Below are 1,140,383 nucleotides of genomic sequence, written 5' to 3'. Positions count from 1 at the left end.
TATACGCCCCACTATTTCTTTCAGAGCCCTCAATAGCAGAAATGTCGGTAAAGCAGTAGCCCGTCATGTGATGAAAGATGCACACTGTTGGCAAGTCCGCTAAAGGCCTTTCAAATTCGATAACTCTCGATTTCGACGAAGATTTCACCCTATCAGAATCACAAATTAGAATCTATCTTACCAGAAACTACAGTCGATACACCAAGATCTGAAACTGGTTCTTACATTACACACGCCAAAGACATCATACCCAACTAATCCTACCGTTTTTCGCGTGTACATTCCCACAACGGTATCTTTCCCCTCAGTCCCGGAAGTTTATTGTGGTTGCATTCCAAAGCGCGCTGAATATACGGGTTGACTTTGCTGATTGTGTTTAGATACCTTTGATCATCTTGTTTACTTCTTTCAGCCCGTCATCATTCCTCTCCTCCAGCAAAGTTTTCTAATCTTAAATGAAGGCCGATTTGAGGCTATGGTTTTGATCCTGGCATGTAATGAGATTTGATCTACGCTAATTCCTATGAGATTTTATGTTATACACTTTCTGAGTCGTCAACCAAGTGCAGACGTTTTCCATGTTGACGAAAGTTAACTTTCAGTCTCACCAACATTCCATTCCTTGGTGAAAACTATTTTTTGCCACCTTCTCGTTCACGAAGCCACTGAACAGACGAAAACACGCAACTTCTACGGTGAAAACTATCCGGAAAGCTGCAAACGATTTTCAAAAAGGGATGAATTACCTGCTCACTGAACCAGTCTCAAAGTACTAATAGGAACCGCTTAGTGTTGACAATATTGTAGAGGTTCCCATACCTCGATAGAAGTTTACGCTACTGGATGCACTGAGTTATACTGTTCTCTTCCGAAATGATGTCACACTGATAACCAGCCGCATTGAGCTGTGATTTATTCAGTAACAACACTTTGCGAAAAATCATACGAACTGCTCACGAGCAAAGTGTGGATGTGCAATATTTTGATGGTTATTTGTCAATATTATACGTATCTAACTTAAGCAATTGTAATCGTTAAAGAAAATATTGTATCTACTGTATACTTTCAGCAAATAATACTGTTATGTTTTCTTTAACGTGTCTTGGTGTCTTTTTCTTTCCATCCAAGCCAATGCCAGAGCAGAATAGTATACTGACAGGGGCACCTTGTTCGTCAGTAAGCCACAACCTGTCACAAGAGGTAAGGAAAATAACTGTAGGTTTGTTGCATTATAAGGCATTGGCGTCTGCAGAAATTTTTGCAAGAGGGGACAAAATTCGGAGACTGCCATTTTTGTTGTACAGTATCTGACTCGGTGACTTTGAAAACTTGTCGCATCACAGGAACTAAGTTTGACAAGAACTACAAAATACTTCTGTAGCTCAAACGACTGATAGTAGCCCGTTAATATTTTCAGATAGATTACTTTGATATCCAAACGGTACGCATATTCAACTGTATATGCAAAATCACAAGACGCTTCCTTGGAATTATTACATGTAATTATTGGTAACTGATGTAATCAGTATTAAAGTCTTACGAAATATTGGGAAGGTGCATAAGTTTGCAGCGTTTTCCCATAAGCTCAATAAACACAAGAGATACACACGACAGAGACCTTATTCATCGATAATACATTCTCCTTCAGTATTTACAACAGTCTACCAATCACATGATTATGAGGATAAGAACTTGTCGACCACATTCGGGGCTCATATATATCCGGAAAGGAACTTCCTTGAAGGTTGTTCATCAGAGAGCGGGAAAGGTGAAAATCTGAGGGCGCAAGATTAGGTGAATCAGGTAGGAGTGGAATGACTTCCCAACCCAACTCCAGTATGGTGTTTTTGGTCACTCTAGCAGAATGCGGGCAGGGGGTTATCCCGGAGTAGCACCACTTCGCGTAGTCTTCCTGGTCGTTGTTCTTGGATTGCGTCTCCAAGAAGTTTCAGTTGTTGACAATGAAGGTCAACAGTGATGGTTCCACGACGGGGATGCAATTCATAATACACCACAGCGGCGCTGTGCCACCATATGCGTAACATTATAATTATGTTGTGGTTGCGAGCATGTCTTTGTACGGGGAAATGCTGCTTTGCTTGGCCTCAGCTATTCCTTTCTTTTCCTTACTGTATGGTTAAATGATGATGGCGTCCTCTTGGGTAAAATATTCCGGAGGTAAAATAGTCCCCCTTTCGGATCTCCTGGAGGAGACTGCTCAAGAGGACGTCGTTATCAGGAGAAAGAAAACTGTCGTTCTACAGATCGGAGGGTGGAATGTCAGATCCTTTAATCGGGCAGGTAGGTTAGAAAATTTGAAAAGGGAAATTGATAGGTTAAAGTTATATTTAGTTGGAATTAGCGAAGTTCGATGACAGGATGAACAAGACTTTTGGTCAGGTGAATACTGGGTTATAAACACAAAATCAAATTGGGGTAATGCAGGAGTAGGTTTAATAATGAATAAAAAAAATAGGAGTGAGGGTATGCAACTACAAACAGCATAATGAAAGCCTTATTGTGGCCAAGATAGACACGAAGCCCACGCCTACTACAGTGGTACAAGTTTATATGCCAACTACCTCTGCAGATGGCGAAGAACTTGAAGAAATGTATGATGAAATAAAAGAAATTATTCAGCTAGTGAAGGGAGACGAAAATTTAGTAGTCATGGGTGACTTGAATTCGATAGTAGGAAAAGGGAGAGAAGGAAACGTAGTAGGTGAATATGGATTGGGGGTAAGAAATGAAAGAGGAAGCCGCCTGGTAGAATTTTGCACAGAGCACAACTTAATCATAGCTAACACTTGGTTCAAGAATCATGAAAGAAGGTTGTATACATGGAAGAAGCCTGGAGATATTAGAAGGTATCAGATAGTTTATATAATGGTAAGAGAGAGATTTAGGAACCAGGTTTTAAATTGTAAGACATTTCCAGGGGCAGAAGCGGACTATGACCACAACCTATTGGTTATGATCCGTACATCAAAACTGAAGAAACTGCAAAAAGGTGGGAATTTAAGGAGATGGGAGCTGGATAAACTGACTAGCCCAGAGGTTGTACAGAGTTTCAGGGAGAGCATAAGGGAACAATTGACAAGAATGGGGGAAAGAAGTACAGTAGAAGAAGAATGGGTAGCTTTGAGGGATGAAGTAGTGAAGGCAGCAGAGGACCAAGTAGGTAAAAAGACGAGGGCTGGTAGAAATCCTTGGGTAAAAGAAGAAATATTGAATTTAATTGATGAAAGGAGAAAATATAAAAGTGCAATAAATAAAGACGGCAAAAAGGAATACAAACGTTTCAAAAATGAGATCGACAGGAAGTGTATAATGGCTAAGCAGGGATGGCTAGAGAACAAATGTAAGGATGTAAAGGCTTTTCTCACTAGGGTAAGATAGATACTGCCTACAGAAAAATTAAAGAGACCTTTGGAGAAAAGAGAACCACTTGCATGAATATCAAGAGCTCAGATGGAAACCCAGTTCTAAGCAAAGAAGGGAAAGCAGAAAGGTGGAAGGAGTACATAGAGGGTCTATACAAGGGCGATGTACTTGAGGACAATATTATGGAAATGGAAGAGGATGTAGATGAAGATGAAATGGGAAATATGATACTGCGTGAAAAGTTTGACAGAGCACTGAATGACCTGAGTCGAAACAAGGCCCCGGGAGTAGACAACATTCCATTAGAACTACTGACAGCCTTGGGAGAATCAGTCCTGACAAAACTCTACCATTTGGCGAGCAAAATGTATGAGACAGGCGAAATACCCTCAGACTTCAAGAAGAATATAATAATTCCAATACCAAAGAAAGCAGGTGTTGACAGATATGAAAATTACCAAACTATCAGTTTAATAAGTCACGGCTGCAAAATACTAACGCGAATTCTATACAGACAAATGGAAAAACTGGTAGAAGCCGACCTCGGGGAAGACCAGTTTGGATTCCGTAGAAATGTTGGAACATGTGAGGCAATACTGACCCTACGGCTTATCATAGAAGCTAGATTAAGAAAAGGCAAACCTACGTTTCTATCATTGGTAGACTTAGAGAAAGCTTTTGACAGTGTTGACTGGAATACTATCTTTCAAATTCTGAAGGTGGCAGGGGTAAAATACAGGGTGCGAAAGGCTATTTACAATTTGTACAGTAACCAGATGGCAGTTACAAGAGTCGAAGGACATGAAAGGGAAGCAGTGGTTGGGAAGGGAGTGAGACAGGGCTGTAGTCTCTCCCCGATGTTATTCAATCTTTATATTGAGCAAGCAGTAAAGGAAACAAAAGAGAAATTCGGAGTAGGTATTAAAATCCATGGAGAAGAAATAAAAACTTTAAGTTTCTAAATGGTTCAAATGGCTCTGAGCACTATGGGACTTAACAGCTGCGGTCATCGGTCCCTTAGAACTTAGCACTATTTAAACCTAACTAACCTAAGGACGTCACACACATCCATGCCCGAGGCAGGATTCGAACCTGCGACCGCAGCGGTCGCGCGGTTCCGGACTGAGCGCCTAGAACCACGAGACCACCGCGGCCGGCCCTTTAAGGTTGCCGATGACATTGTAATTCTGTCAGAGACAGCAAAGGACCTGGAAGAGCAGCTGAACGGAATGGACTGTGTCTGGAAAGGAGGGCCGGCCGAAGTGGCCGTGCGGTTAAAGGCGCTGCAGTCTGGAACTGCAAGACCGCTACGGTCGCAGGTTCGAATCCTGCCTCGGGCATGGATGTTTGTGATGTCCTTAGGTTAGTTAGGTTTAACTAGTTCTAAGTTCTAGGGGACTAATGACCTCAGCAGTTGAGTCCCATAGTGCTCAGAGCCATTTTTGGAAAGGAGGATATTAGATGAACATCAACAAAAGCAAAACGAGGATAATGGAATGTAGTCGAATTAAATCGGCTGATGCTGAGGCAATTAGATTAGGAAAAGAGAGACTTAAAGTAGTAAATGAGTTTTGCTATTTGGGGAGCAAAATAACTGATGATGGTTGAAGTAGAGAGGATATAAAATGTAGACTGGCAATGGAAAGGGAAGCGTTTCTGAAGAAGAGAAATTTGTTAACATCGAGTATAGATTTAAGTGTCAGGAAGTAGTTTCTGAAAGTATTTGTGTGGCCCCTAAAAAGTACAATATATAGACAGCCCAGGCGAATCTCCCATCACATCGTTTATAACAACATAAGTCATATAAATCTACCAGAAGAGGTCGTCATCTTTTACACAGTATTTTGTTTCAAAAAATGGAAATGTCAAAGAGACGGCGCTTCTAACTTGCAGTGTCTACGCACTACATTTAATATGGACTCTTTGGCTTTTAATATATTATCCTTGTTTTGTGAGAGAATTAGTCCATCTTAAGAATTTACCAAAACAGGTGAAAAATTAACATATTTATTGTGAGTTATGCTTCAATGTTATACCCTATAACAGTAAGAAGGTTCCGCTTCCTGGAGAGGATATTTTTTGGCATTGAAATTTTACGCTTTTTATCCTTTCTTCTTGCACATAAAATGGAATTTTCTATCTGGAGTGACGCATTTGGGCTGACAGATTAAATACAGACGGCTCCGCTCTTCGGAGGCTAGACGTTAAACACTAATCTCTTCTTCTCTGTCTCTTCGGAGGGTACTGCAATAGCTCTGCTATATAAACTGGAATGTAGAATTTGCAAGCCATTATGCGTCCTTTTTTCCCACAGAGAAACGGTTAACTTCTATTAAGATCCCATTATGGAATGGGGGTTTGGGGCCTTCCTGAAGAAGTTCGGGATGGATAATAGGCACTTGTACTGTTGCGATGCTTAAATTGCATTGGGATCCGCGCTCGATGGCATTGGATCGATCCGGTTCTGCAACTCGAAAAAGGTTGTACGAGGAAAAAACAGTGAGAAGATCGATGACACCATCTCAGCCCTGTTCTGTATAGGTTTACATCTATCTTGACTGCAGCATAGCGCCAAAACTGCCGTTGCACCGTGGAATCAACGTCGGCGAAAACCAAAAGAATCCCCTGACAGATAATCATTGCTAAAAGCACATTAGTTCGTGTTGCGCGCAGTACTGCTAAACCTGCAGTTTGGTTGAGTCGCAGTCAATTATTGCTGGAATATCTTGAGAATTCTGTAATGAATAAAAAGTCTGTACCCCCAGATTCCTCTTGCCCCTGCCCCCCTTGCGGATGCCTGTGTTAAAACGGCACATTGAGCAGATAGTTTCGTGCCAGGGTGCTCAAATGTGCGGCCTCACACAAGAGACAAAAACTTTTAAATGCTTTACGGTCTGTCTCAACCAAAGGTTAAACACCTTATCGCATAGTCTCAACATCGCTCTGACGATTTCAGTAAATAGTGTTTGTAATAAGGGAAGTTTCTGTGAATGTATGCAAGAATATATTCGTATCTTAGCGGTAATTAGCCCAATTAGATTTAGTATGCGATTTTGTATTTAAAAGTCAACTTTCAAATAACAATTAAGTAATATTTTGTACTATTAATCAGTATATAATGAAAGTGAAAAATACTTATCACAGTCAGACGGAACATTTCAATTAAGAGAGGTATTCATAACAGGGCAAAGTTGTACATGATGGTCAAAAGTAGACTGAAAAGGTTGCAAGGGTGTTGCTTAAAAATTTTTCGGTTTGTTTCTGACCACGCTATAGATCTACATACAACTAGACAGTTAACTATGACTGATAATCTTACATAATGAGTAGGTGGAAAAACGTCAGATATAAGCAGCAGAAATGAGATAGCTCCGGAAAATTCAAAGAAGACTAGGTTGAACAGGACCTAAAGCGCACACGTTTGGAAAAATCTAAATGCAAAGTCGTTGGGAAAGGCTGGTCTAACAGTTGAAGTGGTTTGGGCATATCCACCAAGTTCTGAAAGATGGGCTGCGAGGATTAATGGAAGAGGCAAGAACAGAAGGCAAAAAAACATGATGACGAGGAAGACATGGAAGAATGTTATGGAAGGAGCACGGTACTTGAGGGTACTGTCGGTGACAGAGGCAGCAGCCGCTAACTATCCTTCGTATACTCTACAGCGTGTGCCCCAACAGGACTGGATAAAGTAAGTAATAAACGTGCTTGGCCAAGATAAATAAACAGACATTTCAACTCTTGTCATAATCAAAGCATGTGACGTTTATTTCAAATACTTTATTGCGAAAGTGAAAGGCACAGAAATTAAATAGATTATTTTGTAAACATATTAGTTACACTAATTGAACGAAGTCCACCTCGGCAGCTGAAGGGTCAGCGTAGCAGGTTGGTAACCGATAAGGCACAGATTCGATTCCCAGCCAGGTCAGAGATTTTTTTTCCGCTCGGGAACTGGTTGTTGTGTTGTCCTTATGTTCATATAGAAGCAACTAACAAGAAAAACGTCTCCAATATGCAGTCGCATCGTCTTTCCATTACTGGGATGGCTGAATGGGCACGAACCGAAAGCTAATATATTGAAATACAAAAATAGTTGAACAAACAAGTGCTGAATATTTCTCATGTCACCCACATTTGCTGGGAAAGTAACAAGTCAATCACCTCACCCAACAAATGGTACAATTACAATTTTGAAAAAGTTCTGTATGGATACTTTCATTTTCGCATGTAACAGGTCTGCTAGTTCAACTCAGAAGTTTATTGCTCTCCGATAAGTGTATACAGAGGTATCTCTCTTAATTTCTTTACTATCTCCTTAAACTCTCTGCGTGTAGATATGCCATAATGGAACTTAACTGTTGCTGTATGTTTTAACAGGCTCTCCCATTTAACTTCATTAACGTAACTAATCTTGCTAAGTAGACGTTCTGTTTATTGTGCCATTCAGGATAATTGAAACTAGAATTTCATATTTTTTAATTTTCACTTCTCGAGTAAGTAACTCAACTGATAATAATTTAAGGAGTCCCTACTCCGTATGTAATAATACTGCCAATGGTTTGTGAACATGTCAAGATGTAATTTGAACCAGTATCTTTTTTAGGATGAATTGTCGCTAGATAAAAGTAAAGGGGCAATATAGTTCGTGGCATAGTCTGCGTTGTTGCCCCCAAGGACAAGGTCACCTACTCGCCATTCCCCACTGCTCTAGGTCAATTGGGTGAGTTTAAAATGGTGGGAAAATAAAAGGAATGTTGTTCTTTTAGTCAGGAAATCTGGCACAGCATGCATTGTTGCCAAATTTATCCACAACTAGTGTATGTCATAACTTCTCTACTATTTATTACACAGTTATTATAACTGATGACCTGTCATGCCACTTCTATGTTATAATTATAATTTATTACCTAATCGTTGTGATTTATGATCCAAACATGGTGGGAAAGCTAGCATAGCATGTATGGTTGACAAATTAATACATGATGGCGGTCAATTGGTCATAAATTAAAAGTAGCATTACCGCAATGGTCAGAAAGCTCTATTGTTATCATATTCATCCCCATTAGTACAAGTTGCTTCCAGACTTGCTGTCTCCATAATTTATTACTTACAAATAGATGTTTCCAACTAAAATAGTTATTCCCAGAGGGAAACTCAAAAAATGATGAGAAGATTCAAATGCTTGCTTTTAAAATAATGAGAAATTTAAAAGACGCACTGGTTTGGAAGAAACAGTGTTTTACAATCACAACCATCAGACATGAAGTACAGACTTCTATATTTTGTGAGTCACATTTCTTATCTGCACTCATGCACACCTGCTCTCCAACCCAGCATTTTATACATATATCAGCAGTAGAAACATCTTTTCATATTTATGTCAGTGGAAATGACAATACGATTATATCTGAGGATTTTGCTGTCTACACTCATGTCCTGTATACACACACCTGAGAATACTATTGAAAATCCTAACCCTAAAAAACATGACCGCTGTAAGGAACTCATAAAGGGCATGTTTAGACCAGTAATACGTTAAAAACATGCTATAGATCACACACAAGACACCACTAAATTATTTATAACCCAAAAACAAAACCTTCATGATACTTTGGCAGGTAACCCATTTACTCCTTCATTATCACTGAACTGGACACAGACCCAGAGTAAAAACAGATGGAATTCCTTTACCGTACTTCACACACACACACACACACACACACACACACACACACACACTCACTCACTCACATAAACCCTACATAACACATCAATTACATTATTTCCACAGGAAGAGTACATTACACACAACGCACCACCAAGCTATGCTGATAGCCCAAGTTCCTTGTTTAACGATTGCTGCAGGTGCGTTTTTATCCAGACATACTGTACTGCTAGGTGTGGCAGGCAGATGTGGGCCAATGGTGATGTCTTTCTTAATAATAATCAGAGCATCCAACAAGTGAAACTCCCACATCACAGCCACCACTGCTGGCCGTGTTCTAACCTACGCCATGCTGATAACTGAGCAGTGAGGGCCCCAAGTGTCTCCGCAGACACACAATGCCACAGCATGCCTCCCTGCCCCCACTGAGCTCTGCCCTCTTTGGACAGCTTCTACCTTCCACATGTGACCAGATGTGTATAGAGACAGCTTCTTTCAACATGTCCCCACTAGATGCCAGCACAATGCTAAGAGGTACATTAGGAGGAATGTATAACTACAAAATTTATTCTGACAGTGTGAATGGTCTGTAAGCAGGGATAAGTTCTACAGTGGACACGCAGTATTAAAGAATCGATATATGCTGTCATGTCATTCTTATATCTTGAAGCATGGTATTCTTTGACATCTTGTGGCTACATCACATATTTGACCCAAGCACTTTTAATTTGATGTATAATAAAACAGCCATTCCTAACCAGTCTGCATTTAACAAGTAAAATAATGGATGGTGACAGAAAAATTTATTTTATAAACAAGTCATATACTTACACTTCTCTCCAAAGATGTGCAAAGTCTCACTATTTAACAAATTTTAGATTATAGCCTCTAGGTGATATGCACACAGAATTTATGACTGCACATCTGCTACAAACAAATCTGCCTTAGAGTTGTTTTAACATAGATATAATATATGCAATTGCCTGATTGGTTTCCCACCTCTGCTTTATAAATGCTATTACATGTATTTTAAGTGTTTCTTAAAATTCTCGGCAATTTCTAACATAATGTAACACCACCATTCTCAACCTGTCACTGGCTGCGTAGACTGATATCACAACGAGTAAAACAAACTGCTGAAAACTACACTGATTCCTTTGGGAAGGACACAACCGATTTATCTCTCTACCCCTACCTAGCTCACATCTGCCCTCCTTGTTTCCTGTAGATAACACTGTATGTATGAGCTTTTCCCACATGATAATGTATTTACAAGAGCTGTACCGAAAATTAGATGCATAATGCCTACGAATAACCTAATAATGTGTGGTGCAGAGCACTGCAGTCAATAGTGTCTGTCTGTGCTCCATTTGTGCCATTCGTGTGGAAAGTAATTTGTAAGTGTTGCTTACACATGTGCAATGGCCCACTCTTCTTTTCACCAGCAGTTTATATTCGTCCTTTGTGAGATTTGTTTTTGGTATAAAATCAAGTGTGCATATACGAACTTGCTTTCCCTGTTAGCTGTTCACAGTGTGCTCTTTGACTGACATTTTGCATACAGCATGTGATGAATACTATCTGGACATCTACTAGTAGACATTAATACTGCATGTGTTTACCAGTCAAAATGTGAACCATATCCTGTTCCAAGATAACTGCACCATCTGTAAACAGCCTACATCTACATCTAAACACACAATCCGCAAGCTGCCCTACAGTCCATTGTGGAGTACTAATCTGCTCATAGGTACCTATCGAGGAAAAGTTGATTGTGTATATGCCTCTGCACAAGCCCTAATCTCTATCTTATTCTTATAATCGTTATGAAACTTCCCCTTTTGATCAATTATGCGTGACTGTGCTTAAACTGACACACAATATTTTGTTAGCGCAACGCAATCTGACTTTCAAAATTCCCTACAAAAGAATGGCCCTGACTAACATTAACCTATACCTTTCACAAATCACTTACCTCACAAAAATCTTCGCTGCTCAAGCTACTGCAATACAGCGAGCGCCACAACTGCCAGCTAAATAAAAGATTCAAACTATGGAAGGCACTAACTACTGATAGGGATAGTTATCAAATGAAAGATATTAATAGAGAACAAACACTGTATTTACCTTAATAGTCATATTATCTATAGCAGTTCATGACAAATTTCAAAACTCCGCCATCTCTCTCCCCACATCCACCACTGCTGGCGGCTCACCTCCAACTGCGCAACGCTACGCGCTGTTCACATCCAGCTGCCGCTGCCCAACACTACAATGGCGAGTATTACAACAATGCAAAGCAGCCGCAGACTGCACACAGCACAGCCAGTGATTTTCATACAGAGGTGGCGTTACCAATAAAAAAACCTAAACACCCTACTTACATAGCCCCCATGCTCCCCACAAAAAATTTTACAACACAATATTTTGTTAGCGCAACGCAATCTGACTTTCAAAAAATCCCTACAAAAGAATGGCCCTGACTAACATTAACCTATACCTTTCACAAATCACTTACCTCACAAAAATCTTCGCTGCTCAAGCTACTGCAATACAGCGAGCGCCACTACTGCCAGCTAAATAAAAGATTCAAACTATGGAAGGCACTAACTACTGATAGGGATAGTTAGCAAATGAAAGATATTAATAGAGAACAAACACTGTATTTACCTTAATAGTCATATTATATATAGCAGTTCATGACAAATTTCAAAACTCCGCCATCTCTCTCCCCACATCCACCACTGCTGGCGGCTCACCTCCAACTGCGCAACGCTACGCGCTGTTCACATCCAGCTGCCGCTGCCCAACACTACAATGGCGAGTATTACAACAATGCAAAGCAGCCGCAGACTGCACACAGCACAGCCAGTGATTTTCATACAGAGGTGGCATTACCAATAAAAAAACCTAAACAGCCTACTTACAGTTATACCAGATATATGATCGTGGTGATATGGCAGTCCCCTTTGAAAAGCATCTAATGTCCTATGTCCCACCTCACGGAGAATAACATTCCCCATCAACTGTTATGCATCTGCATTAACTTTCGTTATCCTGTCAACAAAACATTTTTACTGACTTGTTCTACCTCAGCAATATCCCTACCCAGCTGCTCTTGAATGAATCTCGAGGTATTCTGCTTCTTATAGTGCTGTAAAAGACGTTGCTCGAATATAGGTGCACTTCTTAACCCTCTTGTGATACCCAATAGCGGCCTTTGCTTCCTTCATCAAATGCAACTTCGTTACATGCAACAATTGCTCATCTGTCCAGAAACCCGGGCGTGCAGCTGCCTCTAGGTCATTTATAAATTACAACATATGCTCAGTTGGCTTACCTGTAACGGTTTAGGCAAATTGGTACAGCTGAATCTAATAAAGTAGCAGTCAAACTGGATGAGGCCACCTCCTCTCTCATAACAACTAGCTACCTGTGCATCTCTGTATTATCTGTTATTAGTTGTTACGTAATGGATCTGGATACTTCCTACGGGATACATCTCGTTGCAGCCTCGAACCTGTGGAATAACATTATGTGAAGCAAATGACATTAACAGTTTATAGTTATACTTTGGAGCAAATGTTTTGCCAAATACCTCAGTAGTTTAATTGACCTTAATTCAGTCCATTTCGAGTTTTCCACATTAATTGCACTCGAAGGAATTATTTCTTCAATGGGAACTGCCTTAACTCTATTCAGTATATTGATTCTTATTCTTAAGACCAGGGAAAAACAGTATTTGAGAGAACAGTAGCAGTTTATAATTCTTTTTTCTTAATACCTGCAGAATAACATTATTTGTAGGAAACCGCTTTTACCAAGTGAATGCATGACACAGCCTTCTTGCTATTTAAATTCAGGATCTGTGACTGTGTACCTGTAATAAAGTGTAAGCCGCAGGGTGACAATTACTGAACTGTATGAAAAAAAACGTAACTTAGTTACAAACTACAGCGTGCGCATACTTTTAAAGTGTAAACCGCAGGGTGACAATTACTGAACTATATGAAAAAAACGTAACTTAGTTACAAACTACAGCGTGCGCATACTTTATTCAACATGTAAACGTCACTACAGATATCCGTATCTAGGTTACGACGGTTCAATCCCGCGTCCGGCCATCCTGATTTAGGTTTTCCGTGATTTCCCTAAATCACTCCAGGCAAATGCCGGGATGGTTCCTCTGAAAGGGCACGGCCGATTTCCTTCCCCATCCTTCCCTAATCCGATGAGACCGATGACCACGCTGTCTGGTCTCCTTCCCCAAACCAATCAACCAACCAACCAACCAACCATCTAGGTTACGATATGTTCTGTATGCCTCCCGTCATTGGCGATGACGTGGCGCAAACGAATAACGAAGTTCTGTATGATCTACTGAAGTGTCGGAACATCGATGCTGTCAGTGACCTCCTGAATGGCTGTTTTCAGCTCAGAAATTGTTTTGGGGTTATTACTGTACTCCTTGTATACAACCCCACAAAAAGGAGTCGCATATGTTCATATCCGGAGAATACGGCGGATAATCGAGGTCCATGCCAGTGGCCTCTGGGTACCACAGAGCCAGAATGCGGTCCATAAAGTGATGCTGATCCCTCAAAATCAGGGTCACTTTAGATAATGGGGATGAAATCACCTTCCAAAACATTCACATATCGTTCAGTTATGTTATGTTAAGCGGGGACGTAGAAACGATGGAAAAGCTCCGTCCCCGCTGCAGCCGCAGTGGTCCGCAACCCCACGACGACTACCGCAGTCCACTTCAACCCTCCGCCACCCCACACCGAACCCAGGGCTACTGTGTGGTTCGGGCCCCTGTGGACCCCCCCAGGGAACGTCTCACACCAGATGAGTGTAACCCCTATGTTTGCGTGGTAGAGTAATGGTGGTGTACGCATACGTGGAGAACTTGTTTGCGCAGCAATCGCCGACATAGTGTAACTGAGGCGGAATAAGGGGAACCAGCCTGCATTTGCCGAGGCAGATGGAAAACTGCCTAAAAACCATCCACAGACTGGCCGGCTCACCGGACCTCGACACAAATCCGCCGGGTGGTTTCGTGCTGGGGACCAGGCGCTCCTTCCCGCTCGGAATACCGTTCGGTAGTAACAGCGCCATCAATAAATATCGCACTGATTATTCCGTGACTGGACATTGTACACCACACAGCCGCTCACTGAGGGTGAGGAGACTTCTCGATTGCGAAATGCTGATTCGCAGTCCCCCAAATGCGCCAGGATTGCTTATAGTCGAACCCATCCAAATGAAAGTGGGCTTTGTCACTAAACCAGACCATGCATGCGCATACTAATTCCCATTATGTCCTGTGGCCAACCGTGCAGTTTGAACGCTCTAACGCAAACCGTTCAGAAGTTATGACGATTTTATTCCGTATAGTTCAATAACTGTCATCCTGTACATAGAATTTCCATGATTTTTACTTATCTTATATGCCTCCCTAGTCTGAAGTACCATGTCACAGCAATACTGCGTTTTATTACTAGAACACTAAGAAGGGACTGCACGTACTACACTCACCATTGTATACGTACTCTCACCAACTAACCCAGTACTGAAAATATGTGATCCATGTGTGATTTTTACTGCTATAGAACAAATAATTTACGACAGTAGCGCTAAATGTTTGCTTTATACTCAAAATCTTACGTATTTTGGTAAATAATACAAACTATATCAGAGATCTACTTTCATACTTGCACATTATGACAAGCAACATAAATGTATACAGTGCTCTACTACATACCAAAACACCTACATTCAGAAGAAATGCATTTTTTAAAATCATTTATTCAACAACAGTTTACAGTCATTTCAGAACTTTTGAAATTATTCTCCTCCTGCTCCAATGCACCGATGCTAACGTCACCCAATCACTCAAGGCGCCCTCAAAGTTGTCAACGGGAATCTCCTTCAGTGCAGTCGTCGAAGTTGTTTTTACCGCCTCCAGCAACCCATGCCGAGTCCCTTTCAGGATTCTTTTGATCCTTGGGAACAAAAAGAAGTCCGCTGGTGCCAAACTGTGGCTGTATGACTGTTGAGTCGGCGTTGCCACATCCATTTCGGCCAGCAACTCAGAGACAATGAGCGCGGTGCAGCTTGATGTGTTGTCATGGTGCATGAACCAGTTGTCCGAATTTCTTTTTGGGTGTGTCTAACCTTGTTGTGCAACCGTTTGAGCACTTCACAGTAACGCTCCTTGTTGAATGTTTGTCCTTGTGGCAAAAACTGAATGTGAACGACACCATTTCTGTCAAACAACACAATGAGCATTGCCTTGATTCATGATTTGCTCATCCTTGCTTTTCTTGAGCGATGGGATTCCTTGGTGTGCCACTCGCTGCTCATACGCTTTGTTCCGCGATTGCACTAAAAAATCCACATTTTGTCCCCTATAATCACTCTGTCCAAAAATTCTGGGTCTGTTTCGTAGCGTTCATGCAATTCTCGGCACATAAACAAACGCTACTCCTTCAGTCTCTCGTCAGGACGTTTGGCGCCATTTTCGAGTAGACTTTCCTCATTTGAAGATCCTCAGTTAAAATGAGGTGAACGATTGTTTTGGGTATTCCACACTCCTCTGCAATCATCCGAACACTTAGTAGTCGGTCCTTGTCCACAACTTGACTCTCTTTTTGCACCAAGTCATCCGTTTGCGATGTCGACGGGCATCCCGAGCGGTCGTCGTCGTTGACCGACTCTTGACCTTTCCAGAACCTCTTATGCCACATGAACGTTTGGCTTTGTTTCATCGTTCCATCACTGTAGGCGTTCTGAAGCATTTCGAGCTTCTCTGCCCCATTTTTGCTCAGTTTCACACAGAACGTGGTTTCATAACGCTGCACCAAAAACTGGTCCATTTCTTGCTCGACGAGGTTGCACTAGATACCTCTGTGTGGAGCGTGACTCTGCCTCGACAACTGCCCACAGGCGACTGACACCGGTCTCGTTTCGAAGCTTAGATCCCCCACCAACCTCTCCGTCGAAGTACCGCACCACTGTCCAGCATTTCCAACTACCAAGAATCATACTGGGAACCTCTGGCACAGACACTGTATGTGCATTACAATAAACAACATGCATCTGTTTTGTGTGCATGCTATTGTACTCTACCCCAAAAAGCATGCCATCTATCAACGGAGTAAAGCAGGATTGTATATTTATTAAAGTACATAATAAAAATGATATGTTTTTAAAAATTATTGCTTTTCCATACATTGTGCCTAGACATACACTATGTAGCGACTTTTTAAATGGAGACAGAATACAACAGCCTTCTAAATTTAGGAGCTTCTGTAACCAGAAGTGGCATAATGACCACAAGAACATTAGTGTTCAGCATCACAGGTCTTTAGAATATTTGAGGAGACTTGATAACCACAACCGACCAGTATTTTATGGTAGTGGAAAATGTTAAGATGTCTTGCTCCAAAGCACTAAACATCACTCAGCTATTAGGGAGGAGAAAGGTAAAACCAACTCACGAATGCTCTGGAGTATGGTCATTATTGGAGGTCCTGGATAATCTCCTCATCTATCATCATCATACGTTAGACTCAAAATGGCACAATCCATAGGAGGAAGAATTTAAATATCCTTTCATCTACAACAGAAGTGTTTTGTAACAACATATACAGTGGTTCAAATCTGTGATCAAGTGTACTGTCAAGAACAGTTGGATAATTGGCGTTCTATAATGTTAAATATGGAAGTTTGGAGTGCATTTAACAATCCACATTGCAAGTTCTTCAAGTTCGTTTCTGCAAGACGTGATGTCAAGGTGAAGCTACCTTTTCGGGTAAAGGCAATATGGCAGTAAAGGGAAAACTGGGAAAAAAACTTGCAAGGAAGCAGTGGAAATCATTTTGAGAAAATATAAAAATTATTTGACTGAACCATATTAAGGGGAATGGCTGACATTGAAATGGATATTTTAATGGACCAATTGCCTGGAATATTGCAAGTGCTTCGTGAAGACGACTGTAAACTTACATACATGGATATAAAACAAGATTTTGCTGCAATTTTTGACAAAATGGAGATATGTAATTACTAACACCAAGCTACGTCTTCTGTCTGCAGGAAGACTACCAAGGAAACGACAAAGTTATTGTGAACAGAGACAAGACAGTCAGAAGAGACTGTTTGATGTAGATGAGCTCCAGTTGTAGAACACAAAGATATATTACAAATTTGTATGTCAAATCACAAGCCCATAAATTAACAATGATACTGATAACCACCTTATCGACTTTATAAAGTGCCAAGATATGCATCTACAAAAACTTTTTACGTCTTCCTTGACTAAACAACGTGGTATTACCAGATTGGAAGTTACGATTTATAACTCTGTCACGTACAGCGAGTTCAACCCTCTGCAAGACTGTTTAAGTCTGTTGAACATCAATAAACAGTATTTGCAATGTGCTCCCCTGCACTCTGTGCCAATTGCTTCTGTGTTGTATAAATTATCAGATAACTTACAGAACAGCTACTGTTCTATATTTAACACCATTCAAAAATTTGTCTACTGGGGCAGTGAGAATACCCGGAAGTTAACTAATGTGCAAGTAAACTTTCCAGACAGTCAAGACCAAGTAAATATAACAACTCAAATTCTGTCTGCCTACAGTTTTAATTGTTTCATTGTGAACTATGTAGAGATTATTAATACAGACACCAATAAAGACTGCATAAGAACTGTACCAAAGTCTGTATCAATTCTGTAGGATATTCTTCTCCACAATACCATCAAATATATATTGAACCAAATTAGGATTCACTCCCATGAACAGTGCTAGTTCACATCATATTATAGAAATTACACTTTTCAGTACAGTGTATGAAAAAGAAACCCGGAAATTGAGGTCGAAGTCAAAAACCCAAAACTGGAGTATATGGCGAAAACAATTGGCATAAGAGAAGAACATAAAATGTTATTGTAAAAAGAAGCTAATGCAGATGCGCAAGCAAGGCGTACATATTACTTTAAACACAGTGTATGTAAAAATCTGGACATAAGTGGGAAATAAAAGGTACTGGCATTTACTGCAAATAACAGTGAAAAGTGGTCATACATTCGAGTACTTGCAGAAACCAACGGATCCATAGACATTTACCGTATCAAAGGATACACATTTCTTTCATAAACATCCATTCCCATTTAGATCCCTTAAAAAGTATCACTACATTGTATCTAATATGGTGGACTGGACATTATGCACCAGGCAACAGAACATCCATCTGCACAGTTTAAAACTGCTGGAATAACATCATTTAACCCACAATTTATTTGCAAAAAATTGTAAACATAACGTTACGAAATAAAGTATGCACAATAGCATTTATAATGCAGAAATCAGGAATTGGACAGAATATATATATATATATATATATATATATATATATATATATATATATATATAAGTCGCTCTGTGTGTAAAAGGTGTATGGTCACAAATCCTGTGCAAATGACACCAAGAGGCACTAATCTATAATTTGTTAAATAGTGAGACTCTGCCCATCTTTGAAGCATCCATGATTTTATTTGTTAAATCAAGACTACTTAGCAATGGCAGATTCATTATACATCAGAGTAAAAGCGCTTGGGTCAAGTAAGTGACGTAGCCACAAGATGTCAGAGAAGACTATGCTACAACATACGAGAGTGAGATGACAGCACATATCGATACTTTAATAAATTGTGTCCACTGTAGAGTTTATCACTGTTTACTGAACCTGCACACTGTAGGAATAAGTTTTATAGTTACACAGTCCTCTGAAGGTACCTCTCAGCATTGTGCGTCATCTAGTGGGGACATGTTATCACTGTACACATATGGTCATGCGGGTGGAAGCTGTCTACAGAGGGCAGAGCTCAGTGATAAACCATAGCAGCTGGTACCGCGGTCAGGGAGGCTTGCTGTCGTATTGTGTGTCTGCAGAGACGCTTGGGACCCCTCACTACTCACAGTCGACAGCAGTTGTGGATGTGGAGCGTTCTCTGCCTCGTGATGACTGGGTGTTGTGTGATGTCCTTCGGTTAGTTAGGTTTAAGTAGTTCTAAGTTCTAGGGGACTGATGACCATAGATGCTCAGAGCCATTTGAACCAATTTAGATGTGGAGCGGGATTTTCGCTTGTTGGGCACTCTGATTATTATTAAGCAAGACATCATCATTGGACCACATCTGCCTACCATACCTAGCGGTACAGTGCGACTGGATAAAAACACAGCTGCAGCAATTGTCTTGTCTGTGATGTACTCTTCCTGTGGCAATAATGTACTTGATATGTTATGTAGATTTTGTGTGTGTGTGTGTGTGTGTGTGTGTGTGTGTGTGTGTGTGTGTGAGTGAGTGAGTGAGAGAGAGAGAGGGAGAGGGAGAGAGAGAGAGAGAGTGTATGCGCGCACTCTCGTATATCTGAATTACAGTAATGGAATTCCATTCGTTTTTACTCTGGGTCTGTGTCCAGTAGGATGACAATGAAGCAGTAATTCTTTTAGCAACAAAAGTATCATGCATTTTTAATTTCCCGCGTTTTTTCAAGTTTTTGGGTCATAAATAATTTAGTGATGTCTTGTGTGTAATCTATAGCTTGTTTATAACATAATTCTGGTCTGTACATGCCCTACATAAGTTCCTTACAGCGGTTATATTTCTTAGGTTTCGGATTTTCAATAGTATTCTCAGGTGTGTGTATACAGGACGTTAGTGAAGACAGCAGAATCCTTAGATCTGATCGTACTGCTATTTCCACTGACGTAAATACAAAAAGCTAGTTGTACTGCAGAAAGATGCATAAAATTCCGAGTTGCATATCAGATGTGCATGAAGCAGATAAGAAATGTGATTCACAAAATATATAAAAGTCTGTGATTCATGTCTGACTGTGGTGATTGTAAAACACTTTTTCTTTAGTGTATTTTTTAAATTTGTCACTAGTTTAAAGTATTTGAATCTTCCCGCAATCTTTTTAATTTCCCACTGGAAAAAATATTTCTTGACGGAAAAAAGTCTGTTTTGCACTATAAATTATAGGGGAGGGTGTGGATAGAAGCGTCTTATACTAACTAGGGATTAATCTGACAACTGGAGCCTGTGTCGGCTGTCAAACCAGTGTGATAACGCCCCTTTGAATGTTCCCCAATAATTGTCAGCCATCTTGTATGAATCCTGCAAAAATAGGGGCTGTGCCAACTTCCTCTCCGTTTTTGGATCATGAATCATAATAACTGTATAATAAATTACAGCAGTAATATAGAACGAGTGTAACAGGTCATCAGTTGTAATAATTGTGTAATAAATCATAGAGGGAGTATGACATACACTAATTAGGCGTAAATCTGGTAAGTATTAATGTTGTGCACTACTTTACTGAGCAAATAACAACGTCTTTTTGATTTTCTCGACATTTGTAACTCATCCAGTTGGCCTAGGGCAATGGAGGAAGAGGGAAGGGACGACCTCCAACTTCACCTAGGGAAAGATCTGGTAACAATACAGAAGTTCCAGGAACTACGTACCCCATTATTGACAAGTACCATTTTAGTTTTTATATACTAGCATATCTTCCTGTCCCTGTTAATAGTCTCTAAGAGTCTAAGACAATAAAAACGTACCATGAAGGAATTATCCAAATAAGACCGTATTCGGTAGATGTGATGCACATGAACAGACACACAAATTATTATAATTTCAGAAAAATTCGGTGATTTTTTGAAGAGGAGTAGTTTCGCAAATTCAGTAAGTCAGCAACGCATTAGTCCACCTCTGGCCCTCCTGCAAGCAGTTATTCGGCTTGGCACTGACTGATAGATTTGTTGGATCTCCTACTGATAGATATAGTGCCAAATGTGTCCAACTGGCGCGTTGAATCGTCAAAAATCCCGATACGGTTCGAGTGCTCTACCCATATCGCTCCAAACGTTCTCAACTGGGGAACGATCCGACGACCTTGCTGGCGAAGGTAGAGTTTGGCAAGCACAAAGACAAGCAGTGGAAACCTCGCCATGTGCTGGTCGGTATTGTCTTGCTGAAATGTAAGTCCAGGATGGCTTGCCGTGAGGGGCACAATACACGGCGTAGAATATCGTCGACGTACGACTGCCGCTGATGACAATCACAGATGTCATGGTACGAAATGAAATAGCACCCCAGACCCTCACTCCTGGTTGTCGGGCCATATGGCAGGCGACAGCCAGGTTGGTATTCCATTGCTGTCTGGGGCGCCTCCAAACACGTCCTCGCTGGTCATCGGGGCTCAGTTCGAAGTGGGACTCAACAATGGAGACAAATTCATTCCAGTCAGCGACAGTCTAGGTTGAGTGTGCCCGACACCAACGCTAATGTGCTTGTTGGTGCAGAGAGGTCAACGGTAGTCGGCGCAACAGGGCCTGTGAGGTCAGCCACCTTTCTGTTAGACACCTATTAATGGTCCTTGTTGTCACTGAAGCACCAGTTGCACGTCAGATCGATGGCAATGATGAAATTGATGCACTGGGTGGTTCTCCGACGATTGCCCAGTGACGTATCTCTAGGTCGACTGCTCCCTTCTTGACGCTGTTTACGCCCATAGTTCACAAGTTTCCTGCCAAAATCGTCGAATAGCGGCATCGCTCGTATTCAGACGTTGAGCGACTCGCCGATTACTCCAACCGACTTCTTCGAGCCCAGCTGCATCTCCTCATTCGAAAGCTGACGCCTGTGTATATTGTTCACACGCCTGTCTGCGAGGTATAGTTACCGCCGAATCGGTACACTGAATGAAATTCGCACAGACTTTATGCCTTGCTATCGAATGTCCAGCACTTTCTTTGCCAACTGCGTGGAGAAACTGCACTGCAGTGTCACACATTCATCCATGCGTAGCCAAACTTAACAAATTTGCATTTTCCGTCGATACCTGTATGACTATTAATTTGTGACCGATTTGCATAGCTCTTTCACAGTGTGTCGTTTTTCTTGTCTCAGATCTTATTTGATGAGGGATGAGAGAGGATGGAAAAACCAGTTTAGGACTGTACTTTGTTTCAGCTGTTAATGCAAGGCTGTAGCGTCGGAAAAGCTGTTAACGCAAGGCTGTAGCTTCGGAATTGGTATTATAATTAGTAATACTTGTGCCATTGCATCGTAAGATGTATTACCAGTAACAGTATATACAACGAACTTTGAGAATTGGAAAAAGACCGTACAGCAACGCATCACCAACTGTTCTCATTGAAATCAAAGCGCCATCCTTCTGCATGGTTGACGTCACTGGTTCTTTATCCCTTCCATTTTACATTTACAATTCCTTAATAGCACGGCACGGTAACATTAATCGCACATTGCTCTTTGTGCACTACTTCCACTGCTAGCTCCTCTATCTTAAACTCCTTCCTCGAATGGCACCAAAAGTTCTGTTTCATTGTAAAATAAAACTAATTCACTTGGCTCTCTCCTGTACCTTCCAGGTTTAAACCTTTGCTAAGTAAAAACATAACCACAGATTTGTCATAAATGGAAGAAACACAAACTAGAACACTACAACAATAATTTTAGAAACAAGTAAACACAGTTTTCCTGAATTTAATAAGTTAGGTGCATAGCGACACTATTTTTCTTGTGGATAAATTTAAAGAGATATTGGTATAACACATGGATTAATTAACAAGTCTTAGAAGGGGAGGCTGAGATTTACATAGTCAATGTTTTGGAGATGTCGAAGAAAAACCTGCCGAACAATCGTCTACTTAATCGTTTAAAAGTGGCCTGCTTCGTTATCTTGTATGCCTTAAAGAGTATATGAAAATATAAGAACCTTTTCCTGTATCACTATGTCGCACTTCGTCATATACCAGAATTAGTCGCTTCACTCAGTACTTTCAGCAAGTGTGAACAACACTTGCAATGAAATTCATCATTCTTTAACGCCTCTCATATTCCACAGACTACACTTCTGCAGCCATGTATGAAGGAGAAATAAGAATTTTGCAGTATAGCTGGAAGTAAACTTGGGCAATTCATCACTTTCCGATAAAGATGTTTGATTAGGAAGTGAGAATTAGGAGCGGACGTAAAATATTTCGCAGAAAATTTGATCTGAACTACTGACTTCCAGGTATTTTTCAGACTGCTTAATCGAAAAAACGCATCAACTGACGGGAGCAAACTAAACTGACACTCGGCGCGGTGGCTGCCGGGAGTGACCGTAAATTGGAAATGCCATTACGTCCGCTCCCATCACCCTCCGCATCGAGTGTCAACTTTGTTCGCGCCGACAGCTGGTTTTCATTTCCGTATGCTACATGGTAACAGAACTGCCATGTTAACTGAAAGTAAAAAATTAACTATTTCTTTCGGCGAAACGGAAAAAGCACTGTGTCAATATGCATTGCTTTCTGAAACCAATCATGTTTTGTTTCTTTCATGTAAATAAGTAAACAGGAACAATCTGTCACAATAAAAGTATTTTCCTTAGATTATTTATCGACAAAGGAAGTTCATCACAAGTTGTTAAAGTTTTACAATGAGCCTGTGCAGCATTTTTAAACAGTTAAAAAATAGGTGGCTGATTTTTGATGTGGAGAAACGTCTCTTCGAGATGGCCGTGCGAAAGACGCCCCGAAACTGAAACCACAAATTAAAGCATCTATAATGCGTACAATACGATGGACACTACGCAAATTACATTGTCTAAATTAGCTGACCTCATAAGCACATCAGGAGAAAGAGCGCGGTACATTACCGTTGGAGAATTAAACACACTATATTAGAAAGCTTGGTGTAAGATGGCATTATTTGAATATTGACGTAAATCAAATACGGAAACTATTTCTAAGCATATTTTGTATAGTTTTAAAAGACTACTACTGAATTGGTGCGGCGATGCTTGCTGTGAATCAGAGGAAGGCCAGAACGTCGCTATAGGAATGAAATAATATTCCAAGTAGCGGGGGCAGACTGGTACCGGAAACATCATAGCATGTGTTTTCTGCAAATAAAAATGGATTTTTCTGATTTATTAGCTTCCAGAGAGCAAAAGAATAACTGGCGAACAATAAATAATACAAAAGAAACGTAGTAAAATATGATAACTATATTTGTGGGAGTCTAAGCTGCGATCAGTTTTATAATTGCTTATTCCTCGTAACGCAACAATGCTCTGTAACTATTATACAGTTTAAAACTAACAATGAAGTGAACAGTTGGCATCAAACAACAACATAACAAACATAATCTAAAAGATAGGCACATTCATTGTTACTGTATAGTTAGAATGCACTTACATCTTAAAAGTTGGAAAACAAGACACAACACTTGCTTAGGTAACTTCACACTTTTCTTAACACTGAGCTGTTCATGTCGCCATACTTATGTGATGAATGAATTTCTGTGATGAATGAATTTGAGTTAGCAAATCTTTGCTTTCTTTTAAGTTTGAGAAGTCGCAGAAATCCGTGCAACTGTATTTCAAATTAACTTTCACCATGATCATTGCTTTTAGTCTCTCCTTTCATTTGAGTTCTGTCATATGTCGATACCTTATTCATCAAAGAAAAGACAGCTCAACTACTGCATTTGTATCGGGAATACGTAACACCAATTCCACTACCTTACAAATATTTTCGTAAGATATATGTTTGGATGGGAACTGCATTTGCATTCTCTGCTCCATTTCTCTATTCCTAAGGTGTGACAAACTGCTGCACCTTAGCATACTCTTGGCACAAGTTGTTACCATTAATTTTACTGTTCGATAACACATTTTTAAGAAACTCATAGAAGTTTTGAACCTTATAGTTCAAAAGAACTCATTTGTGGTTTAAAAAGACATTAAATTGGTCGTCCAACGCACAATGTATATTGATATGTAAATAAACTATATATAGTTTTCTAATGCTAGAAATATAAAAAGTTATGTATTGAAACCTTACATGACTGAGAATTTGATTTTTTTCTAAACACTGGAATATTTAGGGGTTCTGGCAGAACCTATGGGCACAAGGAGACTGGCTTCCAAAAACGAGAACTGTCTCGGCCAAATTGAGACGTCTGGTAACTTTAAGTAATATACCGGACAGAAACACGAAAAATCATCCGCGCACGATGATACTTTTTCAGGGGGGAAACGGCAGAATTCTGATGCTCACTTCTTGACTTCTTTGCAGGTCCACTCAAATATCATAATGTTGTCTCCTGAGAATATTTTCGGTACAAAGGAATAGTCACGCAGGACGTAGGCGGATAAATTGCAACCCTTCCCGATTTCCATTCCGGATACAGAAGGTAGTCAGAGGAAAACCTCTGGACGGAGTGCATTGACCTCAGGGGGAGTGATGTCGAAAAATAATGGAAAACGCTATCTTCTACTGCCAGGTTAATAAATTTCCTTGCGGTTTCCGTAATCCTTTCCAGATTTCTTCTACGGCAAGATATTAAACTCTAGAGATCCATGAATAATGGTCACTGTTTCTAGCAGTGTTCAAAGCTTGGCAATAGTGTGGAGCCGCACGACCTGCGTGATATGGCAGCGGCGGTTAAATGATAAGGGACGGGAACCGCCTCACGTAACAGCCGGCTTCCATCGCGACCACGTTTCTCCACTGGCAATAGTTTCTCTGTGGCGCCTTTCCGACTGCGACTGGGGGACACGATTTCCCACATTTCCTAAAACTAGACGTAAAATTCTGCGACTAAGAAAATTGTGTACTTTTTCCATTGATGTCTTCGAGATGTAGTGTTGGCGGAAGAAGTTACGCGTATCACGGACAAAAAAGAGTAAGTGATGCTGCCGAATTCGGAGGGATCTTAAAACAAGGAAAGCGAATCGTAATTGCTTATATTGGTTTGTACAGGCAGAACGGTATGTACCAATGGGAGCGTCTGTAGCGCAATGAATTGCAGCAACAACAACTAGAGGACGCCATATTTTTGTTTTAATTTTTGATTTTTCTAAACGACTCTGGGAGGTTTGCAACATTATATTACTGAATTGTATCGTCGGGATTCACTTGTAGCCTATACCTGCGGGACTATGTCTTACATAGAAAGTGACCAGAAGAAGTGTGTGTGTGTGTGTGTGCAACGACAAAGAGAACTACGTTTTATATCATAAGTTACATGAAACTGTTTGTTCAAATGGTTCAAATGGCTCTGAGCACTATGGGACTTAACTTCTCAGGTCGTCAGTCCCCTAGAACTTAGAACTACTTAAACCTAACTAACCTAAGGAAATCACACACATACATGCCAGAGGCCGGATTCGAACTTGCGACCGTAGTGGTCACGCGGTTCCAGACTGTAGCGCCTAGAACCGCTCGGCCACTCCGGCCGGCGAAACTGTTTGTGTATAAATGAAGAAACATTAGTCATTAGAAGATTACTGAATGAACCAGTACAGCTGTTAGGACACTGACCACATTTTCTGGATGATGGAGCTGCTTTGTCCGATTATCCTGATTTGGGTTTTCCTGGATCGGAAAGGTAAGTGCTGGGATGGTGCCTCAATCGAGGCCACGGCCCACCACCTGTCCTATCCCTGTAAGTCACCGTTCCTATCCTCTTAAAGCATTTTATGTATGTTGTATGTTATATTATTGTTAGATAATCCTAGATTAAATAAATAAATAATGATTAATGTTTCTTTTTAGGAGCAGAAAATTGCGAGTGAATAGCAGAAGGGAAGGCCCCATGAAAAGAGACTCTGTTTATCTATATAATTATAAGAAGGTCTGTTCGCTACACTTCGAAGCAACCTGTTGATGAATGCAGAAAATAATAAACTTTTACGGAATGCAGTCCCCACATTATTTGACATCCCAAACAAGCCACCTCAACTGTCGATGCAGAGAAAACATTCACAAAAGTGTGACAATCCGCCAAAAGCAGTAAAACGGTCCTTTGACACACAAGCAGCCAGTTCCTCAGCTTGCTCACTGACAGACTGTTTGAAAATCGTTCAAATATTTGCTCTTAGGTGAACAGTGATACAATCAGCTTATTTATAATGTTTTCAACTTATTTCTACCATCATAAGGCAGTCGTCTCACACAGAATAATATGAGGATGAATGCCATACAGGTACCAGTGACTAAAACACAGGACGAAGCGACAAACAGGGCGCCGATTCCTCGCATATGTGGACGTACATGTGCTTCTTATGTATGAATCTCTGTGTTTATATTCTTTTGGTATCAATTCTATACGGCGTCACATGTACGTCTTCACGAACACGTTAAACTAGACACTGGATTCATGAGGTTTAGCATTGTTTGTGCTTATTTCACCACCATCCATGTGGCCGGCCGGTGTGGCCGAGCGGTTCTAGGTGCTACAGTCTGGAACCGCGTGACCGCTACGGTCACAGGTTCGAATCCTGCCTCGGGCATGGATGTGTGTGATGTCCTTAGGTTAGTTAGGTTTAAGTAGTTCTAAGTTCTAGGGGACTGATGACCGCAGATATTAAGTCCCATAGTGCTCAGAGCCAGCCACCATCCATGTTTTCTATTAGTACAAACTCTTGGAGGGAAAAAAATTAAATAACATAAAAAATCACCTAGAAAAGGGGTGAAAAACCAACATTATCCTTACAATGGATGTGACTGACTGCTTTCTCACCGCTTGGAGTGCTAGTGTTCCTCCAGCTGTGAAATAAAAACATTCACACCAGAGAGTGTCACGATTGTGTGTATTAGTCTGTGACCTTAATATTATTAACACAATGATAAAATTCAAAGAATAAATGCAAAACATATGAGCACACTGCTTTGTATATGACATGTGGTCATAGCTTATTACAACACTGTAAAATAAAGTGGAATGTTATTCTGTATGTTCATGTACAGACGCAATAAAAAATAAGTGACAATATGACATAATTGTCTCAAGAAATCGTTTAACAGCCCATACTCTCAAAATATTAACAATATTTTTCTTATGACTATTTGTCATAGAAAAGTACAGCATGGTATACTCTAAAATATTCAGAAAAATGGAACACACAGCTTGATACCCAACAAACACATTTAGTAAACAATCTTACCTAGCACTATCGTTATACGTATGTGTACAAAACCTTCAACCTAATACACATTGCTCGTAACTAGCCTATCATAAAATTACAATATCGAAATCTGTGGAAAAAATAAGACTGCTATTAATGTATCAGAAGGAAAAACCACTACATGAATGTACAGGTCTGGTACTAATACTGTTATTTGCAGTTACAAGCAGAACAATAAAACTAAAATAATGAAAAGAAAAAAATGCAGAATGTAAGTACATGGTCAATACTCACTCATGTTAGGCTTAAGTGTCAGCACCACAATATCTCAGACTACAGTAGCACAAGGGCACTGCTACATAGTCAGCCATTGGATTAGTCAACCTCAAGTATTAAAATGGTTTAACTCTGTACTTATGGTAACAACATCAATAAAGTAAAAAAAATTGTAATCATAGACTTTTTATGTAAATGAAGAATGCTACTGTGTATTCAGATCATTTGTTTACAAATCTCACAAATATCAAGGTTCCCTGTACTGTTTTATATGGTATAGCAGTGAGCAGTAGCAGCCTGTACATCTTTCCAATAAAAATCCCATTCTAACACTTTTTTAAATTTTTACATCATGGCAGAATGAGAGAAATATTCACTCAACAGTTTATTGGAAACCTGTAACATTTTCAATATGGTTATAAATAAATCACTATCATTTGGCAATCTAGCATGATCACGCCTATTACTAGATATTACACACTATTGTGTAACAGGTAGTGTATCGCCTCAAGGTCAAAGGCAGTTGATAGAAATCAGCCATTGGTTTATATTCTTCAAAAGTTACTAAAACATGGATATCAAGAAAGAATATACTCTATTATTTTACATATTAAAACAACCAACACCTCCAGTGGGTGGCACATGTGTGCCGAGTGAAGCCCACTCTGCTGGAAGCTGCACATAAAGATGTGGATATCCCAGTACTGGTACTTATTCTATGCAGTGAGGCAAAAGTCTGGATGCACCCATACAAAACTCTAACCATGTGAGGAATGATAATGGCATCTCATATGGTCTGTCTGTAGATGGGGTGTCTGTAGATGGCGACAGTGGTGGCCATCTTGAAATCCGCCATACTGGGTTGGAGCTACATATTTCAAATGGGAAGGAGGTCATGTTGCACATCATTTTGAACTCTTCTTTCTCAGGAATACACACGTGAAATCTGTTTTAAGGTATCTTTATAAGTGTAGAAGTTATCAGCTTTTAAAGTTTAGGACACCTGTCAGAGTTGGCATTACAGTATATGCTCAATGTGATCGTCATTGCGCTGGACACATAATCAAAGTTATTTTGCCAGTCCTGCTGCATATGTTGCGGGATTTGTGGGCCAACCAATTGATTTCAAATGTCCCCACAGATAAATGTCAAGAGGTGTAAGTTCAGGGGATTGTGGTGGTCATTTGACAGGAACCCTCCTACCTATCCAGTGACCCCCAAACAGTTAGTTCTTCCAGAAACTGTCTGGTTCCAGTGGCATAGAGGGGGGAGACACACCGTCTCAAGCGACAGCTCGTTGCGGGGAAGAGTGGAGTTCTGTTGTGTTTTCTGATGAGAGCTGGTTGTGCCTCGGTGCCAGAGAGGGGCGCGTGCTGATTAAAAGGACGTCAGCTGAGGGCCCGCACCAAACCTGTCTGTGTACTAGACACACTGTTGTTATGCCATACATGAACAACATTCCAGAGGGTGTTTCCCAACAGCATAACGCTCGTCCACATACCACTGCTGTAGCCCAACATGCTCTACAGGGTGCTGACATGTTGCCTTGGTCTGTTCGATCACCAGATCTGTCTCCAGTCGAGCACATATGGGACATCATCGGACGACAACTCCAGCGTCATCCACAAACAGCACTAACGGTCCCTGTATTTACTGAGCAAGTGCAACAGGTACGAAACTCCATCCCACGAACTGACCTCCGGCATCTGTACAACACAATGCAAGCACGTTTGCATGCTTACATTCAGCATTCCGGTTGTTACACTGGCTAATAATGTACCAGCATTTCATTTTTACAATGCCTTATCTCGCACTTGCATTAAGGTAAGTGTATTCCCGAAATTTCCGTATTCTATATTAACTACTTTTTGATGTTGCGATTTTTTCCTAGTCAGTGTATTTTGGACTGGTATCGCGTTCAGCTATCGGACACCTCTATTGCGTATCGAGACTAATTCGAAGACGGTGCAGTATCAGAACGATCTCTTCCAACATACTCTCCAGCAACAGTCAACACTCTGGTTACATTACCTTACGCCTGGACCACATGTCGGAAGAAACAATATCTGGTATTTTATTAGAAAACTTGCCTGTTTAATTTACAACAGAATATTTAAATGTCACGAGTCGTTCATTAAAAAGTCGGTTATGGCGATCAAGGGTTATTTCCATCTAATATGTGACTGTATCAATATGGCAATTTTCAGAGGCGCGTAAACTCTTGTTGCTTTCCGCTGAGTCAGTGCTGTGACATGGTATTGGTGTGCCACTTGTGCAGCTCAGATAAGTAAAGTGAATTGCTTGTGTTGGAAATGGAATTGTAATGTTCTGAAGCCAGAATGCAAATAAATTTCGTATTTGCATGGTAAAAGAATTGTCCTCTTATACAATAAAAAACGCGGCTGTGTGTCAAGTGCATTCTTGCCTATTGCTGAAAAGCCTTAGGTCAACCTAAAAATGTGGCGGTTCCCGGTTTATAAAAGAGGCGAAACTACGGAATTATCCTGCAGTTTGTTGTAGAATTTCTGAATTTCACTGCAGAACTCTGTGTATAACTGTACGTAAACATTCAGAGTATTCCCATAGTCATGTTACTGTGATATGGCGGACGTGCAAGTAGAGTCAGGATGTCGATTATCAATTCTGCCAGTGTCGATCTTTGCAACAATAATAGCCAATTTGTCATTCTTTTTCCCACTGGCGCGACTAACATTTGTTGTATTAATCGAAGCTTAAGGCTACTGAGAAATTTTGAGCTATTGAACTATGTTATTTTATTTTAGTATGTCAATTTACTGTATTATGGATGAATATTTTCTTTTCTTGCATGATATCCATTTTCCTACTTTTCTCGATTTTGTAGATTTTCCCCCCTTAAACAGCATTTGTACAGACTGCGGTTTGGGGTCAGTGGAATGCACGCTACGCGCCGTCTAGTTCGAAGCTGACCTTGAAGTAACCGATTTGTAGCATTTCGTTGTGTCACTGTGGTGCCAACCGCTCCACAGATTGCTGCTGCAGTAGTGTAGCCTAGAATTATAAATTACAAAATTTGTGAACTACCAATGCTGTGTAGCATAACAGATCAGTAGCGTGTGCCTTCTAGATTCCAGATGAACAGATGTCTGTGGGCCAGACGGCCAAACGGAAGTGTGGAGACCTTTTTAGTTATTATTATTATTTTTCTTTTTATGTAGATTTTCCCCCCTTAAACAGCATAGTCGATAGTTAACACTAACACATTTGAAATTATGGTAAAATTCAATGCACTATGTTCATGTCAATTCATGTGTAACATTCGGTCTGTTCTTCTATATAGAACACAGACTAACAGGAAATAGCAAATAAATGAATGAACTCTATCGAAGGTCCGATCAAACTCAATGGCGACAATTGCTGCTCTCAGGCATCACGCCGAGGTGAGCGCTATTAAGTCCCTGCAGTCACTGGTGACCCTCTGTACGTTGGCATCTTCCACCTGAAATGTCTGATCCAAGGCGTGTTTCACTAGCAGAGTGACCTTAATGTGGCCTGCCAAAAGCCTCGTGAAGATCTTGTAGTCAGCCTAAGACGCTATAAGTGGCTGACAGTCACTGACTGATCGCCCTGCCACTGGCTTGTGTACCAGTATAAGAAATCCTCCGACAAAGGTAAGCCGTAGAATGCAGTGTAGCGACACGAGTTCGTGGAACATTGTAACCTAGCGGGGCATCATGAAGTCACAGAAGGTCCGATAAAACTCGATTGGCAATCCATCAGGCCCTGGAGAATTACTGACCGCACTTTTATCCAAGGTGTCCCCACATCTTCAGATGAGACATCCTCAATTAATGCCATCAGCGTTGCCATGTCGATAGTGCGAGTCACCTGCTGTATCATCTGCAGTGGCCTCGCCAGCTACGATTCTTTCCTGGTAAAGGTGACGAAAATCTTTCACTATGGTTGCTTGGGTTGTGCAGAAGTGGCCGTCTAACGTCATAAGGCGCGTGACGATGTCTTCGCATGTCCACCACAATGTGATGCCTAGTGGGCACATCTGCAGGCGTTCTATCATGTTGTCACGAGCCAACTATGGCACCTTCTAATCGGTGCTTCGACAATAGTATGTGACCCTTGATTTGGGGTCGTTCTTGTTGTCTGTCCGGCAACGCAAGAAGAGGGTTGAGGTCCCTGAGCACCGGATGGTAAACAGGCAGGATCTGCCTGAGCCCCACAGCTGTGTCCTTGCCAAACTGCATAAGTGTCTTTCAGATTGCCAATTTGGCGCAGAGCAGCCATCACGCCAAAGTCTACCGCAGGGGTGGCCAAGATTAGGCGTCCAACGGCCAGTGTCAGTTTCAGGGCTACACTTTCCCACGCATAGATCAAAATTGCCTTCTGATTGGTGGATCGGTATGATGTGTGCTGAGGCAAAATAGCGTCCTCTCACGATTGGAGATTTTCCTGTGCGGTGGTGGCAAGGTGTTAATCTTTCAACGTGAAGACGAACTGAGGAGTTCAGAGATTCGCTCCTGGACGGCCGGAGAGATCAGCCGTGCTTCCCTTCCGGACCACCAGATCGAATGTTACAGATCTTCACCTCTGGTGAGTCAGAGTGAAGGTGATCTCAAATAGTCAGAAGTATTACTGTCACAGTAGTCCGGGCAGAACATCTCTGTTACCACTTGGTGACAACAGTCAGATTTGTTTATCGTTTCCCGCTGGTACTATTTTGGTCGGGTCTTTGTACATGGGTGCGGACTGTGCTCCGAACTGTCGGCGCTAGGCCAGTCTTTCGGATGGTAATAATATATTCGCAGCGCAAGCACAGTAGTCTAATTAACCCCTCCCAGCTACCGCTGTCGCCTTGTCGCCACAGACAGATACTGGGGCTCTGATTCCCGATAGATGTTGTTCATAATAGTCAGGGGTAACGTGATAAGGCATATTGTCATTCATAACGTTTGAAGGGCTCTAAAACGTAATAGTTGATCCCACTCCTGTACACGAATTCAGCAAACATCTCATTACCCAAGGTACATAGTTCTTATTTATGTTCCACTCAGTGCTTGTGTCTGGTAATACTTAAGGAATTCTCGCAATAAATCACTTTGTGATATCAAAATCTTTGTATTATTTAGTAATTGAATTTCACCTTTATTATCAGGGCCCTATGCCAGATACGGGTGATCAGCTATTAAATTACCATAGATAGAATTATGTCAAAGGCGCAACTCTTAAACTGACCACAAACAGTGCCATATCATAATCTCCTCCATAAACTGACTGTTGTGTCATAGGAACTTTGGTAGTTAAAGAAGGGGGTTGAGTGTATTAGCCTAAATAATATGGATTTCTTTAATGAATTTGGGTGACATGGTCACTTCTCAACCCCAGTACCTTGATTGTTGACCGTAAAATACCGCTACGCAGTGCTAAATGAAATACTGGACTGTTCTGGGTATTTATGAAAGGGACCAAACACAGCTGAGCGGCAGTCCAGGCCTTGGCCAGCACGCAGCCCGTACACACAGCATACATTAAGTCTGGTATGCTATGACTGGCCCTAGTCCAGGGGCATCAAGAGTGACGTTGTCCACAGTTAGCTCACGTTGCGATGAGTTTCTGACGGCAGTCTGAGTGTGAGAGATGTCTTACATTCATCTTCCAAAAGCCAGTACTACGCCAGACTTGCTCGGATGAAGATGCATCATGCAGATATAGACGCTGTGATCACAGTACACTAGACGCCATCTTTCATCGAGCATCACTCCCTGTGCAAGATCTTGTGACACATACGTGCGTTCCAATCGGCTCGCCAAATAACTGGTACGATGTGCGTGTCTAAAGCTGTCACCATGTACCTTTCCCCACAGGTGGCGCTTGTGAAGACCATGTATCACAATATCCAGTTCCAGAAAGGGTGCATAGTGCAGAATTTTTTTCTAGGGATGAAGGACCCAATTAAAATGGCCGCTAAGACCTTGTGTTTGTACTGTGCTAGGAAAAGGGGTCGATGTCCTTGGTGTAGAACTTGGCCTGGTGCCTGGCGGTGCATAAACACTAATGAATTGGGTGTCGAGTGCCATGATCGCTAATCCTCAAGCGATGGGAGATATGTGATATTTGTGTCTTCTATACGATAATGCACTAAAACAGCACTCTGGTGTCTGCGGCATCACCAGTCGTCATGTACATCTGCATAGCAATAAAAGGTTGGGAGTGTGTTTGCACTTCTTGCAGGAATGCAAAGTCCTGTGGCCTAAACTGTTTCCCTCAGCATCTTTGACAGGGAAACTAACCATGTGGATATTCATCTACATCTACTTCTACATCTACATTTATACTCCGCAAGCCACCCAACGGTGTGTCGCGGAGGGCACTTTACGTGCCATTGTCATTACCTCCCTTTTCTGTTCCAGTCGCGTATGGTTCGCGGGAAGAACGACTGTCTGAAAGCCTCCGTGCGCGCTCGAATCTCCCTAATTTTACAAAAAAATGGTTCAAATGGCTCTGAGCACTATGGGACTCAACTGCTGTGGTCATAAGTCCCCTAGAACTTAGAACTACTTAAACCTAACTAACCTAAGGACATCACACACATCCATGCCCGAGGCAGGATTCGAACCAGCGACCGCAGCGGTCGTGCGGTTCCAGACTGTAGCGCCATTAACCGCTCGACCACTCTGGCCGGCTCTAATTTTACATTCGTGATCTCCTTGGGAGGTATAAGTAGAGGGAAGCAATATATTCGATACCTCATCCAGAAACGCACCCTCTCGAAACCTGGCGAGCAAGCTACACCGCGATGCAGAGCGCCTCTCTTGCAGAGTCCGCCACTTGAGTTTGCTTAACATCTCCGTAACGCTATCACGGTTACCAAATAACCCTGTGACGAAACGCGCCGCTCTTCTTTGGATCTTCTCTATCTCCTCCGTCAACCAGATCTGGTACGGATCCCACAATGATGAGCAATACTCAAGTATAGGTCGAACGAGTGTTTTGTAAGCCACCTCCTTTGTTGATGGACTACATTTTCTAAGGACTCTCCCAATGAATCTCAACCTGGTACCCGCCTCACCAACAACTAATTTTATATGACCATTCCACTTCAAATCGTTCCGCACGCATACTCCCAGATATTTTACAGAAGTAACTGCTACCAGTGTTTGTTCCGCTATCATATAATTATACAATAAAGGATCCTTCTTTCTATGTATTCGCAATACATTGCATTTGTCTATGTTAAGGGTCAGTTGCCACTCCCTGCACCAAGTGCCTATCCGCTGCAGATCTTCCTGCATTTCGCTACAATTTTCTAATGCTACAACTTCTCTGTATACTACAGCATCATCCGCGAAAAGCCGCATGGAACTTCCGACACTATCTACTAGGTCATTTATATATATTGTGAAAAGCAATGGTTCCATAAAACTCCCCTGTGGCACACCAGAGGTTACTTTAACGTCTGTAGACGTCTCTCCATTGAGAACAACATGTTGTGTTCTGTTTGCTAAAAACTCTTCAATCCAGCCACACAGCTGGTCTGATATTCCGTAGGCTCTTACTTTTTTTATCAGGCGACAGTGCGGAACTGTATCGAACGCCTTCCGGAAGTCAAGCAAAATAGCGTCTACCTGGGAGCCTGTATCTAATATTTTCTGGGTCTCATGAACAAATAAAGCGAGTTGGGTCTCACACGATCGCTGTTTCCGGAATCCATGTTGATTCCTACAGAGTAGATTCTGCGTTTCCAAAAACGACGTGATATGCGAGCAAATAACATGTTCTAAAATTCTACAACAGATCGACGTCAGAGATATAGGTCTATAGTTCTGCGCATCTGCTCGACGACCCTTCTTGAAGACTGGGGCTACCTGTGCTCTTTTCCAATCATTTGGAACCTTCCGTTCCTCTGGAGACTTGCGGTACACGGCTGTTAGAAGGGGGGCAAGCTCTTTCGCGTACTCTGTGTAGAATCGAATTGGTATCCCGTCAGGTCCAGTGGACTTTCCTCTGTTGAGTGATTCCAGTTGCTTTGCTATTCCTTGGACACTTATTTCGATGTCAGCCATTTTTTCGTTTGTGCGAGGATTTAGAGAAGGAACTGCAGTGCGGTCTTCCTCTGTGAAACAGCTTTGGAGAAAGGTGTTTAGTATTTCAGCTTTACGCGTGTCATCCTCGGTTTCAATGCCATCATTATCTCGGAGTGTCTGGATATGCTGTTTCGAGCCACTTACTGATTTAACGTAAGACCAGAACTTCCTATGATTTTCTGTCAAGTCGGGACATAGAATTTTACTTTCGAATTCACTGAACGCTTCACGCATAGCCCTCCTTACGCTAACTTTGGCATCGTTTAGCTTGTGTTTGTCTGAGAGGTTTTGGCTGCGTTTACACTTGGAGTGAAGCTCTCATTGCTTTCGTAGTAGTTTCCTAACTTTGTTGTTGAACCACGGTGGGTTTTTCCCGTCCCTCACAGTTTTACTCGGCACGTACCTGTCTAAAACGCAATTTACGATTGCCTTGAACTTTTTCCATAAACACTCAACATTGTCAGTGTCGGAACAGAAATTTTCGTTTTGATCTGTTGGGTAGACTGAAATCTTCCTTCTATTATTCTTGCTAAACAGATAAACCTTCCTCCCTTTTTTATATTCCTATTCCATATTCAGGGATGCTGGAACGGCCTTCGTGGACAAGTAGTAAGCCTGGCAGTGTTGTGATTGGGCAGAGATATCCCTGGTCGAGGTGGAGTAAGTGGACATCACTTGGCATGTCACAAGCTATTGACCACAGCCCACCCAGTGTTGTTCAGTCCGGATGGTCTGGCAGCATCTCAGCGGGCCCTCGACTGGGGTCCTGCCCAGTCTCCATGTTCTCATCCCAATGTGAGTGCGAAGTCTGTTCATGTTCCATAAGCTCTTAGTCAGTCACAGGAAAGGACTGGGCAACTTCGTAGCCTGCACTGCCCACTCTGCCATCTCTTGTACAGCGATGTAGTCGGTGGCAATGGCGTCAACCTAGTGGTTGGCGTCATGCAGGATCAGTTCTTTTTTCTCCAGCAAGTGAGAGCTGCCGTGTTACGACACGCTCCTGCGACATTGGTTTTGACGTTTTGGTGAACGCAATTTTCGTGTATGTTCTTCTGTGTCAGACGATGGTACAAAGGCTTTGGTTGCTATGATAAGTGGATCAATTGCCATTCCGCTGCTGGTGGTGCCTGAACTGTTCGATGGTGTCGTATGGAGTTCTGCCACTGGCCAGACTGACTGACAAGTCAGGTATCAATCCGCAGAGTGTTGTTCCGGTACAGCAACGTCAGTCTGTTGTGTCTGGGCAGTCACCGGGAAGATCGTCAGCGTCGGTGAGTACTACGCCATGCAGTGGACGTTGTGTGATCCGACGCTGGAGGCACTTTGAATGTAGGTGACGTTCCTTGCTGGATCTGAAACACGTTTGAGGTTGGTCGTCATAGATAAGTACAGAGCAGCAGCGACCTATCTGGAGGTGTGATGAAATGTGTCGCTGGAGTTCTGTCTGCGCTTGGTGTACTCCATTGAGGACTGGTAGGTCTTAAATTGCGTCCATTTTTCTGCAATGTGTTCTGCCGCCGGGAATTCGAAGGGTACTTCGAATGCGCACATAATCAACAGCCTCAGTCCTGCATGGTCATCCTCGAAGTTGCCAACATGTCTATCTGCATGGCAGAAGCAGAGTTCTAGTTTTATCTCTCGAAGAACCCTGTCACATGTAGCATCGTTAATAAGTTTAACACAGATCTTACTGGTTACAATCGAAAACTGGATGCTCCTTTAAAAAGCGCTCGACATCGAGATTTCTTGGATGACAAAGTCGTTCCGGAAAGCGAATTTCAGTGATGATTACCTGTATTGATTCGCCATGATCTTGTCATGCTACAGTGACACGTTCGTGTTGGTTGGAGGAAGTAAACAAGGCGAGTGTGCTCACACTAAAGCCAGAAACACACAGTACATCTGCTCCACTCGGCTGCTAAAGCTGGACTGTCCTGCTAGGCCACCACAACCAAGTAAAGAATTACTAAATGAAAACGTCATGCCTGATCCTGAAAACCCTTCCATTATTTCGTAAGGACGTCACCGAGGAAAAGTTTCGAATGCTTCGATATTATAAGTAAAGTAGTTTGAAAGTCATTAACTGCTCTCATTCTGAAACATTGTATGAACATGATCTGGGCAATTAGCGCCACGAGTTACGTTTTTTCAAGACATGTACACAGTTCCTATTGTAAATGCTTTACTTCCTGTGTTAAACTAGTAACGTAAAATTATACATTTAATGAGTAGATTATGAAAGTATTTTAAATTTTCAAATTCGGCCAATAATTATATAAAATATTGAAAACCAAATTTTTGTTGCCCCTGGGAGGCGTTAGCTGTGCAACCTGGAACTGGGCCGCGCACCTTGCACCGTTTTAACCGTTCAATAACGTAGCTCATCGCGTTCCAAAGAGTTGCCGTCAAATGACGTCGACACAGATGTTCGAGACCGCGCCTGTCACGTGCTCAAGTGCCTGTTTAAAACGTGACCCACGTCATTTAGAGTTGCCATACAGATAAGCTGCCAGACTCGCTTCATACTCGGCGGGAAACGGCCTGTTAACGCGAGGCACGCTTTCGTCGCCGCCAGAAATATTCGCGCCAGCGCCGCTCAGCGCCAACCCGAGCTTCGCAGTTACCCAAGCTGCGCTCCGTGCAGCTTTCTCCCGCTGGCGTCAGCGCGAAGGAATCGAAGCTGGCGTTCGATTTCCCCGGGCCGACCGCCGAAACTGCCGTGCCCCTTTTCCGGGACACGGCCGGCCCACCATCTGCGTGCGAACGGCGCGCGCACGCCAGCGCCGGCTGCGACCTCCAGTCTTCCGTGTCAAGGGCCGCAGCCGGCTGCACTCTCTCGTATTCCTAAAGCCGTGCCGGCCATCACCATTATGCTAAGAGGGCCCGCTGACGACATGGCCAGGGAATGCCGTCGTGGGTGCCACAGCGCGTGCGAAATATTTACAACTCAGTAAACTGCAGAGTGTGCGTTATGACAAAAAACACACCAACTGGCGTGTGATGGACACTGTTTGCGATACTATCATGCATCAACTTGGAACTTTGTGCTGTAATTTGGATTCGCTTATCCGCTTCGAGAAATATAAGCAAACTCCTTCATCCCAACATTTTCTTCCACTACCAAATTGACTAATCCTCGATGCCTCATGATTTTCCCCGTCAAACGAACTCTCCCTTTAGTCAAGTTGTGCCATAAAATTCTTTTTTCCTCATTTAGAATCAATGCTTCCTCACTGGTTACTCGATCTACCCATCTAATTTTCAGCATTGTTAACTAGCTCTACATTTCAAAAGCTTATACTCTCTTCCTATCTGAGTTTCTCACTGTTCGCGTTTCACTTTAGTACAAGACTACACTCCACACAACTACCTTCAGAAAACAGTTCCTAAAATTTAAATGTATATTAGGTGCTAGCAAATTCCTCTTTTCCAGAAACCCTCTTCTTGCTATAACCAGTCTGCATTTTATATCCTCTCTATTTCGGCCATCATCAGTTATTTTGCTGCCCAAATAGCAGTACTCGTCTACTACTTTTAGTGTCTCATTTCCTAATCCAGTTTCTTCGGTGTCACCTGATTTCCACTATCCCTGTTTTATTTTTGCAGGAGTTCATCTTATAGCCTCAAGCCACTGTCCATTCCATTCAACTGCTCTTGCAAGCGCTTTGCCGTCTCTGACAGAACTACAATGTCTTTGGCGAACTACACACTTTCATGAAATTACAATTAAATCAATACCATTAGCTGCTGTCAGGCGTTAATATACATCAACAGGAACAGTTGAAAATGTGTGCCCCGACCGGGACTCGAACCCGGGGTCTCCTGCTTACATGGCAGACGCTCTATCCATCCGAGCCACCGAGGGCACAGAGGTTAGTGCGACTGCAGGGACTTATCGCCGGCACGCTCCCCGCGAGACCCACATTCTCAACTTATAGTCCACACACTACATTCGTAGTGCCCCTGCCATTATACCCATTACTCTCGGCAGACAATCCATCGAGTCCCGTAAGAGTTCAGGCAATTCGTGTGCATGCGTACTGAAGAAGGTCAACAGCCGGTTAGCCTTAACGATATGAAGATGGCATCTGTTCTTTCGGACATGTCCGAAAGAACAGATGTCATCTTCATACACACTTTTATTTCTCCTCCCTGAACTTTAATTCCCTTTCCAAATTTCTCCTTAATTTCCAGTACTGGTTCCGCAATTTACAGGTTGAATACCATCTGGAATCGGCTACAACCCTGTACCACTACTTTTCAACCGCTGCTTCCCTTTCATGCCCTAAATTATAACCTGAAGATGTCAGCAGCTAAAACAAAAACGATGGCTTATTTAGGAATATTACTCACAAGCACCAAGATGACCATCATTAATATAATAACAGAATAGGTGCCCCATTTCCAGTGTCTAGGATCTGACATAACTTTTGAAGAATAGAAAGACATAAATAAGAAAATTACACCTATCAACATATCTTCGGCACGATAAGAAGAACATTGAAGGGTAAAACCCTAAAAGATCAGAATTAGCTCCACTTCATTTTAATGTTTACTTCATCAGCATTGCACACACTAGGTCACGTAAGTTTTGCTACGCTGACGAAATGCGTGTAGCCACTCAAAACAAGTGGCTAGAAGAAGGAGAAACAACTTTAACAGCTGACCTAGAAGCACTAAACCAGTATTACAAGAAATGGAGATTGTGTCCAAATTCAAATAAGACAAAGACTTGTGCCTTCCATTTAAATGACCAACTGGCAGACAGAGAACTAAACATAACCTTCTGCAGAGAGCGAGTCAGACAGAACAAATATCCGAAGTATCGAGACTTAACTCCTGACACATCACTCATCTTCAAAAAACACCTTAAATAAACTAGCCGGAAATTGAAAACCCGAAATAACATCATCCGGAAATTAGTGGGTACCACATGGGAAGCAGATGCAACGTGAACAAAACTGACGTCCAGCTCAATGAAACTATGACAGTAATAACAGGAATGTTAAAGACGGCCCACTAACATGGCTTCATCTCACGTCAAATATTGCTCGACCAGCAATCCGAAGACAGCAGGCAACAATCCAGGAATGAAACAAAATAAATCACCCAGGCATGGCAAGGCTGCCAACTGTACACCAAGTATCAGGTGAACACTGTGCAAGTCGCCTGAAATCAAGAGCGCCAATATGGAAAGACAGGATACTTGCCGAAGGAACTAACTATGGCAACCGTAAGTCCTGGAAAACTGAGTGGAATAACAGTGACGTTCACCGCCCCAACATAGGAGACCCCAACCAACAACTGCCAGCAATACAAATTCCCGGCAAAATATGGTGCAATTAAAGGGTGTAAAAACTGTACACGGAAAAACTAAATCCCTGATGCACAAGTGGGGTGCCACTGACAACCAAATGTGTGACTGAGGAAGTGGTGAACAAACGTTGCTACAAACAGTACAAGATTGCCCGTTGCGTAGATTCTCTGACTTTATCGAGGCCAGTCTGGCTGCTATTGAGTGGCTGACTCGTTTGGACTTAACTTTGCAGTGGATTATGGCTGCCCTCCTAGCACAAGTATGCTCTCACATCAGCATGAAATTACTGGTGTTTGTTGTGTTTATATTAGTATTTGCACAGTATCTGTACATTCGAAAATATTTATATTTTTTATGTATCTTACCAGTCTCAATGTTCGTACTTTCACTTGTAAAGCCATACGATAATGAAATAAATAAGAATAAAACGAAAAGAGGAACCAAACTGAAATTTTTTAAAGTCCTTGCACCACCCACAGTTCCATATGAAAGAGAAAGTTGGACATTAAGATCAAAAGACGTAAGAAAAGTCGAAACATTAGAAATGAAGTCCCTGCTGCACAATACAAGATAAAATAAGAAATGAAGAAAACAGGATTGGAAAGACCCTGCATTACTTATCTCACCTCAGAGATGCTCTCGGCTAACGATAGAAAATTATCTTATTGGAAGAAGGAGTGCGAGAAGGCCGAGGGAGAGGTGGTGAGGCCGGAGATGGTGATAAGACCTAAACCTGAACTGGCAGGACAAGAATGTATTGCGCATAAATAAGCGGAAAGGCCAGTTATTGTTTGAGAACACCTCTATAAACTGTCAAATCCGTTAAATATCTGTGAGTTTTCATATCGAGCTACTGAAGGGGAACGGTCACATTGAACTAATCGTCGCAAAGGCAAGACACCGGAATTAATTGGAAGAATCCTCTGGAAGTGTAGTCCACCCACAATTGGGACAGCTTGCGAAACCGTCGTACGACCGATACACTCGTATCCCTCATCACGTGGGACTGATGAAACAATCAATATCCAAAGAAGAGAAGAGAGTTTCGTCACAGGTTTGGTTTGAAAAACCAAAGCATCGCAGAGATGATCACCCGACTGAAAAGGCAGCAGAGATAATCACCCGACTGAAAAGGCAGATGCTATAAGAAAGGCGCTGTGGATCTAAGAGAAGTTTATTGTTAAAATTCCGAGAGTACACAGTCTCGTAACATGTAGCTTCCTCCCACATATATCTTATGAAATAACAGACGGAAATAAGAGAAATTTGGAGCTGATTAGGAGACTTACCAACAGCCATTCATCCAGCGCAACATTCGCGATTGGAACAGGAAAACGAAGAAAGTGACAGTGGCATAAGAAGTACTCTCCGCTGTACACTGTAGGTGTGTTGATTGATGGATTGTGACTGATACTATAGTACTCTTTGTGAGCCCGCCCGGCTAGCCGCGCGGTCTAACGCGCTGCATCCCAAGCGTGAAGGCGTGCCGGTCCCCGGCGTGAATCCGCCCGGCGCATTAACCTGTGGATGGTTTTTAGGCGATTTTCGCTTGCCTCGGCGAATGCGGGCTGGTTCTCCTTATTCCGCCTCAGTTACCCTATGTCGGCGATTGCTGCGCAAACACTGTCTCCACTTACGCGTACACCATAATTATTCTACCACGTAAACATTTGGGGTACACTGGTCTGGTAAGAGACATTGAGGGCTACGGCGGGACGAACCTCTCCGTCGTTTCTAGGTCCCCGGTTCAATACACACACGCGATAAGATACACACAAACTTTGTGAAGTGCAAAATTTTCCATTTCTGAACATCTGAAGGTAGCTGATAACCTCTGCGCCACTGTTAAGTCTTATCAGGATCTGACTTCATATTTGTGCATCTCTTTTTAAATAGTACATAGTTCGTTATAAATAACTGCAGTGACTGCAAAAATCTAAGTTATTATTAATATACTCTGTTAGGTCATTTATATACAAGATGAGCAGCAACGGCCCCAATACACTTCCCGGGGCAGACTAGGAATTACTTCTGCTTCTACCGATGTCTCTCCATACAAGATAACATTCTGCATCTTTCTTACCAAAAAATCCTAAGTCTAGTCACAAATTTTGTTTTATACTTCATAAGATCGTACTTTCGTTAGAGAGATGTTGCTTTGTTATTGAGTAAAAGCATTACTTCTTTTTCACATGATGATTTTCGGAAGCCATGCTAGCTGGCGTGTAGGAGGTCATTCTGTTCGACATAGCTCATTACTTTTGAATTCAAAATATAAGATTCCACTACAGACGGATGTCAATGAAAGCAGACAGTAATTTTATGGGTCGCTTCTGCTGCTTTTGTTCCAGAGGGTTGTGACCTTGGCTTTTTTATTCCAACTACTGGGCACAGTTTTCTGTTCGAGGGATTTTCGCTATATTATTATTTTTAATTTGAGGGTTAATTCAGTCGCAAATTCTGCACACAATCCGACTCAATTTCATTGGGCTCTCGGGGCTGTTTAATTTAAGCGAGTTCAGCGGTTTCTCAATACCACTGACGCTAATAACTTCTCGTATATTACTCATCCTTGCCATGGTTCGAGTATTAAACTGGGCAGTACTGCAGTTTATTCATTTGCAAAGAAACATTTGAAATAGGAGTTTAGCGTTTCTGCTTTTGCTTTGGTATTCTCAGTTTCGGCTCCTGTGCCACCCGTGAGTGTCTGGTCACTATCTTTGGGATCATCGACAGCCTTTACATGTTATCATAATGTTTATGTGTTTCTGATAGGTCTTTCGATAGGCTTCTGCTGCAGTAGTCACTTAAAGCCTTGTGCATTGCCCGTTTGACAGCCAAACAAGTTTCATCCAGCATCTCTTTCTAAAGCCCTGCGCTTTATTTTTCACCTATTGTACAAGTGTCACTGTTTTTTTTAGAAGTTTCTGTAAACAGTCATTATAGAACTGTGGATCCCTCCCTTCATGAACTGCCCTACCAGTTTCATATCTAACGCTTGCCAGGTCAACTATTCTTCTAAACTTATGCCGCAGTTTCTCAAGATGCTCCTGCCCAGAGCTAAGTGTTTGAGCTCCTCTTTGATATGTGACACTACTGCATCTTTAACTAGTTAACTGAACATGTAAACCGTTCTGCTTCTTTTAGCCTGTTATCTGTCACCTGCAAGCTCTTTCATCGCTGCATAACTACTGCGGCATATATCTAATCGAGCATGCATACTATAGTTACGCTTTAACTTCCTTCTACAATTTAACCCCTTACGCCTTCACATCCAACATACACTTTTGCTCATTACCAAACTGACGATTCCGTGATGCCTCGCGTGAATTATCAACTATTCCCACATTATAGTTAAGCTGTGGCTTAAATATCTTTTCTCTGCAGTTCCGTTGAACACATCTTTGTTAGACATCCGATGTATCTTTCTAACCCCCAGCACTCTTCTGTGGCATAACATTTGGAAAGCTTCTATTGTCATCTTGGCTGACCTGTTTACCGTCCACTTTAAACTTTGCCCTCTACCAGAAAGTTGGTTTGAATACCACAGCGCTTTCACTGTGTGAGGCTGGTATGCCGTTGCCTTCCTCCGGCCTTCGAACTGACCTACAGTTTAACGTAGGCTCCGAGCCACCGAGCAACTCGCTAGCATTTTTCACATACACAATTCAAGTCTAATCCCAGAGAAGAAATAAGCGATAAACAAAGTAAAAATTCCCAGGACCAACTAAGTAACGAGCCCCACACCGTCGGTTTGATAATCTGACAATTTCCCAGAAAAATTAACGTGCCACACTGGAAAAAGCATAGTTGTTTATGCATCTCGATAAACGAAAATATTTCAAATATTAACATATAGCAATACACTTGTCGATTTGCATAACATTACGTTGGAAAAACGTTGTGGCGATACCGTGAACACACTACAAATTGTTAGAGGTGTTACCTCTAAGGTGGTTACCAATATTGTGAGCACCAGCCAAATAAACAAAGACTATGGTCTATGCAAACACCAACATCGTAAATAAGAAGTAGAAGTATTAACGGGCTACACGGTCTACTGCGTGGTGAAAGATGAAGGAATGAGGCGTTTCAGATCACAGTACAATGACATGTCGTTACTTGTATTTAATTGTCTGTTTTCCTTAACAACCCATGTTCAAAACTACTACCACCAAATGCAATGCATTTGGCAGCTTGCCTACTCACGTGTAGAGTCACTGATTGAGAATTGTGTCTATGCCCTTCTTTAATGCGCACAAAACATGTAAGTCACAGGCTATCAATTCCTGTCTTGTTATGTGAATTTTGCCAGCAGATTTCGATTATCAGCCACTGTTACCAAGAATAACTTAATAGTGAAAGGTGAATGATTTTGTTGACCATGCAGTAATAACACCGGAGCAGCTGATCCAGTGCTGCGGTTGGTTCTGATTCAGGCGCTGCAATATTATTCGTGAGGAATGTGGAATGACAGCATCGTGATGCAAGAACACTCTCTACCATTTAGCCAAAGGTATGTCTTTCATGTACTGTGGCGACAGACGTTTCAGGAACTGCCGATAACTGTACCTTTAAGCCGGTACCTTTAAGACGGTAGCCTGCACAGGTTAGTTGGTCACCAGCGATACCATAAAATAGGTCCAACCTTTCAAACACAAACGAGCCAGAATGAAAAGTACTGTTAGCATCTGGAAAAAAAAGCTCATGACAGGAATGCAGCAGCTAGTCAGGCGTCGATTGTGACGTACTCTGGAGCACAATGGTACGTGATCCTCTGAATAAACAATTTCTCGATGTCAGATACGGACACTGCAATTGCGGCTGCCTTGATGAGATTTGAACGATGGTAATATATTAAATCTTCACCTCTTCTCTGCACAGATATTTCTACAATAACATCCGTAAAATTCAGCGTGTGGAATTTAGTCAACAGCGATGCTACCGCTAGCAGCAACAATAGTTGTAACGGAGCTGGGCACTGAGCCGAACTGACAAGGGGAAGGCCTCAGACACGGCCCACCGATTCGGCTCAAATTTGGCAGGTCGCTTGTGTACAACCTAAAACGAAGGAATCTAAGATATTTTGGGTCAACTCCCCCGCGTTTTTGAGAAAATCACCCCTAAAGGTTATGACGAGCAATCGACTCAAAATTGGAGGGACCGATATATAATTGTAAATAGAGCATTTTTCATCTTCAGGTATGGGGTCCGCAAACGCAAACTTTTCCAGAAATCGAGGAAACTAACTTTTACATCTGCGGCTTCTGTGCCCACATGGTAAACGCATTTTGCCGACCGCGCCGATAGCGCAACGGCCAAGGTAACTGGCTGGTGAATCGGAGAACCCGTGTTCGGAACTCGAAGGAACGTTGCGGATGTTGTTCTTTTCGTTTGTATTTTTCCATATCCCAATTGATAGGGATAGGAGGGATAAAAAGGTAAGTAAATCAATAAGGAATGATAATAATAAGGTAGGCAAACTAATTGCCCAAACACCGTGAATTAGTAAAGTATTAAACTTTTAAGCCTTGTCACATGAAAACAAAATTCAAATGGCTCTGAGCACTATGGGACTCAACTGCTGAGGTCATTAGTCCCCTAGAACTTAGAACTAGTTAAACCTAACTAACCTAAGGACATCACAAACATCCATGCCCGAGGCAGGATTCGAACCTGCGACCGTAGCGGTCTTGCGGTTCCAGACTGCAGCGCCTTTAACCGCACGGCCACTTCGGCCGGCTCACATGAAAACAACTCCGAGTAAGAGTGCTGCGAATTCCTCACGAGGGATCACAGACAGCCAACCGCGCGTCGTTTGTTTACAGCGAGGCACGGGACAGAATTCACGCGGGGAGAGTTATGTTGTCCCGGTTGCCTCTTCATCATATCATAGTTGTGAACCTGGAAGAGTGAAGGTGTACAATACGAGCCTTATAGAAGTCAATCGGAAAGAGTTGTTTTCCGTCATTAGGCTGCCGCGAACCTCGCGGATACATGTAGTGATTTTTCCATCGTTAATATCCCGAATGAAATACATTTTGTGAATAAATACAGTGTTCATCCGTAAGTAACATATGACGAGTACTGTATGCAGTTTGTAATAATCAGCTAGTCTGTTTATGCCGTAGTAACTAGTTATTGTTTGTTGTGTCACATCTTTCAGGTGCATAATCTGAATAATGGAGGATGTATACCCTTCGACAAGCGCTGTAATATATAGTTGGGAGCCTGGCACAGACGACGGCAAGCGGGAAGTTACCGACGCTGTGTTTTGGTTTGTAAAAGGGTTGCAAGTCAGACGCATTATCAATGCACTACCGGAAGCAGACAGTTCTGTTTCTCGGCGTTCCAGATTCATTGGAGCGGCTATCGTCGAGTGATTTTTGGAACTGACGAACGAAATTACTTTTGTTGATACTGAAGTACTATACCATGAAGACGAAGCAGAAGGTGATTCAGTGGAACATATCCAGAGTACTGTATCGCAAAATGGTCATAACACTTTGGAAATCTCCACGTCACTGGAAATATGTGCTTCATCTGTTCCTGATGAGTATTACCAGCTGGTTACTAAACGACTGAAGTAAAAGTAAAGGCGGTAGCGCTAGGGAGGAATCATTCAAATTGGAACTTGCAAACACTGAGAAAGAATGGAGCAACAACAGTCCTGAATAGGAAGAAGAACTTGATATCGTGGGAAAGTGGTCTCGTTAAAGGAGGGACAAGATACGACAAATACCAGGCGATAAATAAGTGGACATACGACCGATTTGTCGAATCTCGTTGTCGTAAGGAGAATGTAACAACGAGAATATTTCAGGAGTGGGCTGCAGGTGCAGCGCTTCAATATACGGCCAACAAGGATTTTACGTTTGCTGCATCATTATCTTGGGCAAGAAATTTCAAATAGGAGTATAAAATTCGTCAACAGCACGTCACGAAATACGTCTCTCATAAGGAGGTACAAAATATAGAAGATATACAGAAAGTGGCGGCTCTTTTCAGCACGCAAACGGCGTCGCTTATGACCGGTTTTAATCGTGATTACGTGATCAACACCGATCAAACAGGATGCGAGTATCGGGTGAACATTCGACGCACGTTATCGCATAAGGGAGACAAACGACCCCTGTCGCAGTTGGTAGTCAAAACAAACACATTCGTACACGGTGCAATATGCCATCATAGCCTCTGGAAAGGTGTTGGCTAAGGTTTTCCTGTGTTTACAAGAAAATAATGTTACATTTGATCCTCGGGTTATAGAGGAGGTCAGTCGTTTAACCGACTCGTTGAAAAATGTTTATATTACCTGCTCCAAATCCTGGAAACTGACGAATGCGATTTACAGAACATTTTTTTTTAGAATGTTTTAAAACCATACGTTTCTGATGACGAGTTTTGTCTAATATTGGATTCCTTGAGTGAACAAATTAATAGTACAATATATGACGCAATGTTTACTGATGGCGAGGGTCAGCCGATGTGCACAGAAAAAGTAACACCGCCAAACTGCACATCTGTGTGCCATCCGTGTGATGTTTATTTCTATTGGTAGATTAGAAACTTTATTTCCAAGCTTCAGAATTGCAGTGTGCTTCTAGAAACCCAGCGGGAATTGCACAACCGCACGGATGCAATAACTATTCACACCATAATTTGTAACCAACTTTCAGCCCCGATTTTTAAGGCAATGATATCGTATGCGTAGTACGCATCAAAATTAATTCCCTAAAAAGACATCTTTTTAAATGTAAACCAAGTTTGTTTTCCACCGACTCTTCGGAAGGAACAGTGTAGCTGTCGAAAGATTGCATTCATTAGATGGACTTGGTGCTTTGAGTACATTTGTTTCGAACGTTTATATGACAAGTATCATCCACACGTAACAATGACTGGAAAAGCCATTGTAAAGTGACCTGGAGTATCATTTTAGTCGTTTACTATCCCAGAGATTTGAGAAATTTATTTGTCTACATTATTATTATCATTCCTTATTGATTTACTTACCATATTAACCCTCCTATCCATGTCACTTGAGATATGGAAAAAACGCAAACGAAAAGAATAACATCCGCAACGTTCCTTCGAGTTTCGAACACGGGTTCTCCGATTCCCAGCCAGTTACCTTGGCCGTTACGCTATCGGTGCTGTTGGCGAAACGCTTTTACCATGTCGCTATAGAACCCACAGTTGTAAAAGTTTCTTACCTTGATTTCTGGAAATGTGTGCGTTTTCGGACCCCATAGCTGATGATGAAAACAGCTCTATTTACAGTTATCTATCGATCCCGCCGATTTTGAGTCGATTGCTCGTCATAACCTTTAGGGCTGATTTTCTCAAAAACGCGGGGGTGTTGACCCAAAATATCTTAGATTCCTTCGTTTTAGGTTGTACACAAGCGACCTGCCAAATTTGAGCCAAATCGGTAGGCCGTGTCTGAGTCCTTCCCCTTGTGAGCTTGGATAACAGATACTGGTACGTCACAGGATTAACACGTTACACATGTAACGCCTACTATCCAAATTACTGACCATTACCAGAGGTGATCGAGTTGTGTAGCCAATGGAATCCTTAGCGTCACGCCATATGAGCGCTTAAAAATTTTAGGTGCCGAAACGCACCTCTTCAACTATACAAGATCCCCGCCTGCCCCAACCGTAAAAATTACGAGTTTTAATTTTTGAAAAGTTGTGATAAAACTTAAAATGAAGAGTCGTAAACAAAAGGTTGGTCGTCATCCGCGCCTCCTCCCAGCACAGCGGTATGCTGACGATACTCTACGCTCCTGTTTGTTGCTTTTCATGGCAAGCCGTCCTGGTCATACATCTCAGCAAGGTAACGCCCGTGCGCACACGGTGAGAATTTCTACTGCTTCTCTCGATGCTTGCAAAAGCTTGCCTTGGCCAGCAAGGTCGCCGGACCTCTCTCCAATTGAGAACGTATGCAGCATTATGGGCAGGGCCGTCCAACCATCTCGGGATTTTGACGACTGAACTCGCCAATTGGACAGAATTTGGCACGATATCCCTCAGGAGATCCAACAACTCTGTTAGCCCAACCGAATAACTACTTGTATAAGGTGCAGAGGTTAACCAATGACTTACTGACTTGCTTAATTTGTGATTATTTGTTTGTCTGTACATGTACAGCACGTCTACCGATTTGAATCCCATTCCTTCGTGGAGCGTCGATTTTTTTTTTAAATCCTTTGAGTGTATACAGAATGTAGATGGCGTTACTTCTAACTTTTTTCTGCGATTTTCTGAAATGCTAATCAATTGTATATCAAATCATGTTGTACACTTCGTGCAGTGTGGACATTCGTTTGCCTGCCGCCGTCAGTGTTGCAATTTTAATGGCCAATAGTGTTGCTTGTTAATACTGGTACTGTGTGTATCTCGTTATATTCAGTTAAAACGCCGTCAATTGCAGTGCTCTCTTGTCAATTTTTGGCTTACAGCGAGGCTGTGACGTCTTCCTGAATGTTAAATCTAGAATTTTCCATTTTTTCGCTGTGTTGTCCGTAATAACACAAATAATCTGACAATGAAGGGTAGTGATGAGGTAATATTTTTCAGACGTCAATAACACAGAGCAGTGACTGTCGCGGGGCAGGAGAAAGTGAGCGGAAGCGTTATTCCGCAGCTCCCAGCTCACCCACCCTTTCCCAGGCACTCTTCTGACTTGCCTACAATAATGGTGGTTTCAGTTCTCTGACACTGCAGACGTGTGTGCAAGTTGCTTTTGCGAGAGTGTGTGTGTGCCCGTGTGTAAGTGTGTCCACTGCTGACAAAGGCCTTTATGGCCGAAAGCTATAATTGTTTGATTCTTTTTATTGTGCCTATCGCAATTCAGCATCTCCGCTATATGGTGAGTAGCAACTTTCCTTCTCTGGTATTGTTACATTCCATCCTGGATTTTCCATTGTTTGATTTTTGCCTACAATACTATCACTCTACTGCCAGGCATACTGAAGTAGCCAATATGGCAAACGACGTGTAGTCCAAATACGAGTATAATTCGAGCAAGTATCTCCTGTGAGAGGAATTCAAGAACTTACAGTAGCAGAAATTGTGCGTTAATGTTTAGGTTAGGTTTGGGGCTGCTTACGTAAAGTGACCTTCCCGTCGCGAGTCTCACGCGATACGCTTTCGTGGGAATGGCTGATATACGCAGTACAGCTATGTTTTCCTAAGTGTGGAAATTCATCGCAGCGTGCTGTGGAATACGCTTCCGACATTCGCTGTCCGAGGCTGCGTGAAACGTTTGCCTATGCGCGGAGCGGTATGCGTCAGAGCGTAAAAAATGAAAATTACGTTTTTTACAATGTAACAACTGCACATGACAGAGTGATACGAGAACTACCTCCAGATACCTTTCTTCTATTCGATGAAAATTTTGGCTATTGAAATAGAAAAATATTGCTTTTTGGTGCTACTCAATATTTATCACGACGTATCGCCTAAACTATGTGTCATACAACAACACAATTTTATAGTTGGCTTCAGCAACACATGAAGATAACGCGTGCAAACTTTCTGGACGATAAAGTCAATGACAGTGAAGTAATAAATTAAAATGTGACATAGGACGCGGAATCTTAGCAAACCAAAATCCGCAATATAGTAAGTGACAAACTTTGTCCCTTTACAGTTTTTGTGTGGTTGTCAAAGTGAGAAAACGCTTCGGAAAGGTTTGAATGTGTTATTAGAGTTTGTTGGAAGTCGGTGCGTGCGGCAGTTTCCCCTAAACGTAGCAGTATTGTGTGGTTCATTGACGAGACACGAGTCCCAGCGCGCTGCGAGGACATTTCGCTGTTATACTCGCAGGCGCTGTGCACTACGGGGCGACAGTCGTAGCAGAGGCAAAACAGGTAACGCAGTGATCGATCTAAAAACCTGTCAACTTCGGCACTCCGAAAGTACATGGAGTTAAGGGTGGGGAGGAAGGCTTTTCCCAATGTCTTAGAAAGCAGACTCATCAAAAATTAATCAACTGCCCAAGGACAACATGGTATCCTTGGCGGATTCACTTGAGAGTTTCACTGTGAGGAGCAGATTCACTACTTACTTCAACAGGCTGAATTGTAATCGGCGTTCACAGTACTGACCACAGTAAAAACAGGCAACTCATTTTATCTATGGTTAAAGGTTCAGTATAAATATATTTGCAAATGACATTTCTTCTTACATGTTTCATTAATTTTTCTGCCGATTTCTGCCAAAATTAGCTCCTTTTGCAATTAGTTTTTCAACCCGACGTAAGCCACGTTCCACAAAATACGCTGTTCGGATACCAGCTCGATAAGCTGCTAATCCTGTGAGGCACAGAAGCGGTCAGCCCACATTTTTGGCGAATGTTTCACTAATGAGATCGGAACAATAAGCGTCTGCCGGCCGGTGTGGCCGAGCGGCTCTAGGTGCTTCAGTCTGGAACTGCGCGACCGCTACGGTCGCAGGTTCGATTCCTGCCTCGGGCACGGATGTGTGTGATGTCCTTAGGTTAGTTAGGTTTAAGTAGTTCTAGGTCTAGGGGACTGATGACCTCAGTCCCATAGTGCACAGAGCCATTTGAGCCAATAAGCGTCTCTGACGCTGCCCGTGCGCGTGAAACCAATAGTGCAGTTCTCTCGCCTAGTAGTTTGCTGCTGCCCAGTTCAACTTCCCCCACTCCTCCAACCAAGTAAATCACGGTGACGTGCGTGACAAGACTCCTCCCGAAGCACGCAAGCGTTTCCCGCTGGTAGAGGCGCAGCGGCACAGCGTTGCCCACACCCTAGGAAAACTATCTTGTTGCATTGCGCGAGTGGGGAACGCAGCCTCGCACGCGTTTTACGCAGCACGTTGTGAGAAATTACCGTAGCTAGGAAAACGTAGCTTAAGCGCGCATTTGCTGGGAAGAGTCATTCAGTGCAGGAATTGTTACGGTAGACGGCACGCCGTGTCCGCCAGGTGACACCATGTCGCAATGCGGAGCCGTTCCCTCTGATTTTTCCCAGTGCGGGCTTCCTTGTTCCGCCGATACATGATATCGAAGATCGGCTGCCGAGCTCAGGGGCGCTCGAGTACACGAAGCACACCAAAACTTCTATTTTTCTCGAAACTGAACACACAGCACACGAACTGCAATAAGGATGGCTCTAAACCATGATACTTCTGTAGAGGTGAAGTACTGCTATGCTCTAAATCTCTGCTGGCCATTACACTTGCAACACCAGCAGAGGCAGATTAAAGGACGGGAGGGGGACTTAAGGAGGATGCAGATCCTGGACACTAGGTGGACGGAGAGGCCTCCTCTCTGATAAAAATCTCAACCTGCTCGCTGATTAGAATTATATAAGTTACAGTCATCGACATGAGATAAAATATGGCCAAAAATATGAAACGTTGTTATACCCACCGTCTTAATACATGAACAAGTATCACTTTTAAAAAAGGAGATCGAATATAGTGCATGAGAACCGTGATTCATATTTATTCTTTGAACAGAAGTGTTCTGAAGCCTCATGTAATTGTAGGATATTCAATCCCAGTCCAGCAGAAAAAATTAAGTCACTGAGTGGATGCACAATAGTTAATGTTCCTTTGACTTCAACTAGTTCCGTCTGTTTATGATCTCTGTATGCAAGGACTTGAGTAGAATTTTTGACCACAATAATACGCGATTTACTTCAAACACTGTCAGGGGCTGTGAAACGCTCATCACTCGCCCCTCCCTTCTTTTGTTCGCTGCTTTTATAACTTGGCTGTTGTTACAGAGAGAAACTGTTAATTCGTGCGACTGTATTGTTTAGATTGTTGTAATGTACACTACATTTGCAGATTGGCCGTGGTTAGTAAGTGGGCTGACATTGCTTATTTTAATTTGTTAGCATATAACTCATATTTGAGTTTCATTTCTGGTATTCGGTATTCGAAATGGAATCTCATCGTGTTAGAAAGTGTGTCAGTGGTGCCATCACAAGAAAAGCACAGAAAGCAGCAGCTGAATTTGTGCTAAACGTGACATCGTATTTTACGAAGAAAGATTACTCCCCTGGTAACGTCAGTGAAGTTTATACTAATTCAGAAACCTTGAGTCTGCACCTACTTCTGCTAAGGAATGTTAGACAAATTCCCGTTAATCTGAAATTGTTGTGGAGCAGTATTGTGTAAGTGAGGCGGTGTTAAATGCAAATGTTAAACTAAGCGATCACAAGGTCAGTGACACTACTGACAGTGAATTGGTGAAGCTGCCAGCATTAGAAAAAAAATCCGGCGAAACGGGAAACGTGAAAAACGAATTTGTGGAACTGCGCTTGGAGAAATGTTTACATTATTTGAAGAAAAATGATCTAAGTAAATCTGAACGCATCTACAAATCACAAAAAAGTACGAATCCAAATACTTGCTCTTTAGAAAACTGCTAAATAGAGAGGAAGAAGAAAGAAAATGGCTGTTGTATGCCGAATATATAGGAAATGTATTTTGTTTTTCCGTAAATTATTCAGTGACATCATGGGCTTGATGATGAATTTTGGTTTGTGGGGCGCTCAGCGGTGCGGTTGTCAGCGCCCGTACAAATTTCCAGTCTTTTCACTGTCCAGTCTCGCCATTTTCCTGAACGACGATGAAATGAAAAGAACAGCACCAAAACACGCCCAGTCCCCAGGCGGAGAAAATCCTCGAGGCGATGCGGCCGGGAATCGAACCAGGGTCCTTGGATCTGAGAGACAGCAACACTAAACGCTATACCACGAGCTGCGGACACGGGGTTAGACAACATGCGCCTCCATTTTTAACCTGTAGATTTTCTGATTTTAAGAATAAGAATGAACATAGCGCTTATCAACGCAAACATTCAATGACATGATTTCTGCGATCGAAGTACGAGAGACATTTCGACAGTGAATTCCGGCATATCATTAAAACAGAGGAAAACTATTGACAAGAAGTGCCTTGGAGAATGGCAGAAGTCGTTAAACATTTCACAGTAAAAGAACTTGCTTTTCATGGTGATAACAAATTTTTTTGGATCCCCAGGTAACGGTATCTGTTTAGGTTCCCTTGAGATAATTTGCTCATTTTGATCCATTTTGAAACAACACATCCAAGACCATGGCTCTATAGGTGATGGCCATCCGTCATATCTGTTCAAGATTATTTGTGAAGGATTAATTGGCCTTATGGGAAACAAGGTATTGCGTAAAACAGTTGGTGAAATTCAAACCGCAAAATACTACGGACTAGTTGCAGATTCAACGGTAGACACGGAACATGAAGGTCAGGTAGCTGTTTTAGTAAGGTACTATTTCGAGGGAAGAGTTCACGAAAGATTTTTGTGTTTTGTTCCACATACAGTAATACGGGAAGCCTTTGGAAAATGCAGTTTTAGGACAGAACATAATTCTATGACAATGTTGTTGTTGTGGTCTTCAGTCCTGAGACTGGTTTGATGCAGCTCTCCATGCTACTCTATCCTGTGCAAGCTTCTTCATCTCCCAGTACCTACTGCAACCTACATCCTTCTGAATCTGCTTAGTGTATTGATCTCTTGGCCTCCCTCTACGATTTTTACCCTCCACGCTGCCCTCCAATGCTAAATTTGTGATCCCTTGATGCCTCAAAACATGTCCTACCAACCGATCCCTTCTTCTAGTCAAGTTGTGCCACAAACTTCTCTTCTCCCCAATCCTATTCAATACCTCCTCATTAGTTACGTGATCTACTCACCTTATCTTCAGCATTCTTCTGTAGCACCACATTTCTAAAGCTTCTATTCTCTTCTTGTCCAAACTGTTTATCGTCCATGTTTCACTTCCATACATGGCTACACTCCATACAAATACTTTCAGAAACGACTTCCTGACACTTAAATCTATACTCGATGTTAACAAATTTCTCTTCTTCAGAAACGATTTCCTTGCCATTGCCAGTCTACATTTTATATCCTCTCTACTTCGACCATCATCAGTTATTTTACTCCCTAAATAGCAAAACTCCTTTACTACTTTAAGTGTCTCATTTCCTAATCTAATTGCCTCAGCATCACCCGATTTAATTTGACTACATTCCATTATCCTCGTTTTGCTTTTGTTGATGTTCATCTTATATCCTCCTTTCAAGACACTGTCCATTCCGTTCAACTGCTCTTCCAAGTCCTTTGCTGTCTCTGACAGAATTACAATGTCATCGGCGAACCTCAAAGTTTTTACTTCTTCTCCATGAATTTTAATACCTACTCCGAATTTTTCTTTTGTTTCCTTTACTGCTTGCTCAATATACAGATTGAATAACATCGGGGAGAGGCTACAATCCTGCCTCACTCCTTTCCCAACCACTGCTTCCCTTTCATGCCCCTCGATTCTTATAACTGCCATCTGGTTTCTGTACAAATTGTAAATAGCCTTTCGCTCCCTGTATTTTACCCCTGCCACCTTCAGAATTTGAAAGAGAGTATTCCAGTTAACGTTGTCAAAAGCTTTCTCTAAGTCTACAAATGCTAGAAACGTAGGTTTGCCTTTTCTTAATCTTTCTTCTAAGATATCTATGACAATACCAGTAATATAAGTGGGAAATGTTGAGGTTTAAATGCAAAGCTAAAGGAAATGAATTCATTACCATTTTATGTGCGCTGTGTTGCGCAGTCATTAAATCTCGTGGACAGAACACTGCAGAGGAATCCTTACAATCAGTTGATTTTTTTCAAGTTCTGCAGAGATTATAAGACTTTTTAGTAGCTTCTGCTCATCGTTGGCACATTCTCGCGTATAATAATGGCCGAATTAAGACAGTGGCCGATACTGAATGATCGTGCCACGAGGAAGCTATATCAGTTGTTCGACAGAATTCTCATGCCGTTTATGTGTCACTGGAAGAAATCGTCAAGAACAAAGATAAAAAGGTACAGGCAACAAATGGAGCAGAATCGATTCGGAAAAAGCTAAAAATACTGGTGACAGCTATATTGGTTTCTTTCTGGGATGAAGTGGTCTCTCGAATGGACGAAACTCCCAGATATTTGCAAAAACCTGGTCTGGACTTCATTAGCGGGTACAATCGCTGCAATCATTGATTCTGTTTTTCAGCCGTGCTAGGGAAAATTTTGATGAATATGAAAACAAAATTATGAGCTTAAGTGAACATGACTCAAGAATTTAGCGACGAAAGGAAACACAAAATTAGAAGAAGATTCCCTGATGGAGAAAAATCGGATGAACTGACTGGAAATGATAAATTTAGTGCGGCACTTTTACAGTTGTTGATAAACTACATGCAGAACTAAAAAAACAGCGAGAAGAAAAGTATTACGAAGGAGTCGATCTTTTCCGACCTTTAACACATATTCCAATGAAGCAAGAAGCTAAAGAACTATTAACGGAAACGTCAGAACTTTGTGGAAAATATCGAGGTGATTTCGACGAAGAAAATTTTCGCTTGGAAATTCTTCATTTTAGTGAATATTTGAAGCGTTCCCTCAAGAAAAAGGTTGATAACATTTCACCAATCGAATTATACGAATCAATGTTTGAAAATGATTATGGTGTTGTTTTTCCAACTGTATTAATTGCTTACCGGATTTTCTTCTTAATACAAATCGCGAATTGCGATGCTCAGAGGGATTCTACAAACTAGTCCTTATCAAGAACAAATAACGTACTAAGTTGCATGAAGAGCGCATTTTCGTTCTCGTCTTGTTATCAACTGTACATGATGTGACTAGTTTTCGTAACTTCCAGGACGTGATTGAGGACTTCGCTGAGCCGAAAGCTAGGAAAAGCAATTTTTGAGGTCCCCTTTTTCTATTTATTACATTTGAATAATAGAGTAACTTCGTGTGTTCTTTTATACATTTGGGAAGTTCCATTAGGTGTAATATCATCTAATGCATGACATGGATGACGTCGTAACAGTACGTGCATTCCTTTAACTTCCCTATTGCTCTTTCACTTTCACTGCATTAGGCCTACATGACGTCAGAGTGGCCATACCGCTGTCTTTTTTTTTTTTATTTTTATTTATTTTTTTTTTTTTTTTGAGTCGTAGGCTTCCACTTGGCTTAAACTGGCCCTGGCCCTGGCCCTGGCCCTGTAAGGATAGCAAACAAGGAAAATTTTACATACTGTGCGTACACCGCGGAATAGGAAGAATATGTCATTAAATTTGTAGTTGACTTGGGGTATACAGAGCGACAACTTTAGTGCAGCTGGGCATCGAGTCTAACTGAGCGTGGAGGACAGATACGAGTCATTCCATTCTGCTCCCGCTGTATGCCGGGATTCATCAATAGTAGAGGCTGGCAACTGAGGCGTGCCAGTCTTTCGGCAACCCATGACCAGAATTTTCCAGTGTGTGAGAGGTCTATAGAACATGCTGCCCAGACCAACGATCGAATACCTTCTGCATCGGGGTAGGTCAGGACAGCATGCGCAACACGAGGTCTTGCGATAACTTGTTGACAGACACCGTTGCAGAAACCTCGAAAATAGGACACAGGCAATCTCATTAAAACAACGGGTGTCCAAATTACCAGCTACGCGAAACAGAGGTAGCAGTGTTGTAGAGCCAGTGCCACATCATACCATCACGCCAGGTGTTGGACCTATAAACCCAGCATGAATGCATGACCGCCACGGTCGCAGGTTCGAGTCCTGCCTCGGGCATGGATGTGTGTGATGTCCTTAGGTTAGTTAGGTTTAAGTAGTTCTAAGTCTAGGGGACTGATGACCTCAGAAGTTAAGTCCCATAGTGCTCAGAGCCATTTGAACCATTTTTTGAATCAGGATGAATGCAGTCTGGAAATGTATGTCATCCTCCGAGCCTAAACACACACAGATGATTTCTCAGTGATGCTGTAGGTAATACCCCCGATTCATCCGATTCATTTCAAAAGACTGCTCCAGTGTCCAGTAGTGCCGTTGGACGCATCACTGTGACCGAGCCTCTTTCTGCTGCCATAACAAGGAAAGGTACAACAATGGTCGCCGCCTTGACAGCTAATGGTGGTCCACATGTCGGCGCACTGTCCGTGTGGAAAAAGATGGCTCAAATGGTCCTAAGCACTACGGGACTTAGCATGCCATTCAGACGTTGTTGACTGCTACATCTGCTACTACATTCTCTAGAATTCTCATACGCCCTGTTATGCAACAGAATATCATCTCCTTTCCAACATGTTGTTGATGAAGGAGACTGTCCTGGGAGAGACTAGTTATTCTGGTTAAGTTCAGTGGATTCTTGAAGTACACTCAGAGATTTGGAACAGAAGCCAACTGACAACCAGTCGCTAGTGCCACTAGCAGCTGTCACAGTGTTGGTGTTGAAGACAGCTGATACCAGTTTCCGCAACGGGAGGAATGGAATGTTACTTTCGTCCGCCCTCAGAGCTCCCATGGCATCACGCGACGTCCCACTCGCGGATGCTGTCAGAATAGACGCACTCTTAGCGGTGTGAGGCGCAGATTTACTCGGAAAACTTTATTGGCCAATCCGGATTAATCTTCTGCTCTGCTACACATTGAATATAGCAAAATAAGGGTCTCCAGCCTCTCTATCACACTTGAGACAGTGTTAAAATTGTCACTGCTCCTATATCACCAATAAACGTTCTCCAGCAATCTAGTGTCTTTCACAAAATTCCGCGACCTGACCACTGGTCTAGAAACTATACATCGCTAGCAGTTCTCACAACACCTCAAGGTGGCTACAAGCAACTTTCGCCGATGATCTCCACAGAGATAAAAAGACAATAACTGTTTATAGTCAGTGGAAGAAGAAGACACACAATAAACACCTTACACTAATTTCCAAGGAAACAAACGTACTGCCTTTTCTTTTAAACTGCGTTCAGCATGTTGCGCAGCCGTAGAGTGTGAAGACATACTGAGCAGATGTTGTAGTAATGGCACTTTGAACGACTGGTCTGCAGTGTAGACTAGTAATTACTGGAGCAGGGTTCGATTCCTGCTGACACCAGCATTTCTTTTATATTTTGTTTTATTCCTGCAATCTTAAACTGTTAACTATAAATTTTAAAAATAACTATTCGGGTTATACAGGGTGCATCATAATTAATGACGTAAACGAATACAATTGAAAGTACACGATACTAGAAGCAAACAAATCTCAGTAAACATAGGGTCGAAAATGCATACTTTAATAGCTACGAGCAATTTTTCATCTTCGATACTGCGAAACAAATCTCTTCTACTGCAAGTTCTTTGCTTTCAAAATTTTGGGAACTGGTAGTATGGACCAAAACAAGAAAAAAAGTCCAGTAAACATGTGCTTCAAATGGTTCAAACGGCTCTGAGCACTATGGGACTTAACATCAGAGGCTTCAGTCTCCTAGACTTAGAACTACTTAAACCTAACTAACCTAAGGACGTCACACACATCCATGTCCGAGGCAGGATTCGAACCTGCGACCATAGCAGCAGTGCGGTTGCGGACTGAAGTGCCTAGAACCGCTCTGTCACAGCGGCCGGCTGTCCATGTGGATACTTGTCTCGTTGCAAGCAAGCCATTTCCTGACACAAGGCTGTGCGAACATGCACGACTAGATGGTGGTGGTTAGTGTTCAACGTCCCGTCGACAACGAGGTCATTAGAGACGGAGCTCATGCTCGGGTTAGGGAAGGATTGGGAAGGAAATCGGCCGTGCCCTTTCAAAGGAACCATCCCGGCATTGGCCTGAAGCGATTTAGGGAAATCACGGAAAACCTAAATCAGGATGGCTGGAGACGGGATTGAACCGTCGTCCTCCCAAATGCGAGTCCAGTGTGCTAACCACTGCGCCACCTCGCTCGGTACACGACTAGATGAAAGTGTGTCTGTCCTATCGGACGTTAGACGGATGGGCTCGTTGCCATCTTGCATGTCGCTGAATATAGCCCTCACAATCCCATCATTTCCATATTCACATGACAGTCGTAGAGCCCCGACCAACACGAACAGCAATATCGTGGAACGATAACTCACAATGTCGATAGCCCACCCGTCTCCAATGACCTCGCTGTAGACGGGACGTTAAACCATATCTTTCCTCCTTCCTCCCTTGCTTCCTGCGCTGGGCCACGATGCTGCCACTGTCAAATTCTGACACGTGCTGGTAGACGTTTCTCCTTCTTATATGAGACATTACAAGATTTTTCTCACAAACAAACAACATTCTAATGCGATTTCCAGATGACAAAGTCATTGTGTACCTTGGCTTTTACGGCTTTGTAAAATGCTAATCATTTACATGTGCAAGTGTGTAATCGCTTCATACCAAACTGATATTTTCTTACATGGCTTTCCACGGTATTATAGTTTTAATTACCAGTAGTATATTATCCAAGACCACACGTGCTCTATCTGGTCATCTAGCTTTTTGCGTAAACGTCCGCAAAAAAAAAAGCTTCACATTGACTCGCAGCTGTGTAGAATGTAAATGTGAACAATGTACGGCCAAGACTTGGCGAGTAAGGGACGCAGTCACATATTTTTAAATAACTAAATAAATAATTCGCAATCTTGTGTTAAAAAAATCAGGGTTAACGTACAATCTTTCTCCCATAGCAAGTCCAATACTATAATGGCTCTGTGCAGCATGCTGATATACAAAAATAATAAATATCTAAAATTTCGATTTTTTTACTAGCCTTTACATACTGTAAATTATAATTCTTGAATGTAATTGTGTATTAAGATGAACGCAAGCATGAAACTAGCAGGACAGGACTGTACAGTAGTACAGTAACCTCAAAGCGCCTGAAAGCAAGCAGTCTGCTATAAAATTGAGTCTTCTTACGTTACAGCTACTGTATCGGTAGGGAACCGGCGGAAAGTATTGCGCTATACGTCTCTGGCTGCTACTTCCCTAATACATGTTTTTACTGCGCTGATGGTAGCACGGTTGTAAATACTGTACTTAAGAATTCATTTTAACGTTTCACGAGCGTTACTGCAAACATTTACCGGCGAGCTACGGCGTTTGGCGGCCGGAAAGGACCCCCGCGACCCCGAGCCTACCACAGAGCGAGATAGCTGCTATCTGGAGGGGGCTTATCGTTCACTGACTGCGCAGTCAGGCGTGCTTCCTGCAGCCTGCCAAGTGCTCCTGTGCTAAGGAGTGTGCCTTGGACACACTAATTCTCGCTCTTCTAAAACAAATATCTGCACTGCTTCTCGAAGGATAGTTTTCAAATTTCCAGTACCAATGTAGCCATTTAGACCACTCACTAACGACTTCCCGATATGCTGTACAGAAAGCGCGTCATACATTGTTACATCCATTCTCGGAGACTCGAAACCCGATCTCCGTTTCTGTCCGGTTTTGTAAGTTTAAGGACATCGCGTTGTGTTAGATCTAGGCGAAGTATCAACTTGCGAGACTGACTAATTATTTTATTCTCACCGCCAGACAGGCGCATCGAGGTGATAGGAATGTACTTCACGCATGTTCATCTTTGGACGTGTATTTCGGGTATTTTTTAGACTTAAGAATACATACTCCACAGTTTCAATCCTACGGTTTCCATCCAGCCTTCCTCTATTGTATCTGTGGTGCCTTTTCTAGTCGCACAAAGGAATGTTCACATTGTTGTTTTGCTAACCGTAACCTCTCTTTTCATTTTTACTTAACTAGTCTTACTGTCGTGATCCAGACACATTTTGACGTTTAAATTCTCAATAAAATTATTACAGCTTCGTTTCTTCACTAATTACGATGTAAAATACTGATTTTAATTGCTTGAATCAACCCATCAAGCAACGGATGAGTCTTCTATTACTAGGTTAGAAAGTTCTGTATCCACGGACTCCAAAACTGTTCGACAAGAACACCCTCATTTGAGACCTTGGAGAGAGCCACACAAGTTCATATAAGAATTGTTAGCCGCTACTTCCGGTAGACGTGCTCTGACGCGGTCCCCAATTTTAATTGTTTTTTGAATGCTAAACTGATGTGGCAGTGTTATCTTGTTCACACTTGTCTGTAAGATGTCATGAAACAAGCTACGTGCAAAATTTGTGCTTTCCACCTCCTAATTCCATATTTAGCCGACTTACAGTGTTTACTTTGCGTTCGAGTGAGATAAAGCACATCAGATAAATTAGCATCGAGGATCAAGATTCTAATATTTCGTGTTTAGTACAGTTTGTGTTCGTTTCCCCAGCATCTTTCATTGACTGTACTAAAAGACGTGCATATGTCTTGATATTCACTGTATTTTCGAACGCTGAGTGCTTTGAGAAACGTAATTTACTAGTATTCTAGCGACTCTATCCCAACCTCACACAGAAGTAGTGGTGTAATGTACATGTGACAACGGTCTGTATTGTTGCCAGATTCACTCAAGATGGCGGCTCTCCCTGAGAAGTCCCCCCTCTCCACACAGTGTAGAAGTGGAAATGTCACACTGATGACGTCACAATTTTCTCTCCCCTCCCTTTCCACACACCCCTCTCTCTTCCTCCTCTTCCCTTCCCCACACTCACTTGTGAATTGGCAGGAAAAAGACTCAGTCTGTGCTGAGCTGTTGGAGAGCGACAATGCAAAGTATTTATTCACTTCATTTTATTTTTCAGGGTTTTATCCTGCCACTGGATTGTCCTACAGTTGCCTCCCCTCCCCCACTTGTGAACTGGGGGAAAAAGGCTGGAGTCGAAGATACTGTCTTTGTTTTTGGCAGGAAAGGTGTTCAACTGATGAGAAGTTGGTGTTGGACACAGAGGAGTTTAATAAGTGTATTACCTGTAAGCATACAGCTGAGGACAGCACCTATAGCCTTCTACATGATGAATGGAAGGAGGTGATAGCGGACAAGTATAAGGGGGATAGTTTTCAGCAAATAATGGTGATGTAGCAGGATGGACTGAAGATGCATTTCACAAATCGTAGAGACTATTGCCTGTGGTGGAGCTGTTTGTGTTTCTCGAAATGGCAGGTCAATTCACAGTGCAGGAGACAGCTTCAACCTATTCCACTACCCCAGACTGAATGAACCACAAGTGCTCACCTAGGTGTAAGGGCTTCACTGGGGATGCTTGAAACAGGTTTTGTTCCCCATTGCGATTGTATGTGTGTGTAACTTCACCTTCTTGTGTGCCTTAGTCCACAACACCGCTCAAAAATGGCGGGAAACTGTCCCAGCTGCTGTCAGAAGACTTGCCTCCTACTGATCTACAAGTAGCTGCTGAGGAACTTGTACACAGATACACGATTAGAAGGGATATGACAGTAAACTATCATGGAAGCATAGCAAGAGTTGCCTCCCGCCAATCTAGGACCAAACAACAACACAATAATCAGTACTGAGCGAACATTCCAGGATGGATAGATGTGTTTTCTTTAGAGTGGCACCAGTATGTCTTAGGAGGAGAGAGACATAATCCTCTTATAAGCGAGCAACTATTAAAAAAATACAATAGCAACGACTATATTATGCTATGAGTGCATCCCATAATTGCTTCTACAGGAAGATTAAACACTGCAATAACATAACACAATTATCGAAAAAGAACCTTTCACCAGAATAGTGCATGTGTCTTCACATCGATGTGTAGAACCAGTTTTAACTCCCTTCCTACCTCCCCCTCCTCCCTCCCTCTCCTTTCCCCATAGGTATGGATATCGCTTTTCCAGGCCTGTTCTAACCTGTCGCTCATTGTACACAAAGAGGTCCATCCATTCCATGTGTTCTGCTTTGGTTGGTGTTTGGTTGAGAATGATATACTTTTTCCAGTCTGCAGCTGATCCTCCTGTAAGTAGGGATACTGTACTTCCAGGCCTGTTCTAACCTCTCCCAGATGGTACCCAAAGAGGTCCATCTGATGGCGATGCAGTGCTTTGGTTAACCTCTCCCAGATGGTACCCAAAGAGGTCCATCTGATGGCGATGCAGTGCTTTGGTCACTATTGAGTTCACAATGACATACTGTTTCAGGTCTGCAGAAATCAAACTTATTTCTAGGAAATGCTGACCCTTGGAACAATAGCGAAATACTTGACTATTCATCACTGATGGGACTAAGACAACTCTCTGGAATAAGAACGGCCAATAGCAGGCTATGGCCCTTGACTACATCTGCAGTTCCAGGGGCTGCACTCACCAAAGGGGCAGGCGCCGTGACCAGCGGACACTGAGGTCACAGCAAGTGATCACTATCCAATACCCCAGCGCCGACTGCTCCCCTGCCCCCCCATCCTGCCCCACACCCATTGCCGCTGGCTGCTTCCGGCAGCCTCCTAGCCTCCAAGCACTCAAAATTAGTATCTGTGAAAGTCTTGTAAATAAATTGTCATCCATGTGGGTGTTACATCAAATTCATATGCATGAAATATCAATATAGAACAGTATCTTTCACACTTTGCATGTCGGAAAAATACGACAGCCATTTTTATGTTCAATGGCAACCTAAAATTCGCATCTCACTCTCTCTTCATTGCTTTTATAACATCCAGCGTAGTAAAAATAAGACTTATAAAAACTTCACTAACATCACCTTGTAGAGAACTCGACAAAATTTTTGCTGCATCCTTGTTTTTCAATACATAGAAAACAAATACCGTCCGTGTGTTCACATCACGCATATGTGGCGATCCCTTTAAATATACATATATGGTTCATTGGAGTAAGTGGCTAGTCATTAAAGTTGCTTCCACAGATCTGTATAAAGTTTTGTCACCTGTACTGGAAAAATACCATATCCCACAGGCTATTAGTCACAACAGAGGGTTCCTGCATTGTAGTTTCATAAGCAGTTTGGTACATTCTCATTTTTGCTGTAACACATCCAAGCAGTGCAAGACTACAGCAATGTATACCGCCATATATTCTCTTCTCATACCAGGACTTTCAGGTCATTGTCATATGCTAAACTGACATTAACAAATTTCGATTCTTTGGCTCTCACAGAAAGCTGGACATTACATGACATATGGTGTGCTACTCCCACAACACACACACACAGGACTGTGGAAATAAAAGACAGAGGCTTACTGTCAAAAATGTGGATGACATCGCAGATTATGGAAACTGGAAGATTTTGCAGCAATGTGCAGCATTTCCAAACAGCTGTCCGAAGGTGATGACCTATACATTCAATCTCATGTTCCACAGTGACGGGGTAGCAGATGTCTCAGTGTTCCGTTTTCGAAGAGACCAAGAACATTGATTCCTCATATTTCATCCAAATAAATGATCATTGTTTCGGTGTGTTGGCTATTCTGACCTCCAAATCTTTAGACACTGCATCTTTCATTTTTATGGCTTACAATGAATAACTGCTTGTGAAACAGGGTGTATTCTGCAGGACTTAGACCCATAGAGCACGGACAGTATGCACCACCAGTTGTCAGTCACACCGGTGGAGGAATAAAACGATTTACATACACCAAGGCTGCCATGTAAGTAGCTTCATTTCTGTTGTATTTTCCTCAGTTTTACGCATTTTCCATCAATTTTCGCAATTGTACCAAGTTTTCTATAACTTCAACGCATTTTAATCAATTTCTTGAGTTCCAAACCCCTGCTCTCGACGGCTTGTCGCATCAACAAAACGTCACATCACGCCGATCCCGTAATACTCTCAGCCAATGACATTGCAGAATGGTTCTCAGTTTCTGTATCACTGCTAAACCACCTCTCCATTACTAACATGTGTGTGACATTGATTGAAGTAATTCGACAAGCAAAATGCCTCATTCAAATTGATGAACATCGAAACGTGCCCTGAGTGTGTGTGTGTGTGATCCTAAAGATGCGTGTATACCAGAAAGTCAGACTTCATCCCAGATGTGCTTGTACCTGCATACTTGTAATACAACTTCAGTGGCTTTCTCGGAAGGATCCGTGGCTCAACGAACTGTCACAAATTGGTTACTTCAAGGACAGTTCCAAGCGCTGCAGCGTGCATTCCGCTGACCCCAAACCACCGCCATTTGCGACTTCAGTGGTGTCAAGAGAGCTCATGGGAGGACGTGGTGAAGATCTGTTGTGTTCTCTGATGAAAGCTGGTTCTGCATCGGTGCCAGTGGTGGCCGTGTGTTGGTTGGAAGAAGGCCAGCTGAGGGCCCGTAACGAATCTGTCTGCATGTTACACACACTGGACATACACCTGGCCTTATGGTCTGGGGCGTGATTTTATATGACAGGAGGAGCACTCTCGTGATTATCCCACGCACCTTGACTAAAAATTTGTTTCTCAGTCTGGTGATTCGACCTTTTGTGATGTAACTCATGAACAACATACTAGTGGATGTTTTCCAACAGGAAAACTCTCGCCAACATACCGCTGTTGTCACCCAACATGCCCTACAGAGTGTCGGCGTGTTGCCTTGACCTGCTCAGTCACCAAATCTGTCTCCAATAGAGCACACTTGCGACGTCATCGGACGACAACTGCAGCGTTATCCACAAACAGCATTAATCGTCCCTGTATCGAGCGACCAAGTGCAACAGGCATGGAACACCACCCCACAAACAGATATCGGGCACCTGTACAACACAATACATGCACGTTCGCACGCTTGGATTCAACATTCTGGTGGTTACACCGGCTATTAATGTACCAGCATTTCACATCCGAAATATTTTGCATTTCCATTAAACTGTGATGAAGCAGTATTACTCATTTAAATGTCTTACCTAGACAAATGTATTCTCGAAATTTCATTGCTATACATTAATTATTTTTTGGTGTTGCGATTTTTATCCGTCAGCGTACGTCGTAGGTAAACTGACGGTTATGAGTTGCAGTTGCACATTCCACAAATTTCGGCAGCAGTATATGTATGAAAAATGGTTTCCCCGTAATCTCAGCTTAGGTACTGATGTAATTAATACAATATTTTCGCCTTTTTTCTGTTCTAAGACGAGTTTGTTTTAAGGAAGCGCTTGATGGTTATAACTATGACGTTAACATAGCTCTTATGAAGTCGACTGCTGTGGCGTAATAGTTGTTCTGCGCACATAGTAACTGTCATATCGCGTTACATTTTACTGTCCATGAGTAAAGTTTATGCGTTTATTGTGGTATATTTGAGTTTGTTAGTGAGCATATCCTCAACAAAACAGAAGTCCGAGAGTCAAAGGTAGCCTCTGAAAATAAGTAAAGTTTATGCCAAGTTTTTCTCTTGTAATAAAAGAAAATCACTTTCTTGTCTGTTGGTCGTCTCAGTTCTTAAATGCGGGTTGCTACGCTTGTAGCGTAACAGCTGCAGAAATTAAAAGAGAATCAGCAATATTAGTTTAAAGTTATTTCTTTGCTTCTCTGAAAAACGTTACATCACCAAAAATACATCCCCAATGTGACTGCTTTTTTTTGGGCGCAGAATTAATTAGTAGCTTTACGCAAGCATCTAGAAATTGCGCTGACTCATCAAGCGGTTGGAAGCTGCTGTAATGGGTGTGTGAGGAGTGCTACAGCGAGACACGTATCGGAAATACCAAAGGTATCACAAATATTATCGTTTCTCGTAGCTACTGTCTACTCTCCAAGGAATTTATCGCTTATCACCAAACATCAAATTGTCTGTGAGTGGGGCATCAAAAAAATGGCTCTGAGCGCTATGGGACTTAACATCTGTGGTCATCAGTCCCCTAGAACTTAGAACTACTTAAACCTAACTAACCTAAGGACATCACACACATCCATGCCCGAGGCAGGATTCGAACCTGCGACCGTAGCAGCCGCGCGGTTCCGGACTGCGCGCCGAGAACCGCTAGACCACCGCGGCCGGCAGTGGGGCCATCAGTGGTACATCTAGGGGCTCTGTACAGGAGAAGCGGCTACCGAAGGTTATGTACCCGCCCACTCGACCAACAGCTCTGAATTGCTATTTCCCAATTGAATTAGGACTAAGTAAATGGTGACTGAGCGAACAAGGATTCAGTCAAAAACATGTATACGTAACGTTTTGTATCAATGGTGGCACACAGTTCATCTGTTGTGGAACATGCTGTGTCCTGTGTCAAGGGCGAAAGAAATGAAGTAGGGCGGTCGTCTGTTATTCGTCTGCATTAGCATCATAGTTAGTGTTCCGACTCTCGTGGGTGACACAAGAAATAAAAGAGAGAGCAGCAAAACAAAAGCAGGAATGCTGGCTTCCACTTTCCAATATTCCTTACAAAGGAAAATCCAGCATTACAGGCACTGATAACTTTGCTGTTCAGTTCCTTAAGTCCAGTCAACTAACCAACCATCTATCCAGAAGTACTGTCGATGTTTAATTTTCGTATCACTGCAACGATGAGTGATATAGATATTAGCGTCGTGGCGTTGAGAAATAGCTGACATCGCTAAAGCTCTACAGACCGATAGAATCGCTCTCACATTGTGTAGAGAATTTTCGGCTGAGTTAACCTCTCTATTAACCATAATACGCCGTTGATTCTTCGAACAAGAAACTTCGCTCAGTAGTTGAAAGAGGAACAGGTTACACGACTCAGTGAGAAAGGTAGCAAAATTCGTCTACAAAACTACCGCTGAATCTCATCCATCTGTTGCTGTATCTTACTATATATTCTTAACTCCAATGTAATGAGATAATGTGGCGATATTACAATCGGCACGACGGAACATGTTTGATGCTCGCGTATTTTGACATTTATGGAGACCGAAAAATTATTCTGTAGGAACCAGTATAGGTTCCGAAAACAACGATCTTGTGAAACGCAGTTAGCTCTCTTCGTCCACGAGACGCAAAAAGCAGCTGTTTAACTGTCGCTCAGGTAGAGTTAGCGTTCGCTAAGTTCCAGAAGGCATTCGATAAAGTTCCGCGCTGCCGCCTAATGAACAAAATACGAGCGTATGGAATACCAGACCAATTGTGTGAGTTTCTAGCGAACACAGCACAGCATGTCATCCTGAACAGCTAGAAGTCTTCAGACATAAAAGTAACTTCGGGAGTACCCCAGGGGAATGCTACAGGACCATTTCTTTTCACACTATAAGTATATGACATAGTAGATAAAATCGGGTGTGTGAGACTTTTCGTGGACGATGCTGCTGTATACAGAAGTCGCGGAGCTAGAAAATTGTAGCGAAATGCAGGAACACCTGTAGATAATCGAAGTTTTCTCCTTTATAAGCTTTTTTAGTAAATTGAATTAAGTTTCACTGGCCCATTTACTAAACAATATGACTGCCTTGATTTCCAGAAACGTGGCTTGGCGAAATTTGATCATATCCAATAGGCGGAAAAGGCAGACAAACGCATCGTCAACTTTTTAGTTAATTTCTTGTTGCCGATAGCTCGCAGTGTGCAATGGAGTGTGACGTCGTCAAGGTCACACTCATGAACTATTTATTATAAAAGTGCAGTCAGTTCTTCGATATGAAAAGCTATTGTCATCTTAAACCTGAAACAAATTAATACTGATTGCTGAATACTTCCGCGTCACAGGCACTGAAACGTGGCACAAATGAATTCAGTATGATGCATTCCGGCGTTGTTCGATTATTTCTGTATTATTGAGGCCGACTAACAACCATCAGAGTCTCGACACGATCAAACAATGGAAAGTCCAGGCTGGAATAGCAACAATATTGTGAGAAGGATAGATTGCAACTCACCGTATAGAGGAGGCAGAGAGCTATAGACAGGCACGATCGAACGACTACTAAACATTTAACCTTTCGGCCAAAAGAATCCTTCGGAAACAGAAAGCACAGACATTCACGCAAGCATAATTCATACACTCATAGCCATTATCTATGAGGCATGCGACCAGGGAAGTGTGTTAGGGTCTTTGTTGATTATGTTGTCTATTAATGACCTGGCAGGCAATGTTAATAGTAACTTCAGTCTCTTCACGGATGGTGCAGCTATCTACAATGAAGTACTGTTTGAAAAAAAGTAGAAATATTTTTTTACAGATAGATATCCAGCGATCACAGGCCCTGCAGACCACGCAGTGCTTCCACAAACTGCCTCCATTCCTTCCTGTTTTGTGCCCGGTTGCTCCAGGTGTCTTCATTTCCCAGGGCTGCTTGGTCCTCCGCCAGGCTGTCCATCCAGCGCTGCCTTGGTCGTCCAATGGGGCGTTTGGTGTTTGGTTTCCCCGCTACTGCCGTCTTCGCCTGTCTTCCACCTGGCATACGGGCTACATGGCCCACACATTGTATTCTCTTGCTCTTTATATTCTGTAGGATAGTCAGTTGCCGCATCAGAAGGTAGATTTACTCCTCCTCCTTTCTCCGTTATCTAAAATTGGTCCTCATATCTTCCTCATTCTCTGCTTTCAAATAATAATAGTTTTTTATTTTCTCGCTTAGTCATGTTCCATGTTTCTGAACCGTACATTACTGCTGGGCATATCATTGTGTTGTAGATTTTCATCTTAGTGTTCACTGAGATCGATTTACAGCCGAGCGTCTCTCTGACGGAATGCATGCATTTCATTCCCACTGCTATTCTCTCCTTGATGTCCACTTTTGTGTTGTTGTCCGTGGTAAACCAAGATCCCAAGTATTTGAACTGATGTACTCTCTTGATCCTCTTACCATCTATCTCAAGAAATTCTTCCAGCCCTTGTCTTCTTCCTAACTGCGTGAACTCTGTTTTGCCTTGATTCACTTTGAGCCCTATCTTCTGTGCATAATTGTCCGACAATCGAAGTTACCGTCCATCCGTACTCCAGCCCACTCCTGTTGCCTACACTCTTTTATTACTTTCTCTAAGATGACATTGAACAGAACACATGAGAGAGCATCCCCTTGTCTGAGGCCTGTCTCAGTCTCGAATGTTTCTGATGTGGCTCCTCGGAAACGTACTGCTGCCTTTGACCCTTCCAGACAAGCTTGCACCATTCTCACTAGCTTCTCAGGGATTATGAAGTCACGCATTGCTTTGTGTAGGCTATTCCTGTGGATGCTGTCATATGCACGTTGAAAATCGAGGAATAGGCTGTAGATATCTTCATTATTTTCCCAGTGTTTTTCAAACAATTGTCTTAGTGTGAATATGTGATCTATTGTTGATCGGTTTGGTCGAAAGCCAGCTTGGTATTTCTGTATGTTGTTCTCTATGAATGTTTGCAATTTTCTGTGGATAATGATAGACAGTACCTTATATGTTACATTCAACAAGCTGATTCCTCTGTAGTTACCACACTCAATTTTGCTTCCCTTATTGTATATTGGGCATATTATAGCCAATTTCCATTCTTTTGGCAGTGTCCCCTTCTCCCGTATCAACTGGTTCAGTTTATATATCTCTAAGTGTAAGCTCTCGCCTCCCTCCTTGATCAATTCTGATGTTATTCTGTCCTCCCCTGGGGCTTTGTTGTTTCTGAGTCCTTTGACTGCGATCTTCACGTCTTCTTCTATAACTTCCCATTCTTCTTCATCTTTCCTTTCCTACGTAGTGTCTGCAGGTAACATCTCATCTGGATCTGGGCGATTCAACAGTTCTGAGAAGTATTCTTTCCATCATTCTACAATTCTTTCCTTGTCATTTATCAAGTTGCCTTTCTTATCTCTAATGAAAAAAGTTGGACTCTGAAATCTACGATTCCGAATTTTTATGTATTGGAAGAATTGCCTTGAATTCTTGTTTTGGCTCTCTGCCTCAACTTGTTCTAGCAAACTGGTTAGATATACTCTCTTCTCTGCTCTTAGGATTCGCTTTGTCTCCCTACTGACGTTGATAAAATGTTCCGTTTTCTGCTCATTCTCCCTGTCAGCTAGCCACTTCTCCCTCACCTTCCTCCTTTGTGCTGTAGCCGTCTAGAATGTCTCGTTGAACCATTTCCTCTTCTTCATTCTTTCCGCTATATCCACCGCTACACTTAGTACCATGGACGTTATTTGTTTCCACTTTTCCTCCACGCTCTCTCTTGCTTCCAGCGCCTCTAGGACCTCAAAACGGTTTTTGATTCCTATAGCATACTGTTCTTTAATGGCACTTTCTCGTAGTTTCTCACCATTCAATGCAGGTTCTAGTGTCCCCTTCTTCTTTTGCATGTAGGTGAACACGAGTTCAAGCCTGCACACAATGAGGAAGTGGTCTGACGCACAGTTGGCTCCTCTATACGACCTGACGTCCATGACTCTATGGCTATAGCGCTAGTTCACTAAGATGTGATCTATCTGGCTGGTGGTTCTTCCATCCAGTGAGCACCATGTTCCCTTATGTATTCTCTTATGTTCGAAGTAAGTCGAACTTACTCTCAGTTTCTTTCAGATAGCTAAGTTGATCATCCCCTGATCATTCTCATTGATCTCATCATGCAAACTGTGCCTTCGTATAGTTGGTATGTAGAATTCTTCTTTTCCTGCTTTTCCATTAAAATCTCCCAGCACTATCCTGATATTTCTAGTTGGTGTGGTCTCAATTGTTTGTTCTAGTTGGTCATAGAACTCTTCCTTTTCCTCATCAGTTTTATCCACAGTCGGGGCATGAACATTGATAAATGTGATGTCTGACACTTGGTTTCCAAGTACTATGTAGAATATTCTCTTGTGAACAGCTTTGAATTCTTTAACCGAATTTGCTGCTTTGTTGTGTATTACAAACCCTGTGCCGAATTCGTGTTTATCTACACATCCGCCGTATAATAGTGTGTATTCATCCTCTTTATGAGTTCCCTCTCCAAGCCATCTTGTCTCTTGTACCGCCACCAGGTCCAGTTTATATCGGTTAATTTCTGAGACCATAGTCTGGATGCTTCCTGGTCTATAGAGGCTCTGAACATTCCAAGATCCAAAATAAAAATTTCTAAATCGTGTACCGTTTTTTCTTTGCAGTTTTCGTATTCCATTCTATCCAACCATGTCCGAGGCAAGATTGTGTTTCGTAACAAAGAGCTTTTTACAGAATTGGGTTGTTAGCCCAATGCGCAATCCTCCTCCTTTATCCGGGCTTGGGACTGGCAATGGCTGTTGCAAGGCAACTGACCCAATGCGGAGTTAATATTTATTTACATCTCGATAAAATTTAGAACTCATGTAAAACCTTATGTATAGATGTTTCTGCCTGAATCCTTACTTGCTCAGCCACCATTTATTACTACATACACTCCTGGAAATGGAAAAAAGAACACATTGACACCGGTGTGTCAGACCCACCATACTTGCTCCGGACACTGCGAGAGGGCTGTACAAGCAATGATCACACGCACGGCACAGCAGACACACCAGGAACCGCGGTGTTGGCCGTCGAATGGCGCTAGCTGCGCAGCATTTGTGCACCGCCGCCGTCAGTGTCAGCCAGTTTGCCGTGGCATACGGAGCTCCATCGCAGTCTTTAACACTGGTAGCATACCGCGACAGCGTGGACGTGAACCGTATGTGCAGTTGACGGACTTTGAGCGAGGGCGTATAGTGGGCATGCGGGGGGCCGGGTAGACGTACCGCCGAATTGCTCAACACGTGGGGCGTGAGGTCTCCACAGTACATCGATGTTGTCGCCAGTGGTCGGCGGAAGGTGCACGTGCCCGTCGACCTGGGACCGGACCGCAGCGACGCACGGATGCACGCCAAGACCGTAGGATCCTACGCAGTGCCGTAGGGGACCGCACCGCCACTTCCCAGCAAATTAGGGACACTGTTGCTCCTGGGGTATCGGCGAGGACCATTCGCAACCGTCTCCATGAAGCTGGGCTACGGTCCCGCACACCGTTAGGCCGTCTTCCGCTCACGCCCCAACATCGTGCAGCCCGCCTCCAGTGGTGTCGCGACAGGCGTGAATGGAGGGACGAATGGAGACGTGTCGTCTTCAGCGATGAGAGTCGCTTCTGCCTTGGTGCCAATGATGGTCGTATGCGTGTTTGGCGCCGTGCAGGTGAGCGCCACAATCAGGACTGCATACGACCGAGGCACACAGGGCCAACACCCGGCATCATGGTGTGGGGAGCGATCTCCTACACTGGCCGTACACCACTGGTGATCGTCGAGGGACACTGAATAGTGCACGGTACATCCAAACCGTCATCGAACCCATCGTTCTACCATTCCTAGACCGGCAAGGGAACTTGCTGTTCCAACAGGACAATGCACGTCCGCATGTATCCCGTGCCACCCAACGTGCTCTAGAAGGTGTAAGTCAACTACCCTGGCCAGCAAGATCTCCGGATCTGTCCCCCATTGAGCATGTTTGGGACTGGATGAAGCGTCGTCTCACGCGGTCTGCACGTCCAGCACGAACGCTGGTCCAACTGAGGCGCCAGGTGGAAATGGCATGGCAAGCCGTTCCACAGGACTACATCCAGCATCTCTACGATCGTCTCCATGGGAGAATAGCAGCCTGCATTGCTGCGAAAGGTGGATATACACTGTACTAGTGCCGACATTGTGCATGCTCTGTTGCCTGTGTCTATGTGCCTGTGGTTCTGTCAGTGTGATCATGTGATGTATCTGACCCCAGGAATGTGTCAATAAAGTTTCCCCTTCCTGGGACAATGAATTCACGGTGTTCTTATTTCAATTTCCAGGAGTGTATTTCCACGTTACTTATCGACATCACTTTGTTTGCTAGTAAAACAGCAAAGCTGTGTGTTTTCCAAAACGAAGAAAATCCTAGGACTACAATAGCGATGAGTCAGGAATGAAATCAGTCAAACACATACGAATAACTGGGTGCGGCAATTTGTAGTGATATGAAACAAAATGACCAAATAGACCCAGTCGTAGGAAAAACAGGGGGGACTCCGGTTCATTGGTAGGATACATGGGAAATAGACTCACTCTGCAAAGAAGACTGCTTACAAAACACTTCTCCGATTGATGCTTGTATATTCCTCAAGCCCGTGGAACACATACCAGTTAGCAGTTAGGACTAACTGGGGATATACAAGATATGCGAAAAAGGACACCACGAGTGGGTATAGGTTTTGCCGGCCGTGGTGGCCGAACGGTTCTAGGCGCTACAGTCTGGAACCCCGCGACCGCTACGGTCGCAGGTTCGAATCCTGCCTCTGGCATGGATGTGTGTGATGTCCTTAGGTTAGTTAGGTTTAAGTAGTTCTAAGTCCTAGGGGACTGATGACCTCAGAAGTTGAGTCCCATAGTGCTCAGAGCTATTTGAACCATTTGGTATAGGTTTGTGTGACTCGAAGAAGAGCGTCACAGAAGCATTGAACTGACAGACACCTGAAAATACTTGTCAACTGTCCCGCGACAATCTGCCTATAAACTTACAAGAATCGTATTTATTGAGGAATCGAGGAATATACTAGAACCCCCTACGAATCGCTCCCATCAGGTCTGCGAAGACAAGATCAGACTAACCAGTCAGCGCACAGACGCATTTAAGCCGTCATTCTTCCCGCGCTCCGTACGTAAATGGAATGGAAAGAACCATTAATAAGGGCTACAAGGGGAAATGATCCTCTGGCAAGCAATTCGCAGTGGTTTACAGGGTATTCGTGTAGCTGTAGATATGTTATTACGCAATGATTGTAAAAAATCGCACGACCAAGAATAAGCTGTGCGGCAAAAAACGAAAGATGATAGACGTGTTTCTACATCTGAAAGACTGCTTCGCGCCAGACGAACTGTAGCGTGTATTCCATTGACCCAAACCTTCGCCATTTGCGACTTCAGTGCTGTCAAGTGAAAGCTCACTGGAGGCCAGGGTGGAGGACTGCTGTGTTTTCCGATGAAAGCGAGCTCTGTCTCGAGGCCATTGATGGCCATTCGAAGGCCAATCGAAGGCCTGTAACCAACCTGTCTGTGTGCTAGACACTCTGGACGTACACCTGGAGTTAAGGTCTGGGGTGCAATTTTGGTGATAGCAGGAGTACTCTCGTTGTTATCTCACGGACCCTGACTGAAAACCTGTACATCGAGCTGCTGATTCGCCCTGTTGTGGTGCCATTCATGAAGAGCATTCTAGGGGGTGTTTTCCAACAGGATAACGCTCGCCCACATACCACTGCTGTACCCCAACATGCTCTACAGAGTGTCGACATGTTGCCTTCGCCTGCTCGATCACCGGCTCTGTCTCCTATCGAGCACATATGGGACGCCATTGGACGACAACTCCAATGTCATCCACAAACAGCATGAAGCGTCCCCGTGTTGACCGACTCAGTGCAACGGGCGTGGAACTCCATCCCATAAACTGACACCCGGCAGCTGTACGATACAACACATGCACGTCTGCATGCTGGGATTCAACATTCTGATGGTTACTCCGGCTATTAATGTACCAGCATTTCACATTTGCAGTAGGTTATCTCGCGCTTACATTAACATGCGATCTTGCAATGTTAATCACTTACATGTTATCTACATATTACTTTACATTAATTATTTTTTGGTGTTGCGATTGTGTAGATGTAGATCTTCAAACAGAAAGATTGATTTGAGGTTTTTCGAAAAAAACTTAAAATTCTATATACAGTCGCAGCAATCTGTAAGATCAACAGATAAGTAATGAAACTACATATGTGTACAAGGCCGGAAGATCCTGCGGCTAATACTGAGTCAATTAGAATCTGACAGGGCAAAATTCTCTACTAGAATTTAAAATGGAATGAAATAGGGCCGACGTTTCGATCGAATCAAAAAATGGTTCAAATGGCTCTAAGCATTTTGGGCTTTAAGATCTGAGGTCATCAGTCCCGCCGGCGGGTGTGGCCGAGCGGTTCTAGGCGCTTCAGTCTGGAATCGCGCGACCGCTACGGTCGCAGGTTCGAATCCTGCCTCGGGCTTGGATGTGTGTGGTGTCCTTAGGTTAGTTAGGTTTAAGTAGTTTTAAGTTCCAGGGGACTGATGACCTCAGATGTTAAGTCCCATAGTGCTCAGAGCCATTTGAACCATCATCAGTCCCCTAGACTTAGAACTACTTAAACCTAACTAACGTAAGGACATCACACACGTCCATGCCCGACCGTAGCAGCAGCGCGGTTCCGGGCTGAAGTGCCTAGAACCGCTCGGTCACAACGGCCGGCCATCGATCGAATCAATGCAGTCTGTATGGGGGTGTCGAAACTACGGTACACTCCCGCAACAGTCTATATCAAACAGAGCTGGTCTCAGTATTCCGACCAGTCCCAGAATAAGTCAGTCTTCATTCTCTGGAAGTTATCTGTTCTGACGTTGCATGACCTTTCTCGTTCATTGCTTCCCTACCTTTTGAACTCACAGTGAAGAAAAACTACTTCAACAAACCCAGTCAGTTTTCCATTAGGTGAGAGCAAGGTTTAGCCTACTAGATTTTAAAGAAGATAAGTGGGCCTTTAACGTCCTATTGATATCTAGGTCGTTAGAGTAATTCTGATGGCGTTAATGGAAGATGTCGACAGAAGAAGTGAGGTGATTGGGGGAAATAACCGAAAACCAAAATTTCAGGATGAGAACTTAAACTTGGGTCCTCCAAGTACAAGTATACTTATTTAACTAATTATTCCTTTTTCGCAGTTGCTAGTTAACGTTCAGAACTTAATTAACAGGGTCATTTCGAAAGTCCTGGAGACTGGGCATGCGCGACCGTTCTCGTGGCGTGATCAACTTGAAAGTCATGTCAGTTGTGTACGAGACCTAAGGTGTAACGGTCATAATGTGTTTGCTGTTTCGCGTTGCTGCGTCGTGAGTAATTCAGATTTGAAATGGAGGCTGAAACCGCATCAAGGCGGATACACTGAAACGTCCCCTTAGAAAAAATTATGAATTACTGTGCTGATAAACCTCTTACATTATTTGATTTTCAAACAGCTGAGCAGAACTGAACGTACTCAGACAGTTCGCTCTTTACCTATTCTGATCAACACTAAACTGGCACACTATATTTTTAGCGCAACGCAATCTGACTTTCAATAATCCCTACAAATAATGGCCCTGACTAACATTAACCTATACCTTTCACAAATCACCTACCTCACAAAAATTTTCGTTACTCGAACTACTGCAATACAGCGAGCGCCACTACTGCCAGCTAAATAAAGGATTCAAACTACTGAAGGCACTAACTACTGATAGGCATAGTTAGCAAATGAAAGATTTTGATAGAGAACAAACAATATATTTACCTTAAAAGTGTTCAAAAGTCATAATATATATAGCAATTCATGACATCCAGTCTTACAAATGTACTGTCACTGATGGACACACGTCCAGATCATCCGCTCGCAAAACTCCGCAATTTCTCTCCCCACATCCACCACTGCTGGCGGCTCACCTCCAACTGCGCAACGCTACGCGCTGTTAACAGCCATCTGCCCAACACTACAATGGCGAATATTACTCCAACAATGCAGACCAACCACGCCTTCACACAGCACAGTCAGTGATTTTCATATAGAGCGCTACAGGGAGTTACCAACATAACAACCTAAACAGCCTACTTACAACACCTAGTGAGCAGGTACGTCAAATTCGAATCCCTTCATGGAATGAAGCTAACGTAAATGTACAACGTTTTCAGAGAAGTGTGTGGGAACAATGTAGTGGATCGTAGCGCAGTGTCACGGTGGTTTGTTCGTTTCTGTGAAGGTTGGGTAAGCAGTGAGGACAATCCAAGAAGTGCAAGGCCATCAACGGCAATGGTCTACACCTCTCAGTTCACTGTTACTAGCATTTTGAAAGAGGATCGAATAAAAACATGCGTAGAAATTGCATATGAGGCCAGAATGTAAATCTCTTCAGTTTTCAGAATAATTACTGAGAAGTTAAAATATGAGAAAAGTTGCTGTCAGATAAGTTCGTCATGATCTGAGCAAAGAGCAGAAAGCAGGTCGCAAAGGAATCGCAGAAGTGTTGCTTTAACGTTATTGAACATACGGAAAACAGCTTCTGAAAAGGATTGTTGCATTAATGAAACCTCGATACGAAATTTTGAGCTAGAATTAAAGTTTCAGACGTTATAATGGAAACGTGCCGACCCTCCACGCCCAAAAAAATTTAGCTGCCAACAATAAGAGGTGAAGCTGTCGATGATATTCGCGTATGACACGAATGAAGTCATAGCCACCAATAGACTGCCTCAGGGGACGTCTGTAACAGGCACGTACCATAAGCCGTTTCTGCCCCAATGTTTTGCGCCCGAAAATTCCTCAGAGAAGGTCTGACATGCTTGCAGTTGGTGTCCCCACTTTGCACGGTAATGCAAGACCGCATGTTGCCCTACCAGTGACAGAAAAGCTCGACAGATATAAATGGGAAACGCTTCCCCACTCACCATACAGTCCTGAATGAGCCCACCAGATTTCGATTTATTTCTGAAATTGAAGGAACAGCTCCGTGAAAAACGTTTTGATACAATTTATGAAGCTTCCAGTGAGGTGACCCGAGTAGCCAGACATCTCAATAATGAAGGTGCTCTATCCGGAATACAGAAGTTGCCAAAATGTTGGGAAGCTCTCATATCCAGGAATGGAGATTAGACTGAAAGCCTGTAAAGGTATTTTGTAACATAAAGTATTTTCTTCAATTCTATGTTACGGGAAGAACTTCTGAAATGACCGTATTTTAGAATTTCTAATTTGTCGAAATCAAAGAAAAAGCATTAATGATCTACGTAAGACAACGAACTTTTTTTAAGTTTAGTGTCATCTCGTAAACCAGTGTAACATTCCTTAACTAGAAATCATAGAAAATTTAGCTTCAGAATTTTTGAGAAGAAAAGCTGCGACTGTAAAAAACGTACAATTCTCCACTGTGTAATGGTTCTTTATTTACGTGACCATTGCGGCACTCCAACCCCTAGCTCTCGATACCTCTATACCAGTAATATCGTACTACTGTTCTCCGAAGTAACAGAGATATTTTTGTGACAATATTCACATTTGGTTTTACTAATGTATAGGTACTCCGATGTATCGATATATTATATTGATATGGTCCTTGTGTGTATTCATTCCTGTGAGACTGTCATAATCTTTGACTTACTTGTAACCGTTTTGGCGCGAATGCGCACAGAGCAGTCTTTGTTTCACTTTGCAGAAATTAAGTTGTTATTTCGCTTTGTAAAAGCACAGTCAAGTGTTGTATTTGGTTAAAGTGGAAATTAAATATATGAAGATTGATTTAAAACTGTTTTCTTGATGATGTGACAATTAAGAAGAAGTATATGTGAATTTACAAGAAGTTTAATAAAAATGTGGATCGTGAACACCAAGTCAAAAATTATTTCTACCGTACCATTGTTCTGATCTGGGATTGCTTGATCATTAAGAATTTCCTGAAAAAAGCATTTGTTAGGTCTTCAAATATTGCTAAAATACAGATCTGGACCTTCTAGCAGTCATAGTGGAATCATCTACATCTACATATATACTCCACTAGCCACCAAGCGGTGTGTGGCGAAGGGCACAATTCGCGGATCGCACGAGGGAAAAACGACTGTCTGGACGCCTCAGTACGAGCTCTTATTTCCCTTCTCTTTGAATGATGATCATTACGCGATTTGAAAGTTGGTGGTAACAATATATGCTCTACATCCTCGGTGAAGATGGATTTCAGAACTTAGTGAGCAGCCCCTTCTGTTTAGCGCGTCGTCTATCTCCAAGTGTGTCCCACTTCAAACTTTCTATGAGATTTGTAACGCTCTCGTGATGGCTAAATGTACCAGTCACGAATCTTGCCGCTCTTCTTTGGACCTTCTCAATTTCTTGAATCAGAAGCAACTGGTAAGGGTCCCATACAGGCGAACAATACTCTAAGATTGGACGAACTAACGTATTGTAAGCTATTTCCTTTGTTGAAGGACTGCATCGCTTCAGGATTCAACCAATAAACCGCAAACTACAGTTCGCCTTACCCGTTACTTGTGTAATCTGACCATTCCATTTGAGATCATTTCGAATAGTCACACCCAGATACTTGACTGATGTTACTGCTTCCAAAGACTGATCATTTATGTTGTACTCATACATTAATGAGGATTTTTGCCTTGTTATACCCTAGAATCAACAAGATGAGCCTTAACAACTTCGACCAAATCTACGTGGCAATCCATTCAAGATAAGTGCCAAAATTAATGACGTTTTTTACAGTGACTTCATTATTTCCATACCACGCACAGTCAATAACTTTGTTGTTGCCCGATAAAGCGAACATATGCTGCTTGAGCAACATTATTAATCTGATTTCTAACCTACCTTGCAAGTGTGGTATTGTTAGAACTGGAAACCCGAATTTTCGGTTAATAACAAAGGTTTAATAAGTCACATCTGCAAAATAATAACGCGAATTCTTTATCGACGAATGGAAAAACTGGTAGAAGCTTCGGGGAAGATTAGTTTGGATTCCGTAGAAATGTTGGAACACGTGAGGCAATACTGACCCTACGACTTACCTTAGAAGAAAGATTACCAAAAGGCAAACCTACGTTTCTAGCATTTGTAGGCTTAGAAAAAGCTTTTGACAATGTTGAGTGGAATACTCTCTTTCAAATTATGAAGGTGGCAGGGGTAAAATACAGGGAGCGAAAGGCTATTAACAATTTGTACAGAAACCAGATGGCAGTTATAAGAGTCGAGGGACATGAAAGGGATGCAGTGGTTGGGAAGGGAGTGAGACAGGGTTGTAGCCTCTCCCCGATGCTATTCAATCTGTATATTGATCAAGCAGTAAAGAAAACAAAAGAAAAGTTCGGAGTAGGTATTAAAATCGATGGAGAAGAAATAAAAACTTTGAGGTTCGCCGATGACATTGTAATTCTGTCAGAAACAGCAAAGGACTTGGAAGAGCAGTTGAACGGAATGGACAGTGCCTTGAAAGGAGGGTATAAGATGAACATCAACAAAAGCAAAACAAGGATAATGGAATGTAGTCGCATTAAGTCGGGTGATGCTGAGGGAATTAGATTAGGAAATGAGACGTTTAAAGTGGTAAAGAAGTTTTGCTATTTGGGGAGCAAAATAACTGATGATGGTCGAAGTAGGGAGGATATAAAATGTAGACTGGCAATGGCAAGGAAAGGTTTCTGAAGAAGAGAAATTTGTTAACATCGAGTATTGATTTAAGTGTCAGGAAGTCGTTTCTGAAAGTATTTGTATGGAGTGTAGCCATCTATGGAAGTGAAACGTGGACGATAAATAGTTTAGACAAGAAGAGAATAGAAAGTTCGAAATGTGGTGCTACAGAAGAATGCTGAAGATTAGATGGGTAGATCACATAACTAATGAGGAGGTATTGAATAGAATTGGGGAGAAGAGCAGTTTGTGGCACAACTTGACTAGAAGAAGGGATCGGTTGGTAGGACATGTTCTGAGACATCAAGGGATCACCAATTTAGTAGTGGAGGGCAGCGTGGAGGGTAAAAACCGTAGAGGGAGACCAAGAGATGAATACGCTAAGCAGACTCAGAAGGATGTAGTCTGCAGTAGGTACTGGGAGATGAAGAAGCTTGCACAGGATAGAGTAGCATGGATAGCTGCATCAAATCAGTCTCAGGACTGAAGACCACAACAACAACAACAAAGGTGATACTCATTTGTTACTGAGGCGCGTGCCAGACATGACAAAAAGAGAGTGGCTATGTGCACCTTTGCACAAGACAGGCATCAGCTGCAGAATCCTCCATACGAGACGCGTGGCGCCGTGTGGCGCGCCCGTGACGCTCTCGCAGCCGCTTGGGAGGCCGCCGGCCGGCGCCCGTGCTCTCGACCTCGGCACGCTAGGCAGGGGCGGGCGGCCGGCGGTGGTCCTCCGGCCTTGGCATACTGACTCCAGGCGCGCCGGAATTCCGGACCCTCAGTTCTGTCCTTCCTGCCCAAAGATGTGAGCGGTCGGCCACACGGTCTCCACTACTCGGCCTCTAAATGATGGTTCACACCTGATGTGAGCCATGTTCTCGGATACTAGAGACATGCACTAAAATACTGAGAACGTACGGTCCTCCCTTCTTTCTTCAGTATAATGTCTCAAGTGCGTATCCGTTTGGCGCAGGGCTGTAGACGAATTTGGTGAGTGTTCGTGTCGTTGAATCACTGTGGAGCGGTTCTAGGCGTTTCAGTTCGGAACTACGCGACCGCTACGGTTGCAGGTTCGAATCCTGCCTCGGGCATGGATGTGTCTGATGTCCTTAGTTTAGTTAGGTTTAAGTAGTTCTGAGTTACAGAGCACTGATGACCTCAGATGTTAAGTCCCATAGCGCTCAGAGCCATTTGTACTCACTATGGAAGCATCAAGGATTTAACCCGGGAAACTTCGCTCAATCTAGTCATCTCGGAATGACACCAACATTGCCTCCTCTTATGTCGGCCAAATACTGGCTACTATAATTTCGATCAAAATTTCCAAAGGCCTACCTCTGGATGGGACACCGCCGTGCTGCCGGCATCTGTATGATTGACAATACAAAAGTGAAATCACATGTCAGATCCGCTTATCGCAGGTGTAAAGAATTGAAAACTCCATCCACCGTTGTGTCGACATTGGAGCTGATGGGACAGGAGGCATAGTTCTATTCTGCTTCTTTTAATTTGAAGGGAAGGAAGAATTTTAGACTTCAACACAGCGGGCAAATTAACCGTTATCATTATTTTCAAATTCCAAGGATCGTAATGCCGACCAGTCGCAGTGATGCAGATGAGTAAATTTTACAAGTATAATATAATTTCACACTCAAAAATACTGCAACATGCTGACTGTTTACGCAACTGTCTTAAGCTACGTTTTTCCATACAGCGATTTATGCTATTTTCACGTAGCTCTGATAAGCGCGACAAAGCATTATATCCCTTATTGGACAGCCGCCAGGGGTGGCCGAGCGGTTCTAGGCGCTACAGTCTGGAACCGCGCGACCGCTACGGTCGCAGGTTCGAATCCTGCCTGGGGTATGGATGTGTGTGATGTCCTTAGTTTAGTTAGGTTTAAGTAGTTATAAGTTCTAGGGGACTTATGACCTTAGAAGCTAAGTCCCATAGTGCTCAGAGCCATTTTGAACCTTATTGGACAACAGCACTTGTCAGTATAAAATGAAATTAAGATACCAACAAATCCTCAATAATCTTGTGGAAATTAAAGATTAAATTTGGAAAGTGGAAGAGTAACAATTTCAGTAAATCACTCTCGGAACTCATGTAAATGACAAGTTATCTAATGCAACGGGGAGATGGTGCGCAACACCTTAATGTAACAATCAAGTACTTCAAGAAAGTGTACACATACAAGTGTAAATTTTCTGTTCGACGTTCTAAGACACGTACATAGCTGAATACGTGAGGAATATAAGTATTAAATGAAAGAAAGGAAATATGAGACGACAAACTATTAGCTGCCAAACGGTAACAAAAGTGGTAGCCACAGTGAAAGCGAAAATTATATATACGGATCAGGTTTAACATACATTTAAAATTTGGAGAATAGCCTAACATTAGAAATAAACAATTTAAAAGTATTTACGCTGTATGTGTTTCTGTCAAATGTATAAACTGCAATATTTACATCAAAAAATTTTTTTTATTTATCGCCGATGAAAACTCATGTGACGCATGTGAACATTTAAAGCTAACCTGCTGCGAAGTCGATTTCATCATACTGAAAGGTTATGGGCAATGTGGGTCTTTCTTAACGATTACTTTGCAAATTGTAAACCGATAACGGAATGATTCCACACAAATGTTCGGGATCAACTGGGTGCCAATGTCTCGTTACGAAAAGGCTTGGATTGTAAAGGACAAAAAAAAAAAAAAAAAAAAAAAAAAAAAAAAAAAAAAAAAAAAAAACAGCTAAAGTCTCGTCAGGCAATGATACTGCCTTGCCAGTGGGAGCACTGTGAATTTTGGAGTACTAACTGTGGGGACATTCACTCTTATTCAACGCATTTGTCATTCTCTAATGCCCAGTATCTATAGACATCCCTGGCTGGAAAACATTTTGTGGCCGTTGAAGATGTCATATGTACACGGGATTTTTGCCCCCTTCCAGATTCGCATTTCACTAGAACGCACTGACTTGAAAGAGGACTGTATCTGATAACAAATGTGTATTTTACCTAAGAAACAAAGATTTTCTGTGCCCGGCCGGGAATTTTTGTCCATCCCTCGTAGTACAGTAGAAGTATGAGATTTATTGAGCTGCGGCACAACTCTTACCTGGTTGTAAGCACAGAACTCGCCTCTGTAGCTGAAATCGCTAACGCAAACTTGTACAGTGGCGCTCGAGTCTGAGGTATCTGGGTCGACACCTGCTAGGAGAAAAACTTTACTCATTATCCTTTTAAGTTCTTCCCGCCATTGTATGCAACTGATGTTATAGTCAACAACATGTGAATCAATTATTTAAGCATAGAATAAGAGGCAGCATGTGATTCAGCTTTACTTGGTTTATATAAAAAATAACAATATGCGATTCTATTTGCGCACAGAGTAAAACGCAGCAAGGGATGCACCTTTACTTCGTTTATATACAAAAATTTTTGCAGCAGCGCAGCAGATGACTCTGCTTTCTGCTTTCCTAGAGTCGTGTTTGGACAGCTAGGATAGGAGAACTGGTGGCATACCATTTTTTGAAAGATATATCCGCCATTTGGCTGTCATTGTTCATTTATTTTACACAATCATGATTTCGACCTTGGAGCGATACTCAAGTGCATGTTGAAATGTTAAAATACGTCTGATCTGTCCCAGTGTCTTATATTAAATTCCCTACCTCTTCGGTGTTTCATGGAGTGAGGGCATGTGACTGTTGATGGTGATTTCTCCATCGGATGAGCAAATTAACTCGGCGGCCTCCCTGGTGCTATTCAAGATTAGGCTATGAAAGAGCATTGGATTTCTCCCCATTCCCTTCTCTGACAGGATGACTGAGAAGCCAAACACGACCTTAAACTCTAGACGCGCCCATCAAAGTCACCTATACCAAAAAAATACACTTAAGACAAAACACTTACAATCCGCGAAAGTCGAGGGCCGTCGTATACGAAGGAAGACCTTCTACTTTAGGCCACTAAATAACCCCTCATAAGTCTCAAAGCCAACAATCCCATACGACCTTACATTAATTACAGACATTGTGCTAAGCTTTGTATGACAGTGAAAATAACGAGGACTCAAGCACAGTGGTGAGATTTGCTATGCTTACGAGAGACACAACTCCCGTTAGGGGAATACCGAATTTTGGAAACCGTTTTCCCTTGACGTGTATACATGTTATAAGGCATGAATCGGTTTTGCTAGATCGGTCAGTCATAGGTTTTGCAATCCTCAGCTGTTTTACAGAAATGGCGTATAGAAATCAGCTGTTCCGCTTTTTGATTTAGTCTGCGCAACGACTTTTTAAACGGCTTAGTCTAAAATTTTTTCTTCTCCTTCATTGCATAAAAAGTAACGCCGTCCAGATCAGCCGAAAACTTTTAAAAGCAAGGTGTATCTTGACAACCCAAACATGTTTCAAAAATGGTTGTTCGTTCACAGCAAAAATCGACTGTGGAAGAGGAAATTCGGCAACTAGAACTTTAATTTCAGAATCGATACTGAAGTGTTTACACGACCAATCAGAAGCGGTATTGAGAAATCGGTTTATGAAGTCTGGTTTTGTTAGGCACATGTGAACGTAGAGAGTGGATAAAATCTGGGAAGCATCACTGAGGTCCTGGCAGACTAAAATCAGATGTTGCCAGAGTAGCGTGTCTTTGGCGGTTAGGAGCCGGCGGCACGGTATCGCGGGGCGTGGGCTGGAGAGGAGACCTGCGAACTCTGTGACGAAACCGCTGCTGATGCCGCTGCGCCGGCCTTCGCAGGCGAGTCTCGGCAAACAAGTGGCGGATCTCCCTCGCTGGGGACGTTCTGCGCCGGTGGCCACCGTTCTCTTGCGGACGTCCTGAACAAAACACACAAAACTGCCTACCCAAGGAGGACCGCTCTCTACTGTACACGCTCAGGCTGTTGGTTCACTTTTCGGCAGCTGCAGAAGGCTAACTGGGACCTTCCTGTAGAGGACGATAACAAGAACACGGAAGAAGCCGAAATTTCTGGTATGAAGTATACAACAAGAAACTCAGATTGTACCATGTGATACAGTTTTGAGTAAGCAGTTTATGATACACGTTTACAGCGAAATTAGGTTATACACGTGGTTTAATAAACTAAATACTTTATCTGATCTTGTAAGCAATTAACGTGAGCAGTCCTTTCAGTTATTTTTCCGCAGTACATAAACGTACTATTTTTCAAACAAAGTTCGTTGTCCTATCATTTAATTTGGAACAAACTAACGTGGTAAAAGGGGAGAGTTGTAATTTATCCACAACTATTAATCCATTTTTAAACATGCTCTCATGGTTTTCTCAACATGCCAAACCACTAATTTGCAAAAATTGCATTTAAACTTTTTACGTAGAAATTTATTACATAAGTCTTAGTTTTTACTTGGCTGAATATAATAACGTAGTTTATTTGCTCTAAAACAATTAATTTACGGGAAAATAAGTAAAATTATAACGTGAACACACTGTGCATTTCGTGAATGTTGGATTATAAATAACAACATAATTTAAAAAAACAGAAACAGTAATTTCAAAATATATCCACATTTATTACAATTCACTTCGTAACTGGCAAAACTGATATATTTCTAGAAGTTTCTTTTCTCGTAGTTCCTGGCGTCAAAAGTCAACCTACGAGGATCGTTCAATAATAAGTAATGCCCCACATTTTTTTTTTCTCAGGGCATATTTATTGTTAAGAGTCAGAATTTGGTGACAATTCACATCAACACGTTCTGTCCATGTCCTATTTTTCTACATAGTCTCCAACACGTTCTATGGCCGTACGCCAACGTTGTGGAAGAGCATGTATTCCCTGCTGGTAAAAGCTCTTGTTCTGGTGACAATATACATCAACACATAGTCTCCAACACGTTCTATGGCCGTACGCCAACGTTGTGGAAGAGCATGTATTCCCTGCTGGTAAAAGCTGTTGTCTGTAGGCGTAGCCATGTTTTCACTGCACGACTGACACTCTCGTCATCTTGAAAGTGTGATCCGCGTAGAGAATCTTTAAGCGGCACAAAGAAATGGAAGTCCAAGAGTGCCAGGTCTGGATTGTAGGGTGGATGAGGCAATGATGTCCAACCCAATTTGGCGATGTGTTCCCGGTTTCTCAGACTTGTGTGTAGGCGTGCATTATCGTGTTGGAGCTAGATTTCTGCTGGATTCTTCTCCGATCGAACGCGTCGGAAACGGCTATTGAACTTACTCAGAGTCTTCACGGTATGCCTCTGCATTGATAGTTGACCCTCTTGGCATCACATCCGAGAGAATGATGCCATCACAGTCCCGGAAGACTGTCACCATGACTTTTCCGGCAGAGCGGGTCGTCTTGAATTTCTTGTTTGTGGTGAATGAGGATGATGCCAGTGCATGGGGTGTCTCTTTGTTTCCGGCGCAAAGTGGTGCACGCAGCTTCCGTCCCCCGTAACGATCCGTGACAGAAAGGCCTCTCAGTCGGTCGCAAAACGCTCCAACAATTCAGATGAAATCGCCTTTGTTTGAATTTGATGGTCCGCTGTCAGCATTCGTGGAACCCATCGTGAGCACCTCTTTGAATATCCGAGAGGCTCGATCACTGCAGAAGCACCTCCATTGCTGACCGACAACTGTAGATAATGGCAACCGCACGATTCAGCATGTCTGGAGAAATGGCTGTGACAGGACGTCCCGAGCGTGGCTGAACACGGAGCTCTGTTTCTGCATTTCCTGAGGCTGTAACTTTCTTTAACGGTCGCCCAACTGTACTCCTATCAACTGCTGCATCGCCATACACTTCACACAAAAGTTTATGGATGTTCACCACGGTTTCTTTTTATGCACACAAGAATTCAATAAGAGCACGTGAGTCGTGTCTAGACGCCATTTTGACGTTGTACTACGGCTCTGCCATCTGCCACAACGGTTCGAAACTTCAGCGGCGCACAGAACAAACATCAAATGTGAAGCATCAACAAAGACGTTTGTATATGTATATTAATGGCTTTTTAAAAGAAATGTAGGGCATTACTTATTGAACGACCCTCGTATTAATATAACTGGAAGGTCACCCACTGCAGATTTAGCATCTTGGTTATTATTTTGATTAATAATAATGTCATGTCACTAGGGCCTCCCGTCGGGTAGACCGCTCGCCTGGTGCAAGTCTTTCGATTTGACGCCACTTCGGCGACTTGTGAGTCGATGAGGATGAAATGATGATGATTAGGACAACACAACACCCAGTCCTTGAGCGGAGAAAATCTCCGACCCAGCCGGGAATCGAACCCGGGCCCTTAGGAGTGACAGTCTGTCTCGAGGACTACTTTTTTTTCTTTTTTTTTTTTTTTTAATCTCATTTTGTTCGTTTTCGTTCGTTGTATCTGCTCTGGGCGGACGTCGAAAGACACCCGTTTCAGTTCGTTGTTGATCGATTAACTCAGTTCTTTTATTACAGAGGGCAGCTACCCCCTCTGACCGAACACGCTGAGCTACCGTGCCGGCATCACTCAGCTACAGGGGGTGGACATTATTTTGATTGCCATGCATGGTGACATTAGTTTATTGTGAAGAGCCAGTCCTCTGGCTATTCCTGTGAAACACTGTACTGTTTTGACAGCTAACAACTACCAAACATTACAAACGGTAAGGCCAAAAACGGGCATAGGCCACGGATGTTACCAGAGCATACATTTCAGGGATTGGACAATAAACAAGACAAAAATCAGTGCAGATGATTTTCTAACATCCCTGATGTTTGCAGACGACGTACTAATTTAGACCAGTGGCTGATTTTGGATGGCAGCAACAAGACACATACGATGTAAAAGAAAGGGTAAAGTACATATACAGTTTAAATGACAACAAAATCTGATGTACCATATTCCTTAACCTAAAAATAACCTGTATGTATGTATACCAGGAAAATAATAAAAAACACACTGAGAATAACACAAGTGTGGTGAAACGTGTCCGGGTGATAAAAGAAAACAATGATTTGTGTAGTTGCAAGAAGACGGACCCATCCTAAATTCATTATTATTTTTCTGTAATCACCGGAAGTGAGCCCAAAACTCTAACATGGTAACTTGAGTACGCATTAAGCGTCGGAGCCTAATGATTTATTGTTATTGCCTTGTGCATCATCGCTAAGTGCATTCAGGAATACCCGTAGGGGACCACGGCGCTATTCAGTGGAATATGCTGTGTCCTTGCGTGAAATCATGGACCGATGATGTGGGATGTCAGCATAATTTCTGTGCAATAAACTCCAATGTTTCCCTGCAAACTAGAGTCTCACGTCGTCCAACCGCAAATAGCCAAGTTACTCCATATTGCATGTTTGGAACTGTGATTATTCTGCTCATTCGCACGCCATTTCACGTTGTACGTACTTGCCGACACCAACTACTAATTTTTTCACCGGTAATATACCTCTACATGCAACAGAAGGAACTTAACTAAATATGAAAATTTTGTCTTCAAATTTAAAGCAATTTTTTATTTCAGAGAATGACGGTCCCTATCCACGTGCTGCAACTCTTCGTAGCCCGTTGTTTCTCACGCCGACAGCATTCCTTACAACATTCTGCTAAAGAGATCGCATACGAAGCCGGACAAGCTCGGCGTGACGCAACTACAGACGACCGGCTTGACGTCAGCTCTTTGCGCAGTGCGTGGTGTCGTCCCTGAAGGATAAGAACTGCCGCCCGCCTCCGTGTCCCAACGATCGCCACTTCTGACTGGCACACGCGGAACCACTATTCGATCCACTGCAATACCATGAAATTTTCGTGTCAACTGGAATGGGATTCCGTCAGATAAAAGATGGAGAGCTACGCATAAGAAAAATATGAACTCCAGTTTCGAAAACATACATTAATTTCTGTGAAACAACATACCCCTCTAATCCGTGACAGAGAATGAAGCAGCACTTGTTCAGCAGTTCGGTGTCCTACCTGAATCATAGTGTCACAGATACTGTCTGAGAACACTCTAAGAATTGTTTAGGAAGATTAAAAGATTTGTACATTGGTAACTAACTGATAAAGCGAGATCAGTATGTTAAGAAATCTATGCAATATACCGAGGATACATCAAGATAGGAATAGTGAAGCTGTGGATGTACGCCGGCCGGAGTGGCCGAGCGGTTCTAGGCGCTACAGTCCGGAACCGCGTGACCGCTACGGTAGCAGGTTCGAATCCTGCCTCGGGCATGGATGTGTCTGATGTCCTTAGGTTAGTTAAGTTTAAATAGTTCTAAGTTCTAGGGGATTGATGACCTCAGAAGTTAAGTCCCATAGTGCTCCGAGCCATTGGAACCACTTTTGTGGATGTACATCCAAACATACTGAAGACAATTTTGAAGTGATATACGTGTGTTACAGTAAGAGGCGATGAACAAGATGAGACTATAATGAAACTGAAAGTCTACGAAATGAATGGGAAGTTCAATAACTGATGGAACTCAAGACAATGATAGAGAAACACCTGGGCCTGCGGCAAACAGATGACCAATCACAATGGAAGAAAAACATTAAAAAACAATTACATAAAACGACGAGGAAAGCTTCTCTAACCTTCAAATGAGGAAGAAGGAAATGCTTCACCGAGAGCAAACGATTATTTTTGTAAACAGGATGCACATACACTTATTGTTAGTCCGATTACCGTCTAAATGAAAATAATTTTTGAGTAGGGGAAGTATGTTTTTCATATGTGTGTTAAGTTGTTTTTATCTCAGAAATAGCCGCACGGAGTAGCCGCGCGGTTTGAGGCGCTATTTCACGTACTGCGTGTCCCCTCCTGCCGGAGGTTCGAGTCCTCCCTGGGGCATGGGTGAGTGTGTTATTCTTAGTATAAGTTAGTTTAAGTAACGTGTAACTCTTGGGACCGATGACCTCAGCAGTTTGAGCCCTAAGCAATTCACACAAATGTGAAGATTTTCTTAGAAAATTTGTCATTAGAAGCTGTTTTATACACTCTGAGACCACAGTCGGTTAAAACCCTAGACATTTAACTTCCGTTTCATACGGATTATGTTTCCTATTTTCAGGATCAAGGTCTCCTGCCTCACTTTTTAAGGGTTACGTAATTGTATTAATCTCTGATTCATTGTGAAGATTCTAAAGTTTTTTATCTCTTCTTACGTACTGAGTCAATCGTAGACTCCTTTTTTGCAGTGCTTCCAGTTTTTAGTCTGACTAACATGAATAAACGATACTAATGTAACGTCTTGACTCTACATCGGAAGACCTGTAAAGTTACTCCTGCAGTGATGTTTTTGGCTATTACTTACACTGACAGAAATGGAAAGTGTTGTATCGTGAAGTATCAGTCTGATATTTACCAATGCCGTCTGATATTTACCAATGCCGCCGAATTTTTTATGTGGAAATTCACAAAACTTTTTAAATAAAACAAACATTATTAACATTCTACATTTTGCACTTCATGTCTGCATAATTATTTCTCAAGGTGTGCACCCTGACGACCAACAAGTTTCTCCCAGTCAGAGACCAGTTCGTTGATACGGTCACTGTAGAATGTTTGAGTCTGTTGAAAGAGCCACAACCTCACCTCTGCTTGCATCGCTTCATCACTATCAAAGTGAAATTCAAAAATGGTTCAAATGGCTCTGAGCACTATGGGACTTAACATCTGAGGTCATCAGTTCCCTAGAGCTTAGAACTACTTAAACCTAACTAACCTAAAGACATCACACACATCCATGCCCGAGGCAGGATTCGAACCTGCGACCGTAGCAGTCGCGCGGTTCCAGACTGAAGCGCCTAGAGCCTCTCGGCCACACCGGCCCTCTCAAAGTGCAGTCCTCGAAGGTAAACAGATGAAATCGGTTGGGGCCAGGTCGTGACTGTATGGTGAATGATCTTTGACAGGGAACTCAAGGCATCGGGTTGTTGCATGTGTCGCACCGCTCGTGTGTGGTCTGGCTCTGTCATGCTGAAGCAGAGCGTGCTCCATGTGTGAAAAAACTCTTCTAATTCGAATCTCTAATACAGCACGCTATTCCTCTCGCACCGACATAGTTGTATTACACACTGCTGTGTTATATGCTTCAATTCGGAGTTCTATAGTGGCAGAAGAATGAAAATGTGTAAACATAAAGAATAAAAATGTGGAATGTTAATAATATTTTTTAAGAGTTTTTATACAAAAAATTTGGAGACATTACTTTTCAGCACGTCCTTGTGACACGGAAGCAGACAACCTCTGAATTTCATCTTGAGGAATTTCTTGCCATGCCTGAGTCACATGCTGCGTCAGTTCATAGAGACTGATGCCTGCAGATTGGTATCAAAGTACAATTCCTCCGATATCATCGCAGCCATACTTCATGCTTGGCAGGCCAGGGGATAGCGCAAGGCTAAGCACAATTCTCAAGGCGTCTGTGTTGTGAATTGCAGTGTAGAGTATAGTACAATCCTGCTGGAATATTCTATTCGCTGAATATTATTCAGTACCCAAATCATGAAGGATGTGACAAGAGGGGTTACACCGAGATGACCGAAGTCACTGAGTTAGCGATATGCAAATGTACAGATGACGGTAGTGTCGCATATATAGGGTATAAAAGGGCAGCGCATTGTCGGAGCTGTCATTTATTTTCAGGTGATTCACGTGAAAACGTTTCCGACGTGATTATGGCCACACGATGGGAATTAACAGACTCTGAACGCAGAATGGTAGTTGGTGCTAGGTGCATGGGACATTCCATTTCGGAAATCGTCAGGGAATTCAATATTCGAAGATCCACAGTGTCGAGAGTGTACCGAGAGTACCAAATTTCAGGCATTACCTCTCACCACGGACAACGCTGTGGCCGACGGCCTTCACTAAACAACCGAGAGCAGCGACGTTTACATAGAATTGTCGCTGCTAACAGACAAGCAACTATGTGTAAAATACCCGCAGAAATCAATGTCCACTTACGACGAAAGTATCCGTTAAGATAGTGTGGCGAAATCTGGCGTTAACGGGCTATGGCAGCAGACGACCGACGCGTGTGCCTTTGCTAACAGCACGACATGGCCTGAAGCGCCTCTCCTGGGCTCGTGACCATATCGGTTGGACCCTAGACGACTGGAAAATCGTGCCTGGTCAGATGAGTCCCGATTTCAGTTCGTAAGAGCTGATGGTAGGCTTTGAGTGTGGCGCAGAGCCCACGAAGCTATGGACCCAAGTTGTCAACAATACACTTGGAAGCTGATAGTGGCTCCATAATGGTGTGTGATTTGTTTACATGGAATGAACTGGATACGTTGGCCCAAATGAACCGATCATTGGCTGGAAATGATTACGGAGGGCATTTGCAGTCGTTCATGACTTCATGTTCCCAAACAACGACGGAGTTTTTATGGATGACAATGCGCCGGCTCACCGGGCTACAACTGTTCGCGATTGGTTTCAAGAACATTCTGGACACTCAGATCACCCGACATGAATCCCATCGAACATTTTTGGGACATAATCGAGAGGTCAGTTCGTGCACAAAATCCTGCACCGGCAACACTCTCGCAGTTATGGACGGTTACAGAGACAACATGTCTCAATGTTTCTGCAAGTGACTTTCAACGTCTTGCGGAGTCCCTATCACATCGACATGCTGCACTAGGCCGGGCAGTAGGAGGTCCGACACGATATTATGAGGTGTACCATGAGTTTTGTCACCTCAGTGTATGTTGCTCATATGTGTGTTAAGTTTCTATATCTTAGAAATATTTGTAATTGCAAGGTGTTTTATACACATTGAAACCCAGTCGGGTAAAACCCTAGACATATAACTTACATTTCACACCGATTATGTTTCCTATTTGTAGAATTAAGGTCTCTTGCATCTCTTATTTTAAGGGTTCTGCAGTTGTATTAATCTCCGATTCAACGTGAAAATGCTGGATTTTTTTATCTCTTCTTGCATATTGAATCGATCTTAGACTCACATTTTGACGGAATTGTAGTTTGTAGTCTGAGTAGCATTAACCACCCACAGTAATGTGATGGCTTAAATCTAAGTCGAAACAATTGTACCGAGCGAAGTGGCGCTGTGGCTAGCAAGCTTGACTCGCGTTGGGGAGGATGACGGTTCAATCCCGCGTGCGGCCATCCTGATTTAGGTTTTCCGTGATTTCGCTAAATCGCTACAAGCAAATGCCGGAATGGTTCCTTTGAAAAGGCACGGCCGACTTCCTTCCTTAAACCGATGAGACCGATGACCTCGCTGTTTGGTCTCATCCCCCAAACAACCCAACCCGAAACAATTGTCAAGTCCCACTTGCACTAATGTTTTTGGCTGCTACTCACGCTGTTGAAGATGGTAAGTATTACCTCATGAAGCACTAGTCCGATAATTATCAGACATTTTCGAGATGATTATGACATAAAGGAGATTAACTGAGAAAACATTCATTCCATTCGGAACTGATGACCTTATCAGCGACAGTATGATGTGTGACCCTCTCCGGCACGAATAAAAATTTGGAAATGTGTGGTAAGGTCTTATGGGACCAAACTGCTGAGGTCACCGGTCCCTAAGCTTACACACTACTTAATCTAACTCAAACTAACTTACGCTAAAGACAACACACACACACACCCATGCCCGAGGAAGGACTCGAACCTCCGACGTGGGGAGCCGCGCGGACCGTGTCAAGACGCGCTAAACCGTGCGACTACCTCTCGCGGCCGGTACGAATACACTCTTGTTTTCGTTGCAGTACGGAAGCAAACAGTCTCTGAATCTCATCTCGAGGAATTTCTCGCTATGCCTTAAACATTTATGAAGACGATGTCTGGAGGATGGCATGAAGATTTACGTCTTCCCACCTCATCCCAGGCATGCTCTATGACAAACCAGCGGACCACACAGACCAGTCAAGGATCCATACATTTCTCAAGGCGTTTGTGGTGTGAACCGCAGTGTGGGCTCTCACATAATGCTGCTGGAATATGCTATTAGCCGTATAGTACACGGTAAGCTGTTCATGAAAGGTATGACAAGAGAGTTTACTATTCTTGTCACATTATAGCGAACACTCAGACTCCTTTCAACAATTACCAAATCAGTCCTTTTGTTATATCCAACAGCTCCTCACACCATGATCCTAGAAGTTGGAGAGGAATGAGTCACGGAATCGCTGGTTCCTGTCTCCATGTATTGACGCATTTCATAGTGAGCTTTCACTTGAAAATGGCATAATAGGTCGAAATAGGAATTGCCAATACATACATTTAGTAACATTCGAGGTAGGAAATTGTTTCATTTCTTCTAAAATATGCAATGTTTCGGCCCCTCTGTTTGGATCTTCCTCAGGAGCCTGCAAGTGTCCCCAGACGGCTGAACATTGTCGAAAACCAGTGTCGTGTTCACTTTCACAGAGTGACTCAGGACAAAATCAAGTACACCATTTCCAGGTGAAGACCGGAAAATCATTATGTCTCACGTTGGCAAAACTTCACGGTGAATTTTGATTTAATGAGAGGGGATCCTGAACACAGAGAAGTTGTTTGTACATTAAATACATTACAATCAGTTCTGTAGATTTTATAAAATGGATTGTGTACATCCCTAAAGATGATAATTGACTTAAGTCTTTTAATACATAATATTTGATGGATTCCGATGTTAAATTGATAACTCTTATTGTCTTCTCTGTGTGGTGTCTGTGTCTGTGTCTCTTATATCAAATGCGGTCGGTGTTCGATTAAAACCTGTGTCTACAGGGTGTTACAAAAAGGTACGGCCAAACTTTCAGGAAGCATTTCTCACACACAAAGAAAGAAAATATGTTATGTGGACATATGTCCGGAAACGCTTACTTTCCATGTTAGATTAAATACAAGTATCCATTTTGTGATGAAATGCTCATGTAATTTCGCCACAGTATATCTGGGGTTCAGGGGTCCAACCTTGGATACTACACATTGATCTTGCCAAGAAAATGGTAATTCGTCCACGGATGAACTGGTTTACAAAAGATTTGTTTGATTGATTCTGAAATACTCTTCATCAATCTAAGGCCCCTACCAAATTGAATTAACAGGTTAGATACAGAAGATCCAGCGACAGGCGGTACGTTTCGCCACGGGATCGTTTAGAAGGCGCCTTGCGGAGATGCATAGCAATGAGCAGTGAACAGCGGTACAAGAGAGGCGTTGTGGATCACGGTCAAGATTTATTATTGAAATTCCGAGAAGTGCGTTCCGGGAAGATTTGGCCGACGTATTACCTCCTCCCACGTACGACGAGAATGTAAGAGCTCTTGCGGAGGCTCTATGACGGTCTTCTTCCCACGTAGCATTAACGAGTGGAAGAGAGACAGGGGAAAAATTAGTGGTACCATAAGCAACCACTGCCACATACAGTAATGTGGCTTGTGGAGTATAGATGTAGCTGTTATACTTAACACTATTTATCAGGCACATAACTAAGAAACTAAAGTGGACTCTTTCTCTTTTGAATTCTCTTGATTAAGGACAAGGAACTAGAAGCAAACAAAGGCAGGATGGATCTAGAAGGGGATGAAGGAGGGCGGAGGGTAGCACGGGTCATGCAGGTCAAGGTCATGAAAACATCCTCCGGAAAAATTTGGTTGAAGAGGTCATATTTATACGTACGTCAATTTACAAACGTCACTGCTAACTTTTCGAGAATAGGGCAGCATAAAACTAAGAGTCTTGAAAATGGCAGGGAATCTCCGAACTTTCAATCTACGTTTGACACGGGATATTTTTCCGTTCCTTGCATGAGGTCCTGTCCACATAGATGGAAATGAAGGCTGACCCGTAACAACGCAGTCAAGTGAAGGCGCGGATGCAGCGACTGACCTACCTGCTATCAGCAACAAATCGTGAACCCAGACGCAGTGCCGGAAAACCGTAGAAAGATGAGTAAGGGAGGGCAGAAGTGGAAAGACCTTACACTAAGGGGGAATAAAGTCACAAAGACTAGCTATTCGAAAGTAGACGGAAACGACCGCAAGAAACTGCATTCTCCTAATTTATACATTTATATATGCTTGGTTTGCAGATAAGTGAACAACTGGTAACGATGAGTGCACAATTCATTTATACTGAGGAAATTATCAAAGTTCTGAGAGTTTGTTGTCACTATAGGTCTTAAAATAATTGCCTTAGACATGTACTTCTCAAATTTTCGGGTGTATCTTTTCAAAGACTTTTCCAATAGCAGTATCTGGATTTTTCCGTTGAAGCAGTTCACTGAAGTAAACAAATTATTACTATATTAAAATATTTTCCTGTAATTAAACAATTTATTATTGTTATATTAAAACATTTCATACATTATAATGTATTATTATTAAAATCGTACACACATGTGACACATTAACAATGGGTTGACGACAAGTTACATTTAGGGATCAGAGTGGGCATACAAAGACAGTAAGAAACTGTAGATTCCGCCCCCTCCCCCATCCTCCCCCCCTCCCCCCTACACACACATACAACTGGACCATGGATCTTGTGTCAGTGAAACAGTATAACTTTATATAGTCGCTTATTATACTCACCGAAATAAGCTTTCCAGTCAAGGTAGAATCGCGAACATTCGTAACGCTATACAAGTAAAATTCCTGTTTACGAACCTGTTTGTTTTATTTCACCTCTGGAGTTTGTACTATATTGAGCCATCGAAAAGATATGTTTACTAGGAATACATAACTGTAGAGAAAAAATACGTAAATCCATATTTACAGAATTGAAAGCTCAAACCGTCGATTATTTCACACAACAAATGTTTAACAAATAGAATTGGTGGCAAGTTCCTATGGGACCAAACTGCTGAGGCTTACACACTACTTAATCTAACTTAAACTAGCTTAACGCTAAGGACAACACACACACCCATACCCGAGGGAGGACTCGACCCTCCGACGGGGCGAGCCAACAAATAGAATAATTAGTAAACTAGACAAATTTATGTTATCAATTCACACTACTTCTTAAATTTCATAACAAATCATACAGATAAATGAAAATATGAGTCCTCTTAAAATCTACAGATTTTTCCGTGAATTCTTAAGGAAATTGACAATCACTTTATGAAGCCAAATATCTTTAGAAAACAAAAGACAATGACTGAGGGAGGAGGTAAACCATACTCATCAAAATCTTCAAAAAATCCGATCGTTCGTTGTAAAATTTGGCACACGGTAATGAGAAACGATTTACATCAATCATTGACTCGGATTCCCACTCACATGGAGGTGAATCGTAAAAAGAAGCATGGTTAAAGTGGAGTCGAATAACGGTGGAATCGGAGATGTAATCCAAATGCCTCCTCGTAGACAGCGGACTTATAGTAATTTGAGAGTGTAAATCCGCATAATATCCACATTTCGTTTCTTGGGACACGTACCACATCTCAGGCCATGGCTGTTCCCCGTGGCTCTTCACATAAGTCGTCTGCATACAGTAATTACATATCGAGAACAGTTCCTGCGGCTGCAGCTTGCTTCGCTAAGATATCAACTTCCTCAGTACAGCGGATGCCAGCGGGGGACTGCACCCGGAGCAGAACGATTGCCTGCCCTCTCCGTTTACATCGAATATATTCCAGCATCTCATCCGAAATACAAGGTGACAATTATTCAGCTATATGAGAAAAAACGTAAATTAGTTACAAACTACAGCGTGCACACACTTTATTCAACATCCAAACGTCACTACAGATATTCAGATTAAGGTTATGGCATGTTCGATATGCCTGCCATCATTGGCGATGATGTAGCGCAGACGAATAGCGAAATTCTGAATGACCCGATGAAATATCGAAACATCGATGCTGTCGATGACCTACTGAATGGCATTTTTCAGCTCAGCAGTGGATTTGGGGTTATTGCTGTACACCTTGCCTTTAATACAGCCCCACAAAAAGGAGTCGCATGTGTTCAGATCCGGAGAATGTGACAGGCAATCGGGGCCCATGCAAGTGACCTCTGGGTACGCCAGAGACGGAATGCGGTCCCCAAAGTGCTTCAAGTGCTTCACCAGGACATCAAACACTTTCCTGCTTCGATGGGGTCGAGCTCCGTCTTGCATGAACCACATCTCGTCGAAATCAGCGTAATTTTGGATAATGGGGATGAAATCATCTTCCAAAAACCTTCACGTACCCTTCGGTAATCACCGCGCCATCAAAAAATGGTTCAAAAGGCTCTAAGCACTATGGGACTTAACATCTGAGGTCATCGGTCCCTTAGACTTAGAACTAAGTAAACCTGACTAACCTAAGGACATCGCACACATCCATGCCCGAGGCAGGATTCGAACCTGGGACAGTAGCAGCCGCGTGGTTCCAGACTGAAGCGCCTAGAAGTGCTCGGCCAGAGCGGCCGGTGCCGCGCCATCAAGGAATATCGTACCGATTATTCTGTGACTAGACATTGCACACCACGCAGTCACTCGTTGAGGGTGAAGAGACTTCTCGATCGTGAAATGCAGATTCTTAGTCCCCTAAATGCGCCAGTTTTGCTTATTGACAAAGCCATCCAAATGAAAGTGGGCCTCGTTGCTAAACCAAACCATACAGCGCATATTAATTCCCATCATGCCTCGCCGCCAACCATGCAGTTTGAAATTCCTGACGCTAACCATTCAGAAGTTATGACGATTTTATTTCATATAGTTGAATAATTGTCACCCTGCACATCGATTGGTTGTCTTACTCCATCTTCGATGTTGAATACGTTTCTGGGAGTCGAACACGATTAATATCTTTGAGAAGGAAGTTGAAGATACAATGTTGATTGGTTCCAAAATTGCCACAGTCTCAGCCCGTAGAATGAAAGGACGCATTGTAGCAACAGACGCGCGCCCCACCGGAGTACATCAACTCACACCTGCTGTAAGGTACTACGTACAAAACGTACTGCTGAAACGTCTCAAAATACTTCTCGAGAAAACGTTACAGGAATCCAATTATTAACGAGGATAGGGTCAGTATAATCAATTCCTTTCGTTCCCAGGACGCGCGCCAGAGCAAAGAACAGAGGCTATCTTACAGAGGGCAATATGTTTCGAGAATTTTCCGTTGGCTAAACACGACGGATCGGTCACTAGAAGGAGAACGTGGAGAAACTAGAGGACAGGAATATTCGGAAACAAGTACAGTGAAGAGGGAAGAGGTGGAGGGAAGCCTCTCGAGGAACCTTCCGGAATCTGGGAATTAGACGACGAAGTAAACGGTGGAGAGCAGATAGAGAGAGGGGCGGCTCGCTATTTGCAGAGCGGGTCAGCTATGCGCTGGCGGCGCAACGTAAACAGCGGAATGCGCGGAGCGGCCCGCGTCCGCTCTTGCCTCTCGCACGCCCAGATATAGACGCGCCGCTCACCGCACGGCAGGTCCGCACTTGCTGAGCAGCTGCCTGCCAAACCGAGAGCGGCAGCTGGGGCCCGCGGTGGGCTCGCTGCTGGCTGCTGGCTGGCCGCTGAGACCCACTGCTGCCACAGCCCGTCTCGCTACCTCAACTGAAAAGGGAACGTCATTCATCTTGTGACAGATCGTTTCCTATCCGTGTCTGTAGTCTGCGTCATGGCCATTGTGTCAACCCAGGAACGCCATGTGTAAAATTATACCAGCGTGCTACTGTGTGATGGGCCTTATGACTTACTATGAGAGTAATCGTAACTAAATTTAATATTAATGTTACATATAAACTGAAACGTTTACATACATTATAATTCTATAAATAATAGTTTAACATCTCGTGGAATAACATAAAAAGAAAAAAAATTGAACAAGTGAGAGTAGGACTCGCGCATGAGGTTTCCATACAAACTTAATTATGCATATAGCCAGTTCATCCATTCCGGGAATCAAAAATATCGAAATTTTTTTGCCTGTTATCGACATTGATACTGGCAAGATAGCTGTCTCAGGGATACCAAGACTTTCGAGAATGTTTTCATTTCAAGTCTGAAGGCGGTAACAAACGACAGAAGGAATAAAACTTCCTGGCAGATTAAAACTCTCTGCCGGACCGAGACTCGAACTCGGGGCCTTTGCCCTTGGTGAGCAAGTGCTCTACCAACTGAGTTACCCAAGCACGACTCACGCTCCATCCTCACAGCTTTAATTCCGCCAGTACCTTGTCTCCTACCTTCCGAACTTCGCAGAAGCTCTTCTGCATACCAGGAGTATGCAGGAGAGCTTCTGCGAAGTTTGGAGGGTAGGAGACGAAGTACTGGCGGAATTAAAACTGTGAGGACGGTGCGTGAGTCGTGCTTAGTGCTTGGGTAGTTCAGTTGGTAGAGCACTTGCCCGCGAAAGGCAAAGGTTCGGAGTTCGAGTCTCGGTCCGGCATACAGTTTTAATCTGCCAGGAAGTTTCATACCCAATCACTTCTTTTGCCGGCACAGTAACTCAGCGTGTACGGTCAGAGGCTTAGCTGTCCTCTGTAATAAAAAAACTGAGTTGATGGATCAACGTCAAACGGAAACGGGTGTCTTGCGACGTCCGCCCCGAGCAGACACAACGAACGAAAACGAACAAAATGAGATTTAAAAAAAACAGTTGGTAGAGCACTTGCCCGCGAAAGGCAAAGGTCCCGAGTTCGAGTCTCGGTCCAGCACACAGTTTTATTCTGTCAGGAAGTTTCATAAGAGCGCACACTCCACTGCAGAGTGAAAATTTCATTCTGACAAAAGAAGTATTTTTCCGTGTGATTTTATTACAAATTAATAATTTTCTCAATTGTTTTCCTTCAGTTCTACAGTGAAGCCTTTCTTCTTGTCAAATTTCATGATTCTATGTCAAGGGGAAGTACCCTATAGGTTTTAATAAGTTAGTTTGCGAGTTTCAAAATACGTGACGTAAATGGCCGTACCTTTTGATTGCACTGACTTACAAGCTTCACCTTCCTACGTCTCCAAGGGTCCGTGGTCCTTAAAATATGACATAAATTTCAACTTGATGCGTACACCCTTTTCCGAGTAAATGAGTTTTGGATAGTCAGACAGATAGATGGATAACGAAGTTATCCTATAAGGGTTCTTTTTTCCAGTTGAGGTACTTAATACTAAAAGAAAATGTTAGTATCGGAAGGAATCAAACCCATCTGGGCGAGGTACCAGTCTATGCTTCACATCACTCGCCCACGGTGACGCCATAACAATGGTGCACGAAAAATCCCCCATCTATATGCTTGTACAATATGCTACAGGCAATTTCAAACACAAATACCGACCTCTCGATTTCAGTAATCTGTGGGAAATGATTGATTTCAGCTTAAATATTTGATCAGAACATGATCTGCCCTTCCTAAAACCACCTTGATATTCGCCTAAATTACTTTTCAGTTTTGTTTCTACTCTCTTGGCAACAATCTTGGAGAAATCTGATATGTAACTCGTTGCAAAGAAATTCCTATGTTGTTGTTAACATGTTGTTTATTGCCTTTCTTATGCAGTGGATATACCAAGGCTACCATTCATTCAGCCATTCATTCATACCACCAGCTTCAGATTGTGAAGGGAGACGAAAATTTAATAGTCATGGGTGACTGGAATTCGAGTGTAGGAAAAGGGAGAGAAGGAAACATAGTAGGTGAATATGGATTGGGGGACAGAAATGAAAGAGGAAGCCGCCTGGTAGAATTTTGCACAGAGCACAACATAATCATAACTAACACTTGGTTTAAGAATCGTGAAAGAAGGTTGTATACATGGAAGAACCCTGGAGATACTAAAAGGTATCAGATCGATTATATAATGGTAAGACAGAGATTTAGGAACCAGGTTTTAATTGTAAGACATTTCCAGGGGCAGATGTGGATTCTGACCACAATCTATTGGTTATGACCTGTAGATTAAAACTGAAGAAACTGCAAGAAGGTGGGAATTTAAGGAGATGGGACCTGGATAAACTGAAAGAACCAGAGGTTGTACAGAGATTCAGGGAGAGCATAAGGGAGCAATTGACAGGAATGGGGGAAATAAATACAGTAGAAGAAGAATGGGTAGCTTTGAGGGATGAAGTAGTGAAGGCAGCAGAGGATCAAGTAGGTAAAAAGACGAGGGCTAGTAGAAATCCTTGGGTCACAGAAGAAATATTGAATTTAATTGATGAAAGGAGAAAATATAAAAATGCAGTAAGTGAAACAGGCAAAAAGGAATACAAACGTCTCAAAAATGAGATCGACAGGAAGTGCAAAATGGCTAAGCAGGGATGGCTAGAGGACAAATGTAAGGATGTAGAGGCCTATCTCACTAGGGGTAAGATAGATACCGCCTACAGGAAAATTAAAGAGACCTTTGGAGATAAGAGAACGACTTGTATGAATATCAAGAGCTCAGATGGAAACCCAGTTCTAAGCAAAGAAGGGAAAGCAGAAAGGTGGAAGGAGTATATAAAGGGTCTATACAAGGGCGATGTACTTGAGGACAATATTATGGAAATGGAAGAGGATGTAGATGAAGATGAAATGGGAGATACGATACTGCGTGAAGAGTTTGACAGAGCACTGAAAGACCTGAGTCGAAACAAGGCCCCCGGAGTAGACAATATTCCATTGGAACTACTGACGGCCGTGGGAGAGCCAGTCCTGACAAAACTCTACCATCTGGTGAGCAAGATGTATGAAACAGGCGAAATACCCTCAGACTTCAAGAAGAATATAATAATTCCAATCCCGAAGAAAGCAGGTGTTGACAGATGTGAAAATTACCGAACTATCAGCTTAATAAGTCACAGCTGCAAAATACTAACACGAATTCTTTACAGACGAATGGAAATACTAGTAGAAGCCAACCTCGGGGAAGATCAGTTTGGATTCCGTAGAAACACTGGAACACGTGAGGCAATACTGACCTTACGACTTATCTTAGAAGAAAGATTAAGGAAAGGCAAAACTACGTTTCTAGCATTTGTAGACTTAGAGAAAGCTTTTGACAATGTTGACTGGAATACTCTCTTTCAAATTCTGAAGGTGGCAGGGGTAAAATACAGGGAGCGAAAGGCTATTTACAATTTGTACAGAAACCAGATGGCAGTTATAAGAGTCGAGGGACATGAAAGGGAAGCAGTGGTTGGGAAGGGAGTAAGACAGGGTTGTAGCCTCTCCCCGATGTTATTCAATCTGTATATTGAGCAAGCAGTAAAGGAAACAAAAGAAAAATTCGGGGTAGGTATTAAAATTCATGGAGAAGAAATAAAAACTTTGAGGTTCGCCGATGACATTGTAATTCTGTCAGAGACAGCAAAGGACTTGGAAGAGCAGTTGAATGGAATGGACAGTGTCTTGAAAGGAGGATATAAGATGAACATCAACAAAAGCAAAATAAGGATAATGGAATGTAGTCTAATTAAGTCGGGTGATGCTGAGGGAATTAGATTAGGAAATGAGGCACTTAAAGTAGTAAAGGAGTTTTGCTATTTGGGGAGCAAAATAACTGATGATGGTCGAAGTAGAGAGGATATAAAATGTAGACTGGCAATGGCAAGGAAAGCGTTACTGAAGAAGAGAAATTTGTTAACATCCAGTATTGATTTAAGTGTCAGGAAGTCATTTCTGAAAGTTTTCGTATGGAGTGTAGCCATGTATGGAAGTGAAACATGGACGATAAATAGTTTGGACAAGAAGAGAATAGAAGCTTTCGAAATGTGGTGCTACAGAAGAATGCTGAAGATTAGATGGGTAGATCACATAACTAATGAGGAAGTATTGAATAGGATTGGGGAGAAGAGACGTTTGTGGCACAACTTGACCAGAAGAAGGGATCGGTTGGTAGGACATGTTCTGAGGCATCAAGGGATCACCAATTTAGTATTGGAGGGCAGCGTGGAGGGTAAAAATCGTAGAGGGAGACCAAGAGATGAATACACTAAGCAGATTCAGAAGGATGTAGGTTGCAGTAGGTACTGGGAGATGAAGAAGCTTGCACAGGATAGAGTAGCATGGAGAGCTGCATCAAACCAGTCTCAGGACTGAAGACCACAACAACAACAACCATTCATTCTCTTGGAAGTTTTTCTACTGCCCAGGTTTTCTCAAATATTAATTTAAGATTTTTTCTACTTTTGATAGAGACCAATTCAAAAGCACTGCAGTATTTTTTTCTCCTCTAGCTTTATAAGGTTTTAATAACTTCATCGATTTCTTCGATACTTCAGGGTAAATCAGCTTTCTAGATTTTCATGAGTGATTGAGTCCTCGAGTTTATGGATTGGTTCTGGACAATTAAGAAGCTGATCAAAATATTTTGCAAGTATTTCGAAATTTTCAGTGTTACGCAAGCCACATCAGCGAGCTTCTTCGCACGCCCCTCTGTTGTTACGTTTACATTTGACGATCGTCTACTTAAGTCTTTAAATGTTACTTTCTCCTCTAAACATCTACTGGAAAAGGGCCTCTTTAGCAGATCATCTACATATTTACAGAAAACACTTTCATACTAAATTTTGCCGAGAGGCCTAAGGCGCTGCAGTCATGGACTTTGCTGCTGGTCCCGGCGGAGGTTCGAGTCCTCCCTCGGGCATCTACATCTATACTCCGCGAGCCACCTTACGGTGTGTGGCGGAGGGTACTTATTGTACCACTATCTGATCCCCCCTTCCCTGTCCCATTCACGAATTGTGCGTGGGAAGAACGACTGCTTGTAAGTCTCCGTATTTGCTCTAATTTCTCGGATCTTTTCGTTGTGATCATTACGCGAGATATATGTGGGCGGTAGTAATATGTTGCCCATCTCTTCCCGGAATGTGCTCTCTCGTAATTTCGATAATAAACCTCTCCGTATTGCGTAACGCCTTTCTTGAAGTGTCCGCCACTGGAGCTTGTTCAGCATCTCCGTAACGCTCTCGCGCTGACTAAATGTCCCCATGACGAATCGCGCTGCTTTTCGCTGGATCATGTCTATCTCTTCTATTAATCCAACCTGGTAAGGGTCCCACACTGATGAGCAATACTCAAGAATCGGACGAACAAGCGTTTTGTAAGCTACTTCTTTCGTCGATGAGTCACATTTTCTTAGAATTCTTCCTATGAATCTCAACCTGGCATGGGTGTGTGTGTTTGTCCTTGGGGTAATTTAGGTTAAGTAGTGTGTAAGCTTAGGGACTGATGACCTTAGCAGTTAAGTCCCATAAGATTTCACACACATTTGAACATACTAAATTTCCTCGTATACTCGCTTGTTTCATCACCATCTAGCTTATGGCCTTTTGCCTTACAAGGGTATCAATCGGAACAAAATCGAATATATTAATTTTACCTATGCAATATGAATTGTTATTTTTAAAAATTATAATTAATAGTTCAACATTGCGAGGAATAAAATAAAATGGAAAAGAAATGCAGGTATCAGCAGGAATCGAATCCTTGTTCAGTAATTACCAGTCTGTACTGCAGACCAGTCGCTCACAATGCCATTGCTCCAATAGTTGCTTAGTAAGTGCTCATATTCTATGGTTGCGCAATATGCTACACGCAGTTTAAAAGAAAAGGCATTACGTTTATTTCCTTGGAAATTAATGCAAGGTGTTTTTTGTGTGTCTTCGTCCCCTCCTCCCCCCCGCCCCCCACCCACGCACACAGACACTTTAAACAGTTATTCTGTTTTTATCTTTGTGGATATCATAGACAAAAGTTGCTTGCAGCCAGCTGGAGGTGTTATAAGAACTGGTAGCCATATGCAATGTCTATTCCTGTGGTCGCGGAGCTCTGTGAAAGCCGTTAGACTGCTGCAGTGATATAGAAGTAGTGACAATTTTAACAGTCTCAAGGGCGAAAGCGAAGCTGGCGACCCTCAGCACAAAAGCTTAATCCGGTTTGGCCAATGAAGTTTTCGGGGTAAATCTGCGTCGCTAAAATGCGTCTATTCTGACCGGATTCGCGAGTGGGAAGTCGAGCGATGCGCCGAAAGCTCTGAGATGTCTTCAACACCGACTCTCTGATAGTTGCTGGTGGCACTAGTGTCTGGTTGTCACTTGGCTCCTGTTCCAAATCTCTGAATAGACTTCAAGAATCGAGTGAATTTAATCATCACAAAAACTAGTCCCATTCAGGACAATCTCCTTCACCTAAATGTTGAAAATGAGATGATATTCCCGTTGCATACCACGGCATATGAGAATTCTAAAATTTGTTAGGTTAAAGCCAAAAGTCGAGATTGCAGTAATACTTCTTTATTTACCGGTTTCGGCTTATGCACAGTGTACGATCGTTGCATCGCGAGAAAACCGAGGAGCCTCCAGCACCAGCCATAGGGGGCCAAAATAAATATAATAATAACAATATTAATAACTCTGAAACGGAAAGTAAACAAATCTTATTGCGACCTCGACTGTTAGTTTTAACTTAAATAGAGCACCTGGTCGCTGTATTCCATAGACATTGTTGTCTAAATTTATGAATTCTAGAGAATGAACCAGCAGATGTAGCAGTCAAGGAGTCTGAATGATATCTAAAGTGGCGTAATATTTAAATCTCCTACATGTTGAGACCTCACTGTTGACACTCGGGCCCGTGTGTCTTTGGGAGGAAGACTGACTGAAAACTAATGAAGCCAGTTATCAGATAATGAGAAAGAATAACGTCCCCTTAATTTGCCTTATAACTTGACCAGAGCTCTTTGACATGTTTTCTTACTCCAGCGAAATAATCCTCCACTGTGTTGCGCTTGTGCCACACTACCAACTGCATGCCATATTGTGGAAGAATGAGACCAGTCGGTAATCGTGAATGCAGCCCTTGATCTCAGATGGACTAGCCCTGTAGTTTGAGCGATGATACTCAAAATTAGAAGTCCTTCAGATTTTCAAAACTGTTCTTGTAGCTATTTATGTACTTCAAAATACCTTTTTGTGCCCTTAACGCCTTTTAAGTGATTTGCTGATTTATCAGCATTGTGTTTTTCGATTAGTTACTTTTATTTTGTGTTAACTTTTAAATATCGGTTTGCGGACGCTGTGGGCACACAGTTGTGTGCTCTTATAACAGACAACAACAAGCCGCTATACCATTACCATCCCCCATAGCGCAAAAATTCTTGATAGCAGCAAGAATCGAAACAGGGTGCCCGCTCAGTTTCGGAGTTTAATAGAGTCCAGGGGTACTTGCTTAGTGAGGCAATGCTGAGGCGGGACTAGTAAGCGATTCCGATAAAATACAAGGAACTGCGATGCTGTGCAACCGTGAAAGACCTATCTCCTCCTGATCACGCATCACATCTCGGCTATTCGCAATCCCACACTCCACATATTATGGTATACCCTCGATACCAACGTCAGTGCTAATGCGCAATCCTCCTGAAACTAACAGCTTCTTACACTACTGGCCATTAAAATTGCTACACCACGAAGATGACGTGCTACAGAAGCGAAATTTAACCCACAGGAAGGAGATGCTGTGATAAGCATATGATTAGCTTTTCAGAGCATTCACACAAAGTTGGCGCCGGTGGCGACACCTACAACCGATTTCTCATACACAAACAGCAGTTGACCGGCGTTGCCTGGTGAAACGTTGTTGTGATGCCTCGTGTAAGGAGGAGAAATGCGTACCATCGCGTTTCCGACTTTGATAAAGGTCGGATTGTAGCTTATCGCGATTGCGGTTTGTCGTATCGTGACATTGCTGCTCGCGTTGGTCGATATCCAATGACTGTTAGCAGAATATGGAATCGGTGGGTTGCTGGATCCCATCGGCCTCGTATCACTAGCAGTCGAGATGACAGGCATCTTATCCGCATGGCTGTAACGGATCATGCAGCCACGTTTCAATCCCTGAGTCATCAGATGGGGACGTTTGCAAGACAACAGCCATCTGCACGAACAGTTCGACGACGTTTGCAGCAGCATGGACTATCAACTCGGAGACCATGGCTGCGGTTACCCTTGACGCTGCATCACAGGCAGGAGCGCCTGCGATGGTGTACTCAACGACGAACCTAGGTGCACGAATGGCAAAACGTCATTTTTTCGGATGAATCCAGGTTCTGTTTACAGCATCACGATGGTCGCATCCGTGTTTGACGACATCGCGGTGAACGCACATTGGAAGCGTGTATTCGTCATCGCCATACTGGCGTATCACCCGGCGTGGTGGTATGGGGTGCCATTGGTTACCGGTCTCGGTCACCTCTTGTTCGCATTGACGGCACTTTGAACAGTGGACCCGTGGCTCTACCCTTCATTCGATCCCTGCGAAAGCCTACATTTCAGCAGGATAATGCACGACCGCATGTTGCGGGTCCAGTACGGGCCTTTCTGGATACGGAAAATGTTCGACTGCTGCCCTGGCCAGCACATTCTCCAGATCTCTCACCAATTGAAAACGTCTGCTCAATGGTGACCGAGCAACTGGCTTGTCACAATACGCCAGTCACTACTCTTGATGAACTGTGGTATCGTGTTGAAGCTGCATGGGCAGTTGTACCTGTACACGCCATCCAAGCTCTGTTTGACTCAATGCGCATGCGTATCAAGGCCGTTATTACGGCCAGAAGTGGTTGTTCTTGGTACTGATGTCTCAGGATCTGTGCACTCAAATTGCGTGAAAATGTAATCACATGTCAGTTCTAGTATAATATATTTGTCCAATGAGTACCCGTTTATCATCTGCATTTCTTCTTGGTGTAGCAATTTTAATGGCCAGTAGTGTATAATTTACTTGGTCATATTCTCGTACATTACTCCTCAGCTTGTTGTTGTTGTGTTGTACTTTTCAAGCCGAAGACCAGTGTGATGCAGCTCTCCACGGTAGCCGAATCTTTGCAAGTCTCTTCCGCTTTACATTAATCCTACAACCTAGATACATTTGAACCTGCTTACTGCATTCATGACTTGATCTCTCTCTCTGAAATTTCCTCCCCACTCTTCTCTTTGTTACCAAAATTGTCTGTACCACAACGCCTAAAGAGGTGTCATATTAATCTGTGCCTTTCACATTATGCCATAAAGCTCTTTTCGATTCAGTGCACCCATCAGTTACCCGATCTACCCATCTAATCTAGATCATTATTTTATGGAACCACATTTAAAAACTTTCGTCTGTACTAATTTCCGCCCATGTTTCACTTCCAGATCAGGTTAAACTCCAGACATATGATTTCAGAAACACTTCTTAATACTTAAATTTATTTTCAGTATTAATACATTTCATTTTTTCAGAAAAGCTTGTCTTGTTGTTGCCGGTCTGCCATATGTATCCTCTTTGCTTCTGCCATTGTAAGTTATTTTACTGATCACTTAGCATAATTGTATACTACGTTTAGTATATGATTCCTCAAGCTTCACCTGACATGGTTCAACTACATGTGATGGTTTCCGGTTATTGTTTTTCGACTAATATCTGCTCCTCAACACACCAGACTTTCTGTTCAACTGATCTTCAGGTACTCTGTTGTTTCTCAAAGAAATACAATGCCATCGACAAATCTTAAAAGTTTTTATTTCTTCTCCCTTAATGTTACTTCCTTTACCAATTTTCTCCATAGCTTCCTTTACAGGTAGGTTTACGTACAGACGGAGCATAGATTAGAACTCTATCTCACTGTCTCCCATTATGAAAATCATATCCAAATTCAAAAATGCTACAAATATGTCTTCATTCGGCTTCAATCTATCCAAGATAGTCATAGCGTTAGCACTGGCTCACGTGCTCCCATGTTTTCTCAGGCCTTAAACTGATTCTTTCTCTTTCCCTACCCCAGTCGGCTTTCACCAAACGTTCCATTCTTCTGTCTTGTAATCTGTGTTAGTGCTCATTTTACGTAGATTCTCTACAGCGCAACATCCACTTGAAAATCGCTTAATATAAAGGCCAAAACAGGTCGTGAAATTAATAAAGTTTTTATTAGCAACTGGGGCAACTTTTCATTAATTGATCAGTATCACTTCTGATTAAAATTTTCTCCACTATTCCGCTTTTATACGTAGACTCTCTTATCCGACTCAAGTACAGTTCCCCATCGGCCTGACGTGACTGTTCCGTTTAACAGTACTAACTTCCTCGTCGGACAGAAATCTCTTTCATGTTCACAACAGATGAATTCTAATTTAATATGTAAATCCTCAGCCGGCCGAAGTGGCCGTGCGGTTAAAGGCGCTGCAGTCTGGAACCACAAGACCGCTACGGTCGCAGGTTCGAATCCTGCCTCGGGCATGGATGTTTGTGGTGTCCTTAGGTTAGTTAGGTTTAACTAGTTCTAAGTTCTAGGGGACTAATGACCTCAGCAGTTGAGTTCCATAGTGCTCAGAGCCATTTGAACCATTTTTTGTAAATCCTCGGAAACTGTTAACCGGATTTTGAAGAGTGAAAAGCCGTCTCTATTAAAACAATAATAATAGCAGCTTAAGTTAGTGTAATTATATTTTAAAAAGTGAAGTTGATGCCCATACCCCTTCAATTAAAACACCTACTAAAAGAGACAATGTGTCAATCAGCGACGACTTTTTCACGATTCATTTGAGTGAAAACAGAGTTAAGATATAAGCACCTTAGGAAATATTCGAGATAAACAGGTTAGCTGAATCACTCAGTACATCTCGTAAGCCACTGTACGGCACCTGGCGGAGGGTACATAGCACTAACATTATCGATATTCTTTCTTATTGTGCTCCCTTACTTACAGATGAAAAAATTACAATCTATATGCTTCTGTACGTCATAATCTTACATTCACCCGCATTTAAAGAGAGATATCATGCATTACACCAAGTGGAAACTTTGTCCCAGCCTGTCTGCATTTCCTCACTATAAATTTATAACGATACTTTCCTGTAGAACACAGCGTTGTCAACGAACGAACTTAGAGTGCTACTGGTAATATATGATGAATCATTTATGTATATTGCTGATAAACATATCTGACAAATCACTTATATAATTGCCGGCCGGAGTGGCCGTGCGGTTCTAGGCGCCTCAGTTTGGAACCGCGTGACCGCTACGGTCGCAGGTTCGAATCCTGCCTCGGGCATGGATGTGTGTGATGTCCTTAGGTTAGTTAGGTTTAAGTAGTTGTAAGTTGTAGGCGACTGATGACCTCAGATGTTAAGTCCCATAGTGCTCAGAGCCATTTGAACTATTAGAACTTATATAATTGCTTCCTATTACATTTCCTTGGGGCACATCCGATGTTACTTTCGTTTCTCTAGAACATTCGCCATCAAATACAAAGTATTCGGTTCTGAAGTCAAATATTAATCGATCCTATTGTATTAGTTTGTTCTTTACGTGTCGTGTTTGCTGATGTTCCATTTGAAATCTCTGACTGTTTTAGCCTATCTAGGTTCTATCAATCTAAATTGGACTGACTACGTGCAAGGAGGCATCATCATCTCTCTATGCCCTACAAATATATAAGAAGTTCTTCCCTTTTGACCTAAAAAAGAAACTTTACAAACAATTACAGTTCCAATTATTGATTACAGCGATGTTATCATACAAGGCCTTTCTCAGAAAAGCTCATGGCTAATACCGGTGCACGTTATACGAGGTGCATTCAAGTTCTAAGGCCTCCGATTTTTTTTCTAATTAACTACTCATCCGAAATCGATGAAACTGGCGTTACTTCTCGACGTAATCGCCCTGCAGACGTACACATTTTTCACAGCGCTGACGCCATGATTCCATGGCAGCGGCGAAGGCTTCTTTAGGAGTCTGTTTTGGCCACTGGAAAATCGCTGAGGCAATAGCAGCACGGCTGGTGAATGTGCGGCCACGGAGAGTGTCTTTCATTGTTGGAAAAAGCCAAAAGTCACTAGGAGCCAGGTCAGGTGAGTAGGGAGCATGAGGAATCACTTCAAAGTTGTTATTACGAAGAAACTGTTGCGTAACGTTAGCTCGATGTGCGGGTGCGTTGTCTTGGTGAAACAGCGCTCGCACAGCCCTTCCCGGACGTTTTTGTTGCAGTGCAGGAAGAAATTTGTTCTTCAAAACATTTTCGTAGGATGCACCTGTTACCGCAGTGCCCTTTGGAACGCAGTGAGTAAGGATTACCCCCTCGCTGTCCCAGAACATGGACACCATCATTTTTTCAGCACTGGCGGTTACCCGAAATTTTTTTGGTGGCGGTGAATCTGTGTGCTTCCATTGAGCTGACTGGCGCTTTGTTTCTGGATTGAAACATGGCATCCAGGTCTCATCCATTGTCACAACCGACGAAAAGAAAGTCCCATTCATGCTGTCGTTGCGCATCAACATTGCTTGGCAACATGCCACACGGGCAGCCATGTGGTCGTCCATCAGCATTCGTGGCACCCACGTGGATGACACTTTTAGCATTTTCAGGTCGTCATGCAGGTTTGTGTGCACAGAACCCACAGAAATGCCAACTCTGGAGGCGATCTGTTCAACAGTCATTCGGCGATCCCCCAAAACAATTCTCTCCACTTTCTCGATCATGTCGTCAGACGTGCTTGTGCGAGCCCGAGGTTGTTTCGGTTTGTTGTCACACGATGTTCTGCCTTCATTAAACTGTCGCACCCACGAACGCACTTTCGACACATCCATAACTCCATCACCACATGTCTCCTTCAACTGTCGATGAATTTCAATTGGTTTCACACCACGCAAATTCAGAAAACGAATGATTGCACGCTGTTCAAGTAAGGAAAACGTCGCCATTTTAAGTATTTAAAACAGTTCTCATTCTCGCCGCTGGCGGTAAAATTCCATCTGCCATACGGTGCTGCCATCTCTGGGACGTATTGACAATGAACGCGGCCTCATTTTAAAACAATGCGCATGTTTCTATCTCTTTCCAGTCCGGAGAAAAAAAATCGGAGGCTTTAGAACTTGAATGCACCTCGTATCTGTTTGATCACATTTCACCACCAAATGCACAGCTCTTCTGGCTTCGTGCAGATAAGCATAGAGACTTCCACACCCTGTATCTTTTCCTAACGTCGTCAATTAACATTGTCCCTCAAATCTCTCCTCGAGCTTAACGCTATTGTCTGAACAACACAGCAGAAACACTTGAGTCCTTACCAGTACCAGACACCCGACTCTGGAACGATCTCCAGTACTATACTAGAGAACTAAATAACATCTCCAGCTTCAGAAGCTTTTGCCATCAGTCTTATGATGCGGCCGGCCAAGAATTTCTCTCCTGTGCCAACCTCTTCAGCTCAGGAGAGCACTTGCAACCTACATCCTCAATTATTTGATGGATGTATTCTAATCTCTGTCTTCTCTACAGTTCTTACTCTCTACAGCTTCCTCCAGTGCCATGGTAGTTATTGATGTCTTAACAGATGTCCTACCATTGTGTCTCTTCTTCTTGTCAGTATTTTCCATATATTCCTTTCCTCTGCTATTCTGCGCAGAGTCTACTCATTCCTTATCTTATCAGTCCACCTAATATTCAACATTCATCTGTATCACCACCTCTCAAATGCTTCGATTCTCTTCTGTTGGAGGTTTCCCACAGTCCATGTATCACAGCCAGACATTGCTGTCCTCCAAACGTACATTTCAGAAATTTCTTCCTCAGTTAAGGCCTACGTTTGATACTAGTAGATTTCTCTTGGACAGTAATGCCCTATTTGCCAGTGCTAATCTGCTTTTGATGTCCTCCTTCTTCCGTCCGTCATGGGTTATTTTACTGCGTAGGAGGCAGTTTTCCCTAACTTCATCTACTTCGTGACCACCAATCCTAATGTTAAGTTTTTCGTTGCTCTCATTTCTGCTACTTCTCATTACCTTCGTCTTTCTTCGATTTACTCTCAGTCCATATTCTGTACTCAGTAGCCTATTCATTCCAGTCAGCACATCTTGTAATTCTTTTTCACTTTCACTGAGGATAGCAATGTCATCTTCGAGTCCTATCACTGATACACTTTCACTTTGGATTTTAATTCCACTCTTGAATCTTTCTTTTCTTTCTGTCGTTCCTGCTTCGGTGTACAGATTGGAAAGTTGTGCCGACAGACTACATCCTCATCTTACGTTTTTTTTAACACGAGCACTTACTTCTTGACCTTCCAGTCTTATTATTTCCTCTTCGCTCTTGTACATGTTTCATATTACCCATCTCTCCTTACAGCTTGTCCCTGTTTTCCTCAGAATTTCGAAAATTTGCGCCATTTGACACTGTCGGACGTTTTTTCCATGAACGTGTCTTGATTTTTCATTAGTCTTGCTTCTAATATAAACCGTAACGTCAGAATTGCCTGTCTGGTACCTTTGAAAACCAAACTGATCGTCATCTAACAGATCCTCAATTTTCTTTTCCATTTTCCTGTGTATTATTCTTGTCAGCAACTTGTATGCATGAGCTGTTAAGCTCAGGACAATTCTAGCACTTGTCAGTCTTTGCAGACTTCGGAATTCTGTGGATGATATTTTCCCGAAAGTCAGATGAGACATTCTACATACCCACGAGAATAGTAGTTGTGTTGCCACTTCCCCCAGTGATTTTAGAAATTCTGATGGAATGTTATCTTCTCTTCTCACTTATTTGATCTTAAGTCTTCCAGTGGTCTTTTAAATTATAATACTGGATCCCCTTTCTCTTCCCGATCGACTCCTGTTTCTTCTTCAATCACATCAGACAAGTCTTCCCCTCATATTGGCCTTCAGTGTATTCTTTGCACCTGTCCGCCCTCTCCTTTCATTTAACAGTGGACTCTCCATTCCTCTCTTTACGTTACCACCCTTGCTGTCCGCCCCCGGTAGCTGAGTGGTGCCGGCACTGTAGCTCAGCGTGTTCGGTCAGAGGGTTAGCAGCCCTCTGTAATAAAAAAACTGAGTTAATTAATCAACAACGAACTTAAACGGATGTCTTACGACGTCCGCCCCGAGCAGATGCAACGAACAAATATGAAAAAAAAGTGGTCAGCGCGACAGAATGTCAATCCTAAGAGGCCGGGTTCGATTCCCGGCTGGGTCGGAGATTTTCCTCCCCTCAGGGACTGGGTGTTGTGTTGTCCTAATCATCATTATTTTATCTCCATCGACGCGCAAACAGCCGAAGTGGCGTCAAATCGAAAGACTTGCACCAGGCGAACGGTCTACCCGACGGGAGGCCCTAGTCACACGACATTACCACCCTTTCTTTTAATGTCTTCGAAGGTTGTTTTGACTTTTCTATACAGGGCGTATCATAATTAATGGCGTAAACGCATACAGTTGACAGTATATTTTATTCCGTGAATAACTTACACTTTTATGTCGCAGTATTTATATGATCACCAATCCTGAAAGTAACTATTGTTACATAAATAACAAAAATTTTAACCGATTTCAGAGTGCCTCTCAGGAATCACATCATGTTTATAACTGTATTTATTTTGTCATTATCCTAATAAAAAAATATTGCAAGATAGAGTGAAAATAAATCACATAATTTACTCTGGTCTTACTCTGTTAATTCATTTTTACTCCTGACGCGTTTCGCTATGCAGCATCTTCACATCTGTGGTACAAGAAACAACACAATAGATGGAATCAGATTTTTATTTAAACAGTAATAGGATGTAGCATAAGTCTTGGTGACGCGTTAAGGTGAATTACGTACCTCAGTGGATACACAATACGTAGTCAGCATTGACCTTCCTTTATTAACATCAGAGGCCAAACTGGATCACGCCGCATGGCATGTTACAAACAAACTTATTAAGACATCAGTTGGCGTTGTAGGCAACTTCATACACAGAATAACGATATCTCATGTACACTTTTAATTGTGGCCAATTTATAAACCTTCATAGAGTACATTAGAATTTACAAACCTTCCTGAAATATAACATTAAAAATGACAATCACATATTATTTTTATTTAGGTGAGCGGCAATGAGTGTGAGGATCTTTGGGACTCAACGCTGAACGGTACATCTCGTTACTGTATAGTGAAAATACGAGTATGTTCCCGTCTGTTACGTTATTTCTTGTACGACACGTCTGTAGATTATAAGGAAAAGCGTCAGGAGTAAATATAAAATAATTTTGGGGAGTTAGACAAGAGTAAATTATTTGAGCCAAATATAATCGCAGACCCACTGAAGGATTTTATGTCCAGATTAATGAGGTAGATTGAAACATTGAAGAGTCTCAGAAATTGCTATATTTTCATTTAGATTATCAATCACTGTCCTTGGAATATGGATGACTCGATTGCTACTTGCATCAGATTGGCACGGGACATTAGGTCATGCAGGACTATAAGTTCATATAAGCCAACTGTGTAAGTTAACAAATGGCATTATTTGTACTATTTGGTTTTACGTGAATATTGAGTTACTGGGGAAAACTGAAGTTGAATACGCTGTTCGCAATTTGTATTTAGGTTTGGTATGGTTCCCTTAAATCGCGCCGGCCGCGGTGGCCAAGCGGTTCTAGGCGCTTCAGTCCGAAACCGCGCGACTGCTACGGTCGCAGGTTCGAATCCTGCCTCGGGCATGGGTGTGTGTGATGTCCTTAGGTTAGTTAGGTTTAAGTAGTTCTAAGTTCTAAGGGACTGATGACCTCAGATGTTAAGTCCCATAGTGCTCAGAGCCATTTGAACCATTTTGAACCTCAAATCGCTTAAGGCGATTTCCACAAAAGAAGTGAGCTACAAAATAATTGTTCGAACAGTTCTTGGGTTTTGGTCATCAGTCTCGGACCATACAATTTAGTATTAAAAAGAGAAGGTAGAGAAGCAACACGGAAGAGGGGCACGTGCCGGCATAGATTCTTTTAGCAGGCGTGAGAGCGTTACTAAGGTGCTCATCAAATTCCAATGCCACACGCTATGAGAAAGGTATTTCGCACAACAGAGAGGTTACTTTCAAAATTTCGAGAGCGTACAATCCAAAAACGTCAGGCGACACATTACTGCCCCGCATACACATCTCGCAAGATAACCCCGTAAGGGAATATCAGAGAAAGATGAGATCATACGGAGTCTTACCGACAGGCTTTCCTGCCGTGCACCATTCGTGACTGCAACAGCAGAGAGGGACAATGATACTGTAGCTAGAAAATACTCCGCTTGGGGAGTATACAAGTAAACATAGATGTGGAAAAGGATACTGCCGATTTCCTTCGCCTTCCTTCCCCAGTCCGTGACGGGCTGTATCTAATGACCATGGTATGAGGTTAAGCCCTAATATTCCGTTTTCTCTTTTCGAAAATTATGTTTCACTCGGCAGACAGTCTGATTTTTATAACTTTTACCATGCATCATCAATCATATCAACCGACAGTATTTGAACTAGAAAATATCAGCCTGGAATAATATTGTACTTGGATAACATGCATAAAAAACTGTTTCTAGAATGAATATCAAATATGAGGTGCAGTGTTTTCTAATCATGTTTAGTGTGATCAGCTCATGAAATCTATCCCCGCAGTACATGTCTCACTATGAATTACAAGGAGGCTTAAATTGACAATAATTGTCAACAATGCTAAACATCATTTCTAAAACTGGAAGTAACAGTGCCAAATTTAGACCATGTGTTAATAAATATTTGAGTAAATATATGTGAAATTATTACTACAAAAAGAAACAAGATATTTGCAGTGATCATACGCTGTAACCAAAGTGTACGTCGTGTTATAACAGAAACGACATTTAATGTGTGAAAACTGAGGATAGAAAACCAGAGAGAACTTTCAGACAGAACAAGTCGATCAGATATCAACCAAGTACAAGCTACTGATCTTTAAATTTTGAGAGGAGTAGGTTCACGACACATTGATCTCTACCTGGAGCGGATCTCGGTCAGCACCTATCTCGGCGTGCCGGCCACATATCGTCGTATTTCGATCCACACCTAATTACTACATGGGTGCCACAAAGTGCCACTAAAACGTAAAAGAAAATACTTTCAGGTTCTGCATACACGTAAATTTATTATGACGAAAGTTCCAGATTCCTAGAGAGAAAAAATTAACTGTTTCAAGATTAGTGCGACAACCGTGATAGTTGTGCTGTATCATTTCGATATTGGAGGGTGTACATTGGCAAGCTAATCAAAAAAATTGATTCTGCTTTAATTTCACTCATGATTTACTCATTCTCCATTGATGTGCAAAAAACGCCATGATACGCAGTAGGAATCGATAAATTAGTCTCTGTATTTGCCTTTAAGTATCTGTAATTCGTAAAGCGAAGTTCTCTGAACAATACAGATGCACCTTGAACAAAGTAGATATCGTTTGCCCAGACAGTTACAACTTACTATTAGAGTACACCGGGTTATATTTGTTAGTAATGGTCTCCTAACCATGGGAGTATTTGTAGGAAACGGGGCTCACAAATGGAAGTCGATTTCACAATTACCACACTTTTATTTAACTTAAAAAACCACCATCAAATCTTACTGCAATGTTGTTCTTTATCCGCACAGAAAATTAACATAAAAAAGTGAAGGCGTGACTTCGACAGAAACCGTTAGGAAGACTGAAAGAAGAAAAAATAGGCTTTCCTCCTTAGGCCAGCTCGTATTTTCCAATTAACAAGAGAAATAATACAAAGATGCACGATGTTATTGCGTTCAAGATGAGCTACTCAGAATACGAACTCTGAAACATCAGTAACACCTCATGATTTCTGCAAAAGCGACACTTCATCTTCAAACTCCACAGTCAGTACAGGTCGAAAGCCAAGAAGCGAATTCCTGAAAAATTCCGTGGTCATCACTCTCATCTGAACATCTAGCCCAATGATGGCACGTGAACGTGCCTAGAAGCTTAAAACTGAGGGGAAAGCTGCTAAAATTTCTCAGTCATCACGTACAGATGTGTATATAACTATCATTATGTTGGTACCATGTCTGAAATTAATAAATTAAATCAATAATCTTAATACAAAACCTAAAATAATTATAAAATCAAAATATAAAATAAATAACTAAAACGTAATCTTAAAGATAGCTGGTTCAAAGCCTACTATTATATTTTAAAAAGCAAATTATAGGTTAATAACTTTAATGCTTATCCCTTAAAGAATAGATAAGTCAATATTTATACTTAAAAATTAAATAAAAACAACCAACTTTAAAAAAATAAATTTTTTCTTAAGAAACTAGATATCTTAGGAAACGATTAACATCTCGTTTCTATAAATAATTTAATAATAATTATGATACATTAACTATAAATATTTATAAATCTACACAACTATTGGTGGCCATGGCATACACAGTGTCTAGTAGGAAGGATAATACACTAGACTGGACGGACACTGTGGAGATAATAAGAGTTTTCTCACGTTGCAAGGAAATCAAAAAAGTGGTGCTGTTGTTTTCGTCCATGCTGTATAAGTCCCTAACTCAGCTCAAATGGGAGATTGAGACCTTAGGTGCTCCTACGGCTTCGCATTCTCAAATAAGCCAGCAAACTACCACTTCAGAATTCGGCAAAGAATTATTGCATTATTGTGCTCATTAGGTAATTCTGCAACTTCAGATTTTGATCGTTGCTGACACTGAGAAATAACTAAATACACTCTACGACAAAAAGAAGATAAATGAAGAAATTACCCGAATGGGACGGAAATCGGTAGATACGATGTATGTGAACAGACAAACAAGTGATTACAATTTCAGAAAAATTGGATAATTTATTCAAGAGAAAGAGCTCATAAACTGAGCAAGTCAGTAACTTGTTGGTCCGCCTCGGCCCTCATGCAAAAAGTTATTCAGTTTGGCATTGATTGGTAGAGTTATTGGATGTCCTGAGGGATATCATGCCAAATTCTGACCAGTTGCTCCTTCAGAACGTCAAAATCCCGAGATGGTTGGAGGGCCCTGCCCATAATGCTCCAAATGTTCTTAGTTGGCGAGAGATTCGGCGACCTTGTTGGCCAAGGTGGGCTATGGCAAGCGCGAAGACAAGCAACAGAAACTCCAGCCGTGTGCAGACGGACGTCATCTTGCTGAAATGTAAGCACAGGATGGCTTGCCATGAAGGGGGACAAAACGGGGCAATATCTTCGACGTATCGCTGCACTGTATGGTTGCAGCGAATGACATCCAAAGGGGTTCTGCTATGAAATGGAATGCACGCCAGACATCAGTCCTGTTTGTCGGGCCATATGGCGGACGACAATCAGGTTGATATCCCACCCCTGTCCAATGCGTCTCGAGACATGTCTTCGCCGGTCATCGGTGGTCAGTTCGAAGCGGGATTCGTCACTGAAGACAACACTACTCCAGTCAATGAGATTTCAGATTGAAGACGTGTCTGGAGACGCCCCGGACAACGGTGGGATACCAACCTGACTGGATTTTGACAATCTAACGCTCCAGTTGGAAGTTTTTGGAAATTTGTGGGAAGTTCCTATGGGACCAAACTGCTGAGGTCATCGGTCCCTAGGCTTACACTTACTCTAAGGACAACACACACACCCATGCCCGAGGGAGGACTCGAACGTCCGACGGAGGGAGGTGCCAATTGGACAGAATTTGACACGCTATCCATTAGGAGGACATCCAACAACTCTTATCAATTTATGCCAAGCCGAATAAATACTTATGAGGTGGACCAACGCCTTACTGACTTTCTCCATTTGTGAAGCTCTTTCTCTTGAATAAATCATCAATTTCTTCTGAAATTGTAATCATTTGTTCGTCTGTGTATGTACAGTCCATCTACATCTACCGATTTCAGTCCTATTTCTATTTGGATAACTCCTTCGTGACACGCCGTTTTTTTTTTTTATTAGAGTATAATATCTAATTTCCTGCAGATCATTTTGCATAACTAAAGTATGGCGGGTGAAGCAGGCTACAGAGATCTGTAGGCACACTCAAAGACCAGAGTTATACATCCAGACAATATAGAGATCACGAGTCACGCATTAGACTTCTATTACAGCCAGAGGTATAAATACCGGTAGATATGTTTTGGACATTCGAGGAAGTGGCTCTCATAATAGTAAGTTCACCTTTTCGTTTAAAGAGAGTTAATCGAGAAGATGGTTGTCAAAAGACGCACAAATCACTGAAGTGATATCAAACAGAAAAATTTGCACCATGTAGCCGAAAAAACTCCAGACGGGATTTCCTCACGAATAATGCCATACAATCATTCCATTTAGTCACACGCCAGTGTCCAGCAGGTGTCTGACGGGTGAGTAGCTTACAGTCCTATGTGTATCATCCCTAAGAGACCAGTGTTACGTCCCTCGCAAGATGTCACGTAACGCCAAAAAGGAAGGAACGCGCTGCCCGTGCGTTGACACAGACAGTTTCCACTCATCCGCGAAGAGCATTCAAGGCTAAGTGGCACTTCGGCTGACGCGTGCAGACTATTTGAAAACACCCACTCAGAGTGCAACTACAGTATCTAGATTTGTGACAAATCTACAGTCTAAGCAGACCTTTAACGCTGCCCCGATCAAAATGGAGTTACAGGCCTGGTATCAGCTGAAGGCTTTGGAATGTAGCCTTTTCTCACATATCATTAACAGGGAAAGCATTTTATTCGTTAGAGAAATATCAGCTGACCAGTTCCGCCTCGTGACCCTTGAGAGGAGCCAGACTTTGGCTTTGCGATAAATTCTAGTCATTACCTTAGGGAACTCCAAAGCATATCAGCTCCTGTTGACAGATACGGTAATACTAATCGCAACTGGCGTCCACACAACGACCTGTTTTTTTCACTCTTTCTTATGGCGTTCGCAATATTGACAGTTCCAAAAGCTATTTAGGGGATTTCAAAAGTACATTATTATGTCAGACCAAGTAACTTTTATTGAATTCTGCGCTGCACTTCAGAGTTACATAAATACGTGACACTGTTTCTCAGCAAATTCACTAACTCTGTGTATACAAAAGTCGAAATTTGGTACCAGTCGTTCAGTTCCTCGACGCTAGAAATCCGCTCCTCGGTCATAGAGCCGTGCGAGAACCGCTGTCTGAACTTCCTCATCGTTGGAAAATCATTCGTCCTCATATATTCCTTCAGTTTGCCGAACAGATGGAAATTGGAGGGTGTAAGGTCTGAAGTTCCCGATCAGCATCATCGTCTGTGCAGCTTTGGTCATATTGCTGACACCATTCGGCTGGAAGTGGTATTGCATTTCGTCCATATACAGCCAGTGGTGAATCCACCTTTCTGCCCACTAGTATCGTACCGTCCCGCGTGTTTCAGCTTTGGTGTACGTTTCAAGCTGGAGTGCCATTTCACATGCACACTGTGATTCATCTGTTATCCGTACTACCAGACAAACGCGAGCATATGTTCTCTTATGATAATGCGCCATTCTCGTTGTGCATGGAACAACACGTGTAAATTACTTTCTGAAGTCTCGAAAGACTTAAACGAACAGGCCATATGTTTATCTGATATATTCTATGGTGCATACCATAAGAAACGATCCATTAATTTCCTATCTGATGCACCTGTCCCACTCATGACAGTTTGAAATACACTGGCGTCGGAAACAATTGACAAAAACTCGTATATTTTTGACTGATGTTTAGCATTCAGTAAGGTCATTAGTACCACGTTTTATCGTTTTTGTTCCTCCTGAAACCACCAGCCTATGGCATTTAGCAGAAATTTTGCAGTAAAATCTTGCATAAAGGCAGCTGTTTTTTTTTTCATGATATAGTGGAGACTTTCATTTGTACGAACAGTTTCTCCAAAACATAATATCCTATTGAAAACTATCTATTAAGCTCAAACGTTCCACTGAATCTTATTACTTGCTTTTAGCCATTTTTTACTTCCTGAGAAGACGTTATGGGGTATCACCAGCATACCGGCCATGAAAAAGCGTTTGACTTTTTTGGTGGAAGGAAAGGTGACAAGAAAATAATACTTCGGGTAGTTATTGAATATATATTTAAGTATATTACAAAAAAAGTTTTGTCGGAAAATGTTACAAAATGGAGACAATGCAGCAATTATCCCGGGGCACGTTGAATTTGAGGCGATCTGCGGACACGCACTGTAACTGGTGCGAATTTGAAGCCGAGAAAAAGAAAAACATTCAATGTAGTCATAGTATGAAGGCTTTCACGACCGGATGACATATCTTCTGGTAAACTTTCCGGGATGTTAGGTCGTGGTCCATGAAACTCTTCAGCTCCTAACGTTTCGTCCAGAGCTGCGCTGGACATCTTCAGAGGGGTGTTTCTCCTCCGGTGAGTATTGCCGACTGACGGGTCGGACGTCTGAGAACGACTTATGTATCGTAGAAAGTGGGCGTGACCAGAGTTACACGTGACAAGCAGAGATAACCTTTGTCAGAGATAAAACTTAACTATCGATCGTAATCTCGTCACGGATAAAACTGTCTAGCAATTCTGTAGTGCTACTGTCCAAATATCACTAAGTTTCATGGTCTCTTCTTTCCGATTAAAATTATCCCTATGTTTATATATTTCAATTGCTTCTCTACAAAGCCGTGGGTAATAGTTCGTCGTCGTAGATAAAATTTTTGTTTCGGAAAACTTCACTTGATGATTTCCTGGCTGAAAAGCGTGTTCTGCTACAGCCGATTTATCTGTTTTTCCTAATCGGCAAAGACTTCTGTGTTCTTTTAACCGTGTATTTACGCTTCTTTTTGTTGTTCCAACATAAACTTTACCACATGTACACGGGATTTTATATACGCCACTGGCTGATAGAGGAGCGCGTTTATCTTTTACAGACCGAAGAACATGACAAATTTTCTTCGTTGGTCTAAAAACAGGTCTAATATCATGTTTACTTAAAATCTTTCCAATCTGATCCGTTACTTTCTTTATAAAAGGGAGAGAGACTGTATTCTTCCATCGTCTTTCAGACTTGTCCTTAAGCTTTTTGTTGTTTGGGTGCAGAATTCTGCTTACTTCTTTCTTTGAGTAGCCATTTTTCTCAAAAGCGTGCTTCAGATGTTTTAATTCGTCGTCTAGATACTCCGGCGTGCAAATCCGTCTGGCTCTGTCAACGAGACTTGTAATCACACCTCTTTTTTGTTTTGGATGGTGGTTAGAGTTTTTATGTAAGTATCTGTCTGTGTGCGTTATTTTTCTAAAAATCTGTTGTTTCAAGCTTCCATCCGTCTGTCTCATAACTAAAACATCCAAAAACGGTATTTTGTTATCATTTTCTCTCTCCATGGTAAACTGGATTCTTGGATTTATATTATTAAGGTAATCAAAAAATTCGCCTAAGGCTTCTCTACCATGTGGCCAGACCACAAATGTATCGTCTACATACCGATACCAGCGAGATGGTTTCTTATCTGCTTTTTCCAAGGCTGACTGTTCGAATTTCTCCATGTAGAAATTAGCTACTGCAGGACCCAATGGGTTACCCATTGCTACGCCATTAAGTTGTTCGTAAAACTCATTATTCCACTGGAAATGACTGGAAGTAAGACAGTGTCTGAAAAGAGCAGTCAGATCTTCTGGAAATATATCCGTTATAAAATCCATAACTTCATTAACTGGAATCATAGTAAATAAAGATACTACATCGAAACTTACTAAAATATCTTCAGGAGTCAGAATTAAACCTTCAATTTTCTCTATAAAATGACGTGAGTCCTTTATATATGAGTCCGTTTTTCCGAAATATGGTTGTAAGCGAGTTGTTAGATATCTTGCTATTTCGTACGTAGGAGAATTGATAGTACTAACAATCGGTCTCAGAGGTAGGTCCTTCTTATGTACCTTGGGTAGGCCATAGAGTCTAGGACACATAGCTTCAGTCTTCAATAAAGCTCTTTTTTCTTCTTTTTGAATAGAAGTGGCCGATTTTATCAAATTACTCGTATTTGTTTTCCGTAGTACGCTGGCTGTAGGATCTTTCTTAAGTTTTTTGTATTGCCCTGCCGTTAAAAGATTCAAAATTTTGCTTTGATAATCTTCTGTATTTAAAACGACCGTAGCATTCCCTTTATCAGCAGGAACAATCACTATGTCTTCATTGCTATTGGTTACACGTCTCGATCACCTCTTATTCGCATTGACGGCACTTTGGACAGTGGACGTTACATTTCAGATGTGTTACGACCCGTGGTTCTACCCTTCATTCGATCCCTGCGAAAGCCTACATTTCAACAGGATAATGCACGACCGCATGTTGCAGTTCCTGTACGGGCATTTTTGGATACATAAAATGTTCGACTGCTGCCCTGGCCAGCACATTCTCCAGATCTCTCAACAACTGAAAACGTCTGGTCAATGGTGGCCGAGCAACTGGCTAGTCACAATAAGCCAGTCACTACTCTTGGTGAATTGTGGTATCGTGTTGAAGCTGCATGGGCAGGTGTACCTGTACACGCCATCGAAGCTCTGTTTAACTCAATGCCGAGGCGTATCAAGGCCGTTATTACGGCCAGAGGTCAAGGCCGTTGTTACGGCCAGAGGTGGTTGTTCTTGGTACTGATTTCTCAGGATCTATGCACCCAAACTGCGTGAAAATATAATCACATGTTAGTTCTAGTATAATATATTTGTCCAATGAATACCCGTTTATCATCTGCATTTCTCCTTGGTGTAGCAATTTTAATGGCCAGTAATGTACTTACATTAACTCTCTATTCTGTTGCTATGGTACTTCTCATAATTGTATCAGATTTGTAAATCTTAGTAAACACACACCAGCTAAATTTTGATCTACGCTCTGTTGCTGCTGAATATTCTGTTTATTCATAATCATTTCCAATATCAATGTCATTCTGTGATCTTCATTATTCGTTGGATCTAAGGCTACCATTATTTTCAGACTATGTAGGCTGATTCTCTGATGTTACAGACTTACAGGGATGATGGAGAATAGTAAATGTATCAACTTGAGGTACCGTAAGAGACACTGGTCCGGAAGTGATCGAGGCAAAAAGTATAAGCCAAAATCTGGTCGAGTTCCGTCTTAGCCTAGTGCAGACCCGATCCTGGCGCACAGAATTGCCTATGAATACTCGCCAAATATCCTCAGATAATTTCCTTGTTGATGCACCAGTAACGGCGCAGATAACTTGAGATTAGAGAGCCCAAAAATACAACGTGTACGGTGTAGCAATAATGAATTCCATTTACCTGCACGAGTTTCACAATCTGATACGTTTACAACAGTTTTTCAAAAATACAAGCACAGCATCGACGCAAAAAGTTCTGTCGTATCCATCTTAATAACCCCAGCTTCATTTGAACAGTGCCGCAGATAGCGACAATTTTTTCCAGGAGATCCTATTCACTCTGATACACAAGACTTCCACATGCCCCCCCCCCCCCCAAGAAGAAATCAAGTGGAATATGAGATCAGGTGGAGGTGCTGGCCACGGAACAGGGCCTCTTCTGCCTATCCGCTTTTCAGAGAATGCCTGGTCCAGGTGTTCATGAACCCTCAGTCGATAGTGAAGTGGGGCTCCATTATGTTGGAACCTAAATTCACGTCGGGATTGCCTATCCCACTAGTTTAGCAAAACGGAACCCGTGCCTGAATTCCACTGTCACAGTTATCAGAACGGTTTTCGCTTGTAACTTTTGTCTCGGGCGTTTCTTCTCCCTTACTTCTTGATGACACGTTTACCCTTCTCCATCATCCTGAAAGTTTTTAACATCGTCACAGAATCGTCCTGCATAAGTAAAACGTATGTCTTTATTGTCAAGAAGTAAACGTATCAGTGTCTTTCGCTCTCGTGGACAATTCCACATTAGCACCTTCTACCTTCTCTGGTGCTTTGCAGTTAGTTCCACGGACACATGTTAATGCGGCGTTAACTGAATAGGTGATCATTGTACAGATTGGTTGGTTGGTTTTTGGGGAAGGAGACCAGACAGCGTGGTCATCGGTCTCATCGGATTAGGGAAGGATGGGGAAGGAAGTCGGCCGTGCCCTTTCAGAGGAACCATCCCGGCATTTGCCTGGAGTGATTTAGGGAAATCACGGAAAACCTAAATCAGGATGGCCGGACGCGGGATTGAACCGTCGTCCTCCCGAATGCGAGTCCAGTGCATTGTACAGAGGGATGTGCGCTGTTCATCAGGTTTAGTTTTGAATAGGCTTCCAGCAGAACTGAAAAAATAGAGCAATAAAACCCGAGTATTCAAATCCAAGTTAAAAGGTTTCCTTGTAACACACTTCTGTCCTGTACAGGAATTCATCGCATTAGTTGAGAACTTTCCTCTGCAATGTGTTATTTATTTGTAGACTCTCTTACAAGTTTTTCCCGTTTTATTGTTTTGTTTATAAATTTTATTATCATCATGCTGTAAACTATGAACTGACTCAAGACCAAGTGGCTGTGGCTCGGATGATCTAACCGAACCTAAGATATGAATGTAATAAAATAAAGACCAGTGATACCTTCACATATTTGAAATCCATACTTCTTTCAATCTGATAATGTTAATGTTTCTTTTAATAACTCAAAATTAATGTTGTTCAATGATATATTGAAGTTTCAATGATGTCAGTAGTTCCAGCTTGTACACAAATTGCAAGTCACATTATAGCGGAGGAGGCCTGACCGATGTTCTGCTTGCACAAAACTAATTTTGCGCATACGGCTTTACACTATCTCCAAGAACTTTCTTCCGAAGGTAAGCCGGCCGCGGTGGCCGAGCGGTTCTAGGCGCTCAGTCCGGAGCCGCGCGACTGCAACGGTCGCAGGTTCGAATCCTGCCTCGGGCATGGATGTTTGTGATGTCCTTAGGTTAGTTAGGTTTAAGTAGTTCTAAGTTCTAGGGGACTGATGACCACAGATGTTAAGTCCCATAGTGCTCAGAGCCATTTTTTTTCCGAAGGTAAAGCTGTGCTCTCCCAAGTGTGAAGATAGAAGTAGAGCCTCCCAAATGCTGCCACGTTCTACAGATCAGACGTAATTGCACCAGTATCAGGAAACATATACATGGAAATTGACACGCATCTCTTTGTACATTTCCAGTGACCACTCCGCAGAGTGCCGTGGATTGCATGCTGGATGACATTTGCATCTATTTTTGTCTCACTAATTCATGTTCTCTTCACAAACAGGATAAAGTTAATAAGGTATATAGACAAATGGAGTACAAGAATTGTCTCCCCTTCTCCCTACCCATCCCTTTTAGGATAACTGACATTTGTGGAAACATTGTCACGATGGGTGGGACAGACATTGAAGGGAAAGAAGAAGACTGGAGTCCCTATTTGGAAATCGTCTTTGCGTTTGTTTGTGATGATACTGGTGATACAAAAGGGAAAGGATGGTCACAGTTTAACGTCCCATCGATGACGAGGCCATTAAAGACGGAGCACAAAATGGTTCAAATGGCTCTGAGCACTATCGGACTCAACATCTTAGGTCATAAGTCCCCTAGAACTTAGAACTACTTAAACCTAACTAACCTAAGGACATCACACACACCCATGCCCGAGGCAGGATTCGAACCTGCGACCGTAGCAATCCCGCGGTTCCGGACTGCAGGAAAGACGGAGCACAAACTAGGATTACGAAGTGACGGGAAGAAATCGGCTGAGCCCTTTTCAAAGGAAAGCGAGTACTACGCTATCATTTAACGTGCGGCATGTCCCTATATTACTTAAGGTACAGGGTGTATTGTAAGTTACGAATGAGTTTTAGATTTCGGATGGCGAAGGATGTAAAGCGTAAGTAATGCTATAGTTTAAAGTCGTGTCTTTATCGATGCTACTAGAAACAAGGAATCTGTTCGGTTGACAACTGTGTGTGAGGGAGTGGACGCTGGCCGTGTTCAGTGAACCATACCAGCCTTTCGCTGAAATACGTATGTGGAATGTAAATCGGATGAGCGGAAGGTATGTGAACACCGTCGCTTGCGAATATGAACGTAGTGTCAACCACAACGCCACCTTAGTGAGCAGCGGAATTTGTAAATCTCTGGCTTACTTTGTGACGGAAAATCAGACGACACAAAGGAAGCAAGCGTTTTAATTGTCTTGCGCGTGAAATGACTGATACCTTCGCGTCTGCTAAGACTCACTGTGACTGTGGGACTTCGCGAGTTATCTGACAGCTGCGTGCACGTTCCCCTTGCCGCTATTTTCAAAACGGTTATCAACCGGTTAACAACGAAGATTTACAACTTCTACAAAATGCCAGTCACTGTAGGAAGCTGAACAAGCTATCTGGCAGACCCGGCGGAGAGCCGCAAACAGGAAGGCATTTGTAAACAGCGTGTGCACTGCAGTTCCGGGAAGCTGCAAGACACAGCGAAAACTCGCGAGTCTACCGTGACGCTCGCTGCAACTCTTCTGACGTGCTGTCAGTCACTCGATGTAATCGTGTTGCATAAAAGTTGAGCAAAATACGTTCTTGAGTGTCTAGCGAGGTCTGGCTACCAGGTTTCAGTGTTACATGGAGGTGCAATCAACAACAAGTTTGAAGGATGTGTGTCTCCGCTGCAGGTGCTGCGCAGGTGTTCTCTGACAAATGTGTGCTTCAAGAGACTTCCTCCTCCGGTGAATAATTCACGCATTTGGAGCCGCGGACAGATCGCCATCCCACGCGCAGCTGTGTACTCAGATCGCCAGAGGTGGAGAAACGTGTCGCGCTGGAACAGTGTGGGATGGCTGCAGGTCCTGCTCCCCACATCTGAATCACGTATGCATAGGAGGAGGCGTACTGGCAGTCCTGGTTTCAACCGAATTCGCTTTCTCTTTGCGTTCTTCCTTAGCAAACGGAGGAAAAAAATCTAGCAACTTTTATATCCACACGTATATTCCACCAGCTGCTGCGCAGAGCATGAGGGTACATCTTTCCAGTATTATCGATTTTCTTTGCTATTTGATTCGTGTATGGAGCGAGGAAGAAATGAATATATTCCCCAATCTTGCCAAAATCTCTCCCATCCTCACTATCCCTGCGCGACATAGACGATGGTGACAGAATATTTGTAGCACAGTCGTCTTACAGCATAGGTTTCCTAGATTTACGTATCATTGTTTTGCGAGAACTGCGTCGTCTTTCTTCCAAGGATGCCCATTTAAGTTCCATAGCATTTCTGATACATGTCCTATGGCACACACTGACATATTGCAATCCCATTATTACGCTTCTGAATTCACTCGCTGTCTGTTGTCATGCCTCTTTGACAAGGATTCCAAGCACTGGAACAATAAGCTATAATTGATCCTGTCAACCACGTGTAGAAATTTCCATTACACGTGCGTTACATTATCCCAGAACTCTTGCAAGAAAAGTAAGTCTTCCATTCGCCCTTCCTAACACTGACTTTACGTGATCACCCCATTCATACTGCTCCTTAGTGTTATACTAAATATTTACAAGATGTGACGTTCATCACTAATGTCACATTTAGCCGACGGCTGTGGCCGAGCAGGTCTAGGCGCTTCAGTCCGGAACCGCGCTGCTGCTACGGTCGCAGGTTCGAATCCTGCCTCGAGCATGGATGTGTGTGATGTCCTTACGTTTAAGTAGTTCTAAGTCTGCCGGCCGGTATGGCCGTGCGGTTCTAGGCGTTTCAGTCTGGAACCGCGTGACCGCTACGGTCGCAGGTTCGAATCCTGCCTCGGGCATGGATGTGTGTGATGTCCTTAGGTTAGTTAGGTTTAAGTAGTTCTAAGTTCTAGGGGACTGATGACCACAGATGTTAAGTCCCATAGTGCTTAGAGCCAATGTCACATTCAGTACACCCAGCGGAAATTTCCAAGTCTTTCCGCAATTCCTTACGGTCGTCCAACGCCGATACTGTCTTGTTCACAACAGAGTCGTCAGCAAACAATGTTACAGAGATTCTGATCCAATCTGATAAATGAGCCAGTCACAAAAAAAATGGCTCAGAGCACTATGGGACTTAACTTCTGAGGTCATCAGTTCCCTAGAACTTAGAACTACTTAAACCTAACTAACCTAAGGACATCACACACATCCATGCCCGAGGCAGGATTCGAACCTGTGACCGTAGCGGTCGCGCGGTTCCAGGCTGTAGCGCCTAGAACCGCTCGGCCACTCCGGCCGGCTGAGCCAGTCACATATTTGCTCTGTGTCACGGTATCTTTATTGGTAGTCGACGATATGTTATAGTGTGGAACGCCTTTTGAAATGCTGTTTGCAAGATGTCGTGTGTGAATGAAGCAAGATGTGTCTCACACGAGAGAGTTTTTGCTGTATCCTTTCAGACATTTTGAGAGGAGATTTTTTTCCTTCAGGACTGCCAAAGGGTTTGAGTTTAGAATATGCTCTAAGATCCTGCAACAGACGGACGTCAGCGGTATTGGCTTGTAGTTCCGTGGATCTTTTACTCTTTTTGTAAACAGGGCTGATCTGCACTCTTTTACAGTCACATAAGATTATTCGCTGTGCATGACAAATATGAATTGCGAAGAGAGTTATTTCCCTTCTATATTCAGTGTGAAGCCTAACTGGAATTCCGCCAGGAATAGCGGAGGCACTAATATGGATTTCGTTCGTTTGTGAGTCTGTGCGGAGATCAAATGTTAGTGTGGTAGTATTCGCTTGCGTGAATACTTAAATGTGGAATTTCTTCTTTCTGACTGTTGTCTTCACTTTGAACGCCAGACGAAACCACAAGAGAGTGAATGGATGCTTTGCACCCGATCATTGGCTTTATGTTAAGATTTTCTCATAAACCTTTCGCAATGGTCTGATTGTGAAAATTATTACACGCTTCACGCATGAGCCGTCTTATAACGCGTGAGTTGCGGTTAACTTTTCTCTATCAGTTTCCGTGCAGTTTCTTTTTGAGTACAGGATTAGCAAAGTGTCGCTAGACTCAGACACATGTATTAAATAGGTGGCGTAACGTAGCTTAGCGACGTGAAGTGATACGAACGCAAGAAATTAATCATAAGTATTGACAAAGAGACATTTTTAGTAAAATTCTGAAGAAGTGCATTGAGGCTGCAAAAATAGCTACACGTAACATCTACAATGACCTATTCTTCAGTACTTCTCAAGCGCCAGTAATATATTTACCACGCGAGTTTCAAGACAAAATTCGAAGTAACCCAGTGACATGCCGTAGCTTTGCTGTCATTTGAATACGTCAGTATCATAATATTGAAGAGATGCTGTGGGACATTATAGGAGAATGCTTGAAGAAAAAACTATATTTTCCCAGGCTGTTAAATTATTCAACTCAACATCATGGGAGGGCCATAAAAAGAAGACTAGAAATCAAGGCGAATACAGGGACGTACAAATGGAGAAGGAGGCCAGCGCTTAACTGGGAAACCGTCCAAAAAACACGATCAGGTTAGGTGGTGTACGAGAGCGAGGTTTGTTAAGGGGACATTGTATGTGAAATTCGTTGACATTTTACATTTTCTGTTTTCTACTCCATAATGTACTTTGGACATTCCTGAACATTTTGGTAAATAATACATTGAAATCTGACAATTGTGAGAAATTCAAATAATATTTTGAATGCTGATGTGTGACTATCAAATTTCGCAGCCTCGCATATACTGCCACAGTTGAGCAGTCATATCTTGGGAATTACACAGTCTAGAAGGCGGTTAATTGCATTGTTTTGTGCCTGCTGCTACGTCTCAGAAGTTGGCATTACGAATAAACAAATCAGTCCTTTGTTTCTGATACTAGTTTTCGTTGAAAGTAGTGTGATTATCAGCTATTTTTGTAGTAAGCTAATCCTATTGCTTTTTATACGTAAATAAAATGACTAAGCGTAAAAGTGACTTCAAGAAACGCAAATTTGCGGGTAACAGATATGTGAGACCTGCATTTTCTTCTGAAGTACTTGAAAACACGGGTGTTAGAAGTGAAGGAAACCACGATAATGTTTCTGAAGTGACCACGTCACCTAGTGCATCGAAAAGGAAAGTAACTTTAGAAATGGGTGTCATTGGTAAAAGTAATGATATTGTTGCAATCAAACATATTTACAGAGCTTTAGCAAATCCTGTGCTACTAAAAGAGTGTTTACATGGGAAGACCCAAAATGTGAATGAGTCCTTCAGTAATGTTGTGTGGTGCCATGTGCCTAAAAATGTATTTGTTGGCCTTATGACTCTAAAGTTAGCAGTGTTTGCTGCTATAATAACTTTTAATGGTGGGAACTATGAAAGACTTGAGGTTCTAGAGAAGTTAGGGGTAATATTTGGACAGAACACAGCTAAAGGACTGCAGGAACTGGATGACCTTCGTGTACATGAAGCAGATTTAGCTGCTCAGCAAACGACAAAAGAAGGGAGAAACAAAAGGAGGAGGCAAGCACTGGGCTGTTGTGACACTGAAGAAGATACAGACTATAGGCCACGGCAATTGTAGTGCATAAAAGACGCAGAAATGTAAGTCTGTATAAGAATTTGTAATAAAAAAGTTTTAAACCTCAATATCTCTGAACTACATTTTTTTGCAAAAAATGGCCTGTTTTCTAAAAAAACTACTGATGATAGAGACATGAAATTTTCACAGCATGCCAAGTGTGAGATTCAACACATATGGAACTAGAATAATTAAAATATCCTAAGTTGTTTTGTTTTTATGTTCATTTGTTTACAAAATTCTGTCAAAAAATTGAGTGTTTAAAAAAAAGATAACATGCTCCACAATACATTTTTAGTAGTAGGCCTAATTCTAGTTCAGTGTATCTAGAAAGGTGCATTCAATAATTATGGAAAATTGTAAGCTGGTGTCTTAAAAGGTTTCCAAGATAATGGCGGCATAGGAAATACAATGTCCCCTTAATGTAGTTCGCAGATTCAATGCAACTGTGGCTGACCTCACTAGTGAGATATGCTTTGCGATCTATGGGCTGATAGGAGGCAAAAACCGCTATTTAATACTGTGTAAGGGTACCATTGCATTTTGACTGAGAACACTGCTTTCACTGTGTCTTTTGTAATATTTTTCTTTGCGACTAGCTATCTTTCTAGTTTTGTTTCCTTTTCTCATTCTCTTCCTGTAGCTAACTATCAATTTATTATACACTCAAGTAACAAAAGTCGTGGGATAGCAATATGTACATGTACAGATGGCGATAGTACCGCGTCTACAAGTTATAAAAGGGCAGTGCATTGGTGAAGCTGTCGTTTGTACTCAGATGATTCGTGTGAAAAGGTTTTCTTCGTGATTATGGCGGCACAACGGGAACAGACTCTGGACGCAGAATGATAGATAGAGCTAAACACATAGGACATTTCATTTCAAAAATAGTTATGGAAGTCAATATTCTGAGATACACAGTGTCAAGAGTGTGGTGAGAATACCAAATTTCAGGCATTACCTCTCACTGTGGACAACACAGTGGCCACTGCCTTCACATAACGACCAATAGCAGCGGCGTTTGCGTAGAGGTGTTGTTGCTAACAGACAAGAAACACTGCTTGAAATAGCCGCAGAGATCAATGTGTGACATACGACAAACGTATCCGTTAGGACAGTGCGGTGAATATGACGTTAATTGCTATGGCAGCAGACAACCGACTCGAGTGCCTTCATTAAGAGCAAGACGTAGACTGCAGCACATCTTCTCGGCTCATGACCATATCTGTTGGACACTAGATGACATCAAAACCGTGGCGTGGTCAGATGAGTTCCGATTTCAGTTAGTAAGAGCTGATGGTAGGATTCGAGTGTGGGGCAGAGCCCACGTAGCCATGGAGCCAAGTTGTCAACAAGGCACTGTGCAAGCTGGTGGTCACTCCATAATGCTGTGGCTGTATTTGCATGGACTGAACTGTAACCTCTGGCCCAAATGAACCGATCATTGATTGGAAATAGTTATGTTCAGCTACTTCGAGATCATTTGCAGTCATGCTTGGACTTCATGTTCCTAAACAACGATGGAATTTTTATGGGTGGCAATGCGCCATGTCACTGGGCCACAATTGTTGTTAATTTCAAGAACATTCTGGGCACCCAGGTCGCCTGACATGAGTCCCATCGAACAGTTACGGGACGTAATCAAGAGGTCAGTTCGTGCACCAAATCCTACACCGGCACACTTTCGCTATTAGGGACGGGTGTAGAGATAGCATAGTTCAGTGTTTCTGGAGGAACTTCCGACGACTTATTAAGTTCATGCCATGTCGTGCTGTTGCACTATCTGGGGCAAAAGAAGCCTTACACGATATTAGGAAGTATTCCATAACTTTTGCCACCACAGTGTTCAAGGTGTATTGCATTCTCGCGTAGGAATAATAAGCCCCCCATCGCCTCTGTTTCGGAAATTCACACATCACTAACACGCTGCTTAAGGGGAGCATACAGCTAACATAGAACCAAGTTCCTAGAGTTGCTTATTGGGCTGGCTTGTCAACGTTAAAAAAGTTCTCATTATTCAAATATCATGTGGTATAGCCATGGCACTTAGTACTTTCTGTAACATAGCAACATACATTACCTTGTGGAAAATATCTCTTCTCTGTTTTTATCTACACTCCTGGAAATTGAAATAAGAACACCGTGAATTCATTGTCCCAGGAAGGGGAAACTTTATTGACACATTCCTGGGGTCAGATACATCACATGATCACACTGACAGAACCACAGGCACATAGACACAGGCAACAGAGCATGCACAATGTCGGCACTAGTACAGTGTATATCCACCTTTCGCAGCAATGCAGGCTGCTATTCTCCCATGGAGACGATCGTAGAGATGCTGGATGTAGTCCTGTGGAACGGCTTGCCATGCCATTTCCACCTGGCGCCTCAGTTGGACCAGCGTTCGTGCTGGACGTGCAGACCGCGTGAGACGACGCTTCATCCAGTCCCAAACATGCTCAATGGGGGACAGATCCGGAGATCTTGCTGGCCAGGGTAGTTGACTTACACCTTCTAAAGCACGTTGGGTGGCACAGGATACATGCGGACGTGCATTGTCCTGTTGGAACAGCAAGTTCCCTTGCCGGTCTAGGAATGGTAGAACGATGGGTTCGATGACGGTTTGGATATACCGTGCGCTATTCAGTGTCCCCTCGACGATCACCAGTGGTGCACGGCCAGTGTAGGAGATCGCTCCCCACACCATGATGCCGGGTGTTGGCCCTGTGTGCCTCGGTCGTATGCAGTCCTGATTGTGGCGCTCACCTGCACGGCGCCAAACACGCATACGACCATCATTGGCACCAAGGCAGAAGCGACTCTCATCGCTGAAGACGACACGTCTCCATTCGTCCCTCCATTCACGCCTGTCGCGACACCACTGGAGGCGGGCTGCACGATGTTGGGGCGTGAGCGGAAGACGGCCTAACGGTGTGCGGGACCGTAGCCCAGCTTCATGGAGACGGTTGCGAATGGTCCTCGCCGATACCCCAGGAGCAACAGTGTCCCTAATTTGCTGGGAAGTGGCGGTGCGGTCCCCTACGGCACTGTGTAGGATCCTACGGTCTTGGCGTGCATCCGTGCGTCGCTGCAGTCCGGTCCCAGGTCGACGGGCACGTACACCTTCCGCCGACCACTGGCGACAACATCGATGTACTGTGGAGACCTAACGCCCCACGTGTTGAGCAATTCGGCGGTACGTCCACCCGGCCTCCCGCATGCCCACTATACGCCCTCGCTCAAAGTCCGTCAACTGCACATACGGTTCACGTCCACGCTGTCGCGGCATGCTACCAGTGTTAAAGACTGCGATGGAGCTCCGTATGCCACGGCAAACTGGCTGACACTGACGGCGGCGGTGCACAAATGCTGCGCAGCTAGCGCCATTTGACGGCCAACACCGCGGTTCCTGGTGTGTCCGCTGTGCCGTGCGTGTGATCATCGCTTGTACAGCCCTCTCGCAGTGTCCGGAGCAAGTATGGTGGGTCTGACACACCGGTGTCAATGTGTTCTTTTTTCCATTTCCAGGAGTGTATATTTAACTGCGTAACGTACAATGAAATTCGTGCGGTTTTAATCCACAAAGAAAAAAATAATTAACTGTGATGTCAGTAGTACAAAGCAACTATTTTTTCGCATAGGGCAGACAAAAGGCGAAATGCTCTTCTTTCCTAGACGGAGAACAGTAGACTTTGTTAAATATACTTTGACTTGCAGATGAATATGACAAAGTCTAACAAATACATAATGGTCGATCCGACCACAGCACTCATGCTTTCAGATTAAAGTATAAGAAATAGGAGCGTCTATAGTGCGAACAACTATTCTTTGTAATATCCACACATATTCCGGCACATTTGTGCCACCATCGGTGCATACTCTTATTCCGAAGAAAGGAAGGAAGATTACTGAATTTTCTCATTTTGGGAAGACAGAAGGAGTGATCTATTTTAGTTGCTAAAAACGTTCTAAACACAAGATAGCATAAATATTTCTCTGTTCAGAACAATCGGTTTCGACGGACTTTGCTGTTATCTTCACGTCTGTAACTATTTGGAACACAAACAATACAAGGAATTTGTCTCATGACATGAGTTAAGACGTAATATTTGAGATAAAAGTTTTGGTTTGGCTTTACAAAAAACGGAAATGGAACTGTACATTTACATACCTTATAATGTTTAAGGTCGTAATTGCCAGTTGTGGATGAGTGTGGACAAAGAATTGGTAAAGGTAACGGGATTCACAAAGGGGAAGGACAGCCTGTGGGGGCAGGGCTGGGTGGTGAGGGTGGATGGCTTTGGTAGGGATATGGGTGGCTACAGTGTCAGTCAAGGTCTGGTGGAGGAAGGTAGTGGCTCAGGAGATGTCACCAGGAGATTGGAGGGTAGATTCATGGCGTTCGACCTGGGTATGTATGGAGTCCCGGTAGGCATCCCGGCTGGTGCAGGAGCAATTGTGGACAAGTTTAGGAGGAATGTCAGGGCAAGGAATAGGGCAGGAATGGCGACCATCCAGAGATAGTGAGGAGGACAAGGGCATGGTCACTGCCAATAAGGTCAAGGACTTCCACAGTGATGCACCCAAGGAGGTTGGCAGAGGCTAGGATCATGTCAGGAGTGGTGTTGGATTCAGCTCGCATGTGTTGGGGAAGGGGAACCAGGTCTCCCTCTAGGGTGGTGATAAACTAATGCCACAGCTGGAGATTGGCAGGAGCATAGCTTTGGATATTGAGGTTTGCAGCGTTCACATAAGTGCAGATCGTGCAGTCAATGTGGGCCAGCAAATCATATGGGAGAGGGGGTACAAGGACAGATCTAGATGTTGGCACATCTGATGGTAACTGTGGGGAAGAAGAGGCTGAGGGTGGGATGCTCAGTGGGATTGTTATGGAAAGGTTGGGACTGAGCAGGAAGGTGTTTAAGGTGGCCAATAGCAGCCCCACCATGCACTAGGGTGTATGGGTTATCAGTGCGGTGAAGGATGTAAGGGGCTGTGGAGACAGAGAGATGGAGTTGGAGGAAGGTTTCATTTAGGATGAAGGCATCCACGTGCTGTCGATTGAGGGTGTAGAGGAAGAGGAGTTTGTGGGTGGGCAGCGAGCGGATATTATGTAATATTGTTGCACCATGGTAGGGGAGATTTAGATGAGGGTGGTCAGGAAAGTGAAGGTGAAGTGGGCCTGGTTGTGGGAGTAGGTGGCATAGGTGGTGATGCAGAAGATGGAATGGGCAGTGAGGGCGATTTGGGAAAGGGTGTGGGAACATTGGAAGGGGTGGATGTTTTGGAGGAGAATAGTCACAAAGTGGATGATGTCCTCTGCAGTAGAAGGAGGATGGAGCGAGTTGTTAGGGTGGATGGAATCATTGACAGGCACAGTAAGCTCTGGGGTGATGGGAGGAGGTTCTGCTTTACATTTAGAGGAGTAGGTAGGATGGGGTTTGTTACAGGTATTACAGGAGGAGAGAGAGGCAAGGTTTGGGCAGTTCTTCAGGAAGTAGGAATCTTTGCAATGGGGACAAGTAGAGGGCTCTTAAAGGCAGCAGTGACATTGTCATTACACTTAAGACAACATTGGCAGTGGTAGGATTGGACGGGGGAATGGGAGGGGTCAACTTTGCGACATCTACTGTAGATGAGGGCTCCCTCTGTAAGGAGGCAGTCGATGGAAGAGGAGGATTCCGTGAATAGTCGTATAAGGTAAGTCAGCCTGGCATCATTAAAGATGCGACAGGCCGAGCGGATTTCAATGTCAGGATGGGAATTTAGTTCCGTCAACACCTCAGCCTCTGTGATCACGAGGCTAAGCTTCGTGATCATGATAGTGAAGGTCGGCAGACGTCAGGGAGGTTGAGGCTGTTGGGGAGAGGACAGGGTGTAAGGGTGGCTCGTGGGCCAAATTGGATACATGGGATTCTGGAGAGGAGATCAGTGTGGAAGGAAGCATTGGGGGATTTAATGAGTACTGAGGACTGAGGAATGAGGAATGAGAAGGGAGGTGGGGGCATTGGGGATGTATTTATGAATGGCCAGGATGAGGGTGCGGGCATTGAGGAATTGAGGGTCAGGATTGGAGAGGACAAAGATTTGGGTGGAAGGGGTTGTAGGGGTGGGGGCTAGGGTCGTGTCCATGGGGGTGGGCAGGTTGCAGGGATCAGGGGTTTTCTTTGTGGAGAGGGTGGGGGCAGGTTCAACATTAGGGTGTTTAGTAGGTTTCTTGGACAGGACAGAATGGGTAGGGGGCTGAGAGATGTGTTGGAGGGGGACATATCAGGGGGTAGGACCTCCCTGAGGGGTGGGTGATGCAGGGAGTGGGGTTGGGGATGTAGCAGAGACTGTGGCACGGCAGGCTGAGATCCATGCCAGGTATGAGCCTGTCGTAGGTGGTGTATTGAGTGGTGGGAAGTCTGAAGATAGCGACGGGGTGACAGCTAAGGGTGAGGGAGAGTCGGGCGAAGTGACTGCTGAAAATGGCACAGGAGTGGGGCAGACAGGGAGGGAAGGGAGGAAGGGAGGACAGGGATGGGATCTGCGGATGAGCTCCATGTGATGGTGGTTGGAGCAGCTGAGGGGGAGGTGAAAATGAAGGAGGTGGTAGGGTCGGACATGGTGGTGGTGAGCAAGGGGGGAGTGAAGATGGTGGGCACGGTTATGGTGATGGTGTTAATATTACTTTTCACATTTAATGTTAACTACAATAGCGATTAGCCTTTAAGAACAGTGTTGTTGTTGTGGTCTTCAGTCCTGAGACTGGTTTGATGCAGCTCTCCATGCTACTCTATCATGTGCAAGCTTCTTCATCTCCCAGTACCTACTGCAACCTACATCCTTCTGAATCTGCTTAGTGTATTCATCTCTTGGTCTCCCTCTACGATTTTTACCCTCCACGCTGCCCTCCAATGCTAAATTTGTGATCCCTTGATGCCTCAAAACATGTCCTACCAACCGATCCCTTCTTGTAGTCAAGTTGTGCCACAAACTTCTCTTCTCCCCAATTCTATTCAATACCTCCTCATTAGTTACGTGATCTACCCACCTTATCTTCAGCATTCTTCTGTAGCACCACATTTCGAAAGCTTCTATTCTCTTCTTGCCCAAACTAGTTATCGTCCATGTTTCACTTCCATACATGGCTACACTCCATACAAATACTTTCAGAAACGACTTCCTGACACTTAAATCTATACTCGACGTTAACAAATTTCTCTTCTTCAGAAACGATATCCTTGCCATTGCCAGTCTACGTTTTATATCCTCTCTACTTCGACCATCATCAGTTATTTTACTCCCTAAATAGCAAAACTCCTTTACTACTTTAAGTGTCTCATTTCCTAATCTAATTCCCTCAGCATCACCCGATTTAATTTTACTACATTCCATTATTCTCGTTTCGCTTTTGTTGATGTTCATCTTATATCCTCCTTTCAAGACACTATCCATTCCGTTCAACTGCTCTTCCAAGTCCTTTGCTGTCTCTGACAGAATTACAATGTCATCGTCGAACCTCAAAGTTTTTACTTCTTCTCCATCAATTTTAATACCTACTCCAAATTTTTCTTTTGTTTCCTTCACTGCTTGCTGAATATACAGATTGAATAACATCGGGGAGAGGCTACAACCCTGTCTCACTCCTTTTCCAACCACTGCTTCCCTTTCATGTCCCTCGACTCTTATAACTGCCATCTGGTTTCTGTACAAATTGTAAATAGCCTTTCGCTCCCTGTATTTTACCCCTGCCACCTTCAGAATTTGAAAGAGAGTATTCCAGTCAACATTGTCAAAAGCTTTCTCTAAGTCTACAAATGCTAGAAACGTAGGTTTGCCTTTTCTTAATCTTTCTTCTAAGATAAGTCGTAAGGTTAGTATTGCCTCACGTGTTCCAACATTTCTACGGAATCCAAACTGATCTTCCCCGAGGTCCGCTTCTACCAGTTTTTCCATTCGTCTGTAAAGAATTCGCGTTAGTATTTTGCAGCCATGACTTATTAAACTTATAGTTCGGTAATTTTCACATCTGTCAACACTTGCTTTCTTTGGGATTGGAATTATTATATTCTTCTTGAAGTCTGAGGGTATTTCGCCTGTCTCATACATCTTGCTCACCAGATGGTAGAGTTTTGTCATGACTGGCTCTCCCAAGGCCGTCAGTAGTTCTAATGGAATGTTGTCTACTCCCGGGGCCTTGTTTCGACTCAGGTCTTTCAGTGCTCTGTCAAACTCTTCTCGCAGTATCTTGTCTCCCATTTCGTCTTCATCTACATCCTCTTCCATTTCCATAATATTGTCCTCAAGTACATCGCCCTTGTATAAACCCTCTATATACTCCTTCCACCTTTCTGCCTTCCCTTCTTTGCTTAGAACTGGGTTGCCATCTGAGCTCTTGATATTCATACAAGTGGTTCTCTTCTCTCCAAAGATCTCTTTAATTTTCCTGTAGGCAGTATCTATCTTACCCCTAGTGAGACAAGCCTCTACATCCTTACATTTGTCCTCTAGCCATCCCTGCTTAGCCATTTTGCACTTCCTGTCAATCTCATTTTTGAGACGTTTGTATTCCTTTTTGCCTGCTTCATTTACGGCATTTTTATATTTTCTCCTTTCATCAATCAAATTCAGTATTTCTTCTGTTACCCAAGGATTTCTATTAGCCTTCGTCTTTTTACCTACTTGATCGTCTGCTGCCATCACTACTTCATCCCTGAAAGCTACCCATTCTTCTTCTACTGTACTTCTTTCCCCCGTTCTTGTCAATTGTTCCCTTATGCTCTCCCTGAAACTCTGTACAACTTCTGGGCTAGTCAGTTTATCCAGCTCCCATCTCCTTAAATTCCCACCTTTTTGTAGTTTCTTCAGTTTTAATCTACGGTTCATAACGAATAGATTGTGGTCAGAGTCCACATCTGCCCCTGGAAATGTCTTACAATTTAAAACCTGGTTCCTAAATCTCTGTCTTACCATTATATAATCTATCTGATACCTTTTAGTATCTCCAGGATTCTTCCAAGTATACAACCTTTCTTTAAGAACAGTAACAATTACAAAACTCTACTTTATTTACAACTGGAATATTTTTAATTCTACACTCCTGGAAATTGAAATAAGAACACCGTGAATTCATTGTCCCAGGAAGGGGAAACTTTATTGACACATTCCTGGGGTCAGATACATCACATGATCACACTGACAGAACCACAGGCACATAGACACAGGCAACAGAGCATGCACAATGTCGGCACTAGTACAGTGTATATCCACCTTTCGCAGCAATGCAGGCTGCTATTCTCCCATGGAGACGATCGTAGAGATGCTGGATGTAGTCCTGTGGAACGGCTTGCCATGCCATTTCCACCTGGCGCCTCAGTTGGACCAGCGTTCGTGCTGGACGTGCAGACCGCGTGAGACGACGCTTCATCCAGTCCCAAACATGCTCAATGGGGGACAGATCCGGAGATCTTGCTGGCCAGGGTAGTTGACTTACACCTTCTAGAGCACGTTGGGTGGCACGGGATACATGCGGACGTGCATTGTCCTGTTGGAACAGCAAGTTCCCTTGCCGGTCTATTAATGGTAGAACGATGGGTTCGATGACGGTTTGGATGTACCGTGCACTATTCAGTGTCCCCTCGACGATCACCAGTGGTGTACGGCCAGTGTAGGAGATCGCTTCCCACACCATGATGCCGGGTGTTGGCCCTGTGTGCCTCGGTCGTATGCAGTCCTGATTGTGGCGCTCACCTGCACGGCGCCAAACACGCATACGACCATCATTGGCACCAAGGCAGAAGCGACTCTCATCGCTGAAGACGACACGTCTCCATTCGTCCCTCCATTCACGCCTGTCGCGACACCACTGGAGGCGGGCTGCACGATGTTGGGGCGTGAGCGGAAGACGGCCTAACGGTGTGCGGGACCGTAGCCCAGCTTCATGGAGACGGTTGCGAATGGTCCTCGCCGATACCCCAGGAGCAACAGTGTCCCTAATTTGCTGGGAAGTGGCGGTGCGGTCCCCTACGGCACTGCGTAGGATCCTACGGTCTTGGCGTGCATCCGTGCGTCGCTGCGGTCCGGTCCCAGGTCGACGGGCACGTGCACCTTCCGCCGACCACTGGCGACAACATCGATGTACTGTGGAGACCTCACGCCCCACGTGTTGAGCAATTCGGCGGTACGTCCACCCGGCCTCCCGCATGCCCACTATACGCCCTCGCTCAAAGTCCGTCAACTGCACATACGGTTCACGTCCACGCTGTCGCGGCATGCTACCAGTGTTAAAGACTGCGATGGAGCTCCGTATGCCACGGGAAACTGGCTGGCACTGACGGCGGCGGTGCACAAATGCTGCGCAGCTAGCGCCATTCGACGGCCAACACCGCGGTTTCTGGTGTGTCCGCTGTGCCGTGCGTGTGATCATTGCTTGTACAGCCCTCTCGCAGTGTCCGGAGCAAGTATGGTGGGTCTGACACACCGGTGTCAATGTGTTCTTTTTTCCATTTCCAGGAGTGTATAATGTTCCAGTTGTAAGTAAAGTACAGTTAGTCTGCCTGGTTAGCCGTGCGGTCTAACGCACTGGTTTCTGGGCGGGAAGGCGGATTAGTGTCGAGGTCCGGTGTAGCGGCCAGTCTGCTGATGATTTCTAAGGCGGTTTTCCACATGCCTCGGCGAATGCGGACTGGTTCCCGTTACTCTGCCTCAGTTACACTATGTCGACGATTGCTGCGCAAACACTGTTGTACACCCTAATTACTCTACCACACAAACATGTGGGGTAACGCTCGTCTGGTGTGAGACGTTCCCGAAGAGGGGGGGAGGGGTTCCGCTGGGTGCCGAACAATAACTCTGGGTTCGGTGTGTGGGGCCGGGGCCGGGCGCGGTGGTCTCGCGGTTCTAGGCGCGCAGTCCGGAACCGTGCGACTGCTACGGACGCGGGTTCGAATCCTGCCTCGGGCATGGATGTGTGTGATGTCCTTAGGTTAGTTAGGTTTAAGTAGTTCTAAGTTCTAGGGGACTTATGACCACAGCAGTTGAGTCCCATAGTGCTCAGAGCCATTTTTTGTGGGGCCGGGATGGGGCGAGTGGACTGCTGCGGCCTGTTGCGGGGTTGTGAACCACTGAGGGCTACGGCGGGGCGAAGCCTCTCCGTCGTTTCTAGGTCCCCAGTTCAATACAATACAATACAAAAGTACAGTTTTGTAATCATTACTGTTCTTAAAGGCCACTCACATTTAAATGTGAGAAAGTAATTTATGCTCTGATAGCATAGTACCGATGTAAGAGCCATCTAGTGGCTGTAATACGGTATACAAGAGTTCTCTTTTCAATAATACCTTTCAGTTGTACCTTATATGCCGTTCAAAGTGGAGTTTCAATATTTAGAAAATGTCCAGCTTATCTAAACAGATGTCTCCTGTGTACTGTGTTTTTGTAACAATCGTCTGTGAGCGGTATATATAAATGGACGTTCTGTTTTTTATCCACAAGACACCTTGTCGTGAGGTTCACCTTAAAATGAACACGTATTGTAACAAAAAAATGTTTTAAGATATGTAAATTTGAAACTTTTATCTCAAACATTACGTCTCCTCGTGTTATGAGACATATTCCATGTATATGACACTTCGTTACGGACCTGAAGACGACATCAAAGTCTGTCGAAACCGGTTGTTTTAAGTAAAGAAATATTGATGCGTTCTTGGCTTTAGAACTTTTTAAGAAGGAAGATATAGTTTAACGTCCCGTCGACAGAACGGGCGTTATGGAAGGAGGAAGAGCTCGCATTACGAAAGGATGGAGAAGGAAATCGGTTGTGCCCTTTTCAAAGCAACCATCCCAGCATTTGCCTTAAGTGGCTTCGATGAGTCACGAAAACCTGAATCTGGATGGGCAGACGGAGAGTTGAAGGTCGTTCTCCCGAATGCGAGTCCAGTGAAGTTTTTTCAGGTCTTATTGTAGATTATGTTAGAGTCCGCAGAACCTTCTTTACATGGTTACATAGTTTGTCACAGTTTTTTCGTGCTGCTGTCTTCTGCATGTTCATCTGTTGTACAAATAGACAGAGAGGAGCAGGCTACATGTTTGTCTGAACGACACTCACAGGTTAAAACCCCTAACTTTACGCAACACCACGTTTATGTTGCTCCTGAACCTAACAAGCTACAGGGTAATACATGAATGAAAGTGGGTATCGATGTTGCCACAGCTCCGCCGAAATACGTTTGAGCATTAAAAATAGTAGTTGTTTGATACGATAGTTGGCCTTGAGTTCCCGTAATGTAACAAATACTAATCAGACTTCACTTCCACCTTATGTGAAATCTGGTGTTACTCCCACCTTAGAGTTAGATTGTAAATTTCGAAGCTACATTTCTGTGCGATACGGAAGTAACGAATCGTACTATCAAGTTAATGTTACTACAATTGCTGTTGCTCTCTGCACTTCAATACATTTTCAATTTTCTCAGCTGGAATTCTTCAAAATGGTTGAGTCTTATTCCATAGAGGCCTCTAACAGCAATTTTCATCAGATATGTTTATAGGTTTCTCGGAAGCCAAGTACTGAAGATAATTCGTACATGTAGCCCGTTCTTCTCTATTTGTACAACAGATGAACATGCCGATAAGGAGAAAACACAAAAATAACTGTGGCAAGCTATATAGCCATGTAAAGAAGGTTCTGCGGAGTCTAACATTAAATATAAAAACACCTGAAAAACTGTCGCTGAACTCGCTTCGGGATAACGACCTTCAGGGTTGTCATTTCACTTTTCCCTATTGTTACTTTGTACGAGCACTTTATCTTTAGATGTTCCAGTTTCATTCAATTTTGTCCTCTCTACACATTTCCGGGCAGTTTCGATCTCGCCTGCTGACTGACAGGTAGCGAAGCTAATTTTAAATCTAATTTTAAAACATTTTTCCTGGGCAACGCCTTCTATTCGATTGACCAAATACTAATTAAAAACTGTAGACGGTGAAAAACAGTAAGTGTAGTTGGATAAGTAGGACTAAAAATAATATTGTTTTCATTAATGTTAATATTAAGCCGGACACGGTGGCCGTGCGGTTCTAGGCGCTGCAGTCCGGAACCGCGCGACCGCTACGGTCGAAGGTTCGAATCCTGCCTCGGGCATGGAAGTGTGTGATGTCCTTAAGTTAGTTAGGTTTAAGTAGTTCTAAGTTCTAGGGGAATGATGATCTCAGATGTTAAGTCCCATAGTGCTCAGAGCCATTTGAACCATTTTTTTGTTAATATTAACTATGTGTACGTATCCTGTAAACTGACTCGTTCCACATCATTTCCATAAAATAATCTCTCAAATTATCTATGATATATGTAACTAACTACCTGACTAACAACACATTACGCACAAAGCCACCACATTCCAGAGGCGCTGGTAGCGAACCGCTCAGGCCTCACAGGTAGGCCTACAACCGTACTGTTTCTTATCGCTGCGCCGCTGCCTCTTCTGGGTGTTTGCGTAAAACACCGAGGTAAACACGGTCTCCCACAGGCTCCTCGGGACAAGGTTGGGTTGTTTGGGGAAGGAGGCCAGACAGCGAGGTCATCGGCCTCATCGGATTAGGGAAGAACGGGGAAGGAAGTCGGCCGTGCCCTTTCAGAGGAACCATACCGGCATTTACCTGGAGCGATTTAGGGAAATCACGGAAAACCTAAATCAGGATGGCCGGATCGGGACAAGGAAACTTACGCGGCGTTCAGACTGAACCATGATCTCCGTACGGGAATGTCCACTTCGTTGTACTGCACGGGATCACGTGGTAAGTTTATTTTGTTTATAAGTTCCTGCCTGCAATATAATTGACATGTCTGACGTTCTCGTTAGAACGTCATAACTACAATATTGCAACTGGACCATCTAAAACCTGTCTTGGTGACCGATGTCACTGACGCATATTAGTAAAATCGCGTTCGACCTAATTGTAGATCATTGTGGTGCAAAAAATTTGCATGATCAGGATTCGAAAGGCAAGTGGAGGAGAGGCAGCTGCGTGCAGCTCCTGATCACCAAGACTGGACGCTCGTATCCCAGTTCAGACCAAAACCTCGACGCTGTGTCTTTCGGAGTGAAGGCATGTGACACTGTTTGTGATTATCCTTACAGTGACTATGTTAAGCTCGGAGACGCCTTGTTCCTACCGGGAAAGTACCTTACCTTACATTAAGTAACATAAAGAGTACTGACTGGTGATACAGGACTTAGTGATGTAGAGAAAACGAGCTAATCGATTGTATGGTTCACAGTCTACCTACTGCTTCAGAATTTGCAGTGGTCGCGAAAACGATGACTTTTCATGTTGAAACTTCGAGGCAGATGGCGGACTGTGATGGGAGGGGGGGGGGGGGGGCACGCAGTTATAACCTGCCAGTAAGTTTGAAACCAGCATACATTCCGCTGTAGAGTGATAATTAAAAAATGTAAATGTCGTGTCACTAGGGCTTCCCGTCGGATAGGCCATTCGCCTTGTGCAAGTCTTTCGATTTGACGCCACTTCGGCGACTTGCGCGTCGATGGGAATGAAATGATGATGATTAGGACAACACAACACCCTGTCCCCGAGTGGAGAAAATCTTTGACCCAGCCGGGAATCGAATGCGGGCCCATGGGATTGACTGTCGTGCTTACTACATTTTTTTTTATTGATCTAATTTTGGTCGTTACTGTTCGTTGCATTTGTTAGGGGCGGACGTCTCTTCACATCCGTTCAAGCTCATCGTTGATCCATTCACTCAGGTTTTTTTTATTACAGAGGGCAGCTAGCCCTCCCTACCGAACACGCTGAACCACCGTACCGTCGCCACTCAGCTACCGGGGTCTTTTTATGTTAACTAATTTGGGAGCTATATGGAAAGTTCTTGAGTTGCAGACTTCAGCGTTCCCTTAATAACTTGAACGAAAAGACAATGGCACGGTGACAACTACACCAATCACTCTTGACTCTTAACCTCAGACTTTTACTACTCAACCACACTTGGCCGTTGTCGGAAACCTGCGGTGACATTAGAGTAAACAAGTACTGAGGGAAACGCACTAGCAAAGCTTTCAGGTCACTAGCGCATATAGTATCAAACCCGATAACGTGCTGACGCACGACAAGCCGACCGAAGCGTCCTCACTCCTAGGTGAAATAATATTGCGTCGACTAATGACTGAGTTTACACTGCGGGGGAGCAGATGAAGTGCTAATGAGTAAACAATAACCATGCAAACAAAAGCTAATAAATTCTTCTGCTGTATTATTTGTCAAGCTTATCAGGAAGTGAAGTGCCAGAAGAAAATCTGTCCACGCCTGCAAAATCTAAAACAGCACCGCTGCAGTTCCTGTTTCGTAATGCTTAACCCCAGGCTGTAACCACCGTTTCCTGGATTTCCTGTACACGCGCGTTGCTATGCTCCAATGAAACGCGGTCAGGATAAAATTTATATGCATTGAGAGGTTACGACAGTAGTAACGGCGAACTTCGAGAACTGACTGAGGTGGTACGTTTTGCAACTCCAGCAGCTTTACGTGAAATATTGAAAGTTTCTGCTGTTGTCAGTTCAGTAAAATGCAATATCACTTCGCCAAAACCAAAATTCTCCTACTGAAAGTTAGGTTAAAAATAAGAAGCAGACACTCCAATCATTTTTTATTACACGTACCTAAAGATGGTTGTCGGCTGAAATATCATGGCAAGTTGTCGTTATCCGGCTGCAACAATGAAACCCCATGGAATACTCATTACACCGGGAAAACTTCAAGAATTACAACAGAGATCTCTTCCCATGAGCAAATGTACAGCGGAATATAAGGTCATGAAATACGCAGTAGTATTCGATAGGCTACTGCAACGTTCGCAAGGTTACGGACTAAACGTGAACAATGTAAACTCTATATATTTGCCTTGAAAAATTTACGAGTATTTCCACGTGCAGCTTACTTCGTTTTTGATACATCCGAGAAGGTAACAGGGGCAAACAGGCACTACTCATTTCCTGCTGCTGCTGTACGAAATATATTATGACTAAAAACAAACGCTGATTGCCCTCCGTCTACGTAAAAATCAAATTACATTTTCAGAGGCACTAACTGATAGTAACTCACTGGTCACGAATAAATGATTATATTTCTTCGCTGTTGAGAGTTGCGTAAGCTGAGCAAGAATGTCTATATCAGGCACTATCAAATCCCCCGTAAAACAACTCAGGCTGACTATTGTGGCAAATAGTTCAAATCTCCTCTGGATGCTTTAACACGTGCTCCATCAATCTGCAATGCTGATAATGGTTTACCACAGACTGCTTTTATCACGTGCACTTTCTAGAACGGCCTCTTTGCTCTTTTAATCTATTGCATGGAAGCAAGCCATAAATGTTAGATTCAGTAAATATTAATATGAAAACCATCGACCACAAGACCATTTTGAACACTGATGGTGAATGAAAAGTTAAAAAAGGCAGAAAGATTCTCCTTCGAAAAGTATATACATGACTTGAGATTTCCTTAGTATTTGGAAGCAAATATTCACCGCTCGGGAGAAGAAAGTGGATAAGCAGTAGCACAAGATCAGGAGTATGTATACTGATAAAAAAAGAAATGAAACTATACGCATGACTAAGGAAATGCTTTTCGTGACATATTACTTCGCGACTAGTTTTTGACTTTGAGCTGTGTCCTTTTGGTGTAGTATTTTTTGTCGACTCAGTGACAGTAGAAGAATAGTTTGCATTCCGTCTGGTGCTGTGGTGTACGAGCTGTGTTACAAAGCGCTCGTATTGTGGGTCACGCCCTAGATACTTTGCACCGTAGGAGATAGTAGAAATGGGAACAACCTACCACGTTTGAATAGCGATATTGTAAAATCAGTACGAAAGTAGAGAGAGAGAGAAAGAGAGAGAGAGAGAGAGAGAGAGAGAGAGAGAGAGAGAGAGAGCTCTCTGTATCTCAGAATAAATTCAAACTCAGTAATTCAGTTAGAAAAACTAAATGAAGTTAAAAGAAACCTAATCACGACTACGTGAAAAAAAAGGAAATGACATAAAGAAATAAGCGAGCGTGGAACTGAAAAATAAAATAGCTGATGGCGCCCGATAAAGGAAAGGTTGTTGGACCTGATGAGGTTCCGGTAAAATTTTACAGTCATCAGCAATCGATTTAGAGACATCTGCATAGCGGGGTACTACACTCATCTTCGCAATGATGACGACGCCGTCGAGCCGTGTTTTGAGCTCCACAACTCACATAAATCATTGGAGATAGAGCTTGTCCTTTGACCATTCAACCGTAGCCCACAACTCCAGCGAATGGTCATACGAGTAACTGAACACAAAGCGTGTTCACCTCATTCGATTGTCCCCCGGCTGTGCTAAAAAGAATTGAGGTCAGGTGGCCGTGGGAAACACACAAACACCTTCACGTTCGTGTAGGAGTTCGACACAGTTTTAGAACGATGGGACACAGATGGGATGTGCATTGTCTTGTTGACTGTGCAGGCGATCGGAAGCCCACGATCAGACAATAGGTTCGTCTATCGTTCGCTGGTGACGATAGCAGAAGAATCATCCCCCGTGAAAATATCCCATACCATAGAAAATCCAGAGACAAATTATAATAACTTCCGCTGCATACAAAGAGGTGCAGAGAATCTTTCTTCGCGTGCACTATCACTTAAGAGAACGACAAGGGGATAAGAATTCTGGAACGCCACATGGTGGGTTGAAGAATACATAAATAGCTGAAGGTGTTCTCTTCTTCGCGTTATGGACCGTATTTGTATGATATTGGGAAGAAGTTCTGGCAGAATTTTACTCGCAAAATTTTACTTAAACATTATATTACTTAAATTAAATTTTGAGAAGAGAATTCTAGATGTTTGCATCCACTTCTGAAATGCTATATTCTTAGTATGAAACTGATAATCGTGTTAGAGATTCCTCTCAAACCCACAATATTTTTGCTATGTTTAAATGCTTCGAATCGAGTAGGGTTCCTATAACTCTACTAAAATAATAAAACTTGTACACAACATTACTGTTTCCTGAAATAAAAGGGACTGGAAATCAGATTCAAGGCAGTAAATAGCACTAAAACTGAATGTAATGTGTAAAAAGGAAACCAAAAATACACAGGAAAACATAAATAAAAATCTAATCCATACAGATCAAGGACAAGAGTACTTAATAAATAACACAAAGAAATCAGTACATTTATTAAACCAAGTTTCTTCCAGCGTCGGATCGAAGTTACAACGATATCTTTAAAGAGTAGAAGTGATATCTGTGACATAATGTAAATTGTAAGAAACATTTTTATGACAAGTAACGACTGTGTTTCGAATAGCGATTCGAACTTAAAACCCCATATTTCGTGGACAGTGCGCTATCCGAGCACGCGTCTGAAGCGATTCCAGGCCCCAGCTTGTCATCAGTTCCCCACCGTAACTTACAAACAACGTAGTGGCTCTCTCGTCATGCGGCGGGACTATCAAGGAAACAGCCCAGAGATCAATTTAAACACGGTCTCAAGGATGTTGCCGAGATGACGTATTTTTATTCGTTCGTCATGCTCATCGTTTCGTGTGTTCATCTGTTGTTGTTGTCGTGGTCTTCAGTACTGAGACTGGTTTGATGCAGCTCTGCATGCTACTCTATCCTGTGCAAGCTTCTTCATCTCCCAGCTTCTACTGCAACCTACATCCTTCTGAATCTGTTTAGTGTATTCATCTCTTGGTCTCCCTCTACGATTTTTACCCTCCACGCTGCCCTCCAATTCTAAATTGGTGATCCCTTGATGCCTCAGAACATGTCCTACCAACCGATCCCTTCTTCTAGTCAAGTTGTGCCACAAACTTCTCTTCTCCTCAATCCTATTCAATATCTCCTCATTAGTTATGTGATCTACCCATCTAATCTTCAGCATTCTTCTGTAGCACCATATTTCCAAATCTTCTATTATCTTCTTGTCCAAACTATTTATTGTCCATGTTTCACTTTTATACATGGCTACACTCCATACAAATACTTTCAGAATCGACTTCCTGGCATTTAAATCTATACTCGATGTTAACAAATTTCTCTTCTTCAGAAACACTTTCCTTGCCATTGCCAGTGTACATTTTATATACTCTCTACTTCGACCATCATCAGTTATTTTGCTCCCCAAATAGCAAAACTCCTTTACTACTTTAATTGTCTCATTTCCTAATCTAATTCCCTTAGCATTACCCGTCTTAATTCGACTACATTCCATTATCCTCGTTTTGCTTTTGTTAATGTTCATCTTATATCCTCCTTTCAAGACACTATCCATTCCGTTCAACTGCTCTTCCAAGTCCTTTGCTGTCTCTGACAGAATTTCAATGTCATCGACGAACCTCAAAGTTTTTATTTCTTCTCCATGGATTTTAATACCTACTCCGAATTTTTCTTTTGTTTCCTTCACTGCTTGCTCAATATACAGACTGCTTGCTCAATATGACGATATGCAGATGTTCATCTAAAGAGTATAATTACGGCATCTCAATATCAAGCATGAGGCTGTGTCTGAGATGGAACCCATTGAGTGAGAGGTCGCAAGTTCAATCTTTAGTAAGACTCATCTGAAAGTGCTGTGATAACAATTATGACAGTAAAAATATTAACTGCAAATAAATCACCATGTTCATCAGGAGGCCGGCAGAAAATGAGTGTTCGGGAGCTACAGCATGTGTGTGTTACACTTCACAAAATGGACTTCGTCGACATTCAAGAAATGTTCAAAACAAACCATTAACTTGCACCATGAACATCGAATGAAAAATGGCGACCCAGGGTGTTCGCAAAGATTCGCACCATCAAGTGTCCGCCCCCGGTAGCTGAGTGGTCAGCGCGACAGAATGTCAATCCTAAGGGCCCGGGTTCGGAGATTTTCTCCGCTCAGGGACTGGGTGTTGTGTTGTCCTAATCTTCATCATCGCCGAAGTGGCGTCAAATCGAAAGACTTGCTTGCACCCTGCGAAGGGTCTACCGAACGGGAGGCCCTAGTCACACGACATTTGCGCCATCAAGTCGGAAGGCGAACTCCTTTGGAGTTATAAACCGTGCAGGACGTTCAGATAGTTATCCACTCTTAAAGAATGCATATAGAATCTTATTAGTGTATCGTGGTGATGAGAGCTGATATAATGTGGTGGCATGCAATCAAATGCGAAACAGTGTGCCGTGGAGCTTATCGTGAAACTGGCTATCGTTTAAGGTGTACTGCAGATAGAGCGATAATATGTTTTAAGGGCTTAAAAAACGTATATCCAGAGGCTGAATTTGTCCAGCGGTACCAGGTGGTGTGAATTGCAATGTCACACACATTTCAGGAGGGATAGTTTACACTAAAGGAGTATTGTTTTGACACGCACACCAGGAATCAAGCAAATGCAAGTTATTTTGACCAGCTGCTGACCAAAAGCAGTGCTCATAACATAGCTGTGGTTCTCTTAGGCCCATTTTCCCACTCTTGCTTGCTGTGAAGTAAATATCCCCTTCTGTCCTTGCAAGATCGCGTACACGTGAAAGAATCGTATGGGGCAGAGCACCTCCAACTTATCGCATCACAACAAATAACATTCCCGCGATTTTCACATCCAGATTAACAGTGGGCATAATTGTATACAAATACATTAAGCCATTGACGTTAGTTGATCTTGACAGAACTCTCTTATTAACTCTAATTTCTAGGGTTTCTTTCATAGGCTGGCCGTAGTGGCCACGCGGTTCTAGGTGCTCCAGTCTGGAACCACGCGACCGCTACGGTCGCAGGTTCGAATCCTGCCTCGGGCATGGATGTTAGGTTAGTTAGGTTTAATTACTTCTAAGTTCTAGGGGACTGATGACCTCAGATGTTAAGTCTCATAGTGCTCAGAGCCATTTGAACCATTTCTTTCATAGGCATTTTTCTTGAAACCGATTGGTCAGAGTTGAAAACAAATTCCTTACCGAACGATGGAGTAAGTTTGTTTATCTCATCTACAAATTTTCGGGCCGATTCCGCAGTTTGTTGTGCATCGTCAAGTAGGCGCTTTATTTGAAATTTGGTTATCTCACGTCTTATAATTCTGTCGCACTCTTTGAGGTTGTGCAACCAATCACTGCCTCCCTTGAAATCACTGTAATCTACATCGCGCGCAATTTGATGTGCATAACGTAGTAGGTCACCATCATTCACAACCTATAAATTGTATCGGGCATCCTTGAAACTCGCAAACACCAGCTTTTGTAACAAGTTAGCCTTGTCCTCCCTTGAATATCCGTAGTTTTTCTTATGCACTACACGATCATATTGCTACGGACTTATTCGAAATCTGTCCATAATTCTCTTTTTTACTATTCCGCGGATGGTTTCCCACGTACGTAATTATGTTTAGGACATGTTCCTTGGACAACGATCATCTGCCAATTCTTTATCACTCTGCGGAATTTCTTCGGTTCTTTTCTGATGGAATATCAACTTCGGTAACTGTTGTTGTAGATGTAATGGAATGTATGCTTTGTTTTTCGTTGCCATTGCTCTTATTTCTATCAACACCACTAGCACTGTAACACTGTTGTAAGTTACTCATCAACTAAGTAGATTAACTACGCTCCGAAGCCTCATTACAATTACTTTACTAGTGCAATTAATTATAGATGTTACAACCCATTTCCATTCATATATTATTTTTCATGACCGGCAATATAAAACGCATTCCCCTTGGCTTGTTTGAGAACCTTATACAGTAGCCTATACACAGAGAGTCTTGTCAATCAGCTTAGGTTTCCGTCGTCTATTCAGGTACCATTTGCTTTTAAAGACTACACATTTCCTCATCCAATCGATCCAACAAGCTTTAAACTGTCTTCCTTAGTTCCTACTTGCTTTATAGACCATTTAAAACAATTTTCTTTGTTTGAAGAAAATCATTGCACTTTCAAGGCAGAGAAATATACTGTATCTACACCATTGCCTACATAAACGGTCTGAGCTTTGGCTATTAGCTTCATGGTTTCACGAAGTAGTATTTACAGTGACACCTCTGTGGGTCTCCGTTAGGTATCCTCGGCGTCTTGCCCTTTGCATTCGATAACCTATTCGATCAACAGCTTTTTTCCATTATAGATCCTTTCTATTCTACAGAATGTTGAGGTCACTTGTCGGCTGGGAGACCAATGTGATCATAATTATGTGACCCCACAACACCACCATTCCACGAACCCGAGGCAGAGCAGGTAGCGGTGGCCACTGTCCTATAACACAAAACTAAAATCAGGTTTTCCGTTTAATGATACTGTCCCAATGATTTTAATTTTCGTGCAGTGGCTAAACGAGATCTAACCTAAGTATGCTCCATTATACACTAAGTAAAATTGTGGAGTAGTTACAGCAATTTTATTACATAAATCTTAAGACTGCACTTGTCTATTAATATTGTTCAGAATCGTCATGCAGATTTAAGCATTTATCATCTCGTTTAACGAGCTGATAAATTCCTTCTCCATAAAATTCTGTCGCATGAGATTGCACCAGCTCGTAACAGTATCTGGAAAGTTTTATGTCTGAATGAAAGTACTGAAAACCAAACCCATAATTTTACATGTGCAAGAAGAGGTGGAATTCTCTTACAGCGAAGTCGGGGCTGTGGGGCGGATATCAAATTCTTTTCGCCAGTTTTCTGTACAAGTTTTTTTCTGGTTATAGATGGACGGTCACGTCTAAAACTGCCATAAACATTCATCCTTCCGCTCTTAAACAAACACCATTTTGCACTTTACCTTCACTAATCTCATTCGGACCATATGCAACACAAACTTCGAAATGAATATCAACAGCCTAGAGATTTTTTGACACTAATAACCGTATTACAGAACGAATTTCAGATCTGCCGGAAATTTTCAATTGGAACGCTCACTTTAAACGGTTACTGTAAGTGCACGTGATGCAATGGGACTTACTCTCTACCGTACCTCAAAGCACACTGACGTACTGCTGGATTCAGTGTTAGCGGCTGTTCCATTACACCCATTACTTATCGTACTAGCCTGATAGCCCTCCTGAGTAGTAACGAACGTCCAAATTGGCTTGCGTGTTTTATATATCGGAGTACAAATATAACTACTTTAATTTCATTTCTTCTCAATTTCGACCCAATGTTTATCCCAATACACAATCATCGTGTTGTTTACTGAGCAACAAGCAGCTTGTGATTTCATTATGAAATCAAGAAGATAATTAGCAGTTATTAGTATGATCAAATGAAAATTTTTTTACATTGACATTTTCAGTGCCTATTCAATTGTGAAAATCATCAGACACCATTTCTTCAAGATTACTTGTTTAGAAGCATATTTTTGTATAAGCGGACACTGTTTTGATGTAATCATTGCGGGAGACAGCTTCATTTAACACGTAGCAATATTATGGCCAACTTGAATATCTCACTTTCACTTCCTTAGTTTCCACAGCTGAGCCGAAACAAAAGGCTCGTCTGTGGGTACATACAATGCACCATTCAGGATCATCGCCATCGCCTTACGATGCAAATTTGATATCACGACCTTTAAAACGCTGGTATCTCGGCAAGAATTTCTTCAACTCAGGACTCTCCCTATTCACGGTACTGTTGTACAGAGCCGTGTTTGAACACACACTTAGATACTGTTGTCAAACCAAGTCCATGAATGAGCTAATGCAACACCATCTCGAAATACATAATGCTTCGCGTAGTTTTAAATTATGTCTGAGAATGAAGAATGTTAACGAGAGACTAATTAAGGAGCCTGGAATCGTACTGTAAAGAAAATGTGTTCAAATTCCTGCGCGAGCAATGCAGATTTAAGTTTTCTGTAATGCCTCTCTTGTAAAAGAGCAATTACAATTAAACGTAACGTCGAAATCAAGGTCGTTAGAAACGAAGAGGTTAGAAAAGGTTGAGAAGGGAAATCGACCTAGTTTGTATGAAAGAATCATCCCGGAATTCAGCTTCTGTTATTTGAGGAAGGAAGGAAGATTAGTTTAAGGTACGCTCGAGAGCGAGATCATTAGAGACGAAGCACAAGCTAGGGTCAGGGAAAGATGAGGAAAGAAATCCAATGTGCACTTTGGAGAAAACATCCCGACATTTGCCTTAAGCGATTTAGGGAAATCACGGAAAACGTAAATCTGGAAGGCCAGACTGGGACTCGAATCGTCGTCCTCCCGAACGTGAATCCAACGTGTTGAACACTGCGCCACCTCGCTCGGTTTCAGTTGTTTATGCAGGACGCGGAACGATAGCTTAGAATGACCTGACAGAAATTCGAACACCAATATACCTGAGTACTAGGTAAGTCTCTTAATCACTCCACTCAGAAGGGAAGATCCCGACTAGAATGGTTAAAAGCCAATAAAAAGGGTTTTAAAATATGGAGAAATTTCTATTCTACCACCCACCAGATCATTTATCTGTAAAACTCTGCATTTCTTTGTAATAGATGTTTGAAAGTTAAAGAATGTAAAGGCAACGGAAAGTCGCGGACAAAACAGAGTCGTGTAACAGAGAGCAGATTCACAAGAGTCATAAATGCGGTATTACTTTTTTTTTTAATGTTTGCTTGAAACAATACAAAAATGGTTTAAATGGCTCTGAGCACTATGGGACTTGACATCTGAGGTCATCAGTCCCCTAGCCTTAGAAGTAGTTAAACCTAACTCACCTAAGGACATCACACACATCCATACCCGAGGCAGGATTCGAACCTGCGACCGTAGCAGCAGCGCGGTTCCGGACTGAAGCAACTAGAACCGCTCGGCTACAGCGGCCGGCGAAACAATACATGTTAACACATGTAGTACTTACAGTAATATTTTCCAAAATAGAAGTTGTGTTGTCAAAAGGGTCTTTCATTAAGAGTCATGCTTTACGAAATTGAAATTTCCGTTTTCTAATACACTACTTGGTGTGATTCACGGTGTGAAAACATCCGTGCAATTTGCAGTTGAATCACGCAGTGGCTTACGCTTATTGAGCGTTTAGAAATCATTAAAAGATTTTAACAAATTGGCAACTCAGTTGTAGGCGCTCATTGTTTGTGCACCAGAAAATTGGATCGCCTGTTCAAGTAATAGGCCACACTATGGCCAATTTTGAGTCGGATTTCACTCTAAACGACTAGAAGGCACCGAGAATGCAATGTAAAGCGCGAAGTGAGGACAATATCGCGGAAGTAGCGACCAGTATTGAGGCAGAGCCGAATGTGTCAGTTTCAAGACCATCTCAACGGTTGAGGCTGTCTTAGACATCAGTTTGTCGAATGTTGCGAAAGGATTTGTGCCTGCATCTATACAGTGATATACTGACTCAGGAGTTGGATGGCGAGTTCGCTGACTGGGCTGTACAGCAGGTGGAAGCTAATCCTGACGTCAACGGAAAAATCATGATCTCAGACAAGGCGCATTTTTGTCTTAGCGGTTTCGTCAGTAAGCAAGATTGTCGTTATTGGAGCGAAGAAGAACACACAAGTAGTCCGCGAGGAGCCATTGCATTCATAAAAATGCACTTTGTGGTGCGATTTATGGTGTGGCGGCGTCAGTGGGCCTTATTTCTTTCGAGATTATGAGAGAAGAACCGCTACCGTCAATGGCAACCGCTACAGATCCACGTTACGCGAATTACTATGGCGTTAACTTGGGACCATGGATACTGAAAACATGTCGTTCCAGGAAGATGGCGCTACGTGCCACATAGCCGATGCTACGTTCGATTTGGTAAGGGAGAAGTTTGACGACCGCATCATGTCAGACGTGGATCTGTGAATCGGCCGCTACGGTCGTGTGATTTAACACCCATGGATTTTTTTCTTTGAGGCTTCATCAAAGCCCAAGTCTTTGCTGACAAGCCACAATCTTTGAAACATTTGGAGGCGAACATTCGGCAGGCTATCGCAGACATAACGTCACTGATAAAGGACAGAGTGAACAACGATTGGAGCCATCGTGTGCATCATTGCGTTCAAAGCTGTGGTGAACATTTGAACGACATTTTGTTCAGAACATAACTGCAGTGTCTAAGCTTCAAAATAAAGCACAATTTACTTTCACATGTTGAAGTCTTTTTTTTTCAAATTTCAAGACGTATTACTCTTAATGAAAGACCCTTTACTTTCTTCCCTTATCGGTTATCGAAGCGCAAATATATATTTTCAACGTAGTGAATAAAGCACAGCAGAATGGAACAGCTCGCGGCAAAGATCCGGCTAATGTGATCACTGTGGCTGTTCGTACTGGACTGCTACGGTGCGCACAGACAGGAAGTGACGTAGCACGTCTACATGCTGCTCTTGTCTGGTGCCCATACTGCTCCACTTCGCTTTGAAATTCTTCATTCAAACTCGACTTACACGTTCAGATAGCGAATAAGGGAACAACGTACGACAGCACGATACCTTCTGTTTTGTGAAAAGTGACTCTGAAATGATGGCATGTGTTAAGCAAACGTTTAGCTTTTTTCCAAACAACACAGCATTCATGACACGTTACAATCTGGTGTCTGTTACGCGGTGTTGTTTCTTCAGTGACTTCTAACATTTCGACTTATTAACCATGAAACATACATTGCACACAGGTGCTGAGTTTATGGATAACTGACCTCGATGGGTAGTACTACAGACGCATCTCATTTTCTTAAAATCAGTTTTATTCTTGAAGCCATTCGAACTGGGGTACTGCCCTATCAGTTCTTTACTGATCTCCGATGTGATTCCCATGCCTATCTTTGTCCAGTAAAACTAGTTTCTGCCCTTAACACCCTCGGTAGATAATTTTAATAGTTACCTCAGACTTTGTGCAGATAATACAGTTATCTGCAATGAAGTAGTGTCTGAGAGAAGTTGCACAAGTATTCAGTCAGATCTTGATAAGATTTCAAAGGGGTGCAGTGACTGACAACTTGTCTTTAATGTTCAGAAATGTAAAACTGTGCACGTCTCAAAACGGAAAAGCGTTGTTTCGTATGACTAATACAAGTGAGTCACAGTTGTAATCGGTCAACTCATGCAAATACCTTGGTGTAGCAAATTGTTAGGGATATGAAATGGAACCATCACATAGGCTCTGTCGTAGGTAAAGCAGAGGCAGACTGCGACTCACCAGTAGAAAACTAGAGAAATGCAGTTAGTCTGCAAAGGAGACTGCACGTAAAACATGCGTGTGACCCAACCTAAAATATTGCACAAGCGTGTGGGACCCGTACCAAACAGGACTAATGGGGATATCGACCGTGCACATAAAGGGCAGCACGAATGGTCACAAGGTTTGTTCGACCCATGGCAGAGGGTTACATGGATGCAGAAGAAAGTAAACTGGCAGACACTTGAACGCAGACGCAAACTATCCCGTGGAAACCTTAGAAAGTTTCAGATACCAACTTTAAGTGATGAATCTAGGAATGTATCACAACCCCCTGCGTATCGGTCACACAGGGACCACAAAGACTGGCCAGTTGTTAGACTAATTACAGAGCGCACAGAGGCATTTAAGCAAGCATTTTTCCCGCGCTCTGTACGTTAATGGAACGAGAAAATATCCTAATAACTAGTATAATTGGACGTACCCTCTGCCATAAACTTCATACCAGTTTACAGAGTATAGATGTATAAGAGGCAATCAAATTAAAACGAGACAGATGGAAAAAAGTAAGTGAATTGTTTGTTATTTCAAAGGTAATCACCATATTGTTAATACAGAGGGGTCAACAAAATGCATCCACAGTTTAAAAGTCCATAACTGGCAAACTAATTGACGGAGTTGTCTCATCTTTGGTATTGTAATAATTTGTAGTTCCGGCAATCGCCACACAAGCCTTGCATTGCGTTGTTTTGTTTTGTCAGATGACAGTCGCCAGATAGTCAGTGTTTTGTTCTTAGTTGCACCCAGTTACTGGAGTAAACATGGCTGGCGCAGGGCTTACATTCGATGAGCTTCGGAAGCTTCAGACATCCATTTTACCTGCCATCCGAGACTTGTATGGAGACGGAAGAGTTTACCTTCAACAAGATGGTGCCCCAGCCCACTACCAAAATCGTGTTAGGGTGTATCTCGACGAAAATCTACCGGGAAGATGGATAGGCCGTAGAGGTGCTGTGGAGTATCCACCACGGTCCGCAGACCTAACTCCTCTGGACTTTTACCTGTGGGGAACACCAAAGGACCTCGTTTATCAACAAAAGCCACGCACATTGGATGAACTTCGAGAATCCATCGTACATTCATGTGCAAATATCCAACTGAACACTTTGCAGTCAGTAGTGCGTACTGCAGTTCGCCGGAATCGTTTGTGTGTGGATGTTAATGGTGACCATTTCGAACGCCTACAGTGATATCTTTAAAATGGACTTTAAGCTACACTTTCACCAAAAATGAGACAACTCCGTCAATTTGTTTGCAAGTTATGGACTTTTAAACAGTGGATACTGTTTCGTGGACCCCTCTGTATATTTATCGCCTATTTTATATATTTATTGCCTACGGAAGCAAGATCGTACCCAGGCCTGCGCCTCTTCGTGCGAAGCAATTCGACAGTCACGAATGTCTTTCTTCACGGCTACAAAAATATGTAAATCACATGGCGAGAGATTGGAACTGTGTGGAGGATGCGTAAGGGCTTCTGAGCAAACCTACATGTTGCCAAGGTTGCTTCGGGCAGACTGCGGAAGGGATCGATTTCTCTGAGGTCCAAAATGGCATGATCGATGGCTTTCGGGAGAGTGGTGGAAGCATTTCGGGAACGGCTAAGTTTGCAAACGGTTCGCCTGCCGCCATGGTTAAAGTAGGGTGCATAGCAAAATGGCGCTATTCAAAACGGCCGCCGAGGCAACTGATGAACCACGGGCCATAGATAACAGGGGTCAACGACGGCTGCGGAGCTGTGTATGAGCGAACAGACGTGTAAATGTTCAGCAATTGACCGCCACGTAAAACAAGGGGTTATCAACAGTGCCTCCCCAACGACCGTTAAGCGAACGTTGCTGCCTTTGGGCTTTCGCAGCAGGCATTGGTTCGTGCACCCATGCTGAGTGCTGTTCGTCGGCAACTAAGGCTGCAAGTTGCACGCCAGTTTCGCAACTAGACGTGCACAAAAGACGAAAGATGGCCTTTTCATATGGATCACGTTTTATCCTCAATCGAACAGACGGCCGTTGTCGCGTACGGCGTGAAACAAACACCCTGCAACAACCGTCGGAAGCGTCCAGGCCGGAAGAGGTTGCGTCGTGGTCTGGGGAATGATTCCGCGGCATTTCCTGGGTGATATCGTCATTTTATAAGGCACAATGAATCAACACACGTATGTATCCTTCCTTGGGGACCGTGTCTACCTCTGCATGGAGTTTGTTTTCCCTCGGCAAGATGGTATCTACCAGGAAGACAGACCAACGTGTCACACGGCTTGCAGTGGGGTGCGTGGTTTAAAGAGCACCACGATGAGTTTACCGTGCTTCACTAGTCACCAAATTACCCAGATTAAAATTTGAGCGAGAATCTGTGGGACCGTCTCGATCGGGCTGCTCGTACATGGATCCTCAACAGAGAAACCTCGCGCAGCTGGCCACCGCAGTGGAGTCGGCGTAGCTCCACATCCATGTCGGTGCCTTCCAGAATCTCATTCACTCTCATCCTGCACATCTCGCAGCGGTTTTTGACAGATGGTCTCATTAATGTGACTAGACAGTGTTCATCTATATTCCCCAGTCACGTTACAGAGTGTGACGAAAGGTTCTTCCTATCTTTTCCTCCTTTTCCTCTTTACGAATGGTTAGTGAGAAGTATGATTTTCGGTAAACACTACAGCAGCGGCATCATACCGCCTTTTCAGACTCTTCGCTGTTTGTTGTACAGGATCACAGTGGGTGAAACCGTGTGTGGAGGCTCCGAGGATGTAGAACGTTGCCAGATTTCACTTGTCATCGTCATGCAGACCCAGAGCCTGGTGTGATGGTATCGGGAGCCAATTATTTCTGGCTCGCAGACTCGGTAATTTACTTAGCAGGCGTTGTATTTCTGACGTGTTAAGGACAATGGCTGTGCCTTGTCTTAGAGGCCTGTATGACGTTATCTTTCCGCAAGGTAACACAAGTCCACATGTTGCCAGTGCTGTACTCACCTACATCGATTCAGGGCGTTTTAAACTGCCGTCTCGACCAGCAGTTTTCCGGATGTCTCACTCACTGAAAACATCTGATCATGGTTTGCCGATTAACTGGCACATCAACACAATGTTGAACTCTCTGTATACCTTCGAACCAGATTTGATAATATATTCTTCCTGAAATGCTGTATACGCAAAATAAGTACAATACATGTGTGGAGGCTCCGAGGACATAGAAGGTTGCCTTATTTCACTTGTCGTCGTCATGCAGACCCAGAACATGGTATGATGGTATCGGGAGCCATAGGATATACAACACCATTATTTTTGGCTCGCAGAGTCGGTATTTAGATAGCAGGCGTTGAATTTCTGACGTGTTAAGGAAAATGGCTGTGCCTTGTCTTAGAGGCCTATATGACGTTATCTTTTCGCAAGATAACACAAGACCACATGTTGCCAGTGCTGTACTGACCTATATCGAGGGTTTTAAACTGCTGCCTCGACCAGCAGTTTCTCTGGATGTCTCACTCACTGAAAACATCTGATCATAGTTTGTCTATTAACTGGCACATCGACACTCGCCAGGCACTTCAAATGATGAACTCTCTTACACCTTCGAATCAGTTATAGATTTGATTATGTATCCTTCCTGGAATGCCGTATACGTAAAATTCCAAAAAAATTTCGTTGTATGCTGTCCTTTCTAATGTAGCAGTTTTAGCGGCCAGCGGTGTAGCGGGAGAGCTACGTGCCGGTGAGAGCCAGCTGCTGCCCCTGTTAGTTGCTACGCTGCAACCCGCACACCTCGTGCCGCCCATCACAAGCAGAAATAGCGGCTCTGCGTGTCGGTTCCTGCCGCTGCTTGGCGGCGAATGTGCGCATGCGCGGTGCGCTGCGGCGCCCCCCCGCGTGCCGACAGCGGCGCGTCATCTGCGCGAATAGACGCGGCGCCGTCTCTGTCGTCGTCGTCGCTGTCGCCGTCAGTCGGCGCTGTGTACGACACCGGTTTTCACACTTAAACGTCACGCTTGCGTCATTGGATATCCTGTTTCCTGCTACACACCGTGTTTCATTGTACTTCTCCATACTGCTAACTGCCACAACCGAAATGGGGCACATACATCAATTCCGCACTGAGAAAGAATAACCAGTACTCCAGCAGCGACCGAGCATCGCTGCTGCATAGTGGTGGTAAAGTCAGTGCGGGTCAGGGCGGTGCAGTCGCTGTTGCAGTACTGGTTATTCTTCGTGTTTTACTTCCATGGTAATAGATATCGATAAAACGACTGCAGCAACATCTGGTGATTACAGTAGAACGCAAACGGAGTACGAGGATCATTGTTGCGGCGATGATGGGGTTCTGTATGATTCTGCGTCAGAGGCACAGTCAGTTCACTGTAACATCAAGCGTGTCACAAAGCTCAGGGCATGCTGTTTCATAACCTTTCATTCGAGCATGTATATAATAAAATGTGAAAAAATCTTGTTATTCATTCACAGAAGTATGTCTCGCGAACATAACTCATAAACGATGGGTCAAAAAACGTGATTATCAGCAAAAAAATATTCTTTGTGTGCTAGCCATCATTCCACAAATTCTGTTTGAGACAGACTGGAATACTCTGCACATATCGCTTATTACTACTCATATTCTTATTTTCAGATCACATTCTAAATACCGCAACAAATGGAAGCGTTATATACATGGTGAATCATCTAAAACTTGCACCGCAAATGTTGCGGAAAGGGGAAATGCTATTGATATGCAGTTTTGACAGAATGGATTCGTAGTCAGGGGCTCGTTCTGTCAGTCAGTCAACAGATTGTAATAATGCTTACAAAGTGTAAGTAGAGGCACAGCTAAAGCCCACACCCACGTCCGATGTAGGAACTAAACAGTGACGCAGCACGATCGGTTTTTCCATATACCGGATGTCCCTGCTAAGAATCGTCAGGCGCATTTTTTCTAATGTTTTGGCAATATTTGCAACTGCATTTTAGCAGCGTGTTGCTGGAGTCCGCCCTAACAAATACTGCACATCACGTCTTTCACGCGATGTCCAATGTCGACTGTAAGTGTCGATTTGTTTCCCGTTACAAACATTATCATTTCTAAAGCATAGGTGTGGCCGAGCGGTTCTAGGCGCTTCAGTCTGGAACCGCATGACCGCTACGGTCGCAGGTTCGAATCCTGCCTCGGGCATGGATGTGTGTGATGTCCTTAGGTTAGTTAGACTTAAGTAGTTCTAAGTTCTAGGGGACTGATGACCTCAGATGTTAAGTCACATAGTGCTCAGAGCCATTTGAACCATTTCTAATGCATAATTTTTCGTGTCCATTCGATAGAATGGTCCCAAATTATTCTTGGGTGATATTAGTCTTACCGGCATGTATTTACAGGGACAGTAAAACACAAAAAATAACCAGTACTCCAGCAGCGATTGGGCAACGCTGCTTACGCCGTAGCAGTCAACGCGAGCCAGTCTCACGGCAGCATTTCCTTACAAATTTTTTGAAGGATCGTGTGTACGCCAGCACTGCATCAAACAGTTTCGTTATGAGTTGAACTCTCTTCCTTCCGCTACCTCCCTTCTTCATATCATGCACCTTTCCACCGACTTCATACTTGTCTCGCATTCTTCTAAGCGTTAAACGTGAAGGTAGTGATCTTCCAAATGTCGTCGAACCTCACTCACAGACTGTTTTCCAATAACATTTTAGTACCCACCTCTGTTCGTCAAACGATAACGCCATGTTTATTTCCAATACCGCAACAAATGGAAGCGTTATATACATGGTGAATCATCTAAAACTTGCACCGCAAATGTTGCGGAAAGGGGAAATGCTATTGATATGCAGTTTTGACAGAATGGATTCGTAGTCAGGGGCTCGTTCTGTCAGTCAGTCAACAGATTGTAATAATGCTTACAAAGTGTATTTTTTGTGCAAACATAGACTTTTTAAGTGGCTCAATGCCTATTGATTTCAACAGACTAAAAGTATGGTAAATCAGAATATCAGAGATGTTTGTTGCAGGATTTTAGTGTCAGTCGTTTACGAGACATTGTTTTTTGAAAAGCTCCCACACCGACACTTGTACAATACCCGTGACAGCACACAGTAAAGAAAAACACAAGTGCAATACGCTAGTTATGAGACAACTGAACATCACAGTTTGTGTTCAAAACGACCATCGGCAGCGGTATTCCTCGTTTACAGTCTGGTATGCAACGACTGCTGCACACGTGCTAGCATTTCAGCGGAGATGTGTGAGCAGGCTGCCGTAACACGTCGTTGCATATCTTCGGACGTAGTTTGTATGTCTTTACAGACAGTGTGTTTCAGCGTTTCCCACAGAAAGAAGACCGTAGGTGTCAAATCCAAGGGAACGGGCCGGCCAAGGTACACGTCCAATCCTGTGACTTGGAAATAATTCGTGGAGACACGCTGTAATACAAAATGCACTATGGGCTGGACAGCCATCATTATTGTGCACAGGTTCCTCCTAACCTGCAGAGGAACATCAGCTAACATCCGTGGAAGATGATCTATTAGGAGACTGTGATACTTTAGCGCGTTCAGTGTTCCGTCTATGAAAAACGGGCCTATGAGCTGATGGTTCACTAGCCCACAAGTGGGCACTGATGTTCCACCTGACGAAGCCAACAATGCATGTTTTGGCCGTTTACCTGGCCGTGGTTGGTAAATATGGCTCCATCGATAAACAAGATATATGATACATCTGAGTATTCTGTCTTAATTCCCATGTACAAAAGTTAACACAATCGTTTCCATGCAGCCCTTGAAAGAGAGAGATGTGATAGGGATGGAACCTATGTCGTTGGAAAATGAGTAGGACTCTTTCCTGACACACGCCATTTCCTCGTGCGATTGGGCGGGAGTTAACGTGCGGATCAACTGCAAGAGCATCAGGAACAGTAATTTCTCCCTCTTCTATCGTAACTTGTTTCCTTCTGTTACGTTGTCTAGGTGTTACACTACAGCTTTCGCGTAACAGGCTGAAGAGGTTAATAAATAATTGCCGCGGTCGTTGACTTCTATTGGGATATGTATTACCGTATACACCGTACAAAACTGAACTACATTGTTCCTACTTTATCCATAAACCATGAGCATGTCGACTTCTTCTGCAGTGCTAAATCACGACCTACAGCTTGGACTGTATACATTAACTGACTAGCAAGTCGCACTGCACTCAAGGAATGCACAAGCAAGTACGTAGTTTGAATGGCACAAACAAACGTCTGTGTGGGAACGTTTCAGTATACGATATCTCGTAAACGACTCGCGCTAGAATCCTGCAATACCACTGACATTCTAATTTACCCAACTTCTAGTTTGTTAACTTCAAGAGGCACTGATTATTGAAAAAGTGTATGCTTATACAAAAAATACACTTTCTAAGTATTATTACATTCTGTTTATTGTTACAAATACAGACCCTAACTACCGATTCACTCTGTGAAAATCACTCTTCAGTAGCACCTCCCAATTTCGCAATATCTGCCGTGCAAGTTTTAACTGATTCACACGTCTTGTTACCCACTGTGGTTTGTTACTTACTACCGATAACTACGCTGTGTACACATATGCTGACATCATGACACCTTGTCACCGAGGATATCCCATGAAATATTTCTCGCCAGTTTAAAAAGGACATTTCACGAGGAAATGTACGTACACAAATGAAAAAAAGTCTTGCATCACCTCGGTTCCGAGAGTTCCGGAACTTGTACAGAAAATTGGAACAGAAATCAACATAAACATCATTTCCGCTCTTTTTATTGCTCATAAATACCACACATTGCATGTTGTACCACCATACAGCGAGACCTTCAGAGATGGTGGTCCAGATTGCTGTACACACCGGTGCCTCTAATACCCAGTAGCACGTCGTCTTGCATTGATGCATGCCTGTATTCGTCGTGGCATACTATCCACAAGTTCATCAAGGCACTGCTGGTCCAGATTGTCCCACTCCTCAACGGCGATTCCGCTTACATCCCTCAGAGTTGCTGGGGGGTCACGTCGTCCATAAACAGCTTTTTTCAGTCTATCCCAGGCATGTTCGATAGGGTTCATGTCTGGAGAACATGTTGGCCACTCTAATCGAGCAATTTCGTTATCCTGAAGGAAGTCATTCACAAGATGTGCACGATGGGGGTGCGAATTGTCGCCGATGAAGACGAATGCCTCGCCAATTTTGCTGCCGATATGGTTGCACTATCAGTCGGAGGATGGCATTCACGTATCATTGAGCCGTTACGGCGCCTTCCATGACCACCAGCGGCCTACGTTGCCCCCACATAATGTCACCCCAAACCAGCAGGGAATATCCACCTTGCTGCACTCTCTGGACAGTGTGTCTAAGGCGTTCAGCCTGACCGGGTTACCTCCAAACAGATCTCCGATGATTGTCTGGTTGAAGGAATATGCGACACTCATCGGTAAAAAGAACGTATGCCAATCCTGAGCGGTTCATTCAGCATGCTGTTGGGCCCATCTGTACCGTGCTGCATGGTGTCGTGGTTGGTAAGATGGAACTCGCCATGCACGTTGGGAGTGAACTTGCGAATCATGCAGCCTATTGCGCACAGTTTGAATCATAACACGACGTCCTATGGCTGAACGAAAAGCATTATTCAACATGGTTGCGTTGCTGTCAGGGTTCCTCCGAGCCATAATCCGTAGGTAGCGGTCATCTACTGCCGTAGTAGCCCTTGGGCGGCCTGAGCGAGGCATTGTATCGACAGTTCCTGTCTCTCTGTATCTCCTCCATCATCCCTCCAACATCCCACAAAATCTATTTGGGAGAGAGAGAAATACCCTGCGTATTTCGCTTATTACCACCCATTTTCTTGTTTTCATATCACGTTCTAAATCTACGGAGATCACACACAGTAATGGCACAGTTAAAGCCCACGTCCATGTCCGACGTAGGAACGACCGAGTGCTCCTTCTATACGAGGCAGTGACGCGGCGCGACCGTTCCAAGACTCCCAAGGTCGACAGAGGCAGATATGTGTTACGACAGGAAGCGGCAGCAAACTGTACGGACCCTCGATTTAGATGAAACAGTGCTTTCTCGTGTGTGTGAGGAGCCTTCACTTAGCACCCAATCAGCTTTACGTGAAATGTGTGTGTCGGCTACAGTCCCGTGTGAAAAATTTGACAGGAAGTGTAAGCTTAAGCTCTTGCTCATTTCGAACATCGTGTAGTGCAGAACCACTGGGAGCTGCAACGCTGCATAGTAGCTCTTCATTTGCCTTTGAATGCACAAGTAGTCTCCTTAATGAAGCCTGTTTTGCCAGATATGAGATGTTCATTAGACGCAATGGCCATGACAGCCACTGACAATACCCTCGTTTGAACTGTCAAGAGCCATCAACACAAATCTACAATGAACCTGCGGGTGGATATTTTAATTATATCTTAATCTGCCCGCATCTGATCTCTCTCCGGCTAATTGCACTCGTGTGCACTAAGTTTCTAAGAGACACACTGCCCATACAGTTGAAAGATGTCATAAATTTCGTCATCCATACATGTGTTGCAACTTGATCGAGTTCCAGCTCACTTTGCGTATCTTTCTCTTTAATATCTGAGTGAAACATTCTTGAAATGTAGGTAGGAAAAGAAAGCCTTGTTTTGTGAGCAGCTCGTTCATTAATCTGCTTCTGCTTGATATGCCATGTAGTAATTCTTGTACCGCTTGTAACACAATTAGAATGATACCACTGTTGTCCGATCGGATGCGAACGAACTTTGTGCCGTGACATCATGCTGCATAGAAACTCGGTGACGCCACTTCAAACAACTGGTATAAATGAATCATCATCGTCAGCAAACTGATTTTAAATTTTCGTTTATAACTGCCGTCTTAGTCGTTTCCGTATCAGAGTTTCCTTTTTTAAACTCCTCATTTTCACTTTTCCGTTACTCCTGACAGTGTATCTCACCATCACGGAAGTTTCCTATCGTGCTAGGAAAGATTTCACTGTGGCACTGCACCGTTAATTGGTATCTGTACAGGGGCTCCATCCTGATGCAGCTACGTCCCACTTCTTGTTGCCGAAGAAACATTGCCACTGTGTTTATTCCAGCAACCGATTACATATCAATCTCTGCATGACCATTGTTTACAAAACTGCATCAGTGAGTTTGTTATCGTTGATACTGCACTACACGTTAACTGAGAGACGTCGCACACCTGCCGCAGACTACTCGTGTGTCTGTGTGTGTGTTTTGTTACCTTCAGCTTTATTCCTACAATTATTATTGCAAAAATGTATTGCATCCCAAGCTGTCACTTTGCTGAGAACTTTATTTTTAAGAATATTTTTACTACGTACAGGCTTACCTCAAGAAGCAGCCTTGTTACCGCTTAGTTGACATAAATAATATGTACTCCACGTCTCTGATGCAGGCAAAACACAGAAAAAACGTTGTGTCACACCTGTGTACGCACAGCTCCACACAGCAGAGTATTAGTTGCAGGTACCTACAGACATTGGTATGAGTTCAAACTCTGTCCTAGGGAAGGCAATTTTTATGCTTGCGTTATCTTAGACTGTCACAAAGACCTCCACAAGTGACCTGTGGTTGTAAATACATTGGTTTACATTATTTTACCATGCTAGTTTGTGTTCACTTTAAGCTGTTCTGTTTTCTGTCCTTCTGCGGGACCACATGGTTTATACTTGTGGCTGTTATGCCTTACTCCATGACAACCTACCAGAGTGGTTCTCATTTTAACATGAAGCCAAGGTTTACTACTATTTCAATATAATAAATAATTAACTTGGATTTTCAGTGCAATGTACGGTTATAGCGTTGTTATCATATTATTATACAGTATATACTACACACCGACAGTAATTGGTTTCCTAGTTGTGCACTACAGTGGTTGTGTGGTGATACGTGTTGTGGTTGTGTCCGCCTCCGTAGCGCAGCGGTAGCGTTACCGCCTTCCACGCAGGAGGGGCTGGGTGTTGTGTGTTCTTCATCATCATTTTCATCGTCACTGACACGCAAGTCGCCGAAGTGGCGTCGACTAAAAAGACTTGCAATACGGCAGTCGAACCCCGAAGGGCATATCCCGGCCAATAAATGCCACACGATCATTTGGTTTCATTTGTTTTGGTTGTAAAAATTTGAGTACCTGAAGTGATCGGCAACACATTTGAGTGATCAGCAAGGCATCTTCTGTCTCTTTAGCATGAATGTATTTGGCGAGGAAAGAAATTCGATATCGTTCTATCATGTTCTAGAGTTTTTATGACCACTCTTGAATGTTAACGAATGTTCTTCAACGTTCTACAGTAAAACTTGGAAACAGCACTATACGTTCAATCAGGTGCCGGAAGGTTTCTTGGGGAATGGCAACCCAGTCTTCTCGGAGTGCTGCTCTGAGGAGAGGTATCGATGTCGGTCGGTGAGTCCTGGCACGAAGTCGGCGTTCCAAAACATCCCAAAGTTGTTCTACAGGATTCAGATCAGGACTCTGTGCAGGCCAGTCCATTACAGGGATGTTACTGTCGTGTAACCACTCCGCCACAGGACGTGCATTATGAACACGTGCTCGATCGTGTTGAAAGATGCAATGGAAATATCCGAATTGCTCTTCAACAGTGGAAAGCAAGAAGTTGCTTAAAACATCAATGCACGCCTGTGCTGTGATAGTGCCACGCGAAACGACAAGAGGTGCAAGCCCCCTCCATCAAAAACACGACCACACCATAACACCACCGCCTCCCAATTTTACGGCTGGCACTACGCACACTGGCAGATGACGTTTACCGGGCATTCGCCATACCCACAACCTGCCATCGGATCGCCACATTGTGTACCGTGATTCGTCACTCCAAACAACGTTTTTCCACTGTTCAATCGTCAAAGTTTACACTCCTTACATCAAGCGAGGCGTCGTTTGGCATTTACCGACGTGATGTGTGGCTTATGAACAGCCGCTCGACCATGAAATCCAAGTTTTGTCACCTCTCGCCTAACTGTCATAGTACTTGCAGTGGATCCTGATGCGGTTTGGAATTCCAGTACGATGGTCTGGATAGATGCCTGCCTATTACACATTACGACCCTCTTCAGCTGTCGGCAGTCTCTGTCAGTCAACAGACGAGGTCGGCCTGTACGCTTTTGTGCTGTACGTGTCCCTTCACGTTTCCATTTCACTATCACGTCGGAAATAGTGAACCTAGGGATATTTAGGAGTGTGAAAATCTCGCGTACAGACGTATGACACTAGTGACACCCAATCACCTGACCACGTTCGAAGTCCGTGAGTTCCGCGGAGCGCCCCATTATACTCTCTCACGATGTCTAATGACTACTGAGGTCACTGATATGGTGTACCTGGCAGTAGGTCGCAGCGCAATGCACCTAAATGAAAAACGTATGTTTTAGCGGGTATCCTGATACTTTTTATCACATAGTGTAGTAAATACTGATGAATAACTCATCGAAAAAATGTATCCACTTATGAAGAGAACTACATAAGCAAAGAACAGTTGTGTGAGCAAACAGTTTCAGCTACAAAAAATGTTATAATTCAACAAATCATTGAATAGAGAATACGCTACAAGGGGAAGATGAAATATTTGGATCCACTGATATAATGATGAATAAAGACGAAAGTGTAAACTTCCTAACAGTATTCCTAAATTAGTTCAATATTAGTGGTATGCCCTCATAAAAATCTTCTAAACAGGCTCATAGAGGTGGAAATATTAACCGGAAAATCAGTATTCACATCACGAATTCCATTTATTTCAACTCATTTACCATCAAACTTTAAATGGCTCCAATTTCCAATAAGACGGCCTTCTTCAGCTACTAAAAAGTATCAGCTAGCAGACGGAATTTATACAAGTACAGGAGGGTATGCTCGCACATCAACAACGAACTGTGCTGGGCCTCCATCGTGATGAGACTAGAGGCAGGCAGTCTTAGAATACGTTTCCGAACCATTCCAGCCAAAATGTCCTCCAAAAAAATTTATTGATGAGATCTAGTAGCAGTTAGACATGGGCTACCAAAGTCCCATTGTAACTGCCGTGATGCGAAAGATAAGCCTCATTTCTGAATGACGTGTGTATGAGGAGGGCAAGGTCACAAGCATACCAATGAAGAAACCAGCGCACAAATTCAATATGAGCTGCAAAATTGGGTGTCCCTAATGCAACACCTCTCTGGTAAGTAACATGCGCCCATAACACGTCGCTACGGTCGCAGGTTCGAATCCTGCCTCGGGCATGGATGTGTGTGATGTCCTTAGGTTAGTTAGGTTTAACTAGTTCTAAGTTCTAGGGGACTAATGACCTCAGCAGTTGAGTCCCATAGTGCTCAGAGCCATTTGAACCATTTGAACCCATAACACGTGCTACAGCAGCAGTAGTGATTGAAAGTGCATTACGAAACCTCTCCATCGCCACACCTTCAAAATACTACCTTTTCATTTCACATCTTTTGCCGTGCTCATGCTAAAGATGAAGGACCGCAGTTGCCCGAAGGCATGGATCAAGTGCAGCAGAGGTACTGCGGCACGAGCGTCCCTGTTAGCTAGCACACCCTCCTAAGTGTGAGCGTCTCTTCTACTACACCTCACACAATCGTGTCGTGATATCATTAATGCGTAGTCATTGTGGGCTGCAGAACGAAACATATAAATAACAATAGTGAAGGCTCCCTGAAGTCATAGAAGCAGACCAACAAGTAACTCTTAACTGACATGCTAAAAGTATATATAATCCTTCACAAAAATTATCTTTATGTGACTTATCACCTCTCAAGTTTGCCAATGAGGTCCTGAGATATTCTGTGTGTAACATGTAAAGACAATATTCAAACAAGACGACATTGGAATGTCGATGTAATTTCTGTAAAGCTTTAGGAGCTAACAGTAAAATAAAACAAAAGAGAGAGGGAGAGAGACGTTGATGGCCGTATGAGAAGCTGCTTTAAGAACACTATCAACAATCAATGCAACTGGCGAACCTTAAAATGCGTGTTCTCAGATCTTTCCATTTTGAGAATAAAGTCTGCGACTAGTGAGTGTCCCACTGAGAACGTTCGAGGCGTGATGGAGATGCCTTTCATACTAGAGACCTTTAACCAGCAGCTAAAGTTACGTGCTTTACTACGTCTCTTGAGGTCGTTCACGCACTTCCAGAGTTGACGTCACATAGAGCTGTTCACCTTGCCCAGCAACGGGATACAGAGAGGAGGGGAGCAACAGAGGCACACGTACAACTCTTAATGCTACAGCGTAGCAACCATTTCAGAATTACGATGTGCTCATCTAGAAAAACTCGTAGGGAATTAAGCTACACATTAATATAAGGAAAACGTGCCTCCCGATTTTCTGTGTGTTCCCGAGATGAGAGAGAGATGGAAGTGAGTTGAAATTAATCGCTCTGTGCAGGAGTAATTCTGATTTCAAGGCAACGCCATTAAAATTGTAATTATTGGTGGCTTTACAGAACCTCCTCGGTTGGAAGGATATCTCCAGGAGCGCTAGGTTACATTACTGAGGAATATGGTTCAAATGGTTCTGATCACTATTGGACTCAACTTCTGAGGTCATTAGTCCCCTAGAACTTAGAACTAGTTAAACCTAACTAACCTAAGGACATCAAAAAAATGGTTCAAATGGCTCTGAGCACTATGGGACTCAACTGCTGAGGTCATTAGTCCCCTAGAACTTAGAACTAGTTAAACCTAACTAACCTAAGGACATCACAAACATCCATGCCCGAGGCAGGATTCGAACCTGCGACCGTAGCGGTCTTGCGGTTCCAGACTGCAGCGCCTTTAACCGCACGGCCACTTCGGCCGGCACCTAAGGACATCACACAAATCCATGCCCGAGGCAGGATTCGAACCTGCGACCGTAGCGGTCTCGCGGTACTGAGGAATAGTTGGCGGTTTGGACCACCAAGATAATGGCAGCCTAACAGATCTGGAGAGTTTCCTCAAAACTCAAAGGAAACGCCGTTTAGGGCGGAAACAGAAAATAGTGCCTATCCTGACAGTATGCTGCTTTTTTTCTGAGACCGAGTTTTGAAAAAGGACACAGCATGGTCACTCAGCCTCACTTTTGTGGGTGTCCTGAAGTAGGCAACACGTAGCGTTCGTAGGACCCCTTGAGGACAACCGCCAGCCACCGTCGGCACAGCATGGCGATATGCTCCTCATTGCTAACATTTCTCTCATACGCTCGTCTCAGCCTTATGGGGGCTTTATCGATTACGTTTTTGTAACTTTGATTTCAGTTGAAATTTCATAACATGTGACCTTGATATTGAACACTAGCGCACTGTTCCTCGCCGGTTTCAGTGTTAGCAGCAGCAGCCGTGAGCATTGTGGCAATCTTGCCACCGGCGCACCAGTCTGATGATAGCCATCGTTAAAACACTGTGTCCTGCTGCTAGAAGAAGTCCGTAACTGCTGATTGCCTGCAGCACATTCTCGTCCGATAGGAATCGTCGACCCTCCAACGCCTTTTTTAACTCCGCTACCTTCCTTAAAAAAGATATGCACAGATGCTCTTTCCCGTCATAATGACAAGATATGGTGTTTAAGGGTAGATTTATTTGTTGCAATGTAAACAATTTTTACAGTACTACATGACAACAATCTCGACAATAATGTAAGCTCTGACTCTCAGTGAATTGCAGCGTAGTAGAGTATTACTTATTGTATAAACAGTAAACCACCTGAAACATTAGGATAGAGATTTACTTAGACTTCCACAGTTTGGGCAGTGGTATCCAACGTAAGTTTTACAAACTTGTTTATTACAATTTGAATACTTGATCGGTGCCTTATTGTCACAACTTGATGTACAGAATTTACTTACGGCATGTTTTGCCACCACTGGAGCTTGGTGTTGGTGGACTTCCAGTTTGTATTCTTCTAACAATAGCTGCAGACTTGTTTATTTCGTGGCAGCATTTTTCTATAGACCGATTAAAATTACTTGATAGTTGCCACTTTACACATTGGAGCTCGTTTCCTCGATTAAGCGCTCTACGTCACGCCCGAACCGTTCACCATTGACAAACTGCCACAACAATTCGTCAGTTTACTTCCCGTTCCTTGTACAGCATTCTCTCTTGTGTTTGGATCCTGAATCACGGGTCTGGCAGTTTTATTTCTTATTTCACACACACACACACACACACACACACACACACACAATGATGCTAATGAAATACACACATTTCATACAGAGCGCGAACTAAACACTACTGGTTACTTCTGCATTGGCGCGATTCATCGTCACATATAATGTTACCATAATCACAGATATCGGTTTACATTATAGTGTGTTTAAAATTAGTTGCGACTTTTGACGTTTGGCTCACCAGAGGTGATGTGACGCCGTTGCCCAGGTAACACCAATGGCGAGCCGTTTATAATCGCTAGCGGTTATAAACGGTACCACATGGTGTCGTGCATTAGATGCATCTCTCTTTGTGAAGTGATATTTTTTGTAAAAGTGTTCTACAGTGGTAAGGTGTTGTGAACTAGCGTCTCTGTGTTGACGTTGCGTTAACAATAACAGTGCAGCAAGACTGAACATGATATCCGCAATAAAAGAGATTGTCTAAACACGCGTTCACCGGCTACGAAGATATCGAGCATTGGAAGGGAAATTCTGATCCGTGGCCCACGTCGCGAATCTGTGTGCTGTTTGCGCAGTTGATCTTGAACTCGAGTGCAATAACGGCGGTTTGATTTTAGATGTTACAAGAGTGGCGGACAGAACAGCTGCTGCACTTAAAATTTACCGATCTGAGAATTGGCAAGAAGCAGGAAAGAAAGGAGGCCGCGAGTAATGAAGCAACACCAGGTCATTCTTTACTAGAAACTCCAGGCAAGAAAGAAGTTATGACAGATTGGAAACCAAGATTGGTGCATTCCAGCAGGTGTACGATTATTGTCAGCGCAAGGAATAACCTACTGTAAATGAACTTCATTTCAGCCTCAAAGAAGCAGAGCTGTTCAGTGGAAGTAGGTCGCACTTCGAAATTATCAACAAGACCTTGATTTCCAGCACGAAAAGTTTTCGCCTCGGCCATTTATCATCGAGAGAAGTGACATAGTGGCCTGAAGAGGCTGGTATCTGCGTACACTTAGGAGCGTTTCGTTCGAAGACATTGTGGTGCTGGATGGATGGATCGAACAACACAAGGAACGACGAAATCACCGATAGACAAGGATGGCGGGATAATCGTCCTTCACGCTGACTCTGCTCGCGTCTTCATTCCAAACTGTTTATTGCTGTTTATTGCTATCGTCTATCACGAGGAAATTTTCACGGAGTGGTTTTCTCATGTTCTGTTGCATAATATTCCTCCATATTCGACAGCAGTAATGGACAATGCGCCATACCCCACAGTTGTCATAGATGAAGCTCCGACAATGCAGTGGAGAAAAGCGGATATTTTTCTCTGGGTGCAGAGAAATGTTCCATCGGATAAAGTTGGACCTGGCATGAATAAGGCAGAATAATGGAACTTGTAGCGCTTAACAAGCCAAAAACTCCACGCTACCAGATCGACGAACTGCCTAATGATACAGGGCATAATGTAATGAGACTTCCTCCATATCACACTCATTTAAATCCGATGGGCCCAGGTGAAAAATTATGTGGCAAAAAACAACAAGAAATTATTTGGTTATTAATTGGTGAATGGTTATCTGGAAAGTGATTTGCTAACAGAAACTGGGGAAGTTAGACAATGTGGAACTCTACAGTCTACTGTAAGTTATGTGTGTCACAAAATTTTGCTGGGTGCCACCCAGTTGAATTAAAATCGGGAAAATTTAATACAAGAACTGAATTAATCAGTGAATTCGTAAAGCATTACTAACGTGTTAACGTAAATAAAAAGATGTAAGTGAATAGATGAGCATATGGGAACATTTCAAGCACACTGTTAAATAATTCAGATCAAGTAGAATCTTAAGCTTCAATAAAAAGAATAAGATAATCAGACAAAATCTAGAAATATAAGGCCTGCCTTTTGCCCTTCAGAAACGCCACGTTGGATGTATTAAAAATAATCTTACAAAAAGGAGAGACGTTTGTTTGAGGAACAGCCACCACAGTTAAAACACAGTTCATTAAAATAAAACGCCATATTTTAAACTATGATCTGTCGTTGCCTGTTATCTAACTAATTAACTCACTTATATTATTATTATACAGAGTGCTGAGGTATGTTGCGGTGATAAATGAAAAAGAAACCGCAGGCGTGCATGGGAAAGGTTCACACAAACATACACGATCCACACATACAAGAATAGAGATAAAAAGAATTTTGCCCATCACAATACATCAAAGGCTCAGAAACTCATCCCTATACTATGGAACATTTACCGGCAAAGCAATTTATCTGCGTCGTTTTCCACATGAAACTAAGGTAAGCTAGTGTGGGTACCCACAAACGCCATGAACGTTAAACAATAAAGCAAAAAGCAAAATTGCTAATACTTATGGAAACGTCAAGAACACAAATGTAAACTGTATAGACAATGTTATGACTGGTCTCGAGTTGTCAGTCACACCAAGAAGGCAGTTGAAGAGACCTGGATTCGTGAAGGACTCCTGGAAGAACAGACTGAAGAGACTGCAATTTCAGTCGGCGCCAGTACCAGATCTGAGGAAGAGGACAGTGACGGTTCTTACCTTGGGGTCGCTCCGCTCACTGTGAGCGTATGTAACATATTCATTGATTTAACTGCTCTGTTCATTACATGCCGTTTCTTTACAACCAAAGAATGTTTGCCCGGCGGCCGTAGGCGTGGCTTTACTGCCGCCTGCTGACACGCTCAGCACACGCTGGTATCTGACCTTCCCTCTACTCGTCCTGTGCGGAACTGTCAGAAGTCGCAACTTAATAAACACATTGTAGATAAGATTCACCAAACATTGAAGCCGGATCTTTTAAGTGGTTCGCTATTATTTTTATTCAGTTAATTGATTTGAACATACGTTTTTTATTTCTGATATTTTGTCGTATCATTTTTCATCATAGTATTGACTTTTTTATTTTTATTTCTCTCATTCTCTTTTTCGTTTGGAATCTGCCTGTGTCGCCTGCAAGCTGCAACCAAGTGCCAACGAGGACAGCTCATCAATTGGTAACGCAGCATCTCGTATAACCAGTATGAGGATAGTTCCAGGTGACCAATGATTGCGAGAAACTGCATTTTGCTTTTAGCGCTGACATGAATTCAAAGTCAGGGCTTCAAAACACGTCGTCTGCAGCAGTACAGTCAACAATCGAAAGAGCATCTCGATTTTCGGACATACCTCGAGGCGATCACTTGGAACACTGCCCCGCGTTATACGTCACTACATTTGTGAAGTGACGGCTGTGTTTTGAGTGTCACCTATAACCCAGCCGATGTGGCCACACTGTAGCGACAAGTTACAGACGTCAACTATCAAGTAATTTTAATCGAACTATAGCTTCCCGCGCATGGGGTCCCGGATTCGATTCCCGGCGGAGTCAGAGGTTTACCTGCCTCGAGATGACTGGGTGTTGTTGTGTCGTCTTCATCATCATCGTTCATCCCCATTACGGTCGGAGGAAGGCAATGTTACCGCTAGGACCTTGCCTAGTTGACGGTGTGGGGGTGTGGGTCTCCCGCATCGTTCCCTACGATCCTCGGAGTTGGGACCTCATCATCATCATCATCATAGCTTTTATATAACGAGTAATTAGGAGTCTTCCCAATTCATTGAGAAATATTCTTCTTTTATAAGGAACATTTCTTCCCAAAAAAAAAATGGTTCAAATGGCTCTGAGCACTATGGGACTCAACATCTGAGGTCATAAGTCCCCTAGAACTTAGAACTACTTAAACCTAACTAACCTACGGACATCACACACATCCATGCCCGAGGCAGGATTCGAACCTGCGACCGTAGCGGTCGCGCAGTTCCAGACTGAAGTGCCTAGAACCGCTCGCAGGTTCGAATCCTGCCTCGGGCATGGATGTGTGTGGTCCTTAGGTTAGTTAGGTTTAAGTAGTTCTAAGTTCTAGGGGACTGATAACCACAGTAGTTAAGTCCCATAGTGCTCAGAACCATTTGAACCATTAGAACCGCTCGGCCACACTGGCCGGCTCACATTTCTTCCCACCCTGGATTTATTTCTCTCCACTGCACAAAAGCATTGTAGACAGATGATCGTCGGCCAGCAGTTGGTTTTCCTTTTGCATGTGTTGTTGCCAATAAGCTGATCCAATGTGTCATTTGCTCCCTTACTTGCATTTTAGGCAAATGTCATTTTTGGTTTCTTATCTTCTCTGTTGCTTATTTACTCACTGTCGTGCATTGTGCTCATCGGGGCAACCTGTTGTTCTTCCTTGGACTGTAAGATGCGACCGAGGTATCCCTAGTAATGCCGCATAATACCCACCTTTCGTGTTTTGAGACACATTCCACATCTCTTGCCATTGCTGTTTTCCGTGGCTCTTGACTTCACGAAAGTAGTCTGTATCCGGTAATTTCACATTGGGGACGGTTGCTGTAGATGCAGCTTGCTTCGCTAATACGTCAACTTCCTCATTATAGCGGATACACCCAGAGCAGAATGATTGTCTGCCCTCTCTGTTTACAGCTAATACACTATGTGATCAAAATTATCCGGTCACCTGGCTGATATTGACTTACAAGTTCGTGGCGGCCTCCATCTGTAATGCTGGAATTCAGTATGGTGTTGGCCCACCCTAGCCTTGATGACTGCTTCGAATTTCGCATGCATACGTTCGATCAGGTGCTGGCAGGTTTCTTAGGGAATGACAGCCCAATCTTCACGCAGTGCTGCATTGAGTTGAGGTATCGATGTCGGTCGGTGAGGCCTGGCACGAGGTCGGCGTTCGAAAACATCCCAAAGGTGTTCTGTAGGATTCAGGTCAGGACTCTGTGCAGACCAGTCCATTACAGGGATGTTATTGTCGTGTAACCACTCCGCCACAGGTCGTGCATTATGAACATGTGATTGATCGTGTTGAAAGATGTAATCGCCATCCCCGAATTGCCCTTCAACAGTGGGAAGCAAAAAGGTGCTTAAAACATCAGTGTAGCCCTGTACTGTGATAGTGCCACGCAAAACAACAAGGGGTGCAAGCCCCCACCATGAAAAACACGACCACACCATAACACAATGGCCTCCGAATTATACTGTTTGCACTACACACGCTGGCAGATGACGTTCACCGGGCATTCGCCATACCCACATCCTGCCATCGGATCGCCACATTGTGTACCGTGATTCGTCACTCCACACAATGTTTCTCCACTGTTCAATCGTCTAATGTTTGCGCTCCTTACACCAAGCGAGGCGTCGTTTGACATTTACCTGCGTGATGTGCGGCTTACGAGCAGCCGCTCGACCATGAAATGCAACTGGAGGTGCATAATGTTGTAATGGGACCGTTGGAGGAGCGATCGTATCAATAAATATCTTTATCCAAGAAGTTGTAGTAGGAAGAGTGGATGGCAGACAGCTGTATCCAAAAGCCTTTTGCCGGCCGGAGTGGCCGAGCGGTTCTAGGCGCTACAGTCTGGAAACGCGCCACTGCTGCGGTCGAAGGTTCGAATCCTGCCTCTGGCATGGATGTGTGTGATGTTCTTAGGTTAGTTAGGTTTAAGTAGTTCTAAGTTCTAGGGGACTGATGACCTCAGAAGTTAAGTCCCGTAGTGCTCAGAGCCATTTGAACCAAAAGCCTTTGTTTTATACCAAATCTTGGATATACTGGCTGCTTTATTGAGTGAAGAACAAAATTTGTTCCAGATGACCTTTTTTTTCAGGAATTTGTATACTGGCACATTTACTCTTCTCATTTCCAAGTAATTATTCCAGTTAGGATTCTGGCGATAGGTTTTCGGAGTGAGATGGCGTTTTGCAACTTCTCTAAAGCATTTGGGATTCCACCAAGAAGGGAAATGTCGCTTCATAACAGTAAACGCATTTTTCTTAGGAATGCTGATACCCACTGCAGATTCTATAGCATTTATTAAAATTTTGCATGCTTCTTTTTCCTGTAAGTTGCTCTGTACAGTTTCGAGGATTCTTCGAACGGTGTTCCTATATTCGTCCCAGTTGGCTTCCGCAGTTTTCTACTCATTATTTGTATAAAATATTTGTTTACTATCAACGTTTATGTTAATGAAGACTGTGTCAGTTTTAAGGTGCCAGTTAGAAAGTTCAATACAACAAAGGGTGCAAAGCGTTATATCTATTGTTGAGCTTCTACGGAAGGAAGTAGACACTAGAGATGGGCAAACTGAAACACGTAAATGTTTCGAAACAAATGAAACAGTACAGTGTAATGTTTCGATACGGTGTTTCGAAACAGTGAAACAGTTTGTGTTTTGTAATCTAATAAACCTACACATTTTATCATCTTGAATGTCTACTGTATAAGTATGTCCATATAAACACAAATGAGGTGCGAGAGCGCTAATCATAACGCAGAAAGTATGAAACTATCACTTAGGCGTCTTGGCAGTTTCGTATTTCCTGCAGCAAATGCGCTGCTTTTGTGTCATGTGACTTTCATACTTTTCAATTGGCTGAGGAAAGCCTTAGCTGAAGACAGAAAAACCACCACGAACGGAACTGGAGGTGGAAGCAAACTGCAGAAACAACAGATATGCTACTGGGATTCCCACATTCCATTAGTATGGCTAATATACCCGTCCTGCTAATTTCCATGCACACAAAGGGAATCATTGTGGATAATAGACACAGTGACTATAGACTCACAAATAACACCAAATAATTCGAATAAATAACAAAATATAACAGAAAAAAATTTTGTGTTTCAAGGTGTTTCGAACCGTTACTATAAATTTACGATGCTTCCCGTTCACCATTACACTATCAGTGATATGTCAAACAGATTGCTTGCAATTATACCTACATCAAATTTATGTACATGTCTAATAACTGTCACTCTACGCCTTTTTTTATTTAAAATGTTGTAGTCTTACTTGCGTTTCTTAATATGATTCCTGTACATGAACAGAGAAGCGTATGTTATAAAAAAAGTGTAATTTAACTGAATGATTTTCACATATTTATTATTTTGAATGCGAATAGTATGCGTTGTTTTATTGTTTGGTTAGTGTTTATAAAGCAGATGTTACGCCATTTCGGAATAGGACAGTCAGCTAGAAACGAAGCTTTATTTTCGGATATCTTAAGCTTCATGCTATTGCTTATCAAAAGATTTCGACACTCTTGAAAGTGTTTCATGAAGTGGTATGTTGTGTTTCAGTACCTGTGCCGAGCCCGGATCTCGTCCGACACATAGCGGAATGAAACATCACTGTTTCGGTACAATTAGTCCGTTCCAGGCGCAGGTGGACTGAAACAGTCTTATTTTGAAACAACGATACAGTTTCTGTGTCTGGCTCGAGATCCGAGACAGGGGCGGAATGAAACACCACTGTTTCGAAACAGTGAACCATAGCCGTTCCGAAACACTGAAACAGTTCCAGGTATCGATACACTGTATCGAAACACAGAAACAGTGGCCAAGTCTAGTAGACACCATATTGAGATCTCCATCGTTGACTGTCACTAGGTTACTGTCTTCGACAACATCCATCATAGCCCTGCCATTCCTGTCCGCCATGTCTCCCCGCTATGCAACAAGGGAATTCAGGTCACCATCTATTATAAATGGAGGCCGAAGCTGGTTTATTAGGAGTCTCAGCTCATCTTCCACGATTCTATATTGGGGAGCTACAAACACAGAGACTGCTACAAGATTTTGTGAAAAGCTTGTATTTGCACAGCACCTAATTCGTTTTCATTATTTGCTGCATTGTGCGGGTATCTTTTATGCGGCAGCGCATTTTTTATTAATGCAGCGACGCCAGCTTTCTCATCGAGACGGTCCTCGCTTATCACAAAATAATTTTTAAAGCGAATAGTCTGCTGAGACTTGAACCATGTTTCACATAACAGGACTGTATCAGGTTGACTGATGAATAGTTCTCTTTGTAAGCTTCCTCTGTTGGAATTAGCTGATTTCGTGCTCTTCTATCTGACTTGTCATCGAAACGTAACACACGTGATCTGCGACAGAACCGTTTCGACAACATTACGGCAGTCATGATGGCTTTACCTGTTTCTGGATCCCACAGACAGCCAGTAATAAGAGGCCAATATAGGCTTCCAGTGTAATTTCATCTAATGCTTCCCAGCGACCTCCATGAACTCTTTGACCCTCAATATTAGTCAATACTGTAAATGTTATCGCTCATCATAACTTGAAAAGATGATTTTATATCACTTACTCTGGCGATAACGTGTGTTGTCGGACCAGGCGTCAATTTTATAATGTTTGCACTAGATGCTCTTCCAGTTTGTGGAAAAGGTTCTAAGCAAGCTCCACGTGATTTTTTTTTATTTACACTAAACCAATCGAACAGCTTGCATATTGTCATTTGAAGCATCAACATCTGAAACGTCTTCTGAACCAGATGAAGGATGAATATTGCCATCACTGGTGTGATTTTCTTCTTCATAAATATTCTCCTCGTTATCAGATGCATTTGCTAATACATAGCTCAGCTGAAAGATCTCGTTTTGCAACGACAGCCATACAGAAATGACTACGATATACACGTGAACTGTATCCGCATAGATGATAAAATGCAACTGTTACCGATAATGTACTATAATAACTTGAATACAATTAGCGACTTACATTGTCGCGTAATCTTCGCACATTTCAACAAAATGGAATCAAATATTTACTCCGCCATAAAAAACTGTTATGCATATACCCCACCCATGTAGAAAGAAAACTTGACTATGATACTTGTACACTCTGTGAATTTTTAAGGCCCTGTGGTCATACTAACCCGAGGAACACAAGTTTAATAAATTAAGTTTTAGCAAGTGGGAGAAAAGTACTTTTATTTATTTGAGCTCGAAGGTATTTAGACTGTTTAGAAAACAAAGTCCTCAAGTTTAGAGCAATAATATTTAAATATTAAAAAGATATGGAAGAATAAAGTCCTTTTCGGGTCAAAATGACATTTACCGCACGCGCGTCTGAAAGACACGAATGCCACGCTGTCCCTTGCCTATCTGTCGGTGCATCTATATTCGCATTGCAGTCGCACTACGTTGGATATACGCTGCAGCAACGCCCTCAAACGGAAACTTTTTGATCATTGGAGGTAAGAAAAGGAGGGAGACGGCGCTCAGCTGTACGTTGTTTGAAGCCAGAGTGGCCGGGGCGTGCCCCCATTTCAAGTAGCCTAAAACATTAGCAGACTACGGTTTGCGATTGCTTCTTGCTCGTAATTTATGTGGTGTGCATGCAACAGCTGTTTTAAATACTAAAAATTACAGTGCTTGCTTGAATGTCAGTAAGTCAATTTCGATCGTCTTTTTTGTTCTTGAATTCTTGTTTGCTTCAGTAATACGACGCATTTGGCCTCGTTAATGTAACTTGCTTTTGTTGATGCATTTAAAATAACGAAGAAAAGAAGGATGTTACGTGAAAAGGATGCTTTCGTAATGCAATTTAGTCCACTTTTACTATATTTGAATCGATAACAAATGAAGCTGTAGCTCCGAAACTAATGCTTGTTTGCTTATTGATACTGCTTCCTGTTAGTCACATGATCAGCTTTCATCTCGTATGCACAACATTTTAAATGTTCACTTTTGCAAAAATCTTATCTACGTGTTCTTTGTTAGCCCATAAACGTGTGCAGTGAGGAAAGTAGCAAGGCTTGCTATCGCATCTTAGCGTGTCAACAAAGTGAGCGATTATTGAAATGTCAAAGAAACAGAACGGCACAGAGGTATACCTCTATGCAGATAGAGTTCCTGTTTTATTAGACTGTCAGTGCATTAGTTTCACTGTAGTTTACACATCTTCTCACTTCGAAATCTTACCAATGATGCGTCATTCAGTGCCTCGCCAATGATGGCGATTCACAGGGCAAAACGCTTTAAAATGTATATAAGTAATTTATTTCAGTAATGATTGCCTAACCTTTGTAAGATGTGGGCCTACGTTTCTAACTAGCCTATTTGCTTCTTTTCCCGAAATATTGTCGCCAGTGACTCTCGCAGTTTTTCAGGAATAACCAAACATAGCACAACTGGAATGTACATCTACTTTGTTCATCTGCTTCATTTTACTTCTGAATTTCAGTTTGAAGTTTTCAGAGTATATAACCTTATACCATGCTTTGTGATATTGCAATAGTTAATTAGTTACTTAGTTTCATATTCCACTTATCATTTGCACAACTAATTGTAAGGATGTGGAACGAGTCATTATATATTTACCTCATACTGATTAGTTATTAGTTTTTTCGTTTTTTAATTAAAGAAAAACATGTTAGACAGTAATTCCTCCCCATCAGCATTTACACATTAGAGTAATAGATGATCTACTGTGGAGTAGGAAGAGTTCTCGAAGAGAAACGTTTCCAATTTAGTTTCAAATTTTACTTTGCTGTTTGTCAGGCATTTTATATCAATGGGTAAGTGATCAAAACTTTATGCTACAGACATGCTTAATGTGACCTAATAAATTTCATTTTTTTCTTCTGGTACTGTAATTATGTACAACATTGTTCCTGTTGAAGTACAGTAGATTATTTATAACAAATTTCATGAGGTAATAAGTACACTATGAAACGCATAGACTGCTACTCACATGCCGAGTAGCAGGCATGCACGAGGAAAAGGAAAAGGGTGTGTACAGAAGTTTTCAGCCAAAGTCGTCCTCAGAAAGAAAGCAAAGCACGTTCATACAATCATATACATAAAAATCGCACACACATGATCGATGTCTCTGGCTGTTCTAACCGGAATCCTTTTTAATGGGGGAGAAAATGTGAACAATGAATAATTATCGGAGGGAGGAATCTAAAGTCAAATGTCAGAAAGAAAAACACTACAATAAAACTAAATAATGCAACCATAATTCATATACACAAAAAGAAATATTGCTCGTACGGCCCCATTTACAAATGAAATGTGATATTATTAAACTTTAGACTACGATCGGATTGATTAGTACATCAGTAAACAACGCAAGCTGGCATTTTTGATGAAACAACTACGTGTCCACTCAATCGGAGTACCCAACACGGTTCAAAACTGGGCACGGGCACGTCAGATCGATGTCACGGGTAAGTATCAAGCCGGTGTATCACAGAAGTATGAATGTGGTGAACCTAATGTTTTGGGCTACTTAAGATGGCGGACGTAGTTTGTGACGTAATGATACCTCCCTTCTTTTTTTAGCCCCATGCTTATAATATTGTACATATTATATCGCTGATGCTAGCCCATCGTCTAGCGTTTGTCTTTTCCGATGAACGTTTTTTCGCACCGAGTAAGCCTGTTGATCTTGCCTGATCTGAGCATTCATAGGGGCAGAACGTACATTTCGACTGCTTCCATAATAGCACATATGAACTTAAAGATAAAAAAGTATGCTATGAATTGACTGGGAGGCGAGTCATTCCTGTAATCTGATGTTCCTTCAAGAAGATTATCAAATAAGGTAAAGTGTCGGCTACTTCTTCGTAGTTAACTTTTGTTCATGCAATTATTAGTATACACAACATATTTGAGCTGATGTTTAGCACAGACAAAAAGTTTAAGGTAGCGTTCCCGTGACATTTTCTTGACGAGTAACAAGCGAGGGTGTAGGTAGGCAACGTGCATGAAATTTTCTCCTCGCAGAATAACTTGCATTGTTGTAATAGATATGCCTGCAACAGACACATGGTTAAAGAGATGCCTACCCCTAAATTACATTCATTACCAATAACATGCCTACGCATAAATTACATTTATTACCAACAACACTTAATCTAACATTAATAATTAATTTCTTTCTTAATTAAGTTAATATAATTAATTTTTTTTCACGGGGTGCAAAAGCAGGCGAGGTGTAACACAGCAACTGTGAGATACTATTTTCTTTGCTAGTTATTCTGTCATGCTAGTATGAAAAAAATTGGAAAATTAAATAATTGAATTTCATTTACTGTCCTTTCATAGTGTTCTTACTATGCCAACGTATATTTTGAAGTCACAGTTTCATCATCAGGGATTCAGTTGTTGGTAGAAATTTTCACTTTGATGTTAACAAGCCAGAAAAGCGTATCGGTGTAAGTGGGAATTAATTCATTGTGATGTCATATACGAAAGAAATCAACAAAAATTTCGTGTTGCGATCGCAATGAAGGTCCATACATGCGAATAGAAGGCCTTCTAAATGTACGTTGGCGTAGTAAGAAGCTATGAAGAGACAGTAGACTGATTTTACTAGTGACTTTTCCACTTATTTCACTGTGTCGGTCAGAATAGCCAGTACGGCTACAATGAAACAGCTTTCCATGTCCTGTCCGAATTGCTCTCACGTTACCTCATTTTGGTGATCCATCGCTGCCCGGCGCCAGTTTCTGTATTTTGAACGGGCTAAATGGAGTAACGTGAACAATGCAACAGGATAATCTTGAGAAAACTGGAAGTAACACTGAGATAAACACTCAGAGGCAAAACATGTTCGTAACAGTACTTAGATATTGATCACAATAAGAAAAAAGAGATACGATAGTTCGACAAGGGCTCAGATTTAAATGAATGCAACATTTTAGAGATATGGGGTGATGTGTTCGAGTTTTTAAGAGGAGCAGGAGGCAGAAAAAGCAATAACGGTATCATAGTGAAGTCGCAAGAGTGTCGTAGTGTTCGTTATAGCACACGCGGCTGCTAAGCCATGGTAGGTGCGGGTCGGGCAGCTGTTGCCTGGCGCCAGGCTTTGTTCGCAATATGTGGGTCACCTCAGGCCCAGTTTCCGGTGCTGGCCCTGTTCCCACATCGCCCCTACACCTTCCCCTCCTCCCCATAACATAGACATATACCTCGATCAAATGGCTCTGCCAAACGATCGAAACCCAAAACAGATGTATTTTCACTATCCAAAAAAAAAAAAAAAAAGGAAGATAGCTGACAGCATCCTCCTTTTTGCTTTTATACTCGAAATTTCGACAACGGTTTATCGTACACTGTTTTGCCCGCTCAGCGTCTGCCTTGTTTAAGCGCGGGTTATCGCCAAGAGCACAAAATATATGCTGCGAACGCTTCAGCTGTCGCACCGTTTATAGCCGTGACGTAATTCACTTCTCGTTTGTCCCTGCCGGCTGTGTGACTTACGTCAAGACCTTGCGTGCTGTGTTGATCGGTGAGTTGTAGTAAAATGCCTGGTAGGAACGGGAGGCTATTTGATCATCGTGAGGTAATACATGTGCCAAAGTTTCTGCCCCAAAACACGTTCACTCTTAGTACGAAGGCCACTCCTGAAGTTAAGGCGCCTACATGCGTATCCGTGATAAATCATATGTATACCCCCTCCCCCCCCCCCCCAACAAAATCATGCTTCCGTTGTAGTGACAGCACAACGTGCATGTAACTTCGATACAAAAGTAATATTTTTAATGGAAACAGTAGATTTAGGGCGGAACAGAGATTAACTCTTCTGTCAGTGAGCGATACGAACAAGAACTGTAAAATACGCTACGTGAAAATCTAAAAATTGAAAATAAGCAATAACTTAAACTACTTACAGAAAATTTTGCCTTATCATTGTAAACTAATCACACATGTCATCCAGTGTAGAAACTTCCATTAAGCCTGCATCGGAAACGCTGTACAGAGTTATTTCGTAATTCTCTGCCTCGATTAACAGCAAATAATGCGTGCGTACACAATTGCTCTTGCTACTGTCATGATATCACCAGTAAAATGAAGAGATTCCGCATCCGCAGTGGAATAATAAAGAATTTATAGTTTTAGTAGGTTCAGTGCCGAACCGTTGTACGATACAGCGGTCAGCGCAGTTCGTAAACACATGTTCTGTAAACAATGCACATTATCTGATCTATCTAGTTTAGCATTGTGGAAAATATAAATGCTTAAAATAGGTGGCAGACTGCTCAGATTCATTCGGTAATGTCATAAGGACCCACTTTTAATTAACTCTTCGAGGGGATCTAAAGTTTTCCTAGTACAATAATATATAATCCGAATTGTTTGTGGTATGAATTCAAGAGCGTCCTACACGCGCGTCCAACCAACGCAGTGCCTGCCCTGGCTACGGACCTCGTAGAGGCCTCTGGCTGATCCTCATCCAGAAAGATGTCGTTTCAGGAAGTTGTTCTGTTTGTTCGGTGAGGCGCCTAATGCATACCCATCTCACAAATGCACCCTGTTAACTCAAACGAATATTTTACGTTATTTAAGAGTGACCCCAAGGACAGTGAGATAGAATCCTTGCTCAAGCATGAGTCGTCTGTTGCCTGGAGAATAACTGTGCCGACATTTGGAAAGGTGCCGATATGGCGACGCTGGTGTCGCCGTTGTATGCAGCAGCATAATTTTAAGAGCACGACCACCTGAGGGTACAGTGACAGTAGGGTCTATATAGATCACAAGACGAGTACCTGAAATACGAAGACATAACCTAAGTCCCCGATTCAGCACAATACAGTAAGCAGGGTGATTCGGCTGCCTCTAGGGGTGTGGTTTTACGCAACCCGCATTGTGTTATTTTGCCATCAAAAACCACGCGCGAGGTTTTCATATTCACTCGCTCGCTGTCTGCAAACTATTAATCCTAATGAAAATTGAACAGTACCTTTTTGTAGGAACTTTAATGTAGCTAAATTTTATACTGGGATACGTTTTCGTTAGAGGCTACGGGTTTCGAATTATTCAAGTGACCTTCAAACGCATCTCAACCCCCACACTCATCCCTCACCAGTCAGGATTTGTAGTACGTTGTTCGTGACATTCCCTCCTACCACAGTATAAAAATTACCGTCCACATGAACTATTCCCGATATTCGAGCTTCCTTGGTCTCTATTGATTGGTCTATTCCGCGACCAACATATTCGGCTATTTCGTTCACATTATTAATTTAAAAGTGTCCATGAGAGTAATAAAAGAGAAACGACTTTTGTAAACCTTACGCTAAAACTATTTACGTTGACAGTTCGATCCAAACTTAGCCCTTACAAGTACAATTTACAATAGAGTCAATTTTACAATTTGTGAGTGCTCGACCAAGCCAGTGGCGTAATAAGGCCAACAATGAATACCAAAATAAGTCGAATGTGCGAAATAATTCATGCAGTCACAAATTTTTGCACAGTGGTAGGAGAGAGTGCCAACAACAACGTACTAGTAGTCTTGACTGTCGGGGCCTGAGTGTGGAGTGGGGATGTGTTTGAAGATCACTTTTGTTTTACTTGAATAACTCTAAACCTACAATCCAGTAAAAAATTTACCTAAACTAAGTTTCCTACAAAGAAGTCCTATTCATTTTTTCCTCGCGCGTAGCGAGCTAGAGAATAAGAAAATCTCATGCGTGGTTATTGAAGGCGAGATTCACCTTGCGGGTTGCATTAAAAAGACATCGGCAGGGGCAGCTGATTGATTGATAGATTGAGAGGGGTTATGGGACTAAACGGCGAGGTCATCAGACCCCCGGTGGTAGCTGACTCAATCTTCATGTAGTGATTTTTGGACAACATGGTTGTGGAGATGAAGCAGCGATTAGTATGATTGATCAATCATTAAAAAACAGTCTTAATCGCATTTATTATTTTTATACCGCCAACCGGTTTCAACCCGACGTAGGGATCATCTTCTGGGCGTTTACACCATTGGTCGATTGCTGGTGGTGTCACTCCTGTTTGACGACCCCTACGTTGGGTTGAAACGGTTGGCGGTATAATAATAATAAATGCGATTAAGACTGTTTTTGAATAATTGACTTCATGTAGTGTCCTAGGCAATGCCTAGGCTCTAGGTACAGGCCGGCGATGGGACTATCTTAAGGAGAATGCCTATTCCGGATGAAGTAAGCACCTCTGTATGTCTGCGTTTGTCGCTTACAGGCAGGTAGCGCTTCACGTGGACGCTTGCAATTAACGTGTGGCCGCTTACGTATTTGCACCTAGCATAGCGCCGGAGATCTGTAGTTCAGCTAGACCAGTGGTTCCCATCCTGGGAAACCTGCCCCATAGGGTAAAAAGAAATTTACTAAGGGGTGAAAACAAAAGGATACGATTGTGTTCCGGTCGCTGAAATAAATTACACTGAAGAGCCAAAGTAACTCGTACTTCATAATATTGTGTAGGGTCCCCACGAGCACGCAGAATTGTCGCAACACGATGTGGCACGGACTCGACTAATGTCTGAAGTAGGAGGGAATAGACACCATGAATCCTGCAGGGCTGGCCATAAATCCACAAGAGTACGAGGGGGTGAAGATCTCTTCTGAACAGCATCCCAGGAAGGCCTAGTAGTGTTCATGTATGGGGAGTTTGTTGGCCCACTCAGAAGAGTGTCCCTGGAGCCACTCTGCAGCAATTCTGGACGTGTGGGGTGTCGCATTGTGCAGCTGTAACTGCCCAAGTCCGTCGTAATGCACAAAGGACATGAATGGATGCAGGTGGTCAGACAGGATTCTTACGTACGTGTCACATGTCAGAGTCGTATCTAGACGTAGCAGGGGTCGCATATCACTCCAACTGCGCAAGCCCACAGAGCCTCCACCAGCTTGAACAGTCCCCTGCTGACATGCAGGGTCCATGGATTCATGAGGTTGTCTCCATACCCGTACACGTCCTTCCGCTCGAATCAATTTGAAACGAGACTCGTCCGACCAGGCAACATGTTTCCAGTCATCAGCAGTCCAATGTCGCTGTTGACGGGCCCAGGCGGGGCGTAAAGCTTTGTGTCGTGCAGTCATCATGGGTACACGAGTGGGCCTTCGGCTCCGAAAGCCCACATCGATGATGTTTCGCTGAATGGATCGCTCGCTGACACTTGTTGACGGCCCAGCGTTGAAATCTGCAGCAGTTTGCGGAAGGTTTCCACTTCTGTCACGTTGAACGGATCTCTTCAGTCGTCGTTGTTCCTGTTCTTGCAGGATCTTTTTTCCGGCCGCAGCTATGTCGGTGATTCCTGATATTTACGGTACGTTCGCGAAATGGTAGTACGGAAAAAACCTCGACTTCATCGCTGTCTCGGAGGTGCTGTGTTCCATCGCTCGTGCGCCGATTATAACAGCACGTTCAAACTCACTTAAATCTTGATAACCCGCCATTGTAGCAGCAGTAACCTATCTCACAAATGCGCCAGACACTTGTCTTATATGGGCGTTGCCGATCGCAGCTTCGTATTCTGCCTGTTTACGTATCTCTGTTTTTGAATACCCATGCCTATACCAGTTTCTTTGGCGCTTCAGTGCATTTTTTAAAACGTAATTACTATTATAGCTATTAAGTTGGTACATAATTTCGTGGCATTTTCTTTTTGCATGCTGGTATTCCGGATACTAGGGGTTTACTTACCGAATGTCATTTTTTATTTGTAATTCACTGTTGCTATTTGAGTCTACATATTGTTATTTGGAGATAGTGAGTGGAGCTGTGGTCCTGGAAATTGGAGTGCCAAATGGACATATTCTTCTGTTCAGTAAAGGGATGACAGCAGCGGAGGTAGCCTGAAATATTTGCGCTGCGTGTGGGGAAAATGCCATTGGATATAGCACGACAAGAAAATGGTTTTCTCTTTTTAATGAGGATCGTTTTGACATTGATGACTCCCCACGTTCAGGAAGACCCTTGGTGGTTTGATGAAGATCGTCTAAACGCGTTAATCCACGATGATCCATGTCAGTGTATTCCATAACTGGCAAATGAGATGAACTGTGGTCATTTCACCATCGTACTTCATTGCTTGCGTTGAGGAAAGTTCAAAAATCGAGTACCGCATGCGCTAAGGCAAAATTACACAAATCGGAGGATGACCATGTGTGCATCTCTGCTTGCGTGTCATCAATTGTCCCGTGAACATTACCGACCGTTCCTATCCGGTATCGATATTGGTGACGAGGAATGGTGTCTTTATGCTAATACCAGGGAAAGAACGGAAAGGTTGAGCCCAAACCAAGCAGCACTCCCCCCCCCCGTACAATGAGCTGAGCACATCCGCAAAAGATTATGTTATGCATCTGGTGGAACAGAAAACGTGTGGTGCACTACGAACTGCTTTCCCGAGGTGTAACCATCAATGCCGACATTTATTGCCAACAACTGAGACGTCTTATACACTCAGTCCAAGAACAACGACCAGGAAGACTACGTGAAGTAATGCTACTCCACGATAACGCTCGCCTGTATTCTGCTAGGCAGACAAAAAAACGTTGAACAGGCGTTGGGTTGAGAAGTCATTCCGCTCCACCTTATTCGCCTGATCTTGCGCCCTCTTGATTTTCACCTTTTCCGCTCTATCAACTGGTTCAACTGGCTCTGAGCACTATGGGACTTACCATCTGAGGTCATCAGTCCCCTAGAACTTAGAACTACTTAAACCTAACTAACCAAAGGACATCACACACGTCCATGCCCGAGGCAGGATTCGAACCTGTGACCGTAGCGGTCGCGCGGTTCCATACTGAAGCGCCTAGAACCGCGCGGCCATTACGGCCGGCTCCGCTCTATCGAACAACCTCCAGAGAACTTCCTTTGCAGACGAAAATGGGTTCCGCACATGGCTTGACGAATTCTTTGCCTCAAAACCATATGATTGCTACAGTCGCGGAATCGAAAAGTTACCCCAACATTGGCAGACTGTTGCAAATAGTGAAAGAGGACATATTATTGATGATTAAAATCTCTTTTATGCGTATCTGTTGTGTTTATTGTACTTATGGAAAAACACTACGAACTTATGTACCAACCCAATATTTCGTAAGACTGTAATATTGATTACATCAGTTATCAATAATTACATGGAGCAATTCCATGTAAACGTCTTGATCGCCAAAAACTTCATTTATGACGCGTTTCGAGTCATCATCATCAGATAATTGTAGCAAAATTTATACAAAAGACAAATTCGAAAAAAAGAGAACTTGCCATAATAATTACAAGGCCAACGTAACATCAGAAACGGAAGTACATACTAGATACAAGTATTTACAATATGCTTAGGAAACCTCATACAAGTGAGCGATACCTACCCTGCCCTCACTACCCCCTCCCCCCCTTCCCCCCACCACCCCACCCCACCACCCGTTTTCCTATCTATCCCCAGTCCAGCCTGACACAATTGAAAAAATTACTAGTTCTCGATAGGTTTTGTTTTTGACATCGAATATTTGGACATTGTACCTAGTTGCGTAATGTGCTGCACGACCTTATGTCCCGTGACAGGTTTTGACTCGCAACGTAATGTATTCTATGTTCTATTTGTCCATTGCCGAGATGTCGCTTATTGAAAAAAAAAACCGGATGTAATGTGGTCAGAAATTTGCGTTGTTTCTTATATTATTTGTATCTATGTTTGACGTCTAAGCCATCCCAAGACCAAGCTGATATAATACGGTCCTCGAGTCTGCTGTCTTCAGTCTGGCATGCGAAGTCTCCAATCACCATCTTTCGCAAATACGCCTAATGGCAACTGCACATGAGATTGTACGTTTTTCTTGTACTGCTCACTTGTATGAGCTTTCCTAAGCATATTGTAAGTACTTGTAATTAGCATGTACTTCCGTTCCTGATATCACATGGGTCTTGTAATTATTATGTATTAGCTTTTCTAATTTGTCTGTTGTGTAAAATTTGCCTGTTATCTGTTGATGATGACTCGAAACGCGTCATAAATAATTTCCATGGAATTACTACGTGCCACGTCTGGATGGTCAATTGGAAGACTTCATCAGTCAAATGGAACAAATAATTGTTTTTTTCCTCAAATACGAGTAGCATTAATGTGTGACAAAATATGGTGGTTCCATCTTGTGAAACGGCTTTATGAACATTTCCTCACATAGTCCACACATACTTTTGGCTTCGTATCGTGCACCTGTAACGGTAAAACTGAGACTTATCCACATGTAATTATGCTTAAATATTCCGTGAAAATGCCTCTTAGAGTTGTAGGTAGTTACCGCAACGGATCAGAAATTGCTTCATAATTCACTTCGCAACGAATAAACGAACTAATTGACATCACGATACAATAACAATCATGTAATGGGCACTGCATTGCTGTAGAGGCTACACAGTATTATTATTTTAGTAGTATCACTGGTCAGACACAATAGCATTGGCAACCTGAAGTTTGCCTATTTCTGCCAGTTCTGAATTAAGGAGTCCAGCAATCAAGCGATCTACAAACATAAGTATTGTTCATACATGTTAATTTGGTTGATTTTAAACGGGGTATAGGATTTGGGTGTCGCTAGGGAGAGAAGCGATGCAGAGGAAGCATGCTTTATAGCAAAAGTCTACCATCATTGTGGGTGGTTAGCTTTCTTTTCTGAGGTGTAGTTGTAGGTAGCACTCACAATGCAGCAAAAATTGCTCCGTCGCTCTATAAAAAATAATGTTGTAAATAAGCAGTTCCAATTGTTTCACTGACTCATTAGTTCATGGTTTAATAAAACACCTACAAAAACTAAACTTTTATCTTCTACCGTTCAAAAAATGAAAATGTTCTAATAAAACTCGGTTTCACTCTAATGTTAAGCTAGGCTCTAAAGATGATGATGGAGGGAGGGGCCCATACAGCAGCTAATATCTGATTGGATTCAGGATTAATGTTTTCTGAAAGGGTGGGAACCACTGAGCTACATAGTTCACTACTCACTGTACATGATCATCGAAAGACTCCTTTTGAGTTTCTGTAGGGCGTTGTGGAGATGTCGGTGCGCATCTTGGACTTTCTTCAACCTGTGTCCGTCAACTAAGTGTAGCTTCTAAATGATGGCTCGGGAATGTTCCCCAACACTTCCAGTGTCACACGGAATCGTGCCACGAAAGGCCTGCTTTCAGCAGGGTAACAGAATGATGTTTCACGCCAATTGGTATTGTCGCAGACATTCTCAGTGGACTGTAAAGCCAACGCCCTGACGCCATATAATCCTTTGCGGCATACCAATCGTTGCTGCCGAACTGCCAGGGCAACGTGCCGCTAAAGAACATTCATATTCCGTGAGCTTCTCGTAGCTTCCTGGTTACCCGAGGAATTTATAGTCGGTGACCGGGCTCCTCATTCCTCTTCTTCAACTCTCTCAACGATGTGAGGCGTCGCCAGATACAACACGTGGTTCGGATTCTACGTTAAACTGTAATTCCCTTTCCCCGGTTGTATAACTGGGGTAGGGACATGCAAGTCGCCGAAATGGCGTCCAATTGCAAGACTTGTACCGGGCCAGTGAGCCACACGAAATTATTGTTGCCCCTCCTCTTAAATTGGGCTTCTATTTCTCTTCCCGTTCTGTCGGTCGTTGTTCTCAGTTCGAAAGTTGCATCACATGGCGATTATTCATGAACCGAATTCTAATTCACTTACGACGCGTTTGGCAAATTATTCCCCCTTCGCCCTACATTGTTGACAGTATTATCACGATGTGTTCCTATGAATTGCAAAAGAGACTACGCTTAACGGAAACGAACTGATGCATAACATGTGTATGATGACTGAGTGATAACTGTGAAAACTATCGTTCTTTCTTTTTTCTGATTTGTTTGGTCGTACGCACATTATCCGAAAAGAAAGGCTATAGTACTCTGTATCGAAATTGATTGGAACGGGAAAGTAACAGCAGTGTGATCTTTGAAACATAACTAAATAAACACGGTGTGTCAAAACGTCGGATGAATCTTTCTGAGACATCGTGTATATTCTGTTAGTGAATGTGTCAACTTTCTGTGATGGAATTTGATTTTGACCTGTATGTATTTCGCGACGAAAGCTGGAGTTCTGAGTTCACATTTCGCTCTGAAATGTTTATATTAATAAAATTCATTCGTACAACAAGCTGACAGCCTTTTATTAACAATACATCTCCTGCCACTCTTTGCCAAGTAAAGGCAATGCATATTCGTTAGAAAATGGAATTTGGAAATATTTATTAACTGTAGTAGATTATAAGACTAAATACACCGAGATAAAAACGAAGTCTTCCTCTGAGAATCGTAACTAATGCTCGAAAATGATAACAGTGATATTCATTGGACAAAACTAAGTGTTTAACGAAAGAAGAAGAAAATGGAATAAGAGGAGTTTTTGTTATTGTAGACAGAAAAAGACGCGTGGGACTGAGTTTGCGTGCGAATTCATTTGTCCAAGATTTACTGTCGGGATAGGCTAAAAAGTGCAGTTGGATGTTTTACCGGTGACTAACTCAACGTGCAGACACACGTAGCTGAATATCTAATCAACAAAATTTTTAAGAAATTCTCCGTGAACTAGCACTTTGTACCTCAGAAGTGTCATTATAATTGAAGGAGATTACAACTATTCATCAACAGTCTAGAAAATTTGCAGCTCTTAAGTGTCGGACGAAAACCATCTAGAAAGCTGGTCGGAGTGGCCGTGCGGTTCTAGGCGCTACAGTCTGGAACCGCGTGACCGCTACGGTCGCAGGTTCGAATCCTGCCTCGGGCATGGATGTGCGTGATGTCCTTAGGTTGGTTAGGTTTAAGTAGTTCTAAGTTCTAGGGGACTGATGACCACAGCAGTTAAGTCCCATAGTGCTCAGAGCCATTTGAAGCATTTGAACCATCTAGAAAACGTAATTTAAAAAAAAAATCTGAGGAGGAAAGATGTATGTTTATTCGTGACGAATAGGTAATCGTATTGAGAACATTCACGTTCAGTCTGGATAACGTAACCATGACAAAATTTCACAAAACCACCATACGAGAGGCTACAAAACATGCAGAAAGACACAAACAGGCCATCATGTCACATCTAACACAGAATTCAAGCAGATTTAATTCCGGCAAAACTGAAGTAGAGGAGCTATGGTTTCAAGTCCGCTTACAGCTCTACAAACATATATGCACCTAGAGGAATTGTTAAAAAGGAAGTTACCGCGCGGTATACTCGTATTACCAGTATAACGAAATTTATTAGGAAATCCTCTGTGCGCGCAGCAGTTATTCTAATCTTATTCACACGATTCCTACGTGAGCGATGCGAGCGGATCTACAAGACTACTCTGCTATTCACAGTTAATCGCCTGGCAGAGGTTTCATCGAACCACCTTCAAGCTACCCCTCTATCGTTTCGCTCTCGAACAGTGTGCAGGTAAAAAGAACACTTAATCTTTCCGTCCGCGCTCTGATTTCTCGTATTTTATTATGATCATTTCTCCCTATGTAAGTGAGCGCCAACAACATACTTTCACAATTATTATGGTATTAGGTACAAAGCAAAGCATATTATCCCGGAAAGGCCTGCATTAATTGAAACACCCTGGATTGCCACAGAGCAAAACAAGAGTCTGAACCGACCATAGAGGCAAAAATCCATTTCAGGACCTCTCCCAAAATCCCAGAAAAGTTTTAATAATTTGTTAATGTCGTTTATAACAATAAAAATTAGTACCTAAGCACTTTTCAGCAACCCTAGAGGCAGTTCTAGATCTTTATATTGACAAAGCTAAAGAGGAATACGTGTCAATGGGATATACCCAAGTCCGTCAAGAGCCAGAATGGGCCTTGAGAGCAGATCTCGTCTAACACCCTACTGTCGGGGTTGACGGAGGAGATAGAGAAGATCCAAAGAAGAGCGGCGCGTTTCGTCACAGGGTTATTTGGTAACCGTGATAGCGTTACGGAGATGTTTAACAAACTCAAGTGGTAGACTCTGCAAGAGAGGCGCTCTGCATCGCGGTGTAGCTTGCTCGCCAGGTTTCGAGAGGCTGCGTTTCTGGATGAGGTATCGAATACATTGCTTCCCCCTACTTATACCTCCCGAGGAGATCACGAATGTAAAATTAGAGAGATTAGAGCGCGCACGGAGGCTTTCTGACAGTCGTTCTTCCCGCGAACCATACACGACTGGAACAGGAAAGGGAGGTAATGACAGTGGCACGTAAAGTGCCCTCCGCCACACACCGTTGGGAGGCTTACGGAGTATAAATGTAGATGTAGATGTTATTCGCGAATGTAACAGAACTACATACATAATAGATCGTTAAGCTCATAAAATAGGTTTCCTTGCTTGTTTGCTAGCAACTGTGTCAGGCAGATCACGTAACTTTAACTGACTAGCCAAAGTTGGTTCCACAGAACGTACTCCTACATCGGATAAATCGCACAACGCTCCAGAAAGTTCTACTCTTAGCTGTTGGGGATTACGTAAGAAGATTACGACGATGTTAGCTTGTCAACAGTTCGAGAAGTCAATAAAGGAAGTCGGTACCAGGTACAAGAACTGATTTTCTTCTGGCTGTCTTCGTTCCGCGGTGGAGAAGGGAGCTCATTTACCTGAAGGGAACCAAGGATACCTGCACTCCACAAATGATGCTCGCTGACTACTACAACTATAAATTCAAACCTCTATATATGAAATCTCCTTTCTTACATTCACATTTTTAGAAAAACGTTCAATAAACGTGTTGGATAGTCTCATGGGTGATGTCCGGACCGTTACTAGGTTGAGTCTCCCGGGTAGAAACCTAGTTCTCCGCCACCGTCGCGTCAGGGGCGACGTATCTCAAAAATGGTTCAAGTGGCTCTAAGCACTATGGGACTTAACACCTGAGGTCACCAGTCCCCTAGAACGTAGAACTACTTAAACCTAATTAACCGAAGGACATCACACACATCCATGACCGAAGCAGGATTCGAACCTGCGACCGTAGCAGTCGCGCGGTTCTGGACCGAAGCGCCTAGAACCGCTCGGCCACAACGCGGCCGGTGACGTAGCTCAGCCTCCTTCGTTTTGCTGTCTGCCTCTAGCGCAAATAAACTTTAAACACGAGTGGAATAATTTGATAGAGTAAGTTTTCCAATAAACCTGAAAATCCGTTATAATAAGACTACGATCATGGAGAAGAAAGTAGTACAAATTTGCAATGAAGTCACAGGACCAGTTGTATTTAGGGCAGTTGAAAACAACGACTGAAAATATAGGAAGAGAAATAAACAAAAGAGTAAAATATTCTCGAATTTTTTTTGGTAACTTAAATAGTGTTATCCTCAACACGACGCTTTTTAATGTGCCTGAACAACTAGTGTGTATAACGAATTTTGACTTGGGTCTATCGCGGTAAGACGTGGACTTGAAATGCTAAAACCATTTGAAAACTCCGCGAGCAATAGAATGTTGTATGTTGGGAATTACTTGTAGGGAGACAAAAAAAAAAGAAATGGATCGGGGAAGCAACTTAAGTGGAATGCTTACTTATGATTCCAATGAAAATGAAAAGGATGAGTAAAACGTAACCAGGCGAAATGTTTGTGGGTAGACCACTGAAGCTCTTTGTTGCATCCCAAGAGAGAATAAATAAGTGAAGCGACAACCTAACAGAAGGTGGGTACAGATCAAATAGAAAATATACGGAGAGCAGCATTGATTGTATCGGTTATGACCGTAACACATGGAAAAGTGTTGAAGAGGCCTGAATTCGGGAACAGTTATCGAATGACTAATGATAATTGTAATTATACCCTTGATACTTACTAATAGCTTATAAATTACGTCTAAAGTTTCATACATTTTCACGTTGATGCCAATACTTTTTGTTTGTTAACAATAAAACGAGCAGTTCCCAACAGCGTTAAAACTGATTTCAAAGGTACGAAGACAGCAGTTGCTATTCTGAAGTCGGTTAAGAACCATTTATATCAATGACAGCATTCAGAGTGACCACGCTAATAGCTGAATCGAGTTACCACAGCACTACGACTTCTCCCTCTCCATACACACCTACAGTTCCTGCACTACATCATTCAGCGAAAGAAAATGTTGGCTAACATTAGGTGCTCATGCTTTTCTCTCGGTTGCAAAGAGAACTGAGTCAAGTGTTAAAACAGAAGCGACAGTTTAATGGAGGAATATTTCTTTGTCATTAGAAACACTATATAACAACAAAAAAGCAGTATTTTAAATTCTGTCATGCCCCGGGAGTGACGCGGCTAAGAAGCTTGATGTTGGCAAGACTGCGGCTAGCGCGAAATTCGAACAGAGGGCCAACAAGCGGCTGCGCGCGCCGGTATCCATGACATCAGCAACAGTTGCGTGCCGTGACGAGGAGCGCTTACGTCACTCTCTATTTTGGCGCGCTGACTGCAGCCTGTGCGGTGTTTGTTATTGGCGCCGTCTTGCTCTACCCCACGCGGCTTGCATCGCTCTGTCCCTGTCTACGTCCCCCCCCCCTGAGACCTGACCGGCCTTGGCGCCCCATCCCGCCACCACTGCCGCCGTCCCGAGGCCTGCACTTAACTGCGTGTGCGACGCTTCAGTCGGTCAACCGCAGGCGGACACTTCGGCAAGAAACACTGCGTCTTGTTAGCGTTGTATCCAACCAGGGAACTTTACCAACACAACACCAGGTGAGTCCAGTTGTTTTACACAACGAAGTGCCCCGAGTGTGTAACAATACGTATTGTTTACTTTCTTAACGTTGACATGTGAGCACTGTGTATACGCTGATACTTCATAGTGCAGGCGCTTAACGCCATAGTTAGGGACCAATGAAGAAACTGTTATAAGAAACTTCACGTAAATTTTGAAATTATCTCGCATACAGTGTTCAACATCATGCAATAAATTAACTGCGGGCATAATGTACTTAATACTGTGAAAAAATTTATTTTGTCTATTGGCATGTATTACTTAGTCGCACGGACAACTGTTTCGACTACACCAAACAAAAGCACTTTTCTGTCTTTTGAGTTAGAATGTGAGTACGCCCATTGTTAACTTGTATAAAAATTTAAACGCGAAAGGCGTGGGTGGCAACGAAATGAGACATTGAACTTAAACCCGCGGTGTAGCAAACAAAACTGATTACTGGATGCGGGAGCACACTTGTTTCTGAAGCGTGTTTTTAAATGTTTTGGAAGGGAGAATTTTACATATTTGTGAGGATGTTGTTAGTTGCACTCGGTGTTACTATTAGAGTGGCCCAATCGCTTTTCTTGCGTACATTAGTGTGCAAAACAGTCTCGTTCTCCAAAGAACTAATTTATGTTCTTGGCTCGTTTCCTCTAAGAGGAAAGACTGGTGTGTGATGTACATTGTTGCTCCATCGGTTGCCTGTCAATCGTAACACTAGAGACAAGGCGCAGGACGGCGTAGTCTTCACAAAGTCCCTGTCTAACAGTGTTTCGAATTGTTGACCAAACCAAGTGGAGTGCACAAATGTGAGACATAGTATCTATAGTCGGACTGAAAAACCTGTAAAGCACTTGCCCGCCTTCACACAAGTAGTAAGCCCCGTGTCACGAATGACCACGTCCATGTTCTCAACAGAAACAGGTTGAACGGTATGTTTACACCGCTTATCGGAAAGCAAAAAAGTTTTACTTCTAGATATGATCTACGTAAGCTCCGATATAGCTGTGGCGGAGTTTAGCAGCCATATTCTACTCTTTTTTTCTGTAATCCGTTCGCGAGCGGTGCGTAGAATAACTATGTACGCGTTACTATTAGCTAATTTTTCTCCTATTCTATCGACATGGTCATAACGGAAAATTCATGTTGGAGGGAGCAGTTATTTATTTACTCTTTTTCGAACGTTCTTGGAATTTTAAGATTACCGGTATCTTTTCGTGTAGAATCTCGTATTCGGGTTCGTTATACTTAACACCTCGTGTTCATAAACAATGCTGTGACGACTCGCACTTCATTCATTTCTCTGCATTCAGTTTTGTATTGAAGTAGCACAATACTTAACGCAGTGAATTCACATTCACGAAATTTCAAATCCCGAATTGCCCATCCAAATTTAAATTTCGGTGTCTTCCCTAAATTCCTATTTGAATACCGGTACTGATAATTAAGAGACCATGGCAGATTTTCTTTCGTACTCTTGTCCAGCTCTGTGTAACCTATTGCGTATATGCATAGTATGTATCGAGAGAGTAGCTGAATATTTGTGATGTACGACGGTGACTGTGAATAAATTCAGCTCGATTAGGTGCCCAGACTAACAAAACTGAAGAGTTGCTCGGACGAGATTTTTTTTATAGCACTCTTCTTCCTCTAAACAATATAATCAATTTGGATTCTTCCAACAGATCTGTATGATATTTGCCTTCACCACAAATGTATTTGTGGTTATTGCACCGTAATGCTGATGTACGACCGTGGATATAGAAAAGGTAGTCATATTACAGTTCTCAATAACGAAGATGAATAAATGTTTCGATTTAATAATATCGTGTCATCTGGCTATCTGCACTTGTGAAACCATCGTCACTTTCAGAAATGAATTGCCATATACTATAGAGTTAGCTGGCCATCCTATCCTTAAGCTATCATATCAGTCTTCCAACTTTGATTTAAATCTGCATGATGTGTGAATTTATTTATCTATTTACCCTGAACTGCCGTCTCTGCGGTCTCATTTTGCATCGTAACTTTAATTCAACGCTTGTGGTTGCCCTGTGTTGATATATAAATTGAGGGGCATAGTGTTTTTATTATACGATTCGTGATGACAAACCGTAGCGAGACATTCATGCATTACGTCACGGCCGCTCTGGGGGTGTGTGTGTGTGTGTCCAGTGAAACAGGAATAGGCCATGGCCAAACACCAAATGACTGTCTGTCACGCAAACGAGTACCGCTGGGGCTCCCTCGGGAGTCCGCCGCTGCATTGCGTCACTGCGCACGTCCCTCGACTTTTGGCCGAAAACTCACGCGAAGGCTTTAATTCAGCCTACCCAGGGGCCACTCTGTAAACTACTACTTCACGAACTGAGAGTTCGTAAATTAGCCTATTACAGCGTGTCCTGTCATTAACATGAAGTCCATCGAAGATTCTTTGAAAAGCAAAAAGAGAGATCACGCTGTAGGCTCAATCCACTGACCTATAGTGGATGCTGCTGTACCAAATTGTATCCATGGGCGGCCGCCGATATTTTGCCAAGCGGGAGCAAGAGTCCAAAATTGCCATTAATTGATTCAACAAGATTACCAGTTTGTCATGAGCCCAAGAGCTACATTTCATAAGAAGTGCTCCAAAACTTATTGATCATCAAAAGGCTGATGTGCATTTGTGATAGGAAAACAATAACGGTACGCAATCAATAAATACAAAGTATATTTTTTAATGTTATTAATATGAATAGAGGTGTCGTCTTTATGATTCTTCAATTTGAAATTAGATTCTCATATGCTTTAACCCAGAGAATCCAATCAGGTACAAAATGAAGCTAGAAAATAATTACAAAAATATTTATTCATACCTTCTTAATGTGAGATAGAAAAACAAATCAGACCAACTGCTCAAATGCTTTTGGATATCAGCAAAAATAACTAGCAGCAGATACACATCAAAGTAGAGAAACAGAGAATAAAAGTTAAGTCTTATCCAACTTTAAAGCCCTCTACAGCCCTTTGCTTGCTTACAGAACTTCATATGTGAGCACCTGACTAAGTTTATTGCAATTTCTGCATGTCCAATTTTTTTGTTTAAGGACATTGCAGAAGGATGATGGACACAAATACTGCTACCATGTTTAGGTTGTGTCAGGAATCTACATATCAGGGTGTTGTATCAGTTCCTTTTTGGAACTCAATAAGAGTGTTAACATGAAGTGCCATAAAAGAGACTGAGGGCACTATTTAGGCACTGTTCTGTAAAGATTCGCACACACCTTGACTGTGGAAAAGTGCCATAACTACCTCACCAAGGAATCAACATGATTTCTCATGAACAGCTTTACACACAAAAGAGAAAAAAAAATGCAAGATTGGCTGCTAAAGAAATGGTATTTTATACTGGCCTTGGCAGTGTTCAATATACAGTTTCTACAGTCTCAGACAGTCATTGCTAGATATTAGTGAGACTTCTGTCATGAATACAAATCATGGATAAAGATTTCAGGAGAGGGCAAGGCCTCCTGTTGCCCCACCCCCACCCCATCCACTTGTGGAGATATGTGGTTGTATTCTGGGCACTGCTGTGAAATCCAAAATCATCTAGAAAATCAAAGATTGCAACATTCACTAATGATTATCCCCTAAGCACAAACAAATGTAGTGTAATACATAGTTGTGCAAATGTGAGAAATGCTATCTGCATCCACAAATCTTTGATCCAAATCTGTGGATGTTCTAAGTTCTGAGTTGTAGCAATTTGCCGTGAAATAATGGCTGTAGGTATTTTGGTGCCCAGTCACATCAAATTTTAACAAATTTCTTTCTGCATCTAAGAATGGCATAAAACATTTGTGTTCCCTGTTTATGTTTAAGGCCTTTTGCTAAGAAGAAATTTCATATCCAGTTTTTAATAAGGGACTAATAGAGCTTGTAATTTACATCATAGCCACATTTATAATATAGCCTGCAAATGATGAGAAATCTTAGCACATTAAATCATTCAGTCGCAATGACTAAAACAAGTTTTGTGAAATTTTCTGCACACCATTTCTTCAACATTACGAGGTTGCATGAAGACATTGTACAAGTTATCACATGTTGAATATTGTTAAATGTTAATCACAAGCAGATGTATGTTAATCACAGTGTTAAATCATCTCAATATGCTACACTTCTTATTGTAACAGGCATTGCTTCATTTAATTCCATTCATTGATTTCAGTTAGCACTGTTTGACGAAAATATTATAATGTTGACACTATTCTTTAGCACTTACCCACAAAGTAATCATTAATGAGGATATCCATAAAGTAATTGATTGTGCAGACATCTAGCTAACAAAGTTTTCTCATCGCAATAAATTTATAGTTGCTACAGTCAGAAGATGGTCTACTGAAATGTTTTAAGCCACGGTAGTGCATTAAAAGTCTCATTCTGGAGCAGATGTCATGTTGGTGTTTCTTGATAGGGTTCTAAGTAGACTCTGTATACCAAGTGAAGAAGTCTTTTACTTTATCATTTTTTAGATACTGCTGCTCTCTGTGAAAAAGATACATAATAGGCGCAGCTTACTAAGATATGGTCTGCATAATAAGGAAGCCAGACAAAACCCAGAGGAAGGCTATGATAGTAAAATCTGAATAATTTTCTGGAACATGTAAGCTTTCAAAACTGTTGGTGAACTAAAGAGAAAGCAGGCTGACAGAATTGGTAAACACTATTTTAGTATGTAAATTGTGCTGTAATGTTACTGACTGTAAATGTAGACTTGACTGATGCCCATGTAACAGCTTGACATGCAGTGCACTGGTCTGTAATGCAGGAGAAAGAATCCAGGCAAGGATCAGCTGTGCACGATACAGTAATTGTGCAAAACATTAATTATCATTGACAAGGTACATTAACTATTTTGAGTGTGTTTTGTACAAGTAAGTTAAGAGTTGTATCCCATTTTTATCTCAGACATACAAACACATATGCAAACTATCAAAATATGAATAGCCAAAGCAGATTATCCAATTCACAATAGCACACGTGGCTTACCTTCCTATATAGGCTCCAGCCTTAGGGCAATTGATTACAGAATTAGATTAAATAGGTTGGAGAAAAATTGTCACGAAATTTTAACCCTGGATAGCTGATGCCAGTAAGAACCAAAACTACTAATGTTGTGTAGGTTGACAGTGCGCCATTTTTAAACTATGGAAACTTGGCACCACATGCTCCACTTGGCCTTGGGATTTATCATTTGAAGAACAAAGACATATGGTTTTTGTGTATGGCCTAGCTCATGGTAAAGCGCATGTAGCTTGACGGTTGTACGAGGAATGATACCCAGCAAGAAGCCACCCATCCCCGTAAACGTTTACAGCAATTCACCGGCGACTTGGCGAAACAGGCTTGTTAGTGGAATATCGTGGTACATTGCATTGTGTTCTGTCACCTTCTAGATTCACAGTATTGCATTGATACCCCAAATTAGTAGTGTGTGCTTTGATTGGTAGTTTACATAGTATCAGTCTGTTACATTGCCATACAAAGTCTCAGATCATATTGTTTATTAGTTGTAGCTGCTGTTGTTTCTAGAGGGAAGCTAAATTTTGTTATTTCTTACAGCTATGCCTAAAGTAAAATCTGAGAAAAGAAACAGCCCCTCAAAGAGCCCACTGGAAGGGGAAAAGAAATCAGGATGGGGCAGTGGTGGTCAATTATTTGGCTCAGAGACAAATGAAAACACGTTTCAGGGAGCAGGCTTTAAGGACAAAGACAAGGCACTGGAGACATTAAAGCTACTTGATGGTCGTGACATCTCGTATCAGTTCCAGATAATAAATTCCATGTATCATCGAGCAAAGGTAAATTAAAAATAAAATATACAAAACTTTCTTAACTTTTTATGTTCTTTTAGACTTACAAATTATTGAACTTGTCAAAACAGAAATTGTCAGTGTAACTTGTCTTATATGTTATTCCCCTCAAAAAAGGTCTGCCATTCTAGTACATCACTACCTAAAACTGCTATCTTAGGCCTGTTATCCTCTCTTCTCATGCACGAGTTTGGATGTATTATCTTGCTATGAATTTATTTTACACATTCATTCACTGCTTTAAGCAAAGATACATTTTAAATTTTCATGTCAGTACACTTTAAAGTTATTCTCAAAGCCATTATTTAGACAATAACATAACTCAATGTGTAACTTCAGCTTACTGCATATATTTCTTTTTGCACAGGTTATTCTAAAACGTACAAAAGATGAGGAAAAAGTTCACAATCTTACAGAAGCAATTGAAGTTTTTGAGAATTGGATTAATGATTACAAAGCACACAATAGATCAAGAGAGAACTTCAGCTACCTTCCACTGGAAACTGTTGACGCCTATAAACCACTAGCACAACGTTATGGTGTTTTTGTGGAAGGTGAAAAGTCATTCCTTCACGTGTACAAAGAAGCAGAAGGCGATCACAAAAAACTAAGACAACTGAAGGTATTTTGCTTTTCATTATCATTGAAGTCATATAATACCTAACATCAGATACTAAAAGCATAAGTAGCTGCTGATAGCTTGACTGTAAAGGACTTTAAAAAATATATAATAAAGTAAATTAAGCCACTGTATTTGTTGTAAATACCTGACAGGCAAATAAAACCACATATCATTAGTAAACACTGAGAGCAATTTTTTTGACAGTTGAAAATCAATAGATCCAAATTTACTCAACTTGCACCTTGAATGCATTTATCTGCTTCAAAATATTGTGTTAACAGAATGGGGAATGGACTGTTAAATCACTTACATCAACAGGTATCTGAGTTTAGGTTCTGCATTGAAAACACTGTGATACAATATTTGTTCATTTAGTTTCTGTGTTGATGATTCAGATGTTAGAATTAAGACACCTTCCTTTGAAGCTACATAGCTGTTTTAGTTCATTTCTCCACACAGATATTCAGAACTATCTCATTAGTTGTCACTTTAATCATTTTTAGTGCAGTAAACACCATCAATGAAGGCAACCTTAGTGCTAAAGGCTGAAGGCTTTAATTTTTATATTGATGATAACATGCAATATACTAATGAATTTTTCTCTGGTAGGTTGACAAAGATGATGAAAATAGCATTACCTGGGACATACACCGCAACAAGAATCTGAAGGAAATTTCAACACGCATAAAGACTGAACATCTTCCTTTATTTGAGACTGATATAGAGTACAGAGGACTGCCAAGCAAAGAACATGTTGAAATGATTCAATGGGGTTATAGTCCTGAGGTCACCAAAATCAAAAAGCTGATACCACAAATAGCAGAGAAGCTGAATGGAGCAACAAAAGAAAACATGGTTATTGATAGTAATGGTGATAGTAACAGCAACAGCAGCAATGGCAGCAGTGTCAATGAAGACAGTTGTAAAAGTGCTGAGAAACCAAAAGAGGAAATAAGTACAAATGGTGAAGTTGCTGCAGAAGCATAACAACAAAATACAGATTCTGATTCAGTATGGAAGTCAGAGGAAATGTAAAGTCTACTTTTGCCTTATTTCATATCAATATGTTATATGGTATGAATTTAATTTTTGTATATTTTTAAGTTGTCCACTGACCCATCAACTGATATCAAATACCATGAATGTGAACTGTTGAAGAAAAATTTGTGCCAGTGGAAAGAATGTGTGTGTGTATTAGAATATATTAATATTTATTTAAGTAGCAGTTGTGTGTTTGTATCTTGCACATTTCTTCAAAATTTTGTACATACAACAAATGCAATTGTGTTAGCTATTTTTTGTATATACTGTTAGAAAATAGCATTGCCCATTTAGAATACTGAAGTTAGTGTAATATTTAGAAACATTCTCATGTTGTATTAGTTTCTCAATGTATATAACACAGTAATTAAAAATGTATATGAACATATGAAAAGTCAACACTGTGGATATAATTTTAAAATTTTGTAGATTTTCTTTATATATTTTGAAATGTGCTTATATCTAGCTCGGTTTTGAGAAAACATTATGGCATTGTTAAACCACATACATAGTCAATAAATAATTTAATAACTATATATGAAATATTGAGTCCTGATCACAAATATATACTTCGACGTAATTAGTACATACTCATTGTAAGCCTCGATGTTAACTCATTATCCTGCAGAATACAGCCTTTTGAAAATTATTGCCAAACCTTTTAATGTGTTCATAAAATTCCAGTTTGTTTTGGCCATGGATAACTTTTTTTTTTTACTTGCCTTTTGGTATGAGATCTGGAGATGAATGCACAGAACATAATACAAATATGCCAAACCTGGTGAAAGTGAACTGTGAGCTTTTCATGAGCTTTGTCAACTAGCTGTGTTACATCTTCTGTTAGTCTTTATTCCCCACTTCCTAAAACATATCATTCAAAAACTTAATCTATTTCACTCAGACAAAAATGAATGCTAATTGAAAGCATTGAGGTTGCTCTGAGGTACGTACTGAGAGGTTATTTTAATGTGAGGCTTTATTAGTTTAAAGTACCTTATTACAGAGCAAATCATTGTTTGACATATATACTCTCTAGGCTTAGATAGATAACAGAGAAAAGTAACTACTTATAATTTATCACAGTGATCCAGAAAACTACTGGGCCATTAGTCCCATGAATACACAAATATGAAACAAAAAAGGAAAATTTTTTCACTGGATGTACGCTGTTGTTAAATAGATGAAATGTATTTAAAATGTTTATTCATGGCACAGAAGTTGGTGTAGGGGTGGAGTGTGTGTGAGAAGTTAACAGAAAAAGTAGCTTTTATAAATTTCCTGTGTAGTGAAGAGACACTATGTGTTACCAGTTATATTATATAGCTGGTCTTAATTTGCCACTGCTACCTCAAGTAAACAGAAAGACATTTACAAATGGAAAATTTTTATCTACACATTCCAAGAATGACGCCTACTTTAATATAGTGCTCATATTAATTTTTTGTCCCAGAATTTATAAATTTAAAAAAATGTTTAGGGCTAATGGCTACTAAATTTTTTTTAATTCTGCTCTGGAATTCATGAGGATCTCATATTTGTTTTGATTTTTGTGGGCAGCTTACTAGTTAACATATCTTGGCATCAATATAGGGACTCCTGCTGTACATTTTAGACAAGGACACACAGCCTATATGAAAATTATTTTTGTGTGCTATGTGTATCACAGTTAGTTATAAGCACTATTAAATGTATGTTGATGGAAACGAATTACAGAGCTGTCATTGAGGCCTCTAAACTTTGGTTAATCATTACAAAATATTTGTACCAGCTGCTTTTGCAGAAACATTACTTTTATCTCTTGCAGTTGTTCTATAAACGAACAAAATAGCAATATACATAAATCACTCACATTTTTGTCTCCAGGGCACAACAAAGATAAAGATATACGTTTAGCATTCAAAACTACTTAAAGTAAGTTAGCCTTTACCAATTTTGAAATGATGGGACTTTAAAGTTTCTTTTAATACATTTGTACAATTAATATACATTTTTAGGAGTTGTCAAGACAGTATTACTTATTTTGAATTTCATAGCATTGGTCTTTGGAAAATTTAGAGGGTGTTTTTCATCCTAGCACCTGGTATATTGTATGTTTGATTACACTAGTCATCAGCAAACATAATTATTTGAAATAGTTTTAACATTTGTAATATGATACTATAAAATTCCAAGTGGAATGTAGAGAAATGGAATAAGTAAAGATAACCATCACCACTGGAGTGCTGCATGGCATGTAGATATATAAACCAGATTGTGAACATAAGCAAGAACTTGAACACAGTATCATTTTTCACTCAAGGCCTTTGTTATATTCTGAGTGTTTATCTTCACTCAGTCTGTTGTCGCATGATGTCTTCTGTAGGTAGCTTATAAACACTTTGAACAAAATATGCAAAGTATTAAACTTAAAGGCCTGTCATTCTTAATTTCATCATTTTAACTTCATTTATTAATGTTGATGGGCTTATTAGTATTAATGTAGCTGTTTTCTGATGGTCTGGAATGACATTTTGTTACGATCATAGACAAAGGCATTCATATGACCACATAAAACACAAATGGAGCAACTTCTCTTGTTTAGTTTTTGTTGGTTTATCTGCAGTTAGAATAAATATTTTACCTACCAGCATAATATACAGTGCAATAAAGCTCCCTAAGATGTTAAACTTAAAGTACTGGACCAGGAATCAAAATGGGTACTTGTCCTTCATAGACGTTGAAGACACTACCAATTGAGCTGTTAAAGCATGCCTTGCTAGCTGACCGTAACTCCAATCAGTTAATACTTTTTTTCCTTGCTTATATAAACTCCAGCTTAGTGAATTCTGGAATGATTGTAAGCTGTGCATGGTGCAGGTAGTAAAAAGTTTGTCCAAGTATGGCAAGAGTTACTGCAGGTTGAGTCCCAGCTCAGCAATCAGTTTTAATCCACCAGGAACTTTCTTTTGTGTGTTTTGAATGGTTCCCTATAAAGTTATCGTTACAAAAAAGGAAACTGAGCAGTTGTTAACAAGATACTATTTGAAGAAAGGGTCTGCATTATGCCACATATTCAAAAGTGTTTTTACATATCATTTGCATTACAAATGGAGCAAATATGCCCAGTTAGTTAGCAGAAATAGACATTAATGGTCTCTCACTAAATGAGACATCCTGTGTAAAATTCCTTGAGATGCAGTTGGATAAAAGTTTAAAATAGTCAACACATTGATAAACTGAATAAGGAGCTCAGTTAAATATGTTTTGCCATTAGAAGCATATGTCATTGTGTTGATCTAAAGGCAATAATATTGGCTTATTTTACTTGTTTTTGCTCCTGATGTCTTTTGAAATCATCTTCTGAGGCAGCAAATAAAGTGTCAGCAGAAGTGAGCACTTAAGTAGATTATTTTATGTCATTCAGAAATGTTTTTGTAGGTCTTGGAATTGTAATTCACACTTTCCAGTTGATTATCTCATTAATGGTTTTTGATGTGAACAATAAAAATCAGCTTTAGAGTAATTATAATGTATGTAATGTCTTTATTAAACAAAATAATTTGCATGTTAACTTTGTCTCTGTTCCTAGGGTCCAGAGGGGAATTGTGTGCTATGGTGCAAAGGTGTTCACCAAGCTCTCAAATAACATAAAGCAAGAAATTGGGAATCCCAAATAGTTCAAGAGGAGATTTAAAAACTCTTTTCATTAGTCATTCTTTCAACAAATAATCTGAATATGTGTATGCAAGGGTTGAAAAATTCTCTCTTGTAGATTGCACTGTTCACTGTAAAGCTGCACAAGTAGTAATAGACTGCAAACAGCACTCGGTATTTATGAAAATAACTGTTTCCTTTGAAAACTAACAACGTAACAACTATCAGTGTCAACAGCTGTTTAGTGTAACTGAAACGACAGTTACTTTTCAAAAGAACTACTTTCTCTCTAGCTTACTTAATTAAATTAAGCTGATATAGTCATGAGTTGAACTAAGCTGTACAGTGATTGTTTATTGTTGATATAGTGTACAGATAGTGTTTGATTTCATTATCTTTTGCCAAAGTACACCTTGATTTATTCCTCATTCTTCAAGTTTCTCTTCCAGGATGGTATTTGTGGATCATGGTGAATGAATGAATGGTGTCCAAACTTGTTGACATGGAAAAATAGGGATGTTTGTTAGCCATGTTCTTGTAACGGTATCAGCACTTGTTCTAAACAATTTCTGAAACTACAGGAAATACCCAAGGAGGTAAAATGAGTAAAAGTAAGAGTTATGCTAAATTCCTTGTTATCAGTTAATCAACATTAAAAATTATTTAGTTCACTTTGAGCACAAAAGTTGTAACTGGAGATCTAGGAGAAGACATAACACTGATGAAATACTGTTCAGTTACTGTTTACCTATGACAGACTGATTAACATTTAGATACATACACTGATAAGTATGCTGAATAAATATCTAGAGATTACTTCTGTGTACAATGACATTAGGACTTGCAGGTTATAATTGTGAACATAGACACTGTTAACTATAATGATACTAGTTTCTGCTAATGTGAATTATAGTTATTACTGCCACTAACAGAATAGTTCATGAGCATATATATTTAAAATTCCTCTGCCATGTGGTCTCAGGTGCCTTGCCACAGTTTGCCCGGCTCCCCAGTTTTCGGAGGTTAGAGTCCTCCTTCGGGCATGGGTGTGTGTGGTGTTCTTAGTGTTAAGTTAGATTAAGTAGCGTGTAAGCCTAGGGGCTGATGACCTCAGCATTTTGGTCCCATAAGAACTTAATACAAAAATTTCCAAAAATGTAACACTACTCTTATTCCAAAGCTCACGCTTCATGGAATATATCTCTGTGGATGACTCAGAACTGACTTGGAAAGAGGCTGGGGTGGGGAGGGGGAGGGTTAGTATGGTGGGGGTTTGCAGACAGTGAAGTGAAGTGCTGCAGTTTAGACAGAGGGACGGGAAAGGTGGAGAGGGGGGTGGGTAAGTATCGGAAAAGGAGAGAAGTAAAAAGACTGGGTGTGCTGGTGGAATGATGGCTGTGTAGTGCTGCAATAGGAAAAGGGAAGGGGCTGGATGCTGGATGGGTGAAAACAGTGACTTAACGAAGGCTGAGGCCAGGAGGCTTACAGGAACATACGAAGTATGGCAGGGAAAGTTCCCCCCTGCACAATTCAGAATAGCTGGTGTTGGTGGGGAGGATCTATATGGTACAGATTGTGAAGCAGTCATTGAAATGAAGTATGTCATGTTTGGCAGTGTATTCAGCAACAGGGTAGTCCACTTGTTTCTTGGTCACAATTTGTTGGTGGCCAGTCATGCGGACAGACAGCTTGTTGGTTGTCATGCCGACACAGAATGCACCACAGTGGCTGCAGCTCAGCCTGTAGATTACATGACTGGTTTCACAGGCAGCCCTGCCTTTGATGGGATAGGTGATATTAGTGACCAGACTGGAGTAGGTGGTGATGGGAGGATGTGGGCAAGGCTTGCATGAGGTAAGGGGTTGGGAGTAGGGATTGTGTAAGGATGGACTAGTATATTGTGTAGGTTCAGTGGACGGCAGAATACTACTGTGAGAGGGGTGGGAAGGATAGTCGGCAGGACATTTCTCATTTCAGGGCATGACAAGAGATAGTCGAAACCCTGGTGGAGAATTTTGTGTTAGCAGAAGATCCAACACCATGTTATGAGTGGAGGCTGAAATGCACATGTTTTAGCTCACGCAGGCTGGTGTGAGGTCTGGAACATGACAAGGAATGAGAATTCAGAAAGCGGACATGATTAGTTTGATACTTAACTTTAATCCATTTAATGATGTATGTCGCTCTTGATGGTACATGATTCACAATATTATCTGTTCAGAATACATTCTTGAAGTAATTATAGTAACTGAATATGGCGCCTTGCTAGGTCATAGCAAATGACGCAGCTGAAGGCTATGCTAAACTGTCATCTCTGCAAATGAAAGCATATGTGGACAGTGAACCATCGCTAGCAAAGTCGGGTGTACCACTTGGGGCGAGTGCTAGGGAATCTCTCTAGACTAGATGTGCTGTGTGGCGGCGCTCAATCTGCAATCACTGATAGTGGCGACACGCGGGTCCGATTTATACTAACGGACCACAGCCAATTTAAAGGCTACCACCTAGCAAGTGTGGTGTCTGGCGGTGACACCACAGACAATGTAATTCAGCTGCTCCTATCCTGGGTGGTACTGAGTTATGAGAGGAATGCTCCTCTGTGGCCACAAAGTGGGACTTTGGGAGGTGGTGGGAGACTGGAAAGATATGGCACGGGAGATTTGTTTTTGTACACGATTGGGAGGATAATTACATTTTGTGAAGGCTTCAGTCAGACCCTCGCTGTATTTCAAGAGGGTCTGCTCGTCACTGCAGATGCGACGACCACAGGTGGCTAGGCTGTACGGAAGGGACTTCTTGGTATTGAACAGGTGGCAGCTGTCGAAGTGGGGTTATTACTGGTGGTCAGCAGGATTGATATGGATGGAGGTACTGATGTAGCCATCTTTGAGGTGGAGGTCAACATCTATGAAGGTGGCTTCTTGGGCTAAGTAGGCCCAGGCGAAGCAAATGGGGGAAAGTTGTTGAGGTTCTGGAGGAATGTGGATGGGTGTCCTCGCCCTCAATTCAGATCAGAAAAATGTCATCAGTGAATCTGAACCGGGTGAGGGGTTTAGGATTTAGTGCCATGTGCGTGCCCATAGGCTTACCCCAGATTTGTCTGTAGGTAATGCCTTCAAAGGAGAAGTAATTGTGGGTGAAGATATAGTTGGTCATGGTGACTAGGAAGGAGGTTGTTGGTTTGGAATCTGTCAGGTGTTGGGAAAGGTGGTGTTCAATAGCAGTAAGGCCGTGGGCATTAGGAATGTTAGTGCAAAGGGAGGTGGCATCAATAGTGGTGAACAGCACACTGTGTGGTAAAGGGTCAGGAACTATAGAGAGTTGGCGGAGAAAATGTTTAGTATCTTTTATATACAAGTGTAGGTTCTGGGTAATAGGTTGTAGGTGTTGGTCTACAAGAGCAGAGATTCTCTCAGTGGGGGTACAGCAACCAGCCACAATGGGGCGTCCTGGGTGGTTAGGTTTATGGACTTCAGAAAGCATGTAGAAGGTAGGAGTGCGGGGAGTGGTAGGGGTGAGTAGAGAGATGGACTCTGGGGAGAGGTTCTAGGATGGGCCTAAGGATTTGAGTAGTGAATGGAGATCCTGCTGGATTTCTGGAATGGAGTCACTGTGGCAAGTTTTGTAGATGCAAGTATCGGAGAGCTGATGGAGTCCTTCTACCAGGTAATTCTTGCGGTTCAAAACAACAGTGGTGGAGCCTTTGTCTGCAGGCAGGATTATAAGGTTGGGATCAGTTTTTAGATGGTGGATGGCAGTTCTTTCTGTGAATGTAAGGTTAGTTTGCATGTAAAGGGATTTGGGCAATGATGATGAGGTAAGGTTTGAGGTTAAGAAATTCTAGAAAATTGACAGGGGGGCAGTGGTGGTGGATCACAGTTGGATGGTAGAGTGAACTGAGTTAGGCAGGGTTCGATATTGGTCTTTGATTTAGTCTGGTGGTTGATAGCAAAAAAGTGTTTCCTCTGTAGGGACTGGGAGAAGGAGTGAAGATCTTTAACAAGTCCTGCATGACTGAACTTGGAAGTGGGGCAAAAAGTGAGACCTGATATTTCTGTGAGGCCTATCTGCGTCTCTTCTGTGGTAAGGTATTTATTACACTCGTATAAGTACACCAAAACATGAAACTGAGATCTAAGTTCACAATACACTAAAATAATTGTTCTGAGCCACAAGAAAACTGCAGTGTAGTATAACAGTCAATATTGATAAACAGTGGGGGAAAACACTGATTGTTAGTTCATGAAACTAAATATAACAGTACATAGGTGCTGATGGACAACTCAACACAATCAACCTCACACACACATAGATCTGACTTGCACAACGGTAAGTGTAGACCACTTCTTTGTCCGGCAAAGTTCATAAATATAGCATCATAAACTAGGGAAACATTGGTTACATCAGAAGACCATGTCAACTGACTCACAGAGAATGAAATCAAGCTCATGGTTGCTAATGTTTAAATCAGCTGGCAAACTAGTTTCATGTGATTAATTGGTTGAGATGCTATGCTTTGCTTGTTTACAGTGTACTTACCAGACACTGGTTGATAGTCCACACCTTCCATCAATAAGTCTTTTAGGGTTTATAGCGTCCCCAGTGCCAAATTTTTATCATGTAGCCGTAAAATAATAATTTCTCTGTGTAGGTTTAGATTGCAAAGAAATAATTTATGACAGAATGATCTAAAGAGACGACAAGATACGCTCTTTTCTTAATTTTTTAGTCGTCTGGACTTCCTCTTTTGTCTTGAATGTGTCTAGAGGGACATCTTGCGTGTGCTGACAAATGTAAGCATATTTGTATGAGTTAAACATATAATATAACGATTTAATATTATTGTGCACTTTTAATTTGTAAGAGGTGATCCCGATTTCATGTCCGCCTTCCGTGAATTAACCTGCATTCAAGTAATTTACAGCTCAACAATCACAGCGGCTGATGCAGCCAACGACGCCATTACGTGGCGATATTAACTTATGAAAAATTAGCGGAAGCGGAAAACTCGCCCGCTATTAGCATAATATTAATTTTTCTCCACAGCCCCACGAAGTTGCAGAAATACTTAGCTTTAAGATTCTTATTTTCAGTATCATAGCCGAGACCCAGAGCCAGGACTCTGACTACAATACAATGGTTAACGGAGGTAAGAAAAATACTCTCGCGCGTGTGTGGGCCGCAATTTTAATTAATAACTAAAGATTTCTTGCTTTAAAGTGAACTGACTAGCCGAGGAAGTTAATATGAAAAGTTTATTACATTGTTCAACTTAAATATCATTTTTATTAAGGCCCACCACGTAAGTCGGCAACAATCAAATAATAATAATAACAATAATAATATATATATATATATTAAATTACGACGGCCGACGGACGCGAGAGGTTACAACACCTTTGAAAAGGACATGGCTCATCTCCTTCTCTGTCCTTGTCTTATGTGATCTTGTGGTATCATAGCCTGTCAATACCACATGGGGCGATAGTCCGGGGTACAGAGGATGGCCCTAGAGCTTTTGCTGTTGTCCAATAGTGTCGCACCGCCTGAGCAGAAGCACTATGGATGATTCAAGTGTTTAAGAGGCTGCCCAACTGCAGCTGAGCCCAGTTGAGTAGCTCCAGTGTAGCAGCAGCCAAGTAGCATTGTAATAGCAGTAGCAACTTTTCTATGAGTGTACTACAACAGAACTGGCCTTATGTTTAATTCTGCGCATTGCAAGCCAGACATCAACTGTGAAATTTTCAGGTGTTTATCTTGTCCAGGCATTGCATGAAGACTTGTATAAAGCTTTTGATGACAATTCTTTGTACAAATGGAGTATATTACAATATTTCTAACAGTGATTGTGTTCTCTCATTCCTTTGATTTCTGCCTCAGAAATCCACACACTGTCCCGAGAGGACACATTATAATTTTGATGGTAAGACTTTACTTTGTTACTTCAGATCTTGTGCTCCCGCTCTTATGTACGTTATTGGAATATTAGCCCCTAAAGTTCTTTCCTTTTCTTATAAGTGACTCACGTGTAAAATTTTCACAATGCCCCAATCTACTAATCCAATAATGGGTATTGTGTGTAAAGACAGTCACATCCTACACTGGCCTTGCTGCCATAACATTATGCGAAGGTGTAACAGCCACCCTGTCACACAATTGATATATTTATTTATCTTTTTTTGTCCAAGGATCAACTCAATGATATAGGATTTGTCAAGGTAATACAATGCAAATTACTATGTCAAAATATAAAACATACAGCATACGTAACATGCTATATGAGGATAGGGCAGCCATGGTAGCAGCAATTTGTTTCAGTGGAACTCACCCAAGTGGAATCCAAACATGTTGCTTAGAAAAACAAAGGTAACTTTAATAACTAATAATTCACTAATAACACTAGCTGGATTCTCCACCAAGCACCAGTTCCTTTGGACTGAATAGGTGGATAACATACCTCTACTACATTACCACAAACATTTGTTCCCTGACTCTGTTTGCCTCTTCCTGTTTATTTTTCTCCACTCTTCTCTTTCTATTCTGTTACTAATTTATAATTTTGCTCCTCCTCGTTTATTCTTGTACACCTCCTTAGTTCTATCTGTTCTAACTACTGGCACAGTTATCCTTAGGCAAGTAACGCATTATAAAAGTAACTACTTTATTTTTTTAATGTACTTACTGGATTGTGAAAAAAGCCAATACTACTTGACAAGCAGACACCAAAAGGACACCAGTAAAGCAATAAGACTTTTCAAAGTGGTTCCTTTTATCACTAGAGTACTAATAAACATGAAATGTGAAACCTACTCTCACTAACTCATCACAAAGTTTAAGCACTAAGAAATGAAAATGTACATAGAAAAATGAACATTTTTGCTTTATTGTCAAACTAGTATTCTTATTTAGAGCTTCCATAATCAGCAGAAACATACTCGAACCAGTGCACATACTGTTACCACTGGCCTGATGAATAGCCATCATATTACAATGAAGATAAAGCTGTAAAAATAGCACTCATTTTGAACAAGGTAAAAAAGGGGTAAATTCTGTATAACTGTGAAAGAATGAAGTACCATGTAACTAGGGAATTGGAAGCTCCGTGAAACTATTCATCAATAATGCTGTTATTTTTAGGGTGTTTGTATGCCAAATGAGAATAAAATGCAGGAATACCCACAGAGGATTGACGATGTGTGTAGTTGTTACCAGCTGTCAGTCACACTCAAAAAGAAATCTCCACTCTCATATACCATTTTTCAAGAGACAAACAATTTCATTCTTGGTGAAAAAATCATCTTGTGAAATGAAATGCTGTACATTTCAGTCAACTGAAGCCTTCATCAAGAACAGATTGAAAGAAATGTAATGAGCAATAATAATATGCTGTGGCTGTGCATGTTTTTGTAATCCAAAAATTTGGCTTCTAGGCAAACTTCATGTAAGTCACAAGAGAGAATAAAAATAAATATAAGTTTCATGATGCAAGGAAGCTTCATGTAGACTTAGGACTTTCAGACCACTCTGCTCTAATTATTGAAATAACTAATGCAAATGAACCAAGCACTATAAAAACTTATCACGAAGACATTTTATTGTTGGAAATTTATAATTGTTCTGCTCTACATTAGAAGGTATGGAATGGTGAGTTCAAGGTGATATTCCAGTCTCTGTGCATTTTCACATATTTTTAGAAAAAAGTTTACAAGTCTTTAATGAAATATTTCCACTTAGACTGAGTATGCCATACAAAACTGTCAAATAAACTAAACTGGATCAAAGCTGGAATAGAAACATGCAGTAAGAGAAAAAGACAACTGTACAAGGAACTGAAATACAACAGGGACCCTACTTTCAATAAATAAATCAAATAGAATAAAAGCATATTTAAAAGGTTCGTGAAAATGGCAAAAGAAATGGTTAATAATAATTGCATATTGACCCATAGACACAAATCAGAGGCAGCATGTTCTGTTGCAGAATCAGAACTGGTAATTAGAACAGACAGCAAAGATATTTCCAAAATTAAGGTGGGAAATGAAATTGTAATGCTGACCATTAAAATTGCTACATCAAGAATAAATGCAGATGATAAACGGGTATTCATTGGACAAATATATTATACTAGAACTGACATGTGATTACATTTTCACGCAATTTGGGTGCATAGATCCTGAGAAATCAGTACCCATAACAACCACCTCTTGCCGTAATAACACCTGGGCATTAAGTCAAACAGAGCTTGGATGACGTGTCCAGGTACAGCTGCCCATGCAGCTTCAACACGATACCACAGATCATCAAGAGTAGTGACTGGCGTATTGTGACAAGCCAGGTGCTCGGCCACCATTGACCAGACGTTTTCAATTGGTGAGAGATCTGGAGAATGTGCTGACCAGGGCAGCAGTCAAACATTTTCTGTATCCAGAAAGGCCCATACAGGACCTGCAACAAAGGGTCGTGCATTATCCTGCTGAAATGTAGGGTTTCACAGGGATTGAATGAAGGGTAGAGCCACGGGTCATAACACATCTGAAATGTAACATCCACTGTTCAAAGTGCCGTCAATGCGAACAAGAGGTGACCGAGACGTGTGACCAATGGCACCCCATACCACCACGCCGGGTGATACGCCAGTATGGTGATGACGAATACGCGCTTCTAATGTGCGTTCACCGCGATGTCGCCAAACACAGATGCGACCATTATGATGCTGTAAACAGAACCTGGATGCATCCGAAAAAATGATGTTTTGACATTCGTCCACCCAGGTTCGTCATTGAGTACACCATTGCAGGCACTCCTGTCTGTGATGCAGCGTCAAGGGTAACCGCAGCTATGGTCTCTGAGCTGATAGTCAGAGCTGCTGCAAACATCGTCAAACTGTTCGTGCAGATGGTTGTTGTCTTGCAAACATCCCCATCTGTTGACTCATGGATTGAGACATGGCTGGATGATATGTTACAGCCATGTGGATAAGATGCCTGTCATCTCGACTGCTAGTGATACGAGACCGTTGGGTTCCAGCATGGTGTTCTGTATTACACTCCTGAACCCACCGATTGCATATTCTGCTAATGGCCATTGGATCTCAACCAACGCGAGCGGCAGTGTCCCTATATGATAAACCACAATCGCAATAGGCTACAATCTGACCTTTATCAAAGTCGGAAATGTGATGGTACGCATTTCTCCTCCTTACACGAGGCATCACAGCAATGTTTCACCAGGCAATGCCGGTCAACTGCTGTTTGTGTATGAGAAATCTGTTGGAAACTTTCCTCATGTCAGCACGGTGTAGGTGTAGCCACCGGCGCCAACCTTGTGTCAATGCTCTGAAAAGCTAATCATTTGCATATCACAGCATCTTCTTCCTGTCGATTAAGTTTTGCGTCTGTAGCACATCATCTTCATGGTGTAGCAATTTTAATGACCAGTAGTGTAATAAAATGTCAACAGCAATCCTAAGCACAGCCATACATGGACAGTGTTAGTAATACCATACTTTGAGAGCTGTTATCATGAAATAAACCTGCACATTGTCTTCCTTATGCCTCAAGTAGACACTGTAATTGGTAGGAATGCTATTCCCTTAAAAATCATATATTTTTGCTACTATCCTTATTGATAACACATTTAAAACAGAAGCAATTTGAAAATAATAAAAATTAGAAATAATTCAATCATAATCAGTATTCATGATATATATTGTTTAAAACTAATGTAATTCAAAAAAGCAAAGAACAGAAACCATTAAACTATGTGAATAATTATCAAATAACAAAACATATCCTGCATGACTCATTCATTTTTGAAAAGATTGTTTTATTAAAATAAAATGCAGTTTTATTAGAGCTAGGAAACATGCTAGGAAGAATTTATATTCTGCATTTTATGAAAAATCCACTAAAATGTTACATGTATTGTCAGAATTATGTATATGACTATTTTCTTTCTGAATGAGATTGCTTTATAATGAATTTCATGTATTATATAATGTAATTTTATTTTATGCTTTATTCAGTGTTGTATTGTTATATGTCAGAATTCTTTGTAATTCTTTAAATTTCTGGTTTTAAAATTATGTCATTATAACAAAACCTATATAAAACCCATGTGGTACCACGGTTGTATGTCTAGTTTTGTTTCAAGTATTGGCACAGCACTTGGACTGATCAGTTAACATGTATTTCATTCTAAACAGCACACCATGTGCCAACTTTGTACAGTTATACTCTGAAATAAACAAAAACTGAAGCTCAAAACAAAGTTTGGCATGAATTAATGTGGGCATTACAACACACTTGGTCAGTATTTGTTCCTCCAGAACGTTGATTTATTCTTGTTTTCTATAGCAACTGCAGCAATACTAGCTAGCACTTCAGAGCTGACAACACAGGTAAAGTATTTAATCCCAGCCAAGAACAGCTCACTTTTTATTTGGAAACTTCTCAGCACCCTCATATTGTAGAATGACATAGCAGCTGGTTGACATCCCATTTGTTCAGGGCCTAATCACAGAGTTTAGTGTATCAGGTAGTGGAAACAAGTAACAAAATTGATGAGACAAAAAGTAAACTCAGTAGTCAGATAATGGAAACAACTGACAAAATTTCACAGGTACACCCCAAGCTAGTTGTGAATTCAGAGAAGGAATATCCAGCTTGCAGAAATCTGTGAATTAAAAGTTACTGTCAAATCAGGACAAAAAAAGATTAAATGCTCAGGTGGAACGTGGTTTGGAAAGTGAGAAAAGTGCTGCAGTTAATGGTGAAAGCCTTGATGTACCTGATACAGTTAAGACCAGTGACAATATAATTAAGTCTTGCAATGATTATGTAGAAGTCAATGTTTTGAGTGAAGCAGATGGCACTAATGAAGAGATAAAATGTATCCACGTTCTCAAAGATGAACATTTGTCAGAAGAAAGTGAAAGTGTTGCATATGAGCTGTCAAATATAGAAATATTTTCAGTGTTCAATGCAGAAGACTATTTAGAATCTACTGTATGTAAAGATATTGTTTGGGGAAAACTAACTAAATTTTGTAAACCATTCAAAAGTAACTGGAAACAAATTAATGATAAAGTAGTCAATCATACTAATATGTGTGTGAAATGTTTAATACTGATGAGAAGTTTACAAATTTGACATGTCATTTACATAAAGGGAAGTATTGAAAGTGAGTTAATTTTTGTTTCTCCTCAAAAGTTTGATTTGACAGTTGATGTAAAAGTAGTACTGAGTATACTAATTGCACATTTTAATATTAATGTAGTATACTGTCCCAATAAATCAGTCATTGTGAAAATAGCATTGTTTCATTGCAGTGTTATGCATAGTTGTTATTATAATTATTCAGAAAAATGAACGAAGAGACAGTACTTCACCTTGGTGGCTCGCCATCAATGTTTGTGATGTATTAATCCATTACAAGTTCAATTTATAAGCTGGCTGCTCTCAAATAAGGAGGCAAGGTTTGTCCTAGCATCCAATGTGCTACAAGCCAGTCACAAGATTTAGCTCCTAACAATCTCTACAAGTAGTAGTTACGAAATTGTGATGGAAAAGGTATCACTAGGTATGTTAATTAAGAGAGCCAAAAAATTGCCAGACAGATTAATGTGTGACAGAAACAACACCAATGTACACAGATTTGTCTCTGTTGGAGAATTCACAGACCTTTTTAAATTTTATTTGCTTAATGAAACTTTAGTTTTGCCATGTTGTGGGTTATACTAAATTTTTGTGCTGTACTCTGAATACTGATCACTGATGAAACTTCCTGACAGATTAAAACTGTGTGCCAGACCGAGACTCGAACTCAGGACCTTTGCCTTTCACGGGCAAGTGCTCTACCAACTGAGCTACCCAAGCACAACTCACGCCCCGTCCTCACAGCTTTACTTCTGCCAGTACCTCATCTCCTACCTTCCAAACTTTACAGAAGCTCTCCTGTGTTCGTGACGAGGCACTGGCAGAAGTAAAGCTGTGAGGACGGGGCGTGAGACATGCTAGGGTAGCTCAGTTGGCAGAGCACTTGCCCGCAAAAGGCAAAGGTCCTGAGTAAGAGTCTCAGTCCGGCACACAGTTTTAATCTGCCAGGAAGTTTCATATCAGCGCACACTCCACTGCAGAGTGAAAATCTCATTCTGGAAACATCCCCCAGGCTGTGACTAAGCCATGTCTCCACAATATCCTTTCTTTCAGGAGTGCTAGTTCTGCAAGGTTCACAGGAGAGCTTCTGTAAAGTTTGGAAGATAGGAGACGAGGTACCGGCAGAAGTAAAGCTATGAGGATGGGGCGTGAGTCGTGCTTGGGTAGCTCAGTTGGTAGAGCACTTGCCCGCGAAAGGCAAAGGTCCTGAGTTCGAGTCTTGGTCTGGCACACAGTTTTAATCTGCCAGGAAGTTTCATATCAGCACACACTCCACTGCAGAGTGAAAATCTCATTCTGACTCATCACTGATGATTTTTCTGTAGATTATTTGATGCTACAGAGTGTGTTGTGCTAGAGTTGATTCATACTGTGACTGCACAATGCTTTTGTGTATGGTACGCCATTTTTTACTGATTGGCACACTTATTTTACTGTGTAGTGATTAGTACAAGGTCTTGTGTTGAAATATGGTGACTTGATGATCTAATAACTATGCTACTTTTCATGGTTTGGTACGTTTTGAAGTGAACTATGCTTTATGGGTACATGATATTTTATTACTGCTATAATGTTAAAGGATATTTTTGCACATGACCTTGGTGAGACATACACTATTTGTATGTTACATGCTTGGTGAGCACAGGGTCCAGAGCTATTTTCCATTTTCACTTTTTTGTGCTGCATCTTTCTTCTACTGATCTGTCCGCCTGGCAAAGATTTGTCTTCCTGTCATAGCTATCCAGACTCTGTTAGTTTTTGGTTGTGAGTTAATTATGTTGCATTTGGACATGTGACCACACATGAACAGATCAGCTGAAACATATGCTTCTCTAATCAAGATTTATCTGTAGCTTTTAAAATTAATATCACATCCATGCTTCCTTATTCAATGCATTTCTAGCTGGAATGATAAATATTTTGCACTATGGTGCCATTATGTGTAGTTTGTCAGTTAAGTTTGGTGCTTATTTTGGTTACATTTAAACAGTTGTTACGCTGCTTTTATAAAATTGGAGTGATGATAAAATCATTTATTGGAAAGGCAAAGGGGGTTAGACTTGTTGCTTTTATAGTTACGTTAGTACAGTAGTAAAATCAGTAAATAATGCTCACGCTTTTGGCAGAGCAAATGTATTATTGAGCTTTATATTGGAAACAGAAATAAGTATGGTGTGAATATTACAATACCAGAAGAAAAAAATACATTCATTAGTCATTCAGTAGTCCACCTTCTGCAGAAGAAGGGGTGCAGAATGGAGCCACTAAAATTTTGAATCACTCAGTCAATGGTATAAAAATGTGACAGACAGCAAAGTTAAACTATAAAACAAATTGAAAAAGTTTCTCCTTGACAATTCCTTCCAGTCGATAGAAGAATTTCTACTTTTGTAATGTGTAAAAGGTGGTGGCTAGGAATTACTAAGTCACAACTGTGTTTAAAAAAATGTAAATGGGCAGTGTGTAGTCATATTTACATACACATAATGTGAATTGAAAATGACTCATTCCATGTCACTACAATTAGTCACACATATGTTCCATGAAACATGAAACAAACTAAACAACCAACTAAACTCCAACCTGGAGTTTCCATTGTTTAACAACACAATAGTTTTATGTAGAACAACTTTTAATGATTGTCTCAGGTTAATCATTGGAAGAGGAGAAAATTTCGTTTAATGTTGCACTACATTAAGCAATGAAAACCTCAAGAGAGAAATAATGCTTGCTCTTGTAACAATCAGGAAAACATAAAGTTGAATATGCACTATTAATGTTATTATTAACATGCTACATATAGTGATGTTTCAGGGGGATGGATATTGATACACTGCTTTTATGATGTTGTGGTTAGGCAAGATGTAACTGTGAGTCAAAATATTCAGGTTTATTATAAAGTAATGAGGTTTTATTATAATGTTATACTGTTATGATTATGTGTCAGGGATCTTGATGGATAACTGTTATTATTATTATTATTATTATGGTTATATGTTAGGGAAGATTATGAGGTATTAAGAATGTTATTGGTGTATTATAAGAAACATGATATTTAAGTTAGAGTTGGGATACATTGTCATGAAATATACTGGCTTATGTTCATTGAGTCATGTAGACTGTTTCAAGCTGAGGAAATAATTTATGAGAATAATTGCAAGTTTGGTTACTGAGAAAATGAAATATAATGCGATATTTGTGAATCTGTTAGTGTAGTGATGACGACGATGGTGAGTAATAATCCTTGGTTTAAACTGTTAACTTAGTAATGATTACAAGTGGTGAGGCAAAGAATTACTGATGAGTACATGAGTAATTAATGATGATATCTACATTGATATCTTTAACAAGTACCATCTAAAAGTAAAGTAGAAACAAGTGCTGAAACATTACAATTAATGAAAAAGTTACGAAAGGTTTTGGAGAGTCAGAATCACTGAAATGAGGTGGATAACTGTTACTGTTATGAAATAATTTAGACAATTTAATTACACCTTTGCTAACCAACAGTCTTTTACAACATGTATTGTAGGCTCTTGTTTCTGTTTTTGTTGCAAATTGCCTTTATATTTTATGTATATTTGCCGACTATCACCATTTTTAGGATTAATATTGATTAAGCATATTCTGATGTGTTAATACTACATTTACGTGAAGAAATGTGTAGAGATTTTGAGAGTCTGTTTCAGTATATCATTAAAACCACTATTGTTCACTAGTATGACGACAAACATATATGATGAAAACTGTGGGTATGATTCTGAAAACAAATGTATAGCATAGAAATTTAATCTCTACTCAGTAAAATAATGAGAATTTCTCTTTCTTTGTTATTAATGAACATATTAATCAGTTATTTTGTGTGGTTCACTTCTTCACATCTGCTATCCTACTTGTAGATGGATGTGACCTGTGGTTTCATTCATCTGTTGGGCATAATTTAATGCTGTGGTATTTTATGGTTAACAGAGGGGTTAACTCACTCAGAAAATGGAAGAGCAGGCAGAGGTTTGGGGTACTGTCTTGCTCTAGGAGTCATAAATTGTTCTTAAAAGGTGGAAGAATCAGTAATGGTCAACTCCATGAGGCTGTGGAAGGCAATGGAAACCACTGCATTAAAGACACACAATGTGTATCTATAGGACATGTAACCGTAGTTCAAAGAGGTGTCTTGATTATCTCTTCATTGACAAAAGATTCTGGATTACTCATTTATTTGGCTCTCTGGAAGGGAACTACCCAGGAACAGATGACCAAGAGAATAGCCAATGGAAGGGTTGGAGCATGGAATGTCAGAGGTCAGAATATGGTAGGAATACTAGAAAACAAAAATGAAAAGGGTCAGGCTGGATATTGTGGGGACCAATGAAGTGAGATGGAGAGATACTAAAGTTTGCTGGTCGGAAGATTATAGGGCAATGTCAAAGGCAGCAGAAAGAAGCATAACAGCAGGAGGATTCATTATTAATAGGAAGGTGGAGTACAGAGGAAGTTACTGTGAACACTTTAGTGATAATGTTGCTCTTATCAAAACTGGTAACAAACCAACACCAATAACAACTGTTCAGGTGAACTTGCTGATTTTACAAACAGAAGGTCAAGAGGTAGAGAAAGTATATGGACACATTGAATGAAGAACTCAGCATCTAAAGACAGATGATAATCTAATAATTATGGGGCTTAGAAAGTGGTAGTGTGAAAAGGAACAGAAGACAAAGTTACAAGAGAATATGGGAATGAGTTCTACAATAAATTTCAGCTAGTAATAACAAATGCTCTGTTCAAAATTCGCAAGAGGAGGAGGCTGTAATGTAGAAAAGTGGATTTATTCTATTTGTTACACTACTACTCGTTAAATAACTAATTTTTCTTGTCTTTCAGATGCTCTCTATTATTCAAGTAATGCATACATCATGAATACCCAAAATTATCTCATTATTATAGATGTAGTATTTTAGAGAATTTTGTTATTCACATTATAATTTATTATCTGCTGATTCCAGTGGTGTTATTAGTTTTCTGCAAAACATTTTCCTTAAGTATAAAACAGTGATTGAAGTTGTTCCACTAACAGGTTATTGTCAACATAGTGTGAGCTAATAACAGTTTACTCACAAAAATATCTGGCTCATTAGAAAGCCCTAATTTTGCTCTTTCCATTAACCAGTTTATTTTCATTGAAAAATCATTGATTTAGAAATTATTGATAATTAAGTTTTGGAAACACCCAAAGACAATTTAGTTATTTGAACTTGTGAGCTAATTTTTCTGAATCAGATAGTACCAACGATTATCCACATAAGCAACTAATTAAGGAACTGCATAAATTAGAGAAATTATGAACCTGATGATTCCCAGTAATTCACCATGTAGGTATACAGTGTATCAGTCAAATCATACAGCTGACATTAATATTTTCCTAATCAAGTAACATACAATTAAAAAAACTATTATTGAGCTAAATTGGTTGACTCTACAGCTAAATCTGACCATGGTTATTAACTAAAATGTAATTATCTGTTTCACAAAATATACATACACCCACCTTCATATACCCCCCCCCCCCTCACCCCTCCCAGACAATGAATCCTCAGTCTGTCGATGTAGTTCTTTGAAATAACTTCTCCATGTTCCCTGTCTCATTGACATCATATAGCTCAGTTTCACTGAAAATTTGGGAGTAGCTATGAACATGCAAATGTCTATAATTTGAGACTATTTCACTTTCTTTAGTCACTTTTCGGATAAAATGAATTGGAGATCAGCATTCAATTTGGTAACAACCTGTAGTCACCTATGTTAATATCTTTGTGGACCTCTTTCAAACTAAGCAGTCTGAACCTACCTGTCAACCAGTCATCACCTCAATGTTACACTCTGCCTTAATTATTTTATTAATTTCTCCATGTCAACAACATGAACATCTGTGTATTGATATCAATTATCAGAAAACCTGTTGTGTTAAATGACTGTGTTATCAAATCCAACTTCATGATATTCGTCCACCAAAATTCACTTGTAAAGTGCTCTGTAAAAATTTTGCCACTATCCATGTGATCAAAGTTCTATAGGATGTCTTATAGAATAGCTGGTCACATGATAATAAATACGAAAACCAGTCAAATTAATTCAATACTTCATTGCATACATTTTAATAATGTATCATAAAACAAGATTACAGCAGGATGACAGAATTCAGTGGCTTGCTACCACAGGTAATGAAGAAACCACAGGCAAGACTCATTCCAAAGTATATTTGGAAAATGTCCAGAAACATGGGAAGATTTCAGCTGTATCACACTGTGATCAGACAAAGATTTGCAATCAGATTTTGGATTGTTAGGCATACACAGGAGCAGACATAGACTTCGATAACAATTTAGTAATGAAGATTAAGAGAACTGTCTGAAAGAACCGATGTGGAAAGAATTGGAAATTGAAATAATGAGGAACTATGGGATGCATTTGATGTTCTCAAAGGCTGTAGATACTGTGATACTGAATACCTCAATCAGCAGTTCAGCTGAAGAGGAATGGACATTTTTAGAAAAGGTAATCAAAGATGTTAGGTAGACATACATATGTACAATAAAGGTAACTGTGAAGAAACCTAGGGTAACAGAAGAAATGCTTCAACTGATAGATGAAAGAAGAAAATACAAAAATGTTCACGGAAAGACAGGAACAAACTAATGTAAATCACGTAGAAATGAAATCAATAAGAAGCCCAGGAAAGCTAAGATGAAATGGCTGCAGGAAAACTTGCATCCTACTTCCTCAATTTTTTGCCAGATGTATTCCAATCTGTGTCTTCCTCTGCAGTTTTTGTCCTGTAAACCTCCTTCTAGCAACAGGGAAGTAATTCCCTCATGTCTTAACAGATGTCCTATCATCCTGTCCCTTCTCCTTGTTAGTGTTTTCCATATATTCCTTTCCTCTCCTCCAATTCTGGGCAGAACCTCTTCATTCCTTACCTTATCAGTCTACCTAATTTTCAACACTTGTCTGTAGCACCACATCTCAAATACTTCAATTCTCTACTGTTCCAGTTTTCCCACAGTCCATGTTTCACTACAATACAATGCTGTGGTCTAAACATACATTCTCAGAAATTTCTTCCTGAAATTAAGATCTATGTTTGATGCTAATAGACTTCTCTTGGCCAGGAATGCCCATCTTGCCAGTGCTTGTCTGCTTTTGATTTCCACCTTGCTCCATGTGTCATTGGTTATTTTGCTGCCAAGGTAGCAGAACTCCTTAACTTCTTCTACTTCCCGACCATCAATCCTGATGTTAAGTTTCTTGCTGTTCTCATTTCTGCCACTTCTCATTACTTTCATCTTTTTTTGGTTTACTCTCAATCCATAATCTGAACTCAGTACACTGTTCATTTCATTCAGCAGATCATGCAATTCTTCTTCACTTTCAATCAGGATAGCAATGTCATCAGCAAATCATATCATCCTTTCACCTTGAATTTTAATTCTACTCCTGAACCTTTCTTTTATTTCCATCATATGTCATATTCCACGAGAATATGAAAATACAGCCCACTGCCATGCATAATAGAACCTAGGAAAACTATTGTAATTCAAAACAGCCTCCAATCATCCAAGAATACATAAACACAGGTCCTGTATAGTTTTGAATGGAACTGTTTACCATTCTTCCTGCAATACTGTGGCATTTTCTGGTAAAGATGGTGGGAACGTACAGCAGTTACACCCTTGTCTCCAAACTAGACCACAAACAGTCAATAATATTGAAATCTTGCAACTGTGGTGCCCAGGGGAGAGACAAAAATTCATCATCATCCTCACAATACCAGTCCAAGATGATACAAACCGCGTAAACATGGGCTTTGCCATCTTAGCTTACAGCATCACCATTGGCATACAAATATTGTATCGTGAAATGGACTTGATCAGCCAAAATATTCAGATAATCCTACGCAGGAATGCGTTCTTGCAGAGTACCCATAGAGCCCATGGAATACCATGATATGGCTGCCCAATTCATCATTAAACCCTTGCCATACTTCATTCTTGAACTTAAACTCAGCCAGAAGTTGTAAACAGTGTGAAACGAGACTCGTCTGACAAAATGACCCTTCCATTGCTCCAAAGTCCAGGTTTTATGACTTCAGCACCACATTGTGCTGTAGCAAGCATTTACATGGCTTATGTGTGGTTTGGGAATTCCAGCTCACTCTGCAATTCCCAACTCATGGAGCTCCGATCACGTTAGTTTGGTGCTGATTGGGTTTTCAATTGCAACATTCAGTTTTCACTGTCTTTTGCAGCTGTCATCCTTTTATTTTTCATCAAAATCATCTTCAATGATAATCTGTCATAATCACTCAAAACACACTTTTGTTCACATTGTGACTTGGGAAATTATGTTTTTCCACTTTCCCTGTAAGCGGTATAAATCTTAGATACAATGCCTCATGAAACACCAAACACTTTTGCTGTCTTGGATACAAAAGTACTCACCACACAAGCACCAACAATTTACCCACATTCAGACTCTCTTAGCTCCAACATAATGAACTCACAATTACATAGAACACTGTTCTGCCCATGATTGACACTTGCAGCATATGGGGAGCATTGAACAGGTGCCATCAATGGTGTAATACAACAGTGCAACCTGCAGGCTTAACTAGTATCTGCATTAATGTTCAAGCATACATTTCTCTTGGTATTTTCATATTTTTGTCCAACCCTTGTAGAAATCCAGTATTGGATTCACAGTTTAACCAACCTTTGGAAGACATGAAGTCAAATAAAACAGAAGGGACAGATAACATTCCTTCAGAATTTATAAAATGTTTAGGGGAAGTGGCAACTAAAGATTATCACAGTTTGTATGTAAAATCTACAAGACTAGAGACATACCATTGGACAGTCAGAAAGATATCATCCATAAAATGTCAAAGATAGCAAGGCCAGATAAGTATGAGAACTATCACACAGTCATCTTAACGTCTCATGCATCCAAGTTGCTGACAAGAATAACATACAGAAGAGTGGAAAAGAAAATTGAGGATGTATTAGATGATGATCAGTTTGGGTTTAGGAAAGGTAAGGGCACCAGTGCGCTTGGCAATAGAAGAAAGCCTTAAGAAAAACGAAGACATGAGATTGTAGACCTAGAAAATGTGTCCAACAGTGTAAAATGGTGCCAGATTTTCGAAATATTGAGAAAAATGGGGAGTAAGACATAGTACAAAGTGGATAATGTACATGAACCAAGTGGGAAAAATAGGAATGTATGACCAAGAATGACGTTCTTGGATTAAAGAGGGTGTAGGAATGGATGCAATCTTTTGCACCCAATGTTAATCTTCACATAGAAGAAACAATGACAGAAATAATGGACGAGTTCAAAAGTGGAATTAAAAAACATGGTGAAAGGATACCAGTGAAAAGATTCACTTATGATATTAGTATCCTCAGGGAAAGTTGAGAAGAATTAAAGAATCTATTGAAGGGAATGAATAGTCTAATAAGCTCAGAATAGGGATTGAGTATTAATAAAAGAAAGACAAACATAATGAGGAGTAGCATAAATGAGAGTAGCAATAAACTGTAACATCAAAATAAAGCATTTCATCCTTGTGATTCATGCACTGTGGAAAAAAATGGAAAAGAAGAGAACTGAAGCATTTGTGATGTGTTGTTATACAAGGGTATTGAAAATTAAGTAGGAAAACACTGACAAGAACAGACACAATGACAGGACATGTGTCAAGACATCAAGGAATAACTTCCATGATGCTAAAGGGAGATGTAGAGAGTAAAAACACTGGGGGAAGACAAAGATTGGAATACATCCAACAAATAGTTGAGGATGTAGGGCGCAACTGGAGGTTTGTTCTGTTCTAGTAATTTCAGTGTTTCTCAACACCTCTGTAAAACATAACTACTCTGTTGGGATACAAAAGTTGATAATTAGCTTCAATCTCTTGGTATTTGAAAACTGGGTGTATCTGTTCACTGTAGTAAACTACACCTGCAAATAGTTCCTGGATTTTCTGTTTGTCAGGCAATTTACATTATAGCTAATCAACTTCTACTGAAATAACGTAACCAAAACAAAATAATTTGCTTTATAATACATTTAATAATGCACCACAAATGACTTCACATGAACACAACAATAACTAAATAACACTAAAACCTTCTCTGGCTGTTGCAGCATCTCTTTATTGGATTTTAACAACTAGAATTCATTTGCTTATATGGTTTGAAATGTTATTTCAATGATTTCATTTGAAAGTTAGACAGTCCTTGAGAATAAATTACAGAATTTGGATGTATGAATCACCTCTAACATTCTACAATAACAAACAGGTGGAAGGAGTATCATTTACACTGCCAAAATGCAGAAAACATAGTTTTACAATGGTATGTAATTTATAATATAGAATATCTTTTTAATTACCAAATGGATTTTGTTATTAACATGTATTCTGACTCGTTTCATTAAACTGAATGGAAATAACAATTAGGTTTCACTCCAAGAATTTTGTAAATAGGTGATTCAGTATTTGTTTATGTTTGTTGGATGTACTTTTGGATAAAAACTATATTTCATTTCATTTCAATTACAAATCATCATTATTATGTTCAAAGTACACAAACAAAGTTGTATCAGCCACTTAGCACAGTTACAATATGTGCTCATTGAGTTCACCTACTTTGGGTATACACTGCGACTTAATATTGGGTTCTCCGGATTGGTTAGGTATAACTCTCTGCATTCTGTGTCATCCCATTCTATTACACTTCAACAGACACTAGTATCTGTATCTTTCATCTATGCAGTAAAGTGAGAATTAAACTGGGGTAATGCTCCTGTAACTTCCTTTGTAAAGATTTTGCTTTGCTGCCCTCAGTTTTGGTCCTAGTGTTCATCCATTTGTATGGTATGTGGACACTAACTTTAGTATCACTGATAGACTTAATATATGGTCAGAATTTATTTAAATCCAAATAGAGGTGTTTTGCGGGATATGCTTCCTGCAACCACTCTAGAAGGGAAACAAAGACAGAGGATGAGGTGGTCAGATGAAGTTAACTGACGCCTCATGTTCTGTTATTACCAAGCAACGAACTTAGGAACCAACACAACTGGATACAGATCACAAGTATACACAACATTTATTACCAGATTCCCAGAATTAAAATTTTTAACAGAACAATGACAAGCTGATCAGATCTGTGTAGTAATGAAAAATAACAGGATACCCCAGTCAGAATCAGAAAACATCAAACAACAAGTACAACAAATACTGGAACAAAATAATGTGCAATCAGAAGAAGAAGAAAATACAGTAATGGACTCAAGCATCCCAGAGCAAACAAACAAAGAACAACACGCATCAATTAAACAATCAGAGGGAAACGAAATCTTAAGACAGCCTCCAGAACAAGCACAAATAGAACATGAAGTGACACACATGTTAGATATAGAAGAAAAATTTCAGCTAACATGTATAGAATACAAATACACAAATACAGACATTAGACCATTCTTGCATAGACCACCAAATAACCCACAAGTCGAAACAACAATAACAACTATCAACGAAATCATACACAACAAAATAAATGAAAATACAACTATGGACGAGTTACAACTACTAGTTTACATAGGAGCACTCACTACACTAAATATACACACTAGGCAGAGATCAGAACCAACCAACACACAGAAGAAACCCAAAAAACCAGCATGGCAACACAGGCTACAGATCAGAATAGAAAAACTGAGAAAAGACATCGGACAGCTAACACAATTTATAAGAAATTAAATATCAAACAAAAAACGAAAAAGATTGGGTAAAATCTCACAACAAGAAGTGATAGAGCAATTGGATGAAAAGAAGCAGAAATTACAAGCATTGGCCAAACGATTTAGAAAAAAAAAGTGAAAATAGAAGGAAACAAAACCAAACATTCAACACAAACCCAAAGAAATTTTACCAGACAATAGATAACACACACATTAAAATAGACAATCCACCAAACATAACAGACATGGAGCAACACATCAAACCCAGTACAACATAACAGGCATGCACGGTGGATACAAGCAGAAACAGACACATACAAGATGATACCACAAATGACTGAAGTGATAATTTTGCAACATGAAGTCACCCTAGCAATTAATTCTACCCACAATTGGAAAGCCCCTGGAAAAGATAAAATAGCAAATTTATGGCTAAAGAAGTTCACCTCGACACATTCACATCTAACTAAATTATTTAACAAGAAACAAAGATGATGTGACTTACCAAATGAAAGCGCTGGCACATCAATAGACACACAAACAAACACAAACATACACACAAAATTCAAGCTTTTGCAACAAACTGTTGCCTCATCAGGAAAGAGGGAAGGAGAGGGAAAGACGAAAGGATGTGGGTTTTAAGGGAGAGGGTAAGGAGTCATTCCCATCCCGGGAGCGGAAAGACTTACCTTAGGGGGAAAAAAGGACAGGTATACATTCGCACACACACTCATATCCATCCGCACATACGCAGACACAAGCAGACATTTGTAAAGGCCACAACAGATAAATGCAGACTTTGGAAACAACAAATAGAAACAGTAGATCACATCACAAGCGGATGTACAATACTAGCAAATACAGAATACCCCAGAAGACATGACAATGTAGCAAAAATAATACATCAACAACTTGACATACAACATAAACTAATAAAACAACACGTTCCCACATACAAGTATGCACCACAAAATGTACTGGAGAATGATGAATACAAATTATACTGGAACAACACCATTATAACAGATAAAACAACACCACATAACAAACCTGACATCACTCTCAGCAATAAAAAGAAGAAATTAACACAACTAATCGAAATATCCATACTCAGTACAAGAAATATACAGAAGAAAACAGGAGAAAAAATTGAAAAATACACCCAACTCGCTGAGGAAGTCAAGGACATGTGGCATCAGGATGAAGTTGACATTATACCAATTATACTATCAACTACAGGAGTCGTCCCACACAATATCCACCAGTACATCAATGCAATACAGCTACATCCAAATGTATATATACAACTACAGAAATCTGTAATTATTGATACATTTTCAATTACCCGAAAGTTCCTAAATGCAATGTAACATATACCATACAGTTAAAAGGAAGCCGTGCTTGATCAAGGTCCGCGTCACTTTCCATTTTTAACCAGACATAAAATCTGAGAAAGGAAAGAAATAATAATAATAATAATTTTATTGTCTTTAAGCCATTACAGCAATAGACAAAGTCATACACATAATACAATACAATACATGCTATAAAAGAACAGAATTGTTAATAACATTACAGTTTAATATCACAGGTCATGAAATCCTTTATATTGTAGAATGGGTTTACAACTAACCAGTCATAAAGTGTTTGTTTGTATTGTTGCTCTGATAAATTTTGTATAGCTCGTGGAAGTTTGTTAAATAATTTGTGGCCATAAGTTCATAACTGTTACCTGATTTTGACAGTCTGTGGTAGGGCATATAGATACAGCTGTTTGTCCTAGTGTTGTAACAATGTATATTTGCCCTGTGTTTTACTTTAGGTAAGTTCTTTTTAGTGTAGATTAAAACATAATAAATATATACGTTTAAATGGTTCAAATGGCTCTGAGCACTATGGGACTCAACTGCTGAGGTCATTAGTCCCCTAGAACTTAGAACTACACTCCTGGAAATGGAAAAAAGAACACATTGACACCGGTGTGTCAGACCCACCATACTTGCTCCGGACACTGCGAGAGGGCTGTACAAGCAATGATCACACGCACGGCACAGCGGACACACCAGGAACCGCGGTGTTGGCCGTCGAATGGCGCTAGCTGCGCAGCATTTGTGCACCGCCGCCGTCAGTGTCAGCCAGTTTGCCGTGGCATACGGAGCTCCATCGCAGTCTTTAACACTGGTAGCATGCCGCGACAGCGTGGACGAGAACCGTATGTGCAGTTGACGGACTTTGAGCGAGGGCGTATAGTGGGCATGCGGGAGGCCGGGTGGACGTACCGCCGAATTGCTCAACACGTGGGGCGTGAGGTCTCCACAGTACATCGATGTCGTCGCCAGTGGTCGGCAGAAGGTGCACGTGCCCGTCGACCTGGGACCGGACCGCAGCGACGCACGGATGCACGCCAAGACCGTAGGATCCTACGCAGTGCCGTAGGGGACCGCACCGCCACTTCCCAGCAAATTAGGGACACTGTTGCTCCTGGGGTATCGGCGAGGACCATTCGCAACCGTCTCCATGAAGCTGGGCTACGGTCCCGCACACCGTTAGGCCGTCTTCCGCTCACGCCCCAACATCGTGCAGCCCGCCTTCAGTGGTGTCGCGACAGGCGTGAATGGAGGGACGAATGGAGACGTGTCGTCTTCAGCGATGAGAGTCCCTTCTGCCTTGGTGCCAATGATGGTCGTATGCGTGTTTGGCGCCGTGCAGATGAGCGCCACAATCAGGACTGCATACGACCGAGGCACACAGGGCCAACACCCGGCATCATGGTGTGGGGAGCGATCTCCTACACTGGCCGTACACCACTGGTGATCGTCGAGGGGACACTGAATAGTGCACGGTACATCCAAACCGTCATCGAACCCATCGTTCTACCATTCCTAGACCGGCAAGGGAACTTGCTGTTCCAACAGGACAATGCACGTCCGCATGTATCCCGTGCCACCCAACGTGCTCAAGAAGGTGTAAGTCAACTACCCTGGCCAGCAAGATCTCCGGATCTGTCCCCCATTGAGCATGTTTGGGACTGCATGAAGCGTCGTCTCACGCGGCCTGCACGTCCAGCACGAACGCTGGTCCAACTGAGGCGCCAGGTGGAAATGGCATGGCAAGCCGTTCCACAGGACTACATCCAGCATCTCTACGATCATCTCCATGGGAGAATATCAGCCTGCATTGCTGCGAAAGGTGGATATACACTGTACTAGTGCCGACATTGTGCATGCTCTGTTGCCTGTGTCTATGTGCCTGTGGTTCTGTCAGTGTGATCATGTGATGTATCTGACCCCAGGAATGTGTCAATAAAGTTTCCCCTTCCTGGGACAATGAATTCACGGTGTTCTTATTTCAATTTGCAGGAGTGTAGTTAAACCTAACTAACCTAAAGACATCACAAACATCCATGCCCGAGGCAGGATTCGAACCTGCGACCGTAGCGGTCTTGCGGTTCCAGACTGCAGCGCCTTTAACCGCACGGCCACTTCGGCCGGCCTATATACGTTTATTACTGTCATGATTTTGTGTTGAGTAAACAATGGTTTACAATGAGCCTTGTATGGTGAGCCTGTAATTATCCTAATAGCTTTCTTTTGCAGCAATAGTATATCATGCACACAAGTGGAGTTTCCCCATAAAATAATACCATAGGATATGATGCTTTGGAAAAATGAGTAGTAAGATACTCTAACATAATTATTAGGTACACAGTGCATTAATCGCCTTAACAAATAGATTACCCTAGACAATTTACCACTAATATACTTAATATGTGGATTCCAAGAAAGTTTATCATCCAAATATACCCCCAAAAATTTAACACAACTAGGATCATCTGATGGAAACTTGTCTTTTAAACTAAATACCATCTGCTGGGTTTTGCTTTCATTAAGCAAGAACCCATTTGCTTTAAACCGAGCGAAGCTTGCTCAATTGTCTCTGTAACACATGTTTTAAGGCTATTAAGATCATTACTGCTGTTCAGAAACATTGTATCATCAGCATCTGGATTTAATAAATGATGGCATGTCATTTATCATTATCAGGAAAAGAAAAGGGCCCAGCACGGATCCCTGTGGAACACCTACCTTAACTTGTTCTATACTGGACATTTCTTTCCAAACACAGACGGCATGCTTACGGATTTGTAAATATGATCATAATAGCTTAAGGCTGTTACCTTTAACGCATTTATCTTCAAATACTTGATGGATGTATTTAACAACGTTGTCTATGGCATCAATGGTTGACAGGTTTTTCCTAAAGCCATACTGTGATCCACTTATTAATCCTATATTATCAAAGTAAACAGATAATTGTTGGTAAATTATGCATTCTAGAACTTTTGGAAAAACTGGACTATGGATATTCGCCTGTAACTTGAGACAGAATTTTTATCTCCTTTTTTATGTACTGAAACTACCCTAGACAGTTTAAGTTCATCAGGGAAAAAACCCTCCAGTATACACTTGATTATACAATATGTTATGGGGTAACTATACAGTCTATTACGTTCTTCAGCATGTTACAAAACAGGTCATATATGTCTACACTGTCTGATGATTTTAACTGCTTCACTATTCTTAACACAAACAGGTGAGACCTCAGAAAAATTGAAGGTACTTGTGTTTGTTGATGACCTAGCAATATTTTTTGACAGTAACTGTGATGAGCTGATTTCAGGATTAATTATAGCACTTCCTACTTCCTCAACTGATTTAATAAAAAAATCGTTAAATTTCTGGGGAGAGATACGAATTTTGTCACTTCTTTTATCTTTGGAGACACTATTTATTTGTGTCCATGCTGCTTTGCCCTTATTGGTGGATTTCTCAATACTTCTGAGATTATGTGCTTGTTTGGCTTCCACAATTGCTTTTTTGTACTCATTCCTAGATCTAACATAGGCTAATTTAGCATGGTTGGTTTTCAGATTTTTATAAACATTGTACAACAACATAACTTGATTTGTCATAGTAGACAGCTGTTTTGTATACCATGTATTTTGTCTATTTGGAACTTTTGCTTTTAGGATTCTGTCAGTTACTTTGCATTTCTTTATTGGAATGCAGTCATTAAAGTGTCCCAAAAATGCTTTAAGAAACCTATCAAATAATACCTTTGGTGGCAGATAATTGCTTAGAGTATAATGTGTCTCATCATAACACAGGCCAAACCAATCTCTGTTAGAAAGGGACGTATGAAACCTGTCAATTTTCTCATCTGTGACTGATCTAGTGACCACAACTTCTGGGACAGGCTTATTTACATTACTCTTATCAAAAGGGAACCTACTTGTATAATTTAAAGATACTGAATCATGATCAGAATATGGAAATACTGTCACAAAACATGATTCTTCTGTTGTTTTAAAATTTACAAAAATATTGTCAAGACATGCATGTTCTCTTGTAGGCTTGTTATTGACTGAATGTAAGTTGCACTGTCTTAGTAGGTTTTGGAGTTCAGTGACAGTACGTTTTTGTGTTGTAACATCGAATTCAGCACTCACACCTCCACCTATCACAATATTGTATTGTATTGTATTTTTATTGATCCATGCAATCATAGTATTGTACAGCTGTACATATGATATTGGATAGGTCAAGAGAGCTATTTACAGTAATTTTTACAAATTGATGTTTACCTTATTTTGTAGCAAGGAAATTATCTTTCTTCAACAAAACAGTAAATACAAATCAAAGAGATGTAAGGTTTTACATACGATATTGGATAGGGCAAGGGAACATATTTGCAGGTAATATTTAATAAATTGTTTTTACATTATTTTGCAATGAGGAAGTTAACTATCTTTAACAAAACAGTAAATGCAAATGTTGTACGGTAAAATACAAACAGCCAATACAAATGTAATAGTAAAGTAGTCCAGTGTATTTCATAGACATGCACAGTATATAATTTTCAGACCTAATTGAACATTTATCATATTTTTTACATTTTTAACCCCTTTCAAAAAAATGATCAACTGCATAAAAGCAATGGTCCAAGAGATATTTTTTTAACTTATGTGTGAAGGCTCTTGAGTTCTTTGTTGCTTTGATTTCATTGGGTAAATTATTATACATTTTTATCCCAACATTTAAAACACTTTTTTGGTAGCAGGTAGTTCTGGACTGAATCATATGAAGGTCAGATTGCTGCCTTGTTGCATAGTTATGAATATCTCCATTGAATTTTAGTGTGCAGTCATTGTTTAACAGGTATGACTTGACAAATGAGACGACATTATAAATGTAAGCAGAGGGCAGTGTCATAATGCCATTTGTTTTGAAATGTTGTCTGCATGATTCGTTATGTCTTAGATTACATATTATGCGTATTGCCATTTTTTGCATTTTGAAAATATATCTACCTCCAGGTGAGTTCCCCCAAAATATGATTCCATACTGTAATGTAGAATGGAAGTAAGCATAATAAACATGTATGAGAACAGATTTTGTGACTGATTTTTTGAGTATCCTTAAAATGTAACACACAGTTGAGAGCTTTTTTGAGATATAATTTGTGTGTGTCTCCCACTTAAGATTTTCTGCAAGCCATATGCCAAGAAACTTGACAGAGTCCACACACATAAGCTCTTGGTTATTTAGAATCACATCAGGCATTTCTTGTTTTTGGGATGAGAGTCTGAAGTTGATGTAGGTTGTTTTCTGTATGTTTATAATCAGTTTGTTCTCGTTGAACCATTTGCTGAGTGACGACATAAGCAGTTTAATTTTTTGGTTGTGGTCCTCTGTATCAGTACCTGTTATTAGAATACTTGTGTCATCGGCAAATAGTGTGGTATGTCCTGTAGCAAGCTTTGTGCTTATATCATCAATGTATAGCAGAAACAGTATGGGTCCCAGGATTGAGCCTTGTGGCACACCATGTCTAATAGGCATTGTGTCAGAGGAGTGGACAGTAGATTGATGGGTGGTTGTATTCTTTTTTTCAAAATTAATTTCAACTTTTTGAAATCTGTTTGACAGGTAAGATTCTAACAATTTGTTTGCAATTCCTCTTATACCTTTATTTGCTAACTTCTTAAGGAGTATGGTATGGTCAATTACATCAAACGCTTTGGATAAATCTAAAAAGATACCAGTAGTGATTTCCTTATTATCCAGTGCTTTTAAGGTTTCGTTGAGATATTCATAAATAGCTGTGGTAGTTGTCTTTTGCTTTCTAAAACCATGCTGGTGTTTTGTCAATAAGGATAGTTTATTAGTAAAGTCTTAAAATCTGGTGTAAAATAATTTTTCAAATATTTTTGAGAATGAGCTGAGTTGTGCTATGGGCCGGTAATTGGCTACATCATTTTTAGAGCCCTTTTTGTGAAGTGGGGTAGTTTTAGAAGTCTTTAGTAGGTCAGGGAAAACTCCGTTTGTAAAGGATGCATTTATTATGTGGGTTAGGGGTTCTACAATGGATTCTCCACATTTCTTAACAATTAAATCAGGAATATTGTCACTACCACTGGAGTACTTATTCTTTAGTCCTTTTATAACTGTAAGTACTTCAGGATTGGAGACTTTGTGAAGAAACATTGATGCCTGTACCGGTGCGGTTTCTATTAGTGTTTGGTGTTGAGCATTTGGTCTGTGGCAGTTGTTCTTTATCAGGTTTTCTGCTATTTTGCTAAAATAGTCATTAAAACCATTTACTATTTTTTGGGGATCTGATGTGACTTCATCATTTAGGTTTAGTTTTAATGTTTTGTTTATAACATGCTGCTTACTGTTTGTTTCATTTTTTACAACCGTCCACAAGCCTTTCATTTTATTGTTAGATTCCTTTATAAATTTATCATTGTATAATTTTTTTGCTTGTTGGATAACTTCCCTATAGATTGCAAAATAGGTCTTACAATATGACCTAAACTGATCATCGACGTCATGGTGTTTCATGTGATTTTTTAAGTCACGCTTTTTTTGGCTGGAAATCCTTATCCCTTTTGTTACCCATGAGTTTGTGTGTTTGTTTCTGATTTTCCTGGATTTCAGTGGAAATGCAGTATTGAAGTGTTGGAGAAATGTTTCATGGAAGGAATTAAATATGTAGTTTACATCATTTTCTTTATAGACCTCTGCCCAGTTTTCAGCCCTTAACAGATAGTTAAAAAGCCTTATATTATCATCATTAAATTGCCTTTGCATTTTAGTTATTGTGGGATATTGTCCTATGTAATTTAAATTCGCTGTTAGTATTTGGGTTTCATGGTCACTGTAACCTGTGCTGATGACTTCGATTGAGTGGTGCAGTTTGTCTGTGTTTATGAAAATCTGATCTAGAGCTGTTCTTGAATTTTTTGTGATCCTGGTTGGTGTGTTTACAGTTGGGGATAGGTTGAATGAATTTGTAATATTCAACAATTCGTCTTTGTTTTTTCCAGGTGTGAGGAAGTCAATATTAAAGTCTCCACTTATTAATAGATTTTTGTTTAGTGAGTGAATTTTTGTGAGTAGTGCTTCGAGGGAGTGTTTGAAGGTTTGGATGTTTCCATCAGGGGCTCTATATATATTCAGTATCAATAGGTTATAGTCTGTTAAGATAATTAAGGAGAATTCAAAGTCTGTTTCTATTTGCATATTATTGTACTTTGTGAGGCTTTTGTATCTTAAACATTTTTTGACATAGATTGCTGTACCACCTCCCTTACTTTTGTTCCGACAAGAATAACCAGCTAGAGTAAATTCGCCAAGTGGGGTTTTTTTTAATTTTGTCTTCTGTTAACCAGTGTTCAGTAATACAGAGAACATCTAAGTGTGGCTTTGTTTTTAGGAAGAGATCTATTTCTAGTAACTTATTAAACATTGACTGCACATTATGGTGTAATATTTTAAAGGATAATAGTGACTGTTTTCCAATGGAATGATTTTTGACACCACTCACCGGGTTTTCTTGTAGTTTTGGTTCATGAAAATTTTGCTCTGCACCTGTTTTCCTTTGGTTTGCTGCTAGCAGGGAGCTATTGGTGTTCTTGCCCATAAAAAATCCTGGCTGTGGACTGGAGGTCTGCGTTTTCGTGTTGAAGATCTTGTCACAGTTTCCAGTGGTGCTGATTTGGAGTGTGGCTGCACATTTTTTGCTGTTTCCACTTGGAAATGTATCCATCTAGTATCTGTAAGTACACGTAACAGCAGGTCCAGTTTTTCTAAAAATACATTGGTTAAGTCAGCCTTGTATCATGACTGTTCTACTAAGTACATTTGTATCCAATATTTGGTGTCAACAACAGCCACAGGTCCTCAAATGCTCCTGTTCAAGGCAAAATGTTTCAAGTTGCCCATTGAAATATGATGTTACTTCCTAATTATCTAGTTCATTTCTACTTGCCCTTTGAACTATAGCAAACATTGTCATTACAACATTCAACAGAACACTTAATCTAGAACTTGTCAAACTGCTCAGTGATATAGTCTCCACATTTGTGTGAGGAACATTCTTAACAACATGCCTGATATCATCCTAGTTTGCATAGCTGAGGTCAACTATGGCCCAACCTTTTCTCTGGCAATACATGGTTTTCTTCACCATGATACCTCACCAGGGAGTTTAAATCACAGGTGACATTGCTGCATACCACCCTTGCTTAAAAATACTAGTTATCTTCCCTAGAAGTTCTATACTAGTTCAGACATTCCCCTTCCATGACTATTCACCAGCAGAAGGACTTTCTTGCTTTTTCTAACTGTCTGTCTTCTGCTAACCTGGGCTTGCACTTTTTTCATTGTCTTGTAATTCTGTTGCTGAACTCCTTGGGCTGCCTGCACAATTTTGCTTACAGTCTCCAGAGGAGTGAAGCTGTTAAAAGTGTCTGGTCTAAAGCTAGCAGACTTACAGCAGATCTGGCAAGTTTTGCCACAATCGAGTTATCTATCCTATTCATAATTGCTGCCAACTGTAACTCTCAACTTCTCTAACCCTACCTGTGCTATTGTGAGGTCAACTGCTCTTTCTCCTCAACTTGGAGTGATAGGTACAAGGCTCACAAAAATTTTGTCACACTTTTGCATGGTCCCATCTTGAATATGGATGTACAGTGAGGCTTTGGTCAGAAAAACATATTTAAAAATATTAAAAATTGTCCAGCATTATGGTATGAGCCCCATTCCCAGTTTCTGTATCAAGGCTAGTGGGCTGACACTTGACATCAGGCAACAAATATACCAATCGTATTCCTATTAGGAGTATTGAAGATCATCAATATTTACAAAATATTGATGCTGGGAGGTTAAAAACTGATGTTTCAGTATCCATAATGAAGTCTTTGAAACATCATAAAATCAATGTAAAAGATGAAATATCCACTTTTGGTATTGGCAACCAGCTACCTGTTACCATTGTCAATAATTTTTTCACCATTTACACAAGTATTTTTCTGAATGTGTCACTTAATGACACCAGTGCAACATATTTTGCAACTTGTCAAATGTGGTCGTGGGAGAGGGTGCAAAGCAATATTTTAGAATGTACTAAGGTGGTAACATGGCTATTGTTGTAGCTGAGCAGTCATTTGGTTAATGCTTTCATGGTGTCAAAATGTGTCTACCCACGCTGTTTGGATTTCTTTTTTCTGTTTCCAAAACGTGATACTTCCTACTATGTAAGTAAATTTTCCATTTGTGATACTTAAGATTAGATCTGATCCATGTACATACAATTACTTATATAAAAGAAACAAACATACCCACATTTAAGGTATTTCAGAGGTTTGTGTTCTGTTGGTTCTTGAATAATTTTAGCCTTTTCATTTCTTACTTTGAAAGGTAATTATTATGAAAGTAAAAACTTTCATCTCTGAGCTCTTTGTGTTATCATTAACGATGATTACAAGATGACACAGCAGTGTAAGAACTTCATATTTGTCAACAAGTGATGTCAGCAAGTTCTTGATACTTCATTTTTTGACATTTATTATCTAACAAAAGGCATTACAAAATTTAAGGAGAATCTCATGTTGCGTTAAAAGTGGAGTGAGCACTAAGAGTCAGTTTATATCTGGATCATTACTGGAACTACTAGCAGACGATAAAAAAGCATTATAGTCTATAGACAAAAAGAAGCGGTAAGTGTAATGTTAATTATAGTTGTAATTATTGATTAACAAATAAAATACTAGATATTTTGTATGTTACTCTTTAGATGCATCATTTAAAAGTTATAAATATTGATGTTTTGGGATTCATTATTATCAGCCTTTGATGTTCAGTGACTGATGATGAAATTGAAATCGGCATCGATGACTTGCCAACATCACACATCCCTTATTCCTATCCCCTCTCACATGTGTAACACACCATTACCTTACTTTTCAAATAGGTCTTTAACATCCATTGTCATGCAGTGAGCTGTAAGTGCCAAGTCATGAGAGCTACATAATGAAATACTTGATGCTAAATTCATGCAGAATTAGGTGATACACTTTTCAATTAAGCCAAGCCATACCTATGATTAATTTTTTTATGTGCTGTACTTATATTATGTTAACCTACATTTTTGATTATGTTTCTCATTGTTACACACATTAATAGTTGTTTAAGATTATTTAAAGTAATTTAATGACTAGTAGGCAGCAAAGTCCATTATCTCATTTGATATACTAAATTATGAATATGTAGAAATCAAAACATCATGTACACATCTTTCAATTCAGCCTAATTAGTCAATCTGATAGTTTAATACACTACTTTGATTATCATTCACATCCTTGAACTCTCTAGAAAATAATGTAAAATTAGATGGCTACTTATCGAGAATAGAAACATATCACTTAATTATGAGTTTAAACATGATTTTTTTAAATTGCTCCTCATGTATTAGTTGTACTTTAGTCATGCAATGTTTGTAAATAAAGGCAACTGGATTATTAAATATTTTGTTTGTAATTTGAATATTTTAAAAGATACAAAATGTCACTTTTTTTAAAGGAAGTTAGTGTCCAACATAAATTATTATTTCAAATATTTCCTTTATATATAAAGAATATTTTGTCTCACATAAAACACTGTGAGTATTTCATTCTTCACAGTAAATCTGTAAATGTATTAATGACAATAATGTATACAGTAACTTTGTTGTATATTTTATTTTAGGTGTAGTGCCAGTCCACTAGAAAAGCATTTTGCCTGTGATGGTTTTGACCCACAGTGGATACCAGTTAATATTGAAAACATATGAAAAAGTGACACAACACTCATTTTTTGTTCCATAGTTTGTGTAATTACCTGTACCCTGTTGCCAAAATATGACAATGTGTCAATTATATCAAATACGTATTTAACAAATACTTCTCTAGTTATAACATGATGTGTTAAATAAGTTTTTCTAATTAACAGCACTATTCAGCTATATGTTTTGCTGTAGATGAGAGTGTATGTCAGAACACTCAGGCCTTTCACAATATGGACAAAGGATTTTTCTCAGAAATGGATCTACAGATACAGTTATATTATGTCAGTTTTTGTGTGAGAAATTACCTTCACCTATGAAGATGACTATAAATGTTTATGAGTTGACTGCTTTCAAGAAAGCATGCTTTCCACATGTAATTTTTAAGCCTGCTCTTTTAGTGTTGTAAAAGGGTACTGCAATTTCCTATAGGACATAGGGATGGCTCAAAAAGAAGATATAACTTTTCCAACCAGTTTATAATTTCCAGTGCTGAGCTGTATATGTTCCTAAAGGCACTGGAGGAAATTAGGTGTTATCAAAATAAAACAAATTTTCACCTGCTCTCAATGTATCCAGCACTGAAAATGATCAAAATAACGCAGAACAAATGATACTCCTTGAGCAGCATGGGAAGCAGATATCATTCTGGTGATTACCAGGGGATGTGGGAACTTGAGAAGATGAACAAGCAGAGTGAGCAGCCAAGGATGCTTGCAGGAATTGCTACATAACATAACATATCTTTATGTCTCCAGCTACATCCATACACAGCAAACAGTTTGAAGTACAAGGCAGAGGGTTCTTCTGATTGTAATAGGATCTCTTCCCATTCCATTCGCGTGCGCAATGTTGGAAGAATTTTATTTTATTTTATTTATTTATACAACCCAATCTGATTAGGAGCATCAGATCCTTTTTTGCATCAGACTAGGGTTTCATACATACAGTACTTTTTTTACATCATAGTTACGTAAGAAATAACAATTTTAATATGAGAAATAATGTTAAAAGATTTTGAGTGTCTGAACTGGAAGTGTGAATAAATAATACTGACTATGAACTAATAAAATTGGCACTGGCAACTCTTGTACTACTACAGCTGTTGTTGCTAATGGTGTTTACAGTAGTAGTATAGTAATAATAATAATAATAATAATAATAATAATAATGGCAGTAAATAATGATAGTGGCAGATATGAAAGAGTTTATAGGTGCACAAAATAGATGTTCTCCAATATTGCAAGTTCTGCAAAAAGGAAATGGTCATATAAATTCCTCTGTGTCCACTGTAATTAGTCTAATCTTGTCTGTGTGGTCCTTATGGGAACGATATATAACAACAACTGATTTATTTATTTATACAAAAGAGTTACATGTTTGCACCTGTTACTGTCCTTCAGAGCAGTCACCAGCGTCGTGTAGAACCCATTGCCAGTGATGTGGAAGGTGTAGTATACCATTAGCAGGGCCTGTTCTGTTGATGGTGCAAATGGAGCGGTCTACTGCCTGTCGAATCTGTGGAACAGTTCTGAAGCGAATGCCACGAAGTGGTTCCCTCATCTTTGGAATCAAATCAAAGTCACAAGGACTTAAGTCCGGGGAGTATGGTGGATGGTACAGTATTTCCCAGTCCCATCGACCAAACAGAACAGCCACAGCTTGTGCTGTATGTGCCCACACACTGTCGTGCAAAATGATGGGTTGGTTCCACAGAAAGTGTCACTACTTCTTTCACAAAGCTGGTCGCAATGAACAGTAATACTGTGCATTGACGGTCTGCTGTGGAGGAACGTAATGTGTTAGGATAACATCATCACAGTATCACCATAACTTTCACCATACCAGGGCTCTGATGCACTTTCGACTTTCGTGGCTACCCATAATGATGCCATTTGTTGGATTGGCATTTCAGTCTTGGCTCATATAATATGGCCTACGTCTCATCCAGTGTTATGGTACAGCATAAGAAAGCCCCTTCTTTGTGCTCATAGTGCTCCAAGTGGGTGAGCTCATGAATCATATGGCAGCAATCACTGTCCACTAATGCAGCAACAGCATGTACTTCTTCTTCGGAGACGCTAGGACGACCTGCTCGATGCACATCTGCCGCAGTTTGCCGACTTTTGTTGAAGACTTTTACCCAATGTGCCACTGTTCTGTAGGGCAATGCCAATTCCCCACAGGCCTCTTGAAGACCTTGATGATACTGTCGTGCTGTATGGCCTCTGGCACATTCAATCTTGATCCAATCCATTGTTCCTGTTTGAAAACATAGTGACCCCATTACGTTAGACCGCTCACTCGCAAGTGACTGTGTTTCCCTCAATTGTGCACATGTTGGTGACACGAGACGGGCGAGTCCCTTTGCTTGGAGGTAAGGTAGGTATGTCAACAACGTGTGCTATCAGCAACAATAGTAGATTCCATTGCAAAGTGTCTCCACAGCAGTGTTGCCACTATTTGAGTGCCAACCTATGTATATTCTTAGATTCTTCCCTTAATGCTAGTTCTTGAAACTTTGGATGTAGACTTTCATTGTATAGCTGACATCTGTCTTCAAGCACCTACTGAGTCAAGTTTTACAGTTGTTTCATAACAGTCTCCCATGAATAAAATAAATCTATGACCATTTATCCTATACTTCTTTCTGTACATTCAAGATTGCCTCTTAGTACTATCTGGTATGGTCCCAAAAACTTGAACAATATTCTAAGATGGGCTGCAAAAATGATTTGTAAGCAGTCTGCTTTGTAGACTGACTGCATTTTCCCAATATCCTGGCACTAAACCAAAGTCTTCAAAAAGGAAATACACTAAAGTCGAGTAGGAGCAAGTGAGCTGAAGTTTTTGTGAAGCTGGATATGCATAACAAACATGGGAAAGTTCAGAAATGAAAGAGGAATGCCTAAAAAGAGAAATTTGAGGAAAAGAAATTAAAATGGTATGGGTAGAGGAGATCACGATGCCTAGGGAGATGCACATGACAAAGGTGGACATAGCAGACCATGGGGAAGGATGGAAAGGAAGTGGCTAAATGAAGTGGAAGAAAAGTTATGGATGAGGGGAGAAGGCTGATCCTGGGTAGTGAAGGAGAGGTGTGGAAAAACCAGAGAAGATGGAGAGGCATTTGTTCCAAACAGAACTTGGTAGTGGTGGGAAAGTGTGTAGGATGATTATGATGAATTTAATTTAGAATACAAATTTCTGACTTGAAGACACAGATTTTAAAAAATCTGCATATGGTTAAACAGCGATGCTCATGAAATGGGATTTGGGTGGCTGAATGATATGGTGAGCAAAAGGTGTTTGGCAGAGGAAGAGAGCAAAGGTATTGAAATGTGCTAATCTTTTAGTACAGTGTCATTTGATTATACCAATGTTTTGACTTTCTAAAAAATGACAATCAGAAAAACGTGGATGGCAAACAGAAACAAAAAAAGCTGTATGATTATTTTCCAAAAGTGAACTGAAAGCAAGTGCTACAGAAGACCATGTGTCTGAAGTGTAATTTTGTAAATAAGTTGCCAGTGGGCTTCCAAATATGACATGTAACATGTTTTGTAAATTCAGTATCAGTAAATAGCAGTTTCCAGTAAAAACTTCTGTAATTTTGATTATCCATGGTTTTAGTATAGAGTCCACATTAATCTGAGTAATCAGGAGCTTGTGGTGCTTTAATTCCAGAAGTTATACATTCCCTTGCTCCTACTTCTGATTACTATAAATCTCATTTTTGTAGGTGATAACAAGAATCAGTGTGCTGTAGGAGTATGTTTAAGAAATATTTGCAATGTTTTATCTATATAGTGTACATTGTAAACATCTTTCCAGAGCCTTCATGCAATTTTTCTGTAAATAGGTTGTGTCACTGTTTATGATTCTGTAACACAATATGTTTATTTGGTGATCACTACGTAAATGTTTAGCATTTGACCATCATGATGATACAGACCATTGACCACAGTTTTACCTCTAACTCACTGATGACGGTTGTGTCTTGAAACAAATGTTCATTGGCTGCTGCAGAACATTCTTCTAACCTCACAGGGAACTTTGCTATGGGAAGTAATCCTGAGTTTGATATTGGCAACACTAGATGTTCTCTGCCTACTATCTGATAGAAATTTAATATTAAAGTCAATTATAGCTGCTGAAACATACAGGCCATCTCTGAAGTAAATGAAGAACTGATTTTTAATATTGGTACAATGCATACAAGACTATCTGGTGCAAGTAGCAAAGTCAATTATAACTGCTGAAACATACAGGCCATCTCTGAAGTAAAGGAAGAACTGATTTTTAATGTTGGTACAATGTATACAAGACTATTTGGTGCAAGTAGCTGATGGTTGCTGATTTTATATGATCTGACATTATGGATCAAAAGGTTACCATATTTTACTGGTTCATGCTTGTGGAAATCTGAGAGCAGTACAGTTATTTTAGAAGCAGTAACTACTTTGATTTTCTGTTGTGCGGCAGAAATGACACTGACATGGAGAACAATAGACAGAAAATACTTTTCTGCTTGTGAGAATATTACATTTCTGTTTCAATTTACTTTTAATGACAAGACAAATATTCACTAGTGTAGACCTGGGAATCCACATTTTTTTCTTTTGCAGTAATCTTCACTTTTTTCACAACGAGTTACAGCACAGCAGTACTCCAGAAGAGCATGGACAAGCATAGTCCAGGCAGTCTCTTTGGTAGGCTTGTTGTGTTTTCTAAGTGTTTTGCCAATAAATCACAGTCTTCAGTTCATTTGCCTCACAAAATTATCTGTGTGATCATTCCAATTTGGCGTATGTGTATTTGTAATTGTAATCCCTAAGTTTTTAGTTGAAGTTACAGCCCTTAGATTTGTGTGAATCACTGTGTAATCATAATTTAGCGGATTTCTTTTAATACTCATGTAGATGACTTTACACTTTGCATTATTTAGAGGCAATTTCCACTTTTCGCACCATATAGATACCTTGTCTTTATAATTTTGCAATTGATTTTGATCATCTGATGACTTTACAAAATGGTAAATGACAGCATCATCTGAAAATAATCTAAGAGGGCTGCTTAGATTGTCTCCTAAATCATTTATGTAGGTTAGGAGCAGTAGAAGTCCAACAACACTTTCCTGGGGAGTACGAGGTATTACTCCTGTTTTACTCAATGACTTTCCATCAATTGATGCAAATTGTGACCTTTCTGAAAGGAAATTATGAATGCAGTTGCACAAATGAAACTCAGTAGACACACAGTTTGATTAGAAGACACTTGTGAGAAACGGTATCAAAAACCTTCTAGAAAACTAAAAATATGAAATCAGTTTGTCATCCCCAGTCAATACCAGCATTACTTCTTGAGAATAGAGAGCTAGTTATATTCCATGAGAACAATATTTTCTGAATCTGTATTGGCTATTTGCCAATAAATGATTTTCTTTGAGGTAATTCATAATGTTTGAACACAGTATATGTTCCAAAATCCTACTGCAAATAGACATTAGAGATGTGGTCTCTGTTAATCCATTGTGGACATGTGACAGTGGCTGGTCAAATATTTAACAATGAAATTCACCAACAACCATGCAATTGAGATGTTATTTTACTTGATTTTGACTAATAGTTTCAGCATTCCTTTATGCCGCCTTCAGGCCCCATGTACAGTAAAGATATTGGCATACTGGGGCCATATGTTCTTGGATATTGTGAATTCTAAACCAGATCCGAAGTGCTTCCTTCAAAGACTTGACCGCAACCTTGTTGCAATGAAGTCTTCAAAGGAAGCACTTGGGATCCAGTTCAGAATTCACAACATCCCGGAACATACGGACCCAGAATGCAATATCATTTATTTTTTAAAGATGTGTATGGGGCCTGAAGATGGCATAATGGAATGCCAAAACTGGTAGTCAAAATAAATTGTACAGCTGTTGGTGATTTCATTATCAAATAAAAAATTAGTGTTGTGGGTCTGTAATTCAGAAAATTACTTATATTTCCTTTCTTGGGTATTGGTGTGACCTGTGCAACTTCAAGTCTCTAGGTACAGATCTTTCAAAGAGTGAATGGTTGTATATGATTTCTACTTATGGAGCTATTGTCTTAGTGTACATGTCAATAGAAATATAATCAGACCTATTTATAGATTATAATTCTTTGTAATATTGCATCTTGAAACCAGTCTCTCCCTAATTAAGCATTACCATCTTTGGATTTCAAAATAACTTTGCAAAGCAATTCATCACTGGTCACAAATGCTGAAGAAAGTCTTAATAGTTCATAATGCCTTCTAGTAAACTCAACACTATTATGGAGTATTTTACAGTCATGGGTAATGACAATGTTCAAAACATAATCCTGAGTTAAATTTCATACTCATTTTTCCCCATGTTCTCTCTGAAAAAGGCCTCAGTGTCCAGTGGAGCTGGGGCTGAAATTTATATGAATAGAGACATTCCATTAGTTTGTAATAGACATTTATTTTTCTTCATACCTTGGTTGACTTTTAGGCACATATTTGCTAAAAATTAATCTCAACCAAAAAAAGTCACATTTTTCAACATAACAGGAGATCAGATTCACAAAAAGCTTCATATTTATACGCCAAACAGTAGGCCTACTGTCACTTTGTAGCACAACTAGCTCAAAGAAATTGTATAAACATAGAACTGACTTCTATGCAAAAAGCTAAGGACCTTTCCCTGTCAAATGCAAACTAAATACAATGTTGTTCTGGTGGACATTTTACTAGTATAGATAAGTAATGGATCCTTGCAGAACATTCTGGATACCTTTAGTGACATCTCAGTTATCTAACTTACATCTAGTTTTCAAAGTATAAATTTAAACAAAAATAATTGATTTCTTGTCCAGAGAAATAAAGGAACTGAAATAGTGACAATAGACATTTTAGATAATCATGATATAAAAACCAAATGTTTTAGAATGGGATGCCTATGAAACAATTTTTACATATTGCATTTGCATGACTGTACATAAAATGTTTTTTTGTGCGACCAACTACATTTCCACAATGACAACACCTAACAAACAATAAATTACAGTCAGGAGCAGCTTAATTAAAATTTCATGATTTCACAAATTTTGGTGACATTTCCTGATACTTGAACAAATTAAGTACTGAAACTGAACAGTGTTTTCAATTTACATTTATCTTCAAAATTATGTTCCCACCTATTCTCTTCTTTTTTAAAGTGAAGTTAATATGATGACTAACTTTGTTGACTACTATGTTTATATGTTGGGACTCACAGGAATGTTCTTATCAACACAAACAGCAAATAGAATTACTATTGCTGTAAAAGCTCCACTGTATCATATGCTTCACCAGAAAACATGTATCATGAATTTCAAAACTAAAATGGTATCTGAAACACAAATACAAATGTGGTATTACACCGTTTATTTTGTCAAACTGGTCTAAATTTCAGTTCTCTACAAACTCAAACTAGCATTGTTATTTTTCAAGACAGGAAATGGTCCATGTTTGAGTCCTAGTCTACAATGATGAGTCAGACAGTATCACCATCTGCTTAATAGCATGTGTCCCACCTTCAGAATGCAGTACAGCAGAGATTCTGGGTTCAACAAGTCCTTGGTATGTTTCCAGAGGTGTATGGTACCACATATCTATGCACAAGTATGTTGTTCCTATAAATTACAGGCCAGTTAATTGTGGACACAAAGATGGTGCATGATAGTGTCCCACATACATTCCATCAGATTCAGATGAATGACTGTTTGCCAAGATGTCACTGTGAGTTCACCACCACGCTCCTCAAATCACAGCATGTTTCTGGCCTTGCAAAATCAGCAGTTAACCTGCTGGAAGATGATCTCACTGTTTCAGAAGACACTAAAACTGAAGGGATGGTGGACAGCAATGTTCACATAGTCCACAGCTGTCATGGTGCCTTTGATTTTTATCACAGGTCCCATGGTAGGCCCAGCTGAATGTCCTCTATAGTGTATTACTGCCCGCCCTGACTGGCCTGCGTCCACGGTACTATACATGTTTGGAGCAATTATTCACATGGATCATGGGCTATCCATAGATACCACTGACTTGGTGTAACAATAAACATTATTCATCTGACCAAACAACATGTTTCCATTAATCCATGGTCCAATCTAGATGCTCCAATATGCACTGCATCCATAACTAATGGTGTTGTTGGATCAACACACTTGTGCCTGCACCAGTACTGCACTCTGTTGTCAGATCTGCCATATCTCTATCTATCTTGCTTTATGGAACAGGTAAACCTCCACATTCTGTGACGAGGCTTGGGTGCTCCACGCCTTGTTGCCTACTCGTTGTTTCACTGCTCTCAAACACTTTCCATGGATGGTCATGGCAGTAGCATGCAAATATCTGGACAGCTTCACCATTTCTGAGATGCTTGCTCCCAGATGTCAGGTCATTATAATATATCTTTAGTCAAAGATTCTTATGTCAATGGATTTCTCCATTTGTGGCTTGTATCATAATTACACTGTGCAAAATATTAAGGACAAAAGTAACTTCCACATGATGTGTCATGTAACACAGCTTGATGAAATTATACCATACATGGAAAGAGCTGCTACAGCATAGTGCAGAAGGTAACTGAAAGAAACTCACAACAATGTAAACATAATATATTAATATTATAAATGCAAAAATAACTGTCTGTTACACTTTCTTGGCTAAACAGCACAACCAATTTTGGTTAAATTTGGTATGGAGGTATCTTGGATACCGAGGAAGAAAACAGGCTACTTTAGAAAATGTGTAGTACACAATATTTATTGATACGGAATATAACATGAAATGTAGAACAATAATTACTCCTTGAAAAAGCTGTTTATTCTTTGACTTTTGAACTTTAACACATTTGTGAGAACAGTTTTATTGTTTCAAGTGGTCTACATAATATGATTGAACTCAATGAATACAATGCTTACACAATTCTCAACATGTTTAATCCATACATCCATATCAGTCACGAGTTCATCACGTTTTAGTCTCTAAATGATATATGTCTCCTACAGCTTCTGCAACACTTGAAGACTTACAATGATGGCATCATTTAAGTGCTGTATGACAAAAAGAGAGACATCGTGCCCTTACATTTAGAATATGGGAGGCTTTTAATGACACTGCATTTGATTGATATGTGAACTCTGTCGCAGTTGACAGGCAGTCCTGTGAGGGCAACTGACATTATTGCATGTATAAATATTATAAAATTTGCACTGCACTGATCTACAGATTAGTTATTTTATTTCTTTGTCAGTTTAATGCTCTTTAATAACTTTAGAAAGTCCACATCTTATTTTAGTACTGTCACTATCACTCATCATAACAAAACTACTGGTATGCATCAACAGCTCATGATCTTGTAGTTAGCATTGCTGACCCTTGATTATTCCTAGCTGGGTCAGAATTTCTCCACTTGGGACTTGGTGTGTGTTTGTTGTCCTCATCATCATTTTCTCTTCATCAGTGTGCAAAGTGCTGAAGTGGCACCAAATAAAAAGACTTGTACCAGACAGATGAATGTCCTGAAAGAGATCTCCCAGACAAAAAAATTCATATGCATATTTTAATTTTCTTTTACTGATATGTGGATGTAGATCATCAGTGTGTTTAATCCATAATTCTATACTAATATTATCAAATGTGAAAGCAATTTGGTTGGTTACATTTTCATGACTAAATTACTAAACCAGTTTTGATGAAGTTTGGTATGGAGATAACCTGAACCCTGAGGAATAACTTAGGCTACTTCGGAAAAAAAACAGTTGATCCATAAGAAGGTGAAGTAAGGAGTGGAACAGCTTTCTTTACATCATTAAACATAAACCATGTTAAAAGATTATTAAATTTGTTGCATAATTTATAGATACTGACAACCCTTCCAAATGCACCGCTTGGCAGTGACGCTGCATACACCATATAACCATGGGTTGGGTAGTTGGGGAAGAGCAACATCATGAGCTATGCCTTCTCAAACAGACAGATATGTCAGAGCAGATGACATTATTGCACATTCAATAGCTTACATACTCAACATCATTCATTATAACAAAACTACTATAAAGCAAGCACAGGTGTGGAAAACAACTAATAGACAATAATTACACTAAAATCACCATGACTCATGACTGTACTTTGGATGTTACAAAAGGAGGAACATGGTTCTCAATAGAGTGCCTGATCACCATGCATGCCAATGCATGCTCTGCAATGTGCTCCCATGGTGGTAGCAGTGTTGTTAACAAGGGAACCTCCCCATCGCACCCCCCTCAGATTTAGTTATAAGTTGGCACAGTGGATAAGGCTTGAAAAACTGAACAACGATCAATCGAGAAAACAGGAAGAAGTTGTGTGGAACTATGAAAAAATAAGCAAAATATACAAACTGAATAGCCCATGTGCAACATAAGCAACATCAAGGAGAGCGCAGCCTCAGTAGCGCCATGGTCTGGTGGTTAACGTGAGCAGCTACGGAGTGAGAGGTCCTTGGTTCAAATCTTCCCTGGAGTAAAAAGTTACATTCTTTATTTTCGCAAAGTTATGATCTGTCCATTCGTTCATTGACGTCACTGTTCACTGTAATAAGTTTAGTGTCTGTGTTTTGCGACCGCACTGCAAAACCGTGTGATTAGTAGACGAAAGGACGTGCCTCTCCAATGGGAACTGAAAACATTTGATCGCAAGGTCATAGGTCAACCGATTCCTCCACAGAAAAACACATCTGATATATTCTATACGACACTGGTGACGGCATGTGCGTCACATGACAGGTATTTGTTGTCGACCCACCCAACTTGTACACTTGGCGAATGGGTAAAAAGATTCTTCTACCTTGCCTGATTTAGGTTTTCTTGTGGATGTGATAATAACTCCCAAAAAACTGATGAAAACATAATAGTTTGTCACATAAACTGAAAATAAAAATTAAACTTTTCACTCGGGGGAAGATTTGAACCAAGGACCTCTCGTTCCGTAGCTGCTCACGCTAACCACGAGACCAAGATGCTTCCTTCCTTGTGTTATCCTTGTTATTGCATATCTTCCACATGGACTACTCAGTTTATATATTTTGCTCATTTTTTCATAGTTCCACACAACTTCTTCCCGTTTTCTCGATTGATGAGTGTTCAGTTTTTCAAGGCATATCCACTGTGCCAACTTATAACTAAATCTGAGGGGGGTGCGATGGGGAGGTTCCCTTGTAAGGAGTTCTTGTGGCAGGCTGTACCATCCCTCCCCCCAGTGCAGCTGATAGCAGCTTGACAGTTGTTCATGCCTGTAGGTGTGCTGAAATACATCTCCCTGACACATCCTACATGTGCTTGATGGATGGGCTTTAGGTCAGGGAAATGGGCAGGCCAGTCCATTTACCAAATATCCTCTCATTCCAATAGCTCCTCCACATGCGCAGCTTTATCTCATCATGCAGTGCAATCTATAAAAAGGAAGTCAGGGCCAAATGCTGTCTCAAAAGATGCACATTGGAAAGGGTGCAGTGTCACAGTAACGTTTACAAGTGAGTGTATGATTTTCCATGATTTTTATCTCAATACACCCATGCACCATTATGCCTCCCCACACCATAACACATCAACCATTAACAAGATTATGCTCAGTGTTATTTGTGAATGAATTATGTACTCTCACATGGTGAGAGATGGGAACATATAATTCACCTGGGAACAATGTTGAACATGATTGTTTTGGTGAACCAGATTTTATGGTATGAGGAAGCATAATGTTGCAGGGGTGTACTGAACTGCAAATCTTTGAACACAGACACGTGCTCGCCATTATTAGTGTGACACTATATTCCTTCCCCATGAGCGTCTTTCCATGAGTGCATTTGGTCCTGAATTAATTTTTATGGATGTCAAATGGTGTCTGCATCGATCTGTGCAGCTGAAGAAACTCATGGAATGAGAGGATATTCAGTGAATGAACTGGCGTGCCCTTTCCTCTGTATTACATCACATTGAGCACATGTGTGATGTTTTGACACCAACAACCATCCAGCACCTGTCACTCATGCTAGTGAAGAAATGGAATGATCTGCCTCAAGAATTCCTTAGTAAACTTGATTTGTGGACAGCAGTAGAGCATGTTGCAGAGCATGCATCGGATTCAAAATGGTTCAAATGGCTCTGAGCACTATGGGACTTAACTTCTGAGGTCATCAGTCCCCTAGAACTTAGAACTACTTAAACCTAACTAACCTAAGAACATCACACACATCCATCCCTGAGGCAGGATTCAAACCTGCGACCGTAGCAGTCGCACGGTTCCAGACTTTAGCGCCTAGAACCACTCGGCCACACCAGCCGGCCATGCATCGGATTCATGGTGGTCACACATCTTATTATGAACCATGTCCTACGTTTCATAAGGTCCAGGAGACCATTATAAATCACAGTGACTTCCACGTAATTGTGGTCTATGAATGTAAGTGTCATTTCGGGTTGTCTCATGGCACATTTCTTTCAGTTACCTTCTGTTTGTACTGTAGCAGCTATTTATATGTATGGACCAAGTTTCATTGGGCTATGTTACTAGGCAGTGACACATTATGTTAAAGTCACTTTCATATTTCAAACAATGAAAAATCCAGGATGGAATGTAACAATATTATTGTTACATTCAGTGTGTTTTCAGTTGCCTGAAACTGCAGTCGTGTGTGTGAGTTGTGTTTGTGTGAGTGTGTCTGCTTGTGTGTCTATTGTTAATGAAGGCCTTAATGGGCAAAAACTATAATTGTAAGTCTTTTTGTTGTGCTTATCTGTGACTCAGCATCTCCGCTGTATGGTGAGTAGCAACTTCCCTTCTCATAATATTGTCACTTTCAGCTTTAAGTTTTGTACACCAGTGCAGAATGAATCCCCAGGTGTGGTTCATAGTTAAAGGCTCTGAGGGACAATCACCCCAGAATATACATTACAATACATTTTCCAGTAATATATTACAGAATTTAAATGATCAGGATGCATTTTATATATTTCCCACATAGTGATAGGCCATGTTTTTGGACTGATGTTTTTTTAACAGGTAGTAGTTGGGGCTGCATCCTCAAATGGCACTTAAGCTCTACATAGTAGAGGTTTTGAGGCATCACTTCAACAGCATACAGCTCTTTTGGATGTCCCCAAGGCTCTGACCCTTCAGCCTAGCTGTCGTACATCCTGTTTACGTCATGTCAGCATCACAAACAGAACCTGAGAGACGCCATATTGGATTCTGCGGAATCAGTTGAAGTCCATATTTGGTGGGATATGAATATATGCTGTTTCAAAGCACCAGCACACTCAGGATCTCTCAAAAATGTCTTGTTATTGGTAACATTTTTGCTGTAAGAAAATACAGGAAACATCACATTAGTGGTTAAAGGATATTTGCATTTCATTGTTTTCATATTATAAGTTGCAGACACTGTAAAGGATGTGGAGATGGTGGAGGAAAAGGAGAAGGTGGGGGAAGGGATTGAGTTCATACAGGAGCCATGTGGGGGAAGGAAGGCAGGTACAGAAGGCAAGGTGAAGCGCATGGCGTTCGAGGATTTGGAGGGCCTCGTAAAAGTGCGTGGGTGCGGAGATCCAGGCAACACTGGCATAACAGAGGACAGCCCTCTGAGCACAAAGTGAAAAATCATGTACACAAGCACACCTGCCAGTCTGAGAGGAGAGAGCATGGCTGCTGTACATGGGTAGTTCTCTGCTTTGGCTGAAGACAACTGTAAATGTCATGTGTCTGGCCATAGTGATTTCCCAACAGACATTCCCATCAAAGTAGCAGGTCAGGAGGTGGCTAAGTTCCACTGGAAACACATGGTCAGACTTTTTTGTGCTGCCACCTATTGGACACTTTGAGACCCCAGCCATAGCAACAAATATCTGATTCGCTACAGCTAGAAAGAGATAGGCATATAGAGTAAAGCTATCTTCAAGACAAAATAAATGACACATACTGAACCTTGTAACACATTGATGAGACGTTAAACTGGAAGCAACACATTGATGGTCTGCTGAAACGTCTGAGTTCAGCTACGTATGCTATTAGGGTTATTGCAAATTTTGGTGATAAGAATCTCAGTAAATTAGCTTACTATGCCTACTTTCATTCACTGCTTTCATATGGCATCATATTCTGGGGCAATTCATCGTTGAGTAGAAAATTATTCATTGCTCAAAACCGTGTAATCAGAATAATTGCTGGAGCCCACCCACGGTCATTCTGCAGACATCTATTTAAGGATCTAGGGATCCTCACAGTATCCTCACAGTATATATATTCACTTATGAAATTTGTTGTTAATAATCCAACCCAGTTCAAAAGTAATAGCAGTGTGCATAGCTATAACACCAGGAGAAAGGACGATCTTCACTATGCAGGGTTAAATCTGACTTTGGCACAGAAAGGGGTAAATTATGTTGCCACAAAAGTCTTTGGTCACCTACCAAACAGCATCAAAAGCCTGACAGATAGTCAACCAACATTTAAAAATAAATTAAAAGAATTTCTAGATGACAACTCCTTCTACTCATTGGCTGAATTTTTAGATATAAATTAAGGGAGGGGGGGGGGGGGGGGAAACTAACTTAAACATTAGTGTCATGCAATATTTTGTGTAATGTAATATCTTGTACAGACATCTTTTATTAACCTGACACGTTCCACATCATTACGAAGTGTAGTATCCAAGATCCATGGAACAAGTATTAATCTAATCTAATCTAATCAATTAGGTGAGCAGATAATGAGTGATAAAAATGTATCACTTGTCATAAATTTAGAAAAATTTTAATTTTTATTGTACTAACTCCACAGAGCTATTAAATGTACAATACTACTCTAATATCAAAAACTGATAATTAATGTTTACTTACATGTTTTAGAACTTTTCTATATTTTGTACATAATTTTGGTAGAAGTAGTGTAAATGCAAATTTCAAGTGAGGAATTCAATGCAGCCTGAGAAAGTAAGTCTTAAGATGAGTCAACAGGGGTGCTGCGTGCTGCAGAACCCACCACAATAAAAGGCATGTGATCGATCCTTTCTTATTATATGAGAATGTTATAGCTTTGTACTAATTTTAAGTAAGTTGTCTTTGCATCAATATTTATTCTGCTAAGAATAATTCTAGTAATTTATAGATTGTGGTGTAAGTAATTATTGTAGAAAATTTACAAGCACATAGAGTGTGCTAAGATGTGTCATCTGAAATGTATAACTTATAAGTAAAATGAAAAGCCTTGAAATGGTGATGCAAATTGTGCCTCCATTGGCCTGGAAAATGGTTGGCACAAGTATAAATAATGGAACAAAAGAGTGCTAAAGGTGAGTTTTTTTGCTAGCTTTTGTTGTGGTCAATTTTTTGCTAGAAAATTTCATTGTCAGTCTTCTGCCAGAAAGTGTTGTGATCAGTCTCTTGTGAGTAGCAACAGTATGGTGTATGTTTGGAGATGAGCAGTGTAACTGCCATGCAGTCGTATGTAGAGAAAATCTGCAAGGGTGTGGGACTTAGAAATATTCTGGTTAATGCTGGCCTGTGGAAATTACTGACAGTCATCGGATTTAGAAAATTTCGAACAGTCACTGGACTTAGAAAATTTCTGACAGTCACTGGACAGAATCATTTGAGGTCATGGGCCTTTGATTTTATGCAGACAGTGTTGAACTTTTGGACCTGAGTTACTTTATTTGTAGCAGAAATACAATAGTGGATTCATCATTCAAGCATTGGTTAACAGACACCCAGTCTACATGCAACTCACAATGTGCTGTTGTGTTTTGGGAATACAATAACTTAAATTAATATTAACAAATTGTTTACTACAGAAACAGTCGCTCTCACTTTATCTTACTGAGATGCTTTGCTGCTCTGAGATGTCATGCGTTTGTTATTTTTCCTCTGGGTGTAGACTAAAAGTGAGCACCTCTTCTGTGGGCCCCTTAGAGAAACTGATGAACTTTAGAGCCAAATTTAATGCAACATTAAGTCCAAGTAAGAGAAGATGAGATCACTTTGCAAATCACTGTTAAGTGCTTGGGACAGGGAATGTCTTGTTGTATCAAGTATTATGATTTCTTCTCATTCCACTTTCATATGGAGCACAGGAAGAATGATTGCCTAAGTTCCTCAATTTCCACGCTGATTAGTCTAATTTTTTCTTCATGGTGGATTGTAGAGTATGAATTTAGGTGTAGATGTAAAGTAGGATTAACATTTCCTGAAGCTACACTCAGCATGGCTATAAACACAGTAGCAGCAATTAGTGGAGAGAGAAAAATGGCATCTTGGACAATAAAAATGTTAAGAATAAAACACATCTAAACTTTACCATCAAAATGTAAGAAATCTGTTAAATAATGAAGATGAACTTCTTATGCCTACACAAACAACTGAAAAATCAAAAGTTATTTCTACAGATGAGTTAAGCATATTAGAACATCATTTGAAAGTCACAAATTACACAGATGTATCTTTGCAAATACTGGTATAAGCTTCTATTGGTATAATATAAGGATTAATGGAAGGGCTATAAACACAAAAGTGGAAAGTAGTGTCAAGCCAGTGAACATATTTTTGACTACTGTGTTTCAGTAATAGACTGGGAAACATATGAAACAGGTGTTCCAACACTCTACAGGCACCCAACAGAAAGTATTTTTTGCTCCATCAGGTACTGGAGAAATCCATTGAGAAGACATGGAGATTTCAAAGACTGAGTTCTTCTCATGTGGTATAGATTGCACCATTGAGGGTTACTAGAATCCACCTTTGATTTTCTTCCCATGGTAATGTTTCATGTGTGTCTGGTGGTAAGAAAAAAATTATCCTCTTGCTATATTCTATGACCTTGCCATGGCCTTCAGTTATACTTTTGTTCCAAATAAACTGTTCTGGTGTGAAAACTACATCACATGTAATGAATCTACCATCATTTCAACTTCTCAGATAGTTACCAAAATGAAGTCTGCCTGCAATAGCAGTGGAAACATTGGTGGTTTTACCACATACAACATGGTCACACACCCATTAGAAGTTTCTTATAGTGCACTCCAAATGTGAAAGGTTATATGCCTACTCTTACATATCTCAGTTATGTTGATCATAAAATTCTACTAACAAGACTAAAATGCAAAGGCATGAAAGGCACCACCCTTCCGTGGATGGGGTTGTGTCTTCACAATACAAAACATGGTGTCTTATTAACAAATGATATTATAGGAGTAAAATTAATACTGAGTGGGGAAACATTAAATAAAATGATATTAATTACAGCACCTGTTAACACAATGCAACACATGGTACAAAGTCAGCAGAAGTTAAAATTAGCAATTTCTATGAACGGCTGAGCTTAATAGCTATTCTTGTATTATTTTACACACAGTACAGTGTACTTCACCTATTTTACTTATTCAATGTACAATTGACTGACTGTGATTGATGACTCATCATTCACCTGAGCAAGCAACACTTTTGCAAAGTTGGGTATGCATACAGTTTGTTGATCTCTTCGGTTACTCAGGTACCAGTTGTTCTGTTTCCTTTAACTATTGGCATGGTCTTGGAAATATAGTCAGTTAGTTAGTTCCATGTTCTGTTTAGACTGTTTATCGTCACCAATTCCATATGGTTCAAATGGCTCTGAGCCCTATGGGGCTCAACTTCTGAGGTCATCAGACCCCTAGAACTTAGAACTATATAAACCTAGCTAACCTAGGGACATCACACACATCCATGCCCGAGGCAGGATTCGAACCTGCGACCGTAGCGGTCTCGCAGCTCCAGACTGTAGTGCCTAGAACTGCATGGCCACCAATTCCATATGTTTACAAACAATTGACCTTGTCAAAAAATATAGTTGATAGAACAGCTTTGCATATACTGGTATATGAATGCTTAAATATAATAGAACGTTAATTACATACAATGTATTTGTACACACACTTACAAATACAAACACAGTTACTCTAGTACCTCCTGCTGAACACGCGCCAGAACAAATGGACGTGGCCAACCCATAGAGGGCTCCACGTCTGCGGTGGCTCTTCCGCACAGCAGCTCTCACGCAGCGAAGGTGTCACCGCTACACCACGTGCAGACCGCGACCAATAGCCGCTCCCTCTGATTGCCCGCCTGGTGGCTCCGATCCGCAGCCCAAGGCATTCCCACAGTTGGTTTTGGTTACCACAGTTACAAATACTCAAAGCACAATTCTTGTACATAACTTTCCAAGAGCTTGTCCACTGGGTAGAATTCATGCTCTCTTCGGTAGGTTTCTAAAACATTTTTAAATTTGTGTAAGGGAGTCAAGAGCGCTGTTTTTGGTAATTTGTTGAAGAATTTCAGGCTCATGTCTTTATGGCTATTGTATGTGTGATGAAGTCTTGAGTATGGTAAATTTATCTTGTGGCTATTTCTTGTATTGTGTAAGTGAACATTATTTCTTAGTTTAAGTTTATGCAAATATTCTTTGGCATAAGATAAAGTAAGAAAAATGTAAAGGCTATGGGATATTATTATGTTAAGTGATCTGAACAAACATTTGCAAATCTCCCTGGGAGACAAATCTAGGCTACATTTAATAACTTTCTTATGCCATTGCAGAATGTAAGCCAACTCAGATGCATTTCTCCACAATAGAAGCCATGGAAATTTGGTGTTACAGAAGGACGGTGAAGATCAGCTGGAGTGACAGAATTACCAGTGAAGAGATGCTGAGAAGTGTGGAGGAAACCGGATCTGAGTGGAGGCATGTCCAGAAAAAAAGAGACAAACTTGTAGGACACATTTTAAGACACAACAACATCACTGGAGCAATAGCAAAAGGAGCTATTGCAGGAAAGTGTTGCCAAGGATGACCAAGGGTGTCATACATGCAACAGATTATGTATTATGTGGGTTGCCCACATATAGGGAAATGAAGAGGATGGCAGACAGAAGGAGGGAATGGTGTATGGCAGATTTCTGCAAATCAACCTCAGGATTGAACACTAAAGAGAGAATGAGTGTTCCACACTGAGGTGAATGCATAATAAGGGTATAGTAACATAACCTTACTGAAATTTTACCTTAGTTTATGTAATAAATATAGTACTTTTGGAAGTTTCAATATTATGAAAAGGATAGCTGCTACTCACCATATAGTGGAGATGCTGAGTCGCAGAAAGGCACAACAAAAATACTGTCACAAAATGAGCTTTCAGCAAACGAAGTCTTTGTCAAAAATAGACAACAGATTGCATGTCTATTTTCTATTTTTGACAAAGTACTTGTTGGTCAAAAGCTCATTTTGTGAGTCTTTTTATTGTGACAATCTTTTTCTCGTGCTTATCTGCAACTCAGCATCTCCACTATATGGTGAGTAGCAACTATCCTTTTCATAATATTGTTAGTTTCCATTGTGGATTTTCCATTGTTTGACTTTTGGAAGTTTGCTGCTTAAATAGCTTATTTATCTGTCCCATGACAATTTTTTACCAGTTGTAAGTCCAAGTAAGTTTACATTGTTATTCTCAGACTTAGTTGTTCTGAAATTAAAATAAAGTTATTCAGTTTTTGTTTTGTTAATGGACACCTGGTTGGCCAGACACCAGTGATTCATCACCTCGGTTATTTCTCTGTTGTAATTTTCAACACTTCTTAATTTTTTACCTGTGGTTATCAGTGTTATTCATCAGCATACAGTGGTCAGTCATATTCACAATAAATATTGTAATGTGGAACAGTACAGTTGTACAAAAGACTGCAGAGACAATTACTTGTAATAGACTAATTATTTCTATTCAAGAATTCCTCTATGGTATAAAAGGAGTTGTTAAGGAGGAAAAACTTTAATTTCCTTTGAAAACACTTCTGCTATCTGTCAGATATTTTACTTCCATGGAAATATTATCAAAGAGTTTTATAGTTGAACATTGCATGCCTCCCAGTGACAAAGTTAGATTCACTACAGGAAACTGAAGGTCATTTTTGCTTCTAGCATTGTACTGATACATATCTCAGTTATTGTCGAACTGCTATGGATCATTGACAGTGCATTTAATGAGAGAATAAATGTGTGACTGTGGTTAATATTCCCAATTATTTAATCAAACTCCTGCAGGATGTAAGTTTGTGGACTCCAATATATAATTCTAATTACTTTTTTGTGTAATGAACACTTTTTTCATAAGTGAGGAGTTATACTGGAATATTGTCTCATAAGACATTAGTAACTTAAAATATGCAAAATACATTAACTTAACTGTCCCTAAAGTTGACAGTTATTCTTATGACAGAAATAGCTTAAGTTTTCATTATTATGCACACCCAGGAACTTAGAACTTTCTATGCTGTTTATTATTTTTTGTTTGTAAACTACATTCATTGTGATGAAATAGTTAATTAGTGAACAACCAGATGCCAGTGCCCAAGGGGCACACCGTTCCGGCAAGTGACTACACTGCCATCATAAGGTATGCTGGAGAAATGAATGTCTGGGAGCTGGTGTGAGGTTTACATCTCTTCCCCCCTCCTCCATCTGACGTGGCACTCTGAATGTGGTACACTTCCAAGTAGGATACAAATCCAGCATCCCTTCCCCCTGTCACAAAGCCACTCTGTCTGAGGTTCCCACCCACAGATGACTGCTGGTGGCATCTCTGTTGTTTCTTCGCCGGCCCCTGAAGTCAGTTCACTGTGGGATGTATCCTTCCTCTTCTTACTGAAGATGTAGTCACTATCACAATGACAGATTCTTTAATAAAACAGTCCCAGAAGTTAGACATCAGTGTCAGGCTTTTGGTAGGGTCATAATACATTCCATTTAATTGTGATTGCTGAATTTCCACAACTTTCGACTTGTTGGGCTGCTGCAGTCTGGTGTGCTACTGGTGTTCTCAGCAATGATCTTTGAGAGTACTCACCATTTGACCTAATAAGTCCTGCTACAGTGGCAGGCAATCTGATAGACTCTGGATATCTGTAGTCCAAGATTGTCCTTGACACAACCTAGTGGTGTCTGTGTTTTAACTGGTGGTTGGATAACAGACATCAGTTGATGTTTCTGAAGAATTTATCTTATCCTTCCAGATAATGCAACATAAAATGGAATAATGCAATAGTCACATCCTCCTAAGGTTCCGTTTCCGTTTCTGCCACTTGTACAGCCAATGTAGGATGTAGAGCTCTCAGATTTGCCTCTTTGTGTAGTCATTTTTATGGGACACTGTCTTCAGATGTTCAATTTCTTTGTTGATGTTCTCATTTTCAGAGAGGGTGTGAGCCCTATATACCAAAGTTTTGAGCATGTCACTTCCTGCACCAGGTAGTGGCAGCTGACCATATACAGAAGTTATAAATCAGGTTGTGTCTTCTTATGCAAATGATGTGGCCCAATGTGCTATCACTCTTCTTTTTACCATGACATCCAGAAAGGAGAGCTCTCTATCCACATCAACTTTTGCGGTAAAATTAATGTTTTGGTGTACAGAATTGAAATGTCTGAGGAAATCATTTAGCTTGTATCTTCTGTGTGGCCATATGATTAAGGTGTCATCAAAATACTGGAAGAAACAGGTATGTTTACATTGGACTGATTCCAGGGTTTCTTCCTGAAAATGTTTCATATATGTGTTGGTGACAGCTGGTGAAATTGGACTCCCCATGGCAACTCCTTCCTTCAGCTCGTAATAATGACCTTCATAACCAGCATCCCTTCCCCCTGTCATAAAGCCACTCTGTCTGAGATTCCCACCCACAGATGACTGCTGGTGGCATCTCTGTTGTTTCTCCGCCTGCCCCTGAAGTCAGTTCACTGTGGGATGTATTCTTCCTCTTCTTACTGAAGATGTAGTCACTATCATAATGACAGATTCTTTAATAAATCTGTCCCAGATTGGTCATTTCTAAGTCAAATTTCCAGCCAATAAATTCCAGAGGTTCAAATTCTTGTAAAGGCACTCTGGTGAAAAGAGAGACAATGTCGAAGCGTACAAAGGATATCAGAATCACTAAGCTCAAAGTTGTTAAGTCATCCAGCAAAATCCACAGAGTTGTGAGTGTGATGCAGATATTTTCCAACATAAGTCCAACATATTCTTCAGGTATTTAGCAAGCGAGTATGTTGGGGCAATAATGCTGCTGACAAAGGGGCATAGATGCTCCCATCTTGGAGAATGTCTGGAAGTCCATAAAGTCTTGCTGGAACAGGTGCTCTCTGTGTCACAGGTTCTTGCCAGCATCATCTGGTAAGCTAGATTCTTTGAGGGAAGTCTTCCTTTACACTCACCTGGTGGGATCAGTGTTGATCTTCTGATATGAACTGTCTTTCAGCAAGCCTGAATCTTCTCACTGTAATCATGATGACATAAGATCACAGTTGCATTACCTTTGCTGGGTGGTAAGACTGTGATAACTGGATCTTCCTTTAGTTCACATATGGCCAGAGTCTCCCTGCTAGAGATGTTTTTTTCATAGTTTTAGTTCACTTGGGAGCATGGAAGATTCTGTGACATACTTCTTCAGCTGCATGTACTATTGCAATGACAACGTGGACTTAGGAGTTGGTCCTCTCTTAAGAACTAAAACCATGTCCACATTCAGTTATTCAGCCAAGAGATTGTTGATAGTCTTACAAGGAGCATCAGAAGTTATTCTCTCTGATGTGGTCTCAAATTTCATTGTTTGACGTGCAGTGCCCTTCCTTTATGTAGAATAAGCTGTGGTACAATTGGCACCATCAATCCGTTTCCATGTTTAGGAACTGAACTGGATGGCCAACTGTAGATGTAATTCAAATAGTTCTTTGTTAGTTGAGTACAGGCACAAGCGAGCAAAGCATGTTCCCTCCCATACTATGGCTAGGCTGACTCTTCTTGCTTCCACTGGGTCAATGTGATGCATTATCTTGACAAATTTTGCCACCACTCAGTCCTCATGCCATCTTGTAAAGGAAAACAGAGGAACTTAGTAAACAGCTCCTCCAGTGGCACAGCTTGTTAAGTATTTTCATGCTGTGGTAAACGTCCTTTCTGTAGAGCTACGCAATGTGATTCTTCAGCGTCTCCCAGTGCAGTTCATTATAAATAGTTCATGGGTGAACAGCTGGATGTGAGTATCCAATGGACACAATATTTCAGCAAGTGACTATGTTGCCATTATCAGGCGCATTGACGAATTGATCATCTGCGAGGGCTCATATCTCTTACTCCCCTTCCTCCACCCTTGCATTTCGAACACAGTCTGCGCCCAAGAGTGGGTATGTATCCATCATCTCCTTCCTTTTCCTAATCAGACTCAGTGCGGGTTCTGGAGCAGCGTTCCTTTGCGATAGGATTTACAGTTCACTATAAGTGACTGAATAAAATTCAGACCGACAACGCCATGTAGGCATAGGTCCTACATTCGTGATCTAAACTGAAGTTAGGCTCGGGTTGGGATAGGATCATCACGAATTTACCGTTATTAATCAGCTAAGCAACGGAATCGCTCCGTCTCCAAGACAACTCTGATTTGCCATTAATTCCGAATTAAATGAAGTATCTAGGCCGGATATGTGATTAATGCAGCAGCTTATTTACCTAAAGCACAACTGACAGTTTTGAAGACTTTTGAAAGAGCATTGTTTACTAGGAATGAAACTGCGTTATCAAGTTTCGGCAATACTTTCAAGCACATGCGAAGGAGAGCAAGTGGAAGACGGTCCATCTATCGTGTTTTGCATACAGATTGGAACTATATTTCTATTTAGTTTATAGACTTCCTTTTAACGCAACTGTAAGGTACTTAGCTGCGTTAATTGTTAAATAAATATATAAAAACACAGTATCGGACGGGTTACGGAAAGTATCGATATATATCGAATGACTTAGGTAATCGATAGCGAATTATGTTGACAGCTTCACAATATTTACAGTGATCACGTTGTTTATGTTTGTGAAAATTAGCTGTTCCTCACATTTATAATAGGATTTCATATCTGTCCTGACGTTAAGAGTGGTTCATATAAACACAGTGCGAAACTAGACGGTTGACTTCTTAATTGATAATGTGTAGTTAAGTGTACAGTTTGTTAGCATGTGTGACATACATTTTCCTAAATGAAAACAGTGTGTAAAGACCAGCTGTACAGTATAAAGATACACGATTTCGCAAACATAACAGCGGTGTGCAGAATATTCCAAGTCATTTTCCGAAAAGAAACGTACTTTACGTGTTCTCGTTTCTTTACAATAGATTATATTTTGCTTCCACATTAGTGAAAATGGCAGATAATACGGAACAGAATTCGGAGTTATACGCGGCGAGTGAAGATGCAAGCTCACTGTGTGATGAAGATCGTGTGAGGAAACTGTTTCAGGCTTGCGATGGTGATGGAGACGGCTACATTGACAGGTGAGTGCCATATTGCAAAAAAATAATTTCTAACTTCGCAGCACGCAGTGAAACGTAGCTGGTCCTATAAGGGCATGGTTTTTGCAGTTGTGGTTTCTTCATGTTTACTTCTGTTAGTAGAGAATCTACATTTAGCACCGCTGTAAATGGTTCAATAATACCAATGGTAGGGCTTGCTGGTACATAAGCAGTAGTGCCAGAAAGAAACATTCTGTTATTAATGCGGTCCCTTCTACATTTGCACTACAAAGGATGTTCAGTTTCTTCTTGTCTGAATCAAGTACCTTGCCCAACTGTCAGTTGCTTTATCTTCTCAGAAATATGAAGCTGTAAAATGCATGAGTGAAAAATTGGTTTTGCAGTCACCTCTAGCAACATTTGCAAGAGTTTTGTCTTGTGTTGTAATGTCTGCTGATAATCTGTTTGTTTTAGAAAATATTAATAGTGCTAGATTGGTTGGAGTATTATATATCAGAAGAATGTGTTTTAGCCATACTTAAGCATTCAATGTTCCATTACTGATCAACGCTATTTTACAGAATTCTGTTAAAATGGGACGTATATAATTTATTTGTGCCGAAGTTATGCTAACATGTGCAAAATAAAGGTTGTAGAATATGAGTGTGGTATCTCAATGCCAAAGCTGAACTTTGCATAGCCAGTAGTTATGTACAATTTTATTCCAATTGGAGATACTATTAATGATCTGTACATAGAATCTGACAGTGTTGTTCAGCATGTTTCATTTTCAGTATAATTCCAGCAGAAATGAAAAACAGTTTGATAAACCCCAAGTATTCAAATCCAAGTTCAAAGTTTTTCTTGTAGCATGCACCTGGTTTGTACAGGAGTGCCTTTGTAGCATTTCAGAACTCTTCTCTCTGTGTTACCTATTTGTATAATCTAACACAGTTTTTACATTAATTCTTTTCTTTATAAATCCTGTAATCAGCATTTTGAAACTATGTCCTGATATGTTCCATGACATAGTAGCTTTGGCTTGGGGCTATATGATCTCATGGAACCTGATACATAAATAATAATGCAATGGAAATTGAAATATCTAATAATATTCCTTTACAACAACAAAAAAACAGGTATGCATGAATGCAGAACAACAAACAGTGCTAAAATCCAATTACAAACAAAAAACATATATTTCTGTGTATCTTTTCTACAGCCATCAAAATAATTGGTTTGATTTTTAAATCTTAAGTAAATCTGTCCTCAACCTGAACATTAGTTTGAACACTGCAGTGCTTTCCTAGACAAGGTCATATTCAAGGGTGTACCTGGCAAGGGGCAGGGGACCCAATTCCACACATTTAATACATAAAAATGGTTGATGATAGAGAAAATCATATAACCAACCTTGATTAGACCCCATATGTTTATAAATGTGTTGTGCAATGTTCTGTTGGAAACCACGCCATAACACCATAAAAAAGCAGTGAAGATGAAGATCATCTGCAATACTATCATCTGACTCTGCCATTTATAGTAAAATTTTACATTATTTTGGAGCTTTTTGAGCACAGTAATTTAATGTGGGTACATTTGTTTGTCAGGTTGTACTAGCAGTTTTATGGCTTGAAGCAAGTCTGTTGCCATAATTATTATCTTTGATAGCAGTCTTCAAAAGTGTTAATAGCACATTTATTTAATTTACATTCTGTTTGATATATTTTCTTATTTTTTGGGTAAATCTGTTGACATATATTCATGTCCTTATGATGCCCACATAACATGCACATAAATGGTTATTTGCCATGTACCACTCAATACAATTTCAATAAAGATCTAAAGTTTTACCTCCACTAAATTCCAAATTAATAGTTGTACTGAGAAAATAATTTGCAGATTGTACTATGTAGTGGTAAAAAGGAACTTGACATAAACATTGTCAGTTAATTCTAAGTTTCTCTGTTATATACATTTAGGTGTGTTAATGTGTCCAGCATTAGTGATGGAAGCTAATGCTGTGTTTTGAAACAACTGCAGAAGTGGAAGAACTGCTTGTAATGTTAGAGATAAACAATTTTGAAGGCACTGGAAGATGGTGCAGCCGTATTAATAATATAATGATTGGATAATGTAGTATGCAAGAGGCTCATACACTACTGTCCTTTGTGTGCTGCATCAATAAATGAATGATAATGGTGATACATAAACAATAGCTGTATTCTGCTGGGAGCTCATGAGATTTCTGCTTGCATGTGTGCTACTTAGAGGTTAACAGGTGTGCTAACTCATAAATGGTAAAATGACAGAAAATTTTAATTTTCTTCCAAGTTATCAAAAAAAAGCCCTCATCAACCTGAAGATGTACTGGAACACCAAAATACTATTGGAGGCAGTATTGCATTCCTGTCCTCTTGTCATTGGACCGATTGGCCAAGCCAGACACCCAACTTTGCAGTCTTTTTTTTTTCAGTAACAAATTATTGCCAGAAATGAATTAAACAAAAGTGACAGAAACAAATTTGATGGACCGATGGAATTGTTCACCAGACCTTTGGGTTTGTAGTCCTGCACGTAACCCAGTCAACGACTGAACTGCACCATTGTGATGTGGTTCTGCGAATTGTTACATCTAGCTTCGTTGTGTGGAATTCTGCAGTGGCCCATGTAACAGGTGTAAAAAGTACATAGGAAAACAGACACTATATGATGACGTTATCAATGTGAACACACACGTGTGAAAGAATGTACTATTATCAACTCTTCGGGTTGTTTTTCCCAACGGTAACGGCGACAGACAAATTCAAAATTTCGTGATGTTTTCTGTGTGTACGCACCACTCAGAACATCGTTAAGGGGACTGTTTATTTAGATTTCGTGTTTAATATTTTCTGCATTCGTTTTTTAGTTTGAGGTTGGCGGACATAGTGACTTATTATAGTCGTCTAACACGGACGACAGTCTCGGAATGGCCAAGAATCGCTACGGAAATAGGAAAGTATGTCCATTTCCAAGAAAATATCATGGCGTTTTGTACATGTGATTTGGGGTTGTAACAGAAAGCTTTAATTGCAATGGCCGGACGTAGATTTATGGTGCAGGTGCCCAGAGTTTGGTTTTTGTAGTTGTCCTAAAATTATTTTCGGCGAATCAAAAGTATAGGTTAAAGGAAAAGGCCTTTGTCTAGTCTGACCTTTGACTCCATCATTAATGACGTTGTCGTCGGAGAGACATTGCACCATAATTTAAGAAATGAAAAAGAAATTGTTCAAACCTCCCACCTCGATATCACCATAGGAACTCGTCAGTGATGAAATATATAATTCGTGGAAGTGATAAAGGCCTTCACTAATTAAGTAAATGACTTTTATTGGGTTTACGACAGTGGTTGCTAGAACTGTCGGCAGCAGGAATAGTTTCAAAAGAAATGGGAGCTTTATTATAAATGTTGTGACCCAAGAAAGTTTCGAAACCACAGGTGCTGTCTCAGGTGTACGGCAGTTCAATGTGAAGCACCAGTTCTGCTGTGTGACGATTTATGCATCGTTTCTGTAAGGATTAGGGAGATACGTTTTTCGCAGAGTACCATTTTACAAAATTTATAGTTGTTTTTCACAAGCAATGGTGTACACTGACCTACGAGGCAGATACACACCAAAAGAAATGTTTAACGCAGGACTCCCCAAATTGTTGAAAATCAGTATCTCGTAGTCTGGCCGACGATTGCGTGTCATGAGAGCATGAGAGGCAGGGTGAAGAGAAAGTGGATAGCCACTTCTTTTTTTTTTTGAGGCGTTCACGCGTTCTCTTAGCTTTCGGGAACGAGGCCGCCAGTGATCGTTTCCATGCGACCTTCACGAACGTCCTATTCTTCTCAACGAGCGAGACAGTACAGCATTAGATATCAGGCTTGTGTCCTGCATAATTTTATATCAGGCTCAAATTATAGCTCCTCCTGTCGCATTTACATTTTGCGATTCTTTCTCCAAACGTTGTAGGTGAATCGATGATGGTTCTTTCAGTGAGGCGTTACTAATTACTACTAACGTCTGTGTCAAAACGAAGGAAGTGTTGTGGGCGAATTCACAGCAGTGATCAGTTTATCCCCACAATTGTGTTTCTAGGCAAACAGTGGTCCTGTTAATCATGCTAGACATTTTTCCAATTGCGGGGACAATCTAGATTAATATGAAAACAGAAGTAAAAAACTTCAAACTGCTACAATCGCATTTGTAGATCATTACTGGTTTCGGCAAACTATGTTGCCATGTTCTGATCTGTAAAGCATAGACCGAGCTGTGAGCACAATATGGTTATACAAATCAGGTGGGACACACATCTTCATAACTCTTTTTTCTAAGTATGGATATACAGGGTGATTAAAAACAGAGTTTATAGGCTGATGGTATATCGGCCATACAATAAGTATCAGTAATCACATAGGAACCGGGGGTCGCAAACACCACGAGAGGGCCTGCGGTCACAAGACCGAAGCCTTACAGCGAGTGTCCTATTCACTGATGAGACTGCGTTCTCACCCGAGACTGTGATGAACGTTCACAACCTGCATACGTGGGCCGATGTGAACCCACATGCTACGCGTACGCACGCCTCACAACGCAAATTTACCCTCAGAGTGTGGCCTGCCATCGTCAGAGCCTTTTTAATTGGACCGTATATTCTCCCGGACCGACTTGATGGCCGCACGTGTCTCGTATTCTTGCGAGAGGATTCTGGGAGGACATGTTGAATGATGTTCCCTTGTCTATTCGTCGCCGCATTCGATTTCAGCACGACGAAGCCCCCGCGTGTTTCAGCAGCACACCTGCAGTCGAAGTTCCTCGCCAGCCACAGTGGGCCAGTCGCATGACCACCACAGTGGATTGTTTCATGCGAGGGCCTTGTGTATTAAACACCTGCTGCTTCGCCTAAGGACTTAGTGGGTAGTATTGTTCCTGCAGCAGGATATCTTCTAGGAGTTACATCAGTATCTTTGATGGTCGGTTGTATAAACATCGCTGACTGCAGATCAAATTTGGCATTAGATCAGAAAGTGAACGATGTTCTGGAGTCGGCTCTATTGTATAACGCGAAACTTCGATTCCCCGAAGTAGGTTTAGGTTTGATTTTAGGAAGCACATAACATGCTTGGCAACATGGCTAAAGTCAGCTATCGATTCGATTATTGCGCTTCGACCGCAGATATTTATCGCAATCAAAAAAGGAGCGATCGTCAAGCGTTTCTCAATACGAGAAAGATTTGCTGCTGGAAATTGTGTTGGACCAGAATAAAGATATAACTGAGTGAAATAAAGTTACTGTGATGAATAACGTAAAGGCATGGAGAGAAGTTGCTGTTGACTGTAATTCTTTCGTTAGTCCGATACCTTACGGACAACTCTGCAAGCTGTTGCTATATCTGATTTAAACAGATTACCATCCACTATTTGAAAGATTCCTGTGGCGTAATCTTAAGGTTAACAGCAACATGCACAATGCAGTCAGTGGTTGGTTTCTCAGATTGGTTCATCAGATAGTCTGTGAGCCTTAAATCCAACTACTCTACGGTACTTTCCTCCAAACGAAACCTCAGCTTAAATCACTTGTTATTTAAATCCAGGTGTGGATTCACCCTATCACGGAACGTACGGGCAGCTCGTTGGATCTCGTCATCGTCGTCCTCTGTGGACACATCTGAATGCTCATATATTTGTAAAGGAAGCGATGTAATTCACATCACATAGGGTTACTGCACGCAGAATTTTCTCCAACAGTGGTCCAGAACGCTCGGAAAATGGAGAATATGGTATGGCTTTAGTGGTATGGAATGGCATTGTGAAGCTGTTATAGTTATCTTTACGACCGAAAATGTAGAGAAAGTAATAAGAAATGGAAAGAAAATCAAGAATTGACATGGACTCGAACATGCGGTCTTCTGCACGGCAGTGCACAACGCGACCTCTGAGCTACCAAAATGTGTGAAACATACACTCCTGGAAATTGAAATAAGAACACCGTGAATTCATTGTCCCAGGAAGGGGAAACTTTATTGACACATTCCTGGGGTCAGATACATCACATGATCACACTGACAGAACCACAGGCACATAGACACAGGCAACAGAGCATGCACAATGTCGTCACTAGTACAGTGTATATCCACCTATCGCAGCAATGCAGGCTGCTATTCTCCCATGGAGACGATCGTAGAGATGCTGGATGTAGTCCTGTGGAACGGCTTGCCATGCCATTTCCACCTGGCGCCTCAGCTGGACCAGCGTTCGTGCTGGACGTGCAGACCGCGTGAGACGACGCTTCATCCAGTCCCAAACATGCTCAATGGGGGACAGATCCGGAGATCTTGCTGGCCAGGGTAGTTGACTTACACCTTCTAGAGCACGTTGGGTGGCACGGGATACATGCGGACGTGCATTGTCCTGTTGGAACAGCAAGTTCCCTTGCCGGTCTAGGAATGGTAGAACGATGGGTTTGATGACGCTTTTGATGTACCGTGCACTATTCAGTGTCCCCTCGACGATCACCAGTGGTGTAAGGCCAGTGTAGGAGATCGCTCCCCACACCATGATGCCGGGTGTTGGCCCTGTGTGCCTCGGTCGTATGCAGTCCTGATTGTGGTGCTCACCTGCACGGCGCCAAACACGCATACGACCATCATTGGCACCAAGGCACAAGCGACTCTCATCGCTGAAGACGACACGTCTCCATTCGTCCCTCCATTCACGCCTGTCGCGACACCACTGGAGGTGGGCTGCACGATGTTGGGGCGTGAGCGGAAGACGGCCTAACGGTGTGCGGGACCGTAGCCCAGCTTCATGGAGACGGTTGCGAATGGTCCTCGCCGATACCCCAGGAGCAACAGTGTCCCTAATTTGCTGGGAAGTGGCGGTGCGGTCCCCTACGGCACTGCGTAGGATCCTACGGTCTTGGCGTGCATCCGTGCGTCGCTGCGGTCCGGTCCCAGGTCGACGGGCACGTGCACCTTCCGCCGACCACTGGCGACAACATCGATGTACTGTGGAGACCTCACGCCCCACGTGTTGAGCAATTCGGCGGTACGTCCACCCGGCCTCCCGCATGCCCACTATACGCCCTCGCTCAAAGTCCGTCAACTGCACATACGGTTCACGTCCACGCTGTCGCGGCATGCTACCAGTGTTAAAGACTGCGATGGAGCTCCGTATGCCACGGCAAACTGGCTGACACTGACGGCGGCGGTGCACAAATGCTGCGCAGCTAGCGCCATTCGACGGCCAACACCGCGGTTCCTGGTGTGTCCGCTGTGCCGTGCGTGTGATCATTGCTTGTACAGCCCTCTCGCAGTGTCCGGAGCAAGTATGGTGGGTCTGACACACCGGTGTCAATGTGTTCTTTTTTCCATTTCCAGGAGTGTATTTGGTTAGTGTATTTCAACACACTTGCTGTCCGCCCCCGGTAGCAGAGTGGTCAACGTGACAGACTGTCAACCCAAAGGGCCCGGGTTCGATTCCCGGCTGGGTCGGAGATTTTCTCCGCTCAGGGACTGGGTGTTGTGTTGTCCTAATCATCATCATTTCATCCCCATCGACGCGCAGGTCGCCGAAGTGGCGTCAAATCGAAAGACCTGCACCAGGCGAACGGTCTACCCGACGGGAGGCCCTAGCCACACGACATTTCAACACACTTGCTTATGTACTCTTTATCAACACATGTGGAATTGTCATAGCAGCTTAAGGACGTGTTCGGTAGTCAACAATTTAATACGAATTGCATAGCTACTGCTACTCGAGCCGAAAGAGGACGTATGTAAGTGATGTTGAATCGTTGTTGGCTCTGTCAAAATTCACATACTTGACTGTTCACTGCAAATATTTCGAATTTTCCGTTCGTACCCTACTGCTTTTTGTTTATAAAATACCTTTGAACTATTCACATAACTTACGAGTTGTCTCCCAAGAGCTGTTACGAGACTGATCGTTAATTGCACACTGTAGCCGATACTTTCCTCAAGGGGGGATGTAATCAGTGCTTAATTTCTAAACTTTTAGGTGCCGGAACGCGCCCCCTTCTGCCATCCCCCCCCCCCTCCCCTCCCCGCCACCGAGAGAGACTTGTGTAAGACTTACAATGAGAAATCATTTTTGAGAAAATACTGTTCTGAAATTCAGGTTTTTAAACCATAATATCTTATAATAGAAAACATAACACCACAAGGTTCCAATATAAGCAACAGCTGCCACCGCCTGCCGCGGTACCATTGTCACTTTGCTCCATCGTTCAGCTTAATAAAACTTTGGAATGATACTCAACTTATCTTGGGTATACTGTACCTGCACACACACACACACACACACACACACACACACACACACACACACACAACAGACACCTCCTGCCCGTCACATCACGTTGGCGAACCATTGTCATGTTCACATGTGCTGCAGCGGCAAATTATACTTACGTTGTGATTTAATACACGTGTACTATTTCAAATCTACGGTGCTGGGAGGTGCCGGAACGCGTTCCGGCCGAAATTAAGCCTGGATGTAATGGATATTGGTCCAAAAAAATCGATTTTACAAAAATATTATTTTGTTGTTCTACACTGTTTAAACTACGTTGTGTGCGAATTTTATCTTGATAGCAGCTTTAGAAATGCCTTTAAATTGTTAAACTGATTAACTCTGCACTGGCGACCACTCCCACCTTTTCCGACATTTTGGAAACTGCTTGCTTCAGCGGAATTTTTGTCAGTGTGAAGGCTATTTTCTTTCGATATCTTTAGCTGACATCCATATCTCTGGCTGACATATATATATATATATATATATATATATATATATATATATATATATCTTTGCTTATAAACTTTCTTGCATGTGGTTCATTTGCGTTTGACAACACTAACACACATTAGTAGGTGGAAGGTTGAATTCACAAACCTTTACATGAAGTCAAGATTTATGCATAATGGGTGGTGGAAAAACTGTGTTTAGGAAACGGAGGTTTCATGGAAATCGGTTTACCAACAAAAAAGAGGAAGCAGCTCGAAATGAAGAACACAAGCTCTCAGCTTAAGCATCGAAACTTTGAACAGGAGAACTGTACGGGTGCGTGAACGATGTTGATATGGATGCCACTGCATTCAGACTTTTTGGTTAAGAGGTTCTCTGCCAGGCGATAAAGTTGTCATGTTCATGTGTTAGCTGTAAAAATACGGAATGCATGATTGTTGTTGAAGAAAGAAAAGTGGAAATAGCTTGTAATTTTAAATTAATTTGTAATTCGCGTTGCTATGAATTTTCATTTTCCTTCTCCAAAAAAACTAACACTGGTGCCTATGAAAGCAATTTTAGGTTATCATATGCCCTGAGATCTCTTGGACAGGGCAGGTAAGGAGGCAATTTATTGTGTGGGTTTGTGAACATGCCTCCACCTTGTGCAAGGTTTGAAAAAATGAATAGTGGAATGTCTGATGCTGTATGCGATACTGCCAAAGTTTCTGTGAAGAAAGCAGTGAAGGAATTGTTGGACTTAAACCAAAAAGGAATAGATCTTGGGGTAGGTATTCATGACAGTGAATCTCCTACAAATGTTACTGGCCTGTGTGTGTTTGCAGATGGGACCTGGATGGAAAGGGGTCACACATCTGTATATGGAGTTGCATTTGTTATTGGTATTGACTCAGCTAAAGTTTTAGATTTAGAAATGATGTCTAAATACTGCCACCAACGTGCAACAAGGAATATGCCGAACAATGAAGATATTGAGAAACTGTGTCAAGAAAAGCATGCAGTAGCATGCTGTAAAAATTATAGTGGCTCAAGTGGGGTCATGGAGGCTGCTGTAGTTGTGAGGATGTTATCCAGATCTGAGGGCCAGTATGGTGTTAAATACACTAAATACCTTAGTAATGGGGACTCCTCTTTGTTCAAGGCTGTAACAGGTAAAAATCCGTACAATACAACAATAGAAAGTTGGAATGTGTTGGATACATCTAAAAGATGCTTGGTGGTAGCCTTCGTCACCTGCTGAAAAAGAAGAACGATGAAGTACTTGAGAATGGAAAACCACTAGGAGGAAAAGGCAGGCTTACTCTGAAAGAAAGTGATTCTGTTCAGCTATATTATGGGAGGGCTATAAGGAAAAACACAATTTAGAGGGAATGAGGCGTGCTGTGTGGGCAGTTTTTTTTCCATAAACTATCCAGTGACCAAACACCAGTGCACAATCTGTATCCGAAAGACGATTGGTTTAAGTTCAGCAACAGAAATGAGACGTATTCACATAAACTCTCAATACCAGAACCTGTTATGAATGCAGTTACGCCCGTATTCTGGTTTCTTGCAAACCCTGATTAATTGAGGAAGTGTCTTCAAGCAAAGAGTCAAAATGCAAATGAAAGCCACAGTAATTTAATTTGGATTAGATGCTCAAAAAGGACATTCTGTCCACTTGAGGAACTCAAAATAGGTGTCTATGATGCAGTTTTATGTTATAATAACGGAAATAATGGAAGAATTGAAGTGCTGATGAGAGTTGGTATTGATGGTGCTGTGTTTACAACAAAAGCATTTTACACCGTCGACGAGAGCAGGGTCAAGAAATCTAACAAACCAGTGTTTTACCTGCAAATACAGGCCAGGGAGAAGAGATAAAAGAAACCTGGAGGATGGGGGGTATCAGTATGGAGGATTTTAAAATTGAGGTAAGTTTATTACGTGTAGAAGTATGAGAAGAAAATCTTTGAATCCCATTTTATCTGTTTTACATTTTTTACGTTATTATAAGCATTTTCTCAAAAAGCATATGCGCTAATACTATGAAATTTTCAGGAAATGCGTGTTGCTGTCTGATTTTTAGATGATCATATGTGGAAAAACTTAATTTTGGATGTCCAAAATTAAAAACTCTGTTAATGATACAGTTTGTACCATAAATTAATAACTATAGTTCAGTGGTCTTATAACGTTCTCAGGACACCACAATAAAATTTTCAGATTAATTGCATGATAAAAATTTGAGTTATGGCTTTTTATAAAAAGACAATAAAAAATTAAAAATACAAATTTGGCAAAATATTAATCCTGCATATTTTATTATATTTTTCCGTTTTGCTTAACACATGCGAAATTTTAGAGTTGTACATTAATAAATACTGCTGTAATGATTTTTTAAATAAATATTTACATTTTCCGTTGCATGCCCCCTTAACCTAGCCTTGCAGAGCGAAAAAAGTATTTTGAGCATCAGCGGTGTGGGAATGGCACAGTCGCATATTTACTTGCCATTTATTTTGTTGATAACAACTTTTTTTATTATTTCAGTTGGTATCTGCTGAAAACAAAAGTGATGAATTTTTGTGCCACTACACTTATAAACTGACGATTAGAACGGAACCTGACTGTGAACCGCGAATTTCCGCCAGTCAAATATTACCCGACCTCACGGCTATATGATCTAGAATTAACGTTTATACAACGGAGGTCTCCAGGTTAAGTTTGACCTAAGGCAATTTTCTGTCTTAACCTAAGGATAAATCCTTTATATAATCGGCCTTGAGAGTGTGCGCGTTTCAATGCAGCGTCGGCCAGGCGTGTCTCGATGCATCTGAACAAAACTCTTGAGCGTCTCCTGTAGTGGGCGTCCATTTGTAGCATGTGACTAAATAATTACAACGCCATTTAGTAGCCCCGGGTGGCATTTGCGACCCCCGGTTACTATGTGATTACTGGTCCTTGTTGTATACCCGATGTGTCGTGTCAGTTTGCAAACTTTTTTTTTAATCACCTGTATGGGGTAACTTATGCACTACACTTCAAATAATCTCCTCCATGTGCACAATATGCCGTGTCACATTGTGAAAAAGACATTTCAAGAACATAAAAAAATGGCTCGAGCACTATGGGACTTAACATCGGAGGTCATCAGTCCCCTAGAACTTAGAACTACTTAAACCTAACTAACCTAAGGACATCACACACATCCATGCCCGAGGCAGAATTCGAACCTGCGACCGTAGCGGTCGCCCGGTTCCAGACTGAAGCGCCTAGAACCGCTCGGCCACACCGGCCGGCAAAAACATAAAAGGCGTAGTACTTCTTGTATCGTTAAATTATATAATTGTATTATAAACAGTTTTATGGATCTGTATTTGTGCTTTGCTTTAGACGATACGATGTATTCCTGTTCGTTACTACTTCAGCGCCACCTGGTGTTTGATCATGATATTTGTAATGTTTACTGTCAAATCTCAGTCGTCATTCAACTGTTAAGCGAACATGAGCATGTGTACTCTGTACAGAATGCATGATATTTTGACGTATAGTGCGTAAGTTATATAAACACAGTGTGCTTGAATGATATTGTATGTTAACCGGGGGCCTAGAAACGACGAAGAGGCTTCGTCCCCGCCTCAGCCGCAGTTGTCCACAACCCCACGACGACTACCGCAGTCCACTTCACCCCTTCACCGCCCCAGACCGAACCCAGGGTTATTGTGCGGTTCGGCCCCCGGTGGAACACCCCCTCCCCGGGAACGTCACACACACACCAGACTAGTGTAACCCCCATGTTTGTGTGGTAGAGTGATGGTGGTGTACGCGTACGTGGAGAACTTGTTTGCGCAGCAATCGTCGACATAGTGTAGCTGAGGTGGAATTAGGGGAACCAGCCCGCATTCGCCGAGGCTGATGGTATACCGCCTAAAAACCATCCACAGACTGGCCAGCTCACCGGACCTCGACCAAAGTCCTCAACCCATTTTCAAAAAAAATGGCTCTGAGCACTATGGGACTTAACATCTATGGTCATCAGTCCCCTAGAACTTAGAACTACTTAAACCTAACTAACCTAAGGACATCACACAACACCCAGCCATCACGAGTCAGAGAAAATCCCTGACCCCGCCGGGAATCGAACCCGGGAACCCGGGCGTGGGAAGCGAGAACGCTACCGCACGACCACGAGATGCGAGCCCTCAACCCAGTGTGCTTACTTCTTGGTCTATGCTTTACAGATCCGAAAACGGCAATACGGTTTGATGACGCCGGTAATCTAAATAAATGCTCTACAAACGCGATTGTGGCTGAAGTTTTCTACTTTTGTTTTCAGATCATGTTGATATTTCACTTTTACTCTTCAGCTAGATAAATATCTTGCATAGGAAAACGTGTAGCTCCCAAAAACGCGCTTCCAGAAGGTTTTGCACTTCTTTTCCCAAAGGCAGGCCTGCCATCTTCCGTCGTAAGAAAACCGAAGCTACAGCTTTAACACCAGGACCGCGCAGTGTGTGCCGCCCCCCCCCCCCCCCCCCCCCCTCATGTAGACAAACCAGATATCCCTGGTATGTACATCAAGCCATCACAAGGATGGCACACGAGAGCGTTCCTTTCAGTAAGCATAAATGAACACGCAATGCAGTTATAGTGGATTGAGAGACACTGTCCAACTAAGCCAGAGCGTCATCTCTAATGACCCCCCCCCCCCCCCCCACTAATTGTCATTCAGACATTTTTTCTCATGTCGATGAGAGAAATAGATGGCTGTCGAAATTTTGAGTTTTTTCTCAGATTTTACGCGGCAATAGATCCAGAGGAAGGCGCCGGCGACGGTGACCTAAACGTCGGTTTTATTCTCTGTCAGCTATTTTACAATATAACGCGGCGCTATATGCAGAGAATTTTTATATTAAAAAACGAAAGTGATTTATTGAAGGATATAATCGCCTCGAGAAACTTATTTTCAAACAGAATATTAGAACATATAACGACTAATAATAGTGTGGAGCATTCATTCTTTGCCGTATTCGCAGTGGGCTACAAAGTATATAATGCGTAGATGCAGACATTATTTCGTAATGTCAGCGTTGTCGCTTTAATAGGATGGTATATGAATTGTTACACTAAAATGATTGCTGCTTTGATGTCCTTTACTAGCCTGCTAGCCCGTTAGATTCGATTGCCTTCTCTTGGCCTCATTTCTGATTTGTAACTGCCGTGGTTACCACACGTAAAGGACCTGAAGGCAAGGAAACAGAAAGCACGTAATATCGTACAGTGCGTTAGCCACAGGTATTGGGGAGCGGACAGGATGCGTCGCTCCAGTTTTAAAGGCCTTTCATGAGATCGCGGTAGGACTGTAGGTGCACAGTGTACGGGTCAACGAGATCATTGAGCTGTCCACCCTGTGGGTATCAGGCAGGCTCTGCGCTAAGGCTGGCGAACTGCCACTTATCATCCGGCGGCAACTTCTCCTGGTGTGTCTAAGATCCTCGCTGTTCTCAGTTCACCAACATTTCGTACTGTTCCTCGTCCAGCTACGGAATACCTTTTATCGAATCGTCCACGAGCAACAGGGCCGTTTGGGAGCCGTGTGAATTATGCCTTGGAATCACTTGGTGTGGGAAAAGTACAAAGCCAAACGCAGAGTTGGAACCCACTGTTACCGCCTGCAGGGGCCCAGAGAAATTTTAAATTTAGTGTCGTACAGGGGAAACTGCATTTCAGCATCTGTTTTTTAATACAATATTTTGCGACCTTATAACTGTATTCACGGATGGGTCTGAACAGCGGGAGTCCATTGGCTGCTGTGTTGTGTTCCCTAAACGCGCTCTCAAGGTCCAGTTATCTTGAGAATTGACTGTGTTTGATGCAGAATAAAAATGCTGATGTAGCAGACAAGGTGGCTTGTCGCGATAATCACATAGTTCAGTATGCCTTCCCCCTACATTTTATCACCTCACTGTCGAGGCACAGAGCCATACGTAGATGGCAAGAAGAATGGATGGCAGCGACAGCCATTAAGTTGCCCCTAGTAAAGTCAACATTTTAGCCATGGCGTGCCTTCTTCCGGCCACACAGTAGGCCTTCTCGCTCGTATTCGCGTAGAACACAACCGTATGACGCGTAGCTTCTTGCACCGGCGAGAGGACCGTCCAGTATTCGGTGTCTGTGGCGCACGGATTACAGTACGCCACATTTTAGTAGACGGTGTTTTATATTCAGACAAGAGGGCGGCATCTAATTTACCGACAGTTTTAGCGTCTGTTTTAACAGAAAATCAAACGCATGTGATACGACTTTTAAGGTTATGTGAAAAGTCCGACTTGTTCCCTAATATTTTTCGAAGAAATGTTTAGTTTGTTATCAGCGTGACTGGGCCCAGTCACATATTTCTGTGTACAGTATTTATTTTAGCTTTCCTCGTGGCAGTTTAATAAAATCTGATCATACTTACGCTGTGTCACAGGTTGTGACTGGGAGATTGTGTGGTTGTGCGGGTGACGGAGAGTAAGGTTGGGAGAGAGGAGAGAGTGAGAGTTATTTTGTATAACACACACACACACACTCACTCACTCACTCACTCGAACGCCTTCTACATAATCGGGACAGGCTTCGCTAACCAGTTACCCTGTGCTGAAGCACGAGTTCGGAATGTAGGGCTCTGCTTTCGGGACGTACGCTCCTGTAGACTATCTATTCGCCGACTGTGAAGGTCTTGCCGCAACGTGCCGCACTCCAGGCTGGTTACATACTATAGACTTAGGACGCGAACGTGTAGTTGTCAGAGCTTTTAGTCAGTCAGCAGTGAATGTGAAACCGGAAAGTGTTCATTCGAAATGGTTTTGTAATTTCAAGTTGGGTTTCAGAGTTCGTTACTCCTCCTCAGTGATTGCATTTGGGGATTATTCTCCCTGATGGCTATCGCCTTTCGTTAGTTCAACGAAGTCAAACCTGAAAATAAATCATCTCGAAGGTAAAATTGTTTCTGGACTTTTTGGAACAGACACAGCAAAAAATAGTTTCGTGCTCGGAAAATGACTGGAGAGGACACTTTCTGTATCTGTCATCACATGAGATGCACTTCAGAGACGGCCGGAGTGACCGAGCGGTTCTAGGCGCTACAGTCTGGAACCGCGCGATCGCTACGGTCGCAGGTTCGAATCCTGCCTCGGCCATGGATGTGTGTGATGTCCTTAGGTTAGTTCGGTTTAAGTAGTTCTCTGAGTTCTAGGGGACTAATGACCTCAGCAATTAAGTGCCATAGTGCTCAGAGCCATTTGAATCATTTTTTGCACTTCAGAACGATTGAAGAGGGCACCTCTTCTATCCATCAGCACATGGGACGCAGTTTGGTGATTCGTCCAGTGGGCGTCTGTAAGAGCTGTCATATAGTTCCTCTGTCGTTGGACATTATTTTGTCTAGGCCAGGATAATGAAGCCCAGCGTTGAAGTTCTGCTGACTGACGATTGATAGGACTGGCACATCCTGCAGGTCAGAATCAGTAACAGAAATCCTAACTAGTGAAGGAAGCAGTCGAGAGTGGGAGCCTTCCTCGTTGTAAACTCATCGCGCGTGTGCGAAAGAGACAGGTACGCTTTTTCTTCGCTACAAGAGAACACATTACCGGTTACCACTTGAAGGTAGAATGCTTTCTAAGCTTTTCGAAGGTGCAGAAGCAACGGCCAGTGGTGCGGTAGCTTGTCTCACCACAACGACGCACCTGCTTTCAGGTACGACAAAATGCAGCTAGACATTTCCACATACACATCACAGCTAAATTCTGGCCACATGCCATGTCTTTCTCTTCCCATAAACGCTGTAAGTAGCCGTGGCATCAGAAGCGTTCATGTCTGCGTAAGAGGCTCTCATGGGCATTTCCAAATAAGTGTATCTGTTATAGATCTTCAGTAAATAGTTTAATAGTACCCGCGCACCTAAGCTTGAAGCAGAGGAGGTATGTATGAACATTTTTGTAACTAAGATCCTGCATTCTCAGTTCTCCGACGTAATACTCTTATTCAGAGGGGTAATGATTGATTGCCTCTCAAGTAGACATCTCTTTGCTGCTCCATCAGCTCAAGCGAAAAACTTGCTTCAGTTGTTAGGAGAAATGAAGCCAATAATCGTAAACGGTTCTTTTGTCCTTAGGCTGCGTAGCAAACAGACAAAACGTCATTAAATCGCACTTGTGTTGACAACCCAGTTCATAAACTGAGCAAAGGAAGGGAAGTAATAAGCCTTGATGTTTCTGTACTTAAACTTATTAAATTACAAAATACTTTTGAGTCATTCATTCATTCACTCATTCATTCCAGAGAGTGAGGTAAGTCCGTGTAAGTTAAATGTGTCAAGATTATTCTAACTAGATTTTTTTCTATTAGGTTATTTGCTTATAAGAATTAAGTTATGTCTACAGTCTCTCAGACAGTCTGTCCCGAGAAAATATCTGCGTGCTTTGGGGATGACAGGCAAACCAATATCTACAGCAGAACCTATCGTCCCACTTGAGAACATCAGTCACCACTCCTACGATTTTACTTCACCAACACGTAACCATTGTCATCACCTCCATATTCATGATGAACCATGCAGTCGACTCCATTCAAATAGGAATTCAAAGTCATTTCTTTTCCATGGACATCCAAAATCCCTCTGACAATTCGATTTGTAGAGGAAAGCCTAAAATATAAATTATCTGTTTGTCACTTTATTGTTTTAATTTATTTTTTATGTTATAAACGGTCAGCCTGCCAGTGTAGCCAGCGGTTCTAGGCGCTTCAGTCTGAAACCGCGCTGCTGCTACGGTCGCAGGTTCGAATCCTGCCTCGGGCATGGATGTGTGTGATGTCCTTAGGTTGGTTAGGTTTAAGTAGTTCTAAGTCTAGGGGACTGATGACCTCATATGTTCAGTCTCATAGTGTTTAGAGCCATTTGAACCATTTTTGAACCATGAACGGTCGTAGTTTTCAAACCACACTCCAACATAAGCGTAGATCAAACCTTTTGTGGATATATTTTGTCTTCCTTTCGGTAGAAGTGATCGCACCAGCCGCGTTCTTGTTCTTCCATCATTTCACTTATATTAAATATTTTTAATTTCTGTCGGTTTTGTTTCTCATTCTGTCGCTGCGGGATTATCGAGTCGTTCGTCTTAGGAATATGAGTTCCACTGTTTCATAGCTGTCTTCTCCTTTCTCTTCAAAGTTCATTTCTTAAAACTATACAGCAATATAGCCAGTACCATCACTTTATAAAATTTGGTATGTGCGTGTCCCTTCTTGTTTTCTAGGTAAGCATTCTGTTTGTGCTGCCACGAATCTAATGGAATTTATTTAGATTATTTCAAAAAATGGTCAAAATGGCTCTGAGCACTATGGGACTTAACATCTATGGTCATAAGTCCCCTAGAACTTAGAACTACTTAAACCTAACTAACCTAAGGACACCACATACATCCATGCCCGAGGCAGGATTCGAACCTGCGACCGCAGCGGTCACGCGGTTCCAGGCTGAAGCGCCTAGAACCGCTTGGCCACAACGGCCGGCTGAAATTCTGTCAGCTGCTTTTTGTCTAGTTAGTGAATGAAACATGAGTTTCTAATTTGAGCCCTAGTCTCTTCTAGTTCAGTTGTTTTGATGTGACTGCAGTCACCAGAAAACGTCATTTCCTGGAACAATGCTGATTTTCTGCTAAAGGGGTTGGATAATTGCGTTTAGGCGCCTTGTGATAATGTGGGAATTGACATTATGTTGTGCTGTTGATAGACAAGCACCTGTAATTGCCACATGGCAGTGGGTATAACAGCTGCTCTCACTCTCTCTTTGGGAATCTCCATCGGACTCTAGCGCATATTAACGATGTTTAAAAATTTAGTTTTTACTGCGTGCGGGGCATATTTAATGAGCTCTGTGCTAAGATTGTCGCAGCCTGGGGGTTTTCTTGTTTTTCAAAGAATTTAATCACTGCTGACATCAGCTCTAGCGGCGTGAGCGGGTCAGTGCATTCGGATCTGTTGTCATTGGATTCGACTGTGTAGATTCGCTGACGCCGCGAAAGCTGCTCTCGGTACTGAACTCGACCACACACAGAAACTAAAACCATCGAGTAAGACTGGATTCGCGTTTGAGCGTCGGTTCAAATACCAGTCTGGCCATCCATATTTCGATATTCCGTGATTTTCCTAAATCGTTTAAGATGAATGCCGAGATGGTCTTTTTAAAAGGTCGCGGCATTATGCTCCGTTTGAAACCTCGTTGTTGACAGGACGCTAAAACCGTATCTTTCTTTTTTACTTTTTATAACCATCGATTTCTTCGAAGAAGTATCTGACGTTGTCTGATTTGTTCCCAGATCAGACCCTAAAAAAAACGAAGGTACCAATACGGTTAAGAAATAAATCTGACGAATTCGTTCAGTATCTGCAGGACGTGAATAGTGTCTTTTATCAATTCACTGATATCAACAATAGTCGTTTTGAGTATTCCCTGCATGCAAGAGTCTTTTCAGCAGTCGGAAAGAAATAGTCTGTCCATGAAATGAGGAAAGGAAAACATTTTAAGACTTCGATCATAGGGAGAGCAGTAATATGCAGCACCAGGCCAGGACATACAGTGTGGTATCCAACAACCCCGGACCATTACCTGAGGATGTTGAAATATGTACTTCTCATACTAGATCCCTTTGAGGCAGCAGGCAGCAATGTTCATTATAATTACTGCATGGAGAAGATGCCCTCAGCTGCCGACGTCTGATGTGTATTAAACTACATCAGAGTCCCGCAACACGACACGATATGAACTGCAGAAATCTACTCAGCATGCTCTCCAGTATGCACTCATACCTCTCGAATATATTCATCCACGATCCCCGGAAGAATCTGTTTATCTTTTGCTGTTAGTACCACATTCGTCCCTCGCGAGGAGGGTTGCTGGACATAGTAACGATTCTGTGGACCAACGCACAAACTCGCAGATAGTACTACAGTGGGCATGCGTAAGGGGAATAAAATTTATGATCTGATGGAATCTCGCTCTCTGGTCGTGGCGCGGTGTCTTTTTACGAAAATCCAACGTTTAGATCCGTGCACAGGAATTTCCAATGCAGAAAGTTTCTCTTTTACTTAACGTCAGGCTTTTAAGTGTAGTAGCCGGCCGGTGTGGCCAAGCGGTTAAAGGCGCTACAGTCTGGAATCGCGTGGCCGCTACGGTCGCAGGTTCGAATCCTGCCTCGGACATGGATGTGTGTGATGTCCTTAGGTTAGTTAGGTTTAAGTAGTTCTAAGTTCTAGGGGACTGATGACCTTAGAAGTTAAGTCCCATAGTGCTCAGAGCCATTTGAACCATTTTTTTAAAGTGTAATAAGGTGTTGTAGGCTCGCAGTAATCGAAGAGTACGGTTATGAAATTTAGACAGTCTCTATAGCTTTTTTTTTTTTTAAGGCGTCCACTCCTCCCTTGCAAAGCCAAATATGGAACTGCTTGAATAAAAAAAGAAGTAACGGCATCATCAAGATTGATCTCTTGGCAATAACAGCTGAAGGGATGGGCAACATGCTGATTACACACCTCACAACCGTAGTGCCTTGTCAGTCGGAACAGGCCTAAGGCCTGATCCGAAAGTGATACTTACTTCTACATTCAGATCACTGAAATCTTGTAAGACACGTTGTTACCTAAGTTGCGCTACGTATATTTTTACTGTGTTCACAGGCGGCGATGGAAGATTTTCAGAAAAGCGTCTTCGTGGGAGTTTCTCTTTTTTTTTTTTTTGGCCATGTAGAAGTAGAATGCGCAATTAGACAATATCTACAAAAACTTAGTCTAATTCCATTCCTTTGAGATTAGCTTTTCTGATTGTGTGATTTTCCCAAATTATTTCTGTAGAATGTCTGGATGGTCGCTGGAACAAGGCCACGGTTGATCACTTTCTCCATCCTTGTGCAGTAAAGTAGTCGTTCCTTCTCTAAATGTTCGTCAGTCACAGTGAATAAATTTTACATTATATGTAGCAAAATTTAATAAAATTCGACAAGACCATCCTTTGTCTGTAAATGGTGTTCTTTTGATTTAATTTTTTACTGCAAAGTGATGCTTAACTTGTAGGTAATTGTATAGCAAATAAGGTGTATGATTTTTTAAAATTGTATTTTTACTGTTGTGTGTTCGGCTGCAATGAAACTGAGCACTTATGCGCCGCGAAGTACAGAGTAGATTTCCATCAAAGTTACCAATGTTAAAATGAATACGCTGTCTAGACAGTAGATGGCAGTCGTAAAAAATAACATTATTGGCTGAAACAGACTGAGGTATATTTTATATTGAAGTGTGTGTGTTTCGTGTATGTGACTGTGGGGAGACGGGCGCGGAGTGGATTTCTAAAGTGTAGCATTGAATTTCTGTTATTTGTGATGGAGAGAGGAGAAGGTGAACACTGCCTAAAGTACACGATCTACCCCTACCTCCAAGATATCCTAACCTAATGAGATACTGCGAAAGGCTCGAGTTTTGACCTAAAACATAAGGCGTAACGTCTGGTAGTCTGGAACTGCGCCTTATTACCTGGACAGCGCTGGAGTATTTTGTCCGTCCTTTTCAAAGTCCTTACCACCTTACCAGTTATTCAGGTGTTAGAAGATGAGTTGAATCCGGGAGTTGTTGTTTTTTTTTTTTTTTGGGGGGGGGGGGGGTCTGAGCTCATATAAATTTAGTATCATCGTGCCGTCTCCAAATTCTCTAGAGCAAACGAAAGTGTTTTCTTAATCTATTATAATACCAACGATAGCAGCCAGAACATTTTCGGTCTGAAAGCTGTGCTGCAAAATAAGAAGAATTAGATGTAGATCTTGGGGGACGGGAGGTGCAACCTCATAGCATGCCTGCGCGGTTTTGCTTGTTTGTTTTCTTTAACTGAATTTTTATGTTGTTCGCAAATTGCAACATCACCTAAACTTTTCGCTCTAATTAAGGCCGTAGGAGCGTGAGCTTTAACGGGTCTACTTCTGGCCAAAAAGTGATTCTGGTAGCTTTAGCTGGAGACCTTTGTTAATCCCTGTCTTTTGTGTTCTTGTGGTGACATTTCCATAAAAATTTTCATCTCCTAACACATATATCTTTAGAACTCGAATACCAATTTTCAGTATGTTTCATCATAACCAAATATTTTCATAAAAATGTTCGTCCCCTATGTCACCCCCTTAGGGGCTGAATTAACAAAAATACAGAAGCACATATTTTTTATTTCTAACCGAAAAGCCAGGTACAAATTTTCAGAGATTTAATGTCAAAATACCAGTTTTCATGGATATGACGTTAAGTATGATTTAGTAGTTCCTTAATAATGATTTATTTTTTAAAAGTTGACCCACTATTTTACCCCCGCGGCCGTAAAATTTCCAAAAATGCTAAAACACTTGTTTCTTTGTTTTCAACCGAGAAACCAAATGCCAATTTTTGTAGTTGTGGCTTCAAATTTGCCGTAATAGCGGCATATTTTCAAATAATTTTTCATTGCGAATTTCACTACCTCATGGGTCGAATTTCAAAAATTGCTTGTTAAACGACGCCTACAGTATAAGATCAACACCCTCTCCAAATTTCGAATTTCTATCCGTAGGGGTTTGGGCTGGGTCATGATGAGTCAGGACATTTGCTTTTATATGTAGAGATTTGTTCTCAGGATCGGTCTTTAATGTCAGACTCTGAATAACAATTACGAACAACAATGATGATGTGAACACTACCGGCTTTGCTTTGCTTCTCATTTGTTCCAAACTTTCTTGTGTGACAGCTCTGCGTGTGCGATGCATATTCTGCGGAGAAAATTCAGAAAGGCTAAATAAGAGTCCTTAAACGCGCCACACTTCGCTATAAATGCCCGATCAAGGCAAATAAAAATTTAAAAATGAATGTGTGCGTTGAGCATGTGTGGAAAGTGGTAGCGGCACGGTAAAATCACGAGTAGGCGACAACGTGGGCGTCCACGCCTCATCACAGGAGGCTTGCACTGTCTGTAAAGCAGGAAAGCCGGCGATCTGTGGCAGATCTGGCTGCTGCAGGCACACGTTTTTGGGAGCACACCATTCAGCGTATGGGGGTCCGGAACACCGCTTCTACATGTTCCCACGTTGACTCAACGACAACCTGAGTTGCGATTGTTGTGAGCACAGAATTATCGAGACTGGACTGTGAAACGGTAGAAACGTGTCGATTGAATCACGTTTCTTGTTCCAGTCGTGTCCAGATAAGTCGATATTCACGAGAACGGCCGCGCGAAACATGCACATCGCCACGGACAGTATTATGTTACTGGCGACATTCACCTATACGTCCATGGGGTCTCTGATAGTAATGGAAGCGCCATAATATTATTACAGACCACATCCATCATTGGATGCTTTTTGTCGGACCCCAGCTGCGATGCTGCCTTCCAAGAATAATGAATAATGAGCGTATGGCATTGGTGGCCGGGAGACCTCTCGCGGGGCGGTTCGGCCGCCGCTCCACAAGTTCTTTAACGCCACTACGTGGTGAGGATGGAATGATGATGAAAGACACACAACACCCAGTCATCTCGAGGCAGAGAAAATCCCTGACCCCGCCGGGACTCGAACCCGGGACCCGGTGCGCGGGAAGCGAGAACGCTACCGCAAGACCACGAGCCGCGGACGCCTTCCAAGACAGTGACTGTCAGTGCCTTAAAGCCAGATGCGTGTTACAGTTGTTTGTGGAAATGAAACATTTTGTATTGTCCACCGCGCTCATGTGAACTGAATCCGATGTCTGCAACACTATCAGGTACCACCTGCGCGCAGACATATGAGGCGACGTACATAGTAACCTTCCACGGACGTGTCGAATCAATGCCAAAGACAATCGCTGCTGTATTGCGTTTCAAAGGTGGACCAACGCGCTATTAAGCGTGTGGACGTAACGTTTTGGCTCATCAGTGCACTTCCCGTGATATGTTTTCAGGCATAAGGCAATGAAAATTCTTGTCATCATAGACTGCTGCCCCCGAGTACAACGGTCTGATTTTTGGTGTGTTGTGTTCGTTCCTAACGGAATTCCCAGCCATATCCTGTGAATAAAGTCGGCATATTCTCTGTATGTTCATATGACCTTTTCATATCAGCGGCTGTCACGCAGTGTAGATAGACCGCAACGTCTCTTGCCCTACCAACAGACGACACTGCTGAATGTAAAATCAGTATATATTGTTCCACATTTCCTCCTAATCCACGGAACCCATTTCGATCACACTTGGTACACATATCTCTTTCTGTTTGAAAATCATCGCTGTGGTGGCTGAGAACCACCTACCTGTCAATTGCCGGCACGGTAGCTCAGCGTGTTCGGTCAGAGGGTTAGCTACCCTCTGTAATTAAAAAAACTGAGTCAACGGCTCAACACTGACCTTGAATGGGTGTCCTGGGACATCCCCACCGAACAAATGCAACGAACAAAATCGAACAAAATGAGAACAATAAAAATAAATAAAAAATAAAAAAGGTGTGTAGCTGTGGGAGAAAAGCCAGTGTAGCCTTAGACGTGGGAATACACATACTTTAGTTGTCCAGTATTTGAAAGTGAGAGCACTTAGAAACTTGCAGCTAACTTCACACATAATTGAAATCTTTACGAACCGTTTTCCCGCGTACGAACCCCTCAAAAATGGTGAAACGAAAAAAAGTTTATCGCTTACTACATTTTCGCAGTTCATGCAGCAAAACTGCCTCATGAAGCATGACGTTTTAATTACTTCAGTACCACTCAATATTTTCGTGACACATTTTGCAGACAGTAGCCGCATATAGCACTGAATGTACCGCAAAAGTTAAAACGTAGTACGACGCATAGTTCAGGAACTATGACATCATAAACACTGAGATATGTGAAAAACTGCCGTATCATGGAAGACGTTTAAATTTATTACTTCGTTGTTACTAAATCTTTCGCACTGTATCCACATCCGTCGCTGTATGTACTAACACACAGCTTAGGAGATATGCAGTCAAATACTGAGATGTGCGAAAAACTGCAGCATCATGCATGGCGTTTTGATTTGTGGCTTCTTTACTAGTAACTCTGTTCACAACGCATTTTGTACGCAGTAGTCACATGTACCACTGAATGTACCTACAAAATGATATCATTGTACAGCAGGACTTAGTGCAGGACCTACAACATCATAAACAATGAGTTGCGTGAAAAAGAAACTGCAGGGCGAAATTAGCTAGAAATGCGGATGAAATATGTGTACAAATTTGTGTGAAATATATTAAATACATGTGAAATATTTTTGATGAGCCCATTCGCGGGCAAGCCTACGGGTAAAAAGCCGAACCTAAACCCCTGGGACGATTTCAACCAAATTTGGTACACATATTACGTACTATGCGGGATGAAATACTGTGAGGATAAGATCCCACAGGCGTGCTATTGAGGTGAGCGTGATAACTTGGTGAGAGAAGTGGATTGGGGGGGGGGGGGGGGAGATATACATACAGCGAGGAGGAAGAAGGAGATCGACAAGGAGAGGGGGAGAAGTAGACGGACTAATTATATAATTATATTATTTCGCCTGGTCTGCCCCTTCACGCTTTTTGCCTACCAGTGCTGCGAAATGTCTGTGCCTGCATTGTGACAAAAGTTTTCGTAGCATAGGAAGTCTACTGATAGTACTCTGGGGGTTTATACAATGCGTTCAGCAGCGGACGTAATAACTGGATTTGTAGCTGCTGTGTATTGCTCTGGAAGTGAGGTCGTGGCAAAGTCTATTCAAGGTGTGTTCGCAATAGAGAATACATAAAAAATACTAGCCAATCCGGAACTACATTGTTCAATTTTTGGCGTCTCATATTAGCGTGAATATTTTATTAATCCTTGCACTGTCACAAACAGCTACGGCGTACGCCATTGTGTTTCTTTCATGGTACAAATGGCTCTGAGCACTATGGGACTTAACATCTGAGGTCATCAGTCCCCTAGAACTTAGAACTACTTAAACCTAAGTAACCTTAGGACATCACACACAACCATGCCCGAGGCAGGATTCGAACCTGCGACCGTAGCAGTCACGCGGTTCCAGACTGAAGCGCCGAGAACCGCTCGGCCACATTGGCCGGCGTGTTTCTTTCATGAGAATTACTCTTTCCTTATCGATGGCAGACAAGACTGTATTTGTGGCCCATCGGTCCGTATGGAAATGCAAGTGACAGCTGCCTTCGGGAGTCCTTGGGTGTTGTCAGCGACTGCGGTGTGTGTCATTTATCCAATAATGTCACTTGTGTGCTCGATACTTCATTTTGACAACAAGATAATTCGAAAAAGAAGCTGTTACATACTTACGTCACGACCAAGTCGGTGAACGACTTAAGGCAGGTGAATAGAAAGAGCGACAATGTTTTCTTGCAGCATTTTTTTGTATTTTTTTCTGAATAATGATAAAATTTTGTACTATGCCCAATGAGTGACACTTTCTGCATCTTCTCGTTGAACCAAATCGACCTTCACTTCATTATCAATGGAGATATCATTTGTCTCGTGGATATTGCGTACTGTTTCTGAGTAGATGGAAGTGCCAAGTCTAGCATGTAACGGGCCTGATGCACCTACTGCCAACTCCTGCTGTGCAGCAAGCCCTTTGCAAGCGATATGTGACCATGTATAGTATGGTGCATTTATTGAAAGCCTCGTGAAGAACTCATTGTAACGTCTAGGATGACGTCCTTGTGGAAAGCAAAGTTGCGGCGAAATTAAATATTGCTGCATTTCATCGACTGGTAAAAACTGCATGACATTGTAGCAGGTAAAATATCACACGAGTATGTCAAAATTAGAATTGGGAATATACACTGATGAGCCAGAATATTAAGATCACCTACCTAATAGCCGGTATGTCCACCTCAGGCAAGGGTAACAGCGGCGACACGTCGTGGAATGGAAGTGATGAGGCGTTGGTAGGTCGCTGGAGGTAGCTGACACCACATCTGCACACATACTCATGTAATTCCGTGGAAGGGACGATAAGCTCTGACGCCACGTTCAATCACGTCCCAGATATGTTCGATCGGGTTCGGATCTGGCGAGTTGGGATGCCAGCACACCAACTGGAACTCGCCACTGTGTTGCTCGAACCATTCCATCACACTCTTGGCCCTTTGACAGGACGCATTATCTTGTTGAAAAATGCTGTTGCCGTCGGGAAACATGATCGTCATGAAGGGTTGTAAGTGGTCTGCAAGCAGTGTATCATACTCCTTGGCCGTCATATTGCCTTGCACGAGCTCCTCTGGACTCGTGAATACCCACGTGAATGTCCCCCCCCCCATCCCCCCCCCCCCCCCCAGAGCATAATGGAGCCGCCGCCATATTGTCTCCGTCGTGCTGTACAGGTGTCGAGAAGAAGATGGATTCGCGCCCTCCCATTAGCATGACGAAGAAGGTATCGGGATTCATCAGACTATGCAAAACTTGCCTCTGGACCAACGTCCAGTGTCGATGGTCACGTCATAGTTGCCGATGCTGTGGTGTTAAACATTGGCAAATGCATGGGTCGCCGGCTGCGGAGGCCCATCGTTAGGAGTGGTTGATGCACTGCGTATACAGAAAAACTTGTACCCGTCCAGCATTAAAGTCTGTTGTTGGTTCTGCCACAGTTCTCCGTCTGTCCTGTTCTACCAGTCTACCCAGCTTACGACGTCCGACATGTGTAATGAGGGTTGTCCGCCCAACCTTATGACGTCTGGACGTGATTGCACCGTGGTCTCGTCACGTCTTGAAGAACTCATCACAGCACTTCCGAACACCCGATAAACCGTCCACTGTCCGAAATGCTCGTGCCGAGCCTCCGGGCCATCACAATCTGCCCTCGGTCAGACGCAGATAGATCGCGCGCTGTCCTCATTCTACACACGGACAGCACGCTCACTGATACTGCATGCATCGTGCGTGCGTCTGACTAGCAATGTTTCCTCTCTGCCGCCTGGAAGGGGTTTATATCGGTAGTAGGCTGGTGGTCATAATGTTCTGGCCCATGAGTGCAAGTGTACCATTTGCTATTCTTGAGAAGCAGTCAATCTAAGAATATGTGTTTGGCATAACAGTGCATACTACCTCAAAATTTATTGGAATCAGCTTCTATAGGAAAAAAAACAACAACTAAAGATTTTCTGCTGTGGTACACTGATCTCCGTCCGATAGTTATGTTTTTCAGACAGATGGTCCATTGCTTCTGTTTGGCAGAACCGCACTACTCAGGTTTCTTAATTTACTGCATTTCGTTAAAAATGCTGGTGACTGCTTTATCTGAACTACCAGCTTTTTGTTCAGTTCACCGATTTACAATCAACAACACCTTTGGGACACTGAATCGCTTGAATGGCCCGTCAGAGTTCTTGGCGTCCAGGACTTACGTCATTTTACGTAATGCAGACTGTTATGACGAAGACTTATAATTAAAAAAAGGAAGAAAGAGTCATATGGAATTCTTGGGTGGGAGGCCTCTAGTGGGGTGTTCAGCCGCCCGATTGAAAAGGGTTTTGTTCCTACGCGCACAATGGCCTCTATCCACAAGGTGTATGAGCTGTTTCTTGGTTGTATCCGATGCACGTAGGTGACTGCAATGGGTGCGTGTATAGTGTGGTGTCATATTTGTGTTGTATGATAACGAGAGAGGGGAGAGGGGAGAGGATGAAACCCGGTGACGGCACATAGCACGCTCATCCCGAGTAGGGCGTAAAGGGGCTGCCGGTCTTAAACGTCCTCACAATGTCGCGTCGTCACCTCATCAAACACTGCGGAGATGTATGGAATTTAATCGACGACACTGATGCAAAGTCCGTCTCGTAAACTGAGATATGGCCGGTAGAGCGGTGTGCTGACCACACGCCCCTCCATATCCGTATCCAGTGACGCCTGTGGTCTGAGGATGACACGGCGGCCGGTCGGTACCGTTGGGCCTTCCAAGGCCTGTTCGGACGGAGTTTAGTGTAGTATTGATGCAAAGTCTGGTGTTGAGGAGGTTTGGCCCTTCCATCCTCTTTTCAGGCCAAGTGCTGACACCGAAAATTTCTTCTACTCGTATGTTTACAATGACAAGGTCGACCAGCTGCCGAAGAAGGCCAGTGATTCTGGTCCTGCACTGAACACCAAGTTATGGATACGGAAACTGAGCGAGGACGAATGGGCAGAAGATTGGCAACTTTCAGACTGCCACGAAGGTCAGTACTACGCTGCTATCCAACCAGTAATTAGAAGTACTCTTTGGTTTCGTAAATTCCAGGCGAGCAGGGCACAGATAAATACCGTGGTAGCGTACCAAGCGTTGTTCTACTCCTTCCCACCTATATTGGTTAGGTGTGAAGAATAACGCTTCCTGCGAATACCAGAACAAAAAAGGACAAGCATGCTCATCCAAACCGCATGAGAACACAGTGACAGTCTTGTAAACGAACTGTATTTTGTTGCATTTTTCAGTAGCACAAGTGTGATGACTTTCCAGCATTCTAGACACAGTTGCTGGACATGCGGTTGCGTAAATGCGAGTTACTGCCGGAGTATGCATTTCAGCGTTAAAAAACATGTTTTTTACACAACGTAAATGAAAAGTACTCAGTTCCCCAGCCACTGTCAAGACCATAGAAAAGGCTTCAGAACCAGTTTTCCAGTAATATAGTGCAGTATAATTATGCATTGAGTTTAACATTGTCCATTGTGTTAAGTGTAATTTCACGCTAAGAAACAAGTTTGATGCACTGCACAACATTCTGTGCAAGTGATTATATCTTCGCCTATAATGTTTGGTTATCAAAGAGCCAGTGTCCCTTCCAGACGCTAGTCAGTTGATTCTTGTAGATAGTCTAATAAGGCGAAAACTAGTTCGAAATAATCAAAAATCAGTAGAACAGCGAAGTCTAATTTCAGAAAAGTGTAATTCGTTGGTTCAGGTTGTAAAATAATCAGTTAGTAGTTTGTAAATGACTCCGATTCATAGGTCACAGCTCAAGAAATCAACGTGATTACGAGATTCCACACCTCCGCCCTTTTTTTTTGTAAAAAAAGGAAAAAAAGAAGAAAGAATGAACAGGACGTAACAGAATTTGGCCAGCCCCAGATTCTCTAACAAGCTGAACAGCAAATCTTTGCACTGGTATTGCAGGCACCATGCTGTGTAATCTACATCCAAACTTTGCAAACAACTGTGAAATGCTTGGCGAAGGATACTGCTCATTGTACTGCTTATTTGGTATCCTTCCCGTTCCATTTACGTATGTAGTGCAGGGAGAATGACGGTCTAAATGTCTCTGTGCGCGCTGTATTTTGTGTAATCATGCCTGCGTGATCCCTACGGTAGCGACACGTACGGGTTTTATGGCATATTATTAGATTCCTCGCTTAAAGCTGGTTTGTAAATACTCTTTCACGAGGTAGTTTACGTCTGTCTTCAAGTGTCTGCCAGTTCTGTTTTCTCTCACATGAGTCATACAAATATGTGACCATTTTGGGTTGTCCTTCTGTGTATACTCTGTTGGTCCTATCTGGTATACGCCGTACACACTAGAGTAATGTTCTAGGATGTGCCAGACAACTTTTTTCCCCCCTTTGAAGACTGATTACATTTTCCTAGTGTCCTACCAATGAACTGGAGTCTGCAGTGCTTTACGTAACACCACATTTGATCAATCCATTTCGTTATACCCAGCTATATGTACGAGTTGACAGATTCTAGTTATATTAAAAATGAAGAAATTCCTCCAGCTGTATTTAAGGTGACGATTTTATTTTGGCAACTAGTTTCAACGTTGTAACAACGTCATCTTCAGGCTCATACCCTTGTTGACGTCAACTGCGTGCGGCTGATACTAGAAGTCCGTATCTCACAACTGTCTTCTAGTATCAGCCGCACGCAGTTGACGTCAACAAGTGTGTGGGCCTGAAGACGACGACGACGTCGTTACAACGTTGAAACTAGATGCCAAAATAAAATCGACACCTTAAATACAGCTGGAGGAATTTCTTCATTTTTAATATAAATTTATACCAGCTGACGTCCCACTGTCCATTTCAACTATGGATGTGCGAAGATTCTAGTTATGTCTCATTGATATTGTAATCGTACGATACTACGTTTATTCGTTTTGTGAAATGAACAGTCTTAACTTTCTGAACATTTGAAGCAAGTTGCCAATCTTTGCACCAGTATGAAATATTATCGCCATCTAACTGAGTATTTGCGCGCTTTTCGTGGCAGTATTTCATTATAGATCTGCGAAAAGTCTGAGGTTACTATTAACATTGCAAGTCGCTAAAAAGTGCTTTTGAACAGCAAGTGCCCGAAACTGTTTCCTGGGACGAGCCTGTAATTATTTCTGTCCATCCAAAAACACAAGCTGTGTCTTCTCCACCAATAAATCCTCAGTCCAGTTACAAATTTTATTTGATAGCCCGTATGATCTTTCTTTCGACAGTAAGCGCAAGTATGGATATGCCTTTTTTATACGTTGCGTCAAACAAAGCGTTGTGGTGACACATATAGATTTACGTTCTCCATCGCGAGCTATGGAGCGGAATGGCGCCGCACTTCGCATCCGGTATCTAAAATCCGCTTCTGACAGTGCAGATTTACTTTTTCAATGGTTGCCCGTAAATGGGTTGCGCACGACATCGTCAATTTCTGGATCACAACTGAATTAGAGCTTTACATTCAGTCTGCCACGTAAGTCAAAATTGTTTCGAGACTAGATTAATAAAAAACAGAAAACGTTGAGATGGGTGTTTTAATGCTAGAGGCGTGCTTCATAATCCCCCTCCCCACCTCTACTCTTCACCCACTTGAGTACAACAAACAGAACGTTCATACAACCATGTGAAACTAACAGAAAAGTCTTTGGATGTTGTTGAACTCGGCCGGCTGCTGTGGCCGAGCGCTTCTAGGCGCTACAGTCTGGAACCGCGCGACCGCTACGGTCGCAGGTTCGAATCCTGCCTCGGGCATGGATGTGTGTGATGTCCTTAGGTTAGTTAGGTTTAAGTGGTTCTAAGTTCTAGGGGAGTGATGACCTCAGACGTTAAGTCCCATAGTGCTCAGAGCCATTTTTTTGTGCAACTCGCGCGCCACTTTGGCTTGAATGTCAGTTATGTCATCGCAGAGTTGAAGCTTCATGTAATTTTATCCACTTTGTTGTTTAGTGATAGGTTAGCATTGATAACATCTAGTCTCCTCATCCGTGTTGATTTTTTTCTGGAAAAGAGTTTTTCCGCGTCTTGCATTTCAATCAAGTCGCAGCAGGCGTCCACGCGAGGTTGGTTTTGTGCGGGAGTCAATGTGTACGGGACAGACTTTGCACACACTTTTCGGTTCTTCAAAACATTCTGGACGATATCTAGAACACTTGGTTTAGAGATGTTGTCCATTGCGATCTGTGGCACAACAGTGTCCACTGCGATTGGTGACAACAGTGTGGACACACTACAGTCGAACGTCCACTTAACATTCCCTGCTCAAAAGTGACCGGTGGACTGCACATCTGTTGTTTATAGTTTTTGGTTAGTTATCACCGAAGTTAGTGCTCTGACACCGCTTATACGCCAGGATTAATATCAGTCTCGGAACTTTCTGGACCGACAGTGTATTTATAGGCAAAATAGGGCATCTCGAACCGTCATTGTATGTGATAAGTAGCAATACAATCTGTATGATCCATGGAACAAGTAACTAACTATGTTCAGTACATTCACTCCATATTATATTACAGTTTTAATGTAAAACTTTAAAAGATGTGTGTTATTTCATGAGTTAAGTAGCTTGTGTACACTTTATATCGAAATCCAGAAAGTGTTTTGAGATGTAAAATCTGTCAATCATACATTTTACAAAAACTGACCAAAAACATTACAACCATTATATTGTGTTTTAGACTTTTGAGAATTTTATGAGGAATATTAGAATGTATCACCTTAAGGGGGGGGGGGGGGGGGAGGGGGTAGAACGTCAAACGGGCCGACTTGGAGCACGAGAGGCACCACAGGACATTTTAATTTTCACTGTCTATACTTTTACAAGCAAATTCATAAAACTTTGTCAGCATGACCAGGAAGGATTCAGGATTCACACTTGTAGCAGCGGAAGTTCAAAAACATAACAAAATAATTTTTTTTACATGTAAAATTTCATCATTTTTTCACTTACTATTGGCTGCATTTGCTGCTATAGGTACACTTTTCTTCATAAGTAAGAGAGACTGTTCGATGAATTTTGAACAGCATACAAACCATACCTACAGGTCTCTGAAACTCTAGAATCTATTTAATTTATGAAAAAATGAATGAGCTGTTACATTTTAAACTTTATGTTTTGAAAAAAATCAAATTTTGTAGTTAATTATCTAAATTTTTACCACAATTTTTAGTAGATTTGGAAGATTCTAGAGTTTCATACACCTGTAAGTATGGTTTGTATGCTGTGCAAAATTCATCAAAGAATCTCTCTTACTTGTAAAGAAAAATGTACCCATAAGAACAATTCCAGCCAACAGTAAGTGAAAAAATGATGAAATTTGATATCTAAAAAAAATTATTTTGTTAAATTTTTGCACTTCCACTGCTATGAGTGTGAATTCTGAATCCTTCCTGGTCATGCTGACAAAGTTTTATGAATTTATTTGTAGAAGTGTAGACAGTAGAAAATAAAATGTCTTGTGGTGCCTCTCCTGCTCCAAGTCGGCCCGTTTGACGTCCTACCCCCCTTAAAAAGATGGAATATGGTCACTGGTTTGTACATGCGGTGTTGACGAAAAATTATCAAACAATAATGTGATACACGCCTAACGTGAAGGCAAGTGTTTCACACTGCTTGTGACTTTTCTCCTATCGCGTATGAATATGATTAAAGAAAATATTACTTGTAAGCAGAATAATCGAGGAACAGCTTACGTCGCTCATTCGGGTGGAGTAACGTTTGATCTGTGCTCTTTACCTATTTGTGTAATTGTAGGAGATGCGTGAATACCGCGTGCTGTTTGCGTTAGATGGCAGACAGCCGTGCTTATCGTGTTCACAAACGCTACACCAGTCATCCGCCGTAGTGCTCTTGGCCGTCCTCAGAAATGACGTGCAACTTAGTGGAAACAGTGGGGGTAGAGAGAGCGGGGCGGTATCACATAAAAGCGAATCACCCCTCAAAGAGGCCGCCGCTCGGCGCGCATTACTGCCCCGGGCTCCTTTGTCTTCATCACTCCGAGACAGCGCGCACCCCATGTCTGCAGTGATAAAGACACCAGACGCGTTCATACGCGTCATTGTACTCTGTGGAATGATACGGTGCAATATTTAGACACGGGAAGCGGCAAAAAATAAATAATGTCGGTTCTGAATATGTGGTGACGATTGAAAGTTCCCTCCAGTGCGGTGTTCGAAACAGAAGTTCTTCGCTTTCGTGGACCTTTAAAAGGTTTTTGACCAAGTATCATGTGATCTAATACGGCTTGGCCTCGGAGATCCTAAAGTAACTTAAGAACTGAATTTTATCCATAGTGGATGCTGTTGAACTCCGTGACTGTTCCTTTATAGGAAAATGGTCACCACAGCGTAACTATAATAATGATGCTTCATCTTTATGTAAGTACAGATATATTTTCGACAAATGCTGCCTTGCCACTTACAATTGTCCCACTTGTATCTGTTTAGTCACCAGCAAATATTTATTTATTTATTTATTTATTTATTTTTTTTGTATTTATACAGCGATCTCCAGCATATAAACATGTACATGAATGTACAAACACCTGAAGATAGGCACAAGCCCGAAACCAGTCGTGTGACAAATAAATAACCTTTTATTGTGACTGGTAGCGGAAATTTTTCTACGCCCTTTAACTGAAGAACTAATTTAATGGGTCCGGCTGCTATACCACAAACCTAAAGCTGCGAAGCCTGGCGACTTTCCTCTTTCTGTGGGTGTGCATCTATCATCAACTCTTTCCGTCCTAAATTTCATCATCATAACGGATCGGGTACCAGCGATTTCCACAAATTAGCACCTTTGTACACAACTGTATGTTGAAGGTGTACTGTTGATCGTTGACGACAAGGACGGACGATTACCTTGAACGGTTTGGACTACGACTCAATATAAAGAAGAATGAATACCTATCAACAAGTGTACATAGCACGGACACCATTAAGATCGACTGTGTAGATCTGGCGAAGGGCTGTTCAATAAGTAACGCAGCACACTTTCCTCCTCGGCCAATTTCGATTGAAAAAATGAGGAAACGACCGATTAGCAGACCGAGGCGAGGTTGGCTAGACACCCTCCATGTATTCCTCAAGATAACGGGGCTCCATCCTGATGAAGCAGAGGTCTGCGCCACATAGACAAACAGAGCCAAATGGGCGGACGCCGTCTAATTACAGGACAAACGTTAAGGAAGAAAAGAAGAATCATTCTATGCATAATAGACACTAGTACTATACTTTCAAGTTTCCAGTAGTTTAAAAAAGTACACTACTGGCCATTAAAATTGCTAGACCAAGAAGAAATGCAGATGATAAACGAGTATACATTCGACAAATATATTACACTAGAACTGACATGTGATTACATTTTCACGCAATTTGGGTGCATAGATCCTCAAAAATCAGCACCCAGAACAACTACCTCTGGCCGTAATAACGGCCTTGATACGCCTGGGCATTGAGTCAAACAGAACTTGGATGGAGTGTACAGGTACAGCTGCCCCTGCAGCTTCAACACGATACCACAGTTCATCAAGAGTAGTGACTGGCGTATTGTAACGAGTCAGTTACTTAGCCACCATTGACCAGACGCTTTCAATTGGTGAGAGATCTGGAGAATGTGCTGGCCAGGGCAGCAGTCGAACATTTTCTGTATCCAGAAAGGCCCGTACAGGACCTGTAACATGCAGTCGTGTATTATCCTGCAGAAATGTAGGGTTTCGCAGGGCTCGAATGAAGGGTAGAGCCATGGGTCGTATCTGAAATGTAATGTCCACTGTTCAAAGTGCCGTCAGTGGGAACAAGAAGTGACCGTGACGTTCAAAAATGGTTCAAATGGCTCTGAGCACTGTGGGACTTAACTTCTGAGGTCATCAGTCGCCTAGGACTTAGAACTAATTAAAGCTAACTAACCTAAGGACATCACACACACCCATACCCGAGGCAGGATTAGAACCTGCGACCGTAGCGGTCGTGCGGTTCCAGATTGTAGCGCGTAGAACCGCTCGGCCACTCCGGACGGCCGACCGAGACGTGTAAGCAATGGCACTCCATACCATCACGCCGGGTGGTACACCAATATGGCGATGACGAATGCACGCTTCCAATGTGCGTTCACCGCGATATCGCCAAACACGGATGTGACCATCATGATGCTGTAAACAGAACCTGGATTCATCTGAAAAAATGTTTTGCCATTCGTGCACCCAGGTTCGTCGTTGAGTACACCAGCGCACCGCTCCTGTCTGTGATGCAGCATCAAGGGTAACCGCAGCCATGGTCTCCGAGCTGATAGTCCATGCTGCTGCAAACGTCGTCGAACTGTTCGTGCACATGGTTGTTGTCTTGCAAACGTCCCCATTTGTTGACTCAGGGATCGAGACGTGGCTGCACGATCCGTTACAGCCATGCGGATAAGATGCCTGTCATCTCGACTGCTAGTGATACGAGGCCGTTGGGATCCAGTACGGCGTTCCGTATTACCCTCCTGAACCCACCGATTCCATATTCTGCTAACAGTCATAGGATCTCGACCAACGCGAGCAGCAATGTCCCGATACGATAAACCGCAATCGCGATTGGGTACAATCCGACCTTTATCAACGTCGGAAACGTGATGGTACGCATTTCTCCTCCTTACACGAGGCATCACAACAACGTTTCACCAGGCAGAGCCGGTCAACTGCTGTTTGTGTATGAGAAATCGGTTGGAAACTTTCCTCATGTCAGCACGTTGTAGGTGTCGCCACCGGCGCCAACCTTGTGTGAATGCTCTGAAAAGCTAATCATTTGCATATCATAGCATCTTCTTCCTGTCGATTAAATTTCGCGTCTGTAGCACGTCATCTTCGTGGTGTAGCAATTTTGATGGCCAGTAGTGTATAATGACTTGGAAATCCGTATACTCCGGAGGTAATGACCTAAACTGTCAAACACAGGGTGCTCAGAAACGAGCTGACAAGCTTGTAAGCTGTTGCAGGGTGAGTTGTGCTGAGAGATAATTGTTAAGAAAAAAATTCGACACGTTGCGCCGTTTCCGCGTCAATTACCATTGAAATTAGCTAACCAGGCCGTTGCGCGCTCAAATTCAATCGACCCGCCAGATAAAATTCGGGTCAGTTGTTCTCATAGAGTAGATGCTAGCGTACGAGACTGCTCATCCTTTGGCTGGGGTTCCATCCTTAGTACCGTCCCATGTCCAATTTTTATATCGCTCTGTTGTTCCGTGTCAGGAAACCAAAGGAAGAGCACGGATGGCAACACCGTCTCTGGCGGGCCGCTTGAATTTGCGCTCGTGGCGGCCTGATTGGCTAACTTCAGTCATAATTAACTCGGAAAGGGCGCTACTTACCGAGTTTCTTTCTGAACAATCCTCACTCAACGCAACCTACCCTGCAACACTCTTGCAAGCTTGGCACACTGTTTATGACCACGCCTCCCCACGCCTTGCAAATCTTATCTACTTGTGAACATTGCTGCAGATATGTATACATTCAACGAATTGACTGTCTGCACACTCACATACCAGGGAATTTATCCCCAAGGCCTGTATATAAATCAGCCGTATTTTTTATTATGCTATGGCTGGTGCACCCCTGGTCTAGCGGTAGTGTCTTTGATTAGCGCCCTCGGTCCCGTGTTCGAAACCCTCCACCGCTTAAGTTTTGTTTAGTTATCAGCACTGGCAGCCGAAGACTTCCGGCATAAGAAGTCACCCTCATTCTTCCCACGGCCTTGTCAAAGAGCACGGAGGAGCGGACAGAGGTTCAGGACACACTCTTGTCCTTGGGGTGGGAAACAGCCCCTAAAAGGAAGAATCAGCAATGATCAACGGCACGAAGATGCAGAAGGCAATGAAAACCACTGCATTAAAGACACATAACATGTATCTACAGGACATGTGGTGTGAATTAAAAAAGTGTCATGATGATTTCTCCATTGGCATAAAATTCCGGAATAGTGGCACATTCGGACCTCCGGGAGGGAACTGCCAAAGGGCAGGAGACCTTGAGAAAAACAATGAATAATCAACAGAAGGATAACGTTCTACGAGTCGGGTCGTGGAATGTCAGGGGTCGTGGCTTGTCAGAAGCTTCAATGTGGTAGGGAAGCTAGAAAATCTTAAATGGAAAACGCAAAGGCTCAATCTAGAGACAGTAGGGCTCAGTGAAATGAAATGGAAAGAAGACAAGGATTTCTTTAGTTCAGTGATAGGGTTGGTCTTGTCAGAATCGATAGCAAACCAAAACCGACAACGATAGTTCAGGTACGCATGCCGACGTCTCAAAGTGAAGATAAAGAGATAGAGAAAGTGTATGAGGATGTTGAAAGGGTAATATAGTGCATAAAGGGAGATGAAAATCTATTCGTCATGGGAGACTGTAGTGCAGTTATAGGGGAAGGAGTAGAAGACAAGGTTACAGGAGAATATGGGCTTGGCGTTAGGAATGAGAGAGGAGAAAGACTAATTGAGTTCTGTAATAAATTTCAGCTAGTAATAGCGAATACTCTGTTCAAGAATCACAAGAGGAGGAGGTATTAATCGGGAAAGACCGGGTGATACGGGAAGATTTCAGTTAGATTACATCATGGTCAGACAGAGATTCCGAAATAAGATACTGAATTGTAAGATGTATTCAAGAGCAGATATAGACTCAGATCACAATTCAGTAGTAATGAGAAGTAGACTGCAGTTTAAGAGATCAGTCAGGAAGAATCAGTATACAATTAAGTGGGATACGGAAGTACTAAGAAATGACGAGATACGCTTGAAGCTCTCTTATGCTGTAGACAGAGGAATAAGGAACAGCTCCGTAGGCAGTGCAGTTGAAGAGGGGTGGACATCTCTAAAAAGGACCATCACAGAAATTGAAAGAAAAACATCGGTACAAAGAAGGTAACTGCGAAGAAACCATGGGTAACAAACGGTGAAAGTAGGAAGTACAAAAATGTTCAGGGAAATTCGGGAATACAGAAGTACAGGTCTCTGAGGAATGAAAGAAACAGGAAGAGCAGGGAAGCTAAGACGAAATGGCTGCATGAAAAATGGGAAGAAATCGAAAAAGTAATGATTGTCGGGAGGAGTGGCTCAGCATAAAGGAAAGTCAAAACAACTTCCGGTGACATGAAAAGCAAGGGTGGTAACGTAGAGTGCCATGGGAATTTCACTGTTAAATTTAGTGGAGAGAGCGAATAAGTGGAAAGAGTACATGGATGGCCTCTGTGAGGGGGAATATTTGATGTGACAGAAGGAGAAACAGGAGACGATTTAGAACAGATAGGGCATCCAGTATTAGAATCAGCATTTAAGAGAGGGAATAGATGACACTCCATCAGAATTTCTAAAATCATTGGGGAAAGTGGTAACAAAACTACTATTCAGGTTGGTGTGTAGAAGGTGTGAGTCTGGAGATATACCATCCGACTTTCGGAAAAATATCATCCACACAATTCCGAAGACTGAAAGAGCTGACAAATGCAAGAATGATCGCACAATCAGCTTAACGGGTTATGTATCCAAGTTGCTTACAAGAATAATATACAGAAGAACAGAAAATAAAATTGAGATTGTATTAGATGACGATCAGTTTGGCTTCAGGAAAGGTAAAGGCACCAGAGGGGCAATTCTGACATTGCGGTTGGTAGTTCAGAATATGGATTGAGAGTAAATCGAAGAAAGACGAAAATAATGAGAAGTAGCAGAAATGAGAACAGCGAGAAACTTAAAGTCATGTTTGATGGTCACAAAGTGGATGAAGTTAACGAATTCTGCTACCTAGGCAGCAGAATATCCAATGACGGACGGACCAAGGAGAACATCAAAAACAGACTAACACTGGGTATTTCTCTTCCGACGTCTATTCTGAGTCTGCTTCTGACTGACATGAATAGCTAAGCACAGCGAAAGATCGTTGAACAGCGGAAAAATGCTCTTGTGGTAGCACAAAAAAGGCGAATATGCTCTTGTTTAAATTTAAAAGACTGGCTGAAAAGTGTGGTGCAAATTGCTTCATTCTACCTTCCTCAGCACCTTTGACATTTTCCCCACTGATTCAGCCCATCTCATTGTCATTATCTCTTAGTGCCTCTCTGTCACTGTCTCCTGCTCACAGCCACAGTCTCCTTCGTTCTGTCCTACTACTACTGTCTCCTCTCACTGTCACTGTCTCCCTCTTGCTCTCTCTTATAGCTATTATCTTATTCATTCTTTCTCACTACTGCTTTCTTTTCTTATGGTCACTGTCTCTTCTCCTCGTTCTCCTTGTCATAAACTGTCATTATCACTGGCTCTCACCCTCTTCCACTTTCGCTTCTCTTTATTCCACTGAACCGGACACTGTCTCCTTCACTGTTTTCCTTACACTGTTCTGACGTTGTCAATTACATTCCACTGCTACTGTGCCCCCTCTTTTTCTCTAACACTGGAATTGTTTCCTTCGCTCTTTCGATACCGCAATCACTGTATATTATCTTCCAGGATTTATTACTTTTCCCTCTCTTTCCCATTGCCACTGTATCCTTCTGTCTGAGCATAAAAAAGCGCGTTTTGTTCGCTTGCCAAAAATTTTGGAAAAATTTTTAAAGGTCCCAATGAAGCATAATCGACATTTTTGTGCTCCGATAGGAGCAGTTTTCCTGCACTGCTACAGCTGGGATTGTCACTCATACGAAAAGAACCTTACGGGTAAGTAAAATTTTGATAGTGTACTTACGTGACATTGAAATAACGGAAAACTAATTTTACATCTCAGACCAGATATTAAGTGCACAAAAGCTTTGCATGTGCTTCAGTACTACAACATGGGTTTCCCTGAACCCTTCTGATGACAACGGGGACACCTTTCAGCATATTTCTTCCTGCTCCGTCATTTTATACACTACATTTTCATCTTACATAGGTTTTTACATGCATAGGATAAATTTGAACCCATGCGTCTCGGAAACGGATAAAAATATCAGGAAAATTTGCAACGTTTTTCGAGATCGGCATCTTAGGAATATCTCGTAAAAGTTACAGTAATTTGCTTTGCATAGCCATTACAATCTCCGGCTGGGTTTTAGTACCCAAAAACAATGTTTTGCGAATGTTTCACGGTAATAATAAAGATTTCCCAGATAAGTACGTAGAGAATATACTGTTAAAATTTGAGCAATTCGCTACAGTTAGCTATTCAGATATCCGCTGCTGACGGCAAAAAATGGTGAAAAAACCTTTTTCGAGTTTTCTCAGAAATCGTCCATGAACTGAACGATGCCTCCATAAGCCCCTTAAGGCGCACCGGAGACCACGTCTAATGCAAAAAGGACCACCCGATTTGGTCCATTTGCCTAAGCTGGAAGAAGTGCATGATATTCAAACTTCGACCCTGTACTGCTGGATAGTATGTTGTTTATACAAATGGTTCTTAGTCCACGGGCTAACCTAACTTCTTGATCACTGCACTGTAGTTCCCTCTCTAGATTGTCGCACAGATGACAAAATGGTAGATACCGAAATAGACGACAGAGGGATAGAGAAACAATTAAAATCGCTCAAAAGAAGAAAGGCCGCTGGACCTGATGGGATACCAGTTCGATTTTACACAGAGTACGCGAAGGAACTTGCCCCCTTCTTGCAGCGGTGTACCGTTGGCCTCTAGAAGAGCGTAGCGTTCCAAAGGATTGGAAAAGGGCACAAGTCATCCCCGATTTCAAGAGGGGACGTCGAACAGATGTGCAGAAATATAGACCTATATCTCTAACGTCGATCAGTTGTAGAATTTTGGAACACGTATTATGTTTGAGTATAATGACTTTTCTGGAAACTAGAAATTTACTCTGTAGGAATTAGCATGGGTTTCGAAAAAGACGATCGTGTGAAACCCAGCTCGCGCTATTCGTCCACGAGACTCAGAGGGCCATAGATACGGGTTCACAGGTAGATGCCGTGTTTCTTGACTTCCGCAAGGCGTTCGATAAAGTTCCCCACAGTCGTTTAATGAACAAAGTAAGAGCATATGGACTGTCAGAGCAATTGTGTGATTGGATTGAAGAGTTCCTAGATAACAGAACGCAGCATGTCATTCTCAATGGAGAGAAGTCTTCCGAAGTAAGAGTGATTTCAGGTGTGCCGCAGGGGAGTGTCACAGGACCGTTGCTATTCACATTATACATAAATGACCTCGTGGATAACATCGGAAGTTCAGTGAGACTTTTTGCGGATGATGCTGTAGTATATCGAGAGGTTGTAACAATGGAAAATTGTACCGAAATGCAGCAGGATCTGCAACGAATTCACGCATGGTGCAGGGAATGGCAATTGAATCTCAATGTAGACAAGTGTAACGTGCTGCGAATACGTAGAAACAAAGATCTTTTATCATTTAGCTGCAATTTAGCAGGTCAGCAACTGGAAGCAGTTAATTCCATAAATTATCTGGGAGTGATTTAAAATGGAATGACCATATAAAATTAATCGTCGGTAAAGCAGATGCCAGACTGAGATTCATTGGAAGAATCGTAAGGAAATGCAATCCGAAAACAAATGAAGTAGGTTACAGTACGCTTGTTCGCCCACTGCTTGAATACTGCTCAGCAGTGTGGGATCCGTGCCAGATAGGGCTGATAGAAGAGAGAGAGAAGATCCAACGGAGAGCAGCGCGCTTCGTTACAGGATCATTTAGTGTTCGCGAAAGCGTTACGGAGATGATAGATAAGCCGGCCGCGGTGGTCTTGCGGTTCTAGGCGCTGCAGTCCGGAACCGCGGGACTGCTACGGTCGCAGGTTCGAATCCTGCCTCGGGCATGGATGTGTGTGATGTCCTTAGGTTAGTTAGGTTTAATTAGTTCTAAGTTCTAGGGGACTGATGACCTAAGATGTTAAGTCCCATAGTGCTCAGAGCCATTTGAACCATTTTTTTGATGATAGATAAACTCCAGTGGAAGACTCTGCAGGAGAGACGCTCAGTAGCTCGGTACGGGCTTTTGTTGAAGTTCCGAGAACATACCTTCACCGAGGAGTCAAGCAGTATATTGCTCCCTCGTACTTATATCTCGTGAAGAGACAATGAGGATAAAATCAGAGAGATTAGAGCCCACACAGAGGCATACCGACAAGCTTTCTTTCGACGAACAAAACGAGACTGGAATAGAAGGGAGAACCGATAGAGGTACTCAAAGTACCCTCCGCCACACACCATCAGGTGGGTTGCGGAGTATCGATGTAGATGTAGATAATGATAATACCTTTCTCTCAGCAGTAGAACCTGAAGTATGAAGCCCGGAGTTTTGAAAGGTTTTGGGTAGCGCATGCTTTCGTGTGCGTACCGATTCCCTCCCAGACGGTTAGTGTGCATGACTGACGCATATAGTAAGCTGTGAGCAGAGCTGTTTGTATGGCTCTCGGCCGCCTTTGCTCCAGCGCGGGCGTGCGGCCAGGGGGTAACATGCAGCGCGGCGCGTCACTGTATAACCCGGTGTTTGTGGAGTGCGGCGCTGCGCTGCGGCCCGTGCGGACGTGCGTAGGTCGCCGGTGGCCAAATATTGGGAGAGGGCGGCGCCGGCCGACCACCGACCAGCCGTTCGTGCGTGCAATCGGCCTCGGAGCGCTCGCTCCGCGCTGGGGCACCCAAGCGCGCCACAAATTCCACGTACCTGTCGCCTCGCAGCAGTGGCTGCTGGCCGCTTAATCTCCCGCCTTTAAGCTTTCCCCGGCCGTTGCGCTGTGCTAGGTGAGTTCGTCCCATCTCTCCTGTACCACACTAGTGATGGCCGGATTACGCTAGTCTTTAATGAACATAGCTCACCGGGCGAAGTGTTAGTCAATCCCTCAAAACAGTACCATGGCCGCTTCGGAGCGCCGTAGATGGAGTAGAACTTGTGGCAGGCGATCGTGCGACCTCTGCCGGTGACGTACGTCGTAGAAGTGAAGTGTTGTTTGTGTGTCAAGTGGAGTGCTGTCTGTGTGTTGACGGGAAGGAACACGAACGGCAGCAGGGTTCAGTTTTAGAGGGGGAGGGAGGACGGCAGAGATCGTTACTCACACCCCCATCCCCCTTGCAAATATTACTTCCCGTCACTGAAGCTTTTACTGTGCCATGGGTGATTTCGATTCTAATAATAATAATAATAATAATAATAATAAATTTACATCAGCACTTAGTTCGCCGCCGACCGGGGTGACCGAGCAGTTCTAGGCGCTACAGTCTGGAACCGCACGACCTCTACGGTCGCAGGTTCGAATCCTGCCTCGGGCATGGATGTGTGTGATGTCAAAAATGGCTCTGAGCACTATGGGACTTAACTGCTGTGGTCATCAGTCCCCTAGAACTTAGAACTACTTAAACCTAACCTAAGGACATCACACACATCCATGCCCCAGGCAGGATTCGAACCTGCGACCGTAGCGGTCATGCGTTTACAGACTGTAGCTCCTAGAGCCGCACGCCCACTCCGGCCGGCTGTGTGTGATGTCCTTAGGTTAGTTAGGTTTAATTAGTTCTACGTTCTAGGGGACTGATGACCTCAGAAGTTAAGTCCCATAGTGCTCAGAGCCATTCGAACCATTTGAACTTAGTTCACTGCTTTAGCTTAATATTCAAGAAGTTGCAGTTAAAAGGCGTTTTGCATTTGCAACACGTTCGTCCACCCAGTCAATGTAATAACTTTACTAGTAATTACTTCTCACTACCTTGATATAGTCATAATTTACACATTCTAAAGTTGAAGTGTCCACTCACCATAATTAGAATTTCGCCTACCATTACAATTGTGAACACAGGTTGTGGCAAATCTGATATCGTGTGGCTCTATATCTAAAAGAAAATGTCATGACTGACTGACTGACCACTCATCACCGCATAGCCCAATTACTTGATCTTATACTGTATGCATCGTTTAAGAAGAGATTTTTCGCCTTACGACGGTTCGCCACCCCCCCCCCCCCCCCTCCCGTAGGTTCGAGTCCTCCCTCGTGCATGTGTGTGTGTGTGTGTGTGTGTGTGTGTGTGTGTGTGTTGTCCTTAGTGTAAGTTAGATTAAGTAGTGTGTAAGTCCAGGGACCGACGACCTCAGCAGTTTGTTCCCATAGGAACTTACCACCACCTAGGGTGAAATAGGGGATGAAAGGTTCTTTGAAAATTGAAAATTTTTCGGAATTCAATCTTTATTAAAGAACTACAGAAGCATTTTTAAAGCTACATCTTTAAAATTCACTTCTTGCTCAGTGCTTTTAGAAATTCGGTCCCTAAAGGGGTGACTACGGGATGAAATGTTTTATGAAAATATTACATTATGAAAGCCTTTTTAAAGCAAAATCGATAAAAATTTGTATTTGGCTTCTCAATTAGAAATAAAAAAATGTATACTTCCATGTTTCTTTGGAAACAGGGGATTGGCATGTGACTCCTAAAGAAATATGCATTAGGGAAAGAAACTTTGTAAGGAAATATCACCATAAGAATTGAAAAGTCAGGATTAAAAAAGACCTCCGTCTCAGCCGCCAGAATCGCTTTTTGTTCAGATGTACATTTTAAAAGACCATTCTTCTGTGGCCTTAATTAGCATGAAAAATTTAGAAGATGCTGCTGTTTCTGAATATCATAAAAATTGGATTAAAGAAAAACAAAAAAATGTGTGCAGACCACACAGCCTACGCTAGCGAGGCAGCTGGCGCTAAACTAGTCCTATTGTATGTGATAGGTCTACAGTCCATCAGCAGCCTACACCAACCTGGATGCAACGTCTTCTCGTCATCGACCCATGTCAGATACCATACAATAGGGGCTTTATATTTTTACATCGGCCTTTTTTTCCAACATCGGATCGGTCGCGAAATGGAAATCACGGTGAAAATCAAAAATGTTTTATTTGCGACATTTAGCAACACCTTTCAGCTACTTTTGTACCTAGCTGCCGGGGTGACGTAGACATTTGTGGTAGCAACTTTCCAATACCCATCAAAAACGCTGCAGAAGCGTCTTCGTTGCACCTGCAGTGCGCCGCCAAGAATATGGTCATGAAGAAGGAATTGCATGGCTGTTACATTATGTCGGCTGCATAAAATCAGGCGAAACGTCTGAACAGGACTTGACATTTGACGGGAAACACAGTTTTCGAGGCATCCCTATGTACCAGTGTGCGCTCAGAACTGAAATGTGTGACGTTACGCGATAGACAGGTTTTAATTTCGCGTCCGATCGGACACTGGAAAAAAAAGCCCTCATAAGCTCCCTGGCAGTCGCCAACTGCAATAGTTAACAAGCCATGAACTGTTTTAACTACCTCACTTCGAAGCGTCAGGTAGGCAGAAATCGCCAGTACCGTGACTGCTAAAAGCTGTAACTTCCGTGGAACCTATACCTCTTTCAACGAGTAAATGGATTGTCACTTCCTCGAAAATATTTTCGCACTCAATAAAGAATGTAACTGATCAATATTAACTTTAGTCCAACCAACACAACAGTAAATTAACTTTAGTAGAGTCCAACTACCAATCACAAGTCAGAAATGCTGTAAATCACGCATAATATGTCTTTTCTCATACAGATATTGCACAACGATTCCCTGGCTATCGTTCATCAGTATTATTTCAAACCAAATTCGTGTCAAGCAAATCTAGCCAAGCGCATATGGGCTGTACAATACAAGGCATTTTGCAAGACTTAGTACCAGACAAGAGTATAATTAAAATATTATCAGCGATCGCAGTTGGGACTCGTGACGGCCGTCCCATTGTCGCCTCACTGTTCGCAGGTCGCTGCCAACGGCGTCTGCTGTCAGTCCACCGGTCTGGCCAAGGGCAGCGTAGCTCGAGCAGTTGACAATATTCTGAAACATTTTTCATACATGTGAGCATCTAAGTAACTCCCCGATGCCGGTAGCTGATTAATCTCTTGAGCAGTGTTTCATACTGAAGTCCTAGTTTACTCCCTGTGATCTGCGGGTTAGAATAGGCCCGAGGTACTCCTGCCTGTGGTAAAAGGCGACTAAAAGGAGTCTCACACTTTTCGGCCCTATGAGTTCAGGTCCCACTCTAAGGTTTGATCTGCCACTTTCAAAATTCTACAGAAGTGCGGGCCATAGGGGGAAGGACGCCTTACTTGGTGCACGAGTTATCCATAGCGCTCTTAGATTCGATCTCCTGAAGCTCTTGTCATGGCTTTGCATCTCCACCTGCGATTCAACTATATGGGCGAGGACATTTTGTGGGGTATGTCATCTTCTTCCGTTGTCTCCTGTCCTCTTTCGTCCCCATGATAATAATGTTGGATTTCTCTGCGCCCAATATCCAGTATGGTAGCCAGTCCGTTGCGATGGGGCCTTCATGTACCCATTTGGTGGTAGCCCCCTGACAACACAGGGATCGCACTGCTGATGCCTCAGCTTTAAACTCCCCACGTATGCCAAGGAGTAAATGCCTGTCTTCCTAGGGCATCAGGACTCCTGGCGACAGCCATCATGCCTATTGGCCTTTGCTGTGGCTGGGTGACACCCATGCGAAGAGCCTGTGAGCAGAGTGGGTGACATCAGGGTGGATGACCCGCAGTGAAGCGGACTATCTCTTCCTGGTGACTGTACGGCACCAGTAGTCTCTAAGAAGGGCAAGATCGAATACAGCGCCGATAGGTATGACCCTAAATTGTTTCCCTCCCTCGCTACACTATGGGAGGAACCTAGGGCTACAGAATGGAGAGAGCCATATTCGCCTTAGTTTTCAGTCTGTAGCAGAACTGATGGGAATTCCTTTCTACCTGTGAACTCTCAAGTTTTCGTTAAATACCTTGAGGATAAGTTTGGAGAAGTCACAGCACTGTCCAAGATGCGAAATGGCGGAGTGTTGATTCAGACAGCATCCCCATCCCAATCCCAGGCGTTACTCGCTTGTGACCGGCTGGGTGACATTCCTATTTCCGTCATTCCCCATAAAAGCCTCAACATGGTCCAGGGGATCATTTTCCATTGCGATCTCCTCTTGCAGTCGGACAACGAGCTCCGCGCCAATTTAGAACGGTGGAGTGTTCATTTCATCCAGTGCGTTTACAGGGGACCCCAAAGACAACAGGGTTGTTACCGGTGCCTTCATCTTGGTCTTTGAGGGTGATTCATTGCCTGAAAAGGTCAAGGTGGTTTATCGCTGTGGCGTTAAACCATACGTCCCTCCCCCTATGCAGTGCTTTAAGTGCTGATAGTTGGAGCACATGTCTTCCCGCTGCACTTCCAGTGCCACATGTCGAGACTGTGGACGTCCAATGCGCCTAGATACTCCATGTGCTCCACCTCCCACATGGATCAACTGTGGAGAGCACTACTCCCCCTGCTCGCCAGACTGCCGAGTACTCCAAAAGGAGCGGAAAATCATTGTACTCCAAGACCCTGGATGTTGACTTACACAGGGCTAAACGTAAATTCAGTTGACGTCGACCCAAAGCACCTACTACGGGAGCAAGCGCCCCCCCCCCCCCCCAAACGCAGGGGACATCGGTCCCCTCCCCCCCCCCCCCCCCCCCTGCTGTAGAATCAACAGCCTCGTACGGCTCCTTTCGTGAAGAAGGGGTCCCTTGGGGCCCTCTCTCCCAAGGTCTCCGCTAATGCCACGGTGGACACTCGCCAATGGCCCAAGGAGCCAAAAGCTGCTGGATGAAGAGCTTCACAGTCTTCCTCTATGCCTGAAGCCTTTTCAGAGAAATCTTCTCAGGAAGCCCCTAAAGAGAAGCGAGGGAGCAAGCAAACTAAGAAGTAGTCTGCTGAGAAACAGGACTCTCTGGTGGCCTCAGCACCACCACTCCCTATCAGTACTGCATCTGAGGGTGTGGTGGAGATCTTAGCGTCCCCTGTGGTCCTAGATCTCACTGATGCTTCATCCACCATAGAAATGGCTACAAATACTCAATCGGTGGCAGCAGGTGACCCTGAGGCATAACCTGCCTCCTTGCACGCTTCATGCCTTCGCAGCCTCACGATAACGTCATCCTCCAGTGGAATTGTGGGGCTTTTTTCCACCACCTGGCTGAGCTACGGCAACTCTTAAGCTTTACACGTGCTTTCTGCATTGCCCTTCAGGAAACATGGCTCCCAGAAATGCGGATCCCTGCCGTCCATGTCTATAGGGGATATTACAAGAACCGTAGTAACTATAATGGAGTGTCAGGTGGAGTTTGTGTCTATGTCCTGAACTCAGTATGCAGTGAACCCGTGCCTCCTCAAACCCCTCTTGAAGCTGTGTCTGTCGGGATAAGGACGACGTAGGAAATAACTGTCTGCAACGTATATCTTCCTCCAGATGGTGCAGTATCCCTGAACGCATTGGCTGCACTGATTGATCGACTCCCTAAGCCTTTCCTACTTTTGGGAGATTTTAACGCTCATAACCCATTGTGGGGTGGCACTGTGCTTACTGGCCGAGGCAGAGATGTCGAAAATTTACTGTCACGACTCGACCACTGCCTCTTAAATACAGGTGCCCCCACACATTTCAGTGTGGCACATTGCACATATTCGGCCATTGATCTCTCGGTTTGCAGTCCTGGCCTTCTCCCATCTATCCACTAGAGAGCACATGACGACCTGTGTGATAGTGACCACTTCCCCATATTCCTGTCACTGCCCCGGCATCATACCCACGGACGCTTGGCCAGATGGGCTTTAAAAAAAGACTGGGAAGCCTTCACTTCTGCTGTCACCGTTGAATCTCTCCCACATGGTAACATCGATGTGGTTGTTGAGCAGCTAACTGCTATGATCGTTTCTGCGGCGGAAAACGCAATTCATTAGGTTGCCCCCGGCGAAAGACAGTTCCTTGTTGGTCGCCGGAAGTCGCTGAAGCAATTAAGGAGCGTCGGCGAGCTCTACAGCGGCATAAGCGGCACACTTCCCGGGAGCCCCTCATAGCCTTTAAACGGCTCCGTGCCCGCTTTCGTCAGCTTATCAAACGACGGAAACAGGAATGTTGGGAGAGATACGTCTCGACCATTGGGTGCCATACGTCACCTTCCCAAGTCTTGGCAAAGATCAAACGAGTTTTTGGGTATCAGACCGCAACTGCTGTTCCTGGTGTTAACATAAATGGCGTGTTATCTACCGACGCAAACGCGATTGCCGAGCACTTTGCTGAGCACTATGCTCGCGCCTCTGCGCCGGAGAATTACCTCTCAGCCTTTCGCACTTTCAAACGGCGGATGGAAGAGAAAGTCCTCTCGTTCACTACACGCCACAGTGAGCCCTATAACGCCCCATTTCCAGAGTGGAAGCTCCTCAGTGCCCTCGCACATCGCCACGACACAGCTCCTGGGCCAGATCGGATCCACAGTCAGATGATTAAACATCTCTCGTCTGACTACAAACAACATCTCCTCATGATCTTCAACCGGATCTGGTGCGATGGCATCTTTCCATCGCAGTGGCGGGAGAGCACCATCTTTCCAGTGCTCAAACCCGCTTGATGTGGATAGCTGTCGGCCCATCAGCCTCACCAACGTTCTTTGTAAGCTGCTGGAACGTATGGTGTGTCAGCGGTTGGGTTGGGTCCTGGAGTTACATGGCCCACTGGCTCTGTGACAGGGCGGTTTCCGCCTGGGTCGCTCTACTACTAATAACCATGTGTCCCTCAAGTCTACCATCCGAACAGCCTTTTCCAGATGCCAACACATTGTTGCCGTCTTTTTTGATTTACGAAAAGCATATGACACCACCTGGTGACATTATACCCTTGCGACATTATACGAGTGGGGTCTCCGAGGACCGCTCCCGATTTTTATCCAGAATTTCCTGTCGCTTCGTGTTTTCCGTGTCCAATTTGGTGCCTCCCATAGTTTCCCCCCATATCCAGGAGAATTGGGTTCCGCAGGACTCTGTATTGAGTGTACCTCAATGTTTAGTGACCATTAACGGTCTATCAGCAGCTGTAGGGCCGTCTGTCTTACCCTCTCTATGCATGGTCTCTAGCCCACGGCTTGCAGTTTTCGGCTGCAAAGTCGTGTGTTATGCACTTCTGTCGGCGTCGTACCGTTCATCCGGAACCAGAACTTTACAGTACTGACGATCCCCTCACTGTAGTGGTTTTCGACGCCTGATTGAATTGGCTTCCTCACCTTCGTCAGCTTAAGCGGAAGTGCTGCCAGCACCACAATGCCCTCCACTGCCTGAGCAACACCAACCGGGGTGCAGATCGCTCTACGCTGCTGCAGCTCTACAGAGCCCTTGTTCAATCCCACCTTGACTGTGGGAGTCTGATTAATGGTTCGGCGGCGCCCTCAGCTTTGCGTTTACTCGACCAGTCCACCACTGTGGCGTTCGACTAGCGGCGGGAGCTTTTAGGACGAGTCCGGTGACCAGCGTCCTGGCTTAGGCTGGAGTCCTTCCGTTGCAGCTCAGGCGTGCACAACTGCTCGCCAGTTACGTTGCACACTTTCGTAGTTCTCTTGCGCATCCGAATTACCCTCTCCTTTTCCCATCCACGGCGGTTAATCTCCCCCATCGGCGGCCCAGGACAGGGGTTACAATTGCAGTTCGCGCCCGATCCCATCTATCTGAACTGGAATCCTTGCCTTTACCACCTATACTCGAGGTCCATTCGCGCACACCTCCATGGTGTACACCTAGGCCGCGGCTTCGCTTGGACCTTTCACATGGCCCAAAAGACTCAGTTCATCCCGCGGCTCTCCGCTGTCACTTCCTCTCGATTCTTGACATGTACCGAGGCCATGAAGTGGTTTACACTGAGGACTCTATGGCTGATGGTCACGTCGGCTTCGCGTATGTCAATGGAGGACATATTGAACAGCATTCCTTGCCCTTTCACTGCAGAGCTGGTGTCTGCTTATAGTGCTCTTGAGCACATCCGTTCATGCCCTGGGGAGTCGTTTCTTCTGTGTACTAACTCATTGAGCAGCCCACAAGCTATCAACCAGTGCTACCCTTGTCATCCTTTGGTAGCGACCATCCAGGAATCCATCTATGCCCGCCGGCCAGTGTGGCCGAACGGTTCTAGGCGCTACAGTCTGGAACCGCGCGACCGCTACGGTCATGGATGTGTGTGATGTCCTTAGGTTAGTTAGGTTTAAGTAGTTCTAAGTTCTAGGGGACTGATGACCTCAGCAGTTAAGTCCCATAGTGCTCAGAGCTATATGAACCATCTATGCCCTGGAATGATCCGGTCGTTCAGTGGTGTTTGTGTGGGCCCCAGGGCACGTCGGAATCCCAGGCAACGTACTTGCTGACAGGCTGGCCAAACGGGCTTCACGGAAACCGCTTCTGGATATCGGCATTCCAATAACTGACCTGCGTTCGTTTTTACGCCGCCAGGTTTTTCGACTTTGAGAGATGGAATTGCGTAGTCTCAGTACGCACAACAAACTGCGTGCTATTAAGGAGAATACGAATGTGTGGCGTCCTCCATGCGGGCCTCTCGCTGGGACTCTGTGGTTCTCTGCCGGCTCCGCATTGGCCACATTTGGGCGACCCTAGTGCTTTTAGGGTGGAGGTTTTAATGTGTTGCAGAGTGGCTGGCTTCTCCTTTGTATTCTCATGGTCAGCCAGCCATGGTAATCTGTTTTGTCGTTTTAATCTCTTCTGCCTGTTCCTTGCGTTTCTGTGGTTTTCTTCTCCCCTTTTGTCCATTGAAGTGTTTGTTGCCCTTCCGTCGTTCTTGTGGTTTTTCCTTTCTCTCCCTTTTGTGTTGTCAGTCTCGCTTTTTTTATTCTCACCCTTGTGGCATTGTTTTATTCGGAACAAGGCACCGATGATCTATCAGTTTGGTCCCTTCCCCCCCTCTTTTAAACCAACCAACCAACCGACCGAAGTCCTAGTTGCCGGCCGTGTGGCCGAGCGGTTCTAGGCGCTTCAGACAGGAACTGCGCGACCGCTACGGTCGCAGGTTCGAATCCTGCCTCGGTCATGGATGTGTGTGATGTCCATAGGTTAGTTAGATTTAAGTAGTTCTAAGTTCTAGGGGACTGATGACCTAAGATGTTAAGTCCCATAGTGCTCAGAGCCATTTTTGATGTCCTAGTTATTCAGCCGCGCACTCGCGAATAAAAAATAACCTGACGGACGCTAAAGACGATCCGTCACAAGGTCTGAAGACTGTGGTCAGTGTGAGCGTGAAAATGAGGCGAATGCTCTTTCTTCCACTCGTTTTCACGTACGTTCACGAAGAGAGTCCTTTTTTTTGTGGAAGGTTTTTTCCTTTCTGTCTTCTTTCCTGCCGTTTGCTGGTTCTACCTAGGGGCTTCCGAACCGTGTCCGATTTGTTGTTGGTAGCAGAAATGTGCGTCTGTATTTGGCTACAATGTTATTGGTCACGACGCAATTGGGAAGGTCTCCAAGGAACAACTGAAAAGTGTGCTGTGTCCCTTTAACTGGTAATTTATAAAGTTCTTCCCATTTTCGGTACCATTAGCTTTCATGCTACCATATTATCTGATATTCGTAAGATGATATGTAACAATATTATCGCTTGTACTTAAACGTATGACCCTCCCTAGATCTACAACTGGAAAGTAGCTTTCGTGTGTATGGACGTCGATCTGTTCACCGCAGCCATTCTGTTGTAGATTTTTCGTGTGGTTTCCCAAAATCACTTCAAAAATATATCTACATCGTAAGACCCATGAGAAACTTAACGCACTTTTGTTGTTTTAAGTAACAACAGTATTTGGAATAAGTGTAGCCGTTGGGATAAGGATAGTTGTGGGAATGAACAGAAAACATCTTTAAAAATGAACCGAACGACGTGAAATAATAATCATGAATATATGATACATCCTTGTACGCGGAGGTGAATAAAGTCATGGAGCGATGCGCACGAACACAGATGGCGGTAGTACCGCGTACGAAAGGTGTAAAAGAGCAGTGCATTGTCGAAGCTGCCATTTGGACGCAGGTGATTCGTGTGAAAAGGTTTCCGACATGATTATGGCCGCACGTTGAGTGCGGAACGGTAGTTAAAATTAGCAGTGGTTCCCAACCTTGGAGCAATTACCCCATAAGGTGTAAAATGAAATTTTCTGAGGGTTAAAAGCATAACGGTGCTATTCCGTTTCGGTCACAAAGCTAAATAGTCTTTAGAGACCACTACTATTATCATTATTTCGTAAGGCTGGAATACTGATTACAGAAGTTACCAATAATTACAATTTTTTTTTAAATACTAGCGTTAACATGCTACACAGTGTGCTGGAGGTTGTACCTTGACACACGAATACATGAACAACTTTGTGACGAAAAAGTCCACACACTGAACACATACATTGTTCCTTGTACTATACGTCGTACATACAGAAACGTCATATTAAAATGCGTTTCAGAGTTGTCGGCAGTTCCCTGAATAGATCAGAAACTCCTTCATTATGCACTTCACAACGGTAAAAGAACTAACTGACAACACAAGTGAAATTGCACTGCGATGTCAAAGTCTTGGGATAGCGATATGCACATACACAGATGGCTAGAGTGCCGCGTACGTAAGGGCAGTGCATTGGCGGAGTTTTCATTTACACTCGGGTGATTCATGTGAAAACGTTTCTCACATGATTATGACTGCACGACGGGAACTAGCAGACTTTGAACGTGGCATGGTAGTTAGTACTTGACGCGTGGGTCATTGCATTTCTCAAATCATCAGGGTATCCAATATTCCAAGATCCACACTGTCAAGAGCGTGCCGCGAATACCAAGTTTCAGACGTTACCTCTCACCAGGGACAAGGCCGACGTCCTTCACTTAACGACCGAGAATAGGAGCGTTTCTGTAGAGTTGTCAGTGCTAACAGACAAGCAACAATGCGTGAACTAACCGCGGAAAATCGGGAGGACGACGGTTCAATCCCGCGTCCGGCCATCCTGATTTAGGTTTTCCGTGATTTCCCTAAATCGCTGCAGGCACAAATGCCGGGATGGTTCCTTTGAAAGGGCACGGCCGACTTCCTTCCCCGTCCTTCCCTAATCCGATGAGACCGATGACCTCGCTGTCTGGTCTCCTCCCCCAAACAACCCAACCCTAACCGCAGAAATTAACGTGGGACGTGCGACGAACGTATCCTTAGGACAGAGCGACGAAATTTGGTGTTAATGGGCTGTGGTAGCAGACGTCACGACATCGCCTGCAGCGCCTCTCCTCGGCTCGTGACCATAACGGCTGGACCATAGACGACTGGAAAACCTCAGGTGAGCCCCGATTGCAGTTGGTAATAGGTGGCGCAGACCCAACGAAGCCGTGGATCAAAGATGTCAACAAGGCACTATGCAAGCTGGTAGTGGCTCCGCAATGGTTTGGTCTATGTTTACAACGAATGAATTAGATCCTCTGGTCTAACTGAATCGACCATCGACTAGAAATTGTTGGCCATCAGTCTACTGACTGGTTTGATGCGGCCCGCCACGAATTCCTTTCCTGTGCTAACCTCTTCATCTCAGAGTAGCACTTGCAACCTACGTCCTCAATTATTTGCTTGACGTATTCCAATCTCTGTCTTCCTCTACAGTTTTTGCCCTCTACAGCTCCCTATAGTACCATGGAAGTCATTCCCTCATGTCTTAGCAGATGTCCTATCATCCTGTCCCTTCTCCTTATCAGTGTTTTCCACATATTCCTTTCCTCTCCGATTTTGCGTAGAACCTCCTCATTCCTTACCTGATCAGTCCACCTAATTTTCAACATTCGTCTATAGCACCACATCTCAAATGCTTCGATTCTCTCCTGTTCCGGTTTTCCCACAGTCCATGTTTCACTACCATACAATGCTGTACTCCAGACGTACATCCTCAGAAATTTCTTCCTCAAATTAAGGCCGGTATTTGATATTAGTAGACTTCTCTTGGCCAGAAATGCCTTTTTTGCCATAGCGAGTCTGCTTTTGATGTCCTCCTTGCTCCGTCTGTCATTGGTTATTTTAGTGCCTAGGTAGCAGAATTCCTTAACATCATTGACTTCGTGACCATCAATCCTGATGTTAAGTTTCTCGCTGTTCTCGTTTCTGCTACTTCTCATTACCTTCGTCTTTCTCCGATTTACTCTCAAGGGGAATAATCGAGAGGTTAGTTTGTGCACAAAATTCTGCACTGGCAACACTTTCGAAATTATGGACAGCTATAGAGGCAATACGGCACATATTTCTGCAGGGGACTTCCGCCTTGTTGGGTCCATACCACGGCCAGCTGCTGCACTAAGGCAAAAGGAGGTCCGACACGATATTAGGAGGTTTTCTATGACTTTTGTCACCTCAGTGTATAGGCCGAAACATTTCATATGGCTCTGAGCACTATGGTCATCAGTCCCCTAGACTTAGAACTACTTAAACTTAACTACTTAACTGACAAACACCAGTTGACTGCGTAGCAGCGAGGAGAGCTCCGCCTACCATCCTAAGGGAGCCATGGGTCTGATAATGGTTTTGTAGAAAGAACCGAAACCGGTTACCTGTATCATTAAAACATACATGATGTGATCAAGACTGAACTTTAGTCAAAATAAAACGACCTGTGTTTAAAAGAGACGAGATGTATTTTCAAAATTACACAAAGGAGTTATCTGAGATCTTTACTCACGCAAAAGTGCGTAATTTCTTCAGGCTGCAGATCGCTGTGATTTGAGACTGAAAAAAAATTAGACAATTTTGAGATGTATTTTCATATAATGTACGCTGTGAATAAATGCTGCGACAGTGACAGTGTACGGTGAGTACTGCCCAACAAAACTGGTGATCAGCGCTTGTCTTGCTAGATGTTTCACTGCGTGGCGGCGCATCGCAATGTAAGAATACTGAAACGTTCACTGTCGCTATCTCCGATTCTTCTTTCTCTAGAGGAACTAATATAACTGGCCAAAATATGAGTAACACCTTTAAAAGAACACTCTGGTCGCTTGGCGCTCTGTAGTTGGTGTAAAACTTGTACAAGGCGGTCATATGTACCTTCACCACTGGTAAGGCCTCACAGTGTAGTGGTGTACATGAACTGATCGGCTGTCAAGAACCTGCTCAGCAGGATGGATCGACTTCGAGACGTTACAGAATGGCAGAGGGCAGCTATCATTTTGACGTATCTATGACCACAGCTTGAGTAAGTATGTCTGCTTTGTTGATGTATCAACGCGGATTGTCGATCGTGTCTACAAAGAACGGTGAACCATTGGCAACAACGAATCACGATATAAGAACAACGATCGTAACTAGTTGCTAACCGACAAGGGCCGGAGACCAGTGTTACGCCTTATGAGTGACAGTTGGTTTCAAACCCGACGTCGGTGCTGTCAGTAAATGCAGGAACTGCTCAACCCGTTTCCTTGCGTGTATAACATGTATTGGACATCTGTGGCCGCGTACGTCGCTAAAGGCCATTGCTCACTGTGGCACATGGAGCTGCAGGTCTACAATGGGCCGAACAACACACAAACTTGAGGTATGTAGTGTGGTCCGACGAGTTGCGATTTTTCTCCTTTTCAGATTATACCAGGCGTCAAGTGCACCAAAGGCCAACGAGGCGTTCAACCTGCGGTGAATGTGGTCTATAGTTCAGGCAGGATATGGTTCTGTGATGTTTTAGGGGTACTGTTCTCAAGATTCTGTTTAATTCTAGTCCTCTTTACAGCTCTCCTGTTCCCAAGGATAACACTCGGCAAATAATCACAGACTTGCCTCTGAGAGTGGAGTGAAAGATTTGTCAAGACAACTATTACTTGCCCTACTTGAGATAAATCGTGAAAAGTTTACGTAATTCACATTGGATGTTACGGTGTGAGTCGTAATAGCTACAGTGGTAAAGTCAAAGGAAATGCCTGTCGGGAGCAACATAGGAGTTAGGCGGCCTCGACCGTAATTTGAGCTTGTACGTTTCTTCACACCAGTCACCGTGAAGCTCGCACATTCGGATGCGTGACTTGACTCAGAAGGCGAGAGTCCAGATGTCAACGCGCGGGCGCAGCGATGAATCAGGCTAATGTGCGCCGCCGAGAAAACGAATTCTCACAAGTGTCTCAAGCACGTGCTTCTGTGGCGAAGAATTAATCTGACATTCCGTTTGAAATACTTTAAAAATAACCATGAAGGAGCGCTACGAATCTAGAAGTACATCTTCTTTAGTCTCCCCAGATAAACAGAAGTGATCTATGAATATCATGTGCACGAGTAGCGTATTACAAAATTACTTAATTTATTTTCGATACTTCTTGAACAATGTAATACCAGGCTGCTTTTGTCAGTCGTGTAGAAGCTCGAAATCTGGTATGTAAGACCATGGCGTTTTGGGGCAACGGGTACTCGTCGATGCTGTTTCAATATTTCGACCCTTCGGAATCACCAAGTGTCAAATAATACTTCGTTCGTTACGTCTAACTTGATGCCCAAGTTTCATTAACTCATTATTCAGCTGTCTCTCCACATACAGTGGTTATTTTTTGATATGGTACTACTCAGTGCTTGTCACAGTGAACTATAAAGAACATTTACAAAAACAGTATAATATTAGCCCAATATAACTGTTTTAAGCTTCCCCCTACCACATACTGTGTAAAACTGTTGCTGCAAACAATCACTAAAAACGACAAGAAATTGGTATCTGATCATGCTATTCAAGCATTTCATGCATTTTCACGTGTGACTTACCTGTTAGGATGATGAGATTTGATTAATAAAAACTAGTAACTATACAAATATTTAACTTTGTTTAGCATTCCTAACAAGAAAAGTAATCCAATAACAATATAAAAGGAAGTTCCTCCTGTCAAATACAACCTTGTCATCCAAACGAATCAACCAAATGATATCAGTTGAAGCTTTCGCGTTCTTCTAGCTCGATTATTTCTCCAGAGACTGCAGCATGTGTACGTTCTACTTGCAGCAGAAATTAGGCAGAATCTAGTCACACCAAGTAGTTATTTTACTCGACTTAGTCAGTTGGAACCTTGTTATTCCAAAGGGTCGATTTGTCGACGATGTGGCGGATAGTTAGTCACAAATAACATTTACTGTTTCCAGAATGGGTCTTTAATTTTGCACCGGAATGTGCCCCGTTTGGAAACTTATTGACGTTAAATGCCAGCGCAAGAGTTGAACACAGTCCCCGCCATTTGCAAGAAAGCAGGAGAGGAGTTATGACACTGGTGAAGGTGAAGCCGTAAAGGCTGAAAAGGCCAGTCGTTTGAACAAAGGTCATTGTTGGAGCTTCAATCTAGCAGCAAGTTTCACAACAGTGAACTCTCCTAAGAAACACGAGTATTATAACGTGCAGAAAATAAAATCATCTTTAGGCGATGACCAGCAGCTGAGCTGTGCATCAAGTATCTTTTAAATTGGGTGTGGTTTCGTGCTGTTAGGAACATTTTTGTAACCTACATTTTTGTCTGCGTTTCAAAGGCAGCCGGCATTAGCACTGTAACTCTATACGCCCATTCCAAATTATAATTTTTTGTAATACATTTTCGTGGTGGAAGTCTGGGGATTTCGTTCCACTTTGCCAAAAGTTCAGGGATAATATTCCGAGGTGCCAATGAGTGCAAATGATTGCATGGCACACTTTAAAAGGTTTCCCTCCCTTGCGTCACACTGTGTACGGTTACAGGCTCTGCAACCACTTGTGATTTATAGCGTATCCCGTGACAGTGAGAGCCGCTTTTTCAGCAGACAGGAGATAGACAAGATTTACGGAGCATGCGAATGAGATTTAGCCGCTGGAGAATTCTGGTATGCTTTCTGAATTTGCAGTTTTACGACTACCATTGCACTAAAAGGATCTTCATCGCAGCAGACAGACAAGCAAACTATATATACCGGTACGTAAATCCAATGTTTTGTTGGTATCAGGATCAACAACTCAGTAGATTTGTAATTTATTAATCGAGGTTTCCGTCAGAGTTACAGGTAACTTTTTTATTAGTGACTAGTTGCGAACATTTTTGTTCATTCTGAAACCATTTCCTACATGAGAAGGTACAATGTTACTAACAAATAATGAAATACAACGTGTGCACACATACTGTGTGCTCAGATTACAGCAGTGCAATAAATCTTTTATGACATACTTGCATTTGTAATGTTTTACGGTACATAACACATTTGTTTTTACATCAGATCAATATAGCAACTCTTATTTGAGTGTATTACGAGCGTCTTGATACATCCAAAATTCGATAGTGGTCTTTAGCTGTTTATACATGTATGACAGGCGCTTTCATTGTTTATTGTGTGTTCATATGCTCTGCCTCCGAGTTTAAACGCAGTAATTTTTTGTTTTTAAAAGTGATTCATGGTTCAGAAAAGTACTTTGCATATGACATATCAATAATTTTTAAGACAGCGCGATAATGTCGGAGACCTTTATCAGTACTATGTAGAGGTAGTTCGTCTTAACATTAGGAATGAAAACTTTCCATTAGTGAGTGCTGTTTATCCAGTGATGGAACAAGAGAAACATTGGGCGTAGGAAGTCAAACAAATGCATGAGAAAACCAATTGATATTGCTGGTGTACTGAAGACAATTCACCATACACTGAGGTGGCAAAAGTCATGGGATATCGGTATGCACATACAAGTATACATATTGCGATAGTACGAGGTGCACTCAAGTTCTAAGGCCTCCGATTTTTTTCCTAATTAACTATTCACCCGAAATCGATGAAACCGGCGTTACTTCTCGACGTAATCGCTCTGCAGACGTACACATTTTTCACAACGCTGACGCCATGATTCCATGGCAGCGGCGAAGGCTTCTTTAGGAGTCTGTTTTGACCACTGGAAAATAGCTGACTCAATAGCAGCATGGCTGGTGAATGTGCGGCCACGGAGAGCGTCTTTCATTGTTTGAAAAAGCCAAAAGTCACTAGGAGCCAGGTCAGGTGAGTAGGTAGCACGAGGAATCACTTCAATGTTGTTATCACGAAGAAACTGTTGCGTAATGTTAGCTCGATGTGCGGGTGCGTTGTCTCGGTGAAACAGCACACGCGCAGCCCTTCCCGGACGTTTTTGTTGCAGTGCAGGAAGGAATTTGTTCTTCAAAACATTTTCGTAGGATGCACCTGTTACCGTAGTGCCCTTTGGAATGTAATGGGTAAGGATTACGCCCTCGCTGTCCCAGAACATGGACACCATCATTTTTTCAGCACTGGCGGTTACCCGAAATTTTTTTGGTGGCGGTGAATCTGTGTGCTTCCATTGAGCTGACTGGCGCTTTGTTTCTGGTATGAAAAATGGCATCCACGTCTCATCCATTATCACAACCGACGAAAAGATAGTCCCATTCATGCTGTCATTGTGTGTCAACATTGCTCGGCAACATGCCACACGGGCAGCCGTGTGGTCGTCCGTCAGCATTCGTGGCACCCACGTGGATGACACTTTTCGCATTTTCAGGTCGTCATGCAGGATTGTATGCACAGAACCCACAGAAATGCCAACTCTGGAGGCGATCTGTTCAGCAGTCATTCGGCGATCCCCCAAAACAATTCTCTCCACTTTATCGATCGTGTCGTCAGACCGGCTTGTGCGAGCCCGAGGTTGTTTCGGTTTGTTGTCACACGATGTTCTGCCGTCATTAAACTGTCGCACCCACGATCGCACTTTCGACACATCCGTAACTCTGTCACCACATGTCTCCTTTAACTGTCGATGAATTTCAATTGGTTTCACACCACGCAAATTCAGAAAACGAATGATTGCACGCTGTTCAAGTAAGGAAAACGTCGCCATTTTAAGCATTTAAAACAGTTCTCATTCTCGCCGTGTGGCGGTAAAATTCCATCTGCCATACGGTGCTGCCATCTCTGGGACGTATTGACAATGAACGCGGCCTCATTTTAAAACAATGCCCATGTTTCTGTCTCTCCGGAGAAAAAAAATTGCAGGCCTTAAACTTGAATGCACCTCGTATAGCGTACACAAGGTATAAAAGGCAGTGCATTGGTGGAGATGTCATTTGTACTCAGATGATTTATGTGGAAAGATTTCCGATACGATTGTGGTTGCACGACAGGAATTAAGGGGCTCCGGAAAGCCCTATCTTTCCAATGTGAAAATAGCGCTTATAAATTACATGTTTTCTCAGAAAGCATTTGAGCTAGAAAGTCTAAATTTTTACATGTTATTTATTGGAATATTGGCTACAACTTAACAAAGGGAGTTTTTAATATCTGAATTCAGTTTTTTAGAGATTAATTTTTTTCTATTGTAAAGAAAATTCACTACCTTTTCTGCCATTTTTTGTTTATAAATTCAACATAATACATGTTTTTGGAAAAGGTTCAAATAGTTCAGAGCACAATGGGACTCAATTGCTGAGGTCATTAGTCCCCTAGAACTTAGAACTAGTTAAACCTAACTAACCTAAGGACATCACAAACATCCATGCCCGAGGCAGGATTCGAACCTGCGACTGTAGCGATCTTGCAGTTCCAGACTGCAGCGCCTTTAACCGCACGGCTTTTGGAAAAGGCTGTTACGCAGAAGGGACTGTGTAATATTTTCTGGATATCTGAAGCAAATTGGTGTGGTAGATCTTCAGAAAATATGTAATTTGCATGAAAAAATAAAACTTTTGGGAATCGACCGACAAAGTTTGGATTAACTTTTTAGTGCATTCCAAGTCCATAGGATGGATTATCGTCATCTTCTGCAAACTGCTCCCCTAGCTTCCTCTTTGTCCTCCTCCTGTTTACTCTGGCTTGTGTTTCTAGGCTGTTTACAGCCCTGTGGGCAGCCCGAAGACATTCCTTGTCTAAAGTAAGCATCGTTCGTACCATGGTGAGACCTATCTTTGTTCCCATATTTCGAAGTACTTTGCGCCTTACAACGTGACATCATTGTCGGTAGCAACAGCATCATACACACCAAAGTGAAGTGTTTCTTTTCCAGCAGTCTTGGGTGTTGTTGGCCATATAACACTATTTACACTTTCATTAGGGGTTTTGAGTTTTTCCATGAACACACTTTTTTAACAGTTCAGGTGCTACTAGGTCTCTGAAAATAGGTTTTATCACTTCCATTACCGCGTCAGGTAGACTATGTGTATGAGTGTATACTTCACCAGTTAGGAATCCCTTGTTGTACTTACAACAGCTGTTTTCTCTTTTGGGTCACAGGTAACGTTGGGGACTTCCATCGGTTGATAAAGTGTGAAAAAAAAAGAGCCGAAATACTGTTTGTGTTTTGCCTAATAGCCATTCCATGATAATTTTGTATTTTGTCAATTACACTGTCAGTTAACTTTCCCGTTCTTCTAACCCTTTGCCATCACTGAGTTTTTGGTTTTTTGTACGAAGCTTTCAGTCGCCGAAATCTTAATCCCATTCGTTTCTGTACGTGTCCAATACACTCAAATTTCTGCATTACAACATCATCACCATAGGGCTTCATTCCTTGAACATGATCGGAACTTTTAGAATTACCGTCACCAAGGTAATTCACATATCACACTTTATCACACGCAACAGAATGTTGAAATACAGTATATATACTAGCAACATCAGCCACTTCCATGCCTCCGCTACAGCCATTATAGTTAGCTGTGAAATTATTTTCATGTGTACCCTTTTTTGTGGGCACCTATAATACTTAAATATTACTGCTACATTTGAAACTTTCCAAGTATACATACAGGTGGCGGATACTACGCCATGAAGAGATGTGTGTCCCCATTTAAGCCAGGCACCATCGAATCCTGCAGTCAAGTCTCTGTTACCACTGTTTCCTGTTACTGCCTCTTTCACAGCTTTCTTCATAGATTCTATACAGACATCTTCTACTTTAGACCATATAAATCTGTTGTGGTTCGTGAACTTGGTTGGGGGATTTGGAAGAATCATCATGACACGGAAAACTGCACGTGCTGCAGCACCCTTACTAATGGTACGCAAGGCATAAATAAATCTTATGTTGTGTTCATATTTTTTTCTACCATTTTCGCCATTTGGAGTTACTGCAACACTGTTCCAAACGGTGGTCATGTACGAACACGTACAACATTTCAGTTCCATTTCACTGGCAAGTCCCATATGATTTTTTGTAGTGTGTTCCAGACCCACTTCACTACGCTGAATACATCTTACACAGTTTGCAAAAATTCCGTTGAGAACTGCCATATCAGATATTCGATTCGCCCATAAAACATTCATACTTTTCACTAACTGAACCAAGCTTCTTCTGCAATGGGCAGGTGTACCAGCAATATTAGGTTAACACACATGGTTATCGTCTTTATTTTTACACTAATAACACCTACCTTTTGGCTCTCCAACATTTCTGCTGTTCTTAAAAGTCTTCAGAGGATTTCTAGTCACTTTACGTTTTCCCATGATTATCCTTCAATAAAACAGGGACTTCGATGAACAGAATTCACTACGAATATTTTCGGGATTACAAAAGAGTTAATAAACATGAAACACACGACAATCGAGCGAAATATCACAGTTTAGCAACAACACTTATTTTGTAACACTTATTTTCTCTCACATCACTTAAATCCGCGTGATGAACATGTAGATGCATGAGTACAACATTTGATTGCAGTTTAACAGCGCCACAGTGGGTCACGCCCATGCACAACATATTTCCAAAAATATTTTAAAAATAGTTGTAGTTCCTGAAGTGAATAAATTATGTATCAATTGAAAGGGGAAAAGTATGTAGATTTTTAAAATGCAAGAAACTAAAAATTGAACACTTCATGATTTTGAACCTTTCCAGAGTCCCTTAACAGACTTTGAACGCGGGGTAGTAGTTGGAGCTAGTCTGATGTTACATTCCATTTCGGAAATCATTAATGGAATTCAATCTTCCGAGATCCACAATGTCAAAGAGAGGGACGAGAATACCAAATTCAGGCATTACCTCTCCCCACAGACGACGCAACGGCCGACGGCCTTTACTTAACGATCGAGAGCAACGGGTTTGCATAGAGTTGTCAGTGCTAACAAACAAGCAGTACTGCGTGGAATAACCGCAGAAATTAATGTGGGACGTACGACGAACGCTTCCGTTAGTACAGTGCGGCGAAATCTGGCGTTAACGGGCTATGGCAGCAGGCGACCTACGCGAGTGCCGTCGTTAACAGCACGACATCGCCTGCAGCGCCCGTCCTGTGCTCGTGACCACATCGGTTGGACACTAGAGGGCTGGAAAACCGTGGCCTGGTCGTATGAGTCGCGGTTTCAGTTAGTAAGAGCTCATGGCGCAGACCCCATCGACCCAAGTTGTCAACAAGGCACTGTGCAAGATGGTGGTGGCTTCATTATGGTGTGGGCTGTGTTTACATTGAATGGACTGGGCACTCTGGAATGTACGGCTACTTGGAGGTCATTTTCAGCCATTCATGATGTTCCCAAACAGTTATGGAATTTTCATGAATGGCCATGCGCCATGTCACCGCCATGTCACAGTTGCTCGCGATTGGTTTGAACAACGTTCCGGACAATTCGAGCGAATGATTTGGGCACTCAGATCGCCCGGCATGAATTCCTTCGAACATTTATGGGACGTGATCGATAGGTCAGTTCGAGCACAAAATCCTGCATCGGCAGCACTGTCGCGATTGTGGACGGCTATAGGGGCAGCAAGGCCCAATATTTCTGCAGGGGTCTTCCAACGACTTGAGCTCATGCCACGTTGAGTTGCTGTACTGCACCGGACAACAGGAGTTCCGACACGATATCAGGATGTATCCCATGACTTTTGTCACCTCAGTGTATAACGCTCGTTCGTTGATAACGGTGCTTCATTATTTCTGCAATTTTTGATATTTCGAGTTACTAAACGTCTGAAATCACTGTATTCTATTGTGTAACAGTTAAAGGACCACGCTTATGGTTCAGCATCGGTGATAAGCTTGGATGTTAACCCTTGTATCGTATATACCATTGCACTCTTACTCGACGTAAAGGTTCTTACGAGATGAATCCATATTAGTGATACAAATACAATTTAGACGTTTTCTGTTATTTATGTCGCGATCGGTGCGAGGAAAGTGGAATACTTTTGTTGTTACCACGGTATTCCCAAGGACGCCGAGCGGTTACAAGTGGAGTTGTGTTTGGTGTGGGGACATTAGAAGTGAGAACCCCATCACGTAAGAAAGCGCAGTGAGCGAGAGCAGTGGCCCGCTCGAGCCCAAGGCCGGAGTTTTATCGTGTTTCACTTAAATGCAATACCGTGTTTGACTCTCGTACCGGAACTGCCAGCTGGTAGACAGATAAACAGCGCCGTAACGCCACACTATTCGCCACTATATGTGTTCCACGTACGTTTTAAAAATAATTTTCAGGCGGAATGGCCGCTTTCCGTTGTATGAGAACCACGGATGAACGGTTGACGCTATTGCAGTGGCATTTGCAGCGACCGCTCGGTGGCGTTCAAATGGCGAGTGGATATTTTTACACATTACGGCCCAGTAACGGTGCAGGACGAAACAAGAGGAGTAGGAGCCTCTAGATAATGCGTTGTTTCATCGTTTTGAGTGAACAAGACGACGAAATGCTGGACTGTTATCCAACTTTTTTAGTAGCTGCTATCAGTTAGCATGGTCAATCGTTTATCCATGATCAGATGTCAGACCGAAATGGTTTGGTACAACAGCAAAGCGGTCTACTCGTATGATAATTTTGTGTTCCACAAAAACGAATATCAAATAAATAAATAGTCTGCAGAATATATACCTCGCGTGAGTTCATCCAGGTCAACCTGGCAGTGTCTAATGTATGTGGTGATTAGTTGGTGAGTACAGTCGCTTGACAACCGAGAAAAATTTAATTTTTCTAGTTAATGGTTTTGTATTTACGTATGATCAGACGATGTCGTGATACAGAGTTGTACGCTGGAATAGCACCAATGGAATCGCTGAACTTAACGTCCCATCCGACGGCCGATCACAGCTATGCCACATCCTCTCTCTTTTCCATGAGATACTGCGGAGGGATTTGGGAATTTTCTGTTGATAAAAATATGTATGGTACAGTATTTCCTACTATCGCCAAGCCAATAGAAAGAGATTTTTACCCTCAGTTTATAAGAGTCGTACTGACCCTACGACTTATCTTAGAAGATGAGTTAAAGAAAGTCAAGCCTACTTTTACAGCATTTGTAGATTTAGAGAAAGCCTTTGAGAGTGTTGATTGGAATACGCTGATATTCTGAAGGCAGAAGAAGCATTTCTTACATTGATTTAAGCGCTGTGTTTAAAGAAGAAAAAAGAAAATATGACACTGATCCAGGGAATGCTTGAAATTGAGAGAGAAAAATACCCATGACAAGCTACTAAAAGAAATTACTCTCAAAAGCGGATGATAACTTTCGTTTATCGGATTTTACGTGTCTTTTATTTTATTACAATACAGTTTGTATGTTGTCCGTAGAATTTTAATTTTCTTCGTAACGTCTTCCTGCGTAATATATAGCTGGGAAAGAAGCACCACATCTACCAGTTTGGTAACTGCCAGTTCTCTCTTGTTTTTATCCATGATCGCGGTTTCGAGAAACGTGGACACCCACAATACAGTCAGATAAATTGTAATAAAAACTATTTCTCACTAAACATGCGCGGCGAAACATCAACGCATACATCATCCGACATCGTGTCAAAGCGGCCGTGAATCAAAATTTCTCTCTGATACGTCAAACACGTCTGTCTTCGACAAATTCGCCAAACAAAGCTGCACACTGCCAAATAATTTGAGGACCGTTTACAGAGGCTGTAACCTGTGTATACAGAGATAAATGTACCATTGTGGCTGTAACGTAAGACCAGTCAACACCTGATTCTCTCAAGAATCGAAATACTACGTATAAAATAGCTTCAAAGGTTTGACTACTTTACGAGTGAGTTAATGTGTTATATGTCCGACGTTAAGGATTTAAGAGACAAGAGGTTTAGAAAAGATTTGAAATTGTGTTTAAAGTTTGTCGAAAGTCACTATGTGCTCCGGTTATCAAACACTGGATGAGGATAGTCTGTGTAATTTGCACTCCCTTTTCAGTAAAAGATAGTTTTTAATGCGTCTCACTGTTTATGATGTGTCTTCTTAGCTGTATGCCGTGCAAAGAGATAATTTTGCGGTTATAGTCAGTCATGTATGTGGATCCTGTTTGCAAAGTGAGTTGCCAATAGAGTCAGTAGTAAAGAAGTGATGAATTAAAACGGTGTGTCATATGCTGTAACTTTAATGCATAAACAGCGAAAGCGTAGTAAGCGATATATTTTTTTCTTATCATCATTTTATGAGGAGTGTCAGCGAGAATAGGCTTCGTAAAGGTATGAAATTATGGATAAAGTTTGTTGGCAGTAGCTGAGTGCTCGGATTTTCAAATACTGGCAGAATATAATCTGGGTAATTGTTGCGCCGTCAGTTACACGACCTGAACTTACACTCGTGCACACAGATTATAAGAGTGATACTTGACATACGGTGTTAAACCTTTAACATAAGAATGTATTTTGTAGTGTGTAGTTTATGGCAGAATGCTAAATTTTTAAATGCGTTCTATAATTTTCTGGAGTATCGAAAATAAAATTTTTGGTGTCCTTGGAAGCTGTTAGTTCGTCAGTTACTTAGATGTTCAGTATATCATTTCAACGATGCTTTTATCGAAATGATGTGGAACGGGTCAGTTTGCAGGATATGTATACATGATTACTGTTAACATTGTTAAAAATATTATCATTTTATTCCCACTCTTGCAACTACACTTAAAAACAAGTATATTTTTCTAGCTACCAGTTTTTAAGTAGAAATTCAGCAGTGGAATAGGAGTTGTCCAGGAGAAATTATTTTAAATTGGATTTAAAACTTGCTTCTCTGCCTGTCGGATGCTTTATGTTATTAATCAAAAATAAAGGTTATCTTTTCCTCTACTGTAGTAAGTGTGTACATCACTGTCGTTCTCAAATTGTGATTATTTATGACGAATTACATTAGCGAAAATATGGATTGTAACGGCACAGTTAAAATGCCTAGCCGTTAGATGGGCAACCTACAACCTGGATAATGAACCATGAACAAGATTAGCCTTTTGGTAATAAAGATAACAAAACTGACGCTATGTAGTGTGTAGTATAAGTGAATGAGATCTGTTATGTGGTGCAGGCTTGCTTACTGACATTCGAGTAGGCTGGGAGGGGGGAGAGGAGGGGGTTCGCTGGGAGAGATGCCACGTCAGCTGTCGTCGCGCACAAGCAATTGGAGCGAGCCAGAGCTCGTGCGTGTGAGAGCGCGTAATGTGTGTAGGAGCGCACACGTGCGGCGGCGGCGGCCCCACTTGTTTTATCTCTCTGCTTCTGCCCGCCTCCAGCAGTGCCCCGCCGCCGCCGGCGTCGCCACTGCGCCTTCTCGTCGCACGCGGCTTCGCGCCCGCTCACTGCCGCTCGTAGTCGTTTCGGTTCTCCGCGTGTGTACACAGCGTCCTGCGCGGTCAAATGCCGCCAGTGCGGATGGTCGCGGAGGAAACCGTGTGTGGCGAGTGTGACGCAGAGGTCCGGAAGATGTGTTGAGGGCCGCCGGTCGACGCCTCGGCGCTCTGCGGTGATAATCTGAGGCGGTTGGAAGTGGGCCGCCGCTGCGAGTGCGATAAGGCGGCGAGAGGGCTGGCGGGCTAGAGCGGCTGGCCGCCTGCGGGCAGTTGGCAGGCGAGCGACGCCGATGGCGGACTCCGGCAGGAAGAGGACGCCCAAGCAGTGGGAGGCGCGCTCGCTGCACAGGAGGTCGCTGCGACGCCTGCGCCGCCACCACCCACGGTCAGTAGGCAGACGCAGTCTCACCCCTCGTCTCGCACCTCCTGCTAGCTATTCAGCCCCTGTTTCACAAGAGCGACTTTCCTGTCCCTTTCGTGGAAACTAGTACTGTAAAAGTAACGATCCAATTTTGTACCGTATGTAGTCGGTCACTATCTTTCTAGCAAGGCGGACAGGGTGTTTATGAACAATTTGCCTCCATTTTGCTCTATCTTCATATAGTTCTTGTCTTGATACGGCTTTCCAGTCGCCACTAGCCTTCAGATCGTCCTTAACCCATTATTTGGGACACACAGAAGTACCGGGTGATCAAAAAGTCAGTATAAATTTGAAAACTTAATAAACCACGGAATAATGTAGATAGAGAGGTAAAAATTGACACACATGCTTGGAATGACATGGGCTTTTGCCGGTCATTGTGGCCGTGCGGTTCTAGGCGCTACAGTCTGGAGCCGAGCGACCGCTACGGTCGCAGGTTCGAGTCCTGCTTCGGGCATGGATGTGTGTGATGTCCTTAGGTTAGTTAGGTTTAAGTAGTTCTAAGTTCTAGGGGGCTGATGACCACAGATGTTAAGTCCCATAGTGCTCAAAGCCATTTGAACCATTTTTGACATGGGGTTTTATTAGGATGGCGCTCCACCCCACATTGCTAGATGCGTGAAAGATCTCTTGCGCGCGTCATTTGGTGATGATCGTGTGCTCAGCCGCCACTTTCATCATGCTTGGCCTCCCAGATCCCCACACCTCAGTCCGTGCGATTATTGGCTTTAGGGTTACCTGAAGTTGCAAGTGTATCGTGATCGACCGACATCTCTAGGAATGCTGAAAGACAACATCCGACGCCAATGCCTCACCGTAACTCCGGACATACTTTACAGTGCTGTTCACAACATTATTCCTCGACTACAGCTATTGTGGAGGAATGATGGTGGACATATTGAGCATTTCCTGTAAACAACATCATATTTGCTTTGTCTTCCTTTGTTATGCTAATTATTGCTATTCTGATCAGATGAAGCGCTATCTGTCGGACATTTTTTGAACTTTTGCATTTTTTTGCTTCCAGTAAAACCCCATTTCATTCCAAGCATGTGTGTCAATTTGTGCCTCTCTATCTACATTATTCCGTGATTTATTCAGTTTTATTAGTATTTAAATTAGATAGATGCATTCACGTGAACAGTTTTAGGTACTTTTTTTTCAAATTACAATATGCTCTCTGTAAGTACAGGGTGTGCCAGAAGGCCTTTACAACTTTGGAGTGATATAGAAATTTATTGAGATGCCTTACAGAATCGGTAGACACGTATCATTTTTTAAGCAAACAACCTCAGATTTCACGTAAAAGTGGTAAGCGTAATTTTGCTTTTCTCTGACTACCATCTGTGATGCGGCAAACATCTCAACGGTAATCAGTTTCTCCCCACACGCGTTACACCAAATCGGGCGTAACTTATGGAACGGCAGCGCATAGATTCGATTTTTCAGGTTGGCTAAGTTGTTTTGTAGGGGGGGGGGGGGGGGGGGAACATACACAAGGTCTTTAACGAAACCCCAGAGGAAGAAATCCCTTGATGCCAAGTCTTGGGAGCGAGGTGGTCATGTGATTTGCCCTTCACGGCACAATCCAGCGACCTGGGAAGCTATTATCGAGGAAACCTTGAAGTTCCGTGAGGAAATGAGATGGTGCACCGTCTTGCTGGTAATAAACCATTCCATCTCGGTCATCTGCATCCATCAATGGGATTAAAAAGTATGCAAGCATTTCTACATACACAATACCAGTGACAGTTTTCTCCACGAAGAAGAAAGGGCCATACACTTTCAGTTTGCTAAGGGCACAAAACACATTAACTTTGGGGTTATCATGATTGAGTTCCAGGGTTGCATGTGAATTTTGCTACCCCATATTCTGCAGTTCTGGGTGTTCACCATGTCACTGATACGAAATGGTGACTCAGCGTTAAAGATTATTGTGTTAAGGAATGTTTCCACTCCATCTGTGGCTTACTACTTGAGCCCCATCTTATTCTATTACTCGCTCCTGTGAACGGGAGCCGGCCGCGGTGGTCTCGCGGTTCAGGCGCTCAGTCCGGAACCGCGGGACTGCTACGGTCGCAGGTTCGAATCCTGCCTCGGGCATGGATGTGTGTGATGTCCTTAGGTTAGTTAGGTTTAAGCAGTTCTAAGTTCTAGGGGACTGATGACCACAGATGTTAAGTCCCATAGTGCTCAGAGCCATTTGAACCATTCTTGTGAACGGGAACGCGTTATGCAGGTCTTGGTGTCACTCACGTCCATCTAGGAAGTTTTTACTGAGCTTAACGAAGGCGATGTTGGCCTGATGTATTCGGCGATGCCCTTTGGCTACACTGTCTAAAGGATCGTTCTAAGAAATACCAAATTAAGATCAACCTGAAGATGGCGAAATAAGATGAAACGCGTAGTTGAAAAATAAAAAACTAAAATTGCAACCAAGACTGTTTTCAACTAATACTGTTAAGGAATGTCTCGTCGTCCTCTATCTTATGCAACATTTCCGCGCAGATTTTCCCACGAGCAAGCTTGTCTGCATCACTGATGTGCTGTGCCATTGTGAAGCTGCACATTATTTCGAGTGTAAAAGTTTTTTTTTTTTTTTTTTTTGAATGCCAGTGTTGCGAGAGGCAGGTCGCTTTGAGTTTTGTGGCCTGTAGGCAAAGCTCTCCCTAACCTGTTCGACATACTCACCAACACACGGGCGACCTGCTAATGTAACATGTCGCAGTGAACACCTCGTCTCAACAGAGTTTTTGTGCCAAGAGTGAATTTCAGGCCTGCTTGGAGGTTCTTTAGCCTATTCGATGCGAAATTTACGCCGAACGGATGTTGCAGAGGTCGTTTCATGAAACCAAAACAGGCAGCGAGCACGCACCGCACCATTGAAAGTAGCTATTTTAACACTACAGTACGCTAGCGCTCCTGGTGGCGGAATGGAGTACTGATGCTCCACGTGAATCAAACATGTTGTTTGCTACAAAATAACACATCTACCGAATCTGCAAGTTGTCTCAGTAATTTGTATATCATTTCAAAATTGTAAAATCCTTTTTGACTTACCCTGCATATTGTCGCAGAAGGCCCATGGGCGCTACAACATCAACACTACAATGTTGTTCCTGTGGCAGAAAAGAATGTTGCATCTTGAAGTATTTAATGTGAAATGTAGTGAAACGATATTTTTTCGGTACGAAGCACAGAACAGATCCACAGTCTAATACTCCTGAGGGCAAAGCCTTCATGTTCCATTTTGCCTCATCCTCTGGCCAATGACAAAAACTATCATATCACACATTATTCACTGGCATAGCAGCTGCTTGTTTCTTCTTCTTCTGGACTTGTTTCTCCATCCAGTAGCCAAAGCCAGAGTTCCTCTTCCCAAAAGAGATCAGTCCATTTGCAATGCTCCAGATAAGAACTTGCTGACAAATTTAGTGTCAACTCACCTTCAAGACATCCATTTTCCGTTTATAAGTAATCCCCCACCCCATGAACCATGGACCTTGCCGTTGGCGGGGAGGCTTGCGTGCCTCAGCGATACAGATGGCCGTACCGTAGGTGCAACCACAACGGAGGGGTATCTGTTGAGAGGCCAGACAAACATGTGGTTCCTGAAGAGGGGCAGCAGCCTTTTCAGTAGTTGCAGGGGCAACAGTCTGGATGATTGACTGATCTGGCCTTGTAACATTAACCAAAACGGCCTTGCTGTGCTGGTACTGCGAACGGCTGAAAGCAAGGGGAAACTACAGCCGTAATTTTTCCCGAGGACATGCAGCTTTACTGTATGATTAAATGATGATGGCGTCCTCTTGGGTAAAATATTCCGGAGGTAAAATAGTCCCCCATTCGGATTTTCGGGCGGGGACTACTCAAGAGGACGTCGTTATCAGGAGAAAGAAAACTGGCGTTCTACGGATCGGAGCGTGGAATGTCAGATCCCTTAATCGGGCAGGTAGGTTAGAAAATTTAAAAAGGGAAATGGATAGGTTAAAGTTAGATATAGTGGGAATTAGTGAAGTTCGGTGGCAGGAGGAACAAGACTTTTGGTCAGGTGATTACAGGGTTATAAATACAAAATCAAATAGAGGTAATGCAGGAGTAGGTTTAATAATGAATAAAAAAATAGGAGTGAGGGTTAGCTACTACAAACAGCATAGTGAACGCATTATTGTGGCCAAGATAGACACGAGGCCCATGCCTACTACAGTAGTACAAGTTTATATGCCAACTAGCTCTGCAGATGATGAAGAAATAAATGAAATGTATGACGAGATAAAAGAAATTATTCAGTTAGTGAAGGGCGACGAAAATTTAATAGTCTTGGGTGACTGGAATTCGTCAGTAGGAAAAGGGAGAGAAGGAAACATAGTAGGTGAATATGGATTGGGGGGAAGAAATGAAAGAGGAAGCCGCCTTGTAGAATTTTGCACAGAGCATAACTTAATCATAGCTAACACTTGGTTCAAGAATCATAAAAGAAGGTTGTATACCTGGAAGAATCCTGGAGATACTAAAAGGTATCAGATAGATTATATAATGGTAAGACAGAGATTTGGGAACCAGGTTTTAAATTGTAAGACATTTCCAGGGGCAGATATGGATTCTGACCACAATCTGTTGGTTATGAACTGCAGATTGAAACTGAAGAAACTGCAAAAAGGTGGGAATTTAAGGAGATGGGACCTGGATAAACTGAAAGAACGAGAGGTTGTAGAGAGTTTCAGGGAGAGCATAAGGGAACAATTGACAGGAATGGGGGAAAGAAATACAGTAGAAGAAGAATGGGTAGCTCTGAGGGATGAAGTAGTGAAAGCAGCAGACGATCAAGTAGGTAAAAAGACGAGGGCTAATAGAAATCCTTGGGTAACAGAAGAAATATTGAATTTAATTGATGAAAGGAGAAAATATAAAAATGCAGTAAATGAAGCAGGCAAAAAGGAATACAAACGTCTCAAAAATGAGATCGACAGGAAGTGCAAAATGGCTAAGCAGGGATGGCTAGAGGACAAATGTAAGGATGTAGAGGCTTGTCTCACTAGGGCTAAGATAGATACTGCCTACAGGAAAATTAAAGAGACCTTTGGAGAGAAGAGAACCACTTGTATGAATATCAAGAGCTCAGATGGAAACCCAGTTCTAAGCAAAGAAGGGAAGGCAGAAAGGTGGAAGGAGTATATAGAGGGTTTATACAAGGGCGATGTACTTGAGGACAATATTATGGAAATGGAAGAGGATGTAGATGAAGATGAAATGGGAGATACGATACTGCGTGAAGAGTTTGACAGAGCACTGAAAGACCTGAGTAGAAACAAGGCCCCGGGAGTAGACAACATTCCATTAGAACTACTGACGGCCTTGGGAGAGCCAGTCCTGACAAAGCTCTACCATCTGGTGAGCAAGATGTATGAGACTGGTGAAATACCCTCAGACTTCAAGAAGAATATAATAATTCCAATCCCAAAGAAAGCAGTTGTTGACAGATGTGAAAATTACCGAACTATCAATTTAATAAGTCACAGGTGCAAAATACTAACGCGAATTCTTTACAGACGAATGGAAAAACTGGTAGAAGCTGACCTCGGGGAAGATCAGTTTGGATTCCGTAGAAATGTTGGAACACGTGAGGCAATATTGACCTTAACCTTACGACTTATCTTAGAAGAAAGATTAAGCCGGCCGCGGTGGTCTAGCGGTTCTAGGCGCGCAGTCCGGAACCGCGCGACTGCTACGGTCGCAGGTTCGAATCCTGCCTCGGGCATGGATGTGTGTGATGTCCTTAGGTTAGTTAGGTTTAAGTAGTTCTAAGTTCTAGGGGACTGATGACCACAGTAGTTAAGTCCCATAGTGCTCAGAGCCATTTGAACCAAGAAAGATTAAGAAAAGGCAAACCTACGTTTCTAGCATTTGTAGACTTAGAGGAAGCTTTTGACAATGTTGACTGGAATACTCTCTTTCACATTCTAAAGGTGGCAGGGGTAAAATACAGGGAGCGAAAGGCTATTTACAATTTGTACAGAAACCAGATGGCAGTTATAAGAGTCAAGGGGCATGAAAGGGAAGCAGTGGTTGGGAAAGGAGTGAGACAGGGTTGTAGCCTCTCCCCGATGTTATTCAATCTGTATATTGAGCAAGCAGTAAAGGAAACATAAGAAAAATTCAGAGTTGGTATTAAAATTCATGGAGAAGAAGTAAAAACTTTGAGGTTCGCCGATGACATTGTAATTCTGTCAGAGACAGCAAAGGACTTGGAAGAGCAGTTGAACGGAATGGACAGTGTCTTGAAAGGAAGATATAAGATGAACATCAACAAAAGCAAAACGAGGATAATGGAATGTAGTCAAATTAAATCGGGTGATGCTGAGGGAATTAGATTAGGAAATGAGACACTTAAAGTAGTAAAGGAGTTTTGCTATTTAGGGAGTAAAATAACTGATGATGGTCGAAGTAGAGAGGATATAAAATGTAGACTGGCAATGGCAAGGAAATCGTTTCTGAAGAAGAGAAATTTGTTAAAATCGAGTATAGATTTAAGTGTCAGGAAGTCGTTTCTGAAAGTATTTGTATGGAGTGTAGCCATGTATGGAAGTGAAACATGGACGATAACTAGTATGGACAAGAAGAGAATAGAAGCTTTCGAAATGTGGTGCTACAGAAGAATGCTGAAGATTAGATGGGTAGATCACGTAACTAACGAGGAGGTATTGAATAGGATTGGGGAGAAGAGAAGTTTGTGGCACAACTTGACTAGAAGAAGGGATCGGTTGGTAGGACATGTTTTGAGGCATCAAGGGATCACAAATTTAGCATTGGAGGGCAGCGTGGAGAGTAAAAATCGTAGAGGGAGACCAAGAGATGAATACACTAAGCAGATTCAGAAGGATGTAGGTTGCAGTAGGTACTGGGAGATGAAGAAGCTTGCAAAGAATAGAGTAGCATAGAGAGCTGCATCAAACCAGTCCCAGGACTGAAGACCACAACAACAAGTAATTTTCGTAGTACAAGAAATAACAGCACCACAAAACTGAAAGAAACTGCTACACCTGTAACTGGCGCTCACGCTACCTTGCTCAGTGTCTGCTAAATATGCGTACTATTCAGAAATTTATCACCAAAGGCAACAGAGTATCGCTTTATATGAGTTCTTAAACATTGCTTGCAAGTACAATCGGCCATCAGTGGACGAAACTTTAAAGGTACCGTAGAAAACAGTGTGCAATTTTGATATTGCTTGAGAGCAACATCGCTGAATAAAGGGTTAATTTGATGCAGCCATCTTTTTTTGGGTCATTCTATTGGCCTTTTCCCCTGCATATTTATGTCTAAGTATTGTTCTGGTGGGCGGTTATCCAACTTCCTCAAGTGTCGAAAGCACTTGAGCCCTGCGTCACTCAGTCTCTCAGCCACTGACAGATGCACTTGCATCTCTCTTCCGATGTCTTCATTCCTAAAGTTAGCTCTTCAAGTCTTCTGCAAGGTGATCACAAAATCTTCATTTCGTGTGCGTGTGACTTGCTCGAATCTGCTTCGTTAATTACACAGCACTCCAGGCTAAAAGTCGAAATCGGCAGGAGATATGTTTTAAACAAGAAAGTATAAGTAGCCTCGGTTGCAAAATCGTTTTTTATTTCTGTAATTTGTGGCGCGTTTCACTGTCACAGGTTCATCATCAGACATCTGGAGGAAAAACGGGTTTCCTCAGTACAAATTTATGAGTCAGGAATCCTCTATAAAGCTACATTTCAGTAAATAAAGCGACTTTGAAACCACGATCTGAGTTGTGAAAAGAGCGTAACCAAAGACAAATTCACCGATTGAGAACACTCAGGACCATTGCCTAGCGTACAGAAAGTCCCAGGATCACCAAAAATGGCACGTCATCCAATAAAATTTGCAGGACATGTCCACCGAGTAAAAACACTAGAGGACCGCTGGCAAGAGTACAGAACGCCCCGCAATCACCAAAAAATGGTACGTTATCCAATAAAATATACAGGACACATCCACCTACGGAAATAAATAAGAATATGTTTCAAGGCGAAGAGCGGTAAACGGAATAAACGTAAGAAATCACGTAAGTAAGGGTGGAGATAAAGGAACAAATATTGAAGGCTAAGAGACCTTGGACCACAGAGTATGTGATTAATATGTGCCGGCCATTGTGGCCTAGCGGTTCTAAGCGCTTCAGTCTGGAACCGCACGACTGCTACGGTCGCAGGCTCGAATCCTGCCTCGGGCATGGATATGTGTGATGTCCTTAGGTTAGTCAGGTTTAAGTAGTTCTAAGTTTTAGGGAACTGAAGACCTCAGATCTTGAGTCCCATAGTGCTCAGAGCCATTTGAACCATGGCAGCAGGCGTGTTCCGGCCACCTGGTAGAGCGAATGAAAACACAGTTATTCCTGTGGGCGATTTGCCATACGGCAGATGACGGAAACCGTAGCCTGTGAAGCGAGGAAATTAGAGGGTTACGAATACAGCCGACTCCATCCGAGTCGAACATGAATTATACACGGAGGAAGAAAACAGAGTGAGTGACAAAATTTGTTCGATGTTTCCTGTCACTGTCGACTTGCTTCGTTGAGAATAAGAGATTGGAGGAACACGAAAGCTACCAAGTGGGTACGAACGTGCGGAAGGGCGAATAAGGAAATGCTTATACTCAGAGTACGCTGAGGGCAGCGAATTATAGCAATCCGAAAACTACTGATTTGGCCCGAGTCTGACACGAATTGCGTATAGGGAAGAACACACGGAAGAAACGAAACTCTTGAGGCACTAACGAAACGGCACTTCGAGCCTAGTGGAATTCTTATTACTCAGTAACGGATGCATACGACATGTAGCAGCCCTAGTGACGAGCGAATGTGTTGCAGCGCCACTGCCTCATTATTCCTGCCCAGAGATTCGCCTATAACGATAAGTCGAGTTGTTACAGGACGGGGCCAAATTTTAATTTTGTGAGTGCTGTCTGCTGTGCAGTTAGGAGCCAGAACCGTGAAAGTCAGGTAATTAGGGACAGTTCGTGTTGCAAAAATTCGAAATATAGTAACAGAATGAAGAAACTAGAAATTTTAACAGACGTTTATTAATGTCCAAAGTAAAATTCGTAGGGGAAATTCTTGGCAAAAGATGTATAGTACATTTTCCACACTGTTGAGAACTGAAAGAAATGGAGAAGTACCGTCCAAAAGTTTCAAAACATGAACATTTTTGGGCTCGAGAAAATACATACACAAGATAAGAAACTATATTTAGAGGAAAACATGTACCTTTTTGCTAACCCTGTGTATCATGTTTGTTTCTAAGTGCCAAATACATCGCCGAAAATTTTCTCGTTCAGTGTATCTTGCTTTTTCACTGTTGAAAGAATTTTCGTTAAAAGCGTTTAGCTAATTTATCCATAGACTTTTTCTTTGTCTAAGTACTCAGAAACTTAAAAAATTATTGCTTTCAGATGTTTGGTTTCTTGTAGGATAACACTGACAGGAAAAATATCAAGTGCTCGTGCAACTTTTTCAGTGTGTCACTAAAATGTAGCGAAAAATAAAATACAAATTAACAAGAGAGGAAAGCACAACATCCATTATTGTAACGTGAGTGAAGGGAGAATAGGTTAACTTCCGATGTTAGCAGAGACTGTCACAGAGCTCTGTTTCTACGCATATACATCCTCCCCGTCATATTCAGAATTTTAGAACTCTACACTCCACACACGCGACGAAGTTGACGGCTTGTTTACAAGCAGGACGTGACGCGTACCAACCACGAGTAGTCGATGTTGACCAGAAAGCCGCTCGTGTAAAACGAGCTGTAGTGGAGTGAACACTGAACTAACTCCGCGTTCAGGTTCAGCAAACATCACTGCGCCGCCATGACGCTACTTTTTGCTTTCGCTATTGCTCCCACATGGTGCGTATTTTTCAACGCGGAGCACACCAAGCGTTTTTCTCGACGTGGCTCGTGGATACTCAGAAAAGAGCCGGTCCATCATGCGGAACATGCTCATCAACGTGATGTTAGACCTCGTCGCTAGTGTTTCTCAATTGACTACACTGTTGACAAATTTATCTAAAGCCACATTAAAAATTTCTTTAACGCATTGTATGTAAAACTGACTGGGATCATTTCCTCCAGTAATACGGTAGCATTATTGATTTCCTCTGTTTCCATCAATGACTCAGGATTGATTCTGTGAAGATTGTCGCCAGTATCAGTCAACATAGAAATGATCAGATGGTTATCGATGCCTCTCAGTCCTCCTCGGCTTCTATTTCAGTCGCCGGGACGAGTGTACGTAAGGTTTTATCCTCATTTCTTGCTTCATGTTTTCTTCTGCTTGCAGTGTAACCATTGGCTGGCGGAACTTCAAGATATTTGTTCTTTTACTTGGGCTGAGAGAGGCACTGCTTCCGTTGTCGTCCTCGTCCTGACTGTTGTTGGAAATATCGACAATGTCTTCTTTTTAATTATTATTATTTCCTTCTGGTGTGTCGCGAATTTGTGCTTCAACTTGATTTGACGTGATTTGTCTTGCGTTTTGTGGGTCTCAGTTTCAGCTGGCGGTTGACATGTTCTTCTTATACTGAGTGTTGCAACACGATCTTCAGTTGCATTGCTGCCCGTTTCCCTTTGGATTTTGTTGTATGGTATGGATTTCGTTAGGACAGCGTCACAGTTTTCAGTGTTTTCTGTAGCTTCCATTTTTCGTTGACTGTAATCGGTATATCCTGACTCATTTACATCTACATGGATACTCTGCAAATCATATTTTAGTGGCTGACAGAGGGTTCATCGAACCACCTTCATAATAATCTCTATTATTCCAGTCTCGTACAGCGCTCAAAAAAAAAAAAAAACCGAACACCTATATCTTTCGGTGCGAGCTCTGATTGATCGTTTCTCCCTACGCAGGTTAGTGTCAACAAAATATTTTCGCATTCGGAGGAGAAAGTTGGTGATTGAAATTACGTGAGAAGATTCAGCCGCAACGAAAAACGCTTTTGTTTTAATGATGTCCCCCCCAAATCCTGTATCATTTGAGTGACACTCTCTCCCCTATTTCGCGGTAATACAAAACGTGCTGCCCTTCTTTGAACTTCCTCGATGTACTCCGTCAATCCTATATGATAGGGATCCCACACCGCGGAGCAGTATTCTAAAAGAGGAGGCAGTCTCCTTAGTAGATCTGTTACATTTTCTAAGTATCCTGTCAATGAAATGCAATCGTTGGTTAGCCTTTCCCACAACATTTTCTACGTCTTCCTTCCAATTTAAGTCATTCGTAATTGTAATTCCTAGGTATTTAGTTGAACTTATGGCCCTTAGATTTGACTGATTTATCGTGAAGCCGAGGTTTAACAGATTTTTTTTTAGCACTCATATGAATGACCTCACACTTTTCATTATTCAATGTCGATTGCCAATTTTCGCACCATACAGACATCTTTTTGAAATCTTTTTGCAAGTCGTTTTGATCTTCTAATGACGTTACTAATCGATAAACGACAGCGTCATTTGCAAACAACCTAAGAAGGCTGCTCACGTTGTCTCCTAAACAGCAAAGAGCCTATAACACTACCTTGGGGAACGCCAGAAATCATTTGTATTTAACTCCATGACTTTCCGTCAGTTAATACGAAATATGGCCTCTCTGACAGGAAATCACGAATCCAGTCACATAACTAAGACGATATGCCACAGGCACGCAATTTCACTTGTGTGGTACAGTGTCAAAAGCCTTCCGGAAATCCAGAAATACGAAATCAATCTGAAATCCCTTGTCAATAGCACTCAACACTTCATGCGAATAAAGAGCTAGTTGTGTTTCACAAGAACGATGTTTTGTAAATCCATATTGACTGTGTCTGAGTAGATCGTTTTCTACGAGGTGATTCACAATGTTCGAACACAATACATTTTCCAAAATTCTGTTGCATATCGACGTTAATGATATGGGCCTGTAATTTAGTAGATTACTACCTTTTTGAATATTGGTGTGACCTGTGCAACTTTCCAGTCTTTGGGTACGGGTCTTTCGTCGAGAGAAAGGTTGTATATGATTGTTAAGTATGGAACTATTTGATCAGCATACTCTGAAAGGAACTTCACTGGTATACTTTGTGGACCAGAAGACTTGCTTTTGTTAAGTGATTTAAGTTGCTTCACTATTCAGAGAATATCTACTTTTACGTTACTCATGTCGGCAGCTGTTCTTGATTCGAATTCGGGAATATTTTGTTCGTCTTCTTTGGTGAACAAATTTTAGGAGGCTGTCTTTAGTAACTCTTCTTTGGCAGCATTGTCTCAGCGTTCATTTCTAAGTTCTCAGTGTGTGAGACATTTGCGATCTCCGTTTGCGGGTTGGTGTCTGTCTGTCGACACGGGCGGGGGATACGTCAGCGGCGCGCTGACAGCGCCTGGGCCTGCCGTGCGCTCGACCGCACCTCTGGAAGGTAGCTGGGCCGCGCGCGCCCTCGAGCACCCACAAGGGAACCTCCCCATCGCACCCCCCTCAGATTTAGTTATAAGTTGGCACAGTGGATAGGCCTTGAAAAACTGAACACAGATCAACCGAGAAAACAGGAAGAAGTTGTGTGGAACTATGAAAAAAATAAGCAAAATATACAAACTGAGTAGTCCATGTGCAAGATAGGCAATATCAAGGAAAGTGTAAGCTCAGGAGCGCCGTGGTCCCGTGGTTAGCGTGAGCAGCTGCAGAACGAGAGGTCCTTGGTTCAAGTCTTCCCTCGAGTGAAAAGTTTACTTTCTTTATTTTCGCAAAGTTATGATCTGTCCGTTCGTTCATTGACGTCTCTGTTCACTGTAATAAGTTTAGTGTCTGTGTTTTGCGACCGCACCGCAAAACCGCGCGATTAGTAGACGAAAGGACGTCCCTCTCCAATGGGAACCGAGAACATTTGATCGCAAGGTCATAGGCCAACCGATTCCTCCAGAGGAAAACACGTCTGATATACTACGGTATATTGATAATTTTCACTTATGGACCGTCTGACAGCAACTGAATAAAACACAATTTTAGTGCCATACGCGTTTCGCCTTTATTTTCTGCAAGGCATCATCAGTGGCAGGTTGCGTAGACTGTTTCTTACATATTACGCTCCTGTTGCATTTTTGGTGTTCTTCTTCCTATGAGCGCCAATTTGCTGTTTTTTCCGCATTCCACAGCAGTGCATAGTGCTGTGGAATGCGGAAAAAACAGCAAATTGGCGCTCCTGTTGCATTTTTGGTGTTCTTCTTCCTATGAGCGCCAATTTGCTGTTTTTTCCGCATTCCACAGCAGTGCATAGTGCTGTGGAATGCGGAAAAAACAGCAAATTGGCGCTCATAGGAAGAAGAACACCAAAAATGCAACAGGAGCGCCAATTTGCTGGTTTTTCCGCATTCCACAGCACTATGCACTGCTGTGGAATGCGGAAAAAACAGCAAATTGGCGCTCATAGGAAGAAGAACACCAAAAATGCAACAGGAGCGTAATATGTAAGAAACAGTCTACGCAACCTGCCACTGATGATGCCTTGCAGAAAATAAAGGCGAAACGCGTGTGGCACTAAAATTGTGTTTTATTCAGTTGCTGTCAGACGGTCCATAAGTGAAAATTATCAATATACCGTAGTGTTACGCGCAACTGAGGACAGGACCACAAAAGTTGAAGACGTCTGATATATTCTATACGACACTTGTGACTGCATGTGCGTCACATCACAGGAATATGTTGTCGACCCACCTAACTTTTACCCTTGGCGAATGGGAAAAAAGATTCTTCTACCTTTCCCGATTTAGGTTTTCTTGTGAATGTCATAATCACTCCCAAAAAGTGATGGAAACATAAGAGTTTGTCAGATAAACTGCAACAAATGAATGCAACAGTTTAACAGTCGCACAGTTTTCCCTGTGCTCTGTCAAAACATATGTTTTTAACGTTTTCAAATTTTTCCGTGTGTAGACCGTCAAATCCTGCATATGTCCAAGCAAATCTGAACGTGTCCTGGAATTTTGGAGAGCGAAGTTGATTATGTGTGAGTGCCTGAACTTTGATAATTGTCTGAAAATAAAAAATTAAATTTTTCACTCGAGGGAAGACTTGAACCCAGGACCTCTCGTTCCGCAGCTGCTCAGGCTAACCACGGGACCACGGCGCTCCTGTGCTCACATTCTACTGGATGTTGCATATCTTGCACATAGACTACTCAGTTTGTATATTTTGCTTATTTTTTTCATAGTTCCACACAATTTCTTCCTGTTTTCTCGGTTGATCTGTGTTCAGGTTTTCAAGGCCTATCCACTGTGCCAACTTATAACTAAATCTGAGGGGGGTGCGATGGGGAGGTTCCCTGGTCAGCATGCACGCGCTCAGTCGAGTTGCGTACCGCGCACGTCCTCGGCTGTTCGTCGTAGATAACAGGTACCCAGTAGTCTGATGCACTAATGACGTAACGTGTTACAGTAAATCGACCCTAACTTGTATATTCTGTTGAGATCCGGCAAGGAAAATCTGTTATCTCCATCTCCCACCATAAACAGAAATTTATTGTCCATGTCCACTTAAATCCTGACGTACGTGAACACATGGTATTCAAACGGGAATTTGAATACTTCTATGGTGCGCAATTCTAGACCAGCATGTGTTGTTGAACCTCACTTACATTGATCAGCCAGAACATTATGACCACCGATCTAATATCGATATAAAACCGTCCGGGCGATAGTAGCGTCAACTGGCGAGTAATGACTGCTGCTCACACACGCACAGTGTATGTAGTATCAGAGAGCGTACTGTGTGCATGTAGAATGGGGAAGGCGCGCGATCTACTTGAATTTGACCGACGGCAAATTGTGCTCGGCACGAGCATTTCGGAAACTGTATGACTTGTCTGGCGTTCGAGGACTGCTGTGGTGAGTGTCTTCAACACGTGGCGGAACCAAGATGAAAGCACGTACAGACGTCGTGGGGTTGGGCGACCACCTATCCAGGGCAGCCTCGTAAAACAGCACAGGCGGCGAACTGTGGCGGAACTAACATCAGACTTTAATGCTGGGCCTCCGCAGCCGACGACATATGCATGTGCCAACGTTAACACCACGGCACGGGGAACTAAGACTGAAATGCGCACGTGACCATCGTACACTGGACGTTGGCGAATTGGCAGAGCGTTACATGGCGATGAATCCCGACAACTTCTTAATCACACCGATACGAGTGCGCTAATCCGTCATGTACTGCGAGACAGAGACGAGCTGACGGCGGCTCAATTATGCTCTGGGGAACATTCACGTGGACATCCATGGGTCCAGTGGATCTCGTGCAAATTGCACCATGATGGCCAAGGAGTATGGTACACTGGTTGCAGACCACGTACAACCCTTCTTGACGATCATGTTTCCCGACGGCAGTGTTATTTTTTAACAAGATAATGCACCATGTCACAAGGCGCCGGGAATGTAAAGCAGTCATTGCTGGAACACAGCGGCGAGTTCCAGTTTGTATGTTGGCCCCTCAACTCGCCAGATCTGAAACCGATCGGACTTTGTGGGGATGTGATTGAACGTGGCGTCACAGCTCATTGCTCCTTCCCTGGAATTTACGGGAATTGGGTGACTTGTGTGTGCTTATCTGGTGCCAACTCTCTAAAGCGACTTACCAAGGTCTCATTGCTTCCGTGCCACGATGCGTCGCCGCTGTTATCCGTGCCTAAGGTGGACATACTAGTTACTATGTTGATGTGCATAATGTTCTGGCTGATAATTGTATACGCCGAAACTTTCTGGCAGATTAAAACTGTGTGCCCGACCGAGACTCGAACTCGGGACCTTTGCCTTTCGCGGGCAAGTGCTCTACCAACTGAGCTACCCAAGCACGACTCACGCCGCGTCCTACAGTTTTAATCTGCCAGGAAGTTTCATATTAGCGCACATTCCGCTGCAGAGTGAAAATCTCATTCTAGTGTATACGCTGTTAGCATGTATAAAATCCTTTGTGCCTCCTGTCTCTTAAATTATTTGCCTGCAAATTAGCGAACTATTGCATTTCATGTAAACGATAACAGCGAATTGCGAAAGTGCACACCCATAATCTCATCTAAAGAACTCGTAACATTCTCGGCAATAAAAATATGGAATTCAAGTGCACTAGGCTTCACACAATCACGATCAAAGATAAACTTCAAATAATGCACGTTAAAGAAAATAGCTGTGCAATAGCCAAGTATTCAGCGACCAATACGGCGTGGTTTCTGCAGTGCGCAGCTCAGCGTCGTCCGTCTCCTTAGCTGTATGGTCATAATGTTTGACTGTCGTGTAGCGGACCCGGGTTCGATTCCCAGCCCGGTCGGAGAGTCTCTCCGCTTGGGGTCTGGGTGTTGTCTTCATCATCATTTTATCATCATCGACACGCAAGTCGCCCAATGTGGTGTAACTGAAAAGACTTGCAACTCGGCAGCCGAACTTCCCAGGTGCGACTCCCGAGCATCAATGCAATACGATCATTTCACTTTAGCTCAGCATCAATACGTCCGCTCTCGACAAGACTCCCAGCCAAGCTGCTTCTAGACCACCCCGCCCGGCACCGCGCGAGGTTACGCAGTGGTAAGGTACCGAACTCGTCTTTGATTTAGATGTTTCACCGCTTCCCGTAATCTCTTGAGACAAATGACGATTCCTTTAAAAGCGCGCAGGCAATTTTGTTCCCTGTCCTTGTCCATCCATAGCTTGCACTTCGTCTCTAATAACGTCATCATCGACTGGGCATTAAACCCTAATTTTCCTTTCCTCCTTTGGAAGCTGAATCGCTTTTTTATTCGACCGGGTTCTTCGGATTTCTTCACAAGCGTCACCGTACTCTGTGCTAGTTCCTTCACTATACGTGTACGTTGTAGTCAGATACACAGACCGCTCAGTAAGGAGATGGTCAATATGTGGCGCACAAATACACGGACGTAAGTGCCTCTTAACTAACTTTCTGTTGTAACTATCTTTGCGTATTCTCGCACTGAGCCAAATACGAATGTGTCGCTACAAAATCTTTGGCAAACACTATAAAGACTAAAGATTCATCAACATAAATCATAATTTCCATGATCATAATCGGCATCATCATCGTTGTTACATCTACATCTACACTCCGCAGGCCACTTTACGATGTGTGGCGGAGGATACTTTGTGTACCAGCATCACTTCTATATTTTCCTGTTCAAGACGCGTACGGTTCGCGGGAAGAACTTTTGCAGGTGAGCCTCCGTGTGGGCTCGAATCTATCTACATGGTCTTTTTGCCAGATATACATAGGAGGAAGCAATATGTTGGTCGACTCTTCTAGGAATGTGCGCTATCCTAACTGTTACATAGACCAGAACGTGATGCAGAACGCCTCTCTTGCAGCGTCTACCACTGGATCTCACTGAACATCTCTGTGATGCTTTTGCGCTTACTATCTGAACCTGCAACGAGACATGTTGCTCTCCTTTGGATCTGCTCTATTTCTTCCATCTGGTACTGATCCCATACTGACGAGCAATATTATGGTATTTGTAGAAATAGTGTATTGTAAGCTACTTCCTTTGTTGATGCCCTTCATTTCTTGAAGATTCTTTCACATTGTATGTCAGTCCGAAACCTACTTACACTACTGGCTATTAAAATTGCTACACCATGAAGATGACGTGCTACAGACGCGAAATTTAACCGACAGGAAGAAGATGCTGTGATATGCAAATGATTAGCTTTTCAGAGCATTCACACGAGGTTGGCGCCGGTGGCGACACCTACAACGTGCTGACATGAGCAAAGTTTATCATACACAAAAGTAGTTAACTGGCGTTGCCTGGTGAAACGTTGTTGTGATGCCTCATGTAAGGAGGAGAAATGCGTACCATCACGTTTCCGACTTTGATAAAGGCCGGATAGCAGCCTATCGCGATTTCGGATTATCGTATCGCGACATTGCTGATCGTGTTGGTCGAGATCCAATGACTGTTAGCAGAATATGGAATCGGTGAGTTCAGGAGGGTAATACGGAACGCCGTGCTGGATCCCAACGGCCTCGTATCACTAGCACTCGAGATGACACGCATCTTATCCACATGGCTGTAACGGATCGTGCAGTCACGTCTTGAACCCTGGGGACGTTTGCAAGACGCCAGACAACAACCATCTGCACGAACAGTTCCACGACGTTTGCAGCAGCATGGAGTATCAGCTCGGAGACCATGGCTGCGGTTACCCTTGACGCTGCATCACAGACAGGAGCGCCTGCGATGGTGTACTCAATGACGAACCTGGGTGCACGAATGGATGAATCCAAGTTCTGTTTACAGCATCATGATGGTCGCATCCGTGTTTGGCAACATCGCGGTGGACGCACATTGGATGCGTGTATTCGTCATCGCCATACTGGCGTATCACCCGGCATGATGGTATGGGGTGCCATTGGTTACACGTCTCGGTCACCTCTTGTTCGCATTGACGGCACTGTGAACAGTGGACGTTACATTTCAGATGTGTTACGACCCGTGGCTCTACCCTTCATTCGATCCCTGCGAAACCCTACATTTCAGCAGGATAATGTTCGACCGCATGTTGCAGGTCGTATAGGGCCTTTCTGGATACAGAAAATGTTCGACTGCTGCCCTGGCCAGCACATTCTCCAGATCTCTCACCAATTGAAAACGTCTGGTCAGTGGTAGCCGAGCAAGTGGCTCGTCACAATACGCCAGTCACTATTCTTGATGAACTGTGGTATCGTGTTGAAGCTGCATGGGCAGCTGTACCTGTACACGCCATCCAAGCTCTGTTTGACTCAGTGCCCAGGCGTATCAAGGCCGTTATTACGGTTGATTTCTCACGATCTATGAACCCAAATTGCGTGAAAATGCAATCACATGTCAGTTCTAGTATAATATATTTGCCCAATGAATACCCGTTTATCATCTCCATTTCTTCTTGGTGTAGCAATTTTAATGGCCAGTAGTGTACTTGCGATTTGTTTTGTGTGATCGTTCAATCTCAAATCACTATCCACGCATAATGTATTTTTATGGAAAGTAGCAACATCAGAAGACTCGTACGTACTCCAGGAGGACCTGCAGAGGATTAATGCATGGTGCGACAGCTGGCAGCTTTCCCTAAACGTAGATAAATGTAATATAATGCGCATACATAGGGGCAGAAATCCATTCCAGTACGATTATGCCATAGGTGGTAAATCATTGGAAGCGGTAACGACCGTAAAATACTTAGGAGTTACTATCCGGAGCGATCTGAAGTGGAATGATCACATAAAACAAATAGTGGGAAAAGCAGGCGCCAGGTTGAGATTCATAGGAAGAATTCTAAGAAAATGTGACTCATCGACGAAAGAAGTAGCTTACAAAACGCTTGTTCGTCCGATTCTTGAGTATTGCTCATCAGTATGGGACCCTTACCAGGTTGGATTAATAGAAGAGATAGACATGATCCAGCGAAAAGCAGCGCGATTCGTCATGGGGACATTTAGTCAGCGCGAGAGCGTTACGGAGATGCTGAACAAGCTCCAGTGGCGGACACTTCAAGAAAGGCGTTACGCAATACGGAGAGGTTTATTATCGAAATTACGAGAGAGCACATTCCGGGAAGAGATGGGCAACATATTACTACCGCCCACATATATCTCGCGTAATGATCACAACGAAAAGATCCGAGAAATTAGAGCAAATACGGAGACTTACAAGCAGTCGTTCTTCCCACGCACAATTCGTGAATGGAACAGGGAAGGGGGGATCAGATAGTAGTACAATAAGTACCCTCCGCCACACACCGTAAGGTGGCTCGCGGAGTATAGATGTAGATGATGTAGATGTAACTGTTTCCAATGATTGTTCTGCAATGGTGAAATCGTACAATAAAGGATCTTTCTGTCAATGTGTTCGCAATACGTAACTTTTTTTTATGTTGAGCGTCAGTTGTCACTTCCTGCACAGGCGTCGGTCGTCTGGGGATCTTCCAGATTTTCGCTACAATTTTCTAGCCTTACAACCTCCCCATATACAACCGCATCATCCGCGAAAATCCGCGTGGAACTTCGGACATTATCCACTAGGTCATTTATATATACTGTGGAAAGCAACGGTCCTGTAACACCCACGAAGTCACTTTTGAGTCCGAAGACACCTCTCTGTTCAGAATGGCATACTGTGTTGTGTTTGCTAGAAACTCTTCAGTCCAGTCACACAGTCGGTCTGATATTCCATATGCTAGAATTTTGTTCATTGTGCGGCCGTATGCGGAACTGTGTCGGTTGCGTTTCGGAAGTCAAAGAACAGGACAGCTACATGTGTCTCGTGGACGAACAGAGCGGGCTGGGTCTCACGCGATCGTTGTTTTCGAAACCTACTGTATGTTGGTTCCTACAAAGATCTTTGGTGTGCAGAAATGGCATAATAAGCGAGCATAAAACATGTTCCAAAATTGTAGAGCAGCCCGGCGTAGTGGGTATAGACCTATAGTTTCATCCTACCTTTACCACCACAAACATCACCATCACCACTGTGACCACCATTATCATTATCATTGTCATTGTTGTCGTCGTCATCTAAGTCATCTAACCTTGTTGATGTAGCCGCTCTTCCTTACCCTTCACATCTTTACTATTGACTAGCAGCGGATGTAGTTCATTCCTCGTTCGAGTATGAGTGACATGCCTCCCAGTGTACATCTTACACTAAACATCTTCCTGATGCCGTTATGCCAAAGTAAGTGTCGTAATAATCTGGTTTTCGTCTCTTTGTGTTGTTGATGAAACTCATTTTTCCTTTATTTTCGTATATCTTCTTTATTACTCCTTAATGAGCAGAGGAGAGAGGGTGTACTTCTAGGTTTTACTGTCATAATGCGAAACTTCCTACTCGCATCACATTCTGGTAAGGGGGTGAACAGTTTTATGCGTTCAACGTAACCGAACGATTGCCAGTGTTACTTGTCATCTTCCTTATGGTCAGAATGGGGAACCTTTTAAAATTTCTTGTACTGAGGCTGAGAAGTCGACCACGTAGGTGGATGATATCGAATTAGATCAATAGCGGTAAATGTGGTTGGAAATGAAAAACCACAAGATTTAAGATCCTTAATGCTATCTTAATCTCTGTTGCTAGAAATGAAAGACAGAAGAAAGGCGGTAAATGAGATTTCTAATCGTGAGACTCCGAGACCAGGATGCAGTATGTGAAGGAAACACAGAAAGGGTTCCCAGGTCGTCATTCAGAAAAATCATTGCAAAACCAAAGTAGTCTGAAATTTAAGACTGTATAATGTACTTGCTGACGTAGACATAGCCTTCAAGAGTGCGTGCCTCAACCAGTGTTATGAATGACTTTGCTTGTCAGAACGAAAGAACCATTGTATCGATGTTTCTATCCTGATTACTTTGATATTTTGATATGTTATTGTATCCACCTATAAAGTCTCCGAAGAAGAGAGGAAATAACTGATCATGTACACACTGCATGAATAAAACAGAATCCTCATCAACGTTGTAAACGGAATGTTTTTGTAGATTCTATGACTTTTCCCTCATTTCAGTACCGCTTCTAAGCGAGGAAAATGCTATACGTCGAGAGACCGAAAAAGGGAATTGTACGCAGAAGGAATCGACTTCATTTTGCATATCATGGCTTTAGGATACATGACATGAAAATGAACAACTCACAAGCTATTCCTAGCTAGTCAGACAAATTGATTGATTGATTGATTGATTGACGGAGTAAGGGACTCAGTCGGTGATCGTATGTAGAAATTGTTTTGAAATGGGTTTTATGCGGTCTGTTGCACTACCGGATTTTACCAAGGTGCAGTGTGAAATATGTTGTGTGTTTTCTGTACATATTCTCTGGTATCCACAATTCAAACTAATTATTCTCTTATCAAATCGTGAGTCTCTTTGGTACCATGTATCTAGCAACCGAAGCACAAGTTGTATTTGAATGACTGGATACTTTATAAGTCTGAAGGAACTTAATTTTTCAAAATGCAGGCTGGTATGAGGAAAGCATTACGTTCTGTTGCTGACATTTTTAATGAGAATAGCGCTTACTCTCCACGGATTTTGATCTACGTAACATTCGTTTACATGCAGTAGAGGCAACAATTGAAGTAACTTCAGTATTGGCTGCAGATACCACACAGGGACTGGATATCATACAATTTGATCCCCACGCAAGTCGCATGAAGAAGAAAGCCAGTTGAACATTATCAATTAGCTTATGTAAATAAGAGGTCTGTCTCCGTAGCTGAGTGGTAAGAGTAGATGGCTGTAATGCAGGCTTCTGGGTTCGGTTCTCGGTACTGTCAAGGAACTTTCCTCTGTGGGAGGACTGGTACGGGGTGCACTCACTCAGTCTCGTGGTGTCAACTGAGGAGCTGCTTGAATGAGAAGTATTGCTCCAAGGTTTGGAAAATCTGCGTAATGGACGCGAGAGCGGTGTGCTGATCACATACCCCTCCATACTGCATCCGCATATCACTGCAAGGCAGTGGATAACACGGCGGCCGGTCGACATTCCTTGGACTTTCAAGACCTGAACGAGGAGCTCTTTTTTATGTAAATGAGAACAGTCATTACTCTTGTCCGCCTGATTTATGTTTTATTTGTGCGTGTCCAGGCAACAGTTTTCTGGAAACTAACTTTCTCCGGCCTTTCATCTAAAAGTGGTACTAAAGCAATGGTCGTTTGGTAGCTGTAGATCCATTCGGTCATAAAACGAATTAATGTTCCTCACTCTCTTTGTGCTAATGTATGTGGATATTTTCATGCCAAGTACAACGACTTTTATCGTACACAGAATTCACACATTTCAAATATGGTATTTGGTTGTAAAATTTCCAGCAATAGTAACGTCATAGAAGAAATTTACATTCCTCAGTCTAGCCAGGTGCAACGTTGTACCCTTCTCCAAAGAGTACAGTAAGAGACTAGTAATATTTAATACCACCGACAAAAATTCGGAAAGAATAATGAAAAATGCAACTCTCAACTTCTCAGCGTCCACTATTTTTCGGGGTGTAAAACGTACAGTTCAGCAGCCATCATCGTATAAAGTTAACATTTCGTTATTTGTGGCGTGCAACGCACGGTACACTTCCGTGGCTCGTTTTGCAGGGAGATGCGCACACACCCAGGCGATGCGTCATGTGCTACAGAGTGAGCTCATGACGAGTCCGCTTATCCAGTTTCTCGTCTTCTCAGAGCAGCAGGGAGCCGTGCAGTAATGCATGCTTAGTTATGTCCTTTACAGTTCAACGATTATCAGACGCCACCAGCACCCTACCGTTATTTTTCACCCAATTATATTTTAGCGTTGTACAGCAGGATCGAAATTTTCTGAACCATCCACAAGTCCAGTTACCCCTTTCATGCACTTGGCTACATTTCTTAAATTTTGCTAGTATGTTTCAACTGCGTCCTCGATTTGTCTATATGAGAACACGATTTTGTGTAGCAGTTATTGACAGGGCTAATGTATACCCGTCTGTCCCTCATAAAGCCCCACAGGCTGACTGCATCCTCTTAGATATACACTCCTGGAAATGGAAAGAAGAACACATTGACACCGGTGTGTCAGACCCACCATACTTGCTCCGGACACTGCGAGAGGGCTGTACAAGCAATGATCACACGCACGGCACAGCAGACACACCAGGAACCGCGGTGTTGGCCGTCGAATGGCGCTAGCTGCGCAGCATTTGTGCACCGCCGCCGTCAGTGTCAGCCAGTTTGCCGTGGCATACGGAGCTCCATCGCAGTCTTTAACACTGGTAGCATGCCGCGACAGCGTGGACGTGAACCGTATGTGCAGTTGACGGACTTTGAGCGAGGGCGTATAGTGGGCATGCGGGAGGCCGGGTGGACGTACTGCCGAATTGCTCAACACGTGGGGCGTGAGGTCTCCACAGTACATCGATGTTGTCGCCAGTGGTCGGCGGAAGGTGCACGTGCCCGTCGACCTGGGACCGGACCACAGCGACGCACGGATGCACGCCAAGACCGTAGGATCCTCCGCAGTGCCGTAGGGGACCGCACCGCCACTTCCCAGCAAATTAGGGACACTGTTGCTCCTGGTGTATCGGCGAGGACCATTCGCAACCGTCTCCATGAAGCTGGGCTACGGTCCCGCACACCGTTAGGCCGTCTTCCGCTCACGCCCCAACATCGTGCAGCCCGCCTCCAGCGGTGTCGCGACAGGCGTGAATGGAGGGACGAATGGAGACGTGTCGTCTTCAGCGATGAGAGTCGCTTCTGCCTTGGTGCCAATGATGGTCGTATGCGTGTTTGGCGCCGTGCAGGTGAGCGCCACAATCAGGACTGCATACGACCGAGGCACACAGGGCCAACACCCGGCATCATGGTGTGGGGAGCGATCTCCTACACTGGCCGTACACCACTGGTGATCGTCGAGGGGACACTGAATAGTGCACGGTACATCCAAACCGTCATCGAACCCATCGTTCTACCATTCCTAGACCGGCAAGGAAACTTGCTGTTCCAACAGGACAATGCACGTCCGCATGTATCCCGTGCCACCCAACGTGCTCTAGAAGGTGTAAGTCAACTACCCTGGCCAGCAAGATCTCCGGATCTGTCCCCCATTGAGCATGTTTGGGACTGGTTGAAGCGTCGTCTCACGCGGTCTGCACGTCCAGCACGAACGCTGGTCCAACTGAGGCGCCAGGTGGAAATGGCATGGCAAGCCGTTCCACAGGACTACATCCAGCATCTCTACGATCGTCTCCATGGGAGAATAGCAGCCTGCATTGCTGCGAAAGGTGGATATACACTGTACTAGTGCCGACATTGTGCATGCTCAGTTGCCTGTGTCTATGTGCCTGTGGTTCTGTCAGTGTGATCATGTGATGTATCTGACCCCAGGAATGTGTCAATAAAGTTTCCCCTTCCTGGGACAATGAATTCACGGTGTTCTTATTTCAATTTCCAGGAGTGTATATAACCAATGTCCTGCCTGATTGACTCATCATCGCTCAGCGCAAACTGCTCAGGATAGAAACTTGAAATTTTGAGAGGGTGCTGATCTTATACTGTAGGTGTTCTGTAGGAACGGATTTTTCGAAATTCCACCCCTAAGGGAGTGAAATAGGGGATGAAATATTCTTTTAAAATATCGCTATTAAGGCAATTTTGAAACTAGATCTACGAAAATTGGTCTTTGATTTCTCGGTCAAAGATAAAGAAATAAGTGTTTCATCATTTTTGGAAATGTAACCGCCATGGGGCTGAAATATTGGGTGAAAATAAATCGTTATTAAGGAACTACTAAAACATTTTTAAAGCTACATCTATGAAAATTGGTATTTGACATCCCAGTTACAAATAAAAGAATATCTGTATCATTGTTTTTTTGGAAACCTAACCCCTAAGGGCTCGAAATAAGGGATACAATGTTTTATGAAAGTATTTTTAAAGCTAAATCTATGAAAATTTGAATTTGGCTTCTCAGTTAGAAATAAAAAAAATACTTTCGTCACTGTTTTTGGAAATTCGAGCCCTGTGAGGATGAAAGTTTTTACCGAAATCTTTCTTTACGCAAGTATTTTTGAAGAAGCTAAATCTATGAAGACTGGTATTCCATTTCCCGGTTAGATGCAAAGAAATGTGTGTTAGAGGATGAAAGTTTTCGTAGAAATGTCTCCACAAGAACGCAAAAGGCCTAATCAACAAAAAACCTTGACTCCAGCTACCAGAATCGCTTTTTGGTGAGACGTACAGTAGGAAATGACGATGCTCCCATGGCCTTGATGGACGTGAAAATTTAGAAAGTGTTGCAATTTGTCAACAACATAAAAATTCGGCTATAGAAAAACGAAAATTCGGTGTAGACCTTACAGTCTGTGCGAACGAAGCAGTGGTCGCTAACCTAATCAGCAACAAACTGGTATCTACCTCTGAGGTAGACAACTGCAGAATGCATTTCGCATTTATTTATTTAGCTTTTAGCCACTTGCAGTATTGCAGTGAACTAATTGTGGAACACAAGACGTAATGTTTTTCTAAGAAAAATGTAAAATATAATATGTCGTACCAGTCAAATCATAATCGGAAACGAATACAAGGCGCATAACAACATAGCTCCAAAACATACGAATTTCAGACTAACAGCGCTGTGAAAAAGATTTGGTGTACAAATGTTCTATTATAATTATAGTAAGATGATAATAGTAATTGCTATCGACAGAGGATCTCAAACTGTTTCCATATGTCTAGATTTCCATGAGGCTGAAGACAGCGTTGATCGCAAGGCACTTCTAATCAAAGTTGTGCAAGTGGAGTATCGGTTCAGTTGTGTAGTTGGATTCGTGATTTCCTTTCAGAAAGTCCACAGTACATACTAATCGATGGAAAATCTTCGAGTAAAACAGAAGTGATGTCCGACGTTTCCCAAGGAAGTGTTGCTGCCCCTCAGCTGCTTCTAATCTATATAAACGATTTAGGAGACAATCTGTGCAGTCCTCTTAGATTGTTTGCAGATGATGCTGTCATTTACCGTCTAGTAATGGTATCAGAAAATCAAAACCAATTGCACAAAAGATGTCTATCACATTTTTAGCCTTCTCGCTTTTACTGCTAGGAATCTTCCGATTAGATCAGAAAACCTTTTCGGTGGACGTCTCTACTTCCGGATCCACACCTCGTGGCTCGGGGGACTGGTTACCTCGTTCCTTTACACCCCCCCTCCCTTCCCCCACACAGTCAACCAACCAACCAAAACCAATTTCAAAATGACGTAGAGGCTATTGTACATGATGCGAAAAGTGGCAATTATCGCTGAAAAAAAGGAAAATGCGAGGTAATCCTTATGAGTGCGAAAAGAAATCCGTTAAATTTCGATTACACGATGAATCACACAAATTTAAAAGTTGTCAGTTGAAGTAACTACGTAGGAATTACAATTACAAACAACTTAAATTGGAACTATCACATAAATAAGTTGCGGGGAAGACGAACCAAAGACTGCGTTTTATTGGCAAATCACTTAGAAGATGCAACAGGTCTGCTAAAAAGACTACCTACGGTACGCTTGTTCGTCCTCTGGTAGAGTATTGCTGGGAGGTGTGGGATCCTTACCACATAGGATTGACGGAAGATATCGAAAAAGTTCATGGAAGGATGCTCGTTTTGTATTTCTGACAAATAGGTTAGAGTGTGTCACGGATATGATTAGCGAGTTGGGGTGCCAAAATCTTTTCACGAAATTTCAATCACCAACTTTCTCCTCTGAAAGTGAAAACATCTGCCACCAACCTACATAGGGAGAAATGATAGTCATAATGAAATAAGACAAATCAGAGGTCGTATAGAAAGAATTAAGGTTCATTTTTCCCACGCGTTCTTGTATCGTTCCCATTCGAAACACCTTCGCAATGAAGGACTGAGTTTCGCCTCGACTCAGTGTTGTTAAAACAGCTTGTTTGAAACCTTCTGAATAATCTTTGCTTAGGTTTGTTAAAGTCTTCACATTCGAAATACTTACGAATCCATTGGAAACACTATTTAATGCTAAAGTCCTTGCTTATCTGCACTTAGCAGTCAATACACACGACCGCGGAGAGGTCAGGCGGTCTTCGGTCTCTTAGCTTTGATTCCGCGTACAGATAAACACGCCTGTCTACCTACAAGATCAGTTACAATCTACTTTGAGCCGTATTGTACATGCAATGTTACACCATTGTGAGTATCTCGTATCGTGAACCTGCTAAAATACAATATTAAAGTTGACATATAATTTTTCTGCGCCTGGCCGATTCTTAACGCAAGATATAAGATACGGTTTGAATCTTCTGATGAGCTACTGTCATAATCACTGACAATGGACTCCTTTACTTTCAGCTGATTAAGATGAGGCCAATATAACACGATTGAATATCATCCTGATAACTGATGTAATATTCGTACAGGATGTAAAATTCTGACTGAATAGTTTTGCTGTTTAGTATTACGTACATCAGAACAACATTTGCTGTCAAGCAGAGTCCATTGAATTCACGATTAGTGGATACTGTTATCCTAATAAGGATGAGCTCTGTGCTTCCACGAGCCTGTACATAGAATATGGGGATTTGTGGTCGAAGTGATTATTCCGATACATGACATAATTTATATTCAGTGACCTTTAGCATGCTATTTCAAGTCAGGTACGGTACTTGCCGCGAAATCAACACCACCTCACATCTCCGCAAACGTAGCAGTGTCAGAAGTTGCTTTTAACATGGAATCTTCACTTCCAAACTGTAAATCTAAGGTAGAAAAGCTGTCATAGTCCCGTTGTATACCTCTGCTTTTACATTAGTGCGTTGCGGCATTTTCAAGCTCTGACTTCAAAAATAAAACTGCAGTTTAAATCCTCCGCTCCTGCTGTTACCGCTATAGGCAATTTCCACTCCAGGAGATGGTGTTAAGCAAACAATTTTCGCATTAGCATTTTTCCATCACAGATCCGCGTTGCAAATTCTCCGTAAAATAGGATTTCTGACTACTGCTTAGTTTTAGCTGTAAGAATCTGACTCTTTAAGTGCAGTATACGAAACAACGCCAAGATGAATAAGAAAAACTCTGTAATGCCAGTTACGTTGTAAGGTTCAGAAAAAAATGCAGATACTTCGGCATCTTAAGAGGGCAAATACTGTGTTAAAAAGAAAACTGGAAATTATAAGCAAATAGCTTAAGGCCTGTAGAAAATAAAGAACAATTTCATAACGATCTGAAGGTGCGCGTCCGCAGCTCGTGGTCTAGTGGCTAGTGTTGCTACCTCTGGATCCCGGGATCCCGGGTTCGATCCCCGGCCGGGTTGGGGATTTTCTCTGCCCGGGGACTGGGTGTTTATGTTGTCCTCATCATTCCATCATTTATAAAAAGTGGCGAGATTGGGCTGCGTTCAGATTGGGAAAGTGTACGGGCGCTGATGACCGCGCAGATAAGTAAGAGCGACGTTGTTTGTCATGACGTAAATAATTGATATCATGATAGTGGTGGTGATGGTGGTGGTGGTGGTGGTGGTGGTGGTGGTGGTGATGAGGAGGAGGAGGATAAGAAATGTTTACGTACGTAAGCGGATGGCTGCCGAAGGGGATAGAAATAACCACCACCGTTGCAAAAAATGGTTCAAATGGCTCTGAGCACTATGGGACTTAACTTCTAAGGTCGTCAGTCCCCTAGAACTTAGAACTACTTAAACCTAACTAACCTAAGGACATCACACACATCCATGCCCGAGGCAGTATTCGAACCTGTGACCGTAGCGGTCGCGCGGTTCCAGACTGTAGCGCCTAGAACAGCTTTTTTTTTAATTCCACAAAAACAGTAACAAAAATGGCTACAGTGAAATGACTTAAATAAGGTGACAGATAATTGTAGTCATAAATTACAGCATTCAAAGATTGTCGGCCACCCCAGGCGGCCCACTACCGTTGCACACCATCAATATGAGTCCAGATTGTGATACTGATCACAGTAGTGGAACCGAGAGCGCTGGTAGTTGCGGTAGTGTTCTATAGTAATGGAACTACCTTGGTCATCCCTCGCGCGTCAAATCATCTTTGAAAGGGAGATCAGTACGCTGTGAAAGATTTAGGTGTATCATAAGATAGGCATTTTAGTGCAGTCTTTAATACAATCAGGGCACCACGAAGAACCTGTTGGAGAAAGATATGCACCGTAAATTTATGTGCACAATCGTGCCTGGATCCTAGGTTTAACTCTTTTGAGTCCGGACACTATGAAAAAAATATACACTTATCAAATTTTTCATAAAATTAACTTTTATTAGCAATGCAAGCAACGAATGCAAGAAGAACCTGGCAATAAGTAAACAGTCGATTGTTTTAAGAAGGTCGCTTCACTTCGGAACCACTAGGACTAGCCACCCCTCATTTCATGTGTTGTGTTTGAAAGCAAAGCCCTTTTTTGTGTAGACACTATCTCACGTCTCGAAACCTCCAAGCCTAAAATAAATTCTAAATAACAGGAAAAAAAATAAATTTTCCATCAAAAGAACATACTGCCCCTGTGATTTCATTTCGGAACCATTCAGAAAAACCGTAGTCCAAATTCAAATTTCCATGACAATAACATTATATATACCCTCTCTCCACAATACGGACATTATTAAAAAAAAAAAAAAAAAAAACACATGTCGCAATCTTCTACCATCACGTAGCACCATCTCCAGCTTTGGACGCTATAGGTGATTCTTAACAATGCACTACATTCGTAGAAGTACCTCAGTGTACCACTAGATGTCTCAATCATGCAGTATCATTGGTGGTTTCGTGTTAAAGTCACAGGTAATTTAAAAAAAAGTAAGATACTGGTGATCTCACGCTGAAACCACTGGTACTCCAGTGATTAACGAACGAAGGTGCATTGGAGAAACTAGACATTCGCTCCCCCCCCCTTCCCCTCCCTCCCCCTCCCCCGCTGAAAAAGGACAGATCACAAGCCTCCTTAGTGATGTGGATTAGACTTTGAGCAGAGAGAGATAAAGAAACGAAAGGGAAAGAAAGCCTGTCAAGTTACATGGTGTCACATTACAATGGGAGCCACTGTTTCGGCACTGTCCGTCACAGTTATGAGCCTCTGTACTAGGAAGATTTCTTTTCATTCAAGAGCTGTAGACGATACATGATTGCAGGTCAACACTGAAAATCTTCTATATGAAGAGAGAGCATGGAGAGCTGCATCAAACCAGTCTCAGGACTGAAGACCACAACAACAACAACAACAATGAAGAGTCATCTGAAATTTCACTATTATCCTGCTACTTTTGTTTGTACTTATGTAAAAGATAACTAGACAAGCACTAGAAAACAAGACGATTTTTTTTCACATTTGGCTGAAGTTGCGATGAAAAGAATTGCTGTGCCGAGTCTCAGTTGGAAGGCAGGCTGTTCATGTGGTACGGAGTTATTCCTTTTATATGTAGTACATACAGGGTCTTATGGGTATAAGTGCAGAAATTTCGATCACTGGTACATTTATATGTGCCCACTTCAATGTGTTAGACGTTTTTTCTCTGAATCTTACAATTTTCCCGCAAACACGTGAGATAATTAACTACCTGATGTTTTCTGTACGATCGTAACTGCACCACTAAGTGGACTACGCCTTTTAGTATAGATTAACCGTTTTGCGTCCACGCGTCCACACTTCACCATCTGACCTGTTACCCGTGGGAAAATAAGCTTTAGTGGCTCGCTCTTGCTACACCTACTGGGAAGTACTAACCAATCTAAAAACATAGTGCTCCTGATAGCTATAATTAGTAGTCTGCAAATAAATACCGATGTAATGTTGTCGAGAACGCTGTCCGTAGTCACCAACAAAAATATCTACACTTATACCCCTAACACCCTATATATTTGACAAGTTCGGTATATTCAAAGAGTAAACAGGATAAACTTCCAAAGTAGTTGGAGAAGTGTGGTTGAGATCGCCGTTGCGACACTCGACTGCAGCATTCCGTACGTGGCCTGAATCATTTCATGAGAACGCTGAGAACGCTGGGATGGTTTCTTTACTGAGAGCGCGCTGCAAGCGTTGCGGTGCGGCCGTGACCGCGGGCAGAGGTCGCCGTCGCCGCGGATGACGCGCCGCCGCCGCCGCCGCCGCCGCCGCCGCTTCTGCTCCTCCTCTCCTTACAGGGACACTTTTTTCCGCCCGCGTGATGTCACGTGCTGCACAGTGTCCCCCAAATACTGTCACGCGCCACATAGCACAAGCACAGCCTGCATCCGCAGTCACAAATAACTCCCCATTACTTACACCGACACTCGGCCTGCACTTTGTACTCCACCTATTATTATTAAGACGACATTGCAGAGCCTATGCTATTCCAAATTACGCTGCAGTGTTCCTTTGGGCATGCGTGCATGTCCAAAGTAACAGGCACTGCGGCGACTACAGTCATTATGAAACACATTAAGTGTATTCACAATTGCGAATATGGACAACCTTCAGCTTAGAATGGAATGACGAGAATGAAAATTTGTGCCGGACCTGGACTCGAACCTGGGTTTCCCGCTTATCGTGAGCGGTCGCCTTACCATAGCTATCAGAGCACGACACACGACCGGACCCAAAGTTCCATATGTCGTCAACCACGCGTCTACAACCTGTCTCGTACATCCATTACGTATATTCCCGTACAAGCAAGACATTGTACTTGAAAGTCACTTCGCCGGCCGCGGTGGTCTAGCGGTTCAGGCGTTCAGTCCGGAACCGCGCGACTGCTACGGTCACAGGTTCGAATCCTGCCTCGGGCATGGATGTGTGTGATGTCCTCAGGTTAGTTAGGTTTAAGTAGTTCTAAGTTCTAGGGGACTAATGACCTGTGAAGTTAAGTCCCATAGTGCTCGAGCCATTTGAACCATTTTTTTGAAAGTCACTTGTCCGGTGTCGGCGGATAAGTACGATATTGTAGTGCCTATGTTATTACGATGCAGTGTCGACTTCTCGCGATATGCGGGAAATCCGAATTCGAATCTCGGTCCGGCACAAATTTTCGTTGTCGTGCTTCCATTATACAGCCGATGGTTGTCTATAATAGCATCTGCGAATACATTTCGTGTATTTCATGTCGACTGTAGTCGCCACAGTGCCTGTTCCTTCAGACATGCCTGCATGTCCAAAGGGACACTGCATCGTAATTCGGAATAACACAGGCACTACATTGTCATCTTGATCCGCCGACACAGGAGAAGCGGCTTTCAGGTAAAATGTCTCGTGTGTACTGGAATATACATAATGGATGTAAGAGTACGGGTTGTACACATATGGTTGACGACACGTGAAGGTTTGGGTGTGGCCCTAAGTCGTGCAGGGATAGCCTAATGTGAGCCGGCACGGTAGCTCATCGTGTTCGGTCAGAGGGTTAGCTGCCCTCTGTAACAAAAAAAACTGATTTAATCGATGAACAACGAACGTAAACGGATGTCTTACGACGTCCACCCCGAGCAGATGCAACGAACAAAAGCGAACAAAATGAGATAAAAAATATAGTAAGGCGACCGCTCGCGATAAGCGGTAAATCCAGGTTCGAGTCCCGGTTCGGCACAAATTTTCATTGTCTTCATCTGATTCTGCAGCTGAAGGTTGTCGCTATTCGCAATTGCGAATACATTTAATGTATATTATTATTGTCGCGTCTATTTTTATTTTTAACCTATTTAAGCGTAAGTGATATATCGGGATGGTAATACAATTAGAGAGAAGCTTATGTCGTATGTTGCGTGCCGTCGTGTTCAACAGACAATGTACATTCTGACGAAGATATGAAAGAAAAGACGTTGATGATTATTTTCGCGGGTAACGAATAGTGTCAGCTGTCTCTACTCTCGTGCCCTCAAGAACATTATGCCAACTAACCGGTAGATTTACAGCGGAAATGGGGAAAACTGTTTACCGAAAAGGTGTAAGAGCCACTCCATGAAACGGACACATCATGATATCATCATTCACTACGAGTTCTGGTTGACCGCTAAAAAAAAAAAAAAAAAAAAAAAAAAGGGGTCAGCGCGACAGAATGTTAATCCTAAGGGCCCGGGTTCGATTCCGAGCTGGGTCGGAGGTTTTCTCCGCTCATGGACTGGGTGTTGTGTTGTCCTAATCATCATCATTTCATCCCCATCGACGCGCAAGTCGTCAAAGTGTCGTCAAATCGAAAGACTTGCACCCGGCGAACGGTCTACCCGACGGGAGGCCCTAGTCACACATTTAGGTTTACAGGTAAGCAGCATGAAGATTTATGAACATACTCTCACTGTCTTTATCATCTCGAGTCGCCTGTTGTAAGAATTTTCCTATGGCTGGCGACAGTGCAAAGTTTGTCAGTGTCAAAAATCTTTCAGTTGACGTTTGGATAACGCAGTACTTTGTTGCGGGTTCTTCTGCAGAGTTGACTCATCGCAGGCCCTCGTTATCTCCACTGTTTTCGGATAACCAAGTTGGAATTTTTGCAAAGGTTACAACAAGTGTACCGATCAGATATTGGGATTTACGTACAATGATCTGTTTGCTGATATTTAACTTTGAGTTGAGCTATATGATGTGCTTTTAAACATTTTCTCTTAGAATTTTAATTTCTCTACTGTGTTCTAAATTTTGTTTAATCGTTGCTATTATTTTCTGGGAATTGTACACTGTTTGGAACTCGATTATAACATTCAGTAACAGAAATTTATCGGCGACTATTTTTGAAGATTGCTGAAGAAGCTGTAATTTTTTTCATCGTTACTTTACCGCACGAGCATTAGTGACCGAGACGCCTGGACTGGTATTCTCATTACAACACAAGCACTGGGCACTTTTAACTTCCTAGAGCTTCACTTTTATGGTGGTTACGAAGACAGAAAGAAACTGATGTTGCATGGACTCTTGATGATCCTAATATATAATACTTTTGCGTCGTTTGTTGTTTCACAAAGGCCTTGTATTAATATGAGTATTTATCGTCAGTTCAGGAAAAATGGTTTACTTAGCGGCTCCAGCACCCCTCTCTCTCTCCCTGCTACTGTGATGAAATGTCTACGAGCACGCACAGCCATTGTGTGTGTTATCTGTGCTCTGTGGTCGTCGTTCCGGGTTGTGAAATTCGGGACACTGACCGAAACAGCACGACTGTTTGGTGCGAGACACATTCGATGGATGCCACTAATATTCCTTAATGCGTGTAAACATGTCGGACGCCAAATTTATGTGAAGGGTCAGCGGGAATAGGTCAGAGATCGCGTCTGATTTGATTAGTGGCATCGAATGCTGTTTCCAACGCTTCGGCTTCTCCTTTCTCGTCATCCACTCGCGTCCGTTTTCCTATTTGATTTCATGAAATATCGGAATTTTTATGCTATACATGTTTTCGCCTCACAGCATACAAGAGTACGAGCGTTGCAAATCATTGTCAGGATTTTCACAGTCATATTGCATTACGAACATCGCCTTGCGGTGGTAATATTTTGAACCGTCGTCAACTTCCTTAAGCTGTTGTTAACAGAAGTGAGTTCCTTTCATTCTTCTCAAACTGGGTTGTTATAATTAAAGCGCAGTTACTCACAGAGGTCTGGTGTGGGCTGTAATTATCTTATGGCAGCGAAACTTGTTCATAATGCGTTAACGCGGAAGCGATCTACGCATCAAAAAATTAGTTCCGATTTACGCTACCAGGTGCAGATCTAGCGCTGTGAATGGAAGAAAGATGTATAGAAATGTTTCCCTATGTAGGTTAGGAATGTGACGTGGACAGATAAGGTTAAACAAGTGAGATAGGCGTAATGTTGATTTTACTAAGCATGCTGTATTCCGCAGATTTGCACCTGGTGGCCAAAAAAGGAACTAATATTTTTAGTGTAAATTGGTTCTTCGTTAACGCATTAGCATATCTAGCAACTTTCAATGCCATACGATAATTACAGCCCATACTGGACCTCCATCAGCAGCTACACTGTAATTATAAACACCGCTGTATCAGAGAGAGCACAAATGCGAGGGCGTGCTGAAAAGTAATGCCGCTGATATCGGTTGAGGTGTTACATGTCACGCACATTACTCGGTCGGATTTCCTGCTTCGCTGACGCAAGTTGCAACCCCCTGCCGCTAGAGGGCTTCGAATCGTACCATGTAAACATGTCGGTGTGTAACGTAACTATGTCGGTGCGTGAGGAAACTGTCAGAAAAGTAAAGCACGAATTCGAACAGTTCGTCCACACATGGAGTACACTCTCCTTCAGCAAGGCAGGACCACACATGAATGCTGCAACACTCCGACGCCTTGGTTTCACTGTGATCGAGCATCCGCCATACAGTCCCAGCTTGGCCCCATCCGATTTTCATCTGTTTCAAAAAGTTAAAGAACACCTAGGAGGATCTCACATTGTTAGTGATGGAGCGGTGCAAACAGTAGTGAGGTTATAGCTCGGTCAACGAAGTCAAACATTCTAGACTGACTGTACCACCTGTACCGACAAACTGGTCCCTCGTTGGGAGAAATGTGTTCGCCGCCGAGGTGACTATGATGAGAAATAAATACGTGAGCATGAAGAATAAAGATGTAGCATGTTAATAAAATGTGTGTTATTTAAGAAACTTAAAGAATTTTCATGTAAAAAATTCGGAAGCATTACTTTTCAGCTTGCCCTCGTAACTATACTTAAGAGATACGTGTAATCTCCAGCGGACGATGACTTCTTATTGTAAGAGACTTCGTATTGGCAGTGATTGATCTCCATCAGTGAGGGGAAAGTGACTCAGAACACAATATATGCGTATAACTGAAAGAGTCCCATTTAAATTTGATTTGTAAATTGTGTACATAGATTGAACTACTTTTCTTACTCCTTCTTCGAAGTGTGTTCTAAATTTTCATCAATGCACGAAAATGATCGTATTTTTGTTGCTAACGGACGATTCTTTTCACTTTCTGTCGTTAGTATTTGACTGAATCTGTAGGGTGACAGTTATTGAAGAATATGAAATAAAGTCGTTATGACTTCTGAACGGTTTGCGTTAGGACGTTCAAACTCCACGGTTAGCCGCGGCGCAAGGCGGGAATTGTATGGTTTTGTTTAGCGACGAAGCCCACTTTGATTTGGATGGGTTTCGTCAGTAAGCAAAATTGTTGCATTTGGGGGACTGAGAATCCGCATTTCGTATTCAACGGGCGACTGTGTGGTGAGCAATGTACAGTCAAGGAATATTCGGTGCGATATTCCGTGATGCAACGGTGACTGCCGAACGGTACATGAAGGTTTTGGAAGATGATTTCATCCCCATTATCCAAAGTGACCATGATTTCGACTACATGTGGTTAATGCAAGACGGAGCTCGACCCCATCGAAGAAGGAGAGTGTTTGATGTCCCGGAGGAGCACTTACGATACCGTATTCTCGCACTGGAGTACCCAGTGGCCACTGTTATGGGCCTCGATTGGCCACCATATTTTCCGGATCTGAACTCGTGCGCCTCCTTTTTGTGGGACTATATTAAAGACAAGGTGTACAGCAATAACCCCAAAATCATTGCTGAGCTGAAAACAGCCGTTCAGTAGGTCGTCGACAGATCGATGTTCCGACACTTCCGCGGGTCATGCAGAATTTCGCTAAACGTCTGCGCCACATCATCGCCAAGGGTGGCAGGCATATCGAACATGTCATAAATCATAATATCTGTAGTGACGTTTACATGTTGAATAAAGTGTGTGCACGCCGTAGTTTCTAACTAATTTACGTTTTCTTTCATATATTTCAGAAGCTGTCACCCTGTAATTACTGCATTTACACTCTACAGTGGCAGCATTTACCTTCGTAACACTTAGGCGCGCCATAAACAAACATAAACTAAACAGCACATTGACAACACAACAAACAGACATGGGCGCTCTGTGCTACCTGCCACCGCTATTGGCAAAATAGTAGAAAATCATCTTCGAAGATGTGCAGGTGGCACGTGAAATGTCAAAGAGTCGATATATGCGTTTAAGTATTGCAAGGACTGCCGACTGGAGTGTTCAAAAATGTAACAGTCCGTCGTGTCATAGGGGAAAAAAAGATAACGATACTGTCGTAGGTAGAACTAATGATGAAATAGTTCGAGAAGTATGAGAGCCAAACCTGTAGAAAGGGGCTAATACCAAAAAGAAAAACTAAAAGTTGTTGCAAAGTATGTTGACAACTTTCTGGTGTATGATGTATTGAGGTGACAAAGGTCATGGGGTTCCTCCTAAAACCGTATCGGACCTCTTTTTGCCCAGTGTAGCGCAGCAAATCGACGTCGCACAGACTCAACAAGATGTTGAAGCGCCATGCAGAAATATTGAGCCATGCTGCCTGTATAGCTGTTCATAACTGCGAAAGTCTTGCCGGTGCAGGGTCTTGTGCACAAACTGACCCCTCTATTATGTCCCATAAATATTCGAAGGGATTCACGTCGCCGCGCGGGATTAGCCGCGCGATTTGGGGCGCTGCAGTCATGGACTGTGCGGCTGGTCCCGGCGGAGGTTCGAGTCCTCCCTCGGGCATGGGTGTGTGTGTTTGTCCTTGGGATAATTTAGGTTAAGTAGTGTGTAAGCTTAGGGACTGATGACCTTCGCAGTTAAGTCCCATAAAATTTCACACACATTTGAACATTTTTTGGATTCATGTCGGGCGATCAGACTGGCCAAATCATTCTCTCAAATTGTCTAGATTATTCTTCAAACCAATCGTGAACAATTGTGGTCCACTGACATGGCGCACTGTTATCCATAAAAATTCCATCGTTGTTTGGGAACATGAAGTCCATGAATGGCTGCAATGGTCTCCAGGTAGCCGAACATAACAATCTCCAATCTACGATCGGTTCAGTCGGACCAGACTATCCAGTCTATTCCACGCCGTAATGGAGCCACCAGCTGCTTGCACAATGCCTTGTTGACAACTTGGGTCCATGGCCTCTTGGGGTGTACGTCACCCTCGAATCCTGCCATCCGCTCTTAACAACTGAAACAGGGACTCATCGACCATGCCACCGATTTTCAGTCATCTAGGGTTCAACCGATATGCACACGAGTCCAAGAGGGGCGCTGCAGGCGATGTCGGCCGTTAACAAAGGCAAAAGCGTCGTCGTCTGCTGCCAAGGCCCATTGACGCCAAATTTTGCCACACTGTCCTAACAGCTACATTCATCGTACGTCCCACATTGATTTCTGCGATTATTTCCCGCAGTGTTGCTTGTCGGTTAGCAGGGACAACTCTACGCAGGCGCCACTGCTCTTGGTCGTTATGTGGATACCGTTGGTCACTGCAACGTCCACGGTGAGAGGTCATGCCCAAAATCAGGTATTCTCGCCACACTCGTGAAACAGTAGATCTAGGAATACTGAATTCCGTAACGATTTCCGAAATCGAATGTCCCATGCGTCTAGCTCCAGGTACCATTCCGCGTTCAAAGTCTATTAATTCCCGTTCCTGCCGCCATAATCACCTCGGAAACCTTTTCATATATATCACCTGAATACAAATGAGAGTTTCGCCAATGCACTGCCCTTTTATACCTTGTGTGTGCGATAATGTCACCATCTGTATATGTGCATGTTGCTATTCCACGGCTTTTGTCACCTCAGGGTATATTCTAACCCAGTTATGTAATACGGCCAAAAACATGATTTCTGAGAAATGGAGGAGGGGGGGGGGGGGCGAAGGAGACATTGATAACTTCTTAAACGTGGACTATAGGGCAGATACCATTGTCCATTCCAAAAGCTCACTCTGTGGAGCTGAAGGTACCCATAAGGAATTCATTTTGATGAATCGTTTTGTAGCGTGCATATACTGACCAACGCATGCTGCCGAAAGTGTGATGAATCAGTGTTCACAATACATAGCTGGTGAGGGTTTTTCTGGTACGTGGTGAGCACGCGTGCTGGTCGTGTTGATTCTAGCTCTGAAATTCAGACGCACACAAGCCTTGGCTGATACTACAGTAATCATAGATTTGGCTCTATTCCATATGTCCCGCCAAAATTTTCTGGCTCTGGAAGGCTAGTGCACCAAAAGTAGGGCTTCGAGGATCTTACTGTTGCCTAATACTTACCTGCTCTCATATCCACGTTGCTAGACGGCGTTTGTCTAAATAAACAATAGTGGAAACCTTGTAAACCCAATTACTTCTACAGATTAGGCACACTGCCGTAGAGAAACACAGTGACCGTCTTGGAATTTTTTAAATTGTGTGTTTCAGCCACAGATCACGTATGTGTTGCCTGATGATGATTTGGCAATAAGTCGAAACCGGTAAAGATACCAACTATTTGAGTGGCGTGAGGTCAAACAATATAGCTGACCACCTGCTTAGTAGTGTTGATCCACCTGTGGAACGCAATACACCGATGATTGTGCGTAGCATTTTCAACAAATCCGTGGTAGATACCGAGTGGTATGTGGCACCAGATCTCTACGCGCATGCCCGTAATTCACGTAAATTAGAGCTCGATAGTTTGTGGATGGATGGATGGATGGATTTAAAATTGTAGGCGCTAAACAGCAGGGGCATCAGCGCCTTCGATGGCTTGTGGCCGCAGGGTTAGCGCCTGATGGCGTCCAGATATGTTCCATCGGGCGACACTGGTGACCAAGACACAAACGTAGTTCATTATGATCATCCTCAAGCCACTGTAGAACGACTATGGCGTGTGACACGGTCAGTTATCCTGGTAGAAAATGGCAGTCCGTCGGAGAAGACACCAAGCATGAGGTGCTGCAAATGGTCAACAATGGGTGCTTCGTTTACTACGAAAGATCCAATGAAAGACCAGATGAATGTACCCCGAAGCGTAACGCGGCCTCCATCGGTCTGCGTCCGCGGCGCGCCACATGCTTCGTCAGCCGTTCGCGTGGGTAAAAGCATATTGACCTGGTGAAAGAAGAAACGTAATCATCCGACGAGGCAACACATTTCCATTGAAACACGGTCCAGTATTGATGATCACGTGCTCACTGCAATCGTAGTTGACAATGTCGTTGTGTCAGCATGAGAAAACGTAGGAGTCCTATGTTGCGGACCTACATGTTCAACAGTGCGCGCTAAACGGTGTGCTCCGAAGCACTTGTTCCTCCACCATCATTATACTGTGTCGTCAGATGTGCCACAGATCGTTGTGTATCCTTCGGTGCAAAGTTGGCAAACCTCGGACGCCCAGTTTCCGTTGTGAGGCATGGACTTCCAACAGATTGTCGCCTACTTGTGGTTTCACCGTCCTTCAACCACTTTCCACCGATGGTCACGACGTAGCACTTGAAACAGCAGAGCCATAACAATCTGCCCTTTGTCAAAGTCGTATGTTCGACGTCAGAGTGCAATAACCACTCACAGAAGGCAAGTGGCAGCACTAGTAGGGGAGGATATATGAAGTGTGTCGTGGGGGACGCGTAAAACAGTGCAGTCGTTGTCGTAATGCGGAAACGGATCGGTTTATCTGTCGTCCAAAATGGCATGATAATTGGGTCTCAGGCCAATGGTGGAAACATTTCGGGAACGGCTAAGTTGGTAAACTGTTCGCGTGTCGCCTTGGTTAAAGTATATCATGCATGGCAAAATGGCACTATCTAAAACTGACGACGAGGCGACTGTGGTACATCGCGGGCTATAGATGACAGGGGTAAATGACGGGCTGCGAAGATGGGTACTGGCGAATAGACGTGCAGCTGTTGAGCAACTGATCGCCCAGATGAACCAAGGGACTGTCAACAGTGACTCTTCAACGACCGTTGCGGCGTTTAGGCCTCTGCAGCAGGCATCTGCTTCGTGCACCCATGGTGACTTCCATCGGCGACGAAGGCTGGAATTTGCACGCCAATACCGCAACTAGATGTCCACTGAGTGGCGACAGCTGACGTTTTCAGAAAAATCACGTTTCTTGCTCCGTCGGACAGATGGCCGTGGGCATGTACGGCCTGAAACGTGTGAATACTACACTACTGGCCATTAAAATTGCTACACCACGAAGATGACGTCCTACAGACGCGAAATTTAAGTGACAGGAAGAAGATGCTGTGATATGCAAATGATTCGCTTTTCAGAGCATTGACACAAGGTTGGCGCCAGTGGCGACACCTACAACGTGCTGACAGGAGGAAACTTTCCAACCAATTTCTCATACACCAACAGCAGTTGACCGGCGTTGCCTGGTGAAACGTTGTTGTGATGCCTCGTGTAAGGTGGAGAAATGCGTACCATCACGTTTCCGACTTTGATAAAGGTCGGATTGTAGCCTATCGCGATTGCGGTTTATCGTATCGCGACATTGCCGTGCTGGATCCCAACGGCCTCGTCAGTCGAGATGACAGGCATCTTATCCGCATGGCTGTAACAGATCGTGCAGCCACGTCTCGATCCCTGAGTCAACACATGGGGACGTTTGCAAGACAACAACCATCTGCACGAACAGTTCGACGACGTTTGCAGCAGCATGGACTATCAACTCGGAGTCCGTGGCTGCGGTTACCCTTGACGCTGCATCACAGACAGAAGCGCCTGCGATGGTGTAATCAACGACGAACCTGGGTGCACGAATGGCAAAACGTCATTTTTTCGGATTAATCCAGGTTCTGTTTAGAGCATCACAATGGTCGCATCCATGTTTGGCGACATCGCGGTGAACGTACATTGGAAGCGTGTATTCGTCATCGCCATACCCGGCGTGATGGTATGGGGTGTCGGTCACGTCTTGTTCGCATTGATGGCACTTCGAACAGTGGACTTTACATTTCAGATGTGTTACGACCCGTGGATCTACCCTTCATTCAATCCTTTCGAAAACCTACATTTCAGCAGGATAATGTACGACCGCATGTTGTAGGTCCTGTACGGGCCTTTCTGGATACAGAAAATGTTCGACTGCTGCCCTGGCCAGCACATTCTTCAGATCTCTCACCAATTGAAAACGTCTGGTCAATGGTGGCCGAGCAACTGGCTCGTCACAATACGCCAGTCACTACTCTTGATGAACTGTGGTATCGTGTTGAAGCTGCATGGGCAGCTGTACCTGTACACGCCATCCAAGCTCTGTTTGAATCAATGCCCAGGCGTATCAAGGCCGTTATTACGGCCAGAGGTGGTTGTTCTGGGTACTGATTTCTCAGGATCTATGCACCCAAATTGCGTGACAATGTAATCAAATGTCAGTCCTAGTATAATATATTTGTCGAATGAATACCCGTTTGTCATCTGCATTTCTTCTTGGTGTAGCAATTTTAATGGCCTATAGTGTAACATCCTATAATCAAGAGAGAGCATTATGGTCTGGGGAACGTTTTTGTGGCATTCCCTGGGTATCTTGTCATTCTGGAAGTCATAGTGCATCTCTTCTTGGGGACTCTTGGAGACCATGTCCATCCTTATATGTAGTTTGTTTTCCCTCTGTACGATGACATCTACCAAGAGAACAGTGGAGCGTGTCATACAGCTTGCAATGTATGAATGTGGTTCGAGGAGCACCAGGATGATTTTGCCGTACGCTCCTGGCCATCAGATTACCCGGATTTAAACGGAAATGAGAATCTGTGGGACTTCTACCTCCACCGGGCTATGAGCGACATGGATCCTCAACCTAGAAACTTAGCGCTGGAGTCAGCACGGCTCCACATCTCTGACGGTACCTTTCAGAACCTCACTGACTCTTTGTGCACCTCTCGCAGCGGCCTGCACTGCAATAGGTGGTTATTCAGGCTTTTGACAGGTGGTCACATTAATGTGATTGGACAGTGTACTTCTATACTACTTCTACTTTTTATCTAGAGGAGTTAGTTGCAGAACTCTACCATGCATAGATAGTGTAATTGAATTGTAGGAAAAATTAAATTATATGAAATCGATTTCAGCAGAATTATCCGAAGTTCAAATGGCTCTGAGCACTATGGGACTTATCGGTCTATTGCGGTCTAACTATGTCGGTGAGGCAGTATATTTCCACAGGGCAGTGACTGCGTCACTGCAATTCACTTTGGGGGTGTGGCGGTGCGACTTGCAGTCCCCTACCACCCACTGACGGTGATAGTACTGCATGAGTCATGCAGAAAAATTTTGCCTAACATGGACAGGTGTTGGTGTGGCACTGGGACTTAAGATCTGGGGTCATCAGTCCCCTAGAACTCAGAACTACTTAAACCTAACTAACCTAAGGACATCACACACATCCATGCCCGAGGCAGGATTCGAACCTGCGACCGTGGCGGTCGCGCGGTTCCGGACTGAGGCGCCTAGAACCGCTCGGCCAACGCGGTCGGCAATTATACGAAGTGTGGCAGCAAATTAAGGCTAAGTAGAATTAATCCCTGATCACGTTTTACTCCGGAGAAATAGAGTAGGGAGTAAATTTAGACGTAGTGAAACGTCCCCTTAGAAAAACTTATGAATTACTGTGCTGATAAACCTCTTACATTATTTGATTTTCAAACAGCTGAGCCAAACTGAACGTACTCAGACATTACTCTCTTTACTTATTCTGATCAACACTAAACTGACACACAATATATTTAGGGCAACGCAATCTGACTTTCAGTAATCCCTACAAAAGAATGGCCCTGACTAACATTGACCTATACCTCTCACAAATCACTTACCTCACAAAAATCTTCGTTACTCGAACTACTACTGCAATACAGCGAGCGCCACTACTGCCAGATAAATAAAAGATTCAAACTACTGAAGGCACTAACTACTGATAGGCATAGTTAGCAAATGAAAGATTTTGATAGAGAACAAACAATATATTTACCTTACCAATGTTCAATAGTCATAATACATATAGCAGTTCATGACATCCATTTTTACAAATGTACTGTTTCTGATGGACACTCGTCCATATCATCCGCTCTCAAAAATCCGCCATCTCACTTCCCCACATCCACCACTGCTGGCGGCTCACCTCCAACTGCGCAACGCTACGCGCTGTTTACATCCAGCTGTCCAACACTACAATGGCAGACAACAATGCAAACTAGCCACAGACTGCACACAGCACAGCCGGTGATTTTCATACAGAGCGCTACGTGGCGTTACCAATAAGAAAACCTAAACAGCCTACTTACAGTAGGATTTATTACAAACAAGAAAATTAAAATCGGTATTACAGGTACGGAAGAAACTTCAGACATAATGAGAAGAGAAAGAGCTATAGAAACCGATACACGGTAGCTAATCCCACCACAACATTCAAAAGCAGAGTGAAACTAAGAATGATGCTTCAGTGGGAAACTTGGGCGTGTTTATCAGATTTGACACAGGTCGCTCATTAGCAAAATTTGCCGAGAAACGCATTCGTCGCTTTACATTCTTCCTGAGTTCGGACAGACATAAAGGAGGGGACAAAAAACTTATGTGACAGGAAAACACAACTTCCGAGTGCGTTCCGACCATGCTTTATGAGTTTCAGAACAGGAGGTCTAACCACCAATCGATTACATGAGCCTAATTTTGTCGCTATTGAAGATTTTCGTTCACAAAACGAGTGCTGTCATGTATAAGGCAGAGACGTGAGTTGCCTATACATGCGAACGAGCTTCAGCTTCCGTTTCCAGACGGATTCTTGTTGATAGATACAGGTTTTACATGTTCACTGATTCGCTGTTTACCTTTGTGCTCATCTTGCGCTCGTGTACCACATCTGATGCACATCGTAGCGCAGAAATCTACCCAGCGTTGATTCTGAGACACTGCTTTTCCTTTAAACGAGTTTGCTAATTTATGTAACGTAATGAGAAGAATCTGCCTTTATGATGTAATCTCTCCCTTAAAATTCGTCTTTAAGAGGGAGGGATTGTTTGTATGTATCGATCCACTGTTTTGCAGACTAGTTGGTAAGCATTAGGCCTGTTACATTTATGAGAAGGTTTGTAATGTAACAAACTTTTCCTTGTGAACCATGGACTCTGTTATTATTACTGTACAGTATGAAAATTTCTCGTTCTGCACACGAAATATCTTGCCTTTTTAGTGCAAAGAAGCTCCTTTATGATCTGATTCCATTGAAAGTCAGTTCCCTGTGCCCACTGGTTGTCCACTGTGTAGTTACTGTATTCAAAACTGTCATCTACCATGGCTAAAACATTTCTACATTAGACAGAAAGCGTTGTCCAACCACGAACTTTTTTCAGGTGCAGGGAAAGTTGGATGTTTAGAGTGACTGTAAATCTGGTAGATATTCCAACAATTCGGACCTCGAATTCCCCCGTTTTTTTCACTTTGCTGAGTAATTTCGTGGGGTGGTACATTTGTAGGATTAATTTAGTGCGTATTCCAAGCCTCTTCTCGCGTATTTTTATACCCAGTTGGCCTGGATCCACATGATCTTTTTAACGGTCCAAACAATACTAAGACAGTCGTTTTCACATTTGCTTTTGGTTAGCATCTAGTAAATGCGGCACCTAACTTGTAACAAGCTTACTAATTGTTAATTCTTCACGTAAAATGTAGCATTCTCTTTTTGCAACACACCTGTGGTCTCTACTATTTATACGCCTTTAATCGTTGTTCATTCACCTGTGTAATCTGCAGTTTTTGACGTTTTCACCTGTTAATGGATTTTTCGGGCGTTACTCATGCCGATCATATTCAAGGCAAACGTATGAATACAACATACATTTATTGACTATTGTAGTTGATGAAGACTGATCCTTTGCAAGCATCCACTGACTTTGGACGAATTTTCTTCCGCAATCAATCGTTCAAAACGAATAATTTTACACACACACACACAAATTATATAATTTCATTTCCTGCTAGGCCGAGAAATTTTTCACTTTTCTGTTGTAGATGTGTGGCAGTTATTTGCTCATTGTAATAAATATCAGTGTGATACTCAGAGAGTAAAGAAAGAACATCTGTTTAACTAAACAGAAGAAAAAATATAAAGCCTGGTGATATGTGCTTCTGATATTCATTAATGCACTTCGGTTTTCGATGGCCTTCTGCTGTTTGACATTGCGTCGCCCTGTGTGGTAGAAATGATGTCTAATCTAAATCACAACTGTTTAAGTGTTTAAGTTGATTTTAATGGTGTTGTATTTGAGCAGTTATCAGTGCATACTTTTCCGTTTTGTTAGCAGAGATATGGGCAGAGACAGAGGGTTTAGTGTTCATGTGCCGGAGCGCTGGCTGCTCTCCAGTAGCACAGTAGCAGCTGATTAACCAACTACGACTGCTGGGCGTAGTGTTTAAAGGAAAGGATATCACTGCGCTGGTTGTTGACAGACACTTTTGATTCAGCAAAGTAAAAAAAGTTCAACGGTGATTTTATTTTGTCTCCTCTGAGATTAAATCTTCCTGCACTCGGTTGTGAGTGCCATGATCATGACTAATTTAAAAAGTCATCGCAGAGAAAAAGGGACCCAGGGAAGTATTAGTTCTCTCCGTTTTCAGGTGGGTTTGATGTGTTGTCTGCCACTGATCAAAAGTCTTTGCTCAAGAGAAAGATCTCCTGCAAGATAATAGCAGGTACAGTCAGAGATATCAGGCTCTTAATGGAACCCCGCCGAACAGTTGGTCTTTCTGCATCTACATCTACATTTATACTCCGCAAGCCACCCAACGGTGTGTAGCGGAGGGCACTTTACGTGCCACTGTCATTACCTCCCTTTCCTGTTCCAGCCGCGTATGGTTCGCGGGAAGAACGACTGCCGGAAAGCCTCCGTGCGCGCTCGAATCTCTCTAATTGTACATTCGTACATATGCTGACGATACCGACAAAATGAGCACCCGTAGCGAATGCTCGACGAGAGGAGGAATTCACCAGCTGTTGAGGCGGCCGCCAAAAAGCCGCAGACAGTACTGGACGTGTCACACACACTGTTTGTTCCATGTTGGAAAATACTCTTTTTACGCTTGTTAGACTTTGTTTATGCTATTAACTTTTTTCTGGTTGTGAATGCGATTCAGAGCTCAAGGTACCGTCAGTGTAGGTGGGTACTTATGCCATGCGTATGGCGAGTTCCTGTTAGATAAGATTCTTTGCAGGGTGGGAAACTGTGACAACAAATAACACCAGAATAACTCTTAGTTTACATTTTGCATGTGGGTAGCAATATAGCCCATGTGAAGTCCAAGGCATACCGTCTTTAAGAGAGTTCGTATATATTTAATAAGGCAAACAACTAGAAAAACTGCTGCAGTGAATCTGACCACAATCTCCGGAGATTGATCTTGATTTCAAATGGTTCTGAGTACTATGGGACTTAACATCTGAGGTCATCAGTCCCATAGAACTTAGAACTACTTAAACCTAACTAACCTAAGGACATCACACACATCCATGCCCGAGGCAGGATTCGAACCTGCGACCGTAGCACTCGCACGGTTCCGGACTGCGCGCCTAGAACCGCGAGACCACCGCGGCCGGCTAACTAACCTAAGGACATCACACACATCCATGCCCGAGGCAGGATTCGAACCTGCGACCGTAGCGGTCGCGCGGTTCCAGACTGTAGCGCCTACAACCGCTCGGGATCTTGATTTAAAGCGCATTTAAAGTTGCAAGATAAAATGACACCCCACTCACCTGCCCCTAAGAAAACTAGCTTTCTCGATGTTAATTAATATCAAGTAGGGAGATGACGCTTCAAATACAGTAACTTTTATGGGGTTGGTACTTCATGGTGGCCCATTGTTCGTGACCGGGCCAAATATCTCACGAAATAAGCGTCAAACGAAAATACTACAAAGAACCAAACTTGTCTAGCTTGAAGGGGGAAACCAGATGACTCTATGGTCGGCCCGCTAGATGGCGCTGCCATAGGTCAAACGCATATCAGCTGCGTTTTTTTTAAATAGGAACCCCCATTTTTATTACATATTCGTGTAGTACGTATAGAAATATGAATGTTTTAGTTGGACCACTTTTTTCGCTTTGTGGATACATGGCTCTGTAAAAGTCACAAACATATGGCTCACAATTTTAGACGAACAGTTGGTAACAGGTAGGTTTTTTAAATTAAAATACAGAACGTAGGTACGTTTGAACATTTTATTTGTTCCTATGTGATACAAGTACCTTTGTGAACGTATCATTTCTGAGAACGCATGCTGTTACAGCGTGATTCTGCGTAAATACCACATTAATGCAATAAATGCTCAAAATGATGTCCGTCAACCTCATTGCATTTGGCAATACGTGTAACGACATTCCTCTCAACAGCGAGTAGTTCGCCTTCCGTAATGTTCGCACATGAATTGACAATACGCTGATGCATGTTGTCAGGCGTTGTCGGTGGATCACGATAGCAAATATCCTTCAACTTTCCCCACAGAAAGAAATAGGGGAACGTCAGATCCGGTGAACGTGCGGGCCATGGTATGGTGCTTCGACGACCAATCCACCTGCCATGAAATATGCTATTCAATACCGCTTCAACCGCACGCGAGCTATGTGCCGCCCATCCATCATGTTGGAAGTACATCGCCATTCTGTCATGCAGTGAAACATCTTGTAGTAGCACCTGTAGAACATTACGTAGGAAATCAGCATACATTGCACAATTTAGATTGCCATCGATAAAATGGGGGCCAATTATCCTTCCTCCCATAATGCCGCACCATGCATTAAGCCATCAAGGTCGCTGATGTTCCACTTGTCTCATCCATCGTGGGTTTTCCGTTGCCCAATAGTGCATATTATGCCGGTTTACGTTACCGCTGTTGGTGAATGACGCTTCGTCGCTAAATAGAACGCGTGCAAAAAATCTGTTATTGTCCCGTAATTTCTCTTGTGCACAGTGGCAGAACTGTACACAACGTTCAGAGTCGTCGCCATGCAATTCCTGGTGCATAGAAATATGGTACGGGTGCAATCGATGTTGTTGTAGCATTCTCAACACCGACCTTTTTGAGATTCCCGATTCTCGCGCAGTTTGTCTGCTACTGACGTGCGGATTAGCCGCGACAGCAGCTAAAACACCTACTTGGGCATCATCATTTGTTGCAGGTTGTGGTTGACGTTTCACATGTGGCTGAACACTTCCTCTTTCCTTAAATAACGTAACTATTCGGCGGACGGTTCGGACACTTGGATGATGTCGTCCAGGATACCGAGCAGCGTACATAGCACGTTGGGCATTTTGATCACAATAGCCATACATCAAAACGATATCGACCTTCTCCGCAATTGGTAAACGGTCCATTTTAACACGGGCATTGTATCACGAAGCAAATACCGTCCGCACTGGCGGAATGTTACGTGACACCACGTACTTATATGTTTGTGACTATTGCAGTGCCATCTATCACAAAGCGAAATATGTGTTCCAGCTAAAACATTCATATTTCCATACGTACTACACGAATATGTAGTAAAAAATGGGGGTCCCTATTTTGAAAAACGCAGTTGATATGCGTTTGACCTGTGGCAGCGCCATCTAGCGGGCCAATCATAGCACCATCTGGTTTCCCCCTTCAAGCTAGACGAGTTTCGTTCTTTGTAGTTTTTTCGTTTGATGCGTATTTCATGAGATATTTGGCCCGGTCACTATCAATGGACCACCCTGTATAAACTCACAGAAATTATATGGCAGTCATATGTTGAACTAAAACACTCAAGAGCAGTGCGGTATGTATTCTAACCAGGTAGTGTGGAGAGGAAAGGAAAGCAGGGCGCGAAACTGAATACAGACGTATATCCAACTATACTGGAATAGCATAAAGATAGGGAGGAGGGTAAGTAGCTTAATGTCCCTGTTAAGTCTGCTCTACACAGAAACAAACACAAGAGAATGCACATTCGCAAACAATGCGCAGGACTTCCCAAGTGCGCTCTGTTATTGACTTGTACTTGGGAATAAGCGTTTACACTGCAGCGAACGGGAGAGACCGCGAGGGAACTAGCATCGAAGCTTATGCTGTGTATTGCTTTTTGGCATTAACGCTGTCGCGGTGAAGTTGCGTAAGTTACATGTCATACATGTGATTACATTCACGATGGAAAACGGAATCGTGCGACTTGGCTCAGGAAGAGAAGAATTTAGGTGTGTGGGTTTGTACGTAAACGTGAAATGTGTGGACGTTGTTCAATTAACACAGAATTGAAGCTCCAGCTTTCCTTATTAAGAGTGTAAAACTTTTCATATATGTCGGGTAACACTTTTTTGTTGCTTCTCATTACAACTGAGGAGAAAATTTAAAAGCAGAAACTAATTACCGGCGACCAACATAAGCTGAAGAAACGCGATCAGTTACATTCTGTTTATTTTCAATCAGAAACATTTACGTTAGATATTATTTCGCATTTCAGTAGTCACTGTATATCTGGTAGTTTCTAATGTACGCAGTGACACATGCGACACACTTCAAGGATTTTAGTAAAGAACATGTGAGGAAGATAATGTCACTCTACAGGGTGACGGTCTGAAAATCTTGTAAGGGCGTTGCAGGAGATGTTATGCTGAGAAATAATGGTTAATTCTTTACATTACACCGTTTTCGAGTTATTTAGCATTGTAGTTAATCAGGTCGTTGCGCGCGTTAATTCAAGCACTTGCACGCTCTAAAAAGCAGCAATGCACAGGGATCTTTGGGTACTTTAGTTACCAATGGTTCAAACGTTCATCACCAGTTAAAATATGGCTTTTTCGGTATATATAAAGCTAGCTGAGCAAAAGGTACGTTTGTTCGATTTGATGAAGCCAAACGAAGAACACTATTTCTGGCAGGATGTTTGAATTTGCGCGTGCAACGACCTGATGGGGTAACTTCAGTGCTAAGTAACTCGGAAATGGCGCAACGTATCAAATTTTTTTCTTAGCAATTATTTATCACCATAACCTTCCAGACTTTTCAGGCTGTTTTTGATCACGCTGTATACAGTTTGTTTGACAACATATAGCGTGATTCCGAGTAAACCATGGTTATTTATCTTAAAAAAAAAAACCTCCAACATACCAATACATCATCTCGTAATTACAGTTGCCATGAACATAAGCAATGAAAATGTTCAAATGTGTGTGAAATCTTATGGGTCTTAAGTGCTAAGGTCATCAGTCCCTAAGCTTACACACTACTTAACCTAAATTATCCCAAGGACAAACACACACACACCCATGCCCGAGGGAGGACTCTAACCTCCGCCGGGACCAGCCGCACAGTCCATGACTGCAGCGCCTTAGACCGCTCTGCTAATTCCGCGCGGCCAATGAAAATGATCAGGTCTTTCATATATTTTTAATTTTTATCAACGTAATACGTACATATTCGCACTTGTTTACTTCCAAAGAAATTTCTTGTACTTTTCGTTTTTTACTGAAAAGATATTACAAAGCTTGTTGCTATTCACTCCCTTTCCGCTTGCAGGCATTTAATCAATTTATCATCTTTTAAAGCTTGTTGCTATTCACTCCCTTTCCGCCTGATGCAGGCATCTAATCAATTTATCAATCAAGTCCCCAGTAGGATCTTTGAGGCCTTTGGCAATTTTCTACCAATCAATTTTTTTTTCTTCGGGATTGGTGCTGTGAACCTCTTGGATCCCAGAAACGCGTTTGATAGCCATCAGCATCATTGCATTATCTTCGACCCCTCCATAGCACACAACTCTGCTCAACAACAACAAAAGTAGACACGACAGCAGACGAAATTTTTGTGCACTGCTAGCGCCGAAGCGGAGAGGGCACCAACTTTCTTTCAATGTTCGCTGAAAAACCGATAACAAGCGGAACACTAGCAAACAACTGCGAACGCGAACTGCACACCACCGAACTCCCTTCGTGCATTGGCGGCTAGGGTTAATGCGAGTGAGAATTCTCGTTCGCTGTTGCACATTCACTTGTAATCGCTTCAGTGTAAATGGAGATTTACAGAGACTGATTAGCGCCAGTAGTGCCGAAATGCCCTGATTCCACGAGACTCTGCAGAGATGTTTAGCATTTAACACAGGGCACTGGGTCGCAGTCCGGTGATCAGAAATCGTTATTCGTTGGGACTCTGATTTCGTATGCGGGCAGCAGGCGTCACTGTCGAGGGGGTTGCCTGTCGTGCCGGCGGGTGGGGATCGGTGGATTTGTGTGTCTGCACAGAGACATTTTTACAGTGCCTGCCAAAGGAGCGCCAGTGTTAGAGGGTGTTGCCGATATGGGGTCTTAGAGGTGCCCTTTGCCGTTTTATTCGCGCACATGACAATATCGCCCGCCCACTCCCCCTTCCTGTGAACACGCCATAGGAGAGCGCGTAAAATGGTTCAAATAGCTCTGAGCACTGTGGGACTTAACATCTGTGGTCATCAGAACTACTTAAACCTAACTAACCTAAGGACATCACACACATCCATGCTCGAGGCAGGATTCGAACCTGCGACCGTAGCAGTCGCGCGGTTCCGGACTGCGCGCCTAGAACCGCTAGACCACCGCGGCCGGCAGAGCGCGTAAAAGGAGAGTTGAAAACCCAGGAACACCCCTTTGTGCTTCAGATCACACTGGGATTTCGTCTAATGGTTTTGGACGGTCCCTAGTGGTTCCACTCTATACATCGGAGCAAAGATTACCATTACGTGACAATCCAAAGACGTGAGATGGTGTTCGAAGTTGTTACAGCCCCGTGATGTCCGTATAGATGTACTGAATCGTGCAGTGTGTGTAATGAGTATCCAAGATTATCATAAACGTCACCCTGTTTCACATCGCGCTGTAAACTGTCGTTTCCGACTGCGAAGTGTGTGAAAATGAACATCGCAATGGCAGGAGTGGTTTTATTCACACCCTTTGACACCTGAGTCCCTGTGTCGTTTCTGAGCAACGGTGTGCCCGAAATGTTTTCCTCGGCAGCCCGTAAGAAAACCGCTCGATTTCAATGCTGCGCGTGGGTAAGGAGAGGTGTGACTACCTTCTCATGTATGTGGCGTTCACGGTGCCGTTGAGCAGAATTTGGTGCCAATGTGATATCGTTAACCCACGTTACAACTCACATGAACTTCTGAGCTCTGACCTCTCTTTGTAAGTGTCGATACCTTAATGTTATGAGCGTCGCCGACCCGAGTGTGACGTCGCGAGGCGCCAGGCTTTTACATCATTATAGAGGGTTTTCATAGGCACCTCCAAGTCCAATTTCGAACTTCTGCGTTACAGTGGGAGAAGATGACAGGTTTTCAAAAATGTGCCCATTTAATTTTGTTGCGCAGTGTATTTCATGGTGTGTTAAATTATTGGCAGGAGGCGTCCGACGGTAACCAGTAATCTATGAGCCATAGCTTGAATTTATTTGCGTTGGTTATAGTACTTTACGGAGAAACTACTTAACAACTTAATGTCACAGTCTGAAACAAAGACGAGCAGGAACATCTTCATATTAACTCGTTAAGTGAAAGGTAGTGTGCTCAGATATAGCTTCGTCCCATTCCTTTTGCCAGTAAAATCGATGGTCGCGCTTTTCTTCATTCCGGATTGGTCGTGTTACCCGTAGACCTAAGAGGTAAAACCCGAAGAAATGTGAGTGGGATGTTGGAAAATTTCCGCTGTAGCGACGGAGGAAGACGGCTCTTTGTAAACAGCGCCCACTTGTGAGAGCGAAATATTACAAAAGCATTTAAAAAATGCGAGTCAAAGAATTCGAGCAGCGCGCTGACGGGAAACTTCACGAAGTAATCCTTGTTTCCTTGACGTACTACCACCATTACCAACAAACTGTCAGTCCCCTTTGTCATACAAATGTATTTTATTCGTTACGTTTTGAGTGACATAGTTCTTCGCTTACCAGCTGCCATTATTGCGTACGCAAATGTACGATGTATAGAGCTCACTCACATTTAGTTTGTACAGGAGAATAGTCAAGCATCCTATCCTCTCTTAATTTATATCAATCATTGGCATTTCCGATCCAGATGATGGTTGGCATATGTTCACAGGTTAGACAGTCAGTATAATCGAATCGTGGGAAAGGTTGAAGGGCTTGGAGGTACCGTGTTGTTCATGTGATTTGGTTAATTTCCATACGGATAGTAGCAAACGTCAAGTCCCACTTGATCAACTTGTGACTGACTCACTAATGACAACTCTACCTGTAAAGTATCACTGCCGCCGAGAAAATCTTAGGGATCACCACTCACGAGTTATTGATTTTCTTATAAGCTTTAATATGTATTTTATGGAGCAAGGGCCATACCACTCCTATTGAACATTTTGGAAAAAAAACTACATTCGCCAGTTTCAAGTTATACGTATTTCATATATGAATGATTACTACCTTCTCCAATATTTTTCATTCCCTAACCTGAAACAAAGGGCTGGCTGTTTGAGACCTTGTTCATTGTAGAACTGAGTCCTTTTCGGCCAAATACCAGACGAGTGGGGCAGACAGAGTTCCTTTGGGGATATATGAGTGGCGAAGAGGGGCGGGGGACAGTGTGTTCCAGACAAAACTGTGAAGACCTAGTGTGCGTCAGTGTACCTCTCCAGCCGGTGCTGACTACGTACGGCCATCCTCTATCAGTCTGTTGTCTTTAGTTAACGACGACGAGTATTGACCCCCTCCTTATATAGACTGCTGTCCTAACTGCTCTCTCGCATGATAAGTGTCTTACAATATTGTAATTTGCTCTTTGTCGTCTTTTTACTTGTAGCGTTCTTGTGTAACAGAAAAATGAAAGAGGTCAGCAGATAATAGATTTCCAAAGTGTGACTCATGCCGCAGCGTCTCGCGCATCTCGTCTGCTGAATGCGGGTTATCCTAATATGGCCTGGATGAGTTCTCCATTGACTGTGTAGTACGTTGTTCGTCCTTCTAGACGGAATTACCGCATTATCAGTTTGTTATAGTACGTGCGTTGCTTGGAAGGCAGTAAGTCCATCATGACGCGCCACATTTTGTCCTGTTACACAAGCTAAGTTTCTTTGCGTTTGTCAAAAAGACACTTACTGTAAAATGCCTTGTGCATTACATCACCGTTACTAGCTTCTGTATCAGAGATCGGCATCGTATTGCCAGTGAAGTATGTGCCATGTCGTTGGCTGCCGCATTGAGTGAGTGTATCTGCCTCTATGTAGGCCGTTTGCATACGTCATCCGTTCCTGTCATGGTTAAAAGATGCGGTATGTCACTTATGCAAAAGGGGGGGATTTCTCGTTTCACTGCGATATCTTTGAAACGGCGACTTCGTCAACTGTTTATGGGATGCTGTGGTGGCAGAAATGTCGTGAATAAATCATCGAGAACCCTAGCTCGACGGGATGTTGGTTTAAGATATGAGCATCTACTATAAAGGTGCTTAAAAACTCTCAGCGTGCTACATTGTATTAGCTGGGGGTCGAAATCAGTCATGGGAAACAAAAGGCACGAGTAAAGCAACAGTTTCGCAAAAAATGCGTCGCGGAGCTCTGTGAATCAATGAGACTATCACTCAAATAACGACGGTACACCCACTGGAAAGGCTCCACTTTGTGCGCAATTGTCGGAATTGGTTCTCCTCTGATTGGAGGATTGTCTTCTTGGGCAACTTTCGTTCCTTGCTTTCAGGTACAATTTCATTCTTATGGTGAACGCACGTTGGTTTTTTAGGAGCAATACGGCAAATAGTATAGTAGTTGTTGCCCCTAGAGTTAGTGTCTGGGAGCACTTATCTCTCTTGCATTCATGTGGAGATGAGGCACACACCCATACGTTCAGCTATCTTCCGTACAACAGTTTGCATATCCAAGAGCTGAACGCTATGTGGTGACACAACTAGCAACTTAGCGTAGTTGAGTAGCAGCACCAAAGCGTGCTGGTCTCGCAGTTCTTTTGATTGGAATTGAATTGAGGTGTTATGTATTCCAGTCTCGATCGTCATGTTAGTTGTGTGGGGGCACGGTTTCCTACCGTCCATCGACTGCGGGGTCTCCCAAAGCCAGTGAAGGTGATAAATGCTTTGACGGAATTATAACGCTGGTCGACTGTGCGTGAGACCAAGTCCTTAAGACGAAGTATATCACAAGTAACATGCGAAAAAGTACCACCACAGCTGCAACTTGAGAATGTCTTATTCTAACAAACGACTAGTTTCGGCGGCACATTATCGCTATCTTCAGGCCTTGATTACCAAAGAACAGTAACATAATGCCGATATTTGAAAACTAAACAACTACAAAATAACTAACTCATGCAATTATGGTACTCTAATATATAAGTTGAAGTAACTGATGGTAATATTCTACGAAGTACCAAGAGAGCACAAATGTCAATACCTCCATTTTTCTGCTCTAATCCAGAAATTTATAAGCGTATGAAACAAACACAGAATAAATCTGAATAACAGTCGCAAAACGCATGGCTGTCGTCATATGTAAAAACAATAAACATCTAAAAAAGCAACTTACACTCTTTTGAAATCAAATCATAAAAACAACACAATGTACCACGGTATAAAATTAACATAGGGTTCCTAATGTCGGACATGGTCCAACTAAAAGTGTTCATTAATGTTTAAAGACTTATGCCAATGGTGTGTACATGAGGTAAGAACCTAACGGTAAAAGTAAAACCAACCTGGTACAGGCTAACCACAGACCCATTCCAACGGTACATAAACAACAAATTTTTTTAAATCTGTCTCCAAAAACTGAAAAGACCTTCCTCTCACAGATGCACATCCACAATATGACAAGCTCTTTGAGACGACCTTAACTGCTTCATGTCCGTAGTATAGCTAAGCTAGTAGTGGGATTCCTGATGATTCCGCTATCGACATTATCTTAAGACTTATTTTAACAGAAACGCTGTCCGAATACAGTAACTGCGTAGGCCAAACACTGAATCTTTACAATTGAAATTTGCTTTTCATCTTAGTCTTTTGTAGCTCTGCAGCTTTCACATTATTCTTTGAAGCTTGCTGACTTCGCTGTTTCCAGTATGTTGAATCTAGTGTACGGTAAAGTTAGTCGCAATCATTTAAACGGCTACTCGGGTCTGACGTCATATATGTTGTGTGTTTTACCCTCTTGGTGTTATATAGAGACGTGTACACATGTCGATAGTTTTTCCATCTGCTTAGTAATTTATGTGGTCAGTAACTCATTCAGTCACGGAAAAGGTTTGCAAAAGGTCCTTTATTATTATTTGAAATGGCGGTCCTTCGTAAACACATTTAAAAGCAAATAAAAGCATAATTACAGATTTTATTATTTGTAGATTCCGCCTGTCGTAGTCCTGTAAATGTTTTTAATATTGATTCGTGTCTAACGAAAGGAAATGCAGACTTGTGTGTTACTACAGATTCATTTCGTTCTGGAAATGGGAACCGTTTGCTAGAGACATCTGGTAGGTAGTCGTTGTGAGTCACTTCTGCACAACAGAGTAAAGCGAGAATGAGCAATGAGAAAGACAACGGTTGGGAAGTGAAATGTAAGGCAGTGAAGTGGTTGAATCTGGAGGAGAATTTTTGCTGTAGATAATATTTGTACGGAGGAACTGAACTGTGAAATGGGTGTAGTACGGTAATGGCGAAGATGATGCTACCAATGGTTGAACTTGAGATATCGGGAGCAGTTTGCTGCATGTTGGAGGAAAAGAATATAAACAAGAGTCAAGAACTAGCTTCACTTAGCACTAATATGATGAGCTCGATTTTGGAGAGTGTATTTGAATTCTTGGTGTTCCAAGCTAGGGCAGTTTCAGACACAATCCAATCCATTTCACTTCTGAAACACTGTACCACTTTCAAAGAAAATGACACCCCCACGTCCATCATCTGGAATTTTTTTTAACCCTATATAGTCGTCAGTAATAATAATAATAATAATAATAATAATAATAATAATTGTTATCACCGTTATCGTTGTATGACATTACAGAAAGTACACTTAGACATACATAATGAATTTACAGGTTAATATATATGTTTGACAATCAGATCTCCCATATAAGCGTGGAGTGGTTCTCTACAATAAGTCCTATTGTCTGCTACTCCGCAACGCAGTCTCACTCAGCACTTTAGCAATGTCCTCACTTCTTCAAAATCTGGCCACCTCCCCTTTGTGTCTCTCGAATTCGCGGCAGGGAAGATCAATGATCTTCATGATTGATTTTTGAAGTGGTCGGGCTTCTCGGCGGATGATCATTGAAGCATTCTTTCCACTTCTCGGTGCCATCGTAAACGCCTGTGACCCGAAGATCGACTCAACGTGGCTTGCGTGACTTCACGCACATAGCTGGCAGATTCCGAGAAGCGCCACGTCAATGTGAATCCCTGTGGCACTCAGTCTTAAAATATTTGCACTTTGATAGCGTTTCTTCTGGGAACTAGAGGAGCAATATTGAATAGAACAGGCAACCACTGAGTGGCAGTGTAGTTGACATTTCCAGAAGTGGTCCTCATGGCCTCACTAATATGTACATGTGCCTTAGTAGTATGTGCGCTGTTCTCCCATGCAGGATATAATATTCAACAGCTGAGTAAAAAGAAGTAAACTTGCAGCTTTGCGTAGTGTGTCAGCAGTGTCGGAGGCTCTCGCCTAATAGATCGGCAACCCTTCGGGCAACTCCAACATGCCTGCAGCCACCACTGCCCCTGCTCGCCTCAACATCGACATGACCCATAAAAGACCAGCAACGAGGAGGCGAAGCCGGCGTCCTGCAGAGGGCGCCACCAACAAGGAGCCTACTGGCGTCTGGGCGCCACTTGACAGGGAAATAGTTCCCACAGTACTCTGCCGCAGGCAGCCTTGTAAGCCGGCGCCGGAACAACACGAGTCAGCCAGGCTTCGAGAGCCTCTCCTGGTCCAAGCGACGGATGCCACACACCACATCAAACAGAATTGCTCCCGAATTTCAACATTAGGGACAAACGCCGCTGTCAGAAGTCATCGTCGTTTCTTCTTCCAAACTAACGCCAGCTGATACCAAGAACGATAGCTTTTGCAGCACAACATTGTGTTCACCATTAGTGACGATATTCTGAACTGTACGTTTCGGCTTTCGGCCCCAATTCTTAGTGCTATCTGTTTGAAACTAATCCAGAACAGTCGTCATCTTCGGACTCAGAATTACAGGCCTCGAACTTAGCGCCCAGAAAGTGCTGATTCCCGACGTTTCTCGAGGTAATGTGTGGTTTCGAACGGAGCATCCCGCCAGTGTTTTCTTTCTGACCTTAGTCTCCGATAAATGACATCGGCGGCTAGTGCCAGTCTGACCTAATTGTGACCCGTTTTCGGTATCTGTGCCAGTATCTTTGTACCTATTGTGTTACTCTTGTTATTACATTCTTTGCCTTTTTTCCGTACTATCGAAGCAGACTTTTTGTTCAGTAAACTTTTTATCTCCTCGATATTGTTTTCCTATATCGCACTACGCGTCACTCCAGTATCTGCGTTTGCTTCCTAGCTACTTTCAGGTTTTGTAGAGTAGATTTACGCTTGAGCCAAGCTGGTTTGACATTTCTGTGCAGTGTTGTTTAAATGATAGTGTCCAGTTGGAGGCTACGTCTAGATATTTAAGGACCTAGTTATGGCAAACTTTGCCCCCAATAAGAACATGTGTAGTTTCCTGTGTGCCTCTTTATTACGGACATGCAATCCCGTAACCTCCGTTTTGCTTGGACTTGGCAAGAATCTCTAGTTGCAAAATTAAGTCATACAGTATGATGAGGTTACTTGAGAATGTACTCTCACACTGCATGATCGCTTAGTTGAATGGACAGTTATTTAAAAAAAAAATTAAAAAAACTACCATGCGTCGATTTTTGTACCGGGCTCGATGTTTTTGAGTGGCATGAATCTTATTTTTTTTGGTTGAAACTCCGGCAGCGGTTTCTAATTCGCCGTTTACTGTCGCATTTATTGTACTACAGTAGAGACGTTTATATGGTGAAAACACGTCCCAGAATTTGCGACCTGTCTCTACACGGCTCAGGCCGCAGCCTTCGAGGGCCTGGAGGCTTTGTGGCGGTGACAATGGCGACACCCTCGACGCATTTCGGCGTCAGCGACTCTCCTTCTAGGCTGGGCTGAGCCCTTAAGGGCTGGCGGCCCATCCCATGCCGCCCACTTTTGTGCAGCGCGCCGTTCCAATTGGTCGACGGCGAGCAGTACCGTACGCTCGGTGACGCACCAACATCGCCAGCACTATCCTCCTTGTTTGTGATTTTCCTTCGAGCTATTAGCAAATCCCCGATTGCTGTTGTCCGTGTAAGTAGCAGATGCAAGCGCATGGGCTAAATAGTGTGAGACCTACGTAATGTAATGCGTAGAGCCACCTGTCGCGCACCAGACAGCACTGTTTCCACCCATTCGTGAGTATTGCTCGTCAATCTGGAAACATTACCACGTCTTATTAGTAGAAGAGATACACAAGATCCAATGAAGAGCGGCACGTTTCGCCACGGGATCGTTTAGTCGGCGTGAGAGCTCCACATAGATGCTCAACAAACTTCAGTGGCAGACGCTAGAAAAGAGACGTTGTCCATCTTGGAGAGCTTTACTGTTGAAATTCCTAGAGCTTACTTCTTGGGAAGAATCAGGGAACATATACTGACGGAAACAAATCGCAACACCAATCTCTGGAATATATTTGTCTAGGTAATATATTTAAGTATTAACACTGCAAGATGACAGGTTAATGTAAGCACGAGATAAACCATTGAAAATGTGAAATGCTGGTACATAAATAGCCGTTGCAACTACAGGAATATTGACTGGAAGCATAAAGACGTGCATGAATTATGTTGTACGGGTGCCAGATGTCGGTTCGTGGGACGGAGTTTCATGCCTGTTGCACTTGGTCGGTCAGTACAGGGACGGTTAATACTGTTTTTGGATGACACTATAGTCCGAGGATGTTCCATATGTGTTCCACTGGAGACCTGTACCCTGCCTTCCAATGAGCTCTAGCTTGACACCACTGAAGTTGCAAATGGTGCTGATTTGGGGTCAGAGGAATTATCGCTACAAGGCGTCTGTCTCGGAAATATCCTTGAATTAACCGATGTGTAACAGTTTGTTGTGTCACTGATGTGCTAGCTGCTGCTCAAATTGCTGCTGCAGTCGCATAACGATGCGCCAGAGGTATACGCCGAACACGATGGTCTTCTCTCTCGGCAGTGCTGTGTTTTCGTCCGAAACCCGGTATTTTTGCGACCGCACTTTCTCGTGAGCATCACTGCCAGCTTTCATGTATAGCGGCTACATTCCTGCCAAGTATTTTGCAGTATCGCAGAAGCAACATCCCGCTTTTCGCAGCCCTATTACACGGCCCATTCAAATTCAGTGAGGTGTTGATAATGGCGTCTTTGTCGCCTTAAAAGGCATTCTTGACTGACATTGACGCACCCCGTCCAGTATCAAAGGTAACTAAGTCTCATGACCGTTACAGCGTATATTTAAAGCAATCCTGATTTGTATCTTCATAGTGGCTCTACTAGTCCCACTCTTATGTGACTGGCTTGAAATTTGAATAGACATCATCTTTGAGATGTCGTACGACTCCTCCTTGGTGTTGCGATTTTTTCCTGTTATTGTGTAAATTCCTCCAAAATACGTCTCGCGGAAAGATCACAACGAGAAAATTAGAGAAATTAGAGCCCATACGTAAGTTTTACTGACAATCATTTATCCCACGCGCCATTCGCGAGTGAAACAGAAAAGGGGGAGGGGGCAGATAGTGGTAGAAATGCCCTCCGTCACATACCGTAAGGTAGCTTATCGCAGTTGGAAGAAGAGAGTCTGCGTTGTACGCTTTCCGTGGTGTTCTTGTCTGAACATGTTCCACCATGTGCAACATTGTGAAAGTAAACTTTCTGTGCCACTTTAGACATTCCATTAGTCCGTTGTGTGGATTTTATATTCCCTGCGCTACTGAAGCCTTTCACACAGCGTGGGCGAAGTACAAAATTGTTCGGAAAGTAAGGAACGATTGCTCGCGAAGTGGAAACCACAGCGAAAATCAAAACTGTTTTCTTTGCACATTTAGCTACACCTTTCAGGTACTTCTCTACATAGTCGCCGCTCCGACTTAGACATTTGTCGGAGCGTTATATCAAATTTCCAACACCATTGTCATAGATGGCAGCCGCCTGTGCTTTCCGATAATTCTGTACGCTGGTCTATGGCGCGTAGCCTGCGCCCAAGTGTTGTCTTCGTATCCAGCGGTTCATGTGAACAAAGATGATACTCAGGACGAGCCAGTTAGGGCTGTGTTGTGGGTGATCGAACATTTCCCATCGAAAAGACTGTAGGAGCATCTTCACTGCCCCTGCAGAGTGCGGCTGAGAATTGCCATGAAGAAGGAAGTGCGTGGCAGTTGTGTTAGGTGGGCTGCATTCATTAAGGCGAAGCTCTCAGCGGGCCCTCCTACTTGTTCTAGGGAAGGCACCTTTACTCGCTTACAGTGTGCTCACAACTGAAAAGAGCGTCTTGATGCGATCAACGGGCATACTAGAGACACTGCCTAAAACGTCTGTGAAAAGCCTAGTTGGATTTTCACAGTGGTTTCTATTTCGCGACCGATCGTTCCTCACTTTCCGAATAACCCTCGCTGAAATGGCACGGAACTGAGACTTGTTAATGAGTGAGAGAAGTACCCATCTCAGAAAATCCTTTTGTGCATGAGTTAAAGCTCGTGTTGAGTCCTGCCGGTGGTTTCTGATCGAAGTGGAATAAGGACTTCTGGGTCCTCAGTTTTTCATTCTTCGTATGTTGCCTATAAGCTATAAGGGAGTGGGAGCACTCAGAGCATGCGCTGTTATGCATCAGAAAATCAGCATCAGCACTTTGAAGAGCCGTTTCATAATCTCGAGACTGGTGTTTGGTGCGCAATGTCTAGTGTCTGTATCGTAACAAGATTTTTTCACCAAACTGTTAATGCCAAGTGATATATTCAGAAACGGTTGAACCATGCGCCACACACCGTTGGGTGGCTTGCGGAGTATCAATGTAGATGTAGATGTAGATCTTCTCACACAAGATGAAAGATTGTATTGGTATTTTCAGAAAGACACAGCAATTGTTTTTTTTCATTCTCACTTCATTTATTGCTTATTTAGAGACCTGTTGATAGGGTTTTAAAACTAGTCCTACATTTTATACTTTTTCATGTGATAAAGTAAATTAATTCGTTATTCCAAGCAAGTATTGTATTCAGTAATAAAAGCCGAAGTAATAATGAGGTACAAAGAAAAAATTTAAATCAATTAACGGAAACGGAGGGTGTCAGATAATACTGTTAGCAAATTGTTGAAATTGAAGGAAGTTTAAAGATGATAGGAAAGGTTAGACGTGAGTTTTAGATTCCCGCCAACGTAGTTCAGTTATCATCATCGTCTGTGTTATTTCTTGAGTCATTTTCGCCAACTTCCTCTGAGGTGTGTCTATCATTGTTTGCTGTTTCCTGCGTCTGTTTCAGTCCTGTTTTGTCGTTCATTTATTTAGTAAGCAATGGAGCAACAGCGCAGACTGCCGTGACAACCTTGTCATGAGTGCCTGAGGTGTTCGCTGAGGAGAGGACAATCGGCAGAGGCAGTGCAATCTCTTGGCCACGTCGATCGCCTGATCTCTTTCGCTGTGATTTTTGCGTATGGGCTGAAGCGTCAAGTGTACTCAAATAACCGTCACAGACTGGATGGGGCTACAGCAGAAGATTAAAAACGCTATCGCTGCTATCCATCAGAACTGCTACGCGTGTCTCGCAGTTTGGTGAATCGAGCACAGCGCTGCATCGACTTTAACGGCGATGGGCGCTTCCAGTATTTCCTGAAATGATCACTAACAACCGTCAGTCCCGAGTCAGTCTGATAGTATTTTCCAGGCCAGTCTTATTTCGCCCGCCCTGTGTGTTTTTACTTTGTGTACAGGAGCCAGCTGGTATGCAGGATATATAAAACACGCGAAAGAACCGTAGGTTTTAAGAAGAATGTATTAAGCCCAGTACCAAAAAATACGGTGCTGACAGGTATGGGTATAACCAAAGCAACACTATTAACAGTCATAGCTTCTTCTAACACGAATTACCTGTGGAAGAATGGAACGGTTGATGGAAGTTTACTTAAGGTAAATCAGTTTGGGTCACATAGAAATGCACGCACATGCGAAGCAATACTGACCATGTAGCTTATTTTACGAGAGGAGTTTCCAAACTGTAAGGGCGAAAACCGAATAAAGTGATTTTAATATACGGAAATATGTGTGTACTACCGATCTATCAACGCCACTTGTTTGCGAAACTTTGTATTTGTTCGGAACCGATGTCTGGCGGTGAATCAATCTGAAGACAGTCAATACAAAAGAGTTACAAATTTGGGAAATGCTCAACATTTGCTTGATGTAGAGTGTTTGCATGTCACAAGTCGTAAGCCTACCTTTAACATCTAAGGCACGGGATGCTTGTTAATATTGTTTTGACTAGATGTGTCTTTTCAGGCATTAAAGACAAACGAAATTTTCATCCTCCTCATCAGACTGCTGCAGGCTACACTCTAAGGTGACAGAAGTCTTGAGACGCCTTCTAATGTTATGTCGGACCTCCTTTTGCTCGACGTAATGCTGCAACTCGACGTTGCATCGATTCAACAGATCATTGAAGGCCGGCCGCTGTGGCCGAGCGGTTCTAGGCGCTTCAGTCCGGTACCGCGCGACTGCTACGGTCGCAGGTTCGAATCCTGCCTCGGGCACGAATGTGTGTGATGTCCTTAGGTTAGTTAGGTTTAAGTAGTGCTAAGTTCTAGGGGACTGATGGCCTCAGATGTTAAGTAAGTCCCATAGTGCTCAGAGCCATTTGATCATTGAAAGTCCCCTCCAGAAATATGCTGCTTCTATAGCCGTACATTTGTGAGAAAGTGTTGCCAGTGCAGGCTTTTGTGCGCGAACTGGTCTTTCAGTTATGTCCCATAGATGTTAGATGGGATTCATGACTGGCCCTCTGTGTGGCTATATCATTCACTCGAATTGTACAGAATTTTGTTCAAATTAATCCCGAAAAATTGTGGCCTAGTGAAATGGCGCATTGTCATTGGGACATGATGTCCCTAGATGACCAGAGGACCCTGTCCATTCCATGTAAACACCGCCGGCACCATTATGGAGCCACCAGCAGATTGCACAGTGCCTTGTTGACAACTTCGGTCCTTAGGTTCGTGGGGTCTGCACCACACTCGAACCCTACCATCATCTCTTACTAACTGAAATCGGGACTCACCTGACCAGGTCACTTGTTTTCCAGTCGTCTAGGATCGAATCGCCGTGGTCACGAACCCAGGAGAGGCGCTACAGGCGATGTCGTGCTGTTAGCAAAGGCATTCTCGTTGGTGGTCTGCTGCCACAGACCATTAACGCCAATGTCACCGCACTGTCCTAACGGATACGTTCGTCGTACGTCCCACATTGGTTTCTGGGGTTATTTCACGCAGTGTTGCTTGTGTGTTAGCACGGACAACTCTACGCAAACGCCGCTATTGTCGGTCGTTAAGTGAATGCCACCGGCCACTGCGTTGTCCGTGGTAACTCTTGACACTGTGGATCTCGGAATATTGAATTCCCTACCGATTTCCGAAAAGTAATGTCCCATGCGTCTAGCTCCAACTACCATTCCGCGTTCAAAATCTGATAATTCCAGTCGTGCGGCCATAAACACATCGGAAACCTTTTCACACGAATCACCTGAGTACAAATGACAGCTCTGCCGGTGCACTGCTCTTTTGTTTCTTGTGTGCGCGATACTACTATGATCTGTGTATTAGCATATCACTATCCCATGTACACTCCTGGAAATGGAAAAAAGAACACATTGACACCGGTGTGTCAGACCCACCATACTTGCTCCGGACACTGCGAGAGGGCTGTACAAGCAATGATCACACGCACGGCACAGCGGACACACCAGGAACCGCGGTGTTGGCCGTCGAATGGCGCTAGCTGCGCAGCATTTGTGCACCGCCGCCGTCAGTGTCAGCCAGTTTGCCGTGGCATACGGAGCTCCATCGCAGTCTTTAACACTGGTAGCATGCCGCGACAGCGTGGACGTGAACCGTATGTGCAGTTGACAGACTTTGAGCGAGGGCGTATAGTGGGCATGCGGGAGGCCGGGTGGACGTACCGCCGAATTGCTCTACACGTGGGGCGTGAGGTCTCCACAGTACATCGATGTTGTCGCCAGTGGTCGGCGGAAGGTGCACGTGCCCGTCGACCTGGGACCGGACCGCAGCGACGCACCGATGCACGCCAAGACCGTAGGATCCTACGCAGTGCCGTAGGGGACCGCACCGCCACTTCCCAGCAAATTAGGGACACTGTTGCTCCTGGGGTATCGGCGAGGACCATTCGCAACCGTCTCCATGAAGCTGGGCTACGGTCCCGCACACCGTTAGGCCATCTTCCACTCACGCCCCAACATCGTGCAGCCCGCCTCCAGTGGTGTCGCGACAGGCGTGAATGGAGGGACGAATGGAGACGTGTCGTCTTCAGCGATGAGAGTCGCTTCTGCCTTGGTGCCAATGATGGTCGTATGCGTGTTTGGCGCCGTGCAGGTGAGCGCCACAATCAGGACTGCATACGACCGAGGCACACAGGGCCAACACCTGGCATCATGGTGTGGGGAGCGATCTCCTACACTGGCCGTACACCACTGGTGATCGTCGAGGGGACACTGAATAGTGCACGGTACATCCAAACCGTCATCGAACCCATCGTTCTACCATTCCTAGACGGGCAAGGGAACTTGCTGTTCCAACAGGACAATGCACGTCCGCATGTATCCCGTGCCACCCAACGTGCTCTAGAAGGTGTAAGTCAACTACCCTGGCCAGCAAGATCTCCGGATCTGTCCCTCATTGAGCATGTTTGGGACTGGATGAAGCGTCGTCTCACGCGGTCTGCACGTCCAGCACGAACGCTGGTCCAACTGAGGCGCCAGGTGGAAATGGCATGGCAAGCCGTTCCACAGGACTACATCCAGCTTCTCTACGATCGTCTCCATGGGAGAATAGCAGCCTGCATTGCTGCGAAAGGTGGATATACACTGTACTAGTGCCGACATTGTGCATGCTCTGTTGCCTGTGTCTATGTGCCTGTGGTTCTGTCAGTGTGATCATGTGATGTATCTGACCCCAGGAATGTGTCAATAAAGTTTCCCCTTCCTGGGACAATGAATTCACGGTGTTCTTATTTCAATTTCCAGGAGTGTATTTTGTCACATCAGTGTAAGAGAAAGGAAGAAGTACTGGGTGGGGCGTTCTTTGAGACAGGAGTACTTGCTAACAAACGGCTTGGAAGTTTGTGAGGAGAGGTTGAGAGGAAGGAGGATATACGAGATAGAGGGAAGCGGAAATCACGCGGACCTGAAGGGGGTCACAGAGGACAAGAGAGCATGGACGATTTTAAGGTGTGAAAAGCTGCCTTTGGACAGCACTGATGATATCAGAAGTAGACATTCCCTATTTTCCTATGTTCTTGTCTTCATCAATCTTTGCTATCATAGAATTAATTCATGCTGCTTGAGATTCATTAGGTTCAAATAGCTTTTTTAGCAATTTCTACCTTTTAGTCTCCTGTGCTTTCATTTTTATAGATAACGTTTCCAACTGCTGGTGCCGTAGTTTCCTTGACGAGTATCAGTTAGGATGACAATGCGTGAACTAGCCCCATCAAAACTGCTTAAATGTACTCCATCACCACGTTTGATTTAGTTTCGAAAGTACAGTACTAACTTACAGACCGAAAAATTATACAGATGTACCTTGCAAATTAAAAGTCTGCTGTAAACGAATGTATATTCCTCTATTCTCAATTCTAAAAGATATGTTCCGGAGCAGCTTTACTTTTTTGAGTAACAAAATTTACATACCTTCCGCAAAAACACAGATACATTCCCCGCGCTAAGGCATTCACACAACCTGTGGCGTGAAGATTGTCAGAGCAGGAATGGTTCCCGAGAAAAGTGCTGTGCGTGAATGTGTCCCGGTGAAGCGAGCGTGCGTCCTAAAAAAAATTGAAGACAGACAAACCAACATTTATGGCATTTGTGGATTTAGAAAATAAATTTTCGGTAGTGTTGACAGGAATGCGCTCTTTGAAATTGGATGAAATATATATAGATAGTGAAACTTCATGCAAGAATTTCTATGGAATTTTCGTATGACGGGATAGGGAGTCAGTAGTTGAGAAGGCAGTGGAACAGGGTTGTAACCTGTCCACCATGTTATTAAATCTATGCATAGTGCAAACAGTGTAATAAAACAAGGAAAAACGGCAAACTAACTAATGTTCAGGGAGAAAAAATGAAAGTTTTAAGGTTTCCTGATGGCATTGTAATTATATCTGAGAAGACAAGGACTTTACGATCAGTTAGACAAGACAGTGTCTTAAAAACATTATCGGATGAACGCCAACAGCAGTAAAACAAAGACAATGGAATGTAGTCGATTTTTGTTGGCTGATGCTGAGGGAATTAGATAAGCAAATGAGATACTGTAAATTGTCAATGAGTTTCGCTATTCGGGTAATAAAATAACTAACTGTTACTGAAGTAGACGGATATAAAATGCAGACTGGCAATAACAAGAAAAGTTTCTGAAAGAGAAATAAGTTAACATTTGATATAAATTTAAGTTTTATAATGTCTTTCCCGAAAGTATGTGTCCCGAGTGCAACCTTATATGGAACTGAAACGTGGATGATAATGTTTACACTCTATGGAATATGGTGCTGCAGAAGATTTCTAAAGTTTAGAAGGATAGTCGAGTGAATGATTAAAAAAAAAATACTGAAACGAATCTGAGGGGTTACGGTACAGTTTGACGAAAAGAAAGAGTAGGCTGATAGAACACACGCTGAGTCATAAACAAATGGTTGATTTGGTGATAGTGGGACTGTGGGGGTAAAAATTGTAGCGGAAGACCAAGGTTTGAGTTTAATTAGCAGGCTCAAGTGGATGTAGGTTGCAGTTGAGATGAAGAGGCTTCCTCAGGTTAGACTAGCACAGTTCGCAAAATATTTAGCGATCGGTCGACCGAAACTCATTGTTCTACAACGGGAGGCACCATAAGGAGGCACTGCTACTACCGCTGCCACACGTCAGCTGTCACGCTCCCTGCGGCCCGAAATGAGTGTAAATAGCGCACCATACCATGGCCAGGCGGTCAGCTCGCTACACAGATGCTAGCGCGACTAAGCAACCAAGGCACGGATTGTCGACAACGGTTTGGTTTCTCTCTTAGGGCTCTACCGAGGGTGATGCTTGGATTACTTGTGCGTTTCGGTTGTGGCTCTGGCTGTGAATTGATCTTGAATCGCTGATTGAAATTGCAAGTTCTGTCGGTATTTGTTACGTGACTGTCAAAGGCTGATTTGTGTATGTGTGGATTTCTCCAATGAAGTTCAAATGTGTCTAAGTACCGAACAGAGATGCACCAAATCAGTCTTCGGACTGAAGACCGCAACAGCAACAGCAACAACGAATAAACAGGAGCTGTACTATGAATGTTTTGTTGAACCAGTTACCGTCCTGTCGTTTTCGCAAAGTCTGTCTTTTACCAAGAAATGTGTACGCCAAGGGAAGATGTCAGCCACTGTACTGCCTGTGATTGAGAGGACAAATGTGTTACGATTGATAGATTCAACCTGGAAAAAGGCTTTTAAAGCCTGCTCTCTGAAGAAAGAATGTGAAAGAATAAGGAATATTCACGATTTGAAAATATCTATTTTTGAAGCAGGGAGTTGGGCCCAAAATAATTACTCGTGGAGTCGATTGACTGAGCGTACAATACCAAGTCAGATTTGTTGATCATCAGATTACGCAGTAGTGTCCCAAAGTATGAATAGCATAACTAGTACAACGTAATGACTGCAAGTTAATATCTAAGGATGACTAGCAGGATAAAGCTACTAAAATTTGAATTACCATCACGGCCATTTGCTTACATAAACTTGCTGCAGTAAAATGTTAACTAAAACAGTTTGTTGAAATAAATAAATAAAACTAAAGAATCCTTCCCTGAACTTCCGTAACATAGTTTCTGACAATCAAATATTTACCAGGATGTTACAAAATCCAGAATTATAACTTTTATAAAATTATAATACAATCGTCTCGATTTATCTCCATTATAGAATAAACCATAATAATGGAACCCAGTGGCCTTTCGATCCAGGCTAGAACCCAGTAGATGAACACCCTACCACAGCGTCTTTAACAGAAATACGAAAGTCTACAATCAATACGAGATAATGCTTCCATTTTGTTGCAGCACGTCTCAACCGCTGCCACTCTCCGGTCCGGTAATTCAGCAGCATGAAGCCTGTGGGCGGCTTTTTTTATTCTTTTACAGAAACGACATAACATGGAATTTATCTGCATTGATCGTGCCCTCACATACATATCACCTAGACACAAGTTTCATTAATCTACAACTGGGAAATGTTATACACTGGAAACAATATTTCATCAGCTTAACAAGCATCCATGGTGAGGTCAGTAGCGTCAGACTGCCACGAAAACAAATAGAGAAACACCAGTCTAATACTATGGCGCTTTATAAGAATGCCTCTAGTGTACCTTTTAAAATTCCGTGGATACGTTGCAAAGGACTATCCATTATTAAATTGAGTGCCTTGACTCCGAACCACAAATAGTACTCGATATTTCACAATAGACGGGCCGTGACAAACGGCGATGGTTCCAAGAGGCTGCGCCGGTAAACTCTCGGCAGAGGTACAGTACAGTCATATCTTAATGGTAACGTCGGCTTTGTACGTACTTACATCGCCTCAAAATGCAGTTATCACATATTCCAGTCAAGCCAAGCCCTGGTACTCACGCAATAACACTGCTCGAGGACGGCGCCGAGGACATCATTTGTTCTCGGCCAATTCTCTCGGCCCACCAGCCACGCCTCGCCCACGAAGCTTGCGGCCAGTCAACAACCTCCTCCCTCCCCAGCCGACCCTCGTTTCCAAGAACCTTCGGTGCTTCACAGACTGAAGAGAGGTCATTGCCCCTTGGTGCGACTGTCGATAAATGGCGACATGGCACATACCGTAATTCTGTTAGTTACGAAATGCGCCACTGCCCTACCAAGTACACATGTTTGTTCGAGTTATAGAAGGGTAAGTCAATAAGTATCTGCACTTGCGTTCCAATTGTCGTGTACAGCTTAATGCGCTCGCTAGCCGATAGCTGTGTTGGCACCGTTCCCTTTCATGTGTCTGGTTTTAATTTTGACGCACCAGATCGCTTTGCGTTCTTGCTAAGAAACATAACTGAGCCTCTCTACGTTTGCATCAATGGAGAACGGCTTTGTGTAATCCGTATTTGTGGTCGGAAGGAGAACCGGGAGTTGAAATCCACAAAAGACTTCAGCACTATACGGGCACAAAGTTTTACCACAACGAAGTGTATACCAGTGGATCGCACGGTTCAAGGACGAGGGAAGAGTAGGATGTCCAGTCACGCCGATGCCAAAGTTGAGCAAGACCGTGATCTTATTTTGAGTGACCAGGGAGTGACTGTTGATGAAGTGGTAGACCAAATGCACGTTAACTATGGTTCTGCATATGACATCGTCTGTAATAGGCAGACGTTTAAGTATGTACAGGATGATTCCCAAAACAACACAATGAACAGCAAAGGCGTAATCGTGTAACAAACTGCCGCCGGCCGCGGTGGCCGAGCGGTTCTAGGCGCTTCAGTCTGGAACCGCGCGACCGCTACAGTCGCAGGTTCGAATCCTGCCTCGGGGATGGATGTGTGTGATGTCCTTAGGTTAGTTAGGTTTAAGTAGTTCTAAGTTCTATGGGACTGATGACCACAGATGTTAAGTCCCATAGTGCTCAGAGCCATTTGAACCATTTGACAATCTGCCAGTAGCTACTGGACTCTCGTACTGATAAAGGTGAAATGTTTTTGAAAAGACTTTAGCTCGAGATGAACATGGCTCCATTGCTATGAAAAAGAGAGCAAACGCCAAAGCATAGAAAGTAAACAAGTTGGATCTCCAGGTCGCATGTCGCCAGCCATTCCGTTCAAAGTCTGCAGGTTATACATTTTGATGGAGTATCCTGCGTACAGTTCCGATCTTGCACCGTCGGATTTCCTTTTTTTTGGTCCGCTTGGAGGTGGTTTAAGAGGGCAAGGAAGCAGTGTATGCGTGGCTTGCTGCTCAACCAAAATATTTTTTCTGGGGACACTGAAGCATGTGCAACGATTGATCAAGTACATTAAAAAGCAGGCTATGTTAAAATAATGATGTCATTGTAACTTTTGTACTGTTGTAATAATTTTAAAAAATGATGTGCTGAGTAGTTTTCGCTTACCGACATAAATACGTACTAAGCTCACCACTTTCATGGCAGAGGTTGTCTTAATAGCGGTAACCATTCTGATTAATGCCGCCCTACTCTGTCAGTGCGTGTAGTTTCACTGTTGTTTGTAGCAGACAAAACTGTCTCACGGAAACTAGATGCATCAGGTGTATACGCCTGGTATATTTTCTGCTATTTTCAAGAACGCAGCATCTGAGCAAGCACCTGCTGTGTTCCCTCATATGTCTTGTAGTGAAGGAGAAAGGAGAAGGGGTGAAGGGGGGGGGGCGGGAAAGATGGGGCGCTTGCGCCTCCCCCCCCCCCCCTTGCATATGAAGCACATGGTTTTTATTCTTTACAGAATTCTCAAATAATTCTTGAAGTGAGTGGAGAATCATCATTTCTCTGAGTTGTAGTTTTTTTTTATCACCAAAAAATTTAGTTCTTGTGGCATGACAGATGTCGAAACTGGTTAACTCATTTATATGAAATATGGAAATTTTAGAGAATCGTGTCCCCACCCCATTCCATCTTCTCTGAGAATTCCTGCGGATGTCCATGGCGGAAGAGAAACAAGAGTCAATGCTGACCGCTGCAGATAAGTTTGGAACAGTGCTCTGAAAACGAGGTGACGTTACTAGTTTATTTTGTTTATTTTGTTTATTTATTTGCAATACGCTCCAGTACAACAGCTGTAATTCTACTCCCTTTCAACAATGTTACACGTCCTCGCTCCATGAGACACTGTGGAGGTGTGTGGTATTTACACCACGATTTTGTTGCAAAGTCTGGTGATCGGGAATTTTGCACCACCACCTCTCCTCCCCTTGCCTGCCAAATATTGGCAGTGAAATTTTTTCTCATCAACAGGATTCGAACTGGCTTAACGAGTCTGGTCTAGCGCCACCGCACAAATGAGCATTAGCTACTTCGGCCAGGGATTCAGGTTGACTTTACTATTGTGACCATAATGTACTGCCCAACCCCTGTACGTGATCCAGCGACGCAAATACTTGGCCATATAATTTCAGTAGAATCTCAGTCTCAGATTGTCTCAGTGGGTTTGCCCCTTGTACTTCAGAACTGCAATTTCACTGAAGTCGGTATCGCTACATGTTCGCTATTACCGCATTGAACGGTTATACAGCGGAGTGTCGGTCTCCCAATATGAATCAATTGCGCCTAAAGTTCGACGAGATCGTGTAAACTGACCAGCTCCTACTGGGCGCTGTGGCAGAGGGATGCGAAACTCCACCCTGTGGAAGGTCACTTGTGACGCCGGATGTTCATGGTTTGGAAAGAAACGACAGTAATGCCGCTCATAGAAATGTTAGAAGTACCAATTGAGTTGTGTCGTTGTTATTTTGGACGACGTTAATGCGAAAAATGGTGATGTACCTATCTCTTTGCCCCTCGAAGTGAACATGGTGTCCCAGGAGGAATGGTCAATATTCAGTGGTGTGGCAGGAACGGTTATTCGAAGCAAACAAGTTTAGTAAACATTGGCTCTAAAAGGCATACCTTAAAAGTTACGAGCACTTTTTCGTCTTCGATACTGTGTAACAAATCTCTTCTACTGCAAGTTCTTTCCTTTCAGTATTTTGGGAGGGGCTAGTATGGGCATAAAGAAGAAAACAGTCTAGTAGACATGGGCTCTAAAATGAATACCTTAAGAACTGCGAACACTTTTTGAGTAGAAGACATGGGTTTCCTAGCAGCGAAGATGACCTTAAAGTATGCGTTTTAGTGCCCATGTTTGCTACAACTTTTTTACTTCGATTGCTGATTCCTGCCATATCTCTAAAAAATAACCATTCCTCTTGGGACTCCCTATGTGTGTATACTATTATTAGGCACACTGTTACGTTCAGTAACAGGGCAGAAGATTTGCAGGTCTGCTGCAAGCTGTGACGTCACCGCGAACCCCCTCGCCACGACGCACTGTGTTAAAGCTTATAGGCATAGGGCGAGCTCATACGCGCCCTGTGCCTATAAGCTTTAACGCAATGCGTCGTGGCGAGGGGGTTCGCGGTGACGTCACAGCTTGCACATACGAGATTTCCCATGTTTTAGTGTATTGATACCGTTAAGCATTATCTTAGACTGTATTTTCGTATGATCGGTGAAATGCTAGTGTAAAGTTTCCGAATGACGTCAACGTCATCTCGAAGGACACTGCTTTTTTTCTGCACGTACATCTCGTGATCCCTAGCGTGTATTCTAATATTCGTGGTAGAAGGTAATAAAATTTTGGACTGAAAGCGTAAATATGAAGTGGTTTTCCGTACAGGTCACATTGCGTTTTCTTGTTACAGTTATTTTCTGTGGGTCATTTGTCTGATATGTAAACGTCGCATTAGATGTAAGTGTCTTGGTAAACGTTTGTTTGAAAAGCAGTGCGATGTGCAGTAGCCTGCTTCTGTGTCCAAAAGTGGAGAGTATGTATGCATTAGCAACCACAAGCTTTTCATCTAGTATTGTACTGTATGTTAACCGGGGACCTAGAAACGACGGAGAGGTTCCGTCCCCGCCGCAGTGGTTCACAACCCCACGACTACTGCCGCAGTCCACTTCACCCCTCCGCCGCCCCTACCGAACCCAGGGTTATTGTGCGGTTCGGCCCCCGGTGGACCGCCCAGGGAACGTCTCACACCAGACGAGTGTAACCCCTATGTTTGCGTGGTAGAGTAATGGTGGTGTACGCGTACGTGGAGAACTTGTTTGCGCAGCAATCTCCGACATAGTGAAACTGAGGCGGAATAAGGGGAACCAGCCCACAGTCGGCGAGGCAGATGGAGAACCGACTAAAAACGATCCACAGACTGACCGGTTCACCGGGGACCAGGCGCTCCTTCCCGCCCGGAGAGCCGTGCGTTAGACCGCACGGGCCAACCGGGCGGCCTTTATCTAGTAACTTTTTTAGGTAACTCATAAATATTCTTATTTATGACTATATTTCTAATAATTATTTTTATGTCGGACTACACTCAACTTGCAAACCTCTACTGCGGTATTCACGGGCTTTTACTGTATAATGTCAGGATACAGGAAGTTAGAACAGATGGGCCGAATCCATGCACCGATGCAAGACTACATAAAAACGGTTTACGCGGGCTTCAGTTATCTGTTTCAGGAACACACAAAGACTTGGTACGCGGTAACACTAAAAAAAGGGTGTGGATGATTTGCAGACAGATGGGCTGCATTACATTCGTTCCGTTTCATGAAGGTAATATAGTGGCATGAAGAAGCGCAACATGCTGCAGAAATGAATGCCAGATCCAAAAGACCAAAGGGCTACCAAGCTCAATAGTGCCAGGAAGAAAAGAAAAAGAAATAAATTTCAGGAACGTGTAGATCTAAATATTAGTAGTATTTGACACTACACAGCGTAAGGAGTGTCGTCGTAAAGCTGTGTGACTGCGCAAACGATAGAATTGCGAAGGAAAATAAAGGAAAATCGACCAATTAAAATATTTTGGTTATCGTTCTACATACGAGTTATTCACAGCCTCTTTACAGTCGGAAAACAGTATCATTAAGCATTAAACAGCGCATAATGCATTTTTAGGCTTCGTGATTTCCTTTTTGCCACATAGTTACAGCATCATATTTCCACAGTTTGTGGCTGGTTATAGTATTTTCATGTCTTCTACTGGAAAGCGAGCTGCCCTACAGCTACTGAATAGGCTACTGGTCGTCGTACTTCCGTTATTATTTAGTGTGATTTCCTTCAGGTTATTATAGAGCCATTGAAGTTCGAGAAACAGCTTCGGAGCATTTTCAAGGCGACTTTGGAATACAATATTCTGGAGAATTTTTACCGCTGGGAGACTCCGTCGTGGCGTAGCGTTCCATCGTCGACGGGGCCGGATATGGAGCGAGATATGCATTTATACATGAAAGCCAGCGAGCACGTCATCTGCCAAAAGGCGAACGCTTCGGATGCCTGGGCGGTCTGACAGCTGGGGCGCCGAGGGAAAGATGAAAAACAGCGCAGTGCCTGGCGGTGGATGTCGGCGAAACCTTGGTGGTGAAGGGGCTCCGAGGAGGGACGTAACTGTGGGCAGGGGGAGGAGAGGGGAGACGAAACGAGAGGAGAGGAGAAGAGAGGAGAGGCAAACATTTGTGGAGAGCCGTCCTCAAGCGACGTCTGACAAGTCCCCAGATTATTAAACTCTGCGGCCACACTGGAGCCGCACGTGCTCTCTAGCTCTCTAGCTCTCTAGATACGGAGGAACAGGGGAGGGAAAGGCACAGGTCGTCAGTCGTCTCCACTTCACGTCGCGAGATAATTCGAGCATTAACCGAGGTACATCATGGAAATTTCAAATTTGTTACCCCTTTGGAAAAAGTCTTTATGTAAAATGGCGGAAACCGGGAAGACAAAAAGTAAACACCAAAGCGTTGGCATTTCATTTTGTAATGACATTCCTTTCGTTCTTTCGGATATACACAGCTAGCTATTAAAATTGCAAAGCCAGTAAGCAAAACAAACAACGAAAGTTTACTTATTGTGTATAGACAGTGTAACAGTAAGAATCGTGGGAGTCAGTTGCCAAGTGCTAAGATGCTACAGCACACTGTAAATATTGCAGTAAAATTGTGCAATTTGTCTTCGAATGCGATCTCGAAATCGCACTAAAATTACACCTCTTCGAACGCATGCTGGTATTCAAATATGAAATTTAAAAAAGGGACGAAAACATGTTTTGTTGCGCTCTCTGCCTGATAACTAGAAACCAGTGTCAAGTGCTGAAATGACGGCCAGCTGCGCTGTGATCAAGTCAGAGAAGCGATGGAACTGTTTGTTTTCTGCTGTTCTTGCTGTGATGTGACGTCATCCCTTCTGGCATTAAAAGTGCTACGTTGTTCACAGCACCAGGTCAGCATTTTACTTTGAAAGTGCGTGTGACGTATCGTGCAAGCCTAGAGTACGAGAAATTCTTGTGGAGCAATTGACGTAACGACACTGTGGCCGAGTGGTCATGCGCATTGACTGGCAGTTCACCAGCTCGGGCTCTATTGCCACTGCTACCACGATTTATTTTAATTTTATTTTATTCCTCGAAATATTAAACGATTAATTAGTTTAGTCTATGCAAATAAAATTAATATATTCAGTTAGATATGATTACTACCCTTGTAAGTCAAAAGGTTTTTGACGGTGGTAAAAAAGAGAGTATATGAGGTAATGTAGTATGAAAGTGTTTTCTGTAGGTGATCTGCTGAAGAGGCCCTTTTACAGTTAAAGGAGAAAGTCAGATCTAAAGAGTTGCGTAGATCTACAATTTAAAGAGTTAGGTAGATCTACAACAAATGTAAATCTGGCAGTAGTAGTGTGTGGGACAAATTTCACTGATTTGACTCAAAATATGTGAGTGGAAGCAGGTAGATGCCCTTAGAACATTTCGCCAGAGTGATCCGTAGGAATAAGTAAAACGCTCTCTAAAGATTTACGCGTGGAGTATGAGAGATTTTTGAGCCAGCAGTGAATGTATTGGCTCAGGGTAGAACACTACATGTCACTTGCGTAACGAACCAGAGCACCTTTGCGAGAATTGTCCGCGGCGTGTGTTTATTTTGAGGAATAATGTACTATAGCTTAGCAGACAACTAGAAGATATGACACGTGTCGTTAATGTACAAGATAATAGTGAAACCTTCCCAATGGAATGTACAGAACAACAACTGATTTCTACAGAACAACGGTTGACATCAGTTGACTACTACTTCCCTTTTATTAAAGGGACGAGAAAAGCATCACTAGATGACCACTAACGGAAGGAGTACTCAATTACAGTGGACTCGCATTCGGGAGGACGACGGTTAAATCCCGCGTCCGGCCATCCTGCTTTAGGTTTTCCGTGATTTTCCTAAATCGCTTCAGGCAACTGCCGGGATGGTTCCTTTGAAATGCCACGGCTGACTTCCTTCCCCATCCTTCCCTAACCCGATGAGACCGATGACCTCGCTGTCCGGTCTCCTTCCCCAAACAACCCAACCCAATCCAAGCCCAACCTCGGCCACACAAAGAGAGAGAGAGAGAGAGAGAGAGAGAGAGAGAGAGAGAGAGAGAGATACTCAATTCCAACCTGCAATTACTACCCAAAGTAACAGCAAAAGAAGCGGTCGATGCAGAGATTTATCGAAAAGTTAGTGCCCCCGAAACGAGAGTTGCGGATCATCTCACTGCAAACGAACTTCAGAAGAACAAAAAGCTTCCACTGGGCAAAGAGAGTGCCAAGGAGGAGCAAGAAGAAGATAGCGGGAAACCGTCACAAACACCAAGAAAGAAGAAGTCAAGTAAAGTAATGAATTTACTGACGGAACTTCAGATGGAAGCAGTGCAAGTGCAAACTGTGGAATATCAGTCGCGTCAACCACATATGACAGGCGACCTGAGCCTAACCCCAGAAGAAAGTAAACAAACATTAATAGACAAAGGAACAAAAAAATGATTCAAATGGCTCTGAGCACTATGGGACTCAACTTCTGAGGTCATTAGTCCCCTAGAACTTAGAACTAGTTAAACCTAACTAACCTAAGGACATCACAAACATCCATGCCCGAGGCAGGATTCGAACCTGCGACCGTAGCGGTCTTGCGGTTCCAGACTGCAGCGCCTTTAACCGCACGGACACTTCGGCCGGCCGACAAAGGAACAGAACAGGATACAGTGCAACAACAACCAACTGAGACTTCGACAGTCGTAAATGAAAATGAAGGCAATAGGCGAGAAAGCAAAGGCACGCTTCGAAAAATACTCTCACTGTCACTGATGGACCAGTTGAGCGCACGGCTAGGGACGCTGAGAAATAGCCGGCAGTCAGAAGTCACTCAAACATCAACGTGGAGAAAAATCGTTAAAAGTGAAGGCCAAACCAAACTTAACCTTGGTACACCATATAATGAAGAACTGGAAAGTGAAAAAACTGAACGTGAATCCGAACAAACAAATAATACAGATGACGAAAATATTAACTATTAGCAGCATGGAAAATAGAAGATTAATCATGTTTATTACGTTAAATATTAGTGGGATTAGAAACGAAAAAAGATTAACATTAGGAGGAAATTTCTTAGAAAAAATGATATTGATATCATCTTCTAGCAAGAAATCATATGGGAAAAGGTAGATTTATTTCAGACGTATAGTGTATATAACTGTGTTGGCTATGGTAGAAGAAGTTGCTGTACTTTAACCAGAAATGAATTAGAATTGCAGGATATAGAAAAAGAGCCGGGAGTTCGCATTGCCAAAGGCGTTCTGAACGGGGGTAACCTTTTTAAATCACTATACAAATCAAAAAGTTTTCAGCAATGGAGTCCCGTATTTTATGAGACAGGCAAAAGGCTAAATAGCCACCACAGGAGATTTTAATTGCATTCTAAAGGTGGGAGGTTCAAAAGGAACAACGCCCTTCTGTGGTATCCTCGAAAATATGATTGGAGATCTGAACGTGAAAGGTGTGGTTGAGCGGCTTGCCATTACACATACGTCTCGGCAGTAGCAGCATCAAGGCCTGACTGAATCTATATCAGCTTTTCCGACCATTACACTGTAATTGTTAAAACGAAAGGTCTACCTCGTCCCAGAATAATTGGCAGAGTATACTGGAAATTAAAATGCAACCTGTTCCACATAGCACTGGTATATACGGAGTTCACTGCTCGTTACGAATCATGGTTAACCATAATCGCTTCTTCCCTAACGAGATTAACTGATAGGAGGACTTTCTAAAACCCGGCAATCGGAAATTATTTACAAATGTCGCCTACGGGTTTAATGAAACCAGTAGTACTACCATATCGCTCGTGAACTGCAAGCAAAAGTAGACAACGGGGAAGACCGAGCAAGTGATTTTAAAAAAAATTCAAAAAGAAAATTTTAGAACCATAGGAAAGTGAACTACGAGGTGAAATTATCAGCTGCAAGGATTATGAGCGTATATCAGACGAGAAGTGGAGTGTTTATCACCTTACAAGAGAACGAAACAGATGCAAATAGAGTTGTATAAGCAACACACTCTCTAGAAGCGGGAACTGGGAACGAATATGTTAGCCGAAAAGGGATCGAAGAAGATTTCCAAGTACTGTATAGAGTACAACCATCTGATACTCCAAAAACAGCAGAGTTATTACAAAATTGTACGTCACATCTAACAAACGAAAGTATCACTGTGTTGTCAGATCTGGTATTTGAGGAAGAAATTGAAGATGTCAAAAGTTCCCGAAACGCAGGAGTCAAGAAGGAGATGGTATCCCCGATGAATTTCAGAAATGCATCTGGTCAGTTATTAAAAAAGAATTCAAGGAAGTAGCGACAGAGAAACAGCAATGTGTTCGCGGGTAATCCAAAAAAAAAAAGAACCCACCATTATCGTATTCGTTCCCAAGAAGCCGATGCCTCGAACAACGGATTTCGAGCTATTAACGTTGTTGTGCGCAGACTCGAAAATAATTTCTCGTGCCATAGCGGCAAGATTAAAGCAAATCCTTCCAGAACTCCTCGGGCCAGAACAGACGTGTAGCGTATCTAATCTGCTCCTTAAGAGATACGACGTTCTACTCATGGAAGCATCAGGAGCTAACACTAGGGTTATTGAACATCAAATTAGAGAAAAGCATTAGATGGAGTCAGCCTTCAGTACCTAAGGGGTGCGCTGGCGCATTTCAGATTTTCACAAGCAACAATAGATTTACTATTACCAAACCAGTACCAAATGTTTTCCATGGTGCTGTTCAACGGAGATTTCACGGAAGCATTCCCAAGCCAGCGTTCTGTTCGATAGGGTTGTCCCTTATGATATTGTTTGTCATCTCTTTAGAACCATTAATCCGTACAGTCAATACCTCAGTACAAGGATTACATATTCGTGCACAACGATTCAACGTAAGCGCCTACGCTCATGATGTTACCATTGTAATTACAGAGCCCCAAGACATCGCGAAAGAATAAGAAATAATGGATGGTTATAAAGAAGCAGTATAGGCAACGATAAACAACCATAAAAAACAGCTACTGTGGCTAAATGAAAGTGCTCATCCCATGCACACTCCTTCACCGAAAGTGCTGAAATGGAAGTGCAGTCCGCAGCTCGTGGTCGTGCGGTAGCGTTCTCGCTTCCCGCGCCCGGGTTCCCAGGTTCGATTCCCGGCGGGGTCAGGGATTTTCTCTGCCTCGTGATGACTGGTTGTTGTGTGCTGTCCTTAGGTTAGTTAGGTTTAAGCAGTTCTAAGTTCTAGGGGACTGATGACCATAGATGTTGAGTCCCATAGTGCTCAGAGCCATTTTTTTGGAAGTGCAAGGTCTGAAATTAAGGAAAAACACAAAACGATTTAATTGACGCCAATTCCAAATGAGAGGTAGAAAAAGTAAGCGGTGCCCTGATGGTGAATATTCAAGAAAATTAAACATCATTAATGGACTAAATATGTAAACATACTGGCCCTATCCAAAATGTGGTATGTTGCACAATCGTATCCATCGATAGAAAATGTATCACAAATGGAAAAGTACATGAGCTGGTTTATTTGGAAAGGTATGTTGTTTAGGGTAGCCAGAGATTAACTGACGAAACCACGAAGGCGGCCTAACTATAACAGACTGTGAGGCAAAATGTTCAGCCCTTATAATGAAAAACTACTAACTAGTAAGTGGGACTTACTAAAGGCGGAGTGGGATATCGTTACAGAAAATAGAGGTGACAGAATGATGCAAGCAAATATAATTCGTGCTTTGCAAACTTCAACGTATGTTTTAGAGAAGACTCCAAAGCAAAGTTCTACACGACAAAGAAAATAATCGAAATCATTGGGGAGAAAACTCCATGTCCCCCAGCAAATCAGACGGTCTGGTCAAATTTCGCAGACAAATCATTAAGTTCAAGGATACCCTTATCAGTTACCATGTTTATTAGTGATTTGGTTCCGTAAGCTGCGCGACACCAGAGAATGAAACTAACTGTACACGGTCAGTACTGTGGATTGATTGACACTGCCACACACCGATCAGTAGGTTGCTCCAGAATTGCAGGTCAATGGAAACGGGAAAAGTTTACATCAGCAAGTTTGCTGTCAGCCACTGTCAACGAAATAAACAGCAAGAAAATAATGTATATGGACGTAAAAGCGTTTCCAGCATCTGAGACAAGAAGGCTCACATGGTTCATATATCGTTTTATAAACCAAATCTTCAACGAGGGAGGAGAGTCTATAGGCTATATAACCTGAAATAATACTTGAGGAACGAAAAACAAGAAATCCTCAACAATGACTGGAAAAGCGAAAAGTTCTTACCTTTTATACGTCTGACTTAAATTGTGTATTTAAACTCGATATGAAAGTTTTGTGATACCTTCATTTGTGTGGCCAAATTGTCTGTAGTTGCTTTACAATTTTTGAGTGTATTTTCGTTCTGTCGTTACAACTACAAAAAATGCGTTTTTTTCACCAGACGCGTTTCGCTTTGTTAAGGTAAAGCGTCATCAAAGGTTTGTAATTAAGTTATTTACATTTTGATTTGCATCGAGATCTAAAAACAGTTCGTTAACAATATGTTGGTTTTCACTTACGGTAATTTCCGCTTGATTTCTCACCAACATCGGAAAATGCCGTTTGCTAGCACATCGTTGATGTTTTTCTTCTTTTAGACACTGATAGTTGTGGTCTAATGTTTAGTTGCCCTGCAGCACTATGCATTTATCACATGGCACTGTTTTCTGTTTGTTTTTACACTTCTAAGTGTGTATTGTGATTTGTGTTTTGTATTGTTGCCAACATAACCTTGCCACTAGTTTGTCTTTGACCTTCACTCTTTTTTTTTAAATTTTAGTTTCTTGTATGTGTTTAATTCTATTTAATTGTGTTGCTGTGTATTTATATATTGTGTGAGAGTAGGGAAGGAATAGTGATGTAGGTTTTCTTGTGCGGGGCAGGGTGAAGCATTGATAAGTGGAAATAAGTGTATAGTAGAATGATGGAGTGTGGGTGGGAGGAGAAGTTAAGGAGCAAAAAGTGAAATGAAATTGGGAGGGGAGGGGATTTGGTGGGAGAGGGTGAAGGATTGAAAAGGCTCATTTCTTTTTCATGTAACTTCACCAATTATTTTTATAGAGTCTGATTTCCAATATTTATTTGGTCATTGAGCACTGATTGTTTTCTGTTAATGCTGTGTGGATGTGGAAATTAAAAAATGGACCACTCAACGCGCCACTGTGGCCGTGGCTCAACGCGAACGTTAGTCTACTTTGCCAATTAGAGTAAGTGTTCAAACGTAGAACCACAGCTTCAGCACGCTTAGTGATGGCTATTCAAATGACCATACACAGGACAGAAGCATATCTGCGGGAATGTCAGCACAGGCGTTTCTGATGCGGTCGACCATGTCTTCACGGCCTGTTGGCATTTGCTGGTACAGCTTACCTTTAAAAAAAAACCACAGAAAGAAGTCCGGCGACGTCAAATTCTGCTACTAGCGGGCCAGTTAACAGGCCCACCCTGCGGATTCACCGACCATTGTAAACAGTGCCTCAATTGCGTAATGCGCTAGACAACAATCATGCTGAAACTACATACGTTGTCGAACGTCCAGGGCAACATCCTACAGTAGTAGCGGTAATTCTTGTTCCAAAAAGTTGGTAATTGATATTTGCGTCCATTCTGCGTGTCGTCAATAAAATACTGACCAGTGAGTTTATTCCCCATGATGCTACACCATATGTTAACCGACTAAGGAAGTGGATGATAAACTTGCCGTAACCAGTTGGGATTGCCTACACTCCAGTAACGCATGTTATGCCGGTTAACGCTACCATCGTTTGTGAATGCAGACTCATCGGAAAATAGTACCCCGGGAAACAGCGTGAGGGTCGTTTGCATTTGCTGACGTGCCCATTCACAAAAAAATACCCGTTCATGGAAAAAAAATGGTTCAAATGGCTCTGAGCACTATGGGACTTAACATCTGTGGTCATCAGTCCCCTAGAACTTAGAACTACTTAAACCTAACTAACCTAAGGACATCGCACACATCCATGCCCGAGGCAGGATTCGAACCTGCGACCGTAGCAGTCGCGCGGTTCCGGACTGCGCGCCTACAACCGCTAGACTACCGCGGCCGGCCCCGTTCGTGGAAATTGGCGCCATGAAGTTCTTGATGCAGTGATACATGGCATGGTTGATACTTACGACGATGCAGGATTGTGACAATATTACCTTGGGATATACCGAATCGCGTTGTACACTACTGGCCATTAAAATTGGTACACCAAGAAGAAATGCAGATGATAAACGGGTATTCATTGGACAAATATAGTATACTAGAACTGACATGTGAGTACATTTTCACGCAATTTGGGTGCATAGATCCTGAGAAATTAGTACCCAGAACAACCACCTCTGGCCGTAATAACGGCTTTGATACGCCTGGGCATTGAGTCAAACAGAGCTTGGATGGCGTGTACAGGTACAGCTGCCCATGCAGCTTCAACACGATACCACAGTTCATCAAGAGTAGTGACTGGCGTATTGTGACGAGCCAGTTGCTCGGCCACCATTGACCAGAAGTTTTCAATTGGTGAGAGATCTGGAGAACGTGTTGGCCAGGGAAGCAGTCGAACATTTTCTGTATCCAGAAAGGCCCATACAGGACCTGCAACATGCGGTCGTGCGTTATCATGCTGAAATGTAGGGTTTCGCAGGGATCGAATGAAGGGTAGAGCCACGGGTCGTAACACATCTGAAATGTAACATCCACTGTTCAAAGTGCCATCAGTGCGATCAGGAGGTGTCCGAGACGTGTAACCAATGGCACCCCATACCATCACGCCGGGTGATAAGCCAGTATGGCGATGACGAATAGACGCTTCAAAAAATTGTTCTAATGGCTCTGAGAACTATGGGACTTAACATCTGTGGTCATCAGTCCCCTAGAACTTAGAACTACTTAAACCTAACTAATCTAAGGACATCACACACATCCATGCCCGAGGCAGGATTCGAACCTGCGACCGTAGCGGCCACACGGTTCCAGACTGAAGCGCCTAGAACCGCACGGCCACACCGGCCGGCAATATTCGCTTCCAATGTGCTTTTATCGAGATGTCGCCAAACACGGATGCTGTCAACAGAACCTGGATTCATCCGAAAAAATGACGTTTTGCCATTCGTGCACCCAGGTTCGTCGTTGAGTACACCATCGCAGGCGCTCCTGTCTGTGATGCAGCGTCAAGGGTAACTGCAGCCATGGTCTGCGAGCTGATAGTCCATGCTGCTGCAAACGTTTTCGAACTGTTCGTGCAGATGGTTGTTGTCTTGTAAACGTCCCCATCTGTTTACGCGGGGATCGAGACGTGGCTGCACGATCCGTTACAGACATGTGGATAACATACCTGTCATTTCGACTGCTAGTGATACGAGGCCGTTGGTATCCAGCACGGCGTTCCGTATTACTCTCCTGAACCCATCAATTCCATATTCTGCTAACAGTCACTGGATCTCGACCAACGCGAGCAACAATGTCGTGGTACGGTAAACCGCCATCACGATAGGCTACAATCCGACCTTTATCAAAGTCGGAAACGTGATGGTACGCATTTCTTCTCCTTACACGAGGCATCATATCAACGTTTCACCAGGCAATGCTGGTCAACTGCTGTTTGTGTATGAGAAATCGGTTGGAAACTTTCCTCATGCCAGCACGTTGTATGTGTCGCCACCGGCGCCAACCTTGTGTGAATGCTCTGAAAAGCTAATCATTTGGATATCACAGCATCGTCTTCCTGTCGGTTAAATTTCGCGTCTGTAGCACGTATCTTCGTGGTGTAGCAATTTTAATGACCTGTAGTGTAACTGCCAGGCGCTTGTCCGTGCAATGCCGCTAGTACAGTTATTTCCTTAGCTTCTCTTGTAACATGGTTGCCTCGTTACCTTTTGCCGTTCTGTACTCTGCCATCACACATGCAGGCGTTCACAACTTTGTAAAAGAACGAACCAGAGTGAGCCTCTCTGGAAAACGCTTGACATACAAGGCAACAGCAGCCTCAACATTTCTCGTACATTCTCCGTAAATCAGGATTATTTCAGTTGTTTCTTCCGTGGCTGCAACGTTTATTGTCCACTTGCATGTCTGTTATCCAATCGACAGATAGGTGTGCAGGCAATAAGCACTGTAATGTTTACATGGCCACAGTGGCGTGCCGAGTAGTTCCCTGTTCGATACGTCGGAGGAACACCACGTTGCCGTCGGGGTTTCCAATTAGACGTTATGTAATAACGGCCTGCACTACCCTCGCAGCATGGAGGTGGGGTTCCACGTGCCATTGGATATTCAACGGCCATTGAGCAGCATGTCGTAAATTACGATTGTGTGTGCATTTCTATTCCTCCTATTACAGCGCCATCTGTGGCGAAACGAAGAAAATGCTCACACTAAACGTATGTAGACTTTGCCTTATAACTGCAATCTGCAATAAAAAAAAAACGGGGGATCCCATTGAAGATCTCAAAGTTACCCCCCCACCCCTCGCACGCAGGGGGTGGGATGGGTGGTCGAGTGTGATATCATCGTATGTTCTCCTGCGAGACAAACAAATTGGAATTCTAAATTTTATTGAACCGATGTGTTGCTTTCGAATTATTTCAATGTCAGTTAAAATGAACACCCTGTATACATATTACACATGAGTAATGTACTGATTTTTGGGATTTTAGGAAAACAGTTCGTTATGTCTGTATCTTGATAACTCGGTTCCAAGGCACAGTGGCTCTGCTTGTTTTGCAGAGACGTGTCAAAACTGCGCGGACTAGGGTGGCTTTTGAGACCAAAGTCAGTAGGTTCGTGGAGTGTTTACTAGCGTACAGAGGAACAGTTCCTTCATCACTGTGCCCTGGTGGTTAAGTTTCTAACGCGTTTACGTTCCTTTTGAAGTACACTGACATATTTCAGAATTTCATTTATTCTCTTCATAAATGCCCTGGACTCAGCCTTGATTGAAAAGATTGTGCAAAAATAATGTTAAATACAGGGTTTTACAAAAGGGTACGGCCAAACTTTCAGGAAACATTCCTCACACACAAAGAAAGAAAATATGTTATGTGGACATGTGTCCGGAAACGCTTACTTTCCATGTTAGAGCTCATTTTATTACTTCTCTTCAAATCACATTAATCATGGAATGGAAACACACAGCAACAGAACGTACCAGCGTGACTTCAAACACTTTGTTACAGGAAATGTTCAAAATGTCCTCCGTTAGCGAGGATACATGCATCCACCCTCCGTCGCATGGAATCCCTGATGCGCTGATGCAGCCCTGGAGAATGGCGTATTGTATCACAGCCGTCCACAATACGAGCACGAGGAGTCTCTACATTTGGTACCGGGGTTGCGCAGACAAGAGCTTTCAAATGCCCCCATAAATCAAAGTCAAGAGGGTTGAGGTCAGGAGAGCGTGGAGGCCATGGAATTGGTCAGCCTCTAGCAATCCATCGGTCACCGAACCTGTTGTTGAGAAGCGTACGAACACTTCGACTGAAATGTGCAGGAGCTCCATCGTGCATGAACCACATGTTGTGTCGTACTTGTAAAGGCACATGTTCTAGCAGCAGAGGTAGAGTATCCCGTATGAAATAATGATAACGTGCTCCATTGAACGTAGGTGGAAGAACATGGGGCCCAATCAAGACATCACCAACAATGCCTGCCCAAACGTTCACAGAAAATCTGTGTTGATGACGTGATTGCACAATTGCGTGCGGATTCTCGTCAGACCACACATGTTGATTGTGATGAAAATTTACAATTTGATCACGTTGGAATGAAGCCTCATCCGTAAAGAGAACATTTGCACTGAAATGAGGATTGACACATTGTTGGATGAACCATTCGCAGAAGTGTACCCGTGGAGACCAATCAGATGCTGATAGTGCCTGCACACGCTGTACATGGTACGGAAACAACTGATTCTCCCGTAGCACTCTCCATACAGTGACGTGGTCGACTTTATCTTGTACAGCAGCAACTTCTCTGACGCTGACATTAGGGTTATCGTCAACTGCACGAAGAATTGCAGGTGTCCTCGTCGTTCTAGGTCTTCCCCAGTCGCGAGTCATAGGCTGGAATGTTCCGTGCTCCCTAAGACGTCGATCAATTGCTTCGAACGTCTTCCTGTCGGGACACCTTCGTTCTGGAAATCTGTCTCGATACAAACGTTACCGCGCCACGGCTATTGCCCCGTGGTAATTCATACATCAAATTGGCATCTGCCAACTCCGCATTTGTAAACATTGCACTGACTGCAAAACCACGTTCGTGATGAACACTATTCTGTTGATGCTACGTACTGATGTGCTTGATGCTAGTACTGTAGAGCAATGAGTCGCATGTCAACACAAGCACCGAAGTCAACATTACCTTCCTTCAATTGGGCCAACTGGCGGTTAATCGAGGAAGTACAGTACATACTGACGAAACTAAAATGTGCTCTAACATGGAAATTAAGCGTTTCCGGACACATGTCCACATAACATCTTTTTTTTATTTGTGTGTGAGGAATATTTCCTGAAAGTTGGCCGTACCTTTTTGTAAAACCCTGTATGTTCCCCTTTTTCACTGCCGTGATATAATTTTCGCAAATGTTTAATTTTTTCCAAAGGAAAACATTATGTAAACAGCCATTGCTCCCAGGCCTCAGAAAAGTTCGTTTAAGTCATTAGTTATCAACTTTGCCCCCCCCCCCCCCCCCCCTCCGGAGAAGAGCATGGGGACGTATAAAAGGGACCGCAGTTGGGGCGAATGGTACCAACGCCTTACGTTATTAAAAAGGTAGCTTTGTAATCAAGACAGGTGTCTTAGTACTTCAGATGAAGTGTCTAATGTGTCCTAGTATTTCCTGTGTAGTCTGAGATTAACTTTTGTCTTGTGTCATCAGCCTGAATGTAAGCGCAGTAACTAACCGTAGCCAATCCGACCGCTGGAATTTGTAGCGTAAGAGTACAGTAGACGTGCGCAAACTTGTCCGATCGTTGGACGCCGACCCCATTCGGAATACTTCGTGCTAATTGTCTTCTGTATAGGACTTGTCACAACTTCAACGATATAGTAATTATTGGCACCAGTGGCTTTATTTCTAAGCAGCGCTGGCGCTCGCGTCTTTGTTGCACTAAGTTTTTCAGTCAGTATCGATCAAACAGCCAGCATAGACGTGTTTACTTTCTATATGAAAGTGAACTGTCGACTTATAAAGCTGTTTTTTTCGTTACTTCGTCGTGAGTTTGTCGAAGAAACGCAAATACAGTCATGATTACATTGAATACGGTTTTGTGGTTGTACAAAGCAATTGTGTCTACCAGCCGCAATGTGTTATTTGCTATGAAATGTTGAGCAATGACGCCATGATACCTCGTCGTCTCGAACGGCTTTTTTGTACTAAACATAGCGGTTTCAAAGGTAAGCCAATGGAGTTTTTTTTTGCTGCAAAATGTATGTGTTTTAAATCTATGAAGTTCGATAGTAGTCTTGCTCAGTCTTCTGAAAAAGCGATCTTAGCTTCCAAGGAGTTACTGCTACTCACCGCAGAGTCATATTGTCGGAGAAGCGCTTACCGAACCCTCTTTGTTGAAAGGAGCTGATATTGTTCTTGGACCAGAAAGTAAACAAAAACTTTCACAAATACCGTTTCCTGACAACGCTGTGATGATATGGCCGAAGACATAATAAATCAGTTTCTGCGGCCGTGAAAGAATCAGAGTTCTTGGAATGCAGTTAGGCGAGAGTAAAGCTGTTGCAAACTCTTGTCAACTGTTAGTTTTAGTTCGATACATACAGAACGGAGCAATTAAAAACGAAATGCTAGTTTCTACAGAGCTAACGACTACTTCACAAGGATCCTATTCAGGATTCGTGCGGAAAACACCTCCAAGCGAACTCAGCGACGTCTTAAAATGATGCATCAAATTTGTGCATCGTGCTAAAAAGAGTGCGTTAAATACTCGTCCTTTTACGGCCCTTTGTGTAGTTTTGGGAATAGAACACACAAAACTGCTATTTCATACGTAAGTACGCTGGCTCTCGAAAGGAAATATGTTAGCTTGATTATTTGAACTTATGAAGTGATTCAGTTTTTGGATATTCAAAACCAAACTGAATTGTGAGTATGACCGCGAAAACCAAGTGTTCAAGTTGTGTTGGCATACCTGTGAGATATTTTCGATTCATTTAACTCACGAAACTTGAAATTGCAAAGTGGAGATACGAACATAATTTATCATCGTGATGCCAGCACAGCGTTTACTGATAAGTTTAAACTTTGGAAATGTAAAATTGTAGCCTGCAATTATTCCTGTTTTCTTAGGTTATGTGGAATCCTGGAAGAAGCACTCTTTATGAAGGTCTTCAAGCAAACTGATACTACGGATAAAATATCAAATCATATTCAGCATCTAACTGATGAAACGCTACTTCCCTAGCGCGTATGATAACATTTACAGATTGGTAACATATCCTTTTCACGTTGACATAGTTGCACTGTCGGAAAACTGCAAGAACAATCTTTGGAAATGCGATTCTGCAGGCAAATATGACTTCGAGAAGATGGGTAAGTCATTATTTTGGGTAAAATATGAGAGAGTTTATCCCAGGGTGAGGAGTCTTGCCCGCTCGTCGCTAATAGGGTGCCTACGGGAAGCAGCGTTTTCGGAATGCTACAGCCGGCCTTGGTGGCCTAGTGGTTCTAGGCGCTTCAGTCCGGAAACGCGCGACTGCTACGGTCGCAGGTTCGAATCCTGCCTCGGTCATGGATGTGTGTGATGTCCTTAGCTTAGTTAGGTTTAAGTAGTTCTAAGTTCTAGGGGACTGATGACCTTAGATGTTAAGTCCCATAGTGCTCAGAGCCATTTGAATCGGAATGCTACACGACAGTTTCAGACAAAAAACATTAATAGTTTTATTTCCAATAAAGCTAATTGACAATTCTTAACATTACTACGGCAAATGTCGCTAGTGAGAGGCGGCGTGAAAACAGTACAGTTCTTGGTATGCACAGGGTCCAAGGAATCACTTGATGCTGACAGCGTAGCACTAATCACGTTGCCGACTCGGGCCGATCTTGTGCGGCCGAGGCTATCAGGAGCTGCGTTTATATCCAGCTGTTGCAAGGGGCTCGCGTGGTGCGGCGCGGTCAGATTCCGCCCACCATTGGCCGCCGATTCTTTACAGCCCTCTCTGTTCTTGCGTGCCGCCTCTTCGTTCCGGCGTTTGTGGTTACGCCAGAACACAGGGTAGCAAAGCAAGCACTGCATCAGCACTTAACATTTTCAAGCCCTTGTTTGTGCGAAAGGGCGTTTTACCAGTTCTACCAATGAAAACGAAATGCAAAAGAAAACTCAATATTGCTTCTGATTTACGTTGTGCATTTTCTTCTGTTCCACCAAGAATTGATAATCTTTGCAAAAATACGCTGGCTAATCCATCCCATTGTTGTTTTTTTATTACCAAATGCGCGAGCAAATCGAAAAATGCCGGCCCCGCAACGAACTTGTAACGTCACACTAGTCGCCTTGCCCACCATACTTCGCGAACGATGGCTTTGTGGAGGGCACACGGGAAATCGGAATGTCAGTGAAAAGGAATCCACTAAAGACCTTAACTTCGTCGTGTGGTGTCGAGAACTTGCATGCATTTAAATGCGCAGTTAAGAATTATTAAACTCGTCCCCCGACGAAGACTGCTGCTGGCACTCGTAATACCTGCAGCATCACGTGCTGTGACGTACGTCCCATGGTCTATCTTTCTCGTGGACCTCGACATGTACTGTGTGACGTCATACTTTATGTCGACACATTTTGATTTGTTGTTCAGTGTAGTATTATTTTCAGTTGGTGCAGTTGTTTCGCCACAGATCTGATGATAGGGCTGATCCGATACGCGTAGTGTATGGTGGTTGATTAAAGAAGAGTTTTGGTGAAGAAGGCACGCAACAGTGACCAATAGCGCACTCTGGTAGGCCGAGAAGCCCTGAACGTTGGTCGTATACTTCCCTTATCGTAATAAAGCGACTCGACTGTATTTGCTCAACGTCGCCATTAGCAGAAAAATGACGGTTATTTTTAAGGAGGCGTAAAGATACAGCGGCTTGGCGCGTCATTTACGAATCGTAAACGCAGGAGGCAGGCGGTTGCCGATGAGCGCAGAGCGAGCAGAGAGAGATTGATTCGGGACGCTCCCAGACGAATGCGTCAGTGGGGGCTGCCCGCCAGGCTGTGATTTGTCATGGCTGGGGGGAGGGGGGGGGGGGGGGCGCACCCCGCAGTGCTTTGAGGGTGCATCGTAATCACGCGCTCGTAAATAACGGATACGCGCGTGTCTTTATGCGGCGCTACGTCGCCGCAGGACCTCGCTTCAGTCTCCTGACCCACGTCCTGCTTCTGTGGCAGCCCCGGAACGTGGGTCTCTTCCGTATGGGGGTAGTCCGCCGAGATTAAAGCAACGGCACATATCGTCGGGCGTCATTTGTCCACCACGGTACTCTGTTATAAGAGTTGGAAGGGGGACACTTATTAACGTAATATTTTGAAGAGATCTTGTTATTTAGGCTGGCCGGGGTGGCCGAGCGTTTCTAGGCGCTACAGTCTGGAACCGTGCGACCGCTACGGTCGCAGGTTCGAATCCTGACTCGAGCATGGATGCATGTGATGTCCTTAGGTTATTTGGGTTTAAGTAGTTCAAAGTTCTAGGGGACCGATGACCTCGGAAGTTAATTCCCATAGTGCTCAGAGCCATTTTGTTATTTAAATCATTCACACAAAAGTACCAAACCTCTCCACAAGAAGAGTAGTCGCCCAGTTTGCATCTGTATTTACATGTACAGGGAGTTCCGCAAGGAATAATATAAATATTTTAGAAGGTGGCAGTACAGTTATGTACTTCTTTTTCCTTCTTTTCCTTGTGCCTTTGCTCGCGTCGGCGCAGAGTCGGCATGGTTATTAACGGATGTGGCATAGTGTGTAAGGGGTCGCTGGATGCCCTTCCTGTCGCCACTCCGTTACCCTCCAGGACGGAATATGTGTACCCTTGCTGTGTGCGTGCTATATTATTCTAGTGAAAGTGGGCGAAACTTTTGTGGATATTTGCGAATCATGTAACTGAAGAGAAACTTGGGTAGCCGCCCAGTATTCACCAAGTGGGATGTGGAAAACTGCCTGAAAACCACGTCCATGGCTGATTGCACCAACGTCCATTAAAAAGCAAGATAACGGCGGTCTCGTGATCACGGTTAAAGCTTAATCGCGATTAAGTTGTCTCTGGGGTGCAGCCACGGTAAACCCCAGTTAGCAAAACGCGTTCAACTAACTGGGAATTTGACCGCCGTTAACTCCATCTAATGTAAAGGAAAGCATCCATTATGCATGCAAAGTTAATCGTAATCGCTGTCACTGGTAGTTAGTGCTTATCAGTTAGTAATCGTAACGTGGTTATGGTTAAAAAATAAAACCGGACAGCTGTAGAGTTGAGAAGATTCTGGACTCGTCCTGCAGAATGTCTGCAGCAATGTCATGGAGGGAAATTTGTAGAAAGCCAGCAGCAATGCCATGGAGAGGTAGCCACAGAATCCCTGCAACAGCGGCGATGGCTTCAACAGCGAATAATACTGTACACCGATCTGACCTACATACTAGTAGAAGTTATTCATTAACTCTATTTAATCTTCACCACACTTCCGGTTTCAAATTTAATGTAGTTGAAAAATCGTGTCTAATGTCAATTTGCACTTGCATAATATTCGTATTCCCCATGTTGCATTGACTGCCATCACTCGGAAATAACGTACTTCATCAGATAGATTACGAGATGGAGATTCCTTTCGTAATTTTATTTGAATGGAAGAGGAGACATTTTTTGAAATCGCTCATCATCATTGAAAAAGATATTTACCTACAAGATACAAATATGAGGCAGTCCATAAAACCGAGAGACGGGAATGTATATTTTACATGAAGTTTCTTAATAATAAAAACTTCCAGTGTGTAGCTTGCGTTTACTTGTTGAACATAGATTGACAGTTACATCAAGATTTCGGTCCACGGGGCCTTTGCAACAAGAATTGGAGCAAATACTTTATTTATAATAATGACATCGACTATTGCACGTAATACTTCTATGAAATAAAGAAGAAAGAGACAGAATCACTTAGAAAACTAAAGATTAAAAAAAATGGAAGGAGATGGACGTGAACCTGCTACCTCTCTTTTCAGAGCTCACGATACTGTCAATTACGGTACGGCTTCAACGGAGTTGCTACGTCTCCGTCTCGGTATACACTGTGTAAAACCGTATCTACAAATGTCTTTATTCGATATTTAACGATGACGAAATGTAGCAAAACTATATTAAGTGCGCCAGTTTTGCGTATGCCCTTAATGTCCATTGGAAGTCTGTTTACGGGCGAGACAGGGTTACTCTACAGTGTACCGGTTAAGTATGCCGCACGTATTTAGAAATTCCAACCTCTCGTTGATTTGACCAAATAACCACCGCACTGTTTCTTTCGAACTACGAAATCTCTCTTCAAATGTCTGTCCTGTAATTTTGGGAAGGGTTTCCTCTTTTCACAAATACGCCAATACAGCTACGGCGACGATTTATTTGTTCAAGATATAACATGTTCCATGTTCTATGCTATCTAAAACATCAAAACACGTCGCCATCTTAATACGGTACGTGTTTATTCTAAACGCGATCACTTCAAAATAAACCGACCTTGGTCAACTTTAATCGTGATCAACTCCGTCGTTTAACTTTAATCAAGGTTGATACAGTCGAATTTTGCGTTTACAAGGAGTAAATACCGATTTAACTGTGGTAACTTTTAATCGACGTTGGTGCATTCGGCTCTCAGGCTGGGCTCATCGTTAACCTGCCTGACGGATTCAATCCCGGACCGGCGTACCGCTCCATCCTGGCAGCGGCGCCTTAACACTCATCCCCAATTCGGACGGGTTTAATACCGACTTAGCGACAAATTCGAATAAAACATTCCGCATCAACACTGTCCATTTTTTAGATAAATTTCATTTCGCGTGTTGATAAAAGTTGCAATGTGTTTATTTATCGATTATCATTTTTGTTTTAAAGTTCAAGTTGTGACATTGTGCTAGAGTTTACATAACTAAATTTTTTCAAATATGATTGTGATTGGGAAACATTGACCAATTCTACAGTACCGGTTAACCATGCCGCGCGTATTTAGAAATTCTGAGTATGCCAGTATGGCATTTATGTACGTGTTTTGTAACGGAAAAGCTGCTGTTGCTTCTAGCGAATACAATAGATGATTTACTAACCACCGAGTGCCAGATGCAAGCGTGTTAGCTCTTATTTTCTCTAAACTGCGTGAGACTGGTGCTGCGACCACGAGCCATGTTTCATCTGAACTTGTAAATGAACAGAGTGTGGATGAAGCAGAAGACATTATTCTGCTGGCATAACGTAGTCATTCAAAAAGCGCAAACAGAATGTCGACCAGTCTTGATGTTCCACATAAAAGAATATGGCGGATATTATGTATACATGGCTTCCATCGTTATCGTTAAAAGCTGATTCAACGTCTTCCGAGCAGGAGATGATACTAGATGAGTGGAATTTTGTCGTTGACTGATTGCAGATCGCCGATTAATCCCATTAATATTGGTTTTATAGAGGCACGTTACCAATAACGATTCTCTCTAAATATGTGACGTGGTATGATAACCAGTCACTTGATGAAACCTGATGTGTTACCGTATCATCTTACAGACGCCCGTTTTCTATGCTTTCTTGAAAACGAGGTTCCAGCGATATTGGAAGAGATTTCTTTGGATGCAAGAGTGGCTATATTCTTCCAGATTGACGGTGCCCTTGCACACTGCCGTTCTCGAATAGAACGTGATCTAAACCTAACATTCCCCGGAAGATGGATCGGCAAAGGTTTTAAACTTAATTATGTGCCTCTGCTTAACCCTTTCGTTGAGTATGTGTTTGGGTTACATTTTAACAGCTGTATCTCTGTAACCGATAAGAATAGGACACATATTACATTGATTATTTTATTAGAATTAATCAACATTTTTATCTGCTTGAGCCATCAGTCTTCTGACTGGTTGGAAGTGGCCCGCCACGAATTCCTCTCATGTGCCAACTTCTTTATCTCAGAGTAGCATTTGCAAATATGTCTTCAGTTATCTGCTGGATGTATTCCAATCTCAGTCTTGCTCTACAATTTTTGCCCTTTGCAGCTCCTTCTAATACCATGGAAGTCATTCCTTGATGTCTTTACAGATGTGCTATTACCCTGTCCTTTCTCCTTCTCAGTGTTTCGCACATACTCCTTTTCTCTCCGATTGTTCACAGCACATCCTCTTTCCTTACCTTATCAGTCCACCTAATTTTCAACATTCGTCTATAGCACATCTCAAATACTTCGATTCTCTTCTGTTCCAGTTTTCCCACACTCCAGTTTTCGCTACCATACAATGCTGTGCTCCAGACATACATTCTCAGAAATTTCTTCCTCAAATTAAGGTCTATGTTGGATACTAATAGACTTCTCTTGGCCAGGAATGCCCTTGTTGCCAGTTCTTGTCTACTTTTGATTTCCACCTTGCTCCGTCTATCATTGATTATTTTGCTGCCTAGGTAGCAGAATTCCTTAACTTCATTTACTTCCTGACCATCGATCCTGTAGTTAAGTTTCTCGCTGTTATAATTTCTGCTGCTTCTCATTACTTTCCTCTCTCTTCGGTTTACTCTCAGTCCATATTCTGTACTCATTAGACTGTTCATTCCATTCAGCAGATCATGTAATTCTTCTTAACTTTCACTCAGGATAGCAATGTCATGAGCGAATCGTATGATTGATATCCTTTTACCTTAAATTTCAATTCCACTCCTGAACCTTTCTGTTATTTCCGTCATTGCTTCTTCGATGTAGAGATTGAACGGTAGGGGCGAGAGACTACATCCCAGTCTTACACCCTTTTTTAATCCGAACGCTTCGTCCTTGGTCGTCCACTCTTGTTATTCACTCTTGGCTCTTGTACTTATTACCCGTCTCTCCCTATAGCTTACAGCTATTTTTCTCAGGATTACGAACATCTTCCTCCACATTACATTGTCTAACGCTTTTTCCAGGTCAACAAATCCTGTGAACGTGTCTTGGTTTTTCTTTAGTCTTGTTTCCATTATCAAGCGCAACGTCAGAATTGCATCTCTGGTGCGTTTGCCTTTGCTAAAGCCATACTGATCGTCATACAACACATCCTCAATTTTCTTTTCCCTTCTTCTGTATATTATTCTTGTCAGCAACTTGGATGCATGAGCTGTTAAGGTGATTGTGCGATACCTCTCGCACTTGTCAACTCTTTCAGTCTTCGGAATTGTGTGGATGGTATTTGTCTGAATGTCAGATGGTACGTCGCCAGATTCATACATTCTACACACCAACGTGTATAGTCGTTTTGTTGGCACTTCCCCCAATGATTTTAGAAATTCTGATCGAATGTTATATATCCCTTCTGCCTTACTTGATCTCAAGTTCTCCAAAGCTCTCTTAAATTCTGATTCTAATATTGGATTCCCTATCTCTTCTAAAAAGACTCGTGGTTCCTCCTCTACCACATCAGACAAATATTCCCCCTCATAGAGATCTTCAATGTTGTCTTTCCGCCTATCCGCTCTATCCTCCCCATTTGACAGTGGAATTCCCGTTGCAATCTTTATGTTACCACCCTTTGAATTTCCTGTGTGGTGAGTCAGACCTTTCGACAATCATCTTTTTCGATTTCTTCACATTTTTCATGCAGCCATTTCGTCTTAGCTTCCCTGCGCTTCCTATTTATTTCATTCCTCAGCGACTTGTATTTCTGTATTCCCGAATTTCGCGGAACGTTTTTGTGCTTCATTGTTTCATCGATCAATTGATGTATTTCGCTGTTACCCACGGCTTCTTCACCGTTACCTTCTTTGTACCTATGTTTTTCTTTCAAACTTCTGTGATTGTCCTTTTTAGAGATGTCCATTCCTCTTCTACTGTACTGCCTACTGAGCTATTGCTTATTGTTGTATCTATAGCCTTAGAGATCTTCTAGCGTATCTCGTCATTCATTAGTACGTCCGTATCCCACTTCCTTGTGTATTGATACTTCCTGACTAATCTCTTAAACTGCAGCTTGCTCTTGATCACTACTACGTTGCGATCTGAGTCTACATCTGCTCCTGAGTACGCCTTACAATCCAGTATCTGATTTCGGAATTTCTGTCTGACCATGATTTAATCTAATTGAAATCTTCCCGTATCACCCGGCCTTTTCCACGTATTTCTCCTCCTCATGTGATTCTTCGACAGAGTATTCGCTATTACTAGCTGAAATTTATTACAGAACCTAATTAGTCGTTCTAGGCGCTTCAGTCTGGAACCGCGCGATGGCTACGGTCGCAGGTTCGAATCCTGCCTCGGGTATGGATGTGTGATGTCCTTAGGTTATTTAGGTTTAATTAGTTCTAAGTTCTAGGGGACTGATGACCTTAGATGTTAAGTCCCATAGTGTTCAGAGCCATTTGAACCTAATTAGTCTTTCTCCTCTCTCATTCCTTGTCCCGAGCCTATATTCTCCTGCAACCGTTTCTTCTACACCTTCCCCTACAACTACACTCCTGGAAATGGAAAAAAGAACACATTGACACCGGTGTGTCAGACCCACCATACTTGCTCCGGACACTGCGAGAGGGCTGTACAAGCAATGATCACACGCACGGCACAGCGGACACACCAGGAACCGCGGTGTTGGCCATCGAATGGCGCTAGCTGCGCAGCATTTGCGCACCGCCGCCGTCAGTGTCAGCCAGTTTGCCGTGGCATACGGAGCTCATTCGCAGTCTTTAACACTGGTAGCATGCCGCGACAGCGCGGACGTGAACCGTATGTGCAGTTGACGGACTTTGAGCGAGGGCGTATAGTGGGCATGCGGGAGGCCGGGTGGACGTACCGCCGAATTGCTCAACACGTGGGGCGTGAGGTCTCCACAGTACATCGATGTTGTCGCCAGTGGTCGGCGGAAGGTGCACATGCCCGTCGACCTGGGACCGGACCGCAGCGACGCACGGATGCACGCCAAGACCGTAGGATCCTACGCAGTTCCGTAGGGGACCGCACCGCCACTTCCCAGCAAATTAGGGACACTGTTGCTCCTGGGGTATCGGCGAGGACCATTCGCAATCGTCTCCATGAAGCTGGGCTACGGTCCCGCACACCGTTAGGCCGTCTTCCGCTCACGCCCCAACATCGTGCAGCACGCCTCCAGTGGTGTCGCGACAGGCGTGAATGGAGGGACGAATGGAGACGTGTCGTCTTCAGCGATGAGAGTCGCTTCTGCCTTGGTGCCAATGATGGTCGTATGCATGTTTGGCGCCGTGCAGGTGAGCGCCACAATCAGGACTGCATACGACCGAGGCACACGGGGCCAACACCCGGCATCATGGTGTGGGGAGCGATCTCCTACACTGGCCGTACACCACTGGTGATCGTCGAGGGGACACTGAATAGTGCACGGCACATCCAAACCGTCATCGAACCCATCGTTCTACCATTCCTAGACCGGCAAGGGAACTTGCTGTTCCAATAGGACAATGCACGTCCGCATGTATCCCGTGCCACCCAACGTGCTCTAGAAGGTGTAAGTCAACTACCCTGGCCAGCAAGATCTCCGGATCTGTCCCCCATTGAGCATGTTTGGGACTGGATGAAGCGTCGTCTCACGCGGTCTGCACGTCCAGCACGAACGCTGCTCCAACTGAGGCGCCAGGTGGAAATGGCATGGCAAGCCGTTCCACAGGACTACATCCAGCATCTCTACGATCGTCTCCATGGGAGAATAGCAGCCTGCATTGCTTCGAAAGGTGGATACACACTGTACTAGTGCCGACATTGTGCATGCTCTGTTGCCTGTGTCCATGTGCCTGTGGTTCTGTCAGTGTGATCATGTGATGTATCTGACCCCAGGAATGTGTCAATAAAGTTTCCCCTTCCTGGGACAATGAATTCACGGTGTTCTTATTTCAATTTCCAGGAGTGTATATTCCAGTCCCCCATGAATATGAAATTTTCATCTCCCTCTACGTGCTGTATTACCCTTCCAATATCCTCATATTCTTTCTCTATCTTTTCATTTTCGGCTTGCGACGGTGGCATGTACATCTGAACTATCGGTGGCGGTGTTGGTTTTCTGTCAATTCTGATAAGAACAACCCTATCCTGAAATCTTCACAGTAACATACTCTCTGCCGTACCTTCGTATTCATAACGAATCCTATTCCCGTTATACCATTTTCTGGTGCTGTTGATATCACCCTATACTCATCTATACTACCGACTCCTAAAATATTTACCGTTCCTCCCGAAGCATAACAAAAATATATAATTATACACTGAGGTGACAAAAGGCATGCGGTACGTCCTGATATCGTGTTGGACCTCTTTTTTCCCGGCTTAACGCAGCTATTCGACAAGGCACGGACTGCACAAATCGTTCGAATCCCTGTTCTTGAACCAGGCGTCGCTCTTCTATAGGTCTTCATCCATTTCTGATGTTGCAACATTCATATAAACATCAGTCACTAACAACTTCGCTGTTCTTCCTATCTTATTTATCAGATCATTTACATACATCATAAACAGTAATTGCCCCATAACACTCGGCTGAGTTAGTGCTGAAGTTACGTTTGTATTTGACGATTCCGTCTCGTTAAAAATGTAGTGTCGATTTCTATCTGGTAGGAAGTCCTGAATCCAATCACAACTCTTGTCCGTATTTCGTAAGCTCGTATTTTGTTCACTAAGCGACAGTGGAGAAGTGTATCGAATGCCTTTCGTATGTTAAGGAACACTGTATCATCCTGGACGCTGTTACATACTGCCTAGTAGATCTCATGAGCGAGCAGAGCTAGACGAGTTACACTAGGTCACTTTTTGCGGAAGAATGTTAATTTCTAAGGGGAGATAATTTTCTCAAAAAAGCTGTCGTACATGACCGTAAACGAGTTCCATAACTGTAAAACAGATTGTCGCCAGCGATATAAGTCTATAATTATGTGCATTTGTCCAGCGAGCCTTCGTAAAAATGGGCATAGCTTTAGACATTTTGCAGTTATCTGGAACTTTTCGTCCGTTCTGTCGAGTACATTAGTACGGTCATCTAATATATGTAACCCCTGTAATGCATAGATCATCTTTCACTTCGTCTGTGCTAGCGAAGTAGATACGAGTACTATGTCAAGGGGATGACTGGCTCTCTGTATACATTGTATTCCTTGCTGTCATTGGTGAAATATGCTATTTATCCGAGTTCAAAAAGATATGACCATCCCATCATATGTCGGTGCTATGGCGAGTAACATGGATTTTCCAACAGTTTGAGCTTCGTATCCCTTAGTTTTCCGATTGTCAAACAATAGTTGCGGACAAACACCTTGTTATGATGAAAAATGAATATTTCCTTTGCATTCCAGGCCTCGCATCCAGTAGTTTTTCACTCAGTCGCTTGAGAAGTATTATGTGGTAGTGATAATTATTGGTGTATTACATTTTGAAATGTAGTTAGTTAGGAGACTGTCTTTTACCTTCCGGAAGTCAGGGCTCACAACCTTTACGATGTATGGAATCGACGTCTACTACGACGACACCGGAACATTGGCTTCCATCCACTACCATTGTTTCGTTTCCGGCATGAAATGGTGGATCCACGTCTCGTGCATAGCAATACATTGTACTCATAATAAGTTGGATTTTTCTTGTCATATTTCTGTATTTGTTAGTATTCAACAGATGCGGCACCCATGTGACACATTGTTCTCTCATATTTAATTCTTCATACAACTCGTATTGTACAATCTATGACGTCCTCGCAAAAGATGTTCGAAAAGTTCGCCACTAACCGCAACGAATTTTGCAGCTCTTCTTGGCAGCTTCTGTGTTGCTGATCTGAGCTCATTCGTACGGTTCTTTACTTGAGCATACGCTTGTAAAATGTGAGCGAGAAGATCCTTCAAATGGTTCAAATGGCTGTCAGCACTATGGGACTTAACATCTGAGGTCATCAGTCCCTTAGACTTAGAACTACTTAAACCTAACTAACCTAAGGACATCACACACATCCATGCCCGAGGTAGGATTCGAACCTGCGACCGTAGCAGCAGCTCGGTTCCAGAGTGATGCGCCTGAACCGCTCGGCCACAGCGGCAGGCGAAGATCCTTCTTTGTGTCTGCTCTGTGCTTGTGTGGAGTAATACTCTACAGCGACTGATCCAACACCCAGGATGTGTTTCACTTACGTGCTGTGAAGGAAATCAAGATACATATCTTCGTGAAGGCGGTTATCCAAAACAACTGGACCGATGAGTTGATCATCAATAATACTGCATTGAAATGGTCAGTAAAGACAACACTACAAAGCCAACTGTTGCTTTGGTTGTATTCGTATGTCAGTGTTGGTGAAGGACATGCTGCTGACGCCCTTGTTTTTCAAACAGCTGTATGTCCGGTAGGTTAAGAAAAGGGCATATGTTAACCTGAAATTTTTCGTTCAGAATGAACAATACTATCACTCCTCAAAGCATCTACCTTTCCTTCTGAGTCACCCTGTGTTTGACTTGCGCTATTGCGTAACATAAATCAAAACACAAAGGACAGAAATTCGTTTATATTAACGTCGTCTTCGTGCGAAGTGTCAGTATTTTATTGTTACTCTCGTACAGTGAAAGAATGGAGATATGTCTTGGATGTTTTCCACAAACTGCAGTACGTCGATGGCTAATGTTTCTGCCGTAATGTATGACAGTCTTTATGAGTGTAGGATACAACGTGCAAATTATAAACTTTCATTCATGTCTTGCTTGCTTAGCAATTTTGGGAAACTTTGGGCGTTTATTTGAACACCACTTTCTCTTTTAATCCTGTAGATTCGTTGTCGTTGTGTAGGTCTGAGCTAAGACTGACTTGATGCAGCACTCTACGCAATCTGTTCTGTGGAAGCCTCTTTGTCTCTGCATAACTGCGAGTACTGCAATCTACAGCCATTGGAACCTGCTTGCTGTAGCCCGGTTATTCAGTGCAGCATCCGTAACATTTACTACACACCAATTGGTTAAATCTATCGTAGAAAAATGCCAGTCGCAAAGTAAGTTTAGAACGTGAGAAAGTTTTGATCGCCTCACATCGCTCTGCTGTGTGTAGGAGGAGGCCTTTTGTTGAGGGATGTCGACCGGATCTCCATTTCGAAGCAGCCCGCCAACCACCTGTGTCGTGCGGGTAGCATCAGAGACGATACCGGCGTAAAGCCTAAGCAGAACCCTTCTTTAGTTATTTCTTTGTTTCTTCAGAAAACAAATCTGTTACGAGCTGTCCGTTCTTCCGAACCAGTACAAAAACAAGTAGTTTTATTAGTTCTGATTTTAAAACTACGTTTTACTTGACAGATTATGCAAAAAACGTTTTACGCTTTATCGTTCAATAATGATTTTTTTTTCTTTTCTTATGGGACTTAACTGCTAAGGTCATCAGTCCCTGAGCTCACACACTACTTAACCTAAATTATCCTAAGGACAAACACACACACCCATGCCCGAGGGAGGAATCGATCCTCCGCGGGGACCAGCCGCACTGTCAATAATGAATTGTAGATGATACTAAAATCATTCCTGCAGAGTTCATCAGACACGTACTGCCCACTATATTGTGTCTTTATCGGTTTACTAGGTGCAGCTCATTTCTAAGTAAGAAAAGACGCAATTGTAGGACAATGAGTAGTGTTATACGTTTTCATTATTCCATTTATAAAAATTTGATTATCCTGGTATTTTATAAACTACTGATGCGGTTCTGTATGTATTGTATCGTCTTTTACATATTTTCTTGAATAATGTCTGTGGAACATTATCTCCTCTTTGATTTAAATATGTTATTTTCTCAAGGAAACTAAATTTATTACCTTTATGGCGTTAGTCGCAGCATTGTTGTTGAGGAAGCTACACTGAATTTCACCAAGATGGAGTAGGATGCCGACCTCGTGACCATTGCTACAAATGGGAGACGCGTGTGCTTGCATTTCAGTAAAGAGAAACATTCTGGATTCGAGTAGACATACACTGAGGTGACAAAGGTCATGAGATACCTCCTAATATCGTGTCAGGACCTCCTTTTGGCCGGCGTAATGCAGCAACACGACGTGGCACGGATTCAACAAGTCGCTGGAAGTCCCATGTAACATTATTAAGCCATGCTGTCACTGTAGCCGTGCATAATTGCGAAAGTCTTGCCGGTGCGGTATGTTGTGCACGAACTGATCTCTCGTTGATATTGCATAAGTGTTCGATAGGCTCCATGTCGGGAGATCTGGAGATCGCTCGAATTGCACAGAATGTTCTTCAAATCAGTTGCGAACAATTGTGGCCCAGTGACATGAGGTCATTGTTTGGGAACATGAAGTCCATAAATGACTGGCGGTGGTCTCCAAGTAGCCGAACGTAACCATTTCCAGTCAACTCCTCTCCATATAAAGACGGCCCATACCATTATGGATCCACCACTACCTTGCACAGTGCCTTGTTGACAACTTGGGACCGTAGCTTCTTGGGGTCTAAGCCACACTCGAACTCTACCATCAGCGCTTACCGATTGGAATGGGGACTGATCAGACTAGACCTCGGTTTTCCAATCGTCTAAGGTCCAACCGATATGGTCACGAGCCCAAGAGGGACGCTGCAGGCGATGCTGTGCTGTTCGCAAAGGCACTCGCGTCGGTCGTCTGCTGCCATAGCCCATTAACACCAGATTTTGCCGCACTGTCCCGACGGATACGTTCATCGTACTTCCCACACTGATTTCTGTGGTTATTTCGCGTCATGTTTGTTGTCTGTTAGCACTGACAACTCAACGCAAACGCCACTGCTCTCGATCGTTAAGTGAATGCCGTTGGCCACTGTCTTCTCCGTGGTAAGCCTGAAATTTGGTATTCTCGGCACGTTCTTGAGACTGTTGATCTCGGACTCCTCAACGATTTCCGAAACTGAATGATCACGTGCCTAGCTCCAACTACAATTCCGCATTCAAAGTCTGTTGATTCCCGTCGTGCGTCCATAATCACGTCGGAATCACGTGAATCACCAGAGTACAAATAACAGCTCCACTAGTGCACTGCCCATTTATACCGTTGTGTACGCGATACCACCGCTGTATGTGATGATTCAGAGGGTTTAGTAATCATGGTGTCGTTTGTTTTCAAGTTAGAGGGGGGAATGCTCTTGATGACGAAAGAACTGGTCGTCCTTCTGTCTATAGTCAGCCACCAAATGGTGTATAGAAAACATTTTTCGTCTGTAGCACGACAATCCGAAGATTTCATGGACACTTGGCTCACAACGCTTTGACTCTGACGGGGAACGTCAGGAGGCTGTCACGGCCTGGCAGCAGTCTCTTGCGGCATAACGTTGAGCGGGGAGAATTTGACAACTCATTGAGAGAATATAATTAATGATTAAGTCCAAATGCTGATTATGTAGATAAATAATTCAAGGGGTTAGGCTTAAAATTGCTGTAATACATTTGTTTCGACAATGCTAGTATTTTATTTTTAACCGAGAAGTGTTACTTTCGTGATAGGCATCGTGTATTATTTTTAAAATTAAAATGCACTGTTTGTCTAAATATCTGAGAACCATTCCACACCATAAGTAAGCCAAATAAAATTATTAAGAAATGTACAACACAGTTCTTGACGGATCTCATAAGATAAGCGTACACCCAGCGGATCACCGATTTTGCTAAACTTTCGCTTGATTGTAGTGCACACGACACAGATGCTGCTCTGCAACAGTTCGTTTGTGGAATATTTTCGAGAAATCGAGGTTAACAGTTTTCCTAATCTATTGAACACCATATGAGAGCGCCAGCAGTAGGAGCCTTAGGGCAACAGCCTTAGGGACATTTGCTAAGGCGGCCGTCTGGAAGTCTGCCCGAACTGGTTTCGAGTCAAGTCATTTTTTTTCTTATCGTACATCACAAACTTGTATCGTTACAACGAATCGTATTTCTTTGAAACTGAAGGTCAATAATAATGGTAATCGTAGTGGTACATGCGTGGGGAATTACACTTGAGGTATATTACGGAATTGTAACGAAATTACGTTTATTTATTGACACATTCGAGTCGTAGCGGGGAGGACCAGCTTTGAGTAATGTACACTGTATCTTCAACACGTACATGAATTTCTCGATAGATAAATGTTGATGTCATCACGATGCCTCACTATGATTGTATCTTATCGGTTGTCATTGTTATTTTTGCTGTAGGAAGGAAGAGATACAAAATTAGCAAAAAAAAAAAAAAATGAAACAAGGTGTCGTTTGTGGGACACAGCTCGGGCAGATTTCTGGTCTGCTGCCTCACCGGTCGTCCTCTTGCATAGCTCCGTGGTCAACGTGTCTCACTGCTTTGCGGAGGACCGGGATTCTATTGCCGGTATTGCCAGGGATTTTTCATTGTAACAGGGCGCACTGAGTCTCGTGAGGCCATTTGAGATTTTCAAAGTCGACAACGACCGGGAGAGCGGTGTGCTGACCCCATGCCCCTCCGTACAGCATAAAAATTACGCCATCGACAGAGGATGACAGGACGGTCCATTGACGGTCGATTGACCCATCATGGCCAGAACACGGAGCTTTGCTTTGCCCGTTGCGCCAGCTTCGCTGCTAGACTGCTGCCGCTGTCGTATGGTATTCAGCAGGCTCGGAAAACTTTGTTCTTCGATTTCTCGAATACGCTAGAGAAGCCCATCGTAGTGGAACGGCATTAGTTATGTTTAACAAAGTAACATAATAGTGCGAGAGAGTAGAAAAAGCGGTGATCCGCCAGGACTATTGAACCGTGGATTTACTTTCAAAAATCTTTTCTTAAAGAATTTACTTTATTTATTAGCGATTCATCAAGAATATTAACACATTTAATCACACTATGTGAGCGTGGAAGTAGTTGCCAATTGGTAACTGATGAAACAATTTTTTTTCAATAAATGGAAATTTCTATTCCTAAAAGCCCTTTCTTTTTAACAGATTTAAAATTATAATCAGAAAGCACCCTGTAAATATCAAGTTACAATTTATTCAGAGGCAGAAATAATTTCCTTGCCGCTCCCTTTTAACACGGCCGTAGTCACGACCGCTCACAACCATCTCTGAAAGACTACACTGGTGTAAATCTGCAACACACCAGATTACTTTAAACTAAAAATTTTAACAACTCACACAAACACATAAACCATGCACCCCGTAAGAGGGATGGAAATGGTACAAAACACTAAAATTAAAAGATTAACTTGCCACCGAAGGTGCAACTTGATTTTAACTTCTAAGAAAAGTCTTACGGTGAAAGGGTGGCAACTTTTTATACTAAAATGACCATGTAAATAAAAGCCCATGAAATGCAATCTTACATAAAATTATACAAGGTTGGCCAAACATGCTCTACAGTACAGATACATATTTCAGGAATTAGGCCGTTACACGTCAAGCAATAAATTCGTTAACGCACCGAATCCGACAAACATGAAAGAGGCAGCTATTAACGTACGGCAGATTGATAGGGAGATTACCGAACAACCCGAACTGCAGGTTGCTCTAACCCGCCCCTACTCCACGAGGGAAAAACAGACCCCCCAATTCATAAATACCACTTTCCCATGGGTGGGCAAACGGAGAAGACTGGTGGGACGACCCCAAAACAAAGCGGCTGGTGACCTCACCAAGAAAACAAGTAGAATTTAACAAGTAAATGAAACAACACATCACCAATCACTTAACTTCTAATAAACTGCAATTTCTGGCGAAGACCTGGCGCAGCACCCCCAAAACCCTCTCCCGACCCGTCCGCTGCCAGCCGCTTCAACGGACGCAGGAAGGTGCGCCGATCTCCCATCTCACGGCGTCGCAGCTTTCACCGGCCAGACCGATGTCGTGGATTGACTCCTGTTGCTCTCGTGTCGGCCTCGAAGCCACTACCCCTCGCTATACGGCGCGGCCCACTGGACTGCCATGGCGACCTCACATTCGCCGACACTCAAGACGGACAAGTCATCTTGCGTCCCAGCGCGCGGCCGACCAACCGATCGATCCAACCGCCAATGACCATTGCCTGAACAAACTCGAGCAGACTGGCGGCCTAACACATACTAGCACTTCGAACGACAAACGGACACTGACTGTCGTACAAATACGAACGAGAGACAGACCAGCAACCGGTGACGAGTGACTGACCAGACTCTCCGCGACTGACAGACTGACCTCAGACTGCACCGACTCAAACTGACCGACTCCCGAGCTCATAGCGCCCCTTAAATGCACGTGAACAGGCAACTTTTCCCCTTTCCCACCAGAGGGAGACACCAAAGCTACGATTGCCACAGCGGCGCCACCGCCAGAAACGGAAGGCGACTGCTTTACACTACACGCTGCGGCGCGCTCTTCAAAACAGCATATTTTACCACAGCTCAACCGTGCTTCCCTCGTCATTAACGGGGCCAAGCAGTTAACAGCTTGTGCATGTGTTGTGTGCCCGCAGCCAGGACCTGCTGACGGTGTGCCGCGAGCTGAACCTGGAGGACTCGCTGGAGGAGCTGATGCGCGAGCTGGGCGCCGACGACCAGGGCCGCATCTCCTACCAGGAGTTCCTGCGCCGCCGCCTCGCGCTCCGCCCGGAGATCGACGCCCTGCGCGGGCACACGGCCGCCGGCGCGCGCGACTACCTGCCCGCCAGCAGCGACAACAGCCTCGGTACGTAGCCCCGGCAGCGGCTGTCTCATAGTCTATACTAATAATCACGAGTACACCTTTGGTCACCATCTCTGAAAATGAAAACTCTCCAAGGTGTTGCAGAATAGCCTCCAAATGTCACCGTCTTACACAGGGTGATTCAGCTGCCCCTGCCTATCGGTTTTATGCAACCCGCAACGCCTTAACACGCCATGCCCTAGATTTTCATTCTCTCTCTCTCTCTCTCTCTCTCTCGCTCGCTCGTTCGCTACGTACAAACTCTTAGCCCTACAGAAAAAAATGAGCAGGACCTTTTTGTAGGAAATGTAATGTAGTTAAATTTTGTATTGTGAGACGTTTTCACTAGATGCCATAATTCTCGAATTATTCAAGATAAACGTTCAAAAGCAACCTCCAAACGCATTTTTTTAAATAACTCGAAAACCATGGCCTCCAGTGAAAACGTATCCCGCTACAAAATTTACCTGCATTAAATTTCCTACAAAAAGGTCCTGTTTTTTTTTCCTGTACAACTAATAGTTCGCACGTATCAGGTGACGGAACACGGCAATATCGGACGTGGCTTTTGAGGGCGTTATGAGTTGCATAAAACCCATACGTAGGGGTACGTCTTCTCTCATCCCTTAGTCACTCAGTTTATTATTGACATCTTCTGAATGTATAAGGTCTCTCCTACCCCCTCCCCTCCTCTCTCTCTCTCTCTCTCTCTCTCTCTCTCTCTCTCTCTCTCTCTCTCTCTCTCTGTGTGTGTGTGTGTGTGTGTGTGTGTGTGTGTGTTGGCCTGTCATACGGGGTCGGTTGTTTCGTGATTTGGCTACTTGTTTTAACTTTGTGGGCGAATTGTTCTTACAGTCGCCAGTTAACCTAAGCGACGGAAGTCGTGTGCGCCACCTAGCTGTGTATCGTATTGTTTGAGCCGTATACTGGGGACTACCCAAGGATTTGTCTAAAACAACGTCGAAAACCGCCTGCCGAACATACTCAGGCTGGCCGGTGTACCAGGCCGATGGTTGCTGATCCGCCGCACGATCTCTATCCGGGTCAAGTTCACATCTCTGTCCTGCAGACAAGCGCGCCGCATGTTAAGCTACACTGTTTGATCAAAAGCATCCGTACACCCTTATATAATGCCCAGTTCAACAAGTTCAACACCAGATGTCATGACAGATGACACCACAAGTATAAAAGGAGGCGGGCAGTATTGTGTTGTCCACATCCGGAGAGTAGGTACCAGGTGAGCAGAACTCTGGCATCGGTACAGAGTGTGTGTGAAATCTTATGGGACTTAACTGCTAAGGTCATCAGTCCCTAAGCTTACACAGTACTTAACCTAAATTATCCTAACGACAAACACACACACTCATGCCCGAGGGAGGACTCGAACCTCCGCCGTACAGTCCATGACTGCAGAGTCTTACACCGCTCGGCTAATCCCTCGCGGCTCGGTACAGAGTCAGCGAGGCATTAGTTGAATAGGAAATTAGAAATGAGACAATAAAAATAAGGGAACAAACCCTCTGAGGAGAGACTTAAAGACCTGTGCCCCTTAAAAGTGACCCCCCCCCCCCCCCCAATTGCAACAAAGTGGCCAAAATTAAACTTTACCGTGTCACCAAGAAGCATAAATCAGTGACGAAACGATGGGGCTTAAAAAAATATATGTTGTCAGTAGGGAATCAGTAACAACAGAATGGGTCGATCAAGAGAGCTCAGTGTCACCAGATTAACAAATCCATCAGAGATACTTGGACTGTTTCAAAGCCGCCCAAGTCCACTATTAGTGCTGTGATTGTGAACTGGAAACAGGAAGGAACAACCGCAACTAAACCAAGACCAGGCAGACCACATGTTCTGACCGACGGGGCACGTCGAGCATTGCGGATGATGGTCCTAAAAAATTACATGTAGTAAGCAGAAGTCCTAAATCGTGAGTTCCTTAGGGGTACCAGCAATCCAGCTAGCACAATGACGGGGTACAATGGGCGAGCAGCTCCTCGTAAGTCACACATTTCTGTAGTCGGTATTAAGCGACACCTGAGGTACTGTAAAGAGGGACTCCATTGGAGAGTGGACGACTGGAAACGAGTGATTTGCAGTGATGAATAACGCTGTACCCTGTGACAATCCATCTGAAGTGTTTGGGTTTGGCGAATGTCTAGAGAACGTTATCAGCAATTATGTGTAATGACAGCAACGAAGTACAGTGGATATGATGTTACTGTATGATGATGTTTTTCGTTGCTAGGGTGTGGTCCCCTTATTGCATTTGTGAAAACGCTAAATGCGGAAGGATATGAACACATTTTACAGTAGACAAGCAATTCGAAGGCGATGATCGTTTGTATCGGCATGACAGTGCAGCCTGTCGTAAAGGAGCCTCTGTGAGGCAATGGTTCGTTGACAGTAACATTCCTCAAACAGACTAGCCTGCCCGGAATTCCGACCTGCACCCAGTTGAAAACCTTTGGAAAGAGTTAGATCGTCGACTTAGTTCCAGACTGCAGCCTCCAACATCACTGCCTACCCTGGTTTCAGCTCTTGAGGAAGAGTGGGCTGCCATTTCTTCACAGACACTCAGAAACCTAATTAAAATTGTCCCTAACAGAGTTCAAGCCGTCATAAAGGGTAGACACACTTTATATTAAAAATATGGCAGTAGGTTTGTTTATAAATAACTTATGTGCTACCAGTCACGATTTTCTTTATTTTATTTTTCGCACGACGCGTTTCGGGAAATGATTCCCATTTTCAAGTGCGTTTTTTGTTTTCCCGAAACGCGTCGTACGAAAAATAAAATAAAGAAAATCGTGACTGGTAGCAGATGAGTTATTTATAAACAAACCTATTGTTTTCACACTCGCAGGCTTTCAGAACCATTTATAATGAATCAAATTAAAAAATATGGCATTTCAGTCTTTGATCGCTATTTTTTTATTTCAATAACCAGTTTCAGGCTAGCTGCTCATCTTCAATCATATATTGCAGTTACAGAGTAACCTGTCAGTACAGAACTACTGACAGCGAACCAATAGTTCTGTACTGACAGGTTACTCTGTAACTGCAATATATGATTGAAGATGAGCAGCTAGCCTGAAACCGGTTATTGAAATAAAAAAATAGCGATCAAAGACTGAAATGCCATATTTTTATTCAAAGAACGATCGCGGCTATCCCAATAAGACAATCATGTCTAATTTTGATACACCTTATACACTCCTGGAAATTGAAATAAGAACACCGTGAATTCATTGTCCCAGGAAGGGGAAACTTTATTGACACATTCCTGGGGTCAGATACATCACATGATCGCACTGACAGAACCACAGGCACATAGACACAAGCAACAGAGCATGCACAATGTCGGCACTAGTACAGTGTATATCCACCTTTCGCAGCAATGCAGGCTGCTATTCTCCCATGGAGACGATCGTAGAGATGCTGGATGTAGTCCTGTGGAACGGCTTGCCATGCCATTTCCACCTGGCGCCTCAGTTGGACCAGCGTTCGTGCTGGACGTGCAGACCGCGTGAGACGACGCTTCATCCAGTCGCAAACATGCTCAATGGGGGACAGATCCGGAGATCTTGCTGGCCAGGGTAGTTGACTTACACCTTCTAGAGCACGTTGGGTGGCACGGGATACATGCGGACGTGCATTGTCCTGTTGGAACAGCAAGTTCCCTTGCCGGTCTAGGAATGGTAGAACGATGGGTTCGATGACGGTTTGGATGTACCGTGCACTATTCAGTGTCCCCTCGACGATCACCAGTGGTGTACGGCCAGTGTAGGAGATCGCTCCCCACACCATGATGCCGGGTGTTGGCCCTGTGTGCCTCGGTCGTATGCAGTCCTGATTGTGGCGCTCACCTGCACGGCGCCAAACACGCATACGACCATCATTGGCACCAAGGCAGAAGCGACTCTTATTGCTGAAGACGACACGTCTCCATTCGTCCCTCAATTCACGCCTGTCGCGACACCACTGGAGGCGGGCTGCACGATGTTGGGGCGTGAGCGGAAGACGGCCTAACAGTGTGCGGGACCGTAGCCCAGCTTCATGGAGACGGTTGCGAATGGTCCTCGCCGATACCCCAGGAGCAACAGTGTCCCTAATTTGCTGGGAAGTGGCGGTGCGGTCCCCTACGGCACTGCGTAGGATCCTACGGTCTTGGCGTGCATCCGTGCGTCGCTGCGGTCCGGTCCCAGGTCGACGGGCACGTGCACCTTCCGCCGACCACTGGCGACAACATCGATGTACTGTGGAGACCTCACGCCCCACGTGTTGAGCAATTCGGCGGTACGTCCACCCGGCCTCCCGCATGCCCACTATACGCCTTCGCTCAAAGTCCGTCAACTGCACATACGGTTCACGTCCACGCTGTCGCGGCATGCTACCAGTGTTAAAGACTGCGATGGAGCTCCGTATGCCACGGCAAACTGGCTGACACTGACGGCGGCGGTGCACAAATGCTGCGCAGCTAGCGCCATTCGACGGCCAACACCGCGGTTCCTGGTGTGTCCGCTGTGCCGTGCGTGTGATCATTGCTTGTACAGCCCTCTCGCAGTGTCCGGAGCAAGTATGGTGGGTCTGACACACCGGTGTCAATGTGTTCTTTTTTTCATTTCCAGGAGTGTATTAATGTCGACGAATAGGTGTCTGGAGGATTTTGATCTGCTAGAGTATGCGTACAGGTGTATAAGGCCCGTCTCTGTCACTAAATAAATGGCTGTTTGATTTATTGCTATACGCGCTTCGCTTTTTTATTTTCAGAGCACCACTTGTTGCCTGTAATACATAGTTTGCTTCTTATGACATGCGTGTAATAGATAGATGGTAAAATAGCTCTCAACATCTTTCTGTTTTGCATTTTACTGACATTAGTCTTCTACTGTTAGCACAAAAATTCTTGTCGACAGAGTCACTCTAGATTTTAATAATTTTATGGTTCTATTGACCATCTAAAAATAAATACGAATTGTGTGTAGTGAAATGTGCACGCAATGTTGAGACTAGGACATGCAAATACAGTTCCATCGAGTCACGTGTGTGAAAAAATGGATTGAAATATTGTTAAAACATACAGTAACTTGTGAGTACATGAGTTGTTTTAAACCTAACAGTAGGAGACTAGCACCAACAAACTGCAATGTACACAGAAATTCAGAACCATTATATCACGTATCTGTTATACGCATGTAGCAAGAAGCAAAATATGTATGACAGGCGGCTGAGAATTCATCGAAAACAAAAGAAGCGAAAATGTATGGCAATCAAACAAACAGCCATTTGTTTAGTGAAAAAGACAAACCTTATTCACTAAGGAGGTAGTAGTAATCTTATAAATGTCGAAGTATAGAATCAAAGAAGGTTTGAATGTATACTTAGGGAGTCTTCTTCTAAGCTGTATACAATTCAACAAATCATGAACGCTTGCTAGAGCAACATGAGAAGCAAGTTGCTATTCAATCATATCCCGTATATGTTCGATGAGCAACGTAGTCTGGTAAGTAAGTACAAGCCGCAAAAGACGTGGCACAGATCCTTTCCAGAAGTTGGCTGGAATATGTCCCACCACATGTAGCTGGACATTCTCCTGTTGAAATATGGTATGTGGAGTTCCCAGAAAAAGCATTCTATAATTTGCCGGGAACATCGATTCGATATCTGGACCATTCAGGAAATAAAAGGGGTTGTTACGTGACTTGCCCTTTATAAACGTTTAGATGCTCCGGAAAGGCGTCAGAGCACGTTACCGTTCTATCTTCGTCGTAACAATCACTTTTTTGTTTTATTGTGTGTTTGAAAACAGTCTCGGAAATGTGTCGAGACTGTTTAGGGCACTGTGTTACACGTTATGTACTACGCACCTCTTTCCGACGCGCATCTCCTCTTCACCGTCGCCGAGGTGGAACTGGACGCTGTGACGACGTGGGGCTGATGTACTGCGGGCTCTGCCAAGTGTGTCGATGTGATCTTCGTTGCACACGCACATTCTGTAATGGAACTCTCGCTTTCACACCTTTCACAACAGTATGTGCACTCGGTGGCACATCGTTACTCGCATTGACGATCCTATTGGTGATGTTTCGCGAGATAGGAGGGATTTTATAATTGCCGTACCCTGGCTTATTTGTCTTTCTCACACAGAGAAATGGTGTTAGCAACATTGTCTGTCCTCATACCTTTCGGTCATGTCCCAAAGAACAGACACCATATCCATATAAATATATAGTTCTGGCAATAGCGGCCATGACCTCCTTCTTCTGTGCGAATGCACACACATTCCCCAACTCTTACGGGACTTGGTAACAATGTCTTCCACGAGTAATGACTGTGTTGGGGTGGGACACTACGAATATAGTGTGTGGACATACAAGGTTAGAATGTGGGTCTCGCGGGAGGCGTGCGGGAGATAGTCCCTGCAGTCGCTCTATCCTCTGTGCCCTCGGTGGCTCAGATGGATGGAGCATCTGCCATATAAACAGGAGATCCCGGGTTCGGGTCCCGGTCGGGGCACACATTTTCACCTGTCCTCGTTGACATATATCAACGCCCGTCAGCAGCTCAAGGTATTCATATAATTCTCATTTTTTGTATCCTTGTCCACCATTCGTAATTTCTCAAAAGTTCATGTAGTCGTTGGTTAGTCCATTGTTGGCGTCACAGTTAAAGATAATGTGGTCGGCTGTTCCCGTATGACCACACAGAACCTGTACGGATAAACCAGACATGGACCATGTCCGTTAGACTGTGTACCATTCCCTGACTGGAATTCACATGGCCTAGAGCTAGTCGTTCTCGAACGCACGGGGAAGGTTGGTATACTCATCAGTCAGTTTCACTGTTGACGCAGTCGTTCTGCCATCTGTAGATTTAGATATAGTGCGAAAAGTACAGACCTACACGATCAGATTCTGCTTCATTCTTACCATATATGACCCAAGTGTAGTGACCCACTTCGTCAGGTTGCTGTATCGTATTAGAGTCTCTACATCTACATCCATACTCCGCAAGCCACCTGACGGTGTGTGGCGGAGGGTACCTTGTGTACCTCTATCGGTTCTCTCTTCTATTCCAGTCTCGTATTGTTCGTGGAAAGAAGGATTGTCGGTATGCCTCTGGGTGGGCTCTAATCTCTCTGATTTTATCCTCATGGTCTCTTCGCGAGATATACGTAGGAGTGAGCAATATACTGCTTGACTCCTCGGTGAAGGTATGTTCTCGAAACTTCAACAAAAGCCCGTACCGAGCTACTCAGCGTTTCTCCTGCAGAGTCTTCATCTACATCTACATCTATACTCCGCGAGCCACCTTACGGTGTGTGGCGGAGGGTACTTATTGTACCACTATCTGATCCCCCCTTCCCTGTTCCATTCACGAATTGTGCGTGGGAAGAACGACTGCTTGTAAGTCTCCGTATTTGCTCTAATTTCTCGGATCTTTTCGTTGTGATCATTACGCGAGATATATGTGGGCGGTAGTAATATGTTGCCCATCTCTTCCCGGAATGTGCTCTCTCGTAATTTCGATAATAAACCTCTCCGTATTGCGTAACGCCTTTCTTGAAGTGTCCGCCACTGGAGCTTGTTCAGCATCTCCGTAACGCTCTCGCGCTGACTAAATGTCCCCATGACGAATCGCGCTGCTTTTCGCTGGATCATGTCTATCTCTTCTATTAATCCAACCTGGTAAGGGTCCCATACTGATGAGCAATACTCAAGAATCGGACGAACAAGCGTTTTGTAAGCTACTTCTTTCGTCGATGAGTCACATTTTCTTAGAATTCTTCCTATGAATCTCAACCTGGCGCCTGCTTTTCCCACTATTTGTTTTATGTGATCATTCCACTTCAGATCGCTCCGGATAGTAACTCCTAAGTATTTTACGGTCGTTACCGCTTCCAATGATTTACCACCTATGGCATAATCGTACTGGAATGGATTTCTGCCCCTATGTATGCGCATTATATTACATTTATCTACGTTTAGGGAAAGCTGCCAGCTGTCGCACCATGCGTTAATCCTCTGCAGGTCCTCCTGGAGTACGTACGAGTCTTCTGATGTTGCTACTTTCTTGTAGACAACCGTGTCATCTGCAAATAGCCTCACGGAGCTACCGATGTTGTCAACTAAGTCATTTATGTATATTGTAAACAATAAAGGTCCTATCACGCTTCCCTGCGGTACTCCCGAAATTACCTCTACATCTGCAGATTTTGAACCGTTAAGAATGACATGTTGTGTTCTTTCTTCTAGGAAATCCTGAATCCAATCACAAACCTGGTCCGATATTCCGTAAGCTCGTATTTTTTTCACTAAACGTAAGTGCGGAACCGTATCAAATGCCTTCCTGAAGTCCAGGAATACGGCATCAATCTGCTCGCCAGTGTCTACGGCACTGTGAATTTCTTGGGCAAATAGGGCGAGTTGAGTTTCACATGATCTCTGTTTGCGGAATCCATGTTGGTTATGATGAAGGAGATTTGTATTATCTAAGAACGTCATAATACGAGAACACAAAACATGTTCCATTATTCTACAACAGATTGACGTAAGCGAAATAGGCCTATAATTATTCGCATCTGATTTATGACCCTTCTTGAAAATGGGAACGACCTGCGCTTTCTTCCAGTCGCTAGGTACTTTACGTTCTTCCAGCGATCTACGATAAATTGCTGATAGAAAGGGGGCAAGTTCTTTAGCATAATCACTGTAGAATCTTAAGGGTATCTCGTCTGGTCCGGATGCTTTTCCGCTACTAAGTGATAGCAGTTGTTTTTCAATTCCGATATCGTTTATTTCAATATTTTCCATTTTGGCGTCCGTGCGACGGCTGAAGTCAGGGACCGTGTTACGATTTTCCGCAGTGAAACAGTTTCGGAACACTGAAATCAGTATTTCTGCCTTTCTTCGGTCGTCCTCTGTTTCGGTGCCATCGTGGTCAACGAGTGACTGAATAGGGGATTTAGATCCGCTTACCGATTTTACATATGACCAAAACTTTTTAGGGTTCTTGTTTAGATTGTTTGCCAATGTTTTATGTTCGAATTCGTTGAATGCTTCTCTCATTGCTCTCTTTACGCTCTTTTTCGCTTCGTTCAGCTTTTCCTTATCAGCTATGATTCGACTACTCTTAAACCTATGATGAAGCTTTCTTTGTTTCCGTAGTACCTTTCGTACATGATTGTTATACCACGGTGGATCTTTCCCCTCGCTTTGGACCTTAGTCGGTACGAACTTATCTAAGGCGTACTGGACGATGTTTCTGAATTTTTTCCATTTTTGTTCCACATCCTCTTCCTCAGAAATGAACGTTTGATGGTGGTCACTCAGATATTCTGCGATTTGTGCCCTATCACTCTTGTTAAGCAAATATATTTTCCTTCCTTTCTTGGCATTTCTTATTACACTTGTAGTCATTGATGCAACCACTGACTTATGATCACTGATACCATCTTCTACATTCACGGAGTCGAAAAGTTCCGGTCTATTTGTTGCTATGAGGTCTAAAACGTTAGCTTCACGAGTTGGTTCTCTAACTATCTGCTCGAAGTAATTCTCGGACAAGGCAGTCAGGATAATGTCACAAGAGTCTCTGTCCCTGGCTCCAGTTCTGATTGTGTGACTATCCCATTCTATACCTGGTAGATTGAAGTCTCCCCCTATTACAATAGTATGATCACGAAACTTCTTCACGACGTTCTGCAGGTTCTCTCTGAGGCGCTCAACTACTACGGTTGCTGATGCAGGTGGTCTATAGAAGCATCCGACTATCATATCTGACCCACCTTTGATACTTAACTTAACCCAGATTATTTCACATTCGCATTCGCTAATAACTTCACTGGATATTATTGAATTCTTTACTGCTATAAATACTCCTCCGCCATTGGCGTTTATCCTATCCTTGCGGTATATATTCCATTTTGTGTCTAGGATTTCGTTACTGTTCACTTCCGGTTTTAACCAACTTTCCGTTCCTAATACTATATGCGCACTATTTCCTTCAATAAGAGATACTAATTCAGGAACCTTGCCCTGGATACTCCTGCAGTTTACCAATATTACGTTAACTTTTCCTGTTTTTGGTCTCTGAGGACGGACGTTCTTTATCAACGATGATAATGTCCTCTCTGGTAAGCCGTCAGGTATTTTATCGTTTCGCTCAAGGGGGGGGGGTCCCTCTAACCTAAAAAACCCCCGTGTGCACGCCACACGTACTCTGCTACCCTAGTAGCTGCTTCCGGTGTGTAGTGCACGCCTGACCTGTCTAGGGGGGCCCTACAGTTCTCCACCCAATAACGGAGGTCGATGAATTTGCAACCATTATAGTCGCAGAGTCGTCTGAGCCTCTGGTTTAGACCCTCCACACGGCTCCAAACCAGAGGACCGCGATCGACTCTGGGCACTATGCTGCAGATATTAAGCTCAGCTTGCACTCCGCGTGCGATGCTGGTTGTCTTCACCAAATCAGCCAGCCGCCGGAAGGAACCAAGGATGGCCTCAGAACCCAAGCGGCAGGCGTCATTCGTTCCGACATGTGCTACTATCTGCAGCCGGTCACACCCAGTGCGTTCAATAGCTGCCGGAAGGGCCTCCTCCACATTACGGACGAGACCCCCCGGCAAGCACACCGAGTGCACACTGGCATTCTTCCCCGACCTACCCGCTATTTTCCTAAGGGGCTCCATAACCCGCCTAACGTTGGAGCTCCCTATAACTAATAGGCCCGCCCTCTGTGACTGTCGGGACCTTGCCGGAGAATCGGCCACTGGCCCAACAGGCGAGGCATCCTGTGGTGGCTCGGAAACGATGTCATCACCACTAGGAAGCACCCCGTACCTGTTGGAAAGGGGTAAGGCAGCTGGAGTTTATCAATCATCTCCGTAACGCTTTCGCGATTACTAAATGCTCCTGTAACGAAGCGCGTTGCTCTCCGTTGGATCTTCTCTATCTCTTCTATCAACCCTATCTGGTACGGATCCCACACTGCTGAGCAGTATTCAAGCAGTGGGCGAACAAGCGTACTGTAACCTACTTCCTTTGTTTTCGGATTGCATTTCCGTAGGATTCTTCCAATGAATCTCAGTCTGGCATTTGCTTTACCGACGATCAACTTTATATGATCATTCCATTTTAAATCACTCCTAATGCGTACTCCCAGCTAATTTATGGAATTAACTGCTTCCAGTTGCTGACCTGCTATATTGTAACCAAATGATAAGGGATCTGGCGTAAGAAGGATTTCAGTGCTTCAACTTTTTTACGTCTATTGCTAGCAGAACGGTCCTATGATCGGCAGACCACAGGAGAATAGCTTCGATTCTTTCGCTCCATTTGAATACGAAAGACATGGCCTGATTTTGTTAGAGAAAGCAATTTCAAAAGGAGCAGGTTACAAGTGTCTTTTATCCAGTCCACTCTACAATTGGACGGCGTACAATGAGAAACACATTTAAGCAAAGCTTCCGGTTTCAGAAAGACGTGATGGTAACCATTTCGTCGGGTAAAGCTGAGTTTGCGTCAGAAGAAATAGAAATGTGACGAGCGATCTTTTCTTTCTACCTCTAATTAAACTTGAATTGTGCTTTATGTGGAAAGCGAGCGCGCGCAGGAGAAAGAGTCGGAGGTAAAGGACGTAATTGTGAAGGAAAGCTCAAAGCGAGGAGCTGCCGCGGCCAGGCGGCGGGGCGGTGCGGCAGAGCAGAGCAGGGCACAGCACGGCACAGCACGGGGCGCCCGCCCGCCTACTGCCCGGCAGCGAGGACAATGGTGCGCTCCTTACATTATTCCCGCCCCGCGACGGCTTTAAGTTCCACTTTGGCCATCGATCCACTTTTAAGGGGACGGCCTAACGGCGTTTCCAGCGTAAGACCTGCCCGCATTTTCGCGAGCCGCTTTCTCTGCGATTAAGCTGTTCTCACGAAATACGGAGAGAAAAGGTTAAACGAGTGTTGGACTAACAATGCAATTACATTCATACGCTTGCACGAGAAGTTTTAGCGCTCTTCGCACAGTTGGACGGCATCGTAAAATTAAATGGCTCTGAGCACTGTGGGACTTAAATACTTTGGCCATCAGTCCCCTAGAACTTAGAACTACTTAAACCTAACTAGCGTAAGGACATCACACACATTCATGCCCGAGGCAGGATTCGAACCTGCGACCGTAGCAGTCGCGCGGTTCCGGACTGCGCGCCTAGAACCGCTAGACCACCGCGGCCGGCATCGTAAAATTAAAAGGAAACTCTTAACACTAAAACCGACGAGTTGTTACAGAGGCAGTACTGAAATACTGTACAAACATTTTCGTCTTCCATTTCGTCTAGAATACTGGAATAAAAAAATTTACTTTTATCAAGTAGTTACTGAACGGGGATTGTGCAAACATACGAGTTAGCACTCGTCTTGAACAGATTTTGATCCCCCCCCCCCCCCCCCCCCCCGCCTGTCTTCCACAATTTACACAAGAAAAAAATTGGTATTGTTCGAAATACGTTAATATTTTTTGCGTGCTTGTTGTATGAACATAGCTATCCCTTTGGATTCAGGTTTAGTCGCTTTCAACGGTGATACTTTCGTCGCGAAGTGCGACGCTGGCGAATGCTGTGAGTATTTCGTGCATCAGGAGGAATGAGACTTTTTTCATTAGTTTGCTCATAAAATGAATAAGCCGGTTTCAGCTCTCGTCCGGCCATACAGATGAAGGTCGTCCTTGATTTTCGTTAGTCATTTCGTATGATGCTGCGACGGTTCCTTCAAAAACGCCACGGTTAATATTTTCCAGTTCTCGACAAACTGAGCTGTGGTGTCTGTCTCATGGCGCCTCTTTACACTGTACGTTAAACTGTGTTCCCCCTTCCATAACTTTTGTGCTGTTCACGAACCTGAAGTTTTTGACATTTACAACAGTGCTTATACCGAATATAAGTCAACCATGGTAGCAGATGTATGACTATTGAATGATGACAACTTTGCTTGAGTTTCTTTTATGCAGGGGCATTTGAAGACATTATTCAACATTTCGTCATTTTTTCTGTTTTCGTTCCTATCCCGTCTACAAGTGACTGGACACTGGTTTTGATGCCTACGGTAGCCCAGATATATGACCAAAATTTCTTGGCGGCTTGGGACAGACCTTGTGATTATATTTTGCTGCAGTAATTATTTATGGCGTCACGTATTGCCTCTCTGCTAGCCGAGTGAGTTGGGATCAACACACCGCGCGACCGCTACGGTCAGGTTCGAATCCTGCCTCGGGCATGGATGTGTGTGATGTCCTTAGTTTAGTTAGGTTTAAGTAGTTCTAAGTTCTAGGGGACTGATGACCTCAGATGTTAAGTCCCATAGTGCTCAGAGCCATTTGAACCATTTGGGATCAACACTTGCATGTATACGAATTTATGCTTTCGTTTGTACCTACTGTGCAACAGAAGTTGTCTTAAAGATGGTACAGGTCCCATTGTATACTTAGGAAGCTTCTTAACTTTTCTGCTAGCTGCACATCTTTGTAGAGCGTGGTCGACTATTCGTTTGAACTTGATTCATACTTCGTCTAACCTTCACTATCAAAACCAAATGATTCTAATTCCACTCTGAGAAACAAGATCTGTATCCACATCTATACTCCATAAGCCACCGTGCGGTAGCCACTGTCATTTTCCCCCTTTTTCCTGTTCCATTCGCAGTTGCTGTACCATTTGCGGATGATGATTGGGAAGAACGACTGTCGATAAACTTCCGTATGAGCTCTGATTCCTCCGATTTTCTCGTCGCAGTCACGTTGCGATACATTTATGGGGGGAAGTAATACACGATCCAGACACATTAGTATGGGTACTTGAATAACCACCTCTTGCAGCGCGAGAAGTGGTCAAAGACAGTCAGTGAGGTTCTGGAAGGTAGCGACAGGGATTTAGAACCATGCCAACAGCTGCGTTAGCTTTCTCGGTTATCCGTGGCGGAACAGCCCGATCGAGGTGGTCTCACAGGCTCTCGATTTGGTTTAGGTCCGGGGAGTATGGCTCTGAGCACTATGCGACTTAACTTCTGAGGTCATCAGTCGCCTAGAACTTAGAACTAATTAAACCTAACTAACCTAAGGACATCACACACATCGATGCCCGAGGCAGGATTCAAACCTGCGACCATAGCAGTCGCTCGGCTCCAGACTGTAGCGCCTAGAACCGCACGGCCACTCCGGCCGGCCAGGGGAGTATGGTAAACTCATCTTGGTCCTCATCGAGCAACGGACGTGCACTGCGAGCCATGTCACACGTTGCATTGCCCTGCTGGTAGATGTCATCGTGGCGAGGAAAACAAATGCCACGGATAAATGCACACTTGCGCTGATCCATTGTGTCTCCAGAATGACGGGATCACCCAGGAAATGCCACGAAAACATTCCTCAGACCATAACGCTCGCTGCTGGTTGCACGGTGTTTGATTTCTCATGTTTCATGCTGTGCACACCAACGGCAATCTGTCCTATGGAGCGAACAACCGTGATTTATCTGTAAAGTTCGCCCGCCGCCACTCATGGTCGTCTAGTTGCGGTATTATCGTGGAATTTCCAGCCTTCGTCGCAGATGAACAGCAGTTAGCATGGGTGCATGAACCAGGGGGCAGCTGCGAAGGCCCATACGCAACAACGTGCACTGAACGGCCGTTGAGGATACACTGTTGGTAGCTCATTGGTTTGTATGGGCCTTCAGTTGCTCAACAGTACATGTTTATTCTCCCGTACACATCTCCGCAGCCGTCGTTCGCTTCTGTCGTCCATGGCCCATGGCGCACCACAATGGCGTCGGCGCAGGTTTTAGGTAGTGCCATTTGGCCATGCAGGTTGTACTTTAACAACGGCGACACGCAAACAGTCTACAAACTTAGCCGTTTCGGAAATGCTTCCATCCATGACCTGAAAGCCAATGACCATGGCGTTTTCAGTGTCAGACGAATCTCCGTTTTCGCATTACGACAACGACTACACTGTTTACCGCGTCTCTCCGGGAAGCTATTTATACCCTCCAATGTTAGTGCTGTCACCTGCCGTCTGTGAGTGGTTGTTGCACATTAATGTCGAACATAGGCGGTTAACACTTAAATGTAATTACGATCTCCAGCGGTGAAACTGCTCCGAAAGGCCCTGTTCAGTATATCGGCCTTCTGTCATCGTAGATTTCTGTAAGCATTATGGTCTTTGAGCTACTGGACAGATTATTTAGACCCGCTTACCAACTTTACATTAGGCCAAAGGTTCTTACACACTGTACTCGCGTTCGGGAGGACGACGGTTCAATCCCACGTCCGACCATCCTGATTTAGGTTTTCCGTGATTTCCCTAAATCGGTCCAGGCAAATGACGGGATGGTTCCTTTCAAAGGGCACGGCCGACTTCCTTCCCCGTCCTTCCATAATCCGATGAGACCGATGACCTCGAAGTTTGGTCTCTTCCCCCAAAGAACCCAACCAAACCCAAAGGTTCTTGACATATTTGGTCAGGTCGGTTGGCAAGGTAATCTTCTCCTCATCCATTTTACTGAACAAGTAGACTTCCCTGCTTACTTCCCCGTGTCCAGTGCAGACTGGGGATACTTACTCCCGTACGTAATAAGAACTTTATATATTCGTCTGTGTGGTGGTTACTATGAAGCCGTTGCTGAAGGACAGCTGTTCCTGTGACACTGCCTCCCTGACGGAATGCAGGACAAAATACCACTTGCAGAATTAGCGCATCACCACAGCACGCGGCTCGTACATTGAAGTTTGGATTAACTTTAGAGTATGTTTATTAATCCGCACCGGAAATGACCGCGGAGAAGCCCTAGGACGTTGGCGCGCCAGGTACATATAGTCTGCGGCCGCGAGCTCGGCTCCAGTTCACCACCGGCAGTGGAGGGTGAAGCTTTGACAATGCCAACCACTCGTGCTGGCGAAACGTCGGAAAAATCATTAGATGAACGTCGGCCGAAGAACCCGAGACAGAAGCCAATAGGCAGATTGTTTATTAATACTGCTAAACAGTGTGCTGTTTGACGGTAGTTGGTGACGGCAGAAATTCCGACCGCTTTCGCATCGTCAGTTTCCAGTAGTAGTTGTCAGTGCCAGAGCGCCGCGTGATCGAATCATTCATTACTCAGCGATTGCTGTTTGGGAAAAAGGCAAGAAGATCTGTAACCATCGATGTGATTAAAAGCACAACCAGTAGTGGCAAAGGGAACCGGCTGTGGGTTCGTTTTAATGAGTACTACAGCTAGACCGTGTTTTGCAATGTGTTTCCTTATATACATGAGCCAGGAGTTTTACGTAACTATTGCTTTATTTTTAACGACCAGCTCTACTGTTGTATGTAATTCACGCTGTACATCTTCGCCACACCCACTGATAATATTCTCGCGGGTGAGCTTCATTGTGACGTCAGTGGCCATCGGGTATCGATAAAAGCGTGCGAGAATCCGATAAATTCTTCCAAACGGAAATTTAAAATGCGGCGTTAAAAAGCAAACTGGAAAATTGTGGAATGCATAGGTGCATACCTTCGTTAATTAAAATATTCGCACCCATAGTTGTATCAAATTATTTAAAAAATTCCATAGCTATCGGTCGCTGCTTCTCCGAAATCACAGTGAACGAAGGCGCTGCTATGAAGGATTGTGCAGGCCCTCACCTATTACACATATACAAAGAGTTTGTTTTACTTGAGACAATTAAATATCTCGAACGCAACGCACCGCAGGAAAAAAATGTTCTAGATGAAAAGCTGATATTAATTACGGGGCCATATGTCTGTGCTACAACTGCTCAGCTCCTGAACACTCCTTTTGCATAGTGGCATCAATTTTGCAATTTAAAAAGGGACCACTCTGTCCCCGTCCCATTTTTATTGCATACTCGAACCATTATTTCTCACTCGTGGTATACTGCTCTGTAATCGACATATCAGATGTGTGTTTTTTGCAGTTGAGAATGGACGCATTTGATTGTGCGTTTCATTTACGATGTAAATGTAAATCTTTGTGTTCTGACGCTTGATACTGTTCTTCAAACGTTAGGGTCTGTATGAATGTTGCAAATGTACAGTACAAATAATATGGTTAGACTTTGACATTTCTGGCAAGTAGGGTACTTGCATGGTAACATAGCCTTCTGTTCCTACGGGGTTGATAGTGGTGAGTCCCCAAACAACCAGAATGTTTGATTTCGGTGGCCCCCTCGAACCCCGCCATAAGAATGACTGGATTTCGTGGTGTGTTTCCATCCAGCCGCCGTAACTCTCGTGCTGGCCGCTACGCGGCTCCAGCGGAATACAAACCACAACCAATGCAATAAGGTGAAATGTACATGAAGTTTTTGTGGCAATCGCACCTGCCATTGATACTCACCGAAAACAAGCACCCGGTGGTGGGAAACAAGGGGACACACCGAAATCAAGCATTCCGATGGAAACAGGAAACTATTACATCGACGTCGTTTGTTCCTGGATCACGCTAAACGTAGCTTCTAACCATACCTTGAACATGCTAATCATATTGTGCTGTACAGTTGAATTTGCAACACTAGAGTAAGTTTCGAACAGAAATATCAACCATTAGAACGCAAAGGTTTACATTCACCTCGTGAATGAAATGTAGATTCAAATCCGTCCGCTCTTATCTGCAGAAACAGGCACACTTGATACTTGTTGATTACTGTGCCACATACCACGAATGGAAAACAATGGTTTCAGTAAACCATACGTATCTTTTTAGCGTAGAATCCGAATAAGCAATGAAGTTGAGGGGTTCCCATTTGAAAATAAAATGCTGACCCCGGCCATGCCATTTGGAGGTCGCTCGTTGTAGCGAAGACAGATGCCCCCCTAACTAACATTAACTTTTAACCTAGAACATTTTTTTCGTTCGATGTGTCTTTTTCGAGGTGTTTAGTTGTCTCGCGTTAAAAGAAACGCCCTGTACACTGATGAACCAAAATATTACGACCGCCTGCTTAATATCGTGCTGCTCCACCTTTGAAAAGAGATTCCTCGTGGAATGGATGCGACGAGTTCTTCTTAGGTTTCCTCTGGTGCGTGGCACCAGATGTCTGAACACAGGTTACGCAATTCCCGTAAATTACAGGATGGTGGTTTGTGGGCGTTGAACGTGTCCCAGATGTTTGCCACCGGCATCAGATCAGGCAAATTTGGTGGCCGACGCATCAACGTGATTTGGCTATCATAGTGCTCAAACCAATGAAGCACGATCCTGACCTTGTGATATGGACGATTATACTGCTGGAGAGAGAGAGAGAGATCAAGCATGGTGATGCCTCACTACTGCATATATCGTGGAATTCAAAGTGAATGTCCCCCATAACAAATCGCTGCCCCCACCGACCTGCGTCCATTGCGCGGTACATTTTCCAGGAGTCGTCCACCTGGATGATAATGTATCTGGACAATACCATCGACATGGTGTATTCGTGGCACGAGACGACACATTTCCATTGGTTCGCGATTCAGTCTTTGTGATCCGGTACCCACTGCGTCTTAATTGATGATGTCTTGCATCAACTTGGGAACATGATGTTGTAGAACGTGCACTGAACGATGTGCTCCGACATATACAGCCGCCTGTCCTCCATGGTCTACAGTGAGGCGTGGACATCCAACGTCTTATCGCACGATCGTGGTTTCGCCGTTCGCCAAAACTCCTCATAGAAGCCACGACACTAGCATGATGTCGGTGAATTTCTCCATTTGCATCCTGTATCGTCGCTACAAAGATTCCCCGTTCCTCTCTGCTCGGTTTATTATAATTGAGGCTGTCTCTGGAACAACGACTTAACTGAAATATATTGAGATACAGAGCATAGAACGTTTTAAATAACTTTTTTATTCATTTCAAACTGTCATACATGGACTAAAGTGCAGTCATACGTAAACGAAATATTCTGTCCTTAGAATATATGATGTTATAGCATCATATGTAAGAGTTACTGACTGATGTGGACTGCAGTTGTTCCAGAGCGCCTCAATTAAAGTGCAACTACCCACAGAGGTCCAGTGTGGACTGTAATTATCGTATGGTAGCAAAACTTGGTAGACATTGTAATGCGTTAATGCCGAAACAATGCACGATGGAAAAAATTACTTCCCATTTTGGGCTCCGGGTGCAGATCTTGCTCAGTGAATGCAAGAAATCTTACCCTATGTAATGGATTGGTAAACGGATGTGAGCAGAAGAGGTCAAACAAATGAGAAAGGCATAAAGGTGATTTCTTTATTAAACGCCGCTTAGACAGTTTGTTCAATATAAGCACCAGAGACGTCGACAAGATGCTGTGTAGCGGCAAATTTGCTCCCGGTTGCCAAAATTGGAACTAATTTTTTCCAGCGTAAATCGGTTCTGGATTAACGCATTAGAATATCTGTGAAAGGACTTCTATGACAAGCTGAATTGTAATTATAACCACTCCGTTCTTCCTGTACTGCAATACGTGTCCGCTGCGTCACTAGGCGGCCTCAATCTCGAGGTGGTCAGCGATCATAATGTTATGGCTAATCAGGGTACGCTCTGCCAAACACTACACAGAGCACGGAGAAAGAGGCTTCATAGCAGCATTTGCTACTCCCTGTCCTATTCCGAGCTCGCATTTTCGTTGTGCGGAACGATGGAGGCAGCAGAGGTGTTGCGGTCTGTTGCCAATACTGGCTGTCTGTATATACCACGATAGGGTTTCGCCATTCTGTCAGATCCATACGCCGAACACGATAGTCTTCCCTCTCGTTAGTAACACGTGGCCGTCCGGAGCTCGGTCTTCTTACGACCTTACCTTCCCATGACCACCGCTGCCAGCAGTCATGTCCACTGGCCAAGTCTTCCTGCAGTATCACAGAAGGAACCCAGCTTCTCGTAGTCCTATTACACGACCTCTTTCAAACAACGTGGTATTGATAATGGCGTCTTTGTCGCCTTAAAGCAGGGGTCTCCAAACTACGGCCCGCGGGCCGAAACCGGCCCTCGAGGGCCTGCAAACCGGCCCCCGTTAGCTGGCCAGACATCACTGGTATCCGGCCCGCCAAATATTTGAGGTGGTACCTATACTGCCAACAATTGAGTTTCGAGGCCTATCGCGACCAATACACCGCGAAATTGTCGAAGCTCTATCTTTACAAAGCGGAAGGTCATGGTTAAACTTGTAGCTATCCAAATAATACACATTGATTTGTTGCTTGACTCCACCACGAAATACTGACATCCCCACTGCTCTTTAAAAATTCTACATTCACTGTCAACCTTTCGTTTCTTTTCTATATTTGCACAGAACTTCACGAAAGATTGTAACCTGAAAATAAAATTGTGCTATTTAATACTAATAAAACTAGGGAATAGTCTGCCTAAACAAACTGCAATGAATTTATTTTTAAGGTACTTTAATTACTAAATTAAATACTCACAATTACACTGTAGTTCCACTAAAAAATACAGTGAAAAAATACTCAAGTTGTGCTATACGTATTTCGATTTTCAGATTTTCCTTGTCTCTTCGAATTCAAACTTTGAATTATCCCACACTTCGTCGTCTCACCTACTAGTACAGCGCATAAAACACTAAAAAAACTCGTGAGACACTCGCAACATAGACACAATCACGCAACAGAACTATCAAATATATGCTCTGGCTCTGCTACTCGCTACGAGACTACATAACTAAACTTATTGTTGCGCCGCTTGAAATAACAATGGGTTGACATACGGTACCTCTGCTACGTCTTGCAGTAATAGTGTTGCTAACAATGATTTTGAGATTTCGTTAACTTTGCAGGACGCTTTCGTGAAGAATGTGCAGCGACATACTTTTTTGTCGGTGAAATTTGCCAGAATAAAATACGCCAGAATTTCGGTCAGGTACGTCCACCAATCAAAATTATGTAATTAAATAAAAATCGCAGTTCGTTTTACTGCTAGGTATTCCCACAACCTTAGATTTTTGCGGTTTCATCTTTCCTTTAGCCTTACATTATGGTGATCGTGGAGTCCTAGGGTGCTTTAATCCCACTAGGTAGATCTTGGCTCTTATGACTTCGTGGAGGAGTCAATGTGCCCGCGGACTAAAAAGTTTGGAGACCCCTGCCTTAAAGGCATCCTTGACGAATATCAGTTGAACACGTCCAATCTCAAAAGTAACTGACTCTCACGACCGGTAGAACGTATGTTTAAAGCAAATCTGATTTGCGTCCTCACAATGGTGCTACAAGGCCACTCATATGCAACTGGCGCGGAGCTGAAATAGGCATCGTCTTTCAGATGTAGAAACGCACCGACCGAGTTTCGTTTCTGCCGCACAACTACTTCTTGTCATTTTTTTCTGTCAGTGTATCGTAGAATTTCATTAAACATAAACTTGTATTTCAGCTTCTCAATGCTAAAGCGTGCAATTTAAAATTTTGAGCATATCAAAAAATAATTCCTTTTAATGATAAAACGTACCAAATTCTTTAAAGTACCAAAATATATAGATTTTATAATTATGACACGACCGTTCTTCCTTTTAAAACTGCCCTTCTTTTTACTTTCGCAGTCATTCGACTTTGTTTCACTGTAGCAGAATATAAGTTACATTTTTCTCTTTTCTGTACTTATGGTGTAATGTAAACTTATTAAAAGTCAGTTTCATATTCAGCTAGATTGCTTCAACTTATAATTAAACTTTCGCTAATTTAGACCCCTCATGAATAACCAGTGATCGAACAACAGTGAAACTTTGTGGAAACATTTGTAAGGACGTTCGAAAGAGAAATAACGAAAAAAAAAACTATTGAAAGAAACACATTTTAATCTCCACATGATTCCAGGCTACGAACTCTGCAGAATGTGACGAGCATCTGCATCGACGACAGCCTGCAAATCGCACTAGAGATACTGTTTCACTATTGCTCGCAGAACATTCCGAACGCTGGCCCATGGAGTAATGATCTGTCGTGACGCAGCTCGTGCACTTCTTGTAGAGCGCACATTGCGTCCAGCATTCTCAGCCACGGAAACAGTAACTTCAACAATTTGTCGCGAAATTAGTCATCTGTCTCTCCCAGGATTCGAACTTTCGAATGATGTTATTCAATCCCGGTGAGGAGAAAATAATTCTCGGCATTCCTCCGATACTCGCGAAGAGCAGCAGCATTATTCGTGTTGCCTTGATACAGCAGCTATTAGAACAAAGTCCTGCTCACCTTGTACGGACGCATGTGGACTGTCTGCAGCTCAAATGCAGTCTGATGCTCGTTTCAGTTCTACGTCGGCGTGTCAGTACCGGCGCCTAACGGCAAATCATGACACTAACACCATAACAGCGCTAATTCTGCAGCACATGATCTGAACGTCATGTACACTACTGGCCATTAAAATTGCTACACCAAGAAGAAATGCAAATGATTAACGGGTATTCATTGGACAAATATATTACACTATAATTAACATGTGATTACATTTTCACGCAATTTGGCTGCATAGATCCTGAGAAATCAGTACCCAAAAGAACCACCTCTGGCCGTAATAACGGCCTTGATGCACCTGGGCATTGAGTCAAACAGAGCTTGGATGGCGTGTACAGGTACAGCTGCCCATGCAGCTTCAACACGATTCCACAATTCATCAAGAGTAGTGACTGGCGTATTGTGACGAGCCAGTTGCTACGCCACCATTGACCAGACGTTTTCAATTGGTGAGAGATCGGCAGAATGTGCTGGCCAGGGCAGCAGTCGAACATTTTCTGTATCAGAAAAGGCCCGTACAGGACCTGCAACATACGGTCGAGCATTATCCTGCTGAAATGTAGGGTTTCGCAGGGATGGAATGAAGGGTAGAGCCACGGGTCGTAACACATCTGAAATGTAACGTCCACTGTTCAAAGTGCCGTCAATGCCAACAAGAGGTGACTGAGACGTGTAACCAATGGCACCCCATACCAGACACGTCGGGTGATACGCCAGTATGGCGATGACGAATCCACGCTTCCAATGTGCGTTCACCGCGATGTCGCCAAACATGGATGCGACCATCATGATGCTGTAAACAGAACCTGGATTCATCCGAAAAAATGACGTTTTGCCATTCATGCACCCAGGTTAGTCGTTGAGTACACCATCGCAGGCGCTCCTGTGTGTGATGCAGCGTCAAGGGTAACCGCAGCCATGGTCTCCGAGCTGACAGTCCATGCTGCAGCAAACGTCGTCGAACTGTTCGTGGAGATGGTTGTTGTCTTGCAAACGTCCCCATCTGTTGACTCGGGGATCGAGACGTGGCTGCACGATCCGTTACAGCCATGCGGATAAGATGCCTGTCATCTCGACTGCTAGTGATACGAGGCCGTTGGGATCCAGCACGGCGTTCCGTATTACTCTCCTGAACCCACCGATTCCATATTCTGCTAACTGTCATTGGATCTCGACCAACGCGAGCAGAAATGTCGCGATACGATAAACCGCAATCGCGATAGGCTACAATCCGACCTTTATCAAAGTCGGAAACGTGATGGTACGCATTTCTCCTCCTTACACGAGGCATCACAAGAACGTTTCACCAGGCAACGCTGGTCAACTGCTGTTTGTGTATGAGAAATCGGTTGGAAACTTTCCTCATGTCAGCACGTTGTAGGTGTCGCCACCGGCGCCAACCATGTGTGAATGGTCTGAAAAGCTAATCATTTGCATATCGCAGCATCATCTTCCTGTCGGTTAAATTTCGCGTCTGTAACACGTCATCTTCGTGGTGTAGCAATTTTAATTGCCAGTAGTGTATATGAAGTTGAATACCCATACGGTAAATAGTTCTGCTTCTACATTGGTCCAAGTAGAGAAGGTTTAGTTATAACCATCCTGTACTTGCATTTTTCACTATGAAATACTCACTAGCCAACCTGTCTCCTTGTAAGTGTATAGTGTAGTGTGTCGTCCGAGCTTCTCCTGTTGCACTGGCTGTTGTTTGAATGACTGACGCTGTTGTTACCTAAGTCCCAGGTCTGCTGGCGACTATGATTATTTGCTAAAAGTGATGGCAGTTGGCAGTCGGGACCATCTCTTAACTTGCAGGCACGGGGGTTTCGTTGCAGCATACGACCGTTGCTGTGTGCTAACCACATGACCCTCCGTATCCACATCCGGTGATGCCTAAGGGCCGAGGATGACACGGAGGACGATCGGTACCTCTGCGCCTTCACGGCCTGTTGGGACGGTGTTCGTTTGTTTATATGACCGTCGCTGGGATAATTGCACAGCAGAAAATAAGGGAGACCGAGGATAGCTGGTTCAGCATACTAAGTTGGTCAATAATGATAATATTTACACGAAAAGCAAATCACTGATAAATAAGAGTACTTGTCAGTGTACGGAACATGTACTGCTTCATTGTGATTAACGGAAATCGTTAACACAAATTTCAGTTATCAATTTAAAATAGGTCTGTCCCTATCACAGGGAAGGAAGCGAGCACAACAATCAGTGCTTCTGACCCTATTCTACTACTGACTTGAAGAACACACTTCAACACACTGTGAGGCTAACGCCCAAGGCCGAAGTATAGATATATGGTTAGAAAGAGCCGTGAGGCGTTGCAGGACTGAGGACTCTTGTGGAGGCGGAACTCCGGACGTGCGGTCTTCACTTGGCTGCGAGTTCTGTATGGGAAACGGCGGCGTCGGGCGTTGCTGCAGCGTCGGCGGCGGTGAATGACTACGAATAACGTGGCAGTGCAGTTCATGAAATTAATATTCTCTGCAACATGGATTAATGGGCAGGGGGATACTTAACTTCGTCGACTTGGCTACGCTTGCTTTGTCTGTATCGGAACGCAAAGATGGACGTGCTACGGTAACGAGTATCAGTCTCTCGGTCCATCTCGTTTGTCGTATAAAGGACTGGTCGCCACCACCTAGATCTGACGTAGACGAAGCGTAGCCACAGAGTGAGAGCGAAGCGAGGTGCGCTGGTAGTTTTTGTTGTGACTTGGCAAGACAGCCAAGTCACTATGAGAGGAAGCCGAAAGGCACGCGTTAAGCTCACGCATACTGGCGTGAGGTCTGGAACAGTTAAGGGAATTAATAGTAGCAAATAAAGTACGTAGTTGATGTAATACTGAACTTTAATCCATAATTGGTGTACATCGCTCTTGTTTATATATGTTTTATAATCTCAATATCAAATGCTATGGCGCCTTGCTAGGTCGTAGCAAATAACGTAGCTGAAGGCTATGCTAACTATCGTCTCGGCAAATGAGAGCGTAGTTGTCAGTGTAGCATCGCTAGCAAAGTCGGTTGTACATCTGGGGCGAGTGTTAGGAAGTCTCTCTAGACCTGCCGTGTGGTGGCGCTCGGTCTGCAATCACTGACAGTGGCGACACGCGGGTCCGGCGTATACTAATGGACCGCGGCCGATTTAAAGGCTACCACCTAGCAAGTGTGGTGTCTGGCGGTGACACCACAGTTTTATCAGCTCGTTTTCCAAGAAACGGGATACTGCCAAAGGCAGCTACACACGGAACTGCATGCTCAAACATGCGTGTCCGAGCATGCTTGAGCGCGTGCAAGATAAATTTGCGCAAGCATAAGGACTGTATAAGCAGCTTGATGCTTCATCGAATTTCGATTGTGCATACATGTTGACGCCTACTGTGCGTGGTGGAAGAGAGCGTTTAACCAAGTAGCCGCGTTCAAAATGGGTAACTGATGCTTTTCGTTAGCTGTCGTCTTGAGTACTTTAATTAAACAATAAATGGCGAATGCTATTAATTTTGGATACAGTGACTGTGCCAACGAAGTTGTTAATAGCTCTCCTTGCTCAGTCTAACGTGACTAAACATATAAAATTCGACCATAAAGTTTTAATATATCTAAACTAAGAGTCATATAAAAATTAAATTATGTGTACGTTTCTTTAATTATTATCGATTAAATGATATGATATTATTCACAGGACTCTCGAGATTTCAGGTACACTCCTTTTAAGTCTAGGCGACTTAATTATATCGAAAGATGGGTAGTAATTCGATGTTTATCAGCGATGAATTAGCAACGTAATTATAATTCTAGGTTTGGGTCTTTATTTCTGCTTTCTTACAAAAGAGCGGTGAGAGGGTTTGATTCGTCCCTCCCAAACGTACGTAGTTCTGCAAACTTTCCTTTTCTTGCTGACTTAATTCGTTCAGCTGTTCAAGGTACGCAACATTATTCTTTCCTCACCATTAGCTTCATTAGGTTCCTTACAGTGGCTAATTATGCTGTGGAATGGTCTCACCTTCTGTCAGCAGTAGGCAAGCCGTGCTGGAGGGTCTGTCCGTGCTCTAGATGTGAATGTATGGCTTCCTACGACCTTGTCTGAGATGGTCTGCCGGACGTTCTCTAAAGGCTGAATATTGCTTGTTAGGGAACACTTAGTGCGGTTGTCTAAGTTCTTAGTTAATCACACCATTCAGCGCTCAGATCCCCATCACAGTCTTCTTTCCGACTCGTAATTGCAAGACGGTATCCCACGCTCACTGTTGATCAAATGCAATCCGAATGCAATTTGGGTCTCTCTCTCTCTCTCTCTCTCTCTCTCTCTCTCTCTCTCTGTCCTGTCAGATAACCTGTTTATAATCTCCCAGAAATCCACTTATGTACCTGACCAAACAGCCATCCGTAGGCTAATTTGTGAAATCTTGGACGTGCAGCGAGAAGACTACACAAAGTCCCGCCATCTCGGGAGAAGGAATGACAACCATGTCCGCCTCAAGCGGCCAGTCGCTCTATCGGTAGGCAGCGCTCTCTGACGTTGAATTAGATCAGACATGCTCCCAAGATGACCCAAACACCGGAGTAGCTGAGCAATGTATCTCGTCTGATGACTACAGTAGGCTGAGCGCTAGAATTAAGGCTATGATAAGCTAGGTGTGGACTTACTGTCCCGATCCGAAGAAGCATGCCTGCCTGTATGCCTAACAGTTTGGCGGGTCGGTGGGTGTTTACCGATGTGCGGCGTACACCGACCTGTGTTATGATTGACAAGCTGTGCATGCCTGGCGGTGTTGTGTAGCCGACGGTAGGCGCCTGCTAATTCCGCAGTCTGTCCTTCATGGATGTATTGACTTGCGACTACCATCCTAGGAGAAAGCCCTGGCATAGAACAAGAACAGATTTTACTCCACTTCTACAACTGAAACTTTACACTAAGGTGACAAGAGTCATGGGATAGCCTTATGCACATTAACATATGGCGGTAGTATCGTATAAACGGTCAGTGAATTGGCGGTTCTCTCATTTGTACTCACAGGAGTCATGTGAAAATGTTTCCGACGTGATTATGGCCGCATCACGGGAACTAACAGACTTTGAATGCGGAACGGCAGTTGGAGCTAGACGCATGGGACATTCCATTTCAGAAATCGTTAGAGAATACAATATTCAGATATTCACAGTCAAGAGTGTGCCGAAAATATCATACTTTCAGGCATTACCTCTCACCACGGTCAGCACAGTTGTTGACAGACTTCACTTAACGACCGAGACTATTGGCGTTTGCGTAGTTGTCAGTGCTAGCAGACAAGCAACACTGCGTGAAATAAAAGTAGCCATCAACGTGGGACGTAGGACTAACGTATCCGTTAGGACAGTGCAGCGAAATTTGGCGTTTAGTGGGCTATAGTAGCAAACGGCCGACGCGTCTTCCTTGAACAGCCGACATCGCCTGCAGCGCCCCTCCTGGGCTCGTGACTATATCGGTTGAACGATAGACGACTGGAAAACGCTGCCCTGGTCAGATGAGTCCCGATTTCTGTTGGAAAGAGCTGACGGTAGGGTTAGAGTTTGGCTCAGACCCCACGAGGCCATCGATAGAATGACAGTGCTTCATGCCACTGGGTCACAATTGTTCGCGACTATTTTGAAGAACATTCTGGACAATTAGAGCGAATGATTTGGCCACCCAGGTAGTCCGACATGAACCCCATCGAACATTTATGGAACGTAATCGAGAGGTCAGTTTGTGCACAAAAGCCTGCACCGGCAACTCTTAAGTAATTATGGACAGCTATAGGTGCATCTTGGCTCAGTCTTTCTGCAGGGGAATTCTAACGACTTGTTGAGTCCATCCCACGTCGAGCCGCTGCACTACGTCCGGCACAGTATTAGGTGGTATCCCATGACTTTTGTCACATCAGAATAGTTTTGTTTTTAATCAAACTTGTTTCACATGCTTCTTTCAGTCACTTTCGGCCATCTACAAGGAAATAATTTTCAGTTCAACGATAAATAATTACTTGTCAGATACATATTATTTAATAGCAGCACTTCATTGCCATTGCCATTGCCATTGCCACTGCGATCTGTGGTCGATCTGACGACAGAGTACAATGCTGGAGCAGGCGTCAGTGTTTCGGAGCACACCGTTCAGCTGTTACTGAACGTTGTGTTCCCATATTGGCACAACGACGTTACGATTGCACTGGGTACGGGATCATTTGGCTTGGACCGTGGATCAGCGGGAACTTATCGCCAAGTTGGATGAATCACTTTCATTGTATCACTAGGTCAGTGGTCGAGAGCCGGATACTTCGTTATGCAGGCGAACGGCTACACCGCGCCATCATGCAGGCCGGTTAGGACAGTTATTGTTTTGGGGGGAGGGGGGGGGGGGGACGTTCACCTGGCCTTCCGTCGAGTCCGTGGTAGCAATGGAAGCACAGTGACAGACAGAGCGACATGGGTTTCACACGGTCGCCGTTTTCGGAACCCATTTTTATTTGTAAAGAGGACATTTTCGGTCTTCAGAAATGTCTCCACACGCGAGCATAAAACATGTTCCAAAATTCTACAGCAGACCGTCGTTAAGAAACATAGTCCTATTGTTTTGTGCGTGTGTTAGACAACCCCTTTTGAAAACTGGAATGACCTGCTTCGCTCCTTTAGAGACTTACGGCACATTGCTGCTAGAGGAGGGGCAAGCTCTTTCACATATTTTATGCGAAGCAGTTTTGGAAAAAAGACGTTTGGTATTTCGGCCGTTTCTGTCTCGTCCTCTCTTTCAATGCCGCTACGGTCGCAGAGTATCTGGACAGATGGCTTCTACCCGTTTACTGATTAAGTGTAAGACCAAAACTTATTAGGATTTTCTGTGAAATCGATACATAGAATTTCACTTTGAAATCTGATGAATGCTTCGTGCCTAGCCCTCCTTACCCTAATTTGGCGTTGTTTAGTTTTTGTTTGTCTGTGAGGCTTTGGCTACGTTTAAATCTGCAGTGAAGCTCTCTTTGCTTTCGTGGCAGCTTCGTTGACGACGATGACTTCTTCCCGTCTGACAAGGCCACAGTCGGGTTACAGTGGTTTGAAGATTAGATAAGGTACTCGCGTTGATGTCTTTGCCACCAAAGCCGCCTAATTGGTATCCTATGTAACACGTCAGGGATGCTATCGGGCGCCATATCGCGCCCACAGTCCACCAGCCCATAATTTTCGGGAATTGGTTGACCTGTCCGTAGTTTTGAGGTACCATATACCTCCGAAAAACTTCCAACAACTTTTAGAATGTATACTGCACGGAATGGTTGCCTTATTGGGTTCCAGGAGTGTGGCTGCACATCACTAACGAGATGGTCGCAGTGTTTTGGCTCGCAAGTGTAAATTCATTGTCCCTTGTGTCAGCACTCCAGGACGCAAACATCGTTGACAAGTTTACACTCAACTATCTGTCCCAACTTTGCTATACGCTGTAGTTAATCGTACTGCTCCATTGTTCCTGTTTACTGCACAGGACCTTGCTGCTAAGTTGTTTGAGGGATCATGGGAACTCTTTGAGGGTAGCAGCTGAGTCCAAACTTGGGGAGGGAAGGAGATTGAATGGTATATAGTAATGGAAACAGATTGCCGATAATCACATGTGTATGCTATAATGTTACACATCCCTTACTATCAAAATGATTGTAGATGTACAGAAAGTAACTATCCTACGTTGAACTAATTATTAGTTGGTTTCTCGGTTTGGGAGGGAGGAGGGAAGGAGGGGTGGGGTGGGTGAGGGACGAAACAGTGAGGTCATCGGTCCCACCGGGTTATGGACGGATGACAGAAACAGTATATTAACAGATAAATATTATTTAATTTGCTATGGCGGTATCATTATGTAGGGTGTCGGTTCCTCTTTCTGCTTTCCAGTTAATGGGCCCATGATTTTTTTGTTTCAGTAAAAGTCGCTTGAAAATTGTTGCTTTTTGACATCATCAGCATTTATTCATTAACTCTTGACACACAGAAGTGCACCCCTTCCACAAACTGCTCCCAATTTCAGTGCTGGCCTATCAAAAAGTGTCAGCGTGCGAACGATTCAACGAAACATCATCGATATTGGCACTCAGAGCCGAAGTCCCACTCGTGTACCCTTGCTGACTGCACGACGCAAAGCTTTTCGCCTCGCCTGGGCCCGTCAACATCGACATTCAACTGTTGATGATTGGTAACATGTTGGCTAGTCCGATAAGTCTCGTTTCAAATTCTGTCGAGTGGATGGACGTGTACGGGTATGGAGAAAACCTCATGAATCCATGGACCCTATATGTCAGCACTAGACGGTTCAATCTGGTGGGAGGTTTGTAATAGTGTGCGGCGTGTGCAGCTGGGGAACCCTGATCTGTGTAGACACGACTCTGACATGTGACACGTACGTAAGCATTCTGTCTGGTATCCTGCATCCCTTTATGTGCATTGTGCATTCCGACGGACTTGGACAGTTCCAGTAGGACAATGCGACGTCCCACACGTCCAGAATTGCTGCAGAATGGCTCCAGGAATACTCTTCTAAATTTAAACGCTTCCGCTGGCCACTAAATTCCGCGGAGATGAACATTATTGAGCATATCTGGGACGCCTTGCAACGTGCTGTTCAGAAGAGATCTCCACCCCCTTGTACTCGTATTCCCTGCAGGATTCATGGTGTCAGTTCCCTCCAGGACTACTTCAGACGTTAGTTACGTGCACTTCTGCCTGCTCGCGGTGGCCCTACACGATATTAGGCAGGTGTACCAGTTTCTTTGGCTCTTCAGTGTATATCTGAAATTTGAATATTTTTAGCGTGGTGCAAAAGGGTCAGCAACTGTAAAATGTAATTATATTAGATTTCAGCCTCCAGTAGCATAAGCAAAGAAACTTCACCTATGTTTCGGCTATAATAATGTAGCCTTCTTCAGAAACGTCACAATATAAAATTGTGTTAATTTAATTTTATATTGTGACATTTCTGAAGAAGGCTGCATTATTATAGCCGAAACCTAGGTAAAATTTCTTTGCTTATGCAACTGGAGGCAAAAAATTTAATATAACTATATCTGAAATCTTAAAATTAGAACATAGAAAATGTATGTAAGCCATACGAATAATAATAAGAATGCTTTGTAATGAGGAAAAGACTGTGTACTCATCGTGTATTTGTTTAAAGTGACCCACTTTCGATACACAGTAGAGTGGTAACGTGCGGAACGGCGCTAGCACGGAAGCGCGCCCGCGCGGCGCCGAGCGACGTGTGACGCTGGCGGCTGTGTTGCAGGGGCGGCGTCGGCGGGCAAACACGAGAGCTGGGAGTTCGACTCCGGCGCGCGCGACCTCAGCCCGGAGCCGCACACGCTGCAGAAGCTGGTCGAGGCCGCCGGCGGCTCGCTCACCGCGGGGTCGCCTGCCTCCATGCTGGACCTCGCCAACAAGGTGCGTCAACTTTGCAGCCACCCAGCGTCAGCATCCCATCATCAAGTACTTCACTTTAGAGTCCAAAAAGGAACGGCCAGGCGTCTTGCGTGAGCAACCGTGGGAATTAAGACGTCAGGGGATCGGTTTATTTTCAGTACTCGTGACGTTACGACGAGATGATTTCATTTCGGTCGTAAAAATATGTCTAATTTTTAAATTAGACTCCGGGCTACACTGTACCGGGTGTTTCAGAAGTGATTGTCAATATTGAGGAGTATGACAGGAACGAACATTCGAAACGAAAAAGTCAAGTAAACATGGGCTCCAAATCGCATACGTTAAGAACTGTGAGCAATTCTTGATCTTCGATACTGTGAAACAGATCCCTTCTACTGCAAGCTCTTTGCTTTCCATATTTTGGGACGTGATAGTATGGACCAAAACAAGAGAAAAACAGTCCAGTAAACATTTGCTCCAAAATGCATACCTTAAAAGTTATGAGCACTTCTTCATTAGAAGAGTAGCAAAGATGAAAAAGTACTCGTAGCTCTTAACGTATGCATTTTAGAGTATATGTTTACGGGACATATTTTTTTCTACCATTTCCCAAAATATGGAAAGCAAAGAGCGTGCAATAGAAGAGATTTGTTTCACGGTATTGAAGACCAAGAATTGCTCATAGCTCGTAAGGTACGCGTTTTAGAGCCCATGTCTACTTGACATTTTTGTTTCGAACGGTCATTCCTGTCATATCCCTGAAAGTTGATCTTCACTTCTGAAACACTCTGTAGATTTTCACTTCAGACCATTTAATTAATATTTACGAAATAATTTATACTGAAACATTCACTTGTCACTAATATCTCATTAGCAAGACGAGTGCCGGCAGCATGCTGCCATCATCAGGTGCATTTACATTAAAACTAATAGTAACAAGTGACTGTTGCATTATATATTATTCCATAACAATCTTGTAATACATTTGCAGCTCTCAAATAACACCCATATAACATGGATAAATTTAAGACCTAATTAATTCCAAACCACAAAAGCACCACATGAGGGAAACGCAGAAAGTTCTTGCAAGCAATTCGTATTTTGTGGCGCATTCAGTAGATGTTCGAAGAAAAGCGAGCAGATTATTAGCAGTAGTTATTTGCTGCCAGTTTCACGTAATGTGGTCAACAGATACGAGGCTAATCCCAAAAGTAAGGTCTCCTATTTTTTTTAAGTACATAGACCTGTTTATTTCTACAATGGTTTACATCAGTTTACAGTTTGAACATTTAGCTACTTTTCGACATAATCACCATTTCTGTCGAAGCATTTTTGTAGACGCTGTTGCAGTTTTTGTATGCCCATGTCATACCAGCGCGCCGCCATGCTGTTCAGAAAGTTATGAACCTCTTCTTTCACCTCGTCGTCGGAGCTGAATCGCTGGGACCACAGTTAACGCTGACAGGTACTGTGAGACTCTCAAAAAACTCAAACGCACAATTCAGAACCGGAGAAGAGGAATTACAGGGCGTACACATTCTCCATGACAACCCTCTCCCACGCATCGTTCAGAAAACCGTTGTTCTCCTGCAACAGTTTCAATGGAACATAAACACCCACCCACCCTATGGTCCTGACTTGGCGCCCAGTGACTATCACCTGTTCTCTAGATTAAAAGAACATTTGGCCGGAAACCGATTGAGCTCGCACGACGAGGTGAAAGAAGAGATTCATAACTTTCTGAACAGCATGGCGGCGAGCTGTTATGACATGGGCATACAAAAACTGCCACAGCGTCTACAAAAATGCTTCGACAGAAATGGTGATTATGTCTAAAAATAGCTAAATGTTCAAGCTGTAAACTGATATAAACCATTGTAGAAATAAATAGGTCTATGTGCTTATAAAAAAAAATAGGAGACCTTACTTTTGGGATTACCCTTGTATTAAGACTGAAGGTAGGGCCGTCCATTCAGTTTGAGCTATTCGTACCTTCTGCAATACAGTCATCCACCGTAGAGCCCCTCATCTGCTACACAACATTATGCTGCCTTTGGCTGCCTCCAGCGTAACGTAGTGATGCACTGCCCATATGTGCATATGGACGCTCGCTTCTTAAACTTCATCTAAAAGAACAACCAGCTGCATGATGCTACTCGTAAAGTATAAGAGGCGATCAAAAAGTTCTGCGTTCGAAGGCCGTATAATGCAGAAGCGATATGCCACTCAGGCAAAATCGTCGTGAGCATTAAGGCAGTCATTTCACCGACACGCCGGGTTGAAGATAGCCGTCTGATAAAACACCGTGACTTGCTGTGTCAGGAAGTCCGTAACTGCCTGCTGCACATCCTCGTCCGACAGGCATTTTATAACGGACTGAAGGCGTGACAGTCGCGTGGCGAGACATCAGGCCTATAAGGCGGTTGCTCGAGAGTCTCCCACTTGAGTTGGCGTAACTTCTGCGTTACGACATTTGTGATATGGGGACATGCGTTATCGTGAACTTGGCGTACCACACCACAACAGTTGTTTTCGACAGACATGCTGCCCCATACACATTCTTCATTCTCCGGTGGATGTCTACGGTGTTTGCCCTTCGGCACCCAAGAAAAGAATAACAGCACTTTGTCCTTGTTTGGACGAATTTCGTAATAACGTCGCCATAGTTAACTTTTTAGCATTTGCCGCACGCACGTGAGAAATACACGAATGCCATACAACTGATCCCTTGCCTATAAGTAGGTGCTTACATACACGCATCCAAGTCATGCTAGATTGCATATTCGCTGCGGAAACGTCCTCAAACTGAAACTTTTTGATCGCTCCTTATGCCTAGGGAATTCTATGAATGAGTAATATGTTTGTGAAATGGAGGTTTGTAAAAAAGAGAGAGAGGGAGAGAGAGAGGAAGAATTGTGACATAACAATCTGCTATCTGGACTCTTACGTGCTTTTTACCACTTTGAAGTGATTATTTGTTACAGCCGGAGTTTTAGTACGGTAGGAGAGGAAATATAAAAAAAATTTCTTAAGTGACCTAAGATTTTGTATTTGTTAACTGACGTAAGATTTGGTATAATTTACGAGTGACAATAAAAAAAAAGACTTTAACCCTTAGTTGTTGATGAACAAACGTGAATGGAAAATTTAGATTAACTTTTAAGGAAAAAGGGTTCTTCTTTCTAAGGAAGCTACTGTATCGCCTTCGCCATTAACAGAGTTAGTATTCGTGAGGGCCTCAGTTGTTTTTAGGGCGCCCTCACGTCACCACTCAGTAGTTTCAGAGAGGGCTACCTACCTCCCTGTGGTGTTCCAGCCACTGACACTGACCGATATCACGTAACGAGATGGGTTCTCACACTGCATTTTCCCAGGATTTTGTGACTGAACGAATCTTTTATTCAGCGATGAAATAGAAACATTTTAAATGTTAAGGCTGCCAGCGCAGCTCAGTTTCGACTTGTTAGCCGATACGTACTTGGTATCCAAGGACAAAATGTGCTAAACCGTCAGTCTTGGATTTAGTGTTTAACACGTTCGGCGCAGAGTTCCATTACAGACTTTAAAGAATGTCGTATTGCCGTATTCGTAATTTCAAGAGTCCCACTTCTTTTAAAACTGTACGTTTCGATTTAAGAAAATTCCTTACGTTGGTAACTTACTATCTACAGAAAGATACTTGTCTCTTTGTCTACTGTTACGTGTCAAAAGTCTTTTTACGACGATCGAGCTTTAACCGTTTATGAAATACATCACTTCCCCACGTCACGCGTTACTCCACGTGTACTCGTAGGCTATGAGCAGAAGTCATATAAGGACTTAATGAGAATCGGTGTCGTATATTGCAAAAACGATTTTCTGTTTGCAAACAGTGGAACGTAAAGGGTGAACGTAACTGAATGTACATTTATGTGGTTCGCTATTTGACTATGTTATGCTGAACATCGACATTAGTTGTATTTGCCTGTAGCTGCTGCTGTCATGGTTATTGAATTTGTGTTATCAGTCCTAACTGCCAGTAGCGGGACTGGGGCTAGAAGCGCAAATATTCGAAGCCTGTGGAACTATATAATTTAACTTGTATCAATAGAATCTGCTGGCGACCTCATCGGGACGAGTATATTAAACCCACGCAAGCAGCTTTAAAGTACTACCCATTGCTCAAACGTAGACTTCTGTGTTAGCGCTTCATTAGTATATTGCTGTACGTTTGTGGCTAATTACCCTTTTTTCTTGTACTCCATTTTATTGATAGTAATGGATCACGAAATATTAGAGTCGACATCAGCGATAAGTGAGTCATATTTCCTTATTAAGTCAACGTGAATAAAAACTGGAAACAAACCGAGATTTAGAAACATACCCTATCAGTCGCACATTTTTGCATCACTCCAAACTCCTCCGAGGTATAACTAGTGATCTCGTGGTGACAGATTTCAATTATATGACTGGGGCAGAAAAAGGGGTCAAGTGTGAGCAATAGTTTGGATCTGTTCTTTAGACCTTCCGGCTCGGACCATATTAACGGTGTCCACGTCTCGTAGCCTTACTTTATGGAAGGCCTGGTCGGCGTAGCATCTAAGCTTTTTATGTTCATTGTCGAGACTCATATTGAAAGGCGGTACTCCTGACAAGAAATCGATGCACCGAACACAACAGCGCCAGCACTACCTTGGCTGGAGAAAATTTTTTCTTGAGTAGAATGCTTCATTGCTGAAACATCTGAGCAGTTACGACACTTGTGACTTCAAACTTGTGTCAATATCGAACTCTGCAGGTAGTCGGCACAAGAAATATGCTTTCAAACTTTAAAGGTATAGGAACGGAATGGTTACTTTACTGACACATACTATTCTTGCTCACAATTAAACAATAGATTGCAAAAGTAGATTTTAAATGTCGTGTTGGTCTAACTACTAACACCAATGGAGAGTTAAAATTTTACAAGAACGTAGTGGGATTACGTCCTAGCTACAAAACTATTGTGAGCTTAAGCTCTTCCGGCGAATCAACTGTTTGTATTCCTCTCGGGTATCCACCCACGTGCAGTTGTTTACGAAACGCGATATTTCGACATTGGATCGTACCGTCATCTTAATGTGCAATGAGTGTCTTTGTTAAATCCCACATACTCTTACCGCCCCACACACCTCCCTCTCTACCCGATCGCTGCCTGGTAGGAAGGAATGCTGAGTGAGGGGTGTGGGGGGGGGGGGGGGGGGGCGGGAGGCGGAAGTGCACGCTATCGCAGGCAGTATGCTGGGCGCGAAATCGGGTGCTTCAGTGCTTCCGCCTCCTCCGGCGGGCGTGAAAGTCGCTGTTGGCCGACGTTGTGACTACAGTTGACTGACCGCTGGGTGCTGCGCTTTACTTAGTGTGAAGCCACTATCTGTGTTGATCAGGCCGTCGGCCACTCGTATGTCAACAACCTTCTTTAGAAAACAGTCCCAAAACGACGATGTCTACCTTAGCATAACCGTTTGTTCACATTTGAGTACCCTGTAAATATGCAGTCGTCTACAACCACAGATTTTGTCGGTTGCTGGAGTTCTGTGTGTCTCTTGTGCCCCTGCCGTTTTCCTTCAACTGTCGGCACAGGCTGCCCGATGTATGCCTTATCGTATTTGCAAGGTATACGGTATGAACCCGGTTTACGAACTCCCAAGTCATCTTTCACCGTACCTAATAGTGTACCCGTTTTGGGAGATAGACGGATATCGCATTTAATCATACGTCGAGCCAAGATTATGACGATTTCGTTTGATACTTTGCCGGCGTATGGCACAATTGTTACTGTCTTATCCTTCTCGTCGTGTTCTATTTGTTGGGCCTGTATCTTCTGCCCGAAAGCACGTTATACTTGCTCCCGCCTGTCCGTTCTTCTCTAATACGTCCTTAAGGTGGTTGAGTTCCCTCGTTATACTTTCTTCGTCCGATAATGCACGGGCTCTGTGGACCTGTGTAGGTAGCACACAGTCACACTGAAGGATGAAAGCAGCTGGAGGCGTGGAGATATTGATCAATGTGGGTGACTTTCTTGTACATGCTGTGTCCCATAATGCTGTCCGCTCGTGATGACTGGGTGTTGTGTATTGTCCTTGGTTAGTTAGGTTTAAGTAGTTCTAAGTTCTAGGGGACTGATGACCATAGCTGTTAAGTCCCATAGTGCTCAGAGCCATTTTGCTGTCCGCTTTGCGCTTGACTTGGACGTCCATAGAGGGCCGTTTGCCATTGTCTTCCACCTGCAAAGTGAATTTGATGCTGGGGTGCAGAGTGTTCAGATGTTGGACAAATTCCTGAATTCTCTCACTCCGTGTTGCCACGCCTCAGATGTGTCATCAAAAATCTGGAAAATCGTGTGGGCTTCACTGCAGCTTACTCCAGAGCTTTCTCCCTCCGTGAATTTGTCTGTCACAGCCTGTGACAGAAGGCATCCCATAGCGACGCCATCCGTATATTCATAATAATCTCCATTGAAGAGAAAGACTGTAGATGTGAGGACGAAATCGAAGAGATTAGTCATTAAGGGGGTGAATTTTTACCTGATCAGCCTGAGAGGGAATCAGAGGAGCACAAAAGTCACGCCGAACTCAAGCAACCAACAAAATCTGCGGCTGGGAACACTGCATAGTTACAGGGGATTCGGTGAAATTGGACAAACGGCGGTGCTAAGACAGAAAACGCCATTTTGGAATTGTGTTGTAGAGAGAGGTGTTGAAATACGAGTGGCCGGCGGTGTGAGCAATAGAGACAGTGGCATCGCTCTCAGAAAAGCGTGGGACCCAGTGCTGTAGTCACAACGTCGGCCGAGAGCTACTTTGCACGCGACGGGGGAGGCAGAAGCACTGAGGCACCGTAATTCGCGCCCGGCAGTCGGCGATCATGTCGCGTACCAACCCCACCTCCCCAACCCGCACCATCGCCATGCCAATCTACCTGACGCCACGCGCGGACAGGTTGTGAAGGAAGGGGTGGGGAGCGATGAGAGTGTAAAGAAGGCGCGATGTTTTCTTTGCCGTTGATGATTGAGAAAGTTGAGTACGTGTGCTCATTCTCTCGGTTGTATGTGTGTTCACAATTAGTTCAATGTTGGAAGTTAACGCGAGGCCGATCTGCATAGTTTTGTTTAGAAAGTGCTAGCGCCAGAAAACTGAAGCTAAATACAGAACACCTGCAGAAGACCGACACCTGAAAGCCAGTGCCAGTTGACCCTTAACATAAACAGAGGTAACGTGCTGCGTATAAATTGGGGGGGGGGGGGGGCGACAATACCCTGGCGATCAAGCGTTGGAAACAGTAACAACTGTAAAACTGTGGGTGTATGCGTACGTAAACGCGTGAAGTATAACGACCACATAGACCTAATAGGAAAAGCAGATTCCAGACTGGGTCATTGGAAGAATCGTAAGAGACTGTCGTTCAGCCAGAAGCGAGGTAGCTTGGAAAACACCCGTGCGACCTATTCGTGAATACCTCTCTTCACTCTGGGGACCCCTTTACCTGATACGGTTAATAGAGGTGATAGAGAAGATTTGCACGTATGGTCACGGGCACGTTTAGTATGCGCAGGCGCATTACGAAAATATTCATCCAACTCGAATGGGAGAAGCTACGAGACAGATACTGTGCATGACAGAGAAGTCTGCTGTTAAAATTCCAAGAGCGGCTATTGGTGAAAGAATGAGGCAACATGTTATTTCCTCGTACGTACGTCACACAAAAGAGCCATAACGGTAAAATGAGAGAAATTCGAGTCTGTACTGAAGCTTAACCGCAGTAATTAATTCCTCGCCCCATTCGTTAATGGAATAGGAAAGAGAGAAACGACAGTGGCACTCGAAGCACTCACCGCTACCTATTGAGAGATATCAGCTGGGCATAGATGTTGATGTAGAGACTGTAAAAACTGACGTCAGAAATGTACGTCTGTTTGAAAACCTGAGTTTCTTGTGTTCGGCAGTAATTTAGATTTCCCACTAAGCTGCAGTATCGCTATGGAGTCTGAGGTACTGCGGCTCCGCGGAAGGCTCAAGCCAAGTTTGCGACGGGACAGACATGTGCGGTTAAATAGAGCGCCCGCGCTGACGCGCTGCCACTTGCCTGTAGTCACTTGAAGTCTTCAGACCGCGCCATTAGGTACAGTGTTCGGCCTTGTGCTACGGTTTTCTGTGTATATGTACTCACTCTGCACTGATCTTGCACGCTTACGACGATCTTGCTGTGTTTGGGACCCTGTTTCTAGCTACCCGCTCATTACGTGGACGTACTCGTTACTGACGACTCTGAACTGCAGTTTGTTCTACCGGTGACCGCGTCGTCGTGCGCCGAGTTATACTCAACTTTTCTCGCCTACGCCGAGTAGTATAGCATAGAATCTGACCGGAGATAGAGTCGCGACAACCAGTCCGCGCTCATACCTGCGCGACAACAGTAGAAGGGGAAGCGATGGGCAGGTAATGAGATTGCAAAGCAGTTTCCAGCTCGTTTGTAACGACAAACCTGGTCCAGAAGCGTGTAGATGCTATCTCAAAGCTGTGGCAGATTACGGTGGAAAATGTGAGCCGCTCGGCGCGCAGTTGAGGGGTGAAGTGCGCGCGCGACACATTAAGCCTGTGATTGCAGGGCAGGGGCCGGCGGGCCGCGGACACGTGGCAGGGCGGTGGAGGCCTCGAATGCCTGCCGATTACAGCGCCTCGTGTTTGTTTTGGCAATTACAGCGCCGCTTTACGGCTCCCGCGAGGCTCGTCGCTCATAAAAAAAGCAGCCCGCCCGCACTAAACATTTCCGCGGGGAACGCAGGCCGCTCGCTGACTTGCCTTTATATTAAAAGCGGCCGCGCACTCGCTTTTCATTAAGTCACCTTTCACTGGCGGTGGTGGCCAACGTGGAAGTAACGCAAGCCTGCTCAGGTATTCGGACGAGCTGCGGCTGTTACTGCAAACTCCACGTCGTGGCGCAGAATAAGCTTCAGTCGTGCATTGGCAATGTGTTGGGACTGACTTTCCTGCGCTTGGTGTTCCTCTGTAATATGGAAAAATAAACTTGAGCGTCCTCTTTTACAATGATGGATGCAAGTGTGGCCAAATTGTCGACTGCTCAATAGATTCCCGTGACAGTGTCTTTGGGATTCGACTTTCAGACGATTTTTTGTCTTTGATGCAGTCGTACATTGAGATGACAAATGTCGTGGGATACCTCCTAATATCGTGTCGGCACCTTTTGCCGGGTGCAGTTCAGCTACTCCTTGTGGCATGGACTCAACAAGTCGTTGGAAGTTCCCTGGAGAAATATTGAATCAAGCTGCTTTTGTAGCCTCACATAATTGCGAATGTGTTGCCGATGCAGGATTTTGTGCACGAACTGACCTCTCGATTCTGTCCTTTAAATGTTTTATGGAATCCATGACGGGCGATCTGGGTGACCAAAACATTCGCTGGAATTGTCCAGATCGTTCTTCAAACCAATCGCGGAAGGCTGCAAAGAGTCTCCAAGTAGTCGAACACAAGCATTTCCAGTCAATGATCGGTTTGGTTGGACCAGAAGACCCAGTTCATTCCACGCTGATTTTGATGCCACTGGTAGCCCTGATATATGACCAAAATTTCTTGGCGGTTTGGGACAGATCTTGTGATTATATTTTGCTGCAGTAATTATTTAAGGCGTCACATATTGCCTCTCTGCAAGCCGAGTGGGTTGGGATCAACACCTGCTTGTATACGAATTTATGCTTTCTTTTGTACCTGAAGTCCAAGTTGTGTCTTACGTAGCTTCCTGCGTATACAAGGGGACCTGTACCATCTTCAACTGTTCTGCTAGCTGCACATCTTTGTAGAGCGTGATCGAGTATTTGTTTGGACGTGAATCATACTTCGACTAACCTTCACTATCAATACCAGATGATTCTAATACCACTCGAAAAACGAGATCTATATTCACATTTGTACTCCATAATTCACCATACGGTGGCCACTGTCATTTTCCCCCTTTTTCGCCGCCCGCTGTGGCCGAGCGATTCTAGGCGCTTCAGTCTGGATCCGCGCTGCTGCTACGGTCGCATGTTGCACATATACACAGCCAACATCGTTATGGAGCCACCACAGCTTGCACAGTGCCTTGTTGACAACTTGGGTCCGTGGCTTCGCGAAATCTGCGCCACACTCGAACTCTACCGTCAGCTCTTACCAACTGTAATCGGGACTCATCTGACCAGACCGCAGTTCTGTATTCGCCTAGGAGAGGCGCTGCAGGCGATGTAGTGCAGTTAGCAAAAGCATTCGCGTCGATCGTCTGCTACCACAGCCCATTAAAGCCAAATTTCGTCGCACACTCCTAACGGATACTTTAGCCGTTTCTCCTACATTGATTTCTGAGGTTATTTTACGGGATAATACTTGTCTTTTAGCGGTGACAACTCTACGTATACTTATACATATCTCCTGTACGTGTAACTTTAAACATGGTACGCCCAAGTAATCAAAACGCAGGGGCTAAATTTGATGGCCAAAATGCAGGTTGTACGAGTACACATCCCAACCATGAACTTAATTTCCTTTCATTGTACAGAATATAATTTAATAGTCTATGTCATGCAAGACTACTCAAAAATGCGGTACTCGTTTTCGCCGTAATAATTTCTTTAATAAATTAATAATTACAGCAAACTTTTTTCCAATGTTTATTCCATTTGTTACAGAGTAGATTACAGAATCGTGTTACTGGCGATCGATTGCATCGCCTGGTGTGCTAGAACAGAATTACGGACGGTATTCCTCATAGAAGCAACCGAAACACAGTTTCGTAGAGCACCAAGTACATTTAAAGAAAACTGCTGTGTTGCAGGTACACGGATTCTTCAGAAACGACACTGGAAAACACATTTCGTTTAAATTCAGAAAGGTTGTTCTTTTCTCGAACAACTTCGATGCGAACCTCGCGTGTTTGATCATTCCTGTGGAAGCAGATGCACTAATTGATGCAGAACTGAAGAATGTATTTTTATCAAATATTCCCTCGAGGTGGTTTCTCTATTAGTCTTTAACAAGTCGGGGGAATTTTAAAGTTTTTACTTGAAAATTTTGATCTGCCTGCAAAAACTCTTCGTACAGCACTTCTGTCAGCATCCTCGATTTCGTGTCGGTAATTTGCGATTCAGCTCATCAACTCTTTTATAAACAGTCCCACCAAATTTCCCAGATAGTTCTTGAATACGTAAGAAACCGTACATCAATATCTTTACTGTTACAGTTGTAGTATACGGTGCTGTGAAGGAATGGCTAATCTTGTTCAAACTCTGTTGGACGTCAATCGGTACTGGCAGCCGGTTTTATCGGTATTAAAATAACCGGTATCAATATTAGGGACGAGTATTATCATCTGGAATCCTTCCGCAGCTGCTAATACTTCGTCGATCGTTGCGAACTGTTTGGAGCAGTCTAAATATTTGGAACTTTAACTACGAACCACAAACGAAATAACATGAGACGAAAGTGTGCAGTGATTGATTTATTAATGAGATTACTAAGGCAAAAATGACCATTTTTTAATAATTATTTTACGCATAAAATTTCAACATCGATTTTCCCGGAAGCTAGGGGCTGTCGCATGAGAAGCTGCTAGCCAGGTACTCCGGACACCTCCCTCTACAACATACCTCAGAGACATCAAAATTCATGATTAACGGGTGTGATGATCCCCTTGTGAGTTGCAAGCGGCTCGGCGCTCATCTGTGTTTGGCTGTATCTCGAGGGAATCCTCGGAAATGACAAACTGACATGGTGGCAAGGGAGGCTTGTAATATAGATAATGTACGACCCGTGCTGTCTCCATGGGTGCTATTACCACGTTGTTGACGCCGAGAGCTTTTTGTCAGTGGGAGAATGAGTGGCTGGAAGTACAAAATAAAAATTTCAAGCTGATGAAACCTTCAGTTTTGCCGTGAAAAACAACGTTCCAGTCACAGATGGAAAGAAGTGGCTGTAACACGACTGAGAACAGGGCACTATTCTCTGAAACACATACACGAGCGTGCGATGCCTGAGGCGTACCAGTGTTGGTACGCCACATTTTACCTGATAGTATTGTATAGAGGACAGAAGTTTTTCTTTATAACGGTTTGTTCACTGTTTTAAATAACAATGATACGAGTCTGGAAAAAGGTTTTAAGGTTTTGTGTGTCATCTCCACTCCAGCCAAAATTACTGGATAGCTTATTTTAACCCGCCTTAGAGTTGTTAATTCAACTTTTTTTGGTCAGTGATCAAAGCAGCCACCATTATCTGAATCACAATTTTAGCTGATTGTGCATTTCTCTTTTAATGCTTATTCTTAACTGAAATTATACTGAAGCAATTTTAAAACCCGTGTACGTAACTGCTAACTAACTTCTCCTCGTTGTGACAGTTCCCCCGTTTTTATTAGCAGTTCGCCAACAACATGTACCAGGGAATGACCTTATCCACTCATTACAAGTAAGTCACGTTTTCGTTAATATTTTATCTCATAACTATGTTATAGGCTTATTAAAGGGCGTAGAAAGAGCATGAACCTGCATATAGATATGCAGGATCCCAAGTGTGTTTTTTATTATCAATTTTAATATATTGGTAAGCAACCACAGTCTGTGTTGTGGTTACCAGACAGTCTTTCAAGTCTCTAATATGTTTCTATGCGCAACTGTCCCAAGACGATTGCTTGCGTGTATGAAGAAAATATTGAGAATAAAGTATATAGTTTATTCTGCCTGGAAGATTATAATCATGCTATTGAGCGCCCTGAAACTAATGTCATAGTCATTATCAAAATGGCTCTAACTACTATGGGACTTAACATCTGAGGTCATCACTCCCCTAGAACTTAGAACTACTTAAACCTAACTAACCTAAGGACATCACACACATCCATGCCCGAGGCAGGATTCGAACCTGCGACCGTAGCAGCAGCGCGGTTCCGGACTGAAACTCCTAGAACCGCTCGGGCACAGTGGCCGGCTTAGTCATTATCGCTTGCATTCTAAATAGTATGGCATCTCCCATGAATTGCCAGCAAAGACAATGTAATAAGGTAGCTCGCTGGAAAATTTTCGCATACGCTATCTGGTGACAGTATCGGGCACGCCTGTGTAATGTGGAATGGATCACTAGATGTCACGAGACAAGGACGTGTTAGTACAGGGTGCGGCAGCGTTCATAGTAGGATATTAAAAACACACCATCAGGCAGTAACTGTAATTTATTTATTACCTCTTATGTCAATTAATAGTTAAGGTTTTGCCATTTACTAATGTGTAAGTCATTGTCCATTGCGTGGATTACTTTTTGAGTATGACTCCTGTCAAATGATGCCCCCTCTGCGTAATACATTCATCTAGACGGCGTTGGAAGCTTTACATAACTCGGCATAAGGTATTCCCTGGGACATGGCCGACGGCAGTTCTGATGCGATCCTTCAATTCAGGAATGGTGGCTCAACTTCTTGCTTCAGGTAGCCCCAAAGGAAAAAGTTTGCACATGAAAGGTCAGGTGAGCGAGGCGGCCAGGAAATGTCACCAAAACGGGAAATTACTCTGCCGGGAAATGTCTGTCGCAAGAAATCCATGCAAATTCTGGTTGTGTGCGAGGTCGCTTCGTCTGGTTGAAACCATAATTGTTCAACTTCCACATCGACCATACCTAATTGGGGAAGAACGAAGTCTTGCAGCATCTTTAGGTAGTGACAGTTACAGTCACACCGCTGTCATCCTCAAAGAAGTAAGGGCCAATAATCCCAAAGGAAGCAACTCCACACCACACTGTGACACGAGAATTGTGCAAGGGCTTGACGTGCAGTTCATGCGGGTATACATCACTCCAATAACACACATTCTGTTTATTCACTAAACCACATAACTCGAAATGAGCTTCATCTGACATCAGGATGGTGTGCAACATTTGTGGATTTTGGCGAAGGAGATCACGCAGCTATTATGGGTGAAAACGGAGATATTCGTGCAATATTCTCCTGAATGAGCGCTCGGACGTATGCACAGTTTGCGCATGTCGACGAACAGATATTTTTGGGCTACGCAATAGTGCAGCACGAACATTTTCCACGGCTTCTGTTGTCTGCACAGTTCTTTCACTTCTTCCCGCTTTGCCATTGCAAACAGAACCTGTTGTTCGAAATACACGTACCCATGTCTCAATGGTCCGTCTATCTGGAACTTTCCCATGACGTCCCAAGTTGAAATGTTGCTGAAATAGACACTGGGTAGCATTAACATTTATTCTTGAAATAACTTTCAACAGCAATGGCACAATGCTGTGCACTCCACCGCTCCGTATCACTGTCACACTAGAAATGGCAGCTCATTAGTACACGAATTCGGCACGAGCTGACGCGAATTCCTGCACTACGTCATTGTACTACGCAAGTCAAATTACCCTATTAACGCTGCCGCACTCTGTATAAAGGGAGACTGGGAGTGTTGTGTTGCAGTGTTGGTGGTGTATATGGGAAGTCGAAATGCAAAGGAGCAACCACAGCCAAATCAAGACAAGGGAGACCCCAAGTACTGACGGACATTGCGGAGAGAGGTTGTAAAAAGTCGCATGAAATTACTAGGAGTCCAGATGGCACTATGGCTGTGCTTAGTGAGTTAAAAAGACTGGGGTACAGCGGTCGAGCAGCTCATCATAAGCTACACATTTCTGTAGTCAGTCCTAAGAGAAGCTTGAGGTGGTTCGAAATGGTTCAAATGGCTCTAAGCACTATGGGACTTAACATCTGAGGTCATCAGTCCCCTAGAACTTAGAACTACTTAAACCTAACTAACCTAAGAACATCACACACATCCATGCCCGAGACAGGATTCTAACCTGCGATCGTAGCAGCCGCGTGGTTCCGGACTGAAGCGCCTAGAACCGCTCGGCCACCGCGGCCAGCCGCTTGAGGTGGTGTAAAGAGCAACGCCACTGGACAGTGGATAACTGGACACGAGTGTTTTGTAGTCATGAATCACGCTTACCCTGTGATAATCCGATGGAAGGGTTTAGGTTTGACTGATGCCTGGAGAACGTAAGCTTCCATTACGCGTAGTGGCAAGATTGAGGTACCGAAGAGGTGGTGTGTACGGTATGAGGGTGTTTTTCCTGGTTAACATGTGGGCCCCTTATAGCTCTTAAGAAAACGCTGAAAGCGCAAGCATATTAACGCATGTTACAACATTTTGTATTGAGCTCAATAGAGGAACAGTTCGGAGACGATGATTGCTTGTATCAGCATAGTAATGCGCCGAGCCATAAAGCAGCATCTGCGAGACAGTTGTTCTTCAAGTAGACTGGCCTGCCCAGAGCTGCTACGTCATCTCCGTGAAATAATTTTGGGATGAGTTGGAATTTCGACTTCGCTCCAGAATTCGGCGTCCAACATCGCTATCTTTCCTGGTTTTGGGTCTTGAGCGAGAATGTGCTCCCATTTCTCCACAGACATTTAGACAACCCGCTAAAGTGTTCCTAGCAGAGTTGAAGCCGTCATAAAGATAAAGGGTTGGATAAACCTAATAGTAATGTCCACTAATAGGTGTCCCGAAATTTTTAATCAGATAATGTACACAGTATACCCCAGTTCCGTTAGGACTGCTTATGTGAAATTGCAAACCATAATGCTATTTCGTGGCGAGTTGCGGCGTTGAAGTTTCTATAACTACCGTGTAGAAAGCCAAAGTAGGCGTCCTGACTGCGAATGGAACAGTAGAGTCTGACACTCGACGAAAAATGGCGGTGGAGCCGCGAGGCGAAATTAACTTTCAAGAGTCCTCCACTGTTTGTGGGCGATAACTCGTCGTTTTCGTCCAGATTACCGAGAGGCAGGTTCCTGGTCTCCACGGTAGCACCACAGCCAACAAAGCGAAGATAGCGCGCCAATTCTAACCCAGCAAGCCGATCACAGTCCCGGATTACCTGCCCTATTCGACGAATTTTGCCCCAGCCAACTTCCGGTTGTTCCCCAAATTCAAGTTGGCAATGAAAGGACATCGTTACGAGAGAATTAAAGAAACGCAAGAAATGTGTATTGCAGTAGTAAATGGAGTTCCAAAAAGAAGACTACAGGGACTGTTTCAAAACAGTTTTCAAATGATTTGATTAGATTAGATTAGATTTACTTTCATTCCAATTGATCCGTAGTGAGGAGGTCCTCCAGGATGTGGAACATGTCAGAAAAACAACAATACATGACAAATATTTGCAACTACAAACAAATAAGCTAATATACCATCCCACAGGTCCCAAGTGGAATGATCATCATTTTTTAATGAACACTATATGAGAGTCATTTTACTGATACTAATGCACTGAATTTAAAATAAAAAAGTTTTTTATTTATTTATAAGTTAATAAACATGTAATACAACTACTATAATACTTATTTACAATGAACACACTACTGCACTGAAATGGTGCAGAAGTTAGATTGTACTCACACACACACACACACACACACACACACACACACACACACACACATTTACAATTAACACATTACTGCACTGAAACTGCGCAGAAGTTATATTGTACCTATATATATACACACAAATCAGTTGGTTTTACTGAGAAATTCATCAATGGATTAGAAGGAGTTGGCCACCAATAAATCCTTTAAGCTTCCCTTAAACTGAATTTCGTTGGTTGTTAAGCTTTTTATGGCTGCTGGCAAGTTATTGAAAATGTGTGTTCTTGAATAATGCACACCTTTTTGTACAAGACTAAGTTACTTTAAATCCTTGTGAAGATTATTCTTATTTCTAGTATTGATTCCATGAATTGAGCTGTTGGTTTGAAAAAGTGATATATTTTTAATGACCAATTTCATTAAGGAATAAATATATTGGGAAGCAGTATCCCTAGCTCCCTAAACAGGCTTCTGCAGGATGTTCTTGAGTTCACACCACATATAACTCTTACTGCACGTTTTTGTGCCCGAAAAACTTTAGCTTGGCTTGATGAATTACCCCAAAAAATGATCCCATATGACATTATGGAATGAAAGTAAGCATAGTATGCCGGCTTTTTCATTTTTATATCCTCTATGTCTGACAAAATTCGCATTGCAAATAGAGATTTGTTAAGACGCTTCAGCAGTTCTGAGGTGTGCTCCTCCCAGTTGAATTTATTATCAAGCTGTAATCCCAAGAATTTAACACTGTCCACTTCTTCTATCTTCTTGTCATCGTATGTTAGACATATACTCGTGGGACACCCCTTACAAGTTCTGAACTGCATGTAGTGTGTTTTTTCAAAGTTTAGTGACAAAGAATTGGCTAGGAACCAGTGATTAATGTCCACAAATATTTTATTAGATGATCTTTCTAAGACTACACTGGATTCGCTATTTATTGCAATGTTTGTATCATCGGCAAACAAAACGAACTTGGCATCTGGCAATGTTACTGATGAAAGGTCATTGATATATACAAGATAAAATAAGGGTCCCAAAATGGAACCTTGTGGGACCCCACATGTAATTAGTTCCCAGTTGGATGATGCATGATAGCTTGATACGTGTCTCTTCCCTAATAACACCCTTTGTTTCCTGCCAGAGATATAAGATTTGAACCATTTTATAGCATTTCCTGTTACACTATAATACTCTAGTTCACTTAAAAGGAGGTGTGTGTTAACTCATTGGGGAGACTATTTTGGATAAATACAGTGGTTTTGTGAACATTATCCAAGACATTTTTCATACCTGCAGACCTAACGGAACTGGAACAAATTGTGTATATCACTCTGCTTCAAAGCCTGGCAAGTAGCTTTTAATGTATAGATCTGAATGCCATGTTGTCCACTTCACGAAATTTATAAGCATGGTATTCTTTGACAGAAGAATTAATGAAGCACAACGATAGTCAGTCACGTCTTACAAATATTTGGAATCTGCACTTTGTATAGATATCAAGTGGAACGGTCATATAGGCTCTTTTGAGGGTGAAGCAAATGGCAAGCTACTATTCTTTGGTAAGATACTCGAAAAGTGTGGTCTGTGTACAAAGGAGATTCTGTACACGTTTTTGTATCAGCTCTAACTAAATACTGCTGATATGCTTTGCAAGGTCACACTAACAAGGGACATTGATTGTCTGCAAAGAGGGGCGGGGCGAATGGATAAAGTATTGCTTGGCTGCTCAGAGAATGCAACGGAAATATTGACAAATCCTGAGTGGCAGACCCACAAAGAAGGACCCCGTACATTTTGCTTGAACATGGCAAGAAAACTTAAGGTCGGAAACTGCAAATACGCTCTTAGACAAAGAAAACCGAAAAACCACGAAAGAATTATCCGGATGTGAAAGATATCGGTAGACGTGGTATGGATATACTGACAAACAAATGATCACAATTTAAGAAAAATTGGGTGGTTTATTCAAGAGAAATTGCTTCAGAAATTGAGCAAGTCAGTAACGCATTGGTCTACTCTGGTTGTCGGCATTGATTAACAGACATGTTGGTCATCCTCCTGAGGGGTAGCGAGCCAGAGTCTGTTCAGCTGACCAGCTGGTTGGAGGACCCTTTCCATAATGCTCCAAACGTTCTTAATTGGAAAGGGATCCGGCGACCTTGCTGGCTAGAGTAGGGTTTGACAGGCCAGAGGCAACCAGTAAAAACTGTCGCCGTGTGCAGACGGACGTTATATTGCTGAAATGTAAGCCCAAGATGGTCTGCCTTGAAGGGCAACAAAACTGGTTGTAGAATATCGCTACGTGCCGCTGTGTTGTAAGGGTGCCGCGGTTGACACCCAGAGAGGTCCTGCTGTGAACAGAAATGGCAACCCAGACCATCACTATTGGCTTTCGGGCCATACGGCGGGCGACAGTCATGTTGGTATCCCACCACTGTCCGGTGCGTCTCCAGACACGTCTTCGCTGATCACTGGGATTCAGTTCGAAGCGGGACCCATCACTGAAGGCAATTCTACTCCACTCCTTGAGATTCCAGTCCGAAAGTGCCTTATCTGGCGACATACCGGGCGGTACTGGGATACTAACATGACTGTCCGGCAACCAAGCGTGAGGGTCTGGGGAACCATTTCATTTCATAGCACGACCCCTTTGACATTTCAGCTAGATAATGCCCGCCCACACGTGGCGAGAATTTCTACTGCTTGGCCAGCAAGGTCGCCGGATCTCTCTCCAATTGAGACCGTTTGGAGCACTATGGGCAGGGCCCTGCAAACAGCTCGTCATTTTGACGATATAATACTCCAGTTGGACAACATTTGGCACGACATCCCATAGGAGGACATTCAAAAACTCTGTCAATGAATGCCAAGCTGAATAACTGCTTCCATAAGGGTCAGAGGCGGACGAACGAATTATTGACTTGCTCAATTTCTGACACTCTTTCTCTTGAATAAAACGTCCAATTTTTGTAAAATTTTAATCATTTGTTTGTCGTGCATATACATCACATCTACCGGTTTCCGTCCCATTCGGATAACATTGGACGGCAACGGCATACATACTGCGGTATTGCTGATAAATTACTGGCCTCGGCCTCTGTTCATGGCACCTCAGTATACATCGGCACGTAGTGGCACAGTGCGCGGAGGGTACGCTACCGCGCGTAATCCGTTATTTGTTATCACCGTAATTTACATGCGATAGGTGTTGCAGTTCTTGGTTCAAATGGCTCTGAGCACTATGCGACTTAACTTCTGACGTCATTAGTCACCTAGAACTTAGAACTAATTAAACCTAACTAACCTAAGGACATCACACACATCCATGCCCGAGGCAGGATTCGAACCTGCGACCGGAGCGGTCGCTCGGCTCCAGACTGTAGCGCCTAGAACCGCTCGGCCACTCCGGCCGGCGTTCCAGGTCTTCTCATTCATCCAGCGTTACAGCAGACAGTCATTATAACTGTATTATTAACTAGCTTAGCGTCCGCTGATTCGCTCACGTTTGCGTAGGAATTACAGCAAAAATAATTTTATAAACATTTATTAGGCCTATTAAGAAATAAATGATTAAAAATGCCGTTTCTTTTTCCGTGCATTTCTAACAAAGCCGATTTGTTGCGGTAACTGTTAAATAGCTTTCTTTGATTTAGTTCACAAATTGCAGTACCTTGTAAATTTTTCGCGATAATTCGGGCTATAGAAGCATGGCTTTTTCCGAATACATCACATCTTACCAATAAGTAATTCAGGTAGCTGGAGGTGGAGGTTTTGAGTTCTTGTGGTGATATTGCCATAAAAACTCTCATCTTGTAACACATATTTCGACAGAGAAGTCCAACACCAGTTTTCGTAGATTTTGCTTAAAAATATTTTAATATAACGAAATATTTTCTTAAAAATTTTCGTCACCTGTTTCACCTCCTTGGGGTTGAGTTTCCAAAACAATGAAACACGTATTTTTTAATTTCTAACAGAAATGGCAAATACAAATTTTGATAGATTTAGCTTTAAAAATGCTTTCATAATGAAATATTTTCATTCAGCTTTTGATCCTCTGTTTGACCCCTTATGGTTTGAATTTTCACAAACACTGAAACACGCATTTTTATTTCCAACCGAGAAGACAAATACCAGTTCTCATAGATGTAGCTTTAAAAATGCTTTAGTAGTTCATCAAATTCTTCTCGGGTTTCCAGTCGGATCAAACTGTCGTCTGAACACAATATTTCAGAGGTCCACCTGACCGCCATCATCAGGTGAGAAAAGCTACGCTGCTCTCGCTTTAGTAGTTGTTAAATAACTTATTAAAAAAATTAAAAAAAACCTTCGCCCACTACTTCGCCCCCTTAGATGCTGAAACGCTTGGTTGTTTTTATTTCTGATCGAGAAATCAAATACCAATTTTCGTAGTTCTATCTTCAGAATTGCCTTAATAGTGACATAGTTTCAGAAAAACCTTTCGTGCTCTACTTAACCCTCTCGCGGGGGGGGGGGGGGGGGGGGGGGGGGGAATTCTGAAGAACCCCTTTTTAAATGACGCCTAAAGCGTGAGCTCAACACCCTCTCCTAATTTCAGGTTTCTGTCCTTAGTAGTTTAGGGTGGGCAATGATGAGTCAGTGAATAAATCAGGAGATGTAGAGATAACACTACCTGATTGTGGGGTCGTGGGCGTCGCATTTTCTTTGCATCTTCGCGTTGTTCAGTTCCCCTAATGCACTAATTTTCGTAATTGGTGGTCTGCGACATAGATGAAACCTATGGTATGCTTCGAACTCTTCTATCGGTTATAGTGGGATCACTACCAGAAGACTAAGTTGTATTATCCCTTGCGCAGTCGGTGCCGTAATTTACACGGAACATAACGAAGTTACAAAAATAGCTATAGATCCGTAGTTACGGGGCACCCTTTAGTTCATTCACCGTGCGTCTTTGCGAGCCTGGGAATATGATTATGCAATTTGTGAAGTTATTCACGGCGTGAAAGACGACGTGGAGACACACTCGAAAGCGATGAGACGTCGGCCATTCATCGCCGCGGGCGCGCTCTACAGAAGGCGACGCGCGGCTCGCGCTCTCGCCGAGTACCTGCCAGCCGGCGGCAGCAGGTGGGCGGTGGGGGCGGCAGAGCCCTGCGGGGGCGGAGCGGCCTTCCTTTGACCGGCGAGCACCTCTCTGCCGCCGGAGTAATGCGCCAAGTGGCGGCCGGTGCCTCCTCGCGGTGCCGCTGCCGCAGGCGCCGCGCGGCCAAAGAAAAACACGGCGAGGCCGGCCGCGGCTGCAATCGATACGCGCGCCAGCGCTTTCTGCTTTAAGCGCTTCATTCCGCTAACAGCCCCACACTGACGAGGTCCTCAGTTTGGCACGCGAGGGCGCCTCCAGCTGTTATTTTCCAACCGCCATCATAGAAATACGTCGCAAATGAATGTGCTGAAGTGCAAAGCAGCCAAAAGTTTTGACGACGTCGCAACGATACTACAGATAGAAAGTTTTAATTATCGCGACGAAGTAAAAGAGGCTGCGACCAAGAAACTTGGTTGTGGTATCAGTCCTTCTTCTTCGGATTCACCCTTCAGTGTCTAACAATACCGCCACTTGCAAAGTAGAACAGAAATCAGATTAATAATGTTGCTCACGCAGCATATGTTCGCTTTATCGGGCAACAACAAAGTTATTGACTGTGGATGGTATCGTCAGAATGGAAATAATAAAGTCACTGTAAAAAAGTCATTAATTGTGGCACTTATCTTGAATGGATTCCCACGTAGATTTCGTCGAAGTTGTTATGGCTCATCTTGTTGATTAAGGGTCATTCCACTTTGACTGCTAGAAGGTCTAGATCTGTATTTTAGCAATATTTGAAGACCTAACAAATACATTTTTCAGGAAATTCTTAATGATCAAACAATCCCAGATCAGAACAATGGTATGGTAGAAATAATTTTTGATGGGTGTTCACGATCCACATTTTTATTAAACTTCTTGTAAATTCACATATACTTCTTCTTAATTATCACATCATCAAGAAAACAGTTTTGTATCAATCTTCATATATTTAATTTCCACTTTAACCAAACACAAGACTTGGCTGTTCTTTTACAAAGCGAAATAACAACTTAACTTTTGCAAAGTGAAACAAAGACTGCTCTGTGCGCATTCGCGCCAAAACGGTTACGTCCGCAGCTCGTGGTCGTGCGGTAGCGTTCTCGCTTCCCACGCCCGGGTTCCCGGGTTCGATTCCCGGCGGGGTCAGGGATTTTCTCTGCCTCGTGATGACTGGGTGTTGTGTGATGTCCTTAGGTTAGTTAGATTTAAGTAGTTCTAAGTTCTAGGGGACTGATGACCATAGCTGTTAAGTCCCATAGTGCTCAGAGCCATTTGAACCAAAACGGTTACAAGTAAATCAAAGATTATGACAGTCTCACAGAAATGAATAAACACAAGAACCATATCACTGTAATATATCGATACATGGGAGTACCTATACATTAATAAAACCAAATGTGAATATTGTCGCAAAAATATGTCTGTTACTTCGCAGAAAAGTAGTATGATATTACTGGTATCGAGAACTGGGGTTGGAGTGCCGTAATGGTCACGTAAATAAAGAACCGTTACAAGTGCCACACATTATTGATGTGAAAACATTTATTTGCACTTCGCTCGAACTTCCTTGTCTCAACAAGTGCTGTCAGATTTAAATCGCTAACAACTACGAGACCATATAGTCTGCTCAGAATTACTTTAGGATTGACAGTTCGGCGGGAGGCGCGGTGCAGAGTTGCCGAGTCCCGCGTAATCTTAAGTTTCGTTCAGCTGGCTCAAACTTGCAAACATCTCGCTTTATAAATACGTAACGTGGATCACTGTGATCTGGAAGAGCTGCACCTTGTGTTAATTTTACTTTTATTACTGGCAACAAATTATTAAAACAATTTACGGACAGTTCACGAGAATGCCTTTTCTGAAGACGTTCTCGAATTTTCGATCTGCGGGAAACGTTTTTTGTTATTGAAGTTAGGTGAACCCATTAACCGAATGAAATCTTAAGAATACACGGCTTTTTGGAGCTACTCCAAACTGGAACTCTGTTAGATTTTTCTAATACAAAATACTGGCAGTTAGGCCAGTATTGCTCTATCAAATTTATCGGACAAAATTGATTTGTCTATTATATTGGGTGTAGTATAATACAGAACGTTTGGCAGATATCGCCTTTCGTCCAATTTATTTGATGAGGTGTAACGCCTCGCCTAAGATTTGATCAAAGAAATCGTTCGTCCTCTCTTTGCTGCAATGAGAAACGTAACCGCCTGAAATGCTAGCATCGCTGCAGTTATCTCACATCGAATGTTCATCAACATGGCTTTGACATTTACATGTTGCATCGCATCTACGACGAAATTGATAGAAATGTACGGGACAGATGAAGCACTGTGTAACTTGTGGCATCCTGAATACGAAAATAAAATAAAAAGAAGCGAGAACTGGAAAGAATTGCGGAGACTATTAACCGTGAAGTACGAAATAAAAATATTTCTTAATGGCTATAATGTGCGCTAGACAGTTATTTGCCTTCAGATAGTCCTCCTTCAGGGCTTTATAAATAGCTTCACACGTTTCTGGTATTATTTTCGTCAGTGTGCACCGCAGTGTTCGAGAGCTATACTGTATACTAGAATAGCTTTCTCCTGCTGCAAGTAATCGCACTGTGTTACTGTAAGTGTGTCTTTTGCGGATGTAGCATTTCTCTGGTGAGTGTTCTGCTTCGTAATGTGAGGAACCACTTTCCTGAGCCCATATTGAAACGTAGGCCTGCTCTCGTCCATTCACAAGTAAATTTCACGCGACTTGACGTCCTCGACTTGCAGCTCCCGTAAAAAAAAAAATTGTTGGACGCTTTTACTATCTCGCCGTGAAAGCCACAGCTTCACCCAAGTATGTTTCTTTATCCTCTTTCTGCGCTCCTCTTCCAGATACAAACACAATGCAGTAATAGTAGTAAACGCAACTGCAGAGCATAGTAACAATGTGATGTCCACCATTCTGAAACTTTGACGAAATATTGGATGACAGTTCAATACCACGTTTTTGCGCCACGTCAAAGACTTTTGTCAAAGATGTCTGACCAACATCGGATCAAAATCTTTGTGTAATAAATTTGATAGTGTAATAGCCACCTAAAATATGACACGCAATGGTCCGCACGCGTGGCGAGTGCTATGCAGTCGCTCGTATGGTTTCGTTATGAGAAACGGATCGCCATAAGGCTTACTCTTACCTTCTTATTAAATTTTCTGATCCATTTACGTATTTGTAACATGACGAAATAAGAGTTTTATGCAAGTTTATGGCGGTGAGAAACATACCTTAAATAGCCCAGCCAGTAGTCGCAGAAAGAACAAAAGCGATTACTTTCGTATTACAGTAATTATATTGTAAACAGTAATGTTTATTTTGTGTGATATAGATTGAATTCTTGAGACGAACCCTATTTTGAGCTAGTTGCTGATAAGGCGTTCGTGTTAAGATTTCGAAACTTACCAAAATGTAATTTTGCTATGTGCTACTTAGCATTCTTGATCGCGCACTTGAAACATGCGGCTGAATCTTCCTGTTCTTCATTTCTGTCGTAACAATGCATAAACCCTCCTGATGTCACTCTCGTCGCTATGACAGATGATTCAAGTGTCAGTTGTAACTGTAACTGTTGGTATTTAATGAAATGAAAAAAGTGCGTGCGACTAACTTGAAAAAGATATGATTCTTAACAGCGACCAGTAATATGCCGAGTGTCGGATGTTCCTTTCTGCGGTAATAATCACAAACATGACGACGAATCGTATCCTGAGAAAATGAATAGATATTGGTAATCCGCTTATCCATACAACTTTTTCCTCAAAGAGTTTCAAGTTTCGATGTTATTTCAGTTTAATTTTATTCCTCGAACATTTCATAGCAATCTTTTATGTTCAGAGCTGCAGCATTTCGTACGATTACATTTTTAACGGAGAACAGCGGGCCGCCATTAAGTTTCTCAGTCTCAAAGTAACCACGTAGCGCGCTAACCTGACCAAGAGAAGGACGTGGAACTTTTCCAGTCACAACTTTCGGCGAACTATTTCTGACATTGTTCAGTATCACACAGCAAATATCAGCAACAACAAACAAAACAACTGCAGCAGTAAAACCGACGTCAAACAAAATCACAGGATATAATGATCACACAGGACAGCAAGCAGCCTGAAACTCAAAACACAATGTAAGTGGAAGTGTTCTGGTGGTGGGGTGAAGGTTTGGCAACTTCGGCTGTCTACTGCGGCTGCAGGATCGTGAGATTGGCGGAATGCGGTCCGTGACCCTGTGTGGCTGTCAGTCCTAAAATAATTTAGAACAGACTATAGTAGTCTGTAAACAGTGGTTGATCCCACAACGGGTAGGTCCTGTCTGTGCGTGTTTGTCGCGCAGTATTTCTTTTGTCCGTAACTGTGGAGGCGCTTCCGAATTAGTTTTGTGTCAGATTTTAAATTGGTGTAGCGTAGTGACGCCTTTAGCTAGAATATTGATTCGGGTGTCATTGTGAAGAGCTTGCGAAGCGCTACTAGGACCCAAAGTGAGATAATAAAAGATATTTCCCGGAATACAAGTGAAAATCGGTATTAGACTGAAAATTACAAAATAAAGAAAGATGTGTCGTAAGACTCGTAAATATGCTCGGAATTGTTGAAAGCATAAGCCGGAGGAAAGCTCGCGTCGAAATGAATCCAAAAAAGTCTAAAAGGTACGGTGCCGAGCTACAGAAACATCGAAATGGAAATGAAGAAATTGCGCAAATTGATTATGTAGCTGGTCCATCGGACATTTGTCCAGCGGCAGTCAAAACTTGTGATTTACCTATTCTCCAACTACTGTATTGAAGAGTTTGATAATTAAATTACATGTTAATACGAAGCACTAGTTATGATTTTATCTCGACGTTTTCAGGATAAATCTTCGGTGCGGATCTGAACTGTGCGCACAGAAATTTCTTGTGTAGCGGCGGATGACTTGGCAGACCTTACTTGTTGAAAGTCTTCATTTTGGCTGCATAGCAGACGTGCCACTTGGAAAATCTCTTCGTCGTATTCTCGAAATGCCTGTCACGCAATGGTTTCTTGATCCTAGGAAAGTGTAAGAACGCGCTAGGAGACGTTGCAAGAGAATACGACGGGAGAGGCGACATTTGATATCTCAAAGACGAAGCATATGTGGGTGTGGGTGTGTCGTGTGGAGAAAGATCCGGGGCTTAGGAGTGGAGCAAAAACATGGACAGCTTCCCGCCTTGAGAGCCTCCCGCAACCTCGACAGGAGTTTTCGGTAATGTGCCCCAGTGACGTTTTGCACTTCACGGGCATCATCTGTAAGTCTCACAGTCTTGCAGTCCCAAGAAACACTCAGCGTCGCCTTGCCCGATGGTAGTCTGCTCTTCACCGTTAACAGCGGCATGTGAATCCACGTGTTTGCACTACTTGCTTTGCTGCTTTGTCCTGGGGTCTTGGTGATGCTTCCAGAATTCGTGCATGGAAATTATACAGGTAAAGAAGTGATCTGGATTGGCCTGAAAAAATGGTTCAAATGGCTCTGAGCACTATGGGACTCAACTGCCGTGGTCATTAGTCCCCTAGAACTTAGAACTAGTTAAACCTAACTAACGTAAGGACATCACAAACATCCATGCCCGAGGCAGGATTCGAACCTGCGACCGTAGCGATCTTGCGGTTCCAGACTGCAGCGCCTTTAACCGCACGGCCACTCGGCCGGCTGATTGGCCTGAGATAGCTTTAACATTTCTTCTGGTGTCTCTGTTCGACGAGCATACTCAGTGCATGTGAACCTTTGTTACATTCAAAATGTCGTGCAACATGTTGAAAACTGATCCATGAATGATTCTCACATTTTCCAGTATCGGCTCGATTGTGATACGCGAATCTTTGAGTACCAGGTCACAACTTCTCCTGCGATTCCCGCATCTTGACAGAGACGATCTGCGACTTCGTTCTTCGCCATTCAGACTTTTTTGGCCACACTGGATGCGTATGCACCGTCTAACCACTGAGCCATAATTATGAAGGTGCACTGTTCCCGTACACTTCCACCAACTCAGCAGCGATGTTTGCAGTGTTGTTGCCCATCAGATGCAGACAATGAATTGCTGCACGACTTTCCACGTTATCAGTGGACTGTGAGCTGATCTACTTTAACAACATCAAATTAAATTGCAACCTACTCTCAGTTTGGACATGGAAGGATTGTGGGCACACACCTAGAGACAACAAAATAAATTCAACACATTTATTTAACAATTAATTATCATGAATCTATAAATTACAACAAAGTACATCATGCGCTGTTTTGCACAGTTAACAAATTTAAGTTACACCGGTGTTGGTGGCCGTGCGGTTAAAGGCGCTTCAGTCTGGAACTGCGTGACCGCTACGGTCGCAGGTTCGAATCCTGCCTCGGGCATGGATGTGTGTGATGTCCTTAGGTTAGTTAGGTTAATTAGTTCTAAGTTCTAGGCGACTGATGACCTCAGAAGTTAAGTCGCATAGAGCTCAGAGCCATTTGAACCATTTTTTGTAGATACAACGGACGACGTAACTTTCACAACCAAATGGCGTCATGCGGCGTTCCTGGCCGATGTGTTCACAAATATGTTGTCAATACGAGACTCGAGGGAAATCTAAAACACAAATGTAAAATAAGTACACACATAGCACCAACAAACGAAGCAATTTAGAACCAGAAAACTGTTGAAAATATCAAACTTTTTCGGCCCACGGACTGCATTCCCCATCCGTACACTACGGCTACCACGGCCGGTCACCGCCAAGGTGCACTGTATCGATTATCAAACGACAATTACGTGTCTAATGAGCTAGAGCCATGGCGCACAACCCACGCTAGCTCTTGCCACGAACGAAGTGAACAACTCACTAGCCAGACAACCCGTTGTTAGTCCAGTCCCTCGTACAGAAGACACAGGCGGATGGCATACCGTCAGCGACTCCCCTCTCAGCCGAACCGCGTGTATCCCCCTAGCGAGGCGCCAGGATAGAACAGCCCCGATCTTTTCCTATCGATAGCGCAGCAGCTCAGGCTGCGCCTTTCGTTCTGGCTTGTCTAGCGGCGTGTTACCGATGGCGCAAGGTTTTCAGTGTGTACTACGACAACATCCCCTAGGCTGTGGCGAAGCCATGTCTCCGCAATATCCTTTCCTCCAGGAGTGCTAGTTCTGCAAGGTTCGCAGGAGAGCTTCTGTGAATCTTCGGAGGTTGGAGACGAGGTACTGCTGGAAGTAAAGCTGTGAGAATCTTGCGAGGTTGGAGACGAGGTACTGGTGGAAGTAAAGCTGTGAGGACGGGTCGGGAGTCGTGCTTGGGCAGCTCAGTTGATAGAGCACTTGCCAGCGAAAGGCAAAGGTCCCGAGCTCGAGTTTCGGCACACAGTTTTAATCTGCCAGGAAGTTTCGGTATAATGTTTGCCACACACACACACACACACACACACACACACACACACACACGTACTGTCCACATAACCAGCCGCCACACCACATGACGCACCAAGCGTAAGGAAAACCTCTCCGGACTGAAGTAGGTTGCAGCGTAGCCCAACGTTCGTAGCTCAGATCAAAACAGTGCAACCAGAACACGTTCTGACTGAGATGGTGAAAATTTAGCAAGGTAAATGTGAAATTTAAAAGGACCTGTCCCAGTGTGCGCTATGTTTACTCGGCGCAATAGCCTCGGAGAAATTGTCAGGAAACTCTATCAGCAAATGCCGTGCATTACACAATGAGTTGCCGGCCGGAGTGGCCGTGCGGTTCTAGGCGCTACAGTCTGGAACTGGGCGATCACTACGGTCGCAGGTTCGAATCCTGCCTCGGGCATGGATGTGTGTGCTGTCCTTAGGTTAGTTAGGTTTAATTAGTTCTAAGTTCTAGGCGACTGATGACCTCAGAAGTTAAGTCTCCTAGTGATCAGAGCCATTTGAACCATTTGAACACAATGAGTTAGTTTCTAAACATCTAGCGCGCCCGTTCCAAGGTAAGTCAAAAATGATATTTCTCCCACTTTTCGTATAATCATCATGACGGCAAAATTTGGCCTTATACGGGTTCGTATTGCAGGCGCTTTTCAATTTTACTGGTCGCGAATGGAGTAGGGTGAAGGGGGAAATGTTTCTGTTTCTCTCTGCGTCCTCTACCACATCCTATACAATTGGCTGGACACTACAGGTGTACGTGTATGTGGCCCTCTCAGGCAGGCCTAGTGTATTCTCGATGCTTGTGGTAGTGCGCCTTTTCAGTTCTGCCAAGAGTGTTGGAAGTCCAAGAAAATGAACTTTGCCTCTAACGACGTCACAAAAGAAGAAATATCGCACTAAGACATTTGGTGAGGGGGATGCCGATTTGCGGAATATGTTGTCTGCTGGCGGTACTTTCGCATCCAGCAACGTGGCATTGGGTAATTTTAGGTTCACATGTACGTTCATGAGCCATTATGCCAGGAACATCAGTTGTGAGACAACAGATCTCTCTTAAGTCATGAAACGAAGCATCAGTTGTTTCAGAATCTACGTAATTTGTTGTAGTTGTCTCGATTGAAGGAGCTGGATCAAATAATTTCGTTTAAGAACAGTAAGAAACAACTGATTCATCAGTTTCTTCCGGCGTATTTCTTGTTCGAACAATCCACGGGTGTACGAGGGGCGTTTGAAAAGTCCGTACAAATATGAAAACTACTTAAGTGTTTGGGGTAAACCTTTTTTTTATTTTTCGACATAGTCTCATTTTAGACTTATACACTTCGTCCAACGCTGTTCTAATTTGTTGATCCCTTCTGAATAATGGGAATTGTCCAAGTCTGCAAAATAGCTATTAGTTGCTGCAATCGCCTCCTCGTTTGAATAAAATCTTTGTCCCACCAACCATTTTTTCAAAGTGGAGAACAAATAGTAGTCCGAGGCTGCCAAGTCTGGAGAACAGGGGGGGGGGGGGGGGTGTCAAACGAAACGAATTGGAATCCTATTTACATTAATTTTGCGACCACAGCTGCTGAGGTGTGTGCTGGTCCATTGTCGTGATGGAAAAGGACGTTTTTGAGGTCCAATCGCCTCGGTTTTCAGACGGTCCAGTAACGATGAATAATATGCACGTGTAACAGTTTTGGCATTTTCCAGAGAGTCGATGAGGATTATCCCTTGCGAATCCCAAAAGACAGTCGCCAAAACCTTTCCGGCCGAAGGAATGGTCTTCGCCTTTTTTGGTGCAGATTCTCCCTTGTTAACCCATTGTTTAGATTGTTGTTTGGTCTCAGGAGTATAGTAATGTATCCATATTTCATCCACAGTGATGAAACGACGCTTAAAGTCCCGCGGATTCTTCCTGAACAGCTGCAAACCATCCTCGCAACACTTTACACGATTCCGTTTTTGGTCAAGCGTGAGCAATGGCGTAACCCATCTTGCGGATAGCTTTCTCGTGTCCAAATGTTTATAAAAATGTTATGTATCCGTTCATTCGAGATTCCCACAGCACTAGCAATCTCACGCACCTTAACTCTTCTGTCATCCATCACCATATCATGGATTTTATCAATGATTTCTGGAGTCGAAGCCTCTACAGGGCGTCCAGAACGTTCAGCATCACTTGCGCCCATATGGCCACGCCGATAATTGTGAAACCACTTATAAACTGTTCTAATCGAAGGTGCAGAGTTACCGTAATGTTTATCAAGCTTCTCTTTAGTCTCCTGAGGTATTGTGCCTTCCATAAAGTGATGTTTAGCCACCACAGAAATTCTTCTTCGTCCATATTTTGACAATCACTCGACTTCCTTGATTCTCACGAATGCCAAACACAAAGAAATAGACCAATATAGCTGAAACTTGGTGTGCGTTCTTTCCAAATATGCTAATAACTAAATATGACCTCGATACTCGCCGATGGTGCCATCTCTCGGACTCTGCACGGACTTTTCAAACACCCGTCGTACTGCCGGTCCACAGTGTCCAACGGGCACAATATTTCGGCGATCAGACATGTCGCCATCATCAGGTGCGCTACGAACTGAGCTCCTGAGGCCGGGTGGCCTTCTTAAATCCCCTCCCCCACCGAAGCGTTCTATCAGCGGGTCGCGCGCGCGACCGCTCGTCGGCAGTCGCTGAGACGATGGTGCCCGTGTAATTGCCTTGTCCGCCCTGGTCGCTTGTTCGTTTTCTTTTTAGTTTGACTCAGTGCTGGTTCCCATGCCTTGCTGAAGTTATAACCTCAATCTCGGTTGATGAGTCAGTCCTGGTACGAATTTCGATAGCTTCTCTAACGACGCTGTCCCAGTATTTAGATGTCTGTGCCAAGGCACACTCGACTTAGGTACCCCAACAAGTCGGCGGTCGCAGAGTGCTGTTTGTCCGAAAATCGCGAAATGGACTACCAACATACCAGGGTCTTAGCACAGACATCTAAATACTGGCACAGCGTCGTTAGAGAAGCTATCGAAATTCCTGCCAGGGACGGACTCATCAACCGAGATTGCGGCTATAACCTCAGCAAGGCATGGGAACCAGCACTGAGTCTTATTAAGAAGAGGCTCAGCAAAGAAAACGAACGGGCTACCAGGGCGGACGAGGCAAATACACCGAAGCCACCACAGACGCCGACGCCATCGAGCGTGGGGGCGGACCGCGGATAGAACGCATCGCTGGGGGAGGGGATTTAAGACGGCCACCCGCCCTCAGGAACTCAGTTCGTCAGCGCACCTGATGATGGTGACGCGTCTGATCGCCGAAATATTGTGCCCGTTGGACTCTATGGACCACAAGTACACCCGTGGACTGTTCGAACAGTAAGAAACACATTTGCTTCGGGGCCGCGTCATTCGATCTGTATGTATGTAGGATTTTGCCGATACGCAAATCCGGACTGAGCTAATTGACAATTCCATATATCATTATATAAGTAATACTGACTGGTTCCAGAAAATTCGCACTCATTGCGGCAGTGGCAATCAAATTCTGACAAAATTTCTGTTTCTTTTCATCATTGCATTTTGTGTTTCCGTTGCAGCTTGAGACTGATACACACCAGTGGTGTCCTTATTATCTTACTAACTGTTAATGGGAATATCTGATTACAGTCAGCCAGTAAGGAACAGGTTTTTTCTTGTGTATTGTTAATTATTATTCCGTCACTTCCTTTTCCATTATGGCAAATGCATCGCGTGTGGCGAAATGGTTTGAAACACATTGGGGCTGACGTCGCAGGAGCAGCATGACATCGTAACTGTATAATAAGTGCCTGCCGACGCGAAGTAACTCTGTCTCTTCGAACGCACTGAACCACACTCCTGGTACAGTGAGTCAGTAATCCTGACATATCGTCCCGTGAACGTGTACCGAGATGTACGTTTAAAAAGTGAGACACGAAGACGCTCCCCAATACGGCCACAATTATTTTGCTGAGCCATGGTGAGAACATTTCCAAGAAGCGATTATAACAGAATTTCTATTCAGACGAATTCGCCTCACCTATATAATGGCACACAGCTGATCAGGAGTCTCTTTTAAGTATTATTACAATAAAAGGCCATCTTTAAACTAATGGATAAGTCATCAGATTCTTTGTTTACCGCATTTAATATGAGCAGTGGATTCTCGTGTCACGGAACTGCCGTTCTAGATGAGCTCTAATTAGATTGTATAATATTATTTACGAATTTATTCTGACGTCTTATTAATGACCGTCACTTTATATATTTATTCGCGTTCTCTGAAGTGGAAGGAATGCGATAAGAAAGTGGTAAACGATTTCTTTCTTTAAAACATAATGATTTTTATTACTGCGAAGCATACAGTTACCCTTCCATCAAGAGTATTATACTCTCCCAGAAATTAAGAATGAGTGTGGTTTCACAGTGGATGTAAATGCTTTTATATTATTCTTTAGACACTAGCGAGTTATGCCAGTATTGGCAAGAATTCATACTCCGCGCTATCAAGTTCTCTGCATCGTTACGTAATCTCTGACCAACGCCAGAGAAAACGCGAATTTTCTAATATTTCGTAATATGTATGTTAAACGGTACTATCGCAGTAACAAACCTTATAGAGCAGCAATGACGATAGCTGAGTACTTCCAGTACGATTAAAAGTGCAACCGAAACCAGTGATGTGAACATGGACAGCATAAAAGCAGTCATCGTGAAGATTTCAGTAAGTGCACCGCTTGGTGTAACGGTGACAACGGTTTCCATGGAAGGAAAATGGGCGTGAGGGCTTGCAAACTGGCTCGACGCACAGTTGAAGTTGCTGCATATATACGGCAATGGTGTAGGCCGAAGAATGAATTAAAACTTAAACCAGCGGCGGGATTCGATCCTGAGTTTCCTCCTCACGAGGCAGTTGCACTAGCCGTTATGCCACACTGGTACTGCGGCTGCCACAGCTGCACGGAATACCCTCGTGTGGCGTAATGGCCAGCGGAGCTGTCTTGTAAGCAGAAGACCTGGGTTCCAAACCTGGAGCTGGTACAAATTTTAATTAATTGCTTCGGCCTCCGTCATTGTCGTAGACAAAGGTGGGACCCAGTATGTCTCAACTGTGTGCTATTGGTTCAAATGGCTCTGAGCACTATGGGACTCAACTTCTGAGGTCATCAGTCCCCTAGAACTTAGAACTACTTAAACCGAACTAACCTAAGGACATCACACACATCCATGCCCGAGGCAGGATTCGAACCTGCGACCGTAGCGGTCGCGCGGTTCCAGACTGTAGCGTCTAGAACCGCTCGGCCACCCTGGCCGGCTGTGTGCTATTGCTGCACATTGTTTCATTAATCAATATTAGCCACGGCTATTATTACAAAACGTTTCCGCAGTGGTTGTGAAAGCACTCTGCTACTATAACTTGGTCGCAAGTGCGCTCCGAGCAACTTGGACGGGCAGTCGGTTGTTAGCCGGGCGGAGCGGCCGCAGAGGTGTCGGGCAGTAGGCGAGCTGTGGGCAGGCTGCAGGAAGGCTCCGGGGCCAGTAATTGGACCAATTAGCGCGGCGCGCGCTGGACTGGACGCCCCCGCGGCAGTGGGACGCTCTGGAAGCCCGGGGCTCCGTGACGGCGGCTGCTGGGATGGCACGTGCTGCCTGATTGGCGAGAAACCACCCAACCACGTAGCTGCTCTCCCAGTCAACACGTACTGCTCTGAATTCAGGTCTTTTGGTACTGACGCCATTGTAAAGAGCTCGCAAATAGCTCACGACAGATTTTTGATCCTTACCACCGATGCAGCCTGCTAGTTACCTAACACACTTACGTACATTGAGCTAAATTTCTGAAAAAATATAAACAAATAAGAAATAGTTACCTTCTACTAGGTTGGTGCATAAATTCGTTGTGTTTTTCCGTAAGTTTAATAAACACGACAGATACACGTAACAGACTTTACTCATCAGTAATGTGTTCTCCTTCACTATTTACAACAGTCTGCCATCTGCTAACGCTTTCGCGATTGTATAAAACACATGGCCTGAAGGTGAAGAACTCGTCGAGGCATGTTCGGTGCGCATTTAAATCCGGAAAGGAACAGTCATGGACTGTGCGGCTGGTCCCGGGGGAGGTTCGAGTCCTCCCTCGGGCATGGGTGTGTGTGTTTGTCCTTACGGTAATTTAGGTTAAGTAGTGTATAAGGTTAGGGACTGATGACCTTAGCAGTTAAGTCCCATAAGATTTCACACACAGTCGAACATTTTTTGAAGGTCCTTGAAGGCTGTTCTATATAGAGCGAAAATGGTGAAAATCTGAGGGCGCAAGATCAGGTGAATAAGGTGTGTACTGAATGACTTCCCAACGCAATTCCAGTATAGTGTTTTTTGTCAGTCTAGCGAAATACAGGCGGCCGTTATGGAGTAGCTTCACATCACGCAGTCTTTTTGGTCGTTGTTCTTGGACTGAGTCTGCAAGACGTCCCAGTAGTTTCCAATAAACGTGAGTAGTGATGGTTACACCTCGGGGCAGCAATTCTTAGAACACCACACCAGTAGCATATCCTTACGTTTTGTGGATGCACGCAGGTCTTTGTAAGTGGAATTACTGCCTTGTTCGGGCGCAACCGTTCCGGTCTTTTCCTTATGTTAGCATAAATACGCCATTTCTCGTCACCAGGAACGATACGGGATAGAAATTCTTGTTGCTGTTCTCGAACCAAGTGACAGTGAGCAAGCAAGGATGCACATATAGCCACCCGCTGATTTTTATGTTTTGGCTTAGAGCACGCGGTACCCATAAAGCCGCCCGATTTTTGAATCCTCCCCATTGCATGCAAATGTCCCACGTTGGTGGAATGAGCACAGTTCATCACATTTGCGACTTCTCGAGAGCACTGGCGTCGATCATTGTGGATTAATGCGTTTAAACTAACGATCTTCGTCAAACCTCGAACGTCGTGCTGAACTTGAGTAGTCACTAAGGTCAAAACAATCCTCCTTAAAACGAGAAAATAATTTTCTTGCCGTGCTTTGTCCATTAGGAATATCCCCATACACGGCGCAAATGTTTCTGGCAGCCAACGCTGCTATCATCCGTCTGTTCAACTCAAACAGAAGACTGTGTCAGAAATGTTCCAATTTCTGCACTTAGTCTCCATTTTCTATCGTCAACACCTGCACTCACTATCTACAGTTAACAAAATGACAAATTGTAAACTCAGATAGCAACAGTGGAGTACAAATGACAAACGGTAAAGCAACCCATAGCAACCGGAATACCAACATGCGAAACAAAAATCCACAATCAAGTCCAATTGCGAAGGCGGGGTCGTCAGCGGAATTGAAACCACGTTTGTTACTGGCAACAGAACACAACCAACCTCCTCGACGGAGCTAGGTATATATATATATATATATATATATATATATATATATATATATATATATATATATATATATATATATATATATATATAAATACGCGCGTACGGAATATCAGACCAAGTGTATGACTGAATAGAAGTGTCTAGCAAATAGAACACAGCACGTCATTCTGGACGAAGAGAAGTCTTTAGACACAGAAGTAGCTCCGGGCATGCCCCAGGGGACTGTTGTAGAACAAATACTTCTCATTGTGTATATAAATGACCGAGTGGAGAACGACATAAGTTTCATGAGGCTTCTCGCAGGTGATGTTGTATACAGAGAAGTCGCAACGCTGATACAGGACATCGAGAACATTCGAAGTAACAGGTTGATTATGGAAGCGCGAAAGCGTCACGGAGATCCTCAGCCATCTCCTGTGGCAGCCGCTGCAAGAGAGAAGTTCTGCGTCGTGGTGTCTTAATTGTCAAAGTTCCGAGAACGGACGTTCCTAGAAGATTTAGCAAAGATATTGCTTCCTCCTACATGCATCTTGCAAAAAGACCATGAAGATAAAATTAGAGAGGATCGAGCCCGCACAGAGTCTTACCGACAATCGTTCTTCCCGCGAATTATCCGCGACAGAAACAGGAAAGGGGATTTGTGGAGTATAGATGTTGATGTAGATATCGAATATTGCAGCATGCTTGTATATATACAACCATCGAGTATTTCAGATATATACAAACATTACAAACGCAAGATATTTGAAGAACGTTACAGAAATGATGAATACGAAATAATAAATAATCCCTAGTGATTGGGTTTGAACTGGCAACCAAAAGAGCGCTAACTATTATACTAAACTGCTCTCACCGGAGCTCACTGCCTTATTAGTGATTCTTTTTGCTCTTTCGTGCGCGTAGTGAACGAGGGGAAAATGGCTGTTTATATGCCTCTGAACCCTCCCTAACCTCGCTCGTTTTATTCTCACGAGCCCTATTCAAGATGCACGATGATGGCAGCATAACAGTCTTCTTCGGATACAGATTCTCTAAATTTACTCATCAGGATTTCACCAAAAGTACGTCTCCTTTCCGCAGATCTTCTTTGAAATTCCCCGAGCATTTCTGTTCGGTTTTCGTAATGCCTCTATCGTCATGTTAAGATCCTAGGATAACGTGTGTGAATTCGTTCGATGTCAGTTATCATGCCTACTTCGTAAAGACTCAGAAGACTGGAACAATACTCTACAATAGGTCGCTCTTGCGTCTTGTATGAAATATTCTCCCAGAACTTTTTCAACAAATTTAAGTCTTCGATTCTCCTTCCCTTGTACTGTCTTTATGTGATTGTCCTTTTTATATCGCTTCTTAGTTTACCGTTGATACGTATGGGGGATGATGTACTTAATTAAAATGTGCACCACTAATCCTGTAACACAATAGTGTCGGGCTCTTTATTATAAGCAGTATGTTACATTTATCGAGATGCAGAGAGAGCTGTTATTCATTGCAACAAGTTAAAATTGCTTCCAAGTCTTTCTGCATCGTTTTATGATCGTCCAGCGACGATACTTTGCTGTAAACGACAGCATCATCACTGACCAATAGCCGGCCGGAGTGGCCGTGCGGTTCTAGGCGCTACAGTCTGGAGCCGAGCGACCGCTACGGTCGCAGGTTCGAATCCTGCCTCGGGCATGGATGTGTGTGATGCCCTTAGGTTAGTTAGGTTTAATTAGTTCTAAGTTCTAGGCGACTGATGACCTCAGACGTTAAGTCGCATAGTGCTCAGAACCATTTGAACTGACCAATCTTATACTACTGCTTACACTATTTGGTAACTCGCTTACGCACTCTTATACTAAGAACTTTAGAGATACTACTAAACTTTCTTGGGGCACATTCAGTGCTACTTTCGTCATGTTCAACGATCAGAAAAACGTACTGTATTCCAACAGTCAAATATTTACCGGGCAAATGATTTATTTGCGAAGATATTCCGTATTGTTGCATGTTAGGTACTATTTGATGACCTTGATTTTTATCGAACGCCTTTCAAAATTTAGAAAGACGGAATCTACTTATTCATTTGTACACTATGTGATCAAAAGTATCCGGACACACAAAAACATACATTTTTTCATATTAGGTGCAATGTGCTGCCACGTTCTGCCAGGTATTCCATATCTGCGACGTCAGTAGTCATTAGACATCGTGAGAGAGTATAATGGGGCGCTCCGCGGAACTCACGGACTTCGAACATGGTCAGGTGATTGGGTGTGACTTGTGTCATACATCTGTACGCGAGATTTCCACAATCCTAAACGTCCCTAGGTCCACTATTTCTGATGTGATGGTGAAGTGGAAACGTGAAGGGACACGTACAGCACAAAAGCGTACAGGCCGACCTCGTCTGTTGACTGACAGAGACCGCCAACAGTTGAAGAGGGTCGTAGTGTGTAGTAGGCAGACATCTATCCAGACAATCACACAGGAATTCCAGACTGCATCAGGATCCACTGCAAGTACTTAGTTAGGCGGGAGGTGAGAGAACTTGAATTTCATGGTCGAGCGGCTGCTCATAAGCCACACACCACGCCGGTAAACGCCAAACGACGCCGCTTGGTGTAATGAGCGTAAACATTGGACAGTGGAACAGTGGAGAACGTTGTGTGGAGTGACGAACTATGGTACACAATGTGGTGATCCGATGGCACCGTGTGGGTATGGCGAATGCCCAGTGCACGTCATCTGCCAGCGTGTATAGTGCCACCAGTGAAATTCGGAAACGGTGGTGTTATGGGGTGTGGTCGTGTTTTTCATGGAGGGGACTTGCACCCCTTGTGTTTTGCGTGGCACTATCACAGCACAGGCCTACATTGATGTTTAAGCACCTTCTTGCTTTTCACTGTTGAAGAGCTATTTGGGGATTGCGATTCCACCTATCAACACGATCGAGCACCTGTGCATAATGCACGGCCTGTGGCCTGTGGCGGAGTGGTTACACGACAATAACATCCCTGTAGTGGACTGGCCTGCACAGAGTTCTGACGTGAATCCTATAGAACACCTTTGGGATGTTTTGGAACGCCGACTTCGTTCCAGGCCTCACCGACTGACATCGATACCTCTCCTCAGTGCAACACTCCGTGAAGAATGGGCTGCCATTCCTCAAGAAACCTTGCCCACGTGATTGAACTATGCCAGCGGGAGTGGAAGCTGCCATCAAGGCTAATGGTGGGCCAACACCATATTGAATTCCAGCATTACCTATGGAGGGCGCCACGAATTTGTCATTGTCAGCGAGGCGTCCGGATACTTTTGATCACATAGTGTATGTATTGTTTCTCAGGTACTGTGTGTATTAAGCCAACCGTTTTTCCTGAACTCATTCTGGTTCTTTGAGAAACACTTCTTTTGTCCATGAATTTAGTAGTGTTTGAGCATACAATATTTTATACTATTCTGCAGATGGACGGACGTCAGCGATATTGGTCTGTAATTCGGCGCTTCCCATCTTTCACATATTTTCGTAAACAGGGTTGACGTGCGCTGTTTTCCCTTCATTCACTGCGCACGAGATTCTTGATAAATGCGAGCTAGGAAAGGGACCGATTCTTAGTGTATTCAGTGTAGAATGAACGGCGAAGAGTCTCAGTGTTGAGACAGTGGAGTCGCGTTCGAAGGGGATGGGTTTCATATGTCCTTCCAACCTTAGTTGCCGTATGTAGCTTAATGTGATTGTTTTTCTGTTTCTTTTGGGAGGACACTGGCACTTTCTGTACCAATACTTGTCAGGTTCGAACTAGTATTCCGTCTGTAATTAACTCGTAGTCCACGGCACGTTAATTTCCAGTCATTTTCTGAAGTATTACTGAGATAATGATTCTACGATAGGTAGTACGTTTTCGGGGAGTGGAGCGCGCTGGTTTATTAACTTCCACTTAAACCAAAAAGAAAGTTTTTTTACAATCATAAATAGAAGTTGCTGGAGAAGTATCGTTAACGATTCGCCTTTCGGCAAAACAGACAAGTTTAACAGCTGCATAAGGTAAAATATTAAAAACTTACCAATTTCATTTTTTAGGAACACATATTTGTTTTAAGAGATACAAAACGGCAAAATCTCAGATTTAACAGGCCTTAATAAACAGAAAAAGCCGTGCAAGGATCTCTTTATCCGTCAATGCCAAATGTGATTACCAAATAGAAAAGACTTGAACTAGATTAAAGATGGAGTTTGTTTAAAGTTATCTAATCCTAAGATGCAGACAGACAACCCATACACAAGCAAACTTGCTTTGCTGCCTGTCAGAGATTTTTCGTTATTTGGCAAATTAAAAAAAGTGTTGCTGCATATTTAACTTCTTTCCTGAGCCTCTGACAGTTTTAATAATGGGTTATAAATGTCATTTTTTCCTCTAGTGTTGTTGGTGCAGACATCTCTCTCTCTCGATATTTATTACAACTCTAGTATCGTCTGGAAAAAGTACCAGTTCTGCTTGACTGATGTGAAGTGGAAGATCATTCACATGTAGAAGAGGAATGGACCCAAAACTGAACCTTGTGGGCCTTCATTCGTGATTTCTCCCCAGTCACTAAAATTTTCTCTCTTGTGAACATGGTTGGAACTGTTGATCACAAATTTTTGCAGTTCAAACGAGTTGTGTGTTAAGACATCGGTTCCATAAAACTTGTATGGAAGTAACGTGATCTGCAAAATCAAACGCCTTGGAAAGATCTGGCCCTCACCCTCATATTCAGCTGCAGGCCATGATTTGACAGTTTATTTCAGTCAAAAGCAATCCATTCGGCTTTGTTTACGCTGTTGACTGCTGTGTTAACCCAGGACTGATCATGGCGCTGCAAGACCTTCACAAACCACACACGAGTGTGAGTTGTTGTTACTCCTATTTCCCTTTAGGTCACCTTTAGTACTGTACTCTCAAGTTGCCAGCCAAGCTGTTTCCTGTTCTCCTACTGTAAGTACCTGATATCGTTCCTCAGAATCTCTACACAAAGCCTCCAAGTTCTCTGTCACCTGGGTAAGATTGCTTGTGACTTGGTATTGTGTTCTGCACCGTTGAAAATGAGCCCAGCAGCAGACGGGGGGGGGGGGGGGGGAGAGAGGTATCGACCGGCCGTGCACGGTACTCGCCCCCCAGTGACGGGTTGCCGCGGGTCCCCGCGGCGGACTTCCGTGCCGGCGCGTACGTGCGCGGGCCTGCCCGTCCGACGATATGAGCGGAGGTGTGCGAGTCGCGTGCCCGCACAGCACCCACGCGTGCTCTATATTAGGCGGTTCGATCACTGCGGGGGCGGCGGCCGCGCCCAGCCTCGCAGCGACCTGCCTCGTGCCGCTCCGCTGCGAGCCGTGCCTCAGACACTCTCATTGTCCCTTTGTGGTGGCCGCACGAGCAGCGCCGGCTGATAACGCAGCGCCGGTTCCGGGAAGCCAGCCGTGGGACAGTGAGCGCGCCCACCTCCGGCCCATGAACACTCCACAGGTACTTCTTTGTTCCTGTTCCGTAGTCAGCTTCAAACGAGTAAGTTCGAGTGGATTTCAGACAGTAAGTTACACATTAGTGTAGCAATCCAGGTAATTTTTATTGAATGCGGCACTACACTTCGAAGTGACACGGACACGACACTATTTTTCAACATAGTCCCCAAGTCTCAGTAAACGACGGTCGGGACGTTCTACCAATCGTTCAGTTCCTCGACGACAGAAATCCGCTCCTCAGTCACAGAGCCATTCGAGAACCGCTGTGTGAACATCCTCGCCGTCGTGTCGTTCAGCGTGCCGAAGGGGTGGAAATCGCGTGGTGCAAGACCTGTATTTCCCGATCACCATTTGCCATGTCTGTACCGCTTGGTCAATTTGTTGCCACAATTTCGTTGCATCTGGTCCATATACCACCAGAAGTTCGCGAGTAACCGGTGTGCAATGATACTATCTCTCGTGTTTCAACGTTGGGTACGTTTCCAGTTGCCATGCCATTTCGGTCGCACTCTGCGATGCATCCTTACTGCAGCAGAACTCTGTCCGCAGTAAAGCCTGAATCTGCGGAAAGGTCTTCGCGTGGGACGTCACTTGTAACTTAGTTTCTCAAGACATTACGAATCATAACCTGCAGAAATAAGAACGTGCTCACCCAATTTGTCCATCAAGATTTTAAATATAAGGACACTGACTTTTTAAAGCGAAATGTATGAGTGTTAAGTTCGAATTAGTACTTACCCGATGACATGAAATTATGTTACTGGAAACGTACATCGTATCTTAATTTAGTTTTAGCGAATCTAATTCAGTTCATATTCATCCCTGGTGGCTGGATAAGCAACATACCTCCACTGACCTCTCTCTCACAGTGGTGCTATTCCCACACACTCTAGCGACGACCGATTGTACTGGAGCTTGCGCTTATCTCCACAGCATAGGATTAGGATTACTGCTCTCATGACTGGCGCCGCGCGGGATTAACCGATCGGTCTCAGGCGCTGCAGTCATGGACTGTGCGGCTGGTCCCGGCGGAGGTTCGACTCCTCCCTCGGGCATGGGTGTGTGTGTTTGTCCTTAGGATAATTTAGGTTAAGTAGTGTGTAAGCTTAGGGACTGATGACCTAGCAGTTAAGTCCCATAAGATTTCACACACATTTGAACATGTCTGACTGGCTGTAATCTATTCTGCAGAGTCCTTCACGGTGTTGACTCAGCGCAGAACCACTGTAACCGAAGTGAGCCTGTCTGCGTAGATAGTACTACGCCACCTGCTGCGGGATCGACTGGTGGCACACTTACGTCTTAGTCAGCTTGCATTGTCCATTAGTCGCCAATACCTCATACTGTAACCGCTGGTGGTAGATGTCTCTTACACGTAGAGTAGGGACATGTAGTATTTTCGGACACTGATGGCCGCAAACGTATTAAGCCTTATCGTGATGGCCGCATTCTGAGGCCCAGTTCACACTCAAATGGCGTGGAGGGGAGACGTCGCTTCGGGGTCCGCTTTTGGCAACGAGTGGCGCACCGAAGGGACGCGTGGCGCAGACGTCCAAGTAGCGCCCTGCTGTTGTCATTAATTTGAAGTCTTCCGATATGGCTCAAAACTAATTGTTTTATGTTGATGAAGCAAAGCTACATCCGTCTCAGCAGACAGAGTCTCAGTAAAATTTTACATTTCGCGTAAAAAATTAAAAATTACGGTTTTGGGATTCGTATTGCAGTCTTTCTCATTACATTATGGAGGAAACTATTCGGCAAAAAATTGATTTTTCGACATCTTATAACCCGCACTACAGCTTCATAAAGACTATTTTTGTTATTACTCTTAGTTGTTGTGATGCTTCCAAAATAAGTAAGTCGCAGGTTAGAATCCTATGTTTGTGATGTCAATTTCAATCACATTTTCTGTTCATATTTCGTTTTAACACTAAAGAAATACAATCACAGATCCAGCGGCAGAATTAGCTACATATTGTATACATAATTTTTTCTTGCCTGCACTAACAATTTCATTTACGAAACATTCAATTAGTATTTCAGTTAACATATTTCCGAAAACATGGCGTGTGTGCCAGCTAGTAGTGAATGAGAAATGGGATTTTTCTATTGATGTAACTAAAATATTCTGCGTTCTGCGTTCTGGATGTTTTATGCCTACCTTTTTGCTTACCTATTTTATGCGATGCGGGCGGTGTGTTGAGGTAAAACGTCATTTTGCATATTTTTGTGACAGTTATTATACAATTACTCATGTTATCTTTGAAAATGCCGGCCGCGGTGGCCGAGCGGTTCTAGGCGCTTCAGTCCGAAACCTCGCGACTGTTACAATCACAGGTTCGAATCCTGGCCTGGGCATGGATGTGTGTGATGTCCTTAGGTTAGTTAGGTTTAAATAGTTCTAAGGGAGTGATGACCTCAGATGTTAAGTCCCATAGTGCTCAGAGCCATTTTGAACCATCTTTAAAAGAATACCACTATCCTCTTTATTTTCCGGGACGAACAACGTTGAATCTATACAGTTAGAACGTTGTACTGCTGAAACACTCTGGTTTTTCTGTCTTACTTGGCGCAGAAATAGAAACCTTATTTTGAAAAAGTATAGCAACTATTTTGAAAAAGTATAGCAACACAGATAAAGCTCACATTGTTTACTGCAATACGTATATGCACAGGCACCATCAGAAGATACGGAAAATTTTAGCACTACTCTTGTTGCAATCGCATTATTACACTCTGCAGTACATTTTCTGTACTTAATCAATGGGTTTTACCAGATAGCCGTGCAAATCCACTACCTACGTGGTACTTGCCCATAGAATATCCGTTTTTCAGCTGTGATATGGTATGACATGTGATTTAAGGTTTTCTTTTTATCACTTTTTGCTGGCAGAATTTTATCACGCAAGATAGGAAAAACTGTTATGTTACGGAGCCGCAGATTTCTTTTCCCAGCACCTCTAGGTTTCTTTACTATCCTTTGACAAATCCAGGGTTACTGGATGGTTCAAATGGCTCTGAGCACTATGGGACTTAACTACTGAGGTCATCAGTCCCCTAGAACTTAGAACTACTTAAACCTAACTAATCTAAGGACATCACACACATCCATGCCCGAGGCAGGATTCGAACCTGCGACCGTAGCGGTCACGCGGTTCTAAACTGACGCGCTTAGAACCGCACGGCCACACCGGCCGGCTGGTTACTGGACGTTAGACTTCTCCTTCCCCTTAATGTAGGAGGGCTCTCAGATGAAATGTGTGGTCAGACGTACTCAGTTATTTTGAATGAACTTTTGTGCAACCCATGGTGTAGTGCGCAAAGATCCCTGAAATCCTCTAGTGGGTGGAATCTAGTTTTCTCGGTGAAAGTATGTTTTGTTTCTCTCTATAAGGGCAAAATCTCTGTTACATGATAGGAAACTATGCCCTGTAACGAGGGATTTCTGGTCTACAGCAGTGAAATTTTTGCTGATGTCAAATTTTGGATAAGCGTCGTAATATTTTGAACATCTCTCACCAAATGAGCTGTGTTTAGAAATAGGAATTTTGATCAAAACATTCTAGTGTCGTTGCTTTACTCTGAATGTTTTTCTTCACTTTGACTAACGCAGTATAGAAACACTTTTGAGGCATTGTGTAAAAATGCTGGAAACGTTCGGGATACATGTCCAGTTCTTTCAGTACGTCGAATGTGCCATGTTCCTTCCCTGTTTTCAACAATAACGGACGGACCCAGTATCTTCTTCGCTGTTCAGTATTTGCGAGTTAAAAAAGATCCAGTGCACCAATATCTTCCTCTCATGAAAACGACATTCGTTCGTAGCACAACTGTCCCTCGTCGTTCTGACAGCGCCGCTTCAGTGTGAGCTGGTCACGTCCCGTTCGCGCTACATCACTGAATCACCGCCGCCAGGCGTCAGCGACCCGCAATTCCTAAGAGTCGGTCCTGACATCGTGCGTGGTTGAGTGGTGTAACTAACAGCCGTGTGCGATGATCTGCGGCAGCAAGCTCTCTCCACTTGCACTTACAGAAGGCAGCTGCTACATCAGGGAGATTTTAGAGACCTAAGTAACGCCAGATTGTAGAGGCTTGGTAACGCCTCTGTTTCTGACTACATTTTGTGAAAAGCGTGTTTGACAAGTGTAGCAAGCGTTGTGCCATTATAAATTACTTTTCAAAGTCATTCGAATACTCTGAACAAACCATTTAGTTCAGATAAAAAAGTTACTTCAGTATCTCAGTAGGTGACAAAGTTAGGCATTCTGTCCTTATAGCGTAATACTGCATTGCAAATAATAACTTTTAGAAGAAATTTGTTCGGTATCTATAACAGTTTGGGCTTGCTTCCCGCGAACTGCTCCTTCTTTATTTCCCCTGCGAGCAGTCAGCACATATCTGTCATGCACGGCCCTATGGCTGGAACTGAGCGCCAATGACTACAGTCCGTCACATCTACTGTGCGACGTGGCTAACCTTCTTCCGGCCACGGTGACCAGAAGAAGTTGCCCTTACACGGGTAGGAGGGGGGCGATAACTCTAACACATAGCTATCTCCTACGACGGGAGGACAGCAATGTGTGAAGTGTGTCGAAAAACGCTGAGGTTAACTCTCTTGCCTCAGGATTGTTCTGAGCCTTCCACATGGTCCTTCATACTGTTTTAAATGTCATTGAGAAGAGTGATGCACGAGTTTTAAATATTATTGTTTTTGGTGTTGTTGTTGTTAAAGAATTTAGGCAATTCTCTACCGGTTAGAATCTGATGCTCGGCATAATCTTTTGCTTCCTATCTTCCCATAAGCTCCTCATGCTTTGGCCGATGGCATGCCTCCGTTCATTTGATATCACTCTCCTACGTTGTGGTTTTCTTTGTTTGATTGGAAATTTTGAAGTACCATCAGTAGCCTGAAATTTTTCGTGTGCTGTGTAGTGTCTTTTGTGATGTTAAAACTTCTCAAATTTCTTCTTGTATTCTGCAGACATCCCGTGGAGTTTTCTTTAATTTGGAAATGAAATTGAAAATTTTCTCTGTTAGCCTATTGTCATTCATTCTGCTCATATGACCACTCTCCCTTTCTGTGTCTGTGATCGTATATTTCTGTATAAATGTTAATTTCTCCTCTTCATGCATTTATTATCTCTGTTGTTGTGTGGTTGTAAATTCTGTCTGAGTATTTTAAAAAAAATGGCTCTGAGCACTATGGGACTTAACATCTGAGGTCATCAATCCCCTAGACTTAGAGCTACTTAAACTTAACTAACCTAAGGACATCACACACATCCATGCCTGAGGCAGGATTCGAACCTGCGACCGTAGCGGTCGCGCGGTTCCAGACTATAGTGCCTACAACCGTTCGGCCACAGCGGCAGGCCGAGTATTTTTCTTTCTGTCTTTTTCAGTTCTTCTTATTCACCTGTTTTATTCATTGTAAGGCATTCAAATCCATACAGTGTTGCTGGTTTAATTGCTGTTGCGTAATGTCTAATTGTTGCCTGGAACGATGTTGATCTTTTATTATATGGGTAAGGATCGATGCTAATTCTCTTCTCTTTAATCTTCATATAATTGTGGTCATATTCAGTCTTTATGATAGTATCCTTTCTCCCAAATACGTGAAATTATGAACTCTTTCGTTGTTTCCGCGTTGCATTTTCATATATTTTTCATTTCTGTGTTTATGTTCCATGTATACCGTTTTCTCAAATGATATTTGTAATCTAATTTTAGACCCTATTTTGTGAAGTGTTTCTGTCAATATCTTTGTATCTATATTGTCCTTACAAATTATTGCAGCAACGTCAGCCAAAATTTGTTATTAGTACTAGTTAGTAACCCATACACACTAGTCGAATCTCAATTTAAGTATCAGAAAAGCTTTTCTGGAGGTATTTGTCTACTGGAGTGTAGTCTTGTGCGGAAGGAAAACGTGGAAGATACGTATTTCAGGTAAGAAGAGAAGGTTACAAGGCCGGCTGGTTGGCCGAGGAAGTTCTAGGGGACTGATGACCTCAGAAGTTTAGTCCCATATGCTCAGAACAATTTTTGAAGGTTACAATATTTATGCAGAGACGAAGAGGATTGCACAGGACCTTGGAGAGCGCATCAAGCCAGTATTCGGAGTGAAGCCAAGAAGAAAAAGAACAACAACAACAACAAAAACAATTGTTGTTTGTAACAGTGAATAAATCCTGTGGGATGCCGTATTGATTCCAATTCTTTTGCTTTTTAAATCATAAATTGTGAGGTCGAACTTTACACAGTTAAATAACAAACTTTAACTACAGCGTTACAGGATTTGAACTTGAAAGTTGTCCCGAAATTGTTATTTTTGCGTGGCAGTATCCCCATAACAGGGTCAGCCGAGGAATGTAAAATGTAAAGTTGTCATGAACCCGAAGGTTATTCTCACTGCCTTGCTAGCAGTGACCCTATTTGAAGTGGTGTACTATTGCATACCTCTGATCTTTAAGGTGACTTTCTCGGTTATTGGAGGATCTGCTGCTTAATGTTCGTTCCGAACCATATCACAGCTCGGCATTTTTCAGAAAAGTGACAGGTAAAGTGCTAGAGTTGACCACAGATTAAATCCGAGGCTTTTTGGTCTGTACTGTCATCTTCACCACTGAGCCACCGAGAGGTTGTGTCGATTCCAAGCACCGCCGTGGCCAAGACGCCAGAGGGCGCGGTTATCTCGTGCGCCGCTGACCGGCCCTCCACAATGGGTGCACCAGCTGAGCAGCAGCAGCAGCAACAGGTACAGGTTATACAGGCGGCAGGCCCACGGCACGGCGCCCGTGTATTGAGCGGCCGCCGCCCACGCCTACACGACCCACGCCTACTCGCTGCGCCGAGCGGTCCCGCCCACTGCCGCCGGTGAGGACGCGTTCCCTCTGGCCACGTGGCTCGCTCTGTGACCGGGCGTCTCGGATGTTTGGGAACACATCTTTATTAACGTACTAGAACGCACAGAGTGCGGATTCAAGCGGATCTGCGAACCCTGCCAACGTAAACACGTGCCTCGCGGGCGGACCTCGTCAGACAGTCAACAGAGCACCACCGTACGTAGAACCAGTGAGTGAAGCCAAAGGCGCTAGACACAGACTTCCAGCAAGAAGAAACAAGAGAACAGCCGAGTCGATGTAACAGTCTCATGTGGCTGGTAGCGAGCAGCTTCGTACATACCATACTGTGTCAGTGGGCCGTGCTTTACACCCCGGTCGCTGGCAGAGAGCGTCGGTAACGTAGCCACCTCTTTGCGGTACGGGCATCAATCCTAGATCGCTGTAGCTCGCAAACGTCGGCATCGATTGTATCGCGAGGTGGCTACACAAGACCATCCGCAGTCTACTTTTTAGCCTCGTTGAGCAGCAAACCTCAAGCTCCTGAATTAGTTTCTTCATGAGCGTTTTACATTTTCCTTTGCTTGGGTGTTTCGAAAGTGACCATTTCAATATTTTGAAGCGAAATGAGTCGCTGCACTACAAAGTGAGCAGTGGTATTTACACATGTCTTGTCCCAGTAGTGTCGAACAGTTACACGTAAACGATACACTCACCTACATGTAAAATGTGGTCATGGCCATAGACGTTTATGTGACTTTGGCTCTCTTCTCCTCCCAGACATTTCTCCCCCATACATTATTGATTCCTGTTAGTGGAACATGCAAGCTGTTTACCAACAATGTTCCAGTGTTCCGACCTCAACTACGCTCAAAAACGACACCCCCCGAAAGAGTTATCCAAATGGGACAGAAATCTATAGACGTAATGTGCATGAACAGACAAACAATGAGTTACAATTCCTGGAAAACTGGGTGATTTATTGACGAGAAAGAGCTTCACAAAACAGTAAGTCAGTGACGTGTTGGTCCACATCTGGCCGTTACGCAAGCAGTTTTCCGGCATGGAGTTGATAGAGTTGTTGGATGTCCTCCTGAGGGAAAGTGGCCCGTTAGATCGTCAAAGTCCCGAGATGGTTCGAGAACCCTGCTCATAATGCTCCAAATGTTCTCAGTTGCAGAGAGATCCGCCGACCTTGTTGGCCAAGGTAGGATTTGCAAAAACACAACAAGCAGTAGAAACTTTCGCAGTGTGCGGAAGGCCATTATCTAGCTGAAATGTAAGCCCAGGATGTCTTCCCGTCAAGGTCATCAATACGGGGAGTAGAATATCGTCTGCGTACCGCTGTGCTGTTAGCGTGCTGCAGCCGACAACCAAAGGAATCCTGCTATGAAATGAAACGACCGTCAGATGGGCGACACTCAGGTCGCTATCGTTCGGATGTCCATGGCGTCTCCAGAGGCTGGAATCTTATGTACTGAAGTAGAATTATCTGAGCCTGACCAGTAAAGACGTGTCTGGAGACGCTCCGGACAGCAGTGGGATACCTGCCTGACTGTCACGTGCAATACTGCTCGACAACCATGAGTGATGGTCTGGGGAACCATTTCATTTTATAGCAGGACCACGTTGGTTGTCATCAGCAGCACACTAACAGCACAGCGGTACGCAGACGATATTCTACTCCCAGTTTTGTTGCTGTAATCATGTCTGTGTCTATACATATGTACCACTTTAACCGATTTCCGTGCTATTCTGATAATTCCTTCGTGGTGCTTCCTTTTGTGAGCCCGTTATCCTCTCCCTCCTAGTGCCGCGGCGAAGAACGGCTGCGCTCTACGTACAGTCATGCCAGTAGCCCGGTCACGGAATTGTGCCACAGACTTCACATTTATATTTTTAAATATTTTTCTTACCTCGCTTTGGAATGATGGCTCTTAATTTTGTGACTACCATAGCACAACTCCTTTGGTTTGGTGTCTCCTCTGCAGTTTCTTGTGCCTTACTTGATACCTCCGCGCAGACTAAACTCGCCAGTGAAGAAGCGTGCAACGTTTCGTACTTTATCGCTTCCGTTAACACGGTTTGTTAAGGGTCGCAGATGGTCGGACGATCCTCAAGAATTGGCCAAACGACCGTTTGTAAGTGATCTGTGTCTTGGGTGAACTACAGTTTTTTTTTATTTTTTTCCTTATAAATCTCAGTTTGTCGGTTTCTCTCCACAAGGAAGATTGATGTGATCGTTCCTGCGTAAACAACTTCGGGAAGATTTTTTTTTTTTTTTTTTTTTTTTTTTTGCGCTTGGCAGTTGTGACTGATTCCAATAATTGATTATTAACGTGTTTGCTAAAGTTATTGGTTGTTTTGCCATGCATATTCATTACACTACATTTTATTATGTTAAGGGTCAGTTGCCATTCTTTGTACAAAACACCAAGTTCTTGTACATTCAGTAATAACCTTCTAACAATGTAACCATGCCGTACACAAACGTGTCCTTTGAGAAAAGTGTCGGAGGCCGGTAAACGTCGTCTGTCACGCCATTTAATTGTCCTATCACCTATTATTCCTGTACGATGGGCGATGGGACGGTGCTCTAGATTCTGACGATATGTCTCCATTCAGATTGAGATATACGTAGACTTCTGTCACATGCCTGTTCAAATGTTTCTAGAAATTTAATCCCATCTCGCATGGGAAATAAGTGCATAGTGCGCGTGCGCAGATCTTAAGTTCTCGAGGTTCCGAAGAAAGGAAAAATTCCACTACCTTTCCGGTGTTTCGAAGAATATTTCTGTTTTACTCTGACACATGTAAGCCTTTCATCTGTGCCGTGTCTGTTTTGAGCTGTAGTCTCGTCGTTGTTTGGAGTTAGCGGTTCCCATTTGATTTCCAGCTATCGTTACGTGACATCTAATTTCTAATTTTTATACAAATATTTGTTGTGGATGCATTCTTAGTAGCGATACTATTTTCTTACGGATTTAAAATTCCGTCACTCTTACCACTTCATAATCCGAAACAACTCATTCCATAGAAACGTCTCCAATATTGTGCGGTCAAGTTAAGAGTTTAGACTCAACGATTTGGTAGTTAGTAACGTGTGGTTTTTAGACTTCGTATACGTATGTCTCTCCTGTTTTGGTCTTAGAAATATCTTTTATGTTGTGTCCAGTCCCGAGATTAATATACTTTGTTTGGCTTTGTAGTTACTGTATAGAATGTGTACTTGTGTAACTGTGGTACTATATAGAAATAGCTCTGTAACGACGAGATCAAAGATTTCCGCTAGTGAAATGACTCCATTATTTTTTATATTTAACGGGTTTGAGCCGTTTTTTTACGGCGTTGGTGAGTTCGTCACGGCGTAACAGTTTCTTCTTGCTTGCCGTGTCAGGCGTGGAACTAGTGTTTGTACTTCGTTTGTCAACTCAGCATTGGATGGAAATGAGTGTGTTACGTATAGCTTTCATGTCAGGCTCTTTCGCATGCGCCTGCGGTTTGCCGATTGTGTATTACGCGGCAGTATCCTGTTGTTCTCGTTTGCTTTGCCGAGTGTTCGCCTCCGTGTCTGTAATTAACGTTTCTGCATGCGCCGTCCCCGCTCGCTCCATGTTGTGTGCCTTTAAATGTGCTCCTGTTAGCGGGCAAGGACATAATGGCGTCAGTGTTCTGTTTCCACGTAACTGTAAGGCAATGGAATTAACGCAAGCAAATTTAGTCGAGGCTAGACGATGTCTATCGTAATACTATTTGTCGTAATTGGTTTGAGAGCTGAATTGTATAGTTTCGTGTTGTGTCTGTGAGCGTGCAGTGTGCCATCGCATCTGTCCTCAACCGGCCAGACGGCTTCGGAGCTCTGACCTCGATTTGTGAACCTAGGCAAAGGAAGTCAGTACTCGGCCCATTCTCGAGAAATAACTGAACAATATACACTGACGAGCCAAAACTTTATGACTAGCTGCTTAATAACTTTTTGGACCATCTTTGTAACGTAATATATCGCCGATTCCGCGTATCGCCGATTCTACATTTCGCTGGCAGATTTGTGGAGCTACGTGGCTGCAGGTGTCTACGCACAACTCATGTAATCCCCATATGGTCGCTGATTTGTGTAGGCGGTGATGGCGCTCGATAGCGACCCAGATAGGAACCATCGGATTCACATCAGGCGAATTTGGTGGCTCTTACATCAACGTGATTTCACTATCATTCTCCCTGAACCATTTTAGCACGACTCTAGCTTCTAGACACTGACAATTATACAGCTGGAAGATGACATCGTCGTCAGGGAACACATCAAGCATGAAGGGATACAGGCGGTCCGCAGCTGAGATGCCGTATTCGATTACTACTAAAGGCCCATGGCAGCGCAGGAGAGTTTGTAATTCACCACATCGCAACTTCTGTTATTGAGAGGTTGGTTAGGGGTACTAGGTGATCAACTCAGTGGGCCACACATTCTTCCAGGAAAACAAGATGGTTTCTGCAGCGGCATCTTCCCGGATTACGGGACGATGTTAGGCTTGTGCAACTTTTGGGAATGCGGTACACGCGTGATGGAGCACTGGCCTATTTTGTTGCTGATGTGAGACGTCTAGCTTCACAGTATGGTAAAGGATGAGAATGAGGAGCAGCGCCAGTACTTTGACCTCCGAGGTCCCTTGACCTCAGTCACTGAATTTTCCTGTTTGCGGTCATCTCTAAACTGAAGTATATCGCACTTCCATTAATGTTGTTGGACTATATTACGAATGGTTAAAAGTGGTCAAACCTTACGAGATAATCCGGGGTGTTAGAAAGAATTCATAGCTTATTGCAGAAGCGAATGCAGTATTCCATCCAAATGTGAGGTCGATACATGGAATGGCTCTTTTAGCAGATACGAATGAACAGTAATTTGTAACAGGTTGAAACAACTTTTTTTTGTTAAGGTAGGTTTTGTGTGTATGTGGGCTGGAGTGTGGCCGTAATACTTCTGTAAACTGTGAAGGCGGATTTCCCACCGCTGGACAAATAAATTTGTTGTACAAATTCACGTTCGAAAATCTTTCGTTTTTGATTTATTAATTAAATAACGTAAGGGGAGGATCAAAAAGTTTCCGTTTGAGGGCGTTGCTGCAGCGTATATGTAACATAGCGCGATTCCAATGCGGGTATATAAGCTTCTATATGTAGGCAAGAAATTAGTGTAGAATTCTGACCTTTTCGACTTCCGTGCGGTAAATTCGTGCGTGAACTATGTCGACGTTATAACTAAATGCTTTCATTGGCGACTTCCCCGTTTTCTTCGACTACCTTCATGTTATCATTCCACATTTAGTCACTCAGGGCGGATATATGACGATTGTGACTGATCACTGAACACGCAGTCAAAACGTATGTGGTCTTTTCTCCTTTTTGAGCCCGTTACGTAACATTTATTTTGTGTTGGAGATCCAGCTGACAGATTTACAGCAGGCACTGACCATCTTCAAATTTCTCTGCGATTCTTAGAAATTTTCTGACGGTGCAAATTCCCGGTCCACAAGTGCGCCGTCTCTGAACGGCCTCAACAGCTATTTTTACGTTACTTGGAACGTCATTGATGTATCGTAAATCGGGAACAGTAGCCAGTAGTGATGCTGTCACACTACTTTGCATCGTTAAAGGACGCACTCATGTTTCCGTCCCGGCTTTTGCACAATTAACATTTTTGTACGTTATTGCGTTTCGACCGACTAATCAATTTCGGCCTTATAGGTCACTCTCATGTGCTGTATCCAAAATAACGGATCACAAATACAGAGAGTTTATGTCTGGCTTACGGTTAGTAATAGACATCTTACGCAAGTGGGACAACCTAAAAATTCGAACTTACAGATAGCTTGGCTCAAATGGCTCTGAGCACTATGGGACTTAACATCTGTGGTCATCAGTCCCCTAGAACTTAGAACTACTTAAACCTAACTACCCTAAGGACACCACACACATCCATGCCCGAGGCAGGATTCGAACCTGCGACCGTAGCGGTCGCGCGGTGCCAGACTGTAGCGCCCAGAACCGCACGGCCACACCGGGCGGCTACGGATAGCTCCAACATACTATATATATCCGATTATAAGCTGCGCATATAGGAGCACCGAAAGCGAGGACATACATATGCAAGCGTAAAGTTTAAAATATAATATTTACTGAATACAGTAATGGTCATCGTTGTATATATTGACACGTTCCTAGACACAGTGTGCGCTCACTTTCGTAGTGACAAACTAAGTGGCAATGCTGTCCGCGCAGGGCTGGCCGGGGTGGCCGAGCGGTTCTAGGCGCTACAGTCTGGAACCGCGCGACGGATACGGTCGCAGGTTCGAATCCTGCCTCGGGCATAGATGTGCGTGATGTCCTTAGGTTAGTTAGGTTTAAGTAGTTCTAAGTTCTAGGGGACTGATGACCTCAGAAGTTAAGTCCCATAGTGCTCTGAACCATTTGTCCGTGCAGGAAACAAACAGATCAAAGATTCAATATTGTACGTCAGTGGGTTGACACATCGATGTATATATCAGAAACGTGTTGCATGACATATCCATATCAGCATATACACTCCTGGAAATGGAAAAAAGAACACATTGACACCGGTGTGTCAGACCCACCATACTTGCTCCGGACACTGCGAGAGGGCTGGACAAGCAATGATCACACGCACGGCACAGCGGACACACCAGGAACCGCGGTGTTGGCCGTCGAATGGCGCTAGCTGCCCAGCATTTGTGCACCGCCGCCGTCAGTGTCAGCCAGTTTGCCGTGGCATACGGAGCTCCATCGCAGTCTTTAACACTGGTAGCATGCCACGACAGCGTGGACGTGAACCGTATGTGCAGTTGACGGACTTTGAGCGAGGGCGTATAGTGGGCATGCGGGAGGCCGGGTGGACGTACCGCCGAATTGCTCAACACGTGGGGCGTGAGGTCTCCACAGTACATCGATGTTGTCGCCAGTGGTCGGCGGAAGGTGCACGTGCCCGCCGACCTGGGACCGGACCGCAGCGACGCACGGATGCATGCCAAGACCGTAGGATCCTACGCAGTGCCGTAGGGGACCGCACCGCCACTTCCCAGCAAATTAGGGACACTGTTGCTCCTGGGGTATCGGCGAGGACCATTCGCAACCGTCTCCATGAAGCTGGGCTACGGTCCCGCACACCGTTAGGCCGTCTTCCGCTCACGCCCCAACATCGTGCAGCCCGCCTCCAGTGGTGTCACGACAGGCGTGAATGGAGGGACGAATGGAGACGCGTCGTCTTCAGCGATGAGAGTCGCTTCTGCCTTGGTGCCAATGATGGTCGTATGCGTGTTTGGCACCGTGCAGGTGAGCGCCACAATCAGGACTGCATACGACCGAGGCACACAGGGCCAACACCCGGCATCATGGTGTGGGGAGCGATCTCCTACACTGGCCGTACACCACTGGTGATCGTCGAGGGGACACTGAATAGTGCACGGTACATCCAAACCGTCATCGAACTCATCGTTCTACCATTCCTAGACCGGCAAGGGAACTTGCTGTTCCAACAGGACAATGCACGTCCGCATGTATCCCGTGCCACCCAACGTGCTCTAGAAGGTGTAAGTCAACTACCCTGGCCAGCAAGATCTCCGGATCTGTCCCCCATTGAGCATGTTTGGGACTGGATGAAGCGTCGTCTCACGCGGTCTGCACGTCCAGCACGAACGCTGGTCCAACTGAGGCGCCAGGTGGAAATGGCATGGCAAGCCGTTCCACAGGACTACATCCAGCATCTCTACGATTGTCTCCATGGGAGAATAGCAGCCTGCATTGCTGCGAAAGGTGGATATACACTGTACTAGTGCCGACATTGTGCATGCTCTGTTGCCTGTGTCTATGTGCCTGTGGTTCTGTCAGTGTGATCATGCCCGCATCTCGTGGTCGTGCGGTAGCGTTCTCGCTTCCCACGCCTGGGTTCCCGGGTTCGATTCCCGGCGGGGTCAGGGATTTTCTCTGCCTCGTGATGGCTGGGTGTTGTGTGATGTCCTTAGGTTAGTTAGGTTTAAGTAGTTCTAAGTTCTAGGGGACTGATGACCATAGATGTTAAGTCCCATAGTGCTCAGAGCCATTTGAGTGTGATCATGTGATGTATCTGACCCCAGGAATGTGTCAATAAAGTTTCCCCTTCCTGGGACAATGAATTCACGGTGTTCTTATTTCAATTTCCAGGAGTGTAGTTGTGCCAATACCGGCCATGACTTCCTTCTTCTGTGTGGATGCACACATATTCTCCGAACTCTTACGGGACTTGGTAAGGATGTCTTCCACGAGTAATGAGTGTGTTGGGGTGGGACACTACGAATGTTGTGTGTGGACATACAAGGTGAGAATGTGGGTCTTGCGGGAGGCGTGCGCGAGATAGTCCCTGCAGTCGCACTATCCTCTGTGCCCTCGGTGGGTCAGATGGATAGAGCGTCTGCCATGTAAGCAGGAGATCCCGGGTTCGGGTCCCGGTCGGAGCACACATTTTCGCCTGTCCCCGTTGATATATATCAGCGCCCGTCAGCAGCTGAAAGTATTAATATAATTCTAATTTCGTATCTGTATATTTGTTGGCATATTGGAAGCTCAAATTCAACTAATAGGTTGAGGGAGAATAGTATGTTTAAAGTATCAATTGCGTCTGCACAGTTACGTGAAATTGGAGAAAGGGAGAAGGACGTTCTTTATTTCATTGGGATGTGGGTAATTAAAGTATACGACTCTATCGGACGTTGCTTATGGATGAAATTACATAACAAACGACCATATGGACATAGATATATACATAAATATGACAAATTTAGCTTAAAATTTCAAGGAAGCGAGAAAGTGCAAAACTGACACTACCATCGAAGCATCATCGTCCTAACGTTACCAGCGGCCAACGGGACAGACGCGCCGAATCGCCGTATGGTGGTTAAACAGAAGAAACATGCAGTGTACGAGCCTACTGAAACAGCAAACAGAACCCCATCGAACATCTTGGGGCGAATTAAAGGGTCAGTTGCAAGCCATGAGATCTCCTACCAGCAAGTAATTGACCAGGCTTCGGGAAAAATGGCAACAGTTTCCACCTTCTCACTTTCTTAGCGTTTATATCACTGTAAGAATCCGCTGTTTTTCATCATTTAGCAATTTATTTTCATTTTAACTTTGTAGTCGGATGCCCGTCGAGTCGCAATAGTCGTCTGGGACACCTGTTAGCCGACATTATAATGTGCGCTGCCTCCACCCTTCGCATTCATGACAGCTTGTCCACTACTGGGGACACGTTCAGTGGGGTGTCCGTATGTCTGTAGAGAAGTGGCAGTCCATCCTTCCTCAAGAGCCGAAACCATAAGGATAGTAATGTTGGATGCCTCTTGTGACGTCTAGTGACGATTCACTTTACACAGCGGTGTCCGGATGCTTTTGATCAGATAGTGTATATGGTTAGGTTTCTATAAGGGAAGGCATTCTTGCGAAACTGGAACTCCGATGTATTGTACGAGGGCTATGCCGAAAGTTTTTAGCAGCCCGTAAACCGTAAGGCGGAGGACAATGGGGTTGTTTTCATTCGAAAGAGCGATGTTTTTCGACCTTGGGACGTGTGCGCGCAGCCCCTGGCTAGCGGTGATCCCTCCACAGCGCGCTAAGAAAGCACAGGCAGTGCTGAGTCAGAGACGGTGCAGGATGGAGCTGTCGCGCCGCGACTTTCGCGCCATGATTTTTTACGTTTATAAAAAGGGTTTAAGTGCCGAAGAATGCCATTCTTCTTTGCGGCGTGTTTTTGGTGAAGCTTCCCCTTCTAGGGCCACAGTTGGAAATTGGTTTCGCGATTTTTAGAGGGGTCGGCAGTCAATTGAAGATGAACCTCGTTCCGGTCGGCCAGCAACAGCTGTGACTCCTGAAAACATTGATGCTGTCAGGAAAATGATCCACATCTTACATTTTGCGACATTGAAGGGAGCCTAAATATTGGATCAACAGGAGCACGAACCATTGTTCATAGTCACTTAGGCCTAACAGAGATGTGCCCGTTGGATACCACATTGCCTGACAGAAAGCCAAAAGGAGGCGAGAGTGGATTGGGGTCGTTTCATGCTCGAGAAATTCAATGGAGGAAAGTCCCAAGATACCTACAATCTCGTCACAGGTGATGAAGTCTACCAGAGGAGGAACCACCCACAAAAGTTCAACGAAGTCGGAGCTCTGGAAAAAAAGATGGTGGCAACTTTTTTTCACAAAGATCGGGTATCTCACCTCTGTGACCTTGGACACACGTCGTGTAGTCAGTCAATGCTGAATTGTACGTGAACGATTGTCTTTCAAAAGTCATCGCCACATGGAAGTCACAGCATCCAAAGTCCAAGAGTGGGCACCTTCTGCTGCATCACGACAATGCATCTGCCCACAGGGCTGCCAGAACGATGGACTTTCTGGTGAAGGAAGATGTGCGAGTGTTACCCCATCCCCCCAATTCACCTGACCTGGCCCCCTGTGACTTATTTCTGTTCCCTAAGACTAAGGAAAAAATTGGAGGGCAGCGGTTTTCATCAGATGAAGAGGCCATTGCAGCGTACGAGAGTGCACTAAGTGACATCCCAAAAGAAGCTTGGACTGACACATTTTCTAAATGGTTTCAGAGAATGGAAAAATGTATACACGCTAATGGAGAGTATTTTGAAAAGTTGTAAACGTTTTTTGCAAATAATTTTTTTCCACACATTCTGCTAAAAACTTTCGGCATAGCCCTCGTAGGCCGAACAGAGGCAGCCGGTATGCTGTTTTGGAGCGTATCCTTCGGGAGGTTTGTACTGAGCCGTAGCTAGTACCGGTTAGTTATGCCCCAACCGCGCCAGCGCGCGCGTAATTCAACTGCGTGTTGGTCGGCAACTGCGTCTGCAGCTGTTTGGATAGCCATTTATGCGACAATTACAGTCCGTAGAAGCTGTTGGGGGTGAGCCGGGGCTCGTTAACGGCTGCCGTGCGCTAGTCGGCCGCAGCTAAATGCGCTCGCCGGCTGCCTCTGGCTGCCGGCTCCTCTCTTTCCGTGTTTTGCGCGTCGTTGCAAACACTGCAGCAGTAGCGTCGTAAACCAGTGCTCCGAGCTGCGCGTCGCGGGCTTTATGGTCAGCGTGGCAGCTATACGCACTTAGCTTATACGCACACAGGGCAAAACATTAGTCACCTCAAGCAGACGTAGGCGTGTAACACCGCCTGTAGCCCTGCTTATGGCTTCGTTTTGCAGAGGAAGTTTCTTCAGGTATGCCGTATCCTACCGAAGCTACTAATTGATGCTTATAACACGTGTAGCTACCAGATTGAAAGGATGTTTACCGCTACGTTTCACTCGCTCTTCCAAATAGTCCCATACATTTTCTGTACGGTTAAGATCACTTGCATCTGAACCCGCTTCAAAAATTCGATCTTAAAACGATGCTTAGAGTTTTTTGAATAATATGATAACTAGAAGAAGTGAATTGGACTTCGAGATGTATTTAAAAATCAACTTAAATACCTCTCGGTGATCTGCCACACTCATATTTCTACCGCATTCACGTGTCAAATGTTGTCATTGGACTACCATCCGAGAAAGACACACTCACAACTGTGGCAGCCCTATTAGGAAATACGCTTTGCGATGATCTTATTTTTCCTCTAATATATCTTTGGTTTTCGAGGGTTGTTTTGCATATAAACATTTCTCAGTTTTTGCTATTTTGTCATTGTCGAATATTGTTATGTCTCGAAAACAAGTGTTTTGATACCGGCGTGAGGCTCTATAATAGCTAGAAATGTGTTCTGGGTTCAGTATGGGACAATCACTGGTGGCAGTTGATTCCACGAGACCGGACAAAGATGAAAGGTGGGTCCTTGAGGCAATTAAAGAGGCCACAATAACGTGGAGAAACAAGGGAAGGAAGGGAGAAGAAAACCAAGAAGATATGCAGCTCGAATGTATTTAGGAACAACAGAGGTGAGCCATAAATAAAATATAATTTTGAAATGAATTTTCTGAGAATTACATTTCCGGCTTATTTTAGCACAAAAAATCCATTTGAACTAGAACACTGAAATTTTTTGGGAAGTTTCGGAATACTAATTGGAGTAAAGTAAATTAAAGACACTAATGTACCACTAACACGAAGGAAAATATGTAGTGATAAGTTACAGTAAAGTCACCTTAATTCTGATTATCAGATCTTCGCATCTCTAGAATAACAACTTGTGACTGAAATGACGTGATTGTAGTCTGATTTTTAGGTCGGCATATTGTTAATGTGTACATAAAGTTTCAAGCATCTAAGAAAGATAGTGCAGTGACTCCAAGTATTGTTCGGAAAATAGAATACGTAATTTACTGATCTCCACAAAAAATTGTAATAAAATCTGTAAGAGAACTAATGTGATTAATTGTATATCAGAATGTTGTCCTAAAGTTTTCATCGTACACGTTTTTTAGTTAGAGCCACGCAAACTTTATGAAAATTGTTAGCATTTTTCCAGCCAGGCGTTCACAGGCAAATTACCTTAAGATCGGGTGATCTAGCAGGCCATTCTTGGTGCGGTAGAGTGCCTGGAGGTTTGTCAAACCAGGAAATTATCCGTGCTATATTGTGATTACGGCTGAAAGATGGCCGGCCGCTGTGGCCGAGCGGTTATAGGCGCTTCAGTCGAGAACAGTGCTGCTGCTACGGTCGCAGGTTCGACTCCTCCCTCGGGCATGAATGTGTGTGTTGTCCTTAGGTTAGTTAGGTTTAAGTAGTTCTAAGTCTAGAGCACTGATGACCTCTGATGTTAAATCCCATAGTGCTTAGAGCCATTTGAACCATTTGAACGGCTGAACGATGACATAAACATAGTAGTTCACGTTCACGTTAACCTGAAAGAGTGAGCCCTAACCATGGCACGGAAAAGTCCCCCCCCCCCCCCCCCTCCTCACACTTCTGGCTTGGTCTGAGCTACACCTTCCACACAGTACGGATTAAAAGGTTCATTGCCCAGCTTAATTTGAAAAGAGGCAAAAATTGCAAATCGTCGGACCACACTACACGGCTCCAGTCAGCTGCCGTTAGTTTTCTGTGTTCGTACAACGAAGGGTTTCACGACCGGAAGTCGTAGCTGCTGGCAAATCTTCCAAGCTCTACGCTCATGGTCCATGAAATATTTCGTTCCTAACGTTTCGTCCAGAGTTGCACTGGAAAGACTACGCGAAACCACGAGCACCTCTGAAGGAATGGAAAAGTTCCGTGCACTATGATTATACAACTCTGAATATCTACAGCAGATAATTTTCTGTGTTGTTCGGCTTCCTGAAGACTTTCAGCTTTATGTTTCGTTGTCAGCAGTGCCCTTTTTCGACATGGCCGACTGAAAATTTCATGCTGTTTCCTTTGCAAGCTTCGCTCGGAAACCGATTCAGAAATGAATCTGTATTCACTGCCAGTATCAATCCTGTAGGGCGTGAAGCCGATTGTCTTTGACAAGGCGTGACACTCGACTCCTATACCGGTTGACTAGGATTTATCCACGACCACTATTGTTACGCCATGTTACATGTCTGCTAGTGGTTGTAGTCGACCACGATATTATTGAACTTGGCCTCCCGTGGCCGTTGTCGGAAACATACGGCGATCATACGGTAAACAAATACCATGTTGGCTAAGGAAACCGCATCGCACTTTGAATCCCTTCAGGAGGGTTGTGCATCTACTATCACGTGGTTCAGTGTGTCCTCGTGAAATATCACGAAAAAAATTCGCGATAAGCCTACCGAAGCGCCCTCACTCCCACATGCAGTAGTATTGTGGTCGATTAATACACCAGTTGGCGTTGGTACACCAACAAATCGGGCAACTTCATTGACGGTGTAGCCGTGGGCTCGTCGTAATAGACCGCGTCTCCACGTCGACCCATCTTACTGCACTGATTCCATACAACCGACTGGCATACAGATATCACTTCACCGCTACTAGTTACGTCAGCTGTGTAGGATTACGTGGTCGCTTGGGACTAGTTCTACACCTGCAGCGCTCCAAAGCGACCAGTAGCCCGTTTTAAGGGAGTGGCTAATATTAATTCCGGTAAGCTCGTAAAACATATTAGTCGTAAAATAAGTAAATATCGTGTAGCTCTCGGCCTATTTCAGATCGACATTACTTAGGCAGCTGCATGTCACTATCCTTCTTTATTTATTCAAGCAACTTCTTTTTTGGTTTCAAGAGGCTTAGTGGACATAGGTTTTCACAAGTTCACGAGAGACAGATACTAAATTGGCCTGAAGGGGTACATATCTGTATTCAGACATTCCAGATTTACATTACATTCGAACCTGCGACCGTAGCAGCAGCGCGGCTCCGGACTGGAGCGCCTAGAACCGCACGATCACCGCGGCCGGCAGCAGACTTCAGATCCACTTGCAACATTCTTATTTATGTGGTCACCTTAAACCGTTCATGCGCATCACTGGAGCAGTTCCTTCAAGACGAGTACGGATTTCGTTTTCCTCTTTCTTGTTAGACACAGAATTATATTCTGTTCTGTTGACCAAAACGCTCCATTAGAGAAATGGAAACGAATACTAGGGTGATTCAGCCGGCCGGAGTGGCCGACCGGTTCTAGGCGCTACAGTCTGGAACCGCGCGACCGCTACGGTTGTGCCTCTGGTATGGATGTGTGTGATGTCCTTAGGTTAGTTAGGTTTAAGTAGTTCTAAGTTCTAGGGGACTGATGACCTCGGGAGTTAGGTCCCATAGTGCTCAGAGCCATTTGAACCAGGATGATTCAAAAACAGTGCGTCTTCTGACCATCGATGTGCTGTGTGATGACTCTATAATGTCGAGAACCGTTCAAACATGGCTTAGTTCGGCTCCTCCAGTACACTCAGGTAACCATTCACCCATATAGATACTAGTTGAAACGTGCAATGGACTGACACTGCCATTGGAAGGAAAATGGAAGGCACTGCAAGCAGTGACAGGAGGAAATATAGTTACTGGATGACCTGAGAGAAAGGGTTAGTGCGAGATATCCACGGTAATATGAGGACGTGCCAGGTTAGCCGAGAGTGCTAATGCACTGCTTCTGGACTCGGGTAGGCGCGCCGGCCCCGGATCGAATCCGCCCGCCAGATTAACGACGAGAGCCGGTGTGCCGGCCAGCCTGGATGTGGTTTTTAGGCGGTTTTCCACATCCCTCTAGGTGAATACCGGGATGGTCCCCAAGTCCCGCCTCAGTTACACGACTCTCAGACATTTGAAACACATCCGCACTTTTCCATGATTTACACTAGACGCAGACAGATGGGGTACTCTGATTCCGTTCTGGGTGGTACGAGATGGCAGCAGGGAAGGCATCCGGCCACCCCTTCGAATTAACATGCCAAATCCGATTTAACCACGCCAACCCCGCGCAATATGCGGGACATAGGCGCAAGCGATAGATAGATTCACGGTACTATGAGCTCCGGTTATAGTTGTTGAGGATCGTCGCGGCAGCAAAAATGTCTGTATGTGAGAGACCACTGCAGTTCATTCTAGTACAATCGAATTTTCAGCTATCCGTAAGCATTGTAAATTGCCTGTACACCCTGTTTGTATTCGTAATTGTATGCGCTTTGCGAGAGTTTTTATATTGCATTTCATCCGAAGTTGGCGAAGGCTAAAAGGCTTTTCTACAGTTAAGAAATGGGCGGCTGAGTTAAAAAGTGCCCATATCGCTCTTGGAGTTGAATCTTGTGAAGAGTGTCCCAGAACCGTAACAACAAATAGGAACAGGAATCAGAGGACAGAATTGAACCACTTACCATGCTAGGGAAGATCACTTTCGTATGCCGGAAAACTTAGGGACTGGTTACCATGGACCCAAATAGGAAACTTCTTAGGCGTGGTTCACACTGATGCTGCTATACGATTCGTTGTATCAGATGTCCGGCGACGCGACGCTTATCGGCGCGACACTCACGTTTCCACTGGGGCGATACGGTGTACGATGCTGCAGCAATGCGAGACAGCTCCGCGCAGCGAGACGCTCCGCGTAGCTCGTCGCGGCCAAACGCCAAAACGTATCACGTATTCATTGGAGACTGGAGAGGTGTACGACTTTCTTTCCAGCATTAAAAACAATTTAGATATGTTAGCTACGTTACTTCTTACGCAACAGTACGAGGGGGTACCCAAAAGACAAAAAAATCAAACAAACGGAATAACATTGCGATGGACGGAGTCAGTATTAGGCAGTACGGAGCCTAGTGCAGGATTGACTCAGGTGACTGACAGCATAGGGGAGTTACGTAGGAATTTTACGAAGGAGGAACAGGTGGTGATAGTGGGTGCAGCAGGGAACAGTCTTGATAGGGACGGGGAATATGATGTAGGTGGTGACCTGGTAAAGCTAGCTACTCAGACCGGTGGCACTAATGTGCATTTCGTGCAACTGTTTCAGCGTCATGATCGGCCTCATCTCATTGCGGCTGTTAGGCACGTTAATATGGGGCTGGAGAGGGCGCTGATGGCAGATGGCATGGGTCACATTCCAGTGGTGCCAGTTGGGTCTGTCAGTAGATCGGGTTTCACTAGGCATGGCCTGCACCTCAGTAGGTATGGGAAGGGCAGGCTGCAAAGCAAAGCTTACAGGTGACAGTGTATTGGGTGGCGGTGGGATCACTCATGGAAAAATTCCTGTTGTAGTTGGTGTTAGAGCTGCACCTTTCTTAGACTGAAGTCAGCTGATAGGCATACCTGCCTATAGGAAGTCCCTCTAACTAAGGACCGAGCGAGGTGGCGCAGTGGTTACACACTGGACTCGCAGTCGGAAGGACGACGGTTCAATCCCGCGTCCGGCCATCCTGATTTAGGTTTTCCGTGATTTCCCTAAATCACTCCAGGCAAATGCCGGGATGGTTCCTCTGAAAGGGCGCGGCCGACTTCCTTCCCCGTCCTTCCCTAATCCGATGAGACCGATGACCACGCTGTCTGGTCTCCTTCCCCAAACCAACCAACCAATCTAACTAAGGGCTCACCTTCAGAGAACTTCATGTTTCCAAGTAGAGAAGGAATTAGGGTATTTCATCAAAATACAAGAGGTATTAAAGTTAGTGAGCTGTTTATAGACGTTGACTCTGAAGTTATTGCTACATCGGAGCACCACTTAAATAATTTGACAATTCAGGGGCTTCCTTTACCAGGATACAGATTAGCTGGCTGTTTTTCAAGGAGTTCCTTGCGGGATGGAGGAGTGGCCATGTAAGTAAAAACAGTGTTCCATTTGAGTCCATAGACGTGTCACAGCACTGCACTGAACAGATATTTGAATATTGTGCAGGGGCAGTTGAATTTAGTGAAACTAAACTTCTAATTGTTGTTGTTTGTGGTCCCCTAATTCGGACTGCAGAGAATTTCTGCTCAAGTTACAGAGGGTCCTTGATTCACTTTGTAGAAAGTACCAGAAATTAGTTATATGGAGTGACTTCAATATTAATTTTGTGTGTGATAGTGCAAGAAAAAGGATGTTGGTAGATCTCCTAAATTCATATGATCTGATGCAGACGGTGTTTTTCCCAGCTAAGGTGCAGGGGAACAGTAGCACAGCCATAGACAATATTTTTACTTATTCTTCATTACTAGATGGGCACACTCTTAGTAAAAGCGTGAATGGCCTTTCAGACCATGATGCACAAATTTTAACACTAAAAGGCTTTTGTACTGAAACAAATGTCACATATAATTACAGACTACGTAGGAAAGTTAATCCAACAGCAGTAGAGAGTTTTTTAAACCTTGTCACGGAACAAGAATGGCAGGATGTTTATAGTGCCAATAACATAGATGATAAATATAATGCTTACCTTAACACATTTCTCATGCTCTTTGAGAGTTGCTTTTCATTAGGACGTTCTAAACGGAGTACTAGCAGTAACAGGTAGTCCGGGTGGCTGACTAGTGAGGTAAGGATATTATGTAGAACAAAGTGGGAATTTATCAAAATGTTAGAAGTAGTCACATTCAAGCTGCAGTAGCCCATTACAAACAGTTTTGTACGGTGCTTAAAAATGTTATTAGGAAGGCAAGGAGTATGTCGGATGCAAATAGAATAGCTAATTCACAGGATACGATTAATACCATATGGTCAGTGTGAAGGAATTTTTTGGTCAGCAGCACAAGGTCGACGATATAAAGTCAGTACGTAGTAAAAATATTTCTGTTATATATTTCTGTTGCGGGTGAAATAAATAAAAAATTAGTTCCTATAGGGAACCATATAACTTTCTTCGCAAATGCCTTTCCGACATTGATGTCTCAAATACTCCTCTGTGATACAGACAAGCGGAGATTGATTCAATAATTAAATCACTGGAGACTAAAGACTCTCATGGATATGATGGAGTGCCTAGCAGAATATTAAACTACTGTGCTGCGCATGTTAGCTCTGTATTTAGCCATATTTGTAATTTTTCCTTTGTAATTTTCCTTTAGGAATGGTCAGTTTCCTGAACGATTAAAGTACTCAGTAGTAAAGCCGCTTTATAAAAAGGGAGAAAAGGATAATGTAGACAATTTTAGACCTATTTCTATGCCATCAGTGTTTGCTAAAGTTATTGAAGAGGCTGTGTATGTAAGGATAATTGATCATTTTATATTACACGATTTGCTATCAAATGCACAGTTCGGCTTTAGAAGTCGTTTAACTACTGAAAACGCTATATTCTCTTCTCTTTGTGAGGTACTGAACGGGTTAAACAAAAGGTTTCGAACGCTATGCGTATTTTTTTATTTAACTAAGGCGTTTGATTGTGTTGATCACAAAATATTGCTCCAGAAGTTGGTCCATTACGGAATACGGAGAGTAGCTCACGATTGGCTCACCTCTTACTTTAGCAACTAACAGCAAAAGGCCAGTATTCACAATGCTGAGAATGGATGTGACGTGGGGTCTGAGTGGGGTACATTAAAGTTGGGGGTTCCCCATGGATCAGTGTTGGGGCCACTCGTGTTCCTTATTTATATAAATGATATTCCCTCGAGTATTACGGGTAATTGTAAAATATTTCTATTTGCTGACGACTCTAGCTTGGTGGTAAAGGATGTGTGTGCAACATTGGCCCAGTTTGAATTAGTGCAGTTCATGACCTAAGTTCATGGCTTGTAGAATATAAACTAACGCTAAATCACAGTGAGACTCAGTTCTACAGTTTCTAACACACAATTCAACAAAACCTGACATTTTAATTCCACAGAAAGGGGAAATGATTAGTGAAACTAAACAGTTCAAATTTTTAGATGTTCAGATAGATAGTAAACTGTCGTGGAAAGCCCACTTTCAGGATCTCGTTCAAAGACTTAATGCTGCCATTTTTACGATTCGGAAGGTGTCTGAAGTGAGTGATCGTTCGACACGAAAATTAGTCTGCTTTGCTTATTTTCATTCGCTTATGTCGTTCGGTATTATATTTTGGGGTAACTCTTCCCATTGTAAAAGGATATTTTTCACTCAGAAACGGACGGTTCGGGCAATAAGTGGTGTAATTTCACGAACCTCTTGTCGACCCCTGTTCACGAGTCTGGGTATTTTGACATTGGCCTCTCAATATATATATATTCCTTACTGTCATATTAGCTTATTCCCGAGAATAAGCAGCTTTCACTCAGTTAATACTCGGCAGAAATCAAACCTGCGCTTGTATCGGACCTCCTTAACTCTTGTGCAGAAAGGTGTGCAGTATACTGCTGCATCCATTTTCAATCAGCTACCACTCGAATTCAAAAATCTTAGCAGTAATCCACGCGCTTTCAAATTGAAACTGAAGAACTTCCTCATGAGTCACTCCTTCTATTCTGTCGAGGAGTTCTTTGAAAAATTAAGCTGATTTTTGTTGTATTGTTGATTGCGTATACTTAAACTTATGGATTGACTTTTTTCGGGTTCATAAACGTTTTATTTTTATTTGTTACTACTTTTATGTTGTAATTTCATGTACTGACATGTTCCATGACGCTGGAGATTTGCTCCTCAATTTGGTCCTACGCCAGCAATAATTCTTGTGGAGTTTTAAATCGACTGTCACTGGCAAAGCAGACATATGTTTTGGGGCCTGTCAGTAAACATCCTTTTACCACCACTGTTGTAACGCTGATTTTTATGGTTGCGAGTTATACATGCACCATTGCTTGTAGACGTATCACCCAGTCTGCGTTTTACAGTTAAGTATATTTCATTCACGGTCAGGGATGTCAAAACTTCGACAGTTCCTTTCTGCCATTCTGTCACGTTAACCCATATTACTTGGGCTAATTCCATACAACCAATTGGCTCATAGAATGAAATTTTCACTCTGCAGCGGAAACTTTCTGGCAGATTAAAACTGTGTGCCGGACTGAGACTCGAACTCGGGAATTCGAGTCTCGGCCGGCACACAGTTTTAATTGGCTCATACGTACCACTTCATTGGCACAGTTTACGTCAGCGGTGGAGAGAGACATGACAGTTTACTAAGAGTTCTGCACAGTCTACAGCGCTCCAAAGCGAACAGTGAACGGCTTTAAGGCTATCACTATAAATTGGTCCAGTGAGCTTACTTCTCTAAAGATCGGGGGACAGGTAGAAGTTAGATGGTACTAATGTTTTCCAAACAGCGATATTCCAAAGATCCATCCCCACTTTTTCTATCCCCACATAATCTCTCTGGGCAGATCTATTTTCTTGAATTTTTTTATGTTTTTATTTTGTGATTCATGCCTTGAAGACGTCCGTTCGTTGATCGGATGACTTGTCATTTGTATCCTTGGAGGGCAGCACTCGACGATGAACTAGAGCGATTGCCTGGTGACTATCGAGAGGGCGATAACGAGATTGGGCTACAGTGAGATGAGAATAGGCAGCAGTTGTTGACTGATAGTAGATCGGAACGTCTGTGAAGAACTGGTATGTGATCTTGTGTGTCTTTCATAGTTTGGTTTCATGTGTGGCCTTTTTTTTCTTTTCTTTTATTTTGAAGGAAGTAAACATGAACTAAAATCGGCTTTTGAAAATTTAACGAGACAGCTCAATTGTCGATTTGTCGACGTGAAGTAATGACAAAAGTACGTGAATGAGAACTTCATTGTTGATGACCTGTATGTAGCTTTCTCTTAACTTTTGTGATTAATCCTACTGAACAAAAATGCAGTGTCAACTAAAATAACGTGAAAGTTTTCTTATTTTATTTTGAATTGTTCAGAAACCTAATTACTACCATATAAATTTTTTGATCAATGTTGATACCATAGATCTTGTAACTGTCGGAATTTGAATGTTCTTGACCACCTTAAAGGGTGTTGATTAAAGACGACAGTTCCTTATAAATTTTCTGAGTAATTTTTAAAGTTTTTTAATTGTTTATTTTGGCGTGCATTCTAACGTATAAATTTCGACGAGTATTTAAACATAAATTTGAATGAATGTAGAAGACTTGAAGATTTTTGGGTGTTATCGTTATCTACCGACCATACGAATAGTTGTACATTTCAGACTGAGAGAACTTGGTTTTCCATTTTGAGTATCGAATGTTCAACTGAATCTTTTATCGTCAAATGCCAACCGTGCGGTTATAGCTGCATCACACGTATTTCTTCACCTTGTTTATGCAGAAGATTTCCCACTGTTCTTCTGTTATTAATATCAGTCTTTGCAAGGAATCAAGGCGCGGTTCACTCTGATGAGATACGGTATGCGACACAGTGTGCAATACGATAAACGACAGATGCAGAAGCAACCTGCATCGGCGGAGTGCACAGAAACATAACAGAAGCGACTGGTTCACACTGGGACAATAAAGATACAATATCGATACGTATTTCTCTGCCACAACCCGGCGCAACACTAAGTGCTGGTTGCTCCATGCAACTCGTGTCGGAAGATGCACGGAGAGCGAAATTTCAAGTCACCCGGTGTTCCTAAAAAATTGTTTTCTGACGATGAAGCGTCTATAGTTAGGTTCACAGGAAACTTTTCGCGAAAAATATAAAAACCACTGTTTTGGAATTCACACGTATTCTCCGCTACGCAGACGTTTTCATTCGATTTTAACGAAACTATTTGAAAAAAATTATTTTTCCGGGTCTTATACCCAGATATCAAAGCTTGACACTGAACAAATGAACTGGTTTTCTTTTCGTTATTGACCGTAGTTATAGTCATTGCGTTACTTGATAGTAAAGTACGGCATAGCGCACATTTTGCAAAGTTTTCAGTGAAAAATGTAGTCTGGCCAGTTTATCTTTGGTGCATTTTACGGCATATATGAGAGAGTACCCAAAAAAGCGGGATTATTTTTTTAAAAGATATAGATTTTCAAATATTTTACAAAACAACCTTATCATCTTCAAAATACTCTCCATTACAACCAATACATCCACTGTTCAAAACATTTTTTGTACTTATGTTTAGAAAGAAACAAAAGAAAAATTCGGAGTAGGTATTAACATCCATGGAGAAGAAATAAAAACTTTGAGGTTCGCCGATGACATTGTAATTCTGTCAGAGAGAACAAAGGACTTGGAAGAGCAGTTGAACGGAATGGACAGTGTCTTGAAAGGAAGATATAAGATGAACATCAACAAAAGCAAAACGAGGATAATGGAATGTAGTCAAATTAAATCGGGTGATGCTGAGGGAATTAGATTAGGAAATGAGACACTTAAAGTAGTAAAGGAGTTTTGCTATTTAGGGAGTAAAATAACTGATGATGGTCGAAGTAGAGAGGATATAAAATGTAGACTGGCAATGGCAAGGAAATCGTTTCTGAAGAAGAGAAATTTGTTAACATCGAGTGTAGATTTAAGTGTCAGGAGGTCGTTTCTGAAAGTATTTGTATGGAGTGTAGCCATGTATGGAAGTGAAACATGGACGATAACCAGTTTGGACAAGAAGAGAATAGAAGCTTTCGAAATGTGGTGCTACAGAAGAATGCTGAAGATAAGTTGGGTAGATCACGTAACTAATGAGGAGGTATTGAATAGGATTGGGGAGAAGAGAAGTTTGTGGCACAACTTGACTAGAAGAAGGGATCGGTTGGTAGGACATGTTTTGAGGCATCAAGGGATCACAAATTTAGCATTGGAGGGCAGCGTGGAGGGTAAAAATCGTAGAGGGAGACCAAGAGATCAATACACTAAGCAGATTCAGAAGGATGTAGGTTGCAGTAGGTACTGGGAGATGTAGAGGCTTGCACAGGATAGAGTAGCATGGAGAGCTGCATCAAACCAGTCTCAGGACTGAAGACCACAACAACATGTTTAGAAATGGTTTTTCTTGACTTCTTCAGTGTTGTCAGATCGGTGTCCTTCCATGCCCCTTTTCATGCGTGGAAATAAGAAAAAGTCCCACGGAGCCAGGTAATGCGTGTAAGGTGCGTGGGACAACGGAGCCATGCCGTTTTAAGTCAAAACCGGTCTAACAGAGATCGCTGTGTGTGCAGGTGCGTTGTCGTTGTGGAAAAACCAGTCTCCTGTCCGCCACAAATTGAGTCTTTTTTTGACGAACACCGTTGCGCAATCTTCTTAAAACTGCTAAATAAAAGATTTGATTCACGGTCAGACCCTGGGGAAACAAACTCTGAACTACGCCGTGGCATCAAAATAGGAAATCAGCATTGTTTCGATGTTTGATTCGACTTGAGTACTTTTTATGGATGGGGTGACGATGGCGTCTTCCACTGGCTTGACTGTTGCTTTGTTTCTGGGTTGTTTCAAAGCATGACATATTTCAACTGGGCGTTCCTTCTAATTGTCAGTCAGAACCCGAGGAACACACTTGGCAGCAATCCTTTTCATTCCCGAATCTTCCGTTAAAAGTAACTCAACGAGCTCCAAGATAACCCACTAATCTCTGACAGCTGATCAATTGTCTGTCGATGGTCTGTGATTACAAGCTCTCAATTTTTTTTTATTTTTTTTAGCATTTTCGTCGATTCGGGCACTTGATAGACGACCAGAACGAGGTTTGCCATCTAACGGCATGTCGCCATTTTTAAATCGAGCGAACCACACGTACATTGAGTTTTTACCACACTGTCATCTGGGTAAGATGTTTTCAATATCACAACAATTTCAGCAGGATTTTTACCAAGAATAAACCAGAATTTCACAGTTGCACGGTGTGTACTTAAACTTACCATCATGAAAAACGAAAGAACAAAATAGCGCTAGCAAAAACAATCACTGCAAATCAGCAGAACAAGCTAGGTCGACAACACAAGCGGCACTGGACTGGCAAGGAGTTGCGCTTCACACGCATAGTGGCAGGAATGCGTATTTTATTTTTTATTTATACGACCGAACATTGCGAAGGAACTGTTTGCGGTGGGCATTTTGAGTCGAGTACCTCACCAAGGAGCCATCCCTCACAGCGGCGCCTAGAGCGGTTACTGTCGAATCTCTGCATTGTTTGGGCCATTGAAGAACTTCAATGGCCCAAAAAATGCAGAGATTCGACAGTAACTGGAGGTGTGTAGTTCCGTCCGACGAGTCGCGATTTCGCTTCTTTTCAAATGACACAAGGCGTGAACTGCGTCGAAGGTCCAATGAACCCTTTAAATTGCAGTTTGTAGAGGACGCACTTCAAGCCGGAGGTGGTCCCGTGACGTTCTGTGGATGTTTTTCGTACCATTACTTTGGTCGACTCATCCAAGTTGCGTAAAAACGAACAATGATGTTATCTCAACATTTTTGGGAACCAAGATTGCCATTTCTTCTACATCTTCGTGATGAATATGCTGCGTGGCGTCCCATTTTCCAAGATGGCAACAGCCGCGTTTGATGAACATTCAGCCACATGTCGAACTTCGACGGGGTTGCTAAATGATCCGGTGTTGATCCCATAGAAAATGTCTGGAACTATTTAGAACATCTGGTGAAAAACGTAGCAGTCAGCATCTCCACAGTGTAGTAGCTCTTGGAGTCTAATTATCTGTAAGTACCTTCGTTTGTTTATGGCATACCTGTAGTAACTTATGGACCATCTTCTTCGCTGGTATTATCGTGATGTCTTGAAGAGTGACTTATTTTTACCAAGTGTGCTTTTATGATGGAAGTGTCTTGTGCAGTAAGCATATATTATGGCTGGTATAGTTCAGTATGTTGGAGACTTCCGAGAAACACAATTTGGAAATGAAACCTCTTCACTGAAAGAACGTTGGACAAAGTGTTGATCTAAAAGGGGGAAGTCGTTCAAACATAATTCCATTTTTGGCACACACAAAACGCCACAGTCGTAAGTGGCAGGACTAAGTTTTCTCACAGGGCCCACGTAATATATCCTGCAGCCATTATACGAAATTAATCAAACGAAACAAAGACAGTAGCCGCCAGTGGGCTTTGAAACAAGTCAGTGTGAAAGCTGAAAATTTTTGCCGGTCCGGGAATCGAACTCGGATTTACCGCTTCTCATGAGCGGTTGCCTTAACCGCCTTTTTATTTAATTTTGTTCGTGATTGCTCTTTGCATTTGTTCAGGGCGGACGTCCCATGACACCTGTTCAAGTTCATCGTTGAACCATGCACTCCACTTTTTTTTCGGTTGTAGAGGGCAGATAACCCTCTGACCGAACACGCTGACCTACCGTGCCGGCACCGCGTCGGCCATCCGTACACGGTCCCACCTCAAATTTTCAACTTATGCGCACATCATTGACGTAGTGCTGAAGCGGTTACGGCAACCGCGCATGAGAGACGATAAATCCGCATTCGAGTCCTAGTCCGGGACAAATTTTCATCTTTGAGATTATCGACTGCGCATTTCCTTGGAACGATCCGCAAACTGGAGGAGTTCATGTGGTTCAACCATTGTCGCAGCGGTGAAGCTGCTAATGCGACACAGATCTGGATGCAAAATAGCGGAAGTACGCATAATGTGGTGCAGTGAGGTGCGCCATTGATCGCAGCAGACACGCAGCAAGTCCACAGCTGTGGCGGCACGGCGCGAAGAGGCGGTCGATGGCGCCGCGGGTCAAGGGGCGCTCCACAAAAGGCCTGGCCAGGCCGCCTAGCCGCAGGTGTCTCCTGCCTTCTGGTTCCGACCTCCCCAACTATTGCCACACACGTACACTCGCTTTCCCTTTCAGTTCAGTTGCGTTTCTCTGTGGCATCAAAGCCTTCCGCTTTGCATGAAATATACCTCAAAATAATCTTAACCCTTGCAATGGTATCAGCTCCGTTAAAACATATTGTATGTTTGGGGTCTTTTTCGACCCGAAACAATGTCTAGCAACGTTATGACGATAAAATTTAAAATATTTCCACAAAAATGGTGTTGAAATTACAACTTCATTTTTGCTTTCTGCAATTACCTTATGTATAGGTTTTCATTATGTACTAGCTATGTTTAAATTATGAAAACATTTACATTTTTGTTTGATTAGTTCCAGAAATTATTTTAATACAAAATACTCATATACCACACGTTATGTAATAATACTGTAATTAATTAATCTCGAAAAGCCCATTGAGGCTCGAAAAAGTGGAAAGCTAAAAATTCACTCAAAGGTTTCCCATGTACCTTGTGTAAGCCAGCTATTATTTGTGGACCAAAAACGCCTGCAGTTCTGTGGAGTCAAGGTCAATCCAGCGTTCAAGATATAGGTGTAAAATTTTGCTGTCATCTGCTCGATTATTGGTGTGCATTACTATTACGTTCTTCATGTGATTGGTGATAAAAAAAACTCTGAGCCAACCTGCCCTTGTCCGTAATTGTCGTCTAAGGTGACGTGGGATGTGTGCAGTTTCATTTATTTACATTCCTTGAACCTACTAGCCGGCCAGAGTGGCCGAGCGGTTCTAGGCGCTACAGTCTGGAGCCGCGCGACCGCTACGGTCGCAGGTTCGAATCCTGCCTCGGGCATGAATGTGTGTGATGTCCTTAGGTTAGTTAGGTTTAAGTAGTTCTAAGTTCTAGGGGACTGATGACCACAGCAGTTGAGTCCCATAGTGCTCAGAGCCATTTGAACCATTTTGAACCTTGAACCTACTGGCGCACATCAGCTAGTGCTAGGTCATATGTTAACTGTCCATTTCTAGATACAAGAGTAGGCGCACTAGTTCCCTAAATATCACTATCATCTTCTTCACATTCACGTAGATCCACTTCATCTGCGACCTGTATATCTTCCTCTATCATACCTACTTCAGAATCACTCTCTTCCTCATTTCCAAAAATTGTTCAGTTATTTCTATCACTCTTTTGTAAATCAGCTAAAACCTGCTCGACTGTAGCCCGTTTAAAAACGTATATCATCATCGATGACGAATAAAATGTAACGCCACGTCTTACTTCAACCTAACTGTGAGTTTATCACAACAATGCATATGTATATATTTTTTACGTATTTTTTACGTATTTTTTACAAGTGCCATTTTAGAAGGTGCACTGTTGCCAAATTTTTATTTTCGTAATAAAGTTGAAATATAACATTGAAAATCACATATTTTGGGGTATTTTCTGATTCCGTTGCAATTATTTCCAATTATTGTATTACGAACCGTGATATAACCATTACTATTTTACCCACATATAATAAAAAGCCCATAAAAAGCGTACCTGGAGAATGATAAGTCTATATCCACATTAAAAGTGTTTCTTTATAGCGAAACGAGCATTGGTGTTTATAAAAGACCCCACACACCACGCGGTTAACACGGCGTACAGAGGTTTCTTATTTTCGTACGGTGTATCATTTAGTTAAAATTGTTCTATCGTTTTACTTGCTACATCAGCTCCTTTTGTCCGTCGTCTGAGCCTCCGTGGTGTGCCGCGAAGTCTCAGTGCCGTGCGCCCCCGGTGTCCATTCACCTTTTGCGACGTGCGGCGCGCGAGACAAATTGCGCGTCGTATTCTTCCTCAGATTTTCTCGGAAACGTTCACTGACGGCCCCGCATCAATACTCTATACTTCTGCATTTTGAAAAATCAATCTAAATAAGGGTCACCAGCCTCTATTTGACTTGTGAGACAAATAACCCTGTGGTACAGTTTTTCTCTGCGGTGGACAGCTGCTAATGTTGTTTCCTTGGCGTTTTTAGTCAGTCCGGAGGCTGCAGATGAAGGCAGTACATTCCACTAGATATTCCCTACTGTAGCTATCCTCTGCGTGTTTTTATAGTCCCAGGACTGATTAAAACCGCCAAAGAAGCGGCATTAACTGCTGTCCACATCAGTGGACAGCTGCACCACAGGGTTAAACTTCCCAAAACCCTAAAGTCAATCATTAAAACCGCTGTGGACATCCAACTACGTCAGAAACATTCCGAAATCTGACCACTGTGCTGGAAAACGCTATTTCGTACACTCCCCTACTAGAAGAGAATACTTCAAGGATCACGTTGGTTCAATAAATCTACCAACCAGAAATCAGTTATACTCTCGAATCAGCATCTGCGCTCCAGAAAACACACGCTTTCTCGAACTCTGAACCGTTCCGCGTAAATTATTTCCACATTCAGGTCTTTCGCCCAGCAAGTCTCGATAGCCACAAGCAGGAAATTTCGTCGACTGTTTTGTGGTCGCGCTATTGTTTCCAACAGTTGCTGGAGAACACTCACCTCTCTCGGAAAGCCACTCATCCTTGCGCCAAACCTATAAAAAAACGGAAGTGGCGTCAGTGGCCGGTAGCTCCCAGACGGGAGGTTCGGCCGCCAAGTGCAGGGCTTACTGAGTGCGACGCCACATTGGGCGACCTGCACGACAGCACAACGCCCAGTCCTTGAGGGGACAAAATCTCCCAGCCGGGAATCGAACCCGGGCACCCCGAGCGTGGCATTCCAACGCTCTGACCGTGCAGCTCGCGGGGAGGACGTCAAATCTATAGATATCCACCATCTGCCGTTGAAAAGGCTTAGAGAAAGACCCGCGCATCATATCGAGGCCGGAGAAAACCTCCGTCCCCGAAATTCCGGAAACCTGCTCTGGCCTTCACAATAGCCACAGGACGAACATTCAGGCGTGGCCGGAAATTGTGTGTTTTAGTGTGATAACCAAAGAAACACTCATAAGGGGAGGTCACGACGTTGGGATCACAGATTTACTTCAAACTTTGTGCACCATTAGTAGGCCATTAAATGTGCAAGTAGTTAGGTGCACTAATGTGGCAACTCCTAGGAAATTGCAAGAGAAGTTTTACGTGTCTATTATGTACAAAGAAACAAGTATGTGTGCGTAGGGGCCGGACGTTACAATTCATCGTAGTCGAGTGGACCGCCGGCACGGTAGCTCGGCATGTTCAGTCAGAAGTTTAGCGCCCTCTGTAATAAAAAACAGAGTGAACGCATCAACGATGAACTTGAATGAATGTCATGGGACGTCCGCCCCGAACAAATGCAACGAGCAATAACGAACAAAATGAGATTTAAAAAAAACAACAACAAAAAACAGTGGTTACCACTCGAGCTACGTAAGACGAACGGATATGAGGCGACGGTTCGACTCCAGCTCAAACTTAAGTTTTAATCTATATTTTCTTCATCACTGGTCATATTAATTAATTTATATATTTATATGACACTTGAGAGGTAATATAATTAAAAGAACCACCTGTATTTGCATGAAGCTTTAGTGAATCTCATGTTATTTGACTACTTACTATTTTAGTTAAATTTAATTATTAGAACAAACATATTTATAACTATCGACAAGTAAATGAAGAAACGCATGGAGTTTTCCTGAAAATCAATGCCTGTCATGATTTGCGAAATCCCTTATACATGCGGTCTGGTAAGGAACCCGGAACTACTTTGCATCTCGACGCTTCGGGCTGCAAACACAAGAAGCAGGCCGCTTTTGGCAGTAAGCCTGCGTAGCGGTGAGACGTTGGTAATGTAGCAAGAACGAATAGTGTAGGTGCAATTTCTTTGAAGGAATTTACACTTGTACTACAAAAATGAAGATTTGGGTGGGTGTAGAACCGTCGCCTCCTCCAGGTTCGTCTTACGTAGCTGGAACGCTAACCACTTGATTACCATGAACTCTTAACGTTCGAGCCCTACGCATAGTTACATCAGTTACATAACAGACGCGTAAAACTTCTCTTGCGATTTTCTCGGAATTTCCTGAGTAGTGCGACTTACTACTTGGAATAACGTTATTTTAATGCCCTGCTACAGGTGTACAGAGTTTGAAGTAAATCCGTGATCCCAGCATCATGGCCTCCCCTTGTCAGTTTCTCCCACGACATATTGCGACTGTCATTCTCTGTGTCCAACTTTTTTGATCTTAGAGTGGAACAGCGAAGCGCTCCTAATGACTGGAAAAGAGCGCAAGTTTTTCTCGTTTTCAAGAAGGGCAGTAGAAAAAAGCGCAAGATTATAGGCCTATAGACCGATCGCTTCTGTTGACCCGTTGGTGAATTTTGCAACATATTTTATGCTTACTTGTGGAACATTTCTGGATACCAAAAGTGTCCTCTGTGTGTCAACACTGATACCGAAAACAACGATCGTGTGGGAGCCAGCTCGCTCAGTTACTCCAAGAGACCGAGAAAGCAGCAGATATTGGCGCCCAGGTAGATGCCGTGTGCCTTGGCTTTCGGAAGACATTTGACACAGTTTCGCACTGTCACCTAATAAACGAAATACGACCGAACAGAATATTAGAGCAACTGTGTGATTGGATTGAAGAGTTTCTAGCTAACAGAACATGGCACGTCTTTTTAAACGACGATTAATCTTCAAACGTAGAAGTAACTTTGGGCGTGCCCCAGGAGCGTGTTAACAGACTATTACTTTCCACAATACATATCAATGGCATATGTGATAACGTCAGAAGTTCAATGAGACTTTACACGGATGACGCCAACTCCGCCGGCCGCGGTGGTCTCGCGGTTCTAGGCGCTCAGTCCGGAACCGCGGGACTGCTACGGTCGCAGGTTTGAATCCTGCCTCGGGCTTGGATGTGTGTGATGTCCTTAGGTTAGTTAGGTTTAAGTAGTTCTAAGTTCTAGGGGACTGATGACCTCAGAAGTGAAGTCCCATAGTGCTCAGAGCCATTTGATGCCAACTCCAATGACAGAGGCACAGGAGAGGAGTGCTGCATCACGGTGCGATTTGTTGTTAAACTTGCGAGAGCTTATGTTGCCAGAAGACTGCGTCGTTATATGATTCCTCATACAAATATCTCGACCTCACGTGGAAGCTTACGGGCAGTCGTTCTTCCCGCGAATCACTCGCGACTGGAACAGAAAAAGGAGAACAGACAGTGGTACACGAGGTAGCCTCCGCCACACACTGCAAGGTGGCTTGCGGAGTATGAATGTAATAAATGTTTGTTTTGAGAATACGTGCACATTCTTTAGGTGGCTGCGAAGCATCTACAGGTGAAGAAAACAAAATAAATTTCATAATCTAAAGAGGAAAAGATACCTACAAACCTCTCTCACAATATCTCATGTAATGTAGATATCTCTTGCGTTTTATATACTATATTTTATTAACGGTTCAAGACACAGTCGTAAGAATTTCCACAGATGACAGAATTCATTGGGTGAATATTTCTTGGAAAGCGTGAATGGAAAGTAATATTCCCAACATTTTTTGATTTACCTACAGAGAGTAAACGTTAGTAATGAAGTTCTAGAAACAGCTCTCTACGAATTTATGCAGTTAGGACAGTTGAAAAGAAATCAACAGATGGACAGTAAAAGAAGAAAACGGGTGTGTGTCTGTGCCAACGAGTGTGTACTGCCAATAGTACTTTGTGGAAGTAACATACAGGCATTAAATGCTCGCAAGCGGACCAGAAACTGAGCATTGTTCAAAGAAAAATAGAAAAAAGAATGCTGGGTGTAACAGGAACAGGCAAAAAAATGAACAAAAGGATAAGGGAAAAGACAGGAATTGGTGACGTGTTGGTGACTTACGTAACTGAAATGGAAGTGAACTTGCAAGTTGCGACCCGAAACAGTTAGACCTAAGGAAACGCTGCGTTGGATTTCTCCTGAAAGTGACATATTGGACAGCCTAATGCAGGATGGATTAACGACATAGAGAAACAAGTACGACAAACTTGAATGCGAAAGTCTGGAAGGGGCCTGCGGTGATGATGGTGGCGGCGATGGTGGTGACAATGATGATATGTTTACACAAATAGAACGTGTAATTTCAAATAACATGTAAGAGATTCTGAAAACAGAAATCTATCCATACGACTCTTGCTGTGATTTGCAGTGATTCTTTTTCCGAAAAGTGGCAAGGACCTTAGTAAATATGAAGCCTACTGTTAACGGCACAGAGATGTACCTGATTCGACATCTCGGCAGTTATAGAAGCTGCAAGTATTAATTATACTGCGAAATATTCACGTGTTGAATTATGTTGGAACATTTGGGAAGCTAATGCAGCGTGCGAATGGATTTTTTTTCCGTTTTTTTCTTTTTTTTGCGTAATTCAACATACGTATGATTTCAGCAAAGCTTGTGCCATGACTGATGGACGACAAACAGAAAGAACGTGACTTTAAACAAAGTCTGTATAGACATCTCAACAGAATTCAAACACTTTTTCGATGATTGTCACCGGTATAAGGCAGTCGAGTGCATGGATACAGTACAGAAACTAAATAGGAATGGAAAATCCCATGTTCACCTCGGTCCAGAAACGATCAACAAGTGTATTGTAACTAAGTTGTTGTTGGTCTCGTCCTTTATTTTGTAGATTATAGTTTAATGAACAAATCTACGATGAAAGAAAGGAAAGAAATATGAAGGCTTAACGTCCCGCAGACAAAGAGGTTCAAAAATGGCTCTGAGCACTATGGGACTCAACTTCTGAGGTCATTAGTCCCCTAGAACTTAGAACTAGTTAAACCTAACTAACCTAAGGACATCACACACATCCATGCCCGAGGCAGGATGACAAAGAGGTCATTAGATATGGAACATAAGCTCGGATAAACAACACTGGTGATTGAATCGACGGTCTCCATTTCAAACGAGCCAATACAGCATTCACTATAATATATTTAGCAAAGCCCCTCAAAATTTTATACAAATACCTGTTTTTCCGTTAGGTGACAAACTTAAGTTTCGGAGTTCTCTTCACTGATGTTTTCACTTCTTATTGCTGTTTTGAGGCGGTGGTTGTCTTCTTTGCAAAGACCGGGTCGATGCATGTCTCCACGGTACTGTCCTTTGCAAAACCTCTTCATCTCTGCGTGGCTTCTGTCCTACATACATATGAGCCTGCTTGCCGTAGCAAAATCCCCTCGCCCCCTCACACACACACAAACATACACACACACCGCCCATAACCAAAGTGACGACTTCTAGAGGCCTAAGGCTGTGTCCTATCAACCGACCCCTCGTTTTAGTCATGTTCTGCCACACATTTCTTTCCTTCCCATTATTTGGTCTATTCATCTGATCTTCAGCATTGTTTTGTAGCACCACATTTCAAATCTTCTATTCTCTTCTTGTCGTAACCGTGTATCGTCCACACTCCACGGCCGTAGAAGGCTACAATTTAAAGAAAAAAAAAACCTTCAGAAAATTTTTCCTAACATTTGAATTTATATTCGATACTAACAAATTTATCTTTTCAGAAACGGTTTTTATGATATTTCCAGTCTGCATTTTTATATCCTCTCTGCTTCGGCCACCATCAGTTATTTTGCTGTGCAATTAGAGAAACTCACACGCTACTGTTAGTGTGTCATTTACTTATCTATTTCCTTCATGTCACCTCATTTACCCTTGTTTTACTTTTGTTGATATTCATTATACACATTGCGTAATTTTCGTTCGTGGCAGTAGTATTTTCCAAATAAGGTGATGTATAGCGAAATGCTTGAAAACGTATTAATCCCCGAAACGAGGTCGTTTATTATTAATAAACACATTTGTGAAAGTTGAAACGTTTCAGTCCCTTTGACACGTTAGAAACTTCCAAATTTGAGTTATGAAACGACTGTTGTCGTTTCCCATCATTTGGTTCAGCAGAGTGTTCTGTGCTAGGTGCTTTTCTCAGGAAGAAGAAAATCAAGTTAAAGGGAACAAAGATTATATACGGGTTGTGATGTTTACGCCAGGTAGCGTGAATTAACTTCACACAGCTGCCTCTGAAACACAGGTGCGAGTTCAGGGGTTTCCTCAAGCCAAGAACAGCGCGGTTCTACGCCTCTCGCCGTTAGGCAAACAACAGAGACAGGGAGAGCAGGAGTTTTTTCCTCGGCGGTAACTTGGCTACCCTCAGATCCGCAGAAGGTAAGACGTAAGACTACGCGATTGTGCAACGTCTTACGTGTTCCTGCGTGAGTCTAGTTTGCTGTATGCTTGCTTTTCATTTCGTCTTCTTGTTTTTCAGTTCGTGGAGGTTCGAATCCACTCACTTTTTGTCAATCTCATCTCTTCTGCATCTTCAACGATGTTGTCTTTCCATTTCGTTCTAGGCCTTCTCCGTCTTCTGCTGCCGTCCGCTGCTCCTCTGGATGTGTCATACGGCATTCTGCCCTCTGGTATCCTCAGTAGAGGCCCAGCCCAATAAATACATCTCCTTTTCAGTTGATTTACTATGCTCGGATGTATTGGTCCGTCATTTCTTTGTTTCTTCAATTTTCTTTGTTTCTTCAATTTGGTTTTATCCAGTATTCCGTTTCGGGATCTCTCACAGGACCAAAACTTTTTCTTAGAAGGTCCCCGTCTAAAGCTGCCAATTTCTGTTCATTTTCCTGTCTAAAGATTAATGTTCCTTATGAATAGAGGATGACGGATTGAATAGAACATTGGTGTAGTCGAATTTTGAAGACTGATGCTAGTATGCTGTTTCTTAATGTGTGTGCTACTTTAAAATATTATGTTCTGTCGGTTGCTGACTCCCTTGTCTAAATTTCAGTTTCACGGCTGTCGCGTTCATTAAAAATGCTTCCCAGGTTTTTAAATTGTCTCTTTTTGCGAATATCACATAATTTACTACTATATCACATCATTGACTACTAAAGGTCCCTCCCCGTTGTCTATCTTTGTCGTCAGTTTTCACCTGACTAATTTTCTGCTCTGCCTTTAGTGCCACGTTTCTGTATGTACTCGCCTTGTCAAGAAGATTTTATCTGCTTTTACGTACTGGGAGAATGTAGTCTACAAAGACAAGGTGATTTACCCCCCCCCCCCGCCCCCCTTCTTTTATTTTTCTTTATTGCCATTTTTAGAATTTTCTGTCACTCTTTTCTACTAGTAGGTTGAATAGTTCGATCAATGCGCCTCTTAATATCCTCTCAGATTTCGAACTATTCACAGCATCTTCCACTAAATCTAACCTTGCACAATGTTCGTTTACAGCCATATTACGACTAGTCAGACTGTTAGCGGGAAACTGGAATTTTCGTAATAGGTATTGTACGATTGGCGTATGTAAAATGTCGTATTGCTTTTGAAATCTGTGACGTGCAGTAAGTTATCTCAGGGTAAAGCTTTGATCAACTATGGATCTACTGCTCTTGAAACCGCAGTGATATTTCTCTATAATGTCTTCGGTTGCTGGCAGTAACCAGATTTAATAAACCTAACAACATAATTTTATAGCCGATATTCAGCACGGTAATACTCCTCTAGTGGTCACAAAAGAATTGATGATCCTTTCTATGATTCCGTACCCCAGTCGGTAAAAACAGATTTTTTTTATAGAATCGCTTTATTCTCCGTCCGTCTGTCTTCAGTCTGTCCGATTGTTAGAAAACTGTTTTCTCAGGAACATGTAGACGTATGAGGTTTATGTTTATGTCACATATTAAGATCTCTAGATCCTTGGCGAACCTTATAAGTCAGTGTAACCAAAAGCTACGGCCATTTATGTCACATATTTTGACACTCGCAAACTCACTCATTGAAACCTATACGGTATTTACTGTTGATCTAGAATCATGAAATTTGGCAGGAAGAAAGGTTTCACAGTAAAAATAAAGGAAAAAATCTGAAAATTGTTAATTTTTAGTTATATTACAAGAAGGCCCCATTCGGGCCAATTCGGCCGCCAAGTCCTTTTCAGTTGACACCACTTCGGCGACTTGCGAGTCAATGATGATGGACATACAACACCCAGTCCCCTGCCGGGAATCGAACCCGGGCCCCCTGCGTGGTAGCCGGTAACGCTATCGCTACGCTGCGGGGGCGGACTGTCAACTACTGGCAAATTTGAAGTTAATACAGTCAACAGTTCTTCATCGACTGACTGGGTCGGAATGCTAAAAGTCAAACATCAGGCAAGGAACGACTTTATTGCTCATATAACACGTTTCGGAATTTATCCATCATCAGATATCCAGGAGCGAATACTGCACGTAAATAGGACGTTTCAAGTTGTGTGTGAAACAAACATTTGCAGGCAGTAATCGCTCCTGGATATCTGATGATGGATAAATTCTGAAACGCGTTATATGGGCAATAAAGTCGTTCCTTGCCTGGTGTTTGACTTTTATCACTGGTACCCTGTCAGTATGAATGGTGCTGCAGATTATTGTAATAATGGTCTCCTGCCTGACTTTGACTCATTTACATTAAAATTACTGAGATTAAAACGTTCTAGAAAATTTTGGAATCGTTGGAACCGATATCTTACCAGTATCAATGTCAGTAACAGGTCGAGGTTCTCGATTCCCAGAATGGATGAACTGTCTGTATACGTGATTAACTTTGTATGGAACCCGCAGAGCGCGAGTCCTGTTCGCATCTGTCTTTATTTTCGTTATAAATAATGGACTATGGTCATTTTTCAGTCGTTTTAAAGCTTCTCTTCTCCCTACGTTCGCTTTTTTACGTCTGTTTGTTTTCTTCTGTCTGCTGCACTTCCAGATTTTGTTATTTCAGTAGCAGTTAGATCTTCTCCGCGCTCCGTACTGAGCAACTTCTAATTGAATGAGTCTACAAAGGAAATGCCCTAGAACGAGCCTACGAAAGTGACTGCTTACAGCAGGGGTGGGTAGACCGCGGGCTGGATCCGAGCCGCAGTTGCTTTTAAACCGGGCCGCGATTGCATTCAGCCCGGCGCGCAGAAGAAATTCGTGTGAGAGAGAGCGAGACGCTCGCATTGTAACCTGCTCGCGACGCACTTTCTCCTCGGCTATCATGGGTTTGAGCAGTTTTGGCTATTTAGTGCAATGCTTATGATTCGTGCCTGTCATCTGCAATGGTAGAAATGCCGCACGGAAGTTAAGGGACCCACATACGTTCAATATTATTATCAGTACACTAAATTCCAAGTACTTTATCTCCATGTCGCCAGAATCGCAAACTAACTTATAATTGCTTGTTCGACTGGGGTTGTTTATCTATCTCATTGCCGTATTTTGTGTTTCTATTGTTTCTCGTACTAACAGCAATAAATAATTCTTGTCCGTTGTTGTCGTGTTAGAACACTGCAAGTGTCGAAACTGAAGGTAAATTTATAATGAATTAAATCGATTGCTTTTGTCGGTGTTTATTCTTCCATGACGCCATTTCAAAATACCTTGCGCCATTTCAAAATACCTTGCATCCCATCCTTCAGAAGTTTACATTTATTTACGTATCGTTAACATTATTTCTTTACTAACTGCGTTGCAGACTTTTGCAGTGGAAGGTTGTGAAATTGTAAAATTTTGTAAGTAAAGAAACATCACTTTAACGGTAAATAAACGTGGAGTTCGGAAGATGGGGTGAACATAAAATAAATATACTCTCAGAAGCGCTTGTTTTGAGGCATAATTTGTGGGCGTGACGTATGGGTAAAGTGATGTCATTGATATTGATTGTAACCCCATGAATGGGACGACACGGACGCTATAGTTCTGACTCTTTGCGCTAGGAGCGGTGCTGTCGCGTCATTAGACGAGGCGCCCCGCGGGATTTTAAGTACGTATGTGAATCAGCCCCTGGGGGGCACCTAAGGTTGCCCATGCCTGGCTTACAAAATACTCGTGCACATTTTTTTTAAAGAAATAATCTGCACTGGCTGTAGAATACTTTTAATAAAAAGTCACGAACGGTTTCGCGCCACTAGAAAACGGATCCACAAAAGATTCTTTTCAACAGGTCATCATCGCCGAAAAGCGTCTTAGAACCACTCCTCGTCATTCACGTCATGTTGTAAACAAATAACGCGCTAAAAGCTGTAGTCTTTATTTAAAACAAAGGAGATAGCAGAACCACGCCACAATCAGGAAGGTGGTTGAGCGGCAGCAAGCAAGGCGGTGCCTTTTAAAAAGTCTTTATCACCTGAGGATGCCTCTTATAGTGGAGCGTAACCGGTCGTGACTTTTAACAAAAAGTATTCTGCAGGCCAGGCCACCAAGAGCTGTTGCAGGACGATTGATTCACGGATCCGGTTATATGGCTCCTTTCGTGTACAGCGATTTTACGACTATGACGAGTGGGGCCTGAAGATGGCATCAATGTAATGCCGAAACTGGTAGCACGTAGAAGTTCTAAAAATAAAATAAACTTCTACAAATCATACGGCTGTTGGTAAATTACTGCACCAAGAAGGGTGTCGAACGTTTACAAGGAACTGGTACAATCACAAGTTTGCTTGATTCACGAGAGAGCTAGCAGACAAGCAGAGGTAGACAACTACTATACTGCGAAAGCGTACTGGCAAAGTTTCAAACAGCAGGATTAAGCGAACAGTCAAGAAATACACGACAAGCCCTATGCCCTATGGGTGCCCGACCATAATACATTAATTACAGCTCGCACAAAGGCTTGTAAGCAGTCTGTCTTCCTGGGTGCTGTATGCGAATTGAATGGGAGGAAACATTATTACGTGGTAAGTTGGAAAGCACCGCCTGCCAAGAATTTCACAGTTGCCAAGAGTTTCACAATTGCTGATTTCTCCAGTTCTCTATTTTTAATATGCCATTGGTGCTCTGCGCAGCGGTCGGAAAAGGTACGCGTGGTCTGACCTATATAATTGCTTCCACACTCACAGGGGATATTATAAATTCAAGGGACCCTGAGGCCGAGACTGTCTTTAACAGGGCGCATGATCTCCTTAATTTTATTAGGAGGATGAAAAATCGGTCTTATACCCCGTCTATCCAGGACTCTTCCTATTTTTCTGGGTATAGGCCCACAAAAAGGAATAACCGCAATCGGTGTTTCATCCTGTAAGAGTGCAACATTTTCACGTTTCTTTTTCTTGAAGAACGATGCCTTTATATCCCGTGCACTATAGCCATTCTTCCGGAACACGTACTTCAGCCGGCCGCTGTGGAAGAGCGGTTCTGGGCGCTTTAGTCCGGAACCACGCGGCTGCTACGATCTCAGGTTGAAATCCTGCCTCGGGCATGGATGTGTGTGATGTCCTTAGGTTAGTTAGGTTTACGTAGTTCTAAGTGTAGGGGACTGATAACCTCAGATGTTAAGTCCCATAGTGCTTAGAGCCATTTGAACCATTTGAACGACGTACTTCAGATGGTTAATTTCGGACTTCAAGTGGTTCTCGTCAGAAACAGTTTTTTCTCTGTATACCAACGTATTCAAAACGGCTCTCTTCTGAACAGGGTGATGGAAATTCTGTGCATTAAGAATAAATCCGTATGCGTCGGCTTACGGTACACAGAGCGGCCGAGACGCCCGTCCGCCTGTCGTACTAAAACGTCGAAGAATGGCAGCCTTCCTTCCTTCTCCATCTCGATATTCGGATGTATGCTGTTCATGTGTCCCATGAATTGTTCGAGAGCTTCAGCGCCGTGTGGCCAGACCATAAGTGTATCGTCAACATATCGATAAAATAAGGATGGACGGAGGGGAGCCGAATTTAATGCATGTTTCTCAAACGTCTCCATAAAAAAGTTCGCCAATGATGGAGACAACGGAGAGCCCATCGCCATACCGTCCGTCATTTCATAAAGTTTATCACTATACGAGAAGTCGATGGTCGTCATCACAAGCCGGAACAACTTTATAGTTTCAGGAGGAAAAAGATCCGCCATCATTTTCAAAGTGTCCTCCACGGGAATTTTTGTGAACAAGCGGTACCACACCCAGGCTGACTAAAATGTAATTTGGACCAGCTCTAATCTGTTTGATTTTCAGAATAAACATCTGGGAGTTTTTGATGTAATGTTCACTCCGGCCCACTATGGGTATCATAAACTTTGTTAGGTATTTGGCCAGCTTGTAGGTAGGAGAACCAATTGCACTGACAGTAGGTCTAAAGGGAACATTATCGTTTTGGATCTTCGGTAGTTCGTACAGCCTGGGAGGTCTAGGAGCTCGGACTCCGAGATTTTTCGTAGCATCATCTGGCAGACCAGAATTCTTCAGTAGCTCCATGGTTTTTCTGCTGTACGTCAAAGTTGGGTCCCGTTTTTTTAATCTTCATTGCAATACATAATAATAATTATATAAATTAACCCACGACCTTAGTGATTAGTGGGTCCTAATGTTAATACAATGTTATATGTTATTTACAGTTATTACAGACAGTGCGAACAGTGCAGGTTAATGGGAAAATTACGATTTGTTAAACTATACACTACTACCTACTTGTTAGTAATCGTAACTGCCTGCAGCGTTACAGATGTGTCAGTATAGATATAAACCTACTTCAAGGCCCTGCTCATCGAGCTAATCCTGATGAGCGTGCCCCTGACACTGGGCAGGCCAAAACTACTAGTCGCTGCAGGTTCCTATTTTAGTATCTACTTCTAATCCTACTAACTACTAACTAACCTACGTCAAATCCGGTGCTGTCATGATCGTGAAGTTAATGTACCCCAGTACCCCTAGCCCTGCACGTGGCGGATTCCAACTAGCAAGTCGACCTGTCCACGCACAGACGGTACAGGATTATGGTACTAGGACACGTTCAGTAGTTGGTTCTAATCGCGAAAGTCCCTCAGGTATGCAGTCAGAACTTTTCGTGATACCTCATTTGCCAGTTTCAAGGTTTCAAAGTCTCGTCGTGTCTTAGTAGGTCGTATGTGTTATTGTGGCCGCGCGGGATTAGCCGAGCGGTGTAAGGCGCTGCAGTCAGGGACTGTGCGGCTGGTGCCGGTGGAGGTTCGAGTCCTCCCTCGGGCATGGGTGTGTGTATGTGTTTGTCGTTAGGATAATTTAGGTCGTGTGTAAGCTTAGGTACTGATGACCTTAGCAGTTAAGTCCCATACGATTTCACACACATTTTTTTGTGTTATGGTTTGATAGTTGTTGTCTTAATGTAACTGCTACATCACCGAAAAGGGAGCACTCGTAAACCACATGGTCGGGAGTACCCTCCGATGCGCCACAGTCACACTCAGGTGTAGCCCTTTTCCCAAACTGGCATAGATATGTCGGGTAGGGCGCATGACCAGTGACCGTTTAAGACATTTGTATGTAGGCCTACTGTCTTCAGACAGTGATGTCATTTTGCTATGATATTCGGTAGAGAATGTTTTACGTATAAGTGCCGTTGAGAAAGACTTCGTTCTCAATTAGTCGGCGTCGGCGTCGGCGCCATTCCCAAAGGTGATACAAACGGTTGTACTGTTGCGAGGTGCCGGGGCTAGCAGTGTATTTAACACTAAATTCTTCTAGAATTTTCATATGTAAATGATGCTCTAGGCCCCCCTTTTTCTAACTCCGACTTTTGCTGTTGCACACGGATTAAGAAGAAACGCGAACTGACTGTAATCGACCCTGCAAGTGGAGTAGAAAAGAGTTTGGCACCTGCAATAATTTAATTTGATAGAAATTAATTAAGTAAAGGAAGGTTTCATTAACGTAGTGAGAAATGAAAGGGTTGCTCTACCGATTAACAGAATGAAAGTTCTGTCCAAAGTAACAATTTGATTTATTATGACTAAACTCAAAATAATAAACAAAACACATGAAACATTTACAATACATCAAATTGGATCAAATTAGATACTCAAACAAATGCTGTGAAGGTGAAGTTGTCCATAAACTAGACTGTGACATTTATGACGAAGTGGTATGTGGAGCCAATTCCTTGCAACTCAAATCTTAAGAGAAACACCCAGCCAACCCAACATTAATTGCTGCTACAGTAGTGAGAACTCAGACAATGAACACCCAAGACAGAACAAAGTTAGAAAAGACGAACAGCCGCGCTCTGCTGAGCTCTGATTGTCACATAGCAAAATTCCCTAATCTGCCGGTGCTGCGGACATACATTACCAAGCTGTCTTCTTAACTGCAAGAACGCGATCTGGCGTACCAGAGGCGATGGCTGGTTGCTTCGACGTCCCGTCGTGGTGATGATAATGTCGCGAGTATAGCCAGAAACAAATTATCCTGGTCTGGTTGTTCGAGACTAAAGACATCCTAGCAATACAAATGAGCCTCTGAGGGAGACGAAGATGGCTCGCCACACAATCGCTGACGGTACAGTGATTGATTTTAACAAGTGAAGTCACACAGTAACTCCGATACAGTCAACGTTAGCCAAACCTGCTCAAGACAACATAGGCCGCTTGTACGCAGAACGCTCAATTGCCAACTGTACTGGGAAAGTTACGTTGAAGTCGAAACTTCAGCAACTTCGTCAAACAGTTACAATTAAATAAAAGTATATTAGACAGCGAACGGAAGGCAGGCTGTCCAGAGCAGCGAGAGCTCAGTCTTGTAACCTACTCCGACCGAAAGGCGAGAGCCGACCCTCTCAAGAGCACCTGTACAAGCCGAACACAGAACATCTCCCGCCTCCACGACAGTGGCCGTGGTTAAACGTTCCAATCAGCAACTCGAAAACCGGCGGAAAATTCCACTCTATTGCCGAAGCACTACCATTCCACCAATGGAGATTCTTGGCGCCAATTTCTGCACCGATTTTGCTACGTCACTGTGGTGTGCGTACTGTAAGACCTTCGGTACACACACCATGGATTATTTGACTTGTCGCTCTAACGAAGTAGACGAGTGTCAGCAATATGTCTCATGGTCTTATCGTGGCGTGTTTATCTTCTGCCGTTAGGTCAGACGATAGAAATGCCACTTGCACGCTTAGAGTAGCAGATTGATGGTGACCTACTTTAAACAGAACTGGATTAATTTTCACACACATTTATTAAAATAATAATAAGCATAAACATTACTTAACTTGATTCTGGATGCTATTTACAATTGACAATCTGAAGTTCCTTTGGTCTTGGTACGTTAATCTTATTCTCACATATCTCTGATACTTGACAGAGTGTCTATACATTTCTCTTCATGGCTATGTACAGGAATATGGTAATCTTATCAGGCGCAGACTGAAACTTGGCTACAGACTAATGCAGACTGACTAATCGGAGGTCTGTACACTCGTTATAATACCTCAAGCGTTCAGGTATCAGTGTGCGAGTGTGATCCGCGAGGAGAAAAGGTTCTATGTTAGCAGCAATCTCATTGGCTGCGTGACATATTAATACGCGGATCGGCGGAAGCAGAATTTGGTCCGTCTCTTAGGCAGCACCATCTAGTAGTGCGGAGATGGACGAGCGCTGCGCCTGCGCTGTTGTGCTTAGCGGGGCGCGCTCTAGTGGGAAAGTTGTGTACGAGCTGACTACACGGAACTATGTACACAACAGTCACGGAGCTATGCCCTGAGCAAGCCAATCACAGTTACGATTTTGCAGAAAACGCGGGAATTTGCCCGCCAGGACTGCCTGGGAACACAAGTCATTCCCACGCCTCGCTGGTAGCCCGCCAGAAAGTTTTTTCACTAAGTTTCTGCGAAGTTACGGAATCTCTAGCCCAGCTGCTCCTTCAGGCCCCTGTGGGCGTGTCGCTCCCGCTCTTATGACAATGTCGTCGCCTGGAAAGCATCCACTCGACTCCCTCACACCCGTCGGCTTAATCCTTTCAAGTTCAGCAGAACCTGCCTGTCACCGGACCACCCGGGTGACGGGAAACGCTGCGTGGGAGGTCCGCGTGTGAAGGAATAGTAACTTTTCACCACATGCAATTAGAGAGGAAAATCGAATTACTCAGAGTAAGATAGAAATATGAGAGGGGGCTCATGCCACGTCTCACTGTATACGCGCAGTAAGTAAATACCCGTTATTTAATGTCGCTCAAAAGAGGAAAGGCCGCTGGACCTGATGGGATACCAGTTCGATTTTACACAGACTACGCGAAGGAACTTGCCCCCCTTCTTGCAGCGGTGTACCGTATGTCTCTAGAAGAGCGTAGCGTTCCAAAGGATTGGACAAGGGCACAGGTCATCCCCGTTTTCGAGAAGGGACGTCGAACAGATGTGCAGAACTATAGACCTATATCTCTAACGTCGATCAGTTGTAGAATTTTGGAACACGTATTATGTTCGACTATAATGACTTTTCTGGAGACTAGAAAACTACTCTGTAGGAATCAGCATGCGCTTCGAAAAAGACGATAGTGTGAAACCCAGCTCGCGCTACTCGTCGACGAGACTCAGAGGGCCACAGAGACGGGTTCACAGGTACATGCCGTGTTTCTTGACTTCCGCAAGGCGTTCGATACAGTTCCCCACAGTCGTTTGACGAACAAAGTAAGAGCATATGGACTATCAGAGCAATTGTGTGATTGGATTGAAGAGTTCCTAGATAACAGAAAGCAGCTGTCATTCTTAATGGAGAGAAGTCTTCCGAAGTAAGAGTGATTCCAGGTGTGCCGCAGGGGAGTGTCATAGGATCGTTGCTATCCACAATATACATAAATGATCTTGTGGATGACATCGGATGTTCACTGAGGCCTTTTGCAGATGATGCTGTGGTGTTTCGAGAGATTGTAACAATGGAAAATTGTACTGAAATGCAGGAGGATCTGCAGCGAATTGACGCATGGTGCAGGGAATGGCAATTGAATCTCAATGTAGACAAGTGTAATGTGCTGCGAATACATAGAAAGATAGATCCCTTATCATTTAGCTACAAAATAGCAGGTCAACAACTGGAAGCAGTTAATTCCATAAATTATCTGGGAGTACGCATTAGGAGTGATTTAAAATGGAATGATCATATAAAGCTGATCGTCGGTAAAGCAGATGCCAGACTGAGATTCATTGGAAGAATCCTAAGGAAATGCAATCCGAAAACAAAGGAAGTAGGTTACAGTACGCTTGTTAGCGCACTGCTTGAATATTGTTCACCAGTGTGGGATCCGTACCAGATAGGGTTGGTAGAAGAGATAGAGAAGATCCAACGGAGAGCAGCGCGCTTCGTTACAGGATCATTTAGTAATCGCTAAAGCGTTACGGAGATGATAAACTCCAGTGGAAGACTCTGCAGGAGAGTCGCTCAGTAGCTCGGTACGGGCTTTTGTTGAAGTTTCGAGAACATATCTTCACCGAGGAGTCAAGCAGTATATTGCTCCCTCCTACGTATATCTCGCGAAGAGACCACGAGGATAAAATCAGAGAGATTAGAGCCCACACAGAAGCATACCGACAATGCTTCTTTCCACGAACAATACGAGACTGGAATAGAAGGGAGAACCAATAGAGATACTCAGGGTACCCTCCGCCATACACCGTCAGTGGCTTGCGGAGTATGGATGTAGATGTTGCGATTTTTCGTGGCCAGCATCGTAGACGCAGTCAGCGTGAGTGTTGTGTATTTTGGGTGGGGAGGGCGGGGCAGCCGGCGAGCAGCCCGTGTTGCGCGTGCGCGCGGCGCGTCGCGTCGCCGGAGGCCGCGCTCGGCGGCCGCGCCGGCAGTGCCGCTGGCTGCGAGGAGAGTTGAGTGCGAGCGGAGCACGGCACGGTGGCGGGCCCGGCCGAGCTGGGCAGCCCGCGCGAGCGCTCGCTGCCGCGCAGCCGCTCCTGGCTCTGCTGCCCCGCCAGGGCGCACAGTGGCGGCGGCGGCGGCGCCGGCGGCGCGCCGGCAGACGCCGGGGAGCGCGACCGCGACGCCGACAAGGCGCACCAGGTACTGCGCGCCGGCCGCCGCTGCCTCATCTAGTAGCGATACTTACTGCCGTCTTCCGTACCTGTCACTGCTGCTCGTGTATTCTCACCTCATTCTCCTGACTGCATACGCCGAAACGCGTAAAATTATTTCTCACTTGTTTTCTTCGGTATCGTCTCGCACATTTTGGCGATGGAATACGCCGAAACGGCTAAATTTCTGTGCTTTTTTTGTATCTACTGGCCGCTGTAAATGTCTTAATAGAAGTCAGTCCCTGAGTAGGTGGTTTTTTCTTATTTTCAAGTAAACACTTTATATTTTATTATTTCGGCAGTTAGCTAATCCATCCCCCTTTGACATTATCAAGCTACATCGCAATAAAAATGTTATAATGATCTTCATGTTGAAGCTCTTTTGTCCGTGTTTGCGTACAAATAGATTGTTTTTTGTAGCCGACATACTGTGGAATAAAACAACTGCCTTAAATAACATAAAACCCAGGAAATCTACAGCATGTGGTAACAAGGACTATGTATAAAAATTTTGTCTGTTTTTCAAATATGTAAGTACTGTCTTAAAAACTCAAATTTATAGGTGCACAAGCTGTAAAAAGCTTTTTTCCTGTTTTATAGAAGGTACTAAAAGACCCACTGATGATGCTGAACTTCAGCGGAACATATCTGCAGAATAAAAATTGTTTTTTGTTGAAGGTGTACCCTCTCCAAAACGAAATCTAAAAATGTTACTGCGTGTTATATTTCACATATCAGTGTGGGGACTAATCAACATGTGGCTGTGTCCATAATAAGAGTTTTGCGTTACTGTGGTACGTATGGGCACAACCATCCCAGGTTTGGTTTTAAGAGCCAGACCACGCCTTGCTTATTTCAGCTTCAGCAGCTACGGCAACGTTCAAAATGGTTCAAATGGCTCTGAGCACTATGGGACTTAACTTCTGAGGTCATCAGTCGCCTAGAACTTAGAACTAATTAAACCTAACTAACCTAAGGACATCACACACATTCATGCCCGAGGCAGGATTCGAACCTGTGACCGTATCGGTCGCTCGGCTACAGACTGTAGCGCCTAGAACCGCACGGCCACTCCGGCCGCCTACGGCAACGTATTTTAATGTGTTATCTACGATGGCACAGTGACAAAACCCGGGCAGGGGTTGTACTTTTTCCATTTTACATATCGTACCCCGGCAAGAACAGTGACACAACTCAAAATTGCAGTACTTGAGAAAACTCGACTTAAAGAATTAATCATATGAAACACATTGAAATAGTATATGCTTCCATTAACTTTCAAGTAAGTATTGGTGGCAGTAAATTCCGTTATATTATTAGTTCACGTTGGTGCGCTTCGCACGATTTATTCAGAAATATAAACGAAAGATAAACATGCCGTTTATCGACGTAATGCACTTTTCTTGTCCGGGGGTGTATGGACTTCACATTTGCGATACATGTGCCCGTACCTACTATCATTGTGCGAAACTCTTATTCTAGACGCCGCCGCATGCTACTCTCTCCTACGCTGATGTTTACAGCGCGCGCGAATTTTCTCAAGTACTGCAATTTTGAGTTGTGTCACTGTTCTTGCCGGGGTAAACATAGCAGTTTTTAATGCCGTATAGCTTGATAATGTTTGTATGGCCTCTGTAAATAAACCCAGTTTTCAGACGACGACAACAACGATAACATGTAAATAAAAGTGATCAATAGAGTGCATTGCGTTAATTAGCACTTTTGTTCAAACTGTATTCTTTTCATCATCTCTGATGTGATAGTAATACTGTCACTAGTTTCGCGAAATCAGCTTCCTTCCAGTCCTCGTTCGTCTTTCCCTTTTCATAACGAGATTTGATTAGCAAAAAAAAAAAAAAAAAAAAAAAAAAAAAAAAAAATGGTTCAAATAGGTCTGAACACTATGGGACTTAACATCTGTGGTCATCAGTCCCCTAGAACTTAGAACTACTTAAACCTAACTAACCTAAGGACATCACACACATCCATGCCCGAGGCAGGATTCGAACCTGCGACCGTAGTAGTCGCGCGCTTCCGGACTGAGCGCGTGAACCGCTAGACCACGGCGGCCGGCTTCAATTAGCACCTTGTGAATGTATCTTCGTATTTTCTTTTCTTAAATTTCTTTGTAATCGCTGCTGAATCTTATGCCTTATACAGAACAAGTCTGAAACTAAAAGATTTAAATAGCCATAGTTTCGTGTTTAGCGGTGCTTTGCGTTTTATGGTCACTCCACGTGTCCATTATGTACGCCATTTAATTTCGCTTGAAATATGTCTGGTGTTTTATTTTGTCAACTCTGTCACCACCGTTCAGAATCGGTAATGTGGCTTCAGTGGGGAAAAAATGGTTTTTGTTATGTTGATGTGTAATCTATAACATTCGCCAAATTCAGTTGTTATCTTCAATACTTCCGTAAGGTCTTCAAATGACTCTGCAATATGCCTACAATACAAAGATCTCTACCCTAAAGCGAAAACAGTTATTCCAAACACCTACGAACAAAACAGATGGAGTCGTAATGTGTTTCAGCAATGAGACAACTTGTGCATGCAGTTTTCAGCACTTTGTTGTGCACTACAACAGATTTCTGGACAACGTGGCTGGCACTGCCTGGAGGCAACGCCAGGCACCCGCGCTACTTGTGCGCCAGACATTCCACCCATTAAGGGCCGTTAAAGACGGTGACATATACGTGTCGTAAACGCGGAACAAGGAGCGCGCTTAGTGGGCGTCTCCGCAGTGCGGCTAATAATCCTACAATTCGAGCTGCCACCGGTAAAGAGCGCAATAATTTGTAATATATACCTTTTTATGAAACAATGGGATATGTATGTGCGAGTACTAACGATGACACCCTTGAAGCTTCTGTTGTTGGTTTCAGTGAGCATGCATGTGAAGCGCACGTCGAGGGATGATAAATCGGAACGTTATACGACTTCTTTCGTCGGACTACTGGTTGTTATTGATACAAGGAGACTTCTAAATGTAAAGTGTGATTCAAAAAGAGCGCCGGATATGAAACTGCCGATAAATTTTTGTTTGTCGTTTGGTGACATTGTTTTGACTCGTTTCTATTTCCAGGAACATTCCGATTGTTGATCCAGTTTGAATTTCTCGCATTAGGTGTCTAACCATGAAGCAGTTCACTTGTACACAACGCGTGCTAATCGTGAAAACGTTTAATCAGAATGGAGAAAGTTATGCAGCAATTGTCTTGCGATTTCGCGCGATTCTAGGGCGTAATGTGGCACCGAATGAATCAACACTTCATAGACCTATGAAAAAGTTCTTTGAGACGTGTTCAACAGTAAACCTTAAAAGTCCTTGGCGTCGTCGTTCTGGTCGAAGTGAGTAGAACATTGCGGTGGTTCGTGACAGTGTGACTGTTAGCCCAGTGAAATTATTTCGTCACAGTTCCCAACAATTTGCTTAAGCTGTTTTTCAGTACGAAGAATTCTCCAGCATGATTCCCATTATCACCCCCATAAAATTCAAGAAGAGACAACAGTTTGTTGACTGATTTCTTCGCAAACAAAGTTATCTTCAGTGATGAAGCACACTGCCATTTAAATGTTTTTGTGAAAAAGCAGAACTGCCTTATCAGGAGCTCAGAAAATCCTTGCATGATCAAAGAAAGGGAAACGCACCCGCAACGAGTGACAATTTGCTGCGGCTTTTGGTCGGGCGGCGTCATAGGCCCTTATTTTTTGAAGATGAGGCAGGACAGGCTGTCACAGTCTATGGAGACCTATACCATACGATTATAAGGGAGTTTTTGTGGCCTCATTTGGATGCAATGGTCTTTGAAGAGTTGTGGTTTCAGCAGGACAGTGCCATCTGCCGTAGTTCCCGCTCCATGAGCGGTTCCCGAATCGCATCGTTTTGCCCAGTGCTGATCATCAGTGGCCACAAAGGTCATGTGGCTTGACGCCTTGTGATTTTTTTATTTGGGGTCATCGTAAGTCAGTGGTGTACGCCAATAAACGCCGAAACATCCATGACTTGAATGAGAAAATTCGACGAGTTATCAGCGAAATGGACGTGGAAACTTGACGTGCTGTCATAGTGAATTTCATGGACAGAGTTCTTGCATGCCAGCGCAGTAGAGGTCATATGCCTCACATTTTTCATACATGAAATGGGAAGGTTAGATGAACGTGTTTTTGTACAAATAAACTTCTTACTTTGATATATTTAAAAACCGGCACTCTTTTTGAACCACCCGTTAAATTACATATGTCGTCCCACGCTAGGACTATTGCTGCGCCGGCCTTTGTGGCCGAGCGGTTCTAGGCGCTTCAGTCCTGAACCGCTCTGTTGCTACAGTCGCAGGTTCGAATCCTGCCTCGGGCACGAAATAGTTCTAATTACAGGAGACTGATGAGCTCAAATGTTAAGTCCCATAGTCCTCAGAGCCATTCGAACCATTCGAACTATTGCTGCGCAAGAAGAGTGTTGCATTGTCAGAAAAGAGCACATCTTCCCGATTTACTGCAGACACAGTTCTGCTGCGCTGCAGATGGCAGATGCATCGCAGTGTGAGAGTGAAAAGTACGCGAGACGGTACATTTCTTGTGGGCAAAACTTCTAAATTCACCATGAAATTCTGGCCGTATACGGACCAAATGCAATGTCGCGTCCAGCCGTAGTGAAATGATGATAGCAATTTGACCAGGGAACGCGGACGTGGATGATGCTGATTGGGAAGGAAGGCTATTGACATCGACCGCAGACGGGAATGTCAAGGTAATCGAGAAATTAGTTCGCAGTAGTCGCCGATTTTCGAACGATTAGGACGTTCACACTGGTATTGTCGAATAACTCCCGTGACCAAGGAGCGGATTTCTGTCATCGAGAAATTGAACGATTGGTAGAACGTTCCGCCGTTATTTACAGAGACTTGGTGACTATGTTGAAAAGTTGTGTCATGTACCTGTGTCACTTTGAAGGGTAGTGCAGTATTCAGTAAAAGTTACTGGGGTTGCGATGATAATGTGTAACGTACTGTTTGAAGTCCCTTCTCTGGCTGTTCCGCGATTTCCGGTGCACCTGTACGTCTGCTCAATGACAGTGCGAAGTGCATAGGAAGTACCAGCGAGGTGTAATGCCTAAGAATGCAGAGACTTTAAAAACATATTTATTAGTAACTTCTCACCCGTGCAGGGAAGTCTCGCCGTAACGTGTGATGATACACTATTTGATCAAAAGTATCCGGACACCTGGCTGAAAATGACTTAAAAGTTCGTGGCGCCCTCTATCGGTAATGCTGGAATTCAGTATGCTGTTGTCCCACCCTTAGGCTTGGTGACAGCTTCCACTCTCGCAGGCATACGTTCAGTCAGGTGGTGGAAGGTTTCTTGAGGAATGGCAGCCCATTCTTCACGGAGTGCTGCACTGAGAAGAGGTATCGACATCGGTCGGTGACCCTGGTACGAAGTTGGCGTTCCAAAACATCCCAAATGTGTTCTAAAGGATTCAGGTCAGGACTCTGTACAGGCCAGTCCATTACAGGGATGTTATTGTCGTGTAACCACTCCGCCAGAGGCCACAGGTGTGCATTATGAACAGATGCTCGATCGTGTTGAAAGATGCAGCCGCCATCCCCGAATTGCTCTTCAGCAGTGGGAAACAAGAAGGTGCTTAAAACATCGATGTAGGTCTGTGCTGTGATAGTGCCACACAAAACAACAAGGGGTGCAAGCCCCCTCCTTGAAAAACGCGACTACACCGTAACACCACCACCTCCCAACTTAGCCCCACACACGTTGGCAGACGACGTTCAACGGGAATTGGCCATACCCACAACCTGCCATCGGATCGCTACATTGTGTACCATGATTCGTCACTCTAAACAACGTTTTTTCACTGTTCAATCGTCCAATGTTTACGCTCCTTACACCAACCGAGATGTCGTTTGGCATTTGCCAGCGTGATGTTTGGCTTACGAGCAATCGCTCGATCATGAAATCCGTTTTCTCACATCCCGTCTAACTGTCATAGTACTTGTAGTGGATTCTGATGCAGTTTGGAATTCCTGTGTGATGGTCTCGATAGATGTCTGCCTATGACACATTACGAATCTCTTCAACTGTCGTCGGTGGTCTGTGTCAGTCAACAGACGAGCTCGGCCTGTATGGTTTTGTGCTGTACGTGTCCCTTCACGTTTCCACTTCACTATCACATCGGAAACAGTGGACCTAGGGATGTTTAGAAGAGTGGAAATCTCGCGTACAGACGTATGACACAAGTAACACCGTATCACCTGACCACTTTCGAAATCCTTGAGCTCCGCGGAACTCCCCATTCTCCTCTCTTACTATGTGTAATGACCACTGAGGTCGCTGATATAGAGTACCTGGCAGTAGGTGGCAGCACAATGCACCTAATGTGGAAAACGTATGATTTTGGGGGTGTCGGGATACTTTTAATCACATATTGTATGCGTGGCTGTGATTTCTTTAGTCGGTTAGGCGCTCGCTCTGTTGAAGAGGAATTCTAGCTACCTGTAAACAAAACCGTATTCATTTTAAGATAGACAGTGTGCACAACCTGAGAATCAAAGAAATATTCGTATCACATCGTTATATTTGCAACCTGGGACTTTTTATTAGCATAGTCATCATTCCTTCACACAGTTGAGATCTGGCGTTGCAACTACTAAAAATGCAAATTTATTTTTACCATACACGTTCGGTTTCATTGGTTGATTGAAAATATCGACATTGGTTGTGTTCTCGTCTGATATCGCTACCTCTGCAAGTATTTTCCAGGGCTTCCTGCGTTTGATGCTGGTATTTTTGGCCAATTTCACGTTCTCTTGCAGCTGTACACATTTCTTGATGTAAAGCAAAACACCAATAATGTTTATTTACAGCAGTAGAACATGTATAAACATTATAGGAGGAATATTTTGTCGTTTTTTAAATGAAGAAATGTGTAGAGCTACAAGGAAATCTGTAAGGGAGCGGTAATTAGATGGGGATGTAATCGAAAAAAAATTTACAATTCAAGTGCATCTGTACAAACTAGGACAATATTTCATACTGGATTAGTTAGTAGTTAACTTGTAGCGAGTTAAATAAAGATATTTCTGTAATATTTGTCGCATGGTGAGGTCCAACAATTGATGAGGAACTGAAGATTGCAAGCAGAATGTTTCGAAACTTCAAAGTGGACTGTGAAACAGGAACAGTGTCGGAACTCTTTGGTGTCTTTCTCAGCTGCTATTTAGTACAATAAAACATCAAGAATTGTTACTCGACAAACGCTGCGTAACAAAACTATACAATTCACCGATATATGTCTTTGAGTGTTAGAATTACACTAGTAAATTGCACACACCCGATTCTTTAAAGAATATAACTCCCAAATGTCAAACAACTTCAAATGTCTGATTACCTTACAAAGGAGTTAGTGTGTTAAATATCTGATGTTAAGCGTATAAGCAAGGGAAACTTCAGAAAAGTTTGGAATTATGTTTAAAGTTTGTTCAAATCGCCAAGTCCCTGTAGTTTGGGTAATTTGCGCTCCGTTTTAAGCAAAGCGTAGTTTTTCACTAATTTCAATGTTCATCACGTCATATCTGCAGAACTATGTATCGTTCAATGATATAATTTTCTAGGTACGTACAGTGACGTACGTGTACATTGTTTGGAAAATGTGTTGCAAATAGAATTAGTAGGATAGAAGTAATAAATTAAAACGTCAGCGAGAATGTAGCAGATCATAAAGTTTCTTCCCTTCATCATTTTTTTGGGGGGTATTAGCGAGAAAGATTTTCGTAGAGGCTTGAAAAAATGTGCAAAGTTTATTGGAAGACGCTAAGTGATCTCATTGTCAGTGTCAAGTACTGCGTGCTTTGCGCGCCCTGAGTTATGCTGCCTCAGGAATGTACATAGTTTAGAATTGTAATATGTGTCTTACTGTCTTAAACCTATAACATAACGTTATACTTCTTAATGGACAGATTATGTCACCATTTCAATTTTTTTTATTCAGCCAAAATTAAATGAATACTGAAAATCAAATTTTGTTGCCCATGCAAGACTCCAGATAGGCAACCTGCATTGGAATTGTGCACGATGAACCGGGTTAGCCGACCAGTGATGTAGATATGGAAGTGGGTAGTCCTATTACGGATGTCTACTTTTGAATTGTAGTCCGAAGTCCAGTGTTTCGTTTTATGGTGTGACGGGTTCACACTGTCACTGGTAGCATTATAGTCAGACCTGCATTGTTCGTTCTTAGGGGAAGTGTGGAAATAAGGTGAGAAAAGAATGAAAAATGATGACTTCTCTTTTACTGTGAAGACTAAAGGGCTTTTACTACAGTTGCCCTGTAGTAAAACACTGTGATGTGTATACCGGTGGTGGGCATCGTAAATTGGTATTTCTCACATATTACCGGTCAATTTCGTTTTAAAAACTTTACGATAGAAATTCGAGCCTACTAGTGTTGCATGCATCGACGTATAATTGCTAATATTTTGCGATTTCGGCTATGGACATTGAAATAAGATGCGTGAGCAGAAGGGAAGTTGACATAAATAAGATGCATGAGCAGAAGGGAAGTTGACTTTATCTTTGGGAAAATATTAAGATAAGCAAGATATTGAATCTTGGTCATTTCTCACACTGACAGGTTTTATTTAAAATAGAGCAAATGTTAGCGCGTACACTGATCCAAAAAATTCTGTATAAGGTAAACTCCCGGGAATTATTGTGCTGCTGTAGAGATGATTAAGTGCAACTTTTCTGTGTAAACGTAAATGAAGTGGAACATATATGGGAATGCAGACTTTCTCGGCGTATTTCGGTAGTGAAGTCTTCTCGCTTTATCTGCGGAGTTAAGGCGTCTTTCTGCGGCAACGTTTCGACAGTTTCCTACTCGTCATTTTCGCATGAAAATACGAGTAGGACACTTGTCGATACGTTGCCGCAGAACGACGTCTTGACTCGGTTGATAACGCGAGAAGATTTCATCAACAACGTGAACCAGTCTGCCTTCATTCAATCCTCATGCAGTCGTTTGTGATTCGGTACGCGTTCCAGTTGGGAGTATCCATTGCCATCTGATCCAGCTAGTTCAATTTTATGTCTAGAAATAATGTGTGAGGTGTTACACGCTACAAATATCAAGTTTATTTTCTCGAGCGAATGATCTTATGTCACTAAATGAGGAACAATCTCAGTTGTAGAAGAGTTTCTAAGTTGGAACTCTTTTTCAACACGGTTTTTCTGGGATTTCTCTTTCTTATTAGCAATGCTAATTTCGGCTGTACTGTTCGTTCTGTTCTCTGTTCGTAGGCTGTCGTCAGTGTTGCCAGTGAGTTTCATGTGGCTGTTTTCAAAGATGACTACTCTTCATTTATTGTGGCAGCATTTGCTCCGAAACTTAACTCGTAGAAAACAAAAAGTGTTCACTTTTCATTGCGTCACAAGCGTTTCTTATCCGAGATGCATCGGTTCGCAGAATGTTTTGCCCTACTGTTCAAATCTGAGGCAACTGATATTTGGAATGAGATCCTTTTTGATGACTTACTAGAGGGTTCAACTCACATGCCGAATTTGTGCTTATTTGTGTGAACGTTTTCAGTCGTTTAAAATCTCCCCGACGGCACTATCATCAGAAACGAAGCTGGCTTAAGTCATGCGCTAATGTGCGACTGACTCCAGCCGGTTTCAGTCAGGGGTGGAATGGCGGCAGTGCAGAATTTACCACAGAATAATTTCGTTCTGGTAACTGTTGGTGAGCTGACATCTGCATAGTGATGCTTTTAAACTGTGTACGCTATTGTCTCCTAGTGGACAAACGTGAACACACAGACTGGAAGTGCAGTTTATGATAGCATTAATCATGCGTACGAATTTGTCAATAAACGTATGTTGGAAGTAGACAGACGAAGATCAAGACGGTGACATGGTATGCCTCAGTCATTCCGGCCAGTTGTTGGGACAGCTGCTTAGAAAAGCACTCGTCCGTCTAGTGCGCCGTTCCTCTTGCTCTCGATGAACTTTGGCTTTATAGAGTGAGTGAACAATCTGCAGATCTATCATGACTGCTGTACTACTGTAAACGCGTTCAAATCGTGGTTAGAAAAAGTAGTGTACCTACCGAGTCTTTAACTTTCATCAGACGAGACATTTACGACGAAAATAACGGGTTTAAATCTTCGTTCATAGGGGAAAATACGAGTATCATTACTGAATTGTTGTCTGCAGTATTTCAAACGCGTTTCGTGTCATCGCCTTGCTCGGTGTGAAACTGAATCAGCCGAACCACTAAATGCGTTACCTCAAAAACGGAGCGCACCTCGTTAAGTAAAACGAACGTGACTGGGTGCACAGTTTTGTCTGGTCGACATGAACCCGCCAAACACAGGTTTAATGTGTACTTCTAGTGGAACCGGTACCCGATCATCCTCAACGCTGCTCAGAAAAAATCTGGTGGTCGTCTTAATTTCTGTGATCTCTTATATATGTATTGGACGCACACGCATCTTGTCTTTATGTATTTGAAATACTTAAACTGCAAACACTACACGAAGATGTCGAAGGGGGATCAGGTTGTAACGTCAGGTCGGCGACGAAGTTATTAGGGATGAACGACAATCTCAGATGGCGTAAGGGGTGTAAGGAAACGGGCTATGTCTTTCATTCGCCGCCATCGACTTGTGGACGCCACGGTAACACTACATCTGGTTGGTCAGTAAGGGATCTAAATGAGAGTCAGACCCTCAACCTTGTCCCACCCTGCTCGTTTTCATACTCGTAGATTATGCTAAATGTTATTCCGCCCCGTGTTGCACGTATGACGCATATTAACATTTGTTGTCTTTTAGGCTCTCTTGTGTCCTCTTAATTTAACGTTAAAATAGTTTCCAGCGAAGAAGAATTAAAGAGAAGAAACTAGGGAAAGCGAAGAAGATAAACTATAACTATCAGCAGTGTTCCAAATTGCAGACTCGTGTTTATCTACTTTACTACTCTTGTTTGGTTCATGTTAGTTAACATTAACTTATTCGTTCACAGGTTTCGGGAAATACCGGTATTAACTGAGTTGTCCGATTCGTTGCGCCTCTATTCGAAAAGCGTGTCGAGTCGTGCAACATTGATCCGCGAGAATGGGTGCGGCGCCATCACGTAATTACGCCGCCTGCGGCTGTTTAATGGGTTATGAAGCAGGCCGTGAGCATCTGAAAAAGCCATCCAGTCTGCGGCCTCCGATATAAATTTTACGACTTTGTTACACGTTCTATGGAGTGAAACGTGTTTATGCGCCTACTAACTCCGCAGATGGTGAAGAGATTGAAAGAATGTGTAAGATAAAAGATATTATCAGATCATTAAGTGAGATAAAAAGTCAATTTTGATGGGAGTCTGGGAGTCGATAGTAGGGAAAGGAAGAGAAGGAAAAATGGTAGAACATGGACTGTCGGAAAGGAATCAAAGGGAAAGCCGTCCGGTATAATTTTGCACAGACCTCTTTTAATTGCTGATAACACTTGATTTAAGTATCAAAAACAAAGTTATGTACGTTGAAGAGACCTGGAAACACCGAAAAGTTTCAGAGAGATTCTATATTGGCAACGCAGAGGTTTCGAAAGCAGATTTTAAATTGTGAACCAATTCCAGGGCCGGCCGCGGTGGTCTCGCGGTTAAGGCGCTCAGTCCGGAACCGCGCGACTGCTACGGTCGCAGGTTCGAATCCTGCCTCGGGCATGGATGTGTGTAATGTCCTTAGGTTAGTTAGGTTTAAGTAGTTCTAAGTTCTAGGGGACTGATGACCACAGAAGTTAAGTCCCATAGTGCTCAGAGCCATTTTTTTAACCAATTCCAGGGGCAAATGTGGAGTCTGACCTTAATTTATTTGTTCTTAACTGCAGATTAAAACTGTTGAAAAGTAGGAAATTGAGGCAATGGGACCTGGGTACATTGAAAGAACCGGTGGATTTCGGGAGTTTCAAAGGGAGCATTAGGTAACGATTATGAAACGGGGGAAATGAATACATCGTGGAAGGCTGTCGCTCCATGGTATCAACAACTTTGTCTCATCCACAGCTCTTTTAGATACCACATTGAATTATGCATTCGGAAAAGTGTGCACTCATTTGAACAACTCACTCAAACTAATATTCCGCCACCACAACATGTGAGCGAACACAGCCGATTACACTGTCCAGTGATATTAATGTGACCTGCCAAAACCCTGAATAACCACCTTTTGCAGCGCAGACCGCTGCGAGGCGTCAGGAAGGGAATGAATGCGACTCTGGAAGGTACCGACAGGGATGTACAGCCATGCCGACTCCAGTGCCTTGGCCAGCTGCGCTACGTTTCTCTGTTGAGGATCCATGGCGCGAACAACCCGATCGAGGTGGTCCCACAGATTCTCGATTGGGTCTAAATCCGGAGACTCTGGTGGCCAGGGGAGTACGGTAAACTATGCCTGGTGCTCTTCGAACCACGCATGTTCACTGCGAGTTGCATGACACATTGAATTGTCGTGCTGGTAGATGCCATCGTGCCGAAGAAAAGAAAACTGCATGTAGGGCTGGACATGGTCCCCAGGGATAAATGCATAATTGTGTTGATCTATTGGGCGTTTCAGAATGACTACATATCCGAGGCAATGCCACGAAAACAGTCCTCAGACCAAAACACTTCCTTCTCGGGCCTGGATCGTCCCGATGTTTGTTGCAGTGTGTTTGCTTTCGGATGATTCGTGCGGTATATGCAGTCAGTCATCTATCTGATGTAGCATAGTACGTGAATCGCGCAAAGAGGCCAGCTCTCGCCACTCAGTTGACGTCCGGTTGCTGTTATTTGGTGCAAATTATAGCCGTCAGCATGGGTGCATGAACCAGGCGCCTGCTGTGGAAACCCATGCGCAGCAACGTTCGCCGAACGGTCCTTGAGGGGGCTCTCTTGGTTGACCCTTGGTTCATCTAGTCTGTCAGTTGCTCAACAACTGCACGTCTATTCGCCCGTACACATCTCCACAGCCGTCGTTCACCCCTGTCATCTGTGGCCCGTGGTGCAGCACAGTTACCTCGGTGCTGGTTTTAGACAAAGCCATTTAGCCATGCACAGTATACTTTAACCATTGCTACACGCGAACAGTTTACAGACGTCACCGTTTCGGATATGCTTTCACCCTTGGCCCAAATTGCAGTGACCATGCCCTTTTGGGCGCAGATAAATCACTTCGTTTCTGCATTACGACAACAACGGCGCTGTTTTCGGCATCGCACCGACACGCTTTATATATACCCTCCACTGCTATTGCTACCACCTGCCGTCCTTGAGTAGTTCTGCATGTTAACGTGGTACATGAGCGGTGGTCACATGAATGTAACTCGACCATGTATGTACAGCATGTTGCTTCCACCCCAGAAACTAAAATGGTTATATTTTTCTCTAAATTGGTTTGTACACAGTTGGTTGAAATACGAGTACATCAGCTACATGATGGACAAAAAATACTGTCCTGTTTAAAAAATTAGAACTCTTTGCTGAAAATTGACTAAATATACTATGCTCGTAAGTCTGCAGAAAAAGTAACCTTCTTACGTTTACCTACGTAAATAAGTATTCCGCTCACTTATTGATAAGTTACAGAGAAAACGCATTACCTGAAACACGCTGTATGCACTTGGGTACAGTTGATTTTCTATAACTTCCCCATGAACCGTGGACTTTTCCGTTGTTGGGGAGGCTTGCTTGCCTCAGCGATACAGATAGCCTTACCATATGTGCAACCGCAACAGAGGGGTATCTGTTAAGAGCCCACAGAAACGTGTGATTTCTGAATAGGGGCAGCAGCCTTCTCAGTAGTTGCAGGGATGATTGACTGATCTGGCGTTGTAACATCAACCAAAATGGCCTTGCTGTGGTGGTACTGCGAACGGCTGAAAGCAAGAGGAGACTATAGTCTAATTTTTCCCAAGGGTATGCAGCTCTACTGTGTTGTTAAATGATGATGGTATCCTCTTGGGTAAAATATTCCGGTGTTAAAATAGTCCCCCATTAGGATCTCCGGACGGGGACTACTCAGGAGGGCGTTGTTACTAGGGGAAACGGAACTGGTGTTCTAGGGATCGGAGCGTGGAATGTCAGATCCGGTAATCGGACTGATAGTTTAAAAAAATTGAAAAGGGAAATTGATAGGTTAAAGTTAGTTACAGTGGGAATTAGTGAAGTTCCATGGCACGAATAACAGGGCTTCCGATCAGGTGAATACCGGTTATAATTGCAAAGTCACATAGCGGTAATGCAGATGTTGGTTTAATAATGTATAAGAAAATAAGAACGTGGATAAGCTGCTATGAACATCATAGTGAACGCATTATTGTAGCCAAGATAGACAAGAAACCCACACCCACCGTAGTAGTTTAAGTTCATATGCCAACTAGCTCCGCAAATGAGGAAGAGATAGAAGAAATGTATGATGAGATAAAAGAAATTATTCAGATAGTTAAACGAGACGAAAATATAATGGTCATGAGGGACTGGAACTCGATAGTAGGAAAAGGAAGAGAAAGAAAAATAGTAGGCGAATATGGACTGGGGAAAAGGGAGTGAAAGAGGGAAATGAAAGAGGTAGAATTTTGCACAGAGTATAATCTTAGCTAACAGTTGGTTCAACAATCATGAAAGTAGGTTGTATACGTGGAAGAGACCTGGAGACACTGCAAGGTTTCAGATTGATTATATAATGGTAAGGCAGAGATTTCGGAACCAGGTTTTAAATTGTAAAAATTTCCAGGGGCAGATGCGGACAATGAACACAATTCATTGGTTATGAAATGTAGATTAAAACTGAAGAAACTGCAAAAACGTAGAAATTTAAGGAGATGGGACCTGGGTAAACTGAAAAAAAAACAGAGATTGTAGAGAGTTTCAGAGGGAGCATTAGGGAGCATTGAAAAGAGCAGGGGAAACGAATACAGTAGAAAAAGCATGGGTAGCTTTGAGAGATTAAATAGTGAAGCCAGCGGAGGATCAAGTAGGTGAAAAGACAAGGGCTAGTGAAAATTCTCGGAACAGAAGAGGTATTGGAATTAATTGGTGAAAGGATAAAATATAAAAATGCAGTAAATGAAGCAGGCGAAAGGGAATACAAACGTCTAAAAAATGAGACCAACTGGAAATGGCTAAGCAGCAATGAATGGCTAGAGGACAAAAGTTAGGATGCAGGAGCATATATCGGTAAGGGTAAGATAGATGCCGCATACAGGAAAATCTAAGAAACCTTTGGAGAAAAGGGAACCGCCTGTATGAATATCAAGGGCTTAGATGGAAAACCACTCGTAATCAAAGAAGGGAAAGCAGAAAGGTAGAAGTGTATAGAGGGTCTATACATGGAAGATGGACATGTAGGCAATATTATGGAAATGGAAGAGGACGTAGATGAAGATGAGATGGGAGATGTACTACTGCATAAAGAATTTGACAGAACACTGAAAGATCAAAATCTAAAAAGGCCCCGAGAGTAGACAACATTCCGTCAGAGGTGCTCATAGCCTTGGGAGAGCCAGCCATGACAAAACTCTTCCATCTGGTATATGAAATGTCGTGTGGCTAAGGCCCCCCGTCGGGTAGACCGTTCGCCTGGTGCAGGTCTTTCGATTTGACGCCACTTCGGCGACCTGCGCGTCGATTCCATCTGGTGAGCAAGATGTATGAGACAGGCGAAGTACCCTCAGACTTCAAGAAGAATATAATAATTTCAATTCCAAAGAAAGCAGGTGCTGGCAGATGTGAAAATTAGCGAACTATCTACCGGTTTAATAAGCCATGGCTGCAAAATACTAACACGAATCCATTACAAAAGAATGGGAATACGGATAGAAGCCGATCTCGGGGAATATCAGTTTGGATTCCAGAGAAATGTAGGAGATCGCAAGGCAGTACTGACTGTACGACTTCTCATAGAAGATGGGTTAAGGAAAGGCAAACCTACGTTTATAGCATTTGTAGACTTAGAGAAAGCTTTTGACAATGTTGTCTGGAATATTCGCTTCGAAGTTCTGAGGGTAACTGAGGTGAAATACAGGGAGCTGAAGTCTATTTACAAATTATACAGAAATCAGAGGGCAGTTATAAGAGTCGAGAGTCACGAAAGGGAAGCAGTGGTTGTGAAGGGAGTGAGACAGGGTTGTAGCCTATCCCCGATGTTATTCAATCTGTATATTGAGCAAACAGTAAATTAAACAAAAGAAAAATTCGGAGTAGGAATAAAAATCCAGGAAGAAGAAATAAAAACTTTGAGGTTCGCCGATGACATTGTAAAGGACTTGGAAGAGCAGTTGAACGGAATGGACAGTATCTTGAAAGGAAGGTAATGGAATGTAGTCGAATTAAATCAGGTGATGCTGAGGAAATTATATTAGGAAAGGACACACTTACAGCAGTAGATAAATTTTGGTATTTGGGCAGCAAAATAACTGATGACGCTCGAAGTAGAGGGGATATAAAATGTAGACCGGCAATGGCAAGAAAAGCGTTTCTGAAGAAAAGAAATATGTTTACATTGAGTATAGATTGATGTGTCAGGAAGTCTTTTTTGAAAGTAATTTTATGGAGTGTAGCCATGTATGGAAGTGAAATATGGACGATAAACAATTTAGAGAAGAAGAGAATAGAAGCTTTTGCTGTGAAATGCTACTGAAGATTAGTTTGGTAGATCACGTAACTAATGAGGAGGTGCTGAGTATAATTTGGGAGAAGAGAAATATGTGGCGCAACCTGACTAGAAGAAGGGATCGGTTGGTAGGACACATTTGAAGCTTCAAGGGATCACCAGTTTAGCACGGGAGGGAATTGAGGGGGGTAAAAATCGTAGAGGGAAACCAAGAGATGAATACAGCAGGCAGTTCAGAAGGCTGTGGTTGCAGTAGTTAGTCGGAGATGAAGAGGGTTCCACAGGATGAAGCAGGATGGAGAGCTGCATCAAACCAGTCTTTGGACTGAAGATCACAACAGAAATAGCCAAGTACTGTACCGTAAATTGTATTTATGAACTCCCTCTCATTCGAATTTACTCTCAAGCGCAGACTACCACACGACGAGACCGTACTCTCTAAACGCTTAGCTGTGTATTGTCAGTGCTTTATTGTGTGGTTTCCTGAATAAATATATGCCGCTTAACATTTTAGTTTTGCTGGTCGCTCTTGTGTGCAACACAGCTGAAGGTTTATGGACCCGCTACATTATAGCGAGTGTTTGAGATGGCCTGATGATGGACAGCCTTTGCCCAACCGTCAGTTTTCATCCCTGTAATGGGCTCCGCATGCTCTGTGCACGGCTCGCAAAAAGTCGTCGCACGAAGTTTTTCCAGTGTAGGGCTCATATTTCTGGCGAACCGGCCGTAAATGTTGGTCTGCAGCGCCGGCGGCAGCGGTGAGTGATGGCGCCGCAGCTGCTGCTGCTGCCCTAGCCCGGGCTGCGCTGTGCTCCACTCCCTGTCAAGTGTCTGCAGCTGCAGCTGCGGCTGCGCGCAGCGCCACTCAGCTGGCTACGGCCTTTGTTGATTGTCCGCGTGTGCCACTAAACTTGACGTCAAATGGGATTTTGTTTTACCAGGAACACACTGCATGCGTCAGATTGGTATTAAGTCTACTGCATGCTTGGATATGCAAGTGATGAGTATTTCCTTGCACCCTCACAAAGTCTATAGTCTGCGTGGAAGGAAAGATCGCAAAACGCATTTTTAATTCAGAAATCGCATTTGAATGCTGTTTGTTTGTGAGAAAATGGTGTTAAGTCTCGGTTGAGAAGGAGAAGCCACTAACAGCAGGTGTTGAACTAAAAGGGGGGGTAGGACGTGAAACGGGCCGACTTGGAGCAGGAGAGGCACCACAGGACATTTTAATTTACACTGTCTATACTTTTACAAATAAATTCATAAAACTTTGTTAGCATGACCAGGAAGGATTCAGGATTCAAGCAGCGGCAGATCCGTGACGTATCGAGACTGCAGGTTTTCATTCAGTGATGCTGCTGCTTCGTTTGGACAGATTCTATAGGACCACACTCAACGCCATGCTGAAAATAAGCGGCTCTGCTCGACCAGCGCCCGAGAGGACGAACGGACATATTCTTCATTTGGTCACGCATGAACGTGTAGCCACGCCACGTACCGTGACTAAGTAAACGAATGTTTAAGCAACAAGGTAGTCATCCATACGGACTGCGCAATGACCTGTGGATCACTACGGACTGTCAATAAAGCGACCATTGTCGTGAGATCCCTTTTCACGGGAGCAGACTGGTGCTCTCATCGACAGCAACATGGCCATGACTTCCCAGTGTTCTCACCATACCTTACACCATTGCAAACTTGAGGACAAACAGCATTTGTGGCAACTAGTTTATTACAGTGAGTAGCCTATCTCCCTTCTTGAATATTTCCAAATGATTTCTTCAACAGCTCAGTCGTCCTATAAAATATCACCTTTTATTTTTTCGTTTGACGAATGGCCAAAGTATTGCTCATTGTGAAGTGATAAAGTGCGTCTCGTCGCCAGAAGTGCAATGTCCCAATGGTGCGGTGCACGACGCAGAAATCAAAAGAGTTAGAAATCACAATCACTGAGAGAAATATTGTATTATACTCAAGTTTAGTACAGAGCACCCTTGTCGAAATCCATATAGAACCCCTTGGCAAAGCCGGGAGACATTAAACACTTCAGCAGTCAACAATATTGAACTAAACATAAGACTTGAGGCCAGTTCTGATATACTAATTTCGCAGAGAGAGTTCCGACCGCACTGTAACGATCCTTGACTGCTGCTAACTGCAAGTACCCGACAACTAGGCAAGAATTCGGCTAGAACTTCTCTAGAACTGGGTTAGTGTCCAGTCGGGCAGTCACTTCATCCACGTGATCCATGACGCAGTTGGCGCCCCAGCTCAGGAGGCGTGGCATACGTGCTGGCAGAGTTAGGGCGGCGCCGTTCGCTGCCGTTGCCGCTGTCGGACAACAGTGAAATCTCTAGTGCCAACTAGAGATGGGCAAAACTGTTCTTTTCAGAGATTGGATCAGAACTGTTCACTCCCTGAAATGAATTAGCTCTTTTTCATGACTCACCACTCATTTACAATAGAAAATAAATGGAAGGCACATTGTCCTTTAAACTTGGTTTATTCCAGTACTACACCTGTATTTTGATCTTATTTGATCCTATTTTTAAGTAACACAGATAATGAGTAAGAATTTTGTATTGTTTATTGAAATTTCCACGATATGACAAAGTTTTTGATTATTGATTTATTTTGCACTATCGTGGTTTTTTGGGTAATCGGAAAATGTTGTAACTTGAGATTTACATTAACAATATATTTGGCTATAATGTATTAAAATTTCATTAACCTCATACAAATTCATCGCAAGTCATATATTTTTAAAGTGAACGTTTCCTTCCGAAGACGCCTAAAATCGCAAAATCCGTACCAGAATAAGAAAAAAAATATATAAATTTGACTGTAAAACGAAAGTGCTGCATATAGCCTTACGCAGAATAAAACAAGGAAAATATTGGTGTATCACATTTTGCGATACGTTTATCGGTTCGCTCGTAATTAAAGCGTAAATTCGAGTGTCCATAATAAAAATCCTATAGTAAGAGGAGTCATCAGGAACCTAATCTAATCAGTTTAAACAAATAAAAATAAAATAAAAACAATTGATGTATACATAACATAATAATGTAATATACATAGCGGTATTACTACGAAGAACAATATCCAGTAGGGACGAACTCTGATGCAGAGGCGCTGAGTCGAGCGGGTCGAGCCGCGAGCTGTATTACTGCGTGAGGTGAGACCGCAGAGACCAGAGTGACACCTGAGTCGCTTTGCTCAACGCTCTGGCTAGAGTCGAGACGGTGGGGTGAGCGTTGAGCGGGCGAGTTCCGTGGGTGGGGGGAGCGGTGAACTCACCCGCTCCGAAACAACTCGTCTGTTCCCTTGCGAGCAGGTTGTTGCAAGTAGTTCCTATGTTATCCGCTAGGTGGCTCTCTGTCCTGTTGCTCGCATCAACTGCCCAGAGGGCAGGACGTGCGACTGAAACGATCGCCGACAGAGTGCGATGCGAAGTTAAGCTGAGCCAGACACTGCGCGCGGCAGACGACGCACATGGACGGCACGGCATATGTGAAACACAAAATCCAATGGGGCACTGCACAATGCAGGCAGCCAAGGTAGAAGCAGGGCAGAGGCCGGCGCTGGCTGTGTTGTGTTGTGTGGCGTGCACTGTGCTCTGACCAGCAGAGGCGCTGCTGATATGCTCCGTCTCTCTCTCTCTCTCTCTCTCTCTCTCTCTCTCTCTCTCTCTGCCGTGGGAAACGTTTGGAGCTACCGTTCTTTTTTTCTGAATCACTGATTGTTCACTCCTTTGAAAGATTCAACTCTATGAATTAGTTCAAGAGCGCATCCCCCATCTCTAGTGCCAACCTCTGCACACGGAACGGTTGCCCCCTGCGTGGTATCGACTGGCTACGATTCCACACTTAGCACTTAATGTCATCTTACTCTTAATCCGTATGGCGGCGGCGATGACCAGTCCGACGGTGTTGTGCACCAGCCCCTGAATATTCAGTCAGAGCGTTAGAAATAAGCGTGGGAAAAGTCATCCTTACGTTGACTATATTATTGGACCACTTGGAAGAGCATGAGTCTATATTAGTTGTAGTTATACGTCCAAAAGTAACAGTTAATGAAAATATTGGAGTATTTTCTATGTCAGAATTCATGCGGAGCCAGTAATGTATCCTAAATGCCTCACTAAAGACTTTAACAACGCCAGTTTACAGTAGACGGCATAATCAGGTTACTTCATGGATATACCAGATACACAGTGTCTTAACACACACCGACTTCCCAGCGATTCATTATTTCCAGTAGAAGTGGGAAGCACAATACCGTATTCAGGCCGCAAGACAGAAGACAGCGGCTGCCTGTGTTCGTAAAGTCTCACGGCGGTGAACTTCTGGAAAGCGGCGGTGAACTTCCGGAAAGCCGCCGGCCATATGAAATAACAGTAGCCAGTTAGGAGCGAGGCGATGTGCAGGTGGTAGAAGAGTGCCGCCCTGTACATCCGTGACCTGTTCTTTTGGTATGGATCAGATGAACAGCTCAATATACGAAACACCAGTCACCCGATTAGAGGATGTCACTGGTAGTTTGTAGAGCTGTAGACAGTGTCGAACTCGTACCAGCTGGTCACGTGACCCGCTACACTCACATAAATCATGGCAGTGAATAAATGTGTTTGTACTAGTCAGTTATAGGGAATCGGCTCAGTGGTATGGATCGATGTGGAGATATGAGACAATTATAGAAAAGACCTATCGTGTTGGGACTTGACCATGACTACAGTATGAATGAAGTTGCTCAATTTGTTGCTGCATCCATGAGGACTGTCCAACGTGTCTACGACGAATAGTGTACCATTTGTCAGCGACGTAACACGGCGTGGGAACAGGGGCCGAAAGACAGGAATCGCCTTGCCAGTGACAATCGATTTACTGCCGTCAATGACGGCAGGTCAATCTCCACCAGTTTTCGAGCGAACATTGCGAAGAGAACTGCGTGTAGGGGACATACGAGACTGTTCCTCCCAAAGGGCCCTAGCTTTCAGCGCCATATAATGCTGCACTTCTTCATTAGGCCAAACAATAGAGAAACTGGACAGTGAATGACTGAAGTCCTGTAACGTGATTCGACGATTAGCGATTTTTGCCTCTTTTCAAATGATACAAAACGAAGAGTGCCCCGACAGCCGAATTCAGAGTGGCAAAAGTTGGAAAATCATTTCTGAAAAAGAGAAATGTGTTAACATCGAATATAAATATTGAGAAATCTTTCCTGAAGGTATTTGTATGGAGCGTAGTTTTGTATAGGAAGGAAACTTGAAGAATAAACGCTTCAGACAAGAAGTAGTTTTACAGAAGAATGATGAAGTTAAGTTGGATAGAGAAGGTAACCACTGGAAATAAACTGAATCGAGTCGAGGAGTAAGCTTCTTTATGATACAATTTGATTGAAAGTAGGGGTCGGTTGAGAGGACACATCCAGAAACATCAAGGAATAGTTAATTTTGTAATGGAGGAAAGTTTGGGGGATATAAGGCTCGACTATTATGAGCACTTAGCAGGTCCAAATAGCTGTAGGCTGTAGTAGTTACACAGAGATGAAGAAACTTGCACGGGATAGTGTGGAGGGCAGCATTTCACCAGTCTTCGGAATCTGAACCGCAACCACAACAACAACAACAGCGACGATGATGACGACGACAGTAATCATCGAGACGAATAATGAATCATTATGACAATGAGAAAGTGTTCTGAGAGCAAAGAAAGCAGGAGGGAAAGATCGATTGGCAGCAAGTTGCCTGTGGAACAGTGTGAGGTACTATCAGCGCTGCTGTAACCGATCTCCCTCTGAAGTTTGTGGAATAATGTGATATTGCGTGAAACTCTATCCCTGAAGAGGAGGCGTAAATCTCATTATCTGCCACCGTCGTCGCTTAAGAAGACGGAGTCTAGAATTTCGCCCATATAATCACTTCTCAGCTAACAAGGCATTATAAGCAAGCACTGTTACGCAGGCGCTGCAAAATGTGGTAACATTGTGCGAAATCCCAATTTGGCTCTGGTAGCGCTGAAAATAACACTCCGCGGCGTATTTACCACAGAAATTAGCTATGCCTATGACCTGGTGTATACATATTTGTGTGAAACACTCGACGTGGCGTGAGTCATCTTTGCTACTGCGTTTTCCTCAGTTCCATTATAAGATTTGTGCAATTTTTTAAGCCCGGAGTGCTCCAGAGATGCTTCGCCGTCCTTGCGCGCGGTGTAAAGTGGAAAGGGTACGTCACGCGCGTCGCGGAGGTAGCTGCCGGGCGTGAGTTAAGGTCAGTGGGTGGAGCGGCCACGTGCGTGCTGCCTCTGCTTTTAGGTCAACGAACACGGCGAGTGATAGCCCCGCCAACTAAAGGCGCCGGGCGCACGGACACGGCGTGTGTCACCTGCCGTGGCGATGTTGGCCTTTCCAGTGCTACCTCAAATCATTCTTGGAATTTAGTATCGTAATAATGTACTCTTATAGCATTCGTGACTGCTATTTCGGTGCATATTTGAGACACCTGGAGTAAATTAATGGGAACTCAGAATAACTAAATTTTACAAGAGACTTACGAAGGTTCAAAAAAATTACATAAATCATGTGACGTACATAAGAGCTATGTTTTTTTTTTATTATTATTAGGCGCTACTTTGCCTTTGGAGACATTTGGAGATAAGATAACGACTTGTATGAATATCAAGAGTTCAGATGGAAACCCAGTACTAAGCAAAGAAGGAAAAGCAGAAAGGTGGAAGGAGTATATAGAGGGTCTATACAAGGGCGATGTGCTTGAGGACAATATTATGGAAATGGAAGAGGATGTAGATGAAGATGAAATGGGAGATACGATACTTCATGAAGAGTTTGACAGAGCACTGAAAGACCTGAGTCGAAACAAGGCCCCCGGAGTAGACAACATTCCATTGGAACTACTGACGGCCTTGGGAGAGCCAGTCCTGACAAAACTCTACCATCTGGTGAGCAAGATGTATGAAACAGGCGAAATACCCTCAGACTTCAAGAAGAATATAATAATTCCAATCCCAAAGAAAGCAGGTGTTAACAGATGTGAAAATTACCGAACTATCAGTTTAATAAGTCACAGCTGCAAAATACTAACACGAATTCTTTACAGACGAATGGAAAAACTAGTAGAAGCCAACCTCGGGGAAGATCAGTTTGGATTCCGTAGAAACACTGGAACACGTGAGGCAATACTGACCTTACGACTTATCTTAGAAGAAAGATTAAGGAAAGGCAAACCTACGTTCCTAGCATTTGTAGACTTAGAGAAAGCTTTTGACAATGTTGACTGGAATACTCTCTTTCAAATTCTAAAGGTGGCAGGGGTAAAATACAGGGAGCGAAAGGCTATTTACAATTTGTACAGAAACCAGATGGCAGTTATAAGAGTTGAGGGACAGGAAAGGGAAGCAGTGGTTGGGAAGGGAGTAAGACAGGGTTGTAGCCTCTCCCCGATGTTGTTCAATCTGTATATTGAGCAAGCAGTAAAGGAAACAAAAGAAAAATTCGGAGTAGGTATTAAAATCCATGGAGAAGAAGTAAAAACTTTGAGGTTCGCCGATGACATTGTAATTCTGTCAGAGACAGCAAAGGATTTGGAAGAGCAGTTGAATGGAATGGACAGTGTCTTGAAAGGAGGATATAAGATGAACATCAACAAAAGCAAAACGAGGATAATGGAATGTAGTCAAATTAAATCGGGTGATGCTGAGGGAATTAGATTAGGAAATGAGACACTTAAAGTAGTAAAGGAGTTTTGCTATTTGGGGAGCAAAATAACTGATGATGGTCGAAGTAGAGAGGATATAAAATGTAGACTGGCAATGGCAAAGAAAGCTTTTCTGAAGAAGAGAAATTTGTTAACATCGAGTATAGATTTAAGTGTCAGGAAGTCATTTCTGAAAGTATTTGTATGGAATGTAGCCATCTATGGAAGTGAAACGTGGACGATAAATAGTTTATACAAGAAGAGAATAGAAGCATTCGAAATGTGGTGCTACAGAAGAATGCTGAAGATTAGATGGGTAGATCACATAACTAATGAGGAAGTATTGAACAGGATTGGGGAGAAGAGAAGTTTGTGGCACAACTTGACCAGAAGACGGGATCGGTTGGTAGGACATGTTCTGAGGCATCAAGGGATCACCAATTTAGTATTGGAGGGCAGCGTGGAGGGTAAAAATCGTAGAGGGAGACCAATAGATGAATACACTAAGCAGATTCAGAAGGATGTAGATTGTAGTAGGTACTGGGAGATGTTGAAGCTTGCACAGGATAGAGTAGCATGGAGAGCTGCATCAAACCAGTCTCAGGACTGAAGACCACAACAACAACAACAGGCGCTACTTACATTAAGGTATTGTTGGGGCATGAAGTAGAAAGGATTTAACTATTGTAAAGTGAAATTTGTGTAAAAAAAATTTACAGTCAAGGCGAATAATTGGTATTTATTATTGACGACTCGTTTAGACAGCTGAAACTGTCATTATCTGATCTGTAGCGTAATGCGTTTACATAGACTTCATCAACCATCATTATTTGTGAATTTTTTTTTGTTTGACAGTACAAGTAAGGTAACGGTAATTGTATATTTCATACCGTCAGAAAATTTTTTGTTTTAAATCATGTTCCATTGTGAGTTTATCACTTATGCCATGTCGAAATTGTGGTGCAGACTGTGTATCACATTATATATTGGTCTTGTCAAAACTAAAACCACATACGGATAAAAAGCACCGTGTGCAAATGGGCATGTTCACACACATAGCACTCCACTGAGGCTTGTTAATTCGCACAGTGCACTATATAGTAACAATGCGCATTTCTAAAAATGTTTACATTTACGTGGCATGCTGTGTACATCATGCATACATATCAGTCGAAGTATACTGTGCAATTGGATGACAGTGTGACAAGGTTAAGTCTTGTACATAGTTGCAGCCACTAGATAGCTCTTGTGTAGGTATCTTAAAAACAAAACGTAAATTATTTTCTCTTTAAATTTAAAATTACAAATACAAGTTAAAGGACAATTCACAAAAAAATCTAGTTTTTAACGCAGAAAGAAAATAATGTACGTTCTTCTTTTAAGATACCTACGTAAGAACGAGCTAGTGGCTGCAACAATGTGCACGCCGTCCACACTGTCATTCCATTTGCACCGTTTACTATGACTCAGATGTATCCATGATATATAAGCGTCATGTAAACCTAAACATACGTACAAATCCTCATTCTTACTATACATCGTGCATTTTAAGAAGTAACAAGCCTCAGTGGAGTGCTCGTGTGTGAACATATCCATTTGGACGAAGTGCAATGTATCTGCATATGGCATAGTTTTGACAAAACCTATGTACAATGTGCTGCATATTCTCCACCGTAATGACGACATGGTGTCTGTGACAAACTTATAACGGAACACGATTTAGGAACAAAAATGTTTTGAAGGTATCAAAATGTACAATTTTCATTCCCGTACTTGTACTGTCGAACAACAATTTTTTCCAAATTACATGATGGTAGATGTACTCTATATAAATGCATTCTATTAAATATCGGAATATGACAGTTTCAGCTGTCGGAACCGGTCGTCAATAATAAATATTGATTAAAGCGATCGTGGGTATGAAAATTTATTTTAAGTTAAGAAAGAAATCGCTCCTTACATTTTTTAAAAACGAGAAACTTCAGTGAATCTTGTAGGATAGCAGATTTTCGGAGCACAACATTATCTCATTGAAACATGAAAATTATTATTATTATTATTATTATTATTATGTTATGGCCAAATTTGGAAAAATATAAAATTTAGTATATGCACCAGTGTATTGCGTAATTATGTGAGAAAAATGAGTCCCATTCTTTGTAGCCGAAAATCGAAATAAACATTACTAAAGAGAAAGTGGTACCTCAAACTTCCGTTAACTCAGGAAGTAGCCGTAACTCTTGGTTTGTTATATCCGACAGACACTAGTCGAACACAATAAATGCCATACGATCATTTCAGTTCAACGTCTCTAGCCGGGAGAATCCAAGCGTTTTCGGCTTTGGAAGAATTATATTCCGTAAGTTGCTATAACATTGTCAACACCATTCTCCATCTACGTACATATTCGGCAAACCACTCTGTGGTGGATGGGAGAGGGCACTTAGTATTCTACCACATGTTAGCATACCTCGCCGTTCCAATCGCCTGTGGAGCGTGGGAAGAATGCTTAAAAGGCTGTGCACTTCTTCTAATTAGCCCATTTTTCTTCACGGTCTCTGCTGGAGCGATACGGGGGGGGGGGGGGGGCCTAAAGTATATTTTCGGATTCATCGCTTTATACTGGCTGTTGAAACTTCCGTGTTGTATGGGCGTAGAGATGAAACGTTATTGTTCCTCACGGTTTGTCCCGAGTTGCGTTGGACATCTTCAGAGGTACTCCTTGTTCCGCTGAGTTATGCCGACTCAAGCAACGAGTTACACACGTACGTCGGAGAACACATAAATACCGTAAAAGGGGGGTGTGGTAGAAGCCCACACATGGTCGGCAGAGAGAATTCTTGCCTAAGATGAAACTTAACTATCGAACACTCGTCTGTCAAATATAGAACGTCTATTGATTCTGTAGAGCAACTGTTCGTATATCTCTGAGTTTCATGGCTGCTTCTTTTCTGTTAACATTGTCCCCATGTTTGTTTCTTTGGTGTTTATAGCAGTTGATAAAACTTTGTCATTGAAGATAAAACTTTGGTTTCGGAAACGTTCATCTCATGGTTTCCTGAATGAAGAGCATTCTCTATTAAAGCTAGTTTTTCTACTTTCCTTAGACAGTAAAGACTTTCTGCATTCCATCAGACGTATATTCATGCGTAGTATGTAAACATGGGACTTTTGTAATAGAAAAGAAGAGATAGTGAAGAGTAGTGATATGTGAACAGTAGTACTATGGAATCGATGGTTAAGTTTTATCTTTGACATATGACAATTCAATACGTAAGTTTTGTCTTTGACACGCGTTCTCTTTGCCGATCAATTTAAACTTCTACCACGCCCCCTTTTCATGGCATTTATTTCTCTTCAACATCCGACCTGTCAGCGGGCCTAGGAGTACTTCTGAAGACACAAAACGCAGCTTTTCACGAAACGTCGGTAACAATAAATTCAAGTTTCGTCGGATACGACCATATAACTCGGAAGTTTGTCCAGTTTGTATGCAGGATTTCGCGGAATAATTGGCGGTTGTCTTCAAGCGTATGTCAATTCTGGTTTTTCAGAATTTGCGTGACTCCCTCTTCTTGTCTTGATGTGATTCCTTTTGCACTGCTGCCATGCATTATTCTTGTATTTCGTTACACTCGACCGGAGCGTAATGAGGAAAATGTTTGTCATATTTTTAATAACACTGACATTATTAAAATACTATATGTTCATTGCTATAACCAATGTTAAATTTATTATTATGAAGACTTGGGCCAGTTGGAATAGCTTTTGGTTTTTGAATTTCATTTCACACCGGTGATATTGACCGGTTGCGTAACCGACGCTGTTAACAATTACTTTTTTCGTTACTAATAAATGATGAAAAGATCGTTTGAAATTGTGAGCTAAATTCGTAAAAGTATATTTAGGGAAATGTTACAACTATGCAAACGCACCCCAGACGTTGTGCAAGTTGGCATACTCCTTGACGTAAGTTGGATCTGAGAAATAAACGTTCATAGGAGCTGAGAAATAAACGTAAGTTGGTTATACTAAATCATGTCAGATATGTGACCTCGGAGTCTTTCGCGGTGATGCGCTTCAGTAAAAATCTTCTCGGCTTACAAGCCGCGTCGTTTCGAATAAAACACTCGTGATTTCTATAGCCATCTCCACCGTCGTCATCAGGAGTTGAAAATGTCAGATATGTCTGACCTTTTCCAAGTTTTCGCCATAATGGAAAGCGCCTAGAACCGCTCGGCCACCGCGGCCGGCTCTGCGATCTTAATTGAAGTTAGTGTAGGTGGGCACTCTGGAGATCGCAAAGGCACGGGCTCGCAGTGCTATTCAGTATCGGCGACTAATAACAAACCGGCACCATCCTCAGAATCTGCATGGTTATTACACCAGATATATCATTTTACAGATTGCAGCGCTTATGCTTTTCTCTGTGTACGTCAAGTACACTAAATGGCACATTTTTTCTGTCTTTCTATTCCGACTTCATTTTTGATTCCCTTTTGGTAGTAATTTCTGCCACTATAGTAATATAAGTTCGTTTCAGGTGACGTTGAAGCTATAGGGAAGAAGTCAGTATAGTTCCTGTGTTGAAAGGTATTTCATTATTTGTGTAGGTGCCGTTATACGTGACCACAGGTTACGAGGTTACTCGTACCCAGTAGTATTCATTATGTCCATGGAAGGATCCGTCAAATGATAACATTGCTGGTACTGTGAACAGTCTTCCTGTATGCGAGCTTGAATACCTTAGCTGACTGGCCGTTTGGCCCGATGGACTTGAGGAGCAAATGATTCCTGTTGATCTGGATTCTGTTTTCATGAATGGGCAGCTTTATTATTTCGCGGAAGCATTGGAGTAATAAGGCATGTATTAATTTGACTGTGCCGATAATACTGCAAGTTTTATTGTTCAGTTACACGTCTGTTTTATTTTAAATTTGCCCAACATACACCAGTAATAATTATTTAAATGACGAACAACGCCGAGACTTGCCACATGTTTCCCTAATCGTACCAACTGATTTTTGAATGTTGCTATAGTCCGACCTGATTTCTTGGTGGTGTGTGTGCGTGCTGCGGATGGGGGGAGGGACATTTTGTATTAGAAGAGCGGCAATAAAGGTATCCACGGACATAGTAATGTACTCCCAGAACTTCATTGAAACATAGAAAGACAATAGAAACCAAGAAAAGTTTTGGGCGAAATAGAATGAAAAGGAGGTACGCTTGGGCGAAGATGCCGTTGTGTTATAAAGAAACCAGAGCCCGAGTTAAACTAAATGTGCATTATTATCTGAATGGGAACTATAAATGAATAAAAGCCCTCTTCATAGTAAAATGCAACGGGAAAATCATATTTCATGCGCAAGAATGAGTATCAATGTTTTCTCAGTGTCGTTTTACAAAGAACGACGACATTTTTTTGCGAGAAGGTATTCCGATGTGTTCAAGTTAATCCTTCAAGCCGATGCTGAATATCGGGTTGCACAAGTGGGATTACGCGGGTGGCAGAAACCTTAGAGAGGCGAATATGCTTTAGTCCTATTGGTCTTGGACAGTAAACCGAGGGTGGGGGGGATTTAGTTCACAGGCCGCTGCTATAGAAACGTAAGACGATTCTGAGCTAACCCGAGAAAGCGGGATAGTGCACGGGGACTCAAAACCCTAGGAACATCGAGAGAAAAGTCTGCGGACCACCACATACCGTTAACAGAGCAAAACACTGTCCAGTCAATAGAGCTCAACTGGTGCACGGAGTACGACGCTGCGGCACCGCTGACAGGAAGCGGAAATAATTTTGACATCCGCCCTCCTGCTTTTACAATAAATACCTTGACTTAGCATAATACGAGTAAATTTACAGTCAACACGTTCCAACAATTTGGGCAACAAGTGTTGCATATCTTCTGCAGATAAAATACAGACGGAACTTAGGATTGAAAAGATAGGTGGAATTGAATGTGAACGTGTTGCGTGATAAGAGTTCCGTGCAAGTTGTCACTTCGGAAACAAATCTTTACAGTACATCGTATCAATGTTATCCATGTTCTTTCTACATTCGCATATTGAGCGAAGAAAAAGGACTGTCTGTATGTCTCTGTACGTGTCATAATTTCTCTTTATATTACTCTCGTGATCCCTACACGAGGTACTGGGTGGTGCTAGTATCATGGTCACACAGTAGTCTTCGAATACACGTTCTCTAAATTTGTCCAAATACGTTTCGCGAGAATTAAGTCGTCTTTCTTCCAAGGGCTCCCGTTTAAGTTCTCAGTGTTTTGCTGTTATACATTTGTATGGGCTGTATTGATCAGTCCTATTAGCAGTGCATCTCTGATTTCGTTCAACGACCCTTCTTCTGTCTGTTTGATATGGGCTCTCAAACACTGGAACTGTGCTCGCACTAGCCTCTTGTATGTGATTTCCATTATAAATATGTTCCATTTTCCTTGAACCCTTACAACAATCTAGGCTTCAGTATAACCTTTATCTGTCTAGATTGCGAGTTTATAAAATGATATGACCGATTTCGATTGTGCTACCAATCGTATTCAGATGTAAAATAGACATACCATCTGCTTACAATATGTACAACAGAAAAAGGAAAGAAAGCGGCAGAGAACGTACCATAAAATACCTTTACAAGGCGTAACACGTCTGATTTTGTAGAATCAAGTACTGCGTCATTAAAATTACATTATGTTTCGTGATGCTGCTATTTAAGACGGTTAAAGAGTTCGACAACTGAAAATAACAAAATGTTGTTAGAGTATATGAGAAGATACAACATTAATTCTAAGGAACAGGCTATTAATTAATAATGGATGGTGCTCCTTAGTAAATTATGAAATAAATCAACAAATGCAATAAACTACAAAAACGGAATATTGTAGCGTCAAAATGTTGATATCAGATTTGTAAATTAGGAAGTAGTTTAACAAATAAAATGAAAAATACAGATTTGAACGGAACATTTCTATGATAAAATATTCCGTTTTTGTACATTGCATTCTATTTGTTCAATCTCTTCGTAATTAATTAAAATTAGAGGAGTATCTTTAAAAAACTCGATGTCGAAGAGATGTTGAGCCCTAACCTACATCCTCGTTTATATAGCCTTCTTGTTCGAGTCGTAGAGATTACTCTTCTGCCAACTTACTGAAGTTTCTGTTGAGTGCTCATCGCCGTTAACATGTATGTGATCATTGCCCACATTTCGGTAGCGTGTAACATGAACTGCCTTTATTGATGGACCAGTGAGAATACATGCAAAAATTTCAGAAGCGTGATAGATAGACAGAGAGAGAGAGAAAGAGAGAGAGAGAGAATAGCAGAGCTGGCTGCGTGTTTGCAGTGCTCCAGAGAGTGGTTGTGTAACATGTCTCCCGCGGGTATTCGAACGTCCGGGGACGATTCTGCACACGATAGTGGTCTCTACAGATCTTTAGCTACGTACCACCGACCCTGTTACTATAAATTCCATCTTAATCTTACATAAGCACCCATACAACCTGATTGCACTCTTGCTGATATACCCAAGGCATAGGACGTTACGGCCACCCTTCCCTCATCATCAATTTTTTTGAAATATTTTAACAAAATTGAGGCAGTAGTGAACATTTTTACTGTCTATGGTTCCATTACTACATTCCCAGGGAGAGATTTAGACATAAGAGATGATCCAACTACGACTGGGTCAGTATTAATAGTGATGGACTGTATTGGTGACTATATGGTGGTCACAAAGTGCCAGTGGGGAAGAAAAGTGTTTGAAATGTCTGGACCGCCGTATTCTTATAATAACTTTATTCTCCTAAAACTTTAGAACTTTTCTGGTCGCTAATTTGTAGAGACTCTTAGCTTCTCTTGCTAAATTAGCTTGGTTTTTTAACTTTAATCCATTAATGAGGAACGTCACTCTTGACGGTACATGATTCACAATATTATCTGTTCATGATTCATAGTAACTGAATATGGCGCCTTGCTAGGTCGTAGCAAATGACGTAGCTGAAGGCTATGCTAAACTGTCGTCTCTGCAAATGAGAGCGTATGTAGGCAGTGAACCATCGCTAGCAAAGTCGGCTGTACAACTGTGGCGAGTGCTTGGGAGTCTCTCTAGACTAGACCTGCCGTGTGGCGGCGCTCGGTCTGCAATCACTGATAGTGGGGACACGCGGGTCCGACGTATACTATCGGACCGCGGCCGATTTAAAGGCTACCACCTAGCAAGTGTGGTGTCTGGCGGTGACACCACAGTATATGTTTGTCGGATTTTCGACAACTCTGACGCCTGTCAGAATTCGTTCATGGGGGAAAATTGTACAGACGGTAAGTGAAGCTGTCAACAACTCAAAGGTTGGTTTGAATACCAAATTAGTTCTCTAGCCAAGGTATTATTGCTGATGGTATGCTGTGGCTTTCCCCCGAACTTCGCACTGACTTGGCTAGTTAGTTATAGGGGGACCTACAGTTTAGCGTGAACTCCGCACCACGATGCAGATCCACATTATTTACGTTGATGCCTCGTGATGGCTGGGTGTTGTGTGCTGTCCTTAGGTTAGTTAGGTTTAAGTAGTTCTAAGTTCTAGGGGACTGATGACCATAGATGTTAAGTCCCATAGTGCTCAGAGCCATTTTTGAATCTTTACGTTGACAAACATTTCCAGAGGTGACGGAAGTGATAATAACATTAAAATCGTAGGAGAGACCAGGTATCGGACGTTTGACCTTTGGATCTGTTATGTGGCGCTTAACCACTGTGCCACAAACGACAGAAGACCACAGAGTATTGTGAGATAAAGAACTAGTGAATATTTCAAGTGGTACGAAATCTTGAATGAGCAAAGCGTGGGGAGCAATTGTTCGCAAACTGCTAATGTTCAGTAACAAAAAACTACGCGCGACTCGACATTGGGTGACGCGCACACAGTGGAGTTTACCAGTGCTCACACTTCATGATTGGTTGCCGATAGAGGTATTGCAGAGTTGCATGTAATATAAGGTGCAGTAGGAAGTTGTGCCAGGAAGCCTAACGGATGTTCAGAGAAGAGATTCACAGCAGTTTTCGTCCTAATAGGAATAAATTTATCGCCTTGTATAGAAACTGCGAGAAAATCTGTCGCTCGAGCATAAGAGCTACTCAAATGTTTTTCTGAAAAATTGTAGAATTTGAGGAGATGGTCTAGGATCGAGCACTTATCAATTTACCCGTGAAATTCACACTTCTGTGAAGAAGTGAAGAGCATTTGTTGTTAAGCACTTATACCCGTATCACAAACAACGTGTGCAGTATTGAAGTCAAATGATTTTGAACTCAGGGTACAGACCTTTCAGTGGATTGTGGAGCAACACGTACATTGAGACTGGTGGTCATCACTTTGAACACTTGCTATGAGTTTAAATACTCGCTGTAAGCTGTAAATAATGTACGTCAGTTAAGATCTATTCATAAGAGAGTATTAGTTCCCTATCTCAGAATACTCAGTTTTGATGCAGCACCTCCTATATAGTTTGGACCATAAAGATTCAGTACGCCAGTTGAGTGACAGTCATGTTAAACTTTCTATTATCAGATTGGAAAATAATTCAGAAGGATACGGTTGCGATAACGCCCAAAGGAAATAATGTTGTACGTTAACCTGCGTCCGCCTCTGTAATTGAATTATCAGCAGGGCTAACTACAATGCAGGGGACCAGGGTTCGTTTCCCAGTACTGTCAGGGATTTTTCCTTGGCGGGAGGACTGGAACGGAGTGCACTCAGTCTCTTGATGTCAGTTGACGAGCTGCCTGAATAAGAAGTAGCGGCACCGCGTCTGCTAACCAGACAGTGGCCGGCATGCAGATCTGAGGGGACATCTCCTCCACACCGCAGCGCCGATGACGCCATTGCTGAGGATGACAAGGCGGTTGGTCGTGCTCTATTCGCCTGTCTCTGGTCAGAACGGCGGTGATTTACATTCCTTATTAATCGGCTGTTTCTCTTTCATATTTTTTCTGGACGTGTATAGTTGGATTCGGAACGGTAGTTTAAAAGTGAAAAGGTATTTAGTAAAAGTGGTTCTCAAACATGTTGAGAAGGAAATAAGAAACTGTAAAAGGCGAGGCAGACGACACAGGCTACCCGTATACATCCAGAACCAGCATATTCGCACATTTCATGTTTGTAGAGATGTGATTTTTATATGATTTTGCTTACTCCCTGAATAATGATGTAAAAGATATACATTCCAAGTTTCAAGAAGACTGGATGATACTTAGGGGTTACGCACATTGTTCATTGTTATCTCAAACTAGTGAAATTTCTAATACTGATATGCTTTGCACTGATGTGTTTCTCATGTGTTTTCTTTCATCTTTTGCAGGTAACTGAACTTTAAAATGGGGACCAAAAGAGGAATTTGGGTGATAGAAAAGGTGCTTAATGGTGAGTTTTTTAGAGCTCGGCTCCCTTCAAAGGAACAAGTACTTTTAGTTTTTATTTTCCATAACAGGGAAATGAAAGAAACAATTTTGGATGCTACTAAAGCTACCAGTGTTCAACTGTAGGAAGTGTGGAGGGAAACCAATATCCGTCTTAAAGCGGAGGAGAACAACCGTGCTGTTTCCAGAATGAGATTTTCACTCTGCAGCGGAGTGTGCGCTGATATGAAACTTCCTGGCAGATTAAAACTGTGTGCCGGACCGAGACTCGAACTCGGGACTTTTGCCTTTCGCGGGCAAGTGCTCTACCAGCTGAGCTACCCAAGCACAACTCACGCCCCGTCCTCACAGCCTTACTTCTGCCAGTGCGTCGTCTCCTACCTTCCAAACTTTACAGAAGCTCTCCTGCGAACCTTGCAGAACTAGCACTCCTGAAAGATAGGATATTGCGGAGACATGGCTTAGCCACAGCCTGGGGGATGTTTCCAGAATGACGTAGGAGACGACGTACTGGCAGAAGTAAGGCTGTGAGGACGGGGCGTGAATTGTGCTTGGGTAGCTCAGGTGGTAGAGCACTTGCCCGCGAAAGGCAAAGATCCCGAGTTCGAGTCTCGGTCCGGCACACAGTTTTAATCTGCCAGGAAGTTTCAAACCGTGCTGTTATACAGAAGCTGTACAAAGAATACTAAAACCTGCGGTAAAAGAGAAATCGGGAAAAACGGTTAAAGCAAATACGAAACTGCTGATTTGGAAAGGTGATCCGTCGAGTTATTTGGCATTTCCCGGCAAAATGTGATTGACATGACCAGCATACCGCAAGAAGATAAAGAATTTCATGGGTCACGTGGAGGAGATCATATGAGTTCATCAGTGAGTGGAAGAAAGATTGGGTTTAACGTCCCGTCGACATCGAGGTCATTAGAGACGGAGCACAAGCTCGGATTGTGTCAAGGATGGGGAAAGAAATCGGCCGTGCTCTTTCAGAGGAACCGTCCCGGCATTTGCCTGGAGCGATTTAGGGAAATCACGAAAAACCTAAAACTGGATGACCGGACGCCGATTTAAACAGTCGCCACCTCGCTCGGTATCAATGAGTGGAGTAGACAAAGTTTCAACCACGAAAATAAGAATTAAGTGAACAAAGTAAGAAAAAAAGATTTATATAAGAAGAAATTTTACGAAGCTGTCGTTAATATCAATAAGCCAGTTATACTGGAAGACTTATCTTAATCATTATCAGAAGCACCTAGTAACAAAGAGGGCGAGTTTTCGCTTCCAAAAAATAAAAAATTGCATTCAATCCCTAGATTATAACCTGTTGATCAGACACTCGTCTCTGCTTGGTATCGAGAACAGCTCTCTCTATTCGAGAAGCAAGTACTTCATTTATTGTAACTGCAAAGTGCCTTGGCCACGATATTTCAGTAAATTCCGTAACTCCAGCTAACATTTACCGAGCCATGGCGATCTATAAAAGTAAAATGAAGAAAACCGAAGAGTCATTTTTTCAAAATTTTCCTCATGTGGTCTTGTCTTGGGATATTAAACGGTTGCCCTCAGTTGCCCAAGGGACTATCAAAACGTTCGAAGATAAAGTTGCTGTTCTAGTGACGGGCAAAGATTTCAAGCATTTACTTGGCGTACCTCTTACTCTGAAAGGCACTGGTGAGCAGATGGCTGCAGTAGTTATTTGGTAAGTGGATCGATTTGGGCTGTGTGACAATATCGTCGGTATCTCTTTTAATACTACAGCATCTGATACAAGATTGATCTAAGGGTCATGTACCAGAATTGAAAGGGAATGCAGACGAAAACCCGTGAACAAATAATGAAAGAAGTATTTGCTAATTTTGTGCCTAAACTAGACCCTGCCTGATTTTTCTACAGTAAATTGAGAAAACGTCTCTCTAAACAATTAATTGGGGAGCAAGAATAAATACCCTTTATTATTATGAACTGCTCTTCCTACATTCAGAATGGAAATTGCACTTCAAAAATATGTACTTTACGTAAAGTGGAAATATCTTGATGTTAGGAATTATTATTCTGACATCATAGATATATTTAGTGCTGCAAAAAATTATCTCTGATATGGATAGTAAATATTTTTCTTTCTGAATCGAAATAAATTGAAAATTCTTGTAATTCTGAAATGTTACTTCGTCAGGCTCAAGCCAAAGTTAATGCAAGCTTCTGCTAATGTGGTTTTACGGAAAGATAAATTTTCAACAATCAGAGATAACCGTACTGTGTTAACTGAAAATCGCACTTCGTAAATAACTTTAAATGCAAATTGTTCGGAATGTAGAACGCTAAACATGAAAGAAAATGAATTATAAGCTACTTTTGGGAATTACATTAAAATACCACAAAAGCTTCCTCCCGTAAAAAGCTTTGGGCACATGGTAAATGGTAAAGAGAGGGAAATCTTTCCATCTCACAGCAAGAAGGAATTTTTAGAATTCAACGTTGATAATTATTATTTAACGGTACTTCAGCGCACATGAATATGGAGCAAGCCTCTATACATGGAACTGCACACGAGCGCAAGGCAAGAGCTAACCAACGAGATCAAAAACAGAAGCGATTAGACAAAGATAACGTGCAGTCTTTCCTTTATAGTGATGACTGGGTGTTGTGTGCTGTCCTTAGGTTAGTTAGGTTTAAGTAGTCCTAAGTTCTAGGGGACTGATGACCATAGATGTTAAGTCCCATAGTGCTCAGAGCCATTTTAACCATTTTTCTTTCCCTTTATATAGTAGTTCATGGAATCTTTCTGTCTCACCGAACAATCTAAAGTTTCAGTGCACTATTTGTGATAAATATTCTTTGTTAAGCGTGTACACTTGACAGGAAGTCAAATACGACAGTGCTGGATGAGGATAGTTCCGTCAAGGCTTTGTAGAAGAACGAGTGGATGTGGTTAACCACATCCAAAATTGTCGTAAAAGACGACAGTCATCGAAATGAAGACTACAAAGTCTTACTCCTGTACTTAGGAGGCTGGTCTAAAAACGACTTAAGTTAGCGTCAGTTAAGGTGGATTGCAACGGCAGTATATGTACTTAAAATCTTCCTCTTCACTATGCAGTTGAATATTCCTCAACAAGAATTGAAAGGAATGGAAGGGGTTTCACATTTTGTTAACCTCATATATGTATGTCCGCCTGTGGCACGAGGCCATCGTTAAGTCGACGTACTCCAAAGAATGACTTGGATATGCTACAGCTTCTGAGCACCTACCCAGATGCAGACGTAAAAAAAAAAAAAAAAAAAAAAAACCACTCTCATATTCGCTAAGACACACCTTTGGTATCTGTCAGAAACAAACATAGGATTGGCTTTTTTCGGCGAACGTATTACTGTGGCTACTAAGGAAAATGTGACTGAAAGCTAGGAGACTACTTTGATAGAAAAAAGAAATGAAATGATTAGAGGATAAAAACTAGTTTTTTTTACTAACCTACATAGATACTCCGCAAGCCACCGTACAGTACGTGGCGGAGGGTAACCTGTACCACTACTAGTCATTTCCTTTCCTGATCCACTCGCAAATTGAGCGAGGAAAAAACGATTGTCTATATGCATCCGTATGAGGCCTGATTGGTCGTATCTTACATTCGTGGTCCTTAACGCGCAGTAGAATCATTCTGCAGTCAGCTTCAAATGCCTATTCTCTAAATTTTCTCAATAGTGTTTCTCGAAAGGAACGTCGCCTTACCTCTAAGGATTCCATTTGAGTTCCTGAAGCATCTCCGTAACACTCACATACTGTTCGAAGGTACCGGTAACAAATCCAGCAGCACACCTCTGAACTGCTTGCTTCACATTGGCGTGGTACGGATCCCAAACATTGGAGCAGTACTGAAGAATAGGTCGCACCAGCGTCCTACACTGAAGAGCCAAATAAACTGGTACACCTGCCTAATATCGTGCTGGGCACCCGCGAGCACGCAGAAGTGCCGCAACATGACGTGGCATGGACTCGACTGATGTCTGAAGTAGTGCTGGAGGTAACTGACGCCATGAATCCTGCAGGGCTGTCCACAAAGTCGTAGGAGTACTAGGGCGTGGAGATATCTTCTAAACAGCACGTTGCGAGGCATCCCAGATACGCTCAACAATGTTCATGTCTGGGGAGTTTGGTGGCCAGCGGAAGTGTTTAAACTCGGAAGAGTGTTTCTGGAGCCACTCTGTAGCAATTCGGGACGTCTGGGGTGTCGCATTGTTCTGCTGGAATTGCCCAAATCCGTCGGAATCCACAATGGACATGAAAGGATGCAGGTGATCAGACAGGATGCTTAGTACGTGTCACCTGTCAGAGTCGTATCTAGACGTATCAGGGGTCCCGTATCACTGTAACTTCACTCGCCCCACGCCATTACAGAGCCTCCACCAGCTTCAACAGTCCCCTGCTGACATGCTGTGTCCATGCGTTCATGAGGTTGTCTCCGCACTCGTACACGTCCATCCGCTCGATACAATTTGAAACTTGACTTGTCCGACCAGGCAACATGTTTCCTGTCATCAGTAGTCCAGTGTCGGTGTTGATGGGCCCAGGCGAGGGGTAAAGTGCAGTTATCGAGGGTACACGAGTGGGCCTTCGGCTCCGAAAGCCCATATCGATGATGTTTCGTTGAATGGTTCGCACGCTGACACTTGTTAGTGATCCAGCACTGAAATCTGCAGCAAGTTGCGGAAGGGTTGCACTTCAGTCGTCGTTGGTCCCATTCTTGCAGGCCTGGATGGTTTACCGCATTCGTGGTAACGCACGGTACACTCGTGAAATGGTCGTACGGGAAAATCCCACATTATCAATATCTCGGAGATGCTGCGTCCCATCGCTCGTGCACCGACTATAAAATCACGTTCAGATTCACTTAAATCTTGATAAGCTGCCATTGTAGCAGCAGTAACCGATCTAACAACTGCGCTAGACACTTGTTGTCTTATATAGGCGTTGCTGACCGCAGCGCCGTATTCTGCTTGTTTATATATCCCTGTATTTGAATACGCATGCATATCCCATGCCTATTCCAGTTTTTTTGGCGCTTCAGTATATATCCGGTCTCCTTTGCAGGTGAACCACTCTTCCCTAAAATTCTCAAAAAAATGGTTCAAATGGCTCTGAGCACTATGGGACTTAACATCTGTGGTCATCAGTCCCCTAGAACTTAGAACTACTTAAACCTAACTAACCTAAGGACATCAAACACATCCATGCCCGAGGCAGGATTCGAACCTGCGACCGTAGCAGTCGCGCGGTTCCGGACTGAGCGCCTAGAACCGCTAGACCACCGCGTCCGGCTAAAATTCTCACAATAAACCGAAGTAGATCAGTCGCTTTCCCTTCCACAATTCTCAGATTCCCGTTCCATCTCATATCGTTTCGCAACGTGTCGCCCAGATGTTTAAACGACGTGACTGTGTCAAGCAGGACACTGCTAATACTGTATCCGAATATTACAGGTTTGGTCTTCCACTCATCCGCATTAACTTACATTTTTCCACTTTGAGGGCTATCTGCCATTCATCACACTAACTGGAAATTTTGTCTACGCCGCCTGTCCGCCAAATCATTTATGTATATAGAGAACAACAGCGGTCCTATCACACTCTCCTTGAGTACTCCTGACGATAAATATGTCTCTGATGAACACTCACCGTCGAGGGCAACATACTAGGTTCTATTATTTTTAAGTCTTCGAGCCACTCACATATATGTGAGCTTATTCCATATGCTCGTACCTTAGTTAACAGCTTGCAACGGGCCGCCGTATCAAATGCTTTCCGGAAATGTAGAAATATGGAATTTGCCTGCAGCCCTTCACCCACAATTCACATAAATCATGTGAGGAAAGGGCAGACTGAGTGTCGCACGAGCGATGCTTTTTAATACCATGCTGATTCGTGGATATAAGCTTCTCAGTCTGAAGAAAATTTAATATGTTCGAACTGAGAATATGTTCAAGGATTATGCAGCAAACCGGCCCACAATCGCCTGCCCCGCTGTGCCAATTGTAAACAAACATTTCACTTACGCACTGTTTTCGCTACCACTGTCTAACCTTTTCTTTACTTATTATTGTTCGGCTCACCTGATAAGTTTGAATTGCTTTAGAGCCTTGCCCAGACAAAAATTGAATCGCTAGATGCACGTAACAAGTGGCGGACCGGCCATTGTGGCCGGCGGGTTCTAGGCGCTTCAGTCCGGAACCGCGCTGCTGCTACGGTCGCAGGTTCGAATCCAGCTTCGGGCAAGGCCGTGTGTGATGTCCTTAGGTTAGTTAGTTATAAGTACTTCTAAGTCTAGGGGACTGATGACCTCAGATGTTAAGTCTCATAGTGCTTAGAGCCATTTGAACCATTTTGAACAAGTGGCGGAAGCAACGCTTTTCGAAGTCATTGTTGTTTACTTTCGCCCACAGTCAGACGACTACTGAATCAGAACAAAGTGGCCTGTGGCTTTGTTAACAATCAATACGAGTGGTAGTAATAAAGTTTCACTTATCACCAAATCGTTTGTCATCAAATCAAGCTACGACCATGAAGGTTGCTGATGGTGTTAGGCTTCATTTGCGTATTCACCTTTCAGTGCGTAACATTTTTCCCAACAACAGATCACTTGGTGAATATCTTACGTGGAGAAGCCTGCATTTTCGCTGTTCGTCCCAAAACTCGACTTGTCATTCTGGAAATGCCTGCCACGCAGTGATCCCTTTATTCGAGAAAAAATGATGAGTTCACTGGGTGCCGCGTCAAAACAATACGGGGGGTGAGGCAAAATTTGATTGACCGAAGAAGCTGCATATCTGGTTACGCCCTGTAGGAATTAACTGCGACGTTGTCGTATACGAAAAACATCCCCTTTGACAACTTACCGCAACGCTTCGTCTTGACAGCCTCCGGTAACCTCGTCAGGAGAGTGTGGTAGTGTACTCCCACGACAGCTTTCCCTTAGGAGCGTAACCTTTTAACACCCCAACCATGACAGTACAAAACAACGCTCAGTATCACCTTGCCCCATGATGATGTCACTCCACTTTTCGGCGGTGACGAATCCACATGTTTTCGATTCTTACTTTGCTTCTATGTTGCAGCATCACAGTACTACAACCGCCACAAATTCATCGTAATTAAGCAGCTGAGGAAATCATCTGGGTCGGGCTGACATTGCTGCAACATTTCCACTGCCGTCTATGTCGGTAAGATCTGGAAATTTGTGGTAAGATCTTATGGAACCAAACTGCTGAGGTCATCGGTCCCTAAGCTTACACACTACTTAGTCTAACTTAAACTAACTTACGCCATGGACAATACACACACCCATATCTGAAGGAGGACTCGAAACTCTGACGGGGGGGATCCGAGCGAACTGTGACAATCCGCCTACGACCACGCGGTTCGGAAGGATTTCTGAATGATTGTGAGCAGTCGTGCAGTCCAAAGGGCGGCGTTCTTTGTCATGTTCAAAATGCGCGCAAGATGTTGAAAACTAATCCATGGCAGATTTTCACTTCACTTCCACTGAGTTTTCGAGTACCGAGCAGAAGCAGTTCTCACAAAATTTCTGTTCTTCTGAGAGAGACTGGCTGCAATTTCTTTTTTCGTCTCTCAGATTTGTTTCACCACAGTGGAAGCGCCCGTTCCATCTAACCACAGTTTCAAGTTGTAGTGTATTGTTATGTCGTAAACCGACGTGGGTCGCAACACACTGAATTAGACGCTCACGCTTAGATCAGAGGTGATGTGGGATGTTTGGTCATTCGTTTCGTAGTACGCGAGCGGCTGGGTACAGAAGTGAAACGGCGACGGAGTCAAGCTGAAATATTTCATGTCTGTGGTTGCATACAATGCAGAGTGACTCGGATGTTAGGCTAAGGAGGTGGATATGTTGATGGCAGGGAAAAGAGACTGTGAGATGGCTTACTGGTCTACTTTTATTACTCCTTCACGTGTTTGCAATGAACATGCAGACGAGCGCAGACTCTGGTTTGTAAAAACATCGATGACTCTTACTAGAATTTTCTATCGGAACAATTAGCCACCATGACGTATAACTTTATTAAGATTAGGCTATACACTGTAACTTACGGTACTACAGACCATGAACCATGGAAGTTTCAGATTCTGTTGTTCTAATCGAACACTTAGATCCCATTACTCGTCACAATGAAAGTGACGAACAGGCAGAGGTACATGTAGACAAATGTACAATGAAAACCAATAACATTAGTCGAGAGGTAGATGCAGATAAGTTTTGTAAGTTCTTCTCAGTGTACAAGCTTAACGGAAGATAATGCTCACTTATATATGATTTGCTGTATGCTGTCGATCATCCGAGGCTGGAACTCTTCTGGTAGCTGGACTCAGCTCTTCGCTGGGACTCCTGAACTTTCAAACTCTGCCCTGCTTGGCGTTTGGGGCTATTTGCTTACAGAACGGACGTGACAGCATTGTTTTTTCCTTCAGTTCGCAGTCAGTGGACGTAAATCAGCGGTTTCTCAATGCTTATAACCTCTTCTTGGACTGACGAAAGCGGCTTGCACTGTATTCCTCTACTTACGTTGAACAAGGCTTACAGTTAATATTCATACTTAAATGATTTATCTTTTTTTTCTGGCAGCCTTCATGATTCGGTCATGAGGCCTACAGGTGCCATGCAGTTCCACAAGTTTATCATAAATTGTTGCGCCGTTTTACACTTTCACGAATTACTGCACGATATTCAGCTTAACCAAGGGGCTGCGCCAGTTCGTTTTGGTTGTTCTGATGGCGTGCTGCGATACTGCACCGTGGGAATTTCAACGTATTCCTGAACTGCAGGCATGTACGTTCAAAGCAAATAAAAGTTTAATTACGTAATTTTATTCATTCGATGTAATGATTAAGACTTCATGACCAGCCATCATAGATGGCGCTGCATGCGTTCAAAATTTTTTGACCTGCAACCATTTATGTACAGGGTGGTGAAATGAACTCCTGGATTTGAGTTGCGTAGTGAAAGTGGAGGGGAAAGGTCAGTCACCCCCGAGCACTGTTATTCTTTTGGGTAGAGCGTCCAGTTTCAGTAACAATGGCGCAATGAACCGTTCAGCTTCGTATTTTCACTGCTGAACATTATTCAGAAAGTAGTGAATCTGTTATCAGTGTTCAACGGCTTTTTCATACACAGTTCAATGCTGAACGTAATGCTTCGATGCCTCATCGCAACACTATACATAATTGGGTTAACTCTTTTCGTAAAATTGTATCAGCTACGAAGAAAAAATCGACTGGTCGTCCTCTTACGGCGCGAACACCAAAAAATATCGATAGAGTATGAGCGGCTGCTCTTTAAAGTCCTCGTAGCTCCACAAGGTGGCGTGCTCCGAGAGTGGGCACGTCTCGTCACTCTCTGCAGCGTATCCGGAACTGTGAGTTACAATTCGATCCTTATAAAATTATAATTGTCCAGTAACTTCACGAACGTGATTTTGACAAACGGAGACTTACCTGTGAAAGAATGCTTGATGTTATTGCTTCTGATGTCGTTTAGTTGATGATAAACGACGAAGCTCATTTTCACGTGGACGATTTTATAGATAAGCAAAGCTGTCGCTGTTGCACAGCAGATTACTCAAAAGTGTTGCATGATAAACCACGGTACAGTGCTAAAGTAAGCGCCTGGTGCGGAGTTTCCAAATGGGGATCGCCTTTTTTAAGAAGGCGGCGCTATTGTAACAGTAAGTTATGATTTTGCAATGCTATGAAATTTTTTGCGGCCGTAACATGAGGCTTTGGAGAGCAATGTGACAGACACGTGGTTTCAACAAGATGGAGCTACAGCCCATACGGTTCGAGAAATGTTTCCTCAACACTTAATCTCACGTTCCGGCGATCTCCACTAAGTTGCTCGCTCGCCTGATATGTCAGTTTGCTAAATTTTTTCTTAAGAAGTCATATGAAACGCAAAGTTTATTGCCGCTAACCTCGTTCAGTCAGTTGTGGGAACTTTTCAAAATACGATATATCGTAAATGACTCGCACTAGACTCCTGCAACAAAAACCAGTGACGTTATATAATTTAGCCTACTTTTAGTTTGTTAATGCCAGTTGGAATATTTCCATTTAAACACTTTCTAAGTGTTATTACAGTGTGTTGACTGACTAACAATACGAGCTCCTGCCTACCAACGCGTCCTGTGAAAACTGCACCTCACCGAGCGAGGTGGCGCAGTGGTTAGACACTGGACTCGCATTCGGAAGGTCGATGGTTCAATCCCGCGTCCGGCCATCCTGATTTAGGTTTTCCGTGATTTCCCTAAATCACTCCAGGCAAATGCCGGGATGGTTCCTCTGAAAGGGCACGGCCGACTTCCTTCCCCATCCTTCCCTAATCCGATGAGACCGATGACCACGCTGTCTGGTCTCCTTCCCCAAACCAACCAACCAACCAACTGCACCTCAGTAGCAACTTATCATTTCCGCAATATTTGTGGTGTAAGTTCAGGTGATTCACCATATACACTACTGGCCATTAAAATTGCTCCACCAAGAAGAAATGCAGATGATAAACGGGTATTCATTGGACAAATATATTGTACTAGAACTGACATGTGAGTACATTTTCACGCAATTTTGGTGCATACATCTGAGAAATCAGTACCCAGAACAACCACCTCTGGCCGTAATAACGGCCTTGATACGTCTGGGCATTGAGTCAAACAGAGCTTGGATGGCGTGTACAGGTACAGCTGCCCATGCAGCTTCAACACGATACCACAGTTCATCAAGAGTAGTGACGGGCGTATTGTGACGAGCCAGTTGCTCGGATACCATTGACCAGACATTTTCAGTTGGTGAGAGATCTGGAGAATGTGCTGGCCAGGGCAGCAGTCGAACATTTTCTGTATCCAGAAAGGCCCGCACAGGACCTGCAACATGCGGTCGTGCATTGTCCTGCTGAAATGTAGGGTTTCGCAGAGATCGAATGAATGATAGAGCCACGGGTCGTAACACATCTGAAACGTAACGTCCACTGTTCAAAGTACCGTCAATGCGAACAAGAGGTGACCGAGACGTATAACCAATGGCACCCCATACCATCACGCCGGGTGATACGCCAGTATGGCGATGACGAATACATGCTTCCAATGTGCGTTCATCGCGATGTCGCCAAACACGGATGCGACCATCATGATGCTGTGAACAGAACCTAGATTGATCCGAAAAAATGACGTTTTGCCATTCGTGCACCCAGGTTCGTCGTTGAGTACACCATCGCGGGCGCTCCTGTCTGTGATGCAGCGTCAAGGGTAACCGCAGCCATGGTCTCCGAGCTGATAGTCCATTCTGCTGCAGACGTCGTCTAACTGTTCGTGCAGATGGTTGTTGTCTTGCAAACTTCCCCATCTGCTGACTCGGGGATCGAGACGTGGCTGCACGATCCGTTACAGCCATGCGGATAAGATGCTTGTCATCTCGACTTCTAGTGATACGAGGCCGTTGGGATCCAGCACGGCCTTCCGTATTACCCTCCTGAATCCACCGATTCCACATTCTGCTAACAGTCACTGTATCTCGGCCAACACGAGAAGCAATGTCGCGATAAGATAAACCGCAATCGCGATAGGCTGCAATCCGACCTTTATCAAAGTGGGAAACGAGATGGTACGCATTTCTCCTCCTTACACGAGGCATCACAACAACGTTTCACCAGGCAACGCCGGTCAACTGCTGTTTGTGTATGAGAAATCGGTCGGAAACTTTCCTCATGTCAGCACGTTGTAGGTGTCGCCACCGGCGCCAACCTTGTGTGAATGCTGTGAAAAGCTAATCATTTGCATATCACAGCATCTGCTTCCTGTCGGTTAAATTCCGCGTCTGTAGCACGTCATCTTCGTGGTGTAGCAATTTTAATGCCAGTAGTGTATATGAAGTTGAGTACCCATACGGCAAATAGTTCTGCTTCTACATTGGTCCAAGTAGAGAAGGTTTAGTTATAACCATCCTGTACCGTTTCGTCCGGCGCTGTGGGGCTGTTCCAATACAGCTGGAGAACCTCTGCTATGCTGTTGTAGTTCAGGGTGAACGGGAATGTAGATTGAGGAGGGAGGAGCGTTAGTATAGTCCGCGCAGTTGTGCAAAGCCACTGTGCAGGGGTATCGTATTGGCCAGTGCACTAGCCTGGTGAGCAGGATACCTGGCTTCCAATCCCGATCTAGGCACACATTTTCATTCGTCGCATCAGTCTGCATATATACATTACGAAGAAAAACTTAATGTGTGTACCCAAAGGAGGACGCCATTCTCCGAAGTTATCTTTTAAAAATAATTGAATTCTTAAAATCGGTAACTTATAGGTTTTATTGGTGTAAATACATTTTATAATGTTATCTGAATAGTAGTCATAGTAATTTGAAATTCATGCGTTATTTTGGCGCCACCATGTTCAAGCAAACGGCTCTTTTCAAATAAGCCCCGGATGATGCGCCAGAGAAATGTCGTGGAGCTTGAACAAGTAAATACTACTTGGCAAGAGAGACCTCCGACGCGCCGCTTACGCCGGCGAAGTTTGAAGCCGCAAAGTTATTTGACTGCGCCGTGAGTAGGGCCGTTCAGAATTAGCCCCTTCCGAGCGGAGTTGCGGTGGTGCGTGGCGCACGCGAGCGGGCGCAGCACTTGTCCCACATTCCGGAGCCGACCCGCCGCGTCACGTCACGCACGCGTGTCCTGCACGTGCTAGCTGTTACTGCCGCCTCGGTGAGCGCTTCCACCACAGCTGGCCTCTCACTCTCCGTCACTCACGCAACACAAATATTTGAGTCCGCCACGCGCTTTTAAACCTTTTAAACATATATCTGCTTGCTTTCCTTAGAGCACCTATTAAGCAACAAAGGAAGTGATGTTTCTTTGAGCGGCGCGTGATAAACCAGTTAGAAGAAGTACCTATTGTCCGAAGTAGGTTGTTATTACTCCGAAGACCGGTCTGATGCAACTCTCCATCCTTGTCTGTCTTGTGCGTAGACATCGACAGGGTAGTAGGGGCGAGCCTTCGTTACTTGCTCGTCTCTGGGTTCATACTACAGGTATTTCATTCATTACTGAGAATAGATTTAAGTGTCAGGAAGTCCTTTCTGAAAGTATTTGTATGGAGTGTTGCCATATATGGAAGTGAAACATGGACGATAAATAGTTTGGACAAGAAGAGAATAGAAGCTTTTAAAATGTGGTACTACAGAAGAATACTGAAGATTAGATGGGTAGATCACTAACTAATGAGGAGGTGTTGAATGGAATGCGGGAGAAGAGGAGTTTGTGGCACGACTAGAAGAAGGGATCGGTTGGTAGGACACGTTCTGAGGCATCAAGGAATCACCAATTTAGTATTGGAGGACAGCGTGGAGGGTAAAAATCGTAGAGGGAGACCAAGAGATGAATACACTAAGCAGATTCAGGAGGATGTAGGTTGCAGTAGTTACCGGGAGATGAAGAAGCTTGCGGAGCATAGAGTAGCATGGAGAGCTGCATCAAACCAGTCTCAGGACTAAAGACCACAACAACAACAAATGAATTCTCATGCATTTCTGGAAATGATTATTTGTGATTCAATTAAATCTTGACTTTAACATTATCGAGGGCGATGCGAAACACAATAGCTTCATGAAGAAATACAGAAATAGTTTACGAAGATAAGTGGTCTGATGTATTTCTAAAACTTATAACAAAATTTTATAAAATTTTTGAATTGTTTTGATCGCAGTAATAACGTTCAAATGGCTCTAAGCACTACGGGACTTAACATGTAATGTCATCAGTCCCCTAGACTTAGAACTACTTAAACCTAACTACCCTAAGGACATCACACACATCCATGCCCGAGGCAGGATTCGAAACTGCGACGGTAGCGGTCACGCGGTTCCAGACTGTAGCGCCTAAAAACCGCTCGGCCACCCCGGCCGGCTGTTCGTGGAAGGAAAAAACATTGTCGGTATGCCTCTCTGTGGGCTCTAATCTCTCTGATTTCTTCCTCATGGTCTCTTCGCGAGATATACGTAGGAGGGAGCAATATACTGCTTGACTCCTCGATGAAGATATGTTCTCGAAACTTCAACAAAAGCCCGTACCGAGCTACTGAGCGTCTCTCCTGCAGAGTCTTCCACTGGAGTTTATCTATCATCTCTGTAACGTTTTCGCGATTACTAAATGATCCTGTAACGAAGCGCGCTGCTCTCCGTTGGATCTTCTCTATCTCTTCTATCAACCCTATCTGGTGCGGATTCCACACTGGTGAGCAGTATTCAAGCAGTGGACGAACAAGTGTACTGTAACCTACTTCCTTTGTTTTCGGATTGCATTTCCTTAGGATTCTTGCAATGAATCTCAGTCTGGGATCTGCTTTACCGACAATCATCTTTATATGATCATTCCATTTTAAATCACTCCTAACGCCTACTCCCAGATAATTTATGGAATTAACTGCTTCCAGTTGCTGACCTGCTATTTTGTAGCTAAATGATAAAGGATCTTTCTTTCTTTGTATTCGCAGCACATTACACTTGTCTACATTGAGATTCAATTGCTATTCCCTGCACCATGCGTCAATTCGCTGCAGATCCTCCTGCATTTCAGTACAATTTTCCATTGTTACAATCTCGATATACTACAGCATCATCCGCAAAAAGCCTCAGTGAACATCCGATGTCATCCACAAGGTGATTTATGTATATTGTGAATAGCAACGGTCTTACGACACTCCCATGTGGCACACCTGAAATCACTCTTACTTCGGGAGACTTCTCTCCATTGAGAATGACATGCTGCGTTCTGTTATCTAGAAACTCTTCAATCCAATCACACAATTGGTCTGATAGTCCATATGCTCTTACTTTGTTTATTTCCATTTTAGTGGATTTCTTTTCGCCGTCTCTAAATAGAACAGCGGTACTGTCTATTTTTCTTTTCGATGTATTATGAAAAACAGTAGAGCCTTTCTTAATGTTTAAAATGCCATTTACACACAACTGTTAGGGTCTCGATGATTTCAAATGGTGACATGCATGCTTTGAGCAAATTTTATATTTTTACTGTTGATGTGTTGGATTTCATAATGAGGATATGTCAACTTTGTACTCAGAGGTACACCTCTTAATAAACACGGTTCAGATCTCGTTTGTAACTTCGTTCTTATAACCAGCAGCTTGGCTGATTAATGAGTATGTTTCGAGAAACACTTCCAGATGATGGCTTTGTATTCTGCGGTGTATGTAAACACAGAATCTTAAGCAAAATAGATCTGCAGACGATTGTATAGCTGATGTATTTTTGCGAACAAAAAATTAAAAATATTATTTTATATGTTGTATAATATACAAAAGGGATTTTTTGGTTGTCAAGCTCTTCGCGGGAAAGTATGCCGATTCCTTGGCACAGCCGGTAGTTTCGACGTTTTCCTGCAGTCAAGGTGGAAACGAACCTCTACAGAACATTGTCCGAATTGACACCCGAGTCTTTGATTTTGATGAATAATTATGCAGTATTGTTGTGGATGATAAATGGAAGTGGAATGATATGACAGGCGATAACCATCCACAGTGCCCCCTTCTCACATTTCATAAGACACCCCGCGATGTAACGCAGGAAATTGGCACTTACGCTGTTTTCTCGTAAGTATGTCGGGAATTCCGAAGACGACTGAGCGAAAGCAACAAGATATAGAGAAAAATGACACATATCAGTGGATGGTGCATCCCATTTTGGTAGTACGCTAGGGGCAGACGTTTCATAAAATGTAGACAAATCGGCTGCGCCATGTTGTCACATGGAATTGGTTCGCGCCTGGAAGAGATTTCCAAAGTGGGCTGCTGTCGGTAGCACGCAAGCACACGCGTCCACACGCAAGACTGACGTTTGCTACGTCAGAAACTGTGCCCATATCGAGCATTTGTAGTGTGAGGTAAAAACTGGGAGAGCAGTTGCTTTATGCTTCGTGATCATTCATTACTTCCTGTAAGTGAATGCTCTGTATAATGTGACACCCAAGTATTTTGGGTTTGCAAAATGTCGTGGCGGTATTCTCTACCATGTTGGTTGTAGTGCCTTTGACGCCTGTCTATTCCCCAGGTTTAATGTAACCAGAAGACGAAACTTCCAGGCAGGTTAAAACTATCTGGCGGATCAGGACTCGAACTCGAAACCCATTCTTTCACGAGTAATGATGTTACTAACTGAGCTATCCAAGCGCAACTCACGAGTGCCCTCACATTTTATTTCTACCAGTACCTCTCCTGCATCCGAAACTACCCAGAAGTACGCGAAATACCTTGCTGGACTAGCACAGCGGGAAGAAAGGCAATTGCGGAGTAATGGCTCGAACACAGCTTAGGGGAATTTACACTCTGTAAGGGAGTGTATATTGTTTTTGAAACCTAATCTGTCGGTAGAGCATTCGCCCGCGAAGGCGAGATTACGCGTTGGAGTCCCAATGTGGTACACAGTTTTTATCGGCGAGGAAGTTTAAAAAACAATGTGCATTCCGCTGCAGAGTGAAAATTCGTTCTGGAAGTAACCAAAGGACGTTCATTTAATTTTTCCTGGATATTGTCCCGTTTATTAAGCAGAAATGAATATTTCATTGTGATATTGCTCCCGAGTCGCAACACGGCTGTAAAGTAATTGGTGTAAACAACACCACATTTGCTGTTCTGCAGTCGGTTATCACAGCGCTCGATAAATTTTCATACTGTCCCGCAGAACGCTGCACTTAATCACCGCCGGGGCGTGTGGTGCTGGTTTTTCAAGTTCATAATTTAGAGCGGCCTCGCTAAACTCCGCTACGCGGCGAGTGTGTAATGCGCTTACCGCGGCCGGCGGCTAGTTAACACAGATTCATTGAGGGTGCGCACCAGAAGCTTCGTCGCGTCGCTTGGCGTTGCCCAAACTGGTTACTGTGACGCCACGTTCTACCTGGGGCGGCGCCTAACGAAGTTAGTGCCGACTAGCCAGAAGCTGCGGCCGTGGGCACTCACTGCAAACTACTCGCCATCACAGTGGCGGCCAGGTGGGGTGTCGATAGAGGGAGCTACGCCTAGCTCCTGCCAGGGAGAGTCATAAGGTTTTATTTCTCACATCGAATAAATCAAACTGCTTCTGTGAAACATGGTGACGTCATCAATCCTTCTCTTCATACTTACCATTCAGTGGGAGATCGTTTTCCCAACGTTGGAAGACTTGGCGGGCATCTTGGTCGTAGAAGTAGGCATTTTCGCTGCTCAGCAAAAGTTCCGCCTTCATAGTCATATTGTCGTGCTGAAAATACCTGCCAAGCAATGGTTTGTTTATGCCAGGAAATATGGAGTCACTGGGTATCATATCACAAGATTACGTAGTTGAGGCAATAATACTCAGAAAGATACAACTTTCTAAAGTAGCCCATCATCTTCCTCAGCATTCAAGCTGTCTCCACTCCAAATACCACCGGAATCGGTTCAGCGGTAGAGTCGTGAAAACGTAGCAGAGCGTTTTACTTTAACAATTAATACTACTGGCATTGGTATGGAAACATTGATTAAACACGCTGAGTATTGAATAAGCATTGTATTGATTACGTTGAATCGTATTACTTAGAACAAATCATCCCTTAAAGCATTTTCACAAATATGATACAGTGCAAAAGTGAAAGAGTAAGTAGCTTTTTTCAAAGAGTAAATATTTTTCCTTAGTTTGCGTAATATTCTTCAAACCAATAAACATCTTGTAATACACTCTTCGTAAAGAAGCCCATCTTCTTCATCAGGGTTCAAGCTGTCTCACGCCGGATTCCGTGGTCGGTTTAGAGGTTTAGTTATGGAAACGCAAAAGACAGAATTACTTTCGCATTTATAATCTACATCAACATGGATACTCTGCAAATCACGTTTAAGTGCCTGGCAGAGGGTTCGTCGAACCACCTACACAATTCTCTATTATTCCAATCTCGTATAGCGCACGGAAAGAACGAACACCTATATCTTTCCGTACGAGCTCTGATTTCCCTTATTTTATCGTGGTGGTCGTTTTTCGCAATGTAGGTCGGCGTCAACAAAATATTTTCGCATTCAGAGGAGAAAGCTGGTGACTGGAATTTCGTAAGAAGATTCCGTCGCAACGAAAAACGCCTTTGTTTTAATGATGTCCAGCCCAAATCCTGTATCATTTCTGTGACACTTTCTCTCTTATTTCGCGATAGTACAAAACGTGCTGCACTTCTTTGAACATTTTCGATGTACTCCGTCAGTCGTATCTGGTAGGAATCCCACACCGCGCAGCAGTATTCTAAAAGAGGACGGACAAGCGTAGTGTAGGCAGTCTCCTTAGTAGATCTGTTACATTTTCTAAGTGTCCTGTCAATAAAACGCACTCTCTCATTAGCCTTCCCCACAACATTTTTTTTGTGTTCCTCCCAATTTAAGTTGTTCGTAATTGTAATACCTCGGTATTTAGTTGAATTTACGGCTTTTAGATTAGACTGATTTATCGTGTAACCCTAACGGATTCCTTTTAGCAATCATGTGGATGATCTCTCACTTTTCGTTATTTAGGGTCAACTGCCAATTTTCGCACCATTCAGATATCTTTTGTAAATCGTTTTGCAATTTGTTTTGATCTTCTGATGACTTTATTAGTCGATAAACGACAGCGTCATCTGCAAACAACCTAAGAAGGCTGCTCAGATTGTCTCCCAAATTGTTTATGTAGATAAGGAACAACAAAGGGCCTATGACACTACCTTGGGGAACGGCAGAAAACACTTCAGTTTTACTCGATGACTTTCCGGCAGTTACCACGAACTGTGACCTCTCTATCAGGAAATCCCAAATCCAGTCACATAACTGAGACGACATTCCATAAGCACGCAATTTCACGACGAGCCGCTTGTGGGGTACACTGTCAAAAGCCTTCCGGAAATCCAGAAATACGCAATCGATCTGAAATCCCTTGTCAGTAGCACTCAACACTTCATGTGAATAAAGAGCTAGTTGTGTTTCACAGGAACGATGTTTTCTAAACCCATGTTGACTGTGTGTTAATAGTTTTCTTCGAGTTAATTCATAATGTTTGAACACAATAAATGTTCCAAAGTCCTGCTGCATGTCGACGTTAACGATATGGGACTGTAATTTAGTGGATTACTCCTACTACCTGTCTTGACTATTGGTGTGACCTATGCAACTTTCCAGTCTTTGGGTACGGTTCTTTCGTCGAGCGAACGGTTGTATATGATTGTTAAATATGAAGCTAATGCATCGACATACTAACTTAGTTTGGAACTTTGTATTGGCATGGATTAAGCATGTTGATTTTATAAACATTGTATTCTATCTGTTAGCATCTGGTGCGCTCGCGTATCATTAAAGTGAAATGAAATGAAATGTAATGTGAGTATGGCTTTATTGACCGGGAGACCTCGGTTGGAAAGATCGGGAGCTTTGTGGCAACCTTTTTATTTCACGCCACTTCGGTGATTTGCACATCAATGATGATAAAATGATGAGGAGGATAACGCACACATCCAGATGCGAGCAGAAAAAAAACCAACCTGGGAGGGTATTGCACCCTGTAACCCATGATCATGGAACAGCAACGCTAACCGCATGACCACGAGCTGTTCATGCAAATTTGAAGAAATCAAGGAAATTAAAAGAAACGCTTGGCGCTCAGCGACTAAAGCGTAGCGGGTTTGTGACTGATATTAGTATGGGAGTATCGATCAAGTACGCAGAGGACTGTACAAACATAGTAATCATTACGTTGAATCTTATTATGTAGAACACACTAAACAACAAAAGCATTTTCACAAATACGATAAAGCTCAAAAGTCAAAAAGTAAATAACTTAAAAAAAAGAAGGTTCAAATGGCTCTGAGCACTATGCAACTTAACTTCAGAGGTCATCAGTCGCCTAGAACGTAGAACTAATTAAAGCTAACTAACCTAAAGACCTCACACACATCCATGCCCGAGGCAGGATTCGAACCTGCGACCGTAGCGGTCACGCGGTTCCAGACTGAAGCGCCTAGAACCGCACGGCCACACCGGCCGGCAAATAACTTTCCGATAGAGTTCCATATTTCGTGTTATACTCTTCAAATAAATAAATATATTATGAAAATCCGGTTCCGCGGTTTAGTCGTGAAAGCATAACAGAGAAAGTTACTTTGGCTTTCATAATATTAGTCTAGATTGACCTGTGATACGATTTGAGAGGACAGGATAAAGCTATTCTACTGCAGGTATTGCTGTGAACTTTTGGTGTACTAGTTTTGGGACATTTGGAAGTAACTCCTGTAAAGGGCTTAGGTCATTACGCTTCTGGTTTCAATGAAATCGAGATCAAACTCCACAACGCAGGATCCGTTTCCGACCAGCTGGAATTTTATTTGTGTGTATCAGGTGCGGATGTTTACTCTTCAGCAATACATAGAATGAAAGCTGTCACGAAATTCACATATTGTTATTTTAAGAAAATTTATCGTTAAAAAGGAAAAAACAGTTAAAGTTTTGTTTGAACAACACCATCCGATTTTATAGACGTCCACGGTGGTGTGCTAACGTTAATTCGTTGCGGCTTGGCCCAGTGCCGGAACTGACGATGTCATTACGTAGAACGTCATCATATACCGCTTGCGGCGTCCTCCATTTGAAGTCCGGCAAACACCGTTACTGCTCGGTTAAGTTTATCAAATTCGTTAAAATTTCGTTATTCCCTTGCTAATAAAGCAACTGAAACTCACTCTATGAGAATGACACGTTTTCTCTAGAACACGGCATCCCAAAGTGGGGGTCGCATGAACGTTTTTGGGCATCAGGTAATAATATTGGTAAAAACTGTTTTACGTGATTTTTAAACATATGTCTAGCTTTCGACAACGGTGTTAACATTGTTTCCTCTAAGGCACAAAATGAACTGAAATCTCTAGCTGCTTAAGGCCATTAGATACAGTTTATCGCAAACAGTCGCAGTCGTTAGTAACCATAAACGTTCAGATTCGTTAGTTCTGCCGTTTGGTCACTCTGTTGCCTCCGCTTTGACAGCGTTTAAATGCTGGCGTATGGGGAATTCTCGGTAAGACCCAACAATCGCGCACGCGCACTAACTGTTTTCGAGATTACGATTAATGACTGGTGTTTGTGATCTGTTGTATTTAGTAATCTACGAAGTACCTCTGGTTCAAAAAATGGTTCAAATGGCTCTGAGCACTATGCGACAACTTCTGAGGTCATCAGTCGCCTAGAACTTAGAACTAATTAAACCTAACTAACCTAAGGACATCACACACATCCATGCCCGAGGCAGGATTCGAACCTGCGACCGTAGTGGTCACGCGGTTCCAGACTGAAGCGCCTTTAACCGCACGGCCACACCGGCCGGCGTACCTCTGGTTCAGTCACAGTGTTTATATGTGTAGGAACTGAGAACACGATATATGTCATTGTATGCAATAGTTCAACGTTTCTGCCGTACTTTGGCATACAAAGTAGGAAACGATCGAGTAAATTGTGTCGAACTTCTAGCTGGCATTGTTTCAGAGCCAAAACTAATCGAAACATTTATTTGCAGTGGATAGTGTATACATCTGTCGAGGGCCAAAATAACAGGTAATACTGAAGCAATAACTGCCGGCTGGCCGGAGTGGCCGAGCGCTTCTAGGCGCTACAGTCTGGAACCGCGCGTCCGGCTACAGTCGCAGGTTCGAATCCTGCCTCAGGCATGGATGTGTGTGATGTCCTTAGGTTATTTAGGTTTCAGTAGTTCTAAGTTGTCCGGGTCTGATGACCTTAGAAGTTAAGTCCCATAGTGCTCAGAGCCATTTGAACCATTTGAAGCAATAACTATGCAGCATCGAGACCATCCAGCTGTAACAAGGACGTGCAAGTATTGCTTTGTGCCTCCACATTCATAAAAACGAAAACATGGTGAAACGTTTCTGCAGTATGGATTGATCTTTATTTCCGCAAGTACCGCAGGCAGACCTGTGCTACTGAATTGTAATGAACACTCGGCGAATGAAAGTGTGGAAACTGCACAATTAAAAATACGTTTAAGGAAAATCATGTTAATTTGCCACCAACAAGTACTGTATTTTTTTCTAATATATTGTTCGAGCATAAGAGTTTACTCGACCAGAATTTCAAACAAAAGCGTCATGGGACAGTGTCCGTGCCGAAAAATACGGATGGAAACTAATACGTCTGTTGTCTGAAAACGCTGTCGGTACTAATTACACATATAAAAGATGTGGAAATGAGTGGGCGTCGCGAAGAAACGCGTCTGGTCTGCACGGATTATTATTATTATTTTTTTTAGGGGGGGGGGGGGGGGGTTGACAACGAACAAGTTTGAGAAGTTGTGCTGCAGATTCTCCACGAAGGAATAACGTGGTACAGTGGTATGTTCCCTTCGCCGATGCGGGGTTCGCGACGCTTCTGCAGTGACATTGACTAATATCTAAAGGATACATGCAGAAAGCGGTAAGTAAAAGAGAAACAGTACTGGAGGATCCGCAGTGCTGCCAGGACCGAGTGCGGGAGCAGGACATAATTGTGTCCGGAAGCGGAAGGGGCCGAGTGTTTATAATGCAGTGTAATGCCGGGCTGCCCACTTATCCGGCTTGCGGGCACAGGCGCGCCGCAATCCGCTGCGTGCGGCAATTATGCAGCGGCGCCGGAGGCCGGTGTCTGGCGGCTGGCTGCTGCCCGGCGGCCGTGGTGTCCGGTCCCCGCCAGGGTCCGCAATGCGGCTTCGGCGCGCCGGTCGCTGCCCCCGCCCACGCCGCCTCCGCCGCCGACCCAGGCGCCCACGCTGCCCGGACAGCGCTGCGCCGCACGGTACACGCTCGCTATCTATTTGTTGTGGTCCCGGGCTCCTGGGGACCGCGCTGCCCACGTCGGCGCGACTTTGCTACCAGGCGGGCACCTGTCGGAACTTCGTAAAGCTCGGCCCCAGGTAGCCCACTCTGTCCCACGGGAGTGCAGGCTCCGTGTGTAGGCCTGTACTCCGTTTGTTCCTTCCAATTTCCTGTAAGGGATTTCGCCGCAGCTCAGCTTGTTACTTTCAGCAGAACAATGCCTGCAACGGCAAGAATTCCGGCGTCTAGTAGATCAGGTGGGGCTGAAGCACCTGCCGGCTGGGGTGGCCGAGTGGTTCTAGGCGTTACAGTCTGGAACCGCGCGACCGCTACGGTCGCAGGTTCGAATCCTGCCTCGGGCATGGATGTGTGTGATGTTCTTAGGTTAGTTAGGTTTAAGTAGTTCTAAGTCTAGCGGACTGATGACCTCAGAAGTTAAGTCCCATAGTGCTCAGTGCCATTTGAACGATTTTGGAACCGAAGCATCTGTGCCACTGACTCGCCTCACCTTCCATAGGTTTGTTCAGAAGCAGACGTAAAATGTGCGTAGGACGTCCAGTAAGTTGTCTACTAAACACGAAACAAGGCGTAGTCATCTTACGAAACTATGAGTTTATTCCAATAAATAACCTAACTAAAATAAGCTGAGGTGTCCAAAACAAGCGTGTACTTCAGCTTCGATTGCAAAACTCGATTTGAATCTTCGTACACCCAGCCATTATTAGGGTTAACGAACAAAAATTAATAACCGATGTACAAATACAATGGTTCCAGAATGAGATTTTCACTGTGCAGCGGAGTGTGCGCTGATATGAAACTTCCTGGCAGATTAAAACTGTGTGCCGGACCGAGACTCGAACTCGGTCCCGAGTTCGAGTCTCAGTCCAGCACACAGTTTTAATCTGCCAGGAAGTTTCAAATACAATGGTTGTGTAATAATTTCGAAGTGGAGGTCACGTAGTTTTATAGCAAAAATCAGACACACTTTGTCGTGATACTAGATAACTTTCTTTTTCGAAAGATACGGATGTCTAATGTCAGTAGCATCGTCCAATTTGCCCTGTAGTGGAGCGGCTTTCTTTTTCGGAAGATATCGATGTCTACTGTGGGTACTGAGCTGAACTCCTCCCGAATAGGTCATGAAGGACCAACGGCACCGACCGGCCGCCGTGTCATCCTCAGGCCATAGGCGTCACTGAATGCGGAAATGGAGGGGCATGTGGTCAGCACATCGCTCTCCCGGCCGTATGTCAGTTTCCGAGACCGGAGCCGCTACTTCTCAATCAAGTAACTCCTCAGTTTGCCTCGCAAGGGCTGAAATCTTCAAATGTGTGTGAATTTCTAAGGGACGAAACTGCTAAGGTCATTGGTCCCTAGACTTACACACTATTTTAAACTAACTTAAACTAACAATAACGAACACACACACACACACACGCATGCCCGAGGGAGGACTCGAACCACCGGCGGGAGGGGCCGCGCAGTCCGTGACATGGCGCCTCCAACCGCGCGGCCACTCCGCGCGACACAAGGGCTGAGTGCGCCCCACTTGCCAATAGCGCTCTACAGACCGGATGGTCGCCCAACCACGTGTAAGGCCAACCCGAGAGCGCTTAACTTCGGTGATCTGACGGGATCCGGCGTTACCACTGCGGCAAGGCCGTTGGCTGTCTAATGTGAGTGGCATAGTCCAACTTGTCCTGTAGTGGAGCATAAACTCTAAAGGTGTAGTTCTACCTTTTTTAAATCCGCACAGTGAAAATACCATGCACATATAGCCGTTTTTGCTTTCTTTCGATATATTGACCTTTCGTCACTCACTGTTTTGCCTGATCTTTAACCTGTGGCGTGTGATTATGAATCCACGTTTTATCTGCTATTATGAAATGTGTAAATCTTCTGTAGCAACGATTATACAGGCTTAAACACTCTGCATTCGTGTTATTCGATTCTGTTTTTGGTCGATAGTTGACAGATGTTGTACCCATTTGCCACATCAAAAAATTCATGTAAAATGTAAGGGTTAGGAAATATGTACATAATATCTATCTCAGCGAGCTCATATACTTGTAATCGACTACAACTGAGCACTACATTGTGCATTTTTTGCCACAGTCTCGTCGTCCCTATAGGGTTTCTGGACACCCTGTGCACTTATCGCTTTTAGTGAATCGCGGATTCTCTTACGTTCCGCAGTCTTCTTTACCGTTTAAACTGAAGCGCATTACACCTTTGTTGTCGAATGTTACTTATTTTGTGTATTTCTTAAGACGAAACCTTTCTAAACTAAATGCTTTTCAACAGCTTGTAAAACATTTCAACCATTATATGCAAATATCTTAAAATTTCATTATTTACACGTTTTTCGCAAACAAACTTCGTGAGCGTGTGAAGAGTTCTATTTCTCGGAGCTCATGATTTTGTGCTCACATTAATCTTTCCTCTCTGTTACCTTGTAACTTTTGGTAGTCAGAGATGTTCTTCTAGTAGACTAGTTCATATCTCAGTGTTGATTGGTGGAACTTACCCCAAGGTGTCTTCATTTCGTTGACGGTAGTTTCCTTTGAAGGCGTCATCAATAATGTCACATAGTGGAGCGATTTCATTATTTAAAATCAAAGGACATACGAGTTATCCTTTCTAAAAATGTACGTCGTTTCCTTTCACTTCCCATCCGTTTCAGCCTGAGATAGTTATTTCGGCTGCACAGTGTAGTTATAACTTATAGTGTGCGATTACTCCTTGTACACTGTATACATCACATTTTATTTTACTGTATTTAGATTCGCATGACGATATTTGCGTTTCAGACATAATCCAATAACGCAGAGCCTGGCGCGAATTTTGAAACGTTATAATTTAATGGTACCTGATAATTAGAATGAAGATGATTACATGTATTTTTCGTTTGCATTTTTGTCTTGAGCGTTCGAACTGTGTGATCTTCTGCAGAAATTTCGTGCGCACTGAAAATGAAACCTTCGACACCTGTTTCATTCAGGTCTTATTTCCGTTCTTCTCCCATGAGTGTGTACCACCTACCCTAACCAAATCGGCGCTCTTTTCTGTAATCGTTTCATTGTTCAAGGTAATTTGAAACATAACAGTGGAAGCGAAAGTAGATTTCCTTCAAATACCAATCCTTATTTTAAACGATGTATACTTTGTCCAAAGATTATCGTTTCTGTTCCTGTATGCCACTTTCATCTCTTTCCGTGTATCTACCCCTCCAGATATAATTTGTCATAAACTGAATTATGTATGACATAACGGAGACATCACTGGGGCATTAACGTATAAAGCTTTTGGTGTCTGTAAAAGGATAATCAGTGGATAACTGTACTAAACTGTGACGTTCCACTTTGAAATAGGCAACAGTTTACAAAAGCGAAAGATGACCTGGACGTAGTTTAAAATTACAGATGAAAGCGAATAAAAGGTAAATAACGTGTAGGCCTTCAAACCGGTTTTTGATGTGTGGGACAAGGTAGGGCGGAATATTATGGCCGGTGCTTCCATGCACTAGAAGTATTTGGTTCAAAATGGTTCAAATGGCTCTGAGCACTATGGGACTTAACATCTGTGGTCACCAGTCCCCTAGAACTTAGAACTACTTAAACCTAACTAACCTAAGGACATCACACACATCCATGCCCGAGGCAGGATTCGAACCTGCGACCGTAGCGGTTGCGCGGTTCCAGACTGTAGCGCCTAGAACCGCTCGGCCACCCCGGCCGGCACCTTTTTGGTGCTTGCCTGCATAAACGAAGCAGAGGACTTCAGCTCTCTGCATATTCGACGTTGTTGTCAGATACAAAAAATAATTCTCTTCACAGGGCGACGTGTTGTACGGTACTGTAATATCCGACACAGTCTCAGAAAATACTTTGGTCGAAATACTTAAGGAGATAAGTGAAAACATTATTTAGCAGCTTTGGCAGAAGTTGTGTCAGTGACTCGATGAGCTTTTGATGTGATAATTGTTCGTCAATTACAGTGTCACGTAGGAAATGCCATTGCAGCAGTATTCCAGTTTCACTCCTGTGTAGCAGCTTGCCAGTAGTTGTAGTTATTCAAAGAAGAAGCAAAGTTTCTAGAATGAATCTTTCACTCTGTAACATGTGTACGGTGTTTCAAAAGCTTGGAGAGTAGCAGACAGGTAGTGGCGGAGCGGGAAGTAAGGTTGTCAGGACGGATCATGATTTGTGCATGCACAGCAGACTCGGCGAGAGCATGCCCGCGGAAGGCATAGCTTCCGGGTTCGAGTCCCGATCTAGCAGACAGTTTTAGTCGCCCAGGAAATTTTGAAGAAGCGTAGTTGGCCAGATGTTTCTCCCTGTTAGCAACAACCTGTCATAATAGGCAGCTATCGAAGGTTCGTTCTGATAATAAACAATAGGTACTGAGAAGGGCAAAGGACAGTGCAGTGGTTGTCAGGGATTTTCATAGGTCGGCCGCTGTGGCCGAGCGGTTCTAGGCGCTTCAGTCCGGAACTGCGCGCCTCCTACGGTCGCGGGTTGGAATCCTGCCTCGGGCATGGATGTGTGTGATGTCCTTAGGTTAGTTAGGTTTAAGTAGTTCTAAGTCTAGTTGACTGATGACCTCAGATGTTAAGTCCCATGGGTGCTTAGAGCCATTTGAACCATATTTTTTTATTATTATTTTCATAGAGGCGGACAGTCTGGAGAAGTGAGTAGCTGAATGGTCAGGGAGCGATAATGGATCAGACAGTTGATTATATATACACCGGTGTGCAAAATTTTCACATAATGCGCCACTGCCAAGTAACTGCTCGATGAAACTTGGGCCATACATAGAAAGATTTGCTATATTGCAGAAGGTAACTGAAAGAAACACGCAATGAGACGAATAGAAATGACGTTTTTTTTCAAAGACAGTAATTACACTGAAGTCACAAAAGGCGGGACATGGTTTTTAGTGGGGATATGTGATCACTACAGACGGCAGTGCATGCTGTCCAGCAAGCTTCCATGCTGGTCACAAGGTTTGTAAGGAGTATTTGTGGTGGGGCGTTCCATTCCTACATCAGCGCTGTTGACAACTGCCGGATACTGGTTCGAGCATGTGGATGTGCTGTATGTAATACGTCTTCTCACCGCATCCCACATGGGAACGTACAGGCCTCTCCTTTCGCCGAATATTCTCTCGTTCCTAGGTCTCTTCCACTTGTACAGTTCGATGCTGTCGCGCATTTCATCCATAAAAATGAAATCAGGGTCGAATGCGCCCCTGAGAAGACGTACCTGGATAAGGAGTACAGTGTCACAATAACGTTGATCGATGAGTGTATCGTGCTCAAAGATTTGGAGCTCAGTACGCTTTTCACACTCAGTTTACACGGACCACCAAAGCGATCATGTTCGACACTGCTGGCCCTTCATGGTCGAGATGATCATAAGAATCAACTACCGCAGTTTGCAATGTCTAGGGGACGATCACCATTCGCTGTCAGTCCGTTGTATTATTGTCTTGAATAAATATCTCATTATTCTTCGTCTCATTGCTTTCTTCTTTCACTTACATTCTGTACTGTACTGTATCAGTATAGACTATATAATAAATGGTGTCATTATTATTCATATAAATAGTGAATTTGTTATGCCGTTATATCACATCTAATATCTACACTTGCACTCTTATATCCATAGTAGCACTATTTACGAATCGTACCTGTGCATAATCAAAATGAGTTTCCTCTCACACTTGAGAACTTTAAGCTGTGGAAAGAACAACTCCCTGTGCAACTCTCTTAGAGGAAAAAAGTGTAGCTGTGATTTGTGCGTGTATATTTATCCATCGAACTGATGTATAGTAGGGCTTAGGAACATTTGAAGTCTGTAATAAATTGTGCCTCCTGTCGTTCCAAGGACGAGAAAAGCAACAACAGTAGTATTGTCATCGCACTGTCGCCGGGGTACGACCTTCTTTGCGAAGGTGCTCTTTGTCTACGTGGACACTTGCACTGTGTCCTGTTATAGATTGATATCGTAGTCCTCGAAAACATTGGACGGAGGACCATCATCGGTGAGACACAGCGAAAGCAAGCGTTTTCTATTCTTCTACCATTCGCGATTCACTGTTGTCACTCGCAACCGACGCCGATCTGGAGAGTGTGTGGGATACGAACATCCCTCACTCCATGTGAAACATACCAATATCGTGATGGTATTGTAATGCTAGCAGAGATCAGTATTGGTGGAGGAGCAGACCTAATAAGCCAAATTGGTTCGTGGACGTCTCGAAGATAAAAGGTCAACATTCGCCTATCTTTTGTTTTTAGCATACGCTGTTCAGACAGCGTGAGTGAGAGATAACTTGTAACATTTTTAAGAGGTATGTTCGCTGATCGAACTTTTCAGCACGAACGGAAAACCTTGAGATGGTTACTGAATGCTGACTACTGTGCTCCAATGCAATAGCAGTCCAGTTGATATGAATTATATATATGAAAAAGATGGAAGCTAAGTCAACGATACTTACTGCAAATTATTGTTTCCACAGAAATTAGAAGGATTAAGTAAAAGCCGCGTCTTCTTTTTCATGGTGTGACATTGGTCTTCCGGTTCCAGTTCATCAAATCGAGGATAGTAGTGATAACTTTTGCTGCCGTCACACTGGGGCCACAATTCTGAGGCAGCCTGTCCATTTTAAATTTGGCGATGTTACTGTTAACACAACCAAGTCATAAGTTACTGATTTCATGCAGTGCGAGCGAATGGAATAGAAATAATGACACACAACTCTGGTCGGAATCCAACTGAACATTTATGGTCGGAACTACAGCGCAGGTTGGGGATGTGAGACATGTATGGCACGTATCCCAGTTTTGTATCTACACTCCTGGAAATGGAAAAAAGAACACATTGACACCGGTGTGTCAGACCCACCATACTTGCTCCGGACACTGCGAGAGGGCTGTACAAGCAATGATTACACGCACGGCACAGCGGACACACCAGGAACCGCGGTGTTGGCCGTCGAATGGCGCTAGCTGCGCAGCATTTGTGCACCGCAGCCGTCAGTGTCAGCCAGTTTGCCGTGGCATACGGAGCTCCATCGCAGTCTTTAACACTGGTAGCATGCCGCGACAGCGTGGACGTGAACCGTATGTGCAGTTGACGGACTTTGAGCGAGGGCGTATAGTGGGCATGCGGGAGGCCGGGTGGACGTGCCGTCGAATTGCTCAACACGTGGGGCGTGAGGTCTCCACAGTACATCGATGTTGTCGCCAGTGGTCGGCGGAAGGTGCACGTGCCCGTCGACCTGGGACCGGACCGCAGCGACGCACGGATGCACGCCAAGACCGTAGGATCCTACGCAGTGCCGTAGGGGACCGCACCGCCACTTCCCAGCAAATTAGGGACACTGTTGCTCCTGGGGTATCGGCGAGGACCATTCGCAACCGTCTCCATGAAGCTGGGCTACGGTCCCGCACACCGTTAGGCCGTCTTCCGCTCACGCTCCAACATCGTGCAGCCCGCCTCCAGTGGTGTCGCGACAGGCGTGAATGGAGGGACGAATGGAGACGTGTCGTCTTCAGCGATGAGAGTCGCTTCTGCCTTGGTGCCAATGATGGTCGTATGCGTGTTTGGCGCCGTGCAGGTGAGCGCCACAATCAGGACTGCATACGACCGAGGCACACAGGGCCAACACCCGGCATCATGGTGTGGGGAGCGATCTCCTACACTGGCCGTACACCACTGGTGATCGTCGAGGGGATACTGAATAGTGCACGGTACATCCAAACCGTCATCGAACCCATCGTTCTACCATTCCTAGACCGGCAAGGGAACTTGCTGTTCCAACAGGACAATGCACGTCCGCATGTATCCCGTGCCACCCAACGTGCTCTAGAAGGTGTAAGTCAACTGCCCTGGCCAGCAAGATCTCCGGATCTGTCCCCCATTGAGCATGTTTGGGACTGGATGAAGCGTCGTCTCACGCGGTCTGCACGTCCAACACGAACGCTGGTCCAACTGAGGCGCCAGGTGGAAATGGCATGGCAAGCCGTTCCACAGGACTACATCCAGCATCTCTACGATCGTCTCCATGGGAGAATAGCAGCCAGCAAATGACATTGTGCATGCTCTGTTGCCTGTGTCTATGTGCCTGTGGTTCTGTCAGTGTGATCATGTGATGTATCTGACCCCAGGACTGTGTCAATAAAGTTTCCCCTTCCTGGGACAATGAATTCACGGTGTTCTTATTTCAATTTCCAGGAGTGTATTTATTTCGTAATATACCTATATATGTGGGATTTAGAATATTTTTTCAAATTACTTAAGGTAGTTTAACAAAAAGACAACATCATGGTCCCTTGGGATCTCAATAATGGGCCTGGTATAGCGCGTGCCGGCGTGTAGCGAGTATTGTGATCGGTATGCGTGAGAGAGAGTCGCTGTGTGGACGCGTGTCTGGGAGGTTGTCCGCGTTTGGTAGCAGGCCGCATTGGTCTGGCACGTTTATTGTCTAGTATGATTTTTATTACGTGTTGGTGCGTCAGTATATTCCTGGTGTCCCTCCAGAGAGACGTCTGACGCATTCTCTCTGGTGTTTCGGCAGAAATGTGCAATTTCGTTCTTGCCATACGTAGCTGGAACCAGCCCGAACAACTGTTGCTCAACACGTCATTCATGCGACGCCCAGGTCGACGGAAGGCGTCTGTTTATTTCTCGTTGCAAACAAAATATTTTTAAAGTGGAATTTTACGTGCCCATTCGACACGGCGGCCCCAGTTTAGTCTAGTGCGATATTCGTTTTATCGATATGTATTAACATGAACAATAAAACACAAAGAATTACCTATACTCCAGCAGCGACTGAGAGCAATGAGCCCGCATCTCGTGGTCGTGCGGTAGCGTTCTCGCTTCCCACGCCCGGGTTCCCGGGTTCGATTCCCGGCGGGGTCAGGGATTTTCTCTGCCTCGTGATGGCTGGGTGTTGTGTGCTGTCCTTAGGTTAGTTAGGTTTAAGTAGTTCTAAGTTCTAGGGGACTGATGACCATAGATGTTAAGTCCCATAGTGCTCAGAGCCATTTTGAGAGCAATGAAACGAATAATACGCTAGAGTAACTTGGGACCGCTTTAACTAATTTGCACGAAAAATGTCCATTCAAAAATAATTTGTTTGTAACGGGAAATAAATAGACGCTTTCCGCCGACTCTGGGCGTAGCATGAAAGACTTGTTGAGCTGTATTCGTTTCGGCTGATTCCAGCAACGTATTGCAAAAAACTTAATTGCCAATTTCTGCCAAAACACTAGAGAAATGCCCTAACGACTCTTAGGAAAGACACCCTTTAATGGCGCATGGTCTTTAGAGAAATTAATAAATGTCACTATGAATGTTTTGGGGAAATGAGACGCAAGCCTTTAAAGTAAACTTCATCTCTGATGCGTATTTGATGACCTCTTTGTCAACCTGTAACCATCACAGACCTTTCCTGAACCTGACAGAGCAGTATCCTTATCAGTTAGTGTGTGAGCTCGCTCATTATGCAGCATGCACGTTAGAAAGAAAACCAGAATTTTATCCAGCGGGAGGTTAATAGGGAAGGAGCCAGCAGGGGTACATCAGAGTGCTACGAAACATTTGAAGTATTTTCGTCCATGTCGCAGTGGACTAGAAGAGAAAGGGATTGCCATAATAGTGAAATGAGGTTTAGGGTCATCTAGAGAGACTATACACACACACACACACACACACACACACACACACACACACACACAGAGAGAGAGAGAGAGAGAGAGAGAGAGAGAGAGAGAGATACTCTTTGTGAAATCGCACGTGATTGGCTGATCAGCTGCGACATCATTTGTTTGCCTCGGGTCTGTCTTGATTCGAATGTTCGCAGTACTTTCTGGAGTTGGATAATTGTTTTGATGACTTCTGAAAAGTTGTTTTAGAAGTAACATTTACAGATTTCTTGTCTTGGGAAGAAAATATCGATTCGAAAATTTCTGGGCAGTATTGTCTATAAAACATTTCGCCTGTCCATCGTAATGTCGCACCTAGTTCGGTATATATAGCATTCAAGATTATAAATCGTGCTGCCAGCACTTCGAATCTCCTGTCAGCGAATTACTTTTTTTACTTTTATTTGAATTGTATTTATCGAATTGAAATGTTAATGGATCGTAATGTTTTTATTTTTAATTACTAATCGCATGAAATTGCGAGTATTCGTAATAATAGAAGTTTAGTTTTCGAAAATCAGATACTGCGAAATTGTTTCACCATGCTCTCATTCTTTAGCGCTTCTAAACATAATTACAGAAGAATACTTCTGAATTTTTTCGGTATAAGACAACTTTCTATATCCACGATGATCTCATATAAAATTGCTAGGAAGGAAAAATCTATACACTGAGGTGACAAAGGTCATGAGGTACCTCCTAATATCGTGTCAGACTTCCTTTTGCCTGTCGTAGAGCAGCAGCTCAACGTGGCATGAACGCAACAAGTCGTTGGACCTCCCCTGCAAAAATATTGAGCCATGCTGCCTCTCTGGCCTTCCATAACTGCGAAAATGTTGCCGTTGCAGGATTTTCTGTACGAGCTGACTTCTCGATTATGCCTCATAAATGTTCGATGGGATTCATGCCGAATGATCTGGGTGGCCAGATCATTCGCTGGAATGTTCTACAAACGAGTCGCGATCAGTTATGTCCCGATGACATGGCGCATTGTCATCTAATTCCATCGTTGGTTGCGTGCCGCGCGGTTAGAGGCGCCATGTCACGGATTGCGCGGCCCCTCCCGCCGTAGGTTCAAATCCTCCCTCGGGCACGTGTGTGTGTGTGTGTGTGTGTGTGTGTGTGTGTGTGTGTTAGTATAAGTTAGTTTAAGTAGCGTGTACGTCTAGGGACCGCTGACCTCACCAGTTTGGTCCCTTAGGAATTCGCACATAATTGAACTTTTTTTGTTGTTTGCGAACATGAGCTCCATGAATAGCTGCAAACGGTCGCCAAGTAGCCGAACATAACCATTTCAAGTCGGTGATCTTTTCAGTTGGACCTGAGGACCCAGTTCATTCAATGTAAGCACAGCCCACACTATTATGGAGCCACACCAGCGTGCATAGTTCCTTGTTCACAGCTTGGGTCCATGGCTTCGTGGGGGTCTGCGCCACACTTGAACCGTACGATCAGCTCGTACCACCTGAAATCGGGGCTCATCTGACCAGGCCACGGTTTTCCTGTGTCTAGAGCCCAGCCAATATGGTCACGAGCCCAGGAGAGGCGCTGCAGGCGATGTCATGCTGTCAAGCAAAGGCACCCGCGTCGGTCTTCTGCTGCAATAGCCAATAACACCAAATTTCGCCGCACTGTCCTAAGGATACGTTCGTCGTAACTGCCATATTTATTTCTGCGATTTTCAAGCAGTGTTGCTTCTCTGTTAACACTGACAACTCCACGTAAACGCCGCTGCTCTCGGTCGTTATGTGAAGGCCGTCTGCCACTGCGTTGTCCGTGGTGAGAGGTAATGCCTGAAATTTGGTATTCTCCGCACACCCTTGTCACTGTTGATCTCGGAATGTTGAATTCCATAACGATTTTCGAAATGGAATGTCCCTTGGGTCTAGCTGCAGCTACTGTTATGCGTTCGAAGTCTGTAACTTCTCGTCGGTAAAGTTTTCATGTGTATCACCTGAGAATAAATGACAGCTTCGTCAATGCACTGCCCTTTTATATCTTGTGTACGCGATACTACCGTCATCTGTGTATGTCCACATCACTATCCCATGACTTTTTTGTCACTCAGTGTAGAAAGCTTAGGGGGTACTACAGTCCGATCCACGGCTATGGCGGTTCGCGCACGTCGAGGCACGGATACGAATGAAATTGTTGACGATTCCAAGCGACACTTGTGATATGCGCATACGTATGCTTTCCGCTCGAAGGACGCGTATATCCTGCAAATTGTCTCTCCCGCGTGCTTATATAGAATTTATCACTTACCATCACCATCAGCGATGACAACTCGCAACAAATGAAATGGCAATTCACTAAATAACTCGCTGTGATCACGTGTAATGCTCGCATTAGCTGCGGCATTCAGAGCAGAGGGCTCAGAACACTATGAACGCTCATTGGCTGTCGGGGAAAGCGTGACGTAGGTGCGCAGAAGCAGCTCGACCGCCATCGTTCGTGACTCCAACTATAACTTTAACAATGAATGTCAAATGTGGAAACTTTCATCAGCGCGTCGAAAATGATACAAATGTTCAGATGTGTGTGAAATCTTATGGTACTTAACTGCTAAGGTCACCAGTCCCTAAGCTTACACACTACTTAACCTAAATTATCCTAAGGACAAACACACACCCATGCCCGAGGGAGGACTCGAACCTCTTCCGGGATCAGCCGCACAGTCAAAAATGATAGATTTTTTTCCTAATCGATTTCCATTTTTTTTCAGAACTTTGTAATACATGGCTAATACACTGTATCACGCCATACTTTAATTTACACTACACGAAATGCTTAGCAATCATCTACTAAATAACAAACTAGAAGTACTGCTGTAATGTGAGGGTCAGATCTATTGTTTCTCACTGTTTAGAGGCACAAAACGCGTGGGTGTTTTCAGCTCGTTATTAAATGCAGATAAGTAGGAAGCCGAGTTGATAGGAGCTGAAGGAGTCCAGGTTGCAATAATATGCGGTACGGCACACTGTTAGAGAGAAGGATTATTATTCAAGAAACACATAGTACAATGAAATTACTTATCTTCAGTAGTTTGTAGGACTGCAGCTGCGGCTGTGAACTGACACTCTCGTAACATGGAATACCATGAATTAATACAACATATTCTCAGGGACTAAGCCTGATGGGGCCTCCTCAGAGAATCAGTGCAAACATTACAGAACTGGCTGAGGGCCGATTGTGAAAGTGCGTCTGCCTAGGTTGAAATCTAGCTAAGAAGTGAACGAGGCACACTCCAGTTCCGTCGAGCTGCACAGCCCGCTAGAGTGCGCTGTGCTCGGCAGACGACGGGCTGCCAACCTTGTGTTGGCGCGGCGTTGTAGTAGTATCTGTGGCAATGATACTACAAAATCCATGACTTATTATAGTCAACAAGCAACAGTATTTCCCGCGTGAATTCTGTTACCTGTGGTCTAACGTGCATTGACCAGTCTCTCTCTCTCTCTCTCTCTCTCTCTCTCTCTCTCTCTCTCTCCCTCCCTCTCTCTCCCTCTCCCCGAGGTGGTTGATTACGTTCCGCTGGCCCCGGCTAGGTGGTGAGCGCGGCGGGATTGGGGTCAGAGCCTGCTATTTCCCGGCTACGCCAATATTTGGCGCTCGCGGCGCAGCTCGCTATTTCGGGCAATGGCCGCTGCAGCCCCCGCCTAGGCTTCCTCGGAAGCGTTGCCATGGCGACGGCCGGCGCATCCCTCGCTGTGACGTCAGACCGCTTCTGCGGAACCGTCCTCGCTTCCAGCGGGCAAACTGCGTCACTGAAAGCAAAAGTACCCCCATTTTGGATTGCGCCTGTCGAATTTATACTGACAGCTCAACGCTTCGTGTATATTAATTTGACCTACAGGTCTGTGGATGGTGAGCGCATGTTCTCATCGTGTAACCGCAGCTGTTGCTGTTGATGACGCAACTGCGAGCAAGCAATTATTTAGAAGATAGCTACGGAATTCCTAGGCGCAGTATGTGTTACTTGTAAGTTAAGAATATTTGTTGAAGTTTGTTCGAAGATAGGGATTTTATTTCGTGAGTGTATTTGAGAAGTAATGTTACAGAGTGGTGATTATTTTGATACCCACAGGCAGTGCAAGGTATTTATTACCTCGAAGATTATTAGATGAAATTTGTGCAATAAAACTAATCCTTTGAACTCATATAGATTTTAGTAGGGAAGAGTTGTATTTAATGGGCAGTTAGATGTACATTTAGGGCCGCAAGTAGACAGTTTATTCACCTATCTATCACGTATATTTGGAGATTTTCAGTATTAGGGTCCTGTTTGATGGACATTTCACCTTCACCAGAACTCTCTAGTTATTCAAGCGCTCAGGAACGGGAGTCTGAAACTGATAGCAGTAGACGCAAGTTTCCAGCTAACGCTACCAAATAACAGAAACACCACGCACCTGAGGATGAAGAGCGTCTGTTCCGGTCGTTGCAGTATACATTTTCTCGGACAACACGCTTCCTGGCAAAACAAAAGAAAGTAGAGAACAGATAACTGCAGCTGTTGTGTAGCGGGCACCTGGATGAAACCGTATTTAGTCATACTAATTTCATTTCAGTTTTAAGGCATAGACATTTCTGAAGGACAATGACGATGCGGATTTCTGTGGTATCACTTACCAATACCACAACACGGGCTTCGGAAAGTTGGTAATGGAGTTGCACTTTTCCGTCCAACATCGATAGCGGTCGCGCTGGATCTGACGGACCCTGTGGCGTGCGCCCGCTGAATCGTGCCCTCAGCAGCTCCGTACCACGAGCGCCCTCCGCCGCCGCGATATAGCACGGTCGCTGGCAGCCACTCAACCCACTTGTGGTTGGAGCTTCAACGCTCCAACACCATCGTTCGTGCTTCGTACAGTGGACCTCGTCGTAGTTGACATTGTGATAACTGGACTCTATTTCTTGTTGCATGATTGTTTGTAATGAGTCTCCATACACTTCGAGAAATACAAGTTAAGGGGCGTAGGACGTGAAAGGGGCCGACTTGGAGCAGGAGAGACTCCACAGGACATTTTAATTTCCACTGTCTATACTTTTACAAATAAATTCATAAAACTTTGTCAGCATGACCAGGAAGGATTCAGGATTCACACTCATAGCAGAGGAAGATCAAAAATATAACAAAACAAATTTTTTTACATGTGAAATTTCATCATTTTTCACTTGGTATTGGCTGTATTTGTTGCTGTAGGTACACTTTTCTTCATAAGTAAGAGAGATCATGAAATTTCACATTAAAAAAATATTATTTTTTCGTGTTTTTGAACTTCCACTGCTATGAGTGTGAATCCTGAATCCTCCCTGGTCATGCTGACAAAGTTTTATGAATTTATTTGTGAAAGTATAGACAGTGCAAATAAAAATGTCCTGTGGTGCCTCTCCTTCTCGAAGTCGGCCCGTTTGACGTCCTACCCCCCTTAAGTAAATGTTCTGTTTGTTGTGTTAACTTGTACGCTAATCATTTATGCTTCTGTCCAGCTGTCCACCTCTCCTTACTGTTGTGGCAGTTAAGGATGCTCAGCGTCTAATATTTCTGAAACAATGAAGGTAAATGAAGGTTAAAATTTAAGGTCCCTTAAACATCGAGGTCATTGGAGACATACTGGAAAAATCAAGAAGAATGATATCAACCGTGGACTGCTTAAAGTACGTATCTCACCGATTACCGGTAGTGACTCAGGAAGACCACGAACTCCTATATTTGAGTAGTTCCACGTGGTTGTGGAGCGCTAAGCACCGCCGCTCGGTATCCCTGGGATAGTTAGGAGGAAATAAGTTGAGGCTTCCACTGACCAGGAAAATATCTGAAATGAAGTGATTAGGTTTTAAAAAGAAATCAGTGATATTGGACGCGATGGTATACGGGAAAGTACTTCAGTTGCAAACGACAGTGACGGTGGGTGCGACTGTGGCTTAGCGACGCAGGGGAGGGATAAGGAAAGGTGGAACAAACTTCAACAGATGTTCTTAATTTACAAGTTACACACTGTGTCTAGAAATTCCGTAGCTGTCTTCAAGATATCGTTACATCTGTCTCATACGCATATAATTCAAAGACTGGCATTCCACAGAGTTTAACTCAAATCTTCATTAAAAGGCCGAAGGCCACTTGTTAAGCCGCTTTCGCCGAGCACGCTGGGTACTTGTTTATGCAGGCAAATCGAATTACTGCCTTGTGGCGCTCTGTTTTACTACATTTGTCTAAAATATTCATGATTGATAACATATGCTACAGTCGTAGTAAATTATTTCCCAATTTCCTTGTATTGGAAAATAATTTGTTGCAATTCTAGTGAATGCTATCAGCGTTGAATAGTACGTATAAGAGTTGTGGATATCCTATCAAAAGAGACGTGTATTTATCAAAAAGATTGACAGAAGTTTTATGCCTCACTTGTAGCTTAATTCTGTCGCTCAGCAACATTTTTCCACGTCGCTCTAGCCTTATTCTTTAAGAGAAATATAAAAGGCTCCCGGACGGCCGATGTAAGTGGATCGTCAAAGGTGCTCCATGCTATTCCCTTATACATCAAAGTCTATGCATCCCGGCCGCCTACACTCGGGGACAGGTGTGTCCTCGCCTCCTTTCTCGTCTGCTCCCAAGTTTTTTGGATCGTTTGTTATGCAGTTGTAGTGGTACAGTTGTACTGATAGTACAGTTATGGTAGTTCTCCGTTTCTGGTAACTCCTATGTCGAAGAGACTTAAAATGTTAACTTTCCCATTCCATTAAAACAATAACACGAGGAGACCAATGCACGTAAATGTTTGAGAAACTTAACGGTACTTGTAAAGAATGGCCCGATGAATGCAGCTTGGAGGATGTGTAGGAGAGCGTACCAGCAGTCGTTGGTTACGACAGTGGAGATGTGGTGTACAATAAGGTCCAGCGCCGACCCTTCTAGCATGACCGAAGACGTCAGTGTTATGGCAAGCTGAGGCTGAGGGAGGTTACCAGAGGAAGTGAAAATGTAAAAGCAAGTTTCACTGTGCCTCACCGCCGTCCGGGGAGGCCGAGCGGTTCTAGGCGCTACAGTCTGGAAACGCGCGACCGCTACGGTCGCAGGTTCGAATCCTGCCTCGGACTTGGATGTGTGTGATGTCCTTAGGTTAGTTAGGTTTAAGTAGTTCTAAGTTCTAGGGGACTGATGACCTCAGATGTTAAGTCCCATAGTGCTCAGAGCCATTTGAACCATTTTGAACTGTGCCTCACCAATTCAGCAGGTGCAATAGCAGCTTGTGAGTGAGTTCGAACAGGACAGAAGGGCACGCCCTGGGGAAACTGGGTTGCGTACTGCGCGATATTTCGGTTCTTACAGGCCACACTGCTATGACACTGATGCGTTCGTGGAACCGATGGATAGGAGGAGGTTGCCAGCAGCTAAGAGTAGCTGCTAAACTACTCAAAGTAAGCACAGCGCAGGGTGAACACAAAATGTCCCCGTGGTCGCCAATACCATACAGCTGCGTGTAACGTTGTCTCGGCGCTCGAGTATTATGTAGGTGTGAACTAATCTCGGTGCACATGTTCCGGAGTCGGATCTTCCGCACAATTTCACTGTAAGATTCGACTGGCTCCGGGTAGACCGGAAGTGCGAGAAGATGAAACATAATAAAATAAACATGTAAGAAAAGTTAACTCTCGGGGAAGTTCGATTAAAAGTTAGATTTTATCTACGATTCACGTCTGCTATTCCTAATACATACCAGTTGCATAATTTTCTTGATTTACATGTTCCTGATCTTCTCTCTTTCTTTTATTGTTTCCCCTGGCTATTCTGGCGTCTTTAGTTGCCTGAAGGACCCACTTTTCAGCGTCCGCCATTCTCATGGAACCAATTGTCAACCGTGATTTTCTCACATAACCCAGAATATGTTCCTAGCAACTCAAGAATTTCTCACCTGCTAACCGCCCCACGTTAAAACAAGTTACAGGCATAATAACTTTCGAGAATGACAAAATATCAAATGAAACTAGAGAAAGTTTAAAAGAAAACAACGCTCGAAAACCATAGGGTGTACGTGTGTATCTGAAGCATAGCGTACTCCGCATGTTCTCATCATCGAACCGAGCTAGTCACGTGATTTTAGGGTGAGGCTGCTTGTCTATAATGTGTGGCAATAGCGAAACTTGAATATTACACGTATTCGCCTTGTTTTATATACGCTTTTGCACTTTTGAGTTTTAGTAGCAGCTTCTGTCGTTGCTACGTATGTAATGAGAAGTGTGGGGGCGTGTACAAAAAAAGTGTAGTGGTAAATGTCATACTGATATGAGGTACTTTGTGTTGAAAAGTATCGAAACACGGTATTATAGTCGTGTATTGCAGAGATAATTTCTCCGATCTTATGGCGAGTAAACTGCCAGTCAGTGTATACATATCGGTGCTATGTTCAAATGCAGATAAAATTTTTCAGGACAGTCTGGTTAATTTTCTTTAATTTATGCACGTTCCCCAACCGTTGTGTGGATCTAAGTGTTTCTGCATGAGACAGATTCCTGTACTGTGTCACCGGATAGATTGGAGAATATGAATCAGTGCAATAGAAAATGGTAAAAAATGACGTTTTTCGGTAGCGGGATAAGAAGTGATAGGCAACAATATTTTCTACTGCACGTATTCATACTGCACGTATTCATGCTTGTTGGCTGTCATTAATTTTATTACCTCAAAATTCGAGCAGTGATTGTGTAGATTTTTTTTTGTAGATAGTGTATGGTTTTATTTTTCCGACGAGACATGTCACTTATCTATAAAAAGCAGAAGGGTAAATAATAATAGACAAACAGGTGGTGCAAATCGTTAACCGTGTGTACTGTAGTAAGGTCATAGTTGAAACTTTCTGGCAGATTAAAACTGTGTGCCGGACCGAGACTCGAACTCGGTCCTGCACACAGTTTTAATCTGCCAGAAAGTTTCATATCAGCGCACACTCCGCTGCAGAGTGAAAATCTCATTCTGGAAGCTCATAGTTGTTTTTTCGTGAGATTTCGGCGCGGCCTGCAGTATCATTGTAACTTAATTAATTAGAACAAAGTTTCGACAGTATGAATACGTGCAGTAGAAAATATTGTTGGCTGTCACTTCTTATCCCGCTACCGAAAAACCGTCAATAAAGTAGAATCGCCGGCCGTGGTGGCCGAGAGGTTCTAGGCGCTTCAGTCCGGAACCTTGCGACTGCTACGGTCCCAGGTTCGAATCCTGCCTTGGGCATGGGTGTGTGTGATGTCCTTAGGTTACATAGGTTTACGTAGTTCCAAGTTCTAGGGGACTGATGACCTCAGATGTTGAGTCCCATAGTGCTCAGAGTCATTTGAACCATTTGAAAGTGGAATCTGCGCTACGATATTGTGGCGAAAAAGCACAATACCATTGCACTTCACACCTTTAAGCCAACTTCAGTTCCTGGGATCATGTTGTTAAGATGTCTGTAAAACTTATGTACAAAGTTTACTGTACTCACGAAGGTGATCTGCCTGTAACAGCAAAGTATAACACTCAAAAAATACGGTAAGCGCTACACAGCAAATACGCGCCGTCCCAAAATCAGGTGACTTGAGCTGCAGAAGATGTTGCGGATAGAATTGTCGTTCTGCGCATCCGAATGCTCACTCCATCGATATTTGTGCTTTGTGTCGAAAACAAAAGACGCGAAAGAGCATCGTCTAGCGTATCTCACAACAGGGCTGCCAACTTGGAAAACAGATGTGTAGTCTAAATTTCTCGAACAGGAGTCTAATTACAAAAATGGTTCAAATGGTTCTGAGCACTATGGGACTTAACATCTGAGGTCACAGTCCCCTAGAACTTAGAACTACTTAAACCTAAGTAACCTAAGGACATCACACACATCCATGCCCGAGGCAAGATTCGAACCTGCGACCGTAACAGTCGCGCGGTTCCGGACTGAAGCGCCTAGAACCGCTCGGCCACCGCGGCGGGCTGTCTAATTACAACACCGACGTGTGAAAGCAGCGGAAACATGGGCGTTGACGCAGAACGAAAGATCTTTTAGGTTGATTTTTAAGCAACTGTTTGATGTCCAGTTCATTTCTTTCACCGCCATTTCTTTAAAACTCTGAACATCGGTTTATGGTAAAAAAGAAAAAAATCGATTTTTGAAGTGGATTCACAGACGGGTTGCCTTAAGAGAGTTACGCGCCGTGAGGAGTTTTAGCTAGTGGAGGCTCCGGACGGCCGCAGCCCGTGTGGCGTCCTGACCGGACGGGACGGGACGGGACGGGACGGGACACACTACAGCTGTGGCGCGCCGCGCTGTTTGTTGTTGTTTGGCTGGGCGGTCGTCATCAGGCGCGGCGCGGCGCGGCGTGGTGTGGCGCCGCAGCGGCAATCAATACTGCGCACGCGCCTCGCCTGGTCCCGCCCGCCTTGCCCGGACGGCGCGCTCCGTTTCCTTTCCACCGCCGATCGTAATGCACTTGCGGCTACGCACAGTCTCCTAATACCCAACGCTCCTAGGCACTCAAAAGGCAGGACGCATTTGTTCTGACCGTCAAAGTGGCTCCTCGTCGAATTTTGAAATGGTGGCGCTGTCTGTTATCGGCTGTCATAAATCGGGTATACTTTGATCGCCCTGGTTACTTCGACCCATTAAACACCAAAAGTTTTATAGCACTCTGGTGGCTCCCAGTTGGACGTTTAGTGTTAGCTTGACGCATAAGTTCGTAGCAGTTTTTGTTTTGCATGTTCGTGTTCCGGTTGCTAAGGGTCTATTTATCGATTATAGTTTTATATGCTGTCATTTTGTCATCTGGAGGAGTGGCCGAGCGACTCTAGACGCTACAGTTTGGAACCGCGCGACCGCTACAGTCGCAGGTTCGAATCCTGCCTCGGGCATAGACGTGTGTGATGTCCTTAGGTTAGTTAGGTTTAAGTAGTTCTAAGTTCTAGGGGACTGATGACCACAGATGTTAAGTCCCATAGTGCTCAGAGGCATTTGAACCAATACTCAACGTCTTTAATCAATGCTTCCATACCAATACCAGTATTATTGTGTAAGTCATCTGGAGATGGTGATTGGAGCTGTCTACGCTAGAAAATGGAGTGCCAAGTGGAGAAATAGGAACTTTTCCGACATATTATTATGTTTTAGTTCAGTAGAGGGGTGGCAGCAACGGAGGGCCGCGCGGGATTAGCCGAGCGGTCTCAGGCGCTGCAGTCATGGATTGTGCGGCTGTTCCCGGCGGAGGTTCGAGTCCTCCCTCGGGCATGGGTGTGTGTGTGTGTGTGTGTGTGTGTGTGTGTGTGTGTGTGTGTGTGTTTGTCCTTAGGATAATTTAGATTAAGTAGTGTATAAGCTTAGGGACTGATGACCTTAGCAGTTAAGTACCATAAGATTTCACACACATTTGAACATATGACCAACGGAGGCAGCCACAAACATTTGCGCAGTGTGTGGTGACACTGGACTGAGCACAACAAGAAAATGGTTTTTTCGTTTTAAGGAGAATCGTTTTGGCATTAGTGACTCTGCACGCTCAGGAAGACCTCCAGGGTGTGACGAAGATCGTTTAAACGCATTAATCCACAATGATCCCCGTCAGTGTACTCGAGAATTGGCATATATGATGAAATCTGATCATTCCACGATCGTGCGACATTTGCAAGCAATGGGGAAAATCGGGTGTATGAGTACCGCATCTCTACGCCAAAGTCACAAAAACCGCCGGTGGCCATAAGCGCATCTCTGCTTGCTCGCCATCAACTGGCTTGTGAACAAAACAGACCGTTCCTATACTGTGTCGCCACTGGTGACGAGAAATGGTTCTAACATAAGGGAAACAAAGGAATGATGGAGCCGAAACGGTGCAGCAACGCCCGCACAAAGACCTGCGCACACCCACAAAAGAGAATGTTGTGCATCTCGTCGAACGGCGACGGTGTGCTGTAGTAAGAATAGCTTCCCCGAGGCGTAACCATCACTGTTGACGTTTATTTTTAACAGCTGAGATGTCTTACAGTCGCAGTCTAAGAGCAATGACTCGGAAGACTGCGCAAAGTGATGCTACTGCACGATAACGCCGTCCCGCATTCTGCTAGACAGACAGAGAACACAGTACAGGAGAAGGGGGCGGGAAGTCATTCCGCACCCATTTACTTACCTGTCCTTGCGCCCTCAGATTTTCACCTTTTCGCTCTCTGTCGAACAACCTTCAACGAACTTCTTTCTAGGAGAAAACGCGCTCCGAACATGATTCGACGAGTTCTTCGCTTCAGAAGCACATAATTTCTACAGTTCGGCAATCGAAAAGTTACATCAGCCTTGGTAGACTCTTGTAAATAATGTTGTTGTTGTTGTGCTCTTCAGTCCTGAGACTGGTTTGATGCAGCTCTCCATGCTACTCTATCCTGTGCAAGCTTCATCTCCCAGTAACTACTGCAGCCTACACCCTTCTGAATCTGCTTAGTGTATTCATCTCTTGGTCTCCCTCTACGATTTTTACCCTCCACGCTGCCCTCCAGTACCAAATTGGTGATCCCTTGATGCCTCAGAATATGCCTTACCAACGGATCCCTTGTTCTAGTCAAGTTGTGCCACAAATTTCCCTTCTCTCTAATTCTATTCAATACCTCCTTATTAGTTATGTGATCTACCCAGCTAATCTTCAGCATTCTTCTGTGGGACCACATTTCGAAAGCTTCTAATCTCTTCTTGTCCAAACTATTTATCGTCCATGTTTCACTTCCATACATGGCTACACTCTATTCAAATACTTTCAGAAACGACTTCCTGACAGTTAAATCTATACTCGATTTTAACAAATTTCTCTTCGTTAGAAACGCTTACCTTGCCATTGCCAGTCTACATTTTATATCCTCTCTACTTCGACCATCATCAGTTATTTTGCTCCCCAAATAGCAAAACTCCTTTACTACTTTAAGTGTCTCATTTCCTAATCTAATTCCAGCAGCATCACCCGATTTAATTCGACTACATTCCATTATCCTCGTTTTGCTTTTGTTGATGTTCATCTTATATCCTCCTTTCAAGACACTGTCCATTCGGTTCAACTGCTCTTCCAGGTCCTTTGCTGTCTCTGACAGAATTGCAATGTCATCGGCAAACCTCAAAGTTTCCATTTCTTCTCCATGGATTTTAATACCTACTCCAAATTTTTCTTTTGTTTCCTTTACTGCTTGCTCAATATACAGATTGAATAACATCGGGGATAGGCTACAACCCTGTCTCACTCCCTTCTCAACCACTGCTTCCCTTTCGTGCCCCTCGACTCTTATAACTGCCATCTGTACAAATTGTAAATAGCCTTTCGCTCCCTGTATTTTACCCCTGCCACCTTCAGAATTTGAAAGAGAGTATTCCAGTCAACATCGTCAAAAGCGTTCTCTAAGTCTACGAATGCTAGAAACGTAGGTTTGTCTTTCCTTAATCTAGCTGCTGTGGCTTATTAAACTGATAGTTCGATAATTTTCGCATCTGTCAACACCTGCTTTCTTTGAGATTGGCATTATTATATTCTTCTATAGCCTGAGGGTATTTCGCCTGTCTCATATATATTGCTCACCAGATGGTAGAGTTTTGTCAGGACTGGCTCTCCCGAGTCTGTCTGTAGTTCTAATGGAATGTGAGGGACGGGAAAAACCCACCGTGGTACAACAACAAAGTTAGGAAACTACTGCGAAAGCAAAGAGAGCTCCACTCCAAGTTTAAACGCAGCCAAAACCTCTCAGACAAACAGAAGCTAAACGATGTCAAAGTTAGCGTAAGGAGAGCTATGCGTGAAGCGTTCATTGAATTCGAAAGTAAAATTCTATGTACCGACTTGACAGAAAATCCTAGGAAGTTCTGGTCTTACGTTAAATCAGTAAGTGGCTCGAAACAGCATATCCAGACACTACGGGATGATGATGGCATTGAAACAGAGGATGACTCGCGTAAAGCTGAAATACTAAACACCTTTTTCCAAAGCTGTTTCACAGAGGAAGACCGCACTGCAGTTCCTTCTCTAAATCCTCGCACAAACGAAAAAATGGCTGACATCGAAATAAGTGTCCAAGGAATAGAAAAGCAACTGGAATCACTCAATAGAGGAAAGTCCACTGGACCTGACGGGATACCAATTCGATTCTACACAGAGTACGCGAAAGAACTAGCCCCCCTTCTAACAGCCGTGTACCGCAAGTCTCTAGAGGAACGGAGGGTTCCAAATGATTGGAAAAGAGCACAGATAGTCCCAGTCTTCAAGAAGGGTCGTCGAGCAGATGCGCAAAACTATAGACCTATATCTCTTACGTCGATCTCTTGTAGAATTTTAGAACATGTTTTTTGCTCGCGTATCATGTCATTTCTGGAAACCCAGAATCTACTATGTAGGAATCAACATGGATTCCGGAAACAGCGATCGTGTGAGACCCAACTCGCCTTATTTGTTCATGAGACCCAGAAAATATTAGATACAGGCTCCCAGGTAGATGCTATTTTTCTTGACTTCCGGAAGGCGTTCGATACAGTTCCGCACTGTCGCCTGATAAACAAAGTAAGAGCCTACGGAATATCAGACCAGCTGTGTGGCTGGATTGAAGAGTTTTTAGCAAACAGAACACAGCATGTTGTTATCAATGGAGAGACGTCTACAGACGTTAAAGTAACCTCTGGCGTGCCACAGGGGAGTGTTATGGGACCATTGCTTTTCACAATATATATAAATGACTTTGTAGATAGTGTCGGAAGTTCCATGCGGCTTTTCGCGGATGATGCTGTAGTATACAGAGAAGTTGCTGCATTAGAAAATTGTAGCGAAATACAGGAAGATCTGCAGCGGATAGGCACTTGGTGCAGGGAGTGGCAACTGACCCTTAACATAGACAAATGTAATGTATTGCGAATACATAGAAAGAAGGATCCTTTATTGTATGATTATATGATAGCGGAACAAACACTGGTAGCAGTTACTTCTGTAAAATATCTGGGAGTATGCGTACGGAACGATTTGAAGTGGAATGATCATATAAAACTAATTGTTGGTAAGGCGGGTACCAGGTTGAGATTCATTGGGAGAGTGCTTAGAAAATGTAGTCCATCAACAAAGGAGGTGGCTTACAAAACACTCGTTCGACCTATACTTGAGTATTGCTCATCAGTGTGGGATCCGTACCAGGTCGGGTTGACGGAGGAGATAGAGAAGATCCAAAGAAGAGCGGCCCGTTTCGTCACTGGGTTATTTGGTAACCGTGATAGCGTTACGGAGATGTTTAATAAACTCAAGTGGCAGACTCTGCAAGAGAGGCGCTCTGCATCGCGGTGTAGCTTGCTCGCCAGGTTTCGAGAGGGTGCGTTTCTGGGTGAGGTATCGAATATATTGCTTCCCCCTACTTATACTTCCCGAGGAGATCACGAATTTAAAATTAGAGAGATTAGAGCGCGCACGGAGGCTTTCAGACAGTCGTTCTTCCCGCGAACCATACGCGACTGGAACAGGAAAGGGAGGTAATGACAGTGGCACGTAAAGTGCCCTCCGCCACACACCGTTGGGTGGCTTGCGGAGTATCAATGTAGATGTAGATGTAGATGTTGTCTACTCCCGGGGCCTTGTTTCGACTCAGGTCTTTCAGTGCTCTGTCAAACTCTACAAGTATCATATCTCCCATTTCATCTTCATCTACATCCTTTTCCATTTCCATAATATTGGCCTGAAGTACATCGCCATTGTATAGACCCTCTGTATACTCCTTCCACCTTTCTGCTTTCCCTTCTTTGCTTAGAACTGGGTTTCCATCTGAGCTCTTGATATTCATGCAAGTGGTTCTCTTTTCTCCAAATGTCTCTTTAATTTTCCTGTAGGCAGTATGAGATAAGCCTCTACATCCGTACATTTGTCCTCTAGCCATGCCTGCTTAGCCATTTTGCACTTCCTGTCGATCTCATTTTCGAGACGTTTGTATTCCTTTTTGCCTGCTTCATTTACTGCATTTTTATATTTTCTCCTTTCATCAGTTAAGTTCAATATTTCTTCTGTTACCCAAGGTTCAAAATGGTTCAGATGGCTCTGAGCACTATGGGACTCAACTGCTGAGGTCATTAGTCCCCTAGAACTTAGAACTAGTTAAACCTAACTAACCTAAGGACATCACACACATCCATGCCCGAGGCAGGATTCGAACCTGCGACCGTAGCTCTGTTACCCAAGGGCATCTAGTAGCCCTCGTCTTTTTACCCACTTTATCCTCTGCTGCCTTCACTATTTCATTCCTACCCATTCTTCTTCTACAGTATTTCTTTCCTCCATTCCTGTCAATTGTTCCCTTATGCTTTCCCTGAAACTCTGTACAACCTCTGGTTTAGTCAGTTTATCTAGGTCCCAACTCCTTAAATTCCCACCATTTTGCAGTTTCTTCAGTTTTAATCTACAGTTCATAACCAATAGATTGTGGTCAGAGTCCACATCTGCCCCTGGAAATGTCTTACAATTTAAAACCTGGTTCCTAAATCTTTGTCTTACCATTATATAATCTATCTGAAACCTGTCAGTATCTCCAGGCTTCTTCCATGTGTACAACCTTGTTTTATGATTCTTGAACCAAGTGTAGCTATGATTAAGTTGTGCTCTGTGCAGACTTCTACCAGGCGGCTTCCTCTTTCATTTCTTTCCCCCAATCCATATTCACCTATTACGTTTCCTTCTCTCCCTTTTCCTACTACCGAATTCCAGTCACACATGACTATTAAATTTTCGTCTCCCTTCACTGTCTGAATAATTTCTTTTATTTCATCATACATTTCTTCAATTTCTTCGTCATCTGCAGAACTAGTTGGCATATAAACTTCTACTACTGTAGTAGGCGTGGGCTTCGTGTCTGTCTTGGTCACAGTAATGCGTTCACTATGCTGTTTGTAGTAGCTTACCCGCACTCCTATTTTTTTATTCATTATTAAACCTACTCTTGCATTGCCCCTATTTGATCTTGTATTTATAACCCTGTATTCGCCTGACCAAGAGTCTTGTTCCTCCTGCCACCGAACTTCACTAATTCGCACTATATCTAACTTTAACCTATCCATTTCCCTTTTTAAATTTTCTAACCTACCTGCCCGATTGAGGGATCTGATATTTCACAGTCCGATGTGTAGAACGCCAGTTTTCTTTCTTCTGATAACAACGTCCTCTTGAGTAGTCCTCGCCCGGATATCCAAATGGGGGACTATTTTACCTCCGGAATATTTTACGCAAGAGGACGCCATCATCATTTAACCATACAGTAAAGCTGCATGCCCTCGGGAAAAATTACGGCTGTAGTTTCCCCTTGCTTTCTGCCGTTCGCAGTACCAGCACAGCAAGGCCGTTTTGGTTAGTGTTACAAGCCCAAATCGGTAAATTATCCAGACTGTTGCCCCTGCAACTACTGAAAAGGCTGCTGCCCCTCTTCAGGAACCACACGTTTGTCTGGCCTCTCAACAGATACCCCTCCGTTGTGGTTGCACCTACGGTACGGCCATCTGTATCGATGAGGCACGCAGGCCTCCCCACCAACGGCAAGGTCCATGGTTCATGGGGGGGGGGGGGGGGTAAATAATGAAAGAGGATATATTACCTATGATTAAAGTCTCGTTTAAACTTATGAAAAAAGACTACGAACTGATGCACCGTTCCAGTAACTGTTCAATGCTAAAGTTGCATCAGTATATGCTAAATGCCGCCCTGTAGTGCCGTTTTTTTTGTGCAACGGTTGGCGAACCTGTTTCGACGTGTAATTGTTAAAATTCCGTTAAAAACGGATTGTGCAAAATCCACCGATATCAGTTAACCGCAAAGCGAGAGATGTTTTCAACTGTGTTAAGCATGTTACTAGCGGCCTTTGCGACCGAGCGGTTCTAGGCACTTCAGTTCGGAACGGCGCTGCTGCTACGGTCGCAGGTTTGAATCCTGCCTCAGGCATGGATGTGTGTGAGTCCTTAGGATAGTTAGGTTTACGTAGGGGACTGATGACGTTAAATGTTAAGTAACATAGTGCTTATAGCCATTTGAACGCATGTTACTCGATTAATTCTCAAAACAGATGACTGACTGGTTTGATTTCTGAGGTCATGTGCACGATTTCTCTGTTTCTGGGTTACTTTGACCATTGCTCATTGATACCCGAGGATTACAGATACATAATTTATTAAACAGTGTTCGACGCTAGTGACAGTGTGGAACTAAGGAGTACATACATTAACCATCGGTATAAAGATGAAGGATCATTTGTAATTGTTAATGTACCTCCAATTAAGAAAATAAATGTCAGACGTATATTTTTCAAATTGTAAGTGGGACAGATGCAACACGTAACGTCATATATCTCTGGAAACGAGGAACGAGGTTTTTTTGGCTACAAGTGCCAGATATTATCTCGATAAGTGAAGAACAGATAACAGTAATTCTAACTGCATTGGACGTTTTGAAACGAGAGTCTAGGTCTAAGATGGACGAAATTGAAAGCATTATAATCAGCTAAATTTGGAGCTGTAAGTGTTGTGCCCCTTCTTAGTACCATTCACTATATTTATAATTTTGATAACTGATCACACTATTTGATTCATGTACCGTACAAGGTTTTTTCTTTTATGTGGCTTAATAAAGCACTTAAGAAAACTTTAGACCAATGTATTTCTTTCTCAGTGGTCAAAGTTTCATTGTGTTTTTGAAGCACTGACCATAATTGGAATGGTAGCTGCTAGCTGTGGTGGAACTGATAGGCGGATAAATGTGTCCCCAAATCCGTGATAAGTTTCGCAACGTACACTTTTCCCTATTACCTCCTCTTGATTTTAGAAAACGTATTGTACTAATTAGTATGTAATCTTTTCATTCCACCCTCTATGTTCACTAACATAAATAACACAGAAGTTAAAAAACAATCTTGATAATCACATTTGAATCTGAATATCGGTCAAAGTATAGCCGGTTAACGGTACGTGTAACTCTTATATCTGTTTGAACCTGAACTCATCCGACAAAATATTGGAGGCCATACATGGATATTTTCAGTGCATTTTGCCAAGGGATCCGCGGTCTTCGGTAACTCATTGCGGGGTAATTACATTTTGTTTGCTTCTCACCTTCATTTATATTTGTATCCGTATTGCACTCAAACTATCTGCAGATTAGTGCAAATGTCGACCGTAGTTAGGAACACTTTCCTCATCGCCCTTAAGCTTGCAATTAGTACTGCAGATTTCTGTCTTGGATATTTTTTCTCTGCATCTACTTGATTACTCTGTAATTCACAATTAAGTGCCTGGCAGAAGGTTCATCGAACCACCTTCAGGCTCTTTCTCTGCCCTTCCACTCTCGAACGGATCGCGGGGGAAACGAACACTTAAATCTTTCCGTGCGAGCTCTGATTTCTCTTATTTTATCATGATCATTTTTCCATATGTAGGTGGGCGCGAACATAATATTTTCGAAATCGGAAGAGAAACTTCCTGATTGAAATTACACGAAAAGATCCTGCCGCAACGATAAACACCTTTGTTTTAATGATTGTCACCGCAATTCGCGTATCATATCCGTAGCACTCTCCCTTCTATTTCGCGATAATATAAAACGTGCCGCCCATCTTTGAAATTTGGGAGGACACCTGTTCAATCCCGCGACCGGCCATTCTGCTTTAGGTTTTCCGTGATTTCACTAAATCGCTCCAGGCAAATGCCGGGATGGTTCGTTTGAAAGGGCGCTGCCGACTTCCTTCCCCGTCCGTCCCTAATCCGATGAGACCGATGACCTCGCTGTCTGGTCTCCTTCCCCAAAACAACCCAACCCATCTTTGAACTTTTTCTATGTCTTCCGTCAGTCCCACATAATTCGGATCGCACACCGCGCAGCAAAAGTTTGTTAACTCCCGTCAAGCGGAAACCTTTTTAAATGAGACACCTGAGTACAAATGACAACTCCGCTAATTCAGTGCCCTTTTATACCTTGTGTACGCGATATTACCGCCATCTGTGTACTGTATGTAATTATCGCTATCCCATCACTTTTGCCACAGTGTGTCCGTCCCCATGTACCTCCTATATGTGTGTGCTGAATACTGATGCATCTATACGTATGACTGCATTACACTGTTTCTTGTAAACTGTTCAACTGTTCTGTCCAGATGGTACTTATAGACCTGCACAAGTATTCAACTCTTAACCTGCAGCTTTTGAAATAATTCGCGCAGGACATATAAAGAACATTTCATTGTTAATTTAGTTATTTAGTCACTAATATGGACTGAATTGGGAATAACTTAAACGTGTACCATCGGTGATTTATCATTTCTTACTATATTACCAGTAGGATTTTTATAGTGTTCTACAACTGCGGATTCTGTGTTCGATTTTCGTCTTGTTTACTCTTTTTATTATGCTATGACTGTAAATCTTGTTTTATTTCCAATCAGTCCTTCGTTAAGCCTAATGACTACCAAGAATTGTCAAAACGAGTTGTAACATAATATTTCCTGTGTTGAGATGGCTGTATGGGCACGTTGCGAAAGCCAGTAAATAAATAACAGAAAGCTTGAGGGCAAAGAGTTAAAGTGGGCTTTACTGTTGCCAACAGCAAGTACCATGAATCAACAGAACAAGTTTGTTTCCAAACAGGACACACAGCCCATACCGTCCACATTTGCTCTGTTGCGCAGATATTCTCAGTACGATACAGATACAAAGAAAAATGTGGGTAAGAAATGAAGCAATATGCAATTACTCTCTGACGAAGAACCAGATCACGGAAGCCATACCGAAATACTCTGAAAATATCCTCGAACGTCCTCCATATTTTTATCGGTCGAGTCCGGCCTCGTCCCTTGTACAGAGTAAATACTACAAGTCATGGCAAACCTCACACACGATAATCGATTCAGAATACCAAATTAAGGCTTTTAGTAACTGGTAATAAAAAAGGACATAAGTATTGTTATATGCGTTTAATTTTATGGAACAACTGCAATTATTTTCTCATTAAAGCGATGTGTCTTTTTTGCATCTGATAGACAATGAAAACGGGTGCAATGATATAGCTCACTGCGTGTGTACAGTGAAACTTACCGCTAAAATAACGGGAAATCCTGATTAATTTGATTCTAAAGTCTTTTACCATACGGCTTCTGTTTCAGCTTCAATCCTTCGTTAGTGTAGCATAAGACGAGTTAAACTGCATTCTGTTATTTTTTTTGTTTTTTTTCTATCCATTTCGTGAAGGTTATGTCTGTTGTGACTGTGCCCTACTGTAATGTTTTGTTGTTCTTGGCTGTATGAGGAGAGGACGATATGATAGGTGAGTGACCAGTTTCCTCTCACTGCAATACAAAATGCAAACGTGGTTAAAATACACTTTATTACAGGAACCAATTGATTACTTAACTTCAGTGATGTTCAGGCTGAAGTTCTGTGGTTAACAGCAAAATAACACGTACTAATTCTTGAATATTGCCCATGTCCATATCACAACTATGTACAATGACTTACGTTCCCTCAGAGCTACACTATTTGATCAAAACGATCTGGACACCTGGCTGAAAATTACTTCCAAGGTCGTGGCGCCCTCCATCGATGATGCTGGATTCAGTATGGTGTCGGCCCGCCCTTAGCCTTGATGACAGCTTCCATTGTTGCAGGCATACTTTCAATCAGGTGCTGGAAGGTTTCTTGGGGAATGGCAGCCCATTCTTCACGGAGTGCTGCACTGAGGAGAGGTATCGATGTCGGTCAGTGAGGTCTGTCACGAAGTCGGCGTTCCGAAACATCCAAAAGCTGTTCTGTAAGATTCAGGTCAGGACTCTGTGCAGGCCAGTCCGTAACAGGGATGTTATTGTTGTGTAACCACTCCGCCACAGTTCGTGCATTATGAACAGGTGCTCGATCGTGTTGAAAGATGCGATCGCCATCCCCAAATTTCTCTTCAATAGTGGGAAGCAAGAAGGTGCTTAAAACATCAGTGTAGGCCTGTGCTGTGATAGTGCCACGCAAAACAACAAGGGTGCAAGCCCTCTCCATAAAAAACACGACCCTACCATAACATCACTGCCTCCGAATTTTACTCTTGGCACTACACACGCTGGCAGAAGACGTTCAGCGGGCATTCGCCATACACACACCCTGCTATCGGATCGCCACATTGTGTACTATGATTCGTCACTCCACACAACGTTTTTCGACTGTTCAATCGTCCAATGTTTACGCTCATTACACCAAGAGAGGCGGCGTTTGGCATTTACCGGCGTGATGTGTGGCTTATGAGCAGCCGCTCGCCCATGATATCAAAGTTTTCTCACCTCCCGCATTACTATCATAGCACTTGCAGTGGATCCTGATGCAGTTTGGAATTCCTGTGTGATGTTCTGGATAGATGTCTGCGTATTACACATTACAATCCCCTCCAACTGTCCGCGGTCTCTGTCAGTCAACAGACGAGGTCGGCCTGTACGCTTTTGTGCTGTACGTGTCCTTGACCACGTACGAAGTCCGTGAGTTCCGCGGTGCGCCCCATTCTGCTCTCTCACGATGTCTAATGACTACTGAGGTCGCTGATATGGAGTACCTGACAGTAGGCGGCAACACAATGCACCTATTATGAAAAACGTATGTTTTTGGCGGTGTCCGGATACTTTTGATCATACAGTGTAGCAAAGATGCGAGGCGACGACTATCAGTGTGGCAGACTAGAGCACAGTCCAGCGTATTTAGGTGCGATGCGAAGTGAGTCCCGATGCGACGCACTGAGGTACTGAGACAGAGACAGGGACAGCTCGGTCGGTGGCGGCGGTCTTTATGCACGCTGCCCATGGGGCGTTATCGGCGCGGAACGTGGGGACGTGTCTCGTGTCTTGGTCTCTTGCTATAGACGTGCCTAGTTCAGCGCCTGGTATACAATGTTTCCTAGTGGCGACCGGTGTGCTGGCGAAGGCATACGCTAGCATAATGTCCGTATTTATGAGGACGTGATATAAACTGCTCAAAAAAGTTCAGCACCACCGGCATGAGCTGCGCGCTATGTTGCTTTTTGTTCGGAAACATCTTTGTCAATACTGTTTTGACCACAGGCAATACAGCGACCCGCGTAATGGAGGCAAAAATAAACCTGCATTATCCGTAGAGTTCAGTAGAGCGCACTCTGTCTGCAATCGTGAACGGGACAATGCGGGTGGTGTAGACTGTTCCGAATGCCAATATGCGACGAAGGGCGTTTCAAGGCGAATTGATGTGCACCACGGCGACGTGATGCCAACGCTCCGCCGATATCGTGTCTACGAAACACTGAATATCTGCCTCGTAGTTGTCAGTCGTGATCGCTAGCTATAAATTATGAATCGTAGGTTCCCCGACGAGCAAGCAGCCCAAGTCTGTGCAGCCTTTTTTGGAGTCTGCGTACAGTCTGGATCCAAATAGTCCTCAAAGTGTCTGCACACGATCAATTCCCCTCTAAGTGTCCATTACGAACAAAAGTATCAACTCCCGTCGGTGTGGTGCTCGGGGAAGATGTGAAAAGTATTACCTGGAATGTAACATGTATCAGTGTCATTGCGTTCTCTTCACTGGCGAGTGCAGGATACGTCTCAACCCCAAGGATTGTCAGAGAAGTGTGCGCGTTGTAGAAGAGTGTTGTGGCACGTCTAAGGCCTGCAGTCCCGCGGTTTTAGCGTTCTGCGAGCCGGTGTCAACTACGGATGTCTGACTTCTCTCTTCACTATCGATCATGAGAGCTGCGCAGCATTGGAATGGAACTCTGCAACCTGTTGTATTCGATGACTGTTTTTCAAGACGACAATGCACGAGCGCATCACGCCCCACCTCCGTTGGAATGTTATACGTGATAAGTGGTAAATAGTGTGGTATGCTTATTACGTGAATTTTTCCAAACAAAAGGTATCATATTGTAGTGGTGTTGCGATATGGTGACCTCTAAGTGCGTCGTAGAAGACCCGTTCTTTCGATGTGGCAGAATGGCTTTCGGCCCTCACACTTAGGCGTTGCGGCTTCAATGGGTTGGCGAGGGACTACACGAATCCGTTAGAGGTGAAACTGGCTGCTGCAAGATAGAAGGCGGTCAGAGGAACTTTTTATTGTTCATCAGCTAGATCAGATGCAGGTGCGCAGCCTGGCGTCGACCCACGTGTTCTGACATCAGTGTAGCGGCGGCGGACGTGCCCTAAGGCCACGCATGATGCTGCGGGGCAGCGTGGTTGTCTGACGGTGCTGACTCACAGGAACAGAAAAGCAACTAGAAGGCATCAGGACGAGATGAGACACCTATAAGACGCTACAAATATTATGCGAAAGAACTTACTCCCATTCTAGCACCAGTTTATCGTAGACCACTGGAGCAGTGAAGGAAACCTAGCGATTGGAAAGAAGCGTAGCCGGAAACAGTATTTGCCGTAAAATATCTAGGAGTAACTATCCAAAGTGACCTTAAGTGGAATGATCACGTAAGAAAAATACTAGGAAAATGAGATGGCACACTGAGTTTCATAGGAAGAATCATTCACGAAGGAAGTGGCTTATAAGGCGGTTATCGACCGATTCTTGAGTATTGATTACCAATATGAGACCTTTACTGGGTAGAACTGATAAGAGATATAGAAGATACCAACGAAGAGCGGCGTGTTCGTCGCGGGATCGTGTAGTCGGCACGAGAGCGTTACAGAGATGTGCAACGAACTCCATTGGCATTTGTTAAAACAGAGGTCTACTATTGAAGTTTCGAAAAAGCACTTTGCAGGAAGTGTCGGTCAACATAGTACTTCCTCTCATATACATCTAGCGAAATGACCACGACGAGAAAATTTGAGAAATTACAGCTAATACAAAGCATTACTGACAGCCGTTCTTCCCACGCGAATAGAGAAGACGGATCAGTTAGTGGTACCAAAAGTACGCCCCGCCACACACAGTTAGGTGGCTTGCGGAGTACGGTGAACATGTAGATGTAGAGGTGCCGAGATAGCGACTGACGGTGAAGGCCTCCACGGCTCTGCTGGCGTCCACCGGTGTCGTCCGCAGCGCTGGGCAGCAGCGCGTGGGCGGGGCGACGTGGCGGTCCCTACTCCGGACCCCTCCGTACGTACGAATGGCGGGCTAATGACGACGGCGGCTGTCCAGCGGTGCTCGGGGGGTCCAGCGCCACGACGGCCGCGAACCTGTGTGGTGGCCCGACCGCTGCGTATAAATAACGCCCCGGCCCACTGGCAATCTGGCAGTGAAGGCATCCGCCGCCGATTGCCGCAGTACTGCGTCGACGAGTAGTTACGAGGGTCTCGCCAAACGTTGACGTAACGTGTGATAGCGATAGCGCTTATCGCTGAAACAACCGCTTTTCGGTTATATCGGTTTTTCCACGCCAGTTTTACGTGGCTGTTAAAACCGCTCAAAATAACCGGCTTCTGAAATAACCGATTTCAGTTTTTGATGCCTATTATTTCCTGTAATCGAACAAACAATGAAAAGCTCTGGCACTATCATTTCCAACATAAATGGATTCAAAGTATTAAATTAAACAGATAAATAAAAGATAACTTAGTCCATCCACCATTCGCTGCTTTTCCCCAAAAGTCTTACGTGGTCAAGTAATATTAAAAATCACTAATATTCTCCTACTGATTCTAATTTTATGAACGTGTGCTCAAAAATCATGTGATCGGGAATCATAGCAGTGTTTGGGCATTATGAGTAATCAGTGCTATAGGATGAAAACTAAGATTGAGGAACACTGTTTTTCGTATTAACTTGTCTGTTTTCAAGGACTACAAGCAGATGAAGGCATATTATGTTGACTCAGAGAGCAAATTAGGCACTTTCTATTTTTATTGTATACTGTGAATGAACTGTTAACTTTTTAATTTATTACTCTCACCATAATTTACATTCTATTTTATTACTTCATAGAACTGGCAGACAAATCCTTGATATTTTAAAGCAACCGAAGCATTGCACTTCATTGCCACGTAACTTTGTAAAAATATTTCCGCGCTATTATTTGTGCCACTCTGCAATACAACGGATGTCTGGCGACGACAGCGAGAAACTACCGTCTTGACCAGGTGGGGTAGCTGTCTCGCGTTGCATACACACGTTTACCTTAAGACACGACACACGAAAAAAAATGGTTCAAATGGTTCTGAGCACTATGGGACTTAACATCTGAGGTCACCAGTCACTTAGAACTACTTAAACCTAACTAAACTAAGCACATCACACACATCCATGCCCGAGGCAGGATTCGAACCTGCGACCGTAGCGGTCGCGCGGTTCCAGACTGAAGCGCCTAGAACCGCTCGGCCACACTGGCCGGCGACACACGACAACCGGGACATTATTTCCCAGCAGTGCTGTACCATCTCTTATGTTATGTGTTTGTTGCTCGTTTCTGTCGGCACTGTTATTAAAACAGCACTAATTACTTTTCCGATTTCTATAATAACTCAATATTTCAACCAATGCAAATTTTACAAATTAAAATTACACCTTTCTTAAAAAACGTTTTTTGAAAAACGTAAAATTTTAGCACCGCTGCTATGATTAATTGATAGATAGTTTTTTTCGGCGATTAGTAAAAGTTAAAAACATTTCTTATAATCGAGACCAAACAAATACCGAAAAATACCGGTATCGATTTCAACCGGCGCGTGCCTTCGGAATCGTAGTTGGAACACGTGTCCTTCGTTTCCTTGGCGTTGTGGTCCGTCCATACTGCAACAGTAGAAACACACGCTTAGTTATACTAGCGCAGTAGAAATATGTTCAAAATTTACACGGGCAGGTCGAGTATATGGTGGAGGAGGACGTACTCTTTGTCACAAAGACCATGATCTTTTCCTGTATCACAAATACTGCCGTCAATAGAAACATCAGCAAAATGAAACAGTAAGTGAACAGTGTTTCTTCAGCGGTGGCAACGTGCACTTATCTATTTCTGTTTTACCTTTCAATCGTTATGCTGAAGAGTTAACAAGGGGATCTACGTAGTTACCCTCGCGATTTGATTCACATTGACTGGGTGCGTAGTGCACGACTTGAGTTTCAGCATGTGTAAATGGGAAGACGCAACTCGCAACCGTTTTGGAGAAAATAAAGTCGGAAAATTTTAGGCGTGCTTATATACTTCGAGGGGTTTATAATATCCCAGGAGTCCATAGCCGTGCAACCAAGCGAGGTCGCTGGATCGTATCCCACCACCGGTACTTTTTTTTCATTTCGATCTAACACTAACAACAGATGTATTACGAGCGTGCAAGATATCGATAATTAATAATTTATTTATTATTTTCTTGATGCTTATCGCGGAAAAAGGAGAATTTTTGTTCTTAAAGAGGTTGGAACAAAAAAAAAAAAGGATACACGAGAAACTTTAATTCATTACACCACTTTTATTTATATTATTGTATGTACTTTGTGACAAGTATAAACGTAACCGATGATGCACTGGCCAACGGCCTTATCGCAGTGGTAACAGCGGTTCCCGTCAGATCACCAGAGTTAAGCGCTGTCGAGCTAGGCTAGCACTTGGATGGGTGACCATCCGGTCTGCCTAGCGCTGTGCATTCAGCCCTTGTGAGGCAAACTGAGGAGCTACTTGATTGAGAAGTTGCGGCTCCGGAAACTGACATACGGCCGGGAGAGCGGTGTGCCGACCACATTCCCCTACATATCCGCATCAGTGACGCCAGTGGGCTGAGAATGACGTGGCGGTCCGTCGGTACCTTTGGGCCTTCATGGCCTGTGCGGGAGGAGTTATGAAGCACTGCATGAATGAGAATGATACTAATCGTAGGAACATCGCAAACAATTTTTTCGATATACGCCGAATTTTTGCATGTGCGTGGATTTTTTCATGTGTATTTGCAAAATACATTGGTTTACATTGATCAAATGGTTCAAATGGCTCTAAGGACTTTGGCACGTAACATCTGAAGTCATCAGTCTCCTAGACTTAGAACTACTTAAACCTAACTAATCTAAGGACATCACATACATCATGCCCGAGGCAGGATTAGAACCTGCGACCGTAGCAGCAGCGCGGTTCCGGACTGAAGCGCCTAGAACCGCTCGGTCACAGAGGCCGTTACATTGATCAACCGTTCTCGGTCGTGAAACAATTTCGCAGCGAACAACGCGTGTCGAAGCTTATTACCGACCGTTGGCCGAGATAGCTCAACCAATTAAAAAATTAAAAATTTGTACCGGCAACGATATTCGATCCAGAGACTTCGCGCTTGTAAAACTAAGCGCTTACTCGCTCCCCTGCGGTATCCTTTGATACCACCGGCCCTACAAAGTGTATGAGCACGCCAAAAGTTTTCAAACTCGATTTTCTCGGAAATAGTTGAGAGTTGCGTCTTGCTGTTTACATGTGTTGAAGTCGTAGTCGTGCCCTACACGCATTGTTACTATGAGCTAAATTGGCGAGAGGAATTTCGTACGGCCCCTTGTAAGCGTATTAAAAGGAAGTGTGTACGAAAGACAAATCGCGTATATGATTCATGAAGACCTGTGGTCCTTGTGTAAAGAATAACATACGTACAATGTCAGAAGAACTGTAGTTGCTAAGAAAGCAGTAGCGTAAGTAACAGAGTTTCCAGTGTTTGCCTTGAAGCCACCAATATCATTAAAATAACGAGTCAGGCTACTTTTTCTTTTTTTTCAAACTGTCTGTATGGGCTAATGCTTTGCAGACAGACGCATACTCGACTTGATGCCAGCCAGCTATAAAATTCAATTTTTTTCAACTTGCATAAATGTTGCATAGCTGTATGCGTCGAGTAGTCTGACAGAATTATCTTGAAATAAGCAGAAAAATGTGCAGACTTTTGAATGAGCGTTATTCAGTCGCCACTCTACAAATTATATCGTCAGAAAACATTTAGTATGCTCCCTGAGGCACACTGATACCTCTAACCTATGAAAGGCGAAAAAAAGCATCGCTTGTCTACTGTGTCGGCACTGAGAATTCCATTGTCTCCGTCAACAGACACAGCAGAACAAGGAGCCAACATTATACTCGCCTTAATCGTACAGTAAAGTAAAATGTCAGGTCGTAATTGTCTCCTTTCACCAGCCAGTTGCTCTGAAACCATGAGTATTTTCTTTTCTCTTCGTATGATCTTTTTCACATTAGTCATCATTTCCTTATTGTCTGTTCTATCTGTATCGCTGATTTTTATCGCTCTGTTTCTAGCGTTACGTCGGTATAGGGGTATTTAAGCTTTGCTTTTGGTCTGTTTTCCTTGTCCTGCATCGTCCCGCCGCGAACCGCTTTTACGTCGCTTTTTATCTTCTTCCTCGTGTACGTGCCGTCTTTCTCGTTCTGTCTTTTCTGCTAATGGGCAACGGGCTCCACAGAAATTTCAAGTATTTCGCTTTCATTTTCCTGCTTTCTTTTGTAATCAGTGCAGTTTGACTGCGCATTACGTCGTGGACAAAATCACTATACCAAGCAAAGTAACGCAGTGGTATGAGTTTGGTCACTTGTATGGAAACAGTAATGTTTATGTGTATCAACCGAAAAGAGTGGAACGCGCCTGAGAAGCAACGACTCGTCCACCTTGTGAACAGTGTGCCAAGGAGCGTCCAAGCATGTTAACACTGCGCGGTGTGGTTTAGCAAGATACTGAATATTACACAGCAGCAGATTTTGAGTTCTCAGGTGTGCCTATGTGCTAACTTTTGCACATACTACCTTTATTTTGGCTATTGCTTTATTTTTATTTCACAGTTAAGCTTCCTTGTATAAGGCTTGCTCTTCTATTTCCTGCTGTCACTGAATGTATGCCCACATGTGTTCACAGGTAAGAAGTTATTACAAAACTTTTTTTAAAATTTATAATTAATTAGTGTATGACCTCATGCAACAGTCCATATTGAAATACGAGTAGTAACATACCTTCTAAATGCGCTTACGGAAACTCACGTTGATCATCATCATCAGTACGGTGCATGTCCCTCAAGGGCACGAATATACACTTGTCTTCGTTGTGCTGTGGCCTCCTAATGCCATGTTGAGGAATATCCTGCCATGCTTGATACACCTGCTGTGCCAGTCCATAAATATCAGGGTGGAGGCAGGTGTGAAAGCATACGTCTTCCGGCTGCATCCCAGACAAGGTCGATAGGGAAGAAATCAGGGACAGAGCAGGCCAATGAATGATCCATACAGTCTTCAAGACATTTGTAGTGTGAACAGTGTGCAGCCTTGTGTTATCCTGCTGGAATATCCCATTTGGTTCTCTGGTCATAATGGCTAATGGCGATAGGGTATTCCGTTCTTGTCACATACTGCTGAGCATTTAGCCTCCGTTCAACAACTACCAAATGATTGAGGTCGCCATATCCAATAGCCCTCCACATCGAGATTCGTGGGGTTGGAGGTATAGATGTGGAGAAACGCTGCTTCCTGTGACCCACCAGGTCGTCTATGGACACGTTGACGTCAATCCGAGCACCACAAACAGAAGCGAGTCTCATCACTGAACACGAAGAATGCCACTCCGTGGCCCAGTTAATACTGGCTCTACAAAATGCAAATCTCTGTTGTATTTGGTATGGTGTCAGCGCTAAACAACGCGTGACAACTCGATACCTTAAGGGGGGTAGGACGTCCAACGGGCCGACTTGGAGCAGGAGAGGCACCACAGGACATTCTAATTTCCACTGTCTATACTTTTACAAGTAAATTCATAAAACTTTGTCAGCATGACCAGGAAGGACTCAGGATTCACACACGTAGCAGCGGAAGTTCAAAAACATAACAAAATAATTTTTTTTTACATGTGAAATTTCATAATTTTTTCACTTACTATTGGCTGTATTTGTTGCTATAGGTACACTTCTCTTCATAAGTAAGAGAGACTGTTCGATGAATTTTGCACAGCATACAAACCATACTTACAGGTGTCTGAAACTCTAGAATCTATTTAATTTATGGAAAAATGAGTGAGCTGTTTCGTTTTAAACTTTATGTTTCGAAAAAAATCAAATTTTGTAGTTAATTATCTCAATTTTTACCACAGTTTTTAATAGATTTGGAAAATTCTAGAGTTTCATACACCTGTAAGTATGGTTTGTATGTTGTGCAAAATTCATCAAAGAATCTCTCTTTCTTGTGAAGAAAAATGTACCTATAGCAACAAATGCAACCAACAGGAAGTGAAAAAATGATGAAATTTCATATCTAAAAAAAATTTATTTTGTTATGTTTTTGAACTTCCACGGCTATGAGAGTGAATTCTGAATCCTTCCTGGTCATGCTGACAAGGTTTTATGAATTTATTTGTAAAAGTATAGACAGTAGAAAATAAAATGCTCTGTGGTGCCTCTCCTGCTCCAAGTCGGCCCGTTTGACATCCTACCCCCCTTAACGCACCTACCATCTATCTGTTCCCGACTGTCTGTGCTGACACTCTGTCGTAACCTATGACATTTTCGCTGTTATCTTCCATCTATTCGTCAGAGCTAGTTGAACAGTCGTACGACCATATGGTCTGTCTGTCCTGGAAGGCTCTGTGCCTAGACTTGGCTGCTACACTGTTATCCTGAGTCCATCTGGTCACTCATTCCGCGTTTACTGACTACAGCGATATGTCGGTAAAATGTTCACATGTCTCTCATGTCCGAAGGACTTGTATCTATACTTTCTCTATACTTGAAAAGTTTCGATAGTGGTAGATATACCAAAAACCCCTCATGTACTCACACCATAAACCATCTGCAGCAAAGTCTTTTTTCTGTACTGAAAATAAATAAATGTATCCCACGTGCATTGGTCTACTGGTAGCGTCTGGTGAAGGTGGTCATGGCGTGATGTGTGATGTTATACGGTAACAGACACGGCCAGAAAAAAGGGAAGGGGGACAGGTGCAGGCAGGATCGACAGGCGTCGCTGGCTGCTCTGCGCCGTTGTGCGGGCTGCCATCCATCAAGGCGTTCGGCAGGCGCTGACAGGTGGCAGGCCACAGTGGCGCGTTGCGTCCCTCCCAGCCATTACGGCCGCAGCCTGAGGGGCGCTCGCGTTTCCCTGCTGAAAGCATTCTCACCCCTCCCCACCCCCCCTAAAAGGGGCGGCCCTCATCTGCTAATCCGAGGGTAGAGTATCTTTTACTTCCATTTACCTTACAGGGCCACTGCCGACGCCGAGATTCCCCTGTCATTAATCGTAGCCCACGATACCCGAGATACCGCTGCCTTTCTTTCGGCTGCAAAAAAGTAGTCCAGTGCTACTTCTCAGTGACTCAACTGATGGGTGCCGCAATTAAGACACTAGACGCGCATTTATGAGGAACAGGGTTCATATCCCCTCCAGCGTTACAGTTTTACGTTCTCCCCAAATCAGTCAACGTGGGCTACGGGACGGGTTCTCACAAAAAGGTAAGACCTGTTTCTATCTCATCCTAATTCCGTTCGAGCATGTCTTACATCTTTTCCCTCAGCCGAAACGGAGCGAGCTGGCGCAGTGATTAGCACACTGGACTCACACTCGGGAGGACGACAGTTCAAACCCGCGTCCGGCCATCCTCATTTGGGTTTTTCGTGATTTCCCTAAATCGCTTCAGGCAAATACCAGGATGGTTCCTGTGAAAGGGCACGGCCTACTTCCTTCCCTATCCTTGTCTAATCCGATGGGACTGATGACCTCGCTGTTTGGTCCCCTCTCCCCAAATCAACCAACCAACGTCAGCCGAAACAGTATTTGAGGTTCGCGTGTCTTTCAGAGTGCAGTGCCTCCAGCCTGCAGCTGTTACAGTGGTTCTCTGTAGAAGTCTTTTATCCTTGTTTTTATCGTCTTAGATAATAAGCTTACTACAGCTTCACATAGACGACCCATCGTGAGAGAGCATCCTTGAACAAACTCGGATTGAGCAAAAAAGTATTAATGTTTCTTTATTACGAAATTTGCAGTAAACCGGATCTGTGAATGAAAATACCGCCTTAGATCTTTAGATTATCGAAGCGATAGTCAGCGAGTAGCATACAATCCTTTGAAACAATAGATTCAAGGTACGTCTGAAAAGTTTGCTGAATGGTCTTAGAAAATAAAGGAAACAAGAGTTACAAACAAAATACGTTTAGGACCTTCAAAGTAATCAGTATTACCTATAATAGGCTTACGACATCGGTTGTAAAGCAGTTGGCAACTGTCATCAAACGCTTCTTGTGGAATCGCTCTAAACAGCGTGGTCATGCGTTGTTGGATATCTACAGCGTTACAGGAGATGAGACTTGGTGCTATCAGTGCGATCCGGAGACCAAGCTCTAAGGCCGAAGTGGCCGTGCGGTTAAAGGCGCTGCAGTCTGGAACCGCAAGACCGCTACGGTCGCAGGTTCGAATCCTGCCTCGGGCATGGATGTTTGTGATGTCCTTAGGTTAGTTAGGTTTAACTAGTTCTAAGTTCTAGGGGACTAATGACCTCAGCAGTTGAGTCCCATAGTGCTCAGAGCCATTTGAACCATTTTTGAACCAAGCTCTAAGGACTTTGGCAGGGTGTTCGTCGTCTTCTCCGCCTCCTAAAAAAGGTCGGCTGAAAAAATCCAAGATTAAGGCGTTGTTAATCGCCTTTTGCAATAGCGGTAATGTATAACCGAGGGAGGTGGGGAAGGCGACGATCACCATGTCATTGACTGTCACTTGTTCTCCGGATCGTATTGTCGGAACCAGGTCTCGCCTTCTGTAATGATGCGAATACCCAGCAACGCATGTCCACGTGCTTCGAGTGATTCCACAAGAAGCGTTTGCCGAGAGTTTCGAACAGTTACAACTGATGTCAGAAGTGTATTCAACCTAACGGTAATTACTTCGGATTTTTTTCGTTTGTAACTTTCGCTTCCTGTATTTCCTGACACCATTCACTGAACTTTTCTGACGCACTCTGTGGTGGTTTGTGCACTCGGTAGAATGGGCCATAAAAAAAGAAAGATTGTTGGAAGCACCTACTGGAAAAAGGGCACAGTGACAGGACATGCGTTAAATCATCACGGAATAATATGCAGTATACCAGAGAGAGCCGTAGAGGGAAAAAAATTATAGAAGAAAGCAGAAATTGGAATATATCAAGCGAATAACAAAGTACGTTAGGGGTATGTGCTACTGTGAGATGAAGAGGTTGCCTGAGGAGGGGAAGTCGCGCCAACCCACATAAAACTAGCCTTTAGACTGAAGGGAACAAAAGATAATTTGCTGAATACACTGATCCTTTAACGATGATGGCCATTTGATTCCCGAGGATGATGAGCAAAGTGGAAAACTGACTAGTGAAGAAAATACTTACAAATTAGATGGTTCAAATGGCTCTGAGCACTATGCGACTTAACTTCTGAGGTCATCAGTCGCCTAGAACTTAGAAATAATTAAACCTAACTAACCTCAGGACATCACACACATCCATGCCCGAGGCAGGATTCGAACCTGCGACCGTAGCGGTCGCTCGGCTCCAGACTGTAGCGCACGGCCACTCCGGCCAGCAGAAATTAGATGTTGACATTTCCTGTTTCCATTCGTAAATGTGAAACTGTTCTGTGACAAGAAGTTTGATTCTGCTAACTAAAAATTATTCTTCCACACGAAACTTACAACACGAGTGAAGACCTAGCTCGAACGCAGAATGTGAGCAAGAGACTATTACATCTGTTTCTGTGCTCTGCAAGTTACTGAAGTGTATGGTAATATCCTCGTTTATTCTGTATCCACTCCTTGCGGGGAAGAACAGCTGTCTGTAAATCTCAGTACATGTTGCAGTGTCTCTAATCTTACTGCGGTAGCCACTACACGAGATCCATGAAGCAGGACGTGATCTGTGTCTTAACTCGTCTCTAAATTTCCATTTTCCAAAGTAAGTTAGTTACTAGCACGCTGGACTCGCATCCGGGAGGATGACGGTTCAAACCCGCGTCTAGCTATCCTGATTTAGGTTTTCCTTGATTTCCACAAATCGCATAAGGTAAATGCCGGGATGGTTCCTTCGAAAGGGCACGGCCGCATTCGTTATCCATCCTTCCCGAAACCGAGCTTGTGTTCCGTCTCTAATGACCTCGTTATCGACGGGACGTTAAACACTAATCTCCTCCTTCTCAAAAGTCTTTCCCAATGCTGGTCTTTACTGTAGCGTCACCAAATGTCGGTACTAAACTCTTCAGATCCATGGCATTGTCTTTAAATGTTCAATATCTTCTCGATTAGTACAACTCTGTAAGGGCCACAAAGCACTGAATAATGTTCAAGGAGCAGTCGGACAGGAGTTTTTAAATGACCTCCTCCGTGCTTCTTCGGGGTTATTCCCATTAATATCGGTGTGCATTTCTTACAAGTTGCTTAATTTGCCGTTTCCATTTTAAACCGCTTTGTATGGATAATAATATCTGTTTAACAGTTGTCACTGATTGCAGAGGTTATTTATAAATGATGTACTTAAACATTACCCGGCATTTATTCGTGGAAATGGCCAGGTTCTATTTTTTTTTTCACTTTCGCCATCATTCATGGGTGCAGTCGAAGCACCTGTAAACTTATGATAACTTTGTATTTTAATTTCATTACTTTAGATACATTATATGCCGGTACCAATGAACGTTTTTTTGACGCCTTTAAGGAATTTAATGCTCCGTAGTACCAACAGCAACCTTTAAGAGAAGCAGCCTCCGTAAGTTTTAACGAGAACTTCCAAAGGAATCACGGAGCGCGATCGCGCAGTGATAAGACACTAGATACGCGTTCAGAAGTACGGAGGTTCAAGTCCATGTCCAGACATCCGGAGTTGTTTCCCAACATTTCCCGAAATCACTTAAGGCTAGTGCCAGGAGGATTCCTTTGAAAAGGACACAACCGAATTCTTTCGCTATTCTTCCGCAATCCAAGCATGTGCTTCGTCACTTATTACCTAATAGTTCAAAATGGCTCTGAGCACTATGGGTTCAAAAATGGTTCAAATGGCTCTGAGCACTATGGGATTCAACATCTGAGGTCATCAGTCCCCTAGAACTCAGAACTACTTAAACCTAACTAACCTAAGGACATCACACACATGCATGCCCGAGGCAGGATTCTAGCCTGCGACCGTAGCGGTCGCGCGGTTCCAGACTGTAGCGCCTAGAACCGCTCGGCCACCCCGGCCGGCTACCTCGTAGTCGATGAGACGTTTAACTGTAAGTCCCGTACGTAATATAGATTTCATAAAGTATTCCTCCCATCAGCATCTACTTGAAGCTGTCTTCGATGATGCTGAATCCTCGAGATATTTCTTCTTCATTTCTGTAGCGTTTAGTCTGTCTAGTAGGGGCCCACTTTTCCAGGAACTCTGTCTTCAGGCCACGAGTAGCATACCGCGACCGTCCGACCGCCGTGCCATCCTCAGTGGAGGATGCGGATAGGAGGGGCGTGGGGTCAGCACACCGCGCTGCCGGTCGTTATGATGGTATTCTTGACCGAAGCCCTACTATTCGGTCGAGTAGCTCCTCAGTTGGGGTCACGAGGCTGAGTGCACCCCGAAAAATGGCAACAGCGCATGGCGGCCTGGATGGTCACCCATCCAAGTGCCGACCACGCCCGACAGCGCTTAACTTCGGTGGTCTCACGGGAACCGGTGTATCCACTGCGTGCCCTTTTCCAGAAACTGCCAAATTTTATTTAATTACACTAGTGGAAAAAATTCTAACACGAAGAAATATTTAATTTAGAGTAATGAAATGTCAGGAATACGTTTGTCTAAGCGACATATTAAAGTGATTAACGTTCGAAACTCACAGGTTAATACAAGTGCGAGAAAAGCCACTACAAGTGTGAAATGCTGGTACATGAATAACCGATGTAACCGCCAGAATGTTGAATGCAAGCACGCAAACGTATTGTGTTTATTTTGTATGGAACCAGGGACCTAGAAACGACGGAGAGGCTTCGTCCCGCCGTAGGCCTCAGTGGTTCACAATCCCACAACAGGTCACACCTCACCGCCGCCCCACACCGATCCCAGAGTTATTGTGCGGGTCGGCCCCCAGTGGACCCTCCCAGGAACGTCTCATTCCAGACGACTGTAACCCCAATGTTTGCGTTTTAAATAACTATGGTGTACGCGTACGTGGATACAGTGTTTGCGCAGCAATCGCCAACATAGTGTATCTAAGGCGGAATAAGGGGAACCAGCCCTCATTCGCCGAGGCACATGGAAAACCGCCTAAGACTATCCACAGGCTGGCCGGCACACCGGACCTCGCCACTAACCCGCCGAGCGGATTCGTGCCGGGGACCGGCACGCCTTCTTGTTCGGGAAGCAGCGCGCTAGACCGCTCGGTTAGCCGGGCTGGCACGCAAACGTAAGTACAGGTTCCTGTTGTTAGTTTTTGTAGTGGAGTTCCACGCGTGTTGCACTTGGTCGGTCAATACAGGAACCGTTAATGCTGGGCCGGCCGCTGTGGCCGAGCGTTTCTAGGCGCTTCAGTCCGGAACCGCACTGCTGCTACAGTCTCAGGTTCGAATCCTGCCTCGGCCATGGATGTGTGTGATGTCCTCAGCTTAGTTAGGTTTAAGCAGTTGTAAGTCCCATAGTGCTTAGAGCCATTTGAACCGTTAATGCTGGTTACGGATGGCGAAAATCATTTCGAAAAACATTTAAAAAAATTCAAAGCGCCTGATAGATTCGAACCCATCACCTTTTGCATGCGAACACTGTACCTTAACCATTACGCTACACAACCGGTATTTATAACATTCATTGTTTAAAGCTGTAGAGAATCAGGCGAAAGTCAGAAGTTTTTTTCGTTGATTACTCGCAAACGGGGACCCACCATGGTGAATGGTTGCAGAGTGTGATAACTGGGAATGTAATCTATACCACCGTATAAATGGTTTATAAAGATCGATCCCACTGCTGGGGACCTCTCGTTGTAAGTCACGATTTGGCCGATTATGACCTGAGCTGTTTTGCACCCTAATGCGCCAACAAACAACAACACAAGAACAACGGCATAACACCTGCCAAGCGTAACAGAATCTCACCGTCGCGCCTGTAACTCCACCGCGTTAGTGGCGACTAGCGCCGGACTGGTAGCGCCGGGATGGGCGAGATGAGGGCGTTCGGGACGCAGCGCCGGCCCTACAAGGCGCCACCCGCTCCCCGCCACAGCGCCGAGCAGCGCGGCCGGCCATCGATCTGAGCCGCTCTCACGGCAGCCAACCTCCGGTAAGTGCTTCTCGCTACGGCCTCGTCGGCGAGGGGGCAGCCACTGCGCGTCCACATGTGGAGAAAAGCCGCGTGCACATGGCATTCCGAACGCCATGGAACGTGCCTACACTGTTGTACGTAATACCTCTGTACCACTTGCCCAAATTCGCTTCATCCTTTACATTAGAACTTTCCTCCAAAGGCACTCACTAATTTTGGTAGGCGAGAACGTTGATCCTGCATGTGCGCTGTTGAAACAAGGCGGCCACTTAATGTACTCTATAGTTCACGTTCAAGTGCCTCCCAGAGAGTCACAGAAACACTTTAAGGCTATTTCTCGACCGTTCCGATATCGAACATTACGCGGGAAAAATGAACAACAAAATCTTTCCGTGCGAGCTCTTATTGCTCGTATTCTATGGTCATTTCTCCCCATGTATTTTTTCGCATTCGGAGGAAAAAGTTGGCTATTGAAATTTTCTTAACTGGTTTACTGCCCTTCTCTGAACTTTTTCAATGTCTTCCGTCAATCCTATCCTGTAAGGAACCCATGCCGCGCAGCAGTACTCTAGCAGAGGACGGATAACCGTTGTGTAGGCAGTTTCCTTAATAGACCTGTTGCATCTTCAAAGTATTGTGCTGATAAAAGGCAGTTATCTATTCGCCTTCCCCACAACATTATCTGTGTGATTGTTCCAGATTAATTTGTTCTTAATTGTAATCTCTAGGTATCTAGTGCAATCGATAACCTTTAAATTTCAATCATTTATCTTGTTACCAAAATTTAGCGAATTCTTCTTGATACTTTTTGTTGATCAGGGTCAACTGCCACTTTTCGCATCGGACAAGTATTTTATCATTTTGTAATTCGCATTGATCTTCTGATGACTTTCCTAGAAGGTAAACGATAGCACCATATGCAAACAGTGTAAGATAGCTACCGCTACGGTCGCAGGTTCGAATCCTGCCTCGGGCATGGATGTTTGTGATGTCCTTAGGTTAGTTAGGTTTAACTAGTTCTAAGTTCTAGGGGACTAATGACCTCAGCAGTTGAGTCCCATAGTGCTCAGAGCCATTTGAACCATTTTTAAGATAGCTGTTCACATTGCCTCCCGAACCGTTTCGTTAAATGAGAAACAGCAGAGGACCTATAACACTTTCTTAGTGAACGCCAGGTATGTTTGTTTCATTCGGTGACTTCCCGTCAGTTACTGCCAACTTTATTATTTCTGACAGGAAATCACGAATCTAATGGCACAATTGATATTATACTGAATAGCTACGCAATTTAATTAGAAGCTGCTTGTATAGAACGGTGTCAGAAGCCTTCTGGCAATTTAGAAATATGGAACCAACTTCAGGCAAATGCCAGGATGGTTCCTCTGAAAGGGCACGGCCGACTTCCTTCCCTAACCCCATGGGACCGATGGCCTCGCTGTGTGGTCCTCTCCGTCCTCCTCCCCCTCCTCCTCCCCCCCCCCTAAATGAACGAACGAACAGTACTTCGGAAACCAGGAAAAAACCGTAATGTTTACCATCGGTTCAGGTGGAGTGACTTGAAACCTGTGGTATAACTAGTCAAATGCACAGATCGAACTGCAGCATAGTTGTGGCCAACAGAAAGACATTGATGAAATATGCTCATAACTGCTAACAACGTTAGTTGACAAAAAGCCTGTGGCATGAGGTAATTATACAAGAATGCATACAATCAAAAATGAAACACACACACACATATATATATATATATATAATCTTGTATACGTTCTTTGAAAATGCTCAGTAAAGCTTCAAAATAAAGTTTTAAGAAGTCTAAATTTCAAAAACAGCCCCTGGAAGGTTACAATACCAGAATCTCTTTTTTTACAAATCAAGGATCTATTTATGTATGTTCAGCATCAGAGATGGAGGAGGATATGTATAGTGGGAGAGGGAGGGAAAGGGCGGAGGGGATGGACAGAGAGAGTGGGGAGAAGGAGATTGAGAAAGAGAGAACGTGGACAGATAGAGGTCGGAGTGTGAGATGGGCAGAGATATGGTGGCCAACACTGAGAGAAGGGAGGAAGAGATTTATGTAATACAATCGTCGAACGCGTAAGCGACGGAAGCTGCGGGGAAGGTGTTTATATATTCCGATTAAAATAGGTTTGTGACTGACATATTGCAGTGATGGAGGACGGTGTTGACGCCGTGCAGGTAGCCACGGGAGACAACGCTCAGAATGTACGTACACGTGGGAACACCTGGTGCTCGATAAAGAGTACGTGGTGGCTGGCTCCTACCACTCCACTCGTTGAAACATCAATCAAAAGGTTATTTTAATCGGACTATCATCATCTTCCTGGGGTTGGAAACCCTGTTGACGTTTTATTTCATGTTTGCGAATGAAAGTTGGATTTTTGAACTCCACATTCTCCGAAACAATGTATTTCTTTATTCTGTTTACCGAAATATGTTGCAACACCTGTGTGTCATATTCTGTGAGTTTTGATGTATTTGTATAAAAATTAGAAAAGGAATAGCCATGGACAACACACGTCAATAACAATTTATTCAAGGCGAGATGCTTAAACTGCAATATAATTACAGTTGTCTTCTTTTATTTTTAAGAATAACTAGAAAATGTGAGCAAAGCAAAAGAAACAGGTAAACACAATTATATCACCGAAGAATTGGGTAACTCTGTATTCTGGTTCCCTGACAGTGGTTGTGATTTGACTGGTAATGTCCCTTGAGACTCCCACTGACAGTCATTGCACTTGATTTTGCCAAGCAGTAATTCACGTGACTTACATCAGAACTGGCAGCTAAGTGTATCCCACGAAGTCTCGCATCAATGTGTGCTACACAAAGAGAGTTTCTTAGTGTTCTGGAAAATCTGCTATTTCCTTATATTTCTGCTATTTGGCTCTGAGCACTATGGGACTTAACATCCATGGTCATCAGTCCCCTAGAACTTAGAACTACTTAAACCTAACTAACCTAAGGACATCACACAACACCCAGCCATCACGAGGCAGAGAAAATCCCTGACCCCGCCGGGAACCCGGGCGTGTCTCTGCTATTTCTTTATATCTGATTCACCAGCTCAGATCATATCCCCAGTCGAATTATTTTTCAGCAGCTTTCGTAGCTGTTGCGTAATGCCTACCTATCTACTGTAAAATACACATGTACCAAGAAAGCCTCGGACAGGAGTCCCGTGTTATCTTGAGTTACATTTAGTTTCCCCCATATCGCCAATCTACATATCCAGTCGAATACCACTTTGTCAGATGTCTTTGATAAGCATCGTTGCTGTGGAGATATCACCTTAACTGCAGCCCAGTAACACGCAGTCGGTCAGAGGTCTCAGATCTGCATCAACAGTGGCTTACCAGAAGGCTCCCACAGCCTTACAGTACAGCAAAACCCCTCTATTTGTGGCTGTATGATTCACTGAAAAAGCTTTTCCCGTCTGTGACTCCATATCCAGAAACCTAGAGGTCTCCCCCCCCCCCCCCTCTAAACTTACTACAAGATCAACCACATAAAAACGAGAAGATTCCTCTGATGTTAACGAAGCATTTCCATTTCCTCATGTCGTCAGTTCTACAACTCCTAAGATTGGAGGAGAAAGCGTAGTATCCAGATGTCATGCACATGTGGCAAAACTCTCGCGTATTACAAAATACGTAACCGTTTATGTTGGAATCAAATGCATTTGCAGATTAGGACATCACATGGATTTTATTTTCAGACGCTTAAAAGCACTGTGGCATTATTCTGCCTTCTGTATAAGAAAAAGGTGGTTTGCTGTTATGTCAAGTGAGAAAACGACCAGTAAGGGGTAAAAGTGGGGAGCAGTATCGCAGCTGTAGTATCCACCTTTTTTAGGGTTCTTCTGCTACAACGAAAAGCCACTGTTAGGCCCAGGTGAATGACTACGTAAGATAATACTGCTGTGAACATCCCGCAGTGAATGTCTGGAGGAGGGGTTGTCCAGGAAGACTTGATTATCTCATAGCGACCATCCATGTGAGGGCAGCGTTAATTCATGTGACCTAGCTATCAGTTTACTTTGTTCCATGATCTATTGACGATTTTCTGTAGCTACTACAATTTTCTGTGGCGTTGAGAGGAGGAAGTTTAGAATTTACCATTTTTTCGACGTCAAGAACGATGGAAAATGGGCGCCATTGAGGCAACAGTAGCAAACCTGCGAGGAATTTACTTCGAAACTCTATGTGGAACTCCGCACAATGAGACAGTGTACTCTGAAATACTGTCACTTTCCCCATAATAGCCCTGTGTAGTCATCTGTTGTGTACAGTACCGCCTGTTTTTCTGAACATGCAGCCATGCCTATCGATGTCAGTTACCGAACGAGCTGGACGGTTGGATTGTATGCTGAACAATAACAACAGAACGCAACCCGCACGCGCGTGCTGCTAGAACGACTACAGCGCGCGTATGGGATAACGCAAATTCTCAAACTCATTATATTTCAACTTTCTCTCACGTAAATAAGAGATACTGTTACTAATAACCATCTGTTTTAGTATTAGGCAGCTTTACTCACAAATAACTAACTTATTAACAATCTAATTTTTCAGATTCTAAGTCCCATACGGCATTCCATGTATAAGAACTTTAACTTTGCTGCCTTAATCTCTGACCGATGACGTCATCAACCGCTGAGCGTACATCGCGACATGCACGGAAAAAAATAGGTCCATTCAGTATAACACTTTGTGCGGTTCCATTTGTGCCAAGTTTATTTTCGAGGCTTATTATGTGTTTGTAGACAGGCGTTTGTAAGTGGCGGCGTTGACGATACACACGTCGACGAGACATAGTGCTTCAATGCAGTTGCAGATAGAGCTCACAGCGGAATGGTTCCGCTGGCGTGCACTGCCCGCTTATATACAGAGCCAGTGACCTTGGCTACACAAGTACACACCGCTATACAGATGCAGTATCACGCGTAACACGTTTGACGACCGATGCAAACGCAAACCAACTTCACTGTTACTATATGTAGATCCTGTCTCAGTTGCCGAGACCGCTATCACATGCTTTTCCAACAATGGGAGGAAAGGTAATTGCGTGCAGTCACTGGACACCATCCTCGTTGTCTCATGGGATCCGGGGATGCGACACTGTTGATGGTGATCCGTCCGTGGGATGGGGAAGTTCAGCTCGGCGGCCGCATTGTTGATATGCGAGATTGGTACGCTATGTGCCGACATATGTTTCACTCGTTCCTATCATCATCGTCATCGTCGATAACAACAACACATTCATAGAAGTCCCATACAGAAAGACAGATTCTCCTTGGGCGCTTGACATGCAAGCCGTAAAGTGAAGTCACTTTGAACAGATTGGACCAGCCTGTGAGCCACGCGAGATCATCATCATCCTAATCTTACCCAGGACAACAATGCAGGATTCTCGCACTATTCACTTCGCTAGTCTTCGGGGCTCAACTGTAAGCATGACTCATTATCACTGAAGACAATTCTACTCCAGTCAATGAGACTCCAGGCCGAAGATGTGTCTGGAGATGCCTCGGACAGCGGTGGGATACCTGACTGTCGCCCGCCATACGGCCCGACAGCCAAGAGTGATGCTCGTGGAGTGCCATGTCTTTTCATAGCGGGACCCCTTTGGTTGTTATCCGCAGCACCTTATAGCACTGTGGTACGTCCACGATATTCTACGTCCCGTTTTGTTGCCCTTCGTGGCAAGCCATCCTGGGCTTACACTTCAGCAAGATAATGGCCGCACAAACACGGCGAGAGTTTTCACTGCTCGTCTTCGTGCTTGGCAAACCCAGCCTTAGCCAATGTCACCGGATCTCCCCCCAATTGAGAACATTAGGAGCATTATGAGCAGCGCCCTCCTACCATCTCGGGATTTTGACGAGCTAACGCGCCGGTTGGACAGAATTTGGACGCCGGCCGCTGTGGCCGAGTGGTTCCTGGCGCTTCTGTCCAGAGCCGCGCTGCTGCTACGGTCGCAGGTTCGAATCCTGCCTCGGGCATGGATGTATGCGAAGTCTTTGGTTAGTTTACGTAGTTCGAAGTCTAGGGGACTGATGACCTGAGATGTTAAGTCCCGTAGTGCTTAGAGCCATTTGAACCATTTGAACAGATTTTGGCACGATATCCATCAGGAGGACATCGATCAACTCTGTCAATCATTGCCGAGCCGAATATCTGCTTGCATAAGAGGCGGATGTGAACCATTGTGTTACTGACTTGCTCACTTTGTGAGGCTCTTCTCCTTGAATAAATCATCCAATTTTTCTGAAATTGTAATCACTTATTTGTCTGTGGATGTACACAGATTTGTGTCCCTTTTGGATAATGCCTTCGTGGTGCGTCTTTTTTTTATCTTAGAGTGTACACATGCTCTTCAAACTAATTAAGGAAGACCGTGTGCAGTAACGACATTGCTGATTTGCAGTTTATTGATACTTAAAGAAGACGATAACTCGTTGAAGCCACTTATCGATATTAACAGATATTACTGCATGTATGGAAGTGAAAAATTTTCCCGCGACAAGGTATAGGAATGTCTCACTAGTACAAACTTGTGATAAGACTGTTTCACGTTTGTGTACAAAATCGAGAGAGTGCAGTTGCTGGCAGTATACGTCTGTATCCGTCGGACGAAGCCGTAAATTGCAGTTGGAACTTTGGGTACGCAGCCGCGAGCGGTGTGTGTGGGCGTTGCGGCGCTGCGGGCAGCAATCGTTAGCCGAGCAGCACAATGGCCCGCGACGGCAGGTAGCTGCGAGGTCGCTTAAAGGCCGCCGCCGCCGCTGCCACAACGAATTAAACCCCAGCCCTTTGTGGCGGCGCCCGCCCTGCCTCCTCTTTCGAAAATCACAACCTGCAGCCCTTTTCACCGCGCCACTGGGTTTTTGTAGCGGAAAATAACCTTTGTAGTATCAGCTAACCGTGGCCACACACTTTCCACTTTAATATTCACACACTGTACGCGTACAACAACAAAAACAACAGTAACACCGGCAGAAAGAGTACATTTCGTGATGAGTGTTCGTTTTCTATGTTGTTCAGCTCTGCCATTCTCAAATCGAATGTTCCACGTATCCACTCTTTACATATGATGGGATTCTATTGCCAGAGAAAAGCCTAAAAGAAAATACCCACTCACAGGCGGATCGAAGAGACAAAACACCCAGAGAAATTTAACAGCCAGGTCATTCCCGGGTGATGCGCTGCCATTGGTTGGCGACCTGTGATGTCGCCTGAAAGATACGTAGCTGTACCGCGCACTTCAGTTATCTCTTGTGCCGAATGGTGACCACTGTTACGTCTAGCTGTATTTCTCTCATCGATCGTAAACAGCTTTTTTTTTTTAGATCCGGTGCGTTTTCAGATAACCTCTCTTCTTTATGGTCAGTGATTGCAGTTATTAAAACGGGACAAGGAAGCATAAGGACGTTATACACGCAGTTGTGCGAGAGGCGTCTCATAGTAATGCAACGCATTTTTTTTCTCTGCTAATTTCAGTTAAAAAAAATGCGGAATTTGTTGTGTGACATCGTGGAATATACCCACTGCAACCCCCATAGTTTCATGAAGATCCGATTGGTGACGGCGCCATACGTAGCCTTAAAAATGGTGTATGTAACGGAGATGCATTCCAAGCAGGGAGCTGTCACTGAATTTCGCAGATATTCATAGGCTCTTGCAGAATGTCTACAGAGACCTGACGGTAAACAGAAGCACAGTGAGGCATTGGGTGAGGGGACTGTCATCGTCGCAAAAAGGTCGCCAAACGTGTCCAATCTCCCGCGTGCCTGCCAGCCGCACACAAATGTGACACTTGCAGTGTTGGAACATGCGGACACTCTCATTTGAGTGATTGACAGATCACTATCAAACACCTTGCTGCACAATTGGACGTCTCTCTTGGTAATGCTGACACAGTCGTCCACCAGTCGGGGTATTGGAAAGGTGTGTCCCCTTTGGGTTCCTCGCCGCTTATCGGAAGACCATAAAGAGCAACGAAGGATCATCCGTGCGGAATTGGTTGCGCGTTTTTTGAGGCTGATCTTGACAGTTTCTGGTCGAACATCGTCATAGTCGATGAATCATGTGTGGATTACTTCGAACTCGGAACAAAACGGCAATCCATTGAGTGGCGCGACACTACGTCTCCGAAAAAGAGTTCAAAGCCGTACCCTCAGCAAGTAAAGTCAAGGCAACGGTCATCTGGGACTCTGAACGGTGTATTCTGTTTGATGTATCCCTCATGGTGCACGATCTACTCTGAAGTGTATTGTACTGCCATCAGGAAAGTTAAGAAACGATTTGAGCGTGTTCGTCGCCAGAAAACTGCAAGCGAACTTGTCCTTCTCCATGACAACGCAAGGGTTCATACAAGTAGTCGCTCCCGAGACAGCTCACTAAACTTCATTGAGCTGATCTTCCTCATCCACCTTACAGCCCGGATCTCGCACCTTCCAACTTTCATCTGTTTGTCCCAATGGAGGATGCTCTCTGCGGGAACCATTCGTGGACGATAGGGAGGTTATTGATGCAGCAAGATATTGGCTCCGACGTGGACCAGTCGAGTGACACCATGCGATTTTTGGAATCCTGAATAAAACCAACGTGCTTTCGGAAAAGAGTGGTGCTTTACTTGGAGAATACCCCTCGTACATTCCCCCTTGGTAGCTAATGTTTACCGTTGAAAATACCTGTTAATGTGAAAAATGACGAGTTTCGCCGTGGTTCAGAGTACGGCGGCCGGTTCCTTTCGTCCATTACCTGCACCTACCTGTGAACTCGCTGCAGCAGATCGCCGGTAGGAAAGCCGAGCAGAAACCTACCGTACTGCAACTCGCACCAGGCTGCATGCAACTAACTATTGCAAGAATTGGGAAAAGGTCTCAATTTTGAATAAAAGGTGGAAATTCTGGTAAAACTTCGGTATATTCGGAACCTTGATAAAAACACTTTCACTGCCAAGCCCGTGTTAATCTTAACCCATTCATGCGCAAACCCTTTCATTCACATTAGCAAGTTTATGGTAACGTGTTTCCCGGAATGCTAGCAGCTACTGAGCACGGATCGTTCTTAAATGAAAATGCTCGCCATACTATTAAGTTTATCGGTGTCTAATGCACTCAAGTTTTTAGTCACCGTCCTGCTCAATATGCCACGCCGAGTTACTTTTCTTATACACAAAACTACTTTAAAAATCCGTATTTTCTAAAACGAAAAAACCACACCGGAATAAATATGCCTTCACGTTGAAACCTTTTTGAAACATGTAGCACAACTAAAACCCACAAATTATAACTTCCTTCGGAGCTGATACTACACACGACCGTACCATTGAAAGGCTGGGCTCCGACTACTTAGGCTGCCGTAAGCATTCTCTGTCTCCAAGAGAAAAGATGCGCGAAGAGTACTCCGTTCTGATTGGTCAGTTTTCTTTAAGGCTAATAGAAGAACATTCTCCCGCGTTAGTCCGCGCTTTTCATGACTAACCAATCAACAGAAACACATTTTCGAACTGTACTTTTTCGCGAAATAAATATTTAATATTGTGATATTTTGTTTGTACTTTACGTTATTAACTATTTTCATTTGCACGCGTATTAGCTTTCCTTTTGCCATAAAATTACTTAACATATTACGATTCAAAATTCCCCGTTGTACAACGTTCATCAGTATAACAATGATCTACATATTTACTTTAGACCACTTTCAAATGGTTCAAATGGCTCTGAGCAGTATGGGACTTAACATCTGAGGTCATCAGTTCCCTAGAAATTAGAACTACTTAAACCTAACTAACCTAAGGACATCACACACATCTATGCCCGAGGCAGGATTCGAACCTGCGACCGTAGCGGTCGCGCGGTTCCAGACTGAAGCGTCTAGAACCGCTCGGCCACCTCGGCCGGCTAGACCACTTTCACGCATCATTCACATTACTAAAAGCATATCGAAAACTATACAAACATAAATAAACAAAAAAGCCTTCAAGATATAAACAAAACAGTGTACAAAAACATTCTCTTGACCTGTTTCTTGAATGTCTCTGTGCACTAATGTCCTCTAGCAGATGAAAATTAGAACTACGTACTCGACTGAACCCGCTTCAGACCATCAGTCACTGTGCACACATGAGCCATTCTCCCGATATACACGCTATAGACGGGACTGAAATAAGGCGCCGCGCCTCAAAAGTCTACGTTGAACCATAGGCGTTCTGTGATTGACTGAGTAATCCAGTTCAAGGATCGGTGGAAGGCATAATCCTTTCGTCCACGAGTGGCAGTCCCTTGAGGTACGCAAGTTCACTTCTCTGAAATTGGGAAGGTGGCAGAAGTGATACTGGCGAGGTGCGAGTGATTTTCGGGTACTGCGGTCGGCAGGGCACTTTCCCACAAAAAGGCAAACGTCCCAGGTTCGAGATCCGGTGTGGAACAAATCAGCGAACACTCACCTGCAGATTGAAAATTACAGTCCTTTGGACTTCGGTATTTGACTGTGCGGATCCCATCTTCCCCCGTCGCTGGCCGTCAGCTAAAACATCGCGGCTACCGGCAATGCAAAACTCCGTTTCAACGGAGAAATACGCCTTTTGCACTGTCACGATCTGTGAACTCCACACGAAGAAGAGAAGAAAATATTGTGTACATATAATTAAATAAAACAAATGTGAACACACTGAATTATTTATTTAAAAACGTTTACCTGACGTAATTTGGGAGGGAAAGAAATCAGTGTTACCGTTAATGTTTGTAGCACTACAAGAGTATTGGGCTAAAGCAGTTATGGGCGCATTGTGGCGTTCGGTCATTGCATGTTCCACCTCTTCTTACAGTGCCGGCGAAAGATTCCTGCCACGATTCGAAATACCTTTTTCCCGCTCGAATGTCACATCACTGTCGTTAACGGAAGCGTCATCCGAGGCAGTTTTTGGGGAACGAGTCGAGTTGCTGGCGCGCAGTTTGTAGTCATAGTTGACCAGTTGCCGCGCTTTGTGAAATCGATAAGTATGAACGCATTTGTACGTGGCATTTTGGGAACGCATAAGGGAAATTCAATGGGGTAGCCGTTAGTGGAGAATGTGCTGACGCGGCGTTTAGCTGGGCGGGCCGTGGCTGGCCAACCGGCGTGGCCTCATTTCGAGGGGCCGCTCGTTAGCGGCTGGTCGCGAGGGCGTCCTCCAGGGCTCCGTGCTGGGGCCCTCGTTACTCGGGATCACTTACTCCGGCACCGCCCAGGCCCGGGTCCCGTGTGGCTATTACCTGATGCTTTTACTACCGCGTGCCCGCCTACGGCGCAAAATCTCATTAACCCTCGAGGCACCTGCGCACATAATCCTCATTTGTTTCGCGCATTTTTTTAGGACGGTACGCTGCCATGGAACTTTGCCACGGGTACGCTCGAACGGAACAGATCCAACATTGTGAGCGAGTATAGCGTAACTCTCTTCTGTGAAACTGTAACGTATAATCGCTAAACATTCCATACGGCTATCGATATTTAGTGCCGTCAGCTTTGCAAGGTTTAGAATTTAATGCTAGGAAGGTTGCAGCTCTTTTACCTGATCAGTGAGACAACCATAGACCCAAAAGCTATTTTTGGTGCTTCCCGGGCAAGAGTAATGGGATAGCTAAGCACACTCGACAAACAGCTGGTCGCCACCAGGATGCATAACGTTAATACTGTGGCAACACCGCCGCTACCCGTGACTGTGGCCTCAATTCGGAAAGGAAGAGAGTTTACAAGTTTAGTTGGGCACGCCATATCCAGTTGAAACCACTCATTCATGATTAGATCCCATAAATCTACCAAACTGCAGCCATGTTAGTTGCTACGTTTCATCTGCTGTTCCAAATAGTCCCAGTTCTTTTTCCCTTCTATTTGTCTACGAGATCAACGTTGGATGATTTTGCGGGCCAGTAACGTTGTAAAATGGTACTTGAATCTTCGTCAAACACGGAGCGCATGCGTGCAGATCATTGAACACGGTTGTTGTCGCTCTCCTCAGCATAATTATTTTATTAAGTATTCCAATACACTATATTATTCCACACTCTTTTGCCTAAGAAATCCTATTTTTCAACATAACCTCCGTTCAGTGGGACGACCTTAACGCCACCTTACTGGAGGGGGGAGGGGGCGGGGGCGGCTGTATGCCCGCATGGTAACATTCTACTGGTCGAAGTCAGAGCCAACGTCTCACTGCATCAATATCCTACCCATCGACCACGTACTGCTTCAAGCGGAGTACATCCTCTATTGGGCCAAACTCGTTGTCCTGTATCGTCTTCTGTCTTCTGTTATGGGGGAGAAACCCAGCGTGCACACACCTTTGAGTACGCCAGCTGTGGGCGAGTTTGTCAGCATTACCAACAGAGACGTCCACTTGTGCAGCAAGGTGTTAATTGTGATTCACCGATCACTCGAGTGTGAGTGTCCGCACGTTCCAGCGTTGCAGGAGTCACAGCCGTGCGTGTCGGGAGATCGGACAAGTTTGCGCGATCTTGTTGCGACGATGACAGACGCCTCGCCCAAAGACTCATGGTGCTTTTCTTCACTGCTGTGTCTCCATAGACATTTTGCAAGCACCTGTCAATATCTACGATGCTCTGGTTTTCCGTCAAAAGATACTCGATGACAGCTCTCTGCTTGGAACGCCTTTCTGTTACAGACGCAATTTTGAAGGTTCTGAATAGCGCTGCCATCCATCGGAACTTCATGGAAGTATAGGGGGCTGAAGCGGGAAACTTTCAGTATGTTCCATAACAAATTCCACATTTTTAACCGAAATTTGCCGAGAAAAAAGTTTTGCATACTTATTGAACGCGCCCTCACATATTATGCGTAAAACATTGTGTTAATATTGAGACAGATCTTGACAAAATACTAGACTGTATCACAATTTGGCAACTAGTTCGTAATATAGGCCGACATCATATTCTGTACCTCGCGAACCTAAAGACAGACAAACATTATATTACCAGTTAATAAGTCGCACCTCTCTAGACTCCTGTCACACACAGAGAACGAGGTAGTGCTGTAGTTAAGATACTGGACGTGTATGCATTCGGCCTAGACGAGCCATCCCGGTCTATAAGGTCACGATAGCTGCTCCATTTGAGATATCGCTCCTTCTTTATTAGTCTTGTCGTCGATGAAAACAATTTCTAACCTTCATTCCTTCGTATCATACAAGTAGCTGAGAGCAGCAATCGGTGAGGGTACGAAGTGGGGCGATAACGCAAGCTCAAGATAGATGTCACACTTCGCTTCTTTGGTAGGATATTGGAAACCTGTACTTCATCTATGGAAGGAATTGCTTATGGAATACTTGTACGACCTGTGCCGAAATACAACACAAATGCGTGTAACCTATATGAGGTTAGATAACAGTATACATCGAACAGCCGGCCGGAGTGGCCGAGCGGTTCTAGGCGCTTCAGTCTGGAACCGCGCGACCGCTACGATCGCAGGTTCGAATCCTACGTCGAGCATGGATGTGTGTGATGTCCTTAGGTTAGTTAGGTTTAAGTAGTTCTAAGTTGTAGGGGACTAATGATCTCAGCAGTTGAGTCCCATAGTGCTCAGAGCCATTTTTTTGAACCTCAGATGTTAAGTCCCATAGTGCTGAGAGCCATTTTGAACATCGAACATATGCAAAAGAGATGAACGGAAAGTGGATATTACAGAAATGTTATGAAATCTGAATTGGCAAATACCTGATTAATATAACTACTATTTTGCATAAACTTGTATTTTATTGTATGGACCTAGAAACGATGGAGAGGCTTCGTCCCCGCCGTAGCCGCCAGTGGTTCACAATCGCACAACAGCCTACAGCAGTCCATTCACCCCACACCGAACCCAGGATTATTGTGCGGGTTGGCCCCCAGACGAGTGTAACCCCAATGTTTGCGTGGTATAATAATTATGGTGTACGCGTACGTGGAGAAAGTGTTTGCTCAGCAATCGCCGTCATAGTGTAACTGACGCGGAATAAGGGGAACCAGCCCGCATTCGCCGAGGCAGATGGAAAACTGCCTTGAAAACCATCCACAGGCTGGCTGGCACACCGGACCTCGACACTAATCCGCCGGGCGGATTCGTGCCGGGGACCGGCACGCCTTCCCGCCCGGAAACCAGTGAGTTAGACCGCACGGCTAACCGGGCCGGCTTTGCATAAACTTGCTTACTCGTATAAGAATCCAAGAACTCACCTACCTATCACATTCTTTGGGTATTAGGCATATAAGAGCTCATAGACAGGCAAATAAGCTGTTATTCATTTCACGTCACATTTGTTAACTATGAAGGCGTTGTGCTGTTCTTTCGGACTTGTCCGAAAAACAGACACCACGTATATATCTAACTGATTCGCCTACATGGGCAATGGACCCACATTCTTCAGTGCGCATGCAAATGTCCGACCTCCTGCGGGAATCTCAGAGAAGCGAGCATGTAGGAAATGGGCAAGACCTGCGGATAGGTGGCGCGATCGGTGGGAGTTTGCGGCGGCCCTGAGGCGTGCCGAGGTGGTGCGCGCAATTCGGATAACACTGTGTCCCGGATGGCGCAATGGTTAACGCAACTGCCTTGTAAGTAGGAGATCCCTGGTTCGAATGACGGTCCGTTGCACATTTTCACTCGTCGCCGCTGATTCCGTGTAATGTCCCGCAGCAGCTGACATCAGTAATCCGTTCCATTCCCTTTCCTTTCTGCTTCCCTCCAAATTCAATTTAGATATAATTGTGCTTCTCCACAGATCGAAGAAGGAACTGTTCAGAGTATCTGTGGTTTTAGAATAATTTCTCGACCTGTTTGTGCGCATGTTACCCCTCCTCTCCTTTCCCAGGTCTGTCTTGGCACATTTTAACATTCCTAATCTCGATTGTGGTGCTTTGTGTACCTCCTACATAATCCTTAAAACAAAAAACAGACTCATATTCACCGGGTATCACTGTTTGTTTGGGAATAAAATGGGGCATAACTTAATATTTCATCAAATGAGTCTAGAAATCCTCTTAAAACCATTCTGCATTTGTTTATCACGTGGTGTCAGGCCACCAAACAAATTTCTGATGACTTAGCATGTCTGTATACGACGAGACCTCGAGCTAGTGCTAAACCAAACAGAAGTGCGAATGTGATGCATCAGTTGGCTATCAAAAGTAAGTAAGAAGTCGGATATGACTTGTTTTGGAAATGTTTGGCATTGAGTAAACATTAGTCACCAATGGACTTTTCTTCTATTTCCTCCTGTTCATGTAGCCCGCTGAACTCGCTTTTACAAAGATCTGTTGTATGGTTCGTATCAGATTTGAGAAAAATGGAGAAGGTTAGTACGCCTCTGGTAATCGCGCATTTAATCATTGTGCTCCAGTGATAGAAATGACGATACAGCATTCAGGCTTTCGTCTCGACTGTTCGACAGTATCGCTCTGGCTGACCGAGCAGTTTACTCGTGTGAGATACTTGTAATGCTGCTACCTTACAGTTTTCCTTGCTAAAAATGATTGTTTTAGCAAACTGTTGTTGGAAAATACCAAAACGCAATCTATAGCGTTCAAATCTGGTACCTGTATCGGTCTTTTTAAGTTTCAGCCATTGCTTGTTACCTTAAAAAGAAAGGGAAGTAAGATCGAATCAACTCCCTTCAGCGACGAAGTTATTAGAGACGAATGACAAACTTGGGCTGGAAAAGGATTGGGCAGGCAATGCCACATACGCCTGAAGTGATTTAAGGGATCCACGGAAAAACTAGTCTAGATAATCGAAAGAAGATTTAAAAAGCGTACCACTTTTTTCCGGACGAAGAACTTGCAGTTTCATTCTTGTCACGCTATGATTTTTCTCGCTTTCAATGCGAACCTAGAATTTCTTAAAAAGTCCCTTCGAGGTTTTTTAAAATTCAGTTTCTGGAATAGGCATGCCATTCGCTACTGTCCATTATGTCAGGTAAGATAACCACTGACAGATGGAGCACAGGTCGCCTGAGTTCAACTTTTCAGGTCATACCGAGTCCTTTATTTTCGCATACATTTTATTCATTAATTGTTGATGTACACAGATAGGCCTTTAAATATCACGAAGGTGCGGAAATTTCACGCTGTTTGATTTCCTGTGTCACTTCAGCTCTTGTTGCCCGGCGCTGTGATTGAAACGGCGGTCGCGCAAGCGGAAATCGGAATCCCAGCAAGAGAGCAGAGACGAAATTAACAGATATTTTCGCTGCGGGGCCGTTGTTTCAGAGTAACGCAAGCCAGTCCTACTTCGAAATGTCGATAATTTACCGGCTGCCCCCACTGGCAAGCCTTTGTGGCTGAGAAAAATTTAATTTGGATGTGCCACGCAGTTGTGAGTTAAGTGATTACGTGCCCCGTTTTGCCCACATCATACTTGACGGCTAAACGCCCGGCGTCCCAGAGCCACTTGCCGCCGTGTCATCGGCAGGTTCACCTCGCTCCGTTGCACCGGCAGCCCTTTTAAACATCACGCCGGCAGCGAGCCGTCTAAACGCGCGGCGTTTGATGTGCCCTCGCCTCGAGCTGGCGGGCCGTCTCTGCGCCGTGGCCTTTTCAAATATTCAGCCCAGCTCTGCGCTGTGCGAGCACCTTCCAGAGACAACGGCAGCCTGTCCCCCACCCTTCTCTGGCTGTGTGTGCGCGACCCAGTGTGTGCTCTCCCTTGTGATGTTAATGTCTCTGCTGCTCTCTGCCGTAACCTCCTTAACTGCTACTGACGGAGACGCACTGGAGCTAACTTCGCTAATTCCAGCGTACCGATACTCTCAGTGAACGAACAACTTTTGAATACTGTTTTCGCGTGTAGGAAACGGCCAGCACAGTATATCGTGTGAGACTCTTTAATTTTGTTTTTCCGTATACAGGATGTCCCATTTATCTAGACCATCCCAAATGACTTTTTATCCATAATCAAAACACCGGGTGGTTATAATTAAGGTGCAGCTACTCACAGAGATCTTCCGTGGCCTGGTATGGCAGCAACACTGGGTAGATATTCCAACGCGTTAAACGATTTAGGGCAGAAACAAAATTAATTTCCATTTAGGTCAGCAGATGCAAATTTGGCTCTCTGAAGGCAAGAGACACGTATAGTAATGTTTCCATATTATGTAATAGTCTAAACACGGGACGCGGGCGGGAAATGTCAAAGAAGTGCGAAAGGCATAATTTTGATTTTATTATTAATTGCAACTTACACAGTTTGTTCAGTATGAGCACCGGTAACGTCAACGAGATGCTGTACAGCCCAAATTTGCACCTAGTGGACAAAATTGGAACTAGTTTTTTCCAGTGTAAATCAGTTGCGCATTAATGCGTTAGCATATCTGCCGAGTTTCGATGCCATACAATAGTTATTGCCGTATCTGGACCTGCGTGACCAGCTGTACTTATAATCGACTGCTGTAATATGTATCGAGCAAATGTTGTGTAGCTACCAGGGGGACAAAACAGTATGTTGCTGTCGTATAGCATTGGTTCAAATGGCTCTGAGCACTATGGGACTTAACATCTATGGTCATCAGTCCCCTAGAACTTAGAACTACTTAAACCTAACTAAGCCGGCCGCTGAGGCCGAGCGGTTCTAGGCGCTTCAGTCTGGAACCACGCTGCTCCTAGGGTCGCATGTTCGAATCCTGCCTCGGGCATGGATGTGTGTGATGTCCTTAGGTTAGTTAGGTTTAAGTAGCTCTAAGTCTAGGAGACTGATGACCTCAGATGTTAAGTCCCATAGTGCTTAGAGCCACTTGAACCATTTTTGAACCTAACTAACCTAAGGACAGCACACAACACCCAGTCATCATGAGGCAGAGAAAATCCCTGACCCCACCGGGAATTGTAGTGGCGTAGCAAGACAGCCACGCCACTCGGAAGTAGCCGAAAGGCACGCGTTAAGCTCACGCAGGCTGGCGTGAGGTCTGAAACAGGATACGTAATGAATGCTGTAAAGAAAAGTACGAAGCTGCTGGAATACTTAACTTTAATCCACAATTGGTGAACATTGGTCTTGTTACTGTACATGCTTCATTAGATACATAGCAAAGGATAAATGGCGCCTTGCTAGGTCGTAGCAATTGACTTAGCTGAAGGCTATGCTAACTATCGTCTCGGCAAATGAGAGCGTAATTCTCAGTGAACCTTTCCTAGCAACGTCGGCTATACAACTGGGGCGAGTGCTAGGACGCCTCTCTAGACCTGCCGTGTGGCGGCGCTCGGTCTGCAATTACTGACAGTGGCGACATGCGGGTCCGACGTATACTAACGGACCGCGGCCGATTTAAAAGGCTACCACCTAGCAAGTGTGGTGTCTGGCGGTGACACCACATTCCTTCCCCGCAAATCGGCGGACGGTTGTGGTATAAGGCTTCCGCCCGCCGTGGAGAGGACCCCATGTTGGTGTATGCGACGAGGTGGGGAGCCTAACAACAGGCGAGGCTGTGCCACCCGCACCCTGCCATTCGGTCCGAGGGGAGCTAGGAAACGCCTGAAAACCTAGTCCAGGGTGCACGCCAACATGCGGGTTATGCGCCCTAAGATAGTCAGGAGGGGCCGAAGGGTCGACCTCAATCGAGTCGGAGCACCGGACGGGCGAAGACGACATCTGGTCCGGAGCGGGCAAGAGTTCCATGTCGGAGGACAGCTGGTCACGGGAAGCGATCGGCGGCGCGTGACCCAGGGAGGCGCTTGGTGGGAGAACAGGCGGCGGCGGCGGCGGCGCGTCGCCATGGGGCAAAATGGAAGGCAGCGTCGGTAACACCTGGGGATGAGGCGAGCCAGTAGATGGGTCCCCAGGGTGCTGACCGGACGGCACCGTCGCTGAAAGCAGACGGGGAGCGGCAGAACCCGTGCGACGACAGAGGCGCAGCTGATTGAGATGCCGACGCACCTCACCAGAGGCCCCCAAAACCAGATACATAGCGCGGCCGAGGCAGCGAAGAATGCGCCCTGCGAGCCAACGCTGTGAACCGCGGTAGTTGCGATAATATACAACGTCGCCTGGAGCAAAAGCAGGTGGCTGCTGCTGCACAGGAACCTGATGCGGCGGATGCAGCAAAGACATCAAGGTTCGATGAGGACGACCGTGGAGCAACTCAGCCGGCGAGCGACCATCTCGGGGCTGAGAGCGATACGAAGACAAAAAGAGCAATAACGCGCCCTCCCGAAATGGTTCAAATGGCTCTGAGCACTATGGGACTCAACTGCTGAGGTCATTAGTCCCCTAGAACTTAGAACTAGTTAAACCTAACTAACCTAAGGACATCACAAACATCCATGCCCGAGGCAGGATTCGAACCTGCGACCGTAGCGGTCTTGCGGTTCCAGACTGCAGCGCCTTTAACCGCACGGCCACTTCGGCCGGCGCGCCCTCCCGAGAATGCGACTCTTACACCTTCAACATCTGTGACTTGAAAGTCCGGACCAATCGTTCAGCGGCACCGTTTGACTGCGGCTAAAACGGCACAGATGTCAGATGTTGAATACCATTGGCCGTGCAGAATGACTGAAATTCTGCGGACATGAATTGTGGGCCATTGTCGGAAACAATAGTCTGTGGAAGACCTTCAATGCAAAAGATAGCGGACAACGCTTGGATTGTGGCAGATGACGTCGTCGAAGACATCCTGACAACAAAAGGAAAATCACTGAAGGAATCGACAACAACCAACAATCGAGCATTCCAGAATGGACCAGCAAAATCGATGTGCAAACGTTGCCAAGGGGAAGTGGCTTTCGGCCATGCAAAGAATTTCCGCGGTGGCACGGATTGTTGTCCGGCACACGCCATGCAAGAAGAGCACATATTCGTAATCGCAGCATCGATTTCGAACCAAGTACAGTGCTGACGAGCAAGTTGTTTCGTTCTCACTATACCCCAATGTCCTTGGTGGAGAAGCCTTAAGACAGAGGACTGTAACGAACGTGGGACCACGACTCCGGACTGATCATTATCAGAACGCAACAACAAAACACCACGTCGAGCAAAAAGTCTCCCCTTGTGAGCAAAAAATCGGCGAACCAACGGATCCTCGATCCATGACTTTGACAAGGGCCATTGAGTAGCAACAAAACGCAAATCGGTGGCAAGGACAGGGTCAGCAGCTGTGGCCGTAGCCACACGACGAAAATCAATCGGAAACGATTCGACCACGTCATCGGTTTCCGAATCAATGAACATGCAAGCAAGTTCGGAGGAATCGAATGCTCTATCCTCAGCAACAGGCAAACGGGACAAAGCATCGGCGTTTCCGTGCTTAGCAGTGGACCGATACAAGATATCGTAGCGGTACTGCGAGAGGAAAATAGACCAGCGAATGAATTTCTGCGCTGTACGTGGAGGTACAGGCTTGTTCGGATGAAAAAGCGATGTCAAAGGTTTGTGGTCTGTGATGATGGTAAAGTGACGACCATACAAGAAATCGTGAAACTTTGTAACACCAAAAACGAGAGCCAAAGATTCTTTCTCGATCTGTGAATAATTTCTTTGCGCTGACGAGAGCAATTTGGACGCAAAGGCAATAGGGCGATCATGCGACCCATCTTTGTGCGCAAGCACAGCACCGATCCCGAAATCCGATGCATCTACCATCAACAAAAGGGGTTTCTGGGGATCGAATGGCGTAAGGCAAGTATTAGAAAGCAACGCCGATTTCAACTGGCGAAAGGCGCGTTCGTATTCCGTCGACCAGACGAACGGAACGCCTTTACGGCGTAAGCGATGAAGCGGAGCTGAAATGGAAGAGGCATGTGGGATATGGTTATGATAATATTTAATTTTTCCCAGCACACTCTGTAGCTGCTTCAAATTCTGCGGCGAAGGCAAGTCTTGTATGGCACGGAGGTGCTCTGGACTGGGATGTATGCCGTGGGCATTGATTACATGTCCCAAATACGGTAAGTCACGTGCAAAAAACACACATTTGTCCTTCCGCAAGCGAAGACCATTTTGTCGCAAGACCTGAAATAATGTTCGGAGGGTGGCTAAATGTTCTTCTTCTGTCTTTCCGGAGTACACAATATCGTCCAGATACTTTGCTGCAGTAGGGACCGACGCACAAACAGTTTGCAGATATTGCTGAAACAATGCAGGGGCAGATGCACACCCGAATGGCAGTCTTTTGAATCGATACAAACCAAGATGCGTGTTAACCACCAATACGCGCTGGGATTCTTCGTCCACCGGTATTTGCAAGTACGCATCTGCTAGGTCCAACTTAGAAAAATATTTACCCGGGCACAGTTTGTCAAAAAGATCTTCCGGGCGGGGTAAAGGAAAAGTGGCAATCACTAGCTGTGGATTCACTGTGGCCTTGAAGTCCACACAAAGTCTCAATTTTCCAGAAGGTTTTGGCAAAATCACTAAGGGTGAGGCCCAGAGAGAAGCCTGCACACGTTCAATCACACCTTGCGATTCCAAATCGTGTAATGTTCTTGCGACCTCATCACGCAATGCGTGGGGAACATTGCGCGCTCTGAAAAATTGCGGTTGCGCGTTTACTTTCAGTTCCAAATGTGCTGCATAGTTCTTAGCGCAACCAAGACCCGGTGCAAAAATGTCTGCAAATTCTTCACATAGACGAGAAACACTGGCTGAAGGCACAGTCTGGTTCACTGATAGGACTTGATTTACTATAGACAAGTTAAACAACTGAAATAAATCTAAACCAAACAAGTTCACAGCAGAAGAAGAATGAAGGACGTAAAATGACAAGTTTTGTTTGTCCTTTGTATGTTGCAATAAGGCTGCACTGTCCTAACACAGGGATAAGCTGTCCTGAATAACTATGTAACTTAACATTTGCGGCACGCAACGGAGGGTTGCCCAGTTGTTTGTACGTGTCTTTATTGATCAATGAAACTGCAGCTCCGGTATCGAGCTGGAACGGGATCACGTTGCCATTAATGTCCGAGTCTACAAAAAGTTTATTGTCCTGCTGACGACAAGAGCAACTGTCTCGTGCAACGTGAACAGACACTGGTACAGAATCACTCGCGACTTGACGTGATTTCCGGCGATGTCGACGCACACTATTTGTGGGACGAACACAGTCACTGTTAGAAGGAGCGGCACTGGGCAGAGTGGAATTAACTACATTAATTTCCATGGACGAAGGTTCACGAGCCTGAGTATTCTTGGTTCGATTCCGGCGCGAAGCAAAGGGCCTGGAATGGTTTTTAGTGTCCGTTCTGAGCTTTTTCTGGCAAACACTCTGAACATGTCCTTTTTTATTACAGAAAAAGCAAATAGCTTGGCGTGACGGGCAATTCTCATGCGAATGTCTAGTAGCACACCGCGGGCATGACTTTAGTACTGCATTTGCATGCTGGCGAGGGACACGTGGCTGCGCGGACGTACGCGAGTGCTGTTTACAGTTCCGTGCAGCTCGCCCGGCGGGCCGGTTAATATGACACACAGCTGGCGAAGTTTCAAATGATTCCTGAGCAAAGTCAAGTGTGTCTTGCCTATCCAATATGTCTATCACTTGTTGAAGGGAGGGAGTGACTAGTTTCAAAATTTGCTCCCGTATACGAACATCAGAAACGTTCTGTGCAATTGCATCACGCACCATAGTATCTGAATAAGGGAGTCCACATTCACACTGAAAAGCACAATCCCGCGTAAGGCCTTGCAAAGTTGCAACCCACTCCCGATTAGTTTGACCGGCCGTACGTTTTGTACGAAAGAACGTATACCTTTTCGCAACTACATTAACTGATTCCTTGAAATAGGCATCTAAAGCAGACAAAATTTCTTCGTAGGACAGAGTTGCTACGTCGCGTCGGGGAAATAATTTCACTATCACACGGTACGTTTGCACCCCTACACACGCCAATAAATGAGGCTGCCGCTCGTTACCTTAAATTCTGTAGGCGGCGAGATGAAATCCAAATTGGCGTGACCACTCCGTCCAGATTTCCATCGCCGCATGGAAGTGTCGAAACGGTGGTGCAACTGCATGTTGTGGGTGCGGTAGCGGTGGAGCGGCGACGGCCGCATCGTTTTGCATTGCACGTTGACCCTGGACGAGCTGTCCAAGGGCATCCAATAACGCCTGCGTCTGCTGATTCTGCAAGCGATAAAATTCGGACAGTACATCTGGAGATTGTGGCGAAGCCATGACACAAGTAAATTAGTGCAATACGAACGCGAAATCCTCTTTTAAGCCTCGTCGCCAACTGTAGTGGCGTAGCAAGACAGCCACGCCACTCGGAAGTAGCCGAAAGGCACGCGTTAAGCTCACGCAGGCTGGCGTGAGGTCTGAAACAGGATACGTAATGAATGCTATAAAGAAAAGTACGTAGCTGCTGGAATACTTAACTTTAATCCACAATTGCTTCATTAGATACATAGCAAAGGATAAATGGCGCCTTGCTAGGTCGTAGCAATTGACTTAGCTGAAGGCTATGCTAACTATCGTCTCGGCAAATGAGAGCGTAATTCTCAGTGAACCTTTCCTAGCAACGTCGGCTGTACAACTGGGGCGAGTGCTAGGACGTCTCTTTAGACCTGCCGTGTGGCGGCGCTCGGTCTGCAATTACTGACAGTGGCGACACGCGGGTCCGACATATACTAACGGACCGCGGCCGATTTAAAAGGCTACCACCTAGCAAATGTGGTGTCTGGCGGTGACACCACAGGAATCGAACCCGGGAACCCGGGCGCGGGAAGCGAGAACGCTACCGCACGACCACGAGCTGCGGACGTATAGCATTGTTGGCTGAGGTATCCCACAGGGTGGGTTGAGCCGCGTGTTTGGAAGGGTGTTCTTCCTCCGCACACATTCGTCGCGTATACGTGAGAGTTGTGTGGTGTGTGTATTTGTAGAGTGTAGCTGCGTGTAATGGATGCATGTAGATTGTAGTGTCTTTGTGTTGTATGATGTTAATGATGAGAGAAGAGAGAGGGTGAAAACCAGTGTCGGCATATAGGCTAGTCTTCTTGAATAGCACCCCCCGTACGACGGACAGATCATCAACAACAGTGCCATAAGCCCTCAAATGATGAGACTCTGCGAAGAGATATGGAGTTTAGTCTACGATAGTGGCACAAAGATTGATGATAAGGAACTTTGCGCCACCATCCCTCCTGCCCTCGTGGGCGAAATACTGGCAGTGAAAAGTTCATCCACCACAAGGATTTGAAGAACCGGCTTACCTGAGAGTCGAGTGCCGCCGCACAGGCTTGCGTTAGTGACCTCAGCCACGGAGGCTAGTCGTGAGCAGGTAAGATGGCCTTTCCTGTAACTTTGTTCTTTACCTAGGCGTGAAAAACAGTACATCTTTTTCTATTCCGTAATCCACTTTCTCTCCACAAGACATTTTGAAGAACGTGTCACCGTGTAACATTCACGCGAACGTGTCGTTGTTTTCCTAACATAATATTGACTTTAACTCTTCTGTACTAGCACACAGTGCAGGTATCCGGAAAAACGTATCTCGTTCACTTGCTGGTGTTGACAGTAAACAAATGAAAACACAAGGGAAATACCGACCGGTCATTCAGTTAACCGTCTTCAACTGAAGTTACATGTGAGTAACATATACACCAACTAACAAGGGGAGGCCATGACATTTGGGACACGGATTTACTTTAATCTTTGTACACTTTAGTTGTCCATTAGGACAAGATAATGCGCAAGTAGTAAGGCGTACTATGTAGGCATTTTCGAGAACATCGCAAGAGAAGTTATGCGCGTCAGTGATGTACCGGTGCTATGCAATCCTGAGCAAGAACTAGCGGCAATCATGTGGTTACCGTTCAATCTCCGTAATTAGTGGGTCAGTTAATCGAGTCCCGCTCATGTTTTCTTTAATTTATGTTTTTTTCAGCAGTAGTCATATTATTTTGTAATATTACATTTGAAAGGTAATACGATGAAAAGACACTTGTATTTGCATTAACTTTTATTGAATTTCCAATGTTATTTGATTGTTCACTAATTTTTACTATCAGAACAAATATTATATTAATAATGGTCGACAACAAACAACCAAACGCATAAAGTTTTCCGGGAAATGTACGCCCGTCGTGATTGCTGAAATTCCTCATACCTGCAACCGTGTAAGGTACCGAGTACTGCTTTGCACCTGGACGCTTCGGTCTGCAGCAGAGGTTTCAAAGACGAGGGACAGGTTTGGAAAGCCCGACTCCAACATCGATAAATAAAGGTGTAAATAACATTATTCGATAATTCGGTGAGTTGCAATACGCCAGGCCGGCCCGTGTGGCCGAGCGGTTCTAGGCACTTCAATCTGGAACCGCGCGACCGCTACGGTCGCAGGTTCGAATCCTGCTTCGGGCATGGATGTGTGTGATGTCCTTAGGTTAGTTAGGTTTAAGTAGTTCTAAGTTCTAGGGACTGATGACCGCAGACGTTAAGTCCCATAGTGCTCAGAGCCATTTGAACCATTTGCGCAATACGCCACAAAATGAGAGTAATTTAGGGTTAATCGTCGGTTGTGCTTTCGATATTACAAGTTGCAGGACAATATTTTTCATAAAGAATGGTGAACATAAATTAAAACGGCATCCACTACATCGAGTAAATGCATTTTTACGGCATGTACAAGGAATCTTAGGAGTTTCTACGGAGAAACAGCGAGTTATCGGTCCCATCGAATTAGGGAAGGGTGAATCAGGATGCCCCGACGCTGGTTTGAACCGTCATCCTCCCGAATGCGAGTCCAGTGTGCTAACCACTGGGCCACCTCGCTCGGTATTGTAAATGTGATGAGGCAGCACGGCTATACCAAAATAAGAACCCCCATAGACACCAACCACATCACACAACATCTCAAGCCATTTTTGGGCGTTTGTGTGATCATGGGTCCTATCAGACAGACGAACGTACAGGGAGGCGGCGGACTGTCGGCGTACACCAGATTCGGAGGACCGGGTTCTGCCTCTCGACTGTTTCCATCTGCTTGCCCGTACACAACTACCATCTCGGCGCGTTCCCTTCGTGAATACCGCCTACAACATACAAGGACCACTAGGCACTTGGGCAGAGGAACTTTCGTTCGTCAGCGTCACCTGCTACGGCAACGATGCATTTTCAGCACTTGCTCGTAGCACCTTTTTCCTTCCCTTTCCAGTCAGGAATCTGTCCCAGCAAAATGGTTCAAATGGCTCTGAGCACTATGGGACTTAACATCTGAGGTCATCAGTCCCCTAGAACTTAGAACTACGTAAACCTATGTAACCTAAGGACATCACACACATCCATGCCCGAGGCAGGATTAGAACCTGCGACCGTAGTAGCAGCGCGGTTCCGGACGGAAGCGCCTGGAACCGCTCGGCCACAAAGGCCGGCGTTCCGTCCCAGCCGTTTGTCAAATCAAATGGCTCTGAGCACTATGGGACTTAACATCTATGGTCATCAGTCAGCCGTTTGTCGGTTTTATTGATGTTCACCCTGTGTATAATTAAGGTGGGGACGACCTATTGACCACTTCAGTGCTGATGCACACCAGGCTCGAACTCTTACGGGAATCTGCGAAATGTCGCGAGTAATAGGGACAATGAGCAAGAGGCGCTACATTAGTGGTGCATGGATAAGTTGAGAATTTGGGTCTAACTGGAAGTTTGCTAGGGTAGTCCGCGCAGTTGCGATAACCACTGTGTCCGGATTGCTTAGTGGTCAGCGCATCTGCCTAGTAAGCAAAAGACCTGAGCTCGAATCCCGGTCCGGCACAAATTTCAACTTTCCCCGTTGATTCAACTCATTGCCCAGAACCAGCTAACGTTATTAATTCCTTTACGTCTTGACTTTCAACTTGTGTATGTCGTATTTTACCTCCCCGGTGAATAAAGTATGATGCCTTTAAACTAAATCGACGTTCTGCCTCATCCCTTTTAGGGTGCACGTAATATGGACGTCCCGAAAAGCTCATGAAGGATTTAAAATATCGAAAGAGCTTTTCGCCTAGTGATACACTTCGGTCAGGGTTCTCTTGAGAACTATTGTAGTTACGCGAACAGCTTGATTCGTTACCATGCAGATGGACATGTGCTAAAGGTGCAAAATTACGTATTTACAGATATCACTTCCCGACAGCGAATAAAGTGTATGAGGTTGATACAGAGAAACAGCAACATGACGCACATTTGGAGACACATGCTCCTTGGTTGTGCTTCGGGATAAATGTGGACAATGACTACTTCTTCAGACGGGAAGTTAGACCGAGACCGTTATATGCAAACTCAGCAGAGGAAATAAAGATGTCAGCCACAGGCCTCGTGAAAAGCGACTTGAGCAGAAGGTAGACACACATTCTTCTGTCGTTCCTGACGGACAGGCGTGCCTTCAAGACCAATAGCTGTGACAACGTGGGAGGAGCCGTTGCAGTCGATACTCTTAAGCCAGTTGCAGAAAAGGAGGCCAAAGGTCGAACAGGAGGTCGCTTCTAGACGGGCGGTGTTTGGGAGCAGAAGTGTCAAACAGCGTTTCCAAAAGAGATAAAAACCTCTACTTCCGATGCTCGAGCCCTCACCCAGCAGAGGTCACTGTCGCCGCAGCAAGTCGCGTTCGATTACGTAAATAAACTGTGTGTAGCAAAACCGTTGAGCAATTGTTACTTTGATTTCCGCCACGCTCAACAGAATTCTATGCGTTTTTATTATCACACCTTGTGCATTCATATTCATTCAGAATAGACGCAGTTATTACCATGTTTTCGTGTGTCCTTTTTCCCATCACCATCCCAAATAATCGATAGTGTATTGGTATCCCTGAACCCGTCTTTCAACTCCAGAATCGATCGATGGTAACAGTATTGCTGCGCACGCTGCAAGCAGGATCAGAAGATGCACTTTGATCCGGCGCGTTTCTGTGTGTATTATTACGAATGATGTGAATGATTACTCTTTCGGAGAAATCGTTGAGTAACACTAGTCTGGCGACCTTTCATTAGTTTTCAACTAGCCATACAGGCACGGTAGGTCGAAGTATCCAGTGAACCATATACTACTAATTAATCTCCAGCGCAGACCGACGGAGCGGTAATACTGCACCATCACTGTTCCTTTGAGGCACACCCGCCGTCCAACAGCTGTTACAGTGCGTTTCAAATCGGTCCGCGGGAGAAAATCGTGGGAGAGAGAGGGAGCGCGAGGCTCTGCAGAAATTTGCAACGGAAGTTTTTAAGACAGGTACTGTAATACGTCATAAGGAAAGAAACACAGTCCAGGACACAAAATAAAAGTAAATATCTGAAGGTGGTGTGAACATAAATGAATATACTCCCAAAATCGCGTGTTTTGAGGCATAATTTGGTGTCGGTAAGGGTCCCATTCACGTCGGTGCGGTACCCGTAAACATTAACATCACGGGCGCGTAGTTTTGATTTCATGCGCTGAAAGCGCTGCTGTTGCATCACGTGACGAGATGGCCCCCGATCTTAAGTATGTATTTTAATCAGCCCGCGGGTCACCGAAGGTTGTCCATGCTAGCTCTAAGCAGGCTAAGGGTGATAGGTCTGTGCTTTAAGCCTGATTTTCTCCCTAGTGCATCTGTTTTTGTCTGGTTAGCACGTGAATTACACTGCTAATACAGGAAAGATCTGGCTCCGGACTCTTATCACTGCGTGGAAAGCATGTAATTGTCTAAAATTTTTCGTTAATACCAGCTTTCATTTTGCCAGCTACGAACACTGTTGGTCTGAACCTGGAGCAGGAGAGACAGCCGTAGACCATCTCATCTCCTCCCGGAATTTCACTCTCACGACTATACACTCCGGTAAATACAGTCGTCAGGTACCCTGTGGAGCCATATACCCCCACCCGGGTCCACAACATGATCCCTCTCTCACTATCGCGTAAAAGCCTCCCTTCCACTACTCCACTTACCAATGATAACATTGTCTGCACCGCGCCGGAAATCGTCGGAATCCTGTCGCTACTCCACGAAATCTCCCTGTCTCTGGCCTCTGTAAGCAGCTGCAATGGAAGCCTTCAGCCGTAAAACGGGGCTAGCTGGCGCAGTGGACTCGCATTCTGGAGGACGCCTTGTGCTCTGTAGCTAATGACCTCTTCGTCGACGGGACATTAAACTCTAATTTTCCTTCGTTTCCTTTAGCAGTAAGTGGAAATCTCAATAGTTGTTACGCACTGCACGGTGTGGAATTCTGCGTGTAACTGTTACTTTTTGACCGTTGAATCGGATTTCGTTTTGGACTCCGTTTGTAACTGTCTCTAGTTACCTATCGCACGTTTTCTGTATATATAGGACCATTCAACTGGAACTTTGCAGTGATTGTTCCAATTATTAGTACAATCTCAACAGTACGTTAATAGTTTCCCAGAATTCTTATAGTGCCCATACTGAGGGTTTGGATTTATTCGTAAAAACAGATTTCACACCACGCCAGATAGTCTGGCAAGGGATTACTTCTTTTTGCGATACTGTATCTAGGCGTTTACCAGAGATTCATCGTGACACTAAACGAATAATTTGGAAGAGTTCAACAGAATATGCTCCTATTTGCTTAGGTTAACGAAACAAATGCGTCGAACAACAACGCTGACAGTCAGCCTCAGCGCTACGGAAAGTTCTGATGAGAGTCGCCAAGTGGTTTCCTTTTAAGTGGAGCTATAGTGTCACTTAACATTCTTTCAAGGCAACATTGTAACATTTTACTTGAAAAAATTCGCTTGTAGTAAAGTGAGTCAAAACCCCAGCCTCCGTAAAGGGATTAGCTGAGACTGTCTTCTTTACACGTCACTGTAATTAAGATCTCGTGTGACATAACTGCTTGATTTATAAAGTCAAAAGTACTGTTAACTAGGCACCGGGCAGCATACAAAATTTTTTCTTCACTTACGAAAGTACCGACTTTTTTAGGGTCGCCAATAACATTAGTCATTGCGATCGGAACGCTACGAGTTCGGTCACCTGTGGTTCCCTAACACGTCCAGCTCCTGACTGGCTGTTTTGAAGTAACCAGCACTAGAGAACTAAGTTGAGTTTTCGCTATTTAGTTGCATGTTTCCGTTCACATTTCCTTCCGTCTTCAGTTATCCTTCGTGAAGGAGTGGCGGTTACATTGCGGAGAGTTTATCCCAATGATAGCAGTTCCGTACAGCCACTGAAATACTGTAAGTCTCTTCCCATAAATCTTCAGTAACGTACAGTATAACAGTGAACTGCGCCTCAGTTTTGTGCTTTAACGTGTAAAGTTCGCATCATACATCGCTGCATAAATAGACATTGTCCGTTCCGTTCGCCTATCACCACTACTGTGCGCTGCTGCATCCTCATCCTCTCGACTTGCTTCCTAGTAGACTGAACTATCCGCCCTTCTTCACAGGCTTTTTTACGTTCTTTCAGTTTAACCATCCTGTGTGACTCATGATACAAATGTTGAATAAAGTTTCTACATTTTCCACATGTTCATTAGTTATTTATTATTTTTACGTAAATTGTAACTCTGTTACTTTTTTTGCCTCATATATTATTGAAACTCGTGGCTCTGCACCACTTAGGCCACGAATGTCAGTCAGCATTGCCCAAAAAGGCGACCGAATAAAAACAGATAAGTTTTGCAAGAATCGCCACACGCAGTTTGTGTCCTAATTGAGATGACCACTATAGCAATGCCTGGGCTTCGTGTTTTCCCGGTGTGCTCCACTTCACGGTGATATCGTCAGCTGTGGTGCAATACACCTGTAATTCTTGTAAAGTCCCTGTGACAGAATGGCCGAACTGGAGTCACCTAAAAATCCGTCAATGTTCCAACGCGTTCAGTTGTCTCCATTGACTCATTGATTAATGCAATAGTAAGGTGCGTTTCGTTGTATAATTCCTTTTATTAACGGATGTAATGACTGAGATTTGATGAATATCTGATTTTTCTGTGTCATATTCTGTGACAGCTTTCTGATGGGCACGTTCCCAAACATCCTTTCAAGAATAAATATTTTACCTACTACTTAAAGGTTCCTTGCCAAAAAGAAGTACATAAAAGCTGCTGCGCGCCATACATCCGAAAAGTTTTCCATTGTATTGTCAATAGTCCTTCATACGCGTGCAGTAATTCTGACAAGGGAACCTCCCCATCGCACCCCCCTCAGATTTAGTTATAAGTTGGCACAGTGGATAGGCCTTGAAACACTGAACACAGATCAATCGAGAAAACAGGAAGAAGTTGTGTGAAACTATGAAAAAAAAGCAAAATATACAAACTGAGTAGTTCATGTGTAAGATAAGCAACATAAAGCATAGTGTAAGCTAAGGAGCGCCGTGGTCCCGTGGTTAGCGTGAGCAGCTGCGGAACGAGAGGTCCTTGGTTCAAGTCTCCCCTCGAGTGAAAATTTTACTTCCTTTATTTTCGCGTAGTTATGATCTGTCCGTTCGTTCATTGACGTCTCTGTTCACTGTAATAAGTTTAGTGTCTGTGTTTTGCGACCGCACCGCAAAACAGTGCGATTAGTAGACGAAAGGACGTGCCTCTCCAATGGGAACCGAAAACATTTGATCGCAGGGTCATAGGTCAACCGATTCCTTACAGGAAAACACGTCTGATATATTCTATACGCCACTGGTGACGGCATGTGCGTCACATGACAGGAATATGTTGTCGACCCACCTAACTTGTACACTTGGCGAATGGGTAAAAGGATTCTTCTACCTTGCCCGATTTAGGTTTTCTTGTGGATGTGATAATCACTCCCAAAAAAGTGATGAAAACATAAGAGTTTGTCACGTAAACTGAAAATAAAAAATTAAACTTTTCACTCGAGGGAAGACTCTCATTCCGCAGCTGCTCACGCTAAGCACGGGACCACGGCGCTCCTTAGCTTACACTATGCTTTATGTTGCTTATCTTACACATGAACTACTCAGTTTGTATATTTTGCTTTTTTTTCATAGTTTCACACAACTTCTTCCTGTTTTCTCGATTGATCTGTGTTCAGTGTTCCAAGGCCTATCCACTGTGCCAACTTAGAACTAAATCTGAGGGGGGTGCGATGGGGAGGTTCCCTTGTGAGGGGCGCGAAAGAATTAATTAGCTGTGTGAAACTGTTGATGTAACTCACTGATCGATCTCTCGATGGATGCGGAAACCGGGCTCAATGCTGGAAATATTATGAGAGGTCTGGGTGTTACACCCCAGTATAATTGTCACGATTGCATTTTTGTTGTTGTCTGTAAACGGCGACTGACAGCGACCGGGAGCATCAGCTCACTATGAACGCAGCCAGTTCCGTGCCGCCATTCTTGTCAGGCACGAAGTAGTTGTTCCGTCTCCCACTGCATAGTACGAACACAGCGGTCTGATCGATGAAGACCAGGTACTGTGGATGACTAGCCCTAAAAAGAGGTGTTTGCTATAGCAATACGTACAATCGGCCGGCAATCGACTATGTCAAAACTGCGAAACATATCGCCTCTTCCCTGTATTGTGATGTTATGCGAGCTTAGTGTGGTGTAGATGTTGTGCTAGCTTAGTGCGGTGTAGACGGCATCTTCGTGGACGGCACCCAGCTCAGAGCTACGGCCGGCCTTTGTGACCGAGCGGTTCTAGGCGCTGGAACCGCGCGACCACTACGGTCGCAGGTTCGAATCCTGCCTCGGGCATGGATGTGTGTGATGTCCTTAGGTTAGTTAGGTTTAAGTAGTTCTAAGTTCTAGGGGACTGATGACCTCAGATGTCAAGTCCCATAGTGCTCAGAGCCACTTGCACCATTTGAACCATCACAGCTACGTGGGAGACGGCGCTTTTCTATCTCCCGCTAGCGTGCCGCCGGCAGCTTGCTCTTCCATCGCTCGCTGTCTCCGTTGAGGGACGCCGTGCAGACACGCCATCAGCGGACGCTGAATTCACGCCACCTCATTGCCTACGACTCTGATCGGCCGATACCTCTTTTTAAGCAACCACATTCAGAGCTTCGCCTCGGACTCAGTGAATCTTAGGATTCTTCTTAACTTAAGTGTGGAAGACTGCTGTGAGAAATTATCGACATAACAGTGCGATACGGAATTTCATGATTGTACCAGCCTTCAAGACTATTTGATTCTATCAAGAATATCGCTCTCACTGTGTGGAACTCAGCACCAAAGAACAACCTACAACAATAAAAGTTATGTATATATCCATTATTATGTGTACGTATTGTTGATAAACTTAAAAATGTATATCTGATCGTCTTTATTGGCCACCGCCACTACTGACACGTCACTTACTTCTCCCAAATAATTAGGAACTACTCGCATTGTAAGTTGTATAAAAATTGCTTTTGCATGTCGGTTCCCCTCTGTACAGGGTCACTCGTAAGTACCTGTGGGATTACAGGAGACGACTTCTCAAAAACTGCACGTCCTACTGGAAAGAGCATCTTTCCTAGTTTCAGTTCGTAGTTTACGCCATGGCACAGTTTCATAGTGCACCGCTAGGGGCAGGCATGTCAGATCATGTAGATATATCATCTGCTCCTTGTTGTCTCATCAAATTAATTCGCTCCTGCAGATAGACAACCTAATGAACAGATTTCCAAAAAATGCACACACGTTGCACGTTAAGTATTGACGTTCTCCGCGTCGTAAGCGGTACCCCTGTTGAGCACGGTGCCTTTATTGATCACTTGTACTGTGAATTAAAAACGAAGTGATGTTCTGTCCACTGATATGTGTCTGTTTTCTTTATATCCTGTAATTTTCGCGCAGTCGTTTTTTGAAACGTCGGAGGTATTTTAGGAATGACGTTCTACTAAGAATCATTGGTAAAGTGGGGAAAGATTGCGCACTTCAGGTTTATTTAACGGTATAATGAAGGAAACTTCACAAAAACAGTTGTGTTTTAATGGCATTTCATCTGACTCTTGCCTATTATATAACGGAGTCCGAAAGTGATATGTACCACTTTAGCGTAATACGCACTTAGTAAAAAAGTAATGCAAATGCGCATTCTTACCCGACCTCGGGTTAAGAGTGCGTTTCTAGTGGGAGTAAATTTGCGCATCATTATTAAATGATTAAAACGTATGTGCCGTTCAGTTCTTCTTCTTTATTTAATTTGTAGCGTACATAAACATAACAGGGCAACGGCCTTGCCGAAGTGGATACACCGGTTCCCGTGAGACCACCGAACTTAAGCGCTGTCGGGCGTGGTCGGCACTTGGCTGGGAGACCATCCAGGCCGCCATGCGCTTCTGCCATTTTTCGGGGTGCACTAAGCCTCGTGATGCCAATTGAGGAACTACTCGACCGAATAGTAGCGGCTTCGGTCAAGAATACCATCTTACGACCGGGAGAGCGGTGTGCTGACCCCACGCCCCTCCTATCCGCATCCTCCACCGAGGATGACACGGCGGTCGGATGGTCCCGATAGGCCACTCGTGGCCTGAAGACGGAGTGCTTTTTTACATAAGCATAATAGGCCTTGCTTCTCAGCACATAATAGATACTGTTGATAAAAGATATGATTTAACGAACAGCTCTGGGGCCCGTGTACAAAAATCGGCAAAAATAGTCCAGTCGAAGGAAAAGCTGCTTAACAGAGATCACAAATGAAGTGTACAGAACCTTCATAACAACAGCAGGACTAATGCCACAACTCCTCGCACTTTAGACATTTAATCCAGTCTTCTGTTGGCAGATTATTATATTTTTAAGAGCCGGCCGAAGTGGCCGTGCGGTTAAAGGCGCTGCAGTCTGGAACCGCAAGACCGCTACGGTCGCAGGTTCGAATCCTGCCTCGGGCATGGATGTTTGTGATGTCTTTAGGTTAGTTAGGTTTAACTAGTTCTAAGTTCTAGGGGACTAATGACCTCAGCAGTTGAGTCCCATAGTGCTCAGAGCCTTATTTTTCAGTATAGCCTGAATAGTGAAAAGTTTGTGGTTTTTTCGTCGACGTATTTAAGTTTTACTTTGATGTCATTTTGTTTGCTTGATAAGAATCAAATGGTTTTCCCTTCGGTTTGTTTATTTCTTGTTCTGTTGATTGAGGTTCCAGTTGCTTCTTGAATGGGTCCTGATTGAGGTTCATTTGTAGATGTGTGTGAACTTTGGCTCTGGAGAGATGTAGCTACATCTGTGGATGTGTCATTAAATCTGTCAATTTGGTCTGTAACGGTCGATCATCTTCCTCGGGTAATATGTGACGATCCATTAGATAAATTGTGGCCGTTCCTTGATATGCGTTTCCAAACAATTCAGCAATAAATTGGTGCATAATTACATATCCAGGTGGTAATGAACCACCGGTCGCCTTCTTTCGAATAAAAGTCCTTCAGCGGCTTGAAAAAGCAACGATACAGTGGCTGCTGTTTTTGGCTGCTGTGCGGGGGAATGGTAAGCACATGGATGTTATGGACTCTACAATGAAGGACGTCATTCAGACCCAAATGTGATAAGCGACTGTCCAGCATTAACAAGACTGGATTTTCTTCTGTGGCCTGTGTATGTTTCTTAAAGCGTTGTGGCCACGTGAGATACAGATCTGAGTTGATGTACCACGTGTTCGAAAATATCATTAGGGACTCAGGAGGGGCACCACTCTTCAAACTCTTCTTCATCCTTTTCCGAGAAAATATTATTCCTGTAGGATATAATTCAGCGCCCTCCGCCCCGCCCAGCTCCTATCAACGTACAACTGTTATCAACTGACCTCTTAGTACGGATGCATTTTTGCCTATGTACTTCTTGCCAACTTTGTTAGGAACGGTTGTAATCCCCCATTCATCCATGTCAAATATGCGATGAGATCCAGATTTATGTCTTTCCATTAGCGTTGAAAGATTATCAAAGAATATGCTCGTTTGCTGTTCCAACTCCATCTCGCATCCGAGACTAGTTTTCTGTGAGACCCGAAGGCTAAGGTTTCGTCTCTGCATGAAATCATGGGCCCAGTCTTTTCCGGCCATTTTAATGTTTTTATCAAACTTTGTTTTTATATTATTCCTCTCAGTGTAGTCATGAACTAATCTTCTGAAATCTTTCAGTGTCATACCATAATAACATATGTCCAAAGATTTGCAAGGTTCGGTGAGTTCCAGCTCCTGCTGATCATTAAAAATTCTTCACAAATTTCTCAGTTAGTTTACCCAAAAACCTAGAGCTACAATCTTCAAAATAAAAGGTATAGAGATAAAAGTACCACATACGCCAAGAATGTCAGTCAATATTGCTCAAAAAGACGACCGAATAAAAAACAGTTAAGTTACGCAAGAATCGTAGTTCTTTAAGGGGATTTCTGAGGGCAGTTTCGCTTTTTCCGAACTCCCTCGCTACTTGTCGTTAGGTGCCCCGTTTTTCAAGCCGTCTTTTGTAGCTTCCAGCATTTCTGGAGTGCATGGCTTCCATTCGGTTTTCCTTTTGTAGACGCTAAAATAGAAAAAAATGACTATTTGAATACTATTATCTGAGTATAATATCCACCTGTAAGGTTCATAAACATTTCTAGCTCCATATCAACGAAAAAGTTGATAATTATAACGGATGGCGTAAGATTACGCACTGCGCAGTTTTACACCACCTGTGACGCGTAAACTTGCTCTGTACTACGAGACTGCAGTTTTAGTCTGCACGTGGAGACGCTTTGATGCAATGTCAATTTGTTAATATATCACAAGACTGACAATACATCCTAGTACACAATAGAAAAAGGTTAAATTTTGTAAGCCGGTATTGCCTGAGATATAGCTTATTTTCCCAATATAAAATTTTATATGAAAATAACGTAGAACAGCTCTTACCGCATTCCGCACCTTTAACACCACAACAACAACCAAACTACGGAACAAAGGATCAGCCACAGAGTCTATTTCGTGCCTTGCACAGTAGGTAATTGTTGGGTTATAGTCTTACCCGCCGTGCAGACTTACCACACTCTACTCTGTACTGCTTCAGTCACTTTCTTGTATTTTAAGCTTATTGTGTGTAATCCACCTGAAGGTAAAGACATGACCATGGACACGTATAGTGGTGTTTAAAATAAAAATCAAAGTGACAGTAACAGTATACCAATAACTGTTCATATTTATAGTCGCAACCCATAACAAAGAGTCCGTCGCGGACGACATAACTGATCTCCCTTTATACGAGGATCACTCCAAAAGAAATGCACACTATTTTTTTTTAAATCCATCTTTTATTCCACATGTTTGAAAGTTTTACAGTGTGTAGATACATCCTTTAGGAACAATATTTTCATTTCTCCAAATAATTTCCATCCCTCTCAACTGCCTTACGCCATCTTGGAACCAGCCCTGTATACCCGCATGGTAAAATTCTGGACCAACCTGTTGGAGCCACTGTTTGGCAGCGTGCACAAGGGAGTCATCGTCTTCAAATCTTGTTCCACGAAGAGAGTCTTTCAGTTTCCCGAAGAGATGATAGTCAAATGGAGCCAGGTCAGGACTGTAAGGCGGGTGTTTCAGTGTCGTCCATCCGAGTTTTGTGATCGCTTCCATGGTTTTTTGACTGGCATGTGGCCGTGCATTGCCGTGCACCACCAAAACATCCTGCTTTTGCCGATGTGGTCGAACACGACTCAGTCGAGCTTGAAGTTTCTTCAGTGTCATCACATATGCATCACAATTTATGGTGGTTCCCCTTGGCATGATGTCCACAAGTAAGAGTCCTTAGGAATCTAAAAACACCGTTGCCATAACTTGTCCAGCAGAAGGTGTGGTTTGAATTTTTGTCCTTGGGTGAATTTACATGATGCCACTCCATTGATTGCCTGTTCGTCTCTAGTGAAAAATGATGTAGCCATGTTTAATCACCTGTCACAATTCTTCCAAGAAATTCATCTCCACCATTCTCGTACTGTTCAAAAGTTCGCTGCATACTGTTTTTCTTGTTTCTTTGTGAGCCACTGTCAGCATCCTGGGAATCCACCTGGCACAAACCTTTTTTAACGCCAACACTTTCAGTATTCTGCAAACACTTTCTTCCCCTATCCCAACGTAGCGTGACAATTCGTTCACTGTGATGCGTCTGTCAGCAGACACTGATTCGGTAACTCTTTGCACATTGTCTGGAGTGTGTGCAGTACGAGGACTGCCGCTGCGAGGACAATCCTCAATATTGCCATGCCCACTTTCATCACGTAACCTGCTTGCCCACCGACTAACTGTACTGCGATCGACAGCAGCATCTCCAAATACCTTTTTCAACCTCTTGTGGATGTTTCCCCCTGTCTCGTTTTCACAGCACAGGAATTCTATGACAGCACGTTGCTTCTGACGAGCGTCAAGTGTAGCAGCCATCTTGAAGACATGCTGTGACGGCACCACTCACGGGAACGGGTTGAACTAAGTTTGAAAACAAGCAGGAAGGATGTATCTATACACTGTAAAACTATCACACATGCAGAATGAAAACTGTATTTAAAAAAAATAGTTAGCATTTCTTTTGGAGTGACCCTCGTACTTAATATTTTGTGGCTGTGATTTTCCCAGTTATGGGCCTCATTTTTACTGAACTAACCTCGAAAATACTTTTCTCCTCACCATACATTTGCTTGATAGAAGTGATCGAAGACCCTTTAGTACTCTTGCTACATACTTACCGAGTCTCGTAGGTCTTCAACGAGTATTGAGGTCTCCAACAAACATCTATCTAGCCACGCTGCCATGCTATTGCACGGACATTGGTGAACTCTAGTGGCTGTGACTGCTATCGGGTGAAGTTGAGAGGACTTTTGATTTTGCAAAGTCCTGCTGACAATACCGCCTCTACGCTCGGTCGTTAACGTTTGGAATAATGAGGGCCGATCACGATTCTGTCGCGCCATCATTAAGGAGTACCGGCAGGAATCGATAAATCATACTGCCGTCACCAGAGCTCGCCGAAATTTCACTCGTATGCAAATTTCTCGTGCGCATATTTAAGAAATTTCTCTTTTTGCCTTTGATTACGTACATTAAAGTGTTTGCTTCTTCATAAAAAGACTCTTTCTGTCCATTTCGCATTATCTTTTTAATATCAGTTTCACTGTAGAAAACGTAGAGGTGCTTTCGATCTTTCGTGCCATCCTGTATGGTGTTATACAATATTCCGCATGTTAGAGCGGTGAATTGTAATCCTTGTATAAAACGAGGATATAACCATTTTCTTGAAACCCCTAAATATCGTCCTTCAACAATGCATCTACCTCTACACTATGCGAACCTCGTATGTATGACTTAAATGCATTCGCAGTTGTGAAGAGCGACAACCTTCAGCTGTAGAATGGGATGATGACAATGAAAATTTGTGCCGGACAGGGACTCGAACCCGGATTTCTCGCTTATCGCGAGCGGTCGCCTTACCATTAGGCTGTCCCTGCTAGACTCACGGCCACACCCAAATTTCCATATGTCGTCAACCATGCGTCTACAACCTTTAGTCGTACATCCATTATGTATACTCCCGTACAAGTTAGACGTTGTACTTGAAAGTCTCTTTGGCCGGTATTGGCATGCATGCTTGTCCAAAGGAAGTTCACATCGTTGTCAGAATAACACAGGCACTGCCATATCGTATTTATCTGCCGACACCGGACAAGCGACTTTCAAGTACGTCTAACCTGTATGGGAATATACATAATGGATGTAAGAGTACAGGTCGCAGACGCATGGCTGACGACGTACGGAAATTTGAGTGTGGCCGTGAATCGTGCACTGATAGCCAAACGGCAAGGCGACCGCTCGCGATAAGCGAGAAATCCGGGTTCAAGTCCCGGTCCATCACAAATTTTCATTGTCGTCATTCCATTCTACAGATGATGGCTGTCCTTATTCGCAATTGCGAATTCATTTAATGTTTTTCATAACGGCTATAGTCGCCGCAGTGCCTGTTCCTTTAAAGGGACTTCGCATTGTAATCAGAATAACACAGGCAGTGCAATATCGTAATCATTTTAATGTGTGTAGCGAAGGGCACTTTCACTTCTCCCCCTTGCATGCTTCAGTCGCGAATCGTGCGGTTTTCCTCTGTAGAGCGACTGTGGTTGATTTTCTATCCTGTTGTCACTTAACTCGAAATTGTCATTTTTATATTCGCGCGAAGATGGAAAAGAGAACCTATGATACATGTTCTTCAATGAAACAGCTTTCGGGAACTGAATATAATACGCCAGAGGTCAGTGATAGTGCGTGCTGATTCTTTTCCTCCCCATTCACTGAATTTTAAAGTTCGGTCATCTATGTCATAGCATATTTAGTATTGTATTATAGGCATGTGATATTTGGTGAATGAACGTATAAATGCCGTTCACAATCGAGAAACCCTTCGGTAATTGAAACTCTGATAATTATGCTAATCGATGTTTAAAGTATCGAAGTACGCTAGGGCGTCAGAAAATGGTCGGAAAATATCTCATACTAATTCTCCGATTGTGCCATTGTCTTACGAAGAGATTGTAATCTACCACCTACAGACTGTGAGTCGCTAACCTATCTGATGTGTTTCTCTTGCTACTGGTTTATCTAAGCAGCTGCTCAGAATAAAAAAAAATGGTTCAAATGACTCTGAGCACTATGGGACTTAACATCTGAGGTCATCAGTCCCCTAGAACTTAGAACTACTTAAGCCTAACTAACCTAAGGACATCACACATATCCATTCCCGAGGTAGGATTCGAACCTGCGACCGTAGCAGTCTCGCGGTTCCGGACTGAAGCACCTAGAACCGCACGGCCACCGCGGCAGGCTGCTCAGAATAATTTTCGTACTGCTCGTGTGTGTTTAGTACAGTTTCACAAGAACTTCCCTGCCTGTCTCCAATGCTGAATGTGTGTGACGCACAGTCTGTAACTGGTAACACCAAATTCCTTCTATTACAATGGCATGATCGGGTAATTTGTACGAGGTATTTCCCGAACATTTTCTGACACATCGGAGCGCTTCGATACTTGATGTGTGGGAACATCCGATTAGCATAACTATCGCAGTTTGAATTCCAGGAGTATTACAGAAGGATCCTCATCAAATATTACAAGCGTATAATACAGTGTCACCAGTTGCTATTTTTTATGATATTTCCAGAGCGTTTGATTGTGTAGATCATATTACTCTCTTAGGAAACTTAAATTTTATGCAGATGATGCTTTTGCACACAATTGGTTTGAATCATATGTAACAAATAGAACGCAAAAAATTCAGTTGAATAATTCAGACAATGTTGGAAGGAGAGAAAATCTTAGTGATTGGGGAAGAAAACTCACAAAGGGAGTCCCACAGGCTTCAATTTCTGGTCGACTGCTATTCCTTATATCTGTGAATGACCATCCAGTTAACATCCGACAACCAGGATTGGTACTTTTTGCAGTCGATACTAATGTTATAATAAATCCCGTTGCAGAGTTGGGCTTGTTACCGATTGTTTTCAAAGAATTATTAAGTTGTTCTCCGAATGTCAACTCTCCCTAAATTTTGGGAAGACGCACTATATTTGATTCTGTAGAGCAAATAGTAATACCAACAATTGGTATTGTACATGTACAAGACTCAGTAAACAGGACAGAATGCTCCAAAATTTTAAGTGTATATGTTGATAAAACTGGAAGAAGCACATTACTGAGCTTCTCGACAGTTAAGTTCACCAAGTTTTGATCTTCGGCTAACTGTTAGTCTTGGAAACAAACGAGTGATCCTCTCGACAAATTTGGCATATTTCCACTCAGAAATGTCTTGAATAATTTTCTGCGGTTACTCATTACTCAGGAAGAAAGTGTTGATTGCTTTACAAAAGTGGTCTGTAAGAATGATACGTGATGTTCACCCGCGATCATGTAGGTACCTCTTCAAGGAGTTAAGACATTTTAGAAGTACCAACATAGTACATATATTTGCTTGTAGAATTCCTCATAAATAATCCATTACCATTTGAGAAGAATAACGATCTCCACTCTGACAGCACTGGAGGGAAAAAATACCTTCATTAGCTGTTATTAAACCGGGCAGTGGCCCAGAAAGGAATTGAATATGCAGCAACCAAAAATTTTGATAATTTTCCCAATAACATAAAATGTGTGACAGGTAGTACAGCAAGGCAGATGGAAAACCACCTTAAAAACCATCCACAGGCTGACCGGCACACCGGACCTCGACACGGGGACCGGCACGCCTTCACGCCCGGAAAGCTGTGTTAGACCGCACTGCTAACCGGGCGGTCTGTAGTTGTAGTTGTAGTAGTAGTTAGTTAGCACTTGAGAGGAAAGGTTAGATGAAAGATAGACTTCAAATTTTCGGGAGCCCTCCTCAGACACATCCGCTTTCGGCTGACTAAGTTCTCCACGTGACGCACATTCGACAGTGTCAGACTAGCATCAGATTTCTAGTAAGCAGTACATTCTTGAGTTTATATCGTTAAAGTCGGTCACGTTAGCTTTTGTAACCTTTGATATTGTTCGCTGCGAAAACACAAAATTGCCTACGATTTTGTATTTCATATGATAAGAACAGCTTTACTCGACATGCGAATTTGGTTGATGCGAGCTAGATGATACAGTACAAGGTCGTTATTTTTCAAGATTTTTGAACTGCTTTCTGTAGAGTTCGAAAGAAACTGTTTATTCATTATTTAAGTGCTAATACTATGTTATTATTACACTCGTACATTGTAATGTAGACTCACTACTTTTGTCTGGGTAGATGTAAGAGAGGGCCTGAGGTTTCTAGTCTTGCCAGGTGAGATAAATGTAAAAACAAATAAACAGTCGGAATCACCAAATAGATCTGTAAAGTCATACTGTGGATAGTGTCGAACGAGTAGAAACTTTCGAATGGTACACCAAGATAATTTTTCGGTCACAAGAAATTTTCATTTATCATTTTCCTCTCTCTTTTTTTCCATAGCATGTTGCTGCATGGTAATTTATGACTTGTCATGATTTTGTGAGAATAAAGTGTTTGGTGCTTCCCTGATAAGAAGACTTGAATTCCTTGGTTAAACACACAGAAAAATAAAATTTTCGTCGATCTACCGACTCAGGCGGGTGCTCCGTCCATTTCTCATCGGGTGTACACAGCTTTATTCCCGATGCGTCACAGCGCTGCCTCGGCATCTCTCTCTCTATCTCCCTCTCTCTCCCTCCCCCTCCCTTCCTCTCCCATTGCAGGCAGAAACAAGTCCAAACGGTGGTACGCAGGTGTGTGATGACGCGCCCTTGATGCTCGGATTTGCCGAAAAACGCGCCTCGTCTTCATGTAAAGCGTACAGGTAGGCGATATGTAAACACGACTTCCGCTTATGCCTGCCGCTCCGGAATCAACCGCGTTCGTATTTTGTTGGCTGTCGCGTCGCAGCTGTTAACAGGCGATAACTCTACACACACACACACACACACACACACACACATACACACAAACTTCGCACCCACGAAACTCGGTCTGGAGCCCATTGCAGGCTGAGACTTCCGCCTCGCAGACCTGATGGAATAGTTAACACGAGGAGGGCAGCACTGCTTTCCTGCGCAGTCGGCGCTCTCAGCTTTGTGATTAAAATCCACGGACCCTTCAAAGAGGCGTTGGGAAAGCACGCACTCTGGACGAGGGGAGACGAATGCATTCAGCGGACAGCTTTGCCTTGGCACCAGGTTCGTTTCAGAGGGGACACTCGTGTCACAATTTCTTCCATTTCCCTTTCTCTCAGTTGCAATCGCGGTACTACAAATCGTCTTTGTTGGGATTTTGCTGTAAGTGATTATGATTCCTGACATTCCAGTGGTTCTGTAATGTTATTAATGCATCGTCGTAGTCATGAGATTTAGAGAATTGTTTATTCAGATTTGCCGCTGAACGATCCCCGGAATTGTACGTGTTTTTATTTCCCATGCCTCCTCCTCGTGCGGTATACGGTTTAATCGCGAGCAGTATTCTTTTCGAAGCTGCATTTTAGGTACTGCACCGCAACTTATCGTTATAACAACACTGAATAATCAGTATTAAAGCGTAGCTCAATGTGTGGAGTTTTATATTCCAGCTCATTGTATCAGACGTTCTTGCTGTGATTTCCGTAGGCTATTTCTGCACAGACCTTATCTGCCGAAACATGCCATAACCTAACACTGGATTGAGCGCCATGTGCTGATTGTTGTTTATCAGACACTGTTGCTGCATGTAAATAATGCATTCTAAGTTTTCAAATATAGCTTTGGAGAATAATTTGGAGTAACTTTTTGTATTGTGTTCCTTCTTGTTCTTTTTTTTTATTTCCGTTTCGCCACATCATGTTTACATATAGCCACTAAGTAACTTTATATTTTCTCCAGTAGTTCCTCTTATCTATAATGTTGTCATTCCTTTGTCGTACTGTTCATTTTTCTCATTGAATTCTTGGAACTTTTTATGTTTTAAAATTTTCTACTGCTCCTTTTTTTCTCTTGTCTATTATTTTTTCTTTAGTTTCTTAACTTGTATGACAATTTCCTGCGGAGTTTCAAGCGCATTTACTGATTCGTTTTTAGTCTTCCAAGATACATCCCTTGAATGTAATCACAGACAATTAATCATCTTTTCCTAAACAGATTTGCAGTATTTCTACACGTCTGTATTTTTTGTGTTACTTCTCAAGCTACATATTTGTTGTTGTTCTGTTGCTAATATTTATCTCTTTTTCTCCGTTTATTTTTCTCTCTGTTTCTCCGCTTCGTTGTATCAATCCTAAAATTAATTTGTCTAATACATACGAACATTCTACCTGATTTATTGTGAAATAATGATAATTTGTGCATTTTTAGGGAACCATTTTTTGCTTGTTCTAAAATAATTTGTTGAGTGGAGTGACAGCTCCCCTTACATACTGCTTCAAGTTTCAGCAACGACAGTCTAGGAATATGTAAATATTACTAGAGGTAAAATACACACCCACGGTATAAATAACCATTATTACGGAATAATTTACAATCTATGCATTGTGTACTAAGGCATTCATATTTGCAACGAATAATTTAATTACATATTACTGAATATGTAAAATAATATGATTGGACGGCGATATAATGAAATATACACTGGTGTCGAAAACCAAAACAAGAAACCGCTATTTCCCCGTTCTATGGCTTACTAACGATGTAACCATACAAAATGTCAACAGATGTCCGTGCGATCGTGTTCTGCACGAAAGACGGTATTCTAGTCAACGGACAACACGCCAGTGATGACGTCAGTGCATCTATCAAACGGGATAATGTTTTCCATAGTCCCACATCCACAATCGCCGTGTACACAGTCACAAACGATGCAATATGACGCAGAGAAGACGCCTACTAGACTGTCTGCGGTGGAGGACCACAGGAAGAATGGAAGCAGAGCAGTCGCAGACTGATGTGGCCCGATGGTTTAATGTGAATCGCTCTGTTGTTTCACGGATGTGGCGACAGCTTCTATAGAGACCAAAACTGTATCCCGAAGACCATTGCAAGGTTGACCACCTATGGCATCAGAGAGAGAGAAAGGGCCCTTATTTGGCTGTAAGGGCACGACGGTACAGCCTCTGTACTGCACAGCAACTGGCGTCTGACCTCACAGCACCCACTAGACGTGTTGTATCGAAGCAAACGGTGTACACAAAGCTTCGGCAGAGCGGCCTTTATTGTCGGAGACCTGCTGTATGTGTACCACTATGCATCTTCACAGAAGGGAATGTATAGAGTGAAGTCGTCAACATGCCACCTGGATGGCAGGACAGTGGGTCATCTTTTCACAGTTTTGGGACCCGAACATTGTGGAAAGAGACCGATATCGAGGAGGATGGATAATGGTGTGGGCAGGCATTATGTTGACCACTCGAACACCACCTCATCAAATTGCACGGGTGAATCGGCAAGGTTTAACTGCTGTCACGTGTCGTGACGAGATCTTGAGACGGCATGTGTGGTTTTTGCCAGGTGCTTGGGGACTCAGATTTCGTGCTGATGGACGATAATGCTCGACCTATAGAGGACCGGTGATTGATGTCTTCCTGGAAACAGAAGATATTGCACGCATGGCTTGGGCTGCTCGCTCGCTCTCCCGATTTGAATCCCATAGAGCATGTCTCGGATGCACTAGGCCAGGGAGACGGCTTGCATTACGCCAGCATCCACCGACCACTCTCCAAAATACGCGGCAGCTCTGCAGAAAGAGTGAGCGTTATCACCTCAACACGAGACTGATGACATCATTCACAGCATGCCCCGTCGTTGTCAGGCCTGTACTGCTGCCAGAGTTGGTCACACCCCATACTGCGCACATTAACCTGTTTGTAACCTCCCAACAGAAAAATAATTATAATATTCACATTTAGTGTAACCTCCCAACAGAAAAATCTCGTTTAATTTCCCAATAGAAAAATTTCTTTCCAATAATAAAATTTCAAGTTTTAATGTGATCTTCCATTAAAGACTGACTGCATATCGAGATTAATAAGTTTTGACGTCAGCAGCGCTGCGTCATCGCCCTGTGAAATCATCCTGAATAAACTGAAAAATTCTTACCTCACAGTGATGTCGCCGCTTAACGCTATCTATATATCTGCTCCTATAAGAAACTTTTTGGCACAGCCCAGTACAATGGTGGCCATTAGTATGCACACGAAAAATTCGTAAAATCTTTAAACTCAGATAAATGACTGGCAAAAGTTTTCTTCCGAACAAAAGTTATTATTGCAACATTTCTACAAGGAATTACATGGGACTTTAACATTACAGTTGTGGTTAAATCAGTTGTGGGGGCAATTAACATATGCGCGCGGCAACAAAGAACAATAATATTTTTTATTACCTTATACCATATCGCTCAGGCACTGCCATCGTTCTGCACGACCGGCCCGACACAAGTCAATCGCTGCACTGCCCTGTCCGAACTCCATAACTCAAATTCTCTGTGCGAGCTACAAAACACGAGTGCTTTCTGCGAGCTATTAAAGTCGACTTACTGCTAACACTGCTCTGACCTGCGATTCTATTGTAGCATAGATATTCCATATCGCAGGCAGTGCGTGAGCAATCCATCGAAATTACATCTGCTCAAGTGCCCTAGCGAATAGTAATGAACCCCTAATAAGTTGTCGGAATGTGTGTGCAAATCCGCTGAGTTGGAAAAAACGAACATTTTTGTCTACCGTTATGCATGTAGCAGTTGTTTGCGTTCTGTATTCTTTACATTGTTTCTACTTTACCATCACTTGTTTATACAGTTTTGTGGCAAAAGAAAAGCAGTCATGCAAAATTTCCGTTTGTTGCTTTAGTTCTGGACACCAGTGTACATAACAGCTAAAGCATGTGCGGAATAGTACTGCCGCATCAGGCTGACTAAAGTTTAATAATCTGCAGTTACAGTGACTTTTCTTTCAATTCCTTTTCGTTCCATATTGGCACCATGATAATTTTTCGTATAACACAATAACTATTTTCTATTTGTTTGGGAGTATTTTTATTTATGATATTTGTAATAATGTAATGAAGTAACATTTGAGGTTCAAATTCTAGGACCACAAACTTCCTGAAAATTGAAATTCTTAAGTGTTACTTCGTCGCACTGTAGAAACTTTCGTAATCACCATTAAAAATTTTGTTAATGGCCATTGCACAGACCGTTGGAGCAGCGGTATCCATCGGTCTTCGGATAACGCTTGCACGTTACTTGATACATATGCTCAGATACGGTCTTCTCAAAAAGTCGTGTGTAACTGTAGTGTATACTTAGATGTTTTCTAAGGATGAGAAGTGCTAGTAATTTAACTAGCTAGTCGAATACGTCTGACAGTAAAAACTCTCAACTAATGAATATGCCGAAGAAAGACATGAGTGACGTTTCCTTTAGAAGATTCTTGTTTTCTAGTCAATTTCAGAGCTCTGCGTGAATAAAATGAGTAGGAGCCTTATACTTTCGCGGTAACAGAAGAGGCGAATGATGCTTCTTATTCTTTTCACCAGGACTGCATCACGGGAAGTTTTTTGTGGTCGAAATACAGGCTGAGTCTGGATGAAAGGTACATGCGTTACCGGATGATAGTATTGGTGGGTCTGAATAAGAAACTTCAAATGAACATATTCCCTTTTCTTAATCGTATCCGACATTGAACTGTTTGAAAAACACGGGCGTCAGTCGCATGTCCTTCTTCACCAGAACTCGCATGCGAATAAACCAAAGTGATATCGGGCTACGTACTGTTGTCTTTACTGAACATATCAGTGCGCACTTTACTTGCACCTGATGGGGGCGACGAGTCCTACAAGCGTACACGTTGTTTTTACCTCCCGTCTCGGTACTACAGTGGTTGCACCAGTGTTGTTACATGTACAGTCCATTATGCTAGTGTCTGTAGCGTTGGCTTAAGAGCGAAGTCTACAAACGCAGTGTGGACACAGAGGAGGAACTTATTGCTCGTATTCTACATGCGTGTGCTCGGGTAAAGGACCGTACGAATGAGCTCAGGTCAGGAGCACAGTAGCTGTCTACAGGTGCTGCAAAATGCATTGCGGTTGACGGTAGACTTTTCGAGCATCTTTTGTGAGGAAATGTACACAATTAATCAAAACATTAGGTAACAACGTTTCATTTACTATCGCTTGAATTTGTCCGGTTCCCCATTGTTTTCAGTAGTTTCCTTGTAAACTACATACGTTGATACGACGTTTTTTATTCAGACTCACTAATACTGCCACCCATAACACGTGTTCGCTGCCCTCGCCCCGTCAGACGTGGTAGCTCGGGGAGTAGCAGGTGGACGACGCCACTTCTATCGTGTTCTGACTATCGGCGCCGTCTAGCCCTTGTTTTGTTTAGTGTGCGGGTCGGATTTGCCTCAGTCCGTGCCCGGGCACTCTGCAGTGAACGTCTGTTGCGATTCAGCTATTGATTTATCTTTCTACCATTCTGTGGTGAAACTCGTGCAGCTAAGTATTTTCAGTTTATGGTTCTTTATCTATCAAATAATTACTTTCAGCATAATTTCACAAGAATTTTATTTTTATAGACATGTCTCAAAACAGATGTGGAAGAAAGAGGAAATTGTTTCCTGTTGAAGGTAACTTTGGAATAACTATAAATTAAAACACGTACCCTTGGTATTTTGTTTTGTCTTTCATTATCTTTGTTCAATGCACACTTTGCATGTTGTTGTTGTTGTTGTTGTTGTTTTGTTGTTGTTGTTGTTGTTGTGGTCTTCAGTCGTGAGAATGGTTTGATGCAGCTCTCCATGCTACTCTATCCTGTGCAAGTTTCTTCATCTCCCAGTACCTACTGCAGCCTACATCCTTCTGAATCTGCGCAGTGTATTCATTCGTGGTCTCCCTCTACGATACTTTGCATACATTTGTAATATTCGATATCACAATTTTATTATAGAATTTTCTCTATGTGTTGAGTAAATTACTGTTCGTTCCTCAGTGAAATATTATGAGATTATGTGACAAGGAATGTATGCAATGTTCTCAGCATTCTGTCTTCTCCACTTCATCTCTGAAATTAACATTTTTTCAGTTGAATGGGAGGATGAAATTTCTTCTTGTGATTTATCTGGACCGTGTCATTCTATCGGCTCGATCGAAAATGTCCGACGTTCACTGCAGAGTGTCCGGGCACGAACTGAGGCAAATCCCACCCGCACACTAAACAAAACAAGGGCTAGACGGCGCCGATAGTCAGAACACAATAGGCGATCGCCGGCCACCTGCCATTCTGCGAGCTACCACGCTTGGTGGGGCGAGATTTTCCCCCTGACACACTCTGTATGTTAATCACAATTGATGTCTTTTGCGACTGTACGCTAGTAGAATGTATATACTCCGTTATTTAAGACTGCTACTGCTAAGAGTTGAGCAGTTGAAAGACTACAGGCGTATCGTCCACGTAGAAGGCAGTGGTACACATTGTGGAGTTGCGAATCATATTCCCAGAAAAAAAAATCCCCGGAAAGATAGTGAATTGAAGAGTATCGGCCTTTTGATCTATCAGATGACAGGCAACTAAAGAGTGGGGTTTGAAAACATGAGAAGATGGTATGATGGAACTGTATAGCGACCGCTGGCCAAAATAGGGTCAGATTAACAATGGAACACACATTTTGCCATTGCGAAGCACTGGTGAGTGTCAGAGTCATTCGCTCCACGGTTGAGCGTGGGTTCGCGACGAGAGGTGAGGCGCGCGGTGCTTAGCGACAGCAACGCAACTCGCGAAACGGAAGCGTGGGGTGGGGGGGGGGGGGGGGGTTCGCCGGGCTGAATGGGCGCTGTAATTGGAGCCGGCAACAGCGGCTGCTCCCCGCTGCCTGCTGGCTAATTGGTCGGCCCGCTCGCAGGGCGCTCTATTGAAAATACGTGTCCGCGAGCGCTCCCATCCTGTCGCGCTGTGGCACCCGCGTTACCCTGCAACGGAGTAAACAAACTGCCTACATTTTACCCTTCGGTACAGATAAGATGAAAACTGTGTTTCGAAGCTTGACTGCCGAATTAAAAGACTGTCGAGTCGATGCCTATGAAGAACTTTTGCGTCATTTTCATGTTGAAGATGATGCATTTCTGGGAAAAAATGTTACAGGCGATGAGACTTGTGCCCACTATCACCAAGCAGAAAAGGAGAGCTCAAGCAAGGAATGGCGCAACATCTCATCGCCGAAACCAAAAAAATTCCGCCTCAACCGTCTCCTGGTAAAGGCATGCTCAGTCTCTTTTGGGGTGCAAATGGAGTAATTTTGAAGCATTACATGGATAGAGATGTGACGGTAACCAGTACTTCTTATTCAGACATGCTGAAAAATTAACTCGGCCATACAGTCAGGAATAAACAACGAGGACTTCTGACTTCGGGAGTATTGCTACAACATGATACGCCCAACCGAATACAGCCCTAAGACAGTTGAGACTATTCGAGACATTAAATTTGAACGTATGGTACATGCTCTATTCACCAGACCTCGCTCCTGGTGACTTTCGTCTGTTTGGTGCACTCAAAGAAGCAAAGGGAGGCAGGCGTTTCAGAAGTGACGAAGAGTTGAAAACATGTGTACGACGGGTTATACACACGACCAAAAGAATTCTTTCATTGTGGTATCTATTCACTTCCAAAGCCGTGCAATATGTGCATTCACTGACAGGGAGACTACATCGAAAAATGATGTGTATGGTTTTTGTTCATTGTTAAATTAAAGTTATTGTAGCACTTTTAAGGTTTTCATTTGAATCACCCTCGTACATGTATGTCTGTACGAGCCATGATTTCTCTTGTCTTGTCTTCTCGGTCCTCTGGCGAAATGTCCTTTGGCGGGTGTAGAACCATTGTGCAATCAGCCTCAAATATTGGTTCTCTAAATTTTCTCGGTAGTGTTTCACGAAAAAGTGATTCGCGTTTAAATCCACGTAATACTCGCATGTTGATTCACCCTAATGGTGACAAATCTCGCAGCACACTTCTGAATTGCTTCGATGTCTTCTTTTAATCCGACCTGGAGGGAATCACAGACTTTCGAGCAATACTCAAGAGTGGATCACTCTAGTGTGTTATAGGTGATCTCCTTTGTAGATGAGATTCACATTCCTCAGTAAACAGAGTTTTACCATTCAGCTTCCCTACATTGACCTTACATGCTTGTTCCATTTCATCTCGCTCTGCAAAGTTATCTATAGATGTTTAACCGAAGTGGCAGTTGAAGCAGCGCACCACTAATTCCATATTCAAACATTACAGGATTGTGTTTCTCACCAATCTGTACTGGCTTATGTTTTTCTACATATACAGCAAGCTGCCATTCATCACTCAGGCATATCTTCTGACATGCTATGGTTTAGGAGTGAATGAAGAAAATAAGCCTTATGGATCCAATACCCATAAGTCGACAATATGGTCGTGCCCAGCTCTTCAACGGCGACTCTCCTAATGTGTATCACATGTGGGTAGCGTTCCTGCGACGACGCGCTGCAAGTTTAAACTGCCCCAAGCAAGCTCAGTCGACTTCAAACCTTTTGATACCTCACGCCATCCCATACATTCATTCTTGCCTCTTCGAAGAACGTACTCGCGAGATCATCTTCTAGTTGAAATGTTGACTGTAGCACTTGACAACGGGTTCGCGGATCTTCTCCAATCACATATAACTTTAAAACTATCCTCAATACCGAAGAGAGGCATCCGACATTCGTACGGGATACTTTCCCAAAACCTGACTAACCCAGATAACTACCTACAGGACTATTTAAGCCTAAATGCCTGAGACATGCGTTGATACCTTCCTGTCTCCATATTCTTCTACGGCGATTATGCACTCGTCAGCGAAGACAATCTGACATCACTCATGCAGGTTTCTATCCAGATATCCCTTTGCTCACCGTCTTCATGTTCCACTATGGTGGGCAGTTTGTTCTGTTGTTCCTTGTGAGCGCCAAGAGACATATAGAGACGGCTGCCTACTTTCTGTGTCTACACAGCCCTCGTAGTTGCCTTCAAAAAGGCAGGCTGCAGTTCTGTCGCACTTATTGGGATATCTTATGAGTCATTACCAGCTGGTGGTATTGACCGTTAGCGACTATTACGACAGATCTTCAGTGTGAATACAATCATTTTGTGTATCAGGGCTTGTCTGTATGAAACCCATAAAACAACTAAAATACCGACGTTTCGACAGTCTTCGCAGCGGTCCTCTATACTGGCTAGTCAGAAACAGTCTGAAAAGCTTTCAAGGGCGTTGCAGAATAGATTGTGCTGTGAAGTAATTGTCAAGAAAAACTGCGATACATTGCACTGTTTCCGAGTTTATTAGCATTGAAGCTAGCAAATCAGGCCGTTGCGTGCAAATTCGAGCGGCCCGCCAGATACAATTAGTGTCTGCTGTTCTCATAGATGATAGCGCACGAAACTGCTCAACCTTTGGCTATGGTTCGATCCTTACTAACGTCCCATGTCGAACCTTTGTATCGTTTTCTTTTTTCGTTTTCGAAACCAAACGAAGAACATGTTTGGCGACACCGTTTCTGGTGGTCCGCCTGAATTTGCGCGTGCAGCGGCCTGATTGGCCAACTTCAATGCTAATCAACTAGGAAACGGCACAATGCATAGCATTTTTGTTCATAACATTTATTTCTGAGCACGACCTACCCTGCAACAGCCTTACAACATTTTCAGACTTTTTCTGATTACTCTGTGTGTACGAGAAGACAGCAGATTCCAGCAGATAGTTGTCCTGAAGAGGACCGTTGGAAAGACAGTCGAAACGTCGGTATTTTAGTTATTTTTAGTGACACGGCCGTACAAAATGATTTTATTCAAAATGATAGACATTGAGGCGTACGAACGTATATTAGATCATCTTTTTTTGTGCGTCATGATAACGGTTGAATGTCCGAATGAAGTCGCTGTGGTGTACGGGAATTCGGCGGAAAACTTCCTGTTCTGGCAACCTTCTTCACGTAAACTGACATTCGCGTATTGTATAAGCCTGAAGTGACTCTTCGATATACGCTGCCGACTAAACTGGGTACTCATGCCGCATTAACCCATTCACAGCGCGCTCTAGTGAATTGCACTGAGATAGCGGGGTTTGATTTTACCGCCATTAGACAGCTGAGTGATTTCGTTTCGGTGAAAGACTTTTGAGAAAAAGACTTGCGACTTATGTGAGGTTGATGAAAACTTTTTTATGACCTCGTTGTAACCGGAAGAGAATCATATTTTGTGTACAGTGGTCTGTAATTATTAACAGCTGAATTACAGACAGAGTCCTAGTCCCGTGTAGCACTCTGACACTCTAACGAGGGCAGTTAGTTGTGGTGGTATGAACTCCACAACAACTTAACTCCACAAATTTACAACAACCACCCGCCAATCACGGAGATCTACTCGGTGTGTATATTCCTCTCCATGAAAATTTACACCTCCATACCATTGGCATCGGTTGAACTCGAAGGCCAGACAAGTGCCCTAATGCCCGTGGAATGTCCTCCGAATCACTCTGAGACAATTACAACTTAAATCTATCGGAAGGTAAGACATGACTACTGCTAAAGACGTGACGTAGAAGCTCTGCTAGGCATGGGGTGCTGACAGGGGGCAGTTCAGGCAATAAATCAAAGTGTCGTGCTGCGGACAGTGCAGATCGGTCAGTCTCTAGGAAATGAATACCTACTCCCGTGACGCTGTGCACGCTAGGAAATGAATACCTACTCCCGTGACGTGTGCACTCTGTTGGAGTTCGTGACACACGTACCTCTGCGGCGCTTTTCAGAGCTCAGAAACAGACAATGCAGCAGACTGCAGTGAGCACATTGTCAACCATGTCACGAGGGATAAAATGTAATGTTTTCATTGAATTCGTTGTTCATTGATAGCCTTATAGGCGTTAGCCGCCTGCGACCGCCATCTGGCACCCTACGATGTTGACAATCAGTCAACTGTGATTATTCGCAGTTGGGTGCAATTGAGGGGCGCATTAGTTGTCGTCTTACATCAGTAACAAAATACGCCGGTGCCGGTGGCTCATCATGTACCAATTCTCCAACCATGTACGATGAGTGAGATTTAACCGCAATTAGATGGTTCAAATATGTGTGAATTCCTAAGGGACCAAACTGCTGAGGTCATCTGTCCCTAGACTTACACACTATTTGAACTAACGTAGACTAACTTATGCTACGAACAACACACACACACACACACACACCCATGCCCGAGGGAGGACTCGTACCTCCGGCTGGAGGGGGCGCGCAATCCGTGACATGGCGCCTCGAACGGCGCGGCAATTAGAGGTCTCTTAGTGAAAAAGCTTGTTTAAAGTACATTTGTAGCCAGTAGCGGTTCGCAACCACACATTCGCAGGTATCTCGCAAATGGCTTCTTTGCAGACCCGTGTTGTTTACTTGGACGTGTTTGCTTCTGTTAACGTTTACTTTCACCCGTGTCGGTATTGCTATTGCTCGTCATACGCGTTGCATTTTGACGGAAGGGCAGACGCAAATGGAAGTGGGTCCTGCCCTCCTTTTTAGCACACGGCGATGTGATAGTGATAAACTTTTAAATTTGGTGTAATATCCTCCAGCCCAGGCTTTTAGGCTGCAGATTTTTTCAGAGTGGTTGGCTCGCCAAGTAATCAACCAGCCTAAGCCCGTCCGGTTGGCCGTGCGGTCTAACGCACGGCTTTCCGGGCGGGAAGGAGCGCCTGGTCCCCGGCACGAATCCGCCCGGCGGATTTGTGTCGAGGTCCGGTGAACCAGCCAGTCTGTGGATGGTTTTTAGGCGGTTTTCCATGTGCCTCTGCGAATGCGGGCTGGTTCCCTTTATTCCGCCTCAGGTACACTATGTCGGCGATTGCTGCGCAAACAAGTTTCCACCTGCATTACTCTACCACGCAAATATAGGGGTTACACTCGCCTCGTGTGAGACGTTCCCTTGAGGGTCCACCGGGGGCCGAACCACACAATAACCCTGGGTTCGGTGTGGGGCGGCGGAGGGGTGAAGGGGACTGCGGTAGTCGTCGTGGGGTTGTGGACCACTGCGGCTGCGGCGGGGACGGAGCCTCTCCGTCGTTTCTAGGTTCCCGGTTAACATCCAATACATCCAACCAGCCTCACTTATCTGTTGAAGTATTTTAGATCTTTCGTGGAATTTACATTTTTTATCATTTCTTTTAGAACTGACTATAAACATTATTTTAGTACCTCCTTGCGTGTGTGTGTGTGTGTGTGTGTGTGTGTGTGTGTGTGTGTGTGTGTGTGCGCACTCAAGCTTTTTTAGGGAACTGCTATAGTTTAGTTGCATTTTTACTGTTTTACTAAATTTGACCACACTCGTCTCAAGATTTTGCTACTGGCTCTGAAGATTTTCCTGCTAAGGGTCCAAACCAACATATCGCCACAGCCACATTCATGTTACGTGGGTGAGCCTCTGATTCCTAGGTACATCCTATCTGGTATAAAGTTCATTTCAATTACATATCTTCTTCATGCTGCATTTCTTATACAGTTCAGTATTACCCATGTCCTAATTTTAGACTTTAGTCTGATACATTTGCAGATTTAGCGGTCGGCATGTATTGGACGTTCTTTATATTGACAAATCTCATCATACACACACAGAGGGAACAGGCACCGAGTGAGCTGTTTTAAATGTTATTCCGCAGAGAAAGTAAAGTAAATGGATAGAGGTAGCGAATTGAAAACATCTACTTTCAGTGCAGCTGTCAATCCTACGCAGTTGATGACCCGGTACAGGGAGAGGAATTATCGTTCGGTGATTCAAGTTGTAATTAACTAAAGTTTACCTTTGTTTTAATCTTCAGTCACAAGTCCGACATAACTTGTACAGACGCCAAATAGACTGCAACAAATTGAGAGATTTCCATATGTTTACGAGTTTACACCCACCGCCAGTCATTTACCAACGACTCTCTCTAAAGGTGCCGTAAAGACCGTGTACGGCCCATAAGATCTAACGAGATGCTAATGGCAACCCGTCTCCAGTAGCTGTCGTTGCATCGCCTATTTTCCCTGCTAGACTTTTCTAAGCTAAGAAACTCGGCTCTTCATCGTGTTGGCCACACGGTCATAATGTCTATCGAAATCGATAACAGGAAACGGATTGAAAAGTTGAGGTGTTTTATCAGGGATGCCACTGTCTCGATCTGAGTCTCTATTTTTACACAGATGGCGCTTTTCAGATGTTGCGGCGGCTGTGGCAACCTTGTACAAAGTGCTATTATTGTTGGTACTTTCTTTGGGTATCCGCACCCGAGGTGAGAGTGCGTTCGTCTCTTTTCAAGTGCGCGCGCTGTTAATCATTTACCGACGGCTGGTGGCTGAGGTTCCGTAAGATAAGCGTAAGATAAAGGTGGCTCAGCGGGCCCGGCTGGTAAAGTATGCAGCAGCAACCGCCCCCTCCCCCCCCCCCCCTCTCCGCCGTCCCTGCCAGCGCCCACGTGCATATTTGATGCGGCCGGGGTCGCGCAGCACCGACCTTTGGCCCTCCCCCACCTCCTACCCAACCACCTTCCTCCACCCCCGTCGTTCTCCGTGCCTGCCACGCCCCCTTCAGTTCACTGCTTCCTGGCGGCCATCCAGACCCATGTCCGTTGCACACCCGAGGGTGCAAGTCCGCCAACTAAGTCACTGTTCCAAGAACTTACGGCCAATCTTACCAAGAACACGGCAGCTGCGAACTAAATTATTTACGAAACCCCGTTTTTATGAACAAAGGTGACACTAACATCAAAATTTTCATTCAGCAGTATTCTGTACGTATGAATGCATGTACACACGAAAATATCTAAAACATATAAACGCACACTGTCTAAATAATATTCGCATTGAATCATAAAAACTTAATATCCATTGCTTTATCTCCTAAACAAAAAACTGTCAAGTCAACTTGAAGAAGTTGTAAAAACGTAGCGGAACCATAATTTTATAATAACTTTTTACATACTGACATTATAGTCTACCTACCGGGGAATAACCGTGTTACAAATGTAACATAGTGGAGATTAATATACGGAATAGATCAGTTGCTGTTTGATTACAAAAAATGGTTCAAATGGCTCTGAGCATTATGGGACTTAATTTCTAAGGTCATCAGTCCCCTAGAACTTAGAACTACTTAAACCTAACCAACCTAAGGACATCACACACATCCATGCCCGAGGCAGGATTCGAACCTGCGGCCGTAGCGGTCGCGCGGTTCCAGACCTAGCGCCTAGAACCGCTCGGCCTTCCGGCGGGCCGTTTGATTACACGACTGGTGAAGAATCGATGGAAATAGTAACATCCATAAATTATCTGGGTTATGCGTACGGAGTGATCTAAAATGGAACAACCGCATAAAATCAATCGCGGGAAAGGAGGATGCCAGACTAAAAGTCATTGGAAGAGTCCTCTGGAAGTGTAGGCTACCCACAAAGGAGGTAGCTTGCAGTACAGCGTAGACTTGAGTGTTGATCCTCATTCTGCGACTCTTATAAGGTACGATTTCCGGAGCAAACAGAGACGATCCAAACAAGAGTTGCATGTTTACCCACGATCTCGTTTAATGAACGTGAAAGCGCCGCAGAGGTGGTCATCTAGTTCTAGTCGTAATTCGCTACAAGACAGGCGTTGTGTATCACGGTGTCGTCTATTTAAAAAATACCGAGAGTATGGGTTTTTAGGAGAGAAAATCAACCTATTATTTCCTCCTACGTATATCCCTTGAAAGGCCGCGAAGGTGAAATTAGAGAGGTTCGAGCTCTGACGGAAGCTGTCCAACAGCCGTTCTTCCCGCTGGAACAGTAAACGAGTTAAGTCACCGTGGTACAGGTAGTACCCTCCGTCACACACCGTGAGATGGTTTACGAAATGTTGACGTGGAAGTTGTAAACTATGTAAATAGGACTGATTCCAAACGACCAAATCCAGTTCAATTACTCTCCGTTATTCAATTCCTCAGAAACACAATATTCAAATCAATATAATTTTCGATTTGTAGTAAACTAGAATTATTGATCGCTACATATTTTATTACAATTAATTATAATGTAATTTATCAGAAATGTAATAAATCAATTGTAAATAGAAGTGGATGCAGTTATTCATTAAGTCGGAATATAGAGCCAAATGTAGTAAAATAACTACAACTAACAAACGATAATCACACATTTTAAAGGAGGCAAAGCTTTCTGTATTGATTCGACCGATTGTACTTGAGATTTCGTCAGTGCTGTCACAAGAGTGGGATGAAATTGAAGTTGCAGTGTACAAGTACAGTTCCTCCCGCCCACGACAGCCTGGAGCATACTTCGCGAAACTACTACGTAGTTTAAGTACATTACTGTGGCGCATGTGTGACTGTTGAGCTGAGGCGAGGCACAGTTCAGTAGCCGGTCTTCTGGCGACTCGCGACAGATGTCGCTGATGGAACTCTTCCGTGGCGATCGGGTACCAAAGACCATGTTCTTTACACGTACGACTTCCCTCCCAGCTTCTGAGAGACGCCCTCTAGGAGGGAAAATGTCCAACTGCGGCGCTACTTGGAAGACGCCTATATTTTACGCGTAAATCACATCGTCATTTTTTATGTGGAAGTTAGAAAACCTTGTCTCGGCCTTTCCCGTTGGTGAGACACGCTGCTTTTTCGTGTGTATTTCCCCGGTGTCGTTCCCCAACCAGCTCGATCTGTGCTTGGCGCATACTGCACTTGGTGTGTGTCTGTGTGTTGAGTGGGCTTGGAACATCCAGTTCTCAAACGGAGCGACGTACACGATATGAGAAACGTATTTTGAATTCTTTCAAGCATACTAATTCTACGTAGACCATCTAGCACCGACCATAACATGGGATTCAAGTCCCCTTGATCACTTTATTGGTTTGTCACAGATTCTTGTCTCTTTGCTAATTTTGTTTATTGTATTCGCAGTGCTCCTTGTCGTGCTGAAACGTGTGTTATGTAGACCTTGTGATGAATGTCTGCTTCTATTACTGTCCGATTGCTTGTATACATATTAGACGTTTCAGTAACGTTGTTTCTGTTTTAATCGTAATAGAAAATCTCATAATAACACACAACATGAGTCATGAGCTTCCTGTGACATAGGGTATCTACCGGAACCGAAAAGGGAAATAAAGGAGATAATAAAATCGTAAGTTTACAACGACCGTCGAATTAAGAAGCACATCGACATTTTAATGCGGAGTACCCAGTACAAGAAAGTGTTTCGAATGACCTAAGACAGCACAAAATATGTACTTACATTTGCTGTAAAACCATGTTTGGAACACAATGGCAGAAGTAATTTCATCACATATCAATTGGCTGTACGGTTCGGCTACAAGAAAATCATTTTGCGTTAAAATCAGGTCTCTAGCCGAGTCGTTATGGACAACACTTATACATTTAGCTAATGTCTACATGCCATGGCAGTTTCTGGGAACTGCAGTATATTTTACGAGATCAATTTTCACAGCAACCCCCCCTCTCCCGCCGTGCCCGTCGCACACGCAGAGGACGCTCTGCCGCCCCCGTAATGTGATTACGCACACCGCTACCGGCGGATCCTCCCCCATCAGCCCTCTCTCTCCGCAATTCGTATACCAGCGCTGCTAAAAACATTCTTTCACTCGTCTGTCTGATATTACGGACGACAATTTCTTCATTTCACGTCATGACATGTCTGTTTTGCCCTACCCATCATAAGTTATCGAGTTATGAGACGGTCTCAATGTTTTTCTGTGTGAGTTGGTCTCTATGCCTGCTCTGCTGGTGTAAGAAGCAACAAATAAACGTTACTTTTTACAATAAAGCAAAGACATCAATCAGTCACTGCTACTAACGCAATTTATTAGGGATGAATCGTGTCATTACTGGTTTGGTACCCACAGTATCATTCTCAGACGACTGTTTGTTTGAGACTTTCGCTGATTGTGGTGGAAGTTCCTTGGAGTGGTTGTGCAACAAAAGCCTTCGTAAGAAAAACCGTTTTGAGCTTGTCGCGCGAGCCAGCAGGCGTTGACGCCACCCTGCAACACACCTCCGACAGGCGGGCTGCAGCAATCACGGTCCCAGCAATCAACGACTGCATATTCCAGTGAGCCAAGAAGAGCTCGGCCAGCAGAGGGCTTTCGCGTTCATCGGACACGAGAACAGGTGGCACGCACAATCGCGACAGGGATCACTCATGCTGCGGACGCTCTGCTGCATCCGCCGTGTCACGTGCGGGCAAACGAGAGCAAGAATGCCTCCGCAATGAGAGTATTTGGGACCACGCGGGCTCCAATCCAGGCAGTTCAAAAAAAAATGTTCAAATGTGTGTGAAATCTTATGGGACTTAACTGCTAAGGTCATCAGTCCCTAAGCTTACACACTACTTAATCTAAATCATCCTAAAGACAAACACACACACCCATGCCCGAGGGAGGACTCGAACCTCCGCCGGGACCAGCCGTACAGTCCATGACTGCAGCGGCCTCAGACCGCTCGGCTAATCCCGCGCGGCTCCAGGCAGTTGCGCGCAGCCAGTCAGCTGGTACGGATCCAGCATCGCTTCCGACCGCACGCCGCTTTCGCATCCAGTGGACAGCGCTAAGTTTGGCGACATGCTCGCGGGATTTGTTCGCATCATTCTTTACTGTCAGACTCTTCCGGTGGGATTGAAAGGACATTGAAATTATAAGCGTGGACTTACAGATTTCGGAATGTTCGATCAAGTGAGAGAAAAGGCGTAACTGCATCCTATGGAATTGTTTCCAGAAAGACTTTTCGCTCTACAGTGGATTGTGCGCTGTTTCTAAACTTCGTGGAAGATAAAACTATGCGCCGGCCCGGGACTAGCACCCTTAACCTGCAGAGGAAGTTCCAAAATAGAGTACGCTCCGCTACAGAGTGAAAAACTCTTTCTGAGGACTGTCACAGGTTCTCCCACAGTATATATTTGGAGTAGCATCACACGGGGACCGAAATCACTGGAGGGGCGTGACTTACCCTCTACATCTACATGGATACTCTGCAAATCGCATTTAAGAGCCTGGCAGAGGGTTCATCGAACAACCTTCACAATTCCCTATTACTCCAATCTCGTATAGCGCGGAAGGAACGAACACCTATATCTTTCCGTACGACTTCTGATTTCCCTTATTTTATTATGGTGATCGTTCCTCCCTATGTAGGTCGGCGCCAACAAAATATTTTCGCATTCGACGGGGAAGCTGGTGTTTGGAATTTCGTGAGAAGATTTCGTCGCAACGAAAAACGCATTTCTTTTAATGATGTCCAGCCCAAATCCTGTATCGTTTCTGTAACACTCTCTCCTATATTGCGCGATAATACAAAACGTGCTGCCCTTCTTTGAACTTTTTCGACGTAGTCCGTCAATCCTATCTGGTAAGGATCCCACGCCGCGCAGCAGTATTCTAAAAGAGGACGGACAAGCGTAGTGTAGACAGTCTCCTTAGTAGACCTCTTACATTTTCTAAGTCTCCTACCAATAAAACGCAGTCTTTGGATAGCCTATTCCACAACATTTTCTGTGTGTTCCTTCCAGTTTAAATTGTTCGTAATTGTAATTCCTAGGTATTTAATTGAATTTACAGTCTTTAGATTTGACTGATTTATCGTGCAACCCAAGTTTAACGGATTTCTTTTAGCACTCATGTGCATGACGTCACACTTTTCCTTATTCATGGTCAATTGCCAATTTTCGCACTATACAGATATCTTTTCTAAATCGTTTTGCAATTTGTTTTGATCTTCGGATGACTTTGCTGGTCGATAAACAACAGCGTCATCTGCAAACAACCTAAGAGGGTTGCTCAGATTGTCTCCTGAATCGTTTATATAGATAAGGAACAGCGAAGGGCCTGTAACACTACCTTTGGGAACGCCAGAAATCACTTCTGTTTTCTCGATGACTTTCCGTCAATTACTACGAACTGTGACCTCTGTGACAGAAAATCACAAATCCAGTCACATAACTGAGACGATATTTTATAAGCACGTAATTTCACAGCAAGCCGCTTGTATGGTACAGTGTCAAAAGCCTTCCGCGAATACAGAAATACGGAATCAATTTGAAATACCCTGTCAATAGCACTCAGCACTTCATGCGAGTAAAGAGCTAGCTGTGTTTCACTAGAACGATTTTTTCTAAATCCGTGTTGACTGTATGTTAATAGACCGTTTTCTTCGAGGTAATTCATAATGTTCGAACACCATATATATTCCAGAAATCCTGCTGCATATCGACGTTAGTGATATGGGTCTGTAATTTAGTGGATTACTCGTACTACCTCTTTTGAATATGGTGTGACTCGTACAACTTTCCAGTCTTTGGGTACGGATGTTTCGACGAGTGAACGGTTGTATATGATGGTTAAAGTATGGAGCTATTGCATCAGCATACTCTGAAAAGAACCTAATTGGTATACAGTCTGGACCAGAATACTTGCTTTTATTAAGTGATTTAAACTGCTTCAGTAGTCCGAGGATATCTACTTCTACGTTACTCCTGTTGGCAGCTGTTTTTGATTCGAATTCTGTAATATTTACTTCGTCTTCTTTTGTGAAGGCATTTCGGAAGGCTGTATTTAGTAACTGTGCTTTGGCAGCATTGTCTTCGGTAGTAACTCTATTGCTATCGCGCAGAGAAGGCATTGATTGTGTCTTACCGCTAGCATACTTCACATGCGACCAGAATCTCTTTGGATTTTCTGCCACATTTCGAGACACATTTTCGCTGTGGAAACTGTTATAAGCATGTCGCATTGAAGTCCGCGCTAAATATCGAGCTTCTGTAAACATCTGGTCTACATTAATATTGTTAATTTGGAAGGAGTGGAGATTGTCTCTCAGGAAGGCGTCAAGTGAATTGTTATCTGCTTTTTTGAATAGGTGTATTTTTCTTTTATTTTTGGAGGATTTGGGATTTACAATATTCGGTCTCTGTACGACAGCCCTGTGTTAACTAATCCCTGTATCCGTGTAGAGGGTCGTTATTAACTGAGGAATATTTGTTGCTAATATGTCAGGTGCGTGTTCACAAACGTTTACTATTCGCGTGGGCTCAAGAACTAACGGCTCGAAGCAATTTGCAGAGAATGCGTTTAGCACAATTTCGGATGATGTTTTATTCATACCTCCGGAATTAAACTTGTATTTTCGCGAAGATATCGAGGGTAAATTACAGTCATCACAAACTATAATCGTGTGAGTCGGGTACGTGTTTGAAATCAAACCCAAGTTTCCTCTGAACTTTCCAGCAGTTGTATTACTTGAATTGGGATATCGGTAAAAGGATCCAGTCATTATTTTATTTCTGTTGCCAACAATTACCTCTGCCCATACTAACTCGCGGAAACTATCTACTTCAATTTCGTGACAAGATAAACTACTAGTAAACAGCAACAAACACGCCACCGCCAACCGTGTTTAACCTATCCTTTCGAAACACCGTTAGGTTCTTCGCAAAAATTTGTGCTGAGCTTATCTCCGGCTATAGCAAGCTTTCAGCGCCTATAACGATTTGAGCATCAGTGCTTTCTATTAAGGCTTGGAGCTCTGGTACTTTCCCAACACAGCTACGACAATTTACAACTATTATACCGATGGTTGCTGTATCTTCGTTCTTCCTGTGTTCGGCCTGCACCCTTTGTGACTGAAGCCCTTTTTGTCCTTTCCCGAGACCCTGTAACCTAAAAAAACCGTCTAGTCCACACCACACAGCCCCTGTTAACCGTGAGGCCGCTGACCTATTCAGCGGAACCCGAGACTCTATCAACTCTATGGCGCAAGTCGAGGATTCTGCAGCCTACACAGTCGGAGAACCGTCTGATCCTCTGATTCTGACCCTCCACTCTGCTCTGTACGAGGTCCGCAATCGGTTCTGTCGACTAAGATGCAAATGGTCAGCGCTGCTTTCATCTCTCAAGCAAAACTGGCTGTCTGGCACAAACTTTCAGTTGTTAATACTTATTCATGACGTTACGAGTTCAGCATATCTGAACGGTTCGCGCTGATATAATTTCGTGTCATTTCATCCCCATCGATCCATTCAGTTCGTTTCAGCGCATTTAATTCATGTCGTGTCATGTCAAATAGATGTATTGCGCAATCAAGGTTTAGCTTATTTAAGAGTTGAGCAATGTATTGGGTTAGCTAGACTACCCGTCAGAGAACTTGATACCTTAGCTGCAAACGTGCGTCCGCGTCTCATCGGCTGATCCCCACACTGGAGCGGCTTCCTGCGTGCAGCCCCCACGCAACGGATGCGGAGGTCTGGGGGCTTCCCGATACAGACGGTGCCTTGTTCGCACTGCTAGCAGCGTTCGTGTCGAGGGTTGTGTCCGCTATCCTCTCGCGGCCGCCATATTTTTTTCCAGAAGCACGCTGGATGTGAAATTAGGTAGCGCCGTAACGTGACATGCAGTCACGTATCGACTGCAACAAGACGTGGGTTTGACAAATGACACTAATCCAATGCTTCTTGGTATGTCACGAAAGTGAATACCATCCCTAGACGGCTACACATTTAACCCTAGATTACTAAACCCTCGTAAAATTTACGATTGCAAGTGGACCAATTCACTGTTCCCACTAATCTTGTATTGTCAGTATCGGGTGTAAGACCTCATAATTAGCTAGTGCATAAACTATGGTCCAGCAACATTTTCATCTCTTTAGTGTTCTAGGATTACTGCGGAATAAACAGTCTGCCACATGCCAAAATAGTGAAATATTTGCCATTAATCATTTCGTTGGCGTTTTGAAAATAATGGGAATTGACCAGGAAAAAGTATCATTTGTTATAACTGAGAGGCTCCCAGGCGATTTCTCGCGCCCGGGTTCCCGGGTTCGATTCCCGGTGGGGTCGGGGATTTTCTTTGCCTCGTGATGACTGGGTGTTGTGTGATGTCTTTAGGTTAGTTAGGTTTAAGTAGTTCTAAGTTCTAGGGGACTGATGACCATAGATGTTAAGTCCCATAGTGCTCAGAGCCATTTGAACCCAGGCGATTCAGTTTTTCCTGTTGGGATATCGATCCTTGATGCCAGTAGCTTCTAACATTCGTCTGTTTGCTTTGTCCCTTCATAATATCGATAATTCATTGCGGAGCTAATAATTGTGTCTTACGAGCTGTGTGGAAAAAGTAGTGAGACTGATTTTATATCTATCAAAGCTTTTATTTTTTTCACGCAGCAATATTGTTCCTTCGGCAATATACACTGGCAAAGTCGTCGTTCGAAGTCTTTCTAGCAGCGCTGGAAGGCTTCAACTGCCTATTTTTTTAATGTTCTCCACAGTTCCAATATGACGTCCTTTTAAGACTTTTTTTTAATTTCGGGAAACGGAAAAAAGTTACTAGGCCTGAAATAGGATGAATAGGGGAGGGATGATCAGATCCCAGAAAGCTACGATGCTGTGGGTATGTTAATCGCTACGTGTCATCCGATGTTCCATGTAGTTCAGAGCATTTTCTTTGGAATTCAGGTAGGGTGATTTATAGCGCCAGACAAGGACCGAAAGGATGAGTGACTTTTCATCTAACCAGCAACGTATGCTTGCAGCCGTCTGAAAACAGCTGTTGTCATTTTGGAAGAAAAGACAATCCACAGCATATTCATCATGCTGATGCAAAAGAAAGGGCAATACTTGATTACCGATAACGTTCAACTAAACATCCTGGCAACCTGAATGAGCGAGCCCAAGTCGTGGTACGAAAAACACGTTTACATCATCAGAGAACCTCCTCCAGCCTGGACTAGTCCCTCCAGACGCTGCCAGTTAAACACATCATTGTGTCGTCGGTGCACTCGACAACTTGCAAAAATGGTTCAAATGGCTCTGAGCACTATGGGACTTAACATCTGAGGTCATCAGTCCCCTAGAACTTAGAACTACTTAAACCTAACTAACCTAAGGACATCACACATATCCATGCCCCAGGCAGGATTCGAACCTGCGACCGTAGCGGTCATGCGGTTACAGACTGAAGCACCTAGAACCGCTCGCTCACATAGGCCGGCGACAACTTGCACCGCATGAAAAAACTGAAAGCGAGACTTCTCGGGAAACATTGGGCTTCTAGTCAGCTATTGTCCATTTTGTGGTTAGTTTTGCCGATGGAAAACGTCCAGCATTAAGTGCCGCTCTGAGCATCAGTCGGGCTCAAGATATGCATTGTATTTAGTTCCCCTGGCAATGTTCTCTTGTAACCTGGTTGAGTAGTACCCGCATTCACTGACAGTAATTCTGGTGGTTTTTAGAACCTGAATGTCGTTGACATAGCGTGATAGTCGTCTCCGGTCACTGTCGGTTACCTTTTGTGTACGACCACTGTTCTTACGTCGTGTCACGCGGTTGTGAGTGGTACACAGTGCCATATAGACACTTTGCACAGTCCCCTTTGATACGCCAAATAATCGTGCAGCTTCGTTCACAGTGTGGTCATGGGCACGTACAAACACGACAGTTCCTTTCTGCCTTTTTGTTACTTCTCCACGTCGACCCATCTTACTCTGCAGATTCCACACAACCGACTTGGAGCGGACCACTTATATTCTTCAGGCGGTTAATATTCGTGGGAGGATGTGGTCTGTCGACCAAATGGCCCGTAGGAATCTAGGCGCACCGAGTACAAGTTATCGTCTTAGGAAGTTGCCCCACGAATGTGGTACCTGAATATTTGCTATCTCACGATAGTAATTCTGCACTGAAGTAATAACTGTACCTGACTGCTCAGAAACTGGTGATGGCGGACGTGTGTATTAGGATTCTTGAAAGAAAAAAAATAATCGCCACTCTCTGATATTTACTCATGTAGACAGAATAAATGAACTGTCATTCGTCACTAAAGTTCGACAGAGTAATACATGAAGAGTCAAACTACGAAACACCTCCAGCAGAAATTAAAATCAACGCGACAGTGTTTTCTAGTAATACATGCAGCCACGCGCCACATAGACTCTAATTAGCCTTCCCAATCCGTCGTCACTTTCAAGAATAACTTCAGTATCCTGCTTGGCGCGATACAGACCAAGTACACATCCGAAGAGAACTTTATTTCAACATTTTCAAAACTCTCACTCTGCAGCTGGCGAGAGTATGTCGTCTTTGGCGGCGGCCTCATTCGCGTAACACTCATTTCACAAGACGTTCTGCAAACATGACACCACGCGCAATATCAACAACCGCATTATTCATCAGTATGCACTTCTAAGGCTTTGTCCGTCGAGATTATGTTTATGGGATTCATATGCTAAGGAACCTTATACAAGTCGTTGTTACTACATTTGCTCAGTACTAGTTTTTTGTTTGTAAGAACTATGTACGGATACCTCTGTAAGCCGCGCGTCATTTTGTCTGTGATGGCGACAACCAGTTGTCACATTATGTCAGTCTAAGAAGCAATATCTGGTTTGTCAATAACTAAGTTACAGTTTGCAGTACATAAAAAAGTGTTTCCGTTTTTGATGAGTTATTAAAATATACGTGGTGAGGCAAAATAGACAAAATGTGAGTGTGGCGCTTCAGAGCCTTTCCGCCACCCTGCTAAAAGATCCTCTGGAAGGCCGGCTGGTGTGGCGCCCCCCGCACAGAAGACGCGACTCGCTGGCAGTGCTGGCCACAGCCGTGCTGCTGCCTGCTGCTAACTGCCGGAACAGCCCCCCACCCCCCACCCCCCGCTTCCCCCGCCCCCCCGCCCACCCCCACCGCCCGGCAATTACTTAGCGCTGTCTGCGACACGTGCGCTCGCCGATTATCGGTCCACCCACGCCGGGCGGCTCCGCTAATGATCGTCCCTGGCCTCGGCCCCTCACCACCAGCGGACACTTCCACCTCGCTAATAGTTTCTCATGAATCGCCGCTCCAAATCACACCCAAAAGGCGCCGGTGGATGTTACGACGCAAACGTCGCCACCCACCTAAGAGGAGAACACGGCAAGTGCCATCACCCGATTTCCCAGAAACGTCGCTCAGTGGAAGAGGAGTCATAATAAGCGATCACGTGTCTCGGTTTGACCGTACATACTTGACCGTTTATGAGTAAACGACGGTCAAAGTTTCAGCATTAATTTATATGTCTTTTAGCACGCGATAAGTTCAGCCGAAGCGGTTGCAGCATCGCGCATTCACACTTTAGCGTCCCGTGTTCGAAGCCCCATTACGGTTTTTATTTTATTTCTTTTCATTTTCGTTTATCTACACATGTTCGTAGGATATTACTACACGGATGTTTGTTATCAAATTATGGGATACAAGGGTATTAGATTAATTGTAAAATTACAGCTGTGTTTCACAATTGCGAAATATGTACGTGATCAAAAGTATCCGGATACCTGGCTGAAAATGACTTACAAGTTCGTGGCGCCCTCCATCGGTAATACTGGAATTCAGTATGGTGTTGGTTCACACTAAGCCTTCATGACAGCTTCCACTTTCGCAGGCATACGTTCAATCAGGTGCCGGAAGGTTTCTTGAGGAATGGCAGCCCATTCTTCACGGAGTGCTGCACCGAGGAGAGGTATCGATGTCAGTCGGTGAGGCCTGGCACGAAGTCAGCGTTCCAAAACATCCCAAAGGTGTTCTGTAGGATTCAGGTCAGGACTCAGTGCAGTCCATTACAGGGATGTTATTGTCGTGTAACCACTCCGCCACAGACCGTGCATTATGAACAGGTGCTCGATCGTGTTCAAGATGCAATAGCCATCCCCGAATTGCTCTTCAACAGTGAGAAGCAAGAAGGTGCTTAAACATCAATGTAGGCCTGTGCTGTGATAGTGCCACGCAAAACAACAGGGAGTGCAGGGGACCACATCATAACACTACCGCCTCCGCATTTTACTGTTGGTACTATACACGCTGGCAGATGACGTTCACCGGGTATTCGCCATACCCACACTCTGCCATCGGATCGCCACATCGTCTACCATCACTCCATACAACGTTTTTCCACTGTTCAATCGTCCAATGTTTAAGCTCCTTTCACTAAGCGAGGTATCGTTTGGCGTTTACCGCCGTGATGTGTGGCTTATGAGCAGCCGCTCGACCATGAAATCCAAGTTTTATCACCTCCCACCTAACTGTCTTAGTACTTGCAGTGGATCCTGATGCAGTTTGGAATTCCTGTGTGATGGTATGCATAGATGTGTGCCTATTACACATTACGACCCTCTTCAACTGTCGGCGGTCTCTGTTAGTCAACAGACGAGGTCGGCCCGTACCCTTTTGTGCTGTACGTGTCCCTTCACGTTTTCACTTCACTATCACATTGGAAACAGTGGATCTAGGGATGTTTTGGAGTGTCGAAATCTCGCGTACAGACATATGACACAAGTCACACCCAATCACCTGACCACATTCGAAGTCCGCGAGTTCCGCGGAGCGCCCCATTCTGCTCTCTCACGATGTCTGATGACTACTGGGGTCGCTGATATGGAGTGCCTGGCAGTAGGTGGCAGCACAATCCACCTAATGTGAAAAAGTATGTTTTTGATGGTGTCCGGATACTTTTGATCACATAGTGTATGTTTAAATGCTATTTTTCGGGGTTACAATTTTTTAAAACTCTCATATTCTTATACTTCATTCTTACACCAATTCCTATAGTAATTCTTACATTTTATTCTTTTGTTTATTCTTCAGGAAGATTTGGTGTATTCCCTTGGATGACACTGATCGTAGAAACTTTGGAAGTGTAGAAATTCCGAACACCGTGGGCATCGCGCGAAGGCAGGTATGCCACAGTGACATTTTTTTCGGGTTTGAGTTCTCCGAAAACTGGCGCTTCTAGTTGGCTATGAATCAAAATACACTACAGGAATTTCACGTAAAATAATAGCAAATAATTTTCTCATGCATCTATTCTTTTTTAAATTCATTCATCAGACATACAGTTATTAGAAGAATAAGGACAACGTTATTTCAACACACACTGGAAAACATTCGTGTAGTAATCGTCTGCAGACATGGGCATATAAATGAAAAACAAAAATAAAAACAATGATCGGTTTTCGAGCCCGGGGCGAAAATATGTGAAGCCGAGACGCTATGTATTGTGCGACCGCTTCGCCTAAGCTTATTACGCGCTAAAAGGCATATAATCTACCACGAAAACTTTGACCGTCGTTTTCTCAAAATGTTCAAAAGTGTGTGAAATCTTACAGGACTTAACTGCTAAGGTCATCAGTCCCTAAGCTTACACACTACTTAACCTAAGTTATCCTAAGGACAAACACACGCAACCATGCCCGAGGGAGGACTCGAACCTCCGCCGGGATCAGCCTCACAGTCCATGACTGCAGAGCCTAAGACCGCTCGGCTAATCCCGCGCGGCCGCCGTTTTCTCAGAAACGGTCGAGTATCTACGAAGAAATAGAGACACGTGTTAGCTTACAGTTAATTTGCCCCTCTTTCGCTCAGCGAAGTTCTTGTAAAATTAAGTGATGGGACTTGTGTTCTCCTCCTCAGTAGTACGAGGACGACGTGAAAATTTCTCTGCCTGGTAGAGGAGAAAACTGCGCAAATTTTTCAACGTAGCCCACTTTTAAACAAACATACCTTGCGCACCGTCTTTTCGCCTGTAGATTCCGCCACTGAAGTGCGTTTATCGAAAATCCGCATGCCACTAGTCTGCAGTTACCTCTCATCGATCTCAATTCATTTCCCAGGCGCAGATTCCTTACGTGGGGAAATGTGTTGTAGTATCAAGATGCTAGATCTGATGTATAGCATGTGAATGTTCCAATAATTTGTACCTCAAATCCTACAGTATTCCCAACTAAAGCATTCATATGGGCAAGTCATGATGAAAACTAATTTCCTTACAGTTGGCCCCCGAGATTTGCTAAATATTCACATTTACTCTAAGCGAGCTAATCAATAAGAGTTTCCGCGTCTTCATCTCAGAAAACACTGGCCCTAGCCTTTCCAGTAAATGAAATGCTGTTTGCCTCTTTTGGGACAAGATCGCCATCATGTATCCCTTGTTTTAATTGCTGTCTTGTTTCTGTCGTCTCATCTACATGATCAAGTCGATGGACAAAGTAAGTAGGATTCTCTTTAAAGCGCTTCAAACGTTTCTGAAAAATTTGCTTCTGTATTTACTTTCGGTCGGAACTCAACAAGTACAGCATACATCTTGCACAACCTCTCTCAAGGCAATTTTTCACGTACAAGGATACTTTACTCTTTCTTGTGATCTGCTGTCAACTGTGCTGTCCATGCAAAACGGACAAATTCAATAACTGATACCAGTTTAATCACCGATTTTCCAATTATATTGTGGTCGTTCTTAATATTTTCACCTCCTGTTGCAGTTTTGGAACGTTCTTTACATAAATTGCCTTGAAGGGAGGAGCGGTCACGTTGAGCTTCGTGAAAAAAAAAGGAGCAGACCCTCTGAAAATCTTCTCCAAATCTGCATAAATTTCCAGTAGCGATGAAACTATTCGCAACAGAGAAATTCGTGACGGCATTGCATTCCAGTATATGTCTCTAAGAAACACACACAAGAAGACAACTTAATAATTAGTGTAAACAAAACTGTTCCACAGATTAACATCACCCTTAACTTAAACATACATTCTTGTGCAACTTTTATCAACAAGATAAACACAAATTTCAAAATTTTCTGTGATATCTGTGGAAGGTTGAGATATTTTTGCTTTGTCCTGAGATAAAGAACAGAGCGCCGTCGCACAGTGGTTCCGATAATGGAATCACATTGGAGCGGACTGAGATTAGATCCCCATCCGTGTATTCAGATATGTGATTTCGGTGGTTTCCCTAAATCACTAAAGGCAAATCCGGGAATAGTCCTTTTAAAAAGGACACCCTTATTTCCAATTAGAACTTAGCTTCCATCTTTAATGACTTCGTTGACGATGACACGTCAAACCTTCTTCGTTCCTTCTTTCGTATGCAGCATCTCCGTAACTGCTTGTTTGGACTTTAATATGCAGATCTACATATATACACTGCAAGCTACTTTTCGTCGCATGGCGGAGAGTACATTATGCACCACTGTCACATCTTCTTTGTGTTCCATTCGCGCATGGTTCGCCGTAAGTCTCTGGTGTGAGCTGTAACGAAACGTGCTGCCCTTCTTTGGGTCTTCACTATTTCCTCCAACAGTCGTCTCTGGTACGGTGCCAGTCTGACGAGCAGTATTTAAGTATCAATCTAACGAGAGTCTTGTAAGCTACTTCCTTTGTGGCTGGCTACGCTTCCTGAGAGTTTTTCCCGTTAATCTCAGTGTGGCATCTTCCTCCCTCAAGAGCCTGATTGCTAAGAAGTCATGATGCAGGCTTTCTTTACTTGAGGTTCATGTAAAGAGTTCTACCTGAGTTATTGGAGAACGTACTCTCGGCTGTTCGTGAGAGTATGTGGATCCAACATAACGGTGCAGCGCCTCACTTTAGTGTGGATGTCCGCAACCATCGTAATGCAGTATTTCCTGGTCGTTGGATTGGAAGGAGAGGTCCCATTTCATGGCCTGCGAGGCCACCTGACCTGAATTCCTTTGATTATTTTCTGTGGAAATATCTAAAGTCACTTGTGTATGAGACCCCAGTGGATACGGAGATGGAATTAGTTGCCAGAATTCTAACTGTCTGTGATGTGGTTCGAAACACACCAGGGATATTTGTCAGGGTGCGTCACAACCTTGTTCGCCGATGTCATGCTTGCATTGAGGTTGATGGTCGTCAGTTTCAGCACATTTTGTAAGATACCGTAAAAACGGTACGTTCATTGCGTCAATGATGGTATTTGCAGCTAACTGTAACTAATGTAAAAAAAAGTACACAGGAATGTGATTTCACTCCTATTATCTCCTAAAGCTAGCTTCTTTGACCCCAGGTTCCCTACCTCAAATCGTTCTGTGCCCTGTTAAATTTTTGCACGCTCTTTCGGAAACACTCTATATACAGTGGAAAGTAATGGCCGTATTAGAATTCCTCGGGGTACACCCAAAATTACTTTGACGTCTCAATAAATTCTCTTCGTTGGTAATGACGTGCTGTGTTCTGTTAGCTAGAAACTCTTCAGTCCAGTCACACAGTTGGTCTCGTATTCCGTACGCTCCTGAGGCGACAGTGTGGAAATGTATCGAGCGCCTTCCAGAAGTCAAGGAACACCTGGGCGCCGGTATCGACTGCTTTCTGGGTCTCGTGGACGAACACAGAAATCTGGGTCTCTGACGATCATTGTGTTCGGAATCCATGTTGATTCCTACAGAGGAGATTTTCGGGCTCTAGAAATGTAGTAATAGACGAGCGTAAAATTCTGCAACTGACCAACGTCAGAGATTTAGGCCTATAGTATTGTGCATCTCTTCGGCTACCCTTCCTGAAAACGGGAATGACTTGTGGTGTTTTTTTTTTTTTTTTCTCAATCGTCAGGAACGCTTCGCACCTTCAGAGTTGTATGGTCCACTGCTGTTAGAATAGATGCAAGCTCATTCGCATAGTCTGTTTAGAATCATATTTTTATCCGATGAAGTCGAGAGGCCTTTCATCTGTTGCGAGATTTCAGTTACTTTTCTATCCGTTGTCTGTTATTGCGCTATCTGTCATATTGACGTTCGTCTGACGACTTAGAGGAGGAACCGCTGTACTGTCTTCCTCAGTGAAACAAATATGGAAAAAAGAGTTTAGTATTTCGACTCTCCCTGTTATCCAACGTTTCTAAGCCATTATTGTCACGCAGTATCAACTATTTACTCAGTGCAGTCTGGTTACGGATACAGAACGTGATATTCAGAGACACACGATACTTCAAAATGACTATCTGTCATCTTTAAATCCGTGTGGCAGCTTCATACGGCAGCCGAGTCGCAACGCGGACAGAGCTTCTGCGAGACCGGAGTTTGCCGCCGGCTCTGCGTGGGGTGTCGGGCTAGTAGCGTACTTTATGTCCCCTTGAGCAGCAGCTGGATCGCTGTGGACCCCACGCAGATCCGAAGCGGATAGCGCCTTGGTCCCCTCCAGAAGTGTGCATAAAATCGTCGTCAGCGAGGGGAGCCAGCGCTCCAGGCGGACGCGCCGTGTACGAGGAACCCCTCTCCCAAACCGGACATTGCTCTGCGTTTAGTGGCTCGCATTCCACTTCATCTCATTCGTTATCTGATGGCTCCGCCGCCGGAACCACATTTCTGAGGATCGATACACAGCAGTTTGCGAACTAGTCTACAGTTATTTCAGCACTACACCCACGTTTACATCGCTATAAACAGTAGTTTATGTGCTTGTGAGGCAATGAGCAATTCTGACTTCGAACGATAAGCATTTGTCTAAAATGCGGTACACGCTATAACAGTTGCATTCCCATAGGAATTCCATATCTTTGACAACATTCATTACGTTTTCAGGTTTAGACAATGCCGTATAGAAGCTGTATTACGAGGGCAGAGGGAGAATTTTCTTTGCCTAGCACACAGACATGAGGCGTCGTTTTGTCAAGTTGGTACAGGATGATTATAATTAAACTCTCGCTACTTGAGTAGGCCCCCATGACAAACGAAGTGACCATACGACAATGATACTTTCTGTAAACATTTGTAAGGAATTGCCGCAGAGAAATAACCAATAAAACATTGAAATAAACATACTTAATTTCCACATCAGAGAAAAACATTTGTTTATCGCGTACCATGTTTACGTTCTAGGTTACAAACTTGTTTCAGTATGACGACCATCTGCGTCCACGACAGCCTGGAACCGCACTAGAGACTGCTCTACTGCTGCCCGAAACAAGGGTCCACCATGGAATGTTCAGCTGTCGTGACACAGCTTGTGCACTACTCGATGCTCGCACATTGCGTCCAGCGTTCTCAGCCATGGCAGCAGCAACTTCTTTAACAAATTGTGAGCCGGCCGTTGTGGACGAGCGGTTCTAGGCGCTTCAGTCCGGACCCGCGCTGCTGCTACGGTCGCAGGTTCGAATCCTGCTTCGGGCATAGATGTGTGTGATGTCCTTAGGTTAGTTAGGTTTAAGTAGTTCTAAGTCTATGGAACTGATGACCTCAGATGTTAAGTCTTATAGTGCTCAGAGCCATTTGAACCACTCGAACAAATTGGTGTTCTTCAAACCCGATCCGGGAAGAGGACTTCTTCGTATTCTTTAAAACGGCGATAATCGTAAAGAATAGCAGCACTATTGCCGCTGTTTTGATAAAAACAGCTTTACTTGTAAAGCACTGCTCACCTTGTCCAGACGTACATTGATTGTTTGCGATTGTATTGCACACTAATGATTGTGTTTCAATCCTACGTCGCCGTACCAGTACCGGCACCGAACTGTAAGTCATGACACAAAGACTACTAACAACGCAAATGTTGCAGCGCACAGTCTGAACATAATTCCTATAAAGCTGGGTACCCATAAGGTAAATATTTTTCCATATACTGTGGGGCAGGTAGCCAAAGTTTTCAGACGGAACCACCTTGTCATTTTTCAAGCCAAAACCTGCAGAAAGTAAGCTCTGTCTAAGAGAATTTAATCTGCAGAGCAGTTCAGAAAGGCTAATCACACACACACACACACACACACACACACACACACACACACTATATAGAGACTAGTACCGCCGCCACACAACCGAATATGACCGGCGCCAAAAGTTATCGATACTGAAAATTACAAACAACGGATAAGGCAGCAATAACTGTTTTTTGACAATGGAGAGAGCAAGATTCCTCGCATAAATCAAGCAAAAATCTCCACTTCTGTTTACAAGGTTACTTAATAATGTAATGTCAACTGCGCTATGCCAATACCTGGAATTGCATGCCAATATCTCCGTTGTTATATTCCATAGGGTGACCGGTGCCAAGATAATGTTCTGCGATAGCCGATTTGCTAGACCGAGCTTTTTGCTTGTATTCTGTTATGTGGAATCGTGCTCTCTCCCTTGTCACTAAACAGAGGGACAGAGTTAATGCTGCCTCACTAACACCCGTTGTTTAGTAATTTTCGCTATCGATAATTTCTGGTGTCGGTTATCTTTTGTTGTGTGTTGGCGCAAGTGTGTGTGTGTGTGTGTGTGTGTGTGTGTGTGTGTGTGTGTGTATTATACATGAATCGTTTAGTTATGTAACTCACGCCTCGATATCCCCTTGACGCTTGTCCCAAGTGTGGGGTCTCAGTGTTTGTATCACGCGTCGAAACGTTCGCTGGTCGGCCGCTTGAACAGAGATAGCTTGCAGAAGAATAGTTTTCATCGCAGAGTAGCATTCTTAAGCCTCTGATGAAAATTTAAAGAGGCATGTTGCCTCAGCTGACTAAGAGCAGAGGCCTCGTCAGTTTGATCTGGCACAGGCGTGACTCCGTTAAAATCCCTTTCATTAAGGAAACGAAGTGTTCTAATACAGAAAAAGTATGAATCATCACATGTCGATAAAGCACGCAATACTAGAGCCACCGGTTCCGAGGCAATACAGTGCCGGCTTCCAGAGGATGCCTTCTCTGGCTCCCTGTGCAGGACGGCTGTCTTTCGCCCGCCTCCTCGCCCGCTTCGAGGGAATGGACGATCACGGTTTTCCGCATTCCGTCAGGCCGAGGCTCGTACATCTGCGACGCTACGACCGCCACCGGATGAGGCACCATTTTCCCCGCCGTTGGCTTCAGATGAGCCCCTTATAGGCTCCGCTGTTATAGTATGCAGGCGCTAGTCTGGACCACCGCTATCTCGGAAGTGTCGCCGCCTACGAGACGGAACGTCTCTTCTCTGCACGGTACTCGTAAATTTTTTACGTCTTGACCGGCTTCGAGATGGCTGATAAAGTCAGCTATTCCTAGGACGGAACTCGAGCTTTATGTAGACGACACTTCAGTGTAATAAAGCCACGGCTGTTCTGCTGCGTATCGAGCGTGTCAGCTTTCGCCGAAAGGCACGACGTCGGTGCGTGCTGGGAGCGAACGAGGCTAACTGGTCAGCGGTCGGTGTCAGGTGACGGCAGCTGTTACTGCCTTAACCCGCCGTCAACGTAAGGTGCACGTCCTTGAATTCACGCTTACTGTTTACACGCAGTAAGTCTTTTTCTGTCATCATCCGACAGAGTCAAAGCCGAAACACATTGCTCTTCCTATGTTTCATTATACATGTGTCCGCCCCCGGTAGCTGAATGGTCGTCAAGAACCCTAAATACAGGCAATATTTTTCCAATTTTCTTTGGAGCGCATTCCATAATCCGCCTCGCAGCTGGATTATTCATGACATGAGAAGATACCCATAGCATCTCTTCCCAGTTCCTTTTTTTATGAGATTGAACAAACAACGGAAACAAAACAGCAACGAGACGACAGTCATCGACAAATTCGCAGCGGGCTATAGTATGGAGCATCCTTTGTCGTAACGGGACGGCTTCCTATTATTCTGTTTATGTAGCCGAAGAGGAACGGCTTTCCTTTTATCCATTTGTATAAAAATAAAATTAAAAAAGCAGAAAAACAAACTTTCCAAAATCCTTTTTTCCTTTATTTCAAAAATAAATAAATAAAGTAGGCATTGGGCACAAAGTCATTTTGCCAGGTAAGCAGTTTAGTTCAAAAAAAAAAAAGATAGCGTAACGCCCAAGGTAACCGTCTGGGAATCGGAAAATCCGCGTTCGAATCTCTAAGAAACCTAGCGGATGTTATTATTTTCGTTTGTTAGGGGATAATAAAGTAAGGAAATAAAAATAAAAAAAGAAATTATATAAAAAATAAAAATAAAAAAATGGTCAGCGCGACGGATTGTCATTCCTCCGGGCCCGGGTTCGATACCCAGCTGGGTCGGGGAATTTTCTCAGCCCAGGGATTGGGCGTTGTGCTGTCATCATCATCCTCATCGACTGCAGGACGCCGAAGTGGCGTCAAATTGAAAAAGCGGCATCCGGCAAACGGTCTGCCCGTCGGGGGGCCCTAGCGATACGATTAAATAAAATAAAATAAATTATACATGTAATAAATTGAGGTTGCTGCGTAATGAACTCATTTACATCGAAGGAAGAAAGACACGGCCCGTCGTGCTTTTTGCACCTATCACCAGCGCCAGCGAATACCGTGTGACAACGTAAGACTGAAACCTCCTGGCAGATTACAACTGCGTGCTGGATCGGAACTCGAATCTGCGACCTTTGCCGTTTGCAGCCAAGTGCTCTACCGATTGAGCTATCCAAACATGACTCACAGCCCGCCCTCACAGTTTTACTGTCGCCAGTACCTCATGTCTTGCCTACCAAACTTCACAGAAGTTCCCATACATACCGTGCGGGGCTAGCACTCCTGGAAGAAAGGATATAGCGGAAAAGTAGTTTAGCCACACCTTAGGGGATTGTTTTTAGAATGAACTGTCACTCTTCAGCGGAATGTACGCTGGTATGTTAGTTGCTGGCAGTTTAATATCCCAGTTTCGAGTCCCGGCGCGCCACGCAATTTTAATTTGCCAAGAAATGCGCACGCTTGGCTGCTGAGTGACAATTCAAGCTGGAAACAATTCCCTGTGGTAAGACAGTGGACACATTTGCCTAAGGACAGCATTTCAAATCCCGACCGTCCATCCAGATTCAGGTTTTTCGTTGTCATTCATATCGCTTAAGACAACAAGTGTCTGGCGCAGTTGTTAGATCGTTTACTGCTGCTGCAATGGCAGATTATCAAGATTTAAGTGATTTTGAACGTGGTGTTATAGTCGGTGCACGAGCGATGGGACGCAGCATCTCCAAGGCAGCGATGAACTGGGGTTTTTTCCCGTACGACCATTTCACGAGTGTACCGTCATTACCAGCAGTCCAATAAAGCATCAAATCTCAAACATCGATGCGACCGGAAAATGCACGGGACCAACGACGACTGAAGAGAATCGTTCAACGTGACAAACGTACAGCCCTTTCGCAGATTGCTGCAGATTTCAATGCTGGACCATCAACAAATGTCGGCGTGCGAACCGTTCGATGAAACATCATCGATATGGGCTTTCGGAGCCTGATACATCAGATACGACTCTGACAGGTGACACGTACGCAAGCATCCTGTCTAATCACCTGCATCCATTCATGTCCATTGTGCATTCCGACGGACTTTGACAATTCCATCAGGACAATGCGACACCCCACACGTCCAAAATTGCTACAGAGTGCCTCCAGGAACACTTCTCAGTTTAAAAACTTCCGTTGCCCACCAAACTTCACAGACATGAACATTATTAAGCATATCTGAGATGCCTTGCAATGTGCTGTTCAGAAGAGATCTCAACCGCCTCGTACTCTTACGGATTTATGGACAGCCCTACAGGATTCATGGTGTCATTTCCCTCCAGCACTACTTCAGACATTAGTCGAGTCCATGCCACGTCGTGTTGCGCCACTTCTGCGTGCTCGCGGGGGGACCTACACGATATTAAGCATGTGTACCAGTTTTTATGCATTTTTGTTGTTGTTGACGTGAGAACGGGAGAAAAGATAAAGTGTGGTGCCGATCCATGGCCTAATCCACTCGAAGAGAAGGTCCTACCCTAACGTCGTAATCGGGCGAGGGTATTCCAACACCTGATAGCGGGTAGTTTGAATTTAACTCGAAAATGAAAGACACGGTCTAACTATCAGCAAATCTACGCGCAACCTTTATCCTCACCCCTTTTTTCGCACAGATACAGGGAATGAAAATAATTCCGCTACCAGATCTCGTGAGTAACCACTTTAATATGAGGGACCTCACTTACGGTGGCGGTTTTTGGTCGCGATGAGGATATACGGTCACTCCCGTTTATTTATATCTGCTGTTTTCTCCTGTCATGATAATTTATGATGTCTGTGTTGAAGTAGATCAGCAATACATAATTCCGAAATTTAGGTAACAACAGGGACTATATTATGAAATTACGGTATACCTTTCTTTTTATGTTGTATTAGCACGGTTTGCGTTTGGTATTACACGACAGATGAAAAATATGATGGAAAAGAAATAAAGAAATGTAAAGACAGTGACTTACATACCTGAAGAGACAAATATTCGCTTTGCCTGGTGTACCACCAAAACTGCATAACTGTACATCTTCGTCAGCCGCTAACAAAACACAAAGGAGTTTTGAGCGTTACAGACTCTGCACGAGTGTCATAATCTGCAATTCACCAATGAAATATAAAGTCCCAGGTTTGAAACACAGTTCCTATTAAAACACCACTGGTAAATAAATCTGTGTTTTGAACCAGATGAAATGAATTCGTTACTATAAAATGTAAAAAATTCTGAATGAACTTAAAAAACATTCGCGAGTGTTAGAAACATTGGGGGGCATTCCTCATCAAAAATTTATGTATTTCTTTTAGTTTCATATGCAATTCGGTGTCATTATACTGTACTGTATACGTTGTGTTCGTACAGAAAGTAAGTCTGTTGAAGGTTCATGAGAGTCTTCTCTCTGTGGCTTTCCGCTCGTAGGATATGACGTGATTCCGGGCCCCTGCCGGGAAAAGTCATTTGTCACTGTCTAGGGGAGCTGCCGAGACACCTAAGGGGATGAAGATTTTCTCCAGTCGGCCCCCGCCCCCTTTAACACGCGGATAGATGTGTCCGTGGTGTGCCGAACAGCAGATCAAACCACGGGGGAGGGGGAGGGGGGCAGGCTGTCATTTGTCACTCGTTTGACACGTTGTGCCAGCTGGCAGGAGTTACTCTTGCTAATGGCGGTGTTTCCATTCGTTACCCAGGTGGGATGCTCCATGACAGTGTGGAAATTCGCCAGCTGGCGTGAAAACATTCTTTCGTATTTTCTCCCTCAAAGTATCATAGCAATTTCAGTAAATGGCACCATTCCTGGGAACAGATTTTTCCCTTTTTCTTACAGGATGGTCCTAATTAAAGTATCGTTACCTGCGAGGGCCCTCGTGAAAATCGATTGATCGTGGGACAGTGAAACTTTGTGAAAATATTTATTATATTTTATTTATTTATGTGATGTATGTAGACAATGGTTTCATATAATTCAATAACGTTCTCGTTAGACTCCACAGAAGCGCCATGTATACGAGAGTTTTCATATGGGAGTCCCAGCATAGATTGCAGAGTGACAACAAACGTATGTTGACTGTGAAGAAGCGGTTCGCGCTACCATGCTCTAAACATCCCGGAGGGGAGCTTTTCGGCGAGGCAGTCATTGTCTTATGTGGCAGTCAGTGTTTTTGTGTGTGGTGGTTTTACAACTTTAGATGGACGTACGGATGTCCATATCTTTCCATACAAAACTGGAATTCCAGTTTAAATATTTCACACTACTCCGTAGTGTGCACTGGTTTGAAACTTCCTGGTGTATTAAAACTGTGTGCCGGATAGGGAGTAGAATCCAGAAGCGTGCTGTTACTGGTCAAGCCTTCCAAATACGACACAGTGACTCACTTCCGTCACTACTTCTCCGACAGAAGCCCCTCTGCCAATCTTGTAGGAGTGCCACTCCTCATCCCAAAGCAGGAAGCTCATGTAAAGTTTGGAAAACAGGACGGAGGTACTACCAGAAGTGAAATTGTGAAGACGAGTCGTAAGTCTGTGTTGCCACACACTCAAAGGATGGCAATAAAACTATAAAAATTTGTAAGTACTTAGATTAAAGAAAATGAAGCACTAGACGCTAAAATATAATCTAGAAACATCCGTCACTAATGAATGTGTAAATTCGCATATCAGTTTCACGTGTGATGCGAGTACGGTCGAGACAGAATAAACAGATAGTGTCGATACATGGTTATAAAGGTATTTTTCCGTGATTTCTGCAAGTCGATACCCAGTTGGATTAAAAAGGTCACAAACTATCGCCAAGATGACTAATTCCGTTAAAACCAAGTCTGTGTATGAGCTTGAACGCCTCCACGCGTGCTAGAAAGCGACACTCCGTGGCAACTTAACGTTCCAGAATTTTGCTTCTACACTCCTGGAAATGGAAAAAAGAACACATTGACACCGGTGTGTCAGACCCACCATACTTGCTCCGGACACTGCGAGAGGGCTGTACAAGCAATGATCACACGCACGGCACAGCGGACACACCAGGAACCGCGGTGTTGGCCGTCGAATGGCGATAGCTGCGCAGCATTTGTGCACCGCCGCCGTCAGTGTCAGCCAGTTTGCCGTGGCATACGGAGCTCCATCGCAGTCTTTAACACTGGTAGCATGCCGCGACAGCGTGGACGGGAACCGTATGTGCAGTTGACGGACTTTGAGCGAGGGCGTGTAGTGGGCATGCGGGAGGCCGGGTGGACGTACCGCCGAATTGCTCAACACGTGGGGCGTGAGGTCTCCACAGTACATCGATGTTGTCGCCAGTGGTCGGCGGAAGGTGCACGTGCCCGTCGACCAGGGACCGGACCGCAGCGACGCACGGATGCACGCCAAGACCGTAGGATCCTACGCAGTGCCGTAGGGGACCGCACCGCCACTTCCCAGCAAATTAGGGACATTGTTGCTCCTGGGGTATCGGCGAGGACCATTCGCAACCGTCTCCATGAAGCTGGGCTACGGTCCCGCACACCGTTAGGCCGTCTTCCGCTCACGCCCCAACATCGTGCAGCCCGCCTCCAGTGGTGTCGCGACAGGCGTGAATGGAGGGACGAATGGAGACGTGTCGTCTTCAGCGATGAGAGTCGCTTCTGCCTTGATGCCAATGATGGTCGTATGCGTGTTTGGCGCCGTGCAGGTGAGCGCCACAATCAGGACTGCATACGACCGAGGCACACAGGGCCAACACCCGGCATCATGGTGTGGGGAGCGATCTCCTACACTGGCCGTACACCACTGGTGATCGTCGAGGGGACACTGAATAGTGCACGGTACATCCAAACCGTCATCGAACCCATCGTTCTACCATTCCTAGACCGGCAAGGGAACTTGCTGTTCCAACAGGACAATGCACGTCCGCATGTATCACGTGCCACCCAACGTGCTCTAGAAGGTGTAAGTCAACTACCCTGGCCAGCAAGATCTCCGGATCTGTCCCCCATTGAGCATGTTTGGGACTGGATGAAGCGTCGTCTCACGCGGTCTGCACGTCCAGCACGAACGCTGGTCCAACTGAGGCGCCAGGTGGAAATGGCATGGCAAGCCGTTCCACAGGACTACATCCAGCATCTCTACGATCGTCTCCATGGGAGAATAGCAGCTTGCATTGCTGCGAAAGGTGGATATACACTGTACTAGTGCCGACATTGTGCATGCTCTGTTGCCTGTGTCTATGTGCCTGTGGTTCTGTCAGTGTGATCATGTGATGTATCTGACCCCAGGAATGTGTCAATAAAGTTTCCCCTTCCTGGGACAATGAATTCACGGTGTTCTTATTTCAATTTCCAGGAGTGTAGAACTGCAACAGAAGACACAGTTAGCTTGGCCTTAAACAGCAGTGCCACTTTGGCCTCTCGACTGTTTTAGTTGGGTGCAGAGATTTTAAATACCACTCAAGGCGAGCAATGCCTATCACTTTTTGGACCACCTTGCACAAGTCAACACACGCCTCCGCGATAGGTGAAGTCAGTCTCCAGGCCACATTGGTCAGCGGTTTGCGTGCCATGTTCTAGCAGTGTTCCTGAGTGCTATAGTTTCAGAAGTTTAGGGAATGCTGTCAGTTTTTCGACGAGCAGGTAATTTGAGCATCTTGTTGCTTGCTAGTCGCTGCAACTCGATTTATAGATGTTACACGGTCTAGTCACATTAAGGTGCCAAAAGCGTGTCAAGGGGAGGCGGAAAACAGAGCAGTCGTCTCGTAATGCGGAAACGAAGTGATTTATCTGACGTCCAAAAGGGCACGATCATTGGCTTTCGGGCCAAGGGTGGAGGTATCTCCGAAACGGCTAACTTTGTAAACTGTTAGCGTGTTGTTGTGGTTGTTGTTGTTGTTGTCTTCAGTCCTGAGACTGGTTTGATGCAGCTCTCCATGCTACTCTATCCTGTGCAAGCTTCTTCATCTCCCAGTACTTACTGCAACCTACATCCTTCTGAATCTGCTTAGTGTATTCATCTCTTGGTCTCCCTCTGCGATTTTTACCCTCCACGCTGCCGTCCAACGCTAAATTTGTGATCCCTTGATGCCTCAGAACATGTCCTACCAACCGGTCCCTTCTTCTTGTCAAGTTGTGCCACAAACACCTCTTCTCCCCAATTCTATTCAATACCTCCTCATTAGTTATGTGATCTATCCATCTAATCTTCAGCGTTCTTCTGTAGCACCACATTTCGAAAGCTTCTATTTTCTTCTTGTCCAAACTATTTATCGTCCATGTTTCGCTTCCATACATGGCTACACTCCATACAAATACTTTCAGAAACGACTTCCTGACACTTAAATCTATACTCGATGTTAACAAATTTCTCTTCTTCAGAAACGCTTTCCTTGCCATTGCCAGTCTACATTTTATATCCTCTCTGCTTCGATCATCATCAGTTATTTTGCTCCCCAAATAGCAAAACTCCTTTACTACTTTAAGTGTCTCATTTCCTAATCTAATTCCCTCAGCATCACCCGATTTAATTCGACTACATTCCATTATCCTCGTTTTGCTTTTGTTGATGTTCATCTTATATCCTCCTTTCAAGACACTGTCCATTCCGTTCAACTGCTCTTCCAAGTCCTTTGCTGTCTCTGACAGAATTACAATGTCATCGGCGAACCTCAAAGCTTTTATTTCTTCTTCATGGATTTTAATACCTACTCCGAACTTTTCTTTTGTTTCCTTCACTGCTTGTTCAACATACAGAATGAATAGCACCGGGGAGAGGCTACAACCCTGTCTCACTCCCTTCGCAACCACTGCTTCCCTTTCGTGCCCCTCGACTCTTATAACTGCCATCTGTTTTCTGTACAAATTGTAAATAGCCTTTCGCTCCCTGTATTTTACCCTTGCCACCTTTAGAATTTGAAATAGAGTATTCCAGTCAACATTGTCAAAAGCTTTCTGTAAGTCTACAAATGCTAGAAATGTAGGTTTGCCTTTCCTTAAACTATTTTCTAAGATAAGTCGTAGGGTCAGTATTGCCTCACGTGTTCCAACATTTCTGCGGAATCCAAACTGATGTTCAACGAGGTCGGCTTCTACCAGTTTTTCCATTTGTCTGTAAAGAATTCGCGTTAGTATTTTGCAGCTGTGACTTACTAAACTGATAGTTCGGTAATTTTCACATCTGTCAACACCTGCTTTGTTTGGGATTGGAATTATTATATTCTTCTTGAAGTCTGAGGGTATTTCACCTGTCTCATAAATCTTGCTCACCAGATGGTAGAGTTTTGTCAGGACTGTGTCTCCCAAGGCCGTCTGTATTTCCAATGGAATGTTGTCTACTCCCGGGGCCTTGTTTCGACTGAGGTCTTTCAGTGCTCTGTCAAACTCTACACGCAGTATTGTATCTCGCATTTCATCTTCATCTACATCCTCTTCCATTTCCATAATATTGTCCTCAAGTACATTGGCCTTGTATAGACCCTCTATATACTCCTTCCATCTTTCTGCTTTCCCTTCTCTGCTTAAAACTGGGTTTCCATCTGAGCTCTTGATATTCATACAAGTGGCTCTCTTTTCTCCAAAGGTCTCTTTAATTTTCCTGTAGGCAGTATCTATCTTACCCCTAGTGAAATAAGCCTCTACATCCTTACATTTGTCCTCTAGCCATCCCTGCTTAACCATTTTGCACTTCCTGTCGATCTCATTTTTGAGACGTTTGTATTCCTTTTTGCCCGCTTCACTTACAGCATTTTTATATTTCCTCCTTTCATCAATTAAATTCAGTATTTCTTCTGTTATCCAAGGATTTCTACTAGCCCTCATCTTTTTACCTACTTGATCCTCTGCTGCTTTCAATACTTCATCCCTTAGAGCTACTCATTCTTCTTCTACTGTATTTCGTTCCCCCATTCCTGTCAATTGTTCCCTTATACTCTCCCTGAAACTCTGTACAACCTCTGGTTCTTTCAGTTTATCCAGGTCCCATCTTCTTAAATTCCCACCTTTTAGCAGTTTCTTCAGTTTTAATCTACAGTTCATAACCAATAGATTGTGGTCAGAGTCCACATCTGCCCCTGTAAATGTCTTACAATTTAAAATCTGGTTCCTAAATCTCTGTCTTACCATTATATAATTTATGTGATACCTTCTAGTATCTCAAGGATTCTTCCATGTATACAACCTTCTTTTATGATTCTTGAACGAAGTGTTAGCGTGTAGTCGTTGTTAAAGTATACCGCCCATGGCAAAATGGCGCTATACAAAACGGGCGCCGAGGCAACACTGGTGCACCACAGGACATCGATGACAGGGGGAACGACGGCTGTGGAGGCGTATGCGGGCGAATAGGCGTGCAACTGTTGAGCAACTGATCGCCCAGATGAACCAAGGGACTACCAACAGTGTCTCTACAACGGCCGTTCTGGGATCGTTGCTACATATAAGCGTCCGTAGCAGGCGCCTGGTTCATGCACGAACGCTGAGTGCTGTTCATCAGCGACGAAGGCTGGAGTTTGCACCCCAGTACCGCAGCTGGACATCCACTGAGTGGCGACAAGTGGCCTTTCCGGATGCTTCGCCTTTCTTGGCCCATTGGACTGAAAGCAAACTTCCTGCAACAGTCGTCGGAGGGCCCGGGCCGAAGGGGGGAGTGTTATGGTCTGACAGATGTTTTCGGGCCATTCCCTGGATGATCTCGTCAGTTTGGGAAGCATAAAAGATCAACACAAAAATGCATCTATTCTTGGGAACCATGTCCACCCGTACATAAAGTTTTTTTATTCCTCGCCATGATGGCATCTACCAGCAGGACAATGCAATGTGTCACACAGCTCACACTGTACGTGCGTGGGTCGAAGAGCACAAGGATGAGTTTGTCGTACTCCCCTCGTCAGTTAACTCCCCGGATTTAACCAAATCGAGATTCTTTGGGACTGCCTCAATCGGTATTTCGCGCCATGGATTCTCAACCGAGAAACCTACGGCAGCTGGCCAAGGTTCTACAGTCGGCATGGCTCTACATCCCTGTCGATACCTTCCAAAACCTCATTGACACACTTGCTACATGTTTCGGAGCGGTCCGCGATTCAAAATGTGGTTATTCAGAACTTTGACAAGTGGTCACATTAATATGACTGTACAGTGCACTGTGGTAGCTCGAAAGTACGATCGCAGCCAAACCACTAAACCACTTAGTCATATATGGTGCCGCTCAGGTAATGCAATATGTTTTACTGCCATCGTATCATCATTCGACGGCCTTCATTTTCTCGTTTATTTCGATAATTTGACCGAGTAGTGACTGCTGGACCAAAAACCTGTAGAAGTTGAACAGTTTAAGCTCGCTTTATCACTCATTTCAGTGCCGTCACATGTGACGTCGGTGGCATTTGTTGCGTCATATACAGAGGAAATTACATATATATTTTACATATTTTTATTTTTAATTTATCAGCACGATTCTTTCTCTCAGGGATATTGTCTTCTCTTATCACTTTTACTTACGTGCAGAAGTAAATACGAAACGGGTTCTTGAAGGGCTTCAGTTATTCATGTACCAACTTTAGATTTTGAACGTGATGACTAAACTATAGTTGCCGTTAACTGAATGGAATGTAATTTTGTTAATTTCTATTTAGTGATTGCAAAGCAAGGCTCGAGAGAATTTCGATTGTTGCCTTGGAGCGGCCAAGATAGAACTTGACATGTGGAATAGTCGGGTCTACTGCCGGATGTTTGTGTCGCTCTGGTACAACATTTCGGCCACGTAACTCGTTGTCTTCTTCAGGTGCTACCTGAGACTGCCATATTGGAGGATCTTGTCCAGAGAGAGCACCCAGCGCCCTCTGGGCATAAATACTGGACAAGATCCTCCAATACGGCAGTCTCAGGTAGCACCTGAAGAAGGCAACGAGTTACGTGGCCGAAATATTGTGCCAGAGCGACACAAACATCCGGCAGTAGACGCGATTATTCCACATGTCAAGATCTCGCCGGGAAAGATAGAACTTACCAAACTCATGGAATCTGTATAATTTAAAAAATGAACTTTAACGTAAATTAATTATCTGTTGCAATTTAAAAAGGTTCTTGGCCGCTCCACGGCCAAGATAGAACTTAGTGAACTAATGGAATCTGTATAATTTAAAATATGATCTTTAACGTAAATTAATGATCTGTTGCAATTTAAAAAGGTTCTTACAACGAAATCTCTCGTATTCACAGTTACTGTTAACACCTTGAAAAATAAATTAATACTTCGGCGCGTAATGGCCGACCAGAGGCTGCATCGGAAGATGAGCTTCTCGCAGCGCAAATTACTGAAAAAATGCTTATTAAAAATACTTAGCCACTGCGAGCATTTGAGATGACAACTATTACAAAGAAATTAATTTTGTGATAATAATAATAACAATTTTATTTTAACAGAAATACGAATAACTTACGTGAAATATGTGTAGCCGCTCAATGGCTGCCTTCCGTATAGCGAAACAAAACAGTGTGTGTCCCATAAAATACGTCCTTCCTCCTCGGCCGTACAATCGCGTCTCTTTCGAGCCTTTTTTATTTTCATAGACATTAAATAAAGATGCTACTCTTAAATTATCGCTGCATATCAGTTGTTTCAAGAACACTTTTACACTAATTATATTCATAAAATACTTTAACTGCGGTTTACCGCCAGTAAAAATGTCAATATTTATGTGACGTACCGTCACACACACCAACTGATTTAGTTTCCTGTTTCTTTGACTGCAGCCTTTACCTATTACATTTGTTTAATTGGGTCTGTCTATAACTCTTATTTACAAGGTTGTAATCTCTGCAACTTAGTGTTCTTAATTTCTACTCGTAGCTTGATCATAATTACATTGGTTAAGCTAGAGACTATGGTTCATTATGGCTACGGGTACCAGAGGAATCTGATGGTTGTTGGCATGTGTCCTGGTCGGGGAAGGAGGCTGTATGGCAGATACATATTCTAGTAAGAATATGCAGCTTTGGGAGGGGAGCCATACAAGTCGTGCGTCCATAGCTGAGTTGATAGCAGCACTGCCTGCGAGAAGCAAGGTCTTAATTCGGCACAAAGTTTTAACCTGTTGGGAAGTTTCAGAATAGAAGTTGCTGAAGCCTGTAGAGCCTGTCTTCATTCCTGTGATGATTTCATGCTACGAGACAATTCTCAACGACACACGCCTCTTGTTCGTGGATGAATGCATCGTCCGTCCAAAAAGTGCCGAGACTGGCTCTGCTCCTGGTGCACGAACGCCGCCAGCGCACCAACTACGGTGGCAGCTTGAGCTAACAATTGAACAACAGACGTGCGTTCGATTGGTCCGTTGGGAGCAGACAGGGTTATGTAGTGTACGTGTCGCCGTAATTTGTAAACATTGATGTGTCAAAAACCGCAATGGAACAACATCTCTAAATCAAGTATTCAAGACATTCTCGAGAATGAAACGACGACTCGTGGACGTCTATCACGACGTGAACACGGACGGTCCTTTTCTTGAAAAACCTGTCACGGGTGACGAGAGTTCGTGTTATCACTATGACTCTGACGATTCGAAGACTGAAGAAGGTGCGAATGTGACGCGCGAGTTGAACAATATCCCTAAGAAGGACTTTTCTGACAGTTTTTCCACCTTAACTTTTCAGTTTTTTTAATAGCAGTTTCACAACTTTTTGGACTGACGATGTACTTCCAACAGCAAACAGTACAGTTCGCGGGTTATACAGCTCGATCTCCCGATATAAACCGCAATTGAACTGCTTTCGGGAAGGGCGTCGTTGGTCGCAGTCCTCTCACCCAGACCCTTGCTGTTTTTCGGCTCAGTTTCGTAAGAAGAGTGGCATGAACTTCACACGGCAGTCGTCACCAGTCCTCACCAAATGTCCTCTACTGATGCTGGTTAAGATAACACGACATACTGTGCGAACTCCATACCTACCAAACTGAAACAAATTAGAATATGAATTCACCAGGATCCACCTCACTGGACCCACACATTTTTGCGTTATTGCTATGTTTATCGTTTCCTCGGTTTTGTGGAGACAGATAACTTGAAAGAGGAACGTTTGGACGTACGAGTTAAGGACGCGATCTAGTGGATAGTACAGCGTATTCAGGAGTGTGTTGGTCAGTGTGATAACGTATGGAACATGTTCAGTGGAGATGTGGTAGAACCCGCGACTCGGACGACGAGACGACAGAGCGAAGCAGATAGGGGCATAGCGTAGCGGGGCGGGGCGGCAGGCAGTATTTTGAGTGCGGCAGTCCAAGGCGGGCATCGATCAGCTGCGTTGCCGAACGTAATGGCGCCAGTCAGGTGTCACCGCTCCTCCGCCTTTGTCTCGGCCGCCACTGCTGACTCCGCGGCACGCCCGCGGATCGTGCCCCAGCCTCGCTACCCTAAACCCATCGGCACACGGACAGTGCCGAGTTCTACGTTCTGGTGAACGCTCAGAAACGATGCGATTTGTGCATATGGTACATGTGCCTTGACGTGGTATACGCGATCGCAGCGCTCTGTAGTGACAATTCTCAGCTGTGCCTGGCTCGCAGATCACACTGTTTACGAAATGGGTGGATGTAAAATTCCTACCTCCTAAAACGCACATTGCCTCCATTATTCAGTGTGCTAGTCATGTTCCGTCTGTAGTAAGGGTAAAGAAAAACTTCAAAATCCATGAACATCGTGTAAAGCAAAATTGAAAGTACCATGTCCAGTCCATGAAAACATAGTCCTATAATATTTCCGTTACAAATAGTGTTATGCAACTTCACAATAACTCTTCTCATAAGATAAAATTTATTTCGCCAATCTCATTTCTTAGTAAAACGTTAACGTCATTATTACTTGATCACCGTTCCCATTCAGCAGCAGAATCTTTGTAACATGTGAAATATAAAACTTAAAACAAGAAAGTGCAAAATATGTCACTGCAAGTAGTGCAAGGTGTCTTGTACACCAAGCCAATCGAACACACACAGTCCTCAGAAAGACTGCATATATACGTACATAACATCGAGTATTATAAAATATATTTTTATTAAACTAATAAGAAAGTATCAGAACTTTTAATAAACGTGAAGGCTATTAAAAAAAAATTTTTTTTTGGGTGCAGTGAGTCGCAAACCAGCGACACATCACGTCACACATTACATTTGTGCGACGCTACTCATTGCACTACAGTGACCATGAGCGACGTATGATCATGCTTTGCGTCCTCCTACATCCTGAAAGATTTAGCCGTCGATATGTTATTAACTGAAGTTTAATTATAACAAATTGTATCAAGAACATTCCATTTCTTGTGGCTCCTCAGTGTGACGTCGCCTTGAAACGACACACTTTCATAAGTCTTTAACCTCAGCATGACATTTCCCCTCATTTTGTTAAAACAAATAGCACAATTAACGACGGGTTTTCGAGCCTGCCGATGTGGCCGAGCGGTTCTAGGCGCTTCAGTCCGAAACCGCGCGACCGCTACGGTCCCAGGTTCGAATCCTGCCTCAGGCATGGATGTGTGTGATGTCCTTAGGTTAGTTAGGTTTAAGTAGTTCTAAGTTCTAGGGGACTGATGACCTCAGATGTTAAGTGCCATAGTGCTCAGAACCATTTGAACCATTTTTGAACGGGTTTTCGAGAGATCCTCAATTTGCTGATGCTTAGAAACGGCTTATATACAAATGGGCTTCAACTGAAAGCCAGTACTGCGTCCCGCGGCTCTGTACTGAAGAGAGATGACATGGTTGTGACGTAGGTGGCGTTCTTCCATGTCATTGCTCAACCTCCTAAGGCACGTTCAGAATATCTATTGTGCTTAATATTGCACTGCACGTTCGGAAAGACTTCCCAACGTGCTTTTGCCCTGCAATGACATCAGAAACTCCACACGTTCAACGTTCGAATACACGGTTCGTGTGCCGATGTCTTAAAGCCGTGCTTTTACGAGACGTCTTTAACATCGCGAAGTACGCCAGACGTTGTATCCGTCGTGGCTGCTGTATGCTCTGAAATGGCCTGCTGCATCTCACGGAACGTGTTCCTCATCGTGATTTGCGACCGCGGCGCTCTCCGCGGCAGTTGTCGCCCGTATCTGGCGTGCTAATCACACAGCGTGTTCACGGAAAGAGACGCTCGTGAAATATTTGTGTCAACTCTTGTTGTTGTCAAAGAAGGGCGGAGAAAATCACGGAGAAGACTGTGGACTCGTCGATGGCTGGAACATCGAGTTGTGGGTGGAGGAACACAACGGTCTTAGATACATGTTAGCAGACGTTACTCGTTAACTCAAGTAAATCTCCATCACAGTATATAGTTTAAGTATAGTGTTCAGTGTCAGTTTGTGCAAGGATAGTACTCATATACTTGGTGTTGTAGTAACATACTTCATCACATAGGTTTCAAGATCGAGATTTGTTTCGTAACTTCATTCGGATGGAAGGGGAGACAAGATACAGACATGAGGCAATCTACAAAACCATTATATAGGTTGATACAAAGTTTCGCTGTAGCAAAAACTTGCAGTGTGTAACTTGCGTTTGCTTTCTGACATAGACTGGCAGTCACGTTAAGATTTATGGCCACTGAGGAAGCATTCCAGTCGTTGGCCCATGCAACAAAAATTTGCAGCACATACATTATTTATAATAAAAACATCTACTAATGCAGATAAAACTTTTATGAAATTAACAAGCAAGCCTTAGAATCTTTTAGAAAACGAAAGTGAAAAAGGAACTGGAAATAACTAGACCAGAAACTGCTACCTTTCTTTATACAGCGTGGTCAGAAAAAGTCTGAAAAGCTTGTAAGAGTGTTGCAGGGTGGATAGTGCTGGGAAATATTGTTAAGAAAAAAATCGGTATGTTTCGCCGTTTCTGAAAAGCTTGTAAGAGTGTTGCAGGGTGGATAGTGCTGGGAGATATTGTTAAGAAAAAAATCGGTATGTTTCGCCGTTTCCGAGCTATTGGCATTGAAGTTAGGCATCAAGCCGTTGCCAGCGCAGCTTCAAGCGACCCACCAGAGACGGCGTCGCCAAACATGTTCTTCATTTGGTTTTCCTAAAACCGAACAAGCGGGCGATACTAGGACCGAACCCGAGCCAAAGGCTCATCTACGACATGAGAGCAGCCGACACTAACTGTATCTAGTCGCAACAAGGCGGCATCCACATTGCACAATGGGTGCAGACAAAAAGAAAAAAAAAGAAAGGGAGGACGTTTAGGGTTTGACGTTCCGTCAACAGTGACACCATTCGAGATGGAAAACGAGCTCATATTACGGAAGGAAATCAGCCGTGTCCTTTTCAGGCTGATATGTTTCCTATAGTCCTTTACAAAGGAATCATCCCGGCCTCTACTGAAAGTGATGTCAGAAGATCACGGAAAACCTAAATCAGGTTGGCCGACGGGGATTTGAACCTCTGTCCGCCCGAATGCGAGTCTTTATGAATGGACTCCGCCATATTGCTCTGGCTCCTGTACTTGTGTGCTATGGTATCGTGGCACGCGGATTTCAGAGTGTGCCAGGACTGCAGGCATTTACCTTAAAATATTAATTACGTACCTTTATCTTTTCATGTGATAATTACAACTTTATGCCTACCTTTCTACAACGCGGAACCTGAATAACATGTGAATAAAATTTACTGATTCATTGTGTTACTTTTATTTTTTCACTAGGGCAGCAATCATGACCGTGTAGTCTTATGTATGAAGCTCAATTGTATATGAATTATTCAACACAGTTTGCATCACCTGTATATCTGCGAAAACTAGAATAATTACCAGTTATATGCAGTTGTTTCAGGACTATTTTTCTGGTTTTTTTCTCGCAATGGCGAGCAATTGGTAGGGTATGGTATCTTGTACGAGAGTACTGGCAGGGAAAATGTGTTGTGGATGTGTGTCTGCAAATCATTTGAATTGCCCTTAAAGTATTTAAGAAGATATACACACAAATAAATTCGTGGTGTCTGTCCCGCCCGGAATCTTGTATATGGCTGACTTACCTTGTCTGGTAAACTGTTGACTATAAAGATCTCATTTGTGAAATTTCAGTAACGTTATTTATCTTTTTAAAAATGTGTGTTCTGGTAAATTTGAATAGTGTCTTGCTATGTTGCAGGGATTATTGTGTTTCAAAAGAACAAATGATAATCTCATGTTTTCGAAAAACAGCTTGCCTTGTTCCCCAATTAGCCACTGTCAATAAGGTCTGGTCTCAGGTCTGCCACGATTCTGAAGCGTCAGAGAAAAAGTTTGCCATGTCAGGTTTTTGAATCATGGAGAAGAACGTGACCAATGAGGCGGAGCATCGGTTTTACGTCACAAACTGAACTTAGGAGATCCATATTGTACAAAGTAATACGTAGTTGAACTCCATATTTGATGGTTTTTACATTATAGACTACGTGGTATAAGCTGTTTCAAAGCAGCAGCACCTGAAGGATCTCTCTAAAACACATTGTTTGAGGTAAGGTTTGTTATAACACAATGACAGCAAACTACATATCGGAAGTTAAAGTTTTTTCGTTTTTGATGCTTTTCGTGTTGTAACTTGCGTGCTATGATAGTGTACAGTTTCAGTTCTGTGCTGAATGGTGATTTAACAAAAGTGCGTCATTTTTCGTACATTTCGTCATAGTTAAATATCAGATAATGACATGTATAGTTACAGTCTTTAATCACTGTATACCATTAACTTACAATCTGCTGTCATGGTGAAGCCGTAGAGGAGTCGATAAGGAGTTAGCTATACAGGTTAGTCAGAAGCAGCCTGGAAAGCTTGTAAGGGTGTTGCAATGGGGGCGGGGGTGGCCATAGAAAACGTATATCAGACTGAAGGAACGTTAGGGATTTGACGTTCTGTCGACAACGAGGCCATTGGAGGCGCAGCACCAGGGCAGGTCAAGTAAGTTGATAAAGAAAATCGGCCGTGTCCTTTCAAAAGGAACCATCGCTGCATTTGTCGTGAGTGACTTAGGAGAAACACTGGAAACCTTAATCTAAATGCAAGTATAGTGTATTTTCATTGCGATTAATCAGATCGGTTGGATCCGGAATCCTTATTACAAAGTTACGTATCCTACTTACTTTACATTTTAATTGTTATCACAGTTGAAAGTTGGGTATTCCTGCAGAGAATCGTAGATTCTTATCAAGAGCAAAGCTTTCATCTATGGTCAGTATATGCTTTCTCATTAATCTTCTTCAGTTATTGTGAAAGTTAGATGAAAATATATGATGGCGAGTAATGCACAGTGTTGTAAGCAACTGACAAGCACGCGCTTCTCACGTCCAAGTAAGTTCCCTCCCCGTCCTGCGTGTGCACTGGATAGTTGCATCTGTTCGTGTCAACAAGTGCGGGTGCCAACAGCGTCTATCGTGAGTACTGATACACTGCGACGTTCGTAGATTTTTAACAAGTTGTCCACGTGAGTGAATTAGCAACACGCATAACGCAAACGGCACGTTTTTAGGCAAAAATAATCATTTGTGCTTCCCACAAATGGCCCAAAACATTATCACTTATGATATCTAGAAAAGATGTCATAAAACGTCGCCTAAACTCCAGCGTCATGATAAATGATGCTTGTATTCGTGCTTTTCATAAAAGAGAACTAAACATGCGTAGATAATAATTTCAGTTGTAGCTTGATATCATTTTCTTCATAAGCGGCTGACTGTTGTGTCTGTTGTTTGAGTCCTGAAAGAAAATGATTGGCAGTATCCCATGCTGCGTATCTTGTTTTCAGTTGACAGGTGACACTCGCATTTCATGAAATCTTATACAGAGCATTGACGATTCTCTTTGTGTAGGCAGCGTTCCTCGTAGATCTTCTTGATCTAGTTACCAAATAAATTAGCTGCTACCAGCCATTTTGTAATAAAAGTGTAATTAAGTATGCGTTACGTATTTGCACGTGTCATTATGTACAGTTCGTACTGGGCTGCAATTTGAGACTAAGTAGAGACATCCTTACTTTAAGCTAAAATCGTTCTGTCAAAAGTTATATTGCTTTCTGGAGAAAAACTAACGACGTTTGTAAAATTTATTTCAACTTAGCTCACTAGATGCTTGTCAGTTGCAGGTTCTAAGTGTAATTAATTCATATAATATTCCGTGTTAAAACTTACGTTTTTATTTAATGCTTTGTAATTGAGTGTATGGCCAGAAGACTCTAAAAGTACAACTGGACGTAAAGAGTATGTGAATAAAATAACGAATACAAGACTCGACTGATTTCTCATAAGAATTAAATAATAAATATTCTACACGCCTGTCAGTTCAAAGAAATTCATTTTTGGAAAGCAATAAGCTGCTTCTTAAACAAATAATCATAGTAATAATCACACATGTTATTAGTTTTCCTAACGGATTTATAACTACGTAGCAAAAAGTAGTCTTTAGTTTGGTTGTGCCGCAGGAAGCGCGGCTCAACAGTAGCATTAGGTGACTTACAGTTTTGCACTCAATTTGCGTTAGTCTTGAGTAGTAAATACGTAAGAGATACACTAGTAATGATCAGAAATTGTCCTAAAATTAGTACTGAAGAATTAAACTATATATGATTAAGTAGATGAAAACAGATTATTTGTTGTAGGTCTGAATATTTCGATGTAGTTACTGGCGAAAACATCAATAATGTAGAAAGACCTTGTCGCTGAGTAATTTCATCACGGAAAATTAAGACCTACTTATACCGTCTGTAATCCAAAATAGTGTATGGAAATGTGGAATGATTAACGTGTCGGGCTTCCGCACCTCGCTTCAAATGATCACTGTCAGTTAAGGGAATTGATTTTTTTTTTCATTTTTTGCTTTTATCTGTTTGTCATAATTCTTCGGGAACTATGTCGTAGCACACTATCCTACATTTTACGTCCCAGGAAGCTGCAATATGCGCTTATTAAATGCAATTCTTTATTTTCTACGGTGGTATTTCATCGTGACTTTTCTGAAATTACATAGTTATGAGTTACTCGAAGTTGGAGGGTAGTGGCGTCAAGTCAGTGTGTGCCGAGGGCAAACTCTGTTACTGGTAGTAGTGTTAGTAGTTAGCAGCTTATTGCAAACTATTCAAAGAAACACCCTCCGTGTGGTTTTGTGTCATATTCTGTAGAATTAATGTATCGGTACGTGGGATCCATTTCTGAGTCCTCGTTGCCGTGGGATATCGTGTGAAGACCTCCACTGGACTGAACGGTGCCTTTTTATTCGACAGTGCGCTGGGTGCAATGTCAGCGATAGCTGCCGCTATCCTTTTATAGCATCGTCTCTCACCACACTGCTTGTTAAATGTGGGGCATTTTTATTGGCCGTGCCCTGCGCTACCGCTAAGTTCTCGTGCTGTGACTTGACTGAGGGACATCACACACTGTCAGCTGCTCTGTCTCGGGCAGGCTGTGTGCGGGAATCAGCACGCGTTGCCGCCCCCCGAGAGTTCGTGCCGAGCACCCATAACGCCGCCTTGACGGGCCGTGACGTACGCGTGCTTCCGAGATACGCATCGGCGCCGTGCTTCATTTACTGACACTCGGCCGATCCCCTCGCTTTTACAGAAACCTTTTGTTCATTGAGTGGGCCTATCCTCGCATATATTCACAAAAGACACGGATCAGAATTCAGTATTCCGATAAACGTCAGAAGCTTCATTGTTTACTAGCTCCTGTTATTCTATCCGTACAAGTTTATATTACTGTAATACATTGTCGGTCGTGAAGCAAAGAAGTATGCTGAGGTTCGCAGGACAGCAGAAATATTCCATCAAAAGAGTTCTTATACGTGTTTGCCTATTTCTTATGTTACTCCGTAGTCTGTTGGGTAAGTATAAGAGACAAGTTTTTACCATGAAGAAAGAGAATCGTGCTCACCTAATGTTTCGTGACGGACAAGCCCGAAGTGGTAGCCTCTCTGTCGTTTTTTTGTAGTTTAATATTCCCCTGTATTTGCTAATGGTTTCTCTTCCTTTACCAATACATACTGTCACAAAGCAAATATCCGATCCAACAAAATTTCTCGTGACCCCCCAATACAATGTCATTGTCTATGAGTTACTAAGACGTAGCGTCAAAATAAGATAGAGTGAAAAAAATTTGCTGTGACGAGAAAAGTAAAGAGGTAAGTGGAGCGTTGCTTCATACGGGTTGGATCACCTAACCCGCTGATCTCAAATATTTCCGGGGCCGTGGAAGACATCGGTATTATGTTATCATTCAAATTGCTTCTAAGCATGTTATAGTCTTAGGTGGAGATTTCAATTTACCAGATATAGACTGGGACACTCAGATGTTTAGGACGGGTGGTAGGGACAGAGCATCGAGTGACATTATACTGAGTGCACTATCCGAAAATTACCTCGAGCAATTAAACAGAGAACCGACTCGTGGAGATAACATATTGGACCTACTGATAACAAACAGACCCGAACTTTTCGAATCTGCATGTACAGAACAGGGAATCAGTGATCATAAGGCCGTTGCAGCATCCCTGAATATGGAAGTTAATAGGAATATAAAAAAAGGGAGGAAGGTTTATCTGTTTAGCAAGAGTAATAGAAGGCAGATTTCAGACTACCTAACAGATCAAAACGAAAATTTCTGTTCCGACACTGACAATGTTGAGTGTTTATGGAAAAAGTTCAAGGCAATCGTAAAATGCGTTTTAGACAGGTACGTGCCGAGTAAAACGGTGAGGGACGGGAAAAACCCACCGTGGTACAACAACAAAGTTAGGAAACTACTGCGAAAGCAAAGAGAGCTCCACTCCAAGTTTAAACGCAGCCAAAACCTCTCAGACAAACAGAAGCTAAACGATGTCAAAGTTAGCGTAAGGAGGGCTATGCGTGAAGCGTTCATTGAATTCGAAAGTAAAATTCTATGTACCGACTTGACAGAAAATCCTAGGAAGTTCTGGTCTTACGTTAAATCAGTAAGTGGCTCGAAACAGCATATCCAGACACTGCGGGATGATGATGGCATTGAAACAGAGGATGACACGCGTAAAGCTGAAATACTAAACACCTTTTTCCAAAGCTGTTTCACAGAGGAAGACCGCACTGCAGTTCCTTCTCTAAATCCTCGCACAAACGAAAAAATGGCTGACATCGAAATAAGTGTCCAAGGAATAGAAAAGCAACTGGAATCACTCAATAGAGGAAAGTCCACTGGACCTGACGGGATACCAATTCGATTCTACACAGAGTACGCGAAAGAACTTGCCCCCCTTCTAACAGCCGTTTACCGCAAGTCTCTAGAGGAACGGAGGGTTCCAAATGATTGGAAAAGAGCACAGATAGTCCCAGTCTTCAAGAAGGGTCGTCGAGCAGATGTGCAAAACTATAGACCTATATCTCTTACGTCGATCTCTTGTAGAATTTTAGAACATGTTTTTTGCTCGCGTATCATGTCATTTCTGGAAACCCAGAATCTACTATGTAGGAATCAACATGGATTCCGGAAACAGCGATCGTGTGAGACCCAACTCGCCTTATTTGTTCATGAGACCCAGAAAATATTAGATACAGGCTCCCAGGTAGATGCTATTTTTCTTGACTTCCGGAAGGCGTTCGATACAGTTCCGCACTGTCGCCTGATAAGCAAAGTAAGAGCCTACGGAATATCAGACCAGCTGTGTGGCTGGATTGAGGAGTTTTTGGCAAACAGAACACAGCATGTTGTTATCAATGGAGAGACGTCTACAGACGTTAAAGTAACCTCTGGCGTGCCACAGGGGAGTGTTATGGGACCATTGCTTTTCACAATATATATAAATGACTTAGTAGATAGTGTCGGAAGTTCCATGCGGCTTTTCGCGGATGATGCTGTAGTATACAGAGAAGTTGCTGCATTAGAAAATTGTAGAGAAATACAGGAAGATCTGCAGCGGATAGGCACTTGGTGCAGGGAGTGGCAACTGACCCTTAACATAGACAAATGTAATGTATTGCGAATACATAGAAAGAAGGATCCTTTATTGTATGATTATATGATAGCGGAACAAACACTGGTAGCAGTTACTTCTGTAAAATATCTGGGAGTATGCGTACGGAACGATTTGAAGTGGAATGATCATATAAAACTAATTGTTGGTAAGGCGGGTACCAGGTTGAGATTCATTGGGAGAGTGCTTAGAAAATGTAGTCCATCAACAAAGGAGGTGGCTTACAAAACACTCGTTCGACCTATACTTGAGTATTGCTCATCAGTGTGGGATCCGTACCAAGTCGGGTTGACGGAGGAGATAGAGAAGATCCAAAGAAGAGCGGCGCGTTTCGTCACTGGGTTATTTGGTAACCGTGATAGCGTTACGGAGATGTTTAATAAACTCGAGTGGCAGACTCTGCAAGAGAGGCGCTCTGCATCGCGGTGTAGCTTGCTCGCCAGGTTTCGAGAGGGTGCGTTTCTGGATGAGGTATCGAATGTATTGTTTCCCCCTACTTATACTTCCCGAGGAGATCACGAATGTAAAATTAGAGAGATTAGAGCGCGCACGGAGGCTTTCAGACAGTCGTTCTTCCCGCGAACCATACGCGACTGGAACAGGAAAGGGAGGTAATGACAGTGGCACGTAAAGTGCCCTCCGCCACACACCGTTGGGTGGCTTGCGGAGTATCAATGTAGATGTAGATGTAGATGTAAGCGCTTGAAATTTTTTTATGTCGGTTTAAGTTTTGCGAGTAGAGACAACGATATCAACTTTGTTTTTCTAGTGTTAGTAGGCTCTCCTTAAATTATCGTAGCATCGTTGATATGAGGGTGGTGAATTCAACGCCATATCGTTAACCTAGTAGTTTTGTTGAAATTGAATTACGTACATCAGTCATGAGCTAACTCATAACAGTGTACAAAGTAAGGAAGTATGACGCATTATATTACGTATGTGAAAACAGAGTACTGCACGACACAGATACCAGTGTCGAAGAGACTTACTTATTCTCTGTAGACAGCGCTAATACGTCGAATGCTTTTAAATGTGATCAAATGTCTGTAGCGAGTCATTTCTTTACGGAGCACACAGGAGGAGGAGAACAGTTGGGTCATACACATAAAGATATCCTGACTGACAGCGTCCGTCAGTATGTTAATTTTCAGAATGAACAAAACTAACATAGTTACAATGCCAGTGGAAGGAGTAAGGGGTATGCATGCAAGGAGTGGAGCGAGGGAAGTTTCTGTTCTGGTTGTCGTTTTTCAAAATCCACAGATTAGGTCCTCTGGAACAAGACCAACGTTACTCGCAATTATTACACAAATGAATTCCATTCCTGTCACCCGCTATGCTTGTAGCAGATAGACCTGTTGCGTTACATAAGACGTCTGAAAGTTTGCAGTTTTTTCTTCAAAGTTCTTTTTATCAGCGAATCAACGTTCGCTAATCAGACACGTCAATCCAAGAAATATTTTTATTCAACTACTGATAATCAGCTGCGATTAAGAAATGATGCGTAAACGTTTGTTATGGTGTCATAGGTCCTAGCTGCATAGATATACCCTGTCAGATACAGTGATACCGTCTCTGCTATATGAAGTACCAGTGTGTGGCAACAACACGACTTCAGATGAGGCCCTGGTAGTAGGGTCTGAAAACGAGTATTTTGGATGATGACGGACATTTCCGTAACATGCTGAAACCAAATAACTCCAGGGAAGAATCTATCGGTACTTCCTATCACGGTTTCCCCTTTTTAGGTAATGTTATAATTTTTTTAGTATAATTACGTATTTGGAAATTAAATAGATATAGCTTTTATTTGTTCATTTGGGTTATTTACTTGATTGTTTATATTCCGGAGCTTCTGGGCACTGCAGCGTACGTTGTACAATAACCGAATTGACGGAAATAGCCTGCAGACCATATAGTAACAAAAATTATTTGGTCTGCAAAGTCTTGAAGTGTTTATTAATCCAGCGACAGTCTTGAGATGATAAAACCTCCCTAAGTGAACCAAGAAATGAATTATTCGTTATATAGGTTCTGGATCGACTTTACATAACTTCAAAGGTGCGGTAAAGATATTACCATGTATCTTTCCGTATTGTTTTCTATTTTCTTCTTCTTCCTCTTCCTCTCCTCCCCGTCTTCAACAGCTTCTTGACAGTAACTGTGGAATTTTAATTGCGTTGGGATTCGTGTATGTCTGCCTCAGACAAAATTCGTATTCTAAATTGCAAAGTCACAATTATTGACTCAGGATAAACGAGCTGAAGAGGGGAATTCTCGAGGCGCAGTGTCTGAGCCTGAGACTCTAAGGGACAACGGACTCTAAGAGAACCAACCATGAAAAATTGTGAGAATATACAAGACGCAGCACTCAAGTATATATAAACAGACCAGTCCGTGAACTGGCAATGAGTAGTCGGACGTGACAGAGAGAGTAAGGTTTTGATTTCCAGTTGCGAAGATTATGTTAGCCAGCTCCTAAATGGTTGTGAACACTGTGCTTTCCTTTAAAAGCTGTCATACTTCACATGTGAATACCAGTACATTACCAGTGTGAGTGATCCTTATTTTCATAGGGACTTTATATTTTAATAGGTTTGTATCCCGTGAATGAAAGAAACAGCAGCTGTGGATAATGGACAGTCTCCTAATTTATTTCGCCCTGAAGCTGACAAGCCTTTTTTGTGAACTTTTCTGTGCTATCGTGTTATTTCCTTTAAGTGCACTTTCGCAACCGGATCGTGGTTCCGTCTCAGGGTGGAGATTTAGCGGTTCACGCCTGAGACATCCGCCCCAGCCGCCTCGCTGCCACCTCCCACCTGCAGCCTGCTATAATGCGGCCTGCCTTTGTCTGTTTCAGCTGCACCTGGCGGCGTTGGCCTCTCTGAAAGGCGAGATCCTGGACCTGTCTAATCGCCTGCACACCGTCACCCAGGAGCGAGACTTGCTCGAGAAGACCCTCAACAAGACGCAGGTAAGCCCACGTGCTAAGTATTGCCGCACTGTAGACAAGGAACTGATCTCTCGATTGTTATTGTTGTGGTCTTCAGTCCAGAGACTGGTTTGATGCAGCTCTCTATGCCACTCTATCATGTGCAAGCCTCTTCATCTACGAGTAACTACTGCAGCCTACATCCTTCTGATTCTGCTTACTGTATTAATCTCTTGGTCTCCCTATACCAGTTTTATCCTCCACGCTTCCCTCCAGTACTAAACTGGTGATCCCTTGATGCCTCAGAACGTGTTCTACCAACCGATCCCTTCCTCTTGTCAAGTTGTGCCGCAGATTCCCCTTCTTCTCCCCAGTTCTTTTCAGTACCTCCTCATTAGTTACGTGAACTGCCAATCCTCATTAGTTACGTGAACTGCCAATCTAATCTTCAGCATTCTTTTGTAGCACCACGTTTCGAAAGCTTTCTCTTCTTGTCTAAACTAGTTATCGTCCATGTTTCACTTCCATATATGGCTACACTCCATACAAATACTTTCAGAAAGGACTTCCTGAGACTTAAATCTATACTCGATTTCCCTTCTTCAGAAAGGCTTTCATTGCCATAGCCACTTTACATTTTATATCATCTCTATTTCGACCATCATCAGTCATCTTGCTTCCGAGACAGCAAAACTCATGTATTACTTTAAGTGTCTCATTTCCTAGTCTAATTCCCTCACAACACCTGATTTAATTCGACTGCGTTCCATTATCTTCGTTTTCGTTCATGTTCATCTTATATCCTTCTTTCAAGACACTGTCTGTTCCAATCACCTCCTCTTCCAGGTCCTTTGCCGCCTCTGCCAGAAATACAATGTCGTCGGCAAAGCTCAAAGTTTTCATTTCTTATCCATCGATTTTAATTCCTACTCCAAATTTTCCTTTTGTTTCTTTTACTGCTTGCTCAATGTATACATTGAATAGCATCGGGGATAGGCTACAACCCTGTCTCAGTCCCTTCCCAACCACTGCTTCCCTTTCATGTACCTCGACTCTTGTAACCGCCATCTGGTTTCTGTATAAATTGTAAATATCCTTTCGCACCCTGTATTTTACCCTTGCCACCTTCAGAACTGAAAAGAGAGTATTCCAGTCAACATTGTCAAAAGCTTTCTCTAAGTCTACAAATGCTAGAAACGTAGGTTTGCTTTTCCTTAATCTTTCTTCTAAGATAAGTCGTAGGGTCAGTATTGCCTCGCGTGTTCCGACATTTCCAAGGAATCTAAACTGATCTTCCCCGAGTTCGCTTTCTACCAGTTTTTCCATTCCTCTGTAAAGCATTCTCGTTAGTATTTTGCAACCGTGACTTATTAAACTGATAGTTCTGTAATTTTCACACCTGTCAACACCTGCTTTCTTTTGTATTGGAGTTGTTATATTCTCCTCGAAGTCTGAGGACATTTTCTCTATCTCATACATCTTGCTCACCAAATGGAAGTATTTTGTTATAGCTGGCCCACCCAAAGCTATCAGTAGTTCTAATGGAATGTTGTCTACTCCCGGGGCCTTGTTTTGACTTAGGTCTTTCAGTGCTCTGTCAAATTCTTCACGCAGTATCATATCTCCAGTTTCATCCTCATCTACGTCCTCTTCCATTTCCATAATATTGTCTTCAAGTACATCGCCCTTGTATAGACCCTCTATATCCTTCACCCTTCTGCTTTCCCTTCTTTGCTTAAGACTGGCTTTCCGTCTGAGCTCTTGACATTCATACGGGTGGTTCTCTTTTCTCCAAAGGCCTTTTTAACTTTCCTGTAGGCAGTATCTGTCTCACCCCTAGTGATATATGCTTCTACACCCTACAGTTGTCCTCTAGCCATCCCTGCTTAGCCGATTTGCACTTCCTGTCGGTCTCATTTGTGAGATGTTTGTATTCCTTTTCGCCTGCTTCATTTATTGCATTTTTAAAAAAATGGTTCAAATGGCTCTGAGTACCATGTGACTTAACTTCTGAGGTCATCAGTCCCCTAGAACTTAGAACTACTTAAACCTAACTAACCTAAGGACATCACACACATCCATGCCCGAGGCAGGATTCGAACCTGCGACCGTAGTGGTCGCGCGGTTCCAGATTGTAGCGTCTAGAACCGCTCGACCACCCCGGCCGGCAATATTGCATTTTCATATTTTCTCCTTTCATCAATTAAATTCAATATGTCTTGTGTTACCTAAGGATTTCTACTAGTCCTCGTCTTTTGACCTACTTGATACCCTGCTGCCTTTACTATTTCATGTCTCAAAGCTGCCCATTGTTCTTATAGTGTATTTTTCCCTGTTCTTGTCAATCGTTCCGTAATGCTCCCTCTGAAACTCTATACAACCTCTGGATCTTACAGTTTATGCAGGTCGCACCTTCTCATATTCCTACCTTTCTGCAGTTTCTTTAGTTGTAATCTATAGTTCAGAACCAATAAATCGTGTTCAGAGTCCACATCTGCCCCTGGAAATGTCTTACAATTTAAAACCTGGTTACTAAATTTGTCTTACCATTATATAATGTATTTGAAACCTTCCAGTGTCTCCAGGTCTCTTCCACCAATACAACCTTCTTTCATGATTCATAAACCAAGTGTTAGCTATGATTAAGTTGTGCTCTGTGCAATATTCTACCAGGTGGCTTCCTCTTACATTCCTTACCACTAGTCCATATTCACCTTCTACTTTTCCTTCTCTTTCGTTTCCTACTATCGAACACCAGTCTCCCATGACTATTAAATTTTTGTCTCCTTTAACAATCTGAATAATTTCTTTTATCCCTGCATACATTTCTTCAATCTCTTCATCTGCGGAACTAGTTGGCAAATAAACTTTGTACTACTGTGGTAGGCGTGGGTTTCGTGTTTATCTTGGCTACAATAATGCGTTCACTATGCTGTTCGTAGTAGCTTATCCGCGTTCCTATTTTTTTTATTCATTATTAAACCTACTCCTGCATTGCCCATATTTGATTTTGTATTTATAACCCTGTATTCACGTGACCAGAAGTCTGGTTCCTCCTGCCACCAAACTTCACTACTTCCCACTATATCTAACTTTAACCTATCCATTTCAGTTTTTGAATTTTCTAACCCACCTGCCAGATTAAGGGATCTGACATTCCACGCTCCAATCCATAGAACACCAGTTTCCAGTTTTGTTTCTCCTGATAACGACGTCCTCCTGAGTAGTCCCCGCCCGGAGATCCGAATAGGGGACTATTTTACCTCCAGAATATTTTACCCAAGAGGACGCCATCATCATTTAACCATTCAGTAAAGCTACATGCCTTCGGGAAAAATTACGGCTGTAGTTTCCCGTTGCTTTCAGCCGTTAGTAGTATCAACATAGCAAGCTCGTTTTGGCTGATATTACAAGGCCAGATCAATAAATCATCCAGACTATTGCCCCTGCGGCCACTGAAAACGCTACTTGCCCCTCTTCAGAAACCACACGTTTCTCTGGCCTCTGAACAGACACCCCTCCGTTATGGTTGTACCTATGGTACGGCTATCTGTATGACCGAGGCACGCAAACCGCCCTACCAACGCAAGGTCCATGGTTCATGGGGGGACATCTCGATTATGTCGCATAAATGTTCGTTGGGATTCATGCTGGGCGATGTGGGTGGCCAAATCATTTTCTGGAACTGTACAGAATGTTCCTCAAACCAACCGTGAACAGTTGTAGCCCCGTGACTCGACGCATTATCATCCAACGAAATCCGGTCGTTGTTTGGTTGCAAATGGTCCCCAAGTAGCCGAACCTAACCATTTCCAGTAAATGATATGTTCCGTTGGACTAGAGAGCCCAATTCATTCCATGTAAATACGGCGTACACCATTATGGAGCCACCACCAGCTTGCACAGTGCCTTGTTGATAACTAGGGTCCATGCTTCGTGGAGCCTGTGCCAGATTCCAACCCTACTATCAATTCTTACCAACTGAAGTCGGGAGTCGTCTGATCATGCCATGATGTTCCAGATGTCTAAGGTCCAGCCGATAGGGTCACGATCCCACGAGAGGCACTGCAGGCGATCTCGTGCTGTTAGCAAAGGCACTAGCATCGGTCGTCTCCTGCCGTAGCCCATTAATGCGAAACTTCGACGCACTGTCCTAACGGATACGTTCGTCGTACGACCCACATTTCACGCACTGTTGCTTGTCTGTTACCACTGACAACTCTACGCAAACGCCGCTGTCCTCTGTCGTTAAGTGAAGGCCGTCGGTCACTGCGTTGTCCGCCCTGAGAGGTGATGCCTGAAATTTGGCTCTCGATACACTCTTGGAATTGTGGATCTCGGAATATTGAATTCCTTAACGATTTCCCAAACGGAATGCCCCATGCGTCTTAACTCCAATTACCATTCCACGTACAAAGTCTGTTAATTTCCATCGTTAGGCCATAATCTCGTCGGAAACCTTTTCAAATGAAGCCTTAGTCTCGTCGGCGACATTTTCAAATGAATCACCTGAGTGCGAATGACAGCTCCGCCAGCAGTGCACAGCTCTTTTATACCTTGTGTACGCGATTCTTCCGTCATCTGTATAAGAGCATGTCGCTACCTCAGTGTACTGTAGAAACAGGCGAGTGTTTTATGGCGTTGGGAGAAATATGTTGGGGACAATAAGAGAACAAAAATAAGAAAGACTAGCCCAAGTTTATTAATGTTTATGGTAGACATGCAGCACCACCGTTTTTTAGGGTTCTGTACCTCTGTCCGTCAAAACGAAACCCTTCGAGGTAAACTTCGTTGTCTGTCTGTCTGTGTCCGCCTGCTTATCTGACTGGTAACGTGTTTGCCTACCATACAGGGGCGTCGGGTTCTATTCCCGACCGGGTTGGAGGTTTTCTCCGCTGGGACTGGGTGTTGTCCTGCCCTCATCAACCATTTCACCATCACCGACGCGCAAGTCGCCCAATGCGGCGTCATCTGAAGTAAGACTTGCACCCAGCCCCGGTTGTGGCTTCGCGGCCATCAGTGGAACACGATCTTTTTTTTTTTGTGCCTGTCCGACTATTCAAAACACTTGTTTTCGGGGACGTGTAGACATAGAAAGTTGATATTTTTATCAAATTCACTGGTGACCCATAACATTTTGACCACTTGCTTAATAGCTTGTTGAACCATCTTTGCCGGCCGAAGTGGCCGTGCGGTTAAAGGCGCTGCAGTCTCGAACCGCAAGACCGCTACGGTCGCAGGTTCGAATCCTGCCTCGGGCATGGATGTTTGTGATGTCCTTAGGTTAGTTAGGTTTAACTAGTTCTAAGTTCTAGGGGACTAATGACCTCAGCAGTTGAGTCCCATAGTGCTCAGAGCCATTTGAACCATTTGAACCATCTTTGTAACGTAATATATCGGCGACTCTTCGTATCATCGATTCTACAGTTCGTCGGTGGATTTGTGGAACTGTGTGGCATCAGGTGTCTACGCACAAATCATGTAATCCCCGTAAATAACTGGCCACTGATTTGTGTTCGCGGTAGTGGCGTTCGGTAGCGACCTAGATGAAAACCAGCGGATTCACATAAGACGAACTTGGTGGCCAAGACATTAACGTGATTTCGCTACCATGCTCCTCGAACCACTGTAGCACGATCCTAGCTTGTAGACGGGCTGTTTTTTATCATCATGTTTTCTTCTTTACTAGTTGTCATCTGTCCTGTGCTAAAGTAGGCCTCTTCCATTTCTGTCGATTCTGTGCCGTCGGTTTGCACCGTTTTCCAGCAGTCTTCGCCTTTTACGAGAGATGGACATGCTGTTAGGTAAACAATTATTTTTTTTTTAATACGGAGTGTACATTAAATCTGGGAACACTTTCAATTATTTATTGCACAATAACTAAACATTGTACAGATGTCATAATATTGCATTTTCAGGATAAACTCGGAAAGTTTATTCGATATGCGAACCATGAGTGGCCCGGCAGACGTCAGTACAGTAATCGAATTCTTGCCATACCCGTCCCAGCATGGCACCGTACACTGTGGCAGTCGCTTCCCGTATTCTCCCCCGGAGCTCTGCTACATCACGTGGTAGAGGCGGTACATACACCAGATCTTTAATGTGTCCCCCATAGTGAGATCTGGTGATTGGAGGGTTATTTGATGAAACAGCTGTCCCCTTCTTTAGCGCAGCCGACCCATCGATGCGGCAGCTCCGCGTTCAGGTACCCATGAACTTCATGATGAAAATGGGGTGGAGTCCCATCCTGCTGAAAGATGAACGGATAGTCCGATTGCATTTGAGGCATCAGCCATTGCTGCAACATGTCCAAGAAGGAATATCCAGTGACAATGCTCTCGGCGAAGAAGAATGGTCCGTATAGTTATCGACGTGACAAGTAAAAAAAAAATAAATAAATAAATAAATAAAAAATAAAAAAAATAAAAAAACATTTACCTTTGGGGAATCACGCTCAAATTCAGTGCATTCATGTGGATGCTTTGTACCCCAGGTTCGACAGTTGTGCCTGTTCTCGTTCCCATGAGTGTGAAAAGTGGCTTCGTCGCTATAAATTAAGCTACCGACAATACATCCCCATGCTCCTTCAATTGTTACAACTGCGAACAAAACTCAAAACGCTCGTCTTTGTCGTCGTCATTGAGCTTCTGCACTAGCTTCAATTTGGATGGTTTCATGGACATCTTCTGTCGCTGTACTTTCCACACTGTCACTGGAGCCATTTCGACTTCACGGGATGCACGACGCAGCGATTTCTTTGGACTCCTTATGAAAGTCTCTCGTACGCGCTCCACATTCACTTCAGTCACACTGGGACGTCCGGTTCTCTTTGCCAGGCTCAAGCAGCCCGTCGTAACGAATTTGTTGTGCCAGTGGTAAATGGACTTCCTTGTTGGTGGCTTCTTACCGTACTTGGGTCTAAACATTCTTTGAGCAGCTGTAGCACACTTGTTTTTGTCTAACTCCAGCGCACAGAAAGCTCGCTCCGCACCTGAACTCGCCATGTTTGCGACTAGCGCTGACGATCGGCAAATTACCAAACTTTCAGGGTTTCTTTTTCAAATGACATATGTATGATATCTGTAAAATGTTTGATACTTGTGCAATAAATAATTGAAAGTGTTCACGGACTTCATATACACCCTGTATATTGCAGCGATTCTCATGTTTGCAACAAACTTCTTAAGCCTAATCCCGTGATAGTCATGTCTCCAATGCCACACTTTTACATTTGTTTACTAACCTCTGTGATGTTGACGTAACCCATTATGGCCAGGCAGTATCTTTTTGATATTATTCAGAATCTGGTAGTAAATGCTATCTGTATCCGCTCTGAGTATCCTGAAATCAGTGTGTTTCCTGTATTACGTGAAGTTTGTCAGGTTTAGAGAATACTATGGGTTTGGTTAGACTATAGCAGCAATGAATCTCCTTCATTACCGCAATTATTTTTGTTTCTGTGTTTATTTTTAAGTATTTATTATCTGTATTAAAATGGCCACTCACTCCCGAGTGGCGAAACACATGTTTTTTTTGGGAGATGCTGAATATAAATTTTCGTCACTTCCGTCACAAGCCACACGCCCGGTATCACTTTCCACATTCATCAGTAAGGAAGCAATAGCAGCGCCGAAATGTTATAGCAGGAAGGGAAATCAACTGATTCTTCATTGCCTGATTGATCCTTTGCCTCGGGGATAAAAACGTGCCAGTCTGCAGCTAATTCAAAGCTGTCCAACTAAGCACATATCAGAGTTTGACTGTACTTTATGACGAAAGCATGTTAAAAAATATTAGTTGTAAAAAGAAAATAAACAGAGAAGGGCGAAGGACAGCTACGTCTTGGTCCCAAATTACTCTTTCAAGACCACATATTTCTAAAAATTCAAATGGCTGCAAGCACTATGGGACTAAACATCTGAGGTCATCAGTCCCCTAGACTTAGAACTACTTAAACCTAACTAACCTAAAGACATCACACACATCCATGCCCGATGCAGGTATCGAACCTGCGACCGCAGCAGCAGCAGCACGGTTCCGGACTGAAGCACCTAGAACCGCTCGCCACAATGGCCGGCACATATTTCAGAGTAAGCAATATAATAGAAGAAGAATGTTTCGCTATTTATTTACCAAGGAGCACAGAACTTTTTTTTATTTTACACAAACATTTGTCACATATAGCAAATAAAGCCAACATATACTGTTAAGTCATTTTGAGCAATTTGAAGTGTATTCAGTCTTTCTTCATTTGCGTATTATGATACACTCAGAGACAAAAAAAGATCACACACACACAGAAATATGGACACACACACACATACACACACACACACACACACACACACACACACACACACCACGATGGAATTATCCGAAAGGGAACGGAAGTCAGTAGATGTGATACACATGTACAAACAAACGATTACAATTTCAGAAAAATTGGATGATTTATTCAATCGAAAGAACTTCACAAATTGAGCAAGTCATTAACACGTCGCCGGCCGCGGTGGCCGTGCGGTTCTAGGCACTACAGTCCGGAACCGTGGGACTGCTACGGTCGCAGGTTCGAATCCTGCCTCGGGCATGGATGTGTGTGATGTCCTTAAGTTAGTTAGGTTTAAGTAGTTCTAAGTTCTAGGGGACTGATGACCTAAGATGTTAAGTCCCATAGTGCTTAGAGCCATTTTTGAACCATTAACACGTCGGTCCACCGCTGTCCTTTATGCAACCAGTTATTCGGTTTCCCATTAATTGATATAGTTATGGGATGTCCTCCTGAGCGATATCGTGCTAAATTCTGTCCAACTGGCGCGTTAGATGATCAGGACCTCCAGCTGGTTGGAGGGCCGTGCCCCTAATGCTCCAAAAGTTTTATATTCGGGAGAGATCAAAAAATGGTTCAAATGGCTCTGAGCACTATGGGACTAAACTGCGGAGGTCATCAGTCCCCTAGAACTTAGAACTACTTAAACCTAACTAAGCTAAGGACATCACACACATCCATGCCCGTTGCAGGATTAGAACCTGCGACCGTAGCGGTCGCACGGTTCCAGACTGTAGCGCCTAGAACCGCTCGCCCACTCCGGCCGGCTCGGGAGAGATCCAACAACCTTGCTGGCCAAGGTAAGGTCTGGCAAGCACGAATACAAGAAACTCTCGCCTTCTGCGGACGAGGTGTTATCTTGCTGAAATGTAAACCCACGATGGCTAGCCATGAAGGCTCATAAAACAGGGCTTAGAATATCTTCTACATACCGCTGTGCTGTAAGAGCGCCGCGGATGAGAACTAAAGAGGTCCTGGTATGAAAAGAAATGGTACCCCACACCATCACTCCTGATTGTCCAACTGTATGGGCGCGGTAGTCACGTTGGTATCACACTTCTGTCTTCGCTGTTCATCGAGGCTCAGTCCGTAGCGGGACTCGTCATTGGAGACAGTTCTACTCCAGTCAATGAGTCTCCAGGCCGAAGACGTGTGGAGACGCCCCGGACAGCGGTGGAATACCAACCTGACTGTCACTCACCAAGCGGCCTGAAATTCAGGAGTGATGGTATGCGATACCGTATCTTTTCATAGCAGGGCCCCATTGGTTGTCATACGCGACACCCTTACAGCTCAGCGTTACGTGAACGATATTCTACGCCCCATTTTGTTTCCCTTCATTTCAAGCAGTCCTGTGCTTACATTTCAGCAAGATATACGAGAGTCTCTACTGCTTGTTTTTTTTATGCTTTTCAAACCCTGCATGTATGCCTGCTGGCTCGCCTTACCTCTCCTCAGTTCAGAAAGTTTGGAGCATTATCGGCAAAACTCTCCAACCAGCTATGGATTTTGACGATCTAACGCGCTAATTGGACCTAATTTGGCACAATATCCCTCAGAAGGACATGCAACAACTCTTGTTAGTCAATACCAAGCCGAATAACTATTTTTACAAGAGCCAGAGGTGGTACTGACTTGGCCGGCCGGGGTGGCCGAGGGCTTCTAGGCGCTACAGTCTGGAACCGCGCGACCGCTACGGTCGCAGGTTCGAATCCTGCCTCGGACATGGATGTGTGTGATGTCCGTAGGTTAGTTAGGTTTAAGTAGTTCTAAGTTCTAGGGGACTGATGGCCTTAGAAGTTGAGTCCCATAGTGCTCAGAGCCATTTGAACCATTTTTTGGTACTGACTTGCTCAATTTGTGAAGCTCTTTCTCTTGAATAAATCGTCCGTTTTTTCTTTAATTGTAATCATTTGTTTGTCCGTACGTGTACATCTCATCTATCGGTTTCCGTCCCATCTTGATAATACCTTCGCGGTGCCCTTTTTTTGCCTTAGAGTGTACTTTGAGTATTAAGTGTCTTATACAAAATGCTGTCCGGTCTAGTTTGCACAAATATGTTTTGCCACAAAATCAGAGGATTTTTCTTTTTGAGAAGAATTTCGTCATCGCAAGTAAATGTGGGAGGAGGAGGAGGAGGGGATACTTTCCATGCGCAAATTTATGATTCATGCCGTTCTCGAAAAACGTATATGTGTGTTTTACCCTACCAAAACCGCTGTGATTGGTATACTACGTTCTCAAGGTGTTATGAAAAAGGTTTTTTTTAATCATTACGTTTCCAAAACGTAGATGCTTACATTTTAGTCGTTTCGTTTCGATACATCACGGCATTATGAACAGTCGTATATATTCCCAACATAGTCTCAGCTCTGTGTATGGCATTCGTTTGAGAGACCTAGCACCTGTAAAGCAATTTCGATGTTTTTCATTGCGGTATTTTGCTCTTGTGTTTGCGTGTACTCATAGGTGAACAGGAAGCTTCACATCGGAAAAATCTGCAATTAGATCCATCTTCTTGCTACCGGATTCTGGCGTAAAGCATATGCAAGATAGAACATTTTCACTACATAAAAGTGTGAATTAAGAATCATACGCAGTGATCAATTGTGATCAACTTGGAAACACAGCTCTTCAGTTTGATTTAGGTAAGATATATTAGAGTTTCAAGGGTCACATTTGCAGTAGCTCCTTGTGTATCGGAACGTGTCAGTGGCTTTATATATTCTCAGTAAAAATATCGCAACATGCTATTCTCTTTTAAATTAATCGCAACCTACCTTTAAACTGAGTCTTTCCTGTGCAGTAAAAATGATTTCAGGTTGTTACTGTAAGTATTTTCATTTTCAGTCAGTACCCTTAATTCACAAGGATGGTTGGTTGGCAAACACGTGTGCACGCTTTACTCCCACCGTGGAAGGGTATAAGATAAAGTTGCAAACAGTGGAGGTCACTTTTATTGGTAGTTTTATATTGATCAATACTACTATTGTTTTCAAATTGCTGCAGACTAGCGATAGTCTTATTGTACATTGTTCATAGTTGACAACGAGTGGAAACATGCAACGTTAACTTTTTTTTTTTTTTTTTTTTTTTTTTTTTTTTTTTTTTTCCAAAATCAACAACCACACACAAATCAAATGCTGCTGAATTAAAACATTAGAGTACTCGTATATCTATAATATTTAATTTACTATTCATATTAACATTTAGTAACTATGTATATGGATTCTGTTCCAAATTATGTTGCTATCTTCCTTGTGCGGTCTTATCCCGTAAATTAAGTGATATATGATTTACAACAAGAAAAAGTATTTGTGAACATTTTGTTGACCACTATTTCCGTTGAAGCTCCTCTATTGGGCTTGATTAAGATGCTTGCATCATCACCAAAGACAATTGTTTCTGCTACATCATAGTAAGAAGGGAAGTGATTTGTAAATAACAAGAGTAGGAGTGGAGCCAATATCTATTCTGTGAAACATTATTAGTGATTTCTTTTTGTTCCGTCAGAAAATAATCTGCGCTATCTAACATCATTCTCTGCTTTCTATTGCTGAAATATGAAATGAACCAATTACTCGTTTCGCGTTGAAAATAGTTAACTTTAAGTTTGCCTGACATGATATTGTGATTTTTCAGTCTAGTGCCTTAGGCAGGTCACAAAGAGATTCTCAGCAGAGAGGCACTCTTGGAAACGGACTGTGTCAAAATCTCTTGTTCGTAGATTAGCTAAACCACTTCTAAGAAAACCGTACTTTCTAAACTTCTCAGGAAAACATGAATAGTGAAACGAGTCTGCAGCTATAATATCTGTCCTAAGACCTTTCTTAAATAGCGGTCTAACAGTGCCATATTGATGGTTTACATGTATGACCTAGAACATACGTGTCGTTAATATTTTGCATGAAATATTACCTAACGTGTGGGAAATTTTACTTTTGTCAGAACTAATTACTTTCCTGATTTCCTGGAAGCCATTGAAGTGACTTCATATTGACTGAATACTTGTGGTGTATGTCATCGCAAATACTGCAGTAATTTTTCTTTTCAGCTGATTGTAATAAGTTTCACTGTTACTTTTAGAAAGTGCTCCGATGGACAGTCACCATCATTATGTACAACAATATTATAGGGTTGAAAACGATAGTTACTAATATTAATGGTTGCTTAAATTAATTTGAAAGTGAGAAACTAGCTGCTGCTCATTCCCACTCGGAATACATTCAAAGCAGGGAAAGGTAAAAGACTAGAGGATAGGATATTTCTATCTTACAAACAGTACTGGCAAATGAGGTTTTTTTCTATTGTTTTAATTTTAATTTAATTGGTATCAGTTGTATGAACACTGCTGCCAAAAAGCACAGGTTGTCATTATGTGAAAATAAATTTAATTTCTTGACATCATATCAAATACTTTTTGCACACAACAACATACGAAATCATGTGATCTGAAGTGATACTCCCACGTGTACAGTTGTAATAAATACACTTCAAAGTTTCTGCAGGCAAATATTTTGAATTTTTTTAGTTAAATCACTGTTGTGTCAATCTTCCGATATCAATCTTCCGATATTAACAGAAAGGCCCAGAAATATTGCTTAACACTTGCTTTTCCATAAGTGTTACGCACTAAAGATCTATAACATTTTTGTATGTGAAGACATAGTCACCTAAGTTACTTTCAATACAGTTTTAAATAGACTCTCGGACCACGATGGTCAACGAACAGTATCAGAGAACAGTGAAATTCAAAGTCTACAGTTACATCCACTGTTAGCTTCAGAAACAGAAGAGTTAATGATTCCACTATAGAAAGCTTCAGAAGGGACTTACCGATTATCAACCGACGTACATAAAGCAGGTGATGCGAACCCTACATTTCATTCATTTCTGAATACATCTCTCTCAAAAATCTAACAAATATTTCCCAATGAAAGTTGTTAAAAATGGTACAAGAGTATCGAAGAAAACGCGGATAATAGAGAGGTATTAAAGTATCATGTAGCATGAATCTGTGAACTCTATCAAGCAACAAAACAATTTAATAATTTAAAAAATGACCAAACTTTTTATTACAGCATTCACATGAGAAGAGTGGGAAAGAGCAACAGCTATTTCTTCACTTTCAAATTAATTTAAGCAACCATTAAGATTAGTAACCATCGTTTTCAACCCTATAATATTGTTGTACATGATGACGATGGTGATTGTCCATCGCTGATTAGGCGTTGTTGCCTTTTCTGGTACAAAGAAAGTACCAGCCTTTACCTGAAATGTTTCGTGAGAATTCTAAAATTATAAATAGGATGAGGGTCGATATCCTAATCTCTGTGTTAAATGTAGAACCTTCTACGCTTTGTCATAAAAAGTGAGTATGCTACACAAAAGATTAGACTTAAAAAATAAACAAATAGCATTTTCACCCTAGAAAACACCCCTGTACATGAACACAGGACATCAGGTATACGACATAAGTATTAGTTTTCATTTTTGAGGTTTATTCACGACGATGTTTTCTTCAAACAACGAGAGGGAAGAAACATTCTTCAGACAGGTATGTGGTCGATGAGGATTAGTACAAGAGAAGGCAAGTTTTTTAATTTTGAGCTGATTTAAAAGTTCTTGGCTCCGTGGTTGGCCAGCAGCCGAAAGATACCCAGGATGAGAACTACGGAGGGAAGCTCATGCCAGAAAGGGGAAAAAGTGGAGTATAAAAAAGGGGTGGGGGGTGAAGCTAGGGTTGACTGCATGTTTTTTTGCAAATAAAGTTGAGAAAAGCACAAAATTTTCCCTTTGAGGGGAGGAAAATAAAATTAATAGCAAGTCCGAGTAAAAATAATAACTTACCGATTTTTATGCGGAAGGTGGAGCTGTTTGAGTTCTCTCACAAGCTCATCAAAATCTGAGTGCATTATAGGTGCGATGGTTTGAAGAGCTGCGGTTGAATGACTGACTGTTACTCAGTTTTCGTTTGGTAGGCTACGCTTCTCGATGCACTGTTTAACATTTATAAACAACTCCGCTCTTATTGTGGCGTTTTTCATTGACTCCACCGGAAGATGTTCCTTAGTTACACCAACGTTATTATTAACACTTCGGATAAAAATAAACATCTGCGCAGTATCTTAAACCAGTGCAACTTTAAACCAGTCAAACTCCAACACTTGGACGCCAACTGTTCAAACAAAGAATAGTCTATGCTCCGTAATTCGCGTGTCATTGTTCTCCTGGATAAGGTAAGGTGATGCTTTAAAAATCTGGATAGAGGATTTCAAGCTTACATTCCTTGAAGGACTCACTATCCGGAAATGCCTAGCGCTGTTTTGCCATTTTACGTGCCTCAACAAATCTGGTTTTGTCGTCACTCGTTCGTTTTTTCTGTGTTTGGTAAAAACATTTTGTCGCTTCTTCTGCAAAAGTATCAAGTAGCACGACTTCTGCATCCGTGCATTTTCGGAAAATTCACTCCGCTATCCAGGAAGTTTTTTGTTAAAATACCTCTTGAGATTCTGCTCGATTCTATCCATGATCTTCCGTCTTTTTGCTGTCAGCCGTTACGTTGCAATACTACATCAGGTTACCGCGTGGATACTGCGATCGTCCACACCTAAGACACAAAACAACTGAACTCTTGAAACATTGTCGTCGCCAGGCAACCGTCACCGCGTCAGAAGCTTCAGCCGCATCATTGGTTTCGTATTTACGAGGGCCGTTCAGAAAGTAACCTCCGGTTGATTTAAAAAAATACACCAAGTTAAATAAAAATATTTTAATATATACATCTTACAACTACATCTTTGCACTATTTTTCTACATAGTCTCCATAGCGATTGAGGCACTTATCGTATCTCTTCACAAGCTTTGAAATTCCTTCTGCATAAAAATCACCCGCTTGTGCCTGGAGCCAGCCTGTGACCGCATCTTTGAGCTCTTCGTCGTCATCAAACCACTGTGACCCGAGCCATTTCTTCAAATGCATGAAGAGGTGATAATCACTTGGCGCCAGGTCTGGGCTGTAAGGTGGATGGTTGATAACGTCCCACTTGAAGGACTCAAGAAGGGCCGTTGTTCTGCGAGCAGAGTGAGGACGGGTGTTATCGTGCAAAAAAACGATACCGGAAGTCAGCATACCACGGCGTTTGTTCTGTATAGCCCGTCGTAACTTTTTTATTGTTTCACAGTACACGTCTTGATTAATGGTCGTACCACGTTCCATGAATTCAACCAACAACACTCCTTTGGCATCCCAAAACACCGTTGCCATCAGTTTTCTGGCAGAAAAATCTTGCGAGGCTTTTCTTGGTTTGGTAGGCGAATTTGAATGTGCCCACATCTTTGATTGTTCTTTTGTCTCAGGGTTCACGCACTTAATCCAGGTTTCGTCACCGGTCACGATTCTGTTTAACAATGGTTCTCCTTCGTCCTCATAACGTGACAGAAAGTCTAATGCAGAGGCCATTCTTTGAGTTTTGTGGTGGTCGGTAAGAATTTTGGGCTCCCATCGTGCACAGAACTTACGGTAACCCAATCTTGCTGTCACTATCTCGTACAAGAGAGTCTTAGAAATCTGTGTAAAACCAGTAGACAACTCCGACATTGAGAAACGTCGATTTTCACGAAATTTTGCATCAACTGTCTGAACGAGTTCGTCAGTCACCAATGATGGTCTACCACTCCTCTCTTCATCATGAACGTTTTCTCGTCCACTTTTAAATAAACGTACCCATTCACGGACAACTCCTTCACTCATAACTCTTGGTCCGTACACGGCACAAAGCTCACGATGAATAGCTGCTGCAGAATATCCTTTGGCTGTAAAAAACCTTATGACAGCACGCACTTCACATTTGGCGGGGTTTTCTATTGCAGCACACATTTCAAACTGCCACAAAAACTAAACTAGCGCAGGTACAACGTTCACTCGACCACGGCTTGATGCCGACTGACCTGTTGAGTGCGTGAATGCACAGATGGCGTTGCTACTCCCCCCACAACCCGCACTGTGACCAATCGGAGGTTACTTTCTGAACCGCCCTCGTAATTCGTCATTGTTACAATGTCGTGTATTAGTTACAAATAATTGTTAGGAGAAAAAATCCCTCGTAACCGTAGTGAAAACGTGCTTTTATGGAAGGTCGTTACGAACTATCTTGATACCATTGACAATTTTAACCATCTTAAATTATACGTAGAATCAGATAGCCTCCTCATTTTGAGGATGAGATACTCCACGAGTCGCATGTGGCCATACCTTCGGTGAGCGTAATTGTCAGATGTAGATGGATAATGTGCGATTTGTTTTTTCAACGACGCCTTTTTTTTCTTTTTCTTGTGCCTTTGTCCCGCATTGGCTCAGAGTTGGCATGGTTATTAACGCATTCCGTATGGTTAATTTGTGGGGTAGCGAGTTTCTGCTGTCGCCCCGCTCCCCCGCGGGGTGGAATATGTCTACCACAAATGTCTGCTTGTAATATTTTTTATATAAAGTGAGCCAAAGTTTTCCAAATGTTTGCGAATCGTGTGTCTTAAGCGGAATATGGGTACCAGCGTGGTATTCACGTAATGGGATACCGGAAACCGCCTAGCAACCACACCCAAAATGGTCGGCACATCGACCCTCGTTGTTAATACGCCGGCAGATTCGATCCGGAGCAGGCGCGCCTCCCCATCTCGGAAGCTGCACTTTAACACGCGCGACTATCTGGACTTTTTTTAAAAAAATATTGGACACATTTAAACAATTGCATCGTTGTTACGTCAGTGAATTAAATTGCTACGTGATATTTTCCCCGAGATAACAAAAACTTGGAGAGAGAAGGGGGGGGGGGGGGGGGGGGAGTGTTCACTCATACGCTTAGGCCCACAGATTAAATTAATCACGTAACCACGTATCGATAAGGTATTCGATTACTGGTCACAGTGCGTGTGTGTGTGTGTGTGTGTGTGTGTGTGTGTGTGTGTGTGTGTGTGTGTATGAATTCCTAAGGGACCAAACTGCTGAGATCACCGGTCCCTAGACTTACAAACTATATAAACTAACTTATGCTAAGAGTGGGGCCGTGCAGTCCGTGACATGGCGCCTCTAACCGCACGGCCACTCCGCGCGGCTGTGTATATGATGCCTATAGGTAGGGTGACTTTTCATTCATTCATTGATTTATTCATTCATTCATCGTGTTCCGTAAATTCGAACAAGAAGTAGAACCTTCCGGGGTTAGGAACGAGTGAAGAGAAATGAAATGGTTGAAATGGCTCTGAGCACTATGGGACTCAACATCTAAGGTCATCAGTCCCCTATAACTTAGAACTACGTAAATCTAACTCACCTAAGGACATCACACACATCCATGCCCGAGGCAGGATTCGAACCTGCGACCGTAGCGGTCGCGCGGTTCCAGACTGTAGCGCGAGTGAAGAGATACATTAACGATAAACTATACTACGTAACGTTATTCCTGCTTATGACACCTACATTTAATTTAGTAGATTAGAAAGGGAGGTGCCGCTTTGAAAATAGTTGCTATCTCCTCAGTTACTGTATATAACTGTTTTTCATCTGCTACTGGTAGCGCAATTTTTACTTCGTTGGAATGTTATTGCTTTGAGAAAATATTTATCAACTTCTGTTCAAATGGTTCTGAGCACTATGCAACTTAACTTCTGAGGTCATCAGTCGCCTAGAACTTAGAACTAATTAAACCTAACTAACCTAAGGATATCACACACATCCATGCCCGAGGCAGGATTCGAACCTGCGACCGTAGCGGTCGCTCGGCTCCAGACTGTAGCGCCTAGAACCGCACGGCCACTCCGGCCGGATATCAACTTCTGTAACTAATGAGTCCCGTTTACCGATGATAACTACTTGTCCTACAGCTCCCAATCGCTATGCTTTCTGAATCCAGATATTCAGATAATTTGTAAAAACAGTCGCTGATGAGGTATAGTTCTAATTTTCTTTCGAGTTAGTGCGGATTCCCGATTTCTTTCATTATATTAAATGGAGGCTCTAGAGTATGTATAAGTCCATTCCCAACCGTATACAAGGAAGCAAAGTCTGCATGAAAATTATTTTTGTGTCTTGCATTGCGATTTTGGTAAACACAGTTCAGATGAAAGTGATTTTTTAGTCAGCAACAAAAACAATTAAGGAACAAATGTTCTTAAAAAGACTTGTATAAGATGTCCAACTATCTGCTTTATACAATATTACTACTGCTCGCTTCTACTGAATAAACGCTTCATTTATTTAAGGTACATTGCCCGCGAAGATAGTCCCGCAACACAACAAAGACCGAAAATATGCAAAATAAATCAACACTTGTCTTCAGATCAACGCAGTGAGAATTTCATGTAAGAGCAAAATACGCCCAACTGAGCGCTTCTTGATTAGTTTGTATATGTTTTGCCACATGGTCTGCGATGATTTGTTTTTAACTGCAGGATCTCCCGTTGCAGCGTTCACTAGATAAGGGAAACAGAATATGCTGACGAAAGTGCAAGACACTTGCTCAGATTCATTTAAAAGATGATGTCTCTAGCTGTTAAGCTGTTCTGTTATTAGTGTGTTGTCGAGTATGACAGTGTCACACTAAAGAGGGAATTAAATTAGAGGTAGTTACTATTGAGAGACAGAGAGAAAGAAACAGCGAGAGAGTAATGTCGTCAGACATTTTACGGCTCGTCGCCGGACAAAACGCGCGATATCGCATTTGATCTCGGTCAGATCGAGGGTGTCCGATGCATGGATTAATTCAATCTCCGAGGTCGTGCGGCGACGGGATTTTCCACGTATTACGAGTAGCTCTATTAAGTCGAAACCGCCGCCGCCAGAAATCACTGCAAGGGACAACGATATGTTTTAACGACTCTTCTTAACATCGACCAGCTGTGTGGCTGGATTCAAGAGTTTTTAGCAAACGGAACACAGCATGTTGTTCTAAATGTAGAGACGTCTACAGACGTTAAAGTAACCTCTGGTGTGCCACAAGGGAGTGTTACGGGACCATTGCTTTTCACAATGTATGTAAATGACCTAGTAGATAGTGTCGGAAGTTCCATGCGGCTTTTCGCGGATGATGTTTTAGTATACAGAGAAGTTGCAGCATTAGAAAATTATAGCAAAATGCAGGAAGATCTGCAGCGGATAGGCACCTGGTGCAGGGAGTGGCAACTGACCCTTAACATAGACAAATGTAATGTATTGCGAATACATAGAAAGAAGGATCCTTTATTGTATGATTATATGATAGCGGAACAAAGACTGCTAGCAGTTACTTTTGTAAAATATCTGGGAATATGCGTGCGGAACGATTTGAAGTGGAATTATCATATAAAGTTAATTGTTGGTAAGGCGTGTGCCAGGTTGAGATTCATTGGGAGAGTCCTTAGAACATGTAGTTCATCAACAAAGGAGGTGGCTTACAAAACACTCGTTCGACCTATATTTGAGTATTGCTCATCAGTGTGGGATCCGTACCAGGTCGGGTTGACAGACGAGAGAGAGAAGATCCAAAGAAGAGTGGCGCGTTTCGTCCCAGGGTTATTTGGTAAGCGTGATAGCGTTACGGAGATGTTTAGCAAACTCAAGTGGCAGACTCTGCAAGAGAGGCGCCCTACATCGCGGTGTAGTTTGCTGTCCAGGTTTCGAGAGGGTGCGTTTCTGGATGAGGTATCGAATATATTGCTTCCCCCTACTTATACCTCCCGAGGAGATCACGAATGTAAAATTAGAGAGATTCGAGCGCGCACGTAAGCTTTCCGGCAATTGTTCTTCCCGCGAACCATATGCGACTGGAACAGGATAGGGAGGTAATGACAGTGGTACGTAAAGTGCCCTCCGCCACACACCGTTGGGTGGCTTGCGGAGTATAAATGTAGATGTAGATTATAATGGTTTGTAATAGCGGATAGACAGATATCAATTAAGCGAACTATTCACCACTTCACTGTTGCACAGCATTGAAGGAAACTGATCAGAAAAGCCAAGAGTTTAAATTTTTCTATCATTTCTGATTTGCTCTGTACATTATCCGATCAGAAGTATCTAAATAGAGTTATGCAGTGCGGAGTTGATCGCCTGATGTCGCGGGAGGCGGATCTGCCAGAATAGAAGGAGGTAAGGAGTACTGTGTTGGTAGAGAAGCGACAACAGCAGAATGGATGGGTTAGGAGAGCTCAGCGACTTGGAACGTTCCACATCTACATCTGGATACCTATTCCGCAAGCCACCGCACGAGCGCGGCAGAGGGTACGCTGTACCACTACTAGTAATTTTCTTCCCTGTTCCACTTGCTTGATAGACCGAAAAACGACTGTCTGTATGCCTCCGTATGAGCCCTTATTTCTCGTACCCTATCTTCGTGGTCCCTGCGCGAAATGTATGTTGGCGGCAGTACGAGTGTTCTGCAGTCAGATTCAATAAACCGAAGTCGACCATTCACCTTCTCTACCACAGTCCTCACATGATCGTCCATTTCATATCGCCTTGCAAAGTTACGCCCAGAAGCTTAAACGACGTGACTGTGTTAAGCAGGACACTACTAATGCTGTGTCCGAACACTACCAGTTTGTTTTTCCTACTCATCCGCATTAACTTACATTTTTCTACATTTAGAGACAGCTGCTATTCATCACACCAACTACAAATTTTGTCTAGGTCATCTGGTGTCATCCTACAGACACTGAACTTCGACACCTTCCTCTACACTACAGCATTGTCAGCAAACAATACCGGGTTGCTGCCCACCCTGTCCGCCAGATCATATATATAGCAGTGGTCCTATCACACTTCCTGGGGCACATCTGATGTTACCCCTGTCTCCGATGAACACGCGCCGTCGAGGACAACATACTGTGTTCCATTACTTAAGAAGTCTTCGAGCCAGTCACATATCTGGGAACCTATTCCGTACGCTCGTACCTAGTCACTGGATGCTACCTTATTAACAAATCCGTCAGGGACATTTCAACCCTTCTAAATCTTCCAAGTGACTGTTTGTGATGGTATCATGCAGCGGAAACACGAAGGAACAACCATAGCTAAACGGAGACCATGCAAATCTCATTTTCTCACGGACAGGGACCGTCGAGTATGACCGAGGTTGGTTGTAAAAAATCGCATGAAATCAGCGGAAGGAATCCCTGTTGAGGTCCAAAATGCTACCAGGAGTCCAGCTAGCACCAAGTGACTGCCTACATCTGCTTCTATTTTTATACTCCGCAAGCCACCCAACGGTGTGTGGCGGAGGGCACTTTACGTACCACTGTCATTACCTCCCTATCCTGTTCCAGTCGCGTATGGTTCGCGGGAAGAACGACTGTCTGAAAGCCTCCGTGCGCGCTCGAATCTCTCTAATTTTACATTCGTGATCTCCTCGGGAGGTATAAGTAGGGGGAAGCAATATATTCGAGCCGGCCGTGGTGGTCTCGCGGTTCTAGGCGCGCAGTCCGGAACCGCGCGACTGCTACGGTCGCAGGTTCGAATCCTGCCTCGGGCATGGATGTGTGTAATGTCCTTAGGTTAGTTATGTTTAAGTAGATCTAAGTTCTAGGGGACTGATGACCTAAGATGTTAAGTCCCATAGTGCTCAGAGCCATTTGAACCAATATATTCGATACCTCATCCAGAAACGCACCCCCTCGAAACCTGGACAACAAGCTACACCGCGATGCAGAGCGCCTCTCTTGCAGAGTCTGCCACTTGAGTTTGCTAAACATCTCCGTAACGCTATCGCCCAGACCAAATAACCCTGGGACGAAACGCGCCAGTCTTCTTTGGATCTTCTCTCTCTCGTCTGTCAACCCGACCTGGTACGGATCCCACACTGATGAGCAATACTCAAGTATAGGTCGAACGAGTGTTTTGTGAGCCACCTCCTTTGTTGATGGACTACATGTTCTAAGGACTCTCCCAATGAATCTCACCCTGGCACCCGCCTTACCAACAATTAATTTCATATCATCATTCCACTTCAAATCGTTCCGCACGCATACTCTCAGATATTTTATAGAGGTAACTGCGTCATATAATCATACAATAAAGGAAAGGTCAGTAGGCAGTGAAAAGAACGGCGTACAGTGGTCGATCATCGAGCAGAGCCACACGTTTCTGTAGTCAGTGCTTAGTGACGCTTGAGATGGTGCAAAGAAGGACGCCACTGGACAATGGATGATCGGAAACAAGTGATTTGGTGTGATGAATTACGCTGTACCCTACGACAATCCCATGGAAGGATTTTGGTTTGGCTAATACTGAAGAACGTTACCTGCCATCATGTGTAGTGTGAACAGTGAAGTACAGAGGATGTTGTTTTACGGTATCGTGTTGTTATTCGTGGTTTGGGTGTGGTTCCCGTGTTGCACGTAAGAAAACGCTAAATGCGGAAGAGCGAGAGCAAATTTTACAGCAGTGTGTACTGCGTGAGGTAGAGGAGTAGTTCGGAGACCATGACTGTTTGTATCAGCGTGACTATGTATCCTGTCTTAAAGCAGCGTCTATGAGGCAATGGTTTATAGGCAACAGTATTCCTAAAATAGGCTGGCTTCCCCAAAGCCACGACTTGAACCCAATAGAGCACCTTTGGGATGACTCAGAATGTCGACTTCGCTCCAGACCCGAGCGTCCAACATCACTACCTTCACTGGTTTCGGTTCTTGAGGAAGAATGGGCTCCCATTCCTCCAGGGACAGTCAGACACATCATTGAAAGTGTCCCTAGCAGAGTTCTGGCCTTCATAAAGGCGGAGGGTGGACACATCCCTCATTAATGTCCACCTTCAACTACGAGTATATGGTTCGAGAGCTCGTGGAATATGGGGCAGCGTATGAATGGGGGAAAGGATGTGGCAAGTTGATGCTACGACTCCGACCGTGGGGACGGCTACAGGAAAGCGTAGCTGGTAACGAACTTCCTCGAAAGGCGTGCACCTGGATTCGAGTTCCTGTTCGGCAAACAAATTCAAAAATCGTTCAAATGGCTCTGAGCACTGTGGGACTTAACATCTGAGGTCTTCAGTCCCCTAGAACTTAGAACTACTTAAACCTAAGTAACCTAAGGACATCACATACATCCATGCCCGAAGCAGGATTCGAACCTGCGACCGTATCGGTCGCACGGTTCCAGACTGAAGCGCCTAGAACCGCTCGGCCACACAGGCCGGCTTCGGCAAACAGTTTTAATATGGTCTATAGAATCATTTTTATAAGGCTAATGAGTTTGCGATTAGCGTTTGAATTTTGCTATCTGTCCTATTAACGTTTTTCCTATGTAGGAAGGTATGTAATCGTTGACTCTCGCCCTCGAGACCCAGAAGGCAGTGAACAACGGGTCACACGTTGATTCAGTGTTTTTGACTTCCGGAAGATATTCGTTACAGTTCCATACTATCGCCTAATAATATATATAGGTGTACAGAATATCAGGAATCCTCAGACAAAAAAATAACTTCGACCGTACCCCCCCAGGGAGTGCTGCAGGACTATTGTCGTCGTTGTGGTGGTGGGCTTCATTTCGAAGACCCGTTTGATGCAGTTCACCACCTTACTCTAACCTGTACAGGCCGCTTCATCTCTGGATTACTACTACAACCTACATTCACTTGAACCTGCGTAGTATATTCATGCCTTGGTCTCTGTCTATAATTTTTACCCTCTCACACTTTTCTCCATTATCAAATTGACGATTCCTTGATGTCTCATGATGTGATCTGTTACCAAATTCGCCGCGCGGGATTAGCCGAGCAGTCTAGGCGCTACAGTCATGGACTGTGCGGCTGGTCCCGGCGGAGGTTCGAGTCCTCCCTCGGGCATGGATGTGTGTGTGTTTGTCCTTAGGATAATTTAGGTTAAGTAGTGTGTAAGCTTAGGGACTGATGACCTTTGCAGTTAAGTCCCTTAAGATTTCGCACACATTTGAACATTTTTTTTGTTACCAAATTCACGTTTCCTTGAGACCTCGGAGTATGTCATATCAACCGATCCCTTCTTTTGGTCAACGTGTGTCATAAATTTATTTATTTCTCAATTCTATTCAGTATCTCCTCATTAGTTACATGATCTGTCCACTTCTGGCCCTAATGCAAGCAGTTATTCGGCTTAACATGGATTGAGAGAGTTGTTGATGTCCAATTGGGGCGCCAGATCGTCAAAATCCCGAGATGGTTGGAGGACCCTACCGGTAATGCTCCAAACGTTCTCGATTTTTTTTTTTTTTGGGGGGGGGGGGGGATCTGGCAAACTTACTGGCCAAGGTAGGGTTCGGCAAGCATAAAGACAAGCAGTTCGAACTCTCGCCTAGTGCGTAGGGGCATTACCTTGCTGAAATGTAAGCCCAGGATAGTTTGCCATGACTGGAAAGAAAACGGGGCGTAGAATATCGTCGAAGTATCGCTGTGCTGCAAGGGTGCTGCAGATGCCAACAAAGGCGTCATGCTATGAAAAGAAATGGCACCCCAGACCATCACTCCTGGTTTTCGGGCATATGGCGGACGAGAGGTTGGTGTCCCACCGCCGTCTATGGCGTCTCAGACACGTCTAAATTGGTCTTCGGGGCTCAATTCTCAAGGATAAGGTAATTTTATTGACAGACGATGTAACAGGTAGGTCATCGCTGCATGTCAATATACGATAATAAATTCAGAACAAATGAGAAACACATGTCACTGTAAAGGGTACCCCAAACAGTCACATAAATACACAGTGTATCCCTCTCTGTTGGCAAAGCAGGTGTTTATTCTCGCATGCTAACTATCACAAATGTGCCGAATGACAAGCTGCGATACACTGTCCCAAGAATCTTGCACATTTTGTTGCGATTCGGCAGTGGTTCTTGCAGGTTCTGGAGAAGTTCCTGCTTCACCATGTCCCATACATGTCGGATTGGCGAGAGATCTGCTGATCTTGCTGGCCAGGGCAGTTGTTGCAAGCCACGAAGAGCACTTCGCGACGCTGCAGCCGTATGTGGATGAGCATTCTTCGCTGAAAAATCACATTACTTTCCTGTCGAAGAAATGGCAGTAGCCTTGGTATAACAACCTGTGAAATGTAGCCGACGCTGGTTACTTAACCCTGCAGAAACACCAAGTGTGACCCTGAATTGTAACTAATGACGCCCCACACCACGGTGCGAGCTATGTGTTGTGACCGAAAACACTCCGTCGTAGGCCGCTCCCCAGTTCTACACCGTACACGTGTACGTCCATCACTCACACACAGACAGAACCTTCTCTCCCCACTGGAGATGACAGAGTGCCATCCCAACCTACAGTCGACTATTTCTCGATATCAGAGTAGCTGCGCTGAGCTGCTTTTGTAGTGTCAGTGGCAGCCTGGCCAGAGACACACGTGGTCTTAGTCTTGATGCAAGCAGACGATTCCCAATGGTCCTAGGTGATACAGAAGCTGCAACACATGCCGGGATTTCTTCCCTGCATGATGTTCGGTCGGACACCACTGCTCGCACAATGTTATCAATTTTAACCAGAATTACGCGGACGTCCAGAACCTGATCAATGGGTGTGGGAATGTCCCACAGATCACTGATGAAAGCAGCGACACACCACCGACACACTGTGCCCACATGTGTAGCAACCAGTCCACAGGTCCATCCAGCTTCCCTGGGGCCCACAGTACGAACCCGTTCAAATGGCTAAGGTTATTTAACAGGTGTACATACGTACTCATCGGTGGAACACGGTTGTATCTTTAAATGAATCTGCAAACACTGTTCACTTGTAAATTTAGCACAGTTACTGCCTGCAAAGTCAAAACAGAGGGCGGACAGACAGCCCTCCTGAGTGTCTTCTGATTGCTGATGAGCGTAACAAAAAAAGATACACATCATACACTGTTGCCTTCAAAACACAGTTCTTCAGGGAGTTGCATTCCATCTCTCTCTCTTTCTCTCTCTCTCTTACTTTTTTCTGGCAGTGTATATCTGGCACGGGTTCCAGTCATACTAGCAATCTTCAAGTATCGGTTGAAAGATGGTACAGAAAGTTACATCCACTCTCTGAGGGTTCTTCCAATGAATCTCAATCTGATATCTACCTTCCTTGAGATCAGTTTTAAGTGATAGTTCCACCTTGTATCACTCCATACGGACACTCGAGATGTGACTGCTTCGAGTGAGCATTTGGTACTTGTGTAAACATACAATAATGGGTCTTTCCGCTTACTTATGCACAGTATGTTACATTTGTTTATGCTGAGGATCAACTGACAGTCCCTGCACCAAACGTCGACCTGAAGATCTTCTTGCATTTCGCTCAAATTTTATATCGATCGTGTCTCTCTGTATGCAATAGCATCATTGGCGAATAGGCAATAGCTTCTGACGATATCCTCTACGTAAATTATATATGTATAGTGAATAGTAACGCAAAACCAAGGAAAAATTTGAAAAGGGAATTAAAATTGTGGGAGAAGAATATATTCTAATTCTGTTACAGACAGCAGAGGGCTTGGAAGAGCTGTTGAGCAGAATAGTCTTGAAAGGACATATCTTCAGCCTGGAATCTCATATACTAGAGTAGAATTGTTTTCAGTGACGAGTCACTAGTAACAGTACCGTAAGTGCAGAAGAGCCATTGGCAGAAGAGGAATGGTCTGATGACACTGCTGTTTTCGACTTTCTTTGCGTTGATACAAAAGGAGAACCAGTTGTCAACCACCCATTGAACAAGCACAGCACAGAGAGAGACTACTTCCTTTCTTTATTTACCAATGAGAAGCTGGAGTATGTGGTTCAGCAGACAAATCTGTATGCAGAGCAACAGAAACAAAAACGGCAATCTGGTCAGACTGTAAGTGAGTCAACAAATAACTGGACGAATTTATATGTAGAGGAGTTACAGGCCTGGATTGGAATGAATATCTTGATGGGTGTGGTTGTGTTGCCAAGTGTAGTGCACTACTGGAGTTCAGAACCTGCCTTAGGTCAGCTTTACATATCGAAACCTATGACATGCAAACGTTTCAAAAAGATATGTGAAACTATTCACATAAATGGCAACAGGCTGAATCCTCCAAGAGGGCATCCAAACCACGATAAACATCACAATGTCAGACCTCTTATAACTTTTCTGAACAACACAATTCGTAAGCCATACACTGCTAATAAGGTATTGGCTGTGGATGAAAGCATGATACCTTTCAAGGGGCGGTCTTCGCTCAAGTAGTATATGCCTCTCAAGCCAGTAAAATGAGGATAAAAGGTATGGTGTTTAGCAGATTCAAAGACTGGATATGTCATAAAATTTGATATTTACACAGGAAAATCAAATGACGGGAGAGCGTGTAGTCATTAGCCTCACCCAAAACCTGAAATATAGTAACAGTTTAGGAGCGTTTGACAACTTCTTCACCACAGTGAATCTAATGCAAATGCTTTTGAACAATGGAATCTACTCTATAGGGACTGTCAGAGCAAACCGGAAAGGGCTTTCTTCAATGATGAAAGATAAATGTACCTTGAAAAGAGGAGAATTTCAGTTTCAGTGCAAACGTGGCATTGCAGCTATAAAATGGATGGACAACAAACCTGTCACTATTTTGACAACTTCAGACAATCCTAGAGATACCACACTTGTCTCAAGAAAGAATAAGGATGGCACAACTAGCATGGTTATGTGTCCCACAGCTGTGGCAAGATACAATACCATAATGGGAGGTGTAGATCACTTTGATCAACTTAGAGAAGTTACGCAATAGGTCGACGTTCTCGTAAGTGGTGGCATTGGATTCTCTATTTCCTATTAGACATGGCAGTTGTAAATGCCTTTATATATAACAAAACTAATAAAGGACAAGAGGGATATGATGATCAATTGAACTTTCGATTATGACTCGCAAAACAATTGATAGATGGCTTTACATCCCACAAAAAAAAAGGTCGTCCAGTAACCATTCTAACCAAGAAGAACACCGTACCAGATCATGTTCGACTGGCAAAAGTAGGCGATCATATGCCTGTTTTAGAAAAAACCTACAGATGGTGCTGAAAGTGTTCAACAAAAGCTCGTGACAATAGAACAATATACACTCCTGGAAATGGAAAAAAGAACACATTGACACCGGTGTGTCAGACCCACCATACTTGCTCCGGACACTGCGAGAGGGCTGTACAAGCAATGATCACACGCACGGCACAGCGGACACACCAGAAACCGCGGTGTTGGCCGTCGAATGGCGCTAGCTGCGCAGCATTTGTGCACCGCCGCCGTCAGTGTCAGCCAGTTTGCCGTGGCATACGGAGCTCCATCGCAGTCTTTAACACTGGTAGCATGCCGCGACAGCGTGGACGTGAACCGTATGTGCAGTTGACGGACTTTGAGCGAGGGCGTATAGTGGGCATGCGGGAGGCCGGGTGGACGTACCGCCGAATTGCTCAACACGTGGGGCGTGAGGTCTCCACAGTACATCGATGTTGTCGCCAGTGGTCGGCGGAAGGTGCACGTGCACGTGCCCGTCGACCTGGGACCGGACCGCAGCGACGCACGGATGCACGCCAAGACCGTAGGATCCTACGCAGTGCCGTAGGGGACCGCACCGCCACTTCCCAGCAAATTAGGGACACTGTTGCTCCTGGGGTATCGGCGAGGACCATTCGCAACCGTCTCCATGAAGCTGGGCTACGGTCCCGCACACTGTTAGGCCGTCTTCCGCTCACGCCCCAACATCGTGCAGCCCGCCTCCAGTGGTGTCGCGACAGGCGTGAATGGAGGGACGAATGGAGACGTGTCGTCTTCAGCGATGAGAGTCGCTTCTGCCTTGGTGCCAATGATGGTCGTATGCGTGTTTGGCGCCGTGCAGGTGAGCGCCACAATCAGGACTGCTTACGACCGAGGCACACAGGGCCAACACCCGGCATCATGGTGTGGGGAGCGATCTCCTACACTGGCCGTACACCACAGGTGATCGTCGAGGGGACACTGAATAGTGCACAGTACATCCAAACCATCATCGAACCCATCGTTCTACCATTCCTAGATCAGCAAGGGAACTTGCTGTTCCAACAGGACAATGCACGTCCGCATGTATCCCGTGCCACCCAACGTGCTCTAGAAGGTGTAAGTCAACTACCCTGGCCAGCAAGATCTCCGGATCTGTCCCCCATTGAGCATGTTTGGGACTGGATGAAGCGTCGTCTCACGTGGTCTGCACGTCCAGCACGAACGCTGGTCCAACTGAGGCGCCAGGTGGAAATGGCATGGCAAGCCGTTCCACAGGACTACATCCAGCATCTCTACGATCGTCTCCATGGGAGAATAGCAGCCTGAATTGCTGCGAAAGGTGGATATACACTGTACTAGTGCCGACATTGTGCATGCTCTGTTGCCTGTGTCTATGTGCCTGTGGTTCTGTCAGTGTGATCATGTGATGTATCTGACCCCAGGAATGTGTCAATAAAGTTTCCCCTTCCTGGGACAATGAATTCACGGTGTTCTTATTTCAATTTCCAGGAGTGTATGTATGCTGCTCCTGCAACGTACCCCTGTGTATCGAACCATGCTTCCGTCAGTTTCAAGGAAAATAAAAAGAAAATGTAACAATCATTTGAACATTTTGTTGAAAAAGAATTAGTACTTGTAAATTTGTAATGTAAATTTTTTTGAAATAAAGTAAAATAAAAAGAAATCACCGTCTTGTTAAAAAAAATGTTACATGTAATGCCAACATGCTACAGCTTATAAAATGGAAATGGGATATCTTCTTCCCACCAAAGTGTAAAGCTCACAAGTGGAAAATCGGTTTACCACCGAAAATGTAAGGTTTAAAAAAGTGCTGTGGTGATATATTTACCACCATAATTTTTAGACGTAAATCACAAAAATAAAATTATCAAAAAATAAAATATAATAAATTGATCACAATTCTAATTCGATGCAAAAAAATTTGCTTCGCTGAGTTGCCATTAAAAATGCGCCCGTTAAAGGGTGTATACTTTTCTGATAATGGTTTTGTTTGTTTCTTTTGACAGCTGGAGAAGCTGCGTTTGGTAGCCGAGACAGAGGAGAGAGCTGAACTGCAGGCCCAGAGGTACGAAGAAAGGCTGACAGAGCTCCATTCGGTCATCGCAGAGCTGACGCGGAAGATCGAGAGGCAGAGATCACTAGTGATACGGGAAGAAGAAGATGTCATCTCGGGTAAGGGCAAGAGTGATCGTATTAGAACAGGTCGTAGGTTTCTGTCTTGTATCTAATGATATTTCCATTGGAACAGAAAACGAGAATGAGGACCAAGACCTGTCTCGCGACGCGGAGGGCTCGACCACGAACCTGGTGGACGACTCAGAGCTGCAAGATCCCGACCGCACGATTGGAGACCCTGACTCCAGCAACTCAGACAACGAGCACCAAGCAGATAATGTGAGTTGTCTCCCGCAGGCCTGCTTCTTGTCTTAAAGCGTGTGTCCACTGGCCAGTAATCTTCCGCAAGTTGCTTAGAAGCTATTTTTCCAAATTCTATGACATGGAGACACCGCCAGCAAGTCGACCTCCGCAAGTTTCGTCAACTTGCAGAAGTAGGTTTTGCAAGTTAGTGGGAACAGTTTGTTGCATTCTTGCTGCAAATATCTGTCAAAAATGTCAGTAACAAAAAAACGGAATGATGCAAAGACAAGTAAGCCAAAACAAATGTACCATTGGAACCCCTTAAACGTATATAATTGGCCACCGTCAATCAAGGAAATGCAAAATGAATTTACCGATTACTTTGTTTCACCAGAACAGGAAGTGGAATGGCAGTACAGACAACTTTAAATTTGAGCTACATTTGTAATGTTAACGCAAATATAAATGCGCTAGACCCATACATCCACATCCATATCATAAAAGTGATACATAGTATCATAAAAGTGGTATGTCGTTTCCACATCTCCACCTAAAACACTATATCAAATTCAACCAAACTTGGGATATGTTGCACTAACCTATCTGGAAAGAACCACTGTGGGTATGAAAACCACCTACCTCTCAAAGGGATGGGGGTGAGCTTGAAAAATAAGTGTAGCTCACGATGTGCAAATAGCCAGAGTATATTCATCCAGTGTTTGAGAATGAGGACACTAGTGACTTGCACCAAACTTTATGCATTTAAGACATTTGCGAGAGTTTTTCTCGGGAGCACCGCGCACATAATAATGAAAGGAAAAAAAACGTATATAATTTTTTACATTTTCACTGTTTGTGCAGTAAAACTGCATTTATTATGTCTTTGCTACTAACTCTATTTGCAAAACATTTTGTAGAGAGTATTCACATATATAACACTGGATGTATTTGCAAAATTATATCATTTTATGGCTCATTGTTCAGGAGATATGATGTCATAGATGTTGAAGTGCACGAGAATGAAACTGCTAAGCAAAATTCCCTAGAGATAAGGTTGTAGTAAGCTCACCGGACAAAAAATTCCTCATCCCTAGAGAAATCATTACAAGCATTGCTTAATGCCGTGTAATTTCGCTCCTGGGCCTGATAACTGTCTGGATTCAGTTAGGAAGTGAGTCCACAAGGTTGTAAAGATACATCACATCCAGGTTAAGCCACTCACTGAGAATCTGCTTGTATAATTCCACCAAAATGTGAGTTTCTGATTTCAGCATTTTTCATGCTGTTTCAAATGACCCACAGATTTTTTGTGGGGGCTCAAGTCATGCCAGTTGAAATGTAATACCTGCCTCCATGGACGAGGTTGTTGACACACACTAGTGCAGTTGCAGTTGATGCTGAAGTAACCTGGTTTGAACCCAAGTGGTGGGGGAAAAATAAATAAATAAATAAATAAAAATTCACTGCCCGTATTTGGCCGGCAAGGATAGGAGAGGAGAGGTGGTAGCGTTAAGTTCCTGATCACCAGACTTTAGGCCCGTGTCCTGGTTTCAGTACTTAACATCTCTGTAGTATCTCATGAAGTGAGGGCATGTGACACCGTTGATGTTGATCCAACCATTGGATGGGGATATAAAGTGTGGCAGCCCACCCTTGGTGCTATGTGCTGGCATAGAGTTTCATCCTCTCCTTTCACTTGTCATCATCAAACAACACAAACATTACACTAAATCTCTCTCTCTCTCTCTCTCTCTCTCTCTCTCTCTCTCTCTCTCTCTCACACACACACACACACACACACACACACACACACACACACACATATGTAGTTGATCATGTTGCAAAGAAATAAAAAAAATGAGTTGCAGTAGGGTGGGGGAGTGTTCAGAAAACCAGTCATGCATTCTTCCAGCCCAGTCAACGTTGCTGTTGTCACTTTTATTTGCCTGTGTGAGTAGTGGCTTCTTGCAAGGTGACCAACCCTAGATGATCATTACATGCAGTTCCTACTACAATATTCTCTTGCTGATAGGTCTGGATAACCTTCATATATTGCCTATAGCAATTCATTTTGGCGTTGGAAGTGAGTTTGATTCACAAGCCATGAAATGCCTATCCAGTCCCTGTCAGGCAGGATCTTTTCCTGGTCACAATTCTGACATCATGTTTCATTGGTACGTGTGTTACACCACTGCTTATAGACATGTTGAATAGTCTGTCACAAAACACCAACAAAACCAGAAACTTCACAAACCATATGTCTATGGGCATGGCGAAACCTGTCTGCCCCTTATTGTCAGTCTGTCATGCACTTACATTTATGCTTCTCTGTGTGCAATGTCTGCTTTAGGAGGGGAGGAGCTGGACAGAGAGAGAGAAGGAGTAAATTGACAGAAAGGAAGAGGAGGAGATAGGCAGAGAGAGCAGAGGGAAAGCATGGACAGAGAAAGGAAAGAGAAGGAAATGGACAGAGAGGGAAAGGGGGGGGGGGAGGGAAGAAGAGATAGATAGAGAGGTGGGTGAGATGAAAGAGAGAGGAGGAGGAGGAGACGGATAGAGAGGTGGGAAGGGGAGTTGGACAAAGATAGGTGATGAGGACACGGACAGGAGAGGGATGAGCAGATGAGCAGGGAGAGGGGAGAGGAGGAGGAAATTGATAGAAAGAGGGGGAAGGAGAAGATGAACTGATAGAAGGCTGGAATAAATACATACCTGGACAACATCAGATGCTCAGCTAATTTGTAATAAAAGTAATATGTACTGTTTGCAAAATTTGAGTAATAATTAAAAGTTGATTTCTTGGTGATACAGCTTTCCACATTTCTGTATCCTGTTTTTGAATATTTGTGCAGTAGACATTTTCAGAAAATTTTTACACTGAGCAAAGTTCTATGATTTTAGTTTACTAAATAGAGTCCTTTTATAGATTAAATATGTAAGCCTTTTTATCTGTTTCTTCACCCTAACGTTTCTGTTTTCCTTAATGTCTTTGGTTTTTGTCATGATTTTACTTCAGTACTAATAGTAACAACAATAGTGACAATACAACAATGGTGGCTGCTGCTGCTGCGGTTTTTAAGCATGCATGACCCAGTGGTGTAACTAAAGTTTTGAGACCCCCCACTGCAAATAAATTTTTGGAATCATATTTACTGATAGATCTCAAAGAATAAATGTAAAGATATTAGACATTCACACACCACAATACATGTCAAAAGTAAAGTAAACTAACCTAACCTACTGCTGCACTACCCACAGTTTTATGAAGTGTATCTATATGCTAAAGCAAAGACAACTTTCCAGTTCTCGTACAGTTAGCACTCAAAAATTTTTAGACATTGACTTCCATGTTAAGAGAATGACATTTCATGTTTAGTGCTTAGAACTGCTAAAGATGTAATCTGGACTCAGACACTGAGTTTCTAAGATATGTTTTGATTAATTTCAATTTAGAAAAATTTTGTTTCTGCTCTAGCAGAAGTTAAATGGTTGAGTCAAGTATAGCTGAAGAGCTGTGCACAGATCAGGGAGACTACTCACAAGAAATGTATTTTCAACAAACAAAAATTTTGTAAAATTTTTAATTGACAAAAAGTTCCCTTTCTTTCCAAATTCTTTCAACATATGTGTTATTAGACCAATATTTTGTGGTAAAATATGATTCATACTTTCTAACTAGGTTTTCTGCTATTTTCTGAATATCTTTATTTCCTACCTTAAAAAGATGAACTGGATGTAAGAAAGACATACAATCATTAACATTCTGTAGGCTGGTAAAATGATGAATTATAATATCAATGGAAGCACTGAAATCTGTGACTTGTAAATACTTTACTTTATCCACAGTTCTATGATCTTCAGGAAGTTCATAAAAATATTTCTCCTCTTTATGGGTACTTTTTTTGGTCAACTTAGGATCAATGCTCCAAACTTTCACTAGTACTTCCACTTCTTAACAACAACCTCGAAATTGTTTGTAAAGATAACTAGATTTTTCTTGCAGTATCAGCATTATGGGCTGCAGTAGTTTGGAAACTAGGTTAATATTTTCCAAAGAAATACAGTTTGATTAATAACAACGAATAAAATCTGAAAGGCCATCTAATTGGGCACAGTTTCTTCAGAGTCATTGTAACACATCTGTCAGCTGCAACAGTTTCATTTATTTGTTACTACTGAACCACCATTTTCTCGTAAAACCGTTTCTCAGAAAACTGTTTTCATGACAAAATCATTTAGTACCAAATTTAAACTACGTGTTGAATGATGTATAAACTCAGCATTTGAAGCTGGTGACTTAATTCTTGATTGCAGACCTAAGTGTTTGCCATTCATATACATACCGTATGTAGCACCAGTGTATCCTTGACCTCTGCACCTACCCAGTTGTGTGTTCATCTTCTCTAAATCAGTTATTATTCCTTTTTCAATACTCTCAGCATCATGGCTCCTAAAAATCCTACAGACGATTCCTTTATTTCAATGTCATTTCTATCTGGTTTGCTTGAATCTAAATGCCTACTATTTAATAGTTGCATCATCATATTTTAAATTTGTGTGCTCAGATATTTTGTTTTAATCATTTCATTTGAAAGATGTTCCCACAGAAGAGGATAATATCTGGTGAGGAGGTCTATTATATTTAAGAAACTGTGCATCTGTTCCCCTTTTTCAGATTTCCTATGGCCATAGGAAGCAATTTGATGTAGAGCTAATGCCCTTATTACATCCAGTGCTACAGAAATTATAGCTTTCAGTAGGTCATGCCCTTCATCGAAAAATGTGTTAATGCTTTTGCCATGTTTCCATGTGCTGTAAGTAATACACATTTCTATGTAACTACAGAAACTCCTGATTGGAAATCAACTATATTATGAAAAGAATAGATTGCTGCTCACCACATTGAGAAGATTATTACATACTGAGCTTTTGGCCAAAGCCTTCTTCAGAATGAACACACACACATATATATGCACCTCACAAACACATAAGCACTATCTCTGGAAGCTGCAGCTGGAATGCATCTGTCGCAATGAACGAAAGCAGGAATCCTGAATGGGGCAGGGAGGGGGAGGAATAGCAGGATACTGGTGTGGGGAGACAGGAGCGCAGTCTGGCGGTGCGTGCGGGGCCTAGATGGCATCAGGATGAGGTTGCCAGGCACTGATCAGGAGACTTTGGTGGAGACAAGTGGGGGGGGGGGGGGGGGGGGGGGAGTGGAAAGGAGAGGAGCAGAGGAGGGAAAAACGTAAAATTTGCCATTTACCTCTAATAACAACTGGCAACAAATGGAAGAAAACTTTACTAAATGACTTGCTGTGATCATATTTAATGCTAGCATTGTCTGTGACACTCATGTCAGAGCACTGAGAACACTGCTGAACTCTCATTGGCTAGGAGAATGCATGTCATAGATGCACAGAACAAACCTAAACTTGACTACCATTGGTTGTGATTTCAGCTATAGCCTCAATCTACATACATCCAGAAACTTACATTGGAATATTGGACTGAACATCACTACATTTGTGTATTTTCCACTTTTTCTCCAAGGCAGATTTGCTGCACAGTGGCAAACAAACATGATCTGACTTTCGCACATAAATATTTTTGGAATGTTTTCCTTGGATGCAAAGCTGATACTGAAAATACTTTCCCAGATATTCCCAATTGGAAACAGATTAATATGTTTCCATCTCCCTGATATTAGGTTGAAAGAAAGAGTACTACATTGGGCCACAATCTCAAATAACGCACCGCTCCTTCTTGTCCAGCAGTAAAATGTGTCATTGGAAGAAAAATAAATTGCTTCACATGGAGATTGTATTTTATGATGAAGTTTATTGTGAATTTTTGGCGTCTGAGACCAGTAGTAAAGTTAATAATCACATGTTCATTATACTTCAGATTTATTTCTTGTTCATGTCACTTAGATTTTAGAGAATTTCTGTAAAGAGCTGTAAGAAATTAAACTGAGAGTTATTTTGGAAAAAAATAGCAGTTTCTACCCTCAGACATTTTATGCATTGATGCTGATTGTTACATTTTACCCTCAGCCCCAAATAGTCCCAGACATTTTCTTTGGGATTAAGACAGGGCAGTCTAGCAGGCAAGTTGAGGGGCTAAAGGTGCATGAATCCTCATCAAACTACAAACATATGCATGCAGCCTTGTCTACATGGCTGTGTACTCATCCTGGGAGTGTTCACTGTGTACTCATCATAAAGAATGATAAAAAGATCATAAAAAATATAATGTTGAAATAAACATCCTATTTCATGTTCACCATAATGTGAGTCACTGTGCACAAAATCATGGTAAGAAAGACGTAACTGAATAACCTCCAGCCTGAACTGCATCCTCCACACACTACAGATCAAACATCTCATTGTGCCATCAGTCCACTAAATGCCTCACATTATTTGGAAAAGACAATTGTGACTTGGACCACACTGCACATCTCCATTTACCTACTCTCTAATTTCTGTATTTTTTGGCCCATTGAAGATGTGCAGCACTACGCGCCCCCAATGAGCAGTGGCCTTTTGCAGGGTACACGATTCCATATCTTCATTGCATGTAGCTCCCTTTGCAGTTTTCACTCAGAAACTAGTTGACATGGATCTGCATTAACTGACAGAAATTCCTGTTGGGGTTAGATTCCCTGTTAGTTAGAATACCTTTACAACCATTGTTCTTACGCCAAGTAAAATAGCTGCAAGTGCTGTACCATTCCTTGTATATTTATTGGACAGTCCATGCTGGTACACCATCAAATCAGTCAACCTCATTCATGCTAAGGTCATGGGTGTGATAGCTCCTTTCTGCCAGTCTGTCACTTCTCAATAGCAAATCATCTTACTGCACTGATTCCTTACAACTGACTGACACACATACACCACTTCACTAAATTGATTTATATCAGGAGTGGAAGATCACATGACTGCCTGGTACCAATCTTACTTCATCTACAGCACTACAGAGTGACCAGTGTGGTCTGTGAGCTGATGTTTCTTCTAATTCAGATTGTTGTCAGTGAGTCCTTCTGCAAATGGTTTTAATGTATTTTGTGCAGGAAGAGGAGCCCGACGAAGAAGCGTGCATCGTACCAGATCCACCAGATGAAGAGGACTGTACCTCTGGTGAGCCAGACACAACACCTCTGGCAGAGCCTGAGCATTCAGCAGTCCAGCAGCAGCAACAGCAGCAGCAGCAGAAGACAGAGATGGAGGGGGAAGGCCTGCTGAGCCGTGAGGCGGGCACGTCATGTCGCAGCCTGCAGCTGGCCGGGCTGGCTGAGGAGCTGGCGCAGCAGCGAGCAGAAGCTGCTGCGCTTCGAGAGCGTCTCGAACGGCAAGGTCACGAGCTGCAACAGGCACGTGCCAGCATCGCCACGCTACGCGCTGACCGCGACCGCCTGCGCAAGAAGGTGAGTGGGTGTGTCCTGCACAGCAGCCTCTTCTGGCATGTAGGGTCTATTTAAGGCAGGTGTCGGTCCAATAAGGGGCCATGTCCCTACCGCCCCCACCCCCCTCTCCCCCCAACGAATATTTTACTAGTGCCTATGTTTGCCACATATTTGTTGCTTGATTAACACCATCTCATGTGCCGCAACTGCACATGCTGTCTGCTACAACAATGCAGCAGTCTACTCAGTAACTGCTGTACTGGTTAATCTTTGTGGTTTACTGTCACTGTTAAAAATGTCCCTAAACAAAATATTGCAGTATGCTAATTTGGGACCATTATTCTTGCTATTTCCAGTCTGCATTTTATGTAAAAGAGCAAATTGTTTTAGGACTGTGAAGTTGTAAACCAATAAATGAGTCCCAAAAATGGGTAGCGACAGGAGTCTGTGAGGAACGACCAGAAATTTATTTCACTTTTCAACTTATTCTCCCTTTTAATTTTAACACTCACTCACTCAGTCACTGATGGTAGCCTGAAAGCCTGCAGCAAAACATTCTTGTGGCAGCTGTCACATCCAACACCCAAGTGCCTCATTTTCTTCAAAGTGCTGCCCACCTTGATAGTTTATAAGGGACCCAAAAGATGAAAATTACGGGGGGCTAAGTCGGAGATGTATGAGGGATGTTCTATGTGTTCCCAATGAAATATTTGCAATAGTTCCTGCACGTGTCATGCTGTGTTAGGGTGTAAATTGACATCTAGAGAAATAACGTAGGCTGTCAGGAGTCAGGTCATTTGCGGTGTAAGGCCTTACACAGTTCCAACAGAATGGTACAGTAGGATGCTGCATGAACAGTCTCACCATGAGGTTTCAATTCCGGCAGTATGACATCCACACATGACATTCTGAATAGATAAGGTATTCTGTTCCATTTGTGCTCTGCAGTAAACAGGTGGGGCACCCAACATGCGCAATTTTATGAAAATTCAACTGCTTATTAAGAAGGTTGTGTATAGTCTCATGACAACCAACGTAGGCATGTTCCATGTTGACAGTTGCACACAAGGATGTCCATGGATCATTTCCTCCACACACTGCACTGTGGCATCAGTGGAAAAACTCCACAGGGTGACCAGGGCGCATCTTGTTTGTGATTCATTCTCATCATTTGTTGAACTTCAGTATCTAGTTGAACACACCTTTCTATGAAATATAGTTCGCAGCTTATACAGTGCATATTTTGTGATGAATATCATCTTTGGACACATTCTTTATTCCCAAAAACCACAAAGCTGTGCACTTGTCTAGTTCGGCACTCTTTTGTAGCACACATGCTGCCTTCCACTCACTATGTCCAGTAATCGTTGACGATGGGAATACTGGGTATCAGCTTTCTTCTGACCTCACATGTACTGCCACCATATACCAACACATGGGTGTGAAATTTATAGTGATATGCAGTTTTCTGGCATTTGCAAGTTCTTTTATTGTCTCAAACTCCTGATCATCACCCACTTCCATAGATGAGTACTCATTGCATCTGACTGCCGTGCAGAGGACCTGTGTTCAGTTCCCAATAGTGCCAGGGGTTTTTTATCGGTAAGGGAACTGTAACAGGGTGCACTCAGCCTCTTGGTGCCAAATGAGGAGCTGCTTGACTGGGAAGTAGTGACTCCATGGTCTGGAAAGCAAAGTCTGGGTGAGGGGTGTGCTTGACCCCATGCTACACCATACAGCATCCAAATGACGCCATAAGGCAGAGGATGATACACCAACCGTATTGTATGACACAGTTCTCCGGGCATGATTGTGGATTTTTTTTTTTAGTTGTACTCATAATTACACTCTCTTTGAAAAGCAGAAATAAAAATAAAGCAAATGACACCCAAGTTGTTACCACAATACAGCTGTAAAAAAAAAAACCATATGCAGACTACAGGTGATAGTTTTATTTCCTTCTTGTGGAGTTCATATACTCTCATCATTAACAGCAACATATACCCTGTAATCTATGTGATGCTGCTTGAGATAAACATACTTTCTGTTGTTGTTGTGGTCTCCAGTCCTGAGACTGGTTTGATGCAGCTCTCCATGCTACTCTATCCTGTGCAAGCTTCTTCATCTCCCAGTACCTACTGAAACCTACATCCTTCTGAATCTGCTTGGTGTATTCATCTCTTGGTCTCCCTCTACAATTTTTACCCTCCACACTGCCCTCCAATGCTAAATTGGTGATCCCTTTGTGCCTCAGAACATGTCCTACCAAACGATCCCTTCTTCTAGTCAAGTTGTGCCACAAACTTCTCCTCTCCCCAGTCCTATTCAATACCTCCTCATTAGTTACGTGATCTACCCATCTAATCTTCATCACTTTCTATTGGTATTAAATTTGATATACCAAACTGAAACGTCCATTTTAAGCTATTGGATTGCATTTGACACAGAGGCTCTTCAGAATTGTCATTTTTATTATTTGTCTTTGATTTACAGAAATAAGTGTACTTTTCCATTCACAAATGGTTCTTGCTATTTAACAGATTGTATACTGTGATGAAGCTTCCTCTGTCAGACTGGTACTTTATCCAGAACCTTGCTGATATGATTCTCACAGAGTGACTTGGAAGTTTCAGGAGAGAGGTACTCACAGACTGAAACTGTAAGTTGAGGCATACATAAATAGCTCACTGCCATAGTGTTCTTGTGAGAGGTGTGGCTCCAAATTTGGGTCCCAGCTTAACATAAAAATGTGTGCAATTATTTCATGTTTTACATTTGACTGTGCAGCATAAGCAAATTGGTGTGACCCATAAGCTGGTTTTAGCCCACTGCCATAATTTTCATAAAATTCCAGCTCATGTTTTCAAGTCAATCCTTCGCAGTTTATTACATGAATTTAAGCTCTCTCCTCCTTAAGAAAGGAACCATCAATTCTGAAAGCTAGGACAGGTCATGTACCGGTACTTCCATATGTGTCGAGTGGCAGTAGTAAGTCCTTCTCCTCCTGAGGTAAAAAGGCAAACTGGCGCACATTAGATCACATTACATTATTATTGCAGCTGTGGTCCTTAGTTATTGCATATCATGTAAATAACATGAAAGTGTAGTCTACCATGAAATGAAAGCATCCCTCCCTATGCAGACACAAAAAAGGTTTTCTTTTAGAGGTATGAGTCACTAAAAACCAGTATTAGTAAATACTTAAACCATTTTATTTTGAGGCAGATGAAAAAATGAAATTTTAGTTTCTGTACAGGATGAAAATGTGTGGTGTTGCATATTGCTAATGATGACAGTTCTGTACAGGACATGGAGCAGGATGGGTGAGCATCAGAATTAATGCAGGATAGTATATGTCTGTCTTAAAGAGTCTGCCAATTCAGTTTCTTCAGCATCTGTGTGAAGCTTCCCCATTGGTCAACAAATCTGTGAGCATTTGTGCAGCCCTTCTCTGTGAATGTCCACATCCCTTGTTAGTCATATTTGACACGGAATCCAATCACTTGAGCAATAATATTCTTTGGATGGGTTACATGAATGTAAGTAATCCCCTTCTGATTGTATTTCCCTAATACTTTACCAATAAACTGAAGTCTACCACCTGCTTTACCTATGACTGAGCCTATGTAATCATTCCATTTCGTATACAGTATAACCTCTTAGAGCGAACTCGTATACGATGAACTCGCGATTAACGCGAAAAAAATATTGGTCCCACCAGGAATACATTGGTTCTTATGGTATGTTTTATCAGTTAACACGAATTTCGGTTAAGGCGAATTACAAACTCTGTTTCAGTTCCTAGCGTAATTAAATTTCACTGTAACACAAACTTCCGACCTTAGAGTATTCTAAAGCGTAATTTTTTTTCCAAAATAAATGTAGAAAATGCAGCTACAAAGCTAATTATACTTATTGTTGGCCCGATTTTAATGTATTGTAGGTCGGTAGCCGCGATTATCACCTCAACAATCAGCGTATGCTGTACATTGTAAGACATTCAATAATGTGTGCAGCAGCATTTAGGAACGTACTCAGTGTCAGATTTGACAGGTGTTCTGTTAGTCATAGCCATATCGAGTTGGAATACTGAATAAAAACTACAGTTCCAACCGGTACCGTAGCACGCGAAAATGGCAAAGAGGAAACAAACAGCTCTAAATGTACAGTTAAAGCTTAAGATCTAGATGAAGTGGACCGCGGTACCAAGAAAACAGCAATTGCAGGGCAGTTTGGAATACCTAAATCTACTTTATCTACAATTATTAAGAATCAAGAAAAAATTATAAATGCTGAGGCATCAATTTCTGGAAACAAATCTAAATGACTTCATACTGCCAAGTATCAAGACATCGAGACATTACTGCTAGAATGGTTCAATCATATGTGTGCATCTAACATACCTTTAACTGGCCCTGTTATTCAGTCAAAAGCAAATGATATTGCTAAAGATATGGGCATTGAAGACTTCTGTTGTTCTGCTGGTTGGTTGTATTGGTTCCAAAAGTGACATTCAGTTTCATCTGTACAAATTTGCGGTGAAGCAAATAAAGTAGATGAAGAAAGTGCGAACAACTGGTTGCATGAATTCAACCGAGTGAGGGAAAAGTATGCCTCATGTGATGTGTTTAACATGGATGAAACTGGATTTTTCTACAATCTTTTTCCAAATCACACCCTGGGGTAAAAGGTGATAAGTGTCATGGTGGAGCACGAAGCAAACAATGTGTGACTGTTGTACTGTGTTGTAATGCTGATGGCAGTGAGAAGTTTCATCCCTGGGTTATCGAATCCGAGAAACCACATTGTTTTAAAAACATAAATATGGACACTTTACCTTGCATCTACTCTCATAACAAGAAAGCTTGGATCGATGGCACATCATTTCGTAAGTGGCTTCTTCGTTTCAACAGTCAAATGGTTGCTCAAAATAGACATGTTCTTCTTACATTGGACAGATGTACTGCCCATAACGTTCATGATCTGAACCTATCCAACATAAAGGTTCAATTTTTTCCACCCAACGCCACAAGCCGCCTTCACCCTTTGGACCAAGGCATAATCTCTCTCATAAAGAGAGCTTATCATAAGCAACTTGTAAGAGCTGCAATTCATGCTGCTGAAAACAACACTGCAACCCCAAATTGGAATCTGCTTGACACAATAAAAGCCATCGCAGCAGCCTGGAACTCAGTATTGCCACATCATATAGGGAAGTGCTTTAACAGAGCTTGGAGACATAGCAACACTGAAGATGTCGACGAGTTAGAAGATGCCACTTCACCTGATGAATGGACAGTTCTCCAGGACGTTGCGAACCCCGGGATTAGTTTCGAAGAATTCATTAGTGTAGATGACGATGTTGCCATATGTGCTTCTGTGAATCGGAGATGCCAAAAGCTGTGAACGAGGTGCAAGAAGGGCCATCAGAAGAAAGTGAAGAGGAAGAGAATACGGATACCATTCCACCTACTCATCAGGAGATGTTTACAGCCTTGAACTGTTTAGAATGGTTCACTTCAACATCCAACGTCACTGCTGGGTTTATGGACGCTATCATTACAATTGGTTGTGAAATTACAAATTATTATCGTTCCCATGAACATCAGCGAACCATGATCGAATTTTTTCCAAGAAAGTAATGTACATAATTTGTGAGTACTTGTAATTTTACAATCACTTTATAGTGTTATAAATCTACAATAATGTGATTGATAGTGTAGTGTATTATACATTCCTGTACTGCTGTACATGCATACTTATTAAAATCTGTGTTTTTCACTTAACACAAATTTTTTTAACACGAACTCCTGATTTTTCGGTCCCTTCAGATTCGTCTTATACCCTGGTATTTGTATGAGTTTATCAATTCCATGTGTGACTCATTGTTTTTGTAGTCACAGCATACTACCTCTTTTCATTTTGTGAAGTGCACAATTTTACATTTATGAGCATTTAAAGCAAGTAGCCAATCTTTGCACCACTTTAAAATCTTATTAAGATCTGACTGAATATTTGTGCAACTTTTTTCAGACAGTACTTCATTATAGATAACTGTGTCATCTGTCAAAAGTTTGAGGTTACTATTAATATTCTCTTCAAGGTCATTAATATACAACATGAATAGCAAAGGTCGCAACACACATCCCTGTGGCACATCTGAAGGCCATGTTCCCTTGTACCTCTCTCCAGTTGTTGATAGGCATCGGCCAGCACAGCAGTGTTTTGTGCAAGGAATGCCACATTGCCTGCCTAGGCTAAGCACTACAGTGAACAGTTAAAAATGGCTCCTCTTGTATTTAACTCTATCTAACTTATGACTTTTTGAATAGCAAGTGAGGAGATATTGCCACCCTGTCTCAGTCCTTCCTTCCCCTCCACTTCTCTGATGATTTTGCCCTGTATTTTTACTTTACGGTTGGTTTCACTTACATCACAGTAAGTTTAGTGAGCTTATAAGGTATTCCAGCCTCTTCCATTAGATTCTGCAGTGCCACTCTTGAGATGGTATCATAGGCTTGTTTAAAATCGATATAAAGGTGGTATTTATTTATTTGATGTTCATAACTTTTTTCAAGTTATGTTATGAACATGAAAAATAGAAGGTGTTTGCTAACAAAAGATACTTTATCTACCTGACTGCTGTGATCTGATGCTTTCACCATGTCATGTGTGAAAAGTGCAATTTGGGTTTCACGTGAGCGATGTTTTCAGAATCCATGTTGATTGGCGTGGAAGAGGCTATTCTGTTTGAGGTACCTCATTAAGCTTGAGCTCAGTATGTGTTCTAAGATTCTACAGCAAATCAATGGCAGGGATAATCAGCTACCCTACTTGTAGATGGATGTGACTTAAGGCTTCTTCCAATGACTGGATTTTTTTTAAAACAGGGATTCCATTGGGCCGTGTAGTTTCCAATTGTTTCTCAATACCACTTACCTATTTCATTCATCTTTTCAGTGGTACAAGGATTAAATTGGACCATTTGTCCTGGGTTATCCTTTGTAAAGGAACAATGAACATTTGAAAATGGAGTTAAGCATTTCTCCTTTTGCTCTGCTAACCTCAATTTCAGTCCCTGTTTCATCCGTCTGTGAATGGACACTAACTTTGGTACCACTAACAGCCTTTACACTGACTAGAATTTTTTTAAGTTTGTGAAAAGATCATACAGTAATATTTGCTATGTAATCACTGAAGGCTTAATGCATTGCTCTCTTGACTGTCAAACACATTTTATTCAGCATTTCTCTGACTTTAACCGAATGGTTTTGTCTTACATCTGTTATGCAGTGATCTCTGTTTCCTTAGAAGTTTCTTTACAGTGAGCATATACCATGTAGAGTTCTTATTATGTATTGTTCTACTGGTTGCATATGTATCCAGTGCATGGTCAACTGTTCTTTTAAACTTGCCTTGAAGTTCCTCTACAAGCTCCTATCCTGAGATAAAAGTTTCAGATTTCTCATTGAGATATGACACTATTGCATCTTTATGTAGTTTACTGACTATATAAATCATTCTATGTGTTTTGATTGCCCTTGGAAATTTTGTAATCATTGTTGCTACAAATGCCATACAACTGTTGATACCAATTTCAATGTGAACATCCTCTAAGAGGTCTTGTCTGTTAGTTGCAATTGGATCTAACATATTTATTGTCTGTTCTAGGTTGCGTTCAGAGAAGACATTTAGTAATATCTTGCCACATCCACCTCTAACAAACTGTTGCTATCCCTGTTGTTTGCCAGGTGATGGAAAAGTAAATTGAGCTTTTCTCTAAAGTTTCTGATTACATCATAAGCTGAGTCTGATGGTCAGGAGAAGGATTCAGTTACAGTTCTATGCCCACTCTGATACTGAGTCTTGCGTTTTGCATGCAGCTTCAGTTTCTGTCTGACTGGATCTGAGTTTTTGTCTGCTGCAGCAAATACGCCATGTCAATTTCCCATTCTCCTACTCTTTTAATATATGCTAAAGTTTTCCCCAACAATCTCATTGCTGTTAGCTTCACTGTTTTTAGGAATACTTTAAACTCTGATACTTTGTTGCAAATGCTTCAACAGTTAACCATCAGGATTTTAGCACTCACACCTGTGGGAGAGGGATGGGGGTGGCATTTCTTTGGGTCTTATACTGATACTTCCAGGTCTCCTACTTCTATCATTATCTGGACTGGATGGAGACTTGACTAAGCTAGAAAATCCATGTGCGCACACCATACACAGTCAGCTACCTGGGTAGCCACCTCTGATGTGTAGTGCACACCTGACCCATTTAGAGGGACCTCCCAGTTCACAACTCTATGGCACAAGCCTAGGAAGCCACAGCCTAGTTTGTCACATACTCTTCACGTTCTCTGAATCGAGCCTTTCACTTGACTCTGAATGAGGGCCAACAATCTGTTCTTGGAGCAAAGCTACAGATTGTGAGCTTCATTAAAACTCCTTGAGGGACACCAGTATTATCAACGTTCTCTGACAGTCACTGGAGTGATCCAAATTGGAGCTCAGATAACATTGTTTGTCCTAATACACATCACATACTGCAATTGGTTACACCCTGTTCCCTTAATGGCTGCTGGAATTCCCTCTTCAACATGTTGAATGAGGCCCTCATAAGGCCACCATCTGTTTGAATTACTGATGATTATAAACCCCTGACACTTTTGCATTTTGCCTCCTCTTGACAAAGGACACAGCACATTTCAAAAAGGTGAAGTGAGGCTCACTGCTCAGTTTTGGTTTCATTGGAAGACAGCCCCTCATTCTTGCTGGTTAGGGGGATGGGTGGAACACCTTGAGTTTTCTGTCGTTCGTGTCTCTCATACACAGGGTGCATGGACCTGCCATTGACATGCCACACATAGTCAAATTAGCGAGTAGCGATAGATCCTGTATTTCCTGCAGGAGAGACAGTATCCACAGTAGAGGATAGCACTTGAGGTACCTTTGGTATCACTGGTACATGACTCTTTGGCAGCCCTCCCAACATATTTCACAGACGCTTCCAATTGCTTGACTGTAGTCATGGCAATTTCCAGCTGCTTATGAATGTCAATTAACTCATTGCATGCCTAAGAACAGAATACACATTGGGGCTGGTGCAGTATCTTACAGAACAGTAAAAAGAGGATGTTAGACAAGTTTGCTGATTCTCTTTTAATTTATAGAACTGACGCTTTCTTTGGAAATGAAGCTGGTAGGAAAACAAGTAAGATGAATCAGCAGCTAATTTTTGTGAATAATACATTCTTTAAATGTTACTGCCAGTGTAAAATTTACACAAAGAAATGTAACAATATTATGAGAAGGAAAGTTGCTACTGAGCATATAGCAGAGAAGCTGAGTCGCAGATAGGCACAACAAAAAGACAAAAAGACCCTCACAATTATAGCTTTCGGTAGTGTGGTTTCTCACACACACACATATCCATCCACACATATACAGACGCCAAATGGCGTTTACAAATGTCTGCTTGTGACTGTGTATGTGCGGATGGATATGTGTGTGTATACGAGTATATACCTGTCCTTTTTTCTCCCTAAGGTAAGTCTTTCCACTCCCAGGATTGGAATGACTCCTTACCCTCTCCCTTAAAACCTACATCCTTTCGTCTTTCCCTCTCCTTCCCTCTTTCCTGATGAAGCAACCGTTGGTTGCGAAAGCTTGAATTTTGTGTGTGTATATATATAAAATGTGTGTGTGTGTGTGTGTATATTGAAGGAGGCCTTAATGGTCGAAAGCTATATTTGTGAGAGTCTTTTTTCGTGCCTATCTGTGACTCAGCATCTCCACTATATGGTGAGTAGCAACTTTTCTTCTCATAATATTGTTACATTCCATCCTGGATTTTCCATTGTTTGACACAAAGAAATATCTTTTATAACAACTGTTTTCTAGAAAAACAGTTGTGTCTGTTGCTCTTCATGATATCCGTCGCTTTGTAGGTGCCTATTACATGCAAGCTGTTATAAATTAAGAAAAATGGAATTAGAGTGTACAGTACATGTTGATAGGCATTAAGCATACACAATCATTAAAAGAACAGAATCACATGTTTTTTTAGAGGAAATAGTGTATAATGACCTCCTCTTCTCATGAAGTCCATTTGTTGTTGTTGTAGTTGTTTTTGTTGTCATCAGCTCCAAGACTGGTTTCATGCAAATCTCCATGGTGCTGTATCCTGTGCAAGCCTCTTCATCTTTAAATAGCTGCTGCATAATCCATTTAAGAAAAAAAAAGTTTTTAGGTTCCATAATTTTGAGATTTTAGAGTGATAGCACCACATCCCATTAGCAAATGAAATTTTTTAAGCTTGGAAGATTACATTATTTTTAGTAGTTTTAAAGGTGCTTTGACATTTTCCATTCTTAAATATTAAGCTGGCCGAGAGAGAGAGAGAGAGAGAGAGAGAGAGAGAGAGAGAGAGAGAGAGAGAGAGAGAGAGAGAGAGAGTATGTTTGTTAATGATTGCAAGCTTTATCAGTGATCGTTATTATTTTTTTTTATTTACATGAAATCCTGCAGGTGCGTGAGATGGAACCCAAAGGATCACCTGAGCACAGGTGTTTATCATCCTCCCCAACAGCATGTACACCAAATAACCTGTCAGTTGTCCCACAAGATGATACCCCTGTCTGCAAGGTAGCTGAGCGTGTGGTTCTTCGCAAGATGGACCATCACATCACTGGTTCTCAGTTGGCTTCACTTGGGGTATGTTAATTTGTGACTACACATTTTATAATAACTTTAGCAGTGCTTTGTCATTTATGTTGCATAATGCTGTGTTAAATGTGTACTTTCACTGAAAACATAGTATTTATGCAGAAGAGTAGGGGCATTTTTAACCATTTGGTATAGAGTCCACTTTGTTTCTCTTTTGTTTCTTTTGGCTTACATTCATATCTAACTTCATCCATGTGTATTGCTTTAGATTTATCATCTTAATCCAATAAGGATTTAAGTTGTGACAGACAAAACAATAGTTTGCTAGAAGATGATGAGTATGTCACTCGTTGAAACATTGCAGTTGTATAATACTGCCACCTGGCTGGAAACTTGAGAGCTTTTCATCAGCTGTGTACACCAGCAGTCACATACATGACAATAGTTCCTTATGTTGCAGAACTTGTCCTGACCAAGAGAAGAGCTGACCTTAATGCCAAGATAAATGTCATCCAATAGTGCTTACCATCACTGACTCTTTGATAGCACCAATATTGGAAAGTTGGGAAACAACAAACACAGTGCAATTCATAACAAGACGTTTAAAATTCCTCTTTATAAAGGAGAAACATGTGAAAAGTGTTTTTATAATATGCAAAAGCACATTTGTACTACTTGATAGTTGCCGATAGTTGGCACATGGCCAAACTTAGAATAGTATGATTAAATAACTTTTACAGTTGAAGGTGACTGAGGTGCCATTTACAGAATTTTACATGACTATGAACCCCAACCCTGACAAGTTATTCAGTTATGATATAGATTTTCTGTTGCAAATAGTTACCTGTTTGTGATGCAGAAATCATTATTTACTTTCTGTGAAAATCTGAGTCCGTCTACTAAGTAATATCTGAAAATAATTTGAAGATGTGCATTACATTTGTGTAGTGATAATGCAGATAAAATATGATCAAACAGAATGAACATGTATAATCAGTCTCTGACTCTTCACAAATGGAATCCAGTAATGGTGCTACTGTAATGATTACTTTCTATGACACTCTTAACAGTGGTTTCAGAAGTAAAGATGTAAACGTTTTGGTATGATTTGTTTCATTTCTTTATAATTATAGGATGCTTTTCCCAGGGTATAACAAGTGCAATTGACAATATGGAAAATCAAAGATAATCAAGAATCTTTATTGGCCACTGATCGTACGAGATAAAGTAGGCTTGGGCTTTGTACTCATTACAGACGTATTGGTTTTTTTTTCTTTATTTCACTTATTTCCATTTCATAAGGCATCCCAGACAACTTGCGCATTATCCATGTACTACCCTTTTTTTTTTTTTAATTTTCTGCTAAACACCTCACAAGAAAAAAGAACCATGTTATTGTTTGGGACTGTGCCTGAGGATGAGAAGTTCACTAGTCAGAATTTTGTACTTTAGAAAAATACCACTCATTTTAATTATGACAGATGACAAACGATGCTGATAGTTTCTCCAAGTACATAACACTATCGCACAGTGATCCCATGAGGAGAGACTGACGCTGCAATCAGTATACTTTGATGAATGGCGTACAAGTTGTCTGCCAGGCAGAATTGAATTTTGTTAAAGGATTCAGATCACCGGACTTGTGTTTCCAAAAAGTTAATGTCGAAGCCATGACCCAGGATCAGTTTCAGACAAGGTGAAGTCGTTAGAACACTCAGAAATTAGTGAATTTTGTTGATATATTTTATGTCCACAACCAAATGGTTTCTGAGAAATAAGAGATTTAGTGGTTTAGATCTGTTGGAGATATAGTTGAGGAGAAATACTCCTGGTAACAGAGGTAATAGACTAGTGGTATAAAGCCTATGTTCAGAACACAGTCAGTTTTCGTGAACATGATTTCTACTCACACTACTTGTTAAAACTGTTTCTGTTTGGAGAAAGAATGTGAAAGCAGTCACAAAATTTATATACTTGTATTCTTACTGGAAAGCAAATGATCATGGAATGCGCCTTAGAAGATTGACTGTAAATGATTGGTCTTTGATTCAGGTGGTATGTTTTTTGTTTTTTTTATGAATTTAAGTACTGTACGCTGTCAATGTTTTTGCATGTAGATGCATATCATTTGCAACATCTGGTGGGAGCTGATGGCATTTTCATATGAGAATTTTTCTGTATGTACAAGCACACAAAACCCTAACTTTATTAAATTCGTTTTAATGGCTACAGTAACTTGATGGATCATTAATTGCACTCCAATAAAGATTGCTTGTTGATTTGCTCTGTGCAATCACCTCTCGTGTGATTCACAAAATTATCCTTTAGTTAGAGGGAGAGATTGCATCTACAATTGTGTAATACTTTTGGTAGCTTTTTCACCTCCATAGTCCTAAAAAAATGGGTAATATCTGACTTTTCCATTTCTCCACAAAAGCTCCAGAATATTGCCAAGCACCTCTCTTTTTTGTCAATCCATGCTCCATTTCCAGAGTAATTATCTTTTACTACTGTGACAAACTATCCTGTTGGCACTGGACCCTCTTACACTAATTACACTTCTCCACTTCGTGCTATCACAGGCAGCATATCTCAGCACAAAATTATTGACACCATCAGTCTGTAGAAGAAATTTTTCTTAAGTTATCAGGAACCCTTTGATACTGTAGGCAAACAATAAACTTCTTTAAAAGCATTCGCTGTATACTGGAAACCTTTGATAATGCCATCTATATTTCAGCTTAGGAAATATGTACTCTGCTAAACATACAACAAAAGCCTGATGCTTTCTCCTGAAACAGCTCAAAGTTGCTCAAACAGAAATTTACTAATATGGAAGACATATTTGCTCAGGCCAGAAAACAATACGTCATCACAAATGTGCACAACTGCCGTAGTTAGTGAGAGAAAAAGGAGGTACGCTGTTCGGCTGGAACCACCTATGGAAATAAGAAAAAGCATTTCACATTTCATCTAACAAAGTTCATAATTAGTTCTTATGTTATGGCTTCATAATGGTCTTTTAGCATATTTAATTAATGTATATCTTATTCTCCTCAGAGAGCTTCAATATAGCAGAAAAGCTCTTCTATAAAAATTTGGCATGTATAGCTTTATCTTCTGTAAGCAGGTATGCAGCACCAAGGTGGCAGAAACATTAGTTAGTGAATTACAAGAGGCAGATCTGCAAGAATTGACCCATGGTGAAGCAGCTGTAAGGCGGCAATTTGAAGTGGAAACGGAGAGACTGAATAGTCGTGTAGAACATCTTAGAGCTCAAAATACTGTCCTAGCCCTCACCCTGGAAGACAGCAAGTCACAGTGTGACCGCCTTAGCTTGCTGCTTGGAAAATATGAGTCAAATGCCACAGCACTCAGGTTAGTATATTTATTTTGAAGTAGAAATGCTGCCGTATTATAGAGCTGAAATTGGTAACACATAAAAAATGAATATTTTTCATTTTAAGATGAAAATAAATAGATGAATTGAATATTCTTTCATACTATTTTCATTTTCGCTGAGTCAACAGAGATAAGGATGAAAGGTAAATGAAACATTACAGTTTCTCAACAAATAACTCACCTGTTACTGTCATGTTCTCACTGATGGTGCAGTTCACATCAACTTGCAACTTCCCGTATTCCAGAAAGTGATTATTAAAACTTTAATATTCTTTGAAAACAAACTTGCGAATCCCCAAAATAAAAGTTACTGGAGCAGTCTTGACAGACACGATACAAGCTCATTGGTTGAGTACACCCTCAGCAAAAGTAGCTTGCTTCAAACCTCTATTGCCCAAGTGCTGTAAGGATACATGTATATTATATGATATACAGTAAAATAGGCTAATGCCCTTGGACTGCCACCAGTAAAATTTTCTCCTTCACCCATGACTTCGAAATACATGAATGTGCAAAACTTGTATAGTAACCAGAATCAGACACAACTAGGAGACACTGGCTGACCAACTGAGGAAATCGACAGTGAATCACTGAAAAACACACAAAAAAAAAACCAACAGTGATGGACAGAGAACAAAGACAACATGGCAGAGTTACAATCCAAGAACTTAGTCGCAGCAGTATGGGATACCAAACAACGATGAATACTACAAGCAATATGAGAGCACAGTCAGAAGATGATTGAGGACTGAGCACTGCACCACTAGCTGTGTAGTGCAGCCATGGGTGTCGATAGCCTGGCACATGGGGCATGGCCTATGCATAGTACTGAGGCAGTGATAGCAGCACTTGAAAAATTTAGGAGTGCCACCTAGTGGCTGTTCAGGTCCATGTGTTCTCGCAGGCTTTCAAGCTCATCAGACCAGGATACGAGATATCCCACCCCACCCCCTCCCCCCCACGATTGCCCCCCTCTGAAAGGGGCACTAGGGCCTGAAACATCCTGGACAATGGTTTGGAAGATGAACCAGTGGTGTGGTTGGTGTCCCGCCAGCTGGGAGAAAGAATGCAGAATGTCAGGCAATGCACTGGGGAACAGCAGTGTGGGAGATGGTTGTTGAACCAAGGGATGCTGTAGGGCCCTACCTCAACACTCGCATCCACGGGAACCACCAACAATGCTCCACAGCACAAACTTTACGGATTTGTAAGGGTGGATGCACCAACTCCAAGTGACCTATTGTTGGTGGTGCAGTCAGTTGGAGGGAACAGAGATGGTTGGTGTGCCAGCACTCCAAACTCCGTGGAGTGTCAACCATCATAAGGTGCTGCCCATGGGTGGCCACCCCCATAGCCTGCATCCATGAAGGGTTTGCTCCATATGAATGTGCCAAGACTACTGAATCTGACAGGTGTCATCCAGTGGGTCAGGTCTGGGATTCCGAGGTGCCAGGAGATGGAGGAGAGTATGTGGCTGTCACTCATGAAGAAGCTCTGGTGGGTTGCAGTCATGGACAGGAGTGGTCCTGTAAGTGTTCAGGAACATTGTGAGTGCCACTGCAGACATGGATACACCCAATACTTTCAAAATTCGTTGTTTGAATGTTCGCACCATTCTCTGCTTCTTCATTGAAGTAGGGGTGAAAAGTTGGACTAAGTGGGTATTTGAAGCAATTGGTGGTGCAGAACTGTTCAAAGGCTGTTGCCATTAATTGAAGCCCACTGTCTGACATGAGGGTGTGGGGAAGCTCTTTGATGGTTAGAATGTGAATAAGTGTATTGAGTGTGGCTGCTGTAGTGGTGAACGCCATGCTAACCACATACGGTTAGTTGGAATAAGCGTCCACAACAGTGAGCTATGTAGAGCCCAGAAAGGGACCAACAAAGTCCAGATGAATGCTGTCCCAGGATGACAGAGGTGGGTAGGGGATGGGGAGAGGAAAAAGACTGAGGCGGAGCAGCCTGATGTTGGGCACATGCAGAACATCTTTGCTCCATAGCCTCCAAGTATTCTTTCAGTAAGCACGTTGCCTGGTAATGGCTTTCATCCATGAAACACCCCAATAGCCACAATGGAGGAGTCCAAGACATGAAGGCGTAAGATAGTCAGGATGACAACACAGTGGGTATCTGCCTTTGCATTCAGAAGGAGAACATCAGAGACAACAAGTAAATTATGAGAGAGATGGGCCCAAGCCCAGAGTTCTGGACCAACAGATTCTGAAAAATAAATAGGCCACCCATGTAGCACATAGTGTTTGACATGCTGTAAGGTAGGATTGCAGCACGTGTCTGCTGTGATGCGAGTAGCAGTAAAGGGAAACCGTTCCGTGGTATGTTGTCATTCTATGTCAATGTGGAAACAGGAGATCTCATGTTAGTCAAATGCTGGGTCTAGTCCTCAGGGTAGATCAGAGTGCATCCAGGTTTGCATGTTGCACAGTAGGCTTGTAGTTAATGTTGTCACTATAAGAACTAAGGCAAAGAGCCCAATATTGGAGCCTTTCAGCTGTCCATCCTGGAAGCTGTGCATGTAGCCCAAAGAGAGCAATCAACACATTACGGTCAGTAACGAGCGTAAACTTGGTCCCAAAGAGGTACACATGGAATTTCTTAATTGAAAAGATGATCTCCGAAGCCTCTTTCTTGGTACACAGACAGTTTCTTCGAGTGAAGTCAGTGTCTGGGACACACAGGCAATCGGTTACTCAATGCCATTATGGCAATCGTTTACTCAGTGCCATCATAGTTGCGGAGTGCCAGCACTGCACCAGTGCCACAGGGGGAAGTGTCAGCAGCCAAAACATGGGGGCGTGATGTAGAACAAGTCAAAAGGCAGGATGCTAAGCATAACTGCGTGAAACCATGCTCGCAGGCAGCCTGATCATCAGAACTGAATGCCCTTCTTCTGCAACTAGTTTAGGAGGTACATAGTGTGTGTGCTACTTGCAGGAGGAACTTGCAATAATAATTCACTTTACCCAAAAGACCTGCAGCTTCCTGTAGGTTTTGTGGATGTGGGAGAGAGTCTACAGCTGAAATGTTGCAGTCAGTGGCCTGAATCCCATCTTTGTTTAGTAGATGTCTGAGGTATTCCACTTTCTCCTGAAAAAACTGGCATTTGTGTAAGCAGCACTTGAGCCCTGGATCATGTAATGTAGCAAAGAGGTTGCACGGGTGGCTCTGGCACATAGGACCTGTAACAGTTAAGTCAGCCAGATAATTGGTACAATCTGGGATGCACATAATTAACTGTTCCGTGCATCTTTGGAAGATTGCTGAAGTGGAAGAGATCTCTAAGGACAAACATTTGTATTTGTACTAGCCAAAGCATTTATTGATGACCATAACATGTTGTGATTCCTCATCTAGTGGTACCTATAAATTTAGCATCTGTGAGGTTTACCTAGCTGCCAACATACTTTGAGTGAAGACGTCCTCCAGACATAGTATGGGGTAGGTTTCCAAGTATGTTGAGCATTGCTTGTCAGCCCAAAATCTCCACAGAGCCATTTGGGTTCTTAACCACTGCCAGGGGTGTGGCCCAAGCATTTGCTTTGACAGGTTCAATTGTCTCAGTTTCATGAAGGTGATCTAGTTCAAGCTTAACGACATACATAGGAAAGCCAGAATCAGAACTGACGAACAGAAATCAGTCACTGCATCTGGATGTAGAGAAATATGTTTCTCGAAATTGGTGGCGCAATCCGTGCCAAGTTCGAACAGAGATGCAAAAGAGGCACAAAGTTGTCAAGTTTCTGGAAGGGAACCATGTTTGAGACGACATGAACTTTGTCCGTGATGTACAAACCAAATAGTGAGAACCCATCCAAGCCGAAAATGTTACCAGTCAAGTGACTGTCGACAACAAACTGTTTTATCGGCTGTGTAACCCTGTTTCAATCTCCCGTAGTTGTGAATTGATCTCTGAGGGGAACTAAGCTATCATCGCATGCAACCAATTTGTGGTTGGGTGGGCCAGTGCTGGGTAACTCATGTGATCATTTGTTGGGAGGCTCACCAGGGAGACAGTTGCTCCCATGTCTACTTGGAGAGGGACATCCTGATGTGTAATCATGAAATAAATAAACAACTTAGTGGTGGGAGGATTGCCCTGGAGAATGAAGGCCTGGAGTTAATGCATCATCCCTTGATGCAATTATGGAGTGGAGTTCGGCTGTTGTGATGCTCAGCTGCAGACAGTTCACAGATGCCCATGCTTTCTGCTATGGATGAAGTGTGCCCATAAATGTAGACAGTGCACATTATTGGTTCATTGTGGAACAGTCAGGCCAGGATGTCAGTCCTGTGCTTACGCCAAAGCGTTGTGACCGGCTGCTCAAAGGCCATTGACATGCCGAAAAGAGACAAATCACAATGCTGTGGGCAGGAAAAGACCTTTAGAGAATTCTGTCCCCTTGGTGGCAGTTGAACTGCAGATATCTGGAATGAGCCAAAGGAGTTCATTTGCTGCCTGTGTAGTCTCAAAAGAGTGCATGACTTTCAAAATATTGTCAAACAAAGGATTGTACAGCTTGAGAGCTGCAGTACATACTTTCAGATCAGAGGCCAGTTGTACTACCACACCTCAAATCAAGGAATCTGCATATGAGGTTCTGCAAGACAGGTTTGTGCAAGTGAAATCACAATGTTGACTCAGGCCTTGCAAATCTGTCAACCACCAGCGATATGAGTGACCCAGTTGCTTGTGGTGTTTATGGAACTCAAGGCATGATGCGACCACATAGAAACACTATAAATAAGTGTCTGACAACAACAAACACATATCCTCAGATGTGAGTGCAACCAGATGTGGGAATGGTGCCAGCTTGTTTACTGAGAGTCTATGGGGTAGCCCAAGAAAGGAAGAGCAGCCATTGGAGAGTGTCATCAGAAACCAGAAAAGTGGCGAAGTGCTGTTTCAGCTGCTGCAAATAAGTGTCCCAGTCTTCTTTGGCATCATTAAAAGAAAATGTGGGTGGGCGGGGCTCCTCCTGGGAAGCAACCACAGCCAGGTTGTGAGCCCATAACCTGCAAACATGACAAAAGCTGAATTTCCTGATGTAACAAGTCGGTTTGCTGCTGCAGCTACTGTTGGAAGTGGTCTAGCAATTGCTGCTGCAGGAGTAGCTGTAGCTGCACAAAATTCACATCCATAAGACATTGTTAACCTTTTTCCTCATCGCCTGTTTTAGTATTCAGAAATGGACAAACCAGGAGACACTGGACGACTGGCCGAGGATGTCAATGGTGAGTCACTGAAAAACACAGAAAGATGACAGATGAAGACAATGTGGCAGAATGACAAGTCCGGAGAGTGAACCAAATCAAGAGCCCAGGCGTAGTAGTATCAGGAACCAAACAACAATGAGTACAACAAACAATACAAGAGTGCAGTTAGTACATGACTGAGGTCCAGATCCCTGTGCTTCTAGCTTTACAGTGCAGGGGTTGACAGGCTGGCATGGGGGAGGGGAACATGGCCCATGCAAAATGCTGAGGCGGCAACAGCAATGCTTGCAAATATTAGGAGTGCCATCTAGCAGCTGTCATGTAATGCCCCTGTGTTCTGTTGGGCTTTCAGGTTCATTGGGCTGGGATACCAGAACTTGTTTTTGGAACTATCCATGCCTTTCACTCTTTCACCTTTCCATTACATTTTCTATTTTCTGTCTGTCTTCACCAACATTAAGGTTCTGTTTATAAAGTTGTAAGTTTGATTTTTTTATTATACACTTCAGTATCAGGTCACAAAAGTGTTATTACTGGAAGGGTAGTCCACATACCACATGAGCTAGATAATGTTGCCCAACAAAGGGCAATGTGTGAGGAGCATTCCAAAAACAATCTGCACAAGTATTAAAGGATTTCTTGAGTTAGTGCAATGAGAAATGCTTAGGCAACAGCGCAGGTAATGATCAGGTAGCAAGGAAGGAACTACAAAGAACTGAAATGAATCACAAGTGAGACATCCCTTTCACGATGGCTTTCTAAAATCATAATGAAATTCATCAAACACATAATTCGTACTTGAAAGAGAAACAGTTTAATATCTTTATGGTCTTACCTTTATGGTATTCAGTTTGTGTCATAGCTTCAAAGTCAGAAATTAACAAACTGAGTAATGTTTGTATCGCTGAATCGTGAAGATGGCACAATACCTTCATCTGGTAGGGGAACAGTGAGTACAGGAGAGCCGCAAAGTTATGTGCAAGGCTCTATGCTCTTTCTTATTTTTGTTAGTGACCTTTCACTTTCTAAAAAAGCTTCTAGCAAATTTACTCTCTTTGCAGACAATACTTATCTTTTAGTTGAAAAAACACATGACAATGACATTGCAACATCTGCCAACTTTGTGTTCCATGATCTCCAAAATTGGTTCAGCTGCAATGGCCTGGCTTTTCATTTATGTGGGTCTCAGAAAGTTCAGGAGGATGTACGAGTAAGTCTAAGCTGTAATGATCCAGATATACATAAAGTTCATTCTTCAAAAATATTAGGCCTCCACAAAAGGTCGTGCCATAGTCCGGACTTGAGAAAAAGACTTAGTTCAGCAGCTTATGCTCTATGTATTATAGCAGCAACTGCTAATACTGATGCTGTTAACCCTTCATATTTTGGTTATTTTCTTTTATTGTGGTCCTATGGCTTAATATTTTGGGGTAAGCAACAAATGGCATATAAAGTATTTGTCACTCAAAAAAGAGCAATCCAAATTGTAAGAGGAGTTAACAGAAATCATTCATGCAGAAATCTTTTAAAATACATAAAATATTTACAATGACCTCACAACATATACTATCCCTTATATTCTTTTTAATTAAGGACCTCCCCATGCACAAAACCAGTATTACCGACCATGATGGCGACACTAGATCAAAACATGACTTGCATGTTGATAGAAAAAACTTTAATCTAGTACAAAAGGGGTGCACTGCTCAAATACAAATGTGTTTAATGCACTCCCCCCAGACACAGAAAATCTTACAAGTGCAATGCCACAGTTCAAGAGTAAATTGAAGGAATATCTTCTGAAAAACTCTTTTTAGTCTCTTGATGAATTATTTAATGTAAACATTTCTACATTGTGATTTAGATATGACACATTGTACTTGTAATATTTGCTATTACCACTTTGTAACTGAATGTGATAACCTAAGTCAGCAAGGAAATTTTTGCTCAGGCTAATGATGTACTTAGCTCTATCAGATTTGTAGCCTGAAATGTAGAATAATTATAATTTTATTAGTTTATACCTTTGTTTCATTGCATGAAATACTTAAGCCTGTAATTATTAGCATATTTTGTTCCTATACAATTTGTATCTTTTTAACATCTGTAAGGGCTGTTCTCATCTATAATTATGACTCATTCCATATCGAAGCAATTCTCTTGTATTAAAAACCAACAGAACATAAATGAATTAAACAAATAAATATTTACAGTCATTATGTTTAGTTGGTCTTGGCAGTGACAAAACTTGGTCACTAAGAGTTATCACTGCCAATGTTACACATTTATGTATTCAGCACAGACTGGGGCAGATCACTCCTGTACTTCAATACCTGGTGGCAGTGCAAACACACTGCATTACATACAGGTAGCCAGTAACAACTCACCACTCAAGACAACAATAGCGAGCATGTCTGCAACTGTTAAAAGAATTAAGGAAGTAAGTAGAACAAAAGCAGGAAGCAAATATGTTGATAGGAACTATAAAAGGAATACAAGATTCTGGCTTTAAAAAAAATCTTTATTTTTCTCTTCTTGATGTTGAAGTATTATGATCATAGTATTTCTTACATTGTGGTATAAAATTACACTCACTTTATTCAGTTCTCATCTCTACGTAGCAGCTTCTTGTCTATACTTACTCATATTTGTTTAAATGCTTTTTTAATGCTATCATAGCCCACAGATGTTTTGCCATTTAATTTTTATGTTTAGATCACAGATCAAATATAACTCTGGAATTGTGATACAGATCTGGTAATTGACTAAAATGATATCTAGGTTTTTGTATTCAGTCAGAACAGCTCTCATGATTATTCATGGCATTCATGGTGTATTTGTGAACAATTATTTTTTAATTTCAGGTTAGCATTAGGATATAGTGACCGAGCAATTGAAGCTTATGATGTTTTGGTTGCACTGTTGGAAAGTGAACTCGGGTTGCTCCTTGCAAATTGTAGAGCAGCTGGTATTGGAAAATTTGCAGGAAAAGGTAAAATTATTTATGTTATAATATTATATCTCCAGTAAATAGTTATACTTAGTTGTAACAAAAGGATAATAATGATTTAAAACTTTCATAATTGCATGAGGCAATAGGGGAAAATTATTAAAGGATCATAATTGCACCAATTATCAATAAATCTTAATAATAAGGATACTTTACAAAAGAATCAGCCATCCAACATTTTTGAAACTACATAATAATTAATTAATGAAGGCTTGGAAATAGGCTGAGCCTGTAGATTAATGTTGAGACAATGTAATGACTCTTTGGCCTAAGTAATTTAAATCAAATTCACAAAAATTTGCCAAACACAGATCAAGACAGATCCAATGATAATATAAAGGCATGCATTAACTGCTCAGTGCTGGTGGTTGCAACAGCTAGCCATTTGCCCTTCTCTGATCTGCTGTGCCCATTTTGTGTAGCAGCTCTGATGGTCAATGCATGCTAGCTAATATGCAACACCATGAGCTGTGCACTTCTCTAAGTGTAAATTCACCTAGCTGTGATCAGATTTTATCTGGAAAAACTTAAATATTTTGTGTAAGATGCCATCTGAAACTCCAGCAACTGGGAACAGCTGTATGGTCAACCAGATATATTCTACTAAGCTGTCTTCTGCATGACTATCAGCTACTTTTACTGAGACAAGTTTTGTCTGCCCACCATATTTTCATAGACTTTGTTCAACTGCTATGTTGTGGACATTATCATACTGATTTCCAACCTGTACATACACTTCGTTTGTTTAAATCCCATATTTATGTGATTTATGTTCTAGTTACTTTTAGCTACCTTAGTATGCTACTTCTACAATGTTCATCATTTACTATTCTAGGTACTTGTAGCTGGTTCAGTACACCACCTTCTTTACAGAATATCAAATTTTCACTAACTTAAACTGGTGCAGTTATTTTCACTTATTCTTCTTTATTTCTTGTCTCTGCTCAATATATGTAATGGTACAACCTCATGTGACAAATTATTTGCTCATATATTTCGTTACTTTTGTTCCACTGCATAGCATAGTGTAATGATGAATTTATTCATTTAGTTTTTGAATTAAATGGCATTATATTCTTATATCATTAATAAAGGAAGCAAATTGTGGGTGTATGTTCTGAAGCAATTCTTATAGCATTGTTTCTAAACTTAAATTCTTACCATATATTTGAGTCAGGTTCCCACAGCTGAAGTCCAGAATTTCTGCCTCGTTTGAAAGTAAGATTTTGTCGGCAATGAAGTGCATTGGCATAATTTCTAGATTTGTAAATTTTCCATAAATTTAGTTTTATTCTGTAAGTTCTCTTTCTGTAGAACTAGAAATGGTGATTGACTCTTGAGTGCTGCACTTGGATTGAGTTACAGTGCTAGACTTTTGTAAGAAATTCCAACTTCTGATTGAATTACAGAAAAGTCACTTTTATTTTTTTCTTCGAAGTAAATTAAATATTCTTTTAATTCTCATGCTGTTTTAATTGAAACAGTCAATTTGCATATTAATCCATAGTTATGAGTAGTTGCAACAATTTGGTACCAAATTACAAAGGAGACATTATACAGATTGCCTTTAAAGTGTAAAATAATGTAAAAATTAGAATCTAAGTTTGTGCTGGATGGTCACTCTAGATATTTTCTTTTGGTAACTGGCTCTTGCACAAATGTTCTAGCACAATTTCATACATAGTAATAATGGCACAAGAGTTTCTTCATGACAACTTTGCCATGATGCAAGAAGGAAGAAAACTCCATCCAAAATAGTGTGTTTATTTACATCAACAATGTACATAACCTGTTTGCTGCAGAAAATTGATGGTTTATTTCACGCATTTCTCAGAGAGACAAGAAATACTGTATTTTATTTCAGATCTTATTTTGATTACATGCAGCAGCAACATTTATCACTAAAAGTGTCTATGGTGAGGGCATGGTGCAGTGAGAGTAACCTGGAGGTGGAGGCAAGGCTGATGTGACAAAGGGACAAAAGTGGATAGTTGTTTTTGAGGATGTAAGAGGTTGCCCTGCATAGTAAGTGACAAATTTTGAATTATTATCACCATATATATGATCATAAATATGTACAAGCTGTGGTAAATGTCCCTGTCCAGGTACAATTCACATCAGAATTGGAGGCAGAAGACAAATACAGTGGACTGGAACAGTCTGTATGTCCCAGCTTGACACTGAAACTTGCTTCAGTGACCTGTAGAAGTTGGTGGAAGATGTCAATGTGAATCCTTTCAAATACATTCCAAAACTGGCACTTTAAAGGAAATCACACAGAATGGGCATGAAGTGAAGAGTTAAATTTTTGTCAAGAAAGTTGCCCAAATACAGTGATGCAACAAAGAACAAACATGAATTGTAGTAGACTGGAAAAGTGTTATCTGATCAGATGAATCAAGTTTCCACTTGTATGTGAATGTACTGTGTCACTTATGTTGTAAACCATAGAAAGCTTGTGGAAATACAGTGTAGAAGGAATGATGCATGTTGCAGGAAATTACGATGTTCTGCATTTCAGTTACACAGAAATTGGGTCTTTGGTTGAGATTACATGTACTCTGAATATGAACAGCTATATTTAATGGCAAGATAGTTCAGAGATACACACAACATCATCATCAAACACAAAGTATCGTGATTATAAAAAGGAAAATTCTTATCAGGACACTACAAAATTACGATAAAAACTTGCTGGCCAATACTTACCTTCAGATGTAGGTCTCACAAACATTTTCAATTTCTCTCTGATTACCAACACATATTCTACTGAATGAAAACAAACCTTAATTCAGCCGATATCCAATGATGATACCCAAAATCTCATGACAGCTTTAGACTGATCAGCTTATTAATAATATCTAAAGCATTGGACAATGGTGTTTAGGTGTTTATGATAAGTTGAAGGACAGGCTTTTATAAACACCACAGCACAGCAAATATGTTAATAATAGTCACTGACAATGTCAAACATGCCTTGATTAGATGTAAAGTGAACATTGTAACACTGTCTCATTTCAGCAAGACGTTTTATTTTGGTGTACTACTTATGGAAACAAAGCAGCTGAATTTCTCAAACAGGGCAACACTGTGGCTGACAACTACCTTAAAAACAGATATCAGTAAGCTGTTCGTACATCTGAAAAGTCATCATGGAAACATACGCTCATGAGTGTCCCACAGGATTCATTCATTGCTTTATTGCTTTCCTCACTGCACCTCAGTGATATTCATCTGTGCTGTGTTGTGGTATCTTAGCTGCTGATGACATCTAGTATCTGAGTTCCAGACAGAACATCATTTCTGCTTCTGTATCAGGCATGAATGTCAATCTCTATTCAGTAGCATGATGGGCTCAAAATATGGACTTTAATTACTTAGAACTGACAGGTCACCCCTGTATCACACTGAATGTTGATCAACAAACATTTCTCCTTGATTGTATATAATTACACTATCTAAAAGCAGTAAAATATTTTGGAATCATTTTTGGTGAGCTTTAAAACTGGTAAGAACAAACTTATAGAATATGCAGGTAATCTTTCTCTTGCCTAAATACAAGCCAAAAATTTGAAGAAATAAAATAAACAGTCATTTGTCCAGCTGAATGCTTACTACTGTGGTTTAGTTCAGCTTGGCACAAATAATGGAAACTCCAGATGTCTTAAAATATCCATAAATGCTTCTAATATATGTGTTTGTAACATTTGGTTGTTTGATCACATCAGTCTTTCCTGTGCTCAATGTGACCAGACAGGTGACAAGGAAGTTCACACTATTTTCTTCATTGTTTCCAGAGTCACTGATGTCCTGAATATCTCTCCTCGCATGTCAAACACTTATCATCATTCTATAGCTGCAATTCATGATGTTATACATCCAGCATCTTGCCTGAACCTATGGATAACTTTAAATCTTTCCCCTTCTCCATCTTCATTTTAGTCATATGGATATGGAACAAACACCTAGTAACCTCTATCTAATTCAAAAACCACTCTGCATTCACGAGTAGATCACAGCTTTACCTGTTACATTGATTTATCTTCCCTCTTGGCACATCCCAGCTGTCTTCCTTCTGTCCAGCATTGAACCAATATTTTGGCCACATTTCAACACTATCCACACTCTCCTTATGTCTGTGTACTACTGTTTTCTTTCCTCTCTGTCATCTGCTAATCTTATCCTTTTATTTCTTGCTCTTCTCTGGACCAGTAAACTTTTTCCTCAGATTTGATTGCTTCTGTTGCTACCATACTTTTGTTAGATGTCCTCAATCACATTACAGAATTGATTAATGTATCTAATATCGTCGTCATTTCTATTGTTATTATTATTATTATTATTAATTGCTCATGTACTACACACATAGTAATATTAACTTGATAATAATGTGTAGTTATATGTAAAAGAGAACCTGAAGATCATAATCTTGGCAGATGAAGTAAATGCATGAACACCTGAAAGTATCTTATCAGTAACACCAGGTAAAACTTGCTAATTATGAACTTTATATTGGTGGGGGGGATTGAAAACAGAACATATTCAGCTGACTGATAGAATATAAACATTACGACATTCTTGAATTTACTACATTTACAAGGGTGTAATGCCACTGAATCTTTTATGTGAGTATTCTTAAAGCTTTTTTTTTAATAAAACAAATGTTATTAACATTCTACATCTTTATTCTCCATGTGTACACAGTTGCAGCCCTCTGCTGCTAGGGGGATCCGATCTGTAGCGTGTAACATGGTGATGTGTAACGTAACTATGTCAGTATGTGAGCTGTGCGGGGTAGCCACGGGGTCTGAGGCATCCTGTCATGGTCCGCATGGCTCCCCCCCCCCCACCCCCGTCAGAGGTTTGAGTGCTTCCTCAGGCTTGCGTGTGTGTGTGTGTGTGTGTGTGTGTGATCCTTAGTGTAAGTTAGTTTAAGTAAGATTAAATAGTGGGTGTAAGCTTAGGGACCGATGACCTCAGCAGTTTGGTCCCATAAGACCTTACCACAAGTTTCCAAATTTCCAGTGTGTGAGAAATAGTGTGGTGTAACCGAGTTTCAAAATTCAAAGATTTTGCCCACACTTTGAGCACTCCCTCCTACAGCATGACTATGCCAGACCACACACGAGGGCTGCAACATCTGCAGCAATTTGACACATTCACTGTCAATGGCGCACTATTATCAATCGTCTATCCAGTTACGACTTGGCCCCATCTGTTTCTCAGTTGTTTCCGGAATTTAAAAAACACCTTTGAGAACTTTGCTTTGATTGAGGCTCCGTCAAGAAAATTATTGTACAGTGACGGTATCAACAAACTGGTCTCTGATTGGTAGAAATGTGTTCATTGCTAGGATGACTATGTTGAGAAATAAAAACGCAGATGTGAGGAAGAAAGATGCAGAATGTTACTAGTATTTGTTTTATTTTAAGGCTATATGAGTTTTGACATAAAAAATTTGGAGGCATTTCTTTTCAGCACACCCTCATAATAAGAATAGTTTTCCCCAAACGTGTAGTCTTCATTATTTGCTGTTTCCTTACATTTGCAGATAACTGAGAATCATGGGGGTGTCTAATAAATTCTATGTTCGCTGTAAATGACTTGAATATGAACCTGATGAGTAACTTTAGTGCTGTGAAACTGGTTATTGAACTTCTGCTGCAGCTTTGTTTAACAAGAACATATTTTTCCAGATGAATCCAAAGATGGTGAAAATGATGCTGTAGAAATTGGTAGTCTGTTGCGCCGTGCCAGTGAGAACAGAAGAGCAACAGAAACAGTTGCAAGACATCTTTTAGCCAGACTGGAAGCTACTCTGGCCAGTAATGCTATTAACATCAGCACATCCCCTTGGGAGGAATACAGCCATACAACAAGGTATTAATGTTTTTGCCCTGCAAGTTCATAAAGCTGTCTTTTAATGTCGCAATCTAAAAAATTTAAGAAATTTAACATTAGTACAGAAAGGAATTCTTACATGGGTAAATTCATATATTTAACAACTTGTGGAAAGTTTTCAATGTCTTTTGGATTATCTAATTGAGTGTCATTGAAGTAAATAACTTCACAATAATTACATCCTATTCCATTGAAGACTATCTACATAATGTCTCTTAAAATTATTGTATTATATTTTAATATTATTAATACTAGCCGTATAACACTATTACTTCATAAGAGTATGTCTTTTTATTATATTGCATCTTTGATTCCTTTCCACCCCCCCCCCCCCCCCTAGAAACTTCCCTCTGAATTACTCTTCATTAATTTAATCTCTGATTTGTTTATCTGTAATCAATATTGTTTGCTGAGTTAACTGTCCATTCCGTCCCACAGTTCCTATAACTTTTCTTACTTTGAACCACAAGGACATCATCTATTCCTCTCTCATTTTCAGACATTTCCTTTCATTCTAATCATTGGTTAAGAAGCATATAAGATTGCTTAATCTTTCTGTTTAGTTACTTTCATTTCACCTTATATTATTGAAGACTGTTGTATCAGTTCATGAATACTAAGATGGTGTCATGATCTTTCATTGTTCTTTCTTCCATCAGTAAACATACGGTTTCTTTGCTGCAATACTTGTCTTTGTCCAGTTCCCCTTAAATTTTTCTTCACAGGTGCCTGTATATTATTACAGTCAGCAAACTAAAAGTGATACATGATTGATTATCCAGAAGTTTTCACATTTATCAATTAAGTCTCCTAATGTTTCAAAAAGTAAAGAATAAAAATATAGCTCTGAAATGTAAGTTAATGACTCAGGAGCTATATGTCAGATTTGAAATTCAGAATTATTTCAGTTTCATTCCTGTACTTTTCAAGCTGTTAATATGATTTTTAACAATTTGCAGTCCATTATGTATGCGAACAATGCCAAGTTGTTCCATAGTTCAGATCTCACATTAAACTTTAGGAACCCCCCAAACTTTCCCAGAGAAGTCAGTTATCAGATTTGCAGACAAGTACAGAATACAAACACTAATGTTGTTATATGTAGAAAAGTGCTGTGGCATTCAAACTAGACTCTGTGTTGATATCTCAGTTATTTTGGTCAGTAGCTCATGACATTTGAAAATAACTATTTGCAGGAGATTACTCGAGTGTATGGGAGGATTCAGTGGACCTCACAACCCATCCTCACAGCATAAATTGTATTATGGCAGAGCACTTGTCCACAAAAGGCAAAGGTCCCAAGTTCAAGTCTTGGTCCAGCACGTAGTTTTAATCCACCAGGAAGTTTCATATCAGCACACACTCTGCTGCAGAGTGAAAATTTCATTCTGGAAACATCTCCCAGTCTGTAACTAAGCCATATCTCTACAGTATCCTTTCTTCGAGAAGTGTTGGTTGCACAAGTTTCGCAGGAGAACTCCTGTGAACTTTGGAAAGTAAGAGACGAAGCACTGGAAGATGTAAAGCTGTGAGGAGAGATCATGAGTCTTGCTTGAGTAACTCAGCCCGTGAAAGGTAAAGATCTCGAGTTCAAGCCTCTGTCAGGCACACAGTTTTAATCTGCCAGTAAGTTTCATTTTCTCTGTTGATTTCTGGTCAAAAGTCGACAATCATGGTATGTTATAACATTCTTTACATTATATCAACTACTTATAAACACCACCCCTGCCCTTGCATGCAACATTCTCACCCCCAGTCCCTCTCGTACCATGGAAATTATTCCTTGATGTCTTGATAAATGTGGTATCATCCAGTTCCATCTTGTCAATGTTTAATATTCCTCTCCTCACTGATTGTGCACAGAACCTCACTCACTTCCTATCCAGTCCATCTAATTTTCAACATCTTTCTGTAGCACTGCATGTTAAATACTTGAATTCTCTCCTTTTCTGGTTTTCCTGCAAAACAATGCTGTGCTCCAGACATATATACTCAAAAATTTGTTCTTCAAATTATGGTCGATGTTTGCTAGTAGTAGTCTTCTTTTAGCCAGAAATGCTCTATTTGTCTGCACTAGTCTGCTTATTGAGTCCTCTTTGCTATGTCCACGATCTGTTATTTTGCTTCCGAGGTAGCAGCATTCCTGTACCTTTATTGATTTTTAGTTATTGCCAGTATCATATCTGCTAATCCTCATTACTTTTGTTTTTCTTCTGTTTACTCTGTCCATTGTGGTTGTGTGTGCTCATTCCATTCTATGGGTCCTGCAGTTATTCCTTATTTGCACTGAGGAAAGCAATGTCTCCAGCAAATCTTGATATCCTTTTACACTGAATTTTAATCCCACTCCTCAACCTTTCTTTCATTTTTTGTCATTGGTTTGTCATTGTGTAGACTGAACAGTAGATCCTTATCTCGCACCTTTTTTAATCCAAATACTTCATTCTTTGTCTTCTATCCTTATTTTTTCCTTTTGGTTCTTGTACACATTGTGTATACTGTGTTATCAATTTTTCGCAATAGAGTACACCCATTTTGCTCAGAATTTCAAACATCTTACACCTTTTATATTTATGACAAATCTCATGAACATGTCTTGATTTTTATTAAGCTTTGCTTTCATTGCTAAGTGCAACATTAGAATTGCCTCTCTGGCACCTTTACCTTCCCTAAAGTCCGCGTGGTCGGCAACCAACATATCCTTAATTTTGTTTTCCATCCTTCTGGGTATTTATCACATTAGCAAGTTGGATGCATGAGATGTTAAGCTGATTGTGTGGTAGTTCTTCCACTTATCTGCTCTTGCTATCACTGAGATTGCATGGAAGAAATTTCTCCAAAAGTCTTATCCTTCGAGGCTCAGAGTCTAAAGGCGAACTTCAGTAGTCATTTGGTTGCCGCTTCCTCCGATGACGTTTGAAATGCTGAAGGACTGATGTCTATTCCAACTGCATTATTTGCTCCTGAGTCTTCCAAAGATCTTTAACACTTTGGCTCTTTAATGCTGGATCCTCCATATCGACTTCCATTTCTTCTTCTTCTTCTTCTTGTACCATGTTACCAGACAGTTTTCCTTTTTCACAATGCCTTCAATGTACTCTTTCCATCCATCCCCCTTCTCCTCTGCTTTTAACAGTGGAATTCACCTTGAACTCTTACTGTTGACACCTTCACTTTTAATTGCATCAGAGGTTGTTTCGGCATTAAGTGCTCGCAGTGGGCTCATAAACCAGTTTCAGCCTATTTTGCAACCATTCCACTCATGAATAGTACATGGGCAAAAATGAAAAAAAAAACCACACACACACACACACACACACACACACACACACACACACACACACCTTTCCACACAAGCTCTGATTTCCCTTATTTTCTACCGTGGTCATTTCTAACATGTAAGTGAGAGTTAACAAATTATTTTTGCATTTGGAAGAGTTGGTGATTGTGGAGAGATCTTTTCATGTAATACCAATGAAAAATGCCTTTGTTGTAATGACTGGCACCCCAACTTGTGTATTGTATCTGTGATACTTTCTTCCCTATTTCAGGATAACACAGAATGAGTTGCCCTTCTTTGAACTATTTTTGTGTCCACCATAACGTGCAACAATACTCCAGAAGAGAATTGATAAGCGTGGTGTAGGCAGTTGGTTTAGTAGATTTGTTGCATCTTCTGAGTGTTCTGCCAATAAAGCATAGTCTTTAGTTCACTGCCCCACAACATGTTTGTTTAGGGTCACTTTTCACAACTATATAGATGTCTTGTCAATTTATTTGTACTTTTCCTCACCCTGGCTTTCCTGCACTTTCTTTATGTTTCATTCCTGCATATTTTTGTACTTCCTTCTTTTGTAAATCAGCTGCAGAGTTTCTTCTGTTACCCAGTTTCTTCACAGTTCCATTCCTTGTGCAAGAATATTATTCGTCCAAATTCCACGAGTGCCCTTTCCCTTCCTCCTCATCTGATTGTGGTATTCAGTACGGTATCTACAGCCTTAAACAACTTCAAACACACCTCAATGCATTAAGAGAATGATGGGAATCTGAGATCATATGCAAGGTATGGAAGATAGTTATAGAATGAGTATAAAGGTGGTATACAAGTCTAGTGACCAAATTGCCAAATTCAGGTAATAGCATTGAACTGCTAACAGAGCTATATTGACTGCCAGTGAGAGCAGACTCCAGTCAGAAGAAGATAACTTAGTGTTTTTCCAATGGTCAGTGTTTAGTGATAACAACAAAAAAAGTAATTTTTGTTCATTTAAAACTAAGCTGTGAAGTTACTATCAAGTTTTTGTTTGTTGTGAATGCAAGCCAGCTGTACATTTACAGTCTGGATTGACAAGCAATGTTATTTATGCAGCACAAGCAGCTCAGGGGAATGCAGTGAATGGGGCCAAAATGAGGAAAGAAGACTACGTGATCACATAGGAAAACTGAAGGCAGAACGCAGTGCAGTGAGGGCCACAGTAGTTGAACTGGAGAGCTGCCATGCAGAACCTCCATCTCCTCGTCCGCCAGTGTCTATTGCAGAGGCCAGAAAGCTTGATCTTGAGACAGCTGTTCTCATGCAGGTAATGAAGTGGTTGAAGGGGGAAAATGCAGTATTATACGTTGTTTCTCTCCTAAGAGCTGTCAGTTGCATTTTCTCTGACACTGTAGTGGATATTCGCAGTTTCTGTTTCTGGAGTCACTGCAAACAAATACTGCTCTTAATGTCTTTCATGCAATGCCAAGTGTCAACAGAAAGTGAGTTTGTTTTCCTTTACGAATAAAATGATTTTTAAAGCAGAATTTTATGTGCCCCCTTAGACAGAGCAGTCCCAAATTAATCTAATGCAATACTGCTTTTATCAATATTTATTAACGGGTTATGAAAACATGAAGAATAACCAGTACTCCAGGTAATAACACTATCCTGGCACACAATACTGGTTATTCTCCTTCTTTTAATGTCCCTGCTAATTCAGATCGATAAAACAAATATCGCACTAGACTGATTTTGACCACTCTATCAAAGGGGTATGTAAAATTTCACTTTAAAAATCACTTTATTTGTTATGGGAAACAAATTGATGCTTCCCTTTAACACTGGGCATCATATGAAAGACGTGATGAGCAGTATCTATTCAGGATGACTCCACCTACAAAACTGCAAATACATTTCTGTATAGGTCACTTAGTATGAAAATATTTTCAGTTTTACTCTAATTGCAATTCTGTAGCATGCTCCTTGCAAATATCCATAGGAAAGTTGCTTTGCAGTTAAGCAGTTGGTTAAGGGCATGGTTTCCCAGGCCTTGCCTTGCTTCAGTCTGCACAAACAATGCATCTCCTCTGAGGCTATTTTTATATTTGTGTAGCCAGAGTCAATTTAGGAAAACGTCTTCCACTGAGTCTGTTTACAGGTTAAGTAGTTTGAGTGGAAGTTGATTCAGCCAGGGCTCATTTGTTTATCAAAGTTGTTGGCAATTCAATAACCAATTCAACAAGACATTTGCTAGTAGGTCTCTACTTTTTACATAAACCACACAAAGCTTTTTTCCATCACTTTATTTGCTGCCTCCCAAAAGGTTAGGAGCCCATTAGCTGGTCGCTGTTCTCTACACCAGCCGTATTTTTGCTATAATCCACATCTGCAAAATGAATGATAAGTTTCTGGGCAATGAGATTGTTAGCTAGCCCTTTTCTATTTGTCAGTACTGTGCTATAGGGCCACCTTGAAAATAAATATGAAGCAAGTCACAGACGACAGTCGATGCCCTATGCACTGTGTGTGAAACAAGGAGAACATAAACACTGTGAAGCAAGTAACACATATTGTTGTCTGTATGTCTTTCCCATCAAAAGAAGTGACAGGTGCTGCTATCTGTATTATTTCATTGTTGCACTAGCATCATAGAGTACCTTCACTCAGATGACAGATATAAGGCAAAATCTGGAATATATCTACAAACACGAGAAATGGCCGACATAGGTTTTACTTCACTTGTCTTTTTTGAGTCTACTTAGCTACATTGCTCGTCTTCAAAGTGTTCATGTCTGAATCAGTCCCTGTAGCATATCCAGTATAAATATTCATAGGATTGTTGCTTTCATCTTAGATAGTTGCGATGCTTCTGTTCTTAATTAATTGACAAGTCCCCAAAATTCAAGTGATAGTACAAATCAGCTTGCTAGTAGGTCTCTACTTTTTACATAAAGCATACAAAGCTTTTTTCCATCACTTTGTTTGCTGCCTCCCAAAAGGTTAGGAGCCCATTAGCTGGTCGCTGTTCTCTACACCAGCCGTATTTTTGCTATAATCCACATCTCTGAACTTGGTCTACATATTTTGAAGAACAGGGTGTTGCAACATGGCGGCCTTCCAGATATGTAGGCAACATTTGGAGGGTGCCACAGCAAGATGATTTGTAGTGTCTTTCACTTGAATTTTGAAAACTCATCAGTTGATTAATAAGAGACACTGTGATAAAATTAGACTTATTATTTTCATCACTAAATTCCATATTGTGCCACTAAACACCTGCTTAGTAGCAAAGCAACATTCCTATGAATATTTTAAAGAAAATGCTACTGATAGTGATGCTAACATTAAACCAGTGATAGGCCAAGACAACAGTCAGTGAAAGTTCATTCAGAAGAGCTTGAATATAAGTGTTACTGGCATGCAGCCCTAGTTACCATTGTTGACACAAATAAATATGCTCTCTTGTGCTAAAAACACTTATGGAGGTTAAGCTACATGTCTTACATCTAAAATTTAATTTTTTGGAGTAGTTTTTCAGTACTTGGTTATTCTACTAAAATTGCAGTATAGTTAATTAAATAATTTGTAAAGAGTTATGAATATTGTTTTTGCTCTTCACGGGTATGCTGCCGAATATGATCGTCTTCACTACACAATATTTCGGTGATCCATCTAGCCACCATCTTCAGGTGCAATTGCTGAATACACACTAAAAATACAAGCAACTTCCCTTTCTTGCGAAATTTATCAAACTTCTTTACAAGAATAACCATCTTCTCCCTGTAGAGGTTTCTGATGTGATTACATAGATTTCCCCGGTGTCTTACATGTTTATGCTCTTCATGGGTATGCTGCCAGACATGATCGTCTTCACTATGCGGCAGCATACCCGTGAAGAGCATAAACACATAAGACACTGGGAAAATCTACAAAAACAGTCATGAGTATTGTTAAACAGTTCTAAAAATCATAGCAGAGATTACCATTCACACTCACAAAACAAAGCAAAGTGTCTAAAATATATCATACAAAATCTTAATTCAGTGAAGAAGAAAAAAATACTTTCTCTTTATGCGTTTCATCTCATTTAGGTCAAGTTTCTAAAACAGTCAAAAGTATGCACAACACATTAACTGTTGTAGATGCAAATGTACTTGCGTAGTTTCATATGAAATGTTGCTTTCACCTTGTGCTGATATCCTAACCAAAATGCAGTAATTATGTTTATCTTAATCTCAGATGGCACATAGTACCTATACCTATTTCCTATACTCAGTACAGACTTAGTAAGTACAAGAAAATTTATTTTATTTACTTTCTGTCCCTCTTCTGGAATAAGTAAGACACAGCTGTAGTGTTCACTACACTTAATGTTACCCACATGACCCCTACATGTGTCTGTTCTTCAAAAAAATCATAGTAAATGAAAAAAATAATACAATCAGTGACTGCAAATTATCTAAGTGGGACATACTGACAAAGTACTGTATTTTACTTTTCAGTTTGCTATTAAATAATCATCTGTATGAATAAACATTGCTTTCAAGTGGCATAACCATGGCAAAGGAGTATAACTGAGAAAAATATTAAAAAGAAAGTTGCTACTCACTATATAGGAGAGATGCTTAGTTACAGATAGGCACAACAAAAAGACTCTCACAATTAAAACTTTTGGCCATTAAGGCCTTTGTCACCAATAGACACACAGGCAGCTGCCTGAGACTGCAGTTGTGTGAGAGTTACGTTTGCGTGTCTACGACTCATCATCTCCACTGTATGGTGAGTAGCAACTTTCCTTCTCGTAATACTGTTACATTCCATCCTTGATTTTCCATTGTTTTATAACTGAGAAAAAGTTATCTTAAATGATGGAAAATTCAGGATGGAATGTAACAATATTATGAAAAGTGATATTAAATCACAATCACTAAATGATGAGTGTAGTTTCTTAAAAATGCATACAAAGTATGATTTAGACACTTCAGTAAGACTGTTTTAATGTGTATTAATAAATAAACACTGAGGATACATAGCAGCTGCCTTTCACACTGTTGGCACAGTATAGTTACTAAGTATCTACTGACTTTTTTTTATAATTAGGAATTGATGGCAATGAGAGAAGACAAAGCTGAACTCAGGGCAAGAGTGTATTTGCTAGAGAAGGAAAGAGCATCCTTGGAACTCAAACTCAGTTCTATGGATGCTCATCATGCAGCTCAGCTGGCAACTATTCAACATTTGCAAAGCCAACTGCAAGAAACTGAGCAACTTTTAAATTCTCACAGTAAGGTGTGTATCATTTGCTTTATAGATGAATTTTGTGTGTAACTGTTTTTAACTGATGTATTGACAATAGTTGTCCCCTCAGATGTTTCCTCAGCACTGCTAAAGAATTATCGCTTTGATGGTGGATTAATTTACAAACAAATGGCTGTTTTTTTTTACTCGGATGCTTTGTTTTGTGGTGGAATTCTGCATCGGAAATTATTTTGGCCACTTTCACTCGGTAACCATTTAAAATGTAATCACACTAAGGTGAAAATGACACTTTTCTAGCCTTAAAGTACAAATCCACGCAGCAGGAACTACAGAAAAGAGAAGGATGCACCACAAAGGAATTACCTGAATGGGACTGAAACTGGTAGTTGCGATGTAAATTTACAGACAAACAAGTGTTTATAATTTCAGAAAAAAACTGAATGATTTACTCAAGGAAAGGAGCTTCACAAATTGAGCAAGTCCATAATGTACTGGTCCACCTCTGGTCCTTATCAGTTATTCGGCTTGGCATTGATTGTCCTTCTGAGGGATATCGTGCCAAATTGTGTCCAATTGGCACATTAAATAGTAAAAATCCTGAGCTGGTTGGAAGGCCTTGGCCACAATAGTCCAAATGTTGTCATCTGGGTAGAGATCTGGTGAGCTTACTGACCAATGTATAGTTTGGCAAGCAGGAAGATAAGCAGCAGAAACTCTCACCATGTGCAGACAGACATTATCTTGCTGGAATGTAAGCCCAGAATGGCTTGCCATGAAGGGCAACAAAATGGGATGTAGAATATCGACATACTGCTGCACTGTAAGGATGCTGCAAATTACAACCAAAGGGGTTCTGCTATGAAAAGAAATGGCACCCCAGACATTCACTCCTGGTCGTAGGGCCGTGTGGTAGTTGATAGTCAGGTTGGTATCCCAATGCTTCCGAGGCGTCTACACGTCTTCAGTGTTGAATCTCACTGACTTAAGTGGAATGGTCTTCACTGATGAATCCTGCTTCGAATTGAGCCCTAAGGATCAGTGAAAATGCGTCTGAAGATGCCCCAGGACAGTGATGGGATACTCACCTGACCATCGCCTGCCATACCGCCCGACAACCAGGTATAATGGTCTGGGTGCCATTTTTTTCATAGTTATAATCCACGGTACCCTTACAACACAGCAACCAAATTCTATGGCACATTTTGTTGCCCTTCATGGCAAGCCATCTTGGGAATACATTTCAGGATGATGTTGCCTGAACGCACACTGTGGGAGTTTCTGTTGCTTTTCAAATCCCACTTTCAACAGCAGGGTCACTGGATCTCTCCCAGACAGTGAACATTTGGAGTATTATGGAACAGCCATCCAACCAGCTCGGGAGGACATCCAACAATTCTATCAGTCAATACTAAGCCAAATAACTACTTGCACAAGGGCCAGAGGTGGGCCAACACATTACTGACTTGCTCAATTTGAGATGCTCTTTCTCTCAGATTTCCTTTTTTCCCCATTAAGAGTGTATTTAATTAGCGCATACATCCACCTTTTACAGTATCATATTACATATTTTATACTGCATAGTGTTATGTTTTAAACATCTTGGAAGGACATTCCATTACCTTTTAAACAAGCAAACTTACATTTACTGCAGGCAACTTTCTCTGCAATTATTTATCACACCTATACTAAAAAACACTGTATAGTGCTTTAAACAGTTGCATTTACACCTACTTCTCCCAAGCCAACAGGTGTTTTGTGGCAGACAGTACATCTTGTAAAACTATAATGAATCCCTTCCTGTTCCATTTGACTATGGTTTCTCAAAATCACATCATACAATTTGGTGATGGTTTCAAAAAAAAACATTGTGTTTTGTGGTAATAAAAAGAGTTAACCCTTTGAGTATCAGTGGTTTCCGCCTGAAACCATCAATGCTATTGCAAGACAGAGACATCTAGTGGTCACTGAGGTACATTATGACTGTAATGTATTATAACAGTCCCTTACAGCACTCAGAGCAACAGTTGGTGTGAAGATGGTGTTATGTGATTGTAGAAGGGAATGGGAAGTGCTGGGTGGGTCGATTGGGCAGCTCTTGCACCTGGGTCTTCCACGGGGATGATTCCTGGGGCATAGAATGTTGTGTGGATGCCAGAACACTACTTTAGAGAAGGGGGAGGCTATTTCAGTCCTGGCACAGGCTTATCTTACCCTATCAAAGGCTGGGCAAGCTGTGAAAGCAGCTGTGTTGCAATGATCTCACAGCTTTTTATAGTGGTATGACTGCCAACCAGCTGACCACCAGGATGAACAGCCGCTGCCAAACTGGCAAAGAGCAAAGCAGACCACTCTGTGCCATAACATTCTTGATATCAGTAACTGCTTCACAACCCAGGCTATCTGGATCCTCCTCTCCACCATCAGCTTTTCTGAAATGCACAGATGGAGTTATCCCTACAAAAAATTCTCAACTCCCAAAATTATCCTGACTTCAACCAGCTGTCCCCTCACCCTATGCTGCATTCTGCCAATGCAACCACCCACCCACCTCCCTCCCTAACCCCTTCTGTGCTCCTCTGCTCCCCATTTGTACCCCACACCCCACCTTCCAATCCTATGCCTGGCAATCTCACCAGGCTATCATCTAAAGTGTGCGTGATTTACGACAGCGGCTGAGTTTAGGTTAGTTCTGCGCATCTGACGTCACAAAATGCAGTCAGCCAATGAACAGAGAACGACGTTGCCAGAGCTCAACTGCAGTGCAGAGCACAGACGAGCGTCTTCGGTTTTAGAAATGTTCAGTCACAAATAAAGTAACTGAACAAAAGCAATGTCTTGATAGCAGACTTTCTTTTATAGAAAGTTTGTAAAAAGCATTCTTTATACCAATTGCTTCATATTCTATTAATTAATTAAACCAAATAAGCAATAAGCCTCCTAATTCAGGCGATAGCAAGGAAAGGTGTTTGTATCATTCTCATGAACTTTTTCGCAATAAAGAATAGCGGTAATTGTTTATTACCTATTGTACTTCGACGAAATGTGAGTAATTCATAGTCCTACCAACAGTTTGTCGCGGTATTTTGCGTGACATGTTAAAGGCCTCTAGGATCTCTCTTGAATGACGACCTGCGTTAGCGTAATGGTTAAGGTGTTTAGCTGCTAAGTGAGAGGATCTGAATTCAAACCTCATTCGGTGCTTAATATTTTCTTTATTTAAAAACAATATCAAAGTGTCTTACTTCATGAATTTTATTCGTTTGAATGTAATTTTTTGAAATTTCTAGTGCTTTCTTTCTTCATTATAATTATAATAAGTTTTTGATTTTTCTAATTTTGTCCTCCAATATTTCTTTTTACAGCAATTAAAAACAATGAGAAGGCACACATACAATATTCATGTTATCTGTTTTGTTTGTGTATCTTCCCTTCCGCAGTCGCTGTTTTACTATTCATATTGAGATATATTCTTTTGCGACAGTATTAAACGTATTATTTAGATCAGAATTTCGGCTCTTACGTTTGCGGAGCTACTTGATTGTTGGACGCAATTCTTTGCTAACATCATCATATTCAATGTTTTCATCAACTGACCTATGTTTTGGCAAGTATTTGCTGTCCGTTGTGACAAACACAAATTGTTTGAGCACTGTGCCTCACTGACAATATACAGGGTGATTCAAAAAGAATACCACAACTTTAAAAATGTGTATTTAATGAAAGAAACATAATATAACCTTCCGTTATACATCATTACAAAGAGTATTTAAAAAGGTTTTTTTTCACTCAAAAACAAGTTCAGAGATGTTCAATATGGCCCCCTCCAGACACTCGAGCAATATCAACCCGATACTCCAACTCGTTCCACACTCTCTGTAGCATATCAGGCGTAACAGTTTGGATAGCTGCTGTTATTTCTCGTTTCAAATCATCAATGGTGGCTGGGAGAGGTGGCCGAAACACCATATCCTTAACATACCCCCATAAGAAAAAATCGCAGGGGGTAAGATCGGGGCTTCTTGGAGGCCAGTGATGAAGTGCTCTGTCACGAGCTGCCTGGCGGCCGATCCATCGCCTCGGGTAGTTGACGTTCAGGTTTCATAACTAACCTTTTTCGTAGGACTCTCCATACAGTTGATTGTGGAATTTGCAGCTCTCTGCTAGCTCTGCGAATCGATTTTCCTGGGCTGCGAACAAATGCTTGCTGGATGCGTGCTACATTTTCATCACTCGTTCTCGGCCGTCCAGAACTTTTCCCTTTGCACAAACACCCATTCTCTGTAAACTGTTTATACCAACGTTTAATACACCACCTATCAGGAGGTTTAACACCATACTTCGTTCGAAATGCACGCTGAACAACTGTCACTTCTGCCGTACTCAATAACACAAAAAGCTTTCTGTTGAGCGGTCGCCATCTCAACTGACGCTGACGCCTAGTCAACAGCGCCTCAAGCGAACAAATGTACCACTAAATGAAACTTTATAGCTCCCTGAATTCACCGACAGATAGTGCTTAGCTCTGCCTTTTGTCGTTGCAGAGTTTTAAATTCCTAAAGTTGTGGTATTCTTTTTGAATCACCCTGTATTTTAGTTTTTTCTATGTTTTATTACGTCCACAATTCAGATTTGTGCGCTTCGCTAACTTTGTTTTAATTATAACTTTTTAGAAAAAATCGAAATGACTGTGGCATAAATAAAACTTTTATTACAGTCGCGAAAGACGGAATATTTCACAATATTAAATACGACACCTATCTGGTACTTAAATTAAATGAGATATTGTTATACAGTAAATTTTATATTGTATCTTGTCCACATTTCATTCTCCATATTGTGGCAACTAAAATCGACCATACGGAAAGTATACACTATGGACTTCTACCTCTGCAAACTCTTCAAAATTTCATGCAAAGATTTACTACATTTAATGTTGCACAATAACTGCGTTAAACATCGAAACAAAATTAAGTCATTTATGGGGGGAAGGTATCAGCCAAGAAGATGTGTAAATTTCAAATTTTTGGGCCAAATAGTTTTTGAGAAATCGAATGATAAGTATCAAAGCAGTCGGAACACCGTGTGTCGGCACAGGCGAGCAGTGCAGTGATGACAAAATAGTGCACAGCGTGGAGTACGTCTCTGTAGCAGCGAAAGGGTTAATGCAGCCGTGGTGGCTTTACTTCGTAAACTGCGCGCTCCCCCCTAAATGTAAGTTTGCGAACTATACTATACTACACTACACTATACTATGGCGCTGCTTCTCTTGGCACGTGCGTCGTTTGCAACTTGGCAACGCAGCAATCTCCCGCGTCTGGGGGGTCATGCGCGAGCCACCAAGATAAAAGAATTGAACTATAGTACCCACATGCCATGCCAGACAGCACTCTTCTCTCCTCCAACCTGTACCCTACCATCCCATCCCATCCAACTCCAGAGTGCTATTCGCATGACTGTCACATTCTGGTTGGAACTGCTGTTGGTAGCAGTCACATGTACATCATGCGAGCTCTCTCTCTCTCTCTCTCTCTCTCTCTCTCTCTCTCTGTGTGTGTGTGTGTGTGTGTGTCGCAAGTCTTTTGGTTGTGCCTGGCTATGGAAACATCTCTACGTATCATCCTTATGGTGAGTATCAATCTATCCTTTTCTTAATATTGTTTAAGGTTCTCTGTGACAAATTTGAGTTTGAACTACTGCTTTTATGACTGGTTTTAAAATAATGCCACTGGAGCAGTATGTACTTTCAATATAAATTTATAAAATTTTATGCCCATTTTGAGGACTATATTTTGTTTGAGGCATTAAGAGGTCGTGAAAGTTTAAGAGATGTGTGAGTGTGCCTAGGGAAAAAAAAAAAAATTGTGAAATTTCTTTCAAATATAACTCATGAAATCATGAGTGGTCAAAAATTATATGTCTCAGTGCAACTTCCTTGTAGATTAAAATTGTGTGCAAGACTTTGACTTTCACGGGCAAGTGTGACTCATGACCTGTCCTCACAACTTTAATTCTGCCAGTAGCTCGTCTCCTACCTTCCAAACTTCACAGAAGCTCTCCTGCAAAACTTTCAGAACTAGCACTCCTGGAAGAAAGAATATTGCTGAGACATGGCTTTGCCACAGCCTGGGGGAAATTTTCACTTTGCAGCAGAGTGTGCACTGATCTGAAACTTCCTGCCAGATTAAAACTGTATGTGGTAGAGCACCTGCCCACAAAAGGCAAAGGTCCCGAGTTCAACTATCGGTCGCACACAGTTTTAGTCTGCCACGAAATCAGCGCACACTCTGCTGCAGAGTGAAAAATTCATTCTATATGTCCCAGTGCTTCCAAAGTGAAATCACCTCTTTAAAATAATTAATTGTTTACCTTTTTCCCCCTATTTCTTGTATTCATTGCTTACTATGATGATAAAGGTCAATTTTGCAAAAAAATTTAAATTTTTTTATTATTATTATTGGGACTCATGGTAGAATAAACAGCATTATTCATTCTTTATGTCACTCATAAAAGGACACACTGCCAGTGCATTTATTTATTTTACAGGAGAAGAGAAAAGTAATCACTATGGATGATAATGAATGTGTGGAGGAAATGACATCTGAACTGTCAGAAGCATTAAGGAGGGAAGCACGATTGAAGGAGAGGTTACAGGAACTAGTTTCTACACTGGAAAAAGTCAGCAAGAACTCTGAAATGAGGCATCAACAGTCTGCTGATCTCGTTAATGACCTCAAAAAAGCCAACAGGTAGTTACTATGAAAATAAGTTTGCTGTCATATACTTCAGAGTGAACTGAATATATCATACTATTTTGTTTCAGTGCACTTGTCCAAACACTGGAACGCTCAAAAAAGAAATACCAAACTCGACTGAAAAAGCTTGAACAGCAAATGCTGGCAATGGTTGACAGACACGCTTCACAGGTAAAGTGACTGATTTACTACTACTATTACTACTTTCATGATCAGGATGAACAGCCTTTAGCATTCAAATATTGGCACACACAAAGAAGGTGTATAAAATAGTATTCTAGTACTCTAGTACTCTATAGTAGTGATCGCCAAACCACCTATCTTGTGCTACCAATAGAATGCAGGAACATTTTCTATAGAACGTTGGTAATGTTCTGATTGACTAACCTGGATTGCCCCATTGAGCTCAGACTGTACTCACGGTGAGAACAAATGCGTGTTTCTCCCATGCAACTGCCATTGTCGGTCAAGAATACTACATTGTCAGCCATACAGTTGATTGTATATGCGTGAAGCTGTGTGTGTGTGTGTGTGTGTGTGTGTGTGTGTGTGTCAACTGCTAACGAGTTTACCATGCTGTACAATTGTATCGGCTGGAATGAAATGGAACATCAAACATCACTTCAGAACCATTCACTCAAGGGTTGAAAAGGCTCTCTCACTGGATTCCATTCTAAGGAAAGAAAAGATAAGGCAGCCAAAATCAAACTTAATGCTCAGCAATCAACTTGAAACCATTAGACATGAATAAAGCAGCAAATGAGGTGACATTCCAAGTTTAAAAAATTATTGCACAGTCTTAACAACTGCATTTTTACAGGCAGCAGATTCATTATTTGACAATATAATGTAATTGGATGGATAAAAAGTTCACTCACCAAGCAGTGGCAGGAGAACATGCATATAAAAAATAAAAAAAACCTTGTCTGGTCCAGTAAGTCTGTGACCCAGGGTTCTGGGTGACACTCTGAAACTCTACCTCTTCTCCTGAACCTCTCCAGTCTTTTTCCTTCACCCCTCTTCCTTTCTCTTTGACCATTCTGCGGAAAGAAGGAGCCACCGACTCTGAAAACTTGCATACATAAAGTCTTTTTTATATGTGTCATCTTGCTGGTGCGAGACTTTTTATCTATCCAGTTACACTCTGGACTCATTATTTGATGTTTCTAAAATAAAATTAAGATAATGCCTATGCCTTTCTGCAAGTACAGAGATTTGACATTACCACACAATTTACAACCGACTTTGATTGCTGCAGCTATTTTTCCTGCAGCTTGCTGAAGTAACTGATATAGTTGAGCACAGCTCAGTTGGCCATTTTTGCTTCAATTGCATTTGATAATTTTAAAATAAGAGAGGAATTGTTAAAGATTGTACCACTGACAGGGCGCACTACACGACATAGATCTTACCAATTCTGAAGCTATTCCTGTAAAGTAGTTCATGGGCTTAGCAACTGATGCAGCTACTGTGACACTGGTGGAGAGAAGTGATTCATAACCTTGTGTTATAATCACAGAACCTTTCCAAAATTTCTGCCTTACCACTGAAAGCAGTCACTGCATGGAAAAATTTTCGAGCATGAACAATAAACTAAGTTAGAATACAAGAAACTCTGAGAGGTTTGTTCACAGCACTGACCGATGAACTGAATTGGCTGTATTGTGATCTACTGCTTCATATAGAAGTTCATTGGCTAGGCAGAGTTTTACAGCTCAGTGTGGCAGCTCAGAAGCTTTTTAAGTTTGGTAACTAATGCTTTATAGCTAGGGAAAGGAAAAATTTGTTTAAATGATAACGCGGAATAATGCGAATTTGGTGGTTTTTAAGGAAGTAACGCAAAATCAGAGTTTTTCAACATAAGAAGTGTCGTAAATGTAATGACATTTAATGCTGAAATGTTCAACTGTCGCACTACGATCTGCAGTCACGACGTAACTAGTGGCCTATCGACTATCGACCTTTGCGAGCGTGTACGAACGAACACTGTGTGAATTTCGATTATTTGTTTCTTTTGCAGTGTATGTGCCACAGTATGCCATTTTGAAGCAATGCCGTAATGAAAATCTATCACAAACACAGCACCAATGTTTATTAAATGCAGTTAATAACACAGCAATGATAGAAGGCTTGAAGAAATGTGATCATTGAGACGAGACAGTAGCCGAATGAGTAAGCCATGACGTAATGGATAGTTTCGTGGTTTACGATACGAATGGATGTAAGTTTGTGTTCCACTGCGTACCAATATATATTTTTTCCATCGTAGCATAGTTGACACGGTCTCAGTCTTTTGTTATGAATGTAATGCAAGTATTTGGAAGGAGGGTGAGCGCGAACACTGCCAACACCATCGTCAATCATTGAGCTTACAACTCTTCCACTTTTCACAGTAAAAGTAAAGGAAAAAATCCGAAAGTGTAATACAAGTATGTTCTGTAATAAATGGCGCATTTCCGTCTGATTAGAGATTGAAGAATGAAATAAATATTTGGGTGTTTATTTCCGAATATGTGATGAGTTCCGAATGGTTGGCGAGGCAAGTATTTTACAGGACAGCGTTAATTTCTACGACGGAAACGAGCAGCTATAAAAGTAACCTTTTTGGATTTCCAGCTGGATTAATAACAGGACAGCGACTTGAGTTAATCAGTTTTATGTAGAAAACAGCCAAAGTCGCAAAATTCAGTTACTTTTGTTTAATTGATAATCGGTTTCACGCATCAGAACCCTTTCTCAAATCATCCAAACAAAGAAAAAGGTGTACTCTGTAATAGCACGCAAACCACGTTAATATTGTACATGATTGTGTTTAAGCCATTAGTCAATTTTACAGAGACCATTCACTGGCAGGACAACTGTTTTGCGTATTTTCTGCGAGTATTAACTTACAAAAATTTTAATTAATATCGATTTTGTTGAAATAAGGTTCGTTTAAGCAGTTACCAGACAGCTTGCCGCCCATTCACAGAGCTGAAATCGCGTATAAGCAGCACCTACTCCTACTTCTGGCTACTTGGAGTGTGGCTGTTTGGTGTATAAACAATGAGAGAAAGCAGCCAGCATCTACCCAGAAAAATTTTTCTGACACTGCCAAGCTGTAGATTCGCAGATGCGCACAGCTGTCTGAGTTAGAGCGGGGATACGCTTCACTTGACTCGTGTTTTGTTTGTGGCGCGTTTTTCAATCGTTTCGAAGCTATTGCAGTTCCCGCGTTCGGATATTTCACGTTTACACTTCATTGTTAATAGTAAGGTAAGCATACTGTTTTCACCCTCTTTCTGCAGGTCTTGGTAAAAACAGCTGAAAATGCAGTACATAGATGAGTCTTACTACCAGTTGTATATGTCTGAACGGCCATAAAAAAAAATTAAGAAAATTAAATTTTGTCTTATTTTTAACCCAAGTTAAATACATTTGTAAATGTTTATAAGTATTTTGTTACTTAGGAATACTTAAAAAATTACCTTCAAGCCTTCTTGGGGATGCAGCCAAGACATTTTATTTATTAAGAATAGCATTGCAAAGGTGGACATTTTTCTTTACATTAAAAGATTTTCTTCTAAGTTTCATTATTCTTATTCCATAAGAAATTTCAGCCATTTAATATAAATATTTAAGTCGATGAGAAAAATTGTCAAGTGTCAAAAATTAATTGCGGACCTGAGAAAAAGGGAAGTTATGTACATTTTTTTTTTTTTTATTTCCTGGATACATCATTGATAAATTGTTTTTTCCCAGTATTTAAAATACATGTATCACACCACACCATTCTGGCCAAGTGCAGCAACAGTATAAAAATGTAAATAATAGTCTCTGTTGCAGATACCTTACTGATGACACGTTTCACACTCCTAGTGTATCTTCAGATCATTCTTGAGCAGCAGAGACCGGCTTCTGTGGTCTCCACGGCCCAAGAATAATATGAAGAAGCAGGAAACGTCATCAATAAAATATCTACATCATGCTTTTATTTTCATTTTTACATTTGGTGTTTGTTTTTAATTAATTATTTGTGTCAAAAATTTTTGATAAAATAATTATTCTCTACACTTGTCTCACATTTGGCCCACCCTATCTTGAAAAATGGAACTATTTCTAACATAGCATTGAAAAACTGTTAAATATGAGAAAAACAGATAACTGATAATAGAAAAAGCTTGCCAGAAAATAACACCGAAAAGTGCAAAAAATAACACTGATTTTGGCCATATAACACCGATTTTTTTGTCCCTATTTGTAGAAATCATTAAAAAATGCTATAACCTAACGAGTTAAAGTATGTGGCCGAGAGAGTGGAATGAGGAACATTTAAGCTACTGTGAGCTGATGCTCGGTTGCTTAATTTTATCATTGCATAGCCACACTAATATCAGGGCCAGTTTACGGCTCAAGTGACACAAACCGACACTTGTGGTGCCAAGGCGAGAGGTGTACCAGGGGGTTCCAAGCAAAGACTGACTCATGTGACAGTGTACGACGAAAAGGGGGAGGGAAGCCAAATGGTATGTAAGTTGTGTGGAAATTACTCTCAAATAAAACAATACGTGGTTTGACGGACCACAGATAACTAAAATATTGCTTTATCACTATAACTTCACTACAAAAGTGGATTGTTTGAAATGCACCATTAGGCCTTACTTTGTTTTGTTGTGCCACATCCAGTTGCATTAAAGAATTGTACTTTTAATATAGTCCATGGCCTTTTTGCACTACAGGTTTACTTTTCTGTTACTGCTCTCTTGGTCCCCCCCCCCCCCCCCCTCTCTTGTATACTTAGAAATTACAGTATATCGAATACATCATTCATTAAGGAAAATACGATATACTGGCACCGTGAGATATTTGTAGTATGCAGGAAGAAATAAACATGTGAACAGGAGACAGACATGCAATTATCAGCATGACCAGACAGAATAAAGACTAGTGAATGAACAGTGTTGGGTAGTTAAAGATAGAAAATATTTTACTTTGCACTTGAAAGTTAAGAACTTAACAATTACTGCGGAAATGTGAAGGCACATAGAAAAGTAGTAACACATCATAAAAGCAATTGAAATAACTGAACACTGGAATAGTAAAAAATTGCAACAGTAAAACGTGAATTGGGGGCTATATGTTCAGTATTAAGGTAATGTGCAGAGTACATGTTACAACTGAATTTACATTAACCTACATGATAGTGAAGATAAAGCAGCAGCATCTGTTTGAACACCTTAGTACAGTGTGTAACAAAAAGAATCATCCGATTTGGCACACATATATTCCTGAAACTAATAAACATATATATTGAATTTGGTAACTTGGTTTCTTCTTTTCACCGGACTGTCCCTTGTATTTTGATCATACAGCACATTTATAAAATTCTTAAATCTTTTTACAGGTCAGGACACTGAAGCAAAGAATATGTATTTTAGAAGAGGAGACTTGTGCCCACAAAGTAAACAATTACCAAGTTCCACAGATACCACCTTCGGGAAGCCATTCTCAGAGTTCTGGAGCTAGCGAGACTTCATTGTGACAGGCCCCCGAAAGAAGAGAAATGAGTGCCTGAATTTTGCTGAAGACGTACATCAGGGAAATAATTCACTTGATTGTCTACTAATAAAGACGGTTAATTTACTTGTAATTATTTGTAGGACAATGTATGTGACTGACTATTTATTGAGAGAAATGTTGATGGCAAAATTTATTTTTAGTGGCCAGTCTTGCCTTTTTAGTCTGCTTTAATAGATAATTTAGTACATATGTATAAAGGAGAAATGAAAGACAAGACTAAATATGTTTCACATGATTTTACTGCTGTACATATGTAATATACAGAACATACCATGTATGCAATAAATATATTGTTACAGTAAATCAGATTCTTTTTAATACAAAGTCGTAGCAAAACTTCATTCATTGTTAGTTTCAGTTTTCTTTGGCCTCACTTTTTCCACTTCCTTTTCTAATTGTGCACATGCTTGTTCTATTTCATAGTTTTTACTCACAAGGCCTACCCACTGTGCTTCAAGCTGCCTCAGTTTTTCACCACCTTGAGTTTGCATGTTTTTTCGCTGCCAGTTAATCTCTTGAATTTGCTTCCTGAAGAAGGACATAAATATTAATCACTATTTACTTATTTAAAGGTTCCTGCATCAGTACTTGAGTTTACTGATGCTCAAGTGACATCCCTAAAAGTACATAAGCTTAACTCTGATTGCATTCTTCCAAGCAGCAAATTAAAAATTCTTAAATTACTAGTTTATTTTAGGAAATGGTGACAAGTTTTGAAATTAGAAAATCAAATTTTGGCACCAGTCAGTATGTTTCATCAAAGATATTCTGAATACACAATCAGTCAAAACAAACAATATTTTTAATAAGCAAACATCTAACACCAATTCTGTCAGTTATGACAAACATACCACATTACTGATACTTAACCAAGTGAGAAGCAAAAAACAAAAGTTAACATTTCATTCAAATCACAATAAACAATTATTCAATGAATATAAAGAAGAAAATGTACATATTGCTAAACAAAATTAGGTTAGCAGGTCAAAACCTTGACTCATTGCCTGTCAGCCATTCATATTGTTTCAACCAAATAAGGAAGATAATTATATTGCTAGTGTGAAAGACAAAATAGATCCAATCACACAAGCATAAATCACTGTAACCCTTAAGACTAGGGAACTGTGTGTCCAGAGAATGAAAGGGGAGAAAGAGAAAGGCACGTTAACTTTATTTTCAATCATAAAAAGACCAAGGGAGGTCATCCACAAAGAGGTGTGGCACAAAACTGAAAACAACTTTCTCGAGTAAAGAGAGATCAGAAGCGAAATTTCAGCACCAGGGATGACACTTGATTAACTACAGGCAAGATGAGGAGAAATTTAAACAGAAGTGTGAAACTACTAAATAAAAAAGAAAAATAGTGCTTATACAAGGTCACTCCAAAAGAAATTCACACTATTTTTTTTTTTTTAAATCCTTCTTTTATTCTATATGTTTGAAAGTTTTACAGTGTGTAGATACATCCTTTAGGAACAATATTTTCATTTCTCCACATAATTTCCATCCCTCTCAACTGCTTTACGCCATATCTTGGAACCAGCGCCTGTATACCTACATGGTAAAATTCTGGACCAACCTGTTGGAGGCACTGTTTGGCAGTGTGCACAAGGGAGTCATCATCTTTAAACCTTGTTCCTAAAAGAGTGTCTTTCAGTTTCCCAAAGAGATGATACTCACATGGAGCCAGGTCAGGACTGTAAGGCGGGTGTTTCAGTGTTGTCCATCCAAGTTTTGTGAACGCTTCCATGGTTTTTTGATTGATATGTGGCCGTGCATTGACATGCAACAGCAAAACATCCTGCTTTTGCCGATGTGGTTGAACACGACTCAGTCGAGCTTGAAGTTTCTTCAGTGTCGTCGCATATGCATCAGAATTTATGGTGGTTCCATTTGGCATGATGTCAACAAGCGAGAGTCCTTCGGAATCTAAAATCACCGTAGCCATAATTTTCCAGCAGAAGGTGTGGCTTTGAATTTTTTTTTCTTGGGTGAATTTGCAGGATGCCACTCCATTGATTGCCTCTTCATCTCTGGTGAAAAATGATGGAGCCATGTTTCATCACCTGTCACAATTCTTCCAAGAAATTCATCTCCACCATTCTCATACTGTTCTAAAAGTTCGCTGCATACCGTTTTTCTTGTTTCTTTATGAGCCACTGTCAACATCCTGGGAACCCACCTGGCACAAACCTTTTTTAATGCCAACACTTTCAGTATTCTGCAAACACTTCCTTCCCCTATCCCAATGTAGTGTGACAATTCGTTCACTGTGATGCGTCTGTTAGCAGTCACCAATTCGTTAACTCACTGCACATTGTCTGGAGTGTGTGCAGTACAAGGCCTGCCACTGCGATGACAATCCTCAATAATGGCATGCCCGCTTTCATCACGTAACCTGCTTGCCCACCAACTAACTTTATTGCGATCAACAGCAGCATCTCCATACACCTTTTTCAGCCTCTTGTGGATGTTTCCCCACTGTCTCATTTTCACAGCACGTTGCTTCTGATGAACGTTAAGTGTAGCAGCCATCTTTAAGATATGCTGTGACGGCGCCACTCATGGGAACAGTTTGAAAACAAGTGGGAAGGATGTATCTATACACTATAAAACTTTCACACATGCAGAATGAAAACTGTATTTTTACAAAAATAGTGTGCATTTCTTTTGGAGTGACCCTTGTACTAAATTTCTAACTGATTACCAAGCTGTTTCCATAGCAAAATTGACGTAACATTTTCTCTGGCTCGTTAAGAGAAGAACGGGGAGGAACAATAAGTAAGGTCTTGTACTAGTTAAGATTAAGAGTATTACTTGTACTGATTGTTACAGATTCCTCAGTCACTGTACTACAAATTTACTACTAGCTCTCACACTGGTAAGCAAATTTACATTGAAGGTTAATTTATGAAGAATATGAGAACCACCAGCATAAAAAAGAATTACCTGGTACAAAACTACATATATATTTATTTGCATTTCCTGTGATAATTAGGGAAAATTAATAAAGGTATTAACACTAAATAATAACTGATGCGTGCATGACAATGTATCAATGCACATTTCCTAACTTATTCTATTGTACACTTACATTGCGAATCAAGAACTGCTTATTAATGTTGTTAAATTTAGGGGCTGCAACATAAATAAGTTTCTTACCTATCAAGACGTTTAACATAACTCATAATATAATTTTAATAAGAAGTGAGGAAAGGGGGAACAGTTACTTCATGAACACAATAATTACTCCAGACTAGGCTATCACATGTTTAACTACTCAATACTGCACTAATATGCAGCAAGAATTTGAACTGAGTATTTGCAATAAGCAATCCTTACAAGGATCCTGGTTGGACACTTCACTCTTAACTACAGAAACAACACAGAACACTTTCAATATGACAATTTTTATATTAAAGTAAAGTCAAGGAAAACTAAGCTTTACAGCTTGCTGTTAATATTCAGCAAACAGGTGATAGATACAAAACACTTTAGAGACTGCACGTGTACACACAGCTAATGAGCCCATACAATTCTTGCTGTGTACTGAGCTGTGTATACTGAGCTGTTCAAGGGAAAAATTGAATATTTTAATAAAGCAACAAAATTACAAATCAGAAAATACAATTTGAAGCAAATTCATTGGTTGACTTGACATATTACCCTCCATCTGTCAATAAAAGGAAGAAGAGGCAATAACAAAGATGGTTAGTTATTTTATAATTTGTTTTATAGTACAAAAACAATTTTTTTCCATTCCATGTTCATTCTTAGTTAAAATATTATTAGAAGTATCTGCCTGCTAAGAGCTGAAACAGTAACATAATTGGAAACAACTGATGTATGAAAAGATGAGTACAGAGCTTCTGGAACTTCTACAACTTTTATATCATACAGGGTGTCCCAGGATGAATTGTCAAAATTTTGGTTGTACGTAAAATATATGAACGCTACAAATAATTCAATACCTTCTCTTGCTGACAGTATAGATAATGTAACTGGTGGTGATAAACAGAAGACCAAAATTCTAAACTTAGCTTTCAAAAATTCGTTCACGGTAGAGGACTGCAGCACCATTCCACCTTTCAATTACTGAACAAACGCAAGGATGGCTGACATAGTGTTTAGTGTATCTGGGATTGTTGAACAGTTAAGATTCTTAGACGCCAGGAAGGCATCTGGCCCAGACGGTATCCCCGTAAGATTTTATGTTGACTATGCTACAGTGGAAAGTTCCACGGGACTGGAAGAAGACCCAGGTCATAGCAATATATAAAAAGTGTAGAGAATCGGATGCACATAATTACCGGCCAATTTCACTGACACTGATCTGATGTAGAATCATGGAACATATTGTGTGTTCAGACATAATGACCTTTCTAGACTCTGAGAAGCTCATCTGCAGAAACCAGCACGGTTTTAGGAAACAGCAGTCATGCAAGACACAGCTGTCCCTCTTTGTTTATGATATACAACAGGCTCTAGATACTGGCTCCCAGGTTGATGCCATATTTCTCGGCTTTTGAAAGGCATTCAACTAAGTTCCACACTGTCGCTTGCTCCAAAAAGTGCGCGCTTACGGCCTGTCAGATGACATATGCGGTTGGATAGATAGTTTTCAAACAGACAGGGAGCAGTATGTCGTCCTGGACAGGATGACTTCAAACGAAACAAGCGTAACTTCAGGTGTGCCCAAGAGCAGTGTAATAGGTCCAATGCTTTTTACGATTTACATAAACCATCTGCTTGATGGTATTGACAGCGGCATTAGACTGTTTGCCAATGATTCTGTAGTCTACAAGTAAGTAGTATCACACGAAAGTTGTGAACAAATCAAAGAGGATTTGCAGAAAATAAATGCGTGGTGTAATGACTGGCGGTTATCTCTCAACATTAGTAAGTATAACCTACTGCATATAACGAGGTGAAAATCCCCGTCAATGTACGAGTACAAAATAAATTCCCAGTCTTTGGAAGCAGTAACATCCATCAAGTATCTGGGTGTGACTATTCAAAATGATCTCAAATGGAATGATCAGATTACACAAGTAACGGGTAAGGCGAACTGTAGATTGCGGTTTATTGGTAGAATCCTGAAGCGATGCAGTCCTTCAACATAGAAAATAGCTCACAATATGTTAGATCGTCCATCTTAGAGTACTGTTCGTCCGTATGGGACCCTTACCAGTTGGGTCTGATTCAAGAGATTGAGAAAGTCCAAAGAAGAGCAGCAAGATCCGTGACTGGTACATTTAGCCATCGCGAGAGCGTTACAAATCTCATAAAAAGTTTGAAGTGGGACACACTTGCAGAAAGAAGGCGCGCTATCAGAAGGGGCTCCTCACTAAATTCCGAAATCCGATCTTCATTGAAGATTTAGAGCATATATTATTACCACCAACTTTCAGATCGTGCAATGATCACCATTCAAAGATAAGGGAAATTAGAGCTCGTACTGAGGCATTCAGACAGTCTTTTTCCCCTCGCGCGATCCATGAGTGGAACAGAGGGTGGAAATATGACTCTGGTGCGAATTGTGCCCTCTGCCACACATCGCTTGGTGGCTAGCGGAGTATATATGTAGATGTCAATACTCAGGAACATGACAGGGTAGAATCATTCAAACCAAATGTTCTAGTTAACATGAACTCTAAAATGCATACCTTATGAGCAGTTGTTCACTTTCAATACAATGAAACATATCTTCTAGTGAAGAAGTGCTCACAGCTATTAGTGTATGTATTTTACTGCCCATGTTTACGAGAAAAGTTTTTCTTGTTTTGGTCAATACTATCTCCTCCCAAAATATGGAAAGCAAAGACATTGCAGTAGAAAGGATTTGTTTCACGGTATCGAAGATGATGCACCCTTAGTTCTTACAGTAGGCATTTCAGAGCCCATGCTTACTCACTTTTTGTTTCAAATGATCATTCTTGTTTTATCTCTGAATATTGACCATTCCTTCTGGGACATTCAGTATACACTCTTCTCTTTCCAACTGTGAGTGCTTCTAACTTACTACAATGGCAAGTACCCATCTAACACATACTTGTCTTTCAGCCTCCAATTCTCCCAAATCATCTTAAGCCAAGCTTTCATTTCCTCAAACTATTCTAATTTATGTCCTTCTGTGTCTCTTTGCTATTCTTATGTTTCCCTTCATTGAAACACCTTCCCTTTTTGTCCCCTACCCAATTTCCTCTTTCTGTGTCTTTACTTGTCATTCTACTCTTCACCCTGTGCCCTTCAGCAACCACAGTAATTTGAATTTCAGCAGTTACATTATACTATCATGTTGAATTCTTTGTATGCAGCACTTTTATTAAGATTACAGAATCGAACACATTTTATCCACTATCTCTCACCTGTATATACACTCCTGGAAATTGAAATAAGAACACCGTGAATTCATTGTCCCAGGAAGGGGAAACTTTATTGACACATTCCTGGGGTCAGATACATCACATGATCACACTGACAGAACCACAGGCACATAGACACAGGCAACAGAGCATGCACAATGTCGGCACTAGTACAGTGTATATCCACCTTTCGCAGCAATGCAGGCTGCTATTCTCCCATGGAGACGATCATAGAGATGCTGGATGTAGTCCTGTGGAACGGCTTGCCATGCCATTTCCACCTGGCGCCTCAGTTGGACCAGCGTTCGTGCTGGACGTGCAGACCGCGTGAGACGACGCTTCATCCAGTCCCAAACATGCTCAATGGGGGACAGATCCGGAGATCTTGCTGGCCAGGGTAGTTGACTTACACCTTCTAGAGCACGTTGGGTGGCACGGGATACATGCGGACGTGCATTGTCCTGTTGGAACAGCAAGTTCCCTTGCTGATCTAGGAATGGTAGAACGATGGGTTCGATGACGGTTTGGATGTACTGTGCACTATTCAGTGTCCCCTCGACGATCACCAGTGGTGTACGGCCAGTGTAGGAGATCGCTCCCCACACCATGATGCCGGGTGTTGGCCCTGTGTGCCTCGGTCGTATGCAGTCCTGATTGTGGCGCTCACCTGCACGGCGCCAAACACGCATACGACCATCATTGGCACCAAGGCAGAAGCGACTCTCATCGCTGAAGACGACACGTCTCCATTCGTCCCTCCATTCACGCCTGTCGCGACACCACTGGAGGCGGGCTGCACGATGTTGGGGCGTGAGCGGAAGACGGCCTAACAGTGTGCGGGACCGTAGCCCAGCTTCATGGAGACGGTTGCGAATGGTCCTCGCCGATACCCCAGGAGCAACAGTGTCCCTAATTTGCTGGGAAGTGGCGGTGCGGTCCCCTACGGCACTGCGTAGGATCCTTCGGTCTTGGCGTGCATCCGTGCGTCGCTGCGGTCCGGTCCCAGGTCGACGGGCACGTGCACGTGCACCTTCCGCCGACCACTGGCGACAACATCGATGTACTGTGGAGACCTCACGCCCCACGTGTTGAGCAATTCGGCGGTACGTCCACCCGGCCTCCCGCATGCCCACTATACGCCCTCGCTCAAAGTCCGTCAACTGCACATACGGTTCACGTCCACGCTGTCGCGGCATGCTACCAGTGTTAAAGACTGCGATGGAGCTCCGTATGCCACGACAAACTGGCTGACACTGACGGCGGCGGTGCACAAATGCTGCGCAGCTAGCGCCATTCGACGGCCAACACCGCGGTTCCTGGTGTGTCCGCTGTGCCGTGCGTGTGATCATTGCTTGTACAGCCCTCTCGCTCTCGCAGTGTCCGGAGCAAGTATGGTGGGTCTGACACACCGGTATCAATGTGTTCTTTTTTTCCATTTCCAGGAGTGTAATTTAATATATTCTATCTGTAATTGCCCTGAGACAATCATTTTTTTTTAATATTAAAATTATGTATTTTTCCTTCCCTTTTCCTCTTTTCCCAACAATTTGTCCGACTTGCTTTGACAAATTGCACAGATAATGGAATAAAGTTTACTTTTTGTAGCTATATTTCAAATATTTTGGCCTAGTTTGCACAATTTGCTTTCTTCATGAAACAACTGCTACCTCCTCTCTTCCCTTCACAAGAAAATCATATGGTTGTAAAACACACACACACACACACACACACACACACACACACACACACACACACACACACAACAGTCTTTACATTACCTCATGCTCTGCAATTGTTTCTGCGCCTGTGTAACTAACTGAACCAATGTCTCCAAATACGCCTTCCAAGCTTCACAACCATATTCCACCATCAGTTCCAAATTACAAATTCTGAAACAAAAAAATTAAATTTTTCTGTGTGGAATATTGTAATACTGAGCAAACTAGTATTACAGTTATAGTGTATTGCAAATCATAAATTATGAAACGATTGTAATTTCCAACATTTAGTTTGCACCAATCAGTATCAGTTGGATAGTGGTCTCCTGGCAATGGAGCAACACAATCAACTACCTTAAGTTACCCCCCACAAGGTGATTCACATATTCACCAGCATACCTTGTTGCTTGGTGCTCTAACTGTGCCATGGAATTTTCAACACACTCTGTCCATGCAGCTATATCAGTCATCTTACCAGCAGGAGGTGGTGGAAGTTCGTAACGCTTCATACTCAAAACATCCATTGGAAGACGTTGCTGCATCCTCTCAAATTCATTTCGCATTATTTCTGTCTGAAAGCACGAATGACAAAATAAAACTGGGTGGTAAAATTCATTCCACATCATGCATCTGCACACAGTAAGTCAGAAATAACAATTCTCTCATATGTAATTCAATTTTATCATGACTGTCAATTTTATCACGATTGCTCTTAAATGTAAACATTGTGTGGCCTAAACAGAAACAGTACACTGGCAAATTATTTAAAATACCAGTTGATACTTTACAAGTAACACCTACCATACATAACTTCAATAATTTTTAAAAGAACCTCACTGTAATAGCAATGAATTACCTCCAAAGAAGTTTCAGGCAATGGGTGACAAAAATATATTTTAATTAGCACACTATTTCAAAATATCAGCCAAATACACAGTCCAGTATCACTGATGTGACCACCACCTATGTTCAACGTCAATATGCAATACCCACTCACAGGCAGCAGGTGGCAGCATTAACAGTAGAGGGCACAAAGTATGCCTGGGGGGGGGGGGGGGGGGGTCTGTCATAATGCAGAAATGGAGCAATTTATCTGAGGTTCCATGCACATGATTAAAGTCTTCCATACCAAGGATGGAAGAATTTCCAGAACGGCTAAGTTTGTAAACTGTCTGTGTGCCGCTATGGTCGAGGTATGCTGTGCACGGCAAAGTGACACTCTGGTGCACCATGGGTCACGGATGACATGGGTGAACAATGGCTACAGAGATGTGAACGGACAAATAGATGTGAACCTACTGAACCAGTGACTGCACAGATAACCTAAGGGGCAACCAACAGTGTCTCCTCACCGAGTGTTCAGTGAACGTTGCTACCTATGGGCCTCCACAGCAGGTGCTGTTCATTGCTGACTGCTGTTCATTGGCAACGAAGGCTGGAATTTGCACACCAATACTACAACTACATGTCCATTGAGTAGCAACATGTGATCGTTTCAGATGAATCACATTTTATACTCCACTGGACAGATGGTCATTGGCATGTAACATCTGGAACTAAACACCCTGCAACAAATCATTGGATAGGTCCAGGCGGAGGCAGGAACGTTATGATCCAGGGAACGTTTTCATGGCATTCCCTGCATGATCTTGTCATTCTGGAAGGCACAGTGAAACAACAGAAGCATGCATCTATCCTTGGGATCCATGTTCACCCTCAGCACAACAGCATCTATCAGAGGATAATGCATTGTGTCACACAGATCGCCGTGTATGTGCATGGTTCGAAGAGCACCAGGGTGAATTTACTGTACTCCCCAGATTTAAATCCAATTGAGAATCTGTGGGACCACCTACATCAGGCTCTTCATGCCATGGATCCTCAATCGAGAAACCTACCACAGCTGGCCATGGCACTAGAGTCAGCACGACTCCACGTTCCTGTCGGTGTATTCCAGAATCTCACTGACTTTCTTCCTGCACATCTCTCAGTAGTTCGCACTGCAAAAGTTGGTTATACAGGCTTTGGCAAGTAGTCACATGAAAGTGACTGGGAAGTGTAACACTTAAAAAAATAAAAATAAATTTAAAAATAATTATATTTTACTTCAGGAGACATGATTTACACAACTTTAAAAATTTGATTTATGACCTAAAACTGGAAATAAATTATAAACAAATGGAAGGCCGTGTTCTGGCAAAGCTCCAGTGTCTTGCAGTGAAACTTCATTATAATAATATAGTAGTTAGTGGCATAAAACATGTAAATCCTTGCAATAGTCACTCCGTACCCATTTAACTGCAGCCCAGCCCTGTGTTTACATGGCTGCCAAGTTCGTGTGCTCTGTCCACTGCTACCTCAGCACTGGACAGCAAGGGCAAACTGCCAGCCATGTAAACGTGAGACCAGATTGCCGTTAAGTGCTTATGGAGTAGGCATTGCAGGGATTTATACGCTTGTTGTCATCTATGACTATATATAAAAACAAAGATGAGGTGACTTACCGAACAAAAGCGCTGGCAGGTCGATAGACACACAAACAAACACAAACATACACACAAAATTCAAGCTTTCGCAACAAACTGTTGCCTCATCAGGAAAGAGGGAAGGAGAGGGGAAGACGAAAGGAAGTGGGTTTTAAGGGAGAGGGTAAGGAGTCATTCCAATCCCGGGAGCGGAAAGACTTACCTTAGGGGGAAAAAAGGACAGGTATACACTCGCACACACGCACATATCCATCCACACATACAGACACAAGCAGACATATTTAAATATGTCTGCTTGTGTCTGTAGGTGTGGATGGATATGTGCGTGTGTGCGAGTGTATACCTGTCCTTTTTTCCCCCTAAGGTAAGTCTTTCCGCTCCCGGGATTGGAATGACTCCTTACCCTCTCCCTTAAAACCCACTTCCTTTCGTCTTCCCCTCTCCTTCCCTCTTTCCTGATGAGGCAACAGTTTGTTGCGAAAGCTTGAATTTTGTGTGTACGTTTGTGTTTGTTTGTGTGTCTATCGACCTGCCAGCGCTTTTGTTCGGTAAGTCACCTCATCTTTGTTTTTATATATAATTTTTCCCACGTGGAATGTTTCCTTCCATTATATTGATATCATCTATGACTATATACAGAGAGAGACTGCAAGACAGTGGCACTTTGTCAGATGATGGAGGAGAGAGTACAGCTTTCAAAATGTCAATGACACAGGGTAAATTGATGCAGTAATAATCCGAGAAAATTTTATTCCGTTGACACGTCACAAATGCGTCATCTAGTTTCAATAGAGCCCTATACTGCACTCCCAGTAATGTTCTACATACACACTAAAATTATCACTTACTGCATGGAAAGAATATTACGTAAGTAATCAGGCACAGGTACAACTGGCTTTAAACTTTCATACAGCATAACAGACAGGATTTGCAAGTCATAATGAAATTATAAATTGGAACATTGACTATGAATTACCATTTTGTATAGGTTTCAAAATTTTTGAGATGTCTATGCTAATATAGACACAAGGCAGTGATTCAGTCTACTTATTATAGTGAAGAACTTTGACATCAACATCACAGACTCCATCATACTTCATCAAAATAGTGACAGATTGAGAACTCTAAGAGAAATAATGCATGGAGATCCCACAACACCAAAAATATTGTCAGCAACCCGAATGTTCAGAATTTTAAACTAGGAAAATTAAATAGGAATGCAGTTTAATAGGACAAATGTTGACAACCAATATTTTGATGTTTGCTTCTAGTGCAGATAAACTTTGAGAATGGACAGCACTAATAACAGTTTAAGAATTACACTCTCAAGAAAGTACGCTTGCAATATCAATACACACACACACACACACACAGTCTACAGAAGTCACTTAAGTTATGCCTTCATGCCCACTGTTATCACAGCTGTGGCAGCTTGATGACCTGCAACACAGTGAGGAGGAAGTGTGCTGTGGGGCTGCTGAAAACTACAGCTGCTAGCATAAACAGAAAACTGGAAACATGGCCAAATAATCAACTGACAGTTGAAGAGTCATACACAGCAACACCCTGTATGCTGGATGTCTTTTCAATATCGTGATTTTGGTTTTCAGTAAATAATGCTGTTATTATGCACAATACACACTTGAATAGGATGCACAATATATACTTGAATAGGAATACATTCAGAGTTAGAGTACAAAAGGCAGATGAAAACTTAGCAACTAAAATGTCTTATTCTGTCTTTGGGGCATTGTTTCATTCATTATGTTTCATTAGAGTGTCTGGCAAAGACATCACAGAAAGCATTTGCTTATCGGTATATTAAAATGAATAATAAAAGTTGCGCGCGCACACGCACGCGCGCGTGCGCGCAACTTTTATTATTCATTTTAATATACCGATAAGCAAATGCTTTCTGTGATGTCTTTGCCAGACACTCTATCAAATCTGTAATATTTGCCATCGTCCTAAGAAGATTGCCTAAGAGGAAAGAATCTGCAATGCAGCCAATCAAAAAGAGAAATATCGTTCTGTTTTGTCATGAAGCCACTCCTGGATGATAGCTGCGTATTTGCTTTGTAGTCAGCCTTACTGAAGCTGTCACCAAATCGTACTCACAAGCTATGGAAACATAGCAATAAGTTTTAAAATGCATCACTTAAAATTATTACTGTGATGTGTTGATATGTTGATTAATTTTGAACAGTGTTGTTACATGGCAAAGTCTAGTTCCCACATATCAGCTGGATTTTTCAGTATGTCACTGCTTTCTTGCCCACAACAATACGAGAGAAGGAAAGTTGCTACTCACCATATAGCGGAGATGCTGAGCAGCGATAGGCACAATAAGTCACAGAATCATAGCTTTCGGCCATTAAAGCCTTTGTCAGCAGTAAACACACACACACACACACACACACACACACACACACACACACACACACACACACAACTTGCACACACACCTGCAGTTTCAGAGAGCTGAAACTACACTGCGAGCAGCAGCACCAGTGCATGATGGGAGTGGCGACTGGGTGGGGGGAGGGGGAAGGGTAGTATGGTGGGAGTGGAGGAGAGTGAAGTGTTGAACTTTAGACGGAGGGTAGGAGAGAAGGTGCGTGTGCGTGTGTGTGTGTGTGTGTGTGTGTGTGTGTACATACAATTTCATGTACTTTCATCACATTTTAATATAATCATGACAAAGTAAGAAATGAAATGAAATGAGAAAACTGAATAAAAGTGTTAATGCTTCATACCTGGCAGACCCCTAATTTAAACAACAATGAAGATACAGTTACTGAGAGAACAAGAACAAGTCGAAGTTGGTTTGCAGCTATAACTGATTAAATAAAATACTAGTATCAGTTGGAAAAAATACACCAAGATGAAAAATGAAAGAATTACTGAAATGGGACATCAATTGGTAGATGTGATGTACATGTACAGATAAATAACTGTTTACAATTTCAGAAAAAGTCTGATGATTTATGCAAGAGAAAGAGCATAACATGTGCAAGTCAATAATGCACCTCTTGCCCTTATGCAAGCAGTTATTCGGCTTGGCATTGACTGACAGATCATCGCTGGTCATAAGGGCTCAAATGGAAGCTGTGCTAAGCACTGAAGACAATTACACTCCAGTCAATGAGATTCCAGACTGAAGGCGTGTCTGGAGACTCAAAACTGGAGTGGGGTAACAACCTGACTATCGCCCACCATTCAGCTTGACAACCAGGGGCGATGGTCTGGGATGCCATTTTATTCCGCACTCTATTTGTCACCCGCAGCAGCCTTACAGCACAGTGGTTCATCGACGATATTCTAAGCCCCATTTCGTTGCCCTTCATTGTGAACCATCTTGGGTTTACATTTCAGCAAGATACAGCCCGCCCACACAAAGCGAGAGTTTCTATGCCTTGTCTTCTCAAAGCAACAAAAAAAGAATGCCAAATTCAAAAGAATGCAAACTCCCCAAGACTGGCTAAGTTTCACGGAAACTTGAAATTTAGTGCGGACGTCAATGCGAGATGCTTTTAATAGTTTCCACAATGAAATATTGTCTCAAAATATAGTAGAAAACCCAAAGATTGGTTGGTTGGTTTGTTTGTGGGATTAAAGGGACCAGACTGCGATGGTCATTGGTCCCTTTTTCCAAAAAATTAAAACCGCCCAAAGAGAATAAAAACGAACAGCAGGGAAGACGGCAGACGACATGGGACAAGAAAGACTCCGACAGAGATCAGACAAAACAAATTAAAACACACAGAGAGTGACGGTGGTTGGCCGACCATAGAGAAAAAAAGAGGAAAAGCCAACCACCAAGAACACATTAAAAACTCAGTTTAAAATCAGAGGCTAAAAGCCAGAATCAACACTAAAAAACATAAACACTCAGATTAAACGATAAAAACCCCCTGCCTGAATAAAACGCAAAACTAAGTCCACCATGGCAGAGTCATCTAGTAAAAGGGCAGGGAGCGTATCAGGCAGCGTAAATGTCTGCCTGAGCACAGTTAAAAGCGGACAAGTTAATAAAATGTGCACCACCATCAAAATCGCCCCACAGCGACAGAGAGGTGGGTCCTCACGACGCAAAAAATAACTGTGAGACAGTCGGGTGTGGCCAATGCGGAGCCGACAAAGACCAACTGAATCTCTGCGAGTGGCTCGCATGGATGACTGCCACACACGTGTCGTCGCCTTGAGAGAACGGAGTTTGTTTGGCGTGGGCAGATTCCGCCATTCAGTGTCCCAAAGCGAGAGAACTCCGCTGCGGAAGACTGCCCGCAAATCAGTCTCCGGGAGGCCAATGTCCAGGGTGGGTTCACTGGTGGCCTGTTTGGCCAGGCGGTCAACATGTTCATTGCCCGGGATACCGACATGACCGGGGCTCCACACAAAGACCACAGAGCGGCCGCAACGGGCAAGAGAATGCAGGGACTCGTGGATAGCCATCACCAGACGAGAACGAGGGAAACACTGGTCGAGAGCTCGTAAACCGCTCAGGGAATCGCTACAGATGACGAAGGACTCACCTGAGCAGTAGCGGATATACTCTAGGGCACGAAAGATGGCGACCAGCCAGCTCAGCAGTAAAAACGCCGCAGCCAGCTGGCAATGAATGTTGTTCATAGTGATCCCCTAGAGTCAGAGCATAACCGACACGACCAGCAACCATCGAGCCGTCGGTGTAAACAACTCCAGAGCTCTGATACGTGGCCAGGATGGAATAAAAGTGGCATCGGAAGGCCTCTGGAGGGACTGAGTCCTTTGGGCTCTGTGCCAAATCGAGCCGAAGGCAAGGGCGAGACACACACCATGGGGGCGTGCGCAGAGGTGCCCGGAAAGGAGATGGAACTGGGAAAAACCCAAGCCCAGAGAGGAGCTCTTTGACGCGTATGGCGATCGGACAACCCGACCGGGCCCAACGGTCTGGCAGATGGACGACTTTTTTTTTGTTTTTTTGGTGGGGTTTAAGGGCGCTCAACTACTGAGGTCATTAGCGCCCAGTCACAGTTGTTAGAGCACATGGAATCTAGTAAAACTCAAGGGGAGGGGGGGGGGACACCAGAAAGGCTTGACAAAGATGCAGATAAAATAAGTACAAAAGTTAGATGTCTTCGGACAAGCCAGTCAAAGTTATAAAACGCAGAACACGAGCAGCTGCTCGAGCGTCATCAGCTAAAATATCCGGTAAAGTAGATGGCAGGGACAGGACAACACGAGATTGACTAAAGCGGGGACACGACAATAAAACATGGCGCACTGTTAATGCATGACCACAAGGGCACTGCGGGGCTGGGTCACCGGAGAGCAGGTAGCAGTGGCTAAACCGGCAATGCCCAATCCGCAACCTGGTCAGAAGGACCTCTTCTCGCCGAGATGGTCGGGAGGAGGTTGTCCAAGCAGTTGGGAGCGGTTTTACTGCCCGGAGCTTGTTTCCTTGGAGGGATGACCAAGCATCCCACCACAACGACACAAGCCTCTTACAAACATCCCCACGAACGTCAGATGACGGGACACAACGGGAGGCTGGCTGAGGTAGGAGGACTGCAGCCTTGGCTGCAGCACCTGCAGCCTCATTCCCAGGCACTCCTACATGTCCGGGAACCCACAGAAAGCTGACAGGAGAACCATTATCAGCGAAAGAATGGAGGGACTGCTGTATCCGTTGAACCAAGGGATGGACCGGATAGGGAGCTCCAAGGCTCTGAAGAGCACTGAGTGAGTCAGAGCAGAGTACATACGATGAATGGCGATGCCGGCGGGCATACTGAACGGCCTGATGGAGAGCAAAAAGCTCGGCCGTAAAGCTGGAACATTGGTCGAGGAGCCTGTATTTAAAGGTGGCGGCCCCGACGACAAAGGCACAGCCGGCACTATCGTCAGTTTTGGAGCCATCGGTGTAAATAGAGGTGTGACCGGCAAGTCGAGCATGAAGTTCGACAAACCGTGAGCAATACACTACAGCCGGAGTACCCTCCTTAGGGAGTGAGCTGAGGTCGAGATAAATATGAACCGGAGCCTGGAGCCAAGGTGGTGACGGGCTCTCACCCTCTCTGAAGGTGTTAGGGAGGACAAAATCCAATTGTCGAAGCAGGCGACGGAAGCGGACTCCGGGGGGCAGCAGGGCAGACACATACAATCCGTACTAACGGTCGAGAGAATCAGCGAAGAAGGACTGGTAAGAGGGGTGGTCGGGCATAGACAACAGCCGGCAGGCATACCGACAAAGCAGTACGTCGCGCCGGTAGGTCAATGGTAATTCGGCAGCTTCAGCATAAAGACTCTCGACAGGACTAGTGTAGAAGGCTCCGGTCGCAAGACGTAACCCCCGATGGTGGATGGAGTTGAGACGGCGTAAGAGGGACGGCCGAGCAGACGAGCAGACGAAGCTCCCATAATCCAGCTTCGATTGGACTATGGACCGATACAAGCGAAGCAGGACAGTGCGATCCGCTCCCCAAGATGAACCACTAAGAACTCTGAGGACATTAATGGAACGTGTACAACGGGCCGCCAAATAAGAGACATGCGGAGACCAACAAAGTTTCCTGTCCAACGTGAGCCCTAGAAACTTAGTTGTTTCCACGAACGGGAGAACAACGGAACCAAGATGTAAGGATGGCGGAAGGAACGCTTTATATCGCCAAAAGTTGATGCAAACCGTCTTCTCTTCAGAGAACCGGAAGCCATTTGCCACGCTCCATGAGTATAGGCTGTCTAGACAACGCTGAAGGCAGCGCTCCAGGAGGCATGTTCTCTGGGCACTGCAGTAGATCGCGAAGTCATCGACAAAGAGAGAGCCTGAGACATTAGGTGGAATGCAATCCATAATTGGATTGATCGCGATGGCAAAAAGGGCTACGCTCAAGACGGAGCCCTGAGGCACTCCGTTCTCCTGGAGGAAGACGTCGGACAATACGGAACCCACACGTACCCTAAACTTTCGATCCGTTAAAAAGGAATCAATAAAAAGGGGCAGGCGACCGCGTAGGCCTCACCTGTGCATAGTGCGGAGGATACCTCCTCTCCAACAGGTATCATAAGCCTTCTCCAAATCGAAGAACACGGCTACCGTTTGGCGCCTTCGCAAAAAGTTGCTCATGATGAATGTCGACAAGGTCACAAGGTGGTCAACAGCGGAGCGGCGGCGATGAAAGCCGCATTGGACATTGGTAAGTAGCCGTCGAGATTCAAGAATCCAAACTAACCGAGCATGAACCATGCGCTCCATCACCTTACAGACACAGCTTGTAAGAGAAATGGGGCGGTAACTAGAAGGAAGGTGTCTATCCTTCCCGGGTTTGGGTATAGGAACAACGACGGCGTCACGCCAACGCATGGGGACTTGACCTTCGGTCCAGACGCGATTGTAGGTACGAAGAAGGAAGCTTTTGCCTGCCGGAGAAAGGTGTGCCAGCATCTGAACGTGAATGGCATCTGGCCCCGGAGCAGAGGACCGGGACAGTGCAAGCGCACGTTCGAGTTCCCGCAGAGTAAAGGGGGCATTATAAGTTTCCAGATTCAGCGAGTGGAAGGAAGGTCGCCGAGCCTCTTCTGCCTGTTTCCTGGGAAGGAAGGCAGGGTGGTAATGGGCGGAGCTTGAAACCTCCGCGAAAAACCGGCCGGAAGCGTTGGAGACGGCCACAGTATCAACGAGGACCTCATTACCTGAGGTCAGGCCAGGTACCGAGGAGTGGGCCTTAATGCCCGACAGCCGGCGCAGGCCACCCCAAATGACAGAAGAGGGAGTAAAACTGTTAAAGGAGCTGGTGAAAGAGGCCCAACAAGCTCTTTTGCTGTCTTTGATGACTCTACGGCATTGCACTCCGAGTCGTTTGTATCCAATACAATTCGCCAACGTAGGATGGCAGCGAAAGGTGCGTAAAGCAGATCGTCGAGCACGGATAGCGTCTCTACAAGCCTCGTTCCACCAGGGGATGGAAACGCGACGTGAAGAAGAGGTAGTACGAGGAATGGAACGTTCGGCAGCATTGATGATAACAGCCGTGAGGTATTAGACCTGACTGTCACAACTGAGAAAATCGTGGTCCGGAAAGGTCGCCAGGGAGGAGTAAAGTCCCCAGTCAGCTTTCGGTATGTTCTAGCTCGAAGGACGTGGGGATGGGGTGTGGTGCAGGAGACGAACGACACAGGGGAAGTGGTCGCTCGAATAGGTGTCAGAAAGGACATACCACTCAAACTGACGAGCAAGAGTGGTAGAACAGATTGAGAGGTCCAAGTGGGAGTAGGTATGAGTAGAGTCCGAGAGGAAAGTCGGGGCGCCAGTATTGAGGCAGACAAGATTGAGATGGTTGAAGACATCCGCCAAGAGTGAGCCTCTTTGACAGGATGCAGGAGAGCCCCAAAGGGGATGATGGGCATTGAAGGCGCCAAACAATAAAAACGGCGGGGGAAGCTGAACAATCAGGTGCATCATGTCAGCCCGACTAACAGCGGATGACGATGGAGTGTAGATGGTACAAACTGAAAAAGTAAAAGCAGAAAGAGTAATACGGACAGCTATTGCTTGTAGTGGGGTGGTCAATGGGATGGGATGGTAATAGACATCGTCCCCAACGAGCAACATGACCCCACCATGAGCTGGGATACCGTCCACAGGGGTGAGGTCATACCGCTCCGAGGTATAGTGGGTAAAGGCAATACGGTCAGTCTGGCGCAACTTGGTTTCCTGGAGACCAAGGATGAGCGGACAGTGCACGCGGAGGAGCAGTTGTAATTCCTCCTGATTAGATCGAATACCTCTTATGTTCCAATGTAACAAGGCCATCGCTAGTCAAAAAAGAGGGGGAACGAGACGGGGGAAGAGCTGGTCACCTCGACGGCTGCGGAGGGCCAGGTTTCGAGGGAACAACGCTACAACCGGCGGGAGGCGGATCCTGTTCCATCGAGTCGTCACCAGCTGCGGCCGCTGTCCCTGGTTGTGTAGGAGGGGCAGCATCATTTGCCGACGAGAGGCCAGCTGAGCGCCTGGCAGATGAGCGTTCCGGCGAAACTGAGGACGCCTGGAGCAGCGACTCACGGATGGAGCGTCAGACGAAACGTGCCGGGGTGGAGAGGGGGATAGAGACTTCTTCTTGGAGGCCTTCTTCGAAGTCCGAGGAGGCACAGGGATGGTGGGCTGGACCCGAAGAAGGTCCTCACGCGCGGGGTCCGTTTTGGAACGCCGGACCTCGGAAGCTGGGGTCTGGAACGTTTCCCTGATGGACGCCTGAGGCGGAGGCATAGACCCCGGATGGGGGGAGGAGGCGGAGGGGGGACAGGATAGGGGTGAGGATACCGCGGAAGGAGTGGACACAACTGAGGCAAACGAAGTGGTCAACGGCACGGGATGGAGGCGGTCATACTTCTTCCTGGCCTCAGAATAAGAGAGACGATCCAAAGTTCTGAGTTCTTGTATCTTCTTCTCCTTCTGATACGCGGGGCAGTCTAAGGATCTAGGCGAGTGGATGCCGGGACAATTAACGCACCGAGGTGGTGGGGTGCATGTATGTTCCTCACGAAGAGGACGTCCAAAATCGCCACAAAGGGGCTCAGCCTCACACCGTGACGACATGTGCCCAAAGCGCAAACACCGAAAACAGCGCATAGGAGGCGGGATGTAAGGTCGCACGTCGCACCGGTAGCACATCACCTTTACCTTCTCCGGGAGAACGTCCCCCTCGAAGGCGAGGATAAAGGCCCCGGTGTCGATGCGACGGTCTCTGGGGCCGCACTGGACTCGCCGGACGAAATGCACGCCTCGCCGCTCCAGGTTGGCCCTGAGCTCATCATCAGATTGCAGCAGGAGGTCCCGATGAAAAATAACCCCCTGCATCCTATTTAGTGCCAGATGCGGGGCAATGGACACTGGGATGTCCCCTAGGCGGTCGCACGCCTGGAGCGCCGCCGACTGTGTGGCGGAGGTGGTCTTTATAAGAACGGACCCCGAACGCATCTTACTGAGAGCCTCGATTTCCCCGAAGATGTCCTCAATGTGCTGAACAAAGAACATGAGCTTGGAGGTGGCAAACGTCCCCCCATCGGTTCGAGAACAGACCAAATAGCGGGGGAAGTACTTCGCCCCAAGCCGGCGGGCCTGTCCCTCCTCCCACGGAGTGGCCAAGGGGCAAAGGACAGGAGAACCAGAACCAGAGACAGTACCTTTCCTTTTGAAAGACTCGGCCGCAGAGCGACCTGATACGTGTTGACGTATCATCTGCGAAACGTCCGCCCCGATACCACCCACTCCGACCAGGGGCTCTCCCCACGGGCGCCACCCAGCCTCAGCAAGGGCCACCTGGCAGGATGACCGTTGCCGGGAGTCCTGATGCCCCAAGGAGACGGGCACCTACTCCTTGGCCGACGTGGGGAGGGTGCAGCTCAGGTATCGGCAGTACGATCCCTGTGTTGTCAGGGGGCTACAACCTAGAGGGTACATGACGACCCCACCACAACGGGCTGGCTACCGTGCTGGATTTCTGGTGCCATGGAAAGTCCATCATGATCGTAGGTGCAGATGGGGACGCACTATGGGCGTAACTTGTACAACCCATCAGGCGTTTAGGCCCAATTTGAGGAATAGTGGGTATGGTTACAACGCCGGTACAATGCTGAGTGCCAAGGTCTTAGTGCACTGAGGACCAGTGGTACACCACGTAAGGCGTCCTTCCCCAAAAGGCTTGTACTTCTGTAGAATTTTGAAAAATGGAGGTCAAACCCCAAGGGGGACCATCACATGGAAGGCCGAAACGGTTGAAACTCCTTTTAGTCGCCTCTTACGACAGGCAGGAATACCTCGGGCCTATTCTTACCCCGGACCCGCAGGGGGTAGATGGACGACTGACTGCGGGAACAGGACACGGTAATTTGGATGCCCGGGCAAGCTAAAAACATGGGCAGCATAAGCCGCCAGTAAATGTTGGCGTCTCAGTCGCAGTGTAGGGACACCTGCCTCAACAAGTATGCTGTCCACAGGGCTGGTGCGGAAGGCACCAGTGGCAAGTCGGATCCCGCTGTGTAGTATTGGGTCCAGCACCGGCAACGCAGATGGGGATGCTGAGCCATAAGCCAGGCTCCCATAATCCAGACGGGACTGGATTAACGCCTGGTAGAGCCGCAACAGGATAGATTGGTCGGCGCCCCAGCGGGTGTGGCTCATGCATCTCAGAGCGTTTAGATGCCGCCAACACGCCTGTTTAAGCTGCCGGATATGAGGCAGCCAAGTCAACCGGGCATCGAAAACCACCCCCAAAAACCTGTGAGTCCACCACTGAAAGAAGTTCGCCGGCAAGAAAAAGCCGCGGCTCCGGGTGGACAGTACGTCGCCGGCAGAAATGCATAACGCAGGTCTTGTCTGCCGAAAACTGAAAACCACGCGCTACAGCCCAAGACTGCGCCTTGCGGATTGCGCCCTGTAGCTGACGTTCAGCAGCTGCAATGCCAATAGAGCTATAGTAAAGGCAAAAGTCGTCAGCATACAGGGAAGCGGAGACAGAATTGCCCACAGCCGCAGCGAGCCCGTTAATGGCTATTAAAAACAGGCAGACACTTAAAACAGAACCCAGTGCCACACCGTTCTCCTGGACGTGGGAGGAACTATATGAGGCAGCGACTTGCATGCGGAAGGTACGATACGACAGAAAATTGCGGATAAAAATCGGCAGAGGACCCCGAAGACCCCATCCATGAAGCGTAGAAAGGATGTGATGACGTCATGTCGTATCGTAAAAACCCAAAGAGATTCTGGTCGTCTGTACAGTACACCAGTGGCAAAAAACAGTCAAAACCATCACTGCATGATAGCGATGGAAATGTTCCGACGATAGTGCCACTAAAGTGGAGTTACTAAATACCGTTTTCCGTAATTCCTTCACGAAAGAAGACGAAGCAAATATTCCAGAATTCAAAACCAGAACAGCTATTAGCATGAGTGACATTAAAGTAGTTATCTTAGGGGTTGCGATAAAACTCAAATCACTTCAGAAAGGCAAGTCCTCTGGTCCAGATGGTATACCCATCAGGTTCCTTTCAGAGTATGCAGAAAAAATAGTGCCTTTCTTAGCAACCGCTCACTTGATGAAAGGTCTGTTCCTAAAGACCGGAAAGTAGCACAGGTCACACCAATATTCAAAAAAGGAAATAGGAGTAACCCATTGAATTACAGACCCATATCACTGACCTCAATTTGCAGTACTCTAACATTATGAAGAAAATGACTTATTGATACATAACCAACACGGGTTCAGAAAATATCGTTCTTGTGTAACACAGTCAGCTCTTTATTCCATGAAGTAATGAGTGCTGTCGACAACGGATCTCAGATCAATTCCATATTCCTAGATTTTCAGAAGGCTTTTGATACCATTCCTCACAAGCGACTATTAATCAAATCCCATGCATATGGAGTATCATCTTAGGGTTTTTTTTTTTTTTTTTTTTTTTTTTGTGGTTTTTAGGGCGCACAACTTCAACGGTCATTAGCGCCCAGACTACGTTAGGAATGCACCGCGAGTCACAAGTTTAAAACAGCAACGAAACGGAAAACACGATAAAAGACAGACTGACAGGCATAGGATTAAAAAAAAAAAAAACATAATCAAATGTCCTTAGAGAGGGTTGTCAAGTTGATAAAATGAAGAACGCGAGCAGCTGCTCGTGGGTCATCCGCTAAAATGGCATCTAGAGTACATGGCAGGCCAACGTCAAGACGCAGTGTGTTAAAATCCGGACAGGACGTTAAAATGTGGCGGACCGTCAGCAATTGCCCACATGGGCAGAACGGCGCCGGCGCAGCCGTCAGCAGATGGCGATGGCTGAACCGGCAGTGTCCAATTCGTAACCGGGCCAAAACTACCTCCTCCCGCCGAGAAGGGCGTGAGGAGGACGTCCAAGCTGCGGGAAGAGGTTTCAAGACCCGAAGCTTGTTGTCTGTAAGTGCAGCCCAATCGGCATGCCACAGCAATAAAATGCGCCGACAAATGACCCTGCTACAATCTGACGAAGGGACACAACAAGAAGCTGTCCGAGGCTGGAGGACCGCAGCCTTGGCCACGGTATCTGCAGCTTCGTTCCCAGGGATACCGACATGGCCAGGAACCCACATAAAGCTAACTGGAGAACAGACGTCCACCAGCTGCTGAAGAGAGCGTTGGATCCGGTGCACGAAAGGGTGAACCGGGTACGGATCACTGAGGCTCTGGATGGCGCTCAGGGAATCGGAGCAGATGACATATGCAGAATGTCTGTGGCGGCAGATGTAAAGAATAGCCTGGTAGAGGGCAAAGAGCTCAGCTGTGAAGACCGAACAATGGCCATGGAGCCGGTATTTGAAACTTTGTGCCCCGACAATAAAAGAACACCCGACCCCGTCATTGGTCTTAGAGCCATCTGTATAAATGAAGGTCATATTAATGAACTTCGAACGAAGTTCGACAAAACGGGAGTGGTAGACTGAACCGGGGGGTAACCTCCTTTGGGAGCGAGCAGAGGTCAAGGTGGATGCGAACCTGTGCCTGGAGCCAAGGTGGCGTGTGGCTCTCGCCCACTCGAAAGGTTGCAGGGAGTGAAAAATTAAGGTGTTGAAGGAGGCGATGAAAGCGAACTCCAGGGGGTAGCAGGGCAGAGACATACAACCCGTATTGACGGTCGAGAGAGTCATCAAAAAAGGAACGATAAGACGGGTGGTCGGGCATTGCCAGTAGCCGACAGGCATACCGACAAAGCAGTATATCGCGCCAGTAGGTGAGTGGCAATTCACCAGCGTCAGCATGAAGACTCTCGACGGGACTAGTATAAAACGCTCCGATGGCAAGTCGTAAACCCCGATGTTGTATGGAGTTGAGGCGGCGTAAGATGGATGGCCGTGCAGAGGAATATACGAAGCTCCCATAATCCAGCTTGGAGCGGACAATCGACCGATATAGGCGAAGTAGGACGGTTTGATCTGCTTCCCACGACATACCACTGAGAACACGGAGGACATTTAGAGAACGGGTACAACGGGCAGCCAAATATGACACATGTGGAGACCAGCTAAGTTTCCTGTCAAATGTAAGACCTAAAAATTTTGTTGTCTCCACGAATGGGAGAGCAACAGGACCGAGTCGTAAGGACGGTGGGAGAAACTCTTTGTAGCGCCAGAAGTTAATACAGACCGTCTTCTCTGCAGAAAAACGGAAGCCATTGGCGACACTCCAGGAGTAAAGACGGTCAAGAGAACGCTGAAGACAGCGCTCCAGGAAACACGTACGCTGCACGCTGCAATAGATGGTAAAATCGTCCACGAAAAGGGAGCCTGATACATCAGCTGGGAGGCAATCCATTATTGGATTGATCGCTATGGCGAAGAGAGCGACGCTCAAAACTGAGCCCTGTGGCACCCCATTCTCCTGGCGAAAGGTGTCTGACAGGACAGAACCCACACGTACCCTGAACTGTCGATCCATTAAAAAGAAACGAATAAAAAGAGGGAGGCGACCGCGAAGGCCCCATGTATGCATGGTGCGGAGAATGCCCGCCCTCCAACAGGTGTCGTAAGCCTTCTCCAAATCAAAGAACACAGCCGCAGTCGGGCGCTTCCGCAAGAAGTTATTCATAATGAAGGTCGACAAGGTAACCAGATGGTCAACAGCAGAGCGGCACCTACAAAATCCACATTGTACATTGGTAAGTAGGCGTCGAGACTCGAGCAGCCAAACCAAACGGGAGTTAACCATTCGCTCCATCACTTTACAGACACAGCTGGTAAGCGAGATGGGTCGATAACTGGAAGGCAAGTGCTTGTCCTTCCCCGGCTTAGGGATCGGGACAACAATAGACTCGCGCCAGCATGCGGGAACATGTCCCTCAATCCAGATGCGATTGTAAGTACGAAGAAGAAAACCTTTACCCGCAGGAGAAAGGTTCTTCAGCATCTGAATATGAATAGAATCAGGCCCTGGAGCGGAGGACCGTGATCGGCCAAGTGCATTTTCGAGTTCCCGCATGGTGAATGGGGCATTATAACTTTCAGGATTCGAGGAGCTGAAGTTAGGTGGCCTAGCCTCCTCTGCCTGTTTGCGGGAGAGGAAGGCAGGGTGGTAATGAGCGGAGCTCGAAACCTCTGCGAAAAAGCGGCCGAAGGCATTGGAGACAGCCTCAGGGGCCCCAAGGATGTCATTCGCGACCGTCAAGCCAGAAACTGGTGAGTGGACCTTAGTGCCAGATAGCCGGCGCAGGCTACCCCAGACAACAGAAGAAGGAGTAAAACTGTTGAAGGTGCTTGTGAAAGCAGCCCAGCTGGCTTTCTTGCTTTCTTTAATAATATGACAACAGTGTGCACGTAATCGTTTATAATTGATACAATTCGCCACTGTAGGGTGGCGTTTAAAGGTGCATAAAGCACGTCGACGAGCACGTAAAGCGTCTCTACATGCTGCGGTCCACCAGGGGACCGGTACGCGACGTGGAGAAGAAGTAGGGTGAGGGATGGAATATTCAGCAGCAGTGAGAATGACTTCCGTGAGGTGTGCGACCTGACGATCGCAGCTTGTGAAGGTTTGATCCTGAAAGGTCGCCCTGGAAGAGAAGAGCCCCCAGTCTGCTTTGGAGATGGTCCAACTAGATGAGCACGGAGAGGGGGTATGCTGCAGGAGATGGATAACACACGGGAAGTGGTCACTCAAATATGTATCAGAAAGTGCATACCACTCAAACCGACGTGCAAGTTGGGAAGTACATATAGAGAGGTCTAAATGGGAATAGGTGTGAGATGTGTCCGAAAGAAAAGTAGGGGCGCCAGTATTGAGGCAGACAAGATTGAGCTGGTTGAAAAGGTCTGCTAACAGGGAGCCCCTCGGACAGGATGCTGGAGATCCCCAAAGGGGATGGTGGGCATTGAAGTCTCCAGTTAACAAAAATGGTGCAGGTAGCTGAGCAATAAGTTGCATCATGTCTGTCCCGGTAACGGCAGACGATGATGGAGTGTAAACGGTACAAATGGAAAATGTAAAAGTGGGGAGAGTAATGCGGATGGCAATTGCCTGCAGGCCGGTGTGCAACGTGATGGGATCGTAGTAAATATCATCCCGGACCAGCAACATAACCCCTCCATGAGCCGGGATACCTACCACAGGGGGTAGGTCAAAACGCAAAGAGGTGTAGTGTGCCAAGGCAATTTGATCGCATGGGTGTAGCTTCGTTTCCTGGAGGGCTACGACGAGTGGACAGTGCAAGCAGAGCAGCAACTTCAAGTCCTCTCGGTTGGAGCGAATGCTGTGAATATTCCAGTGAATAAGTGCCATCGTAAGAAGAAAAGGAAGATGAAAGAAGGGGTCACCTCGAAGGCCGCTGAGGGCCTGGCTTCGAGCGAGCACTGCCGCCGCTATCAGTAGGCGGACAGTCATCGTCCACTGGTTCTATAGGTTCATCGGCCATCTTGGTAAGATGGCCGGGAGGGGGAGCTTCCTCCGCCGGTGAACGGCCAGATGTTCGGCTACCAGCAGTGCGGTCAGGCGACACGGATGACGGCCTGGGGCGGCAACCGCTGGGTGGCGCAGGAGAAGAAATGCGCCGTGGCGGAGAAGGAGAACTGTGCTCCCTATGAGCCTTCTTGGAAGGTCGTTTGGTGGAAGTACCGGTCGATGGCTGGGAGGTCGAGGTACGTAGGAAGTCTGCACGGGACGGTTCCTTCTTGAAGGCCCGTGCATCTGACTTCTGGGTCTTCGTCTTAGCAGAAGCTGATGAAGGGGCTGGTGTCTGTGGGGTGATGGGAGGAAGAGGAGACGTCGACCGCGCGATCTTAGCACTGGCCGAACGGACGACCGTGGTGCTGAAGGTCAGATCGCATGTCTGGGTTGCCACCTCCCTGGTAGTCCGAGGAGAGGCAAGGACAGTACTGTATTTCCCCGCTGGGAGCAGCGTGGGCTTCCTACTAGCCAATAGCTTGCGAGCAGCCGAGGTGGACACTTTCTCTTTGACCCGAATTTCTTGGATGCAGCGTTCTTCCTTATAGACGGGACAGTCGCGGGAGGATGCGGCATGGTCACCCTGACAGTTCACACAACGTGGAGACGGAGGTGGACAGTCAGCCTCATGGGCATCCCTGCCACAAGCGACACATTTAGCCGCATTGGAACAAGACTGTCGAGTGTGATTGAAACGCTGACACTGGTAGCAGCGCGTAGGTGTCGGGACATAGGGGCGAACAGAAATAACCTCGTAGCCCGCCTTGATGCGCGATGGCAGCTTAACACCATCAAAGGTCAAGAAAAGTGTCCGGGTCAGTACAAGGTCATTGTTGACCTTTTTCATGACCCTATGGACAGCCGTCACGCCCTGCTCAGCGAGGAAAGATTGAATCTCCTCGTCAGTCAATCCGTCGAGGGATCTAGTATAGACCACACCACGAGACGAATTCAAAGTTCGGTGAGCCTCCACCCGGACAGGGAACGTGTACAGGAGTGTGGCTCGAAGAAGTTTTTGTGCCTGAAAGGCGCTCTCAGTTTCTAGTAACAAGATACCATTACGCAACCTGGTACAAGACTTAACAGTTCCGGCTATGGCATCTACGCCCTTCTGGATAACGAAAGGGTTGACAGAGGAAAAATCCTTTCCGTCCTCAGATCGAAAAACGACGAGGAACTGTGGGGCAGGCGGTAGTACTTTTGTCACTGGTGGCTGGTCAAGATTCCGTTTGTGGGCAGAAGTCGAGAGAGAAGAAGAAGAGAAATCCATTGCAGAGGAATCCCCCATGATTGCCAGCGTCTCCGATGGCGCGCTCCTTCCTTGTGGGGACCCTCTCAGAGGGCACTCCCACCTTAGGTGAATGTTGACACCTCAGGTCACACCTCCCGAGAAACAGACGGAGGGACCAATCGGCATGGTCAGAAGGTATCAGCTCAGGCAATCATCCCTCCCCGTGCCTGGCCTTTACCAGGGGGTACGTGCGTGCCTTACTTGTCTACCCAGGGCGGGGAATTACGCATTACCCCGTCACCGGCTAGGCGTGCGAACGCGTGGGTCGGCCTTCAGGCGCGCACAGGGAGGAAGGAAGAAGAAGAAGAAAAAGAAGAGAGAGAGGGAGAGAGAGGACAGACTGTCTCAAACGCCGAGGCGGAGACCAGAGAAGGCAAGGAGAAGAAGGCAAGGAGAAGAGTAAGGAAGACAGTGAGATGGAGAAGAACAAAGAAAGGAACCAACCAAAGAAGGAAGAAACGAGAAGTGAAAAACCAAAAAGACCACAAATATAGGTCGTGGGACCATCCGTCTCCGGACGCAGGCGTTAACTACCCCCTTGAGGGGGATGGACTCCTTTTAGTCGCCTCTTACGACAGGCAGGAAGACCTCGGGCCTATTCTAACCCCCGGACCCGCAGGGGGGTCATCTTAGTTGTGTGACTGGATTTGTGATTTCCTCTCAGAGAGGTCACAGTTTGTAGTGACAGACGGTAAATCATCAGGTAGAACAGAAGTGATATCTGGCGTTCCGCAGAGTAGTGTCATAGGCCCTCTGTTGTTCCTGATTTACATAAATGATCTAGGCGATAATCTGAGCAGCCCCCTTAGAATGTTTGCAGATGACTCTGTAATTTACCGTCTAGTAAAATCAGACGGTCAATTCCAATTACAAAATGATCTAGAGAGAATTTCTGTATGGTGCAAAAAGTGGGAATTTGCACTAAACAAAGAAAAGTGTGAGGTCATCCACATGGGTACTAAAAGAAATGCGATAAATTTTGGGTACACGATAAATCGCACAAATCTAAGGGCTGTCAATTCGACTACATACCTAGGAATTACAATTATGAGCAACTTAGATTTGGAAGACCACATAGATAATATTGTGGGGAAGGCAAAACAAAGACTGTGCTTTTTTGGCAGAACACTTCCGTTGTCGACAGCACTCATTACTTCATGGGAATAAAGAGCTGTGTTACACAAGAACGATATTTTCTGAACCCGTGTTGGTTATGTATCAAGCTTAGATTGGGAAGACCACATAGATAATATTGTGGGGAAGGCAAAACAAAGACTGTGCTTTTTTGGCAGAACACATTGAAGATGCGACAAACCCACTAAAGAGACAGCCTACATTACACTTGTCTGTCCTCTGCTTGAATATTGCTGTGCAGTATGGATCCTTACCAGGGAGGATTGACAGATGACATCAAAAAAGTGCAAAGAAGGGCATCTTGTTTCATGTTATCACGCAATAGGGGTGAGAGTGTCACTGATATGATACACGAGCTGGGGTAGCAGTCACTGAAACAAAGGCAGTTTTCTTTGCGGCGAGATCTGTTTATGAAATTTCAATCACCAACTTTCTCTTCTGCATGCGTAAATACTTTGTTGACACCCACCTATGAAGGGAGAAATGATCATAATAATAAAATAAGAGAAATCAGAGCTCGAACGGAAAGATTTAGGTGTTCCTTTTCCCCATGCGCCATTCGAGAGTGGAACAGTAGAGAAGTGGTATGAAAATGGTTTGATGAACCCTCTGCCAGGCACTTAAGTGTGAATTGCAGAGTAACCATGTAGATGCAGATGTTGCCAAAGCCTACTTTGTCCACCAAGGTTGCCAGATCTCTGCCCGATAGAGAAAGTCTGGAGCATTATGGGCAGGGTCCTCCAACCATCTTGGGATTTTGACGATCTAACATGCCAATCTAACGTGGCACGATGTCCATCAGGTGGACATCCAACAACTATCATCAGTCAATGCCTGCATAAAGGCTGTAGGTGGACTAACACATTACTGGCTTGCTCAATTTGTGAATATCTTTCTTAAATATATCGTCCAATTTTTCTGAAATGATAATAATTTGTTTATCTGTATGTGTACATCACATCCATGGATTTCCGTACCACTTGGATAATTCCTTCACGGTGCATCTTATCAAAAATTAAATGGACATGCAGGAAAGAGAGAGAGAGAGAGAGAGAGAGAGAGAGAGAGAGAGAGAGAGCTGTAAAACTATGATTCAATAATTGTGGCTGATTTGATCACCAACTGGGAAGGAACGAGCCAGCAACTCAAATGGATTAAAATTATCTATCGAGTAATTTTGGCAGGAGTCCAGGCATTACACAAAAAATTAAAACCATTCCCAAACTCACCTCATTGTCATTTAAAACAACGACAACTAATTATAAGAAAAACTGCTGTGCTCCTGTAACGTGTAGTTACTGGCAATGGTATGCCACAAGCACTGTGGACTGGTCTGTCATCCCGCTGGAGAAGGTCCCCCAAGTGTCAAAGAACAGTACCCTATCGATGATTATAATGAACTTGAGGTGCTCAATAGCACAGTCACCAGCACACTTACTTGGCGTTAGCACATGACTCTAGTGGTGGTAGTGGAGGTGTTAGGATGTCTGTCTTCACAAACTAAGTTACTTATAATGTATTAATCCACCTATCAATTGTAAAAGCTACTCTTACAATATACTGAATTATGACAGTTAAAATCAATTAATAAGAAGTATTAGATTGCCTGGTCAAAATATCCACTCAGAGCTCACTGACCACCTCTGCCCAACACTTTAGAGATGATGCCCAACTTTTCACAGAATTGTAAACACGTGTTACACTAGTGTTGTTGTTGTTGTTGTTGTTGGTGGTGGTGGTGGTGGTGGTGGTGAATGAGGAGGACAGGTTGCCAGACAAACAGAGTTGCCTGTATGTCAGCATATAAAACACATCTAGTTAAACAACCTGTGCTGAAAGTGGTGTACTAAGAACTTCACATATTTGTGGATCCTCCTGCTGGATGTAGAAACTGTGTGTTAATAGACAGTGACTTTTCTTAGCGGGGTGTGCATCACGTACTTCCACTGGCTTGGATGGCTAAAAGTCTACCATGCCTCAGTAGTCAATTTGATTGGCAACAGTTTGTTTGCCATTTCCAACCATTCGTTTTCCCACTGACACATGATTCTTCTGTCAGACAATGAGGTGATAGTGTGCTGGGGAATGGCACACCAGGTTACACCACCACCTCTAAACCCTTCTTAGACTGCTCAGTCACTTTCCCATATCCCGACATGTCCTGGTGCCCAACAGAAGACCGCCACCTTGCCTTGGCTTGGATCTGCTGTAAGACATTGTGGATGGTCTGAATCATTTTTTCTGTAAGTCACTTGTTGAACTGCTTGTACGGCAGTAAGTGAGCCAGGGCAGTTTTTCAACCCTTAGCTGCTTATTCTGATTTTGGACACGTTCAGATCCAGCAGACATAGTTTAGCATGTATTCCGAATGGCTTTGTCACATGTGGCCAAATCTTGAACATCCGCTCAAAGTTCATATGTTGCACTGCACTAAATGCAAACGACTGATGCAATGGTACAAACAACTTTCTGGGGAGGACAACCACAGCTCAGAGGTATTGTGAACAACAGTAAAAAACACTCAAGACCCAATAACCATGATGCAAAGCTAACATTTTCAGAACCTGTCTTGCCATACAGTGGCACCACTAACTTTGGAGTGGTAGTTCACCAATCTCTGCACACAGATTCTAAACTAGGCTGGTCCAATAGGCTCCAGCTGATAGTTTAACACTTTCATGATGGATAGTTCTAACATCTTCAAGCAGGAGGCACAAGCTCATCCATAAACCATGTGGCCCTAGCCTAGTTAGGCTCTAACAAATGCCCTACAAAACTGCAGGAGATGGAACCTGTCAGCACCTCACCTCATGCCCTTCTGCTGAGATGTATAAAAATGTTGACTGATTTAATGGTCAATGTTCGTAGCTCTTTTAGGTATGGTAGCCACATTAACACCATGTCAAATAAAAGGCACAGAAAGCACACTCCATTCTCTTGAATAATGCAACCTGGCAGGACATCATCAACGTGATAGTGGAAGCACTGTTTGCTAAGGAGGGACTAAATAAAAATTGGCAGATGTCCCTGTTGGCCCAATTCATAAACACGGTGAAGGATTTTATACCTCCATACGGTGTCATCCACTTTTTTAAGGTCAAAAAACACACCAAATCAATGATTTTGATGTAACAAATACCCTTGTATCACCTTATCCAGTTAAGTTAAATTATCAAGGTGGTACTGGGAGTTCCACATGAGATTTTGGAATTTGAGGAGCCACACTAGGTGGCTGTTCACCATTTGCTCAAGAATCTTTTCCTTAAAGCTGTTAATAACTACACTCCAGTAACTGTTAGGACTAGTACAATCCTTGCATGGTTTCCACAAATGTATTAATATTATCTTCCTCCATGTGTTTAGGTACTGCCTATCATACCAGATTTTATTGCTACAAGATAGGAATGTGTCTTCAGTTCCTGGGCACTAATGATCAAGCACGACATAAGGAATCTTATCTGGTCTTTGGGCAGTTTCTCTTGCTATGGACAGAGTCAATTCCACCTCCCATATGGAGAACAGCCATTACACGAGCCACATCTCTAGGCAAGTACACCAAGATCACATTTCTCAATGTAAGTGTAAAGGGAGGTGTAATGCCCTTATCTTACATTCTCCTTACTGACTCCCAAATTTGTGTAGTCAGTGTGGACTGGTTAACGAAATTCACAATTTCCTTCCATAAGTTTCTCTCCCTTTCTTTAATCATTTGCTGTGCTTTTGCTTTCAAAATCTTGAAAGTGCTGAGCTTTTCTCTTATTAGATAATATTTCAATTTCTGTAGAGCTCTGCATTTGCACATAGATTTTGCTACAGAGCCTTTGGCCATTTGAGGTAATATGGTCCATCGATCCTGGACACTTTCCTTTTATTCAAGTACGCCTTCTGGCTGTATAGTGTCCAATTTGCCATTTTAAGCATCCACTCTTGTGGTTCCCTTCCTATCACTGCTACCTACTTATCAGGTGGATCCATACTACAAAGTTGTCACTAGAATACAAATCTGTAACCACTTCCCACTGAACAGTCTGTGATAACCGGAGAGCAGCAAAAGGAAAGGACAATTGCTGAAGACGGCCTGTAGCTGTAGAAAAATTCATAAGCTGACCAAAATTCAACAGGCATACATCCTCTATGATTGAGGGTCTTGGTGACTTGACCATTGTTCCTTGGAAATTTCTTTTGGTGAATCTTCATCCAGCAGGCAGTATGGTGGAAGGTAAGGACACATCATGATATTAACAGTTGTGAGAAGTTCCACTGCAACTGCTTGAATTTCAATGGCAAGCGAGACTGGAGAGAGATAGTATATGTCACTAACGGAAACAGCCACCCCACCCTTAGCCCATTATCCAGTATCATCATCCTTCATATAGAGATTGTAATGTAACCACAGGTATTGGTTGGTTGGCTGGGCCAGACTACTAGCTCACCAGCACCTTTTTCCTAAAACAGTCAGGTCTATATGACTGTAGATCAGAGAGAGCCTACTGCACAAAACCCAGGGGAAGAAAACCCCAAGGCCTACCAAATGTTAGCGAAGCTGAGTTAAGGGACAAAAAGAAGAAAGGGAGAAAAAGAAAAATGCAGGCAAGGCACCCCATCTAGGGAGCAACCGGAAGCCCCTGAAAGCAGCAGAGTGAAATAAGGAGGCACACACACCCCAGCCCCCACCACTAAGAGGGGTACTCCATTCGGAGATTGCCTTGGAGCTCAAAAAACAGACAGGGCAAGAGAAGCGCACAGAGACAAAAGATGAAGAACAAGCACAACATACTATGCGAAAGGGGGGAAGGAAAGTAAGAGAGCAGGCAGGGTGATGTACAGGAACATAATGTAGACGCCCAGGATGCCGCTAAGTTAGTATTTTAAGAACAAGCAAGGATAAAATACTGACAAAGTAAAAAGTTAAAGAGACATTAAGCGAAAACCAACGAATTAATTTTTTCACATTCATCTTTTGATATACTGTTTTTTGTTTTTAGTAGTAGAACATAGTCAAGGTTTTTTCCTCATAAGAGAAGCATGCACATTTGTAGAACAAAAGTACTGCAATCTAAGTGTATTTAAATGTGTATGAATAATACAATATAGAAGACCAATATAAAGGATTTTTATTTATTGAAGTATGTGAAGTGAATTGTTTTGTAATTATGAGAAGTGCCAGTGCCCACTGAGTCCTTTAGCTGCCTGCATCTTCACCAAAATTGTAAGGACACCCGATGCACAAGCAGACATTTTTAAACAAATTCGATTCATTTTCAGTTACTAATATTCAATCAGTTACTTATTAATTCATTTATTTTTTAATATATTACAATGAGAAATGGGGTGGACTACAAAAACCAGACAGCTGCAGCCTGGTCTGGGAATAGGAGGCAACATAGCGTTCTGCAAATCCCTCAATGGGCCAATAAGATTAAGTGGTCCGCCCTTAAAGAGTGGTAAAACCCCACTTCATGAACAAAATGTAAAACTGAATCAGCCACTGAGGCATCGTCTCTTTAACACTAGGAGTAGTGAGTCACAAGATTAAGAGTCCGCCACAGAGTGGCTAGGCAGGGGCACTCTAACAAAATGTGGACCAGCGTCAAACTGGTTTTGTTTGTTTGTTTGGGGTTTAAGGGCGCTCAACTACTGAGGTCATTAGCGCCCAGTCACAATTGTTTGAGCACATAGAATCTAGTAAAACTAGAGAGGAGGGGGGGGGGGGGGGGGGGGGGACACCAGAAAGTTCTTACAAAGATGCAGATAAAATAAGTGAAGGAGTTAGATGTCTTTGGACAAGCCAGTCATAGTAATAAAACAAAGAACACGAGCAGCTGCTCAAGCGCCATCAGCTAAAATATCCTGTAAAGTAGATGGCAGAGACAGGACAACACGAGATTGACTAAAACGGGGACACGACAATAAAACATGGCGCACTGTTAATGCATGACCACAAGGGCACTGCGGGGCTGGGTCACTGGAGAGCAGGTAGCGGTGGCTAAACCGGCAATGCCCAATCCGCAACCTGGTCAGAAAGACCTCTTCTCGCCGAGATGGTCGGGAGGAGGTTGTCCAAGCAGTTGGGAACGGTTTTACTGCCCGGAGCTTGTTTCCTTGAAGTGATGACCAAGTATCCCACCACAAAGACACAAGCCTCCTACAAACAACCCCACTAATGTCAGATGACGGGACACAATGGGAGGCTGGCCGAGGCAGGAGGACTGCTGCAGCATCAGCAGCATCATTCCCAGGCACTCCTACATGGCCTGCGTCAAACTGGAGCCACAATGGCAATAGGGTGGGTCCTCACTACAGAGGAGATGACCACAAGTCAGCCAAATATGGCCAACATGGAGCCAGCAAAGAATGGTGAAGTCCTTGTGACACACCTGCATGGAGAACCTCCACAGATTCATAGTCTCCTTTATCACCCGTAGTCAGTTTGGTGAAGGCAGAGTAAGCAATTCTATATTCCAGGTACCTAAAACTTGAGGCACAATACCGATCAGAGGTCTCTTTCCAGAATGCTGATCTCGAGAGTCTGTTTACTGGTAGTTTGGCCAGGCTATCAGCAAGTTCATTCCCTGTGATCTCAACGTGGCCTGAGGTCCAGATGGTCACCGAGCGTACACACTGTTGAAGGGCATACATGGAATCCTGTACAGCAATGACCATGGGATGGCGAGGGTAGTACTGGTCAAGAGCTTGCAAACTGCTCAAGCTGTCATTGCAAATGAGAAAGGACCTACCAGCGCAGGAATGGATATGCCCACGAGATGGCCATCAATTCCGCAATGAAAATACTATAGCTATCTGATAAGGAGTGCAGTTCAGTACGTCCGATGTGAGTATAAGCAAAGCCTACATGACCAGGAACCTAGTTTCTAAGGTTCCTGTCGCAAATCAAACCACAGTGGTGTATCACATCCAGTATCCACAATGCTGAGGGCGATGCCAAACCGTATGTCAGACTCCCATAATGAAGACTGGATTGTGCCAGGAAGAAGGGTAGTGTAATCTGCACCCCAGCTGGTGTTACTCAGGCAGTGAAGGTTATTAACGTGCAGCCAGCAGTTTTGCTTAAGCTGGCAAAAATGGGGAATCGAAGACCAGACCTAAAATATGGTAAGTCTTTACCACGTTGAGTAGTTGGTCATTGATAAGTTCCGGCTGTGGGTGAATGGTACAACGTCGACAGAAGTGCACGACGCGAGTCTCGGTAGCTGAAACTCGAAAGCCATGGGTGAGGGCCCATGACTGCACCTTTCCTATGACACCTTGCAGTCTAGGTTCAGTGACACCTACACCATAGGAGCAATAGAAGAGGCACATCATCAACATACAAGAAGGAGGATACCAATGCCCCACAGCTGCTGCTAGACCACTGGTGGCTACTAGAAAGAGACACACTCAGTACAGAGTCTTGAGGGACCTTGTTCTCTGGGAAGCACCAACTCAAACCCAGAACGTATGATACCACCCGAAGCCAACACAGCTGCTGTCTCACCATGCGTTGAACCGACTTACAAAGAAAATTTGTGAGGCTCACTGGCTGATAAGTGTCCACCTCTAACGGACTCTTACTTGGTTTCAGTACTGGGACAATGATGTTTTCTCATCATTGTGATGTGAACTCACCCTCACTCCAGATGCGGTTAAAGATGGCAAGGGTATGATGCTGACAATCTAATGGTAGGTGCTTTATCATTTTGTTGTAGATAACGTCTGCCTCTGTGGTTGTATCAGGGGAATGGGCTAGGACAATGACAAATTTCCACTCACTGAATGGAGCATTATATGGCTCCAGTGGTGCGTGATAAAAGATAATTTCTTTCGCTCCACCCCATTTTAGAACCCACAACGCAGGTTGATGATTCTCAGACGCTATGGCTTGAGCATACTGCAGGACAAAATGTTTAGCAACTGTGGCTGGTTCAGTCACACAATGCCATCAAGGTAATACTTGTCTTTTCAGTTCTCCACAAACAACAAGGGTTTTGGGGACAATAAGGATTTGCCATCAATCCTTGTTCAAACCAAGTACTGCGGGTATTACGGCTCTGCTTGCCACTTAGCTCCACGCTGTTCCCACGACACAGCCAGGGAAGAGAACATTTTAGGGTTATTTCTCTCTGCATTGAAACAGGACTGTCCGCTCAGACTGCTGGAGCCGTATGGCCACCAAGCGACATAACTTCATCCACTTCATTTGTGGTTTATCTGCCATGGTGCCATCTATTCCAAACGGGGGCTCTCTCCATGGGCACCACCCAGCCTGAGAGGCAGTTACGTGGTAAGTAATCACTGCTCAGAGTCCCCCTTGCCCCAGTCACGATAGGCACATACTCTTTGGCATACATGGGGAGTTTTCCGTTCAGGCACCAACAGTGCGATTCCTGTATGGTCAGAGTGCTACCACTATGCAGGTACCTGACGACCCCACCACAACGGGATGGCTACAGTGCTTGGTTTTGGATGTATTACGGTATTAAGGGGAAGGATGCAAAAATGGAAAAGTACAAGGGTGGCGCATAAATCACATTGGGCAACCCTCCCTGCACGAAACACACTTCTGGAGACTTATGAAAATTGGTGGCAGGTCAAACCAAACAATGGGGACCATGTCTTTATCCTGTGCTAAGGACTTCAATTCTGCCTAATGCGATCTGAATTTGTTAAAGTTCCACTGTAATACAGAAGTCTAAGAAACACTGCTCTGTGTAAGATTTCTTCTCCCTTCTCTCTCAGTGGTGGTGGTGGTGGTGGTAGTGATTTACAAAAAGAGGTTACAGGGCAGATTCCCCATGAGGACATCAATGTTCTCAACATCAAAATCTCCACTGGAATGAGAGATTGCTTACTGATCTCTTGGTGTAACTGTTACTTTCTTCAATTTTTAGCTGATTTTTGGTAAGCATTTATCTTTATTTATTGGTGGTGTTGGTTTTGTGGGTAAAGGTGATGGTTTATTGGGCCTTTGATGATACATATTTTTAGCTGCACGAGTTTCTAAACTACACCTACATACGTACTCTACAAGTCACCTTATAGTGCATGGCAGAGGGTACCCTGTACCACTACTGGTCACTTCCTTTACTGTTCCATTCACAGCTAACAGAACAAGGGCTAAATGACTGATCATATGCTCTATACGAGTGCTAATTTCTGTACATTGTTGTCTATCTTTAAATTATGTCTCCAGAACTGCATAAGTTTTCCAGTGGCATCACTCATTGCAATTTTTGATAGGAGCACATTATGATGAACTCTATCAAATGCTTTTGATAGATCCAGAAATACTCTTGCTGCTTGGAACTTTTCATTTTTTTTTTAAGTACATAATGGACCAATTTTACTGATTCTGACAAGGTGCTTTTATCTCTTCTGAAACAATGCTGGAAAACATCTAATAATATGTTCCAAGAGTTTTAACTTCATTCAAACAGTTTACTAAATTTTCAGATTAAGGCTTTGGGTTTGTAGTTTTGAATATGCTTTCTTTCCCTGTTTTGTGTAGGATTTGACTACTGCCAGTTTCAACTCGTCAGATAATACATTGTCTTTGAGAGCAAAGTTTAGTAGGTGAACTAATGGCTCCACTAGCTCATGTTTGCATTTCTTCAATGGATATGGAAAATTTTCATGTAATCCTGTGAATTTTTTGTTTCATGGTTGTCAAGAAGCTGCAGAACATCATCAATGCTTACTGCACTTCTGTTCATTAGCAGACTCATACGTATGCCGTATCTTTTCAATAGCATCTAAAAGTGATAATTAAAAACCATTCCTAACTGGAAAGGAAATCCAGGTTGGAATATCAACAATGTCATGAAAGGATAGGTTGCTACTCACCATAAAGATGACACATTGAGATGCAGACAAACACAACAAAAAGACAGTTACACACAAAGTTTTAAGCCAAAGCCATCTTTCGGGGGTGGGGTGGGGGGGGTGGGGGGGGGGGGGGGAAAAAAAAAGAGAGAGAGAGAGAGAGAGAGCGCATGCACGCACGCGTCTGCACTCGCGGACAACTGAAACCACACTGCACTATATGGTGAGTGGCAACTTTCCTTCTCTAATATTGTTACATTCCATCCTGGATTTTCCATAGTTTGATTCCAAGATTCCTGAGTTAAACTATGTCTTAGCTTAGCAATGTTGTTTGCAGATAGTATTGTCTTGTTTTAATACATTTTCCTTGGTTTGAATTTGGAGTTACATTTCAGCACTAGTGTGTGACCTAAATGGAGGTAGAGGTGACCGTTCATGATGTCTGCCGTGACAATGTGGTTATAATTTGTTATAACACGCTCTATTTAACTGTTGTGTGAATAACCTATTCTAGTGGGCACTAGTCCATGTAGATCTTCAGCCTTGTAAGACAGAATCCAATCTGTAAAAAAATTGCTTCCCTGGCAATCGTGTAGAGTGTTGATGTTCGGATCTCTGAGTATGAAGAGGTTTACACTTCTATGACCTGATATTAAGCATTTTAAATCATGACACTGGCACTTCTCTGCTCCTATCACCTGAGTACATGCGCTTAATCAGATAGTCTATGCAGTAACCAGCTCTCTCTGCCATTCCAGCACTTTGCTAATTTTATCTCAACAATTCATCTCTACTGAAGCAAAATACTATCAACAGAAATGAATGGTTTTACTATATATAAATAATACATATGTTCTATTGTTCTATAAACATGAACAAACAAAAATTTAAACAAAAAAGACACAATGCTCCTTACAGCACATTAATTATGTTAATTGTTATATGGCATGATTTAGTGCAGTTTCAAAACAAACTTACGTGTGCTGAATTAAAAATCAATGTAATACAAACGTCTCAAAAATGAGATCGACAGGAAGTGCAGAATGGCTGAGCAAGGATGGCTAGAGGACAAATGTTAGGACGTACAGACACATATCACTAGGGGTAAGATAGATATTGCCTACAGGAAAATTAAAGACACCTTTGGAGAAAAAGAGAACCACTTGCATGAATATCAAGAGCTCAGATGGAAACCCAGTTCTAAGCAAAGAAGGGAAAACAGAAAGGTGGAAGGAGTATATAGAGGGTTCTTGAAGACAATATTATGAACAGAGGATGTAGATGAAGATGAAATGGGAGATACGATACTGCGTGAAGAGTTTGACAGAGCATTGAAAGACCTAAATCGAAACAAGGCCTCGGGAGTAGACAACTTTCCATTAGAACTACTGATAGCCTTGGGAGAGCCAGGCCTAACAAAACTCTACCAACTAGTGAGCAAGATGTATGAGACAGGCAAAATATCCTCAGACTTCAAGAAGAATATAATAATTCCAATCCCAAAGAAAGCAGGTGTTGACAGATGTGAAAATTACCGAACTATCAGTTTAATAAGCCACGGCTGCAAAATACTAACACGAATTCTATACAGACGAATGGAAAAACTAGTAGAAGCCGACCTCGGGGAAGATCAGTTTGGATTCCGCAGAAATGTTGGAACACGTGAGGCAATACTGACCCTACGACTCATCTTAGAAGCTAGATTAAGGAAGGGAAAACCTACGCTTCTAGCATTTGTAGACTTAGAGAATGCTTTTGACAATGCTGACTGGAATACTCTCTTTCAAATTCTGAAGGTGGCAGGGGTAAAATACAGGGAGCAAAAGGCTATTTACAATTTGTACAGAAACCAGATGGCAGTTATAAGAGTCGAGGGGCATGAAAGGGAAGCAATGGTTGGGAAGGGAGTGAGACAGGGTTGTAGCCTATCCCCAATGTTATTCAATCTGTATATGGAGCAAGCAGTAAAGGAAACAATAGAAAAATTTGGATTAGGAATTAAAATCCATGGAGAAGAAATGGAAATTTTGAGGTTCGCTGATGACATTGTAATTCTGTCAGACACAGCAGAGAACCTGGAAGAGCAGTTGAACGGAATGGACAGTGTCCTGAAAGGAGGATATAAGATGAACATCAACAAAAGCAAAACGAGGATAATGGAATGTAGTCTAATTAAATCGGGTGATGCTGTGGGAATTGGATTAGGATATGAGACGCTTAAAGTAGTAAATGAGTTTTGCTATTTGGGGAACAAAATAACTGATGATGGTCGAAGTAGAGAGGATATTAAACGTAGACTGGCAATGGCAAGAAAGCGTTTCTAAAGAAGAGAAATTTGTTAATATCGAGTATAGATTGAAGTGTCAGGCGAGTATAGATTTAAGTGTCAGGAAGTCGTTTCTGAAAGTATTTGTATGGAGTGTAGCCACGTATGGAAGTGAAACATGGACGATAAATAGTTTGGACAGGAAGAGAATGGAAGCTTTCGAAATGTGGTGCTACTGAAGAATGCTGAAGATTAGATGGGTAGATCACATAACTAATGAGGAGGTATTGAATAGAATTGGGGAGAAGAGGAGTTTGTGCCACAGCTTGACTAGAAGAAGGAATCGGTTGGTAGGACATGTTCGGAGGTATCAAGGGCTCACCAATTCAGTACTGGAGGGCAGCGTGGAGAGTAAAAATCGTAGAGGGAGGCCAAGAGATTAATAATACACTAAACAGATTCAGAAGGATGTAGGTTGCAGTAGGTACTGGGAGATGGTGAAGCTTGCACAGGATAGAGTAGCATGGAGAGCTGCATCAAACGATCTTTTAATTTTCGGAACCCAAAAAAGGTTTTTGGTATGGGGAAAATTCAGTATTTTTATGAATAAGGTGAAGCAGCACATATTTTTAAAGTTTTTGGAAACTGAGTGAAACACTATAAATTTCAGGCCTGTGCATCAAATACTTTGAGATACAGCCATTTTAAGGTTTCAAAATATGACAAAAACTGCACAATTTTGTAAACCCTAAAAATTAATATCTCAGAAACAAATGTCCCAAAAATCTAATTCTGTATTTTACCTTATTTTGATAGGTAGAATAAAATGACAAATTTACAAAATTTAAATAAAGATTCAAATTTATGTTTTTATTGGTTGATTTCACCAAAATGAAAAGATTTCTCTCAGTACTTTGTAGTCTTAGTGATTTTGGAAACTACTAGCCCTAATGTTTATGCTTGTCACGATACAAAATCCTCCTAGGGAGCCTATGTTTCAGACACATGTTCCATGGTGTTGTCAAACTTCCCCTAATTTCTACTTCAGACTTCAACTTACTCAAAGTTCGTATGATGATATGGGTGGACTGCCTTCCTTAAGTCTTCATCACCACTCCTGCCAGTCTCTTGAAAGAATTGGTAATACACTCCTGGAAATTGAAATAAGAACACCGTGAATTCATTGTCCCATGAAGGGGAAACTTTATTGACACATTCCTGGGGTCAGATACATCACATGATCACACTGACAGAACCACAGGCACATAGACACAGGCAACAGAGCATGCACAATGTCGGCACTAGTACAGTGTATATCGACCTTTGGCAGCAATTCAGGCTGCTATTCTCCCATGGAGACGATCGTAGAGATGCTGGATGTAGTCCTGTGGAACGGCTTGCCATGCCATTTCCACCTGGCGCCTCAGTTGGACCAGCGTTCGTGCTGGACGTGCAGACCGCGTGAGACGACGCTTCATCCAGTCCCAAACATGCTCAATGGGGGACAGATCCAGAGATCTTGCTGGCCAGGGTAGTTGACTTACACCTTCTAGAGCACGTTGGGTGGCACGGGATACATGTGGACGTGCATTGTCCTGTTGGAACAGCAAGTTCCCTTGCCGGTCTAGGAATGGTAGAACGATGGGTTCGATGACGGTTTGGATGTACCGTGCACTATTCAGTGTCCCCTCGACGATCACCAGTGGTGTACGGCCAGTGTAGGAGATCGCTCCCCACACCATGATGCCGGGTGTTGGCCCTGTGTGCCTCGGTCGTATGCAGTCCTGATTGTGGCGCTCACCTGCACGGCGCCAAACACGCATACGACCATCATTGGCACCAAGGCAGAAGCGACTCTCATCGCTGAAGACGACACGTCTCCATTCGTCCCTCCATTCACGCCTGTCGCGACACCACTGGAGGCGGGCTGCACGATGTTGGGGCATGAGCGGAAGACGGCCTAACGGTGTGCGGGACCATAGCCCAGCTTCATGGAGACGGTTGCGAATGGTCCTCGCCGATACCCCAGGAGCAACAGTGTCCCTAATTTGCTGGGAAGTGGCGGTGCGGTCCCCTACGGCACTGCGTAGGATCCTACGGTCTTGGCGTGCATCCGTGCGTCGCTGCGGTCCGGTCCCAGGTCAACGGGCACGTGCACCTTCCGCCGACCACTGGCGACAACATCGATGTACTGTGGAGACCTCACGCCCCACATGTTGAGCAATTCGGCGGTACGTCCACCCGGCCTCCCGCATGCCCACTATACGCCCTCGCTCAAAGTCCGTCAACTGCACATACGGTTCACGTCCACGCTGTCGCGGCATGCTACAAGTGTTAAAGACTGCGATGGAGCTCCGTATGCCACGGGAAACTGGCTGACACTGACGGCGGCGGTGCACAAATGCTGCGCAGCTAGCGCCATTCGACGGCCAACACCACGGTTCCTGGTGTGTCCGCTGTGCCGTGCGTATGATCATTGCTTGTACAGCCCTCTCGCTCTCGCAGTGTCCGGAGCAAGTATGGTGGGTCTGACACACCGGTGTCAATGTGTTCTTTTTTCCATTTCCAGGAGTGTACAATCAGAACCCAGGAACAACACTTAGGTGACAATGGGAGAAACAATCAGCTGACAACTGGAATATGTGCTCTTAATTGCTCTTTGCATGACTTCTTCCACCTGGAGGACACCTCTTCCCAGGACTGTCACACCTATTCAAAAAATTCCAAAACGTTCATAATTTTGCACCAATGATGTGTTGGAGTGAAACACGGCTGGTATCCCTGCACATGCCTGTATTTAACGTGTAACTGCCGGAAGTTTCATCATTATATGTCCATTAGTTATTGTTCAGTGCTGTATAGAATAGAACACTGTGTTTTTACAGTTCGCAAATTTCGAGATAGCAAGAGTTACAGGAGCAACACATCTGCATTAAATTTTGTATGAAAGTCAAGAAAACCTCGAGAGAGACAAACCAAATGATGCAGGAAGCCCACAGTGATGAGTGCTTAAGCCGTACTTGATGTTACAAATGGATCACATGGTTTAAAAATAGCTGGACAGAAGTTAAAGATGAACCTCCTCCAGGATGCCCTTCGGACATCTACCAAGGATGCTCACGTCAGGAATGTCAACAAAATTGTGGTACCAATCAAACACTGTCTGCTGAAAGATTGCAGAAGAATATAACATTTCAGTTGGATCATGTCATGAAATGCTGACACACCACCTCGGAATGCATTGTATTGCTGTCAAGTCCATCCCACAGCTCATGAGCCAAGACCACTTACCTCTGTCTCACAATCTGTGAACATCTTTTTTATCACACAAATGAGAACAAGATGTTTCTTATGAGAATCATAACTGGTGGTGAGATGTGGGTCTATGGTTATGATGTCGAGACCCCTTCACAATGGGTCAGGAATGGTTCTCCAAGACAAACAAAACCTCGTCAGGTCAAATGCCATATCCAGGCTGATAGTTTTCTTTGATTGGTTGGTTTGGGGAAGGAGACCAGACAGCGTGGTCAACGGTCTCATCGGATTAGGGAAGGATTGGGAAGGAAGTCGGCCGTGCCCTTTCAGAGGAACCATCCCGGCATTTGCCTGGAGTGATTTAGGGAAATCACGGAAAACCTAAATCAGGATGGCCGGACGCGGGATTGAACCGTCGTCCTCCCGAATGCGAGTCCAGTGTCTAACCACTGCGCCACCCCGCTCGGTATAGTTTTCTTTGACTTTGAAGGCTTAGTTGATCATGAATTCGTGCCACAGGTATAAACTGTTAATCGATGCTACTATCAGGATGCATTGCAATGCCTGCGAGATAATGTGGGAAGGAAACGGACTGAAATGTAGTGAGAAAATTGAAGGCTCTTGCATCGCGATAATGCACCTACACATTTCTCCCTGTTGGTGCACAATTATTGCACTAAAAGAGGAATGCCTGTGATGCCTCGTTCCCTGCTCTCCAGACCTGGCCCCTGCAGATTTTTTTCATTTCCAAAGTTGAAAACCCCATTGAAAGGATGAAGATTTGCAACAATAGACGAGATAACGGAAATGGTCACGTAGATGTACAAAGATGAGTAATACATGAAAAAGGTGCGGACACTCAATAAGATTCAGGTGTACTCTACAAATGTTCAATGTGTGCGTCCCTGAGCACATCCAAAGGGCAATACAGTCCCATCCGTAACATTCACTGACACATTTTTGTCAGTTTCCATCACAGCAGCAGTGATTCATTGCTGCAGTGTTGTGGACATTGCAAATAAATTTTGTTCTTAACATAACTCCACAGGAAGAAATCATATGGTGTGATATCTGATGACATTTGGAAGAGGGGGGGGGGGGGGGGGGGGAGGGAGGGAGCTGTGGCAGGAGAGAAACATCACTCAGGCCAACACATCCTTTCCAGCGATCTGTCAGTTTTCTGTTGACATAGGTGCAGATGAGTGTGCTCCAGTGAGCTGGAGCCAGCTCTTAATGAAATATGAAAGTCGAGGAGTCAGCAGTCAGTCGTGGCAACAATCACAACTGCAACATATCCAGATACACAGAAACTATCACTATGTTCTTGATGAAGAAAAAGGGGCCATACACGTTTGCCTTGGATATGGCACAGAGGTGTTCACTTTTGGCGAATCCCTTTCTGACCCACACTGACTCAATTTGGTACCCCACACTTTCATATTGTGACAATTCACATTTCCTGAATGATGGAAAGTCAACTCATCACTGAATATCAATGTCCCTACAAAGTCACCATCATTTTCCATAGCTTGCTGCATCCAGGTACAAAACTACAATTGGCTGGCATAATCATCTGGGATTGGGTGTGACAGTTGCAAGCAGTAGTGTTTGAAATGTAAATGCCACTGCAAAACATTCCACACTGTTTTCTGCAGACTGCCCAGTCCGTGGCTTGCTAAAATGGTCGATTTTTAATGGGCTTCACATAAGCTCCATCTCACGCATTCCACAATTTCCTCCAAGACATGCAGTCACCTCATGCTTTTGCCTTTACATACACAACCTGTATCATGAAGCTGGGAAACCCAACGTAAAATGCACTGGTGACTAGATGCAGCTTTGTCATATTTGTGTACAAATGCACAATGAACACACTTAACCGACAAACATAGTCTAATCATAAAAACTCTTCTTCCTGCATTTCTACCGTCTCACAGAGCTCCATCACAGATCTGTCTTCTAGTACCCATGCAAACCATGAGGCAGGTTTTTTTAAAATTTTTGTTGGTATATTTTCATGCATCATCCATCTTTGTAAATCATATATTTGTCAATAAACAGTGCTTTGAATCCCAATCAATCATTCAGGCTGACCCTGTACTTCAGAAACAGGAAGGCCTTTGAAACTTCATTTGATTTTGTGATGTTTCTGCACAGAGATAAATGGGTTTGAAATACTTTTTTGGTAAAAATCATGCTATATAACATGAACTATATGGTACATAAATGTTAAGAAATCACATTTTGCGTAAAATGCATTTAATAGATTTTTGAAAGCAGTGCAACCAGGAGCCTCTGATCATTACTATACAATCATTAATTACATAAATTAAGGAAGCACTGGCTTGAAACAATACAGAATGACAATCCACAGTGGAAGATTCCACTCAAGATTCACATGCCAAGCTCGCACAACATAAAAGTAATGTGCAAAAGGCTCTAAATCACGGCAGTTTGGCATATACTACTGTATTCCTTTTGTATCAAGGGGGCCTAGTTTTTGTTGTGTGCAGGACCCTGACTTGGCAGAATCCGCCACTGTCTTGCAATTTTATATGAACTAGCAAACATGGAAATCCTTTGTAATTGATAAATATGTATGGAAACTGGATATACATCATAAAATCCTCCTCTATCCCATACTATGCAACAATTTTCACTTTCTGCCCCTCCCCTCTCCCAAAAAAAAAAAAACACCCACTCTGTCCAGACGACCCCTCCTGCTGCTACATTTGTGAAGATAGTAGGTTCCATGATAGTATATCACATAGTTTTAATCTGAGAATGAGTCGTCATTAAGTTTTACACCATTTAGATTCTGAAGCAGTATTCTAATTATATGTCGATAACCCAAAAATACAACTTTCCTGTTTCCTGGTAATCCAACGGCGAGTAAGAAAACAAAACAGCACAGTGATGAGTATACAGTTTTTGTTTAACGTTACACAAGAGGAAAAAATGGATATATATGGGAGAAACAATTGTCTGATTATTTACATACACTGCTATCGCAGTTAAAACTGCGCAGTTTTACAACACAGCCGGTTGTAACAGAAAACAAATAAACTACTGTTTAGAAAAACATGTAGTCGACCTGAATGACTGAGTATCGTTTAAAAATTTGAAGTACATCAGTCTAGTAGTTTTCGATATTATTTACTAACAACGTCAAATGACGACTGATTTATAAGGATGAAAGGCTTTCTACGGCCGAAATGTCATCAGAAGGTAACATGCACATCACAGTTTCTAATTACTTAAGAATCTTTCCACCAGCCTGTTAAACCAACGAAGAAAAGATATCATCTACCGCTTACCTCAAAAGCTGTCAAATTCAACGGCGGTAGATGTTCTAAATAATTTTTCGTAGGCCTATAACGTCTCGTTTCTTCTTCAACCATTGCCAGAGCCTGTTTAGAAAACGAAATCGCAGGGCATTACTACTGAAACTAAAATACTATAGCCTAATTACACGTTAACCTGATATTCAAAATACACTTACAGCTTCTCGCACCCCAGGTTCATCGTAACCTTGGTCAATGTATGGTAATGCATCCACAACAACTTCACCAGCCATCGTTTTCAATTCGCAACGTCATACACAGTGCAATATCGAAAACCACTCAAAGACGCAAATACTTCGTTTTACTTACAAACCATTGATTGAACTTCCCTAGACACCTACAATCCCATTTGTTCTTTAGCAACTCAGCAAAGACAAAAAACAAAGCACGAAGTTACTACACTAAGCTCAGGCTTTATACAGGTCGATTCACGGAACGGAAGGTCAAAACGTTCTACAAATGCATTTCAAGCATGGAGAGTTGCCTCCATGGTTTCAAGTGGCAATTTTCATATAGGCCGCCTACGGAACACAATTTTTCTCGTTGGGGGTGGTGTGGGCGGGGGGGGGGGGGGGGGGGGAGTGGGTTAGGAGGAGAGGGAGTTTCGACTTTGACGATGGTCAATGATTGGAGAGGGATGGAGAAGCAGTACAGGGTCGTCACCCGCTAACGTGGAAATCCAACCCTTTACGTCACGCACAGTCACGTTTTGTAGCGGATTTCTTGTTGTTGATCCTCCCTTAGGCTGACTCACACTAGACGTCAGTGAAACGAAAGGTGTTGTCAATATCAAATATTGGTAGTGTTTTGACGCGAGATTGAACGTCAACTAGACACTGTGAAAGAGAGGTTTTGAGATCCCTTTCGCGATACAAAACGTCGAAATATAGCATCATAATTAAAGTATCTGCAATGATAAAATTTGTTAATGGGCAACTTAGCAGATGTTCTTGATACTGTAAAGAATCTTACAATCTTTACTAAAGAGTGTATTGTCAACTGCAAAGAGGGGAACAACAGAACATTTGTATCCAAAAATATCAACATTTTATTAGCTAGCGAAAATACAATCGATAGGGACATATCAGACAATATTTATAAGGTAATAGTACACCGTTTCTGTTTTCATCTTATCCAAGGGCAGATTGTATAAAGTATTTGATCTAAATTTAACAGTGAAAATGACCTCAGATCAACCTTAATTCGGAAATCTGCGTTGTATAAACGTTCATCATAGATTATATCACCATGAAGTAGCATCAACTCTGGCGAAAATTCGCAGATCGAAATCGTGATCAAATGTAATCTTAGTTTACAATGTAGTGACATTACAAAACACTGCTTCTGTTTTGTGCAAATACAAAGCGAAATAATAAAAAAAGTTGTTACTAACAAGTAATTATGTGACTACGCCACTCCTACACTGCTGAAGATCGAAATATATTCTCAATCTGTAAGATTAGGTTAAGCGAATTATCCGCTTTGTACGTAATGAATGCAGGTAATAACTGATCTCCTCTAACAATACCTAAAGCACCCACACACGCTACTGCATGCTTGACAGTCATGCTTGTGCAAGAGTGCTTGTGCATGATCGTTTGACCGTGTGTAGGGTAAATTAGCGCAAGTAACAGGCTTGCACAAACACCATGACACTTGACCGAATTTCGATTACGCGTGCTTATGTAAGCCTCCAAGCGTATCCATGCGTGTTCGTGTGTGCCTAGACTAGGGAGGTTTGAACAAGCACACATCTGTCATTCGGACACAGACTGTGGAGAGAACTCGTTTATTTAGGTTTTGTGTCGTTTCCTTCTTCATTCTGATGTCGGACCGGGAATTGTTGGAGGAATTTATTAGGTGCTACGAAAGACACCCATGTTCATGGAATATTAAATGTAAAGAATATCACGATAAAATGAAAAGAGACGCGGCATATGAGGTGCTTCTCACAAAGTGCAAAGAAATAGAGCCATCAGCAACTAAAGATGCTGTTATTAAGAAAATTAATACATTGCAAACGAATTACAGACGAGAAAAAAGGAAACGTTACAGCACTTACAAATCAGGGGCTGCAGCAGACGAAGTTTGCAGACCTGTTCTGTGGTACTTTGATCTTTTCAGCTTTTTAAATGAACAGGAGACACCAAGATGCTCTTCGAGTAATTTACAAGGAATAGAGTAAGTAAGATAGGTTGGTGTTGGTATTTAGTCACAGTAGCACTGTTACAATTAAGATACATGCCTATGCTTTTATTTGTTTATACTATAACACAGAACACATCGTTTTCTTTTACATTTTTCTTTAGTCCTAATGCACAAAATTATGTTTCCAAGGAACTTGTCCTTCATTCACAAATTCCTCCCTCACATGTTTAGCATCAAGTGGAATGTTTCCTGCAGTAGATGTTTGCAATGGTAGCATATTAGAATCCTCTGTTGCTAAACCATAAGACGCCACAAGGGACAAAATATTCAAATACGTTTCCTCATTCATCCTGACAAGGGAACCTAACCATCGCACCCCCCTTAGATTTAGTTATAAGTTGGCACAGTGGATAGGCCTTAAAAACTGAACACGGATCAATTGAGAAAACAGGAAGAAGTTGTGTGGAACTATGAAAAAAAATAAGAAAAATATGCTAACTGAGAAGTCCATGTGCAAGATAGGCAACATCAAGGATAGTGTACGCTCAGGAGCGCCGTGGTCCCGTGGTTAGCGTGAGCAGCTGCGGAACGAAAGGTCCTTGGTTCAAGTCTTCCATCGAGTGAAAAGTTGAATTTTTTATTTTCAGACAATTAACAAAGTTCAGGCACTCACATATAATCAACTTCGCTCTGCAAAATTGCAGGACATGTTCAGATTTGCATGGAGATATGCAGGATATGACGGTCTACATTTGAAAACGTTAAAAACATATGTTTTGACAGAGCACAGGGAAAACTGTGCGACTTTTTTGGGAGTGATTATCACATCCACAAGAAAACCTAAATCGGGCGAGGTAGAAGAATCTTTTTACCCATCCACCAAATGTAGAAATTAGGTGGGTCGACAACGTATTCCTGTCATGTGACGCACGTGCCGTCACCAGTGTCGTATAGAATATATTAGACGTGTTTTCCTGTGGAGGAATCGATTGACCTATGACCTTGCGATCAGATGTTTTCGGTTCCCATTGGAGAGGCACGTCCTTTCGTCTACTAATCGCACGGTTTTACGGTGCGGTCGCAAAACACAGACACTAAACTTATTACAGTGAACAGAGACGTCAATGAACGACCGGACAGATCATAACTTTGAGAAAATAAAAAAAGTAAACTTCTCATTCTAGGAAAGACTTGAACCAAGGACCTCTCGTTCCGCAGCTGCTCACGCTAACCACGGGACCACGGCGTTCCTGAGCTTACACTGTCCTTAATGTTACATATCTTGCGCTTGGACTTCTCAGTTTGTATATTTTGCTTATTTTTTTCGTAGTTCCACACAACTTCTTCCCGTTTTCTCGATTGATATGTGTTCAGTTTTTCAAGGCCTATCCACTGTGCCAACTTATAGCTAAATCTGAGGGGGGTGCAATGGGGAGGTTCCCTTGTGAGGTAATTATGCCAATCACGAGGATATATTTTCAATTCACTCTGTAAATTTGTATGAGAATACGAGTTTCGTTTTTAAAGCCACTCTTTACTCTACATATCGCGTTTCCTCTTTTTTTTATCCGTAAAAAAGCATAAAGCTGCAACAGCAAGTGCATCGTCGTCTGTGCTCGACATTTTCCAATGTAAACAAACTGATGCTTGCACGTGCGTGCTTGAGTCGCGTGGAGGTGCGAGGAATTTGTGCACGCTAGGGCAAGCACGCTTATGCAAGCTTGATTGTCAAGCATGCAGTAACGTGTGTGGGGGCCTTTAGAGACCTGAAGTAACTTTATGGACACTCAGTGGCATTGTAAGAAGAGTAATGCTCGATCCACAACAATTCCCTCAAAAGTGACCTCATTCTGACGTCACGAGCAGTATCGACGACCGTATGATCGGCTGTCGACTTTGTGACAAGGAAGAATATGAATATTATTATTCTTAGATTCAATCGCAGCAATTTAAGCTTTCCTTACAGGTACCTGCCTAACCACTTACTCGGAAGTCGCTCTATATTCGGAAATAAAAATACAAGTCTTTGTGAGAAAAAAATACAAATTTCATTGCAGCTCGTTTTAGTAGCAGCATTTAACACTGTACCCTTAGGTTCTAGCCTAACCACACACTCGGAAATCGCCATATGTTTGGAAGTAATGAGCCAAATATTGGTGAAATTTTATTGCTATTCGTTTCTGTCGCAGCAATCAAAGCAGTATCTTAGGTCCCTGCGTAGCCACACCCTCGGAAAACGCCAAACATTCGTAAATAGACATCGAAATACTTGTGACAAGTAAGAATGTGACTGTTAATGCTCCTCGATTCGCTCGCAGCCATTTAAACTGTCATCTTTTGTTCCTACCTACCTACACATTCAAAACAGGGCACATATTCGGAAATAAAGTCAAATATTTGGACAGGTAAGAATATAAATTTTACTGTTGCTCGTTTCAGTTCCAGCAATGTAAGCTGTCCTCTGTCAAGTTTCTTGCCTAACCTTGTGCTCGGAAACATTTATTTCATCTTTCGTCCTCATATCAGATTGAATTTAAATGGCATCCAAGTGGCATTTTATAACATTCTTAAGAAAGTAACAGAACATGTTAATAACGCTAACATGAAAAATGTATGCAACAGGATACGAGCCAACAACTTTCGACTCCAGAAACCATGACGTTACTCATTACACTGTCACTTAACAAATGGCTCAAATGGCTCTGAGCACTATGGGACTCAACTGCTGTGGTCATCAGACCCCTAGAACTTAGAACTACTTAAACCTAACTAACCTAAGGACATCACACACATCCATGCCTGAGGCAGGATTGGAACCTGCAACCGTAGCAGTCGCACGGTTCCGAACTGCGCGCCTAGAACCGCGAGACCACCGCGGCCGGCTGTCACTTAACCATGTTATGTTTAACTGCCGTCTTGATTATCATATTCTACCTTGAAGGCTTGCTGATGCGCCAATAAGTGACTTTTAAAGATAATTAAGATGTGTTTGTGAAAAATTGTCAGTGTTCGGTTGTATTGAAACAGTACACTGCAAACTATAAAACAAGTGTGTTTCACTCTTAATTTGTATTTCATTGACGACAATAACTCACTCTTATATGAAGCCATTAACCGTCAATAAATCAATATGTGACATTTTATTATAGCAATAACTGTAATAAATCGTTCCAAGGAAGACGTGTTCTTATAAATCTCCAGTACGCGAGCATAAAATCTTCTGAAAGGCCTGTATCGAATGCTAACAAAAGTCGATAGCCGCTCATGGTGTCGTCGTTATTGTGTTACGTCAAAACGAAGTCACGTTTGCGGGAATTGTTGTGAACCGAGCGCTACGCTTGTAAGAAAGGAAAATTCGAAAAATTTGTGTTAAGTTTTTGTTAAGTATGCTGATTTTGACAGCACATTACAATGATCAAACTTCTGTTAAATGTGCTCTCTTAGCTTGAGTTGCATTAATTATACAATGTGTATTAATTACTACCAAACAGATGCATAAACTGTTATGACAACTACACGCATATTGTTCAATGAAGCACATTAAGATAACTTGTCAGTGAACGGCTGGAAAAACAGTAAGAATTTTCATAAAGTTTATGAGGGTCTAACTAATAATGTGAACTCTGAATACAAAGAAATTTTATCAGAATGAAAATGTTTTAAGGTTGAAGATTTTAGTATAAGAATAATCAGAACAGCTTTGATATAAACTTAATTATAAAAACATTTATGTCAATCATTAATTTAAAATTTTTCTTGCCAGTCTAAGTTTGAAGTCTATAGACTTATTAACTACTTTTCTTTTTATGACATTGTTATCTAAAATGTAGATTACAATAAAATGATTTCAATCAATAGTTTTTATACTATGAATACACAATTTAGACAATCAAAATTAAGGTAATTTTTTATAGTTTTAAGGGTATAGTTTTCCTCCTGGTGACATTGAGCTGGTGTCTGTGGTATACTTTTCTCCAAATGCTAACCTGAAATATCAAAAAAAAATTCAGACCTCTACCTCAATTAGTTTCTCTTACATAAAATAAACATGTCAGAAAATGTGATTCTTGAGAGATTCAGCTGAAAGGTACATTTCATCTTGTGAGAGTATTGGTGTGTAGTACCTTTAAGTTGTTCTTCTTTGGAGGGCGACAATGCCCAGTGGCGCAGGGAGTCGCAAGCAGAGGCAGCTGTTGAGAGGCTGTGGAAGGTGTAGGCTGCGTGAGCCAAAGGCGGTTGCATCGCAAAGGATTTATCTCTATGTTTAATAGTAGTGGCTCACAGTTTGAATAATAGTGTGTTTATGTTTGTGCAGTGTGATAAAGGAAACAAATTAAATTTTACCAGTTCTTAATGTGTCTCCATTAGTTAGTACCGCACCATTGCATTTAACAATGAATGAAGTCTCGATATACATGGTCAACTACAACAAGAGGATTGTAACATAATAATCGTTAATTAACCCATATAATCTCCAAGGAGTAGGGACCTTATATTTGGCGACACGTGTGTCAGACGGCGATTCCTTCGCAATCTTCGGATCGTCGGAGAAGACGGCACAACAAACGGTGAGTGAAGCAGCTAATTGCGACCACATCACTTCGCTTCTAATTGTTTTCCACGTTGCACAGGAGAAATTAGGAAAAGACCTCTGAACTCTGTTAGAGGCTGTAATATTTATAATATGATCTTTTAAATTAAGTGTTAGAACTAATTATTAACAGACAGTGAGTTTTGTGAACATTAATAACATGGCGGACACAACGCAAAACAACAGTGAAGTTATTAATGAGGAGGGACAAGTTAATGCTTTAGTCAATGTAGAATGCGAGTTTGGACTTGAGAATACCACACTTAATGTAATGGAAGATAGTGGTGTAGTTAGTTTCGATTCAACAACGCCTAGTTCAACACCAGTTAGTAGTCAACGAACGGGAACGAGTGTTAGCACTAACGATTTGATAGTGCAGATGTTGAGAGAAACCAAACAAGAAAGTAGGAACGCCAATGAAGAAATAAAGAATTTATCAAATGAAATGGTTAACTTGTGAACTGAGCTCAATAATTCACTTAATCAGAAACATAAGGAGCTCCAAAAGGAATGTGATACCAAATATGAAGAACTTGAAAATAAAATGCAAGATCTTAACACAAAAGTTAATGAACAAGGTAAACAATCGAGCACGTTGTTAACATAGTTCAAGAAACAGTTAAGGCTCAAAACGATGAAATTTTTGAAATTACGAGTACATGTGAAGGCAACAAAGAAACAATTGTTAAGTTAGTTGAAGGCGTACAGACGCAATGTACTGAACTGAGTACCGAAATAGGCGAAATTCGCCAAAAGGTAATGTCATCCGAAAATGGATTGACAATTGTGAATAAAACCTTATACATCAGGAAATCAATGCAACGTTATTCGACGTTCATAACAGTATGGTTAACGTACCTCAAGTTATTGTAGATAATGGATTGAGTGTACGCAACTTCCAAGATTACGATCCGAAACAAGTTATTTATGCAGTTGTCTTTATTAAGCGTTTTCAAGACATTATATGGAACGTAAAAATTGATATGTGCATTAGCCACACGAAAGGCGAAGCACATATCTGGGGCATCAGTGTTTCAGAAAATTATTCACAGTAAAAAGAATTTGAATCTACATTCTTTAGTAAATTTTGGTCACGAGAAAAACAATGGGACGTAAAATCAAAGATTCTTACACCGCTGAACTACGCAAGACATAATGGAACAATGTGTGAATATATGCAGAAATTTTGGAACGACAATGCCTATCTTGATGATCCAGTCAAGGAAGAGGAATTGATGTTAATTTTGATACAGAAGCTACCTTTCACAGTACGTGAAAATTTAGCACTCACTCCAAAATTGAACATGGAGCAGATCTGCCTAATGATCGATAGAATTGACGTACTTAAACATGAAAGCGAACAGCGCGAGAGAAATAATGACGATCGTCATTCGCGTGGTAATGGCCCACTGCGACAAGAATTTATGACTAATGGAAGATCAAGCAGATTTGATAGAAGAGGGAACGGAAAACAAAGACACAGTATGAAGAAAACAGAAGACAACAACGATCGCCGGAACAAGAAAGGAGCCCAGAGCGTAATCCACAGGAACGTGAACCGGTAAACTAAGTCAAGTTTCGAAGACGACCCGCTCCGAAACTCAAGTTACAAGAGATGGGTCGGATGTAGCGATTAACGCAATAAAGTGTGAACGAGTAGATGATATTAAAGACGATTTGTATCGAGAGGATGAAAATAATGATCAAGAAATCTTAAAGCCTTTTGTAGAAGTGGAGGTATGCGGAATTATTGTGGACGCACTACTAGAATCATCAAGCGAAGCGAGTGCAATTTCAGAAAATCTGTCTTCATATTTAAATAATCTGGTGGCATTTCCAACATTCCCCGTGAATGGCGTACGTATTGTCAGTGCTGTAGGTAATAGAAGCAAACCCATTAAAGGTCAAGCTCTATTGAAGTTTAGAATCAATGACGACGAGTATGAGCAGAGCGTATTAGTTGTTGGATCTCTTAATGTCGGATTAGTTCTTGGAATCGAGTGGTTGACTGAAATGAGGTGCAGTATTGAATTTGACAAGGGTTGTCTGCGGACGAGAATAAATAATGTCGAGAAGAAGATAATGTTTAAAGGATTTATTAATGAAGAAAATAAGGGCACTGCGTGTGTGAAGATGAGGCTAAATGCGTTTCCAAGGAGAAGAGGAACTAGTGACTTATGATGATTCTGAGGAAGACCCTGATCTGAGAGAGAAGAATAATGATGAAGATGCTCTGACTGGTATTCGAATCAAGATTCAGACGTCAGTGAACTTGACAGAAGCAAAAAGGGAGGAATTAATGGAAGTGCTGAGACGCGAAGTTGACCTGTTTTCAAAATAACCTGAATTAATTAAAGGATGTGTTGGCAAAATTAAAGTCAAGGAACATGAACCATTTCGCAGAAAATCGTATGCAATACCTTTAGTGAAGAGAGAAGCGGAAGAAAGGAAGCAAGCCCATGATAAAATAGTGAAACCTGTCACGTACAAGGTTGGAGATCTGATCCTAATTCAGACACACATGAAGTCATCTAGTGTGAATGAGGAAATAAAAAAGGTCAATCATTATTACAAAGGACCATTCAAGATTAGAAAGCTGGTTCACCCGAATTCAGTGGAGGTAGAAGTGATTAAATCTGGCAAATATCATAGCCTACAACATGTTGAGAACATTAAGTTGTATAAGTGTCCTGAACTATCACAAAGAAGTGTCAATTAGTGAACCGTGTTCAGTTATAAATATGCTACATTACTGTTGGACAAACCTTTGGACAACAGTCGGTAGTTATTGTGAGATGTTGAAGACTGTAGTCGGTAGCTGAAGTGAGTGCATTTTATTCTCTGTGTTTGATATCGTGTGACTTTCTCTTATGTCCTAAGACAGGCGCAGCAGTGGACAACGGAGCGACGCTTGTAGCGTGTGTTTTGGTTTTCAGAAAGCAGGCAACAGTGCACAGCTAAGCGTGCATTGTATTAGTCTTTTGTTACCTCACGCTGCCGTAATGTTATTTTATTGTTTTCACGCCTGCCTGCCAATGACCTTCGACGCCCTGCGCGCTACGGTTTGAGAGAGGAGGAGGTGGCTGACGTCACGAACAGCTGACTGGCATCCAGCACTTGTCAACATAGCGGGAACGTGCCGCCGACGAACTGTACGGTGGAATGCGGCGATTCTTCGTGGGCGTAACAACAGCTCCTAGATCTTCCTGTCTCCGGCGGCGTCGATGTCACTCTTCCCTTGCATCAAATGTCGTAACTGCGTGTGACGACCAGCTCAACATATAGGACAGTGATAAAAGCAGAGTAACAAGTGCTGTGTTACGTATAGTGTTTGCGAGTCCTCACTGGCGACGATGCCATTCCCCCTAGTGAAATCGTGTGAAGTTCTGCTCAGCTTATAGGTAGGCCCCCAAAGCAGAGTACCTAATGTTTCCTTATGGTGTGAAAAGTGCTCAAGCCAACAAAATGTCTTTTGTTTATAAATGATTCGCTCAATGTAACTTGGTTGTAAATGGAAAATATTTCTTTAAAGGTATGTACTGATTTTTGTATAAGTAGTCTGTGTGCTGTATGCGAATTTACAAATTTCAATAGTTAATTGATAAAATGTTTTATGCCTGTAACTGTAGTTTTGACGGATGCATAGTGTCAATGCTTTTATATATATAGGTTTTACTTTTGTATTAGGTTATTTAAAATTAGGCTCATTTATTCAGATTCCATTCCTTAGTCTCAATTATGTTCTTTACTGTGATTCATGTGTGTAATTAAGAGTAACCTTTACTAATATGCTTGATATCTCCAACAAAACGGAAGCTGTCAGTCACATTATCTTATCTTTTTTACATTTTTCTTGCTGATTAACAGACAGTAAATTATGTGTAAAGTTCTTGCTGTCATTAAATAATTTTCAAATTGCTATATTCATTGATCATGTTTTATGTGCATGGAGATAAGGTTAATCAACATTAGTTATATTTTGAAAGTCCTTTGTTCTCAGCATCAGATACCTATTGCAACTACTTTGACATGAAATACTAATTAGTGTAATTTTCAAATTTTGAGTTTTTATTTTACAACTTTCGCTAGGACTTCTGAGTCCCCTCAAAAGGTAACCTATCTCTAGTTTTGTTTTGGTGGGGATGTGAGGGTACTGGTATGTAGTATCTGGGAGTCGCAAGCAGAGGCAGTTGTTGAGAGACTGTGGAAGGTGTAGGCCACGTGAGCCAAAGGCGGTTGTGTAGCAAAGGATTTATCTCTATATTTAATAGTAGTGGCACACAGATAGAATAATATTGTGTTTATGTTTGTGCAGTGTGATAAAGGAAATAAATTAAATTTTACCAGTTCTTAATGCGTGCCCATCAGTTAGTACCACACCATTGCATTTAACAATGAACGAAGTCTTGATATACACGGTCAACTACAACAAGAGGATTGTATCATAATAATCGTTAATTAACCCATATAATGTCCAAGGAGAAGGGAGCTTATAATCTGTTAGTCACCTCTGTTGTTCTTAAAACCCTCCAGTTGCATGATGTTCTTTGTTTGCGTTTTCCTCATCTTCTCTCTTCCTTTTCTTGCTCCTCTTTGCTATTCTGGCCTCTTTAGTTGCATCAAGAACCCATTATTCACCTTCGGCCACTCTCGATAAATCAATTGCCATCAGTCCTTGTCTCAGATTGAAACCAGGAGTTAGTCCCAACAACTCTATAACATCACATATGCTAACTGCCCCATCATTAAAGCAAATAATTGCATCTAATACACCTAATCTCATGGTACTGTAACCAACAAACAGTTTTAGGCAGGCGTTCCCATATCACATGGTTGAAACATTCATTAATATTTTGTGTCTTTTCATATAAGCACCATGACAATAGTTTAGCGTCTCTTAGGTCCCTGAATATGGGCTTAATTGCTTCCAATACCTCAAATGGCAGGGAGTGATGGTGTGCATAAGTCTCACCATTTGGTATTGCTTTTGTATCCATTCCATGTGTCTACACCACTGTCGCAGAGAGTACGCTGTGGATGGTCACAGTAGAAGCTTTATGGAAAAAAGGTAGCCCATACTGCTTTCTTCATGGGCTTATTATTGTCTCGATTCCTTCTTATGGCTAGACCACAATAGAGCTGGAGTTTGTCCACCTCTTGCTTAGTGAGACGACCCCACCCACCAATTGGTTTGCCATTACTGAGCTTTTTCCCCTTCATATCTTTTATTAGCTTACGTAAACGTGTGCCCATCCTCTTTTGGACATGACCAATGCACTCTAACTTTCCAATTTTTACAGTTCTTCCATAAGGCATATTTTCCAACACATTTGCAAACCCTTTGGAGTCTCCGTCTCCAAGGTACTTCACATACCGTACACCATAATTCTCTTCTGATCTTTGAAATATTCTGAGAGTGCCCTCTGATTCCATTCCACCACTGTACCCAGAAAAATACTGAACACAAACCTGATCCTGGTTATTTCATTTGCAACCATGGCAGTACTTTGTCATACATTCTATGTCAATCACCTATCGATTTTCTAGGGATGGTGCGGTGACAACACCATTCAATGACATGTGACCACACTACTGCCATGTCCCATCAAAGGCTGCAGCTATATCAGTGTCATCTTCATTGCATAACACAGTTTCTTCCACTGCTTTAATCATTGACACAGCACTCACTTCACCACGACTTTCGAGAAGTAACTGTGTGTACTTCTCAAATCTTGTGGGGGCAAATTAATGATACCACTAAATGTTTGAGCTGCCTTTCTACCCTTCCCAATACCCCTCATTCCATATGACAGTCTGATATTTGTGTTATAAACTCTTCCTTTGCACAATCCAGAAGAATACCCAGTTTTAGTTACCTCATAGAAATCACAAAATACTTGTAACTTAGTAGCCAGCTTTACTGCCTTCCAAATCATTTTACTACCACCTTCTCCACAAAGTGCACACACAGCAGCATTCTTTAGAAGCGAACATAAAGCACTCAATTCAGCAATTATGGAAACACATTCCATTTTAGTGTTTTGATCATGTTTTATAGAAATGTCACTCTGGGTACTCAAATATTTTAGCTTCTGTCTTGAGGCACTTGGTAGAGTCGACATTACATCCATTTTGTTTGTGGATGTAGTTACATTCTCTCCTTTCCGACGAAATAAACCGATTACCTTAAATTTACGGTTTCCCTTTCCAAAACACATTTTTGGAGGCATAACTACTTCCGAGAAAGACACAGCACCAGCAACTCAACAACGTACAGAAGTCTGAACACAAACAACTCTCAAAAACCATATATATATACAAAGTAAAACAAAGGAGAATTGGAAAATGTGGGTGGTAACAGGGCTGCTAACTCAAAAAACCATTACGCGGTGTATTTTTTCGAAGTGGCAAAATAATAATGACACCATTTGACCGACCGCAGTGGAAACACGGTCGTTGCCGCATACCGACATATATTTAACTTTGTTTTTAAAGATGTTCCCGATGTCCGAATCGATTCATTTAACTACCATTTTGTTCACAAAACACTAAATATTGATTTAAGATGGAAAAAAATCGATTTCTTTGAAGCAGATTCACTAGCAAGTGACCTTAAGCCAGTACATGTAGTATCTATAACAATGTGTTTCAAAGCTTAAATCTATTACTGTTTCAGTAGCTCAACACTGACACTGTAGCTTAGCGTGTTCATAAGGATGGCAACCTCCTCTAATTAAAAATCTAAGTAAAGGAATTAACACTGAACTTGAATAAGCGTCATATAACATCTGCCCAGACCAAAAGCAACGATCAATAATGAACCCCCGAACCCCCCTCCCCATCCCCCACAAAAAAACTAGGTATAGTCTAACTTATAGTGCAGAGGACCACAAGTTCGAACCTGTTTTTTTTCGTTTGATGCTACTTTCTCTATGTACTGATCATAAATGTAATTGTAACAACGCTCTGTTTTGAAACAGTAAAAACTTTCCGTTTTCTGAACGTTCTGGGCTACTGTGTCGGGCAGCAGCATTCCATGTGCTTATGCAATGCAAATTATATCGTTTACTTTCATTTATTTTACACAAATCTGAGTATTACAGTGTAGGTACTGATGAAGACAAAGGAGGAACACTTCTTTGGAATTAAATGATAAATCATTTAAGCTGAGATTTCGCTTGGGCAAAAATACTTTGCAGCAATTATCACTAAGATTAAGAGCACAGAACATCGAGAGAGTATCTACTGAAACCAAGCAAAACAATCCGGCAACTGACTTCAATGTGCGTGGTACTTTTAATATTAACATCGTATTCCACAGGAATCTTTCAGATGGTGTTGCTGATTTCTTTGAAACAGATGTAACAACAGCTGGCAGAGATGTGGACAAGGTATCGGCCTTCTTTGCTTCACTGAAGGGGGAATCTATCAAAACGTCAGTGGGAGAAAATAATGTGAGAAAACCCAATGTGATTTTTATCAGATACAGGTAGCATATTTACCTGATGATTTAGGCGCTATCGACTGTATCCTTATTCCCATGAAATCTCTTGGTTTCGAAAGTGCAGAGATATTTAGAAGCCGGCCGTGGTGGTCTCGTGGTTCTAGGCGCTCAGTCCGCAACCGCGCGACTGCTACGGTCGCAGGTTCGAATCCTGCCTTGGGCATGGATGTGTGTGAGGTCCTTAGGTTAATTATGTTTAAGTAGTTCTAAGTTCTAGGGGACTGATGACCACAGATGTTAAGTCCCATAGTGCTCAGAGCCATTTGAACCATTTGATATTTAGAAATCGTCATAGCTTGTTTTCATTAAACTTTCAACCAAGAAATAATTCTACATTTAATCAGAGTGAATGATAACATGTACAAGTTCACATATATAAATTTAGGAGGAAAATTTCTCTACTGAGAAATTTCAGTATCAACAGAAAATGAAGGCAACAGGAGTAAAAATACAATGAGTTTGGAATTTATTAAAAATGAATTTACATGAAAAGTTACCAGTTTCTTCTCATTCTGTTGTGTCTTTAATCTGGGCCAGTATGAGTTCCAGTAAGAGATCCTTTTTGTACGGGAAGAAATTTGAAGGTCGCTTCTTTTACTGCTTTGCTTTCCTCCATCTCTATAACATGACGCCTTTGATCATAAATATTGCGTGTCTACAATGCACAATTATTATCTGGGTTGAAAGTGCAAAACTGTGTCGACAGCCGTGTTTAGCGATGTTGCTATGCAAGATTTGTGCTAACTTAGACCGATGCTGAACTTCCTTCGGTGGTATAGTGTTATACAATCATGTGGAGATCTGAACAGAGTTCAGTTTTTGAACCAACGTCAAAATTTAACTCCAGTCAGCAATGTTCATACAATTAGGTGGGAAAATGTCCAAGTCATTAGGGAGAATTTGCATTGTATCTCGAACAGCAAAGCAAAATAATAAAATAAAAGTTTAGAAGAAACAAAAGAACAAAATCCACTGCTATAACCTGAGGGAGCGTGGTGAAAATACACTCCTGGAAATGGAAAAAAGAACACATTGATACCGGTGTGTCAGACCCACCATACTTGCTCCGGACACTGCGAGAGGGCTGTACAAGCAATGATCACACGCACGGCACAGCGGACACACCAGGAACCGCGGTGTTGGCCGTCGAATGGCGCTAGCTGCGCAGCATTTGTGCACCGCCGCCGTCAGTGTCAGCCAGTTTGCCGTGGCATACGGAGCTCCATCGCAGTCTTTAACACTGGTAGCATGCCGCGACAGCGTGGACGTGAACCGTATGTGCAGTTGACGGACTTTGAGCGAGGGCGTATAGTGGGCATGCGGGAGGCCGGGTGGACGTACCGCCGAATTGCTCAACACGTGGGGCGTGAGGTCTCCACAGTACATCGATGTTGTCGCCAGTGGTCGGCGGAAGGTGCACGTGCACGTGCCCGTCGACCTGGGACCGGACCGCAGCGACGCACGGATGCACGCCAAGACCGAAGGATCCTACGCAGTGCCGTAGGGGACCGCACCGCCACTTCCCAGCAAATTAGGGACACTGTTGCTCCTGGGGTATCGGCGAGGACCATTCGCAACCGTCTCCATGAAGCTGGGCTACGGTCCCGCACACTGTTAGGCCGTCTTCCGCTCACGCCCCAACATCGTGCAGCCCGCCTCCAGTGGTGTCGCGACAGGCGTGAATGGAGGGACGAATGGAGACGTGTCGTCTTCAGCGATGAGAGTCGCTTCTGCCTTGGTGCCAATGATGGTCGTATGCGTGTTTGGCGCCGTGCAGGTGAGCGCCACAATCAGGACTGCATACGACCGAGGCACACAGGGCCAACACCCGGCATCATGGTGTGGGGAGCGATCTCCTACACTGGCCGTACACCACTGGTGATCGTCGAGGGGACACTGAATAGTGCACGGTACATCCAAACCGTCATCGAACCCATCGTTCTACCATTCCTAGACCGGCAAGGGAACTTGCTGTTCCAACAGGACAATGTACGTACGCATGTATCCCGTGCCACCCAACGTGCTCTAGAAGGTGTAAGTCAACTACCCTGGCCAGCAAGATCTCCGGATCTGTCCCCCATTGAGCATGTTTGGGACTGGATGAAGCGTCGTCTCACGCGGTCTGCACGTCCAGCACGAACGCTGGTCCAACTGAGGCGCCAGGTGGAAATGGCATGGCAAGCCGTTCCACAGGACTACATCCAGCATCTCTACGATCGTCTCCATGGGAGAATAGCAGCCTGAATTGCTGCGAAAGGTGGATATACACTGTACTACTGCCGACATTGTGCATGCTCTGTTGCCTGTGTCTATGTGCCTGTGGTTCTGTCAGTGTGATCATGTGATGTATCTGACCCCAGGAATGTGTCAATAAAGTTTCCCCTTCCTGGGACAATGAATTCACGGTGTTCTTATTTCAATTTCCAGAAGTGTAGGTTAACTTCCTATATTAGCACATGACGGCATCGCCCCCCCCCCCCCCCCCCGCCCGCTCTCCTCTCACGAAAATCCAGGTTGACTCTTACTTCCCCAGTAACCTTGATTTTCATTACCATTCCATTCCGCCCTGTCTCATTCTGTTGACAGCGTGTGTGAACGTCGCCATCTCAAAGGCATCTAAAAAGCATGAAACCATAAAGCGTTAGTGACAGCTCATAGACCAAAGGCTCTGACTAACTGTTGATCCTGCTTGATGAAATTGTAGCTTTTTGTCTGCACTTCTGACTGAGGACTGCTTTGAAGACTGCATTGGATGAATTCACAGAATCAATGGAATGAAGCCAAATTTCGAATTTACTAAAACTTGACTCACAATGATTTTATGATATACTCTAGCATCGTTGGGGGTTATGACATATGTATTGCGAGAAAGCACTATATTTGCAGCTGCCTATAGTTTTCAACTGAGCCTTAGAGTATAACACACACATATGAGATGTTCTAGGAATAATGCATGTTTGCTGCTAGATTTTACTTTCGACAGTATCTAATGACATAGAAGTTTTAACGTATGTTATACTACAGGGTGATATAAATATGTACATGGTTTTCAGTATACATAATAATGGGATGTATTGATTTCTTTCCTTGTTTGATAATAGGATAACGAAGTCGCAAAACAAGCTGCGGTAAAAATATCACAAGTTTTACCACTCTCCCATAACATTCTCAACACCAATTCCCGAGATTTTACTCAGTGTGGGGATACTAAAATAGTTGACAATAAGGGGATTAGCTTAGAAGTATCTGCTCCAATATCATTTTTAAATGAGAATTAAGTGCATGCCGTAGGGGAGTGTATAAACCTGTGTATATAACACTGGTGATTTAAGTGCAGCGCTGTCTAACCTAATGGCTGATAATGGATGTTGTTTAGGGCTCATGATCCTGAACCAGACATACAGGGAAGTTCAAGTGCGATCGAATTTTGTGTCAAGAAGAGTGGAACTGCAGATGATTATCTCACTCTCGATACTACAGGGAATGTGCTGGAAGCCATTGATGGTGGTAGTTGTGTTGCATATGTTGTGGAAGAAATGGTACAGACGAACATAGTTCCAAGGGCTGTGGACTGGGGACCACCCACACTGGCGTGGCCTCATCAGAAACAGGATGAGGGTAGGAAAAGGAAGAGAAGCATGTTCCTAAAGTTAGTGATCATCCTGATAAGACGGAATCTTTTTAGGAGAGTATACCTGAGGATTGGCAGTAGTGCATAAACAAGCACTAGGTCACATCAGTGCAGAGCAAGCTGCTGACACACGCTTTGAGTTGATTACGGAGCAGCTGCAGTCTGATGTTTGTGACATGTTTAAAGTAGGTCAAGGGCACAAGACAAACCTGTGAGAGAAGTTTCTGTCTGAACATTATGCCCTCAGGAGGGCATGGCAAAAGTTATGGGAACAAAATTTCCGCTAAGGGGAGCTGTTGCCAATGGTATACTGACATAAGATTCGTTTACCTTAAGGGACAAACTGGCGAAACTGCGAACAAAACCACTAATGCTTAATTTATATGGTAAAATGCCATTAGGCGACGTAGAGTTGCTTTGGAGGTGAGGTGGGAGGGGAGCAAGGATACCAGAGAGCCGAAATTTTGAGAGTGATGCAGTTTGGAATTAGCACTACAATGTGAGAGATAAGTGGGACTACCTCTCAACATTTCAGGATTGGTTGTACTATGCATGATTCATATGCGAGGATGTGTTTGCAAATACATTCTCTATGAAAGTATAAAGAGAACTACTGTCACAGGTGGAAACTTCCAAATGATGACCGAAATAATGGGTTAAACAACCACCAGATAGACAAAAGGATTGCTGAGAATAGGAGTTTGATGGGGTCAGACAATGTACAGTTAAAGGTGATTAGCTAAGAATTCCTAGTTTGTAAATGAAAAGTAAAACATAACTATTGTGTGCATGAGCATTACAGTGTGAAGAGCTCTACAAAATATTTAAAATTGAATGTTCCAAGTTAGCTGATAACTGTTTTACTATACTTTGTACAATAGGCCTTAGTATAACTGTGAAAATTTCATTTGGTAAATTTCATTTGCTTTTGCAATATCTTATACAGAGTTTGTCCTATATCTATACTTTCATCTAACTGGGCGAGGTGTGCATATTGAATTGTTGATGAGTCCTTTTCTCAACAATTGCTGTTTTTTATGTTAAAATATAGTCATATAGAAATTTGAGAGCTAGTTGACAGTTCTCAATAATGCTGTATAAATACAAAGTGGTTATAGATACTCAGATACAGATACAGATAATTTAGTTGTTTGTGCAATCTTTGTTTGTTTATTGTCAGTAAAATTTTCTAGTGGTATTTCTGTTTGAAGTCAGTCTGTATGTTTAATATGTTGTGTGGATAATCCTTCATGTTTACATAAACTTACAATTCTTATAGTATGTTAATGGTGAGCCTTTTGATGTTATATGTGAGATTTGAAGTACATTTTCGATTTTGTCGACTTCATGCTTTCGATTTTTTTTTAAATTCATGAGGAGTCTCAAGTGGATGCTGTTACCATCTCTACTATTTTCGCTAAATCTGATGTTAATATTTCGCCCTGTTTGTCTTATGTAAAATTTGTTACAATTCTCACATGCAGTTATGTATGTCTCTGGATTGGCGTATGCTGGTATTTTGGCTCTTGCAGAGTGGAGTTTTATATTTAGGTTGTTGTCGTTCTGAATGCTAGTTTCATGGTTGTATGTTTTAGAGTATTTTTCATTTTATTTAACAGTTTTCCCATGTAGATCATTGGTACACATGTGGGTCTTTGTTTGGTTGGCTATTTCTTCATTCCTTTTTATTATTATTTGTACAGTAGATCAAAATCATTATAGTGTAAAATTGATATAGGATAAATCAGTAGAAAAATACATATTATGTGGCAAAGTTAATACAAAAATATATATACAACATGTTTATCACATAGCATTTTCACAAAAATTCCTAAAGGCTCTACACAGACACCAGCCAGGAACATTAGAATATTGATAGTGTTATTTTTACCTATATAGCACAGGTTCTAACAGCTACAGCTTCATGTAGTGTATTATCATATTTTCTTATGTATTGCATGGGTGGGCAAGATGACTTACATATGGATACAGAAATATTTTTTAACTCATTTACTTAGTGTAAAAATTTGAAATGTGACAAGAAACGGATCCGGCGTTATGTGAAATTGGTATGCCTTTTGTGGCATACCTACAATAAAAAAACACAATTAAAATTGTAGAACATTAAGAATGCCACAAAAAAGATATGTTATCTCATATATTCCTGTAATAAGTATTTTTCTATATTTTGGAATGTTTCCAGAATGAGATTTTCACTCTGCAGTGGAGTGTGCGCTGATATGAAACTTGCTCACAGATTAAAACTGTGTGCCACACCGAGCCTCAAACTCGGGACCTTTGCCTTTCGTGGGCAAGTACTCTACCTTTCTTCTGTGAGTGCTAGTTCTGCAAGTTTCGCAGAAGAGCTTCTGTGAAGCTTGGAAGGTAGAAGACGAGGTACTGGCAGAACTGAAGCTGAGAGGACGGGTCGTGAGTCGTTCTTGGATTGCTCAGTTGGTAGAGCACTTTCCCACGAAAGGCGAACGTCCCAATCTTCAGTCTCAGTCCGGCACACAGTTTTAATCTGCCATGAAGATTCATGTCAGCGCACACTCCGCTGCACAGCGAAAATCTCATTCTGGAAACATTCCCTGGGCTGTGGCTGAGCCATGTCTGCACAATATCCTTTCTTCCAGGAGTGCTAGTTCTGCAAGGTTTGCAGAAGAGCTTCTGTGAAGTTTGGAAGGTAGGAGACGAGGTACTGGCAGAACTGAAGCTGTGAGGACCAGTCGTGAGTCGTGCCTTGGTAGCTCATTTGGTAGAGCACTTGCCTGCAAAAGGCAAGGTCCCGAGTTCGAGTCTTGGTCTGGCACACAGTTTTAATCTGCTAGGAAGTTCATTTTGGAATGTTGTTTGTAAATGTGGTTCTTGAATGGGATTGTTAGTGTATAAATTTGTGATATCAAACGAAACGAATTTGGCGTTAAATGAAATTGGTATGTCCTTCATGGTATACCTACAAGACAATATTTACAATAAAAAATTTTAGAACATTGGCAAGCACCATAAAAGATATACTAATTCAACACAACACCATATTCGTTGATTTTGATATCACAAACTTATACACTAACATCTTTATGCAAGAAATAGTTACAAATTATTGAAAACAACAGTTAAATATATATATATATATATATATATATATATATATATATATATATATATATATATAAAGAAAAAACAGAACCTAGAGACTAACCAATAGACAGTAATACAATGCTAAAAACATAAATCCTAATAAAAAAGCTTAGTTGTACCAGTAGTCTACATGGGAAAATAGTCAAACAAAAGGAAAAATATGCTAAAAAATACACCCATAATACTAGCATGCAGAGCTACCTGCAACCTAATCATGTACCTCCACTCTGGAAGAACCAAAATACCAGAATACGCTATTCCAGGAATATACATAATTACATGTGACAGTTTTGCAATGGACAAACAGGACGAAATTTTAACATCAGATTTACATAACACACTAAAGATAGTAATAGCACCTACTCGAGTCTCCTCATGCATTTAATAAATCAAAACCATAATGTCAACAGAATCGAAATTGCACTTCATATCACACATACTATCAAAAGGACTCACCATGAACATACTGGAAGAAATGAAAATTTGTATAAACATGGAAAATCATCCACACAACAAGTTAATCAAACAGACGGACCAGCTGACAAGACTATTGCTATGTCACCTTTAAAAATATCACCACATATTTCCATTGATAAACCACAAAATTTATCTGCAGCTGGCGAGACTACAGCTGTGCCGGGTTCACAGATAGCTTCATCTACTTCCTCCAAAACAAAATCATCTACATTACTTTCACCTACATTACTGTATTTGTTGGTACTTTCTAGTGCATCATTTATTTGTCATACACTCCACCTCCATCAAATTCAGATCCACATCTGCCTCCTTTTGACCACAGTATCTTTCAAGGAAAATACGTTCATTCCACCATTCACTTCCCATTCACAAAATAAATTTTTCAGCCCCATATCCTCATAATCTAATATCTCAACACATTTTACCATATTTCTCGCGCACTTTTCATAGATGTGCTGCTTAAAATTATTCCCCATTTTATTCTTACTTGTCATAACCTCCATCTCTGACATTTGTGGCTTCTTTACCGAATTTTCGACACATTCAGGATTTTTTAAAATAACATGTACTTTTCAACACCGGTTTATTTCTACACCTCTGAGCCTGAGCTACAGGGCTCTCTAATTTCTGATCTCGCATGCTGGTGTTGCATTTCGTGAAGCTCCTACTCTCAGATCTTCATTCCCAGTTTTGATTTCCGATTTCATGAATTCCTATATCCATTTCCCCTTTAAAAATTATTATCACATTGATAATTATTTCTGTTATGATCATTATAATTGTTGTACATATTACTACTGTTATCGTTCTAGTACCCATTTCCCTGTCTACTGTTTGCATTATGTCGCCTGAATTTCAATGCCTGTTCAAGTTTATCAGTGGTCTATAAAAATAGGTTGTAAATGGAGGACTCATGATATTTTCCAGTGATTGTGCATTCCCCTTAAGATGTCTTTTCGGCAATTAATTTTTTGCCCCTTCCAGTATTTCTCACACAAAATATATAACTGTAGAGTATTTTCTATTACCTGCAAAACGCTTTGTTGTTTCTGATTAACCCACAAACACCTATCACAGTAGCAGCCTGGTTGCTGCCAAAGAATTCAATTCTGCCTGTGAATCTTTAATCTGCTGTTCCCGCTACATTTCATTTTTAACCGATGGTTCAACTGTTACCTACATATCACCACTTCTTTTTCACAGTCTGTGGTTCTATCAGATAAATTGTTAACAGACTTAGTGCTGTTTTCCTCAAATGCATTGGCCTCAGCCCACCATTCTTTAGCTCGCCACCCAGTTTTTCCTGTATCTTTTTCAGCTTGTCCCCAAAATCTTTTTCCATTGTGTAGAGACTGGTGTTAATTTAGGCCAACCTCCTCAGAAAATTTGCCTACACCTGCCCTTATAACTTCTACTTTTGGATCTATCATACCTCCCATATCAGAATTAATTTTCTTCATCTCAGCTTTTAAATTTTCTGCTACACTTGTCTGTACTAACTCTGTCTCTGTCCCTATACCCAATACCTCCGTATTAGAATTCAAATTTGTCAGCATTTCCCTTAGTCATGCCATTGAATCATCCACAATTATATGTCCCTTCTCAGATTTTGGACTATCTGCCCCACTAATATCATCTCTAACAACAATACCGGATTAAGATTTTGGACTAAGTGGCTCACACACACTCGGTGGTTGCTTAATCACTGGAAACTCCATCACTGACGATTACTCAGCTGGTTCACACATATTAACGCTATCAATGCAAATACTTAACTTATTGATTGTGCTGGCTGCTTCTGCTATACTGCTGCTGCCCGAAGTGCCGATGCTGATGAACTTGAAGTCACCACTGTTGGCACAAGCTGCCATTGCCATCACTGCTACTTGTGTACTGTTGAAGTCTCCATTGCCACTTGCTGCTGCAGAATCAATGTCGTGTCAACAGTATGAGAAGATACATAAAAATTATCACATCATACTCTCATCACCTAACAAATACTCATATAAATTGTGTATTGCATTCTCATCAGTTATTGACATTTATGGCATCCCTTCATGTATGCTAAATCCTCACAGTACACTGTTCCTTCAGATCTACTACATCCTTACAGTTAATCTATCCTTCTCATCTTGTAAATCCTCACAGTGCAGTGTTCCTTCAGGTCAAATTATCGAGTTCCATGGCTTCTTTTTAGCGTTCTATCATATCTGGTGAACATGCAAAGAATAACCCTCAACCAATATGCACATCTTCATTGGGACAACTGTAGACTTTGATCTATTTAATCCTTTCCTTCTCAGTATCTCCTGACTTCTTCTGATGATACCTGCACTTGTTCTATGCAAAAAATCTCTTTTAGGACCTAGTAACTCTTCTGCTTTTTCTTGAGTTAATATTTTATGTTATTACCATATCTCCTTACAACAGACCAGAGACTGTATGTCGTGTCTCTGCATATTTCTACAAAACTTTTCTCTCTGAATACTTTTATGTGTGAAATGTGGAGATTCGGCTTAATAGAGTTTCTAATACTGTGGCATACAATTTTCCACAGCTGGGGAAGTACATAAAACATGTAAAATAATTCGCTGCTTAAATATTGACACTTCTATGATCGCTTCCAAGATCTTAATCGAAATTTATCGTCCACAGTAAGCTCCCTCTCTCGTATCGTAATATACGGATAGTACAAAGTTTTTCTTTCTTACATCACATTGCACAATTTTCGTTTACAGCCACATCACCAAGTTTGTTCACCTTGCTAAAATTCGCACTGCATATTCCACTCAAACAGATTGCACCACAGATTATGTTCAAAACTGCTATCATGCATTTCTTTGTTTTTCTTCCCTTTCTTCTCTCCTACAACCTTTAGTACATCCAAACATTTTCTATTGTCTGAAATGTCTTCATCCTCACTCATGTCCTCTTCCTTATCTGATGCGCCTGACAAAGTGTTAACCAATCTTCTAATGTTAAGAATTGGATAATCCTTTTCTATTATGTTGCATCCTATGTACTCGGCCTCTTCGTTTTCTAAACCACTGGTCCACATGTCTCTTCATCCACATGTTACTCTTCGTCATCCCCAGTATTTTCTGAGTCATTTGTCTTCTTCAAAACTTCTGCGATCGAAGCCTTGAGTCACATCTTTCATCAAATCATTACTTTCTGTGATCAAAACTGTGGAAAGATCTTCCCTCAAATCACCTGTTTGAATCTCTTCACAGTCTCTTCTTTGTTCATAGCTAATTTCACCTACAGCTCTCTCCACTCATTTCTCTTCATTCTCGACTCTCATTCCCTATTCTTTTTCTATGACAATTAGGCCTAGAAAATAAATTCCTTCTGTTTCTGTGTTGTCTAGGAATTTTAATTAAAACTTCTCATCATTCAAGATCGCAAATGCAAATCCCTTCTTCAAAAGTAGTAATATGAAATAATGTTTTAGAAAATCGAGTTCTAGTATGGCTTTCACTGTAAAATTTTTTACAGTCAAAAACTTTGCACTAAATACCTGTAACTGCCACTCAAAATCTGCGCTCACTTGCTCATTAACATCTGCACATTTGACATTCATTGTGCCTCATATTCTCATGCCCTGTATCTTATACAATGACCACTTCTTCTCCTTTGCACATAATTCGTAGAGTTTCTTATCTAACACCGACACTAGGCTACCTGAATCAAATATGTCTTGCACCTATTTTGTCTCATATTCGCACTTATGATCGTATATGAGGCATCCTCAGTCCTATTCCCAAGTCTCTTGATTCCTTCGGTTAACATTTCCTTAATTGATTACAATTTATAAATAGTACTGCTGGTAATCTGGCTGTAACTAACTGTGATGACAAAGCATCCATTCCTAAAGTGCGCGTCATTTACGATGGTGGCCGAGTTTAGGTTCGTTCTGCACATCTGACATCAAAAAACACAGTCAGCCAATGAACAGAGAACGACGTTGCCAAAGTCTGACTGCAGTACGGAGCACGGACGAGTGTCTTAGAAACGTTCAGCCATAAATAAAGTAATTGAATAAAAGCAATGTCTTGATAGCAGACTTTCTATAAAAGAAAGTTTGGGAAAAGCATTCTTTATACCAACTGTTTCATATTCTATTAATTAATTAAATCAAACGAGCAATAAGCCACCTAATTCAGGCGATAACAAGGAAATTCATTCTCACTAACCGCTTTTTTGCAATAAAGATGGGCGGAAATTGTTTATTTCCTATTGTACTTCGACGAAACGTGAGTAATTCATAGTCATACCAACAGTGTTTGTCGGTATTTTGCTTGATTCTTTAAAGTACTCCAGGAATTTTTTCAGCAACCAGCTGCGTTAGCATAACAGTTAAGGTGTTTGGCTGCTAAGTAATAGATTCTGAGTCCAAATCTTGTTCGGTGCTTGATATTTTCTTTATTTAAAAACAATATCAAAGTGACTTACTTCATGAATTTTATTCGTTTGACTGTAATTTTTTGAAATTTCTAGTGGCAACTAAAATCGACCATATGGAAAGTATACGCTGTGGGCTTTTACCTCCACAAACTCTTCAAAATTTCGTGCAATGGTTTACTACATTTAATCCTGCACAATAACTACGTTGAACATCGAAACAAAATTAAGTCATTTATGGGGGGAAGGTATAAGTCAAGAAGATGTGTAAATATCAAATTTTTGGGCCAAACAGTTTTTGTGAAATCGAATGATAAGTGTGTCGAAGCAGTCGGAACACCATGTGTCGGCACAGGCGAGCAGTGCAGTGATGACAAATGCAGGGAGCACGTCTCTGAAGCAGCGAAAGCGTTCATGCGGCTGTAGTGGCTTCACTTCATAAACTGCGCCCTAAACATAAGTTTGCAAACTATACTATACTACTGCGCTGCTTCTCTTGGCGCGTGCAACTGGCAGTGAAGCAATCTCCCGCGTCTGGGCGGGCATGTGCGAGTCGCCAAGATAAAAGGGTTGAACTATAGTCAATTCCTTGGTGTGTTCCCTCATTCTTCATTCCTCTGGTTGTGTCATTGGTCTGAACCGCAAACTTCTGCAATTTCACCTTTTCCATCTTGTCTGTCGTCACATCTACAGTTATCTTGCCACTCGTCATTTCTCCAGTCTTTCCTTCTCTCATTTGGCTGATACTGACATGCCCATCATGTTTTCATTCCCTCTGTCCCATACGTTTTCATTGCTTCTCTGTGGGTGTCTCTCTCTCCAGTTTTGGTTATTTGCTTACTGGTATTCAGGTGGAAAGTTCATCTGAATAAAGTGCACAGCTTCCATCACATAAGTTCTTCGATTATAGCCTAACTATTGCAGTAGATGCTAGAGTACACATGCAAAGTGCATGTTCCTATTGATGATTATAATTGCCCTTGGATTTGACATGAAAGCTTTGTCAAACAAATGCATAAGATTTCTGCTGGGTCACCAGTCAGCCATCTAGAATTTGCATAATTTTCTACTCTCAGTATTCCCACCTTCACCTAATCCTGATGTTGTTTTGCTTTCAAGCATCTACGAATTCTTTATATGTCTTGCATTTCCTGCAATCACTCCCATTCTCACTGCTGCCTCTTCTGGTAAGTTCGTAATTACAAATTTAATTTTCAGAAATTGTGGCCATGATATAGGTAAAGCCTCTCAGAACTAAGGTTTGAATTGTTGCAGTTGTGATTACCAGTGGAGTCGAATGTGATGGCATGTCCCCAATCCGAAATTATCTCTCTGTAAGATTTCTAAGTTATTCTTCCTCTTAATTCCTTTCTTCTTCACTTTGGTTCATTACGTCTCTCTTCCACTACTGCTCGAATTTCTACTGCTCTCCCTCTTTTTCATCAGTGAGTCTAGAGTTTCTCTGATCCTTTGATTAAAGTTGACCTGCATATCCTTAAACTGTACCAAATCTCTGATCTCTTCATGTTCGCATAGACTTACTGGTACTAATCTATCAGATGCTGTTTCGTTATCTATCGACAACTGCTCGATGACGCCGGTTAATACCTTGACTTCATCTATTACTTTTCCTATCGTGTTATTCTTTGAATTTCCATACTTCTCCATCTGCATTCTGATGGTCCCGGTATTTCCTTTATCTGCATCAAAATTCTCTGCATTGATATAAGTGTTTTGCACATATCTATTAATTTTCTTCATATTGGTATCAATATCTTTCTTTAAACCAGCTATCCTCCCCTTTGTATTCTGCATTAACATATCTACTTTCGTACTGAATTCTTGGAAGTGATCATCTGTTTCCTTCATGATCCGTTTCGTCATATCAGTAACTTGGCTATCAATCTTCTTGTCTAATGTGTTAACCTGCTCCTCATATTTCTTTACATATTCTTCCACATGCGTACTGCAGTAATCCGTGCTCTTATATTTTTGTTTACATTCTCATTTTTATTGAGTTGATCTTTGAACTTTTCAAAATCTGTGTCCCTTTTTTCCTCTCTTTTGTGAAATGTACATCATTTTTCTCTTTACTTTTCCTTAAAATTGCCCCAATTTTCTTGAACTGTTCATCTAATTTCTGGAATTGTGTGTCACTGTTCTCCTCACTTTTCTTTAATATCTCCTTATTTTTCTTGACTAAACTTTCACTTTTCTTGAATTGCTAGTAGTTTTGTTTAACGGTTCAGTCAGAAAGCTCTGCTGATCATATGCATAAATTTAATCATTTTTGAGATGGCAACGCAAATTCTTCTTCGAAATTGAAGTTTAAATTGGAAAATTTCGCAGAGCTAGGTGCAATATCAGAAGTTCCCACATAAACGAATCCTGAGCAGAGTCACCAAATTCTAAGGGGCACAGTGGGGGTGCTTGGTAATGAATTGCATTGTTAATTGGATATGTAAAAATGGTCCTGTATATCTGACATAATTACCCTCCTAAATAGAGATCAACAAATTCATTATTTATCAAATTAAACAAGGATCTCAATTAATGGAGTGTATTACATAAAATGAAAGTGAAATGGTTTAACAATCATTGGAAAATAATAAGCTAATCCTTTGGCAAGCCTGGTATGGTATCTGGAATATGATTCAAATGGATGTGTATCTGAATAAAACAATTAGATTAACGTAAGTTGTACTGTGATTTCTGAAAGGTTGTTGTTTAAAGACAGAAAGTGCTACAAAAGGGGATGTGTTTGCATCTGTGTTTGGAGTCTTTAGAATGAAGACTGAAACTACTGAATCTTGTTAAAAATTCATAACTTGATGTTTTATCTGTGGATGACAGCGGAAGTGGCTGCAAAATTGGTCACTGGCTCTGTACCAACAACTTTCATCTGTGTCTAAGTTCAATTCAGCCAGATAAAAGCATAAGTGAAGTCTGAAAGAAAAGATGCCTGCTGATCTAGTCTGCCCATGGTGGCTCCTGTCTGTAGAGATGCTCTAGATGGTTTCTGGCTGAAAAGTAATTTTCTACCATCTACTTGTGACAAGGAAGACTCGAGTCTCTAAATTTTCTTGGCGTCATGTATCTCCAATTGGCTGAATGACAGTTATTACAACTGCTGACCAGTAAGAACCTATGTTAAAAGACACTAGTCTCCTTCCTTTACTTTCATTTATGGTGGTTAAACAGTAAAAAAAAGTTCATAACATCTCTCACTGCAAAATTGTATCCTATTGTCTTCCTCTCTCCATCTACATTCATGCAATGACCAATGAGGGCAGACCTCTATAAGCACAGCCGTGTTTCTGACTCCCACTTCTAAATTATTTACATTACCCAGTAGTAGCTGTTTTCATATTTCATTAAACATTTTGTCTTTCAGGGCCTGAGCTCGGTGGCAGTGTCTCATAAGTTTCAAAGGCATCCTAAACTTTGATTTGCCATTCCCGATTCCAATCTCAGATGTTATCTTAGTGGTCTGCAGATTTCGACGAATTCTATCTTTCTACAATTCTGTCCACAAAAGAGCTCTTCCAGGGCGCTTCCAAAAATGGCACTGTGCTCGTTAAAAATGGACTCTGCTGTCGTGACACAACCTAGAAATACAATCTATATTGTGATTTCAGTGCGTCCAGCACCCTGGGCAGGTTTGTTCAAAGCACAAGCCAGCCTGATTGCCTGGAGTTTGTCCAGTGCATCCTCTCGCTTACAGCTAAGAACAGCTTGTTTTTTGAGAGGCTTCTTATTTAAGCGTACACACGACTCATTATAGGAAATAGTGGTCTACTTGACTTCTGGCAGTCGCTGGTACTAATATTATTTCATTTAAAAGTGGTGATTAATTTATTGTAATTTGATTTCTATTTTTATTTCGGATTTTACATTAGTTATGGGACTTTTGCAGAAAATGATAGCATAGCATTTCGATTGGTAGACTGGATCACATGTCCTGAGCTGTGTTTGGCAGACAGATGCAAGTCAAGAAATCACCATCTTGATTTCAGCACATCTGAAGCACGTAACATTCAATTCCAAATGGCTGAGGCGACAAATTCTACTGAAGATGGCAAGAGCTGTCTATTGTTTTTTGTGATCTTTCAGTCCACAATGCATGAGACAAATATGATGCTAAAACAGTATCATTTGCCTCAGATAGAATGAACAGGAGGTTAGTTCTTTCTTTATAGCAGCATATGTTAACTTGAAAATTGCTTGTTTCATAGATTGTTAATGTTCCACAGTGATGACCCCTTAGCAGTCAAGTATTACATGAAATGTTCTAAGAAATTTTTGCTACCCTCTTTGTAGTTCAGATTAGGGTCATGAATTTGTTCGTAGGTTATGGCTGCTTATGAAATGAAAACTTTGTTAGTTCAAACCATGCATAACTGAAAACAAGTGAAAAACTTTTAATGTTTCTCACAGTTACATAAGAAATCGGTTCTTGAGAACTAAAGGCTGATTACACTTGACATAAGATAGCATGATGTCACATTATGTAGAAACATTCGGCAATGCACTTCAGAGGGTGGCATTCACACAGACTGTCAGTGGCCTGGAGCATCGTGATACAACATGACACCATCAAGGTTTCTTGATAAGAAATTTTCGATGGTGACATTGGAGGGAGGAACCATGTCATCACCTGCTAAAATTATGAGTTATTATTCTTCTTATTATTATTATCAATGTGCTCACTCTTGTTATACACTGAGGTGATGGAATTAATGGGACATCGATGTGCACATATATAGATGGCGGCAGTATCTCTTACACAAAGCGTAAAAGGGCAGTGCATTGGCAGAGCTATAATTTGTATTCAGGTGATTTATGTGAAAAGGTTTCTGATATGATTATGGCCACACAACTGGAATTAACATACTTTGAGCCTGGAATGGTGGTAGGAGCTAGATGTATGGGACATCCCATTTCAGAAATCGTAAGAGAATTGAATGTTCAGAGAGCCACAGTGTCAAGGTTATGCCTAGAAATCCAAATATAGGCATTACCTGTCAGCACGGGCAGTGCAGTGCTTGACAGCCTCCACCTGATGACCGAGGGCAGCAGTGATTGTGTAGAGTTGTCAGTGTTAACAGTCAAGCAACGCTACTTGAAATAACCATAGAAATCAATGTAGGACGCACTACACATGTATCCATCAGGACACTGTGGCGAAATTTGGCGTTAATGGGTTATGGCAGCAGACGACCGATGCGAGTATCTTTGTTAACAGCACAAAATTATATGTAGCGCCTGTCCTAGGACATATTGGTGTAACCCTAGGTGACTGAAAAGATGTGGCCTGGTCAGATGAGTCCCAATTTCAATTGGTAAGAGCTGCTGGTAGGGTTCGAGTGTGCAGCAGACCCCATGAAGTATGGACGCAAGTTATCAAAGTGGCACTGAGCGAGCTGGCGGTGGCCCCATAATGGTGTAGGCTGTTCTTACATGGAATGGACTGAGTCCTCTGGTCCAACTGAACCAATCATTGACAATTTCAATTGGTAATAGCTGGTGGTAGGGTTCGAGTGTGCAGCATACCCCACGAATTATGAACGCAAGTTATCAAAGATGCACTGAGCAAGCTGGTGGTGGCTCCATAATGGTGTGGGCTGTGTTTACATGGAATGGACTGTGTCCTCTGGTTCAACTGAACTATTAATTGACTAGAAATGGTTGTGATCAGCTACTTGGAGACCATTTGCAGCCATGCATGGACTTCATGTCTCCAAACAACGATGGAATTTTTATGGGTGACAATGTACCAGGTCACCAGCTCACAACTGTTCACAATTGGTTTGGAGAATATTCTAGAGGATACGAGATACTGATAAGTCCAGTCAGATTGCCTGACATGAACCCCTTCATACATTTATGGAACATAATCGAGAGATCAGTTTCTACACGAAATCCTGCACCAGCATCATTTTCGCAGTTATGGACAGCTATGTGTCAGCACGGCTCAATATTTCTGCAAGAAACGTCCAACGACTTGTAGAGTCCACACCAAGACGAGTTACAGCAGTATTCCAGGCAAAAGGAGCTAGGTCATAGTAATAAGAGACATCCCGTGATTTTTGTCATCTCAGCTTTGTAGCGCTTTTGTGTCTTCTTAATCCTTATTATATTATAATTCTTGGCTCCTTGACAAATTGCAAATGTTCCTGGACCAGTTGAATATGTTTTCCATTGGGCGCTCTTCCATAAGTGAGATCAGATATCTGAAATCGAAAAATGATTTAGATCTGACAACAACAGAACAGGGCTAGTGCCTGCACTTTGTGTAAATAAGATGATAAACTGATGAAACAATTTTCATCAAATAACCTTGTACTAAATGAAAAAGTAAGCTCTACTGAGATAGAAAATACCAGTTGTTTTGACACTATTTGCACCTCTTGGGTCAAATCTTCTAGAGGTGAAATAATCTCCCATTCGGATCTTTGGTTGAGGGCTGCTCATGAGACAGTCATCATCAGGATAAATGAAAACTGGCATTTTAGGGACAGGAGCATACGACGTTAGATCCATTTATTAGGCAGGTAGGTTAGAAAATTTAAAAATGGCAATGGATAGGTTGAATTAGGTATTGTGGGCAGTAGTAAAGATTGGTGACAGAAGAAACAGGACTCCTGGTCTGGCGAATACAGGGCTGTAGATACAAAATCAGTTAGGAGTACTGCAAGAGTGTCTTTAATAATGAATAAGAAAATAAGAATGCAGGTAAGCTACGATAAACAGAATAGTGAGCACATTACCATAGCCAAGGGAGACACAAAGCCCACACCTATCACAGTAATACAAGGTTATATGCAACTAGCTCCACAGAGGGTGAAGGGACTGATGAAAGGTATGATGAGGTAAAAGAACTTTATCGTATAGTTAATGGAGACGAAAATTTAATAGTGATGGGGGATGGATTTCGACAGTAGGAAATGGAAGATAAGGAAACATTTTAGCTGAATAAGGACTGGGGAAAAGTATCGAAGTAGGAAGCTACATAGTATAATTTTGCACAGAGCATACATTAATCATCCTTAGCATTTGGTTTAAGAATCAAGAAAGAAGCTTATATACATTGAAGAGACCTGGAGACATAAGAAGGTTTCAGATTGATTATATAATGGTAAGACAGAGATTTCAGAACCAGGTTTTAAATTGTAAAACATTTCCAAGAGCATCGATGGACTCTGACAATTTATTCTTTATGAAATATAGGTTAAAACTGGAGGAATTGTAAAAAGGTAAGGCATTAATTAGATGGGACATCAATAAGTTTAAAGAACCAGAAGTTGTTGAGAGTTTGAGAGTAAGAATTTGGTAATGATTGACTAGAACAGGGGAAAGGAATCCAGTAGCAGATGATTGGGTAAATTTATGAGATGAAATAGTGAAGGTAGCAGAGGATCAAATAGGTTAAAAGATAAACCTAGTAGAAATCATTGGACAACACAGGAGATATTGAATTTAACTGCTGAAAGGAGTAAATACAAGAATGTAGCAAATGAAGCAGGCGAAAGGAAATACAAACTTCTAACAAATGAGATTGATGGGAAGGGCAAAATCGTTAAGCAGGAATGCATAGAGGACAAGTGTTAGGATTTAGAAGCATATTTCGCTATGGGAAAGTCAGATACTGCCTACAGGAAAATTAAAGATTCTCTTGAAGATAAAAGAAGTAGCTATATAAATATCAAGAGTCCAGATGGAAAACCAGCACTAAGGAACGAAGGAATGCTGAACAGTAGAAGGCGTACATAGAGGATCTATACAAGGGAGATGAACTTCAAGGCAATATTATAAAACTGGAAGAGGATTTAGATGAAGATAAGATGGGAGATATGATACTGCAAGAAGAATTTGACAGAGTACTGAATGGCCTAAGATGATACATAGTCCAAAGAGTAGACGACATTCTGTCAGAATTTCTGATAGCCTTGGGAGAGCCAACGCTAACAAAATTCTTCCTTCTTTGGTGCAGGACGCATGAGAAGGGCGAAATACCCTCAAATTTCAAGAAGAGTGTAATAATTCCAATTTCAAAGAAAGAATCTGTTGACAGATGTAAAAAATTACCGAACTCTCAGTTTAGTAAGTCATGGTTGGATGATAGTAACACGAATTCTTTACAGATGAATGAAGAAACTGTTGAAGCCAACCTCGGGTTAGATCAGTTTGGATTCTGTAGAAAAGTAGGAACACATGAGGCAATACTGACCCTATGACTTATTTTATAAGATGGGTTAAGGAAAGGCAAACCCAAGGTTATAGCATTTGTGGACTCAGAGAAATCTTTTGATAATGTTGATTGGAATATTCTCTTTTAAATTCTGAAGGTGGCAGGGGTAAAAAAAGGGAGCGAAAGGCTATTTACAATTTGTACAGAAACCAGATCACAGTTATAAGAGTCGAGGGACATGAAAGGGAAGCAGTGATTGAGAAGGGAGTGAGACAGGGTTGTAGCCTATCCATGACGTTATTCAATCTGTTCAATTAGCAAACAGTAAAGGAAACAAAAGAAAACTCTGGAGTAGGGATTATAATCCTGAGGTTTGCTGATGACATTGTAATTCTATCAGAGACAACTAAGGACTTGGAAGAGCAACTGAACGAAGTGGGCAGTGTCTTGAAAGAAGGTTTCAAGAGGACCATCAATAAAAGCAAAACGATGAAAATGGAATGTAGTCGAATTAAATCAGGTGATGCTGAGGGAATTAGATTTGGAAATAACACACTTAAAGTAGTAAATGAGTTTTGCTGTTTGGACAGTAAAAAGGATATAACATATAGACTGGCAATTATAAGGAAAGCATTTCGGTAGAGGAGAGTTTTGTTAATATTGTATATAGACTTATGTGTTAGAAATTATTTTCTGAAAATATTTGTTTGGAGTGTAACCATGTGTGGAAGTAAAGCATGGATGATAAACTGTTTATACCAGAAGAAAATAATTTTCTTTTTAAATGTGGTGCTACAGAAGAATGATGAAGATTAGATGAGGAGATCATGTAATTAATGTGGAGGTACAGAATACAACTAGGGAGACTAGAAATTTGTGTAAAATTTGAGTAAAAGGAGGGATCGGTTGATAGGATACATTCTGAAACTCAAGGGATAACCAATTTAGTGTTGGAGGTATGTATGGGAGATAAAAGTCATAGAGGGAGACCAATAAAGTAATCAGATTCAAAAGGATGGAGGCTGCAGTAGTTATTCAGTGATGAATAAGGTAGAGTAGCATGGAAAGCAGCATCAAACCAATTTTCAGACTGGAAATGACAGCAAGAAAAGGCAAAAAAATATAAATACGGTCTATGTATGCTTTTATAGATATTGTATCATGAATTTTTGTGTATGTATTTTTACTAGCAAAGAAATGTTGATGTTTTGAAATGTTTTTCATTCCCAGCAATTTACCATTCAAAATTCATCAAGAATATCCATTATTGAGAGGCTCCGGAACGCCCTATACTTGCAATGTTAAAATAACGCTTATAAATTACATCTTTCCTCACAAAGTATTTGAGGTAGGAAGTTGAACTTTTTACAGATTATTTATTGGAATATGGGCTACAACTTAACACAGCGATTTTACAAAATTTTAGTTCAGTTATTAAAGATGATTTTTTTCCAATTGTAATGAAAATTCACAACATTTTTTTGCAATTTTTATTTATATATTCAAAAATATACAGTTTTTTGGAAAAGGCTGTGTTAAATGATGCCGAAGGTACTGTGTAACATTTACTGAAAGTTTGAAACAAATATGTTTGGAAGATCCTTAGAAAACATGTAATTAGTATGAGAAAATAAAAGTTTTGGGAATCGAGCGACAAAGATTGGATTAACTTTTTAGTGCATTTCAGGTCCATAGGATGGATTATCTTCATCCTCTGCAAACTCCTCCTCCAGCTTCCTCTTGTTCCTCCTCCTGTTTACTCTTGCTTGTATTTCTAGACTCTTTACAGCCCTGTCTGCAGCCCGAAGGCGTTCCTTGTCTAAAGCAAGCATCGCTCGTTGTTGTGTTTGTACATTTTGCTACCATTTTCTTCAGTGGCAGTTACTGCAACACTGTTCCAAAAGGTGGTCATGTATGAACACTTATCACATTTCAGTTGTATTTCACTAGCAAGTCCTACGTGCTTTATTATGGAGAGTTCCAGACCAACTTCACTTCAATGAATACATCTTACACAGTTTGAAAAAATTCCTTTGAGAACCGACATATCAAATATTTCATTCACATCCGATTCGCCCATAAAACATTCATAGTTTTCACTCATTGAACCAAGCTTCTTCTGTGAAGTATTTTCTTTCCCATTTTGACTGCTATGGGCAGGTGTACTTGAGAGGTTAGGTTCACTCACTTGGTTATCGTCTTTATTGTTTACAGTAATAACACATACCTTTGGCTTTCCAACATTTCTCCTTTTCTTAAAAGCCTTCAGAGGATTTCTAATAACTTTATTTTTACTCATTATTATACTTCAACGAAACAGAGACTCAAGAAACAGAATTAATTACGAATATTTTCGAGATAACAACAGAGTAAATAAACATGAAACAATCGACAATCACACCAGCGATATATATCGAACCGTCACAGGTTAGCCACAATACATACTTTATCTCACATCACTAAAATGTACCTGATGAACACGGACGTTAATAATAACACCATTTGACAGCAGTTTAACAGCGCCACAGTGGGTCACGCCCATGTAGAACACATTTCAAGAAAAATTTAAAAATAGTTGTAGTCTTCGGAATTGAATAAATTATATATCTATGAAAAGGTAATAGTCCGCAGATTCAGAAAACGCAAAAAAGTAAAAATTGAACATTTCATGATTTTGAGCCTTTCCGGAGCCCCTTAAGTTTGTGGCTATTCACTAACTTCACCATTCCAAAATTATAATCCATCTTCTGATGGATTATAATATGGATTGTATCACAAATAGTATCCCATAAAATTACTTTCACTCTTTGGTACAGGGCTTAGCGAATTGATGTCATCTGGCATGACATCCAGTGTGAATTTACTCTGGCACTGATTACAATGTCTTGTATTCTTCCACTATTAGAACTAGCTTATCGAATATAACATGGAGCACAGTGCAACTTGGCATTTTTCGCACAAAGAAATATTATGCTATATTTAAACACAAGATATTTCCGTGGATAGAAGTAGCACTTAAGTGGCAGAGCCTCTGCTCAATGACAGAACACAGTGGATTAAAAGTGTAACACAATCACATTTGTAATACATATGTAAATATTAAATATGATTGTGGCAGGTTCCCACTTCCCAAGAAAGGAAGTTGAGCAATGGCTTCCAAAATTTTAATGAATGTACAAATTGAAAATATAAAGGACGATCAAAAAGTTTTGATTTGATGGCACGGCTGCAGTGTATGTGCAATGTAGTGTGAGTCCCATGTTTTTATGTAAGTACCGAAATGTAGGCAAGGGATTGGTGTGGCGTTTGTGTCTTTCCCATGTGTATGTGGTAAATGTAGAGACGCGAACTATGGCGATGTTATTAAGGAAATGCACCAAAGCAGGACCAACATGCTGGTATTATTTTCTTTCCTGCTTAAGGACAAACACCAGTAGAAATCCATTTGACATTGAAGAATGTGTATGGGGCAACATGACTGTCGAAACCCACTGCTGAGAGTGCCAAGTTCATGATGACACATGTCTCCACATCGAAAATGGTGTAAAGCAGAAGTTATGCCGACTGAAGTGGGAAACTTGCTGTATAGTCCTGGTCTCTCCCCATGGCATTATCACACCTCTGTTCCCTTGAAAAAGGCCTTGAAGGGTTGACTGTTGGACGAGGATGTGCAACAGGCTGTTACAAATTTCTTCACACAGCAGGACATGGTGTTTTACCAAGCAGGTATCCTCAGCCTGTCCGCCCCCAGTAGCTGAGTGGTCAGTGCAACAGACTGTCAATCCTAAGGGGCCGGGTTCGATTCCAGGTTGGGTCAGAGATTTTCTCTTCTCACAGACTGGGTGTTGTGTTGTCCTAATCATCATCATTTCATCCCCATCGACGCACAAGTCGCCAAGTCGTGTCAAATCGAAAGACTTGCACCTGGCTTACGGTCTACCCGATGGGAAGCCCTAGTCACACGACATTTACATTTATTTATCCTCAGCGTGGGGCATTGGTGGGATGATGGCGTTAATGTTCACAGCGATTTTTGCTGATTAGCATACCGATTCTGAACTGTGCAGTCCTCAAATGGAAACTGTTTTATCACCCCTTTTGTAATCAGCTGCTACTTTATTTATCTGCTACAATAACTAATGCAGGTTTGGGTTATCATACCATGAGAACCGAGAAACCTAGCTGGTGTCTGTGGTAGTCGGGCATCCCATTTCTGTTCGACTAGACGTTTGGGGAATAACATGCCACCGACTAGTGTCTATATCCTGACTTGTAGCTATAGCTCCACAGACCCAAGATCGCAGTGGAAGAGCTGGATCTCTGCGAGACAGCAAATGAAAAACGGGTGTTGTTCAGTGGCGTGGTGTCTGTTAACTGCGGAGTGGTAAAACAGTTTAGTGATATTTTTGTGTTGAGCATAAACCTGTACTGGTAAAAATAGTGTTTGAAATTCGTAAGACAAAAATTAACATGTGTCCTGTACAATGCAACCAAATGATCTGTAAAATGTGTATTATGGGATGAATAAAATAGAAATACATAAAAGACCTGAGGAAGCGAAAAGATGGGCTGTAAATAAGAAATGAGTCAACTATGTTCCGACCACAGCCAGTTAACTCTATGAAACATGTTCTGAAGACAAAAATTCGCATCAAGTGAGTGATCAGAGGCGCCTTTTCTACAAGGCAATACCAAGTTTATTTACTTTTCCAATATATTTACAGACAAAAGATAAAATCTTACGGGCAGTACCCAGAAAGTGAGGTTTCAACAGTTTGCAAAACAATGCTATTAATGCGGCATCACTAATGTGCAAAAATTGAGTATCAATAAAACATTGTTAAAATGAAAGACCAATGAAAACATTGTAATAATGAAGTGGCAATAAGACAATAAAAACTCTTGTAAGTCATTATTATTTAATTACTTGTAGTACATAGTTTTTTTTAAAAAGTATTCTTATCCGTAGTTGACTAGTTTTTGAGGTTGTGAATATTTGCTTAAAATACAAACAAAAATTCAGAATTTATGTGCCATTAACCTTTTCTGTCAGCAAACCCCAATGCATTTCGAAGTTTACTTTGTGACACCATTCCCCTCACCAATATCATAACTTTTTACTGAAAAAGACTTGACATATTCATCATATTCCAGTCTTTTGGAGGCCTTTTTGAATGCCACCATTTGGAAGACACAATGGAATTTTTAAAGACGAGTCACTAAAATTCGGAAGCTACAATTTGCATTCGGGTAGGGTGATGTGATGTTCCTAGCTCGCTGCTTTTCAGATGCCATATTGGATTGCATTGTATTTTGTATTTCCATGTTATAACTTCCGTGTTATGATAGTATGCTGTCTCAAGGCAATGCCCCACTGAAAATTTACCACAAAAGTCACTTTCGTTAGGATTTGTTACAATTAAATATCGGTTAACGACACATGGACGGTAAATTGCCATTAAGTCAACCTATGATAAACTGTACTAATGCTCAGAATTGAATATGATCGGCATGCTCTTGTGGTTGGAGATGTGTGATCGTGAAGTCGAAGTCTTTCGTCTTTTTCGTGTCTTGCAACATGCTAATAATTTTTTTCCATCTTCGCATTTGGAACAGACTATGGTTCTTTCTTATTCACATAACAGAAGTATGTTCTGCAATATTCGATGTCATTTATGCAAAAGATCTTGCTCTCTCGGGAAGGAGTTTTTTCGGTTTGGTAACTTCAACACGACAAAAAAACTAAAGATGGAACTTCTACAAGTGATGTTTATATTGTTAACTGTTTTCCTCCGAATTAGTCGCGTTTACCAGAGGTGTGGTTGGGCAGGGATTTCAAAGGCCACATCTTTAAATGCTGCATGGGAAACCAGCAGCAGTGACATTTATTCTCTCACTTGTTACGAACGTTTTGCTGTTTTCTCCGAATATGTCACAATTTTCGATTGTGTTTTTAGGCAGGAACCAGAGCAAAGTTTCACGAGCTGTGATGACATATACATTCTTGCTTGTCACAGTTATTTAGCCGTAATCGAATCTTTAACAAATCTTCTGTAAATTCGCCGTCAGCATAAAGTATTGAATCATACAGCAAGTGTTGGACATCACATGAACCTAAGGCCAAACAATTGTCGAATCCAAAATGACAAATGCCGAATACCGGTTGCAGCTTACGCATTTCAGTCAGTTGTCTTGTTCTGTTCTGTCACGTTCTATTTCGTCGTGTGAAGATGTTGAATAATATCCTTGGGATCGAGTTTCCGAAGGAAATATTTCATGGGTAACTTTTTGGCTAAAATGGAGCATTTCCACGTGTCTCGATATATGGTTAAATAGCTGAAAAGTTTCTTAAATTAATCGTCCTTTACTGAACAAGTAAAATGAGAGAACAATTAGGAATTTGCTTGCAGTAAATTATCGCTGGTCAATTTCCGTCTCTGACAGCAAGCGTTGGCAGCAGTGCTCTCCGGACTTCCACCAACGTGTTCGTTCTTTTTATGGCGGATGTGAATTAGTGGTGAAAGTATTCGGTGGATGGTTAGAAGAAGGAATTAAAAATGGTAATACGAGATTAGAAAATAAGTCTAGCAAGTGTTAAGTTATTAATTATTTCACAATTATTTTAGGTAATCTTGCTGTGGGAATAGAATGTTTAGGTTTTGTAACACGTGTTCGGCTAAAATTGTGTGCACGCGTGGGTAGAGGGGCCTGATTCTTCTTATTCTTTTATTTGTTTTAAGTTATTTGCTGTGGTGAAGAAAACGTGTGCAAGAGTTACGGAATTTTGATATTTAGAGTCATATCTTGACATGTGTAACACTTGGAACTTTTGCTTTAATGTGTGACATGATGTGCCTAACAGTTATCCGTTTTACGTCTGCCCCCCCCCCCCCCCCTTCCCCAATCCCCATGCGCAAGTGCAACACCGAAGAAACTGTAGCTAATTATAATTATTTCCTCGGGTTTAGGTGTAACCGCCTTCTGTTGGAAATTGCGTTTTTCTTACGGAGGTTGGCAATGTATGTAGTTTCATTTTTGTAAGTTATGTGCCCATGGTTAAACGTTTCCAAATTGATTTTAATGTGATCATAAATTATATTTATTAAAACGGAAACAGTTTGAAATGCTGCAAGTTCATTGATCTTTGTGCGATTTTCCTTTCCAGTCTCTCTCGACAGCTCGCCCTCTGATCAATATACACAGCGATAAAAATGAACCCACTGGTACAACAGTTGCCTTACCATCGGTGTTCAAGGCACCTATAAGACCAGATGTCGTGAATTTTATCCATGATAGCATGAGCAAGAATCACAGACAACCATACTGTGTTAACAAGGATGCAGGTATGTTCTACTTGTATTTCTAAAGTTATGAGCTTGTAAGAGGCTAACATTTACATTTCTATTTGCTGTTTGGAATGACTGGCAAGTGGCTACTTATTCCGTCATACATAACTATTATGACCAGTGTGATGATAAATTCAAGGTCCGTGTTTTTGATTATCAATGATAAAATTTAGTTATCTGATTTGGTATAACAGTTCTAAGAAGATTGTTTACTTTTGCATGTTTCTTAATTTGGGGCTTTATTGTAGGCCATCAGACAAGTGCAGAATCATGGGGAACTGGTCGTGCTGTTGCTCGTATTCCCCGTGTCCGTGGTGGTGGTACTCACCGTTCAGGACAAGGAGCTTTTGGTAACATGTGCCGTGGTGGGAGGATGTTTGCACCCACTAAACCATGGCGCCGCTGGCATCGCAAGATAAACGTCAATCAAAAGAGATATGCGGTAGTGTCTGCTATTGCAGCTACTGGTGTTCCTGCTTTAGTCATGTCTAAGGGTAGGTGGTTTACAAGAAATTTCATATGCACTTCAATGTCCACACTTGAGTAAACTCAATTTAGTCAAGTGTTCCGAAAAAGTGCAATATAAATGAGCAACTTGGCGTTCCCTTCAGAGTAAGCATACTGTGATCGGGGCATAGGTGCTCTACAGTTAAAAAACGTCTATTTTGTTGTTTTTGTGTATTAGGTTTGATTTCCATATAATCCTAGTGTTTAATTGTGCATTTATTGTTAGGTCACATGATACAGGAAGTTCCTGAAATCCCGTTGGTGGTTGAAGATAAAATTCAGGAATACAACAAAACAAAGCAGGCCGTCATTTTTCTGCGTCGTATCAAAGCGTGGACTGACATTCAGAAGGTAATATTTCACTTTATATTTTTCCTCTAGAGTACTAGAATAACTACAATGTAAATTAATTGGCATTTTTTCCCTCTCTCAAACAGGTGTACAAATCCCGCAGATTTAGAGCAGGGAAGGGGAAAATGAGGAATCGCCGCCGTATTCAGAGACGAGGCCCATTGATAATCTACGGAAAAGATCAGGTTTGCTAACATGTGTAACTCTTGTATGGTTTTTGAGTTTGTGTTGATGAAATGATGAAACCCTTGAGCACTGGGTTATGAAGTCTCAGTGATTATTGTTGACATCTGATTATTATTTTTATTATTATTGCTGTTATTGTCATTCTAATAAGATATGCTTGTTAAGTATGTTCATCTTGCTGACACGTACTTGTCACACAAAGGAAGTTTTTCGTACTTAATTTTCTGTTTCTTGTAGGGCCTTACTAAAGCCTTCCGCAACATTCCTGGTGTTGATCTTATTGATGTTACAAAGTTGAACTTACTGAAGCTTGCACCTGGTGGACATGTAGGACGGTTTGTTATTTGGACTCAGTCTGCATTTAATCAACTGGATGAATTATATGGCTCATGGCGTAAGGCTGCATCTCTGAAAAAGGGGTACAACTTGCCCATGCCAAAAATGGCTAATACTGATTTGTCACGTCTTCTGAAAGCTGATGAAATCAAGAAAGTTCTAAGGCCGCCACAGTAAGTGGTTATTGGTTCTGAGAATACCATAAATTTTTGCCATGTTCTCAAAACTGGCAGTTGTCATGTGTTCTGCTCATATTGTTTGTAATAAACACTAACATTTCATTCCAATAATTAGATTTAGTCTTATTGAGTTAGTTAACAAGAGAAGATAAAATGATGATAAACCCTTGAGCACTGGGTTATGAACTCACAGTGATTATTGTTGACATCTGATCTTCATTATGATAAATATTTACTGGTTAATTATGTTGTTTTTGCTGATGTACTAACTTACTTGCAGGAAGAAAGTGGTCCGTCGTGTGAGGAAACTGAATCCGCTTAGAAATACTCGTGCTATGTTGAAGTTGAATCCTTATGCCGCTGTGTTGAAGAGGAAGGCAATTCTTACTGCACTAAAGCGTAAAGAAGATAGGGACCAACTTCTTGCAAAGAAAAGGGGGGTAAGTGAAGCTAACTGTAATCATTCAGTAAGTGCCTTGCCATAAAATTCGTAGACCCATGCATCTTAAGTGTCCACAATTGAATGAACTTGGTTTAATAAAGTGCTCTGAAAGAGTGCAACATGAATAGCAGCTTTCCATTTTGTTCATAGTATGCTTCACTCTCGTGGGACATACGCGCTCTACAGTTTTGAAAACCTTGTTTCTATGTAATTCCAGCGCTAAACTATGTGTTTATCTAGGTTATGCAATACATTCTATCCACCTTTGGCACTTACCTTTTACATTAGTATTGCATTGTCTGCGTATGTTACATTGCCACATCATGTGAAGGTGGTACACACAGTTTATGTAAACTCTTCATTGATGAGTTTGCAGGTTGCCATTGCTTCATTAACGTCTTAGTTGTGCAAGTTTTTCCTTTCTCTCAGGGGTTCTATTGGACAAGTGTCCCCTTGTTGTCACACAATCAATGGACAGTTTGCATGTCAAGGGAGTGGTCTTTGTTTACTGCATTTTTGTGTGTTCTGACATTCCTGCTGTCCACTTACTCCTTTCCAACCCTTAGTCATTACTGTAGGTGTTCTGTAATTAAATTATAAAAATATTTCATAACTTGCTGTTAGGATGTCTGTCATTGTTATCCACATCGCTTCTGATTCTTCTGTGTTATTGCTATGCACTTCAAAACATAATAGGTTACATGAATTACGAATAAATGTAATATCGTTACAGTGGTCTCTTCATAACACTTAAGAAATCAGTGATAATGTTCTTCATAGCCCTCCAAAAATGTCGAACTGCTATTTTGCTCTGAAAACCATTTTCTTGTGCTTTTTGTTCCTTTCATCAGTATTGGAAAATTATGTTGGATGATTTCAATTAATGTGGTACCATTACCCAGTGAGTGTGAAGTTGGCTGCACTGGCAGTCCTGACACAGCCCTCTGTGACGAAGTTGTATGTTCCTCATGCGTAATTGTTAGAACAACCACGGTTGCTACAAGTTCAGGAAATCAGGGAATTTCAAACGTGTCAGGGAAATTGGGAAAATGTAAAACTTTTTTTTTTCGTTTTCTCTCAGTAGGTGAAATGGTTCTTTTACTGAGGTGCCGTGCATGGGTGCTGGCTGGACACGGCTTAGCATGTGTGCTGCTTCCCTACTCCCTCCCCTTCCTACCATTTCCCTCAGCTTGCAGTCAGCACTGCCACCACTTCTTGCCACTAGTGTAGCAGCTGCTGACGAGAGGCAGAGAAGTGTGAGGAGTGATTTGTTTGTGCTGATATTCTTAGAGGCTGTAGGCACAGTGGTCAGAGACAGCTGTCGTGTACCAATGTTATCTGAGTGATTGTGTGAATGTGTGTTCATTTTCTGACAAGCTATGGCCGAAAATGTAGTCCTGAGAGTGTGTCTGAGCATGAGCGATTATCTTTACTGTGAGTTGCTACCCATTCTCATTAGTATTGATCCTCAGAGTATTCGCGCGAGTTAAATCGCATGGATTGATTCTCGATGTCTCATTTTGTCAACATGATGCCTGTGCCATGTGAATAGCTGGCCACACTAGTGGATTTCTGTGACGGGCCAAAATCACAGGCACGGTTACAAGTACATTGTACAGTGTTGTTTTATAGACATTTTATTTATTGTAGTGCATTTTGGCACTTTAAAAGTAGTTTATATATAGAAAGTATGGATGATAAGAAGAAAATTGTGGCAGACACTGGCAGTTTGTAGACTATGTACTCATACATTTCTCAAAAGAAAAATCTTGTACTTCTAAAAGGACATATAACACAGGGGTCAATCCATACAAAGTGGTCCAGTGATGGTTGCTGGACCATTTTTAAATATTATTATTTTTTTATTTATTTATTTTTTGTTATTGCCAAGTATTAATGTACTTCTACAATGCCACACCCAGCTGTAATGTACTTCTTTACTGACAGTAAATCTAAAAGTAAATGGGCATTTTTATTATCATAGAACAAAAGTGAAAGCTCCTGTTTAATATTGCATTATTAAAGGTAAATAAACTAAATGAATATTCAGTTACAGTGTTAACTAAATGTCACAATTAAATTTTCTTACAATGAAACAAGAAACCATTTAAATAAGCAACAGCTATAAGGTCAGTTGTAGAGTAATGTGAATTATTTCCTCATTTTCAGAAATTCATATCTTTGTTTAGTCAGATATTAATGTTGAAATTTTTACGGTACATTGCAATCATTTAGGTGCACTAACTGCACGAAAATCATATTTTTATATTCAGCCCCACTTGAGGTAACTAAACTCAAACTTTAATAAAAATGGAAAAAAATGAAAATTTTCAAATTTCAAAGATTCTTAAAAAAATTAAGGAAATATTTGTAAGTTTTCTCGCTCCATATGAGGCTAGTAGTGTGTGGTATATAACTATAGGAAAAAATACTCTCATAAATCACTCCTTGTTTGTTATTTTTGGGCCTTAAAAGTGGATTTTTGAAAATTTGGATACCTAACTTAGGTCATTTTGACTGGTTATTTTTTAATTTAGGGTATTTTGTATAAGAGACAATGTTGTACAGGAAATTTTTCTAAAAACAATCATGTCAGTTGCAATGTTGTAACTTAGTGCAGAGATATTCATAATTTAGCTAACATCTCTAAACTGAAACATTGTCACGCACTTACAAATGAAAGTGGCCGCCATTCAGTAAAGGTGAAAGGTAAAATTTTTTAAAACCTGTTTTGAACTTTTAAATTATAGGGTAATCACATATAAAAAATTTAAAATATTTAAAAATGGTTAAGCAACCAACTTTTTATTGGACCTCACTTCATTTGGATTGACCCGCAGTGGGTAATAACTGAAGATGATGAACGTAGTGGAACCAACATTTTTTTGGCAGTCACCTATAGTGTTTTTTACACAACTCTTCCTTGCCTTATACACTCCTTGTAAGAGGCGTTTCTTGTGGGTTATTTCTGAAAACAGTGAAGTTTTTTAAATCTGTCTTGCAACTCCAAGGAAATGCGTACTTTTGTCACCAAATGTTTCGTTTAATTGAAATAAAATTAGTGGTTTTAATGAAACACACACACCATTTGGCTTGCTATCTCCATCTAAAACAGTTAATTACAAAAGATGGTGATGTTATTACACAAGATTCTTGCTCAAATGGGGAGAAATAAAGAAGTCCTTACATATTTGTGAGATCTCAAAATTTGTCCGAGAAAAATGCTAAAACTTGCCTGGAAATCAGACACATATTGGGCAACTTCATGTGGGGAACTTGTGGTAACCCTGAACAATGTTACATTCACGCTGTTGCAATGTGATGAAAGGATGAACTATTTAAAATGTCTCTAGCACAGTGACATGTAGGTTTCTTTGATACATTACGAAGAAACCATGTATCATTGATTACTAGTTAACGTTCCACGTAAAATTAAACATTTTGTATTCTCATAATTATACTACTTGTTTCATAATTGTGTAATTACCTTGTAATATTCCAAAAAACATGGAACTTTTCCATGCAGAAGGTTTGTACGAACTCTTACTTAATGGATGTTGTTTACAATTATTATTATTATTGCTTACTGATGTAAGAATGCTATAATTTTTAGTCGTCCAATTTTATGCACTTAGAGCCCCAACTTGAACATTTTAATTTGTTCAGGTGTCTCTAGCAAGTGCAATATGAATTCATGCTGTTGCTTTGTCTCACCTGACTTCTTAGGTGAAGAGTGCAGCATGAACAGAACTGGTGTGCTCTTGATTTGAATTCTGTTGCTGCCAACTGAATAGACAGAATTGTAGGTTAAGTAAATCCACAGACTGTTAGTGAAGTGTGAAAAATTAAAAGGAAGTTATCTTTTTCCTTGTGGTTGGGGCTGGGGGGTGGTGTGGGGGTGGGAATGGCAGATTAGGGAATCTATTTTTCTGCAAATGTATGATTCTCTCCTTTTGCCACCTCCTCCCCTCCTTGTGAAATAACAGCTACAATAAATTCATATGAAATGGTGAAAATAAAAGCTACTCCATTAACGAACCTTGATGTGGCATTTGTGAAGAAATATTTTCCCAGAAGTATTGAATGTATTTCCTTATGTAATGCATCTGACTTCAATCGGATTAGCTGCCTATTCTGCCAAATAATGGTAACACAAATATCCATTTCCCTAGGATGTTTTCTCCAGTTTTTACTGTATATCTTTAAGGTAACAGCACTGTACAAGAATAATCGACAAACTAAAGAGTGAGCCAGGTTGCACCTTGTTCAGCTTGCGTTTTGTGACTGCTTAAAGGTCTCTCACCAATCAGAAGTGGGCAACACGAACTTTTGAGCTGCAGTGCTTGCATTAAAATTACATTACAGGTAACACTTCATGTTCGATCTAGTCTCCTCCAATCACAGCAGTCAGCATCACGTGGCTCATTGGCTGTTACCAAATTGTCACAGTCAGTTCATATTCAGTTCCATGTCTGGCTTTCTTGATGTTTCTGGATACCAAATCATGGATCTGGCACTTCTATTTCGTATTTAATTGTGCATAACACAGACAGACAGACAGACAGACAGAGAGAGAGAGAGAGAGAGAGAGAGAGAGAGAGCTAACCAAACACACAGTGATGGACACTTCTGCACAAGATGCAGTTCAGCCATAAGTTAGTCTCATCTATATCTAATCATAAGTTTGATTGCTATTTTTATTCAGTTAATTGGTTTAATGTGTTTATTTCTAAACTTTTGCACATTGTTTCTGTCATTGCACTGACATTTTTATTTGCTCTTATTTGTCTTTCTATCGTTCTTTTTTGTGTCGAATCTGCCTATTTTGCCTATAGTCTGTGACCAAGTGCTAACTTACATCAGTTAACGCGACAGCTGTTGTTGTTGCTGCTGCTGCTGCTGCTGCTGCTGCTGTTGTGGTGGTCTTCAGTCCTGAGGCTGGTTTGATGCAGCTCTCCATGCTATTCTATCCTGTGCAAGCTTCATCTCCCAGTACCCACTGCAACCTACATCCTTCTGAATCTGCTTAAGTGTATTCATCTCTTGGTCTCCCTCTACGATTTTTACCCTCCATGCTGCCCTCCAATGCTAAATTTGTGATCCCTTGATGCCTCAGAACATGCCCTACCAACCGGTCCCTTCTTCTTGTCAAGTTGTGCCACAAGCTCCTCTCCTCCCCTATTCTATTCAATACTTCCTCATTAGTTACGTGATCTACCCATCTAATCTTCAGCATTCTTCTGTAGCACCACATTTAGCGAGTGAAAATGATAGTTTCAAGTAACCATTGACAAAGTGAAATTAGTTAACTTTTAGTGCTGAAACTGAATTTTTTTTTGTCCAGAGTTGCTCATAGTGGTTAGCTCTAATCCCTGTGAACAAAGCAGTCATGATTTTAGTTTGCCGCAGGATGTTGACCACCGTTTCCTGAAATATAGTGCACACTAAAAGGTTGTGGTTAGCTTAGTACAGGAGTTCAAATTCAGGGCAACAAAACATGCTGTCTGCTGCAGTTTACTCCTTGCTTACTTAAAATCAGCTTTTGATCGATAAACTAGAATTTCTGACTTACCCCACGGTGACCATTTACATTTCTCTACATTACACATTAACAGCATTTGTGAAGTGACTCACTGTTATTGTGTGTCACCTGCAATTGAGCAGTAGCTGACAGCCAGTGCCACAACACTTCAACAATCGTGTAATTTTAAGCAGACTAAATACCTAAAATTGTGTATAAGTTGAGTGTAGCTTCCCTGATTGAGCAAGCGTTATGTTATGGATGTTCGATATAAATGTAACTGCATTCTAAGTTTGTCGTCTTAACCTTTCTTGCCTCCATACTTCTATAGTTCATCTCTTGAACTCATCATGAAATATGAAGATTGTTTTGATTATGCATCCAAATGTACAGGGGCGCAGCTGTCCGTCAGATTTAAAAACCGATAACTCGAATGAAATGATACTGTTCTGCTTCCAGTTCCAAATAAAATTTTGATATGTTATCTGAGTTTCTGGCGTAGCAGTGTATGAGCTTAAATCACAATTTATTTTTACATCTGCTAACTCGTCAAAATTTTGTGTAATGCATTAATTTGATACAGCACAACTACTATTATAAATAACAAGAAGAAATTGTTGTTCGAGTGAAGGTATCTGACTGTAAGGTGTGCAATGATCAATTTTTTCACTGAATAGTTTCCTCAAAATCCAATAAGTTTTACAAAGTGTCCAGAAAGCTATCTCTCAACACAGTTAGCAGCACTGGGCAAGCAGAAGACACAAGAAAGCTGTGCTTAGCAGGGAATGCAGAGAGCATGTTTGTTAGCAATCATGGTTGATAGGGTCTGGGTCTGGATGGACTAAATACAAATGTCTGATCAGTTTGTAACGCTTTTGTGAGGCATTTGTAGCAGACAAAATTTGGGTAAACTGGAAGTACATTAAAGTTTAGTGACATCCTATTTCATGTCATTGACTGCTTGTCTGCTTCCAATAACGTGCTAAACTTGATGTCTACTAAGATGTTACGGTAGTTTGGCAGTGAGGGATAGCTCTCATGCTGGCCAGGTATTCAGTTTCTATCAACTGAAGTAGAACACCCCACCCCATCTCCCCACCAGCCACTGGTGTGTGTGTGTGTGTGTGTGTGTGTGTGTGTGTGTGCGTGCGTGTGTTTTCAGCCCTCTCATCTGTATATCAGTAACAAGTTAAATTAGGTACTTAAAATATTCATACATTTGAGCATGAACTGGCAGAATGGCATAGTGTAGAAAGGCTTGCAACATAACAAGAGGCAAGTGAGAAATAAAATTCCCATTTGCATTGTGGACAGTAATGTATGTGTAAGATCTGGTACAACTCTAATGAACTATCATTTGCGATATTAATGACACTATCGGATTTGTTATTAAACATTGTGTTGCACAGATACCCACTATATTAAGAAAAGATAACTAAAGGGAATGCTGCATAAAGTGAAGCCATTGTTTTAAATAAAATTTACTAATAGGTTTTTATGAACAAAAGTTTAGTATTTATGACATATGCCAAACATTTGTTACAGATAACATTGACACCAACACCTGCTGAAACTAGGCGTGCTAAAATGCTGGAGTTGAGACGTGCACAGATTGCAAAGGCAAAAGCGGCTCGCCCAAAGAAGGAAAAGAAGGCCAAAAGTTCCACAGATACCAAACCTGTGGCAAAAAAGGCAGTAGGCAAGGTAGCTGCCAAACCTAAGGCTGTTAAACCCAAAGCTGCCGCTCCAGCAAAGAAATAATTGTAGTTTTTTTCTCTGCTGAAGAAATAAAAGATAAAGAAAAAATTCACAACTGTATAACTTTTTCATTATGTAGATCTACATTGAATTGACAATTAATTCAAAATTAAGGGTTCAGTTTTGCAGTAATTGTCAAAGTACCATCAGGTGCTAAAAGACACTCAATAGTGTCGGGAATTATGTTTTGCGGTAACATAAAATTCTTACAAACTTTCGTCTTTGATGCAGATGTTGGAGTGTATTCTTGATTTTCAGCTTCTACTTGTATATGGTCGCAGGCAAGCGTTACGTTTATATTTTCAGGCTTGAAGTCCTTCAAATTAATAGTTGCCTGTAAGAAAAGTATTTTGAAAACAAGCAGTTTGTACTTGCATTAAAATAGATATCATAGCTTCCAGAGATTTTTCTGGAAAACCAATACCTAATGTTAAAATATTTTCTTTGTACATTGTTGAATTATTTTCTTGTACCTTGTTGAATTATTTTCTATTTCTGCTGCTGATGGAAATGAATAATATTGCTTTGGTCCTGGAATTTTAACTGAGCTGCTTTAATCTTCCATCAAAGTCCCTTGTAAAAGCTAGGTTTGATTGAAACTGCTTTCTTAAAAATTTATGGTGACTAAGTGTTGGCTATTTGCATTATACTACATTAAAACAATGAGAAGGAATGAAACAAAATTCTACACCCTCTGATATCAGTTGGATTAAGGGATACCGTGAAGGATTAATTTTTTGAGCTACCATCTAGAACTTCCCTGTGTAGAGATGGACAGAAATTTAATTCTGCAACCCTAAAATTTTGTAAGATGTCATTAAGGAGCTCCAGAAGTAAAGTGTGAATCTGTATGAACATTGTATCATGGTAAGTAAGAATGTAGCTTAGGGAGCACTTACAATTTAGGAGTCTATTTACATCACACATCTGCAGGATGAGGTAGAAACAGTGGTCATATACTGAATTTGATTAGTGATTTGCTTTTGGTGTCTCTCTACCATGGTTGAATAACACTTGCTGAATTTATCAACTGAACATGGTGGTAATAATTTACTGGACAAATTTCAAAAATTAAGGATACAAAGGTTACACCAGAATCTGGATCATACTTTCCCACCACTTACTAGCATCTTCTATGTTTGTTAACTTAGTGACACACTAAACACTGGGAAATGTAGGTCATTTCAGGCGGTGTATTCTCATTGGCCAGCTGCCTAAGGTGGCAGGCTGTTGGTGTGGCAACTGGCTGTAAAGTGCAGACTGACACTCCCTTTCCTCCTCTTACATGATTTAGATCATCACACTGACAGGATACCCCACTCATATAAAGAAAAATACATTAAGTAATTAAGAAAATATTATAAGTAATGATAGAAGTGATGACCAATGCAAAGTTAGCTGTCAATATTTGTTCACACCTAGGTGTGTAAGTACTATGAATATTTTAAAATTTGCTTTTTGCCAGGGTTTGAAAAATGTCTGTCCATTTGTAATGTTCCCAGAATTCAAATTTCACTCCCATTGTGGAGTTTATGGTTAATTAGCATTAAGCAGTATATGAAAGATAGGGCTGTCTCCTATCGGCATGAGATTTTGGAAACTGCCTTTTGAATATCTGTTGACCTGAAAGAGATTTTTCACTCTGCAGTGGAGTGTGCGCTGATATGAAACTTCCTGGTGGCAGATTAAAACTGTGCCGGACGAGACTCGAACTCGGGACCTTTGCCTTTCGCGGGCAAGTGCTCTACCACTGAGCTACCCAAGCACACCTTGCGACCTGTCCTCACAGCTTATTGGCGGAATTAAGCTGCGAGCACGGGCCGCGAGGTGTGCTTGGGTAGCTCAGTGGTAGAGCACTTGCCCGCGAAAGGCAAAGGTCCAGAGTTAGTCTCGTCCGGCACACAGTTTTAATCTGCCAGTAAGTTTCATCTGTTGAACTCTCAGCTTCACCAAACACATTTTGAGCACACCAGTTTGACCTTGTATAGAGAAGAGACATATGAATGAAACTGAGAATGTACTAAATTCCCAGAATTACGGAGAACATTCTCGAGTTTCCATGAGTAAAAATTTGGAGAATATACTTCACCTGAGAATGTTTTTAGTGTGATTAAAAGGGTGGTCAATGTGAGGAACATTCTAGGAAATGAAACTGGGAATTTCTTGAAGTGAGCGGTATAGGATAGTTAAAGCTGAGTGTGGTCTACAGAGGTCAAGTCTTAATTTTTTTTTTTTTTTTTTTTTTTTTTTTTTTTTTTTTTGTAACAATGGTAGAATTTTTGTCCAGAAGGCAAAACAATATACGTAGCCTGCAGACATAATAAAGAGAGAAACTAATGTAACGAAACTGCACTGGCGACCACTTAAGTACCTAACAGGTGAATTGGTCATTATACATGGTTAGTGATGTGGGCTGGATATATTCCCAGTGGGAGGCAACTTATAAAATGGGAATATTGCCAGGAATATTTTTTTGGCTCGTGAAGATTCCCAAAAATTGGGAATCTATGAAAATTTTTATATTTTGAATGTTGTAACACTTGTTAACAGCTGAAGGACTTAAAAACTAGGTTAACTAAAATTCATACTTTTTATGAAAGATTTATCATTCCATTATTTATTTCCTTGCAAATTCCATGCAAAACATCGTTTACCATAAGTGTGGTGGAAAAAATAATTTAGAATATTGGCTAGACATACTATTTGTAGGCAAGTTGAAACCTCACATTTCTCTGAATGAAATCTAAACTTACAAAATATTTCTCTGGAGGCACATAAGTGTGTCACAGGAATGCCTGGAACATTTTCAACCCTATTTGGAATATAAGAGATTAATTTTCTGTATAAAAATACTCCTACCACTATTAGTGGTGTGGTGACGATGTTGAGGGGGCTTCATGTAGAAATGTCAGAGAATGACCTGTTGATATTTATTCCATGTAAGTAGACTTTAAAAAGATTACAAGTATGAAGCACTATCTGTCTGATTTGTGTGGGTCGGTAGTTGATGCACATCATGTTTCTGGGCCAAAGATCATGCCACATAGCTCCATATCGCAGATACATTTAATATCTGCTCTTAAAGCCTCATGGTATAAAACAGTTGCCAGTGACAGCCCTTTTTCTTGGAATGACAGTTACTGGCAGAATTACAGGTTTCCACAGAATCGGGTGACACTACGGCAAAAGCAAAAGTAGCACACATTCATTTGGGTGCTTTAGAAGAGAGTTCAAACATTTCAAACAAATTTGTATTTGGCCAACTAAACACTTGCGACATTTGTCTTACACAAACCATTTGCATAGTTAATTCTTCATGTGAAATTTATCTTCCTTCTGATATAGCAATATCAACTATTTGATTCATTTTGAACTGTCTGTCAACAAATACAGTATGCTGGATTTCAAAGTATTTGTATTTGTGATTTAAGTTTTGATACATCTTTCTAGTGGAATTTGTTCAAGGGAAGTACTGAAATGTTTGAATTCACTTCTGAACTGTTGAAAATGGAAGACCACTTGCACATCTTAACAAAATTTGTTAAATTCCTGATGATAAACTGCTCAAAGTAAAGAATTATCTGGCAGCATGAGTTATTTCTGCGGCACACAGGATGACGTCCAGAAAAGGAAGCAAGTCAGCATTGAGTCACAACTTTACTGCAGGTATAGATTCCAGTTACAGAATAGCTATCAATATGGCTAAAAATATAAGAAATACTAGGGAATTAGACATTGAATTGCTTAAAACATTTATCACAACTGCAGACTTCATAGTATGTAACACACCACTTGGAAGTCAGTCTCACAGAATCAAAAGGCTTATAACTTCACTTGTTTTATGAATAGCATGTACACAGCTTAATTCAAACTGAGGCTGCTTTTCCCACACCTATACAACCAGCCACAATGCATGTCAGCGGATGAACAAGCCCCCTCTCCACTGACCTGTGTAACAATGGAAAATCCAGGATAGAATATCATCATGTGAAGGACAGATTGCTGCCCGCCATATAGACAAGGCACTGAGTACCAAATAGGCACAACAAAAGACTGCTATAGGGAAAGAAAACTGTGGGTGGGTGCTGGGCAAAGGAGTAGGTTGGGGCAGACTAATGGGCGCTTTGGTGAATAGAAGGCTGTGTAATGCTAGAGTGTGAGCAGGGAAGGGGATAAATAAGTGAACGATGGAATAGAAAATGTAGGATATATTTGAGTGTGTTCCCACCTGCACAGTTAAGAAAATGTGGTGTTGGTAGGAAGGCTCCAGATGGTGATAGCTGTGAAGCAGTGATTGAAGTGAAGCACGTTGTGTTGGGCAGTGTATTCAGTAGCTGGGTGGCACAGCTGTCTCTTGGCCAGTTTGCCGTTTACACAATATATGTATAACCACTAGTTAAAAAAATTGTATTTTAAAATGAACGTCAGTGGATAACAATTACAGTAAATTATTAGTTTGACATTAGGTAAATTACAATGTAGAGAAACAGCTGTAATGACTTAATGCAGTGTTCTTTAGGTGAAAGATATGAATTAAACAACGGAAAATCCAGGATGGAATGTAACAATGAATTAAAATTTGTTAAAACTGTTTTTAAAGAAGTCATTAACCATATTTGAAAACTTCATGTAATGAGACTGCAATTACCGTATAGCAGAGGTGCTGAGTCGCACATAGGCACAACAAAAAGACCCACAAATAAAACTTTTGGCCCATAAGGTCTTCGTCAAAATGCACGTGCACATGCTGGGGCAGGGAGGAGGGTGGATCGTAGGGTAGGGGTGACTGACAGTGTAGTGCTTCTGGGTAGTGCGCAGGGAGGAGGTGGAGAGTGTAGGGCAGATATGTGCAGTCGGGAGGCTAGATGGTGAGCAGGGGAGAGAGGGTAGTGGGAATGGAGAGAAGTAAAATGACTTGAGTGCAATGGTGGAATGTGGGCTGTATACATGATGGAATGGGAACAGGGAGGCTGGATGAGTGAGGACAATGACCAATGAAGGTAGAGGGCAGGAGGGTTCTGGGAAGGTAGGATATATTGCAGGGAAAGTTCCCACCTGCACAATTCAGAAAAGCTGGTGTTGGTGGGGAGGACCCATATTGCAAAGGGTATGAAGCATTTATTGAAATGAAATGAAGGATGTCAAGTTTGGAAACATTATCAGCAACTGGGTGGTCCACTTGTTTATTGTCAACAGTTCATTGGTGTCCATTCTACTGGACAGACAGCTTGTTGGTTGTCATGCCCACATAGAATGCAGCACAGTCGTTGCAGCTTAGCTTGTAGATCACATGGTTGGTTTCACAGGACAGGTCTTGTATCTGTGTCTACTACAGGGGTATGAGTCATGAGGTTATTTAGGGATGGAAGAGTATATTGTGTAGGTTCGGTGGATACCATTGTGGTAGGGGTGGGCAGGGTATTGGGCACGACATTTCTCATTTCATCTTATTTTACAATGTCTTGTGCTGAATACTAAAGCCTACATCCTGCACATCAGGTAATAACGTTAAGAGTCTTGGCCATTGACGTACAATAAAACTCTGTATGAAATGTTTATTGAGAATTCAATGAAATATATGGCATGAACTTACGTTAATAACATTGTTATTCATGATACCGTCAGCAACTACAGGGAAAATGATCTAATTCTGTAACAGAAAAGCTATTGAGTGTTACTAAATAGAGAGCATATTAGGCAAGATGCATCCCTCCTAGGTCTTAATTGGACGTGCTGCCAATAGGGTGGCTTTCATAAAGCTCCCAAAAGTAGGTGCTTTTCATTGCCACCTGCTCACTGTGCGGAGCAGTACCAGAAGACCTCAGATGACAAAATTTACTTCTCCACAATATCTAAAAATCTGCCCTTCCCATGTAATGCCAAAGTAATGTACAAACACAGTTCATTATCAGGAACAAAAAGTGTTGAATTGCAGATGAAAATTTAAAGTGCCCATTATGAGAACTGAAATGAGGGTGTTGTTTGTTAAGGAGCAAATGGTTAGTGATGATTTTTATAGGTTGTATATTGAGTTGGGAAGCCTTGCAAGTCCTTTAGTGTTTGTGTTTTATTTGTTGTTGTAAGGGACACTGTGGAAAAAAGTATCTAATGAAACAAGGCTAAGGCATAATAACAAAGTTCTGAGATCAGTAGGTCAGCCTTCTTATGTTACTGCAGAAAGTGAAATGAAATTTGATTTTTATCATAGGGTGCTAATTTTGACAAACATCAACTTAAGTGAGCAGAAAAAATGAATGTTAAACAAAGGTCTAAAATACGTTAGTATGAAGATATTATGTATAAAAACAAAGATGAGGTGACTTACCGAACGAAAGCGCTGGCAGGTCGATAGACACACAAACATACACACAAAATTCAAGCTTTCGCAACAAACTGTTGCCTCATCAGGAAAGAGGGAAGGAGAGGCGAAGACGAAAGGAAGTGGGTTTTAAGGGAGAGGGTAAGGAGTCATTCCAATCCCGGGAGCGGAAAGACTTACTTTAGGGGGAAAAAAGGACAGGTATACACTCGCACACACGCACATATCCATCCACACATGTGTGGATGGATATGTGCGTGTGTGCGAGTGTATACCTGTCCTTTTTTCCCCCCTAAGGTAAGTCTTTCCGCTCCCGGGATTGGAATGACTCCTTACCCTCTCCCTTAAAACCCACTTCCTTTCGTCTTCGCCTCTCCTTCCCTCTTTCCTGATGAGGCAACAGTTTGTTGCGAAAGCTTGAATTTTGTGTGTATGTTTGTGTTTGTGTGTCTATCGACCTGCCAGCGCTTTCGTTCGGTAAGTCACCTCATCTTTGTTTTTATAAATAATTTTTCCCACGTGGAATGTTTCCTTCTATTATATTAGTATGAAGATAGTATCGTTCATGTGAAGTATGCAACTGATTCTTATAAAACTTCAAGGATTGAAAAGTAAGATTACTATAGCAGTACACAGAATCACTAGTAATGAATCCAGTACATCTAATGTTAGTACAAATGAAGCAATGATTGTGGATAGTACTGACAGCAAGGTTACTGATATACTTGCCATAATCACTAAGGAGGACAAAAGCAATACATTTGTGGTTGAGGGAAAGCTGAACATGTACCGGTAACAAGTTTTTTTGAGGAAAATAACATAACATAACACAACACACAAATCAATAGAGATCTAACTCCTGGAACACAGAGAAAAATGAATGAAAAGTCGAAAAATATGTAGTGAAATATATTCACCAAAGGTGGCACAGCAACTTCGCTACGAATCTACATACACCTACACTTAGGGCACAGCTTAAAGTTTATAAGAAAGAAATGATGGTCAGCAAAACTGCTAGAAAATACTTTAATTTTTTAAGGAAACACTTCCAGTACAGACACCAATATCCAGTCAAGAACAGCTATGAATAGTTAGCCAGTAAGATTTGTGATGATGTACCTGTAACTGCAGTCATGAAATTTGTGTTATTGGATGTAGTAAACTTCTACACCTATATGCTGATGGACAGCAGTGTTGAATTTATTATGAGAAGTATAACCAGGTAGGACAGGCTGTCTAGGACTGAGATTAATGAGTTTATTTATTTGCTGTTTAATCTTGAAATACAATTACTTTAACTTTGGTAATGGTATGTACCTAAAAAATGATGGACTGAGTATAAGAACTTTCCATTTGTGATCAGCTAGCCAATACTTTCATTAATTAACTGAAAAAAAATTTTCTTGAAAATCCAAGATTGACAGAAAAAAGTTTTATTATTTTAGATATGTTGATGACTCACTTAAGTTAATAAAAAAGCATTGGTGGTAATATCAATTTATGTGTGAGTTGGAAACTTACAGCTCTGTGAACTTTTCAGGTTTTAATGACAACTAGAAACATGCCTGTGGGATTCATTTAAACCACATAAGTCAGCATAAAAAAGCAGTTTTTTGGTTTCTCGGTCAGAAATAAACAAATCCATGTTGGATGCATTTTTGGAAATTTAACCCCTATTGGCTGAAATAATGGGTGAAAATTAAAGAAAAAAAATCATTATTAAATAACTATGAGGTTTGACTGAAAAGTAATGCTTCCACCTTCGTAACTCTTCAACAGTTGGCAGCATTGGTATGCAGCAGGTACTGGCAGTAAGGCAGTTCCAGTTGACGGGAAGCCTTAGCATTGATCGGTTGTGTTGTTACAGTATAAAGTATAGAACCCTGTGCAGACAGTCAGTCAATGTGATTTAAGCAACGTGTAGTCATTGAATTCTTGCAGCAGCAGGTGTCGCCTCAAAGGAGATTCATCAGAGAATGAAAGCAGTTTATTGTGATTGTGTTGATGTGACTACTGTGCATTGTTGGGCGAGTAAGTTTAAAGATGCTGAGGCAGGAACATGTGACCTGCGCAACAAACAAAGAGTTGGACTTCCTGTGACAGCAACCACCTAGTTTCAGAAGCAAAATGTTGACAGATTGATTCAGGGTGACCGTTGTATCACTCGGAGAGAAACTGCAAACACAATCGGCATTTCACAAGAATGTGTGGGTCATATTATTGCTTTGCTTGGCTATCGGAAGATCTGTGCACAATGGGTACCCCGGATGCTGACTCCTGAAATGAAATTGCACAGACTTGAAATTTTCCAGGAACTCTTCTTGCATTATGAGAATGAAGGTGATGCCTTTCCCCATTCAATTGTGACAGGAGATGAAACGTGGGTACACTATTATGACGCGGAGATGAAACGTCAGTCTATGGAATATTGACACAAAGACTTGCCCCAGAAAAAGAAATTCAAGATGCAGCCCTCAGCTGGAAAAATCATGGCCACAGTGTTCTGGGATGCATACGGTGTTAACCATGTTGATTTCCTTGATCGTGGAACAACAATACATTCAGAGGGCTACATCACAAAGCTGCGAACTCGGAAACAACGACTAACAAGGGTCCAAAAGGAAGAGGGAAATATTTTCCTGCAGCATGACAATGCCAAACCGCCCACCACAGCAGAACTTCAGAGACTGAATCTCACCACTGTACGGCATCTTCCATACAGTCCAGTTTTAGCACCGTCTGACTTCGACTTGTTCCCGATAATGAAAGACGATCAGTGGTGACATCATTGTGCTTCTGATGAAAACGCTGAGAGAATTGAGAAACTGTGTCGACTTCTGTGGTGACTTCTGAAAACTTGTTCATCGTTAGCAGAATTGTATCCAATTGACTGGTGATTATGTGGAAAAGTAAATGTTGGTAATTAAAGATCACATTCTAAGGATTATGCCTGCATTTGATTTATTAAAATATTCCCATCCAAACCCAATTAATATTCAACTCCCTGTACTAAAGTATTTTGGTATTTGACTTATTAGTTAGAAATAAAAGAGATATGTGTTTAAGTGTTTTTAGAACTTATATCTCTAAGAGGGTGAAATAAGGGATGAAATGTTTTATGAAAATATTTCATTATGAAAGCGTGTTTTAAAGCGAAATCTATTAAAATTTGTTTTTTTTTTTTTTTTTTTTTTTTTGGTTGGAAATTGGAAATTTAAAAAAGGGTTTGTTTTGGAAATTCAGCACCTGCGGGAGTGAAATTAGGGATGAAAGTATTTAGGGAAATATTTCATTAAGCATTTTTGAAGCTACATTGATGAAAATTTGTACTTGCCTTTTCTTTTAGAAATAAAAATTACGCATTTCACTGTTTTTGGAATTTCAACCCTTAAAGTGAAAGGGGGGGGGGGGGGGGGGGGGTAGGTGGATAGGGCCAGACATTCAATGGCTTGTTATTGGCTAGCCCAAACTGCTAAGAATAGAAACTTGAAATTTGGAGAGGGTATTTTACAAAGTAAGCATTGTTTAAGAAGGGATTGCTCGAAATTCCACTCATAAGGGGAGGAAATAGGGGATAAAAATCTTGCAAATATGTTGCCATTAAGGCAATTTTTAATCTAGGACTACAAAAGTTGACACTTGGTATCTGTTAGAATTAAAAAAGAAAATGTTTCAGCATTTTTGGAAATTCAACTGTTAAATGTGTAAAATGATGTGAAAATTTTTTGTAAAATAAATCGTGATTAAAAAACTACTAAAGTGTATTTAAAGCTACCTCACTGAAAATTGGTATTTGACTTCTCTATTAGGAATAAAAAAATACGTTGTTCAATATAATGGAAGGAAACATTCCACGTGGGAAAAATTATATATAAAAAACAAAGATGAGGTGACTTACCGAACAAAAGCGCTGGCAGGTCGATAGACACACAAACAAACACAAACACACACACAAAATTCAAGCTTTCGCAACAAACTGTTGCCTCATCAGGAAAGAGGGAAGGAGAGGGGAAGACGAAAGGAAGTGGGTTTTAAGGGAGAGGGTAAGGAGTCATTCCAATCCCGGGAGCGGAAAGACTTACCTTAGGGGGAAAAAAGGACAGGTATACACTCGCACACACGCACATATCCATCCACACATACAGACACAAGCAGACATATTTAAATATGTCTGCTTGTGTCTGTATGTGTGGATGGATATGTGCGTGTGTGCGAGTGTATACCTGTCCTTTTTTCCCCCTAAGGTAAGTCTTTCCGCTCCCGGGATTGGAATGACTCCTTACCCTCTCCCTTAAAACCCACTTCCTTTCGTCTTCCCCTCTCCTTCCCTCTTTCCTGATGAGGCAACAGTTTGTTGCGAAAGCTTGAATTTTGTGTGTGTGTTTGTGTTTGTTTGTGTGTCTATCGACCTGCCAGCGCTTTTGTTCGGTAAGTCACCTCATCTTTGTTTTTTATATATAAAATACGTTGTTCAGTATTTTTGCAACTTCAACCCCCTGACGGAATGAACTAGAGGGTGAACGCAAAGTTTTGTGAAATTATTCATTATGAAAGCCTTTTCTAAGCTAAATCTGTGAAAATTTCTATTTGGCATACCTGTTAGAAACAAAAGAAATGCGTGTTTCATTGCTTTCGGAAGTTCAACCCCCAAGGGAGTGAAATCAGGGGATGAAAATTTTTAAGAATATTTTTCATTATATTGAAGAAAAGCTAAATCTGTAAAACTGGTATCTCACTTCTTGATTAGATAGAAAGAAATATGCATTAGGGGATGCAAGTTCCTGTGGAAGTATCATCACAAGAACGCAAAAGGCATGCTTAATAAAAACCATGGACTCCAGCTACCAGAATCGCTTTTGATCACAACTACAATTAGAAAAGACCATACCTTAGAAGCTTTAATTAGTGTGAAAAGTTTAGAAGTTGTTGCAATTTGCGAACTAAATGAAAGAAAGCTATTTAACAGTCACCAGGATGAACTGACTTTGACTGAATTGTATAGGAAAAGAAACGGCTCATTAATTTTTCAGAAGTCCTAATATATCTTTATAAAATTATTTTTGATGTAATTACTACACAAACATGAGCAAGGCAGTGGGTGCTTAGCTAATATTTATAATAAAATTTTAGTTAAGTCAACAAGAAGCTACACTCGTATGAGTGTTTACAATTTTACAGTTCAATTAGTACAAAAGTAACATGAATTTTTTTAAAAAAAGCATAAAATTGTAGTATCATTTTCAACCATGAATAACTTGGGTTGTAGGTTAACATTTTCAACCATGAATAACTTTGGTTGTAGGTTAACTAATAGTGTTGACAAAAGAAGCGTTTAGCATGAATTGGATGTGTGTAAATTAGAATCCTTGCACTGCGATGCCATTTATGTGAGGCAAACGGGAAGATGGCTCAAAGTTAGATTTAGTGGACATGTAGCATTGGAAAGGAATGATTAGTACAAAAATCTAATTTCACTTCCCACCTAATTGAAAGTGGACTTTTTGGGAGCTCTCCGAAAGCTGCCTTCTTAGTGGCACGTCCAGTTAAGACCCAGGAGGAACACATCTTGCCTAATATGTTCTCTGTATGTAGTAATGCTCAGTAGCTTATCAAATGATAACAAAATTTGTGATTGCAAAATTTTTCATGTATCGTGGACAATAATGATATTAACATCAATTCAGGCTATTATATATTTTATAGAATTGTCAATAAACATTTATATTTTACATGTTACTTTCACTCGACAGCTGTGACTCTCAAGTTCTTATGATCTTATTATGTGGAGCACTAGTATGTAGATTTTGATATTTAGTACAAAACACTGTAAAATAAAATAAAGTTAATTGCAATCTGATTACACCAAGTTTTCAATAATCATTTTTAGGTTGGTGGGTCTCTGGGAAACACAAAAAGGGCTTCAGTTTCAAAGCGTGCAGGTCAAACACAGGAAAACTGTAGATCTCGGAACCATTGGTATAACAATTGTGAATTGCCGTAGCTGTGTTGGGAAAGTACTAGAGCTCCAAGTGCCAATATGATTTCCCTACATTGCTCTGGGCAGATGCTGGGATGGTTTCTCGGAAAGGGGACAGCCGGTTTCCTTGTACATCCTTGACACAATCTGAGCCTGTGCTCCGTATCTAATGACCTCAATGTTGAAGGTTTGTTACACCCAATCTTTCTTCCTTCATTCCAAGTGCTAATAGAAAGCACTGATGCCCAAATCATTATAGGCACTGCAAGCTGGCTAAAACTGGAGATAAGTTAAGCCAAAATTTTTACAAAAGACCTAATAGCATTCAGAAAGGATAGGCTAAATACAGTTGGAGTTGGTGTGTTTGTTGCTGTTAGTAGTAGTTTATCTTGTAGTGAAACTGAAGTAGACACTGCTTGTGAGTGAGTATGGATAGAGGTCATTCCTTGCAACCAAGATAAAATAATAATTGGATCCTTTCACCAAACCTCCCATGTCAGATGATACAATTGTTCAAGGATAACATGAGTCTAATTCCAAACACCTACCCAACTCGTATAATTGTAGTTGGTGGTGACTTCAATTTACCTTCGATACATTGAAGAAAATACAAGTTTAAATCCAGAGGTATGCATAAAACATCATCCAAAATTGTGCTAAATACATTTTCTGAAAATTATTTTGAGCAATTAGTTCATGAGCCCACTCGAATAGTAAATAATTGTGAGAAAACTCGACCTCTTAGCAACAACTAATCCTGAGGTAATAATGAGCATCAATGGACTTAGGGCTGTTGTAGTGAGACTGAATACCATAACTCCCAAAACCTCCAAAAATAAATGAAAAATATATCTGTTCAAAAAAAGCATACAAAAATTCTCTTGAGCCCTTCCTGAGAGACAATCTCCATTCCTTAAAAATTAACAGTGTAAGTGCAGATCGGGTGTGGTTTGAAATCAAAGAAATAGTACTGAGAACAGTTGAGGGATTTATACTAAATAAATTAACAGACAATGGAACTGATACCCCATGGTACCCAAAACAGGTCAGAACACAGTTGCAGGAACGACGAAAAAGGCATGCAAAATCTTAATGAATGCAAAACTTTCAAGACTGGCTATCTTTTACAGAAGCTTAAAAATTTATCGCAGACTTCAATGTTAGGTGCTTGTAATAGTTTCTACAGTGAAACTTTGTCTTGAAACTTGGGAGAAAATCCAAAGCGGTTCTGGTCTTATGTCCAGTGTGCTTGTGGCAAGACACAATCAATGCCTTCTCTCCACAACAGCAATAGAAAGAAGATGAAGTAAATATTACAGTATTTGAGTCAAGAACAACTGTCAACATGAGTAACTTAGAAACAGATATCCTCGAAGTAGTGAAACAACTTAAACTGCTTAATGAAAGTAAGTCTTCTGGTCCAGACGGTATACCAATTAGGTTCATTTCAGAGCATGCTGATTCAGTAGCTCTATACTTAACAATTATATAAAACCACTCGTTTGATGGAGGATCTGTACCCAAAAATCTGGGAAGTTGCACAGGCGCACCAATATTCAAGAAAGGCAACAGGGGTAATCCACTAAATTATAGGGTCATATCATTAACATTGATTTGCAGGCAGGGTTTTGGAACATGTATTGTGTTTAAACATTATGATTTACCTCCAAGAGAATGGCGTATTGGCACACAGTCAATACGAATTTGGAAAACATTGTTCTTGTGAAACATGGCTAGCTCTTTACTCACATGAACTGTTGAGTGCTATCGACAAGGGATTTCAAATTGATTTGGTATTTCTAGATTTCAGCAAGGCTTTTGACACCCTACCTCATAAGTGGCTTGTAATCAAATTGCTTGCTTATGGATTATCGTGTCAGCTATGCAACTGGATTTGTGTGTTCCTGGCAGAGAGGTCACAGTTTGTAGTAATTGGTGGAGTCATCTAGTAAAACAAAACTGATTTCTAGTGTTTCCCAAGGTAGCGTTATAGGCCCTCTGCTGTTCTGTTCTTTATCTATATAAACAATTCAGGAGACAATCCGAGCAGCCATCTTAGGTTGTTTGCAGAGGATGCTGTTGTTAATGGTCTAGTTAAGTCATCAGAACATCAAAACCAACTGCAAAATGATTTAGATACCATACCTGTATGGTGCGAAAATTGCCTATTAGGCTCAAACAATGAAAAGTGTGAGTTCATACAGATGAGTGCTAAAAGAATATGTTAAACTTCAGTTACACGATAAATCAATCAAATTTGAAAGCAGTAAGTTTAACTAATTACCTAGGAATTATGATTACGAACCACTTAAATTGGAAAGAACACATAGAAAATGTTGCAGGGAAGGCGAGCTACAGACTGCGATTAATTGGCAGAACTGATCTACCAAAGAGACTGCCTACACTATGCATGTCCATCCTCATTTGGGGTACTGCTGCGTGGTGTGGGATCCTTACCAGATGGGATTAACAGAGTACATTGAGAATGTTCAAAGAAGGGCAGCATGTTTTGCTTCATTGAGAAATGGAGGGGAGGGTGTCATGGACATGATACAGGATTTGGGGTGGACATCATTAAAACAAAGGTGTTTGTTGTGGCAAGAACTCCTCACGAAATTTCAATCATCAACTATCTTCTCTGAATGTGAAATATTTTATTGAAGCTGATCTACTTAGGTAAAAATGATCATCAGAATAAAATAAGGGAAATTAGAGCATGCATGGAAATATATAGGTTTCTTTTTTTTTCCGTGCACTGTTGGAGAGTGGAATAAAAGAGATTTATTGTGAAGGTGGTTCAATGAACCCACTGCCAGGCATTAACCATGATTTGCAAAGTATCCATGTAGATGTAGATGTTAATGAATTTTCTGAAAAAGGTTTAACATTAATTTAAATTCACATTTTTCACATCAGGATCAGTGCATTATTCCATTAAGTCATTACAGCTGGTTACATTGCCTTGTAATTTATCTAATGCAAAACTGTTATTTTGCTGTAATTGTTATTTATCTACTTTAATTTTACAATACAAAATTTGTTTGAACTACTGGTTATATACATACATATATCAGTGGATGGAGGATATTGTTCATCCTCAGTGACATTCAGTGTGTTTGGCTGTATAGGTCTGTAAACAGCAACCTCAGTTTGAATTAAGCTGTACATGCGAAGGTCATCTAGCAAAATGTGTGATTATAAGCCTTTGAGTCTACACGAATCACTTCAGATGGTATGTTACATACAACAGGCATTCAGTAATCTTGAATAAAACCAACCTGCTTCCAGTAAAAAGTGTTCACTACTTACTGAATGTCCCTTGTTTGTAACATATCATTTGAAGTGAGTCGTGTAGACGCAAAAGGCTTATAATCACACATGTTGTTAGATGCTTTTGTTCACTGCCACACCTCCATAGACATTCTGCAACTATGAATATCTGTGATGCCATGGTTTTCTGCCAAAAGAAACTAAGTGACAGTTCTTTACTTGGAACACACCTTTGTTACAACCTTTTTGAAGGCTATAGTGCTGTCATACACTAGAACTTAATGAAACTATAGGGGTCAAGTGGAAATATTCCATATTGTCTCACAACAAATTCTGCATTTTTTCAACCAAAATTGGCAAAGAAAATTATAACATCTCCAGTTTTGTATAACTGTGGTATTGACCTCATTTTATGCTATTCACTGTCTTGTGTCCATTGTATTTATTATATTTTTAGCCCTAATGATAGCTATTCTGCAGCTGAGATCTACGTCAGCAATACTGTACAGATGGAGTAGTGACTGATAGCTGACTTCCTTCTTACTTTGGATTACATTGCGGTCATTGAGCACAATTGTTCTAACGGAATCCAGCCTGACATAATGTGATGCATTAAAAATACCTAGAAGAACTATTCTGCAGAAAAAATAGACACTTGACTTACATTGCCCCATATCATCTACTGTTGTTGTTGATTTTGTTGTTGATGTATTGAGTCTAAAGACTGGTTTGATACAGCTCTCCATGCTAATTTATCATCTGGAAGCCTGTTCATCTCCAAATAACTGTTGCAACATATATCCATTTGAACATGCTTTCTGTGTCAAAGCTTTGATTTGCCTCTACTATTTTTGCTCTCTACACTTACCTCCATTACCAAACTGATAATTACTCATTGCCTCCAGATGTGTCTTTTCAACCAAACCTTTCCTTTACACAAGTTGAGCCATAAATTTCTTTTTCTACTATGTGCTTCAGTACCTTGTCATTAGTTATTTGACTACACTGTAATCTTCAACTTTCTTACGCAGCATCACATTTCAAAAGCTTACATTCTCTCCTTGTCAAAACTGTATATCATCCATATTTCCTTACTGTATTTTATTATTGCTACTATCAGAAGTTTGAAGGGTGAATTCCAAAAAACATTGATGAAAGATTAAATCCACAAATTCTGTAAATTTAGATTTGTCCTTCTTCACCATAAGAAAACTTATAAGGTCAATATTGTGTTACTTGTTCTTACTGTTCTCTGGAAAACAAATTAATATTCTGTGTGACAAGCTTGCACAAGGTTTTCCATTCTTCTGTAAATACTGTAATTCATGGCAAGATTCTGAAATTGTGATTTAATGGGCTGATAGTTTGGTAATATGACATAGGTGCCAACCCAGACAAATTAGGAGCTAGTTAAGGGTCGATCTGGGGACTAGGTCTTTCCGAAGAGGGGTATAATGTAGCGGCATCACTGTTTAGGATAGGGAAATTTAGTTTTGTGCGATATTCCGAGCGCAAGTCACAGCCAGATGTGGGCCGGATTGCAGTGAGTTACACATACCAGCAGTTGCGAAGACAGATAGAGGCCACAGGGGCATAGAACTTCCGGAGAAGGCACACACACACACACACACACACACACACACACACACACACACACAGCAGTTTGCATGGCGCAAGTCGCAGGCAGAAGGGGGCCACTGGCCAGCCTAGTGTGTTATGTGTACATGACGTGAAGCAGTGCGCTTGGCAAAACAAAGGCACACAGCCATGTATAAATAGGTGCCATTTTCTAATGAGATTGATGCAAGTGTGGCAGCTCTCCTGGACGGCGGGGCGTGTCACACCACCGGGTTACACGCAGCAACAGGCGGGGCACCAGCATCCCAGTCCATGGCGGGTCGTTGGTTCGACCCTCTGAGGGCGGTGCGGGGTCCGCAGCCAGCCAGTGGTGGGCCACTCTTTGGCTTGCTACCCGGGCAGTCGTCTCGGCTCCCAACACACGCTGGATATATCCCGAGGCGAGGGCCACAGGTTTGGACGCTGGATCATGGGCGCTTGTTTGTTGCCACGATCTCAGCCATGCTGGTGAGAAGAAGGATGCAGCTGGCCACCTGCAGCTCACACCAAGCAGCGCTGAGTCGGCAGGGATGCAGACCGCTGAGCCAACTCCCGGCATCCTGACGACAATGCAACTCCGCTGGCATACAAGGCTGGCTTAACACTGCATTGCAGTACATGGACCGCTGGGGTGCTTCCTCAGCATTGCGGGCCCATGTGACACAGAGCAAGAGGAATGAGGGCACTGTAGCAAAAAAAAAAAAAATCGCTTGGAAAGTTCTCACGGAGTTTTAATACGGCACATTGTACCTCCTTGCACCCGTCCACTACATTTGGTGTCTCCACTCAATATATTTGGTGTCAGAATAGCGGATGTCATCTGTACAGTACGGCATTCGAGCCCACTGCTTGCATTACGGTCACAAGATGTAATGAGTTTTGACCCGTTTTCTTTTGAGTATTGGACGTTTGCTTGCCATTTTTTTTTTTTTTTTTCGAGTATGGCTCCTGGCAAGCCACATTTTAGATGATTTGCATAGGCGTATTATTATTATTATTATTATCTTTTTTTTTCAGAGTAAGTGTTAGTGTTTGGGGCAGTAGGATTTATTATTTGTTTTTTTTTTTTTTTTTTTTTTGTGGCACTTAATCACTTTTGTATTGGTTTATGATGATACTGAGTATGACGATACGGAGCTGTAGGAAGTCAGATTATTCTTGCACTTAAATGTTTGTTTCAGGACTAACTGACAATGAAAGCAACCTAATGGCAGTGTTAGGGACGCAAGATGTGTTGGAACCAGAGGCGGTACGGATTTTGTTGGAAAAAGTAGCACAATTGACAGCATACAATACGCAGTTGAGAAATGAATTAACATCTAGAAGTGAGCAGGAAACCACATCTGATCAGTCGTTGTTGCCTAGGGTGCAGGAGATTGATCCAACTGCCGCAAGTTTGATTGTTCCATTTTCTGGCAAGGCATCTGAGGATGTGCATTTGTTTGTGGAGGACTTGGAAACTTCAGCTGTGATGAAAGGTTGGTCTGTTGAACAGTTATTACGTGTAGCCAAGATTAGATTAACGGGTGAAGTGAAGACACATGTAAGGTGTTCTGAGGCCTTAAGAAAAGTAGGACAGTTTAAGCAGCTGAAGGATGGGCTTTTACAAAGGTACAAGAAACAGAATAGCGCTTGGTACTTTAGGGAGAGGTAAAGTACAATGACAAAGAGGCAGGGGGAAACGATGGAGAAGTTTGCAGACAGGATAAGGGAAATTAATGAGTATACTTACAAGTTGGGTCAGAGCGATGAAGCGAATAGTGTTCTGTTGCAGGAGGCTAAGCACAGGGCACTTATTGTTTCTTTGGAGGGTTACCGGCGCAAAATACACGGAAAGTGCGTGAAGGGAATCTGAAAGATTTGTATTCGGCTATTCAGCTGCCAATTCAATGTGAGGAAATAGATGTGGCAACAGGGGTACGCGAGAGGCAAACAGTGTTTACAGCAGGTATAAACTGTTATAAGTGTCGTCGTATGGAACATGTGCAGAGGCACTGTATCCAGTCACCAAGGAATAGAGGAAAGGGTGGAAATCATCAGCATGGAGGACGGAGAAGTGGACATAGGAGAGGTGGACAATCGTTAAATGGCAGAGGGGGCCCAAGACTCACCTAGGCAGCTCCCATTTAATTTCAATGCTATGAATACATATGCAGAGGTGGAATGTTCAGTGGTAGGATCCATAGGAACTAAAAGGTTTAAGATTTTGTTGGACACAAGGGTGCAAGTGTCAGTGGCTACTAGGAATATAATGGGACGAAGGAAGTTAGACCCACCACATTATAGGTTCCGTGGAGTGGGGGATAAGGAGGTCACACCTTTGGGGTTGGTGACAGTTGACTTTTGAATAGAGAAAGTCTGATTTAATGCATGCATGGAGGTAGTACCATGGGTAAGCGAGGGTTACGACATGATTCTAGGAGTAGATTTCTTGCACCAACATCATGTTAAAATTGACCTTGGACAACGAACTGTGGAACTTGGTGAAATGTTATTTCAGCTAGGGGAAACTGTTGTCAGTGCAGAGCTGTCACGAGGGCTGTTCAATGTAATGAACAAACCAATTGAATTGCATACATTAGCATTAAGGTTTAATTCGCATGAGTGTGTGTCTAGTGGCACTGGGAAGTTGCTTTGGGTAAGTGTAGAGCTGAATCTACCTGTGGGTACGGTATGTGTTATTGAACCATTTGAGGAAATGAGGTTTCGGGCTCACTGGGTTGTTTAGTGAAACATAGTGTTGTACGCGTACAGGAGGGGAACGACAGGCAAGTAGTTCCTGTGAACGTGGATAATTTTAGCGCTGGAGACGCGAATTTGAGGAAAGGAGTTTTAGTAGCAAATTTGGAAGTGGCAGATGATGAAGACTGGTGTTCGAGAGGTAGGCGAAGTGATCAACCACTAATTGCTGATAGAACTGCATTGCGTGACAAAATAAAGCATTTGAAAGGAGGAGAAAGAGAGCATATGGAAGAATTATTGTGGAAATTTAAGTATTTGTTTTTCCACAAGGGCCATTACCAGCAGCTCCATTAGTTCAACATAGGATACCAACAGGGAATGAAGCACCTGTTTACCATAAACCATACAGAATAACAAGGTATTTGCAGTCGATTGTGGAGGATTTCATTGATCAGGAGCTTGCAGTAGGTATTATAGGGCATAATAATAGTTGCTGGGGAGCGGGCATTGTCATTGTGCCTAAAAAATCTATGGGTGGAACTAAGAAATACAGGTTCTGTTGTGACTACTGATACCTCAATAATAAGACAGTAATGGACGCATACCCCATTCCAAACATATCGGAGACTTTGGATCACTTAGGACAGTGCCAGTACTTTTCTACGATGGATAAGTGGTTATCATCAGTTAGAGGTGGCTCCAGAGGATCGTACAAAAACTGCTTTCTCTACACCTGGAGGCCATTACCAGTACATTATAATGCCATTTGGTTTGAAAAACGCTTCAGCAATGTTTCAGAGTTTGCTAGACAGTGTCTTGAGGGGTTTTAAACCACGGCAGTGTCTGGTCTATTTGGATGACATTATAGTGTTTTCAAGTAGTGTGGAGCAACATAGACAGCAGTTAAGGGAAGTCTTTATGAGGTTAAGAGCAACTCGTTTGTCATTGTGCCTGGAGAAGTGTCATTTTGCATTACAAAAAGTAAACTATTTGGGTCATATTATCAGTAAGGACGGAGTATGAACAGATCCGAGGTTGGTACAGGCTGTAAGGGATTTTCGGGAACCAAAATCAGTTAAGGAAGTGCAGTCATTCATCAGAATTTGCATTTCTATTGAAAGTTCATGAAGGGTTTTGCAGATTTAGCACAGCCGTTGATGCGATTGTTACGAAAGGGTGTGAAATTTGAGTGGACAGAAGAGTGTCAGAAAGTGTTTGACAAACTGAAAGAAGTCTTAACTTCAAATCCGGTTCTTGTGTTCCCAGATTTTGAAAAGGAGTTTATACTAGCATGCGATGCATGGAATCAAGCATTAGGGTGTGTTTGTAGTCAGGAAATTGATGGGAAAGAACGTCCTGTAGCCTATGTGTCTAGGCAGTTGAATGCAGCAGAGAGGAATTACTCAGCAACCAAGAGGGAGATGCTTAGCGTAATCTATGGAATCACATATTTTAAATTTTATTTATATGGGAGAAGATTTTGGGTAGTGACAGATCATGCTGCATTGAAGTGGTTGTTGGGGTTGAAGGATCTGTCCACTAGACTCACTAGATGGGCTGTGAGGCTTAGTGAATTCGACTAGGAGGTGGTGCACAAGCCTGGGAAGAAGCACGGTAATGCAGATGCACTAAGTTGGAAGGTGGCAAAAGTAGAAGTCATGACCTAGCACTATGGCAGAAATTACACGCATGGATAACAGTTGTTAATTGTGTCAGGCACAGCCACAATTTAATATGTACGACAGTCTTCTGTGCAGGGAAATGAAGTTAGGGCCAAGGGTAGAAGTGCCAGCGAAGCTGAGGGATGAGGTTTTAAAGGAAGCACATGATCATGTGTGATCATGTGTTATCTGGTCATGGAGGGTGTAGAGGGATCAATAGGAGAGTAGCAGAGAGGTATTGGTGGAAAGGTAGGAAAGTAGATCTGGATCAATATGTCAAGAATTGTATGCCATATGCACAGAGAGCAGACTTGAGTTGGAAACAGATACAGCTACAACGATTACCGAAAGCAACATGTCCATTCTCTTTGCTGGGGATTGATTCTTAGGACCTTTTAGGCGAACACCATCGGGGAACAGATTCATTCTCACAATAATAGACCATTTTTTGAGGTATGTGGCGATGGTGGCTATGCCAAATCATCAGGCAGCAATGGTCACACAATTGTTAGTAACCAATTGGATTTTGAAGTTTGGTGTGCCAGAGACAATAATTACTGACCAAGGGACCAACTTCATATTGGACTTAATGAAGGAACTGTGTAAATTGTTGAATGTAAAGAAGTTGAGGACGAGCGCCAACGGAAGGACAGAACGGGTACACAGAACTATCAGGAAGATGCTGAGTTTTTATGTGGATTCTCATCACCGTCAGTGGGATGAGTATTTGAAGCATATTGTATGTGCATACAATGCAAAAGTCCATACAAACACCGGTTTGTCTCCATATGAGGTAGTGTAGGGTGAAAGATGCCGTCACCATTTCATTTGGTGAAGCTACAGAAAGGAAGGACTGGTGAATCTGTATGTCAGTTCGCGAGAACAATTCGCGATGTTTGTAAATGTGTACAAAAGGCAAATACAGAGGCTTTGGAAAGGCAGGAAGATGTAGTGATGTGGAAAGGAAGTTTACCACAATATTGAGTGGGGCAATGCGTAATGCTATCCAGCCCCTATACGCTCAAAGGGAAAACGAAGAAGTTCCTCATGAGGTATCAAGGGCCACACCAAGTTGTTGAAACCACATCCCCCATTAATGTTAAGCTTCAGGTGCCAACTAGAACAACAATAGTACACGTCGGGTGGTTATGGCCATTTAAGGGTTGCCTGGATGTTATTCCAGGCATGTCACAGGAAGGAAAGAGGAAGAAATAGAGAGTGAAGAGAGGTGCTAAGCACAGAGAAAACCACGAAGATAGAGTACAGCATGAAGTACCGTATGCTTTTCGATCTAGAAAACAGTAGCGTGTTTGTAATTTTTGTTGTTTTTCTGGTTATGTATCATTGGGTTTGCATAGATTAATTAGGCATTGTATTTTATATGTGTTTTCGAGTATTGTGTGCCTGCTAGGAGCAGCAGTCTTTTTGAAGAGGGAGGAAGGGTGATGGCGATCCCTGTCCTCAGGTCACTGAAAAGGGAAGTGCAGCATCTGACATATGTGGAGTGTTGTTGGAGGAGAGATCAAACGCAGTTCTGGAAAAATAAATGCATCGGAGTAAATTTTGCGGCAAAGCTGTAATAAATGTGTGTTGAACGATGTCAGAGTCGTACGATTTCCTGTTTAAATTTTTAGTTATCAACAGTGCTGGATCAGGAAAGTTGTGTTTATTGCACCATTTCATATAATGTAAATTTAAGGAATTTAAGGATGAAAGTAGTCACACAGTCGGTGTCATTTTGGATCAAAAATAGTGAATGTCGGAGGGAAATCTGTGAAGCTACAATACTGGACACGTGCATAGTGCAGTTCTTTCTAGCCAGGGGGAAAGGAATAGACTGTCCAAGGGACATTGTGGGGCCCAAATTGAGCTTGCAACAGATCAGGATGCAATGGATCTTCTCCACCTACAAGAATTTGATAATAGTAACAAGTTCTTTTGAGCGGGGAATACTTGCAGAATCGAAATGTATAGAGCTCGAGGGGAGCAGAATTTTAATCAATGGTACTAAGTGTAACATAATAGGGCCATCCTTCCACCTGCCAGCATTGATTTCAGGAGTCACGCAATTGAATGTTATGCGTCCACAGCTGTACTGGCCAGAAGCCACTTTAGAGTTTTTGCCAAGGAGGAATATGACCTTGTTAAATCAAACTCTGGAGCCAGGTCTATTGAGCTCTGTAAACCAGTTCATTTTAAAGCAAGAGGGGTGCAAATCAGCCGAACAGCTTGTTCAACATGTCGCTCATTATAGGGAAAGGCAACTTCAAATAACGATCATTTTGAGCACGTCTGCGCCAAGTATCATCACAGCCTTAACTTTGTTATGTGTTGTTTTCTTTCTGATCAGGTGGAGAGCTAATTCCAAAAGGGAACCAAGGGTAGTCCAAGTCCCAGTGGATTGGATACTGAGGGCATGAGATGAGTAGGTAAGGGTTTGATCGAGCAATGGTTGTCCAGTAAAGAATTTTTACGTTTTGTTTCATGTCATGGTTTGAAGAGGGTGCTAGACCACATTTAAGTTTTCTAGTAGTAAGGAAATATGCCATAGGTGCCAACCCAAACAAGTTAAGAGCTAGTTAACTGTCGACCTGGGGACCAGGTCTTTCCAAAGAGAGGTATAATGTAGCGGCATTGCGGTTTAGGATAGGGAAATTTAGTTTTGTGCGATATTCCAAGCACAAGTCACAGCCAGGTGCAGGCCAGATTGCAATGAGTTATGCATACCAGCAGTTTCAGAGGCAAATAGAAGCCACAGGGCTGTGGAACTGCCGGAGAAAGCACAAACAGCAGTTTGCATGGGGCAAGTCACAGGCAGAAGGGGGTCACTGGCCAGCCTACCGTGTTATGTGTACATGACGCAAAGCGGCGTGGTTAGCAAAACAGAGGCGCACAGCCGAGTATAAGTAGGTGCCATTTTCTAATGAGATTGATTCAAGTGTGGTAGCTCTCCTGGACAGCGGGGCGTGTCACACCACTGGGCTATACGCTGCAACAGATGGGGGGCCAGCATCCCAGTCCACGGCGGGTCGTTGGTTCGACCCTCTGAGGCTGACGTGGGGTCCACGGCCAACCAGCGGTGGGCCACTCTTCAGCTTGCTACCGCGGTCAGTCGTCTTGGCTCCCGACACTCTCTGGAGACATCCCCAGGTGACGGCCGCAGATTCAGACAACGGATCAGGGGCACTTGTTCGTCGCTGCGATCTCAGCCATGCTGGCGAGAAGAAGAATGCAGTTGGCTGCCTGCAGCTCACACCAAGCGGCACTGAGTTGGCAGGGATGCAGACTTCTGAGCCTACTTCTGGCATCCTGACGACGGCACAACTCTGCGGGCTTACAAGGCCGGCTCAACACAGCACTGCGTTACACGGGCCACTGGGGTGCTTCCTCAGCATTGCAGGGCCCTGTGACACAGAGCAAGAGGAACAAGGGCACTGTAGCTAAAAAACAGTAAATCACTTGGAAAGTTCTTGCTGAGTTTTAATACGGCACATTCTACCTCATTGCACCCATCCACTACATTTGGTGTCTCCAACCACTACACTACAATATTGTCATCGAGATCATTTGCCTTGTATAACCCTTCTAGATATTCCTTCCACCTTTCAACTTTTCCTTCTTTGTTACTAGCTGTACAAATATCAGTAGCACAGATGGCTATATGTGCTCCCAATATTTAACAGCTGTTTCTTTTTTATTCTGATGTTCCTACTAACATTTCTCTTTCTCATAATTATATTTGTTTCTACAGCTTTGCATTTCTCCTCTAGCTGTTCCTGCCTTGCCATTTTGCACTATCTGCCACTCTTGTTATTTATATGTCTGTATTCAATTCTGCCTGCTTCATTTGCTGCAATTTTACACTTTTTTTGTTTGTTAAATTCTATATGGTATTTGTCATATGATGATTTCTGTTGAGTTTAGTCTTTTTGCTTATCTGATCCTCTTCTGTATTCACAATTTTGTCTCCCATAGCTACCCAATCATCTTCTGTTGTATTCGTTTCCCCTATTTCAATCAGTCTTTGCCTAAAGTTCCATTTGAAGCTCTCATCAACCTGTGGTCCTTTTGTTTATCCAAATCCCCTCACCTTAATTGTCTATCTTTATTCAGTTTCCACCTGCAGTTACAATCAATAAATTATGTGCAGAGTCCATGTTTGCCTCTGGAAATGTTTTGCTGTTTTAAATCTGGGTTTGAAATCTCTGCTTTATGATTATATAATGTATTGAGAATACTCCAGTGTCTTCTGGTCTCTTCCATGCATATGCCCTTATTTCATGATTGTTAAACCAAGTGATAAGAGTTATTAAGTTATGCTCTGTGCAGACATATACTAAGTGGCTTCCTGTTTGATTCCTTTTGCCCAGTCCAGGTTCTCCTACTAGAGGCCCTTCTCTTCCTCTTCCTACTATTGAATTCCAGTTCCCCATCCCAATCAATTTCTCTCTCTCTCTCTCTCTCTCTCTCTCTCTCTCTCTCTCTCTCAATCTCTTTCTCCCCCACCCTCAATATTTAAAGAAACACACTGCCATTTGACTTCTTTGTTGTTTATTTAAGTACAACTCAGGTTTAGGCCTTTTATGTCATTTTTCAAGTATTTGCTAAAAGCAAAAATTGCATAAAGTAAGACCACGGAAAATTTCAAAAGATATAAAATGTCTTAAACAATGAATGTAAACTGGTGTATAATTACTAAATATGTACTTATATTTTATGTCTTTAACAGACATTGCAGGACACTTAACATGTTGTCAAGCTCAAAGTTGGTCATAAATTAAGAAAAATATTGGCTCCTCATGAAATGCTATCTCATAACAGATCAGTGAATAATTGTGGGAGCATGTCATATTTAGTAAAAACAGGCTTATATTGGTAAATAAAAGATGAGCACCTGTCCTTAAAATATAATGATAGTGAAATGAAATAGTATAAGTAATAGAACAACTGAATGTTAAAATGACAAAGTGTCATAAATATATGACTATTAATGTTAAATATCTTCAGACTAGATATAACTATCTTTGGGGTGGCACTGTGCACCATAATCTTTGCAATAAACATGTATACAGCAGACGTCAACATGTGTAAGTGAACCTACATTAAGTTGAATGAGGAACTAGAGTTTAAAAGGAAAAAAAAAAAATGAAATAAAATTCAAGGACAGTGAATTATGTGTAAGAATATCATAAGTGCCATTGGTAATACAGAGTATGAAAGATAGCAATAGGAGTTAAAAAGGCATGGGGGCCATGGGTGGTGGTAAATGGCTGCTGGCTGAAGAGGGATGGGAGAGATACAGGAATATACATTGTTGAGCCAAGACTTATAATAAAATTAAGAAAAATTGAGATGGTTAACAGAGTAATTAGGAGAGAGAGAGAGAGAGATGGGTTTGGAATAAAATATACAGGGGTGGCAGGGCGGGAGGGGGGGGGGGGGGGAGGGGGGCAGCAATGTCAAAGGACAATAGCAAGATGGAGAAGTGGGGAAAGCAGTGTTAGAGGTGGTTATAGAAGGGTATATGTAAGGGATGGGGAGGGTGGGGCGTGTATAAAATGACAATAGGGATATGAGTGTATATTTGATTAAATGGTGAAGCAAGAAAAATCAAAATGAGAGTGAAGAGGTGGGAGAAAGTTGGGATAGTGGGTTGGTGGTGGTGGTGGTGGTGGTGGTGGTGGTGGTGGTGGTGAGGGGACAAGAAACTTCAACGAGCCTACCCATGGGCAAGCGGTTGAAGGCTGAAAGGGAGAGGGGTGGGGGGTTAAAAAGAGACTGTGGTATATGATAACGAACAAAGCATAGAGGAACAGGAGGGGGGGAGGAGGTGCGGATGGGTGGGGAAGGATAGTAATCCATTAGATTAGTCTGGTATAGTAATGCTGGCAGACTGGAGAGCAGGGGATGAGAGAATGGGAGAGAGACCAGAATATTGGGGGGGGGGGGGGGTATTTGGGAAGGGGTAGGGGTGTGGGTAGTGCAATATTTATGAAATGTAGTAAAAGTAGGAAAATTTTATATATTCTTATGGAAAAATGCCTTACAATTGTATAAAATAGTGTAGTTGCCCCTTGGTAGGGTAAAGCACCCAATGAAAGCCACTTTGGTGTTACATAGCATAAATACATTAGTGTATGTGTACCACCTATCTTAATCACAATAGATACAGATCTTATTTATTACAAGGAAGTAAACTAAGCACAGGGAGATTACAGAATTTCGAGCATATTAAGTTAACCTTGTCTTGACTTACAGGCCACTTAGATGAGATTTGCATCATTTTTGCATTGTGGACATAAGAACAATAGTGAGCTGGACTGGAAGGACATGTAGTATTAGAAGTAGAGATTAAAGGAGGAGGGTGAACAGGGGGTTAAAAAATGTATGGGGAGGAGGAAAGTTGGGCAGCTAAGGGGCATAAACAGGAATAGAGAATAAGGGACTATATTTTCCTGCTTTTTACTATGTTTCATAAATATTGCACTGTGCCTGAAATCTCATGTTTTCCATCCATCTTTGACCCCCCATTCATCTCATCCCCCCCCCCTTGTGTCTCTCTCCCATTGTCTCTCCCTGCTCTCCTCCCTGCTAGTATTATTATACCAGCCTAATCTAATTGCATACTAATCCTTCCCCACCCAGCCACCCTCCCCCCTCTCCCCCATTCCTCAATGCTTTGTTTGTCATTAGATATCACAGTCTTTTGTCACCCCTCCTTACCTCCACTTTGAGCCTTCAACCACTCGCCTATGGTTAGGCCCATTGAAGTTTCTTGCCCCCCCCCCCCTCCTCCCCAATACTCTAGCCCAACTTACTCCCACCCCTTCACTCTCATTTTGATTTTTCCTACTTCAACATTTAATCAAATATGCACTCATATCCCTACTGTCATTTTATTCAGTCTCTCTCCCCCCTCCCAGTATTTGATTTCAAATCCATATCTCACTTAATTGCACTGTTAACCATCTTAATTTTCTTATGAGTCTTGGCTCAACACTATACATTACTGTATCTCTCCCATCCCTCTTCAGCCAGCATCCATTTATCACCCTCCCTCCTCCACATTTTCGACTTCTATTGTTAGCTTTCATATTGTGTATAATTCTTATATGTTATTCACTGTCTTTGAATTTTATTTATTTATTTTTCCTTTTAGATTTTATTTCCTCATCCAACTCAATGCACGTTCACTTACAGTAGTTGACGATCTGTTGTATACATGTTTATTGCAAAGATTATGGTGCACACTGCTACCTCAAAGATAATTATATATAGTCTGAAAATATTTAAGTGGAACATTTATTCCAGTGAGATGGAATTTTGTAAAATTAACCCTAAGGGACTGAAATGGATATTATTGTAATTTTGGGGAATGCGAAATGATGTAATCCAAGAATCAATGCCTAGCATAAATAATTTAGTCTAGAGATATACAATTTGAGTGGAACATTCTTCATGTGATATAGACACCTACTAAGAAAGAATTTTTCAAAGTTCAACCCCTACGCAGAACAGATGAGAGTTAAAGTTTTGTTGGCATATCAGTGCCCATTTTACATAATTGTTTATAGAAACATGAGATTTTGAAGAAACATCTATTATGTAACTTAAGTACTCACTAAGAAAGGATTTCCAAAATTCAATCCCTAAGTGGGTGAAATAGGTTTTCAGTTTTATGCATGACTGTGGCATTTTTCTGATTTCAATATTCAAGACTCAGCTTAAACTAATGGCTCTAGAAACATGAAGCATGGAAGACACATTTATTATATATTGTAGTAGCTAATGGGACAGTTTTTTCAAAATTCAACATCTAAGGGGTAAACTGGTTTCAAAATACATATTAAAATTCCATTCCACAGATTGTGCATCAGGGAATTAATCGACAAAGTGTGTTGCGTTGCTCCATAATTTACATAGCAATGCGTGTAGGCAACAGGCAGTAATGAAATGAAAGGAGTCATCCTCTAGATGTATAAAGAACTTTTCTACAGAGAACTAGTGTAAAAAGTCTAATATGTTAATGTATGCTAATAAAATAGTACTTGGTCCTCTGTTTTTGTCAGCAAAAGACTTTAACCGTCAGATACAGAGACAAATAGGTGGAGACTTGGAACACTTAACAAATGAGTTCTTCAGTGTATGACTATCTAATATTTTCAAATTTTTACAATTGCACTTGGTATATTATGACTTCTTGTCTCACTGTCCACTCATGATACATGAGCCAGTATTACTCTACCCCACAATTCCCATACAAAAAGCAATGGTGTTGCACAAGCCTTTTTAACTTAAGAGAAATTTTGTAAAATGGGTCACAAGGGAATATATGTTTCATTGTTGGTAGAAAAATTCAACTCCAAGTTTCAATCTGCCCTTGATAGTTTATCTTGCAGAAATCATTTTGGACACGGAATTAATTTCCCCATTTCAGTTGATTTATAATTCTTATTTACTGCTACTAATATTGCTACATCCCACACCATAGAGCCTGTCTTTTTGGTAAACAGGTTTAACCCAAAAGATCTCAGAATTATAAGTTTATGGTTTTAGGCAACATTTTGTGTAGGGCATTATGTGAGCCCCACTGATTTCAAAGAGTGCATGAAAGTCTGGCACATGTTGTTTATGAAGAGGCAAACTTTGTTGAAACAGCATGGAAAGACCTGATTTCACTGTTTATTGTGTATTTGAATTGTTGCTTATTAATTAAAATCACGTCTTACGCATTTCTTCCAACTTGTGTAATATTGAAACTACAGAACAGGTAAAATGTGTCGCAGTGTTTCACACAGCACCTTATACTTGATGGTAAGAAATATGGATTCATTCTTTCATTCATTCATTCAGTCAGTATCTCAATCCGTAAATACCACCAAGAAGGAGAATGTTCAGAGATGTGAAAAAAATCAAAATATGCTTTAAAAAATACAGATAGGCCATGGAAGCATATCTGTATTAATGTACTATATTACACTGTATTAATAATAAACTATAAGTGTACTGCTTAATGCTATTTGTGCTTATGTCAGGTAAATGTGAACTTGACAGATTATAGGGAAAGCCACTACTTCACAAAAAGCTGGTGTTTTATCTATTATATAAAAGAGCTGCTATTTATCTTGTGCTGGTTGTGTAATATTTGCATGATTACATTGCTAGTTGCCTCCACCCAGGTGTATATTGAGGTGACATTCTCTTATCACTAACCACAAATACTATTTGTTTTGGAAACAGGAATGATCAGTGCACTCAACAAACTTTACAGCTTGAACCTTTTCTCTGTGATGAAAATTAAAACAAGGAGACTACAAGGAAACACCAGTGACTCTTGAAGGTATGAAATGCCCTATAGTATGGCTCTATGCTATGATGGTAGTAGTGGTGGTGGTGGTAGTTGTAGTAGTAGCAGTAGTAGTAGTATTTGTCTATAGGTCTCTATTATAAGGATATTGGCTATGTCTTGGTATTACAATTTAAGAACAACAAAAATAAAATAATTCATGTATACATTTGCAGACATACAGGTTTAGTATGACAAGGATGGGGCAGGTAGTCAGCCATGGCATTACAGGCAACTCTGTTTAAAATAGTGCTACCTCATTCAGTTTACCCCTAGTTTACAATAAAGTTTTACAAATAAAATGGTAAAAGTCTAGATGAACTTCAACATGCAATATTTTCTGTCCAGATGTGCTTTATAGCATCAATGCTCAAGATTAACATTCTGTGTTGTATTAAGAAACACAATAACAATACCTAAGTTATGTGTTTGCTTGCTTAGGACAGTAAGCTGTATTTTTGTTATTTTGTTGCCATTTGATCAAGTTCCACACATGCTATACCACTGAAATGCTCTTTAAAGGTTCATTACAATGCCACAGGGAAGGAAACAAGGTTGGTGTCATAATTTGCCAGCTATAAATGTTAAGCATTACTTGCATAAATCAAAGAATTCACCTCATTGTCGACTTTAATGTAGAGTAAACCACACCTCAATTTCATTACTCGTTCTGGAAACATTTCGGGTGGCCTGTCTTTGCTTCCTCACCCTGTATATTTACTACAGATAAGTGGTAACACACTCTTTCTACATCCACATCTATTTCTGCAAGCCACACTAAGGTGCATAGGAGAGGGTATGTCCCATCGTACCAGTTATTAGGGTTTCTTTCTGTTCCATTCATGTATGGAGCTCAGGAAGAATGATTGTTTGAATACCTCTGTGCATGCAGTAATTATTCTAATCTTATCCTCACAATCCCCGTGTGAGTGATAAGTAAGGGTTGTAGTACATCTCAAGAGCAATCATTTAAAGCTGGTTTTTGAAACTTTGGTAATAGACTTTCTTGGCGTTGTTTACACCTGTCTTCAAGAGTCTGCCAGTTCAGTTCCTTCAGTACCTCTGTGGCACTCTCCCATGGATTAAACAAACCTGTGACCATTCATGATGCCCTTCTCTGTATATATTCAATATCCCCTGTTAGTCCCATCTGGTATGAGTCCCACACACTTGAGCAGTATTCTAGAACTGGTCACACAAGTGATTTGTAAGCAATCTCTTTTGTAGACTGATGGGACTTCCCCAGTATTCTACCAATAAACCGAAGTCTACCACCAGATTTATCCATGACTGAACATATGTCATCATTCTCTGCACAGTATTCATATCCCTAGAAAGCGTTATGCCCAGGTATTTGTATCAGCTGGCCAATCTGGCAGTGACTCATTGATATTATATTCAAAGGATACTACATTTTTTTGTTCTGTGAAGGCGAAATTTTATATTGCTGAACTTTTAGAGCAAGTTGCCAATCTCTGCACCATGTTGAAATCTTGTCAAGATCTGACTGAATATTTAGACAGCTTCTGTCAGACAGTAGTTAATTATAGAAAACTGCCTCTGCAAAAAGCCTGATTTTACTAGTGATATTGCCTGCAGGGTCATTAATATACAATAGGAACAGTAAGGTTCCCAACACACTTCCCTGGGCACACCTGACGTTACTTCTACATCTGACAATGACTCTCCATCCGAAATAACACACTGTGTTCTCCCTACCAAAAAGTCCTCAGTCCAGTCACAAATTTCACTTGATACCCCATATGATCATACTTTTCACAATAAGTGTAGGTGTGATACTGAGTCAAATGCTTTTCTGAAATCAAGAAACGCTGCATCTATCTGGTTGCCATCCAAAGCTTTCAGTATGTATTGTAAGAAAAGTGCGAGTTGGTTTTCATATGATCTGTGTTTTCAAAATCCATGCTGGTTGGCACTGGGGAGATCATTCTGTTCAAAATACCTTATTATGATTGAGCTCTGTAGACTCATTGTTGTGAGAGCAGGAAAGTTAAACAGATGAAATGAGGGAACCAGAAATGGAATATGAAAGATAGTTGATAATTACTTAAATCCAAGTGGCATTGGTAGTCATAAGATTTGATAAAGGGAAATATACACTGCCTGACAAAAAAAGTGAAACACCAAGGTGATAGGATGTCAGTGTAACTTCATAAACATGCAAACCACCAGTGACCATGCTACTACTACTACTACTACATCTACTGGTGGTGGTGGTTGTGGTGGTGGTGGTGGTGGTGGTAGTGGTAGTGGTAGTAGTAGTAGTAGTAGATAGTAATTGGTTGAGGGAAGTGAGTTGAATGTAGTGTGAAACATAACTAATTATAAATAGTGTGAACTGTTTGATTTTCAGCAGCAGAGAATGATAGAAAATGATATCTGACTGTGAACAGGTATTGGTACTGGCAGAAAATTGCATGCAGAACAGCACTGCAGTAGTCATAGTAATATTAGTGTGATAAAAACTGGAATAGAAATATGGCACAATTAGAATTATAAAGCAGTATGATTAGTGAGCAATCATAAATTAAATTTTAACAGTTCACCATAAGCATCTTCCAAGATAGAGGATTGGTACATTAATAAATGAATAAACAAATAAGATAATGACACCTGATGTGCAGTGGAACTGCTGTTTTTTGAAAGAGAGTATATTGATCTATTCTATAAAACATATAGTAAGTTTTGAAGATAAGTTACTTGTATACCTCATATTTATTTCCATCCACAAGCATACTTGTAGGTGAAGTTTTGGCAGTGCTAGCTGGTGTGGACTGGGGCAGTGAAGGCTGATTTGTATTTACTGCACTAGTAGATGCTAATGCCTGAAATGGCACATTGTTATTTGCCAAACCTGACAGTAGATTCATCATGTTCTGCAAGTTTTGCTGGTGTAGCTGTTGTAGATGCTGTAACTGCTGCTGTAGCAATGTGCTGACCTGAGCAGTCCCTGTTAAATAAGAAGAGTATGTGAACAATAAAGTGACTTCTTTAAATTTGTCTTTTCTTTGAATGTGATATGATACATATGTGATTTTTTTGACATTGTCATCTTCTTATGAAAAAAATTAAAACATTTATCTATACCTGGGCTTTCTTAACTGCCCGTGAGACTGTTTGACAGTATTATAATTTTGCTGCCTAATGAATATATAATGTTGTACATTCAATTAGAACAGTCACTACTAAATGCAACAGCCACAGGTATAATTAACAAACTCATTCATCATATTCTGTAGAGCCCATCAAGAAGAACAACCGTCAGGCGTGTCAAATAGGTAAAGACCTAAGACACCAACCTTAATTGTACACTATATTAACAATAAACTATCATCACTCTGCTTAATACAATTTGTGACTGAAAATGGTGTAGTGCTTTGAAACATGTAACATTTGACAGAATACAGAAGGAGTATTAAATAGCCAAGGTGGAGTAATTTCTATTATATACTAATGGCATAACCAATGCACTGTGAAATGGACCCTATTGAGCACAATAATTAGCTGGCAGAAATCTTGGCCAGAATTAAAGTTTCATACATTACAAATTAAATGTAACATGTCAAATTTCAGCCTATGTTGTAGAAGAGGAATTATTATCTTTAGCATCACTCAGAAGCAGCCTTAATAGTATTTTTGAGACTTACACCAATAAGGCACAAAAACTACACAAATAAAAAATGCTGCTGTCATCAATAATGCTGCCCCTCATGAACCATGCACCTTGCTGAGGTCAGGTGGCTTGCATGACTTAATGATACAGACAGCTGTACTGTAAGTGAAACCACAATGGAGGGGTTTCTGCAGAGAGATGAGTGCAACCCATGCTTTCTGAAGAGGAGCAGCAGCTTTTTCGTAGTTACAGGGACAATAGGCCTTGTTACATTAGCCATCATGACATTAGTGGGCTGTTACTGCAAATGGACTGTAGCAGAGCTTAATATTAAGGGCACAGACAACATTTTGCACTTGTGTCTTTTAGATGAAGGACCATAATCTTTGACTTTATATGCAATGCCCAACAAGTGACATAGGATATGATGCTACCCAAAGTAATACTTTTTGCTTTTAGTAACTTTTCTGATAAGCTCACTTTCTGCACATGCATAAAAATCCAAACCAAGTGTTCTGGCTGTATTTTGCTGGCCAGTGCTTGGCATTATAGTGCTCTCAGCCTTTTCCTGGGTATCCAGGGTCCATTGGCGAGCCAGTTGTCTTGCTTCTTCAGTCCTGATGATGATGTGTTTCACATAGTCATCCAGGATACTGTCTGATTGAAGTAGGTACTGTGAATCCCTATGGATAGGGAAAATCGTACATTAATTAATTGTTGAAATTATGGTGAAAACCTCCAACTGTCTTTTATTTTGCTCAGTGCTAGTAGTTTCAGTCTTAGACCATCTTCAAGCTTAGCAGGTTGCAACAGGACATCCTCCTCTAGCATTACTTTTCCTCAACAGTAGTTATTGATACCAGTATTATTTTTCAAATTTTGGACAGTCAATATTATCTCAGCTGCTTTTCTGAAAACTTTCATATAATTTTATACACAATATGTTATATTTTAAGATAAAATTTATGGAAAGGAATTACTTTATTTTCGATGTTACAATTGATAACTACTGGCTCTGAGTGTACAGTTAATTTTTTGTTTTTTTTTTAGAAACAATTTAAATTATGAATTATTTGGTACACTTGAAATTACTGTTATTAATTACGCAATCTAGTTCTATTTACTAAATTTATTTCTGGATTCATTTATGAAATAATAATTAAAATTAATAGAAATTCATTTATCAAGAAAATCTGTAAACCCTTTGGAATATGGTTACTACTGCAGAGAAAAGTAGTAGTAAGCATGCCTCTGATGTGATTGGCCGAATTTTTGCGTTTTGGTTGAACAAGGTAATTTTGGCTTTGTTAATGTGAAAATTCAGAAGACTGTATGATACACTAAAATGTGACAAAATATATCAATGTACCAACTAAAATTCTGCAACAACAATCTTCAAATTTATTTAGATCAATTCAACCATGAGGACCTGAAATGTGAGAATTTCTGCTTCAAGAGTCAGACCCCTAGATAAGAAGAACTAGAGCCAACACTACATGAAAAGCTAAGTAAACAAGAAAGTTTATCATAATCTTTGCTCCTCTCAAATTTTTCTTAAAGGACTTTGGTTATTGTGGACAATAACTGGAATTAGGAAGGAGGGGATAGATTACAAGTGTGGGGGCCTGTCTGGGATTAATAGACTAATAATAAAGTTTTGTCTGTTGTAGAAATTGCTTTAATTCATTGATTTTTGAAATTTACGTATGAATAAATTTTTGATCATGTGGAGCCAACAAAGGATCTTTATACCAATAGTGATAATGTATGAGGGTTGAATGAAAAGTAATGCCTCCACCTTTGTTAATTTTGTTTGGATGGGAATATTTTAATAAATAAAATGCAGACATAATCCTTAGAATGTGATCTTTAATTACCAATATTCACTTTTCCACATAATCACCAGCCAGTTGGATACATTTCTGCCAACATGAAAAAGTTTTCTGAAGCCGTCATGGAAGAAGACGCCACAATCTCTAAGTTCTCTCAATGCGTTCGCGCGCGTGCGTGCGTGCGCGCACGTGCCCACACGCGCGCGCATGTGTGTGTGTGTGTGTGTGTGTGTGTGTGTGTGTGTGTGTGTGTGCTAACCTCTTTATCTCAGAGTCGCACTTGCAACCTATGTCCTCAACTATTTGCTAGATATATTCCAACTCTGTCTTCCTCTACAGTTTTTGCACTCTACAGCTCCCTCTAGTACTATGAAAGTTATTCCCTCATGTCTTAACAGATGTCCTATCACCCTGTCCCTTCTTATCAGTGTTTTCCACATATTTCTTTCCTCTCTGATTTTACACAGAATCTCCTCATTCCTTACCTTATCAGTCCACCTAATTTTCAACATTTGTCTGTAACACCACATCTCAAATGCTTCGATTCTCTTCTGTTCTGGTTTTCCCACAGTCCATGTTTCACTACCATACAATGCTGTACTCCAGACATACATTCTCAGTAATTTCTTCCTCAAATTAAGGCTGATATTTGATATTAGTAGACTTCTCTTGGCTGGGAATGCCCTTTTTGCCATTGCTAGTCTGCTTTTAATGTCCTCCTTGCTCCGTCTGTCATTGAGAAATCCTTAACTTCATCTACTTCATGACCATCAATCCTGATGTTAAGTTTCTCACTGTTCTCATTTCTACTACTTCTCATTATCTACACCTTTCTTCGATTTACTGTCAATCCATACTCTGTACTCATTAGACTGTTCATTCCGTTCAACAGATCATGTAATTCTTCCTCACTTTCACTCAGGATAGCAATGTCATCAGCAAATCATATCATTGATATCCTTTCACCCTGAATTTTAATTCCATTCCTGAACCTTTCTTTTATTTCAATCATCACTTCCTAAATGTACAGATTGAACAGTAGGGGTAAAAGGCTACTGCCTTCTCTTACACCATTTTTAATACGAGCACTCCGTTCTTGGTCATCCACTCTTATTATTCCCTCTTGGCTGTTGTACATACTGTATATGACACGTCTCTCCCTATAGCTTTCCCCTACTTTTCTCAAAATTTCGAACATCTTGAACCATTTTACATTGTCGAACACTTTTTCCAGGTCAACAAATCCTATGAATATGTCTTGATTTTTCTTTAGTCTTGCTCCCATTATTAACTGCCTCTCTCCTGCCTTTACGTTTCCTAAAGCCAAACTGATCATCATCTAGCGAATCCTTAATTTTCTTTCCCATTCTTTGGTATATTTTGCTTCTCAGCAACTTGGATGCATGAGCTGTTAAGCTGATTGTGCGATAATTCTCGCACTTGTCGGCCCTTGGTGTCTTCGGAATTGTGTGGATGATGCTTTTCCGAAACTCAGGTGGTTTGTCACCAGAGTCATATATTCTACACACCAACATGAATAGTCATTTTGTTGCCACTTCCCACAATGATTTTAGAAATTCTGATGGAATGTTATCTATCCCTACTGCTTTTTTGATCTGAAGTCCTCCAAAGCTCTGTTAAATTGTGATTCTAGTACTGGATCCCCTATCTCTCCTGTTTCTTCTTCTATCACATCAGACACATCTTCCCCCTCATAGAGGCTTTCAGTGTATTCTTTCCACCTATCTGCTGTCCCTCGGCATTTAACAGTGGAATTCCTGTTGCACTCTTAATGTTATCACCCTTGCTTTTAGTGTCACCAAAGGTTGTTTTCACTTTTCTGTATACTGAGCCAGTCCTACCAACAGTCAGTTCTTTTTCGATTTCTTCACATTTTTCCTGCAACTATTACATCTTAGCTTCCCTGCACTTCCTATTTATTTCATTCCTCAGCGATTTGTATTTCTCTATTCCTGAGTTTCCTGGAACATTATTGTACTTCCTCCTTTCATTGATCATTTGAAGTGTTTCTTCTGTTACCCATGGTTTCTTTGCAGATACCTTCTTTGTACCTACGTTTATGTTCCCATCTTCTGTGGTGGCCCTTTTTAAAGATGTCCATTCCTCTTCAACTGTACTGCCTACTGAGCTATTCCTTATTGCTGTATCTATTAGCCTTAGAGAACTTCAACCATATCTCGTCATTCTTTAGTACTTCTGTATCCCACTTCTTTGCGTATTGATTCTTCCTGACTAATGTCTTAAACTTCAGCCTACTCTTCATCACTACTATATTGTGATCTGAGTCTACATCTGCTCCTGGGTACACCTTACAATCCCTTATCTGATTTTGGAATCTTTGTCGGACCATGATGTAATCTAACTGAAATCTTGCTGATCACCTGGCCTTTTCCAAGTGTACCTCCTCCTCTTGTGATTCTTGAACAGAGTATTCGCTATTACTAGCTCAAACTTGTTACAGAGCTAACTTAGTCTTTCTCCTCTCTCATTCCTTTTTCCAAGCCAATATTCTCTGTAACATTTTCTTCTACTCCTTCCCCTACAATTACATTCCAGTCTACCGTGACTATTAGATTTTCATATCCCTTTACATACTGTATTACCCTTTCAATATCCTCATTCACTTTCTCTATCTCTTCATCTTCAGCTTGAAACGTCAGCATGTATACCTAAACTAGGGTTGTCGGTGTTGGTTTTACTGTCTATTCTGATAAGAACTATTCTATCGCTGAAGTGTTCACAGTAATACACTCCCTGCCCTACCTTCCTATTCATAGTGAATTCTACTCTCATTATACCATTTTCTGGTGCTACTGATATTACTCTGTACTCATCTGACCAGAAATCCTTGTCTTCTTTCAATTTCACTTCACTGACCCCTACTATATCTAGATTGAGCCTTTGCATGTCCCTTTTCAGATTTTCTAGTTTCCCTACCACATTCAAGCTTCTGACATTCCACACCCCGACTCGTAGAACGTTATCCTTCTGTTAATTATTCAATCTTTTTCTCATGGTAACCTCCCCCTTGGCAGTCCCCTCCGGGAGATCCAAATGAGGGACTATTCTGGAATCTATTGCCAATATAGAGATCGTTATGACACTTCTTCAATTACAGGCCACATGTCCTTTGGATACACGTTACATGTCTTTAATGCTGTGGTTTCCATTGCCTTGAAGCATAATGATGCCCCCACAGATCGTCTTTCATTATTGGGAACAGGTGGAAGCCAAACGGTACTAAATCTGGACTGTATGGAGGATGCTGAACGGTGGTGAGATTCAGTCACTGAAGTTCCACTGTGGTGGCATGTGAAGTGTGTGGTTTGGCATTGTCGTGCTGCAGGAAAACATTTCCCTTTTCCTTTCGGACCCTTGTTAGTCATTGTTTCAGAGTTCGCAGTGTTGTGATGTAACCCTCTGAGTTGATTGTTGTTACATGATCAAGGAAATCAACATGGATAACACCATCTGCATCCCAGAACACTGTGGCCATGATTTTTCCAGCTGAGGGCTGCATCTTGAATTTCTTTTTCTTTTCAATATTCCATAAACTGACATTTTGTCTCCGGGTCATAATGGTGTACCCACGTTTCGTCTCCTGTCTCAATTGAATGGGGAAAGGCATCACATTCATTCTCATAATGCAAGAGGCAAATTTCAAGTCTCTGCACTTTCATTTCAGGAATCAGCATCCGGGGTACCCATTGTTCACAGATCTTCCGATAGCCAAGCAAAGCAATAATATGACCCACACATTCTTGTGAAATGCCGATTGTGTTTGCAGTTTCTCTCTGAGTGATACAACGGTCACCCTGAATCAATCTGCCAACGTTTTGCTTGTAAAACTAGGTGGTTGCTGTCACAGGATGTCCAGCTCTTTGTTTGTTGCGCAGGTCACATGTTCCTGCCTCAACATCTTTAAACTTACTCGCCCAACAATGCACAGTAGTCACATCAACACAGTCACAAGAAACTGCTTTAATTCTCTGATGAATCTCCTTTGGGGTGAAACCTTTTGCTGCCAAGAATACAATGTCTGTACGTCGCTTAAATCGCATTGACCGACTGTCTGTGCAGGATTCCATACTTTACACTGTAACAACATAACCATTCAATGCTAAGGCTTCCTACCAACTGGAGCTGTAGAGAAGACACTGCGTAACAAGCCAGTACCTGCTGCATACCAATGCTGCCAACTGTTGAATAGTTATGAAGGTGGAGGCATTACTTTTCAGTCAACCCTCATACTACCAATAATGATGGACACAATCAAATGAAAGTGAAGAGGAGTTTACAACTACAACCAGGGACATCAATAAGGAAAGATAAGTACAGACTATTTGTGAGGTTAATTTGTTTTTGGACTGATGTGCTTGTTAACAAAATGCATAGTGATGAAAGCAAAGGTAAGGTAGAAATGAAAGCTGGAGGATCCAGTCAGGACTTGTTTGAGCTGAGTGAAATTGTAGTCAGTAAAGAAACAGTAAAAACTGATAATTTTTTTGTTAATTTTGGTAAAACTGGAGGAAATGAAGGCAGATAATAATAACAAATTTAGGGCAGTTACTCATCAGTTAATTCAAATAAGAACTGATAACAATAGCAAAATGGGATGGAGTACAAGATCAGATGGATCAACTTAGTAATCAAGTTTCAGAGTTAAAAAATGGGTTGTCAGAGGGGTTAAAAAGTGTGAATGAAAAAGTTTATCTTTTAGAAAATAAAAGTATTGTTTTGGAAAATGATTTTATAGCTGAATCAGTGTAACAATCAAAGAGTGTTCATGACATCAGAGTTGAACAGAAGGCCGTAGTGGATGAAACCCAACAAAATATTGCCTGTATAAACAAAAAAATTTTAACTGTAGAAAACAACATGCAAACCAATGTAACTGTTTTAGATCAAAAAGAAAACATCAGCAGTTCCGGAAATTTGTCTGTACCAAAATTTGTGTGCAAACAATGGTACCGTGCGGTCCAACACTCATCACAAGTTTTCCACTCCTATCAAAAGTTTTCCATCCGATAATTTACATCTAGTGGATTTTCTGCACCAGTGCAGATAGCTTTGTGTCAGGCATGAGTGACAATGAAAAAATTAAATCTGTTAAAAGATTTCTTGAAGACAAAGCTCTATCAAGGGTAAATTTAAATTTAGGTCAGTGGGAAATATATTAGAGTTTAAAGAAAAGTTTTTAAATAAATTTTGGCTAGAAGCAGAACAGGGGAGAATCAAAAGTAAAATATTGAGTGGTCCTAATTATAGGAATAGTGAGGGCACTTTGAAAGAGTTTTGTAAGAACCAGCTTAGAAATTAGCACTTCTTGCCAAACCATTTGATGAAATGACCTTGATTGATGCACTTAAAAGGGGATTACCAGAGAGATTGCAGTGGGATTTAGTACACGGACCTGACGATTGTCGAACATTATGAATCACCTTGAAGAAAATGACTTATTGATACATAACTAACACGGATTCAGAAAATATTGTTCTTGTGCAACACAGCTAGCTCTTTATTCCCATGAAGTAATGAGTGCTGTCGACAAGGGATCTCAGATCAATTCCATATTCCTAGATATCCAGAAGGCTTTTGATATCGTTCCACACAAGCGACTATTAATCAAATTGCGTGCATATGGACTATCGCCTCAGTTGTGTGACTGAATTCGTGATTTCTTCTCAGAGAGGTCACAGTTTGTAGTGATAGACAGTAAATCATAGAGTAGAACAGAAGTGATATCTGGCGTTCCGCAAGGTAGTGTCATAGGCCCTCTGCTGTTCCTGATTTACATAAATGATGTAGGTGATAATCTGAGCAGCCCCCTTAGATTGTTTGCAGATGACGCTGTAATTTACCGTCTAGTAAAATCATCAGATGATCAATTCCAATTACAAAATAATCTAGAGAGAAATTCTGTATGGTGCAAAAATTGGCAATTGGCACTAAATGAAGAAAAGTGTGAGTTCATCCGCATGGGTACTAAAAGAAATCCAATAAATTTTGGGTATACAATAAATCGCACAAATCTAAGGGCTGTCAATTCAGCTAAATACCTAGGAATTACAATTACAGGCAACCTAAATTGGAAAGACCACATAGATAACATCATGGGGAAGGCAAAACAATGACTGCACTTTGTTGGCAGAACACTTAGAAGATGCGACAAACCCACTAAAGAGACTGCGTACATTACACTTGCCGTCCTCTGCTGGAATATGGTGTGTGGTGTGGGATCCTTACCAGGTAGGATTGACGGAGAACATCGAAAAAGTGCAAAGAAGGGCAGCTCGTTTCGTGTTATCGCACAATAGGGGTGAGAGTGTCACTGATACGATACGCGAGTTGGGGTGACAGTCACTGAAACAAAGGTGGTTTTATTTGTGACGAGATCTATTTACGAAATTTCAATCACCAACTTTCTCTTCTGTATGCGATATTTTGTTGACACTCACCTACGTAGGGAGAAATGATCATCATAATAAAATAAGAGAAATCAGAGCTCGAACAGAAAGATTTAGGTGTTCCTTTTTCCCATGCACCATTCGAGAGTGGAATGGTAGAGAAGTATGAAAATGGTTAGATGAACCCTTTGCCAGGCACTTAAGTGTGAACTGCAGAGTAACCATATAGATGTAGATGTAGATTGTCTTGAACAAGTTTTACGATATGTTGACAAGCTGGATGGGGCAGTAGAAAGAAGTATGTACCATAATAATTGGAAAAGCTTCTATCAGGATCAAAGTGTCAATAGAGAGAGAAATTCTGAACATCCGCAGGATAGGAATAATGAGGATAACCATAGGCAATTGTAGAAGCTAACTACTCAGGAAATGGCAGTTCGCCTCAATGAAGATCACAGTTTTGGGGTGAGGAAACATAACAAGCACAGGACCGCCAAGCTACACTTGCGGTTGGACAATAATAACAGTATTAATGATATGGCACATGAATCTGAAATTGAGCAGAAGGAATGTAAGATTTCTCATTTAAGTTTTGATCAAAAGTTTTTGGATACTATGTTTAATTATGATGATGTAAATGCTAATCACAAACTAAAATGTGAGAGTGATGAGAATTTTGATGTGGTACCTACTAATCACTTCTTCTCATGGGTGGAAAACAGTGTTGTTGATGAAAGTAAATTAGGTGATGACTATATTGGATCTGAACTAGGCAGTATTTGTGATGCAGATGTGAATGAGAGCTGTCAAGTAACTGGGTTTGGTAAGTATGAGACTGGTGGCTTACTGCAAATGAATGTAGGTGGGGTAAGTGACTTTGATGGGCATGAGACTCGTATTGTTAGTGATCTTGTTGATGAAGTAATTTTGGCAGAATATGATGATGATGACTATTAGGTATTTGTGGAGTTTAAGAATAATGAAGTTTCAGAGTTATTTGTAAATGATGTGGACAATACAAGTAGGGTAAGTGATGTATGTGATGTTGAAAGTGAGGGTCATGGAATACCAGTTCAGTCAAAACAGTTTTTCATTGGTGACATGCAAAGTAATGATCAAAACAGTAAAGGTGAGGTCTCTGTGAGCCTGAACAATAAAGGTGAAAATGTTCTGAAGTTTGTTTGGGTCCATAGTGATGACAACGTAAATCAAGGTGCATTCTGGAATAAGTTAGCTGTGATTAGTCAGAGCTTGTATTCCAATTGGTGGAATTAAGTGAGAGAGGAGCTGAGCAGGAAGTGTAATTTTGACAGTAATGTATTTTGTGTTCCTTCTGTAACAAGTGATATTAATTGTGCTACGGAATCTATTCATTGTGTTGACAACATGAGTAATCAAATTAATGTTGTGATATCTGTGAAGCTGACAAAACCTTGTGGAGACAGAGTGGCTGTAGCATTTGATGAAACTGAAAGTGATCTTTTCCATGAAGTGTCGGAAAACGGAGAGGCTGATTCAGATTTTGGGTGTCCTTACATTATAATTAAGATTGATCAGTGAGAAGACAACTGTTTGATTGAATGAGGTAGCCTGATTTGAGGTATACCTGAACAATTTAGGGACAAGAACAAGTGTTGTAAGATTCTTATGGGAATGCCGTTTGTAGATGTAAAGATAATAGGGGCTACAGGCAAGCACAGCAAATTGGTAAAATCTCAAGTACTTTTAACTTTTAGTATAGAAGACAAGACATTTGAACATGGATGCTTCGTGATCCCTATTCTGAAAGAAAATATAATTCTCAGTATGGATTGGACAGTGAAAAATGAGGCTTGTTTTGGATGGAGTGCTAAAGAATTGTTTATTTTGGATTCTAGACATAATACTTATGTGAAAACTAATTTATGTATTTTAAACTGTGTTGTAACTATTTGAAAAACATTGTGAACCAAGGTGAGTACCATATGTTTTATGATGATATAAATTTTGATGAGACTGAGGATCAGGATTTTGAAAATGTAGTAGATTCTAAAGTGAGGGAAACTAAAGCTCTTAATGACCAACAAAAGGAAAAACTTAGGTATTTGTTATTGGAGTTTAGTAATGCGTTCAGTGAAAGACCAGGGTATGTGAAAGGCTATCAGTGCACCTTTCTTTCTCGAGCCATATAGTATACCATTTTCAAAAAGGAAAGATGTGGAGAACGAAATTCAGCAAATAGAGATGTGGGGAGTAATTGAGAGAAGTAGGAGTGCTTACCATAATACTTTGGTTGTGGTAAGTAAGAGAAATGGTGGAGTGAGAATTGCTTAGGACTCTAGACATCTTAATAAGTTCCTTATCAGAGAGAATGAGCATCCTGAGAATGTGGACAAGCTGTTACACAAATTTGACTATGTAAAATGCATAAGTAGGTTGGACTTGACCTCTGGATTTCACCAGATTCCACTCGAAATTAATGCCAGAAAGTATGCTGCATTTCTGTATGTGTTTTCAATACCGTGTGGTGCCATTTGGGCTAAATTTATCTGTAGCTGAATTCATAAGAGCTCTGGATTCTGTCTTGGGAAGTGAAGTGAGTTCAAAATTAACTGTGTATGTTGATGACATTTTGGTCACTGACAAGAGTGGGGAACAACATTTGGATCTGCAAGAGATGTGTTTTGAAAATTGGGATCAGTAGGTTTGACTTTGAAAATAGGTAACTGTAAATTTGGTGTGGAGGAAGTAAAATTTTTAGGACATACTGTATCTGCGAAAAGAATTGTACCTGATGAAGAGAAACTTCATGCAATTGCTAATTTTCCTGCTCCTCACAACAAAAAACAGCCTAAATCATTTTTTGGGTTAACTGGATTCTATAGAAAATTTGAATGCCTCATGCTTGTGTGGACTTTTGAAGAATACTGTTTGAGACTGGAACCGGGAATGTCAGGATGCTTTTGATGAGATCAAAGGACAGTTGTGTCAAAATCAGATATTGTTCAGACCAGATTTGTCTCTTCCTTATTGTATTATGACAGTCAGTAGTGATGTTGGTTTGGGTGTTCATTTATTTCAGTAGGTTCAAGTTGAAGGTGTTATTGAACATAGATCTCTTGCATTTGCTAGCAGAGTATTGCAGATGCATGAAAAGACATACAATGTAACTGAGAAAGAACTTTTGACTGTACATTGGGCATTCAACATGTTTAAAAATTATTTACTAGGTCACGTAGTCATCATCTATACTGATCATAAAACATTATGTTATCTCCAGGTGTGTAAACTGTACCATAACAGAATTATCATTGGGCCTTGTTTTCACAGCAGTTCAATTATTAAATCAAATACATTAAGGGCACAGACAATGTAGTTGCTGATGCTTTGTCTAGGCTACCTTTAGGAAGTGAATTATGCAACAACTTTGGAGAAGGAGAGAAAGAGTTTAAAATTATGTACTTGAGAGGCGTGAAAGAGGAAAAAGAGATCTTGAAAGTTTGCAAAGACATCTGCAGGTATCAAAATCATGATCAAAATTGGAAATCGGTTAAGTGTATGTTGAGTAAGAAAGGAGGAGAAAAGATGGAGGAATATTACAAGGTACACAGAGGTATTTTATTCAGCAGACATAAGACTGAATCAGATGATTGGAAACTACGTTGGCCAAAAACTGTATTGATACTTTTACTTTACATGTTTCCAAGTAGAGAAGGAATTAGCACAGTTCATCAAAATATAAGAGGTATTAGAGACAAAGTTAGTGAACTGCTTATAGATGTTGACTCTGAAATTATTTGTATATTGGAGCACCACTTAAATAATTTGACAGCTCAGAGGCTTCCTTTACCAGGATACAGATTAGCTGGCTGTTTTTCAAGGAGTTCCTTGCCAGGTGGGGGAATGGCTACATACATAAAAAACAGTATTCAATTTGAGTCCATAGACATATCACGACACTAACCTGAACAGATACTTGAATGTTGTGCTGGAGCAGTTGAATTTAGTGAAACTCAACTTCTAATTGTTGTTGTTTATAGGTCCCCTAACTCTGACTTCAGAGCATTTCTGCTCAAGCTAGAGAGGGCTCTTGATTCATTTTGTAGGAAGCATCAGAAATTAGTTGTATGTGGTGACTTCAATATAAATTTTGTATATAATGGTGCAAGAAAAAGGATGTTGATAGCTTAGACCTCCTAAATTCGTATGATCTGATGCAGACTGTGTTTTTTCCAACTAGGGTGCAGGGGAACAGTAGCACAGCCATAGACAATATTTTTATTCACTCTTCATTACTAGATGGGCATTCTGTTAGTAAAAGGGTGATTGGCCTTTCAGACCATGATGCACAAATTTTAACACTAAAACGCTTTTGTGCTAACAAATGTCACATATAATTACAAACTATGTAGGAAAGTTAATCCAACAGCAATAGAGAGTTTTTTAAACCATGTCAAGGAACGAGAGTGGCAGGATGTTTATAGTGCCAACAACATAAACGATAAATATAATGCTTTCGTAACACTTTTTTCATGCTCTTTGAAAGTTGCTTTCCATTAGAACATTCTAAATGGGGTATTAGCAGTTATAGGCAGCCCTGGTGGCTGTCTAGTGGGATAAGGATATCATGTAGAACAAAGCGGGAATTATATCAAAATGTTGGAAGTAATCACAATCAAGCTACAGTAGCCTATTACAAACAGTATTGTAAGGTGCATAAAAATGTTATCAGGAAGGCAAAGAGTATGTGGTATGCAAATAAAATAGCTAATTCACAGGATAAAATTAAAACTACATGGTCAGTTGTGAAGGAAGTATTTGGTCAGCAGCACAAGGTTGATGGTATAAAGTCAGTTCATAGTAAAAATATTTATGTTACTGTTAAATCAGATATACATCCAGTATTTAATAATCATTTTCTGAGCATTGCTGGTGAATTAAATGAAAATTTAGTTTCTACAGGGAATCACATAACTTTCTTGGCAAATGCCTTTCCAAGATTATTGTCTGAAATACTCCTCTGTTATACAGGCAAGGGGGAGATTGAGTTAATAATTAAATCACTGAAGAGTAAGGACTCTCATGGATATGATAAGAGTGCCTAGCAGAATATTTAAGTTCTGTGCTGCACATATTAGCCCTGTCTTTAGACATATTTTTAATTTTTCTTTTAGGAATGATGAGTTTCCTGAACGATTAAAGTACTCGGTAGTAAAGCCGCTTTATAAAAAGGGAGAAAAGGATAATGTAGACAATTTTAGGTCTATTTCTGTGCCATAAGTGTTTGCTAAGTGAAAAGGTTGTGTATGTAAGGATAATTGATCTTTTATATCACACAATTTGTTATCAAATGTTAGTTCAGCTTTAGAAGTCGTTAAACAACTGAAAATGCTATATTCTCTTTTCTCTGTGAGGTACTGGATGGGTTAAACAAAAGGTTTCGAATGCTAGGCACATTTTTTTTTTATTTAACTAAGGCGTTTGATTGTGTTGATCACAAAATATTGCTCCAGAAGTTGGACCACTATGAGATACGGAGAGTAGCTCACAATTGGTGTACCTCTTACTTTAGCAACAGAAAGCAAAAGGTCATTATTCACAATGTTGAGAATGGCTGTGATGTGGGGTCTGAGTGGGTTACAGTCAAGTGGGGGAGGGGGGGGGGTGCCCCAGTGATCAACAGTGTTGGGGCCACTCCTGTTCCTTATTTATATAAACGATATTCCCTCTAGTATTACGGGCAACTCTAAAGTATTTCTGTTTGCTGATGACACTAGCTTGGTAGTAAAGGATTTTGTGTGTAACATTGGCCCAGTTTCAAGTAGTGCAGTTCATAACCTAAGTTCGTGGCTTGTAGAAAATAAACTAATGCTAAATCACAGTAAGACTCAGTTTTTACAGTTTCTAACACACAATTCAAAAAAACCTGGCATTTTAATTTCACAGAATGAGCATATGATTAGTGAAACTGAACAGTTTAAATTTCTAGGTGTTCAGACAGATAGTAAACTGTAGTGGAAGCCCATGTTCAGGATCTTGTTCAAAGAATTAATGCTGCCATTTTTCCTATTTGAATGGTATCTGAAGTTAGTGATTGTTTGACATGAAAATTAGTCTAATTTGCTTATTTTCATTCACTTATGTCATAGGGTATTATATTTTGGGGTAACTCTTCTCATTCTAAAAGGATATTTTTGGGTCAGAAACAGGAGGTTCGGGGAATAAGTGGTGTAAGTTCACGAACCTCTTGTCGACCCCTGTTAACGAGTCTGGGTGTTTTGACACTGGCCTCTCAATATACATATTCCTTACTGTCATTTCTTGTCAACAATATTCGCTTATTCCCAAGAATAAGCAGCTTTCAGTCATTTAATACTCGGCAGAAATCAAACCTGCATTTGGATCGGACTTCCTTAACTCTTGAGCAGAAAGGTGTGCAATATACTGCTGCATCCATTTTCAATAAGCTACCACTCAAATTCAAAAATCTTAGCAATGATCCACATGCTTTCAAATCAAAACTGAAGAGTTTCCTCATGGCTCACTCCTTCTATTCTGTTGAAGTGTTCCTTGAAAAATTAAGCTGATTCTTGATGTATTGTTGACTGCGTTTACTTAAACTTATGAATGGACTATTTTGGGGTTCATAAACATTTTATTTTTATCTGTTATTACTTTTATGTTGTAATTTCATGTACTGACATGTCCCTTGACCTTGGAGATTTGCTCCTTAATTTGGTCCTATGGAACTTGACACGTAAATAAATAAATAATTAAATAAATAAACTTATACACATGAGGGTTTTGGTCATTGTGGATCAACCAAATGTACACAAAAGATTTAGGCAAACACCATTTTTATAACATAGGAAGGAGAGTCAATAAGAGACAGATATCAAAGAGTGAAGAAAAGTAACTAAACAAGTAGAGGTCAAATGCAAAATATACTGCCTAATAGTAACTTAGATCTCATGTCTGTGGACGACTATGGGCCTTTTCCTAAGTCTAAGAATGGGTTTTGATGTATTTTTGTGGTGGTTGATGTATTTTTGAAGTTCATAAGGCTGTTTCCTCTTAAGAAAGCTACCAGTAAGCAAATCATTTCTAATTTTGAAAACACGTGCTTTCATCAGGTGGGTATTCCTAAAACATTTTATGTGACACAGATTCTCAGTGTGCATTACAAGCTTGGAAAGATTTTATTGATCATGCAAAAATTAGGCATATTCTAACCTCTGTGTACCATCCGTTGAGTAATCCTGCAGAAAGATATATGAGAGAAATTGGAAGACCATTTAGAACATATTGTAGTAAGAATCATACCAGTTGGACTGACTATGTCAGTGATTTTGAAGATATTATGAACAGCTTACAACATTCTTCACCGTTTTTTTCACCATTCGAAATCATATTTATTTGCAGGGCAGCTAACTTTATTACTGAAAATGATGTGTTCCCACCATGTAAAATTCCGTCACCGCAAGAGAGAGAAGAGTGTTTCAGGGAGACATGATGGTAAAGGCAGGTTTTCTAAGTTTGAGGTAGGAGATCTTGTGTTGGTGAAAGCTAAAGAGATATCTAAAGTGTTGACATCTGATATAAAGAAATTTTTCACCATTTTTGTAGGACCATTCAAAATTCTTTAAAATCTGCATCCTAATGCATACAGACTTGTGTATCCTAACTCTAAGAAGTTGTTTGGATTATGCAATATCACTGAATTAAAAGCTTGTAGACATGATGTATAAGCACCAATTTTGTTTTTCTTTCTCCTTTGTCAGGAATGTAGTATGTAAGATAATGTGATTTCTAAAATTCTGTCTCATCCTCTGACTGAGTTTAAATCTATGCCACACTATATTTGCAGCTTCATACAACTATATGCACTGAAGCTCCAAAGAAACTGGTATAGGCAAGCACATTCGATTACAGTGGTATTTATATAGACAATGACTATATAAGTCAACAAGTGTCTGGTGCAGTTGTTAGGTTGGTTATTGCTACAACAATGGCAGGTTATTAAGATTTAAGTGAGTTTGAATGTGGTGTTATAGTTGGCACATGAGAGATGTGACATAGCATCTCCGAGGTACGATGAAGTGGAGATTTTCCCGCACTACCATTTCATGAGTGTATGGTGATTGTCAGGAATCTGGTAAAACATCAAATCACTGACAGTGCTGTGGCCAGAAAAAGATCCTGCAAGAATGGGACCAATAATGACTGAAGAGAATCATTCAACATGGCAGAAGTGCAAACTTCTACAAATTGCTGCAGATTTCAATGCCGGACCATCAACAAGTGTCAGTGTGCAAACCATTCAACAAAACATTGTTGATATGGGCTTTTGAAGCTCAAAACCTACTTGTGTACCCTTGATGACTGCACAACACATAGCTTTACACCTCGTCTGGGCCCATCGACACCGACATTGGACTGTTGATAACTGGAAAATTGTTGCCGGGTCGGACGAGACTCATTTCATATCGTATCAAGCGACTGGACATGTATGGTCGCGGAGATGACCTCATGAATCCATGAACCCTACATGTCAGCAGGGGGCTGTTCAAGCTGGTGGTGGCACTGTAATGGTGTGGGGCATGTGCAGTTGGACTGATATGGGACCCCTGATACATCTAGTTACGACTCTGACAAGTGACATGTACATAAGCATCCTGTCTGATCACTCGCATCCATTCATTTCCATTGTGAATTACGACAGACTTGGACACGTCCAGCAGGACAATGTGACACCCCACACATCCAGAATTGCTACAGAGTGGTCCTAGGAACACTCTTCTTAGTTGAAACTCTTCTGCTGGCCACCAAACTACCCAGATATGAACATTATTGAGAATATGTGGGATGCTGTTCAGAAGAGATCTCCACCCCTACGTACTCTAACAGGTTTGTGGACAGCCCTGCAGGATTCATGGTGTCAGTTCCCTCCACCACTACTTCATACAATAGTTTAGTCCATGCCACACCATGTTGCAGCATTTCTGCATGCTCATAGGGGGCTTACACCATATTAGGCGGGTGTACCATGTTCTTTGGGTCTTCAGTGTAACTCTGTTTTGTAATAGATTTGTGCTTATAATTTGATACATTTATGCCATGTTACTAAATGGGTAGATACTTTTACAATTTTAGAATGGGACATTGTCATTAAAGATCTACTAATAAATTTCTTGCTTTATAATGATATTGTTGTTGTGGTCTTCAGTCCTGAGACTGGTTTGATGCAGCTCTCCATGCTACTCTATCCTGTGCAAGCCTCTTCATCTCCCAGTGCCTACTGCAACTTACATCCTTCTGAATCTGCTTAGTGTATTCATCTCTTGGTCTCCCTCTATGATTTTTACCCTCCACGCTGCCCTCCAATACTAAATTGGTGATCCCTTGATGCCTCAGAACATGTCCTACCAACCGATCCCTTCTTCTGGTCAAGTTGTGCCACAAACTTCTCTTCTCCCCAATCCTATTCAATACTTCCTCATTAGTTACGTGATCTACCCATCTAATCTTCAGCATTCTTCTGTAGCACCACATTTCGAAAGCTTCTATTCTCTTCTTGTCCAAACTATTTATCGTCCATGTTTCACTTCCATACATGGCTACACTCCATACAAATACTTTCAGAAATGACTTCCTGACACTTAAATCTATACTTGATGTTAACAAATTTCTCTTCTTCAGAAACGCTTTCCTTGCCATTGCCAGTCTACATTTTATATCCTCTCTACTTCGACCATCATCAGTTATTTTGCTCCCCAAATAGCAAAACTCCTTTACTACTTTAAGTGTCTCATTTCCTAATCTAATTCCCTCAGCATCACCCAACTTAATTCGACTACGTTCCATTATCCTTGTTTTGCTTTTGTTGATGTTCATCTTATATCCTCCTTTCAAGACACTGTCCATTCCATTCAACAGCTCTTCCAAGTCCTTTGCTGTCTCTGACAGAATTACAATGTCATCGGCGAACCTCAAAGTTTTTATTTCTTCTCCATGGATTTTAATACCTACTCCGAATTTTTCTTTCGTTTCCTTTACTGCTTGCTCAATATACAGATTGAATAACATCGGGGAGAGGCTACAACCCTGTCTTACTCCCTTCCCAACCACTGCTTCCCTTTCATGTCCCTCGACTCTTACAATCGCCATCTGGTTTCTGTACAAATTGTAAATAGCCTTTCGCTCTCTGTATTTTACCCCTGCCACCTTTAGAATTTGAAAGAGAGTATTCCAGTCAACATTGTCAAAAGCTTTCTCTAAGTCTACAAATGCTAGAAATGTAGGTTTGCCTTTCCTTAATCATTCTTCTAAGATAAGTCGTAAGGTCAGTATTGCCTCACACGTTCCAGTGTTTCTACGGAAGCCAAACTGATCTTCCCCGAGGTCAGCTTCTACTAGTTTTTCCATTCGTCTGTAAAGAATTCGTGTTAGTATTTTGCAGCTGTGGCTTATTAAACTGATTGTTCGGTAATTTTCACGTCTGTCAACACCTGCTTTCTTTGGGATTGGAATTATTATATTCTTCTTGAAGTCTGAGGGTATTTCGCCTGTTTCATACATCTTGCTCACCAGATGGTAGAGTTTTGTCAGGACTGGCTCTCCCAAGGCTGTCAGTAGTTCCAATGGAATGTTGTCTACTCCCGGGGCCTTGTTTCGACTCAGGTCTTTCAGCGCTCTGTCAAACTCTTCACGCAGTAGCGTATCTCCCATTTCATCTTCATCTACATCCTCTTCCATTTCCATAATATTGTCCTCAAGTACATCGCCCTTGTATAGACCCTCTATATACTCCTTCCACCTTTCTGCTTTCCCTTCTTTGCTTAGAACTGGGTTTGCATCTGAGCTCTTGATATTCATACAAATGGCTCTCTTTTCTCCAAAGGTCTCTTTAATTTTCCTGTAGGCAGTATCTATCTTACCCCTAGTGAGATAAGCCTCTACATCCTTACATTTGTCCCCTAGCCACCGCTGCTTAGCCATTTTGCACTTCCTGTCGACCTCATTTTTGAGACGTTTGTATTCCTTTTTGTCTGCTTCATTTACTACATTTTTATATTTTCTCCTTTCATCAATTAAATTCAATATTTCTTCTGTTACCAAGGATTTCTACTAGCCCTCATCTTTTTACCTACTTGATCCTCTGCTGCCTTCACTACTTCATCCCTCAAAGCTACCCATTCTTCTTCTACTGTATTTCTTTCCCCCATTGCTGTCAATTGTTCCCTTATGCTCTCCCTGAAACTCTGCACAACCTCTGGTTCTTTCAGTTTATCCAGGTCCCATCTCCTTAAATTCCCACCTTTTTGCAGTTTCTTCAGTTTTAATCTACAGGTCATAACCAATAGATTGTGGCCAGAGTCCACATCTGCCCCTGGAAATGTCTTACAATTTAAAATCTGGTTCCTAAATCTCTGTCTTACCATTATATAATCTATCTGATACCTTTTAGTATCTCCAGGGTTCTTCCATGTATACAACCTTCTTTCATGATTCTTAAACCAAGTGTTAGCTATGATTATGTTGTGCTCTGTGCAAAATTCTACCAGGCGGCTTCCTCTTTCATTTCTTAGCCCCAATCCATATTCACCTACTACGTTTCCTTCTCTCCCTTTTCCTACACTCGAATTCCAGTCACCCATGACTATTAAATTTTCGTCTCCCTTCACTTTCTGAATAATTTCTTTTATTTCATCATACATTTCTTCAATTTCTTTGTCATCTGCAGAGCTAGTTGGCATATAAACTTGTACTACTGTGGTAGGCATGGGCTTCGTGTCTATCTTGGCCACGATAATGCGTTCACTATGCTGTTTGTAGTAGCTTCAGGAACCACACGTTTGTCTGGCCTCTCAACAGATACCCCTCCATTGTGGTTGCACGTAATGATATTAGTGTCAAATATTATTATTCCTGTGTACTCTGCAGAAAATAATTAAATTTAACTGAACTCTTTTGGGTAAAGTCATGGGTATTGTGGTAAATTCGGTGAAGACTTGTTTTATTCGTGAGTACTGTAAATATTAGAAATAGTATCTTAAAATTTCATATGTGCAAATCAAATGCATAGATATGCTAGAAACACAATTCTTGTGTCAGTACACCGTGGACTGTGGTCTGTGCCTCATTTTGTAGACATTTGCCGGATGCTGTGTTAGTAAAGACAAACTTGTCTTGCTTGTGTCCACAATTTCTTCTAATCTGATAATTGCTAAATAAACGTGACTTTGAGACATGTTTAATATATTTGTGTATATTATCTTACTAGTTCATTTTTTATTGCATTTAGCTCTGTTTATTAAAGTTCCATATATGTGAACACTTTTTAATCCATTCTGACGTGAACCCTGTACACTTATTTTTTCAGTATGTTGTTGTGGTCTTCAGTCCCAAGACTGGTTTGATGCAGCTCTCCATGATACTCTATCCTGTGCAAGCTTCTTCATCTCCCAGTACCTACTGCAACCTACATTCTTCTGAATCTGCTTACTGTATTCATCTCTTGGTCTCCCTCTACGATTTTTACCCTCCACGCTGTCCTCCAATACTAAATTGGTGATCCCTTGATGCCTCAGAACATGTCCTACCAACTGATCCCTTCTTCTAGTCAAGTTGTGCCACAAACTCCTCTTCTCCACAATTCTATTCAATACCTTCTCATTAGTTATGTGATCTACCCATCTAATCTTCAGAATTCTTCTGTAGCACCATAATTCGAAAGCTTCTATTGTCTTCTTTTCAAAACCATTTACTGTCCATGTTTCACTTCCATACATGGCTACACTCCATAAAAATACTTTCAGAAACGACTTCCTGACACTTAAAATCTATAATTGATGTTAACAAATTTCTCTTCTTCAGAAATGGTTTCCTTGCTGTTGCCAGTCTACATTTAATATCCTCTCTACTTCGACCATCATCAGTTAGTTTGCTCCCCAAATAGGAAAACTCCTTTACTACTTTAAGTGTCTCATTTCCTAATCTAATTCCCTCAGCATCACCCGACTTAATTCGACTACATTCCGTTATCCTTGTTTTGCTTTTGTTGATGTTCATCTTATATCCTCCTTTCAAGACACTGTCCATTCCGTTCAACTGCTCTTCCAAGTCCTTTGCTGTCTCTGTCAGCAGCGAACCTCAACATTTTTATTTCTTCTCCATGGATTTTAATACCTACTCTGAATTTTTCTTTTCTAGATAGGCAAAATACATTCCCTGTGCTGTGAGGGAGCATTGAACAGCATACTTAGTGCACAAAAGAATGTTTCAGGATTTGATGTGAAAGCTAGACAGGAAGTTACCTATCCATTGGAATGTGTGATGAGAAATCTAGGGAGGAAACTGAAAGATGTGGGTGGATCCGCTCCCACATTCCTGTAAGGCTGGACCCTTGTTGGTTCAGTCAACTAGCAAGAGATCATGGGTAATGTACACAAGCATCTGTCAACTACTTCAGTCATATGACTGAAATTTGGAAATTGTTAGCCTGGAGCTATTTGTTTAGAAAAGTAGTCACTGCTATGGACAGAGTTATACCTCTTACATGTATGTTTTTTTCTTTTTTTTAAGTAGGGGGATTAACTTCCGAATACCTTATGTAACTTTAAATAATGCTGTGAGAGGTTGATATTCTATGACTGATAATTTGATATGTTCAACACAGAAATGTTAAAACTTAAAAAGTTCAAGAGTACATTCTGTGAACCATGTTGTAAATAATTATGAGAATCTGATAAAATTAGGCACTGTTAGGTTATTAGTTGTACATTTCAATGAAATTTCTTATCTCAACACTCAATATGTATTTTTTTATCAATTGTAAATGAATCTTCTAGGCTTTTATGTATGTAGGTTAGTTTGTATGAAAAATGGTGTGGAAAACATTTACAATTGTGATCATAAATCAAGTGTAGACTGTATAACAAGATGTATACATTTCTGATTTCACACTCTGATTTTGGTCCTCAAGCTACTCGATTATGTCATCATTTGAAGCTACTTATGACTCTGATTACCTGTATTTATCCAGAGTACTGCATTTTTGTATCTCATTGGAACTTGAGGTGCATGCAGACTCCAGACTCCTGCTTAACTCTGCCCAGTGTGGTTTGGATTTATGGGTCAGTTCCCACATCGTAAGCACAGGCCCTAATATTTTTTCATTATTTTCTCCTTCCATGAGTCAACATATCCTCACATACTGTGGTTTATGTGGCTGATTGATTTTGTACTATACTCTTACTTGTGACTGAGTATATTGTCCTGGTTTGTGCCCACTGTAGTGAGTTTTTCTAGTCGGTTCACTCATCATACACTTAGGCTCTGAATATTTTTTCTTCTCTTTTGATGATTTTGAAGTTGTGACTTTATAGATGTAAACTTGCAATTTGTAATTCTAGTAATTTACTTTGCCTCTTCACTTATTTCTATAGTTTAGTGTTGTAATGTTGTTGTTTGGACTTTGCATCATTTGTCTTGAGACATAATGTTCCACAGATCTGATAATCTGAGTACCATGTCCTCATATATGAATAGAGTATGACTTGTATAGAAGACATTTTTCTTACATTTTGTGTATATGTTGTGTATCAGATACTTCTATACGTCTGTATACTTCCATACATCTGCATTCTATCTTTTGACATCATTTTGTACACTGTTTGGCAAACCTTACAGTAGGTCACAAAATACAGTTAACACATTGTTAAAATATGTGAAGGGGATATTGCAACGGGACATCCTCCTCTAGCATGACTTTTCCTCAATGGTACTTCTTGATACCAGTACTAATTTTCAAATTTTGAGCAGGCCAGTATTATCTCAGCTGCTTTTCTGAAAACTTTCATATAATTTTATGTACAAAATGTTATATTTTGAGTTAAAATTTATGAAAAGGAATTACTTTATTTTCGGTGTTACAGTCGACTCTACAGTTAACATTAGTTTTTTTAGAAACATTTGAAATTATGAGTTATTTGGCATACTTAAAATTTCTATTATTATTTACATAATCTAGTACTATTTACTATGTTTATTTCTTAACTCATTTATGAAATAATAATCAAAATTAATAGAAATCCATTTGTCAAGAAAAATTGTAAACCCTTTGGAATATTGTTATTACTGTAGAGTGAAGTAGTAGTAAGCATGCCTCTGATGTGATTGGATGCATTTTTGTATTTTGGGTGAACAATGTACAAAGGGCATCAGAAAGTTTTGCACAGTCATCTCTAATTTTTTTGAAACTTCCTGGCAGATTAAAACTGTGCCCGACCGAGACTCGAACTCGAGACCTTTGCCTTTCGCGGGCAAGTGCTCTACCATCTGAGCTACCGAAGCATGACTCACGCCTGGTCCTCACAGCTTTACTTCTGCCAGTATCTCATCTCCTACCTTCCAAACTTTTCAGAAGCTCTCCTGCGAACCTTGCAGAACTAGCACTCCTGAAAGAAAGGATACTGCGGAGACATGGCTTAGCCACAGCCTGGGGAATGTTTCCAGAGTGAGATTTTCACTCCGCAGCGGAGTGTGCACTGATATGAAACTTCCTGGCACATTAAAACTCTAATTTTTTTAATTTTTTGCTGGAGGAGAATGATTTTTTTTGTGAACCTGCTTGGAACATTTAGCTATAAGTTGGTGTACAAAAGTATTTTCTTTTATTTACAGGTGAGCCATAATGGACCATGAAGTAGATGTCTGGTTGGGACAATGGTCAGTGATGGAGTACCCCTTCAAGACCAGCGATGACTGCCACATCTTTTCACAGGAAGTTGCTCCCTGTTTGTGGGGAAGACATAGTGGATCGCAGCAGTATCCACCGGTGGTTGCAGAGATTTAAAGGAGGTGATTCCTCTCTGCTGGACAATACACAATGCGGTAGACCACTGACGGCAGTGAGTGATGTGAATAAGGAGACCATTGATCAAATCATCCAAAATGACATATGCGTGACGACACGACAGCTTGCTGAAATGACTCGTTTGTCATTGGGTAGTGTGGTATCACTGGTAGTCACTGGTAGTCACTGCAGTACAGAAAAATCTGTGCACATTGGGTGCCTAGATTATTGACAAGAGAAATGAAAATTATGAGGAAGAAGGTGTGCGAGTGTCTCATGTAGACCTTTACTGAAGAGTGAAAACAGTGTTTTGACGGTGTCATTACCCAGGATGAAACATGGTTGTTTTTGTCCGAACCTGAGAGCAAAACACAATGCATGGAGTGGCATCATCTGGGTTCTCCTCAGAAGAAGAAACCAAGACCTTTACAAACAGCAGGTTGGAAGGTGATGGCCTCCTTCTTCTGGGATCAGTGTGGTTTCATTTTCATTGACTTTTTGGAACCTGGCTCCACAATTAACTGAGACCATTACTGTTTGTCATTGGACAAGCTGCAAGATGTCATCAAGACCCACAGACCACAGCTTCAGGGTCAGCTCATCAGACTACACCATGACAATCCCAAACCCCATACAGCCCTTATGACGCAAGAGAAAAGCAGGAAAATGGGTTGGAAAATTGTTCCTCATCCTCCTTACAGTCCGGACTTGACTCCATCTGATTTTTACCTCTTTGGTCGTCTGAAGACCCACCTGTGCAGTACAACATTTGATAGTGAGGAAGACCTTATTTCCTGTGTCAAGTGATGGTGTAAAAGTAAATCCCCAGAATTTTACCAAAGTGCATTTACATTATGGAAAGAACGTTGGGCCAGATGCGTCACAGCTGATGGAGGCTACACTGAGTAGGCTCAATGTATAGCTAAATGTTCAAAGTATGTTCACATAAATTTCATTCTCCTTCTGCAAAAAATAAAAAACTCTAGAGACGACTGTGTAAAACTTTTTGAACACCCTTTGTAACTTCAGCTTTGTTAATATGAAAATTCAGAAGACTGTATGATTAAATCATAATAGGGGAGGTAATCAGTGCAGATTATTATCCACTGATTTCCATTTGTAGACTACGGGAACTTCCCCAAGAAGTTGATTCCAATTTGGTGGAATGGTACTGCTGCAGACGGTATTGGTACCAAATGTCCCAGAAGAAACTACAGCACTTTCTTTCATTCCTTGCTGTAGCTCACATAGTGTCAAATGGATGGGTAGACACCTGGTCATTATAACTATGTCTGAGTCTGTCCAAGGTCTTCAAGTATGTCAGGTGACCAGATGTTGGAGCAATGAGGAGATACTTCAGAACAGCTCACCATAGAGGAGCTAAGATGATAGGGGAATTATATAATTCTCCATTTATTATTTTGAATCTTCCTTTAGTCAGTTCCTCCTCCTTCAAGGCTTCTGTGATATTTGACAGTGGTGTATCTTCCTTATATTCAGCAGCAATGTTATTTAAAGCAATGAGGAATGAGATTTGACCCACATTGCTGTGTTCGCCTAAGGATTCCCTGAAATACTGTCCACATCCTTGTGTTTGCATCTGGTTTTGTATGCCACTGTTATACTCCTGAAGCCTCAGCAGCACTCATCTTGCCAGTCAGTCTGATGGATCTTTCAGGGTAGTCAACCAGCAAAGAGAATGGTGCTGCACTACAATGGCGAATATTTTTCCTTTTGGTTGTAAAGTAAATCTTCTTGGATTTGAAGAGTACTCTGGAAGCATAAGCGATCATCTTTTCAGCACCTTCATGAATTTGCACAAGAGCTGCACCTATCACATTAAGTGCAAGCATTGGTGTGAAGCTCTGTCTTGGCATTCTTGTCGGAAAATGTTGATATAGAAATCATTTATGAATTGTCAGTAATATGAATACATTCTGAGAAAACTCTTCACATCGCAAATAGGCTAAGGAGTGAGAAAATCTGTGATTGCTCTTCTTTTTTCTGGATTGAGATTAGCTCCATCACTGTTAATTACATGCTCCAAGATTTTTATTTCTTGGTCAGTGAAGAGGCACTTTTGCTGATTCAGGTGGAAGCCTGTAATGGTTGCTGGGCAGCTTAGATGTTCTCAAAATGTCTTCAGTAAATGACATTGTCAACCAAGAAGCAAAAAATGCATCATCTATTTAAGGTGTCAAAGCATGTTGTCCATCACAGGTTTGAAGGTGTCTGGAGCACTGCAGAGTTCAAATGGAAATAACTTTGAACTCATAGATGACATCAGCAGTTATGAAGGCAGACTTTTCCTTATTATTCTCATCAACCTTGATTTACTAGTAGCCTGTCAGCATGTCCATTGCTCAGAAATACTTTGCTTCTTTCAAGCAGTCTAAGGTGTCATCAACGCATGGCAGTAGGTAGATATCTTTTTTGTGATATTATTTAGTCATCAGTAACTGATGCAGAAATGCCATATGCCATCCTCTTGCTTCACAAGGACCACAGGACAGGATCAAGGACTCTTTGAAGCTTCAGTGAGGTCATCTTGCAGTGTCTTGTCCACTTCCTTCATATTATCCATCATTCCATTCTTGAAATGCTATGTGGAACACTGGCTAATTGGTGGCTGATCCCTTGTGTTGATATAGTGTCTTACCATGGGCTACTGGTCTGTCTTTTCCCCACTCTGGATTTAAAAGCATCTGAAAATTGGCATGGAATGGGTATCACTCACTAAAGCTGTTTGTCAGCCAGGTCAGATCCCTGCTTTTAAAACATTACCGGTTTCCTTGAAAGACTTTAGCCAATGATGGATAGTTTTTGCTGTAGGTGGTTCACCACTGTACTGATATCTAAAATTATGTTGCACTGTGATAACTGACTCAGTTTTCACTAGCCTAATAACACACTGTGTTTTCTGTTGCAGAATACACATTGTTTCTGAGTTGCTCTGCACTGTACTGCATGCATGCCTGGACTGAACTGAGGGAACACAGGGAAAAACAGCACTGGTGCTGCCTCAAGGCCAAGCAGACCTGCCTGCCACTCAAAGTCAAGTAGACCTGCCACCTGCAGGGGAACCAAACTTGGAGAGTCAATGAATCAAACACCACAAACTAGAATAGTGTATGTCACTTTTTAGAGATTCTAGGATACATTAAAACTAGGGAGTTCATTTTCAAACATGCTGTACATTACAGAGAATGAAGCCCAAGAGGCAAATAAGCTCCCACACAGTTTGGCTGTTGATGGATGATATGGGTGAGATATCCTGGAGATATCTGTGTAGGATTTGCATCTGTGGTGGTCTCACATCCATAGATGGCATCTTACTTAGTTGTTCTGCTTTTGGCAGCTAGATGAGCAGCTGGTACTTCTGTATGGCGACAGGGAGCAGCTACAGTTTGCTTTTGTGATAGTTGATGTCTGGCAGCATCATTGTCATTGAGAAATCACCTGCTTTTTCTGCAGTAGTATACTATGTATCCACAGTGAAAACACACCAGCATGTTATCCTCTGCTCACCAAATGTTTATTTTTCTATGGAGTGCTATTCTTGGTGTAGGACTTGGTTGTATCTTTGTTGGTCAGATGCTGGGTTGTCATTTGTTGGCTGCAGCATAATCTGAGTTGGCGGAATCCATTCTTCATTGCCCATTTGATTGGTGGTGCAGATTGGTACTAAAGATTGAGAGACATCTTCTTCAATATGCTGTATTACCTTCTAAAATATTGGATCAACATTTATGGCTGCTATATCCTGCTTACTTTGTCCAACAGCTCTGGTTGCCATAAAATGCTGCATCCCTTCTCTCACTACATGGCATATGGAGATATGCAAGGTTGTGGTCATCTTTCACAACTGCCATAGGGACTCTGTTTGGGGGTCAGTCAAACTTCTTTCATCTAAATCTTTTCTGTTGCATTTCCTCAATGCACTAACACTACCTTATGGATTTCATAGCTTTTGTGACGTCCTTTACCAGAGAGCTTGGTATGTGTCTTCTGGACCCCTTTCATCATGTGTGAGATTTTGTCAGCTTCTGTTATTTTCAGTTTCAAAATGTAGTGTAGTGCCAAAATATGCTGTATGTAGGACTGTGTCATTTTGCCATAGTATTAGGCATACTTCTTCAGCTATTTTTTGCTAAATTGACTTGTTGCTGATTGTCAGCAAATGTTTTCTTCAGTTTGGTCTGGAATCTGTATCAGCTACTGAGCTTTACTTCATCATTCCTGAAACACTGCTGGGCTGTGCCATCCAAGTAAAAGCTCACATTTGCAAACATGCCATCACACCTATTGTATTTCATGATTCAGACAAAATCTTTCAGTCATTTTATTGGATCCTGACTAGGTTTTCAGAAAACACAAATGGTTATCTGCTGCACAGTTGTCTTGTTGCTGTTTTAGAATCCATCATTCTTCTGAATACATCCGTTCCCTGAATATATGGACTCTGCAAATGATGTACTGCCTTGTTCGTGTCCATGAAGGCAATGTCTTTTATATTGCATAATTGGAGCAATGGTGATGTGGATGTTCTGAAGTAGCTGGTGTCTCCATCAAACAATGTCATATCACACCTGCTGTTGAGTCTAAGTTCAAAAGCAGTATTTTCAGTGAAATACAGCATTGAAGCACATTTGTTAGAAACACAGTCAGAACAGAAATGAACTCCATGATGGAGAGTGCTGCTACTTAAAGAAAAACTGACTACTCCTGAATGTACAAACATTACAAACATAAGGTATTTCAAGAACCTTTCAGAAATGATAGATACTAAACAACAACTGCTGGCAACTGGATTTGAACTGGTGGCCTACAAAATGCCAGCCACCGATGCTAATCACTATGCTACACTGCATGTACCACACCTTGTAGCAATGTAATTAATGGAGATGAAAATCTAATTATGTTGGGTGACTGGAATTTGGTAGCAGAAAAAGGAGGCAAGGAAAAATAGTAGAACATCATCTGGGAGAGATGGATGAGAGAGAAGCTGCCTGGTACAATTTTGCACAGGGTGAAATTTAAACATTCCTGACACCTTGTTTAAGAAACATGAAAGAAGGTTGTATACATGGAAGAGAGGAAACTGGAAGGCTTCAGATTGTATAGCTGTAAAACAGAGATTTTGAAACATGATTTTAAACAGTAAGGCATTTTCAGGGGCAGAGGTGGACTGTGACCATAATTTATTGATTATGAACTTTAAACTGAAACTGGTAAAACTGCAAAAAGGTAGGAAATTAATGTGATGGAGCTAGAATAAATTGAAGGAACCAGAAGTTACTGAGAGTTTCAGAGAGAGCATTAGGCAATGCTGGAATGAAACAGGGGAAATGAATAAAATAGAGCATGAATGGGTAGCTTTGAGAGATGAAATAGGGAAGGCAGCAGATGATCACATACGTGAAGAGACAAAGGTCTATTAGATAGATAACAAAGATGTTGAGTTTAAATGGTGAAAGGAGAAAATATAAAGATACTGCAAATGGACCAGGCAAAAGGGAATGCTGACATCTGAAAAAAAAAGAGACTGACAGGGAACATAAAATGGCCTTGTGGCTATGGCTAGAGAAGAAATGCAATGCTGTAGAAACTTGGATAACTAGGGGATAGATAGATGTTGCATATAGGAAAATTAAAGAAACCTTTGTAGAAAAGAAAAACAACTGTGTGAATACCAAGCACTCAGATGGCAAGCCAGCACTAAGCATAGAAGGAAAGCTAGAAAAGTGGAAAGAATATATATAGGGTTACTATATTGCCAATGAAATATAGGTAAATGGCTGAACTTAATGTAACAAATGATACAGTATGTTCAGCATGAATGTGGTTCCAGGAAGTTAGTTTGGAAAGCTGCTAACAGTGGTGTAACTGGCTGTAAGTGCTTAAAATGGTGGTGAACCAGCCAGAGAAAGCATTTTGTATGTTAGAAATTGCCTACTGATAATTGGTAGAGAGTGTGCAGTGAGCTTTCCTTGGCAAATTTCACAACACACCAGCAGTTTACAACAGCAAAGAACAGTTGACCATGCCCTGGGTAGATGTGTATCCAGTAGAACAGTTCATAATGGGAGGGTCTTGCATTGTATACAGTCACTGTAAGATACTGCAAGGAAACAGAGACAACTGTATAATAGGTGTGGATCAAAGCATAGGGCTGTAGGTAGAAAGATGCTAAATGAAACACTTTTGACTGTCAAGAGAGCAATGCCTAAGACCTTCAGTGACTTCCTTAGCAGTACATTCTCAAATAATATTTCACAAAACCTAAAGAAATTCTGATAATATGTAAAGACTGTTAGTGGCACCAAAGTTAGTGTTCAGCCTCTCATGTGTGAGAGAGCCGGAACTGAAATTGAGAGTAGGAAAAAAAATACTTAACTCCATTTTCAAATGTTCCTTTAGAAAGGAAAACCCAGGAGAACTGCTGCATTTAATCCTCATACCATTGAAAAACTGAGTGAAATTAGAGTTAGTCAGTGGCATTGGGAAACAGCTGAAATCCTTAAAATTGAATAAAATTTCAGGATATGATGCAGTCTATATTAGATTCTAAACTGAATTTGCAGCTAAGCTAGCCCAAATTTTAACTATAATGTGTTGTAGATCGCTTGACAAAAAAGCATGCCCGGTAATTGGAAGAAAGCACAGGTTGCATCTATGTATGAGGAGAGTAATAGAAGTGATACACTAAACTGCCATTCAGTATCCTTGATATCAATTTGTTTTAGAATCTTAGAGCATATTTTGAGCTTAAACATAATGAGATATATCAAACAGAATGACCAGCATGAATTGTAAAAACACTGATCATGTAAAACCCAATTCGTACTTTCCTCACACAACATACTGAAAACATTGGCTAATTTCTGCAGATCTGAACATAAGGTCAGAGGGGTGGCAATTTATGTACACAGTAAAATAGGGGTTATCATTCCATGGTCAATAGACACCAGTACAGAAATGCTGTTTTTGAAGCTGCAGCAATACAGACAACATATTATGGGTAAAAACGTGATAATAGGGCTCTACAGATCACCAGTCAGATAAATGGATTTCTGAAAGAGTTTGAAGTACTGTTAGATACGGCTAGCAGGGAACTCCCTTATATAATTATTGATAGTGACCTAAATATTAACACTCAAAAAGGCAACTGTTATACAAGGAGTTTTCAAGATCTGATTAAAACTTATGGGCTTAATTTGGCAGTAGACAGTCCCAAGAGATGCTGTAAAAGTACAGGAACATTAATATATCACTAATGTACTACAGAGCAGGCAGACAGTACAGGTCATACACATAACCATTGCAGATCATTATGCTGAACTAGTTGAATTATCAGGCAACATAGGAAGGCCAGAAAAAAATATTTCAAGAGTTTAAACAAACTAAGTAAATGAACGTAGATAGGCTACAAAGGCAATTGGAAACCGAAGACTTTAGTGAAGGAAGTATACTTAACAGAAAACCTAGGTAAAGGATGGGAATCATCATTCTGCAATAAATTATGCCATTACATAGATGTTGCATGTCCATTAGTACATAGAGAAATAAATAAGAAGAATAATAAAAATTGGGTCACAGTGTAGGTACAAAGGAAGAGGGAAGAGGTGAAACATGTGTATGAAAATTGTCAGTTAAGGTCACCCAAGAAAATAGGGATGAATATAGGGAAAAGAAGAAAACATACACCAAACTGATAAAAGAAACTAAATCAACATATTATGAAAACAAGATAGCAACTTCAACAAATATCACTAAGAGCATATGGTCTCTTGTAAATGAAGAGAGGAAAGGTGTAGTTGTGGACAACACTGATAACATAACACTTGCAGTAAATGGGAGGGAACTTTGGGATGCACAAAATGTCAGCAGTACTTTAAACAAACATTATATTGAAATTGTGGACAAATTAATAACTCAAAATAATACTTCCAAAATAAACACAATAAACATTCCATACGAGACAAAGTGCTTATTCCTGACCCCGACTAATGAGTCAGAAATCGTAAAAATAATACATAGTCTAAAAACAAAAAATGCTGGGGGACTAGATGGTATATCCACTAAACTAATTAAATGCTGTTTACTAGTTAAATGCTGTTTATGGAGGGTAGGAAAGCTATTAGCCTGTCAGATAAACTGAGCTATAGAAAAAGGAATACTTCCAATGTGCCTGAAAACGAGTAAAGTAATCCCTGTATATGAAGGAGGCAGCAAAAAGACCCAGGAAATTACAGATCTATAACTATTACATCTATACTCTCTAAAATAATTGAAATCGTAATAAAAGACAGCATGCAATATTCTCATCGATGAACAACATGGATTCAGAAAGGGCAAATCTACGAAAACAGCAATAACTGAATTTGTAGCACTTGTAACTGATGCACTTCATGAACAGAAGAAGGTCTGCAGTATGTTCCTGGACCTATCTAAAGCATTTGTTTGTGTATGTCATGACATCCTGTTAGAAAAGCTTCATTGTTATGGTGTAAGGGAGAAAGCAGTAGACATCATTAAATCATTTTTGGAACATAGAAAGCAGTGTGTAGAGATAAAGCAAAAAGTGAAAAATAATGTTACAAGCGTCTTCTCAAATTTTTAAATTGTCAAATATGGGGCTTCTCAAGGATCTGCCCTTGGTCCACTACTTTTCATTCTGTATGCCAATCATATGACCAAAACAGTATCTAATAGTATGTAGATGACATTTCATTTGTTGGTACCAGTTATACAACAGATGACCTGGAAGAAAAGTCTTTGCTAAATATGAAAAGTGGAAACAATTATTTCAGGGAAACAATTTCTTTATATATAGAAACAAAACAACACACACACACACACACACACACACACACACACACACACACACACACACATATATATATATATATATATATATATATATATATATATATATATATATCTTAAAACAAAGATGATGTGACTTACCAAATGAAAGTGCTGGCGGGTCGACAGACACACAAACAAACACAAACATACACACAAAATTCAAGCTTTCGCAACAAACTGTTGCCTCATCAGGAAAGAGGGAAGGAGAGGGAAAGACGAAAGGACGTGGGTTTTAAGGGAGAGGGTAAGGAGTCATTCCAATCCCGGGAGCGGAAAGACTTACCTTAGGGGGAAAAAAGGACGGGTATACACTCGCACACACACACATATCCATCCACACATATACAGACACAAGCAGACATCTGCTTGCCTCATCAGGAAAGAGGGAAGGAGAGGGAAAGACGAAAGGAAGTGGGTTTTAAGGGAGAGGGTAAGGAGTCATTCCAATCCCGGGAGCGGAAAGACTTACCTTAGGGGGAAAAAAGGACGGGTATACACTCGCACACACACACATATCCATCCACACATATACAGACACAAGCAGACATCTGCTTGCCTCATCAGGAAAGAGGGAAGGAGAGGGAAAGACAAAAGGAAGTGGGTTTTAAGGGAGAGGGTAAGGAGTCATTCCAATCCCGGGAGCGGAACGACTTACCTTAGGGGGTAAAAAGGACAGGTATACACTCGCACACACACACATATCCATCCACACATATTGGTGTCTGTATATGTGTGGACGGATATGTGTGTATGTGCGAGTGTATACCCGTCCTTTTTTCCCCCTAAGGTAAGTCTTTCTGCTCCTGGGATTGGAATGACTCCTTACCCTCTCCCTTAAAACCCACATCCTTTCGTCTTTCCCTCTCCTTCCCTCTTTCCTGATGAGGCAACAGTTTGTTGCGAAAGCTTGAATTTTGTGTGTATGTTTGTGTTAGTTTGTGTGTCTATTGACCTGCCAGCACTTTCGTTTGGTGAGTCACATCATCTTTGTTTTTTTTTAATATATATATATATATATATATATATATATATATATATATATATATATATCAAAAAACACAGATGATGTGACTTACCAAACGATATATACACACACACACACACACACACACACACACACACACACAGATACACGCAAACAAAAAACACACTTTGGACATCATCATTGTCAGGCTTGGAGACGTACAACTAAAGGCAACAGACAGCTATAAATTTCTAGGGGTAACAGTGGATAGGTATATGGCATGGGTTAATCACATAAATAACATTTGCAGCAACATAGGTTCAAGCATATTTATGATGAGAAAAATGTCAAAGTCAGTAAACAAACACACTCTACAAACAATGTATTATGGACTACTCCATTTGCACCTCTCATATGGCATCCTGGTTTGGGGAAATGCTGAAAATGTGCACACACAAAGGGTATTAAGATTACAAAAGAGAGCTGTGTGATGCTTTGCAAAAGAATCACCTAAAGAGTCCCACAGAAGTAAATTCAGTGAGCTAAAATTTTTAACAGTAGCATCAGTGTATGTACGTGGAACAATTATATACTTAAAAACTAACTGCACTGCATTGCTAAATGGAGAATATCATGAACATAATACAAGAATAAATAAGACTATCATATAGAAGGAGGTAGGCTAAAATTAAGAGACAAAGAACCTGTAAATGCTGGACGCATACTGTACAACAATTTATCACAATGTATAAAGATGATAGAAAGTATGTCTCTTTTTAAAAGTAAATTAAAAGGACATCTGATCAATATTCGACCTTACAGTGTTAAAGAATATCTTGAAATAAAAAATTAAATAGTGTGTCAGTATACATTATAAAGGGAAACTGCAACAAATGTAAAAGAGTGTATAGAATCACTTCAAGCGTGCCAGATGTACAAAATAATATTTCGTGTCAAAACACCGATGCTACTGTCCTCTACGTTTTCTCTGTTTTTCTTGGCTGAGCTGAGTGAAAACCAAAGACTTACAGAAAAATGAACTATATTATCTTTAGTGCCTTTTTAAAGTACTTATAATGACATTTTTTTGTGAAAATTCTATAAAATATATGCATATTTACTATCTTTCTGTAACTAGCAAATATATTTAACAGTCAGACTATAAATGCAATCATACATAAACTGATATATACCACAGTATTTTTCGCTATGTATATGTGAGCTTTATGTAAATATGAAGTGTCCAGTAAAACTGTAAGAAATGAACTGTGGACAAATAAAGACCAAAGAATAAAAATAGATAGGTGCAGTATTCCTTGATTTTCAAAAAAACATTTGACTCAGTAAGTACCACATCTATGTTTATTAATGAAACTATGATCGTATGGGGCATCAAATGAAATTTGTGGCAGGATTGAAGATTTTTAGGTTGGAAGGATGCAGCAAGTTATCTTGGATGGAAGGTCATCAAGACATGTAGAAGTAACTTTGAGTGTGCTCCAGGAAACTGTGTTGGGACCCTTGCTCTTCATACCTATTAATGACCTTCACAATATTAATCATAATCTCAGACCTCTTGCAGATGAAGCAGTTATTTATAATGAAGCACTGTCAGAAAGAAGGCGGATATGTATTCAGTCAGATCTTGGTAAGACTTCAAAGTGGCGCAATTTGTTTTAAATGTTCAAAAATGGAAAACTGTCCACTTTGCAAAATGAAAGAACATGATAGCTTATGACTATAATATCAATGAGTCACATTTGGAATTGTTTAACTTATACAAATACCTGGGTATAACTCTTTGTAGGGTTATGAAATGTAATGAGCAGATAGACTGTTGTGGGTGGAGAAGGCGGTAGACTTCAGTTTATTGGTAGAATTCTGGGGAAATGCAATCAGTCTACAAAGGAGACTGCTTACAAATCACTTGTATGACCCACCCTACAATACTGCTCAAGTGTGCAGGACCTATGCCAAATAGGACTAACATGAATGGACACAGGTTTGTTTGACCTGTAGTAAAGTGTAACAGAGATGCTGAAGAAACTGAATTGGCATACTCGTGAAGCTAGATGTAAACTACCCAGAAAAGCCTACTTACAAAGTTTCAAGAATCAGCTTTAAATTATGATGCTAAGAATATACTACACTCCACTACCGTGAGAATTTTGAGGACAAAATTAGATTAATTACAGCACAGATAGAGGCATTTAAACAATCATTCTTCCCGCACTCCATATGCGAATGGAATGGAAAAAACCCTAATAATTGGTGCAATGGGATGCACTTAAAGTCATTTGCAGAATATAGATGTAGATGTAGCATAGTGAAATGGTACAAGAAATCGGAGGAAGATTGTTTGTGCAATGCTAAATGTTCAGGCTGACAGGGCATGTGACAACAGGCATTGGACCCTGTGAGAGATATGATGTTGCAAAGTCGCACACAGTGTAGCTATTGAACTAGTGCAGAACTCAATATGCCTCAGCTAAAAGTGTGGAAAACATTTTGTATGTGATAAAGAGTGAAATCATACAAGTTGGAGCTCCTGCAAGCCATAAGCCATAATGACAAACTGGGCCACCTTAAAAATGATATCTTGCGGGCAAATTAATCTTCAGTGGTGAAGCCATGTTTCATCTTTTGTGGAAGGTTGGTAGGACTAAATAAATAAATAAATAAAAACACAGAGGATCTAAATGCAACCGCTGAATATATGTGAGATTCTGAAAAAGTTAATGTGTTCTGTGCTGTGTACAGCAAGACAATCCATGGACCCTTCTTCTCTACTGAGAGAACTGTCAATAATACCACACCTCTTGACATACTGCAATTGTGGCTTATGCTGCAACTCGAAACTGATAGCACGCACTTCATCTTTCAACACGGAGGCCCCACCCCTGCCACACACACACACACACACACACACACACACACAGTGCTGCTCAAGTGGTCATCACAGTAACCAGATTTGACATCTCAATTTTTTCCTTGTGGTGCCAAATCAAGGACAGCATTTATGTTCCACATGTATCACATAAATATGAAAACTTGTAACACTGCATCACAGGAGCTATTATTACCATCACTCCTCATGTGTTGGGTCAGGTATGTGAACAGTATTGGATTACGGATTAGATGTGTGCCATGTAACAGAGGGAGGACACACAGAATCATTATAAACACTGAATGAAAATTGAGAGTTTGTATTTTACATACTGTATCATATGTTGTAGTTCCTGGTCATTTACCTGTACTGATTTTTCATGGACTCTATAATTATCCTGAATAAGGGGAACAAAGATGAAGATGAGATAGTAAATATGATACTGTGAGATGAATTTGACAGAGCACTGGCAGACCTAAGTGGTAATGAGGCCCATGGGATAAGTAACACTCCTCCAGGATTAGTGAGATCCTTGGGAAGGCAAACCACGACAAAAATTATTCCACCTGGCATGCAGGAGGTATGACATGGGCAAAATACTCTCAGATTTCAGGAAGACAGTAATAATTGCATTTCCAGTGAGGACAGATACTGACAGGAGTGAATACTATAGAAGCATCAGTTTTATTAGTCATGGTTGCAAAATATTGGCACACTTTATTTACAGAAGAATGGAATATGTGATAAAGGCTCACTTTGGGGAAGATCGTCTGGGTTCCAGATAAATCTACGAACACCCAAGGCGATATTAACCTTACAACATTTTGTAGATGATAGTTTGTAGGAAGACGAGCCTAAATTTATAGCAATTGTAGATTTAGAGAAGTAGCAGGGATAAAATACTAAGGACCAATGATTATTTACTACTTGTATAGAAACCAGAACATAATTAAAAGAGGCGAAGGACATGAAAGCTGTAGTTGAGAAGGGAATGAGACTTTGTTGTGGCCTCTTCCCCACATTATTCAATCTGTACATAGATCAAGAAATAAATGAAACCATGGAAAATTTAGAAAATGACTTTAAAGTTCAGAGAGGTAGAAACAAAAACTTTGTAGTTTGTTGATGACTTTATAATTCTGTCAGAGGTAACTGAGGTCTTGGAACAGCAATTGAACAGAACTTAAAAGGGATTATAAGATGAACATCAATAAAAGTAAAACTAGGGCAATGGAATGTAGTCAAATTAAGTCATGCCATGGTGTGGGAATTAAACTAGGAAAAGAGAGACAAAAAGTAGTAGATGAATTGTGATATTTGGGCAGCAAAACACATGACAGAACAAGCTGGGATCTCTCTATTTCCTCTCTTGTTTTGCCATCTTCCTTCTTAAATTCATTTGATTTTGATTTTTGCCTAATTACCATTAACATCCATGAGTATAATCTGCATTTTCATAAAAGAGAAAAGGTTGACCCTCAGTGTTAAGAAATATAGCACCAGATCTAAATTTGTGCTTAGTTTTGTGTATGTAATTAATTTCATAATTCATTTTGACCATCTCTAGTTAATACTTTTGTTATAGGGTGAAATCAGTAATTTTTTTGTGACATAGATTCTACTGTTGACTTATAAACAAATATAAATTGTGTACTAACCATAAACATTTGGAAGAAGAACTACAAGGATTCTTAAAGTATTTATTTGGCTCCATTTGAAAACATATTAGCAAAGACAGTCCTTAATTAAGTCCAAAATAATTACCAGGTTTGTCAAAAGTATTGTTTGTATAACTATATCTGTTAATTTCATTATTTAAACAAATAATTCAGCCTAACCTTTGTGAGAGAAGGAACTGTTAAAGAGGAGGAATTTTTCAATGTATTCAGTTAATTCAGTGAGTTATGTTTTAACTGTAATTTCTGTAACTTAAACACTGAACAATGTATAGTTTCAGTGCCTAGTATTGTGAGGATATATAAGAGCCCGAGTCAGTCAGTCCACGGCCGATTTTCAGAGAGAAATTATGTACTGTTTCAAGTAACAACAATGCATCAACTTAACAGTGGAATTAGTGTAACACAAATAGGCAGTGGATTAAAACAATGACAGCGTCTGTTCAATTTATCTGAGAAACAGTGTCACACATACCTTATTATTCTGCAAGAACTGTGAACTGTGTGGTTAGGTATTTACTGCTCATAGATGTTCAACAGCAAACTATTGTAGCAGTATGCTGATGTCTGTCTGCAACCTATTAATGAGGCTTAACATTTACCAGTATTGAACTGGCCATATAACTGTGTAATATTGGGGGGTTGTGAACAGTGAAAGTAAAGAACTGTGAAACACAACTGTGCAACTGTCGGCTACATCATTTACAGTAGTCAGTGTTGAACTTCCACCCCCCATTTTTCAGCCAGTATAACAATGCAGTACGTTGACACCGAGGACTATCAACAAAGAAATAAAGCAGGCAAACGTCACTCACACTCATGTTCAGAAAAAAAAACAGAACACCTTGAACAACTAGAGATAGGATGCTCATATTCACAGGATGTGTACGTTAGTATGTTCTGCAGAATTGACTAGCATTTGAACCATATTGGCCTGCAGGTTTGAGGTCAACATTGATATCATGGTGCAACAGCACCTATCAGTAAAATGTGCCTGCAGCTTTCATTGTTGCTATAAATAAAAGGGGATGGATCAATGTGACTCAACCACATGTATAGGATGCTTTGCAGATGTATGTGCAAACCATACCATCAAATCAGTGAATTTGAAAGGGGGCACATTATTGGCATGAAGGAATGCAATGTATCCATCCGGGAAATTGCTGCTCATGTGGGATGAAGTGTTTCGGTAGTGCAACGGGTGTGTGCAGAATGGTTCACAGAAGGCTATAGAACACAATGAGACACCCCATCTGAATGGCACTGTAGGACAGGTCTGCATCCTACTTGGCTATGGTACAACAGTGTAACACATCATACTCGATCAGGGGTGACAGTCTGTCACAATTTATTATGCACAGGTACATGTGCATCATCCAATTTTCCACCTACCTTTGACAAATGTGCAGAAATATGCTAGATGACAATGGTGTGTGGAATGTCACTGGTGACAGGAATGGCAGTAGATAGTGTTTTTGGATGAATATAGGTTCAGTTTGTTTGAAAATTGTGGCTACATTTTAGTTTGCCAGAGATGGGGGAAGTGGCATCACAGTCATTGCATTAACACAAAACTTACAATGCCAACTCAAGGCCTTACGGTGTTGAGTGCTATTGGGTACAACAACAAATCGCAGTTGGTGCACATCCAGGGGACTGTGGCCAGTGTGACCTATGTGAATGACATGCTGTGACCCATAGCCATACCCTTTCTACACAGCACCCCAGATGCCATTTTTCAGCATGATAATGCATAACCACATGTTGCTGCATGAACACATGCCTTCTTGGTTTCATAGATGCCAGCCTTTTGCACTGGCCCACCAGATTGCCAGACTTGTCACCAGTTGAAAATGTGTGGGACATGGTTAAACAAAGGGTGCAGTGCTGTGACAGAGTGCCAGTCATCACAGATGAACTTTGGAACCTGTTGAATGCAGTATGGATGGCTATATGACAGGACACAATTTGTGCCTTACGTGCATTGATGCCATCACACATGGAACAAATTATCAAGGCCCCTGGTGGACCTGTGTGTAGTAGGCAATAGGACACATGCTGAACCGAAGTGACAGAATTGCTAATCATTTCTGCAGAACATACTAATGTACATATCCTGGCAATATCAATGTCCTATCTCTAGTTTCTGCTTTTTCTGAACATGAGTATAACTGGAGGATCCCAAAGTAGGAAAAATATAACACAAATATAGGAAGGAAAGCACTTCTGAAAAATAGGAATTTGTTAACATCCTTATGTATATAATTATGATATGTAGGCTACCCTGCACAACAGGCATGCTGTGCAGGTAATATTGGCATGCCATGCAGGGGTACATGTGCAGCAGCCATGACTGAGCAGAGAAGGGGAAATGGATAGTGAGAGAGTGGTAGGATGACATTGAGAGACAAAGGGGTGAGGAGATGAAGAGACAGAGAGAAATTGGAGGAGGAGATGATAAGAGAGAGGGGGTAGGATGGGATGGTCAGAGAGAGGCAAAAGGAGGACTTGACTAGAAAGAGGGGGAGGGGGAGGAGGAGGAGGAGGAGGAAATGGACAGAGAGAGACGAGGACAAAAGGAATGCAAAGATGAGGAATGCAATGATGAGGTGGTCAGAGAGAGAGGAGATGGGCACTGAGAGGTGAGAAGGAAGACGTAGACAGAGAGGTGGTGGAGGGGGAGATGGACAGAGAGGTGTGGGTGGAGGCGATAGACAGACATGTAGTACAGGTATTAAATAGACCATGGATACATTTATCATGGTGACAATGGAATGGGAATGAAGAACACTGGACTGAAGTTACCCATAGAAGAAAGAGAAGACCAACTAAGCAACAGGAGATGACTGGCGCTGGACCATGAGACACAAGTCTACAAGCTGCAGAAAAGATGGCCTGGCTCTATTTAGGATGGCTTAAAGCTGAGACAACACCGGACTCAATAAAACAATTTCTCAATAAGAAAGGAATCAAAGAAAACGTGAAATGTGAAGAACCGGCAAACAACAATAATATGAAGTCTTTTAAAGTAGGCATCCCCTTTCACAACTTAGAGTTGGCAAATAAACCTGAATTCTGGCCAGCAGGAATCACTGTCAGACGTTTTCGTTTTCCCTTTTTTTTTTCAAGAAAACGGAGGGGTGCCTCTTCCATAAGACACAAGAATGCAGCCCAAAAGAATACAAAGAAGAAGGAGCAGTAGGAACATTAAAGATCCTCCTGTGGAATGTAGAAGGTTTAAAAAGTGCAACCAACACAGCTCCAACAGACTTTCTGCAGGGATATGACATAGCAGTCTTAACAGAAACATTCTTAATCAAAGACGGGCAACCCCCAGAATTTTACTGTACTCATCTCCATGCAAAACAAGGTGACAGAGGAAGACCCAGTGGAGGAATAACTGTGCTCATAAAACTGGAATTAACGCCAATAACTACAACTATCAAACAAGAACATACACTCCTGACAGAAACAAAACACATTACAATAATATCAGCATACTTCCAACTGAAACAAAACATGCATTGATATAATAGATGAAATAGGCCACCTGATCACTCAGAGTAAACATAATAAACCACTAATTATTGCTGGAGACTTAAATTGCAGAATGGATGTACAAAATTACAAAGCAAAAGTAACAGTGGAAAAGTTGCAGTAAGAAGGCTTTATCCTGTTAAACAATCCCAACATACCTACATATATTTTCCACAACAGCAAAAGTAGAATAGACATTGCATTCATAAGGGGACCAATCAGGTAATATATCACCTCTCTGGACTGCAGAGCACACACCACTTTGGAAACATATCCCTCTGGAAATAAATATCCAAGGAGCATGGCAAAAAATGCAAGAAAAGGAGGAAGAAGCACTCTCGAAAACAATAGACGTCGGGAAAGTGGAAGCAGAATCTGATCATATAAAACAAATCAAAATGTTAATAGACAATTTGCGACTAGAAGAAGCAACAGAAGCGATAGGAGATCTCCTAAGACAAGCTGCCAACCTCAGATACGAAAGAAGAGCAAAAAAATGGTTCAACACAGAGTGTTACAGTCTAAGAAAAAATTTACTAGGAAGCCTACATCAACTAAAACAGTGTGTAGAGAACCCTATACTCCTCAGGAATTACACCAAAAAATGAAGCACCTATAAGAAAACTCTAAAGGAAAAGAAGAGATCATTCTGGGCAAAAGAAGGAAAGAAACTAGTGAGGAAGCCTCAAAAGACCCATATATTGTGCTACGCCCCAGAAAATGAGTGGAAACACATTACATAGACACGAAAACATGGGAGATGCTCTTTGACAACGTACTGAATAAAGAAGGACTAAGAGGGAGACCGGAGGGCAGAGAGGATACAATGCTGCAAACAACTGTGGATTGGATCCCACTGACCACAGAAGAGATCAAAGATGCCATTAACAGCACCAAGAGTAAAAAAGCTGCAGGCCCTGACAGACTTTATAGCGAATATCTGAAAGACACTGCCCAAATACTAACACCAATGTGGACAAAACTTTATAATAAGTGTATAGAAACAACCTCCATTCCAGAACAGTGGAGATAGCCAACCGTAAGAGTGCTTTATAAAGGGAAAGGAGACCCCAAGGCATAGCCCTAGAAAACTTACCTTTCAAAGTGTTCAGAAAAATAATAACAGAAAGAATAAAGCAAATAACCAACGAACACCTCCCCGAAAGCCAAATGGGATTCAGAAAGGGAAGATCAACTCTGACAACAATAGAACGCCTGCTAAAGAGCGTATGAGAAGCCCTTCAAGACAGAGAAAAGTTGTATGTAGTATTCATAGATTTTACAAAAGCCTTTGACTTTATAAACAGAAAATTAATGACCAAAAAGTAGAGGAAACCCTGGGAAAAAACAACATCTGGACACGAATTATAAGCGCAATACTGCAATGGAACGAAGTAAGAATATCAGACAAGCTCTCCCTATCAGAGCTGATATTCCAATCAAACGGAGTACTACAGGGAGACCCACTGAGTCCTCTGTTATTTATCCTTGCAGCAGAAGAAATTGGAAGAATACCCCAAAGGGAGGGTGTCGTCTCATATGCATATGCAGACGATATTGTAATAGGTGCAAAGAATATTGCAAAGTTACAAGAAGTGATAAACGATATGGAAGATTGGTTTATTGAACACGGCTTTGAAATAAATGTGGCGAAAACAGAAATGATGGTACTCAGAAATGGAGGAAGAACACCTGCGTCAGCTGAGATCTTCATACGAGAGAGAAAACTGAAGATTGTACCGGACTACAAGTACCTAGGGGTCACAATACAAACAACTGCAAAATGTTTCACAAAACATGTAACAGAGAAAGCAATGCAAGCAATAATGGCAATACATGAAATACAATACATCAGATCCCTTAGCCTAGAGACAGCAATGGCACTATTCAGAGCCAAAATCTTCCCAATACTGACGTATGGCATAGAAATTATTGGACCACATCTTACAGTGAACAACCTAACAACACTAGAAAGAGTGAAGGTGACCTATATAAAGAAAGCAATAGGAGTGTCCAAAACAACAAGATTGAGACTTGTATACCTGCTAGCGAGGGAACCCTGCCTCGTTGAAGAACTTCGGACAATCCTGATGCTACCCAATAGCAGCGCCTTCGAAAGTCTACTTAAAACATTGAAGGAAAAAAGGGAAGACATACCTCCAGAATTTTACAGCACAGGTGCCATGATTGACCAAACATGGACGAAGGAAAACTTCGAAATGAGACGCGTGATCACCAGATTGGCAGTCCATGGTTTCCACCACCTTATTTGCAACAATACGTCATATCATGAACCAAACGAAATGTGTGAGTGTAAACTGTGTCACTAAATTTGCAAACGTTACCATATAGAGCTCTGTACCAAAAGGACACGAACAATAAGTGACTATGCAAATCACAATATATGAAATTTCTAATTTATCTTATTATTATCACTGTACATTGAATTTGTATGGCTATTTGGCTGTAATAAACTTATTATTATTACCATGGTGACAATACACCCCAATAGTTGATACTGCATAAGAAAAGTCCTTCCAGTTGGGAATGCATCAGACAGCTTTCAATTGGGAAGTACTATCAACTACAAAATCCATCAACATGGCACCAACAACACTGAGGCATTTCTACAGAGACACTCAACAGTTCACCTCACCTGATTTCGTGAGGCAGTGACAATAGGATTATATCCAGGGCAGTAACAATAACATTCACTTATTTGTTCCAGATAGCATTTCTGTAAAAACAGCTATTCATGTTATACACATCACTGTACTGCCAGGTACAAGTGACAACAGTACAAACCATTAATGATGTGTCTTGAATATGTACAAGGATGAAGCCACAGGAAAGAGGCCAGTACATGAAACAGGATGTATGTATCTACATTTGTGTGTGTGTGTGTGTGTGTGTGTGTGTGTGTGTGTGTGTGTAACTAGCATCTCCTCCTAAATCACTGGATTGATTTCAGCCAAATTTGGTACATATACTGCTTGCTATAAGAAAATCAGCACTATTGGTGTTAGTACCTCCTAGTTCATGTAGGAGCTCGTTTATGGACAAGAAAAGGTTTTTTTTCATCACCTGATGTATAGGCTGTGTTGTACAACAGGCATGTTGTGTGGTTAGTATACACATATCTTGCAGAGTCTGCACATGCAGATGGGCATGACTGAGCAGAGAGAGGGGAGAGAAGCTGTATGGTGAGAGTGGAAAAGAGGGGGAGTATCAGGTGGACAGAGGAAAGGGGAGGAAGAGACAGATAGACAGACAGAGAGAGGTATGAGGTATCAGATGTGATGTGGTGATGTGCAGAGCGTGCGGGGGGGGGGGGGGGGGGGGGGGTGGACAGTGAGAGAGGGGGAGGAGGAGATGGATGAAAGACCAGGCTAGAAGACGGCAAAAATTTGTGGCATTCAACTGTTTTCCTGCCATACGTACAGCTGAACGACATGTTTTGAGAGATGGTGCTCTGACCATCAAGTTGTAAAGACACAACTTGTGAGGTTAAAACACTGAAAAGTTTACCAACACAACTACAGAATTCATAAAATAAAACAGATAAACATAATTGGACTGTGGGCCTTCATCCTAATTTAAAATTGCTAACTTCTGTCAGTAACCTTCCCATCTCACACCACACATAACACCAGGCCACATCCTGCTGATCTGTTGTTGGCTCCAAGTGTATCGGTCTGATGATTCTGCAGAGGTCTGAGAGTTATTGTGTACTGACATGTCTGCAATATTATTTTATAAGCTTAGCTATTAGCTCAATCATAATGCTGTTTTATTGGTTGCCTACTTTTCCTCAGTCCTAAAAATTTGTAATTATGCATCTACTTAAAAATAATTCTAAAAAGCTGTTAAAAAATCTTATTCTGTTGTTTTTCACAGGCATGTTCAGAATATTATGTTGTGTGAATGATGATCTCCAATTCTTCCAGTAGGCTGAGTTTCCTCTCTTTGTTTTGCATGAGCAAGATTTCCAAGTTATGTTCTGTTCGTGTAAGGGTGTGGCCTGTTTTATATACATAATTTGCAACAGCTGATATGTCATAGTTACTCAGTCTGAATGCATCTTTATATTCCTCATAACTGACCAAAAATATTGTTCCTGAATATCCAATATACAATGTGGTTATAATTAAACTTTTGCTTCTTAAGAGAGCCACATGAAAAATGAGTGATTGTATGTCAATGACACTTGTGGAAACATTTTTAAGGACATGCAGAAGAGAAATGAAACACAATTTAATTTTCACATGAGCAAATGAGAAGTTAACATTTGTTAATTGCATACAATGTTTACGTTCCAAGTTACAAACATTGCCCAGTGTGAGCATCTGTGACAGCCTGGAATCACACTAAAGAGACAGTTTTACAACTGTTCACAGAAATTTTCAGGCAGCTGTTTTGACACAACTTGTCTACTGCTTAATGATTGCACACTGAGTCCAGCATTCTCAGCCCTGGCAACAGTAACTTCTTCAGCAATATGTGGTGCAGTTGGCTGTCAGCTCCTCTTAGAAACAATCACCAAATTACCAGTTAATTGGAACTTCCAAATCATGTTCTTCAACCCTGTTGTGGAAAGAGGAGCTCTTGGTATTCCTTTAATGCATTGATACTCATGAAGAGTAGCAGCACTATTGCTGTTGTTTTGATAAAACAGCTTTATGAGTAAAGCCCTGCTAATCTTGTCCAGACCCGTATTAACTGTCTGCAGCTGTAATGCACACTGATGCTGGTGTTTCAACTGTATGTTGCCATACCAGTACTGGTGCCCAATGGCAAGCCATAACACTAAAACTACTAACAATGCAAACCCTGCAGCCCACAGTCTGAACATCATTCCTATAAAGTTGTACATGCATATGGTAAATAATTCTCCATCTACACTGGCTCAAGTAGTGAAAGTTTAATTATAATCACTCAGTACTTTAAATCACAAGATACACATTGAATTTTACAAATTCCTGATCTTTCAAGCTTGTTTATTTTTTTATCGAAATCATGTTTCAGGTTATATCTCACTAGATTATTTGTCTGGAATACTATTTTAACACTGTAAGGTTTAAAACTGTTCAATATTTTGTGCAAGACTGACCTATAATATGGCATAGTGAGCCTTTTATTTTTTTCTTCATTAAGTTTATTCTTTCCATTCATATGACATTTGTGCAGAAATTTATTAACAGTATCTAGATTATAACCACTGTTAACCATTATCTTCCATCTCCATATCCTCCCTGATCATTGGAATAATGACTGTCCTACGAACTAAACTACTGAAGGCAGTTTCTTTATAAGCATGTGGATGGTGTGAATCATTAGTACATAAAGAAGCACTGTTGATCTGTATGTAGGACTGAAATACAGTTGAATGCTACCAGTTATTACTGTAAAAACATAACAAGCTCTACTAACATCCTGAATTCATAATATTAAATTGGAGTTGGAAGAGATTGACAGACAGAGAGAGGGGAGTAGGAGATGCACATGGAGATATGGGGTAGATGGAGGTGAACAGATAGAGAGGGGGCAGGTGGAGATGGAAAGACAGAGATGGGGCAGTAAGAGGTAGATGGTAGGGAGATGGGCAGTGAGACAGGGATTGAAGAGATGAACAGACCCATATTAGGTGGACAATGTATACATATAACACAATGACAACACAGCTCAACAGTTGACACAGCATGCATAAACTCCTCATAGTTGAGTGCACTTCAGGCAGCTTTCAGCTAATGACTACAGTAACAAAATGATATCAATTGATGTAGCACCATCAACAATGAGATGTTTCCATACCACCGAAGCACAACATGAGATGTTTGTGTCTTTCCCTTACTTGACCTCACGAGCCAGGCGTGCAAAGCAATGGTGCCCTGCAGACTGTATCGGTGCATACTCATTTCATGTTCCCACAACAATAGTATTATGTGTAAAGTAATAACAAATGGATAACTTTTGCTTATGTGTTCTATCATAGCATTCCTGAAACAATACAAATGTTGTGTATTCCTCACGCCCGTGCACGTTGTACACATGACTGTACTCCCATGCACAAAGGACAACATACACAAAGCATTGGCCATCAACATAGCTCCAGTTACACTCAGATGTTGACACAGAGACATGCACACCTTTGTCTCATGTAACTGAAGGAGGACGGCATGAGTAGAAGCTGCACCACACCCACACCACCTCTCTGACATTACATCTGTTACTCTGCAACACAACTGCAGGAGTATGTACCAGGTAATGACATATGGCAGCCTTCTGCTTACTTTTGCAACTTATCATTTCTTCCATCTTTACAGATGCTGCTGCCACCAAAATGCATAAAAGAAATTTACAACAATTGGCCAAGTGTGTCCAAAGTCCAAGAAACATTACATACAATGCATTAAGTAACTCTACCTCACTCAAGCTAGATATACTTTCTGACTAGTGCAATGCCAATAGCCTGTCTATGAACATAAATAAAACACAGGAATTAAACATTTCTTATAACAATAGAATCACCTTAGAGACAGTTGCTGCAAAGTTTCTTGGCATTGTTTTGCAAAATAATGTAGGCTGGCAGGCACATGTGAATTACTTAACACCAAAAATTTCTAAAGGAATATTTATGCTCAGAAAATTACAGGCAACAGTAGATGAGAACATTTTGCTTTCTGTGTATTATATTTATATTCACCCTCATTTGACGTATGGGACAATCTTGTGGGGAAATAATTGCTACTCAAAATGCTTATTTACAGCCCAGAAAAAAGCTGTCAGACTGATATGTAAAGTACCACCTAGAACTCACTGTAGAGAATTATTTATTAAACTTAGTATTATGACCTTGCCATGTATATACATATTTCAATGTCTCTTGTACATTAAAAAGAACTTGTCTAGTTTTGATCTGAATTCTGATGTACATAGTTATAACACATGACACTGTAATGATGTAAGAAAGGACTACTGCTCATATACCAAAACTCTGAACAGCTTCAACCACACATCTGTAAAGCTATTTAATAAACTACCAGAGTCAGTTAAGAGTCTGGAGGTGAAAAAATTTAAGATATTTGTAAGAACTTTATTAATTCAAAATTGTTTTTATATAATGGAAGATTTCTGTGAGCATAATTTCTAACATAGATTAATTATTTGTGTATTTATTGTCATTGTTGTTTGAACATTTATTGACGTTGCTTATACAAGCTTTACATCCCTGTAAATGTTTTGTTTTTGGGCAATAAAATCAATCAATCAATCAATCAACATGGACGCAGACAAGAGAGCACCCATGAAATGAGCACAAGAGTAGCAACATTGCATGCCACAGCTTCCACATGTGGAGTCTTAGAGATGGATGAACAGCATGATACCCACTTACATTATAAGAAACAGTACACTGTTGCATCAAGAGTCTCAGAGATGGCAGATCAGCATGAGACAAAATTACGAGACATGAAACAAAGAGCATCAACCTCTAGAAACTCAGAGCCATTACAATAACATGATGCATAACTACAAGCACTAATACAGTGAGAATCAACATGTAGAGACTGAGAAAGATTGCAATAGCATGAGGCTCAACTAAAAATGCAATGAGACAGCAAGCAGAAACATGCAGAGACTCAGAGACATTACAGCAGTGTGAGGCTCAACTACAAGCAATGGTAAAGAGAGTGTCAAAATCTAGAGAGTCAGAAATATTACAACAGCATGACCCTCAACTACAAGCAGTGAAACAGAACATATCAACATATAGAGAATCAGCGCCATTACAACAGTGTGAGGTATGATTGCAAGCAATGGGAAACACAGTCAGATGATACGAAGTTCACTTTTATGCTTATTATTAGAAGGGTTTCACTACAACCATACAGAGACTACTCAAGGAAAGTCTCTGTAACCATTGGAGAAATGGAAACATTGCATTGCTACATTTACGTCAGAGCCTCCTGGCATTTGTTGCAAGACCTGTGAAGCAAATCTCTGTCAACTGCAACCTACAACACAAAAGCTTCTCAACCACACATTAGGTGATATGTCTGAGTCGAAAAGCATTTCCTTCAGAACATTAGAACATATAATTCCGGTTTCCAAATGCCATCTTTAGGAGCCACTTCAGTTACTGATCAGCCCACATGTGCAACTACATTTACAGTACAGGACAGATTTATCGCAAGGCAGCTTTACTGCCATCGCCAGACCAACCACCAAAATTTCTTCAATTGTACTTCATGGGAGGTGAGGAAATGGAAATGGATGAGAGGTGTGTGTACATTTAAGGAACAAGATGTGAAATTGTGTTAACCTAATAAAGAAAGTTTCACCAATACAACAACATCATCAAGATGTTTAGAAGAGTGTTTGAATATATGCCAAAAGATTAGTGTAAAGTAGTTTTACAGGCAGATTGATGGCCACCATGCAAACAAGAATGGTGCTTCAGTGCTCCACATGTACCTGAGATGCCAGTGCTTATCTCAAAAGACGTTTACAATCACCATGTCATTGTACTCTGTCAGAGAAATGCATTGGTACACATTGCAGAAACTCATTGATCACAAAATGATCTATAATGCCCAGTGCTTTTCCCTCATTGTGAGGATGACTACCACCTCAAAGTGATACATATGAGACCATCAAATGATGTCTGCTATGCTGTTTTATGCATTCTGACTCATGGTTTGAGATAGTGGTTAGAAGCCCATATCACACTGCAGATAACTGTTGCATCAGTATGAAGTTGATATGTACATAGAAATTGAGAGTGAGCATCTTATATACATTTGTCTCCATAAACATCAATTGAGGGTTGAAGAGTACATCTAACTCAGAGATGCTGTGACAAATGATGGGTATGTAGAAAACCTTGGTGCATAAGTGATACTATCATCTACATTTATAGGCAGTCCAAGGCGAATTCATGAACACACCAAGGAAATGATGGTATACATCAGGAGATATGGGAAACTGGATTTGTTCACATGCAATCTGAATTGGTCGGAGATTAAGAGCATGCTCACTATTGGTCAATTACCAACCAAGTGGCAAGCATTACTTCTGAGAGTTTTCTGGCAGAAGCAGTTGGAACTATTTAGCACAATAACAAAAGGCCATGTATTTGGAGTGCCACACTGTGGAATGTACATGATTGAGTAACAGAAGTGAGGATGGCCAATCTTTTATAATTTGCTGTTGTTTGTAAACAAAATAAAGTCCACACAAATCAATGCTGTAAAATCCAATGAGTTGCCAGATCCCACACAAGATCCTGAACTTTTTGAGCAGGCAATAAACCACATGATCCAATGTCTATGTAGCAACATCAGAGCACAATCTCTGTGTATGAAGGAGAGAAAGTGTTCAAAGAAATTTCAAAAAACAATTACCGAGAGCACACAAACTGTAATTGACAGTACCCAATGTACAAGTGTTGATGGCAGGATGATGGAGGGTTCACTTTAAAAATACGTATACATGGCTGCACAGAAATTGGAAATGACAAGAGGTAGATTGTGCCACAATCACCACTACTGACAAAAATATTTCACACACACATTAATATGGAGTACTGCAGCAGCATGAAATGAATTAAATATGAAAGCAGATATGTCAGCAAAGGTAGTGACTTAGTAGTTTTTGGTGTTTGCAATGAGCAACATCACATGACAAACTGGTATCCCTTCCACAGCACATAGTGAACCTTTTTATTACAATATTGATGGCATGTGGTTTATGTAATACAAACTTCCTGTGGAAGAAATGTAAGGAGACTATGACTGAGATATTACTTGCCACCCTCTGGAGGGAAAATGCAACATTGAACAATATGTTTGGCCCATTCCTCCATTTGTAAAATGATCGAAGAGTGTATTTCAGCAAAGAAAACACCCCCACTGTGGCCAATAATCCAACACACATGACCCTGAAACATTTTTTCACCTAAGCCAGCAACATTCATTTGCAAGAAGTTTGTTGTATCCTGCAATACCTAAGTATTCCATATGGGATAACTCCAGGAATGTATTCTGAAGAAGAAAATTTGGCCAACCTGTCCCTGGACATGATGCTGTCCCTGGACATGATGCTCTCAAGAGTGACACGTTGGGTAGAGTGTACACAGTTCACCACAGTAATGCACGATGTTACTTCCTGTGGATTCTTTTGCACTTCAAGGGACAATCTTCATGGAGCTTAAAATTGTAAACAGGAAGGTTGGTCAAACATTTAGAAAGGTCTGTCGAATACTGGCATGCCTGGAAGGAGACTAGTTTTGAGATGACATACTACATGACAAATTGGCCTCCCTTCCACAGCTCATAGCGAACCTTTTCCTTACAATATTGATGACATGTGGTTCATGTAAGCCAAACTTCCTGTGGGAGAAATATAAGGAGGCTATGAGTGAGAAATCACTTGCCACACTTTGGAGAGAGAATGCAGCATTGGACATTATGTTCAGTCTAGATGTTGTCATTATCAATGATTGTCACTGAAGACAAATGTGGAAGGAAGCATGATCAACAAAACATTACCTTGTCTTGGCCTGCCTGCACCAGTACCTGATTCACAACAAGTACTTCACCCTGATTATACACGGAAAATGAATTACAGTGGCAACAAATTGCATGCCTATGTAGTAAACTAGAAAGAAGTATATCAAATTATCATGGATTCTATATCACAACGGAAAGGAATCATTTTTCTTGATGTGGCCAGAGGCACAGGGGAAATCTATTTAGTACATTAAATCTGACCAAATTCAGGGCTCAGAGAGACATTGTTCTCCTCATTTCTACCTACATCATTGCATTACTAAAGGGAGAGACACCTGACTATTCTACATTTGACTTGCCATTTGGTATAGCGATACATGAAAATAAATTTTCCAACATAAGTAGTACAAATGATTATACATTGGTGCTCAAGTCGTGTGAAATCATCTGCATCTACATCTACATCCATACTCCGCAAGCCATCTGACGGTGTGTGGCGGAGGGTACCCTGAGTACCTCTATCGGTTCTCCCTTCTATTCCAGTCTCATATTGTTCGTGGAAAGAAGGACTGTCGGTATGCTTCTGTGTGGGCTCTAATCTCTCTGATTTTATCCTCATGGTCTCTTCGCGAGATATACGTAGGAGGGAGTAATATACTGCTTGACTCCTCGATGAAGGTATGTTCTCGAAACTTTAACAAAAGCCCGTACCGAGCTACTGAGCATCTCTCCTGCAGAGTCTTCCACTGGAGTTTATCTATCATCTCCGTAACGCTTTCGCGATTACTAAATGTTCCTGTAACGAAGCGCGCTGCTCTCCGTTGGATCTTCTCTATCTCTTCTATCAACCCTATCTGGTACGGATCCCACACTGCTGAGCAGTATTCGAGCAGTGGGCAAACAAGTTTACTGTAACCTACTTCCTTTGTTTTCGGATTGCATTTCCTTAGGATTCTTCCAATGAATCTCAGTCTGGCATCTGCTTTACCGATGATCAACTTTGTATGATCATTCCATTTTAAATCACTCCTAATGCCTACTCCCAGATAATTTATGGAATTAACTGTTTCCAGTTGCTGACCTGCTATATTATAGCTAAATGATAAGGGATCTATCTTTCTATGTATTCGCAGCACATTACACTTGTCTACATTGAGATTCAATTGCCATTCCCTGCACCATGCGTCAATTGGCTGCAGATCTTTCTGCATTTCAGTACAATTTTCCATTGTTACAACCTCTCGGTACACCACAACATCATCTGCAAAAAGCTTCAGTGAACTTCCGATGTCATCCACAAGGTCATTTATGTATATTGTGAATAGCAACGGTCCTACGACACTCCACTGCGGCACACCTGAAGTCACTCTTACTTTGGAAGACTTCTCTCCATTGAGAATGACATGCTGCGTTTTCATTTGGGATGAGTGCACTATGAAGAAAGCTATTGAGACAATGGATGTAACTGTCAGAGGTAACAACTGTGTGATGGCAGGAACTGTGGTACTCCTATGTGGAGACTTTCACTGAATTCTGCTAGTCATCACGAAGTCTGCCCCTGATGATGCAGTGTACACATGTGTGTGAAATTCGTTTCTGTGGAGACAAGTGTGAAAAGTAATGTGGAACAACAGATGAGAGTACATCTGAGGGACAACACCAAATATTTTTTCTCCAAAAATCTACTAGCAATTTGAGAAGGAAGAGTACCCATCAGCTCATTCACCAGTATGCAACTGATATCCAATTTCTCCACTTTGGTATCTTCCATTGCAGAACGTTTAATGTAACAGTATAGGCCATCTCTGAACAAAATGTGTGCTACCTGTGTGGTCCAGAATAACCGATTTTAATGTCCAGTGTGTACATGAAGTGATAACTGTAGTGAGTACATATTTTAACAGTGCTTTGAGATCAGTTCAAGTTTGTTTGTGTGATTATGATGATCTGTAATTAAAATGTTGTGAGATATAATTTTTATCAAAAGTTCAGTCAATGAACAAAACAAATGCTGAACACACACTTATAAAATTCATGTGGTAAAACCTATTTGTTATTACCATTCAATTTAATGAAAAGACCCAGGAAAAATCTTAGTAATAAAATCCATTCTGTAATGAAAACTTTATTTAGTTTTGTAAAACATTTATTCTTGTAGAACTACATTTTCTGTTTTTTGGCAATGTAAACTATATTGTTTCAACTTGTTTACTTGTTATTGTTTACTATTCTGGAATCTTAGTAATGTTTTGCACATCTAATTAGTTGAACTTATCAAAATAACTGTTCAACACTTTCAATAATCATGTTTCAAGTGTTAGAACCTAGATAAGCTTCTACTCCAACAGTCAAACAAGGGCACTGTTGGTCATGATTTTGTAAGACTCAGTTGTGTGTGATGTAATCTTGGGATGCAACAACAGTGTTATAAAACAGATTTATATGTTTTGGCTACATTATTTAAAAAAAGATTAGCTATGGCATAAACTGTCTGACTGTACTGGAAATCCAGGACCTAATTTTCAGATGGAGCATTCTGCAGCAAACAGGTACACCCCAAATCTTCAACATCAAGGAAAAAAGCTAAGTATTAACATTCATGGCCCAACAAGGTCATTACATTATAAGCTCATAGATGGCATCTCCAAAGGTATTTCAGATAACTTTCACACTGTGGAGTGGTTGTGAGAGAGGGGCATTCCTACATCAATAAATGATACCATCAATGAAATAAACCACAAAGTACTAGTCCTGTTACAAGGTGCAATTACTGACTACTGTTGATGCTGAGACAGGTGCTGATGAGTCCATCCAGTTCCCAGTGGAGTGCCTAAACTCACTTGATTCTGCTGGTCTGCTGCTGCATTCCTTTCACTCAGAGTGGGAGCACAAATTTCTTCACTTCAAAATCTTAATGCACTGAAACTTTGGCACAGAACATGTCAGTGTGTTACAAAGGTGCTGGCCAATGTGACTGAGTCTGCCATTTTAACAGGGAGGGGAGAGGGGGCAACAGTGTTCATCCATGAATACTAATAACTGCAGTGGGCCTCCCTTTTACCTTCTGGATACTGTCATTTCCCATGTGACTTGCCTTTTGGTTACAAGAAATAAGACACAGGGGCAATCTGGAGTGGAACTGTCATAGCTGTGTTTCTCCCATAGACATCTGTATGTTGCTTGCTCAATGGTGGATTCACCCCCAGAATTTCTATGTCCTCATGCCTGGAGATGTAATGAAGAACATTGTATACAATCAGATCTTAAGTTAAATAAGTATTACAGTCAATTATCTCTATTTCATACTACTTTCCTTGATGTGAATGATCTATCTACAGATGTGCTCTTCTATTTCCAAAATTATCTCTGTGATTACTTCTTAATTTTTGTGCTGCAGCTTCATTTATGGGGCACTGGCACGTCTTTGATGTGGCACTGCATAGACTGTTCACAATACTTGACAGCCACTTAACAGATTGGCTTAAATAAACACTCCACATCTCCTGCACAGAGCGGTGGGGGGAGGAAGATATGTATATATAAAGGGTGGAGGAAGACATGTGCAATATATGTGTTGACCACATACACAGCAAAGATGCAAGTTAAAGGCTACTGTAATACAAATTTAAGTGTTAGGCAGCCTTTTTCTGAAGGTATTTGTGTGACACATAGCCTTGCATGGAAATGAAAATGGATAACAGATAATTCTAACAGATAATTCAGACAAGAGGAGAAAAGAAGCTTTTGAAATGTGGTGTTGTAGCATAATGTAGAACATTAGTTGGAAAGATAGAATAACTGTTGAGGAGGTACTGGAAAAAATAGTAGCTCACATTCTGAGGTATTCACGGATACTGGAAGAAAGTGTTGTAAATATTATAGAAAGAGACCAGGCTTAAACACAGTAAGCAGTGTCAAATAAATTTAGGTTGTGGTAGTTATGCAGAGATGAAGAAACTTGCACAGGACAGATTAGCATGATGAGCTGTATCAAACCAGTCTTTGGACTGAAGAAAACAACAACAACATAAACAATAACTGAATTTTAAAATGTTCATTGGTGGTCTTCATAACCCTTCTACAAGAAACACATATCTGTGGCTCAATAACTGTATGTCTAAATCCCTACCACCATACTACATGAAAAATTTCCTCTCTTATGATGAAGTACAGTTAATTTCATACACCAGACGTGACAGTGAGTTGACAAAGAGGCTGCATCATGAGACATCTGATAAGACTGACAGCAGCCTACAAATTCTTTGGCAGCAGCTTCTGCTATTAGTCTACCAACATCGGACAGCTTGACATTGCAAGAAATAATAATTATTTTTATGATAACAAATGAGTTTAGCCACAAACAAGCAGAAGGCTGGTGATGATCAAAAGCCAACAATCAGACAATGCAACAGCAGTTACAAGAGGTTTTCTTATTTCTTGCATCACAGAATTTAATTTTGCCCAGTTAAAGAAAGAGAAATAACCAAACTTTAAATATTATTCTACTTCAATAAGACGTGATCTCACTATTGTAAAAGTCTTTGCTTTTGGAGATGAATGCTGAACCACTCAGCTAATGTTGTTGTTGTTGTTGTTATTGTTGGTTTTGGGGTCTTCAGTCCAAAGAGTGCCTTCATGCAGCTCTTCATGTTATTCTGTTTTGTGCTACCCTCATCAGTCTCTGGAAACTACTGCAACCTACATCCTTGCTTACTGTTAGTTAGTTTGTTCATTAGTTAGTTAGTTACATGTTCCATGGATCATTTTGCATGACAGATCATAATGATGTGGAATAAGTAATTTTACCTTCATATTGCAAATTAATTTGTATATACAGGGTGATTTTTCCCACTATGTACAAACTCTAGGGACTGATCAATGAGATGATATGGAACAAAAAAAGATCTAATGAACTATATCTGGAAATACATGGTTCCCACACTAGAGACCATTTATTCAATCATACATTGTTACAGAGACTGTGATCTAATATATGCTATGCTGTGCAGCCAGTTACAATATGCACAGTTTCCTCATAGAAGGGCATACTCTTCCTCATTCATTAGGTCCTAGTGCCCTCTCCTGCCACAGTAATTGGTAACATTATGTCCAAGTCATTTATCTTGCTTACTCACCTCGCAATGGATGTGACACAGCATTGTACACAATGGTTCTGTATATGAATTGAGAGCTTGCGGATATGGTGTTTACTTATGGAAAGGAAAATCAGAACGGGCAGTGGGCACCATGGTTGTATCAGGAGACCTATCCCCGCCAACAACAACCATAGCATTCAGTGTTTGCAATAGTGCTTTGCCATTTGTCTGAGACAGGGTCATTTTACAAAGCAGAAAATCATGAAGGATGTACTCAAAATGTTTGGACACCAGACTTGGAGGAAAACATGGTTAACCCTGTGGAAGGTGACCAAAGTGTCAGTACCAGGCAGTTGGCTGTCAGTCAGTACACGGTAAGGCAGATGACTGTGTGGAACATTCTCCATGACAATTACTACTACCCTTATCACTTACAGCTTGTGCAGGGCTTACTAGTGACACAATTTCTACATCAGGAGTGGTTTTGTCACTGGTTTCTTCACCAGCCAACCATGATTCCAGGAATTGTGTCATCAATCCTATTCACACTGAGGCCACCTTTACATGGAGTGGCATCTTCAACTTTCATATTAGTCATATGTGGGATAGTATGCAGAACCCCCATGGTATGGTGACAGCGCATCATCAGCATTGGTGCAGCCAGAATATGTGGGCCAAGATAATTGGCAACAATATTTTGGGACCAGTCTTTCTTCCACATCACCTAATAAGCTGGAAGTATCAGCATTTCCTGTGGATGACTTTGTTTCTCCTGCTGGAAGTGCCATTGACAATTTGAAGGGTTATGTGGCTGCTGTATGATGGTGCTCCAGCTCACTTCACCATTAACATCTGGACACATCTCAATCATGTCTTCCCTGGTCAATGTTTCAGATGAAGGGATCCAGTTGCATGGCTCATTCACCAGATCTCAACCCATGCAATTTCTGGTTATGGGGCTATCTCAAAAGTTTTGTGTATGCAGAGACCATTCCAGATATGGAGACACTGGAGCAGTGTATTCATGCTGTGTTTGACACTGTTCAAATGCAACCTGACTGATGTGAGACAGAACATACTGCGTCATGTACACACTTGGACTGAGGCACATGGAAATCATTTTCAACAAATACTGCAACTGTGGCTGCATGTTATAGTGTATATTAGACTGCAGTCTCTGAAACAATGCATGATGGAATAAATAGTCTCCAATGTGGAAACCATGCATTTCTGGACATACGTTCATTAGATTTTTTTATTCCATATTCTCCCATCGATCTATTCCTAGTTCGTACACAGTGAAAAAATCACCCTGTATTTTTACATTCTGAACATTTATAAGTTATTCATCTTTGGTCTCCCTCTGTGACTTTGACTGCCCACACTTCCCTCCAGTACTAAACTGATGATTCCTTGATGGATCAGAATGTGTCCTGTCAACTGATCTCTTCTTTAGTCAAGTTGTGCTGCAAATTACTGTTCTCCCCAATTCTATTTAGCTCATTTTCATTAGTTATGTGATGTCCCATCTAATCTTCAACATTCATATGTAGCGCAACAGCTCAAAAGCTTCTACTCCCTTCTTTACTGAACTGCTTATTCTCCAAGTTTCACTTCCATACATAGCTCCTCTTCAGACAAATACCTCCAGAAAAGATTTTCTAACACTTAAATTTATATTTTATGTTACCGTATTCACTTCTTCAGAAGCATTTTTCTTGCCATTGCAACAGTCTACATTTTATATTCTCTCCACTTTAGCCACCATCAGTTATTTTATTGCCCAAATAGCAAAATTCACCTACTACTTTAAATGTCTCATTTCTTAATACAATTCCCACAGTGTCACATGATTTAATTTGACAACATTCCATCACCATTGATTTTCTTTTGTTGATGTTCATCTTATGTCCTCCTTTCAAGACACTTTCCATTCCATTCAACTGCTCTTCCAAGTCATTTGTTGTCTCTGACAGAATTACAATGTCATCAGCAGATGTCAATGCTTTTATTTCTTTCTGCAGAACTTTCCTTTACTGTTTACTAATGCACAGATTGAATAACAGCAGGGATCAATTACAGCCCTGTATCACTCCCTTATCAACCACTGTTTCCCTTTCATGCACCTCAGCTGTCATAGCTGCTGTCTGGTTTCTATACAAGTTGTAAATAGCGTTATGCTCCCTGTATTTTACCCCTGCTACCTTCAGTGCTTCAAAGACTGTATTCTCTTCAACATTGTCAAAACCTTTCTCTAATTCTACAAATCCTATAAACGTATTTTTGCCTTTCCCTAATCTATTTTTTGAGGTAAGGGTCAGTATCGTCTTGAATTTTCCTACATTTCCCCAGAGTGCAGCTAATAAGATATTATTATTGGAAAGTGCCTCAGTGATACAGATAGCCATACTGTAGGTGCAACCACAACGGAGGGGTATCTGTTGAGAGGCCAGACAAACGTGTGGTTCCTGAAGAGGGGCAGCAGCCTTTTCAGTAGTTGCAGAGGCAACAGTCTGGATGATTGACTGATCTTGCCTTGTAACACTAACCAAAACAGCCTTGCTGTGCTGGTACTGCGAACGGCTGAAAGCAAGGAGAAACTACGACCGTAATTTTTCCCGAGGGCATGCAGCTTTACTGTTTGGTTAAATGATGAAGGCGTCCTCTTGGGTAAAATATTTCGGAGGTAAAATAGTCCCCCATTCGGATCTCCGTGCAGAGACTACTCAGGAGGACGTCGTTATCAGGAGAAAGAAAACTGGCGTTCTACGGATCGGAGCATGGAATGTCAGATCCCTTAATCGGGCAGGTAGGTTAGAAAATTTAAAAAGGGAAATGGATAGGTTAAAGTTAGATATAGTGGGAATTAGTGAAGATCGGTGGCAGGAGGAACAAGACTTTTGGTCAGGCGAATACAGGGTTATAAATACAAAATCAAATAGGGGTAATGAAGGAGTAGGTTTAATAATGAATAAAAAAAAATAGGAGTGCAGATAAGCTACTACAAACAGCTTAGTGAATGCATTATCATGGCCAAGATAGACACGAAGCCCATGCCTACCACAGTAGTACAAGTTTATATGCCAACTAGCTCTGCAGATGGCAAGGAAATTGAAGAAATGTATGATGAAATAAAAGAAATTATTCAGATAGTGAAGCGAGACAAAAATTTAATAGTCATGGGTGACTGGAATTCGGTAGTAGGAAAAGGGAGGTGAATATGGATTGGGGGGAAGAAATGAAAGAGGAAGCCGTCTGGTAGAATTTTGCACAGAGCACAACTTAATCATAACTAACACTTGGTTCAAGAATCGTAAAAGAAGGTTGTATACATGGAAGAAGCCTGGAGATACTGACAGGTTTCAGATAGATTATATAATGGTAAGACAGAGATTTAGGAACCAGGTTTTAAATTGTAAGACATTTCCAGGGGCAGATGTGGACTCTGACCACAATCTATTGCTTATGAACTGTAGATTAAAACTGAAGAAACTGAAAAAATGTGCGAATTTAAGGAGATGGGACCTGGATAAACTGACTAAACCAGAGGTTGTACAGAGTTTCAGGGAGAGCATAAGGGAACAATTGACAGGAATGGGGGAAAGAAATACAGTAGAAGAAGAATGGGTAGCTTTGAGGGATGAAGTAGTAAAGGCAGCAGAGGGTGAAGTAGGTAAAAAGACGAGGGCTGCTAGAATTCCTTGGGTAACAGAAGAGATAACGAATTTAATTGATGAAAGGAGAAAATATAAAAATGCAGTAAATGAAGCAGGCAAAAAAGAATACAAACGTCTCAAAAATGAGATCAACAGGAAGTGCAAAATGCCTAAGCAGGGATGGCTAGAGGACAAATGTAAGGATGTAGAGGCTTATCTCACTAGGTGTAAGATAGATACTGCCTACAGGAAAATTAAAGATACCTTTGGAGAAAAGAGAACCACTTGTATGAATATCAAGAGCTCAGATGGAAACCCAGTTCTAAGCAAAGAAGGGAAAGAAGAAAGGTGGAAGGAGTATATAGAGGGTCTATACAAGGGTGATGTGCTTGAGGACAATATTATGGAAATGGAAGAGGATGTAGATGAAGATGAAATGGGAGATATGATACTGCGTGAAGAGTTTGACAGAGCACTGAAAGACCTCAGTCGAAACAAGGCCCCAGGAGTAGACAATATTCCATTAGAACTACTGACAGCCTTGGGAGAGCCAGTCCTGACAAAACTCTACCATTTGGTGAGAAAGATATATGAGACAGGCGAAATACCCTCAGACTTCAAGAAGAATATAATAATTCCAATCCCAAAGAAAGCAGGTGTTGACAGATGTGAAAATTATCGAACTATCAGTTTAATAAATCACGGCTGCAAAATACTAACGCGAATTCTTTAGAGATGAATGGAATAACTAGTAGAAGCCAACCTTGTGGAAGATCAGTTTGGATTACGTAGAAATACTGGAACATATGAGGCAATACTGACCCTACAACTTATCTTAGAAGCTAGATTAAGGAAAGGCAAACCTACGTTTCTAGCATTTGTAGACTTAGAGAAAGCTTTTGACAATGTTGACTGGAATACTCTATTTCAAATTCTGATGGTGGCAGGGGTAAAATACAGGGAGTGAAAGGCTATTTACAATTTGTACAGAAACCAGATGGCGGTTATAAGAGTCGAGGGACATGAAAGAGAAGTAGTGGTTGGGAAGGGAGTGAGACAGGGTTGTAGCCTCTCCCCGATGTTATTCAATCTGCATATTGAGGAAGCAGTGAAGGAAACAAAAGAAAAATTCGGAGTAGGTATTAAAATCCATGGAGAAGAAATAAAAACTTTAAGGTTTGCCGATGACATTGTAATTCAGAGACAGCAAAGGATTTGGAAGAGCAGTTGAACGGAATGGATAGAGTCTTGATAGGAGGATATAAGATGAACATCAACAAAAGCAAAACGAGGATAATGGAATGTAGTCGAATTAAGTCAGGTGATGCTGAGGGAATTAGATTAGGAAATGTGACACTTAAAGTAGTAAAGGAGTTTTGCTATTTGGGGAGCAAAATAACTGATGATGGTTGGAGTAGAGAGGATATAAAATGTAGACTGGCAATGGAAACGAAAGCGTTTCTGAAGAAGAGAAATTTGTTAACATCGAGTATAGATTTAAGTGTCAGGAAGTCGTTTCTGAAAGTATTTGTATGGAGTGTAGCCATGTATGGAAGTGAAACATGGACGATAAATAGTTAGTACAAGAAGAGAATAGAAGCTTTTGAAATGTGGTGCTACAGAAGAATGCTAAAGATTAGATGGGTAGATCACATAACTAATGAGGAGATATTGAATAGGACTGGAGAGAGGAGAAATTTGTGGCCCAACTTGACTAGAAGAAGGGATCTGTTGGTAGGACATGTTCTGAGGCATCAAGGGATCACCAATTTAGTATTGGAGGGCAGCGTGGAGGGTAAAAATCGTAGAGGGAGACCAAGAGATGAATACACCAAGCAGATTCAGAAGGATGTAGGTTGCAGTAGTTACTGGGAAATGAAGAAGCTTGCACAGGATAGAGTAGCATGGAGAGCTGCATCAAATCAGTCTCAGGACTGAAGACCACAACAACAATATTGGAAAGTATTCTCTCACTGTTCTAATAGCAGTTAACATAAGAAGCTCATTAGATGACAAATAAATGCAGTTGTAAGAAATGACTGTAGTGATCTCCTGGAGCCAAAAAATTAACTCTTGAGTGGGCACCCCATTTTTCATAACACCTGTTGGTGGATGGCATACTTTGTACACAAGTAAAAAATAGCTGTCTTTATTTTACCAAAGTAAACATGTATGAGCGAAATTGCAATTTAACTTTACATTAATTAAACAATGATAAAATAGACTTACATTATACAAACTGAATAATTGTTTAATTAAACAATGATAAAGTAAACTTCCATTATATCAGTCTGTTGCTGCAGCTGACTTTACATTACTCTAGCTCAACACTTTTCTTAAGCATACACACTGCAATATGAAATGATGTGTGATTTCTATATTGACACAGTATAAATTATCACAGATTTCTTTGGATCTGCACATTTGATTGTCTTGCACTTTTTCAAGGACTGTGTGATACTTCCGTATGTGCATTGTCTTCACATGTCCTCCACAAACAAAGCTATGGCATGAGTCACACCTTATGGTACTAGATGTGTTTTTTGCTTGTCCATATGTTACACACTATGTTCTTTTCTCAGTGGCAGGCTCCTCAGTTCTTTCAATCCATGGTTCTTTGTATTCCGCGAAGGAAGCCGCTATGTCAGCAGTGCACTAGATGAGCCTTCATAAGAGAAACTTCTGATTGTTTCACAAAAACAATGGTCATCTGTTTTGAATTTACTTTTGTATGAAAAATGTATTGATCAGTGATTCCTACTGTTTCTATTAGAACACAGAATACAACAAATAGCCATCTTCGTATCACCCATGTGACCGAATACACACCTGCCAGTTGATTGGATGTGATGACTCCTCCCTTTGTTACATTGTAATCCCAAACTATCTCTGGCTTACCTGTACATATAGTTGAAAGGAGTAAAACAGCAATTTATTATTTTTTAAATTCAAAACTAACATCATGTCAGAGATATAAAGTAGAGTGAAATGGACAACCCTACCTTTCTCAGGCAAAATTCTTGTGGGTTCTCACTTTCGTTTGTTCTCAATGTATCTATGTATGTTAGCCATTTCTGCAACAAGAAGATGACTGAGAAATAGCTGGTGTATCAGCTATCCATTGTAAAATTTCCTGGAGCCTTTAGTGTGAGTAACAAGCCTTCCTACAACATCACAGGGAGAACTGGAAGCATCATATGGTCCTGTAAGTTGTTTCCCACAATACACATCAATATTACATGTGAAAAATATTTTAGCATCTGATAAAACAAAAATCTTCAGCCTGTATTTTCTCAGTTTGATCAGGACTTACTGATCGAAACAACAGTGACCCCAGAAAGCTTGCAACTTTTCATCTACTGTCACAAAGTTTTACCTACACTGTAACTGTTCTTGCAGTTCACCTCAAAGTCATCTAATATTTGTGTAATTGCAGCAAGTTTCTGTTGTACTTATTTATTGTCTTGTGCTCTTGTCATCAAAATGTATACAATTTATTAAAAGGAACAGAAATCTTCTGGAACTTGTCACAGCTCTTGTATTCTCCAGACATGTGCCATTTGTTAACCACAGTTCAATGACATTAGTGTGGTTTGCTTTCTTGGTCCTGAAGACATACAGCTGTACAAATAATGCCATTATTTCAAACCTTGTAGTTTCCTTAGCGTCCCTTTCTTTGGAATATTTTACACTTTTTTTTTTTAGACTGGATAAATAAGTTCATGTATCTTACTATTTCATCAGTCATTTCCAAGCTATGTATTGTCCATAAATCTCTGTTTCACTTGTGATCCCTCTGAGAACATGTTTAGGCCCAGGAAATATTTTAAAATAGTCTTTCTTTTGGTTTTGGTGATCATATTAGCACATATTTTATTCCATTTACATGTTTTACCCTCCCAGTAAAAATATCGTCAGGGGGAGTGACTGTTCACAGTCATCATGTGACTCGTGTTTTTGTTCAGAATATGAATTGTGGTCACTTTGTGTGATAAGTTCCTCTTCTTCCTCAGAGTTGGTGTCATTTTCATTGCCTGGTATAGTGTTGAAGCCTGGATCCTCATTGAGTAGCCACTCAAGCTCATTGTCGGTCAGCTTTGATCTGATCCTGCACAGAATCACAAGAACCCACTTGCTACTTGTTATATTTTGCTGCACATAAAAGACAATGAAAAAAATTAAAGGAAATATTACATATTTGACTAGGCACATGGCATGGCTTGAAAACCAACAAGTAAACTCACCCTAAGGATACACTTTGATTTGGACTGGATTTGAATTTATTGAAATGTAGAGCAAATAAGAAACACATTTTTTTATATGTGTCCATATAACTGCTAAGGGGGCAATTGCACCTTTGAAAAAACTGAGTTAAATATTTCTGAATAAATGCTGCTGAAATGATAAGAGATATAAGAAAACTTCAAATGAAAGTTCTATAGTTTTTAGTGTATATTAAACAGTGCACCCAAATTTGTTGAAAAAGTCATTTTTTCGAAATATCCCTTATTTTATTTTTCATTTTGACATTTGACTAATAGCAAAATGTTTTGCATTGTCAATACTAAATTCAGTCATATAAGGTGAAGTGGTATTCCAAAGATGTACTTGTCAGGAAAAAGCTGGAGATATCTCTATATTACTTTACATGCCTCCGATATGCATCTGTTTCAATGCCAATTGTCATGTTGAGCTGTTTAATATGTCTTTCCGAGATAAATACATTCATACTGTGTATTCCATATATTTTTTCAATTTAAAGAAATATAAAAATAATATCCTTTGTTGTATTTGTATTTTCTTTTTACATTTGGTGCACTGTTCTTGTTTTCAAGTTGTAACCGTCTCAGATTTAATTATGTTATATTTGAAATTGTTTATACATTATTGTTGTAACATTATTGTAAACCTGTACAATAATGAGGAAGCACAGAATTTTTTACATCAATGCATACATTTTGATTTTGCCCACCAAGCACATTGGACAACTGTAATTTAATGACAGGAGCAGGAAGGAAGAGATAACTCTCCCTCTCTTTCCCTGAGCTGACCAATATCACCTAAACAAATGGACAGCAAAATGGGAAAAAGTGGTGTGAGGGAAACACTTTGTGCCAGGACACCAATTTCACATCACTGATTGTGATGCCGACATGCCAAATGTTGGAATGCAGCCTACTCTTTCTCTCGGCCCACATTTTCAAGACCTAGAATATTTAATTGTTCAGACACACACACACACACACACACACACACACACACACACACACACATATTATAGATAAAGGGAAAATGTCAATGAACTTAATACAAGGGGGTTGTTTGTGTTGTTGCCCTGCATGATAATTAGACAAAATATTTGTCAGGATTTGTAAGCAGTGGGTCCTTGAGGTACAGCAATATGCGAACACAAGAAGTAAGTTTAAACAGTTTTATTAACAAAGTCTGATCATAAAACACACACGCTACACACACCCATCATCACTGTGTCTGACATCCTAACAGTGGCTAATTACGGTCATATCGGAAGGTTCCATGGTGAACTAAGAAAAAAGACATATTTGTGCCTGAGGCTACCCTAGTTAAAATGGTGCACTGTGGACAGCAGCCAATCGCTTACTCCCTGCATTGCACTGTGGCCGGACGCACGTGTACTGACCAACCAAATTGTCAGCATACCAGATAGGTCGGCTGGCGAGTGCGTGTTACGTACCATACGGCTGTGTGCAACTCGTAGACCCTTACATCACTCCCCCCAGAGAAAAAGAGCAACAATAGGTGGCTCAAAATGACCTCCTGGGTGTTATGAATCCATTTCTCCATTTGTGGCATCAGAAGGCATTGCAACATGTATTTAATTTGCAGACACAGTAATGTTCGGTACAGAGAAGCATGCCTTCAGGATGACAATTTCATACATGACAAATGCTGTTGACAAAAGACAAATTAATAAAAGCAATAAAAACACAATACTGACCCTCAAGTATGCATTAACATTACTGGATGAATCAAAGGACTTAATTCTATTTGCTGCTTCAATGAAATTTAACTCATTATTGGAAGAAATCAAATTTTCATGGATATCCTTAATTAAATTTTTGTCTACAGAAAAACTTGATAAGGAATGCTTTCCAAATGTTAATGTGTATGAATCATTGTAATAAACAGATAACATTCTCATTAATGGCAAATGTCCTACTGCATGAAATGTAATTGGCAATACATTAGGCATATCAAACAGTTCAGTTCACATGATAAATCACAATGTGTGGCATTCAAGATTAATCCATTATTATTCAATTTGAGTGTAAAGGGTAGCTCAGGTGTATCATAATTTTTACATGTAAATGTGACATCAGGGGTGGAGTTAAATGAGAAAATTATACCTTCAGAACATTGTTTAAGAAATGGATGATAAAGATGCATTAAAATTCTAGGGCAATCATCACTTGGGGGTTGAGTCACACACAGTTCTTTCTCACAGCTGTACACTCTACTATCTGAGAGTACTGCTGATTCAGGGCAAATTAACTTGTGACTACATTTACACATATGCAAATAATTTTCATTTAGGGTAACAAAATATCTTTGATCCTTGCTGATTAGTAGATAATCATTCAGTTTGTACTTTACATGAATACCTGCCTGTCTCCATTTCACAGGGTAAGAATAAATCTTATACATTTCAAAATTATACTTTGATCTAGCAGCAATGGGTGTAGAAACAATAACAGTTAATTCATCTTCAATCATTAAAGAGTGTGTGGTGGTTAACTTATAGTAATCATACAAATTTTAAGAGCTAATAGTAAATCGTAGAATAGGTTGCATCTAGCTTTCACTCTATTGATAGTAGGATCTCTAAAAATTGTTCTGGATGTAGTAGTACACTGCTCAAACAATCATTTGAACTACTTTCTAAGGCTATTCTTAAGTTAAGGGCATCAATACTAGCATTTGATAAACTATCAGTAATCCTTAACAAAAGAGTGTTTAAATCTAAGTGTGCACTCACAGCATTTAATCCTTAGAATAGTTCTTTGAATTTGGTTTTGTTTCATTATGAATTACGTGGAAATGTGAGATAAATGCTTTACAATCTATTCAATGAAAACTGTGTGGTTAGTAATGGTTCTTTGCATATTCTTGAATATGATAATTTCATTAGAGAGGTTAGTTGAATCTCTAGTGGACTGTTGTTCAAGAGCTAATATTTTGCCTTTAACTTCCAGTAGCTCTCGACTAGTTAAAGTACCAAATACAGTATGAAGGATACTCCCTCCAAAATCAAACCAGGCACGTTTATGACTAATTAAAGTTTTGTGTGGCAAAAGCTTTAAAAACAGTAAATCTCTTGTTCATAATTAGCAAATTAACCTGCATTTTGGCTGTGATCCAGTTGTTATACCAAGATGTGTGCATTTCCAAAATTGTATCATTACCCTTAACAAAACAAATTAGATCAATTTACTTCTTTACAGAATTGAACTGTTGCTGGATTTCACTCAGATTGTGCATGAGGACAAGTTTTGCATTACTTGTTGAAACTACCATGTCTGATCATGGTTCAAACAAAACACCTGTACTATGTGGTACTATTACTACAGCATTAGTAGAATATGCTATCACAGCAAACATTAGAATAAAAGAGAACATGGTTAATTAGTTCTAAATACTAGAGTTAACAATGAACATAAAATAAATGAGTTTCTTGTGGTAACCTGTGGAATAAAAGGTTTAGTTTCACTTGTGCACTCATGTAATAGCTTCAATACTAAATTTTCACAAAACATTCACATAAGCACATGGCTGAAATAAACACATGCATCGCACTCTCAGACACTACACACATTTATGCAGATTGTAGGGGTGTCTGGAACAGGATCGCTTGGAATATGGTGATGCCTCAGCCTCTAAGTCTGGACTGTGACCTCTTGATTCTCACTTCCTGGGTTTGAGAACAGCACATCTGCCTCTCAGTCAGTCCTTGTCATCTTGCGATACTACAGCAAATCTACCCAGAAATGGCTTTACATGATTGACATGAACGACAATCAAACAAAAGGGCAGTTGGAGCTTAAGAGTGACTGGCGACAACACCTCAAAGATTAGATATGGTACTTTTCAAAACTTCTTAAACTTTTTGACTTGACTCTTCTTTAATACCACATTGCTCAGATGCACAAGATCTCCAACTCGATACTGTGGCGCTGCTGCTTGGCGGTCGTGTTGTCTTGCTTGCTGAAGAAAGGATTGATGATTCCACTGTTTCACTCCCCTCCATGCTTCCTTTAGCTTGCATGCTAGATCCCTTATGTGTTCATTGCTGATTCCAGCAGTCAATTGTGCAAAGTCCAAGTGAATGCATTCTTCTTCTGTAGATGATCTCATATGGACTTAGACCAGTTGAGCTGTACATTTTGGCATTGTAACAACTTACCAAGTATGGTAAACAGATATCCTGATTGTTGTGTTTGCTGCTTACATAATGACTAAACATTTTAATAATTGTTCTGTGGACTCGCTCGACTCTTCCATTTCCTTCAGGGTGTGCTGATGTAGTCCTTAACTGAGTTATTTGCATGGGATTACAAGTCTGTTTAAGCAATTCACTCATAAAATCCGTTTCTTGATCATTAATTATACTTAACTGTGATCCAAACTTAAGAATCCAAGAATCCATTCTTTTAGAAAAACTTTAGCTATAGTCTCAGCACTCTGATCAGGTATTGATATCATGAGAAGATATCTAGAGAAATGATCTAACATTGTCAATATGTATTTGTTTCCATCTTTAGTCTTAGGCAACAGTCTCATGACATCTAGTCCTACTCATTCATATAGTTCACTTGTATCTGGCGGTTCTTGCAATTCCTACATCATTCCATCTGTTACAGGAATCACATTGTGAAACAAACTCAAAAACATCAGCTTTGCGGCTCGGCCACCAAAACATTTGAGCTATTTTAATGTTTGTTGCTTTTTTACTGCAATGTCCTAATAATAAAGAATCGTGTTGTTCTCTCATGATTTGCTCTTTCATGCTTTCTGGAATAACTAGGCGGTTTCCTTTACTAGTGATTTTGTACAGTAATCCATTTATTTCAACAATACGTTGATCATTTTTCCATAATTTGCGTTGTGGATCTTCTTCTTGAGCTGCCTTTAACTCTTCTTCTCAACTTATTGTAACACAAACATTGACTTTTCGACTCATTGCATACATGTTGTTTAGCAGGTCAGTGAATAACCTTAAACTGGTACTCATTCAGTCTTAATGGCTACCTTGTTAATCTGGAACTTGGATCCTTTAAGCTCAATAACCATTTAAGTGCAGCATGGTCTGCAATAACTGTAAATTCTCTTCCTGTCAAGAAACATCTGTTATGTGTTATACCAAAACCCAAAGCACAAAGCTCCTTCTCAGTAGTAGTATAATTACATTCTGCTTTGTGTAATTGTCGGGAAGCAAATGAGATTGGATGTTCATGACCATCAACTTCTTGAGACAAGATTTCATCTATGGCAAAATTGGATGCATCTCTTGAAAGAATAAAAGGTTTACTGAAATCTGAATAGGCTAACACTGGGGCTGTGGTTAGAGCAGTTTTAAGTTCTTCCATTGCCTTTTTGCACTCTGTTGATCAATTAAATGTGGCTCCTTTCTTCAGTAGCTGTGTCATTGGACGTGCTATATTCGCATAACCAGCTTTAAATTGTCTGTATAAATTTGACAATCCCAAGAATGATTGTAGTTCTTTCAAATTCTGTGGTTCAGGAAATTTCTTTCCATCTTTAATTAATTTTGGATCAGGTCGAACACCTTCACTGGTTATAATGTGACCAAGATAGTTAACTTTACTTTGTGCAAAATAACATTTATCTATTGGTAAAGACAGGTTTCTGCTTCTTATACGCTCAAAAACAGCTTGTAGTCTCTCAGTATGCTGCTTCATGTTTACACCAAAACTTATTACATCATCAAGGTAAACAAGTGCTGGTGTTTGGGATGAGCCCTCATAAAACTGCATCCATCAGGTGCTGAAATGTAGCTGGAGCATTACGAACTCCAAACAGCATATGAAGATACTTGTATACTCCTGTTGCAGTTACAAATGAAGTTTTAGCTTGATCATTGGGATGCACTGTTAACTGATGATAACCACTTGTTAAACGACATACTGAAAAAATTCGACATCTGCCAAAGTAATCCAAGGTTTCCACTAAATTTGGTAAGGGGCAAATTTCGGGTGTGGTCACAGCATCCAGAGATTGGTAATCAACACAAAAATGGAACTGTGGGTCTCCAGAAATTGATTTCTTCTTTACAATTACAACAGACAAACATCACGGTTGGTCTGAAGGATCTCTTGGTTTTATAATTCCGGCATCTAATTGTTCTTTAACCATGTCGTCTACCAACTCTCTTTGACTGAATGGTATTCGGTAAGGTTTCTGAGTGATTAGGGCTGCATTCCTTGTATGAATATGATGCTGAACTAAATGAGTGACAGGTAAATTTGCACGTTCTCGGAATAAATCTGAATACTCCAACAAAACAGGCACTAAAATCTTTTGTTCATTAGCTGTCAAATGTTCTGTCTTTTCCCAAATCTTGCACTTCAGATCATTATTAACTTTGTCTCCTCATTGCAATTTTGCGGTACTGTTACAAAAATCTGTGTTTATAACTGCAGCATTTGTTACCTCATCTGGAATCTGTATTATGTCACTTTTACTTACGCTCAACACTTCAGCAACTTTTGTTCCTCATGGCAAAACAACATCCTCATTGCACATATTTGTTATTGTAACTGGGACTTTTGTGACATTCTGTCTCACCATTGTAGCGACATCTGCACTCACTTTTCCCAGATTACTCAATTAATAACGAAGTTCCTTCTTTGCAGTGGGGTGGCTTAACTTCAACACAGATTGTCTTTCCTGCTCCTTGGGAATCTGCTGAGGCTGATCAATTTGAACATTTACTCGGACGGTTTGAACTGATGCATCCTTTGGGCAGTCCATTCCCACAACATCAGTATTGCTGCTCCTTTGAGTATGATCTGAAGAATGATTTCATAGGTTGTAGTTGCTATGGCCTAGTCTGATCTTTCTTTCTACGGCAAATATCTCTGCCTCATTAACGGACAAGAAATCAAATCCAAGTACACAGTTTAACGCGTTTTGTTATTTGAAACTACTTGTATCCTTGCTGTGTATTTATCTTTATCTTTATTTTCACCTTCGTCTTGGTCTTTACCAAGAATTAATTCTACATCAACTTCTCCATAGTTATGTACCTTTCCTTCATTTAAGCCTCATACTTTTAATAGTGGCAGTTTCAATTTATCCCGTTTATCTATGCTACACCACATTAATGAGGTCTGTGCTCATGTGTCAATAAGTAGTCTCATGTTTCTCCCACTATATACAGCACCTATCATGAAGTCATTCTTGGACTGATTTTCATTGGAACTAACAACACTGTCTCTGTCAAGGGGCGGATGGAGTGGTGGCCTGTATGTCCTCATAATCATTTAAAGATCTGGCAGATTATTTATTGTTTGCATTATCTTTCTTCTTGTTGCGACAATCTCTTGAAACATGACCCTGCATCCCACAATGATGGCAGATTTAATTCTCTTTACAATGCTTACACTTGTGACCCAGCTTATTGCATTCGTAACCTTGTACTGTTGTGTTGAAAACTGCATTCTTGTTTCTGGCATTGCTGTTTCGAATTCTGTCAGCAAACTACTTGATAGATTTGTCTTGTCATATTTGCAAACTGTAAAGCTGCTCTCTGTAAAACCTGATCTCGTTGCTACGTTTAAATCTCTGAACAACAACCATTCTAAACTCATTGTAATCTCCTGCTTTCATTCAAGTAGGCTCCGTGCTACTGAAATCTTGTGCTGCTCCCTGAATTCTTAATCTGCAACCACTAGATTTTTGGAATCTGTCCATGATCCTAACAGGGCACCACCTTCAAGTTTACGAAAAAACACTTTCACATCACCTTTGGGTTTCCCACTAAACACTGGTACCAATGGCAATAATGAAAAATTCTTTACTGTAGTTGTACCTGTACTGCATGAACTATCATTTGACAAGTCTTTTGGAATGTTAAGCTCGCTTCTGCATGAACTATCATTTGACAAGTCTTTTGGAATGTTAAGCTCGCTTCTTTCTGCTTTTAACTGCTGAATTTCTTCTTGCAGTTTATTAATAACAGTTTGTAGATCGACAACATTACTCTGACTGGGTTGACTCTAATTTAATGCCAATGAGTCACTCAAATGTAATATAAAAATCCATCACTGCCTTTTGTATTCTAGCCATACTGGAGTAGACCAACCTGAATTCCAGCATTGGATGTCCCCACGTAGTCGGAAGATGTTCATGCTGCTATTGCTGCTCGAAGTTCACATTGTGCTGCACCTCTTCAGGACTGTAGATTTTCCATAATCATCCTGTCTGACACCACTTCTATAAGGGGGTTGTTTGTGTTGTTGCCCCGGATCATAATTAGACAAAATATTTGTCAGGATTTGTAAGTGGTAGGTCCTTGAGGTACGGCAATACGCAAACATGAGAAATAAGTTTAAACAGTTTTAGTAACAAAGGCTGATTATAAAACATGCATGCTACATGCACCCATCATCACTGTGTCTGACCAAATGTAGTGGGAATAGGTAGAAGGCACTGTATTAAGACTCGTCCAAGCTTTCCAAATGATTTATTGTTTCCAACTACAGATCCCCCATTCCTCTCGATCTGCATCACTGGGTCCCGCATTGCTGAGGACACCACTTTGCTGTCTGCAAAACGGCTTGGCATGGAATGGCTGCCTCAGTGATCCATGCACGCACTGTGTGTTGACCTTGTATGCCAGCAGAGTTTTGTCATCATCAGAATGCCGGCAGTTGGCTCAGTGGTCCGTGTCCCTACCAACACAGTGCCACTCGGTGTAAGCCGCAGGCAGCCAGCTGCATGATTCTCGCTGGTGTGGCTGAGATCACGGTGACAACAAGTGCCCGTAACCCAGAGTCCAAATCTGTGGCCCTCTCCTCGGATTGCCTCCGGCACTTGTTGGAAGCCAGGATGACTGCCCGTGGTAGTGAGCCATAGAGTGGCCTACTGCTGGCTGGCTATGGACCCCGTGTCAGCCTTAGAGGGTCGAACTAGCAACCCGCCATGGACTGGAATGCTGGTGCCCCATCTGCTGCTGCGTGTAGCTGATGGTGTGATATGCCCTGCCATCCAGGAATGAATCTTCTTAGAAACGTGCACCTATTTATATGTGGCTGTGTGCTTCTATTTTGCCATACACACCACTTTGCGTCACATACTCATAACATGCTAGGTTGGTCAGGGGGCCCCTTCTGCCTGTGATGGGCGACATGCAAAACCGCTACATATACTCTTTCAGCAATTTGATGCCCCTGTGGCCTCTATTCTACTTCGCAGCTGTTGGTATGCATAACTCACTGCAATCTGGCCCACACCTGGCTGGTGGTGGTTGTTGGGATGTTTAAGGGGGACTAAACAGCTAAGGTCATCAGTCCCCCATTCCAAAAACAAGCGAGACAAAGTCGCAGAGCAGATAAAACCCCAAGGGGAAGGAGACTGCCCCCCCCCCCCCCCCCCCCCGGTGCTAAAGAACACAAATTAGGCAACGAACACTACAGGAAAGAAGAGTACAGACGAACACCAGACAGAAAGAAATAGAAGAAAAGAAGATGGCCGGAGACTGGTTGACTGACCACGACAACAAAAAAGGGAAAGAGTCAACCATCCGATGAGACACCACACCAGCAACAAATATGGAGAGACGTGAGGACAAACGACACAGAAACGGAAAAGTGCAGGACCCCCCCTAAATGGATCCATAAAAAGGACTAGCACGGATAAAATGTAAAACATTGTCAGCCATGGAGGCATCATCGCATAAAATCAAAGGCAAGGTGCCCGGGAAATTAAAAGACTGCCGAAGGGTGCGCAGTCAGGGACACTCCAATAAAATGTGGGTGACCGTCAGCCGGGACCCACACCGACACAGGGGGGGGATCCTCCTGACGCAAAAGATGGCCGTGCGTCAGGTATGTATGGCCGATGCGGAGCCGACACAGGATAACAGAGTCCCTGCGAGAAGACCGCAGGGAGGAGCGCCACACATCGGTCGTCTCCTTGACAGCCCACAGTTTATTAGGCATTGTCAAGCCTCGCCACTCAGCAGACCACATCCCAAGCACCTTACGGCGCAACACCAGCTGCTGATCGGGAGCCGTGAGGCCGATCTCCAAAGCTGGGGCGTCGAGCGCCCCTTTGGCCAGCCTGTCAACACGTTCGTTCCCCGGGATGCCAACATGACCTGGCGTCCAAACCAAGACCACCGAACGTCCAGAACAGGCAATGGCGGAAACAGACTCCTGAATAGAGGACACCAGAGGAGAAGAGGGATAGCAGCGGTCGATGGCCTGAAGGCTGCTCAGGGAGTCACTGCAGATCACGATGGACCTACCTGAGCAGAAACACATATGCTCAAGAGCGCGCAAGATGGCCACCAGCTCTGCAGTAAAAATACTGCAGCCAGCCGGCAAGGAGCGTTGCTCAACATGGGCAGCGTGAGCAAAAGCGTAGGCAGTGCGACCATCAACCAGGGAACCATCAGTGTAGACAGGCTCACAGCCCGGAAATGATTCGAGGAGCGCAAGAAAACGGCGACGGAGGGCCACAGGCGGAACCGAGTCCTTAGGTCCCTGTGCCAAATCCAGACGGACGGACGGCCGGGACAAACACCAGGGAGGCGTAGGTGTACGGACCCGGAAGGGAGGCAGAAGAGGGAATGACCCCAGTTCTGACAGCAGGGACTGGACACGGACAGCTACGGAAAGCCCAGACCTAGGTCGCCGTTCGGGCAGATGGAGGACCATGGCAGGGAAAAGCAGGCGACGATTGGGATGGTCTGGCGAGCAATGCACGTGGACAGCATAGTCGGCGAGCAGTCGATGGCGGCGAATCGGCAGCGGGGGAACCCCGGCCTCCACCAGTAGACTATCTACAGGGCTGGTACGAAAAGCGCCAGTTGCAAGCCGAACCCCACAGTGGTGTATGGGGTCTAACAACTTCAACACTGAGGGTGATGCAGACCCATAGGCCAGGCACCCATAATCAAGCCAGGACTGCACAAGGGCTCTGTACAATCGCAGCAGCGTGCAGCGATCTGCACCCCAAGGCGTGTGGCTAAGGCAGCGGAGGGTGTTGAGGTGCCACCAGCACTTTTGCTTCAGCTGAGTAACATGAGGAACCCATGTGAGCCGGGCATCAAACACGAGTCCCAAGAAGCGGCAAGTGTCCACCACTTCAAGCAGGTGGCCGTCGAGGTAAAGTTCAGGATGAGGGTGGACCGTCTGACGCCTGCAGAAGTGCATAACTCGAGTCTTGGCTGCAGAGAACTGAAAACCATGAGTCAGAGCCCATGATGCTGCCTTGCGAACGGCGACTTGCAGCCTGCGGTCGGCGACTCCCGTAGTCGTGGAGCTAAATGAGATGCAGAAGTCGTCGGCATACAAAGAAGGAGACACCGACGACCCCACTGCTGCAGCCAGACCATTAATGGCCACTAGAAATAAGGAGACGCTCAACACTGAGCCCTGCAGGACCCCATTTTCCTGTATATAAGATGAACTAGAGGTGGCACCGACTTGCACCCGGAAAGAGCGGCGCAATAAAAAGGTTTGAAGAAAAGCCGGGAGCCGACCACGAAGACCCCACTCATGCAACGTGGCGAGGATGTGATGCCGCCATGTGGTGTCATACGCCTTCCGCAGATCGAAAAATACAGCAACGAGATGCTGACGTCGGGCAAAGGCCGTACGGACAGCAGATTCCAGCCGCACCAAATTGTCCGTGGCAGACCGGCCCCGACGGAAGCCACCCTGGGAGGGAGTGAGGAGACCACGCGACTCAAGGACCCAACACAAACGCCGCCCCACCATGCGTTCGAGCAATTTGCACAAAACGTTGGTGAGGGTAATGGGACGATAGCTGTCCACCGCCAGTGGGTCCGCACCGGGCTTCAAGATGGGGACAATAACACCCTCTCGCCATTGCGACAGGAACACGCCTTCGCTCCAAATGCGATTAAATATCGCGAGAATGTGTCTCTGGCAGTCCCTGGAGAGATGCTTCAGCATCTGCGCGTGGATGCAGTCTGGGCCTGGTGCTGTATCAGGGCAATCGGCGAGGGCAGCGAGGAATTCCCTCTCGCTGAAAGGAGCATTGTATGTTTCAGAACGACACGTGTGAAATGAGAACGGCGTCCGCTCAGCTCGCTCCTTTAGAGAGCGAAAGGCGGGGGGATAGGATGCAGTCGCAGAGCTCTGAGCAAAGTGCGCGGCAAGCCGTTCAGCAATGGCGGCAGCGTCCGTGCAGACAGCGCCGTCCAAGGAGACCCCAGGGACACCCATAGGGGTCTGGTATCCGTAAATCCGCCGGATCCGGGACCACACGAGCGAGGGGGAGACATGGGAGCCCAAGGATGAGACATACCTCTCCCAGCACTCCTGCTTACGCCATGCAATAAGACGACGGGCGAAGGCACGGAGCCTCTTAAAGGTGATGAGGGTCTCAAGAGACAGGTGCCGCCTATGACACTGGAGAGCCCGCCGACGGTCGCGAATAGCCTCAGCAACCTCCGGCGACCACCAGGGTACAGCCCTCCTCCGAGGGTGGCCAGAAGAATGGGGGATGGCAACCTCGGCCGCTGAAATGATGGACGTGGTTAAAACACGCACCACCTCGTCAATGTCACCCTGTGGGGGAGACTCAATGGTTGCAGCGGAAGTAAAAGCTGGCCAGTCAGCCCTGTGGAGAACCCAGCGGGGCAAGCGCCCAGAAGAATGACACTGGGGCAGTGACAAATAGATGGGAAAATGGTCACTACCACACAGGTCAGGATGCACTCTCCAGTGGAGGAATGGGACAAGTCCAGGGCTGCAAATAGAGAGATCGATGGCCGAGAACGAGCCATGGGCCACACTGAAATGCGTGGGAGCACTGGTGTTCAAGAGGCTAAGGTCGAGCTGAGCCAACACATGCTCCACGGCCCGACCGCGGTCATCGGAGACAGTCCCACCCCATAGAGGGTTGTGGGCATTGAAATCGCCCAGCAGCAAAAAAGGTGGCGGCAGTTGGGCTATCAGAGCAGCCAGGACATGCTGCACGACAGCACCATCAGGTGGAAGGTAAATACTGCAGACGGTAATAGCCTGTGGCGTCCACACCCGAACAGCGACAGCCTCTAAAGCTGTTTGTAGAGGTACAAACTCGCTGTGAAGAGAGTTAAGGACATATATGCAGACGCCACCAGACACCCTCTCATAAGCTGCCCGGTTCTTAAAATAACCCTGATAGCCACGGAGGGCGGGGGTTCGCATTGCTGGAAACCAAGTTTCCTGCAGAGCAATGCAAAGGAAAGGATGACGGCTGATAAGTTGGCGGAGCTCAGCTAGATGGTGGAAGAAACCGCTGCAGTTCCACTGGAGGATGGTATTAGCCATGGATGGGAAAGGCGTAAAGGGATTGGGGAGGCAGATTACGCCTCCGGGGCCCCTGCTGCTACTGAGTCACCACCTGGACAACAGCTATCTATTGCATCCGAGGGACTGGCGAGATCCATGTCCTCAGTGGACGCCAGAATCTCCACCTCATCCTCAGACGCAGAGCTTGTAGGAAGCGGTGGAATGGGTGCCACCGCAATGTCGGTAGCCTTGGGGAGTTTCTTCTTCTTCTGCTTCTCGCACTGCGCCTTGGGTGGTTCAGGCTGGGAGGGCGTCACTGGGTCAGTCTCAGGGACAGACGATGACTGTGTGTCCTGACGACCAGGGACTGGCGGTTGTTTGAGCCACTTGTGGCTGTCGGCTTTGGAACCGGTCGGAACGTGCGAAGGGAGGTCCCCAAGGGACCCCTTCCTTACGAGAGTAGCCGAAGAAGTCTTACGCTTCTCCGGCTGGGAAGGGGGGACTGATGTCCCCGATGGTTGGGGGGGTGTTGCTCCTGAAGTAGATGGAGCAGGAGCAACAGGAGGTTTAGTGCCCCCCACCATCAAGGGGGCAGGTGTGGGACTTCAACTCTGAGAGCTGACTGGAGTGGATGGAATTGTAGAAGGAGTGACAGTTGCGGCATAAGAAGCTGTCATGCGCACTGGATGAAGCTGATCATATTTCCGCTTCGCCTCAGTGTACGTCAGGCGGTTGAGAGCCTTGATTTCCATGATCTTCCGCTCCTTCTGCAGAATCGGACAGTCTGACGAGCAAAGGGGATGGTGCGCACCACAGTTCACACAGATTGGAGGTGGCGCACAGGGATGATCAGGATGGGAAGGTCAACCACAATCGCGACAGACGAGGTCGGAAGCACAGCGTGAAGACATGTGGCCGAACTTCCAACACTTGAAGCACCGCATCGGGGGAGGGATATACGGCTTGACATCACAACGGTACACCATCACCTTGACCTTCTCAGGTAACGTGTCACCCTCGAAGGCCAAGATGAAGGCACCGGTGGCAACTTGACGATCCCTCGGACCCCGGTGGACGCGCCGAACGAAATGGACACCTCGACGCTCCAAGTTGGCGCGCAGCTCGTCATCGGACTGTAAAAGGAGATCGCGGTGAAAAATAATTCCCTGGACCATATTTAAGCTGTTATGTGGGGTGATAGTAACAGACACATCCCCCAACTTCGTACAAGCCAGCAAGGCTCGTGACTGGGCAGAGGATGCCGTTTTTATCAACACCGATCCAGACCGCATCTTGGACAAGCCCTCCACCTCCCCGAACTTGTCCTCTAAATGTTCGACAAAGAACTGAGGCTTCACAGACACAAACGAGTCCCCATCAGCTCTGGTACAGACAAGATACCGGGGCGAGTATCTTTCGCTCTCATTCACAGCCTTTCGTTCCTCCCATGGTGTGGCCAGGGAAGGGAACGATTTGGGGTCATACACATTAGCCTTAAAGTGAGCTTTGGAACGCTTAGAGACTGCTGACGGCTGGCCGCCAGTGAGAGATGATGTACCACGCTTCATTGCGGGTCATCCGCCCTGATGCCACCTACTCCGACCAAGGGCCCTCCCCACGGGCGCCACCCAGCCACAGCAAAGGCCACCTGGCAGGATGGCCATTGCAGGGAGTCTCGATGCCCCAGGGCGATGGGCATCTACTCCTTGGCATACGTGGGGAGTTAACGGCGCAGGCATCAGTAGAGCGATCCCTGTGTTGTCAGGGGGCTACAACCAAGAGGGTACATGGCGGCCCCACCACAACAGACTGGCTACCGTGCTGGATCTTAGGTGCAAAAATGGCCAAGGTCGTCGTCGCAGTTAAAAGAAACACTGCAGAGTGCAGCGTGGTAATCGCCCAAGAGATCGAAAACGAGCAGGACGCCATTGCAACGACGAGAAAGACGGCTAAAGGTCTAATTGCACAACGGATACAATGCACCATGTAAGGCGCCCTTCCCCAAGTGGCTCGCTCTTCGGAATAATTTAGAAAGATGGAGGTCAAACCCGAGAGGGGACCATCACATAAGGCCGAAACATGTGAGACTCCTTTTAGTCGCCTCTTAAAACAGGCAGGAATACCGCGGGCTTATTCTAACCCCCGAACCCGCAGGGGGCCACACCTGGCTGTAACTTGTGCTCAGAATATTGCAAAAAACTGACTTTCCCTATCCTAAATGGTGGTGCCGCTACATTATTTCCCTCTTCCAAAGCATGCGGTCCCCGGGTCGACCTTTAACTAACTCACAACTTGTTTGGGTCGGCATCTGTGACATATTTCTTTACTATAAGAAAACTTAAACGTGCTCTAGTGCCCGTTAAAACCGTGACATGAAACAAAACATAAAAATTCCTTATTGGATGACCATTGCTTGATCAACCCCTTGCCTACTCGTCTCACGCCCTTGGTACCCAATCCACTGGGACTTGGACTATCCTTGGTTCCCTCTTGGAATTAGCTCTCTGCCTGATCAGAAAGAAAACAACACATAACAAAATTAAGGCTGTGATGACACTTGGCACAGAGGTGCTCAAAATGATTGTTATTTCCTTTTGCCTTTCCCTATACTGTGCGACATATTGCACAAGCTGTTTGGCTGATATGCGCACCTCTTGCTATAAAACGAACTGGTTTACAGATCTCAACAGATCTGGCTCCAGAGTTTGATTTAACAAGGTCAGATTCTGCCTTGGCAAAAACTCTACAAGGGCTTCTGGCCAGTAAGGCTGTGGCTGTGCAACATTCAATTGAGTGGCTCCTGAAATTGACACTGGCAGGTGTAAGGTTGGTCCTATTATGTTACACTTAGGTCCATTGATTAAAATTCTGCCCCCCCTCAAGCTCTATACATTTCGATTCTGCAAATGCTCCCTGCTCAAAACAACTTGCTACTACTACCAAACTCTCATAGGTGGAGAAGTTCCAATGTATCCCGACCCATTGCTAGCTCAATTTTAGCTCCATGATGTCCCTTGGACAGTCTATTCCTTTCCCCCTGGCTAAAAATAACTGCCCCGTGCATGTGTCGCATATTTGTAGCTTCACAGGTTTTCCTCCAACATTCACTATTTTCGATCCAAACTCAACACTGATTGTGTGACTACTTTCATCCTTAAGTTTACATTATATGAACTGGTGCAATAAGCACAATTTCCCTGACCCAGCACTGTCAATAACTAAAAATTTAAACAGGAAATTGTATGACTCTGACATAGTTCAACATCTATTTATTATGGCTTTGCTGCAAAATTTACTGTGACACATTTATTTCTTCAGAACTGCATTCGATTTCTCCTCCAACAACACTCCACATATGTCAGACGCTACACTTCCCTTTTCAGTGATCTGAGAACGAGGATCACCATCACCCTTCCTCCCTCTTCAAAAGGACTGCTGTCCACAGCAGACTATATGCGAAAATACATACAACATACGAAAATACAATGCATAATTACTCTATGCAAACCAAATGATACATCACACACACACACACACACACACACACACACACACACACACACACACACACACACACACAAAACACCTACAAACACTCTACTACTTTCTGGATCACAAAGTATACAGTATTTCATGCTGTACTCTATCTTCCTGGTTTTCTCTGTGCTTAGCACCTCTCTTCACTCTCTCTTTCTTTCTCTTTCCTTCCTGTAACATGCCTGGAATAACATCTGGGCAACCCTTAAATGGCTGTAACCACCCAATATGTACTATTGTTGTTCTAGTTGGCAGATGAAGCTTAACATTAATGGGAGATGTGGTTTCAACAACTTAGTATGGCCCTTGATACCTCATGAGGAACTTCTTCATTTTCCCTTTTTGCGTATAGGAAATGGACAGCATTACCCATTGCCCCACTCTACACTTCAGTAAACTTCCTTTGTGCTTTACTGTGTCTTTCTGCCTTTCCAAAGCCTTTGTACTCACCTTTTGTACCTGTTTACATCCTGAATTGTCCTTGCGAATTGACGTACAGATTCACTGGTCCTTCCTTTTTGTAGCCTCACCAAATCAAACAGTGATGGCATTTTTCGCCCATACACTACTTCATATGGAGATAAACCAGTATTTGTATGGACTTTTGCATTGTATGTGCATCCAATATGCTCTCAAATACTCATTCCACTGATGGTGATGAGAATCTACATAAAAACTCAGCATCTTCTCAATTGTTCTGTGTACCTGCTCCGTCCTTCTGTTGGCCTGTGGATGCAACGCACTTGTCCTCAACTTCTTTATGCTCGACAATTCACACAGTTCATTCATTAAATCTGACATGAAGTTGGTCCCTTGGTCAGTAATTATTGTCTCCGGTACACCAAACTTCAAAATCCAGTTGTTTACTAATGCTTGTGCAACCATTGCTGCCTGTTGATTTGACATGATGTTGATGCAAGAAATCTACTCCTAGGATCATGTCATAGCCCTCGCTTACCCATGGTACTACCTCGATGCATGCATTAAACCGGACTTTCTCCATTTGAAAGCCAGCTGTCACCGACCTCAAAGGCATGTTCTCCTAATCCCCCACTCCACACAACCTCTAACATGGTGGGTCTAGCTTCGTTCATCCCATTGTATTTTTAGTAGCCACTGACACTTGTGCCCCTGTGTCCAACAAAATCTTAAACTTTTTAGTTGCTATGGATCCTACCACTGAACATTCCACCTCTACATATGAATTCGTAGCATTGAAATTGAACGGGAGCACCCTTAGGTGGGTCTTGGCCCGCCTCTACCATTTAAAACTTGTCCACCTCTTCTATCTCCACTTCGCCATCCTCCCCACTGCCGATTTCCAGCCCTTCCTTTATTCCTTGGTGACTGGGTACATTGCCTCTGCACATGTCCTGTACGACCACACTTAAAACATTTCACACCCACTGAAACACTGTTTGCCTCTCATGTACCCCTCTTCCCACATCTACTTCCTCACATTGAATTGCTAGATGAATGGCTGAATACAAATCTTTCAGAGTTCCTTCAAGCACTTTCCATGAGATATGGGCCAGTAACCCTCTCAAAAATACATCAAGTGTTCTTTGCTTGGCCTCCTGCAACAGAAGACTATTCGCTTCATCGCTCTGACCCTACTTGTAAGTATACTCACTAATTTCCCTTATCCTGTCCGCAAAATTTCTCCATCATCTCTCCCTGTCTCTTTGACATTGTACTTAACCTCTCTCTAAAGTACCAAGCGCTATTCTGTTTTTTGTACCTTTGTAAAAGCCCTTCCTTTATCTGCTTAAACAGTCCTGCATTCCTTAAGGCCCCAGAACACCTTACATATGTTTTTGCTTCACCCATTAATCTAATCTTGGCTATATGTAACCTCATCAGACCAACCATTCATCACTGCTGAAGTCTCCAAGTCCTCTACAAATGAACGCACATCCTCAGATGCTTTGCCGGAAAATGGAATAATCAAACTCACGGCAGCTGGATGAATCTCCTGCACCCTAGGCAACAACGACTGATCAGATGTGGTTTCCCGCTTACTTCTAGATGTTAATTCATTTCTCAACTGCATATTGTCTGCTGTCAATTGTACTGCTTCCGGTTCTGACGCACCTCGCATCCCTGACTCAGCCTTTGTGTTGGTTTCGTACCCAGTTAGTCCTGAAATAAAACATTTAAGTACAAGAATAACCCGACTCCCTACACCTCAGTATCATCATATTTGGTAACACCATACTCAAACCAATACAAAAGTAATTAAATGCCAGGAAAAAAATAATAACTCTTACTACCCCAAATAACTAACACTTACTCTGACAACAAAAAATACTCTTGTTGTTGTTGTTGTGGTCTTCAGTCCTGAGACTGGTTTGATGCAGCTCTCCATGCTACCCTACTCTCCATGCTACCATGTCCGGTGCAAGCTTCTTCATCGCCCAGTGCTTACTGCAACCTACATCCTTCTGAATCTGCTCAGTGTATTCATCTCTTGGTCTCCCTCTACGATTTTTGCCCACCACGCTGCCCTCCAATGCTAAATTTGTGATCCCTTTATACCTCAGAACATGTCCTACTAACCGGTTCCTTCTTTTTGTCAAGTTGTGCCACAAACTCCTCTTCTCCCCAATTCTATTCAATACTTCATCATTAGTTATGTGATCTACCCATCTAATCTTCAGCATTCTTCTGTAGCACCACATTTCGAAAGCTTCTATTCTCTTCTTGTCCAAACTATTTATTGTCCATGTTTCAGTTCTATATATGGCTTCACTCCATACAGATACTTTCAGAAACGACTTCCGGACACTTAAATCTATACCCGAAGTTAACAAATTTCTCTTCTTCAGAAATGCTTTCCCTGCCATTGCCAGTCTACATTTTATATCTTCTCTACTTCGACCAACATCAGTTATTTTACTCCCCAAATAGCAAAACTCCTTTACTACTTTAAGTGTCTCATTTCCTAATCTAATTCTCTCAGCATCACCCGACTTAATTCGAGTACATTCCATTATCCTTGTATTGCTTTTATTGATGTTCATCTTATATCCTCCTTTCAAGACTCTATCCATTCCATTCAACTGCTCTTCCAATTCCTTATCTGTCTCTGAATTACTATGTCATCGGCGAACCTTAAAGTTTTTATTTCTTCTCCATGGATTTTAATACCTACTCCGAATTTTTCTTTTGTTTCCTTCACTGCTTGCTCAATATACAGATGGAATAACATCAGGGAGAGGCTACAACCCTGTCTCACTCCCTTCCCAACCACTACTTCTCTTTCATGTCCCTCGACTCTTATAACTGCCATCTGGTTTCTGTACAAATTGTAAATAGCTTTTCGCTCCCTGTATTTTACCCCTGCCACCATCAGAATTTGAAATAGAGTATTCCAGTCAACATTGTCAAAAGCTTTCTCTGAGTCTACAAGTGCTAGAAATGTAGATTTTCCTTTTCTTAATGTTTCTTCTAAGATAAGTCGTAAGGTCAGTATTGCCTCACGTGTTCCAATATTTCTACGGAATCCAAACTGATCTTCCCCGAGGTCGGCTTCTACCAGTTTTTCCATTCGTCTGTAAAGAATTCGTGTTAGTATTTTGCAACTGTGACTTATTAAACTGATAGTTCGGTATTTTTCACATCTGTCAACACCTGCTTTCTTTGGGATTGGAATTATTATATATGCTCACGCAAAATATCTGCAATGGTCTGCCATGAGCCACACTGAAAAACACAAAAAAGAAAGAAAATGTCCAACACTCAAATGAAAACTGGTCAAAACTCACCACATCCTGTGACTGTAATGCAGGCAGTGGGTTTGAATGTCATACTGTACAGATGACGTCCGCTATTCTGACACCAAATATAGTGGCAACTTCTGCTACCGAATGTATCAGGATGACCAAATGTAGTGAGAAGACATAGAAATCATGATATTAAGACTTGTCCAAGCTTCCCAAGTGATTTATTGTTTCCAACTACTGTGCCCCCATTCCTCTCAATCTGCATCACTGGGTCCCACACAACGTGGCACGGAATGGCTGCCTCAGCAATCCATGCATGCACCGTGTGTCAGCCTTGTATGCCAGTGGAGTTACGTCGTCATCAGGATGCCAGCATTGGCTCAGCGGTCTGCATCCCTGCTGACTCAGCACCACTCAGTGTGAACCACAGGCGGCCAGCTGCGTGCTTCTTGACAGCGTGGCTGAGATCGCGGCGACAGCAAGCACCTGCAACCTGGAGTCCAAATCTGCAGCCCTTGCCTCAGGATGCCTCCAGTGTGTGTTGGAAGCCAGGACAACTGTGAGCTGTGGAGTGGCCCACCACTGGCTGGCTACAGACCCTGTGTCAACTTCAGGGGGTTGAATCAGCGACCCGCCGTCAACTGGAACGCTGGCGCCACATCTGCTGCTGCGTGTAGGTGGTAGTGTTATATGCCCTGCCATCCAGGAGAGCTGGCACACTTAAGTGAATATTGTTAGAAACCTGTACCTATTTATACATGGCCAATTCACGTCATGTACTCATAACACGCTAGGTTGGCCAGTGGGCCCCTTCTGCCTGTGGTTTGTGACATGCAAAACTGCTACGTATACTCTTCCAGAAATTTGACGCCCCTGTGGCCTCTATTCTACTTAGAAACTGTCGGTATGCGTAACTTACTGCAATCCAGCCCACACCTGACTTGTGCTCAGAATATTGTACAAAACTAACTTTCCCTGTCCTAAACGGTGGTGCTGCTACACTGTGAAAGACATATTAAACAACCCAACATGACAAGTGGCATCGAAGCAGACACATATTAGGCATGCTTGAAGTGACAGCGAGATATTTCTTGTTTATTTCTGACAAACGTGTCTTTGAAACACCACTTCATCATGTATGATTGAATTTGGTGTTAATGATGTTGTACTTTTTGCTATTAGTCAAGTGTTGAAATGAAAACAAAATCTAGGACTAGGGGCCTTTGAAACAAATTACTTTTTTGACAAATCTAGATGCACTGTTGTAATGTACATTAAAAACAATAGAACTTCTTTTTTTCTTTTTGCTTTCTTTTGTTTTTGAATATACTTGTTACCCTCAGAAGGGTATTTCCTGAAAAATATTTAACTCAACTTTTTTCAAAGGGGTGTTTCATGTTCTTAATAACCATGTTATTGTGGTCTTCAGTCGACTGGGCTGATGCAGCTCTCCATGGTACTCTATCCTGTGCAAGCATTTTCATCTCTGAACAACTACTGTGATCTACAGTCTTCTGAATCTGCATATGGTATTCACCTCTTATTTTCCCTCTATAGTTTTTACCCCGCTCCCTTCCCCACTCCCCTCTGATACTAAATTGCTGATTACTTGATGTCTCAGAATGTGTCCTATCAACTGATTCCTTCTTTTAACCATGTTGTGCTACAAATTTCTTGTCTCCCCAATTCCATTCTGTATTTCCTCATTAGTTATGTGATGTACCAATCCAATCTTCAGCATTCTTCTGTAGCACCACATTTCAGAAGTGTCTATTCTCTTCTTGTTCAAACCGTTCATTGTCCATGTTTCAGTTCCATTCATGGCTACACTCCAGACAGATACTTTCGGGAAAGACTTCCGAACACTTTAGTCTATATTTGATGTTAACAAATTTCTCTTCTTCAGAAATACTTTTCTTGCCACTGTCAGTCTACATTTTATATCCTCTCTACTTCAGCCATCACCACTTATTTTGCTGCCCAAATAGTAAAACCCATCTACCACCCCAAGTGTCTCATTTCCTGATCTAATTCCATTAGCATCATCCGATTTAGTTTGAGGTGGATGCTCGGGTGAGATGCACCAAACAACACCTTATAATCAGGAGTTCATTTATTTACCTCTTCACCCAAGTGGTGGTGGGTAGTGTTTAACGTCCCGTCGACAACGAGGTCATTAGAGACGGAGCGCAAGCTCGGGTTAGGGAAGGATTGGGAAGGAAATCGGCCGTGCCCTTTCAAAGGAACCATCCCGGCATTTGCCTGAAACGATTTAGAGAAATCACGGAAAACCTAAATCAGGATGGCCAGAGACGGGATTGAACCGTCGTCCTCCCGAATGCGAGTCCAGTGTGCTAACCACTGCGCCACTTCGCTCGGCCTTCACCCAAGTAAAGCTTACAGAGAACTGGATGGCAGAGCTACACAAAGATAATGTTTTGCTTAGTTCAAAGATGATGATGCTCATATCGATACTGGTATACTGGTGTTGATCTCATCAGTGCCACATGGCCCCCCCCCCCCCCCCCCGCCCCGCAGTACGGAGTGCTCCTGAGAGGCCGGGGGGGGGGGAGGGGGTGACTATGGCGTCGGCAGGGGTGGTCCGTGGCAGCCGAACCACGGTCAGCTTGACAGTGTCGTTGGGGAGCTGTGTTGGTAGATGACGTGAAGGAAGGTCCGGCCATCGAACCTAGAAGTCAATGAAGTGCGCCGGGCGTCATACTGGGCGTGCTGGTTGTGTGGCAACAGGTAGGCCGGTGGTTTGTGGGAGGAACGGAGCAACGACGACGTCTCTGGTGGGCGTGGCGAACATACGAAGCATGTCCAGGTCGACGTTGGGTGAGAGGGGAACACATTTCACCAGGTGGCAGGGAATGGCGGCAGTTGTGTCATGAGCACTGGATGAAGGGAAACATATGATGAATAGTGTGTCATCGCATAGTATTATAGAGATGTCATGGATTATGTCTGGGGGGACAGGCACAAACACTTCGAGCAAGGGCATGTTCAAGATGGGGGGGAGGGGGCGGGGGGGGGTGAGAAACCTCGACAGGGTGAGGCAGGCAGTGGGGGAGAGGTCGAAGGGACCGGAGAAGGGTCTGGCAGCGAGGGCCTGATTGTAGGAAAGCTCGACATGGGGAGCATGTGATCACTCGACGGAGTGCGTGAGACCAGAGTAGAAGGCGAGGTCGGAGAAGAGCTCGATGATTGGAGCTGGAAGTCACTCAACTGAGTGAGTAAGTCCCATGTGGAGGGAGTGGTCGGAGCATTGTGAGCCACGACAGTGAGTGGCGTGGTCGTGGCCTGAAAGGGGTAGAAGCGGGCTCGACATAAGCAGGCTTAAGTCTGTTGAGAGAGACTGTAACTGCTGAATCTTTTATCTGGATGTCATAGGTGTTGGCTGAGTGCCGGAGAACTCGGTACAGGCCGGTATATGGGGGTTGGAGGGGAGCACAGACAGTGTCATCTTGGAGCATGACGTACTCTCAATCGTTCAGAGATTTCAGGACGTGAACCTTAGGGCGGGAATGGCTGGCAGGTGGAGGGATGCGGAGGTTGATGAAGTGGTGTCTGACACGGTCCACGAAGGAAGGTAAGTCAGATTGAGGGAGAGAAGCGGAAGGGCTCACAAGTTCGCCAGGGAGAGCAATGTTCTGGCCGTATACGAAATCGGCTATTGTGCCTTTGAGGTTGTCCTTATAGATCGCACGAATGCCGATAGCTCAAGGGGAAGGGCCTCCATCCAAACATAGTCATGGCATTGAAGAGCCGCCTTGAAAGTGTGGTGCCAGCACTCAACTAGCCCGTTACTTTGCGGGTGATATGCTGTGGTATGGATGCGCCGGATGCTGCAAATGTTACAAATCTCGTTGAACAGGGTGGACTCAAATTGTCTACCCTGGTCAGTCATGATGATAGATGGACAACCGAAACATGATACCCATGACTCGACAAAAGCTCGAGCAACAGTTTCTGCCATGATATTGGGGAGGGGGACAGCCTCGACCCAGCGAGTTGTTTGGTCGATAGACAAGAGAACATAACGAAAGCCGTTAGAGGGGGCGAGAGGGCCTACATTGTCAATGTGAATATGCTGGAAACGCCCAGGAGGGATCGAAAAGGCACCAAGGGGGGGTGAAGTGTGCTTGTGTACTTTCCAGAGTTGGCACGTGACGCAGGAGCATGCCCATTGCTGGCAGTCCTTGTTGGCATTTCTCCACACAAAGCGCTCTGCTACGAGGCAGGCGGATGCACGAACACCGGGGTGGGCTAAATGATGCAGTGCATTGAAGACAGCTCGACGGAGCGTGGTTGGGATGAGGGGGCGTAACGTCCCCATACTGTCATCACTCCAGATCACACCAGAAATGCTAGGGAAGGTGGTGCAGACGAAGAGTAGTGAAGAGGTAAGAGTCTGAAATGAGGTTTTGAGTGTCCTCGTCAGCGGGTTGGAGATTAGGCAGGTCAGAGAGGTCTAACAGCGAAGGAATGGCATCGACTTGTGGAACGTAATCAGCAACTATATTGTCAGCACCCTTTATGTGTCTGACATTGGTGGTGACCTGAGATATGAAATCCATGTATCTGAAACGGTGAGTAGGGGAGTCAGCTGGCAGGTTTGGAATGGCCGCAGCCAGCTATGTTAAAACATAGAAAGGGCGTCTCTCAAAGTCAGTCTTAAAATGCTTGATTGCTTTGTAGACCACGAGCAACTCCCTGGCAAACGCAGAATATTTCCATTGTGCATTGGTGAGCTTGCGTGAGAAGAACTGCAGAGGCGAAGTTTGGCCATCGACTGTCTGGCTAAGGACAGCGCCAATGGCAGTATTGCTCACATCTGTGGTGATGAAAAGCTGCGCATTGGGATGAGGATGCACGATGGTGCAGGCCTCAGCAAGAAGAGTTTTGAGGGCAGTGAAAGAGTCAGTCATAGCAGGGATCCACGGAACGGGCCGAGATCCAGAAGTCTTGCTGCCTGCCAAGGCGTCCGTCAGTGGAGCCTGAATCTCCACAACCCAACGTAGATGACGGCGATAATAATTAACCGTCCCCAGAAAGCGCCGGAGCTCTTTGAATGACGAATGCCTGGGTAGGTTTAATACTGTTTGTGCATTGTCAGGGGGCGATGAAATGCCATCGGCAGAGACCCGAAAACCAAGAAAAGTGACAGCGGGTTGATGTAGCTGCAATTTGTCTTGGTTGGTCTCAATGCCGATGTCATCAAGATATGCAAAGCAGAATTTTAGGCCAAATAGCACTTCGTTGATGAAGCATTGCCATGTCTGGGTTGTGTTTTTTAGCCTGAAGGGCATGAATCGAAACTTAAATAACCCGATTGGGATGGTGATTGCGGTCTTCTCGATGTCTTCAGGAGCCATGGGAATCTGGTGGTAGGCCCATTTGCAGTCAATGACAGAGAACGTTGACGCACCTGCGAGGGAACTCATAAAGTCGGCAATGTTGGGAATGGGGTAGGTGTCAATACTCGTTCGTGCGTTTAGTCGACGGTAGTCTCCGCACATGCACCAGGACCCGTCTTTCTTGGGTGTCATATGAATGGGCATAGACCAGCTGCTGGCAGAGGGTTCGATGATGCCGTAGCTTAGAAGTTCAGAAATCTGCTTTTTAAGGTCGGAGAGGGGCTCGGGAGAAAGTCGACGTGGTTTACTGGAGATTGGGGGGCCTGGCGTGAGGCGAAGCTTGTTAACCGTGCCGTGCGCATTGGGATGAGGATGCACGATGGTGCAGGCCTCAGCAAGAAGAGTTTTGAGGGCAGTGAAAGAGTCAGTCATAGCAGGGATCCACGGAACGGGCCGAGATCTTTCTTGGGTGTCATATGAATGGGCATAGACCAGCTGCTGGCAGAGGGTTTGATGATGCTGTAGCTTAGAAGTTCAGAAATCTGCTTTTTAAGGTCGGAGAGGGGCTTGGGACAAAGTTGACGTGGTTTACTGGAGATCGGGGGGCCTGGCGTGAGGCGAAGCTTGTGAACCGTGCTGTTGGTGACGACGGAAATGTTGCCGGCGGCATGGGAGGCCGTTTGTTTACAATGTGAGGTGGGTGGGGCAGGCGAGGCGAGGTCGTGGTGTTCAGAGCCAGTTGGCAGATCCAACCAGAGCCGAGGTGGCGAAGTTTCGCAGGAGTCAACGTGACAAGATGGCCGCCGGCCAAAGCAGTGGCACCATGGTCGGGTGAGCTCGGTAGAGCTTGTGAAGCGTTAGTGAGTCCACTGTCCAAGGGCGCAGCCTGTGGCAGCACGGTTGTGGGAGAAGCGCTAGCCGCAAGTGCACTGTTTGTGTTGTCAGTGGCGGTCGCACAGCGGCGCACAGGAGCCGAAGTTGCATAGTTTGAGGTGCTGTCCATGAGGGGAGGGGTAGGAGCTGTCAGTGCGGGAAGACGTGACGCTCGTCACGCATGCGCACTCGTGTCTGGCCGAGTGTCAAATGCTGCGGTGTTAGGGGTGTGTGGTCCTGTGGAACTGTCAGTACACGTTATGGTAGACTTGATAGCACAGTTGCGAGGAGTAGAAGGAGTTAAGCACACGGAGGCTCGATTGCTGGGACTACAAGCAGATTCGGTGCACTTACTGACCTTGCTTTGTCCGTGCTGCAGTGTCTGTAATTCCTTTGCTGCATCGGATAGCTGGAGCTGAGTTTCGAGGAGCCAGAGGGAGAGCTCGATGTTTTCCTTGCGTAAGTGAGCAACGTTTTCAAGCTCAACAAAGCACTTGTGCGTTGTTTCTTGTAACGTCGTTAACAGAGCCAAGCATGTACGGATGAGATGAGCCCAGACCAATGTGTCAGGGTGGGGTTTGCTCGACAGAGCACAGGGGAAGTGAGTTTTGGACGGGTGATGAAACACGATGTTTTGCACTAGGTCTAGTGGAAGTTTGTGGTGTCGCAAGAAGTCAATGCCTAGTATAGTTTCCTCAATATTGCACACTAAAAACGTCCACTCGAGTTTGCAGTTTGCAGAGAGTGAGATGACGTGGGAGGTTGAATCCGAGCATTGTAGTTTAGTAGAATTCACAGCTTGCAGTGAAGTATGATGAGGGTGGATGTTCAACGACACTAAGGATGTAGGCAGTAGCAAAACACTGGCGCCTGTGTCCACTAGGAAAAAGTATCTCAACGAAATGTCTTTAATATAAAGTCGTCTGTAATTATCCGATTGTTCCCAGACAGAATGGAGCACTGGGAGGTGCCTGTCATGTTGTGTGCAGGAAGCGGCACCCGGAACTACCTGCGATCTGCGTTTGGGAAGCAGCAGGGTGGTCTGCAGTTCTGTGCTGCCTCATCAAACCGTGTGCGGAAGTAACAGTATGGGTAGTGCGGCTGCATTTCCTGCGGAAAGTTCGTTGCCAGAGGCGGTGGCCGAGGTTTGGAGGCCACATCCGGTTCAGTTGCAGGAGGGGGCGTGACCAAGGGTGGAGCCGGTGACGTCCCAGCTGTTTGTATACTGCGTCCTGGAGCAAGCAGAATGGTCAGTACAGTGCGGCCCCGGCTAGGTCTGGCCGCAGGATGAGGAGCCTGAACCTGAGACTTGTCAGGTAGGCAGTGGCTGGCGAAATAGAGCAGTGATGCCTCATGTAGCTTGTCAGCAATTGTCATTCATTGATCAACAGGTTCGGGAGACCTCTGAGCCAGAGCTAAGTGGATGTGGGAAGGTAGTTTATCTGTCCAGATGGCGAGGAGAGCTGTGTCAGAGAGTAGATCGTCGCTGACCAGGACCCGTAGCTGTCTCCAAAGCTGTGAAGGGTTGTCATTGCCTAGTTGCTCATTGTGGAGCACTTGCCATATTTCTGTCTCAGTTGAGCGTGCAGGCCAAATTAGAACTGTCTTTTGGCGTCAGCCGGGTCAGCAATCAAGTCCTCCTGGTCGTGCAGATGGATGACGAGGCACAGAAATCTGGTTGATTCGTCGAGTTTGAAATGGTCGAACACTTCGTCCACAATTTTGAAACAGGTTGTTGCCCTGGCGGGATTGAACGGCTCAGCACTGGTAAGCATTGTAGAATGTTCGGAAGAACAGGGTGAGTTGAATTTGTCAAGGCACTGCCTGAAACGGGCTGTTGTTGCTGTAGTATTCCAGGAGTGTGTGTCTCCAGGGTATGTGGCGATGACGCCTGGTCAGGTGGCGATCCGCCATGACACAGAAGGCCGACGTGAGTGAGACACTGTAATGTGTCAATTGTGGTTGTGGAAGTTCGACTGGAGCCGGCACGGGGGCAACAGGTGAGAAAAAGTTCGAAGTTTGAAAACACGTTCCAGTCCACGGAAAACTTGACGTGCGATCAGAGTCAGAGCCGCTTGTGTTGCAGGGATGCTGCCGAGGTGTGGCCTGTCCAAAAGCACTGTGAGGAAAATGATGTCGAACGTTGGGCAGAATGTGCGAATGTTCACTGTTCATAGTCACATCACTCAAAATGGTGTGCGGAAAAGATGATGTCTTGGCACAAAACACTGAGGCATAGCAGTAGGACGGAGATGGAGGTCAGGCATAGATAACAAGCCATTGTTCCTGTTGCAGGCCGAGATACTGAAGCAGGAAGGCATGTGCTGGTGCTGAACCGAGGCAGGTGCGGGCGTGGTTGGATGCTGAGTAGGTTGACCTGTGAACAAAGCAGTTCCGGCCACGTGGCAGGAATCCACATGGTACTGCATGGATTGCGGCATTTCAAACTGTTGTCCTGGTGGTGGTATGCTATCCGAGGGAGCAATTGCAGAAATCGGTATTGATCCCGCACTGCAAGGAGATCTGTAAGAGGTAACTGCACCATTGATGAGGGAGGGCATATGTGGCAGGTACAATGGCATCTGATAGCCGGAGTCATGCACACTCCTAACCTCACTTATTGTTGCAGGCACGAAAACATCTGGCGAAATTGGCGTAATCGACGAGTGAGAGGCATCGTGTTGCAGTCCTGGTGGGTGTACATCGCCCGCAACACAACGCATGTCGATCACAAAATCCAGCGTTAGGTGTTGGGCCAAAGCCATTGTTCAAATGTTGTGTTTATGTAATACACACAAAAGTAACCGACACAGAGGCTGCAGACACAGTAAAATGTTACAACTCGGGGTCACCAGTGAGCTGGATGCTTGGGTGAGATACACCAAACAACACCTTATAATCAGTAGTTCATTTGTTTACCTCTTCACACAAGTAAAGCTTACAGAGAACTGGATGGTGGAACTACACAAAGATAATGTTTTGCTTAGTTCAAAGATGATGCTTGGATCGATACTGGTGTCGATCTCATCGGGCCACAAGTTCAATTGCATTCCATTATCCCTTCTTTCTTCTGTTGATGTTCATGTTCTATCCTTCTTTCAAGACACTGTCCATTTCATTCAACTGCTCTTCCAAGTCTTTTTCTGTCTCTGACAGAACTACAATGTCACTGACAAACCTCAAGGGTTTTATTTCTTCTCTCTGAATTTTAATTTGTACTCCAAATTTGTCTTTGATTTCCTTTATTCCTTGCTCTTCTCAACCACCACTTCTTGTTCATGCCCTTTGACTCTTATAATTGCCATCTAGTTTCTATACAAGTTGTGAATAGCATTTTGCTCCCTGTATTTTATCCTTGCTATCCACAGAATTTCAAATAGAGTATTCCAGAATAAACAAAGTTTTGCCTTTACTTAACCTATCTTCTAAGAAAAGTCATAGTGTCATTGCCTCGTGTGTTCATACATTTCTCCAGAATCCAAATTGACCTTCTCTGAGGTCAACTTCTACCAGATTTTCCATTTTTTTTGTATAGAATTATGTTAGTATTTTGCAACAATGACTTATTAAATTGATAGGTCAGTAAATTTCACACTTGGCACGAACTACTTTCATTGGATTTGGAATTATTACATTATTCTTGAAGTCTGAGGGTATTTTGCCTGTCTCATACATCATATATGCCAAATGGAAGAGTTTTGTCATGGCTGGCATTCCCAAGGCTATCAGTTGAACTGATGGAATGACATTTACTCCAGGGGCCTTGCTTCATCTTAGGACTTTCAGTGCTCTGTCAAATTCTTTTTGCAATATCATATCTCCTATCTCATCTTCATCTACATCCTCTTCCAGTTCTACATTATTGCCTTCCAGTTCATCTCTCTTCCATAGCCCCTCTACCTCTATATACTCCTACATTTCAGCTTTCCCTTATTTGCTTAGTATTGATTTTCCATCTGCACTCTTGATATTCATACAACTACTTCTCTTTTCTGTACAAGTCTCTTTCACTTTCATGAAGGTGATATCTACTTTTCCCCTAGTGAAATATGTTTTACCCTCTAGCCATTCCTCCTTAACCATTTTGCATTTCCTGTCAGTTTCCTTGTTTGCATTTAATTTGCTGCATTTTTATGTTTTCCCCATTCATAATTTATATTCAGTACCTCTTGTGTTATTCAAGGATTTCTACTATGCCTTGACTTTTATCTATTGGATTCTCTGCTTCCTTCACCATTTTATATCTTAAAGCCACTCATTTGTCTTCTACTGTATTCCTTTTCCCTGTTTTAGTCAACTGTTGCTTAATGCACCCTCTGAAACTCTCAATAACCTCTGGTTCATTCAACATGTCCTTAATTTCCCATCTTTTTGTGATTTCTGAAGTTTTAATCTACAGTTGATATCCAATAAATTGTGATTGTAGTCAGAGTCCATATTTGCCACTGAAAATGTCTTACAATTTACAATTTGGTTCTGGAACCTCTGCCTTACCATTATATAATCAATCTGTAGCCTTCTGGTATCTCTATGTGTCTTCCACATATATAACCATATATAACCTTCTTTCATGATTCTTAAATGAAGTGTCAGCAATGATTAAATAACACTCTGTGCATAACTGTACCAGATGGCTTCCTCTGCCATTCCCCCCCCTCCCGTCAATATTAACTTTCTACTGTCTAATCTCCTTGTGTAATTATGACGAATATTATGTCACAAGAAAGGAGGTGATTTCATCCTACAATATGGCACATGCCACAACTTTCAGGTGACACCACTTTACCAAAGCCCTGTTTGTGCAGGCAGAGGAGTATGGATGTTCCAAGAAATCTGGGACCTGTGCTGGTGGTACTGTAAATAGCAACAGTGACACTCAACCACGCAGGCATTGATGGAGAAATCAGAGACTGTCTTGCAATGATCTGTCCAGACCTAAACCAATCCAAAACATAAATTTGTTACCATTGGTCTGAGCAGGAATGAAGACCAGCACAACTGTCTAGCCTCCTCGTGTAGTTATGACAAATATTATGCCACGAAAAAGGAGGTGACTTCATCCTACAGTATGGAACAACTTTCAGCAAAAACACCACTTTAGCAAAGCACTGTCTGTGCAGGCAGAGGGATTTGGATGTTCCAGGGAAGTTGGGAGCTATGATGGTGGTATTGTAACTAGCAACAGTGGCACCCAGATCACACAGGCCTTGATGGAGAAACCAGACTGTGTCCTGCAATTGTCTGTTCAAATTTAAACCGATCCAAAACATAATTCTGTTACCCTTAGAAGGATGGCTCTCAAGAGCCATAAAGAAGGCAACCACTCAAAACGATCTTTGACAAAAACAAACACTTCTAAATGCCACAGATCTCCAGCTCTACCATCTGACAACTTTCGCTATTGATTGTTAACACATTCTGAGGATATGTTACTTAGATTCTTCATAAAGTACAACCAGGTGGAGAATTGTGATACTGCAATCAATGTATAAAGCTGTTGCTAAAAAAAAAAGTACAATAGCTGGGATATCAATACTCAATCATAAATATGTAAATTGAGTATTGAAACTGAAACAGTAATTAGATGCTTAAATGTAAGAGAGAGAGAGGAAGTAAAGATTACCTGACTGCAGTATTTTAATGGCCTTAAAGAGACAAAAAGAGATGGAACTGTTAAGTTTAATAAATGATTCCACTGGCAGATTGATAAAATTAATAAAAATGGCCATATAATCTTGTGTGAATATTTTAATGCCAGAATGGATTATGTGTCAGTATGAGGACTAGTCTGATAATTTGCAGTAGATCATTGCAATAATAAGAACAACGAACTTAAGCACTTTGTTTCCATTAACTCACTTAAATATCATATAAACTTTCATAAAGAAAAATAACCTACACAAACATTTTAGGTCTGTTCAAAAAATAATTGAGCAAGTTGTGGGCAGAATTGTGACTAGAGGAGGACAGTGATCTAATTTTGGGCACAAACCCATGAACCAACTGTGCTGAGAGTGGGCAGGTGTGATGTCATGTGAGTGAGGCATGAGTCGTGTTGCAACATCTTTTGTTGCTGGGTGAATTTTCTCATGAAGCTTTTTCAAAAAACTTGCTCTGTAGTGGTGGTTCATTGTTTGACACTGAAGTAAAAATTCAAAATACACAGTTGCATCTTTGACACTGAAGTGAAACTGTCACACTTTATTTAAGCGAGCAGATCCTTTATCACTTCACGGTTATTACTAGCCATTCATTTTGATTTTGTAGGTATAAAATTAAGACTCAGCTCTTTTGATGATCTTTTGCTTGAGAACTGCACCATCATCTATTGCTCAAATGAGGAACATACTCTGGTGCAATTTCAAGCATGTTCCGTCTTTCAGCTAAAATCTCATTACATCTACCAATTGAGATTCCAATTTCTTCAGCAAGTTCTGTGAAGTTACCCAACCGCTGGTGAGACTCGTATCCTTTACTTTTTGGATATGAGCACCATCAGGTGAGGTTGAAGGCCTTCCTTATTGATTATCAATCACATTTAAAAATACAAAACCATTTTAGCACTGTATTTGACACAGAGTATCATCTCCACAACCTTTATCTAGAAGCTCAAATATTTCTGTAAATGTTTCCCCCACTTTGACACAAAATTTACGCCTGTAACCAGATGTTACAAAAATATCTATGAACTTCATACAACCTATCACTCAGATAATTTTAGATTATTTCAAAGCAAATGATAAGCTAAGAGATCAGTTCATTGATGCACAAGTCTTTATATGATGTGACAGTGGCTTGGACCACTATATACTATATACTAACTGCAAAGTGTGACCTGTGTGGAAACCTAAAACCACTGACATGCAAGTGAAATGTATAAAGTTCACTAACTATAAGAAGAAAGCATAAAACAGCTTTATTAACAAGATTGCAGGAGAACATATCATGAAATACCAACAGAAAATTATATGGATATTGGGTTGTATGATGTTCACTGCTGCATAGGAGAAACAGTAGTAAAACCCTGAGTGGAAAAAAAAGAAAAATAAGATGCATTACAAGGCAAAGGATCTAGAATGATGAAATTGAAGAGGTTGTAAAAAATCAGTGCATTCATACAACACTTACCAGAAAATTTGGAAAATGCAAATAAAGATAATACAAGGAAAAAAACTATGGTAAGAAATTATCTAGAATAATGTAACAAGAAACTTGGTACTAATTCATGTCTGGTTGGAAATGATCTCAACATCTGCCCAGAATTGTGCTTGTAAAATTCTGAAACATATAAAAAGAGTGGAAGACATAGAAGAGATGCCTGTACTAGGATGGAGAAATATAGAAAAACACAGCAGAGGAACATAATTTAATGACAATGATTGAAAGAAACTGCAGAGCTGGATCAAACATTTGCTATGTCACTCATCTTGGTGCATTGCTCTGACAGAAGGGAAGTACAGGAATGATGCTGCACTTGTTGTTGCTACCCACAATCAATCTGTTCTGGAAAACATGTAAAAATACTTGAAGTATAAAGTAATATCTTTTATTTAAGAAGAAAGTGCTTTGGTCTATGGGTGGAAACTGTGACAACTAATCAAAACATCCTGAGTCCCTGGATTGATCCCAGCCACTGCTTAAATTTTGCATTAACAATGATGGCTGATGACTTGCAGCCATACTGCCAACGGCCTTGCAGAAAGGGCAGAGGAGCGAACACAGATTCAAGACACCTTATTGCCCTTATGATGGGAAACCACCCCTAAAAAGTGGAAGAATCAGCAATAACCAACAGCATGAGCATGCACAAGGCAATGAAAGCCACTGTGTTAAAGACACACATTGTGTGTCTACAACTGATGTGTCCTTTAAATAATAAAGTATCATGATGATCTCTCCATTGGGAAAAGATTCCAGATTAGACCCCCAATGGATCTCGATGAGGAGGACACCAAGGGGGAAGTGACCATAAGAAAAATATTATTGACAAATGAAAGAGTAACATTTTGTGATTCACAGATGATGATATCTCCATTGGGAAAAGATTCCAGATTAGTCCCCTAACAGATCTCCACGAGGAGGCCGCCAAGGGGGAAGTGATCATAAGGAAAATATTAATGACCAATGGAAGAGTAACATTCTGTGATTCACAAAATGGTATGTCAGATGTATGAACATGGTAGAGATGCCAGAAATCTGAAAGGGGAAATGTAAATGCTCAATCAAGTTAAACTGGGGGTCAATGAAGTGAAATGGGAGGAAAATAAAGATTTATGGACAGATAAATGTGGGGTAGTACCAACAGCAGTAGAAAATGATATAACAATAGGATTCATTATGAACAGAAAGGTAAGACAGAGAGTGAGCTATTGATAACAGTTCAGTGATGGAATTGTTCTCACAGAATTCATGGCAAACCAGCGCCGACAACAATACTTCAGGTATACATGCTGACTTTGTGAGCAGAAGATGAAGAGATAGAGGAAGCATATGAGGACAATGAACAGGTGGTTCAGTAGGGTAAAGGCAGATCAGTATCTAATAATCATGGAGGGTTGGAACATGGTAGAAGGGGAAGGAAGGAAGACAGAGTTTGGAGAGAATTTCAGTTTGGTAGTCAGTGTGCTAGAGGAGAAAGCTAATTATCAAATGAATTCGCAATTGCAAATAAGGACTACCATCAGCTGTAGAATGGAATGATGACAATGAAAATTTGAGCTGGACTGGGACTCAAACACGGATTTCCTGCTTATCACAAGCAGTCACTTTACCATTTGGCTATCCGTGCACAGCTTGTGACCAGACCCAAACTTCCATATGTTATCAAACATGCCTCTTCGAAAGACTAATTAAGTTCTGCAATTAATTTCAGCTACTAATAGCAAATACATGGTTGAAAAATCACAAGAGGAGGTGGTGCACTTGGAAAAGGCCTGGAGACATAAGGAGATTTCAGCTGTATTACATAATAGGCAAACAGAGGTTCTTAAATAAGGTATGGGATTGTAATCTTAAATAAGGAAATTAAAAGCAAGAGTATCAACACTAAAAGTGCAAGAGGTTTTTCACTGCCAAACATAGAGGAAAGAGCAGATAGAAGAGAAAAGTAAGGTTTACACTGAAGACCTATACAAGGGTGGGGAACTGTCTGATGACATCTTATAGAAATAAATGGGAGTTGATAAAGAACACAAAGGGGAGCTAGTTTTAGAGTCAGAGTTTAATAGAGATTTGGAAGACTTGTGATGAAATAAGATAACATGCCTCCAAAATTTTTCAAATCACTGGGGGTGACAATTACAACTGTTGTCTAGAGTCTATGAGACTGGGGATCTACCATCAGACTTACAGAAAAAAATCAACCACACTATTCCAAAGTTAGTAAGAACAATTGGCTTAAAAGCTCATGCATCCAAGTTATTTACAAAAATAAAACACAGAAGAATAGAAAAGAAAGTTTAGGATTTTTAGATGGAGATAAATTTGGCTGAGGAAAGGTAAAGACACTACAGAGGTAGATCAGATACGATGCTTGATTATGGAAGCAAGAATTAAGGAAAATCAAGACATGTTCAGAGAATTTGTCAGTCTAGAATGTAAAACGGTGCAAGATGTTAGAAATTCTCAGAAAAATAGTTTTAATGTTAAGGGAAAGATGGGTAATAAACAATATGAGCAAGAAATAAGAGGGATAGATAAAAGATCAAGAACAAATTGCTAGGATTAGAAAAGGTTGTAAGACAGGGATACAGCCTTTCACCCCCTCCTGTTCAATCTATACAATGAAAAAGCAATGATGGAAATTAAAAGAACAGTTCAGGAGCAGGATTAAAATTCAAGGTGAAAGTATATCACTGATAAGATTTGCTAGCAATTGCTATCCTCATTAAACGTGGAGGAGAATTACAGGATCTGTTAAAAGGAATGAACAGTCTAATATGGATCAAGGAAGGATAAACTGAAGAAAGACAAAAGTAATGAGGAGTAGCAGAAATGAGATTAGCAATGGACCTAACATCAAAGTTGGAGACCATGAACGAGACAAAACAAAAGCTTTCTGCTACCTTGGAAGCAAAATAACTCATGATAAATGAAGCAGGAGGTCATAAAAAGGAGACAAGCACAGACAAAGAGGGTATTTCTGGACAGAAGAAGTCTACTAGCATCAAATGAGGAATAAATTTCTGAAAATTTACATTTGAAATACAGCATTGTACAGTAGTGAATCATGGACTGTGGGACAACCATATTAGAAGCGAACTGAAGCATTTTAGAAATCCTGTAGAAGGCTGTTGAACATTTGGTGGACTGATAAGAAATGAGGAGGTTCTTGGGAGAGCAATTGAGGCTGGAGATATGTGGAAAATATTCCCAAGAGAAGAGACAGAAGAATATGAAGTGTGTTATGACATTAGGGAATAACTTCCATGCCACTATAGGGAACTGTAATAAGAGGTCAGACACTGGAATATATCCAACAAGTAAATGAGGACATCAGATGCAAGTGCTGGTCTGAAATGAAGAGGTTAGCACAGGCTGCATCAAACTAGTTGAAAGACTGACTACCCCCATTCCCTCTGTGTTGTTAGGTGTAACCGACCAGAACTTCCTCCTCAATGGTGACCCCCAGTTGTAACGTCTTCTGTTTTTGCCGTTTTACTGTGTCCGCGACCTCCACATGGGTTATTCTCGCGTGCATTACACTGACACAACATTCAAAAAATGACTTCGGCCCAACGCCTAACGCTGGATTTTGTGATCAACATGCATCATGTTGCGGGCAATGTACACCCGCCAGCACTGCAACACGATGCCTCTCACTCAACGATTACACCGATATCACTGGACGTTTTCAAGCCTGCAACAATAAGTGAGGTTGGGAGTGTGCATGACTCCGGCTATCAAATGCCTTTGTTCCCACCACATATGCCCTCCCTCATCGACTGTGCAGTTGCCTCTTATGGATCTCCGTGCAGTGCGGGACCAATGCTGATTTCTGCAAATGCTTCATTGGACAACCTACTACCACCAGGACAATGATTTGCCACGCTGCAATCCGTCCGGTTCCACACGGATACTGGCCATGTGGCTGGAACTGCTTTGTTCACAGGTCATCCTACTCAGCATCCGACCCCGCCCGCACCTGCCTCAGTTCAGCATCAGCACTTGTCTTCCCGCTTCGATAACTTGGCCTGCAACTGGAACGATAACTTGTTATCTGTGCTTGACCTTCACTTCCATCCCATTGCTACGCCTCAGTGTTTTGTGCCACGACATTCACCTTATCCTCACACCGTTTTGAGAGGAGTGACTATGAACACCTCACGTTCAACATCATTTTCCACACTCTGCTTCTGGACAGCCCGCGCCTCCGCCGCCTTCCTGCAACACAGGTGGTCCCGGCTCTGATCATACGCTGAGCTTTCCATGGACTAACATGCGTTCTCAAACTTTGAACTTTTTCTTTCCTGTCGCCCACGTGCCGGCTCCAGTCGAGCTTCTGCTACCATTCTCAGCACATCTCGGTGCCTCATCCACGTCGGTCTTCCGCGACACGTCAATCCGAACACACCCGCAACGTGTTGAGCTTCTGCAACCGCAATCGACACATTATGGTGTCTCACCCACGTTGGCCTTCCACGTCGTGACGGACCGCGCTCAACCACAACGTGTCACCCTCACGCTGCCTCCCAAACAGCCGTCATTGCCACATCCCCTGGAGGCACACTCTTCTGGAATACTACAGCAACAGCTCGTTTCTGGCAGTTCCCTGACGAACTCAACTCAACCTGTTCTTCCGAACATTTCACAATGCTTACCAACACTGCCGTTGTTTAATCCCAACAGAGCTACAACCTGGTTCAAAATTGTGGACGAAGTGTTCGACCATTACAAACCCAACGAGTCAACCAAGTTTCTGTACCTCATCACCCACCTGCATGACCAGGAGGACTTGATTGCTGACCTGGTCGACGCCCCAGACTCATCTACCCAGTACACTCTAGCCAAAGAGACAGTTCTGTATTGGCTTGCATGCTCAACTGAGGCAGCAATAAGGCAAGTGCTTCACGTCGAGTAACTAGGCAATGACAAACCTTCTCAGCTCTGGAGACGGCTACGTGCACTGGTCAGCGCCGATCTATTCTCTGACACAGCTCTCCTCGCCATCTGGACAGATAAACTCCTCACATCCGCTTTGCTCTTGCTCAAAGGCCTCCTGAACCTGTCGAGCAAAGAATGACGATTGCTGACAAGCTACACAATGCATCACTGCTCCACTTCACCAGCCACTGCCTATCTGACAAGTCTCAGGTTCAGGCACATCGCCCTGCGGCCAGACGCGGCCGGGGCCGTACTGTGCCGACCATTCCACTTGCTCCGGAAAGCAGTAAACAAGCAACTGGGACGTCACCAGCTCTTCCCACGGTCACTGAACCTGCTGCAGCCACCGAACCTCGACCACTGCCACTGGCAATGAACTTTCTGCAGGGAATGCAACTGCACTACCCGTACTGTTACTTCCACACATGGTTTGGTGAGGCGGCACAGAACTGCAGACCACCCTCCTACTTCGCAAACGCCAATCGCAGGTAGGTTCGGGTGCCGCCTCCTGCACACAACATGACAGGCACTCCCCAGTGCTCCATTCTGTCTGGGAATGACTGGATAATTGTGGACGACTTTATATTAAAGACATTTTGTAGGGATATCTTTTCCTAGTGGACACAGGCGCCGATGTTAGACTGCTGCCCATGTCCTTAGCGTCATCGAACACCCGCCCTCACCATACTTCACTGCAAGCCGTGAATTAAACTAAACTACAATGCTCGGGTTCAACTTCACACGTCGTCTCACTCTCTGCAAACTGCAAAGTCAAGTGGACTTTTTTAGTGTGCGAAATTGACGAATCTATACTACGCATTGACTTCTTGTGACACCACAAAATTTCACTGGACCTAGTGTGAAACACTGTGTTTCACCAACCGTCCACGACTCACTTCCCCTGTGCTTCCCCCCCCCCCTTCCCCCCCCCCCCCCCCAATGACTCATCGGTCCTGGCTCATCTCATCTGTACATGCTTGTCTCTGTTGATGATGTTACAAGAAACCAGGCATAAGTGCCTTGCCGAGCTCGAACATGTTGCTCACCTATGCAAGGAAAACTTCAAGCTCTCCCTCCGGCTCCACAAAACACAGCTCCAGCTCTCCAATGCAGCAAAGGAATTACAGACACTACAGCAAGGACAAAGCAAGTTCAGTAAGTGCACCGAATCTGCTTGCAATCCCAGCAATCAAGCCTCCGTGTGTTTACCTCCCACTACCCCTCACAACTGTGCTATCAAGACTGCCATAACATGTACTGACAGCTCCGCAGGGCCACACCCTCCTAACACGGCAGCGTTTGACACTCGGCCGGTCACATGTGCGCATGGGTGATGAGCGTCATGTTTTCCCGAACTGACGGCTCCTACCCCGCCCCTCACGGACAGCACCTCAAACTATGCAACTTTGGCTATGCGCGCCACCGTGCAACCACCACTGACAACACAAACAGTGCACTTGTGCCAAGCTACTGGCATCACCCTCAGACAATGGGCTCACTGACGGCTCCCCCGAGCTCTACCGAGCGCACCCGACCATGGTGCTGGCGGCCATCTTGTCGTGTTGACTCCTGGAAAACTTCGCCGCCTCGGCTCCTGTCGGATCTGCTGAGTGGCTCCGAACACCACAACCACCCCTCTCCTGCCCCGCCCGCCACACATTGTAAACAAAACCGCCTCCCATGCCGCCGGCAACATTTCCGTCATCACCAACAGCATGGTTCACAAGCTTCGCCTCACACCAGATCCCCCAATCTCCAGTAAACCACATTGACTTTGTGCCGAGCGCCTCTCCGACCTTAAAAAAGGCTCTGGCGTCATTGAACCCTCTGCCAGTAGCTGGTCTACACCCATACATATGACACTCAAGAAAGACGGGTCATGTCGCATGTGCGGAGACTACCGTCGACTAAATGCATGAACAATTATGGACACCTACCCCATTCCCAACATTGCTGACTTTACCAGTTCCCTCGCAGGTGTGACCACATTCTCTGTCATTGATTGCAAATGGGCTTACCACCAGATCCCCATGGCACCTGAAGACATCGAGAATACAGCAATCACCACCCCAATCAGGTTATTTCAGTTTTGATTCATGCCCTTCAGTCTGAATAACGCAACCCAGACCTGGCGACACTTCATCAACAAAGTGCTATTCAAACTAAAATTCTGCTTTGCATATCTTGATGACATTCGTGTGTTCATCTCCTCCCTCGAGGATAACATTCGACATGTGCAAACTGTATGAACACTCTCGCAGCAGCAGGCATCAAGACCAACCAGGACAAATTGCAGCTACATCAACCCGCTGTCACTTTTCTTGGTTTTCGGGTATCTGCCGACGGCATTTCACCGCCCCCTGAGAAAGTACAGACAATACTAAACCTACCCAGACCTTCGTCATTCAAAGAGCTGCGGCACTTTCTGGGTACGGTTAATTATTATCGCTGACATCTACCTCGCTTGAGGTGTTTGTGCCTGTCGCCAAGCCCACCAGAGACATCATCGTTGTCGCTCCATTCCACCGGCAAACCACCGGCCTCCCTGTCGCCACACGCCCAGCATGCCCAGTACAGCGCCCGGGTCACTTCAATGACTTCCAGGTTCGGCGGCCGAACCATCCTTCACGACTTCTACCCACACAGCTCCCCGATGATGCTGTCGAGCTGACCGTGGTCCGGCTCCCGTGGACCACTCCTGCCGACGCCATAGTCACACCTCCCCCTTGGCCTCGCAAGTGTACTCCATACTGCAGGGGTAGGGGGGGGGGGGGCTATGTGGTGCCGATGAGGTCAACACCAGAATCGATCTGAGTATCATCTTTGAACTAAGCTAACATTATCTTTGTGCAGTTCCGCCATGTCAGTTCTGTGTAAGACTTTGATGTGTTCAGGTGAATAAATGAACTACTGCAAAATGGGAGTGTTGTTTGGTGTAACCAACCCGAACTTCCTCCTCAACTTTATTTTATCTTTTTTGTCATGTTTACATATCTTTTGACTTTCATTTTTATTATGCAGACCTGTTCTTCATAGTACATTCTGGTATTATCATCTTGTCAACAGTTCTGTAATCAAGACTTAAACATTTATTCACCTTAAAATATTTATATGCAACAGATTCTACAACACACACCAGGATTGAAACTGTGGTCCCAATAAAATCTGTAGCTAAATAAATTTATAATTAAAATATTATGTAAGAACATGCTATATCATACATTTTCATATAGAAGATGTAATTTAATCTGAATAGTAGTTATGACAGAAGATTTCTTCCAATTTCTAGTATTTTATAAAACTTAAATTCTTGATTTAAATTTAATGAACGTAATACAATAATCAAGTTCAGAAAATGTAATTGTTGTTACATTTTGAAGTGAACTGTTAGTGGCCACACTGAGGCATTTGGATTTGAGTCTTTGTTGAAGATGGCACAGAGTCAGGCTTCGTCAGAGTGTTAATCTGTGCAGAAGTGAATGTATTTTACTAATTTCCATTACTACAGTGGAAACTAACTTCAAAGTAATGTAAGCATCATTTCCATAATTAGAATGCTACTGTATTTATTCCTACATGACCAATGAATCCAGTTATAAGGTCATATTATAGCAAACTCAAGATCAACAATAGTCACTCCTACATCAATGAGGGGAAATTAAGATAAGTAACATTCTACTACAATCAGATGTAACTGACAGAGTGGTGAATTAGTCTAGAGCAAAACTCAGTTTAATGTTATATGTTAAAAAGATCACAAGGCAAAATGAATAATTTGTGATCCAGCAGTAACTGAGTACTGAGGCAGCAGACAGACAGGATGGCATGGGCCAGAAAGCATGACAGGGCAAGTTAGTCAATGAGGGCATGGTGAACAAATCTTTACTGATCTTTCAATGTGTGTTGTTGTCATAAACTGCATTAGAAACAGATGAAGAGTGAACTACAGAGCCACAATACTAATAAAAGCTATGAATATATCACTTTTGAGATGTTTTTGGAGAACAGCCTAGTGTTTCATTTTCAATGTACCTAACACTATAATATCTACAGTATTTTGCTACACTTCAGGATTAAACAACAGCCAGTTACAGTCTGCTGTAGCCCTCTTCAAAATGGTAAACATCTTTTCGCCACTGTATGAATACCTAGTGACATAAAATCTTCTTTGGTTTCTAGCTGTGGTCAGTGGTTATACAGCCATGAACTTTTGGTTGAGCGCTTGAGATCAGTGACTGCCGTCAGCTGTTACCCTCACCATCATATAGCTATAGTACTGGCTGTAACATCACATGAGCTCAGTCCATCACCATTTAAGGCAATGTTTCTGTCCTGCAACTGCTGCCCCCACTTTAACCTCACAGTGGCCAAGTTCCATGCTGTACTCATATGCAAAACACCATCTTCATTGATGATGTTATCAGATATTTTGATTTATATAATAAGGTCAGCAACCATTGTGGAGTTCTGGTTAATTTTCCTATACCACTGTCCCTGTTAACACATATCATTAAACCAAATATTTCAATAGACTAAGCTGAGACTACTTTACTGAATGGGTACATAAAATTCCCATCTAAAAATATTCTGTTTGTGTTGAGAAACAAACCGATGTTTTCCATGAACACTGGACATCACTTAAATACATGATGGGCAGCATTTGTTTGACTGGGCTATGCCAGATGCAGCCACAAATACAAAAACGGGCTGCAACTGCTGTTCACATTAAGTCCTTCATGGAACTTAGTGTCTCAGCCCCGCCAGTTTGTTGGACATGCCTCCTGACTCTAATACTGAGTTCTACATCTACATCTTGTGGGATTCAGGGCCACAATGACAGTGACCAGCTGCCAACTGATTGCTGTCCAAGGGAGAGAGTCATACCCCATCACAACCATCTCCACCTTCTGTTGTTGTGACGTGAGCAGCACAAGAGGTCACTGGGCCTGCACAACATGGAGGAAAGTACTCCACAGAAGACTCCACATGCTGCCACTGAAGCCACATGCTTAGGTAAGGGGCCATCTCCTGAGTGTGGCTCCATCACAGCACGGCACAACACACCACTGACATCAACAACTGTGGCCTACAGAGGTTGCTGGCCATAACGGCACATGGTACCAGCCCAGCAGCACCAGGCAGAAGCTACCGCCTATTCATCGCCCCTAGCCAGGGTCAGCAAGGCAAGGTGTGCATGCCTCACTATGCCATGTATCAAGATCAATGACATTTATTGTAACTGTTAACAGCGTTTCCCTTGGGCCCCATGGCCTGCCACTACTACACACTCATCCACCAGCATGCCAAGCATGCTACAGAATAGCGTCAGGAGGGCCAATGTCACTGCAATCAATAGCGGAGGGGTGCCACCATTGCAGCACATAATTTGAGCCACAGCCTGCGGTATCATCATTAGAGCAAGTGAGACTATTCTTTGCTCTCGTGTGGTGATAGTAATGGAGTAAAAGTTTAGGGGATATAACTATACAAGGCTTACCTTTACAAGACCATAGGAACCAGTTGATTTATCACAGTTTAAGGGGAATTCTAGAATGAGGGTTAGATGCCTGTGCATTGTTCTCATTGTAATTTGCTTGGGCACTCTGCCCCTTGTGCTGAATCAGTAGTTGTTTATTGCTTTACATGTAATTGTTTTGGGTGCACAGCTAGTTTAGGGAGTCCTGGTGGCTCATTGTTAGACAGAAGAAGTAGGTCAATAGAGTACTCCATGACTGTCTTTTCTATCTATATTAGTTTTGTTATTTCTCAGTGTCTGTCTGAATTGTGAAAATGAGTAGGGTCAAGGCAGAGGCAAATCAAAGTCAGGGACACAAGGTGTCACCAGTGAGAAGATGTTTCAACTGTTAGTGAATTAGGTAGCTCAGCTGAGTGGGGATAATGTTATTGTAAATAACATATTGGTGAAGAAGGATAATGAAATAGATTTGTTGTGGTCTCAGGTTCTAGTAGTGGATCTGGCTGTTGCTAACCTTGTTTCTCCCATCTCTGACAGGACATCTGAGGATATGATTTCATTTGTGGAAGATCTGAAGTCATTGGTAATTAAAGGGGTTGATTGGGTAAGCAGTTGTTGAACACACTGTGAGGTTACATTTGATGGGGGAATTAAAGTTGTTCATAAGGTGCACAGGAGCTATATGAAATGCAGAGGCTTTTGATCAACTGAGACAGGGGTTGGAACAATGGTAAAGGAAGCAGAATAGTGCAGCAGTTTTTTAGGAGCTGTTGGGTATTGTGTCCAGAAGATATAATGGGGCAGTGGAGGACTTTGCAGATATTGTTAGGAAGTTGAATGTTGACATCTATGAGTTACTGCAGAATGCTGAGGTCAGCAAAGTGGTGCTGCAGGAGGCTGAGCAGGAAGCACTCAATGCTTTCCTCATGGGTTTGGCACGGGGATTGTCTAGCAGGGTACGTACTGGGGCACTTAAAGATCTTCATGCTGGAGTTTGGTTCACACTGGAATACAAGGAAGCTGATAGACTGACAGGGATGAGGGATCAAAGATATGAGTTGTGATTGGAAAGTTTTAAGAATGGATCCACTACTGCTTACTGGTTTGGTGGGTAGGTACATGTAGGGTAGGGAGTGAGTCATTGCCTTGTCCTAGCATGCCCTCTGACAGGAAACTGTGTTTCCTTTATTCAGTTCATTGTGGCAGCTGGTTGAGTGAGGGTCAGCTAGGGCTTGTTGCCAGATTCTGTCTGCGTGAAAATGGACATAAAAATGGAGCAATGAATTAGTGTGAAATTTTGTTTTAAAACTGGGAAATCAGCTTTGGAGACTTACAAACTATTAAAAACAGCTGTTGGAGATAATTGTATGAGCCAGCCAAATGTTTCTGTCTCGTTCAACAGATTTAAAAATGGCCGCGAATCATTTCAAGATGAACCACAGTCCGGCCATCCTTCCACATCAAAAATGAATGAAAATGTTGTGAAAGTTCGTGACTTAGTGCACTCTGATCATGGACTTACAATTAGGGAGATGGCTGATGAACTTCATTTAAGTTTCTATGCAGTTCAGTCAATTTTAACTGAAGATCTGAACATGTGTCGAGTGTCAGCAAAGTTTATTCCAAAAGTGTTGTCAAGTGACCAGAGAAAATACCAACTTGACGTAAACCAAGAACTGATTAATTGGACTAAAAAAGACCCATATTTGTTAAATATGGTAATTACAGGTGTCAAATCATGGGTATATGGATATGATACTGAAACCAAAGTGCAGAATTTGCAGTGGAAGACTCGAAGTTCACAATGACTGAAAAAAGCACGTCAAAGTCAGTCGAAGGTAAAGACAATGTTAGTGATTTTTTTCGATTCTAGCGGTATTGTGCATCACGAATTTGCCCCTGGAGGACAGACAATTAACTAGGAATACTACAAATGTGTCCTCAAGTGTTTGCGTGAAAAGGTGCAGAAGAAAAGGCCTGCATTGTGGAAAGACAGAGTTGGGTGCTACACCATGACAATGCTCTGGTTCATAGAGCCTTCTCCATTGTTGAATTTTTGACCAAATTCAACATATCTGGGCTTCCAAAACCACCATATTCCCCTGGTTTGGCCTCTGCAGACTTCTGCCTATTTCCTAAACCGAAATTTTCACAGAAACGGAAGGTATTTGACTCGATTGAAGACATCCAGGTAAATATGGAGTGTGTCCTTAACATACTCCAGGAAAAAAATTTCCAGGTATGCTTCCAAAAGTGGAAACACCATTGGAGTTGATGTGTTAAGTCAGAAGGGGACTATTTTGAAGGAGATGCATCACAGTAGCATGTAAGTACCACCATTGTACAATTGCAAGCCCATTCTTAAAACTTTCCAATCACACCTTGTATGTATTTGCACTGAATATAAAGTGTTTTGGTTATGGACATACAGGTCATATGCAGAGACAGTGCTACCAGTCATGAAGGAATGATGGGGTAATAGAGATGGGCAGCGATTTAATGGGAATGGTAGTAGGGGAGTTGTAAGTCACCGATAAGTGTATAAGGGTGGTAATAGAGATGTCCCAGGTGGAAGGAATGGTCCATTAAAATTAGGAGAGGACCAACAGGAGTCTCCCATAAAAACAAATGCAGTAAGAGTGGATGCAGAGGTAGAATAAGTCATAATGGGTGTGGTAGATGGTAGGAAATATAAAATTTTATTAGAAACATGGGTCCATGTGTCAGTGGCCTCAAGAGAGCTCATGGAAAGGAGGTGTCAGAACCAACAATGTTATAATTTGGATGGGGTAGGGGATAGTAATATCTGAGCATTGGGATCAGTGGTGATGAATTTTTTGTTCGAGGCAACCAGGTTTAGGCATGATGTAGAGTGGTGTTTCATGTACATGAGGGCTGCAGCATGACCCTAGGCTTGGACTTCCTGCATTAAGGGGAACATTTCTGGCTGCACTAGAGATTCCGGAGAGGGAGTGTTGGCTGTGATGAGGCACAGGATCCCACTGGGATTGCATTTCATGAAAAACTGAGGCATTTAAAGGGAAAAGAGATGACACAAATGGAGGATCTATTGCTAGAATTTCAGGATTTGTTTTTCCACCAGGACTACTGCCTGCTAAGCCAGTAACACATCACAGGATTCCAACAGGAAATCAAGTACCAGTGTTTTGGAGGCTATACAGAATTCCAAAATCACTGCCAACAGTTTTGGAGGAATTTATAAATAAAGAGATGATTGATGGAAATATAGAAGAGAGTACAGGAATTGTGATCATGCTGAAAAAGTCTGTTGATGCCTTGAAGAAGTATCAGTTTTGTTGCAGTTATCACCATTGGAATAATAAGACTATGGCAGATGCCTACCCATCACAAAGACAATAGATAAGCTAGGGCAAAGCCAGTGCTTCTCAACAATGGGCTTCAGTAGTGTATATCATCAGTTAGGATGCAACTGCTTATGCAGTTGCTAAAGAAGGGGATTAAGTTTGTTTGGTCAGAAGAATGCAAGGAAGCATTTCAGGTTGAAGAGAGTATTAACATCAAGTCTGGTTGTGGTGTTTCCAGACTTTCAGAAGGAGGTCATATTATCATGTGATGCATAGAATCATACTCTGGAGGGTGTTTTAAGCCAGGAGGTCAACAGGCAAGAATATCCTGTTGCCTATTCATGAAGACAGTTGCACACAGCAGTGAAGAACTATTCTACAACAAAAAGGGAAATGCTTAACTTGATATTCAAGGTGATGCACTTCCAGTGTTTTCTGTATGGAGGGAAGTTCAAGGAAGTAATGGACTACGTTGCCTTAAAGTGGTTACTTGTTTTGAAGGACCTGTCCAGTAGGGTGGAAAGGGGATACTGAAACTCAGAGAATGTAAGTACAAATTGATCCATAAACCAGGAAAGAAACATGGAAATGCAGACGTGCTACGCAAAAAAATATCTGTAATATAGGCACTAGATCATGACAATGGGCAATGACAAGCAGTGAAGAGCAACAATGAAGAGTGTAAGCAGTCTGGAAAGCAGCAGCAGTTTAGTGTGCACAACATGTTATTCTGTAGAGACAAGAAAATGAGACCACAAGTGGTGGTGCTGGCCAAGCTGAAGCTAGATGTGTTACACGAGATGCATGAACCCCTTTCATTGGACCATGGGGGTTGCTGGGCAACAGGCAGTCATGGTCACACAAGAACTGGTGAATAGGTGGATATTGAAGTTCAGGGTGCTGTAGACAATAATTATGGACTAGGGGACAAATTTCATGTCAGGCCTGATGAAAGAGTTGTGTCGGGTAGTAAATGTGAAAAAACTTCACCCACTTCACCCACAAGCTAATGGAAGAATGGGAAGAATGGCATGAATTCATTGAATAATTGGCAAGATGCTTAGTTATTATGTGAAGTGACACTTTGATCTTTCCTTCCTGTACTCCCCATTGGTGGAGAAACAGGAGGAGGTGGCGAAATCAGTGGGTCAATAGGTGAGGTCAAGCCCATGTATATCATGAAGGGAAAGATGAAGAAATTTGTAACATGTTACCAGGGCCTGTACTGAGTAACTGAAACTACATTACCGGTAAATGTGAAGCTGCAGCCAACAACAAAGACAACCACTGTGCATGTTGAGCATCTACAAGCACTGGAGGCAGCTCATAAGAGGTATTGGTGAAAGTGAGGAGAGAGATGAAAAAGAAGAAGTGAAAGGATGAGAGACAAGAGAGAGATGCCCAGAAACCTCAGGCTCATTATGAATTAAGGCAAGGAATTAATTGATATGTGAAGTGACTTTACTGTTTGCAGAATATTTTTCTTTTTGTATGGTATAGGGTATTAATGTTGCTTTTGATCAAGTTATATGCTTGTGTGGTGCAGTTTTTATTGTTAGGTGTATTGAGACAGGCTGTTCAGAGATAGCAGGCTGCTGGGGGAAGGGGACGTGATGTTAGTCCATGTCAAGCTGCCATATGATGAAGGATGCTAGTTTTGGCGGTGCTGAGGGTGCTGCAGGATTATCACCTGGATGGAGGAGTTGTGTTCTCCAGACAACCAGACTTGGTGTTATGCATGACATATGGTCATTAGATTTGGTGTTTAATGTGTCGGAGCTACAGAATGAAATAAGGATGTTGGAAGAAGTGTTTAATGGTATACAGGAATTAGCGGTTAGTAATGGGAGGCTGAGAGAGGTCTCAAGGAAGCACAGGAATTTGCATGAGACATATAGATGATTAAAGAAGCAGATGCAGGATGTGGTCAGAGTGCTTCCATATGAATCCAGGATTGCAAAAAGGGAACGGATAAACATTAGAGTATAATAGTAAAGACCATCTTTGGGAAGCAGATGTGAGTGTTGTAAGCAAGTTGAATGAAATGCCAGAGATGGCAATGGGGTTAGCAGAGGCATATAAAGTAACTGTGGAGTGGCATTCCATGCAGATTATGAACTTTGAGAGCAGTGTGCTGAACAACAGATGCTTGTTCCAGAAACTGACTAAGAGATTTGTGATTATGCCAGGGCCTTGTCTAGTACTATGAACCAGGATCTGGAAGCAGTACTAGCCTGAATGCACATATTGGATGCAAGAATAATGTTAACAAGGCTGTTGATGTCCTTGGGGATTAGTATCTGTGATGACAGGTGGAGTTAATGAGTCTGCAGGAAGACACCCATCCAGCACTACATGGGCAGTTAAGTCCTATGTTTCTGTCACCTGCGCAGTATTTGAGAGAACTGAGAAAGTTGCAAGAATAACTGCTGCCAGAATTACAGACAATGGTGGAGCCAAGAAGCCAGAACTTGACATTCTACTACCATAGTGCAATGGTGAGAGTCCCAATGTTCAGGTGTCACACAGTACAGAGTTATCCAATGAAGTTAGCAGAAGTTTGAAAATCTGCACAAGTAATAGTGGAAGAGGTGCTACCATCAATGGAAGATGGGAATCAACACTTGGTGATGACCAAGGGTGAATTCTAGCCAAGCCAGAGCAAGGTAGTCACTATGTGCCTGTCTCATGAAATTGTGTCAAGAAGGAGTAAACTTGTCAATGCAACTCTTCAGAGCCAAAAGAGAGGAACATTGTTGAAGAAAAGAAGGAATCAAACTGAAATCATAGTTTTGGAAGACAGGTTTGCATTAGATATAATTGATGTATAACTATGTAGAGGTAGTTGCTGGCTGCTATGAGAGGGGAAACTAATGGGGGTAAGGTGTTTGGAATTATGAGGCAGGGGAGTGTTGACTGGGACTATGGGTAGTATTTTGTGACCCACGTTCCATTTGCCAGCTACTATGATGGGAGATATCCTACTAAATGTGACACAGCCACAGCTGTACTGGCCAGAACAACCTTTAGAGATATTGTCCAAGCAAAACCTTTTCTTCCTTCACAACACCTGAGAATCTAGCCTGGAGCATTCACTATGCTGAATGATAGCTGCCCAGGAAGGGCAAATCACTACACAGTAATTATTGCAGGATGGTAGGTGTCAAGTAACCACATCGTTGAGTGTTACGATTCCTAGCATCATGATGACTCTGATTTCACCCTGCCTATCTCTCATGTACGTTAAACAATGAACCCTATGGGACGCCAACCCTGGGCTAATCCAAGTTCCAGTAAGCTGGATACCATGAATGAGAGGTGAAAGATAGATTTACAGGGTCAGGGGTGAACACAGTAATTTGTGTAGTAGTTAAGAGTAGCTGATTTAGTGTTAGGTCCTAGTGGATTAAGGGTAGAAGTAATTACAATAGAGTTCTGGGCCAGTGTAAAATATGAAGAACCACGTCTTCTCCATAGGGGAGTGCAGTGTAGTGCCATGACCAAATCTCTGGTCAGAAAATTATTAGTTTTTGACAAAAGTAAGGAAAAGTAGCATGGAAGCACCATAAAGCACTGCGTTAACAGCTGTGGTTTGGCAGCTGCAAGTATGGTGACATGTAGGTTACAATAAGAGACACACTGGTAGATTGCACAACAAGAACAGACAAGCTCAGTGGCAAATGGCACTGCATAGCTGTAACCATGTAGCAAGTGGAGCAGTGTCATTGTTCCAGGGCAAGTCTTGTTTTGGCAATGTGACTAGGCACTGGGCTTTAGTGAAACATATGGGCACTGGAGGTATATGAATAATTCTGAATTTTAAGGTAAGCATCACTTGTCATCACTGGAAGCCAGCTTACCACTGATACTAGAGTGACGCCAGACAGTGAGACAACTGGACTCCACCAGCCATGGGTTCGAGACTGGGATGCATCTACTGTCCACACTAAGTCCTCCATGGTACTACATACATACATTAATCCTTGTTCCATAGATCATGAATACGACATTTCATAATGATGTGGAATGTGTCAGATTGACATAAGTTTTCTTTACACAAAATAATTAATTAATTTTTTTAAATTGCAGTTACTACTTCACATAGTAAGATGGCGCCGATAGGAAAGTGTAGTGACGCTTCTCTCGTTAAAAAGGCAAAAAATGAACAGTTATTCGTGTAGAGAATGTAAAAAGCGTGTGATGAAGGGTATTCTGTGTATCAAATGCAACTTCTGGTTACACGAAAAGTGCGCGAAAGTAAATCTAAAGATCGTCAGCGATGATTTTCCGTGGACATGTCACGGTTGTTTACGTGACGAAATGGCCGATCTTGTGAGTGCAGTTTATACAAAAAACCAAATTATAAAATTACTACGAAGTGACATTGAGGCATTAAAAACAGAACTTTCGACCATCAAGAAAGAAAACGATACATTAATACAAGAAAAGAAGTCCTGTGTGTGTAAAAGCCATCAAACAGAAAAGCAAGAAGATCGCGAAAATACAAATGACCCATCCTACTTTAAAAACAACATTTCAAGTGTTCCCGTTGATGTCTCGGTAAACTCAGTAAGCCAAAAACCGGAAGATAAATATAAATGGAAGGTGGTGACACAGCAAAAGGAAAAACAAGGCGACAGATACGCAACAAAAGGAAAATGACTTTTTAATAATTGGCGATTCGCTGCTGAAGAATATCGCTGTCCCCAATTGCAAGATCGACGTACGACCTGGTATTAGAACGCATCAACTCGGCAAACATTTAAAAAATATGGTAAATGCAAGACAAGATACTACAGAACCAGATTCTGAAACCAGACATAACTATAATGGGGTGTTTGTACATGTTGGAACGAATTCGTTAAGGAGCAGCAGTGAGGAAGAAATGGCAAGCAAAACAAGAAACATGATTCGTTCTGCAAGAAATATGTATGCAGGATCTCGTCTGATACTTAGCGGAATCATAAACAGAAGGTCGGTGAGTGAAAAATATATCGCCAAAATAAATTGTGCTCTTAAAGAACAATGTGATCGCCTTGGGGCAATTTTTATAGACCCAAATAAATTCCTACGTGAAAACTCACTAGCGAAGGATGGCTTGCATTTAAATAGACTGGGGTCTGTAACGTTCAGCAGAATGTTTGCAGATGTCTGCAAAATCATTAGATGCAAGGGAAACTAATATGGCCTGAAGGGGGTGAAAAATCATACACTCCAGCTGGAAAAGAAAAATATAAGCACCATACAAAAAAAGACGATACTAAAGAATTTGCCCCAGAATACAGCTCACAACATGTAAACCAACAAAAGAAAAATTACATAAAAGTACTTCATCAAAATATTCAATACTTTGGTAACAAAAAATTAGAAGCAGAAGTACTCCTGAGTGAAGTAAGACCAGACATATTATGCGTAAGTGAACATGGACTACCTGAAAGTAAAATACATAATGTGGCAATAAAGGACTACAAACTAGCTAGTTACTCCTGCAGATCTAAATATAAGGGTTGTGGCGTTTGTATATATATTAAAACAGGTACTCTATCAAAGAATGTAAACAGTGAAGCTGCTACATTTCCCATAGCTAGAGAAAAAGACTTTGAAGTTACTGGTATAGTGGCAGAGGATTTTAGAGTGTTTTGTGTGTACAGGTCACCATGTGGCAATATTAGCATCTTTCTAAAAAAAGTTGCTAGCTTATTGAGAATGAATATAAAGAGAAATCTTATTATATGTGGAGACTTCAACATTGACATGGGAAAAGACACAAAAATACGACAGGATTTTGAAGAATTGTTAATACAGCATAACATGAAAGTGACAATAACTGCACCAACAAGAGTGACTTCACAAAGTGAGACAATTATTGACAACATAATTACTAATATGTGTAACTATGAGTCACATGTAGTTCAGACAGAAATATCTGATCATCATGGACAACTAATCAGCTTTTGCAGAAGTAATGACACAGTATCAGAACCAAAACAAACAACCAAAGAAATTAGGATCATCAGTGAACAAAATATCAACATCTTTAGAACAATGTTAAGTAAGGAAACCTGGAATGAAACCCTACAGGCCCAGAGTGTAAATGAAAAATATGATGCATTTATTTCAACAATTAAGTACCATTTTAATGTAGCATTTCCCAGAGTAAAGAGACAAGAAAGGCAGCAAGATCAAACACAGTGGATTTTACCAGTGAAATACTAGAACAGCAAAGGAAGCTTCAGGACGTGAGATGGATGGGCGAAGCTGAAAACTATAAAATGTTAAAAAAGAAGTATAGAAAACCAATAAGAGAAGCGAAAGCAAGAGCAATTGACATCACTATACCGAACTCAAAAAACAAGGCAAAGGCAGCTTGGAATCCAATCAGTGCTGAAAGAAAGGGAAAAGATGGGTCAAACAAAGAAGAAGGTATTAGGTCAATTAAAATAGACAACACAGTGGTCACAGATGGTATGGAAATAGCAAACATACTGAATAATAACTATATCAGTGTAGTAGAAAACCTAAAATTGGAACGAAATAGTAAAAAACAGAAGGGTATTAAGGTACCATAAAGATCATGCGGTACAATGTTCTTAAGACCAGTCACGGAAGATGAACTGTGGAAAACTATACATTAACTGAAGTCCAAGAAATCAGCTGATGATGATGAAATATCAAATCATGTAATAAAGCTAGTATGTGAGGAGATAATAACACCACTGCTGAACATAGCAAACTGTTCTTTCAGAGATGCAATTTTTCCAGAAAAACTGAAGATAACGAAGGTAGTGCCAGTGTACAAGAAAGGGTGTAAGGATGATCCCAACAACTACAGACCAGTTTCACTGATATCAGGTTTCTCAAAAATCCTAGAAGTGCTTATGTATACCAGATTAGTTAACTATTTGGACAAACATAACATTCTCATGCCCTCACAACATGGTTTCAGAAAGGGTAAATCTACAGAATCAGCAATTGTCAGTCTAACAGAATACATTTTACAGTCCTTAGATGAGAAAAAGATTGTCTTTGCAATGTTTCTGGATCTTTCAAAGGCATTTGACACCATTGACCACGAAATGCTGATACAAAAATTAAGCAACTATGGCATTTGGGGGCAACCAGGTGAATGGATAAAATCGTACTTGTGCAACCGCAAGCAGTATGTATCATTAGGAAACTCGTACCAACCAGAAACCAAATCCATCAAATATGGAGTGCCGCAGGGCTCGGTAATGGGGCCATTGTTATTTAATGTATTTGTTAATGATATAGGTGTTGAGGAGGAAGAAAAGAAAATATTGTATGCTGATAACATGACAATACTTAATAGTGACCAAAATATGGAACAGCTTGAGAGAAGAGCATACATATCTGCAAATGTCACAGCTCAATGGCTGTTGGAAAATGAACTGGTTATAAATCTAAAAAAGACTATGTATGCAGTGTTTAAAAACAAGGAAGAGCCTGTAGACAAGGATTTAGAGGTTGATGGAACAAGGCTGGAAGAAGTAGAATCTGCTAGATTCTTAGGTATTCTTGTGGATAATGGAAATGGAAATGTCGTGTGGCTAGGGCCTCCCATCGGGTAGACCGTTCGCCTGGTGCAGGTCTTTTGATTTGACGCCACTTCGGCGACCTGCGCGTCGATGGGGATGAAATGATGATGATCAGGACAACACAACACCCAGTCCCTGAGCGGAGAAAATCTCCGACCCAGCCGGGAATCGAACCCGGGCCCTTAGGATTGACAGTCTGTCACGCTGACCACTCAGCTACCGGGGCGGACTTGTGGATAATGAACTGAAATGAAAAAAAAAAAAAAAAACATATTAATAATGTCTGTAAGAAACTGAGCTCTGTCATATTCTTAATGATGCAGCTATCACAGTATTCAGACAAGAACCTTCTGTGTACAGTGCATCATGGACTTTTCGAACAATACTTACAGTATGGAGTGACTGTGTGGGGAAACTCAAACAAACAAGAGTCAAAATGAGTGTTCACATTACAAAAAAAGCAATTAGGACCATATTAAGAGGAAAGACCTCTGAAACATGCAGAAACTGTTTCAAGAATTTATATATCTTAACTTTTTCATCGTTGTATATATACAAAAAAATAATGTACATCACAAAAGGTAGTGAGGACTGGATTACAAATCCTAGTGTACACACCCACAATACAAGAAAGAAGAATGAGGTACAGAGCATACCCCACCGACTGGCAATGCTAGAAAAAGGACCGCAGTACTCTGGTATCAGACTACTAAGAAGTCTGCCGAAAACCCTGCAAGATAGTGTACTTCACAATGACTTTCCAAAGAAACTTAAAGACTATCTCATTGAAAAAGAGTTTTACAGTGTTGCAGAATACTTATGCCATTAAATTGGTATATATTATTACTCATTATCAGCAATGTAAAAATGTAAGCTAAAGGTGTAGAAAAATAAGTGATAAAGAATGTTAATACTTTGACATGTCCTATATTACACGTTCATTTACTGTACACAATGTAATCTTACAGGATCAAATAAAATTCAATTCAATTCAACATCTAAGAATTCGTCTATTGAGTAGGAGGAGTTGTAATTCAGAAATTCTTTTAATTTGCTTTTAAATGTTGGTTGGCTATCTGTCAGACTTTTAATATTATTTGGCAAATGACCATAGATTTTTGTGGCAGCATAGTTCACCCCTTTCTGTGCCAAAGTGAGATTTAATCCAAAATAGTGAATATCATCCTTTCTTCTAGTGTTGTAGCTATACACTTTGCTGATATTTTTTAATTGGGATGGGTTATTAATGACAAATTTCATAAGTGAATATATGTATTGTGAAGGTACTGTGAATATCCTGAGTTCCTTAAATAAATATCTGCAAGGTGATCTTGGGTGGGCTCCAATTATTTCTAATTACACGCTTTTGTGCAAAGAATACTCTCTCTCTTAATGACGAATTGCCCCAAAATAAGATACCATATGAAAGCAGTGAATGAAAATAGGCATTATAAGCTAATTTACTGATATGTTTATCACCAAAATTTGCAATAACCCTAATAGCATAAGTAGCTGAACCTAAGTGTTTCAGCAGATGAACGATGTGTTTCTTCCAATTCAATTTCTCACCCAGAAATTTTGAGTATTCTACCTCAGCAACAGACTTCCATTTTCTGTTGAAAAGCCTTTCTGCAAACCAAACTGACATTTTGTTAGTACTTCAATTTTATAAATATGTGATGCTACTCTTGAATGCATTACTTTTTCAAGAATTTTGGATAGAGCTGTCAGAAGTGAGATTGGGTTGTAGTTGTTAGCATCAGATCTATCCCCTTTTTTATGCAATGGTTTAACAATAGCATATTTCAGTCTATCTGGAAAAATTCCCTGTTTCAGTGAGCTACTACATATGTGGTTGAGAATCCTACTTTTTTGTTGGGAACAAGCTTTTAGTACTCTGTTGGAAATGCCATCAATTCCATGTCAGCTTTAACTTTTGAGTGAATTTATTATTTTCTAAATTTCAGCAGGAGAGGTGGGTTGAATTTCAATTTTATCAAATTGCATAGGTACTGCCTCTTCCATATACAGCCTTGCATTTTCTAATGAATTGCTGGAACCTATTTTCTCTACAACACTTAAAACATGATTATTAAAAACGTTTTCTACTTCTAACTTCTTTTTAGCAAACTTTTCATTGTGTTTGATAGAAATACAGTCTTCCTGTGCTCTCAGTTGCCTTGTTTACCTTTTCACAATATTCCAAACTGTTTTAATTTTATTATCAGATGTGCTAATCTCAGATATAATGGACATACTTGTGGGCTTTTTAATAACTTTTCTTAATACAGTGTAGTAGTTTTTATAATATTTCATTGTTTCAGGATCATTACTCCTCCTAGCTATAAGATACATTTCCCTCTTATGTTTACAAGATATTTTTATCCCTTTAGTAAGCCATGGCTTTTCACATGATTTCTTACAATTATATTTCACTGTTTTCTTAGGGAAACTGTTTTCAAATATACTTGTGAAATTGGTTTCTTACAATTATATTTCACTGTTTTTTTAGGGAAACTGTTTTCAAATATACTCGTGAAATAGGTTAAATTTTAAATTAGCATCACGTTCCCTGTACACCTCAGCCCAGTCTAACTGTTGCAATCTTTCCCTAAAATTGTTGCAAGCTTTCCCTAAAATTTTGAAGTGTTAAATCGTTAATGGAATGCACTATTTTGGAGGACTGTTTTGCATTACTGTATGGAGCTATATCATATACTTTAACTAGCTGTGCATCATTATCAGACAGACCATTCTTAACAGGAAAAGTTTTTATTTGATTAAATTTATCTTGGTCTATGAAAACGTTATCTATCAGTGTGCTGCTTTCCTGTATCACTCGAGTAGGAAAATCAATAACTGATGTCAAATTGAAAGAACCAAGTAATACTTCAAGGTCAAGCTTTCTATCGGACTCTTTCAGAGAATCTTCGTTGAAATCCCCACAAACAATAATTTGCTTTCCTTTGTGTGACAGGTAGCACAACAAAGAATCCAAGCTTTTCAAAAATAGTTGAAAAATTCCCAATGGGGACCTAAGTGCCTTTATTTAGTTTAAGCTCACATGTACATGCTTCTATGTGTTGCTCTATGCAGAATTTTTTAGTTTCCAAATTTTTCTCACTATGACTGATTTTAATATATGTGGCAACTCCTCCTCTCTTCATAGTGTCTCTACTTACATGTACCTACATGTACCTACATTTACCATTTCCGTACCTGTGACTATATGATGTTCAGACAGGCATAGTACATCTATTCCTTCTATACAAACAAGAAGCTCATCTACTTTGTTTTTTAATCACCTGATATTCTGATGCAATATATTAACATTATTTTTTACTGTGCTTTTATGTGAATCTTGTGACATATGCTTTTATGTGCATCTTGTGACATACTAACATTATTTTTCACTGTACTGTTATGAGAATCTTGTGATATTTTCACATCTATAGTACCTGCCTGTCTGAGCTTCACATTAAGCTTAATTTCATTCAATGTTAAATCATTGGACACTGATCTTAGCCTAAAAAAGTACTCCCATGAGTTTCAGTGCCCCCTTAAAGATTTTGCTATCATCCCATGCAGGCCATGTCTTGTGAAGTCCCACCTACCAATACCATCAACAAGAACCAAACCTATGCTTGACAAAGTATCCATCTGAAGCAGCTGATCTAGCTCCATATTGACCCTCCTGACAGAGGTGTTCAATTGGGGCTGGTCATACCATATGAAAGCAGGAACCAAGCCAACATTTGTATGGTTCGTTGCGGATGCTATTTTTACCAGGTCACACTCAATATTGTAGCTTTGATCCCTATCAATACTGTTTCCCGCTCCACCCACTACCATAACACGATCCTGCTTTCTAAAACATTTGCACAATGATCCTACATCTTCTATCACTTGGCGAACACATGCACTGGGCTTGAAAATACTTGTGACCAGGTAACTGTAACCTAATTTTTCCTGCAAAATCTGGCCCATACCTCTTCCATGGGTGTCTCAGCCCTGCCATTTTGCCATCCACACCTGCCACTTCTCATGCTGATTTCCTAGTAGGACTCAGCACCAAAACACCAGCTGAAAGCTGACTACTGTCTGAGGGCAGTGAGCTGTACCCCACGCACAGCTGTCTTCACAGTCTGTTGCAGTGACACGAGTGGGGCGAGGAGCTCTGGACCTAAATGATTCTGAGGGAAATAGCACACAGCAGACTCCACAGGCTCCCAATGCAGATGTGTGCAGAGCAGGGAGACTATTTCCCAACTGGAGCACCATGACAGCACAACATGACATGTCAATGACATCAACACCTGTGGCCTACAAAGGCTGCTGGCATCAATAGTTTGAGGTGCCAGGCCAGCAGCACCAGATAGAAGCTGCTGCCCTTTCATAAGCACCAACCAAGGTCAGTGGGGAGAGGCATGCCTGTCTCATTATGCCAGTTCCAAGCTCAATAAAGTTATTTATAATTGTTAACAGTGTTTGCCCTGGGCCCCGCAGCTTGTCACCATCATTCACTCATCCCCAAGTGTATCTAGCACATTGTAATATGATCAGTATGAACAGATTAACAATAGTCATTACTTGTTGTTAGTATACTTTATAGAAATAGCCTGTGGTGGTGCTTCTACCTGTTGATGTACAAACTGACTTCTTTTTCATCCTTGAAGACTCTCTTTCATGGTAAGATTTGTGGAATGTGTGGTAGGTGGGAAAAATGAATTGTATTAAATTTTATTCATCTGATAACATGTATTCTATAGGTTATCTGATCATATTGTACAGGAGACATGTTAATTTTTGTCTTATGACATACATAGTTACTTAAGTCTCCAACACTAGTTTTACAAGCACTGTTTTGTGTTAAACACATTAATATTGTTAAATTGCTTTTCTTATAATGTACCAGTACTTAAGAGTCTAAATTTTGCAGACATTATTTTATTAATACAATTTCATTTACAACACTATGATGTTAAATAGCCATACTGTTCAAATGATCATCTCATCATTGATAAATTACTCCATTGATTAATAACATTTTTCCACCAGGAGATCATATAGTTTTCTCTTCAGTCAACCTGTCTCCATGCTTGACATCTCTATCATTGAGTTTATTGTGGATTTTTATTTCCTATGTACTATATTGTCTCTAGGTAGAATTTTAAGCAGTGTTTTAAAAGAATGAAAATTTCTTTTTGTCTGATGCTATACATATGTTCGGAATGGGTTTCTTCAGTTTGCTCAGGATTACTTTATAAAAATATGATAATTCAAATATGTACAATTCAGGGACAGAAACTTTTTAGGTTCTTGAATAATGGGTAACAAGACGTTTTTGGAGATTTTTCTAATGATCCCTTTTTATGATTGATGGCCTGAATTCCACACCCTCCCCCCCCCCCCCCCCCAAATTAAATCATATCTATTGATCTGATGGAAACATATGAGTTTCAACTTTATCTTCAACGCTGAAGAAATGAGTTAAAAATTTGTGCTGATGACATGAGAAGAGGAAAATGGGCTAAAGGTTTGAATTGAAATTTGTGTTAGAGAGGGCACTGGACTTAGGTAGTCCATACAACTGTGATGGCCACATTGCTACAGTGGTATAATGGTTAGTACATCTGCCTAATGAGCATGAGAGCTGCATTCAAGTCCCAGCAATAGCAAAAATTTTAATTCATTTCTTCAGCTTCTATCCTTATTGAATGTGAATCATATCTAGTTAAGGATTCAAAGTGACTATGGTACTCCATTTTCCTGCTTTTTATACTTGTTACTTTAGATAGTTTGTCCATCATAAAAGCAAGACTGTTTAATTTAAAAGCTAAATAGTCTATGTGTGCTTACCAGCTTAGATTTTTGTCCAAGTTTAGTCCCATAAAATTGATGGACAGAGTTTCTTCCATAACTTGATTTTTATATATAATACTGATGTCACTGAGTTTTGATTGCTTGATTTCAGGTTGAGTATACTGGATATATGAGGCCTGTTTAAAAAGTATCTGACCTTTGGCCAGAAAAAATATTTCAAATACCTGACAGATTTGGGACCCTAATCCCCTTCAAAGTAAGCCCCTTGTGCTTGCACACACTTAGCCCACCGATCCTTCCACTGCTGGAAACACCTCTGGAAGTCTTCTTTTGGAATGGTGTTCAGCTCCGTCATCATGTTCTGTGCATTTTCTCTTCTCTACTCTCAAAACGGGATCCTTTCAGTGGTGGAAATCACAAGGAGTCATGTCTGGAGAGTAGGGAGTTGGCAAATGGTTGTAATTCCATGTTTGGCCAAGAAATTTTGGATCAAGTGGGATGAATGTGTGGGGGCGTTGTCATGATGCAGTTGCCAGTTTTTTGCTGTCCACATGTCTGGTCTTTTGTGCCGAACTGTGCCACGGAGTTGCTGGAGAACATCTTGATAGTACTCATTTGTCACTGTTTGTCCTTCTGGTGCATATTTGTGATGCACAATTCTGTTGACATCAAAGAAGCCAGTCAACATCACCTTGATTTTGCTTCACATCTGCCACACTTTCTTCGACCTGGGAGACTCAGGATGCTTCCATTGTGACCACTGTCTTTTTGTTTCTGGGTTGTACCCATACACCCATGACTCATTTCCAGTTATCACGGTGTTCAGAAACCCAGGACAGTGTTGGCGGTGTCCAGAAGGTCCTCTGTAATGTCAAAATGGAGGTCTTTTTGTTCTGGCGACAACAACTTGGGAACGAATTTTGCAGTCACTCGGTGCATGTTCAAATCATCATACAAAATTGCATGTGAAGAATCTTTACTCACTCCAACCTCTTGGGCAATCTCCCGCATGGTCAAACGACAATCTGCCGTCACCAAATTTTGCACCCTCTCAACAACAGCTGCACTCCAAGCAGTTTGGGGCCTGCCAGAATGCAGGTCACTCTCTGCTGATATGCAGCCATTTTTGAATTGGTTGAACCACTCCTTAATTTGTGTTACACCCATTGCATCTTCTCCAAATACCTGCTGAATCTTATGAATTGTTTTGCTTTGAGAATGACCAAGCTTTTGAAAAAATTTGATGCAGTATCTTTGCTCAACACGTTCAGTCATCTTGAGAGAATCAGTAATCTGATGAACACATTGTGTAGCTCCTAACTCAGCGACCGACAGGCAGCGACTGATATGCTGGAAAACGGGGACAAAATTCACACACGCGCATGAAGGTCTCTTCCTTTACTGTGTACAGTGGTGCAATGCTTTTGTCTCTATTTTGCGTGGTAAAATCAAAGGTCGGATTCTTTTTAGACAGACCTCATATAGTATACTGATTATGTCAGGTTTAAGATAATTTCTCTGAAACCATATAGTGTGTTTATGATACCATTTGGTCTCACATTTGTCTTTTGGTTGTTTTTTTTTGGGGGAAGAGACCAAACAGCAAGGTTATCGGTCTCATAGGATTAGGGAAGGATGTCGGCCGTGCCCTTTCAAAGGAACCATCCTGGTATTTGCCTGGAGCGATTTAGGGAAATCACGAGAAACCTAAATCAGGATGGCCGGACGCGGGATTGAACCGTCGTCCTTCCGAATGCGAGTCCAGTGTGCTAACCACTGCGCCATCTCACTCGGTTTTTGTCTTTTGATAAGTACTGAAGTATCATCAAAACATGTGACTAGCTGGGCACTGATATTGAGAAGTCAATCATTTCTGTAAAAGAGAAACAAGACTGTCTCTAAGAACAACCTTGAGGTACTCCTTGTGAAAATATATTGAAATGAGGTACATAATTTATGATATTAAATGACCTTTTCTTCCTCTGCTGCTGTAGATCACTTTCACTTCTACCATATCTGTCTAGTTTATGAAGCAGCATAGAGTGGTTCACTGAACTGAATGCTTCTGTAAGGTTACAGAAGTTACCTGCCACTTTATTGCTTTTGTCCAGTGATGAATTCATTAACTGCATTCTG

At 42.6% G+C, this 1,140,383-nt stretch overlaps 5 protein-coding genes and 1 non-coding gene across 8 annotated transcripts; 3 read left to right on the top strand and 3 right to left on the bottom strand.

Moving 5' to 3' along the window:
• Window positions 1-40,198: 40,198 nt before the first annotated feature.
• Trnat-ugu lies at window positions 40,199-40,273 on the bottom strand. Its single transcript has one exon. It is a non-coding gene; the product is annotated as a tRNA-Thr (tRNA).
• Window positions 40,274-206,138: 165,865 nt separating this feature from the next.
• On the top strand, window positions 206,139-214,470 carry LOC124612454. Its single transcript, XM_047140683.1, has 4 exons — window positions 206,139-206,293; window positions 211,908-212,146; window positions 212,526-212,780; window positions 213,390-214,470. Exons 2-4 carry the CDS (start codon window positions 211,910-211,912, stop codon window positions 213,765-213,767), a joined length of 870 nt encoding a protein of 289 aa, XP_046996639.1. The 5' UTR covers window positions 206,139-206,293; window positions 211,908-211,909; the 3' UTR covers window positions 213,768-214,470.
• Window positions 214,471-276,503: 62,033 nt separating this feature from the next.
• LOC124612436 (colorectal mutant cancer protein) lies at window positions 276,504-878,609 on the top strand. 2 transcript variants are annotated; one of them, XM_047140650.1, is made up of 16 exons: window positions 276,504-277,005; window positions 456,067-456,278; window positions 487,820-487,974; window positions 791,126-791,239; window positions 821,509-821,674; window positions 821,751-821,896; window positions 828,936-829,289; window positions 839,798-839,983; window positions 843,066-843,313; window positions 851,434-851,561; window positions 857,276-857,459; window positions 861,850-862,060; window positions 865,837-866,025; window positions 872,539-872,741; window positions 872,816-872,918; window positions 878,131-878,609. In XM_047140650.1, the coding sequence occupies exons 1-16, from the start codon at window positions 276,875-276,877 to the stop codon at window positions 878,266-878,268; spliced, it is 2,868 nt and encodes a 955-aa protein (XP_046996606.1). In that variant the 5' UTR covers window positions 276,504-276,874; the 3' UTR covers window positions 878,269-878,609. The 2 variants fall into 2 exon arrangements, with proteins under 2 accessions (XP_046996606.1, XP_046996616.1); XM_047140660.1 differs by lacking the exon at window positions 276,504-277,005 and adding an exon at window positions 346,250-346,657.
• Window positions 878,528-927,002, bottom strand: LOC124612447 (pre-mRNA-splicing factor SPF27). The gene is made up of 5 exons (XM_047140671.1): window positions 926,591-927,002; window positions 926,406-926,498; window positions 886,789-886,961; window positions 886,450-886,560; window positions 878,528-878,834 (listed from the first exon to the last, which is right to left on the bottom strand). The coding sequence occupies exons 1-5, from the start codon at window positions 926,663-926,665 to the stop codon at window positions 878,645-878,647; spliced, it is 642 nt and encodes a 213-aa protein (XP_046996627.1). The 5' UTR covers window positions 926,666-927,002; the 3' UTR covers window positions 878,528-878,644.
• A 31,008-nt stretch (window positions 927,003-958,010) lies between these two features.
• On the top strand, window positions 958,011-977,200 carry LOC124612421 (60S ribosomal protein L4). 2 transcript variants are annotated; one of them, XM_047140637.1, is made up of 8 exons: window positions 958,011-958,015; window positions 967,685-967,862; window positions 968,114-968,359; window positions 968,599-968,723; window positions 968,810-968,908; window positions 969,147-969,418; window positions 969,705-969,864; window positions 976,933-977,200. In XM_047140637.1, the coding sequence occupies exons 1-8, from the start codon at window positions 958,013-958,015 to the stop codon at window positions 977,146-977,148; spliced, it is 1,299 nt and encodes a 432-aa protein (XP_046996593.1). In that variant the 5' UTR covers window positions 958,011-958,012; the 3' UTR covers window positions 977,149-977,200. The 2 variants fall into 2 exon arrangements, with proteins under 2 accessions (XP_046996593.1, XP_046996586.1); XM_047140630.1 differs by lacking the exon at window positions 958,011-958,015 and adding an exon at window positions 966,946-967,079.
• A 99,632-nt stretch (window positions 977,201-1,076,832) lies between these two features.
• LOC124594264 (protein GVQW3-like) lies at window positions 1,076,833-1,139,522 on the bottom strand. The gene is made up of 2 exons (XM_047132630.1): window positions 1,139,232-1,139,522; window positions 1,076,833-1,077,093 (listed from the first exon to the last, which is right to left on the bottom strand). The coding sequence occupies exons 1-2, from the start codon at window positions 1,139,520-1,139,522 to the stop codon at window positions 1,076,833-1,076,835; spliced, it is 552 nt and encodes a 183-aa protein (XP_046988586.1).
• Between the last annotated feature and the right edge of the window lie 861 nt (window positions 1,139,523-1,140,383).

This window comes from Schistocerca americana, chromosome 1 (genome assembly GCF_021461395.2).
Source record: "Schistocerca americana isolate TAMUIC-IGC-003095 chromosome 1, iqSchAmer2.1, whole genome shotgun sequence".
Lineage (NCBI taxonomy): Eukaryota > Metazoa > Arthropoda > Insecta > Orthoptera > Acrididae > Schistocerca > Schistocerca americana.
This window is presented reverse-complemented; position numbering and strand designations above follow the sequence as displayed.

What these genes read in the sequence shown, in the direction of transcription:
- LOC124612454 (XM_047140683.1), top strand. Translation starts at nt 211,910, where the DNA reads ATGCCTAAAGTAAAATCTGAGAAAAGAAACAGCCCCTCAAAGAGCCCA. An exon ending in CCATGTATCATCGAGCAAAG is followed by an intron (nt 212,147 to 212,525) that starts GTAAATTAAAAA and finishes CTTTTTGCACAG; the next exon opens with GTTATTCTAAAACGTACAAA. An exon ending in AAAAACTAAGACAACTGAAG is followed by an intron (nt 212,781 to 213,389) that starts GTATTTTGCTTT and finishes TTTCTCTGGTAG; the next exon opens with GTTGACAAAGATGATGAAAA.
- LOC124612436 (XM_047140650.1), top strand. Translation starts at nt 276,875, where the DNA reads ATGGCAGATAATACGGAACAGAATTCGGAGTTATACGCGGCGAGTGAA. An exon ending in CAGCAGCGACAACAGCCTCG is followed by an intron (nt 456,279 to 487,819) that starts GTACGTAGCCCC and finishes GCTGTGTTGCAG; the next exon opens with GGGCGGCGTCGGCGGGCAAA. An exon ending in TCAAATGCCACAGCACTCAG is followed by an intron (nt 843,314 to 851,433) that starts GTTAGTATATTT and finishes TTTTAATTTCAG; the next exon opens with GTTAGCATTAGGATATAGTG.
- LOC124612447 (XM_047140671.1), bottom strand. Translation starts at nt 926,665, where the DNA reads ATGGCTGGTGAAGTTGTTGTGGATGCATTACCATACATTGACCAAGGT. An exon ending in AACCTGGGGTGCGAGAAGCT is followed by an intron (nt 926,499 to 926,590) that starts GTAAGTGTATTT and finishes TTTTCTAAACAG; the next exon opens with GCTCTGGCAATGGTTGAAGA. An exon ending in AAACAATTGCAGAGCATGAG is followed by an intron (nt 878,835 to 886,449) that starts GTAATGTAAAGA and finishes GTCCTTCTTCAG; the next exon opens with GAAGCAAATTCAAGAGATTA.
- LOC124612421 (XM_047140637.1), top strand. An exon ending in CTGTGTTAACAAGGATGCAG is followed by an intron (nt 967,863 to 968,113) that starts GTATGTTCTACT and finishes GCTTTATTGTAG; the next exon opens with GCCATCAGACAAGTGCAGAA. An exon ending in TTCTTGCAAAGAAAAGGGGG is followed by an intron (nt 969,865 to 976,932) that starts GTAAGTGAAGCT and finishes CATTTGTTACAG; the next exon opens with ATAACATTGACACCAACACC.
- LOC124594264 (XM_047132630.1), bottom strand. Translation starts at nt 1,139,522, where the DNA reads ATGACTGAACGTGTTGAGCAAAGATACTGCATCAAATTTTTTCAAAAG. An exon ending in AGATTGCCCAAGAGGTTGGA is followed by an intron (nt 1,077,094 to 1,139,231) that starts GTGAGTAAAGAT and finishes TTTTATGTGCAG; the next exon opens with CAAAATATAACAAGTAGCAA.